At 39.9% G+C, this 1,047,921-nt stretch overlaps 6 protein-coding genes and 2 non-coding genes across 11 annotated transcripts; 6 read left to right on the top strand and 2 right to left on the bottom strand.

Annotated features, from left to right (window-relative positions):
* Positions 1 to 14,646: 14,646 nt before the first annotated feature.
* On the bottom strand, positions 14,647 to 209,788 carry USP32 (ubiquitin specific peptidase 32). 2 transcript variants are annotated; one of them, XM_068530497.1, is made up of 34 exons: positions 209,615 to 209,788; positions 145,078 to 145,205; positions 115,418 to 115,523; positions 110,914 to 111,032; positions 104,598 to 104,757; positions 88,012 to 88,143; positions 86,257 to 86,364; positions 84,288 to 84,403; positions 83,848 to 83,910; positions 82,249 to 82,332; positions 77,071 to 77,132; positions 61,734 to 61,836; positions 57,987 to 58,182; positions 55,644 to 55,819; positions 54,856 to 54,996; positions 49,993 to 50,152; positions 46,701 to 46,855; positions 45,429 to 45,510; positions 44,549 to 44,623; positions 43,932 to 44,070; positions 43,562 to 43,667; positions 42,323 to 42,496; positions 41,332 to 41,506; positions 40,644 to 40,795; positions 39,414 to 39,525; positions 37,929 to 38,140; positions 32,497 to 32,681; positions 28,256 to 28,342; positions 26,632 to 26,752; positions 22,238 to 22,429; positions 20,263 to 20,551; positions 18,099 to 18,523; positions 17,549 to 17,641; positions 14,647 to 16,937 (listed from the first exon to the last, which is right to left on the bottom strand). In XM_068530497.1, exons 1-34 carry the CDS (start codon positions 209,670 to 209,672, stop codon positions 16,764 to 16,766), a joined length of 4,860 nt encoding a protein of 1,619 aa, XP_068386598.1. In that variant the 5' UTR covers positions 209,673 to 209,788; the 3' UTR covers positions 14,647 to 16,763. The 2 variants fall into 2 exon arrangements, with proteins under 2 accessions (XP_068386598.1, XP_068386599.1); XM_068530498.1 differs by having other exon boundaries at positions 50,035 to 50,152.
* On the top strand, positions 120,640 to 120,746 carry LOC137755716 (U6 spliceosomal RNA). The gene has a single exon (XR_011072099.1). It is a non-coding gene; the product is annotated as a U6 spliceosomal RNA (small nuclear RNA).
* Positions 209,789 to 240,027: 30,239 nt separating the features above from the next.
* CHCT1 (CHD1 helical C-terminal domain containing 1) lies at positions 240,028 to 249,136 on the top strand. The gene is made up of 6 exons (XM_068531768.1): positions 240,028 to 240,099; positions 241,246 to 241,347; positions 241,615 to 241,790; positions 242,225 to 242,324; positions 245,534 to 245,729; positions 248,973 to 249,136. Exons 1-6 carry the CDS (start codon positions 240,049 to 240,051, stop codon positions 249,134 to 249,136), a joined length of 789 nt encoding a protein of 262 aa, XP_068387869.1. The 5' UTR covers positions 240,028 to 240,048.
* Positions 249,137 to 255,757: 6,621 nt separating this feature from the next.
* APPBP2 (amyloid beta precursor protein binding protein 2) lies at positions 255,758 to 328,018 on the bottom strand. The gene is made up of 13 exons (XM_068530379.1): positions 327,595 to 328,018; positions 299,889 to 299,977; positions 295,831 to 295,982; positions 290,953 to 291,076; positions 275,532 to 275,700; positions 271,671 to 271,760; positions 270,065 to 270,132; positions 269,879 to 269,984; positions 269,052 to 269,176; positions 266,310 to 266,395; positions 264,450 to 264,640; positions 263,008 to 263,173; positions 255,758 to 260,768 (listed from the first exon to the last, which is right to left on the bottom strand). Exons 1-13 carry the CDS (start codon positions 327,730 to 327,732, stop codon positions 260,515 to 260,517), a joined length of 1,758 nt encoding a protein of 585 aa, XP_068386480.1. The 5' UTR covers positions 327,733 to 328,018; the 3' UTR covers positions 255,758 to 260,514.
* Positions 328,019 to 388,037: 60,019 nt separating this feature from the next.
* Positions 388,038 to 440,942, top strand: PPM1D (protein phosphatase, Mg2+/Mn2+ dependent 1D). The gene is made up of 6 exons (XM_068530509.1): positions 388,038 to 388,715; positions 403,903 to 404,131; positions 414,489 to 414,613; positions 428,423 to 428,613; positions 434,703 to 434,945; positions 439,523 to 440,942. Exons 1-6 carry the CDS (start codon positions 388,244 to 388,246, stop codon positions 440,078 to 440,080), a joined length of 1,818 nt encoding a protein of 605 aa, XP_068386610.1. The 5' UTR covers positions 388,038 to 388,243; the 3' UTR covers positions 440,081 to 440,942.
* A 7,288-nt stretch (positions 440,943 to 448,230) lies between these two features.
* Positions 448,231 to 448,336, top strand: LOC137755712 (U6 spliceosomal RNA). The gene has a single exon (XR_011072095.1). It is a non-coding gene; the product is annotated as a U6 spliceosomal RNA (small nuclear RNA).
* Positions 448,337 to 451,669: 3,333 nt separating this feature from the next.
* On the top strand, positions 451,670 to 1,020,035 carry BCAS3 (BCAS3 microtubule associated cell migration factor). 3 transcript variants are annotated; one of them, XM_068530786.1, is made up of 24 exons: positions 451,670 to 451,791; positions 453,521 to 453,608; positions 458,047 to 458,101; positions 463,385 to 463,460; positions 471,509 to 471,615; positions 497,855 to 497,936; positions 531,404 to 531,476; positions 573,229 to 573,336; positions 575,670 to 575,746; positions 590,723 to 590,799; positions 596,302 to 596,385; positions 607,091 to 607,261; positions 620,157 to 620,250; positions 640,769 to 640,902; positions 657,238 to 657,502; positions 683,917 to 684,067; positions 701,522 to 701,646; positions 703,639 to 703,804; positions 705,772 to 705,872; positions 731,141 to 731,241; positions 733,986 to 734,182; positions 739,577 to 739,674; positions 996,910 to 997,077; positions 1,019,241 to 1,020,035. In XM_068530786.1, the coding sequence occupies exons 2-24, from the start codon at positions 453,538 to 453,540 to the stop codon at positions 1,019,387 to 1,019,389; spliced, it is 2,730 nt and encodes a 909-aa protein (XP_068386887.1). In that variant the 5' UTR covers positions 451,670 to 451,791; positions 453,521 to 453,537; the 3' UTR covers positions 1,019,390 to 1,020,035. The 3 variants fall into 3 exon arrangements, with proteins under 3 accessions (XP_068386887.1, XP_068386888.1, XP_068386889.1); XM_068530787.1 differs by having other exon boundaries at positions 451,670 to 451,807; XM_068530788.1 differs by lacking the exon at positions 1,019,241 to 1,020,035 and adding an exon at positions 998,272 to 1,000,351.
* A 7,399-nt stretch (positions 1,020,036 to 1,027,434) lies between these two features.
* On the top strand, positions 1,027,435 to 1,036,356 carry TBX2 (T-box transcription factor 2). Its single transcript, XM_068530143.1, has 7 exons — positions 1,027,435 to 1,027,888; positions 1,029,009 to 1,029,276; positions 1,030,284 to 1,030,430; positions 1,031,633 to 1,031,709; positions 1,031,819 to 1,031,982; positions 1,032,437 to 1,033,071; positions 1,035,288 to 1,036,356. Exons 1-7 carry the CDS (start codon positions 1,027,491 to 1,027,493, stop codon positions 1,035,738 to 1,035,740), a joined length of 2,142 nt encoding a protein of 713 aa, XP_068386244.1. The 5' UTR covers positions 1,027,435 to 1,027,490; the 3' UTR covers positions 1,035,741 to 1,036,356.
* Positions 1,036,357 to 1,047,921: the final 11,565 nt, after the last annotated feature.

The following is a 1,047,921-nucleotide window of genomic DNA, read 5'->3' as shown; positions in this document are numbered from 1 at the left end:
AGCAAGGACCCAACGCAGCCAAAAATAAATAAATAAAATAAATAAATTAATAAAAAAAAAAAAAAAGAATGGATTTTGGAGGAGCGTGAGAAGAGGGGAAGAGGCCAAGAATGGGCCTTGCTGGGTGGCGAGGGGCCCTGGGGCCGGGGCCAGGTCAGCTGGTGCGGGGACAACCTCTCTGTAACAGGCTTCCCGTCTGGAGGTGATGAGATAGATTCCCACAGGAAGACGCAGAGCTAGGCCAGCACACATGGGATTCCATTACCCGATGCTGGAAGCCCTGGCTTGCCGTTGGTCTCTGGAGGGGAGCTGGTTGGAGGTGACCTCTAAGCCTTCTCCCACTCAGATACCCTCAGAGTCCCTGACCACCCCAAGCTGGGCTGAGGGACGAGGGCTGCTCCCCCTCCATTGCAGCCTCCCTCTCCCTTTCCTCCTTCGTGACCAAGAATAAGCACCCCCTCCCTTCACTGCTGACCACACAGCCAGCCTTGGTTGGGGGGGTTGGTATTACTGTCACTATGGCAACAGCAGGCAGCTTGTGTCAGCAGGGGGTGTGTGGACACGAACCTGTTCTCTTTGGTTCCCACGCAGGCAGGCTGGGGGGATCTAAGATCCAAGCTGCACCCTCCTCCTCCCCTCCCCCTTTCAGGCTCAGGGCTCTCACAAGTCTGAACTGCCCCTCCCCCCCAACTACACCCTCAAGGCAACGTTCAGTGAATAATGTGGCAGCAGAACCAGGAAGTCCCAGCTCTTTTCTAGAGAGTAGGGGAGCCTGGGCCTCTCCAACCCCCCCCCGCTGCAGGCACACGACCCTCCCCCCGGCCCCCCCCCGCCCCCCACCGTCCCTCTGACCCCGCAGTAATAAACCTGACCAGTGGGGGCCAGAACGGGCACAGCTTGTCCAGGCCCCTGCACCTGGAGGCCGGAGCAGGTGCTGTCAGCACTCGACTTAACAGCAAGGTCACTGCTGGCCAGTCACCCCAGGAGGGGGCAGCCCCGCCCCTGGAACTGGCCCCTGCGTCCTGGAGGCCGAGGCCAATGAGCTGCGCGCGTGTGCTCCTGAGAGCGTCCGATTCTGAGCAGTTTCACTCCCCTGCCCCCGCCAGCCCCCGCCCTGCACCCTCTGCAGACCCCTTCTCTGGAGAAGGTGCTCTAAGCTCCTGGTGCCCAGCCAGCCTGGCTCCTGACACAGCTCCACCAGAGACGATGGGGGCTACCAGCAGCCCCCAGCCCTACTTTCACTCACTCCCGAGTCCCTGCATTGGGTACAACAACGTACGCACACACACGAGCACACGTGCGTGCACACACACTTCACTGCGGCCGACCAGGGCTGGGGAAGGCTCCATGGCTGAAGGTTTGGGCCACCACCTGACTTCTAGGTCCCTTAGCACAGACCATATGCACGTTCACTGAATGCCTGCAGGCGCCGCCATGGGCCACACGACAATCCTATAAGCGGGGTATTTCTCCCGTCGCACGGATGAGGATGCTGAGGCACAGAGAGGGGTTACGGGACCTGTCAGAACCCGGGGTCACTTCTCTGCCTCTTGGGCTGCACGGCCAGCTTTCTCTCTGGAACAGGGGCGGGGTGGGGTCTGCAGCACGCTGTCCCACCCTGTCTCCACATGCTGCTCTGTATCCCTGATGGGCCGTCCCTCTGGCCCCCTGTTTAGATTTGGCACCTGGGAGGGAGCCAGGGGCTAAAAATACTCTCCATGTGTTTAGATGATTCTTAGAAAATAAACTTCCCCGTCTTGGCTCTCAGTGTGCACACTTGCTGGCCCCGGTTCCTGTGGCTCTGATCTGACAGTGTTGGGAGGGGGATAAGGGAAGCAGGGGGTGGGGGGAGTAGTAGGGTCTGTAGGGGCCCAGAGTCAAGCGTGGTGGTGGTGGACGTGCCCAGGCGCACATGTAAGTGTAAACGCTGCTGTGTCACAGAACTCCAGGGGCTGCCTGTACGGAGACCGCATTGTGAAGGCTGCCCCGGCGTGGTGGGCCCTGAGGCTCTGTGCTTCTGAGTGGGTTAGGGGTGGGAAGAGGCAGGGAAGCTGGTAACCTTGCAGGGATGGAAATGTGGCTACCCTGCTACGGGCCTCTTTTTCCCCCTGCAAAATGGGCTAAGGCTGGCCCTTCTATCTAATGGGGCCTAGCTGTCCTCAGGCTCCTGCTGGTGACCTTGGCAGGAAGGCCAGGCCCGTGTCTGTGGGTGGGGCGCTGCTCCTGCACCTTACATTGCACGAGTTCTAGCGGCTCTGCTTGTTTATCTGAATAGGGACAAAGGCATTATCTCCTCTAGGGACCAAGGACATGTTCCTGGCCCCCCTGTGCCCAGGGAGGGGCTTCCTCTGGAGGGAGTGACAGGACAGACAAGTCACAAGCCAGTTCCTTCCTCAGAGCCCTAGTCCCAGCTGAGACTGGACTCATATTCCGAGTGTTGCTGCTGCAAAGCCTGGGAGGGTGGGGATAGGCACAGGGGCCCGGGAAGGGACGTGGGTACATGGAACAAGATTTTTCTTTCAACAAGATCGAGTCTTTCAACAAACACTATTATTTCCTCTGTGCCAGAGACTGATGATTCAGGGAGAAAAAGGCCCATCTGTGCCTTTCCCACAGGACTCCCAACCGGAGGGCCTACAAAACATAGGCCGTGAGGGGGGCACAGGGGCCCCAGACCTGGGGTTTGAGTCCCTTTCCCCTGCTGACTAGCTCGGTGAGGTGACTTTGGTAATTTAATTCACCATTCTGAGCCTGTTTCCTCATCTGTAAAATGGGGACGGGGACGGCATTTACCTCATAGGGTTGCTGTAAAGATGAAACAAGGTGCCTGGCCAGGAGGATGTATTCAATAATTTGTAGTTACTATTATGATTCTTTTTACTAGAGAGAGAGCACTGAAGGATGGGTAAGGCCTACAGATGGGGAAACACTGGCTGCTTCCGGGGATGGAGATAGGGAATGGTGGGCAGAGGCTGGAATTCCGAGGAGCGACGCATTGGTTTGCCTCTGGGGTCAGCAGCTGATGTTTGGTGGGGTAGCAGGGCTGCTCCTACCCAAGGGGGGACCCTCCCATCCCCAACACACTCACGGGGACTGCCGCTCTGCTCAGACACGCAGGGGCGTCCCCCCAGCCCTCCGCCCCACCCCACCCATGCACAGAGCCGTCCACTGAGCCAGACCTCCCAGCCCGACCTCGGCCCAGCGTTGCCTAGGGTCCCTCAGGACATCATCAGGAGGAGCCAAGGGGGCCAGTGGAGGCCCAGGCTGCCTGCAGCTCTCCTGTCCCTGCTTTGCTAGGTGGGGTCAGGGTGGGAGTCTGCTTTGCTGCTGTGGGATTGACTGGGCTGGGGATTGGGCTCCTAGTTCACCTTCCTCCAGCCCTTCCCCTCCCTCTTCCCGAGGAGCCTCGAACTCACGCACACGCCCTCTGATCCGTCCTTCTCTCCAGCATGGGCTCTGTCCCTGCTGTCTGCCAGCAGGCCTCTCCTATTTGCATTTGCTGCAGGCTTCCCCCAGCACATGGTCTGGGCTGCCGGACAGTATATACAACAAATAAACAGAAAAACAAGTAAATTTTAGTATAAATATATCCCTCCCAAGTTGCATGGGGCACACTTACACTAAAACATTACCTGTTGTTTATCTGAGATTTACATTGCACCGAGGGTCATGTATTTGGATTTACTGAATCTGATGGCCCTACCCTCATCCCACCTACGCCAGGGAAACTGAGGTAAAGAGAGAAGGGTGGGCAAAAGAAGGGACTAGAGGCTGAGACCACCACCCCTTCCTCCTCCTGGTCCTTCTCCTTCTCCCTCCGGCTGGCCACACCTCCCAGGAACTGCTAGCCAACTGGTTTTCCCTCCCGGAATAGAAGATTCTGGTGTATCGGGCTCCCTGTGGGGAGGGCAGCTGGGCCCGCCTCAGAAGGGAGCTGGAGCAGGCCCTTCTGCCAGTGGATTTCCTCCCCACTGTTTTCCAAAGAAATGGGAGAGGCCGGTGCCAAGGACATCTCTTTATCTCCCTTTCCTGGTCTCTGCCCGAGCCCCCCTCGCTGCGCTGGATTGCCGGGGCTCCCTTCCTGCAGTCGGGCTCCCGCCCATCATCCCAGCCACCTCTCGCGGAAGGGAGCCCCCAGGGAGCGCCTGGCGGCTGTCCCAGGAGGGGTCTGAAGGGGCCTGATGCCAGGATTTTATTTACAAACTGAGGAGAGTCTCAAGAGGTGCGGGACCCCCACGGGGTTGAAACGCCCGTCCACGTCACAGCCTGGGGTGCAGGCAGAGAAGGATCGAGACACCAGCAGACAACTGAGTCCGGTCCGTTCAAATCAGATGCTCTTCCTCTAACTCCTTTCACCTTGTAATCTCCCCATCTGTTTAACGACCTTTAGCTCTCACTATTTGCACTCCTGCACTGTTACGCAAGGCCGTTTGTAAGGTAATTTACACCTACTATCTCATCTCATCCTGACAGCAACCTTTAGAACGTAAACTCCCACTGGAACAGCTGCTTCAGGACAGTGGGGATTTTCATCTGTTTTGTTTCCTGCTCGAGGTGGGCATGGTGATGCATGGCTCAGAGCCCCCTTCAAGGAATGGTGTGTCCCAGCTCCGGGTGCTGTGGCGTGCGGACCTCTTCAGCAGTTGGCCTCTCCAGGAAGGGGAGGCTTCTTTGCTCAAGGTCACACTCCTCTCTGCAGACCCCCAGCCATTGACTGACCAACCGGGGAAAAAGTGGGATAAAGGGCCGGCCCCATTTAGGGTGACCCCAAAGGGCCATTCCGGCATCAGAGCTCTCGGTGGGGCCAGCTGAGGTTAGCACTGGGCCCTCGTGGCTGCTGCATTTCTCTCCCCAGTCCTGCTTCCGTCTCTTCCCTCCCACAGGTGTTGGTCCTCGAGGTACTCCTTAATAAACATCCTGCGCACGCAACGCCATCAGCTTCTCAGGAAGCCAACCCCAAGGGCATCAAGTGTCCGAACAGTACAGAGCACACGGTGGGCTCTCAATCAATACTCACTTGGAAGTACCCTGGGGCAGGCATTGCTGCTCCTGACTCTATACAAATAACGGTATAATCAGAGCAGCTAACGTTTACTCAGGTGAAACTACTCAACATGCTCTCTATCTCAATCCTTAGAACGAGCTTCTGAGATGGGCATGCTCTCCACTTTCAGATGAAGAGATGAGACACGGGACCCAGAGCTGACAAGTAGGAGAGCAGTAGTAGGATTTGGACCCAGACCATCTGATACTCAAGCCTACCCTCTTACCATCCCTTTTCGGAAGGAAACCAAGGCTTAGCAAGGTAAAGGATCTCGCCCCTTGCCAGCCAATGAGTGGCCACCCGATCTACAAGCCCCACAGTCCCTGCTTGAACTGAGTGCTGCTGGCCTGAAAGTGCTTCTAAGGAGTCCTCAGAGGGAAGCTTAGATTTAGAAACCACCAGTCTGGCCAGAGATGCTGGGGACACATGCTGTTCCCTAGATCTTCACTGCTCTCCCTGCCCTTCCCCTGCTTGTGGCTTGTCTCATGAGGTCCACACAGCAGCCAAAACCCGGCTTAAAAGTTAACTCCTTTGTGAAAGCTTCCCCGATCCCTGCTCCCCTCCTTCTCCACCAAGACCCCCTAAGGGAAGACTGGAGGATCCCGTCCGAGCTGTCGGAGGATGGAAGTGCCAGGCCAGGGTTGGCCACGTGGAGGCGGGGGGCGGGAGGGAGGCAGGCAACAAATGTCAGGGTGAGTGAATAAAGGGAAAGATGACAGTAAAGCACAGAATTAGCAGGCACCAGTCCAGGGCTGGGACTAAGTATTTACCTTGCCCATCGGGCAATCCTGAGAGATAATCCTTGTTTTCTGAGCTCTATTTATGCAGACTTTCCTTCAGTAACTGACACAATCAACTTAGTTTTGTTATAGTTTGAACAGCTGTTTCCACACGTGGGGCCAGGGCATAAGAGGTGCTTTATTTATTTTATTTATTTATTTTTGGCTGTGTTGGGTCTTCGTTGCTGCGCGCGGGCTTTCTCTAGTTGTGGCGAGCGGGGGCTACTCTTTGTTGTGGTGCGCCGGCTTCTCATTGCGGTGGCTTCTCTTGTTATGGAGCACGGGCTGTAGGCACGCGGGCTTCAGTAGTTGTGGCACGTGAGCTCAGTAGTTGTGGCGCACGGACTTAGTTGCTCTGCAGCATCTGGGATCTTCCCGGACCAGGGCTCAAACCTGTGTCCCCTGCATTGGCAGGCAGATTCTTAACCACTGCGCCACCAGGGAAGCCCTGTACGAGGTGCTTAATCCTTGGCTTCCGCTGTGCACCAGCATCATGTGTTCTCCCCAGTGAATCCGCTTCCCCATCCTTGGGCCCTAAGTCCCTTTGCCCCTCCATCCTGCAGGCCTGGCCAGGCTCCACAAGGCTGCAGGTCAAATTGGGGTTTCACTCTAGTTTAAGCTGTGGCTTCACATGCAATCAAGGGTTGAGTCACACTGGGGCTGCTTGGAGGGTCATAGGACCCTCCACGGGTGCTGGGACTATTGCCCGAGTGGCCTCCTGGGAGGCACCTCTCCTAAGGGAGAGGAGTTGGGTGTGACATGCTGGGTCCACGTGAAGCCTCAGAGTTGTAGGGGTGAAGGGATGCAGAGTTTGGAGTGGCATCTCTCAGTCAGCCTCTGGGGTTCACACTGGGGTCATAAGGGGAATGGAAGTGGCTTATAAAAACCGGAAGAGCAATTTTACCCAAATACTAACATGGGGGACAGCAGCTCTGTTGTGGGAACACTCTAGCAGAGTAGAAGGGCCCAGCGGGGGACTCCGATCCTGGTGCCCAGTCAGTGGGGGGAGGCAGTGGTGGTGTTGGATTAGGGGCGCCTAAAAGATCAGGGGGTCCTGCCCAGCGGATACCACATGACAGCTGAAAGGACTAGTTCAAAACACATTTAGATACCCTCCGGAGGCTGCATCAATGTGTAGACGGAGAGTGGGATTTTTGCAGGAGTAAGAGTGAGATCCATTGAAACCTGTGTATTCAGAGAGTGACCTTCACTGAAGCCCAAGGTTGCTTTAGCCAGGCCAGCACAGTCGGCACAGAAGCTGGTTCACAGATGCTGTCCGTGGAATTTGGTGACGGTTCAAGTTCAGGGAGCAGGATGAGGCTGGTCTGCGCTCTAGATGAGGAAACGGTTGCCTCAACAAATACCCATGCAAGCAGGATTAGATGAAACGTTTCGTTCAAGCCTTTGCCGGGCGCTGTGGCCATGCTGCCACTTCCAGGACATTCCCTTTCTTTTCTAATCAGTCAGGGAGTTTAGATTTCCCTCTACATTTATACTGCTTATGTTCCCAGAGTCCAGATTAGGCATACTTTCTCTCTCCTGACGTATATGAGTTTTGGATTGAGGCTTGACATTTCATTATCATCGAAGGGGAGAGATGAGAAAACCAAAGCTGGGCTCATAAACCCTGGGGAAAAAGACAATGGGCTGCTTCTTTGGGGCTCAGCACAGTCAGAATTGAATGGAAGGCCGCTGAGGAGTCAGCCTGCTGCGTGGTTGGCCCACTCTGTGGGCTGGATGGACATGTGGTATCTGGTTTAGAAGCCCAGGCTTATGGGCGCAAACACCTAGTTATAAATGGTCAGGCTCGATTGTTCTCCCTCCCTTCCCAGGAAAGGCCAGGAAGGAAAAGGCCTCAGCTGAAGGGAGGAGGCATTGTACTTGGTAGGTCAGGCATCTCAGGTAGCCCGTCTGGCAGGGGGCCCGTGGGGAACATGGGATTCTCACGGCTTCTGTGGCTGATGGCTGCCTTCCTGAAACCAGTTCATTCAATCCTGGTCTTTCCCATCCTGCCTCTGGCACAATCACCTCCCTGCTAAACCCCTGATACTACCAGGCACTCCAAAGTCCAGTTTGGAGCTAGTGGCCTTGACCCGCCCCAGAGTCCTTTCTTTCTCCCTCCCTGCTCCCACTTCCCCTTCAACACCCCTTCCTCCCTCCGTCTGGCTCCTAAAGCCCCTGGGCCCCCAGAAGTGAAGAGAACAAACCTAGGAAGTCGGTCTCCCTCAAGAGTCACTGAATGGCTATTTGCTCCCAAGAGTTTTTCATCTTCCAGGAAGAGGGAGAGGAGGCTGCTTTCAGGACACCTACTTCCTCTCCTCACATAACAATAATACTTTGCATTTGCATAAGCGTTATTGGTTGTAAAAAGGGTTCACGTTCACTTTCTCATTCAGTGATTATCACAATAATCTCACTGATTCTGTTTCCTCATCTATAAAAAGAGATGATAATGCATCCCTCACAGAGCTGTGGTGAGCATTAAAGAATGAACGAAACATGCATAGCTTGGGGTCTGGCAAGCAGTAAATGTCCGTTTAATGGCTAAAAGTGCCCTCTTCAACTTTTCTCCCGATTCCAAGGGCAGAACTATCCTTTATGCCACATAGTAAGTGCTCAATAAACATTTGATGTAGGAGTGATAAACTCTGCCCTCTCCCTTTCCCATCTCTCCCAAAGTGAGAGGATGTTTATCTGCAACTCCAAGCCGAAGGGAGTTCTGCAAACAAGGAGTGGCAGCAGTGACTTTCTCCAGCCAGCAAGGTGAAAGGCCACAGGCCCTGGGGCTGGGTCCCTATAGATGCCCTGCCACAGGCTGCTCCAGTAGTCTCTGCAGCGGGGGAGGGAAGTTGACTGGCCTTCACTCTAGTTGGCTGGCTTTTCCTCCCTGCCCAGCCGGATGTACTGAGAGTAGCAAAATGGCTTTGGAAAGGCCCACCCTGCTGGCACGGCGATTTCCAGCAGAAAATGAGAATGCTCTGCTGTTGAAATCGAGCAAGACCCTGTGGACCCTCCTTGGTACAAAAGCCCCTCCATGCCCACTGTTTCTTTTTCTTTCTTTTTTTGGCCGTGCCACGCGGCTTGTGGGACCTCAGTTCCCCCACCAGGGATTGAACCTGGGCCCTCAGCAGTGAAAGTGCCGAGTCCTAACCACTGGATTGCCAGGGAATTCCCGTGCCCCCTGTTTCTTGTTTGTAGAAACAAGCTGTGGTCTCCTAGGCCTTCCCTGAGTTCCAAAGAGCAGATTCAAGCAGTTAGTAATTAAGGAAGAGAGGGAATACAGAAACAAAGGAAAAGCAGTCAAGAAACAATAGTTCAGCTATGAAACAGAGTCCTAATTCCTCCTGAAGGGATATACAAAAATCTGACACATACCTTTGAATTGTTCTGCAGAAACAAGGACCCACATCTGGTGGAGGAAGGTGACTGCATGCTGACCACAAGCATGTAGACCCCAGGTGGTTGATGTTGTCAGGAAAAGCTTCACCCTGTTACCTCACCACGCACCAGTCAGAGGACTGAGCGTGATCTGGTCATGCACCCCAAGGCCCCGCCCCTTTATCCCTAAAAGCCTTGCGCCCAGGCCAGCCAGTAAAGCGGATCTGAGACAAACGTACGTTTCCATCTTCTCGGTTGCCACCCTCTCTATCAGTAAACCTTCCTCTGCACCAAACTCCGGTATTTCGGTTTGTTTGGCCTCAGCACCGGGTACTCGAACTTGGGCTCGACAGCACTGTTGCTGGGGACCATTCTCCGGGAGCTCTTCAGGGATCAGCACTGCATCATGATCGACTGTTTTTTTTTTTTTGGCCGCGCAGCACGTCTTGCACAGTTCCCCAACCAGGGATTGAACCCGGGGCCACGGCAGTGAAAGCCCCAAGTCCTAACCACTGGCCTGCCAGGGAATTCCCCATGATCGACTTTCTGAATGCTTTAGTGTCCAAGGGGCTTTATTTATATTTTTTAAAACAAATTTTAAAAATTTATTTATTTATCTATATTTGGCTCCGTCGGGTCTTCATTGCTGCGTGCAGGCTTTCTCTAGTTGCAGCGAGCGGGGGCTACTGTTCGTTAGACTGTGCAGGCTTCTCATTGCGGTGGCTTCTCTTGCTGTGGAAAACGAACTCTAGGCGCACGGGCTTCAGTAGTTGTGGCTCACGGGCTCTAGAGCGCAGGCTCAGTAGTTGTGCACATGGGCTTAGTTGCTCGAGGGCATGTGGGATCTTCCCGGACCAGGGCTCGAACCCGTGTCCTCGGCACTGGCAGGTGGATTCTTAACCACTGCTGCCACCAGGGAAGCCCCCAGGTGCTTTACTGAACATCTGATCCAGAGTTCCCAGAGGCTGCTCAAGCAGCACCCCATCCCCCACCCTCACTTCAACCTGAGCAACTCCAACCTCACCTGCTTCAGCTATGGGTCCTTCAGATAAAATACAGTTGGAGGGGGCTTCCCTGGTGGTGCAGTGGTTCAGAATCTGCCTGCCAATGCAGGGGACATGGGTTCGAGCTCTGGTTCTGGAAGATCCCACATGCCGTGGAGCAGCTAAGCACACGCACCACAACTACTGAGCCTGCGCTCTAGAGCCCACGAGCCACAACTACTGAGCCTGCGCTCTAGAGCCCACGAGCCACAACTACCAAGCCAGTGCACCTAGAGCCCCTGCTCCACAACGAGAGAAGCCCCCGCACCACAACAAAGAGTAACCCCCGCTGGCTGCAACTAGAGAAAGCCTGCGCGCAGCCATGAAGACCCAACGCAGTCAAAAAATAAATAAAATAAATAAAATTATACATAAAAATAATACAATTGGAGGAAAGGGTCCTGCCCCAATGTTGTTTCAAAATAAACGTTTAAGACCACTGACATCAGGCAAACCCTTCATGATTCACAATGGAACAGAGGTGCAGGGGAGACAAGTGACCTACTCCAAAGTCACACCGTTCTGCAAGAAGCAGAGCAACATTGCTTTCTGTGGGGTCACCTAAGATGACGGTCCTGAACTAGGGGCTGGAGCAGCCCTGCTGACCACGGGCGTCTCCTGATCCATCCTGGGGGGCTCCCTGCTCATCCTCAATACAGAAGGCCCCCTCTCTATAACCCCAGTGAGCGCTGGGGTTTACCATCAGTGCAGAGGATCCTGCCATGAAGAACTGAAGACGCCCGCCCCCGGGGCCTCCAAGGATCTTGGACACGGCCACCAGCCCACTCTCCCTCCTGGTCCTCCTCTCCTGTGTTCTCCGGGCCACACTAGGCGGGCTCCTTTCTCTGGCTTGCCTTCCTTCTCTTTTTCCACAGCCCTTCTAGTTTTCCTCCCATTTCCTGCCTGTTTCCTTTTTTCTTTTTCCTCTACTTCCTTTGATCTTCTTGGAGCACTTGAAGCCTAGTTTCCATCTGCATTCCTCTTGGGCTTGTGGTAAAGTCCAAAGTTCATTATCAAGAGAAATTTCAGCAGAAGTGGATTGTGTATTTGAAAATGAGAAAGTTAAGTTACAGAAAACACAAATTTGTTTATAACTAAGTGGTCTCAGATTAGTGTGTACTTAATGAAAACCATGGGAAAATGTTTTGCAACCATACCAAAATACTTGGCAATGTGAAACACTTTTATGAGAGCAGGTCTGACCTTCTCAGGCCTTCACAACATGGTTTCTCCTGCTTGTTATCTTCTACTATGCTCCTCGTGCGCCTTCAGCTCACCTCAAACGGCCTCCACAGCCTCTGGAACGCACCACCTCGGCTGCCTTTTCTGTTCAGAAACTGTACACTGCTCTGCACACTTCTGACAAGAAAATCCTGGTCTTGCTTCATGGCGCTGCTCACTTCCCTTTCCCATATGGTTTTCCCTAAGTACTCTGCCAACAGCTACTGTCTAACGTCCTCAGTCAGCACTTCATCGGTGACAATTATACCTACCAATCCTCCTTACATGTGTGCATATGCATATCATCTTTCCCTAATTAGACTGGAAGTAATGATTCATTCCCTGGAGCAGTGGTTTCCATAAATGACCAATCTGCAGGACAGTGCCAACTGGCTACAAAAGAATCTCCCCTGAGGAACTTATTAAAATGCAGATTCTGGGGCTTCCCTGGTGGTGCGGTGGTTAAGAATCCGCCTGCCAATGCAGGGGACACGGGTTCGAGCCCTGGTCCAGGAAGATCCCACATGCCACGGAGCAACTAAACCCGTGCGCCACAACTACTGAGCCTGTGAGCCACAACTACTGAAGCCCACGCGCCTAGAGCCCGCGCTCTGCAACAAGAGAAGCCACCGCAATGAGAAGCCTGTGCACCGCAACCAAGAGGCCCGCGCACCGCGATGAAGAGTGGCCCCCGCTCGCCGCAACTAGAGAAAGTCCTTGCACAGCAACGAAGACCCAACACAGCCAAAATAAATAAATAAATAAATTAAAAAAAAAAAAATGAGTAGCCCCTGCTCGCCCCAACTAGAGAAAGCCCGTGCACAGCAAAGAGGACCCAACACAGCCAAAAATAAATAAAATAAATAAATGTATATTAAAAAATGCAGATTCTTGGACTGCTTGGGAGAAGATGATCTCATAAATCTGGGTGTCAATAGGCACAGAGCACAGATGTAATATGACAATGTGGGTGGGACTCTGGAATCAGCACATTTAACAAGCTCCTAGTTGATTTTGATGATGCTCATGAATTGCCAGGTTGGGAACAGCTGCCCCCAGAGAATCTAGCACAGAGCTCTGTACCTAGAATGTGCTCATATGCCGTTAGCTGTACGCTTCTTGACTGGTAATGAACTTGAGCATAACGTTATTGTTATGTTATACCTGTGTTCTGCTTCTCTAAGTGGGGAAAGAATACTATTATTTGAGTACCCAATAGGTGTCAGGGCCTGTGCCTATTTACATTCATTATCTATTCCTTATAATAATCCTCTGAAGTAAAGTGGTATTCTCATTGGGCATGACAAATCTGAGGGTCCAAAGAACTTGTTTTAGTGCACAGTTGCTGTAATATAGCAAGACCTAGAATCTCTCCAAGTCCATGACGTTCCTACTTACCAGAGGGCATAAGAGTGGTGGCTAGTATCTGGCTTGCAAATATGTTTTACTTGGACAGCACAATGCTTAAAAATTAAAAAACAAACCTGCCAACATGTCTAAATTGGATATTTTGTATAAATATCTGGATTTCTGGCTTCTCTTTAGGGGGGAAAAAAAAAGGTTTGGTCTAACACTGGGGCCCGCATTCCTGCATGGCAACAAATGGAGCCTTTAGAAGGATGTGTGCCCTACAACTCACCACTATTCCCCATTCTCAGCCACAGCTGGACCAGCTTCTCTTACACTCTGTTCCCAACCTGGTCCCTATAGGTCTCTGAGTTTGCAACTCCTGCACTCTTATTTACTACCTTGCTTTCCACTGGTAGGAAGTTTGGCAAACCTAAAGGCAACCTCTTTTTATTGCCCTATCATGTATGGGTCTCTGATCATAGACGTAGGTGTGTTTCTGACCTTCTGATTTCAATACTAAGAAACCTGGTGGTACATCATCAAGGAAAGCTGGGATCTCTGTTCCTTAAGCTGCGCATTATGGCTCTAGCCTAGTAAAATTCTATAGTCAACCTTTAAAATAGTTGGAGAAAATGTGGCCATTCATCTACTTGCTCCAATTCAATGGTATCTACAACGAAGAAAAGAACCCATAAGTGAGCAATGCCACCAAGTGGAAGGGAGATTCCATGTTGAACTGCCTTAGCCAGAGAGGCTGATGACCACTCTCAATTTACAGGGCCATCCAGGAACCAGAAATAAAATGCCTGCCCATCTCTATACGCTGTTTCTTTTCAAGATTGTCTTTTATTTTTTTTTGATTAAAATATTATTTATTTTATATATTATTTACCTTCCATGTGCCAGGAACAATGTTTGAGATACAAAGATGAAGATACTCAAGGTTGTCTTTTAAAAAGCCAGAGACACAGACTGCACTTTGGAAGCCGTGCTTCATTTTTGATGACTTTTCTGATCCTTTTTCTGTTTGTTTGTTTCCTTAAACAAGCTACTATTGCTGCTGATTCAACATGTTTCATTCTATACATTTTTAATGTGTATTCCTGTTTTTTGGAGAATGTGAGCAGAGAGCTATCAAATTCTTTTAGTGTCAGTACGGCAAGGGAATACAAAAACCTCCTTGTATAGGACTGAACTCATGGGGGAAGGATTTCACATTCATCGAGCACATCCCAAGAAACTGTGTCAGGCATTTATATACTTCATTTACTTAATATAAGCCCCAGAGGTAGGTATTCTGATTTTAAAGGTAAATAGATAGGACTGAATGTGAAGGACCCACAACTCTAAATCTTCGACTCTTCCCAACACTGTCAACTGCCTCCCTGGAGGTCTCCCAGAACGACAACCAGGGACATCCCTGGTTTCTCAGAGCCCCCTAGAAATCCAGGATCATCTCAAGGTATTATACAAATGAGAAGTCGGCCTCTTCTTCACCTTATCTCTTAATCTTCAGGAAAACTATTGCGAAACCTCCTTCATCAATTCTCAGTTCCAAACCAGCAAGCCACCCTTCTCCCCAACCCCTTCAATACCTTCGAAGCAATTTCCTAACAGGGATGTGAACCAAATTTAAATCAATTTATCCGGTCACTGCAGGTATCTTGTTCTACCTTCAACACAGCTTGCATTCCCTCAGAGATAGAACCTCCAACTCTGTAAGTCAGGTAGGTATTATTCAAGTTAGGAGAATTAAAACAGGGTCACAGAGAGGAAGGCTAAAGAATTTGACTTTTTTGTGCTTACCTGTATAGAGGAAAAACAGCACATAGATGCATCCACAGTATTTAATTTGTTTGGATAATAGTTACAGATAAACAGTTACACTCCATATACAATTACCAATACTTTTTTATACAGTTCGTATTTCAGTACATCAACACTATTTTATTTACACTCTATTTATGTACATTAACATCTTTCTAAAGTCAGTGCATTGTCAACAAGTTTTATACAGTAATTTACAAAGTGAATGTAGTTAGTTAATTTAATAAATTTTCTGCTAATCATGAATTAAAAAAATTAATTACAACCAATATAACCAACACAGATCAAACAACATTAGTAGATTGTGCTACCTGCTTAAATAAAACATCTGTAAGGAAATTCTTTAAAATCTTCCACTTTTTCATGGGACTTGTCCAGTTAGGAATGGACAGATTTTATACACTGAAAATCATGAAACTATAAGGTCTGCATTTTGTCTGACTTTATCACATTATACCATTTAGGCCACTCCTTCCTACCTGCGATTATAGTCTTCTTCTGAATAGGGTTTCAACTTAGACAGCCATTTATGACAACCTTTCCAAATGCTCTGAGAAGAACTGGATAGCAACCGACCTCAGATATCAGAACACAAATGCTTAATTACATTGGTACCTACTATCTATGAGGAAGGAAGGGTAATGGAATCTGACAATTAATGAGAATCAGCTTCCAGGGTCCAGATGAATAAAAAAAGACTGAAAAAAAAGTGAAATATTTACTTCGAATACATATTTAAAAACAACACAGGAAAAAAATGTTGCCTGAAATAAATAACATTTATATACTTTTGTTCCAGTCTTGAATTATTGAAGAAAAAAATGAAGTGAGCAAAGAAACATAACTTTTGATGACCACTACTGTGAAATGTAAAAAAATAAAAAATAAAAAGGACAAACACCAAAATAAAAAAAGTACATGGACATGCAAACAAAAGTTTACTTCCTAAAACCACCAATTTCATTAAAAATACTTATACACTATCAATGTTTGGGATGTGTTTTGTTGTTAAATTTAATATGATGGGGGAAAATACCCCAATTAAGTTACTTTATAGCCCTTATAGCCATCAAATATGAGCAAGTTCTGAAAAGTTCATTTGCACGTATTCTTTCTTTAAAGTGCAAAACAAAGAAACAAAGAACAAACAACCACTAATTTTAAAATACCATCTAGCTTTGTTGCCACTTTCCCTCTCAGAAGCTCTCTGTGCAACAGTGCATATAAAGATGGTGCAAATTTTGGCAACTCCCCTCCCACACTCAGCAGTGGTGGTAAACATTTTTGAGGGCTCTTGAAGTATCCTCAAAGTAGGCCGCCTCCGCCTCTATCTGGAGGGCTCTTTTATTTTAGCTGGATCTCCCAGGATGCTTTTTTTTTTTTTTTTTTTTCTGCAGGGTCTCCCAACCAAGGCCCTGGGTAGAAGGCACGCAACTCTTAAGAGATTCTCCCTTTCAGACTTACCACTTATATATATGCCTCTGCTACCACCAGCGATTGGTTGTGTCTCAAACACAAACACAACAACAAAAACAAAAAGCAATAAAGACATAGAAAGAGTGGGAAAATGGTTTAAAAAGTAAATCGAAAAATCTGTGTCCGTGCTGTAAGAATCCTTCGCACACCTTTGTGATCTTGCTTTCTCCATCGTGTCAGTCACTACAGTGGAATAAAACTTCAAGAAAAAGGAGGTAGCATATCATGTCGTCCCCAGACAACACTACAATTTTTTGTTTTACTTTGACTCCAAGGAAATTCTTAGTATTTTGTTATGATTATTGGTAAACTATACTTGCTACATGTTTGTTCATATCTGGACAAGCACAACTTAGTTCTTATTTGGTCCCAGGGGGCTGGTGCCAAACCCTTTTGTTTACAGGCTAATGGTGGGTTCTGCCTGAAAGTTCTCTACCAGGGAGCTCGTGTGAGACACTTCCAAACAAAATTATTACCACTGTTATGTTAACTGCTATTTTAATTAGGATTTTTATTTTGTGCTTCAGGGTCACAGGATAAAATAACTACACATTTAGCTTGCCTTTCAGCGACGCTTTTGCCCAATGTCAGCTACGGGGAGTCATCTCCCTCATCACAGCCTGTCTAGCAGCCAGAGTGGTAGCTTTACTGTAACACACAGTACTTTTTGTAATCAGACTCAAAGTCTTCGTCCATGCTGCTTGTGTCTGCCATCTTTTTGCCGTCAATCTTTGGCAGAAATTGTGCATAGTCTATCCCCTGCTGCTCATAGAAAAGAATGTAGGCAGAGTCGGTGTCAATTTCATCAGGGTGAAGTTCCTGAAGGAGCAAGAAAGGCTTTAACTAAAAAGCCATCACTATGCTGGCTCTTAATCCTCACCAGGGAAGGGAGGACCAACACTCTTTAATTACTAAACCTGATTGCTTCCAATCAGCTTAATATTTTGGCTGTCTCATAGCTGCGCCTAAAATAAGACCCATTATTTTCAATGTTTGTTTTGGGGAAATATTCATACCATAGACAAGTCAAAAGAATGACAAAAAATGAAACAAAACAACCCATCAAATTCTACTAGCTCAAAAGATAAGAAATTTTTCTTATAACCAATACCTTCTTCCTCTTCACTGTTTTCATTCTCTGCTCTGCATAACCGCCCCCACCCCAACCAGGGATCAAACCTGGGCCCTCGCAGTGAAGGCGTCGAGTCCCAACCACTGGAGTGCCAGGGAATTCCCTGCATATCACTTTTATTCCTTTATACTGAAGGCATCTATATACTGATTCTCCCTTAGAGGAATTTCTTTTTTCTTTTTTCCTGATTCTAATAGCAATAACTATTTCCTATTCAGGAGAAAGTCCATTATTTCAACAAATGCCCTCCAGTTCTGTTGACATTTGTTTCTTTTATTCAGAGATTGGGGATATTTACCTTACAGCTGCTGTCATTGTAACAGTACCACCTGCTGTTTGGGTTTTTGGCATAAGTGACGTAATGGCCCCCGCCCAGAATTCCTGAATGGCACTATAAGAGAGAAGAAAGTGCAGGTATATTAGTAGTTGACAGGGCACAGTACTAGGATCCAATCAGGAAAACACTTTTGGGAAAAAAAAGTGTTTTCCTTCTTCCAAAAACAAATCAAAGAGGAAAACTGAAAATTTTAAAACTCTGAATCTTACCATTTTATTGCTGTAATTATTTTTGGAAAGCAAAAATTCCTTAGAAACACACAGTTGTGAATGACTTGAACCTGTGACTCCGGTTATAATGATTACACGACTGTTCCCTTTATTACACTGTGAGCATCTTGGATTCTACCCAAAAGGCCAAGATATCTACTGCTAACTTTGTCTATCACCAAGCTCAATGCCCAGCAAATAAGCAGGCTCTGAAAAAATGATGAATGAATGAATGAATGCAGATGAGCAAACAAACCACTGAAAGTGCAGATCATTCTGAATACATACAACAAACCACTTACCGAAATTGCATATAGATTATAAATAGGCTTAACATGAATATCTTCTCTTTGGTCATCGGTGCTGTCTTCTTCACTGTGGTTTTCAAACTGACCATTGCTGTAGCCATTGCCACATGCCTCATGCTCATAAAGGAAGCCGTTGGCCAAAGCTACTTCCTGGTCCTGCGGGGTGACCAGCTCAGGCTGGCTGCCCCCCAGCATGTGCCCTCGGCTCAAGGCATCAGCCAGCTCACAAACTTGCCCAGCCCCGTTCTCTTTGCTGGCATCCAAGTTCTCCTTACTACTTGACAGTTTATTTTTGCTGCCGATCTGGGGTAGCCGGAGCCTCCCTTTGCTCCTCCCTATAGTCCGAGGGCTGCTGTTAGGGCTGCTGTTTTTGCTGGAGGGACAGCTGGTTCCACTTTTTCTTGATGAAGAAGGTGAACCTGTGAAAGGGAAGAAAAGATAAATCCAAATGCCACAAGTTAAACCAGCCACCAAACGCTAACTATGAAGTCAACTTCACAAGTGTACACATAAAGGTAAAGACAGGGGCGTCCTGACTGGCTATGCTTTATTCCTATTATGTGGACAGTAGGTTACATTCTTGTCTTCCTCAACGCCAACCCCCTCAAGGCAGCAATGTCCTGAAAACGTGAAGTACAACTAAGTACAGGCTTAGAAAATAGCAGAAAGATGATTTAGGACAGATTCAGTTCAAAACAATATTAGACTAAGGAGTTTTACAAATACATATTCTTCTTCTTTGTAAAATCAGATTAAAAAATACGATCACTAATTATCAAGCACTTACTATTGCTAGGCATGATATTGGGAACTCTATTATCTCTACCTCTCACAACAATCCTGTAAAGTAGCAGGCCATGAACAGCTCCCCACCCCCTTATATACCCTTAAGAATTGTTGAGGACCTCTAGAACTTTTGTTTATGTAAATTCTATCTATCAATATTTACCATACTAGAAATTAAAACTGAGGAATTTGAAAAACACAATAATACACAAGCATATATTTTTCTTTCTTTTTTTAATTAATTAATTAATTAATCTTTGGCTGCGTTGGGTCTTTGTTGCTGCACGCAGGCTTTCTCTAGTTGTGGTAAGTGGGGGCTACTCTTCTTTGCGGTGTGCTGGCTTCTTATTGCGGTGGCTTCTCTTGTTGCAGAGCACAGGCTCTAGGCACGCGGGCTTCAGTAGTTGTGGCATGCGGGCTCAGTAATTGTGGCTCTCGGGCTCTAGAGCGCAGGCTCAGTAGTTGTGGTGCATGGGCTTAGTTGCTCCTTGGCATGTGGGATCTTCCCGGACCAGGGCTCGAACCCGTGTCCCCTGCACTGGCAGACGGATTCCTAACCACTGCACCACCAGGGAAGTCCCACACAAGCATATATTTCACTGACAATATCACACGTATCGTTGGCTTTGACTCCGCTTGTGAGAGAATGAGAGTGGAAAGGCAAATACTTAGTATTTTTTCCTTTTTCTTTTTTTTTTGCCCTGCTGCGTGGCTTGTGGGATCTTAGTTTCCCGACCAGGGATTGAACCTTAGCCCACAGCAGAGAAAGCGCTGAGTCCTAACAACTGGACCGCCAGGGAACCCCCAAATACTTAGTATTTTTATGAAAATAGTTCTGATCCTCCAGAAGGGGTCTCAGGGACTCTCTAGGGGTTCCCAGACTATATTTTGAGAACCCCTGCTGTAAGGGAACAAGGATGACAACTATCATTCATGATCACCAAATGTCAGGTTCTATGTAAAGTTCTTTGCTCTTTTTCTTTTTTTAAATGTTTTGTTTGTTTTTTGGGTTTTTTTTGGCTACGCAGTACGGCACGTGGGATCTTAGTTCCCTGACCAGGGACTGAACCCATGCCCCCTGCACTGGAAGCACTGTCTTAACAACTGGACCCAGGGAAGTCCTAAAGTGCTTTACTCTTGATGTATCAATTTCTCACTCTGTGAATTTAGTATTATCTTCATTTTATGAATGAGAAAATAGATTTAGCGAGGCTGTACTTCTTGCTAAAAGTCACATTTCAGACAGGTTCCTTGTACAACCAAGCTGTTGCTCCAGAGTGGAAAACAGGGAAACACGCAGCCTAGAGGGATCCCTGGAGAGCCCCTTGCAGAGTGACGTCTGGGCTCCGTGAAGTCCCCCAGGCCTCCTCACCTTTAGGGCTACTGATGACGTTGGCGCTCAGCGAGGATGGGCTCTTGCTCAGGAGCGTGTTGTCTTCCCCAGCTGAGTTCTGAGCATCCACTTTCTTCACCTCTCCTGCCAGGACCCTGGGCTCAGAGAGGTCGTCCCCCTGGGGTGTGAGTGGCTTACGCTGACAGAGAGCTGGGTCTCTCGGCACCAAAAAAGCACTAGGGTCAAAACTCTCACGAGGAAATTTAACAATTTTCTGTGATTTTATCCATCGCCCATTTACAAATTGAAATCGTTTAAGATGAATAATCTGGAGAAGAATAGAAAACAGTTGCATTAAAGAGTTCTGAAGATACAAAATACACATTAAAAAACCCCAAGTCTAATACACGTAAATGTTCCAAAAATATAACTTTTCTTCCCCCAAAAGAATACATTTTATGATGTAACATAGTTAACAGTCAGGCCACTGCCCTTTAGCTATATGACTAACATGGTAATCCTCCTAATTTCCTTCAATATCCTAGGAGCCTACACTTGCATGTTCTCTGGGCTTGTGACGCACGCCGACCTTTACCTCTCTCCAGTATCATAGAAGGTCCATTCATAAACACACTCATGAGGATAGAATACTATACACTGAATGTTTTGAAGAAAAATGGAGGCGTTTTTTACAGATGAAACTTACCCAATCTCCAATAGGAGGCCTCTTCCTTCTTACCACATCCTTTGGTTGCTACCACGGAGTTTCACTGTCCTGAAGAGCATAAGAACCTCCCTTCTCTTTTTTGGCTTCTCTTCTTCTTTTCAAGAGCAATGAATTCCTCTAGCCTTACGCAGTGTGATTATGCTCTCTACTGTGGGCACAGATATTTGGGTGGCTCCCTCTACCCTAAATGCTTAATAATTTACTGTTTATATAAAGAGAACCCCTCTGTAAGGGGCATGCTGGTGTGTGGATTTAACAGAAGCCCACCAAGCTCTCAACATAACATCTACTCCTCATTATTCTTTAAAGACCTCAAAAACACAGTTTTGCAAAAGCCAATACTTCATGATATGTTTTATGTGATGGTTATATGAGTATATATAATTGTCAAACTCATCAAACTAGACATTTAACATCTATGAATTTAATTCCATGTTAACTATACCTCAATTTAAAAAAAAAAACTTCCCCCTTTCCACCTACCTGTTCCCAAGCCTGTCCCTGTGCTCTGCTTCCCGTCCCTGTGCTCTGCTTCCCATCCCTGGAGCTAGCTAATCACCATTAGTAATTTCTTGTGCATCCTTCCCTGGGAAGTTGTTCTGGTCTACATTCACAGTCTCACAGAGTAGTAGGAAGAAGACATGAATAAAAAAATACACACAAGGTCTGGTTAAAATACACCAGTGCCTTACATTTGATATGATCTCCTCCCTTAAGGAAAAAACTTTCTTAAATGAATAGGAAGAATTGACACCTCAAACTTTCTTGACAAGCAACAGGAGAGTCTCCTAATCCATGAATGGAGAAGGCAGAAGTACATCAAATCAGAAAGAATATGTAAGCCCCAGTGCACTTGTGCCTACACATTTAATTCAGCAGCGTGTTGTGGCCATGTGATGAAGCACAGCGGGATCAGAGGTTCAGCCTCTGTTCTCTTCTGTAGTCCATAAAGCACGAGCCTAAAGCTTCCTCTCTCCCTAGAGCCCGAAGTGCTTTCACCTTTTCCTGAAGTTCAAATTCACCAGGTTGTACCACTTGTGGCACTTCTCATATATCGCACTTAATGCAGTTACTGATCTATATGACTTCTCTCCCCTTCTAGGCTGTATGCTCTTTAGGATACAAAACTAGCAAATATCTGCAGTACCATTCATCTCTGTGTGCAACAGCAAATGTGTTTTAAACACCGCTGCAGGAAGGGTCTTATTCTCAAAAACTCTTATTTGTTCCCCACTTCTTTCCTTCAAGCTAGACTCTTGCTCTCTCAGAGGTGGGACTGTAACATACCAGAATGGGGGGGAGCCTCCAGAGATCTAGCTTCTTGGTTGCCAAGCAGTGGGTCTTACACTTGGAGCAGTAGTACATCTCATTTTCCCCTAGCTCCTCCTCACTGGTGAAAGCACGCAGACAGCTGTCCAGGTTGATGGGCTCAGCTTGCGCTCGCCGACTCTGCTCCACACTCTCGTGCTCATCTACGACCTGCAGGTGGAGGGAACAGGAGGCATGGGAGAAGGGGTGGGAGGGAGGCAGTTGAAAATGGTCACCTGCTATGCATCATCTTCCAGGTGACTCAACCTCATTTACTTTACATGCGGAAAAAAATGCAACCCAAACTAGAGTCTGAGCAAATAGGGCATTTGTACATTTATTCACAAATATCACATCAATAACACCCTTGATCAAATTTCTATTTATATGACCATAGCTTTTTTGGGAAAAATTTCTGCATGCTTCCAAATGACAAAAACAAAAACAAACAAGGAACTGCCTGTTTATTTTACAATTTGAAATCCTAAAACAGCTGACATGTGGGCTGGCTCTCAAGCCAGGGTGTCGAGATTAGGCCATTTATTTTTTAGCAGGGACACAGAACATTATTAGTATGCTGCAGGCTTTACAGAGGCTAGGAGAAATAATATGACTGAAACACAGATGCCAGATCTGGATTAAATAAGAAAGGATACAGAAAAGCTAACCTGAAGAGGACAACCCCCAGGGCATTAAAACTCACAGGCCACAACTCATTTGCATATTGATGCCACATAACACAGAGTTATCAAAATACCACGTGTATTATTATCTGTCTCCTGCCTCTTGGTGCCTTTCTATCTGAGATGGCAATAAAAGGAACAGCAGGCTCAAAAAAGCCTGATTTTGCTGAGAAGACCCCTAATACCTGCCCAAACCTCTGTGGTCCTGTTAACCAGCATGCTAGGCTTTGAAGCAAGGAGGAGGTAAATATGAGGAAGGAGAGAGCAAAGGGGGGTAGATGTGCAAGGATGTATGTTGGAGGTGGCGTGGGAATCAGGAGGAAGGAGACAAGGAGGGGCCTAGAATGCAACAGAAAGGAAGGATTTTTCCCTCTCCAATTCTTGGCTGCCACTTAATAAGCAATCAAGAACCACGGCAGGTGAGGCATACATAGGCATGACTATGAATGACCGTGAGACTCCACAGGGATCACGTCGCAGGGTGGAGCTGGGACTACAAGTACAACAATGAATGCCTCTCTTTTTGGCACAGGTCACATACAGGTCCCTCACCCCACTTATTACTCCTCCCCTCCGGAGGTGAATTGCCTTTGCCTGAGGCAATTTCCCTCAAGTTTTCCTTCCTGAGCTCACAGCTTAGAACAGGTTTTCAGGTGTGACTTTTTCCCTACGTGAGAAGATGGCTGAGTCACAGGCTGTCAAATGTTTTTATAAACTATCAAGGTTGGGGTTGATTATGCAATGAAGAGTTTTATCATTGCATCGCCATCCATTTCTAAAGAGCGTATTTAAAAAGGGGAACTTTGAGGAAATCTCTTTTTTTTAGGAAGGGAAATCTGGCTTGACCTTGACTTCTTTTCTGATACTAACTCTCATCATTTTTAGGGCTGGTCATCCAAGGGAAAAACTGACATGCTTCAAAAGGAAACATGCTGTATCATGGTGGTTAGAATCAGAATAGAAAAAGAGGTGTATTAAATATAGTACTGTCTCTTTTCTCACAGCCAGTTAAACATTATCTGTATTATCTCTACCAGGGATGCTTTATGGCCAACCACGAATTATAGTAAGTAAGTAGAGAATGTTGATTTTTATTGACTATATGTTCTATAGAACACACCGGATATAGAGCTGGATGGAGACAGGGAGGAAGGAGATGGATGAAAAACATATCTGTGGACAAAAATAATTTTTATTTATTAATAAAATTTCCCTAAATGATAAAGATTCCCTTTACCTCTTGGGATCCATTCCCAGATCCTCTACAACTATTCAAATAGTCTAAATTATTATTGGCACCCTCTTCCTTTTTTTTTTTAATCTAAGTTGCTTGAAAGCTCATCCTTAGCCCAAAACATAAAGGAATGAAATAATAAGCTTTCATACATTATAAGACTATTAGAAAAAGAGGGAGATCTGAGAAGTTATCTAGTTTAATTTTTTATTAAGGAATATGAGGTCCAAACAGGGGAAAAATGAAAAGAATAAGCACAATTGCCTATATTTTTCCCTCCTTACCAAATAAAACATTCATGTAGAAATTCTGGACAGCAGTGAAAAATGTAAAAAGGCAGGAAACCTTTTATATTCTTAATATAAAGGCAAACTGTCAAAATATTGGCAGATTTTCTTCTGCTCTTTTTTTATATGAAGAGATTTTTCAGTGTATGCAATTTTATATCTTTTTTTCAATTTTATATCTTGCTTTATAAAAAACTTTACAAGACATCGTAAGCATCTCTCCATGTATGTCGGGAAAAACTCCTGGTAGTCATCATTTTCAATGACTGCATAATATTTTATCCAATTTCTATACCACATGCCTCTAATGTGGGACAAATACAAGTTGCTTCTAATTTTTTACTATTCTAACAACTGCTATGATGAAATCTGTCAGCAAATCACAGAGTATTTCCCTAGGATAAATTCTTAAAAGGGGAATTACTGGAATAAAAACCATAAAACATACAGGCAACAATCTCAATTTTGAATCTCCTTTGTCTACGTGACTCTCCAAGCACATGCAGAAACCACATGTAGGAAGAAATTGGTCATGTGGCCCCATTCCCCAGCAAGGAAGGATATCTCAATAGCAGCTTGGTTTCCATGGTATCCTAAGAGCATCACTGAAAATGGAAGTGGGATGAGATTTAACAGGTCACGTAGGTCCCTCTTCCTATAAAGCAGGATGTCCTCCAGAGTTTTTCAGATTGCACACTGGGTTTGTTAAAAAGGGAAAGAGATTTACAGCCAAATAATTGTTCATCTTTGACAGGAGTATCTTGTCACAATAATGTCCTGTTGGATTTTGTGCTGATGAAGATTTAAGAATCTTTCTTTCAATTGCTAAAATTTTCCCTCTTCAAAGGAACCATGGTTGAGGTTGTTGAACTACCTTGCTACAGCGAGCATAATCTGCCAAAACATCTACTTCTCTTCAGCTTCCTTTAGCCCAATGATGTTTCATTTGGCCAAGTATCCACAAATAGTACTCATCCTTGGCTAGTGAGAGCCTTAGGGTGTGTGGGGGCATATTTAGGGATCCAAATAGGGAATCTGGTCTGGAACTGGGAGTTCCCCCACTCCTCAATAGCACAAAAAGACAGAAAAGTCCATAGAGAACAGACTTGTGGTTGCCAAGGGGGTGGGGGAGGGTTGGACTGGGAGTTTGGGATTAGCAGATGAGAACTATTATACGTGCATTATATATGCGAATGGATAAACAACAAGATCCTATTATATAGCACAGTGAATTATAATCAGTACCCTGTAATAAACCATAATGGAAAAGAATACAAAAAAGAACATATATGTATGTATAACAGAATCACTTTGCTGTACACCAGAAACACAACACTGTAAGTCAACTATACTTAAAAAAAGACAGAAAAGTTAATTCTCATTACTAACTTATCTAAAGGGAATGCCTTAAGAAACAGTGAAGGAAATTTCCATCAAGAATCATATAAATGCAAAAGCCACTACTACTCTTCCTGTGACTAAAACAACTCCTTTGATTCTGTTGCTTTTACATCTCCACCAGATTCTTCATCTCTCTACGCACAAGCTATCTAGTCAATCCACCCTTCAAACAATATTTGGCAAACATCTTTAGATATGGAGGTAGTATTCTTTTGGAAGTTACATTTTCAAAATTTAAAAACTGCTCCAGCCAGAGTGGCAGTAGAGGAATGCTAAGTGTGAAGAACAGGCATGGAGATGTACTCTTAGGTGCCCAGTCTTGAAACATTCAGTTCTTTCTCTAATTTTCTGATCACTATGCCCATTAAAGGTAGCAGCTATAGCCCTGGAATGCACTTGAGCTAAGTAATAGTGGTTACCAAATGCTGCAGCTTCAATAATAATTAATAAACAGGCAGAGAGACTGGCATGCTTGATACGTCATGGCCAGAGAATATAACTTCTTAATTACGCCCGAAGTTTTGTTTCAAGATTTACTTATTATTAATATTTTTGAAATTCAATGCTCCAATACAATTAACTCTACAAGTGGGAAAACTGAAACATCCACATAATCATGTTAATATATTTAAGTGCCACAGAGAATGCCAATGAATGTTTTTCTAGCTGTTTTTAAACTGTCTGAAAATAGAAATGGCATGATACAGTTAAGCTGGGAAAAATTTTACATAGGAAAACCACCATCTTACGATGGCTTTGAGTACTTACCCTTTCCTGTGATGTTTGATAGCGGAGGTGAAGGGCCGTGGGGTCCCAATCCACAGCAATATAGGCATTTCCAATGAAAGCTCTGTCTTCCCCACAATCAATTTTACAGCCCCTGCAAAATCTAAAGGGGGAAAAAAGATCTACTGAGGAAAGAGTAATTATGAAGGAATCCAAATTTTCTTTATCAGAAATATTCTCAAAAAAAAAAAAAAAAAAAAAAAAAAGAAATATTCTCCCCGGGAATTCCCTGGAGGTCCAGTGGTTAGGACTTGTCACTTTCACTGCCACGGCCTGGGTTGAATCCCTGGTAGGGGAACTAAGATCCTGCAAGCTGTGGGGCGTGGCCAAACAACACAAAAAAACCAAAAAGCCCCCAAAACTCTCCCTTTCTACTTTTTTTAAAAAAAATAAATTTGTTTATTTATTTATTTATTTATGGCTGCGTTGGGTCTTTGTTGCTGCCTGCGGGCTTTCTCTAATTGCATTGCGGGGGGGGCGGCTACTCTTCACTGCAATACGCGGGCTTCTTATTGCAGTGGCGTCTCTTGTTGTGGAGCATGGGCTCTCGGCTCACAGGCTTCAGTAGTTGTGGCACGTGGGCTCAGTAGCTGTGGCTCGTGGGCTCTAGAGCGCGCAGACTCAGTAGTTGTGGCGCACAGGCTTAGTTGCTGTGCGGCATGTGGGATCTTCCTGGACCAGGGCTCGAACCCATGTCCCCTGCATTGGCAGGTGGACTCCTAACCACTGCACCACCAGGGAAGTCCCCCTTTCTACTTCTCTACTTTCCTTCTTGGACGTCCCAATTTGTCATGGGCTTCTAACTTCAGGCTGATAAATGCATGAATATGTACTAGTAATTATTATTATTTCAGGGAATCCTGCTTATCACTTCTCAAATCTTTGGTTTTTCAAGGTACTTGATAACCATTTGTAAATCCACATGAATATGTGGACTTTATGGCAAATAAATGATATGGGAATTGGCTATCTGAGACCATACACCCTCAAGAAATTCTAAATTTAGTTATTAAATGCTTGGAGGTAGGACAATTTATCTGGCATAACCATGCCTATTTCCTTGTTTGTAAAATGGCACATTAAATAAATATATATAAAAATTTATGGGGCGGGGGAGGGAACCATGACAAAGGCCATGGTTCCAAGGCCTATACAGACTCAGTTTGCTAAAGCTATTACACTTCTCTGAAGGCTGACTTCAGTACTCAGGCATTTTCCAAGCTGGGACAGTAATGGTCAATCAATCTCCATAACTCTTCTAAAAACCAAAAATAGACTTCCAGCAAGGTCTAGTAAATAGACTATGTCTTATTGGGCTCAGAATTGCTAAACTGATTTATATCTAAGGAGCAGAAGGTATAGAATGATAAGTGTTAGTCATAAACTACGAATTTGATGAGGATTGTAGAGTTTACAAAACCAGCTAAATCTCAAGAGCAAAACTTAGCTATAGACCTCACAGGGAAGAGATGAATGAAGAACTCTTAAGTTTATTTCAAGCTTCTCATTATTCATTATTACTTCTAAAAACTGGAAACCTTATGAAAAAGGTATAATATCTGAAGCTGCAATTCTAAAATTTTTCTTTTGCAGAAGGTCACTTTACCTATACCATGGGCACCAAGCACAGGAGTTCCCATCTTTCTGCACAACTCGTAGAGTGAATGGATACTGATAACCCATACTGTCATCACTGAAACAGAACATAAACCAAAGGGTATAAGAAACATTTCTTTTTTTTTTTTTTTTTTTAAATTAATTTTATTTATTTCTGGCTGTGTTGGGTCCCCGTTGCTGTGCGTGGGCTCTCTCCAGTTGCGGCGAGCGGGGGCCACTCTTCATCACGGTGCGCGGGCCTCTCACCATCGCGGCCTCTCCCGTTGCAGAGCACAGGCTCCAGACGCGCAGGCTCAGCAGTTGTGGCCCACGGGCCCAGCTGCTCCGCGGCATGTGGGACCCTCCCAGACCAGGGCCCGAACCCGCGTCCCCTGCATTGGCAGGCAGATTCTCAACCACTGCGCCACCACGGAAGCCCAAGAAACATTTCTTAGTTGAGGTCTCTTTCATCTTCTCTTGAACTAACCCTAGAAAGGGGCATCTGTCAGAGCAGTATGTTCACACTGACAGCTCAATGCTGGTTATCCTAACCCATAAACTGCAGCCCTGTACAACCACACTCAGGGCTCCCTGCTTATAGAGGGGGAGACACAGCAGACTGCCAGATGTCTCTGAGAGAGTCCATGTGGTCCACGCAAATTTCATGAAATAAGCTAATCATGAAATCAAATGCTAATTATCCTTCAGCCCTAACTCTATCAAGAGATTTAATTCACATTAAACCAGACCTCTTCCATGACAAGAACACTGACACACCACAGAAAGCTGAAAGGTCATAATGGTATTAGAGAAGTTGACTAAGTATATATTTAGAAGCTTCTTTAATCAGAATCCCTGATGTGGTACATGGCAGACACCCCCTTTCCCTGCCTTAACTATCTAAAGCTATAAGCTACGTAACATTTTTAGGGTAATGTCTTAACTGCAAGATAGCCTTGTGAGTTCTCCAACTTAAAAAAAATTTATTCATCCTTGCCCCAATAAGAAGCAATGCAAGGACTATAACATAAGAGCAATACACTTTATGGATCATTTGGCAATTTGTAGCGGCTATTGCATGGCTGCTGAAGGTAATAAAACCATGATAAGGACACACTGTAAGGGCAACAGTGAGTATCATGCCTGTCACAGCAGTTCCTAGCTTTCTGCATAACTTGTTGATTGAATGACTATTGATAGCCCATGCTGTCCAGTATCATGTCAATGTAAACCAGGTCAATGGTAAGTGAGGAATCCAAAGAAAGATAAAGGGACAAAACAACCAGGCAGCACTCTGGCAGAGAACTGTGCAGCACCTCTCTTCTAAAAAGTTTCTTTACTTTTTTGCTCTAACGGAAACCTGGCTTTCCTGAGGACTCCGCTTCCAGTTCACCTCCTCTTAAGTGCTAGCTTTCTTCTCATAAACCCCAGAACCTGAAGGTGATATGGGTCTCCTCCTTACTCCTCTTTACCACTTCTGGTAAAATTCTGGTTTCTATGTAGCGTCTGCTACTGAATTATACCACCTGCTTGCTATTCCTCCTTGGTAGGGACATTTCTTCTTTATTCACTAAAGATTTTAGAACCCAGTTCACTGTTTTTCTCTCTGTCACTTCCATCATTACTCTTGGTGACTTCAATGTAACTTATCTAACAACTCCTCGGCCTTCTCTCTTCCAACAATAATCTCCATTCTATATTGATCTACCCTCTCCAATGGTCATATTCTAGATCTTGTCAACTGATAGTGGCTATTACATGGCTGCTGAAGGTAATGAAGCCATGATAAGGACTTTACCATCTCCAAAAATCTCAATTCCAAACATCCTACTTTGCAACAAACATCTCCTATCTTCTTGGATCACTTATTCAAGTATCACTACTCTAACAATTCTTTGACCCAACATAAACCTCCAATCACTGCCCTCAAATCCTCACTTTCCTCCTTCCCCACTGTCCCTCAAACTAATCATCTTTTGCATGGATCCTCAATTCCAGGAATTTGTCCACTTAATCTAAAATTTCAAATTTATTGACATAAACACTCAGAGAAGTAGAGAACTGTACAATGAACAGCACCCAACTACAATTAATCATCAACTCTTGGCCACTCTTATTTCATCTATACCCTTACCTAGCCCCACTAGATTTTTTATTCCATTTTTTAAAATGTGGTACAATATACATAAAATTTACCATTTAATCACTTTAAGTGTATAACTCAGAGGCATTAGGTACATTCACAATGCTGTGCAATTATCACTACCACCCAGCTCCAGAACCTTTTTATCTCCTCAAACAGAAACTCTACCCATTAAGCAACAATAAATTCCCCTCCCCCCAGACCTTGTTAACCTCTAATCTACTTTCTGTCTATAAACTTGCCTATTCGAGATACACCTCATAAAAGTGGACTCATACAAACATTTGTCCTTTTGTGTCTAGCTTATTTCACTGAGTGTAATGTCTTCAAGGCTCATCCACGTTGAAGTATGTATCAGAACTCCATTCCTTTTTATGGCTGAATAATAATACTCCACTGTATGTATATACCACATTTTGTTTATCCATTCATCTGTTGATGGACTTCTGGGTTGTTTCCACCTCTTGGCTACTGTGACCCACTAGATACTTTTGAAGAAAATCAGAGGCATTTTATCATTTTCATCCATAAATATTTCACTGTGTTATCTCTAAAAGATAAGCTCTTATTATTCTTTGAATGTCTGTAGGACCATCTTCTCTTTAACCTACTCTAACCTCTGTGTCTTCATCTACACCACTCCACTAAAACAGCTTTTGCAAGGTCACCAAAGGCTGCCATTTAATCAAATCCAGTGGTCAATTCCCAGTCCTTCTCTTAATCTCTCTGTAGCATCTGGAAACTGATCAGTCCTCCCTTAAACACTGTCTTCACTTAACTTCTGGGACACTACTCACTCCTGGTTTTCTTCTTACTTCACTGGCTGTTCCTTCTGAATCTCCTCTGTTGTCTCTCCCTCCGTTATTCAACCTCTAAATGCTGGAATGCATCAGGAATTAGATCTTAGGCATCTTCTCTCTTACTATCTAAACAATATCAACTGGTCTCAGGGCTTTAAATACCAACTATTTGTTGATGACACCTATATTTATACCTCCTGGAAAGACCTTAAGTCTATTTCCCACTTGAAAATATAACACAGATCTTGAATTTAGCTTGATTCCTGTCATCGCTTGCCAAAACCTACTCCTTCTCCAGTCTTCCTCATTTCATTAAACGGTACCAGCATTCACAAACAATTGTTCAGGCTGAAAATCTAGCTTGGATTCCTCCTCCCCTCATACTCCATATCTGATTCATTAGCAAGCCCTGGGAAAAGTCCTCATCTAGAAGCCTTCTAATTCAATTAGATTTTCACTTCAAATTTAATCTTGCCCTATTGTCATTTTTACTAAACACAACATTCATCAATTAAATCACTTATCTATTACTTGTACTTTTCCTTTAAAATTTATTTACCTTAAGCCTTATCCTAATTATCAAAAGACCCTCATACCATAACAAATAACCTATCAGCAAAAATAATTTCTTTACTCAGTTAACACAGAAGCAGAACTCCCACTTGCACCATGATAACAAGAAAATGATCTTCAATTCAAATGAGATATAAAAGGCAACACAATCCCAAAGATTATTAGAAGTAAATACATTTACTAATCCAATAGAACAGTGGTTAAGAGGAATGGAAAAAAAAACAGAAGATGCTTATTTTCTTTACCAAGACTTAGGAAATTACTCATTGTTAAAATGACATGGTAGGGAGATAATCCAACTGAATCATTGTTATGGCATGAGACTTTTTCAGAGTTCATGTATAGATATGCACGTATAGATACTGCTCCCATTCGGAATTTCAGAGGGTTGAGATGATGCAAATTTCCTGGTGAATTCATACTCTCTACTTTTGTAGTAACAGAAGCCAAGGATATTACCTGAAGCATATAAAATACTAGCCAGAAAGATTTAGGTAAGAGATCAGAGAATACAACGATTATTAGACACTGGAATGTCTAGGTGATGAAAGGAAGGTGTACAGTCTCTCCTACTCAAAAGACCAAACCAAATGGTTGAACTGTATGTTCTCTGGATGGTTCTTCAAGGAGTGATTAACCTGACATGGAATGGGTTCTATAAATCACACAGCATTCACATAAATTCTTTTTCTACATTTGGAAACCAAAGATCTAGGAAGATGCCCTGAAACTCACCAATCTTGCGCATGATTACTAGCTTCCTGAGGTGGGAGTGGGCTGGCTAATCGAGATACTTGAATCCAAACCGCATCATACAGGTCTTTCTTCCGGGTATGCACAGTACACGGAACAATCAGAGGCATTCCAAAAAGGCTGGGGCGATTCTTCTGAGATGACAGGAAATACAGTTCTGTCCTCATCTGTATGTACAAACAAGAGAAGAAAGAGCGGAGAAGATAGGCCTCTGATTCCTCCCTTTCATTCTTCTAAGACTGCCCAAAACAGGCATCACTACCATTTTCAACTTAGTCGCTATCACACTTCTCTTTATTTATAGGACCATCTTTTATTAATATGAAGAGAATGGTTATTCAAACTGGAATCACTGAAAGGTTGAGGTATTGCCAATTTCAGAGTTGCTCTCTATCTATCAAACTTGGGTTTTCAGCATTTAATATTTTCAAACTGCGTAGGTTTCCCTGATAAACATTTCTCACACACACAGAATCATATGTAAAAAAATTAAAAGTCATATTCTTAATTACACGATAGGATAAAAGTAAGGTAAACTTTTGAAACGTTTGCTTTGAGTATGTTAAAGGAGATTTTTATTATTTCTTAACATGGAGATACTGCACAGAATTAGCTTGGAAATGATGGCTTAAAACAAAAGTTCAGTATAATAGAAAGGTTGCTGGGAGTTGCAGGATTACTCAAAAAAGCTGATGAGCGCTTGGACGTTTAATTCTTTAAGTTTGGTCTTTATATAGTAGAGAAGCTAAGCCAACAACTTATAAACCCACTAGTTTCTAAGTGAAAAGACTCTTATTTCAGATCCTCAAGTATTTTATTTTGCCATTATTCACTTAAGATTAGCTAAATACATGATTTTAAGACCCCATTTCATGTGTTGGTAGTTATATTATTATAAGACCCACAGAAATGTGGACAGAGTTCAGAACTATTTTTTAAAAATCAAAAAACTTAGATGAGTTTTTCTCTCCTAAAACTTCTACTTTTCTTCCACGCCAACTCTCAGTAGATGACTTATTTTACTAAATAAATGAGGTCATTTAAGCAACTATTTCTTTACTCTTCTCAGTATATTTCTCTTCTTTTTTTTTTTTTTTAATTAATTTATTTTTGGCTGCGTTGGGTCTTCGTTGCTGCACGCGGGCTTTCTCTAGTTGCGGCGAGTGGGGGCTACTCTTCATTGCGGTGCGCAGGCTTCTCATTGTGGTGGCTTCTCTTGTTGCACAGCATGGGCTCTAGCTGCGTGGGCTTCAGTAGCTGTGGCACATGGGCTCAGTAGCTGTGGTGCACGGGCTTAATTGCTCTGCGGCATGTGGGGTCTTCCTGGACCAGGGCTCAAACCCGTGTCCCCTGCCTTGTCAGGTGGATTCTTAACCACTATGTCACCAGGGAAGTCCCTGTATTTCACTTCTAAACCCACACAATTTTCATCCTCTTGAAGGTAACTTCTCCCAGGGCCCCGTGGCCCATACCTGCTCAGCATGCTCCCAGCTTTACTGCACCAGGAATTGTCCTTTTGTCCTCTCCTAACGATTTCCTCTCTAATCTGAAAAAACTCGCTTGACCTACTGTGCTAAGTTCTTGCCCTATTTCTTTACCTGGTTACACAGCCGAACTTCTCAGTTTTCATTCTTTTTGATGTCTCTGGCCTATGTAACCATATCTTTCTTTCTTAATTTTTTTTTTGAAACTGACTTCCCTTTAGTTGTTGTGTCAACACAACACTATTTCTCCCTTTAGTCTCTGAGTATTCTTGCCTGTGTCACCTGGCCTTATTCCCCTTCTTTTTCTATCTTGTAGAAGGGAGTAGAAGAAAAATACTTTCAAAGTAAGTCAACCATGAGATCAAAGGGTCTGAAAGAAGAAGGTGGCAATGAAAATGATGAAAAATGGTAAATTCAAGTAGTAGTTTGAAAGAAGAAATTAAAAGGCATAATGATATACTGAATATAGGGTTTTAGAAGGGGGAAAAAATTCTAAGAACACTTCTAGCCTTTAGCCTTTAGCATGGAAGAACGGTGTTGCCTTTCACATGAATAATGGGAAAAGGGAGCTGACTTGGGACAGATGGTAAAATCAATTTTAGGCATTCCCCAAAGAAGCCGCTAGATCATGAAGGAAACTGGAAACAGGGAACTGGTTAAAAGGTGAAAATTTAGAGCTGATAATATGGCTTTATGGTCCAACAATTACAAAAACCTATATATAATGCTTTAGCACTTACAAGCACTTTACGTAACATATACATGATAACTGAAGAGCGCTGTTCTCTAAGAAAGATTAAAAATACATCAGTGTTCTTAATATATAATCTAATAATGCTCCATTAAAAAAGACATGGGGAAATGAATGAATCACCCCAATTATTTTAGCTGATGGGACCTGTTGGAGCTGTGCTTAAACAAAATTCCAAGACACAAATATATCCCTTAATTCTCTAGGATGTCCACTCATACAATCCTGTTTAGAATATGTTCCATAGAACATTGTTCACATGGTCAGAAAATCACTTTAACTCGGGAGTTACTGATTCAAAGGAGGGAAAAAATGCATTTCAAAGAATTATCACAGAGCAAATAGTTGTGTAATCACCAGTCAGGTCAAGAAACAATTCAGCCAGCACTCCAAAGCCTTCCTCTTGCTTCCTCCCAATCACAAATTCTTCCTTTCTCCTAACGGTAACAGTTTTTCTGAATTTTATGGTAATCAATTCTTTGCTTTTCTTTATCATTTTACACCCTACGCATAAACAGTAAATTTCATTTTCCCTGTCTTTAAAGTTTTTATTTATAAATAGAATCATATTATTGGTATTTCTTTTGTGTCTGGCTTCTTTCCCACATTATGTTTACGAGATTCATTTACGTTGGGTATAACTGAAAATTCATTCATTTTCATTGCTGTATAATATTCTATTATATGACCATGTCTCAACTTCCTTATCCTTTCTACTACTAATGGACATTTAGTGGCTTTATTTTGTGTTTTCAAAAAAACACAAAATGGAATAGTGGAATTACTTATCTTTAATTAGAAAACTATTTTTACAAGTAGCCGTATTAATGTACACTCTCATCAGCAGTGTATGAGAGTTCCTGTTGCTCAATTATTCTTACCAACACTGTCAACCTGTTTAATAATGATAACTATTCTGGTGGGTGTGCAGTGATATTGTAATGTGGGTTTTTAAAAAAATTATTTATTTTTGGCTGCCTTGGGTCTTCGTTGCCGCACGCGGTCTTCTCTAGTTGCGGAGAGCGCAGGCTGCTCTTCATTGTGGTGCGCGGGCTTCTCACTGCGGTGGCTTCTCTTGTTGTGGAGCAAGGGCTCTAGGCTGTGGGCTTCAGTAGTTGTGGCACACAGGCTCAGTAGTTGTGGCGCGTGGGTTCTAGAGCTCAGGCTCAGTAGTTGTGGCACACGGGCTTAGTTGCTCCACGGCATGTGGGATCTTCCCGGACCAGGGCTCGAACCCATGTCCCCTGCATTGGCAGGCGGATTCTTAACCACTGCGCCACCAGGGAAGTCTTTGTAATGTGATTTTAATTTGCATTTCCCTAATTAGTAGTGTGGCTGATCACTTTTTTATATGATTATTGGCTATTTGGATATCCTTTCTGTGATGTGCCTATTTTAAGTATTAGCCATTTTTTTATTGAATTGTTTTTTCTTAGTGACTTATAGGAGTCCTTTATATTTTCTGGATTGAGCCTTTTTGTTGGTTACATGAGTTACAAACATCTTCTACTACTAGGCTTGTCTTTTATTTTCTTAGTGATGTCTTTTGATGAAACCGAAGTTAATAATTTTAATGATGTACAATTTATCAATCTTTTCTTTTATGGTTGGTGCTTTCTGTGTCCTATTCAAGAAGTCTTTTTCTCTAAACCAAGGTCATGAATATATTCATGTTTATTATCTTCTAGGGTCTGCTTTTCTGTTTTGCTTTCATATTGAATTCTGCAGTCCACCTGGAATTGATTTTTATGTGGTGAGAGGTAGGTGCATCAAGTTTCATATGGTTATTCTATTATCCCAGCTCCATTTACCGAGAAAACTGTCTTTCACTGCTCTGTAATGCCATCTTTGTTATAAATCAAGTGTTCATACATATGTGAACCTGTTTCTGGGCTCTCTATTTTATTCCATTGGTCTATTTGTCTTTTCTCACACCAATATCACAATGTCTCAAGTATCATTGCTTTATAAAATCATGATATCTGGTAGCTCAATTCTTCATGTTTTGTTCTTCTTCAAGACTGTCTTGGTTATTTTAGTGCTTTGTGCTTCCATATATTAAAATCAGCTTATCAAGTTATACACACACAAGCATACACATACAGAGTATGCATTTTTACTGGGATTGTGCATTGAATCTGTAGATTTGTGTGTGGAGAACGGATATCTTTGAAATACTGAGTCTTCTAATCCATGAATACGGTCTGTTCCTTCAAACATCTGAGTCTTCTTTAATTTCGAGCAATAATATTTTATTGTTTTCTATACAGATACCTTGTATATTTTTTGTAAAGTTTATTTCCAGGTATTTAATTTTTTTCTTGGTACTTAGTTTTTTGCATAAATGATAATTTTATGATAAATGATTTCTGTAGTGAATTTTGGTGGTCCCCAAAAAGATATGTCCACATCCTAACTCCTAGAACTTACGAATGTGACCCTATATGGCAAAAGGGTTCTTGCATATGTAATTAAATTGAGATATCATCCTGGATTATTTGGATGGCCCCTAAATCCTATGACAATTGTTCTTAACAGTGAAAGGCAGAGGAAGAAGGAGAAGAAGGCCAAGACAGATGAAGAGACTGGAGTTATACAGCCACAAGCTAAGGAATGCCTGTACAAGTTGGAAGAGGCAAGAAGGATTCTCTCCTAAAACCTATGGAGGGGGCACAACCCTGTTGATGCCTTGATTTCAGACTTCCGGCCTTCAGAACTGTGAAAGAATTAATTTCTGTTGCTTTAAGCCACCAAGTTTGTGGTAATTTGTTACAGCAGTCCTAGGAAACAACTTGTCTTGCCCAAGAATCTTCTTGTTTCTCCCTCCAAAACAAACAAACAAAACCTTCTCCAAAGGCATCTACACTTATATGGCGGAGAAGATGTACACGGCTACATGAACATATAGGAGCCACAAACTTTTTAAAGACAGTAGTACTATATTCAGATGCACCAGCTCTCTTGTTGCTGCCTGATACATGAGTGAGGAATGTCATTTCATACGTAGGCCGTCATGTGTGATATTAAATCCTGGCTGCAATCAGTTAGAACACACTGCAATCACTTAGAACATAACACATTGAAAGTGCACACACTGAAAATGTTGCAAAGACAGAAAATGGCTGTTTCATAAATAACACTGGCAAGACCAGCAGTAACTTGCCTAACATTAAACTAACCATTTTTCGGTGGACTGCAATGATGTAGCCTGTAAAGGAACTGTCAGGAAGAGATGGCATATGACCATTCACCATTCCATTTGTGAAGTTCTTCTCAGTTCCACACGGCACAACAGTGTTTGGCATTCCATTGGGGATGAATATTGATCGAGGCAGGTCCCCATTGGTGGTTAGGGTGAACATTCCATTTGTAGACGGGGAAGAGGAAAAATCTACAAATTCAAAGATTAAGTATAGCATCACAAGTCTGTGGTACCTTTATCTTTGCTCTTTTCTCAAATATCGCTGGGACCCAGACCACTGACAGTCTCTTTTAACAGAGGACAGGGAGGAATCATAGGTCAAATGATAATTCTAGATTAACTGGAAGATTTTAACTTCAGATTTTACCTCGATAACTCACACTTCTGACTAAATGACAAAGCACGAGTAACTGACAGAAAGAGTAAGTAGAATTTTTCCAACAGTCTTTATTAGCTCCGTGTTGTGGCACGAAAACAGTTCTACTGCTTTTCTTTTTCTTCTCCTCTAAAAATTCATTTCTCCATTCTTCTAGAAATGTTCTAAGACGGTAGTCCCTAGCCAGATGATGGGTTTTTAAAAAATTGTTTAACTTTTAAAAAAGACTATTTTTTAGGGCAGTTTTAGACTCAATAAGATAAAGAGCAAGGTAGAGATTTCCCACCTGCTGCCTGCCCCCACCCAGCACAGCCTCCCCCAGTAGCAACCTGCCCCACCAGAGTGAAACATTTGCTACAGCTGATGAAAGTCACTGCTTTTTAAATTAAAATTAAATTAAAAGTGCATTTCCTCCCTTTCACTAGCCACATTTCAAGTGCTAAACAGTCCATGTGACTAGTAGATAACTGTATTGGATGGCAAAGATTACAGAAACTTTTCCTCATTGCAGAGAGTTCTACTGGACAGCGATGATAACCAAAAAGCAATGTTAAATCATCCACCAACCCAACCATCAGTACCATCTACTGAGTGCCAGTGACAGGAGCCTCAATCTCTCTGAAGCACGTTATAGTTGGGGAATGAATCTAACTGCCAACAGTATAAAGAGGAGACAAACCCCACTAATGGCCAAAAAGACTCATTGGATGACCATATTAAATCACAGGCAATATTAGATAAACAGATTCCTTTTTAGTCAAATTTATTATTTTGTTTTCTCATAGTACATTTCTCTCACACCATCTGTTACCATGTTAATATTAGATAAAAGAGTTAAAGGAGATCTGAATTCCAGTGGTAGATTTAGCTAATAACTACCTATCTAACTTAGTCAGGTTCTCTGAATTTTAGGTTCCTCACCTATAAAATGAGGATTTGAGATAAATGATCACCAAGGTTTCCTTCAGGCTCCAAAATTCTTTCGCTCTAATATTTTTAGCCTAAACAAAAGCCTAAAAAGGATGACAACCCTTAGACTGTTATTCAAAGCTAAAATCATGAGAAGGAGCTCTAGTTCTATCTTACCTGTCTGTACTGGACTAGGAGCTGAAATTGGCGATCCAGGGACGGGAATTTCAAATGCACACAAAAATCCACTCACTGAGAGTCGTACTTTCTGGTTGTCCTGAGGGAAATTCTATAGAAAAAGAGGCGAGATGAGAAGGGGGAGATGTTTCAGATAAACTGGAGAATCACCTCTCTGACATATCTGAAGCAAATGTCTTAGATCCTTTTATCAGTAAAACAAATAAGATGTCCGAATAATTTTTCTAAAATAACTATAAATGAAAGCTTGATAAACTAAGTGAAAACTAACCTTCCTGACAAAACCATTATCCCCTTTCATAGGAGGGCAGTATGATGTGTATAATTGACTTCTTAAGTTTTGTCCGTCATTTCAAGAATCTAAACCCAAAATCCCCAGAGAGATTTCACCTCCGCATTACATATGAAAAAGAATGTCAAAGAGGTGGGAGTTTGTTCAGAAACCCCGAAGATGAATATAAATAATACCAGTGGTAGGAGCTCAATTCAGGGTAGGCAATATATCTATTAAATTTCTTGTTTCTCCAGCTGGTATGCAAGAAGAAGTGATTTGTGTCACTTTGTCTTTACTCTTTAGTTTCTTAGTCTGTTGAAAGGCCAGGTATATATATTCATAAAGGTACTAAAAAAAAGGTACTAAAAGAACACATTCATACATACCTAAAATACTTTAAGAATTCTAGCAATAGTGGTAATACAGAAGAGCTGTTAGGTGTAGCAGCAGCAGTCACTGGGGGTAAATCTAGACTGTAGTGACACAGCTAGATCACTCCGTATAGGTAGCTTTGGGCTTACATATTTCCCTTCTTTAAAAATACCACCATTGGGACTTCCCTGGTGGTCCAGTGGTTAAGACTCTGTGCTTCCACTGCAGGGGACATGGGTTCGATCCCTTGTAGGGGAACTAAGATCCCGCATGCCATGCAGTGTGGCCAAAAATAATAATAATAATAAAAATACCACCATCATTATTACTCTTTTATTCTGGTAGACAACTCTTTTAAGTTTCTTCTAGAACGAAAAACTTCACAAATTTTTTTCCAGTTTTTGTTGTGTTTTATTATCTCCCTTGGTCATTTGACACAATAATTAATCGAGAATTATTAATTATTATTAATAATAATACTTAATAATCATCATTATTATTAATTAACTGTGATCTTTGAAGGATGGAATCAAGAGTTTCCTAAAAAGAACAGTTAATATCACCTTTATGTTGGAACCATGTACTTCTGCAAGAAGGATCTGTTCTGATTTAAGTCCACAGAGATCGCTTAGCTGTTTTTTTAAACCTGTGTACTTTTCATCCATATTCAGTCTTAGTCCATATCGTACAGGGGTAGTACCATCCAACGTAATAACTAGTAAAGAGAAAAGATTTTTTACCAGTAAAATTCAGGTTTCATTGAAAGCTTTACACTGTGTGTGGTCTGTGTGTGTGTGAGAGAGAGACTTGGAAACAGCAAATATTTCAGTCTAGAATTTTAATTTTATATGTAAACACTACGACAGATGGTGCTTAAAGATAATCTTAAGTAAAATCATTATTTTTTGAATATTCATCTGATACAGAAGTGTGAGTGGCTTTGCAATATTTTAAAGAGAGTTCCTGGCACATTTGAAACTAACAGAAGACTCAATGGGCACAAAAATGGACCCATGTTCCAAGTCTTTCAAACCTCAAATCATGCCTGAAATTAGATTGTTAAATTGTAACATGCTCACAACACTGTAAACCAACTAACACCAATAAAATTTAAAAAAAAATTATAACATGCTGACTACCAATCTTTATGAGAACGCATTATACACAAATGGCTATACTTACAAATGCAGGCTGCTTGAATAAGGTAAAAGACAATGGAATTAAATAATTTTTCATAACTTTGCGACCCACCTGTTATTTCTAAGTGCATATAACTGTCCATCGGCAGTGGCAAAGACAAAAAATTGAAAGGGTCAAATCGGACACTTATATGCCCACATGTCTTGCATTTGACTTGGGACCTTAGCTGCCCATGGAACAAATCCACAACGATTGATCTATTTCTCCTCAGATGGTTGTCCCAGGCCTAGCAAGAAAAAAGATTAGAGACATTTTTTATCTCCCCAAATTCAAAGAAAATGGTTAAATATATTAGATTTAAATGTCAAGAATATAACCCTTAAAAAAAAAAAGCTTTGTGCCTACAAATTTACAAGTCGGATATGTAATTTAAAATATATTGCCAAAAAAAAAATATATTGCCTATTGAGATAGTAGAGAAATACATAAAATACTTCAAGAATTCTGGCAACAGTGGTAACACAGAAGAGCTGCCAAGTGTAGCAGCAGCACTCACTGGGGTAAATCTAGACTGTAGTGACATAGCCAGATCACTCTGTATAGGCAGCTTTGGGCTTACGTATTTCCCTTCTTTAAAAATACCACCATCGGGACTTCCCTGGCGGTCCAGAATAGAATGTGATTCTTTCTGCTCAATCTATAAAGTATTAAATTCAGATGGAAAACCCTATTTTTTTCTTTCTTCTTACCATGGTAACAATGATGAGTTCTTTGTCCATTAAAAAGCGGAAAAAATATGCCTATTGGTCACTGTACACATTACTTTAGCAATTATGGGGGCTCCTAAATTTCTACTGAATAATTATTCCTACATCCTCTCCCCCAAATTTACATTGAAGAGGAAACATTTTTCTATTTTCATTAAAGATGCTTTGTTTTAGGATCACTGCACAAGAAATAAGCAGAGAAATATAAATTCCTTCATTTTCGCAGTAAAATTCTGACCACAGAACAGTTTAGTTAGCATTTAAGTTGTGCAACACATATTTGTGGTCAGAATATTTTATCTATTGCTTACATTAGAAACTCAAAACTGACAAACCTCTGCAGCTACTTCCCAGTCTGGTCGGCCATCACTGTCCTTTAGTTCCACATATGGCTTCTCATGGACTCGGTTGAGATCTTCATGAAGACCATCCAAGAGAAAAGCCAGAAGTTCTTGGGAGTCTTGTTGCTGGAACCCATTAAACCTGGGAGCATATTTTGCTATGGTCCACTATAAATGTAAGAGGAATCAAACTCATTATTTGCTATCTCATAAAGTTTAGAATGAACATGCCCATAATTCTATCAGAGGCATTAGAAGAAGATAAATAGTATAGTATTTAGTCTGTCTCTATTTCAGCAAATGTATTTTGGATAATCATGAAATCTTTCTAATCTTAATCTCAAATGATGTTCCCTCCCCCAGCCCCAAAAAAGTATTATGGCCAATCCTATGTCCTGGTTTAGCATCATATAAGCAAACAGTTCTTTAGGTACATAGCTATTTAATATACAAGATGGAAATATTAAAATAGCATTTGCTCGCACTGGAAGATTCCTTTTTATAATGTTTTCTTTTACAGTTAGCTTTTCTGGTCTTGCTGTATCCTAACTTTTATTATTAGAGGCAGAACAGCCTCATGTTCAACTGTGAGGACTTAGTAACTAGCTTGCAACCTTGGACAAGCTATTTGACTGCTATGAGTCTTAGTTTCCTGAGCCATAAAATGGGGATAATAATGTCGCCTTATACTGTAGGGCCATTTAGAAGATTAAATGAGTTAATACACAATTATTACAGTGGTAATCCTAACATCAACTAGAATTCACTGCATATGATATTAATGTCAAATTTGTATCCATTAATTACATTCTTTCTTTCTGCTACTTTTTAAAAATTCTACAGATAGAACTAATTATCTTAGTAATGTTAAAAATGTACTGAGTATCATTAATTAGACTCAGGTCTACCTTGCAGTTAGAATACTGCTAATAGTGAAGGATTAAGAAAGAAAGGTTTACTGTATATACAAGTAAGACACCTGATAAATTAGTAAAATGGATGGCATCCAAATTTAGACTATACTTTTGATCTTTTTCTACCCACTATGTCTATAGTAGTATTTTGCATATATGTGAAGAAGTAAAAGTATCTGACATCCAGTTTATGCCTTGTGAAGGACCCAAAAACATTACACAAAAACTAAAAAGCTAAATGTAACACACGTAGAGAAAAATAATCACTTAAATAACTGCTTAGGACTTAAATACCTTTATATTATTTTAACATGCTTACCCGAAGCTTTAATGGGGCAACATTCTTCTGAGTTCCACTCCAAAGTTCCTGTACTAAATCCCCATAGCATTTAGCCATATGCCCCTTCATACCAATGGGATTTGTCCTAGAAGTTTGAGAGGAAAATTTGTTGCCAAAGGTTCTTATAAATCACAATCATGTGGCCACAGAAATGCCTAGAGTCTGTTTTCTCACATCAAAATATCTTTTCAAAATAAGAGAAGTAGCATTTGGTCCTTACTTCACGCTTAATAGGGCAAATAAGATTAAGACTTTCCTCCCCCAGGGTGAAGAAAGAGGAGATTCAGGTAATACTGCTGTTCATAGCAAAGTTATAAAAGTTAAGAGCTAATGACTCAAGGAAGATTACCTGTTGAGTTCATACAGATGTCTCCCTGAGATAAAATACTGTGTCAGTGGCTGTGTGTTGCTAACACACTGGATGCTTGAGTTCATGAAGCATGTGTTTCCCAGGTTGCTCAGACCTGTGGCCCCCTTTTCTGTCGGAACTGGAACAAACAACACGAGAACGGAAGCCTAGCTGCAGCAAGATGTCATGACCAAACAGTTATTTGTATTCAATGCAATGATTTTTATAACTCTTCTAATCAATTAAATGGAGCTAATATTTCTCTGTTGGGTCTTGCAACGCGAAGTAGAGGTTTTCTCATGGAGCATCGCCGGCAATCGTGATAATCTACGCTCGTTTGTAATCTAGAAGCAGCAGTGATTCTCTTTAATTGCTATGATCGCTTTTCAGAGCTCAAACAATTCTCTCCTAGAATTATGTCTTTCAAAATGTATAAATTATTTAATTGCATGGTTAGAAAGACATTTGATGCTTCAGGAGAAAGAAGAATAAGAGGGGGCCTAATCGTTTTTGAGCTAGAAAGCTACAAGTTGTTAAGACTTCAATAGTTGAGAGAAGGAAAAATAAAAGAATTATTTTAAGATAGTTTGTTTAAAAATAACACACTGCAGACTTACCCTTGTGTCTGTCTATTTTACTACTGTTTGCTATAAAGGACATTTCTTCAGGCCAACTCATATCTTTGTTGCGAACTGGAAAAACAGAGACAGCAATGTGTTAATTTCTTATCTATTCAAATCACACCCACTAAATTGCTTCTGTTAAGAAAAAAAAGTTCTTATTTCTAAATCAGAAACTGAAAAAAAAAAATCAAGTTAATTTTAGTAACTGCCTCTGAAACCATTCCAATTCTTTACACCGGAGACTTTGCTGGTTAGAATTAATTAGTAAGCTAATCCCTCAATTACGTACCTGAAGTAAAATTATACTCAACCATCTATAGAAGGAATTAAAGTTCTTAAACTTAATACATTGGAACTATTACAATGCTTTCTTAAATTGTGACAACTGCCAGAGTAATCTATTCATTTTAATACAAAGGCAGCTAGGAATGTTTCATGAATCTTGATGAGAAAAGACACACTAAGTTTTCAATGATGTGTGCATGCCAGTGTGCAAATCTATGCTTATGTTGGTGAATGAGTAGTGTTGACTAATGAAAAGCCTGCACCACTAACTATGCAAGAAAGTCTCCTGACAAAGAGGCAGCTTGAAAATTTTAAGGAGCTATAAACTTACAACTGAATTCACTTGTTTTTACCCACCGTTTCCACCCTTGCCAGCCAATGAATGTAGACATGTTTTTCTCTTAAAGCAATATAAATAGTATTACATTACAGTAGGATTACATAAGGGTTTAATGGGTTTTCTTTACTATATAGAATATAGTGATCAAATACCAGTTGGAAAAACTATAAAATGGATTATCAGTGAGTAATTAAATCTTTAAATTCTTCCCCTAAAAATCTAATACAAATGCATGCTTCCATCTTGTACCTTCAATTACCAAGTGCTGCTCATCCTGGATTTTCAAGTATTCCAATCTATGATCCTCATCATCCAGAAGAGTGAGGTAATTCTGTATATGGAGGAGGAAATGTTTTGTTAATTTAATTACTAAACTTGAAACAAATATGGAAGTAAAAATGAATGACAATTAAAAACATCCTTGTAGTTACACAACTCTTGACAGATATTTAGCATATTATAGTTATTCAGAAATGCTTATAATTTTGGTGGCAAAATGAGGGAAAGACAATGTATACTTTGTAAACACATACTTTATGTCTCTAAAAAAGTTATATAGGATTTGGGGGAGACCAGAAAAGACTCATCACACATCAAACGAAAATTCATTGCGATTTAGATTTTCTGAACAGCTTATAGAAAAGAAATTTTTTTTAGTATCTAGTATGAAATTCAGTAAATGTGCTTGTGGTCAAGATGGAACTTGATTATTTACTAGGAACTGAAAATGTAAAACCAAATGTCATGCAATAGAATTATACATTTTTGTTGATGCTCACCCTGTCTAAAGTGCTCAGAAAATTAATTCATTTAATTCTTATAACTATCCTAAGGGAAATACTATTATTTTCCCCATTTACTCATGAGAAAACTGTGACAGAGAGTCAAGGGACTTGCCCTTCGTTATTCAACTAACAGGTGTGAGGGCCAAGATTTAATCCGTGGCAGTGTGGCTCCAGCACCTCTGCTCTTAACTTATTATACTATTGGTCACCTCTCAATGGTGACCAAAGGAGGATGTAAGAAAGAAGGAACTAGGGAATAAAGAACTGGTTAAAACTACTTATGATCCAATTTCAGAGTATTAATGGAAATATATTGCATGTGTTAGGAAGAATATATAAGCAATTAACAGCACTGCCTCTGAGGAGAATGGAAGATAGGGGTCAGAGGATGGAAAGGAAGAATTTTCACTACATACTTTTGTATTGTTTGAATTTTTTTAACATGTATATAAGTTACCTTAAGACAAATCAAAAATAAACTACTTGTTAAAAAATGATATTTGCCGTTACTTTATAATAATAATCTTTACAAGATGGTACTGTCCATGACTGTTATTATGGGTTTCAGATGACAAATATCTACATGTATGCATCCAGTAATTGAAAAGTTGAAGTTTCCACTGCGATTCCAAGACATGGCTTTCAGAACAATTAGTGCAGATAAAAAAACCCATACCTATGAAACATGGATTTAACACTTAATCAGGACTTTCCTTGACTCCGACATGTCTCTTACCTCACTGTTGTATAGCCACAGGCGCATATCTTCCTCTTTGATGCGCAGCCTCTGAGATAGATATTCATGAATTTCCTTGATGGTCTGCATTCGACTAAAACAGCCTGTATAGGCTAAGACCCGCTTTAATGGTGCATTCGGAGAAGGTACATTTCCTATGGTCATAGTAGTCACAGTAAGGAAAAACGCAGATGTAAAAAAAAAAAAAAAGCACCCCTCTCAGCAACGGGGACCATACTATTTTTGGACATGATGAGAAATGAGAGTTACAGATTTAATAATTCTATAAATTAAGACACTTTAAGAGAAAGCTTTAAAATGAAGATAGGAGAACTAAGTGTCTTAGAGTAAGCCTTAACTTTGAAAGGAAGAACAACAAAATTAGAGGCCCAAATAATTGGCAGTATCTGGATCCCAAGAAGAGTGGCAAATATCAACGGGCATCCGTATCTAGGCTGCCCTCAGCTGGGTCACACTCAATAGCAAAATCAAAACTCAGTGTAAGAATGGGGAAGATAAAATGGGACTGGATTTGAATTCCACAGATAGATAATTGGATTTACCTGATCTACTTTCTTAAAATAAACTGTCTTTGAGTTACTAATCACATCACTCTCATTAAGTAGCCCAATTACCTGGCACACTGGTACAATTACACAAGAATTGTTACTTGTACGTAGAATTCTAAGTAGGCATAGATGTTACTTGGCCAAACAAAGCTTTAAAGTGAAGCCAAGAAACTTCCCATGACAAAAAAATTGCCCTATTGAAAGGTAGTAAGGGGGGAATCATATGGCCTGCCCACCCGAAAATAGGAAAGCAGACGTGACCTTGAATTCTTGAAGGGCTCAAGGTGGAAACAAAGAGGCAATAAGAGGAAAGAGTGAAGACTGAAGGAAGAATATATCAAGTCTAACCACATACTTCAAAAGAAAAGGGTGACAAAATGACAAGAGATTATGGAAATCAAAAACAGGTTGCTAAAACAATCTGCTAAACCCTGGGTAACTACTCAGCCAAAAATCTAGACAAAAGCTGTAGCTTAAAATGGTCATCTCTGCCTATGGGAGGTTATAGTTTACTGAGCAACCCAAAACTAAAATACACTTAACATATCAATATAATCCATGAAGGGTACAATTATACACTCCAGGTAGTTTTCCATCCATTCAATGGTGACTTAGCTTTTTTCCTCCCATTAAATGTGCTTTGAGTCTTTACCTACTAAACAGAGGAGAAAAGTACTGGCATCATCCACTTTTTCAGAGCTTCCAGGAATTAACTCACCTAAAATAAGCTGAAAAATCATCTAACAATGACTTCTTGTTTGTTGAAAAGGCTACAATTAAGTCATTGTAACTGTGGCAAGGTTTGTATACCTGTCATTCCAAAAGGAATAAAAGAGCCTAGTAAACAGCTGTGATAAATTGAGTAATGAGAAAGATGAAAACTACGTTATGGAGAACAAACCCAACTATGATCAATTTTTAAACATCTAGCAAAGCAAATCATTTACTATCAGCAAGCAAAGGATAATCCCTAGAAGAAATCAAAAGAGCAAATTTCTCCAAAAACACATCAGAGGATTAGTTATAAGATTACAGCAAGAAAGCATATTTTTATAAACTTCAAAATGATTAATGATTGATTTCACAACTAATTAGTAAGAAATAAAATTTCAAATTAAGAACAAATTTGGAGCATAATAACTACCCAGTTCTAGGATTCAGAAGCATTTGCAAGTGCAGTGTCCAAGTCAATTTCCATTGTCCTTAAGCCACATAAGAAATTTATTTGAATTCTAGACAGTTTTTGTAGCATAGCTCATTAAGCAGGCAGCCACTTATTATACATAATTTCGTGCTTTTGAATAGCACCAACAAATCTAGTGGAATTTACAGAAGCAGCAAAAATCTAGGATCAGCACAAGAGTTACAAAGAATACTTACTAAAAGCGCAACAACACATCTTGCCTCTCATGTTATCTTTCAAAGAGAATTGAAAAAGATATGTACTAAGGGTGCCATGGAAGCAAGGCAAATGCTATTATTCAATGGAAAATTAAATCAAGAGTGTTTCAGAGAGATTCTTATTTCACTGTTCCTTGATTTTAATGTGTTGCAAGACAAAGTCTGGTTAGGCAGAGGCCACTGCTTTGCTATAATTCTTACCAAACAGTATGTGTAAGAATCTCCATATATTATCTGAATACAACCTTTAACGAAGACATAAAACTACGCTATTACATTTCAAAGGAGGGATGATACTTTATAGGGTTGGTTTGGGTTCAAAGGTAGTTCTTTCATATTAAGTTATATTAATTATAACAACATTCTGGCATTGTTAACACAGTCTGGGACTTGGTGTAAATGGATGAACTCATTATTTTTGCTGAAGAAGAACTATTTCAAATATTTGCAAGGCAAAAGCATTGAGCAAGTCCGGCCCATCAATAAAATTTAACCTCATAGATCAGCTCGGTGCTTTGTGACCACCTAGAGGGGTGGGACAGGGAGGGTGGGAGTGAGACACAAGAGGGAGGAGATATGGGGATATGTATATGTATAGCTGATTCACTTTGTTATAAAGCAGAAACTAACACACCATTGTAAAGCAATTATACTCCAATAAAAATGTTAGAAAAATAAAATAAAATAAAATTTAACCTCATAGAGAAATCAAAAGGGAACTTTTTGTATGTATTACATTAAAACGAGAACTTATTTATATGTCATTTTGATAGGCTTGATGTTTTTGAAAGAAAATGTATCAATTTCATTTTCAAAAATGTATCTTTTCCTTTGTATTATTGGTCTGATATAAAGGCTCCTTGGACCTAGTATGAGAAATGTATCATGTTTTGTTAAAAAAAACCAAAAACCAAAAAACAAACAAAAAAAGATGATATTGCCAAAGAAATTACTGCTTAGAAATTTGAGTGGAGTTGAAAAGACCAGTCATTGACTGGCAGACTCTAATTTAGGTCAAGCACATAATTTACAATGTCTTGTTCTCAAAGAAACAAAGTAAATAAAATTTACTTCTACGTATTATCTTTGTATGTTTACAAGCCAAAAAAGGGAACAACACTTCTCAGTTTGCTGCTGAGATTTTGCCTCTACCCCATCTAGTTCTTGCGCATGACCGTAGATCTAAGCCCCACAAGTGATTTACTGATTCTGTATGAAAACAGATGAAAATGTGTATTAGTACAGTGGCACCAGACTATGAGCAAATTGGTTTTTATTTTTTTAAGGAAATGCGTGGTATTCTTGCTGCATTCTTAAGTTACCTCTTGGTAAATGCTGAGGAAACATTCTCAGGCTCATCATACCCATATTCACCCAGATGTTAGACTGCTGTGTCCGAGTGGCAGGCTGCTGTCTCAGGAAGAGAAGATAGCGAGGAAATAATTCCAGCTCTGGGATTTCTGTCTTGCTATTCTTTATTACCTATTGTTTTAAAAGACATAAAGTGATCACTATAAAAGAAACAAAACTTGCCCTTTTTTACCTAATTTCTTAGATTTATTTTTAAACTAAAATGTTCAATAGGTTCACTGCCTATGTTTCAGTTAGATTATAGAAATTCACAGGTTTAAATTACATGGGTTTAAAGACCCTCAGCCTCCTGCACCTAAATCCATTTTCCAGGATTAGGATTCATGGTGGGTATTTTCTCCCCTTTCATTTAAAAGCAAGTAACATCAAAATTAAGGGGAAAAAATCTTAAATATTATCTACAATTCTAGCACTCTCACACCATAACTCTTTTCACTTTTACATATTTCATACATATAAATGATGGTATTTTAAAGGACAAATTCTTAGGAATGGAGTTAGTATAAAAGTACGGAAGTATTCATGTCATTAACTACATAAGTCATAGTGCCACCCAAAATGTAGCTATATTCCCGGAAATGTATGAATGTATTACTTTCACAAAAACTTATCACTGGACATCATTTAAAGATACCCCATTTCTGGGCTTCCCTGGTGGTGCAGTGGTTAAGAACCCTCCTGCCAATGTAGGGGACACAGGTTCGATCCCTGGTCCAGGAAGATCCCACATGCCATGGAGCAACTAAGCCCGTGTGCCACAGCTACTGAGCCTGCAAGCCACAACTACTGAACCCACGTGCCACAACTACCGAAGCCCACGCGCCTAGAGCCCGTGCTCCGCAACAAGAGAAGCCACTGCAATGAGAAGCCCGTGCACCGCAACAAAGAGTAGCCCCTGCTCGCCACAACCAGAGAAAGGCCGTGCGCAGCAACGAAGACCCAATGCAACCAAAAATAAATAATAAATAAAATTAAAAAACAAACAAACCCCATTTCTTTAATACATATAGAGAATATTATAAATTTGCTTAAAATTTTATTTCTTGTATTTGTAGTGAGAACAAAAATGTTTCCACGTAAAAATTTACTATCTATGTGTTTTGTGTAACTGGACGGTTTATATATTTTTTGTCTATGATTAAAACAACTAAATTGGATGTACAAAACTGGAAGTCACACAGTTGAAACAGGATTTTTCAGTAATCCCTCTAATAACTTGCTTGCCAGCCCCAAAACACAGGAAAACATATTACCAAAGTAGTGCTTTAAGAGTTTTAAGAGTAGCACCTTATCAATTCAGCATTCCAAAAGGATAGCAGGGTCAACACTCAAACTCTTTAAAACATAAAATCTTACAGAATCTTTAATAGCCTCAAGTGATTGGGCTTTGTTTCATTTCCTTTTGCCTTAGTAACCAATATATTCTGCAACAGAGCATTTTTTAATATCAAGAGGGGGCAGTAAAGAGTCAGATAAAAACAATGCTACAAACCAAACCTTTAGGACTATTTCTTAAAAGTATTCTACATGTTCTGATATGCTATAGTATGGTACTAGGAAAGCTCCACTTGGGAGCTTTTTCAACTCCTATTTAAAGCAGTAAAAGGAGCTCTCCCTGACACTGGAGGCAAACAAAGTCTGTCCACTTCTAGAGAGTCACTGATAGCTGCAAAGCCAACAGTAAAATTCTCTTATGATTTCAGTTTAACTGTGATTTTGGGAAAGATCAATAATTCTGCACCTATAGTCGTCAGGCTACATAAAAAACATACTTTTGGCAGAATCTGAAATGACAAAGAAGTAATTTTTATAATCTGTAGCTTGCTTTCCAAGATAAGTGATTTTGTGAGCAAATTACAGATTAACAAATTCTTATATATACATGCACAATCATACATAAATACATATTTATTTACATTTTAATTATTCTTGTATATGAACTTATTAATTTCAACCACAACCGGCAAACAATAGATGCAATTCCATTTACAGGAATTTACCTTAAAGAGATTATCACACATGTTTAGAAAGAGACTATTCACCAGAAAATTGGGTTTTTTTTTCGGTCGTGTGGTGCGGCACACAGGATCTTAGTTCCCCGACCAGGGATCGAACCTGTGCCCCCTGCATTGGGAGCACAGAGTCTCCACCACTGGACTGCCAGGGAAGTCCCAGAAAATTGCTTTAAACAAATAAAATCTAGAGGCAAACTAAAAGTCCATCAGTGGTGATTGGTTAATAAACTGTGATTTATGTACATATGTGTGTGTATGTAATAAATTAAGGAACACTATGCAATTATTAAAAGTAATGGTATAGATCTAAATTTATTAACCTAGAAAGATATCAATAGCCTCTATCTTAGACTGAAAATAGCAGATCACAAGACATCAAGTATAATATGATTCAATTTCATTAAATTATCTATACATATTTATATATGTATATGAATAGGCACAGAGGAATGTTTGGAAAGATGAACACCAAAATGTTAATAGTAATTATCTCTTAAGTAGTAGGATATGGTAGATATGGTATGCTTTTTATTTTCTTCTTTATTTTTTCTATATTGCTTAATTTGTTATCATTGAGCTTGTATATGTGCAAATTAAATAAAGCTATTTTTTTTAAATGGTATGATTTATGTAAATATGAAGATGAAAGTATTTATTTTTAACCTTGCTGTGGCAAATATATTTAGTATTCTTTAACTTGAAACACCATATTCTAAATGTTTTTACAGCAATTTTTCCTGAAATCAGGTAAATTCATCATATTTAGAGGTAAAAAAATATTATCAAGCCAGCAACCGAAGCTTTCATGTAGTAAAATTACTGCTTATTTAAACTAATATTTATTTGACATCAATGTTAAAAAACATGACCTTTTGTGAGGCTCCAAAAAAACTTGTTTAATAATTATAATGATGATGGTGATGATAGTAGCAATAGGCAAAATTTATTGACCATTTACTATAAATCAGGTGCTGTGCTAATCATATGTATTATTTACTTATCAAAACAACTCTAATGAGGTAGATATTATTGTTATCACCATTTTACAGATGAGGAAACTAAGGTTTAGAGATTAGAACACTGGTAATCTGAATCCAGGCAGACTCCAAAACATCAAACTCACTCTACCTATCTATCTATCTATCTATCTATCTATCTATCTATCTATCTATCTATCTATCTGCCTACCTACCTACCTACCTACCTACCTATCCATCCAACATAATTATCACAATGATTCTCCTACAGATATAGAATATTAGATCCGTCTCTGCCAATGCAGGGGACACAGGTTCAATTCCTGGTCCGGGAAGATCCCATACGCCTCGGAGCAACCAACCCTGTGTGCCACAACTATTGAGCCTGTGCTCTAGAGCCCATGAGCTACAACTACTGGGCCCACGCCCTGCAACTACTGAAGCCCACGTGCCTAGAGCCTGTGCTCCACAACAAGAGAAGCCACCACAATGAGAAGTCCGCGCACCACAAACAGCAGCTCCTGCTCGCCGCAACTAAAGAAAGCCCGCATGCAGCAACGAAGACCCAACGCAGCCATAAATAAACAAACAAATAAATAAATAAATTTATTAAAAAAAAAAAAGAAGAATATTAGAGCAGGAAAGTTCCACCAGAAATTAAGTGATTAACTCAAGGACTATCCCACCCCCCAATAAATAAAGAATATATGTATGTAAATGTATCTATGTATATTCATATTTATATGTATCTACCTTGGAGTTCTGTTGATAAATACAGTAGAAACCTTTTGGAGCCAACAAACACAAACCCTAAATTCCTGATTGTGATTTAAACATAATTTTTAATAAACATAATTATTAATAACTCAAAATCATTATCAAAATTATAGACTACGGATATATAGCAGACTTTTACTCTTTTTGGACGTGATCTAACTTACTATATCTTATCCATGTAAAACCTTCCTGGTATAAAAACGTTCTAGCTTGGACATTATACAGGGAGAGTGTTTCTTGATACAGTAAAAGAATCTTCTTATAAAGTATTTTACTGCGTCAATAATGTGAAGAGTATTCAGGGCAGTGAGTACTGCTGTTTACTGTATAAGCAGAACAAATGATGTTGAATAGTTAACTCACTAATATTTTGATATTACACACTCCAAGCCCTTTAAATTACTTTAGAGCATTTTACTTATGCTCTAAATGACTCATTCTAGTAATGGCAACAATCAGAATTCACTAGCTTTGAATTCTTTTTATCATATGTTGTGATCTTTTATATGTCCCTCCTTCAAAAAGACAGACCACAAAAATCCACCAACAGCTACAAGATGAATCCAGTCCCTAAGTGGATGCCTGTGTGGTTAATGGGAGTAACAGTTTTAGAAGTAACCTCTGTACCACTTCCTCGACATTCACTGAACTTTTTGGCACTGGCTCTCAGACTTCTGCTCCAGTCTGAGTTCTGCATTATCTTAATGGCTATGTTTATGTGGATGACTTATTTAATAGACTAGCCTCATAATTCCTTGACTCTATTTAGTCCAGTGACTATTTCCTCCACTCCATATAAGTCACCCACTCCCAAAGGAACATCATTGTATGGTTGGTACCTAATGTAGTGCTCAATAAATGTATGAGTAAATGAATGAATGAATATGAAAGAACCTAAAATTCATTCAGCTAATTTGAACAGGTACTGAATACTCTGCTACCATGGGTAAGAACTAATTTGTGGATAGTGAGGTTCACATAAAAAATTAATAGAAGACCCCATCTATAATTGCTCCTTATATAAGGCAATATTGGCTATACTTACAGGCCTAGGTAGGGCCAGGTTTGCTCCATACCAATGATAAAGTGCTCTCCATACAGGTTCTGGAACCATTTCATAATCTCTTCCATGAATCAGCTGTGGTGTTCGTTTTAATCGTCCTCCTTCTAGTGTTAATGATGTAGCCTAAGAATAGAATGTAAATGTTGATTTTTTTTTTTTTTTTTTTTTTTTTGGCTGCACCTCGCAGCTTTCGTGATCCTAGTTCCCAGACCAGGGATGGAACCCGGGCCCATGGCAGTGAAAGTGTGCAGTCCTAACCACTGGACTGCCAGGGAATTCCCCAAAATTTTGACTTTTAAAATTGCAGTCTCTTGTGTTTTAACAAAACCTAGATACAGGAGAATAAACACATGTCACTACTCAGTTTCATGTCACTAGAAAAAAATGAATTTTCTAAAAGATTTTTATTTTGAACTTTCAAAATAAACTAAGAAATGAAACTCAAGGCAAATCATTTGAAAAAAGTCACTGGAACATTTGGAAATAATAAAAGTTTTCACAGACTTCTTTCCAACAGTAAAAAATATTATTTTGAAAAATAAAATTCACATACACGTGAAACTACATTTTTACAGTAGCTGTCCTAAGTAAGGAAAACATTTCTAAGGATCACTAAACTGCTTCCACGCAAGTACTAAGTCATAAAATATTCTCACAGAAATATTTCCATCTACAACAGGTTAATAAAATGAATCACAGACATTTCTTATGTGCTAAAATCTATAGAATGAAATTTATTAGCAACTTGAAAGAGATGTCAAATTACTTACCTTTACTGGTTCTTGAGTTACTAGTGGCTGGTTATCAATAGCCCCTGGTTTCTGAGGATTGAGGTGCAACAAAATATTCCCACTGGTTCCTAGTAAACACTGGTTGTTATTGTCAGAAGTGTTATGTTGTCGAGCAAAGCACATATCTGCCCCTGGTGTGGCAGAATACAGAAAGCCTGTAAGGAAAAAGAAGATGGAATCTCTTTATTTTATTATACACAAATAGGCTTGAATATACAAACTCAATGTCCATGTATTAGGTTAATGTTATTATTCTGCGGTCAGGTCAGTACAGGGTTAGACTCTGATTAATTCTGTAGAAGATAGGAAATAGAGAGGTATTCCTTTCTGGACAATACCTAGTATAACACTAGGTAGAATAAAAGCTTTGAAAATTGTTACCAAATGAATGTTTGGCCAGACTCCTAGAATATCTAATAATTCACAAGAATTATATATCCTCTTCCTTTCCTCTGATAGGAAAGGAAGAAATACAGTCAAGTAGCTGGGCTCTCACATATCTTCCCTTAATTCTTCCTTCCACCTGCAAAGGTTCTTGGTAGATAATGGTGATAACAAGTCTCTAAACCAAAGGGAAGGAGCTAAAACAAGAACCCCAACAGGAGAGTGCTGGGAGGGAAGAAACTGTTGCCTAATAAATCTATTTGAAAGGAAGGCATGAATGTTACAATAGAAAAATACACACAGGAAAATAACTGGTGATAACTTAGAGTTGTGAACCCCAGTGGTATCTTAAGGTATTTCAACTCTCAACCACATGTTAATCTCAGGTAAACCTTCTAGCCACCAATTACTTTGAACCTTCTATCTGTGGTATGGCTCAGCATGTGTATAGCACAGCGTGAGCACATATCAAAAAGGATCTTAGGGAGGGTCAAGAAACAATCTTAGTGTGAAAGCTGATCAGAGAGAGCACTTCCAGGACTGCTAAGTGATCTCTGTAACGTCAGATGGGGAAAAAGAAGCAGTAGATTCTACAGAGTTTTGTAGAGAAAATGCTAACTCTGTCCAATTTGCCTTCTCCCTCCACAGAAAAGGAGAAAAGAATCTCAAAGATGAAACAACAACAGAATAAGGTTGAGAGTCCTGCTACTGTATCAGCAGAATGATAGGGATCAACTAAATTCATTTGGGCCAAAATACACCAAAGCATCTTCCCCATAAGTGCAGAACCACTAAGTTTGTTTGTTTGTTTTTTTAAAATTATTTATTTATTTATTTATTTATTTATTTATGGCTGTGTTGGGTCTTCGTTTCTGTGCGAGGGCTTTCTCTAGTTGCGGCGAGCGGGGGCCACTCCTCATTGCGGTGCGCGGGCCTCTCACTGTCGTGGCCTCTCCTGTTGCGGAGCACAGGCTCCAGACGCGCAGGCTCAGTAATTGTGGCTCATGGGCCTAGTTGCTCTGCGGCATGTGGGATCTTCCCAGACCAGGGCTCGAACCCGTGTCGCCTGCATTGGCAGGCGGATTCTCAACCACTGCGCCACCAGGGAAGCCCAAACCACTAAGTTTTATGTAGGTATCAACAACGGAAGGGGGTTATGGGGAACATTATGAAGTCTTTCTAAATATTTTAACAAAATAACCCCCAAATTCCATCCTGAAATGTCTGTAGAATCTGATATGAGGGTGCATTTAATCCAATGAATGTATGCTTAGGTTAGAGAGAGTTCTGGAGATAAAAATTTAGGTTTTCTTATGTCTTTTCAAATCTAAATTTATTGACAAAATGATTTAATAACAATATGGAAAGACTGACTTAATCAATGAAAACTGTGAAAATATTTTCAAATTAAGAGATTAATGAAGTAGAATATAGAAGAGTTCCTCTTTGTAAAGCTACTAATACATTCAAGAATCTATTAATTGGGGCTTCCCTGGTGGCGCAGTGGTTGAGAGTCTGCCTGCCAATGCAGGGGACACGGGTTCGAGCCCTGGTTTGGGAAGATCCCACATGCCGCGGAGCAACTGGGCCCGTGAGCCACAACTACTGAGCCTGCGCGTCTGGAGCCTGTGCTCCGCAACAAGAGAGGCCGCGATAGTGAGAGGCCTGCGCACCGCGATGAAGAGTGGCCCCCGCTCACCGCAACTGGAGAAAGCCCTCGCACAGAAACGAAGACCCAACACAGCCAAAAATAAAAAATAAGTAAAATTAAAAAAAAAAAAATTAAAAAGAAAATATATTAATTGACCATTTCATTCGAAACTTATTTCTGTGAATGGAAACCTGATGCCCCATATCCTACCAAGCACACTCTCTGACAAAGTGTACCCCTTTAAGAAATGACCCTGCCTAAACCTCTTGGAAAACAAACTAGCTTACCACTGCCAGCAGTTTCCGAGGCTTCAGATGCAGTAGAAATGTTGTCTGAAAATTTCTCTTCTGTGGTGTTCACATAACTGGGGCTGCCTCCTCCGATTCTATCTTCACTCTGCTCTATAGGATGTACTGTTGTTCCAAATAAATATTTTCCTCCATTCAGAACAGATGACGGCTCAATTACAACAGGGCTGGTATCCTAAAAATCATGAAGTCAGAAATTAAGAGGTAAAATTTAATAATCTGCCAATTATGCAGCCTTCAAAAATGAATCCGCAAATTGTCTATTGTTTCTAATCTTCCTGTGGTTGGCTACAGCCACTTAAAAACATTTTGATGTATAACTAAATTTTAATTTCTTCAAAGGGGAATAGTGTATATAAATAAAATTGGTAAGGCAGAATGGGAACAGACTGCAAGGGATTCTGTGCCACATAAAATAATTTAGACTTTATTCTGTTGAAAGTTGGAAATCATGGAAAGCTTTTATTGATACTAAAAAATTAAATAATATTTATTCTTTTTACTATTAAAGATTACATTGTTATTATAGAAAATATGGAAAAATATGACGAAAATAAATATCACAAGTACTCAGATGCCATCATTTATTTTTTGTGACTGAAAACATATACATATATGTAAAAACTAAATGTGGAGAATACAGTTAGAATTAAGGGCAGGACACTGACTTCCCAGCTATGTGACCTTTTACAATAAGTAAACTTATAAGCCTCAGCTCCTTCATGGGTAAAAACTAGGATCATATTAGTATTAATATCTACCTCAGAGTTTTATGCCTGGCATTTAGTAAATGTGAACTATCATTCTGGTTGTTGTTAGATATCACATTTTAAATACAGCATATTGTTAGTTTTTCTTTCCCTTCACATTATATTGACAGGATTTTTCTGTGAGAGGCTTTTAAATAGGGGAATAGCATAACCCAATTTTTGCTTTAAAAATAACTCTAGTGTGCAGAAAGGATTTGAGGCAGAAACTGAAAATTGAGACACAAGTTAGAAGACTTCTATAATAATTCAGGCAAGAGATGATGAGGCACTAAACCATAAAAAGCCAGATCCATAAGTAAGGAGATAGAGAGAAGAGCATGGATCTAGGAGATTAAAAAAAAACTTGACAACTAATTGTGTATGAAAGAGGGGCACAGATAATTCCAAGGTCGGACATGAGGTGCTGGCTTAGATGACTGGATGGGAGTTGGCACCTTCATAAGATAAGGTGTACTGGTGACTGGAATCGTTTTGGGAATGACCTTATTTTGGGATGTTCTGGTTTGAGATATGTGGACATTTGAGTCTAGTGCTCAGGACAGAGAAAGAGACTAGATATAAAAATGTGGGGCTCGGGGCTCCCCTGGTGGCGCAGTGGTTGAGAATCTGCCTGCTAATGCAGGGGACACGGGTTCGCTCCCTGGTCTGGGAAGATCTCACATGCCACGGAGCAACTAGGCCCGTGAGCCACAACTACTGAGCCTGCGCATCTGGAGCCTGTGCTCCGCAACAAGAGAGACCACGATAGTGAGAGGCACAGCGATGAAGAGTGGCCCCCGCTTGCCGCAACTAGAGAAAGCCCTCGCACAGAAACGAAGACCCGACACAGCCAAAAATAAATAAATAAATAAATTTATTAAAAAAAAAAAATGTGGGGCTCAACAGACTTCCGGAAGGATAAGAAAATGGTGTATATAGAATAAGGAGAGTACAATATTTACAGGATAGGTAGCAGAAGAATCTGGGAAGGACACTGAGTCTGAAAGACCAGAGAAAAATCAGGAGATGCAGAATACCAGAAGCAGAGGCCGCTAGCATAGAACTATTCTCTACTAAGTTTACTTGTGGAAAAAAAACAAAAAAAAAAGAGAGAGAGAGCTAAGACTTGAGAAGCTGGAGGGAAGGTGCTGTGAGAATGTATATCTGTGAGTGTTTTAAAAAGATCAGGATATTTTTAAGTGAGAGGGTAAAGAGAAAGACTAAAGGGGCTAACCAGTAGAACAAGATCCCATAGGCATCTGAGAATGATAGACAGTAGCATGGGTAAAGGATCTCAAGCGGCATTCAATAAATAATGACATGAATTTTAGTAGATGAAACTGATCAATGGATGTGGGTCTTGAAGGCACAGCTTATAAAGTAACTAATTGAAACCCAAGAAAAACATCAAATTTAAAAGACAAACTCCAAGTCACAGAATAGCAACAGCATAATGGATGCTTTAGATTCTTTTAATGAAGTTACAGCATCCCTAATTTTAGCCAAAACAAGGAGACACTGTGTCAATATTTTATTAGATTTTTTTCCCTCTTTGATCTGTAAGGCAGGTGAATACTATCAATTTGTAAATCCTTCAGAAGCCAGCTCTGAAGAAATTCCAGTGCCTTTAATCAAAAGAGTGGCAATAAGAATGAGAATGAAACCTAGACTTATTTCTACATACCAATTAACTTTATTGGACTAAAAAATTTTAAATAGCCTTATTGTTAAAACTTCAAATAGTTCAGAAGCACATAGATTCACATTCTTTATTACAGATCCAAGTGTTAGCATCTTCTATTAATTATTAACTTTCTTAAAATATGGGAAAGGTACCAGATTATTTTGGGTATTAAATAACCCTAGTTCACAGTGAAAAAATTATTCCCTATTCAATTCTCTTTCAATCCTCTGATTACTTCAAGGACAGGGTCTCAGTTTGGTACTAATGTGTTAATCTAATGCTTGATCTGCTAATCTAATACTTGACAATTTCTCTTTTTGACAGAGAACAGGTCTCAGTTATCAGTCTTCAAAAGGCAACACTACTTGGCTAGACTTTAATAATATATTTTATTTTCATTGATTTTATTTTGATCCTCTATTTCTGGAATGTGACGCTGATTTTCTATTTAAGATAGTGATATAAAGTTTCCTTTTAAAATAAAATATATTTACATAAAAATGATAAAGTTATTTATATAAACATACTAAGAAAATAATAGTATGGGAACTATATGGTAAAAAAATGGTGACCATAGTACACAAATGATTAAAAACTGGGAGTCTACATTAAGTATGGATTTGGGGTCATCAATATTTTAAATTCAACTACCCACCAAAGAAGTCAAAATTGTATATGGACAATGGAACAATAGAATCACACTGACCTATGGCCTGTGAAGTAGGTCTGAGTAGTGAGTTTATATTAATATGTTTGGACTTCAGTTTGTAGACTTCATAACAATTTATTAAAGATAATATTGATCTTCTCACAGCTTTTCTGATATTGAGTCCATACCAACAAAATGTATTCCGTTTAAATTAGATTTCAAAAGAGAATTTTCAGTAAACAAAAATGACTTATTTAAATTAATTCAAACTTCTTCTTCAACTATGCTTTCTGATTTATCTGGTCTGGAGTGGAGCATAGGCATTTCTTTCTTTTTTTTTTTTTTTTAAGCTTTCTATGTGATTTTGCTATGCAGCCACTGCCCAAGTGAAGATTATAGTCTCCTACTTTTGTTTTCATAATGGGCTCCAAATGCTGAGTATAGTAACTGATTTCTTAATGAATCTATTACTTGCTCTGGAACTTGCTTTTTAGAAAAGCAAGTTGGTAGCATCATATAGGTATTCATTTCTTTCCCCTTCAAATCTTTAGGTTGGAGCATTTTATTACTGGCCACTAGTCACACAAAGTCTGATGGAGTTAATAATCCTATGAAAAATGTAGATATACAGGAATCTTACTCACATATTTGACATATTCTTTCCACTGCTGCCACCACTGCATGGAGATGATAAACCAATTGTGTCCGGGTTGCAGACCATACCTGCTCTCTCGTTCTAACCATCCTCTGTACATACAAAAGAAATTCAGTGCAAAAAATGGTGTATAAAACATATGACCACGCACCTACAAATTATCATCAGAAATTTTTCAAAGGAAAAACATGAAACAGATACACTTGGGAGATGGCCACATTTTAAATTAGTGAAACATTGATAAGCCAAGTTCTGGAGTCATAACACCACTATTAAGCCTCCAACTGATGTTTCAAATACAGCTTAGCTAAGGAATAATTTAATAACATACTAGTTACCTGAATTAAGCAAAGAACTCAATGATTTTGGTAAACTTACAGTCATGTGCAACCATCACCACAATCCAATTTTAGAACATTTCAGATACCCCCAAAAGATACTTTATGCCTATTTTTAGTCATTTTTTAGTCAAATTACTGCCCTCAGCCACAAGACACCACTAGTCTATTTTCTATTTCTTATAAATTTCCTTTTTATGAACATTTTGCAATTTTTAAATGGACAAGGAACTTAAATAAATGGAATGTTATCACATGGTCTTTTATATCTGGCCTCTTTTACTTAGCGTGTTTTAGAGGTTCATCTATGTTGGAGTAGATATCACTAGTTTGTGCTTTTTTACTACTGAATAATATTCCATAGGTATATTATTATATATATACATATATACACCATATTTTGTTTATCTATCTAACACCTGATAATTTGAAACTGGCCAACTGTTTTCCAAAGTGGCTGCACCATTTAACATCCCCATCAGTTATTGTCTGTCTTTTCTATCACAAATGTCCTAATGGGTGTGAAGTGGTGTCACATTGTGATTTTATTTTTAAGATTAATTTATTATTTATTTATTTTTATTGGAGTATAATTGCTTTACAATGTGTTAGTTTCTGCTGTACAGTGAGGTGAATCAGCTATATGTATATCTATATCCCCTCCCTCTTGGACCTCCCTCCCATGCCCCCATCCCACCCATCTAGGTCATCACAGAGCACCAAGCTGAGCTCCCTGTGCTATACAGCAGGTTCCCACTAGCTATCTATTTTACACATGGTAGTGTATTTATGTCAAACCTAATCTCCCAGTTGGTCCCACCCTCCCCTTCCCCTGCTGTGTCCACATGTCCATTCTCTATGTCTATGTCTCTATTCCTGCCCTGCAAATAGGTTCATCTACCATTTTTCTAGATTCCACATATATACACGAATATACGATATTTGTTTTTCTCTTTCTGGCTTACTTCACTCTGTATGACAGACTCTAGGTCCAGCCACATCTCTACAAATGACCCAATTTCATCCTTTTTTCTGGCTGAGTAATATTCCATTGCATATATGTACCACAACTTCTTTATCCATTCATCTGTCGTTGGACATTTAGGTTGTTTCCATGTCCTGGCTATTGTAAACAGTGCTACAATGAACACTGGGGTACATGTGTCCTTTTGAATTATGGTTTTCTCAGGGTATATGCCCAGTAGTGGGATTGCTGGGTCATATGGTAGCTCTATTTTTAGTTTTTTAAGGGACCTCCATACTGTTCTCCATAGTGGCTGAATCAGTTTACATTCCCACCAACAGTGCAAAAGGGTTCCCTTTTTTCCACACCCTCTCCAGCATTTATTGTTTGTAGATTTTTTGATGACGGCCATTCTGACCAATGTGAGGTGATACCTCACTGTAGTTTTGATTTGCATTCCTCTAATAATTAGTGATGTTGAGAATCTTTTCACGTGCCTCTTGGTCATCTGTATGTCTTCTTTGGTGAAATGTCTATTTAGGTCTTCTGCTCATTTTTTAATAGGGTTGTTTGTTTTTTGATATTGAGCTCCATGAGCTGTTTGTATATTTTGGAGATTAATCCTTTGTTTATTGCTTCATTTGCAAATACTTTCTCCCATTCTGAGGGTTGTCTTTTCGTCTTGTTTATGGTTTCCTTTATTTATTTTTGGCTGCATCAGGTCTTAGTTATGGCACGTGGGATCTTTGTTGCAGTGCTCGGGCTTCTCTCTGGTTGTGGCCTGTGGGTTTTCTCTTCTCTAGTTGTGGCATGCAGGCTCTAAGGTGCGTGGGCTCTGTAGTTGTGGTGAGTGGGCTCTGTAATTGTGGCGTGTGGGCTTAGTTGCCCCATGGCACGTGGGATGTTGGTTCCCTGACCAGGGATCAAACCCATGTCCTCTGCATTGTAAGGTGGATTCTTTACCACTGGACCACCAGGGAAGTCCCCACACTGTGATTTTTAAAACACTATTCTTATTGAGGAGAAATTCATATAACATAAGATGGTTGTTGCACATTTTAAATGTACTAAATGCCACTGAATTGTATACTTTACAATCGTTTTTTTTTTAACATCTTTATTGGAGTATAATTGCTTTACAATGGTGTGTTAGTTTCTACTGTATAACAAAGTGAATCAGCTATACATATACATTTATCCCCATTTCTCCTCCCTCTTGCGTCTCCCTCCCACCCTCCCTATCCCACCCCTCTAGGTGGGCACAAAGCACGGAGCTGATCTCCCTGTGACATTTGGCTGCTTCCTACTAGCTATCTATTTTACATTTGGTAGTGTACATATATCCATGCCACTCTCTCACTTTGTCCCAGCTTACCCTACTCCCTCCCCATGTCCTCAAGTCCATTCTCTACGTTTGCATCTTTATTCCTGTCCTGCCCCTAGGTTCTTCAGAACCTTTTTTTTTTTTTTTTAGATTCCATATGTTAGCATATGGTATTTGTTTTTCTCTTTCTGACTTACTTCACGCTGTATGACAGTCTCTAGGTCCATCCACCTCACTACAAATAACTCAATTTCATTTCTTTTTATGGCTGAGTAATATTCCATTGTATATATGTGCCACATCTTCTTTATCCATTCATCTGTCAATGGACACTTAGGTTGCTTCCACGTCCTGGCTATTGTAAATAGTGCTGCAATGAACATTGTGGTACGTGACTCTTTTTGAACTATGGTTTTCTCAGGGTATATGCCCAGTAGTGGGATTGCTAGGTCATATGGTAGTTCTATTTTTAGTTTTTTAAGGAACCTCCATACTGTTCTCCATAGCGGCTGTATCAATTTACATTCCCACCAACAGTGCTACAATTGTTAATTTTATGCTATGTGAACTTCTCCAATACATTTTCATACATCCCAACTAAGCAGTTATTTTCTATTACTCCCTTCCCCCAGCCCTTGACAATCACCAATCTGCTTTCTGTACCAATAGATTTACCTATTCTGGATATTTCATATAAATCAGGAGGCCCCAACACCCAGGCCGTGGACCAGTATTGGTCCGTGGCCTGTTAGGAACCGGCCGCACAGCAGGAGGTGAGTGGCGGGTAAGCAAGCAATGCTTCATCTGCCGCTCCCCATCGCTCCCCATTGCTCGCATTACCGTCTGAACCATCACTCACATTACTGCCTGAACCATTTCCCCCTCACCCCACACCCCCGAGTCTGTGGAAAAATTGTTTTCCACGAAACCAGCCCCTGGTGCCAAAAAGGTTGGGGACCACTGATATAAATGGAATCATATAATATGTGACCTATTGTGTCTGGCTTCTTCATTTGTGAGGTTCATCCACGATGTAGCATGTATCAGTACATCACTCCTTTTTATGGCTAATATTTCATGGCATAGATATACATTTTGTTTATTCATTCATCTACTGGTTGATATTTGGGCTGTTTCCACCTTATGGCTATTGTGAATAGTGCTGATATAAACATTTGGGTACAAGTATTTGAGTGTCTATTTTCAATTGTTTTAAGTATATACCTAGAAGTGGAATTGCTGGATTATGTGGTAATTCCATGTTGAAGAAGTACCAACTTGTTTTCTAAAGCAGCTACACCATTTTACAATTCTACCAGTGATGCAATGAGGATCCCAAATTCTCCACATCATCACAAAATTTATTTTCCATTTTAAAAATTAAAAATATCCTAGTAGGTGCAAAGTGGAATTTCATGTGGTTTTGAATTGCAAAATTTCCTTAATGACTCATGTTTTTGAGCACCTTTTCAACTGCTGGATAACCACTTGTATATCATCTCTGAAGAAATGTGTATTCAAGTCCCTTGCCCATTTTAAAATTGAGTTATCTTTTGGTTGGTGAGCTATAGGAGTTCTTTATATATTCTACTTACTTGACCCTTGTCAGATCTATGATTTACAAATATTATGTCTCATTCTGTAGGCTTTCTTTTCACTTTCTTGACAATGCCCTTTGATGAACAGTTTTTTAGTTTTGATGAAGCCAAATTTATCCATTTTTTTCTTTGGTTGCTTATGCTTTGGGGGTCATGTATAAGAACTAATTTCAAAATCCAAATCATTCTTGAAGAAAAATTTTTGCAGGATATAGAATTCTTGTTTTTTGTTTTTTCTTTCAGCACTTTAAATCTTATTGAGGATCCATTGTATGTGATAAGTAGCTTCTCTCTTGCTGCTTTCAAAATTCTGTCCCTGGCTTCTGACAACTTGATGATAATGTGTCTTGATGTGGATCTCTTAGAGTTTAATCCTGCAGTTCAATGAGCTTTTTGAATGTTTAGGTTCTTGTCTTTTATCAGATTTGGTAAGTTTTTTCTTCAAATATTCTGTCACTTCCTCTCTCTCCTCTCCTTCTGGGGTTTCCATCATGTGAATGCTTGCTGCTATTTCACAGGTCTCCTAGGCTCCGTTCATCTTCCTTCATTCTTTTTCCTTTCTACCCCTCAGTCTGAGGTAGTTCAATTGAACTACCTTTAAATTTGCTGATTCTTTCTTCTAGCTACTCAAATCTGGTGGTGAACCTCTCTACTGAATTTTTCATTTTGCTTATTGTACTTTTCAGCTCCAGAATTTGTGCTTGGTTCCTTTTTATACTTTCTTTCTCTTTACTGATATTATCTGTTTGTTCATACATTATTCTCCTGGTTATTTTAACCTCTTTGTTCATGGTTTCCAGCAGCTTTCTGAACATATTTAAGATAGTTGATTAAAATCTTTGTCTACTAAGTCCAATGTCTGTGCTTCCTTAGAGACAGTTTCTGTTAATTTCTTCTATGAATGGGCAATGGACTTTCTTGTTTTGCTGCATGGTTCATAATTTTTGTTGAAAGCTAGACCTTTTGAATATTTTAATGTGGCAACTCTGGAAACCTGATCCTCCCCCTGCCCCTGCTGGTTTTTGTTGCTTGATATAGTGTTTGTTCAGTGACATTCCTAAACTATTTTTTGTAAAGTCTGTTATGTGTGGTCTCTGAAGTCTCTCCTCACTTCACTCGTGTTCAGCTAGTGTTTTGACAGAGATTTCCTTGAATGGCAGGAGCGAGGGGAGAGAGAGAAAAAAGGAATAGTAGGGGGAAGAAAAAAAGGGAGGAGGAGAGGAAGAATAGGGAGGAGGGGATGGAGGAGGGCAGGGTGGGAAGAGGAAGAAGATGAGGAGGAAACAAAAACAACTCCTGTCTTTACAGAATAGCTCTGTGCTGGGGAATTCTTCAATGCTTATCCAGGCTCTTTACAGCTGCCTTAGCCTTCATTTTATACATGCCCTCAGTCTAGAGATTAGCCAGAGGTGAAAACATAGGGGTATTCTCAGGTCTATTCTGAGCATGCATCTTGCGACGAGTATGTGCAAGGCTTTCTAAATTTGCTAGTATACACAAGTGCGCTTTCAAATGCCCTAATTTTCCAAGGAAACTCTCTCCAGCTTCTCCTCCTAGACTTTTGGCACTCTGTTGTACGGCTTAACTATAATCTTTTGCCCCAGGTCATTACGGTTTGTTCATTTGCTTTACAATATTTTTGGAATGCCCACCGCTTTTCCAGCCTGGTTAAGTTCTCAGTTAGGCATACCAGAGATGAACTCCTTGTGTCAGTTCTTCAAATAAACCCAGACAGGTTAGAACAAACAAACACAAATCTTTGTGAACATGGTGTGCTCTGTTCTATGTGAAACCAAGCACAGGTGCCTAAACCAGGAACATGGGTTGCCATCTTCAAGACTGACAATGAACCAGATAAGGGCAAATATAAATGCCAGAGTTTTCCTATTGCTTTTCAGTTGGCCTTTTTTTTTTTTTTTAAGAGTTCTAACGAAGTTTGTTTTGACAGTTTTTCCTTTATTTTTCACTGTTTCTGTGGAGAGACAGGCTCTTGGAGCTACCTACTACACCAGTTTCACTGAGTCACTGCTGTCATTGTGTTTTTTTTAATTTGCCTTTCCTGAAAATGCATGGGTGTACTAGCCATTCATTCATATATGTTTAGTGAAATGCCTATTCAAGTCTTTTGCATATTTTACTTGGATTTAAAAATTTCTAATGTTGTAACACTCACTTATATAACCTGGAAACAAGTCCTTTATCGAATAAATGATATGCAAATATTTTCTCCCAGTCTCTGTGTTAATGGTATCTCTTGAACCTTGAAAGTTTTTAATTTTGACTATGTCCAGTTTATCAAAACAAATTCATTTATGGATTGTGCTTTTGGTGTTATATCTAAGAAATCCTTGGCAATACCAAATCACAAAGACTTTCTATTTTTTTTCTCCAGAAGTGTTATAGTTTCAGTTTTTATGTTTAGGTCTATGGGATCCATTTGGACTACATTTTTTTTTGTATGGTATAAGTAAGGATCTAAATCTTTTCAAGGTGAATATCCAACTATTCCCACACAATTTGTTGAAAAGACAACCCTTTCTCCATTACATTTTGTTGGCAAATTTGTAGGAAATTAATTGACCAAATATATAAAGGTTTATTTCTAAACTGTCAGTTCAGTTTGATTGATCTCTGTGTCTGTCCATGTGCCAGTACCACACTACCTTGATTAATGCAGCCTTACAGTAAGTTTGAATTCAGGAAGTTCTCCAATTCTGTTCTTTTTTGAAGTTGTTTAGGCTAATCTGAGTTCTTTGTGTTTCTATATGAAAATTAGGAATAGCTTGTCAGTTTCTCCAAAAACCTAGGATTTTGATTGGTATGTTGAATCTATAAATCAGTTTGGGAGAATTATCTTGACAGTACTGAGTTTTCAAACACATGAACATGGAAAGTCTCTTCATTTACAAAGATTTTAATTTCTCTCAGCCTGGCTTTGTAGTTTTCAGTGCACAAGTCTCACACTTCTTTCGTTAAATTTGTTTCCTAGGATTTTATTTATTTTGATTCTATTGAGAAAGGAACTAGAGTCTTAATTTTAAGTTTACTTTCAAATTATTCAGTGTTAGTAAATAGCAATTCAATTGACTTTTTATATTGGTTTTGTATCCTACAACCTTGTTGAACTAATTATTAATTCTAGATTAATAGATTTTCTGTGGATTCTTTAAGAGTTAGAATCTATGTCTGCAAATAGAAACAGTTTTACTTCTTCCTTTATAATCTGGATGACTTTTAAAAATTTATTTATTTAATCTTACCTGATTTCATTGGCTAGAACCTCTAATACAAAGTTGATAGACGTGGTAAGAGCAAGCATCCTTGCCTTTGTCCTGATCTTATGGGAAAAGTCTTCAGTGTTCCACCGTTAGATATATCAGTTGTAGGTTTGTCAAGAAATCTTTATCAGGTTAACAAATTTCCATTCCCCAAAGGTTTCTCTGAATGTGCATAGTTGTGTTCCAATAAAACTTTGTTTGTATACCCTGAGATTAGAGTTTCATTAAATTGTAAAGTGTCCCAAATTATTAATCCCCTTTTGATGGTTTTTAAACATTTAAAAATGTAAAATAACATTTTTAGCTTGCAGGCTGTATAAAAATCAGGTAGCATTCCCAAGTTAGCCAAAGGGCCAGAGTATGAAAATCCATGGCCTAGAATACAGTCTGTCCTAGACTGTATTCCATGTGCACTTGAATATGTATTCTGCTGTATTCTGCTGGGTAGAGTGTTCTGTTACTGGGTGCATATGTATTTACAATTGTTATATCTTCCTGATGAATTGAAACTTTTATCATTATAAAATGTCTGTTTGTAGTAACATTTTTTTGCATAAAAGCCATTTTAATTCTAATATCAGTATAGCCACTCCAGCTCTCTTATGATTACTATCTGCATGGTTATATCTTTTTCATCCTTTTATTTTCAATCTATTTGTGTCTTTAAATCTCAAGTACAGATCATCCACAATTTATGATGGGGTTATGGCACGATAAACTCATCATAAGTTGAAAATATCTTAAGTTGAAAATGTGTTTAATACACAAAATCTGCTGAACATCATAGATTGATTAGCTTAGGCTACCTTAAACGTGCTCAGAACACTTATATTAGCCTACAGTTGAGCAAAATCATCTAACACAAAACCCATTTTATAATACAGTGTTGAATATCTCATGCAATTTATTGAATATTATACTGGAAGTGAAAAACACAATGGTTGTATTAGTACAGAATGGTTGTAAGTGTATTGGTTGCTTACCCTTGTGATTAAGTGGCTGACTGGAAGCTGCAGCTCACTGCTGCTGCCCAGCATTACAAGAGAGTATCGTACCACATATCAGTAGCTCAGAAAAAGATCAAAATTCAAAATATGGTTTCTACTAAATGTGTTATTGCTTTTGAACCATGATAAAGTCAAAAAATCATAACTCAGGGACTGTCTGTAGTTGGATTTAAAAAGATTCAGTCTATCTTTAGCTTTTGATTAGAGTGTTTAATTCATTATTATTTAAGGTAATTATTGGTTTGGATTTATGCCTACTATTTAGTTATTGGTTTTCTATTTATTTCAAGTATTTTTATTTGTTCCTCTATTCCTCCTTTACTTCCTTTTTTGCATTAAATAGATATTTTCTAGTATATCACTTTAATTTTTTTTAAGAAACCATATTTTGGGATTATTTTCTTAGTGGCTGCTCTAGATTTACAATATGGATCTTAACATATTCTACTTCAGATTAACTCTAAATTATTGCAGTGATATATAGAAACCTTACTCAAATATAGCTCTGCCTCCTACTCTTTTTGTATTATTATTGTCACACATTCTCTATGTTACAAAAACACAATTTTAAAATCACTATCTCATTAATTTTAAATTAGTAAAAAGAAACAGAAAATATATATTTATACTGCCTTTTATTAACTATGTAATTATGTTTACTGGTGCTCTACATTTCTTTGTGTGGAGACAAATTACTGTCTGGTGTCACTTCCTTTCAGCCTGAAGAAGTTTCTTTAGCATTTATCTTAGGACATGTTTACTAGCAACAAATTCAGTATTTATATTTACCTTCATTTCTGAAAGATAGTTCTGCTGGATAAAGAATTCTGGATTGACAGTTTTTCCCCTTTCAGCATTTTAAATGCCATCCCACTGGCTACTGACCTCCATCTTTTAAGAACGTCAGCTGTTGACTGTATTGGGGTTGCCATCTACAAAAGAAGTCATTCTTCTCTTCCTGCTTTTGAGATCTTCTCTTTGCCTATAGCTTTGAACAGTTTGACCATGTGTCTAGATATGAATCTCTTTATGTTTCACTTACTTGCAGTTCACTGGAATTCTTGAATTACTGATTTTCAACACATTTTGGAAGGTTCAGCCATTAATTTGTCAAATATTTTTCTCTGCTCTTTTCTCTCTCTCTCCTTTCCTTCTGGAACTTCCATTATGTTTATGTTGGTATACTTATTTCTGGCATTCCATATGTCCCTGAAGTGCTGTTCACTTTTATTTATTCTTTTGTTTCTGTCCTTCATATTGGAAAAATCTCTATTGGTCTATGTTATATTTTGCTGGTTGTTTCTCTGTCGGTTCAAATCTGTTGTGAATTTTTGTTTCACTTACTGTACTTTTCAACTCCAGAATTTCTATTGGCTTCTCTTTTAAAATTTCTGTCTCTTTACTGATATTATGTTTTTGAGCAGTCATTGTCATGATACTTTAATTCTTTAAACAAAGCTTACTTTAGTTCTTTGAAAACACTTATATTCAAATACTGCTTTGAAGTCTGCGTATTAAGTCTAACATCAGTGGCCACCTCAGAGACAGTTTCTATCAACTAGTTTTCCCTCCTTATACGGGTCATATTTTCCTATTCTGTTGAATGTCTTGTAATTTTTTGTTATTGAAAACCAGACATATTTGATAATATATTTCAGCAACTCTGGATTCTGACCGCCCCCACGTGTGTTCTTCCTTGTGACTTCCTGAACTAATTCTGTAGAGTCTGTCTCTTCTGCAAGTATAAGGCTGCTCAGTTTTCTTTATTATTATTTTTAAATATTTATTTATTTTATTTTTGGCTGCATCGGGTATTAGTTGTGGCATGCAGGATCTTCGTTTAGGCATGCGGGATCCTCTGCTGTGGCACACGGGCTCCTCGTTGCGGCACATGGGCTTCTCTCTAGCTGTGGTGCATGGGCTCCAGAATGTATGGACTCTCTAGTTGTGGTGCCTGGGCTCTCTAGTTGTGGCCCGTGTGCTCAGTAGTTGTGGCATGCTGGCTTAGTTGCCCCGTGGCATGTGGGATCTTAGTTCCCCGACCAGGGATCAAACCCACGTCCCCTGCATTGGAAGGCAGATTCTTAACCACTGGACCACCAGGGAAGTCCCAGTTTTCTTTATTATTATTTCCTATATTTATTTTTAAGCCTGGATTTCTTGGGAAGAGCATAACTTACTTGCCAGCCAATGACTAGTGAGAGGCTGTGCTTAAACATCTGGAGCCACTTGCACCTCTTCCCTGATGGATCTGTGTTCACCATTTGAGAAACACATGCAAAGTTCAGAAAGGTTACAAATCTTCTCTGTGCAAGGGAAGGCTTTTACTTTCTGCATGTGCAAGGATTCCCATTAAACCAGGAATGAACAGACAGCTAAGGCTCGCTTTGGTGTCTTCTGAGCTTGCATGTAGTCTTGTATATACTAGCAGCCTTCCAAATCATTTAGAATATGGGGAAGTTTATTAATACTCACTATGGTTATCTTGTTGTCTGGATCTCTTTGTTAAAATTTTGACTGGGCTGTCAGTCTGCTGCTTCCTTTAACCAGTACCTCAACCCCAAGCTAGTGATGTTCCCTGATCGTTTGCCACCATGTGATCTCTACTGTTTCTTACAATTTTTTTATAAGATTGTTTATATTCTTATTTTCTTCTCTTGCTTTCTTTTTTAAATTGAAGTATAGTTAATTTACAATGTTGTGTTAGTTTTAGGTATACAGCAAAGTGATTCAGATATATATATATATTCCTTTCAGATTCTTTTCCATCATAGATTATTATAAGATATTGAATATAGTTCCCTATACAGCAGGCCCTTGTTGTTTATCTATTTTATATACAGTAGTGTGTATATGTTAATCCCAAACTTCTAATTCCACCCCCCACCCCCATTTTTTTTACAATTCTCTTGGCCAGGCACTCAGCCCTGCTCTACTGCAAATCAAGTCAGCTCTCTCTGGCCTGCCCTGGTAAAACTATCATGCAGATCTGTTGGATGGGAGGGCATGGGAACAGTCTCAGGTAGAAATACTACAGAATCCCATTATTCTTACCAAGGTTTAGTAGTTTTTCTTGAATAAATGCTTCTCAATTTGTTGAATAACTCTGTTCAGTTTCCAGAGTCCTAAAATGGTTGGTTGACAATTTTGCCCAGTTGCTTTTCGGGGAGAGAATTTGCTGAGATCTTCACTCAGCCATTGCAGAAATCATGCTACTGATTTTTTTTAAATAAATTAATTAATTTTTTGACTGCTTTGGGTCTTCATTGCTGCGCGTGGGCTTTCTCTAGTTGCAGCGAGCGGGGGCTGCTCTTCATTGCAGTGTGGTACGTAGGCTTCTCATTGTGGTGGCTTCTCTTGTTGCGGAGCAGGGGCTCTAGGCGTGCAGGCTCAGTAGTTGTGGCACATGGGTTCTAGAGCACAGGCTCAGTAGTTGTGGCACATGGACTTAGTTGCTCTGCAGCATGTGGGATCTTCCCAGACCAGGGATCAAACCTGTGTCCCCTGCATTGGCAGGCGGATTCTTAACCACTGCGCCACCAGGGAAGTCCATGATACTGATTTTTAAACAAAGTACTGATTCTTTAAGTTAGCAACAAATATTTCTTTCTTTTTTTTTCTTTGAGACAAATATTTCTTTCACTTCATTGCCTATGTACCAACCTGACTCATCCTTTATTTATTTATTTAAAAATATTTATTTATTTATTATTTACTTTAGCTGTGCTGGGTCTTAGTTGCAGCACGTGGGATCTTTAGTTGTAGCAGGTGGACTTCTTAGCTGCGGCATGCGGCTCTTAGTTGTGGCACGTGAATTCTTTAGTTGCGGCATGCGTGCAGGATCTATTTCCCCAATCAGGGATTGAATCCGGGCCCCCTGCATTGCGAGCGTGGAGTCCTACCCACTGGACCACCAAGGAAGTCCCTCATCCTTTACTTTTTATTAAAAAAAAATTTTTTTTTGAAGATCTAATTCAGTTTATTCAGTGATTCATGAATCAGGTAGCATCCCGTCTAGCAACTAGAAGGGTGATTCCCTGACTCATCCATCAAAAACCATCATAGTAAAATGAATTTTTGAAGTGAAAAGTGGAGGCAAAATAAAACAAAACTCAGAAATCCAAATGAAATAAAAAATTTGGAATCTAGGATTTAAAATTCAGATTTATTGAAAAATAAGAAATATGGAAAGCAGTAGTTGTGTTTTTAATGAAAAAAGTCCTAGACTTGATTCTGCCACCTCCATGTAATTTTAGGTAAGTTCCTCAACTTTTGTGAATCTCAGTTTTCTCTTTTACAAAATGGGATGATGAAATTAATTTCATGCAGTTATTCTGAGGACTAGATGAAATAATCCAAGTGGAAGTATTTTGCAAAGAACAAAGTTTTATAAAAATATAAGATTATCTCAACATTATACTTTTAAATAGGGTTGCTATGAACATTTGCAAAATAATTAAGCCAAGGAATATATATACAGTTTACACCGCATTCTTAACATCTATGCTAAGTCATAATGACTTAAGAAGATATTAGTATAACATGAAATTATATTGCAGTGCTGTCAGAAAAAAAAGTTACTGCAGCTACATAAAAGCCTTTTAGTATTTCCTTACACTATCTCATTTGAACACTTCAATGTATTTTTAATTTTATTTTACGAGAGTTAAACATTAGAGAAAATCAAGCAACACTGTCAACATCTGTAAACTGTAAATAAGAAGAAGTCTTCTGAGTATGAAAATTAAAAAGACTACACGAGACCACACTTTTTATGAAAACAACATTTTAAAAAATAGATTTTGCCTAACCTTCTTTAAGAAGTAACCATTTTTAAAAATCCATTTAAAAAAGTTGCAAACTATATTTACTACTTCAACTAACCTAAATCTCAATTGGCACTGCCTATTTAAATGTGACTATGTAATCTTGTTCTCTGGTGTTCCCGACAACTCTGTTTCAGTAAAATCTCTTTTATCCATTAGTCTAAAGCCAAAAGAAACTACTAAAAAATTGGTATACACACTACTTTAGGAAAAAGTCAAGTGACAAACTATATGTTGAGACTTTATTCTAAAAGCAAAGTTTAGTAGAGACTCAGTCATATTTCTAAAATTTTCTATGTAAACATGTAGTATAATAGTAATCCTAAAGCAATGAAAGATACTTAAGGTATTAAAAATTGAATTATAACTATAAAAATATACAGGCTCATTAACCCAGGTATATGACTTCAAGTAATTCTGCCTAAGTAAATCCCTAATCAAAGGCTAATAGACTTTATTACTAAATTGTTCCAATATACTTATGTTAAAGAAAAATAGAGATAAAATTAGGGGATGAATAGGACCTATTAGCCAATCATTTAAATTATAAGAGGCTTTTATTGATAAGTAAAAGTGTCATTTTATATTACCTGCAGTGGAAATGTAAGCAGAAAGTAAAACTATATTTCAGAATATTCTCATTTTTGTAAAAAATTTACAAATTCCATCAGAGGTATACACGTATGTGCATATGTGATAGAGTGTCAATAGTGCAACCATCAACAAAATGAAAAGGCAACCTATAAAATGGGAGCAAATATTTGCAAACCACATATTTGATAAGGGGTTGATATCCAAAATATACAAAGAACTCATATAGTTCACTAGCAAAACACCAAAACAATCCAATTAAAAAAATGAAAAGAAAAAAAAAATGGGCAAAGGACCTGAATAGCCATTTTTCTAAAGAAAACATACAAATGGCCAATGGCTACATGAAAAGGTGCTCAACATCACTAAAAATGAGGGAAATACAAATCAAAACCACAATGAGATATCATCTCACATCTTTTAGGATGGCTATTATAAAAAAGATAAGAGATAACAAATGCTGGCAAGGATGTAGAGAAAAGAAACCCTTGTACACTGTTGGTGGGAACGTAAACTGATACAGCCATCACGGAAAACAGTGTGGAGGTTTCTCAGGAAATTAAAAATGGAACTACCATATGATCCAGCAATCCCACTCCCGGGTATATATCCAAAGGAAACAAAATCATTATCTTGAAGAGACAGCTCTATTCCCAATTCATTGAAGTATTATTCACACTAGCCAAGGTATGGAAACAATCTAAGTGTCCCAAAACGGATGAATGGATAAAGAAAATGTGGTCTTTTTATATATATAAAATGGAATTTTATTCAGCCTTAAAAGAGAAGGAAATCATGTCATTTACAAAAACATGGATGAAGCTGGAGGGCATTAAGCTAAGTGAAATAAGCCAGACAGAGAAAGACAAATACTGCATGGTATCAAAAAAAAAAAAAAAAAAAGTCAAATTCAGAAACTGAAGAGAAAAGTGGCTGCCAGGGGCTGGGAGAAATAGAGGTCGGTAAAAAGGTACAAATTTCCATTATAAGATATATAAGGTCTTCAAATCCAATGTGATATAGTTGATAACAATGTATTATATAAATGAAACCTGCTAAGAGAGCAGAACTTAAATGTTCTCACCCTCCACCCCCAAAAGGTAAATAAATATGTGAGCTGATGATGGTGTGTTAATTAACTCAATGGGTGGAATCCTTTCATAATGAATACAATATATCAAGTCATCACGTTGTACACTTTAAATATCTTAACCCAATCCCTTGGTTAGGAAGTTAGTTTAACAAAAACATTTCATTATATAACTATTTTGGAGAAACAAAGTGCTACTGTAATGATAACATTAAAATAGGACATGCTGTTACTCAGTAACAATATATTTCAGGTGTCAGAAATTTCAACTATTTAATGAAAAATATACAGATTGGAACTACAAACTTACCTAATAATTTGTCCTTCCTCTTCTGGAGTAGCTGGTCTTAACCCCAGAACTATGTGACATACCTAGAGATAAAAGCGGTAAATTAAACTTCTTTGGTGCCAATGACTGGACTATAGACTATTTCACATTCTCTGTATGAGATCCATATTCTAGATGGGAATCTAAATCAGCAATAGCTTTCAATTGATGAATTATCAATGGTCCACTTAAGCAAATCTGAACTTTAAACTTAAGTTTTCTGTGTTGTTGTTTCTTTTTAAACAAACCATTGCAATGGAAAGCAATTCCCAAATCTCTGCATGATAAGAAAGAGACAGAGAGAGAGAGAGACAGAGAAAGGAAGAAAGGAAGAAAAGGAGAAAGGAAGAAAGAAACTATTTTTCAGAATATTTCATTAACACTATATATCTTAATTATCTCACATAGAGAATATTACTTCCTTTCCTGAAATCTGAAGAGCATACCATGGCACCTGGGCAGAGAGGTGAAGGGGAGATGAAAAGGATACAGAAGATAAAGGATAATGGTGGCATTTCAATTTGAACAACTCTAAGAAAAACATTATTGCCACTAGTGCTAAATATGTTTTTTAAGGCTCATTTTCTCCTCAATTTATTTGCCTTCTCTAAATATCATCACAAAAGATATGATTTTTCCCCCAACATTTAACATGAAAATTTTCAAAAATACAGAAAAGTTGAAAGAATTTTACACTGAACACCTCATACCCATTACCTAAGTCTAACATTTACATTTTTATTATACTTAATCTATTCATCCCTCAATTCATCATCTTAATTTTTGCATGCATTTCAAAGTAAATTATAGCTGTTAGTACAGCTCCCTGTAAATACATCAGCATGCCTGTTTATAGTTTTGTTTACATTTTGAAGTACAATTTACTTAACAGTACACAAATTAGGTTTATAAGATTCATCCACGTATCACTAGTTCATTCTTTTTTATTGCTGAGTAATAGTCCACTGTTTGAAAATACCATTTTATCCATTCTCCTACTGATGAATACTTGGGCTTTGGGTTTTGTTTATTTTTTTAATTTATTTTTGGCTGCGTTGGGTCTTCGTTGCTGCGCGCGGGCTCTCTCTAGTTGTGGTGAGCAGAGTCTACTCTTGGTTGCGGTGCGCAGGCTTCTCATTGTGGTGGCTTCTCTTGTTGCAGAGCACGGGCTCTAGGGCATGCAGGTTTCAGTAGCTGTGGCACATGGGCTCAGTAGTTGTCACTCACGAGCTCTAGAGCGCAGGCTCAGTAGTTGTGGCGCACGGGCTTAGTGGCTCCGCGGCATGTGGGATCTTCCTGGACCAGGGCTCAAACCCGTGTCTCCTGCATTGGCAGGTGGATTCTTAACCACTGCGCCACGAGGGAAGCACAGGTATCTGGTTTTTTGTAAGCAAACTTAATAAAAAGGAAATATAATATACATGCTTAAAAGTGAACAATATTTTAAAAAGATTTTTTAATTGAAGTTTAGTTGATTTACAATATTGTGTTAGTTTCACATGTAGAGCAAAGTGATAAAAGTGAACAAATCTTAAGTGTACAGTTTAGTGACTTTTCATAAAGTAAACACACCTATGTAACCTTCATCTAGTCAAGAAACAGAACATTGCTACCTCCCCCAAAGTTCCACTTTGAGTTCTTTCCCAGACACCACTGTACCCCTTTGATGTGTTCACTATACTAAATTCTACCACCATGGATTGGTTTTGTCTGCTTTTGAATTTTCTGGTCCAGTATTTTCCACTCAAAATTATGTAAGATTCATCCATGTGGTTGTGTGTAGCACTAGTATATTTATTTTTATTGCTTTAAAGTAAACCATATGTATGCATGTGCCACCATTTCTGTTTATGTATTTATTGTTGATAGGTACTTGGGTCATTTTCTGTTTGGGACTGTAACAAAAAGTGATTATAAGAACTTATTCTATGTTTTTTGGTGCTCGGATATACAAGTTTCTGTAGGGTACACACATGGGGTAGATTTGCTGAGTCATAGAGTATACATAAAAACAGCCAAACAATTTCTTAAATACTTGTAAGAATTTATATTCCTAGTGGCAATGTGTAAGAGTTCCAGTTGCTTGTTATCCTCAACAATGCTTCATATCACTTCAAAGCTAACCATTCTAGTGGATGTCTAATGGTACTCCAAGTGTGATTTTAAAATGTATTTCCATTATGACTAAAGAAGTTAGCCCCCTTTCATAATTATTAGCTATTTTGGATATTCTCGTTTGTGAAGCACCTGTTCAAGTTTTTTGTACACTTTGATATTGAGTTTCTGCCTTTTTTTCATTGATTTTTTTGCTCTTTGTATGCCCTATATACAAGTCTTCTGTTGGATACAGGTATAGCAAATATATTCTTTTCACTTTTTTTTTTTTTTTTTTTTTTGGTCACGCCGCATGGCATGGGGAATCCTAGTTCCTCAACCAGAGATCAAACCCGTGCCCCCTGCATTGGAAGTGCAGCGTCTTAACCACTGGACCGTCAGGGAAGTCCCTCTTTTCACTTTCTTAATGGTATCTCTTGATAAAAAGAATTCTTAATTTTACTGAAGTCCAACTTAAAACTTTTCTTTATGCTTAGTGCTCTGTGTCCTGTTTAAGAACTCTTTGCCACCTCAAAGTCATTAAAATATCTCCTATATTATTTTCTAGACATTTTATTGTTTACTGTTCAAATTTATTAGATTTATAATCTACCTAAATTACTTTTCATGTATTATAATGGGGTGGGAATAATGATGCATGTTTTCACCATATGAATACTAATTAATTCAGTACCACTTACTGAAAAGACCACCCCTTTGCATCTGCAATGCAATGTCTTCTTTGTTATAAATCAAGTGATCACACCTATGTAGGTCTGTTTAAGAACTCTCAATACTGTTCCACTGGTTTGTCTAACTTTATGCAGATATCACATTGTCTTAATACTGTTATTTTATAACAAGTTCTAATATCTGGTAATACAAGTCCACTGTTCTTTAATATCACCTTTGCTATTTTTATTTTTGGCCCTTCATACTTCTCTGTGTATTTAGAATCAGCTTGTCAAGTTCTACAAAAACACAATGACAACAATGAACTTCTTGGGATTCTGATTGTGAGTGCACAAATCTTTAAATCAACTGAAGGGGAATTGACATCTTTAAAGTATTGAGCCTTCCAATCCATAAATATGGATTATCTCCCTCTGTATTGGTTTTTTTATTACTACTGTAACAAATTATCACAAAATTTGCAGCTTAAAACAACACAAATTCATTATCTTACCGTTATGTAGGTCAAAAGCAAGGCATGGATCTCACTAGGCTAAAAATCAAGATGGCAACAGGGTTGTATTCCTTTCCGGAGGTCAAAGGAAGAATATGCTTCCTTGCCTTTTCCAGCTTCTAGAGTTCACCCACATTCCTTTGCTCGTGGCCCCTTCCTCTTTCTTCAAAGCTAGCCACTTGCACCTCTCTCCCTCTTCTTCCAACGTCATTTCTTTCTCTCTGACCACAGCTGAGAAAGATTTTCCACTTTTAAGGACTCATGTGATTAGACTGGACCCATCTGGATAATACAGGACAATCTCCCCATCTCAGAGTCCTTAAACTGATACATCTGCAAAATCCCCTTTGCCATGTAAAATAACATATTCACAGGTTCCAAGGATTAGGGCATGGATATTGGTGGGGGTGGGGGTAGGGTGCGTTATTCTGCTTACCACATTATTTAACATTTGATACTTTCTGACAAATGTATAAGATAGAAGATCCTGCTCATGTTTAGCATGCTTCCTCTGCAAAATATTGGGCACTGAGTTTATTAAAAAGGATTGAAAATAAAGTATTACCACAGGAATGGTTTACTAATTCTACTGATACTTATGTTACACTTAAATACTCAGGCAAGAGTGGGATCTTGGCAAATAAAATAAGAGCATAATTCAAGCTTTTATCACTGAACTTACCAGCTAACTCTACCTATTTTAAGACACTGATAGAAAATAAAACAAATTAGCATAACAGTCTGCTTACTCATATATTAAGTGAACATAAAGTTCACTTAAGTGGTCAAAATGTTTATATAACTAATTATGACTTAAAGTAGTTGAGAATATTATTTTAAATGAGATAAAAAAATAGCTGATCAATTTTCATATTACCAAGCAAGTCATTTCTGTTTATAGTAGTGATTTATATTATTTTTGTACATTTTTTATTTTACAAAGCCGTCAACTTAAATCCCTGCTGAAAACTGATAGTGGAGCAGCTGAGTGATTTATATGGATATTATAGGCTTATCAGATTGCATATGCTTTAAATATACATTAATTAGTCATTAGCTATCAGGAAGAGTTCAATTTCCATTTATTCTAACATCGTTGTGTCGCAGACAAGTTACTCTTTATTTGCAATGGAAGACCATGATACATACAAAGATACTAAACCTTTCTGACTTTCACAGGGGTGCTTTTACAAGGAAAGGAAAATATAATAAGGAGAATCTAAAATATCACTATTAAGTCAACAAATATTTATAAAGAACCATGAAAAATGGGAAACCATAAGTTATTTTTTTAAATTGGAGCAAGAGAAGTATTTTAACTGGGAAAACAGTTAAAATATGGCTGCTCACTCCTAGCAGCTACTCTTTGTTCCTTCTCCTTCAATCTTTTCTGGACCTTCTAAAGAATTAGAAAAAAAAACAAAACTGAGAAACAGTCTTGCATCTAAGATAATCTCCTAACTGGGAAGATTGTATATTTTGTGAAAAATTTACAGCTGCCTACTTATGATCCATCTCTCTGTTCACACAGCCTTACTTGTTAGGAGGGGCCTTTAAACAAGGCAACAACGAAGAAAAATAGCAAATTATAATGGCTTTTGCAATTTAAATTATTCTCTATGTGTCTACATTCTCCTCTGTCATTAGTTGTAAGATAAACAGAATCAGCTCTATTCTACTTTCCTATCATCTCATGACTTTGAGAAGCTTCAGTAGGCACTCATGCTCTCTCACCATCCTTCAGGTCGTGTACGGGATAATGTAGTTCTTTTTATAATATATGGTTTTGTAGCCCAGTTGTAATAACTATTACATAATGGAAAAGATGCAGAACTACTGGTACCACTGTCCTCTGTACCTGTCATTTACCTTAAACATACCTGGAAAAGTAGATTCAAAAATTCATTGGCAAGAACATTTTTCACACTCCAGATTTGATAGTCTTCTAGAGTAAGATGGCCCATCTGAAAGAGAAACAGTATTTTAAAAGATCTCATTTTTTATAGTATTTGAATAAAATCTGGTTTATTAAACTTCTAATTGTCATATGTCTGAAAGAAAACCAATAATTTAAGGGAGATGCTATGTGCTCATCTGAGAAGTAGGCCAGCTAGGATAAGTTTAAAAGTAACCAAACTTTGTCGAAATAGTCAATGGCAATGAGGACAATTTATCACCAACAATCTTCTTCTTCCAATAAGACCTGGGAAATAACTCACAGTATCTTCTGGTTCAAAGGTTACTTATGGAACCCACAAAACGCCCTGAGTAGGGAAAATGAAGCATTTACTAATTTTGAAAGCATTTTTGCAGACTCTTTGGATTGTGCCCTTTGATCCTAACAATTTTCTAAGACCTTCTTAGAAATATCTGGCAATTTTATCAGAATACTTAGAGATTTAACAGAATTTAATAAATATAAAAAATGAGTATCTACATTACATTTCCCCAAAATACAATTTAACATTACTCTTATAAGTTGAGTAAAGCAATATTTTCTTGGTGTCGAAGTGTACCAAAAATTACATTTTCATACAGAAGGCAAAATATATGTAAGCTATTACATGCTTATTCTGGCTGCCATTAAAGAACTCAGAAGAGACCTTTACCAATATTACTTTTTAAATTTTTTAAAAGAATATATGTGGGGCTTCCTTGGTGGCACAGTGGTTAAGAATCCGCCTGCCAATGCAGGGGACACAGGTTCGAGCCCTGGTCCGGGAAGATCCCACATGCCGCGGAGCAACTAAGCCCGTGAGCCACAACTCCTGAGCCTGCGCCTAGAGCCCATGCTCTGCAACAAGAGAAGCCACTGCAATGAGAAGCCCACGCACCGCAGCGAAGAGTAGCCCCCCCTCACCGCAACTAGAGAAAGCCCACGCACACAGCAACAAACACCCAGTGCAGACAAAAATAAATAAATTAAATAAATAAAAAAAAAAAAAAAAAAAAGAATATATGCACTACCCAGATTGAGATAAAAGGTCATTTCCATCATCCCAAATATCCTTATGGTCCTCCCCAGTTAAATCACTCATCCCCGAAATCACTGTTGTAACACCTATTACCATTTTTAAGTTTTGCCTCTGTTTTCGAACTTCATATAAATGGAATCATACAATATGTGTTCCTTTTTTCTGTGCATTCTTTCGCTCAATATAAGGTTAGCCCTACCATAACTTATTAAAATGGGAGAAATAAAGATTATAAACGATGGCAAGGGCTGTGTCTACTTAATTTTTATAAAATGCCTAGCTTATAAAATATAATAAATGTTCTTATGTATGTAACACTTAATGGAGTTGTTTAAAGATGGAATGGGCTATCTTTAGAGACAACTTGGAGGTGTTGTAACCACAGATCCAAATAAGCACTTGGTGGGGATGAGGTAGAAGAGATTTAAATATGTATATAAACTATATATATCAATTCAGAGTACAAGATATTTTTAGAAAAGGATTAGTCCCAGCGAGACTCACCTTTGTGGTGTCATGTGCATTCAATATGCCTTCTACAATGTCAGATAGATCCATGTGTAATTCCTTTAAAAACAGAAACCCAAAGACATAATTAGAAAAGACTAGATATCATCTTTATTAGTCAGTGACTAAGGTATACGATATTTTGGTCAAGTATTTTTTAAAATTACCATTAATAGATTGTTACACTTGCTTTAAAAAATTAAGCCAATTTCCCTCTGGTTTCATTTTTACTTTACACAATACATTCAGTTTATGAAATTTTCTAAGGCAAATTCTTTTCTCAATTTTGTACCTTCAGCTATGGATATTTTGAGTAGCATAATATAGCAACTAGAGGTAATAACAAATCCCTTTCTCTTGATCTCTTTTTAAAAATTTTCACTCTATTTTCCTGTTGGAAATTTACATGCAACAAGATGTATACCACCAGAATTTACCGGGATGTCATCAGTGCGGTTGTCCTTCCAGACCTCTAAGAGTGCAACCACCATGTCTCTCAGTTCAACCCTGGAGAGAACTCCATCACGGTCAACATCAAACACCTTGAAGCAAACTAAAGAAAAGAAACTCTTATGGAGGGAAATTACTTTTATATTCTGAAGTACAATACGTTTTACTGGAAGCTGCCTTAGTAAAATTACTTAGTTTCTTAAGCAAGTATATTCTGGATTAAGTCTGCTCATCTGGAGCAGACTATGTCATTAAAGTCCTCTGAACTTGTAGGACTTCCTACACATACTTGCTAAGTCTCTCTATCTAAATCATTAGCCAGGTTGGAGAACCCTATCCTTCCCCCAAATCTAGAGTTAAATTCCTTGCAAACTGAAAAATAAGAGCCAAATTACTATATAATACCTCACAGATTTTGAGGAGGTAGTTCAAGCCTTTAAATTAATTTCTAATATTTAAAACTGATCACTTCAGAGTTGATTCTCACAATGCTGAAAATGTTCCATCTACATTAAGAATCAACAATAACAAGGTGGTACAGTTGGCCCTCTGTATCCACAGGTTCCACATTTGTAGATTCAAACAACCACAGATCGAAAATATATAAAAATTAAGAAAAAAATTTTCCATAAAGTCCCCAAGAGCAAAACTTGAATTTGCCACACTGGCAACTATTTAATAGCATCTACATTGTATTTACAACTATTTACATTGTATTAGGTATTATAAATAACCTAGAGATGATGTAAAGTACACAAGAAGATGTGCATAGGTTATATGCAAATACTATGCCATTTTATACAAGGACTTGAGTATCCATGGATTTTGGTATCCGAGAAGGTCCCAGAACCAATCCCCAGCAGATACTGAGGGATAACTGTATAAAGATTTTGCCTCTCCAATGTAATTAAGGCACACTCATTTTTTGCCAAAGAACAATTTCAACTCTTCAATTCTTTGTTTATATACAACAGACTAAGAATTAGAAATAGCAGCACTTTGCTAATTAACATCAAATGAATCACTCTAGTTTATTAACTTCCACTAGCAAAAAAGAAATTAAAAAAAATTTTAAGGCAATAATAAACCTCAATTGAAAAGCAAAGATTTCGGCCTCTTTATTTAATATTTGAACTTTAATGGGAACAAATAATCTATCATAAAGCCAGGTTAGAATAATGGTATACCATATCAGGGAAGAAAAAAGAAATATAAATTTTTTAGATTACACACTTATCTATTTCATATACTCCCATAATAATTATGCTATTAAATCAATGGAGTGCATCACAGCACATTACTGAAGAATATCAAATAACAAGTAGCATACCCCAAATAGGCAACATTTGTGAAGCTGTATTTTAGAAAGACACAGAGATAATGACACTTGTAAATATATTAGAATCAGGTTCCAATTAAATGTAAACTGTTGCATTTTCTCGAATATAGTTAAGATTTATTAATTTAATATACTTATGCTTATAAATTACACTATAACATTTTAGTTAGGCTTAAAAGACCATTTTAGTATTTAATAAAACTGTGTTTTGATCATAAATTTCACTTTGCTAATAAAATATTAATGTATTCAAGTGACAGAAAATAAGTTATACTTCAAGTCATGCAAGACACAAAATTCTCTATAGACTACCAGAAAATATTTTCTAAGTGCTTAACATTTTCAAATACATCATGACTGATGTAGTTCATTTATCATGAACTGCACATTCATCTGGAAAAATCAACCCCGTTACTAATGACAAATCCCAAATCACTCCACAGAAAATAGGTGACTGAATCCTTACAGCGACCTCAGTAAAACCTCAACATGAGACTGCTATTTGCCAAAGTAATGAAAATTCAAGCCTAAATCCACAGATGATTTTTATATGAATGAATACTGATTTTTTTCGCTGTATAGTTTGCAAATTTTGTGACAATGTTTAACACACTTACATTTTTGTCTTTCGGCCAGGGGTCCTCTGCAACAGGCTGATAACCCACAGGATATCTCCTTAAAATCTATGTGATTGTCACGATTTTCATCAAAAGCATTAAACAAACCTGTAAAATAGGAAGACAACGTAAATCACAACAAACAAACTTCCTAGTGTTAATAATGACATGTTTATGAAAGGAGGCATGAATCTTTCCCATAAACTGACTGAATTAAAAAAAAAAAAAAAGTTTATCAGTAGTTCCCATTGTCCTAGGAAGTATTTCTCTTTTTCCTGGTATAATTATAAAGCTTAACTTTCTAGCAGAAAATACATTACTATCATTTAGTGTTTGGTTTTGTTTGCCTGCCTGTCTCTATCTTATATCAATTCCTATAGCTAAAAATGACTATAGCATGTAAAAAATAAAAATCAGTTTAAAAAATCAAGAACTGAAAAAAAATGTCAGAGACCACAATTATCCTTATTTGGAAAGACTAAGAAGAAAAAGGAAAAAAGAAGAAAAGTTGAACTGCATATCAAAGATATACTGTGTTGTTATTAATAAGCTCCATTAAGCTCTTTCATGAAGCAAAGAAAAATAACACACTATATTACCAAAGAAAGAAATTCTGTACTGCAGTCTTCTTTGTATTACTTAATATTTATAAATATTTTAAAATTCAGAAATAAAAGGGAATTTATAATATAATCCTGTGGTTTTCAAACTTTTTGTAAAAAATAGAAATGGAATAATTTTGTTTTCAGATAAAATGACTTATCACTCTCCAATTCTAGAAAGGTAAAAACACAACTGCACCTTTGAAGTAGGTACAAGCCCTATCTGTTCTGGCTCCCCTAACAGGTATTTCTGAAATACACTGGGAATGTGAAGAATACAGATTGTCTGTAAGACTCTACTTCTGTGCCCTCCGTTTAAAGAGTAGAAAATCAAAGGTAGAAGTAGTTACATGACTTGCCAAAAGTTAGAAAAGTTTAAAAAGGTCTGAACCAGAAGCAGAACCCAAGTATTCAGATTCCAAATATGGTTTTTGTGATATCACCAACAACTACCCTTTGCACTCCTAACTTTTTTTTTTTAAGTTATAGCAATGAAAAGTTTAGGGCTAAGTGGGGAGCATAGGGATGGTCCAGTCCAGTGGTTTCTTAATCTTTTTTGGGCAGGGGAGGGAGGGAGGGATACAACAGTGGAAACTTCTTCTTCCTTTTTTTTTTTTTGGTGCCACGCCACGCGGCTTGCAGGATCTTAGTTCCCCAACCAGAGACTGAACCCGGGACCTCAGCAGTGAAAGTGCAGAGTCCTAACCACTGGACCACCAGGGAATTCCCCAGTGGAACCTTCTTACGTAAAAGAAAAATAGTGGAGGCTCTTGAGGTGAGGGAAGAGGTGGGGCTATGTGTGGAAACCTAGAGCTCTGCCTGCTCAGTGGCCACCTCCCTATCCCTGCACCAGATGCTGAGGCACCTCATTGGAGTACAGTTTTGTAACCACTGTCTCGATCAAAATGTTTTATATATGAGAATACACAGGTGAGAGAGCAAAACTGACTTATGCAAGGCTACATAGGTAGAATAGGAAGCTCAAGACTATAAATCCCAATTTAGTTTTTTTTCCCCACTGAACTACACTATTTGCAAGAAACTTGCAAACTTGTAACATTATAGCCTTTTAGAGTTAAGATGTATTGGTTAGAAATAAAAGATGGTCTTATGTGTGTTTAGCAAGGAACACTAGAAATAGAATGATTCCTACCTTCACTTAGAGATGGACGAATTGGTGGTGAAACCAATGGGCCAAATGTCTCTAAATCAAATCGTCCAGTTCGGGATTGAGCCTTCAGCAACCAATAGCGTTTCTCCAGATCAATGATGTCTGATTCCTCCACTGAGAGTCAAATCAAACAAGATTATAAAACCTCAGTCTTCTCTTCTGGGCAGTTAGTTCATCCTGATAATGTAACTTCTAAGGATATATTTTAATTTCCCAGTTAAATTGCTAAAAATTACCTAAAACAAAACTCTGAAAGACAAATACATTATATTTAAAATGGAATGAAAATTAAATTCAAATTAACATATAAGAAGCTTTAAAATGGAAATTTTTTTTTTTGCAGTTCCCCATTTAAATCCAATATGCAAAACAGGAAACAACTGAGACCTTTTTTTTTGGCTTCCCACACCATTTTTATCTGTACTCATTTTTGGTAATTTTCAATCTGTATCTTGGATTTAGTGATTCTATATACATATTCTCTCCTGGCTACACTATAAACATCCTAATAGCAGGATCCCACGTCTGATCCATCCTGTTGATATGGTAACTACACACATTCAATACTTATTAAATAAATGAAAATGAACATGACAAAAGATGTTATAAGTAATAAAGTCAATAAATAAGACAGAGAGTAGAACAGGATTTATAATGTGATAGGTAATAGGGGCATCATGAAAACATGAACATCTTTTTCTCCTCATTCATCAGAAGATGTATTTTTAAAAAATCACAGGTAAACTCCAACTATGGTTACATTCTATATGTGCATTGTTGTTTTTTTTTTTTTAGTTCCTCCAAGGAACTAAAGTAAGATTTGGAAAACAAACAAGGTGAGTCCTTCCATTACCCTGGCTTTCTGCCTGAAGCCTCTTCCCAGACCTTGGCAAGGTATGAGGAACCTAAGCAGTGAAATTTCACTGAGTTAAGAATAGAACTTGTAGTTCAGGGAGGTTGAGGTAGCTCAAGTTTACAGGGCAGAATACTGGAGAGGAAAGAGTTATGTAGAGAAAGAGCTCCAGAAAAATGAACAGGAGTCTTGCTGAGTTTTGGCAGAGTACTAAGCTATGTACGCATAGAGTGAAATTCATTGAGGCTGGGCTAGGAGATGCCTAAGTTCTGACCAGCCAGAGCGGAGATACCTTGTTGAACACTGGGAGCATTCACAGACTCAGAGGGTCACACTTAATCAGTAGGGGAAAAACTAACTCTTAGAGTAAAGGCTACTCCAGACTTGCCCCCAAAAAACTTTAAAAAAAAATTCTAGAAAATATCAACCTGATCCACAAATAACTCCCTATCAAAACAAAACAAACTTCCTATTTTAAAGGATGACAATAGAATCCATTAGCCATATAACATTCATAATGTCTAGCATCCAAATATATATATGTACATAAAACAGCAGGAAAAAGCGATCCAAAACCAGGATAAAAACCAGTCAATAGAAAAAGCCATAGAAATAACAGAGATGATGGAATTAGCAGACAAGGCTTTAAAACATCCATTATAAATATCTCCAGAATTTAAGGAAAACCATGACTATATTGAAAGGAGAAACAGAAACTATTAAAAAAAAAAGTACCAAATGAAACTACTAGAGATGAAGAGTACAATACAATCATCCCTTGGTATCCATAGGAGATTGGTTCCAGGACCCCCATGGATACCAAAATCCAAGGACGCTCAAGGCCCTTATATAAAATGGTGTAGTATTTGCATATAACCAATGCACATCCTCCTGTATACTTTAAATCATCTCTAGATTACTTATAATACCTAATAAAATGTAGATGCTATATAAACAGTTGCTGGTACGTGGCAAATTCAAGTTTTGCTTTTTGGAACTTTCTGGAAAAAAATTTTTTTCAAATATTTTCAATCCCCAATTGGTTGAATCTGTGGATGCGAAATCTGTGGATATGGAGGGTTAACTGTACTTGAAATTTTAAAAATTCACGGGCGATTAACTGCAGATTAAAAAATACAGAGGAAAGGTCAGTGAACCTGAAGACTGAGCAATAGAAACTATCCAAATGGAAGCATAAGGAGAAAAAAAAGGCTGAAAAAATTAGTAGACTCTTAGTGACCTGTAAGACAATATCAAAAGTATAGCATACATGTTACTGGGGTCCCAGAAAAGAGTGGGCAGAAAATATTTAAAACAAATAACAGCTGAAAAAATTTCAAATTTGATTAAAACCATAATCCCATAGACAGAAGTTCAATGAAACTCGTGCAAGAAAAATTCAAGGAAAACCAAACCAAGGCAAGACACGATCCAATTGCTGATAAAGTAAAAATCTTAAAAGCAGCATGAGGGGAGAAAAAATACATTACAAACACAGGAACTAAGATAAGCAATGATTTCTTTTTGAAAACAAGGGAGCCAGAAGATTAATGGGGGTAAAAAAGGGTTTGAAAGGAGAAAAAAAAAAAACAACTGTTAATCTCAAATTCTATATCCTATGAAAATATCCTTCAAAAACAAAGGCAAAATAAAGTATTTTTTGGACAAACAAAAGCTGAGAGAATTCATCAATAGCAGAACAGTACCAAAAGGAATGGTAAAGGATGTTCTTCAGACTAAATTAAATGATACCAGATGGAAATCAGTATCTACACAGAGCAATGATGAAAACAGGAAACACCCAGTCCATAATGTCCATCTGATATCATTAATCATGACAGATTTTGGATAGGAGTTTAGTTGCAGCTTTGGTTAGACTAAGTTTACCTCTAGTTCAAATGCTCTGAAGGTGAGCTCAGATTTCTATTCAGGAGAGCTCAGAAACTGCTAGTTTTTGAAACTGGAGATCTATAAACTCCAGCCTGAAGGCTGCATGCATGTTTGTATAAATAATGTTTTATTAGAACACAACAATGCCATTTACTTACATATAGTTTATGGTTGCTAATGTGTTACAATGGCAGAGTTGAGTAATTGTAACAAAGAGCCATATGGCCTACAAGTCTGAAATATTAACTATTTGCCTTTTAAAGAAAATGTTTGTCAATACCTGTGTTGAAACTGCATAACCACAGGACTTCAAGACTGCAACTCCATAAAATGACAGCAGCTCAGGACCACAGAGCCTTGAGACTGCAACCTTCAAGATTTTGAGACTTCAAAATTATGAGCTCATGAAACTGCTTAACCCCAGTCTCAGCAAAATTTCCACAGGACAGAATTACGGGGTGGAGATGATTATCTTTGCACTTGCGGTTCCTTCAGATTTAAATCTGAAACGGGTTTTTCAAAGTTTGGCTGGATTCTCCTCATCCCAGCAAAGACTGTCCTCAGGCAGGCTCACTCTTCTGGCAGCCTTAGCCCCAATCTCAGCCTCTGGCCTCAGAAATGAAAGCACCTTTATATTCTTTGATTACCTAGGAAGCACTTGTCCCTCTGGAGTTCAGTTTTGCTTTGTTTTTTAAGATTTCTTTGTATTGATATGTCTTCAGTGGCTTTAAAGATTATGATTGTTTGGTTTATGTAGTGATTTCATGTTATTAAAATGGGAATGAAGATCCTTCATGTCCTTCTACTTCCCAACCTAAAGTAGAACCTTTCCCGTTATTTAACATGATTCTGAAAATTCTCACCAATGCAATAAGATACGAATATGAGGTATAATGTTAGAAAATAAGCAAGGTTATTATTTGCATATAAGTAGAATGCATTCCAAAAAACTCAAAGAGAAAACATTTAAAAATTATAATTGAGTTTAAAAATCTGTAGGGATATAAAATAAATATATAAAAATCAATGCTTTTCCTATATAACATTAATAACATGTAAGAAAACATAAAAGAGAAAAAGCATAACAATAATAGCAATTTCCCCACAAGAAACAAATATCCAAAAATAAAAGTCAGTAAGAAAATGGGGGTCAGATTATACAGGCCACTGTAAGGACTTTGATTTTAAGTGAAATTGTGAACCATTGGAGGATCTAAAGCAGAGGAGTGACATGATCCAACCTACAGGATCACTCTTGACTGCTGAGTTAAGAATAGCCTAGTGGGCAGCTAAGAACAGAAGTGAGTTTAAATCATCAATATACGGAATTAAAAAGCATTAAGACTACAATAAATTAACAAGTACAAGACAGACAATTCATAAAAAGGGGGGGAGTTAATTTCACTAAGAATAAAAACATCATTTCAGAAGAAAAATTTAAGCAGAATCATGCTACTTCTCTGCTTCAAAACTTTTTTAATACTCTTCTCGCAAGATACCCACATGGCTATTACACCTCTTTCAGATCTTTACTCGATGTCACATTCTCGGATCTTCTAAACTGCACCCCATCCAATGATGTTCCTCCATCCCTCTTCCCTGCTTTACTTTGCTCTCTAAGACTTATTTGTTTTGTTTGTTGTTTCCTCCAACTAGAACATATGCTCCTTGTAGGCAGGCTTTTTGGTCTATTTTATTCATTGCTATATTCTAAAACTTAGAATAATATCTGGTACATTTTGAGCACTCCAGAAATATTTTTTTAATGGACAAGTAGCTTACAAGTTACCTGGCAAGACAAGAACAATGTATTTTAAATTTCTAGTGATTTCAAAGCATTCATTCTTACTCTATTCCTTAGCAGTTTTGGTTTTTCTGTCTTTCTTTTTTTTTTTTTTTAAAGTTTTTTTGGCTGTGCTGCACAGCTTGCGGGATTTTAGTTCCCCGACCAGGGTTTGAACCCGGGCCACTGCAGTGAAAGTGCTGAGTCTTAACCACTGGACCACCAGGGAATTCCCATAGTTTTCTTTTCTTTTTTTTTTTTTTTAACAGAAGTATCTACTTCAAATACCCAGATGACTGAATTTATTTAAGAGGAATAATTTAAAATTTTAGCAATAGGGAGAGTAATCACAGGAGTTTGATATATAAATTGAGCATTACTGCCTCATTTTCCTAAATAAGATGTCTGTTTACTCCATTTATGATGTGAAAGGAAGAAAGAAAGAGAAATTTCTTCTGTTCCTCCAGAGAAACAGTTTTCTCAAATTCTAAATTTTCTTCCAAGTAGTAGATCTGCTGATTAAAAAAATCTGACACTGAAACCAAAGGTGGAAGACAGAAACTATGTTCTCATTTTTATACATCTAGGTACTGAGCATATAATGGGTATTCAATGAGTACTTCTGATCAGTTGGTGTTCAGTTAATACACTAAATTAGAACACAGAAAATTCACATCAACTTCCTCCCAAATGTTTTTACCTTTGAAAACTAAGTTCATTAATCTCCTTAAAAAACACATTTTTTTTTGTTGAAGTAGAAATGTGGAAAGACAAGTAAGTAGAACATATTTAGAAGACAAAAATGATCAGATTGGTTATGCTACAGCTCCCTTTTAAGTTTATGTGATCTGTTCATTTATAGTTACAGACTGTAATTTGTTAATCAAATATTTGCAAAAGCATGCTAAAGTAAGTTATATATATTATCATTACCCAAACATTTTACATGAGTTGGCAGCTGAATTGCTGAGAAGAGGAAAGATAACTAACCTTATTTTCACTTAAAGAAGTTAGAGGCTAACAACTGCAGTAGTTACTCTATTTGCAATTCATAAATAAATATCTAAACTTATACTTTACTAGCTAAATGGGAATGAATTTATCACCCACCTATTGGTATAATTTTTTCTGGTTCACAACAGCAGCATACTATATTCCCAACATTCTAAATAGTTCCTGGCCTGCCCTTTGGGCCATCCTAATCAAGTCCCACCTTACCGGAGGCTCCAGCTGCAGAAATTGTTCTTTAATGCCAGAATTGGATTCTTATTTAAAAACAAAAACAAAAACAAAGCCAAGCAAAATATCCAAGTATTTTCAAACAGTAACACAGTTCTTTAACATTTCTGAGGAAGCAACCTGTTCTCAAAAGCAATGACCTTCTGCGATCTATTTAAGCCTTACGTTATTTACAAGATAAGAGGATAATGAAGGAGGGACATGCAGATTTACTAGGCAGTTTATGGCCTAAGAATCACTGAAGTACTTTTCTCTTACTGAAAGGAGGTTTTAACATTGCAAACTAAAATGTGGCAAGGGAATATAATAATATGCATATTTTTAGTTGAGATAATAAATGTTAAAATAAAGCATTTGAGTTATATAAATTTGAGTTAGATAAGAAAAGAAAACCAATCAAAATGAGTTCAATGGCCCTAAAATTAGCCCAAAATACTACATTAATTACCTCAGGATCCAGATTCTACTACTTAAAAGAAATCACGCTTATGATACATTTTAGGGAAACTCTAAAAAACATATTTACAAGAAAGAGGTAGCACACATATTTTCTTCCAAATAATATAGCTAAACTCTATGAAAAGATGGTCATCATTAAGGAAAAAAAACTCTCAATTAGTTCTTAAAACATAGTTCTTAAAATCTTAGTTCTTCCAATTACCTATTTCACTGTTGGTAAATGGGGAATCATTCAGTGACCTTGCCTGGATCAAATGAAGTTAATTATTAAAGAGAAATTTAAAATAATAATCATTTGAAGGTATCCCAAGGGGAAAAAAAAGGAAATTGGAAAAGTGAAGCTGCAAGATTGTCTGAAGTGAGTCTGAGGAAGATGGCTCACCACAACCACAACTATCACATGACCACCTCCTTTTATCCGCAATTACAAGCTGCTCATGAAAGATTAAAGAAAAAAATGACTGTGTGTCAATAAACTGTCTTCAAATCCTAAAATGATACTAATCATGCACCCTGGGCTTCAAACATCCCAATTTTGGCACCTATTAGCCATTTGATCTTGAGAAAGTTTCTTTACCTTCTTGTAGCTGTGGTTTCCTCATTTTTAGAACTGAGATAAAATGAACTTCAGAGGTGGCACAAGGATTAAATGAGATAATGTACAAGGAGTATAGTGCCTCCTTTAGTAAGGGCTCAATCTGTATGTGGTAAATTGGAACCTTCCAAAGCATTTTTGGGGAAAAAAAAAAAAAAAGTACAGGCGCTATAGTCAAGATCATTTAATATTCTACAAACATTCAATAAAAACATTTTATGTGCCTGACATTGTGCTAAAAATTATAGACATGATTGTGAACGAAATAATTATGTTTAGATTCTAATAGAAGAGAAAATGGGTCATTTTAATCCAGTGTGGAAAGTACAATGAAGGAACAGAGACACAGGGTTTTCAGGGAGCACATAAGCAGTGAGGCCCTAGAAGTCTTGATATTTAAAGAGGTACACACAGAACATCTAAGGGTTGACCAGGGAAAGGAAAACTAGTGTGGCAGAAGAAGGATATTACAAGCAGAAGTAAAAAAGCATGTGTAAAAGTCTCTAGGAAAAACAGGTAGTGATAGGACAGGAAAACAAAAAGAATAACCATTGTATTCTGCTATAATTCAAAAAAAAGGAAGAGGATAACCTATAGAAGGATTTATGCTATGGACACAAGATAAAAGACAAAAAACAAGAGAGAACTTTACTTTCCAGTGAGTGACAAAAAAAGAGTGTTAAAGATGGCAGTTCAACCTAGAATTAGTAGACAGTTCGGTTAGAATGTAGACATTTCAAAGGTTAGCATCTAAAGGATGAGCCTTCAAACTCAAGCAGAGAGATGCCAGACTGTGATTGGATAGGACTATGCATGTACAATAGTAGGGGATTTGATACACTGAACTAAATTTGTAAAAAGCTGATTAAAACAAATTATTTTGAGTTTATAGTCTGTGGCTCCAAATTCCAACACTATGTGGTGCTAAATAACCATGAACAAAATGGGTGGGGTAAGGCTATTACAAGAAAAAGCCAAATGACTAGTTAGTCTTAGAAAGTAGAATCTTCTTTCAGATATCAATAATAATAAAAATAAACTTGTACCAAACTACTTCAAACATTTAACTATATAGAACATGTTTATGTTCTCTATATATGTTCTCTGATTCTGAATATCAAAATGTTTAAAAATTAACTTGTCATTAAAAACACTGTATATTTGACAAAAAAAATCTTTTTAGGAAATCTAATCTTAGGTATTTAAACAGCAAATTATAAAAGAAAAATAGGGGGCTTCCCTGGTGGTGCAGTGGTTGAGAATCCGCCTGCCAATGCAGGGGACAGGGGTTCGAGCCCTGGTCTGGGAAGATCCTACATGCCGTGGAGCAACTGGGCCCGTGAGCCACAACTACTGAGCCTGCACGTCTGGAGCTTGTGCTCCGCAACAAGAGAGCCCGCGATAGTGAGAGGCCCGTGCACCGCGATGAAGAGTGGCCCCCGCTCACCGCAACTAGAGAAAGACCTTGCACAGAAACGAAGACCCAACACAGCCAAAAATAAATAAATAAATAAATAAATAAATAAATTTATAAAAATAAAAAAAAAAGAAAAATATATCAGTCTTGATAAAAGTCTGGTTAAGATCTACTCAAGCATAAAAACTTGGACTTTTGGCTAAAGTTCTAATTCAGGGAATTCCCTGGCGGTCCAGTGGTTAGAACTCAGTGCTTTCACTACTGAGGGCCCGGGTTCAATCCCTGGTTGGAGAACTAAGATCCTGCAAGGTGGTGCAGCCAAAAAACAGTTCTAATTCAATTTCTTAAATAAAAGGTAAGGTAACAATACTTTGGAATCTGAAGTTCTAAAAACTGTACTGGCCATGACAAAATCTAAAATCTTGTGTAAATCAAATCAGTTAGTTATTCTAACTCTGTATTGAATACAAATAGCACCCCAGTTTCATTTGTGATTTACACGAAAGAGAAAAAATTTGATTAAAAATGGCTGTATGTTCAACTTACTGTGACTTCAAATTTTACTTTATAATCGTATGTGAAAAAGTAATTAAAGACATCTGCACTCTAACATAAATGTTATTTACAAGTGAAAAACTATAACTCCTTTTTGTTTCCTAGATACCTTGGGTCATTACACAAATTTAAATGGAGTCAGTGATGCTTTAAAATAAATATTTTCTGTTTACTTATAAATCAGTTAATAACATTCTCTATTTTTATCCCACGTTTCCACATTCCTGACACATTATTTGAAAAGTTTAATGCACCAAATATTCTTTGAGTGAAAGAGCCTGCAAAGACATCCACAGAAGCTGAGAGTTTATAAATAATATGATAAATCACAGATATCAGAATATAAACCTACCCATGTCAGAATTTCTGTAAGAAATTTAGCAGTAATTCTGACTGTCATAATGCTTTCACAGGAAAGCCCACTAAGAAAGGAGCCATTTGCTGAAGCCAGCAGCAAATGAGTTGTCTGTTGTACTAGTTTATTTTTGTTCTTTATTTTTATAAATTCTAAAATAAAAGAAAGCAAACTGGTAAGAAAAACACTTTCTTCCCACAGACATGGATGAGTTAATTTTTGTACTGATCTACAATACAGTCCTCTCTTAGAAAACTGCTTGCTCCCAAAACAATTACTCTCTGGAGAAAGTGGGATGAAGCTCACTGACATTCCCAAGCCAAGTGTTCACTAATACAAAAGGATGCAGGGAGTTCCTTGATGATCCAGTGGTTAGCACTCCATGCTTCCACTGCAGGGGGCACGGGTTTGATCCCTGGTCAGGGAACTAAGATCCCTCATGCAGCGCATACACGGCCCAGCCAAAAATAAAAAAAAGAGGATGCATACTCATTGTAAAGCACCTACCTATTCTATACCAGGCATAATGCTGAGTCCCTTAAAAAAGGTACTACCTCATGTATTCCTGAAGGGTAGCACCATATACCACCCCAAACATGCCACTTTAGCATAAGGGTTATTTTGAGTTGAAGGCAATTGAGAAGAAGCTGATACAAAAAAAAGCTCTCCAGCTCCCCCTATTAGCCTAATTTATAAAGATGTCTTACCTGCCCTTCTACCAGGAAGGATAGAAGTTAATCACCAGAGACCACTCTAGATACTTATCAACCTGGAGATAGCACCAAAGGAAAGAATCTACATAACACACCTCATTAACCAGCCATATCAATCAACAGTTTCTCCATGTATTTGCCTTCCCACAATGTGCCATCCCTAGCAGCTCCAAGTCCTTTTCTTTTGTCTTGTCACATCTCCATAAAATTATTGCTCTTTGCTAAGATGCTATATAAGCTCAAGCTCTAACCACCCCTTTGAGTTACTCATCACTGAAAGTTCTGGTACATAAGTAAGTTAGTTAAGTATCAATAGTAAGAAAGTAAGCTTATGTTTTTCTCTTGTTATCTGTCTTTTGTTAGTCTAATTTAAAGGGCCGCACCCAATGAAACCAAGATAAGTAGAGGAAAATACTCTTCCTTCCCCACACTCCTTACAACACATCTATGAGGTACAGTTATATCATTATCCCTGTTTTCCAGATGAAAAAAGAAGTTCATAGAGATTAAATTTCCCACAGCTACATGAATGATAAGTAGTAGGGCCAGAGTGTCTGACTCAGAGTCCGAAGAACTCCTAAATACCATATGAGTATTATTTCTCAAAATATAGTTCATGGTCCATCTATATCAGAATTACCCTGGATATCTATTAAAAGTACAGAGTCCGAGGGACCACTGATAAAAATCTTTGAAGACAGAACCAGTAACCTGCACTTTTAATACCCTCTTCAAATAATTCTGAAGCTCAATAAAGGCTAGTAACTACCAATATACAATAGTGGTTTAATAGTTGATTAACTTTTTATTTTGGTGTATTCCTCTTACAAGAAAAAAGTATACAACAAAATTCAGCCAAGAGATCAGCAATTAAAAATGTTATAGATAACGGAGAAAACTGAAAGCACAGTTTATTTCTTCAAGTTTTTACCACACACTACCAATTTACTTCTATGGCCACCAAGGAAACCAATGGGTGCATTACAGGAGGAGAGAAAATAATTAGTTCAGATAGCTTATTCTCTTTAGTATTTGAAGTAAGTTAATTTTCTGTAGCTCACATAACTTATCTAACCAAAAGTTTTAAAGGTAAGATCTAAGAACAAGTAACTTTGCAACCTTAAGCAGTTCCTTAAATTTACAAATATAATTCATTTTCACCCTAAAAATGTATGTCTTTATATGAACACTCACATACTATGAAGCTGTTAAACCTTATTCAAACATGATGATTTATCTTGGTCCTTCTCCCTCGTATGGGTTTAGTCCTACAATCCTAAAACAACATATTCTTCCTGCTCACTCCTGGGGAAATCAAATGTTTAAATCAGTACTTAGAATGTAGATGAATAGGAGATAAGCCTTATCCTCAAGGGACTTGTAACTTCTGATGAAAAACAAAGGCATTTCCAATTGACTCTAAGGTAAGGCAAAAAGCATCTTAATTGCTTTAATTGAAATGTTAAGTGTGCAGGAATGCAAAGAGAAAAGTGATTAATTCAAACTGCAGAAAAATGGAGAAGGCATGACAGCATCTGAGTTGGGTTTGATGACAAAGTATTTCAATTGTCAAGAACTGAAAGATGGAATGTGTTCTTAAATGAAGGAATATTAGGAGTGATGGTAGATAGGGTAGCTATAAAATTTCATGGTATAGTTACGGAATATTGACCAGGGCTCTGCAGTTGAAGCAGAGAACATATGTGAGGAGAAACAGGTATGGAAAATTAAGAATAATAAACTAAGAGACTTTAGAGTTATACTAAGGATTTTAAAACTTTATTCTACAGAATATGAAGAATTTTCAAAGGTTTCTAAGCAGGGAAATTAAGAATGGTTTTTGGTTTTTTTTAAACACAAACTAAAAAAGCAAAACCAGAAAACTTGTCTTTCATTCTTTCCTATCATTAACATGTAGTCAGATAAATAAGGAAAGCTATTACAATGATGATAGTAGCAAAGAAAGATGTAAGAAATATAGCTGAGTTAAGATTGTTAGGATCTAGGGCTTCCCTGGTGGCACAGTGGTTAAGAATCTGCCTGCCAATGCAAGACACATGGGTTCGAGCCCTGGCCCAGGAAGATCCCACATGCCACAGAGCAACTAAGCCTGTGCGCCACAACTACTGAGCCTGAGCTCTAGAGCCTGCAAGCCACAACTACTGAGCCCACGTGCCACAACTACTGAAGCCTGTACGCCTAGAGCCCATGCTCTGCAACAAGAGAAGCCACCGCAATAAGAAGCCCGTGCACTGCAACAAAGAGTAGCCCCCACTTGCTGCAACTAGAGAAAGCCTGCACACAGCAGCAAAGACCCAACACAGCCATAAATAAATAAATAAATAAATAAATTTACATATATTAAAAAAAGATTGATAGGATCTAATATGAAGCTTGATAAAGAAGTCAAAGGTAGCCTCAAATTGGATTACTAGAATTACAGATACTAGTAACCAAGATGGAAAAGACAGGAGGTATGGAATCTAAAAAATACAACAAACTAGTGAATATAACAACAACAAAAAAAGCAGACTCACAGATGACATAGAGAACAAACTAGTGGTTACCAGTGAGAAGAGGGAAGGGGGGAGGGGCAATATAGAGGCAGGGGAATAAAGAGGTACAAACTATTAAGTATAAAATAAGCTACAAGGGTATATTGTACAACACAGGGAATATAGCCAACATTTTAAATAACTAGAAATGGAGCATAACCTTTAAAAATTGTGAATCACTATATTATACGCCCATAATTTACATCATATTGTACAGCAACTATACTTCAATTTAAAAAAAAAAAGAAAAGAGAGGAAGAAGAATATACTGTTTGCTTTTTTTACCTATAGATGGACTGAAGTGAGGAAAGATAAATTTGGTTTTAGACATGAGAGTAAGATGTTAGAATATATATCCAGGAGGCATTTATTAAAATGAATATGCAGTTTGAGAGATACCTCAAGATCAGAAAACTTCATCTAGGTATCACCTGCAAAGATATGCAAAAGAAAAAAAAAAAAAAGGCTGTGATGAAGCAAAGCACGTATGCCATTTAAGAACAGAATAGAGCTAAAGGCTGATCCATGAGAATTAACTTACACTCGAAAAGTAAACAGAAAAAGGATAGCAGTGAAGAAAAGTCAAAAGAAATAATAAAAAGCTAGAAAACTACAATGTTTCAAAACCAAAGGAGAAGAGAATTTCAAGAAAACTGAATGGTCAATAGTGCTAAAATGCTGCAGAGATATTAGCAGGTACAATGAATGACCCTATGAAGAAACCTCTCAGTTTAGAAATTAGGTCATCATTTCAGCTGAAACAATGCATCTGCATTAATATTTTGAATAATTTAAGATAAAATATTTTTTAACAAGGCAAAGGCATTGTACTTTTAGATACCATTAAAAATCCAAAAATCTTCCCACTTGATAAAAAAATAAATAGAAAAGATCATTTTCAAATTAAAATGGAGCCATATAATGGGATAATATTTTTAACATTTTGATAATTATTTTGACTCATTAAATTTAAATAAATCTGTAATCTTTAATATGGTGCTTTCAAAAACAAGCAATAAGTAGCATTTGCATTTGCATTTGCAAAGTATGTCAGAACTCATTTAACTTTAAGCAACTGACAAAGACTCTCTCCTTGACCAAACTTTAGTCCTACTCCTTTGAGCCCTCTTTTCTACTAGGCCTCGAAGTTGGCCCCCATATCCTGTCTTTGGCCTGCCCAGCTGAATCTTTTTCTTTTTCCCATAAATTTATTTTATTTGTTTATTTATTTTTGGCTGCGTTGGGTCTTTGTTGCTGCGCGCGAGCTTTCTCTAGTTGCAGCGAGCAGGGGCCACTCTTCGCTGAGGTGCGCAGGTTTCTCATTGTAGTGGCTTCTCCTGTTGCAGAGCACAGGCTCTAGGGCACGTGGGCTTCAGTAGTTGTGGCGCACAGACTCAGTAGTTATAGCTCCTGGGCTCTAGAACGCAGGCTCAGTAGTTGTGGCGCGTGGGCTTAGTTGCTCCATGGCACGTGGGATCCTCCTGGACCAGGGCTCGAACCCGTGTCCCCTGCATTGTCAGGCAGACTCTTAACCACTGCACCACCAGGGAAGCCCTGCCCAGCTGAATCTTAGCAAAGAATCCTGCTAAATCATCCCCTTATTCTTGATATCTGATCAAGTTCCTCATTCTCCATATTTAGTGAATAAGTCTTCAGCCTACTTTTAGCAAGAATTCCCCTACCCTTGATGATTCCTCTTAGTAATTTTCCCTCCACTGACCCCCTCACCTTGCTCCTTGGACATAAATTACTTGTCCTTGTAATATTTGGAGGTAAGACCAATATCTATCCCCTATTGCAATATGCTACTGCAAAAGTCTTGAATAAAGTCTTGTTTACCATTTTAACAAATGTCAGAATAATTTTTTCTGTAACATAAGTCATTCAAGGAAAGTAATCACACCTTTAGCCAATAATAATAGAAAAATAATTTACCATACAATCACAAACGAAAGCAAGAGTTCACCAGAATATCTACATGACTGACAACTTAAATATTAATGTAAGTTAGATAGAGCTTAAAGTAAGTATAAAAAGATTCCCTAATTTTTTATACAAAACACTTTTTTTTTTTTAAAAGGCTTCCCTATCAAAAATAAAGGCGGGGGCACTGAAAAGTAGGAACATCAAATTCATTGCCTATTCATGCCAGAATTTATCTGTCAGAACTTCTGGTGACAATGGAATGAAAATGAGAGGGAAAGTAGCTGGTGTATAACTAGTAGCCAACTCATAAATTCCATGAACAAATAGATACAAATAGCACTTGATACCCAAGGTCCTCTACTCAGTCAACAAATACTTATTTAAGGCTTGACACAGGGTGAATAAAAAAATAATACAGACTCTCTATGATTTAAGAGAGATGACATGTACAAATAAATGGAATGTTATAAATAATTATAATACAAGGACAAAAGTGATACGTTCATTCAAGAAGGGTACAAAAAAGGTGTTATGAGAGTTCAGAGGAAGGAGAGATGATTTCTCACAGGAAGGCAAGAAAATGTTTTAGGAAAACCAAGCAGCATGTGATTTAAGTCTTCAAAGATGACTAAGGTTTATAGGGAGAATAAAAGGGAAAGGCATTCATTCTAGTGTTAAGAAGTAGCATAAGCAAAAGCCCAGTGTAGGTACAATTCTGTAACCACAGGAAAGAAGAACAGTAGAAGTTAACACTTAGGTCTGTGTTGTGGAGGACTAAATACTGTCCCTCAAAAATTCATTATCACCTGCAATCACAGAATGTGACCTTATTGGAAATAGGGTCTTTGCAGATGTAATGAATTAAAGGCCCTTGAGTTAAAATCATCCTGAATTTAGACTGGGCCCTAAATCCAATGACTGGTGTCCTTAAAAGAAGAGAGGACATAGACACACACAGAGAGAAGGCCATGGGAAGACAGACGCAGAGATTGGAGTTACGCTGCTACAGGCCAAGCAAAGCCTGGGGTCACCAGAAGCTGGGAGAGACAAGGAAAGATTCTTCCCTAGGGTCTTCAGAGGGAACAAGGCTCTGTTAACACTTTGATTTCAGCTTCCAGAACTGTGAGAGAATACATCTCTGTTTTTTCAGTTTACAGATTGTGGTAATTTGTTACAGCAGCCCTAGGAAACTAATACAGCTTGGTTAAGGACAATTAGTAGAGGGCTATTGTGAAATAGTAATATTGACCCTTGTTCCTGCTAATATTTGCTCTTTGACCAAATTCCTGTAATTTCCTGAGTGATAGGAATCTCTGACACAGAGCTCCTAAATTCTTCGCAATTTTCTGGGTGATAGGAATCTTTTGTTTTAATGTCTGAGATGACTTTTGGTAAGCTCTTAGAAAGGGGCTGGTCACTAGAAAGACCAAGTCATAATTAGAAACTCGGAACTTTCAGCCCCATTCCCCATTCTCTGGAGACGAAAGATGAACTGGAAATGTAGTTAATAATCAATCATGCTTATGTAATAAGCCTGCACAAAAATCCCCAAAGCACAGGGTCTGGAGAGCTTCTAGACTGGTAAACACATCTACATGCCAGAAGAATTGGGGCATCACAGCTCCACAGGGACAGAAGTTCCTGTGTTTGGGGCCCTTCCAGATCCTGCCCTATGTATCTGTTCATCCAGCTGTTCATCTGTATCCTTCAATATATCCTTTATTATATAATGCATCAGTAAATGTAACTGTTTCCTGAAGTTCTGTGAACTGTTCTAGTAAATTACCAAACCCAAGGAGGGGGTCATGGGAAGTCTCATTTATAGGTGGTTGGTCAGAAGCACAGGTCACAATCTGGACTTGGCGTCTGAAGTGGGGAGCAGGGGGCAGTCTTTCGAGACTGAGCCCTAAACCTGTGGGGTCTGTGCTAACCCCAGGTAGACAGTGTCAGACTGAACTGAGATGCAGGACACCCAGTTGGTATCCATAGAGCACTGGAGAATTGCTTGGTGTGGGAAAAAAAAAAGCACCCCACACATTTGGAGTACAAAAGTATTCAGTGAGTAGACAAAAAAGAGAGTTTTCCTTTTCAGCTATGTACTCAAGCCTCCAGTATTCCATTTTACTATACTTTGGAAGAAAAAACCCCACTGATAATAGGCATATTCTCATATCACCAGGCAATTGTATTAAAAAGTGAACAGAACACAATGAAATGCCATTACTTACAATGTGTGACTCCAGCCAGAGTTTGGTAGAAAGTGGGAGTATCACTATCATCAGTGAGGGTCACATATACACCTCCAGACAGCAGCCAACGAGAGAAGGTAAAAGCATCTTTGTTTAGAAGAAGCCAATTTCTAAACTTTTCATAGTTTACCTTTTCACCCTAAAATTAAAACAAGAAAACATAGGTTTAGTCAAATTTTAAGGTACCTACTTGGAACTTATACAACTTGAAATTTGCATTTAATTGACATTTACCCTTCTACTATCTATAAAGGAAGAATTATCTAAATATCATTATAGGCTATATACCTGGAAATAAAACTGTTTTCAAATATAATTGTACTTCAGAACTTCCATTTGCATAAAATCTATATGCTAATTGCAAATTATTTCATCAATTCATTAAAGCAGTGCATTTCTACTAATAAGTCACATTTTATTTGCTAAGGTATATCCTGAAATCAGTAAACTGAATTTCTTTCAATATTTAATAAAGCCAACTTTTCACTTGCTTCATCCCTCTTCTTCAGCACTTCAATTGGTCAGAATTAGCATATTTTAATTAAATATGTATGGAATTTAAATACTCTTTTAAATTTCATTGGCGAATTAAAAACTATCCAGGAGTCCTCCTCCAAAAGACATCACTGAAAACATGTATTCACAAGTCAACTAGAATACAAAAAGAAGCAAGGAGATTTCTATTTCTTTGCTTTCTTTCCAAGTATTTGTCTTGCTAAATCTCTGGAGGAAAAAAAGTATCCAGGCTGAGAAAGAACATCATATGGCTGTGTAAGTCAATCTCTTTGACTGGAAGACAAGAGGACCCAGGTAGAGTGAGGGCCAGATGTTTCTATGAGAAAAAAGGCAGAAGCAACCCACATAGAAATACAATGAAGAATGACCTAGCAGCTCTAATCTTGATGGAGATATTAAGGGATACAAATAACTTAGAACCTAAAAGAGTTATGGTAGAAATAATTTCTATATTGTTAGTAGCATCCTATTAAGTATAGCAACATGCTTAAGCCTCATGGTTTCAGAACATTTAACAGTGCAATCCAAGCAATCAAGACAACATTGGAAGTCTTGTTTTTCTAAATGGAAGAATATGGCATTCAGACTTGCTGCAGGGATGTGAGGACATTGCCAACATGTTTAGAGAATCATAAGCCATATTCTTTCTCTACCCCACATTTAGTCTAGAAAGAGGGTTTGCAGTATAAACCCTACAAGCTGATGCACATTTATACAAGTTAACATCTCTGACATTGGGAAAAGTCTTAAAATCAATAATACCCTTCAATTGTAACTCGCAGGTTTTTTGTTCTTTATAATACATAAAAGCGCATCTTATTAATCGATGGCATCTTAGATTCAGTTGAACGTGGTAGTTTCAATGGTTTCAGTGAAGCTAAGATGTTGTTATAAGATGCACCTTCATGTACCTCTAAGAAAGAAAGAAGCTGCCGATTATTCTACCACCTTCACATATAGGTAATACTTATTGAGTATTTACAATGCCCTAAGCACCATTCTAAGTATTTTTATATTCATTTAATCCTCAAGCAACCCTCTATAGGAGATACTATTATCTCCATTTTACACATGAGAAAACTGAGGCTCCAAAAAGTTATGCGTTCAAGGTTATACCGTGGCAGAGATAGGATTGAACCCAGGTAGTCAAGGCTCCAAAGTCTCTGTGCCTAAACTATACACTTCACTGCCTGGCCGACTTAGTGAAATATAAAGCAATCTCTGAAACCCACTTGCCCATTGGGATCACTCCATATAACTGGTAGCACCAAAATTCCATCTGCCAAACCTGACTTTTTATGTTTTGAATCATGGCTCTAAATAAGGGAAGTAAAGGGAAAGTCTCCTTTTATAAACTGTCATAATAGCAGTCTAGAAAAAAAATTTCCAGTACTATAAAAGGCAATTAAAAATAAACAGATTTCTGAAACTGATACATCTTTGAAGAACAATGTAAAATATGAATTTCCACCTTGAGAATCAACAACCAAAAAAATTCAGTAAGAAAAAACCAATATAACTCCTATGTGGATTTCCTTCATTTCAAGTTACTGAAACATGGTAACTTGAAAAGCAAGGGTCTGGATCACATCACACACATTACTCAGAAATTACAGCAGATAAATATATCAAATAGTTGAATTAGGTAAAATTAGCCCATTTACAGTCTTGTTTTTTTGGGTTTTTTTAACCAACCTTAAGTACCTAATCATTTAAACAGCTATACACGAGTATCCCAAAACCTAGACCTCTCATTTCTTTGATCCTCCCTCTTCCATAGATCTTGTCCTTCATACAAGACTAACCCAACCATTTATTACCATAGTCTTATATTGATATTTTTATTATAATAACCATTCTCTTTCCAATAAATGCAATTTTAAGCATTCCACTCTCCCTGTCACAATTTCCTCTAATGAGCACACTCCTTCTAGTATCCTGACTCCAGTGATTTTTTAACTCCACAGGACCTACACCAATCACCTACCCTTCACGTTGTCAAATCTAATGATCACTTCTCAATGATCAAAGGACAACTCACTTGATCTTTCGGTTTATTTGACGTAGTTAAATACTCCTTCCTCTTGAAACATTTATTTTTTAAATTAATTTATTTATTTATGGCTGTGTTGGGTCTTCGTTTCTGTGCGAGGGCTTTCTCTAGTTGCGGCGAGCGGGGGCCACTCCTCATGGCGGTGCGCGGGCCTCTCACTATTGCGGCCTCTCTTGTTGCGGAGCACAGGCTCCAGACGTGCAGGCTCAGTAATTGTGGCTCACGGGCCCAGTTGCTCCGCGGCATGTGGGATCTTCCCAGACCAGGGCTCGAACCCGTGTCCCCTGCATTGGCAGGCAGATTCTCAACCACTGTGCCACCAGGGAAGCCCTCTTGAAGCATTTTTATCACTTGGCTTCTAGGACACCATTCTCTTTTGTTCCTCCTCACAAGCTATTCCTTAGGCTCCTGTTTTGATTCTTCATCATCTCGCCATACGTCAGAGTACAGGACTCCGTCTTCCAATCCGTTTTCTATCTTAATTCACTCCTAGATGACCTCATCCACATCTATAAGCCAAGAAACCCTTTCCTCTGAACTCCAACTTATATGTCAAAAAGCACGGTTACAACTCCACCTGAATGTCTAATATGATTCTCTAATTATGTCTTAAACTTCTCTTGCTTTTGAAACCTCCAACTTCCCTCTCCTATAGCATTAGCCATCTCAGTTAATGGCAACTCCATTCATTTACTAAATCAAGCGAAACACCTTAATCTTCCTTTTCTCTTTCACTCACAGCCCATCATCAATACAAGAAATGGTCCTGTCAACTCCACCTTCAAAATAAATGCAGAATCTGAAAAGTCTCATCACCTCACTGTTACACCATGACCTCTTCCCTGGATTATTCAGATACCTTAATCAGACTCTGTTCAGTGTACTTTCTACATAAGAGCCAAAATGATGACGTTTAAAATGTAATTAGGACTTCCCTGGTGGCGCAGTGGTTAAGAATCCACCTGCCAATGCAGGGGACACGGGTTCGAGCCCTGTTCTGGGAAGATCCCACATGCTGGGGAGCAACTAAGTGCATGTTTCACAACTACTGAGCCTGTGTTCTAGAGCCCGCGAGCCACAACTACTGAAGCCTGTGCGCCCTAGAGCCTGTGCTCCGCAACAAGAGAAGCCACCACAATCAGAAGCCCACGCATCGCAACGAAGAGTAGCCTCTGCTCGCTGCAACTAGAGAAAGCCCGCACACAGCAACGAAGACCCAATGCAGCCAAAAAAAAAAAAAAAAAAAAAAGTAATTAAACAACAGCAACAAAAACTCATATATTTTCCTGCTCAAATACCTCTAAAGATTCTATCGCACTCAGGGTGAAAGCTGAAGAACTCACACTGTCCTACAGGGCCATGTGTAATCTCCCTACCTCATCCCACCCCCTCCCCCAACCTCTGTAACTTCATTTCCTACTATTCCCTTGCTCATTCCATTCCAGCTAAATTGACCTCTTCTTGTTCCTTGAACAAGTCAAGCACACTTCCCCTCAGGGCTTTTGCTATATTCTCTTCATGAAAAATGCTTTCCCTAGATATCCGCATGGGTTTTCTCTCTCACTTCCTTAAAATTCTTTGTTTAAATGTCACTTTCTCTGATAAGCCTCTCCTAACTATCCTATACAAAATACCTACACTTGGCTACCTCCTCCCCGTCACCACCTATGCCCTGTAGTCTACTTTATTTTTCCCTATAGCACTAATTATTATCTAATATATGTACCTGCTATTGTGCCTAAATTATAAGAGAACTGGGTGGCTAACCACATTTAATCCCCATCTATAAAATGGTAATGTCTGCATAAGCCTTAGTAAAATGAAAAAAAAAATAGGAACTTCCCTGGTATCCAGTGGTAAAGAATCCGCCTTCCAATGCAGGGGATGCCCATTCAATCCTTGGTCAGGGAACTAAGACCCCACGTGCCGCGGGGCAACTAAGGCTGCGCGTCTCATCTAGAGCCCGCGTGCCACAAACTACAGAGCCCACGTGCCCTGGAGCCTGCGTGCCACAACTAGAGAGAGAAAACCCTCACACCACAACTAGAGAGAAGCCCGCATGCCTCAACAAAGGATCCCGCATGCCACAACTAAGACCCAACATGGCAAAATAAACAAACAAATAAATAAATAAATAAAATATTTTAAAATATACACATATATGTATATATATACATTCTCCCCGGAAATGAGCAAAGCACTTGACGTCTCTGTGAAAAATTCAAGTAATCAGGCCTGTAAAGATTAGATCAGTTTTTTTTTTCTGGTCAGCAAATTTTATTAGGGGGGAAAAAAATGATCTAGTTTGTCTTGAGGTACTGAAATATCATCACAGCAACTTCCAGTCAATAAGTCAGAACCAGAAATGCAGGAGGACAATCCTTCTGCACCAAACACACAGAAATGCTGAGTAAAATGTAACACCATAACTACTACCAAAAACTGCCTAGCCAAGCTCAAAAGCAAGAAAGGGAAATCTCCAGATGCTATCAGCACAGAGGAAACTTAAAGCCAGAGTGATAAAAAGCTAAAGGTAAAGCCAGAGAGTCCAAAGAGATATAAGAACCACACACATGGGCTTCCCTGGTGGCGCAGTGGTTGAGAATCCATCTGCCAATGCAGGGGACATGGGTTCGATCCCTGGTCCGGGAAGATCCCACATGCTGCGGAGCAACTAAGCCCGTGAGCCACAACTACTGAGCCTGCATGCCGCAACTACTGAAGCCCGTGTGCCTAGAGCCTGTGCTCCACAATGAGAGAAGCCACCACAATGAGAAGCCTACGCACTGCAAGGAAGAGTAGCCCCTGCTTGCCGCAACTAGAGAAAGCCCGCGCGCAGCAACAAAGACCCAACACAGCCAAAATAAATAAATAAATAAAATAAATTTATATTAAAAAAAAAAAGAACCACATATGGCTGGGGTATTAACAATCAATGCTTATATAGTTAGGAAGGTGACTAAACTAAATTGAATTAAAACTCTCTGAATAAAACCAAGAGCAGTGAAAGTGAAATGGAAGTGGGTCAAATAGCCACCCATAAGAAATCATACAGCACTGAGTGCTGCAGGAAAGAATCAGAAACTTGTAAAAGGACTTTACTCTGCCATCTCTTGGGACTTCTCCCATATTAGCAGACCTCTGAAAAGAAATAAAAGAATTTTCTCTGTTAAAGATACACATTTTCTGTTGTTAAAGTTTTTTACAATGAAAATATATTATTTATGAAAACAGGAAAATGACAAATTTTTAAAACCCAAATATTTCACTATGCTAATCAATTAAGTAAAATAAATGATAAAATAGGCATTGATGGATCATAGAGGTCACCTATGGCTCAAGGCCAATGAGTGATATCTCTACATGCTCATGATGAAAAGCAATGAGCACCACAACCTAAGCAATGCTGTTTCTGCAGGATCACCTGTGTGTGTGTCTGTATGTGTGCTGGTGTGACAGTGGGGGAGTATGTTTCATTATACCGTTAAGTATAGACAGTTGCCTTTATTGGGAATTGGGAATTTTCAGATTCACAAACACAGCAGTAATAAGCATCATGGACCTTTAAGCATAGCACACAAATCGTTAAAGCATCAACCATTAAATAGAAAAATGTCAAGAAAATGCTACACATAAACGTCTATTCATCACAGCTAAATTCATTATACAACTAAGAGTTAATACTTTGTCCACAGGGAGGGATGAAATGTAAATCTTTAAATATACCTCTGAGAAACACTTCCTGAGTGTATCTGGGACTTTACCATCCACCACATGGAGCATTCTTTCCATTTCTTCCCGTATAACATAGCTCCCGGATTCACTTGCAAAAAGACTAAAAATGTCTAGGAGAAAGAAAGAATAAAGTAATTTTATCATAGATTAAATGTACTCTGGCGGAAGTAGGGAGGGAAGAGATAGGTAACAATTATTGAGTGATTACTAGCGCCAAGCACTTTATAAATATACAATTTAATTTATTCCTTAAAAAAAACAATGCTAATTAAAACAGGAATGTGGTACCTTTTCAAATACCAAATTTGCAAAAATGTTTAGGTGTGACAATACCAAGTGTTAGCAATAAACTGGGATAAACAGGAACTCTTATATACTGTTAATGAGTATAGATTACTGTAACACTTTGGAGAGCACCTTGCCAAAATCTAGTAAAGATGAATATTTATGCTAGAAATTCAATTTCTAGGCAACTCCACCTCCACTTGTGAGAAACTCTCATACACACGTGCGTGAGGTACAACATACACTGAAGTATTCTTTGTAATAGCAAAATTTAGGAAAGAAAAATGTCTATCAACAAAAAAAATAGGTAACCTGAGACACACACACACAATGAAATACTATATAGCAGTTAGAATAAAGAAACTAAGTGTTTCAACATGGGTAAATATCAATAATATTCAGGGGAAAAAGCAAATTGCAAAACCTGTATAGTATACAATTTATTTTAAAAGTTTTAAATCTGTAAAACAGTTGAAGATATGTTTAAGGATACATACAAATGTCATAAATGTATAAAGACCTGCATGAGAAATGAGAGATCACCAATTTCATGAAAGTGCTTACTTCTGTCAAGGGAAGAATGCGGATGGGAACATGGAGGGATACTGAGAAAGAGCCTCACCTTGGCTATAATCTTTTATTTCTTAAAAAACAAGATCTGGGACAAATATGACACAATGGTAAGAAATAATAAAGCTGGGTGGAAGTACATACTACATGTATGTTTGAAATATTACTGTTATGAGTTGAACTGCATCCCCCCAAAAGACATGCTGAAATCCTAACCTCCAAGTACCTGAGAATATGACCTTATTTGGAAAGATAGGAGACAGAAAGATAGAAGAGACATTCCATCCCTCTGAAGGCCCAGTGGGTTCCATTGCCTGCCCTCCCACATGCCATGGCTGATTCCCTTAAGGGGAATATTTGCTAGAAGCCTCTGACCATCTTTTATGGGTTAAATTATATTCCCCCGCTCCAAAAGATGTTGAAGTCTTAACCTCAGTACCCATGATTGTGACCTTATTTGAAACAGGGTCTCTGCAGATATAATCAAGTTAAGATGAGGTCATGAGGGTGGGTCTTAACCCAATATGATTAATTATAAGAAGACAAGACAGAAACAGTGGGAAGAACGCCATATGATGAGATGGAAAGAGACTGGAGTGATGCAACTGCAAGCCAAGGAATACCAAGGATTGAGGGCTACCACCAGAAGTTAGGTAAAAAGAAGGATTCTTCCCTGTAGATTTCAGAGGGAGTAAGGCCCTGCTAACATCTTAATTTTGGACTTCTAGCCTCTAGACTGTGAGATAATAAATTTCTGTTGTTTTGAGCCACCCAGTTTGTGGTACTTTGCTACAGCTGCCCTAGGAAACTAATACAATTGTAAAAATAAAAATGATTTAAAATTTTAAATATATGTGTTTATGACCCTCAAACTGGTTATTTTTATTTATTGGCTACCTGGAGCCAGAGTATGTGTTTGTTGGTAGAGGGATGTTAATTTGAAAAAATCAGGATCTCAGTTAAATTCCAATACATAAAATTGGGTTTAGGGATATGTTCATTATCTTGATTGTGATAATGTGGATATATACATGTCTGAAAACATCAAAATGTACACTCTTTAAATATGTACATTTTATTGTATATCAATTATACCTCAACAAAACTGTAAAAAAGGAAACAGCTGAAGAACAACAGTCTAAATTCAGAAGTGAGAAAGAAGATTCTGAGAGATTTAGAAGCAGTAAGAGGGCAGCTTAGAAAAGGAAGAAAGAAGAAAGACCAGCATCCAGTGGGCAAGGGTAAAATTCTAGGGATTTTTGGAGCAAAATGTCACACTCTTTAATATAAACACCTTCCTAAACTTCCCCTGGAAAATTTTCTTCTTTTTTTTCTTCTTTGAAAGTTTATTTTGGCCTCAATGTTTTTCACACGTTTAATTGTAGGTACATATGTGTGTATATAAACAATCACTTCGAGAAAACAGTAAAAGTTAACAGTTTATTGATTGCCCGCTAGTTCTTGATACTTGCCAGGTGCTTTACATAAATTTTTTCTTCTGAGTTTTACAATGAAAGTTTTTGGTGGATGTTACTTTCTTCCTTGTAGTGATGAAAAACAGGGGCTCAGAAGATCAAGGAAGAGACCCAGAGTCATACATATAGTAATTGGTCAAGCTAGCTTTTGGTCTTGGTCTTTCTCCCATGTTTTGCTCTGAGAATCATTAATTATGATAATAGTCAAATTATACTACTAAATTTGATAATAGTCAAATTATACTACCCTATTTGATAATAGTCAAATTATACTACTGAATTCCTACTATGTGCCAGACATTGGGGTCAGAGTGTCAGGGATAGAGCAATTCTAGCTGAGTCCTCCCATGTTGTCACTTAAATTTTAACTGTCACCTGACATTTCCCTCTCATCTCCCCTGGAAAATTTTCAATAAAATTTACATTGTTTACTAATATTCTTGTTAAGAGCAGATTTGCCTTGGGGGAGCTCAAAGAAAAGAATGAGGAAACATAAGACATTATAAGTAATTAAATGAATGAATTAAAAATTAAGTAAATAAATGCATATCCTAGGAAACATAGATGAACGATGAATGATCAGCTAAGGTTGTCTTCCCTTTCACATTTAGAGGGTAAATGATGCCCTCTTATTGTAATATAAAATTTCCCTGCTTAGTAGAACTTAAAGGTGCCATCCTCTTCTGGGCTTACATAATTCACCTGATACAATTCATCTCTGAAGTTAAAAGTAAAACCATTAAAAATAATTAAACCTTTTACAAAGAATTTGTATAAAGTATTATCAAGTGAACTTCTGGTTGTATTTGTGAAGTAAGGCAAGAATAGATTGCTAAATCTATGTCTTCAGAATTATTTTTTAAATAACAGCTTTACTGAGATATAAGGCATGTTCCATAAAATTCACTCTTTTAAAGTGTACAATTCAGTGTTTTTTAATATATTTACATGGCTGTGCAATCATCACCGCTATCTAATTACAGAACATTTTCACACAAAAGAAACCCCATACTCATTGGCAGTAAGCTCTCCATTTCCCTCTCCCCCTAGCCTCTGGCAACCACTAATCTATATCCTGTCTCTATAAATTTGCCTAATCTGGACATTTCATGTGATTGGAACCACATAATGTGTGGCCTATTTTGACTGGCATTTATCACTTAGCATAACGTTTTCAGGTTCATCTATGTTGTAGCATGTATCTCTTGGAGGAGAGCAGAATTTGTTGCCCCCAAATACGTCACTTTGGCTTGACAATTATTTTGAGCTTAAACGCAATCAAAACCCAGCAGATTCAGAAAAGCTCATTACCTCCCCATCAACAGCCTAAATTTACATTGGAAAAAAGGCCTATACCAGAAAGAGAGTTATTATCAGAGATACTTTTTTACCTAAGAAACTAGTATAACAGGGCAACCTTTGTTCTCCAAACATCTCCTCTGCCTTCCTGTGAATGGACTCCCTTCCTCTTGTATCCTCAGATCCCTAACCCTTTCCTTAGCTCAGAATGTTATATAAGCCTCAATTACCTGGCTGCCCTTTGGGTCTCATATTTTTATGGGGCTCCTGTACGTATATACAAAATTTGTTTGGTTTTCTCCTGATAATCTGTCTTATATCAACTTAATTATTAGATCAGCCAAAAGACCTAGAAGGGAAATTTTTTCCAGTCTTACACAGTACTTTATTCCTTCTTAGTGTTGAGTAACATTCTATTGTTGGTTATATCACGTTTTGTTTATGCTGAATGCATCAGTTGATGGGCATTAGGGTTGTTACCATTTTGTAACCATTATGAACAGTGCTGTTAGGAACATTTTTTTTTTTTAATGAATATATGTTTTCAGTTTTCTTGGGTATATACCTAGGAATGAAATTGTGGGATCATGTGAAAACTCAGTGATTAACAGTTTGAGAAACTGCCAGTTTTCCAAAGTGGCTTCATTATCTATTTTACACTTACGTGGTATCTAATTGTAATTTGAATTTACACTTCCCAAGTAACTACTTATGTTTAACATTTTTTCAAGTGCTTACTGGCTACTTGTATATCTTCTTTGGAGAAACATCACTTCAAATCCTTTGACTGTCATCAAAATTTTGAGGTAGATTATTCTGTACACAGATGTAGTATTTTAACATTTTGAGATAATAAAAGTACTCACATTTTGCTTTCTCTTCATCTCTGCCTCTTGTAAGAAGGACAAGTCCAACTATTAAGTTATTGAAGTGCAGTCCTTTGGATGTTCCACCAAAAGAACAATAAATCACCTAGGAGAAAATGAATGATACAGTCAACTATAGACATTTCAGTTGTCGAGGAATGTGAGGCTGATATCACCTTTAACAAATCTTATCTCCATCTCCAAACAAGGTCCTGGTAAATTTTAGTGCAATGATGTTGTTTCTCCCTCTTCTTCCTCCCTTATACCTTGTTATGGCACTCAGCCAAGAATATACTGTACTTATCCTAAAGTACATATATCACTGGCTCACACACTGAATTTTCTTTCTCTTGGGAGTCCTCATCAAGGTCCAAAAAGATAAGTTCCTCCCCTTCAATAGTCCCAATAATGTGATAAGGATTTCATGCAATTAGACAGCTTCCTTCAACCTCTGTTAAACATATACACATAATTTTGATTTGAAAGATCAACATTCTCTAAGTGAATGTTCAGAAATACAGTGGCAATTACACTGCAATATATAAATGTACCTAATTAACATGTTGTACACCTTAAATTTATACAATGTTATATGTCAAATATATTCAAATTTTAAGTAAAAAAATGAAGAAAATACAGAAAGACATTTTTATACTCTTAGAATTGAGTATTATAGTAATCAGAAATAAAAAAGAAAAGCTATTCATAAGAAAGGGACAGTAACAGCAATCACATAAATTCATTTATTCAACAATTCTGTGTTGAGTGCCTAGCGTGATAGTGTGATACAACAAACATATATTTGGTCTTCCTCCAGGTTCCTGACACAAGAGCTTCTAAAATCTTTGGAATTCCCAGAGTGATACAGGTGAAAGGAGCATCTTTTGTTATTGATAATACCCCTTTAAACCATACCTGAATTTATGCTAATAAGGTGACTCTTGGTGAGTCCTTACAAAGCTTCAGAATGGGAGCTGGTATTCAGAGGTACTAATGATGTGATTAGAGGGTTAGAACTTTCAGCCCCACTTCCCAAAGTCAGGGAAAGGGAGAGGAGCTGAAGATTGAGCTAATCACCAATGGCAAGTGACTTAATCATTCATGCCTATGTAATGGAACTTCTATAAGAACCCCTAAACTACAGGTTTGTTGGTGAACACATCAAGGTGCAAGAAGGTTGGAACATCCAGAAAGGACAAGAAAGTACTGTGCACCATCGCCCTCCTAACCGCTCCCCGCCATCCCATGCATCTTTTTGCATTTGGCTGTTCCTGAGTTAGATCCTTTATAATAAACTGGTGATATTAAATAAAGTGTCTTCCTGAGTTCTGTGGGCCATTCTAGCAAATTACTGAATCCCAGAAGGGGGACATGGGAACCCTCGACTTATAGCTGATTGGTCAGAAGTACAGGAGGTCGGGGACCTGCAATTGGCAACTTCTGAAGTGGGGGGCAGACCTGTGGGGTCTGCACTAACTCTGGATAGTTAGTATCAGAACTTAATTGAATTGTAGGACACCCAGTTGGTGTTCAGAGAGTTGGAGAACTGATTGATGTGGGGAAAAAACTCCACACATTTGGCATCGGAAGTGCTGTGTTGTTTAAAAAAGAAAAAAGAAAAAAACCCGACCTAGTCACTGCCATGCAGAATTTGTCATTGAAATACACGATTAGAGATAATTCAAGGAATAAAACTTAAATGGTCAACATATGAAAATACATATTCATTAAATGATACTTATAAATATATTTAATAATACTCTGACAGCTGATGCCAAAAACTGTGTGTTTAGTGCCACTGAGAGCAAAAACTAGCATAGGGAGACGGCCCCAAATCAGAATATATAAAACATAAAAAGAACATAAGAAGTATACTTCATAGAATAACTATTTTTAGTTAGCCCCTGCATAACCAGAGGAAGGTAACAGAAAACCCCCTCTATCCCTGATTTATAAAGCCCCAGACCTTTAAAACTCCCCTACCATTGGGGGAAAGGCAGAATCACTGAGAAAGTCTTGCCCTCCAAGATCCAGAGACATAATGACCCCCTAGAACTGAGACAGAAATAGGACAACAGAGAATGTCCACCCCCCCAGTACCCCTCACCCACCTCCGCCACTGTGCTAGCAAACACTGAGGAATAAATAACAGCAGTCTACTGCCGAAGGAGAGGGAAGAGTATGGAGAGAGATCTTCTCTGTGGTACAGTAACAGAGAGAAAATAAAATCAAAAGTTAAAGATAGAGCAGACATTAGAAATGTTCTCTGGCAAACAGGAATCTACCCTAAAAAAGGTAACCCTAGTCTGGAATTTGAAGCCTGTAGTGCACTGTGAGTAGCCATAGCAACACAAAAAACCAGCTCAACTACAGACTAGACTGACAACTACTTGTGCTAAAGACCTAGCCAGGCATAAATACTATTTAGCTCAGTCTCTACTGTCCTATATAAAACATCTATCTTTCCACCACAAATTATAAGTCACACAAGGAAGCAGAGAAAAACACCCAAAACCTCACACACTGACAAAGGAAAAACATGGGAATAGAGTTCAATAAAGCTTTGGAATGGCTCAATAGTAAACTCAACAGACTCAAGTTAGAGATTATCCAAATGAAACACAGAAGGAAAAAAAATGTGGGGATGGGAGGGAACAAAACAGAAAATCCAAGAGCTGTGAGAAAATATCAAATGATTTAACATACATGTAATTGAAATCCAAGAAGTAAAAGAGAATGGGTCAGAAGAAATATCTGAAGAGATAAAGGCTGAGGATCTTCCAAAACTAATAAAGACACAAAACCACAGATACAAGTTGTTCAGAGAACAGGTAGGGTAAATCATACTTTTAATCCCCCGAAACCAACTAGACAAACCATACCCAAACTATTCAAAACAAAAGATAAAAAGAAAATCTTTAAGGCTGCCAGAGGAAAAAAGACGCATTACACTGAGAGAAACATTTCTCATCAAAAACCACATAAGCCAGAAAACAGTGCAATGACATGTTTAAAGCACTAAAGGAAAAAAAAAAAAACAACTGAGAATCCTATACCCAATGAAAATATCTTTGAAAAAGAAAGAAAAACAGACTTTTTCAGGAAAATGAAAACAGAGAAGTCATGGGACTTCCCTGGTGGTCCAGTGGCTGAGACTCTACGCTCCTAATGCAGGGGGCCCGGGTTCCATCCCTGGTCAGGGAACTAGATCCCACATGCTGCAACTAAGAGTTTGCATGTGCAACTAAAAGATCCTGCATGCCACAACTGAAGATCCCGCACACCGCAACAAAGATCCCACATGCCACAACTAAGACCCAGTGCAGCCAAAGAAATAAATAAATAAATATTTAAAAAAAAAAACAAAACCAGAGAAGTCATTACCAACGAATGTGTACTACATAAAAGGGCAAAAGAAAGTAGTACCTCAGGCTGAAGGAAATATGATATCAAACAGATAAATGTATCTACACAAAGAAATGAGTAGGAAATAGCATAAATGAAGGTAAATATAAAATTTATTTGTTTCCTAATTTTTAATTGCTCTAAAAGACAACTGGCTGGCTAACGGAATAATAGTAAAATTTTAATGTGCTTATAGCATATGTAAAACACTTGACAACAGCACAAAAGATGGGACAGAGAAATTGGAAGTATACTGTTGTATACTAAGATATTATACCATGTATCTCAGTCTGTACATTGCCAGTCAGCAAGAAATTAGTTAATCATAGCACTATAGTGTTTAACCCAACATCAACTCCATTGATATTATTATTATTATAAAAACAATAGCTAACACACTTAAATGGTTATTACATGGCATATAACTATTGTTGTAAGTGCTTTACCAGTATTAAGCCTCAAGATGATTCCATGAGGAAGACATTACTGGCGTCCCCATTTTATGGCTCAGGAAAACTAGAGCCCAAGGAGATCTAAGTAACTTGTCCAAAGTCATACATCAATGAAGCTGCAGGGTCAAGATTCAAACCTAGGTTCCTGAAACTGAACTCTTAACCACTTCACAGTTCTATAGTACAATTATATACATTCTCTAGTATTATATGAAATGAAAGACATCACCAGCAAGATGTATACCATTTTGGTGAAATATATTGAAGATTAAGAAATTTCAAACTATCACAAACCCAATCTTCAGACACTATGTTTTTGGCATCCCTTTCTCCCCAGTTTAACTTGATAATGTGGTCTTTTCACTTTTGATCACTGACTTTAGTACAAAGAGAGCAAAGTAGTAACTGTAAACTTGAGAAAGAAATTTTGGGTAAGATATGATTTTCAATTTTGCAAGTATTTGCAAAATGTAGAAGATTTTGTTTTGAATTCACCTGGTTGGAATGCTGGAATATACTGGTCCCTCACTCCCAAAATATAAGAACGGCAATAACTTTCTAAAACCACCAAGTTCAAAAGTTCATTTAACAGATGATGAAAGGAGGCCCGGGAAAATCACCACATCTCCTGAATTCTAAGATGTATGCATTTTCCACCTTTTATTAATGTGTCAGAAATCATGCATCTAACATCAAATGTGTAATATCTTTTTTCACCCGCAAAAAGTTATTTTTAAATCAACAGTCACCTTATAACTGACAATGATTTAACATTAATGAAATATTAAGTGCCACGCTCATTACTATTCACACTGTTTTTAGGATTGAAGAGAGGCGTTGTGCACAGGATAGGCAAGGATATTTTGATGCTACTTTTTAAAAGGCACATAAGTGTTAACTTATTACTATAACTTGTTATAAGATCTTTATTTTAAAATCCCTCTAATAATCTTCTTTAGCTATTAAAAAGAAAGAAGAATAGGGACTTCTCTGGTGGTCCAGTGGTAAAGAATCTGCCTCCAACGCAGGGGACGTGGGTTCAATCCCTGGTTGGGGAACTAAGATCCCACATGCCGCGGGACAACTAAGCTTGCGTGCCACAACTACTGAGCTCACGCGCCTCAACTAGAGCCCGTGTGCTGCAAACTACAGAGCCCACAAGCCTTGAAGCCTGTGCGCCACGACTAGAGAAGAGAAAATCTGCACACCACAACTAGAGAGAAGCCCGCTTTGCCACAACAAAGATCCCGAGTGCCGCAACTAAGACCCGACGCAGCCAAATAAATAAATAAATAGAATTGATTTTTCTAGAAATGTCTAAACAACGACAAACTCTTTGTGCTTTAAAAAAAAAAAGACCTGTTAGTGCTCACTTCAGTAGCGCATACACTAAAACTGAAATGATACAGAGAAGATTACCATGGCCCCTGTGCAAGGATGACACGCAAATTCGTGAAGCGTTCCGTACCATGATATCACTTATACGTGGAATCTAAAATAGGACACGGGGAATTCCCTGGCAGTCTAGTGGTTAGGACTCCGTGCTTTCACTGCTGAGGGCCCAGGTTCAATCTCCCACAAGCCTCGTGGTGTGGCCAAAAAATAAATTTTAAAAATAAACATGACACAAATGAACTTATTTATGAAACAGAAACATAATCCACAGGCATGGAGAACAGACTTGTGGTTGCCAGGAGGGGGGATGAGGTGGAGAAGGGATGGATTGGGATTTTGGGATTAGCAGATGCAAACTATTATATATAGAATGGATAAACAACAAGGTCCTACTGTATAGCACAGGGAACTATATTCAACGTCCTGTAAAAGAATATAAAATACTGTGTGTGTGTGTATGTGTGTGTGTGTGTGTGTTTGTGTATTGAATCACGTTGCTGTATACCAGAAACTAACACAACATTGTAAATCAACTCTATTTCCATAAAAAAATTTTTTAAATAAGTAAATAAAGTTTAAAAACCTGATATACAGTTTATTCTTAATTTGATATGTAAATATTTTATTGTCTATCTCTACAAGATACTTTTAAAATATAACCATAATATCATTATCACAACTAAGAAAAACCTGTCTTCCCAAAATTCATATGTTGAAACCCAGTGTGAGATGGACTTTTGGGAGGTGATTAGGTCACAAGGGCAAAGCCCTCATGAATGGGATCAGTGCTCTTATAAAAGAGGCCTAAGAAGCTCCTTTGCTCCTTCTGCCATGGGCGGACACAGCAAAAAGATGGCCATCTATGACCAGGAAGTGGGCCCTCACCAGACACTGAATCTGCGGGCACCTTAATCTTGGACTTCTCAGCCTCCAGAACTGTGGGAAATACAATTCTGTTTATAAGCCATCCAGAATATGGTATTCTGCTACAGCAGCCCAAGTGGACTAAGACAAACACTAACAAAAATTCCTTAGTATCATCAAGTATCTAGTCAGTATTCAAATTTCCCCAACTGTTTTATTATTTTTTTTCAACTTGTTTGCTCAACTTGGGAGCTAAAATATATAATTGGTTGCTAGTCTCTTAACTCTCTTGAGCTGTAGGTTTTCTTTCTCTCTCCCTCTTCTTCTCACTCCCTCTCTCTTTCATCACAATTTATTTGCTGAAGAAAGCAAGATGTTTGTCCTGTGGAGTTTTCCAAAGTCTGCATTTTGATGATTGTATTGTCTATCCTCTGTATTTCCTGTAAATTGGGAGTTAGATCCAAAGAATTGATCACGTTTAAATTATATTTTTTGGCAAGAACCATCTCCCAGTTGGTGCTACTGTATCTCCATCAGGAGGCACATAATGACTGCTTAGCTCTCTTTTTGTGATATTAATAGCCATTAATGATCACTGCTTAGATTCACAAATTCATTAAAGGTTAAAAAAGGCTGGTAATTCTTTTGTTTATTGGCTGAAATATTTCGATAAAGAGAAAATTCTCCTAATCTACTATTTGGTTACCCTGAGATGCACTTTGTATAGAAGAGCCAGAATAAATGTTTGATTCTTTTCCTTCATTAATCAGTTTTTAAAATATGAGTTGGTTTCCCAGCATCTTTCAAAGGTACCTGCGCAGAAAAAAGAAAATATAGAAGACCTAAGACTGCTATCCTTAGGTCTGCTTGCCAGTTTGGCCCTTGACTGATATCTGTGAACTTGGATTTCGGGAAGATTTCCACCATTCCTTAAATGTTAAATGTGGTTAACTACCTAAACTGTTTATAAAAACAATGTGGCAGAGCTTACCTGGTGGCGCAGTGGTTAAGAATCCGCCTGCCAATGCAGGGGACACGGGTTTGAGCCCTGGTCTGGGAAGATCCCACGTGCCACAGAGCAACTAAGCTCGTGTGCCACAACTACTGAGCCTGCGCTCTAGAGTCTGCGAGCCACAACTACTGAGCCCACGCGCTGCAACTGCTGAAGCCCGTGCAACCTAGAGCCCATGCTCTGCAACAAGAGAAGCCACCGCAATGAGAAGGCCACACACCACAACGAAGAGTAGCCCCCGCTCGCCACAACTAGAGAAAGCCCGCGTGCAGCAACGAAGACCCAATGCAGCCAAAAATAAGTAAATAAAATAAATTTATAAAAAAAACAAAAAACAATGTGGCTTATACTCAACACCTGCTTTCTTTTGGAAGTTTGGAATTTTGGTATGTGATAGGTAGAAGGTACCCAGGTGACCAGCTCCAATAAAAGCCTTGAGCACTGAGTCTCTCTAAAGAGCTTCTCTAGTAGACAACATTTCACACCTGCTGTCACAACTTATTGCTAGAGAAACTAAGTACATCCTGTGCGACTCCACTGGAAGAGGACTCTTAGGAGCTTGCACCTGGTCTCCTCCAGACTTTGCCCCATATTCCTTTCCTCTTTGCTGATTTTGCTTTGTATCCTTTTGCTATAATAAATCACAATAGTGAGTATGATATATGCTCAGTCCTGGGAGCCCTTCCTGTTAATCATGAATCTGGGGGTGGTCTTGGAAACCTGTGTCCAAAAGGAGTATTTTTATTTTTTTATTTTGGCTGTGTTGGGTCTTCATTGCTGTGCACACGGGCTTTCTCTAGTTGTGGCGCACGGGCTTCTCATTGCGGTGGCTTCTCTTGCTGAGGAGCAGGGGCTCTAGGCGCGCGGGCTTCATTAGTTGTGGCTCGCTGGCTCTAGAGCGCAAGGTCAGTAGTTGTAGCGCACGGGCTTAGTTGGTCCGTGGCATGCGGGACCTTCCTAGACCAGGGATCGAACCCGTGTCCCCTGCATGGGCAGGCATATTCTTAACCACTGCGCCACCAGGGAAGTCCCAAAAGGAGTATTTTTAAAAAATATATTTGATATGTTTCAATCTCCTTACAATTATCCTTAGTGATGATCAATTTCCCCATTTTTGCCCATCCCTTTGTAGAGGGAGACTCTTTGAATTGGCTCCTGAATCCCTTCTATATGACTCTAAGTAGTGTCTTATACCTTCCTTACTTTCTGGTATGACAAGATGTTCTAAGCTCATTTTATAAATTCCCTGACCCAGACCTAGAATCAGACATTTTCCCAAACAGCCTTGTTCTTTGAAATGGGAAGTTGTATTTAGAGATCACAATCAGGATACTAGTGGTGCTTATTGCTTGGGTATTAGTGACTGTTTCTCAAACTTTTCAGTGGACAGATCTAGGAAAGTAAAACACATCATGAATTTATACTAATACTCCCATATACATGCAAGCTTTTCCATTTCATCTCCAACTAATCATTACATTTTGATATCGATTGAATGTTTCAATATTAATAATGTTTCTATGTTCCTTTCTAGAGGACATCACTGAACTAAGGTAACATGGAAGTAGGATAACGAGAAGATAATTCTAAGCGGTAACTTCAAAAGGGAATCTGAGACCATAAAGCATGAGAATACTGGGCCTAGATATTTGTAGAAAAGACTTCTGATATTCTCACAAAGGTAGTTCTCCTTTCTTTGGGGACATAAGGCATGGAGACATTTTCTCATGCTTCTTGCAACTGAATAGGGCTGTATGACTACTTCTGGCCAAAAGGTTATGAACAGAAATGACAGACACAACTTCTGGGCCATGCACCTAATTGCACAAGACTTCTCCCTAGCATGACTTCCATTACTCCACTACTGATTTATAGAAGCTCTTTCTGATATGTAAGTGCCAAAGATTTGACACTGCCAAACAAAAACACTAATTCAAAAAGATACATGTACCCCAATGTTCATAGCATTATTTACAATAGCCAAGATATGGAAGCAACCTAAGTATCCATTAACAGATGAATGCATAAAGATGTGGGGTGTGTGTCTGTACACATACATATACGCAACGGAATACTACTCAGTCATAAAAAAGAATGAAATTTTGTCATCTGCAACAACATGGATGGACTTGGAGGGTATTATGCTAAGTGAAATAAGTCAGAGAAAGACAAATATGGTATGATATCATATGTGGAATCTAAAACAAACAAACAAACAAATACGTAGTGAATACAACAAAAAAGAAACAGACTCAAAGATATAGAGAACAAACTAGTGGTTACCAGCAGGGAGGAGGAAGAGGGGAGGGGCAAGAAAGGGGTAAAGGATTAAGAGATGAAAACTACTATGTATAAAATAAATAAGCTACAAGGATATATTGTACAATACAGGGAATACAGCCAATATTTTATAATAACTATAAATGGAATAAAACCTTTAAAAATTGTGAATCACTATTCTGTACACCTGAAACATATATATATGTACATCAACTATACCACACACACAAAAAATTCATTAAAAGAAAAAGACCCACTAAAATGTGCACTATTGTCTTATGAATGAATACCAAATTGAAAATAAACATTTTGGCTTCAGTGCAGGAAAAAAAGAAAAAAGGCGGGAAAATTGACACTGCCTGTAAAGCTGAACCAACAAAAAGAGCTGTCATGGAGAGTCACCTAACTCCATCAACAGGATTTTTATGACTGAAAAATAACCTTATGTTATTTGGAGTGATGAAAAACTTTGGAAATAGACAGTGGTGATGACTGGACACAACATAACATGGTGAATGAAATTATTGCCACTGAAACGTGTACTTAAAAATAGTTAAAATAGTAAATTTTATGTTATAAATATTTTACCACAATTAAAACATACTAAAAATAAACAAACAAACATGGGAGAACTTCTACTAACTTAGAACCTGTTTATCACTATCAACTAATAATAAACACCTGATTATACCTGATTGTTCAGCACAAACGTTCTCGTTTGTTTAGAAAAGATTTTTAAAATACACAATTAGTGCCTTAACCTATTAAGTTACTGTTAGAAAGCAGCTTTGAATTTTGTTTCCCACTTTAAAAAACCTGCCTTATTCCAATCCAAAAGCTTAAAACACCAATTTTTGGAAACACCACTTTTCTGAAACATCAATTTTAGGAAAACAATTATGATTTCTGTGGGGAAATGAACATTGTGGGGAGAAAGGTACAGAGGATTTCATCTGTATAGAAAATGCTTTTATTCTGCTTTATTTCTTTACATTTTTGGTAGATCTTAAATACTGCAATAAATCCTTTAGTGCCTCATACATTACAGACAGCAAATATTTTTTGAATTATTGAGTGCACTTAAGAAAACAGACATTTCAGGGACCTCCCTGGTGGTCCAGTGGTTAAGAATCTGCCTTCCAATGCAGGGGGCGTGCTCTAGAGCCCGTACGCCACAACTAGAGAGCCCACGTGCTGCAACTACTGAGCCAGCGCACTCTGGAGCCTGTGCCACAACTAGAGAGAAGCCCATGCGCCGCAACAAAGAGCCCAAGCACCACAATGAAAGACCCCGTGTGCCAAAACTAAGACCCAATGCAGCCAAATTAATTAATTAATTAAAATAATAAAAAAGAAAATAGACATTTCACTCCACCATCCAGGTTTGTTGGCAGCTAGAATCCCATTCTGACCAACCTACCAGCAATCTTCCCCATTGCATCTTTTCACTTTCCATTAAAATGGAAAGAAATTAAGAGTAGATTCATGGGACACATTAATGATTAAAATACACAGGATCCTAGACAATTTTGAAGTTCCTGAATTCCATTTCATTCTTCTGAATGTGAGCCCATTTCAGTGTTAAAACCAGACACAGTAGTAGTCTAAGATTCCTATTTTCTTGTATTCCTTATAACCAACCATTTATTTAAGGAAACTTAAGTGATTCTCTGCTCCTTAGGATCAAAAGAACTAATAACATATACCCTTCTGTTAATGTTATCTTAAAGGAAAGCTGAAGACAATAAATTATACAAAGTACAGTCATTTGAGAATTTTAAAAGACGGGCAATTTTTTCATTTTGTATGTTTTGCTTATTATCTGTCTCTCCTGACAAAAATGTAAGGGATTTTATCTGATTGTTTACTGCTTTTCAGCACTCACTATTCCTTTCTATATAAATGATATTAGAAAAATACATTTTTAAAGATAATTATAATAGATAAGTCATTTGTTTACTCCTTAAGTAGGGCATTTTAGATCAAATTTATACAGATATCGCTTGTTTTTACTTAAATGGTTTTGAATCTTATATAGAAATCTTAGCAAAATTAATTTTAGACTTGGATTAATCTTATGCCTCAGATTCTCCTACAATGATGTGATGAATGTTTAGTTTTGGAAAAATAAACAGTCTATAGGAACTGGCAAAAGGTCAACTTGACATACCTTTTGTTTTACCATAATATAGTAAATAACTATTTTCAAGTGAATGAAACAATCCTTTAATCATTGAATATATCAATTCTCACATTTTTCTACTACTATTTTCAAAAAGGACTCAATTCAAATCTCTAGAAAAGTAAATTTTTATGGGTATTTCCTGGCGGTCCAGTGGTTAGGACTCCGAGATTCCACTGCAGGGGGCCCGGGTTTGATGGGGAACTAAGACCCTGGTGGGGAACTAAGATCCTGCAAGCAGCACTTTGTGGCCAAAAATGAAAATAAAATAAAATAAATGCTGAAAAGTGAATTTTTAAAAAATATACCTTTCCCTTTAAGAGATCGCATAAGAAGTAGACCAATTTCCTCATATGCCTAACTATAAAGCTAGCCTAGAAGTTACAAAAAGTTAATTAGCTTCCATGTTACGACAAAGATCATGTTCCAGAAATTTAAAATGGTAAAGCGATCAAATTAACTAATAAGAATTAAGATAAACATGCTGACTTTATTTAGGAAAGTATTTGACAAGGTCTCATAATAACACATTTTAGATAATATAGTAAATTGTGGACTGAATAATTATAGTTAGGGTCATGCAAATCTGATTGAAAATTATAAACACAAAGAGTGTTGATTAAAAATTCTATACCTTCTTTGGAAAAAAAGGCTATAAAGAAGTGCCAAGGGCTTCCCTGGTGGCGCAGCGGTTAAGAATCTGCCTGCCAATGCAGGGGACACGGGTTCGAGCCCTGGTCTGGGAAGATCCCACATGCCACGGAGCAACTAAGCCCGTGAGCCACAACTACTGAGCCTGCGCGTCTGGAGCTTGTGCTCCGCAACGGGAGAGGCTGCGACAGTAAGAGGCCCGCGCACCGCGATGAAGAGTGGCCCCCGCTCACCGCAACTGGAGAAAGCCCTCGCACAGAAACGAAGACCCAACACAGCCAAAAGTAAATAAATAAATAAAAAAAAAAAAAAAAAAAAAGAAGTGCCAACCTGGACTTTATATTTTATCATAACTATTAAACACTTTTTACCAGTGATTTGGATTATGACATAGAAGCCGTGTGTGTTAATTGTGTAAATGACAAAGATGGAAGGAATGGCTAATAAAATAGGTAGCAGAATATAGAATCAAACTGATCTTAGGCAGGGACACTAGGCTAAATGCAACAAGATTAAATGTAATATATTCAGAATTTTTTAAAAACTCAGTATTATACATAAGGATAGAAGAACAAGATCAAGCTTGGAAATTTTAGCTAACAAAAGCTATGTGACCTTTCTGCTTAAGCTAATACAATTTTATGCTGCATGGTAGTGATTAAAGAATTAAATATTCTCCTACTGTTCACTAATCTAATTCCATCTAGAGAGCAGCATGGGATTAACCAGTATGCATATTAACTATGGTTAGGGAGCAGCAGGGGAAAAGGACTTGTTCATGTGCCTAGAAGGGAAGGTTCCCATTTCCCAATTCAAATAGCTTAATTCCATCTCTGAGGGGTAGCAGATTTCCAATGGGAGTTCTAGTAGTGACAGTAAAAACTTTGGGACCATGATACCGTGCCAAAATCCCCAGTGGCTTCTCGCTCCACCCTTATCTCTAAAACCAGAAAATGAGGCTGGTACTAGGTCAGGTGAATATATAGAACTGTTTCAATGCCCCCAAATTTAAAGGGGGTAGAATGAAAAACAAAAATTTCACTGAATTCATGATATCTTACATTTTCAAGGTGATTTGCCACATCGATTTACAACATCCAACACTTAGCAAGACACAGAAACTTCAACAATGTAAGAGAAATGTTACAGAGAAGGATGTTTGAGATAAAACTGACCACTTTTAAGTTATTAGTTACAATGGGATATTATTCAGCCATAAAAAGAAATGAAGTTGTAACACATACTACAGCATGGATGAATCTTGAAAACATTATGCAAAGGAAATAAGCCACACACAAAAAGACAAATATTGTATGATTTCACATATATGAAATATTTAGAATAGGCAAATTCAGAGACAGAAAGTGGCTGAAGTGGGGGGGGGGGGTAGGTGGCGTTATTATCACTTAATAAGCACAGAATTTCTGTTTGGGGTGATGAAGACATTTTAGATAAAGATAGTAGTGATAGTTCCATAACATTGTGAATGTAATTAATGCCACTTAAATGTATACTTGAAAATAGTTAAAACAGCAAATTTTGTTATATATATTTTAACACAAACACTATTTGCTCTCTCTCAGCTCAGTAGGATCCAGCAAAGAAAGTGACTTATTTGAGGCCTGACCTATCTCACTCATCCAGTCCAAATCTCTGATGTCATGGAATTACCTAGAAAATTCAAAGATTGACTAGCAAAATCAAACAAAACCCTAACCCAAAAGCAGCCCTTAAAATAACTCACAAGCAGTTTAGTTATTAAGAAACAAGGAAATCATTCCCCACTCACAAACTATACCTTGTGGAAAGAACTGTTTGAATACAGAATGCATTTTCTCTCATAATCAATGATCAGATTTCCCTGGCTAACCCCATGAATTCTACCTAAATTATAATGTGGTTAAAATACTGAGTAATTAACAATAATTTAAAGAAGACTTAAAAAGTATACAACTGTGAATGTATTCATCTGTATTATGAACTAAATAAGCTTAGGGGCTAGCACAGGAATGCAGTCATTATTTACAAATATTATTTCCAGGGAAACGTGTACACTATGTGATAAAAAGGAAATAAAAAGACAATATGAATGTCTCAGTCCATCTCTCCTTTCTTTCCTGGTCCCACGCAGTCCCTATTGCTGATATGTTTAAGCAGACAAAAGTAAACTAAAGAAAGAATGAGCAACTGGAGTAGGGGCAGTGCACATTATCAAGTCCCTACATGCCAGAAATGTCCTTGATAATACATCTACCCAAAATCACATTCCCAGAACCGAGACCACCATTCCTCTAAAGATGGATCGATCAAGCAGGGTAATAACATGTTTGGCTATCCTTTGTTCATGCCTTATTCTCATGAATCCAGTTCAAGTCAAGAAGTAATAAGCATGAAACTATTATCTATATGCATAACTGAATCACTTTGCTGCACACCAGAAACTAACACAACATAGTAAAGCAACTAAATGTCAATAAAATAAATTTTAAAAAAAAGAAGTAATCGGCATAGAGCACTCTTTCTGCACATATATACATTGGCTACTGGTAATAATAAACCTGTAGGGAAGTCAACAGTGAAACTAAGAGAATACTAGCAAGGTGCTGTCATATGCAGATGCTGCCTTGTAGCTACATTTAAGAATATGTTGGTTCTGGGGACTTCCCTGGCGCTCCAATGGTTGAGAGTCTGCCTTCCAAGCGCAGAACGCGGTTCGATCCCTGGTCAGGGAACTAGGATCCCACATGCCACGGGGCTGCTAGGCCTGCACGCCACAACTACTGAGCCTGTACACCTCAAATGGAGAGTCTGTGTGCCCCAAACTACAGAGCCCACGTGCCACAACTACTGAGCCCACGTGCTCTGGAGCCCACGTGCCAAAACTAGAGAGAAGCCCACATGCCGCAACAAAAGATCCCACGTGCTGCAACGAAGATCCAGAGTGCCACAACTAAGACTTGACACAGCCAAAAAACTAAATAAATAAAATAATAAAATAAAATAAAATGTAACATGTTTAAGAAAAAAAGAGTATGTGGGCTCTAAAATGCCATTTTAAAGAATGGAGATCTTTGTGCCAAGATATTTTTACCTTCCTATTTCTCTCAGTAACCAAAAATACACAGTTAACAAATAAATAGCATTCTGGGATATCTTATCATCAGGCAAATTTGAGAAACACCACACAAACCCAAACACACATTCATTCTAGGCAACAAAGACAAAAAAGTAGGACTACATCGAGCTACAAAGCTTCTGCACAGCAAAGGAAATCAAGAACAAAATGAAAAGGCAACCTATATAATGGGAAAAAATATTTGTAGATTATATATAAGGGGTTAATATCCAAAATATATAAAGAATTCATACAACTCAATAGCAAAGAAAAAAAAATCAAACAACCTGGTTTTTAAAAGGACAGAGGAACTGAATATAGACATTTTCCCAAAGACATACAGATGATCAACAGGTACATGAAAAGGTGCTCAACATCACTAATCATCAGGAAAATCAAAATCGAAATCACAAGGAGGTACTAACTCACACCTGTTAGAATGGCTATCATCAAAAAGACAAGAGACACTGTTGTATGGCATATATGAAAGTTGTTAAGAGAGTAAATCGAAAGAGTTCTTATCACAAGTAAAAAATTTTTTTTCTTTTTTATATCTATATACGATGACAGATGTTAATGAAACTTACTGTGATAACATTTCAAGAAATATGTAAATCAAATCATTATGCTGTACACCTTAAACTTCAATGCTGTATGTCAACTTATATCTCAATAAAATTGGAAGAAAAAAATAAAGTGTTGGTGAGGATATGGAGAAAAGGGAACACTGGTGCACTGTTGGTAGGAATGTACATTGGTGCAGCCATTATGGAAAACAGTATGGAGGTTCCCCAAAACACTAAAAATAGAATTACCATATGATCCAGCAACTCCACTTCTGGGAATATATCCAAAGGAAATGAAAACAGGATGTTGAAGACATACATGTACTCCCATTTTCAATGCAACATATATTATTCACAATAGCCAAGATATGGAAACAACTTAAGTATTCATCAACGGATGAATGAGTAAAGATGTGGTATACATATACAATGGAGTATTATTTAGCCATGAGAAAAAAGAAAATCCTGCCATTTGCAGCAACATGGATAAACCTTGAGGGCATTATGCTATAAGAAATAAGCCAGAAAGAGAAATAAAAATTATACATCGTATCACTTATATGTGGAATCTCTTTTAAAAAAAAAAAAAAAAAAGGTCAAACTCTTAGAAACTGAGTAGAAAAGTAGCTGCCAAGGCCTGGGGGAAACAGGGACAGGTTGGTAAAAAGGCACAAACTTCTCAGCTATAAGATGAATAAGGAGATCTGAGGATCTAATGCACAACATGGTGACTATAGTTGATAACACCATATTATATGCCACTAATTCAAATTTGTTAAGAGAACTTAAATGTTCTTACCAAAAAAAAAAAAAAAAAAAAGCCCAGGAGTTACATTCTGTAAACTCCAAGATAACAAAGTGTTTTAGAAATCTAAAGAAACTGCTGTGACGGCAATTTTTAAAAAATAGAGTAAATATCCCAATTCATACCTTTAAGATACATCTTTAATAGGATACATCAAAAACTGGTAAGAGGGAATTCCCTGGAGGTCCAGTGGTTAGGACTCTGTGCTTCCACTGCCAGCGGCCTGGGTTTGATCCCTGGTTGGGGAGCTAAGATCTCACAAGTCAAGCGGCACAGCCAGAAAAAAAAAAAAAAAAAAGAAAAAAATCTAAAAAAGAAAAAAAATGGTAAGAAAGGTCCTTCCTTCTGGGAGGGGAATTAGATGCCTAGTGGACTGGGTGGAAAGGAGATTTTTTCACGGTCTGTTCTTTTTAAAATTTTGAACCATGAGAATGTATCATTTGTTTAAAAGTACAGAAAGAGAATAAGAAAGAAAAAAAGACATGTATTTCCTAATTGTCCTCAAAAGCCGTATCATACTGACAGAGATCTAAATCAGGTAAAAAATGAAGCCATAGTCACCAGACAAGACAGATTTTCAGTAGACCAAATAACACAGTGCTGTACATCTTATATAAAAGTAAAAGAATCAACATGACAAATAAATGTATGAGCTTGCAACTGCACCTGAGTTTTCAGTGAAACATAATTGTTAACAACTCTGGAACCAAAAAGACCCGGGGTCAAATCCTAGCTCTTCTAATTAGGAGCTGTATGGTCTTGAATAAATTATATAACTTCAATTTGCTAGTCTAGAAAATGGGATTAATAATAATAGCACCTCCATGGTGCTATTAATAATAGCAACATTCACATGGTGCGGTGAAAATTAAATGAGATAATTTACATAAAATATTTACCCTAAGCCAGGTGCATGGTAAATAACTCCATAAATTTTAGTTATTATCATCATCCACGGGGGGCAACACAGAACAGTAGCTAACAAGGATTTGGATACCTGGACTTGAATCCTGGATCTGCTCATTAGCTTTAATACTTGAGCAAGTAACCTAACATCCTTAAGATTCAGTATTTTTTCTCATTCATAAAATGGTAGGAACGGGGGCTTCCCTGGTGGCGCAGTGGTTAAGAATCCGCCTGCCACGAATTCTATCAAACATTTAGAGAAGACCTAACACCTATCCTTCTCAAACTCTTCCAAAATATAGCAGAGGGAGGAACACTCCCAAACTCATTCTATGAGGCCACCGTCACTCTGATACCAAAACCAGACAAAGATGTCACAAAGAAAGAAAACTACAGGCCAATATCACTGATGAACATAGATGCAAAAATCCTCAACAAAATACTACCAAACAGAATCCAACAGCACATTAAAAGGATCATACACTATGATCAAGCGGGGTTTATCTCAGGAATGCAGGGATTGTTCAATATACGCAAATCAATCAATGTGATACACCATATTAACAACCTGAAGGAGAAAAAACATATGATCATCTCAATAGATGCAGAAAAAGCTTTCGACAAAATTCAACACCCATTTATGATAAAAACCCTCCAGAAAGTAGGCATAGAGGGAACTTTCCTCAACATAATAATGGCCATATATTACAAACCCACAGCCAACATCGTCCTCAATGGTGAAAAACTGAAACCATTTCCACTAAGATCAGGAACAAGAAAAGGCTGTCCACTCTCACCACTATTCTTCAACATAGTTTTGGAAGTTTTAGCCACAGCAATCAGAGAAGAAAAAAAAATAAAAGGAATCCAAATTGGAAAAGAAGAAGTAAAGCTGTCACTGTTTGCAGATGACATGATACTATACATACAGAACCCTAAAGATGCTACCAGAAAACTACTAGAGCTAATCAACGAATTTGGTAAAGTAGCAGGATACAAAATTAATGCACAGAAATCTCTTGCATTCCTATACACTAATGATGAAAAATCTGAAAGTGAAATTAAGGAAACACTTCCATTTACCATTGCACAAAAAGAATAAAATATCTAGGAATAAACCTACCTAAGGAGACAAAAGACCTGTATGCAGAAAATTATAAGACACTGATGAAAGAAATTAAAGGTGATACAAATAGATGGAGAGATATACCATGTTCTTGGATTGGAAGAATCAACATTGTGAAAATGACTCTACTACCCAAAGCAATCTACAGATTCAAAGCAATCCCTATCAAACTACCACTAGCATTTTTCTCAGAACTAGAACAAAAAATTTCACAATTTGTATGGAAACACAAAAGACCCCGAATAGCCAAAGCAATCTTTAGAAAGAAAAATGGAGCTGGAGGAATCAGGCTCCCTGACTTCAGACTATATTACAAAGATACAGTAATCAAGACAGTATGGTACTGGCACTAAAACAGAAATATAGATCAATGGAACAGGATAGAAAGCCCAGAGATAAACCCATGCACCTATGGTCACCTTATCTTTGATAGAGGAGGCAAGACTATACAGTGGAGAAAAGACAGCCTCTTCAATAAGTGGTGCTGGGAAAACTGGATAGCTACATGTAAAAGAATGAAATTAGAACACTCCCTAACACCATACACAAAAATAAACTCAAAATGGATTAAAGACCTAAATGTAAGGCCAGACACCATCAAACTCTTAGAGGAAAACATAGGCAGAACACTCTATGACATAAATCACAGCAAGATCCTTTTTGACCCACCTCCTAGAGAAATGGAAATAAAAACAAAAATAAACAAATGGGACCTAATGAAACTTAAAAGCTTTTGCACAGCAAAGGAAACCATAAACAAGACCAAAAGACAACCCTCAGAATGGGAGAAAATATTTGCAAATGAAGCAACTGACAAAGGATTAATCTCCAAAACATACAAGCAACTCAGGCAGCTCAATATCAAAAAAACAAACAACCCCAATCCAAAAATGGGCAGAAGACCTAAATAGACATTTCTCCAAAGAAGATATACAGATTGCCAACAAACACATGAAAGCATGCTCAACATCATTAATCATTAGAGAAATGCAAATCAAAACTACAATGAGATATCATCTCACACCGGTCAGAATGGCCATCATCAAAAAATCTACAAACAATAAATGCTGGAGAGGGTGTGGAGAAAAGGGAACACTCTTGCACTGTTGGTGGGAATGTAAATTGATACAGCCACTATGGAGAACAGTATGGAGGTTCCTTAAAAAACTAAAAATAGAACTACCATATGACCCAGCAATCCCACTACTGGGCATATACCCTGAGAAAACCATAATTCAAAAAGAGACATGTACCCCAATGTTCATTGCAGCTCTATTTACAATAGCCAGGACATGGAAGCAACCTAAGTGTCCATCAACAGACGAATGGATAAAGAAGATGTGGCACATATATACAATGGAATATTACTCAACCATAAAAAGGAACGAAACTGAGTTATTTGTAGTGAGGTCGATGGACCTAGAGACTGTCATACAGAGTGAAGTAAGTCAGAAAGAGAAAAACAAATACCATATGCTAACACATATATATGGAATCTAAAAAAAAAAAAAAAAAAGGAAATGGTCAGAAGAACCTAGGGGCAAGATGGGAATAAAGATGCAGACCTACTAGAGAATGGACTTGAGGATACGGGGAGGGGGAAGGGTAAGCTGGGACAAAGTGAGAGAGTGGCATGGATATATATATACTACTGAACGTAAAATAGATAGCTAGTGGGAAGCAGCCGCATAGCACAGGGAGATCAGCTCGATGCTTTGTGACCACCTAGAGAGGTGGCATAGGGAGGCTGGGAGGGAGGAAGATGCAAGAGGGAAGAGATATGGGCACATATGTATATGTATAACTGATTCACTTTGTTATAAAGCAGAAACTGGCACACTATTGTAAAGCAATTATACTCTAATAAAGATGTTAAAAAAAAAAAAAGAAGCCACCTGCCAATGCAGGGGACACGGGTTCGAGGCCTGGTCTAGGAAGATCCCACATGCCGCAGAACAACTAAACCCGCGCACCACAACTACTGAGCCTGCGCTCTAGAGCCCGCAAGCCACAACTACTGAAGCCCGTGCGCCACAACTACAGAAGCCTGTGCACTTAGAGCCCGTACTCTGCAATGAAAGAAGCCACCGCAATGAGAAGTCTGCGCACCTCAATGAAGAGTAGCCCCCGCTCGCCGCAGCTAGAGGAAGCCTGCGTGTAGCAACAAAGACCCAACACAGCTAAAAATTAATTAACTTTTTTTAAAAGTACTTATCTTTATTTAAAAAAATGGTAGTTACATTAGTACCTGCATCATGACAAATGTCATATAACTTAAATAAATAGATAAAAATTTGTGAATTCACTAGGAAAACACAATCTTTACCAAGTATTCAAAGTCACCATGCCCATTAACAGCATAATGTGGTTGTTCAAAGTACTAAACAACATATTTGCAAAGCAGCTAATAAAGTAGCTAGCATATAATATTAATAAACAACAACCAAAGTCTCTCACAGTCATACAGTATCTCTGAGGGAAAGGTTTGGTTTCAAATAAACAAATTACTTTTATTTATACCTCCTGTAACATTTGCAAACCATGTTATTATATATAACTACGATATTGCCAATTTTGGGTTCAGTTGAAATTACCCACAGAAGGATAAAACTAACAACCTTGGCCATTATAGCATGATGCTCTCAAATGACCTAACAGAGAAACAGACTAATGATAAGTTCAGGTATTATCTCTTTGGAGTTCAAGGATATGAAATAAACATACTATTATCCTTCAAATAAATAGGCTGGTGAGGGCTTAATGTGGTTCCCAGGGGTTACTGAAAAAATATTCCCGACCCTAATGAGGAAAAAAAAAAAAAAATGAAAATCAGTAATGGGGACTATTTTTCAGTCCAAAAAACTTCAATACATAGCTTTCAAAATACCAGTAAAATTAAGCTGCTGATCCTTTTTCAGGGCTCTCTTGGACAAACAAAAGGATCCTCAAACATTCTTGAATGAGGGACTCCAATTGTCAGGAACTAAAGGATATCATGAGAAGTGCCCCAAACCAAACTCAATCGACTCAATCGGAACCAGAAACCAAAGGAACTTTGCTGGAAGAAGACTGATAAATGGACAGTGGCAAACCGTATTGCACCTGGGTTCCATTCTGGGACTTCTACCAACAGAAGACCTATAACGCCAGAAAACTCAAAGCTCATCAAACTATCAAGCTTTGGTGACTTTACCAACTATTTAGTATCTTGATTCTGGTGGTAGATACATACACCCACACAGTTATAAAATTGTACAGAATTTTACACACACACACACACACACAGTAAAACTGGGGAAAGCGAAATAAGATCAGTGGATAACATCAGTGACAATATCCTGATTGTGATTTTATGCATTTGTAAAATGTTATCTTCAAGGAGAAACTGGCAAAATATAAAAAGGATCTCTGTTTTCTTCCTTATTAACTGCATGTGAATCTGTATTTATCTTAATAAAAATTTCAGTTTAAAAAATTTAGGATGGGGACTTCCCTGGTGGTTCAGTGGTTAAGAATCCGCCCTCAACGCAGGGGACATGGATTTGATTCCTGGTTGGGGAACTAAGATCCCACATGCCGCGAGGCAACTAAGCCTGTGCGCCACAACTACTGAGCCTGCGCTATAGAGCCCGTGAGCCACAACTACTGAAGCCTGCACGCCCTAGAGCCCGCATGCCGCAACTACTGAAGCCCGCACACCTAGAGCCCTTGCTCTGCAACAAGAGAAGCCACCACAATGAGAAGCCTGTGCACTGCAACGAACAGTAGCCTCTACTCGCCGCAACTAGAGAAAGCCCGTGTGCAGCAACGAAGACCCAACGCAGCCAAAAATAAATAAATAAAATTATTTTTAAAAAAAGAAATTACATTTAGAAGTACATTAAGGAAGGATTCTCATATTTATCACTTAATGACAAAATTATGGAAATACAGAAAGTTCAACTGTATTTTACAACTCTTCTCCCTATATTTTAATCTAAGTATTGAATATAATAACTCATATTACTCAAAGATGATCGTCTTAAAAGATAATAACTACCATATGCAAGGCAAACATAAAAATCATTCCGTTTCTGCTACAAATAGAAATTTATTAGGGACTTCCCTGGTGTCACAGTGGTTAAGAATCCGCCTGCCAGTGCAGGAGTCACGGGTTCGATTCCTGGTCCAGTAAGATCCCAAATGCCGCCGAGCAACAAAGCCCGTGCACCACAACTACTGAGCCTGCACTCTAGAGCCCGCGAGCCACAACTACTGAGCCCACGCACCACAACTACTTAAGCCCGCGTGCCTAGAGCCTGTGCTCCGCAACAAGAGAAGCCACCGCAATAAGAAGTCCATGCACCGCAAGGAAGAGTAGCCCCTGCTCTCCGCAACTAGAGAAAGCCCACGCACAGCAACAGAGACCCAACGCAGCCAAAAATAAATAAATTTAAAAAAGAAAAGAAATTTATTAGGTAGGTGCTCAATAAAATACAGCTATATTTATTCCATGGGCATGCAGAAAGGGAGAAAAGGATAAGAATGAATATGCCTTCCTTTTACATTCACCCAAGTTTAGAAAATGTTAGTTGCTTTTCCCACCATTTAGAATTCTTTTTATATAAAATTTCCAACTTCTGTAGTCAAACTCAGCTGAATTTTATCAGCTAAATTTAGGCAGAGGTTTTTAACACTCTCGATTATAAATTAAATCAACCTTATTTTACCTTATAATACCAATTAAGGAATATGCTATTGGATAGAAGTGTCTTATCAAGACTGACTTGAAAAGGATGTCAATTATTTTTATCATCTACTACACTAGTCACGTCAGTGGCTCACTTAATACACCAAGAATTCAAAATAAGTGATTATGCATAAGTTATTTTCTATAAGAGTATTTTTTAGTACCAATATAAGTGAGTAACTTCTTTGACATCTGGCATACCACTTAGAACACTTATAATTTATGTAATGTATTTGATGTAATGTTTTATACAAGGAATTCCCTTGTCCCATTATGCTTAATGACATGTCAGCTCTTCTGCTATAAACTTTGTTTTTCAATAGCTTATGAAACTGTTTAAATATTGCTCTAGGATAAAACTTGGCAGTTAAGAACCATCAAGACAATAATGCATATTTTTTTAAAAAGTCCATATGTAATTTTACAAGAAAGGAGTGATATATTCTGTTATTATCTTCATCTAAGAGAGCCCTTGGAATCTTTTTTGTCTGGTCTTACAAAGAGAAATACAAAAAAAAACAACAACAACAATGCAATTTAAGAACTAGCATGAATATTACACTGAACAAAAGTGATGCGGTTAAGATAAAGACTAGTGGATATTTTACAGATTCTAGTCGCAGAGAAAGATTTTACACTAGTATCCTGCTTAGCGTTCTACTGTTAGCCATAATGTCAAGACTAGGATTTAATGTAACATGAAAACATTAGCTGCTTTTCTCTGGTTGATATGAACATATTATTTTAGTATATTATAATAGTCAATGATCAACAGCATCAGGAGCTGACAATGGCTAGAGTTGTCAAGAAAGTTGTTATCCATGATGCTAGTAAATCCAACATAAAGGGATGTAATCAGTAATACTGATCAACTAACATCAAAACAAAAAAACAATCACAAATCATTATTCTATGGTCAGATAGGCCCCCTAAACCTAGACTGTCTAGTATTGGATTGGCCAAAAAGTTCGTTCGGGTTTTTCCATAACATCTTACTGAAAAACCGCAACAAACTTTTTGGCCAACTCAATAAATGCATGTCCCTAGTCCCAAGGGGCATCTAAATGCATTATGAATACCTCAGCATAAATTTACCAACACTAATGGAAAAATATCCTACTAATCAGCTGCTTGTTTTCACACGTTGACCACTATGTCTAAAAACACTCCAGGCTCTTATGATTGCTTTTGCTTAAAATGTGCATTTTCCTCTAATTTGGAAAAGGTTAAATGTTCAAAGACTGCAAAGCTAGCAAAGCTAAATGACTTTAGGAGTATGGTTTCCTGGTCATTGTCCTGGTCATTCTTACAATAGGGTTTTGCAGAATATACAATTACTTACAAACAAAACAAAACAAAAAAATCAAAATATTCACTGAGTTTATATTATATGCACAACACTCTGGGGCCAATTTTTTAAAAGTCATAAAGTCTGCCTGTCAAGAATCATAACTTAGTTGAGACAAGATTTAAATGAACAATTAGTCATTATCTAATAAAAACATTGTACTACATAGTACAGAGGCAGGCTTTAATGCCTGTTAAGAGTTTAAGGATGGGAGAAAAACAGTGTGGGCTAAAATTGTCAGAGACAGCTTTATGGAGGAAGGTGGAGTGGAATTTTTATCCTAGACAGCCATCCAGAATTGAAATCAATCCTGGGATAGAGATTTAAGAGTTTCCAGTTAAAAGAAATAGTTAAGGAGTAGCAACTATCAATTCACTTGCATCGCATATTTTGTAAATGGTGAAAACCAGTTTTAAGTGAATGTGAAAACAAGAGGAAATGATTACAAATTAATACTACATGGAAATGTTTTGTCATTAGATTTCTTTGGGGGAATAGGGGTTGGGAGATGGGTGACACACTAAAGAAAAAACACTGAATAATTAAGAGTTAGTGGCCTTGGTTCAGAGAAGTCCAATTTCAAGTAGAACACAGTTTTCCATTCACCTTGTTTTGACCTTGTTTTCTTAATTCCCTCAAATTCCATTCATTTAATATTTTGTTCAAATAACACATAGCTATTATTATAAGCAAGATCAGAATTACATCAAAATATTAAGTACACTAATCTATCCTAGAAAATAATGAGTCAAATGAAATCAATGCTTTGATTCTAAAAAATTTTAAACTGTTTTGAGTTATTTTTCCTTATCCAAAATAGCCTGTCTTGGAATTTATCATAGGAAACTCTTAGAAGGATTTTAAGAAAGATCGCAGAAGAGCCATATACAGTGGAATGATTACTTCCTTAGCTTTGCAACTAATCACTTTGTTTAGAAATCCCATCATATAACAAGATTTTGCTGCAACTACAGAATACAGATCCTCCATTCTATGAGTCTGCCTACCCACTATATCTAAATTCAAACTTCAAAACTATCTGCCCAGATCTATACTTCCATTTTACTTAAAATGTACTATTTCCTCTTTAGCAAATAACTTTGTACTCTGCAAGATGAAACATACTCATAAATTCTCTCCCTTTCCCAAATACACACAAAAGTTGAAGTCTATCTACTAACCTGCCTGTCTTAGAGAGATGCCTGAAATAAGCTACAAGCTCATTTTATATAAATGCTGGAACTGTTCCAGAACTGAGCTTAATGGGGTTCACTCATCCTTTGAGATTATTGTATGAGACACTATAAAGACATCCTTTCATGAGAAAATACCAGAGATTAAAGACAGAAGTACTTAGTTCCTTATAGTACTTTAAAACTTACACAGTGTTATATGTACTAATCAATATTCACATGCTAATAGTACTCCTCCTCACTTAAAATAAACGTAGGTCCATAGGATAAATGAAGTTCACCATCATCACTAAAAGCATTTATAAAATTTCTATTTGTGTTTAATACTGTGCTAGAGTTTACACACAAAAAAGTGTTAACTACAATGAAACTGAAATTTGAAACTATCATTATGGATTTTACAATTTAAAATTAAGATCATTCTTATAAAACAATTATTCAATACTTTAATTATTCTAGCCAGTGATGATTCTTAAAAGATAGTCCAAAGGACAGAGACTCTTGAAATAATTTTGGGTGAAATGAAATTTACGAAATATTCACATAAAAATGACGCTCCAGGGAGTTCCACTTCCACCTTAGATGTAGAAAGCCTGAGTGTCACTCCTAACCTAAAAACAAGAAAAAGTCATTTAACTATCATATTACATTTCTCGAGCATATCGGAGAGCTGAGTTAACAGGGCAACCTGTATCTGACATTTCAAGAAAGATAGATTCCTCCAAAACAACAGCAGGAAGAGGCAACTACCATGCAAGCGAGTAAGAAAAAAATCAGCTAAAATTTTAACAAAGTGTCACTAATCTATTTCCTGTCTCCATAGATTTGGCTATTCTGGCCATTTCACACAAATAGAATAAAAAATACATGGTGTTTTGTATTTGACTTAGAATGTTTTGCAGGTTCATCCATGCATGTATCAGAAAACTTCATTCCTTTTTTATTAACAATATTCCATTCTATAGATTAGCTATACCACATTTTGTTCTATTGATGGACATTTGACTTGTACACTGAAAACTATAAAACATTGCTGAAAGAAATTAAAAATCTAAATCAATGGAAAGGCATTCTAATTTTGTGAGTCAGAAGACTTAAATATTGTTAAAATGGCAATACTCCCCAAATCAATCTACTGATTCAATGCAACCCCTATCAAAATCTCAGCTGCTTCTTTTGCAGAAATTGAAAAACTGATACAAAAATTCATATGTAAATGCAAGGGACCCAGGATAGACGCAACAACTTGAAAAATTAGAAAGATGGGGAAATGACACTTTCTGGTTTCAACACTTACTATAAACCTAGAGTAATCAAGACAATATGATACTGATACAAGGATAGACACAGAAAGCAATGGAATAGAATTGAGACTCCAGAAGTAAAACCTTATGCTTATGATCAGTTGATTTTCAACAACAGTGATAAGACGATTCAATGGGAAAGAATAATCTTTTCAACAAACAGTTGCTCGGACTATAACAGAGAAGAATAAACCTGACTCCATATTGAATCTATTCCTTTAGCTCTAACCTTTGCACTCTGTTGCCTGTGCTTAGTCATGCAGGCTTTGCACCTTTTGTAAAAGAATGTTGCCTATAGCCTGAAATATACAAGATAGCCCATTCTCAAGGCTCTGACTTTTTAAAGGTATAACACTTTTTCATTCATATAAGATAAAAAGTTACAGAACAGAGAATAACATTTGTCTTGCAGGAGGTCTAGGAACATTGTGATCAGACCTCCGTGGACAGCTGCAAGAACAAAGGCACCAAGAAGTCTGCAACAACCAGCCACACCCTCTCCCCTTTTAGTATAAAAGAAGCCTGAATTCTAACTCAGGGAAGATGGTTCTTTGGGACACTAGTCCACCATCTTCTTGGTCTGCTGGCTTTCGGAATAAAGTCGTTATTCCTTGCCCCCACAACGCGTCTCTCAATTTATTGACCTGTCATGTGGCGAGCAGTAGGAGCTTGGACTCGGTAACAGGACGACTAAAGAACTATTTCCAAAAGAATGAAGTTGGACTCGTCACACCATACACAAAAATTAGCACAAGATGGATGAGACCTAAAGGTAAGGGCTAAAATCCTTACAGGGAAACAGAAGAGTAAATCTTTGTGACCTTGGGTTAGGCAATGGTTTCCTAGACATAACACCAGAAACACAAGTGATAAAAGGAAAAACAGGTAAACTGGACTTTATCAAATTTTAAAGTTTTGTGTTTCAAAGAACACCATCAAGAGAGTGATGGGACAATATATTTGCAAATCATGTATCTTATAAGGGACTGGGACCTAGAATATATAAAGAACTCTTACATCTCAAGCATAAAAAGACAACCCAATTAAAAAATGGACAAGGACCTGAATGGACATCTGTTTATAGGTATGTAGATGTACACATGTAAATCTTTATACATGATCCAAAGAGATAAATCAGATATTCTGACCTAAGTTTTCCCAGCACCATGAATTTACAGAGACTGACAGTTTTGACTTTAAGGAAGAAGCTGAGGGAAAGAAAGGCTCAAGTTAGTATACATTTGAATTTGGAAGCATCTTGTTTTAAATACTATGGATTCAGTTTAAATCCCTTCCTCTAATGGGCAACTTATATTATCTCATTAAATTGCTAGTTATATCCTAAAATGAAAAATTCTGAATTCCAAATTTTTATATTATACTAGCACTTAAGACAAATAAATTAAAAGAAAATAGGAAGATGAATTCATACTGAAAAAGAGAACCCAATAAATAGTATCAGGAAAAAAACTAATCCTGTCATAAATCCAAAATAATGACAGAGCAAGAAAGTACATAATTTTACACAAGAATACATGTAACAGAATTAATGCAACATATATCCCCACCAAAAAAAAAAAAAACGATTAAAACACACAAAAAAGCAATAAATGTAATTTCTATATTATGTAAACCATAAGATTCAAAAGCACACGGCACAGGTTAGAAATATCAACTGTCACTAATTAGGAATGGTGAATTAAGGTTTTATGAAATATACCAAGCTTAAAATTCTTATTACAATTTTCACTGTTTTATTAATTATATTCTCATTTCACCTTTCGAATGACATATCTGTGTATATACCTATAAAATAGTGAACTTAATGTTAGAAAGGGGATATTTATATCAACTTAGCTCATTTTATCTCTACCTAAAATTTTTAGTAGAATTTAAATAAGCCTTTACAAATTCTAATAAGCTAGTGTTTCATGTACAACATTTAATTTTACAGAATTAATTTAATTAGGTTTTACTATATGGAAAGGTTTTAAATTCAAAATTTATAAAAATACTCCCAACATAAAAATTATATGTCAGAATGATGAAGTTTATAAGAATAAGAAGCTAGTCATATAAATGGTCCCATGATAATAATCAGTGGCTATTAAAGCTCAGAAGTACACAGAAGCAGAATTGCAGCTCTGCAGTACTCCCATTTGGCCTCTAAGAACACAGGCATATTGACATCTAAAACAAGATCTGTTAACCTACTCAGCAAGAAAAATAACTGTAGGGAAGATTAAATCTGTCAAGACCAGGAGAACCCTCAAGAATTCAGGCTGGTGGTAACTATCTCAAAGGAAAACCTAGAACATAAAGATTACCTCAGCAACTTTTGGAGGCACTCCATCCCCAAGCACTTCTCTGATGAAGCAGTGCTGGCCCATGTAATATGAGAGTCCACAGGTCCTCTTGAAGGCATCTTTCAGTCGTTTCAGCTCTACATCTGTAACTGCAATTCAGAAAGAGAAGATGGGTAAGAAACTAGAGGAGAAAAGTCATCTCTCAAAATCTTTACATTTTTTCAGCCCAATTCCTAATAAAAATTGGCAAATATTATTTCTCTTTCCAAATAAGTCAAATAAACCCAAAGATATTTTTCATAATTCTAATATTTTCAAATCTAATCTAGAAAATAAATATGCAAATTCCTGACCCACTATTCTCAAATGACAGAAAATTAAATTATGCATACAAATTTTAAGCAGGGGTAAGGAAGAGGTAACAAGTACTTCGAATTAGCAAGTAAGCTAAATGGCCTTAGACGCTGGCATTAATATGTTTTTAGCAGCAATGCACTCATTGCCTCTGGGATAAAAATTATATTATTTCTACTCTTTGAGCATGTATCTATCCATGCAGAAGACACCCCCTAAGTTTACCTTAGACCATGTCATCATCTACAAAGAAAGTAACCTATAAATAGATGATTCTAATAAACTATAATTTTTAGCACCCACTCTCAAAAAAAAAATTACTGAGTCATTACTTTATTTTAGGTATTGAAGCCTTTTTTCCACTGAATAGAACAATCTTTGTCTACAAGGACAGAAAAATAAATACTCTTTAGTATTATGTGGTCAGTACAATCGTCACTATGGAGGCACAGAATTGGTACCTTTATCCCATGCTAGAGAAGAAAGACAAGACTTCTGGACAGAGAGGATGATTACTTAAACTTTTAAAGGCTAAACCAGGCAAAATGGACAAGGGCATGCCAGGCAGACATAATAGTTTGTTTCAAAGTATAATGCATAGAGCATGATGTATAGAGCGTGTGGAGAATTGTATGTTACTAGAACAAAATGAATAAGGCAGGGAGTAGTAGTAAGTGATAAACCTGAAGCAGTCATTGACCAATTCAGAGAAATTCGGTTCTGTCATAATAAGGAAGGGACTCCGTCAGACACAATTCAGATACAAACTCCAGGCAGACAGGAAACAGGACACAGTCAGATAAAATTCAGATAGTTTACCAGTTCTATAGAGAATGGAACAAATGTGGAAGCAAAAGATAGACTGCTACTAAGAGAAGAAAAGGAGGAGCTAAATCTGGGAAATATTTAGAAGGAAAAGTCAGTAGAATCTGAAGCTTGACTAAAAGTAGAAGCAATCTAGAATAACACTCAGGATTCTATCCTGGGAAACTTGAAGGATGGTATTAGCATGTAGAAAGGAAATGTACGAAAAAGAGTAAGTGAGGAAGTGGGGACTTCCCTGGTGGTCCAGTGGCTAAGACTCCACACTCCCAATGCAGGGGGCCCAGGTTCAATCCCTAGTCAGGGAACTAGATTAGAGCCCACATGACGCAACTAAGGGTTTGCATGCCACAACTAAAGATTCCGCATGCCGCAATGAAGATCCCGCACGCAGCAACAAAGATCTTGTGTGCCGCAACTAACACCCAGCAGAGCCAAATAAATAAATTTTAAAAATATTTTTTAAAAAAAATAGTGAGGAAGAAAAAAAATGGTAAATTCTGATAAGGACATACTGAAAATGAGGAACCTTGGGGAGATCCATTGGGTTTTTACAATTATGAGTGTAAAGCTTAGGAGAGGTTTGATGAGAGTCATCAACCTATAGGTGGCAATTAAAGCCATGAATGAAGAGCACAAATGAGACAGAGACAAAACTGGGAGAAACCAAAGCTTACAGTACCTGTGGAGAAAGAAAAAATACTCAAACAAGATCAACAAGGAATAGTTAGAACAGGAAAAACAAGAGTGTAGTCTCCAAAGGACAAGAAAAAGGGCTGGTCTACAGTCTCAACTAAGGCAGAAAGGGCCAGCAAGATAAAGACTAAAGGGTGCCCTGGCACACAGATTATCATTCAATGAAAGTCTGTGGTAGGGAGGGAAAGTTCATGAGTTCAACAACCTGTAGGGCAACGATAAAACAATAAGAACTAATACTTGAATAAGTAGCTAGAGAAAAGTATGAATACTAGATGCTTAATTCATTAAAAAATGAATTCATAATATTAATAGCCCCAAGTTACTAATTTCTTTTCCTTTTTAGAATGCAAAAGTGAGAAACAGAACAAAGCTCATTTTATAAATTACAATAAAAAAGAAGAAATTACTTCAGCTACTGGAATACCTATTTCTTCAATATGCCTAATTTTCATTAATGGTCTTACTAACAAATTAGGATGCTCATAGTCTAGTGGAGGAGACAAGAAAAATCAATCATTGTGATATAAAATGATAATCTCATACACTGTTGGTTACAGATATTTGAAGGACTGTTTGGTAATATGTTAAAAAAATAGCAACCAGATGACTAATGAATTTATTCCCTTATAACAGGAGAAAATGTACATATAAGCTTTTTAAAGCATTTGTAAAAGCAAACAATGTCCATCAGCAGAAGACAGATTGAATAAGTTATTGTATATGCACAAAAGAAACTATCAGACACTAAAATACTGCCAGAGATCCATATTTACTGAAAATAAATAGTATTTTTATTCAAAATAAACAATCTAACAATTAGTTCGTCTGTAGATAAGGAATACATAAAAGCGTTCATTGTACAAGTGAAACTTTGAAAACTTTAAAGATTCAGGCAAGATGGACAGCAAAAGAGAATCAAGCCTAGTAAAATTTTAGGGTAGGAAAACATAATATTAATGCAGTTATTTTAGTTTTAGAAAGAAAAAGCAATTTCTGGAAAAAATAGAAAACTGAACACGTGTGGTTTTTCTATCTACTCTCTCTCCAAAGACTTCACTAAAATTACAGCAAGAATAAAAAAGGGCATAAACTCACAAGGACAAAGAGAATAGGAGAAAAAAGAACTGAGGATCTAAGAGGCAGTCAATTTTTTCTGGGGAACATTAGTATCTGGAGGAGTGACTGACCTGAGCAGATAAAATAAAATTGAAACCTAAGCACCAGCAGTTGAGAAATGTGAACAAGAAAGTGAACTAACTTACTCTGTCTAGAGCACCCAAAAAAGACTCGAATTCATTGTACCAATTACCACAAAAAAAAAGGGGTGAGGGTAAAAGGTGGGCTTGAAGAGAAATTGGTTGAAAGTTATATGAGGAGTGCTTAGACTCTCGGGTCCCTTGCAGCACAACACAGTCACGCACCAATCTACCATCTACCCCCCACCCCCCGCACATCACTTTTAGATGTAGATATATATCAAAAACCAGAGATACATTCTCTGGAGACACTGACACAGAAAGGCTCCATACATGGAAACACCTAATTTAGCTGAGAGCTACAGGAAGGACAATGAGGTATGAAAAAAGGTGAAGATAAAGTGAGCATTTGCATCCAGCTGCCCTCCCTTGCCCTATTCTCACATACATATCACCTGGGCAGAATCAATGAGGATTCTTCTCTGAAGAAAGTAAATGATTCTAGAACAAAGACCTACTGTTACTGACATGGGGTGAGGGGAATGTCTCCATTCCCCCTTTAGAAATGGCTGGGTTCCCAAAAGGAAAATCCACAAGTCAACAAGTGATATACTCAAACATGTAAGTCTTCCAGTCAATCTTTTAATGCATCACTCTTTAAAATAAAAAGGCAGTTTGGCAGTTATTATAAAGTTAAGCATATAGTTACCTTATGACCCAATAATTCCAATCCTTGCTATTTACCCAAGAAAATACTGTACAGAAACATACAAAGGAGCATTATTAACAATAGCAAAAACACTAGAAACAACAACCCCTTGATCCTTGAACAGATGAATAAATAAATGTGGTATATCCATACAATGGAATAGTATTCTGCAATAAAAATGAAGAAACCACTGATTCATGCACCAACATAAGTGGATCTCAAAAACTATGCTGAGCAAAATAAGCCAGACACAAAAGAACATATACCATACGACTGCATTATATAAAAGACTTAAAGAGGCAAAACTAGCTGTGATGTCAAAGACAGTGGTTGACAGGTGGTGAAGTGGGGAGTATGTGGCTGGAACTGTAGGGAACAGACACTGGAAAGAGATAGGAGGGAACTCTTCTGAGGTGATGGAAATGTCTTATATATTTGATCGGGGTGGTGGCTACAAAAGTGAATATGATTGTCAAAACTTACTAAACTGAATACTTAAAATCTGTGCATTTTATTGTATGTAAATTATATATCAATAGAGTAGACTGAAAAAATGAATGAACTGCCAAGGAACACCAAAAATTAAGGAAGATTCCAAAAAGAAAGGTACCAAAACAAACAAATGGGGGAAGGGGGAGGGGTGAACAGAAATAATGAAGAAAGAAGAAAAAAATATGAAAACCTCCAAATATTCTCAGAAAAGGAGAAAAAGAAAATTACATCCAAATAGGAATAGGGTACTATAAAAATATAACAAGGAAAAAGTACAAACAATCTCTCCTGTACCTTTTCCAGAAAGCTACAGGAGAATGTCCTACAACAAAATGAGGGGGTAAACAAAGGAAAGAAAAGGGATCCAGGAAACACTGACTGTAGCATGAGAGAGGTAAAGGGAATTTCCAGGATGATTATGATATGATATCCCAGCAGGACAGCTATGCATAATCCTAGAGAACAAGACTAGATTAGAAATGAAGGACTCCAGAATAAAAAAGGAAAGCATGACAGTAAACTAATACATTTGGACAGTAAACTAATATATTTGACCACAATGGGAATAGCTTAAAGAGGTATTTCACCTTCAAAAAATAAATCTCAAGGGCTGGTTTTACTTTAGGTTTTTCTTAATCTAAGGAACTGTAGAAACATTTCAAGTCCACCTATAACACTGTCATAAGAGTCAAGAAACTAACCAGAATCTTATTGAAAACTACAGAAACAGAACTAAAATCCTTCCTCAAACAGGAGGTAAGTGTGATGAAAGACAAGGGAACACCCAAGGCAAAGAACCAAGGGAGAAAGTTTTATTTTCTCATATCAAAACAGATTTTCAAGAGAATTTTTTTTTTTAAAGAAATTCACGTTCTTTTATTTATTTATTTATGGCTGTGTTGAGTCTTCGTTTATGTGCAAGGGCTTTCTCTAGTTGCGGCAAGTGGGGACCACTCTTCATCGCGGTGCGCGGGCCTCTCACCATCGCGGCCTCTCTTGTTGCAGAGCACAGGCTCCAGATGCGCAGGCTCAGTAATTGTGGCTCACGGGCCCAGTTGCTCCGTGGCATGTGGGATCTTCCCAGACCAGGGCTCGAACCCGTGTCCCCTGCATTGGCAGGCAGATTCTCAACCACTGCGCCACCAGGGAAGCCCCAAGAGAATTTAACACAAATCTCATCCAACAAAAAGCCTTGGTGATTTCAAGACATCTCAGTTTTCAAAATATTCCATTAGTGAGAATTAGCAACTCACAATCAAATACCAAGATATGGTAAGAAAAAGAAAGTACTTGATAATCACGTAATGATTATAGCACAAAAGTAAAAGCAATTACACAGAAAGGGCAAATACTGAAACAGAGATAAAACAAAGATTATGGTCCTCACCACAGAAACAGAATCCTTCCAGTAAGACGCTCCTGAAATGCAATCAATCAATCAACAAATCATTAATTAATTAAAGGCTACTGTGCCCTTACTGATCATATGCCCAAACACTGTGCTAGGCCATGAGGAACACAAAACTAATAAGACCTCCATCTCTGCTTTCAAGGAACTCACAGCTAAGAGACAGACTCATGAATAAACAATGACAATATAGTAAACATAAAAGACATAGTTGTGCACAGAGGAAGAACATCTAAAAAGGGGGAAGAGTGCTCTAAAACTACATTACTAAGCACAAGTTAGAGCAAAACAGATAGTTAGGTGCATCTAGTGATTATTTGCATATATACTTTCTATAAAGATCTCCTTGTGAATTCTTCTTACATTTGATCATCTATAGCATGACATTCTCAAGACCTATTTGATCTATAATAAACCTAATATAGCAACTTATCAGCATAAACAACCTAATCACCAGTTTTTAAGAGAAAATGGTAGTCTTCCGAGCTAAGTAAGATTTACAGGTTATATCAGTTGATATAACTGTGACTAACATGGCTGATTTGAGTTAATTGTAGCCACAAATTTGTGCCTCCTGGACACCTTCTCATCCAAGACTTTCCCACCCTTTCTCATCACTTGGCTTTCGGAGCAGGGTGAAAGGCAACAGTGTACTGTGGTGAGCTAAGGCGAGGACACTGAATTCACTCCAGGCAGTCTATGTCTCGCTGAAGGACTACATATTCAGGGCCGTGGGCGCTGACAAGAGACCTGTGCTTCTTTAATACTCTCTGCTATTCCTGAACCACATTTCATCTGATCCTTTACCATCACTATCAATAAATATTGTCCAAATAAATGAAAATATATGTGTAATTCCAACTCAAAAGGCCAGAAACATAAGGCATCTCCCTTACACTTGACTATTCTCAGACCTCACATTGGGAAGAAAAGCTGTATGAATAAAAATATTCTGTAGCTCCTCTGCTCTGGAACACAAGTTCAAGCATAAAAGGAATTACTGGTGGTAGTACAGACTGATGATGCAAACCTCAAAAACGGAAATACCTACAGGGAGCAGGAGGGTAATATAAATGATGAAGAGGGCCAGGTGGGGTCTGTGGAACCCCAGAGAGCACATATTCCTCCTACAGCATGAAGCTGCTACTAAGTTCCAGGCCTATGCTGCAATGTGGCAATGAGGAAACCAGTAATATAAATTTTTTGTGAAATCTCTCCACATTAAAAGTGTTAGCAGCTAATATTTTGAAAAAAATTAATCAACATGCAGTCTAAATACGACCCACCAGCTGCCAAGTTTGGCAACCTCTGGCCAAATGGTTAAGGGCACAAACAAAATATATATTATATGTTCGAATCCAACACGGTCACTTACATATATATATATATATATATATATATATATATATATATATATATATATATATATGTATGTATAAAACAAAGACAGAAAAATAATGGATGCCCAATAATGACAGTCTGTGGGGAGGAGGAGATTTCTAGCAGTAATGAGAGCAGCCCCTGTTTACTTTCTACTCCTAACTCTGGAGGAAAGTTGTGAAAATGAGGACTGGAGAAAGGAGGTAAAAGTCCAACAAACAACAACAAATTTTGCTTCCCCTATCCTTTTTCCTCCTTACCTATAGACTAATGTTACCATCCCAGCAGATCCAGCTGCTGCCTAACACTGGAACAAAGGGGAGGGAAGGAAAAGAGAGCAAGCAGAAGAGGAAGGGAAATATCAAGAAGAGGAAGGCAATTTCTGTAGGTTTGACAGACAAGCATACAGAAAGTATTGTCATTAATTGTAAAGAACTACCCAAGTCAACGCTTAGTACCTTCGGGGCATTGGTTCCAGGACCAGCAAACCCACCCCACCCCAACCCCGATACCAAAATCCACAGACGATCAAAGTCCCTTATATAAAATGGTGTAGTATTTGCATGTAACCTACAAAAGTCCTCCTCTGTACTTTAAATCATCTCTATATTCCTTATAATACCTAATACAGTGTAAATGCTAAGTATCAATAAATTGTTGTAAATACAATGTAAATGCTATATAAATAGTTGTCTGTGTGTAGCAGGAGTGGCAAATTGAAGTTTTGTTTTTTGGAACTTTCTGGAATTTTTTCCCCCAAATATTTTCGATCCACACTTGGTTGAATCCACAGACGAGGAACCTGTGGATACAGAGGGCCAACTGTATCAGATTTGACCATGAGTGCTGTCTTACTCAAAGCCAGGTTAGTCACATAAGTATGAGTATTCATAAGCACTTTTAATTAAAAGGTTATTAACATTCCAAAAAATTATGAACAAAATAAAACCTCCCTTTGTAAAACAAATTTTGCTATCAACATCACATAAAAGAAGCAAGTCAGGAGCCATATGGTCTGAATAGGTCAAAGGTTCAATCTGATAATTCTGCTGCATGCACTGGCTATAGGTTGGGCTAAATATTATATTTACTTGAAGCATGGGTACATTCATTGCTATATTTATTATATTTATCTATAAAGGCTCCTAATCATACTTGAACTAAAGTCACATTTTATGAAGACTACGTTGTATCAGATTAAAGAATGGAGCTCATATTCTATATTTAACCCACAGATCAAACACAAGACTAGTTTAGAGTTCAGTAAATCCAAGACTTCTCTAGAGGGTATTTTAAAATTTATTTTAAAAATACAAACAAGAGCAGAAAAAACAGGGACTTCCCTGTAGAGCCAGTGGTTAAGACTCCGCGCTTCCAATGCAGGGGGCGCAGGTTCAATCCCTGGTTGGGGAACTAGGATCTCACTTGCCCCACAGGCACAGCCAAAAAAAAAAAAAAGAAAAAAAGCAGAAAAAACATTTTACGGTTGTCTAGCAGTTTCTAGTTACATAGTAATCCAAGCATATTCTGAATGGCCCCTGCAACTACATGAAATATCATGAAAACTGAAAAGAACTATGTATTTCACCTAATTATATACAGGTATCCCCCGCTTTTCAAAAGTTCACTTTATGCCTCTTCACTTTCATGAGAAACCTACGTTAGCACCTGTTTTCGCTAATCAAAAGAAATCTAAAGAGGATTTCTGCTTTTACAAAAAAAGGCGAAAAGAGCTTTTAGCATTTGTTTTGCAGAGAGCTATTATAGAGGCATCATGCACCCCAAGCAGCAAGAGTGGCATTGCCAAGCTCCTTCCCTGGGAACTACACTAGCATCTCAGCATCAAGCTGCCATAGCTCTGAACTATGTCTGTCAGCATTTATGTTTTATCTCAGTTTATTTTGTACATTGTTAGCAAGATGTGTCCTAAGGTGACTGCCTCTCTGCTTTATGCCATTTCAGCTTACAAAAGGTTTCACAGGAATGCTCTACTTTCGGATAATAGGGAAAACCTGTATACAATAGCAGGCAATAGTGTGTTGGGTGCTATGGGGGATACAAAAATAAACTATGGTCCTTGGATTTAAAAGCTTAAAATCTGTCAACAAATATTTGAGTGCTTATCACAGGCCAGATGGGCACTGTGTTATATCTTTATTCTATTAGTTCTTAATCCTGGAATCAACTGAGGAGCATTTAAAGAATTCTGATGCCCAGGCTCCATCCCAAACCAATAAATTGAAATCTCTGGAAGTAGGACCCAGGGATTCAAATGTTTGCTAAATAAATGAATACATAAGTAACATACCAATAACACAAAGTAGACTGTAATAAATAGCCTAAAGGGTATAAACAAGTGATATGGAAGTACAGAAGAAAAGATTACAAGGGAGGAATCTAGGAAAGTTTCATAAAAGGGGGGCAGGTCCCATACTAGAAAGTTAAGAATGAGTACAAGACAGGGAGACAGGAAGAACATGTCAAGTATCAGGAAGGGAGTGAGCAATGACACAGAAGTCAGAAGATGTTAGGAATGTTTAGAGGACAGTTTTTGAGGCTGGAATGTAAAGTGTGGGGACTGCAAAACAGAAAAGTATGGGAAGAGAATTGGAAGGAATATCTAGGGTGATAAATATGCTAATGAGTTTTTACTTTTTCAGGAGTTATTCTGGTGAGAGTGTGAAAGAAGTACATAATAAGGTGTAAATTTTTAAAATTAGGAATGCAAATCTAGAAGCTAATGAAAAACTAAATCTAAGACTTCTATTAAGTGCTCAGTGTTCATATAGACACAACACATTCCACACTGAAAAAGTTTACAATTTGAAAAAGAAAGCCAGAGAGACATACATCAGCCCTCATACAAATCCATCCCTCCTCATTTTATTTCATTGTCTGATAACAGAGAAGAAGGAAGAAGGGCCACTCGGCCTCGGTTTGAGATCTCCAGTATTATGGAAAAACGTCTACCAAAATGCCCATCATTCGCTCCCTGGCCAAAGAAAGAAATGATTCAGGAAACAGAAAGAGAACAAGATTGAGGAAAAGAAGGCAAATAGAACAAGAAAGTTAACAAAGTGAAAACAGAAAGATTAGAGAGAAAATATTATACAAAGAGGCACAGGAAATCAACATACATTCCACTGGTATCCCAAATTTTAAAAGCTGAAATAACAAGACTGTCACTTCTGCTGCAGTCATAAACCTGCCCAGGTTCAAGAGGAGCAACCACAGATTCCAGTGTGTCAAAGTCACATTGTAACCAGCTTGTGGGATGGGAGATATTTGTCACAGCTATCATTTGAAAATATAATCTGCCATAAACACGAATACTAAGTATTATATCTGTACTGGGTTTTCTTTTCTCCATAGGCATCTGAAGAATTTCATATCTTATACTACTCTTCTAAATATTTACAAATCTCTGTAACACAAGTTAGATACGTAAGTACTAAAGAAAATGGTACTTCCGTCAAAAGTGTTACCAAAGAAGTTGGCCCTAAAATAGTCAACCATACAACTCTCCTTCAGGAATACTAAACCATTACCTCTAGCCAAAGAGAGCTAAAGTGAAGATTTAAACTTTCAACCCATTGAGAGAGATCAAAATCCCATCTGTACTACATCTAAGGGCACCATTTCAGAAATTAGGAGTAACCTAGCCTTAGAGAAAAAAAGGGGAGGCGGGGAGAGAAGACTGTGATCTATTTCTTCACAAAGAACTTCGGTATCTAAAATCTGTAGAAAGAAGGGTGGCGGGGGGAAGGAAGGAAGGGAGGGAGGGCAAATATATTCCAAGGCAAAAGGATAAAAAAAAATTAGGTTAGCTTTACTTCCTGATATGAGGTTCTAAGACCATTGAGAGCCTTCCTTCCTGAAAGTTTAAATGAATATTTTCTCTTTTCTCATAGTCAGCTTGACTTGTATAATGAAATACAACTTAGCAAGGCAATGGACACACTGTCCTTGGGAAAGAAAATCAAAGATGAAACAGACCTAGTTTGTTATAACTGTTAGTTTGTTATAACTGTTTTAAAAGAGGAGGGGGAAGCATAATCTGCCAAAAAAAAAAAAAATTCATTTACAAAGCAGAGCTATCAACACTAATTCTGTTTCACCTTGTTTTAAGCAATAAGTTGTTCAAATCATTCAACCAGGGATTTCAGAACTTTCTCTAATTCCATCATTTTAATGTTATAGTCCACATACCCTATATATTCATAATCTGTAGTTCTTAGAGGCAGTTCCTAATTGCATGTGGCCTACAAGAATACATTCCATCTAGCTGTTATTAAATTGTACTTTTAGCTGATTTTTTTCAACAATCACTTATTAAATGTCTCCTATGTGTCAGGCACAGGAGACATAGTCCCTGCATTCTAATACTTCAAAATTTAGTAGGGAAAAAAGGCACAAAACCAAAATAACTGCAATGCCAGACAGGAAATGTTAAAGAGGAGGTATTAAAATGGAGTCCCCAAATAGCGAGTGATTAATTCTGTCCCAGTTGGTAATTAAGAAAGGCTTCCAAGAGATGTTGACCCTTGAAGGATAGGAGTTCACCTGGCCAAAAAGGGCAAAAGTGTAATCCATGTAAGGAAAACATATATAAAAGAATAAAGTAGCATGGATAATCAGGGGATTGCAGGTAGTTTGATATAAATGAAGTACAGGGTACAAGAAACAGAGTCGCAGGAAATGAGGCTGGAATGATAACTGGCAGATAAACAGAATCCTTTTTTCGAGGTGATAATGTTCCCAGGTAAAAGACTATACTTTCCAGCTTCCCTTGCTATGGAACTAGAAATAGCCAATGAAATGTAATAGAAATTGCTCCAAGAAGACACCTTAAAAGCTCCAGATAGCTAGCAATGTCCTTTTGCTATTATCTCTTCTTCCCACCTGGATCTCAAGATGGGATGGCTGCCTCTCCAGAAGCCATTTTACACTATAAGTGAACTTGAAGTTAAAAACCATACACTAAAGGTGGTGAAGTCAAAGAGACAGAAAAAGCTTAATGACCATGGAATTGCCATACAACCTCTGGATATTCTATCTCCAGATTTATGTATGAGAAAAATAAAGAACTATATCTTACATATTTTCTGTTTAATATTCATCCAAACTTAATCCTAGATAGATAGAGATATCAGATGCAACTGCATGGAAGGACACTCTAAGCTATTCCTGAGTTTTAAACAAAGAAATAACAATCAGATTTATGTTCACACTCGTATTAATGTGTTTAAAAGACCGGGAAAAGACCAGATAAGCAGCATAAAGAGCAGCTGAGAGGCTATTGTGTTAGTTCAGACAAGAGTTGAGGACTTAAACTATAAAAAGGAGGTAAGGTAAGACAGATTCAAGAGATATAAGAGTTGACTGAACAGAGTTCAATGAATAATTAGCTGTGAAAAAAACAAGAAAGAAAAAAGGATCTATGGTGATTTCTAGATGTCTGCTTGGTTCTAAGTTATACTCAGACTTGATGAAGACCAAGTCTATAGGAAAACTTGAATATTTCACATTGTACAGCTGACCTTTGAACAACGTGGGTTTAAACTACTCAGGTACACTTATACGCAGATTTTTTTCCAATAGTAAACACAGAGGACTACGCCATCCGCCATCCGAGGATGGTTGAATCCTCAGATGCGGAACCACAGATATGGAGGAACCTTGTATACAGAAGGCCGACTGTAAGTCATACACAGATTTTCAACTATGGGTCAGCACCCAGAACTCCTAAGTTATTCAAAGGTCAACTGTATTTACATTTCTGTTACGGACTAAATGAATGTCACTAACAAAATTCATATGCTGAAGCCCTGACCCCCAGTGTGGCTGCATTTGGAGTTAAGAAGTAACTACTGTTAAATGAGATTATAAGGGTGGGGCCATTGGATTAGTGTCCACCTAAGAAGAAACACCAGAGAGCTTGCACTCGCCACCTCTCCCCCAGCTCCCCACATACACACAGAAGGCCATGTGAGGAGCCAGAGAGAAGGCAGCCATCTGCAAGCCAAGAGAGTCCCCATCAGAAACCAAACCCTGCCAGAACCCTGATCTTAGACTTTCCAGCCTCCAGAACTGTGAGAAAATAAATTTCTGTTGTTTAAGCCACCCAGTCTGTGATATTTGTTATGGTAGCCCAAGCTGATTAATACAGAATTTGGTATTGAGAAGTGAGCTGCTGCTATAACAAATGCCTAAAAATGTGGACGCAGCTTTGGAACTAGGTAATGGGTAGAGGCGGGGGGAGTTTTGAGGTACTTGATAGAAAAGGCTTAGACTGCTGTTAAGGAACTGTTGGCAAAAATATGGACATCAAAGGCAATTCTAGGGAGAGTTTAGAAAGAGGAGGGCTATGGAGAAAGTCTCTGTCATCTTAAAGAATACATCATGAACAGAATGTAGGTTAGGAATATGCATGCTTAAGGCCATTCTGGTGAGACTGAAACCAAGTCCCTCTAAAACCAAGTTCCCCTGCAGAGTTTATGATTAACCTCTCTATCCAAAACTTTATTCCCTTTCTTGTCCCACCCCTTTCCCCTCAGGATTGAGGAATATCAAAGAAAAGGGGGGACTGAAACCAAGTGGGACCATGCAGAGCCTTCCTGGGTACTAGCCCCTCTGTGTCCCCCGCTTGTTTGGCCAAAGAGCAGACTCAAGCAGTTAATGATTAGAGAAGTGGAAAATGCAGAAACAAAGGAAAGCAGTCAAGCAAGAGAAGTAATAATAGCTTGAACAATGGAGTCACAGGACTAACTCACTGAAGGGATACAGATAACAGTCTGACGTGTATCTTTGAGTTGTTCTGCCGAAACTAAGACCCCCAACCCAGTGGAGGATGGTAACTACAAGCTGACCACAAGCATGACCACAAGCACATAGACCCTAAACTGGTTGGAACCAGAAAGTTGATGATTAAGATTCCTGAACATTACCACCAACCAATCAGAAAAATGTCCACTAGCTGATCATGTACTCTGTGACCCTCATCCCTAATGCTGCCTTTTAAAACCCTTGCCTGAAAGCCACGGGGGAGTTCAGGTTTTTTGATCATTAGCTGCCCCCTCTCCTTGCTTGGTGACCTACAAATAAAGGCCATACATTCTTTCAACACAACCTGGTGTCAGTAGATTGGCTTTACTGCGTGGTGGGCAAGTGAACCCAAGTTCGGTTGGGTAAAAATACCTTAGGGACTTCGCTGGTGGCACAGTGGTTAAGAATCCGCCTGCCAACGCAGGGGACACAGGTTTGAGCCCTGGTCTGGGAAGATCCCACATGCCCCAGAGCAACTAAGCCCGTGCACCACAACCACTGAGCCTGTGCTCTAGAGCCCGTGAGCCACAACTATTGAGCCTGTATGCCACAATTACTGAAGCCTGCGCACCTAAAGCCTGTACTCCGCAACAAGAGAAGCCACCGCAGTGAGAAGCCTGCGCACCGCAACGAAAAGTAGCACCCACTCGCCACAACAAAGACCCAACACAGCCAAAAATAAATAAAAGATAAAAATTTAAAAAAAAAAGATCACAGACAGAAATGAGGAACAAAAAACTGGAGGAGAGGTGATCCTTGCTAAAAAGTGACAAAGAACTTGGCTGAACTGTTGTCATGTTCTAGTGTTCTGTAGAATACAGAACTTTCAAGTGATGAAATTGGATATTTGGGTGAAGAGATTTCTAAGAAAAGTGTTGAAGACTTGTTTTTCTCTTACTTGTTTTTAGTAAAATGTGAGGAAAGAGATAAATTGAAGGAATTGTTAAATAAAAAGGACCCAGAACTTGAAGGTTTGGAAAATTCTCAGCCTATCCATACTGCTGCAAAAAATGATAAAGGCTTGATCTGAAGAGAACACTAACAATAGATGTGGCTAACATCTATTTGATAAGGAGTTGAACCACAAACTTAATCAGCCACTTCAGCAGAAGCCAGGAATAAAGATGGGATTATAGGAGCAGAAACACTGCTAGCTGGGACTAAAAGGAATAGAAAACAAATGGGACAGAATGAAAGAAGGCTGTCTGGGATTCTACAGGATGGAACAATAGTTACCAGCTACAAACATGCATCATCCTTCAAGAAAAGGGAAGACTGACCCCAAAGGCGATTCTGAGAGGGCAGGGCTGCCACTCCCACCACCGGTCCAGGGGGTAGTGCTGGCTCCTCCTCATCTTCAAAAGGTGTGGCCTCCTTGGTTTGAGGGTGGAGGACCAAGATGCCACCACCCAGTGCCTCAAGAGCAAGGCCATGGCCCAGGGGCTGGGGGCAAGGCTTCCCCACAGCGCCTTGGGGGTGACGCTGCTTCCCCAATGCACCTGGAGGGCAGTGCATGAAACCAAAGAGGATTATTCAACTCTTAACATCTAACGGAGAGACTTCCCTGGTAGCACAGTGGTTAAGACTCTGTGCTCCCAATTCAGGGGGCCCGAGTTCAATCCCTGGTCAGGGAACTAGATCCCACATGCATGCCGCAACTAAGAGTTTGCATGCCACAACTAAGAAGCCCACGTGCCGCAACTAAGGAGCCGGCAAGCCGCAACCAAGAGGCCCACCTGCCACAGCTAAGACCCAGTGCAACCAAATAAATAAATATTAAAAAAAAAAAAATCTAATGGAATTTGCCTTTGTAAATTTCAGACTTGCTTGAGAACTGTCACTCCTTTCTTCTTTCGACTTTTCCCTTTTGGAATGAGAATGTATATCCTATTCTGTCCCAGCATTGTATTTTTGCAAGCTTATCTCCAGTCTCATCCACACCTGGATTTAGATGATATTTAGATGAGACTATAGACTTCAGACTTTACAGTTCGTGCTGGAATGAGTTAAGACTTTGGAGGCTGCTGGGATGGAATTAATGTATTTTCAATGCAAGGAGGACATTAATTTAGGGGGGCCAGCAGGCAGCATGTTATAAACTGATATGTCCCCCAAAATTCATATGTTGAAACCCTAAACCCCAGTGTAGCTATATTTAGACTGGAAAGTAATTAAGGTTAAACGAGGTCAGAAGGGTGGGGTCCTGATTGTTTAAAAATAAGATTAGCACCAGAGAGCTTGAGAACTCTCTTTCTCTCCCTTCAAGCACACAGGAGAAAAGCCACTTGAAGGCACAGAGATAAGGCGGCCATCTGCAAGCCAGGAAAAGAGCCATCACCAGAAACCAAACCCTGCCAGAACCTTGATCTTGGACTTTTCAGCTTCCACAAATGTGAGAAAATTAGTTTATGTTTTTTAAGCCACCCAGTCTATGGTATTTTGTTACAGCAGACCAATACAATATTTACAGTACCAATAATAAATAGGCCAACTCCTCCTTTCTAATTTAGATAGAAAAGCTATTTAAATGGCTTTTGCAGGATCAGAGGAAGGGATTAGAACTCACCGTCTTTGAAAGGAAAATAAGTCTATACTTTAGTGATCTCACCAAAAAAAACTCAGTGTGAAAGAAAGAACAGCACAATGCTCATCTCTAAACTCTTAAAAAATTTTTTTTTATCTATACCAGTAGTTATCAAACTTTTTCTGCAATGACACAGGATGGATGTTTTCATTTCCATGTGCATTCCCTGAACTCTAGCTGTAACTACAGTCTTTTTACTTCCATTTAAATCATATAGGGGACTTCCCTGGTGGATCAGTGGCTAAGACTCTGCACTCCCAATGTGGGGGGCCCGGGCCCTGGTCAGGGAACTAGATCCCACATGCCAAAACTAAGAGTTCACATGCCGCAACTAAAGATCCCGCATGCTGCAAGTAAGACCTGGTGCAGCCAAATAAATAAATAAATAAATTTTTAAAAAATAAATAAATCATATACATATGTGAAGTATATGAACTTTAATCCACTTTTGTAAAGGTAAGCTTTTTTTTAAACAAAGTTCAGTACTTCACTATTACTCATTACATGGTTATAAAATATTTCACATTAGACCACAATATTGGTGTTCTATACTCCTATTATATACTGCCTTATATCACAACTTTTTTTCAAAGGTAATGGTTAAGTCTTATCTCTCCAAGTAGATTTTAAGTCTCTCGAAAGCAGGGACCAAGTAATCTATTTCTTCATCTTTCTCATAGAGCCAAAGCTTGTCATGCATTCAGATTTTTGCTAAAAGATAGGAATTGCTGTTTTAACAGTTTAGTTCCAAAGGCATGGATGAAAATTTAACAACATCTGAATCAGAAGATAACCACAGAAGTAAACAAACACTGGGAAATATGCCTGTCACTGCCAAACTAGAGTAAGAATTTCCAAATACAGACGAAGGAAAATGCCCAGTGTAGCAAAGAAATCACAACCAATATTAAATTATAAATGTGCTTGGTGCAGCTGATCTAAAATGAATTTACGTACCAAAAGTCTCTCTAGCAGGCTACCTATAGCAAAAACTATTGCAAAAAAAGGCCAACCTAAATGGAACATCTCAGGTAAGAGGCAGCCCACAACCAGCACGTTTTTTGCCACTAGTGACTTCAGAAAACAAGAGCTTCAGAATATATCTAGGGCCAAATGGTGTCATAAGAGTTTTTTCCCTCATAAGAAGGGGCAGGAACTTCCCTGGTGGCGCAGTGGTTAAGACTCCATGCTCCCAATGCAGAAGGCCTGGGTTCGATCCCTCGTCAGGGAACTAGATCCCACATGCATGCCGCAGCTAAGAGTTTGCATGCCACAACTAAGGTGCCCGCCTGCTGCAACTAAGACCCAATGCAACCAAATAAATAAATATTTTTTTAAAAAAATAAACAAATAAAAATTAAATTAAATTAAAAAGGGGCAAAGCAAGGCTGAATGATTAAACTCACACACATATTCATAATCTTTAATCAAGTGGAACAAAATTAGAAATTCTGAAACTGGCCTAACATTTGTTCTGTAAACTAGAGTTTCTAATATAAATGATCAATTCGTTTTGATACAGGAAATCAGCTCTAAATAAGATAATATAAAAAACTAATTTTAATGATTATGTATTTATTCTCCTAAAAAGATTAGAGGACTTCTGAGCATCACAATTTTCCACAATACCAACATAAGACAGGATAAAAGTTCCCAATTTTTATAAGTGAGGCAAAAAAAAGATTGATTTGGCTAATCAAGGACAATGCTAAAACTATAAATACTGATTTTGATCTCTAAGCAATATTGCCCTCAAAAAAAGTAATGGCTCATAGGAGTTACAACAATGCTTATACAAACTGTTTCTGTGGCAGATCATGGCAGTTATGGCTGTATCTGTGAACCCAAAGTATAAACTCTATTATTACAGTCTAAATTAATAAGCTTTCTACTTATTCTGAATTCCATCTATCAAAATACAAAAAGCAAATGAGATCATTAAAATTCCAATGCCAAGACCCCTCATCAACCCAGAAAACAGTCATTGCCAGATTTAAGAGTATTAACTACACTGCTTCTGAATATCTACAACTTCATGTCACAGGGAATGATCTTTAACTATCAGACTCCTTTTATTATCTTCCTTTAAAACAAACGTTAGAAGGACAGAGAGCCCAACTGAAAGTTGGAAAAAAAGACTTAAATGAGCATTTCATAAAAGAGGATAGCTAAGGTATTCATTAGAACATCAGAAAAGGTGTTCAATTTCATTAGCAATCAAGGAAATGCAAATTAAAACCATGATAAGATACTACTACACAACCATTAAAATGGCTAAAATTTAAAAGGCTGAGAACACCAAATGTTGGCAAGGATATAGAGGAACTGAAACTCTTACTCACTGCTAGTGGGAATATAATAAAATGGTATATCTACTTTGTGAAAAGGTTTAGCAGTTTCTTATTAAGTTAACACATACCTATCCTATGACCTAGCAATTTCACTAAGTATTTACCTAAGAGAAATAAAAACATATGATGATCCCAGAAGACTTGTACAAAATGTTCACAGTAACTTCATTGATAATAGCAAAAAACTGGAAATGACCCAAATGTTCATGAACAAGTTAACAAAAAATTATGATATATTAATATTATAGAATACTATTCAGCACTGAAGAGGCAAAAGCTACTCAACCACGTAACATGGATGAAGCTCACAGTTATTACACTGAACAAAAGAAGGCTGATAAAAAGAGTAGATTCTACTTACGTGAAAAACTAGTAAACCTATCCCAAATGCATAGGAACAGTCCTACAAATACAAATACCTGATGTACTGACAACTCCCCAGCTTACTTACGAATGGACAAAAATTCCCTAAGAATAGTCTTATCCCTCTATGTGACTAACAGTAGTTGATAAACACTCTGAAGCTGCATCTGAAAAGGACTCACTGACCTAGCAGGGAATAGTATTCCACATCTTCAAATATTAGCATTTAGATACATTTTTAAATGACTTTTTCAATTTTACTGTTATTGTGCTTCATCTAGTATTCCCACAGAATTGTTTCTGTTATTTTTTTTATTGCAAATGTACAGTATTTCAGCTACATAGTGACTTCAATTTCTGTAAGTCACCACCCTATGAATCTAATCATCATTAATAACACTGTTTCTATGGAGAAATACATTTTAAATTCCAAATAAACTTTTGGAAGTCAATGTATAGAGTACTTTAAAACTAGCTTACTCTCTCTTAGATTAAAAAAACACGTTTCAATAGCTCAGTTAATTCAATATGTTTCTCTAACATCATTAAATCACTCAATAGTACAAATCTAATTTTTGATAGTAAACATGCCTACCAAAATAAATTTTCACAAATCCCTTTAAACATTCACAGTACTTTGGTTTTTGACTCTAAACTAAAACAGAAATATAGCATTTTGAAGGAAAAGCCAAAATAACCATTTCTTCAACGTTTTCAAAGTATCTGTTAGAGAGGAAAAGAATGACAATATATAAATGGTTAACTAAACATAAAAGCAGAAGTAATATAGAAGAAATCCCACAATAGAAACAAAGAAATTTCTACAGATATGACATGGGAAAAATTGCAAAAAGCAAACTAGTGATGAATAAATTATGCCTGGCATGAATAGATTGCAAAGGTAACTACGACATACATTAACCTAGTAGAAAAGAACAAATTCTGAAGTAGACCTTGATATCTAATACAATAAGGAGAGCATATAAAATACAATTAATGGCTACTTGAATATATAAAATGGATAAGGGGGCAATCAGAAACAAATCTACTATAGGTCAGAACCTCACAACTGAGAAATAGTACTAGAAAAATGTAGATAATACAAAACTCAAAGGATCAGAAAACAAGTAAAGGCAAGGTTTAATAAAGATAATGTTACTCTGTACATCAAGAATATAAAAGACCACTTTGAAAACAGGAGCCCCAAGCAAGAGTTTTTACATCTAAAAATTAGATTTAAAATGAAAGTAATTTTTACAGATGGAGTTTATTATAGATCAAATTTGCAGAAACTAGCCAAGACCAGAATATTGATGATGAGGATCCTTGTCTTAGAACAAAAAGATCTAAAATGTTCTAGCATGCAATAAATAGATGAAAAATTTTATCTTTTTTTTTTCTTTTTGGCTGCACAGCATGTGGGATCCTAGTTCCCAGACCAGGGACTGAAACTCTGCCCCCTGAAGTGGAAGCATAGAGTCCCAACCACTGGACCACCAGGGAAGTCCACTTTCTTTTTTTAATCTTTTTTTTTGAAAAATTTAATTGTAAACCTTAGAATGAGAAGTAGCGATACAAAGGCTCCAACTATCCCAAACTATAGTTGACCCTTAAATAATGCAGGGGGCTAGGAGTGTCAACCCTCCATGCAGTCGAAAAATCCACATATAACTTATAGTTGGTCCTCCATATCTGCAGTTCTTCCGTATCCATGGTTCCTCTGTATCCTCAGGTCCACATCCTCAGACTTATCCAACCATGATCACACAATACTATATGTATTTACTATTGAAAAAAATCTGAGTACAAGTGGACCTGCACAGTTCAAACCTGAGTTAAGAGTCAACTGTACTTACCTTTCCCTAATGATATTAATACTCACTGCCATCATCCTTGCACTGTCCTCTGCCTATTATCCCCAATTACTCTAATTGGCCCAACATCCTTCAAGACTTGGCTTAATGTCTCTCTTTTACTTTTTTTTTGAAGCATATTCTAAAGGCTTCCATGCCCCACTAGTAAAGGTAGGTGTCCCTCCCATAGAATGACCTTCCTTACCACCATTTACTCAGTATCAAACTTTAGATGTTTTAACCTTTAAATAACACAACTTATACTGTATTTGTTAATTTAATTGTGTATCTCCCCTCTGCTCTTGAGAGCAAAGAAATGGTCTTATTAATCTGTATCCCAACACCTATCAAAGAACCTTAAATACTACTGATGTTCAATAAATTTTTGGATAAAGATTTAGATTTTTTGATGATCAAATGAATGTCCTATCTATTCTTCTATTCACAGCCTTTCACTTATTACTGAACCACAGCATCTAAAACTGTACTGACTCACAGTAAGGGCTCAATAAAAATGTTTTTTCATTATCTTGTACCTGATGTTTGTCATCACTAAATGTATCTCCTGCTCACATCTTTCCTCAGCCTAAAACCAATTTTCAATCGAGTTCATTTAGTAACCTACTGAATGAAACCCAGGTGGGAAATATAGTACGTTAATTCTAAAAGTGCTGTGGAATAGGTATAATTTAGACATTTACCTGCGCAAAGGCAGAAAATCAAATAATGACTCAAAATCTCTTAACTCTGATAAATGCATCTTTTTCCTTATCATTAAAACAGATACCATGTACTGAAAAATTACTATTTATACATTTTTGTGGTATGTTTTTGCTTCAAAAGATAAAAAGTGACAAATTTTAGAAGAAAAATAATCACACAATATCAAATAAGGCAGATAAGATACAAACTGGATATGACCCAGTCTTGCTCCAAAGCGCCTCCAAACTATCCTTTTTTTAAAAAATTTTTTATCTAACATTTGCCCTATGTCAGGTATTCCAGGTGTTTACAAATATTATTTCATATAATCCTTGTAATTTCCCTACAGAGTAGACACTGTTATTATTCCCATTTTATAGATGAGGAAGTTGAAGCACGAAAGTCACTTGCCCAAGGTCACACATTTGAGTGGCAGAAGCATGATTTGCACCCAAGGACTCAGTTCCCAGGGTCCATACTCTTAATCTCTACATTATGCTTTTAAGAAGAAACTTGAGGGCTTCCCTGGAGGCGCAGTGGTTAAGAATCCGCCTGCCAGTGCAGGGGACACGGGTTCGAGCCCTGGTCCAGGAAGATCTCACATGCCGCAGAGCAACTAAGCCCATGTGCCATAACTACTGAGCCTGCGCTCTAGAGCCTGTGAGCCACAGCTACTGAGCCCGCATGCCACAACTACTGAAGCCTGCGTGCCTAGAACCCGTGCTCCACAACAAGAGAAGCCACCACAATGAGAAGCCCACGCACCACAACGAAGAGTAGCCCCCACTCGCCACAACTAGAGAAAGCCTGTGTGCAGCAACGAAGACCCAACAAGCCAAAAATTAATTAATTAATTAATTAATTTTTAAAAAGAAAAGAAATTTGAACACTGAGGTCGTGAAGTTAGCGCACTTCACCATTGCTGGTAGCATTATACAATGGCAAAATCCTTTTGTAAAGTAATACAGCAATACTTAAGAAGAGCAGGAAATGTTCATATCCTTCGATCATGTGGTTCATTCCTGGGCATTTCATTTAAAGAAATAATTTAAGAGTATCAGTAAAGACGGTAAAAAAAAGATTTTACAGAAACATGAAAACATGTTTGTAATATAATAAATTAACCAAAGATTATTAAACGTGTTCAGAATATACACAAAAATGAATGACATTATGCAAAAAACAAAGTGGTTGTTGTATTGGGTCGTACTTTGGGATCATTTTTTGATTAATTTTTTATTACACAAGTAATAAGTAAAAGTATTCTTCTTTTAAATTCAAACAGTGCATACAGATAAGGCTAAAGGCATCACCACTACTAAACCCTAGTCACTGACTCCCAGTAGTCTTGATCCCTCACCCTTCCCCAAGAGATAATCATGTTTGGTCTACCTCCTTTCAGATCTTTTTGCATGCTTTCATAAGAAGTACCCATAGAAATGTAGCTCATTCCTTTATGTGTTGCATAGTATTAGTATTCCATCACATAACAATCCTATAGATCATCTAGATGTCACTTATTGTAGACATTTAGCCTGTTTCTCATTTTTTCTTTCATACAACAATTGCCATGAAAAATCATGTACATGTCTCCTTAGAAAAAAATATATATATGCTTCTCTAGTAAGCACTAGGCCATTCACATTTTTTTCATTTAATAAATACCACCAAACTTCCAAGTGGCTCTACCAATTTACATTCCTACAATTGGGCTTTTCCTAGCCTTTTATTCACTGTTGTTTATATAGTCTCTGTAATTCAAACGAACAAAAATTTCTAAAAGGATATATCCTGTATGGCCTTGTATGGGTAGCTGTTTAAATGATGAAGAAAATAAATCTCCACTTCTCTTGTTATTGAGAAGGTATAAATCTAGCTCCCTGCTATTATGTCCTAGTTTTATCCCTGAGCACATCATCTGTAATTCAAAGCAGAAAACAGTGTGGCAATGTATATACCATTTAGCCTTAGCGCTCAAAGATACAAGGTTCACAGTATTGTTATGTGTGGGTGTGTGGAAACTGGAAGTGAATGCAGTCATCTCTTCTACTATGCCCATACAAAGTTGTTCTTGGCTTTACCACAACACACATGGTTAGTGCATGCTATAAAATAGACTGTGGCTCCATATCTTCACTTCACAGACTGCCAGTGTCTGTAATCAAAAGGAACCACCCTATCTTTGCAGAGCATCAAGTTGGACCATCTGCCACTACTTCTGTTCCCCAGCATCCCTGAGCTTTGCTGCACTGCATAAAAAATTGCAGTAGTCTAAGAGAAAATTCTGCTTCTTCCTTTCTATTAGTTTCTATTAACAAGCATAAAAATGTGAAGGAAAAATAATATAGAATGGAATATGTGTGCTGGACAGCTAAGCTAGTTTATTAATGAATGAACCAGTAACAACTTATCAACCTAGAGCACAAATGGAGAAATAGGCAAGTTGTACAAGCTTTCTTCTACTAAGAATAGCAGCTCACACTCTGAAACATGCCAAATATGCCACTTTACAGTCAACAAATTCAAATAATTTCTGGGGACGAATATGTCTTTGGAAACTGCCCATAAGAACATAAATCAAAAAAGACACCACTTAGTTTATGGTCACAGGAAATCTGTTGTATACTTAAACGCTGCAGGAGAGTCTTAAAAACATCATGGAAAGAATGCCTTTAAGTATTCCTTAGCTTTTTTTATTCTCCATAATAAAACAAAATGACTACTTAACATATGTTGATGACAAGTTTTCTAGTTCATTCACTTGCTTCCAGCAGTTTCTCAAGTCAAACACACAATTTATCATTCTCCTGGTTCATAAACTTCTAAGCTATCAGCAACATGGCACTCATCAGTTCAACTACATTAAAATGTATGTTTCCAAGTACCCTCCTTTCCCCCAGAGAGGAAAAACACTTAGTCAAAAGACATCTAGTAGCCCAAATCCCTCTGCAAGTCTAACAAAAGTGGAATGACAAGTTGTCATTAGTGCCTTTAACCTTAAAAAAAAAAAAAAAAAGATTAATAGTAGGTATTGTTTCTAACCTAGCATTTTACTCTTTAAAAAGCACACTCAAAGACACTATCTCATAAGATTCTTTAAAAAAAGAAAAAAAGGGGGAATTCCCTGGCAGTCCAGTGTTTAGGACTCTGAACTTCCACTGCCAAGGGCCTGGGTTCAATCTCTGCTCCGGGAACTAAGATCCCGCAAGCCACACATCGTGGCCAAAAAAAAAAAAAAGATTTTTGCAATAGGCTCATAAGATAAGGATAACATATTTCTCTGTACTGGGAAAGAGAAAGAGAAAGAGAAAAAGACCGAAGGCAAGGAGGGAGGGGAGGGAGGGAGGCAGAAAGTCAAGAAAAAAGGAAGGGAGGGAGGGAAGAAGGGAGGAGGGCAAGGAGGAAGGATGGGGGGATGGGAGGAAGAGAAGGCCAGCCCACACACATATGTAAGTTTTCAGGTTCCCTAAGGAAACCAATGACGTTTCATTCACCACCATCCCCCAAAACCTGCTAAGCCAATCACATTTAATATTCATGAATTTAAAATTAGTTATTACTTCCATTCTCTTTCCCTTTAAGAGCAGTCTTTTATAACATAATATATCCTAAATCTCCCCTTTCCAGAAACTTTATTATTCACTATGATGTCTGCAAAGAAAAGAAAGCTCAATCCTCCAGTGAGATTCACCTTCCAAGTAACAGTCAAATTTTATATTTTAGGTTCCCATTTGTAAAGAAAGCCACAAATAACAACACAGGTGTACATCTTTATCAAATGATTACAGAATTAAAAGTCAGATATTCTACATTCTACTACTAGTACTAGCTAAATCCATAATATTCAAGTTGAAAGTCATTTTCTTGTACCTTTCAATTAAGAAACCATGAAAAATTTCCCACAATTCTATGAGAATTCACTCAACCTTATGTGTCATTAAGATCCTTGCTGAAAGGTACTGTAAAAAAAAAACACCTTAGAAGAGAACAAATTAATGAAATTTGGAAACAAAAAAAACCAATGTATTAGTCAGAAGAAAACATATTAATGAAATTTGGAACTGTTCTTCTACTTTCCATACAGAGTGGAAATAACTAATTTTTTAACATCTTTCCTGACAAACTGGTGAAAGAGAACACATATAGTGCCTCTATTCTCAACACTGCTGTCATTTAGGAAGAACTGTTGAAAATCAACTGATGCCTTGGCAGCCACTACACCTAATAAGTGACAGGAAAAAATGTCATTTTCAGTACTACTGATGATAACAACATATAACATCTGAAAACCTTCATATGTTATTCCTTCTGATACCAAAAGCAACTCAGAACAAAATTATTTAAATGGATAAGAGCCAGATGTGGACAATTCTGAATTCTTTAAAGAAATTCACATATTTACATTGTCAAACTGAGTTCTTACTTTCTATTTTCTCAACAGTGTTTACCCATACTTTATAATAAGAAGGTGCATACCAACCTGGTAATGACAAATATTTTAATCTGAAAAATTTTAATTAAAATTATAAGAAAATCTAACAGCTTCAAATTTTTATAGAAAGAATTCATGTACCATAGATACTTAATTTTCATGAGTATTTTAGATACTGTCTGTTACCAGTTCTCTTATCTCAGATTTTCTACAGCAATGATTACCAACAAGCATTGGAGGGAAAAATCATTACTGTTCTATTAAACATTCAGGTAGAGTAATAGACAACAGCATTACCAGTTTATGGTTTGAAGAAAAATAAAAAGAAAATTATTTCAACAAGTGAAAGTTAATTTTGTTTAAATGAAGAAAATGGTCATTGTTTTCCAGTTTTTCTTGTCAACCAAGCTCTAATTATTCAGTTAATCTAGTTTCATAAATAAGTTTATTGCTTTAAAAATGAATCTGTTTTAAAGTTGAATTTAACTTTCAAGACAATCTGTAACTAAAGAATTACCTTTCCTGTAATCATTCACTCAGTATTTCCCCAAGGAATTCCTGCCCTAGTTATGTACAAAAATTTTATTACTTTTTTCATTACTCTACACTGTGACTTCATGGCAGTGGTTATTAAGTCGTCAGGAAACAAAGTAATTACTAAAAGGATTCATTCAGAGAAGGCATTTTTACAAATAAAATTTTATACATAATTTTATTAAAATATCAAAAATAATGCCACAGAATAAATATATAAGAGGAAAAATTAAAACAAAAGTACCAAAAAGAGTTTGGCCTTGAATCCAAACTTCTGCCTTTTGAAGAAATTAACTCATATTTTTATAGTAATAGTTTTACTACTCTGACATTTAAAACTGAAATGAATATTTCACTGCACTTTTAGGAAAAATGAATATAATTAGATTTGGTAAGAGTCTGCTATTGATTCTTGATTTTTATAATTCTAAAAAATTTCTAATTTAAGTCTATTTTTGAAAATTGTGGTGCTGTTGTTTTTCTCCCAGAAACAGAAACACACTGCTATTATTAAAGTGGATAAGAATCTTAAGCCCAATTTTTATTTTTTATTTTTATTTTTTTAACATCTTTATTGGAGTATAATTGCTTTACAATGGTGTGCTAGTTTCTGCTTTATAACAAAGTGAATCAGCTATACATATACCTATATCCCCATATCTCCTCCCTCTTGTGTCTCGTCTCCCTCCCACTCACCCTATCCCACCCCTCTAGGTGGTCACAAAGCACCGAGCTGATCTCCCTGTTAAGCCCACTTTTTAAAAGAAACCCATATAACTCAGCCATATAAGCTAACAGGCAATAAACAAACAAACCAACAAATAAATAAAAAGAAAATGCTGACAGGAAGTAAAAATTCCATATAACCAAGTTCACCCTATTTCATATAACACAATTTCATCCTTCCTGCTGCAAGAAAAATAAAGTATTTAGAGATAATGAAGCATTTCATGCTACACTACAATACTGGATAGTGTTCCACTCGCTGTTTATTTATTTTAATGTAAAATTTTTAAAAATTTGACAAAGTTATATAAACACTAAATTTCATTTCAATATGTAGTGGGTTTTTTTTGCCATTTTTTTACTTTCTAGTAATCAAGGAAAAGAGAAGTTCTATTGTTAATAAGAAATCCTGATATAAAGAGCTAAAGGATCTTTGCTACTAGAAGAAAATCTTTTCACCAAACGGCCCTGGTTCAAAAGAAACAAGGCTACTAGTTGTAGGGCCAACTACTAGTTGTAGTGGGGGGAAAAACGTTATAGGGAAAATATATTCTAAACTAAGGTCCTAGTTAAAAAACAAAAATAAAACAAAACAAACTATTAAAACCAAGAATTGAATCTGGCCATCAAAAAATAAACATAAAATATGCCTAGGAGTTTCTTTTCCCTATTGCACACAATAAGCACTTCATAATTGTCAGCAATTTCCTGATAACCATACACGGCTTTATAAACAACCTCAAGATGGCAACATTCTGAAGTTTTATTACATAAAAGCAAAAGTGTACAAACACTTCCCAAACAACCAAAGCAGAACAACTTAATTTAAAATAAGGAAGTCTAGATTACATATGATGCAATGCAAGTTTCTGTGAGGGAATACACAAGTTTCTGATGCAAAACTATATGGAGGAATAATTAGAACAGAATTAATGAGGTAAAATAGGAGTTATTACACATATTCAAATTCTTTTTTTTAAGATTTTTAAAAAACCAAGAATGGAAATGATCCCCTGGCTCATATTGGATTAGCTGCTTACCAGCTTGAAAAACAAAAACAAAACATAAATTTAGATACTAACTTTTACTACACTCAAAAATAAATTTCAGGTAATTTCTTTTTAAGTTCAATACTAAAAATATAAAGTCATAAATTAGAATCAATTATTTTTCAGAGATCTGTTAGAGTAAAAATGTGAAACTTCAAAAGTGATACAAAATACAACAGTTCACAGGTTTGACTATATACAAATTTTAAACTCACGCACATTAGAAAATAGCAAAAAAAATCAAAAAATGGTAAACCAACTGGAGAAAATATTTATAGCAAATCTGTCTGACAGTTTACGTTTAAGGCATTTATTATAAAGAGGGTCTACAAATTGATTTATTTTGTTTTAGGAACTAAAAATGTTGATAAGAACAAAGGAGAAAAAGACAGTGAGTAAATACAACTATCAAAAACGTGGGGAAAGTTTCTACCTTGACAACTAATACAAAAAAATACAAATTAAAACAAGCTGCCATTTTAGACTATTCAATTAGCAAATAATTTTTTTGGCAAATTATAATACCAAATTCTGATAAATGTTTAGTAAAATCAACACTCATATATCACTTTCAGAAAATTATTACAAAATAACAAGGTCTTACTATATAGCACAGGGAACTATATTCAATATCCTGTAATAAATGTAATGAAAAAGAATATATATATGTATAGATGAATCACTTTTCTATACAGCAGAAAAACACAACATTGTAAATCAATTATACTTCAATAAAATTAATTTAAAAAAAGAAATAAAATTCAAAAAGATGTTATTTCTCGAATTCTATTCTAAGGGAATAATCCTAAGTTTGGGGGAATCTTAAATTAATGAAGATGTTCACTTCAGCATAATGTAATAAGTGAAAAACTGGAAGAAACTTAAATATCTAGTAATAAGGCAACAGTAAATTATGGGCAATCCAGGCAATGCAATATCAAGCAACCAAGAATCATTATAATTATGAAAATATAACAATTTGAAAAAAATAAGATATGATACACTATGTAACAAAAAATACAGAATTCTAATAAAAGAACACTGGATTGAAATACATTTAATTCCACTCCCTTCTTAAAGCCCACTAAAACTCAATAAAGGGACTGTTTGCTTCTTTAAATGCATAAACCCAAAGACAAAGAAATCAGGATAGGAGATAAAACTAAGAAAATTTTGGAAGCTGTAAAGCAGATGGATGTATATTCAATATTAAATACAGGACTTAGTAGATATAATAAAGCTGAATCCCTAAGCTGACAATAGGAGAAGATGAGCTTTTTATATGCAGAATCCTATAAAGGCTCAGGATTAGTGGGACCAGGGTACCTCTACAAGGTGGGAGTAAAGAAGGTATTTGTGCTATTGGCTCAAAGCTAACTAAGAAACAGTGACATTCCAGAGATACCCAACTCCATTTCACAAGCCTAGCCACTAAGCTTCCCCAACTATGGCAAAAGACTAGAAGTTTATTGTCTAGAAGATATGAAACATCAGACAATTTGGACATCAGACATAGATGAAGTTAGATAAGCCATTCTAAAAACACGGGTATTAAATAAACACATGAATGGGAATGTAGAGATATCACCCCTCTTCCTCTTCTGAGCTTCCGGAGTCTGGCAGTCAGACATTCACCCTCCAGACAGAAGACCTGAGAGGACTTCTCTGAGTAAAGACCTAAATATACTGACTTATACAGTCTCACCTCAAGAAACAAAAAGAATCTCAAATAAACAATCTAACCCCTACACTTAAAACATCTAGAGAGAAACTAACACACCACTGTAAAGAAATTATACTCCAATAAAGATGTTAAAAATAAAAAAATAAAAAAAATAAAAAAAAACTAGAGAAAGAAGAACAAAGAAAACCCAAAGTCAGTAGAAGGAAAGAAATCATAAAGATCGGAGCAGAAGTAAATGAAATAGAAACAAAGAAAAGAATAGCAAAGATCAATAAAACTAAAAGCTGGTTCTTGGAGAAGATAAAGAAAATTGATAAACCCTTAACCAGACTCATCAAGAAAAAAAGGGAGAGGATGCAAATCAATAAAATTAGAAATGAAAAAGGAGAAATCACAACTGACACTGCAGAAACACAAAGGACTATAAGAGACTACTACAAACAACTATATGCCAATAAAATGGACAACCTGGAAGAAATGGACAAACTCTTAGAGAGGTACAAATTTCTAAGATTGAACCAGAAGAATTAGAAAATATAAACAGACCTATCACAAGTAATGAAATTGAAATTGTAATTAAAAATCTTCCAACAAACAAAAGTCCAGGACCAGATGGCTTCACAGGTGAATTCTATCAAACATTTAGAGAAGAGCTAACACCTATCCTTCTCAAACTCTTCCAAAAAACTGCAGAGGGAGAAACACTCCCAAATTCATTCTACGAAGCCACCATCACCCTGACACCAAAACCATAAAAAGATATCACAAAAAAAGAAAATTACACACCAATATCACTGATGAACATAGATGCAAAAATCCTGAACAAAATACTAGCAAACAGAATCCAACAGCACATTAAAAGGATCATACACCATGATCACGTGGGATTTATCCCAGGGATGCAAGGATTCTTCAATATACGCAAATCAATCAATGTGATACACCACATTAACAAATTAAGGAATAAAAACCATATGATCATCTCAATAGATGCAGAAAAAGCTTTTGACAAAATCCAACACACAATTATGATGAAAACTCTACAGAAAATGGGCATAGAGGGAACCTACCTCAACATAATAAAGGCCATATATGACAAATCCACAGCAAGCATCATACTCAATGGTGAAAAACTGAAAGCACTTCCACTAGGATCAGGAACAAGACAAGGATGTCCACTCTCACCACTATATTATTCAACATAGTTTTGGAAGTCCTAGCCATGGCAATCAGAGAAGTAAAAGAAATAAAAGGAATACAAATCAGAAAAGAAGAAATAAAACTGTCACTGTTTGCAGATGACATGATACTATACATGGAGAATCCTAAAGATGCCACCAGAAAACTACTAGAGCTAATCAATGAATTTGGTAAAGTTGCAGGATACAAAATTAATGCACAGAAATCTCTTGCATTCCTATATACTAATGATGAAAAATCTGAAAGAGAAATTAAGGAAACACTCCCATTTACCACTGCAACAAAAAGAATAAAATACCTAGGAATAAACCTACCTAGGGAGACAAAAGACCTGTATGCAGAAAACTATAAGACACTGATGAAAGAAATTAAAGGTGATATCAACAGATGGAGAGATATACCATGTTCTTGGAATGGAAGAATCAATATTGTGAAAATGACTATACTACCCAAAGCAATCTACAGATTCAGTGCAATCCCTATCAAACTACCAATGGCATTCTTCACAGAATTAGAACAAAAAATTTTACAATTTGTATGGAAACACAAAAGACCCCGAATAGCCAAAGCAATCTTGAGAAAGAAAAACGGAGCTGGAGGAATCAGGCTCCCTGACTTCAAACAATACCACAAAGCTACAGTAATCAAGACAGTATGAGACTGGCACAAAAACACAAATATAGATCAGTGGTACAACATAGAATGCCCAGAGATAAACCCACGCACATATGGGCACCTAATTTACGACACAGGAGGCAAGAACATACAATGGAGAAAAGACAGCCTCTTCAATAAGTGGTGCTGGGAAAACTGGACAGCTACATGTAAAAGAATGAAATTAGAACACTACCTAACACCATACATAAAAATAAACTCCAAATGGATTAAAGACTTAAATGGAAGACCAGACACTATAAAACTCTTAGAGGAAAACATAGGAAAAACAGTCTTTGACATAAACCACAGCAAGATCTTTTTTGGCCCACCTCCTAAAGCAACAGAAATAAAAACAAAAATTAACAAATGCGACTTAATTAAACTTAAAAGCTTTTGCACAGCAAAGGAAACCATAAACAAGACAAAAAGACAACCCTCAGAATGGGAGAAAATATTTGCAAATGAAACAACAGACAAAGGATTAATCTCCAAAATATACAAACAGCTCATGGAGCTCAATATCAAAAAAACAAATTATCCAGTTAAAAAATGGGCAGAAGACCTAAATAGACATTTCACCAAGGAAGACATACAGATGGCCAAGAAGCACATGAAAAGATGCTCAACATCACTAATTATTAGAGAAATGCAAATCAAAACTACAATGAGGTATCACCTCACACCAGTCAGAATGGCCATTATCAAAAAATCTACAAACAATAAATGCTGGAGAGGGTGTGGAGAAAAGGGAACCCTCTTGCACTGTTGGTGGGAATGTAAATTGATACAGCTACTATGGAGAACAATATGGAGGTTCCTTAAAAAACTAAAAATAGAGTTACCATATGACCCAGCAATCCCACTCCTGGGCATATACCCAGAGAAAACCGTAATTCAAAAAGACACATGCACCCGAATGTTCATTGCAGCACTATTTACAATAGTCAGGTCATGGAAGCAACCTAAATGCCCATCAACAGACGAATGGATAAAGAAGTTGTGGTACATATATACAATGGAATATTACTCAGCCATAAAAAGGAACGAAATTGAGTCATTTGTTGAGAAGTGGATGGATCTAGAGATTGTCATACAGAGTGAAGTAAGTCAGAAAGAGAAAAACAAATATCGTATATTAATGCATGTATGTGGAACCTAGAAAAATGGTACAGGTGAGCCGGTTTGCAGGGCAGAAGTTGAGACACAGATGTAGAGAATGGACATATGGACACCAAGGGGGGAAAACTGCGGTGGGGTGGGGATGGTGGTGTGCTGAATTGGGCGATTGGGATTGACATGTATACACTGATGTGTATAAAATTGATACCTAATAAGAACCTGCAGTATAAAAAAACAAACAAACAAAACAACTAATACTAAACTTTCATTGGGTTATTTGTATGGAAATATGTTAATATAAATGTTTCAGACATTACATGAAATTTCTAAAAATCTTATATTTGTATTTGTATGGAAATATGTTAATATAAATGTTTCAGACATTACATGAAATTTCTAAAAAGCTTATATGTTCTGGTATAATGTTATAAGTAATAATCCTAGTTATTACTTTAAAATGTATATCTCAGAAATAACTAATTTTCTTGTCAACTGCATTATTATGAACTTTCATCAAATCTTTAACTGTGGTCATTTTTAAGTCTTTTGTCATTTACAGACAGTTCTGGGTGTACTCTGATGCTTTTGCAAATATGTTCCTATAAAAGGGTTTCATCTTCAAGAAATTCATGGAAAAGACTCTGACAAGTACAGGTTTCTGGTAACTGACTGTCCTGCTGAACTGAATGAATAAGCATTTTCAGAACTCTAATGAAAAACTGATGAACTCATAGAAGTGCTAACAAAAGATCAAGATGAAAAAAAAAATTAATTACATGGGACTGAGTGAACTGATGAGGATGAGTATAATTTTTGTGACTTTCGGTCTGAATTAAAAAAAAAAAATCCCACAAGGACTCAGAGGCAAAGAATATACAAATCAATTTTCACTGCAAAGTAAAGGAGCTGTTACAGTGGGGGATTACTGGACTGAATGTCAATATTATGACATAGTATGAGTGTGTTTCATGTTTGGTAATTGCAATCATTGTTCCTTTTGTTGTGGTCATCCATGTACAATGCTTGGTGTCAGTCTATCTCTTGTAAAAATAAAATACAGTGTGTGTGTGTGGGAAAAAAAACAAAAAGTAAATCATTGTGGATATACAGTTCAGGTTTTGTCAATCTGTCCACAGTATTTATTGAGTGACCAGTGTGTGCAGGGAGGGCGTGGTAGGAAATAGTCTTTGGGCATTACAGTATAAAACAACAATAACAACCACCAACAGAAAAAAAAAAAAAAATCTAGAAGCAATAAATGCTGGAAAGGGTGTGGTGAAAAGGGAACCCTCCTACACTGTTGGTGGGAATGTAAATTGATACAACCACTATGGAAAACAGTATGGAGGTTCCTTAAAAAACTAAAAATAGAACTACCATATTACCCAGCAATCCCACTGCTGGGCATATACCCTGAGAAAACCATAATTCAAAAAGAGACATGTACCCCAATGTTCACTGCAGCGCTATTTACAATAGCCAGGACATGGAACCAACCTAAATGTCCATCGACAGATGAATGGATAAAGAAGATGTGGCACATATATACAATGGAATATTACTCAGCCATAAAAAGAAACGAAATTCAGTTATTTGTAGTGAGGTGGATGGACCTAGAGTCTGTCATACAGAGTGAAGTAAGTCAGAAAGAGAAAAACAAATACCATATGCTAACACATACATATGGAATCTAAAAAGAAAAAATGGTACTGATGAACCTCGTTGCAGGGCAGGAATAAAGAGGTAGACACAGATAATGGACTTGAGGACATGGGGTGGGAAGGCGAAGCTGGGGCGAAGTGAGAGTAACATCAACATATATACACTACCGCATGTAAAATAGTTGGCTGGTGGGAAGCAGCAGCATAGCACAGGGAGATCACCTCGGTGCTTTGCGATGACCTAGAAGGGTGGGATAGGGAGGATGGGAGGGAGGCTCAGAAGGGAGGGGGATATGGGGACATGTGTATGCATATGGCTGATTTGCTTTGTTGTGCAACAGAAACTAACACAGTATTGTGAAGCAATTATACTCCAATAAAGACCTACTAAAAAAAAGTACCATTAATATCTTCAAAGAGATAAAAGATGAAAAAAAAGAACAAGATACTATTTAAACAAAATTCGTAGAACATAAAAGGGCTCTTAAGGACATACAAAGGGCCAACATGCACAATTAAAAATGTTCAACATTATTAGACTTCAAGGAAATACAAATTAAAACCACACTGAGATACTACTTTCCACTAATCTGAATGTGTGAAAATTAAAAAGACTCACAATACCAAGCACTGGTAAGGAGGCAGAGCAACTAAAACTGGTGAAAGTAAAAAAATTGTATAACCACTTTGAAAAACTATTTGATGGTTTCTAATAAAGCTAAACATATACCTACTCTATGTCTCAACCATTCCACTATGCTCCTAGGTATATAAGATATATGAAAGCTTATGTCCAGAAAGACTTGCACAAAAATGTATATAGCAGTTTTATTCATAATAGCCAAAACTAGGAAGCTCAAATTTCTAACTGAAGAATAAATGATTGTGTTCGATTCATACAGTAGAATACTACTCAGCAACAACTTGGATGAATATCACATCTCTCAGATATTTTTTGAGCAAAAAAAAAAAAAGCCAGATGCAAAAGGATACTATACGATGCCATTTATATTAAGTGTAAAAACAAACAAAACTAATATATCATGATAGAAATCAGAAAAGTGGATGCCTCTGGTGGGTGGAGAATGACTGATTGGAAAGAGGCATGAAGCGCCTTTCTGGGGTGATGGAAATATTCCATATCTTGAATTGGGTAATAACATAATTATAAAGCATTTGTCAGAAATCACTGAACTAAACATTTAAGATCTATATCTTGCTAGGAGTGTAGATTACATGAGTGCATGTTTTTTAATCTCATTGAAGTGTACACTTAAGATTTGTGCATTTTACCACATATAATTTTATCAAATGAAAATTTTCAGTAAAGAAAAAATTTGAGAGCTCTTAAAAATTAAAAAATGAGGGCTTTCCTGGTGGTGCCTGCCAATGAAGGGGACACGGGTTCGAGATCTGGTCCAGGAAGATTCCACATGCCGTGGAGCAACTAAGCCCATGCGTCACAACTACTAAGCTTGCGCTCTAGAGCCCGCGAGCCACAACTACTGAGCCCACGTGCCACAACTACTGAAGCCCACGCACCTAGAGCCCGTGCTCTGCAACAAGAGAAGCCGCCACAATGAGAAGCCCACACACCGCAACGAAGAGTAGCCCCCGCCTGCCACAACTAGAGAAAGCCCGCACGCAACAAAGACCCAACGCAGCCAAAAATGAAATAAACAAAATAAATAAAAATTTTCAAAAAATTTTAAAATGAGAGCAGAAAGACAAAGATCAGTTGAAAAACTGTAAGGTAAGTTTAAAGAAATCTCCCCCAAAGCAGTAAAAAGACAAAGATGGAAAAAGCTAAGAAAATTAGAGGATCAGTCCAGGAGGTCCAATATTCAAATAAGAGTTGCAAGAAGAAAGAAAATTTCAGAGAGGAAATCACCTATGAGATAATTTTTTTCATTTCCCAGAACTGAAAGAGATTAGCCTTCAGATTAAAGGAGCCCATTTTTAGCAATAAATAGGTGAAAACAGAGCCATATTAAAGGACATCACTGTGAAAATTCAGAACATTTTAGATAAAAATCCTATAAGCTTCCAGAAACAGAAACAAATACAACAGTCCAAGAATTAGAATGGCACTGGATATCTCAACAGCAAATGGGAAGCCCGGCTAAAAATGAAGCAATACTTTTTCAAAATTCTGAAGAAAAATGATTTCTAGGGACTTCCCTGGTGGTCCAGCGGTTGGGACTCTGCACTCCCAATGCAGGGGGCCAGGGTTCGATCCCTGGTCAGGGAACTAGATCCTGCATGCTGCAACTAAGAGCCCGCATGCCGCAACTAAAGATCCCAAGTGCCGCAACTAAAAGATCCCACACACTGCAACGAAGATCCCTCATGCCACAACTAAGACCCAGCGCAGGCAAATAAATAAATATTTTAAAAAAAGAAAGAAAAATGATTTCTAACTTAGAATTCTAACTCAGACAAACTTTAAGTATGAGGACAGATTTAAGATATTTTCAGATTTACAAATTTCAATAATTTACCTCTAATAAACTCTTGCTCAAAAAGTTCCTGGAGAAAACCAAAACAAGAAAAAATCCAGAAAGCAGAAGATATGGGATAGAAGTAACAAAGATCTAGTACAGGAGAAACCCCAGGATAAGGGTGAAGGGAGTTGCCAGGATCATAACCATGGACCAGGTTCAAAGAGTAGCCAATCTAGTTTGAAGCCAGTCCAAAGGCTACACAAAAACATTAGATGCAACTGACAACATCTGATAATCTTGAGAGGCGAGTGTAGGGTTGAATTAGTGATACTTAGAATACTAAACAAACACAAATAAAACCACAGTTATTAGCGCTAGGGAAAACAAAAAATTGTGCTAGAAAAGTAATCATAGCTCACTACATAACTTCAGCTGTGAATCATATGTACATGGTCATAAGGTAAACACTGAATATTTATCTAACCAAGATTACCATATAGCTGTAGTGTAGGATGAAGTAATAGGGAGAGGTGAAGAGGAAGTGGCTAAGGGGGAAGTGGGGGAAGAAAGCTAAATTCACATGCTCAGAAGTGGGAAGTCAATAGATAATGCCTAGAATATAAAGTAGTCTCTTCTGAGAAGGAGAAAATACCAAGGAAGATTAGGCAACGGCTTATTATTCAACAAATCTTATACAAATTACTTAATGCTTTAAGCTATATGCATGTATAGCACCAATAAAAATAGACATCTCAGAAAAAACTAAAAGATATAAAACTGCATGTGTCATGATTAAAATAATATAAAACATTTATTTGAAAAAAGGGTAAAAGCAAATAATTAGCTGTGTTAGGTGACAGGATCATTAGTGAAATGTTCTCCCTTTTCCAGTCTTTCATAATACTATTGTATTGCTTTTATAATTTTTACGCAAATTTTACAAAAGTGCTATTGGCTGTTAGGTGACATCCCTGTTTGCCTTTATTTACAATGCTCCGTCCTTCTCTATAGATACCACCCTACTTTTTACAATGCCACCTGAACATCTAATCATCTTTTGTGACTTGGTTAAAACATCACCTCCTCTTTCCTTTCATCCCCAAACTACTGTCTCCTTCATGACCCTGCTTTATCTTGTATGAATAATAAGCTCCTGAAGGTCGTATCATGTCTTATTTGTCTTGATACACCTAGCACTCAGCACAGAGCCTAGAACAGTATGTAGGCATTTAATAAATAATTAATCATTCAATTATTTATTTATTTCAATAAGAAATCTAAGTGCTTTTGTCAAATCAAACAGACCATAAAATTTTTAAAAAGAGGGAAAAAAGGCAAAAGGAGCTAATAAATTACACACAGAAGAGACTTTTAAAAGGGAAATGTAACTTCTTACTATTAAATTTCATTTTTTCTACTTTAACATTTTTAAAATAATCTACCTTTTACTTCTCTATATAACTCAGGTTGACAAAGTACTATCCAAATCTTTAATAGGAACTTACCTAGATTACCTTAAGGATAAACTCAAAGCGTCTTAAATTCTTCATAAGCTAATGAAAGAGGCAGATATCAGATGATTCTCTAAATTTTGATGTTGAAGAGAATGTATTATATTTTTTAGAAAATTTTTTTCAATTATATTGATCAACAACAAGCTCTTAACCTGATCAGATTCTGTCAACACAAACACTTTTAATGGTGATGCCAACAAATAACCTCAATTTTTCTGCTACACAAAAAACTTTAAAAAGCTATTAATGGCAAAGGGAATAAATTAATAAGAGCTGTTGAAAGCTTCATAAAACACAAATCTATTTTTATGAAACAACTGGCTAGAAAACACACAAAAAGCATTTACATATTAACCTGAAAATTTAACCTTAAAAAAAGTCACAAAAAACTTTACAATGGGACTTTAATCCCACTGGAATACCAAAAGAAATGGAACTCCTTATTACAGCTAAATATGAAACAAACACAGGTCACTCATGAAGTGGCCTAAAACGTGATGCTGCCTGTTTTTTTCTTTTTTTTTTGGTAATAAAAAAAATAATTTTAAAAATACAACTTAAACTTTTTTGAAAAACAGATATACAAGGAGACAATAAAAATCACCTTCAACCTCACAACACAGTGATAACCTGTCAATCTGTTAATGTTTTGCAATATATTCTTCAAATTTGTTTTCCTTTACATGTATATAATTTTTACAAAAATGAGATCACACATTATATTACTTCATGTTTTCCTCACTATACCATACTGTGAACAGCATTCCATGTTATTAAGTATTCTTCTACAGTATCAGTTTTAATGGGCATATGATATTCATTGTGTGGATATAACATAATTCATTTTACTAATCTACTGGTGGATACTTAAGCTGTTCATAATTTTTTTTTAATTGTAAACAATCTAAAACAAATAATTGTTACTAAATCTTTTTGGTGAAAAAAGAATATCTTTGTTAATCAGGTCCACAAGGTAGGTAAGAAACGAAAAGCATCTTAAAAACTACCCACAGAACGTAAGCACATCATACATTGTCTACATTAAAAGCAGTAAGCTCAGGACTTCCCTGGTGGTCCAGTGGTTAAGAATCCGCCTGCCAATGCAGGGGACACGGGTTTGATCCCTGGTCTGGGAAGATCCCACATGCCATGGTGCAACTAAGCCCATGTGCCACAACTACTGAGCCTGTGCTCTAAAGCCCGCACGCCACAACTACTGAGCCTGCACACCACAACTGCTGAAGCCTGCACGCTCTAAAGCCTGCATGCTGCAACTACTGAAGCCCACACGCCTAGAGCCCATGCTCTGCAACAAGAAAAGCCACAGCAATGAGAAGCCCGCGCACTGCGACTAACAGCCCCTGCTGGCCGCAACTAGAGAAAGCCGGTGCACATCTACAAAGACCCAGCACAGCCAAAAATAAATTCATTAATTTTTTAAAAAGGCAGTAAGCTCGTAGAATTTTTAAGTGTAAGAAAAGACTGAGGTTATATAGGTAAGCCTCACGTCCTTTTCTCTACAAACCGCATACACATTTATTCCTTTCCTGAGAAATCGAAGAAATCCCATACTCATGAATTTCAGTTACTACAGCTTAGCTGAATAACCCAAGTCTCCCCAAAACACAGCTCAAATTTCAGTCATCACATTATATTAACTATAAATAATTGCATAAAGTACAAATTTCACTGCTATCTCCTCAGTGCACAAATCCCTATGTAAACAAAAGATGCACATCATGATCAGTGACCAACAGTGTCACTTCTTTAAATGTGTGTCCATAACTGGTCACTCAGCATCTGTTATTTAGTTCTCATGTGGAGAGCAAAGGTAGTTACGTAATAAATCCACATGATATTTTATGAAAATGGAGAATCAAAAGAGGGAACTCGCCAACAAAGATAAAAATGTAGCAAATAAATGAACTGATAATGCTAAATTCAAATTGAACATAAATGGAGATTTAGAAGAAACAGCTGACCATGGAAATATTGACATTGCTACCTTTCAAGAGACACTAGATATGCATTTAGAGGAACTTAGTGAAAGGTAAATAAGGAAAGTAGTTGTGTTGAAAAAGATGAAGATGTCCCAGAGGAAGCAGCACTGGCAAAAAAACTTTTAAGGAACCCTCAGAGGTACTTTCACAACATTGAAAGGAGAAAAAGTGTTGGAAGTAACCCATACTTAGAAAGGACTATGACAATTCACCAAAGAAAAGATGCCCACTCCATATTTTAAGTTATACAACAAGAAGGAAGCTTGAAACTACTCCCGATAGGTTTTTTACAAAGAAATTTTTAAAAGTTCTGATCATTTAAGTTATAGTGTACTAAATAAACAGTATTATTGAGCATTTAAAGAAATATCTATAATGCACCATAAATTATACAGCCCAATGCCAGAATTTGCATTCTAGGACCAAACACATATATACACACCCATAAAGTGTATAAATAACACATATTAAATTATGTCTTTGGTTAATACTGTTTCTCCTTTTCCTATTTAAAATGCAGTAGAGCTGAGTACATTCCATGGATAAGGCCAGAGTTATGATTACCCTTATCCCATCAACACTGGTAGAGACAATCCGACAGAAAGCTGCAGAAGTAAGTCTAACATGACAATCAGAATTGAGATGTGAATTCTAAGCACAAAAATGACAGTAGGAGGAAAGTGAAAAAAGTAAATAATAATTTTGACCTGTCATTTTTAATTTTCCCAACAAATCTTTAACTTCTAAACTAATCTGGAAAGAAAGGATAATTCATATCTTCCAACATACATAATCAAAAAGCAGTAACTCAGAATATGCACTGCATTTTCGTTATCACTCAATTTTTTTGCCAATTATACTCTGATTTTTAATTTTATGAAAAGGAACAACTTTTTTAAAATGAAGAAAATTTGGGACTTCCCTCGTGGCACAGTGGTTAAGAATCTGCCTGCCAAGGCAGGGGACATGGGTTCGAGCCCTGGTCCAGGAAGATCCCACATGCCATGGAGCAACTAAGCCCGTGCGCCATGACTACTGAGCCTGCGCTCTAGAGCCCACGTGCCACAATTACTGAGCCTGCGTGCTACAACTACTGAAGCCCACGGCCTAGAGCCCGTGCTCCACAACAAGAGAAGCCACTGCAACGAGAAGCCCATGCACCGCATCAAAGAGTAGCCCCTGTTCGCCACAACTAGAGAAAGCCCACGTGCAGCAATGAAGACCCAACGCAGCCAAAAATAAATAAAATTAAATCTTAAAAAAAAAAAAAAACTACAAGGAGATACTACTTCATATCCACTAGGATGACTAAAATAAGACAGATAACAAGTGTAGACAAGAATGTGGAAAAACCGTAACCCTCATACATTGCTGGTGGGAGTGTAAAATAGTGCAGCCACTTTGGAAAACAGATGGGCAGTTCCTCAAACTGTTAAATATCGAGGTACCATATGACCCAGAAATTCCACTCCTAGGTGTATACTCAAAAGAACTGAAAGCAGGGACTCAAACAGATCTTTGTACACCAATGTTCATAGCAGCATTATTCACAATAACAAAAAGGTAGAAACAATTCAAATGTCCAGATGAATGGATAAACAAAATGTAGTATATTCATTATTATTAATAATATACATATTATTCAGCCATAAAAAGGAATGAAATCTGCTACATGCTAAACATGGATGAACCCTGAAAATATTATGTTAAGTGAAATAAGACATGAAAGGATAAACACTGCATGATTCCACTTATAGAGGTACCTAGAATACGCAAATTCAGAGACAGAAAGTAGAACAGAGGTTACCAGGGGCTAGGGGGTGGCGGAGGAGGGGTTATTATTTAACAATTACAGAGTTTCTGTTTGGGATGATGAATAAGTTCTAGAAATAGATACTGGTGATGGTTGCACAACATTATGAATGTACTTAATGCCAGTGAATTATGCATTTTTAAATGGTTCAAAGAGTAAAGTTAATATTATGTATAGTTTACCATAGTAGTAATAAATGACTGAAGTCAGAAAAAAACCAAAATTATGTACATACCTGAGTCTGTGAAGATGAGACAAAAATTCACATGAAACATTTCAGAAGTCCCTTACAACAATGCTAAGACAGTTGAAAATACAATACTGGTCAAAAGGCTATGTTCCTACTGCAATTAGAAATCATAACTGAGTATAATTTTTGCTTTCTATCTCATATGTATGAGAAAAGTATATTATTTTACTTGTTAATGTTAGGAATACACACACACACACACACACACACAGCTTTTAGAAAGGGTTTTACAGAAGTGCAAATGTCAAATTAGATTTTTTTTTAACTATTGGAAATAATTGTGAAGGACTTAATAAATGTGAAAACTTTAAAAGGCTGAAAAATCCACTTGCAGTGTTTCCACTTGCATAGGGAAATACGTAAACATCTATCATTCCAGGTATAAGGACTCAGGATACTAAGATAAACATAAAAGTCTACCCTTTCAGCTTAGCTTACCCCTGCCAGGATCACAAAGGCACCGGTGAGAAGTAGACATCTTGGGTGTATTTTCAAATCCTCAAACTGACACAAATAGATAAGATGAGAAAAGTCTTCTAAATAGCAGTGCAACCTACAATTGTCTATCTTCTAATAAATTCTTCTAACACATACAGAACTGCCATGCAGTGCAGTTCTCTTGGACCTATAATTGTAACCTTCAGTCACATTTCTATAAGCTTGCAAATTGGGAGTTTGAGGTATGAGCCACATGTTATTTAAACATTCAGATGAAGACATGGAAATGAAATTTAAAAGGTGCAGTTGTCCCTTGGTATCTGTGGGGAACTAGTTCCAGGAGCCCCTGTGGATACCAAAATCCACAGATGCTCAAGTCCTTTACATTAAATGGTGCAGTACAATGAATACAGTCAGCCCTCCTTATCCGCAGATGCAAAACCCAAGGAGGACAGAGGGCCAACTGTATATCTTAAAATAAAACTAAATAAGAAATAACTACTGATTTTAAAATGCAACACATCATCATATAAAGACACCAATGACTGTAACCATCTGCTTCTCTTGATCACCAAACAAATGCTGAACATCTATCTGTTCTTAAAACAGTACAAAGTGGGTTTTTGTTGTTGTTGTTGTTGTTTATTGGGGTACAGTTGTTTCACAATGTTGTGTTAGTTTCTACTGTATAGTGAAGTGAAATAGATTTCCCTGTGCTATACAGCAGGTTCACATTAATTATCTATTTTATACATATTAGTGTATATATATCAATCCCGATCTCCCAATTCATCCCACCCCCCCAAAGTGTTTTTTTTTTAAAGATTCCTCCTCAAGAAATTTGCAATCTAGCAGGAAGATTAAATTAGTAAACATAAAACAATACCATATGTATATAAAAATATTAAAATAACAAGGATACAAATTAAGAGTCACAGGAATTCAAAACTGGTAAGTGCTGGATAGTCCAGGAACATTCCAGAGAAGAAGGCACGATTTAGACAAAGTCTAGAAGTCCAGAAAGATGGGTAGAATCAAATGAGAACAATCCCTTCATATTCTAGCCTCATCTTGCCTGTCCAACACTCTGTACAATATAAAATTATTAGAATAAATGAAAGCAGAGAAAAAGTCACCCAGACAAATGACAGAAATATGAAATGAGGAGAACCAACCAACTAGCCCACGTAATGCTTACTGTAGAGAAGTTAAAATTTTTTAAGTAGGAGTACATATCCAAGTGTGTAAATTATATGAAAAGAAGTTTCCAAAAATTGCATGGACTTTTGACATGACTTTCCCTTATTTTCTATTCATATCAGTAAGTATTTACTGTTTATGAGAAATGTGTCTCAGAACCAAGCAAACCAATGCTCATCTGCAAAAAGTGGGCACTCAAACTTAATCAAAGGTGTTAATTATAACACAAATTAGAAATCTACTAGTCCTGGGACTTCCCTGGTGGTGCAGTGGTTAAGAATCTGCCTGCCAATGCAGGGGACACGGGTTCGAGCCCTGGTCTGGGAAGATCCCACATGCCGCGGAGCAACTAAGTCCATGCACCACAACTACTGAGCCTGTGCGCCACATACTGAGCCCACGCAGCCCAACTACTGAAGCTTGTGTGCCCTAGGGCCCATGAGCCTCAACTACTGAGCCCACGCGCCGCAACTACTGATGCCCGCGTGCTCTAGGGCCCATGTGCCACAACTACTGAGCCCACATGCTGCAACTACTGAAGCCCACACACCTAGAGCCCATGCTCCACAACAAGAGAAGCCACCGCAATGAGAAGCCCACGCACCGCAACAAAGGGTAGCCCCCACTCGCCGCAACTAGAGAAAGCCCGTGAAGAGCAACGAAGCCAAAAAATAAATTAAAAAAACAAACAAACAAACAAAAAGACTCCGAGCTCCCAATGCAGGGGGTCGGGATTCAATCCCTGGTCAGGGAACTAGATCCCACAGGCATGCCGCAACTAAGAGTTCGCATGCCAAGACCTTCAAGATGGCGGAGGAGTAAGACCTGGAGATCACCTTCCCCCCCAAAAATACATCAGAAATACATCTACATGTGGAACAACTCCTACAGAACACCTACTGAACGCTGGCAGAATACCTCAGACTTCCCAAAAGGCAAGAAACTCCCCACGTACCTGGGTAGGGCAAAAGAAAAAAGAAAAACCAGAGACAAAAGAATAGAGACGGGACCTGCACCTCTGGGAGGTAGCTGTGAAGGAGGAAAAGTTTCCACACACTAGGAAGCCCCTTCACTGGTGGAGACGGGGCGGGGGGGGGGGGGCATGGCAGGAGGGGAGGGGCAAGCTTCGGAGCCACGAAGGAGAGTGCAGCAACAGGGGTGCAGAGGTCAAAGCGGAGAGATTCCCGCACAAAGGATCGGTGCCGACTAGCACTCACCAGCCTGAGAGGCTTGTCTGCTCACCCTCAGGGCGGGTGGGAGCTGGGAGCTGAGACTTCGCCTTCGGAGGTCAGATCCCAGGGAGAGGACTGGGGTTGGCTGCGTGAACACAGCCTGAAGGGGGCTAGTGCGCCACAGCTAGCCAGTGGGAGTCCAGGAAAAAGTCTTGACCTGCCTAAGGGGCAAGAGATCATTGTTTTGGGGAGCGTGAAGAGAGGGAATTCAGAGCAACACCTAAATGAGTTCCAGAGATGGGCGCAAACCGCAGCTATCAGCGTGGACCCCAGAGACGGGCATGAAATGCTAAGGCTGCTCCTGCAGCCACCAAGAAGCCAGTGTGCAAGCACAGGTCACTATCCACACCTCCCCTCCCGGGAGCCTGTGCAGCCCGCCACTGCCAGGGTCCTGTGATCCAGGGACAACTTCCCTGGGAGAACACACAGCACGCCTCAGGCTGTTGCAACGTCATGTCTGCCTCTGCCACCACAGGCTCGCCCCGCATTCTGTACCCCTCCCTCCCCCCAGCCTGAGTGAGCCAGAGCCCCCGAATCAGCTGCTCCTTTAACCCCGTCCTGTCTCAGCAAAGAACAGTTGCCCTCAGGCAACCTACACGCAGAGGCAGGGCCAAATCCAAAGCTGAACCCCAGGAGCTGTGTGAACAAAGAAAAGAAAGGGAAATCTCTCCCAGCAGCCTCAAGAGCAGTGGATTAAATCTCCACAATCAACTTGATGTACCCTGCATCTGTGGAATACCTAAATAGACAACGAATCAATCCAAAATTGAGGCGGTGGACTTTGGGAGCAACTGTAGACTTGGGGTTTGCTTTCTGCATCTAATTTGTTCCTGGCTTTAGGTTTATCTTAGTTTAGAATTTAGAGTTTATTATCATTGGTAGATTTCTTTATTGATTTGGTTGCTCTCTTCCTCCTTTTTTTTTTTATATACAGATACATATATATTTTCCCTTTTTCTCTTTTGTGAGTATGTATGTGTATGCTTCTTTGTGTGATTCTGTCTGTATAGCTTTGCTTTTACCATTTGTTCTAGGGTTTTGTCTGTCCGTTTCAGTTTTTTTTTTTTTTAGTATAGTTTTAGCGCTTGTTACCACTGGTGGATTTGTTTTTTGGTTTGGTTGCTCTCTTCTATCTTTCTTTCTTTCTTTTTTTCTTTTTGTTTCTTACTTTTTAATTTTTTTTATTTTTAATAATTTTTTAAAATTATTTATTTATTTATGGCTGTGTTGGGTCTTCGTTTCTGTGTGAGGGCTTTCTCTAGTTGCGGCAAGTGGGGGCCACTCTTCATTGTGGTGCACGGGCCTCTCATTATCGCGGCCTCTCTTGTTGCGGAGCACAGGCTCCAGACACACAGGCTAAGTAACTGTGGCTCACGGGCCTAGTTGCTCTGCGGCATGTGGGGTCTTCCCAGACCAGGGCTCGAACCCGTGTTCCCTGCATTGGCAGGCAGATTCTCAACCACTGCGCCACCAGGGAAGCCCTATTTTTTATTTTTTATTTTAATAACTTTATTTTATTTATTTTTTCTTTCTTTCTTTTTTTCTCCCTTTTCTTCTGAGCCGTGTGGATGATAGGCTCCTGTTGCTCTGCCTGGGTGTCAGGCCTGTGCCTCTGAGGTGGGAGAGCTGAGTCCAGGACATCGGTCCACCAGAGACCTCCTGGCTCCACGAAATATCAAATGGCGAAAGCTCTCCTAGAGATCTCCATCTCAATGCTAAGACCCAGCTCCACTCAACAACCAGCAAGCTACAGTGCTGGACACCCTATGCCAAACAACTAGCAAGACAGGAACACGACCCCACCCATTAGCAGAGAGGCTGCCTAAAATCATAATAAGGTCACAGACACCCCAAAACACACTACTGGACACAGTCCTGCCCACCAGAAAGACAAGATCCAGCCTCATCCACCAGAACACAGGCACTAGTCCTCTCCACCAGGAAACCTCCACAACCCACTGAACCAGCCTTAGCCACTGGGGTCAGACACCAAAAACAATGGGAACTACGAACCTGCAGCCTGCAAAAAGGAGACCCCAAACACAGTGAGTGAAGCAAAATGAGAAGACAGAGAAACACAGAGCAGATGAAGGAGCAAGGTAAAAACCCACCAGATCAAACAAATGATGAGGAAATAGGCAGTCTACCTGAAAAAGAATTCAGAATAAGGATAGTAAAGATGATCCAAAATCTTGGAAATAGAAAGGAGAAAACACAAGAAATGTTTAACAAGGACCCAGAAGAACTAAAGAGAAAACAAACAATGATCAACAACACAATAAATGAAATTAAAAATCTCTAGAAGGAATCAATAGCAGAATAACTGAGGCAAAAGAACGGATAAGTGACCTGGAAGATAAAATACTGGATATAACTACAGCAGAACAGAATAAAGAAAAAAGAATGAAAAGAATTGAGGACAGTCTCAGAGACCTCTGGGACAACATTAAACACACCAACATTCGAATTATATGGGTCACAGAAGAAGAAGAGAAAAAGAAAGGGATTGAGAAAATATTTGAAGAGATTATAATTGAAAACTTCCCTAATATGGGAAAGGAAATAGTCAATCAAGTCCAGGAAGCACAGAAAGTCCCATACAGGATAAATCCAAGGAGAAACACGCCAAGACAAATATTAATCAAACTATCAAAAATTAAATACAAAGAAAACATATTAAAAGCAGCAAGGGAAAAACAACAAATAACATACAAGGGAATCCCCATAAGGTTAACAGCTGATCTTTCAGCAGAAACTCTGCAAGCCAGAAGGGAGTGGCAGGACATATTTAAAGTGATGAAAGGGAAAAACCTACAACCAAGATTACTCTACCCAGCAAAGATCTCATTCAAATTCGTTGGAGAAATTAAAACCTTTACAGACAAGCAAAAGCTAAGAGAATTCAGCACCACCAAAGCAGCTTTACAACAAATGCTAAAGGAATTTCTCTAGGGAGGAAACACAAGAGATGGAAAAGATCTGCAATAACAAACCCAAAACAATTAAGAAAATGGTAACAGGAACATACGTATTGATAATTACCTTAAATATAAATGGATTAAATGCTCCAACCAAAACACACAGACTGGCTGAGTGGATACAAAAACAAGACCCAGGGCTTCCCTGGTGGCGCAGTGGTTGAGAATCTGCCTGCCGATGCAGGGGACACAGGTTCGTGCACTGGTCTGGGAAGATCCCACATGCCGCGGAGCAACTAAGCCCTGTGCGCCACAACTACTGAGCCTGCGCGTCTGGAGCTTGTGCCCCGCAACAAGAGAGGCCGCGATAGTGAGAGGCCCCCGCTCGCCGCCAACTGGAGAAAGCCCTCGCACAGAAACGAAGACCCAACACAGCCAAAAATTAAATAAATAAATAAACAAACAAGACCCATATATATGCTGTCTACAAGAGACCCACTTCAACCTAGGGACACATACAGACTGAAAGTGAGGGGATGGAAAGAGATATTCCATGCAAATGGAAATCAAAAGAAAGCTGGAGCAGCACTTCTCATATCAGACAAAATAGACTTTAAAATAAAGACTATTAAAAGAGACAAAGAAGGACGCTACATAATGATCAAGGGATCAATCCAAGAAGATGCAACAATTGTAAATATTTATGCACCCAACATAGGAGCACATCAATACATAAGGCAAGTGCTAACAGCCATAAAAGGGGAAATCGACAGTAACACAATCACAATAGGGGACTTTAACACCCCACTTTCACCAATGGACAGATCATCCAAAATGAAAATAAATAAGCAAACACAAGCTTTAAATGATACATTAAACAAGATGGACTTAATTGATATTTATAGGACATTCCATCCAAAAAAAACAGAACACACTTTCTTCTGAAGTGCTCATGGAACATTCTCCAGGACAGATCATACCTGGGGTCACAAATCAAGCCTTGGTAAATTTAAGAAAATTAAAATTGTATCAAGTATCTTTTCCAACCACAACGGTATAAGACTAGATATAAATTACAGGAAAAAATCTGTAAAAAATACAAACACATGGAGGCTAAACAATACATTACTAAATAACCAAGACATCACTGAAGAAATCAAAGAGGAAATCAAAATATACCTAGAGACAAATGACAATGAAACACGATGACCCAAAACCTATGGGATGCAGCAAAAGCAGTTCTAAGAGGGAAGTTTATAGCAATACAATCCTACCTCAAGAAACAAGAAACATCTCAAATAAAACACCTAACTTTACATCTAAAGCAATTAGAGAAAGAAGAACAAAAACCCCCCAAAGTTAGCAGAAGGAAAGAAATCATAAAGATCAGATCAGAAATAAATGAAAAAGAAATGAAGGAAACAATAGCAAAGATCAATAAAACTAAAAGCTGGTTCTTTGAGAAGATAAACAAAATTTGATAAACCATTAGCCAGACTCATCAAGAAAAAAAGGGAGAAGACTCAAATCAATAGAATTAGAAATGAAAAAGGAGAAGTAACAACTGACAATGCAGAAATACAAAGGATCATGAGAGACTACTACAAGCAACTACATGCCAATAAAATGGACAACCTGGAAGACACTGGACAAATTCTTAGAAAAGCACAACCTTCCGAGACTGAACCAGGAAGAAACAGAAAATATGAACAGACCAATCACAAGTAATGAAATAGAAACTGTGATTTAAAATCTTCCAACAAACAAAAGTCCAGGACCAGATGGCTTCACAGGTGATTTCTATCAAATATGTAGAGAAGAGCTAACACCTATCCTTCTCAAACTCTTCCAAATATAGCAGAGGGAGGAACACTCCCAAACTCATTCTACGAGGCCACCATCACCCTGATACCAAAACCAGACAAATATGTCACAAAGAAAGAAAACTACAGGCCAATATAACTGATGAACTTAGATGCAAAAATCCTCAACAAAATACTACCAAACAGAATCCAACAGCACATTAAAAGGATCATACACCATGATCAAGTGGGGTTTATCCCAGGAATGCAAGGATTCTTCAGTATACACAAATCAATCAATGTGATAAACCATATTAACACACTGAAGGAGAAAAACCATACAATCATCTCAATAGATGCAGAAAAAGCTTTTGACAAAATTCAACACCCATTTATGATAAAATTCCTCCAGAAAGTAGGCATAGAGGGAACTTACCTCAACATAATAAAGGCCATATATGACAAACTCACAGCCAACATCATCCTCAATGGTGAAAAACTGAAAGCATTTCCACTAAGATCAGGAATAAGACAAGGTTGTCCACTCTCACCACTATTATTCAACACAGTTGGAAGTTATAGCCACAGCAATCAGAGAAGAAAAAGAAATAAAAGGAATCCAAATCGGAAAAGAAGAAGTAAAGCTGTCACTGTTTGCAGATGACATGATACTATACATAGAGAATCCTAAAGATGCCACCAGAAAACTACTAGAGCTAATCAACGAATTTGGTAAAGTAGCAGGATACAAAATTAATGCACAGAAATCTCTTGCATTGCTATACACTAATGATGTAAAATCTGAAAGGGAAATTAAGGAAACCCTCCCATTTACGATTGCAACAAAAAGAATAAAATACCTAGGAATAAACCTCCCTAAGGAGACAAAAGACCTGTATGCGGAAAACTATAAGACACTGATGAAAGAAATTAAAGATAATACAAACAGATGGAGAGATATACCATGTTCTTGGACTGGAAGAATCAACACTGTGAGAATGACTATACCACCCAAAGCAATCTACAGATTCAATGCAATCCCTATCAAACTACCAATGGCATTTATTACAGAACTACAACAAAAAATTTCACAATCTGTATGGAAACACAAAAGACCCCGAATAGCCAAAGCAATCTTGAGGAAGAAAAACGGAGCTGGAGGAATCAGGCTCCCAGACTTCAGACTATACTACAAAGCTACAGTAATCAAGACAGTATGGTACTGGAACAAAATCAGACATATAGATCAATGGAACAGGATAGAAAGCCCAGAGATGAACCCACGCACATATGGTCACCTTATTTTTTATAAAGGAAGCAAGAATATACAATGGAGAAAAGAGAGCCTCTTCAATAAGCAGTGCTGGGAAAACTGGACAGCTACATGTAAAAGTATGAAATTAGAACACTCCCTAACACCATACACAAAAATAAACTCAAAATGGATTAAAGACCTAAATGTTAGGCCAGACACTATAAAGCTCTTAGAGGAAAACATAGGCAGAACACTCTATGACATAAATCACAGCAAGATCCTTTTTGACCCACCTCTTAGAGAAATGGAAATAAAAACAAAAATAAACAAGGAAACCGTAAACAAGACGAAAGACAACCCTCAGAATGGGAGAAAATATTTGCAAATGAAGCAACTGACAACGGATTAATCTCCAAAACATACAAGCAACTCAACATCAAAAAAGCAAACAGCTCAACATCAAAAAAGCAAACAACCCAATCCAAAAATGGGCAGAAGACCTAAACAGACATTACTCCAAAGAAGATATACAGATTGCCAACAAACACATGAAAGAATGCTCAACATCATTAATCATTAGAGAAATGCAAATCAAAACTACAATGATATATCATCTCCCACCGGTCAGAATGGCCATCATCAAAAAATCTACAAACAATAAACGCTGGAGAGGGTGTGGAGAAAAGGGAACCCTCTTGCACTATTGGTGGGAATGTAGATTGATACAGCCACTATGGAGAACAGTATGGAGGTTCCTTAAAAAACTAAAAATAGAACTACCATATGAACCAGCAATCCCACTACTGGGCATATACCCTGAGAAAACCATAATTCAAAAAGAGATATGGACCACAATGTTCATTGCAGTTCTATTTACAACAGCCAGGACATGGAAGCAACCTAAATGTCCACTGACAGATGAATGGATAAAGAAGATGTGGCACATATACACAATGGAATATTACTCAACCATAAGAAGAAACGAAATTGAGTTATTTGTAATGAGGTGGATGGACCTAGAGTCTGTCACACAGAGTGAAGTAAGTCAGAAAGAGAAAAACAAATACCATATGCTAACACATATATATGGAATCTAAGAAAAAAAAAAAAAAAAAGGTCATGAAGAACCTAGGGGTAAGACGGGAATAAAGACACAGACCTACTAGAGAATGGACTTGAGGATACGGGGAGGGGGAAGGGTAAGCTGTGACAAAGTGAGAGAGTGGCATGGACATATATACACTACCAAACGTAAAATAGATAGCAAGTGGGAAGCAGCCGCATAGCACAGGGAGATCAGCTCAGTGGTTTGTGACCACCTAGAGGGGTGGGATAGGGAGGGTGGGAGGGAGGGAGACGCAAGAGGGAAGAGATATGGGAACATATGTACATGTATAATTGATTCACTTTGTTGTAAAGCAGAAACTAACACACCATTGTAAAGCAATTATACTCCAATAAAGATGTTTAAAAAAAAAAAAAAAAGTTCTCATGAACCTAGGGTCAGGACAGGAATAAAGAGACAGACGTAGAGAATGGACTTGAGGACACAGGGAGGGGGAAGGGTAAGCTGGGACGAAGTGAGAGAGTGGCATGGACGTATATACACTACCAAAAGTAAAATAGGTAGCTAGTGGGAAGCAGCCACATAGCACAGGGAGATCAGCTCGGTGGTTTGTGACCACCTAGAGGGGTGGGATAGGGAGGGTGAGAGGGAGACGCAAAAGGGAGGAGATACGGGGATATATATATATGTATAGCTGATCCACTTTGTTATAAAGCAGAAAGTAACACACCATTGTAAAGCAATTATACTCCAATAAAGATTTTTTAAAAAGTTAAAAATTAAAAAAAAAAAAAAAAAGAGTTCACACACCACAACTAAGGAGCTGGCAAGCCACAACTAAGGTGCCCACGAGCCCCCACTAAGGAACCAGTGAACCTCAACCAAGGAGCCCACAAGCCACAACTAAGGAGCCGCCTGCCACAACTAAGACCTGGTGCAACCGAATAAATTAAACAAACAAATAAATAAATAAATATTTTTAAAAGAAATCTACTAGTCCTTGCATATAAGGTCATGTTTCTGTTTTCCTCGTATTTTCTACTGAGTGCTCTGTAGATTCATGTAATTTTAGTTTAGAGCCAGTTTTTAACCCAATTTTAAATGTTTATATTCCTGGAACATTTAAATATTTGCATAAATATCATGAAACAACCATAATTTATCCTGTAAAAATACAATTTACCAGATTATTACTATTAGCTTTATTCTGTGAGCTTTCTCCTTTATTCAAAAGGCACTAAGTTGTCCCATTCATTCAGTCAACATTTTAATAAGCCCTACCAGGCACCTTCTAGACCCCAAAGTTCTCATTCTGAAGGATTTCAGAACTCAACATAAAGTAGAGGAGACAGCCAATTAAACCAGCAGCTATAATGCAGCGGGATAACTACTACAATAAAAGTATATTACAGCAGGAGAGAAAGTAGGAGCAATATCAGGGAAGGTTTCTAAAAGGACTTGATGCCTGGGTTTAGTTTTGATGGATGAGGATCTAGTAAGGCAGATAGCTCAGGGAGAAAGATGCATGTAAATTCATTGATGAGCATGTACTTCATGCCAGCCTCTATGTCAGCTTCTAGAAATAAAAATAATACATTGACGCTAATTCAAGACACTAATAATCTTCTCAAGAATTTACTTCATAGAGAAAAGGCTTAAAATTTGGTCTTAAAAATGAGTTCACACTCAATTTTTTTTTAATGAGTTCACTGTGCACAAAAAAGTAAATATTGCATGATTCTATTCATATGAGACTCAAAAATAAGCAAAACTAATCTATAGTGATAGAAGTCAAAACAATGGTTACCTCTGAAGGGCAGTATCAACTGGGAGAGGGCAGGAGGGAACCTACTGGGGCAGTGGGAATGTTCTTTATCTTGGTTTTGCATGGTGGTTACTTGGGTACATACCTAAAATTTCATCAAGCTGTACAGTGAGATTCTGTTGTATGTAAGTAATGAAGGGGGGCATTCCCAGATCTAGGAAGCAGCATTTTCAAAGGCACAGAGTATTCAGACAAGGACCAAATCACAGAAACTACCAGGGCTTGCCATGCTAAAAAGACTGACTTCAAACCATGCGTACCTTCCACTGAAAGGCACTTGAGTAAAATGACCAGATGTCCATCTCAGAAAGACTATTCCAGATGTATAATGGATTGGAGGGGTACGAGACTAATAGCCCAGGGGACAGATGAAGCCCTTTTCTAAGGCAATGACTTTAAAGGTGGAGAAGAAACAGAAGATAATAAGAAGGTAGCACCAAAAGGACACTGTGACTGATTAAATGTGAACAGAGGAAAGAAAGAGTCTCAACTGATGACTAGGTTTCTGGCTTGGGCCCGAAGTTGCATTTAGTTTTGGACTCTACTGAAATAATATAAGAAACATGCTCCACTCAAAATGGAACATTTTTCTATGAGATGTTATTCATTGCCAAGTGTTCATTCAGTTGATGTCTTATTTTCCTTTATTATTTAAATACATTTGCTTGGGACTTCCCTGGTGGCGCAGTGGTTAGAAATCTGCCTGCCAATGCAGGGGACGCAGGTTCGAGCACTGGTCCTGGAAGATCCCACATTCCGCAGAGCAACTAAGCCCGTGCACCACAACTACTGAGCCTGTGCTCTGGAGCCCACGAGCCACAACTACTGAGGTCCATGCACCTAGAGCCCGTGCTCCGCAAAGGGATAGGCCAGCGGAATGAGAAGCCCGCGCACTAGCCCCCACTCGCCACAACTAGAGAGGGCCCACGCACAGCAACGAAGACCCAACACAGCCATAAATAAAAATTTTTTTAAATAAATATATTTGCTTGGCAGTCATCTGTCAACTTCAATTTGAATCTCTATGGTACCAGCGATGTGACAATATAAAATGTTTCCACCATTAGGTAATTGCTCCTTACTACACCTCTAAGCCTACAAAGAATAAGCAATTTGTCCCTCCATAATCAGCTGTAAAGAAGTATTCTCAAGTCAGCATCTCTGACAAAATGAATAACTTCTGATGTATAAAATTCTATACAGTGAAAGATTTCATTTATAGATGCTTACATAAACTAAAGAATCTCTAAACCAAATTTATTAATCAAACAACTGTTCCAAACTCACCACAGCTTCCTACCACAGCTACTCACCAATAGATTCCAAAACCAACTTTAAAGCAGAGCCAAAAATGACATAATAACATGCCTAATCCAACTAACCATTTTTTAAAAGCAAAAGATGCATTTGAATACATATATACTATAGATAAGAAAACATGAGTTTTAAGCCTCTGGGCACACACACATATCCGAACCAATTTTCCTCTAAAAATTCAATCTGGTTTTTAGAAAAGATTGCTTTGATATGCAATTCACTCATTCAACAAATATGTATTGATTAGCTAATGTATGACAGGCACTGTGCAAGTGCTAGGGATACAGCAGTGAGTAAGACACGTCCCCACACTCATGGAGTTTTATACCCTAGTGGCATATGATCATGAAAACTGTACTCTGGGACAATGTCTTCCTCCTACCCCAGTCTCTAAGTGAACACTGCAGTGAATCTGCCCTGAGCCTTAAATTAAGGTCCACATGACTGAAGATTAAGTATAAGGATTATTAAAAAGGAACTTCAAAATAATTAGTTGGTAAAAACATAGAAGGCCTCCCGGAAATTAAAAAGTAGAGATAGGGCTTCCCTGGTGGCGCAGTGGTTGAGAAGCTGCCTGCCAATGCAGGGGACACGGGTTCGAGCCCTGGTCTGGGAAGATCCCACATGCCACGGAGCAACTAGGCCCGTGAGCCACAATTACTGAGCCTGCGCGTCTGGAGCCTGTGCTCCGCAACAAGAGAGGCCACGATAGTGAGAGGCCTGCGCACCGCTGTGAAGAGTGGCCCCCGCTCACCGCAACTAGAGAAAGCCCTCGCACAGAAATGAAGACCCAACACAGCCAAAAAAAAAAAAAAAAAAAGACAAAAAAGTAGAGATATAAGAATTATTTTTAAAAAAGCACCAGACTGGGGACTTCCCTGGTGGTCCAGTGGTTAAGACTCTGTGCTTCCACTGCAGGGGGCACAGGTTCAATCCCTGTCCACTGCCCGGCGGGCGGGTTCGATCCCGCAAGCTGTGCAGTGGTGTCCCACCAAAATGGAAGAGTAAATCAAGAAAGAGGAAACGAAGAATACAGACAACAGGATCCAACACAGGACAACAAAGGAAATCCCCAGAATAATGGTGAGGAAGATCCCAGGATGGCAGCTATGCTTTAAGCACAAAGGCAAAAGGTACAGATTGGAGCAGGCCAGAAAGTTCCAGGAAAAGTTTTTTCTAATATGGTGAACTGAGTGAACACCTGATGTATATTAACATATGGAATAGGGACTTCCCTGGTGGCACAGTGGTTGAGAATCCACCTGCCAATGCAGGCGACACAGTTTCGATCCCTGGTCTGGGAAGATCCCACATGCCGCAGAGCAACTAAGCCCATGCGCCACAACTACTGAAGCCCACGCTCCTAGAGCCTGTGCTCCACAACAAGAGAAGCCACTGCAGTGAGAAGGCCGCGCACGGCACTAGAGAAAGCCCACGTGCAGCAACGAAGACCCAACACAGCCAAAAATAAATAAATTATTTTTTAAAAAAACAAAACATATGGAGTAGATTTAACATTTGGTGGTAACTTTGGCGGTTGAATTATAGTAAATAGAAACCTAAGCAAATAATATAAAAAGCAATTATTAAAGGAAATATTTAAGAGGAAATCAAGTGTACAGAAAAGGAAAAGTAATCCTAGTATGTTAAATAGCTTAGCGGTGAACAGCATTTACAAAGGCCTAATTATGTAAATAGCAAACAATGATCCCTAACCAAAATTAAAATATGCATATACTAAGATAAGGAAATGGGAGGATAGGAGCACGTGTGTCCTTTGAGGACTGGCAGCAGTATAGAAAAAGAGCCAAGTCCTCATCTTTAATAGTAGGAACACAATAAATGGTGTGCAGTGTTTAAGAATCCATCTGCCAATGCAGGAGACATGGGTTCGAGCCCTGGGCCGGGAAGATCCCACATGCCGTGGAGCAACTAAGTCCCTGAGCAACTAAGCCCCTGCACCACAACTGCTGAGCCCGCAACCTAGAGCCCACGAGCCACAACTACTGAGCCCGCGTGCCATAACTACTGAAGCCTGAGTGTCTAGAGCCCGTGCTCAACAAGAGAAGCCACGACAATGAGAAGCCCACGCACGGCAACGAAGAGTAGCCCCCACTCGCTGCACCTAGAGAAAGCCCACGTGCAGCAACGAAGACCCAATGCAGCCAAAAATAAATAAAATAAATAAATTTTAAAATTTTTTTTAAAATAAAAAAATAAAAATAAATCCCTTCAAAAAAAACCACTTCATGAGCAAAATTATTAAATATTATATATTACTAAAAGACATTCTTAAGTGTTCATAAACATAATACTTACTGCCATACTAGTCTCTCAATGACTACTCAGGACTTTACATTATTAGGTATGAACTTAAATATCTGAACTAAACAGACAAAATTACATATTACTTTTAAGGCTCCCATGTTTTTAACTATGATTCAAAACCTTTAGCAATTTTTTTCAAAGATTTTCAAAGCTGATGAAAGGAAAAGAAATTCTGAGATGGATTGCTCAGAATACTCAATCCCTGTCAATACTCCACTCTTTACCCCCCAACCTCACAAACATTATGCAGTTCTCCAAATCTTCTCTCCATCAATTGTATATTCACCCAGTCATGCAATATTTGCTGAGCACAAAATACACCAGGCACTGAACCTATCTTGGCAGTGGGGATTCATCATCATGACTGACGATAAACATGATAATCACAAATTATGAACTATACAGAATAGTGCAATACTGACAGAAGACCACTTCATATAAGATGATAAGAAAAGGTCAAGCTGAGGCAACCAGAGTCAGGACTTCAGGTATGAAGAATGAGCCAGACATGTGAAAATTTGTAAAGAGCCTTTCCAGACTGAGAGGAAAACAGCCTGAGAAGAAAGGAATGACAGGATCTGATTTGAATTTTAAGATTACACTGGCTGCTGTGTGAAACTGGGAAACCACTGCATGGTATCTTAGCAAGAGATGCTGGCAGCTGGGACTAGAGTAGTGGCAGTGAAGATGAGAAGTCAACAGACTGGACTGGATACCAAACTACATGACTAGGCAACAGACTCAAACTGGGGATAAGAGGTCAGGTCAGATGGTGAAAGAGAGGAACTAAGGATGTCTATAGAGTTGTGGCTTTACCCACTGTGTTGGAATAGTGGTGCCATTTACTGTCACGGGAAAGACTAGGAGAGGCCTACCTTGATAGAAGGGCCTTTTCACAACGCAACCTCTCTAGACTCTTTTACAAGTCATTAGGAAAAGGCAAGACACCACAGCAAACCTTGAAAGTTTTTTCTGCAAGGGGTAAGATGCTAAGACATTCTAACTTTACAGAAATGAAAGAGGAGAACTTCCTCTGTAAAACCTCATTTTAGCATAGATTTGCTCTTAATGCAGTCCAGTATCAAGGACTCCAACAACCATCAATTTTCCTGAACCTTGTTCACAAGATAGTGATGAACTTGGGATTCCTCTAAAGTAAAAAGAGCCTTATGTTAATATTAAATCCCTAATGAAAAAGGGTGACAAGGGAAAGCCTTCATCTTTGAATAGATGGGTCTTCTAACAGACAGGTCTCTGACTATAACAGTAAATACCATAAAGCTAGTTTTATCAGGCTTTTGGGTCAGTAATTAACTATCCATCTCTGACCTCCAAGAGCTCTTTATTATTAAAAGAAAGGAAAGAGGCTGAGTGGGTGGCTCAATTTAAACACAAATATCATGAAGCCCAAAAGGTAAAAGCAGAAGCATAAACATGCCCTGAAGAGAGAAGCCATGCTTTCTGGAAACAGTATGGAAAGAACTGTCATCAACAAGGACCTACTGTATAGCACAGGGAACTCTACTCAATATTCTGTAATAACCTTAATGGGAAAAGAATCTGAAAAAGAACAGATATATGTATATGTATAACTGAATCACTTTGCTGTACACCTGAAACTAACACATTGTAAATCAACTATACTCCAATATAAAATAAAAATGTTTTAATAATTTTTTTAAAGTTTAAAGATATATTAAAAAAAACAACTCTCAGTCCCAGCCTTCTCAGTACTACTATCAAACCACCAACTTTTAATTTATAAATAAAAACCTCTTCACCTCTGCAGCTGTTTAACATTGGAGCTTCTAAACTCTCAGCATTAATCTCTAGTGCTCCAAAAAGAGATTTTCTATAGCCACAGCAACAATAATAATCACTTCCCTAACTTTTCCTGGGACCTATCATAAAATCAAGTGCCAAAATTCTTCCCTGTCTCCTGAGAAAACACCTGGCTATTGGCTGGTCACCACATTCCCAAGTCTAAGTGACCTACACATCTTTCTGGAAGGCAACCCTGAATGCTGTCACTGTGAAGTCTCACTAACCAAGCACAAAGACAAACAATGAACAACAAAAAACAAACAACAGCTGTCCAGCTGGGTAAATGGGGAGGCCATTAACCATCAAGTGATGTCACCTCATTCTGCTCATTCCCCCCATATCCAGGGTTCATTGGTGTATTTATCTCCTCTTTGTCACTGACACTTCATATGGAGTGTCAAACTGGAGATTATGAAGAATAGAACCTTTGTAACTACTTAGGTGACTACATATAAGCAGACAACTTAAAATTGCCCCATTTTTCTCCTTTACATATAATAACAGCTGGTGAGGCATACTTGCAAAAGGCTTGACCCAAACCTACCATTCCACACTAATGCTAGAGCGTTCACTGGTAAATTTAGCAAATTTAGATGAAGGCAAATTAGTGCTTTAATAAAAGAGAATAGTGCATCCCAGAAGGTACCAACTGTGAAATTCAATTTCCATTTATACAATGATATTTTATACTAAACCAGCTAACATCACATCATAGGTAGTATAATACTAATGAAATGGTAATATTAATACTACAAAACATGGAGAATAAAATCTTGGTTGGGGAGTCAATGTTTGAGAGCATGTTAGGGTTGGTGGATAAGCAAAATGAAAAGTTCTGAAATCCTCAACTATTACATGCCTAATTATTCCACTAGCAAACACAACAACCTTTAAGTGACTAGGAAATTAAATTCTTTAGTAAACAATTAATTGAGCACATACTATGAAATGAGTACGGTGATAGGGCACTTCCAGATCACCAAATACTCCCACACACACTCCGCATTCCTACAGCACTCCCTTCTATAGCACTGGAGCACTTAATATACTGCATGTTAATCATTTATAAATTAAATACATATATACTACATTTTGAAAGTATTATGCCCATTATCAAAAAAACACAAAAAAAGAATCTTAACATAGAAGTTCTAATATTTTATTCCCACTTGCCATGGACAGTCCTACACACACCTTACAATATATACTGTACACTTCGGTGGAGATCATCGACCCGGGCTATAGGAGAGGGGTCTTAGTCATCTCTGTTTCTTCAGTGTCTAAGTCATAGACAGCGCTCAGTAAAAATCTGCTGAATGTATGAGCAAAGAGACACTTGAAACGTGAATCCACAACATAACTTTTTGACATCAGCCAGCTGCTTAGTCTAATATAAGTGCCAAATTCTACTTAAAGAAAGGGATTAGAAGAAATTTACCTACTGTATTTTATTACTACAATTTAAAAGCTACGGACAATTTTAATTCAGCCAGTTCTTAATTTAAAAAAAAAAAAAAAAAAAGCCTTATAATTCTGTTTCCAGAATGACGCAAGGAAAGAAGAGAGGAGCAGGAAGAAAGAATTAAAGAACTGGAGAAGATATTTTAAGGTTTCTTGAGAGTTCTGAAATGCTCTAAACTGCAATTCCTTTCATTCAACGTTTTTTTTACTGCTATGTTCCAAGCACTTAGGATACATTTTTAGGAATACACAGCCACAAACTTAAGATGCAATAAGGAAATGAAGTAAAGAGATAAAGAACTTAGATGCTAAAATTCTCACTATCCATAAAGTACAGTAATACTGTACTTTAGAAAATACATGCAATTGAACCAGAGTCAAGCCTTCAAGGGAAAGCTTGTGTTCTATTTAAGAAAGATAGATACAAGCCAAAAATAAAAGCTACCACTAATACATCTCCCTTAAAGAAAAAAAAAAAAGTTAAGGTATATTTTAAGGAAATTAATTTTTATTAAACTGATATAGTGTAGCTAAAATAGTATGCAAAACCAATCTTTCTAATTTCTAGAGCTTCTGAAATGTAAATGAGAAGTCACTAGCCTGCCCTTTCAGTAGGAGTTATCTGTCACATAACACTCCATTTCCAAGGCCCCATTTTGCAAGATAAACTGCTTGTAACTCCATATTTGTAGGTGGCAATATGTACTTGATATTTTTTTAATACTATCTAATTGTGGTTAGGCATTATTTAGTGCTCAGTACTTTTAAGTAAAGCCAAGCAAGTAGGTATTTCAGTAGTTTATCAAGCTTGCTTTTTACTTGTACAATGATTCATATAACACACAATGTGTATTTGTCCAATCCTTTCCCCCTTCCCATTCACCTTATACAATATAAGCAAGCAGCTAAGACTAAGGATGGAAGTTTCAGTACCTATTTACATTATTCACATGCCCTAAAAAAGTTCTCAAACTATTTTCTAGCTCTATCAAAAGCTTTATAAATTCCTTCTATAACCTTACTAAAAAAAATTCTATATCAAAATCTGACATTTACTAGCGTAAACAGTATCATATTCAAAAAAACTACCCACTTTATAAAAGAAAAAGCTGCTGGGTACATTTAGAAATGCTATGTTATCAACTTGCTTCTCTTTCTTGCCTTAATTTTCCTCTGCTGCAAAAATGATAAAACATAAATTCATTCAAACAAGTTAAATAAGGTTTTAACAAATATTTTGCTACCTCTTCAAATATATGCTTTAAAATTCAACAAGCAGACACTTCCTAACAAATTGAACAAATACCTTCGGTCAAATCACTTTAAAATACACCAACTATTAATTTCCTTTATATTTACAAAGGTAGAATCTTAGTTTTATATGAAAGTAGGCAGGCTAGAGTTGGATAAAAGTTTAATTTCAGAATTCCTTAATGTCAGCTAAAACACCCTCAAACTTAAGAAACTAAACACTTCTAAACCTTGAAGCTGAAATCAGTTTGACTGATGTCCTCTTTCATGCCATGTAAGCCATTGCCTAATTGAGGCCAGACCTGTCAGGCTCAACAGCATCCCAGAAATGACTAGCCTTCTAGAGCTGGAAACACATCAAGAATTTGGAATATTTCTCATATTGAAGAAAGGAAAAAAGTTCAAGTGAGATTGTCCCTAAGAACAATCAGTATACTGTTCCACAGGGGGGGAAAAAAAAAAAAAGACCTAAAAAGCATATTTTTGTTATTCTGGTCAGTCCACAAGAATATATCAAAATTCTGTATCTATTTTCAGGTGATGGCCCACGGAACTTACCCCTTTCCTTCCTACACATGAACAAGAGTTCACTATTAAATTCTCATTTTGAATGCCTGTCTTGTAATCTAGATTTTTTATTTTATATCTTTAGCTACTAAAACCATCACCTGGAGCACGGCTGGTTTCTTGACTCAGAAACCTGTTACCAATAATGCCTAGCACCTAAGCTGCTTAATGGTTTTCACTTCTTACCAAGAAAATCCATTAAACGTCGAAAAGAAATAAACACAAGCGCGCGCGCACGCACGCACACACACACACACATTCAAATCCCAGTCATGAAAAATTAAGTCACATTCCGGCCATAAACCGTGCAATAGACACTTCGAGTTAGCGTGTGCCTTAGTGATCATGGACAGCGGTATCAGAGTAAGTGATAGGGGGTTGGAGGTGGTTGACAACATACAGTGCATCAGAGCCAATAAGCAGCAGGCTAGGACTGACAGCAAGGCCGGTCTCTAAAGGGAGCTATAACACAATATCAGAATGCTGGATTTCCGAATGCCATTTTATGGGGAAGGAGGGGATGAGAACTGGGGATCAAGTGCAATGAAAGGCTTTGACCAACGTCTGAGGCGATGAAACCGAAGACAAGGTCTTCTGGCAACACCAGCTGTCCAGTCTCATCTCACCTCAAACACAACTCAATTTCAGGTCGTTCTTATCAAAGTCAGCTGCTCAAAGGGTGAGGGGGTGGCAGGCAGGGGATGGTGACAGCCCCCAAGAGACTGCCAAAAGCCCTTGGAAAAGGCAGAGACACTACAATTGGAAGGGGCTTGAAGGGGCTTCTACTTCCCAAAAGGAGGGCTTTGCAGCCGCCTCCCGTCTCCCTTTCCAGCCGGGGTTGTTAGGTAGGAGGTTAGGATGTTGCTGGAGGGTTTATGAAGGAGTGATAGGAGAAAATGGCAGTAAAGGATGAGGGGGGCTGGAAGGGCTGGTGCCACCCAAGAAAAAGAGGGAGGAGGGACTTCCCTGGACACATCCAGGATAACAACGCCACCACAGAGCAAGGGCAGTGCCCTGCTAGCGCCTGACACCCCTCTCTCTGGGAAAGCTTCGCCCCCGTCCACACGATCCCAATCCCCAAACACTGCTCCCACCCGACCCTTCTCCCCCACGGTATCCCCATCGTGGCCTCCTTTCCCTTCCGCCTCAGGCCCCACGCCCTCAAGCTCCCCTCCCCTTCCCCGGTCACCCACCCTCAGGGCAGCCCGTCGCCGGCCTCCCCGGCAGCTCGCCCAGACCCCTCCCCCCCTCACCTCTCCTCAGCGCCTCCTCGTAGCTGAGGAATCCGATCCGTGACTCCTTGGCGCCCATGCTCCCCTCATCCCCTCGGCCGGGGGTCGGAGCCCGATCTCGCCCCCACCCCCCTCCCGCCTTCTCCTCGGCGTCCCTGGCAGACGGTGTTGGCGTCCCCCGGCCTCCTCCTCCCCCCACACTAACAAGTGCGGCTTCTGCCCCGGCGGCTCCTCCCGGCCGCCGCCACCGCCTCCATGCCGAATCACGTGACCCGCTCCCACCCCGCCCCCTTCCCCTCCCTCTTACTCCGCCCTTCTCCTCTCTCCTCCCCTCCCTTCCCTTCCCTCCTCACGCCCTCTTCCCTCCCCCGCCTCCCGCCTGCTCCGCCGAGGGTCACCTGACCCGAGGCCAGGGATTGTTCCGGGTAATGGCCGCCTGGGGCCACCCACTCCGCCCCGCCCCACGCTCGCCGCGCGCAGGGGCGTAGGGGCGGAGCCAGACCTCGCGCGTAACGCATCATCGCCACCTTCCGGCCAATCCGAAGCCGCGAGGCCCAGGAGCCTCCGCCCGCCTGGGGGGCAGCGACTTCCGGGGCGCTCGAGGCCGTCCTCCCGCCCACATGTTCTGGCGCTCGCTGGGCGGGGTCGGAGCCCTTGACTGTTCGTCTGGCCTGGGCCCAGACGCATCTTGAAAGAGAAATGGAATCTTAGGGTGCGGGGGTCCTAGCGGTGCGGTTCGTGAGAGAAAGGAGCGGGCAGAAGGTGCATTCCTAACGTTAAGGACATTTTTGATTGGGAGGGAGCTATGAAAGGAAAGGAGACTCTCAGGAATTTCATGTCACCAGAGAATTCTTTATCCTAGTGGGGCGATCCTTAAGGAAAGCGAATGTTCTGACAGAGTTGAGAAGATCTTCCTTTTCGCGTTACCCCATCCCCCATCCCAGTTGACGCTAGATTTCCTTTCACATACGCTCAGCCAGCCGGCCCTGGGCGCATGTCCTGCCGGCCCTGGGCGCACCTCCTGCTCTGAGCCTGCTTCGTGTACACAGTCTTTGGAAGCTGTTAATGCAAAGGCTTAGCTTGCTGATCTGCAAGAGTTGCTCCCTGCCAGAAATGTGGGAGTTACAAGACTGATAACAGCGTTTCTTACGCTTTTTTTTAATTATTATTTTTTTAAATTGTGGTAAGGTATAAGAGAATTGGCCATGCTAACCATTTTTAAATATCTGAAGAGCAGAATTATACAGTACTTCCCTTTTTGTGACTGGCTTATTTCACTTAGCATAATGTCCTTAAGGTTTGTCCATGTTGCAGCACAGTATCAGAATTTCCCAGGTTTACCATATGACCCAGCAATTCCACTTGTGAAATTATACCCAAAAGAATTAAAAACAGGGACAGGAACAGATATTTATACATCTGTGTTGATAGAATATGATTCACAGTAACCAAAAGGTAGAAGCAGTTCAAGTGTCCATCGACAGATGAATAAATAAATACAGTATATGCGTACAATGGAATACATTCAGTTCCTTGCTTTTTTAAATTCAGTTTGCTTTCGTTAGTCTTCACCCTGAAAGCCACAGCATCAAACTTCTGGATAAGGAAACACAACCATTTATTTGAAAAATAAGCATTTGGATTAGATTAGACTCGAGGTGCTACTTAGGTAATTGAGGGGCAGCAAAAGGATTTTTAGTTCCTAAAGCCAACATATTATAATATGTCCTGCTAGAGAGAGAAGGTAATTAACTCTCTACTCATCTTTCCTGGCAGACTAGATCAGCGGTGTGGCATTAGTCACAGTGCTGCCCTTTCCAGTTCACTGTGAGGTAGTTAATTTTAAGGCCTCAGATTAGTTTCACTACTAAAAAGCCATGAATAAGGGGGTTGGGAATGTACTTCAAAGCCTTTAATTTCCGCGTGATTAGTTCGGCATAGACATAAGTCTCCAGACAAAACAAATCAGTCATCTTCAGCCTGCAGTTAGATTATAGTAATTAATGGGAAGTGAATCTTAAGAAAGGGCTCAGCTGTGGAGAAAGGACCCTCAAGAGTTTAATTGCAGCATGCCTTGGCATTATTACTGTCCTAAATAATCAGTACCTAAAGGCGACCTTGCTGTACAAAGGACAGACATGGGTGATTATCTACCCTCTTGATTTACAGTAGAATTGGAAGCAAATTGTTTTATCTCTTTGTAGTACTTGCCCCGCTTGAAAGGTGGGATTGGGTTGGAATTAATCTAGCTCATGAAATAGTAAATTATTACAAAATACTCAGGAAAGAATAGAAGATAAACTATATAATGAAACATTTAAGAGCAGTACTAATACACAGGAACTTTTAAGATTTCCTCCTTGGTTTTAGGCCCAGCTTCCCCTGGAGCCATAAAAAATTTCACCCCATCATGGAGTTTACCATGGATTAAGCACAACTCAAAATTATGGGTTGAGGTAGAAAACTAGGAAATACTATTTCTTCCTTGTCTAAGTTAAATTAAGCATATTTTTGAAGGCAGTGAAGCAGATAGTTATGTCTGATGGGAATTTTAAATGTTAAGCTGGGATTAAAACCTGCTTTTCTGTTTGTATTACACGGTATCAGGCAGTCAAATGTTAAACATCCCTCTATAACTTAAAATTGATACAGCACTTAAGTTTGATGATGTAGAAAATCTAAAGTCTACCTGTCATGCTGAAAGGAATTCTATTAATCATTTAGTTTGTTCAGTTTCATCATCTTTTACTTCATCCATTGAAGAGTTGACCAGCCCCCTGACTTTAAGCATTAGGTCGCACTTGGGCAACCATTGCTTTAACTATGATTACATGTCTGTGAAAGAGTTATCCATACGAAGATGTAAAGCATGGGAGATTGGTATGTAATTTCTACTTCCAGTTGGGCAAGCTAAATGACAGTGTTCCTCAGTTTATATTCCCAGAGAATTGACATAGGAATAGGATAGAGTCATTTTAGTACTTACCAAAGAAGCTTAAGTCACAGACAGGGAGGTCACTACAATAAAGAAGGGGTGGAACAGCACCTGACTTTTGTATAATCGGATTGCCACAAAGTGAGGCCAACACTGTAGGAAGTATGACTCTACAATAAGAGAACTGATTTTCCAGAATTAGGGACTTGTTACCTTATGGTGACACAATGTGAAGTTGTGGTCACCATATATATATATATTTTTTGGCCGTGCTTCATGGCTTGTGGGCTCTTAGTTCCCCAGAGCCACGGCAGTGAAAGCACCAAATCCTAACCACTGGACTGCCAGGGAATTCCCTACTTGTATTATATTTTTATTTAAAACATTTTAAGTTTTTTGGGTTTTTTTAAAAATAAATTTATTAATTTATTTTTGGCTGCGTTGGGTCTTCGTTTCTGTGCGCGGGCTCTCTCTAGTTGCAGCGAGCAGGGGCCACTCTTCGTTGCGGTGTGTGGCCTTCTCATTGCTGTGGCTTCTCTTGTTATGGAGCATGGACTCCAGGCGCGCGGGCCTCAGCAGTTGTGGCACACGCACTCAGTAGTTGTGGCTCACAAGCTCTAGAGCGCAGGCTCAGCAGTTGTGGCACACGGGCTTAGTTGCTCTGCGGCATGTGGAATCTTCCCTGACCAGGGATCGAACCCGTGTCTCCTGCATTGGCAGGGAGATTCCTAACCACTGCGCCACCAGGGAAGTCCCTTAAGCTATTTTTTAATGAAAATAATACCACTCATTGTAAAAAAATTTTTCCATCAGTACAAAAGTGTATCTAAAACAAAAGATCACACTCCCTGCTTCACCCAGTCTCATTCCTTAGGAATGTGTATCCTTCCTCTTTTCTGTGACTATACCCACCATATTTTTCATGAATATAAGATATGCATCTATACTCCCTTTATTTTTACACATATTTTTCAGTCTACCTACTGATCTGCAGTTTCTTTCTTCACTTAATAGAATATCCCAGACTGCTTTTCATCTCAGCATACAGATCTATCTTATTCTTTTTAACAGAAGCATAGTAGCTGTATTTAATGTATAATTAACCAATTACCTATTGATGAACACTAGATTGTTTCAAGTATTTCAATATTACAAATACTGTTGCAATAAACATCCTAGTACATATATCCTTCTTTACATATGTGACTGTATCTGTAGATGGAATTTCCAGAAGTGGAATGGCAGAGTCTAAGAGTATGCACCTTTTAAGTTTCAATAGATGTTGCCAAATTGCCTGCCTAAAAAGTTGGATCAATTTACATTCTAATCTAAAAAAAATAAAATAAAATAAAAATAAAATTTACATTCTAATCAAGAGTATCTGAGAAAACCAATTTCCCCTCACCCTTGCTAACATTAATATCAAGTTAAGCTGATCTTTGTTATTACTGTTTAACTAGTACAAATCCTATGAACAAAGAATTGAACCCCTGCTTTTCTAGACATGAAATTCATTTTCATTTTAAACCTGGACAAAATATTTGAAGAATGACTAAAGAGATGTCATTCTCTAATCAGCAATTAGAGGTGTTTCTCTTTCCCATTTATCGTTCTTAAAAAGGTGCCTAGGGGCTGCCCTGGTGGCGCAGTGGTTAAGAATCCACCTGCCAATGCAGGAGACACGGATTCGAGGCCTGGGCTGGGAAGATCTCACATGCCGCAGAGCAACTAAGCCGGTGCGCCACAACTACTGAGCTTGCGAGTCACAGCTACTGAAGCCCGCGAGCCTAGAGCCCGTGCTCCGCAACAAGAGAAGCCACCACAATGAGAAGCCCGCGCACCGCAACAAAGAGTAGCCCCCGCTCTCAGCAACTAGAGAAAAACCAGCGTGCAGCAGTGAAGACCCAATGCAGCCAAAAATTAAATAAATGAATAAATAAATAAATTTTTTTAAAAAAAGGTGCCTAAAATTGGCAAGATTTCAACAGGGCCCATCCCCTAAGAGCTTCCAACTCACAAGCTACCTAAGCTAAAACTAAGAATGGGAAAGAAGTACAATATTCAGAGTGAGGGCCTTTAACTTAGACCTACTTTAGAAGTTTTCTTCTGTCTTAGCCACAGTCCATGCTTGGCAAACATTTTACACTACCCACTGAACCTGTGAGTAGATGTTTTGCCTTTATAATGCTCCTCTGTTGCCCTCCTCCACCCCACCTGCAATTAACTTGTATTTGTGTCTTTTTTAAATTGTTTACAAATGTTAGGAAATGGGTCTTAAGGACAGGACCACCAGTGGCTGCTTTTTCTTGTCAGCTACTGAAAAATCAAGCAGCTTCCTTTTAGTCCTCCTCTGATCTCCTTATTCCTTCTGATATGGCAATTTCATTGTACTCTTAGGCCAGTCTCTTCCAGCAAAATAGGAACTACAAGTTTGAGAATAAGTCCATTAATTGAATTCCACTCAGCAATTAAAACATAGAATAATACAGAATCCAGCTCTGAACAGATAAGATATACCTTACTTCAGTTTCTAGGTTCTAAATAGCTTTGTCAAGTCATCCAAGTCCAGCTTATCAGTCTAATACGCTTTCTTAGATATCTGAGAAATGCCAAATGTACCTTTGACTTTGATTTCTTCATCTAGTAGATGAGCGATTTAAACTCAGTCAGGCTTTTCTCAGGTCTTAAATTCTATGATTGGGCTTCCCTGGTGGCGCAGTGGTTGAGAATCTGCCTGCCAATGCAGGGGACACGGGTTTGAGCCCTGGTCTGGGAAGACCCCACATGCCGCAGAGCGACTAGGCCCGTGAGCCACAATTGCTGAGCCTGCGCGTCTGGAGCCTGTGCTCCGCAACAGGAGAGGCCGCGATAGTGAGAGGCCCGTGCACCACAATGAAGAGTGGCCCCCACTTGCCGCAACTAGAGAAAGCCCTCACACAGGAATGAAGACCCAACACAGCCATAAATAAATAAATAAATAAATAAAATTTAAAAAAAAAATTCTATGATCTTACTAGCTCTTGAAATGTACATTCTCTTGCCAGCTCAGATCTGGTCTTTTGGGGGGTTGTTTGTTTGTTTGTTTAATTAATTTATTTACTTGTTTTTGGCTGCGCTGGGGCTTCGTTGCTGCGTGCGGGCTCTCTCTAGTTGCAGCTACTCTTCGTTGCGGTGTACGGGCTTCTCATTGCGGTGGCTTCTCTTGTTGCAGAGCACAGGCTCTAGGCACGCGGGCTTCAGTAGTTGTGGCACACAGGCTCAGTAGTTGTGGTGCATGGGCTTAGTTGCTCCGCTGCATGTGGGATCTTCCCGGACCAGGGCTCGAACCTGTGTGCCATCAGGGAAGTCCTCAAATCTGTTTTTATTTTTAGTTCAGGCTGAGTTTTTTTTCTCACATGGCTAATTAATGCAATGTTTCTATTCTGTTTCCCACCTTTTACTGAACTCCCAGTCTGCTGTTTGTCTAACTGTCCTCCATCTCTTGAGGCTTCCTTTTGATCAATAACTATTATTTTGATGGAAGAGGCTATGCATGTGTGGCGGCAGGGGGTAAGTGGGAAATCTCTGTACCTTCTGCTTAATTCTGCTGTGAACCTAAAACTGCTCAAAAAAATAAAGTCTGATACTCAAAAATTCTGATACAGAGATGTGCCTGCCTACATATCAGTTTTTAATAGCTAGTAATTGTGGTATACTTTGAAAACTCACGGGTTTACAGTGGAAGTGAGGATGGAGTAAATCATTGGAGTCTTAAGAGGAGTTAGGAGGTGAAGCTAGCTATACAGTATGTGTAAGTTGTGATTGTAGGTTTAGGTGAAACGTTTGTTTGATGTTACTGATCCAACAACTAACATCGTTTAAAGTCCCAGTATTGGGCTTCCCTGGTGGCGCAGTGATTAAGAATCGAGCCACACTACTGAAGCCCGTGCGCCTAGAGCCCGTGCTCCACAACAAGAGAAGCCACGGCGATGAGAAGCCCGCGCACCGCCTCGAAGAGTAGCCCCCGCTCACCGCAACTAGAGAAAGCCCGCGTACAGCAACGAAGACCCAATGCAGCCAAAAATAAATAAATTAATTAAATAAATTAATTTTTTTTTAAATCCCAGTATTTTCTTCTAAAAGGATTGGAAAGCTATACAATAGCATTTGGTCGAAATTTTTCTGGCAGTTATGTTCAATTACTGGCCCCCCAGGGGTTGGGGGTTAGAATCAAATCTGGATTTCTTTGAAAGAGGAAGGAAATTCTCATAATAAAACGGGAAGTTGACAAGTCCCTCACTCCTTCCTATTTAACATCTTCCCACCACCCCAACATTTGGTATGAATGTTGCAAATAGTTCATTTTAACATTAAGCATTTTTCTGTGTGCAAAGGACTGTGCTGAATCAAAGATGAACTTTTTAAAGCCTGTGGGAAGTACTATGATCAGGATAAACACAGTATGTTATGGGAACCGAAAGTAGGGAGAGGTGTTAGTCCAAACTGAAGAAGTAGGGAGGGAGGGAAGTCTTGGGCGACGGAAGTCTTGAAGGATGAATAAGAAATCAGCCATTCATTCACTCTTTTTTTTTTCTTTTAAACTTTTTGGCCGTGCCGCACAGCATGTGGCATCTTAGTTCCCCAACCAGGGATTGAACCTGGGCCACAGCTGTGAAAACACCAAGTCCTAACCACTGGACCACTAGGGAACTCCCTATTTTAAAACGATTTCTTAATTGCTGTGTTGAAAATGGGCAGGTGAGAGAAGAGATAAACACAGGGTAAACACAGGGAGACCAGTTAAGAGGCAATTACAGATATCCAGGCAGTGAGGTTGAGGGGTGAGAGGCTGGGTCCAAGATAATAATTAGAAGGAACAACCGACAGGACTTATTGACAAATTGGATTGGGATGTCTGAGAGAACATTCAAGGGTGACTCCCAAGTCGGTGGCCCAAGTAACTAGGAGGATAGAATTGCAATTCACTGAGATGAGAAAGGCAATTGGAGGAGCAGGTTTGTGGGGAAAGATCAGGAGCTCAGCTTTGGACCTGTTATGTTTGAGATGCCTGTTAGACCCCCAAGTGAATAGAGTTAAATACTTGTCTGACATTAGAAAGAGTCCAGGCTGGAGATATAAATTGAGGAGTCATTAGAGATTGATGGCATTTAAAGTCACGAGACTGGATAAGATCTCCAAGGACATGTTCCACTCCCAAAGGGCTTCCAACATTAGAAGTTCAGAGATGGGGAACAAACAAGAAGACGTAGTGAGAAGGTGAAGCCAGGGAGGTAGGAAAGCAAATAAGGGGAGGGGGCATGCCAAGAAAAAAGAAGAGTGTGAATAAAGGCACAGAGATATAAAGTAGAACTCCAAAGAAGCTCTGCTTCATCAGAAATGCCTTTTGTGCCAGGGCTTCCCTGGTGGCGCAGTGGTTGAGAATCCACCTGCCAATGCAAGGGACATGGGTTCTATCCCTAGGCCGGGAAGATCCCACACGCCGCGAAGCAACTAAGCCCATGCAACACAACTACTGAGCCCGTGTGCTGCAACTACTGAAGCCCGTGCGCCTAGAGCCTGTGATTCACCGCAAGAGAAGCCACCACAATGAGAAGTCCGTGCACCACAACGAAGAGTAGCCCAGCTCACTTCAACTAGAGAAAGCCTGCGTGCAGCAATGAAGACCCAACACAGCCAAAAATAAATAAATAAATTAAATTAATTAAAAAAGAAAAAGAAATGCCTTTTGTACCACCAAAATCAAAGCTAGCTGCTAAAACAACTGAAAAATCAAAATCCATTATTAACTAGCAAGGCAACAGTTCTCACTTTTACCACTTGGTAAGAATTATAAGCATTTGAGGAATGCTTTCAGGCAGATTTTTTAGAACTTAGTTTGTTTTTGTGAGATTTCTATTTTGCTGTGATCTCTTTGAGCTTGTCAATGGGCAATACTGGACAAGAGGTTCTTGGCACAAGAGGCACCATTAAAATTTGATATAAAAGAATGAATTAGGCTAAAGTATAATAATTAATGGTTGAGGGAATTCCCCTGTGGTCCAGTGGTTAGGACTCTTGTGCTTTCACTGCCGAGGGTTCAATCGAGGAACTAAGATCCCGCGAGCAGCGCAGCCAAAAAAAAAAATTAATGGTTGAAAGTAGATCTCTAGAAATGCATGAACTTTAGCCCGGATGTCACTCAGAAGAGATTGTTGAGGCCCATACTTTTGTGTACATTAGTAAATAATACTGACATCCCAATTAATTCATACAAAAATCTAAGAGAGTAGTCAATAAATACAAAGATTGTTCCCAGAAAATCCATAGGGAAATGGTTCAAATTTCCTCCACTCAGTCGAACTATCTTTTAATTAGTAGCTCAGACCACGTCCTGCACTCATGGGCAACCTTCTGAAAAAAGGGTGTTAAATTAACCCAAATCTTCTAGTTTCTGTGGCTATGGAACAAAAACAAAGACGGGCAGAGTTAAATTCTAGTTAATAGGCCCCTGTGTGCATTTATTTAACGGCACCCAACTTAGCATTATACACATACTAGTATAAGGATTTTCTCTATCCTCAATACTCCATCCCTCATTGATCTTCAACTTACTTTTTCACTCTTCTGAAGTGCTAGAGCACTCATTGTAATTACATTCTAGTACATATGTCTTTGCTTACATGAGCGAGTATGCCTATGCTACTGTATGTGATGCTGGTTATTACTGCTGCACAAGAAATTATCCCCCAAAACTTAGTGGCTTAAAACAATGACAACATTTATTTTGCTCATGAAGCTGCAATTTGGGCAAGGTCCAGTGGGGATAACTAACCTCTGCTCCATTTAGTGTCAGCTGCAACAGCTTGAAAGCTAGGAAGTAGGGATCCTCTGAGGGTTTGATCACTCACATGCCTGGCAGTTGATCCTGGTTGTTGGCTGAGACCGTAGCTGGAACTGTCAAGTGGAATGATTACACGTGTAATGTGTTTTTTTTCTTTCCTCACAATGTTGTGGCTAGCTTCCAAAGATGAGCGGGGCGGGGGGGGGATTAGCCTAAGCTATATCGCCTTTTATGACGTAGCCTTATATATAATGCAGTGTCACTTCTGCTGCATTCTAATCATTGAAACAGTCACAGAGTTCTGCCCAGGTTCAAAGGGAGGGGAAATAGTCTCCAGAAATATTGCTGTGCCACAGTCTGCCCTCTGGTCACAACAATTTACATTCTTCCCATATGCAATATACCTTCACCCTTTTCTCCAAAATTCCCGTTATGACATCAGGATCAGGCATGGAGTCTGGGATCTCAACATCTAGATCAGATCCAGCTGTGAGTGAGGCCCCTCGGTTGTGTTTTGAATACAGTATCTCTTGATGTGATCACCTGTTCTTTGTAAATATACACTGAGGTTATTCAGGGAAAAGGGACCATGATGTATGAAACTTACTTTTAAATGGTTCAGGAAAAGACTATTTTTATACACACACAATTTCTGGAAACAATTTCCCCACTCCTTGAGCCTGAGCAGAAATTCGTGATTGCGTGATTGCTTCAATGAATAGAATGCAGCAGAAATGGCACTGTGTTACATCTGAGGATAGAATATATATATATATATATATATATATATATATATATATATATATATATATACACACATACATATATATGCATTGTAGGCACATATATATGTAGTGTGTGTGTATATATATGAACATATGTATTTATATATATAAATATATAAAGAGAATGGGAGAGAGGGAGAATGCAAATGATAAAGCAAATTCAGTAAAATGTTAACAATACATGAATCTGAGTAAAGGGCATACAAGTATTATTTGTACTATTCTTATTTTTGCAACTTTCCTGTAAGCTTGAAATTAATTCCAAATAAAAAAGTGAAATAGTCAAAATTCAAAAAAAATGAAATAGGTTCTGAGCATTAATATTTTGATATATTTCATTCCAGGGGCAAGTCCTGACTTGACCTTTCTATTAACTTTTGGACATTAAGACCCTTTAATTCTCCCTTTTCCCAGATGTCTACAAGAAGAAACCATCACCTCCCATACTTTAGCCTACATTCCTCCACATCCCATTTCCTTAAAGAGCTAGTCTTGGAAAGATCCCTCTCTGAGAGGGGAGATTTGGCCTCGCTGAAACTCAGCTTTTCCATGGTCTTTGCATTACCTACACACTAAAGGCATCTGTAAGTGTGGCTCGGCTTTTGGAGAAATTACAGAGGGTTGCACATCAGCCTCCTTGTAACAAAAAGAGACTGGGATTAACTCTCTTGAAGAACCATCATTGTGCTCCCAGAGCACAAACTCTAAAAATAGTGGCTGTCCAGAAACAACTTTCTCATGTTTCTAGTTTGAAAAGGACACTTAAAGAGAAGGCGGGTCTTTTTAGTCAGTGTCACAATCCCCAAACAAGCAAAGAATAATCACTAGTAAAAGCCCCAGTTCAGGAACTGTTAGTACCTCTACAAGCACATGCTGGCCATTTAATAAATTTATTCATGGCCATCATGTATACAATTTTATTCATTCAAAGCTGATTATTCGGGCTTCCCTGGTGGCGCAGTGGTTGAGAGTCTGCCTGCCAATGCAGGGGACATGGGTTCGAGCCCTGGTCTGGGAAGATCCCACATGCCGCGGAGCAACTGGGCCCGTGAGCCACAATTACTGAGCCTGCGCTTCTGGAGCCTGTGCTCCGCAACAAGAGAGGCCGCGAGAGTGAGAGGCCCGCGCGCCGCGATGAAGAGTGGCCCCCGCTTGCCGCAACTAGAGAAAGCCCTCGCACAGAAACGAAGACCCAACACAGCCATAAATAAATAAATTAAAAAAAAAAAAAAAAAAAGCTGATTATTCTGAAATCCTTGCATCAACACCAGATGTGTTATCACCTAAAAATTAGTATTAGCTATACCGAAGATGTATAAAGAGTTCATTTGTGAGATATGTAATCAAGGATCATCCTCTTAAACAATTTAATAATAATTGCTAGCACTTATTGAGCTCTTATATGTGTCAGACACTGGATTAAGGTCTTTTATACATATTGTTAAATCAATCTTTTTTTTTTTTTTTTTTTTGGTTGCGTTGAGTCTTTGTTGCTACGCGCGGGCCTTCTCTAGTTGCAGCGAGCAGGGGCTACTCTTCAGTGTAGTACGCTGGTGCATGGGCTTCTAATTGCGGTGGCTTCTCTTGTTATGGAGCACGGGCTCTAGGGCACACAGGCTCTAGAGCACAGGCTCAGTAGTTGTGGCGCACGGATTTAGTTGCTCCGCAGCATGTGGGATCTTCCTGGACCAGGGATCCAACCTGTGTCCCCTGCATTGGCAGGCAGATTCTTATCCACTGAACCACCAGGGAAGCCTCAAATCATTTAATCTTCACAACAGCCCTATGAGGTATATATTATCATTATCTCCGTTTTACAGGTGAAGAAAATTGAAGTTTATCAGGTTTAAATAATTTGCCCAGAGTCATACAACTAGTTAATAGAACTAGGATTTGAACCCAGGCAATCTAAATCCAGAATCATGCTCATAACCTATACTTACACTATGGATTATAAAATAAAATAAAGTATGAACTTAAGCATGTTGCTACTTTGTGACTTATTTTTCCTTTGTGAGAACATTGATGAGTTTTGCCCACACACATGCTGAACATTCATTCTTTGATAAATTAGCATTGTTTCTCATGATGAGTATGCTTAGATAACTTCTTTGCCATTAGACTCATAGATCAAGGAGTTAGTAAATTCTTAGGATAGAGCAAATCAGTCTGGCCATTCTTTTGGATCCTAGAATGACCTCGCTTAAATGTAATTATGTTCATTTAGTAATTCACTTATTCAACAAACATTTGTCAAATAACCATATGGGGTAAGAAATTGGGGTGAGATACCACTTGGACAGATTTGTTAGCTGCCCATAAAAGGCTTCCCAGGTTGACACTAATCTTAGTGCAGTCACCTCACTTGAGGAACTTTTAGGTTTACAAACTCCATTTTATCAGATTGATCATTTCTCACAGACTGGATTATGCTAATAAAATGACCATGAAACAGAGGACCTTTGTTTCTGACCATGATGCAGTTAAAGCGACCTAACCCTCTGCCATAACAACTAGGAAACTAAACAAAATATATAAAACAATTCTTTTCAGACATTGGACAATAGGTAGTCCACAACTGACATCGTCGAGAGAAGAAAAACAAATCAGCTGAGTTCTACAATTGCCCTGGCTTTATGCCTAGAAGCACATTCTGGATCATAAATTCACAACATGGCAGAACACAGCAGTCTCACTGAGTTGAGAAGACAGAGATTGGAGTTCAGGGTCTCTGTGGCAGCTGGAAGTTGCTAGACAAAATAGCAAAATGGAAGAAGTTATATAATTAGAGCTCCAAAAATCTGCTGAGGGCCTTGAGTCTTTGCTGGATACTAATGTGGCCATACGTAGAGTTAAATTCCAGGAGAATGAGCATGGAATAATCAAAGAGATATAACTGAACAATTCCCAGAGCTCATACAGGGTTAAGAAACATTCTGACCAGTCTGAGTAGAAAGACTTCACTGACTACCCAAGACGTTCAAGAGAAACCTCAGAAGTGTCAAACATTACCAGTTGGTCTAAACTACCTCTAGAGTAAATTATACTCTAGACCTGCTCTAACAAAACTTTAAAACAAGCCTCAAAAACATCATATTAATCTGAAAGTAACCTAAATGTCTGGTAAAACAAAAGCCTATGGTGTTTAAGGGAAGACTACAAAATTCAGGCACTCAACAATGTTAACATCCTAGCATCTGATAAAAAATTACTGTATATGCCAAGAAGCAGGAAAAAGAATAGCCTAACCAAAAATTGATGACTGATTAAAAAAAAAAAAAAAAAAGAATAGCCTAACCAGGAGAAAAACCAGTCAACAGAAACAGACCCAGAAATGACAGAGATGATGGAATGAGCAGACAAGAATGATAAAACAGCTATTATAACTACAATGGGGTATTTAAAAGAAAACACAAACATAATGAGGAAAGAAATGGAAGATATAAGAACCACATAAAACTTCTAAAGGTGAGAAATATAATACCTGAAACGAAAAATTCAACATGGCAGCTAGCTTCCCCCAAAGCAAGTGTTCAGAGAGAAAAAAAAGAGGCTGCAAGGAAGAAGGCACATGCCTTTTATGACCTAGTATATTCCTTTTCTATTGCAGTAATAATTTAACACAAACTTGGTGTCTTAAAACAACACAAAATTTATTCTCTCACAGTTCTGTAGGCTAGAAGTCCGACGTGACTGTCATCTTGAGGAGACTCGAAAAGCCTTATGGAGAGGTCCAGCTAATGAGACACTGAGGCCTCCCACCAACAACCAGCACTCAGTTGCCAGGCACGCAAGCAAGTCACCTTGGAAGTGGATGCTCCAGCCCCTGTCAAGTCTTCAGATGACGCAGCCCTGGCTGACATCTTGACTGCAACTTCATGAGAAACATTGTCAGACTCACCAAACTAAGTCACTGCTAGATTCTTGACCCACAGAAATTGTGTCAGATAATAAGTATTGATTGTCTTAAGCCATTAAAATGTAAAACAATGTATTTTCCAGCAGCAGCAGATAACTCATGCAAGAACCTCTTCAACAAATAGTACTGGAACAACTGTATAGCCATTTAGGAAACAAACAAACAAACAAAACTCCCCCCAAACTGACATATTCATACAATAGAATACAACTCAGCAATAAAAAGGAACAGACTATACATCCATGTGACAACATGGGAGAATCTCAAAAACACTCTGCTGAGCAAAAGAAATCAGGTGTGAAAAGTACACCCTGTATGATTTATTCATATGAAACTGTAGAAAAGACAATTGATGATGATGGAAAGCAGACCAATAGTTGCCTGGGCCTGGGGGTGAGGGCGGAAGGAGGAGGGAGGAGTGAAGGTTGGCTGGGAAAGGAGAAAGGAAATTTTGGGGTGATGGGAATGTTCTATATCTTGATTGTAGCTCTATAGGTTATAGGGGCGTATTTGTTAATACTCACTGAACTCTATGCTTGAAATGGGTTCACTTTACCTCAGTAAAGTTGAATTTTAAACTGAAAATAAAATCCCATGAAACAAATATACATACCTAAATGGTTAGTGCCTTTTATATAGGAGAAATTTCTTCCCGGATATATGATATATTAGTCTCTATTAAGAATTTCCCAGGGACTTCCCTGGTGGTGCAGTGGTTAAGAATCCACCTGCCAATGCAGGGGACACAGGATCAATCCCTGGTCCGAGAAGATCCCTCATGCCGCAGAGCAACTAAGCCCACGTGCCACAGCTACCAAACCCCGGGCGCCTAGAGCCTGTGCTCCACAACAAGAGAAGCCACCACAATGAGAAGCCCGCGCACCACAATGAAGAGTAGCCCCTGCTCGCTGCAACTAGAGAAAACCCGCGCACAGCAATGGAAGACCCAACACAGCCAAAAAAATAAATTAAATTAAAAAAAAAAAAAAAAAGAATTTCCCAGGACTTCCCTGTCTGTCCAGTGGTTAAGATTCCGTGTTCTCACTCCCAATGGCCTGGGTTCAATCCCTGGTCAGGGAACTAAGATCCCACGAGCCATGCAGCACAGCAAAAAATAAATAAATAAACAAAGAATTTCCCCCTTCCAGCATCAGGGAACCTGGGAAACTAAATTAATAATCTGAAGATTTTTTTGGTCAGCAGGTCCTTTTGTTATAGCTCTCATGATACCTGATGTCATACTTGTCACTCTAATTACAAATTTCTGGGAGTACTTGACTGACATCTTTCTCTTCCAGTAGACAATAAAGCTCCCCAAGGGCAGAGACTGGGCTTGTTTCACTCATTCTATATCCCCAGAGTCTAGCATAGTGGTTGGCACAGTGTAAATATACGTATTTGGTAAATTAATTCTCTACTTCATTCAACGTACACAAGCTAGTCCTATAAATACAAAATCCTTCACAGATAAGAAATTGAGTCCCACTACTGTATAACACAGGGAACTCTGTAATGACCTATGTGGGAAAAGAATCTAAAAAAAAGTGGATATATGTGTATGTATAACTGATTCACTTTGCTGTACAACAGAAACTAACACAACATTGTAAATCAACTATACTCCAATAAAAAAAAAAGAAAGAAAGAAATTGAGTCCCTTCTGTCCAACAGGTAGAGGAACTATGGCCTCAAATACCTCACTCCGCCATGCCCTTTGTGAGTGTTCTCTCGCCCTTCCCTTTCTCTTCCCACTCCCCATCCCTAGCCCATCTCTCTTCTTTAACTGGCTCACTTCTCTACCTGTAGATGACATCAGAGATGCTGCCCTTGGTTTGGGTGGCTATCCTCCTTGACATTCTCATCTCTTCACTCTAATCTGGCTTCTCCACTCCAGTCAAGCTAATGTGATCCCTTTCCTGCACACAATTCTTCCTTTTTTACCATCTCCATGACTTTGCCTATGCTATTCCTTCCACAGAGAAATCCTAATCCCTTCTTGCCAATCCATAAGATTTGGCCTATAAATTATTTATTTTAGGAAATCATTCTTACCTAACATTTCTCAATTTCTATGCTCTGCTTCTCACCAGCCCTTTGGATTCAACCTGAAACATGGGGACTTTGCACTTATGGAGACGTCACCCACTTGTATCATCATGATGGATTTGTATGAAGTTATGTACTTTCCACTAACTATGAACTCCTTCCAAATGGTACCTGCTTGCTTCTTTCCCTTGTATCTGTTGTATCTTGTAGTTGTAGTTGTAGTTGATCAACTACAAGTTGATCTCTTGTAGTTGTATCTCATGCAACTACTCAGGACAGAATTCTGCACAGAGTTGCACTCAATCTCAATATATTACAGTTGTACAAGTGAAACATCAATGGGTAATTCATCCCAAGTGCAAGCCTGGAAAGGAAGCCAGGTTTGATCCTACTGAAACAGCTTAAGGGAGAATGTCTTTTCTGAGACCAGGTTCCCAAATGCATCTCTTTTTTGTGGGCTAGGAGACTCCCATTTTTTTGCCAGTGGGGATAAATGAAGATTCCTTGAAACATACTCTGCCAGGTGGCACAAATAAACCATATAACTATATTTCCTTAAACAGAAAAGCCCAGAACATAAGGATATGTGGGTTCCCTGGGTTAGACCAAAGGCCATTTAATTCAGATTATTTATTTATTTATTTATTTAATTTTTAAATGGAGAGCTGGTCGCTTCCACCCCTACTTTATTTATTTATTTTTGGCCACGCCACACAGCATGTGGGATCTTAGTTCCCCAACCAGGGATCAAACCCGCACCCCCTGCATTGCAAGCACAGAGTCTTAACCAATGGACTGCCAGGGAAGTCCCAGATTTTTTAAAAATAAATTTTTTAACAACAAGGTCCTACTGTATAGCACAGGGAACTATATTCAATATCCTGTGATAAACCATAATGGAGCAGAATACAAAAAGAATGTATATATGTGTATAACTGAATCAATTTGCTGTACAGCAGAAATTAACACAACATTGTAAATCAGCTATACTTCAATAAAATAAATTTTTTTAATTTACAGAAAAGTTGCAAAGGTTTTATGGAGAGTTTCTATATACTCCTTACTCAACTTCCACCATTGTTAACATCTTATATTATCATGATATATTTGTCAAAGCCAAGAAATAGACATTGGTATATTATTATTATCTAAACTCCAGGCTTTATTTGGATTTCACCAGTTTTTCCATTAATGTTCACTTTCTGTTCCAGGATCCAACGCAGAGTACCATTTTGCATTTAGTTGTCATGTCTCCCTTCTCCTCTCTAGTCCGTGACAGTTTCTTGGTCTTTCCTTGTTTTTCATGGTCTTAACAGTCTTGAGGAAGACTGGCCAGATATCTTGTAGAATGTCTCCCAATCTTGTTTTGTCTGATGTTTTTCTCATGATTAGACTGGGGTTATGGGTTTTTTGAAAAATACTGTGAAGCTGAACTGTCCTTCTCATCACACATCATATTTGGGAGTGCATACATGAAAACCACATGACATCATTGGTAATATTAACCCTCATCATTAGGTTGATTTAGTGTTACCAGTCTTCTCCACTGTAAAGTTACTAACATTCCCTGTTCCTACTCTATTCTTTGGATAGCTCGGATCTTGATGGGCATCAAAAACCATTTTGTAAAGAGAGCAGGGTAATTTGACACTATAATGGCCTTAGGTTTTATGGATTTACTCAAAATATTCCTAATTCCAGAAGGAGTCCAAAAAGACAAAGAATCTTCTCGAAGTCTGACCTTCTGAACTATAGAAATAAACCAAAATATATTAATGCCCACTTGTCAAGCAATGCAACATTACATAGCTCTAAATTTTTTAACAAAATTGAATGCAATCTATTGACAGCCGAGATCTCCCAGCTTCTTAAAATCTAGAGAAAATTTATGCAGATCTCCAATCTGTAGGGGATAGAAGTCCAAAGTGTTTTTCAAGGTTTCTCCAAATTCCCAGGAATTTATGTCACCATGGTGGTACCTTCTGATTGAATTTTTCCCTCTGTACCTTATCTTTTAGCTGTCCCTTTATCTCTCACTGGCAACCAGGGCCCAAAATAAGATAGCCTAGATTCTTTTTGATTCATTTCATTCCCAAAGAAACACGAATCCGAGGCTGTTGAGTAGGGTAGACATGAAGGGTTTTAGTGAAGGGTTGCATCTTGTACCTTACAGCCAGTGAATACAATCCATATTAATCCTTTTGGCCACCCTTTCCCAGGAATGTCTTATTGGAAGTGTAGTCTCCGTCTGACCCAACTTCCAACTCACCCCACAGTGAGCCAGCTTATCATTATCTGTTTTGCTGGCTTCTCGCTCTGCAGTGTCCCCTCTTTCTTCCTCTCCCTTCTGGCATGCATTGATGGATTGCTGCACCGCAGCTTGCAGGATCTTAGCTCCCCGACCAGGGATCAAACCCAGGCCACGGTAGTGGAGGTGCGGAGTCTTAACCTCTGGACTGCCAGGGAACTCCCCTGGCATTCCAGATTGAACGTAAAAACAAAGGCCAAATTCTTCTCATTTTCTCTTTCACATCATCTTAGCTATCTCTTTTTGATGATAAGGCTCCTTGCCTGCAGGTATCACCTTCTGCCCCCAGAGTTATAAAGTTGCTGGAGGAGTTCGTGGTCTCTAGAGAAAGGGACGCCAACCCAGCACTTCCTGTGCAGCAGGCATGTGAATGGGCCCCTTTACCTGAACAAACTTTTTTTGTTTGTTCTATTTTTTTATTGCTCTCTAACATTGTATTAGTTTAATGTGTACAACATAATGATTTGACATATGTATATACTGCGAAACGATCACCACAGTAAGTTTAATTAACATCCGTCACCTCACATAGAGAACTATCTTTATTTAATCCTCAGAGAAACTCTGTAAGGTAGGTTTTGACCTCCTTTTGACCATTGAGGAAATTATGGCTTAGAGACAGTGTGGTGCTGGTAAATGCTTAACCAACAGTTTGGTGGGGAGAAGACCCTAATTTGTAGTGTTTTTGGTTTCTGCTGTGTAAATACTCCTACTGCAGCCAACATCCAGCTACCAATATGACATCACTGAATTTGGAGATGGGAAGAGATGCTTAACAGGGTACCGTGATATAGTATCTCCACCAAACAGATACAATAGACATAAAAATCTCCCAGGCAAAGATCATTGTAAAATGTAGAAAAATAATCAAGAAGTGCTGAGTTTTGAGTATTATTTTCTTTCCAATATAATTTATTTAACTAAGTTTATAATTTTATTTTTACAGAATTAACCTTTTTTTTTTTTTTTTGGCTGCACTGCATGGCATATGGGATCTTAGTTCCCCAACCAGGGATCAAACCCATGCCCCCTGCATTGGAAGGGCAGTCCTAACCACTGGACCGCTAGGGAAGTCCCAGAATTAACTTCTTTATTGTGGTAAAATATACATTACACAAAATTTACCATTTTAACCATTTAAAAAAATTTTTTTTAATTATTTTTTTGGCTGCACTGGGTCTTCGTTGCTGTGTGTGGGCTCTCCCTAGTTGCGGCGAGCAGGGGCCACTCCTTGTTGAGGTGAGCGGGCTTCTTATTGTGGTGGCTTCTCTTGTTGTGGAGCATGGGCTCTGGGCACGCGGGCCTCAGCAGCTGTGGCACATGGGCTCAGTAGCTGTGGCTCGCGGGCTCTAGAGCGCAGGCTTAATAGCTGTGGCGCACGGGCCCAGTTGCTCCGTGGCATGAGGGATCTTCCCGGACCAGGGATCGAACCCATGTCCCCTGCATTGGCAGGCGGATTCTCAACCACTGCGCAACCAGGGAAGCCCTTAACCATTTTTAAGTGTACAATTCAGTGGCATTAAGTATATTCACAATGTTGTATAGCTATCACCATTATCTATTTCCAACAATAAACTTTTCCATCATCCCCAGCAGAAACTGTAACTATTCCTTCTTTCTCCCAGATGCTGGTAACTTTTATTTTCCTTTCTGTCTTTTTAATATAAGTGGAATCATACAATATTTGTTCTTTTGTATCTGGCTTATTTCATTTAGCATAATGTTTTCAAGGTTCATCCATACTGTAAAATCCATATATAAAAATTTCATTCCTTATAAAATAATGCCATTTGCAGCAACATGGATGGACCTAGAGATTATCATACTAAGCAAAGAAAGTCAGAAAGACAAATACCATATGATATCACTTATATGTGGAATCTAAAATATGACACAAATGAACATAGCTACAAAACAAGCAAACTCACAGATATGGAGAACAGACTTGTAGTTGCCAAGGGGGAAGAAAGGATTGGGAGTTTGGGATTAGCAGATGCAAACTATTATATATAGGATGGATAAACAACAAGGTCCTACTGTATAGCACAGGGAACTATATCCAGTCTCCCGGGATAAACCATAATGGAAAAGAATATAAAAAAAGAATGTGTACATGTGTATAACTGAGTCACTTTGCTGTACAGAGAGGTTGGCATGATATTATAAATCAACTATACTTCAATAAAAAAATAAATTAAAATATATATGTGTATAACTGAATCACTTTGCTGTACGGCAGAAATCAACACAACATTGTAAATCAACTATACTTCAATAAAATTAAATTTTTTTTCATTCCTTTTTATGGCTGAATAAAATTCTATTGTATGTATATACAACATTTTGTTTATCCATTCATCTGTTGATGGACACTTGGGTTATTACCACATTTTACCTATTGATAATAATGTTGCTATGAACATTAGTGTACAAGTATGTGGAGTTTCAATATCATTTAATGTCTGTGTTTAACAAACAGCTGACAAAATTCCTGAAAATTTACCGATCAGCTCTGGTGAGCCTCTTAGAGCCTGTCAGAGCTAGCTCTAGCACAACGCTGGAGAGTCCATTATTCAGTAAATTAGACCTAACAAGGGCCAATTTGGGATTCAACTCCAGCATCTTTCAAATGTGCCTGATGATAAGAATTGCCTGGGACATCCATTAAAATAGTGATTCCCAGGCCCTCGTGGGAGATTCTGATTCCGAAGCTCTGAGGTGAAGTGATTTTACTCATCAGAATTTGTGTCAGTCTGGAAAACCTGATACGAGCCTCCAGTACCAACAAATCTAGGCCTGAAGGCAGGGGATACAAATATGGTGCCCTGGAAGAGGGGAGGTGAGCATAAGTCCCTTGGGACTTTTTTTTTTTTTTATCAGAGAATACTTTGAATATCAGTACTCATTTTAATGCCTAAATTCTGATACATAAATTTTGATTTTTATTTTATTATTTATTTATTTATTTATTTATTTTTTGAGGGAGAGAGGACTTTTTTTAAATTAATTATTTTTGGCTTCATTGTGTCTTTGTTGCTGTGTGGGCTTTCTCTAGTTGCGGCGAGCGGGGGCTACTCTTCGTTGCAGTGCGCGGGTTTCTCACTGAGGTGGCTGATCAGCATGCACAGACGTGCCTGGGTCCTGCCAGCGATGGAGGGAAAAGCCTCACGCAGGCAGCCCTGTCCTGACAGGCTCTCACCCTTGTATTAGAGCAAGAGATACTTCCTTCCCACCGGTAAGGGCTGGCTGTAGGTCCCTGGCAGGGGACACAGTGCTTTAGCTTTACTGGACATGGTCAAGGACCTCACTGGTCTTCTGCTTAGTCCCTGGTTTCTTCGGTTGGGTCTGGAATATGGTTAGTTAGGCCTAAAAACCTCTTGCCTTCTTCCTCCATCCTGTTTCTCTCCAGACTAGCTGCGTTTCTGGCATTTCTCAGTGTCTCTATTTGCTTCCACCAGCTCAGGTTTAAAGACCCATCTGGAAAACTACGGCTGAGAAGGTTCACACTCTTAGGTGCGACCTCTTAGATCACTGGTTCCTAACCTTCTGGGGGCTATAGACTTCTCTGATTGCCTGATGAAGGCTGTGGGTCCCCGCATACAATATGCTAGTTAGAGTTCCAAAGGGCTTGTTGACTTCCTCAAGCCCGTCAGTGGATCCATATTAAGAGACTCTTTTGGGGATTAAAATATACACACTACTATATATAAATTAGATAACCAACAAGGACCTACTATATAGCACAGGGAACTATACTCAATATCTTGTAATAACCTATAATGGAAGAGAATGTAAAAAACGAATATATATATTTATATACATATGCATAACTGAATCACTTTGCGTACAACTGAAACTAACACAACATTGTAAATCAACTATACTTCAATAAAAATTAAAAAAAAAGAAGAGAGAGAGAGAGGAAGAGACTGTGCCTTAGGTAGTGATTCAGACCCTGGTAGCTTTGGAGTAGGGATGCCTTGGCCCTCCACTGGGAACTGTCTCAAGCCCTGAAGATCCAGCACTCCAGCTATGACAGGAAATTGAATGACCCTCTTTATCTTGAAGTCTTGATATAATTCTATTTGGATAATTGGATAATTCAAAGTAAGATCAAGAGGCTTCTTCTGGCAATGCTAAAATACCCTGGGGTTTCTTATCATCAAGAGGAATAGAGCAGAGTTCTTCTGGGGAATAAAAAGTCTCTGAGTCACTGTTTAACCCAGAGAGAGAGAGATGGGAAAATCTTCAGGTCTATGAGAGGAAGCGCAGGCAGTAGATGCTCAAGTCATTTTCCATGTCCACTGAATTCAGAGCATAGAATTTTGTGAGCTCTACCATGTGCACTGGGGGGTGGTATAAGCAGATAGAGTAGGAGATCCCCGGACAAAAAGAACCAGTCATGGCTTTCTTGACATAAGAGAAGCCAGTTTAGCCTAAGCCATTTTGTCATCTAAGCCTGGCTGCAATGCTTGCCCTTGAACAGGTCTCAGTAATTAATGATCTTAAGGAAAGTGAGGGAAAGCAGGAACAAAGGAAAAACAGTCAAGAAACAATAGTTCAGGGACTTCCCTGGTGGCGCAGTGGTTAAAAATCCGCCTGCCAATGCAGGGGACATGGGTTCGACCCCTGGTCCGGGAAGACCCCACATGCCGTGAAGCAACTAAGCCTGTGAGCCACAACTACTGAAGCCCGCGCGCCTAGAGTCCCTGCTCCGCAACAAGAGAATCCACCGCAATGAGAAGCATGCGCACCGCAAGGAAGAGTAGCCCCCATTCGCCACAACTAGAGAAAGCCTGCGAGCAGCAACGAAGACCCAATGCAGCCAAAAATAAATAAATAAATCTATAAAAATTATTTTTTAAAAAAGTATAAAAAAAAAAAGAAAAAGAAACAATAGTTCAGTGATAAAACAGAGTCCCAGTTCCTCCTCAAGGGACACATAAAAATCTGATACTTATCTTTGAGTTCTGCAGGATCTAAGGGGTTGGAATGATGATGTTGACCTTTTCTGACCCTATGATGTCAATCAACTGAAGCTTGGACTCTCAGTCTTTGCCCCAATTTTATGCTGAATTCTTTGCCCAAGCCCCTTCACGAAGATGCATGCACCCTTAGCTTAAAACTTCCCCACTTATGCTGTTGGGAGACACTGTTTTGGGAAAGATCCCTGGTGTTCTCCTTCCTTGCTGCAAGTAATAAATCCTTCCTTCTCCCAATCTTTGGCTTGGTTGTGTCCTTTGGCTTGACACCCACCAAGAGGTGAACCCAGTTTTCAGGTTATGGGGTGGGGGGAATGTGATGATTATGAAATCGGTCCATACCATCAGGGAACATGCCAGCCTGCAGAAAGTGGAGGGTGGACAAATTCACATACCTTTCTACCCCCATCTCCTCCTGCCTAAAGTATGTGGCATACAGGATTATTTTTTAAATTAAATATTAGAGGAATGACTGTTGAAAGAGTTGCCTTGCCCTATAGAGTCATTTTATGCTGACCATTTGGATTCTTTTTTAAGTAGTTAATTAATTTATTTTTGGCTGTGTTGGGTCTTCATTGTTGCGTACGGGCTTTCTCTAGTTGCGGTGTGCAGGGGTTACCCTTCGTTGCGGTGTGCGGGCTTCTCATTGCGGTGGCTTCCCTTGTTGCGGAGCACGGGCTCTAGGTGCGCAGGCTTCAGTAGTTGTGGCACGCGGGCTCTAGAGTGCAGGCTCAGTAGTTGTGGTGCACGGGCTTAACTGCTCGGTGGCATGTGGGATCTTCCTGCCAGGGCTCGAACCCGTGTCTCCTGCATTGGCAGGCGGATTCTTAACCACTGCACCACCAGGGAACCCTGACCAATTGGATTTTGAAGAGTGTTTCCCAAAGGCAATGGATTTTCATTTTGTCTTAGTTAACGTTGAGCTTTGAGCCATTATTTGTGACTGCTGTTAGATTTAATTGTCTCTTCAGGCTACTTCCTATGGTTTATAATAAAACCATTATGGGAATAGGGCAGACATCCAGATTCTAGGATTTGCTGGAGGCTCTGGGAGAGAAAAGGAGGGGTGGAGTGCGGTGAGGGAGCAGGCAGAGACAGAGAAGCTTTGGGGTTCTGATACTTAATTCCCCCTTCTGAATTTTAGATATTGTTTGGGGCTGGTGGAGGAATAAATGTACATATATTCTTTGTTCCTTCTTTTTTTTTCTCTGTTTTCATCCAGTCTTGGTCCATATTCACATCCACTTACCTAAGTATGAGTTATAATGTAATATTCTTCTGCATTATGCTTTTAAACTTAGCATTATATTACATTTTTAATGATGTTATTTATTCCTTAAATAGCTTTTAAAAACAGAGCTCTCCTTTCTTTTTTTTTTTTAATTATAAATTTATTTATTTATTTACTTATTTTTGGCTGCGTTGGGTCTTCGTTGCTGCATGGGGGCTTTCTCTAGTTGCGGAGAGCGGGGGCTACTCTTCTTTGCAGTGCACAGGCTTCTCATTGTGGTGGCTTCTCTTGTTGTGGAGCATGAGCTATAGGCGCGCAGGCTTCAGTAGTTGTGGCAGGCAGGCTCAGTAGTTGTGGCTCGCGGGCTCTAGAGCGCAGGCTCAGTAGTTGTGGTGCACGGGCTTAGTTGCTCCGTGGCATGTGGGATCTTCCCGGACCAGGGCTCGAACCCGTGTCCCCTGCATTGGCAGGCGGACTCTTAACCACTGCGCCACCAGGGAACTCCCTCTCCTTTCTTTCTGATTGTAAATCTAAAGCATAGTCATTATTTTTAGCACTGTGGTTTTTTTTTAATTAATTTATTTTTACTTATTTTATTTTTGGCTGTGTTGGGTCTTCATTGCTGCGCGCGGGCTTTCTCTAGTTGCGGCGAGTGGGGGCTACTGTTCATTGCAGTGCGCAGGCTTCTCATTGAGGTGGCTTCTCTTTTTGCAGAGCATGGGCTCTAGGTGCATGGACTTCAGTAGTTGTGGCACGTGGGCTCAGTAGTTGTGGTTCATGGGCTCTAGAGTGCAGGCTCGGTATCTGTGGTGCATGGGCATTGTTGCTCCGCGGCATGTGGGATCTTCCTGGACCAGGGCTTGAACCCATGTCTCCTGCATTGGCAGGTGGATTCTTAACCACTGTGCCACCAGGGAAGCCCCATATTCATTATTTTTAAAAATGCAGATAACATGAAAAGAAAGTGAAAAATCACCCTCAATATTTTGAAGTGTAGCCCTCAAAACTTTTTTCTATGTGCATATAAATACCTACAAAAATGGGATCATACCACCCTATCAAATTACCCATGAAAGTTTTCACAGAACTAGAACAAATAATCCTAAAATGTATACAGAACCATAAAAGACCCAGAATTGCCAAAGCAATCCTGAGTAAAAAGAACAAAGCAGGAGGCATAACCCTCCCAGACTTCAGACAATACTACAAAGCTACAGTAATCAAAAGAGCATGGTATGGGCACAAAAAGAGACATATGGATCAATGGAACAGAATAGAGAGCTCAGAAATAAACCCACACACCTATGGTCAATTAACCTTCGACAAAGGAGGCAAGAACATACAATGGAAAAAAGACAGTCTCTTCAGCAAGTGGTGTTGGGAAAGTTGGACAACTGCATGTAAATCAATGAAGTTAGAACACACCCTCACACCACACACAAAAATAAACTCAAAATGACTTAAAGACTTAAATATAAGACATGACACCATAAAACTCCTAGAAGAGAACATAGGCAAAACATTCTCTGACATAAATCATACTAATATTTTCTTATGTCAGTCTCCCAAGGCAATAGAAATAAAAGCAAAAATAAACAAATGGGAACTAATCAAACTTACAAACTTTTGCACAGCAAAGGAAACCATAAACAAAACAAAAAGGCAACCTATGGACTGGGAGAAAACATTTGCAAATGATGCGACCAACAAGGGCTTAATTTCCAAAATATACAAACAGCTCGTACAACTCAAAAACAAAATAACAAACAACCCAATCGAAAAATGGGCAGAAGGCCTAAACAGACATTTCTCCAAAGAAGACATACAGATGGCCAACAGGCACATGAAAAGATGCTCAACATCACTAATCAACAGAGAAATCCAAATCAAAACCACAATGAGGTACCACTTCACACCGGTCAAAATGGCCATTACAAAAAAATCTACAAATAACAAATGCTGGAGATGGTGTGGAGAAAAGGGAACATTCCTACACTGTTGGTGGGAATGTAAATTGGTATAAATGGAAAATGGCATGGATGTTCCTCAAAAAACTAAAAATAGAGTTGCCATATGATCCAGCAATCCCACTCCTGGGCATATATCCGGATAAAACTATAATCCAAAAAGATACATGCACCCCTATGTTCATAGCAGCACTACTCACAATAGCCAAAACATGGAAACAACCTAAATGTCCATCGACAGATGAATGGATAAAGAAGATGTGGTATACAATGGATATATGATGGAATATTACTCAGCCATAAAAAAATAATAATAATGCTATTTGAAGCAACACAGATGGACCTAGAGATTATCATACTAAGTGAAGTAAGTCAGAAAGAGAAAGGCAAATACCATATGATATCACTTATATGTGGAATCTAAAATATGACACAGGGACTTCCCTGGTGGTGGAGTGGTTAAGAATCTGCCTGCCAATGCAGGAGACATGGGTTTGAGCCCTAGTTCGGGAAGATCTCACATGCCTTGGAGCAACTAAGCCCCTGCGCCACAACTACTGAGCCTGCGCTCTAGAGCCCATGAGCCACAACTACTGAAGCCTGCGCGCCTAGAGCCCATGCTCCGCAACAAGAGAAGCCACTGCAATGAGAAGCCCACACATCGCAACGAAGAGTAGCCCTCGCTCGCCGCAACTAGAGAAAGCCCGCGTGCAGCAGTGAAGACCCAACGCAGCCAAAAATAAATAATAAATAAATTTAAAATAAATAAATAAATAAAGTATGACACAAATGAACTTATCTATGAAACAGAAACAGACTCACAGACATAGAGAACAGACTTGTGGTTGCCAAGGGGGAGGGGTTGTGGGAGAGGGATGGATTGGGGGTATGGGATTAGTAGATGCAAACTATTACATAGAGAATGGATAAACAACAAGGTGCACAATACAATATTCAATATCCCATGATAAACCATAATGGAAAAGAATATGAAATAGAATGTAAATATATGTATAACTGAATCACTTTGCTGTACAGTAGAAATTAACAAAACATTGTAACTCAACTGTACTTCAATAAAATAAATTTTAAAATAAATGGGATCATACCATACATGCTGTTCCAGTTCCTGTTTTCCATGTCATTAAATACAGATATAGGGGCTTCCCTAGTGGCGCAGTGGGTGAGAATCTGCCTGCCAATGCAGGGCACACGGGTTCGAGCTCTGGTCTGGGGAGATCCCACATGCTACGGAGCAACTAAGCCCGTGAGCCACAACTACTGAGCCCACGCGTCTGGAGCCTGTGTTCCGCAACGGGAGAGGCCGCGACAGCGAGAGGCCCGCGCACCGCGATGAAGCGTGGCCCCCGCTCACCACAACTGGAGAAAGCCCTCGCACAGAAACAAAGACCCAACACAGCCAAAAATAAATAAATAAATAAATAAATAAATAAATAAATAAATAAATAAATAAAATACAGATATAGATTAGCAATTTAAAATTTAAAATTTTTAATTCATATTTAATTTAAATTTATTCTTATAAATTTAATTTGGTAGGGTAGTATTTTAATAATTAGTAGTATTTTAGTAGTAAAGGTTTTTTTTTTTTTTTGGCTGTGTTGGGTCTTTGTTGCTGCGAACAGGGGCTACTCTTCATTGCGGTGCACGGGCTTCTCATTGCGGTGGCTTCTCTCCTTATGGAGCAAGGGCTCTAGGCGCATGCGGGCTTCAGTAGTTGTGGCTCGCAAGCTCCATAGTTGTGGCTCTCGGGCTCTAGAGCACAGGCTCAGTAATTGTGGCGCACGGGCTTAGTCGCTCTGTGGCATGTGGGATCTCCCCGTGTCCCCTGCGTTGGCAGGCGGATTCTTAACCACTGCGCCACCAGGGAAGCCCAATATTTTCTAAATTAATCTTAACCTTAATATTAGAGTAGTATTTTTAAGTATGTGTGTGCCACAGTGTATTTACCCTTTCCTATGGATTACACTTCAGTTGTTTACAAATTGTCACCACTGTAACAGTCCTCATACATATACCTCTCCGTAGGGCTAATTCTAGATGTAGAATTTGTGGGTCAAAGAGAATGCATATTTAACATTTTAAATTACATTTTTTAAACTAATTATCACTCCCAATAGTTTGTAAAAGAGCTCCTTTCCCCTCACTCTTGCCAGTGTAAGTATCCTTCTTAATAGCCGCAAAATAATCTTGAATTGCTGCTCCAGTTTGGAGGCAAAGCCACCTTGTCCCCTAGGAACGTCAGGAGCTAAATGCCCCTGTCAAACGCGGCTACTGCTGCCAGATGGCGAGAGGGAGACCTGGGAGGACCGTGCCGCAGCCTCAGCCCGGGCTGGGTTGGCCGACGGCCGTCCGACCCAGTGCCCGCAAAGGCAGGGGAGGTAGAGGGCCAAACGGAGTGGGGAAAACGGGCCCCGGGCCCAGAAGACAGAAAGGCAAGGGCCAGAAGAGGGAGTTCCGCGATCCAAGGAAGAAGATGAGGGTCAGGTGAGGGAACTGAGGCCGCACGGTCTTACCAGCGCCCCGACCCACTGTGCGCCCTGAGCGGCCACCCGGGCCGCGGTAGGGGTGAGGGGGCGGCTTGGACCCGCGCCCCCGAGCGCCTCCGAGGACCTCCCAGCGACCTCTGATCCCCCCGAGGGCGACGCAGGAGGGATAAGCCAGGGCGGTCGGAATCCGACCCAGACCCTCGCGCCCCACCTAGTGGCGGCGGACCCAAGGCAATTTACGGGACCTCTGTGCGTCTCAGCTCAGCTAGTCTTCTGTGAATGCTGATCACTGCTGGGACCTACCCCGGGGAAGACTGCTGTGAGCGTTAATTGAGATAATACACGGTGGCTAGTATTTTTGTACACCTCTCTAGAAACACCGCCACCACCCAACACAACGGGCTGCTTCCCTTCCTGGAGATTACGGGGGATGGAAGAGAAGATCTATCCCAGGACAGATTTACAGCGTTCCCTTCTCCCTACACCCTCTAGCCCATCGTCCCCAATCGGGAAAGCGATGTTACAAGACCTGGTCCTCACTCTCGGGAAGCCCACGCTGTAACTGAAGGGGCATGAATGGTACACACGCCGGAAAATGACTTCAAAAGCCTTACCCGGGTTCAAAATGGACAGCATCTGACAGTTCTCTTGGGAGAAGGGGTGCCAGCCCCTCCTGCCCAGCTGTGCTCTCTGACAAAGTCCGGGGTCTACCTGGCACAACCTGCTCACTTCCCTAAGCCAGTCCCAGTTGAAGGAGAGGCTGGTCACCTGGGGAACGAGGGCAGGGGAGGGGAGGGGCACACTCTGTGTTGGCAGTTGCCATGGTTTTGCTCCGAGTTCTGAGTGCCAACCTGCCCACTCCCTGAGACACTCAGATCCCAGAAGCAGTAGGTCAGAAGCCTGAGGGGGCTGAGGAGTGCTACCTCTGGAGCCCATCAGCACACCTGTTGAGATGGAAGCCTCAGAGGGGCAGGGGGGTGAAGGGGACCAGCCACTAGAGAAGGTGAAGTGGGGTTGGGGATGTGAGGGAGGGAGGAAAGGAGGGCCCTGGAGGGGCTGGTTTGGGAAGGCAGAGAGTATGAAATTCAAGGAAGGAGAGAAGAAAGAAAAAGGGTGAGGTACACGAGTTGGCAAGAGACAAAGAACAAGAGGTTAATTCATTCAGACAGATGTTTATCAAGGACATATATACCTGGCTAGATGATGGGAAGGTTCTCGGCAAGACGATTGTTGTTGATGAAGATACACAGGCTCGTGTGTGTGTGTGTGTGTGTGTGTGTGTGTGTATGTGTGTGCGCGCATGCGTTATGGTCTGTGAGGGTGGTTGCCTGATTTGTGTGGCATTTTTATGGAATTGATCAGCCAGAGTCCCCTCTCTCTCGGGTCTGGAGGAGCCTGTGTCCCGTTCCCTCTCCATCTTTCTCCCTCCCTTTCCCTGGTCTCTCCCTTCAGAGTGGTCTGGGCCTGGATCTTCCTTGTGCCCCCTGAACACAGGCAGGAATTAATGCTCACTTTTCTGAGAGGCTTTTGAAAGGTCACGTGTAAATCCCATGTCAGTCTAATCCTGTGCTCTGACTTCAAGTATTATTCCACAGTCACTTCGTCGTTATTAAGTTTCAGCTTTTTTTGCCCCAGCTTACTGTCAGAAAGTTCCTTCTCGTCATCACCATCACCGTCATACACTTTCTGAGTGCCCATTAGCCCATGGACCTGGGATTTAGGCACTCAATAAGTGCTGAATGAATGAGTAAATGAATCCCTAATCATTCCCCCAAGGAGTTACTTAAACTTCTTGGTGCCGTTAGTGTTCTCATCTGTAACCAGGATTAATGATTTCTAGCCTCACAGAATCTGTGGGAGAATAAAATGAGTTAATGTGTATCAAGTGCTTTGCAAAGTTAGCTAGTATACTGTGCTATAATTATTATAAAAGAAATGGGTCGGGCGTTCTAGGTTTTCTAAACAGGGATTCTCAGAGATGGTTTTCTTTGCCCGGGGCTCACTCGCCTGAGTGCTGGCTCAAGGACGAGGTCACTGGGAAAACAGAGAAGGGCTTTGGCTGGCATCTGGACCAGTGGTTGCCCAGCACTGCCCCTCAGGAGCAGTAGCCCAAGCCCCCCAGCTGACTCCTGCCCCTGCCTCCTCCCAGGGGACGGATGCACCCTGCTCAGAGGGGAGCTCCAGCACCATCCCTGCCAGAGACTCATTGGTGTGCCAGGCCAAGGGCCTGAGCCAGGACACCTTCAAAATTGTGAGTAAGGGGCCAGCCCAGGACCCTGCCCCCTGTTCCCCACAGGTCAGGAGACGTGGGTCAGAAATTGGCAAGCCTCAGACTCATAGTTCACGGCCCCACTTGACACACTCTTGGGAAGGAAGTGGGGTAAGAGGTTGACGGGAACCTCCTCAACACTTCCTGGGCCATAAGGGTTGCTGCTGGGCCAACCTGCTGGCTATGTGGGGCTGCCCATCTGCCTCTCCTTTTTCCTGTGGCCCCTCACTTCACCTGTTGCCTCCTAAGTGTAAAGAATATCTAAGGCCGCTGAAGAAGTTCCTGCGAAAGTTGCACCTGCCCAGGGACCTTCCCCAGAAGAAGAAGCTAAAGTACATGAAGCAGAGCCTGGTGGTCCTAGGGGACCACATCAACACCTTTCTGCAACACTACTGCCGAGCCTGGGAAATCAAGCACTGGAGGAAGTAGGGCAGCCTCCTTACCCTTACCGCTACACTCACTCCCGGGCCGACCCCTCTAGAATCAAGGTCACACCTTAGTGAAAATCTCCTAGTCCTTCATCTTAGTGTGAAAGAGTCAGGATCCTGGAGTGAGCATGGTGAAGGGGGATGGGGAGAACAGGGTCCGCTAGTGACTCAGGGCAGCACTGAGTAGACAAAGACCTCTCCTGACCCCGGGGAGAATGGCCTCTGATCGAATAACTGCTGTGTGGTGTGGGGGGCTCCTCACCGATACAGGGTATCCAAGGTCTGGCAAATCCCCGTTACTCCATGTCCCCAACCGAAAACTAAGGAGGCAGCATTTCCCCCTGGGTGGTCCTGGCCACAGGACAAATGCTGGAGGGAGAGGGGCTGTGCTCCGCCCCCCTCAGCCTTGGGCTTGGACTTCTCCCCTGCAGGATGCTCTGGCGATTTGTCTCCCTCTTCTCAGAACTGGAGGCGAAGCAGCTTCACAGGCTCTACAAGTATACCAAGAACACCCAGACGGACAAGTTCCCGGTGAGGTTCCTCCAGGGTCCAGCTGAGGGTTGGTTGGTGTGTTCTTAACTTGTGACGGGAGGCCTGCAACTGAAGGGCGGCATGTGGAATCTTACTTCCCCAACCAGGGCTCAAACCGGCGCCCCCTGCAGTGAAAGCCCGGAATCCTAACCACGGGACCACTAGGGAAGTCCCTGAAGGGCCCTCTGATACAGCCAGCACCCCTCAGTCCCTTCCACACTCACTGCCTGAGGAAGACACCACCGCCCCTGCGGTGGGCACAGAGTGGGGCTGAAGAGGGCAGAGACTCAGCTTCAAGTTCTAGGTATTTATTCATCCTCCACACCCACACCCTGATGTGAACAGGGGCAAGGACCTCCTTGGGGAGCCATGGGCAGGGATGATTGAGGCCAGGCAGAAAGGCACAGCCAGCTTGGGGAAGACTCTGGAGATTGTTGCAAAGGACAGAAAACAGAGGACAAATTCCTGGGCAGGGACTTCCCTGGTGGTCCAGTTGTTAAGACTCTGAGCTTTCCAATGCAGGGGGTGTGGTTCGATCCTTGGTCGGGGAACTAAGATCCCACATGCCATGAGGCATGGCCAAAAAATTAAAAAAAAAAAAAAAAAGTTCCTGGGCAGGCTTTGTCCAAAATCAGTGCTTCTCAAACATTTTGGTCTCGGGTCACTTCTACCCTCTTAAAAATCATTGGGAACCCCCCAAAACATGTATTCCTGTAGGTTACATCTATTGATATTTATTTGCCCTACTAGAAATTAAAGCTAAAGAAATAATTCAAAATATGTATTTACTAATTCATTTAAAAATAAAAACAAGGAGTCCATTACATATTAACATAATTTTTATGAGAGTTAACTATATTTTCCAAAACAAAAAAATTTGGAGAGAAGAGTGGCATTGTTTGACATTTTTGCAAATCTCTTTAGTGTCTGGCTTAATAGAAGACAGTTGGATTCTCATATCTGCTTCTGCTCAATCTCTTATGGTATAATGATTTGGTTAAAGTGCATGAAGAAAACCCAGCCTTACACAGATATATAGTTAAAAGAGAGGAGTATTTTATTAGTGTTTTCAGATAATTGTGGATATTTTTCTTTGATACCACACCAAAACTCAGAAAGTGGCAGTTACTTAATTGCAGTGTGGAATCTGAAACCATATTAATGAATGTTTTAAAATAGAATTTAAAAAATTTTATTTAATTTTTTTTTTTTTTTTTTTGCCTGCGTCGGGTCGTCATTGTTGGGTGTTCGCTGCTATGCACGGGCTTTCTCTAGCTGCCGCGAGCGGGGGCTACTCTTCGTTGTGGTGCGAGGGCTTCTCATTGCAGTGGCTTCTCTTGTTTCAGAGCTCAGGCTCTAGGCGCATGGGCTTCAGCACTTGTGGCACGTGGGCTCAGTAGTTGTGGCACACAGGCTTAGTTGCTCCATGGCATGTGGGATCTTCCCGGACCAGGGATCGAACCCGTGTCCCCTGCATTGGCAGGCGGATTCTTAACCACTGCGCCACCAGGGAAGTCCCAGTGTTTTTTTTAAAACCAGTTTTAGGTTTACAGAAAAATTGAGTATAAAGTATAGGGTTAGCCAAAAAGTTAGTTCGGCTTTTTCCATATAATGTTATGGAAAAACCCAAACCAACATTTTGGCCAACCCAATACAGAGTTCCCATATCCCACTCTTCTCTGTCTTCCATATTATTAGCACCTTGCATTAGAGAGGTACATTTGTATCTTTGATGAGCCAATATTGATACACTATTAGCTAAAAAAATAATGTCCATAGTTTACATTAGGGTGCACTCTTTGTTTTGTACATTCTATAGGTTTTGACAAATGTACAATAACATGTATCCACCATTACAGTAGCAAACAGAATAATTTCATTGCCCTAAAAATCCCCTGTGCTCCACCTATTCATTCCTCCCTCCTTCTCCCAGACGCCTGGCAATCACTCATCTTTTTATTGTCTCCATAGTTTTTCCTTTTCTGGAATATCCATGTAGTTGGCATCATACAGTATGTAGCCTTTTCAGATTTGTATCAATGAACTTTTCACACTAGGTTACATTAGAATCCATTGGTTTCTCTCTTGCACGTTGAGTGGACCCCACTTTTCAGGGGGTCTGTGAGGTTAGAGTATTTCACAGAGCACACTTTGAGAACCACTGATCCGAAAGAATAATCACAGATTGGGCTTCCCTGGTGGCGCAGTGGTTGGGAATCTGCCTGCCAATACAGGGGACACGGGTTCGAGCCCTGGTCTGGGAAGATCCCACATGCCACGGAGCGACTAAGCCCGTGAGCCACAACTACTGAGCCTGCGCGTCTGGGCGTCTGGAGCCTGTGCTCCGCAACGGGAGAGGCCGCGACCGTGAGAGGCCCGCGCACCGCGATGAAGAGTGGCCCCCACTCACTGCAACTGGAGAAAGCCCTCGCACAGAAACGAAGACCCAACACAGCCAAAAATTTAAAAATATAGAAATAAATTTAAAAAAAAAGAGATTCAAAAAAAAAAAAAAAAGAATAATCACAGATAACAGTTTTTATGTACCAGGCACATTATGTTCCCTCATGTCATCTTCAGAAGTAACCCTAAGTGGTAATTAGAATTATTGTCCACAGTGTGTAAATGAAAGTGGTGAGGTAAAGTAACTTGACCCAAACCACATGGCAAATGGAAGGGAAGAATTGGATTCAAACATAATCTAGCTCAAAGGAAAGCCCTGCCCTGCCCTCACCCCACCCACTGCTCTAGCTGTGCAGCCTTAACCAAATCCTCTCTTTCTCTGGGTCTTTATTTCTACCTCTGAACATGAATGAGTGGATCGTTTCAGTGATTCCCCTTCTGAATATAAGGAGCTGCCATTTTGGTGATTCTTGGATTTCAGCAGCCAGGAAAATTTCAAAAGATGTTTTCAGGCTCTCAATCTTAATTTTGCAAAGGACTTTAAAACAAGTACCACTGTTTCATCACAAACACATAAGACACTATACTCAAAAAGAGATGAAGGACATATCCCAACGGAAAGAGACACCCAAGAAGGGACAGTTGGCAGCCTGGTCTCAATGTCCCCATGGTCCCCATCTGTGGCCCTCCATCCTTCTGGCTACGCAGGTGTGAGGTGCAGTCAAAGCAGTTGCCTAACAAGGGTAGGGCTGGGGCTCTGGCACATGGGCCCCTCTCTTCTCCTCAACACTGTGGCCCCCTTGCAGGTAGCCTTCTACCCCTTGGACATCCCAGAGAGCTCCTTGCTGGCCAACAAGGAAGACAGTCTGCCCAAGCTCTGCACTGCCTGGGGGCTGCACAGTCACCTCAGTGGCATGAAGGAGAGGCTGTCCAAGGTGCACGCCCCGGGCCACCAGGTCTCCCTGCTCGGGGAGCTGAGACCTAGGGGCCACAGCAGGAGAGGTAATGCCTGGAGAAGGGGCCTGTGTGTCCCGTGGAACACCTGACATAGTCTTCATCCCTCCTCCCCATCTTCTCTTCATCCCTGCATTTCTTTTATTTATTTATTTATTTATTGGCCACACCACGCAGCATGTGGGATCTAGTTCCCAGACCAGGGGTCGAAACGCGCCCCCTGCATTCGCAGCATGGAGTCTTAACCACTAGACCACCAGGGAAGTCCCCATCCCTGCATTTCTTCTTTCTTTTTTTTTTTATAAATTTATTTATTTACACTTATTTATTTATTTATTGTTGGCTGTGTTGGGTCTTCGTTGCCGCACGCGGACTTCTCATTGAGATGGCTTCTCTTGCTGCGGAGCACGGGCTCTAGGCATGCGGGCTTCAGTAGTTGTGGCACACGGGCTCAGTAGTTGTGGCTCGCGGGCTCTAGGGCGCAGGCTCAGTAGCTGTGGCACACAGGCTTAGTTGCTCCGCAGCATGTGGGATCTTCCCGGACTAGGGATTGAACCTGTGTCCCCTGCACTGGCAGGCGGATTCTTAACCACTGCGCCACCAGGGAAGTCCCATCCCTGCATTTCTCTTTCTGTCCATTTTCCTTCCCCCTCTCCACTTTTTCTTTTCTCTTTTTCGCCCTTTCTCCACAGGTATGCTCATTATAGAAAGTTTGAAATGTACAGATAGTATAAAATAGAAGAGAGGAAAATTACCCATCACCCAGAGGCATGACTATTAACATTTAGGTGTGTTTCCTTCACTGTTCTGTTTCATCCCAACCCCCCAACCCAGAGGTCTCAGGAGACATGCTTTTTTCAGTTAACATGTAAACAAAGCACTTTCCCATACAACCAGAAGCAGAGCAGAGATGTTTCTAGAGGCTAAGAGCAGGAACTCCCAGGAAGTGTCCAAGCAGCAGCAGAATGCCCCTTCTTAGCGTTGGGCAGCGTATGGGCGGAGGGAGGGGTTCATTCCACCAGGGAGGAGGCCATCCAGCCAGGTGGCCTGGGAACCGCCTTCCCAGCAGCCTTTGCCTCTGCAGTGACTGCGCGGCCTGGCTCTCTGGACAGAGGGTGTGGGATTAGGGGACAGAGACTCTTCAGTGAGAGGGACCCCAGCCAACGTTGGAACCTATGAAGGCCCCTCCTGTGCACTGAGGTGCGGAGAGGTGTTGGACCACCTACCTCTCACCTTTCTGGAACTGGCTTCTTGCTTAGCTCCTGGGGGAGAAAATGAAGGCAAATGGTAGCCTAGGACCGCAGAGCATGGTCCGAAACTGGACCCAGGTGTTCCTCTGAAGGCCGGGCTGGCTGGGGCAGCCCTCAGGGCGTCTTCACCAGTCACAGCTGGACCCAGTGGGAGGGTAGGATTGAGGATGGGTCAGGTACAGAGGGCCCAGGTCAGGCAGCTACTGAGACCCAGAACTCTCTCTGCCTGGGCTCTCTGGGGGCCCGTGGCCCCAGTGCCTATTGTTTAAAGTGAGGAAGTAAAACATACAGTGGGATGAAGGCCAGTCCATCATTAAGATGATCTAGGCCAGGGACTTCCCTGGTGGCGCAGTGGTTAAGACTCTGCACTCCCAATGCAGGGGGCCCAGGTTCGATCCCTGGTCAGGGAACTAGATCCCACATGCGTGCCACAACTAAGAGTTCACATGCCACAACTAAGGAGCCGGAGAGCCACAACTAAGGAGACTGCCTGCCACAACTAAGACCCGGTACACCAAATAAATAAAATTAATTAATTGATTTTAAAAAATGATCTAGGCCAAGCTGTCCATGAATCAGATGAGGGTAGTGAGGTGCAGGCTTTTGGGCCAGCGTCTCCCTGTACCAAGAGCTTTGTATCTCTCAGTTTCACCCAAACCCTGCAGCATCCTGATGAGATGGGCATTATTATCCCCCTCCTACAAATGGGCAATCTCAGGATACAGGGTACAGGGTAGGTCTGGAGGTGGTAGGTTTGGGACAGGATTTAAAGAAAGGAATAAGGAGAGGGAGGGGGAAGGGGAAAGAGGTGGGAGGGACGTGTGCGTGGAGGTGAGGGGGCAGTGAGTAGACAGGCTGGGCTCAGGGGTGAATGACCAAGCACACTGCAGAGGTGCAGGCTGGCGGGTAACAGGAAAAAGGCTTGGATGGTGGCATAAGAAATTGGGCTTGAAATTGTAATTCTTAAAATAACATTTTATGACAAACATAAGCATATCCTAGAAAATTAGATAATACAGATCAGCAAAATATATAAACATTGTCATCCACAGTTAGCACTTTCCAGATGTTTTTTATGCATATAAATACCTGTATTAAACCAAAATGAGACCATGCCGTATATAGGATTTTGATTTGAACTTGCTTTTTTCAGTTAATTATAGAAACCTTCCATGTTAACATCTTCATTTCATCTTATTGTTGGATTAAATACTCCACTTTCAAATTTTCCCAGCAACGATATCTTTTGCTCTGGTTTCCCAAACCATGTGTTTCACCTGGTTGTGTCTCTTAAGCCTCTTTTAACCTAACCGAGTCCCCTTTTTTACACCCTGGCCTGTTGAAGAGATCAGGCTATTCTGCAGAATGTTCCAATTTCTGCTTTTTTCTTGTTGCTTCCTTTTGGTATCTTTGAAGCTTGTTCCTCTATCCAGGAGCAGGATTGTAGGTCAAGAGTCTCGATGAATTCATGTTAAACATGTTTTTGGCTGGGATATGTTACAGACAAGGTTGCGTTTTTCACATTGTGTTACGTGAGATAACACATACTACCTGGTAGAGCCACCATGACTGAGTGAATCACCAAGTCTATCGTGCAATTAAAAGTGACCTGCATGGTGTTTCTTGGGCACCATGTTCATGAGTCAGTTCTTAAGGAAAAAGATGGCAACGGTGTTTGCAAACAACCCAGCAACAAAGTACTGGGAATTGGGCTGTGAAACTAGAGAGAGGAGTGGGAAGGAATCAGAGTCGGAAGCCAGAGGTCTAGTCCCAACTGTACCCCTAGCTTGGCTTAGGCTTTGAGCAGCAGCCCATTTCCTTACTCTGTGCCTGTGTGAGATCCCTCAACTGTAAATTGGAGGGATACCATCTCCCTACCCCACATTTCTGTGAGAAAAGAGTAAGAGACATAGGTTGGAAGCAAGATAAGATTTTGTTGTTCTTCCTTTGAGTCCCTACCATGCCCCCCACATGTTACAGACTGAGATTCTCTTACTATTCGTCATGTCATCAGCACTGTCTCTGACTTGCCCTTTTTCAGGTTCTTTAAGGAAACTTCCTCAAAAACCACAACTCAAGAGAAAGAGGATTAAGGAAGCCCCAGAAACTCCAGAGACCTGCCCAAAAGAATACCCAGCTGGGGCAGAGGGCCAGCTTGCCCTGGATCCCAGCGCACTTGTACCTGAGGGCGTGGGGGACCAATGAGGGGAAAGAAGAAATTGTCTTTATCAAAAGGATGCTCAGGTCTTAATTATGTATAAATGGGGCAAGGAAATAAACATCCTTAATACAGTTTGACTTGGCTAAGGTGGTCACTGTGTCAAGGACCATCAGTCTGGGTGGAGATACATGTAAATAGACAATACAACGGGGTGACACAGGTGCCTGGGGAAGACCTCAGGGGAGGTAACACAGGCGCTGATGTGTGTTTGCCAGGGAAGAGCACGGGTGGGAGTGGAATGGGCCTGGGGTCAGAGAGTGATAAGTCTGGCGCCTGCCTAAATCATCTGCCCTTGATCTCGTGGGAAAGTTAGCGGGGGGGGGGGGGGGGACAGTGAGAAGGGAGTTGCCAGGAATGAGCTGGTGTGACTCGGTTATCAGGCAAAGTGCATGGAAGTGAGAGAGAGTAGAGGCAGGAGACCAAAGAAGTAACCATGTTAATAGTCTTAGCTAGGAACTATACTCAATATTATGTAATAAGCTATAAGGGAAGAGAATCTGAAGAAGAATAGCATACATATGTATAACTGAACCACTGTGCTGTACACCTGAAACTAACACGATATTGTAAATCAACTATATTTCAATTGTTAAAAATATTTTTAAAAAGTCTTAGCTAGGATGTTGGTTCAAACCCGTGGTCCAAAATTGGCAGCCCATGTGCTGAATTCAGACCACTGATGTGTTTTGTTTGCCCTTTGTGGTCTACTTGTTTAAAACATTTTTATAAAAAAAAGTCAGTTGCCAATATTAACTTGGTACATTTCACATTAGAAACAACAGCAGTTTAAAAAACTGGCCACACTTGGACCTGTCTTCTCAAATGACCACACCTGGCTGGGGCTGAGACACACATGGGGCTTAGGTTTCACTGATAACTCTTTCCAGTTCACCACAGTCCCCACCCTCCCTGTTGCCTGACACACTGGCCTTCTTCACTTCCTATCACCTTTTGATCCTTTTGGCCTTTAGTATTTGTTACCCTTAGGGTATATACAAATGCAATGAAGCTGTGCATGATGGGGGAGGAGTGAATTTGTGAGACTAAGGTAAAGTTGACAGTTTTTGGTGACAGAAGTGGGAGATGAGGAAGGAAGGGAAGGGGAGGAAGTGAAGGTGGTACATTGTTTCTAGCTAGAAAGGCCAGGTGGATGGAGGTCAATTCCAGGAGGAGAAGCCGGTCCAATTGTATTCCAAGAACACAGGAGAATCAGGACTCTGCTAGCAGCAGCAACATACAGTGCCCAGTATGGGCTGGAATGGATGGGACCAGAACAAATGTGTGTGACCCTTTTTCCTTTCCTCCATTTGTACTCAGGAGTGAATATCATCAAAGATTTAAAATATTAAAATGAATATCAGTCTAGACTTGAAGACCAAGTACAGGGAAGCATAAATAGGGAAGGAGGTGGCAGCCCCATCTGCTTCTTTGTTCCTGGTACCCATTGCCTCCCAGAAGCAAAACGAGAGGCTAAGGCAGGGGCCTGGGATCGGCCTTACTGGGTGTTCCTGACAGTCCTGACGAAGCAGGGAGGATTTTATATGGGAAAAGAATCTGAAAAAGAATGGGTATACGCATATGTATAACTGAATCACTTTGCTGTACACCTGAAACAAACACAACATTGTAAATCAACTATACTCCAATATAAAATAAGAATTAAGTTAAAAAAAAAAAGCAGGGAGGATTTGTGAGAGAAGGGCAAGCAGGCTGGAGGGTAACCCTGACGACTGGGGGCTCTCCAATTTTCTCTACTCCTAAGAGATTTCACGGACAAGTCCCAGGAAAAGGGCTAGCTGTTTGGGGAACGGATCTGAATAAGAAGGTGAACCCTGTGTGCGAGGCAGCACCGCCACCTAGAGGAACTATGGAACTCTACAGCCTTTTTCTTCCCGTGGAAAGAGATGGAGACCAGGAGGAAATGGGGGAGCTTCCTACCAGACTTGAGGACAATCAGGAGGCCTGAAAGCAAAATGGGCAACAGGTGAGGCTTGGTTTTGGAGGCCTCTTAACTCCTTCCTCAAATTCAGTAGGATCTCAGAATTCTAAAAAGGCAGATCACATGACATTGCTCTGCTCAAAACCCTCCAACAGCACAGAGGCTTTTTAGGGCAGTGAAAATACCCTATATGATTCTAGAATAGTGGATACATGCCATTATACATTTGTCCAGACCCATAGAATGTGCAACACCAAGAGTGAACCCTAATGTAAACTATGGATGCTGGGTGATTATGTTGTAGCAATGCAGGTTCATCAGTTGTAATCAATCTACCCCCTGATGGGGGATGTGGGTAATAGGAAAGGCTGTGCACGTGTGGGGATGGCAGCATACAGGAAATCTCTGTACCTCCTGCTCAATTTTTCCTGTGAACCTAACACTTCTCTGAAAATAATGTATTAAAACAAACAAACAAGCAAAACCTTCCAAAAGCTTTTTCCCTCATACAGGTTAAAAGCCAGTCTTTGCGAGGGCCTGCAAGGCCCTCGATGATCTATCCCTGTCCATTCTGTTGCCTCTCTGCCCTCATCCTTGCTTTTCTCATACCTGTCAAGCATACTCCTGCCTGAGGGCTTTTTCACTGGCCGTTTCCTCTGTCTGGGATGTTCTTTCCCAAGCAATTACAATAGTACCCAGCATGTAGCAGGCACTTAACACATTTGATGAATGAATGATTTAATGAAAAAGTGAACCAAAATAAACCTTTCGCCCAAACACCACCTGGTTCAGAGGCGTTAAAAGAGGCCCAAGAGGAAAGGTTACTTCTCCAAGGTTGAGAAGGAAGTCAATGCCAGAAGTGGGACTAGAATTCAGACCTGATGACCCCAGGCCAGCACACATCCCACACACCAAGGGCACATGCTCCACCTGCCCTCAGCCAACACGCTCACTTCCCACAAAATGTCAGTAACACACAAGACCCAATGTATGACCTCCTAGGATCGGCTGTATTTTCTTAGTAACAGTATCTCTAAGGTGGACTTGGGGACACCAGAAATAGGGGGTGGGGGAGGTTATTTGGGGGTGGGGAGCCTTGGTGGAAACCCCAAACCACACCTTGACCTAAGCTGCCTGTGGATAGGCTCACCCTGAGGAACATGATGGCTCCTCTCCTAGTGAATAATGGATACTTGCCCTAAAGTCTCAAACAGAAGAGTCTCCTGACCACAGATATAATGATTGACTGCTACCTGACCCACGCCCACCCCAGGCTACCAGAGTCTCCTGGCCGTCTCCTCTTCGTAATAACACTGCGGCAAATGCTATGACTCAGGAGAGATGGCAAAGTGCTTTGCATCCATTCTCCTCGGACCTTCACGTCAAACTTGTGAGGGAGATTCCACCCCATTACAGAGAAGAAAAGAGGGGCTTAGGGGCTGCCACAGCTGAATTGAGAGATGGGCTTTCCAGGTCTCCTGACTCCACATCCAGTGCTCCTGGGTTTTGACTTTACGATTTTTTTCCTTTGTGCAGGCAGACGTTTCCTATTTTTATATAGTTAAATTATCAGTCTTTTCTTTTATGGCTTCTTTACGACTTCGAAAGGTCTTCCTCACTCAGAGAATATTTAAAATTCTATCTTTCCTTCTTCTAGCACTAGGGTTTCAGTTTTTACATTTAATCTTTGGTCTATCTGAAATTTATTTTGATTTAAGTTGTGTAATAGGATTCCAATATATATATTTTTCAGGTGGCTAAATGGTTATCCTTGCACATGTGGGAATGTATTTATAGGATATAACATATAACGGGAAAATCCACCTTTTCTACACTGTTTTGAAATGTCACCCTTATCATATATTAAGTTCCTGACTTATTTGGGTCTATTTCTGAACTTTTGTTCTGGTCTATTGATCTGTCTGTTCATGTAGAGTTGGGTTTTAATGAAAAAGGAGAAAAAGATATACAATAACAAAACAGGATATGATAGGGAAAGAGTATACAGATTCTAAAAAGAACCAAATGAAATTTTTAAAATGAAAAATAATTATTGAAATTAAAAACTTAATAGTCAAGTTAAACAGAAGACATCTGAATTCACAGATTAATCTTGACATCATAAAGCAAAATACTGTAACCAGACATTATGGGTCTCCAGCTAAGCAGTATGTTTGCAAAAAATTTGAAACTGAATCTGATCAGATTTCTAGCTCTATTACCAGCTCATAGGAAATACAAGGGACTGAGGAGCACATTAAATGACACCATGGGGACAGAATCAGCAAACTCTTGACTATGTGAAAATTCACAGAACAAACAAACCAGTTACTTTAATATATAAACCTCAAAGGGGGGGAAAAAAGAGGAAGAGGAAATCTAAAAATTAAAAGAGATTGAAGAACTACGACCAAAGGACATAAGAGGACCATGTTTGCACCCTGATTAGAACAAATCAGTTCTACAAAAACGTTTCTGAAACATTCAGGGAAATAGAACATGGGCTGACAAATCTGATGATATAAAAGTATAAGTTAATATTTCTTAAGTGCGGTAATAGTATTTTGGAGTTTTATATATATATATATATATATATATTTTTTTTTAAGGTTTTTAAATTTTTTTGGCCACTCTGTGTGGCATGAGGGATCTTCGTTCCCCGACCAGAGTTTGAACCCCTGTCCACTACAGTGGAAGCACGGAGTCTTAACCACTGGACCACCAGGGAAGTTCCTGGAGTTATATATTTTTAAAGTCTTTATATTTTAAAGATAAAGAGTAAAATATTTGTAGACAAAACAATATGATTCTTGGATTTGATTTAAAATAATCCAGGACTTCCCTGTGGTGCAGTGGTTAAGAATCCGCCTGCCAATGCAGGGGACACGAGTTGGAGCCCTCGTCCAGGAAGATCCCACATGCCGCGGAGCAACTAAGCCCGTGCGCCACAACTACTGAGCCTGCGCTCTAGAGCCCGCGAGCCACAGCTACTGAAGCCCGTGCGCCTAGAGCCCGTGCTCTGCAACAAGAGAAGCCACCGCAATGAGAAGCCCGCGCACCGCAACAAAGACCCAATGCAGCCATAAATAAATAAATAAATTTATATATTAAAAAAACCCTCCTTTAAAAAAAAAATAAGGTACTGTCTGGAAGTGATCACATTCTTCTCAAACTGTCTGGCTTAACTGTTTTATGCAGTTGTTCAGAAATTTTTAAAAATTGTGGTAACTCATAAAACCTACCATCTTAACTATTTTTAAGTGCACAGTAGTGTTAATTATATTCATTGCTGTGCAACTGATCTCTAGAACTGTCATCTTGCAAAACTGAAACTCTACACCCATTAAGCAGCCTCTCCCCATTTTCCTCCCCCCCAGCCTTGACAACCACTCTTCTACTTTCTGACTCCCCTAGATAGCTCATGTAAGTGGAACCATCCAGTATTTACTTGCTCTCCTCTCCCTTTTGTGACTGGCTTATTATCAGTCAGCATAATGCCCTCAAAGTTCATCCATGTTGTAGCATGCATCAGAATTTCCTTCCTGTTTAAGGCTGAAGAATATTCCATTGTATGTATGTACCACATTTTTATCCATTTTTTATCCTTTCATCCATTGATGGACATTTGGGTTACTTCCACCTTTTGGCTATTGCGAATAATGCTGCTATGAACGTGGGTGTACATACGATCATGACAATGGCTTTAACAAAGCTTTAAATAAAATGCTGCATAAGTACCAAGAAGTGGCAACTCAAGCTTTAAGGGAAAGCTTCCCTTGTCCTTTCAGCTTGATGGAGATTTTATGCAAGAAATGGCATTCCATACAACAGAGGAAATAGCATGTTCAAAGTCATGGAGATGTAAAAGGAAAAAAATTTAAATTCAGTATCACCAGGGAATTCCCTGGTGGTCCAGCGGTTAGGACTCCATGCTTTCACTGTGGCGGGCCTGGGTTCAATCCCTGGTTGGGGAACTAAGATCCCGCAAGCCGCATAGTGCAGACCAAAAAAAAAAAAAAAAAATTCATTATCACCAAAGGTGGCAGGTGATGAAGTCAGTGCTGACTATTCCAAGTGCAGGTGGGATTTTGTCTAAATGTTGATCAATTTTCTTTGTAATCCTTTAAAATCTCGTTTCATTTCCTGTAACTAACTGTTTTGAGTGCTTCAGATTCATGCTGTTTCATGGTGGATTTTTAAAAAGACCTAATGTGACCCTGCCATTCATATGAGGAAATAAAACACAAAGAGGCTTATAATGACATATCTCAAATTCCTACTGTTGAGAGGCAGGGCTTGAACCCTAACCCACACCCAGGGTTTTCTCCATTGTCACCAGCAGAACTTCACCAGGTCTCATCACCCATTCTCAGCCTTTTAGAGTTCGAAGACTAGGGAAAAGAGTGGTGTAATTAATTCTGTAAAGACCAGAAAGTCCCCTGCATTAATGCAGTGCTTATCTTTTCCAAAGTACTTTCACGAGCACCATCTCCAGATGCTGTTACCATGTGTCTTCTCTGCCACACATCTCACTTTTGTTGAACAAGAACACTGTTGTTCTAGTTCCGACAGTTTCTCTCACACTGTTCTCTAATAAAAAGTCTGTGATGTTTCAACAATCCCAAGTCCCAACCAAAAGTGAGCACAACTAAATTGGAAACAGATACACTATGAATGCAGGAACACTATATTTATTAAGTCAATAATTCATTTTTAGCAATACAAGTACAGAATATATCACAATGCTGGTTACAAACATACTTAGTATGGTTTAATGGTTACAAACAATGGTGGGCACTACAAGTTTGTGATAAGGATGACACGAAAGGTCATTCTGACACAATGAAGAATTAATTGCCTTTAAAAAAATCTATCAATGACCTTAGATATTTCTATAGAAATTACTGTGGCACTATTAGTGGGGATTTTCATGTAAAGAATTGATAATGATTTGCTTTTAATTGTTTCATTAAGAGATTTTTGAGTCTATTAAACTAAAATCCCCTGTTGCTTAGTAAAGTATAAAAATAGTACTGACCTGGTAATATTTAATAAAACATAGCATTCATTCACATCATAAAAGTGGAACTAAATTGAAAAGTTTTAGTTACCATGGCAACATATCTTCCCATAAAAGAAATCTACAGAAATGAGTAATGTTACACAAATGGTACCTGCAAAGTTATTTAGTGATCCAACACTTGTGCACCACAAACCAAGGTTTCTAGATACCTATATATAGCATATATTTTTAATCTTAAATTTTACTTTTGAAAAAAAATGTGCACTTCAAAAAACTCACTAAGGCCACTCATGCTATAGATGCCTAGGACTGTAATTAAAGAATAGCATTATTTTTAAAAATGCCAAAGCACACTCCTTCAGATCACCAACAGGGTAAAACCAGTTTTCTGCCTCAAACATTCCTGAGATTTGTGGACAATACAACTACTAGTGTTCAAGCTGGAGATTAATTCAAATGTCAGATAAAAAAAGGAATTTTCTAGCAAGAACCGAGGTCCTCCAAAGCCAAGAGGTGAAATATACATGTTAATTCTTAAAGCAAAAATAAAACTCTTAAAGACGTTTTTACTTATAAATAAGTATTTTTCCAGTAGTAACTTTGCCATCCAGAAAAAGAACAGTTTGGAAGCAGCAAGGCTACAAATTCAGGGGAAAAAAAACAACAAAACTGAGTAGCAGTTAATACAGGTATCCTCTGCGTTCTGAAAGTTCACTTTATGCTACTCTGCTTTTATGAAAGACCTACATTAGCACCTGTTTTCGTTAACCGAAAAAAATCCAAAAGGATCTTCACTTTCACGAAAAAAGGTGAAAAGCAAAAATAGCATTCAGTGCTTGTTTTGCAGACAGCTGTTACAGAGGCAGTGGCACCCTGACCAAGAGTGGCACTGCCAAGCTCCTCCCCTAGAACTATGCTCAGTAGCTCAGCTTCAAGCCACAACTGTGCGAGTTTCTGTGCTTTATCTCAATTTATTTTGTGCATCCATTAGCAAGACATGTCCTAAGGTAACTGCCTCTCTGCTGTTCACCTGTTTTTGGCTTAAAGAGGTTTCATGGGAACGCTCTACTTTTGGATAGCGGTGAAAGCCTCTACCTGCTACTCAGCAAACCATTCTTTCAATCTGTAAAGTATGGCCAAAAGCTTCAATCATGTTCTAGGCATGTGTTTACTGTTCAGCATTCTGTCTGCACTATAAGCCGCCAAATGGCACTCTCGTTATTTATGATTGCAGCCACTGGACCTAGTTTCCACAGTATTATGAACCCTTCTCTAACAGGCTAAGAAAAAAGGTCTTTGTCAAATCTTTCATTTTCACAAGTGAAAGCACACCTGTGTGGGGATTACCCCAAAGCAATAATGAGTTCATTTTTTGCTGAACAGAGACAGAAATTTGATGATAATAAGGGTCCTAATGCGTTGGGCAAAGTCAGCTTTGGGGACCCATAAAAATTATGGTCTAAAAAAGCCAACCCGCTCTCCTAAACTGAACGCTGGAGTGACCGACCACCTGTGTGGCTCACGAATGTTACAGGGCTCCCTGATGCACCCAACTTGAGTAGCACCAAACTTTAGGAAAAAAACTGGGTAAGAGAGAAACACGGAAAGCCAGGAAAGGATGAGACCAAAGGCCCCTTATTTAATATTACTTTGCTGAACTTCCAGAAAAATCTTTTAAGTTGGTCTAGGATTTCTTACACACAACCCCACCATATATAAAAAGTTTGTTCAAGCAATTGGCTATTGTGAGGTAATTTTATTCTTTTGAGATTTTTTTCTAACCCCAAAAATCATGATGATACTTATTACCTCCCTAACTTATCCTAAACCATCCCTACTGAAAGGATAAATCCCACGCTTAAAAATTAGGGTATTATTCTTCATTAAAACCAGAAACAACAGCACATTAAGTTACATCACTAACAGAAACTGGCAATCTCTCTTCTCAACCTAGAGTGTCTGCATTAAGTCAAATTATATGGATTTACAGAAAACTACATTAAAGCAGTGGCAATAAGGGGGAACTACCAATAATGACTTTTTTTTTTTTTTTAAGAAAAACTGGCTGCCATTTAATATTATCACCCTGTGAACCTAGGCTTCTAAATATCATGTTGTTTTATCACTGAGTGTGAGCTAAGTTGAGTTCAAACTGAATTAGAGAAGATGAGGCCTTAAGTCATTTGCTTGATTTTATCCTAGGAAATGCTATATGTGCACAAAACCAAAAATATAGATTAAAAAAAAAAACTTCATATGAAAACATAAGTTTCAAAATATTTATTGAAAAACAATTTACCATGACATTCCTATACCACAAACATACCACAGGACTCTAAATAACCAACAAAAGTATACAAAGCCTATCCTTAAAGTATCTTTGGAGGTATTAAATATATAGGCCCATGAGGATAGAGCTGAGTAACTTAAAAATGTTAGTCCTTGGTCACACAGACTATTTGGTAATTAATAAAGAGGTGCCTCTTGGCATTAGATTGTAATAAACTGGAAGGGGGAGGTGCAGGTGTGCCAATGTACTCTTTTCCAAATTAAAAATAATTCAATTTGAGGATTAAACCCAGGTTTCAAAATCGCATAGCTATAATCTTAAGGTCTGGGCTTGCTTCATCTTTAGGTACCTCCCCTAGTCATCGCCCACTTGGGGACTTAAAAACACTGGCTCATAACTAACAAGACGGCAAATAAAAGTTTTAAACAAGGTTGCATTTAGGAAGTCCAAAAAAGTGTTTAAAACCAAAGTTATCTGAAATCTCCAATTACTTTTTCTGTAGTCAATGTAGTGGACAGTTTAGATTTTTTCTCCCTCCCACCCCAACGTGCCTGTTAAAAGAAAACCAAAATTCAGCACACATCCACTCACCCACAGACCACTCCCAGCATTAGCCAAGAGCAACATCTCTAACAGCCAAGTCATGAACCCCTGAAAATAGGGGGGAAAACCCTGATTCTTAACTATAGAGGCACCAAACAGGCCACTATAATAAGAACTGAGGTAACAGCAAAAGACCTTGTTTGTTTCTTGGATTGCTACATGTCACAACTTCTCAAATTTGAATATTACCTCAACGTTAAATAACCTGACTGGCTTAAAAAAAAAAAATCAAAACCCAATAAACAGAAAGACAAGTTAGGGAAATAGATATATCATTAGGGGAATCTTTCCACTTGACTCTTGAATTTCAAATAAAATGACCTAGTTGCACTATTATTTACCAGAAACATGAAGGATTTCTAAGAAGACTTGCTGTTTTTCGGAATTCGTTTTTCCATAATCCCCATAAACCACACAGTAACCTATAATTCCCATCTGGACATGAGCTATTTCATGACTCTTAGCCAATATACTTGCTAACCGTGTTGCTTATTAGGGTAACATTTAAAATGAGGGAGATGGCTGCAGCAGATATTTATAGACTTGCTTATGGCATTGCCATCTGTGTACCTTGACTAAAATATGCCACTGAAATTGCCAAATTTCCCTAGTTTGGTGTCTATTACATGAATATAATTTTTGCATGATCACTTTTCATTATACATCTAAATGAAATCATTCTACTGATAAAAGTATAGGCAGGGGCTAAAATAATAATCTAAAGCCTCTGGTCCAAATAACCCCTTTCTACATTAGGCTGGTCCTTTTCAGATCCTCCTGGTCCTGTTAGCAAACGCTATGAGAGCATCTTGCATTTTTGTACCCCAAAAAAACACGACAAAACCAAAACAACCAAAGAGTTAAAACTGCTGGTTTATCAGCTTTCCTGTTACTTAGAGATCAACACTGGTCCAGTTCAGATGAATCTGACAGTCCTTCCCTTGTAATAGAGCTCTGGAGTGGTTGTATCCACTTCTCTGGGTAAGGTAGCCAAACCTAAGTCTGGATGTCCCTCTTCTATTAGTATTTGTGTTAACTTTTCTATACTGCATATAAAGATTTTCCCCATAAAATTTCTTTACAATACAGTATTGAATACCTCCTCAAGGAAGAATTATATGTTAAAAAGTTGTTAAAATCATCCTTACATAATAAGAATGCAACTCTTTTAAACTCTTAAATAGTTTTATTTAGGGGTTCTTTTTTTCTTTCAGGCTTTCTGCAAAATGAATTATTTTTTAAAAAGAAAAAAAAATTCCTGTTGTTTGTTCTACTAGGTTGAAAATATGGGCCAGATTACTTATACATGCGGTACATGCTGAATATAACTGAATATATGCTTATTCCTACGGACACTCTGCAAGATAGGGATCACCCAAATAGGGTCAATGGACTGGACCAGTGTTTCAATGCAAATTCCAGCCCCAAAAAACAACATGGTTTTGATTTCACAGTATGAATTCCCTGGAATCTGGGAAAAGGTAAATTAGTTAACTGAGGTCCTCCCTCAGCAGCTTGGTCCCTCAACATTCTGAGAAATCAGGAAGGACTGCACCACTTCTTCAGTGGACTGGGGGCTGGTGTTGACATCTTCAAGAGCATCGGTCACTGAATACTGCCGATCTCGCAACCGGTTCCAGTTAGACAGAACATTGTGATATTCAAACACTTTCTCGTAATTTCCAACGGAGTTGTAAAGTTTAATGAGACCTCGGTAATCATATTCTAGTCCACTGTAGCCTTCACCAAAAAGTTTCTTCCCTGAAAGTAAACAGAAAAAGAAAGAAAACTCAAATAAATAATGAAATAACAAGTAGTTTCCACAACACAAGCTCAGTTCTTTAAAATAAGGTGGCTTCGTTTTATTCCCTCAAAAGGAATAGATTCAATTCTTTTATCAGCATTCACCAACATAGTCCTACCCATAATCTACCTCCAAGACTTAAAAGAGATCTAAAGAATGGCAGCACCTTCAACAGTAGAAAAATACATATGCACCAAGGCTATTTATTACAGCATTGTTTATAAGTGCGAAATATTAGAAACAAATGAAGATTTGTTTCAATCAACTATGGAACATCCACTCAACTATGGAACATCCATTCAAGGCATACTATGCAGCTATAAACAGAGGAGGGAGCTCCCAGCTCTTTATGAACTGACACGGAGTCATTTATAGGGTATACTGTTAAGTTAAAAAAAAAAAGCAAAGTACAAAAAAGTACCAAGAGTTTGTCATCTCTTATGTATAAAAGGGAAAATAAAATATTTATGTATCTGAACATTTGTGCAAAAAGATACACAGAAAATATGGGACTTCCAGGATTGAGCAAGGTAATACATTACGGATAATGAGCAATCTCACATACATGGATATGTGATTTATTGGCAAAGGTAGCACAGCAGAGGGGAAAGGACAGTCTTTTGAAAAAATGGTCCTGGTCAACTGTATATCCATATGGAGGAAAAAAAAAGGCGGGGGGTGGGGGGATTTGATCACTACCTTACACTATAAACAAAAATCAATTTCAGGACTGTGGATCTAAATGTGAATGGTAAAATAAAGTTTCCAGAAGATAATCTTCCAAAAGAACATCTTCATGATTTTGGGGTAGGAAAAGATTTCCTAAACAGAATATAAAAAGTGTTAACCATAAAAGAAAAGAGCAATATTTGATTACATTAAAATCTAAGAACTTCTGTTCTTTGAAAGGCACCATTAAGAAATAAGAAGTAGGGACTTTCCTGGTGGCACAGTGGGTAAGACTCCATGCTCCCAATGCAGGGGGCCCGGGTTTGATCCCTGGTTAGGGAACTATATACCACATGCATGCTGCAACCAAGAGTTCGCACACGGACTTCCCTGGTGGTGCAGTGGTTAAGAATCCTCCTGCCAATGCAGGGGACACGGCTTCGAGCCCTGGTCCGGGAAGATCCCACATGCCGCGGAGCAACTTAGCCCATGCACAACTACTGAGCCTGCGCTCTAGAGCCCGCGAGCCACAACTACTGAAGCCCATGTGCCTACAGCCCATGCTCTGCAACGAGAGAAGCCACCTCGATGAGAAGCCCGTGCACCGCAACGAAGAGTAGCCCCCACTTGCCGCAACTAGAGAGAGCCCGCACGCAGCAACAAAGACCCAACGCAGCCAAAAATAAATAAATAAATAAAAATTTAAAAAAAATTTTAAAAGACAGAGTTTGCACACCACAACTAAGGAGCCCGCGTGCCACAACTAAGACCCAGTACAACCAATCAAAAAAGAAAGGGAGGGAGGGAGGGAGGGAGGGAGGGAGGAAGAAGCAGTACAGTGAGAGTTATCTGCAACACATTTAACCAACAGATACATCCAAAGTATATAAAGAACTTCTATAAACCAATAAGAAAATGACAGACAAGTCAATATAAAAATGGGGCAGAGTTTTAACAGGCACAACATTCAGATGATGACCACAGTATCTTATTTTGTAATAGGGCTGAACTGAAAACAATTCAAATGTTCCAAATATCTATTAATAGTAGAATGGATTAAATAATGATATACTAATCCAATACAATATTACACGGCACTGGAAATTAACAAGCAACAGTGATATGAACAACACAGATGTATCTCACAATTGATGTTCACCAAAAGAAACCAGGCATATAAAAATATACATTGTATGATTTCATTTATATCAAGTTAAAAAACAGGTACACTGGGTCTATGTTAAAATCAGAAGAACGGAGAGGATGGGCTGGGGGTAGTGTTTACACAAATATTTAAAAATAACTACTTTTGCCTTTACTTGACGCTCTACTGTCATATTTCTTACTAGTGGCTTCAACATCAATAAATAATCTTTAGCAAAGTGTTTCAGATGATTTTTGAGTGGTCCCTGGATATCCTTAGCAGCTCTAAACTCATTTAAGTCTTAATAATAACACTTCCCTATACAACATATAAGACATGTTGATCTCTAATCAACTGACTAAGAAAATTTTAAAGTAACATACCAATTGCTATAGATCGCAAATAAAGTTTCTCAGCATTTTCATACTGATTCATGTCATAATTATATAAAGAAGCCAGATGTCCCACTGAAAGGGCTACTTCATAATCTTCTTGACCAAGAAGTTGCTCTTTAATCTGAATTGCTTTGATGTGCATTTCTTCTGCTTCCTGAAAAATAATTAAGCTGTATTAACCATTAGATTATACTTTTTCTTATGTCAACAATTCTTACCCCATGAGTAAGATTCTTCTAAACGCCAAAGATGTCTTATGGATGGCATAAGGTAATCTGATCAGAGAACACGCTATATTCTTCCAAGAGTTGCCTACGGGAAGCCTTACTGGTTTGGGGAAGCTATGCACATAAGCTGATGAAAGTAATAGTGTCCTATACCAAAATGACAAAAGAAAACCTGTCCTTGTAATAAAAAATTGTTAGAAGAAATTAACATCAAAATATTCTAAAATGAAAATTTCTTCTTTCAGTTAATACACTCCAAAATTTAATTGAACCTTAAGAAACTCTATACTATAGCATGTTATTTTACATAGAAGTACACTTTATTTTTTGGAGTTTTGACAATTTTTATTCCAACAAACCAAACTCAGGTTAATTGAGGAATGTGTAAACTGATTTTTAGATAAAAATGAATGTCTTAAGCAGCAACTCTCATCCCTTCCTTATTGTGACCCTGTAATGGACAATAATAAGAATCTATAACCCAAAATTCTAAAAGGGAACTAAATTCAGTAAATTTTTATCACTACAATTAATAACACTTGCAATATCTTATATTTCTTGCATACCTACTATGTGTCAGGAATTCTGCTAAGTGCTGTACTTGAATTACTAGCTAAGAGCTATGTTTTAAGTCTAACTATGATAACTGTTTTAGTCTTTATGGTTTGATATATTTATTTTTCTAGGGTCTGTATTTTTGAATTTTATTTATATTTTGACTGTCTTTTTTAAAATTTTTATTTATTTATTTATGATTTTTGGCTGCAGTGGGTCTTCGTTGCTGCGCGTGGGCTTTCTCTAGTTGCAGCGAGCAGGGGCTACTTTGTTGCAGTGCGCGGGCTTCTCATTGCAGTGGCTGCTCTTGTTGCGGAGCACGGGCTCTAGGCGCGCAGGCCTCAGTAGTTGTGGCTCACGGGTTTAGTTGCTCCGCAGCATGTGGGATCTTCCTGGACCAGGGCTTGAACCCGTGTCCCCTGCATTGGCAGGTGGATTCTTAACCACTGCGCCACCAGGGAAGCCCCTGTCGTTTTATGCTAGCCATTTTCTCAATTCTTATGTGAAATAATGTAGGAGTATAATAAATGTATACCTTATTATTTAAGATTACTAAAGAAGCATTATTTAAGATTTATTTATTAAGATTATACTTCATTACCTAAGATTATTTAGAGAGAGAAAAATATAGTAAAACGTGCTTCTAACCTTAAATTTTCTCATTGACTGATAAAGTCTTCCAAGGTTTCCATAGTGTTTTGCAGTCTGTACATTAAATTCCCCAAAAGCTTTTTTAGCTAGCTGGAGTGAAGACAGGTGCAAATCATGAGCTTCTTGAAGCAACCTCTGTTCAGTTTCTTTATTATGACAGTCAATTGCAATCTCCTCTAAAATAAGTGCTGAATAAGAAGGCAATAAAATTAGTGCATTTCCAAACCATGTATCAAAGCTAATCAGAACATAAAATTTAAAACTAAATTTTACAAATGTTAGTTGTATATACTTATATATGCTTATGGTTTAGAACCATAAACCATATCCCATACCACAGAACTGGTGAAGATGAAAGTATTCCATTTTAATGAAAAAATACACTTTTGGGGTCATTCTATTATGCACAGTATAATGAATTTCAAATTTAAGAAAAACAATGGTATACAACAAATTATTTTGCAGAATTACTCTCTATTTTACCAGACCTGTTATGCTTTGCTGATGTGAATTTGTTGTTTAAGCAAATACAAGGAAGATAAGAACAAAGAGGCAAATTTTTTAAAGTTGTCAAGGAGTACCTAAGCACTGTTGAAAATTTTGAAACCACACTTTGTAAATTATATAACCTTTAACCAAATACAACTAAAAGAACTGGTTTCCTCCTAACTCATTTGACCAATCAAACCAGGCAAGAAGATAACTTTAAAGTCCCATTCAAGACCCTCAAATTCCATTTAAAGTCTTAAAAACACATATTCTTTTACCAGGCAATTTTATTTCTAGGAAAATTGTCCATGTGCACAAAAGTAAAAAGAGATTTAGTTCACTGTAGCATTTTTAAAGAACAAAAGGTTAAAAAACAATTTAAAGGTCCAATAAGACAGGTGAGGTTAAGAACATTAGAAAAAAAGATATATACCTACATGTACTGAAATGGGAAAATGTTGATAATATATTAATTGAACAAAGCAGATTATAGAACAAAAAAAAACTATTCACTCATTTCAGCATTTGAAGAAAGAAAAGTCTAAAAAAATATTCACCAAAATGTTGATTCTGGATTGATGAGATTTCAGGTAACTTAATTTTTTCTCTTTTCTAACTTTTAATTTTTGACATTAATCATGTATTACATGCATGACTTTAAAAATGCAAACCTAGAGGGGAGGTAAAACCCAGTTCCAGAATTAAGGTAAAAGTTATCCAATATGCATGGAATTTACCACATGGGTGACCCAATCATGTTGGCAAAATGAAAGCCTTGGTAGTGATTTGCAGAAGAGTTAATGAGAAAAGAAGAAAGTGGTATGTGGTAAGAGCCTTACAACATTAAGGGTAACCTGATATGAAACTGAGTTTCAGAAGCTTGCATGATAAAACTGAAGGTATGAGAAAAACCCATCTTCAGTTTCCTACCCATGTCACTGCACAGTAATAATTTGTGATTCTTCCATCCTCTCCACAAAAGAAAGGAATGAATGAATGAATGAATGAGTGAAAGGAAAGAGAGGAAAGAAGGTAGGAAAAGGTAAAGAAAGAGGCAAAAGAAATGTATTCTGGCCTATTAACAATGTTATATGAGAGAAGTGAACAACCTTTCATTATGAACCACTGTAAATTCTTAGAGTTCTAGGCAAATACTTTAAATCAGTGAATTGGCTATTTTAGTAATATGCAGTCTAATCCTGAGGAAATAAACAAATACCCGTATTTTATACCATATACCATCGATTTTAAAGTATCAGAGAGTAGACATCTATTATAATTGACAGCAAAAGAAATCTTAAAAAAAAAAAAAAAAAATATATATATATATATATATATATATAGAGGAGACTAGACTACAAAGGGTACCTTTCACCCTCTTTGAAGAAGCCAAAAGAAGATGATCTTCAGGTAGGATGTGGGTAATGATACCAATAGCTCTTTCTGCATGAAATCTGCAATACAGATAGATATACTCTGGCATTTCTTTTCTTTTAAGTTACAAATAATTTAAGCATTTAAAAAAATCACAATTTATAATATAATACTGAGAGAATTTCTAAAACTATCTGTGGAAAAGGACCAGTTTTTTGTTTGTTTTAAAGTTCCAATCTTTTGTAGACTGAACTTTTAAACATCCAGTGGATTCCCATCTCCCTCAGAATCAACTGTGAAGTTGCTATCACAGCCTATAAGGCTCAATATAATATGATCTTTCACTGGGCTACCTCTCTGACCTCACCTCCTACCATTCTCAGAAACAATCCCCTCTTTTCCTTCCAGGCACACAGGAACTGCAGTTTTCTGAACATGTAAAGCACGTGCTCACCTATGACTCCTGCACTCGCTTTACTGTCTCTCTGTAGTGGCTGTCCCCTGAATATCCACATGGCTTACCCTCACTGAACTCCTTCCAGACCAGCCTATACAAAAGACCCTAAAATATCTACCATCATTCTTTAAACTCTTAGCTTACTTTATTCTTCTTCATAGCATGTATTCTCACCTGACATGTTTGGTTATTTGTTCATGGCCCATCTCGTCAAACAGAAGGCAAGCTGTTTGTCTATTTTATCTGTCAGTTCCTCTCAAACGACTCCACGCCTTCTATTCCCATCTTCCAGGTAATCATTAATTTTCTCAGATCTGTCTTCCAATTCACTGTCTCTTTAGTTGTGTCTAATCTGCTGTTTAACTTGTCTACTGAGTTTTAATGTCAATGACTATTTTCCAATTCCAGCTATTATAATGTATTTTTATAATAAAAGTGCTTATTAAGATAATTCATACCAACACAATTCACCCATTTAAAGTGTACAATTGAAGGTTTTTAGTATATTACAGAGTTATGTACCCATCACAATTAATTTCAGAATATTTTCATGACCTCAGAAAGAAACCTTGTGCCCTTTAGGAGTCAATTCGTTTTCCTCCAACTCCACCAGCCCTAGGCAACCACCAACTTACTTTCTGTTTCTACATGTTCGCCTGTATCTAGATATTTCATATAAATGAAATTATACAATATGTGGTCCTTTCTAACTGGCTGCTTTCACTTCGCACAACGTTTTAAAGGTTCATTCATGCTGTAGCATGAATCAGTTGTTTTATTTTTATTTTTTTAATTGAAGTATAGTTGATTTACAATGTTGTGTTAGTTTCAGGTGTATGGCCAAGTGATTCAGTTACACATACATATATATCTATTTTTTTTCAGATTCTTTTTCCCTTATAGGTTATTACAAAATACTGAGTATAGTTCCCTCAGTTGTTTTATTTTTAAATCTGCCTTTTTTTCTTCATTTTCCCTCCAAAATATTACTGATTCCTTCTTTTATATCAGCATCAGCACATTTTTTTCTGTAAAGGGCCATATAGTAAATATCTCAGATTATGTGGCTACACTCTGTCCCAACTACTCAACTCTGCTGTTATAGCATAAAAGGAACCATAGACAATACATGAGTGCACGAGCATTGCTATGTTCCAATAAACCTTTATTTTGCCTTCAGGCCATAGTCTGTCATCCCATTTTATATCTTTAAACATTTAAGAAACCTTACTTTATAGTATCAGCCATAAAGTTCTGTTAACTGATACTTTTAGTGTTCTAATCTTGATAATTATGTCTGCTGACTAACCCATGGGGGAAATGTTCCCTTATTTAAATATTTTTTATGATGAGTTCATCTCAGGTACAGCTAGATCTATGGGAAGTCTGTATGGCTTGGACGGAAGGTTAATTATTTCCAAGAGTTTTGCATTTTCTCCTGAAAAGCATCCCAGGAGAACTAGCAGTCCCAAAGTGCTTCTTAATGTTTTCCTCAGTTTGGGGGTTCCTGCATGCATGATGCCCAAACACAACGTAGACATCTATAAATTATAAATTCCCCTATGAGGCTCCTTTTTTTTTCAACTGAGGGCCCAACTTAAGTTGGAGAAATTTCCATGTCACCTCTCTTGCCAGTGGGCAGTTTTTTTCCCTAGTCTACTCTTTCTCCAAGGGTGTAGCCTTGATCTTGGCTTCATGTGAGGGTTTCACTTCTAAGCCACAGCTTCCTATGGGCTAAATGCCTTGTCTCTTAAACCCAGGATTGCTGTTCAACCAAGGTTACAGAAACTTCTAAGCCTTCTAAGCCTTTCCACCCCAGAACACTCATACTGTAGTTCATGCCTACCCTTTTTGGATTTTAGTCCATTACTGGCCCTTGGGGATTTCTTTTCTCTCTTACAAGCTCAGTTATGCATTTAAAAAGATGACTGTTACATTATTCAGTACTTCTGCATGTTATGAGCAAGTTTTTATGTTAAGTCTGTCATTTAACCAGACACTACTGTATTAGTCAAAGAAAAATTACTGAAGGAGACACTTAAAAAATAAGTCATATTCTATATGGAGATATATGTCTCAACATTAAACCACATAAGATCTAAACAAATGGCTTATAAATTGATATGATTTTAAATGACTTCAAGAACATTTCAGGTATCTTGTTAAAGTTCCAGGAGGACAAATTTAATCCATAAGATACACTGAAAAGTATTGTATTAGGAAAAAACAAAACAAAATATAGCAACACATCCCTCACGGAAAAGGAAAGTGGAACTTACAGTGCATTGTCAAATTTCCCAGAGCTATACTGGTGAACATAAGAAGAATAAGCCAAGTCTTCATGAGCTGTTGCTACATGGATATTTTTGCCACCAAACACTGACTGCCGAATGTCAAGGGCTGCCTGAAAGAGTCATGAGAATAACTGGTAATACTGTGAATCCTTAAAAGACACTACCCAGTTAAATTAAGCATCCTAGTAATTTAAATATATATTCTATATACTCAATCCCATCAGTTTTGAAAAAAGTCCTGCTGTATTTAAATCACAACAGAACATAAAATTCACCTGCAGCCTGATTTTCTAAAGAGTAAGTCTGACTTAAAAGGCAATGGCTTAATAATAAAAATCATTCACAGGTCTTAGGAATTACATTAGTGTTTTTCTCTATGTCCTCTTCAGAAGTAAACTATAAAATCAAGGATACCTTGTCCAGAGCGATGGCGTAACACATCACTTTCCTGAGACTGACTGAGATAAGGCCTAAAATAATTGCTATCAAGCCTCCTTGCTACTGCAAAGGCAGCTATAATGATTTGTGCTAAATCAACAACAAAGACAAGCCATCATCTCGGTAAACGAAAAATGGAAAACTACTCTTAAATACTGACCCACAACCCCCGAACTTTTTTCCTGGATGATTCTCTTTAATTCCTAAAACATAAAGTTTTAAGCCTTCTAGGTATTATTTAGTAAAATAATGGAGTACCATATATGAGGAAGGGCTCAGAAAGAGTTATTTTTAGATAGTGGTTTATACATCACAAATTACAGGTCAGCAAGTCAATTTAGGTTCAAAGAAAAAAAGTGTAACTATTAACATACCTGATAAATTGCAACAGACTGACAGATATTATCTACATTGAGTAAGTAGAACCCATAATCTAGCAGTGTATCAGAATATTTTGGGTGTTTGGATCCAAAATGATCCCTATAAAAAGATACAAAACTATTAGGATATAAAGTAGAAATAAACAATTTGAAATGGTATTTTTAATAACAATCACCTACCGTGCCAAATACACTGCATGCTTAATTAACTGTTCTGCCTTCTTAAATTCACGTTTTACAACACAAGCCTAAAGATAAAGTGAAAAATTGTTAAATAACTCTGAAACAGTTAGTGTGTTGAAACACGTATGGCTTATATATTGATATAGTCAAACTATAATGGTTGAAAAAAGCATCTTCAAACATAAATAGAATGGTTCTATTTGTAATTTCTTTCCTTCCAAGTATTTGAAAATTCCATTATAAACAGATCTGTACATATCCTGGGAAATTACAAAACTTAAAATTTTGATAGTCATACCCAGAACAAACCTGTTATAACAAAGTCACCTTAAAGAGCTGGTATACTCCCATCCTTACATATTATTAAAACAGAGGCGGGGAGGGTTCACCGTATTATTTCCTAAGGTACTTATTTATATCCCCGTTCTACAGTGGCTTACAACTATTTTGTAGTTTTCCATCTAATAACTTTTTTTAAAAAAAATAGTTATTTATTTATTTATTTTATTCATGGCTGTGTTGGGTCTTCGTTTCTGCGCGAGGGCTTTCTCCAGTTGCGGCAAGTGGGGACCACTCTTCATCGCGGTGCGCGGGCCTCTCATTATCGCGGCCTCTCTTGCTGTGGAGCACAGGCTCCAGACGCGCAGGCTCAGTAATTGTGGCCCACGGGCCCAGCCGCTCCGCGGCATGTGGGATCTTCCCAGACCAGGGCTCGAACCCGTGTGCCCTGCATTGGCAGGCAGACTCACAACCACTGCGCCACCAGGGAAGCCCTAATAACTTTTAAATGCACAGAATTCCAAGTATTTCTATTGCTTCTTAAAATATTTTGATTCATGAGAAAGCCAGTAGTCTTTAACTGTAAATATTATTTGCATACAGAAATGTAAATCTTGCATATATATTAAGCTGTCTTTATATTAAATGTATATTCAATGTTTTAAATTAATTAAAAACATATTAATGTCTCTTCTAGCTCTAATAATAACCTGAATATTTATGCTGTTTACTTGCTCTATAAATTTCACAGAAATCTTCAACTCTTCTAAATCTATAATTTTAGAATAATTCTTCTAATTGAAATTTCCGTAAGTAAAACCAACCAAAATGGAATATTCAAAACTAAAAAAACCTCTGGGTAGAAAGAGTATATCTGAAAAGTACATCAATGCTTCAAAGCCTCAGTGTACCAAAGCAGCAATTTTTAAATATTACTAAATGGCTTCAAAGACTTAATGCATTTTTTTTTACAGAGTAAGAAGAAACTAGAGGAAAAATCAAGTAAGTATTGCCTACCCAGTCAAGAAAAAAAAAGCTATCACACTGTGACACTGCCAATAGTGTGACTAAAAGATTTATTACCAGTCTATCTTTTAGGAGAAAAGTGACGAAAGCCCAAACAACCATGACATAAGGAATTCAGGTTGCTGTAAAGGTTTAAGAAAGAAGCCAGATTTCTAAAACTGAGCAGAGAAACTTAGAAAATAGACTTTGTTATCCATGAGTATGCAATACCTAATTTGGTAAATAGTAGGTTAATTTACACAAATTTAAAGTTTACTAAATCCTATAATCCATTTAATAATTTCAACATTATATTCACCTTAGAAGCTTGTCTTAAAACATCCACCACGACTTTGACTGGTAAGCCTGTTGTGATTTCTTTCATTGCCTCAATGCACCATTTGTATGCCTAAAAAATATTTACAGAAGAGCAAAACCTGTGATATAGCAAATTGACAATATTTAATGAAGTGATTATGAATTTTTCCTGCAAGCTTGCAAGTACTTGAATAAGAACACATACAAAATATTTACACTTAAAATTTTCTCTCAGAGGCTGAGTCTTCTTGAAAGTGTAAGTTTGTTACATTTTTCTTTGGATATGTGACACATATTCAGGAAATCAGAGGCACGTTCTTTGTGGCCCAGAAGCCTTTGCACATACCGTCCGCTCTGCCTTAAAATACATTCCCCTCCTCCCTCCGACCCCTTAAACCACCTGAGTTGTCCTTCAGGTTTCAGCCCTAGACTAGGTTTCCTGTACTTTCCTTCCCCTACTGTAACACTTATTATTTTGTATCTTAATTGCTTGTTTAGTTGAGTGCTTACTTTGTGCCAATTATTGTTCTAAGCACTTTATGTGCACTAACACATGTAAATGACACAACACCCCTTTGAGATATGTACTATTATTATAGGAAAACGAGGTGCAGAGAGATTAAGTACTAGGCAATGTGCTGGCACATAGGTATCTGTTGGGGAGCACAACAGAAGATGTCCTTCGTCTCCTAGTGCTTAGTGGGGAAAAAAAGCAAAATAAATTACTTTAGATAGTAAGCACTGCTTCAAAGAAACAAAATAATATTATGAAGGGGGTCACAGAAAATGTGGGGAAAACACATTGAAAATATTAGAAAGTAAACATCTGTTTTCCTCTGTAAGCTTCCATCTCTTCCATTCCACCTAAAAGATGTAGCTATTCAGAAGCAATTTTGATGCAAAAAGGAAATATATGCGATTTAGGCCAAAAAACCTGATTTGTTTGTAAGATACTAAATAAGCTGATTTTGTTCCAGAATAAGAACGTAAACAAAATCTGTGGTAAGTTGTAATACTGCTTTTAAAATATTTACTGCCCCTCCTCGGGGAAAGAGAAACTTCCCTTCCACATTAAAGATGAGGATGGTTATGTGAGTTCCTTTAGCCAAAATATTAATTAAAATATAAGCAGAGGTGAAACGTGGCATTTCTGGGAGAAAGCTCTAAGAACCAGTAATCCCCTCCCCATAATGTTTCTGCCTCTGCTCAAGGCTGATAATGTTCTGGATAGAAGCTGCTCCACAACACAGGGTTTTGAACGAAGTACAGATGTGACGTTAAGCAGAGCCACAGAGATCCCAAGACGGGATGTAGCATGAGCAAGACATAAACGTTTATTATTCCAAGTCAGTGCTGTTTGGAGGTTGATATGACCTTAGCACAAGCTAGCCTACATGGACTAATAACAGAATACGGTGATACTTCATCAAACTACTGATACATCCTCAAGATTTGTGTACTTTTCTGTAGATACAATGACAAATTTATAAACTATCAAGATTATCCAAGAAACATCTACAGACTTAAATATTCCTCATGAATGTGCGAGTTGCAAAGATCATGAATAAGACACGGTATGACACCCCAGTTCAAATGTTCAGAAAGAAAATAACTGTCAATTAAATAGTAACTGCCTAGTAAAGAAAGGAGAAACTGGTGGGACTTCCCTGGTGGTCCAGTGGGTAAGACTCTGCCCTCCCAATGCAGGGGCCCTGGGTTCAATCCCTGGATGGGGAACTAGATCCCACATGAGGCAACTAAGAGTCCGCATGCCGCAACTATGAGCCCGCGTGCCGCAACTAAACATGCCGCAACAAGGATCCTGAGTGCCGCAATGAAGACGCAGTGCAGCCAAGATAAGTAAATAAATAAAAATAAATATTAAAAAAAAAAAAGAAAGAAAGTGGAAACTGGTGAATAAAAGGTACTTTTCTTCCACTGAATACGTCGGGGAGTCTGGACATATTAAGGTGGGTCTGGAGCTGGGTACATGAGTAGAAAATGGCAAGATATGACTCACTTTATAGAACAGAAAGAAGGATGCAGGGCAGTATGAAAAACGAGGATGAAAAGAAACAATGAAAGAGGAAACAGAGATGGCCAAGATGAGGAGGACATATGCAGAGAGATAAAAAGATGGTGGGGCACCTGAAGAATTTTTCTTTTTCTTTTGGGCGTACCATGCGGCTTGCGGGATCTTAGCTCCCCAATCAGGGACTGAACCTGGGGCCCCGGCAATGAAAGCACTGAGTCCTAACCACTGGACCACCAGGGAATTCCCAGAAGAACTTTTAAGGTAGGCATTTCTAATACTTGAACTGTTGCTGTTTACTTCATTCTCATTTCTAGTAAAGGCTATCCACACAAAGGCCCTCTGTGAATGGGGTTCTTTGTTTTTGGTATGTGAAAATCATAGAAAGGGGCCAAATTCTATATCTGGGTCAACAAGCTATGGAATAGTCTGCATAAAAGGGGCGGCAAAATAATCCATCGACAGAACGAGTTCAGCAGACATAGGAATTCAGCATTAAAAATAACCGGAAGAACTTACATAAACCTCCTGAGAAAATGCAGGCATGCTGATAAGGATTTTAGCTTTTAACACGTACACTTAATGACTTAAAAAAATTTCCCCCCAACTTTATTGACATATAACTGACAAATAAAAACTGTATATATTTAAGGTGTTCATGATGACTTGATATACATATACACTGTGAAATGACTGTCACAATCTAATTAACACAGCCATCACCTCACACTGTTGCCTTTTTTGTGCGTGATGAGCACACTTAAGACCTACTCTTAGCAAGTTTCAAATACACAATACAGTATTAACTACACTCACCACACTGTACGTTAGATCCTCAGAACTTACTCATCTTATAATGAATTGTTAAGCTTTCAAAAATAGTTAATGCAAACAATGAGGCATGCCTATTAGAATGGCGAAAATCTAAAACATTGACAACACCAAATGCTAGCAAGGATATGGAGCAACAGGAGCTCGCATTCACTGCTGGTGGGAATGTATACTGGTACAGACAGTTTGGCAGTTCCTTAAAAAACTTATACTCTCACCATACGATTCAACAAATGCATTCCTTGATGATACCTCTTAGATATTAAAAGCAGGATGATCCTAGCACTGGGATTATAAACATCACTTCACAATTATTCTAGAATTCTCCAGTTTCACTTCTAATGGTGACGTTCCTTTAAATATGGAACATACATGTATTTATATTACAGGGTAAAAATTGAGATAGGGATAATTTTAAAATATGAAAGCTAAATGACAGCTATCTGAGAGCATAAAGTAACTATGATATTCTTCCATAAATAAAGGAGTTACGCTTACACAGCTCACTTCTCAACTATGTATTCATCAGCACCAAAGCCTTAATTTAACAGTATAAAGCCAAGAATGAGGCTATCTTTCTCATAATGCAGAAACAGAAGCAAAACAATGCAATAAAGTATAAATAAAATCTAGGTTCCCACTGAAACGAATGCCTTCAAGTTATGAGAGTTCACCCAGAGCTACACATCCAATAAAAAAGCACCTATTAAAGGTTCATTTAACAGAGCATGCCCTCAAAATAATTTAGGCAGAGATACATTTGGTCAAATTAAAAACAAACACAAAAACAGGCTCTAAACTGTGTATGTATGTTTAAAATTCATCTCACAGAATAATCCTTTTGCCTAATTTAAAATATTCCATTACAAATGTATATTGCTTTAAGTAAACCTAATATGTCAAAATGAGATCTATTAAAACAAATATGACATTATATGATTTATCTTTTGTTTTATAGATACTTACTGGTCACAGTGAAATGTTCTTCAAAACACTCACCTCATCATAGTGACTTTTTGCAAACAGGAGTGCACACAGTTCTCCATAGAGCGCGGCTCTGTTTGCTTGCTGGCCATGTTTTGAGAGTTTATCCATGTATGTCTGAGCTAACTTAAATGTTTCTTCACCCAAATGATATTTGCAGTTTCCATTTCGCACATGAAGCAATCTGCAGAAGCACAAATAACATTACTCTATTTCTGATAGCTATTTCCAGCATGGTAGAACTGATAACCTCTTACTGATCACTATGTAGCACCCAAATGAGTTAAGGTCGCGAGACAGAAGAAATGAGGCAGCACTGGAAAACAATCGTCCGGCTGAAGCTGGGACCGACTAATGCACAGAAAAAAGTATATGCTCGTTCCAGAAAGCTACCTATGGTTATCTCATCCAACTTTGATTCCTTATCTTCTCTAAATATTTTGTGTATTTGTGCACTTACCATGTGCTACATCTATCACTTAATTCTTTTTGTTCCAAATCCCAAAGTAATGCAGTTTCATTATAAAAAATTTGGAAAACAATGAAGACAATAAAAATCAACATGAAATTCTATTACCTACCATTACTTTCCATTCTTTTTTTTAGGATATTCGTGCAACCCTTGATCAGTTACCACTCATTTTATGTTGCTTCATAAAAGTTGTTTTTACTTATCTTTCCAGTAAGATAAGTTCACTGAAAATAGTGGTACTGCCAGTTCTTTCTTTTATAACCTTTATCCTCTATGGTGGAAAAATACAGAATTCTTTATACAAAGTATCTGTAAAACCATGCTATCTAGTTTGTTGTTGTTGTTTTTTTAATATTTATTTATTTAGGCTGCACTGGGTCTTAGTTGTGGCACGTGGGATCTTTAGTTGCGGCATGTGGACTCTTAGTTGTGCCATGCGAACTCATAGTTACAGCATGCATGTGGGATCTAGTTCCCCAACTAGGGATCGAACCCAGACCCCCCCGAACTGGGAGCGTGGAATCTTACCCACTGGACCACCAGGGAAGCCCCAAAACCGTGCTATCTAGTGATATGTAAGAGTAGTAAAATGCTTTAGGTCAGAATGAGGTCAAGATAGCAACAGACTATACCTCTGTATAGACCATACAAGACAGGAGAACACAGTGAGGACTGGACATATATTTATGTATCTATTATAATGTTGGCTAAAACATTATGTCCATATATTATGCTGAACATTATGTCCATATATCATGACAATTTTCTGAAAATGCTCAGCCCTGAGAGGGAACAAAATATAAACGTAATCTAAAAGAAAACCAAGTATTAAAAAAAGAAAACCAAGTATGAAGAGGTTAGGAAGCATTCTTCAGGAGTATTAAATAAAACCCAGATACTTAAAATCTAATTTTTATATCTATTCCAAAAATATTAACAGATCAATGACCCAAGATGAGAAACACTCTAACAGTCTTCTGATGTCTACCATTCCGTTGTACAGTGAGAAAAAAGAGAGTACTTTTAATTTACTTTTTTAAAAATTGAAGTCCAGCTGATTTACAATGTTGTGTTAATTACTGCTGTACAGCAAAGTGACTCTGTTATACATATATATATACATTCTTTTTCATATTCTTTTCCACTATGGTTTAATCACAGGATACTGAATATAGTTCCCTGTGCTAGACAGTAAGACCTGTTGTTTATCCATTCTATATATACCAGTTTGCATCTGCTAATCCCAAACTCCCAATCCATTCCTCTCCCACTCCCCTCCCCCCTTGGCAGCCACCAGTCTATTCTAAAAGAGAGTAATTTTAAATTATCAGTACTATTCAATAAGGTGGCAAATATTACACAATGCCACTGTGTATCCTCCCAACACTCACAATACAGTTATCTGCTTTTAGAAAAGACTAAAACCCTCACATAAAACAATACAGTATTGAAGTTAATAAAAAGTTCTGGGGACTTCCCTGGTGGCCCAGTGATTAAGAATCAGACTTCCAATGCAGGGGACCTGGGTTCGATCCCTGGTCGGGGAACTAAGATCCCACATGCCGCAGGGTAACTAAGCCCGCACGCCACAACTACTGAGCCCGAGCGCTCTGGACCCCGAGCGCCACAACCAGAGAGCCTGCGCACCACAACTACTGAGCCCACGCGCCACAACCAGAGAAGCCCGCACGCCGCAATGAAGAAGAATCTACACACCACAACGAAGACCCAGTGCGGCCCAAAAAAATCTGAATGGAGTATCTTTCATATTACAAAATTTCAACTTAAAGAAGAAATATATATAATTATCAGGCAACTCTAGAATGGTGAGTTGATTAGATTTATATTTTTAAGCAGAAATATAAAAGTAGAAAAAATGTTTTGTATACAGGCAACTTTTCATGCTAAAGTAAGTACACTCATACAGAATAAAGAGACAATTATCACTTGACAGTCAAATTGCTGATCTAATGACCAAGCAGTCTGCAATGATTCCTGTCACTATGAAAAAAAAAGTGAAATCTAGTAAAAGACTATAGTAAAAAGAAATATGTACTTCAGAGGATAAAGTTTTCAGAGACTCTCATAGTCAAGTATTGACTGAACACCTATATGTGCCAGTCATTTCTATTTCTCTAGGTGCAAGGGATATAGTGGCAAACAGGAGAGAAAGAATCCATGACCATAAGAAGCTTCATTCTAATAACGGAGGCACTATACAATGGGGGAAAGACAGCCTCTTCAATAAATGGTGTTGAGAAAACTGGACAGCTACATGCAAAAGAATCAAACTGGACTACTTGCTTATACCATAAAAAATAAATTCAAACTGGATTAAAGGCTTAAGTGTTAAGTCCTGAAACCATAAAACTTCTAGAAGAAAACATAGGTAGTAAGCTCTCTGACATCAGTCTTACTAATTTTTTTTTTTGGATATATCTCCTCAGGCAAGGGAAACAAAATCAAGAGTAGACAAATGGGACCACATCAAACTACAAAGCTTTTGCACAGCAAGGAAAACTATCAAAAACCCAAAAAGGCCACCTACTGAATGGGAGAGGATACTTGCAAACAATATATCTGGTAAGGGGTTAATATCCAAAATATACAAAGAACCCATACAACTCAACATCAACAAAACAAACAACCCGATTAAAAAATGGGCAAAGATCCTGGGTATTTACCCAAAGAAAACAAAAACACTAATTAGAAAAGATATATGCACCCCTATGCTCATTGCGGCATTATTTACGACAGCCAAACCATGGAAGCTACCTAAGTGCCCATCAATAGATAATGGATAAAGAAGATGTGGTATATACACACAGTGGAATATTGGCCATAAAAAAGAATGAAACCTTGCCATCTATGACAACATGGATGGAACCAGAGGGTATTATGCTAAGTGAAATAAGTCAAGACAGAGAAAGACAAACACTGTATGACTTCACTTATAGGTGGAATCTAAAAAACAAAACAAATGAACATAACAAAACAGAAACAGAGTTACAGACAAAGAGAATGAACAGGTGGTTACCAGAGGGGAAGGGGGTAGGGAAAGAAATAGGTGAGGGAGATTAAGAGGTACAAACTTCCAGCTGCAAAATAAATGAGTCACAGGTATGAAATGTGCAGTACAGGGAATACAGTCAATAACTGTAATATCTTTGTATGGTGACACATCATAACTAGACTTATCTGGTGATAATTTAGGTTGTATAGAAATACCGAATCACTATGTTGTGTAACAGGAACTAACATAGTGTTGTAGGTCAATTATACATCAAAAACAAACTCATGGAAAAAGAGATCAGATTTGTGATTAACAAAGGTAAGAGGTGGGGGGAGGGGGAATTGGACGAAGGCAGACAAAAAGTACAAACTTCCAGTTATAAGATAAGTAAGTACTAGGGATATAATTTATAACATGATAAATTAACACTACTGTATGTTATATATGAAAGTTGTTAAGAGTAAATCTTAAGAATTTTCATCCCAAGGAAAAAATTTTTTTCTATTTCTTTAATTTTGTATCTGTATGAAATGATAGATGCTCACTAAACTTGTGATAATCATTTCACAATGTATCTAAGTCAAATCATTTTGTTGTACACCTTAAACTTACACAGTGCTATATGTCAATTATATCTCAATAAAGCTGGAAGAAAAAAAAAGCTTCATTCTCGTGGGGAAAAGTTTATTAGGCAGACACACACCAATTAAGACAAAGATAAATGCTATGAAGATGATAAAAATAGGGTGATATGATCAAAGCCTTCTTAAAGGAAGGGCTTAGGGTAGACAGGGAAGAATTCTCTTGCGGAGGTAACATTTGAGTTGACACTTAATGATGAAGAAGCAATCATGTGCAGATCTGGGGGAAGCATGTTCCAAAAAGAAGGAATAATGAGTGCAAAAGCCCTGAGAAAGGGAAAAAAAATCTGGCATAATCAAAGAACAGTAATAAGGCCAATGTGTCTGGAGTATTTCTTTCAAAAATAAATTTATTTATTTATTTATTTAAATTTTTGGCTGTGTTGGGTCTTCGTTGCTGTGCACGGGCTTTCTCCAGTTGCAGCGAGCGGGGGCCACTCTCCGTTGCGGTACACAGGCCTCTCACCGCGGTGGCCTCTCCCGCTGCAGAGCATGGGCTCCAGGCACATGGGCCTCAGTAGCTGTGGCTCGTGGGCTTAGCTGCTCCGCGGCATGTGGGATCCCCCCGGGTCAGGGATGGAACCCGTGTCCCCTGCATTGGCAGGCGGACTCCCAACCACTACGCCACCAGGGAAGCCCGTCTGGAGTATTTTGAATAACAGATTATATAAAGAGAGATGAGAAAGTAGAGAAAAGAAAGATTTTTATAGGGTCTTACTGGCCATGGTAAGTCATTTGGGTTGCAAAAGTGAGATTACTTGATTTATGCTGTAGAACAACACTATCTAATAGAACTTTCTGAAATGTTCTATACCTGCTCTGCTCAATTTGGTAGCCACAAGCGGCTACTGAGTATCTGAAATCTGCCTAGTGTGACTGAGGACTGACTTTAAATTTTTAATGTTAATTAATTTTTTTTTAATTTTTAAAATTTATTTATTTATTTATTTTTGGTTGCATTGTGTCTTCGTTGCTGCGTGCGGGCTTTCTTTAATTGTGGCAAGCGGGGTCTACTCTTTGTTGCGGTGCACGGGCTTCTCATTGCAGTGGCTTCTCTTGTTGTGGAGCACAGGCTCTAGGTACGTGGGCTTCAGTAGCTGTGGCACATGGGCTCAGCAGTTGTGGCGCATGGGCTTAGTTGCTCCGTGGCATGTGGGATCTTCCTGGACCGGGGCTCAAACCGGTGCCCCCTGCACTGGCAGCATATTGTTAACCACTGCGCCACCAGGGAAGTCCCATAATGTTAATTTAAATAGTCACATATGGTTAATGGCTACCATACTGAACAGTGCAACTCTAGAAAGATTGCTCTGGTTGCAGTGTGGAGAATGGATTACAGTAAAGCCAAGAGTGGAAGCAAGGCAACCAGGACAGAAGATACTACAAAAGTCCAGAAAAAAAACCCTTGAGAAAAAAAGGATTGGTATAAGAAATACAGATTTGATAGTTATCCAAATGGCTGAATGAGAAAAAAGTTAAATTTAGAGAATGAAAAGAACAGTGGTCACCAATCATTTCTACAATACTAAGAACTGCATTTCCAGCAAACTTCACTATAGGTATTCTGCCTAAAAATTAGTTTCTGGAAATTATTTACTAATTGGTGGGGGTAGCAAACTACATGTTTTATGCCAGAAAAGCACAGCTTGATATTTTCTCCAGTCTCCGCTGATGATCTATTGAAACAAAAGGGCAAATTCAACATATGGAGACTCTTCAGGGTCTGTGTGTCCATCTGGGCTGACAATGAGCAGGATGCAGGATCCAAAAAACTTTTGGTCCAACTGAGGATCTAATTTTGCCTCAACGTTCAGCCTAACAAAAAGGCAGGTTCTCAAGGCTCTCCAAATGTGGCACTACCATGTAAGCACAGTATTTTATTTTAATAGATTTAAAGATAGATTTTATTTTCTAGAGCAGTTTTAGATTCACAGCAAAACTGAGAAGATAGAGATTTCCCATATACCTCTAACCCCACAGTATTTTATTTTTATGACAATGTAAAATCATAGCTACTTGATCAATAGCTATTATCAAAAGCAATTACTATGGGACTTCCCTGGTGGTGCAGTGGTTAAGAATTCACCTGCCAATGCAGGGGACATGGGTTCGATCCCTGGTCCGGGAAGATCCCACATGCCATGGGGCAACTAAGCCCGTGTGCCAAAGCTACTGAACCTGCAATCTAGAGTCCACGAGCCACAACTATTGAAGCCTGCACGCCTAGAGCCCGTGCTCTGAAACAAAAGCCACCTGAATGAGATGCCTGCACACTGCAACGAAGAGTAGCCCATGCTCGCCACAACTAGAGAAAGCCTGTGCACAGCAATGAAAACCCAACACAGCCAAAAATAAATAAATAAATTTTAAAAATAAATTTAAAAAAGCAATTACTATTTAATTAGTTAAGTTATTCATTGTTTGAAGTGGAAAATATACAAATCTAGAGGTCACTAGTTTATAAATATATTTACTATAAGATTGAGCAAGATGACTAGTTAGATCCTCATTAGATAGACACGACAAAAATAAAATCTTAAAAGTAAACCCAAAGGAAAAAATCTCTCTCCTGCTTATGCAAGCATATTTTCCGATGAACTACTTACGAATTTTACAAATAAATGATAAACTGAAAGGGGAGGGTTGGGTAATTAAAAAAAAAAAAGACTGGTGGGCTTTTAAAAAAATTGTGGTGAAATGTATAACATGAAATTTGTCATATTAACCATTTTTAAATGTACAGCTTGGTGGTATTCATTATATTTACCATGTTTACAATCATCACCACCATGCATTTCCATAACTTTTCATCACCCCAAACAGACACTATAATATACAATAGCTTCCCATTATCTCCTTACACCTCCCAGCTCCTGGTAACCTTTAATGTCTCGTTTCTCTCAATTTGTCTATTCTAGGTATTTAAGTAAAATCATACAGTATTTGTCTTTATATATCTGTCTTATTTCACTTAGAACATTACTTTCAAAATTCACCTATGTTGTAGCATACATCAAAACTGGCTGAATAATATTCCACTGTATATGCAGTTGACCCTTGAACAACGTGGCGAGGGGGTTAGGGACACTGACCCTCCAGGGCAGTAAAAAAAAAATCCACATATAACTTTACAGTCAGCCCTTTGTATCTGTGGATTCAACCAAGAGTAGACCGTGTAGTACTGTAGTATGTATGTACTGGGAAAAAAAAAAAATCCGTGTATTAAGTGGACGCTCGCTGTTCAAACCCACGTTGCTTAAGGGTTCTTTTGTCGATGGATACTTGGGTCATTTCCACCTTTTGGCTAATGTGAAATATTCTGCAATGAACACTAACACACAGGTATCTGTTTGTGTCCCAGTTTTCAATTCTTTGTGATATATATACCTAGGACTGAAACGGCTGGGTCATATGGTAATTTTTTTTGCTCAGCTTTTTAAGGAACCACCAAACTATTCTATAGCAGCTGCTCCATTTTACATTCCCATTAGCAATGCATGAGGATTCCAATTTCTCCACATTCTTATTAACACTTATTTTGTTTCTTCCTTCTCTCCCTTCCTTCTTTGCTCTCCCTTCCCTCCCTCTCTCTTTTTCCTCCTTCCTTCCTTTCTCCCCCCGCCCCCTTTCGTTTTCTTTTCTTTTCTTTCTTACATTACAGCCAAACTGGCAGATGTGAAGTGGTATTTCATTGTTTTTGATTTGCATTTCCCTAATGACAAATGCTGCTTATTGGCCATTTATATATCTTCTTTGGAGAAATGTCTATTCAAATCCCTTACCCATTTTTTAATTGTGTTGATTGTTGTTGTTGAATTGTAGTACTTGAAATATTCTGGATAGTAGACCCTTACTTGATATATGATTTACAAATATTTCTCCTATTCCATAGGCTGTCTTTTCACTTTCCTGATAATGTCCTCTGATGTACAAAAGTTTTTAATATTGGTGAATTCCAATTCACCTGTGAACAGAGATAGTTCTACTTCTTTCTTTCCAACATGGATGCATTTTATTTTATTTTATTTTTGTCTAATTGCTTTGGCTAGAACTTTCAGGACAAAGATGAATAGTAGTAGTGAAAGCAGGCATCCTTGTCATGTTCTTGATCTCAGGGAGGAAGATTTGAATATAATGTTAGCTGTGGGTTTTTCATAAATGCCTTTTATCATATTAAGGAAGGTTCCTCTATTCCTAGTTTTCTGAATGTTTCTATCATGAAAAGGTGCTGGATTTTGTCAAATGTCTTTTGTGTCAATTGAGATGATCGTGGTTTTCACCCTTCATTCTACTAATGTGGTGTACTGCATTAATTTTCTTACGTTGAATCACCTCTGCGTTCCTGGGATAAATCCCACTTAGTAATGGTGCATAATCCTTCTATATTCTATTGCATCCGATTTGCTAGTATTTTGTTGAGACTTTCTGCATTTATATTGATAGGAGACATTAGTCTGTAATTTTCTTTTCTTTTTTCTTCTCATGTCTTTTTTCTGGTTTTGATATAGGTTAATGCTGGCCTCATTGAGTAAGTTAGGAAGTGTTCCTTCCTCTTGATTTTTTTGAAGACTTTGAGAAGAATTGGTATTAATTCTTTTCATTTTTTTAAAAAATATGTATTTATTTGGCTGCATCGGGTCTTAGTTGCAGCACGCACAATCTTCATTGTGGAGGCGGGATCTTTTGTTGCGGCAAAAGGGCTCTTTGTTGCAGCACATGGGCTTCTCTCTAGCTGTGCTCAGGCTTAGTTGCCCCACAGCACGTGGGATCTTAGTTCCTCGACCAGGGATCGAACCCGTGTCCCCTGCATTGGAAGGCAGATTCTTAACCACTGGACCACCAGGGAAGTCCCTAACTTCTTTTAATGTTTGGTACAATTCACTACTGAAGTCTTCTGCTCTTGGACTTTTCTTTTTTGGAAGGTTTTTGATTACTGATTCAATCTCTTTGTTATAGGTTTGTTCAGAATTTTAATTTTTTTCTTGGGTCAGTTTAGGTAACTTGTGTATTTCTAAGAAATACCTGTCTGGTGTGGTTTTAATTTTAAGTGGGGAAGCAAAGCACTGCGAGATGTAGCAGATACTGCTGGCTCCCTAACCAAGTCATTTTTCCCATCTCATGCTTGTTGGCAGAACCCTGATTTTGTTAGGCACTGACCCCTTTCTCATAGGACTCATAAGTAAATCATGATTAGTTTAAGCCAATCCTAACATGGTGATCCCATTCAGATTGCCACTGATTGATTCAGAGGTCAACAAATGACCTAGCTCTGGTTAATGAGACTCAAGGGTACGTCAGCTAGGTGGTTTCTGAGAAAGGCTCCTTTGTCATTAGAGATAAAATATGGTCTTTCTTCTGCTGGACAATGTGGAATCTGCACGTGATACCTCAAACCACAGCAGCAGTCTTACAACCACTGGGGACAGAGGAGCCAGAAGATGGAAAAAACCTAGTTCCCTGATAACCTCTATGAATTCTGAATTAACCCATCCTGGAGGTACTTGACTTTGTACTGATTATCTTTTTAATCAAATTCTTTGTATTTTTAGGGTGCTGTGTTTATGTAGAGGGCTACTATCTTATTTGCTATACATGGGTTTATAACCTTTTTGTGGATTGTACATTTTATTGTCAATATCCCTTCTGTATCAACTAATGGTTTTCATCCTGAATTCTGCTTTTATTGTTAATATTATTGTCTAGGGGTATTTTCTTTTAACAATATACAGCTGGGTTTCATTTTTTATTTTATTTTTTTTTAAAGAATTGCTTTATTTTTTTATTTTTGGCTGTGTCGGGTCTTAGTTGTGGGATCTGCCTTGCAGCATGTGGGATCTTTCGTTTGCAGTGCGTGGGCTCCAGAGCGTGTGGGCTCTGTAGTTTGCAGCACATGGGCTCTCTAGTTGAGGAACGCGGGCTTAGCTGCCCCGCGGCATGTGGGATCTTAGTTCCCCGATCAGGGATGGAACCCGCGTCCCCTGCATTGGAAGGCAGATTCTTAACCACTGGACCACGAGGGAAGTCCCTGGGTTTCATTTTTTAACCTTCTTGGCAGTCGCTGTCTCTAGATAGGGGAATTGAGTGCATTTACATGGTCATAGTTATATTTGGTTTTAATTGTTTCACATTTTTCAGTTATCATACTTAGTTATTTCTTCTATTCTCTTTGCTTATCTATCTACCTTGGACAAGTTTCCAATCATCCTTACCCCTACTCCCACTATTCTAATTTGGAATGTCTATCGTATTTTTCCATTAGTCAATTTATTATATACCGCTCCCTAGCACTGACAATGTTTGAACATTAAATGATAGGCATTCATATTCCCCTTACCAAGATGAGACCTTTATAATACTTTCTTATACTACTACATTTTCCTAAATGTGTATTTTTAAAATAGGCTATTATGTAATATATGCCCAACAGCAAGCAACCTGAACATAATAACATGAGCCTCAATTTTCCATCCAAAAAGGTTTTTTGCCAACTTGAATACATCAAGTTTTAGGGATATATATGATAACATTTTGAAATTTATAATATTTAAATCATCTTTATGTTATGTTATAAATACATATTTAAAATCTAAACTAAATTTTCAAAAATTAATTCTCCTTCTTATAATTTATGAAATGTTACCCAAACTATTCACACGCATCTTAAAACATTTATCTTCATCATCACCAAACTACTTCTTAGTCATCTAACAGTTTTTCAGAGTAAAACATTTTCACTTGCTTGAAAATCAGCACTTTTGAGTCTGCTTTCATGTCCCTAGAAATGTTATCCAAAGGTACCAGCAACCATTTGCAAAGCACTAAGACAGTTGGGCTTTCCCATTCCACCTAAGACAAGTAGACACCCATAATCTCCACAACCAAACCACTTAATGCATCACATTTCAAAGTAATATTCAAGAAGCCAGTTAATAAAGATATCTAACACAACTATAAGGTTATGACCCCTAGAATAATTCTAAATTTTGTGTTAAATTATGTTAAATTCCATTACTTCTGTAAAAAGAAAATTCTGCCAGGTGACCTCTATGAGCTTCCTGGTATTGGCACTGGCTGAGTTTCAGGCTAACATTTCTTTCCCAAACAGTACTTTGTTTTTCAAAACAAGAGACTTGAAAGAACATCACATAACATGAGGGACTTTGTAAGGCAACTCTTTTTTCAATTTTCAGGTGGAAAAAACACAAACAAACTTATCTTACATTTAATAGTATGCGGTAACTGAGAATTTGTCTTGTTATTTCTAAAATTTCCCTTTCATTTCCAGTTTGAAAAAAAATCCTTACATAAGACATATTACAAATTCACAATCTGTTCTTCATTCTTTCCACTCCATTATGTCTAACTACATATTACAATATTCACAGCTTACCACTGTTTCTACACCATCTTCCCCTGTCTTGAGATTTGTTACTGTTGAACTTTTATTTGGTTAGAGATATTCCTTGACTATTTTCCTCAGATAAAGTACCTGGAGGTATATTTGGTATCTACATATTTGAAAAATTTGAATTTTATCCTAAAAGTTTGTGAAGTGTAGTATTTTCTCAGTAATTGAGATACTGCTCTTGTCTCTTAGCTTCTAACTCCTATTTATCCTTGGATTTCAAGAAATTCACCTGCTTCGGGCTCAAGGTTCTTTTTCAATCTAGATTCAAGTCTTTTCCCTCCAGTTCAGGAAGTTCCATTTTTCACTTAAAATCCCCAAAATACACCAAAATAATAATTGTGGTTATATCTAGGCAGCAGAGTTACAGATAATATTTATTTTCTTCTTCATAGTTTTCTGTATGTTTTCAATTTGTTTGCTAATAGACACGCACATGAGCAGAACAAACAAAGCTATTAAATAGAAAGCAAGTAAAGTAAACGAAACTAGGCAGAGTCTTCAAGGAATAAAACAAAGACTGAGAAATGGTACCAGGTTTAAGAAGAAGAGTCTCTGACATTTGCTCTATACTGCTTCCATGCCAGCCCCAGATTAGAAACTGGTTTTGTGCTATTAAAGTTAAAAACACACTGTTACATTAGGCTCAAAGCTCCTGGGATTGGCTAAAGGATTTCATTAATATTTGTTCTCCAAAATAATCCTCTCCCAAATCAATTAAAAGCTAAGTAAGAATAATTTAATATTTTTTCAAAAAATACTACTATAATAATAAAAATTATCTTTACGTCTGTAATGGCCAAGAATTTAGCAAGCAAAGCTGTGTAGAAGCAAATTTTAATTTGAAATTTAAAATTCTTGTCTTCCCTGGTGGTGCAGTGGTTGAGAATCTGCCTGCCAATGCAGGGGACACGGGTTCGAGCCCTGCTCTGGGAAGATTCCACATGCCACGGAGCAACTACGCCCGTGAGCCACAACTACTGAGCCTGCGCGTCTAGAGCCTGTGCTCCGCAACGAGAGGCCGCGACAGTGAGAGGCCCGTGCACCGCGATGAAGAGCGGCCCCCGCTCGCCGCAGCTAGAGGAAGCCCTCGCACAGAAACGAAAGACCCAACACAGCCAAAAATAAATAAATAAATACATACATAAATAAATAAAAACAAGCTCCTGCTTTAAAAAAAAAAAAAGAAATTTAAAATTCTTAAGAACAAGATGTCTAGGTATACAGGCAGTAAGCTGGTATAAATAGTTTTGTTTCTTGGCACAGGTATTTTCCTATTCACATGTGCTTGTTCTGAAAACAGCCCGAACACTCACAGTATTGACAGTTACCTGTCCAATATTCCCCTCTCCTCCTTCCTTAATGTAGACCCATGAGTTCATCTGGGGCAGCAAAATGCAGTTAAAAATGTTTTGCTCTCCAGATCACCTTATACTGGTTGGAGGATGTGCAGAATGTGTCCCGGTTTCCCAGTTTCAAAGAGAGGTAATAAGTAAAGAAGATAGGGCTAGGCCTCTGGGAAAGCTATATTTTCTGACTGAAAAAAAAAAAAAAGAAAGGAAAAGGAAGCAGACTCAGCAGGCATGAGCCCTTTGCCCTTCTCCTTGCCCGTAGCATTTGCAAACATAATGACGTGAGCTACATGCTAAAGATGACAAAATAGGAAAAAGAAGAGGAGCCCTGGTCCTGTGAGAAAACTAAATCTTTTGGTTATATTAATGCAAAATTTATATAAGAGCCTTAAAATCAGACAGGAGAAATGTTAGTTATCTGGATGGAATAAATCTTCTGACTTTGTGCATAAAAAGCAAGCACTTACAAGAAGAAAATGTTTTACCTTTTGGTCAAAAGACTGCTTGCAATGAAAGAGCAATCTACAATGAAATCATACAAAACGGGTTTTCTGTTCTAAATTAACTAGTTCATACACAAAGAAACATTCAGCTAGCCCCTAAAATCCCTATAAGATAGTCTAGTTTTCTATTCCTAGGATAGGCAGAAGTGGGGAGGAAAGATGACACAGATTATCAGTACTACAAATTACAGGCCCAATACCAATCCTTTTATAGTTTCTGCACACAAGTGTTACTATAATTTATCATAAATATCTGTGGGAAATTATCCTAAGCTTCTAAAATATTATTTATAATTAAGTTTGCACATTATAAAATTTTTTTTTTTTTTTAAGGAACGCCTTTATTTATTTATTTATTTATTTTTGGTTGTGTTGGGTCTTCGTTTCTGTGCGAGGGCTTTCTCTAGCTGCGGCGAGCGGGGGCCACTCTTCATCGCAATGCGCGGGCCTCTCACTATCGCGGCCTCTCCCGTTGCGGAGCGCAGGCTCCAGACGTGCAGGCTCAGTAGTTGTGGCTCACGGGCCTAGTTGCTCCGCGGCATGTGGGATCTTCCCAGAGCAGGGCTCGAACCCGTGTCCCCTGCACTGGCAGGCGGATTCTCAACCACTGCGCCACCAGGGAAGCCCCGCACATTATAAAATTAACTTCAGGATTTGAATGTTTGTCTAACACAGGTAAGCCCTGTATAAAACGGGGTAATAACCTCAAAAGATTGAGCAGAGAGAGCTTTAGTCAATGGTAGCATAAATCAACAATGGTTTTATATAGGAGAACCTGTATTCTAGCTCTGAAGAGGTGCAGATTTAATTAACTTATCTCTAAGGTACAAAAAAAATATGACCCCTTATTCAATAAAAATAGAAGACTATAAATTCAGTAAACTGACCAGATTCTAGTTAACTTAAGACAAAGAATTATTCTGTTATTTTTTAAACTTTATTTCGATTTCCCTTTAGTTTCATAAAAAAATTCTTTTTAAGAAATGTCAAATCAAATGGGGGGGACAGAGAGAAAACCTACGTGAAAATAGCTAAAACTAAATGTTACATATATTAAAAAAATAAAGACAGTAAAATCAAAGAGTTACTTCTGGATTTGTTTGCCTTTCATTTAAGTACATCTGTTAAAAAATGTATTTTAAAGAAAGGTTAGGGGGACTTCCCTGGCTGTCCAGTGGTTAAGATTTCGCCTTCCAATGCAGGGGTGTGGGTTCAATCCCTGGTCAGGGAGCTAAGATCCCAGGTGCCTCGCAGCCAAAAATCCAAAACATAAAACAGAAGCAGTACTGTAACAAATTCAATAAAGACTTTAAAAATAGTCCACATCAAAAAGAAAGAAAGGTTAGGGACTTCGCTGGTGGCCCAGTGGTTAAGACTCCACGCTCCCAATGCAGGGGGCCCAGGTTCGATCCCTGGTCAGGGAACTAGATCCCACATGCCGCAACTAAAAACAAAAGATCCCACATGCCACAACTAAAGATACCACACACCTCAACGAAGATCCCGGAAGCAGCAACGAAGATTCCTGCGTGCCGCAACTAAGACCCCATGCAGCCAAATAAATAATAAAGATTTAAAAAAAAAAAAAAAAAGGTTATTTAGAAGTAAAATATTAATCAGGTTACGTACAATTCCAGAAATGTAAACGGAGCACAGTAAAAACAAAACAAAACACACACACACACACACACACAAAAAACCCAAGAAGGGACTTCCCTCCGGGCACAGTGGTTGAGAAGCTGCCTGCCAATGCAGGGGACACGGGTTCGATCCCTGGTCCAGGAAGATCCCACATGCCACGGAGCAACTAAACCCGTGTGCCACAACTGAGCTCGCATGCCACAACTACTGAAGCCCGTGCTCCACAACAAGAGAAGCCGCCGCAAGGAGAAGCCCACACTCCGCAACGAAGAGTAGCCCCCGCTCACTGCACTAGAGAAAGCCTGCGTGCAGCAATAAAGACCCAGCACAGCCTAAAATAAATTAAAAAAAAAAAAAAAAAGTCACTAATACCATTACAGCATGTAATTAAAGGACTGTTCCAACTTACCTCACGCAACATTCTACTGCACGAAACCAATGAAGCATCTCATCATGTAGAGTACACAACTGAAGGCAAGACAGGAAAACTTTCTCAGCATCACTGTACCAGCCTGCATCTGAAAGAAAGCCACCTAAGGGACAAGAAAAACCAAAAACTTTAGATAATTTAATAAATCACTTGAAAGCTAAAATGACATGCTTACAATGATTATTACCTAAAATGAAAAAAACCCTCTGTTTAGTCTGAAACAAAGATACTAATTGTGAAATTTTAAAAAAAAAGGAACTTTCAAACTAGGGAAATCAGATCGAAGTTGAGACCCTGAATAAGGAGTCAAGAGTTTTTGTTTTGTTTTTTACTTTTGGCTGCATTGGGTCTTCATTGCTGCGCGTGGGCTTTCTCTAGTTGCGGCGAGCGGGCGCTACTCTTCGTTGCGGTGCGCGGGCTTCTTGTTGCGGTGTGCGGGCTTCTTGTTGCGGTGGCTTCTCTTGCTGTGGAGCACAGGCTCTAGGTGCGCGGGCTTCAGTAGTTGTGGCACGCGGGTTCAGTAGCTGTGGCGCACGGGCTTAGTTGCTCAGCGGCACGTGGGATCTTCCCCGACCAGGGCTCAAACCCGTGTCCCCTGCATTGGCAGTCAGATTCTTAACCGCTGTGCCACCAGGGAAGACCCAGGAGTCAAGAGTTTTAGCCCTCAAAAAGTACTTCATCGCCTAAGAGTTGACATTTTCCAGCTAATTAGCCACTATATTTAGTGATTTGTCTAACATTTTCATCACGCAGGGTAAACATAACTTTCCAATCTTTTCATACCCAATCCCAAAGAGGATAAAGACATCTGAATAAACTTAATCTTCTTAGCATAACAGCACATCATAGAGGATACACAGATAAAAGAGACAGTAGTGCTTGCTCATCTTAAATTTTTTTTAGCAAAAAATTAAACTGCTGTCCTCCAACAGTTGTAATGCATGGGGCATCTGGGCATCATTTCCTTAGGATACTGTCCATCTTTTTAGAGCCTCTTGACCCCCTCCTAATAGTTTAATCACTTTTTGATAGTGTCAACTAATCTTAATAGTGTCAATAGTATCTGGGTCAAGAAAAAATATATTTTGCTCAGACTGGTGTTTCATGTTTAATTAAAGCTATATGAAATGAAACAAATATTTTAACTGGAGAGAAGTGTGCTTTAGAACACTTTTTTATCCCCCCAAATATGACATTTTAGGGTCCTCACTGAATGACTGGAATAATGAGATTATAATATTCATATGAAGCAACCTCCTACTCATTATCTCAACATATCGTGCACTGTGCTGGGTTATTAGGCTATTATCTCTCAGCTTCAAACCAACCCTTCTAGACTGTTTTATGATGCTGGGCTAGGACTCTATAACCACATTTCTCCTCTGCCAGCTGGCTCCCTAGTAGTCTCTACCAAAGAAGGCACTAGAGAGAAAGGCTGTAAGACTGGAAAAGTAAGAGACACTCCCCGATAGCTTCCAGTTTCTGCCAGCAACGCCCCTGCTCACAGCAGTGTCCCAGGGTAATGTTTCTTTACTCTGGCAGTGGCAATTCATCTCAGTAAGCCAATTCCAGCTGCAGTTTTCCAACACTTACAGAACCTGATTCACAGCACCCCATCAGAGAGACACTAGTACCAGCCAGTCAGGTGTCCCTCCTAGAGGTCGAGATTCTAGACCCACGAGCTCCCTTCTTAGAACTCTGAGGCACCTGCACCAGGCAAGCAGCATCCCAGCTCTGCAAGGCACCTCCTCAAGCTTCTTTTTTTTTTTTCTTTTGGCCACGCCATGCGGCTTGTGGGATCTTAGTTACCTGACCAGGGACTGAACGCTGTGAATATACTAAAGACCTTTAAATTATATACTTTAAATGGGTGCACTGTATGGTATGTGAATTATATCTCAATAAAGCTGTTATTTTTTAACAGTTTCCATCATGTATACTTCTGGTATGAAGTTTTTTCACTGTTTTGGTAATTTTAGGATCAAGACTAATAATATAACTGAATCTGTTAGGACTTGGTTCTAACTCCAAGATACTTGTTCGATCTGGCTCCTTACAGTGGCCAGACTGGTACAAGTGAAGAGACAACAGAGGATCTCAATGAACATTAGCTTTCCTGCCTTTCATCTTCCTTGATACTAAACATCTCCCACATAGATTTTTACATGACCACCTAGGACTAAATGGATGTCAATATTAACATTCATCTAGGTCACAAACACTCTATTAAGAGACATTCTTTAGTCACAATTCTTTGTTGCAATTTATATTCCACAGGACTACCAAAGGATAAATGCTGAGGGTTCTTTTCAGAAAAGAATGTTAAGTTCCTCCAAGCAAACCCTCTATGACCACTACAAAAAAAAACTTTTTTCCTAATACTGAAGGAAATGATCATGAAAACTTGGCAAAGAAAGTAAATGTGCACGTGCCAAAGAGAGAGAGAGAGAAAACATGCACACACACACACATTAATGTGAGAAGTTAAAAATGAAAGGTAGGGCTTCCCTGGTGGCGCAGTGGTTAACAATCTGCCTGCCAATGCAGGGCACACAGGTTCGAGCCCTGGTCCGGGAAGATCCCACATGTTGCAGAGTAACTAAGCCCGTGAGCCACAACTACTGAGCCTGTGTGTCATAACTACTGAAGTCCGTGCGCCTTCAGCCTGCGCACCGCAAAAAAGAGTAGCCCCCACTCCCCGCAACTAGAGAAAGCCTGCGTGCAGCAACCAAGACCCAACGCAGCCAAAAATAAATAATAAATTTATAAAATAAAAAAATGGGCAGAGGATCTGAATAGACATTTTTCCAAAAAAGACATACAGATGGCCAACAGATACATGAAAAGATGCTCCACATCACTAATCATCAGGGAAATGCAAATCAAAACCACAATGAGATACCACCTCACACCTGTCAGGATGGCTGTCATCACCAGAAAACAATTAATGAGTGTTCCCGAGGGTGTGGAGACAAGGGAACCCTCCTGCACTGCTGGTGGGACTGTAAATTGGCACAGCCACTATGGAGAACCGTGTGGAGGTTGCTCAAAAAATTTAATATAGAACTGCCACATGATCTAGCAATTTCACTTCTGGGTATTTATCCAAAAAAGGCAAAAACACTAACTCAAAAAAGATACATGCACCTCAATGTTCAGTGAAGCATTATTTATAATAGCCAAGATATGTAAGCAACCTAAATGTCCATCAACAGATGAATGAACGGATAAAGAAGGTGTGAGATATATTTATACACACAACAGTGGAACATTACCCAACCACAAAAATTAAACATAAAAAAAAAAGAAAAGAAACGAAATCTTGTGACAACACAGATGGATCTAGAGGGTATCATGCTAAGTGAAATAAGTCAGACAGAGAAAGACAAATACCATATGATCTCACTTATAGGTAGAATCTAAAAATCAAAACAAACAAACAAAACAAAATGAAAATAGACTCGTAGATACAGAGACCAAACAGTTGGTTGCCAGAGAAAGGAGGTGGGGTGTGGGGTGAAATAGGTGAAGGGGATTAAGAGGTCTGAGCCTCCAGTTAGAAAATAAATAAGCCATGGGAATGTAATATACAGCCTAAGGAACATGGTCAATAATACTGTAATAACTATGTACAGGGACTATACTTGTCGTGGCAATCATTTCATAAAGTATGCAAATTCCAAATCACTATGTGGTACATCCGAAACCAACATAATACTGTATGTCAACTACATTTAAATAAAACACACACACACAAATGAGTATATGTAAAAACCAATGAAAGCGGGCTTCCCTGGTGGCGCAGTGGTTGAGAATCTGCCTGCCAATACAGGGGACACAGGTTCAAGCCCTGGTCTGGGAAGATCCCACATGCCACGGAGCAACTAGGCCCGTGAGCCACAACTACTGAGCCTGCGCGTCTGGAGCCCATGCTCCGCAACAAGAGGGGCCCGTGCACCGCGATGAAGAATGGGCCCCGCTTGCCGCAACTGGAGAAAGCCCTCGCACAGAAACGAAGACCCAACACAGCTAAAAAATAATAAATAATTAAATAAATAAATTTATTTATTTTTTTAAAAAACCAATGAAAGTTAAATAAGGTCTACAGTCTAGGTAACAGTATAAACCAGTATCAATTTCCTGGTTTTGATATTGTCTGTAAATCTACAATCATTTCAAAATAAAAATTTTTCCAAAAACAAAAAAGGTAGCAATAACTTGAATAAATAATTGCCTGAGACATACTTATCTATGTAGATTTGTAAAAGCTATACTAAAATGTTATGCAAACATTAAACGATATTTTTCTATGTGTGTAGCATACAAAACCTTTTCAGAATCCTTTTCCATTTATGTTTTTAGTATTCTCATACCCATGAGAAAATGGAGATTTACCCTCATTTTAGAGATGGGAAAACTGAGGTCCCAAAAGGATTAAGTCCCACGTCACAACACACAGTAAGCTGGTGAAAGAGGTTGGTAGCAGCTTGACATGGTAGAAAGGTAAGTGGTTTGGAATCACAGTGCCACAGGATTCTAAATTTAGCTCCATTACTATGTGACTTGAGCAAGTTACTCAACTTTTCTGAGTCCGTTTCCTCATTTCTAAAACTCTATTAATACCTTCACATCACTGGAATGTCATGAGGATTTTCTTGAAAGACAGCATTTAGATACATAGTATAGTACTTAGCACAAAGTTAATGTTCAATATATCACATCTAGTTCTTCTGATGTTTTTCTCATAACCTCCCACGTTGACTTTGGGAATGTCCTGTGAGAATCCTTTAATGCCAGCAGGCTTAATTCTGAGTCATGTTACAGGACAAAACACCCCTCTGTTTTACCATTACTTACCTAAAACAAAGCCAACCTGAATGGCTTTTTCCTTTACTGCAGCATCTGATTCCGCTATGTAAGAGCACCGTCTACTAAATGAGTAGGCTAAGACTGAAGCAACTTTCACACCATGATCCATCAAAGCCTGGAAACAATGATGAAGCAAATGTCTGAAAGAGAAGGAAAAGGTCGTTTTTGTTTTTATAAAGGTAACATATTTTGTCCTTTTAGAAAGTGCTAACTTTCATGCACATTGTTCCTTCCTGCCTCAGGAAATTTGCACATGCTGTTCCTTCTACCTAAAAAAGCTCTTCACCACCATCACCTAGTTCTCTCCCATAAATCGGTTAGACTTCAGCTCAAATGTCACTTCCTCCAGGAGATCCTCCCTGTCTCCTGTCTCCCTCTCTTCACCAGCCTGCAGGGGCCATGGTAGGCCTATCCCAGAATCCCCAAGGACCTTGTAGGTTATGCTAAGGCATTTACTCTTCTATCTAGAAGAGAAAAGGGAGCCACCAAAGTGTTGCCAGCTAGGAAAGATAAGATCCAATATGCTGGTAGGTCTGCGGCTCAGAGAATTATGAACAGCAGCAAGCAGCTTACCTGGGACACAGATGACCCTTGCTCAACAAACAGTGGCCTCATCCTACCTCCCCAGGGTACCTCCAGTAATTCCCTATGGTAGTGTTTTCCAGAATGGGGCATGACTATCACTGGGGGCTCTAGGCATAATTTTAGTGGCATATAACCAAATATTTTTCAAAGATTAACATATTTATTTCAATGGGGATTCAAAAATAAAACTTGCAATCTAAAAAAAAAAAGTGCTAACTTGCTTTTTTGAAATAACAGTACCATTATTTTCAAAGATGGAATAAGATAAAAAGCAACTGTTTGCCTTATGAATTATGAGCTCATAATAATTCACAATTTAGCCTAATATCTTTTACTCAGTGGATCACTGAGTGATTCTGTATATGTAAATTGATGACAATGAAGGATGAAAACAACTTCTAACATCAATCTTAAAAAACCAAATTGTCTTGTAATTCAACAATGACCCAATTAAAAAATGGGCAATAGATTTGAATAGAGATTCCTCCAAAGAAAATATACAAATGGCCAATAAGCACAAGAAAAGATGCTCCATATCATTAGTGATTAGGGAAATGCAAATCAAACTCACAATGAGATACAACTTCACACTATCTAGGATGGCTATAATACTACTTTTTTAAAAACAGTGATGGCAAGGATATGGAAAAATTAGAACCCTCATACGTTGGTAATAGGGACATATTGGGTTAGCCAAAAGGTTCATTTGGTTTTTCCCGTAAGATGGCTCTAGCAGCACTTAGATGTCTTTAGCTTCATTCAAAACAATTTTGTTAGATTGTATGGGACAGCTGTCGTATCAGCGTGCATTTAAAAAAACACTTATCAAAATTGGTGAATTTTTGTGTAGCCATTTCAATATTGAAGATGGAAGAAAAAAAGCAACATTTTCAGCATATTATGCTTTATTATTTCAAGAAAAGTAAAAACCCAACTGAAACACAAAAAAAATTTGTGCAGTATATGGAAAAGGTGCTGTGACTGATTGAACATGTCAAAAGTGGTTTGCGAAGTTTCGTGCTGGAGATTTCTCACTGGACGATGTTCCACGGTTGGGTAGACCAGTTGAAGTTGAAAGCAATCAGATCGAGACATTGATTGAGAACAATCAACGTTATACGGTGCGGGAGATAGCTAACATACTCAAAACATCCAAATCAAGCGTTGAAAATCATTTGTACCAGCTTGGTTATATTAATTGCTTTGATGTTTGGGTTCCACATAAGTTAAGAAAAAAAACCTTCTTGACTGTATTTCTGCATGGATTCTCTACTTAAATGTAATGAAAACGTTCTGTTTTTAAAACAAATTGTGACGGGTGATGAAAAGTGGATACTGTACAATAACGTGGAACGGAAGAGATCGTCGGGCAAGCGAAATGAACCACCACCAACCACACCAAAGCCCGGTCTTCACCCAAAGAAGGTGATGTTGTGTATATGGTGGGATTGGAAGCCAGTCCTCTATTATGAGCTCCTTCCGGAAAACCAAACAATTAATTCCAACAAGTACTGCTCCCAATTAGACCAACTGAAAGCAGCACTCAATGAAAAGAGTCCAGAATTAGTCAACAGAAAACACATAATCTTCCATCAGGATAATGCAAGACCGCATGTCTCTTTGATGACCAGGTAAAAACTGTTACAGCTTGGCTGGGAAGTTCTGATTCATCCACTGTGTTCACCAGACATTGCACCTTCAGATTTCCATTTATTTCGGTCTTTACAAAATTCTCTTAATGGAAAAACTCAATTCCCTGGAAGACAGTAAAAGGCACCTGGACAGTTCTTTGCTCAAAAAGATAAAAAGTTTTGAGAAGATGGAATTATGAAGTTGCCTGAAAAATGGCAGAAGATAGTGGAACAAAATGGTGAATATGTTGTTTAATAAAGTTTTCGGTGAAAATGAAAAATGTGTTTTTTACTTTTACTTAAAAACCAAAGGCATTTTTTTGGCCAGCCCAATAAAATGGTGGAGCTGCTGTGGGAAACAATTTAGGAGTTACTCAAAAAGTTAAACCTAGGTTTACCCTAGTTGTATATACATACAAGAGAACTGAAAACATACGTCCACACAAAATCTTGTTCATGAGCATTCATAGTAGCATTATTCATAATGGCCAAAAGGTAGAAACAATCCAAATGTTCATCAACAGATGGCTAGATAACCAAAACATAGTAACATAGTATATCCACACAATGGAAAACTGATACAAACAACAGCCATGAATGAACCTTGAAAACATTATAGGTAAAATCCAGTCACAAAAGACCACATACTGTATAGTCCCATTTATATGAAATGTCTAGAGCAGATAAACCCAGAAACAGAAAGTAGATTAATGGTAGGCTAGAGACCAGGGGTAAGGGGAAATAGGAAGTGACTGTTAATGGGTACAGGGTTTCTTTTGGGGATGATGAAAGTATTCTAGAATTACATAGTGGTGATAGTTGCAAAAATTTGTGAATATACTAAAAACTAATGAATTATACAGTTTAAAATGATAAATTTATGGTATTATGAATTATCTCAATAAAAAAACTGCTTTAAACAAAATTGTAAATAACCAAGTCACTGCTTTGCATAAAGGGGGGAAAAAAGTCAAACTACATGCGTTTAGTTTCACAAATATATTAAACACTTACCAAGGGATTTGGACTTGGTAAAAAGATAACCTGAGAGATGAAAGAGAGGTAGTCCACTAAATCTTTATAATGGCCATCTTTAGAACTGCATAGAGAAATTCAAATCCTAGAAAGCTAACCTTTTCAAAGAGTAAAGAATTTTTTTTAAAAGTTTTTCTATGGCCTTCTTGTCCCAAAATGAAACTCTCATCTATTATTTTTTAACAGATTAATTTTAATTATTTAACTAACCAAGAAATTTCTCTTAGGCTTAGTACACAGGTCACATCCAAAGGTATCCCTAAACAATGAAATCATGTTAATTTGTTAACGTGTTACTTGATTATTTTATCATCTCTTTCTAAAACACAAACTCCATGAGGAAGAGACCTTGTAAAACTTATTCACTGCTGTAACCTCAGCATCTAGAATAGTACTTGACATATACTACGCATTCTAACAAGTATTTACTTAACTTGGCAACATTCATATTACAGATTAACAATATTTTGTAAAACTATATTCTTATTTTCCCAGAAATATAGGTTAGGAAAAAGAAATGGTATTTCAAGCAAATTTAGGGAAGAATGATAAAGAGAACAGCAAGGACAATCAAAGGCCATGTCACCTACATCCACATATAACTCCTACTACATAATAGCCAGAACGGGGAAGATGAATTCAGTCTTTCTTGAACACAAAAAGCAAGGGTGGTACTGATGGTTTCAAAACAATATGAATGTACTTACTGCTACTGAACTGTACACTTAAAATATGGTCACAATCGTAGAATTTAGATATGTACAGTTTACCACAATTGTTAAAAAATGAGTTTACCTTTTATCCAAAGCTCTCAATACTTTAGCAAAAACTTCCAATTCACAAAATTCACTGCCCAGTTGACATAAGCGTCCCTGTTGGTACAGCTGAAATTAAAAAAAAACAAAAAAGGATAATGTTTAAAATTTTTAATTTAATTTCAATTTCTACTTTACTTATGAATATAATTTGATGGAGTTAATATTTGATGAATTTATGACTATTACTCAAAGTTAAGATTACACAGTAATATCAGGGAAGATGCTTATGCTAAGACAAATGTAACATTAACAAATCTCTATAATTCATATAGAACACTTTAATAGTTGTATATAATATTTAAAAATTAATATTTGTATAACAGTATATGGTACATGCTAAGTACTAAAAAGTGCTATATAATTACTTTATTTATTAAACACTAAAAACAGTTATATTCAGGACTTCCCTGGTGGCCCAGGGGTTAAGAATCCGCCTGCCAATGCAAGGGACACGGTTCGATCCCTGGTCTGGGAAGATCTCACATGCCGCGGAACAACTAAGCCCGTGTGCCACAACTACTAGAGCCCATGCTCCACAACAAAGAGAAGCCACTGCAATGAGAAGCCCACGCACCGCAACGAAGAATAGCCGCTGCTCGCCACAACTAGAAAAAGCCCACGCACAGCAACGAAGACCCAATGCAGCCAAAAAATAAACAAATAAATTGATTAAAAAAGAACAATTATATTCAAGAAACTAAATTTTTTTTAACTTCTTTTTTTCTTAAACAAAACTGGGTAAAGTAAATTATAAAAATGATAGCAAGATAATGTCCAGAAGCCAGAACTGGTCACTATGCCCCACTAAGGGCTCTTCAGACCACAAAAACCTCAGTTCAGTTCCAGGCATGAAACATCACAAGCAGACTAACAGTAGATTATATCTAAAGTAATCCAGCATGGCAAGATTTCTAATCATGTCACAATCATATACTCCTTTTGCCTGACTTTATTTTTTTTTAACATCTTCATTGGAGTGTAATTGCTTTACAATGTCCTGTTAGTTTCTGCTGTATAACAAAAGTGAATCGGCTATATGAATACATATATCACCGTATCCCCTCCCTCTTGCATCTCCCTCCAACCCTCCCTGTCTCACCCCTCTAGGTGGTCACGAAGCACTGAGCTGATCTCCCTGTGCGATGCAGCTGCTTCCCACTAGTTATCTATTTCACATTTGGTAGTGTATATATGTCAATGGTACTCTCACTTCGTCCCAGGTTACCCTTCCCCCTCTCCATGTCCTCAACTCCATTCGCTATGTCTGCATCTTTATTCCTGTCCTGTCCCTAGGTTCATCAGAACCTTTTTTTTTTTTTTAGATTCCATATATATGTGTTAGCATACGGTATTTGTTTTTCTCTTTCTGACTTACTTCACTCTGTATGACAGACTCTAAGTCCTTCCACCTCACTACAACTAGTTCAATTTTGTTTCTTTTTATGGCTGAGTAATATTCCATTGTATATATGTGCCACATCTTCTTTATCCATTCATCTGTTGATGGACACTTAGGTTGCTTCCATGTCCCGGCTATCATAAATAGTGCTGCAATGAACACTGTGGTACATGTCTCTTTTTGAATTATGGTTTTCTCAGGGTATATGCCCAGTAGTGGGATTGCTGGGTCATATAGTAGTTCTATTTTTAGTTTTTTGAAGAACCTCCATACTGTTCTCCATAGTGACTGTATCGATTTACATTCCTACCAACAGTACAGGAGGGCTCCCTTTTCTCCACACCCTCGCGAGCATTTACTGTTTGTAGATCTTTTGATGATGGCCATTCTGACCCCTGTGAGGTGATAACTCACTGTAGTTTTGATTTGCATTTCTCTAATGATTAGTGATGTTGAGCATTCTTTCATCTGTTTGTTGGCAATCTCTACATCTTCTATGCAGAAATGTCTACTTAGGTCTTCTACCCATTTCTGGATTGGATTGCTTGTTTTGTTGATATTGAGCTGCATGAGCTGCTTGTATATTTTGGAGATTAATCCTTTGTCAGTTGCTTTGTTTGCAAATATTTTCTCCCATTCTGAGGGTTATATTTTTGTCTTGTTTATGGTTTCCTTTGCTGGGCAAAAGCTTTTAAGTTTCATTAGGTCCCATTTGTTTATTTTTTATTTATTTATTTTTTCAAGCTACCCTGGACATCTTTAAATCATTTACCTAATGGATTTTTTTAAAAAAATAAATTTAGTTATTTATTTTTGGGTGTGTTGGGTCTTCATTTCTGTGCGAGGGCCCTCTCCAGCTGCGGCGAGCGGGGGCCACTCTTCATCGCGGTGCGCGGGCCTCTCACTGTCGCGGCCTCTCTTGTTGCGGAGCACAGGCTCCAGACGCGCAGGCTCAGTAGTTGTGGCTCACGGGCCCAGCTGCTCCGTGGCATGTGGGATCTTCCCAGACCAGGGCTCGAACCCGTGTCCCCTGCATTGGCAGGCAGATTCTCAACCACTGCGCCACCAGGGAAGCCCCCATTTGTTTATTTTTGTTTTTATTTCCATTTCTCTAAGAGGTGGGTCAAAAAGGATCTTGCTGTGACTTATGTCATAGAGTGTTCTACCTATGTTTTCCTCTAAGAGTTTTATAGTGTCTGGCCTTACATTTAGGTCTTCAACCCATTTTGAGTTTATTTTTGTGTATGGTGTTAGGAAGTGATCTAATTTCATTCTTTTACATGTACCTGTCCAGTTTTCCCAGCATCACTTATTGAAGAGATTATCTTTTCTCCATTGTATATTCTTGCCTCCTTTATCAAAAATAAGGTGACCATATGTGCATGGGTTTACCTCTGGGCTTTCTATCCTGTTCATTGATCTGTATTTCTGTTTTGTGCCAGTACCATACTGTCTTGACTACTGTAGCTTTGTAGTATAGTCTGAAGTCCAGAAGCCTGATTCCTCCAGCTCCGTTTTTTCTTCTCAAGATTGCTTTGGCTATTCGGGGTCTTTTGTGTTTCCATACAAATTGTGAAGTTTTTTGTTCTAGTTCTGTAAAAAACGCCATTGGTAGTCTGATAGGGATTGCGCTCAATCTGTAGATTGCTTTGTGTAGTAGAGTCATTTTCACAATGTTGATTCTTCCAATCCAAGAACATGGTATATCTCTCCATCTGTTTGTATCATCTTTAATTTCTTTCATCAGTGTCTTGTAGTTTTCTGCATACAGGTCTTTTATCTCCTTAGGTAGGTTTATTCCTAGGTATTTTATTCTTTTTCTTGCAATGGTAAATGGGAGTGTTCCCCTAATTTCTTTCAGATTTTTCATTGTTAGTGTATAGGAATGCAAGAGATGTGTGCATTAATTTTGTATCTTGCTACTTTACCAAATTTGTTGATCAGCTCTAGTAGTTTTCTGATAGCATCTTTAGGATTCTCTATGTATAGTATCGTCATCTGCAAACAGTGACAGTTTTACTTCTTCTTTTCCAATTTGGATTCCTTTTATTTCTTTTTCTTCTCTGATTGCTGTGGCTAAAACTTCCAAAACTATGTTGAATAATAGTGATGAGAGTGGGCAACCTTGTCTTGTTCCTGATCTTAGAGGAAATGGTTTCAGTTTTTCACCACTGAGAACGATGTTGGCTGTGGGTTTGTCATATATGGCCTTTATTATGTTGAGGTAGGTTCCCTCTCTGCCTACTTTCTGGAGAGTTTTTATCATAAATAGGTGCTGAATTCTGTCAAAAGCTTTTTCTGCTTCTATTGAGATTATCATATGGTTTTTATCCTTCAGTTTGTTAATATGGTGTATCACATTGATTGATTTGGTATATTGAAGAATCCTTGCATTCCTGGGATAAACCCCACTTGATCATGATGTATGATCCTTTTAATATGCGGTTGGATTCTCTTGGCTAGTATTTTGTTGAGGATTTTTGCATCTGTGTTCATCAGTGATATTGGCCTGTAGTTTTCTTTTTTTGTGACATCCTTGTCTGGTTTTGGTTCAGGGTGATGGTGGCCTCACAGAATGAGTTTGGGAGTGTTCCTTCCTCTGCTATATTTTGGAAGTGTTTGAGAAGGATAGGTGTTAGCTCTTCTCTAAGTGTTTGACAGAATTCACCTGTGAAGCCATCTGGTCCTGGGCTTTTGTTTGTTGGAAGAATTTTAAGCACAGTCTCAATTTCAGTGCTTGTGATTGGTCTGTTTTTATTCTCTGTTTCTTCCTGGTTCAGTTTCGGAAGGTTGTGCTTTTCTAAGAATTTGTCTATGTCTTCCAGGTTGTCCATTTTATTGGCATATAGTTGCTTGTAGTAATCTCTCATGATCCTTTGTATTTCTGCAGTGTCAGTTGTTACTTCTCCTTTTTCATTTCTAATTCTATTGATTTGAGTCTTCTTTTTTTCTTGATGAGTCTGGCTAATGGTTTATCAATTTTGTTTATCTTCTCAAAGAACCAGCTTTTAGTTTTACTGATCTTTGCTATTGTTTCCTTCATTTCTTTTTCATTTATTTCTGATCTGATCTTTATGATTTCTTTCCTTCTGCTAACTTTAGGGTTTTTTTGTTCTTCTTTCTCTAATTGCTTTAGGTGCAAGGTTAGCTTGTTTATTTGAGATGTTTCTTGTTTCTTGAGGTAGGGTTGTATTGCTATAAACTTCCCTCTTAGAACTGCTTTTGCTGCATCCCATAGGTTTTGGGTTGTCGTGTTTTCATTGTCATCTGTTTCTAGGTATTTTTTGATTTCCTCAGTGATCTCTTGGTTATTTAGTAGTATATTGTTTAGCCTCCATGTGTTTGTATTTTTTACAGTTTTTTTTTCCTGTAATTGATATCTAGTCTCACAGCGCTGTGGTCGGACAAGATACTTGATACGATTTCAATTTCCTTAAATTTACCAAGGCTTGATTTGTGACCCACGATATGATCTATCCTGGAGAATGTTCCATGAGCACTTGAGAAGAAAGTGTATCCTGTTGTTTTTGGATGGTATGTCCTCTAAATATCAATTAAGTCCATCTTGTCTAATGTGTCATTTAAAGCTTGTGTCTCCTTATTTATTTTCATTTTGGATGATCTGTCCATGGTGAAAGTGGAGTGTGAAAGTCCCCTATTATTATTGTGTTACTGTCGATTTCCCTTTTTTTTTTTTTAAATTTATTTATTTTTGGCTGTGTTGGGTCTTCGTCTCTGTGCGAGGGCTTTCTCCAGTTGTGGCAAGCAGGGGCCACTCTTCATCGCGGTGTGCGGGCCCCTCACTACCGTGGCCTCTCTTGTTGCAGAGCACAGGCTCCAGACGCGCAGGCTCAGTAATTGTGGCTCACGGGCCTAGTTGCTCTGCGGCATGTGGGATCTTCCCAGACCAGGGCTCGAACCCGTGTCCCCTCCATTAGCAGGCAGATTCTCAACCACTGCGCCACCAGGGAAGCCCCGATTTCCCTTTTTATGGCTGTTAGCATTTGCCTTATGTACTGAGGTCTTCCTATGTTGGGTGCATAATATTTACAATTGTTCTATCTTCTTCTTGGATCGATCCCTTGATCATTATGTAGTGTCCTTCTTTGTCTCTTGTAATAGTCTTTATTTTAAAGTCTACTTGTCTGATATGAGAATTGCTACTCCAGCTTTCTTTTGATTTCCATTTGCATAGAATATCTTTTTCCATCCCCTCACTTTCAGTCTGTATGTGTCCCAAGGTCTGAAGTGGGTCTCTTGTAGACAGCATATGTACGGGTCTTGTTTTTGTATCCATTCAGCCAGTCTATGTCGTTTGGTTGGAGCATTTAATCCATTTACATTTAAGGTAATTATCAATATGTATGCTCCTATCACCATTTTCTTAATTGTTTTAGGTTTGTTATTGTAGGTCTTTTCCTTGTCTTGTGTTTCCTGCCTAGAGAAGTTCCTTTAGCATTTATTGTAAAGCTTGTCTGGTGGTGCTGAATTCTCTTAACTTTTGCTTGTCTGTAAAAGTTTTAATTTCTCTGTCGAATCTGAACGAGATCCTTGCTGGGTAGAGTAATCTTGGTTGTAGGATTTTTTGATATTTACTTATTTTTGGCTGTGTTTGGGTCTTCACTTTTTTTTTTAATAAATTTATATATTTGCTTATTTATTTTTGGCTGTGTTGGGTCTTCATTGTTGCGCAAGGGGTCTACTCTTCTTTGCAGTGCATGGGCTTTTCATTGCAGTGGCTTCTCTTGTTGCGGAGCACAGGCTCTAGGTGCACGGGCTACAGTAGTTGTGGCATGTGGGCTCAGCAGTTGTGGCTCACGGGCTCTAGAGCGCAGGCTCAGTAGTTGTGGTGCACGGGCTTAGCTGCTCCACGACATGTGGGATCTTCCTGGACCAGGGCTCGAACACATGTCCCCTGCATTAGCAGGCAGATTCTCAACCACTGCGCCACCAGGGAAGCCCCTGGGTCTTCACTGTTGTGCACAGGCTTTCTTTAGTTGCGGTGAGCAGCGGCTACTCTTCATTGCAGTGCACAGGCTTCTCATTGCAGTGGCTTCTCTTGTTGCGGAGCACAGGCTCTAGGCGTGTGGGCTTCAGTAGTTGTGGCATGCAGGCTCAGTAGTTGTGGCTCGCGGGCTCTAGAGCACAGGCTGAGTAGTTTTGGTGCAAGGCTTACCTGCTCTGTGGCATGTGGGATCTTCCTGGACCAGGGATTGAATCTGTGTCCACTGCACTGGTAGGCAGATTCATTACCACTGCACCACCAGGGAAGCCCCCCCTTTCATCACTTTAAATATGTCCTGCCACTCCCTTCTGGCTTGCAGAGTTTCTGCTGAAAGATCAGCTGTTAACCTTATGGGACTCCCTTGTATGTTATTTGTTGCTTTTCCCTTGCTGCTTTTAATATTTTTTTCTTTGTATTTAATTTTTGATAGTTTGATTAATATGTGTCTTGGCGTGTTTCTCCTTGGATTTATCCTGTACGGCACTCTCTGCACTTCCTGGACTTGATTATTTCCTTTCCCTTGTTAGGGAAGTTTTCGACTATAATCTCTTCAAATATTTTCTCAGACCCTTTCTTTTTCTCTTCTTCTGAGACACCTATAATTTAAATGTTGGTGCATTTAATATTGTCCCAGAGGTCTCTAAGACTGTCCTCAATTCTTTTCATTCTTTTTTCTTTATTCTGCTCTGCAGTAGTTATTTCCACTATTTTATCTTCCAGGTCACTCATCCGTTCTTCTGCCTCAGTTATTCTGCTATTGACTGCTTCTAGAGTATTTTTAATTTCATTTATTGTGTTGTTCATCACTGTTCGTTTGCTCTTTAGTTCTTCTAAGTCCTTGTTAAACGTTTCTTGTATTTTCTATATTCTATTTCCAAGATCTTAGATCTTCTTTACTCCATTACTCTGAATTCTTTTTCAGGTAAACTGCCTATTTCCTTTTCATTTGGTCTCGGGGGTTTTTTTACCTTGCTCCTTCATCTGCTGCATATTTCTCTGTGTTCTCATTTTGTTTAACTTACTTTGTTTGGGGTCTCCTTTTCATGGGCTGCAGGTTCGTAGTTCCTGTTGTTTTGGTGTCTGCCCCCAGTGGGTGAGGTTGGTTCAGTGGCTTGTGTAGGCTTTCTGGTGGAGGGGACTGGTGCCTGTGTTCTGGTGGGCAGGGACGCATCTGGCCATGTGTTTTGGGGTGTCTGTGAACTTAGTATGATTTTAGGCAGCCTCTCTGCTAATGGGTGGGGTTGTGTTCCTGTTTGTTTGGCATGGGGTGTCCAGCACTGGAGCTTGCTGGCTGTTGGGTGGAGCTGGGTCTTCGTGTTGAGATGGAGATCTCTGGAAGAGCTCTCGTCGATTGATATTACGTGGGGCGGGGAGGTCTCTGGTGGTCCAATGTCCTGAACTCGGCTCTCTCACCCTGGAGGCGCAGGCCTGACACCAGGCCGGAGCACCAAGACCCTGTCAGCCACACTGCAAGATACGTGGGGATATTCTTGCCTTTGGGGAAGTCTGAAGTCTTCTGCCAGCGTTCAGTATGTGTTCTGTAGTTGGTCCACATGTAGATGTATTTTTGATGTATTTGTGGGGAGGAAGGTGATCTCTACGTCCCACTCCTCCGCCATCTTGAAGTTCCCCCTGCAATAGGAGACTCCACTGAAGACACCAATCTCCGCAAGAGCTAGAGGTGCAGAGGCATTTTTTTCAGAGGATTTGCAGAGCTTGCTTTTTTTTTTCTTTTCCTTTGTGCTTTGTCTAGTTTCACTTGTTCACAGGGTGCTTCATGCAGAGGCCTCACACCTAGCACTTCAGATCAGAGTGCCTAGTGAGAAATGGCTGTGCTGACACCTCAGCTCAGCGGGCCGGGCCGTGTGCGGAAGCACTGCCCCTGACACTGCAACTCAAGATCTGCCTGATTTTTTTAAACTTCCATTTAAAATAGTATTTTAATAAATGTGTTAAACGTTTATCCCAAATAATACATGTACACAGTTAAAAATAAATACTACTGCCCCTCTTTCCCCTGCCTCAACTTCACCAAATGTTACTGAATTTATATATGCTATATAAATACGGTGCCTTAGAAAGCAAGAATTTTATTATATCAACTCACTTTACATTAGTAAGCACTTAACATTTAGCTCATTTGACAAAAACATGGGTTTCAGAAAGAGGACATGATCCTGAATTCATCTGCCAAATGGGCCAGTTAACTTTGCACAGGGAAAACATACTACAAACTCATTTAGCAAACTCTTGGGCATAAATCACTAGTCATAATGGAGGCCAGGTCAGATTAGGTAGATATAGGAATACAAATCAATGGTGACTGCTGGAAGGGAGAGGGGACAGGGACTGCCATGTGCTCAGGAAGGGGAGGCAGAAATGTTATCTTCAAACAATGACTGGATATTCATCTTAACCATAAACTTTCATAAGGAAAGATTTGCTATTTTTGGAGATGATTATGTTTTCTGAGGTTAGAAAAACAGGAAGAGTGGGACTTCCCTGGCAGTCCAGTAGCTGGGACTCCGCGCTCCCACTGCAGTGGGCAAAGGTTCAATCCCTGGTCAGGGAACTAGGATCCCGGAAGCCACACAGTGTGGCCAAAAAAAAAAAAAGCTTCTGGGAATGTATATGATAATATTCCCTTCCATCACATATACCTTCACAGTTAACCAATGAAGAATAACTCAGGGAAAATAAAGCTGAGAATTAATAATCACATCCTATTTGCGGGCTTAACAATGTGATACATTTCTGATTTGGGGCAGAAAAACAAATGCACTTATCAAAATATATAGATACACATACTCCAAAAACAGTACAGGACCAAAAAACCTTAGTTTCTTACCAAAGTAACTCATCATTAGCAAACTTAAGGCTTAGAATTTCTTTTGTAAGATAGAAGAAATGGAAAGTTGTACAACTTTTTTTGCCTACACTTACTAGTCAAATAAAGACAATTAAACTAAACTTTATATGTTCTACAACTCATAGTATCCCTTTAATACTGAAAATTTCCTAACAAATGGATTTGAAACTAAAATTTAGGAAAGCAGTAACCTTAGTTACAATTTTAAATGTAAGTATGCCTATTAACAAAAACAAGCTTTTTTTTTTTCTCTCAGCTGTTTAATTTTTCTAGCTAAAAAGGGGTCCGCCTTTAAATTCTGGGGAGAGAGTAGTGATTTAACTGTTTCAAATCATCCTTTCCTGTACAGCAACTATAATTCAAAAAAAAGAAAATCCTTACTAGGCTTATCACCAAAAATGAAAATTTCTACATTTTATGAATGGGATTTTTGAATACCAATCCAGAATAAAAAGAGCATTTAATCCTTACAGAGATCTTATATGCATGTGCCAGGCACTGTTCTAAGTGCTTTTCATAAGCAACTCACTCTGTCCTTCCACAGATGAGGAAACTAAGGCATATAAAGTTAAATTACCTGGTCTAAATCACACAATTAAGAAGTGGCAAGGCATTTGCAGCAACATGGTTGCAACTAGAGATTATCATACTAAGTGAAGGAAGCCAGAAAGAGAAAGACAAATACCATATGGTATCATTTACAGGTGGAATCTAAAGTATGGCACAAATGAACCTATCTACAAAACAGAAACAGACTCATAGATATAGAGAACAGACTTGTGGTTGCCAAGGAGGACAGGGGGAAGGAGAGGGATGGACTGGGAGTTTGTGGTTGGTAGATGCAAACTATTACATAGAGAATGGATAAACCACAAGGTTCTACTGTACAGCACAATGATATTCAATATCCTGTAATAAATCATAATGGAAAAAATATAAAAAAAGAATGTCTCTATGTGTATAACTGAGTTACTTTACTGTACAGCAGAGACTGGCACAACATTGTACATCAACTATACTTCAATTAAAAAAAAAAAAAAAAAAAGAAGTGGCAAGGCAACAATCTGGCTCCAAACAGTCTATCCTTATATCCATGTTCCTAATAACTTACAGTACAATGCTTTTAGACGGTATTATATCAGGAAGTAAGAAAGAGCATAAAATGGGCAATTTAAAACATTTTTATAGAAATAATAGAAGAGGGACTTCCCTGGCAGTCCAGTGGTTAAGACTCCGTGCTCCCAATGCAGGGGGCAGGGGTTGGATCCCTGGTCAGGGAACTAAGATCCCTCATGCCACACAGCATGGCCAAAAAAAAAAAAAAAAAAGAAGAAATAATAGAAGATTAATCCCTTCATAGAGTCACACATCTTATGGAGTAGAGCTTAGAAGAAAACTGAGGCTCTAGGTTCTTTGGTAATGATACTTATATCAAATTTTTTAAAATTTGACTTATTTTAGTTCATTATTACATGTGTTTTAATATTAAATTCTGGGCAGGAAAAGAGATGCAGACGTAGAGAATGGGTTTGTGGACCCGGGCGGGGGGCGGGAAGGGGAGGGTGGGACAAACTGAGAGAGTAGCACTGACATATATTCACTACCATGTATAAAATAGATACCTAGTGGGAAGCTGCTGTACAGCACAGAGAGCTCAGCTCGGTGCTCTGTGATGACCTAGAGGGGTGGGACAGGATGGGGGGCGTTGGGGTGGGAGGGAGGTTCAAGAGGGAGGGTATATATGTATACATATAGTTGATTCACTTTGTTGTACAGCAAAAACTGTAAAGCAATTATGCTCCAATACAAAAAATTTTTTTAATAAATAAATTCTGCACCCACTGGGTAATGAGGCTATTAAAGGACTAGCAACTTCTTTTACCTACTGCTACCTTCAGGAAAATAAGAAAAAACAAATTTATTTTTATAAGTAGGTAAATTATCTTCCAAAAGATATGAAACAGACAATAAAAATATTATGTAAAAACATAAACAATATTGTACAGGTATGAAGATTGACCAATCAATGGAACAAAACGCAAAGTTCAAAAGCAGATCTTGGTATACATAAAAAAAATTAACATATGATAAAGGGAGCATTTTAAAAATCACTGAAAGAAACAAAAAATTAGTTAATAAAGAGTGCATAAAAATGGGGAAACAAAGTAAGGCACCTCCTGATAAAACAGAACAAAAATAAATTCCAGATTTATCAAAGTTTTAAATATTAAACAATTAAATCATAGCAGTGTTAAAAGCTACCTGGTAACACTGCCTTTCTAAGCATTATATACCACAGGCAAAAATCATAAAGGAAGAGATATGTGATTTGATAAACACCAAAAATGTCCATGAATGTAAAATACTGTAAATAGGGCTTCCCTGGTGGCGCAGTGGTTAAGAATCTGCCTGCCAATGCAAGGGACGCGGGTTCGAGCCCTGGTCTGGGAAGATCCCACATGCCACGGAGCAAGTAAGCCCGTGTGCCACAACTACTGAGCCTGCGCTCTAGAACCGGCAAGCCACAACTACTGAGCCCACGTGCCACAACTACTGAAGCCTGTGTGCCTAGAGCCTGTGCTCTGCAACAAGAGAAGCCATTGCAATGAGAAGCCCGTGCACCGCAATGAAGAGTAGACCCTGCTCACCACAACTAGAGAAAGCCTGCGCGCAGCAGCGAAGACCCAACACAACCCAAAATAAAAGAAACAAATAAATAAATTTTAAAAATAAATAATAAAATAAAATACTGTAAATAAAAATTAAACATACAATAAAAGTAAGTAAAATATTAGTAACACACTTGTGTAGGATTTAATATCTTTAATACATACAGGGGTGAAACTCCTGGTGGTATTTTAGAAGCAAGGGCTTTCAGAGACTAAAGTAAAATTTTCTTTCTTTAAAAAATATTTATTTATTTATTTGTTGTTGGCTGCGTTGGGTCTTCGTTGCTGCGCGTGGGCTTTCTCTAGTTGCAGCGAGTAGGGGCTACTCTTCGTTGCGGTGCGCAGACTTCTCATTACGGTGGCTTCTCTTTGTTGCAGAGCATGGGCTCTAGGCGTGCAGGCTTCAGTAGTTGTGGCTCGCGGGCTCTAGAGTGCAGGCTCAGTAGTTGTGGTGCACGGGCTTAGTTGCTCCGCGGCACGTGGGATCTTCCCGGACCAGGGCTCAAACCCATGTCTCCTGCATTGGCAGGTGGATTCTTAACCACTGCGCCACCAGGGAAGTCCCCTAAAGTAAAATTTTTACAGAAAACTGAAGGCAGCTATTGCAAGGGCAATACAAGACAGCCCCAAACCCAGAGAACTCTTTGGGAGATAAAGATAGGGATGAAAGCCTTCCTTACCCCAAGGGATTTTGAATTGACGTGGCTGCTTTCGCAGCCAATCCAAAATTATCAGGCTGAGTGAACAGTTTAGTGTTAATATCAAATTAGCATACAAAATAATCTAGGCTAAAAACATGGAAACAACCTAAATGTCCATCAAAAGATGAATGGATAGGGCTTCCCTGGTGGTGCAGTGGTTGAGAATCTGCCTGCCAATGCAGGGGACACGGGTTCGGGCCCTGGTCTGGGAGGATCCCACATGCCGCGGAGCAACTAAGCCCGTGAGCCACAACTACTGAGCCTGCGCGTCTGGAGCCTGTGCCTCGCAACAGGAGAGGCCGCGGTAGTGAGAGGCCCGCGCACCGCGATGAGGAGCGGCCCCCGCTTGCCGCAACTAGAGAAGGCCCTCGCACAGAAACGAAGACCAAACACAGCCATAAATAAATAAATAATTTAAAAAAAAAAAAAAAAAAAAAAAGATGAATGGATAAAGAAGATGAGGTATATATACACAATGGAATACTACTCAGCCATAAAAAGCATGAAATAATGCCATCTGCAGCAACATGGATGGAACTAGAGATTATCATACTAAGTGAAGTCAGTCAGAAAGACAAAAAAAAATACCATATGATATCACTTATATGTTGAATATAAAATATGGCACAAATGAACCTATCTACAAAACAGAAACAGACTCTCAGACACAGAGAACAGATTTGTGGTTGCCGAGGGGGAGGGGGAGGGCGGAGGGAAGGATTGGGAGTTTGGGATTAGCAGATGTAAACTATTATATATAGGATGGATAAACAACAAGGTCCTACTGTATAGCACAGGGAACTATATTCAATATCCCATGATAAATAATAATGGAAAAGAAAAAAAACAAAAACAAAACAAAACCAACCCAAAATAATCTAGGCTAATTCCCCAAAACAAAAACTAAGAAAGGTTTAGAAAAAGATATAAAAGAAATCAAGTTCAAAACTATGGTCTAGGGACTTCCCTGGTGGCGCAGTGGTTAAGAATCTGCTTGCCAATGCAGGGGACATGGGTTCGAGCCCTGGTCTGGGAAGATCCCACATGCCACAGAGCAATTAAACCCGTGTGGCACAACTACTGAGCCTGTGCTTTAGAGCCCGTGCTCCGCAACAGAAGAAGCCACTGCAACGAGAGCACGCACCACAACAAAGAGTAGCCCCCACCTGCTGTAACGAGAGGAAGCTTGTGCTCAGCAATGAAGACCCAACGCAGCCAAAAGAAAATAATAAAAATAAAGTAATATTTTGTTTTGTTTAACACACATAAGACACATTTATTCTTGTTCTCTAATCTCAAAATTCACTTGAAATGTAGCTCTGAAAAAATTAACTTTGGCATATAACTTGATATTCCTTTACTTTGCTCTCATATTACATTGTATATTACATGTAATGTCCTTTATCTGTTGTTTGATTACAATCTGAACGTGTTGTCAGATTACACATTCTTGGATTAAAGTAAGTACCACAGAAGTATTTTAATGTAACGCACACTTAATTAAAAAGTATTGGGTTGGCAAAAAAGTTCATTCGTTTTTTTCCCGTAAGATGGCTCTAATAGCACTTAGTTTTCTTTTTTTTTTTTTTTAAGTTTTCTTTAACTTCATTCAAAACAATTTTGTTAGATTGTATTGTGACAGCTGTCATATCAGCGTGCATTACAAAAACTTATCAAAACTGGGGAAGGGGCTTCCCTGGTGGCGCAGTGGTTGAGAATCTGCCTGCCAATGCAGGGGACACGGGTTCGAGCCCTGGTCTGGGAGGATCCCACATGCCACGGAGCAACTAGGCCCGTGAGCCACAACTACTGAGCCTGCGCGTCTGGAGCCTGTGCTCACAACAAGAGAGGCCCGAACAGTGAGAGGCCCGCGCACCACAATGAAGAGTGGCCCCCGCTCGCCACAACTAGAGAAAGCCCTCGCACAGAAACGAAGACCCAACACAGACAAAAATTAATTAATTAATTAATTTAAAAAAAATTGGGGAATTTTTGCCATTTTAATATTGAAGATGGAAGAAAAAAAGCAACATTTTCAGCATATTATGCTTTATCATTTCAAGAAAGGTAAAAACGCAACTGAAACACAAAAAAAGATTTATACAGTGTACGAAGAAGGTGCTGTGACTGATGGAACGTGTCAAAAGTGGTTCGCGAAGTTCTGTACTGGAGATTTCTCGCTGGATGATGCTCAACGGTGGGGTAGACCAGTTGAAGTTGAAAGCAATCAAATCGAGACATTAATTGAGAACAATCAACATTATACCACGCAGGAGATAGCCGACATACTCAAAATATCCAAATCAAGCGTTGAAAATCATTTGCACCAGCTTGGTTATGTTAATCGCTTTGATGTTTGAGTTTCACATAAGTTAAGTGAAAAAAGCTTCTTGACCATATTTCCACATGCAATTCTCTATTTAGACGTAATGAAAATGTTCAGTTTTTCAAACAAATTGTGACGGGTGATGAAAAGTGGATACTGTACAATAACGTGGAATGGAAGAGATCGTCAGGCAAGCAAAATGAACCACCACCAACCACACCAATGCCCGGTCTCCATCCAAAGAAGGTGATGTTGTGCATATGGTGGGATTGGAAGCGAGTCCTCTATTATGAGCTCCTTCCAGAAAACCAAACAATTAATTCCAACAAGTACTGCTCCCAGTTAGACCAACTGAAAGCAGCACTCAATGAAAAGCGTTCAGAATTAGTCAACAGAAAACACGTAATCTTCCATCAGGATAACGCCAGACTGCATGTCTCTTTGATGACCAGGTAAAAACTGTTACAGCTTGGCTGGGAAGTTCTGATTCATGCGCTGTATTCACCAGACATTGCACCTCCAGATTTCCATTTATTTTGGTCTTTACAAAATTCTCTTAATGGAAAAAATTTCAATTCCCTGGAAGACTGTAAAAAGCACCTGGAACAGTTCTTTGTGTAAAAAGATAAAATGTTTTGGGAAGAAGGAATTATGAAGCTGCCTGAAAAATGGCAGAAGGTAGTGGAACAAAATGGTGAATATGTTGTTTAATAAAGTTTTTGATGAAAACGAAAAATGTGCCTTTTATTTTTACCTAAAAACCAAAGGAACCTTTAGGCCAACCCAATAAATGCTTTCTTCTGGAGGTAAACCAAATATTTTAATTTCTTGCTTCTTATAACATTTTAATTGCTCAGCTGTTCCACTCATTGGTTCTATGTCATACTTTAAAAAAAAATACAACTGACCAACATGATTTTTGTATGTTGCAGGGCAAAGTGCTTTGCTTATTGGTAAGTAAGCAAAAGGTTAAGTGAACATGTTCACATTATTTAAAGCACAAGAAACAGTTAACTCTCAAATGGGAAGGCAACCCTTTCCTAACGTTTAAATACGCTGTCCACATATAAAGATGATACTAGATTTGCCATCCATTAAATGAGAAATTGAGTTTTTTCCCCAATCATTACAAGAATGAACTTATGTCTAATACACAGATTCTCTAACTCTGTCTCTCATGTGATGGGTCAATGGCATAATTTTCAAGATAGCATGATTGTGTTAATGGTGGAAGATGCTATCATGGTACAAATGGAAGGTCAAAACAAAAAACTAGCTGGATGTAAAATCTAACCAACAATGATAACCAGCCACATAAAACTCAATACGATTCAGTGATCTCTACATTTGGGTAAGAAGTTTCTCAACTTCTCTTAAAGCTTCACTACCAATCTTGGTGAAAACTAGGAGTGTATCCATGAAGCACTAGAAAGAAGATAGTATGGTTATAACAAAACATTCTGTCTCTATAAGAAAACTCATTCTCTACAACTGAAACATTGTAAATCAACTATACTGCAATTTTTTTAAAAATGTAAAAACCCAAAAAAACCCAAAAAACTCATTCTGTATTCTAGATAGCCAACTTTAAAACATTTTCCCCTCTGATTCCAGAATTGCATATACATTTTTTAATTAGAAAATATAGAAAAGAATTTATAAAAAAGAATAACATTCATTCAATTTTACCATCTAGAGAAAATCACTGTCAACATGACGACATATTTCTTTTTGGTCCTCTTTTTCTTACTGATTTGCAGGAGTTTTCAGTATGTTTCATAAATTTGAATTCTCCACTATGGATGTTAAAAACTTTTTTTTCATTACACATTTTTTTTTTTAAAGTTCTGTCTTTTTTTTTTTAACTTTTGGGTTTATTTATTTATTTATTTATTTATTTATTTATTTATTTATTTATTTATGGCTGTGTTGGGTCTTCGTTTCTGTGCGAGGGCTTTCTCTAGTTGTGGTGAGCGGGGGCCACTCTTCATCGCGGTGCGCGGGCCTCTCACTATCGCGGCCTCTCTTGTTGCGGAGCACAGGCTCCAGACGCGCAGGCTCAGTACTTGTGGCTCACGGGCCTAGTTGCTCCGCGGCATGTGGGATCTTCCCAGACCAGGGCTCGAACCCGTGTCCCCTGCATTGGCAGACGGATTCTCAACCACTGCACCACCAGGGAAGCCCCACATTTTTAAGTTATTAAACTTCGTTCCAAGACACAAGAGTTAGAGAGAAATCATATCTTTAAAACTCTGAATCTTCCAATCTAAGAAGAAAATATGTTTCTTCTACACTTACTGAAGACTTTCAGATTTCTGTACACCTCTTTTTGGATTTACTCCATGGCATGTTTTCTTTTGATGAGTAAAACATACTTTCCTATATTGTATATAGAAAAATTATCATACTTTTAATTATAAATGTGTAATCATCCTCCTACTGAATTATCTTATTGTAGTATTTCACTTGATTTTGGACTTTTCTTATTCTAACTGCATTGGTTAGCCCTTCAAGAATGTTGAATATGTAGTATACAGCTCCAGAAATAAGTCTGAAGATCACTTAAATACCAATAATATCAAATGTTACTTGAATATACCCAAGAAAGTATCTAAAATTGGCGGGAGTTTTGTCTGCTGAGAGAGGAGGCATATGAACAAAGAGAAAAGTATAATTTCTCAGTCTTTTACGGTTTTTAGTCTATCAACTTCTCTCTTGGATCATTTGTATCTTCCTAGAAACACAATTTCAGTAAGGTTTCAGACTGATTAGCACAGAATTACATAAGCTATTGTACATCTAAAGAAGCTATTCTATAACTTAAAAAGCCATTTTTCCCCTTTCCACTGTATCTATGGTTGTTTTTACTTTCTCATTCCTAATTTTGAGAATGTGAGCTTTCTGTCACACTTGTTGATCTGGCAGCTAGTGAATTAACTACTTAGTTGAATTATTTACTTTTCTTTTAAACCAATCACCTCAACTTATCTTCTTTTTTTTAAGACTTTTTAAAAAATAAATTTATTTATTTTATTTATTTATTTTTGGCTGCGTTGGGTCTTCATTGCTGCACGCGGGCTTTCTCTAGTTGCGGCAAGCGGGGACTACTCTTCGTTGCGATGTGCAGGCTTCTCATTGCGGTGGCTTCTCTTGTCGCGGAGCACAGGCTCTAGGCGCGCGGGCTTCAGTAGTTGTGGCTAGCGGGCTCTAGAGTGCAGGCTCAGTAGCTGTGGTGCAAGGGCTTAGTTGCTCCGTGGCATGTGGGATCTTCCTGGACCAGGGCTCAAACCCGTGTCCCCTGCATTGGCAGGAGGATTCTTAACCACTGAGCCACCAGGGAAGTCCCTCAACTTATTTCTTGGTCACGCTAATATTTTAGAATATCAATTTTTAGGCTATTCCCCTCTTAGTACAACTTCATGTCCCAGATATCTTATTCTTAAAAATTCAATTTTACTTCTTTTATATATCAAAATAATATAGTCATAAAAATCCAAGCAGTATAAAAAAAAGAGAATAAACAAAAATAACATAACATAATAAGTACTTTACTTATCTTTTTTTTTAAATAGAGATCTTTATTAATGTTAAGTGTAAAACACAACCTACTAAATTAAAATATTAATAATGTTCCTGGATTATAGGATATTTGGAAGATACTTTAGGAAATAATTTTGTTGATCCAAGTTTCTTTAAAAAAATCTGTCACATGATGTTTGAGTGGATTCTTTTTTCCTACTCTCAAATGTCTTGGAAGCTAAGGAAACATTTTAAATTATTTTAATTTTAAAACTTTTTAAAGGTAATATAGTGAGCATGCTAAAATTGATAATTTGAGGAATTTATTCTACTTAGAATATTACAATAAGCCAATAATAACATCAATAAATGGATATCATTTATTTAAGAAAAGAGAGAATATATGTACAAAGTTAAAAATGACTATAATCCTATCCCTTGAATAAACACTATGAAATTTTGTGTTCCTCTAATTTTTTTCAACACATAAACAAATGTACACATATATTCCTCCATTTAAAAACAACAGGATTATATTATTCATACTACTTTGTAACAAGCTTTTTATTCTCCCCATGTGCTCTCTACCTCAGTATACACAGCATCCTCATTCTTTCCTTTTTTTTTTTTTTTCTGGCCACGCTACGCGGCATGTGGGATCTTAGTTCCCCAACCAGGAATCAAACCCGTGCCCCCTGCAGTGGAAGCACGGAGTCTTAACCACTGGACCACCAGGGAAGTCCCAGCATCCTCATTCTTTCTAACTGCACTATGATATTCCATTCCTGATTGATTTGCATATAGTTGTTTCCAATTTTTGCCATCATAAACCATACTGTACTTAATATCCCCAAATAGAATTTTCTGCACAGTCAACAAGCATTGCTGTAGGAAAAAAAAAAATTTAATGGTATTGTGGATTAAAGGGTATGAGTTATTTGAATCATTAAACCATGACAATCTAGTAAGTGAAAATGAATGTTAATTTTTAAACCTTTTTACTGAAGTATAACATACACACAGATGAGTGCACAATTCATATTTAAAATATAAAGCTCTAAGAGGTACAAACTATTATGTACAAAATAAGCTACAAGGATATATTGTACAACACAGGGAATATCACCAATATTTTATATGATTTATAAATGGAGTATAAACTTTAAAAATTGTGAATCACTATACTGTACACCTGTAACTTGTATAATATTGTACAGCAACTATACTTCAATAAAAAATATATATAATTTAGGACTTCCCTGGTGGAGCAGTGGTTTAGAATCCGCCTGCCAACGCAGGGGACACAGGTTCGAGCCCTGGTCCGGGAAGATCCCACATGCCGCGGAGCAACTAAGCCCGTGCGCCACAACTACAGAGCCTGTGCTCTAGAGCCCGTGAGCCACAACTACTGAGCCCACGTGCCACAACTAATGAATCCCACGCGCCTAGAGCCCATGCTCCACAACAAGAGAAGCCACCACAATGAGAAGCCCACGTACCGCGACAAAGAGTAGCTCCCGCTCGCAGCAACTAGAGAAAGCCCACGTGCAGCAACGAAGACCCAATGCAGCTAAAAATAATTAATTAATTAATTAATTTAAAAATATATGTATATAATTTAAAAAAGAAAATGAAAGAATAAAATGTAAAGCTCAATAAATTTTCACAAAGTGAACACACCCATAACCAACATGCAGATCATAAAATAGAGTATTATCAGAATCCCAGACATCTCCCTCTGTGCCCCTGCATAGTCACTATCCTCCAAGGATAACTGCTCCTGACTTACAATACTTGTGATTAATTTTGCCTGTTTTTGAACTTTAAACAAATGAAATCACACTACATATCCACATTTTCCAAACTGCACCAAGGTTTCCTGGGGCACTGCAAGATATTTTAAGTTTGAAAGAAACAATATTCCACATCTGTATTAAACCATGCCAAATACTAGATTGCTATATTCCTTTCAACAACATCTTATCTTTGTGAAGCAGCATTTTCAGTGGTTGCTATAATAAAAGTAATGTGCAAAAATCATTACAAAACAGAAAATGGAATGGTGGTGACCAATCCGATTCCAAGATGTGAGAAGTTGTACAGTGCCCAACAAACACACAACCCAGTAATAAGTAATTGTGGTTATTTAAGAACGAAGTACACTACTCTTTGTTCTTTCAATTTTTGTGCACTATTCTTTTAATGGCTCTTACGTTGTTAGGACATAAGTATTACTAACTGTTTATATCTACTTAATGAACAGAACTGTTAGGTATTTCTTTTGGCCTAAGGGTGCTATAAGGGGAGAGAGTTTGGGAGCCTCTGATACATACTCCTATGACTGATTTCTTCCACTCAATATCATTTGTGAGATTCATCCATATGGTTTATAACAGTTGCAATTCATTCATTTTCATTGCAAAATATTCCACTATATAGCTACTCCATAATTTATTTATTAATTCTCCTACTGATGGACATTGGGATAGTTTCCACTTTTTGGTTATCATGAATAGTATAGCTATGAACTTTTTTTTTTTTTTTTTGCTCGCACTGCACAGCTTGTGGAATCTCAGTTCCCCAACCAGGGATTGAACCTGGGCCATGGCAGTGAAAGCACCAAATCCTAATCACTAAATCACCAGGGGACTCCCTGAATGTTCTTAAGTGTATATATCTTGAGATGGAATTATGGGGTATATATATGTTCAGTTTTAGTAGATGATGCTAGTTTTCCAAAATGGTATATCAATTTACATTCCCACTAACAGTACATGAGAGTTCTGATTGCTCCATATCCTTACCAACACTTTTTTCTTTTTCATTTAGTCATTCTGAGGAAAGTACAGGAGGACGGCGATTTCCCTGAAGACAAAATGAGGTTGAGCATTTTTCCAAATGTTTGACAGGTCCTTGGAATGTCCCCTTTTGGATGTCTATTGAAGTTATTTCTCCATTTAAAAAAATGGGTTATTTTCTTAATTTCTAGTTCTTTAGATGCAGGATGATTCCTTTGTCAGATATATGTGCTTCAAATATCTTCTACTCTGTGGCATGGCTTTTCCCTTTTTTTAAAATAAATTTATTTATTTATTTTTATCTTTGGCTGTGTCGGGTCTTCGTTGCTGCATGTGCGCTTTCTTTAGTTGCGGTGAGCGGGGTCTACTCTTCGTTGCTGCTGTGCGCGGGCTTCTCACTGCAAAGGTTTCTCTTGTTGTGGAGCGTGGGCTCTAGGTGCGCAGGCTTCAGTAGTTGTGGCGCACAGGCTCCAGAGCGCAGGCTCAGTAGATGTGGCGCACGGGCTTAGTTGCTCCGCAGCATGTGGGATCTTCCTGGACCAGGGCTTGAACCCATGTCCCCTGCATTGGCAGGCAGATTCTTAGCTACTGCACCACCAGGGAAGCCCTGGCTTTTCCCTTTTAATGGTATCTATCTATCTATTTATGGCTGAATTGGGTCTTTGTTGCTGCGCGTGGGCTTTCTCTAGTTGCAGTGAGCGGGGGCTACTCTTCATTGTGGTGCGCGGGCTTCTCGTTGTGGTGGCTTCTCTCGTTGCGGAGCACGGGCTCTAGGTGCACGGGCTTCAGCAGTGCGGCGTGCAGGCTCAGTAGATGTGGCGCACGGGCTTAGTTGCTCTGCAGTATGTGGGATCTTCCTGGACCAGGGCTCGAACCGTGTCCCCTGCACTGGCAGGCAGATTCTTAACCACTGCGTCACCTGGAAAGCCCCAGCTTTTCCCTTTTAATGGTATTTTTTATGAAGAGATGTTCTTGATCTTAATGTAGTCCAATTTTTCAAGTTATCTTTATATTTAGCTCATTTGTATCCTATTTAATAAATCTTTGCTGACACACTGAAAACTTTTTTTCCTAAAAAACTGTTTTTTCACACTTAGATCAGCAATCCACCCAAAAATGGTAACTGCGTATGATATAAGGTAAGATCGTGATCCTTCTCCCCCTACATGGATATCTAACTGACCAACACCATTATTTGATTCTCCTTTCTCCATTGTACTGCTGTGTCACTTTTATTATAAACCAGGTGACAGTATACATGTGTCAGTCTGTTTCTGGACTGTATTGCTCCATTGGTCTGTTTGTCTACCCATGTGCCAAAACCATCTTATCTTGTTACAGCTTGATATTTGATGGTGTAAGTCCTCCAGATTTTCTTTCTTCTTCATGGTTGACTTGGCTTGACACTGCATTTTAATTTGCATTTCATCTGAACATCTTTTGATATTTATTATGATTAGTATTAGATGTTTTCTTCTTGTATGAGCTAGCTGTTCAGGTCTTCTGAAAACAAGTTGGTTGTCCTTTACATACTAATTAGTATTAGATCTTTCTGTATTTAGGAAATTCACCCCTCATGTGACAAATGTTGCCATTTGCATAGTCTTTTTAAAAAATGTGCCTACAATTTCCCCCTATTATTTATTTATTTATTTATTTTAATAAATTTATTTATTTTTGACTGTGTTGGGTCTTCGTTTCTGTGCGAGGGCTTTCTCCAGTTGCGGCGAGCGGGGGCCACTCTTCACCATGGTGCACAGGCCTCTCACTGTCGCGGCCTCTCCCGTTGCGGAGCACAGGCTCCAGACGCGCAGGCTCAGTAGTTGTGGCTCACAGGCTTAGTTGCTCCGTGGCATGTGGGATCTTCCCAGACCAGGGCTCGAACCCGTGTCCCCTGCATTGGCAGGCAGATTCCTAACCACTGCGCCACCAGGGAAGCCCTCCCCCTATTTTTTAATGTACTCAAAAGTATCAATTTCTTTTTTTCCTCCTGGGTTTTGGTTTCAGGCTTAGAAAAGCCTTCTCTATGCCAAGACAGCATTAGTGTTGGCAAGATGAGTAACAAGAGGACTTCACGTTTTACATTACTCATTTTTATAATGTTTGACATTTTTTAAATTTGTAAATTACCTCAATAATTTCTTTAAAATAGAATTTCAGTCATTTCCCACTGTAAGATATTGACCCAATAATTTATTCTGATACTTTTATGATTTCATTTGCCATATTTAAATCTTTAATTCACCTGGAATTCATTTTGGTATAAGGTGTGAAGTAGAAGTCTAACATTCCCCCTAAATAACCAATTTTCCCCCATTTATTTAAAATACAGCACTGTCCTATAACTTTATTATGTAATATATTCTTAAATATGCTTTGGTTTCTATCTAGTCTGTCTACTATGTTCTATAAATCAATTTCCCTCTTTGCTGTTCTTGTGCCAATACCATGTTGTTTTAAAATATACAGCCTTCTAATACACTTGACTATCCTAAATACTGTACATCTTAAAAATTTCCTTGGCTCATTTATTCTCATGTAATTAATTCCTCCATATAAACATATTTAATCAATTTCCTATACCCAATAAAATTCTGAGATTCTGATTCAAGTTGTAATAAATTCACAGCTTAAACTGACATGAGTGGACATATTTATAACATATTACCTTCCCATCCAGATACATGGTATGGCTGGCTATTTATGTTTTTTTATGCCCTGCCTCCCCTAAAGTTTTTGCTCTCAATTTATTAATCCTAAGAGTTTTTTTATGTGAAAAGAATATTAACTCTTTGGCTGTCAAATATGTTGCAAGAATTTTTTTTCAATTTGTTACCAGCCAATTTAAAAAAATATTAGTTGAGGCTGTATATAACTAAGAATAGACATAAACACAGAAAAAGAAAAAATTAATTCAACTCTAATACTAAATCAGGCATTAATCCGTATGGTTTTCAGCCTGAGACTTATAATAATAATTTTTAAAAATCCCAAATTATTAAGTTTAAGACTAAAAACAATAAATAGAACACATCATGGCAACACTTCACTGGGTCAAAACTTAACTCTATGGAAAATTCTGTAATTGGAACAGGATAAAATAGACCATTCAGCAGTTACAATAAAAAGAAAAGTTCATAAACTTCACTCTTTGGAGAACCCAGCCCTTCACTCTATTTGCCTTCAGTTGGTCTACAATTTTACAATTCTTTCTATTCACTTTATCTACTTCTATACCCAAATTGTTGAGTACCCTTAGAGAAAACCCATTCTGATTCAAAGACATTATCCTGTAGGATACTGTTTTATGGAACCATCTATATCTCCTATCATTTTTTTTAAACATATTTTTACTGAGCCTCCCTTTCTATATAACTTAGCAGCCATTTCCAACTTCTGTTTAGCCTTTCTACATAAAAGCCACCACTCCTACCCCTTATTCTCAGCAGATGATCTTACCTCTTAATTCATAACTACCATTCTTTGCAAACTTAGTTATGTAGACACTTTATGTCTTTAACTCTTTGCGTCTGATCTTAGAGGAAGAAGTATTCCTTCCTCAACTCCAATGTAAGACTAATACCTTGGACTTCCCTGGTAGCGCAGTGGTTAAGAATCCACCTACCAATGCAGGGGACACGGGTTCGAGCCCTGGTCCAGGAAGATCCCACATGCCACGGAGCAACTAAGCCCACGCACCACAACTACTAAGCCTGTGCTCTAGAGCCCACGAGCCACAGCTACTGAGCCCGCGAGCCGCAACTACGGAAGCCCGCGCACCTAGAGCCCATGCTCCGCAACAAGAGAAGCCACCGCAATGAGAAGCCCGCGCACTGCAACGAAGAGTAGCCCCCGCTCGCAGCAACTAGAGAAAGCCCATGCGCAGCAACCAAGACCCAATGCAGCCAAAAATAAATAAATTTAAATAAATAAATTTTAAAAAAAAAAGACTAATACCTTAATTTATGCAGGGTGAAGGAAGGGGCAAGGCTTATTAATTTAAGGCTCCTACACAAGGACTCTGCTCCATAATTTATTTCCCGCCTTACCTGTATATTCAACCTCTCATTCCGTTTTGGTTTCTGCCATTCAGCCAATAAATACATTCTAACATCTTCCATTCTTTAAAAACAACAACTTTCACATTTTACCCTTTCTACATATCAATACCCCTCTCCCTTCCCTTTTTAGGGAGCAGTCAGCATGTCTACTTCTTCACCTCCCATTCATTCCATAACCCCATTTCCTAAAGCTTTATGACTGTGCCTTCACCTGAAGCTACTGACAAAAACTAACACAGTGACACTGGACTATGGTGAATCAGGATGGGGAAATTTTTGATTGCACAAATACTATTATTTTGTCTATGACTATGCCTATTGATGGAAGTTGGGACAGCTGGAGGGAGGGATCTGACTGTGAGTTTCTCCTTGGCTCTAAATTGGAGAAAAGTGGAAACTGTAAATATTAAGCAAGAAAGCAAGGTACACAGGAACTGAATACTAGACCTAGACGAAATTACTTAACTTTCTCACCTATAAAACAGGGTTATACCCCACTTTACAGTTTAATTGTGAGGCTTAAACAAAATAACTGTGTAAAAGCACTTACAGTTCCAGGCACACGTTAAACACCCTCCTTCACCTTAGCACAGTGCCATATTCCCTACAGGCACACAACTGTTAAGGAGTACAAGTGTACCAAAAAAGACACCATATTAAAACTTTGTGGACTACGTGAAACAGAAAATGTGGCAAAAGCACCATCTGTTCATACTCACTATTAGTAATACACAAATGAAAAGCTTCAATTAGAAATGAAAGTTACAGAAGATATCCAAGTACTTTGAGGGAATTCAACCACTAAATATACTTTGATTAAACTTCCAATGATCTTCTCTAAAAAGTGTAAAAGATTACACGCGATTTATTAAAATAGATAGAGTTAGCATACACAAAAAGCTGCAGTTTCCCGGGTAGAGAAAGAGATCCAACTCATCCTTCCTGGGAGGAATGAATCTTAAATATACAAAACTTCCTTAGATATGCACAAAAGTAAATCAATGTATCAAAGGGATCTGGAATAAAGGGAGATAATTCTCTAACTTCCCCTCCCCCCAAATAATAACATAAATGACCAAAATGAATATTCCCCAAATATCTAGGGGGGGGAAAATTTAATTGTTAGAATTGGTGTAAAGCAGCTGGATTTAGTAGAATGCAGCAAGTCAGCTGCTTTCTGAAAAAATATTCGGGGTGGAGAAAGCGGGCAACCTTCCCGATGAAACAACTGCCATAAAACATCATACATATATAAGAACATACACATCAGTTAAATGTCAGTTTACAATGTTCCAGCCAACTTACAAATCAAGAGGAAGTGTTTAGATCTAAAAAATAAATCACACTTTACTTCTAGTCAAATTTTGCGTGGGTGGCTACAGGAGAAGAGGCGTTATCCACGCTGATTCAAGGCAAAGAGGACTGAATAATAAGTCCACTGTTCACATTCAAATGTGGGGGGAGAGGAAAAGGGAGGCTCCGAGTCAATAAAGTTCTCCTCCCTCTCTAAACACTGCAAAACTGTCTACTTCTAAAGACACTTACCCCTGAAACTACTTGGAGACTGACTTGGAAACTTTTTGTTCAGATTTCTGAGGGGGAGCGATTTAGGAATGCTGCAAGATTACAACTTGCAAATACATGAACATACTTTAAATTCTAAAGTTTTTTTTTTTTAAGGATTTTCCCCCTTTCAAGTAGTTTATCAACACTCCCATGTTAATAAAACCCCCTATTCAACCCCTAGTATAAACAAAAACCAAAGCTTTAAAGGATATGCGAATAAGGCACACGACTACTTCCAATAATTGTTCAACTCCCTCCCAATTAGGAAGAAAAAGGTAAAGCTAAGGAACAAGAAGCAGGGGGAAAAAAAAAAAAAAAAAACTTGGGAAGGAGGGCGGCGAGAAAAGAAACTAGAAAGGAGGGGAAAAGAGCAAAGAAAAGTCCAGCTGATGGTGACACTTAATTGGGAAGGGAGGGCAGAAAATATCCCGAAGACACAGGCTAGAAGGGAAGGACTGAGTGGGACAAGGGCGCAATAAAGGAAGTCCACGCAAAAGGCCTACCCAAAGGGGCCCCAATGTAGGAGGGAACACCAAAAGGGGGAAAAGACTCATTAGGAAGACGTATCCATCAAGGCCCAAGAGCTTGCGAGACAGAGGCTACCAGATGGGGTGTTTCTATATTGGTCACCCCGACACCGCCCCATATGTCTCGGAAGACGACCCTGCTACAAGGGGTAAGGGGTTAAACGCGGGGGTTCGCGGACGTGGAAGGGGGTGCGGCCCCAGGGGTTGCTGCAGGAGAGCAGAGCGCTGGCCCACGGTCCGTACCTTATAATACACATCGAACTGAATGTTCTCGGGTAAGGAGCGGATGTCTCGGCGTGAGCGGATGTAGTTGTCCACGACAGCGGAGATGGCGGTGTTATAGAGGGTCTCTGGGATCCACTCTAGTTCCACGGCCGCCATCTTCCTTCCCTCCTCCTCCGCCTCCTCCGCCTCCTCCTCCCGAAGGCCCCCGCCTCCCTCCGTAGCGAACTCCTCGGCGGCCCCGGAGGATTCCGAGGGGTGGCGGCGGCCACGCGGGCACACAGCAGAAGGGCGCGGCTGCCCTGGCTCCTCCGGGCAAGCTGGGGGCGGCGGGCGCGGGCGCAGGCCCGTGTGGAGAGCGGGCCAGGGATCCGGGGGCAGCCGGGCCAAGGCCTCACATTCCGTGTTTGCGAGCACCCTGGGATCCGTCCCAGTGCCTCTCTCTGCAGGGGCGGGACTACGTGTGCGGCGTCATGACGTCAGCGTACGCCGACGCGCTGGAGGGAAGGAATGCGGCAGGCGAAAAACTTGGGAAGAAAAGATCCGTGATCCCGCCCTCGGGGAACATACTTTCCGAGGGCGCTGGAGTTCAGTGGATGGGGGTGAACTTTTTTCACTGCGACAAGTTATGACAGGTTTTTAAGCAGCTCCTTCCGAGTCACCGGCCGCATCAGTCCTTTCAGCCAGTCCTACTTCGGGGGTTCTTAGGCACGGACCCTTTCCAGGCTCAGGTAGAAGTTTGGATCCAGTCATCAGTCCATTAAAAATCATGCATTCAGAGAAGTAACATTACTCTGGAAACCCTCCCTTAGACTCCGGTCCCTAAGCCAAGTTAGGAACCTTCGGCCTAGGAACTAGGGATCAGGATGGAAGGGAGACTTGCACTGTGTAACCATTTGCCCTGTTTGAACTTTACTATGTTTCTTTTTCTAAATGAAACTTACCAAAAAAAAAAAAGGGGGGGGGGGGAAAGAACTGCTTTAGAAGAGTTTGGTGGGAAGGTTAGCCTTATTATGGAATTACAAATAGTGGTGAGAGAAAAAGGGCTAAATGGTAACTGTGGTATGACTGTGGTAAAACAGAAATGAAGATATCTGTTTCCTTCCGTCCTCAGCCTGAATATCTGCTACTTATGTAACTTAATTTTCCAAGTCTGCGATTTCAAGAACTTTATGCAACATCTCTCTGCTCTAGGAATTTAACAAGGAAATTACTGGCCATAATTGGTGACACTGTCAATCTCGTGGTCACGCTGCAGCAATGTAAAACCTGAAAACAATGATGATAATGTGCTGACATTTAGAGCTAAAGGAATTGGAAGTGGCTCTTCCAGTTCACCCTGCTATTTCAATGTTAAATGGTTAAATAGTTTGGTAAGAAAGAAAGAAGGAAACACACTTAGTCCTCTTCTCAGTCTATACGGTTCTTACTCTGTAGTGCATGAACCTGGGAAAGCTGTGGTTGGCCTTAAGGTAGGGTTGCCAGAATTGGCAAGTAAAAAAATACAAATGCCCAGTTACATTTTAATTTCACATAAACAACGAATCCCTACCTTAAGGCACTAAATCCAGAATTAGAATCCATCTGCAGGCCAGGCCCTTGTTAACCAGATGAACAGAGAAACTAGTGGAAACTAGGCCATTTTTGTTGCGGACTGTCCTCAATTGAGGGAAGAAAGCTTCTCCCTTGTACTCTAGAAAATTAACGAGTCCCAGCAGAGCTGGTATTTGAACTCAATAATTATATAAATACTGCCTTTCATATTCTGGATGATAGCATAACATCTGAGTTTTCAGTGGTCAGGGTCAGATCATGAAGGGGCTAATGTGATGCTAATGACCTTGGACTTCATCTTGGAGATGATAGGGGATCCTTAAAGGGTTGTAAGGAAGCAAAAGATTTGTGTGTCAGCAAGAAGACAGTAATCATCTATGACCAGCAGAGCCGGAGGAAGATCTCGAATCATGCGCTCCCAGCTACAGGAGGATAGAATACAGAAGAGGCCTGCTAAACTGTCATGGCCATCTATACATTTTGGCGGACAGAGGTCCTTTGTGTCACAATGTTATCGCTACAGTCCACCAAATCTCTAACCCTTGACTACTGGTGGCCTCAAATTTGGCAGAAAGCCTTCCACTATACAGAGCTATATGAGACATGAACTTGGTCCAGAAAGAATCCTGAAAATCCTAAGAGGCAATACACATTTTGACCATTTTTAAATTGCAGGTTCTCCCTTCATTGAGCTGTGGGGGTCTAAGTATTGAGCAATACCTTGCTCTTGACTCTGGTTGGACTGTGTCTGTTTCAACAAATGGAGTACAGCAGAAGTGATGCTAGGCCAGAAAAGGCCATATGGAGTCTATCTTGTTCTCTGGAATACTCACTCTTGGATTCCTGAGCCACCATGTAAAAAGATGAACTACCCTGAGGCCACCATGCTCTGAGTAAGCCCAAGTCACATGGAGAGGCTACACGTAAGCACTCCCGGTCAACAATCCCAGCTGAATGCAGCCTTTGAGTCATCCCAGCTTGGGTACCAGTTGTTTCAGTGAAGAAACCTCCAGATGATTCCTCATCTCTAAGACATTTGAGTTACCTTCAGCCACTCCATTCTTTCCAGATGAGGATCCAAGCATCAAGGAACTGATTGAGACAAGTATCCCTGCTCTGGTCTGAATTCCTGACCCACAGGAGCATAATAAAATGGTTCTTCATTTATATCACTAAGGTTGTAGTGGTTATGCCACAGCAGGTCACTGGAACACCCCATTCCAATCCCCTAAAGTTCCCAGGAACCCATCACTTTAGACTCCATAGTCAACCTATTCCCTCTCAGGGCTATACATTACTAAACATATGAATTCATTCATGAGAATGAGACAATTCATAACCTGTGTTGGACAGTTTTCTTAACTTTCTGACAATGGCTCTGCTATACTACTTATAAGAGTGAACTGCGTAACCAAAGAGAATCAGAATGGAAACAATGATTCTTGTCCTAAATTTGAAGAGCCTTTTTCAGAGCCCTCCAAGTCTAAATCCACATAATCAACACCCATCAACCACAGGCCAACCATCACATGGACCTCATAAATAGAGTCATCAAGGCACACGTGTGGCAGCACACATCACATAGGCAGAATGACTGGGTCCTGATACTTGCAACCATCAAAGAACAGAGCAAGGCTTTGCCAAACAGTTCTTGTCACTTAGGGAAACAATGAAGATAGGAAATCCTGCCCAGTTCTCATCCCTCAGTACCATTACCCACATCTGCAGAAAACTCAGGAGTTTTTTGGACATGTTCATAGTTACTATGCATCTTGTCTTGACCCCTTTAAATTCACCCTGCTTGCTACATGTGGCTTCCTGTCTCCAAAGTTAATCCAAACAGCTACCTACTAGGATGCTCCCCCAATTCTTGATCTCTACTGTCTTCATTAACATACATAACACCCCCATTTGGCCCTAAGAGCAATAGAAAATAAAACCTATCATTTGCCAGTCCTTATTTTGAGGAAATCCACTTGGAACCTGACCTGTATGCAGTCCGTCTACTCACCCTGACAATCAGAAGTAGAGAATAAGGTCTGAGTGGTTTTGTATTTGTGCTGCTGGTGCTGGTCCAGTGCATGGAATAAAGGCTTAAGGGTCATTCTTGGAAAGACAAACAGGTAATCAAAAATCACATTATAATGTGAGAAATACCGTGATAGCGTTTGCACAGGATATCATGAGAGTAGTGAGGAGATAATGAATTGGTTTTGGATGTAATAGTCATATAAAAGTTCCAAAATAGATCAATTCTCAAAGTATTTTCAGTTGCAATGAAGTTCATAGGAAAATATACACCTGAAACTAACACAACATTGTAAATCAACTATACTCCAATAAAATTTTTTTTTTAAATAAAGGCAATAAGAGTTAAAAGGAAGTTCAGGACTTCCCTGGTGGCACAGTGGTTGGGGATCTGCCAGCCAATGCCGGGGACATGGGTTCGAGCCCTGGTCGGGGAAGATCCCACATGCCGCGGAGCAACTAAACCTGTGAGCCACAACTACTGAGCCCGCGTGCCACAACTACTGAAGCCCACGTGCCACAACTACAGAAGCCCATGCGCCTAGAGCCTGTGCTCCGTAACAAGAGAAACCACCACAATGAGAAGCCCGCGCTCCGCAACAAAATGTAGTCCTTGCTCACCGCAACTAGAGAAAGCCCACGTGCAGCAACAAAGACCCAACGCAGCCAAATAAATAAATAAATAAATAAATAAATAAATAAATAAAATCCTTTAAAAAAGTTCATAGGAAAATAACACGAATAGATTTACTTGAGCAATACAGTGTAAGTGAGTTCATTTCACCTTGACACTATACCTCCAAGTTCTAGGAAATTTTCTGATTTTCAGAATGTAAAAAAATACATGCAAAATTGTGAAACAAAGTTGTGGTTCTTTATTTGTGAAAGTGAAAAGTTTTAATTTTTCAATGAGATGGAAAATGGGAACAAAGTAAACTATACACAAAGTGATATAGTCATATAACTCTTGAGCCATCTTGTATAGATATTATCCTGCCTAAGGGCATTCCAATCACATCCAACTCCCCACCAAACTTTTTAGTCAAAATATACAAATGATACAGATTTTTAACCTAGAAGACAAAATATGTGGTGAGGTCATTTACTGAACTTAACAACATACTGAGGAGTTTGGGTCCAGTTTTGGATTTTTTAAGGATGAGGTTTCTATGAGATACACAGGCAGACTTGGGAAAGGTTTCAAGACTGGGGGGGGAAAACTTGATAATTTTTGAGGATAGTTAAAGATAAGAGAGTAAAAAGAGTATATCAAAAGAGAGGGAGAATGTATAATTCAAGAGAAAAGAAAAAGTTAAAAGATCACATTATAATCTTCCATGTAACATCTCTTATAATGATATCTTATCTTATAATTTAATTACATCATGTGTGGATGCCTTATCTCCCCAATAGGCCTCTAAGCATCTTGAGGACAAGACAGTAAATGTTGTGGGGACTTCCCTGGTGGCGCAGTGGTTAAGAATCCACCTGCCAATGCAGGGGACACAGGTTTGAGCCCTGGTCTGCGAAGATCCCACAGGCCGCTGAGCAACTAAGCCCATGCACCACAACTACTGAGCCTGTGCTCTAGAGCCCACGAGCCACAACTACTGAGCCCACATGCCACAACTACTGAGCCTGCGTGTCTAGAGCCTGTGCTCTGCAACAAGAGAAGCCACCCCAATGAGAAGTTCGCGCACCGCAATGAAGAGTAGCCCCTGCTCACTGCAACTAGAGAAAGCCCATGCGCAGCAACGAAAGACCCAAAGCAGCCAAAAATAAATAAATAAAATAAATAAATAAACAGTAATTCCACATTTCCCCCTCTTCCCAGCCCCTGGTAATTTCTAATCTGCTTTCTGTGTCTGTGGGTTCACCTATTCTAGGTGCCTCAAATAAGTAGAATCATACAATATTTGTTCTTTTGTGTCTGGCTTATTTCATTTAGCATGTTTTCAAGGTGCATCCATGTTGTACCTTGTATCAGAATTTCATTCCTTTTTAAGGCTAAATAATACTCAGTTGTATGTATATACCACATTTGTTTATCCATTCATCTGTTCATAGACATTTGGGTTGTTTCCACATTTTGGCAATTGTGAATAACGCTATGAACAAAGTATACAAACATCTGTTTGAGTCGTTTTCAATTCTTTTGGGTGTATACCTTGAAGTAGAATTGCTGGATCATATGGTAATTCTACTTCTAACTTTTTGAGGAACTGCCAAACTGTTTTCCACAACAGCTGTACCATTTTATGTTCCCACCAGCAATGCACACACGTTCCAATTTCTCCACATCTTCACACTTGTTATTTTCCATTTTTTGGATAATTAGCCATCCTAATGAACACGAAGTGGTATTAAAATATCTTTGTATTCCACAAAAATTCACATTAGAGTGATCAGCTAGCCCAATAAGAAGACAAAGTGTATTAAATACATAGCTGAAGACACTAAAGATATGTTGGAAAAAACATTTAGGCAATACATATCAAGAGCCTTAAAAAACGTGCAAATTCCAACTTAATTTATAGATGTTTCCTCACATGTTTAAACTGACATATGTATAAAGATGTTCATACAGTTTGTTTACGTGGTAAGATATTCATTTTAAAATATGAACAACAACGCTTCCCCCCACTGAGGCAGTGGATAGAATGGTTCTATGCTCATTTGTTTTAAATGAGAGGACACAGAAGAGGGAAACAAGGATCCTTTTCTTTGCTTGTGCATTTCAAAAGTCTAGGCCCTGCAGGGGAATACAAAGAACTTATATACATAGACAACACAGTAGATTTGATGAAAAGAGTTTCCCCATCCCTTACACAAGCCCGTTTTTGCTGGAAAGGAGAAAGGAAGAAGGGGGAAAGCCCAAAGTGGAAAGTATAGGAAACCGATTATGCAGAAGTGCCCTGTACCCTGTGCCTTCACCGCCTCCACCCCTCACCCCCACAGCCCTGCATGGGTCCTAGAGTAGGAACGAAAAAAAGATTTGGGGCAGGGGAGCATTGAATGCAGAAGGTCTACTTTCATAAGTATTAGAATCCATAAAGGGAGTAAGAACACATAGTAGGAAATGCGGCTTAATAGGCCCAGGCAGATGGGCCTTAGACAACATCACAGGGCACCCCAGCATGATATGGGAGTGGTATAATGACTACCTGGGGATAACCGGCATTTGTGAAGGGCTTTGAGCAACCCAAGAGTTGCTCAGAACAGCAGAATGATTTCTGTGTACCCAAGATCCTGAGACAGCCTCCCAGAGCTGGCCACTGGCAGCCTGTCACAGGGGCTGACAATTCCAATGTAACAGAGAGTGCCCTTAACGGAGGAGAGAGAGAAATCTGTCTCTCAAGAAGCTCTGAGATCCAAAAGCAGTGATGGGCATGGACCATCTCGGAAAAGCTGATCACTAGCAAGATAAAACAGCTCCAACCATTTTTGGTCCTTGGATCACACGACTCAAGATTCAAATTCCAAGGATAGAAGGTCATACTGGCTAGCTTGGGTCACATGTCCAACTTTGGCCAGAGGAGGACAAGGCAATATATATGACTATTCACCAAGATTATATCAAGTAGATGGTGACCTAAATGGGAAGGAAGTCCAAAAAGGAGGGGATATATGTATACATATAGCTGATTCGCTTTGCTGTACAGCAGAAACTAACACAACATTGTAAAGCAACTATACCCCAATTAAAAAAAAAAAATGTGGGGCTTCCCTGGTGGCACAGTGGTTAAGAATCTGCCTGCAATGCAGGGGACACGGGTTCGATCCCTGGCCCGGGAAGATCCCGCATGCCGCGGAGCAACTAAGCCCGTGTGCCACAACTACTGAGCCTGCGCTCTAGAGCCCGTGAGTCACAACAGCTGAGCCCGCGTGCCACAGCTACTGAATCCCATGTGCCTAGAGCCCGTGCTCTGCAACAGGAGAAGCCACAACAATGAGAAGCCTGTGCGCCACAACGAAGACTAGCCCCCTCTCGCCGCAACTAGGGAAGGCCCGCACACAGCAACGAAGACCCAACACAGCCAAAAAACAAACAAAAAAAGAAAACAAATAAATAAAATAAATTTATTTTTAAAAAATGTGTTCAATGAACATACATTGTATTCCAGACCATATTCTGGATATGGGGATCCAAAAATAAATAAAACAGGTTAAAAAAAAAGACTATCTCAAGTACAAAAGTGGTAGTTACCTAAGAAAATAACATCAGATGATATTACCGAAAGATGAGGTCAGAGATAGCTGGCAAACAAAAACTACAGATGTATACCACAGCTGAAGTCACCAAGTGGATTTACTCTTCAAAGATATAATAATTTTTGGAAAATAGCAACTTCATTAAGGCATAATTTATATACAATAAAAGTTATGTATCTTAAGTGTACAGGTTGATGACTTTTGACAAATGTACACATGTATGTAACCACCACCCCAATCAAGGTGTATATCTCCATCTCCCCAGAAGTTCCCTGGTGCCCCATTTGCAGTCAATCTCCCCAGCTGCCCCACTCCAGGCAACCACCAATGTGATTTTCTAGTACTGTTGATTAGTTCTGTTTGAGAATTTCTTATAAATGGAATAATAATCTAATATTTTAAACATTTCATTTTATTTCCTATTAGCTGCTTAGCTATAGCTCTTTTTATTACTTTTTCAGTGATTCCTCTAAGGCTCATAAAATGTATTCTTAACTTATCAGAGTCTACTTAGAGTCAATACTAAATATATCTCTTCCCATTTCCCACTTTCTACTTAAGCCTTATCCTACTTATCTGACACTTCCTGCCTCACAATGAAATAACTTTATAACAAATAAAAATTTACAAATAAATTCACCTACCCTCTTATACTTTATATGAATATCGTCATATCCTTTCCTTCTCCATTATAAGCCCCTCCTTACATTTGTTTTGTTTTAACAGTTACTGTCTTTTAAGTGAATTACAAGAAAGAAAGCAGTCTTTTATATTTTCCTGCTTATTTACAACTCCTGATGCTCTTACCTTCCTTTCTGCAGATTTGACTATTTGGAAAGTATTTAATACTCTATTAATTTACATTCCTGACGGTAGTGGCAGTGATTTTCCTATATACAAATCATAGCAAGTTAGGAAACATAATGGAAAGAAAGATTATAAAAGCAATAAAAGGCCTTCCCTGGTGGCGCAGTGGTTGAGAGTCTGCCTGTCAATGCAGGGGACACGGGTTCGAGCCCTGGTCTGGGAAGATCCCACATGCCGCGGAGCAACTAGGCCCGTGAGCCACAACTACTGAGCCTGCGCGTCTGGAGCCTGTGCTCCGCAACAAGAGAGGCCTCGATAGTGAGAGGCCCGCGCACCGCGATGAAGAGTGGCCCCCGCTCGCCGCAACTAGAGGAAGCCCTCGCACAGAAACGAAGACCCAACACAGCCAAAAAAATAAGTAAATAATAATTAAAGGTGCTAATAATTTTTTAAAAAAGCAATAAAAACTGAATAAAGATTAAGAATATAGAATAAAGAATAAGTGATAAAGTCAATAAGAAATGTGAAAGACCTATGTGAGATTAGCCACAAAATAAAGGGATACAAAAGAGGCTTTTAATGAAAGGAGGGACATGCTTTGTTCCCAGAAAGACAATTTTGTAATTATGTGATTTCTAGTTAATTATACTTAATTTCTACTTAATTCTCAACAATTCCGTGTCATTTTTGTGGTCAATATAACATATAGCTGGAATTTACCTTTAAAAAAATTCATATATTAACTACTGGTATATCTGATTTTGCTCCAGCAATCATGGTTTACATTTTCCACCCATTGTATAGTCTTACCTTCTTTCTTTTCTCTGTCTGTGACTTTGGCTATATAGGTTTTTTTAAAAATAAAATGTAGTACTGGACTTCCCTGGTGGCGCAGTGGTTAAGAATCCGCCTGCCAATGCAGGGGACACGGGTTTGAGCCCTGGTCTGGGAAGATCCCACTTGTCACGGAGCAGCTAAGCCCATGCACCACAACTACTGAGCCTGCGAGCCACAACAACTGAAGCCCGTGCACCTAGAGCCCGTGCTCCTCAACAAGAGAAGACACCGCAATGAGAAGTCCACGCACTGCAACGAAGAGTACCCCCTGTTCGCCACAACTAGAGAAAGCCCGTGCACGGTAGCAAAGACCCAACGCAGCCAAAAATAAATAAATAAATTTATTTTTTAAAAATGTAGTATTGCATTCCATTTTTGCAGTACTGCATTCTATTTCCATTCTTATAGTGGTGAATTTTATCTTTTATAAAATAGTAGTTATTACTATTTTCTGATTGTAAAAGTAAGACATGCCCATGAAAGAATATTTGGAATAAACAGAAAACTAGGAAAAATTTTACTGTAATCCCACTATGCAGAGATAACCACCGTTAATATCCTTAAACTTTTTGTGTATTGAAATTAATTTTTTTTTCCTAAAAGTAAAGCATGCTTCCTGTAACAATTTCAAATAATACAAAGACACTATAGTGGGCATCTTTTATTTTTGCTTGTCCAGTATCTAGTCCTTCTTCTTCTGGAAATGATACCCTGATTTTGCTTTGGGGAACTATCTCTCCCCCACTTTCAGTCCATGTGTTTCAGATGAGACTGATCCAACCCCTCAGCTCTAAGGGCTAGCACAAGACTCAGTTTTGGCCAGAGTAATGATGGCCCGGGAAAGGCTAACAGGAAACAATTCTGCAACTTTGGTTGAAATTACATATTGGGAAAAAGAAGTTCATTTCTACTATGACCCACATCTAACAAATAGAATATGATGAAAATGGTGCTATGTGACTTCCAAGAACATAACTTCTATTCTGCACTTTCCTTCTTGAGTCATTCATAGAATGAATCGGGAAGCCAGCCACCATGTTGTGAGGATACTCAAGCAGCCTCATGGAAAGGACCCTGAAGAGAGGAACTGAGGCATCAGCCATGTGAGTGAGCCACCTAGAAAAGAAATCCTCCAGCCTCAGTTGAGCTTTCAGAGGACTGCAGCTCTACCTGACTTCTTGGCTGAATCTTCATGTGAGATCCTGAGCCAGCACAGCTCAGCTAGGCTTCTCCTGACCCATGGAAACCTTGAGAGATACTAAATGCTTATTGTTCTTTTAAGCCATGAAGTTTTAGGGTAATTTGTTATGTAGTAATAGATAACTAAAACAAGGTTGGTTTAGGAATCTAGACCTAAGCCAATCAGAATGTGGCATTCCCAGGTAAACTTTATCCATTTAGGAATAGGCAATTTACTAAACTGTCCCAACTGGACAAAAGGGATGGGCTTCCTTTTTTTTTTAAAAAAGTTGGGTAAGCAACTGTCTTCCACTACCCATAAACATGAAAATCTATATTCAGATTGTAATTGGCAGCCATCCTGTTGTCATAAAAGAGGCCAACTTTAGGATGAATATAATCTTGCAGGTGGCAAATCAGATAGACCAAATAAATTGGGTCCTTGATAAAATTATTGAGCTACAGAAACAAATAACCATAAACCCCACCTTAACTTTAGCCTTCCAGTTATATGAGCCAACACATTTCCTTATCATTTTAGCCACAAAAGCCTTCCTTTTGTTAGCATATGCTTTGAAATGAACATCTCCCATTATTTTCAAACTTTCTTAGTCATGTCATTTTAGCTGCCTCTTTAGCTGGGGTTTCGTTGTTGTTGTTTTTTCTTCTCTCAACACACCTATGCCTCTGATTGGAAGAATTTACTATATTTGCTTTTATAGTGATTAATCATATATTTGTTTTTATTCTCACTATTTTGGCTCATGCAGTCTATGTATTTTGCTTTATTCTTTAGTAATTTTGAAGTCTTACCTCAGAGGTTGCAAATTGATAGCTTTATATTCAACCCACAAATATGGTTGGGGTGTTTGTCTTATAGGGTATTTAAAAATTTTGAGTCAACATTTAAAAGTCTGGAATTTGGGGACTTTCCTGGTGGTCCAATGGTTAAGAATCCGCCTTCCAATGCAGGGGACATGGGTTGGATCCCTGGTCGGGGAACTAAGATCCCACATGCCGCCCTGATCTCAGACTTCCAGCCTCTAGTACTGTGAGAAAATTAATTTCTGTTGCTTAAGCCAACCAGTTTATGGTACTTTGTTATGGTAGCCCAAGCTAACCATAATATACTATTTTTTTCAAGAAAAAAAATATACATTACCTCTCTGGCCCCTGTGGACATTTGGGTTTGCAATTTCTGTTTAAATCTTTTTTTACTTGTGGTTGCCCATAATTTGTTAAGAATTATGATATGAGCCAACACGTTTATGAGCATCAAGATAGTCTATCTATAATTTTGCTACCCTACACAGGATACTTTTAACAAGATTTCATTCTCCCCTACTTTATACCTCACTTCCACTTTTATCGTGATTCAGTTCAAGATTGTTATTAATTTTTCTTATTTGTTCTCTTTTATTTTAAGATCTCTTCCAAAGAATTGCATTAAACTTCAAAATCACTTTATCAAAAACTATTTATACTTAACTGTAAGCTTTGTTCATTTCTTTGCTTATCACAGTTTCTAATAAATCATGCTTCCCCTTTTTGTCCTCTTTATTGTGATTCATTGTTTATTTTGCTGCAGTACTTCCTTAAGGAAAAAAATCTCTGTTGATAGATGGTTTGCACTCCCTCAGAACTTGTATCAGTCACTGACCTGTTCAGTTTCCCCTGAGGAAGGCCTCCCACTCCAAGCCTACAGCATCCTGCTGGCTTTACCGCCAGGGTAAAGCCATGGGCATGGAACAGGCCTGCAAGTGAAGACCCTCCCAGAGCAAGAAAGCAAGGGAGGTGGTGGAGGCTTAAGGAATTTCACCGATGTGAAATACCTTTCACCATGTCTATTGTGACCACCCCAGTCTAAGCCACTATCATTTCTCATCTGGATGACTGAGATAATCTCCTAAAATGATCTCACTGCATTCACTCAAAGTAAAAACAAAAGTCCTTACAATGGCCAACAAGACTCCATATGATTTGAAGTTCCCTCCACCCCACCTCACCTCCCTGACCTAATCCCCTACTGCTTTCCTCCTCACTCTATTCCAGACAGAGTGGTCACCTTGCTCTAATGTTCTCTCTGCCTGGAACACTCTTCCCACAAATAAATTCACTATTAACTTTCTCACCTCTCCAAGTCTTCACTCAAATGATGCTTTTCAAATGAGGCCTTCCCTGATCACCCTAAATAATGTTGTAACTAGCCCTCCAACCAATTTGCTCCGGATCCTCTCCGTCCTCTGCTTTATTTTTTCCCATAGCACTTACCATCTTCCAACATACCACATATACTAGTAATTATTATGTTTATCATTTATTACCTCTCCCCCTGCTGGAACATAAGTTCTACAAGGGTAGCGATTTTGTCTGTTTTGTTCACTATTCTATCTCCAGTGCCTAGAACAGTACTCAACACATAATAGGTGCTCAATGAATATCTGTTGAATATAATGAGTAGGTTATATATTTTCTTTTTTTATTTTAATAAATTTATTTATTTATACATTTATTTTATTTATTTATTTTTGGCTGCGTTGGGTCCTCGTTGCTGCACGTGGGCTTTCTCTAGTTGCGGTGAGCGGGGCTACTCTTTGTTGTGCTGCACGGGCTTCTCATTGCGGTGGCTTCTCTTGTTGCGGAGCACATGCTCTAGGTGCGCGGGCTTCAGTAGTTGCAGCACGTGGGTTCAGTAGTTGTGGCTCGCGGGCTCTAGAGCACAGGCTCAGTAGTTGTGGCGCACGGGCTTAGTTGCTCCACGGCATGTGGGATCTTCCCAGACCAGGGCTCGAACCCGTGTCCCCTGCACTAGCAGGCGAATTCTTAACCACTGCACCACCAGGGAAGCCCTATATATTTTCTTACATCAAAAAATTCTTACCATGTAATTTTCGAAAAGAAGTAGAAAATAAAAAGCATAATAAATTGCCATGTACACATCATCCAGCTACAACTGTTATCAGCATTTTGCAATGTTGTTGAGTAGGATATATTTAGATGTGGCTTACCTTTCAGTAACCAAAAATAAAGATGATAGCAGCTTATATTTTTTCCCAAATAAAGGTAATCTGTGGGAAAGCCCTCTTTTTCATCCTTAAATGAGTTAATCCCAGACTTTTAAAAATTGCCTGTATAGGTGCTACTCTCCTCCAAACCTATCATGTGACTCAGCTCCACGAGAATTACTTGAAGGCTAAGGTGTGAAAGGGGTTCCTCTTTAGTTTCTGGAAGCATGATAAAATTTTTCCTGTTTACAACTCTTGAATCATTTCATCAGGGAACTGGAGAGATAGGAAGTAGAATGTGTGTGATTTGTTCACCACCTTGGCCAATTCAACATCTGTTTGTTTTTTTTTTAATGTGTGCATGCCCTCTATTTTTTAAATATTTTATTTATTTATTTATTTATTTATTATTTATCTGTTTTTTTGGCTGCGTCGTGTCTTAGTTGCAGCACGCAGGATCTTTGTTGAAGCATGCGGGATTTTTCGTTAGGGCACGCGGGTTTCTCTCTAGTTGTGGCATGCGGGTTTTCTTTTCTTTTGTTGTGTGCACGGGCTCCAGAGAACGTGGGCGCTATAGTCTGCGGCAAGCTGGCTGTCTCGTTGAGGCACGCGAGCTCAGTAGTTGTGGTGCACAGGCTTAGTTGCCCTGTGGCATGTGGGATCTTCGTTCCCCCACCAGGGATCGAACCCATGTCCCCTGCATTAGAAGGTGGATTCTTTACCATTGGACAACCAGGGAAGTCTCTCAACATCTGTTTTATACTAATTTTTTTCTAAACAGTATTTAAAATATTCCTGACTTCTATTAAAAAGGTACTTTGAACAGCTGTGATTTTTTTTTTTTTGCCATAAAGTTCCCTCTTGCCAAAACTCCATTATAGCAACAGTAATTTTTTTTTTTTTTTAAAGAGGCATAAACCAGCAGGAATACAGAAAACAAGAAGGGAGGCAACAGCAACAATACTTTGGCTGCTGGAATGTAGAGGAAGTGGATGGGTATTACCTGACTTAGTAAGACCTTAGTAAGACCTCCAACCAGCAATGGAGAAAGTAGAGCATCAATCTGATTTATGTCAGAGAACTCATAAAAGACTCATAAAACTCAGGTACCTCTGGAATTGGGGAGAAAGGAGTGGCTAAAAACAGGAAGACTGACTGAAAATATGATTAGGAAATGTTAGGCTCCTAGATGCTAACCTTCACACATGCTGACAAACAACTCTGCTTGTTCCATCCTGGCAGGAGAATGGAAGCTTATTCTTTCGAGAGGGTAAAACATAGGGTCTCTGGTCTGGGGGATACCAGGTTCAGTTGAAGGTAGGAGTTTCATGCTAAAAACAGGTTTAGTAAGTGAAAATTTTTTATAATAAATGTTAAGATGCTTCCCCTACTTCCTAGCTTTCTTCCTGCCTCAGCTTCCAGAATGCTGATAGCCGGGTCTATACCCTCCATGCAGGAGACGAGTTTTCTCTAGAGAGTTTGATCAGACCAAAAGAGCTAAAGAAAGTGACATCAAGGTTCCTCAACAAAACAGTTAATTCAGATTACCATGTATTGGGTTGGCCAAAATATTCGTTCGGTTTTCTCCATAAGCTAGATCTAGTAAACCATTAGTTCTGTTTAACTTCATTCGAAACAATTCTGTTAGATTGTATTGTGACAGCTGTCATATCAGCATGCGTTAAAAAAAAAAAACTTATCAGGGCTTCCCTGGTGGTGCAGTGGTTGAGAATCTGCCTGCCAATGCAGGGGACACGGGTTCCAGCCCTGGTCTGGGAAGATCCCACATGCCGCGGAGCGACTAGGCCCGTGAGCCACAATTGCTGAGCCTGCGCGTCTGGAGCCTGTGCTCCGCAACAAGAGAGGCCGCGACAGTGAGAGGCCCGCGCACCGCGATGAAGAGTGGCCCCCGCTCGCCGCAAGTAGAGAAAGCCCTCGCACAGAAACGAAGACCCAACACAGCCATAAGTTAATAAATAAATAAACAAACAAACAAACAAATAAATAAATAACTTTTTTAAAAAAACAAAAAACTTATCAAAACTGGTGAATTTTTGTGTAGCCATTTTAATATTGAAGACGGAAGAAAAAAACAACATTTTTGGCATATTATGCTTTATTATTTCAAGAAAGGTAAAAACGCAACTGCAACACAAAAAAAGATTTGTGCAGTGTATGAGGAAGGTGCTGTGACTGATCAAACATGTCAAAAGTGGTTTGTGAAGTCTCGCTGGATGATGCGCCACAGGCGGGTAGACCAGTTGACGTTGAAAGCGATCACATTGGGACATTAATTGAGAACAATCAACGTATACCACTTAGGAGATAGCCGACATACTCAAAATATCCAAATCAAGCGCTGAAAATAATTTGCACCAGCTTGCTTATGTTAATCGCTTTGATGTTTGGGTTTCACATAAGTTAAGAAAAAAAGCTTCTTGACCACATTTCTGCATGCAATTCTCTACGTAAACGTAATGAAAATGTTCCGCATTTAAAACAAATTGTGACGGCTGATGAAAAGTGGATACTGTACAATAACGTGGAACGGAAGAGATCGTGGGGCAAGCGAAATGAACCACCACCAACCACACCAAAGTCCGGTCTTCATCCAAAGAAGGTGATGTTGTGTATATGGTGGGATTGGAAGCGAGTCCTCTATTATGAGCTCCTTCTGGAAAACTAAACAATTAATTCCAACAAGTACTGCTCCCAGTTAGACCAACTGAAAGCAGCGCTCAACGAAAAGCATCCAGAAATAGTCAACAGAAAACGCATAATCTTCCATCAGGATAATGCAAGACCGCATGTTTCTTTGATGACCAGGCAAAAACAGTTACAGCTTGGCTGGGATTCATCCGCCTTATTCACCAGACATTGCACCTTCAGCTTTCCATTTATTGTTGTCTTTACAAAATTCTCTTAATGGAAAAAATTTCAATTCTCTGGAAGACCGTAAAATGCACCTGGTACAGTTCTCTGCCCAAAAAGATAAAATGTTTTGGGAAGATGGAATTATGAAGTTGCCTGAAAAATGGCAGAAGGTAGTAGAACAAAACAGTGAATATGTTTTTGTTTGTTTGTTTGTTTTGGTTTTTTTGACCACACCACGCAGCATGCACGTGGAACTTCCCCGACCAGGGATCGAACCCGTGCCCCCTGCAGTGGAAGGGCAAAGTCTTAACCACTGGACCACTGGGGAAGTCCACAAAATGGTGAATATGTTGTTCAATAAAGTTCTTGGTGAAAATGAAGAATGTGTCTTTTATTTTTACTTAAAAACTGAAGGAAGTTTTTGGCCAACCCAATAGTAAAGGCCCACAGTGAATAAGTCCCACCTGCAGACAGAGCCTAGAGGCAGCTCAATTAAATATGAGCATACAGCCATGCATCTAACATAAAACACAGTAACCAAAGCAAACAGAAAAAGCCACTTGGAGGAAACCTATATGTTGAGGGAGAAGAAAACACAAAAACTATGTCTCATATCTTCAGAGATATTTTATCTGTTAAACAAGAATAAGATACAATTTTAAAAGGGACTTAAATTCTAAATTTTAGAGAGCAATAAGAGCTCTTGGAAATTAAACACATGATCACAGAAGTTAAAATCTCAGTAGTAGTTTTGGAAGTTAAATTTGAGGAAAGCTCCCAGAAAGTTGAAAAAAAAACCCGATAGGGAATAGAAGAGAAAAATATAGGAGATCAGGCTGAAATGGATGACATTATCAAATATTAGGAGGTGAAAAAAAAGGAAAGAAAAAAGAATAGAGAAAAATAGAGGGGAGAAAATAATCCAGACATAATTTAGAATTATTTTCCCAGACCACAGGACATGAGTTTCCAGACAGAAAGGGCCTACCAAGTGCCTAGCAAAATGGATGAAAAATGAACATCCACCAAGGTTCATCACTATGAAATTTCAGAACACCAAGGACAAAGAATAAATCCTTCCAGCAAGATTTTAAAAAACAATCAAAGAAGCAATTATACTCCAATAAAGATGTTAAAAAAAACCAGAACAAAACCCACCACCAACAACAACAAAAAACAATCAAAGTGACATCAAACTTCTCAACAGCAACACTACTGTGAAAATACGTATTAATGTATGGTCTCAGGAAATGCCTTTGACAGAAAATTATTTCCAACCTAGAATTCCCTACTCAGCCAAATTATCAATTAAGTGTGAAAGTAAGGTAAAAATATTTTCAGACATATAACACCTCAAAAAACAATTGCTCCTCATTTACCTATTCTCAAAAACAACTAAGGAATGGACTCCGCAAAATGAAGGAATAAACCAAGAAGGAGGAAAAAATATGACACAATATTGAGGGTCCAACCAAAACAGAGCTAAAAAGTAAAACTCTACGATGATAGCAAAGTAGCTCCAAGAAGACAGTGGCACAGGCGTGAAGAGAAACCAGTATAGACTAGAGCCAATCAGAAGACTCTGGAAAAGATGTCTAAAATAAGATTAAATCGAAAGAATATTACTTCTAGAATACTACTGTTTTTAAATGTTTCGTGAGATTTATATAGCCAGAGGAAGTTTGGGGTTAAATTAATAATAAATAAGTAGAAAGCTAAATAATCTAAAAAACAAGATAACCCTACAAAACACAAAATGTGAAAGAAATGAAAAGGACTCATAGTATAATACTAAATTTGGTAAGACTAGCATTTACATAGCCATAATAAAATAAATGCTATATGTTGATCTATTGAAATTATAAACTAAATGTACAAGAAGGATAAGGAAATGGGAAGGGTGCATATGTGACATGGTAGGGGATGGCAAAAGAGTTAAATCCTCATCTTTCATGAAAGGAAGACAATAGATAATGCCTGAATTTGAAAAATAAGAAGCAGCAATGCATGTTATTTTAGAGATAGGGAAGTAAATTCCCAAAAAAATCACTTGAGAAAGTGAAATTTGGTTGCCACTTGGGAAAATATTTCATTAAAGGGTGGACAGATAACAAAGGCATCAAACTTCCCAATAGGAACACTGTTGTTGGAAACCTTTTAATTAGTGCATAGACTTGGTGAATGACCTTGAGGGAAAAATCTATTTCTAATCTAAATCAATCTGAGAACAGAAAATAGAAAGGAGGACTGCTGTTTGACATAATAAAACTATAATAGAACAGCTTGACTTAAATTAAATGAATGTATAGCTTTGAGAAAGCTAATTACAAAATATTTTACATAATTCTATTAAGGGTACTATATTAATAATTAACTCATATGACTAAATTTGTTGGAATTCTTATATGGAAATTAAAAGCTGATTTTTCTCCTTGATACAGTAACTAAAAAATGATTAAGTTAAAATGTGAAAATGTTTACTATTGAATGAATTCAGTGCATTCTTTTGACCCACTTAAAGAAAAGAACATGACATTCATGAAGTAATAACTGAAAAGCCTTTAAAAGAACTGTTGTGTAGTTCACATTAATTTAGCTTTTCTTTTTTAATATGCCTGCATTACAAGAAAAAACTTCTTTCAAGCCTGAGAAAAAGGAGTGAATTCTTCTTTGCCCTTCAGGCCCTCTCCTGCAATATACTGAGGCCATATAAGTGGTTGGAGTTTAGTGGGAGCTGGGAAGGGTTGAAAAGGTCTGCCTGACCAAAGGTACCTTTTCCACCTGGCTGTCAAGATGTCAGAAAAATCCTCCTATTAGTTACTCTTTTTTATGTGGACATTAGAGCCTCCTGTTAAAATAAAAATAGTTTAACTGGGAGTGAATTTACTAAGTCATCATCACTTATTAACAATTTAGTTTACCAGTTTATCTCTTAGCATACTCCTGGTGTTGAAGGACACAGAAATAGTAAGCATTGAACAGGAGAGAAGAATGATCTAATCAGCAATGTCCAATAGAAACATAGTACCAGCCATATATGTTAATGTGAAATTTTCCAGTAACCAACAAGTAAAAAGGAACAAACCAACAAGTAAAACGGAACAAACCAACAAGTAAAAAGAAACAAACCAACAAGGAAGGACCTACTATATAGCACAGGGAACTATACTCAATATCTTGTAATAACTTATAATGGAAAAGAATCTAAAAAAGAATATATATATAAAAGAGTATTTATATTCATATATGTATATGTGTGTATAGATATAGATATATCACTTTGCTGTATACCTGGAACTAACACATTGTAAATCAACTATATTTCAATAAAAATTTTTTTAAAGTAAAAAGAAACAGGTGAAATTATTTTTAATATATTTTCTTTAACCTCATATATTTATATAAATATTATCATTTCAACATAGAATCAATTTTTAAAATTACTAAGGAGATAATTTACATTCTTTATTTTACTAAGTCTTTAAAATCCAGTGTGTATGTTACACAGCACATCTCAATTTGGACTAGGCACATTTGAAGTGATTAATAATCACATGTGGCTAGTGGCTATCATATTGGACCAAGAGGATCTAAACCAATGGTTTTCAAAGTGTGGTCCCTGGACCAGCAATATCACCATCACCCTAAAACTTGTTAGAAATAAAAATTCTCAATCCCTGCACCAGACCTACTGAATCAGAAACTCTGATGGTGCAGTCCTGCAATCTGTGTTTTAACAAGCCTTTCAGGTGATTCTGATACATGCTAAATTTGAGAACGACCAGTCTAAATAACAGGGAACTGGTGGGAGAATTTTTTTCCTTTACTCTATTAAATAGGTATTACATTCAACATGGGTCAAAATTTTTAAAATACAAAAGCATATGGGGACTTCCCTGGTGGCCCAGAGGTTAAGACTCTGCACTCCCAATGCAGGGGGCCCGCGTTCGATCCCTGGTCAGGGAACTAAGATCCCACATATCGCAGCTAAGCACGTGCACCACAACTGCTGAGCCCTGCCCGCTGTAGATCCTTTGCGCCTCAACTAGAGAAGCCCGTGTGTCACAATGAAGACTCAGCGCAGCCAAAAAAATATATACAAAAGCATATACAGGGTGGACTTCCCTGGTGGCGCTGTGGTTAAGAATCCACCTGCCAATGCAGGGGACATGGGTTCGAGCTCTGGTCCAGGAAGATCCCACATGGCGCAGAGCAACTAAGCCCATGTGCCACAACTACTGAGCCTGTGCTCTAGAGCCGGTGAGCCACAGCTACTGAGCCCACATGCCGCAACTACTGAAGCCCGCGTGCCTATAGCCCATGCTCCGCAACAAGAGAAGCCACCACAATGAGAAGCCCGTGCACCGCAACCAAGAGTAGCCCCCACTCACCGTAACGAGAGAAAGCCCACGCACAGCAACGAAGACCCAACTCAGCCAAACAGTAAAACTGGGCCTAATGAATCTAAACTGCTGCCCTAAGAATACATTATTTATGCTAGCTTTTATATAAACAAAACCTAAAACCAAGTCTTTCTTAAAGATTTTAAAATTATAAACATTATGAGTCCTTCTCATTACACATACGCACACACACACATACACACAGACAGTACAGAATTATATGAAGTAAATAGGACAGCTCCCCCATTTCTGAAACTGCCCTGATTACATTCATTCCTGAGTATTTATGCTTCAACTTTTCCTTCTTTTTCATGAAATATAGTATGTTTTTAGTCTCATATGTTTAGTCTCATTTCCCCCCAAAACCACCCAGAACCTGTTTCTTTTACTTGCAATCAGAAGAATTGTAATAGTGTAAAATGGATATACCATAATTTAACCTGTCTTTTCCTTGGACATTTAAATTATTTCCAGTTTTTAATATTATTAATAATATTACAACAAACATTCCTTACATCTCTGCCTACCTGTGTGTTATCTTTAAGATAAATTCCTAGGGGCTTCCCTGGTGGCGCAGTGGTTGAGAATCTGCCTGCTAATGCAGGGGACACAGGTTCGAGCCCTGGTCTGGGAAGATCCCACATGCCGCGGAGCAACTAGGCCCGTGAGCCACAACTACTGAGCCTGCGCGTCTGGGGCCTGTGCTCCGCAACAAGAGAGGCCGCGATAGTGAGAGGCCTGCGCACCGCGATGAAGAGTGGCCCCCACTTGCCGCAACTAGAGAAAGCCCTCGCACAGAAACGAAGACCCAACACAGCCAAAAATAAATAAATAAAATAAATAAATAAAATTAAAATAAAACAAAAAAACAAGATAAATTCCTAGAAACGAAATTGCTGAGTCCAAGGGTATGTGCATATAAAAGCTTGATAAATACTGCCAAATTTCCTTCAGTAAACGCCATGCCAACGTACACCTTCAATGTACACTGAATAGTGTTGTTGGAGACTTTGGATGCTCCTTTCCCCAACTACAACTCCAATTCTGATTAATGAAGAACATACACCCCCCCAAAAAAATTGGTCAACTGGGAATTGAAGTACAATTCCATGAATATGGACAAGAGCCCAGCGCGCCAACGCTAAGCTCTCATTTAGCTTAGGTCTGAGGCTGAAATAAAGACTTTTATTCCCGGCCTGAATCCAGACCTTGTGACCCACACACTCAGGCTTTCTTGCAGAGAAATCAAAGTTGAAAAATGAAATTCCCTTCCTCTTATAAATGAAAGTTCCAAAAATCTCTCCTCCCCAATTTCCACTGGTCGTGATGAGTCTGGTTTCCAACAGCAGGAGATAAATCTCAAATCCCTATCCCAGCCAAAAAGTGAAGCCCCTTTGAAATACCTCCAAAGTAGAATTACTCCTCCCTGTAACAGATGAAGGAGATATTCTATTTGACTCATTATGAAGAAGGGCTTACTGAGAGGCAGTCCTGAAGGATCCTTTTGTTGAGGAAGAGAACTGAAGTCTTTTTCTCTTGGTTTGAAAAATACTTGGCTGAAGATTGGAAGGGCTCATCTCTGCTTTAAAGTTGGTCTGTTGGTCCACTGCATGGATGTTGCCCAGCCACAGAGACCTGATCCCTGTGCCATTGGTTGTATTAAGCTGTATTTCTTCAGGAAAGTAACTAGAAAGGTGAGGTGTTGACTAACTGTTAACGTGGTTACTGATACCAGGGTACATTTCTAAAGTATAAATACATGGTTTTAGGGTACTTCCCTGGTGGTCCAGCGGTTAAGAATCTGCCTTCCAGTGCAGGGGACGTGGGTTCGATCCCTGGTTGGAGAACTAAGATCCCACAAGCTGCGGGGCAACTAAGCCCACGCACCACAACTAGAGAGCCCACGGGCCACAACAAAAGATCCCGCGTGCTGCAACTAAGACCCGAGGCAGCCAAAAATAAGTAAATAAATGTTTTTTTAAAATGTATATATATGGTTTTACTTCCCTGATTAAAGACCTCTGATGATTCATCGTTGCCCAAATCATAAAGTCTACACTTCCTGATTTGGTTTTTAAAGCCCTTCACAATCTAACCCAAACCTACATTTCCACCTTTCACTATTCCTAACCTACCTCCTACCCGACTCCCCTATTTCTTGAAATCTGGTCTTCAACTATGCCAAAAAACTGGCCACTGCCTAATCGGGCAACACATGATGAATCATGCTCCCCATGTTCTTGTCACATCTTGTCAATATTGAGAACACCTATTTACCTTGAATTACTCAGAATATATCCCGCCTGGACTGTCAGGTAGCTCAAAGTTAAATTTGATGGCTACTCACTGAACTCTTACTAGCCTAACTGTCTTTTCCATTTCTTTGGACCAGATCTCTGTCCTTATATTTGACTTGACTTTTTTAAATTACAAAATCAATGGAATATGGAAAAGAAGAAAAATATTATTAGTTTGTTAAAAAGAAATAACGCTGTTATTTAAAAAAAACCACGAGTACTTAAATGTATAAACTATACAACCCTCCATTCTTCCCTAATCCCACTCCCCAGATGTAGCTGTTGTTAAGCTTAATAAATATACTTCCGAATTTTTTATATAAGCAACTGAAACTCTCATACATTGATGGTGGGAACATAAAGTGGCACAACCATTTTGGAAAACTATTTGGCAGCATCTACTAAAACAATATACACAAAGACACACAGTAGTTTTACTCCTAGGTGTATATCCAACAGAAATGTAGGCATATGTAGAAAATACATAAAAGAAACATTCATAGAACATTATTCATAATAACTCAAAACTAGAGACAACTAAGCTGTAGAACAGATAAATTTTGGTATATTTAATAAAAATACCAGATAGCAACAGAAGTTAACAAACTATAGCAGCATTCAATATGAATCTGTCTCACAATAATAACCAAAGAAGCCAGACACAAAAGAAAATATGCTCTATGATTACATGCATATAAAGTTCAAAACGGGCAAAACTAACGTATAGTGATAGAAATCAGGATGTCGTCACCTCAAGAGAGGTTGCTTGTGACTAGGAGGGTGCATGAGGGGGCATCTGAGCTGTTAATGGGTGTAATTGCTTTGTAATAATTTATTGAGCTGAACACCGATGCAGTAAAAATATATTGATCTTTTTCTTTTTAATGGCTCCAGAGTCTTCCACTGGATAAATGTTGACTAATTCACTGATTTTTTTTCTATTAATTGGACATTTACATTGAACTTAGGTTTTTATCCCTATTATAATGTTGCAGTGAACAACCTTGTAATATATCTTTTTCCATTTGTATAAATATATCTGTAAGATACATTCCTAGTAGAAGAATGATGCTTTAAAAGGAATGCACGGGAATTCCCTGGTGGTCCAGTGGTTAGGACTCCACGCTTTCCCTGCTCGGGGAGCTCCAAGGCACAGCCAAAAAAAAAAGGAATAGACATTGTAAAGGTTGATGGGCATTGTTTTATAACCCTGTAAAAAAGCTGTACCAATTTGCATTTGCACCAACAGGACATGATTGCTTAATTTCTATGACCTGGAAATTCACTGGGTAGTATTGGTCTTATAATTGCTGCCTCTCTAGTAGGTAAAAACATTTCTTCATTGCTGAATTCATTTGTACACTTATCTATTTATTTATTTACTTACTTCTTTATTTATTTGTTTATTTATTTATTTATTTATGTGGGGGGTGGGGGGATACCAAGCCATTTTATTGAGGGGCTTCCAGGGAGGGTCGAAGGGCTGGGAGGACAATGAGAGCCGACATCCTTCTCCAGGCCGGGATCTCCTCAACTTCACAGTCGCTGAAAAGCCACTTTTACTCCTTTAAAATTATTGGTGAAGTTGAAAACTTTTTCATGTTATTAACGATTTTTTCTTGTTTTGTTTTTGTTTTTTGGTGGGTTTTTTTTTTTGGCCACACCGCACAGCATGCGGGATCTTAGTTCCCAGACCAAGGATGGAATCTGTGCCCGCTACAGTGGAAGCTGGAGTCCTAACCACTGGACTGCTAGGGAAGTCCCTGTTTATTATTTTTTATGAGCAGCTTATTTATGTTTTTCTCCTCCTTTTTCCCATAGAGAGTGATTTACTTACTAATATATGTGTTAAGAATACTAACCCTTTATCAAGTGGTGGAAAATATTTTTCCTGGTTTGTCATTTGGAGTTTGCTTTCATTTATGGAGATTTTTGGCCTTAGAAGAAGCAGTTTAAATTTTCATGTGTTCTGTTTTGTTTTTAATGTTTTCTAGTATCTTGTCAGACTTGAAGTCCAGTCAACAAGCTTTTCAGAATTTGTCTTGTGTTGACTATTTTGTACCAGTTTTTCCTGGAACACAGTGTACCCTTTGGGATGTTCTAGGGGAGGAAATCAAGGTATTAGACAAATTCTGCCCACACATCCTGGGCCAGCCTCCCAGACACTGGTCTGGAGCAAATAAGACAAGCAGTCTAACTCCTCAAGGCCTTTATGAATGCTTCTTTGATCCTGGCCTCTGAAGCCTTTGAAATGGATCAAGGCAGAACATTCACTTTTTGGTCCAAAAGCCACATTATATACTACATGAGATGTCACACCTTATTTCCTGCTCAGTTATATTTTCAAATTTAGTTTATTGGATGACACCACCCAAATAATACCAGGCCAGCTATTTTTAAAAATGGTAACATTTGGACCGTAACAGAATGATGCTTTGCCCTTATATTTAAGAGAAATTCATGTTCCCCCAATGAATCTCTCCTTTTTTACACCCAAAGAAGCATTAAAATCCCCAAATTTCCCCTTTACCACTTCTCCTTATTCAAGGCTCTAGCTGGAGAAGTCTCATTCAGGTGCCAGCTTATTGTCAGCGTTCTTTCTTTGACAACTGCAACTCTATCCATCTTTCACTAGACCCACTGCAGTTCTTCCAGCCCCTCGCAGAATGTTCCAACCCAATTCTGTACTTTTCCTGAGTTCTAGAAGAACACATGAAAATATTTCAACATAATCACCTTGTCCACAAAACTTCATTTCCTATGCAATAGTGATTTTCCATAATCTAACAGAAATCTAAATCTATAGGCTGGGTGCCAACCATTGGCCATAGCAGAATATTCTGTGTTGGGGTAAGAGAGTGGAGACAATGAGAAAGGGCTTCCCTGTTTTAGATTTGCCATGAATCTTATCAGTCCATTCCAGATATTCAGAGCACATCACCTGTGGAATTAAAACTCAATTGGGAGAAGATCCACAATAAGAAGTCATGACACTGGGACTTCCCTGGCAGTCCAGTGTCGTTAACACTACGCGCTTCCACTGCAGGGGGCGAGGGTTCATCCCTGGTCAGGGAACTAAGATCCCGCATGCCACGTGGTGTGACCAAAAAACATATATAGGTGTGTGTATATATATATATATATATATATATATATATATATATATACACACACCCCCCTCGCATATAAACTTCCACTTCCCAGACAACAGCATCTGAATTACTTTTGTCTCCCTGCAAAAAAAAAAAAAAAAAAAGAAAGAAAGAAGAAAACTTGTAATGGTTATTCCAAAGACCCAGACTAGTGGGCTTTTTTTTTTCTATCCATCATCCAACCTCTTCCGTAGTGAAAGAAAGTAGCTCACCTCCCACTACAGAAACCAAAGAGGCAAATTCTCCCTACCCTCTTCCCCTTCCCAGCAGTCAGAACACAAGACCAAACAAATGTTCCTACCCAGGAATTTGAGTCTTGAGTGAGTGACGAAAAAACGATGGTCAGAATTCACTCACAAGAGGGGCTACAGTGGCAGTGTCTTGCCATGTCAGGGTCAGTAAACACTTCTTGATAAAAGACAGCTGTGGTGACTCCTGCTTCTTAGGCCTGAGTTGTCTTGGCCTCTGTTGGTTTTCTGAGCCTGATTCTCCAGTACAGCTTTGATTCTGTGAGCCAATCACAAGACTATACAAAGTGAGGGATACCCCTAAAAAAGGAGGATTAACGTTAGCCAAAAATAGCAACAGATGGTTTACTACATCTTCTTTCTGCTTCCTTTGTGTTTATCTCATATTTAAAACCTATGAGTTTCCATTTCATCTTTGGGTCCTGTATTCCTGGCACAATGCCAAAGAGAGTCTTAGGATGTGGCCTCCATTCTCCTTTAGGGATATGATTCCATGTGTTTATAAAAGGCATATCCCGCGATGAAGAGTGTCCCCCGCTTGCCGCAACTAGAGAAAGCCCTCGCACAGAAACGAAGACCCAACACAGCCAAAAATAAAAATAAATTACTTAACTAATAAAAAAAAAGGCATATCTCCAAGCAAAGTTTACAGCTTTGTTGTGTTTAGTATTTATTTATTTGTTTGTTTGTTTGGCTGCGCCAGGTCTAAGTTGTGGCATGCGGGATCTAGTTCCCTGACCAGGGTTCAAACCTGGGCCCCCTGCATTGGGAGCTCGGAGTCTTAACCACTGAACCACCAGGGGAGTGTCAAAGTTTACAGTTTTGTACTCCCCACATTTCCTCCGCGGCCTCTGCGGCCGTTTGCTACTGTGTACGCTGCAGTGGGTGCTGCTGCTGCTTCAGCTCCACAGTTCCTTACAGCTGTGGTTCCTGGTTCTGGGTAAAGTCCTCCATTGTGTGCATTCCTGGACTGGCTGGAAATAACCCAGATGTCCAAATGAATAAACAAATTGTGGTATATGCCTACAATGAAATTAAATTCAGAAATTAAATGCAACAAACTATTGATACAAGCGACCACATGAATGAATCTCAAGATTATTATGCTATTATTACAAGATAGTTACAGGGCTTCCCTGGTGGCGCAGTGGTTAAGAATCCGCCTGCCAATGCAGGGCACACGGGTTCAAGCCCTGGTCCGGGAAGATTCCACGTGCTGCGGAGCAACTAAGCCCGTATACCACAACTACTGAGCCTGTGCTCTAGAGCCCGCGAGCCACAACTACTGAAGCCCGCACGCCTAGAGCCCGTGCTCCGCAACAAGAGAAGCCACCGCAATGAGAAGCCCGCGCACCGCAACGAAGAGTAGCCCCCGCTCGCCGCAACTAGAGAAAGCCCGCGTGCAGCAATGAAAACTCAACACAGCTCCCCCCCCCCAAAAAAGCACTTACAAAAAGCTACATACTGTATGTTTGCATTTATATATAACTGTAGGAAAGGCAAATATAAAATATAGTGACAGGGACTTCCCTGGTGATCCAGTGGTAAAGATCCAATGCAGGGGATGGGGATTCGATCCCTGGTCAGGGAACTAAGATCCCACATGCCACAGGGCAACTAAGCCCATGTGCCACAACTACTGAGCTCACGCGCCTCAACTAGAGAGCCCACGTCTCAACTAGAGAGCCCACATGCTGCAAACTACAGAGCCTGCGCACCACAACTAGAGAAAAGAAAACCCGCATACCACAAATAGAGAGACGCCCGCGCACCACAACAAAAGATCCCTCACGCCAGAACTAAGACCCGATGCAGCCAAAAAAAAAAAAAAAAAAAGGTATAGTGACAGAAAACAGATCAGTGGGTTCCTGGAGCTGTGGATAGGGGGGATTTATTGCACGAGAAGATAAGGGAACTTTTTTGGGGTGGTTGTGGTAGTGGTTACATGGGTGTATACATTTGTTTAAACACACAGAACTGTATATTTAAAATGGGTGCATTTTATAGTATATAACTTATACCTTAATAAAGCTAGTTTTTAAAAAATGTTAGCACTGAACCACCTATATTTTTTCTCTACTTTCAGGCACTATTAAGGTTGAATTGTGTCTCTCCAAAAGATATGTTGAAGTTCTATCCCCCAGTACTTCAGAATGTGACCTTATTTGGAACCAAGGTCTTTGTAGATGTAATCAAGTCAAAATGAGATCATACTGGATTAGGGTGGGCTCTAATCCATGACTGTTATCATAATAAGGAGAGGAAATCTGGACAGAGACACAGACAGGAGAACACCATATAACAACGGAGGTTGACCTTGAAGTTGTGCGTCTACAAACCAAGGAACCCCAAGGAGTGCCAGCCACCACCATAAGCTAGGAAGAGGCAGGGAAGAATCCTCCTAGAGCCTTCACAGAGATCATGGCCCTGTTGACACCTTGACTTTGGACTTCTTGCCTCCAGAACTTTGAGAGCATAAATTTCTCTCATTTAAAGATATCCAGTTTGTGGTAATTTGCTACAGTAGACCTAGGAAACTATTACAGGAACATAGAATTATTTTCATAATATATTATTCTAACTCCTGCCTTGTGGGGATCTTCTAAGAGGGAGATATGATTCCTTGAGCTTGAGGTCTGAAAAATTCCTCTTAACCCAGCACCTCCTTGGTAGAGTTGTCAAGGAACTAGCCTTCCACCGTCAGCCCAGCATCCAACCCAGTCTCACACATGACCATTTGTGGTGCTGTGGTGCTGTCTGGCTCCTGTTTCATGGATCTCAACACTTGTGGTTTCCCTTAACTTCATATACATCCTAAGCCCAGCTTCGTACACATCTAAGCATGCTACTTGTGACATATGTCATTGTGTGAGTGATGGGCTATAAAATTTCAGATGTTACGGTGTATTTCCTTATCCTCCAGATCTTTTTTTTTTTTTCTTCTTCTTCCAGAAGAGATTTTTCCACAACCTACAATTAGTTCTGAATTTCCCACAGCTTTGGGAAAACGTGGGTGGAGGGTGGAGACATCACTGTGCAATGTCAGGAACAAAAGTCAATAAATTTTTGTTTGTTTTGTTTTGTTTTTGGCTGCGTGGCCCAGCATGCAGGATCTTAGTTCCCCGACCAGGGATCAAACCCATGCCCCAGCAGTGGAAGTGCAGAGCCCTAACCACTGGACCATCAAGAAATTCCAATAAATTTTTCTTTGTAAGCTCAAAATCTATTTCTATATCATAAAGCAAAAAATAGTAAAAAAAAAAAAAAAAAGTAGATAAAAACAGCTAGCAGAGGACTAGACAGGTAGAGATTGAGAAATTGACAATCTCTCCTCACTCCCACTCCCTCTCACAGGAGTTTAAACTCCAAAGGGAAGAAGGACCAAGTAGGAACAAAACTAAACACACTGTATTTTAAACATGAATTGAGGTATAATTGAATTTAATTGTTTGCCTTAAATTGGCAAGGATGGGGACTTGAGGTCAGAAATTACAATTGAATTATAGAAAATAGTTCTATTTTATACACACCCTACACTTGTAGGACCCTAAGAGCGAGCACCTTTTTAATTGTGCATGCTAAGTATCTCACTTACCTTACCCGAGTACCAGCCCTGTTCTTTGATTGTTGCTTTCGGAGGATACTTTTCAATGATTTCCTGAACTTCGGGTTTTTCTGGGGAAGATTCAGCTACTTCTGGGATTACTACTTGACCACTCGTTTGTTAAATCTTTTGGGGTCCCAAACATCCCTGGTGTCCCTGAAATAGTAACGTGTGATAGAACACCTGTTTTCCAAGACTGTTATATCTGAGTAAAAGTTTTTTCATATTTCCCTTTCACTGAAAGAGCACAGCCCTTGTCTCTGAAAGGCCCTTCTCCTCCCTCACATCCTGACAACCTCTAGTCTACCCTCTGCCAACTCCGTATAAAAAGTGCTGTTTGTTTCTTTGTTTAAAGTTTCCTGTAAGGTGCTCTTCTTTCTGCCAGAGGTCCTTCTTGCATCTCTTTCAACCTAATTCATAAAGCTGAGGATTCCAAATGCAGATTCTTTTTAAATGAAATTTCATAAAGCTAAAGGCCAAAAGTGTCACGCATTTTTCTCCCACCTTTTTTCAAGAAGCCACACAGAGTTCCCATGGATTCTTCCCATGCACTGTGGTTGAACTGACATAACGACCACTCAGGATTCCTAATCAGCAAAGAATGGGAAAGTGGTGGCAGTGTATCAGTTAAATTCCTTTGAATTTAAATACAGAAAATGACTGCTACATGCTAAGGGGAGAAAAAAAAAAAAAAGAAATGGAATTTGATGTTGAAGTAGCTCACAAATCTTGGAAAAAATAGTAGGCTTTTTTGTTGTTGCTGTTTGACCATTTTTCAGTGTACCACTCAGTGGCACTAATTACAATCACAATATTGTGCAACTGTTACCACTATTTATTTCCAAAACTTTTTCATCACCCCACACAGAAACTTTGCACTCATTAAGCAACAGCTCCGCATTCTCCCATTCTCCCAGCCCCTAGTAAACTCTATTCTACTTTCTATTTCTACGAATTTAACTACTCTAGGTAACTCATATAAGTGGAATCATACAATATTTTTCCTTTTGTGTCTGGCTTATATCACATAGCTTTCAAGGTTCATCCACGTTGTAGTATGTATCAGAACTTCATTCCTTTTTAGCTGAGTAATATTCCACTGTTTATATACACCACATTTGTTTATCCATTTATCTTTGGGTGGACACTTGGGCTGCTTCAATTTTTGGCTGTGGAGAATAATGCTGCTGTGAACATGGGTGTACAAATATCTGTTTGAGTCCTTGTTTTCAGTTCTTGTGGTATATACCCAGGACTTGCTAATCATATGCTAATTCTGTGTTTAATTTTTTGAGAAACCACCATACTGTTTCCCATAAATTCATTTTTAAGTAACATTTGTTTTTTACTGATTCTTTATGTGATTTAGAAAGTAGTTCTTAAGTGTGATCATATCAGGAAGCTTAGAACGGATAAAATAATCTTGCCTTTTCCTATTTCTGCAAAAAAAAACCCTGAGAATTTGCTAGAGATTGCATTGAATCTGTAGATCATTTTGAGTAGTATTGACATCTTAACAGTATTGTCTGCTGGTCCATTACACAGCATATCTTTCCATTTATTTAGGTCTTTAATTTCATACAGCCATGTCTTATAGTTTTCAGTATACAAGTCTTACACCTCCTTGGTTAAATTTATTCTGAAGTATTTTATCCGTTTTGATGCTATTGTGATTTGGACTTTTAAGATTTATTCTCTCAGCAACTTGCCAATATGCAATACAGTATTACTAACTATAGTTACCATGCTCTACATTACATCCCCATGACTTATTTGGAATTGTTTTCTTAATTTCCTTTTTATATTTTTTGTAACTGGTGTATAGAAATACAACTGATTTTTGTGTCTTTATTTTGTATCCGGTTATTTTACTAAAATTATTTATTAGCTCTAACAGTTTTTTGTGTGTGTGTGGATTCTTTAGGGTGTTCTACATATAAGATCATATCATTTGCAAACAGAGATAGTTTTACTTCTTACTTTCCAATTTGGATACCTTTTATTTCTTTCTCTTGCCTGTTTGCTCTCCCTAGATTGGAAAGGATTGGAATTAGAGCACCCCAATCACCTCACAGAACTTCTCTTTAGGATGTTGCCATAAGATATCTCCATTCTAAACTATTTCTATGTGTCTCCATTCAAGTCTGCAATTCCTGTGAGATAGAATCTGCATATGCCCATGACTTCTGGGGGCCTAATCCTTGTGGGTGAGGTGTTGTAAGATTAGCCTAGCTTGGGCCATAGACCTTCTCTCTGCCTAGAGAGTAAGTCGGCTACAAGAAGAAAGCGATGGCAGAAATGCCAAGAGGATAAAAGCAGTACGTACAAACAAACCACCAATCTGGTCTGCAAAGGTTGATCTAGGTGTCTGTTTTCTTACTGATTCGCTGGAGCTAAGTAAAAAGTTCATTGCTGGTACTTTCCTGTCCTCTCAACGTGGATGAGGATTTCTGTAAGGCAATAAGCAAATTTTCTGTTTGGGATCAAAGCATTATACGTACTGTCCAAGAGAGAAGGGGGAGCTCAGGTACTCCTAACCAAACAGAACATATGATCCTAAGAAAAATCAGGGTCATCAAGTCCTTCCTGTACTGAGACCTGGAACTCAGATGACATCTGTGTCTCTGTAGTTCACAGTAGACAACAGAAATCTCTCTTATATCCTGACCGTATGTAATATCTTTCTTGTCTACCTACAAGTATCAACAAAGGGCCCGGTTTCTTCAAAAGGGGCACACCCTCTCTGAAACTAGATGTCAACTTTATAACTTTGGATCATTCCCCAATTAGGCAAGAGTGAATCTTGCAACATAATTTTACGATATATATTCTATTTTGCAAATGCCCCCTGGTAGACAGAACTAGTATAACAACCAGCTACAAAATGTCACTGGGGATAATAGAGTGGGTCCAGGGGGTGAACAAACCCTCCAATTGGGTCTACTCACAACACAAATCAGCCTTAAAGGGCCTCAGATGACTCCACCACCTTTTCTCTTGTCTTTTCTGCTTCCCTCCAAATTAATCATGATATAATCACTAAAAGGAAAATATTTGTTATTGCAATTCATGTTATCATGCTGTCCAAGCTGTTGGCTATTGTGGTAAGCAAGATATTTGGGGAAAGTATATGGAGTAAAGGTTCAGGTGCTAGGCAATGACGGGAAGTTAGTAATTAATATATTCACTCTCCAAAAGCATAGAATACTCACACCCAACAGGAAAATCTCTAAACCAAAAAGTCCATATATCATGTGAGAAATCAATAGGTGCCTTATTGTTTGCCAAAAATATAAATCATGACTTTTTCTCCCCATCCATAATAGTAGCAACGAAGAGCTCTGGAAATCTTTTAAACAAATGTAAGAAGCATTCCATGACCTCAGACATAGAACATTTATAGATAAGATCCTTGAAATCTTGTCTTGAGAAATATCAGAGTAAAACTGAAATCCAATTTCTGGGTTTAGGCAGAAAAATTATCTGAAACTTATGCAAGTACTTGAAACTCCAAGTTATTTGTGACTTGGCCTTCATGAGTCACATGGCAGCCCATTACAGCTCTTTTCTGTTTCTTCCCTCCTGTTGCTCTATGCTAGGTTTAGTGGAGTAGTATATTTTCTCCCTCTCTGTCAACCAGGAACTTCATATTTGAATTTCAGCTAGAGGAAGTGGCACAAATAAACACCCATTACAAGTTATGTCATCAATAATGGTTTCTGATGAGAAAGTTTTAAAAATCAGAAGAGGGCCTACGGCGGACACGCTGGGCTCTCACATGAGGTCCCCGTGACCCATTTCTGCTTTTAGAAACAGCTGTGGTGGATAGTTCCGTGTGAGCTCAGATGCACCTAGCACTAATTAACTAGATAGCCCATGACTATCTACGGTGCACCTTGCATATTCTGCCCCAGGACATTCTCCAATGCCGCAGGAATCAGCTAGACCCATAGACAAGTATAGGCCGGGGCAAATTCATCCAAAGGGGAAGGGGAGTGGATGATGATCCAGCCTCCCGTCATCCAGATGGACCATTCTGGGAGGCATTCTATAGTTTCTCAGGAGGCTCTGGCTAACTGGAGCCCCTGTTGCCCACAGCAACAATCTAGATAATGACGCTTATATGATCTTTTCCTTCTCTATTTCATTCCCCTCAGTCCCTCCTGTGATCATCTTCCAAATAAACTACCTTCACTCAGTTCTTTGTCTTAGGCTCTGCTTTCAGGTGAACTCAGTAGTCATCATTGGTATTCTCTGTACAGGGACTTAGATATCTTGGCACCTGGTCCCCCTAAGGAACTATGGCTGGGGACATGTGGGAACAAACTGATGGCTGTGAGTAGGGGAGAATTCTGCAGAGAACAGAGACAGATAAAGGAGGAGAGAAAAGAATCCAGAACTAGAAAAGGCAGAAGAGGAAAGGCTCTGATGGAATGGGGAAGAGGGTGAATGGGGATCCTGGACCATCCAAAATGGAACATCGACCTTCATTCCAGGGAGGATGCTAGCTCAAGACTGTGCTGAGGCTATGTTGACATATTACCCACCTTCCTACTGTCCTCCTAATTCTTATTCTGATAGCTCCAATGATTCTGTGAGCCCCAACATAAGCAGGAGCATGCAGTCATGGCTATTGTCTCCATTCCAGAGATGATATATGACAAATAAGAAAATTCTAAGGAGAGAAGGGAGTGCATGGTCCAGGCCCTATCCCCAAGGATCCCTAGTTCATTCCTAACCTTCCTTAGCCCCTTGTCTCCCTGCTTTTCTTGATACACCCAGCTGACTATAGGGTATATTTTCATGGTAGATTAGAGGATGTCAAAGGTCAATGAGATCTTCACTTTCCTCCCGTATATTTGATTCTCAGGTTCAGGAGCAGTGGCCCAGCCTCAGTGCCAGGGTCACTTGGGAACCCTCACAGGATCACACTATTATATCACTTTCCCCATTTCACTCTCTAATTTGTCCAGAGGAATAAGTTCCCTCTTCTCATGCTTCTTGGGAATGGGGTTCTAGATCCTCTTACCCATTCCTTAAACTTATGAAGAAAAATTAAAGTTCATTAGGAGCAGGAGGTATCCTTTACTGTGGATATCTTTTTTTTTTTTTTAATAAATTTATTTATTTATTTATTTTGGCTGCATTGATGTTCGTTGCTGCGCGCGGGTTTTCTCTAGTTGTGGTGCACGGGCTTCTCATTGCGGTGGCTTCTCTTGCTACAGAGCACAGGCTCTAAGGCTCTAGGGCGCCCAGGCTTCAATAGTTGTGGTACGTGGGCTCAGTAGTTGTGGCTCATGGGCTTAGTTGCTCCATGGCATGTGGGATCTTCCTGGACCAGGGTTCGAACCCGAGTCCCCTGCATTGGCAGGTGGGTTCTTAACCACTGCGCCACCAGGGAAGTCCCACCATGGATATCTTTATGGCTTCCACCTTTGCCAAGGGAATCTGTGTGAGAAGGTGTGCCTTCAAACTTTAGGCAGTTTACCAGACAGCCTTAGCTTTCACTTTCCGTTTGCAAAGAGCCTTAAAGTCAGCCAGAAATTAGTAACTAGGACCTTCTCCATTCCCTTGTCTCTCCTGTGCATGTGCAAAGCGTTGTGCATTCAAACAGCCTTTTAGAACTGCTGGAATATGCTAGAGCTTTTCAGAGCTCCCTATGGTTATCTAGTTCTCCAAGATGTACTCAGATTCCCAGCTTGTCTCTTGCTAACCCCAACTGAAAGCATAGCCTTAGGCAACTCCTATGTTGCCAGCAGATGGCTATTGTTTTGATAATGCCCTGGGAGCAGGGTATTTTTTTTCTGTTGAGCTGAACTCTGAGTCAAATCAAATAGTCAAAACTACCTAAGAATAGAGATTTTCCAGGGAGCTGCAAGTTCAGACAAAATATTGACTGTGCTCTGGGGATGTTGCTTTTAACTGAGCTCCACAAGAGGTCAGTCCTCTCCATTGGCTGTGAGACTGCTGGCTTTTTGTGGCTACCGTGAAACCGAGCTGGGGAGGGAGGGTGAATGGGAATAGTATTCCATTCATAAGTTAAAATATCACAGATCCCATTTTCTAACCAAAGTTCAGTTGTTTCTCTTGGATAGATGATTTTCACTTTTTCTGTGGCTTTGATTGGTTTCCAAAGTTCTAAAATGGTTGATTTTAATTGTTTTGCCCGTATTTTTATTGTTTTTGTGGGAAAGTGAGTTCACTGAACTCCTCAATCTGCTATTATGGAAGTTGACCTCCAGGCAAGCTCATTCCTAAATGTGGTTCTTCTCACATATCCTGCATCTCTCAGTAGAGTCTTTATTTAAAGTTTGTCCTGCTTCAAGGTCAGTGTGATACAAGCTTATTCTGACGTGGAATATCCCAGTTATCCTTAAGGTGTATGGTTCTCTTAAATGGAATTCCAGAGGTCTTTGGAACATATTTCATCAGGAGCATCCCCCTAGCCTGCTGTGTAGTACAAGACAAGTTACTAACAGCAGCACCCTGGACAGAAGGTGATAACTTGAGTACTGTCAGGTTCTCTGTACAAGTGCCCTGGCTGGAACAAATGCCAGTAGAGTCTTTTACTTCTGTTTTTCATCTGTCTTGTCATCCAGGATGTGTCCTTGATCCATCGTTGCTACCTGTAGGGAAGGGAAAGCATCATGGGCTATTTAGGATGAGGTGCTAATCCTTCCTACTTAGCTCTGGACCTCTCACCTGGCATTAGTGGAGCCAATCAATAATGCCTTTTCTCCAGATTTCTCATTCATTCTCCTAAGAATCAGTTCATATTGTTTCCATGTCATTCATGCCTTTACTGCTGGGACATGAACTGTGCCTTGTTGGGGTCCCAGCGGGTAATCTGCCAAAGCTTTCTGTCTTTAGTGAGTTTTTGTTATCCTCCAATGATTGAATGTGAGTGAAAGAAATAGACACCAACTCCTCTATCGCCATGCAATTGATTTAAATAGTCAAAGGAAAATTAATATCAATGATGAAAATATATATCATTGTTGAAACAATGGAGGGGAGACACCACAATCATTTCTGCTGGATAATGGTCACCTGGGACTCAAGGTAAGGCTAAAACCCATATGTATCATTTCCAAGAGACAAGTGCAGTATCACGAAAACTGAGTAGAGGAAATCCTAGCAGATCCCCACTAATCAGAGAAATAAGATCTCCTAGAAAAAGCTGTTTTTTGGAAGGATGGGGCCATTTCTATTGAATACTTGGAATTCCTTTTGACACTACAGATCAATAGCACCTGAAGGCAGTTGCACATAGTCTAGGAAAGAAAAGGAGGCCATGAAAACAGAAGAACCTGTGGAGAGGTCTTTCCCTGACTGTACATCTCATCAAAGCAGGTAGCTCATCTCAATGCTGGGAGAAGTTTTCTTATTTTTAGGGGCAACTGACCCCATGAGGCAACTCAACTTACAACACAGCCAGGGAGGCAGCCATACACCTGTACCTAAAGCAGAAGCCAGACCAAAGAATCAGATACCAAAAAACTATTACCAGGAACAGCAATTTGAACAAACAATAGGTAAAGATCTACCAAGACAAACTTCTAGGTAAGATGACCATGACTCTAACTTCCTCTCAACCCTGTGCAGGAAGCTGACACTCTGAACTTATTATTTAAACCCACATAATGAAGGACTCCAAGAGCAGCTGGGTAAATAGAGAGACCCAAGGAAAATAAGTGCATAATATTTTTAGTCAGTTATGAAGTCTTTCTAAATCAGAGGTTGGCAAGGTTTTTCTTATAGGGCCGGATAAGTAAACATTTTAGGTTTTGTGGGCCAAGAGACACAATAAAGGCTATTATGCAGGTACTTATATAACTATTTTAAACTGTAATCATTTTTTTAAAATGTAAAAACCAGGGACTTCCCTGGTGGCACAGTGGTTAAGAATCTGCCTGCCAGTGCAGGGGACACAGGTTCGAGCCCTGGTCCGGGAAGATCCCACATGCCACGGAGCAACTAAGCCCGTGAGCCACAACTACTGAGCCTGTGCTCTAGAACCCGCGCACCACAACTACTGAGCCCGCATGCCACAACTATTGAAGCCCGCACACCTAGAGCCTGTGCTCCGCAACAAGAGAAGCCACCACAGTGAGAAGCCCGTGCACCGCAACGAAGAGTAGCCCCTGCTCGTCACAACTGGAGAAAGCCCGCGTGCAGCAACGAAGACCCAACGCAGCCAAAAAAAGAAAAAGTAAAAACCATTTTAGCTTGTGGGCTGTAAAAACAAAACAGGTGGCTGACCAGATACGGCTCATGGGCTGTAGTTTGCTGATCTAGACTTATCCTCACTCAAATATGAGTAAGGAGAAACACAACATTGTAATCAATTATACTTCAATTTAAAAATATATGTATGAATAATGAGGAAAAACACTGGATCTGTGACTGTTATGAAACACAGGAGAAAAAGATAAACATGGCACACACAAGAGATAGATATATTAGCTAAGATACTTTCGGTCATGACAGAAATCCAATTTAAACTATCTTAAGTGAAAAAGGATTATTAGCTCAAATAACTGAGGACTGGTGAATCAAAAGGGGAAGCAACGTGGTCTTTTTCTTCCATCTCTTTTCTCAGCTCTTCTCTATGATTCAGTCACTTTCAATCCACAGATGCAAATTAAAAGAAATGTATTATATTGGAAAGCTGGATTAAGCAAAAGATTTGGGAAAAATAAAGTAAAACTGACCAATAAAGAAGATCTGTACAAATGCATAAAATGAAAGTGACTTAAAAACTAGTTAAGAGGGAATTCCCTGGCGGTCCAGTGGTTAGGACTTGGCACTTACACTGCCGGGGGCCCGAGTTCAATCCCTGGTTGGGGAACTAAGATCTTGTAAGCCGCAGGCGCAGCCAAAAAAAACAACAACAAAAAAAAACTAGTTAAAAACTAGTTTAAAAAAACTACTTAAAGAGTAAGCTGCAGGACTTCCCTGGTGGCACAGTGGTTAAGAATCCTCCTGCCAATGCAGGGGACACTGGTTCAATACCTGGTTGGGGAAGATCCCACATGCTGTGGAGCAACTAAGCCCGTGCGCCACAACTACTGAGCCTGCCTTCTGGATCCCACGAGCCACAACTGCTGAGCCCGTGTGCCACAACTACTGAAGCCCTCATGCCTAGAGCCTGTGCTCTGCAACAAGAGAAGCCACCGCAATGTGAAGCCCGTGCACCGCCACGAGAGAAAGCCCGCGCGCAGCAACGAAGACCCAACACAGCCAAAATAAAAGGTTGAAAAAAAAAAAAAGAGTAAGCTGCAGAGTGAGTAGCTTTGGATTTAAGAGGGCTTGAGGGGAGTGGGGGAAGCCTCGGAAAGGTGGGAGAGAAGAATGGAAGAGGAAGAGAATCGATCAAGGGCAAGGAATGAGGTTCTTGAGTAATGCCCTGGGTGTACAGATCCAGAAATTTGAGGCAACACTTATCCTTGTAGCATTCCTCATCATTCTTGGTATAGGGGCAGAGAAGTCGGCATAGGATTTGTTCTCAAGAAGGTGTTTGATGTCCAGGTTGATAGAAGAAGGAAGTGATGTGAGGGAGGTGCAAGTGCTCCTGAAAGAGTAGTTGAGGTGATAAACCAGGGAGGTCAGACTAAAGAGTGAAGGAAGTGAGGCAGTGATAGGTTGAGAAAAGAAAGATCAAGAACCTATCTGTCTCCAGAAATTTACACAACATTGTAAATTAACTATACTTCAATTTAAAAAAAACCTATATGTCTCTTTTTTGTCAGTCAAACCTCAATAAAGCTGGGAAAAAAAGAACCTATAGGACTCTGTATGATCTAAGAACAGTGGTAATAAAAATTAGGGCTTGGACGAGGTGGAAATAGAGAATGGTAGGTACACTGAAGTCAAAGGTTTCTATTTTTTTAATTCTATTATTATTATTATTATTATATTTATTTTTGGCTGTGCCGTGCGGCTTGAGGGATCTTAGTGCCCCGACCAGGGATCGAACCCGGGTCCCTGGAAGCACGGAGTCCTAACCACTGCACCGCCAGGGAATTCCCCAAAGATTTCTAATATGGAGTAGTGTTTTTTTTTTTTTTAAAGAAATTCACCTTTTTAAATTTTATTTATTTATTTATTTATGACTGTGTTGAGTCTTCGTTTCTGTGCGAGGGCTTTCTCTAGTTGCGGCAAGTGGGGACCACTCTTCATCGCAGTGCGCGGGCCTCTCACCATCGCGGCCTCTCTTGTTGCGGAGCACAGGCTCCAGACGCGCAGTCTCAGTAATTGTGGCTCACGGGCCCAGTCGCTCCGTGGCATGTGGGATCTTCCCAGACCAGGGCTCGAACCCATGTCCCCTGCATTGGCAGGCTGATTCTCAACCACTGCGCCACCAGGGAAACCCCTGGAGTAGTTTTTAGCATGGTCATGTATCAGTCTGGTTGACCTGGAGTGAAACTATATGTCACTTGAGTTGCATAAGTCACTGAAGTGTGAGGTTATGAGGTTTAATGGTTCTTTCAAGGGAAAATGAAGTTATCAGGGTGCTGGCACACTGCGGGGTTTAGCGGTAGATAGGAGCCAGGTGCTACAAGCTCTTATAAATGTAGAATAGAACCATAAACTGGTAGATGAGAAAGAAAAGTGGTGGAGGAATTTTTACCCATCTGAGAGGAGTACTGGCTTAGTAATAATGGGAATGAAAAAAATGCAAAATTCCCTCCAGCCCCTATAATGTGTGGATTACGGGAGACCATGAGCCCCCTAACTTGAAAAGAGTAGTCCCAGGAGCAGAATTTCCAAGATAAAACAAGAAGGGAGGGAGGGAAGATTATAGAGGAGAAGAAAATGTGGAGGAGTTTGTTTATAATGGAAGTAAATATCCAGAAGGCACAGTGGAAAAATATTTTAGGGAAGACAGCAATGGGAGGATGAGTCAGGAAAAAGAAGAAAGTAACATTGGTCTGGAAGTCTGGGAGAGGAAAAGAGTGGGAGATACAGAAGCTATGTGCTGAGCTGCCCATATTTCGGGTAAAATCCAAGAATGATAGGTGAGTTCAACTGGCCTCTATACAAAACTCTGGTGACCTGTTCAGGTAAGTCTGATATTCTGACATAGCTATATTCAGATAAAGTCTCAGTGGATTCTGTATCATGATATGCAGGCTAGGGAGCTGGGGTGAGCATGTCGGAGCAGGTCTAGTTTGGTTCTATCATTCAAAAATTTCCAAGCCATTGTGTACAGTACGTGTTCAATGTATATTCATTATTTGTCCGATGAAAGAGGGACTCGGTGTAACCAAAGAAAATAGGTGAAGTCTCCAAAGGACTGAAAAGCCTAGAAGATCTCAGCTATTTTTCCTTCCTTTCCCATTTCGACAGTCATAAAACTGGGGAATGGGGTGGGGCTGAGAGTTGGCCGCCTCAGAGAACTAGAGTGGCTGAGAGACTGTCCTGCCCAAAGGCAAGGGTATCGACCAGATGAACTTAATCTTGGATAGGAAGGTGTGTTTGTTGAAAGGGCGGTGGAGGAGGAAGAATTCATTGTACTCTGTCCCCTGGAACATGTCTAAAAAAGTCACTTAGTGAACGGTCTACATGAGATTCAAGCTTCTGAAATGAATGTAGGGAAATCAATCCATTGCCAGATGAGGTGGAGGAAAAAGTCTTTCTTTTAAACAGAGACTCTCCCTGCCCCCCCTCACTCCCTACCATCAGCTCCATCAAATTACCCAACAATTCTGACATATCCTCATCTCACTTCATCTTCTGAATCTTTTCTCATAGATCTAATCTCAGTGACATTGTCACTTGTCCTTTGGGGATTTTACTATTTTGTACTATATTTGTTGATTGATTTGTTTCCTCCTCTCTTTGCTGCAGTAGAGAAGGTGCTGAATAGGATTACCATTAATTACTCAGAACCAGACGGAAATAACAGCTCAAAAATTGAAGGTAAAGCTCTGTTAGGGAGATTGACAGACCCCAAAGTCCTGAAAGTTCAATGTACACTCCTTTGTCTTGAAATAATTATTTTCAGTCTAAAATTTGGGAAATAGGAAAAGTTTGTTGACCTCAAGCAAAAAAAAAAAAATTTTTTTTTTGTTTTTTGGTTGTGTCACGCACCTTGCAGGATCTTAGCTCCCCAACCACGGATCGAACAGGGCCCCGGCAGTGAAAGCACCGAGTCTTAACCACTGGACCACTAGGGAATTCCCTACCTCAAACAAATTCTTAACTTCAGGTTTTTATCTGTTAAATGATGTATTAATATTTACCTTTGCAGAACAATTGTATTAAGCCTATGGTATATTAAGGATCTAGCATGAAATAGGCATTCAACAAATAGTAATCATTATTATAATTTTCAATCCACATAAACTATATTACTTAAGTATCATAACAGTCCAGTTAAATAAGGATAATTATTTGGCTACCTCAATAGTAGACTATCGAGATTTTGTGTAAAATAATATGCTTAAAGCTAATAACTGGTTAACTGGTACCACGCCCTAGTGGTCACTCCAAGGTCATCTTCTTGGGATCTGAGCGAAAACAGAAACAGCTTGTTCCTGGACTTCCCTGGCGGTGCAGTGGTTAAGAATCCGCCTGCCAATGCAGGGGACACATGTTCGAGCCCTGGTCCGGGAAGACCCCACATGCTGCAGGGCAACTGAGCCCAGGCGCCACAACTACTGAGCCTGCGCTCTAGAGCCCCTGAGCCACAACTACTGAGCCTGAGTGCCACAACTACTGAAGCCCACGCACCTAGAGCCCGTGCTCCACAACAAGAGAAGCCACCGCAACAAAGAGAAGGCTGTGCATGGCAATGAAGAGTAGCCCCCTGCTCACGGCAGCTAGAGAAAGCCTGCGCTCAGCAGCGAAGACCCAACGCAGCCAAAAATTAATTAATTAATTAATTAATTAATTAATTTTTTTAAAAAAGAAAGAGCTTGTTCCTGAAACCATATCCTAGATTCTGAAATCCTAAGTTCTTTAATACCAAATGACAGCTACCTCATCTGATCCACTTATTTGACACATAATCTGAAGTGAATTCACATTACAGAGCCCCAAAGAGGCTATATTCTGAGATGGCTGAGTATATAGTCCTGGAGTTAGACTGTGTGGGATCAAACTCTACCACTTATTTTTTGTGTGACCTTAAGCAAATTATTTTCTTCAAGTGCCAGTTTCCTCATTTGCAAAATGGGGAGAATAATAGAACCCATCTTATGGAGCTATTGTGAGAATCAACCGAATTCATATGTGTAAAGTGCTTAAAATAATGCTTAGCGCACAAAAAAATGGCTATTTTTTTTTTAGTATAACTCAAACTAGGGAAAGCCCACATGCAGCAACGAAGACCCAATGCAGCCAAAAATAAAAATAAATAAATAAATTTTCAAAAATAAAACAAACTGAATTCCTAAATTTCTTCATCAAAGCACATAGCAACAAGATTCGGGCTTGGCAATTTCCAAAGCAGGTGTTTCTAGTTACCTGCCACAGGAAAATCTTAATAATTCTTCCACTGCACCGCATAACTTCCTTGTCAACTTGTCTGGATGAATTAATTGAAAAACATTCCTTTAATAAGTAACAAAACAAATTGACCTCTTGTGCAGTGTTATGAGAATAGCTAATTACAAAGCAATAGCCTTCACCTAATATTTATAGTTCCTTATCCCATCAGTCTCTCCCTTGCTCCCAGCTGATTTCACTCCTACTTCACTGAGAAGATATAGGCCAATGGGCAGTAAATTCCTCAGCATCCTACCTCTCCACAAATCTACAAACTTACCTGCAACCCTGTCGATCTCTGCCTTTTCCTCATCTCCTCAGTGGCGAAGCTATCTCTGTTCTAAGGTGATTTTCTCCATTTATCTACTAAATCAGTGGTTCTCAGATGTGATCCCTGGACTGGCAGCATCAGCAGCACCTGGGAACTTACTAGAAACGTAAATTCTTGGGCTTCCCTGGTGGCGCAGTGGTTGAGAATCTGCCTGCCAATGCAGGGGACACGGGTTCGAGCCCTGGTCTGGGAAGATCCCACATGCCGCGGAGCAACTGGGCCCGCGAGCCACAGCTACTGAGCCTGCGCGCCTGCGCGCGCCTCCGCAACAAGAGAGGCCGCGATAGTGAGAGGCCCGCGCACCGCAATGAAGAGTGGCCCCCGCTCGCCACAACTAGAGAAAGCCCTCGCACCGAAACGAAGACCCAACACAGCCAAAAATAAATTAATTAATTTATTTTAAAAAAAAATGTAAATTCTTGGGCCCCATTCCAGAAGTACTGAAGCAGAAACTCTGGGAGTAGGTCCCAGGAACCTGTTTTAACAAGCCCACAAGGTGATTCTGATGCACACTGAAGTTTGAGAACCACTGCTCTAAATTCTTACATTCAAAGTGGAGCCCGTGACCGGCAGCATTGGCATCACCTGGCAGCTTGTTAGAACTGTAGGCTTAATCCCACAGGTGACTCCAATATCCCCAGGATATTAAAGTTTGAGAAACTGCTCTAGATAGCATTCTCTTCTCAGGGACCATCCACATTCCCCATCTCCCTTTCACTTTTTACTCTCTTTTGGACCTTTCCTGTCGGCATTTTAAAATTACCTTTCTCGGGCTTCCCTGGTGGTGCAGTGGTTGAGAATCCGCCTGCCAGTGCGGGGGACACGGGTTCGAGCCCTGGTCTGGGAAGATCTCACATGCCGCGGAGCAACTGGGCCCCTGAGCCACAACTACTGAGCCTGCGTGTCTGGAGCCTGTGCTCCGCAACAAGAGAGGCCGTGACAGTGAGAGGCCCACGCACAGTGATGAAGAGTGGCCCCCGCTTGCCACAAGTAGAGAAAGCCCTCGCACAGAAGCAAAGACCCAACACAGCCATAAATAAATAAATAAATAAATTTATAAAAAAGAAAGAAATGCAAATTCTTGTGCCCCATTCCAGAAGTACTGAAGCAGAAACTCTGGGAGTAGGTCTCAGGAACCCGTTTTAACAAGCCCACAAGGTGATTCTGATGCACACTGAAGTTTGAGAACCACTGCTCTAAATTCCTACTATTCAAAGTGGAGCCCATGACCGGCAGCACTGGCATCACCTGGGAGCTTGTTAGAACTGTAGGCTTAATCCCACAGGTGACTCCAATATCCCCAGGATATTAAAGTTTGAGAAACTGCTCTAGATAGCATTCTCTTCTCAGGGACCATCCACATTCCCCCTCTCCCTTTCACTTTTTACTCTCTTTTGGATCTTTCCGGTCGGCATTTTAAAATTACCTTTCTCGGGCTTCCCTGGTGGCGCAGTGGTTGAGAATCCGCCTGCCAATACAGGGGACACGGGTTCGAGCCCTGGTCTGGGAAGATCCCACATGCCGCGGAGCAACTGGGCCCGTGAGCCACAACTACTGAGCCTGCGCGTCTGGAGCCTGTGCTCCGCAGCAAGAGAGGCCGCGATAGTGAGAGGCCCGCGCACCGCGATGAAGAGTGGCCCCCACTTGCCACAACTAGAGAAAGCCCTCGCACAGAAACGAAGACCCAACACAGCCAAAAATAAATAAATAAATAAATAAATAAATAAATAAATAAATTTAAAATTACCTTTTCTTTTTTTTTTCCGGGCTGTGCCATGTGACTTATGGGATTTTAGTTCCCTGACCAGGGATCAAACCTGGGTCCACCACAGTGAAAGCACGGAGTCCTCACCACTGGACCGCCAGGGAAGTTCCCTGTCTCTTCATTATTTACAAACAAATTATTGGGGAGTTCCCTGGTGGCCTAGTAGTTAGGATTCCCAGCTTTCACTGCCGTGGCCCGGGTTCAATCCCTGGTAGGGGAACTGAGATCCTGGAAGCCAAGCGGCTCGGCAGAAAAAAAAAAACTAACAAATTATTCCCTTGACCCTTCAGCTCCTTCTCTCTCCCCTTCCATTCACAGACAAGCTTCTTGAATGACTTGCCTACACTGTAATCAGGGTCTCTTGGTCATCACCTCTCACTCACTCAATCCATATCAGCGAAACTTCGGCCTTTACCACCCTACTGGAACTTTTGGAGCAAAAGTAACGAGTAACCCCTTTAGGGATAAACCCAGTGAATGGTTTTTAGTCATAAACTTACTTGACCTCTCTACAGCATTTGACACTACTGACCATGTTTGCCTTCTTAACATTCTTCTCCTTTGGCTTTTTTAAAAAAATAAATTTATTTATTTATTTATTTTTGTTTTTGGCTGCGTTTGGTCGTCGTTGCTCTGTGCTGGCTTTCTCTAGTTGCAGTGAGTGGGGGCTACTCTCTGTCGCGGTGCGCGGGCTTCTGATTGCAGTGGCTTCTCTTGTTGTGGAGCATGGGCTCTAGGTGCACGGCCTTCAGTCGTTGTGGCACGTGGGCTCAGTAGTTGTGGCTCGTGGGCTCTAGAGCGCAGGCTCAGTAGTTGTGGCGCACGGGCTTAGTTGCTCCGCGGCATGTGGGATCTTCCCAGACCAGGGCTCGAACCCGTGTCCCCTGCATTGGCAGGCGGATTCTTAACCACTGTGCCACCAGGGAAGTCCCCAACATTATTCATCTTATATCTTGTAACATTATTTTTGAGATGTATCCATATTGACAGAGCATAACAGTTAGTGATGTTTCTGGCTGAGAATAGTATAAAATCCAACCAAAGGTGACTTAAAGAAGGATTTTTTTCCTCACATAACAAATACTCTAGAGGTAAACAGCTGTTGGTATTTTTTCCATGGCTCAGTAATGTAAGGACCAGAATCTCTGTATTTCTCTTGGCATTTCCTTCATGGTTGTATGCTGAGGGAAAAGACAGTGCCAGCTACATTTGTCTTCAGAATCTCCCAACAAACTTCCATTTATATTTCACTGATCTTTACTATCTCAAGACCCAGGTGCAGTGGAGTTTAGGAAAGGGAGTGTTGAACCTTCAAATCCTCTACAGAGGAGACAGTAAATGGAGAAAGGAGTTATGAATGGTTGGTAAGTCAGTCAAATAATGTCTGACACACTATTCCTAAAAGAACATTCCTTCCAACTGCTATCACAGTCACATTAATACACCACATATTGTTATCTATTCCTTTTTTTTTTTTTTGCCATGACACCGGGCATGTGGGATCTTAGTTCCCTGACTAGGGATCGAACCCATGCCCCTTGCAGTGGAAGCACAGATTCTTAACCACTGGACTACCAGGGAAGTCTCTCTATTCCATTTTTGATGGACGTTTTTGATTTTTGCTATTGCAAACAATGGTGCAATGAACATCCTTGCATATGTCTTCTTGTAAGTTTGTAAAATCTTTATCACCTTCATTACACACAAAAACTGGCTCTATTGAATTATATATTTTTGCATACCAAGGATTTTGAAACAAGAAAGTTGAATATTTAACTTTTTTCCCTCTAACATCACTTTCCTGAGGTGTAAACTCAAAGTGAGTTCATGAGTTTGTGAATGAAGGAAGGGTCTTGAGGTAATAGGAATTTCTGGGAGTAGAAAACCAGTAAACATAAGAACAATTTTCTGCTACACATAAATCAATAAAGTGTCAGTGAATGAAAACTGTAATTTGAATTAGTACATAAGCAAAAACTAGGACATATCAGAAAGAAACACAAAGAAGCAGAAATCTCAGAACAAACTACATGGATGAAAGCAACACTGAAATACAGAAGAATGCGGGACGATTCAGAGCCCAAACAAACAAGACCAACCATACTAGTTACGGGCCATCCGCACTTCCCTATCAAGGAGGAAAAGGAGATTTCTGTTTTTGTCAATGAAAATTCTTTATGTTGCAGTGAAGGAAAATTCAAGGCAAAGTGGTTTCATTAAAAGGGAAACTGAAGAGACCGTTGATAGATCCAGGGGTAGTCATGACATTATTCAAAGTTCAAATAATGTCACCAGACCTAGCTCCTAGATCTTCTTCCTCTGAGTGTTAAAACTTCATTTTCAGACTGGTTCCCGACCTGGTAGCAGAATGGCTGCAGCAGTTCCAACTTCACACTAGATGCTAAGGTGAGAGTCTCTTCTAGTGGCTCCATTATTAAGGAGAAGCTTTTCTCTCCCAGAAGCCCCAGCAAATGTCTCTTCATATCTCATTGGCTTCTGAACAGGCTCTGAGTTCATTAATGAACCCATCACTAAGGCCATAGAGATGGAATATGTTGACTGGCCTAACCCAATCTGGGCTCTCTCTTAGAGCTGGGTTTGGGACCAGTGCTACCCAATGACATAGCTTGAGAGTGGGGGAGGGAGAAGAAAATCACTGCACCATTTTACCAAAGGAGAGGCGGGTGGGTGCTGAACGGGAAAAAACAAAATGTCTACTATAAGAGTATTAGAGGGCTTCCCTGGTGGCGCAGTGGTTGAGAGTCTGCCTGCCAATGCAGGGGACACGGGTTCGAGCCCTGGTCTGGGAAGATCCCACATGCCACGGAGCAGCTGGGCCCATGAGCCACAATTACTGAGCCTGCGCGTCTGGAGCCTGTGCTCCGCAACGAGAGGCCGCGATAGTGAGAGGCCCGCGCACCGCGATGAAGGGTGGTCCCCACTTGCCGCAGCTAGAGAAAGCCCTCGCACAGAAACGAAGACTCAACATAGCCAAAAATAAATAAATAAATAAATAAATAAATAAAATTTAAAAAAAAAAGAGTATTAGAACATATTTTATTTCATTTTTAGTTTATTACATGTAAGTAAGCTATATTATTCCCATTACAAAGCTAGTCTCAGTCATTTTCTGTAATTCTTTGACCTTTTCACCTCATTTTTCATGAAAGCCCTTCCAAGAATAATTATACAATAGAAGCTCTTTCCACCAATCACCACTTAAATGATTTACCTGATTAATCAGTGCTCGCTTTTGCCTCTAAAAAAGACACATGTCCAGATGCCCACTGCACGCTGAAACTTTGGGGCTAGACTTTGATTTGCTGATACATCCAGACACTATTGCTCTCACATGTTGAGTCAATATTGGTTCACAAACCTGTTTGTTCCAGTTGTTCTTGTTTAATTACATATTTAATTAAATGTTACATAACATGATGAGCTATGAGTGCAAGAAAAATAAAGTTCTCTCTATGAAAATTAAATGGAATGCTTTAGAAAGATTTAATAAAGGCAAATCAATTTTAAAAAAACTGCTGTGAATCAGGTATGGGTGAGAGAGGCTACTGTAAACGGTGGATGGTGAGTTGGGTAAGTCATAAAACCCAGCAGGATTCTGTACTGAGAGCACTCTGATCACTTTTTAAGTTCTTGTTCCACTTTAAAGAAATCAAAACTGAAAGTCATAGGTGATACACTATTCATGTGGTTTATGGGAGAAGAAGGGATGCTGAACTCCAAACAGTGGACTCATATTCAAAGTAAAGGTCTTGGCCCTACATCAAAAGATTGGCAAATGAATGTACATGAATGTAAGTTAAAATGTTTAAAGTACGTATGTATATGTGTGGTGAAAGCTATAAATTAAGCAGAGAGGTCAATGAGCAAGAGAATTGGAATTGAATTTGGTAATTAGTAGGTAAGAAGTAGATGGTTCACGAAGGTAAAGAGGATGGAGGACAGATTATAGGAGAGTAAGGTGAAAAATAAAACTACTGAGAAATTTTAATCAAGAAGCTTAATAGAAATAAATCATTAATAACAATGGTAAGAGCTAACATTTATTGAGTGCTTATTGTATGCAGGTACTATCCTAGACATTTTCCATGCACTATCAATTTTTTTTACAACAGTTTAGGAGATAGTAGTAAGTAACTTGCACCCACTTGAACAGCCAAAAAGGTGAAATCAATTTTTCTGGTAAAGCACATGCTGAAGGGAAAAAACTCAGGATTTTTCTGATGAGAGAATATCCCAGGAAAAAAATAATAAAAGGATTAAATCAAAAGCAAATTATAAGTAAAGTCCCCTTCATACGAACGAATTCTGTTCTGACAGCATGTTCGTAAGTCCAATTTGTTCGTAATTCCAACAAAGTTAGACTAGGTACCCAACTAACACAACTAGTTATATAGTACTGTACTATAATAGGTATATAATACTTTTCACACAAATCATACATAAAAAACAAACAAACACAAAAAATAAAGAAAACATTTTAAACCTTATAGTACAGTACCTTGAAAAGTACAGTAGTACAGTACAACAGCTGGCATACAGGGGCTGGCATCGCGTGAACAGGCAAAAAGAGTTACTGACTGGAGGAGGGAAAGGAAGTGGGAGATGGTAGAGCTGAAGGATCGTCAGCAATAGGAGACGGAGGGCAAGCTGCAATTTCACTCACGCCTGACGGTGATGGCACAGGTTCTGGTTCCTTGCTGGATTCAATTCTATCTACCCTCTTGAAAAAACCATCCAGTGATATCTAGGTAGTAGCTCTTTTTTTCTCATCATAGGACACGGTAGCACTGGATTGCATTCTGAACGGCTGCTGCAACCTTCATGTACCGTTCTATGTTCGGGTCCTGTGCCTCAAAAACTAACAGTGCCTCCTCAAATAAAGAAAATCCCTCGCCATTTCCTGCATCCTGAATCTCTTCGGTTCTTCAGTTACTTCTTCCTCTTGTCTCTCTTCATCCTTTCTCTAGGCCTCCAATTCCATCAGGTCTTCGTTAGTAAGCTCCTTGTGTTGCACAGCACGGAGTTCAATGAAGTCATCCTTTTGTAGATCTAGCTTGAAATAAAGATACTGTACTACTGTACTCTATTCAGTACTGTACAGTAAAGTACACAAAAGCACAACCTCTTGTAGAGGATACATGCACGTGACAATGTATGCCAGACACGTGAACTAACTTACGTGACTGGACATGACAATGCATGTTCACATATTTGAAAGTTTGCAACTTGAATGTTCGTATGTAGGGGACTTACTGTATTAAGTGTTCTTGCTACTTGGCCAACATTCATTTAAAAATACAAGCTTCCTTTCTCAAAAATAGGTAATTTAATAGTTTACCTTTATACCACCTCTCACAGGTCAGAATGGCCATCATTAAAAAGTGTACAAATAACAAATGCTGGAGAGGGTGTGGAAAAAAGGGAATCCTCCTACACTGTCAGTGGGAATGTAAATTGGCACAGCCACTATGGAGGTTCCTAAAAAAACTAAAAATAGAGTTGCCATATTCTCGTGCAATCTCACTCCTGAGCACATATCTGGAGAAAACAATAATTTGAAAAGATACATGCACCCCCATGTTCATTGCAGCACTATTTACAGTAGCCAAGACATGGAAGCAACCTAAATGTCCACTGACAGATGAATGGATAAAGAAGATGTGGTACAATACATACAATGGCATACTACTCAGCCATAAAAAATAATGAAATAATGCCATTTGTAGCAACATGGATGGACCTAGAGATTATCAAACTAAGTGAAGTAAGCCAGACAGAGAAAGACAAATATCATATGATATCACTTACATGTGGAATCTAAAACATGCCACAAGGGACTTCCCTGGTGCCTCCCTTGCAATGCAGGGGACACGAGTTCAATCCCTGGTCAGGGAACTAAGATCCCACATGCTGCAGGCAACTAAGCCCATGCACCACAACGAAGATCCCACGTGCCACAACTAAGACCCAACTCAGCCAAATAAATAAATAAATATTTTTTAAAATGACACAGATGAACTTATCTACAAAACAGAAACAGACTCACAGGCATAGAGAACAGACTTGTGGTTGCCAAAGGGGAGGGGAAGTAGGGGAGGGATGGATTGGGAGTTGGGGATTAGCAGATGCTAACTATTATATATAGAATGGATAAACATTCTACTGTATACCCCAGAGAACTATATTCAATATCCCATGATAAACCATAATGGAAAAGAATATGAGAAAGAATGTATATATATGCATAACTGAATCACTTTGCTGTGCAGTAGAAATTAATACAACACGGTAAATCAACTATATTTCAATAAAATAAATTTTAAAAAATAGTTTACCTTTAAAAATCAGTTCTGAAGTCCCTTCTAAGTTCACTCAAGTCCCACAGACTGGATGGAAGAAGAAAATGTGAAAAAAAAAATGCTATGCCTTACAGTTCTGCTCAGCACAGAGGAGGCAGAGAGTATTCTAAAATAATTTGCTCCTTGGACTTCCCTGGTGGCTCAGTGGTTAAGAATCCACCTGCCAATGCAGGAGACGGGGTTTGATCCCTGGTCCAGGAAGATCCCACATGCCGCGGAGCAACTAAGCCCATGCACCACAACTACTGAGCCTGCGCTCTAGAGCCTGCTAGCCACAGCTACTGAGCCCGCATGCCACAACTACTGAGCCCAAGTGCCTAGAGCCCGTGCTCCACAACAAGAGAAGCCACCGCAGTGAGAAGCCCGTGCACCGCAATGAAGAGTAGCCCGCACTCGACACAGCCAGAGAAAACCCGCAGAAGACCCAACGCAGCCAAAAATAAATAAATAAAAATAATAATAAAATAAAATAAAATAATTTGCTCCTACCCTAGCTTAGAAACGAAAATCATGATATTAGCACCCAAAAATAAATGCAATGCTTAAATTTTACTAGTTTCTGTCTTAAAGGTGGTCTTCTCTGATTTTGTCTCTATTTCTGAAGGGTGCACAAGTATTAAGTATCACCTCCCCATTGAAACCTCCCCAGAAGCATAGCAAGCCGTACTGCTGAGTAAAACTGATAGTACACAGTACTTCAAGGGAAAAAAAAACCCTGCTTTTTCCAAATTATATAAAGAAATAACTTTTGTTAAACTTTTCAAAAAATGAGAAAAATGGAACTTTTCATCAAGGAAAAGCAATAATAAATTCAAGAGTAGGTTAGATCTCTTTAGAAAAAAACGGTCAAGTGTGTAAGTAGCGCTACCTAAAGAGAAAAGGTATGAATGCTGTATCCACACTAATGACAGCAAAACCACTTATCTGCAGAAACCACGACAGATTGAATTTCCATGGCTAATTAAGAACACATACAGGTTTGACACCTCTGGGACTCTGGCAGCAGTGATTCTAATTTTGTGTCTCCTACCAATTTGCCTTTGCACACGATGAATGTGACAGTGGTAGCCAGATTAGACTGACTATTTTGTTAAATACTGAGTTGCAAAAACAACAGGGTCAGAGTAAAGGCAAGGTTATAGAATTTAACCTCTTGAGACACATTGTCTCATAATTCCAAATACACAGGGTGGCTCTAATAGATGAGGAATGGACTATTACTTAGTAGATATTACTGATATTTACTAGCCATAGGAAGAAAAAATAGCAAATTAATTAGTGTCATATTTCTTCTAAGGTTAATTCTTTTTTTTTTTTAATTTTTACTTATTTTTGGCTGCATTGGGTCTTTGTTGCCGTGTGCGGGCTTTCTCTAGTTGTGGTGGGCAGGGGTTACTCTTCATTGCAGTGCTCGGGTTTCTCATTATGGTGGCTTCTCTTGTTGCGGAGCACGGGCTCTAGGCGCGTGGGCTTCAGTAGTTGCAGCACACGGCTCAGTAGTTGTGGCTCACGGGCTTAGTTGCTCCGTGGCATGTGGGATCTTCCCAGACCAGGGACAGAACCCATGTCCCCTGAACTGGCAGGTGATTCTTAACCACTGTGCCACCAGGGAAGTCCCCATAAGACTTATTCTTACAGTATATGTTTGAAAATTTTGAACTCAATAATTAAAAGCAAGATATGACTCCCAAATCAACAAATTAGTGAAAAAGAATAGTTAACACTGAAATAGATCCAAGGGTATATAAAAACTTAATACTTAATAATGGGAGTCTCACTAACCAATAGATCAAAAAATGGGTCATTTCACAGAAGACATTGGGAAATATACCTGCTTGAAAGATTCAAATCCACTTCATGTCAAAATAATTTCAACTAAACTTGAATGGTATTTCAACATTTTAACCACAAAAACACTAGACGAAAACATGAAATTTTAGTCGCATTTAACTGATCTCAGAAATGAAAAGGCCATTTTTAAACATAAAACCATTGGAAATATAAGAAAGAAAAGTTCAAGAGGTATTTTAGTATATTCTATCCTGTATTTTCTTCTAGCATTTAAAAAATATGTATTCATTTACTGTCATGAAAAATGCTGCTGGGAAAATCCTTATATGTGTGCCTTTTGCAAAGATACCCATATAATGAATTACTGGCAGTGGAACTTCTAGGTCAGAGGATATACATAGTTTAAATTTCAGTTGATAGGGACTGAAACTAGAAATAAGCTAATGGCTCATGAAAGTGCGTGTCTGCACACCTTTCCCAGCCCTACATATTATCAAACTTAAAAGGCTTTTGCCAGTCTAACAGGTAAAAAATATCTCATTGTTTCTTCTTGCACTTTTACATATTTTTCTTAGTTTAGCTCTTTAATCTACCTGTCATTTTATTTTACAGCTGGTCCGAGTTAAGGACTTCACCTTTTTTCCCCTTCAGGGATGGCAAGTTGTCCCAACAAACGGATGGCCATGAGTCCTAATGTCAGTTAATAAATAATCAGCCCTGGGAATTCCCTGGCCATCCAATGGTTAGGACTCAGAGCTTTCACTGCCAGGGGCCGGGTTCCATCCCGGGGAACTAAGATCCTGCGAGCTGCGTGGCAACGGTGCGGCCAAACAAAGCAAAACAAAACAAACGCAAAAACCAAACCAAAACAAACAAACAAAAAATCAGCCCTTTCCTCAACTGTTTGAAATGCTACATCCATCATATTCTCTTTTCACATGTATATATTGACCCTTTTCTGCACTCTCTCTGTTCTGTTCTATTATCTACTGGTCCGTTTGCCATTTCTCTGCCGCTCCCAACTTTATAAAATATTCTGATATCGGCGGGGCAACTAGTCATCTTAATATTCTTCTTTTTCAATAACATCTTGGCTATTCTCATCCATTTTCTCTTCTGGATACATTTTATTTTATTTTTTAAAATAAATTTATTAATTTTATTTATTTATTTTTGGTTGCATGGGGTCTTCGTTGCTGCATGCGGGCTTTCTCTAGTTGTGGCGAGCGGGGGCTACTCTTCACTGCGGTGTGCGTGCTTCTCATTGCGGTGGCTTCTTTTGTTGCGAAGCACAGGCCCTAGAAGCCCACGCACCGGAACGAAGAGTAGCTCCCACTCGCCACAACTAGAGAAAGCCCGTGCGCAGCAACAAAGACCCAACGCAGCCAAAAATAATTAATTAATTAATTAATTAATTTTTAAAAATGTCTCAAACATTTAGGGACCAAATAAATCATGTAGGCCTTCATAAGGAGTTTGTATATTATTTTAAATGTGATGGGAAGTCATGGAGTGCATTGAATAGGGGAATGACTTGATCTGATTCATGGTTTTGAAAGATCATGATAGTAGTTAGTGGAAAAAAGACTGCAGAGGTCCAAGAGTGAAAGAAAGGAGACTTGTGAGGAGACTAACATAATGGTCCAGTTGAGAGGTAATAGTGGCTTAGAATGGAATGGTAGCGGTGGATGTAGTGAAAAGTGGTGGGTTCAGTATTGATTTCGAAGATTTAGTGAAAAGGATTTGATGATGAATTAGAAGGATTGAAAATTGGTGGGGGACCTAGGGGGAAAGAGAATGGAGGAAAGAGAGGAATAAAAAAACTCCGATGCTTTTTGGCTTGAACAGCCTGGTGGATAACGATGCTTATTGATATTGGTAAGAAAGGGAGGAGGAGATATGGAGAAGAAATTAAGAGTTCGTTATGACCATGTTAGCATTAGACACCTGTGTGGAACAGTCAAGTGTGCAGTTGCACACAGAGTCTGGGATGCAGTGTAAAGTTCAGACTGCAGATATAAATTTGGGAGTCATCAGACTTCCCTGGTGGCGCAGTGTTTAAGAATCCGCCTGCCAGGACTTCCCTGTTAGCGCAGTGGTTAAGAATCCACCTGCCAAGGTAGGGGACACGGGTTTGAGCCCTGGTCCGGGAAGATCCCACATGCCGTGGAGCAACTAAGCCCGCGTGCCACAACTACTGAAGCCCACACACCTAGAGCCCGTGTCCACAACAAGAAAAGCCACCACAATGAGAAGCCCCCGCACGGCAACGAAGAGTAGCCCGCGCTCGCCGCAACTAGAGAGAAAACCCGTGTGCAGTAACGAAGACCCAATGCAGCCAATAAATAAATAAATAAGTAAACAAATAAATAAAATTACTTAAAAATATCAGTAATAAAAAAATTTTAAACTATGCATTTAAAAAAAATTTTGGGAGTCATCAGTGAATAGTTTTTAGAGCTATAGTCCTGGATGGTGTTACCTGGGAAGAGTGTATAGGAAAAGAAAAGATCCCATGACAAAGCCTGGAGTACTCCCAACAACCTGAGGTCTAGCTGCGGATAAATAGGCAAAGGAAAATGAAAACGGGTGGTCAGTCTATGTGGTAGGAAGAAACCAAGAATAGTGTGGTCTCTTACAAGCCAAGAGAACAAAGTTTCCAGAAAGAAGCAATGGTTTGACTTGTTACTAAGTTTCAAGAAGGAAACAGTGGTTCCCTTGCTGCTTCAGTTGGAACAGAGTCAGTAAGATCAGAAAAGTCATCATTTAGCTTCGGAAACAGAGAGGTCTGGTTATGTCATTAAAAACAGTCTCAGCAGCATCACGGGGATGGTTGCTTGACTGGAATGGGTTAAGGAGAAATTATGCAGTTGGAATTGGAAGTAGACTCTAGATAGAGACAACTCTTTTTTTTTTAATTAATTAATTTATTTTTGGCTGCGTTGGGTCTTCGTTGCTGCTCGTGGGCTTTCTCTAGTTGCAGCGAGCGGGGGCTACTCTTCGATGCGGTGTGCGGGCTTCTCATTGCGGTGGCTTCTCCTGTTGTAGAGCACGAGCTCTAGGTGCGCGGGCTTCAGTAGTTGTGGCACGCAGGCTCAGTAATTGTGGCTCGTGGGCTCTAGAGTGCAGGCTCAGTAGCTGTGGCACACGGGCCTCGTTGCTCCGCGGCATGTGGGATCTTCGCGGACCAGGGCTCGAACCCGTGTCCACTGCACTGGCAGGAGGCTTCTTAACCACTGCGCCACCAGGGAAGTCCCTGAGACAACTCCTTAAAATTTTTTGGGGGGACAGGGAGCAGAGAAATTGGGTAGAATCAGGAGTCAAGGTAGTTATTTTGTTTTTTGTTAAAATAGAAACCAGAACATATTTGTACAAAGATGGAAATGACCCCGTAGAAAAAGAGAAATTGATGAGGTAGGAGCAAGAATGGATAACTGGTGGAGCAAAGCTCTTGAGAAGGAGAGAGGAGACGGGATCTAGAATACAAACGGAGGGGTTGCCTTTAATGGTAGCAAGGCCTTGGCATCATGAAGGGGAGGATGAGGAACTGAGAAGCCAGGATATTGGATGGAAAATGTAGATAACATTTTGAAGAATAAAGTGGCTGAGAAGTGATAAGAATAGTGGAGGAAAGAAAGGATGACAGTGAGCCATGAACAAATGAAGGGGGAGTTAACAGGGATCAGTAGGTGACAGCATCTTGGTGTGGTGGCAGCTGGCATTAACATTAAAAGAGCTTGGGTTTTGTGTTTTTTGTTTTTTTTTAAATATTTATTTATTTATTTGGCTGTGCTGGGTCTTAGCTGCAGCATGTGGGATCTAGTTCCCTATCCCGGAATCGAACCCCGGGCCCCCTGCATTGGGAGCGTGGAGTCTTAACCACTGGACCACCACAGAAGTCCCAAGCTTGGGTTTTTGAAGGAGGAAGGAAGAGAAATGATTTGGGGGCAACATGAGAAGTTAGTTCGAAGATAAGAATACCTGTGAGAGGAAAAATAATCTCCTGTACTTGAAAAGTTGTAAGGGAGGTAGTTTTGCTAGGCGACAAACCAGTTTTCAGTTGGAAGAGGAAGTTGATGGAACATTTAGAGAAGAGGTTAAGAATAAAGAGGAAATGGCTGATAAAGATGTTGAAATCTGAAGGGTGGAGTGAAATGGTTAGGATGATTGGTAAAGAGCAGAGTACTGAATCAGATTAATAGAAGTAGAGAGTACCATGGAGATGCTAATCAGGGTAATGACGGATGACCTGGAGGCTACCGGTTGTGACTGAGTGAAAAGGATTATAGAGCATGATGGAATTATTTTTTTGTAATCTCTAGGAGTGGAAGGGAAGGTGAGTAAGCTGTTTAAGATGAGTAATATAGAGAGCTACACAAACTGTTGTCTCTTGCAGGTCTTGTGTTATGGAGGGTACTGAACTAGAATTGCTAATATTTCACTTAGGTTTTTTGCATTTAGTTATAAAATATGGTCTATAGATATCCTTCCAGCATTACAATTATTAGGTTTTAATAACAGGATTATGATTATCTTTCAAAACAAGCTGGGATTTTTTTCCAAGTGTTTTTACACTCTGGAACCATCTGGTGTAGTGCATTTTGACGTAGGGTATATCTTTGATTACATTTTCAATTTAATTGATCCAGTCAGATTTGCTACATTTTGAGGTGATTTAATTTATTTTTTAAATTTTATTTATTTATTTATTTACTTTCGGCTGCGTTGGGTCTTTGTTGCCGTGCGTGGGCTTTCTCTAGTTGCGGCGAGCAGGGCCCACTCGTTTTGGTGCGCGGGCTTCTCATTGAGGTGGCTTCTCTTGTTGCGGAGTACGGGCTCTAGGCACGGGGGCTACAGTAGTTGTGGTGCGCAGGCTCAGTAGCTGTGGCTCGCAGGCTCTACAGTGCAGGCTCAGTAGTTGTGGCACACAGGCTTAGTTGCTCCGTGGCATGTGGGATCTTCCCGAAGCAGGGCTTGAACCCGTGTCCCCTGCATTGGCAGGCGGATTCTTAACCACTGTGCCACCAGGGAAGCCCTACCTGTTGTATTTTTATTTTTATTTGTTTTTGCCTGCGTTGGGTCTTTGTTGCTGTGCGCGGGCTTTCTCTAGTTGCGGCGAGCGGGGGCTACTCTTCGTTGCGGTGCGGGGGCTACTCATTGCGGTGGTGTCTCTTGTTGCGGAGTACGGGCTCTAGGCGCACGGGTCAGTAGTTTTGGCACGCGGGCTCCGGAGTTGTGGCTCGTGGGCTCTAGAGCACAGGCTCAGTAGCTGTGGCGCACAGGCTTATTTGCTCCGCGCCATGTGGGGTCTTCCCGGACCAGGGCTCGAACCCGTGTCCCCTGCATTGGCAGGCAGATTCTTAACCACTGCACCACCAGGGAAGTCCCCAGGTGATTTTATTTATATGTTTATTGGTATAAGGATTTTTTTCTATTTGTATTTCTTGTCACATGTGAAAAAATGAACATTTTCTCCATTCCCAGTTCAGAACTAGTATCATTCCATTTGAAAAAACTCCAAGGCTGTAGAGGAAAGGGCACCCAGGAGAGCTGATGGTGATGTGGCCAAAAACTGGAAAAGGGAACTTTGATTCACGACAAGAACGTGTGCTGTTGAGAACATACCAACCTGCCCACTCTGAGGCTTATTTTAATGCCGTTGAAGTCCGTGCAAAGGTTTTAGCGCTTAGACTGTAACTTACCGGAGGAAGACGGGAGAAGATAACCGAACTGTTGGAGCACTGGAGCGCTGGGTAGTTTTTGTAAGCTATTTTCTGATCCCGCCTAAGGAGGAAAATGCTGCACCCAGGGCTCGTCGGAAAAAGTACTACTTTTAACAAAAGCTGAAAAGATGTGTAAAAAGACAGTTAAGCCTTTTAAGTCTCCGACATACCCAGGTATATGAAACGAGACTGTGCAGCCGATGGTGGAAATTTCCCGAGTTTTCTTAACACAAACTGGATTTGCTCTCTCAGCTCCCAGTCGGATCCATCCCACCGAAATCCAATTCAGCTGTGGCATGCTTTTTCCAGCCTGTTCGCAAACCACCTTCCGAAGTGAGGTTTCCCGCCATTTAACTTAAAGAAATGAAGGTCTTTCCTCCCAGATTCTCTACACTCGTGGGAGGCCCAAGCCCACACAAGGCGAGCAGCGGAACGCCCAGGGCAGCAGACTGCATCATGATCCCCAGGACTGAGCAAAAAGGTGACATCAAATTGGTAGATAAGCGTTTAGCACCCGCCGAAAGGCGGGAGGGCGAAAACGCCCACTGCAAAGCGAAAACCAGCCAGGTCGCCTGGGAGCCCAGCGCCCACGGTGGGAGGAGGGAGGGCGGCCGTTGCGGGGAGGAGCGAGGGTTGAGGGCGGAGGGCGGGTTCGCTACAACTCGACTCCGGATTGGTCGGGCCCAGAGAGCCGAGTGACGTCAGCCGGCGAGAACGTCTGATTTGTGTGGTGGGCGCGGGCAGCCGGCGGAGGCGTATTACGCAGGCGCAGCTGGTCGGCTCATTTCCCCCTGGCGCTTCTGCCAAGCTCTGGCGGACAAGTCTCGACATCGTGCGCCCCCCCCACCCCCGACTCCGGGACCGCTCCCTCCCCCTTCTCGGCGTAGTCGAAGATAAACAATAGTTGGCCGGCGAGCGCCGAGTGTGTATCCCGCCGCCGGATTCGGCGGGCTGCGTGGGACCGGCGGGATCTCGGCCAGCCGGCCATGGCGGGGCTGTACTCTCTGGGAGTGAGCGTCTTCTCAGACCAGGGCGGGAGGAAGTACATGGAGGACGTTACTCAGATCGTGGTGGAGCCCGAGCCCACGGCTGAAGAAGAGCCCTCGCCGCGGCGGTCTCTCTCTCAGCCGTTGCCTCCGCAGCGGTCACCGCTGGCTCTTCCTGGCGGCGAAATCTCGGGGAAAGGCCCGGCGGTGGCAGCCCGAGAGGCTCGCGACGCGCCGCCGGACGCCGGGGCCTCGCCGGCTCCCGGCTGCTGCTGCCGCCGCCGTTCCTCGGTGGCCTTTTTCGCCGTGTGCGACGGGCACGGCGGGCGGGAGGCGGCACAGTTTGCCCGGGAGCATTTGTGGGGTTTCATCAAGAAGCAGAAGGGCTTCACCTCTTCCGAGCCGGCGAAGGTGTGCGCTGCCATCCGCAAAGGCTTCCTCGCTTGTCATCTCGCCATGTGGAAGAAATTGGGTAAGTTCCCCAGCTTGTTTGGCGCCCGCCTCTTTTTCAGGCAGTTTGGGGCCTTTTTAGCGCCAGTCCCGCGGTCCCCCGGCACGGAGAGCGCTCTCAGTGTCCATCGATGGGAGGGAAGACTTTTCTGGGTCTCAGCGCTCTTTCCAGGGTGGAGGTGCGGGCAAACAAAGTGGCTTTGGGAAGGATAGGATTGTTGTCTCCCTTCAAACGCTCATCGCTTTATTTCCAACACCCCCCCCCCGCCCCCGCCAAGGATCAATGGGGAGCAGTCCTCTCCCTTCGCGACTTCACTTTGGTGGCCGCCAGCGGAAACGTGTTTGAAACCTGGCGCCAGATTTTGGCCAAAAGATGCACTGAAGACACGTTGCTATCTGGGACAGGCGAAGGAAGCGGGAGGTGGCAAAAATTAGACGAGATCGGGTGCGTTCAGGGTGGTATGGCTGTAGACAAGACGGCAAAAATTAGAGTGTTTCCTTCCGATCTGTCATAATTTTGCTGTTGAAGGACTTGCCCCTGTCGGTTGCCTCCTACTGGTGGTGTCAGTCTTCCAGAATTGATCCTGGGTGGCTGGTAGTTGGAGTAAACTGTTGGATAATTCAGAAAGGCTAAAAAGTTATCATCTAGCGACTTAAAGTCTTGGAAGGAATTCGCTGTGGTGGTCATGAAATGTTTCTAAGATCTTTATGCTTGTCCGGCTTATGAAAAACAAAAGCGCGGAATGCGTTCCTACTGCTTAAACCGGCCGGGTTAAGGCGATGTGTTAAATTCACCTAGGGCTTTTTAAGAATGCACTTCCCCCCCCACCCCCACCCCCACCCTTTGGTAGTTGCCTCAGCTAATTGCTGTCAGATCGTTCTCCACAGTTCCTAGTTAAAAGTACTTGCAAATTTTAGCTGCCCGTCAAAGTAGCAAGAGATAAGGAATTACTGATGTGCCAAAAGGAGAGACCTTCATTTCTAAAAATTTGGTGTAGTTGTAGTTTCATCTAAGCTTTAAGTGTTCTCTAAAGCAGTCTGTGTTCCTGTACCCAACATATGTTATCATACAGAGTTATAATTGCTTACCCATTGCTGTGAATGAATGGTCTGAATCTTTTTTTAAGAGAAAAGGTAATACTACTTCTGTCATTTTAAAAAGTCCTGTGGTTTATGGTAGAATAGTGTTGCTTTATTTTCAGCAGAGGGACAGAGACATAGAGAAGAGTGTAAAGGTTGGTCAAATACAGAACATTTTAAAAAGGTATTGTCATAGAGTTGTAGAGTAGCTTCTTTCAAAGTCTCTTTTCTATTTGCCTGGCTTTTTGCCAGGAATCATTTGATTGACTCATAGAACAACCAGTCCGCCGGTGGGAGGCGTTTTCCATCCAATCCCAGAGGTCCCTATTATGGGTTTGTTTTGTTTCTGTGTAGGCAGAGCACAGCTGAAAGCACCAGCAGTATATTCCAGAAATTTGTCATTTCATTGCTTGCAGGGCAAGTAGGAGTGGACAGCAAGACAAGATAGAGGAGGATTAGACACAAAGAACGATTTAGAGTCCTGTTTATTTTGCAGCACACTTGGGGCAACGTGAATTTGCCATATGTTTTCACTAAAAGGATAAAGTATAAACCCTGTTACTTGAACATATTTTTTAATAAAGCAGAAACCATGCTGTTAAATGTGAATGTGTATGTTTTTTGACATATATGTACTTTTTGAACCAAGATTTATACACCAAATGTTAAAGTTTGCTTTGTTCCACAGTTAACATTGTACTCCATCATCAAAACTTGAATTAAAAAAAAAAAAAAAAGTATGCTGAGCATATGGAAGTCTTGACACAGGAAACTCCCTGTGTCGAGTTTCCACTTTTGTAGTTCTCAATTGGTTATTGTAGTGGTTCTCAAACTTTTTGCTCTCAGAACCCTTTGTACTCAAAAATGATTTAGGGTCCTAAACAGCTTTTGTTGATGTGGGCTACATCTATCATATTTACTGTTTGAGAAGTTAAAACAGAAATTTTAAAAATATTTATTAATCTATTAAAAATAAACTTATTGTATGTTGACATTTTTAAGTGAAAAATCAATTTTTCCCCCAAATAAAAAATATTGAAATAAGAAATATTCTCATCTCTGCCTCTGCATTCAGTCTGTTATGCTATGTTTTCTGGTGAAGTATGTAAAGGAAAGGCAGTCTCACACACATATATCGTAGGAAAAGGGAGGAATAGTTTGTCTTTTCAGATAGTTGTGGATATTCTATACCAAAGTGGTAGTTTCTTAAGACTAGTCAAAATAGAATCTGAAACCTCATCAATGAACTTTTCTATTTTTACATTAAGAGCCATTGGTCTGTCTTGCACTTTGAATCAATTTTTTACCCACGTGTGATTTTGTGACATGGTGCATTAGTCTTTTGGAAAATAATGGTTCACTGAATTATGCGGCTCTTCCAAGTATTGATGCATTTCATTATACAATACTAAAGTATCCACATTTGTTAATATCACTGATCTCTTCAGAAAAGTCTTAAGATTGGGAAGTTATCAAGTTCATTGTAGTGGACATACATATTCTAAAATACGAGGTTTTGGGATTTCCCTGGCAGTCCAGTGGTTAAGACTCTGCGCTTCCAATGCAGGGGGTGTGAGTTTGATCCCTGGTGGGGGTACTAAGATCCCATATGCCACATGGTACGGCCTAAATAAATAAATAAATAAATAAATAAATAAAATAAGAGGTTTTAAGCAGCAGTTAGAAATTTATCACTGGCAACAAATACTGTCAGTTGTTTCTCTTGAAATGAAAAACTCACTTTGTTCATTTTGAAGAAAATGTACGCTAAATGGCCAAGTCGCCGTCTTCTTCTTTTTTTTTTTTTTTGGCCGCGCCATGTTGCTTGCAGGATCTCAGTTTCCCAACCAAGGGACACGGCAGTGAAAGGCCAGAATCCTAACCACTAGGCCATCAGGAACTCCCTGCCCAAGTCTTATTAACCCATTTTATCAGTCTTTCAAGTAAAAATGATGGTCTGTTAAAATTGTGGCTACTTCATTTCATAACTCACACAATCACAAGTGCTTTTCCTCTATACAGCCATAGTATGCAACAGAAGTCTATTATGCAGCTTCTCTTCTTGTCTTACAGAATGTTAAAAAGACGTGTATTCATGGGTGGAAGTTTAATAAAATTAATTTTTATTGCATCATCAAGGACATTCTTAAGTTAAACTGGTTTGCCTTTTTTTTTTTTAAGTTGTGAGTGGCTATGGTGAGTGCAGTGATTACTAGTTCACTTTGGTACCACTGTCTTGACTCCTGCTAAGGCACCAGCAGTTTTACTAAGCACTGCTTTTTTTTTTTTTTTTTTAAGATTTATTTTTAAATTTATTTTATTTATTTTTGGCTGCGTTGGATATTAGTTGCAGCTCGCGGGATCTTTCGTTGTGGCGTGCGGGCTCTTTGTTGTGGTGCGCTGGCTTCTCTCTAGTTGTGGCGGCGGGTTTTCTCTTCTCTAATTGTGGCGAGCAGGCTCGAGGGCGCGTGGGCTCTTTAGTTTGTGGCACGCGGGCTCTAGTTGAGGCGCGCGAGCTCAGTAGTTGTGGCACGAGGGCTTAGTAGTTGTCCCGTGGCGTGTGGGATCTTAGCTGCCTGACCAGGGATCAAACCCATGTCCCCTGCATTGCAAGGCGGATTCTTTACCACTGGACCACCAGGGAAATCCCCTAACCACTGCTTTTGAACCATCAGTGCAGGTATCAACACAGTGCAAAGGGCAAGTAAACTCAGATTTATTAAGAAAATAGTTTTGGCCTTGTGGAATCCCTGTAAAGATCACTCATACCGTTGTGCGGTAACTGCTGTGTTTTATCTGCCTCTCAGCTAAATCTTGACGTCTTTGGGGGCAAAGATACCGCCTTACATATCTTATAGTTAATCTCTTAGGGCTAACCGTGCATTCCTTGCCCAAAGTAGCTGCTAGTTTAGTTGAATTTCTGTGGGTGTAATGGTTAAATTGGCTTTCTTACTTTTTCTTTAATTAAAAAAACTTCCCCCTTTAAAAATTGTAAAATACACAGATTTACCATTTTAGCCAATTTTATGTGTACAGTTTAGTGGCATCAAGTACATTCTCAATATTTTGCAATAGTCACCACTGTCCATTTTCAGAACTTGTCCGTTACCCAAATGGAAATTCTGTACCCATTCAACAGTAATTCTCCATTATCCTCTTCCCCAGTCCCTAGTAAACCTCTATTTTACTTTCCATTGCTATTAATTCACCTATTCTAGGTACCTCATGTAAGCGGAATCATACAGTATTTGTCCTTTTTGTGTCTTATTTCATTTAGCTTAATGTCTTTAAGGTTCGTCCACATTGTACCATGTATCAGAATTTTCTTCCTTTTTAAGGCTGAATAATATTCCACTGTATATATACACCACATTATGTTTATCCATTCGTCTATTGATAGACATTTGGGTTGTTTCCACCTTTTGGCTGTTATGAATAATGCTACTGTGAACATAGGTATACAAGTATCTGTTTGATTCTCTCTTTTCATTTCTTTTGGGTCTAAACCTGGAATTGGAATGGCTTGGACATTTGGTAATTCTGTATTTAACTTTCTGAGGAATCACCAAACTGTCTTCACAGCAGGTTCACTGTTTTACATTGCCACAAGCAGTGCTACAAGGGTCCTGATTTCTCCACATTCTTGCCAACACTTGATATTTTTCTTTTCTTAAAAAATAATAGCCATATTAATGGGTGTGAAGGGCTTTCTTATATTTTTAAAGAATACCTTCTTTGTCTTCCTAAGCCTTTTTTTTGGCCCGCGTGGCATGCGGGATTTCCCCGACCAGGTATAGAACCCACGCCCCCTGCATTGGGAGCACAGAGCCTTAACCACTGGACCACCAGGGAAGTCCCCTAAGCCCTTATTGGGCTTGACCTCTCTAGCATTGTTCTAGTGCTTGTGTACTCTTGCCAAATAAAAAAGGAAAACATAATTTATCCAAAAATTTTTATATGACTTATTTTTATCTTGAGGCTGGGGGATTTGATAAATATAGCATGGAGTGAGAGAGTATGTGAATATATCGTTTTGTTTTTTTTTTTTGGCCATGCCATGCGGCTTGTGGGATCTTAGTTCCCTGACCAGGGATAGAACCTGGACCCCTGGCAGTGGAAGCGGGGAGTCCTAACCAACTGGACTGCCAGGGAATTCCCAAAATATCCTTTTTTAAAAGTAATTTTTTTCATATTTTTATTACTTCTTGATCTTAAGTTACAGTATGTGCCTGATTTATGTATTTTCCTATGTCTGGATTTACTGTTCTTGTGTTATGCTTGCCTTCTAAGAAATAATGTTTCAAAGTTTGTGTGTGCTTCTTTAGGTTTATTCGTTTGAAATAATGTTCTTAATATCCTTTTCTTTTGATAGTTCAGAGAAGATAGTGAACAACATGCAGCTTTTATTCCTTTGAGCCATAGTTCATTGACTTATGTTATCAAGAGAGCCATTAGAAAGATAATGACATACTCTTGAAATAAATGTAGTGTGATCTCTGATGTGATTACAGGAAATTTGCCACAGTATTTGTAAAGGAAGATGTAATATGGGACGTTTTGTTTTTTTAATTTGTTCAAATGAAAATCAGAGCATTTACTTAAAAGAATATGGCCAAATGAATGAATTATGAAGAAGCTGGTCCTAACCTAAATTGTTGGTTCTGGTTTTGGCACATAGTTTTCATTATCTTAAGTTTAAAGACAGAGACAGAGACGGACAAATGCAGAAGAGGGGTGGAAGGGGTAAAGGGAAAGACAGGGAAAGCCAGATAGAACTAAACTGGAAGAAAACCTTTATTAAATCATAGAATTTTAAACCTGTATCTTTATTTTAGTTTGATATTTCTCAGTTTTTACCATCAAGGACCTTCACCCTCTCACACATCACATGGTCTGAATGAGTTTGCCATATTTATCAAGTACCAGTTTTTTCCATTTTTGTTAATCAGTCATTACTTTCAATCAGTATTAGCAAATCTCTGCTACATGTTGTTGCATATATCTATAGTTCATTCCTTTTTTTATTACCGAGTAGTATGCTGTTGTCTAGATATACCACAATTTGTTTATCCATTCACCTATTTTATATATATATATTTAGGCTGCGTTGGGTCTTTGTTGCTGCACGTGGGCTTACTCTAGTTGCGGTGAGCAGGCTTCTAACGTGGTGGCTTCTCTTGTTGTGGAGCACGGGCTCTAGGTGCACGGGCTTCAGTAGTTGTGGCACACGGGCTCAGTATTTGTGGCTCGCAGGCTCTAGAGCACAGGCTCAGTAGCTGTGGTGCACGGGCTTAGCGCTCCGCGGCATGTGGGATCTTCCTGGACCAGGGCTTGAACCCGTGTCCCCTGCATTGACAGGCGGATTCTTAACCACTACGCCACCAGGGAAGCCCTCCATTCACCTGTTTATGGGCATTTGGATTGTCTACAGCTTTTGGCTATTACAAATAAGCTGATGTAAAGCTTTTCTTTACAGAAGTCCACTAATAAATGTAGAAGGAATGGGGACTTCCCTGGTGGTACAGTGGTTGAGACTCCACGCTCCCAATGCATGGGGGCCTGGGTTCGATCCCTGGTCAGAGAACTAGATCCCACATGCATGCTGCAACTAAAAGATCCTGCATGCCACAAATAAGACCCAGTGCAGCCAAATAAACAAATACATATATATATTTTTAAATTTTATTTATTTATTTATTTATTTATTTATTTATTTATTTATTTATTTATTTATGGTTTATTTATGGCTGTGTTGGGTCTTCGTTTCTGTGTGAGGGCTTTCTCTAGTTGCGGCAAGTGGGGGCCACTCTTCATCGCGGTGCGTGGGCCTCTCACTATCGCGGCCTCTCTTGTTGTGGAGCACAGGCTCCAGACGCGCAGGCTCAGCAATTGTGGCTCATGGGCCCAGTTGCTCCGTGGCATGTGGGATCTTCCCAGACCAGGGCTCGAACCCGTGTCCCCTGCATTGGCAGGCAGATTCTCAACCACTGCGCCACCAGGGAAGCCCCATATTTTTTTTTAAATGTAAAAGGAATGATAGAACCCGAAAATCTCATTTGGTAACCATCATAATAATTGATTCAGCCAAGAAACATCAATAAATGCTACAACTAGTAGGTAAAACTTTGAGGAACAGAATTGCTATATTACTTTCCTAGAGGTGCTGTAACAAATTAGCACAAATTGGGTGGCTTAAAACCACAGAAATTTATTCTCTCATGGTTCTGGAGGCCAGAAGTCTGAAATCCAGGTGTGAGCAGGGTTGATTCCTTTTTGGAGGTTCTGAGGGAGAATCTGTTCCATGCTCTCCCCTAGCTTCTGGTGGCTGGCAGCAATCCTTGTCATTTCTTGGCTTGTAGATGCATCACCCAGTCTTCACTGTCTTTATATTGCCTCCTCTGTGTCTTCTCCTCTTCTCTTCTCTTTTAAGGACACTTGTCTTTGGACTTAGGGCCCACTGTAATCCAGGGTGATCTCTTCTTAAGATCTTTAACCTAATTACATCTGCAAAGATCCTTTTCCCAAATAAGGTCACATTCACAGGTTCTGGGTGAGCATATCTTTTATTGAAGTTGCGGGGGGGCACCACTCAACCCACTCCAAGGATATTTATGTCGTCTCAGATAATCTCCCTATGAACACTTTTTAATTACAAAAGGAAAAGGATTATAGGGGGAAACCTGGTAGACAGCACCTTAATTGAGTGATCAAGAGTATCATCACTTTTAACGGGACAAATTGAAATTGTATACTGCCTGCAGGGAGAAGATCATATTTAATACTTCTGTGATACTCCTGCCAAAAATGTGTAATCTGATTACAAACATGAGGAAACATGAAACAAACCCAAACTGTGAGACATTCTTGAAATGACTGGCCAAGTACTCCTAAAAAGCATCAAGGAAACACTGAGGAATTGTTCCAGATTGGAAGAGAATAAAGATACATAATAAGTAAATATAACAAGGGATCCTGAATTTTATCCTTTTACTATAAAGCATATTGTTAGGATAGTTGATGAAATTTCCATGAGATATATGGATTAGATGGTTGTATGGTATCAATGTTAATTTCCTGATTTTGATGGTGTATTATAGGAATTAGATACTATAATAGTATTTGGGAGTGATGGTATATTTTGTTGGCAGTTTGCTTTCTATTGGTTCAAGAAAAAAATTCTTTGGATTATTCTTGGGGGAAAAAAAAAAAGTAAACCTGAAGAAGCAGGTCTCAGATCAGAAACCTTGGATACCTCCAGGAATCTAGGTAGCAGTTTCATCAGAGCCCTGCTGCTGGATGCATACCAGGCTATATTTATTTGTTTCAGTACAGAGAATAAGTCAGAAACTTGCAGCAGCATTTGGAATCACCATTTGATTATAATTCCATGTCATTTTCCAAGAGCTATCAGACTTTTGCAGTGGTCAAATTATAGAATGGAATATATCGCATCACCACCTCAGCTCATGTTTTAATGGTGACACCAATCTTTGTTATTCTTTGAGAGATGTGATAACGCTTTTAATTTTCTATTTTGGAAGAGAGTATCATTGGTGGTCTTGCACTTGGCCTTTTCTACCCTAATAGGCTTTTGAGCAATCAATGAAGAGCTATGACGGGAAGCTATTAGTTGCTGAGGTTATTTGGGGACCAAACTAGCTGTGGCATAGGTTTGGGATTCCATTGGTTCTGAGGTGGACTGTATTGAAAGTCCTATTTAGTACCTGACCTCCATGAGCCTTAGCTCTTATCAGTGGACTGTGGCTGTGTTCTGTAGCCCCAGAATTATTATCTTAGAGCCATCGTTCAGTAGTTACTCAATGTTGTGGTTATTTCTTTTTCCTTGGTGTATAGCTACATGTGAAAATGGCCACATATCACTTTGAAGAAGGTTAACAATTCTTTAACTAAACTTGGAAGATTTTCTTTTTGTTTTTTGTTTTGTTCCCTGTTTTTTTGTGAAAGACCATTCTGCAGATCCAATTTTTCTTCTGCCCTGTTGTCAGCAAGGTAACCGTACCAGATTTTCTTTGGGTAATTAACTGCTCCTATCTGATCTCTGTCACCTCAGGGTTCTCCCATCCACAGAGATCAGGGAACCCATTTTCATTGCAGCCTCTTCCCTTAGTATTTCTTGCCTAGACAGAAGAGTCAGTAAAATGTGTTTAAAAGATTTTAGTGTACCATATATAAAATAGACAAACAATAAGGATTTACTGTATAGCACAGGGAATATATTCAATATCTTGTAATAACCTATAATGGAAAATAATAATAATAAAAAAGAACATATAGGGACTTCCCTGGTGGTCCAGTGGTTAAGGCTCCATGCTTCCGGGCTTCCCTGGTGGCGCAGTGGTTAAGAATCCGCCTGCCAATGCAGGGGACACGGGTTTGAGACCTGGTCTGGGAAGATCCCACATGCCGTGGAGCAACTAAGCCGGTGCGTCACAACTACTGAGCCTGCACTCTAGAGCCCGCGAGCCACAACTACTGAAGCCCACATGCCATAACTACTGAAGCCTGTGCACCTAGAGCCTGTGCTCTGCAACAAGAGAAGCCCCCGCAATGAGAAGCCCCGGCTCGCTGCTACTAAAGAAAGCCCACGCAGAGCAACGAAGACCCAATGCAGGCAAGCAAGCAAGCAAGCAAGCAAGCAATAAATAAATAAATAAATAAATAAATAATAAATATTTAAAAAAAAAATCTGCCTGCCAATGCTGGAGACACAGGTTCAAGCCCTGGTCCGGGAAGATCTCACATGCCACGGAGCAACTAAGCCCATGTGCCACAACTACTGAGCCTGCGCTCTAGAGCCCGCGAGCCACAACTCATGAGCCCATGTACCACAACTACTGAAGCCCGTGCACCTAGAGCCTGTGCTCCGCAACAAGAGAAGCCACCGCAATGAGGAGGCTGCGCACCACAACTTAGAGTAGCCCCTCGCTCGCCGCAACTAGAGAAAGCCTGCACACAGCAACGAAGACCCAACGCAGCCAAAAAAATAATAATAATAAATAATAATAATAATAATAAATTAAGGGAAAAAGAGGACTGCGCTTCCACTGCAGGGGGCACCGGTTCAATCCCTGGTGGGGGAACTAAGATGCCACATGCCACATGGCGTGGCCAAAAAAAAAAAAATATATATATATATATATATATGTATGTATATATATATATATACACATATATATAATTATAACCAAATCACTTTTTTTATAACAATGGTTTTTTTCAATTTATTTTATTTATTTATTTTTGGCTGCATTGGGTCTTCATTGCTGCACACAGGATTTTTCTAGTGTGGCAAGAGGGGGCTACTCTTTGTTGTGGTGCGCAGGCTTCTCATTGCCGTGGCTTCTCTTGTTGTGGAGCACGGGATCTAGGCAGGCTTCAGTAGTTGTGGTTCGTGGGCCCTAGAGTGCAGGCTCAGTAGTTGTGGCGCATGGGCTTAGTTGCTCCGAGGCATGTGGGATCTTCCTGGACCAGGGCACGAACCTGTGTCCCGTGCATTGGCAGGCAGATCCTTAACCACTGCGCCACCAAGGAAGTCCTTAGTCTTTGTTTTAATGACTTAATGCACATTTTCTAAAGGATACTTAAGTCGGAGTTCATATACTATCTGATACTGTCTTTTTAATATGCTCCTAGTTTTAAGTCATTTTTTTTAAATTAAAAGATTAAAATGTAAAGTAGAAAACAAGAAAGGCTAACTAAGGAAGACAAATTAAAGAGGTAGCTTCCTTAATATATAAATTTATTGTAGTTTCAATCAGAACCTCCACAGGGTTTGTTTTTTAATTTTGCAAGTTGCTTCTGAAGTTCATATGGAAAAATACTTGAGAATATTGAAAAAGAAGAATAATTGGTGGATACTTAAACTCCCTATTATTAAAAAGCACCATAAATAGATTAGTAGGATGAGTCCAGAAATAGATCTGAGGCAAAATGTAACATATGATAAAAGGTGACATTTCAAATGAATAGGGAAAGCATGGATTATTCAGTATTTTTAGATCATTGTGGAATATCTTTCGTATGTTAGTGCTTTTGACAAAAAATGTGATTTAAATATTAACATTGCTTTGAATATCCTTTTTATTTTTAGCTTTTTTTCTCCTTTTTCATCTCGTTTTAGGTGCTTTTTGCAAACAGCTAAATTACTTGTATGCTGTAGGTAAATTTTGTTTTCTGAATGTGGTTAAGAACCCTTGTTTCTGGGAGTTCACTTCGTTCGCATTTATTATGATAATAGATTTTTTTTTTCAGGTTCTTAGCTGCAGAAGACAATGTTTTCTAGTTTTCTTTTTTTTAAAAAAGGAAAAAAGAAAATGTTTTAGCAAGAGCTATAGTTAACCCATAAAATAATTGAATGGGCTAAAGAAACATACACCATACTCTACGCTGGGCTTCTGGAAATGACGTCTGTAACCAGACTGCAAAACTGCATGGGCTAGGGAGCTGTCTGCTGTGATCTGTTTGCAAAATTGATGCCTTCTTCCTGCTGCTTGTTTTTCTTTTAACTTAAAAAAGGTGTGAAATATAACATAGCATGCATACATAAAAGGCCATAAAACATAAATGTACACTTTAATAAATAATCATAAAATGAACACCATCCAGTTACAAAAGAGAACATTGCCTGTACACCAGAAGCCCCTGTATGCCCTTTCTGATCTCATATTTCTGTCTTCCCCCAAGAGGCAACCACGATCTTGACTTTGTGATTATAGGTCTGTAGTGATTCACTTATTTTTCTTAATAGTTTTACCTCTTGTCTGTAAATATGATAGTGTTTTTTTTTTTCCGAAGAAAATCGTGCTGAATGTATTCTTTTATCTCATCCTTCTTGTGAGATTCTCACCCATTGTATGTAGTATATAGTCTGTTGTTACGTTGAAGGACATTTGAGCTGTTGCCCGTTTTTAGCCCATATGAACAGTGCTGCTATGAACATTCATACGTATTGTGTGTCATGAATTTATGCTGTATACCAGTGGGTAGTGAGTAGTCAAGAGTATACGTATCTTCACCTTTACCATATAATGCCTAGATGTTTTCTAAAGTAGTTGTACCAGTTTATACTCCTACCAGTAGTTGATGATAGAACATGTTACTCCACATTCTTAACTTACTCTTGTCAAACTTTAATTTATGCAGCAATCTGATAATTATGTTGTGGTATCTCATTATGGCTTTTATTTTTTAATTAATTAATTTATTTATTGAGTTATTTATTTATTTATTTATGGCTGTGTTGGGTCTTCATTGCTGAGCACGGGCTTTTCTCTAGTTGTGGAGAGTGGGGGCTACTCTTCGTTGTGGTGCGCAGGCTTCTCATTGAGGTGGCTTCCCTTGTTGCAGAGCATGGGCTTTAGGCGTGGGCTTCAGTAGTTGTGGCTCACGGGCTTTCGAGCGCAGGCTCAGTAGTTGTGGCACACGGGTTTAGTTGCTCTGCGGCATGTGGGATCTTCCCAGACCAGGGCTCGAACCCGTGTCCCCTGCATTGACAGGCGGATTCTTAACCACTGTGCCACCAGGGAAGTCCTCATTATGGCTTTTAATTTGTATTTCCATGATGATTAAAGAAGCCAAACACCTCTGCATGCTTTTTGGCTTTTTGGATTTCCTCATTTGTAAAAGCCTGTTCAGGTCCTTTATCTGTTTTTCTATTGAGTAGTCTTCTTGATTTGATTTGTTTTAGCATTTTATATATTCTGGATACCATTCCTTTGGTGTGTATATATTACAAATATATCCTCTTCCATTCTGTGAGTTGTCTTTTCACTCTAGTAATCATATCTTCTGAAGAACAGAAATTCTTCATTTTGATGGTAGTACAACTTCACAATCATTTTCTTATATGGCTAGTCCATTCTTTGTCTTTAGGAAATCCTTCCCCACCTTGAGATCATAAATGTACTTTCTTGTGCATTTTCTAAGCATTTTAGCTTTGCTTTTCATGATAGGTCTTTAATGTACCTGGAATTGATGTGTGTGTGTGTGTGTGTGTGTGTGTGTGTGTGTGTGTTTGGCATCAGGGACACAAAGTTGTTTGTTTGTTTGTTTGTTTAATTTTATCCCAGTTCCATTTATTGAATGTCTGTCCTTTCTCCACTGTTCATATATTAGGTGTCTGAATATGCATGGATCTGTCTCTGTGCTCACTGTTGTATTTGTTCACTGGCTTTTACAACTTTTCCAAACAGGTCTTATTAGAGATTTGTTAGCATTGTTGGCAGATACAGCACACCTTTCGCTGTTATTGTGAATGGGATCTTTTTTTTTTTAAGTTACATTTTGTAATTTTTTGTTGCTGTTTTACAAAAATAGAATTCATATTTTATATAACTATTTATATCCAGTAACCTTATTGAACTTTATCAATACCAGTAATCTATCCGCAAATGTTTTCTTTAGGGCCTTTTTTTTTTTTTTTTTTGGTGACTCCACTTGGTGCCTCTCAGGCTGGTTGCTTTTCTTAAATACATAATGGTGATAACAACAAAAACTAATGTTTATTGAGCACTAACTATGTGTCTGGTACTGTTGCTGATAGTTTTACATGTGTATATGCCTGTGTATGTGAATTTCTAGCTTCATCAATATTGGTAGCTGTTCTGGTTTCCCTTAGCATTTGTGAAGGTCATTATTTCGTATACTGCAAGCAGCCCTCTGTTGTGAGTGACAGGTCACTCTGGAGGGTGGGTTCCATCTGTGGGATGGGATGGGATGGGGAGATGCACTGTAGTGCTCAAGAGATGGCTTTTCAGCATATATAATATTGGAAAAGAAAAGAACTAGTTAGCCCAAATATATTAGAGAAGGCTTGTGGCTATAAAAGTTGTGTGGCACCCGTCCATTTGGGGGGGGGCACTTATTTCTTCTCCCACATCCCCTTTGAGACCCTGTTGTCCCTATCAGCCGATGCACCACTTTTCTTAAAAGAGAGGTATTATAGTTACTGGCATCTTAGGAACTTAAATGTTTCACCTTTTACCATGCAGGGAGTTTAGGCACTGACCTAGCTCCTGCAGTTTTAAATGAATCTGCCAAGCTTCTACCATCCATTCCTGACTTCAGCCTTTGCCACTGCCTCTGAGTTTGAACTTTTCTGGAACTCTGTTAATGGGGAATTCTGATGTACTGCCTCCTCTACTGACTGTGCTTTTTCCTTATGTTGGATTACAAATTTTGCATTCTGATTTTTCCCTCAGTATAATTCCATTTGTTTAAAATTCCAGGAATTCCTCAGATTTTCTTATGACCCTTCTCTGTGTTTCATGACTGCTCTGGACTTTTTCTAATATTTATATTCTGTTCTTTCAGTAGGATTTTGATGGGGAGAATATGTCAGTGTTTGGACTTAGTTTGCTGTCTTGAACTGTAACTTGTAGTTTAATATTACAGAATATTTCAGAATTTTAAATGATAGTGAATATAATCAGTCAGTATAGGTTTTGGAATTAGGTATATAGGATCTTTGCCACTTAAAATACTTGAGTTATTTTGTAAATCAAATTTTGTAATCATTCAAAGTTTTGGTTTCCTCATCTGTGAAATGAAAATAATGAAACTAATCTTACGTATCACTTAGGTTTATTAATATTATATGAGATAATACAATACATGTAAAGCTCTTAGCACAGAAAGTGGTATCCAGTAAGCGCTCAATAAATGTTATTTATTAGGTTATGAATATTCAACAGTTGTTTCAAAAACAAATCCAGTAGCTTTTTCTGAAAATCTTCTTGAAGTGAAATTAATAAACAGATGATAAGCTGCTAGCAGTATGGTATCAAAACTTTTAACATATCCTTGCCACTAAATGTAATTAAGACTAAGACTTATGTGGAATTAGTAAATCTATGCTGTAACGTTTTTCTCCTAGGATCGGCTTGATGGTCATAATATAATTGCATTATTTATAAAATTAATTTATTAATATGTGAATGAAGGGATTAATACAAGTCCTTCTTTAATACCTTTCAAAATATTTTTCTTAAATATTTTCCTATGCTAATTCAAATTTTAACAGGCTAATTCAGCATATGTTGGCATTTTTATTCTGCCACAGGATTAATGTATACGCCTGAAAGAGTAAAATGTTTTATTTTTTATTACAGCAGAATGGCCAAAGACTATGACAGGTCTTCCCAGCACGTCAGGGACAACTGCCAGTGTGGTCATCATACGGGGCCTGAAGATGTATGTAGCTCATGTGGGTGACTCAGGGGTGGTTCTTGGAATTCAGGATGACCCAAAGGATGATTTTATCAGAGCTGTGGAGGTGACACAGGACCATAAGCCAGAACTTCCCAAGGAAAGAGAACGAATTGAAGGACTTGGTGGGAGGTAATTATTGTCCTATTTTGTCTTTCTTCTCTTGGTTCTATTTAGTCCTTTTCTGCTTTACTTAACCAGATTTACCTACTTCTCCCTTTTAATGAAGTTACAGATTTTTAGTTTGCCTGATGAAGTACTCATGTATGTTCATATTTATCTTATTATTTTGAATTGATTGTTTTATTTCTGATAATGGCTCCAAAGGGAAATAATATTTTAATATTATTATTAAATAATAATAATATTATAAATAATAATATTTTGTTACTCAAGTAACAAAACATACAAGGATTTATATAAAACCTTTTACATAAATACTGATCAGCATGCCCTTCAGAATCTGGACAGAGCAGCCCTTAGAGTTCCAGAGTAGGACAATTTGATATTTATTTCTTTAGGCTATGCTGGGTCTTAGGTGGTCTTTGTTGCGGCATGCATGCAGGATCTAGTTCCCCGACCAGGGATCAAACCCGGGCCCCTTGCACTGGGAGCTTCAAGCCCTACCCACTGGACCACCAGGGAAGTCCCCCAGAGTAGAACAATTTGAATCTGTCTTTGGGAATAGAATTCTGTTAGAATTAGCCTTCAGTTTTTCCCTTTGATTTCTAAGTCATATATGCTGCAAACCCCTGTTTCAACTTATTGTCTCAATATGTATCGAGATAGTTTGTAAACTATGAACTGAATTTGACTTCAGCGTAATATTTTTATGCTACAAACTAAAATGTAAGATTATTCTAAAACTCAGAGGAATGAGTAACATAAGAAAATTTAAAAATTATTCTAATACTAATTTTTAAAAATCAAGGATTAAGGCAAGTTAAACAGAATCCAGTGTTTTCTAAATAATCATTCTAACTCAAGTCTTACCATGATATTATTACTTGCCTCCTCTTTCTTGCTTTTTTCTTTTTTTTAAGAAGCCCCAGGGTTTTGTTTGTTTGTTTGTTTTTTTCTTTTCGGCTGCATCGGGTCTTAGTTGCGGCATGCAGGATCTTTCATTACAGCATACAGGCTTCTCTCTAGTTATGGCACGGGCTCCAGAGCGGTGGGCTCTTTAGTTTGTGGCACTTGGGCTCGCTCGTTGAGATGCGTGAGCTCAGTAGTTGTGGCGCGCGGGCTTAGTTGCCCCGCAGCGTGTGGGATCTTAGTTCCCTGACCGGGGATTGAACCTACGTCCCCTGCATTGGAAGGCGGATTCTTTACCACTGGATCACCAGGGAAGTCCCTCCTCTTTCTTGCTTTTACTAAATCAAAATGGTCTTTTTCAGAGAAATAATAAACTGAAGGAAAGAATTAACATCCTTAAGCTACCAAGAGTTCAAAAGATAAGTAAGAAAAACACTAAAACTTTGCTGCCTTCAGATAGGTGGATAATGGAGAGGAAGTTTGAACAAAAACAGATTCTCAAAAGAATAGTATAAACATTCGAAAAAATGTTTAACATTATTGAAATGAAATTCTGTTTTTTGCTGTTGGGTTAGCAATATTTTTGTTGTAATGGGTATCCTGTTGATAAGATTATATATTGGTATGACCTATACAAAATATAACACATACCACTAACTTTAAATGTATATAGACTCAGTAATTTCAGGAATCTACTCTAAAGAAGAAATATGAAATGTGGACCAAAATATCTGAATGGAGCTATTGATTGCAGCTGTGTTTATTTACTGTTAATTTAGCTGAAAATAACTTGAAGGCCCAACAGCTGGAAAATGGTTAAGTACGTTTAATATATATTCATAACATTGGATATGATATGAACATTAAATAATGTTTATATGTAAATTTTTTAAAATCATGGTGTTATGAAAAATTTCAAACATAAAAGTAAAGGTAGGGGAATTCCCTGGCAGTCCAGTGGTTAGGACTCTGCACTTTCACTGCTGAGGGCCCGGGTTCAATCCCTGGTCGGGGAACTAAGATCCTGCAAGCCGCGTGGCGTAGTCAAAAAAAAAAAAAAAAAAGTAAAGGTGGAATAGCGTAATGAACTCCCATACATATGGGGAATTTTTCTTTAATATACGATTTTTTGCCCTGTTTCACTGAGAAATAATTGACATATATCACTGTATAAATTTAAGACATGCTACATGATGGTTTGGTTTACTTATACTGTGAAATGATTACCACAATAGGTTCAGCTAACATCCATCTTCTCATATAGATACAATAAATAGAAAAGAGAGAATAAAGGAAAAAAAAATTTCTCCTTGTGATGAGAACACTTAGGATTTATTGTCTTAAAAACTTTCCTGTGTATAATGTAGCAGTATTAACTATAGTCATCATGTTGTACATTACATCCATAGTACTTATTTATTTTGTAACTGGAAATTTGTACCTTTTGACCACATTCCTCCAATTCCCCCTTTCCCCTACCAGGAATTTTTAATAATATAGGAGAATGCTTATTGGTCACAATAAGCAGGATATAAAATTACATTGCTAATCTTTGTCTCCATGGAGATTGTACAAATTTATACTTATATCATCAGGATATGTGGATGACCCTGACAACAGACTTATAGAACTTTTTGATCATATCCAGTTGTAGGTTAAAAAAAAGGCATCTTGGTGATGTTTTCATTCGCATTTGCATCTTGAGAAAGGTTGAATATCTTTTTATTTAAGAGCCATTTATACTTTTCTGTGTTTTTTTGTTTATATTCTTTGTTCTTTTTGGGGGAGAGTAGTTAGCCTTTTTTGTATTAATGTGTAGGAGCCACTTAGACATTAGAGAAATTAGACTAATATAAGTGATGAGTTTCAGATGTTGTTTTCACAGTTTGTGTTTTGATTCTGCTCCTGGAATCTTTTTTCCATGTGGGAGTTTATTTTAATGTAGTTAAATTGATCAATCTCTACCATTATGACTTTTGGGTTTTGCACCATACATACAGTTCCTTCACTCTGAGGTTATTAAAAAGTCTTCTATATTTTCTTCTTGTACAGCAGTTATGAATACTTTGGTCTTAGGAACCCTTTACACTCTTAAAAATTGAGGCCCTCAAAGAGCTTTTTGTTTATATGGGTTACATGTATTGATTCTACCATATTAGGAATTAAAATGGAGACATTTTCAAATATTTGTTAATTTATTGAAAAATAACAATGTTAGGCTTATTATGTGTTAATATAAAGAAAATTTTTTGTGAAAAAATAGCTGTTTCCCCAAAACAAACATTTGAGAGGATTGGCGTTGTTTTACATTTTTAAAAAGTCTCTTCATTGTCTGGCTTAATAGTTGACTGCTAGATTCTTGTATTTGCTTCTGCATTCAATCTGTTGTGATAAGGTATTTTGGTTGTAGTATCTGAAGCAAAGTCTGGTTTTACACAGATTTATAGATGGAAAAGGGAGACTATTTTAAAAGCTTTTCCATGTTTTGGGGGTATTCTTCTTTGATACTATTCTAAAATTCACGAAGAGGGAGTTTCTTAAAGGTTAATAATAGTGTGGTATCTGAAATCATATCAATGACTTTTTTCATACTCTTTCACTGAGAGCCATAGGTGTATCAGTTAAGAGCCACTGGTTAAATAATATCTTTATCCATGCATGTTTTTTTAATTAGTAGATTTTTATTGTTTAAAGCAGTTTTAGATTCATAGCAAAATTGAGCAGAAAGTATAGAGAGTTCCTGTATACTCCCTGCCTCCTTCTACACGCATAGTCTCTTCCACTATCAGCATCCTTCCCCAGAATGGTACATTTGTTACAATTGATGACCCTACATTGACACATCATTATCACTCAAAGTCCATAGTTTACATTAGGGTTACTTTTGGTGTTGTGCATTCTAGGGTTTAACAAATGTGTAATGACATGTATTTACCATTATAGTTTCATACAGAATAGTTTCACCGTCCTAAAAATCTTCTGTGCTCTGCCTATTTATCCCTTCCTCCCTTCTTACACCTGGCAACCACTGGTCTTTTTATTGTCTCCATAGTTTTGCCTTTTCCAGAGTGTCATATAGTTGGAATCATATAGTATATAGCCCCAGTGCATGATTTTGAAACCTAGGTATTGGTCATTTGTAAAGTATTGGTTAGCTGAGTTATGCAGATCATCCAAATATTGACACATTTTATTATACAATATAGCAAATCCTGTAGCTGCTCAAAAAGTCCACTGTATACACGTGGTCGTAGTATTATTATGAAAAAATTTTGAGGGCTTCCCTGGTGGCGCAGTGGTTAAGAATCCTCCTGCCAATGCAGGGGACACGGGTTCGAGCCCTGGTCCGGGAAGATCCCACATGCCGCGGAGCTACTAAGCCCGTGCGCCACAACTACTGGGCCTGCGCTCTAGAGCCTGTGTGCCACAACTACTGAAGCCCTCGTGCCTAGAGCCCTGGCTCTGCAGCAAGAGAAGCCACCGCAGTGAGAAACCCACACACCGCAACGAAGAGTAGCCCCTGCTCGAGCACAGCAGCGAAGACCCAGCACCGCCAAAAATAAATAAATAAGTAAATAAAATTAAGAAAAAGAAAATAATTTTGACCTTGCATATCCCCTGAAATGGTCTGGGGGACTCTCGGGGTCCCTGAACCATATTTTGAGAACCACTTTTCTAGTACTTGTGTGGTTTCATCATTTACATTTTAAACAGTCCCTTTTTTAAATTTTTCTTTAATTAATTAATTATTATTATTTTTTGGTCTGTGTTGGGTCTTTGTTGCCGCCCGTGGGCTTTCTCCAGTTGCAGCAGTCGAGGGCTACTCTTCGTTGCGTTGCATGGGCTTCTCATTGCTGGCTTCTCTTGTTGTGGATCGTGGGCTCTAGGCACGGGGGCTTCAGTAGTTGTGGTACGTGGGCTCAGTAGTTGTGGCACGTGAGCTCTAGAGCTCAGGCTCAGTAGTTGTGGTGCACGGACTTAGTTGCTCCGTGGCACGTGGGATCTTCCCGGACCCGGGATCGAACCCATGTCCCCTGCATTGGTAGGTGGATTCTTAACCACTGCGCCACCAGGGAAGTCCCATCATTTACATTTTAATCTTATAGCTCTGGAATTTTAAAATTAAAGCTGAGTAATAGGGATATGAGTTAATATTTTTTTCTCATTGGCCATTGGTAGCCACTTGAACAACCATTCCTTACTGATTAGAAGGCTTACCAGGCATAAAACCCTTCTTCAATGGGAAGATAACCTTGAGTTTATCCTCTTCTAGCACTCTTTCTCTGGTTAAGATAAATATGGAATGTCATCTCTGTTATAAGGCAACATTGCTTATTGTAGAATGACCCTTGAATGGAACTGCATCTGGATAGGAAAGATTTTGAATGGACCACAAATTTCTCTTGGGAAGCAGAGACCTTAGCTGCCCTTTGTACATGCAGTTTGACTTGTGCAGGGACGAGGAAGTCATGGGCTGTTAAGATACTGATTCTTATGGCATACGAAGCTCACTTGTGGTGCCTAGAAATTGGCTCCTGGATTTCTGTAAGGATCACTGCTGAAGACAGCACCACTGAAGCTGCAGTGCTGGCATACTGTGTTTCCTGTCCTGTATGCTACAAAGTTAAATGAGCCTGGTTTCATGCTATAGTTTATTTGATCCTATGAGTGTGAAGGTCAGTATGTATCTGAGACCACTACTGGTAGTTATGCAAAATGAGCTTTGCAATTATATATATTTGGGTCTTTTTCTGGGCTTTCTTTTTTTAATACTGTATATTCGTGTACCAGTGCCATACTTATTTTATTTATTTATTTTTATTTTTATAAATTTATTTATTTATTTATTTATTTATTTTTGGCTGAGTTGGGTCTTCATTGCTGTGTGCGGGCTTTCTCTGGTTGCTGCGAGCGGGGGCTACTCTTCATTGCGGTGTGCGGGATTCTCATTGTGGTGGCTTCTCTTGTTGCGGAGCCTGGGCTCTAGGCACGCGGGCTTCATTGCGGGCTCAGTGGTTGTGGCTCACGGACTCTAGAGTGCAGGCTCAGTAGTTGTGGCGCATGGGCTTAGTTGCTCCGTGGCATGTGGGATCTTCCCCGACCAGGCTCAAACCCGTGTCCACTGCATTGGCAGGCGGATTCTTAACCACTGCGCCACCGGGGAAGCCCATACTTATTTTAAATTGAGGCTTTATTTTAATTTTTAATATTGGTAGGCCTGATTCCTCTCATTAGTCTTTAAAAAAATATTTTTCTTGACTGTTCTTTATTTTTCGCTATGAATATTAAAGTTATTTTTATTTTAATAACTTTTTTTAGAGTTTATTTTTTTGTCCTGTTACTTAAAATAGCATCTGGATAATTGGACAGATGCTGTTTGCATTTGAGAGCAGGTGTCTTTTTGCACAAATTGAACTGTTTTATTTATTTATTTATTTATTTAAAATAAATTTTTATTTATTTATTTATTGTTGGCTGTGTTGGGTCTTCGTTGCTGCGTGCAGGCTTTTTCTAGCTGTGGCAAGCGCGGGCTACTCTTCATTGCTGCGCACGGACTTCTCATTGCGGTGGCTTCTCTTGTTGCGGAGCACGGGCTCTGGGCGCTCAGGCTTCAGTAGTTGTGGCTCGCGGGCTCTAGAGCACAGAGCTCAGTAGCTTGGCACACGGGCCTAGTTGCTCCGCGGCATGTGGGATCTTCCTGGACCAGGGCTTGAACCCATGTCCCCTGCATTGGCAGGCGGATTCTTTATCACTGTGCCACCAGGGAAGTCCCTGAACTGTTTTATTGTAAGTTATTTCCTCCTTTCCCTCTATCCTCACTCTAGGCAACTGGCCAGTGCTCTGTTTTTCTGGCCTTCTGTTGCTGCTCAGTCAGCCCTTTGCATATCAGGCTGATCCTTTGTGTATGCCATTAGTGATGCAGGACAACAGCAGGAAGTGCAATAAAAGCAGCATCTTTTACAACATTTCTTTGGTTTTTTGATACTGGATTTAAAACTTTGTTTTAGCCAGTGCCCTTATTTTGTCATTTGTTTCTCAGAAACACAGAGACCATAATAACTTTGAATATTAAGTATCCAGAGAGCTCCTAGGAGAGTTATGTTGGAAGCAATTTGGGTATGTACTGTAATTACTTAAGTATTAAGTCTTACTTTTTAGGGAGCTGGTTTAGGAAAGAACAATAGGGCATAAGGTGTTAGGAAGGCAGAATGTTGGTGTCTCTTCTCCTGGAACTCTTATGTTTCACAGATTCTTGTGAATTGTAGATTTAGTCTTTACTCTCCTGTTTCCTTTTTGAGGATCAGCATTGAAGAAAGCATAAAATAACAAAGTGATGGCCTTTGATACTCTTACTATGACCGAGAACAATGTTGTTTTCAGTATTACAAATTAAACTAATTCTCAAAAGGAATAGTAAATGAACAACCCTCTTGAATTTCTCTTCTAGGTTAACGTTGACAAAGTTTTCTGCTCATTCTGTGCTTGCTTCATTCCCCCCTGTTCTGTCCAGTATAGTAGCCACTAACCACATATGACTGTTTGAATTTAAATATAAATTAATTAAAATTAAATTAAAAATTCAGTTCCTCATTTGCACTAGTCACATTGACAGTGCTCAGTTGGCGGACATGGCTAGTGCCTGCTGTATCAGACTGTGCCCAGTGAACATTTCCATCATTGCAGGAAGTTTCATGAGACAGAGCTGCTCAAATCTCCTGGCCTGCCCTTGTCTCATGAGCTTGTTTTCTACTTAAGAAAGATGATTGAGGCTGTTCTCCTTCTGTCATATTCATGTTTTTCTGGACTCAGAGGAAGATTTCTTTTTCTCATTTATGAAGGTTTATGCCTTTATTTTGGGTCTCTTAGAACTTGTATTCCATTTGTTATCTCTTCTCCCTAGTATCTTCATTCCTTTGAAGTTAGAGCAGAAATAGAAAAGCCATAGATGGAGGTTAACTTGGAGGCTGCTGCTGAGGTCTGCAGCATTTCATACTGACATTCCTGTGGAGACGGTCACCATTATCTGTCCTGTCTTCAGCTTTCCATATCGTGAAGCCAGTTTAGTTTCAGTGTTCATCAAGTTTAGGGGGACAGAGTCATACTACTCACAGTCAACATAGTAAACTATTAAGAGACTCATGTATACATCAGGATGTCATAGTACTCATTAATAATGAGAACAGTAACTGACAAGAAGACCACATATTATTGTCATCTGGCCTGCCGTAGATGAAATGAAATTTCAGATTATAATCAGAGGGTTTCAGTGTGCACGTGGGACTTTAGTGTGAAGACTTAATTCGGTTATCTTAATGTCATCTATCTTTGAGAGTTCAGAATCAACTTGTGTCTTATGCATGTATTTATCTGATATTAGGTGAACCTAATATCAGGCAGGCTGATATTGTTTCTTGGGAATGCTCTTGCCACTCTTCCCCTCAACTTTATAAAGCCTTCCAGGGGAACATTTTTCTTCTATTTATTATTTTTTTTAAAATTCCAGGCAGATTATGATTAAATTGATTTAAGGACCAGTTTCCCATTTCAGTCGTTCAGGCATAGGTTGAGAGACCATCTCTGTTAAGTTTTATTACTTTTTTGCTCCAATGTTTGACCATATCTCAATGTTTTAGGCACCCTGGAGTGTACTGACTTCTCTGTGTATTAATTACAGATTTCTGTTGCTCCAACACCAAATTTCTAGGTGGGTTTTCTTGTTGTGTAACTCCCAAATCTATATTTCTGCAGCTGATCTGTTTCCAAAGTCTAGTCTCACTTCTAAATACAGAAATATCTAAATACATAGATACTTCTGTTGAGGCATTTCTTATTAATTCCTCAGATCAAAAATATTAAAATTGAAGTTCTATTTTCAATACCCCTAAATCCTTCAAAAAGTATACAACCTTTTCAGTTTCTTTTATCATTATGTAATCCCTCTTCAATTTTAACCACTTCTTCCCTCAGTTTTTTTAGTTATCAAATTATCTTGCTTTTTTAGAGTCATGTACCCCAATGTTCCTTGCAGCACTATTTACAACAGCCAGGACATGGAAGCAACCTAAGTGTCCATCGACAGATGAATGGATAAAGAAGATGTGGCACATATATACAATGGAATATTACTGAGCCATAAAAAGAAACGAAATTGAGTTATTTGTAGTGAGGTGGATGGACCTAGAGTCTGTCATACAGAGTGGAGTAAGTCAGAAAGAGAAAAACAAATACCGTATGCTAACACATATATATGGAATCTAAAAAAAAAAAAAAGGTTCTGAAGAACCTAGGGGCAGGACAGGAATAAAGATGCAGACAGGACTTCCCTGGTGGCACAGTGGTTAAGAATCCGCCTGCCAATGCAGGGGACACGGCTTCGATCCCTGGTCTGGGAAGATCCTACATGCCGTGGTGCAGCTAAGCCCATGCGCCACAACTACTGAGGCTGTGCTCTAGAGGCCGCGAGCCACAACTACTGAGCCTGAATGCCACAACTACTGACGCCCGCGCGCCTAGAGCCCATGCTCCACAACAAGAGAAGCCACCGCAATGAAAAGCCCACTCACCACAATGAAGGGTAGCCCCCTCTCGCTGCACCTAGAGAAAGCCCATGCACAGCAACAAAAACCCAACACAGCCAAAAATAAATAAATAAATTTGTTTATTAAAAAAAAAAAGAAAAGACGCAGTCGTAGCGAATGGACTTGAGGACACGGGGAGGGGGAAGGGTAAGCTGGGACGAAGTGAGAGAGTAGCATGGACATATATACACTACCAAATGTGAAATAGATAGCTAGTGGGAAGCAGCTGCATCGCACAGGGAGATCAGCTCGGTGCTTTGTGACCACCTAGAGGGGTGGGATAGGGAGGGTGGGAGGGAGATGCAAGAGGGAGAGGATATGGGGGTATATGTATACATATAGCTGATTCACTTTGTTATACAGCAGAAACTAACACAACATTGTAAAGCAATTATACTCCAATAAAGATGTTAAAAAAAATCCAAAAGAAACACACAAAATGAATATCGTGGCAGAAATTACTAAGACCACTGAGTCCCACTGAAATGGATTTGAAAAGGGAAAAATGTATTATGTCCTATTGCAGTAGTCTATTTCTGTGTATTTCCATTTGTGTGTGTGTGTGTGTGCGCCTGTCATTGGATCTTAAAAAAAAATTATCTTGCTTTTTTATATACATGATATCTACTCATTTCTATTACCATTGCTTCCTTTCTATTCTGTCTAGCCTACCTTAATAATCTCCAAATTCTCATCTTAATCTACCCTATTTTGTCTTTGCCTTCTGAACAGGAACTTTGGTTTATGCATCTTTGTATCTGAAAGAGATAAGTCATTATTTTGCAGTAATCTGATTTTATTAGCTATTTAACACGTTAAACTACTTTAGTTGTTATATTTTAATCATTTAGAGTATTTATGTGAACTCTATTTTTTAGCGTGATGAACAAGTCTGGGGTGAATCGTGTAGTTTGGAAACGACCTCGGCTCACTCACAACGGACCTGTGAGAAGGAGCACAGTCATTGACCAGATTCCGTTTCTGGCAGTAGCAAGAGCACTTGGTAAGTAGCACTTACATTTGGTGAAATCATCTTGGATTTTCTATAATATATGGTGGTAAAATAAAAGAGAAGACTGAGTATTAAACCCTCATTTGGCACGTCATGAAGGTATAAATATGATATTATAGTAAATGATTGAAAACCTAATTGAGGGGAAGGTTAAAGTATGGATTTCAGTGCCAATTGCTCTTTGATCATGAGTTATGTTCAATGTTTTGCTAGTTCCCATTTATTCCTAGGGAAGTAAATGTATGCCTAGGCTTGATGTTAGCCTTAAAACTATTTCTAAATGTCCTTCCCTACTTCAGCCCTTCATATTTCTCTCAAGAGCCTTCAAAGCTCTTTTTTTTTCATTAGCTAGCAAAGTAAATTGTACATGACCAAATAAACATACTTACTTTCTGTTCTACCTGGTTTTGAAAGGAAGGCTAGAGGATTATAGCTATAGAAATATCTTACCTTGGGTGTACTAATTAAATTTTCTTCTGAAGAAAATTTCTTTTGGAAAACACCACTTTTTCCTTCTCTCCTTCTTCCTCTAACAGATACTTGAGAACTGACTTGGTGCCAGGCACTGCCTTAGGCTTTGGAGAGATAATACAGATATACTCTGCCCCCAGGGTGCAAGACTGAGTAGCTGGGGAGATAGGCAATAAAGAAGGAAGCTTGTCCTGAAAGTAATATAATATTGCAAGTCAATTATACTTCAGTTTTTTAAAAAGTAAGCTTGTAAATGAAATAATTACAGATTAGGAAATATGAAAGTCCTGTGATAAAGAATAATTTAGAAGGGAAAAACTATTTTAGATAGTGTGATGGAAATGCTCCTTTTAGGAAGTGTTATTTTAGCTGAGATTTGATGGCTGAGAAGGAGTTATTCTTGTGAAGAGCCTGTTGAAGAATATTCTAGGCATGGTTCCTGAATTGGGAAAGAGCGTGGCCTGTTGTAGGAATTATCAAAAGGCAGGAGTTAAAGAGGCAAACATGAGCCACAGATGTTTTCATTCTAGTCTAAGGGTACTGGGAAACACTGAAGGGTATTAAGCTAAGGAGTAACATTATCTGATTTGCATTTTTAAAAGATCATGCTACCGGGGCTTCCCTGGTGGCGCAGTGGTTGAGAATCTGCCTGCCAATGCAGGGGACACGGGTTCGAGCACTGGTCTGGGAAGATCCCACATGCCGCGGAGCAACTGGGCCCGTGAGCCACAATTACTGAGGCTGCGCGTCTGGAGCCTGTGCTCCACAACAAGAGAGGCCGCGATAGTGAGAGGCCCACGCACCGCGATGAAGAGTGGCCCCCACTTGCCACAACTAGAGAAAGCCCTCACAGAGGAACGAAGACCCAACACAGCCATAAATAAAATAAATAAATAATAGTTAAAAAAAAAAAAAAAAGGATCATGCTACCTATCATGTTACTATCTTTGTTCATCTTTGGTGATCATATACATATAGTCCCAAAATTCATGGAGCCTATAATCTAATGGGGAGAATAGATAATAAACAAATGAGAAAATTATTTTAAAAAGCATTATAAAGGAATTAAACAGTATGATATGCCACTAATTGGTGGGAGGGATAGTGGGTAGCAGAGGAGGGCTACTTTGGAGAGGATGATTAAGGAACATTCTTTTATTTATTTATTTTTTAATCAATTTATTTATTTTTGACTGTGTTGGGTCTTCGTTGCTGCGCGTGGGCTTTCTCTAGTTGCGGCGAGCGGGGGCTACTCTTCGTTGCGGTGCACGGGCTTCTCATTGCGGTGGCTTCTCTTGTGGAGCACGGGCTCTAGGTGTGCGGGCTTCAGTAGTTGTGGCACGCAGGCTCAGTAGTTGAGGCTCACGGGCTCTGGAGCGCAGGTTCAGTAGTTGTGGCGCATGGGCTTAGTTGCTCTGTGGCACGTGGGATCTTCCCGGACTAGGGCTTGAACCTGTGTCCCTGCATTGGCAGGCGGATTCTTAACCACTGCGCCACCAGGGAAGCCCAATGAACATTCTTTTAAAAAGTGCTATTTTGAGTGAGTAAGACCTAAAAGGAGGCGAAGGGGCCAAGTCAAAGCAAAGCCATAGCACTTTCAAAGGCTGTTAGGCAATTAGTGGACATTTGATTTGGGAGAGATGGTGGTGCGGGTTGTGTAGCATATATTCTTTTTTCCTACTGAATAATGCCCTGACTTCCTTTGGGGAAACTATCTCCCCTACTATGTGCGGTCTTAGTTTAGACATTCCTATTCATGGTCCTTTTATAAAACATAAAAGGTCGGGCATATGACCCCAGCTAGATCAGTTAGAGTCCTTGTTCCATGATTTTGAGTTGTGAATCTAGAAAGGATAAACATTACAAACCAAAAACGTGGTTGGAATGAATTCATCCTAGTGATACTGACCTCCTTTGGCAGTGCTCATTGATGTGGTTGGGTTTTCCTGCCTAGTTGTTTGGAATTGCCCTGTCTCCATGCCTGGTTCTCCAGCTTCTTGTCTACCGTGTGAGCTACTTGATTTTCTTCTGAGTTGCCTTTTTGGCCTAGGTTAACCTGAGCTGGAAATTGTTGTTTGTTAGCAACGAATCCTAATGCAGAAAGGAAAGGACTTGCTGTCTTTAAGGACCAAGAATGAAGCCAGTGTGAGAGAGAGGAGGTAGAGATATAAGATGAAGGCGGAGATGAGGACACTTGCCTGATTAAGAGGGTGGCGCAGGCTAAGGTAAGGAGTTTGGTGAAGACATTAGCGGTGGTAGGCAAGAACTAAATCCTGCAAGGCTTTCTAGACCATGATAAGGAATTTTATTTTAAATGCTTTTGGGAAGGGATTGAAGAGTAGGAGAGGAAGTAAACCATAGTGGTTAAGAGGTAGACTTTGGACCCAAAATTCCTAGTTTCCAATCCCAGTGCGGTTATTTACTGTACAAACTTGGGCAAATTACTTAATATATTGTTTTTACAGTTTTTTCAGCTGTAAAGTGGGGCCTGCTTCATACTGTCGTGAGTATCGTGTAACTTAGCACATGTAAAGTGCTTAAAATAGTGCCTGGCACATAGTAAGTGCTCTGTAAATGTTAGTTGTTATTATTGTTGTTTACTGAAGTAGGGCAGTGACATGATCCAGTATGTTTTTAAAGGATCATTTTGGCTGATCCAGTTTGTTTTTAAAAGATCATAATGGCTAAAATTATAGGGTAATAAAATTGGAGGCCAGGGTCCCATTTAGGGACCTGTAGCAGTATTCTAAGCACTTTACATATTTTACAGATTTTTGTCTGAGTTTCCCAGGCCATTCATTCATAGTATACATGTGATATAGTTGATCCTCCAATTGTTAGCAAGGAGAAAGAGGGGGCAAGGTAGATGACAGATAGTCAGCTGCTATTGACACTTCAGGTAGACGGTAAATTTCCAGTGAACTGTTGCCATTTGTAACATTAGTGAGCTTAGGGGGAAGGCATGGGAGGCAAGGAATTAATATTAGTAAAGAAATAGAGGGGATTTTTGTGGGGAACTCAACACAGACTGAGGGCAAGGTCTTACTCCAGGTTCAAAAGTAAGGTGAACCTTCAGCTTAGAAAGTAGATGCCAATTTATTTTGTATATGTGAAGTGTGTGTGCACCAAGCATTTCAAGTAAGCCTTGAAACCCTTAAGTGATTGTGGAGAGGAAGAGAAGGAACAGGTGATGGAGTGGCAAAAAGAGCAGAAAAACCAACTGGTTTTCCTGTTTCAAACATTCCTGCTTAGTTCAGATATAGCTCTGGAGTAATTCAGACAAGAAGTAATTCAACCCGCTTGAATATCTTCAGTAATCTTTACTTAATGTTTCAAAGTAGAAACTCTTGTATTATTAGACAATTCTGTGAGTTAAAATCTGCCTGCATGAAGCTTTCAGACAAGGCAGTGTACTTCCTTTTCTTTTTGCATAGTGACAGTCATTTACCTATTCAGAATTGGCTAGCATGTTTCTCTAGGCTAATTTCAGACCCTTCATTATTCTTGTTGTATTCCTCTAGATGTTTCCTTCAATAAACGTGATTTGGGAATTGAGGACACTGCAAGATGTGGTCTGACCAGTTTGAAGTACAATGGAAATATTTAGTTCCTGCTACCTGAACATTGTACTTCTAATAATGGAGTCCTAGAATCCTGTCATTAGCTTTTTGTAATCTTACCACATTAGTTGGCTTATTAAGCTCAGATCTGTAGATATTTCTCTTATGAACTGCTACCAGGTCAAGTTTCTCTTTTATGTACTCTGTTGGTTTTTATTGGGATGGTGTAAGGGTGGGGAAATGGAGACTGAATAATAGCATTAGATGAGTTGTTGGTGGAATGTATTTATCAATACAAAAGGTATTGATTAATAGATTGGTGTGTATTTAGAGAGAGAGATCTTTTTTTTTTAACATCTTTATTGGAGTATAATTGCTTTACAATGGTGTGTTAGTTTCTGCTTTATAACAAAGTGAATCAGTTATACATATACATATGTTCCCATATCTCTTCCCTCTTGCGTCTCCCTCCCTCCCACCCTCCCTATCCCACCCCTCTAGGTGGTCACAAAGCACCGAGCTGATCTCCCTGTGCTATGCGGCTGCTTCCCACTAGCTATCTGTTTTACATTTGGTAGTGTATATATGTCCATGCCACTTAGAGAGAGAGATCTTGATTGATGTGATGCTGTTTTTTTTTTTTTCTTAGCTTAGTTTCAACATTTGTTAACTACCTCGAGAGAGAAATAATGTGCGTGGTCCTCCATTTTGTATATTATACAAATATTCAAAAGTACTTAGGCAGCAAGATATTAGCATTGTTTAACTACTTTTAGTTGCCAGAGAGAAAAAATAGTAATTAGAGAGTAGAGAAATCAGACAACACTTTGACTAGGTGATGACAGTTACCATCACTAATGAGGAATAGTTGGACATTGTATGCCTCCAGATGTGTGGTACACATATCCCCTATGTAGTACCCTGGTCAAAAATGCATAGCCTCAATCTAGATAAAGGAGGTTAAAGAAATGTTACAAGTAAAGAAAAAAAGAAAAAGAAAAGAAAAAAAATGTTACAAGTACATGCTATTCCTGATCCTATGCTGGATCCTATAAAGGATATTATTAGGCCATCTGATAATTCAGAATATGGATGGTAGATGGTATATTAGGTAAATATATTAATATAAATTTATGAAGCTTATAACTACAGTGTCCTTATTCTTAGAAAATAACATTTTGAAGTATTTAGGGATAAAGGACCATTATTTAAAATATTTTTTATATATACACACAGAATCTTTATATATATGTAGATTGAAAACAATCAAATGGGGCAAAATGTCAACAATAGATGAATCTGAGTAAAGATGGGTGTTCTTTGTCATAGTTTTATTTTTATAGCTTTATACATTTGAAATGATCTCCAGATGAAATGTTTTTAAAAATAGGCTGGCAGGGACTTCCCTGGTGGCACAGTGGTTAAGAATCCGCCTGCCAGTGCAGGGGACAGGGGTTCGATCCCTGGTTTGGGAAGATCCCACATGCCACGGAGCAACTAAGCCCGCGAGCCACAACTACTGAGCCCGCGTGCCACAACTACTGAAGCCCACGTGCCTAGAGCCTGTGCTCAGCAACAAGAGAAGCCACTGCAAAGAGAAGCCCACGCACCGCAACAAAGAGTAGCCCCCGCTCGCCACAACTAGAGAAAGCCCGTGTGCAGCAACAAAGACCCAATGCAGCCAAAAAAAAAAAAAACTTAAAAAAAAATGGATAAAACCACATACAGAGTCCCCACTTCTTTGTGATTGTTTATTCATTCACCAAATATTTATTAAATGCCTTCTGTGTGCCAGGTATTGCTCTAGGTTCTGAGGATTCTGCAATGAACAAAACAGGTGAAAATTCCTGGACCCATGGAACTTACTTTCTAGTGAGGGGAAACAGATGATAAACTAAAATAAATAAGTAGAATATATATTGTGGTATATAGTAAAAAGTGCTAACGTGAAAAATAAAGCAGGGAACATTGTGGGGGTGGGAGTGTAATTTTAAATGGGATTGTCAGGGGGCTTCCCTGGTGGCGCAGTGGTTAAGAAGCCGCCTGCCAATGCAGGAGTCACAGGTTCGAGCCCTGGTCTGGGAAGATCCCACATGCCGCGGAGCAACTAAGCCCGTGCGCCACAACTACTGAGCCTGCGCTCTAGAGCCCACAAGCCACAACTACTGAAGCCCGTTGACCTAGAGCCCATGCTCCACAACAAGAGAAGCCACCACAATGAGAAGCGTGTGCACTGCAACGGAGAGAAGACCCCGCTCTCTGCAATTAGAGAAAGCCCACAAGCAGCAATGAAGACCCAACGCAGCCAAAAATAAAACAAACAAACAAATAAATAAATAAATGGGATGGTCAGAGGAGGTCTGAAAAGATGACATTTGAGTGAAGAGATGAGGCATCAAGGCCTGTGGGTGTCTGGGGCAAGATATTAGGCAGAAGGAACAACAAATACAAAGTGTCCTTTTTAAGATTTTTTTTTTTTTAACTGAGCAGCTTGAAAGGCGGAGTTGCCATTAACTGACGTAGCAAAGACCAGAGTATATGTAGCAGGGGGAGGTCAGTTCAGTTTTGGACAACTTACCTTCAAGGTGCTAATCAGACATTAAAGTGGTGATATCCATTGGGCTTCTGGTTATGAAAATTGACTAGGTGAGGGCTAGGCTAGAGATATCAGTCTGTGGCTGAATCAAGGGATTGGGTGTAGGTAGACAAAGGGGGAAAAAAGAAAATTAAAAAGGAAGGGTCCAGTGACTGATCCCTGAGATACTGTCACTGTTAGGAGGTGGGGGCATGAATGGAAGAACAGGTAAAACAAGACTGAGAAAGAGCCACAGGTAAAATACAAGAAAGTTCAGGAGAGTGTCCTGAAAGCTAAGAGAAGAAACTGTTTCAAGAAGGTATTTCGTTATATGTCAGTTATACCTCAATTAAAAAAAAATATTTCAAATACTGTTGATAGTTCAGGTAAAGGAAAGACTGAGAAGTGACCTTTGGGTTTAACAATGTGAAAGTCATTGGTGACCTTGACAAAGTAGCTTTTGGTGGATATTGAGACCACAGTCATGACTGGAGTTGGTTCAAGAAAGAGTGAGAAGGGGAAATTATGATATAGCAAGTTTTAGACACTCTTCCTTGGTTGGGAAGGAAGAGATGAGGCTTTAGCTGGAATAGAAAGAATAGCGTCAAGAGAGGGTTTGCTACTGTTACTTTAAAAAGGGAAGAAATAATAACAGTTGATGGGAAAGATCCTCTAGACCAGGGAAAACTCCATGTAGGAGATAAAATACAATTGCTGTAGTAATTTCCTATGACAATTACATTATTTTAACATAATTTTGTAAACAAATGTATGGAAATAAATGAATATTTTCATATAAAAAGACATGGGAGAGATGGTATTGTTTTAGTAATGGAAAAAAATTGCATCTGCTTTTTCTCTTGATTTTATTTTTCTATCACATATTTTCTCAAATTTTCTCAAATATCTTTATTTTTTAAACTTTATTGAGATATAACTGACATACAGCACTGTATATAAGTTTAAGGCATGCAGCATTTAAAAGAGAATATCCTTTAGATTTGAACATTTAAGCTGAAAGAAATGCTTTGTCATATTACTTTTCCTGTCTTTATTTTGGCACTTGGGGGAAAAAAAGTAACTATTTAAGTTCTAGCTTTCTTTTTAAGTTTAACTTGTTGCATGGTAATTCTTATTGGCCCATAGTAAATTAAATTATAGAATTTAGCACCACTCTTATGGTTTATAGTCATTTTTCTTCCAGTTTTTTGGGAAAGAGAGAAGTTTGCTTATCAAAATTTGTACTGATGAAGATCAAAATTACCTGAGTGCAAATGTAGCAAAGGTGCCTCCTAGTGGCTGCCTGATGGAATTGCATGTGAGTCTTGCAATTCATTTATTCATTGAACAGATATTTGAGTGCAGTATGTGCCAAGCACAGGGTCTTTGCCCTCATGGAAGCTTACAGTTTAGAGAGGGGAGAGGCATTCATCAAATGATCACAAAAAGAACGGAAACATTACAACTCTTAACTATTTGTGTATCTGTTAATGGGAACTTAAAATGGGAGTATTTTACCTAACCGGAGAGGTCAGAGAAGTGATGTTTGAGCTGAGGTCTTAAGAATTACTAAAAGTTAATAGAGGAAGAAAATGTGTTCTAGGCATAGGAACTGCATTTGTGAACAGCTCTGTGATAGGAGGAGGCATGGTGAATATAAGGGACTCTGATGAAGGGTAGGTGGAACAAAGATATGGGAACAAGAGGCATAGATAAAGTCAGAAAATACTGCATTTTTATAGGCTGTGGTTAAGAGTTATGCAAGAGTAAACTATTGCAGAGTTGAGGTGGGAAACATATAACTAGGTAGGGGTGTGTGTGTGTGTTTTAATTATGGCAAAATACATATAACAACATTTACCATCTTAACCATTTTAAGTATACAGTTCAGTGGTATTAAGTACATTTACATTGTTGTGCAGCCATCACCACCGTCAATCTTAAATTTGTGTTTTAAAGAGATGATTTTGGTTGCAGTTTTGAGGATGGATTAGGTGAAGCAAAAGTTGCTGGGAAGCTCTCCACGGGAAGCCACTCACAGAGCTGGAGGCGGGGTGGGGTGGTGAGACATGTTGAAATTCCCTAGGGATAAGGACCACTAGGTGTCCTGCACATTGCTGGCTGCAGTATGCCCCAGCAGCAAGCAGAGAACATACTGAAACCAGAAGAAAGGCCTCTTTCTCATCTGGTATCACTCCAGTGCCCCTACTGAAAACAAAAGGGAAATAGCCATTGAGCACGCAACCAACCTCTGCCACAATGTTCAAGGCCCCTCCTTTCAATATATAGAGGAATGACATTCCTGTGATCCTATAATGGTGTACAAACACTAGGCCAATAATAAAATACTTAGTTCAATTCTGATTCTCACTCATTTGATCTCAGGTAAAGCCATGTAGATTACCTGAACTGGCAAAATAAGGGAACTGGCTCTATCTTATGTTTCTAAATCTAGCTATGAATACAGATCATATGGTGAGTTTGTTAAAAATTCAAATTCTAGGGACTTTTACCGGCAAATTTAAAGCAACTTGAGCATCGAAACAATAACAGGAATAAGTTATAACATAATGAGGAAAAAAGAATCCCTAAGTCCATACTGATACAAAAAGATTATAAAGAGGTAGAGAAAAAAATGGATAGTTCTTCTTTAGAAAAGACAACTAATAAATGTAGTTAGTGTTCTATCATCAGTTTACAACCATCCCAATAACACTTGATTCGTGCAAGAATCATTAATGAATGCTAAAATGTGGCATATTTTGGTGAGGAATAGGATATTTCACACAATCTCAAACTATCACTGTACAGATTACTTAGGGCATCTTTACAGTGCTGGTAGGCAGCACTTTAACTGAATGATCAGGCTTGGCATTGCCAGTAATAGGACAGACTGACATTTTGTGCCTCCTAATGTGACATACTAAGAAGGCTATGACTTCAGCAATATAGTATTCTGGCCAAAAAAAAGTTTAACCTGAACACAAACCCTTATATCTAGCCTGTGGACACGAGGAAGCAGTCAAGACAAATCCAAATTGAGGGTCACTCTGCAAAACAACTGGCCTGGACTCTTTTGACAATTGTCTGTCTGTGTTATGAATGACAAAAACAAATCACAAAACCTAGAGAATTGTTCTGGGTTAAAAATGACTAAAAAATATGACAACTAAGTGTAATGAATGATCCTTGAGTGGATCCTGGATATTTAAAAAGCATTATTGCGGGAATTCCGTGGTGATCCAGGGGTTAGGACTTGACACTTTCACTGAGGGGGCCTGGGTTTGATCCCTGTTGGGAGAATTAAGATCCTGAAAGCCACGTGGTGCGGCCAAAAAAAAAAAGGCATTATTGGGATAACTGGGGAAATTTGAACATAGATTTTATATTACACAATACTGGATCAACATGAAATTTTCTGACTGTGGCTACATAGGAGAATATCCTTATGCTCAGGAGATTAAATAGGAGATACACCATGTTATTGGGTTGGGAGATATAATATTGTTATGATGGCATTTCTCTCTGAAGTGATCTATAGGTTCAGCGCAATCGCATTCAAAACCCAGAGTTTGGGGGGACTTCCCTCCTGGTCCAGTGGGTAAGACTCCATGCTCCCAAAGAGGGGGCCGAGGTTTGATCCCTGGTCTGGGAACTAGATACTGCATGCATGCCACAACTAAGCGTTTGCATGCCGCGACTAAGAGTCCACGTGCCGCAACTAAGAAGTCCGCATGCCACAACTGAAGATCCCTCATGTTGCAACTAAGACCCAGTGCAGCCTAAATAAATAAATAAATAAGATAATAATAAATATTATTTTTTTTAAATATTTATTTATTTTTTATTTTTGGCTGCGTCAGGTCTTAGTCATGGGATTTTTGTTGCAGCATGTGGGATCTTTCGTTGCGGCACACAGGCTCCTTGTTGCGGCGCACGGGCTTCTCTCTAGTTGTGGCTCACGTGCTCAGTAGTTGCGGTGCGTTGGCTTAGTTGCCCCACAGCATGTGGGATGTTAGTCCCCTGACCAGGGATCAAACCTGTGTCCCCTGCATTGGAAGGCGATTCTTAACCACTGGAACACGAGGGAAGTTCCAGTAAATATTATGAAAAAAACAAACAAACAAAAAAAACAAAATAGAGTTTGGGAATTCCCTGGCGGTCCAGGGGTTAGGACTCCACGCTTCCACTGCAGAGGGCACAGGTTCAATCCCTGGTCGGGGAATTAAGATCCCCGATGCCACATAGCCTGGCCAAAAACTAAAAATAGACAAACAAATAAATAAACTAATTAATTTAAAAAACAGTTTCAGAAATTTAAGTTAGGAGAAATGCACCTTTCTTCTGGAAATGTATTGAGGTTTAGTGAGAAAGAAAAAAGAGATTGGCAACATATTGGGGGCTAGTGATTTGGGAGTTTGCAAGCTTGAGAGGACAATTTTGTGGAAGGAGTATACATATATACTGGGTATATATCCATAGAAATCTCTAGAAGGATACATAAGGACAATAGTTGTTCCCTAAGTGGAGAACCAGAAAGGACATGAATGGGAAAGGAGATTTTTGTATCTTTTGGTTTTCGTGCCATGTGAAATAAACAAGTAACTTATTTTAAAATATTTTCAAATTTTTAACTATATTAATGTTAGTTTATATATGAGAAATTGTGACCCTTCTTTGAGGTCATATAGTTTGCATTAGATTGAAAATTGGAATTTCTTTTTTTAACCTAGATTTTAAGTTTAGACATATTAGGGATTCTGCTTTATATAAATTTATGTTTTTACTTGGAGTGGCAATATTAATTTCAAATATTGGGGGGGAAATTGCTTTTGAAAGCTTTTAGCATCACATATGAACCCTGTAATTGCTATCTTACAATTTATCTTAACTGTTTCCATCCATGTTCATTTTTATAGTTTCATCAACCAGGGAGTTTTGTTTTACTGGTATAAAGAAATGTGTCTTTGTGAGCTGACCTGGATTATAATTAGCTTTTAGTGGTCATATGTGTTCTCTTTTGTTACTCTGAAGGATGAATTGCCCCTTTCAGGAGGCTGATTTAGCAGTGAATTTTGCTATTTCAGAGTGGAGTAATTGATTTGAATTATTCTTTCCTTGGATTCTGAGCATATTTGAATTGGCCAGTATTTCTGATGAGAGGTATGGTGACCTTTAAATAAGGAAAGGAGAGGACAAAGAGCTTCCTCTTGTTTAGCAAAAGTCAGACCTGCTTAACAGCGGCAAAAACAATTTATCCTCTTGTCTGAAAACCTTTTGCTCTTAATTAGGTCTTTTCCCAAAGTATTTCACAACAAACAAAAGAGGCAGAAATTAATGTTTTCTCCTTCTTGTCTCCTCCTTCCTGTTTTTGGGAGCAAAAGAGTTTATATTGTCCTACTTATTTATCTTATGTATCACAAAAGAGTAGATGGTTTCTATAAATTTTTTTGTCTATTTCAGTTTTATTGATCTTTTAGTTGACCCGAGTCGACTAAAGCTTCTTTTATGTTGAACATTTTGAGGTGTATATCTAATGCGTCTAAAAAGCAGAAATGTTAGGCATTGTTTTATGTGGAGCTAATCAAGAAGGAAGATAATTATGTAAGAATCTTCTTTTACTGGCTCACTGAAAGGGTGAACTATTGACCTCCAAAGGCTAGTCATATGGTAGGTTAAAAGCATAAAAATGCTCATTTTTACTTCTGGAATTTTCTTCCAAGTGACTGGCGCCCATCCTTTCAGTTTTTTGTTTGTTTGTTTGTTTTTTATTTTATTTATTTATTTTTGGCTGCGTTGGGTCTTCGTTGCTGCGTGCGGGCTTTCTCTAGTTGTGTCGACGGGCGTCTCATTGCAGTGGCTTCTCTTGTTGTGGAGCACGGGCTCCAGGCGTGCAGGCTTCAGTAGTTGTGGTTCATGGGCTCAGTAGCTGTGGCTTGCGGGCCCTAGAGCGCAGGCTCAGTAGTTGTAGCGCCCGGGCCTAGCTGCTCTGCAGCATGTGGGATCTTCCCGGACCAGGGCTCGAACCCGTGTCCCCTTCATTGGCAGGTGGATTCTTAACCACTGCACCACCAGGGAAGCCCCATCCTTTCAGTTTTGATGTAGGTATTTTCTTGACCTAGGGGGCTAACAGGAGGTTTTCAGTTAGCCACTAGGACTCTTATTATTTGTAGAGCAAGGTCTCCACATTTTATCTTTTTTTACAGTTATCTTAGTTAATCTTGGCCCTTTGCTCTTCCCCATACATTTTATTTTTTTCTACTTTTAAATATATTTTTTAAAATTTTTATTGGAGTATAGTTGATTTACAATGTTGTGTTAGTTTCTGCTGTACAGCAAAGTGAATCAGTTATACATATATCCACTCTTTTTTAGATTCTTTTCTCACGTAGGTCATTACAGAGTATTGAGTAGAGTTCCCTGTGCTATAGAGTAGGTCCTTCTTATACGTTTTAGAATCAGCTTGTCAAATTCTACAAAAGTCCTTTTGGGATTTTGGATGGAATTACATTGACATTATAGGTTATTTTTGGAAGAATTAACATCTTCATAATGTTGACTCCTCCTATCTTTGATTATAGTTTATTTCCCCATTTATTTAGATAGTCTTTGGAATCTAATTGTATAATCTTGTCCATAAAAGATTTGCACACCTTTTGTTAAATTTCTCAGTACCTGATATTTGGTTCACTGTCGTAAATGGAATTGTTTAAAATTTTACATTCTCTATTTCTTGCTATTATATAGAGATGCAGCTGACTTTTATATATTGGGTTTGTATTTAACAACCTTGCTAAGTGTTCCTGTTCTGATAATTTATCTAATTTCTTTTTGGTTTCCCATGTAGAAATAAAATTATCTTCAAGTAATGATAGTTTTATTTTCTCCGTTCCAATTCACACATATCATTTATTTTTATTATCTTACTGTGTTGAGAAGGATCCCTTGTATAGAATTGGAAGAGAAGTGGTGATAGAAGGCATACTTTTATCAGGTTTATAAGGGAGTTACCTTTTCAAATTTCTAGTTTGCTAAGAAGTTTTTTTTTTTAAATCATGAATGGATTTTGAATGTTATCAAATGCTTTTCTGCATCTGTTGAGATGAACATGTAGATTTTCTTCTTTAATCTGTTGATGTGATACTACTAGCTTGCAAATAATACTTCTTGCTTTTTCTGCCTCCTGCTCCCCAGGTGATTTGTGGAGCTATGATTTCTTCAGTGGTGAGTTTGTGGTGTCACCTGAACCAGACACAAGTGTCCATACTCTTGATCCTCAGAAGCACAAGTATATTATCTTGGGGAGTGATGGACTTTGGAATATGATTCCACCTCAAGATGCCATCTCAATGTGCCAGGACCAAGAGGAGAAAAAATACTTGACGGTGAGAAGGAACTCAATTCGATATTATTATCTACACATTGTTCTGGTACTTTTGTCAGGGGTCTTGAATATGAACTAAGGATGTTCACCTTGAGCAGATTTTTGCATTTGCCCTGGCTGTAGAAGAAAGTAAAATATAGATTTCTGCAGCTTATTAGGGGAACAAGATAGGAAATAGATGAATGAAACTAGATAACAAAACATACAACCACTGACTTCATTATGAGCAGCCCTTGACTTCCTGGCCTATGGAACCCTCACCAATCCTTCTTTTTATAAATTGAGATATAATTCACATTCCATAAAATTTACCTTTTTAAAGTATTCAGGTCAGTGGTTCTTAGGATATTCTCAAAGTTACGTAACTCTCAACATTAATTCCAGAACATTTCATCACTGCCCCCAACAAACCCCATAACCATTAGCAGTCATTCACTATCACCCTTGTTCCCTGGCAACCACTAATTTTTTTTTGTCTCTATGTATTTGCCTGTTTTGCATATTTCATATAAATGAGATCATACAATATGTGGCCTTTTGTGTCTGACTTCTTTCACTTAAGCATAATGTCTTCAAGGTTCATTCATGTTGCTTGTATCAGTACTTTATTCCTCTTTATGGCTGAATAATTTTCCATTGATGGATATATAACATTTTATTTATCCATCCATTCATCAGTCAATGGGTACTTGAGTTGTTTCCACTTTTTGGCTATTTTGAATGACGCTGCTCTTAACATTCATGTACAAGTTTTTGTGTGGACATGTTTTCAGATCTCTCAGGTATCTACGTAGGAGTGGAACTCCTGGGTCATGTGGTAACTCTATGTCACCTATATTGTTTTAGTCAATTGCAAACCTAGAAACAACCATCAATGAGAAAATTCTTTTCTTTCCTTCCTGGCTTGCTTAAAAATTGATCTTCATTCTGAGCAATGACAAAGTAAGGAGATTTGGGAAAGTGCAGTGTTATTGAAGGCAAGGAAAGAGAGTGTTTTGGAGTAGTAGCCAGCAATGTCAAATTCTACAAAGAAGTAGAGGCAGATGGATGAAAACAGGGTATTGGGTTTTACATTTAGGACCTTTTATTATTAGTGACCTTCAAGGATGAAGAGTTTCGGTTGAAATGATGAGGGCATTAGCTAGCAGATTGGAGTAATGATGAAACAGTACTTTGTGAGCCTAGGAAATAGATGTAGAGAGTGTTCAGGAAGGGAATGTGCCATTGTTAGCTTGAAAAGATAGTGAGGGTCTTGAAAGCAGTTTTATAGTCTTACAAGAAAGATTGACAGAACAAGAGAAATAAGGGATATTGATGGAATGAAGGTCCAGAGCACATCGAAGTAACTGGAATCAATGGCTCCTTGGAAAAGATGATCTTTTTCTAAGATGGGAGGAATGGTAAAGCTATATTTTGGGACGATAAGGAGGCAACATGAAAGAACTTGTATTAAATTGTCTCCATTCATTCCCTCAACTAACATGTTAGGCACTAGGTACAAAGGAAGCAAAGATAAATAGAATATGGTCCTTGCTCAGCATTTACCATATTATTACCAATAGGATATATAGATAGCTATCAGTACCATTTGATTGTGAGTTGTTTAAAGATAAGAGTCATGTATCTATTCAATTTTACAAACTTGGGGCTAGCATGATGCATTTGGTCAGTGATGTCAGATGTAAAAGAAAGATTAAATAAAATAAAGACTATTTTGTCTATTGGATTTTGTTTGTTTGTTTGTTTGTTTGTTTGTTTGCCACACCGGCTTGCAGGATCTTAGCTTCCCTACCAGGGATCGAACCTGGGCCCTCGGCTGTGAAAGAGCGGAGTCCTAACTACTGGACTGCCAGGGAATTCCCATGTCTGTTGGATTTATAATCCTTTAATGATGAAAGAGAAAGAGAGAAACATTTCAGTGGCATGATGAGGCCAAAAGCCAGTTTTATTGGGTTGGGAGAACCTATTCATAAACACCTAAGTGTTTTAGAATGAGTATTGAAGGAAGCATTCATCTAACAATATTTAGAACAAGTGTTGAGAACTGAGAGGGAGAAGATAGGAAACTTGTGAGGACTGCATAAGGAAGTTTCATGGATGAGAGTGGTATTTGAGCAGGTCTCATAGGTGGAGTTGAATTTACCAGGTAAAGAGATGAAGGGAGGAGAGTGAAGCTTTCCAGGCAAAGGAATAGAATGTGTAAAGTCAGAGAGAAGAGACAAGTACAGCACATTCAGGTTTCACAAGTAACTTGATGTGATTGGAAGACAGGAGGCAAAAAGGTTTTGAATGGTCTGTTATGAAGTTAAGTCTTAATAGTCAGGTAGTGGAGAGTATTGAAAAGCTGCATTTTAGATACGCATTTTAGAAAGCATACTCATGGCAGGGTGGAATAGAGGGCAGATGATAATGGATGTGAGAATTCTATTTATTAGGAGGTGTAGGAAAAACATCTCGCCCCTTACTAAATTAAACTGATGCAAAGTTTGCAATGAAAGAGAATGGGTGTCAGCAGTGAGTGAGTGGTGAAGAATCCCTGAGAGAAGGTGAATTTTGATGAATGGAATCATATTTATAAGGTCTGTCTCTGCCTCTGTTCACACGTTGATTCCTATTGACAGTATCTGATTTGATTTTAGTTTTATTAATTAATTAATTAATTAATGGCTCCCTTGGGTCTTTGTTGCCGCGCGCGGGCTTTCTCTAGTTGCAGTGAGTGGGGGCTACTCTTCGTTGTGGTCCACGGGCTTCTCATTGCGGTGGCTTCTCTTGTTGCAGAGCACGGGCTCTAGGCATGAGGGCTTCAGTAGTTGTGGCATGTGGGCTCAGTAGTTGCGTCTCGTGGGCTGTAGAGCGCAAGCTCAGTAGTTGTTGGCGCATGGGCTTAGTTGCTCCATGGCATGTGGGGTCTTCCCGGACCAGGGCTCAAACCCATGTCCCCTGCATTGACAGGCGGATTCTTAACCACTGCACCACCAGGGAAGTCCTGATTTTAATTTTTAAAAAAAATATTTATTTATTTATTTATTTATTTGGCTGCACCCGATCTTAGTTGTGGCACTCAGGATCTTTAGTTGCAGCTTGTGGGATCTAGTTCCCTGACCAGGGATAAAACCCCGGCTCCCTGCATTGGGAGTGCAGAGTCTTAACCACTGGACCGCCAGGGAAGTCCCTGATTTGATTTTTATTAATGGATCTATTAGGCTTCCTTTTTGGAAGCTGCTGTTATGTTCCAAATGACAATTTTTGCAAGTTTGATCTAAAGCAGCAATGGATTAAAGAAAAAAAAAAACATACAAGCAAAAAAGAAATATGGGACTTCCCTGGTGGCGCAGTGGTTAAGAGTCCGTCTGTCAATGCAGGGGACACGGGTTCGAGCCCTGGTCCCGGAAGATCCCACATGCCATGGAGCAACTAAGCCCATGCACCACAACTACTGAGCCTGAGCTCTAGAGCCCGCAAGCCACAACTACTGAGCCCATGTGCCACAACTACTGAAGCCCACGCACCTATAACCCGTGCTCCACAACAAAAGAAGCCACCACAATGAGCAGCCCACACACCGCAATGAAGAGTAGCCCCCGCTCGCTGCAACTAGAGAAAGCCCACACACAGCAATGAAGACCCAACACAGCCATAAATAAATAAGTAAATAGAAATGTAGACGTTAAAAAAAATACATAAGTGGGCTTCCCTGGTGGCACAGTGGTTGAGAGTCTGCCTGCTAATGCAGGGGACACGGGTTCGAGCCCAGGTCTGGGAAGATCCCACATGCCGAGGGGCAACTGGGCCCGTGTGCCACAACTACTGAGCCTGCGCGTCTGGAGCCTGTGCTCCGCAACAAGAGAGGCCGCAGCAGTGAGAGGCCCGCGCACCGCGATGAAGAGTGGCCCCCGCTTGCCGCAATTAGAGAAAGCCCTCGCACAGAAACGAAGACCCACCACAGCCAAAAATAAATAAATAAAAAATAAATTAAAAAAAAAATACATAAGTGGTAGAACTGACAGAACTTGGGTTTTAAGGAGGGAGAATATTATGACACCCAAATTTCTTAGTGGTGGCTGGAAGCTGTTATCAAGAAGAAACACATTATTTTGGGGGGAGGGAGGGATAATTCATATAGGTGTGTTGAATAGGACGTGCCTTTGGTTCATCTAGATAGATATTTTCAGTAGGCAGTTACTGAAAGGCAATGCCTGGAAATGCTAATTTCAGTGTTAATGGGAGTTAAAGCTGTGACAATTTATGACATCACCTCGTGAGACAGTAGGGTGGAAGAAAAGGACACAGTATTAAGGGGGGCCCAAGTCAACAGAATCCGTGAGCTGAGGGAAAATGCAAGTAAGGTAGTAGAAATGGCTTATGTAGATTTCTTTTTTTATGGAGCTTTGCTGGGAGGGAAACAGGCACACTGAAAAAGTGAAAAGTAAAGGAGTCCTTCAGTGAGTTCTCAGTGAGCTAGTATTTGGAGAGTGGTGCAACATGTACACTGGGGAACGTAATAGATTCATGAATTACAGATTAATGCTGCCTTTCATCAATTATGAAGTGCATATTTTTTCATATTAGAAAGGGGGGAAAAAAGCAATGTTTAAAAACATCTTTACAAAGTGGTACTTTTCTTGCGAATGAAAGGATGGCTTATTATTAAGATTTTAAAGCAGCTGAGAGGAGTTTTTTGCAGTTTGCCATCATTAATGTGTTGGAATACTGTAATATGACCAAGATCAGGCAATCCCAAATAAAAATGATTCCCTGTTTCCCAAGGAAAGAATGAAAAAAGCCCAGTTCTTTATCCGGTTTCAATATATAAACTTGAGGCATATAGCTGACAGTTAAATGACATATATGTTATATATTTTTTAATAAAGTGCTTATAGTACGGTAGTACATTATATATACATTATAGTACATTAATATTTTGTACTTATAATACATTAATATATGTATTTTAAAAATTAGGGTATAGTTGTTTTACAATGTTGTGTTAGTTTCTGCTGTACAATGAAGTGAGTCAGCTATATGTATACATATATCCCCTCCCTCTTGGACCTTCCCCCCACCCCACAATCCTATCCATCTAGGTCACTACAGAGCACCGAGCTGAGCTCCCTGTGACATTAATATATTTTATTACATTACATAAAGTAACATATTAATTAAAATTTTTTTCCCCTTATAGTTCATGACACATTTCTTTTTCAAACATTTCCACTCATTTTCATTATTCAGTTATTTCTAGAGGTATTTTTTAAGATAAGTAGTTCTTTTCTGGAGCACATCATTTTCTTTTCTGTTCTTTGAAACTTAGCAGTTATTAAATCCATGTATGATGCTGTAAGTTTTATTCCAAGCCACATTTATTTGTATAACACAAGTTCATTTAATTTTTTGTTTGTTTGTTTTTTACTCTTTCTGTTTGTATGTATTTGATCTCTATACTATAACCACTTATTGTATTGCTTTTTTCTTCATAGGAGTGACATTAGCCATTTATATATCTATAAATGGCTATGTGTATATGTATCTATGTATGTATATATATGTCAATATATACATATATCTATGTATGTATATATATGTCAATATGTATACATATATTTAATGACCATTTTTATTTCCTTGTCTCTGAATTTTGTTCATATCCTTTGACAGTTTTTATGTTGGGATTGTCTTTGATTTGCAGAAGCTCTTATTTTAGGAGGAAATTGGCCCTTTGCAATGAGTTTTTTTTGCCATGTGTGATTATTTCATTTGTGAATTGTTTATCTATAATAACTTGATGTTTACTTCCCCTTTTTAGATAACTTCTGTATAACTTTTCCTAAGTAAGTTTACAATGAAGACCAAGTTTCTTGCTACCAAAAAGATAAAAATACAGGTGAAATTTAACCACAGGATAAGACCTTGTCTTAGTATTTTTTTAAATTTAGAGCAATACTGTTTTAGCATAGTTATGGGTTTGTGGATAAAGTTTGAAATTTTAATTATTTATGTAGGCCATGTTGAACACGTGAGTTTTCATTTGCTACAGGTGTCGTGGCAACAAGGTCTGAGTTGTTATCTTCCTTCTTATTCTTTTAAATACAGGGTGAGCATGGACAGTCTTGTGCCAAAATGCTTGTGAATCGAGCTCTAGGCCGCTGGAGGCAGCGTATGCTTCGAGCAGATAATACTAGTGCCATAGTAATCTGCATCTCTCCAGGAGTGGGCACTCAGGGAGATTTCACCAATGAAGACGAGCTCTATCTGAACCTGACTGATAGCCCTTCCTATAATAGTCAAGAAACCTGCGTGATGACTCCTTCTCCGTGTTCTACACCACCAGTCAAGGTACACAGTTCTCTAGTATTTAAGTTGTAATAGAATTTCTCTGGTTAGTATTGCCTGAAAACAGTTTTCAGATTCTTTATATAGTAGAATTTTGGATTTGAGCTACAGTCAAGAAAGTGATAGATCTTTGTCATGTAACTTACTGTCAGTAGGCCATCTGCACATAGGTACTATACTGAATGCCAGCTGTATGTAGAGCACCTAATAGAAAAGTGATTAGATATGCCCCCTGAAGAATATTAACCATATTAATATTTGGAACTTACTGATTCCCTTCTGATAGTATGAAAGTTTTTAAGCATTTTTTGTGATGCACTTCCATATGTGGTATTTCATTTGAACCTCATAACCCTGAAAGCTAAATAGTGCAGATGTTATTCCATCTTATAGATAATATGACTGAGATATTGAGCAGTTTGAATAAGATCATACAGAATCAAGACTGAACTGGACCTTAGGATATCAGACTTTAGAACTGGTTATCTAGTAACATGGATAAGAAACATCATTCCTATTTCTTATCCATATTAATATTGAATGAATTTAAGATGTGCTGTGAAATAAACAAGTTTAAATGCTACTGTATTTCCCTTTTTCTGATTTCGTCCCAATTTTTTCCTGCTAATAATTAGTAATATCGATAACTTTTGATATACCTGGTCTTCTGAGAATGTGCTTTCAGAAGAATGACCATTAAAATGGGAAACACAGTGGAATTTTATGTTGTGTATTCAGGCAGTTTTTTAAGATGTTCAAAGCTACACAGTACAAAGAATTTATTTAATTTTGGGTATTGTGATCCTATATGGAGTACGTGGAAGTTTACTATTACCGCTTTCCTATCTTTTACTTCACTATATATATGGCAACTTAATTTTCCTTACATGGACTCTTCATTTAGAAATTGACAAATTAATATTTTATGCTTATTTTCTTAAAAGAATTTCTTGTCAAAGCTTTCTTTGCTTTGAAAACTCTTGAATAATAATGCAGATTGAAATCTTTTAAAGTCTCTTCATTCTCTTTTGAGTGTTATGAAGGAGCTTATGTTCATTTGAGAATTCGCTGGTTTCTGTATTTGAATGTATTCATTACTTTCGTGTTTCCTAATGTGTTTGTATTTGAATAACTGAACTTTAGGCAGTACAGAGAAGGAGGCCTTAAGGTGGAGGTAAGGATGAGGGGATAGAAGATACTGTGATAGGAATAAATAATCTTAATATTGATCTCAAAACTTATTGCCGTCTGTGGATTGGCATTAGTAAAATTGTACATAAATTGCACCTAGAAATAATTTTTAAAACATATTTCAAAATTCTGAAAAATAATGATCTAACAATTTTACTAAAGTAAAGCTTAGGAGATTTATGTATACACTGACTTATATGTAGGCGTGGTTGTTTGTTAACCATCTGGCCCCACCTAAATATGAAAGAATATTTAGAGCCATTCAGGACAATCAGTATTGTTGGCTCTGCCCTAACAAGTAAATAAAGACAAATCTCTGCCCCAAAGATTGTGTTTTGTTTTGTTTATCTTAACCGTGGCTACTCACAAGTATCTCTGATGTATTTCATTGTTACAATAATCCTATGTTTAGTAACATCTAGATATAAATGACATTTTGGTTGATTTTGAATGGTTTTTAAGACCTACCCACATTTAGACTAGGCACTTGAGACTAGGTTATCTATCTATAGACATGTGAACTTCTGTTTGAATCGTAAGCTAAATCGGTAGTCAAATCTTTGTTTTCGGACAGATATAGTAGAAATACTTCTGTTTGTGATATATTACTATGGCACAGATTTCTTTATCCTTTCTTTAGGGCAAAACTAAATTTAGCTGTTTTTTAAATAAGCCAAGAGCTATAGGAAGGAGGAATGAGGAAAAGAGTTCTTCCAGAGGATTAACACTTAGTTTCAGTTGTGTTCTAGGCACAATTTGTAATTAGTTGTTTACTGTTGGATTGTAAAATATATGGAGCTCTCAAGAAAGCCGATTTCTGAAGTAGTGAAACTTTTAAAGTGTGAGTTTTTAGGACGTAACCTGTCAATATCACAAGTGTTTTATGAGCAGGTAAGAAGGCTTAGCAATACAGTAGTAATTAATCTGGGATGAGTCTAAGAAGTCTAGGCAGTTGCCTGAGCTAACAGATGCAATGTATTCCCACAGAATGCCAATAAAAAGAGAAGGAAAAGCTCAAGGAGAAAGTGGGGGAAGAAAAGCCGTGCACCTGTGGTATCAGAATAATAATTTGTGAATTTAAAAAGACACAGCACAACAGAAATTACAATAAATTGCGTTAACTCTGACATCATCCCATTGTTTTTCTTTTGTAAAGGAATTCCATCTAATGTCTAGCATTGTTGCATAAACTAGAGCAATATGTTCTATTTCTGTAAGTGGCTTGATTAGTACCTTTCTTCTTGTGCCTAAATTAGTGATGTGCTTGTTTGGTAGTAGGAAGCCTTCTGTCTACAGAATTTATCTGCTGCCTGGTCTTGTTGCAAATCCTTTTTCTATATTAAACCAAGATGAACTTTTAGTCAAAAATTACTAATGACTAGATATAGTTTTCTGTGGTCAGTCAGAACATGCTTGTGATCAGGGTAGTAGGCATTGGAATCAACCTAATGTAGAGGGGATAAATTCACAGACAAGTTGTTGTTGATATTATTGAAAGCCAGATGTAAATATTCTAGAACAGAGACTGTCCTGTTATCCGTTCTCAACACTGGTATTTTGAAATAAGGTTGCTGCCCAACATCTAGTCAGTGTTAAAACAGATAAGAATTGGGCTTTCAGTAAACCATGTAGTGTAAAATAAATAAATGAGCCAATGACCCCAGAAAGGAAGAATATATTGTTCGTTTAAAAAAAAAAAAGGTAGCAGCATTCTATTTGGGGCAGTACCAAATTAGGAACTTTAGGGTTTCTCATCTCTAGCCTCCATTGGACCTAAAGTTAATTTTTTTTTTTCAGTAAAGCATGTTCATGTTACATGGTTAAATTGAAATGCTTTTGATTGCTTCAATTTCCCTTTTTCTTTTTAATTCTAGAAACGTTGAAGGGAACATTAGTTTTATAAATATGCTTTTTTATAGAGCACTTTCTCGAAAGGCGTTTATTCCTAGGGGATTTTATATCAGAGGGCGACCAGATAATATGTCTTTGTTTACCATTCTACAAAATGGTTTACTTGGGCTCTTCAGAATATATTACTATTTTAATAAATTTGATTTGATTGAGAGAGGAAATGATTGCGGGAAATGTTACACACTTGGGCAAGAGATAGTATTTATGCTTAAAATTTATACTTGAGGGCTTCCCTGGTGGCGCAGTGGTTGAGAATCTGCCTGCCAATGCAGGGGACACGGGTTCGAGCCCTGGTCTGGGAGGATCCCACATGCCACGGAGCAACTGGGCCCATGAGCCACAACTACTGAGCGTGCGCGTCTGGAGCCTGTGCTCCGCAACAAGAGAGGCCGCGACGGTGAGGGGCCCGCGCACCGCGATGAAGAGTGGCCCCCGCTTGCCGCAACTAGAGAAAGCCCTCGCACAGAAACGAAGACCCAACACAGCCAAAAATAAATAAATAAACAAATGTGGGGTTTAAAAAAAAAAAAAACAGAAAGAATGAAATTTATAAAAAAAAAATTATACTTGAGAAAGTATTAAAACAATGATTTTCTAAAATATTATACTGGAAGATTTGTATTTGATAGGAAGAATGTTCTTATCTGTCTGGAGATGGGAGGATATTCTGAATACATATAGATCTGAGGCACTACACCTAAAGGAGTGGTGCATAGCTGAACCTCCTGTGAAGCTTTTTAAAAAACAATACCTGAAAGTTTCCATATGATTTTCACTTATATCTTTTTTTTTAAATAAATTTATTTTATTTATTTACTTTTGGCTGTGTTGGGTCTTCGTTGCTGTGCACAGGCTTTCTCTAGTTGTGGCGAGCAGGGGCTACTCTTTGTTGTGGTGCGCGGGCTTCTGATTTGTGGTGGCTTCTCTTGTTGCAGAGCACGGGCTCTAGGCGTGCAGGCTTCAGTAGTTGTGGCGCGTGGGCTCAGTGGTTGTGGCTTGCGGGCTCTAGAGCACAGGCTCAGTAGTTGTGGCTCATGGGCTTAGTTGCTCCGTGGCAACTAAGATGTGGGATCTTCCCGGACCAGGGCTCGAACCTGTGTCCCCTTCATTGGCAGGCGGATTCTTAACCACTGTGCCACCAGGGAAGCCCTCACTTATATCTTTGAAAGTTGCCCCAGCCATACTCAGTACATTCCCATATGTCCTGTTTTCTCAAATAACGGAACAGTATCTAGTGTTTGGGAGATGGGTGCAAAGCAACAATCTGAATTTCCATTATGACAGAGTTGCTTTAATGTTGCACTTCACATTTTCCACACTACTGAATATTCAGAAATTAAAATATAGAAAGTAGGAAATAAACCCCCCAAATAAACAAATTTGTCACTTATTCTAATGAAATCTTTTCATTTCCCCAATGGTTAAGCTGAATTCTAGGATAAATTAGTTCTTACTTGGTTTACCTTCTTGTTTTTCAGTCACTGGAGGAGGACCCATGGCCAAGGCTGAACTCTAAGGACCACATACCTGCCCTTGTTCGTAGTAATGCCTTCTCAGAGAATTATTTAGAAGTCCCAGCTGAGATAGCTCGAGGGAATGTCCAGGCTGCAGTCATATCCTCAAAAGATCCAGAGCCACTTGAAGAAAATTGCACTAAAGCCCTGACTTTAAGGATACATGATTCTTTGAATAATAGCCTGTCAGTTGGCCTTGTGCCTACCAATTCAACAAACACCATCGTGGACCAAAAAAATTTAAAGATGTCGATCCCAGGTCAAATGAAAGCTCAAGAAGTTGAAAGAACCCCTCCAACAAACTTCAAAAGGACATTAGAAGAATCCAACTCTGGCCCTCTTGTGAAGAAGCATAGACGAAATGGTTTAAGTCGAAGTAGCGGTGCTCAGCCTGCAAGCCTCCCCACAAACTCACAGCGAAAGAACTCTGTTAAACTTACCATGCGACGCAGACTTAGGGGCCAGAAGAAAATTGGAAATCCTTTACTTCACCAGCACAGAAAAACTGTTTGTGTTTGCTGAAATATATCTGGAATTTTTTTTTTTCCAAACTTCTAAGAGGGCTTTTTGAATTTGGTGCCGAAGTTGAACTTTTTTTAAGGGGACAAAATAAAAATAGTATACAGTTTGACTTTTTGGAATTCAACCGTTTTAACCTGGCCTTGTACTTGCTTGTATTATAAATGTGAATTTTGTAGATGTTAGGGTTATAAGTTGCTATAAAATGTGTGTAAATTTGTATCCTTCACACAAACTCAGTCTCTTACTCTGATACACAGTAAATGTAACAACAGGGCTAAAGGTTTAAAAAAAAAAAATCAAAAGAATCTATTAGATTTTAGAAATACATTTAAACTTTTAAAAATGCTTATTAAGAAATTTGTATGTCACTTGTGATGAAGACTACACAACTTTTTAAAGTAAATTATGAAGCAAACTGGAAAAGTGATGTATTTTCATAGTGACCTGTGTTCCACTTAATGTTTCTTAGAGACAACTAGTGTTTTAAAAATTATTCTTTATTTCTGATTTCATAATTCAGAACTAAATTTTTCATAGAAGCAGAAGTGTTGAGCCATGCAAAAGTAGCTGGGTTTTAGTCTCCTTGTCCTAATTAAAATACTATGCAGTATCTATTTCATTCAGTAGCATTTTTTCTAAACATTAATCATCAGATTTTCTCACCAAATCTTTGAAGTAGAAGGAGGTAGGTTTGCCTAAAAAGATGTCCTTCTCAATCATCCCAGACATTCAGTGGCATTAGTAGGTCTTAAAAGTAGTTATATCCTCTTCTAGTGTTTGCATAAAATATGTGAAGTTTTTCTTGCTATGTCAATAACGGATGGTGCTGCTAATTCCCAACATTTCTTAAATTATTTTATATATCCGATGGTTTTCATTGATTATATGGACATGTTTGTTCATCTAATAAAATCAGTGAACTGTTACTGATGTTGCTGGATTTTTGTTATTGGTTTGTTTTAATGGTATATATTAACTTTTTGTTAGGCCATGATCAAGCTTTAGAGTAACAACTTAAAATACATGTAATGTTCATCTTTGCACTCTTGACTTTTTAATTTTAACTTAGAGTACATCAAGTCAGGCTAAATATACAATAATAAGTATATGGTTAGATCAGTTATGGCTTATAAGAGTTTGATGAAATATTACATAGCAATTAAAAATGAATAAAACTATTATTTGGTAATATAAGAAAAAACTAAAAGGAACTAATACCAAAATACTAAGAGTATGTTGTTTTGGTGTGATAAATTGTTCCACAAAGAGAAATTTTTAAAATTTATTAATTTAGAACAGGACTCTAAATGAGACATTGAAGAGTTAATCCATGCATTCAACATTGACCATGCACCTACAGTATGCTAGGAACTGTGCAATTGGAAGCACACCAGTTTTCCATAAGAGGATTAATTGAGGGCTTCCCTGGTGGCACAGTGGTTAAGAATCCGCCTGCCGGTGCAGGGGACATGGGTTCGAGCCTTGGTCTGGGAAGATCCCACATGCCACGGAGCAACTAAGCCTGTGCGCCACAACTACTGAGCCTGTGCTCTAGAGCCTGCGAGCCACAACTACTGAGCCCATGTGCCACAACTACTGAAGCCTGCATGCCTAGAGCCCATGCTCCACAACAAGAGAAGCCACTGCAATGAGAAGCCCACACACCGCAATGAAGAGTAGCCCCAACTCGCCGCAACGAGAGAAAGCCCGCGTGCAGCAACGAAGACCCAATGCAGCCAAATAAATAAATAAATAAATAAATAAATAAATAAAAATTTCCCTTAAAAAAGAAAGGGTTAATTGAGAACCAGTGGTTCAGGTGAAACATTAATTTTGGCTAGTTTTTCAAAACTAAAGAGTTTGTTTTTCAGATCTTTCCAAGGTAATGACATATAGCAAGTAGCATACACTTTTGGAGTCAATTTTTTGTGAAGAATTTTTCCATCTTTATTTTTCAGATCAATTTTTTAATGTAAATGTCATAGCATTCTTTCCTAGGTCACATTTATAGTGCCATAGAGTCCAGTTCCATACCATACTAATAGCTGTCTAATACTGGAAACATTTTTGGTTTGAGATATATAACTAAAAGGTAAAATTAGCTCTCTTTTGTATGTGTACCTAGGGCTGTTTTTAGGCCTTTTCTTTAACGAGTTAAAGATGTTATGCAATTAACAAATAATGTTTTAATGTTTATATTATTTTTATTAAATTTTATTTGCCTATAATGTATACATCAGTAGTATAATGCATGATGGAAAATTCATGATTTATAAAATGGTACATAATGAAACTACCCTCACCTTAGTCCCCAGGGTAGCCAACAAATCTGTACATAGACATGCAACTATACATCTGTTTCTCTCTGAAAGATTTTTCCACATCAGTACATCACAGCGCCTCCTCATTCTTTCGTATTCTACTCTGGATATGTTATTCACCTATGCCACTACTTAACCGTGTCCACTGAATGGAAAACAAACACTATTTCTTCCTTTACTCACACTCATAATACTTAAGATTCCAGATGTGTGGGTTTTCCTACACCAAGCAATGCTGCAATATTCTGCAGACACCAACTGTGTGTCCTACAGTTCAGTTCAGTCTGACACTATCCATCTGATCCCACAAGTTAAGGGCTCAGTCTCATGGTGCTGCCCCCACTTCAGATGCCAATTGCATCTCCCAGGTTGTCACCTACTCTTTGGGCTGGCTGACTATAAATCAGCATTCCCACAATCACCGCCTCAGGTTTGATACTTTGCTAGAACAGCTCACAGAACTCAGGGAAATGTGTTTACTGGTTTATCATATAATAAAGATATAGATGAACAGCTGGATGAAGAGACATCAGGAAAGTCCAGAAGGGTTCCAAGTGTAGGAGGTTCTGTCCCCATGGATTTGGGTTGTACCACCCTCCCAGCACATGAGTCTGTTCACCAGTCTGGCAGCTCTCCAAAGCCCACAGTTCAGGGATTTTCATGGAGGCTTCATTATATAGGCATGATCAATTATTAACTTAATCTCCAGCTTCTTCTCCCAGGAGGAAGGTGGTGGTGTTACCGAACTCAGGTTCTGCTGCTCGCCGCCGGAAAGCCAATATTCAAGAGGTGAGAGTGTTGGTTGGAAAGGAAGAGTTGCTTTATTCAGGAAGTCAGCAATCTAGGGAAAAGACGGACTGGTGTCCAAAAATCAACTTTGAAGATTCTGCTTGACCATGAAAGTTTTTAAAGGGAGAATCATGTGGGGAAGAGGGATCAGACTTCCCATGTGCAGACTTTCTTCTGATTGGTCGATGGTGAGGTAACAGAGCCGTGTTCAAGGAATCTTGTGCTCAGCCTTAAGTATCCATTCTCCACCTGAGTAGGGGCCATAGTTCCTACAGAACTCAAAGATATTGTTATATTCCTTGAGGAGGAACCAGGACCCTGCCCCACAGCTGCACTATCGTTTCTTGACTGCTCCCCCTTTGTTTCTGCTTTCCCTCCCCTTCCCTGATAAGCAGCAGTTTGAAACTGCCCTTTGGAACTCAGGGAAGGTCAGGAGGCTGAATGAAGCCTATTTCCTACAAACAAGAAATGGGGGACACGGAAAGGATTTGTACCAGATATGTATCAGAGGACGTGTATCAGATTGTTATGTACACCCCTTGGGGAGGAACTAGGACTTCTTTCACTGAACTATTGTTTCTTGACTGCTTTTCCACTGTTCCTGAATTCCCTCACTTCCCTTAATATCATTAATTACTGAGACCTGTTCAAGGGCAAGCTTCGTGACCAGGCTTAGATCACAAAATGGCTTAGGCCAAAATAGCTTCTCTTATGTCAAGAAAGCCAGGCCTGGGGCTTCCCTGGTGGCGCAGTGGTTGAGAGTCTGCCTGCCAATGCAGGGGACACGGGTTCGAGCCCTGGTCTGGGAGGATCCCACATGCCACGGAGCAACTGGGCCCATGAGCCACAATTACTGAGCCTGCGCGTCTGGAGCCTGTGCTCCGCAACAAGAGAGGCCGCGATGGTGAGAGGCCCGCGCACCGCGATGAAGAGTGGTCCCCACTTGCCGCAACTAGAGAAAGCCCTCGCACAGAAACGAAGACTCAACACAGTCATAAATAAAATAAATAAATAAATAAAAGAACGTGAATTTCAAAAAAAAAAGAAAGCCAGGCCTGGTTCTCTTTCTCCAAGGACCCCCTACCCTATCTGCTTACAGTTCTTCTTTATATCTTCTCGTTTTTGAGATTTTCTGTTTTTCCATTCATGTCGAGTGTTCACAGTTGCTTGCAAGAGCATTTGTATAATATAGCTTTAAAGTGTCAGATATTATTCTTTGTCATTTAGGTATTGGCATCTGTTAATTGTTTTTTTCATGCAAATTGAGGTTTTCCTGGTTCTCTGTATACCATGTAATTTTGGATTCTATCCTAGACATCTGAATATTATGACAATCTTATTTAGCTCTTATGGAGATCATTGTTTTAATAGGTAGTCAATCTGGTTAATTCATGCTGTTGCAGGAAAGAAAGTGGGGCACAAGAGGATGGTCACATCCCGTCCCAGGTCTCAGGCAAGTCCCTGGGATGGCTGCTGAGTGTGGGTTCTTGGCTTCGTGCAGGAAATAATTCAAGAGCGAGGCATAGTAAAGTGAAAGAAGGCTTATGCAGGGAGATACACACTGAATGTGGGTCATCTCAGAAGGCCAGAGGCTTAAGGGTATAGGGTTGTCAGTTTTTATAGTGGTGGGTAATTTCATAGGCGAATGAGTGGGAGGATTATTCCAACTATTTTGGGGAAGGGGCGGGGATTTCCAGGGATTGGGCCACTGCCCATTTTTTGGCCTTTTATGGTGGGCCTTGGAACTGTCATGGCGCCTGTGGGTGTGTCATTTAGCTTGCTGACGTATTACAATGAGCATATACTGAGGCTCAAGGTTTAGCAGAAGTCAATCATCTGCCATCTTGGACCTAGTTTGTGCTAACCAGTTTATGTCACATCCTCAATGGCTGTCATTCTTTAAAAGGTTGTGCCCTGCCCCCTTCCTGTCTCAATGCCACATATTCCAACGCACCTTCTGTGGTCTGTGGTTTCAATATCAGTTCATTTTCCAAATCCTTTGCCATTGTGTAATTTGATCTGTCCCTTGTGTTCATCACCCAGTAGCTAGTTGGGGACCTGGGCAGTTATCTATCTGCCAGTTAAGTTCTCAAAGTCTTCATTATGCTGATTAGGATCAGATTCATGCCTAATGTACTCAGTGGGGTCGCTTTCCTGAGCTCCTCCCTCTCTACAGTCTCCATGGTACTTTCCCTTTCTTTGGGGTTCTTCTTTTTCAGGCAGAAAGCTGAGGCTTCAGGAACCATGCACTTCTATCACTTTGCCTGAATTTGGGACTAAACGGCTTAACATCTTTGAGTTTTGGTCCCCACCTGTAAAATGCAGATAATAATACTACAATGGCAGGTATATAGTGCTAAATAAATGTTTGTAAATGTTTCCTAATATTAAAATTTTAGCTTCTCAAAACTGTTACTACATATTCAGTTTTCACTGATTTAAAGCAATCTTTATCCAGGTTTATGTATATGAGGGGAAGATAAATTATGCCGTGGACATCATTAAAACAGCTGATGAAACTAATTTTTGGTCTTTGTTAATAGTTTTACTTTCTGGTATCTTTAATTATAAATACCAGCTCCAAATTGTAGGATAAATTACTGGGGTTCTGACATGTAATTTTTCCTGTTAGTGAGCAGAGTCTTATGGAGAATAGAAATGAAACAAATAATCCCTTCTGTTAAAGTGTTTACATTTTAGCTAAATAGACAATGGAATTATAATCATGCAGAAATATATAATCATGCACAAAACAGTTACAAAGTAGTACTAACGTGTCAAAGATAAAGGGTAACCATACTTCATGGTTTGCCGGGGACAGTCCTACTTTACCTTATTTTTTTGGTTTAATTATTAATAGAGCCTCATTTCATGAAGGTTTCCTAGGTAGGATGACAAATTACATGGCCACTTTATAAATACTAGTTTCAGGAGAATGACAAAGCAAAAAATTTATCACTGTATTTTCAGAAAGTTTGCTGGGCAGAGTGGGCTAAAGAGATCTGTGGGTTAGGGTGAAGGGACCCAAGATAGTAAACAAATACTTAGAATTTCAAATAGAAATGTGGGAAATGGTGTTTTAGAAACCACAGTTATCTAGTAATATGCAGGGCAGACAAATGGCAGGCCAGGCGTTGTAATTAAATAGATGTGAGGTGATATAACCTTGGATTATGTTGGTTTTGCAATTCTGAAGTTTAGAATTATAATTTGTAGGCGATTACCACAAATGGTAGTGTTCAAAAGTTTCAGCCTGATGAATGCACAAGAGAATGTCCATGGAGTGAGTAATTAATGTATTTTTACCTCACAATTAGAGGATTTTAGAGAAATGTAATTTTTTAATAGACATTTTCTAGAGCAGTTTCAGGTTCACAGCAAAATTAGAGCAGAAGGTACAGATTTCCCATATACGGCCTGCCTTAACACATATACAATCACCCTTGCTATCAACATCCCCAGCCAGAGTGATACAATAGAACAACTGATGAACTTACACTTGATGATGATTTTTTTTTTTAAAGTACTCGAACTGTGTTTTTTCTTTTTTTAATTTATTTTTTATTTATTTATTTTTGGCTGTGTTGGGTCTTCGTTTCTGTGCGAGGGCTTTCTCTAGCTGCGGCAAGTGGAGGCCACTCTTCATCGCGGTGCGCGGGCCTCTCACTATCGTGGCCTCTCTTCTTGCGGAGCACAGGCTCCAGACGCACAGGCTCAGTAGTTGTGGCTCACGGGCCTAGTTGCTCTGTGGCATGTGGGATCTTCCCAGACCAGGGCTCGAACCCGTGTCCCCTGCATTAGCAGGCAGACTCTCAACCACTGTGCCACCAGGGAAGCCCAATGATGATTTTTTTACCTCTTTGTTTTCCTTTTTTCTTTTCTTTTCTTTTTTTTTTTTTTTTTGGCACGGCCTGCAGGATCTTAGTTCCCCCACCAGTGATTGAACCCCTGCCCTCAGCAGTGAAAGTGTGGAGTCCTAACCACTGGACCGCCAGGGAATTCCCTCTTTGTTTTTCCTTATGCTTGACTGACACTTAAAATATTAATGTTCACCACAGCTCTGTGTGAAATCAGATGATTTCACCACTGCTTAAATCATGTGATTATTGTCCAAGTGTTTTTGGTGGCCAAAACAAGTGAGGCAATGGCTTGTTTGAGGCTAAAAAAAGAATCCTAATCCTACCAAACAAAAAGAGGGGAGAAAGTATAAACTGACCTTGACATTTGGTTTGCATATGGATAGTTCTCTGACAAATCTCTGGGAACTGGGAACTTTTGTTTTTGATTTGCATGGCCACCGGAGAGGCAGCTTTAGTAATCAGTGATTTATTACAATAGGCCATTATAGCAGCTGGAAGAACAAGGACTCTAGCTTGAAGTTACTCTCACACTGAAAATGAGTTTCCTAGCTGGGATTGCTCAATCCTAAGAACAGATTGTGAAAAGGTTCCCCACGTCCCAATAATCTGAAGTGACTCATCAGCTGCCAATATGTACTAAGCACCCACAATTCACGTCCATTCAAAACATGATCACCACAAATTCTATTTTCTCCCTATCTGAAGGCTGATGAGAGAATCGAACACCATCTTGGTGGAGAAAAAACGGAGTATAGCTGGGGTTTTTTTGTTTTGTTTTGTTTTGTTTTTCGGTTTACTGCAGCACTTTTACTTCCTTACAATGGCACACTGCTGGGGCCTAATATTCTCACATGACAGTAGAAAACCAAAATCTGTTGTCATCTCTTCAAGAATTGAGAATTGCGTGCAAAAACCTTACATAAGATAGAAGGATGAATAAATTTACAGGTGTGAATGCAAACTGTTTTCCAACTCAAGGCAAGTAATAACATATGGTGTTCTGGCAGGAAAACTTCGGTAAGAAAGGAAAGCAGGTCCTAAGGTTCGGACCTTCTCAACCCGGTAAGACTGGCAAGTTAGTAATTAGAACGAGTTAATTTGTACAAATTTCTAACTGGTTCTGAGAATTTTAAATTTATTTACACCTCATAAGAATCCCACTTGTGGAACTGTGAGGCTTGTGCTCACTTTGGCAGCACATATATTAAAATTGGAATGACACAGAGAAGATTAGCATGGCCCTTGCGCAGGATTACATGCAAATTCATGAAACGTTCCATATTTTTCAGTTATCGAATTTGTATCTTTGTGTATACAATGTCTTTGCAAAGATTAAATAGTATAAAATATGATGTAAATTGTACCAACTGATATGGAAAGAAACAGTACCAACATTAAACTTTGCAAAATTTTAAAACTTAAAAAAAAAAATCCTGCTGGGACTTCCCTGGTGGTGCAGTGGTTAAGAGTCCACCTGCCAATGCAGAGGACATGGGTTCGAGCCCAGGTCCGGAAAGATCCCACATGCTGCGGAGCAACTAAGCCTGTGCAACACAACTCCTGAGCCTGTGCTCTAGAGCCCGTGAGCCGCAACTACTGAGCCCACGTACCGCAACTACTGAAGCCCGTGCGCCTAGAGCCCGTGCTCTGCAACAAGAGAAGCCACCGTGACGAGAAGCCTGCGCACTGCAACGAAGAGCAGCCCCCGCTCACCACAACTAGAGAAAGCTCTCGCGCAGCAACGGAGACACAACGCAGCCATAAATAAATGAATAAATAAATAAATAAATAAATTAATTAATTAATTAATTAATTTTTAAAAATCCTGGGAATTCCCTGGCGGGTCCAGTTGTTGGGACTCTGTGCTTCCACTGCAGGGGGCACAGGTTCGATGGCTGGTCTGGAACTAAGATCCTTCATGCCATGACGCGGCCAAATAAATAAATAAATAAATAAATAAAATAAACAACATAAAATAAAACACAACCTCCTATCAAAACATCACATTAATAAAAAAAAATCCTATGAGGCTAATAATTTTTTTGTTTTTACAATTTACAAAGGATGAAACCAGGGCACAGAAATTCACCCCCACTAAAAAATGTATAACTTCAACAGGGTTCATCCTATCTGTAAACGTCATCACTCAGTTGCTCAAGCCCAAAGCACAGGCGTCATCCCTGATTCTCTCATTTCCTTCTATCCCACATGCACCCCATTATCAAGTTCTTTTAGTTCTGTCCCAAAATATTCTGAAATTGATTACTTTTCACCTCTGCTGCTTCACTTCTAGGCCCAGTTCTAGACAGCTCTCCCATCTGGTCTAGTGAAATAGCCTTCCTACTTGACCCACTGTTTCCACTCTTGTCCCCTCCCTAATGACAGTTTATTCTGTTTAGTAGATAGAACGATCTTTTAGAAATGTAAGCATGATCATGACACTTCCTAGCTGAAAGTCCTCCAATAGAGTCCCACCCTAGAATAAAACTAAAAGTCCTTATAATTTTATACACTATAGTTCATTTGGCCACTGCCTACCTCTCCTAACTAGTTTGCTATCATTTTCAATTGAATCTACTTTATTTAACAACACTGTTTTTCTCATTCTTCTTCAAAATTCATTCCTTTCTTAAGGCCATTGTACCTGTTGTTTCTTTTATCCTGACTGCTTTTCCCTCAGAGCAGCTTTCTTACTACTTCATTGAAGTCTTTGTTCAAATGCCATCTCCTGAGAGGCCTTCCCTGACCACATTACCTAAAATAAGCCAGCTCTGACCTCTATTTATTTGGCTTATTTTTTTTTCCATACCATTTTACACTACTTGAATTTCTCTGTTTGTGTGTTTATTTCTGTCTTCCCACCAGAATGCAAATTCTCTGGCTGAGGACAAGCACATTGGTTGATTTGTTTATTGCTGTATCTCCAGAGCCTAGAACATGCCTGACACTTAGTAGGCATTCAAATATTTATTGAATGAATGAATTTGTGTTTATGATTTTTGTTTCCTTGCTTCTTCCATAACTTTGTAGAGGAATAGTGAAAGAGTTATGGAATTTAACAATGCATGTAAAACAGCTATTTAAACTGAAAAACCTTATACAAATGCTGGTTATCCCACTTGTGAGTATTACCTATTGGTCTCCTCTGGATTTTCTCTTTATTCCTGCTCTGGGTCAGGGACAACATGAGAGTAATAATTATTTAATTCAAGTAAGTCTGAATTTTGAAATATCTGTTGTGTTCAGGGTAGTTAGGTATAAAGGGGGATTCAACAACATGAAAGCCTTAGTCTATTAATGCCTAGGAGGAGTTTAACTTTCTAGTGGGAGAAAATGAGACATGCATTAGGGAAATAACCAAAAAACATTTCAAAGACAACAAGGAAGTAAGCCAGTGATAGCAATAAGAACAAAGGGAATTCAAAATACTGGAAAGATTTTTCCATTACTGGGTTTAATGTAGGAAGCAAATCTTAAAAGACCGACAGTGCTGGGAATTTGTGTAGTGGAAGAACATGAATGTCCAAACATTAGCCTGATAAATATCACTTTGGGTGTCCTTTTTATGGGCACTAATTGAGTGTACAAGCAAATGGGTGGTTTCTTGGCTATATCTATACCTATATCATCATCTATCTGTCCAGCACCTGATTAACTGCATATTTCTGGTGAGGTAGTTTCTCTACTAAATTTTTCCCTCCTTCACAGTGCTAAAACCTTTTAAAAGTTTTTACTGCTGTATCAGCCACTTTGTTACAAACCCCATGCCTATTAATAAGCCATATTTTCATGGGATTGTCAAGAGTATTAAATTTGATAGTACTTATGAAGTGCTTAAGTCTGTGTTGAGCGTTCCTTCAATAGAACAATAAATATTATTATATAAGAAATGTAACCGACGGAATGACACCAGAGCGATCTCAATATGTTCCTTACGGGAAGTGTAAACAGGTAGGAAGGAGTCAGGTGTGGTCCACAAACCTAGGTCAAACTGACAACAATACCAGCCGCACCCCTCATTCAGATCACCACCCTGGCTCCAGGGCAGCCCACCAGCGCTAGCCAGCCTAGGCTCCCGGAAGGTAAACACATTGAAAAGGGCGAGGCAGAAGGCGCGTTCGGGATGGCTGACTGGCCAGCTAAAAGTGATTGGCAGCTGCCATGTCCACGTGCTTTGAGCTTCGAACCAGCTGTCGCGAGAATTCGATGTAAACAGACCGGTCCCCGTGTGGTACGACTCCCAGCCTGAGACACCCAAGTGACGTGCACAGACTTCTGCGGCATGATGCTTTTTGACAAGGCCACGAAGGGGCTGTGTGCAAAGGAAAACAGACATGTTTGTAACTCCTCCCTACCTGGCCTACGTTCGCAACCGAACCTGACACCTCGGCTTCACCCGAACTTACATACTGTTGTGTTTTCCCTCGAGCCCCAGCGGATTGGATCACTTCGGGAGGCGGGTCCGTCTCTTTGCTACTTGCTGGTTGGCAAAGCTGACCTCTAAGGGCGGTGCCCAGCCGCGGCCAGTTTGCTTCTAGGATTGGCTAGAAAGGTAGTTCCGCTGAGGCGTGGTAGGAAGTGGTAACCGTCAATCACGAGGGGAGACTCCAAACAGTGAGTCTTGAGCTGGAGAGCAGCGTTTACCGGCGGGGCGGCCGGTGAGAGGGTTGGTGGTGCTGCGGCTTTGAGGAGGCTTGGCGAGGACGTGGGACGAGCAGCGTGAGGGGAGAGGGCTTGGCTGGTAGGAATTCGACGAGGTAGAGCTGTGGAGATCGGAGGGGGAGGGGAGGGAGGGCAAGGGGCCAGAGGGCGGCCGGGGACAGCGGTGGCTCAGCGTTGGAGGTGAAATGGGTAACGCCGTGCTGATGTCTTTCAGGAGAGTGGGGCCTGAGGGGCTGGCGAGGGTCGTCTTCAGGAGACAGGGCCCTTAAAGACCGTTCTTGGGAGCCTGTGTTTCGAGGAATAAAGGGTGGAATGGAAATGAGAGGGCTCAGGGGCTGGAGGTGAAGATACCCACTGAGGAAGGGGTATCTGGGCTAGTTGGGGCACAGCGTGGTTTGGTTGTAGCAGATGGGACTCATCAGTTTGCGAGTTTTCAAATAAGGTGATAGAATGCTCCCTGCTTAGACGAGATGGTTTTAGGGGCTTTCAAGATTAGTTCCAGGCTGTGGGCTTTCCTGAGCCGTGTAAGAGATCTTTAATATTGCTGTCTCTTTTAACCTTAACCACATACAGTCCATGCTTTTAAAACCTCCCCAGTGATTCAGATGCTTATTAGACATTCAAGGATCAGGATTCAGTGATGAGACTGGAAGGGCTTCTAATGTCATATACGTTTTTATTACTTATTTAGACTCTGGTGATTAGGTTACAGTAGCATAGGTTACAAATATGGTTACAAATTAGGTTACAAATATGATTTTGATAGTCTTGTTAAATTGTGACTGTGCAGTCTTTTTAAAAAATATATATATATATTTGACATATAAATTACATGAGTTTCAGGTGTACAACATAATGATTCGATATTTGTATATACTGCAAAATATCACCACAATAAGACTAGTTAACATCCATCAGGATACGTAGGCCATTTTACTCCTATTTTCCCAACACTCTTAGTTGGAAGGTAGTACCTCACTGTTCCATTTGGTCTTAAAATATTATACCATGTATATTTTTATTATCTCAATATAAGATTTCAGTAAATTCTTTAATTTTGGCTCACGAAATTAGCATATTTGTTTTTATAAAGTGATCCTGTGCTAGACTTTCCATCCCTTCCTAGTTTATGTTAATAGTAGATCGGGGACTTCCCTGGTGGTGCAGTGGTTAAGAATCCACCTGCCAATGCAGGGGACACAGGTTCGAGCCCTGGTCCGGGAAGATCCCACATGCCGCGAAGCAACTAAGCCCGTGCTGCACAACTACTGAGCCTATGTTCTAGATCCCGCAAGCCACAACTACTGAGCCCGCGTGTCACAAATACTGAAGCCCGCGCACCTAGAGCCCGTGCTCTGCGACACGGAGAAGAGAAGCCACCGCAGTGAGAGGCCTGCGCACTTCTAGTGAAGAGTAGCCCCTGCTCGCTGCAACTAGAGAAAGCCCGAGTGCAGCAACGAAGACCCAATGCAGCCAAAAATAAATAAAACAAACAAACAAACAAACAAAAACAATAAAAAAGCAGTAGATCAAAGGGTCATGCAAGGGTCTTAACTAGTTTTGTGGTTCTGAGGCTTGGTCCAAATAAGAAAACCTCATAGTAGTTTGAAAAATCTTTTATCTACTTCTTCCTCTTCTGCACTCCCCTCTTTTAGGTGTAATAGGAATTGCTGGGAAATTTTCCTACATTTTAGGACCTAACATTTAGGTATTTGTGACAAGGGATCTCTAGTGAGCAACCATGTATCTTTCTCCCGACCCCCAACAATAATGATCCATTATTTTCTGTCTTTTCGTTCTGGAAACAGGTTTTGTGAATGAAGCAATGGCTACAGATTCCCCCAGAAGACCCAGTCGTTGTACTGGTGGAGTCGTGGTTCGCCCTCAGGCTGTCACGTAAGCAAATTTCAGTTAAGCCTGATAGGTAAAGGAAAGATTACTCAGAATAGTAACTAACATTTAGGTTTCCTTTCTAAGCAGTGCTTACTTTTGTAACATCTGTTTAATTTTGGCTTTACAGGATGATAAACATCGTTGCCAAGGCCAAATAAAAGCAATAATTGGAGGGTCAGTTTGATGTATTTAGCACATTTATAGAGTACTTGAAAAGCACTGTATTTTATCCTTGAGTACTGCTTTTTCAAACCTCAGGTTTAACAATTAGTGGGTCATTAAATCAGTTTAGTGGACCAGGACCATTATTCAAAAAATGAAATAGAATATAGTAGAAAATATAGTTGGGAGTTCGTATTGTGTTCTGACACGCACATAGATAATATTCATTCATATCTATGTATATGTTTACTAGATTGTGATGTATCACTCTAGGTCTCAGAAAGTTTCAAAGTGAATGTCATAAAGAGTACATTTCTATATTTTTAAGCATTTTTTTGACAAAGCATGGCTATACTTTGCAGGAGCTTATAATCTAATGTTTTTTTTTTCTGTTTTTCTTTGGCTGCGTCGGGTCTTAGTTGCAGCACATGGGATCTTTTGTTGCGGTGTGGGGGCTTCTCTCTAGTTGTGGCGTGTGGGCTCTAGATTGCACACGGGCTTAGTTGCCCCACGGCATGTGGGATCTCAGTTCCCTGACCAGGGATCGAACTGGCGTCTCTTGCATTGGAAGGCGGATTCTTAACCACTGGACCACCAGGGAAGTCCCTAATGTAGTTTTAAGATGTGTATACTTGCAAGCACTCTAATCAATAAAAAAGATGCCAGCAAAGCAGCATGGGAATTTAAAGGGAATATTTTGTTTTTTAAATTAATTATTTTATTTATTTATTTATTTATGGCTGCGTTGGGTCTTCTTTGCTGTGTGCAGGCTTTCTCTAGTTGTGGTGAGTGGGGGCTACTCTTCGTTGCAGTGCGCGGGCTTCTCATTGCGGTGGCTTCTCTGTTGCGGAGCATGGGCTCTAGGTGCATGGGCTTCAGCAGTTGTGGCATGCGGGCTCAGTAGCTGTGGCAAACGGGCTTAATTGCTCCATGGCATGTGGGACCTTCCCGGACCAGGGCTCGAACCCATGTCTCCTGCATTGGTAGGCAGATTCTTAACCACTGCACCACCAGGGAAGTCCCTATTATTTATTTAAAATTTTGATTGGAGGGAATATTTTAGTGGGAGTATTTTAGATCTGAAAAGGTTTCATTAAGAAGCTAACATTTGGACTTCCCTGGTGGCACAGTGGTTAAGAATCCGCCTGCCAACGCAGGGGACATGGGTTCGAGCCCTGGTCCGGGAAGGTCCCACGTGCCGTGGAGCAACTAAGCCCGTTCGCCACAGCTACTGAGCCTGCGCTCTAGAGCCTGTGAGCCACATATATTGAAGTCCGCGTGCCTAGAGCCCGTGCTCCGCAACAAGAGAAGCTACCGCAACGAAAAGCCCACGCACCACAACGAAGAGTAGACCCCGCTCGCCGCAACTAGAGAAAGCCCGCACACAGCAACAAAGACCCAATGAAGCCAAAAATAAATAAATAAAATTTGAAAAAGCTAACATTTATAGTGTACTTTAAGGGCTGAATACAATTTGGGCAATTAGAATCAAGGGCACATTTTCGGCAAAGGCAGTGGAGTAAGCAGAGTTGGGAAAGGCAAGCTATTTTCATAAATGAAATCTAGGGAAGTTGACCTGTTTAAAGGAGGTTGGGGTGGACAATTAAGACCCTTGAATACCTGGCTAAGGAGATAAAGTTTGTTTTCTGTCTTTCAAAGTGTTCATAAGGGAATTGTAGCATTTTGGATTATTTCCCTTGAGCAGTTTAGCATGTTACATAAAATTGCCTTCTCAGACTAACAAAAAATATATGTATAGTATGATATTTCACCATTATACTTGCTTTTTTTCCCCTCCTGCATTTCCCAGGGCTATATATTTCTTTGCTAACTGTGGACCATGGCAACAGGCTAAGCATATTATTAGCTATGAGTTAGGTACTGTTGCAATCTTCATTTTACAGATGAGGAAACCAAAGCAGAGAGAAAAATTTTCCTTGGTAACATACAAGAAGGGAAACCTGGATCAAACCCAGGCAGTTTGTCTCCAGAGTCTGTGTGCTTATGCACTGTTCTATGCTGCCTCACCATATGGTATTCCACATATATTGCTTTTTGTTATGCAATACATAATTTGTGTTTTTTGAAGTTCTTTAATTTATTCAGTATTCTTTTAACAAGTAATGCTTGAGCATCTACTCTGTGCCTAAGTACTGGCTTATAGATTCTGGAGATATAAGGTAAATATGAAAGATGGATTCCTTTCTGTAATAGAGTTTGCATTCTAGTGGGGGGACACAGTAAATAAGTAATTACAGGCTCTGATCAGTGCCTGGTGTGCTATGATAGAGGACAGCATTGGGGAGTATGATTTAAGGCCTTCAGGGAAGGCCTCTCTGAGGAGGTAACACTTAGGTTGGAGATCTAAAAGGCAGGGAAGAATTTGCGAAGGGATCCATGCAGAAAAAAAGCTGGTGTAAAGGTCTTGATTCAAAGAAGAGCTTGGTGTAGTCTAAGAATTGAAATTGCATGTGACTGAAGCAGAGTAAGTTACGAGAGTGGGAGAAAAGTGAGGTTGGAGGGGCAGGCCTAATCAAATTTTTTTTTTAAGGCCTACTCAGTTTTTGTCGGTATCTAAGGCATATTGCCTTTTTAAAAAATAGGATTTAGGGTAACACATTATTTTCTTCAAATGTAATTTTTCACATTTCTCTGAAATGAATTTGATTTGGTATATATTTTGAAGAAAAATTTTTTTCCTCCATTTGCTGATCTCCATATATTTCCCATTTAAAATATCTTAGTGTCCTTAATAGTTCTTCACTTTCATGCATTTTGATATTTTCCCATACCTTATCCACACCGAAAGTTCTGTGAGGACTGTTTAATAACTCCTCCTAATGCCTGCACCTGCAGCAAAATATAGATTCATTTTGCTAGATACAAGTAAGGGACTAGGTTCTTAACCAGGTTAAAGAGAGGGTCACTAAATACTGAGTCCTCAGCAACAGTTTTTCTTGCTCTAACTAGGGCATTCTTCTGCCCTGACTCAAGAGGACGGTCCTGCTTTAGCCAAGTCTTCTGTCAGCACTCCTTCAAATACGAGTTAAAAGTTCTATCTGTATCAAAGTAAGAGAGCGTGTGGCCATAAAAAAGAAGCAAATATTGCTATTTGCAGCAACATGGATGGACCTAGAGATTATCATACTGAGTGAAGTAAGCCAGGCAGAGAAAGACAGATGTTATATGATATCACTTACATGTGGAATCTAAAGAATAGTACAAATGAACGTTTATATTTCAAAACAGAAACAGAGTTACAGACATGGAAAACAAACCTATGGTTACCAAAGGGGAAAGAGAGAGGGAGGGATAAATTAGGAGTATGGTATTAACAGATACTACTATATATAAAATACGTAAACAACATGGATTTACTGTATAGCACAGGGAACTATATTTAATATCTGGTAATAACCTATAATGGAAAAGAATCGGAAAAAAATATATAACTGAATTACTTTGCTGTACACCTGAAACTAACACAATAATGGAAATCAACTGTACTTCAATTAAAAAAAAATGGAGCATGACTTTTTAAATTTTTATTTATTTTTATTTTACTTAAAAAAATTTTAATTTATTTTTGGCTGCGTTGGGTCTTCATTGCTGCATGTGGGCTTTTCTCTAGTTGTAGCGAGTGGGGAATACTCTTCGTTGCGGTGCGCGTGCTTCTCATTGCAGTGGCTTCTCTAGTTGCGGAGCATGGGTTCTAGGTGCGCGGGCTTCGGTAGTTGTGGCTCGTGGGCTGTAGAGCGGAGGCTCAGTAGTTGTGGCGCATGGGCTTAGTTGCTCCGCAGCATGTGGGAGCTTCCCGGACCAGGGCTCGAACCTGTGTTCCCTGCACTGGCAGGCGGATTCTTAACCACTGCACCACCAGGGAAGTCCGTAAAAAAAAAAATGGAGCATAACTTTTAAGAAGAGATAATGTTTGGGAATTCCTTGGTGGTCCAGTGGTTAGGACTCCACGCTTCCACTGCAGGGGGCAGGGGTTCAATCCCTGGTTGGGGAACTAAGATCCCACAAGCCCCATGGCACAGCCAAAAAAAAAAAAAAAAAACCAGAAAAGATAATGTTTAAAAATTTTAAAATCTCATTTGCATTTAATAACATATTCAAAGAAATTAAGAAAGCAGGTTAGCAGAATTATCAGACGATGAGAGTTGTTTTTTCTTTTTTTTAGTATTATGAATAACTTTATTAGGGCTTGTAGAAATTGCTTTTCCATGTTTCATATTAAGCTGTCATGATAAATTTTATCAATTTCACCCTTTTTCAGGGAGCAGTCCTACATGGAAAGTGTCGTGACTTTTCTGCAGGATGTTGTGCCCCAGGTAAGTGTCTGTGTGGTTTCAGAAATAGTAGGCTTTACTCTTGGCCAGGGAAGCTCTGAAATATTCTGTTCCCTAAACTTGACACCAGTATCGTCAACTTTAGAAAGACTTTTGATGTTTTAGCATCCCGAGCATTGGTAGGGTAGAACCATACTTGCTGTTATTGTTAGATGTGCCTTAGTTTTGTGCAGACGGTGGCATAATTATTATTCCTCAGCCCTTGCTTTACTAAGAGGAATCAAGGTGCGATATTAGCTGAGAGATGGGTCTTGGAACTGTCTATTTGGGTTCTCTTTCCAAAATCTTTCTCTTGTCCTAGTTAAATGTTGCCTGTTGGAAGTGAAATAAGCAATATATGCTTTGCATTTGGTTTACTATTAACTAAATACTACACTGAGGTCAAATCTATATCACTTTCCTATTGAGCAGTAGTTTTATGCCAATTATAGCTTGCCTTGTTACTCTAACTTATAAGAGAGTAAGCCCTTTACTGTTCCCTCTATGTAAATGTGAGAATAAAGAGTGAGAGGAACCCTCCTGGGATCACCTCTAGTGCACCGTCTCCCAGACTTAAATTAACATAGGTGTCACTTGGCACACTTGTTAAAAATAATAATTTCCAGGCCCATCTCCCAGTGAGTTTGACTCAGGGGAATTAAGGTGGCATCCAGTAACTTGTGTCGCTAGGAAGAATCTCAGGTGATTCTTGTGAAACAATATCTTTGGGAAACACTGTTTAGTGGAACTACTGAAGGGAAAGGTTTCTGTGTTTTCTCCTGTGATGATGTCTGACTGCTGTGTTCTGAGTGTTCTGACTGCTGTGGTATCTGTAATTGCACTGTTCAGAAAGAACACTCATGGATCCAGTGTCCCAGCTTTATGAGAAGGTCCTACCTAGAAAAGTCTAAAATCCAGATTTCAGTTGTATTAATAAATTGTATTCATCAAATAAGGGAAAGTATCAAGGCATGTTTGGTATTCCATTATTATGTTCTGTCAACTTTAATGAAAATAGGCCACAATGACAAGGTCTGTGGGGCATGTAAGGAAAAACAAATGCTTTCTTTTCTTGAGGAACTTGGTTAAGAAGGGAAGTCAAATGGCTTGAAGCAGTCAGGGGTAATAGCAACATATCACTAAGTGTTGCACTTGATAGTACAGACTGAATATGTAATTGCTAAGGGAATGCATAGCAAAGAAAGCGTGAAAGAGTCAAGTTCCAAAGGACATTGGAAGTAGCGTTAGTGGAAATGAATGGCAAGGTTGGGAATCTGATGGTAAAGGAAGCTGCCCAACTGGATATGGTAGGCAGCAGCGTTGCCGTGGCTGTGGAGAATCTTGTACTCTGTACAGTACAGGCTTAGAGAACAATCAGGGGCCGAAATCCAACTTGGTCTTCTACAAACTGCACCTTTCTCTTAAGCCCTGAGCCCTGACGTGAGGCTAGTTCCAAGGAAGGGGCATTTAAAAATATTGGTAATCTGCCTGCTGTAGAGTGCCCCTTTATCAGATTTTTACAAAGGCACCTTTTGTGCTAATGGAAACCGTGCGTAGCAAGCAGCTTTTGTTGGCTGGAGGAGAGAGGCTGCAGTCAGAGGCTTTGTGGGAATAGTTGGAGAGTTTGCTAGAGAAACAAGAATACTAGGTTGAGCAATAGATTGAAAATAGGGGGCTGCTAAAACTGATAGGGTAAAAACGCCGGAAGGTGGAAGAGTAACTTAGTTTTCATGAGGATTATACATTAGAAAGGGGGTAATCCATGCAATTGACTGTGAAGACTGGGATCAGAGTTAAGTCACTTCAGAAGTGAAGTTGTAGTCCCGGATCTAAGAATTAGAATACTCATTTAAGAAATTTATGTTAGGTAAGTCATTATTCTAGTGACTGTGGAAAGAAAGCAAAAATTCAGGCACTACCGGTCAGGTGCTGTGTTAAGTTGGGGGATAGTCAGTGCCTGTCCTTAAGGCTTCATGGTCTAGTGTAGCAGTCAGACACACTCTTTCTGTAAAGGGCCAGAGAAGCTTTGCAATTCATACAATGTTAATTTTTGCTTTTTAATTTTTATTTTTGGCTGTGTGGGATCTTTGTTGCCGTGCGCAGGCTTTCTCTATTTGCAGCAAACAGGGGCTACTCTTTGTCGCAGTGTGCGGGCTTCTTATTGCGGTGGCTTCTCTTGTTGTGGAGCACGGGCTCTAGGCACGCAGGCTTCAGTAGTTGTGGCACGCGGGCTCAGTAGTTGTGGCTCGTGGGCTCCGGAGTGCAGGCTCAGTAGTTGTGGCTCACGGGCTTAGTTGTTCCGTGGCATGTGGGATCTTCCTGGACCAGGACTTGAACCTGTGTCCCCTGCATTGGCAGGCGGATTCTTAACCACGGCGCCACCAGGGAAGTCCCTCATACAATGTTTGTTGTAACTACGCAGCCCTGCTTTTTATGTAAAAGAAAGGGTGTGGCTGTGTTAAAATAAAACTTTATTTATGAACACAGGTCGTGGGCCAGATTTGGTGACCCATGGTCTCCTTTTTTCCACATTTAATCCGTAATCCCCCATTGGCAATTTGTGGTCAGACATTTGGAAAATGATATATTTTTTGCTGATGTTATGTTCCAACTCCTGCCCTATTCTGGGAATTATCAAATTCATGGAGCTTAGAAATTATTCTCTGGGTCTCCAGATATGCCTAAAAGGGAGAAAATGTGTTGTTAGACTGGTATCAGCTTCTGCAGCTGTCATAAATAGAGTGAGTTCCTACTGTGTCACTGACGCAGATGTCACTGACAGCTGGTAGAAGCCCTAACTGTGCCGTTTGATATAATAATTGTACTTCTGAAAATTTATTTTAAAAGAATTCAGCAAAGAAAAAAGTTAAAGCTCAGAACTTTTCATTTCAGTGAGAAATTTTGACATTTTTCAGTGTGAAAAATTGTAGCCTGCCCAAATGTCAGTAGCAGTCAAGCAAATTGTGATATGTGGTCCCTATAGAATAATTTGCTGTGATTAAAAATTATACTTTTGACAAATAGCACACAATGGAAGTTACTTCCTCTCCAGTGAAAAAATAAAACACAACATATCTATAGTGATTGTTGCTGTGTTTTTAAAAATTGAACAGTAACTTTGCGCTTATGAACGTGTATATGCGTTAGAAACTAGATAAGAAATAAAAGGAGAGGTAAATCCTGTACTCAGTAATGGGGTGGAAGTTTCAACTGTAAATAAGAGAGCTAGAGCAGTTGGATCTTGGTTGGAGAAGGAGGGCTAAAAATCAGTGCTGGGGGGAGAAATAACAAACTTTTGTGTGGCAGCGCACTGACCTCCAGTAAGATAGCAAATAAACCTGGATGGGCACTGGGTGAGTCTGTGCTTCACTGACAGTAAAATACCTAAACATGAGCAAAGGATATCATAGAAAGCTGAGAGGCACAATGACATGATGTCATATGCCTTCTTGATGCCAATCTGCAGGAAGGCACACAAGAAGCAACCCTCTTCAGTCAACTTCACAGAATTTTTTCAAAAATGCTTAGTAGAGAACACTGTGTCTGCTAAGGAGAGAGGAAAACTTGAAGACATAGCAAAAGGATGCAGGCCTCCTTATGAAAGTCTTGTTTCCCCCTGAAGGGGAAAGAAAAAAGTTTAAGAATCTCAATTCACTGAAAGGCCTCTTTTAACCTTGTTTCGTGCTGCGTATCGGCCAGAAATCAAAGGAGAACACCGTGCAAATGTTGCAGAGGAATTGGGAGAATGTTGAGTAATGCAGGTGATTATCAGCCTTACAATAAATCTGCTAAATGGAAGAAGATATTGTATATGTTATAGCTTTACCAGATTAAGGGAGAGCCTGACATAGGAAAAAAGAGGTGGTCCTAAATGCAATGTGGTATCCTGGATTGGGTCCTGTAGCAGAGAAAGGACATTAGTGGAAACACTGCTGAAATCCAAATAAAGTCTGGGGCTTTAATTAGTGGTAATGCACTGGCGTTAGTCTCATAGCTTTGGCAAATGTACCATGGTAGGGTAAGATTTGGTTAGGTTAGATTGTTAACAGTAGGGGAAACTGGCTGAGGAGTATATGAGAACTCTGTACTGTTTAGTAATCTAAAATTATTCCCAAATGAGAAGTTTATATTAAAAAGGAGAATTTTCAAGAATGAAGAGAGCAAGACCAAGGAAGAAGAGGAAGAAGATGAGGATGAGATGGTTGAAGATAAAGTAGATGAATTAGTTGGTTCTAGTGCAGGTTTTCCTTTTCTCCAAAGGAATTAACTGCCCTATACACAGCTTGTTTTTTTAAACAATTGAAATCATAAGGATGTGTAAGATAACTTTTTTTTTCTTTTTGCATAGTAAACCTACTATTAGAGTAACCCTGTCTTTTAGTAATATTTTCAGTGGCCGTTAACCTTGTGCAGTAAAGGAAAAGGGCTGTAAAACTGCATGGAAATTTAAAGCAAGTTGTGTATAACACAGATTATATATGGGATAGTGGTTTTTGAATGCTTTTGATCCAGCTTATATTAAATAACTGTTCTGTGAACTGAAGACCACTTTATAACTGAAAACGTTGCAGCTTTCTGTTGACAATCTAAGTGCTTGCAAGTGTATACAATCTAGAAAATCTAGACAGTTTTAAATAAAAACATTTGATTTGAGGAGAGATGACTCCCTTTGAATATTGATGGGTACCGTTGATACTTTTCCTGTGACTTCACAGCAGTTCAGGCTTATCTTTGTGACCCTTGCAGGCTTGCAAGAAAGCTAATAGTTTGGGTTCAGAGGCCAGATAAGAGACTGAAAAAGTAATACGTTTTTTTCTACCCCCAACCCTGGCCATGCCCTCCACCCGGAACTGGTGATTAGCAGAAAGTAATGCTCTTGACAATTCTAGGTAGAGTGTAATTGCCTGATCATAAACACCTGGGAACTAAATAGGTATGTGTGGTAGTTTGGTGTATTTCTTCAGCTTTATTTGTTGACCAGTATAGGAGATTAGTTTTTTGAGTACCTTTGAATTAGAGTGATGCTTCCTAATAGACTATGATCATTGTATTTTAGGTTTCTGTAATTCTTAGGCTAAAAACCCTTTTCTGACCAAGGTTATCAGACTCCTGGGTAACTTTCTTTAAAAATAAAAATATTACAAAATGTGCTAGTTCTCAAGATGTAGGATTGGTGAGGTTGGAGGGGGATAGGGTTGGCCTTATTTAAGTTATTTTTTGTTTTGAACATCAGTAATATTTGAGCTGTAAAACATTTTCATTCAAGTATTTCTGTTTACTATGCAGGCTTACAGTGGAACACCTCTAACAGAAGAAAAGGAGAAAATAGTCTGGGTCAGATTTGAAAATGCAGATTTAAATGGTATGGTTTTAACTTTTGGGGGGCATATGAATTCAGTGTTTGTTTGAGGTTGACCTGATTCCAAAAAGAGAACCCTTACTTTTCGTCAGATTACTTTTTCTTTGACTTTTTAAGTTTTCAAAATAAATTTATTTTTAATTTAAAAAGTAACATATTCAACTACAGAAACTTGATTAGAACTAATATTGTATTGTACAAGTCTTAGAGTCACTGTAACATGTAGTGCCTAGCCTTAAAACTTCAAGTCCAAGTGAGATAACAATTTCTTAGAAAAGAAGTTTTTGTAATTCCAGTTTGGTTACTTGTATAGGATTTATAACTGCAAAATAATCATTAGTGTTGAACTTTTTAGACTTTAAAATTATTTTTCTGAGCAGAATGTATGCCAGTTCAAGGCCTGTTTGTTCTCAGATACCTTCCATTTCATTGCTCCTTCCTGCTCCCTCTTGCAAGGGGGCTGCTGCTTGTCTGTTTCCCAGGCTGCCATGTCTGTTTTCCTCTGGCTGAGTTTGGGAGACACTGGTGGGTAATTGAAAGGGAGGATGGGAGAAAGGGAAGAGTATTATTCCCTCTCCCTCTCTGTCAGCAGCTGCATTTCCTCCCTGGTTTTCACTTCACCTCGGCAGCTCCACTGGGGTTCCAGTTTCTGCCAGGTGACTCCAGCGCCCTGCCCTCCTCCCTGTCTCCCTAGTGTAGGGGTGGTAATGGCTGCCTGCCATTGCTAATCCAGTAGGTTGCCTCACAGTTCCTTTTTTGGCTTCTTAGCTATTCTGTCATCTGTGTAATGAGTTGTCTGTATTAAATTCCCAATTATGAATACACTGAGTTGTTTTCACTAGGACCTTGATGGATACCATACTCTTGAGTCTTAGTCTCCTCTGAGACTTTTAAAATACCGTATTTTCCTTTAAAAGCTACGGTCCAGGATGTGAGAGGCTAAGTGTCACTTCTGCAAATAGGTTTCTTTTGAATTTTGGATTCTCTGTCAGCTGGTTTGTTCAAATGACAACTTGTGCCCTCTGTGGAGAATAACACATTCATTTGTATAGGTGATTATTTATGATATATAAACTTTTCCTACACTATTTCTCTTTGAAAGCTTATTCTATTTAAAATTTCCTTTCTTTTTATGGCTGTCGAATTTCCTTGTTTACTAGTATATTCTTCTTTTCTTTCTTCCTTTTCCTTCTTTATTAATAACTATTTAAGTGTCGGTCATCTTTTGTTTTCTATCACCAATTCCTCATGAATTCATACTCTTTTCCCTCCTGGAAGTATATTTGCTTTGTAGATGTCAGAATGTATTAGAGGACTTTCTTGATTTAATAACAAAGAAAATGTGGTCATGGTCTTGAAAATATTAGCCAGATAATAGCAAAAACTTGTACAGCATATGCAAAATGTTAAAAATAATTTAAAAATCACAAAATTGGGGAATTTCCTGGCTGTCCAGTGGTTAGGACTCCATGCTCTCACTGCTGAGGGCCTGGGTTCAATCCCTGGTTAGGGAACTAAAATCCCATAAGCCATGCAGCGTGGCCAAAAAAAAAAAAAAAACCACAAAGTTATCTTTAAAAAAATGTCATCAAAATAATCTTTAGGCAAGATTTTTTTGTTTTGTTTTGTTTTTAAACAACAAATAAGACTTGCTGGTATAATAAAGCTCTATAAAGCATTTGCTTTATTGAAGTAAAATGCATCTACATCTGGAAATGTAGATGGAAACTGCTTATTTGGTACTTTGTGTTCTGTTGAACTTACAATGGTTGTCCTTAATTTAGTATCCCATATCCCCGTTGACTTATTAAACGTTTAAGTTTATACATCTTCCTGTTAAATACTTAAGCACGCTCACGTGTCCTTTGGTCTCTCCTTTCTATATCATATTGATAGTGTATGAAATTTTGTCCTGGTTTTTCAAGGATATACTTTTTATTATCTCTAGCCCTAGGGGGTGTGTGTGCATGTGTGCACATGTATGTGTATAGTTGTGTTTGTTTTAAGGCAATAGTAAATATTACCAAGCTATTTGATCCTCCTTAACTTCCCCAATCTCTCATAACATTTCTTTTTTTTTTGGTCATGCTGTGCGGCATGCGGGATCTTAGTTCCCCGACCAGGGACCGAACCTGTGCCCCCTGCGTTGGGAGCATCGAGTCTTAACCATTGGACCTTCAGGGAAGTCCCTCTTAGAACATTTCTTGAATTTGTCTCTTATTTGTGTTCTTTCTTCAGGAATGTTTTATTTAGGTGTTTGTGTGGCAGACCTTCTGAGATATAATTGAAAGAAAATTTGGCTGTGGGAAAGAAAAAGTAGGGTTCATTGGCTGCAAGTCCAACATCTCCCTGAAGAAGGCTAACAAGGACTAACTTTTCCATTGCATTAGAGATTCTTGATCAGCCAGTCTGCCCTTCCCTGGTTGTGCCTGCTGCAGCTGGGATGCAATTCCTTGTTCATTGCCTTTGTCTCATGATATCCTAAGGGAGACAGTGGAGGGGATTCTTCTGATTGCAGCCATATTAGCTTAGCAGGCTGCTTCTTTGTAGAGCAGTTATGCGTACCCAGAGATTGTATTAGGTATTTAGGCTTCTCTTTGCTAGACTGGGAGTTTTTCTGGCAAAACAATTTAGAAGTCTTTTACCTGTCTATAGATTTAAGTTACTTTATCGTATTAATGAAACTCTATTGGCTATTAATTTAAAACTTGCAGTGTTCGAATTGAACTCTGCTCTGGTGATTGCTTTCTGTTTATTCCAACAGGCCTGAGAGCTCTGCTTTTCTGCTTGAAATTATAAAGTGGTGCCAGTTGGCCCCTTACCTCCAGGCTGCAGCCCATTTGATTATGGGCTTGTCATGCTTGGGGGTGGAGTAGGTAACAACTTTTACAGGCGTACTTCTAAGGAACCTGGCTTATTGAGATTCTCCAGTCCTGGATCCTTCTAGGTATCTGCATTCCTAATCAATGTACTGACTTTGGTTTGGTGTTAGGTAGAGACTACTACTTTTGGAGTATATTAGAAAGTGAGATTAAGGCCCTTTGTATCATGGTCGTTGGTCTGTTTTTGCTGTCAGGCAGCCTTATTTATACCTAAGATTGTTTTTCTTAAGGCACTGTACTGAAAAAGGTATAAGAAGTAGCCAAAGCAGGTTATTTATGTATTTATTTATTTTTAATTAATTAATTAATTAATTTTTGGCTGCGTTGGGCTTTCTCTAGTTCCCATGAGCGGGGGCTACTCTTTGTTGAGGTGCGCTGGCTTGTCTTGTTGCAGAGCATGGGCTCTAGGCGCACAGGCTTCAGCAGTTGTGGCATGCGGGCTCAGTAGTTGTGGCTCGCGGGCTGTAGAGCTCAGGCTCAATAGTTGTGATGCACGGGCTTAGTTGCTCCACGGCATGTGGGATCTTCCCGGACCAGGGCTTGAACCCATGTCCCCTTCATTGGCAGGCGGATTCTTAACCACCGCACCACCAGGGAAGTCCCTATTTTTGTTTTTCTGTTTGTTTGTTTTGGGATTTTAGTTCCCTGACCAGGGATCAAACCCCAGGCCCTTGGCAGTGAGAGCACGGAGCACGGAGTCCTAACCACTGGACCACCAGGGAATTCCCCATTATTTGTATTTTAAAAAGAGCAGTCTGACTGAAATATGGAGTTTGGTAGGCAGTGGTGGAGGCAGGAAGCCACTCAGGCTTTTGCAGTAGATGTTGTAGACAGGGGTGGTGGTGATGTAAGAAGAGAGCTGTTTAGGAGCTTGGTCACAGATTTATTGCTAGAGGGAAGGAAGAAGGCGGTTCCTGATCTTGCTATCTGCATAGATAAACATGCTATTCACCAAAATAGGGAGCTCTGGAAGATCAGGTTTGGGGAGGAAATCCTGATCTTTGAGTGGAATTTGATCTTCTACTGAGACATGCAAAAACCCACACTGAGGAAGTCACTAGCAGATACTGACTGAAGCAGTGGTTGGAATGAGATCACTTGGGGAGCGTATACTGTGAGAAGAAAACAGAGTTTAGGAATTTGCTTTAAATATTGAGTAACTCCAATATTTAAAGAGTGGTTAGAAAAAGATGAGCCAGCAGAGAAAATGGTGAGCATCGGTTATAGCTGCTGAATAATCTTAACAAGATGTGCTTGAAAACCATATATTGGATTCAACAACTTGGAGGTTATTGGTGACCATAGCAAAAGTCACTTGGGAGGAGTGTTAGGGGCAGAAACACATTCTGAAATGGATTTGGGGTGAATGAGAGATGAAAAACAGATGACAGTTATAAATAGATGAGGAATTTAGCTTCTAGAAGGAGAGGAAATGAAGTCAAATAAAGGGGGAGGGATATTACTGCTTTATGATTTTTAAAAAACCTTATTTATTGTGCAAATATATCATGGTAAATAACACAAAAATATGGATCAGTGAATGAATTTTTACAAATCCAACACCTGTGTAGCCATCGCCTAGGGTAAGAAATAGAATGTTGCTACCTAATTGCCTAGTGATTTTGAATTTCATATAAATAGAATTGTTCGGTATAGAGGCTTTTGTGTCTGACATATTATGCTTTTTGCATATTATGTCTGTGAGGTTCATCCATGTTATAGTATATGGTAGTGGGTCATTTTTTTCTGTGCTGAATAGTCTTCCATTGTATCCGTGTACCACTGTGCTTGTCCATTCTCCTCTTGATGGACACTTGGATAGATTCCAGCTTTTGGGTCTTTATAGTAATGCTGCTGTGAGTATTCTTATCTCTTGGTGTATATGTGCTGAGGCTTCTAATGAGTATATGCCTAGAGTGGAACTACTTGGTCAAGGGCATGGTATCTTCAACTTGAGTATGTATTGTAAAACTGTTTTCCAAAGTGATTGTACTGATTTACAGTTACTAGCAATAAATAAGCAGCCTCTTCACTCCATATCCTGCCACCACTTGGTTTTGTCATTGTGGTTTTAATTAGCACTTCCTTGATTACAGATGAGGTTGAGCCACTTTTCATGTTCACTGATGATTTGACTATACTGTTTTTGAAGTGTTTTTCCATGTCTTCTGCCTATTTTTCTAATGACTTATCTTTTTCATATTGATGTTTAATTGTTATATGTATTAGATGAATCCTTGTGAGGTTATAGGTGTCTCTTCTCCCATGCTGTGGCTTGGCTTTTCACTCTTCTGGTAAGGGTGGCTCATGAGTAACAGACGTTCTTCATTTTAATGTAATAAATTTAATGTAGTAGAATTTGCCGATCTTTTATGCTAAGAGTTTTTTTGTGTTCTGTTGTAAAGTTGTTCCCTGTACCGTGGTCATGAAAATACGTTTCTACAGTGTTCCTCTAGTATTTTATTAACTTCACCTTTGTCATTTACATCTAAAATTCCCTGGTATTGATTTATTTGAAATTTTTAAAATTGTTTTTCAATAAGAAGTTCTGAAGTATTTGGAAGACATTTAAAGGAAAGCGAACAGGAAGCTGAAATCACAAAACTAGTATTTTTTTTTTAACAGTACTTACAATTATCAGCACAAGTAAGGTTTTAAAAATCAAACTCTCTCAGTAGAGTACAAGTACCAAGTACCACCCCACTATACACAAAGAGTAGACTACAGAACCTAACAGAGCGCCACCAAATTGCCTCCTTGCTATTCTTAAATATAGGAAACATAATCCAGACTTCCCTGGTGGCGCAGTGGTTAAGAATCCGCCTGCCAATGCAGGGGACACGGGTTCGATCCCTGGTCTGGGAAGATCCCACATGCCGCGGGGCAACTAAGCCCGTGACCCACAACTACTGAGCCTGCAAGCCATAATTACTGAGCCCGTGTGCCTAGAGCCCATGCTCTGCAACAAGAGAAGCCACTGCAATGAGAAGCCTGCACACCGCAATGAAGAATAGGCCCGCTCACCGCAACTAGAGAAAGCCCACATGCAGCAAGGAAGACCCAACACAGCCAAAAATAAATTCAAAAAACAAAAACCACACAGTTCTTCTATAGTGGACTATATGCCCAGTGTGTTCAGATATAGCAGGATTTAATTCCTGTATGTAAAGGAATATAATTTTTCTTCCATTGCTAAATTTGCATATATTAGAAATTCTAGATGATTATCTGTCATATTTATATTTAGTTAACTTTGGTAAAATATTTTATTTTCATTTATCATTTACAGGTGGTTTTGTTCCTGATATTAGTATTTCCTAGGTATCTAGTGAGAGTTTTATTTTTATTTTTTTTTATTTTTTTTTACTGCAGCATGATTTTATAACAACAGTAATAACATCAACATGGTGTTTCATATACCTGATACTATTCTAAATGCTTTTTATATTATCCCATTTAACTCTTACAACAGTTCTTTGACATATGAGTATGATTACCTTCATTTTACAGGTGAGGAAACTGAGGAACATTAACAGTACTAAATTTCACAGACTCTTGTGTCTACCTACTTACACAAGACCTCTGGTTGTTTGCAAAACCCTCTCCGCATCTTGCTCTTCCCTGTCCTCTGCCTATTATTTCTCAGAGTGTCCAGATGCAACTTGTGAACCCACACAGTTTATGTTGTGTGCTTCCGCTGGGCACTTCTCCTTCTGTGCTTTTACCTGGCACTAGTTTCCTACTGGGTACTGCTGTCACTGTGTTAGGTTCTGTAGTCTACTCTTTGTGTGTAGTGGGGTGGTACTTGGTACTTGTACTCTACTGAGAGAGTTTGATTTTTAAAACCTTACCTGTGCTGATAATTATAGGTACTGACTGTTAAAAAAAAAATACTAGTTTTGTGATTTCAGCTTCCTGTTTTCTTTCCTTTAAATGTCTTCCAAATACTTCAGAACTTCTTATTGAAAAACAATTTAAACAATTGTTACGCCAGTAACATTAAAGAAGTGTACTTGTTTTTGCTGATTGGCATTGTCTTTTTTTTTTTTAATAGATCTTTATTGGAGTATAATTGCTTCACAATACTGTGTTAGTTTCTGTTGTACACCAAAGTGAATCAGCCATATGCATACATATGTCCCCATATCCCCTCCCTCTTGAACCTCCCTCCCACCCTCCCTATCCCACCCCTCTAGGTGGTCACAAAGCACCGAGCTGATCTCCCTGTGCTATGCTGCTGCTTCCCACTAGCTAACTGTTTTACATTTGGTAGTGTATATATGTCAGTGCTACTCTTACTTCATCCCAGCTTCGCCCTCCCACCCCATGTCCTCAAGTCCATTCTCTATGTCTGCATCTTTATTCCTGCCCTGCAACTAGGCTCATCAGTACCATTTTTTATTTTTTTAAGATTCCATATGTATGTGTTAGCATACGGTATTTGTTTTTCTCTTTCTGACCTACTTCACTCTATATGACAGACTCTAGGTCCATCCAGCTCACTACAAATAACTCAGTTTTGTTTCTCTTTATGGCTGAGTAATATTCCATTGTATATATGTGCCACATCTTCTATATCCATTCATCTGTCGATGGACGTTTAGGTTGGTTCCATGTCCCGGCTATTGTAAATAGTGCTGCAGTGAACATTGTGGTACATGTCTCTTTATGGCTTTCTCAGGGTATATGCCCAGTAGTGAGATTGCTGGGTCATATGGTAGTTCTATTTTTAGTTTTTTAAGGACCCTCCATACTGTTTTCCATGGTGGTTGTATCAGTTCACATTCCCACCAGCAGTGCAGGAGGGTTCCCTTTTCACCACACCCTTTCCAGCATTTATTGTTTCTAGATTGTTTGATAATAGCCATTCTGACCGGCGTGAGGTGATGCCTCGTTGTAGTTTTGATTTGCATTTCTCTAATCATTAGTGATGTTGAGCATCTTTTCATGTGCCTGTTGGCCATCTGTATGTCTTCCTTGGTGAAATGTCTATTTAGGTCTTCTGCCGATTTTTTAATTGGATTGTTTGTTTTTTTGATATTGAGCTCCATGAGCTGTTTGTATGTTTTGGAGATTAATCCTTTGTCTGTTGTTTCATTTGCAAATATTTTCTCCCATTCTGAGGGCTGTCTTTTTAATTTGCTTCTTTGTTACTTAATTCTAATGCAGATACATCAAGAAATCTGGACTTTCATGAACTACATAGCACAGGGAATGAGCCACCTTTGCTGATTATGATTGGCTACAGTGATGGAATGCAGGTCTGGAGCATCCCTGTAAGTATGAAGATGGTTGAATCCCTGAAATATAATACTTTCCAGCATGCTAGCTGGTGTGAAACCTGGCGATATTTTCTCTAAGGTCTCATCCCTTTATTTTGCAAGCAATTGCTAAGGGACTGCTGTGTGTGGAACCCCATACTAGGCCCGAGGGATAAGGGGAAAATGGGAAATTAAAGATGTTGTAAATGATTTGTAAAGTGGGCCAGCAATTGTGGGGATCACTTTACAGGGAAGATCTAATTTCTTATCATTGTAACTCTACCTAGTTGGTATTATTATTATCTTTAACTGCATTTTTACAGAAGAGTAAAGAGGCTTACAGAAGGCTTTTCAAAAAAATAGTGATCATTTAAAAAAATATTTTGAATCAGTTAAAACATTCACATGGTACAAAATTCAGGAGGTATAAGTGGGTAACAAAACTCCCTACCACTGCTGTCCCCAATTTCCCTTATCTTGAGCAGTTTCTAGTTTTCTAGGATTTCTAGTTATGTTTCTTTTCCTTATAGCTATATTTTATGCTAATAAAAACATATATACATATAATTCTCCCATCCTGCCCTTCCTTAACAGAAGGGAACATATTATACAACTCAGTCTGTACATTGCTGTTTTTTACTTATAAATCAGTATTCAGAGACCTTCTCTATGGAATTTATAACTGCTTATAATTATGTTTTTTGGATTTTCCTTAATTTACATAACTTGTTTCCTATTATTGGAAAAACTTAAATTTCCACCCCCCCACCCCCTTTCTGGTATTAGAAACAATGATGTGTAATACATGAATTTGAACAAAGGTTATTTTGTGTCTTTGTATCTATATAGGATAAGTCATAATTTTAATAAATGTTTTAAATTGCCAAATACTATTCCCAGTTTCCCTCTTCAATCCTACGTGTTCCTCTTTGGGATGACCAAAAATAAAATGTACTAAAAGAGGAAGAGGCTTGGTAGGATCACAGCTCAGTGAAGTGTAGTAGGGACTGCATACTTTGGCGTGTACTTAGTTATATTCTGCTGTTTGGCATGGCCTAGATATCATGTCTCTCCTGCAGATTTTGGGGTAGGGGGGGAGTTGGCAGGTGGACCCTTTATTGTGTGTTTTTTTTTTTTTTGCAGTTGGAGGCCTGGAGCCAATAGAATTTTAATTTGTGCCATTAATAGATGCATTTACCACATTGTTTGAAGCCTCTTGTTAGTGGGTGGTTCAGCTAAAATTTTTTTCCCTTTCTTTTTGATTCTTTTGCATATTATGGTTACTTCTTAAAGTAACCATATATAAGCAAACATATATTACCTCAAATTTAATGAAATTCAGGATGTTCCTGAGTGCAGAATTTGGCTAAAGGATTATTAAGTAATGAATACATTGAACTGCATAATTCTTTAATATTCTAAGTAAAAATATTGTTTATTCTTTGATAAATCACTTATAATGAACTTTGGTCTTACGTCTAATCTTATAATAATTATATATCATTAGGTATTTAGGATTTTAGGTTTTATATTTCTTACTTTTAAAGATTGGCTTTATTTTGCAGAGATAGAAGAATCCTGTTGGTATGTCATGGAATGAGTGTCCTCGTTTTTTTGCCTTTGGGGATGTGTAGTTGACGTTTTTTCAAGGCCCTGCAATGTTGTTTGTAATTTAAGTATCACGGCCAAAGGCATAGACAGAGGACTTAAAACATGGCATTCTTTGCTTGCTTGCTTTTTCCTACCAAGAGAAATATTTCTAGGTTGTGTTCAAGAGGAGAGGATTATGTAAATGTAACTTTTTCTTATTAATAGAGACTACATTTTGATTCTTTACACTGTTTGTTGACAGACTTGAAGGCAACAAGGAAGCTAGAGCTTTAACAAGGTTGGGCCTTGTGGGATTAGGGATGTTGACTGGATTGAGGACATTTCTTTGGTGGTACTCAGGCTACCCACTTGCTTTGGTTATAATTAGAGGTATCACTTTTAATAGTTAATTTGTGTCTGGCTCTGAGTAACTTAAAGGTCTTAAGAGGAAATTACTTCTTTAAAGTAATTCTTATGCCCAGATTGTATTTTGAGAGATTTAAATAATCTTTTCTTCATGGAATTTTCATTGACTAACAGTTGTTTTTATTTATTTGTTTATTTATTTATTTGGCTGCATTGGGTCTTGGTTGTGGCATGCGGGATCTTTCATTGCGGCTCGCGGGCTTCTCTCTAGTTGTGTCGCGTGGGCTCCAGAGCATTCAGGCTTAGTTGCCCCACAGCATGTGGAATCTTAGCTCCCCGACTAAGGATCGAACCTGAGTCCCCTGCATTGGAAGGTGGATTCTTAACCACTGGACCCCCAGGGAAGTCCCTGACAGTTATTTACTTTTGTAGTAGTATAGCCCCGTGAGGACTGGTTCAAGAATTAGAAGGCAGTTTGGAAAAATAAGCTCCTTCTGTTGCACTGATTGAGCTCTTACTATGTTCAGAGAACTTTATATACACATTATCTCATCCGTTGTATGCTGTGAGGGAGAAGTTATCCTGTTTTACAGGTGGTAAGGTCACACTACTTATAAGAGGTGGAATTGGAATTCAAACCCAGTTCTGACTTCAGATTCACAGCCCATGATCTAAGAGCTCTATTTCCCCTATGTGATAGCAGAAGATACGCCATGCAAGTAGTATGGCACCTTAGTTTTAGTTTTCATTGTAATAGGTTACGAAGTACCTTCATATATTCATCTTCTATAGACTAGTGTGACTGTTACCCATTACTCTAACTAAACCCTTCTGAAACTTGTTTATCACTAGTCAGTTATTCAGTAATCACTTAAGTGTTACCATGTGCTAGACACTGGGGAGCTTATGTTGGTCAACCTAGAAATAATCCTGGCTCTTAGGGATCTTCGCAGACCATAAATTGTATTTGCTTTTCAGTAAGTGCGGGTGGGCAGAAATCAAACCCTGTCCAAACTACAGCTCAGTTTTTTCTTCAAGTTTGTGCACAGGGTTCCCTTCTGTTGATTTTATGTAACTGTCCCACCTGTGAGTCTCAGATTAAGAAAATAAACATCCTGGCTAAACATGTAAAAAAATTGTCTATTTATGTAAGTGCACAAATATGAACAAGGCTTAGATGATATCTAGGAATATAGTTAAGTGGAGTTAGCTCAGAAGCAGAACTGTGCGGAAGTAATTTCTCTGCTGCCCAATCACTACCACTTTGTGTATGAGATGGCTGCAGGAAAACACCAGCTTTCATAGCTTTCCCAAGCTGTCAGGCACCTTCTTTCAACACATCTGATGCAACATAAGAAGGAATGATTATTTGTGATGTTGATATTCTGGATAAATAGGCCCTTTTCCCACCTGTGCCTAACAGTGACATTGCCTCTTTTTGGTAATGTAAATATAGACTATCTTGCTTAAAATTCTTAATTAAAAAAAAAAATCAAAGTTATACATGTACATGGACTAAAGACCGAATAATTTTATGGGAGTCATAAGAAAAAAACAGTAGTTGTGTATTCTTCCTTTCTTAACTCCCATAGTTCTTTTAGCTCTTGTTATCTTTGCATTGATTTCAGTTATTTTATTTTATTTATTTTTAAAAATATTTATTTATTTATTTGGCTGTGCCAGGTCTTAGTTGCAGCACACGGGATCTTCGCTGCCACATGCAGGATCTTTAGTTGCGGCATGTGGGCTCTTAGTTGCGGCGTGCGGGATCTAGTTCCCAGACCAGGGATCGAACCCAGGCCCCCTGCATTGGGAGCGAGGAATTTTAACCACTGGACCACCAGGGAAGTCCCTGGTGGGGACTTCAGTTATTTTAAAATATCTTGCTTACATTCTTTTTTTTTTTTTTTAACATCTTTATTGGAGTATAATTGCTTTACAATGGTGTGTTAGTTTCTGCTGTATAACAAAGTGAATCAGCTATACATAAACGTATATCCCCATATCTCCTCCCTCTTGCGTCCTCCTCCCATCCTCTCTTGCTTACATTCTTGATTTTTTTTTTCTGGCCAGTTTTACGCATAGATTGACTTGGTACCATGAACTGTGAGAACGTAAAAATTGTTCATTTATTCATTACAATTCTTGGATAAAGTATGTATTTTGAGCAAAATAGACATGACCTTTGCTCGAATGGAGCTAGAAGGAGAAATGGATTTAAATAAAAATAAATTAATAGACAAATTGTAATATGAAGAAAATAATAAGAGATTATAATAAGGAAGCGGCATAAAAGTTAATTAAGATTTAGCCACAGTAAGACTGGAACAGCAAGTAGTGAAGTCAGAGGCTCTGAGGTGGAAATGTTCTTTTCTCTATAGTGGGACATTGATTTAGATTTCTTAAGTTTTTTTCTTCTTAAAGAATATTGAGATAAATATGATCATGTAATTTGGAGAGATCAATAAAAGTAAATATACTAAAAACTCTTGATAGATTTACCAAATTGCATTCTTGTAAAGCCATGCCATTTATACTTGCCTCATTCATTTATTAATTCATTCACTCAGCAAAGATTTATTGATTGCCTTTTATATGCCAGACCCTGTTCAAGGTGCTGGGAAAACAACAATGAGCAAAAAAAAACCATTATTCTTATGGAATTTCCATTCTAGGTAGGTGGGTTGGAGGGTGGGAAGATGATAATAAACATGTACCATGCTTTGATAATAAACAAGTTACCAAGTGTTAAGGTGGGGTGGTTGATATTGTTGTGGGTTGCTATATTATATGAGGTGGTCTTGGAAAGCCTCTCTCAAAGACCCTCTGAGCAGAAGTGTGGAGGAGTGATACTTATGGGTATTTGAGGGAGGGGCATTCAAAGGCAGTACTCTCTCATAGGATTATGTTGTTATTTTTAAAATTTTGTTTATTTTTGGGTCTTTGTTGCTGTGTGCGGGCTTTCTCTAGTTGCGGCGAGCGGGGGCTACTCTTGGTTGCGGTGTGTGGACTTCTCATTGCGGTTGTTTCTTTTGTTGCGGAGCACGGGCTCTAGGGAGTGCGGGTTCAGTAGTTGTGGCACACGGGCTTCAGTAGTTGTGGCTCACGGGCTCTAGAGCGCAGGCTCAGTAGTTATGGCACACGGGCTTAGTTGCTCCACAGCCTGTGGGATCTTCCCGGACCAGGGCTCGAACCCGTGTTCCCTGCATTGGCAGGTGGATTCTTAACCACTGAGCCACCAGGGAAGTCCAGATTATATTTCCTATATTTAAAAATAGCAAGGAGGCAATTTGGCGGAGCTCAGTGGGCAGGTGAAGAATGCTAAATGGTGTCTCAGAGGTGGGTGGGCTAGAGTTTTGTAAGGTAAAGCTTACAAGATGAGCTTTGTACCATTGGAAGAACTTCAGAAGTTTCGCAGGGAAAAACACGTATACCCACCACCTAGATTATACCATGAAAATTTTTACTGTACTTACTTTGTCTCCACCTGTAGATCTTATTGGATTCATTTCAAAGTGAATTGCAAACATCAGCATACTTTCCCCTAACTACTTTTTCATTAACTAATGTTCAATATTTGATTAGTTTTTTAATGTAAAATTTACACACAATTAAATATACAAATCTTAATATGTAAATTTCCTGAACTTTGACAAGTGCATGGCAACCCAAATCTCTGTCAAGATATACAGTAGATCTTGATTATCACTCAAGACATTTCCTTCATGCCTATTCTCAATTTTTCCTCCATCCCATCCCTGAAACAACCACTGTTATTTTTTTTTCCATTGTAGATTAGTTTTGCCTGTTTTAGAACTTTCTGTACTATTATACAGTATGGACTCTTTTTGTGTAAGGCTCCTTTCACTCAGCATAATGTTTGTGAGATTCGCTCTTGTTGATTGTCTCTTTTAATTGCCGAATAGTATTCCAATATATGAATATACCATAGTTTATCCTTTCTCTTAATGAGGGATAGCTGGCCTATTAATAGCTTTTGCCTGTTATGAATGAAGCTGCCGTGAAGATTCTTCTGTAAGTCTTTTTGTAAACATATGCATTTATTTTTCTTAGGTAAATATCTACAAGTGGAATTGTTGCTTCATAGGGTAGGAATATAGTTAGTTTTATAACAAACTTCCAAACATTTTTTCCAAAGTAGTTGTATCGTTTTACATTTCCCCCAACAATGTATGAGTTGTACTATATCCTTGCCAACATTTGGTGTTGTGTCCATCATTTTAATTTTTTTTTTTTTAGTTACAGCATGCGAACTCTTAGTTGTGGCATGTGGGATCTAGTTCCCTGACCAAGGATTGAACCTGAGCCCCCTGCATTGGGAGCGTGGAGTCTTAGCCACTGGACCACCAGGGAAGTCCCATCTTTTTAATTTTAGCCATTCTGGTGGGTGATACCTTGTGGTTTTAGTTAGCATTTCCCTGATGACTAATAATGTTGAATGCTTTTTCATATATTTGTTGGCCATTTGAATATCTTTTAGGGATTATCTGTACAGTTTTTTTGCCTGTTAAAAAAATTGAGTTGTAGAAGCCAATGGAGAGCTTTGAACAGAGGTAGACAGTGATGCCTCTTATAAAAATAGGGTGTGACAGCTACCGAGCCCACACGCCACAACTACTGAAGCCCGCGCGCCTAGAACCCCTGCTCTGCAACAAGAAAAGCCACCGCAGTGAGGAGACTGCGCACCACAACAGAGAGTAGCCCCCGCTCGCCGCAACTAGAGGAAGCAGCAAAGACCCAACGCAGCCAAAAATAAATAAATAAAATAAATAAATTTATTTAAAAAAATAGGGAGTGATAAGGAGCAGATTTGGGTGGAAAGACGGTGAGTTTGTGGACTATGGACTGTTGCTGGTCCGTGAACTGTTGACAGTCAGTGAAATGTTTGTTACTGTTTGCAACAAGATAAGTACAGAAGTTGAGAGTAAGCTTTTGGAAACCTATAGCTGTTTGCCAGTTGCGCATCATCCAAACCTGTGTTTGTCATTTACAGACGTATCTGTTTGTGCCAGAATGGAAATCAAAAAAAAAAAAAAAAAAAGTAATTGAGCCTTCATAACATGGTTTGACAAGCAGTATCAGCGGGCAACCAGTTGGAAGAGGAGTTGTTCATGACAGTGGGTGTGTTTTAGACTTTGTGCCGTCATCTGTTATTTCATTTAGCACAAGTAACATCTCTGTGATCATTAATATTCATTTTAGTGGTTGTAAGCTCTCCGGGGACATGCAATGAGATATAGAAGTTTCAGGGAGGAGATTTGAATTGCAGGATGAGGATTTGGATTTATTAATTTTTCCCCCACTATGAATTCATTAAGAATCTTTGAGTAACAGAGATACATTCCAAAATCCATATTCAATAAAGGTTGGTTTTGCAGTGGCTTTGGAATGAATAGAGAGTAAAGGAGAAAAGAAAAGGATATGAGAAGGACATGACTCCAGTTAGGAGTCAGTTTCACTTCCCTGGTGGCGCAGTGGTTAAGAATTCGCCTGCCACCTCAGGGGATACGGGTTTGAACCCTGGTCCAGGAAGATCCCACATGCCGTGGAGCAACTAAGGCCGTTGATGGTTGTCGCTGTTCCTGTTGTTGGATGTGGGCACGGAGCCTGAGCCCCACAAGTCCCAGCTGCCTGAGCTCCTCTTGTTGGCTGAGGCCCGTCAGTTTCACATTGTCTACTTGGGAGATGTTGAGAGCCTGAACTGAGTTAGTTGTATTGGTAACTGATAAAACATTTAGAAGAGAAGAATCAAAGATGTTTCCAAGATCTTGATTTGGGGCTGGTGCTGCCTGGTATGTAAGATGGCATAGTTTTAGAAGAAATAGAATTTGATTATTAGAATTAGACTTACATTATGTTGAAAATTTTATAAGGCAAAATTGCACTGTATAGTTTACATAATAAAGTGTTGTCATTAAAAATTTTCAAGATAGTACCTTTGTAAAAAGTTCTGAAATTTTTCCATACTTTTTTGCTGTTAAATGGCTACTTAGCTTTCTCATCCTCTTTTGAAATGCTTAATATCTTAAACAAATCTTGAAAATGTATTCATTACAGCACCTAGAAGATGAGAGTTGCATTGTATGAAACAGTATATTTTTAGGTTCAGTAAGTTAAGATTTGAAGTGTTTTCTTGGAGCTTTTGCATGTACTGCAAAGAAATAACACTAGGTGTCGCTAACACATTGAGCTAAGAAAAGTATAGCTGTTCCCTTGAAAGATTTGCCCTAAAGCTTTTAGTGTAGCTTTTACACTTTTTGTGTTGCCTTTACACAAATAACTTTAGAGAAAACATGCAAGGACATATTTGAGGTGAATTCCAATTAGTTTATTATTTGTTAGAAGTTGGGTGCCAACAGACCTTGCCATGTCAAGATTGCTAGCCAGGAAACAATTTTTATGGGTTTCATTTGGGAACAATATAAAGTCAGTGATTTGGGTAACTGGCAAGCAGAGAAGGTTTGAATATGGACCCAAATCAAAAAATTGCCTTTGTTGAGAGTAGTCTTATTTTTTTTGGTCCAGTGTCTTATTACTGGAAAGAGAAGTAAAGGATGGCTCTTTAGTCACCTGGCAATGAAAAATCTTTGTGTGTCATGGAGTGAATAGAAGCAGAAATGAAGAATAATATTGAAGTAACTTGTGGAATCCATTCATATTAGTAGAGGAAAATTTTTTTTGTAGTGTATGTTTCTTAAGGTGTCACTTTAGAGAAGTCTTGTATCTGAAGTTTAGTCTTTCCAATGTTTAAATAGTGGCTTTATGTGACTTTTGTTGATTTGAAAAGTGAGTTTGAAATTTATTATTATAAATTGGTATTTTTCTTGTTTGAAGTATTTTTGATGTTTTTCCACTCTAAAATGGAAGATATTCTTTGGACACAAGCTGACTTACGAGTGTGTGGAAGACAGCTTTTTCTTTTCTTATAAATGTTACTGCGTATGTTAAATATCATAAGGTGCACAGATCATAAGTGTGCAGACTGAATTTTTATATGTGTATGTAACCTACTGGGCACCACTCAGATTAAGACAGAACATTTCCAGCAACTCAGGAGTCTCTCATGCCACTTTCCTGTCAATACTGTCCTCATACCTCCACGTAACCACTATTCTGACTTCTATCACCAGAGATTAGCTTTTTCTATTCTTGAACTTAAAAAAAGGGGGGGATGGGGGGACACAGATAACCCAATCTATTCTTTTGTGTCTGGCTTCTTTCTCTCAACAGTGTGACTATGAGATTCTTTCATGTTATCGTGGGTAGAAGTAATTTGTTCTCATTTTTGCTACATACTATTTTATCATGAATACAACGCATTTTATTTTATTTATTTTTAAAAAATTTATTTATTTATATATTTGGCTGTGTCGGGTCTTGGTTGCGGCACACAGGCTCTTCGTTGTGGCACTCAGGCTTCTCTCTAGTTGTGGCGCTCAGGCTCCAGAGCACGCGGGCTCAGTAGTTGAGGCACACAGGCCCAGCTGTCCCCGGCATGTGGGATCCTAGTTCCTTGACCAGGGATTGAACCCACGTCCCCTGCATTGGAAGGCGGACTCCCAACCACTGGACCACCAGGGAAGTCCCACAATGCATTTTTAAAAGTTCGTTATACACCTGATAGACATTTTTGTTTGTTCTACTTTTTGAGCATTATGGATAAAGCTGCTCTGACGTTCTTGTAAGTGTTCCTTGGTGGGTATATGCTGCACCCATTTCTCTTGGATTTGCGTGTCATAGTGTAGGTGTATGTTTAACTTTAGTAGATATTGCCAACCAGTTTTCCAAAGTGGTTTTACCAGTATGTACTCCTACCAGCAATGTATGAACGTTTCATTTGCTCCACATTTTCATTAGCTCTTAGTATTGTCAGTCTTACTAATTTTAATCATTTTTTTTGTGTATGTGTTGGTATCTCATTGTGGGGGTTTAAAGATGCTTTTGTTTTTCAATAATTTTAAACTTTCAGAAAATTTTATAACTAGTACAAGGAACTCCTGTTACTCATTACCCAGATTTACCAATGAAGGACATTTTGCCCCTTTTGCTTTATCATTCTCTCATTTTTTTTTCTGTGAAGTTTTTTTTCTGAACCATTTATAAGTAGGAGAATTTATGCCCCCCTTTTCCATAAATAATTCAGTATATATTTCCTGGGAATAAGCACATTATCTTTTACAACCATAGCACTATTATCAAAACCAGGACATTTAAATTTGATACAATACTATTTTGTAATCCACAGTCCATTTTCTGGTTTCACCATTTGTCCTAATAGTCTTCTTTATAGGTTTTCTTACATTTTCACTTTATTAATATTGTCTTTTGATGAAAGAAATCCAGATCAGATTTTAAGTGGTTTACTCTATTCTTTTTTTTTGGCTGCCTTGGGTCTTCGTTGCTGTGCGCGGACTTTCTCTGGTTGCGGCTGCGGCGAGCAGGGGATACTCTTTGTTGTGGTGCGTGGGCTTCTCACTGCAGTGGCTTCTTCTGTTGTGGAGCACGGGCTCTAGACGCGCAGGCTTCAGTAGTTGTGGTGTGCGGGCTCAGTAGTTGCGGCGCACGGGCTTATTTGCTCTGTGGCATGTGGGATCTTCCTCGACCAGGGCTCAAACCCGTGTCCCCTGCATTGGCAGGCGGATTCTTAACCGCTGCACCACCATGGAAGCCTGGTTTACTCTATTCTTAATGCTTTTTGTATCCTTGTTTACTCTAAGGCCATGAAGATATTCTCCTGTGTTTTCTGTTAGAAGGTTGTTGTTATTATCTTTAGGTTTATAATCCTTTTGAAATTTTTGGTGTATGGTATGACATAGGGGTCAAGGCTTTTTTGAATTAAAAAAAGAAAAAAAAACAACTAACTCATTCAGCACCATTTCCTGAAAGGACCATTCTTTCCCCACCAAGTATGAGCATGTAATTCTTGCCAGCTCTGTGTTTTTGCTCTTTTTGTTTGTTTGTTTTTTGGTCTCTTTTCAAATTGATTTTTAAAACCTTTTTATTTTTAAATAATTATAGACTCATGGGAAGTTGCAGAATATTAGAGTTCAGGGTACAGTTCCCCCTGTGTCCCCCAGAGGTGACATCTTATGTGAACTGTAGTACAGTATCAAAACCAGGAAATAGACATTTACAATGATTTTTCAAAAAATTTTGTAGTTTGTCTTTTCCAGTTTTATTTCGATATAATTGACCTACTACATTGTTTTTTTTTTTTTTCGCTGTGCTGAGCAGCATGTGGGATCTTAGTTCCCTGACCAGGGATCGAACCGGTGTCCCCTGCATTGGAAGCACAGAGTCTTAACCACTGGACCATCAGGGAAGTCCCTACGTTGATTTTTTTTTTAAATTTTATTTATTTTTTATACAGCAGGTTCTTACTAGTTATCTATTTTATTCATATTAGTGTGTACATGTCAATCCCAATCTCCCAATTCATCCCCCGCCCCCACATTGATTTTTAACACCATAAATTATGGTCATTTTGCCCATTTTGAACTGTATCTAGATGGAGTCATATGATATGAACTCAGTTTTTTTTAATATATATATTTATTTATTTATTTTTGGCTGTTGGGTCTTCGTTGCGGCGCTCGGGCTTTCTCTAGTTGCAGTGAGCGGGGGGCTACTCTTCGTTGCGGTGAGCGGGCTTCGCATTGCAGTGGCTTCTCTTGTTGTGGAGCACGGGCTCTAGGCGCACGAGCTTCAGTAGTTGTGGCACGTGGGCTCAGTAGTTGTGGCTTGCAGGCTCTAGAGCGCAGGCTCAGTAGTTGTGGCACGCGGGCTTAGTTGCTCTGTGGCATGTGGGATCTTCCCGGACCAGGGCTTGAACCCGTGTCCCCTGCATTGGCAGGCAGATTCTTAACCACTGTGCCACCAGGGAAGCCCATGAACTCAGATTTTCATCTGCAGACACAATGATTAATCTTGAGACTTAAGTCCATTTTTTTTTTCGATTGACCACATATGAATATTCTTCAACTCTGGCCTAGGGGTTATTTGCAGCTAGACAGGGTGTGCATTGATCACATGGTTCTCATTTATGCCTTGCTTTTTATCTTCTTTCTTTATGTGTACGTTTCTGGTTTAAAGAGTGTTGGTCAGCTTGATGTGAACTATCAGAAGTGATAAAATTAATAAATAATTGTTTTAAAAGGTGAATACTATTTTAAATAAGAAATTAACTAAAATTATAATGCATGAAAGTATGCAAATACAAATTATATATGTTTGTGACTCATTCTTGCCATTATTGGCGTTTTGGACCAGATGATTCTTTGTTATGGGGGGCTGTTCTATACATTGTAGTTGCCACATCTGTGGCCTCCATCTACTAGATGCCCAAAGCAACTCCCTGAATTGTGACAATTAAGAACGTCTCCAGACATTGCCAAACATCCTCTGGTTAAGAACCACAACTCCAGAGAAAATTTTGGTTGAAACTACTGGCTTAGGTACATATAATTTGATGGGAAAAGTTGTTGCGTGTAGTTAAGAATACCAAAGAGTTACTGTGCATATATATGTACACACACACACCACACACCCGCTTTAGTAAGAATTGTCTAAAAATGGAACTGAAATATCCGTATTATTAAATATTAAAATTATTAAAGTGCTATCCATTATAAACCTGTTCTTTCCCTTAATATTCATTCAAGTTGATTGGCAATAATCACTTGTCTCATTTTTTTCAGGTGGGAAGAGTGAGATACTAGAAAGTATTAGTTTTCTGGGGACCTTAAAAAGAAATGGAACTAGGATTTCTGTTTTCTAAATTTTGTTCATATTCAATGTAATGTTTGAATTTTGGACATAGGACCAAAGGAATGAAATGGAGAATTTCTGATTTCCTAATTTTTGATTCGACTTACCTGTGAGTTTCAGTATTTTCTGGGAATCTTGATTTTACATTAGCAGTTGGGAGAATTCTTCATAAGGCTCTCTAGAACTGTGATCATGTCTAATGGTCTTTGTATCTCTGGTGCCAAGTACATTGTCTGGCAGTTAGTAGGGTGTGTGTGTTTGTGTGTGTGTGTGTATTTACATATATATTTACACATGTACGTGTATATATATATATGCACATGTATATATGTGTATACACGTTTAATAAATGTGTTTCAAGATTTCAGCCTTTTGCTGGATATTTTCATCAAAGTATGCTAGAGACTCAATATCAGAAAGATCCAAACTAAATTTCATAATCTTTTGTTGTTTGCTCTCATTCCATTCCATTCCCAATTTATCCCTTCTTCCTAAAATCTCCTTTTTTAAATTAATTAACAGAAGTCTCATTTTTCCGTTCAGCCATACTGAAACTTTAGGGTCTATGCCATGTATTAGGAGGTGTAAATGTAACTAAGGGCTGAGCCCTGCCTTGAGGAGATCATATTTTACTTGTGCGCGGTCACGACATAATTGCAGTCTATGTCAGTGCTTCCCAAATGGGAGTGATTTTGCCCTCAAGGAAACATTTGTCTATGTCTGCAGACATTTTTTATTGTCACTATTAGGAGCTGCTACTGGCATCTAGTGGATAAAAGCCAGAGATGCTGTTAAACATCCTACAATGTACAGGACAACCTCCCACAACAAAAATTGTTCAGTCCAAAATGTCAGTAGTGCTGAGAAGCCCTGGTCTATGAGATTTGTGCTACGTTGGAGGGTTCAGTAGAGTGCTGTAGAACACTGAGCAGTGTTGGGATACTTTGGGGAATTTTGACACTTGTGTTGCATAGTAAAGTTTCATAATATTAATATAAATAATGGCAGCTATTTAAAAAAATCGGAGTGTACCACACACAATATTTTAGGCACATTGCCCATTATTGTCTCATTATCCTGTCAGTTTAACTAGTTAGTGTTATTCCTGTTTTACAGATGAAAAAAATTGAAGCTCATATTTAACCAGCTCAGCTTCTTTAATAGATGCCTTAAAAAAGAGACTATTTTTTATTTATTTTAAAAAATAAATTTATTTATTTATTTTTGGCTGCGTTGGGTCTTCGTTGCTGCGCGCGGGCTTTCTCTAGTTGTGGTGAGCTGGGGCTACTCTTCGTTGTGGTGTGCGGGCTTCTCATTGTGGTGGCTTCTCTTGTTGTGGAGCACGGGCTCTAGGCGCGTGGCCTTCAGTAGTTGTGGCTCGCGGGCTCTAGAGTGCGGGCTCAGTAGTTGTGGCGCACGGGCTTAGTTGCTCTGTGGCATGTGGGATCTTCCTGGACCAGGGCTCGAACCCGTGTTCCCTGCATTGGCAGGCGGATTCTTGACCACTGCACCACCAGGGAAGTCCCAAAAAAGACTATTTTTTAGAGCAATTTTAGGTTCATAGTAAAATTGAGCTAAAAGTACAAAGAGTTCCCATATACCTCCTGCCCCCCCAAACACACAGCCTCCCTGCTACCAGCGTTCCACATCAGGAGTGGTGCATTGTTAGAATCGATGAACCTACACTGACACATCATTATCACTAAGAGTCCATGGTTTACATTAGGGTTTACTTCCAGTGTTGTACATGCTATGGGTTTTGACAGATGTATAATGACGTGTACCCACCATTAGAGTGTTATACAGAATAGTCTCACTGCCCTAAATATCCTCTGTGTTCTGCCTATGTATGCACTGCTCTAAAAGTCTTGTGGGCACCCTTCTGTGGCAACCACTGGTCTTTTTACTGTCCATGTAGTTTTGCCTTTGTAGTTTTACATGTCATATAGCTGGAATCATACAGTATGTAGCCATTTCAGATTGGCTTCTTTCACCTAGTAATATGCATTTAAGTTTTCCCCATGTCTTTTCATGGCTTGATAGCGTATTTGTTTCTAGTGCTAGGTAATATTCCACTGTCTGGAGGTACCACAGTTTATTTATGACAGACACTTTTAAAAAATTAAGATATACATACTATAAAATGTACAAATCTCAGGTCTGTAGTTTGATGACTGTGTGTGTGTGTTTTATATATGTTTATATGCAAATAAGTCAAACTACCATTGAGAACAAAATGTAGAACATTTTTCTTACTCAGAAAGTTCCCCAGTCACTATTAGCCCCAAGGTAATCACTGTTCTGACCATAGATTAGCTTTGCCTCATTGAACTTCACATAAGTAGAGGTACACAGTATGTGCTACTTTGTGTCTGTCTTTTGCACTATGTCTTTTTAAAATTCACCCATGTTGTTGCATGTTGCAGTAGTTGTTTTTTAATTTTTATTTATTTTCCTTTTCTTTTTTGGCTGCGTCGGGTCTTAGTTGCGGCACACAGGATCTTCGTTGAGGCATGCGAGATCTTTCGTTGCGGCGCGCAGTCTCTTCATTGCGGTGTGCGTGCTTCTCTCTTGTTGTGGCGTGTGTGTTTTCTCTCTCTAGTTGTGGCACGCAGGCTCTAGGGCTTGTAGGCGCTGTGGTTTGTGGCACGCAGGTGCACCCAATAGTTGTGGCATGCGGGCTTATTTGCCCCACGGCATGTGGGATCTTAGTTCCTGGACCAGGGATTGAACCTGTGTCCCCTGCATTGGAAGGTGGATTCTCTTCCACTGGACTACCAAGGAAGTCCCACTAGTTTGTATTTTCAATTTTTTTTCATTACTGGGTTTTATTCCATGGATTGAATGTACCACAGTTTGTTTAGCTCTTCTTTTGATGAGCATTTGTGTTTCTGGCTTTTGGCTATAGTGAATAAAGCTCCTATGAACATAATTGTAGATTTATGTACTCTAGGAGTAGAATTTCTGGGTCATAGGTTAGGCATGTATTTAACTTTATTAGAAATTACCTGGAGTTTTCCAAAGGGGTTGTACCATTACACACTTACATCTGCAATATCTGAGAGTTCTAGTTGCTCCATTTCCTGCGACCATTGGTGCTGTCAGTCATTTTTTTTTTTTAATAAATTTATTTATTTTATTCATTTATTTTTGGCTGCATTGGGTCTTCATTGCTGTGCACGGGCTTTCTCTAGTTGCGGCAAGCGGGGACTACTCTTTGTTGCAGTGCGAGGCTTCTCATTGTGGTGGCTTCTCTTGTTGCAGAGCACGGGCTCTAGGTGCACGGGCTTCAGTAGTTGTGGCTAGCAGCCTCAGTTGTGGCTCGCGGGCTCTAGAGCGCAAGCTCAGTAGTTGTGGTGCACGGGCTTAGTTACTTCACAGCATGTGGGATCTTCCCAGACCAGGGCTCAAACCCGTGTCCCCTCCATCGGCAGGCGGATTCTTAACCACTGCGCCACCAGGGAAGCCCCTGTCAGTCATTTTTTTAATCATCTTGTCAGTATTACAAGTTTGTGTGATACCTGTTTTACAGAAGAAAAAAACCTTAGGCGTCTTTTTGATATAATCCGTTTCTCTTTGGTTAGATATCTACTGCAAAGCTAGCTTCAATCAACAGATTATATCAGGGTAGGTTTACAATATGACAAACTCTTTTAAAAGTGGAAAAAGTCTATAAGCCAAAATTGGCTTATCTGCATCACTGTTTTCTCTCTTTCCCTTTTCAATTGGACATGTATTCAGCATGAAATAAAATAACGAGTTAAAGGGAATCCAGTTTGCGTGTCTGAGTGATTATGAAGTGTTTATGACAGCTGCTAGGCTGACACTCTCTGTAATGGTGTTACATTGGCTTCTGAACACCTTCCAGTCTGCCTCCAGGCGTGTGTGTCTGTGTAGTCTGAGTGGTTTTACATTAACATCCACCCTGAGTAAGATCTTTTGACTACAGAAGTGTTACTTGCAAATGGAAGATACCATTAGGGCTGCTTCAAAGCTCTGGAATGGTATTTGGATTGGTGATGCTGGAGTAATGGCTCGGGTTTTGAAGTGTAATGTCTAAATCTGCGTTGCATAACCGGAGGAACGTGTGAGTTTAAACTGCTTTTCTTTGATCTTCCTTTCAAAAACCAGGCTGAAGGGGAAAGGTTAAAGTTGCCTTAAAATATTCCTCTCTATGTGTGCAAAAATTTGGAAGTATGAAAATATGATTACAAATTCCATTCATTATTTATGTTCTGCAGTTTTCATATTGTTTTTGAAACTTACTTCCTTCTTGCCTCAAGTTTTGTATTTTGAATTTAGTGTCAAGACCAAAATACAGACTCGGTTGCTGTCTGCTTTATGTGGTTAGCAAATATCTGTTCTATAAGTTGTTAGTCCTCACAAATATGCATTTTAGGTGGTTTTTGTGGTTTGCATTTTTTTCTTGATGGCATACAGAGTAGGTTATGGAGATACTGACACTCTGACATTAACTGAATCATTTGTGGTTAGCTAGGCAAAAATAAAACAAAAAGCTTGTCCCCTCCTTCCTTCTACTTTTAGGAGCTTTCAAAAGAATTACTTTTTTACCGTTAGGAATATTTTCCTCAATGTGTGCTATCTTAAGTTTTTGATATTGTTGGAGCAGAACTGTAGCACGTAAAATGACCACCTGGCATTGACTTGTTCAAGAAAAAAACCCTGAGTTTAAAAACTGTTTTTGAATACAGTATTAATGGGAGATTCTGATGCCTCTTTGATCTGGTCATTTGGGGGGAATATTTTTCTCTGTTTCCTTATGTCTAAAATGAAAATATATCATCAGATTGGCTCACAGGGTGAGAGAGAGCTAGAGAGAGAGCTTGCTTTGTAGTTGTGATCATTACTCATGTAGCTACGTGCTGTCCTTCTGTTGCTTAGGAACCAAATACCTTAGTATAAGATGATACTTCCCTCTCCTTCCCCTATCTCTTGTTTTATGTTTTAAAATTTTTACCCTTTCTCTCTAACTAAAAAAAATACATACATACATACATATATATATATATGTATGTATTTACCTTTTCTCCTTATTTAAAAAAATTATTGTTGTTACTTTGTAAGTTAACAAAACTGGCAGGAATTCCCTGGCAGTCCAGTGATTAGCACTCCGCAGGCTTCCACTGCAGGGGGCCCGGGTTCTATCCCTGGTTGGCACAGTGTGCCCAGAAAAAAAAAGAAAGAGAAAAGAACACCAGGGCTTTCCTGGTGGTGCAGTGGTTAAGAATCCACGTGCCAATGCAGGGGACACGGGTTCGAGCCCTGGTCTGGGAAGATCCCACATGCCACGGAGCAACTAAGCCTGTGAGCCACAACTACTGAGCCTGCACTGTAGAACTCGCAAGCCACAGCTACTGAGCCTGTGTGCCACAGCTACTGAAGCCCACGCGCCTAGAGCCCGTGCTCCGCAACAAGAGAAGCCACTGCAATGAGAAGCCTGCGCACCGCAACTAAGAGTAGCCCCCGCTCGCCTCAACTAGGGAAAGCCCACATGCAGCAATGAAGACCCAATGCAGCCAAAAATAAGATAAATAAAATAAGTAAATTTATTAAAAAAAAAACACCAAAAACTGTCATGAACCAATCTTCGTTTTAAAGAACTTCATCAGTTCAGTTGTGTTGTATGTATGATTACTACATGTGAAACAATTAGCAAAGTGATAACTTATATACTTGTTTATTCAAATAGACCAAGTAAGGTCCTTTTGTTACTTTAGAAACTGAATTATTTAGTGTAAAATGTTATCGGCTCTTCATTCCTCCCATCTCTCTATATTTTTACCTTTTATCCCTATTTTGGGTGGGGTGGGTATCAAGGAAGGTTAAAATTTATTTGTGGAATTTTCACATTTTTCATGTATATGAAAATAAACACTAATATACTATTTTTAAAGCAGTTTTGGGTTTACATGAAAGTTGAGCAGAAAGTACAGAGAATTCCCATGTATCCCTCATCCCCCGCATTTCCCCCTATTAACATCTTGCATTAGTGATGCGCCACGTGGCTTACAAGATCTTAGTTCCTGGACCAGGGATTGAACCTGAGCCCACAGGCAGTGAAAGTGCTGAGTCTTAACCACTGGACCACCAGGGAATTCCCGAGGTACATTTGTTAAACTTGGTGAACCAGTATTGACACATTATTAACTAAAGTCCATAGTTTACATTTTTCTCCTTAATGAAAAAGTTTTATTTGTTATTACTTTTTAACTTTAAAACTAATGAAGCACTGTTCTTATTAAGGACTTCATTTCATTTGTGTCTATGTGGCTGGTACATGTGAGACAATTAGAAAACATTGGTAATTCTACATTTGTTTATTTAAATGGACAGTTTTTACATCACTCTTGGTAAGAAAACCTGTTGCAGGTAAAAACATTACATTAACCCAGAAAGGTTGGATTGAGTGTGGGATATTTGCCAGCGAGAGTGGCGACTGCCTTGATCTTGAGCGGGAGTGTGAAGACCAGTGTGATAAAACCTGCTGCCCAGATGAGGTGCTGCTTGCCACTCTGATAGTAGTCCTTTTCTTGAGAGCTGAAAAGCTTAGGAAGTAATATACCAGTGGGTTCAAGAATGAGTTGTACCAAAATGTGTTTTATGATGTGGTGTTATAACAAATTTCCAGGTATTAAATGTTAACAACATGTTTTGAAAACAGGGAGGCAAAGGCAAATTAAGTACCATGAAGATTGAATAATGATGCCAACATAGACTTAGTCGTTTATTTATCAGTTCATTCATTTAACAAGCATCTTCTTGACTTAAGTCTCTTGTTTCATATTTTATTTTATTTTATTTTTTAATTTTTATTTATTTATTTATTTATTTTTGGCTGTGTTGGGTCTTCGTTGCTGTGCGAGGGCTTTCTCTAGTTGCGGCAAGTGGGGGCCACTCTTCATCGCGGTGCGCGGGCCTCTCACTGTCGCAGCCTCTCTTGTTGCGGAGCACAGGCTCCAGATGCGCAGGCTCAGTAGTTGTGGCTCACGGGCCTAGTTGCTCCGCAGCATGTGGGATCTTCCCAGACCAGGGCTTGAACCCGTGTCCCCTGCATCGGCAGGCAGATTCTCAACCACTGGGCCACCAAGGAAGCCCTCTTGTTTCATATTTTAAATACACAGTTTAACACCTTTGCTTTGTTAGATAGATATGTCGTTACCCTTATTATAAAGCCAAACTCAGATTTAGCAAATTTGTATAGTTTATAAACAGAAGTCCGGTTTATTTTCTACTGTAATAAACTGTTGGAATCGTTGATGTTGCTAATGTGATATTTGTAACTGATGATCTGTCATACTGTACGCACTTGGCATTGTTGCCATAGGCCATGATTTCGGGAAAGGAATAAAACTTCCAGGGTCTTACCTGTGGGCTGCTTTTACTCTCTTTGATTTTCCAGGTGGAATCAGAGGCATTACTTGTTTGGAAAACTCAGGTGTGAAAGATAGTTTTGACTGAAAGTCAGGATGTGCTTGAGATAAACACAAAGAATTCTTTTTCTGATGTCTTTTATGTCTGATGGCTTGGTCTTTTAATTTATATTTCCAGTCTAAAAGTGCTCTACTGTATATGATGTAGCGATTTTGAAAAATAGGTAAATTAATACCTCTTTTTAAGTTTTTTATTTTAGAGATTAAAGCTTGCTGAAGTATTTATCAAGGAAAAAAACCCTGCTAATCATTACCTTTTGTATTCGAACTGCTTGAGTTATAGGGGAAAGATATAGTAATTTTTGTATGTTTCCCATCTTTAATAGGGACTGAATTTGCTTTGAATGTTTGTGTGAAGTTTTACAAATCAACATTTTTCCACTTCAAGGGCTATCATTTTGTTATAACCCAATCATTGTACCTTATATGGGGGGAGAGATTGCTTATTACTGGATTTGGAATTAAGATATGAATTCAGTTAGGTATAAAAAGCTCTAGTTTTTCCAGAGCTGCTGAAATGAGTTCTTGAATCTCATTCATAATGCTGGAAATCAAGGGTCCTTCAGGACAAAACCCTTACATCATGAGCCCTGATGGAGGGCCACTATAATAAAGCCTGTTTGTTTATTTAGTTTGAGGCAGCGTTGCTTTTCCAAAGGAGACTGATTTATGCATTTTACTCACTGTGCATAATAGATCTAAATCCATAATTTCTTAGAATCAGGCAAATATATTGGGCAAGAGACTTTATCAGATTGCTCATGAGATAGTATGACTAAATTCCAATAATAATATGAAAGGGTGAAACCTCCTTTGAAGAAAATGCAAATTAAAATGACAGTGAGAATCCCACTGAACATCCACCAGAATGACACCAACTGTTGGATGTGGAGCAGGTAGAGAACTCTTTTACACTGGTAAATTGTTCAGTTACTGTTTTGTTAAAATCTACAAAATATGCACATATTCCTAATATAGAAGCAACTTCAGTAGTATATACCCAAAAGAAATACTTAAATATGGTCACTAAATGCCATGTGCAAGAATATTCATAGTAATATTCCTTATGATGTTACCAGTTTAAAAATGGTAAAATCATGACACTCATACAACTGTAAAATGGACATGTGTCATAGATTTTATTTAACTTATTAATGAGGTGTTAGACAAGTTAACGCCGGTTCAAAGGAGAATCTGAAGAACAGATATAGGGAATAAGGAATGCTGAAATGACCCTGTTAAGAGATGCAAACCTAGCTAATAGCCTGTTGGGAAAGTGTACTGCTTGGAATCTTTTTTATGAGCGGAATTCAATTGTATCTCTACTAAACAAGATTCATTTGCATTTCTGTGGGCAAGAGTCAATTGCCTTACTATCAGTTTTCTACAACTTACAGTATTGTAAAATAGCCCAGTCAAGACAAAGGTGCAGATTCTTATAGAATCAAATAATCCCAAAGGATCCACTATAGAACTCTTGGTAATCCACTGGAAGAACACACAGTAATCTTTTTCCCATTCAAAAGTTTGTTGCAATTTTCCCTCACATCTTATGAGCCCAAAACTAGAAACAACCTAGAAGTCCAGCAACCAACAGTAGAATGGATAAATTGTATTTTTCATGCAATGGGAATCTATATAGCAACAGAAATAAAAAACCACAATCATATGCAACAATACAAATGAATTTCACAGGCATGTAATGTGTGAAAGAAGCCATTCACAAGAGAGTACATACTACGTGATTCCATTTAAATAAATTTGAAGAAGTAAAACTTATGTGTGAGAAGTGTTAGAAGTCAAGATAGTGGTTATGGTTATTCTTGCCTTGGGTTTGTGACTGCGAAGGGGTGTGGAGGGACCTTCTGAGTATCCGTAATGTTCTGTTTCTTGATGTCTCTGCTGGTAACAGAGGTGTATTAACATTGAAAATTCATTAAGCTGTACATATACCTAAGATTTATGTATTACTTCTAAGTCTGTTATCTTTGAGTAAAGTTTACTAAAAAGAATCAATTGGAGACCACAATTCTCCATTTGACCAGTGTCTAAAAGGGAAGTTGGGGGTGTAAATATGTACTATTGTCCTCATTCTGTGTCGTTGTAGAGCATTATTATTATTGTCCTTTGTGTTTGATTGAATTTTCTATTTTGTGGTCAGATGCCTTTGAAAAGTCATCAGGATTTCAGAAACAAGTTTGGTTCTGAGGGCTAGATGACCTTCATGTGCTTTCAGAATTCTCTAAAAGCACTTATAAAGCCCCCCTTCCCCCCGCCCCAAGCTTTTATAGCCTTTTCTCTGTGTGTATGATTGTCTCGGCTGTTATAATTTCCTTTTGCCTTAGGTTGAGCTGTGAGATTCTAAACTTGTACTCCCCCCCACCCCTTTTTGGTTTGGTATGTAATTTGCATATTTTCACCATGTGAAAGCTATTTTCTATGGTTGGAAAAGATTTTTTTCCAACAGTGTGAACAAATCATTCTTTGTTCTCCTTATTGTGCCTCCAAACTGGTACGTCCGGTTTATGCTCCAAACAACAAAAGCCTGTCATCAGAAATTAAAATGCCAGTAAGAACAAAGGCAGAGACCCATGAGGAACTATTGGAGAGGTTTCCTCCCTGTTTGCTCCTCTCCCCAAGTTACTGCAGTTGCCAGGAAGTTGGAACATTGCTTGATACACGCCTTCCTTGTAGTTCTACCCTTGTATTTATTATTGTTGGTTTAAAAGTGAACTTAGAGCTCCTGGTAATTCTTCTCAGGATCAGTAAAATCCTCATCTCAGAGATTCTTTGCTCTTTTCAATGAGCTCTTTCTAAGAAACCTAAAAATCACTTTGAAAGCCTTAAAAAAACTTCATCAGTTTTGCCACTCATTTATTTGAGAGCAAAATTACCAGTGAACATAACTGTATAGAATGATTAGAGGCAATTGAAAACGGCAGCTAAAGCGGAGCCTGTAAGGACATATCCATTCTCTCTGTGTCCTACCTAAAATGTGCACCTCTTATCTATATACACGTTATTAGCACTGTCTCTGTTCTGAAATTTTATTCCAGTATAGAGTTTGCCTATATTATTGGGAGAGTTCTCTCCTCTGGGAAGTTTGACATTTGTGACTCACTTAGGATACTTTAGAATTATGCTTCTAACAATTTTGATTTTAACATATTCACAAATTTCTATTCATAGTAATAGTGCTTCCCCCCACCTCCCTTCCCTGATGTGATAATTAAAGATTCTAGGACCTTAACTTAGAGGTAATGAAGGATCGGTAATGAATGTGGAGATGCATTTTGTAATCACTCCTAATGTTTTTTTCTTACCTGTTGCTGTACATTTAAAGAGGGATTTAGAGTAGAAGCTTAGAATAGAATAGGGCATTTAGGTTTGTTTTAAAAGCCGTTATGCTCAAAAGCATGGTGTGTTCAGATTTCAGAATGTTTTGTATATCAAAGTAAGCTCTTGGGTATTAAATCCAGTGATAACAAACGTTTATCATATTGTGAATATGCCAAGACAGGTTTGTTTTATTCTTTATTGTTTAGTATAATTTAGTATAGCAGCTCAGTTAAATGTGATTAGACTTTTTAACTTTAAAGCTTTATTTGATAGGACCAAAGCTAAATGCTAGACTTGTGGCATATGGAAATAATAGTACAGAGCAGTGAATTTTGTGTTAGAATACTATGATTTGTTATAGGTATAAACCTTATTTGTGAGAGGTGGTTTTCATTACTCTGAATTATAATTTCAGTGCAATTTCTACAGTATTGTTTTATAATTTATTTTTCATTGCATTCTTAGTAGAAATAGTATGTATATTGAAGAATACTATTTATCCATTGCCCAACAAACAATCTCTTTTCAAAAAGTAAATGACTTGGCAGCTTTGGAGATAGCCAGTAATGCATCTATAATGTAGTTGGACTGTATTAGTGATTTACCTTTCGTTGGAAGTGTTCTTAAAATCAACGAGATGATGGTAATTTTTAGATTTCTGAGAATGTGTGATTACTACATTGGGTGGGAGATTGAACAAAGTGACCCTTTAAGGATTTTTATAAACTGAAAATTCTGTTCTATAAGAATAAAATGTGGACTTAAGAGCTGCAGTATATAATGTCAATGGTATTTCATTTAGAAAATTAATGTTTACAGAGGAATTTGTAGAGAGGTAAATTTAAGAAGTAAATTTAAGTTTGCTATACTGAGTTTGTAGCGTTTGTGTGTTTAATTGGTGATAGGTGGTGCTATTGTTGCATAGTTAGTGGGAAGAGCCTAGCATTCCTCATATCTTCTGCTTCCCAAGTGCTGTAGAGGTATTTGCCATTGTGGCCAATAAATACATTTTAATAATTATTTTTATAAGCTAAATGAATATGATGGCTCTTTGGGTATTACCATAATTTAACATTTATAAGAGACAAAAATATTGACAGTTTGCAGCTCTTAAATTCAGGTAGAAGAGAAGCTGAAGATCTAAAAAAGTAGTTAATCTAAAAGACAGCTCTGTAGATTTATAGTTTAATATTGGAAGATTGATAAGCCTTTTATAATGTATACAATGTTGATATTTTAAACTCCTTGTTTGGCAGGCCTATTTTTAAAAAAAATACCATCAGCGTGTTTATGGAATGTTTATCATTTTTATATCTGTTGTAAGTTCTTAGGTATTTAGAACGAGTTATTTCTATATCTCTTGTAAGTTTTTGGGTATTTAGAACGAGTTTTATAATATTTGCCATTTTCCCTATCTGATATTACATATTCCATCAAACACTTGAGAATTAAGAAAATGTATTGGAAACTACAGTACCACTTATAGTAGTCTGGAAAGCCTTTCTTAACATTATGATTTAATATGTTCAGTATTTCAATTAGCAAATTGTTCTTTTGAACCACTAATTCTGAAAAGCAATTGTTTTCACACTTGACACAAATATTAGTCTACCTCTTTTACTTTGGGATTAATAGACTGCTGTACTGTTTATATCTGAGGAACAGATCTGATATGACTGAAAATGAACGGACATTCATACGTGTTTGATCTATGTGTGTAATAAGAATAATGACATATAAAGATGCGTACATATTTTTTTATGCATAGAATACTGAAATTTAAAGCATCTTGAGGTCCTTTAGCACCTTTATTGTCTCAGCTTATAAATGCAAAGGAATATAGGCTTAGAGGAGGTAGGGGAAATGTGGAGATGTTGGTCAGATGGTGCAAAGTTGCAGTTTTGTAAGATGTACAAGTCAGGGGACGTAATGTTCAGGCATGATGACTGCAGTTAATAATACTGTATTGAAGACTGGAAAAATAGATTTCAGATACTCTTATCACACACAGAAGGTAACTCTGAGGAGGTGACTCTGGTAATCATTTCACCATATATATGTGTATCAAATCTTCATGTTGTATACCTAAATGTATACAATATTTACTAAAATATATTTAGAAAAGAAAATAAGTAATAAAAGTTTATAGAGGTTAAATGATTTACTCAACGTAGTTAAGGGTAGCTAGGGTTGCAGAACCATAGCTGGCACCTAGGTCATTTACCCTCCACCTCAGTGTTCTTTGCAACATGTTTTGCTCTTTTTCATCTGTAACAATTTGCAAAAGTTACTACAGCATTTAAGTTCTGCTTTTCAGAATGCTAAGAATATTTATGTTTTTCTTACATGGTAAACTGAATACTAATGAAAAAAAATCAGAGTTGCTTTACTCTAAAATGGAAGGCAGTCATACAGGAACCGAGCAGACTTTAATAAACTGGTAGTTTATTAAAGATAAAAATTATAGGTTTTCAGAACAGACCTTTTATTTTCCTATTCATATTAAGTGCATGCTCTTATAATTTTCTAAAAATATTTATGATAATTTAAGGTATTAATATACTTAATGTGTATGGTCAGCCATAAATGGATGTGTGAACGTACATATACTACATTTCAGACCAAAAATTGTGATAAAAATTTAGGAGATCTTGTTTTTGTATAATAATGTTCTGACCTGTGTTTTCATTTACTGAATTTTTTTTTTCTGTCTTCTGCAGATCAGTGGGGAAGCACAGGAGCTTTTTTCTGTTCGACATGGCCCAATTCGAGCAGCTAGGATCTTGCCTGCTCCACAGTTTGGTGAGTGTTGCCCTTAAGAAGAAACAAATCATTCAGAAAGAGGTTTCTCTTCTACTGGTCTTGGACATCAGACAGCAAGAATGATAACTAAAGTCTGTTTTCCTCCACGTGTCCATACTCCTTCCTCTCCTCCCTCCAAGATAAACTCTTAGTTCTGTCAGTTGAGATGGAAATAGGTAATCTTAACCAATTCAGTATGGCCATTCACTTTCTGCTGCGGTTTTGATTTATCTTCGTCCTCTTTGATCTCCATTTAGTTTCTGACTTTGCTGGCTCTTTCTTGAAGCCCTCTTCTCTCTTGGTTTTCATGGCGGTGCTCTTCCCAGATCCCTTCCTTGCTGACTGTGCCGCTTTTGTTCTGTTTCTGGTTCAGCTTACTTCTGTGGGTATTCCCCAAGTCTCTGTTGTCTTCAGTGTCTTTGCTCCTCTCAGTTATACTTACTGCCTTGAAGAGCTTGGTTTTCACCATTATCTCGATTGTAGATGAGTCTGCTGTCTGTATTTACAGCTATGGCAGAAGTACAGTTTCGGGCTTTTGACCTTGGATCTCCGCTTTAATAATGAAAACTTCCTAATGTTGTATGTAACTATTATGTATTTTTAAAGTTAAAAAACCAGATATATGGTTAAATTACATCTGTTATTTGGAAGTGTAAAGAATTCCCAACTCTTTAATGATCTGAGCTTTCTAAGGGTTGTATTTTCTCTTTAATTTGCCTATGTTCACTCAGTAATGCTTTTGTATGTGCACTAAAAACAATCATATTAATATCATTTGCATAATTAAAAAAGAGGATATTCAAATATTTTAATGCTATTATAGTTTTAAAGTTTGTACAGAAGTTGGGAAATCTTCCTGTTAATACTTCCTTCTGCAGTTATTTCTGTAAATTGGTGAGAATGATGTTTATTAAAATGTACTACTATTTGCATAGCTAATGTTAGGGATTAATTTAATTATTAAATCTACTTAATTGAAATGGTAAGGGTGGAGGTAATAAGGCAACAATATCCTGCTGTCACGTGGAGATTTTTTCTTGTTATTGAACTGTATGGCATCTACAGTTATCAGCTTCGTCTCTGCTTTACACTCTCTTTCTGTTTTCTGTTGCATTTGTGTTTTGGTGAAATTTTTGACAAAGAAGATTGTTTTGGAATAACCAGCCTCACTGGATGGTTGGAATCAAGAAGAACTTTATTGCTAAAGGACTCTGCCTTGTCTTTGTTTCTTTTGTATGTAATTCACAGAGGCAGATTTTTCTCCTTTCATTTCAGTTATGAAGTTCTTTTCTTTATGTCAATTATGTATTTTTTATTTATTAAAAATTTATTTTATTTATTTATTTATTTTTGGCTGTGTTGGGTCTTTGTTGCTGCGAGAGGGCTTTCTCTAGTAGCGGGCGGGGGCTACTCTTCGTTGAGGTGCGCGGGCTGCTCATTGCGGGGGCTTCTGTTGTTGCGGAGCACGGGCTCTAGGCACGTGGGCTTCAGTAGTTGTGAATCGTGGGCTATAGAGCTCAGGCTCAGTAGCTGTGGTGCGCGGACTTAGTTGCTCTGCGACATGTGGGATCTTCCCGGACCAGGGCTCAAACCCGTGTCCCCTGCATTGGCAGGCGGATTCTCAACCACTGCTCCACCAGGGAAACCCTATTTATTTTTTATATTTTAATTTTTTTTGGCCGCACTGCATGGCTTGTGGGATCTTAGTTCCCCGACCAGAGATGGGACCTTGGCCCCATGTGGTGGAAGCACGGAGTCCTACCCACTGGACTGCCAAGGAATTCCCCTCTTTATGCCAATTATTAATGTTCAGCTTTTCTCAAATTTTTTACTTTGGGCAGAACTATATGAGAGAGTATAAAGCTTTAAAAGCTAATATTGCTAGTAGAATTTGAGTTTGTTTAATTTACTTTGTCTAATTAAAAGAAAGATTTCTCTATCCACTATAATATACATTTATTTATTTATTTATTTATTTAATTTTAAAAATTTTTTGGCCGCATTGGGTCTTCGTTGCTGCATGTGGGCTTTCTCTAGTTGCAGCGAGCGGGTGCTACTCTTCATCGTGGTGGCTTCTTTTGTTGCGGAGCACGGGCTCTAGGTGTGTGGGCTTCAGTAGTTGCAGCACGCGGACTCCAGTACTTGTGGCACATGGGCTCTGTAGCTGTGGCTTGTGGGCTGTAGAGCACGGGCTCAGTAGTTGTGGCTCACGGGCTTAGTTGCTCTGTGGCATGTGGGATCTTCACGGACCAGGGATCGAACCCATGTCCCCTGCGTTGGCAGGCATATACTTAACCACTGCGCCACCAGGGAAATCCAACTATAATATACTTTTACATGCACTATAAGATACTTTAAATATACTTTTTTTTAGATTTAAGATGTAATTTCACAAAACTAAATGTTGTATGACTTGCAGAAATTATGTTACTTTTATTGTATTTAATTTTTAGATTTGTTTTCATCAAACATGCAACTGATCAGATAAAATTTGTAACGGAAAATAGAATACGCCTTTCTCTCTTCTGCCCGTTTTGCTTTTGCACTCACTTTGGTGGAATAAGTCCTTTGGTAGCTTCCTGAAAAGGGATGTGTGGTAGATCTTGTTTGTCTGAAGATGTCTTTATTTTTCTTTAATTCTTGATTGTTAATTTGGGTAAGAAATACTTGTTTGTAAGTAATGTTACTTCAGAAATTTGAAGGTATTGATCTAGTGTTATGGTTGAAGAATCTTAAGCCATTTTGATACCTTTTTCTTTGTATACGGCTTGTTTTTTTTCTCAGGAGCTAATAGAATGTTGGCTTTGTTCCCAGTGTTCCAAAACTTTGCAGTGTTGTTTCTTGGTTCATATGTTATTCTGGGCCTCTTCGATGTAGAAATGCAAGTAGTATAGTCATGAGAAAATTCTTTTTCTTTTTTTTTAATATCTTTATTGGAGTATAATTGCTTTACAATGTTGTGTTAGTTTCTGCTGTACAACAAAGTGAATCAGCTCTATGTATACATAGATCCCCATATGCCCTCCCTCTTGAGCCTCCCTCCCACCCTCCCTATCCCACCCCTCTAGGTTGTCACAAAGCATTGAGTGAGAAAATTCTTTAAACTACTTTTTTGATGGTTTCTTCTCTTAAATTTTCCATGTTCTCTCTTTCTGGTACTTGTATTATTTGGCTGTTATATCCCCTAGAATGATTAATTAAAAAATAATTTCATCCCTTTTCCTTTTGGGAGATTGTCTCAATATGGATTACTAACTCTTCTTGAATAATTCTTTTCTGGGATGTCTCTGGTGGTCCAGTGGCTAAAACTCTGTGCTTTCAATGCAGGGGGTGCGGGTTCAATCCCTGGTCGGGGAACTAAGATCCCACATGCCTTGTGGTGTGCCCCACCCCCTCACAAAATGATTCTTTTCTGCTGTCTTTTTTTCTTAACCTCTCCTCATGCCCAACACCTCCCTCCCTCCCTTCCTCCCTCTTTCCCTCCCTCCCTGTTTTTCTTTCTTGGTGTAACTTACATGTAAATATTACCAAATAGAATCCAGTGATCCATAAAAAATTTATACATCAGGACCAAGTAAAAGATATTCCAGGAATACAAGGTCGGTTAACATTTTGAAAATAAGTCAGTGTAATTCACCATATTAGTAGAATGAAGAAGAAAACACAGTTGATCACCTCAATAGAAGTGGAAAAAAACTTTGGCAAAATTTAATAGCCATTTGGGATTAAAAAAAAGCTTTTAACAAGTTAGGAGTAGAAAGAAACATCCTCAGTATGCTAAAGATAATCTATAAAACAATCTATAGCCAACATTATAATCAGTAATGATATATTAAATATTATACATTCTTACTGAGTTTGGGATGGATCCTATCACTACTTCTATTCACCATTGAATTCAAGTCCTAGCCATTACAATAAGGCAAGAAAAATGAATAAGAGATGTAAATATTAGAAGGAAAGGTGTAAAATCATCTTATTCATAGATAATTTGATTGTATATGTAGAAAATACAAAACAATCTACAAACCATTAGAATTAAAAAGTGATTTTTTAAAAAAATTAATTAATTAATTTATTTTTGGCTGTGTTGGGTCTTCGTTGCTGTGTGCGGCCTTTCTCTAGTTGCAGCGAGCGGGGGCTACTCTTTGTTGTGGTGTGCGGGCTTCTCATTGCAGTGGCTTCTCTTGTTGTGGAGCACAGGCTCTAGGCGTGTGGGCTTCAGTAGTTGTGGCTTGTGGGCTCTAGAGTGCAGGCTGAGTAGTTGTGGCTCACGGGCTTAGTTGCTCTGCAGCATGTGGGATCTTCCTGGACCAGGGCTTGAACCCATGTCCCCTGCATTGGCAGGCGGATTCTTAACCACTGCCCCACCAGGGAAGCCCCAATTAATAAGTCATTAATAAGAGCTGTTGCGAAAATCCTCAGGAAAATACTAGCAAACAGAATCCAATAGCACATTAAAAGGATCATGCACCATGATCAAGTGGGATTTATCCCAGGAATGCAAGGATTCTTCAGTATATGCAGATCAATCAATGTGATACACCATACTAACAAATTGGAGGATAAAAACCATATGATAATCTCAGTAGATGCAGAAAAAGCTTTTGACAAAATGCAGCATCCATTTATGATAAGAACTCTCTAGAAAGTAGGCATAGAGGGAACCTACCTCAACATAATAAAGGCCATATATGACAAACACACAGCCAACATTGTTCTCAAGGGTGAAAAACTGAAACCATTTCCTCTAAGATCAGTAACAAGACAAGGTTGCGCATTCTCACCACTGTCATTCAACATAGTTTTGGAAGTGTTAGCCACAGCAATCAGAGAAGAAAAAGAAATAAAAGGAATCCAAATCAGAAAAGAAGAAGTAAAACTGTCACTGTTTGCAGATGACATGATACTATGCATAGAGAATCCTAAAGATGCTACCAGAAAACTACTAGAGCTAATCAATGAATTTGGTAGAGTAGCAGGATACAAAATTAATGCACAGAAATCTCTTACATTCCTATACACTAATGATGAAAAATCTGAACGGGAAATTAAGGAAACACTCCCATTTACCACTGCAACAAAAAGAATAAAATACCTAGGAATAAACCTACCTAAGGAGACAAAAAGATCTGTATGCAGAAAAGTATAAGACACTGATGAAAGAAATTAAAGATGATACAAACGGATAGAGAGATACACCATGTCCTTGGATTGGAAGAATCAACATTGTGAAAATGACTATACCACCCAAAGCAATATACAGATTCAGTGCAATCCCTATCAAACTACCAGTGGCATTTTTCACAGAACTAGAACAAAAAATTGCACAATTGGTATGGAAACACAAAAGACCCCGAATAGCCAAAGCAATCTTGAGAAAGAAAAAAGGAGCTGGAGGAATCAGGCTCCTGGACTTCAGACTGTACTACAAAGCTACAGTAATCAAGACAGTATGGTACTGGCAGAAAAACAGAAATATAGATCAGTGGAACAGGATAGAAAGCCCAGAGATAAACCCATGCACATATGGTCACCTTATCTTTGATAAAGGAGGCAAGACTATACAGTGGAGAAAAGACAGCCTCTTCAATAAGTGGTGCTAGGAAAACTGGACAGCTACATGTAAGAGAATGAAATTAGAACACTGCCTAACACCATACATAAAAATAAACTGAAAATGGATTAAAGACCTAAATGTAAGGCCAGACACTATCAAACTCTTAGAGGAAAACAGGCAGAACACTCTATGATATAAATCACATCAAGATCCTTTTTGACCCGCCTCCTAGAGAAATGGAAATAAAAACAAAAATAAATAAATGGGACCTAATGAAACCTAGAAGCTTTTGCACAGCAAAGGAAACCACAAACAAGACGAAAAGACAACCCTCAGAATGAGAGAAAATATTTGCCAGTGAAGCAACTGACAAAGGATTAATCTCCAAAATTTACAAGTAGCTCATGCAGCTCAATATCAAAAAAACAAACAACCCAATCCGAAAATAGGCAGAAGACCTAAATAGACATTTCTCCAAAGAAGATAAACAGATTGCCAACAAACACATGAAAAGATGCTCAACATCACTAATCATTAGAGAAATGCACATCTACATTTGCAAACTACAATGAGGTATCACCTCACACCAGTCAGAATGGCCATCATCAAAAAATTTACAAAAAATAAATGCTGGAGAGAGTGTGGAGAAAAGGGTAACCTCTTGCACTGTTGGTGGGAATGTAAATTGGTACAGCCACTATGGAGAACAGTATGGAGGTTCCTTAAAAAACTAAAAATAGAACTACCATATGACCCAGCAATCCCACTACTGGGCATATACCCTGAGAAAACCATAATTCAAAAAGAGTCATGCACCACAATATTCCTAGCAGCACTATTTACAATAGCCAGGACATGTAAGCAACCTAAGTGTCCATCGACAGATGAATGGATAAAGAAGATGTGGCACATATATACAATGGAATATTACTCAGCCATAAAAAGAAACGAAACTGAGTTATTTGTAGTGAGGTGGATGGACCTAGAGTCTGTCATGTCATACAGAGCGTATAAGTCAGAAAGAGAAAAACAAATACTGTATGCTAACACATATATATGGAATCTAAAAAAAAAAAAAAAAAAGGTTCTGATGAACCTAAGGGCAGGACAGGAATAAAGACACAGACGTAGAGAATGGACTTGAGGACACGGAGAGGGGGAAGGGTAAGCTGTGACAAAGTGAGAGAGTGGCATGGACATATATACACTACCAAATGTAAAATAGATAGCTAGTGGGAAGCAGCTGCATCGCACAGGCAGTTCAGCTTGGTGCTTTGTGACCACCTAGAGGGGTGGGATAGGGAGGGTGGGAGGGAGACGCAAGAGGGAGGGGGTATAGGGATATACGTATGCATATAGCTGATTCACTTTGTTATACAGCAGAAACTAACACACCACTGTGAAGCAATTATACTCCAATAAAGATGTTAAAAAAAAAATAGAGCTGTTGCATACCAGATTCATTAGATCTTTGGTGAACTGATGCCCTTACAGTGTATTTTTCCAGCATTATTTTCAGCCGTCACCAGTAACCCCTCTCTAAGCCTTCCTCTCCCCAACAACACTCACTCCTTTGTGATAGTTTTATTGAACTTTCGTTTCCTCAAATGATCCATCTTCTTTCTTTCAGACCTTTTCATTTGCTATTTCCTCTTCTAGAATACTCATGTCCTAACCCTTCTTTCTTGTTACCAATGTCAGTAGTATGTGCTCCCATAGGATTTACTGGTTTTTTATTTTAGTTGCTCAGTTGCCTCTTAACTGCTAGGTTTGTAGGCTGTTTTCATATCTTCAGTACCTAACAGAGTACTTGATACAAGGTGTTAATAAATATTTGAATGTTGCTGCATGGTATAATGTTTTGAAGGCTATGATCTAGAAGAAAAGCAAGTTCCCTTTCTGTAGGTGATTCTGTGCAAAGTCTGTCTCTTAACTAAAAGCGGAAAAACTGAAGGATTTGGATGTTCATTTACACTGTAGAAGGTCATTATTGTATTTAATGGGCATTTACTCCTAACGACACAGTTTGTACTTCCCTATATTTTCATGGTCACTAACAATAATTGATTACGTTTTTAATGAACCTACACTTGCTTTAGAATTGTTTTCAGTGCAGTCTTCCAGGAAGCTATGACCAATCAATTGGTATTCTCATGTCAGATAAGAGCTGTTATTTGTTATCTTTCAAATCTGTCTTTTTAGAACTTAATTCCAAGTAAATTCTTCTTACTTGTTACTCTCAGGAGCCATAGTGGTTTTTAGTAGCTCAGTACCTCACTTGTGAAATAGAATATAGCAATATGTGTGATTTAATATATAAGTTAAATTTAATATAAGTTAAAAATTTTATGACTATAGATTTTGTGCTAATAATGCTTATTTCCAAGGAATGGGATCAGAGGACACATACATTTTAATATGTTTTAAATTTCTTAATATAAAGACCATACAATTAATTCTAACCAGTTAAAGTATTCATTATAAAAATTCAAGGAATACTGAAATGTAGAAAATGAAAATTCACATGATTCTGTTATTAGAGATAAACCCAGGTTACCTCTTTACTTTCCTTCTTTTCTCTCTTTACTCAGATACTGAGCATGTATTGACAGCTTAGAGTATGCATTTCCTGTTTTTTTTCCCCTAAACTATTCATACATGCATGAAAGTAACTTGTAGTAGTATGTCCAGGACCTGATTCAAGTTCTTTACATGTATTATATGTATTTGCTATTGATGTGTATATGTAGGTTTTTTCTTAACAGTTTATATTATGAATGTCTTTCCATTTCAAAACTTCTTTCAACATTGCTAAAAATTATGTCATTCCATTGTATAAACATTTATATTAATTTTAACCTTTTCCCTATAACAGGTTATGTTGTTATATGCTTCTGTATATGTACATTTAAAAAATACACAAGGAATTATAAATATTTTTAGGATAATTCCTAGAAGGGGAATTACTGGGTAAAAGAATGTATACATGTAAAATGTTGATACACGTTGTAAAATTGCTTCTCAGAGTATGTTGTCATTTCTATATGAGAATTCGTTTTTTTCCCCAATTCTGTCCTCTACTGGCTATTATGAATCTTTTCAGTCTTGGCTTATGTGATGGAGGAAAATCCCATTCTTGCAATTTTTCTGTCTTTGAGTGCTAGGGAGATTAGAAAAATCTTCATATTTTTACTGTTTAGTCTCATAATACCATGCTTGTTTGTACTCTTTGCTCTTCTCTTATTGATTTCAGCTCTCTACTAGATTATTATTAGTGAAATATTATCACGGATATGTGTCCTGTAGACTTCCTGTGTAGTTTGCAACCTATCTTGTTATTTGGTGAAATCTATCAGTTTTTTATGTTATATATATTTAGTTTCACAAGAAGAAAAACTTTGTATATTTTACCATGTCTTATTTCAAATCATGACTCTCTTTGAATGTTGTATTTTTTGTCTTTTTGTAATTTGTTTTCTTTTTCTATTATATCTTCTTGATTGTTTCTTGCCAACCTCTGATTTTCATAGCTTTTGGGGGAAATTTCTCCTTTATTATGGTCTTTCCCTTACTATAATATGTTCCTTTGGAATCACAGAAACAGTGATTTATTAATCATTGCATTCTCTGCAGTGCCTTGCATAATATGTGGAATATATATGGGTGGTGCCCCGAAATGAATTTATCCAGTATTTTATAAAAGAGAAACTAGAGCTCCACTTTTGTAGAAAGTTTTTTTTTCTTTTTTTTTTTAGTCATTTATCAGTGACCAAATGGAGAGCGCCGCTTTTGACTCTGAGTTTATAACTCTATTAGGAATTATCTTAGCCTTGTGCTTATGCTGTTTGCTTATTGATTATGGAGTAGACGATCATTTTGGCCTCTCACCTGAACCAGATTTCTTAGAAATGCAGATTGAACCTTACTCGTTATCCTTAGGAGTCCAATATACTGAGTATCTGAACTTCCTTGTTTTAGAGCAAATTCTTATAAACTAGCACCTTTACTCTGGGAATAGATGGACTCTGGAGATACAGTTTCCTCAAGTGCCTGTGAACCAAAATCCTAGTACTCATCCAAAACACTGGGTAGCCAACTTGGCTTATTCCTTCTAGATTATTTTGTTATTACATACTACTGGAAAGGTACTATTGTTTTTTGTTCTGCTGTGCACGGAATTCACAGTTTCACACCTTAAAATATTGAAAGGTTTTAAAATATCCCCAAGATCCAACCCATTTTTCCCTTACTGGAGCGTAAATGCCGTGTATTTTCTGAAGCTTGTAATACTGTAAACAGCCCACCCATGCAGTCAATAATACTAATTGTTGCTGCCTTTTTATGATATGAATGGCTTAAGTTATTTTCTAGAAGCAAATATGAGTAGAACATCTTTAGAATTGTTAAACTTTTTCTCATTTTCTTTTTTTTGGGGGGGTATATTTTCATATAGGGTGCACTTTCTGTGTGTTGAATTTTCATTACTTTTCTCAATGTACAAGTTACCTCTTTCATCCTCTTCAAACAAGTTAAATGTGGCTTTTGTCACATTCAAGGAGGAGCTCTTTGATTTGTTCAGTCATATCAATTCAGAAATTCTGCTTAACTTTTCCAGAACGGTTTGCCATAATTTTTTTTTACTGTAAAAATTTAATAACTATGGTTAAACAAGTAAATCTTTACACACACTCACAGTCTGTTCATCCAAAACACTAGCAACCTTCCAAAAGTAGGCCAACTGACATTTGCTTACAGTCATCACCAGTATTTTGCAAAGAGGAAACAGGCTTATCGACATTTTAAATGGCCAAACTATGAGATTTAGGGCTTCCCTAATGTTTTCTGCTCTAATTACTTCTCAGTTTGCTTTGTGTATGTTTTTCGTAACACCTAGTCCTTATCGGTGGAGCCTTTATTACTTGGGATCATTTAGATTTTTACAAAATTTTGCTAAGCCCATTATTCAGATAAATTATAACTTGGGAACATTTGTTCTCTTCACTATCAATTTCTTTAATACTTTTGGTCAGAGAACAGTGTTTCTAATAGAGAATGTTTGCTTTAGAAGTGCTGCTTTTTTAGTTTAAAATTTTTTTTTAGCTTTTGGAGATGTCATGGTATTAGAGAAATTGATTTAAGAGTATTCTCAGTTTATACCTAAATATTTGATCCCTGTACTTAGGGACTTTTCATATGAGGGCTATCGTGAATGGGAAGTATACTGAACAGAAAAGAGAGGAAGTAAATCGATAAATCAAGTGTATAATGTTGCTTAGTATTTTTCAGATGAAATTCTAGGTTGATAATAAACATTATCACCACTTTACCGCTCTCCTGCAAGGTGAATGCCATGACACATAGCTGATAAGTGATCCAGCTGGAAATTGAACTTTAAAGCTTGCTCCTAAATCATTTAGGCCTCACTGTCTCCCATTATATGATTTTTTTCCATTGTTACAGGGAAGCACTTTTACCAAATCCAGGTGTTTCTAGGCTGTGTCTCTGACAGCGGGAATCAAACAGTTGTGTATCAGTTGAAATGTGTAAAAAGTATCTCTGTTTCTCTGTGTTTTCATCCACTTTTGAAGGTCTAAAGTATCTTCAGTTGTGTCTTTATTATATTTGGAGCCCTTGGTTGTTTAGTCTAGTGGTGAAGAGCATTGAAAATAGTCAATATCGGGACCAATATATAGGAAAGCTATTATCCTACATTAGTGTATTTAAAATTTTAAGCTGTTGGGATAAAGTATGTCACAGAGACAGCTGTAATCTATTTAAGTTACATTCACCCTAAATTAAATCAGCCCTTTAAAAGAAACGTTGGTTCCCTTTACAGGACTTGGTATAAACTATTAAAAGTACATCAGAAGGATTAGTGACGGATATCTCGAATCAGATAAAAACAAAGGTGTAACATGAAGCAACTAAATTACATGTGAGCTTAATGATTCTGACCCAAATAAACAGACTTGTAATGGAGATGCTGATTATTATCAGTACAGCTTAAATGCTTTTTTACTTTAGAACTGTAAAGAAGATTGTAGGTGTCTTAGTGAATTGGACAAATTATGGTCTTGGAAATCTGTGTTTATTTATCACAACACATTCCTAGGTGTGAAAATGAAAACTCATAGTTTTCTAAATAATAGTTATTTTAAAGTAAGTCTTTTAGGGACTTCCCTGGTGGTCCAGTGGCTAAGACTCCACGCTCCCAATGCAGGGGGCCTGGGTTCCATCCTTGGTCAAGGAACTAGATCCCACATGCTGCAACTAAGTTTGTATGCCGCAGCTAAACATCCTGCGTGCTGCAATTAAAACCCAACACAGCTAAATAAATAATATATATGAAAGCTTTTTTTTTTTTAACATCTTTATTGGAGTATAATTGCTTTACAATGGTGTGTTAGTTTCTGCTTTATAACAAAGTGAATCAGTTATACATATACATATGTTCCTATATCTCTTCCCTCTTGCGTCTCCCTCCCTCCCACCCTCCCTATCCCACCCCTCTAGGTGGTCACAGAGCACCGAGCTGATCTCCCTGTGCTATGCGGCTGCTTCCCACTAGCTATCTATTTTACGTTTGGTAGTGTATATATGTCCATGCCACTCTCTCACTTTGTCACAGCTTACCCTTCCCCCTCCCCATATCCTCAAGTCCATTCTCTCCTAGGTCTGTGTCTTTATTCCCGTCTTGCCCCTAGGTTCTTCATGACCTTTTTTTTTTTCTTCTTAGATTCCATATATATGTGTTAGCATACGGTATTTGTTTTTCTCTTTCTGACTTACTTCACTCTGTATGACAGACTCTAGGTCCATCCACCTCACTACAAATAACTCCATTTCGTTTCTTTTTATGGCTGAGTAATATTCCATTGTATATATGTGCCACATCTTTATCCATTCATCTGTTGATGGACACTTAGGTTGCTTCCATGTCCTGGCTATTGTAAATAGAGCTGCAATGAACATTTTGGTACAAGACTCTTTTTGAATTACGGTCTTCTCAGGGTATATGCCCAGTAGTGGGATTGCTGGGTCATATGGTAGTTCTGTTTTTAGTTTTTTAAGGAACCTCCATACTGTTCTCCATAGTGGCTGTACCAATTTACATTCCCACCAACAGTGCAAGAGGGTTCCCTTTTCTCCACACCCTCTCCAGCATTTATTGTTTGTAGATTTTTTGATGATGGCCATTCTGACCGGTGTGAGATGATATCTCATTGTAGTTTCGATTTGCACTTCTCTAATGATTAATGATGTTGAGCATTCTTTCGTGTGTTTGTTGGCAATCTGTATATCTTCTTTGGAGAAATGTCTATTTAGGTCTTCTGCCCATTTTTGGATTGGGTTGTTTGTTTTTTTAATATTGAGCTGCATGAGCTGTTTATATATTTTGGAGGTTAATGGGACACATCTTTTCATATGCTTATTTGCCATCTATATGTCTTCTTTGGTGAGGTATCTGTCAGATCTTTAGCCAAGGTTGTTTCTTTTCTTGTTGTTGAGTTTTAAGAGCTCTTTGTATATTTCAGATAACTGTGCATGTGTATAATATTTTTTCCCAGTCCATGGCTTGTCTTATTCTCCTCACAGTGTCTCCTGTAGAGCATATTCAAATGTTTTTTTCCTCTTCCCTACATGTATTTTAGCTTACTTGATGCTGTCTCACAACTCACTGATGCTGTGTTCATTATTTTCCTGTCTTTTTTTTCCCCTTTTGTGTTTCCAGTTTTTGTGCAGTATCTAATATATCATTACCTATCGAGTGTATTTTTCATTTCAGACACTGCATTTTTCATTTTTAGAAGTTGTGTGTGTGTGTGTTTCTGTATGGAGAGATCTCCCATGTATTTTTTTTTTTTTAATATTTATTTATTTAGGCTGCGCCAGGCCTTAGTTGTGGCATGCAGGATCTTTAGTTGCGGCATGCAGACTCTTAGTTGCAGCATGCATGCAGGATCTAGTTCCCTGACCAGGGATCGAACTCAGGGCCCCTGCATTGGGAACATGGAGTCTTAGCCACTGGACCACCAGGGAAGTCCCTCCCATGTCTTTTTAACATGTTCACATTCTCTTCTACCTTCTTGAGTAAATGGAGTATGTTTATCAGAGAGTTTAAATGTCAGCCTGTTCTATGGAAAGATATACTGTGTTTGTGGATTGGAAGAATTAAAATTGGTAAAATGACCATGCTACCCAAAGCAATCTATAGATTCAGTGCAATACCTGTCACAATACCAATGACATTTTTCACAGAACTAGGACAAATAATTTTAAAATATGTATAGAAACACAAATGACCTTGAATAGCCAAAACAATCTTGAGAAAGAAGAACAGAGCTGGAGGTATCACACTTGCTGACTTCAGACTATACTACAAAGCTTCAGTAATACAAACAGTATGGTACTGGCACAAAAACAGACATAGATCAGTGGAACAGAATAAAGAGCCCAGAAATAAACCCATGCATTTTTGGTCAGTTGATCTGTGACAAAGGAGGCAAGTACATACAGTGGAGTAAAGATAGTCTCTTCAATAAGTGGCACTGGGAAAACTGGACAGCTACATGTAACAGAATGAAATTAGAACATTTTCTCACACCATATACAAAAGTAAGCTCAAAATGGATTAAAGACCTAAATGTAAGACTCGAAATCATAAACATTCCTTGACATAAAGTGTAGCAATATTTTTTGTATCTGTCTCCTAAAGTAAAGGAAATAGAAGCAAAAATAAACAAATGGGACCTAATTAAACTTAAAGGCTTTTGCACAGCAAAGGAAACCATTGACGAAATGAAAGAAAACCTACTGAATGGGAGAAAATGCAATGATATGACTGATAAGGGGTTAATATCTAAAATATATAAACAGCTCATACAACTCAACATCAGAAAAACAAACAGCCCCATTAAAAAATGGACAGAAGACCTGAAGAGACATTTTCTCAAAGAAGATGTACAGATGGGCAACAGGCACATGAAAAGATACTCAACATCATTAATCATCAGAGAAATGCAAATCGAAACCACAAAACCTCATGCCTCTCAGAATGGCTGCCATCAAAAATGCCACAAATAACAAATGTCGGTGAGAAAAGGGAACCCTTGTACACTGTTGGTGGGAATGTAAGTTGGTGCAGCCACTATGGAGAACAGTATGGAGGTTCCTCAAAAAACTAAAAATAGAACTACCATATGATCCAGCAATTCCACTCCTAGGTATATATCCAGAAAAACAAAATAAAACAAACACACTAATTCAAAAAGATTCATGCACCCCAGTGCAGTGTTCACAGCAGCACTATTTATAGTAGCCAAGATATAGAAACAACCTAAGTGTCCATCAACAGATGAATGGTTACGGAAGATGTGGATATACATGTACACACACACACGCGCGCACACACACACACACACACACACACACAATGAAATTTTGCCATTTGCAGCAACATGATTGGACTTAGAGGGTATTATGCTTAGTGAAATAAGTCAGACAGAGAAAGACAAATGCTATACAATACCACTTCTATCTGGAATCTAAAAAATACAATAGTGAATATAACAAAAAAGAAGCGGACTTACAGATATAGAGAACAAACTAGTGGTTACCAGTGGGGAGGGGCAAGATAAGGTTAGGGGATTAAGAGTTACAAACTATTAGGTGTAAAATAAGCTGCAAGGAGATACAAACTACTGTATATAAAATAGGTAAACAACAAGGTCCTACTGTATAGCACAGGGAACTATATTCAGTATCTTGTAATAAACTATAAGGGAAAAGAATCTGAAAAAGAATATGTATATATATGTATATATAACTGAATCACTTTGCTGCACACCAGAAACTAACACAACATTGTAAATCAACTATACTTCAATTTAAAAAAATTAAGCTACAAAGATATATTGTACAGCATGGGGAATATAGCCAATATTTTATAATTATATTGTGAATCACTATATTTTGAATCACTGTGTTGTACCCCTGAAACTTATATAATGTTGTAAATCTAGATTATCTCAAAAAAAAAAGTCAATCTGTTCTATCAATTGATTGATCTTCTAATTATGGGTCAGAATTTCTTGCTTATTTGCATGCTTTGAAACATTTCTTTGGATGCCACACTTTGTGAATTTATGTTGCTCAGGGCTGGTATTTTGTATTACTTTAAATATTTTTGGACTTGGTTCTGGGATATAGTCAAATTACTCAGTTTTGTTTTGTATGTCTGGGACAGTCTTTAGTCTAGGGCGTGCGCAAACATTTTCTTAAAGGGTCAGCTAGGAAATATTTTAGGCTTGTGGGGTTTTATTTGTAGATAAAGAAAAATAAATTGGGTTTGGATTTTGTTTGCAGGATAGTTTAAATTTTAATGTGTCTTTGGAGAAGCTGAATCTTAGATCCTTTAAAAGGTGCAAGCATTGTTAGAGTTATTGTAGTTTTAATTGTGCTTTCTTCTCTCTGGTGCTAGATGTAGTAGAAAAAGAAAATGATAAAAACACCAAGGGATTCTTTTTTTCTTTTGATTTTGTGAATAGTTAAAGGAGGCTTGAACTTTCTCTCTCCTCTTACTATTATCAAGGGACTACTATGATTCTTGCCTTATAGAGAATGGCTCCTTTTTTTTTCTTTTTTCTTTGCCTGTGATGCTTTTAGTCTTAAAAAACAAGAGGACTGGGCCTCAGTTGTTATCATTTGAATATCTTCTTGGCACCTACTGTTTAACCTAGTTTTCACTGAAATTTTACCTCTTGTTGCTTTTATTGTGTCTTCCAGTTTTTATGTATGTATGTGTTCACTTTGGAAGTATTTTGGAATTTCTGTTCTTTCACCTGTGGAACATGGAAAGAATCTGAGGCCAGGTGAATTTATCTAGCTTCATAGTTTACAGCAACAGCCAGACTCATGAACTAATCAAAACTCTCAAATTGTAAAATATGAAAATAAAAACTACAACTCTGTGTGTGTGTGTCTGCAAAGGAGTGAGAAGCACAAAATTTAGGAGAATGGCTCCCCAGCAGTGGGTGACTGACAGGGTTTAGGATGTATGAGTGTATGTTAGTAAATGGAAATTATTGGTAATGTTATACTTCTCATCTTGGGTGATGGGTTCATAGGTATTTATTATATTATTAAAATATAAAGAAGAGGTCCAAGCATTCAACGTTAAAGTGAAGCAAGAATTATTAATGGTCTAATTCTTTGTATTTGGGGCCTTAGGTGGAGAGGAGAAAGATGCAAGCAAGAGAAACCATATTCAGCAGTCTTTACTGGGTCAGAAGTGGAAATCAGAAATGAGAATTAAAAGTTTGGAGTGAAGGAATAAAAGAGAGGGATATTTCTCTTTGTATGTATTTTACCTTGGGAGATTTTCTTATATAAAGATGTGTTACTTAAAGATGCTAATATTTTAAATTTAACAGTATTAAATCAGTTCTGCATTTTCAAAGTACTGTACTTATATATTTTCTCTAACCAGAACATGACTGCAGCTAACATGTGCTCTTGGTATTTTTATTCATATAGTGAACGGGCTACTGTAGTATGATCGATCTCAAGTTAATCATCTAATCTACTATAGTTTTATACTATAGTTTTATAGTCTTTCGAATGTAAATAATATCCTTCTTTTAAAATTTTTATTATTTATTTATTTATTAAATTTCTTTATTTTTTGGCTGCATTGGGTTTTCGTTGCTGGGAGCGGGCTTTCTCTAGTTGCGACGAGCGGGGGCTACTCTTTGTTGTGGTGCGCGGGCTTCTCATTGCAGTGGCTTCTCTTGTTGCAGAGCGTGGGCTCTAGGTGTGCAGGCTTCAGTAGTTGTGGCATGCAGGCTCAGTAGTTGTGGCCTGTGGGCTCTAGAGCGCAGGCTTAGTAGTTGTGGTGCACGGGTTTAGTTGCTCCACGGCATGTGGGATCTTCCCGGACCAGGGCTTGAACTTGTGTCCCCTGCATTGGCAGGCGGATTCTTAACCACTGTGCCCCCGGGGAAGTCCCCTAAAATTTTTTTAAAATTGAGGTATAGTTGATTTACAATGTTGTGTTAGTTTCTGGTATACAGCAAAGTGATTCAGTTATATGTATTTGTATATATACATATTTTTTTTCAGATTCTTTTCCATTATAGTTTATTACAAGATATTGAATATAGTTCCCTGTGCTATACAGTAGGATCTTGTTGTTTATCTATTTTATATATAGTAGTTTGTGTCTGCTAATCTGAAAGTCCTAACTGTCCCCCCACCCTTTCCCCTTTGGTAACCAAAGTTTGTTTTCTATGTCTGTGAGTCTGTTTCTGTTTTGTATATAGGTTCATTTGTATCATTTTTTGAGATTCCACATATAGGTGATATCATATAATATTTGTCTTTCTCCGTCTGACTTCACTTAGTATGATAATCTCTAGGTCCATCCATGTTGCTGCAAATGGCATTATTTCATTCTTTTTTATGGCCGAATAACATTTCATTGTACATATACACACACACATATACATATATATATATGCCACATCTTCTTTGTCTATTCATCTGTTGATGGACAGTTAGGTTGCTTCCATGTCTTGGCTATTGTAAAATAGTGCTGCTATGAACGTGGGGGTGCATGTTTCTTTTTGAATTTTAGTTTTGTCTCGATATATGCCCAGGAGTGGGATTGCTGGATCATACAGCAACTCTATTTTTAGTCTTTTGAGGAACCTCCATACTGTTTTCCATAGTGTACATGCCAAATCTGGTGTATGGTATGAGGGAGTGTTCTAACTTCATTGATTTACCCATGGCTATACAACTTTCCCAGTACCACTTGCTGAAGAGACTGTCTTTTCTCCATCGTATATTCTTGCCTCCTTTGTCAAAGATTAATTGATTGTAGGTGTGTAATAATATCCCTCTGTATCCTACTTCACAGAGCTATCATGAGGACAAATGAAGTAAACTATAATTTTTTTTTGGAAAATTTCCCTGCAAAAGTGACTAAAATGACCAGATGTCAAGAGGGCGCCCTATGGCCTCCACTCCACCACTGGCAGGAGGGAGTAAGTGGCTCTAGAATTCTGGGTGTCTACCCCGTCACCATCTCCCTTTCCCCCTCTCATGGTACACTCACAGTGTTTCCATCACCGTCTAAGACCATGGGGACTTTTATCCTTGTTGACCTCAGTCACCATAGGAAGCCAAAGACCATCTCTCATCCTCACACTCTCCTCCAAACAGCATTCAGTTGTCAAACTTTTGAAATCTCTCTGTGGATTCCCCTACTCCCTCCACTACTCACCCCAACTCCTGAAGCCTTTTGACTGGGCCCTCTGGAAGTCACTGTCATCTGCAAAATTCCCTATATCCTCAACCTCTTTTGGAATGTTCTTTTCTTTTCCTCTTGTTGCAGTTTTCATTAGTTATTGCCTTTCATTTTTTGAAGGTTATATTTTTTTATTTCATGGTTTTCTGTAGTACCACTGCTTTCACAATTCCTAATAGTTAATGACGTTGAACTTCTTTCATGTTCTTATTTGAAATCCCTATATCCTCTTTGGTGATATATCTATTCATGTCTTTTGCCAATTACTGTTGAATTTGGAGAGTTTTTTACATATTCTGGCTTCGAGTCGTTTGTTGGATATATGATTTGAAAAATTTTTTTTTCTGTCCATGGCTTATCTCTTCATCACCTCAATTTAAATGAATTCCAATCAATCACTTTATTTTCAAATGAGAGGATTATTTCCTCAGGAGTATTTTGCCACAAATTAATAGGGATCCATCTACACATTATTAACTTTCGTACTCTGTGTTTTTGGTTCTCATTTTTCGGATATTGTTATGTGGGGAAGTTGGTGCTTACTCAGCAAGAACTTTGTGTTCTTCAGCAAGATTTATTTCCCTGCGGTCTGTAAATCTTTTGAGGAACTGGACAAATCCCCAAAGTTTACTAGTTGATATAGTTGATCCCTGGGTGGCATAAAGGTTTTACATCTCTTTATAAGAGGATATAATTGCCTATCATGTGAAAACACTAACCCTAGCATTTTACCAGGCAGTAGGATTCTTTTGGATAGAATTGAGTGGTTTATGCATGCCTGTTGGGTGTATGCTGTAAGTAGCATACGGTTGTGTGGGCAGATAAACTATAGGTTATGTACGTGTTAACACTTATTTATTGTAAAACTGCCTTGTGTCCAAAGTGTTTTTTCTAGGCAGATATTGAATAAACATCTAAATATAATTTTTGTAGTATACCTTTTGGTTAATACATTATTAGTGTTTTTAATCTGTCTTAATGCTTCATTTTTTTAAAAAAAAATTTTTATTTATTTATTTATTTTTGGCTGCGTCAGGTCTTAGTTGAGGCACACGGGATCTTTCATTGTGGTGTGCGGGCTCTTTGTGGTGCGCGGGCTTCTCTCTAGTTGTGGTGCGTGGCTCTGTAGTTGTGGCGCACGGGCTCAGTAGTTGCTGCGCATGGGCTTGGTTGCCCTGCGGCATGTGGGATCTTAGTTCCTTGACCAGAGATTGAACCCACATCCCCTGCATTGGAAGGCGGATTCTTAACCACTGGACCACCGAGGAAGTCCCTAAACTGCTTGATATATTCTTGTAGGCTTGCTGAGGGTGTGCCAAGACCTATCAGTGTGTTAATAGGAGGAGTCTCATTTAGCACCTAGTTTCAGGCTGATTGGAAGCCAGACCCCCAGGCAGGATCTGTATAGAAATATATACAGTCCTGTGGGTCACACTTGTAATTCCTACTGGCCTCCAGTCCAGGAGATCTGTAGGTGTTCCCTGGGTGACAGTTACAAAAATTGGGGCTCTAGACAGTTGTACAAGCTCCTTTCTGGAAGGTCTTTTAGAGCTGTAGCAAGATCAAAGAAAAAGAGGGATGGGTGTCTCCCTGGGAGCACCTCCTTAGCTCCTGGGTGTGTGGGAAACCTGAAACCTGTCCCTCAGGCTGAAGCTCCAGGCTAAGTAAATAGGCCCCTTTCACAGGAAGACTGGGGTTGAATTTCTTTTGGTGTTCTGTGCAATGCCCTGGGGATGGTGGCCTGCCAAGAACTGTCTTTTCAGTTGTTACAGTCCCCTAGCGCTCAGTAATGTCAGCCTCCTTGTCCAACAGAGAGGGCAATCAAGGGGTGGCCCTTGTGTGGATTGCACATGCCTGCTGGCTTTAGCAGGTCAGCTGGAGAGTGTAAGCGGTGAGGCTGGCCCCCCCCGCCCCCCCCCCCGGCTTTCCAAACGCAGTGGGAAAATGTCTTGACCACACATGCCCATGGTTTCAGCAATGCAGCAGGACAGTGCCTTGCCTTTGTACCCCTACCAGCTTTGGTCTCGGAGTGGGAGAATGCCACACTGCTCGTGCTTGTCCGCCTCAGCCAGGGAGTGGCTGAATGTAGCCCCGGAATTTAGCTAGGGAGCAGTGGAATGCCGTGTCTGTTCCTGCTTATCCACTCCAACCAGTAATGAGGAAGTGCTGCAACCCCCTGAGCTTTCCTGCTTCATCAAGGCAGTGGTTGCCACCACTTTCCCCTGATTGTCTTAGCAAGATTGGAGGGAGGGTGCTGCCTCTGATCTAGCCCAGCTGTGCTAGCAGGGTACCAGGCGAATGCAGTAATGGCATCCACCAGTGCCTCTCTCTCCAAGGGGAGATTCTGCTGTGCCCTGCCCCTCCAGCAGTTGCTTTTATTTTTACTTATTTTTAATTTATATTTTATTTATTGTTGCTGCGCGTGGGCTTTCTCTAGTTGTGGCGAGCAGGGGCTACTCTTTGTTGTGGTGCGCAGGCTTCTTGTTGCAGTGGCTTCTCTTGTTGCGGAGCAGGGGCTCTAGGCAGGCGGACTTCAGTAGTTGTGGTGCACAGGCTCAGTAGTTGTGGTGCGCAGGCTCAGTAGGTGTGGCTCGCGAGCTCTAGAGCGCAGGCTCAGTAGTTGTGGTGCACGAGCTTAGTTGCTCCGCGGCATGTGGGATCTTCCCAGACCAGGGCTCGAACCCGTGTCCCCTGCATTGGCAGGAGGGTTCTTAACCACTGCACCACCAGGGAAGCCCTTGATGCGATTTTAAACGGGATTGTCTTCTTGCTTTCTCTTTTTGATAGTTTATAATTAGTGTATGAAAAGCAGTAGATCTAAAAAAATTTATTTATTTATTTATTTTGGCTGTGCTGGGTCTTAGTTGCGACATGCTGGATCTTTGTTGCGGCATGCAGACTTCTTAGTTGCGGCATGCAGACCTCTTAGTTGTGGCATGTGGACTCTTAGTTGTGGCATGCATTCAGGATTTAGTTCCCCAACCAAGGATGGAACGTGGGCCCCCTGCATTGGGAGCGAAGAGTCTTACCCACTGGACCACCAGGGAAGTCCCAATAGATTTTTAAAATGTATTAATCTTGTATCCTGCAACTTTACCTAAGTCATTTATTAGTTCTAATAGTGGAGACTTCAGGGTTTTCTATATATGGTATCATGTCATTTCAAATAGTGGCAGTTTTACTCCTTCCCTTCCAAATTTGGATGCCATTTATTTTTTTTCTTTGTCTGATTGCTGTGGCTAGGACTTCCAATGCTACATTAGACCGAAGCGGCAAGAATGGGCATCATTGTCTTGTTCCTGATGTCAGAGGGAAAACTTTCAGCTTTTCACCATTGAACGTGATGTTAGCTGTGGGTTTGTCATAAATGGGCTTTATTATGTTCAGATATGTTCCCTCTATACCCACTTTGATGAAAGTTTTTATCATGAACGAATGTTGAATTTTGTCAAATGCTGCATCCCATAGATATTAGAAAGCTATGTTTCCATGTTCATTTGTCTCGAGGTATTTTCTGATCTCCTCTTCAATTTCTTCATTGACCCATTGGTTTTTTAGTAGCATATTGTTTCATTTTTCCCATTTTTCTTCCTGTAATTGCTTTCTAGTTTTATACCATTGTGGTTGGAAAAAATGCTTGATACAACTCCTATTCTCTGAATTTGTTGAGAGTTATTTTTGGTCTAACATATGATCTATTCTGGAGAACATACCATGTGTACTTGATAAGAATGTGTATTCTGATCTTTTGGGATGGAATGTCCTGTAGATATCTATTAAGATTAACTGCTCTAATGCATCATTTAAGACCATTGTTTCCTTCTTGATTTTCTGTATGGATGCTTCGTCCATTGATGTGAGGCATTAAAGTCCCCTACTATTAATGTATTATTGCCAGTTTCTCCCTTTATGTCTGTTAATATTTGCTTTATATATTTAGGTGCTCCTGTATTAGGTGCATATACGTTAATGAGTATTATATCCTCTTCTTGTATCGATCACTTTATCATTAAATAATGCCCTTCTTTGTCGTTTGTTATAGACTTTATTATTAAGTCTATTTGGTCTGATATGAGTATTGCTACCCCCCCCCCCCCATTTGCAAGAGATTTCTTTTTACGTCTCTTTGCTTTCAGTTTGTGTGTGTGTCTTTAACTCTTTTAAGCAGAATATAGATGGGTCTTGGTTTTTTTAAATCCAGTCATCCTCCCTGTGTCTTTTGATTGAAGCATTTATTCCATTTACATTTAAAGTGATGTTTAAAAAAATTTATTTTAGTTTTGGCTGCATTGGGTCTTCGTTGCTGCGCACGGGCTTTCTCTAGCTGCAGTGAGTGGGGGCTACTCTTCATTGCGGTGTGCAGGCTTCTCATTGCGGTGGCTTCTCTTGTTGCAGAGCATGGGCTCTAGGTGTGCGGGCTTCAGTAGTTGTGGCACGTGGGCTCAGTAGTTTTGGCTCGCGGGCTCAGTAGTTGTGGCTCGCAGGCTCTAGAGCACAGGCTCAGTAGTTGTGGCACACAGGCTTAGTTGCTCCGCAGCATGTTGGATCTTCCTGGATCAGGGCTTGAACCCATATCCCCTGCATTGGCAGGCGGATGCGTAACCATTGTGCCACCAGGGAAGCCCCTGTGATTTTTGATTTGTATGTACTCATTGCCATTTTGTTCCCTGTATTCTGGTTGTTTCTGTAGTTCTTCTCTGTACTTTTCCTCTTCTTTTAGTTTCTTCCCTTATGGTTTGATGATTTTTATTTTTTTAGTGGTATGCTTGTGTTCCTTTCTCTCTAGTTTTCTGTGTATTTATTGTACGTTTTTGATTTGTTATTACCATTGGGTTCATATATGTTGATCTTTAATTGTATCTCCTGTTTTAAACTGGTAATCGTTTAAGTTCTAACACATTCTAAAAGATCTACATTTTAACTCCTCTCCCCCACATTTTGTGTTTTTGATACCGTATTTTACATCTTCATGTTTATCCCATTATCCTTTTTATTCTAATGCATATTAGAATGCATATTCCAACTTGTTTTTGCCAAAAACATAAAACCCCCAGAATGATGAAATGAGTAGGACAATAAACTCCTGTATACCTTTGCCCTAGACTAATTACTAATATTTTGGTCACATTTTAACCCACCTCTATTCTTATCACTCTAATCAACCACTATTAATGTCATGCACACAGTTTATTTCCTTTGCCACTGAACAACTTTCTAATTTGCTTCAATTTTTTAATGCAGGTGTAATTTACAGTGGAGAAATACAGAGATTTATCTGTTACAGTTTTGGGTTTTGACAAATACATACACTTATGTAAACCATACCTCTTTGAAGATTATTTCTGTTACCCCAGAACGTTCTCACATGCCCTTTCCCAGTCATCCTTACCCCCTCGGAAGCATATACTGTTCCAACTTCTTTCACTTCAGAGGAGTAGTCTTCCGTTTTCTTGATGATGTTACATGTTATCAGTATATCTTTCCTTTTTATTGCTGAGTAGTGTTCCATTTTATGAATATATTTAATTATTCATTTTCCTGTTGGGTTGAATTTTTGAGCTATTATGAATAAAGCTGTTGTGAACTTTGTCATACAAGTCTTTACGTGTCATGGAGTTTGAGTTACCATTTGGGTGAGCTGAGACAGATAATCAATCGAATGTGTATAATATGAGGCTCTGTTAAGTGCTTTAAAGAAAAACAAAGGAGCGGAAGCATGATAGAGGGTGATCTTTCTGAATGGAAAATATTTTAGCAATGACCTAAAAAAAGTATGTAAGAGAACTATGGAGATGACTGGGGTATGACTTGATAATTCCAAGGAGATAGCAGAAAATGGAGCGTTCCTGAGGCAGGAGTGTGCTTGGCATATTCCAATGTGGGTGAGCAGGGTAGAGGGCCAGGTCAGAGAGAGATTGATACCATGGTAGAAGAGCAAGAAAGGAGTTAAGGACATGCAGTTTTTTTTTTCTTACGAGGAAAGTAAATGAATGGATTCACAATACGATGGTTGCCAGCAACAATAATAACTGCATAAAGTTTATTGAGTTCTTACATGTTGCAGCACCTTGTTTAGTCCATTCCATATCTTATCTTTTTTAAACCTCACAACAATCCTATGTGAGGTATTGGCACTTATCTCCACTTTACAGATGAGAGAATTAAAGCACTAAGGGATTAGATACATTAGCCTTTATCAGTACATTTATTTATTTTCCAGCAGAGTTCTTCTTGGTCATAACTTTCTGACAGTAGATTTTTCAGTGAGCCAGGGTAGCAGAGGAACAAATCCTGGGCTGTCTTTCTGGTTCGCACGTGGTTTAGTACCACAATAACTTGGGAGAATTATTTAGCCTCTCAAAATCTCATTTTACTCCTTTGTCAATGTATGATTTGTACTTTGTGTTTGTTAAGGTCTGGTGAGTCAAATCTGTGCAAGAGCACAAGGGGCCTGATCCTTGAAGAGAAATAATGCGATGCCACTAAATATTAAGGGATACCTCACATGCTGAACATTTTAACTTATGGAGGAAGATAATAAAGCCAGCAATAACTTAAAAATGTTGTGATTAACATTTTAAACTTTCTGAAGTCACCTTGGAGTCTAAAATGTATACGCATGTTTTGGATACTTGAGGCAGATGCAAAGATTTACTTGGTGATAATGGTTTTTTTTTTTTGGCTGCGTTGGGTCTTTGTTGCTGCACGCAGGCTTTTCTCTGGTTGCGGCAAGCTGGGGCTACTCTTCGTTGCGGTGCTCGGGCTTCTCATTGCAGTGGCTTCTCTTGTTGCAGAGCATGGGCTCTAGGCGTGTGGGCTTCACTAGTTGTGGCACGCGGGCTCTAGAGTGCAGACTCAGTAGTTGTGGCGCATGGGCTTAGTTGCTCCGTGGCATGTGGGATTTTCCCGGAGCAGGGCTCGAACCCGTGTTCCTTGCATTGGCAGGCGGATTCTTAACCAGTGCGCCACCTGGTGATCATGTTTTGATAAAACTTCAAGGCAATAAGATTTCTGTCCTGTTTTTCTTGTGGTTGGTTGATGGTACCTGCAGCCTATGTGTCTGTTTTCCCATTTCTCTCTCTTCATCTCATCTTCCACTTTATCTCTGTCTTCTTTGTCCTAAAAAAATTCCTCACATTTTTCTCTGTTTAGGTGAGAAATAAACATGAAGAGTATTCAGTTCATAATGGTGATTGTTTTGTAGCACGAAATAGAACATTGCGTAATAAAATAGAACTTTTTAGTGGGAAAATATCCACACAGAATCTAAAATTACACGCAATAAAATGTATTGACTACAAACTGACGATGAAATCATACTTTCTAGCTAAAATTTAGATCTGCAGATATGACTACAACTTGAAGCTCACATTGAGAGAATCTGATGAAAATGGGTTTGGACAACCTCATTGAATTAAGTATTTTCTAAAAGAATTATTTCAATAAAATAACAAATGGAATGGAAGACTTGGAAACAGTTTAACTGATAAAATGAATTAAATTGTTCAATGGAATCTTTCTGCAGAAGGCACTCTCAGTTAAAATTAGTGCCTACTTAATACATGTTTGTGTAAAATCTCTGTTTTCCAGTCATCCTCAACATCAAAAGAGTAGAGCTGGAATATCTTATTATCAGTTGGATGTTTATTTGCCTCTGGATACGATTTTGGATCCATACACAAGTGGTTTCTATTTGATATCTTGAAATCCTTAAGGCTGATCCATGAACTTAAACTCTTCAGTTAATGAGTTTACAATAGTGTGTATGATGGGGGTGTTATTCAACATTTTCTGACATGCAAACTGTCTTGAATTTTGTTGAGGGGGAGAGGAGTTGGTGACTTGGTGGGCAAGCCCATTTTCATTACTTTAATTGTGCGATTTATTAGGATTTTAAGCTTTTTATAAATGTTTTAGTGTTACAGGACAGAATTAAAAGGATTTAGAATAAAAGGAGTTTAACAAAAGGACTTTGCAACAGGATTGCAATAGTTTTTATATTTGATGGATTTAGCTAACGGCTTTTCATTTCAATCATCATGCTACATTCTGTTAAATGCTGTAGAACAGGTGTGTGTAACGTCATTCTCTCTATTGTACATGCAAATAAACACAATTTTATGTATAAAAAGTTAATCCTCTACAATTTGGAGGATTACATTATGGGAGGGTGATGACTCCGTTAGACATCTTGGAGAGTACATGCTATTTATATTGCAAGAAAAATCAGGTTAATAGCTACGGTGTTCGTGAGATTATAGAATTTTTATACCAACACTTTAAAAAATTGTATTTATTCAAACCATCCACAAAGAAATTATTTAAGGCAGAGTTAAGGTTTTGTTACATGGTTTTCCAACTTTGAAAAAATTTAATGTAGAGTGTGCCTCAAAGATATTTGAAGGATTTGTTATGGTTTGTTTGCTTACTGTAGATTCATCTTTTCTATTTACAAGGTTTTGGTAGTACAGTGGGGGCTTTTGGCTTTATGTTGTTCTTAAGTGAGGGCATTATTTTGTAGTTTAAATTTTTTGCTTGGTTACCTTTTCTGAATATCCATGATGCTTATCTTTAGTAAGCGTCAGGTGACTGACCTAGAGAACAGATTCGGTAGGACTGTTGTAACCCAGTAGGTCAGCGGAAACCAATGGAATTCTGCAATTCAGGTTTGAGAAACACAAAAACAATCAAACCATTCTTGCCAGTGTTATTTGCATTTTAAAGACATGATGTATCATTCATCAAAATATCAAATTGATGTGTATAATACAGGTACAAACCATAAAGACATTGTCAAAACACCAGGATGCAGAGGGAAAATAGGTATTGTTAAAGGTGAAGGTGAAATACGGAGGAGTGAAGAATTGGCCTTGTATAGCTGAAGTTCAATTATAATTAATTTGGAACATAAATGTTATGGGCTTTGGACCAGTTAATTTTTAACTTGTGCTTCGCTGGAAAGTCATATTGTTAATTGTGAAATCTGATTTATTTGTTTAGCAGGGGTAAGAGCACACAATCCGTAGTAAATTAATGTTTGGTGAAGATGTAGACACTGATCTTTATAAGCTTCTCAAAATTTAAATTAGTTATGGAGAACTTTATTCAGCAGCACTGTGTTTATAGTTTTGGATCCTTTTTTTTATAGTTTTGATCTTTTTGAGGTGTGATAATACAGTCTGTTAGTGGATCATAGAACTTGTCTTAACCTATTTAGTATCATTATTATCACAATTTATAAGTATATTATGTCAGATCACAATCTAAATGTGTAACCATTAACCTGTCCTCCTCTGGATTAAACCTCATTATTTTTGGAGGGATCCATTAACGAGGATTATTAACATTAACATTACAGTTGCTCTTTACCATCTAGCAAAGAAATGAAACATTATTAAAAGAGAGCTGAAGTCCCCTGGCTACCTCTCCCAAATATTGTCTTCATCCTAAACCCCTAAGAGGACTATTCCTATCCTGAAATTGGTGTTTGTGTGTTTATGTCTTTAGCACTTAAGATAACTAAATATCTGTCTATACATCTAACTACACACACTTGTTCAAGCACACAACTTGTACCTTTTTCAAAATTGTGGTAAAAATCACATAACATAAAATTTAACGTCTTTAGGGCTTCCCTGGTGACGCAGTGGTTAAGAGTCCACTTGCCAATGCAGGGGACACGGGTTAGAGCCCTGGTCCGGAAAGATTCCACGTGTCGTGGAACAGCTAAGCCCGTGTGCCACAACTACTGAGCCTGCGCTCTAGAGCCCGCGAGCCACAATTACTGAAGCCTGTGCGCTTGAAGCCTGTGCGCTTGGAGCCTGTGCTCTGCAACAAGAGAAGCCACCACAGTAAGAAGCCCGTGCACCACAACGAAGAGTAGCCCCCGCTCACCGCAACTAAAGAAAGCCCGCATGCAGCAGCAAAGACCCAAGGCAGCCAAACATAAAGAAAAAAAAAATTACCATCTTTAAATCTTTACAAACTTTTTTTTTCCTGCCCAGCCGTGCCGTGCAGCGTGCGGGATCTTAGTTCCCTGACCAGGGATTGAACCTGTGTCCCGTGGTCCCATGAAGTGGAAGCACAGAGCCCTAACCATTGGACTGCCAGGGAATTCCCGACAAACTTTTAATTGTACCGCTTGGCAGTGTTAAGTGCATTCAAAGAACTCTGTACCCATTGAACACCAGCTCTCCATTTCTCTCTCCGTCACTAGTCCCTGGTAATCACCTTTTTCTTTCTGTTTCTAGGAATTTGACTACTTTAGATTCCCCATACAAGTGGAATAATAGAGTATTTGTCTTTTTGTGAATAGTGTATTTCATTTAGCATAATGTCCTCAAGATTCATCTGTGTGTAGCATGTGACAGGATTTCCTTTTTAATATATACACTTTTTTATCCAGTCATCACTTGATGGACATTTGTATTGCTGCCACCTTTTGCTATTGTGAATGATTCTTTAGTGAACATGGGTGTTCAAGAGCTTGCTACATCTTTTTAAAATTAATATTTTAAGAGCATTTTTTAGTTACCAAAATTGAGCAGAAAGTACAGAGAGTTGCTGTGTATCTCCTGACCCCTCACATCTCACAACTTCCCCCACTATTCATACCCTGCACCACAGAGGTACCCACACTGACATCATTATCACCCGAAGTCCACAATTCTCATTAGGGTTCCCTGTTGGTGTTGTACATTCAGCTGGTTTTGACAAATGCATAAGGACATGTATCTACCATTGTGGTGTCCGAACAGAATAGTTTTCCTGCCCTAAGCATCCTCTGTGCTCTACTTACTCATGCCTCCCTCCTTCTTAACCCCTGAAGACCCCTCATCTTTTTACTGTCTCAGTATTAAAAACTGTCTTTTGCCTTTTCCAGAGCCATTCAGTATGTATTTGTTTCCCCCATGTTTTTTTCATGGCTTGATAGCTCATTTCATTTTAGTCCTGAGTCATATTCCATTGTCTGGAGGTACCACAGTTTATTTATCCACTCATCTACTGAAGGGCATCTTGATTGCTTCCAAGTTTTGGCAACTGGGAACAAAGGTGATATAAATGTTCATGTGCAGGTTTTTGTGTAAACAAAGTTTTCAACTCCTTTGGGTAAATACCAAGGAGCATGATTGCTGGATCTTGTAGTAAGAGTATGTTTAGTTTAGTAAGAAACTGCCACACTGTCTTACAATGTGGCTGTACCGTTTTGCATTCCCTCTAGTGGCGGTTGAGAGTTCCTGTTGGTCTGAATCCTTGTCAGCATCTGGTATTGTCGTTGTTTTACATTTTGGCTGGTCTAGTATGTGTGGAGTGGTATCTTGTTGTTTTGATTTGAATTTCCCTGATGACCTGTGATGTGGAGCATCTTTTTTTTAAAAATTAATTAATTTACTTATTTTATTTTTATTTTATTTATGGCTGTGTTGGGTCTTCGTTTCTGTGCGAGGGCTTTCTCTAGTTGCGGCGAGCAGGGGCCACTCTTCATCGCGGTGCGCGGGCCTCTCACTATCGCGGCCTCTCTTGTTGCGGAGCACAGGCTCCAGACGCGCAGGCTCAGTAATTGTGGCTCACGGGCCGAGTTGCTCCACGGCATGTGGGATCCTCCCAGACCAGGGCTCGAACCCGTGTCCCCTGCATTGGCAGGCAGGTTCTCAAGCACTGCGCCACCAGGGAAGCCCCGACATATGTACCTTTTTAAAGAGCATAAACGAAATTACATAATATTAAAAGAAAATATTTATCCTCTTTATTCTATCTTCCATTAAAAAAAAAAACCTGCCTTCTGAAATATTACATATTTACCAGAAAGTTGCAAAAATACTACAGACAGGTCTTGTGCACCCTCTGCCCAGCTGGTTACATCTTATATACAATATAAAAACCAGGAAACTGACATTGGTGGAATGTATGCACATAGTTCCATGTCATTTTATCACATGTGTAGATTCATGTGACCACTACCATAATCAAGATACAGATCTATTTCATCATTACAGTAATCTCCCTCACACCATCTCCGTCCACCATCCCTAACCTTTGGGAATTTATCAGTCTGTTTTCCATCTCTACTAATTTTGTCATTTCAAGAGTATTACGTAAATGGACTTACACAGTATTGCTTTTTCACTTAGCACAAGTTTGTTGAGGTGTATCCAAGTTGTTCAGTGTATCAATAGTTAGTTCCTTCTTACTACTGATTAATATTTCATGGTGTGGAGGTAAAATTCATCTGCTGAAGGACATCAGGGATGATTTCACTTATTTTGCTGTTTAAAATAAATCTACTATGAAATTTGTGTACAAGTTTGTGTGGGTGTAGTTTTTATTTTTCTGGGATAAATGCCCAGTTGTATGGTTGCTGGGATATATGGTAAGTGTATGTTTAGGTTTTTTGTTTCTGCTCTTTTAAAGAAACTGCCACACTTTTCTCTAAAGGGGCTGTACTATTTTATATTTCCACCAGGAATGTGTGAAAGGTCCAAGTTCTCTGCATTTTTGTCAGCATTTGCTTTTTACATTTCCCTGGTAACGAATGTTGTTGAAAATCTTTTCATTTGCATATCTGCTTTCCGTATCTTATTTTCAGTGAAATATCTCATGTCTTTTGCCCATTTAAAGTTGGATTTTTGTTTTTTAGTTTTGAGTATGTTGAGATTATTTCATATATTCTAGATGGGTCCTTTGTCAAATATGTGTTTTACAAGTATTTTTTCCAATGTGTAGCTTGTTTTTAATTTTAATTATAGCCAAGTTATTGCTTTTTTCGGTCTCATGGATCATATTTTCTGGTGTCATGTCTGAGACCTCTTCACCAAACCCTAGGTCCTGCGATTTTCTTTTGTTTTCTTCTAAAAGTTATATAGTTTTACATTTTAATCTCTGATCCATGTTGAGTTAATTTTAGGTAAGGTGTTTTATTTCCAGTTTTATTCTTTTCCTATGGGTGTGCAGTTGCTTCAGGACCATTTGTTGAAATGGTCAAATGGTCTTACTCTGCTTAATTGCCTTTACACCTCTTTCAAAAATCAGTTGACCATATTTGTTTGGGTTTATTTCTGGATTGTCTTCTGTTCCATTAATCTATGCATCTTCTGTCAACTTTATATATCCGTTTACTTAGATTGTCTTTCCTTTCCTGCATCAGCATTTTGTAGTTTTCAGTATCTAAGTCCTGTATATATTTTTTAGATTTATACCTGAGTATTTAATGTTCTTTTGAGCAGTTATAAATGGTATTATATTTTTAAACTGTAATTCTGTAATTCTGTATGCTTGTTGCTAGTATATAGAAATACGGTTGATATTCTGTATGTTGATCTTGACTCTGGTGACCTTGCTGAGCTAACTCACTAGCTCTAGAAGTTTTTGTTGTTGATTCCTTGGGATTTTCAATGTATCAATCATGTTATCTGCAAATAAGGAGTTTTATTTCTTCCTTTCTTATCTGTATGACTTTTTCCCCCTTTCTTTTCTGCTTCGTTGCCTTGTCTAGAACTTCCAGTACTATGCTGAATAGCAGTGGTGAGAGTGGAGTCCTTGCCTCGTTCTTGCAAAATTCTTGTTTGTCCTTGTTTGTTCTGTGAAAAATTTTGAAACATTTCATGGATTCTTTCCTCCTCTGTTTTTCTCTTTTCTCTCTTTTTGGAATTCCTACCTACGTACTGGAACTTTGAGACTGTAGTTTAACATTTCTCTTGTGTATGTGTTTGTGTGTGTGTATAAATTAATGCTGTTTTTCTTTTTTGTTTTTGGTGTTTTTGCTGTGTTCTCTAGGAAATTTTCTCTGATGCTTGTGTTGAGTTTTTAAATAATATCTACCTTGTTTTTAACTTCTCAGAGCTCTTTTATTTTCTAAGCGTCAGTTTTTCATTGCATTCTTATATTGTTTCATGCCTGAAATATCTTCTCATATTTTTAAAATTATTAATGATGGTTTCAAAATTTTTGAAACTTTCTTCCTGTATAGAGTTAACCACTTTTCCAGGTGCTTGTACCTGTTTGTAAGCAGCAAACTAAAAGGCTGATTGCAAGCAATGTGTATGTGTTTGCCAACCTCTAAACTTTATTGAGGGTGCTGTGGTTGTGCTGTTTCTTGGAGCTCTCTGGTTGACAGTGTCTTTCAGTCTTTCTCCACGGACTGACTGATTTTATTTTTTCCTAATACATTGCTATTCATTTTGCTAGTCTTTTTTCAGGATTTTGCATTGTTGTGTATTGAGAATGGCCTGAAATTTTGAAGTTTTTAAAGTTTCTGTTGCGACCTTCCTTTAAATTTAGTTTTGAAATCAAGGTTATACAACTCTTAGGTAATTAGTTGGTGGAATTGGGGGTGGTTTTCTGATTTCATGGTGAATGTGTATAAGATTGACGTTGTTAATTTTAAAAACAGGTTTTTAAATGTTGGTTCAATTTCAAAAATAGTTATAAGTTTATTTATAGCTCTTCTAGTTTTTGTTCAGCTGTATAAATATATCAATTTAAATGAATGTTTTGCTATCTCTTTAGCTGTAAATGTTTTGATAGAATGAAAATAATGCGAAATGTACAAGAATACTTCTCAAAGTTTTATTTTACATTTTATTTCATGTTCCTTATCAGGTGCTCCAAAGTGTGACAACTTTGCTGAAAAAAGGCCCCTCCTTGGTGTTTGTAAGAGCACTGGATCTTCTGGGTAAGGAATTTAAAAAAATTTCTTTGAACCACTATTAAAATTTTGTATTATTTCAGAGGGGGAACTTTGATGTCTTCAAATCTTTGTTTACCATAAGAGTATGCTCTTACAAGACAGATGGGAAAGGAAATAAAAACATATTTAGGGTTTTTGTCACTCAGTCCTTGTGATTTTTCTGCTCACTGTTTTCTCAAATGTAGGGTGATAGCAAAACATGAAAGCAAGCCAGCAGTACATCAGAATTCAGGCTTGAAATAAAAGATTAGCATCATTAAGAAAAATGTGTTTCACTTTATGTGTTTATTTAGTATTTATAATGGCCTCCTACAGTGGACTAGAACTTACTGTTAGGTCGTCGTGGTCGTCGTCATCATCATCATCATCATCATCATCGTGGTCGTCGTCGTCATCATCATCATCATCATCATCATCATCATCATCATCATCATCATCACCACCACCACCACCACCATCATTAACATTTACTGTTGTTGTAGCATGTGCCTGACATGGTTCTAAAGGCATTCCATGAATTTTCTCTTTCATTTCTTTCAGCAATACTATGAAATAGATACTGTTCTTAGTCCCATTTTGCAGTTTAGAAAAACTCAGGCGCTGAATTCACACAGTGGAGCTGTGGATTCAAACCCAAGCAAGCATTCTCTTAATTCCATGCTGGTTACATTTGTGACCATGAGAGGACTATGGACAAAGATGATTAATAGTTATTACTCAGGAAGTCAGGTTTTCCCCTACTTTCTCTGTATAGTAAATGAGAATATATGCTTCTTAATGGCTTATAGTGCTTTAGTTGTCAGGTTTGTTGTGACCTTTTCACTATGTAATTCCAATTCAACCGCTGGTAAAATTGCAATGGCCTATACAAACCATGTAATTGAAAGTTACTGGGTAGGCAGTCCAGGGCTAGTGAAGTGTTTCTGTGATGTGTCATTAATGACCTAGGTTCTTTCCATTTCTAGTTTTGACATCTTTTAGAATATGACCCCTTCCCCTAATGATCTCAAGATGGCTACTGTCTTTTCAGTTAGTGCCTCTCCTCCACTTGAACTCCTAGCTACAAGGTAAGCAGGGATATGATTATGGGTTTGTTAGTAAGGTAGAGGATCAAAATGAATATTAGGCTTGGCAACCAGTAGTCCCTGCCTTGTGCTTTCAGCTGATAGTGTACACTCTAGGTCATGGATGCAGTGCAGAAGGGAAGAATGTGCTAGTGGTGTTACATGATTAGGTCTTGGAATCTTAATCGTTGCTTTCTGGGGAAATGGTTTGACTACATGCATTACAAGGCAGTTTTCTTCCAGTGTAAATTTTTGGGTTGAAGTGGGCAAAAATTTACTTTGTACTCATCACTCTGCCAGGTATGGGATGAGGATACAAAGCATGAAAACCTAATTCCTTGTCCCAAAGACTTAAGGATGCTGCTGAAAACAAAAACATAGCACACAGAAAATGATTGTGATATAATGATGTGTAATAGGAATTCAAAGAAGGTAGAGATCAGTGTGCATGGATTAATGGGAGATGACCTCATGAGGAAGACACAGCATATGCTGGATCTAAAGGAATAAGAAAGTTTGGCAGTACATGAAGAAGACTAAGGACTTCCAAAGTAGGTTATAAAGCTATAGAAGGGGGACAGAAACTGGTATAAATATACTTAGGAAAGATGGAGGTTTGTGACTTAGAATGAAGTCCATCTGCAAAACAAGTAATAACAACCATTTCAGTGCTCTAGAACTCAACCAAAGGCTTCCAACAATGTGGAAAGTGTTTATGTTGGAGAAACTGGTGAATATTAAGCCATAACAGTGGGAATCTGTCACATTCATGCCTGGAAGCTGCTCCCATCACACTCCACCCTTTCCTCTTCCAACTTGGTTGATTTTCCAGGGTGTGCGATGTCATGACCATGCCCAGCAGCATTGTCCCTGGAAGTTATGGTCTTGGGGTCATGAGAGTTGTGCAGGCCCATGGCTCTTTTAGCCTAAAGTCATGGTTAGCTGAGGCTTCATGTAGGTGCAGAGGAGCCATGAAAGCATCCAGGGAAAGCTAAAATCTGGAAGACTTGAAAATGTCTGCCTGTTGAACATGTTCCTCTACCCACACAGAGATCCTTTTGGAAAGGATGACAACCTTTATTGACTTAGGGTATTTGAGCAAATTCTCTGTCGAATCTTTGGCTAAGTCACTAAGCTACTTAGACACAGGGGCAACCCCCAGGCAAGCAGGCTTTAAAATGAAAGCAAGAATTAAAGAAAAGTAAAACTCAAAAGAGGCATTAGTAACTGCACATTGTGGAGGAAGAGAGATTTCCAGAATTCTTATACTATTTTATATAACATGTCTAGTTTTCAACATAAAATTATGATACATACCAAGAAATAGGAAAGTGTGATATATTGAGAAAAGTAGGCGGTAGAAAGTGTTCCTGATTGTTTCCAATGTTAAAATTTGTAGACAGGGCTTTTAAAGCCGTTATTCTACATATGTTCTAAGAACTAAATGAACCGTTTCTGGGATGATAGGAAAGTATGATAACAGTGACTGAACAAATAGAGAATCTCAATAAGAAATTAGAAATTGTAGAAAAACCAAATGGAAATTCTGGAGTTGAAGAGAAAAAAGGTGAAATAAACTCTCTGGAAGAACACAACACCATATTCAAGTCAGCACAAGTATCAGGGAACGGGTGTGTTGACAAGCGAGCTGAAAGGGAATGGGAACCACGCAGAAGAGGGGAAACACCTGTGGTGAAAGAAAACCTTGTTGATTTCACTCTTCCTGGTGTTTAGGTCCCTGTAATTCAGGCGCACCCAGTCCTGTTGAAGCCCCACAAAAAGATGTGTTTACGGAAGGTGCTCAGCTACCTACTGGGTTTGGTTTGCAGGTTTTGAAAGATTTCCCATTCCTTAGCAACCCTGCTTAACTGTATGATTAAGGAGATTGTTTTTATTTTTACAGGATTCATTTATTGAGGTATCACTTTATCAAAAAATAAGACATAAAAGGAAGGGTAAGGTGATAACATATAGTAGGTGATGAGATCATTTCTTGAGGGATGACCATGATGGTATGCAGGTTATATTAGTCAAGGTTCTCCGGAGAATCAGAACCAGTGGGATGTGGGATGTATGTGTGTGGGGAGGGAGGGAGTGGGGGATTGATTTTAAGAAATTGTCTCACATGATTGTGAGGGCTGCAGATCCAAAATCTGGAGACTGAGGGAGGAGTTACAATTTCAATCCAAAGACAGAATTCCCTCTTCCTCCAAGGAAGTCAGTGTTTTAAAATTTTATTAGAACTTTGAACTGATTGGATGAGTCCCACTCACATTATGAAGCATAATCTGCTTTACTCAAACTGCTGATTGAAATGGTAGTCTTATATAAAAAATACTTTCAGAGAAACATCTAGAATAATATTTGACCAAATCTGGTTATTGTGGCCTAGCCAAGTTGACACATTAATCACCACAGGGGCGATGAATATAGTTCTGATTAAAATAGCATTTGTGGAACTTCCCTGGTGGCGCAGTGGTTAAGAATCCGCCTGCCAATGCAGGGGACACAGGTTTGAGCCCTGGTCTGGGAAGATCCCACATGCTGCGGAGCAACTAGGCCCGTGTGCTGAAACTACTGAACCTGCAGTCTAGAGCCCGCGAACCACAACTGCTGAGCCTGCGTGCCTAGAGCCCGAGCTCCACAACAAGAGAAGCCACCGCAATGAGAAGCCCGCACACCGCAGTGAAGAGTAGCCCCCGCTCGCCATAACTAGAGAAAGCCCGTGGGCAGCAACGAAGACCCAATGCAGCACCCCCCGCCGCCCCCCCCCAAAAATAGCATTTGCTGGGCTTCCCTGGTGGCGTAGTGGTTGGGAATCCGCCTGCCAAGGCAGGGGACACGGGTTCAAGCCCTGGTCTGGGAAGATCCCACATGCCGTGGAACAACTAAGCCCGTGCGCCACAACTGCTGAGCCTGTGCTCTAGAGCCCACAAGCCACAACTGCTGGGCCCATATGCCACAACTACTGAAGCCTATGGACTGCAACGAAGAGTGGCCCCAGCTTGCCGCAACTAAAGAAAGCCTGTGCACAGCAACGAAGACCCAACGCAGCCAAAAATAAATAAATTTATAAAAAAAAAAAATAGCATTTACCTATTTCAAAAAAGTCTGTTGTAGACACTCATTTCCCCTGTCCCATTTCTGCTCCTTAAATTAATTTATTTCATAGTTGGAGAATCATTCTGGAAAGAGACTGCTATATGTCTGTATCATTTGCTGGGTTGTTTTAAGAATGGTTATTGATAAATAAATGCAAAGATATTTCCTTCTTGTTTTTTTTTGTTTTGTTGTTTTTTTGTTTTGTTTGCTTTTTTTCTTTTGGCTGCACTGGGTCTTCGTTGCTGCGTGGGCTTTCTCTAGCTGTGGTGAGCGGGGGCTACTCTTCGTTGTGGTGCGCAGACTTCTCATTGCAGTGGCCTCTCTTGTTGCGGAACACAGGCTCTAGGAGCGCAAGCTTCAGTAGTTGCAGCACGTGGGCCCTATGGTGTGCGGGCTTGAGTAGTTGTGGCTCACGGCTCTAGGTTGCATGGGCTTCAGTTGTGGTGTGCAGGCTCAGTAGTTGTGGCTCGTGGGCTCTAGAGCACAGGCTCAGTAGTTATGGCACACGGGCTTGGTTGCTCCACGGCATGTGGGATCTTCTGGGCTAGAACCTGTGTCCTCTGCATTGGCAGGCTAATTCTTAACCACTGTGCCACCAGGGAAGTCCTCCTTGGTTTTAAGCACAGTGCCTTCTAACTAGCAGGCTCTCAAAAATATTTATTTTTTGCTAAATGAATTTTAGTAAGCTTGCTATACAGTCATACTAGTCCTTTATTTGAATATTAGTAACACTTTTTTATGGTTGAGAAAATGTCTTAATCTGAGGAACCACATGTCCTGAACCTGGGTGTTGATATCTTCTTCAGAGCCTGTGGTGCACAAAATTTTACGACCCCCTTCACCCTTTGGAGACGTACAAGACATGTCTGTTGCCGTTCATTTCCGTGGCAAATGCTTTATTGAGCACAAGGTGCTTTGGACACTGTCAGTTGCTTATATTCACGATGAATACCACTTAGTTCTTCTTAAGAAAGTTCAGTAAAATTTCCTTTTGATGTATAAATTTTCATATTTATATTAAATTTATATTTAAATTTATAATAACTTTTCAAAGAAAGGGGGGGGAATTGCTATGGAAATAATCCCAGTCCTTCCTCATTTTTTATCCTTTAGGTATACACACGTTACACTTAGCCCACAGTTTTTAATACTGGCTCTTACTGCATTCATGACAGTCATTAAAATGCCATTTTTTTTTTTTTTTAATTTGGACACAAAGGCAGACAGACATTTGCGTTTTTTTTTTTTTTAATTAATAGCTACTCTATTTATTTATTTGTTTGTTTGTTTTAGCCGTGTTGGGTCTTCGTTTCGTGCGAGGGCTTTCTCTAGTTGTGGCAAGTGGGGGCCACTCTTCATCGTGGTGCGGGGGCCACTCTTCATCGCGGTGCGCGGGCCTCTCACTATTGTGGCCCCTCCCGTTGCGGGGTACAGGCTCCAGACGCACAGGCTCAGCAGTTGTGGCTCACGGGCCCAGTTGCTCCGCGGCATGTGGGATCTTCCCAGACCAGGGCTCGAACCCGTGTCCCCTGCATTAGCAGGCAGATTCTAAACCACTGCGCCACCAGGGAAGCCCCATTTATTTTTATATTCTAGTGATGTTGTCTTTCTTTCTTTGTGTGTATGTGTCTATGTAGAGAGAAAGAGAGAGGGAGAGGGAGAAGGGGAGAGAGAGAGACAGATCCACTGTTCCATGATCATTCCAGACAAGCCATTTCAGTGCTTGGTGGGAGATAATGTTTATTGTGCTACTGATCCAGGGATTAAGTCAGTGCCTTGTGTAATAATTTGAGGGAGGGAGGAGAAGTATGGACAGTATACTAAGGAATATACACTTTCTTAGGAAATGAAAGCTCATTGTGTATTACATGCTAAACTGTTCCAGTAATGCAGTTTTTTGTGGTTAGGATTTTGTTGGGTATTATGAGTAATTGCAAAAGAGTAACGTTATTCAACAGCTGACTGCAGACCTTGAAGAATGTTTAATCCAATATAATATCATCACGTTATACATGTTATTGGAGTGAAGATGTGATCTTTACATAGAGAGAATCATAGAATACTGGCAGTGGAAAGAACCTTGAAATCATATAAGATATATGCTACAGATAAAGGAAGTCGTATCCAGAGACTCACATCATATATCCATTTGGTGGTGGGAAATTCTTGTAAGAGTGAGAAAATTTCCCTCAGAAACAGACTTACAGATACAGAGAACAAACCAGTGATTACCAGAGGGGAGCAGGGCGGGAGAAGCGGTGAAATAGGTGAAGGGGATTAAGAGGTACAAACTACCAGTTGTAAAATAAATAAGATCCAGGGATGTAATATACAACACAGAATATAGTCCAGATTTTATAATAACTTTGTATGGTGTATAATCTGTAAAAGTATTGAACCACTGTGTTGTACACCTGAAACTAATATTGAAAGTCAACTGTGCTTCAATTAAAAGAGTGAGAGGGACTTCCCTGGTGGTCCAGTGGCTAAGACTCTGCGCTCCCAATGCAGGGGGCCCAGGTTCAATCCCTGGTCAGGGAACTAGATCCCACATGCCGCAACTAAGAGTTTGCATGCCTCAACTAAAGATTCTGCGCACTGCAACGGAGAAGATCCTGCGTGCCACAACGAAGATCCCACACATGGCAACGAAGATCTCACATGTGGCAATGAAGATCCCGCGTGCCACAACTACGACCTGACGCAGCCAAATAAATAAATAAACATTAAAATAAAATAAAATGAAAGTGTGAGAAAATTTCTTTATTTCAATTTCTTAGGAATCCCTTATCTCTTATTAAATAAGCACTCTATGGCCGTATTTCCAAGATTGAATTTTAATAATAAGAGAGATTAAAATTTTGGCAATCAAAGACATCTTAAATTTACCTTGAAAAAAGCTAATTAATTTTAATAGCTGCATAGGAATGAAGACTTAATTTCAAAATTAAGGACTGTTCATTAAATATGATACAGTTAGTTCACAGTATTAATAGTTTTGCAGTTTGTTACCAATTGCTAAAAAAGGTCATTTTGGATTGACAGAGTTCCGTGGGACTGGTGTTTTATTTATTTGTATTTATTTATTTATTTATTTTCTTGAAGTATAGTTATGTACAATGTTGTGCCATTCTCTGCTGTACAGCACAGTGACTCAGTTATACACATATAGACATTCTTAGGGCTGGTGTTTGGTAGCCACTGATCTAAAGCAGCAGTTATTTAGGTGGAGGTTAAGCACAGTTTCACTGTCCTGAAGTGTTGCTGAAGAGAGTTTATTTCACCTTGTGTCTAAAATAAATAAGGGTTATGTTAAATAGAACTAGAAGGGAGGTTGCTTGGGATACTAAGTATCTGACATTTCTTCTTGTCATGAAATGTCACAGAGCTGTTACATACGATGCCCTTGTTTTAACTGATTTTCATCCTGTTGTGTTGTGAGGTCTGATGGAATCACAGTTTGGGCTGGCATTACTTGTGCAGATACAAAAAAGAGATTTATGCCATTCTTCCGGTCTTTGGTGCTCTAACACATGAGCTTTTTGAGCAATTCCTTGGCCTTCCTTCAAGTACCCAGTCTTTCACTTGTTCATCTCAGTGGTCTTTTACATTTCTGTGGGTGTTCTGCGTTTTCTTCTAGCTCTCTGCATGGCCTTGTGACTCTCTTCACTGCTTTCAAAGACTGGGCTTTTACATCTTTGATATACCATTTATGCTGAAAGCTGCCACCCTGGCACAGAGGTTTTTAATGAGATGTGTCAGGATACTGGGGTATCCAATATCATGGATTATTCATGGACCTCTTGACTTTAGTATTGTCTTAGAACCACCAGAGCCCTCAGAGCATGATAGAGCACACCCTGTTAATCTGATTATGGATGTAATAAAACCTTAAGGAAATAAGATGACATTACTGTAACAGGTAAAAGTTGTTTTTTTATGTATTTATTTAAAAATATAGTATCTAAACTATGGACACCACTTAGTGGTGTGTTGTAAGATTGTTTTTATAGACATTGTTGTGTATTTCCTTGTAAGCCTGAAATTCGTACAAATTTCAAATGGCCCACCAAAATGGTTATATGTAGGTGACTAAACCAAAGGAATCCTGGTTTAATTTTTGGAAGAACTGCGTTTCTTGCTATTACGTGATATTTGTATTCCTGAAAACCTGTACTGTTAGGGTCCTAGCTAGAAATAGAAGATATACTCAAATTGGGTAATATGAGGAGAGTTTAAATAAAGTGAATAGGAGCTGAGACCCTTTACCATTTCTAAGCAAGGGGTGAGAGCCATTAGCAGAACCCCCAATGAGAGCCCTATCAAGATGGTTACCTGACAGGAGCTGTGGCCTCTGGTGGAGAGATTCGGTCCATCTGCAATAACCTGACAGCGGAGCAGCCAGGGGTGTCCCCGCCTTACTGTCATTTCTCCAGATGGCTCTCTCAGGCTGAACCCAGCCAGAAGCTGGAGGTTCTGAAGGTTCAGGGAGCCCATGGATGCAATCCGTTTGATATGTGCCAGCCTCCCAAGGCAGGGAGCCGGGTGCCTTGAAAGCAGAGTGTATTTACAGGGGCAGCATGCTTATATTCTGCAAAATTTCACCCTAAAACTGAGGTTATGGGGAAAACAGTGGAGAAAGTTTATACAATGTTGTAATCAGAGCAGTAGTCCTGATTAAAATTTAAAAAGGAATGTTAATTTAAAAATTACTAGTAAATATGGAATTTTACCTTAAAAAGAAGGTCAAGGAGCCTTGATGGAATGGGGGTATAAGAAAGAGTTGAGACTGTTAAGTTAGAGCGGTAAGAACAAAATGGACAAAGACCAGGTGGAAATAAGCTATAACATTTCTTGTTGCCTAAGCGCATGGTCAAACTGAGCCATGACAAACCTGGTCCCTCCTGGTTTTCTGTATTCAACTGAGCTAGTGAACTCTGTGTTCAAAATATACTTTATATGTTGTATTGTAACACGAACGACTAAGTGCTGTCGATTTATTAATACCACTTCCTTTATTAATACTACTGATGTCACTCATTCAGAATCATAAATTTTAGCAGACTCTGATGTGTTTGTGTGTGTATACACTTTTAACAGCTTTACGAGGTGTAATTGACATGCAATAAACTATATATTCTTTTTTTTAAAATAAATTTTTTATTTATTTATTTTTGGCTGCGTTGGGTCTTCGTTGCTGTGCACAGGCTTTCTTTAGTTGCGGCGAGCAGGGGCTACGCTTTGTTGCTGTGCGTGGGCTTCTCATTGTGGTGGCTTCTCTCGCTGCGGAGCACGGGATCTAGGCATGCAGGCTTCAGTAGTTGTGGCATGCAGGCTCAGTAGTTGTGGCTCGCGGGCTCTAGAGCACAGGCTCAGCAGTTGTGGTGCATGGGCTCAGTTGCTCCGCGGCACGTGGGATCTTCCCAGACTAGGGCTCGAACCTGTGTCCCCTGCATTGGCAGGTGGATTCTTAACCACTGCGCCACCAGGGAAGCCCCTTAAAGTGTACAATTTTATATGTTTGGCATATGTATACACCTATGAAGCCATCGCCACAAACAAGATAATGAATATAACTATCACCCCCAAAGATTCCTCATGTCCCCTTATAATTTTTCCCTCCCAACTCCTTTTCTTCAAATAACTACTGATCTGGTTTCGGTCACTGTAGATTAATTTTCATTTTCTAGAGTTTTATGTAAGTGGAATTATATAGTATGTACTTTTTTTGGTCTGGCTTCTCTTACGAAGCATATTTATTTTGAGATTCATTCATGTTGTTGCATTTATCATTAGCTCATTCACCTTTATTGCTGAGTAGTATCATACTACATGAGTGTACCATAATTTGGTTATCTATTCACCTGCTGATGGGTATTTTGGTTGTTTCTAAGTTTTGGCTTTTACAGGTACTGCTGCTTTGAACCTAATGTTCAAGTCTTTGTATAGACATATGCTTTCTTTTCTCTTGGTCAAATATCTACAAGTAGAATGACTGAATCACATGTTAGATGTATGTTTTTCAAAGTGGTTGTCCCATTTTACATTCCTACCATCAGTGTAGGAGGTTTCTAATTCCTCTACTTCCTCACCAGCCCTTGACTTTATCAGCCTTTTTAAGTTTTAACCATTCTAATAAATATGTAATGGATTCTCATTGTGGTTTCTATTTGTACGTCCCCCATTTTTTGTTATTCTCAACCCTCAATTCAGTTAACTCTTCTTTCATGAGAAATAGGTTATTGTCCTAAGCCAGTATGATTTCTAGTGGTTTGGCATACAGCATTAGATGCATGAACCATATTATCTCTTCCTTTGTATACCTAGTGAGAAGGATGATGTAGTAGCACCTAATGACTGTAGTCTGTTGTTTATGGTCACTACTTCCATGTGTTTTGGAGCATTCTTTTTTATTTTATTTATTTATTTTTGGCCGTACCACGCTGCGCGGCATTCAGGATCCTAGTTCCCCAACCTGGGATCGAACCCATGCCCCCCGCAGTGGAAGCGTGGAGTCTTAACCACTGGACTGCCAGGGAAGTCCCTTTTGGAGAATTCTTGATTTTAGTTTTTATTTTGTCCCAATCAGTTTTTCTCTGCTACAACTTTTAAAAAAATTTTTGGCTGCCTTGGGTCTTCGTTGCTGCATGCGGGCTTTCTCTGGTTGCGGCGAGCGGGGGCTACTCTTTGTTGCAGTGCGTGGGCTTCTCGTTGCTGTGGCTTCTCTTGTTGTGGAGCATGGGCTCTAGATGTGTGGGCTTCAGTAGTTGTGGCACACGGGCTCAGTAGTTGCGGCTCGCGGGCTCTAGAGCACAGGCTCAGTAGTAGTGGCGCATGGGCTTACTTGCTCCGTGGCATGTGGGATCTTCCCGGACCGGGTCTTGAACCCGTGTCCCTTGCATTGGCAGGCGGATTCTTAACCACTGCGCCACCAGGGAAGCCTTCTGCTACAACTTTTAATGTGTGTTTTGAGAGCAAGAGCTTTATGAGTCCCCAAAAGGTTGAAAAATTGTTGGGGAGATGGTGCAGGTACAGGGGAAGCAAAGGAAAAAAGCTTTAATAATTAAGCAAAAGACGGTCTTACAAAGAGGACTGAAAATGGACATAGAATTTAAAAAGTATATTTTCTTTAGAGTTAGCTCACTCTACTGAACTGGTTGTATGTTCTAGGAAATTGCATTGTGTTATGAGAAGGAGTCATGGTTTTTGAGAAACTTAAAAATAAATGTATGTAATACATTAAATGGAGAATGAAACCACTGGTGGATTAACATTATCAAACTATGAGGCAGCTGTCAGTCTTCCACCTTGGACTTTTTTTCAAAGATCCTTCTTCTTTTTTTTTTTTTTTTTCTTTAGTTTGTGGACAAGGTGCTCCATTTATTTTTGCATATACAGATTTTGTGTACGAAGCCACAAAGAATTTTTTTTTAACATCTTTATTGGAGTATAATTGCTTTACAGTGGTGTGTTAGTTTCTGTTGTAAAACAAAGTGAATCAGCCATACGTATACATATATCCCCATATCCCCTCCCTCTTGCGTCTCCCTCCCTCCCATCCTCCCTATCCCACCCCTCCAGGTGGTCGCGAAGCACGGAGCTCATCTCCCTGTGCTATGCCACTGCATCCCGCTAGCTATCTGTTTTACATTTGATAGTGTATATATGTCCATGCTACTCTCCCACTTCGTCCCAGCTTACCCTTCCCTATCCCTGTGTCCTCAAGTCCACTCTCTACGTCTCTGTCTTTATTCCTGTCCTGCCCCTAGGTTCATCAGAACCATTTTTTTTTTTTAGATTCCATATATATGTGTTAGCATATGGTATTTGTTTTTCTCTTTCTGACTTATACGCTCTGTATGACATGACAGACTCTAGGTCCATCCACCTCACTACAAATAACTCAGTTTCATTTCTTTTTATGGCTGAGTAATATTCCATTGTATATATGTGCCACATCTTCTTTATCCATTCATCTGTCAATGGACACTTAGGTTGCTTCCATGTCCTTCTATTGTAAATAGTGCTGCAAGGAACATTGTGGTGCATGACTCTTTTTGAATTATGGTTTTCTCAGGGTATATGCCTAGTAGTGGGGTTGCTGGGTAATATGGTAGTTCTAGTTTTAGTTTTTTAAGGAACCTCCATGCTGTTTTCCATAGTGGTTGTATCAGTTTACATTCCCACCAGCAGTGCAGGAGGGTTCCCTTTTCACCACACCCTTTCCAGCATTTATTGTTTCTAGATTATTTGATAATAGCCATTCTGACCGGTCTGAGGTGATACCTTATTGTAGTTTTGATCTGCATTTCTCTAATGATTAGTGATGTTGAGCATCTTTTCATGTGTTTGTTGGCAATCTGTTTATCTTCTTTGGAGAAATGTCTGTTTAGGTCTTCTGCCTATTTTTGGATTGGGCTGTTTGTTTTTTGATATTGAGCTGCATGAGCTACTTGTAAATTTTGGAGATTAATCCTTTGTCAGTTGCTTCATTGGCAAATATTTTCTCTCATTCTGAGGGTTGTCTTTTCATCTTGTTTGTGGTTTCCTTTGCTGTGCAAAAGCTTCTAGGTTTCGTTAGGTCCCATTTGTTTATTTTTGTTTCTATTTCCATTTCTCTAGGAGGTGGGTCGAAAAGGATCTTGATGTGATTTATGTCATAGGGTGTTCTGCCTATGTTTTCCTCTAAGAGTTTTATAGTGTCTGGCGTTGCATTTAGGTCTTTAATCCATTTTGAGTTTATTTTTGTGTATGGTGTTTAGGGAGTCTTCTAATTTCATTCTTTTACATGTAGCTATCCAGTTTTCCAAGCACCACTTATCGAAGAGGCTGTCTTTTCTCCATTGTATATTCTTGCCTCCTTTAAAAGATCCTTCTTTTATGGCTAGATCAGATTGTCTGTTAAAAACTTTAGAGTCGTAGTGTCAAGGAAAAGATACTTTCTGTCAAACGTGTCAGATTCTGATATTGCATATCCATCTGAAAGTAGATCACCTGAAAGTAGATTCGCCTTTCAAGAAAAGACCTTCTCACTGTGGAGAACAGTATGGTGGTTCGTTAAATAACTAAAAATAGAACTACCATATGACCCAGCAATCCCACTACTGGGCATATACGCTGAGAAAGCCATAATTCAAAAAGGGTCATGTACCACAATGTTCATTGCAGCACTATTTACAATAGAAGGACATGGAAGCAACCTAAGTGTCCATTGACAGATGAATGGATAAAGAAGATGTGACACATATATACAATGGAATATTACTGAGCCATAGAAAGAAACGAAATTGAGTGATTTGTTGTGAGGTGGATGGACCTAGAGTCTGTCATACAGAGTGAAGTAAGTCAGAAAGAGAAAAACAAATACTGTATGCTAACACATATATATGGAATCCAAAAAAAAAAAGGTTCTGAAGAACCTAGGGGCAGGACAGGAATAACGACACAGATGTAGCGAATGGACTTGAGGACACAGGGAGGGGGATGGGTAAGCTGGGCCGAAGTGAGAGAGTAGCATGGACATATATACACTACCAAATGTAAAATAGATAGCTAGTGGGAAACAGCTGCATCGCACAGGGAGATCAGCTTGGTGCTTTGTGACCACCTGGAGGGGTGGGATAGGGAGGGTGGGAGGGATACGCAAGAGGGAGGGGATATGGGGATATATGTACACGTATAGCTGATTCACTTTGTTATACCGCAGAAACTAACACACCATTGTAAAGCAATTATACTCCAATAAAGATGTTAAAAAAGAAAGAAAGAAAGAAAGAAAAGACCCTCTGACACCCTTCTTTATCAACAGCCACTTACAATAAAGTCTTTCTACTTTGACTAGTGTGATAAACTTTCATTATTTTTTAATTAAAATATAAATTTTAATTAAATACAGATTTGAAAATCTATATTTTCAAATTAATGTTTCTCATGTAAACACACTTTCATATTCAATTAATATATTTTTATCTCTCTGTAAAGATACGGATTGAGATAGAACTCATTCCAGTTTTTCCCATTAAAAGTAATGGAAATGATTTTCCACTTAATGCCTTTTCATTTAGTGGCAGAGCTTTCAGGAACAAATTAAAGTCACTAAGTGAGGCTTGCATATTTGGGTTATAGTTTTCTATTTTGTGGGACTTGGGGGGAATATTTTCATTAAGATGAAATTCTGGTTTTTCTTCTGGTAGTTTTGTGTGAATGTTGCTATTACTTTTTTTTTCCTTCATGATACACTCAGTATGACTTTTCTGGGGCAGTATTAATAATCATTTTTATAGAGGTTAAGGGTTGTGGTTGGAGGGATTTGGGTTTTTACCTGGTTTCCTAGTGGGAGTGCGTCTTTTTCTGTAGATACAGGGAAGTACAGGGTTTCTTTAATAAGTGGCACCTTGGCACAATGGCTTCAGTTCTTCCTGTGGTTTTCTTGTAATACCCTTACTTTCAGCTCATTTCTTCTGTTTTTCCTTCACTGCTAAGTTCCCACGGATACATCCCATGTCTGATGTGATTCCTCTCAGATGCTTTCCCTCTGACATCTCTGGTCCTGCACACACCCTCATCCCCCTACTTTTGATTCATTAGTAGCCAAGGCTTTGAGCCAACTGATCTTAGACCTGTTTGTAGCATTTCCCTACTCAGGGTGAGACCCACTTGCTTCTGGGAGTAAATCTTAGGTGATTTTATCTATGCCCCACCACTAGTAGGACTATTGCATTCTCTCCTTGTTTTCCAAGTAATCTCCGCTTTGCTGCCAGCCAGCAGAGAAGGCTCTGCCAGTTTTGAATCATGATCCCTGCGGCCCCCGTGGCGCCCCACCCCCCCATAAATGTTATTTAAAGTTCTTGGCTTTTCTCTCTCCTCCCTCTCGTAGTTATGATATAGTGTGATTTCAGGGTGATTTCATTTGCTTTCCTTGTTGATAGGTGGTGTTTTTCAAAGACATTTGGAGATTCAGAGTTAGGTGGCCTTATATACATGCACAAACACATTTGTAAAGATACTTGAGTTGCATTGTTCTTATCTGCACCTTGCTTGTTTTTACCTCTTATTAATATATTATGGCATATTTTTATTTAATGGTGAATATTGGTGCTACCTTATTATGTATACTATCCCATTTAATACATATTCCATTAATACACATATTTTAAAATATTAGTTATAAATGGAAAGAACTTAAAGCTTAAAATAGGCCATCATGTGCTGCCACCATATCTAAGAATTTCTTGTTCAGCTTTTTAAGATTTTGTGTCAGAGAATGCTGGTAAGCAAAGAAGAAAAAAGCACTTGTTGTGAAAGGTTTGTTTCCTATACTGTCTGATTCAAAACTTGTTGAGAACAGAAATTAGCCACAGATTTTATTAAAATGAGACCATCTCTCCCACCATTTAACTACTGCATGTGTTTCCTGTGGCCACATTGCAAAGAGGTGTGTTTTCCAAGAGGTACATCTAATTCTTGTTGTATGGTTCTATCTGATTTTAATAGAGGTTCTTAGAGAATTAATCCACATCAACTTTTGAACCTGTATTCAGAAAGTAAGTATTGAAATCCCATCATTACAGTGACTTGGGAGAATGATGATATCTCTTTTCTTGGGATGTGTTATATGTGTTATCACTTTTCCTTAGGATCTGTACACCTAAGTTATTAGCTGGCTAGAAATTCTCTTCATGTACTGTTTAAGCAGATTTGTCTATTAAACAATTGAAACGTGGTTGGTGCCAATGGAATGCTGATGTTGTGGATATATTAAGTTAAATATAGTAAAATTAATTTCACTTGTTTCTTTTTAACGTGGCTACTAGAAAATTAAAAATTACACATGAAGCTCATTTTGTCTTTCTTTTGGACTATGTTGCTCTCACGTTGCTTTGGGCCAGAGGTATACATTTGGACTCTTTCTGATTACCTCTGTGTGGAACACTATCATGGTTTGTTATTACATGTACAGATCTATAGATTCATCAATCCTTTGCTATTAGCCAGGGAATTTTACAGGAACTTCTAAAAATCTGACAAAGCAAAGATTGCCAGAGAACAGTAGTCTGTAATGTATAGTTGAAGAAAGAAGCCTTTATTAAAAACAAATTTTGACATTATGATATTCTGGATGATGGTGGGCCTTCAGTGGCACCTTTTGTTGTGTTAATCTAAAAGAAACTCTACCTATAGTGATACTTATGTTTAATGGATCTGGTTTTCATTTTGGGTTCTCTAATTTCCTTTCTGTATGCATTTAGCCTAAGGTGGGTACTCTGTAATGTTCATTGACACTCCTGAATCCACGGATAGAAGGATAGAACACTGGAAAGAACAGAGATTTAGGGGTCACACAGACCTAGATATGAATTACTAGAGTGAATTATTATTCAACAATTCTCAGGCTCAGTTTCCTTATCTGTAATGTGGTGCTCTTACACAGCTTCGTGCTAGGTCCTTGTGAGGATTAAATATGACAATATTTTCAGATATTTAGTACAATGTCAAGCCCATATTACGTGCACCTCATATTATTTGGTCAGAAAGATATGAAGGGTATCCAGGGAACACTCTTTACTAGGAATTTCTTTTCGTGTATATATATATGAAGAACTATATATATATATAATATATATTTATAAATGTATAGGTAAATTGTTAAGTGTTGCCTGTATGACTCTTGGAAGAGTGTGGTTATGCCCAGTTTATCCAGTATCTGCGCTACAGGTTTGTCTGGCTTCATGCCCTAGCCCAGTGCTGTATTTATAGTGTCTCTGATGAATTGGAGCCCTTTACTTTCATTGGAAAATGGTAATTTGTTTATACTCCCCAAGAAAGCCCATGTTATATTTATTTATATCTTTATTGAGGTATAATTGAAACATGACAAATGGCACATATTTCAAGTGTACAGTATGATGAATTTTGACGTATGTGCACACCCATGAGACCATCGTTCCAGTCAAGATAATGAGCATGTCCACTACCCACAATAGTTTTCTCATGCCCCTTTATAATGCACCCCTGCTGTCCCTCCCAGTGCTCCATAAAAGAAGCACATTTCTACGTAATAAGTCTCTTTGAGTATCATTGAGATCTTTTTTGAGGGGAGATACTTTGCTGTCATGTAGTTTAATATGACTTTATATTATATAGCTAAAAACTAAAGGTGGGGGCTTCCTTGGTGGCACAGTGGTTAAGAATCCGCCTGCCAATGTAGGGGACACAGGTTTGAGCCCTGGTCCGGGAAGATCCCACATGCCGCGGAGCACCTAAGCCCGTGCGCCACAACTACTGAGCCTGCGCTCTATAGAGTCTGCGAGCCACAACTACTGAAGCCCGCCCACCTAGAGCCCGTGCTCCGCAATAAGAGAAGCCACCGCAATGAGAAGCCCGTGCACCGCAACGGAGAGTATTCCCCACTTGCCGCAAGTAGAGAAAGCCCGCGAGCAGCAACAAAGACCCAACACAGCCAGTAAATTAATTAATTAATTAATTAATTTAAAAAACAGAAACAAAAGGTGGGAGTCTTGAATTCAAAGTTTTTTTCTTCTGCTCTGTATCTTAAACTAAAGGCCCTTTAAAAGAAACGTTTTCCCTCTAGTTCAGAAAACAGCTAAAGGGGTTGCAGTTTTCTGTGTAATCATTTCAAAACAACAGTTTTTTTCAGCCACCAAAAGGATGCAGTCTTGACATATAAATAGAAAACAGATTGAGCTTTTGGCTGATACTGCTATACTGGTTTAAATGTTGGTTCAGTCAGCTTCAGGCTTAGATTACAAGATTTGCAAATTAAAGGAAAACCAAAAGGGAAAGAACATCTGTATAGATTCTGACTTTGTGGAATTCCGTACAGGCATGCTTATTCTACTGCTGGTGCAACAGGGCATGTACACAGTGAATAAGCCTTGAGAAGAGATCACTGTTATGTTGTGCCTATCCCAGAGACAAAATTGATGATGAGAGTTAGGGAATTCATTATGAAGAACCACGTCAGTTTCCAAATCAAGTATTATTCCACAATTTTTTGGGGGAAATATTTTCGTGTTGTAGCTGTAGGGTATTTAGCCAGAATAAAAATCTTGCTAAATCTCACTAGTTGTGTTACTTGATGATTTTCTTGAATCAAAAGTATTGGGAATTGAGAAAGGTAATTTGCTTTAACTAAGACTTAAATATGTTATAGTCAAAGAGTATGTTAATTAATTGATAGGAAATTAATTACTATACACCTCTGTGAGATGTAAGGAATCCTTGTTTGCTACTGGGTAAATCATACCTGTGTGTATGATTTTAAAATGTTTGCTATAGGTTACCTGTGCTACTGTCTCAAAAAATGCTTTATTTTAATGTTTTTCCCCCTTTTGTTGTAAGAAAGAATTTTATCTTCTTTCAAGAAATGTTTATAGCTACCTGTATTATTTATGGGTACCTGCTATATTTCAGCTGCTCTCATAGTATGTGGGAATTCAGTAGTAATCCAAGGCAGTGGCTTTTAGCTGAGAGGGAGATGAGACAGGTGGTTTTGACCCCCAGGAGACACTTGGCAGTGCCTGGTGACATTTTTGGATGTCACATCTGGGGACTGGGAGGTGCTAGTGTTACGGCAGAGTCAAGGATGATGCTAAACATCCTATAATGTGCAGATCAGCTCCTGACAACAAAGGATTTTCCAGCCTATAATGCCCATAGGGCCAAGGTTGAGACACTCGGATCTAAGGAAACAAAGATCTATGCATTGCTTGAGCTGACTTTCTAGCAGGGAGAGAGAAACAAATAAGTAAAATATATAGTATGTTAACAAGTGATGTAAGAAATACTAGGGAAGGTGGTTAGAGAATGTTGGACAAGGCAATGCTATGTGGTGTTGATGGACATTTGGATAATTTGCCGTTTTGGACTATAGTGAACAATGCTGATATGAACATTTGTATACATGGGAGTACAATTTTTGGTGTGCATTTCTGTTTGGTATATGTACCTAGTAGTGGAATTGCAAGGTCATAAGTTGTGCTTTGCTTGATATTACCAAGCAGTTCTCTAAAGTGGTTATACCAGTTGCCTTCCTACCAGCAGTTCATAAGGCTTCCAATTGCAGTACTTTGTGTGAAAATTTGGCATTGATAGCCTTCATTTTAGCCATTCTGGTGAATATGCATTGGTATCTCATGTGGTTTTTGTTTTCATTTTACTGACAGCTAATGAATTTGAATACTTTTATATATATTTTAATCTATTTCAACTTCCTCTGAAGTGCATGAACAAGTCTTAAGCCCATTTTCCTTTTGTTTTAAATGTCCTTTTCTTATTCATTTGTTGGAGTAGTTTTAACATGAGCCCCCTATCAATGCTTTTATGATTAGTGCTTTTTTTTAAAAAAAAATATTTATTTATTTATTTATTTATGGCTACGTTGGGTCTCTGTTGCTGCACGCGGGCTTTCTCTAGTTGCGGCGAGCGGGGGCTACTCTTCGTTGTGATGCTCGGGCTTCTCATTGTGGTGGCTTCTCTTCTTGCGGAGCACGGGCTCTAGGTGCACGGGCTTCAGTAGTTGTAGCACGTGGGCTCAGTAGCTGGGGCACACGGGCTCTAGAGCACAGACTCAGTAGTTGTGGCACTCAGGCTTTGTTGAAGATCCCATGGCATGTGGGATCTTCCCGGACCAGGGATTGTACCCTTGTCCCCTGCATTGGCAGGCAGATTCTTAACCACTGTACCACCAGGGAAGTCCCTGATCAGCGCTTTTTATATCCTGTTTACCTCAAGGTCATGAAGCTGACTCCAAAATGTATATGGTTATCAATACATAGGCCCAAGAATATCCAAGACAGTTTTGAAGAACAAAGTTGGTAGGGTTACACTACTTGATATTTATAAAGCAATAGTCAAAGTTGCATCGGCATAAGGAGAGACCATTAGATTAGTGGAATACGTAGGGCGTCCAGAAACAGATTCACATATTTTTATGGTAAAAATGGCACTGCAGTACAAAGGCAATTCATGTATGGTTCTGGGTCATTTGGGTATTCATATGGAAAATGAAGAAACTTGTTTCCTATCACATATCATGCAAAAATCAACTTAAGATGTATTGTAGACCTAAAGGTGAGAGAAGAAACAAAATATTTTGAAGATGAAGAAAATATCCTCATGACTTAAAAAATTTTGTTTATTTATTTATTTGGCTGCGTTGGGTCTTAGTTGTGGAGCCAGGGATCTTTCATTGCGGCACGCAGGCTTCTCTCTAGTTGTGGCGTGCGGGCTCAGTAGTTGCAGCTTGCAGGCTTAGTTGCCCCATGACATGTGGGATCTTAGTTCCCTGACCAGGGATCAAACCCACATTCCCTGCATTGGAAGGCAGATTCTTAACCGCTGGACCACCAGGGAAGTCCCCCTCATGACTTTAAGGTAGACAGGTATTCCCTAAACAAAACTTAATATGTACTCACTGTAAAGAAAAACATTTGTCTTCTTTTGGCTTCAGTATTATGTAGAAAATTGCTTGATTTGGTGGTGTATGACTTATATATGATATTCTGTTATGTACATGTAATGAAAACCAGGATTTTACTGTTTTGTGAACCTTTAATGTCAGTATATGGAATTATCATATAATTGGAACAATATAGTAACTGTGTATCATTTCCTTTGTTGATGATACCGTGGGTTCTATAAGGCTGCCTTAAAAAATTAGGATTTGAAATCTTAGGTTTGCTTTTTCTCCTTTTGTAGTCATTTAAATATTATTTCTTTTTTTAATTTCTTTTCCTAGTTTTTTTTTTTAATTTAATTTTGTTTATTTTTCTATACAGCAGGTTCTTACTAGTTATCCATTTTATACATATAAGTGTATATATGTCAATCCCAATCTCTCTTCCTAGTTTAATTCCAGTGATAGAATACCTTTAAATAGCTTCCTTTTTTTTTAATGTTCGAGAACTATAAATCCAACTATAATGGTACAAAACATGATATTGTTGTATAAGTCTAGTTGGAAAATTCCCCTCAAAGATGGCAGAAATTCTTGAAGCCATCCAGATCATGAGGGGGGAAAAAGGACAAATAAGAAGTCCTGAATAATTACTTGGTGGGAAAGTGCAATGGTAGAGGAGATTGGTTGATTTTTTTTTTTTTTTTAAGGCGATAAGATCCTGGTTTTTTATTCTGTGCAGGATGTTACAGAGGGCCACAATTTTCTTGTTTATTTCAGTTTGTAAAGCTGAATATACCTTAGGATACAGAGGTGCAATACACAAAAACTCCTTTGGACTTATACTCTGCTGAAAAACTTCAAAAAAATTACAAATGACTTGAATTATTGTTTTATGTTTAGAAACAGATTGTTATTTTAAAACTAAATTTCCTGGCCTCAAGGTGGTTGTCACAACCAATGTAATATCCTAGAAGCAAGATTTTGTTTTTGTTATTGTTTTTGTTTTTTAGTCTTTTGAGTGTGTTATATCTTAATGTTAACTGATTTTGTTCTTTGTCAGTAACTTTTGGTATAACGAGTCTTTTTTTCTTGGCATTCAAGTAATTTTACTAACATCTTGTTTTTCAAACACAATATCCAAGGAAGGTTAAAACAGTTATTATACAATAACTGGCGTATTAGAGCCTCCTGATGTGGGGTGGGTAAATGTGCTTGTGGAGAGGAGTGAACAAGAGACAGTATTTTGAGTGTCCCTTTGGAGTTTTTTTTAAAAACTTTTAAGTGCTTAAACATGTGGTATATTTAGGTTTTATCACTTATTTAAATACACAGTTTGTATTTAGCTCTGTGGAAATAATGAAATATAATAAATTTGTATGTGTTAGAGTAACATTTCCTATTTTATTCTAACTCTGTTTACCTATTAGTCTTCATTTCCCTGAAAAATTTCAGCAAACACATACTGAATGCATCTGTTTGTCAGTTTCGTCCATGCACCTTTTTCAAACAAGGAAATAAAAGTAAAGTTTATGATGACCAGAGAGCTTGATGAAAACAGCTGCACTGCATACTTCTGTGAGTCACTTGTCAAATGAAGCAGCAGTATAGGAAAAATGATAATGCACCCCTCCACTGTTAAAGACAAAACTGCCGCGATGGGGGACGTTTTAAATTATTAAACACTGTAAACGCCATAACGTTAATTAGAAGAGGAACAAACTCCACAAAGATAAATGTGTTTTCAGTATGATTCTTCGGGAGGGTACAGTAGAAACCAGTGAACAGAGAGGAAATTTATTTCTGGCAGGACTCTAGACATGGAACTGTGGCTGAACTTTTTACCCTAATTACCTCCTGCTAATGCCTGCAGCGGTCTGGAATCAAAGTGGTGCTTCGGGCCCTGGAAATTCTCTGATGTGGCAAACGTTTGTTGTGTGAGGAGGGTTTCTTAAGAAAAAGCAGAATGTTGTGACAGGATTTTAAAAAAATTTCTCAGTTACCACCCACCTCACTTGTTGCCTACAAAAATAGAGTAATTGTTTGCATCTGTGTGTGCTTTTTTCCCCCTAAGAAATAACTGTTATAAATCAATGTGACATAGATCCAGTGAACTGAGCCTTGCCTGAGATATGCTTTTTTTTTTTTTTTAAGTCTCTCCTTTATTTAAAAATCTAGGTTCAAAATGTAAAGAAGTTATTTTTGATGAGGGAGAAGAAACATTCTGCTCATTTCTGAGGAGAATTTAGATCTTAAAGTATGCTTTTCAAAATAAAGCCTAACCACTTTAGGAGCATCAGACTGATAACTATTAAACTGCTTAATCCTGGAAGTTGAAATGGGAATTTCCAGTTTCCATTTTTAGCTCTCCATCCCACAGGGACCAGAACCTTAGAGACATTTCCCTTTAATTTCTCTGAAACTTCGTTCCATTCATCTGTCACCACCTGCTTTTCATCCTTTTCTTTTAAAGTTAGTGTTTCTATACTATGTATAGGATAAATACTTTGACCTTGCATTTTATGTATTCTAAAACAATCTAAATTTCAATTTGTCTGCCCTTGTGTCATATGAACGTCTGTACTAACTTGTATCTCCAGTTCCAGCCCTTTACTAATCTTCTTAAATACCTTTTATATAATTCTTGAAAAACACTAATTGCACTATTGTTTTGTAAGGCAAATATACTCATGGTTTCACTTGAGAAGAAATTTATTTAGGCAGTCTTTTATTTAGGTATTGAATAGATAGCTTTAATTAGTATGTTGTTAGTTTTCTTGATCTTGGGCAAGAAAGAGAATTCTTGTTCCTCATAATGAAATCTAAAATTTCTTACAAGGTTGGATCAAAAATTCACATCTTGCTGTGGTTAAGCTGTGGTTACAAATTGCTCCAATATAATCTTAGTATTTTGCATTTTGTATATCTGCATCTGTGACCATTCATATAGTAGTTTTATTTGTGAATTGTGAATGAGGATTATTTCTTTGAATTACCAACGTTTCAAAGTTATGTTACAAATAATTTATTTTCACTTTCTTCCCCTATATATTTTTATCAAAACTTTTTAATTAGTGGAAGGCAGTTATACATTTCACTTCTACCATATTGTTTCAAAATTATAATTAGCCACTTTGGATGTAATATGTGTATTTCACAACTTTTGTTTGTTGTTTGATTCCTCTGGATCCCCCCTGCCCCATTCTACCTACCTTTATAAGAGCAGTCATATTAGAAAAACGTTTTTGTTTTAACTACTAAGAAAAGTAATCTTTCATAGTAATGATACTGTTCAAACTGGAAAATGACTTTTAAGTTTTAACCATATCTATATGGCATTTGGAGTTGTTGCAGTTCAGTTTATACTTCACTATAAAATAACCTTGCATATTATTATAAGTATTTAAAGTGTCATCTGCTTTTTTTTCTAAACCTCATACCACAGGAAAAAGAAAGGACAATCATGTGGCTTTATCAGGTATTATGGAATGTAAATATTCCTCACAAGTTTCAAACAAACATACTCTACAGTGTACAAATAATGATCTTCTTGTGCTTTAGTAAGTCAAATTAGAAGAACTGATTTAGAACAATATAGGCACCTTCTAAAAAATATATAAAAGCAAGGGCTCAGATTTTCTGTTGTCATTTTAAGTATGAAGAAGGGAAATATCAGAAGTAATAAGTTTTTACACATATCCTTTTCTAAAATATCTTTTGGTAAGTTTTGGTATTCCTTGATTTTGAGAAATAGATTGCATATAATCTATTAGCTTTAGCTTGTTTACATTTCTCAGTGTGTCTCAAATGCTGTAATGATCTGTTGGCTTCTTTGACGTGTTTAATATGTTGGTTTGTATTGATTTCATACGCAAACTTCATGCACATTGGTAAAGTTTTAGGGTAACACTGGAATAATAAAACCAAGTATGCTTTTATGCAGTAGAGCATATTTGGTGTCTATGCTTGCTTGGCAGAAGTTCGTATAATTAACATCTTTTTCGTGAATTGAACCAGACTTAGTGCTCTCATTTCCAGTATCCCATGTTTTTCAGTTAAACTGTGGTTATATTTATCTGTTAATATGCAAATGATTCTGTATATACTTTGTTTATCATGACAGATAAGCATTTCACAAATTAACTTGCTTTCTAGGGAAATAAATTCAAGCAAGATTTTCCTTTGTTTTGTTTGGAGTGTTATTGCTTCTGCCTTAAAGAATACACAAATTTTTCTTAGTATATTATTTTAGTTTTCAAAGTTTCTTTATAGTATCATGACTCAAAATTAACTTCCTTTTTTTTTAGGGAACTGTATTTATGATCCATTTCTTAACCATTAAGTAAAATTTTAATTTTTAACTTAACTTTTTTGCCTCTGTTTTGCGGTATCCCTCTGCCAGTGGTTTCCCTTATGGAGGAATATTGTTGTCCATGAAAAGGAAAAAACAGGTTGTAGTAGAATTTAGACTCCCTAAATTCATAGATCTTCAAAAATTATAAAATAGTGAACAATTTATTAATTTTCTGCTATTATCAAGAAAAACTGATTTTCTTTTACATTGGGAATTACAAAGTAAGATTTTATTTATTTTTTAAAAATTTTATTGAAGTGTAGTGATTTAAAATGTTGTGTTAATTTCTGCTCTACAGCAAAGTTATTCAGTTATACATATTTCTTTTTCATCATGATTTATCACAGGATATTGAATCTAGTTCCCTGTGCTGTATAGTAGGACCTTGTTTATCCATCCAAATATAACAGTTTGCATCTGCTAATCCCAAACTCCCAATACTTCCCTCCCCCAATCCCAAAGCAACATTTTAGTATCCTGAATTATTAATTTCAAAGAATACAGTATAAGAGTTGTACTGTAATTATGGCTAATTATAATATTTACTTTGTGAATACCAGAGGCAGATTTATTTTCTTTTTGATTTTTTGGAAACATGATGCTAGTGAAGGCAAGTTTACAGCTTTCAATCTTCGTTTTCTGTGTTTTCTGTCTCTGTCTTCTATGTCTATAAATCATTTTCCTAATCAATTAGTAAATGAATATCAGCAATTTAAAATATTAAATATTCAATATTTGAAGCCCTTGCTGTTGATAGAAACATTTTCCTATGATATTCCATTGCTGAAAATGCTTAATGAAAAGCTTTCCTCTGTAAATAGATCACATAAGGGTTAAATGAAATAATACAGTGTCTTTATAACAATGGCTGGTATTTATCATATGCACAATAATCAAAATTATAGAGCAGCCACAGTCATGGTACTTATTATCAGATAAGTGAGATTCAAAAGGTAGAATGTCAAACATTTTCATATCTTTACTTCATAATGGAATTTTGCCAAGTATTTCTCTCTTCAGTTCATTCAGTCTTGTATTGTACATTCTATGGTTTTGGACAAACATATATTTATTTATATATCTATATATATTTGGACAAACATTCTGTGGTTTTAGACAAACATGTATACACCATTATAGTATCATAGAGAGTAGTTAATTGATAACAAGTAGTTAACATCAATTCTTTTCTTAATTTTTAATAGATTCTTTTAACAAATAATGTTATGTTCAACGTATTACAACAATAAACACGATGTAGTCTCTGCCCTCTGGAAGCTTCTAGTTCTCTTGATTGAAAGGGCGTGTAAGTTCGTGAAATGTGTAGATGACATTACTAGATTTGTTTAGTACCTTTGTTTGCATTCCTTCATTAAGAATGTTTTAATATCTCCAAATGATTTTAAAAAATCATGGGAAATATTCTGGAAGGATAAGTGGGCAGTTCTTTTCCTTATTTGTTAGAATAAACTCATTATATGTTTTTTAATGTTATTGTCATTGTCCTTGGACTAGTTGGAATTTATTAATATGGTTCATGGTTACTTATAAATATCTCACATGTATATAATTATGAATTGTGTTGTATTATTTTTAGAGTTTGAAATAAAATGTTGCCTATATGTTAGGGTTTTAGGTTTTTGTAACCTCAGCATAGTTATATGCTACTTCGTGTTAGATCATGTTATGTAGAATGGTAATTAGAATATATTTCACTTGTACCTCATTAGTCTAGTTAAAACCAGTTGAGAGGTTTTAAAATGTTCTAATTCTTATTGATATTTATTTTTTGGGGAGGTAGATCTTTAGATTTTGAATTTGAAGAGATATTTGACAGGTTGACAAACTTGTCCTTTGTGTTATTGGGAAATGAGGCTTGATCATCTCATCTCTTGGAGATTCAGAAGATTTTGCTCTATTCTTGAACGATTACACTTTGACCTTTTATCTAGTGAAAATTTTACTTTTCTTAGCAGAAGTCAGAATAGTTGAACTATTTACATTTGGATGGTAAAACTCATATTAGAAGGCATATATATTTCATAAATAGATCGAGTAGAAGATGACAGGTTAGCTGTTCCAAACAGTCATAACTTTGTTTAAAGCTCTTTTATTTCCAGCAGAGTACCATACCTCCTACTTCACTGGAACTTTTATCCAATTTATTTGGAATTGCCTTAGATAACCATACTTATATATTATAAAAATACCTACTCATGTGTAATGAGTATTTTATTATTTAATATTTATTTCTTTAGGGGAGATGACTGGCAGACATTTGTTCTTCCTTGAATATGTTCAATCTTTTAAAATGACTATTCAAATACGTTGAAAAAATATGAATTTTAAAAATTTTAAAAATTTTAAAAATACACGAAGCACTATTACAGCTGAAAATAGAGAAATCAACAATTAAAGTTAGAGATGAGCAATCCTCTTTTAGTAAATGATGCAACTAGGAGATAGGAAATGAGTCAGGATATAGAAGACATCAACTACAACATCATTTTGACTCACCTGATATTTATAGAATACTATATCCACATACTGTACATACAGCATTGACCAAGACTGACCGTATGCTGGGTGATAAACAAGTCTCAAAAACAGAGTATGTTTTATAACCAAAGTGCAGTTAAATTAGAATTCAGTAATAAACATCTCTCTGTAAAACCTGTACAATGTTTGGAAATTAAACAATGGGTCAAGCAGAGATCAAGAGAAAAAAGAGCAGATTTTGAATTGAAAGACTGAAAAAACACAGCATATGAAAAATGGAATGTAACTAAAGCAGAGACGGGGGATATTTATAGCGCTAAATGCTCATGTTTGGAAGAAGAAAGGTCTAAACCCTTTCACCTTACGCATCTAAAAAAGAGGAGCAAGTTTACCTAAAATAAGTAAAAGGAAGAAAATAATAAATGGAAATTAATGAAAGGAAATGGACAAACAACAGAGCAAATCAGTTAAGTCAAAAACTAGTTCTTTGCACAAAAGACCCCGAATAGCCAAAGCAATCTTGAGAACGAAAAATGGAGCTGGAGGAATCAGGCTCCCTGACTTCAGACTATACTACAAAGCTACAGTAATCAAGACAGTATGGTACTGGCACAAAAACAGAAATATAGATCAATGGAACAGGATAGAAAGCCCAGAGATATACCCATGCACATATGGTCACCTTATCTTTGATAAAGGAGGCAAGCATATACAGTGGAGAAAAGACAGCCTCTTCAATAAGTGGTGCTGGGAAAACTGGACAACTACATGTAAAAGTATGAAATTAGAACACTCCCTAACACCATACACAAAAATAAACTCAAAATGGATTAAAGACCTAAATGTAAGGCCAGACACTATCAAACTCTTAGAGGAAAACATAGGCAGAACACTCTATGACATAAATCACAGCAAGATCCTTTTTGACCCAGCTCCTAGAGAAATGGAAATAAAAACAAAAATAAACAAATGGGACCTAATGAAACTTAAAAGCTTTTGCACAGCAAAGGAAACCATAAACAAGACCAAAAGACAACCCTCAGAATGGGAGAAAGTATTTGCAAATGAAGCAACTGACAAAGGATTAATCTCCAAGATTTACAAGCAGCTCATGCAGCTCAGTAACAAAAAAACAAACAACCCAATCCAAAAATGGGCAGAAGACCTAATTAGACATTTCTCCAAAGAAGATATACAGATTGCCAACAAACACATGAAAGAATGCTCAACATCACTAATCATTAGAGAAATGCAAATCAAAACTACATTGAGGTATCACCTCACACCAGTCAGAATGGCCATCATCAAAAAATCTACAAGCAATAAATGCTGGAGAGGGTGTGGAGAAAAGGGAACCCTCTTTCACTCTTGGTGGGAATGTAAATTGATACAGCCACTATGGAGAACAGTATGGAGGTTCCTTAAAAAACTAAAAATAGAACTGCCATACAACCCAGCAGTCCCACTACTGGGCATATACCCTGAGAAAACCGTAATTCAAAAAGAGTCATGTGGGCTTCCCTGGTGGCGCAGTGGTTGAGAATCTGCCTGCCAATGCAGGGGACGCGGGTTTGAGCCCTGGTCTGGGAAGATCCCACATGCCCCGGAGCAACTGGGCCCGGGAGCCACAGTTACTGAGCCTGCGCGTCTGGAGCCTGTGCTCCGCAACAAGAGAGGCCGCGATAGTGAGAGGCCCGCGCGCTGCAATGATGAGTGGCCCCCGCTTGCCACAGCTAGAGAAAGCCCTCGCACAGAAACGAAGACCCAACACAGCCATAAATAAATAAATTTAAAAAAAAAATAATGAGTCATGTACCAAAATGTTCATTGCAGCTCTATTTACAATAGCCAGGACATGGAAGCAACCTAAGTGTCCATCATCAGATAAATGGATAAAGAAGATGTGGCACATATATACAATGGAATATTACTCAGCCATAAAAAGAAATGAAATGGAGGTATTTGTAGTGAGGTGGATGGAGTTAGAGTCTGTCATACAGAGTGAAGTAAGTCAGAAAGAGAAAAACAAATACAGTATGCTAACACATATATATGGAATCTAAGGGAAAAAAAAAAAGGCCATGAAGAACCTAGGGGTAAGACGGGAATAAAGACACAGACCTACTAGAGAATGGACTTGAGGATATGGGGAGGGGGAAGGGTAAGCTGTGACAAAGTGAGAGTGGCATGGACATATATACACTACCAAACGTAAAATAGATAGCTAGTGGGAAGCAGCCGCATAGCACAGGGAGATCAGCTTGGTGGTTTGTGACCACCTATAGGGGTGGGATAGGGAGGGTGGGAGGGAGGGAGATGCAAGAGGGAAGAGATATGGGAACATATGTATATGTATAACTGATTCACTTTGTTATAAAGCAGAAACTAACACACCATTGTAAAGCAATTATACTCCAATAAAGATGTTAAAAAAAAACAACAAAAAAACCCTAGTTCTTTGAAAACATCATTAGTAGGACTGATTGAAAACCACACAAATCACCAATGTTAAGAGTGAATGAAAGGGCATTACTACAGATCTTATGGTCATTAAAGATAGTAAGCAATATCAGGATCACCTTTATCTTTGAAAGCTTACATGAAATGGACAAATGGAAAATAACTTAGTGAAAAGTTATTGGTAACTAAAGACCAGTCAGTAGCATAATATTGCCATGGAGTAGTTCATAATTGTAAATAGATATTTCACAATTATTTCTATAAAGAAAGTACAAAACAGACATACAAGAACTTAGGGAAGACAGGGTGAGATAATAAGAGAGACATGACCTATGGGAAGAAACAGAAGGAAATAGCTCCACAAATTCATTGTAGAACTGACAAAGAAATTAGAAGGTGGAGAAGGGAAGACGAGACAGAAAACTGAATAAAATGAGAGCTTGAGCAAAATGGGAAGAAAATTAGAACATTTGCATATTTCCCAAATAAGAGAAGCAAAATAATGCAATAGAGGAAATGTCAAACATCAGAATGGTTAATCCCAAGCTATATTATTGTAGAGTTCCTATATTTCAGGAACTCAGGCTCACCTCATATTCCCCCTCAGCCGAAGCACATACTTAAAAGACCCGTGAGAAAGACAGTGCAAAGCAACCCAGTTACACTAGAAATGGAGAACTATATTTCAGGGGTCAGTAAAGGTGTCCCCCCCCCCTTTTAAATTAATTATTTAATTTGGCTGTGTTGGGTCTTAGTTGTGGCACGTGGGCTCTTTGTTGCAGCGTGCAGGCTTCTCTCTAGTTGTGGCACACCGTCTCAGTAGTTGCGGCATGTGGGCTCTCTAGTTGTGGTGCATGGGCTTAGTTGCCCCACGGCATGTGGGATCTTAGTTCCCCGACCAGGGATCGTACCCATGTCCCCTGTGTTGGAAGGCGGATTCTTAACCACTGGGCCAGCAGGGACGTCCCTACATTTATATTTAAATTTATGATCCCCTCTGTGTTATTTTTTGTATAATGTATCAGGTTTAGGTCATGGTTTTTCCCTATTCTTTGCTACTTCATCATTTCTTCAAGATATTATCCTTCCTCCGTTGAATTACTTTTGTACTTTCCTCAACATGTAAAGGTGTTTTTTTGTTTTGTTTTGTTTTTGCCATGTATGAAATGCTCAGCGGACTATATGGTCTCTGTGGCAACTACTCAACTCAACCATAGAAAATAAATAAGTGGGTGTGGCTATATTCCAGTGAAACTGGCAGTTGGTGTTGGATTTGGGACATAGTTTGCTGATCTCTACCATACCCTAAAGTTTTTGAAAATTTTTCTTAAACAAAATTTTTTTTTTAATAAACTTATTTATTTTATTTTATTTTATTTTTGGCTGTGTTGAGTCTTCGTTGCTGCATGCGGGCTTTTCTCTGGTTGTGGCGAGCGGGGGCTACTCTTTGTTGTGGTGGGCAGGGTTCTCATTGTGGTGGCTTCTCTTGTTGGGAGCATGGGCTCTAGGTGTGTGGGCTTCAGTAGTTGTGGCATGCGGGCTTCAGTAGTTGTGGCACACGGGCTCAGTAGTTGTGACTCGCGGGCTCTAGAGTGCAGGCTCAGTAGTTGTGGTGCACAGGCTTAGTTGCTCCGCGGCATGTGGGATCTTCCCGGATCAGGGCTCGAACCCGTGTCCCCTGCATTGGCAGGCGGATTCTTAACCACTGCGCCACCAGGGAAGCCCCTTAAACAAAATTTTAAGTATTGTATTTAGGAATAGTTTGTAGTGGACAAAGATTATTTAGGCATAACTGAAAAACAGTATCATAAATGTATAAACTATGTAATGAGGCTTCCCTGGTGACGCAGTGGTTGAGAGTCTGCCTGCCAGCGCAGGGGACACAGGTTTGAGCCCTGGTCTGGGAAGATCCCACATGCCACGGAGCAACTAGGCCCGTGAGCCACGACTACTGAGCCTGTGCGTCTGGAGCCTGTGCTCCGCAACAAGAGAGGCCGCGATAGTGAGAGGCCCGCACACCGCAATGAAGAGTGGCCCCTGCTCGCCACAATTAGAGAAAGCCCTCGCATAGAAAGGAAGACCCAACACAGCCAAAAATAAATAAATAAATAAATAAAATTAAAAAAACAAAAACAAAAAACTATGTAATGTTTATATTGTTTATATATGGATATATGAACTAACCTGCAGGCTTTTTTTGTTCCCTGTAACATCTCTTCCATAATTTGAATTTCCATTGCATTTGTTTTTCCACTGTGGTATATTAAACATCCTTGTATTATAACTTTATTCTCTATCCTTAAAAAAAAAAACTAATATTTTTTTAAATCTCCTTGAAGGTAGAATATTTCTAACTCATCTTCATATTTAATTGCAAATAATAGAATCTTACATTAAAAAAATACAGTGTATTATACCTCTTTGCTTCTTATGTAGTATATGACCCTATTGAAGAACACCTGATTCCAACCTCAATTTTACATTGCCTCCTGTTTTCATGTGGAGACTTTACTTCTTCTTGCCTGGTTACCTCCCCATGTAAAAGCATTGTTAGTACCACTCTCTCAACTTGTAGTGGTGTTGGAAGGTTTAAATACCCAGTGTTTATCCTGAACTTTGCAAAAGAAAAATGTTATTATTAACTAGGCTAATCACAAATTTAGTCTTTAATATGGTTAAGTTTCAATTTTCTTGGCTTTTTCTTTTTAATTACTTAATAAAAAAACGCCACCAACTGACTTTTGTTCTTTAGCAGCTGGATAAGAATACAAATAATGTAATACTATCAAAATTTTTCCTCTTATATTTAAAGGATTAGCTTCAGTAACACATGTTGAAGGTTGTGCAGCTTTTTCCCATTTAAAAATAAGTGTTTCCATGCTTCTTGCAATTTGTGGTAGATTTAAGATGTCTTTGCTATTTTGTGTTTCACTTATACATGCACATTCTTGGAAAATGTCACTTTCTCAAATACTTTGTTCCACTTTTCCTAATTTTGGTTCAATCTGTTAAATATCATGAATAAAAATAATAAAAGTCTTTGTAAAGGAAAATGTTATTAATGTTTAGAATTTTCAAGTCATAAAAGCCATATCTCACATTGCTTTAACGTGATGCTTATTGTATTGCATTACAAAAAAACTTTTTTTTTTCAATTTATTTATTTATTTATGGCTGTGTTGGGTCTTCGTTGCTGTGTGCAGGCTCTTTCTAGTTGTGGTGATCGGGGGCTGCTCTTCGCTGTGGTGCACGGGCTTCTCACTGCGGTGGCTTCTCTTGTTGTGGAGCACGAACTCTAGGCTCATGGGCTTCAGTAGTTGTGGTGCACAGGCTCAGTAGTTGTGGCACGCGGGCTATAGAGCACAGGCTCAGTAGTTGCGGCACGCGGGCTTTAGAGCACAGGCTCAGTAGTTGCGGCACGCGGGCTTTAGAGCACAGGCTCAGTAGTTGCGGCACGCGGGCTTAGTTGCTCCGTGGCATATGGGATCTTCCGGACCAGGGATGAAACCCGTGTCCCCTGCATTGGCAGGTGGATTCTTAACCACTGTACCACCAGGAAAGTCCCCCAAAAAACTATTTTGAAAACATCGTTCAGGGTAAAAAATAGCTATGATTCTAATAATACATATGAATATTAAGAAAAAAAATTAGTATAAAAATTAAAAGTAGACTCTGTGACTCTGTGATAGAAAGTTATAAGTTTAGGGGATTAATATATATTATTTGTGATTCTTGTTTTCTATCAGGCATAAAAGATGGTTTGCACCTATCTAATACAACATTTTCAATCAGTGTTTAAATTTCAAAGATAAAGTGTAAGGTCACCATCATCATTCTTCCATTATTCTAAGTCTTCACAAAAAGCCCAAGATACCTAGGTCATTCCTCATTTTCTACATGGTAATAACCTAGCGTTTGACATTAGAAAAGGGATTATTGAATCTTCTATGGAAAGATGTACTTCAATAGGAATACTTAACTGCACATACCTAAAGATCTTATTTAATTCCTATTCTTTGACCATTTCATGCTCCTTGCTCCATTTAGTGGTTCATTTGATTAGGTCTCACTGTACTGCTGACTTTTCCCTTAAATAGTAATTGTTGGATCTGAAACACACTGTTGGAATATTTCCCAATGTTTACAACATGTATAGTATTATCTGTATATAAAACTAACTGAAGTCATGGATTGAGAGTTCTGACAGTCACTCAACCAAATTATGTGGTTATGTATTTTTGGTCAAATCTTTTCACTGTGTAACCCCAATTAAGAACAAATTATTGGTATAACTAATGAAAATTAAAATAACTTTTTGATTAAAAGTACTTAATGCTTAGCATTTTAGAAGTTTTATTATTTGGAGACTCTCTGTTGTCCTAATAAAACTATGTTGGCTTAGTAAAAGGATATCAGCAATTTTAGTGTGTTACAGAAGAACCTGAGAAATGGAAGCCCACTCAGATTTGTTTCAAAATAGTTTATAATAGTAAAAATTTATTTAAAAGTGTATTAGTTTAACATAATTGTCTATATAGTACTTAAAGGAAAGAAATTAATTTGATAGATTGAAAGAGTAAACAGTAAATCATGACTCTAGATACATTGCTGAAATTTAATAATCAAATAAGTAAGTGAAAAGGCAACTGAATGTTATTGAAGTAGTAGTAGATCTTTTTACTGTCTCCATAGATTTGCCTTTCCAGAACGTCATATCGTTGGAACTTCATTCTTTATAAGGCAAAATAATATTACATTGTATGGGTATACTACAGTTTGTTTATGCATTCATCATTTAAAAGGACATATGGTTGTTTCCACTTTGTGGTTATTATGAATAATGCTGATATGAATGTTAATGTACATGTTTTTCTGTCGACATATGCTTTCATTTCTTGATGTACATCTAGGAGTGGAATTGCTGGATCATATGGTAATTCTATCTTTAGCTTTTTGAGAAACCGCCAGACTGTTTTTCATAGCAGCTGCACCATTTTACATTCCCACCAGTAATGGATCAGGGTTTTACTTTTTCTATATCCTTGCAAATACCTGCTCCTTTTCAATTGTTTTGTTATAACCAACCTAGTGGGTGTGAAGTAGTATCTCACTGTGGTTTTGATTTGCATTTCACCACTGATTAATGATTTTGATAATCTTTTCATATACTTGTTGGCCATCTGTATATCTTCTTTGGAGAAATGTCTATTCACATCCTGTGCTCATTTTGTAATTGGGTTGTTTATCTTCTAGATGTTGAATAGTAAGAGTTCTCAATATACTCTGGATACTAGACCCTTATCTGATATATGATTTACAAATATTTTCTATTTTTTGATTGTCTTTTAACTTTTTAAAATAATACCCTTTGATACACAACAGTTTTAAATATTGATGTAATATAATTTTTTTTTCTTTTGTTGCTTGTGCTTTTGGTGTCACGTCTGAAAATATTGTCAAATCCAAGATCATGAAGATTTACCCCTATATTTTCTTCTTGTATAGTTTTAGCTCTTATATTTAGGTCTTTAATATATTTTGAGTTAATTTTTATATATGATTTAAGATAGTAGTCCAACTTTTTTGCATGTGGACTTCAGTCTTCCCAGCACCATTTGTTGAAGATACTTGGTACCTTTTTCAAAAATTAATTGATCACAGATGTATGGGTTTATGTCTGGACTCTGAATTTTATTCCATTGGTTTACATGTCTGATGTCAGTAACACAGAGTTTTGATTAATGTAGCTTTGTTGTAATTTTTGAAATCAGGTAATGTACGTCCTCCAATTTGTTCTTTTTTATTTGGGACCTCTTGCAACTTCATTTGTTTTTAGGTTGGCTTTTCACTTGTGCAAAAGCCATTGGAATGTTGATAGAGATTGCATTGCTATTGTAACTAGAACTGCTTTCTTAACTTTTTATTTTGGATTGATAATTGCTGGTTTATGTATGTTGATCTTGTACCCTGAAATTTTCCTGAATTTATCAGTTCTAGTACTATTTTATGAATTCTTTGGAATTTTCTATATATAGCATCATGTTGTCTGTGAATAGAGATAGTTTTATTTCTTTTCCAATTCAGAAGTTTTCAGTTTCTTTTTCTTGCCTAATTGCTTTGGTTAGGTCTTTCAATACAGTGTTGACTGTAGGCATCCTTGTCTTGTTTCAGATATTAGCGGAAAAACATTCAGTCTTTTGTCATTTAGTATAGTGTTTTGCAAATGCCCTTTATCATATTTGGAAATTCCCTTCTGTTCCTAGTTTCCTGTATGTTTTTTTTGTTGTTGCTGTGTGTTTTTTTTTTTTTTTTTAATCATGAAAGGGTGTTGAATTTTGGCAGATGCTTTTTCTGTATCCATTGAGATGATCATGTTGTTTTTCCCCCTTTCATTCTGTTAATGTGATGTTGACTGTTAAGAGTTTATTATTTAATTCCACATATTTGTGACATGGTGATTATTTGATATGCTGTGTTTAATATCACATATTCATGAATTTCCAGTTTTCCTTCTGCTTTTGATTTGTAATATCATTCCATCTTGGTTAGAGAGATTGTCTTCATTGTTTTTAAATTTTTTGAGACTTGTTTTGTGGCTAACATAGAAGAAGAATGTGTAGTCTGCCATTATTGGGTAGTCTTATATAGATTTGTTGAGTGTAGTTGATTTATATTGTTAATCTTAAGCTGTGTTCATTTTTTTTTTCTTTCTTTTTTTTCATTCTGCTACTCTGATGTGTAATTTCACTCATCTTATTTTCAAGTTTGTGATTTCTTTCTTTGGTCTATTCTGATATTCAGACATGCTTTTGAAACCTTTAGTGCCTTTTTCATTTTAGTTATTGTACTGTTCTGTTCTGTTATTTCTATGTGGTTCCTTTTTCATAAGGAACCAGTATCTTTATTGATATTTTCAATTTGTGAATTCATCTTTCTCCCTTATTTCTTTGTCTATAATTTCTTTTAGCTCTTTGAGCATATATAAGACAAGTTGATTTAAATTCTTTGTATAGGTTCTTCAGTGTCAGTTTCTCTCAGTTTATTTTTGTTCTTTGTATGGGCTCTACCTTCCTGTTTCTTTGTGTGCCTTGTGATTTTTTGTTGAATGGTGGACATTTTGAATATCATAATCTGGCAACTCTGAACATCATATTGTCCTCCCCTCCCCAGGGTTTGCTGTTTTGCTTGTTGAGGTCTGCAGCCACACACACTGTTTATTGACTTTTTCAAACTCTTTTTTGTAATGACTATGTTTGGGACAGTCCTTTGAGTGTGTAGTGATACCATCTACAGCTCTGCCGTAGCCTTTACCTCTGGCTTGTGCAGTCAAAAGCTCAGCCAGAGATGCAAGACTAATGTCCTCACAGTTCTTTGTTGAGCCGGCATTGGCTCTGGGCATGTGTGCTGTATTCTAGATTCCCTGGTATATCATTCAGTGTACACACATGCATATACAGAAACACACATGTGATTTTCATTTCAAGGAATTGGCTTATGTGACTGGGCTGGCAGGTGAGAAGTAGAGTAGGCTAGCAGGCTGGAAACTATCAGGTAGAGACTGATACTGTAGTCTTGAGGTAGAATTTCTTCAGGATTATGAATTTTTATAAATTGAATCTCTACATTCAGTTCTTTTAATCTGCTGTCTTTCATTTCATCTCTTATTTCTTCTTCATTCTGGAAATTTTTCTGAGGTTTGTCCTATACAGATTCAATTTTCTGAATAAAACTTGGACTTCATTAAAATTACATACTCCCACTCTTCAGAAACACAGACTGGGAGAAAGCACTTGCAAAATACATATCTGATAAAGGACTGTTATCCAAAATACACAAAGCTCTTAAAAATCAAAAATAAGAAAATGAACAACCTGATTAAAAATTGGGCAAAAGACCTCACCTCAAAGACAATATACAGATGTCAAGTAAACATATGAAAAGGTGCTCCATATCACATGTCATCAGGGAAACAACAAGGACATACTACTACACACCTGGCCAAAATTCAGTACACTGAATATATCAGATGCTGGTAAAGTGGAGCAATAGGAACTCTCATTAATTTCTGGTAGGAATGCAAAATGGTAAAACCACTTTGGAAGACCGTTTGGCAGTTTTGTACAAAACTAAACATACTTTTACCATACAATCAAACAATTGTCCTGCAGAGTATTTACCCAAAGGAGTTACGTCTGCCCAAAAAACTGCACACAGGTGTTTATATCAGCTTTATCCATAATTGCCAGAATTTAGAAGTAACCAAGATGTCCTTCAGTAGATGAATGGATAAATAAAACGTGGTACATCCAGATAATGGAATACTATTCAGGACTAAACGCTATCAAGCTATGAAAAGAAAGGGGGGAAACTTTAAAAGTGTATTACTAAGTGAAAGAAGCCAATCTGAAAAGGATACATACTGTATGAGTCCAACTAAACAACATTCTGGAAAAGGCAATACAGTAAGACAGTAAGAAGATCAGCGTTTACCAGGAGGGATGCAGAGGCAGAGAACAAAGGATTTTTAGGGCAGTGAGACTATTCTGTATGCTACTGTAATGTTGGATATATGTCGTTATAAATTTGTCCAAAACCCATACAATGTACAACACCAAGAGTGAACCATAATGAAAACTATGGAGTTTGGGTGATTATATTGTGTCATTATAGGTTGTAGCAAATGTTCCACTTTGGTAGGGGACGTTGATAACGGGGTAGACTATGCATGAATGGGGGCAGAGGCTATATGGAAAATCTTTGTACCTTCCTCTCAATTTTGTTGTGAACCAAAAACTGCTCTAAAAAATGAAGCATATTAAAAATTTTTTAAAAATGTGATGGGAAGGATTACAGAGAAAGTAAGAAATAATGAAATAGGCAACGTATTTAGATGAAAACGTTTAGTGTTTTCTTCTTGGTGTTTATCTTCTATACTGTAGTTTCAGGATTTGCTTTTAGGAAATCCAGTTTAACTATTTTGTTTTATATTTAATTTAACCTTTTCATTTTCCGTAATGGATTTTTTAAAACATTTTACTCTTTAAATAATTGTAGTCAACTCTCTTCACTGAAATGAACTGTAAATTCCATACCTTTGGCTCTGGGAGGACTAGTCCTTTGCTAATAAAAGCTTTATAACTTCCTTTATGTGTATAGGTTATGTATACAGCAGGTAACAGATTGCTCCAATGCAAAAATTTTCAATGTATGTCCTGGTTCCTCACTATAAAACAAGTTACGTAGGTAAAGGGAAGGTCAGTTAAGGAGAATTTGCATTCATTTCTATTATATATTTGTCATTAAAAGTACTAAATAACTTTACATTACCCCTGTTGATATTTATGTGTTGGAAAGGCAGTGGTGCCTGGGCACAGTTTAGAGTCCTTTAACCAACCATTTAATAATACAAATTACGTCATTTCTGCTTTTCTTTCCAACTCTGGTTTTGCTTGCAATAGATTCAGTTACATTCTAAATTAGATTCTCTACATTTCTATGTGAACTTTTTTTCCTTAAAGTATTAATTAGGTTTTATCTTAAAGTGAAGTCACAATTTTAGGTTTAAATGTCAGGCGCAAACCTGTAAAAATGTTAACCCATTTGAGCTCTAGAAATCTAATGAAGACTTCTGTATACAGCTTTTGACACTGCTTGGTGTATACTAGAGTACAAAGTAAAAGCTTGTTTCTTGTCTGTATATTTTAGAATAACACACGTCCTTTCTGTTATGGGGCATGCATTCTGCTGATGTTATAGAAAGCTTTCTCATCAGCCTACCCATGAGGAAAATTAAGATTGTCTTGCTGTGTCCCAGGGAAATAGTCAAGGCTTTTAAAAAGAGAGAAAATAGAGAACAAAAGGACATGTCAGGCGTGTACACAACTGTGTTATTGGCAGATAGCATGACTCCTTTATGAATGTGTGACTTTCTGAAAACTCTGATTTTAAAAGAATTGTCTTTTTCTATTAGGCATTGAATAAGAGGTTTTTTCCATATATAAATAGAATTTTTAGATCTACCAAATCTTGTTCATTCAACTCTAAACAGCCTTCATAGCATTTGTTTTGTCTACTTCTATTGAAGGCTTTCTGCAGGAAGAATCTCAGTTGTGACATTGTATGGATGCCAGTGAAATGATCAGAATTCAAGTTTCTAGTGTACCGTGGCTATAATGAGCTGCTAATTGAAGGTGACAAGCTGTTTTTTCCTTCCCAGTTGGTCTGGCAAAATGTTAGATTTCGTTCATTATTAACTCATTGCTTCTCAGCAGAGGACTGGATTAATTAGTTGGGAACATTAAGAAAAGAATTTTTGCCTTGTGTCAATTTTAGAGGTTGAAGTTCAAGTTTTACTAGATTCTCTCCCATCTCCACTTTCACCAATTGTATGCACTTGTGTTACGTCCCTAGCACAATCAAGACACAGCAACATTTCTATCGCCCTAAAAGTGGCACCCATCATGCCACTTTGTACTCTGTAGCTTCCGTCCTTTTCTGGTCCCTGGCAACCACTGATCTGCTTCCTATTTACTTTTTTTGGCTGCGTTGGGTCTTCATTGCTGTGCGCGGGCCTTCTCTAGTTGCGGCGAGTGGGGGCTATATTCTTCATTGCGGTGCACGGGCTTCTCATTGCGGTGGCTTTTCTTGTTGCGGAGCACAGGCTCTAGGTGCGCAGGCTTCAGTAGTTGGGGCTCGCGGGCTCTAGAGCGCAGGCTCAGTAGCTGTGGTGCACGGGCTTAGTTGCTCCGCGGCACGTGGGATCTTCCTGGACCAGGGCTCAAACCCGTGTCCCTTGCATCGGCAGGCGGATTCTTAACCACTGCGCCACCAGGGCAGTCCCAACTTGTTAATGTTTTTGTTGAGGATTTTTTATGTATATTCATGAGATATAAATATATCGGTAGCTTCTTGTGAAGTATTTATTTTTGGGATCATGTGTTACTGGCCTCATAAAATAAGTTGGTGACTCCTATCTTATAAAAGAGTTTGTGTAGAATATCTAAACTTTTTTGTTTAAATGATTAGTAGAATTTACAAATGAAGCTATTTTTAAGGATTTCTTTGTGAGAAGTTTTAAATTATGAGTTTGGTTTCTTTTATAGATACTGGAATATTCAAATTATCTATTTCAAGGAATTGGGTTTAGTTTTGTTTAATTTTTTCTTTTGCTTACTCAAGTTTTGTTTCATTGATTTGTTGTATTTTATTAATTCCCTCATTCCACTTTCATTTGGTTTAACTTGCTCTTCTTTTCCTACTTTCTTAAGGTGAAAACATTGATCTCTTCATCTGTTCTAGTATGAAGGAACACATTGTCTTTATAATTTAAATCTTATCATTTAGAATGCGTATTTATGTACATTTTAGAAAGAGGTCTCGTTTCTGATAGATTCTTGATTAGGGTTGAACTGTATCAATCTACATATTAACCCTTATATTAATGGTTTGTCTTTTATTATGGGTTTGTCTGTGTATTTATTGCAACTTTGTGTTACTAGGTTTTATACTTATACAATCAAATTCTCACAAATAACTGCAGCTTTATTTCTTTCTTGTAGTAATTTCTTACGCACATACCTTCTATACTGTGTTGAGTAGAGTGGCCATATTCTTGAAGTGTTCTTCTCTAATCCCTGATTTTAGGGTGAAAGCTTTCAGTATTTCACCATTATGCAGTTGCTAATTTTGTTGATTAAAGTCCAAATCAATTTGCTTGTATTATGTTAGTAAGAAAATTTATTGGCCCTCCCACCTGTTAAAACATAATAGCTTTTGTCTGTATTTATTTATGTATGTATGTATGTATGTATGTATGTATGTATTTATTTATTTATTTTTTAGCACAAGTCCACCTTACTGTTGTGTGGATTTATATTCACTTCGTACTGGGGAGATGGTCAAGTCCATTCAGTTTAAAACACCTATCTATGATCTCCATTGCAACAAAAGGTAAGCAATTTTTCATGTGTTTCTTGTGCAAGATAACATACCTCCTGTGCATGTAGCGCATTGCCATTATCATTGACTTTGATATAATAATAATAAAGAAGTCACAAATATGTCTTCGGAATTCTGCCAAATATAAGTAGCTCTTAAGATTTCTTAATGTTTTCAAACTTTTTGTCTTGACCCATTAGTGAAATATTGAAATGGAAAAGAATAAAAAGTGCCTGAGCAAACATATGAAGTTTAAATATTGCTTTGAGGAAACTTTTTATATGTATAACATAACATTTTATATATAACTTTTTGTTTAATATATATACTTCTATATGTTTACTGGTTTATGATGGGAAATGTAATTTTCCTGTTAGCATTCATCAAAACAAAGCTTATTTCTGAAATGTAAAAAAGACTTTTAAATATTCTTATTTTTTTGCACTTCACAATGGAGCTAAACGAGGGACCAGATAGACTTTTCCTAGCCCCATGATGCTAAATGTCTTATCAAGGTCATGGCTGCAAATTATTAATCTCATTAAAGAGCAAACACATGGAACATGGAAAACAAAAATTAAATTTTATAATAAAAGACTCTCAGGTTAGATTTTAAAGTGATATTTCAAAAAGTGACTCGGAAAGTTTGAATGTAAAAGGAAGGGTAAACACATACCTGACAAATACAAACTAAAAGCCCAAGACTTTGATATTAATGATAAAAATATTTGAATTCAATACAAAAATATGAAATAGGACAAAGAAAAGTTGTTCAGTGATAGTGTGTAATTCATACTGAAGATCTAGTTATTATGTATATTTAAACTTCAAATAACATCAAACAAAATTATATATGACATAGGAGGTATACTCATGTTATTTCTGGGATAATGTAATTATCCAGTGATATATTAACTTATTAAAAATCAACATTTTGGGGCTTCCCTGGTGGCACAGTGGTTAAGAATCCGCCTGCCAGTGCAGCGGACATGGGTTTGAGCCCTGGTCCAGGAAGATCCACATGCCACGGAGCAACTAAGCCTGTGCGCCACAACTACTGAGCCTGCGCTCTAGAGCCCACGAGCCACAACTATTGAGCTCACGTGCCACAACTACTTAAGCCCCGTGTGCCTAGAGCCCTTGCTCTGCAAGAATAGAAGCCACCGCAATGAGAAGCCCCCGCACCGCAATGAAGAGTAGCCCTGGCTCGCCGCAACTAGAGAAAGCCATGTGTAGCAACGAAGACCCAATGCAGCCAAAAATAAATAAATAAATAAATAAATAAAATTTAAAAAATCAACATTTTTAAATGGGTGGATCTAGGGCTTCCCTGGTGGCGCAGTGGTTGAGAATCTGCCTGCCAATGCAGGGGACATGGGTTCGAGCCCTGGTCTGGGAGGATCCCACATGCCGCAGAGCAACTGGGCCCGTGAGCCACAACTGCTGAGCCTGCGCGTCTGGAGCCTGTGCTCTGCAACAAGAGAGGCCGCGATAGTGAGAGGCCCGTGCACCGCAATGAAGAGTGGCCCCCGCTCTCTGCAACTAGAGAAAGCCCTCGCACAGAAACGAAGACCCAACACAGCTAAAAAAAAAATAAATAAATAAATTAAAAAAAAAAAAAGGGTGGATCTAGTAGTTAAATATTTAACAACAGTTATAAGGAGCAATACTCTAAAATGTAGTTTATAAAATAACTTCATTTCAGATACATTTTAATTTTGAAAATTTATAACTTTTCCCTAATTATTTATAAATCTTGAACTTTGGGAGAAATACAGATTCTGATTAATTTTAATATTTCAATAATCAGAAATGTCTCATTTACATTGAATAATAGTTATCTGAGTTTCCTTCCTCCCTCCCTTTCTCCCTCCCTCCCTCCCTCCCTCTCTCTCATTTTGGCTCTTGTGTTGGGAAATTCAGCAATCATTTTAAGTGCCAGGTTGTATAAATCCATTTTATGTTTAATTCCATGACTTTGAGCCAGCACTGGAAAAACACTTTTAGTAAATAGCCAGCAGTTTATTGATCTCATACATTCTTAATGAAGATAGATTCATTTGATTTATAATGAATGAAAATGAAATTTTATTTTGAGGTGTAGTTCTCCTGTGACTTTTCTTCCTTTAATCTTGTCTATCTTGATCATGTTAAGGATTTGGTGACTGTATTTTGACATTTAAGAAGCAGATGTTTCTAGCCTATATGCTTTAAGGAGCGTTTGATTTTTAAAAATTCCTTTGGTACATATTTACTTAAATCTAGATGATTTAACTTACTTATAGTTCAGTTTATAGACTTTCACATTAACATTTTCTTTTGTGGTTTTTTCCCTCTAATTTTAGGATCCTTGTCGTAGTATTGCAGGAGAAAATTGCTGCCTTTGATAGCTGTACTTTCACAAAAAAATTTTTTGTCACAAGTACGTATCAACTTGATTTATTTCCTATCATATGCATTGAGTTTATACTACTTACTTGATAGAATCAGCAGACTAATTGGAATCATAACATCAGTATTTCATGCTTATTCAATTACTGTATTTCTATGTTTCTGTGATGTCTTATTTAGTAATATAATTTTATGGTATATGTGTTCAACCCACAGCGCATTTTCTTCATGTTACTGTGGAAGCCTTGTTGTATACCTCTGCTTTTCCTTATATATTTTCCTTGAGTCGTTGTGATTAATTTAGATTTGTGTAGCTATGTTGTTAAATTACTTAATTAACATAACATACTTGTGGACATAACTGGATTATCATTCATGAGGGAAATGTGTCAGTCTTTCACTCCTTCTTTCCCCCACCTGTCACAACTCTGCCTGGATTTGCAGAAATAAGCCTGGATTCTGGATACACACACACACACACACACACACACACACACACACACACACACACACACACACACACACACACACACAGAGTCATACAGAGAGAGTGATTGTTTGATCAGTTGATCTATTTTTTAAAAAATTGGCCCATGCAGTTGTGGGAGCTGGCCAGTCCAAGATTTGCAAGGCAGGCCAGCAAGCTGGAAATTCCAACAGGGGCCTTGTCTGGAGTTAGATTTTTTTTTTTTTTTTTTTTTTTTTTTTACTACAGCCTAGTAAAGCAATAGTTTTCACTCTTTTGTATTTTAACTCTAACACTCACCATCAAAGCTATAGCTGTTTTTTCAGAGAATCTGTTATGTGTGTGCTGCAGAAATAGTTCTGTTGGAACAGAGCTCATTTTTGTTATGTGTAGGGAATCCCAATCATATTGTTGCATCTCCTGAAATATCACAACTATTTACACACTTACTCATCAGATGTTTATCCATGTATTAAGCTCTGAGTAGTAGACATTATTCCTTTCTGGTAAGAGCTCATGTTCTTGTTAATATCTTACAGTCTATATGTTATTGCATACATTATATAATATATACTATATATGTAACACATGAATAATTCATTGTAATATATAGTTTATCATTTTGTAGCCTATGAAAAAGAATACAACATACAACTCACCTCCTTGATCTTGTAATCTTTTCTCTCAGAGATCTACAGAGATAATAATGGAGATCATGTTCATTGAGATATTTTTGTTTTATCACAAGTTCTAATTTACACCATTTACAAATTTACATTAGTATCTCTAGCACCTGGGACATTGGCTGGCACAATGTAGGCTCTCATTAACTATTTCTTGAATGACTGAGTACATTAACCCACTTATCAGTCAGTTATTTCATACTGATCAGAAATTTACTGATATTTTAATAATGATTAAATATAGATTACCAGGAAGGATCTTTTATTGTTTTATCTATAAATTAAAAGTTTTGGGGGAGCGTAGATCTGTTAATAACATCTTCATTCAAAAATGCAGTATATATATATAATATAGTAAGCTTTGAATATTACATAGCCTGTTTTAGCATATTGATTCTTACAGATCTTATGCATTAATATATTACCTTATAATTATATCACTCATTATTAAAATTGAAACAAGTAGAAAAATAGAGGAATCATGTATGAGTCTTTCCATTTCTTCCAAGTGTGTGGGCTACAGAGGAGTGAATTAGAACAGAGCATGAATATTTCAGCCAGATTTAGATGCCAGTTTTTCCTGAGTATTTGTCTTTACATCTTATCAGTAGTCTTCTGTTGTTTTTCGTTAATCAAAGATATGTGTGTATTGGCTTCTGCAAAGTTAGACATCTCTGTTGCAGGTCCATTTTAATTTTATACTCATAGATAGCTCTTGCTGCCTCAGCTGAGTGTTAAATTGGGGAGAACTCTCAAATCATTATTTGTTAAGATAGTTTATTTAAATGACAATATATGTTTTGAAATTTAAACCTTATTTAAACACTGGGCTCTACTGCGCTGTGCATGTTGAAAGTAATATTACACTTGCCAATAGATTTCAGTTTTCTTCTCTGTAATAAATGCTAGGGTATAAAGTCAGTTGTCACAGTTACTAAAGAGAAGTTAATATATGTAAGTAAGTTACTAATGGAGAGTTAATAATATTATTATTATTCTTTATCCACTTAAAAAAAAACTAGCATAAATAATAATGCTAGTTTTTTTTTTAGTGGATAAATAAACATTATAGATTTTTCATTGATTAATACCCACTATAGAATTTTAAAAGAAAAAATTAAACTTTATTATAAAGAAAGAATTAAAATAATTAGATTTGTGTATTTCATAGTTTGAGTCAAAGGACATAGGCTTTGTAATAATTTTGATACATTGGAATCAGAATAGGCTTTTCACAATACTCTGTTTTGTTGGAGAAAATGGGCAATGTATTATTTATATTATAATAGTAAATATTATATTTATATTATAATAGTAATTTTTAAGCTTAGATGATCTACTTAAATTTTGCATAAAATCATGTAGATATAACCTGTATCTTCAATTGTTTATATCTACGTATGAGTGAAATTTGTCTCAACCAGCATGAGTGTCTGTTATTTAACTAATGGGTGATAGAAATGTATTTGTTTCAAATAAGGACCTACAAATAAGAAGATTTAAGCAAAACCCTACACACTGTAGGCTATAATTACAATTTATTTTTAAAGAAAGTTTTGTTTTTGCACATTGATGATATTTGCAGCTTTTCTGGGAGAGTATTTTGCAGTCTGAGATTTTGCAATAGAAGAATTTGTTTTTGGAATGTCCTGACTTGGGTTAACTTACAGAAAATACGTAAAGCCCTTGAGTCAATTGGCAAGATCAATATAGAAACTGGCACATTACAGAAATTTCATATTTTCATGGGATTTTACTGTACTTTCTCAATTAAACCATTTATAGTGGAAATAAGAGTGAAAATACCTTTAAGCAGAAGAAGAGAGACTATAGTATGTATTCTTACTTTTCAGTCTTACTTGAAATCATGAAGTTCTTGCAGAAAGGTGAATTTTTAGTCATGTTAAAATGGTGAAATGTACCTTTGATTTTCAATCATTTTGCTTATTTGATGAACATATAGTCATTTAGTGATATGGCAAAAATATTGCATTTTATTAAATTACTAAGGCCATAGATATACCATTTCATTTCCTATGAATGTTATTTTTTTTTGATGCCTTTTTTCTTTTTTTAAGAAAAATTATTTTATTTATTTATTGGCTGCATTGGGTCTTCGTTGCTGCGCACGGGCTTTCTCTATTTACGGCAGGCGGGGTCTACTCTTGTTGTGGAGCATGGACTCTAGGCGCACAGGCTTCAGTAGTTGTGGCACGCGTGCTCAGTAGTTTTGGCTCACAGGCTTAGTTGCTCCGCGGCATGTGGGATCTTCCTGGACCAGGGCTCGAACCCGTGTCTCCCGCATTGACAGGCGTATTCTTAACCACTGTGCCACCAGGGAAGTCCCTGAATGTTATTTTTAAAAAAAATTTTATTTGGGGAAATATATACAATTATTTAAAGACGGTAGTGTAATGAACCACCATGTATTTATCATCTAGTTTCAGTATGTTCCAACTCGTGGAGAATCTTTTTCATTTATACCCTTCCCAAATTATTTTGAAGCATATCCCTGATATATAATTTAATCTATTATCTATATTTAAATGATAAGAACTTACAAAATCATTATTTCTGTATTACCAATTGATCAAATAATTTATCGTCTAAACTCTGAGGTCTTTTGATTGTAACAAAGGCCTTACTTGATTTAACTGTGGTCAACAAGTGTAAACTTGTACATTCCTTCCAACTGAACTCTCAAGGTTTTTGGCATACAAAACCTTCTTTATCAAAATCCAGTGTCCTTGCTAAATCTTTATTTCTACAACCCATTTTCATGCTGCTTATGCTACATTTTCTTTGAGCCACTCATAACTCTCAGTTCTTTGCAAGTGCTCTGTTTTCCTGCCTGAAATGGCCTTTTCACTAGCAGTCTCTCTTTCCACAGTGACTTAATCCTACATGTCTTTCTCGCCCCAGTGTAGATGTTAGTTCTTATATGAAGTATTTCCTGATCCCCTTAGTTTAAGGAAGCCTCTCCTTCTTCTAAATCCCCAAAATTTATCCACAGAACAGTAGACCTTCAGCATGCTGTGTAAATCAGGATGCCCTGGTCAAATAAACTTAGGAAATGCTGCCTTCTATTGGAGGATGCCAGTGGTGATTAGCATTTTAATCTGTTTAAATTTATTTACTACATTTCAATATTTCCTAGATTTATTTGATTACAGACCTCTTTTTTTACCCAATACCCTTTGGGAATGCTTCTATAGTGTAATTTTTCCCTCTGTTAAGACACTTAGTTTCTATGTTATTGTATGTGTCTTCTGTCTACTTGTTCTACCTTTGCCGCTATAGAGTAATTTCCTTGAGAGCGAAGTTATTCATCTTGATTTGGATTAAGGAAGTAGGTCCATCATGCAAGGTATAATATATCCATTTGTTCTAGCTAACTTAAAAATATTTCTGATGCTTATTTTTGGTTCTTACAATAATAAAACTCAATTTGTTAAAGATGAAAACATTTATCACAACTATTTCTACTCTCAAAGCATCAGTGGTTCTTTTCCAAGACGTTTAGCTAGCCAAAAGGGTTGAGAATGTAGTACAACTCTATCAAAAGTTATCAGATAAGGAAGAAAGTTATTCATATAGGATCAGTAGTCATCTCTAGAGAGTGATATAGGTTTGAACTGGGAATTATAAGTTTGGTGGGTATTTAAAGGAATGAATATATGAATGCATATAGGAACAAAGTTTCTTTCTCATGTTGGAGTTAAGTACACAGCTTTTCTGAAGTATGAGTTTATTTGAAAATTACACCTTTGTAGTGATCAGCTCTTGAGTATCTCTCCAGTATCTGGAGTATTGTTTCCCCTTTCAGGAGTAGGAGCTTCTGTTTTACAAGCCTTTAGGAAGCACAAAGTATCAGTTGAGTTTGATAAAAATGAGTGTCTTTTTTTTTTTTTTTAAGTTAATATTGTTTTAGGATCTTTGCGATATAGTCCCAAATGCTTCCCTCTGTATTGCTGGACTACTGAACAGTTGAAACAAGTATTATTAAAATATTAGTCTCATATTCTGTGAATCGTTCATGATAGGAAGAAGAGATCTGGAAGGATCACTAGTGTGTCTAGTGTTGCAGTCAGGTGCTTTATAAGTGGCATGCAGCAAGTCCTGGTCAAGTGGGGTGGAGTCCACAGTAGTGAATTTTCAGTAATTTCTGATTCATTAGGATTATCACTTATTCTGTGACTGTACTGCTTGTAAAATGGCTCTCATGGCTTGAGGATGCCATGAAGTCTATTTAGTATGGATTTCTTTAAATCTGAAATGTATGTTAAATGTTGAAAAATGGGGTAGTATAAAAGTACAACTGTCATTTCTTGGGGATAAATGATGGAAATAAGTGTAATAAACTATGTATTAAAATCTAGTGATATCTTTTGAAGATAGATGTCTAGTATCGTTGTCAGAACACACCTGCGTAACCTGGAAGGGGGTATGAGAAGGGGCTTTTGGGATTCTATAATGTCCTGTTTTTTGTTTTGGGTGCTGCTTTTATGCACGCATATGTTTACTTTGTTGACTTGGGTACTTCTTTATCTATATTATATTTAAATACATAGTTTACATTAAAAAAAGAGTCCAGAAAGCATCAAGAACAACAAAAGTTTGTGATTTCTCTCCTCACACTCTGAATGCTGTTCATTGTAGCATTTCACAGCAGATCTCCCCAAACCCTTCATCTATAATACTCTGGCCAATAGTAGTTATATCTCATTTCATACTTCCATTTTCTCACCATTCTTAGTTACATATTATTTTACTTTACTTGAAAACCCTATAGACCAGAAAACCCTATAGACCAGATTTATTCAAGGGCTGTTCAACATTTTGAACAAAATTGAGCAAGACTTAATATTTAAAATCAAGGAACACATGGAGCCATTTCCTAACTTTAAATAAGCTTATTTTTCCCTAATTTTTGCAACCTCCCCCCACCCCCATTCCTTTAAACAGACTGAAACTTTTGACAAGTGGAAAGAAGCATGGTATAGGTTATGTGTGTTTCTCTGAATTTGGGTTATTCCATGCTTGTAAGCCAGTTTTGCCTGGGACGGTGAGAAGTACAGGATATAGGGATTGGAGGACAGGGGAGCTGATAGGCATACTGAGAATAGCATTCGTGGCAGCCCATGTAGAATGACAGATTCTTAATGAGGATATTGTTTTGTTCATGCAAGCATTTAATTTCTAAAAGAGTTTGAAAAGCTCTTGTGTAATACAATCATGATTGCCTAAGTTGTGTATGAATACAATGATGAGACTGTAAAATAAGTAGAGACAGCTGTGTCCATCAGAGAAAGCACCATGGGAATTTGTGCCAAAGGGTGGACGGGTCAGGTAAAGAGAGCTGATAGAGAACTGGAAAGGGAACACAGCCAATATGATGAGAAAGGAGACACCTTCGTATTTGGCTGTACAGAAAAGGTGGCCTTGAGCAGCTGTCTGATGTGGAAATCCAAAACCCACGTATGATTAAGAAAACAAAAGACCAAGACTGATAGATGTCATTAGCAGTCATTTCCAGTGTGCTTAAGTTTAAATGCAGATATGAAGTCTCCAGAGAGACCAAAGGATTGTATAAGAAGTAACTCTTTCCACTGGCTTCTGTTTTTACTTTGAGGAGGAAAATTTATTCCTTACAATCCTAATGTTATTTCTCAGGGTTAGAATGTGTATTTTTCATTTATGTTAATGGTGAATTACAAATAAGGCATGTATTCAAAGGATCTTTAAAATGCAAAATTATTTTTAATTTTGGGAAGAGGAACCTTTCTTTTTATGTTTCTAAGCAAGCTTGTAACATTGATAAGAAGAGATTGGCAGGTTAATGTGGCATCTAAGACCAGTTCAAGTTAAAACCCTGTTCTTTTGGTTTCCCATCTATATACAACAGACTAGGCGGCCGTGATGTTTTCATAGCCCAGGCAGGTGTTCAATATAAAGTGGACTCTAAATAACATGTATGCCATGAACTAACGTGATTTTCATATTTTCTGCACGTAATTCCCACCCATTGAACATGTTGAGCCTTCGAATGGCATTACTCTGTTTCATATACATTAAAAAAAAGCAAAAATAAAATCAAGTTTTAAATTCAAAGCTCATGGAACCTTAAGAGGGCCATTAATCAGGAGTAAGATGGTCAAATAAATCTCTGAAATGATATTTAATATTTTATGTGCTTATTCTTTCTGGAGAGGGTTTCATAGTCCTTTCTGAACTTCATTCAGTGTGTGGTCTTTGGTGACTTGTGTCTTTCACTGAACATAGTAGAAGATTATATTTTTTAGAGCAGTTTTAGGTTCACAGCAAAATTAATCAGAAGGCACAGAAATTTCCCATATACCCCCAGCCCCACACATACATAGTCTCCCCAATTATCAGCATCCCTCACCAGAGTAGTACATTTGTACACTTGATGAACCTACACTGACACATAATTATCACTCAGAGTCCATTGTTTATCTTAGGATTACCTCTTGGTGTTGTACATCAATGGGCTTGGGTAAATGTATAATTACATATATCCATCATTGTAATATCATATAGAGTATTTTCACTGCCCTAAAAATCCTCTGTGCTCTGCCTGTTCATCTCTGCCCTCCTGTTCCCCCCAGCAACCATGGCATTTCCTAGAATGTCATATAGTTGGAATCATAGTATGTAGCCTTCTCTGATTGGCTTCTTTCAGTGAATAATATCATGTTTCCTCCATGTTGTTACCCAACTTCAAGATTTACTATAAAGCTACAGTAATCAAGACAGTGTGGCATTGGCAAAAGAATAGACAAATAGATCAACGGAACAGAATAGAGAGCCCAGAAATAAATCTTTGATGAAGAAGCAGAGGTAGCACAATGGAGCAGAGATAGTCTCTTTAACAAATGGTACTGAACAACTGGACGTTCACAGGCATAAAACTGAATTTAGACACAGACTATACATCCTTCACAAAAATTAACTCAAAAAGTATCACAGGCCTAAATGTAATACATAAAGTATAAGATTTATAGAAGATAACATAAGTGTAAACCTAGATGACTTTGGGTATGGTGATGCCTTTTTAGATAACATCACCAAAGGCACGAAAGAAATAACTGATAAAGTGGGCTTCACTAAAATTGAAAACTTATGCTCTGCAAAAGACAATGTCAAGAAAATGAGAAGAAAGGCCACAGACTGAGAGAAAATATTTGTAATAGACAAACCTAATATTTGCCAACAAAGCAACCGACAAGGGATTAATCTCCAAAATATACAAACAGCTCATGCAGCTCAATATCAAAAAAACAAACAAACCAATCAAAAAATGGGTGGAAGATCTAAATAGACATTTCTCCAAAGAAGACATACAGAAGGCCAAAAAACACTTGAAAAGATGCTCAACGTTGCTAATTATTAGAGAAATGCAAATCAAAACTACAATGAGGTGTCACCTCACACCAGTCACGATGGCCATCATCAAAAAAATCTACAAACAATAAATGCTGGAGAGGATGTGGAGAAAAGGGAACCCTCCTACACTGTTGGTGGGAATGTAAACTGGTACAGCCACTATGGAGAACAGTATGGAGGTTCCTTAAAAAACTAAAAATAGAACTACCATATGACCCAGCAATCCCACTCCTAGCATATACCTGGAGAAAACCATAATTCGAAAAGATACATGCACCCCAGTGTTCACTGCAGCAGTATTTACAATAGGCAGGACATGGAAGCAACCTAAATGCCCGTCAACGGAGGAATGGATAAAGAAGATGTGATACATATATACAATGGAGTATCACTCAGCCATAAAAAAATAACAAAATAATACCATTTGCAGCAACATGGATGGACCTGGAGATTATCATACTAAGTGAGGTAAGTCACACACAGAAAGACAAATATCATATGATATTGCTTATGTGTGGAATCTATAAAAAGGGGTACAGATGAACTTACCTTCTCTACAAAACAGAAGTAGAGTCACAGATGTAGAAGACAGACTTATGGTTAACGGGATAAGGTGGGGAGGGATAAATTGGGAGATTGGGATTGACATATATACACTACTATATATAAAATAGATAACTAGGACTTCCCTGGTGGTGCAGTGGTTAAGGATCCTCCTGCCAATGTAGGGGACACGGGTTTGAGCCCTGGTCTGGGAAGATCCCACATGCCATGGAGCAGCTGGGCCCATGTGCCACAACTACTGAGCTTGCGCTCTAGAGCCTGCGAGCCACAACTACTGAAGCCCGCACATCTAGAGCCCGTGTTCCGTAACAAGAGAAGCCACCGCAGTGAGAAGCCCGTGCACCACAACGAAGAGTAGCCCCCTCTTGCCTCAACTAGAGGAAGCCCATGAACAGCAACCAAGACCCAATGCAGCTAAAAATAAAATAAAATAGATAACTAATAAGAACCTACTGTACAATGCAGTAGAACAGGGAACTCTACTCAATACTCTGTAATGGCCTATATGGGAAAAGAATCTAAAAAAAGAGTGGCTATATGTATGTATAACTGATTCACTTTGCTGTACACGTGAAACTAACACAACATTGTAAATCAACTATACTCCAAAAAAAAGGACAAATCTAATAATGGGCTGTTATCCAAAATATACAAAGAACTCTTAAAATTCAACAAGAACAAAATAAACAACCTGATGAAAAAATGGGCCAGTGACTCTGAGAGGCACCTCAACAAAGAATAATAAGCATATGATATGATACTCCACATTATATGTCATCAGAGAAATGCAAGTTAAAACAATGAGATAACCATCACACGGCTAAAATCCAGAACACTGAGAACACCAATGCTGTCAGAGTTGTGGAACAACAGGAACTCTCATTGCTGGTGGGAAGGCAAAATGGTGCTGCCACTTTTGGAATACAATTTGACAGTTTCTTACAAAACTAGACCTACTCTTAGTATACAATCCAGCAATCTCACTTCTTGTTATTTAACCAAAGGAGTTGAAAACTATGTCCACACAGCCTTCACACAGATATTTATAGCAGCTTTATTCACATTGCCAAAAGTGGAAGCAACCAAAGTGTCCTTCAGTGTGTGAATGGATAAACTGTGGTGTATCCTGACAGTGGAATATTATACGTCATTTCTTTTTATTGCTTGCCATTTAGTTTGTTTCCATTTTGGGGGCTTTTATGAATAATGCTTTCATAAATGAAAGGTTTTTATGGGGACATCTATTTTTGATTCTCTTGGATATAAGTATTTGTGTGGATGTTTTCGTTTCTCTTGGGTATGTACCCAGGAGTTGAATTACTGGGTCATATGGTAATTCTATCCTTAACTATTTGAAGAGCTGTTGGGCGCAGTGACTGCACATTTTACATTCCTACCAGCAGTGTACAAGGGTTCCAGTTTCTCACCAATGATTGTTAATAAGATTATATAGGGCTTCCCTGGTGGTGCAGTGGTTGAGAATCTGCCTGCCAATGCAGGGGATACGGGTTCGAGCCCTGGTCTGGGAAGATCCCACATGCCGCGGAGCAACTAGGCCCGTGAACCACAACTACTGAGCCTGCGCATCTGGAGCCTGTGCTCCGCAACAAGAGAGGCCACGATAGTGAGAGGCCCGCGCACCGCGATGAAGAGTGGCCCCCGCTCGCCGCAACTGGAGAAAGCCCTTGCACAGCAACGAAGACCCAACACAGCCAAAAATAAATAAATTAATTAATTATTTTTAAAAAAAAAAGATTATATAGCCATCCTGTTGCTATCTCACAAAGTAGTATCTGATTATACTTTTTTTTAATAGATCTTTATTGGAGTATAGTTGCTTCACAATACTGTGTTAGCTTCTGTTGCACAGCAAAGCGAGTCAGCCATATGCATACACATGTCCCCATATCCCCTCCCTCTTGAGCCTCCCTCTCATCCTCCCTATCCCACCCCTCTAGGTCATCGCACAGCACGTAGCTGATCTTCCTGTGCCATGCTGCTGCTTCCCACCAGCCAACTATTCTACATTCGGTAGTGTATATATGTCAATGCTACTCTCACTTCGCCCCAGCTTAGCCCTCCCACCCCATGTCCTCAAGTCCATTCTCTACATCTACCTCTTTATTCCTGCCCTGCAACTAGGTTCATCAGTACCATTTTTTTTTGATTTGCATTTCCTTATGGCTAATGATGCTGAGTATCTTTTCATGTGCTCATCTTCTATCTTCTTTGTCAAATTTTACATTGATTTATTTGTCTTTATTGAGTTATACTAGTTCTGTTTATATTTTAGATACAAGTCAGTTATCAGATATATGTTTTGCCCAATTCCCATTCTCTGAGTTGTCTTTTCTCTTTCTTGGTGGTGTCCTTTGAAGCACAAAGATTTTAGTTTTGATGAAGTTTAATTTATCTATTTTTTTCTTTTATCACTTGTACTTTTGGTGTCATAGCTAAGAAAGCATTGCCTCTGGTTATGAAGATTTACCACGGTTTGTTCCAAGAGGTTAATACATTAGCTTTACTCTTTGATTCATTTTGACTTTGTATGTAGTGTGAGGCCAGGGTTCAGTTTCATTCGTTTGCATGCGGATATCAGTTGACCTATCATCATTCGTTGAAAGGATTATTCTTTCCCCATTGACTTGTCTTGGTAGCGTTGTTGAAAGTCAATTGACCATAAATGCAGACATCTGTTTTTTCGAAAAAGGTCTGAAATCTTTTGAGTTGTCTTTTTCAAGAAAAATAAGGCAGGGTATTACAGAGAGTAGTTAAATCCTTTGTCTTTCAAAACAAGTTCAGGTCTTCTCCCCACTAGGACCAACATTCTGGGAGGATGCCATGTAAAATTGCATCAGTCTCATGAACCTTTAGTTATGGAATCATCTTCATGTAGCATTCGTGGATTTTACCTTTATTTAAATTTGGAAACCTGATATTTTTAAATATCCAGTTCTCTTTTACTTTGTTCACAAACATTGTAAACTTGTTAGAATTAGTCCCAGTATTATAGAGGTTTGGGTTGTGTTTTTTTTGTTGTTTTTTGTTTCTTTTTTCTTCACTTGTTTTCAGAGTTTAGCTGGAGGCAATGGTTAATCTTTAAAGGAGTCATGCTTATAAAGTTGGGATAGTGCTGAGAGGCTGATGGTCTGCTGATTCCAGCTGTAAAATGTTTTTTGGAGAGCAGAAAAACAATTTGCTTTCATTCCAATACACTATAATTCTTGAGGTCCACTGGCTTTCTAAAAACATTGACTCAAAAAGTGAAATGAAGAATTGTAAACCACATTTTTTCTTAGTATCCTTTAGTATTTGGAAGGCAAGTATACTTATTAGGATCTGTTGAGGCAAAATGGTTATCGGAATTGGTTGAGTTAGATTATGTTGACTTTAAAGTTCAGGAGATTAGCTGCCTCTAATGTAATGCCACAATTCACAGGTATTTATTTCTGTTTTTTATTTGGTTCTTTTTTTCATGACATTTTAAAAGGGGAAATTTTCTTATAGACAGTGTTTATGCTCATTTCTCCAGTTCTGAAAGTATATATGGACTATGTATATACACTTATATAAAAGTACATTTTGGTGTGAATTAGGTGTGGGTGTAATAATGAAATCTATTATGTAAATATTGTGTGATATATATATTAGAGTGTGTTGTCTTTGTATTATATTAGTGGACCTTTTTTTCTACATATATGTCCATAATATGTGTCCATAATATGCCTTCAGTGATTATAGTAACCTCACAGTTACCCAGAAGCTGATTTTCCAGAAATCCAAACATTCCAAACACACCACTTTAAACCCTGAAATACAAAAAAAGTTTTTAAACAATGAGCGAAACATTAGAAAACTTATATCTTATATTTTGTATGACAAATGGATTTTCTCTTCGGATTATTATCTTCTTCATCTTCTTTAAAAATGAACACTCAGGGAATTCCCTGGCGGTCTAGTGGTTAGGACTCCGTGCCGAGGGCCCGGGTTCAGTTCCTGGTCAGGGAACCAAGATCCCACAGGTTGCTCAGTGTGGCCAAAAAAAAAGAAAAAAGAAAACTCAAAATAGATGGAGTTGAAGGAGCTGAAATGAAAACTAGCAGTAACAAAAGCAACAGCGACTTGCGCTTCTCTAGTGGCTGTGAACACAACGGCATTACCATTTCAGAATCACCACGATTGCTACTCAAAAGGCTTTCTGAATTCAGGCAAGCATGTATGTACAATTAAGGAAGATTTCTGTTAAAAAATGGCTTTAAAATGAACACAAAAAGCCTAACCTAAAGAATACGCAAGCACAATATTTGAAAAATATTTGAAAATTTTTCTTCTGTAGATGACTTTTTTTTTTTTTTGCAAGTGTGTCTTATACATATGCTTTGATTAATTTAGGTGCATTGTTTAATTTATTCAAACATTTATTAAGCTATTTTTCAGGTATTATTCTAAGCAGTATAGATTCAGCTGTGAACAAAAGACACAAACACTTGACCTTAATCAAGTGGAAGGAAGACAGAAAATAAAGAAGCAAAAAGATAAATAAATATATTACAGAACATATAAATTATTTTTATTGTTGGCAGTACTTGTCAAAGTAGTTAATTATTCATGCATTGATAACTCTATTCCTGTTAGGATCAGTACTAGACTGAGACTTTCTGCTGGGTAAGGTATTTTCAGGTGTGCTGTTCATGCTATTCTGATTATGCTATTTTTTCCTGTTACGCTCATGTGTTTCATGCAATTTGGCTGTTTTTTTTTGTTGTTGTTTTGTTTTGTTTTTTGTCATGGGAAGAAAAGGTTATTTTTATAAAAACCTGTCTTGTATAAGTTTAGATTCCAAATTGAGACCTAAACTATGAAATAGATAACCTCAGTTTGACCCTCCAGTGTACATTTTAGGGAAAAACATTTGTGAAAATATTAACCAGATACTTGTGGAATGATAAACAAGGAATTCTTTAGGCTAGGCTTTTTGTGTTCTTTGATTCTGCAGTCTCCTTTGAGGAGTCCCTTAAAAGCAGTTTTGTGAAACACTGGAATATTATTTTGTGTAGCTGACAGATGAGGACATTATACTCAGAGACCTTATTGGTATAGTCAGAAGGGGAGATGAGACCCTCACGGATGACAGATATCACTTACTTGACTGAATTGTGTTGTGTCTTGTTTAGTGTAGTTCAGGAAGATGGCATTGGTGTTTCCATGGTGTTGGTGACCACTTTCAGGAATGTGTGATTTTTTTTTTTGAAATCGGAGAACCACAAAATAATCCTACCTACTAGTTTGTTTTTGGCTGGGCTGAAAGTAAGAAGAATGAAATTGAATGCTTAATGTAAATGCATAGGATTATGTAAATTAGTTCCCCAACATCTCGTGATGCACCCTTTGTGGATTACTTCTCCCCATTAGCTCCACACCTAAGTTACTTGTTCTACCCCGCCCCTATTATTGTCATTTTATTTTAGGGTTATGTCTTTCTTATCTTTGCCCTTAAATTCCTGAGCCAATTGTATCCTTTCTCTTTCTTCTCTAAACATTTTTGCTAGACTTATGAAATTGTAGGCTTATGATCTTTAAATGATTCTTCTTGGCTTCTCTCTCTTGTTCCAGGAATAACTGTATAAAATGCCCAATTTTTGCAAAAAGTGAATACCAGTTCTTCCCAGATTTATTTCTTATTGGAACAGAGTCAAAACCCAAAGGAAACTGTAGAGGAGAAAAAAATGAACCTCTTTTAGCTATTAAAATAATGACTAGGTTATGGGAATTTTATGTGAGACTTGAAAAAATAAAAGCATTTGATTATTCTGTTTTTATGGCATCAAAATATGATGCACCAACAGAAATTATTAAATTTCTTACATTGCCATTTGAAAATTTTCAGGCTGCTACCCTTGTCCCGGGCCCAACATGAATCCTATTGCTCTTGGGAGCCGCTGGCTTGCTTATGCAGAAAACAAGGTAAGCGGGGCCTGTGTTGGAATATTTGTAATGGAGCAAGTGTTGAAGAGTTTTCCAAAGGTAATTAACAACCAATAATGAATGTTTAACTTACTAGTTTGTTTTCTCTGGTTTGGTTTTTGTTTTAATTGGGCACCCAGTTGTCTGATCTTATTGCTCAGGATCAGTATTTGGACTCAGCCTTACTTTTCTAGGCTTAGTTTTATATAGAGAACTTTACTCCATTAACTTTAAATCACAGCATTGATATCATCACAGGAGTTTCTGTGGAGCTAGAAATCAGGAGGCAGGAATGACTTCTGTCTTTAGTAGTAGGTTGGGAACCTGAGGCATAGAATAATTGAATGGACTTCAACTATATGTGTACATTTAAATCTAAACAAGGGTACTGCCATTTGTTGTTATTTATCAATCTCACTTATCTCTTAAGGTCATCATAGTAAATGAAGATATTATATTTATACATTGAAACTTTTTTTATGTCTAGTTGAAAGCAAAGGGCAAATCCCTTTTTATGCCATTTAGTGACCTGCATATGAATATAGAACGAAATCTAAAAAAATATTACAGACTTCAAAGAAGATGATCATTTTTTTGTTCCAGTTTTGCTTGTTTCTATGGTTACTGTATATTGAGAATAATATGAAATAATATATATTGAAGAGTTCTTGACACAAGTCTGGATATGGTAAGTACAACAATTATTTGGTGAAACCACAGTATATCTCTAGCCTCTGGAATTCACAAAATCAAGAAACTACTGGAGAAATTTATTTTTCTGGATGAATCCCTTGATGCTTTTTCCAAAATTCTGTCCGCTACATATAGGTATTTTGCATTTTAGTGAATGCTGTATTTATACTCTACCCTCTTCTTTCTCTTGATTATCCAGTATATCACTTTTCAAATTCATTCTTTTCAAATAAGACAAGAGGCATACAATTCAGTGTGCTGACATCATGGTATCTTCTAATGATTACATCTGTAGGAAATTTCTTTGAGTGCCAGAGACATCCAAGACTTCCAAGAGGAAGATATATACATTGTCCCTTGGCTCTTGCAGATTTATTGTCAAGTGTGGGAAACTACTCATTTAGAATTGTAGGTATTATGCAAATAGTTACATATTATTTTCTTATGGAAAAAACTTCCTTCATAGATGCATAGCATCAAAGTGTGCCAGTTGTCTTGCCTTTGTCTTGCCTTTGCCTTTGTAGAGATACGTGTCAGTAATATCTAGTGTTATATACAGAGACCAGGACGTGTAGTGGCATTCACAAGGAGTTTACTAATCAGATGGTTGTACCATCCTTTGGAAGAAATATTTCCAGATAAATGTGTTTCCATGGTATTTACGTAAGAGCTAGTATTTATTAACAGTTTCTGATTGTAGTAGCATTTGGGCTGAGTGTGGAACTGTAGAAATTAAATTTTGGAGCAACAATCTCTTTCAGTGAAAATGCTCTTTGACTACAGTTTTAACCAAGAGGCCATATTATCTTGATTGGGTTTGTTTTTCAGTGCCTATTTTTAAGTGTACTTTTAATTTGGAAGACTTGCAGAAAACTTGCAAGAATAGAGTACAAATGTTATAAAGTACACCCATGTACTCTTTACTCAGGTTGACCTCTGAACAATCTCAGAGTAAGTTGCGTATATCACATTACCCCAGAATACTTAAGTTATCAGCCAATTTAATTTTTAAAAAATTTATTTATTTTATTTATTTTATTTTTGACTGTGTTGGGTCTTCGTTGCTGCGTGCGGGCTTTCTCTAGTTGTGAGCGGGGACTACTCTTCGTTGCAGTGCGCGGGCTTCTCATTGCAGTGGCTTCTCTTGTTGCAGAGCACAGGCTCTAGGCACGTGGGCTTCAGTAGTTGTGGCATGTGGGCTCAGTAGTTGTGGCTCGCGAGCTCTAGAGTGCAGGCTCAGTAGTTGTGGCGCATGGGCTTAGTTGCTCCGCGGCATGTGAGATCTTCCCGGACCAGGGCTCAAACCCATGTCCCCTGCATTGGCAGGCAGATTCTTAACCACTGCGCCACCAGGGAAGTCTGCCAATTTAATATTGATAAGCTACTTTTATCTATTATAGCATCCATGTTCCAATTTTTTCAATTAATCCTATCATATCATTTGTAGAAAATTTTTTCCTATAGTGCAGATCCAGTCTAGGATCAGGTATTATATCTTGTAGGAGTGTCCCTTTCTTTCTTTATCTTTTACAGGATTGGTAATTTTGAAGACTATAGCCCCCTACATCTACCCCTTTTTCTTTTTAATAGAATGCTTTTTATTTTCAGTGTTTTGATGTTTTCTCTTGATTATATTCGGGTTACGTATTTCTGTCTGGAATACTGCAGTATTGTATGAGTGCTGTTCTGGACTTCCCACGGTGTCACATCTAGAGGCACATGGTATATGTCTGTCCTTTGTTGGTGATGCTAATTTTGTCGAGGTCTTGTCCAGTTTCTGTACTGAATAAGCACCATCTTTTCCTCTTGTAACTAATAATTTGGAAAGAGCATGCTTATATCCTGCGTTTCATCGAAATCTTAGCCTACCTAATTTTAGCATCCATTGATGATTCCTGCCTGAACCAGTCTTTACTATGAGGATTGCATATTAATGGTTTTCCACTTCACACTACACATTTACCTGTAGGCATTTGGCTTTCTATCATAATCAAGAACTTTCCCTTCTTTTTAAATCTTCCTGTATCTATAGTTTTGATAGGTGTTAACGATTCCTATTTTTTAAGTAGTTTTAAATTTTTTTCTGTCTTTAACTATTTTGGTTTTCAAATTATGCCAGAGTTGACCGATGAGAGCCCCTTTAGTCTGCTTCTTGTGACATTGTGTTGTGGCTTCATCAAAATTTAAAAAAAAAAATTTCCTTACTTGCTATCATAAGAATATGTCCAGGTCCATCTTGTACTTGCCTTGTCTCAGCCCTGGAATCATCTTCTTCTGATTTTACTGTTTCTTTTTAATGGGCAATGGTATTAGTTACTAAGCTTTTGTCCAGTAGATGTGTTCATTGTTACTGACGTATTTTTGCTTCTAGACTCTTTCAGTGGACAAACTTCAGAAATATGCATGTTATATATCCACACACACTTCTTATTATACACATAAAGAAGCAAATATACATATATGCATATTTGTGCACCCATGTATACCCATATACACATGTATATTTTGGAAATGAAGAGTTCACATTGGTATTTCCACAGGATTCTCTCTTTTTGTCCCCCATTTCCTATTTGTATGTCCTTTGTTTTGGATAGGAGACCATGCCATCAGCACGTTTTGTTCATTTCTTCAATCCTATAATGCCAAAAAGTAATTACAGAGTTGCTTGCTCATACCTCTGCAAAAATCAAACCAACTACAAAGAGTTCAGGATTTTCTTGCAATTTTCTCTGCTTTCATTACTGCCCAAAACTGAAGGTATGCAATCAAATACTGTGTTCATAGGTTATTTTAGTTAGTTTGTCCTGTATCCCTCTTTTTCTGCCTTCCTTCATTGTTACAGTTTTCATTTGATACATAATTGTATACATTTGTCTTTATTTATATGCTTATATATTTTCTCATATGTTATATATATATTTATATTTCCCTTTATTTCCCCAAAGATAACATTATATACATGGTCTTTTATACGTTGCTTTTTTTCACTTACCAATATTTCCTGGGATTTGGGCATGATAGATTTTTGCACTACGGAAATTTCTGGTTTATCTTTTATTTTGATGTACTGAGATGCAAATATAACTTTTGTAATGAGTCTAAGTTTTAAACAAATTTCTGGCTTAGTTATGTTTATGTAGAAATGCTGACTCAGATTTAGATGAATTGAAAAGGTGATAGTATTGCTTGTTTTCCTTGATTATTTTAATTACCTGAAGCAGGGAAAAGATGGTAGTGTTTCTAAGATATGTCTTTCCTTGCACATGCTGCAGGAGGCAGCAGAGGGGATAATTTTCATAATTCTTCAAATGTGTATTTGTGAATGAATGTATGAGTGACTGGGTGAATAAGTGAGAGAGATTCTTTTCATTAGCTAAAATGATCACTTTTCAAGCTCCCTCTTTTCCCTTGTGTGAAACTACATTTGCCAGGCACCTGCGATTTGGAAAATTCCACAGCACTGTTGTCTTAAGGGATTTTTAAAAAAAAATACAAATCAGTGATGAAGAAAAGTTTGATTTTAAAATAAAAGAATAAAAGGTTCACATATTAATCTTTATCAAGTGACCTGGTTTTAAATTATATAGAGCATTTTTTTTTGTTTTTATATTTCGGGAGAGGAAGATTTGTTCTGAATTCTGAACGCTTTTAATAATTCATATCACAATGTGCAGCTGTTCTAATAGTCTACTATTGCCTTTTTTTTTTTTTTTTAATTTATTTATTTTTGGCTGTGTTGGGTCTTCGTTTCTGTGCGAAGGCTTTCTCTAGTTGCGGCAAGTGGGAGACACTCTTCATCGCGGTGCGCGGGCCTCTCACTATCGGGGCCTCTCTTGTTGTGGAGCACAGGCTCCAGACGCGCAGGCTCAGTAGTTGTGGCTCACGGGCCCAGTTGCTCCGCGGCATGTGGGATCCTCCCAGACCAGGGCTCAAACCCGTGTGCCCTGCATTAGCAGGCAGATTCTCAACCACTGCGCCACCAGGGAAGCCCTACTATTGCCTTTTAAGTGTAAAAATCTGGCTAATGATTTTTATATTTCCCTTTCGTTCTTTCTCTTTCTTTCTTCTTTTCTTTCTTTTTCTTTCTATTTTTTCTTTAAACTAAATTTAGGAAGTGTAGGAGGAGTGGAGAATTTAGTCTTGGTTAATTGCTCAGCACATGAGAGAATCATGCATGTCAAACTAGTGATTCACTTTGGAAATTGGCAGTTTGATTTATTTATTTGTGAATAAGGGCATGTCTTTTTCATTCTAATGTTAAAACTGGTGAGCCCTCTGAAGTGGACAGCTATTATGTGTCATAGTTGATTTATGCATAATTTGTGCCACTTTCTGACAAACACAATTGAAAATGGAAATACTGCACATTCTTTTGTCTATTTTTTAAAGTTTCCTTTTACAATCTTTATGTAGGAATTAAGAGGACAAAACCTCCAATTTGTTAGCATGTTAAATATTTAACGTTAGGAAGTCATGGCTAAGTCCTTTGATTATGTTTCTAAAATTTATTTGTGGAAAGCCTGCCAGATCTCAAATCCTACCATTTCAGAGTTTATGAATTCTTAAAGGCTATTCATCTTGTAATTAAAAATCGTATTTGAGGATGAAACTGCTTGAGTGGCACCAGTAGATTATAAAAAGGGGTAAAAGTGTCTCAGCAGGGCTTTTAGCTGTTTGTCTGGAAAACACTCATGCAAACATTCCCACCCACCACCATCATTCTGCATGGTAAATAAGCTCTATCTTAAGAGCCTGTAGAGTTAAACAGTTTAATAGAAATAACTTTCTGGTCATTCTCTCTCTTTCCAGTTGATTCGATGTCATCAGTCCCGTGGTGGAGCCTGTGGGGACAACATTCAGTCTTATACTGCCACAGTCATTAGTGCTGCTAAAGTGAGTATCCAGTAGTCTCTAGGAGGTGCGATTTTGCAGAGTAATTATCACGTTTCTCTCCTGAATTGCATTGAGATTGTCCCTTGCCTTTTCATTTGCAAAGGTCGAACAAACTTAAGTAAGTCAGAATTATTTTGTCACTCAAGAGAACTGGTGACTAAATGATTTGGTATTTAATCTCTTAAGGTTCCTAAATCATACTTTATATTTTATTGTAATGATTATAAGGTTTGTATTTATCCAATTTAAAATATTTAAGTCTGTTAGCTAGGTCAAAGTCTGTAATCTAATTACTTTGGAAAGAAGCTTTACATGTTTTAAGTAGTAACTTCTGGATTTTTGTGTGTGTGTGAGTGTGAGTGTGATTTGCATCATTCTACCTATACTGACATCCCTTTGCATTTTTGAACATTTATGAATCTTCTTGACATAAAAAAAAATATTATTCCTTAACAAAACTTGAGTGAAATCCCTGGCACATTCAAAGATTCTTTAATGTCACAGAGCTGCCCCCTGCATGTTTGTCAAGTGAGTTCTTTTTGTGTATGTGCGAGGGTTAATTATGATGATGGCTTGTAAACTTTATGCTGATTATAAGGTATCCTTATAATCACCATTCTTTTGAATTGTCAAGTATACAACAAAACAATTCTAATAATAGGGATGACATAGTGAAACTAAATGACAGCATGTAATAGAAAGCACAACTGTTCAGAAAAGAACAACAGTTTAAAACAAACCACAGGGAGGGAATCAAAGGTCACACTGTTTTATGTAAAACAAATACAAAAATACTTCAAGACTGATCACAAATGCTTACATGATGTGGTTTGATGAGAGAAGCATTACATATTTTTCACTCAAAGGGAATTATTGAATGGCTTTTTGCTTACAGCCCCATATATTTTAGATTTCAGAATCTTTATAAGAATGGCTTACTTTTCTCCTCTGTATGAAAAAATTATGGTTATTTCAGTGAAGAGAAATCTGAAGCAGAGTAATTAGGCAGCATCAGTGTTATTTAGCTAATTTATAATAGATCTACAAAATCTACCAATGAGATCTAGTCCTCAAGTATTAGATTCCTGTCCAACTTATCTGTGTCACACACTTTCATCAGGATAGCTCATTGTATTGTCGTTCTGAATAATTTTCAGTTATGTGACAGAGAATAACTTTTCAGCTCTTCTTTGCTATAATTGTGTGTTTGTGTGCCTACATAAAAGGAAAGTGACCTGCATCATTCAGTAACTGTTTAGCTGTTTAACTGTTAGATGAAAGTAGACTTGCTGGAATGAGGCTAGACTTAATATGCTTTCAAAAAAGCAAGTCCAGACTTGCCACGTTTCTGCACCACAATACTGTGAACTGTGAGGGACATACTCGTCTTCCACATTTAAGCTCTAAGAAATTATGCTGATGACACCTTAATAGGCCATTGGTCACCAGTGGAATTGGTGTTGATTGCAATTCATTATTACCTCTGGCAATAGATAAGATTCTGCCATTAACTCCTGAATAAAGTGATTAATGTTTAATTTTTGTTTAACGACTTTAGCCTGATTTTAGTGCTTATTCATGTTCTTGCTTATAAATTTATAAAATGAAGGAAAAATATAGCCATGAATGTCGAAGTCACCCGTTTCTGGCTAGTCTTAACATGTCCAATCCTGTATTATACTCTGCTCTTTTAACTTATATTTAACTTAAATGTCACAAAATACTTTTGAAAACATTTTTCTTATATTTATATAATCTTCTTCTGTGTGCCTATGGATTCCTGAGTTAGAGAGCATGAATATTTTGAGATTTCTTTGCAAATGCTGTCAAATAGTTTTCCTAAAATCTTATCAGATCTAGAATAATCCTTCATTTCACATTCAAGGTGTGGCTGTTTTATATGGGAAAGATTGGAAAGTTAGCATGATTTCCCCCCCAAATATAATTTCTCCTAGTAAGTTATTTGACATTAGAAACTTTGTGGGTAAATTAACCTTCTGAGATATAAGTAGCTCCAGTTTTCCATGATAAGAACATAAAAATGACTTCCATAATTAAGTAGTGTAGTTATAAATATATTATTTTATAATTTTTGCTGTTATATTATAGATTACACTCCTATTATATTAGCATGTTCACTTGTGAAAATTTATCATGGTGTACACTTATAATTCCTGTACTTTGTTGTCTAAGTGGATATAAAACTTTGCTAAGGAAAGAAAAATCTCACAAAGATAGCTTCAGATCTAGATACCTTCTCCAGAGAATTCTATCTAATGTTTACGAATAAACAATGGCATAGATAAACAATAAGGATTTACTGTATAGCACAGGGAACTATATTCAATATCTTGTAATAACCTATAATGGAAAATAGTCTGAAAAAAATATGTAGCTGAACCACTTTGCCGTACACCTGAAACTAACACAATCTTGTAAATCAACTATGATTCAGTTAAAAAAAAGAATAAACAATGGCAATATTAAGAAGTCTCTTCTATAGAATAAAAAGGTCAGGTTATGCCTCATCTTGTTTCATGATTTAAGACCACCTTGATATTGAAACTTAACAAGAGCATTATGAAAAAGGAAAGCTAGAGTCCTGTCTTACTCATTAACATAGATACGAAAAATCCTAAACAAAATACTAGAAGAAAAAAAAAATACACAGAGGGGTAATGTGTCATAATCCATTTGGGATAATTCCACAGTTAAGGCTGGTTTACTACTCAAAATCAGTGAGTGTAGGGCTTCCCTGGTGGCGCAGTGGTTGAGAATCTGCCTGCTAATGCAGGGGACACGGGTTCGAGCCCTGGTCTGGGAAGATCCCACATGCTGCGGAGCAGCTAGGCCTGTGAGCCACAACTACTGAGCCTGCGCGGCTGGAGCCTGTGCTCTACAACAAGAGAGGCCACGATAGTGAGAGGCCCGCGCACCGCGATGAAGAGTGGCCCCCACTTGCCGCAACTAGAGAACGCCCTCGCACAGAAACGAAGACCCAACATAGCCAAAAATAAATAAATTAATTAATTAAAAAAAAATCAGTGAGTGTAATTTGCCACATTAGCAGAATAAAGGAGAAAATGATACAAATTATCTCAATATATGCACCAAAAGCGTTTGATAAAATTGAACATATATACATTGATAAAACATTTTAGTAAATAGTGATAGCTTCTGGTTCTCTAGAATTCAGTTTTTCTCAAATTGCCAAACTATTTAAACATAGTAAACATGGTCTGTTTCTGATCATTTCAATATCTGGCTCCCTTTTAGTTGTGTTTTTGTTGTTTACTGTTAGTTCTCATTTATGATGTCTTGACTCCTTGTTTGCTAGAATTTTTAAAAAAGATTTGTAGAAACAGATTTGAGTTTGAGATGATACCAGAGTTCTGTGACACTCTAGGCTTGGATCATCTTAATCCAATTTCACAGATTGAGATTACTTAAATTATTTAAATAAAGGTCACCTGAAATAGCTGTAAAATCCTGATTACTACAGGTTCACTCTTATTTCTATTGTATGTCCCTTTATGTTTCAACCCAAAGCATGCAGGGAAAGTAGACCCCCTTGAACATGACTGCCTAGTTCCACAAGTCTATCAAAAGCACTACTCAGTCTCTTAGAAGACCCCTCTAGAATCATCCAGTGCATCTAGGCCTAAATACCAGCTCACATGTCTGGATTTCCTTGTCCTCTTGGATTTGGACCTAGTAACTCATCACTATTTTGTTAAATATTCAGTAACTTCAAGCAGAATTAAAGAAAAATAAACTCCCCGGTTTTCCTACTTGTTTTCATTGGTAGGATTGATCTGATTTACCTAGCCTGTCATTATTGAAAATAGAAAATAAAATTTCTTCCTATTATTTCTTACCATTTTAATAATTTCTAGGTAATATGATATATTACCATGAGATATATAACATGGAGAATATTTAAAAAGCCATGTAGTATGTGCTCCGTAAGAGAATACTACACTTTCTTTGACAGAGTAATCATTAATATTTTTCTCTCTCTGACAACTGCTTCTCATGTGGCTTCATATAGGTAAACCACTTTGTTATGTAGAAGGATTAATTATTAAATTTTTAATTCTTTTTTATGTCTCACATTACAATTGTAAGTATAAATTATATTAATTGTATATGTGCTTGGATCTCCTTCAAGGAAATAATCTTTTTTGCCCCACCCCCTGGATTTTCAAATAGCACTTAAAATTCATCTTTCCAAATAATTTGGCTTTCCTTATAAAGAATATAAAAATGAAAAACTCTCTGAGGTCGTGTTGAAGGAAGAAGTTTAATATTGAAATTGTTCAATTGGATTATTTTGAAACATTTATTAAAACACTCCCAAACTCATTCTACTAGGCCACCATCACCCTGATACCAAAACCAGAAAAAGATACTACAAAAAAAATTACAGACCAATATCACTGATGAATATAGATGCAAAAATCCTCAACAAAATACTAGCAAACAGAATCCAACAACACATTAAAAGGATCATACACCATGGTCAAGTGGGATTTATCCCAGGGATGCAAGGATTCTTCAATATATTCAAATTAATCAGTGTGATACACCATATTAACAAATTGAAGAATGAAAGCCATACGATCATCTCAATAGATGCAGAAAAAGCTTTTGACAAAGTTCAACACCTGTTTATGATAAAAACTCTCCAGAAAGTGGGCACAGAGAGAACCTACCTCAACATAATAAAGGCCATGTATGACAAACCCACAGCAGACATTATTCTCAATGGTGAAAAACTGAAAGCATTTCCTCTAAGATCAGGAACAAGACAAGGATGTCCACTCTTGCCACTATTATTCAACATAGTTTTGGAAGTCCTAGCCATGGCAATTAGAGAAGAAAAAGAAATAAAAGGACTACAAATTGGAAAAGAAGAAGTAAAACTGTCACTGTTTGCAGATGACATGATACTATACATAGAAAATCCTAAAGATGCCAGCAGAAAACTACTAGAGCTAATCAATGAATTTGGTAAAGTTGCAGGATACAGAATTAATGCACAGAGACCTCTTGCATTCCTATACACTGACAATGAAAGATCAGAAAGAGAAATTAAGGAAACAATCCCATTCACCATTGCAACAAAAAGAATAAAATAACCTAGGAATAAACCTACCTAAGGAGGTAAAAGACCTGTACTCAGAAAACTATAAGGCACTGGTGAAAGAAATCAAAGATGATACAAACAGATGGAGAGATATACCATGTTCTTGGATTGGAAGAATCAATATTGTGAAAATGACTGTTCTACCCAAAGCAATCTACGGAGTCAGTGCAATCCCTATCAAATTACCAATGGCATTTTTTACAGAACTAGAACAAAAAATCTTAAAATTTGTATGGAGACACAAAAGACCCCGAATAGCCAAAGCAATTTTGAGGGAAAAAAGTGGAGCTGGAGGAATCAGACTCCCTGACTTCAGACTATACTACAAAGCCACAGTAAGCAAGACAATATGTTACTGGCATAAAAACATAAATACAGATCGATGGAACAGGATAGAAAGCCCAGAGATAAACCCACGCACGTATGGTCACCTTATCTTCAGTAAAGGAGGCAAGGATATACAGTAGAGAAAAGACAGTCTCTTCAATAAGTGGTGCTGGGAAAACTGGACAGCTACATGTAAAAGAATGAAATTGGAACACTAACCTAACACCATACACAAAAATAAACTCCAAATGGATTAAAGACCTAAATGTAAGACCGGACACTATAAAACTCTTAGAGGAAAACATAGGAAGAACACTCTGACATAAATCACAGGAAGATCTTTTTTGACCCACTGCCTCGAGTAATGGAAATAAAAACAAAAATAAACAATGGAAATGGACAAACAGACCTAATGAAACTTAAAAGTTTTTGCACAGCAAAGGAAACTATAAACAATATGAAAAAACAACCCTCAGAATGTGAGAAAATATTTGCAAATGAATCAGTAGACAAAGGATTAATCTCTAAAATATGTAAACAGCTTATGCAGCTCAATATTAAAAAAACAAACAACCCAATCAAAAAATGGGCAGAAGACCTAAATAGACATTTCTCCAAAGAATACATACAGACAGCCAAGAGGCACTTGAAAAGCTGCTCAACATCACTAATTATTAGAGAAATGCAAATCAGAACTACAATGAGGTATCACCTCTCACCGGTTAGAATGGGCATCATCAGAAAATCTACAAACAACAAATGCTGGAGAGGGTGTGGAGAAAAGGGAACCCTCTTGCACTGTTGGTGGGAATGTAAATTGATACAGCCACTATGGAGAACAGTATGGAGTTTCCTTCAAAAACTAAAAATAGAATTACCATATGACCCCGCAATCCCACTACTGGGCATATACCCAGAGAAAACCATAATTCAAAAAGACACATGCACCCCAATGTTCACTGCAGCACTATTTACAATAGCCAGGTCATGGAAGCAACCTAAATGCCCATCGACAGACGAATGGATAAAGAAGATGTGGTACATATATACAATGGAATATTACTCAGCCATAAAAAGGAACGAAATTGGGTCATTTGTAGAGACGTGGATGGATCTAGAGACTGTCATACAGAGTGAAGTAAGTCAGAAAGAGAAAAACAAATATCGTATATTAATGCATATATGTGGAATCTAGAAAAATGGTACAAATGAACCAGTTTGCAAGGCAGAAATAGAGACACAGATGTAGAGAAAAAACGTATGGACACCAGGCGGGGATAGTGGGGGTGGGGAGGTGGTGATGTGAATTGGGAGATTGGGATTGACATGTATACACTAATATGTATAAAATAGATAACTAATAAGAACCAGCTGTATAAAAAAAATAAAGTTAAAAAAAAATGAAAGAAACACTTCTATTGAAAAAGAAAAAAAGTCTGGATGGGGCCACCTACCCTTCACCTGGGCCTGTGCAAGGGTCTGCTCCATGACCTTTTGAACGTGCAGAGACCTGTAGCTTCGTTATGCCTGTACATTTTTTCCCAATCATTTCCCCCCACGCTTCCCACACTCCCCACACCTCAGACCACCCTGCTTCTTTATTCTTAATCACATAAATACCCTGAGCCCCTTGCCTTCAGGGAGGTGCATTTGAGATTTGTTCTCCTGTCTTCTTGCTTGGCTATATTGTGAAGAAAACTTCTCTTTGCTACACACCTCGATGTCTCAGCTTTTTGGCTTGCTGTGTGTTGGGCAAGATGAACTTGGTTTGGTAACATATGTGTGTGTGTATAACTGTTTATGATTGTCAATTTATTAGTCTCTCCCACTAGATTGTGAATTCCTTGAGGTCAGGGACTATATTTTGTTCATTTCTGTAAACCCAATATGTAGCAGTCAATAAATGAATTCAATAATGGAATAAATGAAATAATGAATTTGGAAAGAAAAAAAGAATGCTACACTTCCTTTGACAGAGTAATCATTAATATTGTTCTCTCTCTGACGACAGCTCATGTGGCTTCATATAGGTTAACCACTTTGTTATATAGAAGGATTAATTATTAAATTTTTAATTCTCTTTTATGTCTTACATTACAATTGTAAGTATAAATTACATTAATTGTATATGTGTTTGTATCTCCTTAGAGGAAATAATCTTTTTTTTTCCTGGATTTTCAAATAGCACTTAAAATTCATCTTTCCAAATAATTTGGCTTTCCTTATAAAGAATATAATAGTGAAAAATTCTCTGAGTTCGTGTTAAAGGAAGAAGTTTAATATTGAAATTGTTCAAATTGGATTATTTTGAAATATTTATTATATCTTGGTCCATATATTCTAGTTACCTTATAACTGCTCTATTTGATTTTTCCTTTTAATGTGTTTTAACCCCAGCGTTGTAAATTGATTTAATAAAAATGCCTCTGTTTTCTCCTGTTATCTGATAACTTCTTAATGACAACTAACAGCTTTTGTGAAAGCAGCACCATTAGTCCTAATGGATAGGGAGGACAACTGATATGGCCTGAGAAAGGTTAAAGATGACTAGTGACCCTTTGGCAAATCTGTCTGCAACAGAACAGAATAAGAACCATGCTCATTTGAATTTTTGGTCACAGTAGATTATCTGACACATTCGTTATAGTCTTCTGTTCAGCACTTTACAGTACAGATTAGTTATGTGAATATTCTTGTAATATTCTTCAGATTGTGAGGACACTAGTGGTTGCTGATATGACTCTAACATGGAGACAAATTTCTTCTAAAGGCAAAGGTCTTTACTAATGCAGAAAGCTTCCATCACCCCTCTCTCACACCCTGCCTTAGACCTTATTTTGAAAGTTAATGAGCTATAATAGATAGTACTGTCATGTTACTTACTATACAAAGTACAGATTTGATGACTGTTAAATTTTGGGTTTAATTTTTTGTCCACTGATAAGAAGACCCAACCAATAGTCCTAAGTTTTTGTTTTTGTGTTTGTTTTTGGTGAGAAGCATCATTAACTCTTTCTGTAATATTAGCCTTTAACTCTGAAATATACTACTCTGTTTTTCCCCTCTTTCCGGAGTTTTTTTCCTAGTTCTCTTCTATTAACTTTTCCCTTTATCTTGTGGTTTGCTTTGGTACATTACTTCCACTTTCTGTGTGCTCCAGTTATTTTAATTTTATTCCTTTTCATTGGTATAAGAGCATGAAATAATAAGCTCAAGGGCAAACAGGGAGGATAAACAATTAAAGACTTTAAACCTGAGAGGCATTCCTTTGATAAAGGGATAGCGCCGTTTAAGTGGGAGCATCTCCATTAGCATTAATGGAGTAAGTACATCAGCTGAAGCATCTCAGAGGTTAATCATGCTTCCTGGCCCACTTTTGACATCAATATACTGTGGCGCCTGGTTTTGTTGGTCCTTCAGAGGCTTTCTTGACAACACTCTAACAGACTTTGTGTAAGTCATTTCTTGTGAATTATTGAAACAAATGTTTGGCTGCTAATTGAGGAGCACTAATGTGTTTTATAATCACTGCAGTTTGAGTTTTTAGCACTAAACAAAACAGTTACAATTGATTTGTGGCTTTTTCTTGGTTTCAGTCAGCTGTAAGTTATATCATTTTGCTTGAATTCAGCAAATGGCTTTGCTGGTTATTTTATTTAAGTATTTATTAGGATACACTATCACGGTTTTCATTTTTCCTTCCCAGTATGCATTTGTGTTCTGAATTCATGAAGTGTGTGAGATCACAGGTAGTAACAGGAATAGATTACAAGGCAATACTGGATAGTGGTTTGGAGATAGTCCTAGTTTTGAGTTCTGGCTTTGTCATTGGCTGGCTGTTTGAGCTGCCGTTTTCTTTAACCCCTGTGGCCTCAGTTTTCTCTTCTATAAAGAGTAGAGGTGTTTGAGGAGATCTATCCAGATCATTTTTGTTAAAGAGCCTTAACCATTTCTGAGTTCATAATCAAGTTTCCATGGAACATAGCTACAGTAAAATAATACGTATATTATGTATGTTTCCTTTTTTTTAGTTCCATCTGGTTGTTGTTTAAATTACATTTAAGCCTTTATAAACAACCTTTTTTGCCTACAATTTATAAATTAATATTTGAAATGCTGTATATATAATATACATTTTAAAATTTAGCTATAGCATATGCCAGAATATAGGTCCATAATTATTTTAAAAAGAGCAAGTCACGGTATTGAAGACTAATTTGAAGTATTTTAGTAAAAACTTTTCCTCACAGTATGAAGATATGTGTCTATTGTATCATACATAATTTTTGATATGTCCATGTAATCTAGACAACTTATTTTGGCTCTAATGATTAGATATGTTAATGTGTTTATGAATCACATAATTTTCTCTTTGTTTTCACTTTCTTCCCTTTCGGACAAAAAGAAAAAACCCCGTTACTTAACGTGATTGTTTGTTAATGGTTATGAGAATAATCAGATGAGATTCACATAAAAGAAAACATGCCCATGAGTTAGTTTCATCTCTTTGTTTTGAATGAAATGGAACTAAAATGTAATTCTGAAACGTCTTAAGTTGTCTTTAATTGAAATAATATATTAGGAGCATTACATTAAATTGTTTTCTGTTATCAGAGAGAAAAGAACCTTCTTGGTTAATTTTATATGACATTCCATTCATCAAGTAAAAGTATCTTAGATGGAGACTGTATTTTCTACATGCCAAATCTTGATGTACAATATTATATAACATCATATTATAGATTTAATTTGGAATCAAAGTTGTTTTCACATATGGATTCTACCAGTATCTCAGTCTTTTTCCTGCTAAAAAGTTGACTCAATATTAGATTTATACTGTTTAAAAAATAGAATATCACATAGTTGCTACTTCTTAATATTTCACATATTTTAAGTTATACGCATTGAGGAGAGGGGAAAAATAAATATTGTTAATAAAAGTATAATTGTATCCTCATGTGAAACAAACTCTTTAATTATTTACCTATAGCTTTATTCTCACCATGCTGGCTTTGGGGAATCTACTGATACCATTCACTCAAGCTAATACCAATTTTCTAACTAAAATTTAAGATCGTATAAAAATCAGACTGAATTTCTGTGACAGTGCACTGCTGCATATAAGCTTGTTAGAGAATAAAAAATTTAATGTGAATTAACAAAACATGTATTTCTATTTAGAATCCAAATACTGATGTGAAGTCATACATTTTACCTTTCATTGTATAGACGTTGAAAACTGGCCTGACAATGGTTGGGAAGGTGGTGACTCAGCTGACAGGCACGCTGCCTTCAGGTGTGACAGAAGATGATGTGGCCATCCACAGTAATTCAAGGCGGAGTCCTCTGGTCCCAGGCATCATCACAGTAATCGACACTGAGACAGTTGGAGAGGGCCAGGTAAGAACATGTGATGCATGTAATGTTCCTTTTGTGCAGAGGATGGAGTGACTAAGAATATCATTTGGGATCAAGACCATACAAAATATATTTGGAGATGTGTTAATTTGGAATTGTAGAAAATTAAGGTTATCTCAGGTTAGAATTTTGTTTTTTTCAAAAAATGATGAGTAATTATTGTACAACACAGGGAATATAGCCAATGTTTTATAAAAACTATAAATGGTGTAGACCCGTTTAAAAAATGATGAGTAACATGTTAAAACCTATTATTTCAGACATCATTAATGTATCAAACCGGAAGGTAAAATTGAGGTTCTATAGAATTCTCTTGCTATCTCTTCATCAGGACATTTGTTCCATAAATAAATAATTATATATCTCTCTTATACTGCTTAGTACTGTTTCTTTTTTTTTAATGACACTTGTTATAACTTAGACTAATTATGACCAATTATGATGGTAATAAATGACAATAATATTAGTAAATTTTATTACACATTTTATTACAGATACTTCCTTATAAATATGAAAAAATACAAAAAAATCTCAAAGAGTATATTAGAATATATAAATGGTAATAACTTATTATAAGATCTTATATCTTCACATAAAACAGATTTTTACAGCCTATGTTCAGAAACATTTAGGAGTGATTATAAACATGGAGAAATACGTTATGCTTATGTAAGTCTTGCTAGAAAGAAACCAGTTGGGTTTTGTTTTTCTCCCTCATGCATTCATGGACGGTATTTTCTTTTGAATCATAGTCATGAATTTTAAAATACATTTCTGAAAGGAAGGTAATTTTCATGGTTTGTGATCCTTGCTATAAATACACAATGTAAACCTGATTACTAGAATGAGATAGGAGTAGAGCAAGATTTGTAAATAGAAATTATTTTAATTTTATATAGAATTTATATTTAATTCCATTTTCAGAACACAATTATGTGAGCCATTAAAATATTAACCCTAAATATTGCATGTTCTTTTGAGAAAATCTGCTTCCAGTATATGTGGTTCTACATCTTGATGAAAGATTACATTTGGCTGGTACTCATATACTAATTCCTATAGTAAGATCAAGTGGCATTTCAAAAAAATATGGACTGTGCTGCAATTAAAACACCCAAAAAAATCTTTGAATTTCTGGGTTATTGAATCTGGCTATTATATTTTATTTAAAATCTGAATAATATAATTCTCTGCCTTTCCCATCTTAACTTTGTGGTTAACCAGATATGTTACAGACTTGTATTCCTGTTTAAAACTCGTTTTAATGAAGTGCTAGGAAACTTCTCAGTTGACTGTAATAACTTTTTTTTTTTAAGTTGTGTTAATTAGCTCAAGTTGATAGACACATACAGATGTTCTCTTTTTAAATTGGAATTAAATATATAAACCCTTAGTGTTTTATGAGTGTTAAAGTAAAAAATATTTTCTTTTGTCCTTTGATTCTTAATTAATTCACCTCCAAGGCCACCCACATTTACTAAGTAGTAACAACCCTCCTCAACAACTGTCTAGTTTGGTGAGTGGCTTTAAATCTGTTAAGCGTCTAGCATTTGTTGACAGACTGATTTGTGGTAATTTAAAAGTTGAAAATGTTATCTCATTATTTTTGATGAAATAGAGCTATAACTCATTAATTTATGTAATGAGTAAAAAGAAAAATTTAAAGTAATTTATACGAAAAGCATAGCATTAGGTCTTGTGTTTTCACATGTGGTTTGTTTGGGGGTTTTTTTTCCCCTAGTTCTTTGTTAACTTTTTATAACTTTAAATTGGAATTCTCACATTTGGAATATGGAAGTGAACAGTAGATTGTACAAAAGTTCATTTTTCTGTGATAAGTGCATTGTTAACCCTGGAAACAAGTAAAGTTGTTCATTAGGAAGTAAGAATCATAGAAATGTTAGCTTTTAAAAGTCAAAAAAGTGAAAGTGTTGCTCAACCTGAAAAGTTTTATCTTTTCTATTATTTGTTGGGAGCATAATCTCTTTTCATTCCTACTTATAACATATTCTGCAATTTTGATTGATTTAAAAATTTTATTAAAAGACAGGAAATTAATAAGTTGCTATGTGCATTTTTAAGGAATTATAAATTTTTTTTAATCAATAAGATTTCCTCAATATAATACTGTCTTCTTTTCTTTTATTAATTGAATCTGTTTTTTGTCAGGAAGACATTTTTCTCTCTGATAAATAGTTCAGTTGAAGTACAAAGCTGTTTTTAGGTTATGCTGGATTGTATTAGAAAGACTGCAGTGGTTAATGTCATGGATTTATCACTTTTCGCCCTTTCCCACTGATGTTTGACCTTAGCTGTAGTGTTTCTTCTTGTCCCTTTACATATCAGGAACTAAAGTTGACATTATGTGCAGTTTTGCTGTTTAAATCCATTGAGCCTTTAATAAAGACATTTTCATGTTTACAGGGATAGGGTATAAAATTTGATTCACCATTTTTCTGATGCTGAGTTGATTAGTTTGATTTGATGGTGACAGGATCACTGTATGGTACCTGCATCAAAGGGGAATGTATTTGCTTGACTTTGTCCATTTTTGTCTGTGTTACTTTCATGTTTTATTTAAAAGCATTTCGTGGCTAGGATAAGTTAAGCGGTATAATTTGCCTTTATAAATTTATATAATTTCAGTTAACAAGGTGGCAAAGTCTCTAATCAAAGAAAAACGCTCCAGAATGATAGCATAAACTAGAGCTATTTCTTGCCCTGAGTGCAAATACAAGTGTTATTCATAGTAATTTGTTGGTTCCTGTGGTGTTTGTCTATCTTTTTGTTCATATGATAAAGCCTTATCCACCTTGTATCCACCTTGCTTTGCTTTGTTTTAATAAACTCAAGTTGTTGCTACATATACTTGGGGGTTTAGCCTGTTTAGTTAAGTAGTGAGTAAAAATTACATGTCTCAGGACAACTGTATTGGGATATCGCTGGTATTGATTTGGTATTGATATTTTAGGCAAGATGATGATGCAGTGGAGAGAATCTGTACAAAAGTATCTGGTTGTTATATTTGTGAAGTTCATAAAGAGAAGGTTCAAAGAATCCTATATAGTGGCATGAGGTTTTGGTATTCACCAAGATTAATGAGCCTTTTTGCTGGATGGCTTCTGTATTAGTACCATCAAGTAGAGTACTCAATGCTAATTGTATTGGAAAGAGAGGTATAGGGTTATAATATATGAAAGGAAAGGGAATCATAAGATTGAGTTAAAATAGAAAAATGGGCAAAGGACAAACTATTTCAATGAAAAAATAAAATACTTACAAATGGTGTAAAATCTTTAGACTTGACTTGTTATAAGAGAAAGACAAAACTACCCTAAGATACCACTTGTCACCTATCAGCATGAAAGAAATCAAAAAGCTTGCAGTAGACTCTACATTTTTTTAATACTCTTTTAAAAGAATATATTTATTTATTTATTATTTATTTGGCTGTGCCTGGCATGCGGGATCTTTTTAGTTGTGGCATTGCAGGATCTTTTTAGTTGTGGCATGTGGGATCTTTTATTAGTTGCGGCATGCGGGATCTTGTTTTAGTTGTGGCACACAGGATCTTTAGTTGCAGCATGTGGGATCTAGTTCCCTGACCAGGCATCAAACCCAGGCCCCCTGCATTGGGAGCGCGGAGTCTTAGCCACTGAACCACCGGGGAAGTCCCTGCTCTACATTTTTAACTTTTAATTTTGAAATAATTGTAGAGTCACAGTAAGTTGCAGATACTTTCCCTAAACTGTGACATCTTATGTAACTGTTGTAAAATATCAAAACCAGGATATTGACGATGGCACTTTACTTTTAACTAGGCTACAGACCATATTCAGCTCTCACCATTTGTTTTACTTGCATTCATTTGTGTGTGTATTCAGAATATTGAAAGAACTCCTATAACTGGATAATAAAAAGATAAATAGCCTTATTTTAAAATGAGCAAAGGATTTGAATAGACATCTTTCCAAATATGATATGCCAGTGGCCAGTAAGCAGAAATGAGAGCCCTGGTACACTGCTGGTGGGGAATGTAAAATTGTACAGCTGCTTTGGAAAAGAGTTACCATTTGACTCAGCAATTTATCTCTGAAGAGATTTGCTCTTAGGAGATATATAACCAAAAGAAATGAAAATATAATTTCATGTAAAAACTTGTACATGAATGTTCGTAGCAGCATTATTCGTAATAGCCAAAAAATAGGAGCAGCCCAAATGTACATCAACTGATTGATGGATGGGTTAAATAAAATGTGGTATACACATACAGTGTAATATTATTTAGCAATAAGAAGAAGTGAAGTAGTGATTCATGCTACAAAATGAATGAACCTTGAAAATCTTACGCTTAGTGGAAGAAGCCAGTCGCAAAAGAACACATGTTGTATGAATCTATTTATATGAAATATCCAGAATAGGGAAATCTACATAGAGAGAAAATAGATTGGTTGCCTAGGGCTTGGAGTTTGGAGGGAATCAGGTGGGGAGTGACTGTTAATGGTTATGAAGTTTCTTTTGGGTGATGAAAGTGTTCTAAATTTGATTGTCATAATGGTTGCACAACTCTGTGTATATACCATATTTCCTAAAGCAATCTATCAGTTATTTAGCAGACTTGGTTTAACACACTTTCCTGGAGACTGCTCCTATAAGACTTCTTTTCTTTTTCTTGTTTTCCTTACCTAACATTTTTGAAAGTCAAATGGAAGAATGGAAAAGAGAGATGAGAGAAATAATTTATAACCCATGTTTCCCCCCACTTGTGGTAAAATATATATAACATAAAATTTGCCATTCAGCCATCTTTAAGTTTACAATTCAGTGATATTAAGTACATTCACAGTGTTGTACAACCATTGCCATTATCCATGTCCAGAACTTTTCATCATCTGTACCCATTCAACAGTAACTCCCCATCCCCCTGTTCTCACACTCCCTGTTGACCACCATTCTAATTTCTGTCTCCAATAGATTGCCCTTCATTAAAAAGGCATACAGTACAAACTGTTGAAAATGATGTGGAGAGATGAAACCTTATACTTTACTGGTGGACATATGAAAGTATCTATACTTTGGAAAACAGTTTTTCCTGTTTCTTAAAAAGTTCAGTATATATTTACCATATGACTGAGCAAATCCACTTCTAGGTATCTCCCAAAGAGAAATAAAAACATGTTTCACAAAAGAGATGTGTGTGCAGATATTCATAACAGCATTATGCATAATAGCAATCAATTGGAAATAATCCAAATTGCCAAGAATTGTTTGGTGAACCCACATGTTGTGGTCCCTCCATACAGTGGAATACACGTAAGCAATACAAAGAAATGAATGATACCTGAAACAATATGGTTGAACAAAAAAATTATATATTTAGAAAGAAATGGAAGATAAATCGCATGATTCTACTTATTTGAAATATTTTGAAAAATTTTAGAAAAGGCAAATGAGATGAAATATACACTAGGGATTGTCTGGGACTTGTGGTTGGTGTTCTAAAGTCATCATGAAGAAATTTTGGGGGTGTTGGAAGTATTCTAAATCTAGAATGTGGTAATGGTTATACAACTGTATAAATTTACTAAGCATTATCCACTTATATGGGGTGATTTGTGTGTATGAATTTTGTGGTAATTGGGGAATGACTCCCAGCTATGATGAAGTGAAGAGATAAGCAAATCTTTTTCCCAGAAAATAAGTACATTACTGGACAGAATTGTCATACTGAGTGAAGAAAGTCAGAGAAGGAGAAACATCATATGATATAGCTTATATGTGGAAGCTAAAAAAAAAATGATACAGATGAATTTATTTACAAAACAGACACAGACTTGCAGACGTAGAGAATGAACTTATGGTGAACTTATGGTTACCACGGGGGAAACGTCGGGGGGAGGGATAGTTAGGGAGTTTGGGATTGACCTGTACACACTGCTATATTTAATATGGATAACCAACAAGGACCTACTGTATAGCACAGGGAACTCTGTTTAATATTATGTAACAACCTAAATGGGAGAAGAATTTGAAAAGTAATAGATACATGTATATGTATAACTGAATCACTTTGCTGTACACCTGAAACTAATACAACATTGTTAATCTGCTATATCCAATAGAAAATAAAAAGTTAAAAAAAAAAAAATAGTCTCAGAGACCTTTGGGGCAACATTAAACATATCAACATATATGTAATTGGAAGATTGTTTTAGGGAATAATGATGTTTCTCAGTTGATAGTTCCCATGATAATAATAGCACAACAGAATGGGGAGGAAATGGAGCTATATTGGAGCAAGGAGCTATAATTTATTGCACTTAAGTGTGGAATTAACATGTAATTTTGTTGTCTATACAGCACCTTATAGCCTGTACAGTAACCACTTAAGAAATTAATCCAAAGAATTAACAGAAGATAAAAATAGTAAACATTAAAAATAATTGTTTAACACAAAGGAAGAGGATCAGAGCAACAACAAACACCTGAGACATAAAAATAAATGGAAAATGGCAGACCTAAATCCAATTATGTGTGTAATTATATTAACTATAAATGGACTCAAGTTAAAAGACAGTGATTGTCAGACCAGAATCACTTTAGATTCAAAGACATAATTGGTTGAAGTAAAAGGATGGAAGAAATGTACCATGCAAACAATAACCATAATAGAATTGGAATGGCTATATTAATATCCGATAAAAGACTTTAAGTCAAGAAATATTGCCAGAGAAAAGGAGGGATGTTTCATAATGATAAGAGGGTCAATGTAATAGGTAGATAAAACAATTAATAATGTGTAAACACCTAATAACATAGTGCAGCAAGCATTAAACAAAATCTGACAGATGGAAAGAAGAAATTCTAGCTAACATTTACAGTTTGAGATTTAAATACTGTGCTTTCAATAATTGATGGAAAAGCTATACAGAAAATTTTTAAAGATTTAGAAGACTTGATTAAGACTGTCAACCAACATGACCTAAATCTTCCCCCAAAACCTACAAACGTAAGTTTGTTTTCAAGAACATCTGGAACACTTTCCAAGATAGACCATATGATTGACCATAAAGCAAATCTAAAGAATGGAAATCAGTAATAGAATGAAATTATGAAATGAAGGAGTCTCAAGGAAATTAGAAAATATTTTGAATGCAATGAACATAGAAATAGAACATATCAGAAATTATAATTGCAGCTATATTATTGAATAATGGGAAAATTACAGCTTTAAATGGTTATAGTAGAAAAGAAAAGTGGTCCTAAATTAATAATCTTAGCTCTCCATTAAGAGATTTCAAAAACAGCAAATTATAACCAAAGCAAGACAAATGAAGTAAATAATAGAAATATTACCAGGAGTCAACAAAATAACAAACAGTGAAATGATGGGGAGAATCCAAAACTGGTTCTTTGAAAAGATTAACAAAGTTGATAAATCTGATGATATAGCAAATGGGATTGTTTTCTTAATTTCCTTTTTAATTTGGTCTTTGTTAGTGTATAGAAACGAAACTGATGGTGAGTGTTAATTTTATATCCTGCAACTTTGTTGAATTTTTTTGTGTGTGTATGTGTGTGTGTAATCTGTAAAATCTATTACAGAGATAATTTTCTTTCTTTTCCAATTTGTATGCCTTGTATTTCTTTTCTTTTTCTTTTTTTCCCCTCCTTTTGGTCTGGTTGCTATGGCTAGACCTTATAGTACTGTGTTGAATAGTAGTACTGAGTGTTGGCATCCTTGCCTTTTTACTGATCTTAGAGGAAAAGCTTTCAGTCTTGCCCATTGTGTGTAATATTAGCTTTGGACTCTGCATATGTAACTTTTATTGTATTGAGGTAGTTTCCATGTATTCCTAGTTTGTTGAGTGTTTTTATCATGAAAGTGGTTGAATTTTGTCAAATTCTTTTTCTGCATTGATTGAGATGATCGATCAATCATCTTTTGTTCTTCAGTTTGTTAATGTGGTATATTACATTAATTGATTTTTGTATGTTGAACCATCCTTACATTCCAAGTATAAGTCTCACTTTTCTTGGTGTTTGGTCCTTTTAATGTGTTGAATTTGGTTTGATCCTGTTTTCTTTTAGATTTTTGCATCATTATTCATCAGGGATATTGATTTGTAGTTTTCTTTTTGTCTTTCTCTTGTTTTGGTCTCAGGACAATGAGGGCCTCATAGATATATCTTATAATCCTTTTTATTTCTGTGACATCAGTTTTAATGGCTCTTGCTTCATTTCTAATTTTATTTTTATTTTTTTGAATTTTTGAATTTTATTTTTTTATACAGCAGGTTCTTATTAGTTATCCATTTTATATATATTAGTGTATATATGTCAATCCCAATCTCCCAATTTGTCACACACACACACACACACAAACCCCCGCCCCTTTCCCCCCTTGGTGTCCATACGTTCTCTACATCTGTGTCTCTATTTCTGCCCTGCAAACCGGTTCATCTGTACCATTTTTCTAGGTTCCACATATATGCATTAATATATGATATTTGTTTTCCTCTTTCTGACTTACTTCACTCTGTATGACAGTCTCTAGATCCATCCATGTCTGTACAAATGACCCAATTTTGTTCCTTTTTATGGCTGAGTAATATTCCATTGTATATATGTACCACATCTTCTTTATCCATTCGTCTGTCGATGGGCATTTAGGTTGCTCCCATGACCTGGCTATTGTAAATAGTGCTGCAGTGAACATTGGGATGCATGTGTCTTTTTTTTTTTTTTTTTAATAGACAGCATGGTGACTATAGTTAATAACACTGCATTGCATATTTGAAAGATGCTAAGAGTAGATCTTTTAAAGAGTTTTGTTTTTTTTTTTTTAATAAATTTATTTATTTATTTTTGGCTGTGTTGGGTCCTCATTTCTGTGCGAGGGCTTTCCCCACTTGCGGCAAGCGGGGGCCACTCTTCATCGCAGTGCGCGGGCCTCTCACTATCGCGGCCTCTCCCGTTGCGGAGCACAGGCTCCAGACGCGCAGGCTCAGCAACTGCGGCTCATGGGCCCAGTTGCTCCGCGGCATGCGGGATCCTCCCAGACCAGGGCCCGAACCCGTGTCCCCTGCATTGGCAGGCGGATTCTCAACCACTGCACCACCAGGGAAGCCCCGCATGTGTCTTTTTGAATTATGGTTTTCTCTGGGTATATGCCCAGTAGTGGGATTGCTGGGTCATATGGTAATTCTATTTTTAGTTTTTGAAGGAACCTCCATACTGTTCTCCATAGTGGCTGTATCAATTTACATTCCCACCAACAGTGCAAGAGGGTTCCCTTTTCTCCACACCCTCTCCAGCATTTATTGCTTGTAGATTTTTTGATGATGGCCATTCTGAAAGGGAGGGGATGGAAAAAGATATTCCATGCAAATGGAAATCAAAAGAAAGCTGGAGTAGCAACACTCATATCAGGTAAAATAGACTTTAAAATAAAGAGTGTTACAAGAGACAAGGAAGGACACTACATAATGATCAAGGGATCAATCCAAGAAGAAGATATAACAATTATAAATATGTATGTACCCAACATAGGAGTGCCTCAATACATGAGGCAACTGCTAACAGCTCTAAAAGAGGAAATCTACAGTAACACAATAATAGTGAGGGACTTTAAAACCTCACTTACACCAATGGACAGATCACCCAAACATAAAATTAATAAGGATACACAAGCTTTAAATGACACAATAGACCAGATAGATTTAATTGATATTTATAGGACATTGAGTCCAAAAAACAGCAGATTATACTTTCTTCTCAAGTGCGCATGGAACATTCTCCAGGATAGATCACTTCTTGGGTCACAAATCAAGCCTCAGTAAATTTAAGAAAACTGAAATCATATCAAGCATCTTTTCTGACCACAACGCTATGAGATTAGAAATCAATTACAGGGAAAAAAATGTAAAAAACACAAACACATGGAGGCTAAACAATATGTTACTAAATAATCATTTCTAATTTTAGCTATTTGAATTTTCTCTCTTTTTTTGTTAGTCTAATTAAGGGCTGTCAATTTTGTTGATTTTTTTTTTTTAAGAAAACAAACTCTTAGGGATAAACGAAAACAAGGAGGTGAAAGACTTGTACACTGAAAACTATAATACATTGTTAAAAGAAATGAAAGAAGATACAAAAAGTGGGAAAAACATCTCATGCTTGTGGATTTGAAGACAATGTTGTTAAAATATCCATAACACCTAATGTGATATTAAATGCAATACCTATCAAAATCTCTATGACATTTTGTGGCAGTAATAGAAAAAGCCATCCTAATATTCTTATGGAATCTGAAGGGACCCTGAAAAGCCGAAACAATCTTGGAAAAAGAAAAACAACACAACTCTGCCTCATTTCAAATCCTATTGCAAAGCGATGGTAATTAAGATGATGTGATACTGGCGTAAAGATAGATATGTAGACCAATGGAACAGAATAGAGAGTGCAGAAATAAGACCATGCATATGCATCCGAAAGATTTTTGACAAGGTTGGAAAAAGCTCACAGTGGGGAAATGGCAGTCTCTTCAACAAATGAGGTTCGGAAAACTGGATAGCTACATGCAAAAGAATGAAGTTGGACCCTTACCTTATTCCATATACAAAAATGGTTATAGATTATAGACCCAACCATTAGACTGGAAACTATTAAACTCCTACAAGAAAACGTAGGAGAAAATCTTTAGGACATTGGATCAGGCAATGATTTCTTAAATATTAAACCAAAAGCACAGGTAACAAAATAAAAAATAGGCAAATGGAGCTACATCAAACTTTAAAACTTCTGTGTCTAAATGGAAAAAATCAACCAAGTGAAAAGGCACCCTATGGAGTGGGAGAAAAGCATTGTAAATCATATGGCTGACAAGGAATTAATATATAGTATGAATAAGGAGTTTCTACAACTCAACAATAATAATAATAAAAAAAATAACCCGATTAACAAATGGACATAGGACTTGAATAGAAACTTCTCCAAAGAAGATGTAGGGGGATGTCCAATAAGCATATGAAAAGATGCTCAACATCACTAATCATTAGCAAATCAAAAACACGGTGAAATATCACCTCCTACCTATCAGGATGACCACTATCAACAGAACAGAATTTAACAGTGTTGTCAGAATATGGGGAGAAGTTGGAACCCTTGTGAACTTTTGGTGGGAATGTAAAATGATGCAGCCATTATGGAAATCAGTATGAAAGTTTCTCAAAAAATTAAAAATAGAATTACCATGTGATCCAGTAATCCCACTTCGGCATTTATATGCAGAATAATTCAAATCAGGATCTTGAAGAGATATTTACACACTCCTGTTCTTTGCAGTGTTACTCACGGTACCCGGGAGGTGGAAGCAATCCAAATGTCCATTGCCAGATAAATGGATAAAGAGAAATGTGGTATATACATACAATGTAATAATACTGCACAGCCTTAGGAAAGAAGGAAATCTTTTTACATGTTACAATGTGGATGAACCTTGAGGACATTGTGCTAAGGGAAATAGCTAGTCACAAAAGTACAAATACTAAATTCTTCCTTTTATTTTGAATATCTAAAGTAGTCAAAATCATGGAAACAAAATTAAAAGGTGGTTACTACGGATGGGAGGAGGGAAGAGGAAGAATTAGTGTTTAGTGGGTATAGAATTTAAGTTTTGCAAGATGAAAAAGTTCTAGAAATCTGTTAGATAACAATATGAGTATACTTAACAGAACTGAAGTGAATACTTCAAAATGGTTTAAGTGGTAATGAAGAAAATCTACAGACAGAAAAATGATCAGTCTGCAGCTTAACTGAATTGCAGGTTCTAGCCAGAACAATAAGGCAAGAAGATTAAAGCATTAAGATAGGAAAGGGTGACAAATCAGATGTTTCTATATAATGGATTGTTGTAATGGTTATAGTACTGTATAAAATCATTGAATTGTAAACATAAAATAAGTGACTTTTATGGAATGTAAATTATACCTCTGTAAAGCTTTTTACTCTAAAAGAAAAACTAACTTTGCCAGTGTAGGACTACTTCCTGGATTACTTCAGATTAAATTCTTTATGTCTATCATGATCCAATATTGGTACAGTAGGTTTTTCCTTTGCAACATTAGATATGTGAAACTTTTTTGTTTCTTGAGTTAATTACTTGCTTTGTAAAACGAATACATGTTATTTTAAAACTTTTTTCCTTAGGGATCATTGAACAGTGTACTCACAATGGGCAAATTGTATGGAATGTAAATTGTATTTCAATATGCTTAGTAAGAAAATTAAGGGGAATAAATTTGAGATACAAAACTGCCTGTTCTAATATACTTTTGCTTGGTAATATTTTCAAAGAAGTGATGTGTCCATCTAAAATCTAGGAGTTAGATTAAAGTACAAAAGACCATAACTTTTGTATTTTAAGTAAAAAATACTTCGATAATTCCTCTAATATATGGCTGTTTGTTTGTATTTAACTTATGTTGTTTTTCACTGTTCTGTTCCAGTCACGGCCAAGAGTTTTTCAGCAGGCCGTAACACAATAAGAACTCTTGTTCCTGTTCGTAGATGAAGCTCTGCATAGCTGACTTTATGCTTTTCGTTTTTTTCTGAACCTACGATTCAAGAAATTATTGTCTCTGTCATGTACAGTCAAGTCAACCAACTGTTTTTAGAGGTTATATGACTGATCTGCTGGGGACATGTTACATCTTTTCCTTATTTCTGAAGTGACATTCTCACCTTATATTGCCAAGAATAATCTTCAAATGTAGCGGAAACATGTTATTTGGTCAGGGATGCAGTGGTGTAGCTGTGTATATCTTCAGGCTCAGTAGTTGGTTAACTTCCATTTGCCTTCTTCCTTTTTGTAAAGGTGCTTGTGAGTGAGGATTCTGACAGTGATGGCATCGTGGCCCATTTCCCTGCTCATGAAAAACCAGTGTGCTGTATGGCTTTTAATACAAGCGGTATGTCCTTCCCCCCCCAACCCCCCATTTATGTTATGGGTTTTCCAACCAATTTTTTGAAAATAGAAAATATGAAATATATGTGTTAGTGTATATGAGATAAGTAAATAGTTTTCAGTAAGTGATTATTGAATGAATGAATTTATAATAAAAATTTAGAAACCCTCTAAAGATTAGTTTTACGCTGAGCAAAGTTGTGATTGAGTAGTAGCAGTAGATAAATAATAGTAGATAAACTGTGCTGTTGAATTGCATTGATTTCTGTATTATTAGTAAGGCAAGGACTTCAATATTCGAAACTACATATGTATGTGAATGGCATTTTCTCTGTAACTTCAAGTTTCTTTTTAACAATACAGTGACAGATGTACTGTAACCCTGATTAAACAGGTCTTCACATTTTAATATAGTGTGTGTGTGTGTGTGTGTGTGTGTGTGTGTGTTTGTATTTTGCTGAACTGTTTGAATGTAAGTTACATACGTGATGACATTTCACCCACTACGAATTAAGCATGCATTTTCTAAGAGTAAGGCCCTTCTTGTACTTTATAGCCAAATATTATATTATATTCAGAAAAGTAACACATTATATTATCTAATATCCAAGTCATAATTTAAAATTTCTCAATTGTCTCAAAAATGGGTTCTCTAACTGCTTCAAATCAAGGTCTAATTAAAGTTTACTTCTTACATTTTATGTCTCTTTAGCTCCTTTTAATCCAATTTATTACTTTCACCTTTTTCCCCCTAAATTTCAGTGTCCAGAGCAGTTATCTTATCCAAATTCTGCATTTCTCACATATTTTTTTCATTATAATAATGTTTTCCTTATTCCCTAAAAGGCTTTTTAAATACATTCAGGCCTAAAGATTTTTTTTTAAACTTCCTAAGTATTCCTGTCTACATCATTTCATCCCAGCAGGAGACACATTATATCAGGCTCTCTTGCAATTTATGATACTATGTTTGATCACAAGAATAAGTTAGTGACCCATCAAACATCTACATTTTGCAAATAGGTTGTCTTGTGGAGATTAGCAAGTGCAGGGTGTTATTTTGGCCTCATTTGTGAAACAACTTTTTACTAAATAGTTTTGTTACGTTGAAGGCTATAGAATGGTGGTTTTTCTAATTCTATCATATTTTCAGCGTTGATTAACTGCTGTTATTCTATTTAAAATAAGATTTTTCTCTCATCAACCATAAATGAACCATAGTTCTCCTGTATGCAAAAAACAGGGCAAAAATGTAATACTTTCTCTTTACCAATTTTCATAGTTAGGAATTGGTTTAATACGTCCAGTGGTGGAATTCCACTTCAGTGGACTTATTTTTAAAATACTTTGATTATGAATAAAAGATAAAATTGCTCTTATGCTTTCAGAGCTGAAACAGTCTTTGTTAAGTTTGCAATCTTTTCCTTGCTTGGTGGGTCTGAAGAGACTGCCATTTTTATCTTATTCTGCAGAATATTAGGTAAAATTGATGGAAAGGCCCATCTTTTCCCCCTTCTTTTCATCTTTTCAGATAAAGAATGATGGTAAGAGGATAATATAAAGTATTTTGAATGATTTTCCTCCGATTATCTTAGGTATTTTCAATAGAGAGGAAGATTTTGTAGTAATTGTTGATCATTAGGATTGATTTAAGTAATGAAGACAAAGATTTATTGAAATGTTCTGAATGTTGTGGGAATTAAGTTAAATTTGAAGAAACAGTCTGGAAGTTATGTCACTTATAGCAGTCTACTTGGAGTAACCAGTATGGCTCATTTTGATAGTCCATCTGTTATGTCAGATCTCCTTTGTATTAATATATATTTCATATTGCCTTAGTTAGGGTGCTTCAGAAGTCTGAAGCTGTATTTTTTCCTGTCTATGAATTTCCATTGTTACCAGAACATCTTATATAACTTAAAGACTGTTGTAGTTACCTCTATCATTGTGTCATTGTGTACCGGTTTTCATAGTTTCAGAATGTCATATAGTTGGAATATTACAGTATGTAGCCATTTCAGATTGGCTTCTTTCACTTACTAATATGCAGATATTTAAGTCTCCTCTGTGTCTTTTCATGCCTTGATTGCTCATTTCTTTTTAGCACTGAATAATATTCTATTGTATGGATGTATCATACATTATTCGCCATCTGTATATATTATTTATTGAGCTGTCTGTATCTTTCATCCATTTTTTAATTGGTTTGTTCATTTTTTGATTGTTGAGTTTTAAGGGTTCTTTGTATATTTTGGATAACACTCCTGTATCAAATATGTGTTTTGTACGTATTTTCTCCCAGTCTGTGATTTGTCTTCTCGTTCTCTTGAAATGGTTTCTGAAAATCAAAGTATTTAATTTTAATGAAATCCAGCTTATCAATTATTTCTTTGATGGATCTTTCCTTTGGTGTGTTATGTAACACTTCAGTACATATAAATTGACATTCTTGTACTGTTGTATTCTTAATTTGGTCTCACACCAAATCTTGTAATTTCTTGGAGGGAAGAGAATTTTATGAGAACTATTTTATGAGTTTTAGGATCTCTTACAGTTCTTCTTGAATCTAAAATAGAGCTTCTTAACCTGGGTCTGAGAGGTCCATGGGTAATATTTAGACAGTATGTGAACCTAGAAAGAAAAAAAAAAAATTACATCCTTATTTTCTTTAACCTGTAATGAAAATTTCTTTCACTTATGAATATGTACAATAAACCACTGAAATACTAGCTTGCTTTTGAGTTTGTAATAGAAATAATGGATATTTTCATATCATTTTGATGTTATTTATATAATTCTCTAAATAATACTTATGGTTCAAAATCATGGTAGAGCCTTTATTTTAATATATTAATAAAAACATATTCTACCACATGTCAATTTTTATAACCCTAAGTATTTTACTTTGTCTTTAAAAAAATATTATTCTAAGAGAGAGGTTCGTAGGCTTCACCATATTGCTGAAAAGGTTCATGGCACTAAAATGTTTATGAGCCCATTCATGCTTGGTGTGATTTCACCTGTTTAAACTAAACACATTGGAAGCTAGACTTCATTCACAGTGCCTGGTTCAGTCCCTACCCATGGAGTCTGCTGGTGGCATAGGGACTTTTTTTTAAAAAGGAAGATAAATCCTTTGGGGAGTAAGGACGGAGTGCTAGGAGGTGAATATTAACTTGGTCTTTTGCTTTTGGAGAAAGTTCTTAAAAAGGAAGTCAGTTCTAAATTGGAAGCAAAAGATGATTAGGAAATAATGATTCAGTGCCTGGTATATAAATTAATGTTAGTTGAATGAATGAGGCAAAAAAAATATGGCACATTTGACATAGATTTTGAAGCAGAGGCTATACAGTGGACTCATCAGTTTGTTATGTGGCAGATTTATTTTTCAGTGTGTCATCATTTCTGCAAAATTTTATAAAATGCTTTGTATCTGTGTAAAAATTTGAATTAAATGGAGGGGTCATAATTCAGGAAGCACTCACAACATTGGTTTGCAAAATCTTTTATAGAAGCTGGTAGACACAGATTTCGTGCAGTTGCTTACAATTCATCTTCGTTATTTACTGTTCATCTCTGAGTATTTTTGCCATTCAGAATATGGCTTTTATTGTTTGAGTATGAACAAGTGTGTACATAAAATATTCAATTCTCAATGATTTGAAAACCTTGATTTTATTTTAGCTATTCAGTAGCTGAACAACGTCTTAGAGAAAGGCATTGCACTCAGCTATGGCTGCTGACTATTATCCAGCTCCTATCACTAGGTGACATTTTATTTTGCTTGTTCAGTTTCTGTATCACGTTCCTCGTTTTATCCTAACACTCTCGGATTCAGACATACACACAGACATATGAAATATTTGAGGCAAGAGGCTTCTTTGCCATTTGTAAATGCATGAATATCTTAGTAGTTATTTTTTTTCCTTGTAATTTTTTATGTAATACTTAAAATATTTTGGGGAGATCAAATGTATTTTCTATCAAAATTTAAGTTCTCTATGACTTTACTTATAAGATGAGGCACTTTTCTGTTCTCTGGCTGAGTTATTTCTGTTAGCTTCTGAACTTTCATTAATTGCTATTTTGTACAAAGGCATCTAATTTAAATGGCCCTTGCCATAACACTTGTTTTGTTGTTGTTTAAATAGTACCTTTTCAAAATGTAACTTTGTAAATCCCCTAGTAATACCCCAGTTTTTCCTTACATGTATCCAATATGTATTTCAAAATTTATTTATATTTCAAGTTTTAACTAACCCTCTAATAATTCTCTATTTGGTTAAAGGCATTTTCATTTGGTATGTAATGTGGCCGATAATAACAATAGTGCGTGTTGAAGTACTTTTAATGGGCATAGGGAAGTTCACTTAAAAAAATAAGTGAAACAAAACATATAAGAAAAGTTGATTGCCTGTTTTTTGTTTTTAAACCTGATTTTCTCTAACTGGTTTCCCTGTATATATGTATCACTGTTATACTTTTATTTAGAGAGGCATATTTTTAGCTGCCAGAATTACTACCACGTCCTGTGTATCAAAATTCAAGAACAAACCAGGAATGTTGTCCACCTCCTGAGAAATTTTAAAAACAATGTGCATGATGGAATAACACTGCAAAGTGAATTAAGGAGAAAATGTAGGTTGTTTGACTGGGTGGCATGCAGTTCAGCCTTGTATGGGACCTATTCAGAGAAGAAATTAAGGGATACCATTAAATAGAGCTGTGGAACTTTCAGTTCAGCAGCTGCATTCAGTTTGTTTTTCAATTTCTCCTTCCCATTCTTGTTTATTAGCTGTGACTGAGTCCTGAATTAAAACAAATATTTTAATGGCAACATTTATGTTTTGGTTAGAAGAACCAGAGAGGCATCATGCTTAGATCTAGGCAGATTCAATATGGGTGGTGTAAGTTTGTTGCTTTCAATTATTTAGATACACGATGCGTATATTTTCTATTGTATTTTCAACCTTTTCTAGGGAACTTCTTTTAAAATTACTAAACTATTTTTTAGAGCAGTTTTAGGTCCACAGCAAAAGTGAATGGAAAGTGCAGAGAGCTCTCGTATTCCACCTTTCTCACATCCCCTCCACCCCCCAGGCCCACACCCACAACCTCCCACGCTAACAGCATTCCACACCACATTGATCATTTTCTTACAGTTGATGAACCCATTGATGAACCCATGTTGACACATTATTATCAACCAAAGTCCACAGTTTACATTAGGGTTCACTCTTGGTGGTGTAATTTCTACGGGTTTTAACAAATTAATATGGACATGTACTCACCATTATAGTATCATACAAAGTAGCTTCACTGTCCTAAATGTTTTTCATGAAATTTGGGACTTCTCAGTCATTATTTCTGCCTCTTTTCCCCTCTTCTTTCCTTCTGGGACTCCTGTAGATTCACCTCCTCGATAGTATCCCACAGATCTCAGAGGCTCTGTTCATTTTTCTATGTTCTTTTTTTGTCAAGCTGGATACTCTCAATTGATTTTTTCTGCTGTTTAAATCTGCTTTTCGAGCCAGCCCCTCTGTTGAATTTTTCATTTCAGTTATTGTAAATACTTTTCTACTCCAGATTTCTATTTGTTTCTTTTTATAATGTTATCTCTTTATTGATTTTCCCTACTTGGTGAGACCTTATTCTCATACTTCCCTTTAATCCTCTAGACATGGTTTCTCTGTATCCTTGCTAGCATTTGGTAGTCTCATCATTTTCTATTTTGTATATATATATACACTAGATATAGGTCCTCTGTAAGATATGTGATGTGGAAATCTTTTTTCCCAGTAAGAAGTTTTTCCTTTTGTATTTTTAATAGGGTCCTTTGCAGAGCAAAATTTTTTACTTTTTGTGAAATCCATTTTTTTCTATTTATTTATTTATTTATTTATTTTTGACCGTGTTGGGTCTTCATTGCGGAGCGTGGGCTTTCTCTGTTTGTGGCGAGTGGGGGCTACTCTTCATTGTGGTGTGTGGGCCTCTCATTGCGGTGGCTTCTCTTGTTGTGGAGCATGGGCTCTAGGGCGCGCGGGCTTCAGTAGTTGTGGCACATGGGCTCAGTAGTTGTGTCTCGCGGGCTCTAGAGCGCAGGCTCAGTAGTTGTGGCGCACGGGCCTAGTTGCTCCGCAGCATGTGGGATCTTCCCGGACCAGGGCTTGAACCCGTGTCCCTTGCATTGCCAGGCGGATTCTTAACCATTGCACCATCAGGGAAGCCCAATTTTTTAAATAATTTTTTATTCGTAAATTTGGGATTATGCTGTACATTTGTGAGCTTCTTTTTTTTTTAAATTTTATTTACTTGGCTGTGTCGGGTCTTAGCTGCAGCACTCAGGATCTTTGTTGCAGCATGTGGGATGAGGGCTTTGTTGTGGTGAGGGCTCTCTCTAATTGTGGCGTGTGGGCTCCAGAGCGTGCGTGCTCATTAGTTGGGGCATGCAGCCTCTCTAGTTGTGGCACATGGGCTCAGTAGTTGTGGCACGTGGGCTTAGTTGCCCTGTGGCATGTGGGATCTTAGTTCCCTGACCAGGGATCGAACCCGTGTCTCCTGCATTGGAAGGCGGATTCTTAACCACTGGACCACCAGGGAAGTGCCTACATTTATATTTAAATTTATGATCCCCTTTGTGTTATTTTAGGTTTATGACCAGGTTTAGGTCATGGTTTTCCCCTATTCTTTGCTACTTCATAATTTTTTTTTTTAATTTATTTATTTGGCTCTGTTGGGTCTTCATTTCTGTGCGAGGGCTTTCTCTAGTTGTGGCAAGCAGGGGCCGCTCTTCATCGCGGTGCGCGGGCCTCTCACTATCGCGGCCTCTCTTGTTGCGGAGCACAGGCTCCTGACGCGCAGGCTCAGTAGTTGTGGCTCACGGGCCTAGTTGCTCTGCGGCATGTGGGATCTTCCCAGACCAGGGCTCGAACCCGTGTCCCCTGCATTAGCAGGCAGATTCTCAACCACTGCGCCACCAGGGAAGCCCCATCTACTTCATAATTTTTTCAAGATATTATGCTTCCTCCATGGAATTGCTTTTGTACTTTCCTCAATAACATACTTCTGTTGGCTATTTCTGGTTTCTCTGATAAAGATTACTTTTTTAAAGCATTTTTTTGATTGACAGTATCTGTATTTTGCTCATAATTTTGAGGAATATGTCAACTAGATATGATAGTTTAGTTCAGTGGTTATTTTTTCTTTCAGCAACTGTCAGCTCTCTTTCTTTATTCACAGCTTTTGGCATTATTAATCTTAATCCTCTTGATTAGTTGGGTACAGAGTTGTACTTTTGTGGGGGTGGTATTCTAATCTGTCACGTCAGCTCAAATTGAGCCATTGAAAATTTTTCAAAAGGTTGCTGAGTTCTCCTTATCCTCACCTATCTTGGACCCCTCTTCCTCCTGCTGTTCTGCTCAAGGTGAGAGCAGCTACTTTTACTTATTGAACTTTCAAATAGTATTTTTTACAACTTTATTATGTTCTTCATCAGTTTGTTATAGAGCAAGAACAATAGCCTCTTTTGATTTTATAAATCCATCCCAAAATCCTGCTCACTGGTCATTTGACATGTAAAATGTTCTCTATGATACCAGGTTTAGACAATAACCTGTGTACATGTATTAGTCATCTCGGGCTGCCAGAATGCAATACCATAGGCTCGGTGGCTTAAACAACCGAAATTTCTTTTCCCACAGTGATTGAGGCTGGAAGTCCAAGATCAGGTTTCTAGCTGATGGTTTCTACTGAGGTGTTTCTTCCTGGCTAAGAAATAGCCACCTTCTCGATGTGTCATCACATGGCCTTTCCTTGGTACAAGGGAGCAGGGAGAGAGAGAGACACACACAGAGAGAGAGAGAGGGAGCTGTCTCTGTGGTGTCTCTTCTTACCAGGATACTAATACTATCAGATCAGGGCCTCACCCTTATGACCTCATTTCAACTTAGTTACTTCCACAGAGACCACCCCCCTCACCCCCCATTCCACATATAGCCACACTGGGTTTTTAGCATTTCAATATAGGAATTTTGGGGCTATACAAACATTTACTCTATAACAGTATGTATGAGAATCGTTCAGTTATTCTTGTTTTTAGAAAGTCTTGTTTGATCACAGCCCAATTCTAGGTTATTCTGTTCAACTGTTATTGTTGTATCATACTCCATGTTTACTTCCATTTTAAGATATTCACATATTTTGTAAGAAATGTTAAATGTTAATGATACTTCCGTCTTTCAACAACTTCCTTATTATTGAGTGTGTTGTCGAAAAGTATTACAGCCTGGTACAAGTTTACTGCTTCAACCTGATCAACATTTTTCTTCCCATATTTGGCCATTCTAGCTATTTTTCAGCTCCTTAAACATGTTACATCATTTTACCTCTGCCTGGAACCTTCTTTTCCCTGGCTCTTATTTATCTGTTGAATCCCATCTTAAGTATCATTTTGGGAAGACTTACCTGATCCTATGTAAAATATCATGTCACCCCTTCATCCTGCTACTTAATAAGGCAAGCTACTTAATCTGCTTGGATCATTCACAGTACTTCCGTTTCCTCATCAACAAAATGAGGGCTATACTGGCATCTAAAACAATACGTAAAATATACTGAGACATTTATTGAAGTATCAGTTGTTGTTGTTTTCATTATTATTAACCTCCCTCATCCTAGTTTTTATTTATATCCATCAAGAGTATCCTTTCAACATGTTTTCTGTTAGAGGTAAGCTTTTATTTCGTCCTCAGGTATTATTAGCCTGGTAATTTTCACATAGTTGATAGTGAGTAAGTACACATTGAATAATTACATTAATTAATTGTCTTTTTCTATCATTATAATTATGGGAAAACTCTGGCAGGGCAGAGATAAGGCATTAATTTAATGTAATTAGTCATTTGTTGAATAAAACCAACTTACTTCCAATTTGTGATTTCAACAAGAATTGTCTCCCTCCCTCAATTGTGGGATTATTCCATGATGCCAGTTATATTAAATGCAGATGCATATCACATGTAATTAATATTGAAATTAAATTTAAAATATCTTGTGGAAACTATATCATATTTGTGTGACTTGGTACACTAGATTGGCATATTATTAATTGTATGCATTTGACACCAAGGAAGATATGTATTTCTTTATTAATTAAATTGGAAATTAAAAATGTAAGGAAGAAATTCTCAACTCCTTGCAATCAGCCTGACGTTTCTCAAACAGACCTGTTGTCTTTAATTCGGTAAATAATTGATCTGCTTTCCAGAGGCGTTACTTCTGCCAACTGAGTAGCCTAGAGCTGTGAAGGGCAACACATCTACATTTTAAATAATTACCCTTCCTTGGCAGGGAAATTGCTTTTCCATCCATTAATAAGAGGAAAATGAACATTGGGTCTCTAGTAAAGTAGATTAAACATGTACCCCTTTGGATGCTTGACTGCATCTTTAACAGACTTGAAATTTTTCTGGTTGCTTAAATGCTATATATCGAAAGGTGATGGTGGTCTCAGGTTAATCATTTAAAAAGTTGGATTTTTCTTTTTTGCACAGTTTTCCCCATTGATCATAGCAAGTTGTCAGAAAAATACCTTGTCTTGATTTTTTGTTAACGTCTATGCCTCGTAGATTTATAGAATTATGTGGCTTTAGATTTTTCCTCTCATCTGACAGCTTTGGTTTATTACTGTAAGTCAGTCATGCTATATCATTAACAATGCAAAAGCAGCTTGAAGAGTTTATTGCCACCCCCTGCCCCCCCCCCCCCACCCCACCAACAAGGGGATGTTTCCATTAGAGGTCTGTAGTTACTCTCCTGTTTTTTCATCTTGTGAAGTGATGTCTTTTACTCATGTAATGGATTGCTCCTTGGAGAATTTGTTGTCTTCGCTCTGTTCATTGTGGCACTGGGCTTGTATGAGAGTCAAACTTTTCAGGTTTGATGTGCCATAAAGTACAGTAGGCACCATGCCTAGGGCCCACAATAATTTTAGGGTCCCACCAAAACGTTTCATTCCTTTTAAATGCAAAAAAATATATATATATAAACTTTTAGGTTGACAGAATGCCTTAATACACATTTAAAACCAACAACAGTAGTCATAAAATATTTTTTTCCTGGAGGGGTGGGGGGGTGTCCATGAAGGCAAAAATGTCCAGAGCCCACAAAAGTACTAATCCAGTCCTGGAATCCTGGATGTCCATTAGTAAGGAGGGGCCCTGCTCCTTCACTGCCACCACTGCCACAGCAAAGATGCTCAATTAATACTGAATGAACTACTGAAAGATGTGAATGCATACAGTGGCATACTGTGTAAAAACGTGAAGTAAATATATATGCCTGTAACACTAGAGCTACAACAACAATATAGACCCAGTACTGAATTTTGAAGAAGGTAAAGAAGGATATCTATAACCAAGTACATACAGGCAAAGTAGCCAAGGTTGAATTAAACTTTTTAAAGGACAACTTTAAAACAGTTAAGTACTTGAATATTGTTGTCCCTTCTCCTTTCCACTCTTCTAGAATGCTCTGGCCCTCCCCTAGCTTCAGGCTTGTTTCAGTTTCCTCTTTCAGATTGGTCTATATTCTTGCCATATATTAAATTTTTTTTTATTCAATATTTTGAACAGTGCTCTGAAAACAGTTTAAGTATTTCTTTCAAGGATAAGCATATTTCAAAGGACATATATTAAATTCAGTATGGTGGGTACCTATTGTGAGAAAGGATGGGAGTGGTTGCAGGAATGGAGGATGAGAAGGAAAATGTGAAAGCAGCAGTCTATTCAAAATTAATAAACATAATCTTAAAGTCTTATCAAAGTCTTACCAATAGCATAGAAAAAATAAAATTATTACTTAATTAAAAATGAACTAAGTTCACTCCCCCCAACCCCATACCTCCATTATTTCATGGGAAGTTTTTGATTGTTCTTGTTATTGTTGTTGGTCTCTCTTTTTTCAAATCATATCTTTTTGATGGGCTAAGAAGCTATTGTATTTGTCTATATAGATATAGATCTATTTTCTAATATTTGCTATGTTTGCAAATATACCCAAAATAAAAGTGTTAAGTGATGACCAAATTTTATCTTCCATCTAATCATTATGTGTTACATGGTTTCTGATCTCCCCTGTTAGAACCCTGAATTAAATCTGTTATATTTTCATATATACACAGTGGAATTCATGAATAATGGTGCTTTGACCACTCATTTGGCCACGCTGCACATCTGAGACTTGTAGACCTCTTTCTTGCCTCCTCACTATGTATCTGTATTTCTTATACATCCCTCTATGACTGCTATGTTCTTTCTTTATTTTTTGGTGTGTTTCTTTCCCCCATAGGGGTAGTGTTTTAACTCTCTAACTTCTCTCTTTAGCATCTTTATCTTTTCCCTCTCTTCTTTCACTGTAGATAAAACCACCAATGTTATTTTGTTCCCTCACCCTTGTTATTGTTTTGGTTCGTCTTCATTTTTATTGAACTGTAGTTATATGGTACAGATTGTACAAATCTTAAGTGTATAGCTTGGTGAATTTCTAACTATATATATATCTACACACACACACACACACACACACACACACACACACACACGTATAAACTCCAACCAGAAAATTTTAAAGTTCTCTTTCATACATCTGTGAAGTACATCAAATGGCATTCCTTTGGAAATTCCTAAATTTCCAAATTTACCTTTCAATTTATCTCTTACAGTCTTAATACATAAAATATCTCTTCTAAGCAGACTGATCTGTCTACCAAAATCCTATTAACCTCAATTCGAAATGTATTTTTTTTTTTTAAAGAATTTCACTTTTATTTATTTATTTATTTATTTTTGGCTGTGTTGGGTCTTCGTTTCTGTGCGAGGGCTTTCTCTAGTTGCGGCAAGCGGGGACCACTCTTCATCGCCGTGCGTGGGCCTCTCACTATCGCAGCCTCTCTTGTTGTGGAGCACAGGCTCCAGACGCGCAGTCTCAGTAGTTGTGGCACACGGGCTTAGTTGCTCCGTGGCATGTGGGATCTTCCCAGACCAGGGCTCGAACCCGTGTCCCCTGCATTGGCAGGCAGATTCTCAACCACTGTGCCACCAGGGAAGCCCTTGAAATGTATTTTATTATGAACTTGTAGCAATGATTGTCTGTGACATTAATTTAGTATTGCTGTGTGTGTGTGTGCGTGTGTGTTTATCTGTATCTGTGTATATAATTTTTCTTTGAGGATGGTAGCATTGTGTTGGTACATAAGAATGTTCCCAAGGTAACTGCTTTATCTAAAAATTTTACATTTTTGCCATCCTAGTGACCTTCTATGTTGTGCTGTTACAATTAATTATATGGTGAGAAAACTCATTAATTCAATTATGGTAGAAAACCATGTTTTCATAAAAATGTTTTATCACTGTTGTGCTTTGATATCCTATGAGTGTTTTGTGTTAATATTGTTCACTAACAGTTAGCTTTATTAAAAGTGAATGTTTAAACCAAAAATAATCAACGGAAGCTTATTCTAAAATTATATGGAGATTCAAAGGATCTAAAATAGTTAAATCAATCTTGAAAAAGATGAGTAAATTTTAAAAACTGAAACTACCTAAATTTCTGACTTACTTGATAAATCTACAGTAATGTAGAAAAGATGGTTTTGGGTAAATATAGTCATAGATGGATGGAATAGAATCCAGGAATTGATCAAACACTTAGGGTCTTTTGATTTTCAACCGAAGTGTCAAGTAATTCGTTAGGGATAGCATAGTTTTCTCAACAAATGGTGCTAGAACACCTGGCATATCTGTTTGGGAAAAATAAACTTTTCTTTAACACCATACACAAAAATTTAACTCAAAATCAATCATAGACTTAACTTAAAACCTGAAACTATAAACCTTTAAAAAGGAAACAGAAGGATTATATTATTGTGACCCAGGAGGGATAGGGGAAGATTTCTTAGATAGGACACCAAAAAAACAAACCGTCAGATTGGTCTTCATTAAACCTTTTGGGAAACATACGGTTAAGCAAATGAAGTGGGATGCCATAAACTGGGAGAAAATATTTGAGATAAATATATACATACATAAGTTTATATGTATTTTATAATGTAATATAAATATACTTTTAATGTATATAAGATAAAGACCAAACAATTTAAAATGGGCAAAAGATTTGAGCAATCATGTCACAAAAGAAAATATGTAAATAGCCACTTAGCACCCCAACATCACTGGTCACCAAGGAACATAGCATATTTAAACCACAAGAAACCAAGTGCTCACTGAAGTGATTAAATTTAAAAAGAGCGGCAATACCAAATGTTGCAAAATTATGGAGTTCACGGGAAGGTAAAATGATACAGCCGCTTTGGAAAAACATTTTCCCAGTTTCATATACAGTTAAGTGTACGTATGACCCAGCAATTCCCCTCCTAAATATTCACCTAAGAGAAATGAAAACATATGTCCACAGAGAGACTTGTAGTTGAATCTCCACAACAGCCAAAAACAAGAATCAACTGCTTAATGGATATATAATTGTCATATATCCATATAATGGAACACTACTCAATAATATAAATAAGTGCACGGACTACTCTTACCTGTAGTGAATAGGTTTAGCAAAATATTACATGATTCCATTACATGAAATGCCCAAGTAGGCAATATTAATTCATAATGACAGAAAGCCAATCAGTGGTTGCCTGGGGCCAGGCGATGGGGCGGGGATGGACTGCAAGTGGACACAAGGGAGTTTTTTCACATGTTCTCTATCTTGATTATGGTAGTAGCTGCATAGGTATACATACTTGTCATAGTCATCAAACTGTACACTTTAAATGAGTGTGTTTTATATAAATTACACATTAGTAAAGGTTAATACAGTTTAAAAATTATTCTGGCTTGTGACAAGAAATATATCCAGCCACTTGGAACAATAAGGGTATACATAGACATTTACCACTTTTCCTCTATGTCTGTTGGATGAATAAACTGTTGAAAGTAATGAATACTAGAATATTTACCTATTGGATATGGCCAAAGATGTCTTTAGAAGCTTAACAATTTCATGATGCAAAATAAAAGGAAGAAAATAATTATTTAAGTGAAGATGTTAGGACATTTAAAGATTACAAACTTTAATAATTTTTAAGTTTCCATCTGTATAAGTATTGATGGGGAAGTATTAAATTCACAAGAGTTAATACTAAAACATAGAGTTATTTTATGAGTGATAATAATCTGAGTTCCTGTAAAGATTTCTATATGACCCAGTATATGTCTCTTTTTGGAGAGAGTGTGAATAGCTGGTAATTTGTCTTCCAGTTCATATGTGTGTATGTGATAAAGAACCATATAATTAGGTAGGTGTTATAAATAGTATATAGCAAAAAAGGCTTCCCTACTCATGTTTCCAAGATTTTATAGCATATGCCCAGTCAAGGTTTGCTACTCTTTAATTTTGCCTTTCGGGTTAACCAGCTGACGCCCAGTTGAAAAGACTTATGTTCTTATGAGGCCGCAAAAGCCTTAATGTTCAGTCTCCAGCTACCTCAGATTTTGGAGAACACCATGTACCATCAGTAGCTTTAGTCCCCACCCTCTAATGCTAATGCTCATCTATCAAACTTAAGGTTGAGAGTGAAGGAGAGGAAGCTTCCAGATAAACATACAGCAGCGCCTAAACAGCTAATCACTCTAGGCTTCCGCTTCCAGGCCCTATAATTAGAAGTCCTTCTTTTCCTTGTATTCCCAGATGACGCAAATGCTTTTTGTGGCTTGGCACCTCATTTGGGGCGTGGGTTTAGTTTATGGCCAGGCTAGAGTCTGGTTTAGTCTTCTGATGCTGCATAAATAGTTCTCAAGCCACAGTCTACTCTGTACAAGTCTTTCCTTTTATGTATATCTGCTTTTTAACTTGTTTTCTAGAAAAAAGAAGCTTGTCATTTCTCCCAGCAGATGTGCAAAAGAGGAAATTACAAATTAAAAGAAAGCATGTTATTGGTATAGTACTATACTAGCTATTTCTTCCTTTCCTCTGTACTTTTTAAAAATTAAAAAAAAAATTATTTTAAAGTTTTGTCAAAAAAGTGAGCTCACTGCTGGATTATAGAAGCCACATTTGCATGGAGAAGTGGAAAAAGAAAGCTTTTGAGACGGGATACACAGACGATAATAAGGATAAATTTTCAAAGGACTAATTCTCTAAAAATTTCAATTTGTTTTGCATATTAGAAACCAAACAGATATTGATGTCAGTTTGAAAAACTAGGAGCACGTTGAAAAGTTTTCGTCTGTGATTATCGTTCATATGCAAAACAATAATAGTTTTGATTTGCATAATAGGGACTATTATTTGAATGCTAATTATGAGTAAAATATTGATATGCTAATAAAAGAAACCAAGTGAAGTTTATGTTCAGTAGATGAGTAATATATAAATATGAGTTCATCACATTTGCTGTTAGAATGTTTCCACTGAATTGTTTGTCATATGCAGAAAATAATTTTGTGGGAATGTGGAATCGGAACATAGTAGTAGAATTGTGATAATTCAAACTTACCACAACTAAGCAAAAAGTAGGAGTCAAGAAATACTGTCCACAAAAAAGAACATGTCCCATCTTAGAAATTTATTGTTTGAATAACAACAACAATATGGAAAAATTATTAAGTATGTCAGTGACCTCATGATGATAGCTAGGCATAGAGTGGGTGGCAGTGTTATATAAAATGTTAGAGATTTGAAGTAGATCTCAATAAATGACACTTTTCATCATCTAAAATATATTCTCTTGGAAATAGCCAAGACACTGTCATCTAATATTGCTATGTTTTAATCTAATGTAATGACTAGAGCTATACCTTATATTAGCCAATAAATAGCAAACTCAAATATACTTCATCTTCCCATATAAATGCCTATTTTATCTTTCCACAGATGCTTAATATTCTTTCATAATCTTTTCTTTCAGCAAAGAAAAGTTTTAGGAATTAAAAAATATGATTCTGCTTCTGTTTCCCACAGAAAACAAATAAAAATTCTGGACAAAATATTAACAAACACACACAAATTTAAATATGTGTATTATAATCTCTGGAACAACTAGTAAAAACCAATAGACAAATTAAAATTGGATATTAAAAATAGTGAAATTATCCAAAGAATGGGAAGGAAGCAAGAGCAGATAAATAAACAAAAATCAAAAACAAGGGTACAACTTAAAATATATAACCAACAAGGACCTATGTATTGCACAGGGAACTCTGCTCGATATTCAGTAATAACTTAAATGGGAAAATAACTTGAAAAAGAATAGATACATATATAGGTATAACTGAATGACTTTGCTGTACACCTGAAACTAACACAACATTGTTAATCAACAATACTCCAATATAAAACAAAAATTTTTAAAAAAGGAAAAAAAACCAAGGATATAATCAGAAAAAAGGGTACAATAAAAAAATAACAAAATGGTAGACGTAAATTCAACCCTACCCATAAGTCACACTAAATGTGAATGATGTACAAACAGCAATTAAAAGTCTGAGATTGGAATAAAAAACCCCAGAACTAGATCCCGATTATTGTCCAAAACACAGTCATTTTATAATATATTGATTGTGAAAGCAAAATAATAAAAAAGTGTATACCATGCATATACCAATCAATGCAAAACAGAAGTGGTGATATGAATATCAGAAAAAGTTTACTTCAGAACAAGGGAAATATTAGGGTTAAAATGGGACATTATGATAAAAGAGGTAATTCACCAAAAACTCATAATAATCCTAAGTGTGTATGAACTTAAAAAAATGTAGGTCTGGGGCTTCCCTGGTGGCACAGTGGTTAAGAATCCGCCTGCCAGTGCAGGGGACACAGGTTTGAGCCCTGGTCCGGGAAGATCCCACATGCCGTGGAGCAACGAAGCCCGTGCACCACAACTACTGAGCCTGCGCTCTAGAGCCCGCGAGCCACAACTGCTGAAGCCTGCATGCCTAGAACCCATGCTCCGCAACAAGAGAAGCCACCACAATGAGAAGCCCGTGCACCGCAACGAAGAGTAGCCGCCGCTCGCCACAACTAGAGAAAGCCTGCGCTCAGCAACAAAGACCCAACACAGCCATAAATAAATAAGTAAGTAAGTAAGTAAATTTATATTTTAAAAAAAGGCCTGAAATTTAGGGAGCTTATATAACTGGGAAAAAAAGCATATTTATGATTATGCTTGGAGATGTTAACTTCTATGCAGTAATAGAACACAAAAGCAGGTAATCAGTAAGTAAGGATGTTGAAGATCCAAATAACACTATCAGTTAAATTAAATTGACACTGATAAGACATACCAGGTGTTCAAGTGTACATTGAACAGTTACCAAGATATATCATTCTGAGACATAAAACTAATTTCTTGTTGTAATGGAATTAAACTAGAAATCAATATATGAATGATACCTGGAAGATACCCAAACATTTGGAAACTAAAAAACATATCTTCCTGACATAGTAATCTAAGCTTCAACCTTAAGAAACTTGAAAAAAGAAAGAGGAAATATAACTAAAGCAAGTAAAATGAAGGATATAGTAGTAGAAGGTCGTTATAGCAAAAGGAGGAAGATAAGAGAAATCAGTGAAATGGAAAAGAGAAAACCAATGACACCAAAATGGTTTCCTTGAAAAGATCTAGCTAGACTGCCAAGAAATGAAGAGAAAGGACACAAATTTTCGGTATCGTGAATGAAAAAGTGTACTAAAGACCCTACAGACAGTATCCTTGAGTTATAGAGAGTAATTCCTCCAAGAAGAAAAATTACATTTTACATTTTAAATTAACAAAATTTAAATTAAAGAGAAATTAAATTACTATTAATATCTAAAAATCTTCACACACACACAAAAAGGCCCACATAGTTTTACTGGCAAATTCTACTGGAAATTTATTTAAGTATTTCTTCTAGAAAATAAAAGGAACATTTTGCAACAAGACCAGCTTTACCCTGATTCCAGAAATAGACGAACACATTATTAGAAAAGAAAACTACAAATCAGTATCCCTCAGGAACACAGTCACGAAAATCTTCAACAAAATTTTAGCTAATTCAATGCAACTGCATGTAATAAAGGATTTTGACCAAGTGGAGTTTATCCCAGGAATGCAAGATTGTTCCACTTTTGATAACTTTTCATTATTAAAATTTACCATATTAATTGACCAAAGAAGAAAAACCAGGTAATCATCTCATAGGTGCAGAAAAGCACTAGAAAAATTTGACATCTGTTCATTATTAAAACTCTCAACAAATTACAAGTAGAAAGGAATGTCCTTAACTTGATACAGGGCATTTTACAAAAAATCTACAGCTGGTATCATACTTAAAGATTGAATACTTTCTCCTAAAATATAGAACAAGGCATGAATATTGCTTCTCACCATTCCTGTTTACCTCAGCAAATGTAGTAAGTCAAGAAAAAGAAAAAAAAGGCATGCGGTTTGGAAAGGAAAAAAATCAAACTATGTCTTTTCACATACTATATGTTTGGAAAGAAAATTCCATGTAATCTACATAAAAACTCCTAGAATTGGCAGACTATATAGGTATGCACACAAGTATATATAAATGTCAATTATATCTCTATATACTAACAAGGAAAAATTGATAATTGAAATAGAGTACCATTTATAGTAGCTCTAAGAAAATATATTTATAATCAATGTGCTGAACAAGAAAAAAAAATGTCAAAGAACACACATATCAAGAAAATGAGGTGTTGGGGCTTCCCTGGTGGCGCAGTGGTTAAGAATCCGCCTGTCAATGCAGGGGACATGGGTTCGAGCCCTGGTCTGGGAAGATCCCACATGCCATGGAGCAACGAAGCCCGTGTGCCACAACTACTGAGCCTGCGTTCTAGAGCCCATGAGCCACAACTACTGAACCCACATGCCACAACTACTGAAGCTCACATGCCTAGAGCCTGTGCTCTGTAACAAGAGAAGCCACTGCAATGAGAAGCCTGCACACCTCAACGAAGAGTAGCTCCTGCTGGCCACAACTAGAGAAAGCCCGTGCACAGCAACGAAGACCCAACACAGCCAAAAATAAATAAATAAAATAAATTTTAAAAAAATTAAAGAAATATGAGGTGTTCATAGATCAGAAGAATCAATATTGTTAAGATGTCCATTATCGCCGTTGTTTGTAGATATCAAAAAGCTGAATCTGTGTTTGGAAAGGCAAAGGAATTGGAATAGCTAAAACAATCTTGAAAAAGGTTAGAAAACGAGGACCTGCTTTACTTGATTTCAAAGTTTCCTTCAAAGTTACCTTAAATTAAGAAAATGTGGTATTAATGAAAGTATAAACATAGAAATCAATGGAACAGAATAGAACTTCTGGAAAAAGAACTACACAAATATAGTCAGTTGATCTTTGGCATGTTGACAATGGATTTAGAGTAGATTAAACATTTAATGGATAAAGAATAGTCTATTCAAGTAATCCTGCTGAAACAATTGGACATTATTTGCAAAAAATTTAATTTGTCTTATACCTCACACTTTATACAAAAATTAATGCAAAATGGATGATAGACCTAAAGGTTAAATACAAAACTGAGAAATTGGACAGGAAAACAAAATTTTTGTGACTTGTGTTGGGCACAGAATTCTTAGCTATGACATCTCATCAAAATTTGCTTTGTGGGGCTTCCCTGGTGGTGCAGCGGTTGAGAATCTGCCTGCCAATGCAGGGGACATGGGTTCGAGCCCTGGTCTGGGAGGATCCCACATGCCGCAGAGCAACTGGGCCCGTGAGCCACAACTACTGAGCCTGCGCGTCTGGAGCCTGTGCTCCGCAACAAGAGAGGCCGCGACAGTGAGAGGCCTGCGCACCGTGATGAAGAGTGGCCCCCACTCGCCGCGACTAGAGAAAGCCCTCGCGCAGAAACGAAGACCCAATACAGCCAAAAAAAAAAAAATTTAATTAATTAATTAATTTTTAAAAATTTGCTTTGTGAAAGACACTGTTGGGAATTTAAGTAAATATTATGCTAGAGTAGAGACAAGTTTTAAACTGGTGAATTGAGTAAGATATTACTAGTTGTAGTAGTAGATAAATTGGAACTTATAATTCAGGTTTTGAGAAATGGAAAAAGTGGAAGTGGCTTTAATTCCATGGAGGAAAGTCTTTTGCATTCTTTGTTATCAGATTTGCTATCTGAAAATGCTTGTGAACTCTGTAAATTCAGGCATTTAAACTTTTCTCTACTAGCTGTATGAGAACATCACAAAACCTGGATATGTAGTATGTCACTATGCTTGTATACTGATGTGGTGTTAGGTTTTGTATTCCCATAGGAAAAAGATCCTGTGTTTTAATTTTTTTATTTTGGGAAGTTTCTTATATATTTGGTCATTTTTTTCCCTTTGGTAATATTTTAAATCATGATGAATGCTTTGTGAAAATATTTCATCCACATACATAATGGTTTATATTTTTACCCTGTTTTGGTGTGTCCTTTAGGAATGCTTCTAGTCACAACAGATACCCTTGGCCATGACTTCCATGTCTTCCAAATTTTGACTCATCCTTGGTCCTCATCACAAAGTGCTGTCCATCATCTGTATACTCTTCACAGGGGAGAAACTGAAGCCAAAGTAAGTTGTATATTTTTCAGAAGATGTTTTCTTTGTGTAATATGATGTCTAATCCAGCTGGTTATTTGTATCGTATTGGAGCTTAACGTTAATGTTAGTGAGTTCATATTGTTCTTTAGACTGGGTCAGATAATTAAGAGTTTTTATCCTGTTTTGATCCAGTAAATATATAAGCAGTAGGTAAACAATTCAATGAATGTTGATAAGACAGAAGTTCCATTTATCCTTCTCCCCCTACCATAATACCATTTCTAGCCTCAGAGAAAACGCTGTCATCCATATGATAACCATCTCTCCAGACCTTCTCCTAGGCATTTTGATTCTATACATGCATACATACACACACACATACATGTAAATACATACATATTCACATATACCAGAAAATAATCGAGTTTTATAATGTATATAACTTATATGCATAATATTCAGTGGTATGCTGGAGCCAGCTCACAGTTGCTAGCGAGAATCAGTTATGCACATCTAGCCCCAATTCTGGATGTAGTGACATTATATTGGTAGATTGAAATCATCCATGTTAGGAGTGGTTACACAGTGGAAATCAGCAACACTAAAAATCAGGGCTATTTCTTCTTTAGGGAGCCAGTTTTTAACATTTACCAGCACATCACTGCTCACATATGCGTGCGCGTGCATGCACACACACATCCATATATATAATTTAATGAGCATTTGAATTAAGCACCATGCTGAGTGTATTACATGTATTTAATACTCTTAGTATCACTTGGTAGATACTGAGATGGTTTTTAATAGCCTTAAATCCCAAATATTCTTTCACAGAGCCTGTGGGTATGCATATACCAGTACACTTCTGTATATAGTTTATTCTGAAAGATAGCTCATTGACCCAACAACATTTATTGACTAGTCCATTCTTTCCCAATAGTCTAAAATGTTGTTTTTCATGACTTTGCATTAAATTTTCTATAATAGAATGAAACATCTTTAATATATATAAACCCATGATTTATAATGATACTTAAAAACAAGGTATTGGACATTACTGTATGTTGCTTGTTTGCAAACTCATTATTCTAAAAATTGATAATTAAAGAGAAAGTACCCTGCCTTTCTTGTATCAATTTAATAAGATGACCAAGTAGTTGATGAGGGAAAGTTTTTCCTTATTGAGGAATTTCAGAATAAAAGATGTTGGAAATTAGACTTATTTTGTTGATCATTTTATAATATATACATTATGGTATGCACCTGAAACTAATGTCACATGTCAGTTGTACCTCAGTTTTTAAAAAATGTAGAAATATAAGAATTACTGTGTTGCTATTTCTAATGAAACAATATACCTAGGCAACAAACATCTGTGTGTGGTTTTGGCTAATGAGTCTTAATGTTAGCAATGTGGAACAGTCCTACCTATATCACGTGCTTCCGAATATGATGTAATTAGGATGTATACAACATCGTCTGTGAAATTAAACCTGAATTTAATTCAGCCACTAGATACAATAAGCACTTCTTTTTAAAAAAATTATTTATTTATTTTTTTATACAGCAGGTTCTTATTAGTTATCTATTTTATACATATTAGTGTATATATGTCAATCCCAATCTCCCGATTCATCCCACCACCACCCCATCCCGCTTTCTCCCCTTGGTGTCCATACGTTAGTTCTCTACATCTGTGTCTCTATTTCTGCCTTGCAAACCAGCTAATTAATTTTGTTAATTAGCACAGTAAACAAAATACATAGATAGAGGGACAAGTTAAATACCATGAGAGTGCAACTAGTGAAATCTAAAATGTGGGAAGTTCATTACAAAAACCAGGCTGTGTGGCAGGGCTTAGAAGTAATTTTAGAGAATAATATCTAAGTAGAAGGTGTGGACCTTGTTTGAATCCTGTTTCATACAAATCAAGTATGAAAATACATTTTTCATACAAATGGTGAGATTTGAACATTTGGCTTAGTAGATACTATTAAGGAATTTAATATCCTTATTTTTTTGTGATTCATACAAGAGTGTGGATTTTGCTTTAAAATAATCTAACCATAGGGGAGTGTTGGTTAGATAAAAGAACAAATACATGACAAGTAGGGATATGGTTATGTTGATTACAAGAGTCTTAAAAGACATATCAATTTACCAACTAAATTCAATATGTGAACTTTGTTTGGAGCCTGATTTAAACAAGGTATAAAAAAGACATTTTTGAGACAGAGAAAATTGACCTTGAACTGGGAGTTACATGATTTTAACCAGTTTATTTTGCTGGGTCTGTAATTGTGTTACTTTTTTTTTTAAAGCCCTAATCTATTAGGCATATAACCTGAAGTCATGCTGAAGTAGTTATTGGTGAAACAATATGATATGATATCTCTAGTTTGCTTTTAAATATTCTGGCAAAACAAAACAAACTAAGAGATAGATTGAACACAGTATGCAAAGCTGGGTGATGCTGATATTGGTGGTTCATTATAGCAATCTCTGCACTTAGTGTATATCAGGAAATTCCTCTAGGGAATTCCCTGGCGGTCCAGTAGTTAGGACTCAGCACTTTCACCACAGGGGGACTGGGTTTGATCCCTGGTTGGGGAACTAAGATCCCATAAGTTGTGCAGCGTGACCAAAAAAAAAAAAAAATTCCTCTAATAGAAAGTAAAAATAAAGCAGTACCTTTTACCAACATTATGCTGTTTTACTTTAGCAGATTTATTGTTCATTTTCAAAAACTTTTCCAGCTATTCTTTGGCATTTTCTCATTGAAATGCATTTTAGAGTAACCCTATTGAGTTATATAAAGAATATTTTGAAGTTTTTTATTTGGATTGCATTGAAATTACATTTTAATACAGTTAGAATTCACATCATTAAATGTAGAATTTTTGCATCCAATGTTATTTATTGCTGAGGTATCATAAACTATAGATTGTTTTGTATTAGATTCGTATCTTCCTGCTTTGCTAGACTCTACTGTAAGATCCAATACTTTTTCAGTAACATTTTCTTGGATTTTATAAGTAGAACATACTTTCTGACAATTATGATAATTTTTGACTGTTTTCAATTTTATTTTTCTTGTTACATTAGGTCGGAAATCTAAAACAATGTGTACCTATACAAGTGATAGTTGCAGTCTTTTCTTTGTTAATAATACCCCCTTTTTTTTACTTTCTTATTTTGCTCTACTGCTAGCATCTGTTTTTACCCCAATACCATGCTGTTTTTATTACCTTAGCTTTGTAATATAGTTTGAAATCAAGGAACTTGATGCTTCCAACTTTGTTCTTCTTTGTCATGATCACTTTTGTTATTTGGGGTCTTTGGTAGTTCCTACAAATTTTAGGATTTTTTGTTCTAGTTCTGTGAAAAGTGCCATTTGAATTTTGATAGAGATTGCATTGAATCTGTAGATTGCCTTGGGTAGTATGGACATTTTAACAGTATTAATTCTTCTAATTCATGAGCATGGATTATTTTTTCATTTATTTGTGTCTTCTTCAGTTTGTTTCATCAGTGTCTTATGGTTTGCAGTGTGCAGGTCTTTCACCTCATTGGTTAAGTTTTCCTACATATTTTATTCTTTTTGATGCAACTGTAAATGGGATTATTTTCTTAATTTCTCTTTCTGATAGTTTGTTATTAGTGTGAAGAAACAGAACTGATTTTGTATCCCGTAGTTTTACTGAATTTGTTTATTAGTTTTATCAGTTTTTTGGTGTAGTGTTTAGGGTTTTTGTATATATAAGATCATGTCATCTTCAAATAGAGACAGTTTTATTTCTTCCATTCCAGTTTGAAAGAGTTTTACTTGTTTATTTTTTTCTTGCCTAAGCACTCTGGCTAGTACTTCCAGTACTGTGTTTAATAAAAGAATCACAAATGGGCACCCTTGTCTTGCTCCACATCTTAAAGCAAAAGCTTTCAGCTTTTCACCATTGAGTACGATGTTAGGTGTGGGCTTGTCATATATGGCCTTTATTATGTTGAGATACATTTTCTCTATACCCACGTTATTGAGTTTTTATTATGAATGGATGTTGAATTGTGTCAAATGTTTTTTCTGCATCTATTGGGATGATCATATTTCATTTTGTTAATGTGGTGTGTATCTCAGCACCTAGATGCAGACTGATAGGAAGCTGGCAGTGGTCTTTAAAGTACGCAAATGTACTCCTTTCAGGGGAAGATTGGGAGAAGGACATTTTAGTCTGCTGCCTCTATGCTGTGCCCTGGGCGGATAGCGGGTTAAGAGAAGTCAGTTAAAACTATGTAAATATCCCATTCCTCATCAAGCTTTGTATTACTTCTTTTATTTACATATATCATTTGATTGAATAGATTCTTTATTAGATGGGTTATAGTCATTCAATAATTATTTTAATACTCAAAATATCCCAGATTTGGCCAGTTGGAGCCTATTAGCTTGACATCTATGTACTTTTGACCTATCTCCATTATTCTTTGACAGTGTCCTTAACTTTCTGGTACAATGAACTTGCTTACTCTTATTTAGTAACCATTTGTTTTTGTTTCTTTTGCATGGAAGTTTTTAATTAGGTGAGCATTTTAGGTAAAGATTTACTATTTCAACTTGCTGCTGGGCACATTTTATTTCTTTTAAAAAATTTTGTTTTCGTTGAAGTATGGTTGATGTACAATATTATATGTTACAACACAGTGATTCACAGTTTTTGAAGGTTATGTTCCATTTATAGTTACTAAAAATACTGGCTGTATTCCCTGCGTTGTACAATACAGGGCACATTTTATTTCTTAACTCTGGTTTTTTAATCCCTGTCCTGCCCTCCCTACTTACTGATATGCTATACCTCAGCTACAATCTACTAGAATTATTTTAAGCACCCACACCTTTTAAAAAAAATTTATACCTATTTTTGATACCTCTTTTGCATTAGAATTATTTGTCACTTAATTTACCTTTATATCCAACCGGAAATAGAGATCTTGCTTAAGCTTCTTGGTGTCTCTCATCTGCAGAACAGTGCCCTGCACATGGACAAATGTTTGTAGGTACTAATGTTTGCTAGTGACAATGCTATTCCTATTTAACAGGTAGGAAAACCAAATAGATTAATAAAATTATGTTGTTCTATGTCACACCCTGTAATTTAGGAGACTGGAAATTTTAAACATCAAACATCAAGATCTAAGGAAACTCAATTAATGACCATAAAATTAATTTTTATAAACTTCTACTGAAAGTAATTTTGAAATGATATATAAAATTTAGCACCAATGATGAAATCTGTATGGCAAGTGATCTATCTGTCTTTGAGTATTTTAATATCATGTCCTTCTGGAATCTTCCAAGGATTCTGAGGGTACTTTCATCAGGCAAGAAAAGAAATCAAATATGTGGATCTAATTATGTTGAATTAACTTGTTTTGTGATCTGTGACTTGGGATATCCTCTGCATCTGACAGTAATTTCCTCATAAAGTACATATGCAGTTAGAAAAATATTCTTAGTTTTCATCAATGAAGTTGTATATAGTAAGACCTTACAATATTTTAAAAATATACTTCTGTAAAGTCTTACTGAAGCAGACACAAGTAGTTTTTGTACTTAACATACTAATTTTGATAAATGGTAAACTTGCTTTTGAAACCTCTGCATACGTGTTACTTTTACTTTATCAGAGCAGTCCTACAAAATAGTATGATTAGTATGTTTAATACTCAAGGGGAAAAGTATCTAGCTATTTAATATTATTAATTGATAGTAGCTGATGATCAGTTCAGGAAAAAAGAGTCCATGGTGCAGGAAGGGGGAACCCAGATGGAGCCTAGTAGACTCCCTTTGTTGATGAGAGTCCAGGGAGACAAAGATCATCGAGTTCTCAGCACAGAGCACCAGAGAGATGAAAGCTGCAAAGAAAGAACCGCTGAGATCTGCAGAGAAATCTGCAGCCACAGGAAGAATGACATCATACTAGTAAGGAAGAAGTAAAATTATGTTTATTTAAAGATGACATGTAGAAAATCTAATGGATACTACAAAAAAAGTTAGAACTAATAAGTGATTTTAACAAGGCTTCAGGGTACTACATACTAGGAAAAAATAATTGGTGATTTAAAAAAAATTAGTTAAAATTTTAAAATAGTGACTACATACCATGTACAAGACTATATTCTAAAACTATAAAACATTGCTGAGAATAAAGACCTGAATAAATAAAAGAGTTAAACCATATTCTTGGGCTGGAATACTTAATATTGTTAGAATATCATTTCTGTCCAAACTGATCTATATACTCATTGCAATCTCCATCAAAATCCCACCAGGATTTACAAAAAATTTTTTTGGATAGAAATTGACAAGCTAATTCTCAAATTCATATGGAAGTACATAGGACTTATACTGGGCAAAATAATATTGAAAAAGAAAAACAAGGTTGGAGGGTTACCACTACCTGATAATAAGACTTATTAAAGCTAAATAACATTCAGGAATGTTTCCATACATATGTACAATTGATTTTTGACAAAGGTGCGAAGTGGAGACAAGTTAGTCTTTTCAACAATGGTAATAGACTGTCTGTCTGGGTATTGATGTGCAAAAAAAAAAGTGTTAATCCATATCTCAGCCCATATACAAAAATTAACTGAAATTGGATCACAGATTTAAATATAAAATCTATGATTATAAAGCTTTTAGAAGAAAACATAGGAGGAACCCTTTGGATTAGATACAAGTTGTCTGGTATCTACAACACATTTTAAGGAACTCTCAAAAAGTCAGTGAGTGGAGGAACTCGATCTTCTGTACAGTGCTGTTGGGAATGTACAATGGTACTGCCACTCTGGAAAATAGTTTGGCAGTTTATGAAAATCTTAACATAAGCTTGCCATTCCACCCAGCAACCTCAGTTACAGGCAGTCTGCAACATTAAATTCACATTGTTCTGGATGATATACAAATTTACTCCACATTTCTTTCCTGTGGTTGTCATAACAAATTACCTTAAAATAACAGAACAAAACCAAATTGCCTTAAAATAACAGAAATTTATTTTTTCACAGTCCTGGAAGGCAAAGGTCCAAAATCAAGGTGCTGGTGAGGCTGCACTCCCTCTAGAGTTCTAACAAAGAATCTGTTCTTTGCCTTTTCCAGCTTCTGGTGACCCTCAGCATTTCTTGCTTAATGGCCACGTCACTCCAGTATCTGCCTCTATGATCTCATTTCCTCCTCCCCTTCTCTGTGTCTTTTCCTCTTTGTATCTTATAAGGGCACCTGTGATACCATTTAATGTCAACACTGATAATCCAGGATAACTTCTCCAGATCTAGAAATTAATCACATTATTTTGTCATATAAGGTAATAGTCACTCTTTGGGTCTATAATGTACTGTATGTAGGTTCCAGGGATTAGGATCTGGATGTGTCTTTTTTAGAGCCACTACTTACCTCACTACAGTCCACCCTCTGACCCTTCAAATTCAGGATTATGTCATGTGTAAAATGTATTTACTCCATACAAACATCCCTGAAGATCTCGACACATTACAACATCTGCTCTAACTCTAAAATTTCTTAAAAATATCATCAGCTCCAAAGTTCAGATCTCCTCATCAAAATCATACAAATCAGGTATGGTTGAGACTCTGCGTATGATCCATCCTGGAGCAAAATTCCTCTCAATCTGTATAGCAGGAGAGGATACAGAGAGAATGAGGCAGAAAAAAAAAAAATGAAGAAATAAAGATGGAAAACTTTCCAAATTTATTGGAAAAAAAATATTGAATATGACAAAACACAAGTTTAACAAGAACATCATAGTAAACTTTCTGAAAACCAAAGCTAATCTTGAAAGTAGCCAGAGGAAAATAACACATTACATACAGAGAAATAACATTTGAACAAACTGTTGACTTCTCATCAGAAACTATGGAAGTCAGAAGGCAGTGGAATAACATGTTTACAGGACTGAAAGAAAAAAGTATTGGTAATCAAAAATTCTCCATCCAGCAAAAGTATCATTTAAGAATGAAGGAGTGAGCAATAAACCTTGCACATCCACACTAGAAATCATGCACAGGGAAATGATACCAGAGCAAACTTGGATATCTTGGAAGTAATGAAGTATGTGAGAAACGATCAATTTCTTATTAGAGAGGATTTTTTCTCTCTTTCTTTTAATTCATTTAAAATATGTAGGAATGTTAAAATTTTAAATTTAATGTTAAAATAATTTTTATATGTAAGAAATTTTAACATTTTCTCAGGTTTATATTGTATACATGTAATGCATATAACTATAGCATAATGGACCATTGGTGCTTCGGTGGGAGCACGGAACTATACTATTTCAAGGTTCAACGTGCTACACCTAAAAAGACAAAACTTCATATAAAATGGAATTCTAAAAAATGTTCAATTAATTCAAAAGTAGGCAGAAAGGGAGGAGCAGAGGCTCAAGAAACAGAGGGGATAAACAGAAAACAACATTACATGGTACATCAAAATTCAATCATATAAATAATTATATTAAATTTTAATATATTCCAATCTAAAGAACTTCAAACTAAAGGAACAAGTTATCTATTAAAGATTTTCTTTGAATCTTTAATATGATGATAGTAAAAGCATGTTAAAAGGTATGTCATGCAAATAATAAATGTAAGAATATTAAAAATTTGACTATATTAATATCAAGTAAAATAGAGGTTAAGACAAAGACTATTACCAGAGATATTTCATAATGTTCGAGTCAAATTATCAGGAGGATTTAAATGTCTGTGCACCTAAAACTGAGTTTAATAACACTTTCTCAACATTTGATAGAACAAATAAGGAAAAAAGGGCAAATAAATATCTGAGCAATCTTGTCAACTATGTTGTCCTAATAGTTCAACAACTAACCCCAGCACCTGTAGTATATTTATGCTTTTAAATTACGACATCGTGTATACTTTGAGTGATATGAAACAATGGATAATAGATGGGGCAAAGATTTATAATTGATGGATTTAGATGGAAATCACTGTACAAGGCAGGGCAAAAAGCAGGCCTGATCAGTGGCTTGATTCCAGTCATTCTCATCAGTGGGTGGATTCTTACCTTGGGCATTAGTGACCCAGATTCTTCAGTTACCAGCCATGATTTGCTTGCACAGCTCATGGCCCTAAAAGAGGGACATCTGCAATCTGCCGGTATGTAGTCTACTTCATGGCAAACAGACCATTGACAAGGCCATCAGCAGATGACAAGTTTCGGTATAAATATAACAGTTCTAGTCCTTTGGAGTATTTGTCTAAAGCAGGAGTTTTCTTTAAAAGGCCAGATTGTAAAATAACTCTGCATTCTACATGTATTACCTCTGTCATTCTAGTGCAAAAACATCCATAGATAATACATAAATGAATGGGCATGATTGGTCCACAGTTATAGTGACCCCTCAAAGTAGAGGTGACAGCTTTCCATTATCCTGCTGTGTTGACTGGTCCTTAGGTTTGTCCATCCACAGTTTTTGTTGGTGCTGTGCAGCTGCCCTGGGCCGGCGGACACCATCACTTTTCATTTTAGCCAAACCATCAATCAGGCATTTAAAGGAAACTCTGTGATTCAGGGGCTTATAGAACCAGTGGCATTGCTTCAGGCAGTAGAGTGGGTGGTAAAGTAGTGGTAAAAACAAGGTGCTCCTAGGGCCATTCTGGAACATATTCTGGAATATACCATTCCCACTTGACTAGCAAGCCCTGTCGGGCCCCTCCCACCGTGCTCATCATCAGATTTGAGTTGACTCATCCCAGTGTGGGTTTGGAAAATCACAAAGCCTCCATGGGTCAGTTGTTCAGTTACAAGAACCTGGTAGCAGGTTAGTAGCTGCCATCTAAAAAAAGGGAGCGTACTTGGTTGCTGGATCAGGCAGGTGGCGATGTTGTACTGGGATAACACCGCTGTGTACTTCAGCAGCCATTAAGTCTCTACCTCAACTTTTTCCTACTGGGATTCTGTTGTTTCTATTACATAACATGGGAAGGCACTGGAAGCCTAGTACGTGAGCTGTTGCGGGCTTGTCGCATTGTCACCTCGATCTACATGGCAGAGGATACCCCCTGACACTTAAAAGCGTGTAAGTACAATCAATTAAGCCATTAATACTAGTTATACATTTATCAACATAAACGACAACAATAGTACACCCGCAAGGTCATCTTAGCTCCTCTTCCCTGCTGTGAACTGTGCTTACACTTCGTTCCAGGGTATTTTTCCTCCTATGAGGGCATGGGCTGTTTCCCCCTACACGAGAACATGGACGAATGTGTTTAAGGGGCACATGCCAGTTTTTCCAGTGACGGCTGCCAGGGGATCTCATTATCCCCTGTCTTGGTGGCAGGGGAGGCTAGTCTGTAGATACTATGGGGGCAGCCAGGAGCGTTGGCCTTTTTTCCTCACTTGGCCAAGTGTTGGTGCCAGTTATTTCCTGATAAGCAGTGCTGTGCTCACCAGCTTCCAGCGAGTGTCCAGGCACCACAGCCCCTTTCTTTCTGCCCCCACTCCCATCACTGCCGCGGTTCACACTGCACTCCTTGGAATTTGGGCCACCCCTCATCCTTGTCTCCACTCAAGTTCAGGCTGCAGCAGGAGCCGGCTGCACTAGCACTGCTGGCTTTGTGGTGTTTAAGTTTACAAGGTGTCACATTCGCTTTTTTTGTTTGTTTAGATTTTTATTGAAATAACCATAGGTTCATAGGCACTTGTAAGAAATTGTACTAAGAGATCCCATGTACACTTTACCCAGTTTATCCCAATGGTAACATTTTGCAAAACTAGACTATATGACAACCAGCATATTGACATGGGCATAATGCACTGATCTTTTTCAGATTTTACCACATGTGCTTGTGCTTGTGTGTGTGTGTTTGTGTATGTGTGTGTGTTTAGGTGTATATAATTTAATCACATGTCGGTTTGTGTATCCACCACTGCTGTCAAGATACTGAACATTTCCCTCATGTTACCCTTTTATAAGTAACATAACTTTTACTGTTCGTTGAAACATCCATCCGGACTATTTACAGTTTGGGGATATTATGAGTATGTTACGTGAACGTAGTTTTCATTTCTCTGGCATAGATGCCCACGAGTTCAGCATGCTGCTTATTTGATAGCTCATTTTCGAATTTCTAGCACCTAGAAGAGTGCAAAACATGTAATAGGGTTCCCATGAATGCATTATTGGATAAATAAATGAATCTGAAGAATTGATATGGGGAGGGAGTAGGCAGATGAGATAGAGGGTGTGTGTGGATTATCTGTCTTTACCACATCTCCATTCTAAGCATCTTATTCTCAAGCAAACTTATTGCCATTAACATAACCTCATCTGAAGGCTTGGACCTTGGCTAGTTAGTTTTTGTGATATGGGACTTGTCTTTACGGTTTTGATTGCCATTCTTACAGGCTTGTGAAAGAATAGTACTCTGGGATTTGAGACTTTTTATCCAAGTACTCTCTGCTTTCGGGTTTTCTTTCTTTTTAAAAGAGAGTTGGAAAGGGAATTAGTAATTGAATCATTCGGCATATATTTGCCTACAGAAACAAAAACAATGGTTTAAAAAAAAAAAAACAACCCAGGGTTTATTTTTCTCACTTTACAAGAAGGCTGCTGCCAGTTTTGGTACAACGTCTCAGTGACTTTTTTTGTTCTTTTTCTTGTGATCGCTTTATAATTGCCACTCCAGTGGGCATCATTTCTGAATTCAAAGCAGTAAGGTGAATTCAAGGAGTAAGGACAGCTTCAGTGATGTTAATTCCTTTTGTCAAGAAAGTGGATACTTTTCAACACCTGCTGTAAGAGAGGCTTTGGGAAGCACATAGGAAGTATCTGTAGTGGTGGCAGGTGAGGGAGTGAAGGTTGGAGGTTGGGTGTTCTATTTGCCATCCACTAGTTACATCTATACAACCATAAATCAAGGTATAGAACATTTTCATCATCTCAGAAAGTTTCCTCCTGCCCTTTTCAGTGAATCTTCTGCCCCACTCACACTTTAGGAAATCATTGCCATTACTTCATTTTTAGAAAAGAGTGTCTTTTATGTAATTTCTAAGGTTTGGTGTGGGGCTGGGGGACTGCTATTTCTGGTAAGTTTTTTTTTTTTTCTGGCTCCATATTACAGACTTCAGGCCAGTATCAGAGTCATTATCTGAGTTCTAAAACTGCAGAATTCTTGGTCATGTCTCCCCTAAGACCTCCCAGCACCTCCTGAATCGTAATTCTGAAGGTGGGACCGACGGATCTGTATTTCTTACAAATAATCTAGGTGCTTCTTAGTCTACTAAAAGTTAGAGAATCTCTGCTTTAGATTTTAGGATGTTAAAATAACGCTGAATTTTAAAATTGCTATTATTAGTTAATTGGGATTGGGGGGTAAATTTGCGGCATAAATTGGGAGCGTTGTGCGATGCTCATTTCTGTATCTTAGATGCTTAAATGTAGTAACACTTAATTCTAGTGCTGAAATACTCTTGTTTTATATGAAATTTGAATTCAGCCTGTTCTGTGAATGAAATATACACTCGAGGTTTTTTTTTCTTTTGGTTGTTTGTTTTGATAAAATGTTGGATGTAATGATTCCATATATGTCTGCTATGTTAGATTTTGGTTGCCCCCAATATTGTTTGGATGAGTAAATCAATGAAATTGATTTAGATTGCTGAAAAAAATACTTGTATAAATTAGAATTACTGGCATATAGCTGCAGTATGTTTTAAGGAACAAATACTTCAGCTTTCTACACGCATAATTGGTTTCTCATAGCCAAATTTTACATCATTACAATAAGAAGCAAGTGTGAGATGTTATAAATATGCCAAATAATACATTTAAAGAGCAATAAATTATATAACCTAATAGAAATTTGCAAAACATTTAATTAAGCACTCTGTATTTCTTATTTGTATCTCATTAGTTAAGAATTCTGACATTTGCTTATTTAAAAGCTCCAAATTGATAATAATGAGTGTCCTAATGAGGGTTCCCAGTCTTTCTTATTTTTAATAAAGTATGAAAAACCACCCAACTTGTTTGATAACATGAACAGTTGTATCATTTTGCATTTTGTGGATAGGCGACTTGTTATCCTCTGTAATGTTATTTAAAGGATTAAACTTTCTCTAGTTTCTTGACAGCTGATGTCTTTAGCAACTCTTCTCTGCTCGTTTATGTATCCTGATGTGTCTTTAAGGTCACAGAGCAGAATCACTTCTCTAATAGCAGTTTTCTAAGTAAGCTTTTAGGTGGAATTCTGTCTTCTTGCCTTGATACTGTTTGTTAGCACCACCTCATATCAGAAGTATTCTTAAAATGAAAGAAGGAAACTTCTTTTCATTGACAGACCAGGAAGTCATCTTGATTATAAGTGTTTTGGAAAAAGGTTTTAGATGACATGGTTTAGTTCCGCTGTGGATGGAACATAAGTTACTCAGTAAGCCTGAAGATAGTTTTCTTTATATATTTGATTCTGGCTTGTGTTAATACATTTGATACTATAATATTAAATTTGTCTGGTACTGTGTTTCTTTTCTCTTGCTTCTGCTGTTTACACTTTTCTTTGTCCTACCCCTTCCTTTTCTCCTGCTTTTCTATAAGTCGTTTAGCTGAAAGTTAGTGTAAGTGAAGTAGAGAGGTAAAGCACTTGAGGAATGACTTTTTATTCGTAATTCTAGAATTGCTGGGAGTTAAATTTCTCAGTGTAAAGAATCAGGAGATTCTTTAATTATAACATTAATGTGTCATTTGGATGTGTCACAGTAATTGAAATGGGCAGACATGTGGCTCAGTTTGGGGTTTATCCATGTATTGATAATTTTGGTCTGTCAGTTGTCTAGCAATGAAATATCCTGTTTTGATGTAAGACTCAAATTTCTTTTTTATTTCAAAGATTCCAGGCTTTTGTACTTTGATGAATACTTATAGCTTTTGCTTGTAGCATATTTCTGAAGTATTAGTCAAGATTTTAAGCTGAATTTAGGCTTATTTGAAGATTGCATACACTGAAAATTGGCTTCTTTGACTGCTTGAGGAGTTTTACTCACAAGTTTTAAATCCTGCTCACAAACATCTTATCTTTATTTTACCATACTTTTTTGTCTGGGTTATTTTTTTTAAAGCACGGTTTGATATTTGTTTTACGTGATGAAAAATTATTTTAGTTTATCATTTAGTCAACATAGAAATCTTTCTTAAGTATCTGTGATTTGCCTTTTTTAAAAAAGGCTGTGGTTAGAACAATATGGAATTTTACTTAGCTGTCTTTTTTAAGTATAAAAGAAAATAGAGACATTTTTGTTCAAGTTGTCATTATTAGACTGATATCAAGATAAAAGTAATAAATTCAGTTTGCTAATTTGAAAATACTGGGACTTCTGTATTTCAGTACCTGATAAATGTCATACAATTTAGTGACTAACTTTACCTAGATCAAGTTTGTGGCCAGTCAGTTTTTCTGTGAATTTTTTTTTTACAAACATAGCTGCATTCATTGATTTACATATATTTTCTATGGCTACTTTGTCACTGGAAGGGCAGGGAAATAGCTGAGAGAGACCGTATGGCCTGTAGTGTTTGCCAACCACTGCAAATACATAAGTTTTTTCTCTTTTTTTTCATTGTTATCAGAGTGGTTTTTTTAATTGAATAAGTATGACATGTAACATTGTGTAAATTTAAGGTGTACAGCTTGTTACTTTGATACATTTATACATTGCAATGTGATTGCCATTGTACCCATATTTATCACATTATATAACTGTACAATATTATTGTCTATATCAGTATACTGTGCATTAGATCTCTATGGCTTATTTACTACTCGTTACAAGTTTGTACCCTTAAACACGGTCAGTCTTATCCCCGCCTCGCATCCCCTGGTAACCACCATTTTACTCTGTTTTTTACAGGTTTGCTTTTCTTAGATTTCACATATAAGTGATACTGTAAAGTTCTTTCTCTGTCTGACTTACCACGTTTAGCATTATGTGTTCAAGGTCCATCCATGCTGTCACAGTTAGGAGGATATCCATTTTTCTCATGGCTGAAATATTCCATTGTGTATATATACATGCCACATCTTTTTTCTCCATTCGTCCGATGATGGACATTTGGATTGTCATTTGGGTGTTTTGAGACATTTTCTCTTCCCACCTCTCTTCAGGGTCCTACATCTGTGTCTGTTGAAGAAACTTCTACTTCACTTTCCTTCAACTACCCTCATCTCCACTGCAAATCCATTCCCCTGCATTCACTCCCACAATCATCCTTCCAGAATTGAAATCTTGACTCCCTATTTCTTAAATAAAATCCAGACACCTCTTGCACTGGCTTTTGCTCACTCTCATGTTGTTTCTGACATACTGAACTACTTGCTCATCATTTCCATCTTATATCTATGCATCTATGTCAAAAGTAGAATATCTGCATATATCTAAATTAGAAAGTCCATCACTCCTTTCTTTGCAAGTATATCCTACTTCAAAACTCAATTCCAGAACCCAGAGCTATTCAGATCATGTGTTTTTGGTGCCACTCCTAACCCTCTACCCTCTTGAACATCTCCTTTTCACCTCTCAGAAGCAGATTTCATATTTTCCTTCCTTTTTGTTATCACTGTGCCTCAAATGTAAGATAGTTATTTCATTTTCATATGTTATATTTTTGCAGATTTCTTATGTCTTTTCTTCCTGGTAGGCTGTGAGCCCAGGGATGATTTCTTATCCACCTCTTTGTTCCTAGTGTTTATTAGCATGGTACCCAGTGAGTATTCGTTGAGTGAATGATTGGATTAATAACTTCACCTGCATTGTATAATGTATGTTTTAATTTTTACTCTTCTGTGCTTTTTTGGAAGGTAAATTCCTTTAAAGAAATGAACATTATCCATATATCTTTTTTTTTTTTAATATAGCTCTATAGGGTGAAACCACCTAGGTCCTGTTTTCTGACTTGGCACTCTATACAGCAAGGGACAGAATTCCCTATTGTAAATCTTATCAAATCCCTTATGTGGAGTTTTGATCAGTATTCACCATGAATCTAATCTTTAGAAGAAACATTTTGAAAATATAATCTGATGTTAGGTAAATTTGGTAACCAGGCAGGCATATCTTTTTTAAAATTAATTAATTAATTAATTATATTTTATTTTATTATTTATTTATTTTTTGGCTGCGTTGGGTCTTTTTTGGCAGATTCTTAACCACTGCGCCACCAGGCAAGTCCCCACGCAGGCATTTCTGTTCATATTTAGTAATATGTTTGTGATATTCTTAGGTAAATCCAAATAGTTTCAATCATTTTTTGTTTTTCCTTGTTTCATTTCTAGGTACAAGACATATGCTTCAGCCATGACTGTCGCTGGGTTGTGGTCAGTACACTCCGGGGGACTTCCCACGTTTTCCCAATCAACCCTTATGGTGGCCAGCCTTGTGTTCGAACACATATGTCACCACGAGTCGTAAATCGTATGAGCCGTTTCCAGAAGAGTGCTGGTCTGGAAGAGATTGAACAGGAACTGACGTCTAAGCAAGGAGGTCGCTGTAGCCCTGTTCCAGGTCTATCCAGCAGCCCTTCTGGATCACCTCTGCACGGTAAACCCAGTTTTCTCTCTCTCCACTATTCCCAACAATTCTTCTTCCCTTTGTCTTTCATTTTCGAGATCTGGAATAAAATTAACCCATTTTTCTAATTCATTCATACAAAGATAAGATCTTGGGCTCATTTGGGGACCTTCTTTTTTTTTAAAATTTATTTATTTTGTTTATTTATTTTTGGCTGCGTTGGGTCTTTGTTGCTGCGCCCGAGCTTTCTCTAGTTGCGGCGAGTGGGGGGCTACTCTTCGTTGTGGTGCACAGGCTTCTCATTGCGGTGGCCTCTCTTGTTGCAGAGCACAGGCTCTAGGTGCGCGAGCTTCAGTAGTTGTGGTGTGCGGGCTCAGTAGTTGTGGCTCACGGGCTCTAGATCACAGGCTCAGTAGTTCTGGTGCACGGGCATAGTTGCTCCGCAGCATGTGGGATCTTCCCGGACCAGGGATCGAACCCATGTCCCGTGCATTGGCAGGCAGATTCTTAACCACTGCGCCACCAGGGAAGCCCGGGGACATTCTTAATTTATTAAATCATTTAATACATTGAAGTTAATATAGTAATGGTGACCATTACCATGCTACATTAACTCCCTAACTTGTTTTTTTCAACTTTAAATTAAATATTTATTTGTGTGATTATGTTTTAAATACGTCTCTGCCACCAGGCTATTAGTTCTATTAAATGCCCATTCTGTATGAACAGAACTTATTACAGTCCCTGTCAGGCAGAGTAAATGGAGATCTGTTGAATGAATGAACGGATGGATGGATGGATGGATGGAGGAGTGTGTGAGTGAGCAAATATGGAAACAGCAGTCCCCAAGCTCCAACATTCCCTGTTGTGCTGGGAATTCTGCCTTCTAGTTTTTGATAAGTTCTCTCCTTCTTCCCCAATGACTGCCCCCTTCCCCCACCCTAGCAGAGCCCACACCACTCTCCTTGGCCCCAGGGGAAGAACCAGATCTCTTCAGCTCACTTGCCACGCTCAGCTAACTCCCTAAGTTTTTCACTATATAAGAGTTACTTGATGTCATATGTATGTAATATGATGTTCAAGACTATTTTCATAAATTTAGAGATCGAATCTCATATCTATAGATCTTTTCCAGAAAACTCTGGCTTTAACCAGAATCAGTGCTGTAGTTCATTAAGAAATATTTATTGTTGGAGAGGAATAATCTTGAGTCGTATGTATTTTAGAGCAGCATTTGCATTTTACTTTAAAATATTGGGTTGGCCAAAAAGTTCATTTGGGTTTTCGTAAGATGTTACGGAAAAACCCGAATGAACTTTTTGGCCAACCCAATACATCTTTGTGGGATTAATAAAAAACCCACGTATTAGTCAGTATTTTATCTAGAGCAAATAGTTGTGTAACCATCACTCCAACCAATAAAGGAAACATTACTAGAACTCCATTTTTGTGCCCCTTTTCCATAAAAGCAAGCTGTGATTCTGACTTTTAGGGTAATCACTTCCTTACTTTTTAAAAAAGTGAAGTATTCACTTTTTTTTAAAACCGTGTGTGTATATATTCATATATTCAACTTCTTTAACATGTTTGTGAGATTAATTCATGTATTTTTATGTAAGTTTAATTCACTTATTTCCATTGCTCTTACATATTCCATTGTACAAATATATTTTTACTTATTTATCCTTTCTCCTACTGTTGATGTATATTTGGGTGGTTTCTGATGTGGAGCTATTACGTATAATGAAGAGATGAAAATTTTTGTCCTTGTTTCTTAGTGCAAATGTGTGCTTATTTTTGTCTTGTTTTTGTTTTTTAACGTCTTTATTGGAGTATAATTGCTTTACAGTGGTGTGTTAGTTTCTGCTGTATAACAAAGTGAATCAGCTATACATATACATACATCCCCATCTCTCCTCCCTCTTGCGTCTCCCTCCCACCCTCCCTATCCCACCCCTCTAGGTGGTCACAAAGCACCGAGCTGATCTCCCTGTGCTACGCGGCTGCTTCCCACTAGCTATCGGTTTTACATTTGGTAGTGTATACATGTCCATGCCACTCTCTCACTTTGTTTTATTTTTGAATTGAAGTGCTGAATTACAACATATGCGAATCTTGGCCTTGGTAGATAATATCAGAATGGTTGTACCCACCAGAATGAGAGAAGATATTCGTTGACATTAGATGACACTTTGTTTTTTGGAGCATTGCAGTTTCTCCTTGACAGATGACCAATTTAGATTTTTAAGTATAGGGAATTTTATAAAGCGAGATTATGGTTCCTACAGAAAACAACCCTTATTTAATTGATTTGACATTCATACAACATAAAATTAACCATTTAGATGTTAACAATTCAGTGGGATTTATTACATCACAATATTTTGCAACTACCGCTTCTGTCTAGTTCCAAATATATTGTCTTCACCCCAGACGAAAACTGCATATTCTTCTTCTTTTTTGGGGGCTGCACCGCATGGCCTGTGGGCTCTTAGTTCCCCAACCAGGGATCTAGTCCGTGCCCCCTGCATTGGAAGGGCGGAGTCTTAACTGCTGGACCGCCAGGGAAATCCCCCAAACTGTATATTCTTTAAGCAATTCCTCCCCACCCCTCTATCCCCAAGCCCCTAGCAACCACCAGTCTGCTTTCCATCTCAATCTATACCTGTTATGGATATTTCATATAACTGCAGTCATAAAATATGTGACCTTTTGTTTCTGGTTTCTTTCGCGTAGCATAATGTTTTAAAAGTATAGCCACATTGTAGTATGTATCAGTGCTTCATTCCTTTTTATGGTTGAATAATATTCCATTATATGTATGTACCACAGTTTTTTATCCATTCATCCATTGATGGATACTTGAGTTGTTTCTACCTTTTGATTTTGTGGATAGTGCTGTTATGAACATGTGTGTACAAGTACTTGTTTGAATACATCTTTGCAATTCTTCTGGCTATATCCCTAAGAAGTTAAAGAAGCTAAAATGCTTCTGCTTGAACACACATCCTTTTGTAATACCTAATCAATTCAACATATATATTTTTTCTGGAGGAAGTTCTAAGATAGACTGAAAAAATATATTGGTAAATAGAATCCTGGGGAGAAATTCTGCAACTCAAAACAGTTTGGGACCTTTGTTTTCTCCTTAGATGATGTTTTGTCCTTTGGCCCTATTATAATTTTTTTAATATTTATTTTTATTTATTTTTGGCTGCACTGAGTCTTAGTTGCAGCGCACAGGATCTTTCGTTGTGGTGCACAGGCTCCAAAGCACGTTGGCTCTGTAGTTGCTGTGTGCAGGCTCTCTAGTTGCAGCACATGGGCTGTCTAGTTGTGGCGCACGGGCTCTCTAGTTGTGTCACATGGGCTTAGTTGCCCTCCAGCATGTGGGATCTTAGTTCCCCAACCAGGGATCAAACCCACATCCCCTGCATTGGAGGGCAGATTCTTAACTATTGGACCACCAGGGAAGTCCCTGGCCCTATTATTATTTTTTTTTTAGAAGTATTTTTTTTAATTAATTAATTAATTAATTTGTTTTTGGCTGCGTTGGGTCTTCGTTGCTGCTCATGGGCTTTCTCTAGTTGCAGCAAGCGGGGGCTACTCCTCATTGCAGTGCACAGGCTTCTCATTGCAGTGGCTTCTCTTGTTGCGGAGCATGGGTTCTAGGCTCAGGGGCTTCAGTAGTTGTGGCACGCGGGCTCAGTAGTTGTGGCTCGCGGGCTCTAGAGCGCAGGCTCAGTAGTTGTGGTGCACGGGCTTAGTTGCTCCGTGGCATGTGGAATCTTCCCGGACCAGGGATCAAACCCGTGTCCCCTGCATTGGTAGGCGGATACTTAACCGCTGCACCACCAGGGAAGTCCCTGGCCCTATTATTTTCATAAGAACAGTTATTATTCATGTATATTTAGCTAATGATCCATGATCTTTGAGGTTGAAATAAGTCCTGGGTGAAAACTCATTTAAAAAAGTATTGGGACTTCCCTGGTGGTCCAGTGGGTAAGACTCCACGCTCCCAACGCAGGGGGCCTGGGTTCAATCCCTGATCAGGGAACTAGATCATCTACTGCATGCACGCTGTAACTAAGAGTTTGCATGATGCAGCTAAGAGTCTGCATGCCGCAACAAAGATACCACGGCCGTAACAAAGATGCCGTGTGCCACAACTAAGACCCGGTGCAGCCAAAATAAATAAATAAATAAATATTTTTAAAAATAAAAATAATAAAAAAGTATTTAAAATTTTAAAAAAAGTTTAGAAAGCTATGAGATATTCATATTTTCAGCCATTTGCAAGAAATTTTACTTCAGAAATAATTACTTACATTCTTAGGTGTGACTATTTTGTCATATAATTAAATGGTAGTATAGGTTCTTTGAGGGCCTTGCTTTTTGTGTTAAATATTTTTCTTAACTTGAATTTCACCATACACTTTATGGAGCGAGATTTAGTGTGCACATTGGGCAGCTAGGTTGGCCAGAAAACCAGCTGTATTAATAGAAAAATTTGGAAGAATTTATAGTCTTTATATTTATACATCTTCAGAGAGCATTCTTTTGAGCTCCTTTTTTCTTCCTCTTCTTCCTTCTCTAATAAGCATACCACATACCAGGTTCTGTGCTGGGCTTTGGGCATACTGTGCACAGAAATTAAGGTAATCTCTGCCCTTGTCTAAGGGAACAAAACAGATATTGAATGACTGAATGAATACCTTTCAATATATTTTTGCTGAAGGGTGCAAAGCGCCAGTCAATTAAGGATTTGTCATTTGTAAAAGATCAAACAGTTGAAGAGTAATATTGTCAAAATATATTATTTTCTCTCAGCATTATTGTTTTCACAGCTTTCTTCATATTTTTCCATAAAGCTAAGAGAAGGCATCTCAGAGAGGAGATTATAGACAGTTTAGCAGTACTGCAGTTCTTAAATTCCCTTTTGAAAGCAAGGAATTTCAGGAGACGTTTTCCTCCTGATAACACATGCTAAGTTTTTATTATGTTGGAATTTCACCCCCTTTTTCTGTAGTTTTTTCATTTTTAAAGTGCAGACATTAGAGTGATGGTCATTTTTCTTTATGTTCTTTTTGTACCTTACATGTCAAAACAAAATGGGCATTGTTGTTGGTTAGTTCTAAAAATGATGTATTTACAGTTTGTGTGGATAAACAATCTGATGCTAGTCAAAAACAATGTAAACCTTTGAACAGGGAGGGATTCATCTTGAAAATGAATCATGCTTTGGCGGTTATTGCTGTTGTTTGTCTGTGCTCTTTTTAGCAAAGTAAAGGAAACTGTTAAATAACAGTTGATATAAGGATATTTCCTTTTTACTTTCTGGATGCAATCCAGTTTAGGTTAGGATTATTTTATCTATTTGCCATTTTTACTTAACAGAGGATGTTTATTTATTTGAAGTATACTTTCTCTAAATATCTCTTTCATTTCTGGTCTTGTTGCCTGGACCTTAATCTTAAGGGGTTCTTAAGATCCGTGAACATGGATAGGAAAATATTTCATCTTTAGGATTACTATCCTCTACCCAAAAGTAAATGTTTTCTTTCATTATGAATATAGACAACACATGACAGTAATAACAGCAGTACTTGTGACGTTGTCACCAATAAAAACACAGATGTTTTTGTATCACATTATATACAAAAAAATCTTGAAGTGTTTTGTCGAGATGTATTTTGAAATATTGTTTATGCTCACCATTGCTTGGAAATTATATATATATATATATATATATATATAAAATGTAATAATATTACTGATTTTAATATTACATATATTACTATAGCAGAACTTAATTTTTTAAATAAACTGATAGCTATACTTCAGTATAATAGTACGGTTTTCTTTGTAATTCTGTGTATAGTATCCCATGCATTTATAAGTATTATTCTGAGAAAGAGTCCACAGGCTTTTCCATGTTGTCTAAGTAGTCCATGACAAAAATGATTAAGAACCTCTTATCATCATTTCTTACCTCATCTGTTTCTGTAGCCTCCAGCCTTCATTTTTTCTTTTAACTATCGCAAGCATTTTCTTTGTTAACCGTAACTAGGATAATATTCCGCTTTTCTGCTTTCAGTCTTTCAGCGTCTCACCATGCTTTTAGGATGTTAGGGAAGGTTCCGTCTCACTCTCAGTTTCTTGTCCCACCACACCTACATTTCTGTACCCTTCCCTGAAAATGCCACATGTATTCATTTCCTGGCACCTTTTAAGTTTGCATACTCCTCTCGAAATAATTTTTATTCCCTTGGATGCCTGCTGAAACCCTACTTCATTATGATCTAGCTAAAAGTATCACTTCATCTCTTCAGCCTCTTTTTTTGTTTGTTTTTTATTTATTTATTTTTGGCCGCGTTGGGTCTTCGTTGCTGCACGCGGGCTTTCTCTAGTTGCGGTGAGCGGGGGCTACTCTTCGTCGCGGTGCGCAGGCTTCTCATTGCGGTGGCTTCTCTTGTTGCAGAGCATGGGTTCTAGGTGCGTGGGCTTCAGTAGTTATGGCACGCGAGCTCAGTAGTTGTGGCTCGTGGGCTCTAGAGCGTGGGCTCAGTGGTTGTGGTGCGTGGGCTTAGTTGCTCTGAAGCATGTGGGATCTTTCCAGACCAGGGATCGAACCCGTGTCCCCTGCATTGGCAGGTGGATTCTTAATTGTGCTACAGGGAAGTCCCTCTTCAGCCTCTTTTAAACACCTCTTGATGTTGTATGTTCTGTATCAGTCTTGGTATTGGCACTATGAATGTGATTTTATTATATTTTAATGTTAGTTGTTCGTATTAACATATGTTAATATGTTCATTGACATGCCTGTGTCTCCCAGTAGATTTACCTCCATGAAGAGAGGGTCTTTTTCTTGTTTATATTTGTATCTTGGCACCTCATGTAGTATTTGGTAAAATGTAGATTCTAAGGCTTCAAACCAAAGTTTTCAAAGTTATTAGAACTTAGAAGTTCTAATAAAAACAATTTATTACTTGTCAGAATGAAGAGATTTTCATTCATGGTAACATTGCTTTTCTTTTTAACATCTGTAAGATTCTTTCATTTTATTCAAGAACTATTAATTAGTGTTACTATGTCCAAGCACCGTTCCTGAGCTCTAGGGATACAGCAGTGAATAAAAGAAGAAAACATCCCTGTTCCCATGGAGCTGACTTTCCAGTGGAGGGATATGTATGATGCATAGGATAGATGATAGATGGATGGATGGATGGATGAATGGATGGATGGATTCATGGATGGATGGATGGACAAATGGATGGATAAACAGGTAGTTTTATATGCTATGGAGAAAAGTAAAGGAAGGGGAATAGGGCATGCCTGGAGAAGACTGCAGTATGAAATTAGGATGCTCCTGGCAGGCCTTACTGAGTTGATGACATTTGAATAAAGATCTGATGGAAGTGTGGGAGAAAGTCATGCAGATGTCTGCGGAACGTGTTCCAGGCAGAAGAAATAGTCAGTGTAAAATCCCTGAGCTGGGAATGTGTCTGGAGTGTTCATGGAGAGGCAAGGAGGCCCATGTGGCCAAGGAACAGTGTGCAAGGTGCAGAGTAGAAGATGAGGTCAGAGAGGGAATGCGGCCAGATCATGTCAGCCTTTGACTTTTACTGAGAGTAAAGTGGAAAAGCTGTGGAGGGTTTTGGGTGACGGGGTCAGATTGCGGTTTGACAGGAGCAGAATGGTGATCTGTATTGAGAACGCACCATCTGCAGTCTGACAAGAGTAGAAGTCTAGCGAGACCAGTTAGGAGAGCATTGCAGAAATCCAGGAGAGAAAAGAGAGGAGTCAGGGTGACCAGTAAGGCTTTCGGCCCGACCAGCTGGAAGGGTGCGACTGCCATCACATGAAATGCGGACCATGAGGTTAAAGCAGCTCTGGGGATAGAGACAGATCAGGACTTTTGGACATGTTTAGTTTAAGATGTGTCTTGACCACCTAGTGATGTTAGGCAGGTAGTTGGTTTTATGAATCTGGAGTTGAGTGGGAAGGAATAGGCTGAGAATAAATGTTGGGGAGGCATAGATTAAAAAAAGCCAAAGCAGGATGAGATCACCTAGTAAGTGAATGAGTATGAAAAGAAGATGAAGACGTCCCAGGACTGAGCCTGTGACATAGAAGGAAAACCAACACATGAGAAATCCTATAAGCCAAATGAAGACATTTTTTTTTTTTTCCTGAGAAAAGGGAATGATTAATGTGTTAAATTCTGCTGATAGGTCAATTAAGATAAGGACTGAGAAAAAGATAGAATACCATCAAATTTAGTCATGTAGAGGACATGTGGCTTTGATAAGAGCAAGTTTTGGTGAAGCGGTAGGGGCCTGACAAGAGAGGATTTTATTAAGGACGGGAAGAGAGAAATTGGAGGCCAGTATTGACAGGCCTTTCAATGAGCATTGATGTAAAGGGGAACAGGAAAATGGGGAAAAGTTAGAGGAAAAGGAGGAGATTGCCTCTGTTTTGTCATAGAAATAGGAGGTGGGCATGTTGGCAGGCGAATGGTCCTCTAGGAGATGAGGCATTCCCTTTACCAGTTAGTAAATTTTTGCTGAATGAAGAAACCATTTCTGCCACTATTGTTTATGCTCCAAGCAAATTTAATTACTTGCTTTTGCTTTTCAGCTTCAATCAACACCTTGTTCCTGCATCTGAATTGTTTTCCACTTATTTCTTCAGGTAAACGTGGAATGCATCTTTGAAGCTCAGCTCAGCTCAGCTCACAGTGTGCTTTTTCCCTCTTACCATAAAGTGTCTAACTTTGGTATTTGTTTCTTCTGTAAGCTATTTGTCCATACTCATCACTTACTGCTTTCTACCTATTATTTTCGATGATCTCCATTTTTAAGTGTAACTTCCTTGGGGAGGCAGTTGGAGTTGGAGGACCTGGAGTCTGACTTCCTGTGGTAGAACCTCTGTGACTTTCTGGCTCTGTAAATTTAGACAAATTACTTAATCTACCTGTGCCTTAATTTTCTATCAGTAAAATGGGGATAATAAAATTACCTACCTTAGAGAGTTACTGTGAGGATCAAAGCACTTTGAATAGTGTCTGGCACACATGAAATAACTCAGGAAAAGACTAGCTGCTATGATTAGTTTCATTATTGATACTGTTTATTACTAAGGAGGTATATAGGACTGATTCATTATTCATAGTTTTGTATAGTGGCTCTTATGCAGAAAAGAGAATAAATGAAGAATTCACCAAATAATAAGTGACTGAAATATAATCGTGACCTTATTGTGCATAGGCTTTTGTAGCATAATTAGACTCAATATTGATGAGTTGACTTCTGACGTTGTTTCTGAAATGAAGGTATACCCAACGCAAAATAGAAAGTGAAGGTAGTATTATTTTTTCTTTTTCATCTGTTTTTGCTCATTGTAATACCATACATCAGGAAATATAGTTGGATAAATGAATCTACCCATTCTCTAGCCTTTGCATTTCTTTATTTTGCAAATTAGTTTTCCAGTTTAGGTTCAAGAATATGACAGTCACTATGTGATAGGGCTTTTAAGGAATTTGGGTTTTTTTCCTACTATTTCCATTGCGTTAACAGAGGGGTTCTGGGTTTACTTCTACAGTTCTCGGAAGTGTCGCCTTCCCATTAACTCATTGGTCCCCAGGGGAGGAGTCATTGTTGAGGCACAACTTCAGGCATCTGAATTCCAGATTTTGCTTCTTCTAAATGGAAGTGATGGATGAGACTCTGGACCCTGTAGAGGGGGCCTCTGATTTCTTGGGCTTGAAGCCTCGCTATTTTAATAAACTGCTTCTAAGTAACTGGTAGCATCAACTTTTCTTCCTAGCATCTGTATGAGGCATTCTTTTTTTTTTTTTTTTTTTTACCACTCAGAAACTGTGTTTATAGCTTTCATTTGCTGGTTTATTGTAATTACTTACTTTTGTTGATCAGTAGTTTTCTTGATACAGACCACATCACAATTGTAAATACAAAGCAACCACCCATTTCAGCCTTATATAGTTTCACCTACTTAAGACAGTCAATAATAACGTGATGTTTCTTGACTTCTCTTTCCACATCACCGTTTACTTGTGGATTGAAGTTTCCATTTGTATGTTTTAATTTTTGCCAAGAAAAATCAATCATGTGCACTGTAGCTCTGCTTTAAATTTTATGCCTCATATGACACAGAGTATATATATATATATACAGTATATACATGTAAATGGATAAAAATCTTCTTTTAGGCTCTCTTAGTTTAGTACCTGGGTTTTTTACTGGTTGCATGTACTTTCTTGTAGTTCAGATGAAGTTTTTAATCTATTGTTTTCAAGTCTATTAAAGTTTTCCTAGTGAATTTGTGTCTTTACATCTATACACCAAAATCACGCGTATTTAAAATATTTTCATGTCACTTCCTATTGTTTCTCAGAACAGATGAGTTCTTTAGGGAAAGTGGATTGAAAAGAGAGGCCTTATAATTAATACCATCCTGAAAAGTTCTTTTATTTCAGAAGCCCTAATTGGAGAAACCATGTACTAAATAAAGATAGCATCATTTTTTAATAGACTGTTTTATAGAGCAGTTATAGGTTCACAGCAAAATTGAGAGGAAGTTTCAGATAACATAGTTTTTGAGGAAAATAAAATTACCTGTGGAGTATCTTCTAACACTCTTATATTGTCTCTAAATTATACTTTATATTAAATTCAATACTATAAAAATGGATTAAAGTCTATTTGAATACTTTATCTCTTGTCTGTATTATTTGGAATATGCTACAGTTTTTTCTCTCTCTCTTTTTTTTATTCCTTAAAATAAATGCTGGCTCAGGTAGTTAGCAGTTGGAGCTATACTGTCGTTTTTTGTTTTCCTCTTTACTGTAAATGACATATTTTGTATTTTCTCTATATTTTTAACACTGGCACATCATATACTCCAGGTTTCTTGTTTTGTTTTTAAATGGTTAATGAGACATGCCTCTAGAGGGCGATCTTTTCTAAACTTTCCTGTGATGGTAATCATGGCAACCCTGGCATGAACCTGGTGTACTATGGATGTTGATGTCGTCTAAGATTTTATAATAACCTAGCTTCCTTTTCATGATGTTTTCTATGATGTATTCCTCAAAGTCTTATTAGAGAATTGGACTTTTGAAATATATTACTATCAATTAGTATCTAGTTTTAGTACCCCGTCCAGGTACCTAGCTCCTATGAATGAACGGAGGGAACTCTTTTAGTTAATCATCTGAGTAAGTGGTTTCTATATGTTCTAAAAGTTCCTTTCTTTGTTTCTCTATACATTGCTATTCCAGGACCTATCTCTGTATTTTATGGGACCAGAGTGATTACACTCCACTACTGAGGCATCATTAGGCCTTACACTTAATCTCTGCTTCTCTTTTCTGTTAACATTCATTGTAGTTTTATTGTTTTTGTTTACCTATTCAATATAATTTTTGTATCAAAGCAATGCATATATTTATTATAAAAGTCAAATAATGCCACAATTTTATAAAGAAAAATTGCACTCTCCTGCACCCACTTCTCCCACTCAGAGGCTGCTTCTTTCAGTTCTTCATAATTTATTTCTTGCTGTTTTCTTTTTTTTGCCCCTTTCTGGAAATCATTTTGGTTGGATAATGGATCTCCTACACTGAACCCCTAACTTTCTTTTCTATTTCCTATCTCTTTGTCTTTTTGTTTTACTTTAAGAGAATATACCCAACTTTATCTCCTAACCTTCTTATTAGATTTTTATTTGTGCAACATGTTTTTAATAACCTTTTCTGTGAATGTTTCTCTTATTATCACATCCTTTTCTTATTTCACAGATGTAAAATTGTTTATCTCTTTAAAAGATAGTTATAATTTTTGATGCACTTCTTTGCTCCTGGTAGTATCTCTATTTCCTCTGAGTTCCTTTTTCAGTTTTTTTTTGTGGTCATCATTACCTTTCATCTTGGACTCTCAACCCTGATTGTACATTATAATTTACCTGGGTAGATTAAAAAAGTACTGATGCCTAGGCCCAATCTCAGACTGGTTAAACTAAAATACTGGCCGGAATGTCTAGGAATCCTTGGCTGATCATTCTTATTTTTTATTTTATTAAAAAAATTTTATTATTATTTGATTTATTTTGTTATTTCATATTTATTCAGCTAATCAACACATCCATACTAAAGAACTGATTGGAAGCTCTTTGAGCACGAGTAGCTCATACCAGTTTATAGGTCCAACTGGTCTATCAGTTTTATTGGGGTACCCCCCGATCAATAGTATTTGTAGATCTTTTCACTTTGACTGGTCAGTTTCCCCACGAAGGAATCCTCTAGAAACGTTCTGGCAATAGACTTACAAGTTAGTTTTCAGGGAGTTGATCCTTCAACATTGTTTTAGTCTAGTGATTAGAATAACTAACTACAAGAGGATTTGGCTTCTCTATTTGCACGTTAAGTTAGCCTTACTTTTCCAGTGAGGAAGACAATTAAGTAAGAAAATTCTGGTCAGGTTCCACTGAAAGATTTTTTCAAAATTTGGTTTTAGAAAAATTGGAGGGGGAGAAGAGAGAAGAAATTGGGCTTCTTAGGATACACAGTGACCACTGTCTGCATGAGCGACCCAAATAAACAGATTTAGAAATTATGAGACTTGGGAGTAGCAGCCGTGAGCAGTGTTGAACTTAAAAATCTGAGCAGGAAGTAAAAATATGACTGCTGGCTTATAGTTTGTAAACTACAAAAGAGTACGGAGAGTGAGGTCGCTGCTGTGCCAGCGTTACACATACTGAGAAATAGAAACTGTTATGGTTCTTAGCATAATAGGTTCTTAGCATAAAATGACATTTAGAATTTGGAGGAGGATGAGAAAAGGAAAGGGATTTAAGGTTCATTGAACGAGGTATTAACACTGGATGATGTGTTTTTGCAGGTGAGAATATTGAAGCTAGAATGAGGCACAAGAGTGAAACTGTTTCAGAATGGATGGAGTGGAATTATGTGGGCATTGTTGTTGTTGGCCGCTTCAGAAGAGACAGGCCATTCCCTTTTCAGTGTTGAGAATCATCGCTAGTAGGGAATTCTTAACAAATGTTCAATAACATTTCACTCCTGTCCAATTTGGAATGGATTGAAATGTGTACACTTTTGATAAAATCATGGATGAAAGAAAATATAAAACAACAGTACTGATAAATGATTATGGTTTTCTGGCAACAATCCAGCTGATTAAGAAAAAGTGTTTCTGCTAAGGCAGAAGAATTACAGGGAAAGAAGTAGAGTTATCATTCTCCAGTGCCCAGATATGGTGATGGTATCACTCCTCTTTGTGATTTTCATTCTCGAGGACTTTCTGTCAAAGGAGTTTTTATGCAAACAGGTAAATTCATGGTTTTGCTTTTGGAAAAATAAGTTTGGAAGACAAGGACTCGAACTACTTATTAACGTTCATATGTGTACTTTGATTTCTTTCTTTTTCTTTTTTTGTCGGTGAACGATACTCTCTCACAAATTGTTGATAATTTAGGCAGCTAAATTGAGAATGGGTTTCCTGTTTTCTTCTTGAGCAGAACATGTAAGCGTATTTTGATAGAATGATATTTAAATGTTTTTAAGCTGGAAATAAAATATATGTGAGTATAAAAGGTTTTATCTTCCCTGCTGTCAAAAATGCTGATTTGGCTCTTCTGCGCAGTACTCCCATCTTTGTATGGTTGTTAAAATCTGTTGCTCTTTCCCATCTGAAGGAAATGCATCTTTGACACTTCTCATGACCTGAGTCATGATGCTGAAATAGAGCCAGAAAATATCCTTAACAGTCATAAGTAAAAAGAAGGAAGGCTTCCGTGGGGTGGGGGTAAGGGAGCGGGAAGGAGGTTGTGGGGAGCATCTTTGCTATTGCTATTTTAAATTATATCTTTTTGATTATTATGAAAGTTGCTTACATTTTACTACGATCGTTGTTATTCAACAGAAAATACTTTGATTTTAATATTTAATTTTTCCTTAGTATACAGTGTTTAATGTACTGGAAAAAGACCAGTTCTGCAAATGTTAAATTATTTTGAGTCCTCCAAGTCTAAAAACATTACACCTTAAATCTTGCAATTTATTCAGTATTTTATCTTGTTACAGTGTTTCTTTTTATTTCAGTACCAGCTCCCATTTTTCCATATCTTATAGGTTCAACAGTTTAAGTAATAACATTATATTTATTGAATGATGCAGATAAGTTTCTTTTTTTTTTTTTTTCTTGAACAGTGAAGTGCTTCTGTTTGATCTGTTGACATGATACAGAATTCATTGCAAGATAAGCATGGGAGATATGGGTGTGGAATATTTTCAAAAAAGAATTTTAATGAGGATTTATTTATACTTCGGGGAACTCATTTAATCACAGATTTGGTCTAAGTGCTGCTAGATTATGGGATTTTTAATTCTGGGGATTTTGCACTAGGGTTATTAAATGTCTTCACTTCTGAGCACTTAGTCCCAAAACTCCACTCTTCGATTCAGAAGAGTGGGGAATTTTGAGGTTGCTTACGTCTTTAGGAATAACTTGATTCTTAAAGTAAAATCCCAAGATCTTTTTCTTTTATTCTCCTTCTTTATACAAACAGTTTGCATTGTTCCCTCTACTGTTAAGTATAGTGCATTTACTGTCTTGCTTGATTTTTCATTGTGGAAAGAGTGGTAAACTACAATCCTAATGTTTAAAATGAATTAAAAATTGCTGAAACTTCTTAAATATTAAGAGCACCAGCTCTTACAAATTGTCTTCATCCCAAATCTTGGAATGCTGCAAGAATAATAAACTAAGGTAATGAACTTCCCACTTATGGGAGGAGATTTTTAAAATTCATTTTGTAAATTTGGGTTGGCTGTGTGAACAAATTGTGCCAAAAGTATAGTGGAGAGGAGATGCAGACAGAAGATTTTCATACAGTTTATTTCAGTGCTTGTCCCCATACACTTTTATCTCTGGAACTTTTTGGAAATATTTCTTATTTCCCCTTATTTGTATTTTTTTGAATGTCGTTTCTGACTTACCTCCCTTTCTGGGCTTATTTTTGCATCGCAAGGATCCTTGTTCTCAGACAGCTTTAGTATCTTTTTGGAGTAGTGTAGACTGATCTTGTTCTGCATATAGTTTTAGTAACAGTTAGTTCCTTTTGACTTTTTATTTTTATGTGTAAATTTTCTAAATTTATTGAGTTTTGGATTTAAGGAAAGAAAAACACATTTACATGTAACAGTCGTGAGCACATTAAAATAATAATTAACTGGTAAAAAAGTATTCAGACTAGAAAAGGAAACTACTTAGCACGTTGTGTATTTGAATATTTATAAATTTATATATATACTTTTAATTAATTAATTAATTTATTTATTTATTTATGGCTGCGTTGGGTCTTCGTTGCTGCGCACTGGCTTCCTCTAGTTGCAGCGAGCGGGGGCTACTCTTTGTTGCGGTTCGCGGGCTTCTCATTGCGGTGGCTTCTCTTGTTGCAGAGCACGGGCTCCAGGCGCGCGGGCTTCAGTAGTTGTGGCACGCGGGCTCAGTAGTTGTGGCTTGTGGGCTCTAGAGCACAGGCTCAGTAGTTGTGGCTCCCGGGCTTAGTTGCTCTGCGGCATGTGGGATCTTCCCGGACCAGGGCTCGAACCCGTGTCCCCTGCGTGGGCAGGCGGATTCTTAACCACTGTGCCACCAGGGAATCCCTATAAATTTATATAGTGATTAATATTTGATAAATAGTGCAGTTACAAGTCTCCAGAGTGTGAAGTTTTAATTCTACTGACATTTAGTAAGCACTAGTGCAAAGTTCCGTGCAGCTACTTTGTATGTAGTGGGAAGAGTGATGACAGTATCATTAAAAACCTCAACCCCATCTTGCAAAGAAAAAAAAAAAAAATTGGGTTCTTGTTTTCAAGTCAATTTTCTGGGGGATATTTTTTACCTTTCTACCTTCCCACCCCTCCCCCAAAGTACCTGTCTGTTGTGTTGTGAACTGTTTACTTGAAAAAGCAACAAGTGTTTTGCTTGAAATGCATATATGTTTTTGCAGTATCTTTGCTTCACCACCTATTACTCTCCAAAAATTTTACAGGGAGAAGCAAGTCAGTGCCTAGTCAGAATTGTCCTTGAACGCTTCCTATCTTGCACTTTGTCACCAAAACTGTTTGGTTGTTCTGTTAACAGTCTTTAAAAAAATATGGATGTATTATTCATTTTCTTTTAATTGTGTGTGTTCTGCTCTCCTTGGCTCCTGTGAACAAGCATTGCTTCCGCCCAGTTTGGTATGTGGGTCAGAAGGCACTGTTTCTCACCAGGGCGCTGCTGTTTCCTCTTCCTACTTGAGTAGATTACAGATTATACTGGAATACGCCTGAGAAAAGGTCAAAAAGGAGGGTGAAAGTCCTGGAACTGCAGCTGGGAAGCTTGTCATTCTCATCTAGGAAAGGGGAAAAAAAGAGAGAGAAAGAAAGAAAAAGAGAAACAGAGACTCCAATGTCAACCCCAAACAACCCACATTCAGGAAATTCCCGTTTGCACAGGATACTTTTTATATATTCCAAAAGGACTCTATTTGGTTTTGATTAAATAATTATCGAGTGTTTGGCTGAGAAAGCTTTAATGTTAAATTAGATGGCAAGCAAGAGCTAAGCAGTGTTTTTAGCTTTTCAGAGCCTGCATTTCCAGTGATTGTTACAAAACAAGCTACCATTGTACTCTTTTTGACAGAGTCAAGAAGTCGGGAGCTTTTCAGCTACAGAGTTAACTTAGTTAAACTCATTGGTATATTTTGGATTTTTATCCCTGTCAATTCCACAGCAGGATACTAAAAGCAGACGGAACATTTTGGTCTTCTGTGGAAAGCAAAAAGCACCCAAAAAGCCCCATATGAACTTGTTACCCGATTTTTATTTTGGAAAGACGTGATGTTGGGAGTAGGCCATCTACATGAGGTCTTAGGGTAAAGAAGTTGGTTGAAGTAGGATAATAATGGGATATTTGGGAATAGGGTTCTCCCTATATATTTATCTTCTCAGGAGTGCCAGGTTGTCACATCCACATTGCCTCTTAGTGTGCCTCGTTACTCCAATTTCAAAATGTAAGGATTCAGAATATTAGCAGACCAAGGACACTGACTGACTGAGAGGCTTATATCCTAGAACAAGAGTGGATCTTGTGGACAGGTGTGTGGAAGGGTGATGAGAACAGAATTTGAAACTATTGTAGGAGTCTCATTTCTATGTTTCTTTAGTAAACCTTCAGAAAAAATGGAGTGCCTAAAGGAATAAAGTTAAGGGTCAAAAAGTGAGAAGATAATGCAGACCTCCTAAAAGCTGTGCTCTCCCTTAGGGCACCATCAACACTGCCTAGTGTCATTTTGCTTTTCTCCACATGAATCTTTGCCATTTTTATGTTTATCCCTGCATCCCTAATGACAACAAAAGACAATGCTTCTTTATCCTCCACACTCTCCATTTGGTCCCCTTGATTCCATTGTAGCTCTTAGTTTCTTACACCTTCTGTTCCTAGACTCTTCCTCAGACCCTCCTTAGCAGTAATTTGTAGCTTGTGCCTCTAGAATCCTATAACAAAAAGTTTTCTCTTTTTCACTGATGTGATACCGTTTTAAGGTACTTTCTCACCGACAACTCTGATCCCTTGATTGCTTAATGTTATTTTAACTGATCTCGTTCGTCTTAGTTCGCAGTATGGTAAGATAGGGAGATTTTTTAGAGGGGAGGGAGGAGGCCTATAATTGCATTTACGTCTTATTTTTCCTCTTCTGGTTTGCATTTAAGACGAAATGAAGGTGTACACACAGAGACACCGGTATTAACTTTAATATTTAGCATAATCTGAAATGGGCAGTAATCTCAGGATCTTGCTGGCTTTTAGAGATTTCTTGTGGCTGGCACTTTGCCACCTTCACATGTTCTCACATCATGCATTCAGAAGCTAAGAATACCAACCTGGCAGCTTCTGCAGGGAGGGTAAAGATAAAACAGAAAAGAGTCTAGCTTTGCAGCCACATTACCTGGGAGTTGTTGCTGATGTCTTTTCCACAAATGTTCAAGTTTGTCAAAACCCAGTAAATCTTGGAAAGTTTATTTTCCTTGTAGCATCTGTGTTTTATAATGGGTCTTTTAATTTGTTTTTACTTTGTCTGCAGGGATTTCTTTTGTCCGGAGTTTTCAGACTCTGTCTTTTTTTTTTTTTTTTTTTTTCTTTCCTGTGGAAGTGAGTCCGTTAATGATGACTGGTTTGGGAATATGCCTCTGCAAAGCTGACCTGACAGGCTGCTCCTCCAGCACAGCAACAAAGCCCATTGTTATTTTCTCTCTTTTATCCTCAACTTCATCCATTTTCCCCCTGTGTGTTTATAGTATAGAAAGTCTGGGAAAACATACTTTGGGACAGTGCATACATGATAAGGTGGCATTTTGAAGTTAGAAACATTTTTAGTAAACAGAGATTACACCACATCAGCCTCACACACAGACAGAGGTGCTGTGTGTTAATGTGGAGATTGAAAGTTTCTTTCCCCATCGTACCTGCAGGTATTCTTCATCCAAAAGGCAGAATGGGGGAGAAAAACAGAGCACATGAGGTTGTTTTCATAATTCCTTTTTCAAAAATGCAAACTTGTACAAGTAAATGCAAAAAGTCAGTGGTTAAACCCCGATGTGAACAGTTCTGGCTTCGGGCTTTGTATTGTAACATTCAAAACAATAATATCCATAAACAAATAAACAACTGAAAACAAAATATCGCTTTAAACATCAAAGGATGTTTTGAAAATTCTGATTTTTAAATGATTTTCTATTCCCAAATAGAATTCCTGCTTTAATTTATTGAGAAAGCATTTTATTGGAACTTGGGATTTTTCCCCCACCCCAAGAGAACTCTGTCTATCTTGGGGACTGGTAAACCTCTAAAGGATCAAAGCTCTAGTGGATTTGGTTAAAGACCCAAAAGCCTGAAGGCTTATGGAAGTTTATCTATATAGAGTAAGCCCAAAAAACTGGGATGAGAGTTTTAGAAGAGCTTATTTTCTCATGAGATTTTTGAGACTTCCTCTGTTTGGATGTGCCAGAAATACTGTGAGAATATCCATTCTCATGGCATTTGTCACTTACAGGTCTTTTCCCAGCTGGAATTTGTAAGTATAATGCTGTGTGAAATATTATATGTATTTTAAGGTTTTATGAAGCCCACTACTAAAATTGCAATTAAACAGCCTCCACTATTTTCGCTGTACTCATACAATAAAGAGAAAAGCATAGTAAAGAATGGTTGCTGAAGGTGACATTTAGAATTGATGTAGTGACTCTTCACTGATCTGAGAAATTTTTAATTTTACTGTTACAATCATATATATGCCTAGAAGGTGGAGCAAAGAAAGTGCTGCTCTCCCTGTCTGTCCAAAGGGAAATTGAAGCATAAGATGGAGGGACAGGCTTAATCCACATCCAAGGCTTAGGATACGATGAGTTTCTTCTGCTGAAGCTCATTGTATTAAGAAGCTTCAGGCTTCAAGAATAATCCTGGCTCGGAAATTTAGGTTTGATATAATGATCAGGAAGTGTCTGAAGATCTATTCTTAAAGTTACCAAGTCTAGGCTCCTGGCCGAGTCAACCTGAGACTAAGGAGACTGGTGAAAGCCATGGATTCCGGCACCTGGCTATCTTCTGAAGGACTTTGGGTGTCCCCTCCAAAATTAATTTTTTTTTCTATAGATCATAGGGCTATATTTTCTGAAGGACTTTGGGTGTCCCCTCCAAAATTAATTTTTTTTTCTATAGATCATAGGGCTACATTTTCCTATACTTCCTGGATATGAGAAAAAATATATTTCCTCCCTTCATTCAGCATTTACTGAGCTGTCAACAACTAGTAAGATACTGCTCCTAGTCTGGAGGAGTCTTAACAGTTTTTGTGGAGGATAAATCTGGGGGTTTGTTAGATTCTAGCTTCATTTTCAAAGAAAATCCATGACCCAAGAAAGAGATAGTGAAAATCGTCTTTAAACAGAGACTTTGAACAATTGAAAAGGGAAGAAAGGATCATTATACTATTTTTGTGTATTTGATTGATTCAGTATGAACTTTCGTTTTTAAATTTTGTGCTTTTAACATATATTTTTATACGTAGATCATTACATGTGAGTTAATGAGATTTCTTGTCTAAGCTAGTTCCCTCATTTTACTAACTCCTGAATTAATTGTTCACACAGCTCTCATCCTTTATTTTCTACTAGAAAAGTGAAGATGAGAAGATCCAAGTTCCTTCCCCTATACTCAAAATTTGCATATCGTCCCTTTAAAACAACAAGGAAAAACATCTCCTTCCTTTTTGTTCCTGAGACATTTTGCAGATATCTTTTTTTTTTTTAATTAATTAATTTATTTATTTATGGCTGTGTTGGGTCTTCGTTTCTGTGCGAGGGCTTTCTCCAGTTGTGGCAAGCGGGGGCCACTCTTCATCGCGGTGCGCGGGCCTCTCACTAGCGCGGCCTCTCTTGTTGCGGCGCACAGGCTCCAGACGTGCAAGCTCAGTAGTTGTGGCGCACGGGCCTAGCCGCTCCGCGGCATATGGGATCTTCCCAGACCAGGGCTTGAACCCGTGTCCCCTGCGTTGGCAGGCAGACTCTCAACCACTTTTGCAGATATCTTTATTAGCACTTTTTCTCCCATTAAATCCTTTAAAGACCTATAGTCTTTCTGTCTCATTATGTTATGACCTCTTTAGGAGTCCCTTGGACTTCTTTATCCAGGACTAGAACAGGGCCTCATACCAATAAGGCTCAAAAAGTGTGAGCTGAAAGAATGAATGTTGAATGAAACCTTTGCCTGGTACATTATCTCATCTTGTTAACGGCTTCTTTTCAGCTCCGAAGTCCTTAAATTTGTGTTCTGTATCCATTACCGGAATCATTTCCTATCAACGCTCCCTTTACATATCCCTTGCCGTATGATTTGTCACCTCTTTAGTGAAGCTACCCTATTGAACATTACCAGAGTTAGTAGCTTTCTCTCTGTGTTTGCCTTTCTGAACCTTGTCATTGTTGACCATTTTACTTATTCTTTCATTAAAGCTATTTTTTATAAATTGCTTACCACATAGTAAAGTATGTCAGACACTTATGAATTCTTATGAAATATACCCAACTTATTTTACTCTTTCAGATACACTGGGTTTCACAGGCTACATCATGAACACAGACACCAAGAATAAAAGCTCATAAATACTTGGGTGTTGCTTGACAATAAGATAGAAGGCTGCGAGGGATAGATGTGATGTACCTTGTATGCTCCCTTTAGGTTGTTTTATCTTGGTGAGCCAGCGAAGGGTTTTAAGTTGTGGCTAACGTAACCACAAGATTTGGAACTTCTCAGTGAAATCACTTCCTTTTTCTAGACTATGCATCCTATCTGTAAAGTTCAATGATCTCAAAATCTGTGCTGTTCCCTTGCTGAAGATTTAGGTACCTAAGTTACTACTCCTCTGCCTCAATTGAAATATTCTTCTAAAGCTGAAATATATTATCTTCCCATTGCTTTCCATTATAATTCTCTCCTAGTTAGAGATTTCTTACTGTTGCTCACATCTGTGGCATCACTTTACATGCTCTCTTCATGTTATCCTTATCCTCAGAATATTTCTACTCTTCTGCTCTTATCCATATTTTACCCATCTTTCAAAGCCTAGGTTATGTCTCATCTGCTCTATGATCTCTTCTCCAAATAATTGATCCCATGTGTACTTATCTTTAGTGCTAGGCAATTAGCACTTAATTATTCCTGTTTCATGCATATTAGACTGTAAGCTTTGTGACAACGAAGAATGCAGTCCTCACAGTGTGTGATCTTAGGCTAAGGCACTCAACAAATATTTGACTGCTCGTTGTGAAATGTGTGTCTTAAACATAGTCCTTGAATTTCATTAGCTTGTGACATATTTCGTGTTGCGGTCTGATTTCAGATCCAAATTAGATTCAGATCCAAACAATATTCAAAGAAATTAAAGGATACCTTCATAAGTGGAAAGACATCCCATGTTCTTGGCTTGGTTGTGGTCTGATTTCAGATCCAAATTAGATTCAGATCCAAACAGTATTCAATGAAATTAAAGGATACCTGCATAAGTGGAAAGACATCCAATGTTCTTGGCTTGGAAGAATTAATATTCTTAAGATGGCAGTGCTCCCTGTACTGATGAGCAGATTCAGTGCAATCCCTATCAAAATCCCAGCTGGCATTTTTGCAGATAATGACAAAATATAGGTGGAAGCAGCAAGTTTTGTTGGATATAATGATCCATCAAAGAAGCATAACAGACCACTGACTGTCTTAGAAAGAAAAGGAATTCAGCATGATTTTTCTGTTTTGTTTTTTTTTTTAAAGTGAAAAGCCCTATCCTGGAAATTCAACTGTGGAGACTCCCATCCTCTTTTCACTATTATTTAGGTTTTTTTTTTTTTAAATTAATTAATTTATTTATTTTTGGCTGTGTTGGGTCTTCGTTTCTGTGCGAGGGCCTTCTCTAGTTGCGGCGAGCGGGGGCCACTCCTCATCGCGGTGCGCGGGCCTCCCACTCTCGCGGCCTCTCTTGTTGCGGAGCACAGGCTCCAGACGCGCAGGCTCAGTAGTTGTGGCTCACGGGCCCAGCCGCTCCGCGGCATGTGGGATCTTCCCAGACCAGGGCTCGAACCCGTGTCGCCTGCATTGGCAGGCAGACTCTCAACCACTGCGCCACCAGGGAAGCCCCTGTCTGTTTTTTTTCTATCTTAAGTTCCTCTGAAAAAACCGTTATTTGCAGTGACAGAGATGCTTCACAGTCCTTATTCTTCCTGGAAAAAAGTGTACAAGGGTTATAGGAGTTTTGAAAGTTAAAGTATTGTCTTCAGTGAGTTCTGTATGTGTGTATTTGGGTAAGGGTTTATGTAATGGCTATTTTAGAAGTCATCCCGATATGGCAGAATTTCAAAACAACTTGGAAATGAAAAACAAACAAACACACTGATCTAAATTTTCTAATTCCATGTGGCTTGTATCTGAAGAGGACATTGATAATGTAATCCCAACTTCTGTCTTTATATTTCATAACCTTCTCTCTGGGAGATTTGTAACTTACTTGAATTTTGTAGTGGTAGGCTTACAAGGTGGTGACACCAAATAATATAGAAATAGTAAATGTCCAAATGGGTGCTTCTGCTCTACAGTATAGTATGTTCCCTTCTGCTATTCTCGTTTCTTTCTTTTCAGTGACTATATGTGTTTTCTGTTTATTTTCAGATAGCAGTACAAATTGACATAACATGTCTGCTTAACAAAATTTAGCTCTAAGTTTGTCATTAGGCCGGGATATCATTAAATGGAAAAAACAAAAGCGATCATGGATCCTGACTTGCTTCAGATTTCAAGTGTCACAGTATTGAAGTAATAGACATTATAGGCACTATTTTGAGGACACTGGTTAAAAAACAAAAAAATTCAAAATGCATATTTGTAAGGTTGTGGTAAATAAGTATAAAATATAAAAGTTAAAAAGTTTTTAGATTGAATTTTTGAAACAGAAGTACAAAAGAAACATTCATAAAGTGGAATTTATAAAAAAATATTTTGCTTGTTAAAAGATCTATAAGAGAAGAAAAAGACAAGTTGCAGCAGGGTAGAAAATATTTAAGAATCATGTATCTTATAAAAGGTTTATATCCAGAATATATAAAGAACTTTTGAAATTTGAGAGTAAGATCCATAAATAATTTCTTACATTTATAGTCGTTTGATTTTCAACAAGGGTACCAAGACAATCCATTGGTGTGGGAAAGAATATCTTTTCAACAAATGATGCTGGAACAAGTGGATATTCAACATTCAAAAGAATGAAGTTGAACCCCTACCTCACACCATTTATAAAAATTCATTCAAAATTGGTCAGAGACCTACATGTTAGAGCTAAAAATATATAAAACTCTTAGAAGAAAACATAGCTCTAAATCTTTGTGTCCTTGGACCTGGGCAGTGGTTTCTTAGATATGATAACAAAAGAATAAGCAATTAAAGAAAATACAAAGAGTTCATCAAAATTAAAAACTTTTATGTTTCAAAGCATACCATGAAGAAAGTGAAAGATGACACATGGAATGGGAGAAAATATTTATAAATCATGTATTTGATAAGGGACTTACATTCTGAGAATATAATTAGCTCTTACAACTGAACAATGAAAAGATAACTCAATTTTGGGTAAACATTTTGGATAGACATTTCTCCAAAGAAGGTATACAAATTACCAAAATGCACATGAAAAAGATGTTTAACATCATTAGTCATTAGTAAAATGCAAATCAAAACTACAGTGAGATACCACTTCACACCCACTAGGATGGATAAAATAAAAAAGATAGACCATAACAAATATTGTTGAGGGTGTGGAGAATTTGGAGTCCTCATACACTGGTGCAGCCACAGTTTAGCAGTTCCTCAAAAGGTTAAATATAGACCCAACAGTTCCACTCCTAGGTGTATATACCCAAGAAAATTGAAAGCACAAGTCCACATAAAAACCTGTGCACTAATGTCCATAGAAGCGTTATTCATAGTAGCCTGTTAAAACAACCCAAATATTCATCAACTGGTATAAATGTGGTATATCCATACATTGGAATATTATTCAACCAGTAAAAGGACTGAACTATTGATACTTGGTAACATGGATGAACCTTGAAAACATAATAAGTGAAAGAAACACTCACAAAAGGCTACATTTTATGATTTCATTTATATGAAATATCCAGAATAGGCAAATCTATAGAAACAGAAAAGATTCCTGTATCAAAAGCCGATGGGTGGGGCAAAGGAAGAGTGACTACATGGGCTTTCTTTTTGGGTGATGAAAATGTTCTGAAATTAGACAGTGATCATAGTATATGATCCTACTCTGTAGAATATACTAAACACCATGGAACTGTACATTTTAAAAGGGTGAATTTTATGGTATATGAATTATATCTCAGCAAAAATATTAACCCAGTTTTTAAAATTGGCAAAAGCTTTACATAGGTACTTTACCAAAGAAAATATATGGATGACAAATAAGTACACGAACAACAACAACAACAAGCTAAACATTTTTGACCATTAGAGAAATCCAAATAAAAGCCAGAATAGCTAAAATCAAAAAGAGTAACAATACCAAATTCTGGTGTGGATGCAGAAGAACTGGAACTGTCATACTTTGCCGGTGGGAGTGTGAAGATCAGCTACTTTGTCAAACTGGCATTTTCTCATAACCTTAAACATACAATTATTATGTCCATGCAAACATTCATTTACTATGATCAGCAACTCCATTCCTAGATTATTTATATGTTTTTAAAAGACTTACATTCATACAAAAACCTGTTCAAAAATGTTTATAGCAGCTTTATTTGTAATAACCAAAAGTTGGAAACAAGTCAAATGTCCTTTCACCGATGACTGGGTAAACAAACTGAAGTACTTCCGTACAATGGGATCATACTCAGGAATAAAAAGAATTGATACATGTAGGAAAATGTAGAGTGGATGAATCTCAGATGCTTATTGGCAAGTGAAAGAAGCAAGACAATACCGTACATACTTTGTGATTTCATTTATAGGATGTTCCGAAAAATGCAAAGCCATGGAGAGGGAGAAAAGATAAGTGCATGAGAGGAATTTGGCTTATTGGTGAGAGCAGAGTAATTACTCTCACTGCAGTTCGGATTTTATTTCACAGAGCTTGTTTTTCCTGGTTGTTAATGAGCCATAATGCCTATTCTTTTTTTTTTTTTTTTTTTGGTATTAATACCATCATAAAATAAAGGGTTGATTTATGTTTTTTAATTTTATGGTGGGGAGTGGTACATTTTGGGAGTAAGGCAATGTTTTTGCCTATTGACTTTTGTCAGTCTCACCCTATGTCTACTGTGGTACATTCTATGGATACACATCCTTATGACTCATGTTTCTTCTGCTCTCTGAGCCTTTGCAGGTCTCCATGGCTAGAATATTCTCCCCACTTACTCTCAAGCTTGTTTAGGGAAATGTTCCATGCTTCCTCTAGGCTAATTTAGATCTTGCCATTTTATTTTCTTTTACTATCCTATATTTCTTTATAGCACCATAAAATTATAATTAAGTTTTATACCAATTATTTGTGTAACCATGTAACATCTATCCAATTCTGTATCCTCCAATCCTCCATCCTCAAACACTACAGTCTCTGTTTATAATCAATGCATATTTGGTATTACCAGAGTCCTTTGTTTTTCTTCCATCCATATAGCCATGATTCTGTTAGAATCCCTTCTGCCTTTGGTAACTTTCTTAAAAGATTAGTGGAGTCAGTGCAAATCCTATCAGAGAAGGAAACTTCGCTTGGTGATGCTTTTCTTTTCTTTTTTCTCTTTGTAGGGAAACTCAACAGCCAAGACTCCTACAATAATTTTGCCAACAACAACCCTGGCAACCCCCGGCTTTCTCCTCTCCCCAGCCTGATGGTATTGATGCCTCTTGCACAAATCAAGCAGCCAATGACATTGGGGACCATCACCAAACGAACAGGGTAAGGCCTCAGGCTTGATACTTTTTTAGTAGCTGTTTTAGAGGATTAAATACACAAAAATAAAACATATTTTTTCTTTGGGTGGTTTTGATTATGTTCTTCATTTCCAGCCCACATGAGACTTAATGGCAGCAGATTAAATACAAAGTATAGAACATACACGAACACATTCATACACAGCCATGTACATGCACATTCACAGAAATAACAAAGCAATGACAAGTTGTGAAAACTAGTATTGGCTAATAAAAACCAGATCCATTTACTCAGGCTTATAGTTGCTGCCTTGTGGCTTTGTCTGAAAGTAGTACAGTTGCATTTTCTTGCTTTTGTGGACATGATCTGGATTTATAATGACCCCCAAATTTTGACTGACACAAATACTAAGGAGAGAACTTAACATGACAACCATGTTTCTAATACTTAAAAAAAAAAATCATCTATATTGAGGTACAATTTACATATAATAATCTATCATTAGTATCAGGACAATGTGATATTATAGATAGTTTTCAAAATCCAGAGTCCTAGGGTTTAGGCTTTACTGAGATTGGTCATTAACATCCTCAGAGGCTCCTGATGACTCACTTGATATCTTTGTGCTTATTTTAGCTATTTAAAAAATTTTCAAATTCCTACCTGTTAGGAATATAAAATTATCACTTCTTTGGGTTCCTGAAAATAAAGTGCTGTGTCTAAGATATAAGATCATTAGATATTCAATTGTATAACAACTGTGAAACTCCATTATGTTCCCCAAAATATATATGTCTATAGCCAAATTACCTATTTTCATCAATAAGCAATCCTGAGGTTTAGCATAATTTGAAATGGAACAACTGTCTTAAAATTCTGTATTTGGTAGTCAAGAGAAAACTCCATCTTGGCTTCAAATAGTCTTCAAGGTCTTTCCAACAAGAGGAATAGACTTAATTATGTGGCTGCTGTATCATTATGTTTTAATATTGTTGTGCTAGGTGGTAAAGTGTTTACAGAAGCTACTTCTGTAAGAAGAAATACTCATTCTCCAGGACGAGGCCTTTTAGCTCCAGATTTCACCGTAATGCTGAAATTGACCCTCTACCTAGTGGAGTTGTGTTTGCCTATAAATTCCTGTTGCTGAATGCAGAAATTGAGTTTGTGGTGTATTAAGGGAAAAATACAGCAAACCTAGCTCCCAAATCAGACATCTTATGATACAAATCATTTGCCTGTATTTTTAAAAATTGATATCAGCTTTTTAACTCTTCATTAGTAATGTAATTTAAGTAGAATTTTTACCTCCCTTTCCTCTTATTTAGTTCCTTTATTTTAAAATAAGTTAAATAAGAGTGGCTATGGATAGTAAAGGGGTTATGAACTTATATTTACAGGTGGCTCATTCTTTTCTTTGTGTAATGATACATTTCTGGGACGTACAATCAAATAAAAATGGGACTAAATCTTGAATCATAATCTTAAAAGTTATTTTTTCCCTCACAGAAGTCAGTCAGTACATAATTATACCTTCTTGATCCAACCCAGCATTGTAGAATTCTACAAAGTGTTTGTCAGTCTTTCCTGAATCTAAGAATCTAATCTCAAAATTGTTCCTCTTGATTTTAATTTTACCTCTAAGATCCTAAATGAAGTTCTATGCCTGAAATCACGTGATCCTAGAGTTTAATTCAAAATATTTGTGGGGAGGGTTGAAAAGTGAGTTTACTTCTGTATATATTTGAAACTTTCCATAATAAAAAGATAAACTGTATCACACACTCTTTCACTGTCTCTCTTGCTACTCTTTCTCTCTGTCTTTAGATGGGTAGAAACTATTAATCATCTGGTGTCTTCCTGTACTACCATACTTTATGAACTTAGATAACTTCTGTGTTTCCTGTTCCTGTTAAAAACTTGGTCACAATTCCTAGATTTTTCAGAGCACGTGTATTATGTTCCCTTATATTCTAGACAGTTTAATAATTACTTATTAATGAAATAAGTGATAGGAATTTGAATTGTGTGCTTTGAAATTAATATTAGTTCAAGATACATGTATCTTATTAGTTACTGAGCTTTTTTTTTTTTAACATCTTTATCGGAGTATAATTGCTTTACAATGGTGTGTTAGTTTCTGCTTTATAACAAAGTGAATCAGCTATACATATACATATATCCCCATATCTCCTCCCTCTTTACTGGGCTTTTTATCTCAGATCTCAAACCATTTTTTTTTTCCCCAAAGTTTTGAATTCTTTTTGGCATGTCCCCTGTCTTGGAGTGTTTAGAAAGAATAATTACTATTTGTCCCACAATGAGTCCTTGGCTTTTCATTTTAAACATTTTGATAGAGATTCATTCAGACTTACCAAAAAAAGTTACAAGACCAGTAAAAGGAATTCCAGCATACCCACATTTCCCAAATGTTAGCAGTTTAACATATTTGCCTTATCATTTATCTTTTCTCACTCTGCACACACATACACACGTGCACACACACATCCACCAAAAACTCATTTTATTAGTATTTTTTTCTTCCATATGGTTGTTTCTCTACTTATGGCAGAGCTTTAGTGCTCCATAAATTACCCCTCCCACTCTTCTTTTTTTCCCTCCCCTCCTACTATTCTTTTTTTCCCTTCCTATTAACAAAGATTACAGTGATCAAAAACACTTTGATGATAGTATTCATAACTTATGCTTGGCTATGGCTAGGTTACAAGACTTAATACCCTTAAGCCATTTTCTGAAGGGTTTGTTGATTATATTTAGAAATTGCTATTGTGACTTTACTTATAATTCTTATAGTACTACTGTAAGTCACCGAAACATTCGGTCATAGAATTTTTAGAATATAGTTTGTGGTTTTATTATCTTAACATTTAGCATTTTCATTGAAATACATGCATTTTGCCTAATCAAAAGTAATATTTGTTTTGGGAGAGTAAGATATGTCCCCTAGATTTCCATTTTTGACATATGCTGAGATTTGAAGCACATCCCAGACATTTTTATATCATTAGATTTCTCCCATTAGATAGTAAGGTTATATTTATTTCATTTTTATTAAAAAAAATTTTTTTTTTTTACTGTGACCAGTTCGCAAGCTGCCCTTAGCTCACTTGCGTTATTTCCATCAAATTTTATTATATTTACTGAGAATTTTGATTGCCACATTAAGGTCACCAGAGTGATGAGCAAACAGGCTTTTAATTTTCCAGGTCATTGTGGAAATCCTGATTTACTCTGTGCTCTAGTGAAATGCCTTTCCTAGCATTTTTTTTTTTTTTCCTTTCCTAGCATTTTAAAGATAAAATTAACAGAAGTATTTGATATGAATTATGTAGAAAGAGAGCACAGAGCTGACTCATTTATAGACATGTAAGTTCAAGTATACCTGATAATATATCTAGTAAAATATATATATTTGTCCCATGTCCTAGATATTTGGCATAACAGCATGAAATAAACATTAAAAATCATATTTCTAGCATAGAGATTTCCAGGGATTGCTTAGGATCCTATATTTAAATAACCAAATTTAGATGGAAGCCTTAACTCAAACCTTCAGGGGATAGATGTGTACTTACCGTGTTTCATGTCTTCCCTCTTATTTTTGGAAATATAGATCCCTGAAAGCCTGTGCAGTGTCAGGGACCATCTGTCTTATTCGAAGACATTTGCAAGGCCAGTAGAACTACAAATGGCAAAAGACAGATGTATTTGCACCTTCATGTTCTGTACCTTGAAGCAGCACTGGGAGGAAATAAGGCCTGTTTTGGCAACAGCTGTTGCTTAACCCGATTGTGGTACACGCTGGTGAAGGCAAAAGACGCGCTAAGAATCTTTTGGTTTAACAGTCACTCATTCAGACAAAACCCATTTCTTCCAGTCTAAGACTGGAGGATTGGGAAGACCTCCATCATGTTTTTATCATGTGTGAATAAGTGTAGTTTTCATCTATTAAAAGTGGAACTGGGTGCTAAGGGATTGCTCATTGTTTTGGAATGTAAAGTTTTTGTAGTAGGGATTTACTTAAGCAATAGTCCATAGATGTTTGGTTGAATTAATTTTTAATGCTTCCTGTGTAAAAACTTACTAAATAAGTAATTTTCATCAATATGCTTAATTTTATGTACATCAAATCTAAAATTATTAACATATACACATCATTTTGTGGGCACAAGCAAGGAACAGTACATTTCAAAAAGTGGTCAGGGGACTTCCCTGGTGGTGCAGTGGTTAGGAATCCGCCTGCCAATGCAGGGGACATATGTTCGAGAGCCAACACAGCCATACATACATACATACATACATAAATATAAATAAATAAATAATAAAAAGAACAGTATATGTGGAATATGCAAAATAAAAAAAGTGGTCAGAGTAATTTCATGGGAATAAAAATATAGAAATTGGGAATGAAGTTACTTCCTTGCCCTTAACTAGCTGAGGTTTTTGGTGAAGTAAACCTGGTATGACTTGTTGTCTTTCATAGGTTTCCTTTTTCTTAAATCGAGCAGCTTTTTGCTCCTTCTTCCCTCCCCCCATGTTTGTATTTATTCATTTCTTTGTGAGCAATTCGAGCTAGGTATTAGGGACTTTGGGCCTGACCCTGTAGAAGTAGGTAATGTAGTAAAAGAATACTGACTTAGGAGTCTGAAGCTCTGGTTTCACATCTTGGTTCTGCTGTTACCAGTGTGTCCTAGGTAAATTTCTTCATCTGAAAAATGAAAGTTTGTATGTATGGATTATTATCTGTCATACTTACAGTGTATGAATTCCCACCAGGTGTTCGATCCTGTTACCTACTTTCTAAGCCTCATTCATTGCTGTGCCCTAGGCCAGTGCTTCACAAGAGCTCCATTTAGAAGACATAGATGATTATTCTTATTTAGAAATGGAAGCATTTAATAGCATTTATTTGATTATCTGTAATTGAAATTTGTAGACTAAATCTGCCGTCAGAGCTTGCTAAGTGAAGAAACGACATTGACATATAGTCTTTGAGGAAGGTCTATTCCTCCTTCTAATTCAGTTAGGTCTGCCTTGGCTTATTTAGACACTTTGACCTGAGCCCCAAATGTTATAGGTGAAGTTCTAAGAGTTAAATGGGAAAGATTTGGAGAAAGATTCCCCAGATACAGTAGCAAATGGTAATTCTCCACCTTCCAGCCCTGTCTTATCTATGTGTTATTTCTTGATAGCTAAGCTATGTATGTTTGGTTCCAGATATAAAGTAATTGATAATGTATTTTCATTAGGATGGATATGTCTACATGTGCAATATACATATATAGTTTGAGTTCCCAGTTTTTGTACTAAATCAGTAGAGTACTTAAACCACTCCATAGTTTGTTCCCTTTTACCATAAATCTGTGGATTTGGGGGGGATGGGAGCAGTGAGGGGATTAAGTCTCCTATATACTGTATTACAAGTCAGCAAGCACTACTTTCTATAGAAATTTGACAATCTGTGTGTACTATTCTAGTCTCTCTTCTGCCACATCTGGCAGAATTTGAACATTAGTGTTTTTCTAATGAAAATCTTGAGCTTGTAATTTAAATTTGCATGTTGAACGTACCTCAGATTAGACAATTTATCTGTATATTTCAGCTTGAATTTGCCTTCAGATCAATAATTTGAGAGCCAATAATGCCACAGGTCTCTGTAGTAGTGAGTGGTTAAAATTAAATTAATGAAAAATTTAAAGTAATACTTGAAAATGATGTGAGGACTGATTTGCTTGCATACACGTAGGAAATGTGTGTCCATCAAAGGTGCTGCTTAACAGGGGGCATAGAGAGTGTAGCAGAGTCATTAGGGTTCCTGGAATATTTTGTTAGAGAATACGGCTTTACTTTACAATTTTACACATAATGTTGTATAGCCCTTTCTCTGTTCAGTATGTTTAATATTTATATGGGCTCTTTCTGATGTCTGTTAAGTGATAGTGCTTGAATTCTCATAGGACATGATCAATTGGAAAATAGGACTTTCAGAGATTTTTTTAGTTTCTATAACTCTGAAGATGGTGAAATCTAATAATTATTAATGCCTTTCAGCACTAGAGTCAGGTTATAAAAGATTTTACCATGTTCAAATCAAATCTAGTTTTACTTTTCCCTTACATATAAAAAAAAAAATCTCCACATTTGTCTTCTTTTCAGCTAGTAAGACCAAAGCTTTTGTGGTACTGTGTGGCCTTTGAAAAAATGAATCAGAGTTTAAAGAGTTACATAGCATTAATGATTTGATATAAAGCACAATTCCTAACTGTCTTCTGACAATCTCCAGAAGAAACTGTTTGAGAACCAAAGGCAGAGTCACTTTATGCTGGACTAGCATTTCTGGATTTTTAGTCTCTTGATTTTTCAATCAGAATTCAGCTTAAAAAGGACATAATCATGACTTAAGTGGATAGGTTTTACATGGCAGGATTGTTCAACCTGCTGAAACTTACTAGTGTTTGGAAAACACACAAATTCTTAATACCTGAATATGGTAATTTGAGTTGCATTTGTTAATACAGACCATTTTAATTCCCCATACACTCTTACTCACATGCTCTCTTCCTCCTTCGAGTCACCCCCTGTAAAACTACAGCTGCGGGATTTTGGAGAGGAGGGGAAAGTCATAGGTGAAGACAGCTGGATCATGGACTTGGCCTTTGTGACTTTATATTTTCATTCTTTCCCTACTGAGTGAAGATGAAGCGGGCACATTTCAAAAGAACAGCTGACACCACCCATGCAAAGTCAGTAGTTACGTCAGTCACTCTAATTCATTGGAGTTTGTGGCTCTTCTTTTACGTGTATGTGGCAGAGGTCCAATTTGTCGGAGCGAGTAAGAAGTGGGTGAGTACAGATTGGGACTGTGCCAAATGTACGTACTGAAGCAGGTCTTCACCCTGTTTCCCCAACCCCTGTTTTCTCCTTGAGCTGCGTCAGCCTGTAGATCCTTATTTGGCTAAAGAAGGATGGCTGGTAACTCACACAACCGAGTTATGTTGTGAACAGTGAGGATTGTGTTGTCTTTAAACTTGACCAACTGCTGTTTAGTGCAGGCCTGTTTGCTACAGTGTCTGGAGGGTTAACAGTGCATTTTGGGATTGTGGGGTTGTAGAAATCTTGTTGGTAACATGCTGCTACTGTCCGGGAAGGAAAATCTAGGATATTAAAAAAACAAACAAACAAAAAAAAACCACCAAAAACTTGTGTTTAATTTGTTTGGCTAATATGTTTTTTTTTATACATAAGGAAATTTAAACTTGGAAAAAGGTATTTACTGGCTCTGTAAGTGGGAACATCAGCTGGTCTTTTGAAATGTAGAAACTTAAAGTTTTGTTTCGTTTTTGTTTGATTTTGGGGGTCAGTCAGAAGCCTTTTAAGTCATAAAGGACTAAGGTAAAACTTTCAAATTCTTTACAGTGAATCAGTTGTATTCTGATATTTGGAATGAGGTGGGAGACTGTCTAGCTTCTATACAATATATGCTAAAGAGCAACTCATGCCCAGACGTTCCAGATCACAAGTGCTTCTGTCAGAATCGTTTGAACTGTTTGATTAATTCAGGTGTCTGCCTAAGGAAGAAAATGAAAGGGAGTTGGGTAGTATGTGCCAACAATAACTTCTTCATTTTGGTGGTATTTGTGGGCATACGGAAATGTGTTGAACTTTCCATTTTCTGATCCTTTTTTTATGGCGTCACGGTGCTGTTGAGACATTGGAGTCTTCATGTGGTCACACTTATTTAAAATGGTGTTTCTCAAAGTTCAGGGTGAGCTCCAGTAACATTTTGTTTCTGATGTAATTAGTGAATCATGAAATCAAGACAAGGGGATCATGGCTAACTTTTTTTTCATTAATGAAATAGAATATAATAGAATGTAATTTCGCCACTGGTTCTGCAAGCTAACAGCCTTGGCATTATCTAGGAGCTTGTTAGAAATATAGAATCTAAGGCCCCATTCAGACCTACCTACCCTGTCATTATATGCAACAATCTTCACTGTAACTAAATCCCAACATTAATGTTTACAAAACGTTGAAATAGAGAATAATAAAGTTGATTACACACCAAAAAACCCCACATTCATTAAATTGTTTCAATTTGTGTGTGTTCATGTACATACCAGCTTACACGTTAATACATTTGTCTCTCAGTATCCGAGGGGGGTTGGTTCCCACCCCATGCCAAAATCATGGATGCTCAAGTCCCTTATATGAAGTGGCCTAGTATTTGCAAATAACCTACACACATCTACCCATACACTTTAAATCATTTCTAAATTGTAAATAGTTGCTGGTGCACAGCAAGTTTTGCCTTTTGGAACTTTTTTTTTTTTTTTTTTTATCTATAGTTGTTTGCGGATGTGGGCCCTATGGATATGGAGGGCCAACTGTATATTTCTATGGGTCATAGTTAAAAAATTTTTGAAATACATTGTTTTAGATGTGGATGATGACATCTGAATGATGACATTTCTCTGATTGTGGTCTTGTCATTAACTGTGGGAGAGATTTCCTTGCTTTGTATTGACATCATCTCTAAAGTTTTCTTTTCCAATATTTCTGTTTTCCAACTCACTCTTTCTTCTAATAGTATCTTGCTTTTCTGTTCCCTTTTTCATATCTTCTGTTCTTCAGTCCTCAGAATTGTACTGTTTTGTGAATATACTCAGTTCACTGGGAGATTGATGCTAATTAGCATGATTTTTCTTTTTTAATGTTCCTAGCACCAAAGTTGAAGAAGAAAATTACCAAGTTATGCAGTGCTCTTTCCTTCTCAGTTTATTATGTCTTCCTTCCAAATGTCAGATGCAACAGCAATATTTTGTTCTGTGTGCAAATGTGCATAGCATGTCTTAAATGCTATGAACAGAATATTAAGAAGAAGTATGTGTAACATTGAAGTCTGCCTTTGTATCCCCAGCTGTATTTAAAGCAAGCAGTTGTGGCTTTAGTTTCCTGTATTCCAGCCTAGCCCAGTGTAGGCCAGATAGAGGAAGCTAACCTCGTCTATCATTATTAAGAGTAATGCTAATTTCCTGGAATGTGACCCTAAAATGGAAGTAAATCATACCACAGACTTGGTTTTAGTGTTAGTTCCTTTGACCAGCAATATGCAGTTCAACTTACTGTAATTAAGCAGCTTAGAAAATATGTACTTTCTTTCTGTGGCTCTGAGACTACAACTGGTGAACAGCAAACAATGCTTGTCAAATTTTTATTGAGTCCCCTTTCGCTAGTTTTAAACATTTCGTGTCACACAACCACACATCTGTTGCTACTGGTCCCACTCTTTTCTCCATCCGATTATTCCATTTAACTTGTACTTTGTTTTAAAGGGCCTCTGAAGTGGATTTTATTTTATTTTACCTTAGGAATCCTACAGGGGTGCTCCAGAAAAGGGGGAGAAGTAGAGCATTTTGAAATCTCTAACCCTATGAAAATTAAGGGCCTTGTTACTGCACATCATTCTATTGATTGGTTATATCAGACTTGTTAGTATCTACGGCAGGATTGCAAACGATTACTAATTTTTTAATTGATTTTATCCATACTCTTTAACAGTATAATAAACATGTATGTGTTAATGTTACATGAGTTTTCCTCTAATTTTTTGTGCATTTTCCCCCCTTTTCCATGAAGGCCTTATCTGTTTGGAGCGGGGTGTTTTTCCATAAAAGCTCCATGGTGAGTCCCAGTTCAGTCCAGCATGCCTAATTCATTTGCTGTACTCTCAGAAAGTAACTCTGTTTTGTACTTTGTTTTCAGTTGCATGGCCTGATCACAGATAGATGCACCGAATTACTGAGTAATTTGTAGATGGGACATGAATGTTGGTATTTAAGCTTTAAAAGATTAGTTTTCTTGGTTTCACTTCATTTCTTGAAAAGTCACATAAAAAATCATAGATTAATATTTAAAAAAAAAGAAATTAGACGAATTCTCATAATAATGCTAGTATATATCATAAGACAAAGGCTAACACCCAAGTTTAAAGCTCTGAGTATTTTAGTGATAGAAATTCCCTACATGACATGCTGAACATTTGAAGACAAGATTTATTTTGAAATGTAAATGTATTTAAGGTATACTAAAAATACCCTATAAATTTTTGCTGCATTTTATTTGGTACCAAAGGAACAAGAGTCAGTTCTGTTTTGAATAGTTTAGGTAGTTACGGAGCTACATAAGGAAATTTGTATTTCACATAAAACCTCCTAAGTAACTTATTATTTCGAGTTATTAGCACCTCCCCACCATAACTTATTTAGTAAACTCTTATGTAAGACTGCATAAAATACAACTTTTGTCAGTCTTAGACATGGTGATCATAGAAAAGGAACAGTATGTTTAATACTTTTATGTAAAGGTATGAAATAGAATATATTTAGAACCTGGTATAATAATTTTAGCACAATAGTTAAGAGTCAGGGGACTTCCCTGGTGGTCCAGTGGTTGAGACTTCACCTTTCCAGTGCAAGGGGTGCAGGTTCGATCCCTGGCTGGGAAGCTAAGATCCCACATGCCTCGTGGCCAAAAGACCAAAACATAAAACAGAATATTGTAACGAATTCAATAAAGACTTTAAAAATGGTCCACATCAAAAAAAATCTTAAAAAAAAAAAAAAAAGAATCAGGCCTCCAGAATCAGACTGCCTAGGTCTTAAATCCCAGCTTACACAGTTACTACCTATATGATCTTGGGCAATTTTCTAAAACCTCTCTTTATCTTAGTTTCCTTATCTCCATTAAATGGAGTTACCAGTAGCACCTACCTCATAGGTTTATTATGAGGAGTAAATGAACTGACAATATAAATTGCTTAGAACAGTGCCTGGCACATAATAAGAGCTCAGTAAATGTTCGCTGCTATTGCTATGATTTCTTTTCTGCTTTAAGGGGAAAATTCCATTTTTGAAAAGTAGTTTCTTTAAGTTAGATCATGGTTTTGTTTTTCTTTTTTGTTTTTGTCTTTTTTGCTTTTAAGAGTGAGTGAGCCCAAAAAGAAGTTTTGGTTAATGTAAGTTATATCAATTTTATAAATTTAGTCAGAATACATGTACGTGCAGTTCTCCTAACTGCTCCTGGGACTTGTTCATACTGTCCCATTATACTAGGAGAAAACCTTCCAATCATTTTTCTCTTGGACAAAAAGAAACTTAAAAGTTTGACACAAACTAATTTCAGTGTTCATATGCCACAGGAACATCTGAAAATTTCATTGTCGTATTAGAATAGGGTGATAAATCATCCTAAAAATTTCCTCTTTGAAATGCAGCATCAAAATTAGGATATAGATTGTGAAACTATCGTTAACAAAATCATGGTATACAGGAATAAAAACTCCCTGAAAGTCAACCTTCATTCTTTGTGTTAACCAGATTTCTTCCAAAAACAAATAAGATACATGGATCTTACTCAGGAGCTTGTAGTGAACAGTTGATTTTTAAATGTCAGATTCAACATATGCCAACATTTCTTTGTAGACGCAATTTAGAATTAAATTCCATCTTGGGATAAATTTCTCATTCTAAGTACAAAGAAAAAAGTTTTAGTATGTTAATAAAGATTGAAGTTTTAGCATAGAAGTAAAGACGGAATGACAAACATTGTATGTGAGATAAGAAAAGCCCATGCCTTCAACAGCTTATGTGCTCCTCAAATTTAAGCAAAAGTACTTGTCAACCAGAAATGATTTGAGGTTGAAACAAGATTAAAAGAGCCAGATTAAAGAAAGGGATATATGAAATGTAGTAGACTTTTAAATCATTGCTTGTCTTTTAGAAGACTGCTTTGTGGTTTGTTTGATGCCATCGTTAGCTCACAAGAAACTCGTTTTTAGTCACTTATACTAGCCTAAAAGAGCCTCCTTTAAAATACGTTCCTTTACTGGTGGTGCATGTTTTTCCCATTAAGATCTTAATGAAACCTCAAATTAAGGCAGCAAAATGAATATAAATTTGACAACTTCTTCCATGTTGTTTATAAGAGCGTCTTTGTTTTAAGAGTTTTTACTATTTTTCCATGCTATTTAGCATTCAACCTGAGAATGTTTTTATTTACTGTTTTGAAATAAAACATTATGCTAAATAAAGTTACTTATTTCATCAGGTTTATAGGACTTCCAGTATAGGATAATATTTGTATTTTGGAAGAATATGAAAATTTTATAGTTCCTCTTAAAATGTTATGTAAGTTTCATACAAATTTTTTTAAATTAATTTTCAGTTGAAACATTTATATTTAGCTAAGATTTTGCTTTTGATTGATCACAGTTTCTACTAATTCTTCATTCTTTGATAAACTGTTTTAATTGTTTAAATTCAGGCAGTTTCAGATGAGTCAGTTTATAATAATATCTTTTCCTTTGACAACCAAATAAGCTTGTTGGAAAGTTAACTATGCAGACCATCTTTGACACTTTAGCCATTTTCTACATTCTGGAGATTATGTATTCTCTAGGATTTATGAATTTAAATAATGGCATAAAATGATGTAAGAATCACACACATGATATACTTTTTAATGCAGAAATTTTAAGAGAAATAGCCATTGTGAAATTTTAAAAATGAATTTTGCTTTCTACATTACAAATAAGTAACAAGTTTTTATCAAGCTCCTAGTCGGCATGTAGTATCATGTTTAAACTATTGCTATTTTTGACTTTCTTAGCAAAAGAAAAAATATATGCACAACAGTGTAGACAAGAGGTAGTCCATTTGAATATATCTTTGTAGTGTATAAGGTTAATTTTAAAGAAGAGTTAGAACTTACATGTCAAATTATGTTTAAAGTTTTAATTAGCACCGAGTCTTCAATCTGTTTATAAATAGCGGATTTAAATTAATCTTGTTATTCTGAGAATATTGAAAAAAATATTATAATAATATAATTTCATTTTTAGAAGCAAAGACTTATATGGAGAGGAGAATCTTATCTGGCAGGTTTACAGAAATCTCATATCTTTAAGAATAATTTGTGGTAGAATAATTTTAGATATATTATCAATATCTTTTTTTAAAATAAATACTTTCATTTTCCCTCTTAGTTTTTATTTTAGAATACACAGTTGAGAGTGAGAGAAAACTTCTGAATTCCTTTTGAAAGCCCAATCACAGTGAGGAGCATAAAGAAAAGTTTTTCTTCCTTAACACAAAGACATAATACCACTTGTAATTCTTACATCAATATTGTGTCTGAGGTTTAAACTGAAATATTGACTGTACCCTTACGTTTTAGAGAAGGAAAGAAAACGGTGCTTCTATCTCAGTTTAGCTCTTTTCCATGCTTGTGTCCTAAACAAGGCACTGGACCTCATTGTTGCTTTTCATGCCATCCACAGATTCACCACTTGTATCCTATTTTATAGAACATAGTAAAATTATCCAGATAGACATAATTTTTCTATAATTTTAAAGCCGATATCATTAGAGTTTTGCTTTTTTTTTTCCTGTTTGCAGTAGAGTGTGGAGGGAAAAAAAAACAGGCAAAAGAAATTCAATATGTTTCTCTGACTGAATTATATAATACAGAAAAAGCCAATGGGTAACTTCAATAGTCTTTGTAAATATTTTTAAAGATGTCGTCATGTCCGTAGAACATCTGATGGTATTAAAAATGATTCTCATTCTATGGTTAGATGGTTAGGTCTCCCAGAAGAAATGACAAAATGTTAAAACTCCTGAGTTTTAATTCGGCACCTTATTTGTTGTTGTTTTTTTCATCGTACATTAATTTTACTTTTGATTATGTTGTCTCTTGTATGAAGTTTAGTAAATGTGATGTTTTCTGATGTGGTGAAGGTTGAATTCATTCCATAGTTCTTTATGTTTTGCTCACAAGTTAAGGCAAATTTTTCTTTTAATTTTTGAACGCGGGGTTCTTTATGGCTCAGGAGGGTAGAGGGCAGGGGCTCTCAGTGGAAAGGAGTCCACCAGCCCTATCAGTATGTTTTGTACTCATTTATAACCACAACACAATTGAATTTCTGGACCCCCATATACACTGAAAATTTTTATTTTTTATATCAATTATTAATTTAATAAATTAATAAACAACCAGAGGTATTCGTTTATACTTGCAAATGTCTTGTAATAGGATTTATTGTCTCTTTCAGAGGATAAAGGGAGATATTGAGAGGAAGAAAGAAAAAAAGGCTAGTACTGGAATGCTTTCCTAAAATGGTTGGGTCACCAGTCTATAAGTGAGCATGATTTGCAAGGCTAGCACTTTTCTCTTTTGTTCCTTTCACGTATGTATCATTTTTCAACGTTTTATCTTTCTGCCAAGAAAAGGTGATTTTGCAATAGAAGTATTCTGGGTCATTGTGGAAAAGTTCAATTCTGCTTCCACCCAACATTCCTGGTCTTGGTCTTTTAAAATTTTAGGATAAAGGGCAAATTGAATCAATGTTAAATTTTCTCCCTTTGAGTATTTTGTATAGAAAATACTTTATTAATAATAATCTTTTCTTTAGATTATTTCTCCTTTTTATTTTTCTGAAAATCTTGTACATATACGCACATATTTTAAATTTCTATTTTGCTTAAATACCACAGTCATTCCAAAGGTAGGTTGATGATAGAAATAACTTGTTATGAATATGTTCCCCAAATATGCTAAATACCCTATACACAGCACTGTGTCATGCAGGAGGTAGCAAGTTATTTTCAGGGATAAAAAACCCTTTTAATTACTTATTAAACACAAACTTTTACTAATGTGATTTATGAAGGCCCTATCAGAAGAACAAGAAGAAATAATGAAGTATAAGAATAAAGTTGAACATTTTTTCATAATTTTAAGAATACTTTTAACCTAAGATACTTATTCTCTGCAGGAGATAATGAGTTTATGTAAATTGATACTGTGTTGGTGCTTTTTAGATATGTGTTCAGAAGCTGAGTTATGTATAACATTAAAGAAGTCTAAAAGACTTTAGCTTTTGACATTAACTGATTAGACTGTAAGCTAATAAACATACAAAATATATATATTTGCTTGGCTAAAGACTAAATTGATTATTATATTACAAAGGTAGCTAAGTGGCCCAGTAGCAACTTTTAAAATCTATTTAGGATGCATACCTTAGTTGCACCATAGAGTCTCTTAAGAAGTGGCATGCTACTTGTTTTCTATCTTGTTGCTTACCACATGATTTAAAAGCAAGAACAAAAATAGCATTCATTAATTTGCAAAGAACTTTGAACTTGTACATGTTGTACGACCATTGTTCCTTGATGGTGATTCTAGTAAAAACATAGTCACGCAGTTGAAACACCTTTCAAAAAATTCTGGAATGTTTTTTTTCCTCTCTCCTCTGCCTTCCAGCCTCCAAAAACTGACCAATGGAAGTTAAAAGATGCTAGTTACAGGAACTGACAGCAGTTCAGTGATGGAAATAAAGGCTTTGAAGGAAAATTTACATTCTAAGGTAGTACAACAGAGAGCATCATAACCAGAAAGAACAATTCTGGCGCCGGTTACCCAGAAACCAAGGGAAGGTGCTTGTTTGTTCAGTTGTAGGTGGAGGGGAGTCTTCTCTTCTGTTGGTTTTGCAAAGGTTATTATTGCAGGTGTGGCAAATGCAGCAAGAAGATGTGAAATTGTTGGCAGAAACAGATGCATTTTCTTACAGAAACTTAAAAATTAAAAAACTGTCATTTTATTCCCTATCAGTGGAAGTCTGACTGTGACTAATGTTGGTGATTTAGGCATGGATGTGATTTTTATGGGTAATAACTTGTTGTGTTTAAGAAATGTTAATGATGGAAAGAAAAGGCCTTTGCACATATGGCAATGTGCATTACATGACTTTGGTCAAAGGCAGAGACCAAGCAGAGTGGCTTCTGATCCAGACTTTTTGCTTTCCCTACGAGGAAGACATCAAAACAGAAGGCTCAGGAAATAAAATATGTGAGAGACTATTTCAGGTGTCATAACACCTGGAAAATGAGATTACCAAAGTGAAGTCTGATTTTTTGAAAATTAGTTGAAGGCTGTGTGCTATACAGGAGATAGCGTTGAGTTCTATGATATGGGAATTCACAGCGCTTTCTACACGTTACCTAATACAGTGGTTCTTAAACCTGAACGTGTGCCAGAATCTCCTGGAGGGCTATTAAAAACACAGATTGTCATGCCCCACCTCCAGAGCGGGGTGTGGCCTGATGAATATTTGCATGTCTAAGAGGTTCTCAGTGCTACTGGCCAGGGACCACACTTTGAGAACAAATAAAATGCTGTAAACCTTAAAATAACCCTAAGAGGTAGGCATTGCTGTCTTTCTATTTTATATATTTTATATATTAGTTGTCTGAGCACTGAGAGGTTAAATAACCTAATCAAAATTCACACAGGTAAAAAAGTGGCAGCAGTGCGATTCAGATTTGTGTTTCCACCTGACTCCAAAACCCAGTCTTTCTCTGTCTAACCGTACTTCATTAAAAGATAAAGAGATAAAGGATAGTGAGCAAACGAAGGTAGAAATAATGTTATTTGACATTGGAGACTGAGTAGCAGCGGCGGAACATTATTCTTGTGCCCCGACTGGGCTGTGATCTTGACCAGTGTACAGTGGGGCTATTTCCTGGTCTACGAGTCAGAGACCATAATACACCATTTCTCTAAGGTGCCTGACAAAATTGCTAAGGAACTTTGGGGCAGCCTTTGACAAATTGGGAGAGAAGAGAAATATAGGATTTGCAAGAAAATGAAAGGCTGATATCAGAAGTCAATGGTATTAGAAGCTGAAAGCTGATTTGGGGAAAACAAAGAGGACAGCAAGTACTTTTTTATGGTAGTTATGTGAAGTAGCAGAAGTTACTTAATGTGTCCTCAAACGTAGGAGAAGCAGAATAAAAATAGACCTATCATCTTCACAAATCCACAAAGAAAAAATAAACAAGAAATAGGAAGATCAGTGACTGTAATCGCATTAGATCTTTAGGTCTACTCACCAGACATTGTCTAACCATACATACATGTCTGAGAGCATTGTCAGGATTCCATTCTGTATCATCTCGTGTTTTCATACATGCTGTCTCCATTCAACTGTATTGTCAGCCCCACATTTTATATATTGAAGTGAACTGATAAACTATTCTATTATTATGAGATGTTTTTGCTGGTTCTATTGTTCCACTTTGAAATATCCAGGGAAATGTTATCTTTCTCAAATGGGTCGACATGGATTTTGCCAGCACATTCTTCAAAAAGAAGCTAATTTTTATTGGTATAAGTTGCTATTCCGATAATACTCTGGAGCTTTGAACTAGTTTTACTTTTACTGCAGATCACAGTCTCACAACCGCCAGTTAAGTTATACTTAACGGCAAAATGCATGTCCACATGGGAGCGTTTGAATACTTAGGGGCAGATTTTAAGGGAAATATGTCATTTTCTCAAGGACCATGATTTTATCATAGTAATTTTTCTTTTTTTACTATCATTTTATTTTTTAAGCAAAGTTAAATCACCTCCACAAATTTCACCCAGCAAATCAGTGGGCGGAGAATTTTGCGTGGCTGCGACGTTTGGGACATCCCGATCGTGGTTTGCAAATAATGCAGGTCTGAAAAGAGAAAAAGGTACGTATTTTTACTGAAGTTAAACTTGCCATTTGTAATTTTTGTTTCTTGAGGAAAATTCAGAGCAGTTCTCTTTGAATAATCTTGAGCCCAACAATAGAAAAAAATGTTCCCTCTCAGTTAGCATCTCTCCTCAACTACTCAAGTCTCAAGAAGACAGGCTATCCTCTCACTATAAATATGGAATAAATTGCCCACTGAGTGTTTTTATTTTGTTTTGCTGGTGACAATATACAGGATTTCTCAGTGCTGTCAATTCCATACCATTATATGTAGCTTTTACATTTTTCTCAAACTAATTTCATGCTATTGTCTGTAAAGTGTAGAGAGGAAAAACGTTGTTATTCCCTATTTTAGAGATGAAGAATTTGAGATCAGTGAGTTTAAATAATTTAGCTAAAACCACTAGTTAGTAGGTCATGGTATCAGAGTTTGAACCCAGGTTTTCTAATGCTAAATCTGTCCTTAAAAAATAATCTACAACAACTCTGCCATGTTATAAATTAAAAGATAAAAACAGGCTCCCACTCAGAAATAAGAATCATCTTTCATGGTAACCATTGTCCCTTTGAACTTATATAGTGTTGTTGTTGTTTTTTTTAAAATCCCTCCTTTGACCACCAGAGTCAACTTATATAATTACTCTTTTAGTATGTGATTCCTCATTGTTTCTGTTTAGAAAAGAGTGCCTGCATTCGTGGACCAAGTGTTTAATTTTGAGTGTTAAAAATTTCCTCTTATTATTGTGATACTATTAAAGTAGGTCAGAAACTGAGTTGTTAGCGAGGCACTTTTCTGACAGGTTCCACAGGCTGTATTGTTCTTGGCAAAATGGCTCTCCTTTACGCTTAATACTGGCAGTCAGACATCAGCCCTTTCCCTTGTTATCGCCTTTCAGTGGCCCTTTCCTTGGAAATAGGATCCCAGGCACAGCAGGCTCTTTACCTAAGTGGGAGAGGATACAGTAAAGTATGCAAGCCTTCCATTTTCTTATCCCATCTTTATTTTTTTGTTACCTCCTCAGCTTTAATGATGCTATCGAAATGACTTTTTGTTACTAGTTAAAACCCTCTGTGAAGCTCGATTTCAAATGCTTCTCGCTTCTGTTCTAATTACCCTTTTAACTTGCTACTCCTTTATGTCCCACTACTGGTCATTAGCCATTTTCTCAGAGCAGCTGTAATTGAGTCCTGTGGCGTAGAGATAAGGTAACCCACCCAGCATTCATGAGGGATTTTATATGCTCCTAGGTTTACTGTAAAACCCAAGATAGAGGATTAAACCTGGTTTGGTAGTGAGGACATGTGTACTCCTTATAAAGTCATTTGATTAGATCCATATTCAGCACCTGACCTCAAAGTATGACTGGTCTTCATTTGCCATGGGAGGAAAGAAGGAAGAGGGTTGAGAGGAAAGAAGGATGAGGATTTGGGGGAGGAGGACATGTGTGTGTTTTTCATTTGTCTGTTCGTTTTAATCCAGAAATTTAAAGGAGGAAGTTTCCTGAGAGAGAGTAGATGAGAAGTTAGGCTGATTTAGGCAAAGGGTCTCTCATGCAGTTGAGTTGGTGCATCCAGTGTAACTAATTCTTAGTCCATACAGGGTTCCTTTTCTGTCAGTCCTTCCCTGTCCCACCTGATACCATTCATTTTTCGTAATGTGGGACAAATTACTACACTGCAGGCAAATACAGAAGACTGTATAATATTGTTTGAGCATACTAGAATTTTGAGTATATTTATGTCATTCTTGAAATAAATTGCTTAAATTTAAAAATATTTTGATAGCATAGAACTTTTCATATTCGTTAGCATCTACTTATAAGAGACAATTTTGAGGCAAGGAGCAGGCACCACGTGAAAAAGTTCCTGCCTTCTTATTTTCTCTCAGCAACCTCAGGAACGGACTGAAGGGTCAATAACTTGTAAAAATGATGCTGTGCTCCTTTTATGCCAATATCACATATCCAGGATCTGTTTTCCTGTTTTGTAGATCAGTCCAAACAAGTTGTAGTTGAATCCCTCTACATTATTAGCTGCTACGGGACCTTAGTGGAGCACATGATGGAGCCACGACCGCTTAGCGCTGCCCCCAAGATCAGCGATGACACCCCGCTGGAAATGATGACATCTCCCCGAGCCAGCTGGACTCTGGTTAGGTAGTATCTCTTTTTGTTTTTTTGGTTTTTGGGGTTTTTTTAACAGCTTTGTTGAGATACAAAATATTAAAAGTGTACAATTTGATAAGGTTTGACGTATGTATACAGCTGTGAAATCATCCCCATAATTAACATTATAAATATATCCATCACCTCAAATGTTTTCTTATGCCTCTTTCTAATCTCTCACCTGCCCCCCCTTTATCCCTACTTCACCTACTGAGCCCCAGGCAACCACTGGTCTGTTCTCTGTCACTATAGATCAGTTTATAATTTCTAGAATTTTATATAAATGGAATCAGAGTGCATAGTCTTTTTGTCTTCCTTCTCCCAGCAAAATTATTTTGATTTATCCCTGTTGTGTTTTTTGATAATTCATTTCTTTTTTAATTGAGATACAATTTACATGTAATACATATAATACAATTCACCCACTTAAAGTGAATTTTCACTAGGTCATGCATCCATCACCACAATCAATTTTCATCACCCTCCACAGAAATCCCGTACCCATTAGCAGTCATCCCCTCCGCCCCCCCCCCCCACCCCATTTTCCTCCAGCCCTTCAGCCCTAGGCAACCACCAGTTTATCTCCTGTCTCTGGATTTGCCTACTCTGGACATCTCATGTAAACGCAATCATGCAAAATGTGACCTGTTTCATCTGATTTCCTTTACTTAGTATAATGTTTTTAAGGTCCATCCATGTTGCAGCATGTAGCAGAACTTCATTCCTCTTTTATGGCCAAATAATATTCCATTGCATGGATGTACCACATTTTGTTTATCCATTAATCAGTTGATGGGCATTTCCACAGTTTAGTTGTCATGAATTACGCTCCTGAGAATATTCATGTACAAATTGCTGTGTGGTCCTATGTATTCAGCTGTCTTTGGTGTTTGCCTTGGAGAATACCTCCCTTTGAACTTCTTTCCCCTCACATCTTTGAGTTACCTTTTCTAGGACTTGTTTTTTTTTTCCTATCCCACATAAAGAGCTTTAGTGCTTCCCCTATTTCCAGTCTCATGCTCACTGCAAATAGAAAGTACATTGAGATAGCCATTATGGGGAATGGAAACTAATATAAATAGATTGGAAGGTTTCCTTTAAAGTGATTCCCCAAGATATAATGGTTTATCACTGTAAAAATGTTTATTAACAATCAGAGTCCTTCTCGAAAGCACGTAATCATTAGAACCTTTATAATCTAGTATAAAGACGGAAAAATAAGATCTAAGATAAAAATCCATTCAATATAGTGTACAATAGTATAGGAGAGACAGAAAAAATTGGTCCTGATATGTATGGAAGGAAACAGACAAAAATGGACATGAAAACGATCTCTCTCCTTATGACATTTTAAAATATTCTTATATTGATTTTTGGAGGCTCTGCCATTCTTTATTAGTACTTTACTGCACTGGATTGATCTGATCAATATCTTATTTATCAAGCTGTTTAGGAACGGGCAGATCTAATTAAAATTACTGCACCATCATTGAAATAAGTGGCTTATTTTGGCATTCAGATGCTAATTAGGTCTTTAATAAGTCAACCATTAACTGTGTTTTTTTTAAGCCATTTTTATCTGCTTTTATTTTGTTTTAAAATGTATACATATTCTAAGAGTAGAGAGCTCTAACAAGTGTCAGAAATTAGGTAAAAATCAGTTGTGACATTTGAATCCCACACTTCCTCTCTGTTCAGTGTTTCGTATGTCTTGTGTTGAAGGGTCGTCTGCTTTAAACTAATATTGGCTGTATGTAATTTGTATGACTCACTGCCACCTTTTTATTCTTTCTAAGCAGATGGCCTTGTGTTTCAGGTTTCAGCACTCCAACAAGTTCATTTTAATGATTACAAAGATAGTGTGAGTTTACATCCATGTCTGTAAGTGGTGACAGTGACGGTGATTTACATCCCATCTATTAAGCCTGCATATTAATATTCTTCTGCTGTTTCCTTAGAACTCCTCAATGGAATGAATTGCAACCACCATTTAACGCAAACCACCCTCTGCTCCTCGCTGCAGATGCAGTGCAGTATTATCAGTTCCTGCTTGCTGGCCGTGAGTAGTTCTCATTTTCTTCCTTGCATAGAGTATTTTGAGCTCTCATTTTAAAATGCCGACTTTTAATGGAACCATGCATATTACCACTGGTCCATAGGCCAGAGGCCATAAGTAATCAGACTGAGGCAAGTAAGATATTTAATACAAATGTATACCATAAGCTTTAGCACACATTAAGTATGCCTCTAGCTGTTCACATTCCCTGGCCATGAGATATCTGGTGGGCTCAAAATTTTTTTTAAAAAATGAGGATACTAGGATATAATAAAGTTTCATGAAATCGGAATTTATTTCTGACATGAAAAAAGTTACGCACTTTTCACTGTGAAAATTGTATCAGCAGGCTTTTCGCTTTGTAGAATTTTACTTGCAATAATGAAGTAGTGATTCCAGCTCCATCAGGATTTTGTTTGTTTACTTTTATTCCTAAGCCCTAACATTTGTATAGATTGACTGGATTCTTTTTTTACTGAAGGAGAAAAGATGTAGATTGAACTAGAAACAGCCTTCTTTGTAGGTGAGGCCTGAAAAGATAGTTTAATATTTATTATCCAGTTTATGGTCATAGAATTAAAAATTCTTTACAATTATAATTCAGTTTTGTAGAATTCACTGGATCCTTAATTTTACTTGATGGCTCTGAGTACTGCATGTTTTTAAGAAACTTTCTAAAAATCAACACTGACATGTTTTTAATGGAGTTTTGTTGAATCAGACTTAATTTCTTGCCTAGCTGTATTATGCAGCATGAAGTAAAATATTTTGTAAAACAATTTTATTTTATGTTTATAATGTGTTATATGTTATACTGGAAACAGAGAAAGTGTATTGACTTTGCTCTAAAGTTACGAAACTCTGTAATTGTAACAAATAGTTGGCAGTCTCATTCTCTTGTGTAATAGAACTCGCTGATTCTTCTTCTTCATGTATTTATTGAGTGACTTCTATGTGTCAGGAACTTGTGGTTTAAATGAGAATAGTATGTTGCTTCTGTCCTCAGTGAATTCAGTATCTAATTCGGGAGACAAGTGTTAAAAGATAAAAGGAAATGAGGCAGGTGCATCAGTGAAGGGTTATACATTGAATTATGAGGGCAGTGACTTAAGTTGCCAAAGCTTTCACAGAGGGATAATAGGTAAGTGGTTTTCTGGTTCCAAGAAGCAGAGTACATAAAAGTTGTTAGGGTCTAGGTTATCTAAGCATATATTTAACTCTATCATATGACTTGGAAAATACATGACATTTATGTAATATCAGTGTTCACGAGAACATTTCCCCCTACTTCTCAATAGGGGTGAAAATAACTAATTGTTGGATTAAGTGTAGGTAACTTTTTCAGAATTAATATTGGTTTTCTTTGTTTAGTTATTTTGATAGGTCTGCTCAGTAGACAAACAGTAGCAAGTCCCAAATATGTGAGAAGAAGATATGGGCCAAAAAAAAAAAAAAAAAAAAAAGCAACTATCTCTATTTCTTAATTTTTTTGTTCCAGTGAATTAAGCTGATGGATATGACTTTATTTTAGCAGCTCTACTTGCGCGGTTGAAGAACCGCCACTGTAGGCAGTAGCAAGCCATCAGTTGTTTTCAAGCATTGGAACGACACCATCAGAACTGCATCTTAGAAAGATCACCCTGGCAGTGTTGTAATAAGAGGTTCGGGGTTGGGGGGAGTGGAGGCACAGTGATCCTGGAGCAAGATGAGAGGGCTTTAGTTAAGGCTGTTTACAGAGAAGACAGGACAAACCCGTGAGATGTTGCGCAGTTGGACTAGAACAGAATTAGACAATTTGAAAGAAAGTAGTCACGATGACTCTATGGTTTCTAAATAAAATACATAATATAATGCATTTAATGTGAGACCTTTTGAATTCCAGATGGACTAGCATTGGGATAAGGGTGAAAAGGCCTAGTTTCCAGTTCTAGACCACCTCTCAATAACTTGGAAAATATAAAGTATCAGTAATGATACTTGCTCTTATGAAGGTGTTACTATGGTCAGTGAAGTGATGCTAAAGTCCTTTAAAAACTGTAAAATAATCTATACATTTCAGCATCATTCTGAACCTCTGTTTCTTATCTCAGAAGTGCGTATTTTCAAATATTAGACTTCAGGGACTTAACAATGGAATCCCTATTCTGAATATGTGATTTTGACGATGTTGCCAGATCTGTCATCTAAGTGATAGACTTAATATGTCTGTCATATATCTAAGTGACATAATTATGTTTCCTCTTATCTAGTGAAATGTTACTATAGATATAACTTAATAAGTTAAAAAATACCTAAGAGGCAGGTAATTCTGTAATAATCATTATATTGCTTCTTTACATTGACAGTAGAGACACAGATTTAGCCTGGATTTTTAAAGTCATGTTTTCGACATAAAGAAAGGCTATTTGATCGAGAGTCCTTGACAAGATAGTATATTTCATGACTGAAGCAATTAAATATGCAAAACATGGACATCTGCATCAGAGGAGTAAGAGCTGAAATATAATTGGTAAAAGCAATGCTGGAGCCAGTTTAGAGAGAATGCCTTTGCCTACCCAAGTGTTGAGCCCTCTCTGTAAGTTAGAGCCTCATTAAGAAGACTTTCTTATTACCTTCTTGCTTTCTCTCCGGTTTCCCTTACTGAAGCTATTTGAAAAGATGATGTGTATACTGTACCTGGCGGCAGGAAGTTTTTTGTTTTATTTAACCATATTGAAAATCACTTCTTACTTCCCAACCTCCAAACTGTTGATAAATATATTACTTGAAGGTATTTTCAAATATAACCATTTGGAGTAAAACTGTAATGCAAACTTCACAAATGTTGTCAGTATTTTCTTTGGTTCTATCTGGATCTGTGGATCAAGTGAAGCAGACTTGTACAAACTCCGGAAATTATAATAATAGTGGACAAAGAATGATGTAAATGGAAATGCGAAAGAGACTTTGTCTCAGGGAGAGGAGAGTAGGAGAGCAGGATGTTTAGCAAGGAATCCCCACTCCCCTTTCAGCCCTGTAATCATAATAAATACACCACTAGTTGTAAACAGAGTTCTGCATATGTGGCAAAGGGGTGACTGGTGGTAAGGGAAAGGGAAACCTGCCTGAACACTAAAGACTTCTTACCTAAATTTAGTGAAGTAAGTTAAAACTCCAAATTTTGTATTAACTGTAGTCACACTTCCTACCCATATTAATTGAATGGAATGACACAAAGTTGAGCAATTTGGGTGTATCATAAATTGACTCATAGAAGCCTGCTCCTTACAAGAGCTCCTCACTATGGAGGTAGAAATCACTCCTTTGTCATTAGGAGGATAAGCCATAAGAAATTGCTGTTTAGAATAAGCGAAAAAAGTCATATGGTTTGGGTAGATTGACTAGTTTATGTGTGCAAAGTGGATATGCAGATGGTAATCTAATCTTGCTATATAGCTCAGTAAAGGTAAAAGTCAAGAATCTAATATAAAAAAAAAGTTTTGCCTGGGTCATAAGAAATCTTGAGAATCGTTTATAAAAAGATTATAGTAGTGGTGATTAGTGATTTTTGTGCTAACGGTATATTTTCTTCCTTCCAAAAAAAAAAAAATATGCTATAGTTACCTTTTCTAAAATAGGCTTTTTATTTCAGTGTATTTCTTTGCCAAAAACAAAGATAAACATTAGACGAGACTAACAAATATCAACCAGCTTTGAATGTGATCCCAGAGTAGACAATGCTTTTTCTTTAGTCTGCTTCAGAGTTTCCCAAATTGTAAATTAGAAACAGGGCTTACTTGGGAAAGTTTTATTTAGGGCAAAAATAATGTTTCCTCCTTTTCTTTCAGGTAATTTGGCAGCAGCAGTATTTTTTAAGTTGCTGACATTAACTAGCTTTGTTGGGGGTAGGTCAGACTTTGAACTTCCAAGATAATCCATGGGTATGTGAGAAGTTCCTCCCTAAGCTTACTGAGTTTTCTTTGTTAAATGGTAACAAAGGATCACTCAACAGAAATATAGCTTTGATACACAATAGAAAGGTGACTGGCATCCATAGAACCCCCCCCCCCAATGTCTTATTGGGGATATAATTGTTTTTCTCTGCTTATAAAGGCATTATAGGAAAGGTGGGGAGAGCCTTTGACACTAGATGGAAGGGAATGAAGAACACTGAAAATGGTTAAAGCGTATATGTGGGGTTTTTGTTAATTATTTAACTCTCTTTCAAATATAATTCACTGTTAACACAAAAATAGTATCAATGTATTGTGGTCTTTAAAACACATACGTGTGTGTGTGTGTGTGTGTGTGTGTGTGACAACAGTAGCATAAAGGCCAGGAGTGTGGGAAATGGAACTATACTATTGTAAGTTTTTATAGTATATGTGACTTCAACATCATTTGAAGGTTGTTAAAGATGTATGTAATGAAATAAAAAAACAATCTAAGTGCTCAAAAAGGAAATAAAATGTTAACAAATAAGCAAGTTGATGTAACCCTAAGCATGTCGATGCTCACATTAGTTATAAATGGTCTAAACATCTAAACAAGTCATGGATCAAAAAATAAACCCCAGCTATATGCTGCTTGGGAGAAACCCACTTTTTTTTAATCAGCATTTTTTTATTGAAGTATAGTTGACTTAAAATGTTGTGTTAATTTCTGCTGTACAGCAAAGTGATTAAGTTATATATTCTTTTTTTAAATATTCTTTTCCATTATGGTTCATCGTAGGATATGGAATATAGTTCTCTGTGCTCTACAGTAGGACCTTGTTGTTTATCCGTTCTATATATAAAAGCTTATATCTGCTAACCCCAACCTCCTCCCCCTTGGCAACCACCAGACTGGAGAAACCCACTTTAAACCCTCGCTTGCTACATTAATATAAGACTAAGTAGAACACTCCACCCGACAACAGTAGAACGTACATTCTTTTCAAGTGCACAGGGAACGTTGACAAATAGAGACCTTCTTCTGGGCCATAAAACAAGTCTCAATAAGTTTAAAAGCTTTCAAGTTATACAAAGTATGTATATTCTCTGACCACAATGGAATTAAATAAGAAATGATTAACAAGTCTCTGGGAAATCTACAAATATTTGGAAACTAAACAATACACTTCTACATGATACGTGGTTCACAGGAAAAGTCAAAAGGGAAATTAGGATTATTTTTAGCTGAATGAAAATGAAAACAGAACACATCCCTATCTTAGACTACTATTCAGGGAAAAAAAATAGTAGATTGAAGTATAAATACATGCAACAAGTTGGATGATTCTTAAGAACATCATGCGGAGAGACAGAGTACGAGGGAGGGTGTTGAATGTTACCATAAAGGGTTCGGTAGATCTTTATGGTGATGGGATCGTTCTGTATCTTGATTACTATTTTAGCAACTTCTTATGAATCTGTAATTCTTTCAAAATAAAACTTCAGAGAAAAATGAAATATTTGTGGGATGGCACTAAATCACTACTCAAGGTGAAATTTATAGGACTAAATGCCCATGTTATAAAATGAAATCAATGACTCAGCTTTCACATTCAGAAACTAGTGAAGTAGAGCGAATTAAAGCACAAAAAAAGGAAATAATAAAGATCAGAGTGAAATCAAGGAAATAGAAAACATAAAAACAATAGAAATAATATAGAAAAATAGGAAAAAGTATTTAAACCATAACGTTGTGGTGTGGTTTTCTTCTGCTTGGAGTCTGTGAGATTCTTCAATCTGTGAATTTTTAATTTTCATCAGATTTGAAAATTTTAATGCAGTTACATCTTCACAGTTTTTTTCTGTCACTCTGCTTCTCTCCTTTTGTGACTCCAATTATATGTCTGTTGACAACTTGATATTTTCGCAGCTCACTGATTCTTTGTTCAGTTAAAAAATTCTCTTTCCTTCACTCTGTTTGATTTTGTATAGTTTGTATTTCTATGTATTTATATATATTGTCTTCTGTTCTGCTGTCTAATCTGTTTTATTCAACACATTCTTCATTCCAGATACCATATTTTTCATCTATAAGTTCCATTTGGATGTTCTTTTTTTTTTTTAATTTTTATTTATTTATTTATTTATTTATTTATTTATTTATTTATTTATTTATTTATTTATGGCTGTGTTGGGTCTTCGTTTCTGTGCGAGGGCTTTCTCCAGTTGTGGCAAGCGGGGGCCACTCTTCATCACGGTGCGCGGGCCTCTCACTATCACGGCCTCTCCTGCTGCGGAGCACAGGCTCCAGACGCGCAGGCTCAGCAATTGTGGCTCACGGGCCTAGCCGCTCCGCGGCATGTGGGATCTTCCCAGACCAGGGCTCGAACCCGTGTCCCTTGCACTGGCAGGCAGACTCTCAACCACTGTGCCACCAGGGAAGCCCTGGATGTTCTTTTATATATTTCATTTCTTTCCTCATCGTGTACCTGTTTGAACATACGAGACATATATTTTGTAATTGTTGTTTTAGAGTCCTTGTGTGCTAATTCTTTTCACCCTGGTATTGCTTAGGGTTTTTCTATTGATTGATTTTTCTTCTTGGTGTGCTTTCCTGCTTCTTTATGTGCCTAATGATTTTTGATAGGATGCTGGGCATTTTTGGTTTCATGTTGTTGAATGGTGGATTATTCTGTTTTCCTAGGATGTAGTCAAGTTACTTGGAATAAATTTGATTCTTTCTTTGTTTATTTTTAAGCTTTGTTATGGAGGGTTCAAAATAACCTTTTGCTTAGGGCTAATTTAATTATTTTAGGAGATAATGTAAATCTAGTCTCTTTTATGTGGCCAGTAGTAGATATGGGTGACCCTAATTATTTTTTACATTTCTGGTCCTTAAATCCTATGTATTATCTTGATATTACATTATACCAGTTCTGCTGCCTTTACTTTTGACTCATTACCTTCCCTAGCATAAATACAAATAAAAAACATGTATATGAGTATCTATAACACATTGTGATAAGTGCTTGTTAGTAGCATGAATTAATTGATATAGAAAGGATGGTGAAGGATGAAGGAGGTACAGAGAATTCAAGCCATAGCTGCTGGCACAGAAATGACTTAGGAAACCATAATTCGAAAAGATACACGCACCCCAGTGTTCACTGCAGCACTATTTACAATAGCCAAGGCATGGAAGCAACCTAAATGTCCATCGAAAGAGGAATGGATAAAGAAGATGTGGTACATATATACAATGGAATATTACTCAACCACAAAAAAGAATGAAATAATGCCATTTGCAGCAACATGGATGGATCTAGAGATTGTCATACTGAGTGAAGTAAGTCAGACAGAGAAAGAGAAATATCGTATATCGCTTATATGTGGAATCTAAAAAGAAGTGATACAAATGAACGTATTTATGAAGCAGAAACGGACTCACAGGCTTAGGGAATGAACTTATGGTTACCAGGGGTGGGAGGGTAGAGGGAAGGGATAGTTAGGGAGTTTGGGATTGACATGTACACTCAGTGTTATGTGGCAGCCTGGATGGGAGGGGAGTCTTGGGGAGACTGGATACATGTATATGTATGGCTGAGTTGCTTTGCTGTGCACCTGAAACTATCACAACATTTTTGATTGGCTATATTCCAATATAAAATAAAAAGTTAAAAAAAAAGAAATTCAAAGAAGGAAGAAGTTAATTGTTAGTGGGGATGGAGAGAAGTGGCTGAATTTCAGAGAAATTGAGCAAGTTGCCTCTGTAGGATTTGGGACTATATGAGGTTACTGAAGAAAAGTGAGGAGGAATGGATGACTAGCTTAACAGTAGGTTATGCCATTCATTGAAATATTAAAGAGAAATATGTTGCCTAGAGTAGGAGAGAGAATTGCTGATTGCAGTGTTGCATCTGTTTTGGTGCATGCAGTATGTATCCTAGTGGTAATATTCAGTAGGTTCTTGGAAATAACTCAGAACCTTCCATGTGTGTATTTATAGATTTGAGCTCCTTTCTGAGATTGTTTGGATATATAATTAGTAATTGATGTAAGCTTTCTCTGAAATAATTTTATCCTAGAGAGAATTTAGAGAGAAGAGATGAGGTTCCATTATGGTGCAGACAGCATAACATGTAAGAAGGCAGTGTTAATCATTCTAAAAGCTCCACCTGAAACCTTATTTTTCAGTAGCTGGGCTATCTATTGATATATCGGCTTTTTAAAAATGTTTTTGCTTTACTGATCACTTGGACTTTACTAGCACTTTTATTTAAATTGGTATATATAATGAAGTAGATAATACCTAAAGCTAGTATTGAAATTTGTCTTACCCATAGAAGTATGAAAAACACAAGTAGGCAGCATATTTAAGGTTAGATTCTAGAGATCTTAATTCCCAACTACATTTTGTGCTGCTGGCCTACCGGCTACAACTGTGAGAGTAAAAGTAGGAAATATTTTTCCTTGTAATATAAAGTCACACTTTTGGGTTTAGAGTTGAAGACATTTTTAGCCTATTTTACTGTCTTGTTTCATTGGTTTTACAGTACAGTGGTGATCTATTTTGAACATACTGATACAAAAAGGAAGAAAAAAGTATTGCTCTCCTCTACCATGGTCATTATCAGTGCCCTGGCAAAGCAGTTAAATGTGCAGCAGTTTTCTGAGCTGCTCTCTTTGGAGTGTCACATTAGATTTAACCTAACATCCTGGATTGCATCGTTGTTGTGGTATGTACCAAGTATGGTGGAGGTACTCAACACTATTTCCTTGCATTGTCCATAATAAATATTTGCCCAAGATTGGGTAGGGTGGAAGGGGAAAGAAAGAAATGTTTTTCTCCTGTAGAGGAAACTTGTAATGTAGGACTTATTTATAGAGTATTTATAGCCCATTGTTGGTCATTGGGTGTGTCATACTGCTCTATCTAGGTCTGAATATCTGAGGTACTTAAGAAACCACTTCATATTGAGTTGTATTTGATGGGTTCTCTTATTTATAGCTAATTTTATCCACTGACATGTCCTTCCATAGAGAAATGATTTTAGTAAAATGAATGGTGTTTTTCTTCAGGAGACTAGAAGTTTGAGACATACTGACCCTGAATTCAGCCATATATATGTTGTATAATTTGGGGAACATTATGAAATTGAATACATTTTCTTCCTCAATGAAAAAATATCATATAGTTAATCAAAAAGTTTAGATTAGAGTACCCTCTTTTCCTTCTTCTTTCCCTTTGTGTTTATGGGATACATGCTTTTTATTGATACCCATATCTTTACATAGATCTTCACACCTATGGAATAGTTCATTGGGTTTCTCTGTCATCGTTGATTTATTGTTGAGATGTTTCACCATCAAAAGTCCTCTCTTGGGCTTCCCTGGTGGCGCAGTGGTTGAGAGTCTGCCTGCCAATGCAGGGGACACGGGTTCGAGCCCTGGTCTGGGAAGATCCCACATGACGCGGAGCAACTAGGCCCGTGAGCCACACCTACTGAGCCTGCGCGTCTGGAGCCTGTGCTCTGCAACAAGAGAGGCCGCGATAGTGAGAGGCCCGCGCACCGCGATGAAGAGTGGCCCCCGCTTGCCACAACTAGAGAAAGCCCTCGCACAGAAACGAAGACCCAACAAAGCCAAAAATACATAAATTAATTAATTTAATTAAATTAAATTTTAAAAAAAAAGTCCTCTCTTTTACAACATAATGACCTATACTCCATTCTGAAGTAAGTCTTGGCATTTCTGTCATTTGCTTTAGTATTTATCATTTGGAGAAATGATGTCAAAGCACCTTCCTATCATAATTACATGTCAAACCACCTTCCTGTCATAATTGTTCTTAAAATTGAAATGAAACAAAAAAGTTCTTGTAGAGGGTTTTTTGGTACTTTTAAATATCTTGCTTACTTTATTTTACACAACTGTGTGACATCACAACTTACTGTCCCTGTAGGTTGCTTTATTTTTATTTTTAATAAATTTATTTATTTTATTTATTTACTTTTGGCTGCGTTGGGTCTCCGCTGCTGCGCGTGGGCTTTCTCTAGTTGTGGTGAGCGGGGGCTACTCTTCATTGCGGTGAGCGGGCTTCCCATTGCAGTGGCTTCTCTTGTTGCGGAGCACGGGCTCTAGGCATGTGAGCTTCAGTAGTTGTGACTCGTGGGCTCTAGAGCGCAGGCTCAGTAGTTGTGGCGCACGGGCTTAGTTGCTCTGCAGCATGTGGGATCTTCCAGGACCAGGGCTCAAACCCACGTCCCCTGCATTGGCAGGCGGATTCTTAACCATTGTGCCACCAGGGAAGCCCTGTAGGTTGCGTTATGACCTGCTTTTTTTTCAGGTACAGTTGACAGTATATTCTTTTCCATTTATGCTATTAATATTCATTGCCATTGGATTGGCAGATTTGGCTGGGATAGAACATTGATTCTGATAGATTAAAGAAAAATAATCTATTGGTCATAAAGCCTCTAGTCCATGAGTACCTCTGCTTCTGCTGTCATTTACTCTATCCCACCAGAGTTTAAGGTTCTTATATTCAGATACGGATACCCCTGAATATGCATTTTGTTAGTTGGGTAGTGGGGATATAGGTTGGAGGGTACAGGGATATCTGTTTGCCTTTTTCTCCAAAAATAAGGAACTAAAGAGAATGGTCTGTGTCTGCTTACCTGCAGTAATGTAATGGGTTGATATTGGCAGGAGCTTGTGGTTTGATGTGCCATCACTTCCATCAGTAAGGTTAATTGCTAACAAATGACTAAATGGGAATCTAGGGCTAATGCTACAGCTGTCTGCTACGTTAGTGGTGACGGGAGTTCTGGCGCCATTTCAGGGTCACTATTTGTATCTGTCTATCAGAGTTAGAATACAGTTGTTTCTCTCAGTTTCAGCCTTCTCTATAGAATTTCTGTCAATTGTTTGACTCCATTAAGTGTGCAGAGGAAATAAAAGCCTGAATGACCAATCCACCAGGGGCTATGGATAGACCCTTTCATTGTCCATACTCAGAGCACTGCATTAGGTCTCATTATCCATTTATAATAAGCGACCTCTGCCCCCTGGGTCATTGAAAAATATTCAGTGTGCTTTTCTGACACATAGGGCACCTTTCTCAGCAGACACATCAAACAATGGGACGTCTGGTAGTCTGGAGGACTAGTGCACATGGCAGGTTTTTAAATACACAGGCTTGTGCCAAATCACTCTGACAATTTGCTCTCGCATGGTTCATAAATGTGCTAAGGGGAGCCTAGCATCTGGAAGATGAATGTAATGTTCCTTTCCTCTTATCTTTCTTTCTTTTTCTTCTGTTTAAAACAAATTTTTTTTGCCATGTTTTTCAGTATTGTTTTCTAGAAAGGATTTGCCTTCATGTCTGCTTTTGCATTTCCTGATAGAGAAATATGGAAAGGTTTGGACATAGTGAATGGATAGAGCCATCATCTTTGGAAAGTATTTGCGAAATACTCCCATGGAGGTTATCTGTGGTACATTAAAAACCTATCTTCTATCTCCTGCCATGCCCAAACTGGTAGTGATTAAATATCCCACTGAAAAGTTTGAGAAAGAACTTGATACTTCCTTGATCACTATAGTCCAGATTTCTTCTGTGATATAAATTTGGGCCACCTACTTGAAACCTCCGTGGTTCTTTCTCCAGCCCCCAGTGCATAGATAGACTTGGGGAAAAGATGGAGATAACATAGTGATTATTGGATGAAATATAAAGTAAGAAAACTGTCATGTCCAGAGCTTCACGCTGTGTAAGCTGAAGGTGGCCTTCTAAGAGTCTTGACTAATGGTTACTATGTGACCTTAACAGTACAGTGCCCTGTTAAGTACTGATAGGAGTCAGTCATTTACCTGAAGGATGTTGGGATAGGAAAATAAAAGATTGAGAGCCACTTCTTTAGCAGTTCATATGAAGCAACATTAAGAATAGGGGAAAGTGTTTATAAAAGTACTTTTTAAGTTTAAGATGCATACATTTCATTGGTAAAGCCTTGTTCCTCTCTCGGAAGCTTACATACTTGGCATTTTTAGTGTCACATATATTGGCTTGATCAATTTATTAAAAATATATGAAACACACATTCAAAGAAAACCAGTATTACAATGAACTAGCAGCCACACCGTCCAGTAGACCCCAGGTGTCTAGTTCAGCAAAGCAGTTTTCCTATTAAGTGATGTACGGTGGCATGCTCTCAGATCCCGGGACACAGAAGTGTCACCTCCAAAGAATGACCGTTGAGTTCCAGCGTAGATTTTTCTCTCCAAACCAGTTATGGAAAACCATGTAGTTGTCAGAACTCTCTCCATGACAAGAATTAATATATTAACTGGATTATAGCACCATTTGACAAATTGCTTACTAAATACATCAAAATTGATTGGACATTCTGTATTTGAATTGACAAATGGCTGCATTAGGAGAACGAGGGAAATCCATTAATTATAGCCACTCTCAACCATGGGAAATATAATCATATAAATATAGATTTTGTTAAAACAAAAATCTCCACTTTATGGTAGCATTGCTTATGTGTTTACCTACACCTCTTTGTTGTTAACAGAAGGGCTGCTCTTGGCCACTGCCCTTTACATAATCATAAAAAAATAATAATTTCTGCTCTGTTGTATGTTTCAGGCCCTCCTGACTGCATAATAGTTTTTAGTTCTTATTCCAGAAAAGTAGAAAATACCAGGGAAACTCAGCCTTTCTGCTCAGTTCTCAGCTGCACCCCTGTCTGTCCATCTTGCCCTTGGAGTCTCATCTTACTTAAGTCAGAAGCTTTACTTTTTGCTTTGATGGTGTATAAGCTTTTATCATCACTCAATTTCTTCTTTTTCTCATGGTCTTTCTTTCTGAAGGTAACCAACCGAATGACCAAGGCATAAGGGAGGTGGGTGAATGCCGTGGATTGTCTCTCTCCAGTTTGAATCTGTTTTCCTTATTGTTGTCATATGACAGGAGGCTTTCTGCCATGTGATTCTGTGGAAGTTGGTGGAGAGATGAGAAACACTGGAGTGCCTTTATACCATTAGTTTCTTTCCTTTTCTACTATGCTTTCTTTGTATTTTATGACCACGTGAACAGCATCAGAACCTCCCTTACATGATGTCAAGTCTGGGTCAGAGCTGAGATTTATAAGAATATTTTGGGTTTACTGTTTTTTTCTTCCCTTGGGCACTCTGCTGCCTTCCAAGGCTGTTTCCTAGGTACCAGTGGTCCTCCCATGGTTATGTCACTTATACTTTAAGTATAAAACCAAACCAATATTTTCTAAAATGAAATCTTCTGATTCCTCAGGGGTATTATAGAGAATGTAAGGTGTGGTCCAAAGTACTTTCTTTTCTGTTACTACATGTAAGGCTTCCTTGAATATCTGTAACTTCCTTGTGTTGGGACTTCTGTTCAAAGTCATTTTTTCCCATTATTTGATAGCTTTATATGGTATCTCTGATCAGTATACATAGCTGTTTATTAAGATGAGAAAAATGATTATATTAAGACATGAAATAAAGGAATCATGGAGACTAAATCGGTGATATAGTTCATATTTGGGGATAAACAACTCTCAGATGTTTCACATGAAAATTTTAATTTAAAATAATGAACTTACCATGTAAAGACATCATGAATTGAAACAGTTTATACTTCAGGTTAAGAACATGGTCTTCGGAGTTTGCAGTTCTAAATTCCATTTCTGCTGTTTGCTGGCTGGGTGACATTGGGCAGATAACTTAACCTCTCTGGGCTTTAGTTTACCTGCCATTCAAATGGGAATAATACCTACCTTACAAGATTGTGTTAGATTAAATGAGGTAATTCATCCAAAAAGCTTTACACATTATCTTGAATAGAATAAAAACTTACCAAAGATTAGCTTTGGTTTGTAGGTGGTGTTAACAGAAATAGTATTCTTGTTCTCCTTTGAGGTCCTTCTTGCCTCTATCCATTCCAAGAGCTTTATGACTGAGATACTATTAGTCAGCACAGCTTTGTTGTTAACAAACAAGAGTGAAGAGAAAACATTTGTGGTAAATCCTATCTCTTCTGTTTTTAAGTGGTCATCTGGGCAAGTATGGCTCTAACATGAGCATTTTCAAACCTATAGAAAGAAATTTTTCTTAGCAATTCTAATTTATTGATGCAAACGAAAATTTCTCTTAGACCTATTTGTTTTGAGCATCTTCAATACCTTAGTAATTTATAGGAATTGGGATTTTTCTTGGTGTCCACTGCATTCTGAAAGGCTTTACTCTGGATAATTGCCTTAAAACTCTGAAACTCTTACATAAAAGGTAAGATTCTCAACCCCCAGACTTCTGAAATGCCAGAAGGGCATTTGATTTTCTGAGTTTATCATTGGAATCATTGTTCACTATTCCAGTGAGCCTTTTGTTTTTTACTCCATATTTTTTGAAGTTTATAGTGAACATGTGTTCATATAATATTATTTAGGTGATTTTTTTTTTAAAAAAAGGCAATGAGGAAGAAAGAGAGGGAGGGAGGGGAAAAGGAAGAAAGGAAAAGAATGAAAGAAGAGGGGACTTCCCTGGTGGTGCAGTGGTTAAGAATCTGCTTGCCAATGCAGGGGACACGGGTTCAAGCCCTGGTCCAGGAAGACCCCACATGCAGTGGAGCAAATAAGCCCGTGCGCCACAACTACTAAGCCTGCACTCTAGAGCCTGCGAGCCACAACTACTGAGCCTGCGAGCCACAGCTACTGAGCCCACATGCCACAACTACTGAACCCTGCATGCCTAGAACCCGTGCTCCACAACAAGAGAAGCCACTGCAATGAGAAGCCCGTGCACCGCAACAAAGAGTAGCTCCCGCTCACCGCAACTAGGGAAAGCCCGCGCACAGCAACGAAGACCCAACGGAACCAAAAAAAAAAAAATCTTTAAAAAAAAAGAAAGAGGGAAAGAAGGGGAGGCGGAAGGACGGACTATGGCAATTTGTTATAGAGCATAGAAATTAAATGTTATATTATACTAAGGCTAAAGGTATTAATATGGATGATTCTCACACGTATGGTGCTGTGGGAAAACAACATAGTCCTGAATACATCATAGATCTCCTAGTCTCGCCAAGAAAAGAATCAAGATGGCTCTGTGTCCAACTGCGGGTCAAGAAATGTTTGCTGTTTTTTTCATTCATGCAACAGACTTAAAAAATTTTTCTTTATTATGGAAATGTTCAAACATTCACAGAAGTATAGTGAATAGTATAATGAGTCTGTCTGTTACTCAGCTTGAAGAATTAACAACATTCTGCCACTCTTGTTTCTTATGTTCTCTTAAAATCTTTTTTTTTTTTTTTAATGTATGGTGGATAAAAGTATTTTGAGAAAGCCACCCACTCTTGTATCTTTTTACCTATGAATACTTTAGTATGTATCTAATGACAAGGAGTTAATAATAAGGAGATAGGTCTTTCTAGTAGTTGTACGTTGTGCAGTGGTAGAGGGAAGAGCAAGCCTTGGAAAATGTTCTCCTGCATTTAGAAAGAGAGAAAAGTATACGGTGGTTGTAAGGCAGTATTCTCCATCTCATTCTTTCCCCAGTCCTCTTGGCTCTATGATGTTTCTGATTTATTTAGAGGTAAAAATCTTAAACACTTTATTTCTCTATTTTATGGAACATATCAAGGATCCTTAATGATTGTTCAGAAAGATTTTAAATTATGTTCTTAAGTATAGGTTGAAAATGTTGATGTCTTCCACAACTAAAAGCTTTTAACTCTCCATGCCAAGAGAACTTTGCCTCTTTTGCTTAGGCAAGTGAAAATCTGTACTTGATTCTTCCTGCTGTATAATGATCTGGCCTTATCTGGTATGTAACTAGATAATAAATAAGGGAAGCGTGGAAGAAGCTGCATTAATTCTTTGCAAGAAATGATCTTTGCCGTTTTTACATTTCCAAACGACTCCCTCCCCTTTATATTCGTTTTGTAAGACCTTGTTGCGGAGGCTGGACTGAGTACATTAGACTCGTTGCTCTTCAACTGTGCCATTGTAGGTTAGATCGGGAACAATACGTTTCCAATAACTGGCCTATTGCCTACTTGCACAGATTGGTACATTGATGACTGAATGTGGTTTAATGATCCAAAACAGTGATTTTTTACCTTCAAGACATCAATTTGCAATACTTTCTGCCTAACCTCTACTCATCTCAATCTCATAGAGGATATTATATTTTAGAGTGTTCCTTGAATTTAGAGAATTGATTATTCCTGAAAGAACTGCCTCTAACATACAGGGTTAGCTGTGAGAATACAGTTGCCACTGTCGAAAGATTACAGCTCATAATTCTACAGAGAATTAGCACCAAAGAGCTTCTAGCTTCCAGCAAATAGTCATTTCCCTCAACAGAAACATACACTACCATGTGTACTTGAGCAGTTGCTAAAAGCTGGTCCTATATTTGATATGTGTGTGTAAATACAGAGATAATGATAAACAGATACATGTAGAGTGAGTGTGAGAAAGAGTGTATATAAGCACTTCTATTTCCCTTTTTAGAGAAAACGCCACAAAACCTAAGAAAACGGGGGAAATGTATGACTCGATATGCTATAAGCTCAACTTTCGTTTCATGCACTGGTTTCCATCATTTATTGATACACATTTTATTTCTTTGTTTTCCTTTCTTAACTTCTTGGATTGACTTCTCTAACCATATTAACTGTAGTGTGCTTATTCCACAACTTTATAATTATAAATTTTTAAATAGGTACATGGTATACACAATTTAAAAGGTACCAAGAAATATTTAGTGGAAAATGAGCCACCCCTGTCCCCAGCCATGCTCATTTCCTCCCGTGAGGTAACAGTTATGTAAAGGTGAGCTTTGATAAGAATGGTTTTGTTGTTATTTAGACTTATTTTTCTGGACAGATTATCTAACCCTTGGTAAGACAAAGTTGTTATCTCTAAGCTGCAAGCAAGGTATTATACAGACATTGTATGATCCTTTAAAATAGTCAGGGTGGATTCACTTTTCTAGTTATCCTGCTACTGGTTTAATGTATATATAATATAGTTGTACTGTGAATTGAGTTGCCATAATCCACATTAAATTGTGTACATCTTTCCAGGTGACCTTAATTGCAAATGTTTTGAAGGAATTGTCGCAGCCTATTAAGTTGGGACAGTTCGAAAGTTTCAGGGGAGTAGCTGATCTTGCTGACAGCCTGAAGCCATTGTGTTTTATTCTTTCTGTTCATTTTATGATATTTAGAGTTACACTGAGGAGCAAAACTAAATTGTGAACCCTTCCAGTCTATCCCCAGGTACAACTTGTCCAGATGCGAAATGGCAAATGACGGTTATGGTAGCAAGAATAACAAATGAAAGCTCCTTAGTTTATGTCTTCTGTGGGAATATTATATGATGCTTTGGAGGTAGGGCAAGGGAGACAGAGCACGGTGGGGAGGAGATGCACCTAGGGTTGTCAGTTATCCAGTGAAATCTATTATCTCATAAACAATGAGGGTATGTCATTTTTCTAATTATATATTGCCTGTGACTGTTCTTCTGGGAATGTGGAATAAAAGGAAAGTGAAACCAGAGATGTACAATGACTGACTGTTAGAAAACTTTAATAATTAATTAGAGAACATCTATGGTACCGCAGGGTCAGGGTGCAAGGAAGATCATTGATCCGTTTAATATATAACGTAGGTAAAGCCTGTTCCCTTTTATGTATTGTAACACTTCAGTTGTTGTTGCACTGATACAGGAGATGGCTCCTAATAAACAGAATAGCCAGTAATATATCGTGCTATTGCTTGATTACTCTGTGTGTGAAATTCAATGAATTCCTTTATATTTAAATGGAAACATTTATAAATTACAGGGAAAACTTACAGACTTCAGTAGAGGTTAAGAGTCACTCCCTCAATAAGAATAAGTAGGTACCTTTATCTTAAGGTAGTTAGGTGTGGTATTTTTGACCTGAGAGCCTTCTCCCTTTTTAAAAAATTATTTTTAAAAAGACCAGGGTTTAATTTTTGTCAGTTTGATAGTATGAAAGCATAACTTCTTAAATTTTGCAAATCTCTGATTACTACTATTTATGTGTGTTTGTTGGCCGTTGTATTTCCTCTTTTGTGAATTGCTTGTTCATTAGGAAATGCCTTAGACTATTTTGCTTTCGGATTATTTCTTTTTGAGCCTTTCTTCTTAAAAGGCAAATTTTATTTTCTATACTAAGAACCACATTCCCAAGCAGAATTTCTTCCTAAGATCCTGAGTGATTTCTGATCAGAAACAGAGTTTGGTAAAGAACCCTCTCTTACTGTATGGCTGCTATATAAATGCTGTTTTTAATAAGTACCAAAAATATATTGAAGTTTGTCCTTGGATGAGAGTTTATCACTGTTGGCCTTTGGGTGAACTTTGAGCCTGAGCTGTTTCATTCAAGGCAGCATGATGTCATTTAACTCACAAATTTCTCTGTTGCTAGAAAAAGGAATGTTGTTCCCCTAAATAACCTAAAGGACTGAATAATGCTGGCACAACATTATTCACCTCTCAGGTCTCCACTAAAGACTTCAGCATGGTAAGGGTTTTATTGTTCACAGAGGATTGGTGGGGATATGGTATGGAGTAGGGGAAAACAAAAGCTGTGTCTGGTCCTGAATCTGAAGAATATTTTATTCTACCGCCCACTCTGCTGTCAGTATGACCCAGCTCTCACTCACTTCTCCAAATAAAAACCTTTGGATCCATTTTTGTTTCTTCATATTAAAAGACTCTCTAAGTTTCTTTCTAGAGCTGTTTATTCAGCATATGAACATATTTTAGGCTTTGCAGTAGAAGCTGAAGCAGAGAGCTACATCTCACATAAAAAATGAGATACCATTTGGATCAACATTTCCCCCCTTATTTGAGAAGTAGATTTCCCTGATTCCAGTACTACCAAGATTCATTTCAGGGAGTAGAGCAGCTTTTTAGCATGTCCTGAAGTTGGGAGCATGGAGTTCGCTCCAGGAGAGCCTGTGCTTGATTAGCAGCTGTGTCCTCTGAAGCTAAGAGAATTTATTACTGGGAGTTCAGGAGATGCAGGGAAGACTAGAACAAGAACATAACAGAATCAAATAGATTTTCCCTTCATTGGGTTCATAAATAAGCACTGCTCATTGTTCAGCATTATGCTTTGTTGTCAGTTTATATAAAAAGGATGCTTATAACGTGTATGTGGTTAGTCTTTTAACTTTCATATGCATTTGTCAACTCTTTTTTCTTTCATTGTTTTAAGGACAAATGGTGCTGGGAGCAAATAATTATTCCTTTTATTCTTTCATCTTAATGGAATATCTAGATCCTGTGTGCCCTGTTATAAACTCTGTAGTTAGGAGATGTGATTTTTTCTGGAGTATCTAAACCATGCCCAATACACTGAGAAAAGTAATTACCTGCTCTAATATAAAGTGTATTCAATATATTAATGGTAAAAATGTATCTCTGTCTTTCAACTGGAATACTAGATTTGTTGTGGATGAACTCAGGCTATTGAGATCTAGCTGTTACTTTTTGGGGATTTTCGAAAGAATTTGATTCCTTGGAATTGAGGGTACACTGTTATTACTTCGGGTAAAACACCCTGAAATGTCAAGAGTTTTACATTTCTCCAGGACTAGTAATAACTCATTCTTGGAACCTTGATTCAAACCTACATATCCTAACCTTCAAATATTCCATTAACTAGTGTTAAAAAGGAGATTTCAGCATGTCACTTTAGATATCTGTTAGTACAATGTTTATAACTCTATTTAATTACTATATTTTATGTGGGTAATTTGTAAAAATTCTATACTCATTGATCCTCTTCCTGACTACTTAGGGATTTGAGATGTTATATTATGAATTGACATTTTCCATTTTCAAATTGAGAATTTTGTTCCATGGGATTCAGACGTAGGGGTATTATCAGAGGACCATTTAATCTTTCTGTTCATAATTTTACTTAGGTTGTTCTACTGACTTGGAAGTTTTTTGGGAGTTTTGATTAACAGGACTAATTTGCAAAGGTCAGTGCTGAAGCAGATTTGTTTTTGTTTGCTTTGCACATAAACACCTATAAAATATATAAATATATTCATAGGAATACACACATACATACACACACAGTCATATATCACTGTAAGACAGCAAAATACACTTAGTGATTTTTTTTTAGCTTTTATTTACTCACTAGAAGCATGATCTGCTTTCCTGAGAACACGATATAAACAAAGTCTAGCTCACAGTTACCTCATAACGATCTGCTCATCCTGCCCTTGGTTGTTGATCTATACTTAATCAAATGCCTGTGTGTACAGGCAGTACTTTTGAAGTTGTATTCTCTAAAGAAAATTGACAGTGTATCCTTTTTAGTTAGATGGATAGGCTTGTTCTAAATTACTGTACTAGAGGTAGGGATAGAACATGGCAGAGATTTTTATTTCAAAATTCCATATCCTTTTCCTAACCCAAGATTATTAACTATCTAAGAACAGTTGGTAAAAGTAAAAGATACTAACCCTGTTTCTTTAGCTAGAAGGTAGGTATATTGGTCCATTAAACTCAGACTTGCAATATATGTAACTTATTTTTTTTATAAATAAACTCTCTTAAGTCCTCTTTTGTGCCTCCATCCTAACAAGTACAGAAAAATTAATCTCATCAACTATAACCTTTTTTTAAACAATAGCTGGTATTTATTTATTTATTTGGCCACATGAAATGTGGGATCTTAGTTCCCTGACCAGGGATCATTTTATCTTTATTTTCACCACTGAGATGTCCCAGTTCCCTGCCGGATCATGGGCTATCGGTTCATGTAGATCTCTGCAACATCCATCCTTGTTTCAAAGGCTTTTCAAAGTCTGCCAGTTCCCTGGACCTTGTCCATATTGCTCTTGGACACATAGTAAATAGTCATCATCCCATCCAGAGGGGACTTAGAGAGGTTGTCACAGGCTCAGCTGTGCAGACCCACTATGTGCACAGCTTCTTTACTGTTGCACGTGTGGAATCTCCTGCTACTTCCTTGAACTCTACCCTAGAATGAAAATAGGATTTTTCACAGCTGTTCATCCCAAAAACCCCTTCTGAATTCTGTCATTTCATACCCTTCCTTGGGAACCCTCTTTTTCCCCCTTTCTGCTTATGGTACTCTCACTCCAATCTCAAAATATCTTTCCTAATAATTAGCTGCTTGGAGAGCATGGAAACTTTGCTCTTAACTATCATTCTTTCAATCTCTTTTTCTTATCCCAGGGTCAAGTTTTTGAATTCTTTTTTTCTCTGTGACCAGGTATATCATTGCTTCCCTGAGACAGTAAACATGGAATGTTCTTCCTACCTGGATTGGAGAAATTTTTTAAATGTAAAGAAATATGAGAGAGAGGGAAGGACATTTATTTTATGTTGAAAAATATTATTCCACCACACTTGTATTTTTATATTGTGAATCTTCTGAATGCTTCAAAGCATTCTTAATTAGAATACTGTTTTTTAGTGAACATAAGGTATGGAAACTCTTCTTACAATCTCAATTTAGAAATTCAGGATTCAGACTTAATTTTTCATAGATATACATTTGGTATTTTTACCACTTCCTTTGGGAAACAGAGAATGGCTGGGAAGAAGAGGAGGAGGAGGAAGAGATTTCTTCTTTTTTTCTTAAGAAACTTTTCACTGTGGGAAATTTGAAACATACACACAATCAAAAAACAATAGTATAGGGCTTCCCTGGTGGCACAGTGGTTGAGAGTCTGCCTGCCAATGCAGGGGACACGGGTTCGGGCCCTGGTCTGGGAGGATCCCGCGTGCCGCGGAGCGACTGGGCCCGTGAGCCACAATTACTGAGCCTGCGCGTCTGGAGCCTGTGCTCCGCAACAAGAGAGGCTGCCATAGTGAGAGGCCCGCGCACCGCGATGAAGAGTGGCCCCAGCTTGCCGCAACTGGGGAGGGCCCTCGCACAGAAACGGAGACCCAACACAGCCATAAATAAATAAATTAATTAATTAATTAATTAAAAAAAAAAAAAAAAAAAAAAAAAAAAAAAACAATAGTATAATGACTCTCCATGTACTTGTCCTTCACCTTCAACAATAATCAACTCATAACTAACCTTTTTTCACCTATAATCCTACTCCTCACCATTCTCTGCCATTGGATTTTTTTAAAATTTCTTAATTTATTTATTTATTTTTGGCTGTGCTGGGTCTTCGTTGCTGCACGCAGGCTTTCTCTAGTTGTGGCGAGCAGGGGCTACTCTTCATTGCAGTGCACTGCCTTCTCATTGCGGTGGCTTCTCTTGTTGCGGAGCACGGGCTCTAGGCGCACAGGCTTCAGTAGTTGTGGCTCACAGGCTCTAGAGAGCAGGCTCAGTAGTTGTGGCGCACGGGCTTAGTTGCTCCGCGGCATGTGAGATCTTCCTGGACCAGGGCTTGAACCCTTGTCCCCTGCATTGGCAGGCAGATTCTTAACCACTGTGCCACCAGGGAAGCCCCATTGGATTATTCTTAAGTTTATCCCCCCTCCCACCCCACCCCTTGCCTTTTTCTTTTTTTTGGCTGTGCCTTGCAGCTTGCAGGGTCTTAGCTGCCCCACCAGGGATTGAACCCAGGCCCTCGGCAGTGAAAGCGTGGAGTCCTAACCACTGGACCGCCAGGGAATTCCCAAGTTTTCCCCATTTTGATGATGGATGAATAAGTGTCCTACCATTCTGGTATCATTACTTATTCCAGAATGCAAAACTCCATTTATTCACCTAACACTTACGGAATGCTTATTCTGCAACAGGTAGTAGCCTAGGCTCAGCATATGTAGAGTACCTTATAAACTCTTGGAAAAAATTCACATTAGGTACTAGTTAGTAACACAAGGGTATAATTTCTCACTTCTTCTTAAGTTTTTCCAATATCTTTCTGTCTACCCTAGCTTTATTTTTTAAAAAAAGAAAAAAGAAAAAAAAAAAGCCCTAAACCATCTGGTGATCCCTGCCCGCTTTGCCTTCCTGACTCATCTAACACTCCCAACTTGCCTCATCACACGCAGACACACTGGCCTCCTGACATTACTGAAACATTTCCTTCATGTTCCCACTTCAAAATGTTTGTAATTGATAGTCTCTCTGTAACACTTTCCCCTCAGATATCTGCATGGCCTATTCCCTCACCTCTTTAAAATCTTCTCTCACCTCAACTGCGTTCCAAAGTGTATCCTGACCTCTAGATATTTGTCCGTAGTTGCCTTCTTGACTGGTATTTAGGGAGTGGGGTTTTGAGGCATACTCTTGCTCTGTTGTGTATTAAGAATTTAATATCAAATTTATTTATTAAAAAGAATACAAATGTTTGGGGAACAACTCAGCCTTTGCAAACATAAATTTACTTATCATCTTTGCAATATACACCAAAATTATTTAAAAGGATGCTTAAATATTAGTTGATTATTATGGTATTCTTTTCTTCATGATATTCAAAATCCTAAGAAATTAGGTGTTATGCTTTGGTGATCACTTGTGTTTTGTGCCAGATGCCAGCATGCCTCTCAGCTGTAGAACTATGAATCTGAAGAACCAATAGCTAATAGTTTTAACCACTGCAAATCTTGTATTTTAATACTATTTATCTCCCTCTGATGAGTAATTGACTGGTATCATTTCTCCTCTCCCAGATAGTTAAGATAAGGTTTTTGTGAGTACGTCTTCTTTAAAATCTTGTCCTATGTTCTGCTCTGTCTACTTCACTAACATCTGTTTCACTGAGATTTAGTTCTTCAAAATACCTTGTTCTGGCAAGAGTGCTGTGAGATTAGCATTCTCAGTCACTGCTCATGGAAGTGTAACTCTTTCTGGGAATATGCATTAAGAAATTTAGACATGTTCATATCCTTTGATTTCATTTTTAGGAATGTAGCCTAAGGCAGATGCACATACTGAAGTGTATATACCTATCTCTGGGTGGTAGAAATAATGAGATTATTTTCTTTTTCTCATTCTTTTCTGTTTCTTCTAGGTTTCTTTAATACTCACCAACTTTCCGTCCTCTTCTGTTCTCTTCCTTTTCTTTTCTCTATTTCCCCTCGGTACTTTATTGCTTTACTTAGTATTAAAATGTATACAGAGGGAGAGAATATATGGGAAATCTCTATCTTCTCATCCATTTTGTTTTGAACCTAAAATTGTTCTTAAAAATGAAGTCTATTTTATAATAAAAATAAGCAAATAAATAGTATGGGACTTTAGGGACTTTCCTGGGTGGCACAGTGGTTGGGAGTCCGCCTGCCAGTGCAGGGGACGTGGGTTCGAGCCCCGGTCTGGGAAGATCCCACATGCCGCGGAGCTGCTGGGCCAGTGTGCCACAGGTACTGAGCCTGCGCTCTGGAGCCCATGAGCCACAACTACTGAGCCCTAGCGCCGCAGCTACTGAAGCCTGCGTGCCCTAGAGCCCATGCTCTGCAACAAGAGAGGCCACCGCAATGAGAAGCCCGCACACCGTGGCGAGGAGTGGTCCCTGAACGCCACAGCTAGAGAGAGCCCGCGGTCAGCAACAAAGACCCCAACGCAGCCAAAAATAAATAAATTAAGTTAAATTAAAAAAAAAATAGTATGGGACTTTAAATAAGTTTCTGTTGGGATGGTATTTGGTTCATTAGGAACTCAATAAATGTTTGCCGAATCATTTTATTGCTTTGACTAAGCAAACGTTCTTCTTTGTATGAGAAAGCAGCCTCTTTGTGTTTTAAAGCCTATATCCTACCACCTAAGAATCAGAGAAACTACTGAAGTATCCAGAAAAAATGAAACATTTCTTTGGATAAATGAAATGTTTTAGGAACTAAAAGTGTTCTAAAATTAAAAATATTTTAATGCCTTCCCTTTATATGAACTATTAAATAGACTCTTAAAGAATCTTATTTGAGATTTGTTTTAAAAACCCCTTCCTGAACTATAGGAACTGCATTAAATTAATTTCATTGTTAGATGGAGAGGACTGAAGTGTCCTAAAGGCTAGGAGTTACATTGGTGCGTGGGCAATGGAGTTGTCACTGTCCCTTAATGTACTTGTGCTGTTAAGATGCAATTAGTTGTGTATTTCTTTAACAGTGATATACGTAATGACTAAATTCCTGCAGATGTTTTTTAAAGTGTACTCTTATTTGGAGATTTTTCTTACTCCTCAGAAATTCAGTCTTTCTTGTTCGTTAATTATTTGAATTGTGCATTGAATGTCTTATTTTAGCTGATAAATTACCACAGTGTTCAGGATGGTTATGCCCACATTCATTTTTTTCACTGCATGGATGAAAGTTGTTTAAATACGTTTTCTTTCTCCTGCAGTGCTTCCCCCTGGAAGTCCTGGGCCCATTACTCGGCATGGGTCCTATGACAGTTTAGCTTCTGACCATAGTGGGCAGGAAGATGAAGAGTGGCTGTCTCAGGTAAGACTCTGAAACACCGGGTCTATTAAAGTGACAGAAAGCAGAGATCCATTAGCTCTTTTTTTCTTGAATTTTAAAAAATTATTTTCCTAAGAGGAAAATGGGCAGAATTGGGATTTTTTAAGGATCCCCAAGAATTAATCAATTGTCTTTCCGTATTAAGAATTTCTCATAAATACTGCTGCAGGGATACATATACATATATTTTATACACACACATATGCATATATATATGTGTGTGTGTACATTAGCTTTCACACAGAGAGCATAAAATATGCTATCTTTCAAACAATCCATTCGTATCCCCCAGGACCTTGGATTTCAGATGGACTGTCTGGATTAAAATAAGAATTGGCCTTGTTAAAACAGTGAAGCCATTCAGCAATCTTTGGGCTTTTCTTTTGTGGAGGCAACAGTTTCTGAAGATTGGGCCCATACTTTGATTAGGAAAGTTAGGCAGTCTAATCTACACAAGTGCCTGCCTGGCTTTCCTTTCCTAAGCTCCTGTAATGCCGCTTCTAGCGGTCTCGAAACCAGTCCTGTAACAGCTTCGACTGACCCTTCCTCTCACTGCTAGGTGAAGCTGTCTTCATCTCAAGGGCTTTGAAATAAAAGATGCTCAGGCAGATTTCAAAATGATGAGATTACAAGTGACTTCATTACAAATGCTGTTATGTCTGTCTCAAGTCTGACATCATTTGGTGAAGTTAATGACTGGTCTCAGATTACCAATCCAGCGGCTTTTCATCAGACAGGTGCCTCAGTGGAGGCCGGGTGCAGTTTCATTGCTTTCTCAGGGAAGGGAGCCCGAAAAACTAAAGGGAATCTGGGAACTGGAGAATCAAATTGTTTCTAGGTGACATACATTTCATCACACCAAAAATACTCCCAGGAAGCTCCTTGAAGGAGCTTGATGCATATGGAGATACGTCCTTTCTTGAGGATACCACGATAAAGTAAAAAAAAAAAAAAAAAAAAAGAATGCTGGCAAAGAAACCACTGTCCTTCACTTCAACTTTTCAGTTAGAAAAAGGGGTAATGTGTGCTGTCGGTGTGAAAGTATCTACAATATGTTTGTACCACATACAACAGGAGAGTGAGCAGGAACATCTGGCCATTGCCTCAGTGAAATTCCACAGGCATCTGTTTACCTCTCGGCTCTGTGACACTGATGGTTTTGAGCTTAAAATACACAGAATGCTTTATCTGTGGCCTCATTTACATTGCTGAATACAACTCCTTGAATGAGAAATCACTGTCCTAAATCTGAGTAGTTTTCTCCCTGTGATTAGTGGGAATGTGAATATTGTTCCAAGACCGTGATGCTTTTGCCCTTTAGGACTTATAAACACAGAGCTGCACTCCGTGAACCTTTTCAGTTACATTTTGTTAAGAATTAATCACTGCAATCAGAGAAATGTGATTAAATATAAAAGAACTCAGGGCAAAACTAAGGCACATGGCTAGTCAGTTCCATAAAGTATGTATACAGACGTGGATGTAGCAATTACAAGACATTGAGAAATAGTGTTTTACCAAAGGTTTGCATATTTAATCTCTTATTCAAGTTGCTCATTTGTAAAATCACATGTTTATTTTTAGGTTTTACCCTGTGTCCTACTCTCTGCATTGTCTAATATTGGCAACATTCAGTACCCCCTCCATAGAGCATGAAATTCATAAAGCATTTTGGTATTACTGTTTTGCAGCATTTAAAATACCTATGTGAATGTTCATGGTAGTTGAGAAAACAATCTAATTAAGAAATGGTATTTTGAAGACAAATCTAGTTTGAGGGAAAATATATAGTCCTCTCTTCCATTAAAAGTGAATTTTGGAGGATTTTGAGGGCAGTAAAGTAAATATTATAGTGTTTAATTGTGGAAAGAAACTGGCTTTGGGTATTAAATTATTTCAGACCTTTTCTTTTCCTTGGATAGTTCAAGAACAACTTCACATTTGTCATGAGCTTGGTCCTCAATGAAGGAATTACTTTTAATCTGTGGATTGATAGGTGTAGTATTCACTGCATGCCCACAAAGTGGTAAGTACTGTCTAGAATGAGTGAAAAACGTAGTCCCTAGGGAGCCAGTGCTCAGTATATGAGGCAGGCAACTGATACTTTTATTGTCATGTGATTTTTGTGTTATATTTGTGGGGTGCATGTGTGTGTGTATGTATATTTGTGTTTACATATACACACATATATTTACACATACACAAAATGAGTTTCTGGTATTGATATATTTTGGTGAGAACCCGTAGAGGGATGTAGTGAATGTCTCTATAGGTTGCTATTGTCATCACCTTTTTTTTTTTTTTTTTAATTTATTTATTTATTATTACTTTTTGGCTGCGCCTGGTCTTAGTTGCAGCACATGGGATCTTTTGTTACAGTGTGCAGGCTCCAGAGCGCGTGGGCTCTGTAGTTGCGGCACACAGGCTCTCCAGTTGTGGCACGCGGGCTTAGTTGCCCTGCGGCATGTGGGATCTTAGTTCTCCGACCAGGGATTGAACCAGTGTCCCCTGTATTGCAAGACGGATTCTTAACCACTGGACCACCAGGGAAGTCTCTGTCATCACCTTTTGATTGTAGATGCCCTGTCCCTCTTCCACTTGGTTAAGATGGGCTTCTTGGAGAATGTGAGTGTTCAGAGATGAGATTGGGGTGGGGGGGTGGATCATGAAAGGCTCTCAAAGGGAGAGCCTAATACATTTCAATCATGATTCCTAATCTGTTCCAGGTAGAAATTGTAACGCACACCGGACCCCACAGACGTCTGTGGATGGGTCCACAGTTCCAGTTCAAAACCATCCATCCCTCAGGCCAAACCACAGTCATATCATCCAGTTCATCTGTGTTGCAGTCTCATGGTCCAAGTGATACTCCACAGCCCCTTTCGGATTTTGATACAGATGATCTTGATCTCAACAGTCTCAGGTAAGAAATAAGAACTAGAGAGTGATTTGAACACATTAATATGTTCATTTGTAGTTAACATCTTAGATAATATTTGCATTTCCCCTTTTGACGCTTATCAACGTTGCAGAATACATACAGTGTAACTTGTGGTTCATTATTATCACTGGGGATCTTATGTGAGATCTCATCACATCCAATAAATATTTGTGTTCTGGATGGTACTTCCCTAAGTCTAATATTCATTGCACTTTTTAAAGCCATCTTATTTTATGATGCCTCTCTCATATTTCTAATATCTATCTCTTTATCTGTCTCGCTATATTTTCATCATATATATTCTCGATCCTCACTTGTAAGAATCACAGTAGTTTACAGAGTATGCTTTTTATTATTAGCATTTTTTTTTAATGTAATTGAGAACTTTTTGACTTTTGTGCTCTTCTGTTTGCTTAGCAGTTTAATTTGTTACACCAGGACTTGACACATTAGGATACAACAGACAGTGAAGGGCTTAGTCTAATGCAATATAATCTCCCTTTCCTTGTGTTCTTTTTAAAAAAAGTTCTACAGTGTATTTTTATTTGAATCTAAAATAGCCCTCTGACCTTTTTCTTGCATCTCTTTTTTAAAAATTGTGGAAAAATGTGTCCCATTCCTATGTTGGAAATATGTTTTTATTCTACTTCTTTGTCAACATTAATAACAGATCTTTATAACAATGCAAAAGCTGTTGCAGAGGTGGATTAGGCCTAGATGTTTCTTCTTTAAGAATAACTCATATAATGAAACATGTCTCCTGTAATACCTTTCTAAGTATTTTAGTTTGTTATTTTAGTTTTCTTTGTATTTTATTTCTTCCATACATTTTTGCTTTTTTTGGTTCAGTATATTTTCTTCAGCTTTCTAGAAGTGGCACTTCTCCCTAAGATGTGAGGCAATAGTGACAATACAGTGGGTGCTAGACCATTTTTCATAGGTACTAATTATAAAATATGATCCAGTTTCACAAAGTCGAGTCAGTCCTCAGCTTAGTGATTCAGTGCGTATTCAAATTTCTTATAGGTTATTTTGTTACTTAAATGTTAATAAAATAGGCCCATGAAACTATGTTTATTCTCTTTGCTAAAGTATTCTCGAGATTCTCCCCCCACCTTTTTTTCTTTCTGATGATTGTCACCCGCTACTCTGATAAGACCCTGTCCCTTTTCTTTGGAGGACATCCCCGGCTCCTGTATACACAGCTCTGTTCCTTTGGGTTGTTTGTTTGTTTGTTTGTTTTTAAAGTTTTTTTTTTTTTGATGTGGACCATTTTTAAAGTCTTTATTGAATTTATTACAATATTGCTTCTGTTTTATGTTTTGGTTTTTTTGGCCACGAGGCATGTGGGATCTTAGCTCCCCGACCAGGAATCGAACCCGCAACCCCCTGCACTGGAAGGTGAAGTCCTAACCACTGGACCGCCAGGGAAGTCCCCTGTTCCTTTGTTTTTGACCTACTCTAGCTTTCTTAGTTACCCCTTACTTCGGATACAGTTCTTCATCTAAAAGCTCTCTAACTTGCTTCTTCAGACAGAGCTTTATTCCTGAAATCCTTCCAGAATTTTCCTCAGGGACTTTTCTTTTTCTTATACTAAAGAGCTCCTGGTATTTAAATTGTTTGTGTCCTTTTTGTTGGGAACATATAAATATTAGAAACCTTTATGGTAGTCCCAGGTTTATAATTTTATTTTTATTTCACTTGTAGTTTATATTTAAACATTTGAGCATATAGGCCCTTGGTTATGACCTTAACCCCATTAGAACACAGTTTTGATGGAAAATTCAGATTTACCTCACATCATTTCAATTACGTGTCCTGTTTAGTACCATTTCCTGCCCAGCATCCAATTAGAAATCCCACTTTTTATATTCTCCTCACTCCTGTCCACTATCACTATATCCCAGCTCCTCACCTCTGGTTCTACATTTCTTTAGGCTTATGCACAATGGCAGTATGGCTGTTGACTTTACCTTCTTCTTTATTTACTTATTTATTTTTAAAATTAATTTATTTATTTTTATTAATTTATTTTTGGCTGCGTTGGGTCTTCCTTGCTGCGCACGGGCTTTCTCTAGTTGCGGTGAGCGGGGGCTACTCTTCGTTGTGGTGGCTTCTCTTGTTGCGGAGCACAGGCTCTCAGTGCGTGGGCTTCAGTAGTTGTGGCACATGGGCTCAGTAGTTGTGGCTCGTGGGCTCTAGAGCACAGCCTCTGTAGTTGTGGTGCACGGGCTCAGTAGGTGTGGCGCACGGGCTTAGTTGCTCCACGGCATGTGGGATCTTCCCTGACCAGGGCTCGAACCCGTGTCCCCTGCATTGGCAGGCGGGTTCTTAACCATTGAGCCACCAGGGAAGCCGCCCCCTACCTTCTCCTTTAAATTGTGAAGACTTGTTTAGATTTTTTGGCTCAACTGACCCTTTACACCTGGTACCTTGTCCTATACCTCATATTGCTAAGAATTACTTGATGCTGTGGTAGTCTGCCTCCCTGTATCCTAACCAAAATGGCAACAGTCAGGTGTATTGGTGGCTGTCATATCTATAGCAGGCATGGCTGTTAGGCATGGCTAACCTAATACCAGCTCCTTATTTGGAATAGGGATTTAACTCGTAAAAAAGGTCAATGAAATATTTATTAATAGACCTGAGAAATAGATAATGTAAAAGAAAGTGAAATATAAAACCTAGTTTTCCATTCAAGATTAGCTCCTAAGAAATCAATTTCATTTTATTTTATCATTTTATTTTTTCATCTAGTTAATTAATACATCCATCAACTGATCTATTTTATATATGTATGTTGTGAATTTTCTGTGTGTGGGAACATTTAACTTCTACTCTTTTAGCAAACTTCAGTTATATAATATAGTTTTATCAACCATAGTCACCATGTGATACATTAGATCTTCATACTTTAACCATATTATTTTAATTGATATATAATTCACATAACATAAAATTCACTGTACAATTAATTCAGTGGCTTTATTACATTCACTATGTTGTGCTATATCCCCCAGTCTAATTCTAGGACATTTCCATCACCCCCACCAGTTTTTTTTTGGTCTTTATTTTATTATTATTATGGAAAATTTTCAAGCATATATAAAAATATGTAAAGTTAAAGAGAATAATAGAATTAACCCCTGTGTATCCGTTGCCCAGCTTCAACACATCAATTCATGGCCAATCTTCTTTCATCTATAGCCCAGTCCACACCCCACCCACAACTCTGGATGATTCAGAAACTCCAATGCTATAAAGTGAATTAATAATAGGAAAATTATTAGGCCATATAAATTATTTAGACCGGGAAGGAGCTTTGATTTGCATGCACTGAGCATGTCTAACAGGCTAGCTTCTTGTTTCTTATAAGACCCAGAAAACATCTCTTCTAGAAACTTCAAATAAACTCTTCCTCTTTTCTCACTGGCCCACATTTGCTTAGGCCTGCCCATCCCTGAGCTAATTAATCTCACCATGAGATGATGGGATTATCATGACTGGCTTGGGAAAATGAGCTGGGGCAGAAGGCATACCGGTTAGGGCACCATTATCGTCCACTACAGCAGTGATCATCAACATTTCCAACTTCCAGTACTAGATCAAATGCATCATTTTTCATCCCCCCGCCCTGCCCCATTTCTTTCTTTCATACAACAAATGCATATACATTCGAGCTGTGCTTTCAGTAAGGACTCTTTTGGGACTTCCCTGGTGGCGCAGTGGTTAAGAATCCGCCTGTCAATTCCCACATGCTGCGGAGCAACCAAGCCCATGTGCCACAACTACTGAGCCTGTGCTCTAGAGCCCGCGAGCCACAACTACTGAAGCCCACGCGCCTAGAGCCCATGCTCCGCAACAAGAGAAGCCACCGCAATGAGAAGCCTGCACACCGCAACGAAGAGGAGCCCCCACTCTCTGCAACTAGGGAAAGCCCCCGCACAGCAACGAAGACCCAGTGCAGCCAAAAATAAATAAATAAATTTATTAAAAAAACAAACAAAAATACCTCTTCACAAAGATTAACTCAATGGATCACGGACCTAAATGTAAAAAGCAAAATTATTTTTAAAAAAAAGGACTCTTTTTCTGTAGTCCATAATTGGTATGTCAGCCTTCTATAATCTGTCCCATGGTGCTAATCGATTCTTATCTTCCACCAGTATCCACTATAAACCCTATGCTTAAGCCAAATCATGCTCTTCAAGATGCCCTGCATTTATCATGCCTGGTCACAATTCCAAGGGTTCACTTGTTCTAGTTCTGTGTTTAAAGGGCACTTCTTGCCCCTTTGCATATATACACATCCTAATACTGTATACAGGTCCAATTTCTGTTATAGCTCCATAAAATCATCTCGATCTGCTGTGGACCATACATTCCTCCCCCCATTTCTTCATTCTGAGCTTTAATTACCTATTTCATTCATTTTCACACTCCAGTTTTCTTTTGCATCAGTCCTGAATGTCCACATGCTATACTGTATATCTGCACACAGACTTTGTATTTCGTGTTTTGTTTCTGCTTGTTCCTAGAATAATACTGACACATGATTAATATTCAGCAAATACTTACTGAATGAACGAGTCGCCAAAAATGCATGCTTATATTGTTATAACAAGTCTTTATTCCTTTAAGTTGCCTGGGCCTCTCGGATCTTTTAGCCATACAGAAATTTTTGTGTGAATAGTATTAATCTAATACAACTGGAAATAGACTCTTGGCATTTATAGATTTGCCATTCCCAAGCAACTTGAAATTGTATGTAGTAAATTGCAAGTTTGCTGAGACTCTAATTGATTCTTCAATGCTAATTGATAATTTTATGGAGGTAACTCAGTTAGGTGGTAGTAATCCTAGCTAACCCCCTGGCAGCCACATCCCAACACAGCTTTGTTATCCTATGCTTGTTGTCATATATAAAGTAACTTTCATTAAGGATTTTAAGGGAGTGACTCAAAATTTGTATCTATTAATGCTGTCTTTTAAGGAAGGCATGGTTCTATTCATGAATTTTAAGATTCTCAAAACTCTTCATCTCCTTTGCAAATGCCAAAGTTTTCAGTATGATGTGTTTTGTGTCCTCTCCCATGCTGCCTAATTTATCCCTTTAAATTAATTTCAGTTTTTCAGTCCCTTGCTTAAAATCTATTGAAAACATACAAAGAGAAGAAGAGGTCTAGAGTGTAGAGAATGCTGTGCTTTAGCCTTCTGCGAGAATAAGGGACTGCAGCTCCCCTGTTTGCCTTGTTTTAGAATGAATGGTTCTTTAATGGATTGGGCTATTCCAGCATTCCTGATTTAAGATCTGTTGTCGCCAGCGACAGTTTTGATGCCAGTAACATATGTGAATTAAATTAAATTGCATTGCAGGATCCAGCCAGTCCGCTCTGACCCAGTCAGCATGCCAGGGTCATCCCGTCCAGTGTCTGATCGAAGGGGAATTTCCACCGTGATTGATGCTGCCTCAGGTAGAAAACTACCTCCAAAATGTTTACTGGGTATTTCTGTGCATTTTTAATTTCTTTTCTTGCACAATGTAGAGAGTATATATTTTTTGCCATTTTCCTCTTCTTTTTTCGGGGGGTGGTGGGGAGGGATGGCTGCGTGTGCCCATGCAGTTGTGTGTGCACGCGTGCGTGTGGGGGGGTGTGTGTGTGTGTATTAAAACAGTACTGTGCCTACATTTGCTGCTAAACGACGCCATGCATTTAAATATTGTTAAGGTTGGTGAATGATGCGGTGGAGTTGGCACTTGATTAAATGTAATGAACACAGTATTGAAGGCTACAGGGTTGATGACTGTTTTGCCTTTGATCTCTCAAATGTGGAGAAGCAACCTTGACAGAGAACGTAAATACAAGATATGGATTCAATTTACTCAACCTGTTGAGTATCACAGTGCCTGATCTGTGGAAGCAGAGAGTCCAAATGCTATAGCTTAAATGGTTTTATTATTGAAATGAAAGCATAAAGTTTAGAAATTCATTAACGTAACTCTATCTATCACAATGATTAACTTCCTGTCCTTGGAAGCAAGCCATGAATACGTGTCATCAGTACCTGGAAGTAAGTCTTTGTCTCTATAGGTGATAGTTGCTACATTAGGATTGTAAAACTGTTTTCTGCCAGGTGTGCCAAATAATAGAACTGTTTGTAATAATACATTTTCTCATCTCTAAATGCAGTCATAAAGAAAATAAGGACAGTGATGCTTTATATATGGTGCAGCTGCGGTGCATCTGAAGACATCATGCGGCAGGGTTTCATCAAAAAAAGTCTCTTACAAGTAGAATTATGAAACACTCCGTATTAGTCAAACAGTTGAGTCAGAGAGGATTTTAATCTATAGCAATTTCAAAATCCCTGGAGACAGCTGACTTGATTGAGGTTTAAAATGTGAAAGAAAAGGGAAACAAACACAAACCTGATTTGTGAAGGTCTCTTTTAAAAGACCAAAGCTTCTATTTCTGATTCTGTCTCTGGATGTGTTTCGAAGTTTGAAAGCTCATGGGTTTTGTACCTTTTCTTGGCGTTCTGAACTATTTGTCAGTGGAGTGTACCTTGTGTCTGATTGAGCTATCCACTTCCAGGGCTGTGCTTTCATTCTTAATGTAAACTCTTACTTTGGAGAACTCATACTTGTTCCTCTGCTGTAACTTGGCAACCAGGGTAGTCCCCTGGACACAAGCACAGAAATGTCTAAGGTCCCTAGCCTTGCACTGAATGAGATATTGAGATAGGTGACTTAAACAATAAATCTTTTTGATAGTTTCAGTCTGTCAATGCTAACAGATTCTGCTCATATGGAATTATCATTTACAATTGTGAATCCTGGAAATGATGTATTTTAACTTGAAGTATTTTATTCAAGATTTCAGTAGTAGGTTTTGTTGGTTTGGGGGTATTGTTTTTTTGTTTTTTTACGTTATTAAACTGCCATATTATTAATGCTTTAGCATCAGGTAACTAGCTATTGGTCAAGTGAAACACATGTCACTAAAGCAGTTCCCATGTGTGTTATTAAATGTGCCATATTCAGTGCACAATTCTGGGTTAAGACTTGTACTTATCACGTACCACTATCTCAATTTTAGCTCTTTGTAAAGTTCTCTCATGCCACAGAAAGGAACTTCAGTGAACTATTGCAACCATAGTTTTGTTTTACTCTGTTGCAAGAAGAGTTTTTAAGCTGATGTTTGAGCAGGGGATTCAGTCTTTGCCTTTGATTTACTTAGATTTCCATCAGAAAAACATGTAGGAGGTTCTAGGATATTGTTCTCCAACTCTGAGCCTCTGCCTGACAGTACTAATCTTTGGAGTAGAGAAGGATTTCTTGGTGACCAAGCTGTATTATTTTTCTCGGCCTCTTTTCACTCCAAAAAGCTGTAGCTCCTTTCAGAATGACAGCCAGAGAAATGAAATGTGTGTGCTACGTTCTCTAGCTGAGCTAAAGAAACCCCATAGATGAGGAATTAGATTCTATGAATTATCCTCTACCTCTCAAATGGTTTGCATCCCTTTTGGTGAACATGTTTTTTAAGTGGGTGAATAATGTTTTGTTGGGGAAACTTCATCTACTTCTATCTAGTAGGACCACTTTTTTAACAGTCTTACTTTCTATTGAGAAAAGATAGAGATAACAAGATAGAGGTTAGATGATTTGGGTTCTTTTTTTGAAATTTATTTTATTGAAGTATAGTTGATTTACAATGTGTTAATTTCTGCTGTACAGCAAAGTGATTCAGTTATACATATATACATTCTTTTTCATATTCTTTTCCATTGTGGTTTATCACAGGATATTGACTATAGTTCCCTGTGGTATACAGTAGGACTTTGTTGTTTATCCATTCTGTATATAATAGTTTGCATCTGCTAATCTCAAACTCTGATTTGGGTTCTTTATGAAAGGAAGTTTATGGGGAAATTCCGTTTTAGATTCTTCTACTAAAAAGAGTATAACATATTTTTATAATTGCTCCTGAACCAGGAAGTGCGTCTCCGATTATGACCCATGCATTGGAGGCAGCCGCATATTATGAAGATGCTAATCTGGAGTTTTGATTGCCTTTGCTTAGAGGGATATGACCAGTGTGGCACCTCCTCTTATCAGGGTTCATTGCTTTGTCTTACCATCAAGCAATTTATACGACTAAGTGTATTGTCTTTTTAATTGTTCCTGTGGCATATTTTTTTTTCTCCATTACCAGTAAAAGTGTAAAAAGTATGAGAAAAATGTCACCCTGGAGCAGCTCAATCATTTAAGCGTTCCAGTAAGTGTCGTCTCAAAATGTTACACTGAAGATCTTCCTTTGACAGCCTGACATGCATCCGCCATCAATTAAGTTACCTGAACTATTCTTGAATCTCTCTTTTAACAACATCACCTTTCTGGGAAAAGACTTTCATGTGTTTATAATCCCTTTCAATTGTGAAAGGTAACCCTTATTCTGGTTACCTTTATTTTAGTGGCAGCTCTTGCTCTGTCTGTCTAAACCAGTGGTAGTATAATTATTTTTCATCTAATTACTTTTCAGAGGCATAGTACTGAAAAGTTTAATGTGACACTATCACATCTTTTGGTGGCCGTGACAATTTTCAAAGTGAAAATATTATTTAAACCTTGGGTCTGTATGTTCTGTTTTAGGTATGTGTGTATCTTGCAGTGTTATTCTACTGAAACTAAAAGAGATCAGCAGGGCATTGTGCCACTCTTACTAGCAAATTTTTTTTTTTTTGATTTCTTGATCATATAGTATGTTTGTGCTTCACTCCTTCATATGGAAATATACCACCTAAACTACATGTTTTTCACTTATTAACTTTGATAATTTAGGCACAGTGTAAATTCCATGCCTTTAGATACCTATGAACCAGCTTCTAGCTGTCTCTCTCTATATATGTGTATTTTAGACTCAGCAGATCTATACTGCTTTATATGTAGATGTTACTTCCCATGACATGTTTCGTCTGATCTTTGGAGTTTCAAAAGATACTATCCTACCTCAGATTTTGAGTTTAGATAATTGTATGAGGTTCCCTTCTTGACTGAGGAGAAGACCATTCTGGAAATGGACTTTATAGGATTTATCCATACACACAGGCTACCCAGAAGAAATGGCATTTGAATGAACTGCTCCATTTTTCCGGTCCAACTGACTGACATCAGTTTCGGAATCATAGACAGTACGTCTAGACAAACCACTGCATGGATTACTTACTTTTTTTTTTTTTTCCTCTGTACATTCCTTTTTTTCCTAACATTCCTGGTTAGGTATCTAAGAATTTCTTCCCGTTGTTTGTCCTTTATAACATGTGTCCTTCTTTTGATAAAAGTGTAGGACCTGAAGAGGAAAAAAAAATACTGTCAATGTCCTGTTCAAACTTGTTTCCCACATTGGTGACTGAAGTACTTGTTCCAGGCCTTGCAGGCTGTACTTGTTGGATAACTTAATAACAACTCTAATTGCTTTTGAGTCATCCATACAGAGAGCCTAGAAAGATCTGGTTCATCCTAAGTTTGTTTGTCCTCGTTTGTAGTTTTACTATGGAAATTGGTGTTTACCAAGAAAGAACTCAAAGCAACTGAGATTTAAAGACAAACTTATGCCTGACTTGTATGAAGAGCAGACATCTTCGTCAAGCTCTACTAAAGTAAACATTTTATAGAGAAAATGTTATTAGAAGTGGTAAGAGCAGCATTGATGTACATTCCTGAGGCAGATGACAGTAGGAGAGGAAAAATTGTGACAGATAAGTAAAATGAGTTCTTATTCTTTAGGGCAGGCTTTTTGGTACATAAGGTATTGGTGCTACGTCAAACATTCCACTAAATAGGGACAAAGTTGCAGACCTGGTATTTGTTGTTGTTCTTGACTCAAGAGAAATGTTATTTTTGTTGTACAATTGCAGTCATCTAAATGATTTCTAAGGAATTAAGTAATTCAGGCTTCCAGCACCCAATTCTTCTGGAAAGCGAAATAATTTGTTTGCTTGAAGAAAATGCAAGCTGGTTTGATTTGATTGATTTTATAATGATCAACTGTGCCTATTTGTGTATTTGGCATTTGGTGCATCAGACCCTTAAAAGAACAAATAATACTCATTAGAAGAGTATGGTTGGGTAGGCAACAAGGATATTACTTGAGGCGTCAAATCTCTGCTGGAGGGACGTTCTGATAGAGGCATGCTTTTATCTTACAGAGATTTTTCTGATGCGCTGGGGGAAGCATATTCCTAAGGACTGTATTTCACTGTATCTACAGTTGCCATTTCAATCTGAGGCAGACAAACTTAGTTATTGCATCTTAAAGCCATCAGAGGCACAAGAGCTGCTGGTGGTAAGAAGCAAGAGATTTATAAGAAACACCATTTGGTCTACCATGGTGAGGCCACTTAGCTCCATGATTTTTTTTTGTTTTTAAACATCATTATTGGAGTATAACTGCTTTACAATGTTTCTGCTGTGTAACAAAGTGAATCAGCTATATGTATACGTATATCCCCATATCCCCTTTCTCTTGCGTTTCCCTCCCACCCTCCCTATTCCATCCCTCTAGGTAGTCACAAAGCACCGAGCTGATCGCCCTGTGCTCTGCGGCTGCTTCCCACTAGCTATCTGTTTCACATTTGGTAGTGTATATATGTCAGTGCTGCTCTCTCAGTTTGTCCCAGCTTACCCTGCCCCTTCCCCGTGTCCTCAAGTCCATTCTCTATGTCTGCGTCTTTATTCCTGTCCTGCCCCTAGGTTCTTCAGTACCAATTTTTTTTTTTTTTTTTAGATTCCATATATATGCATTAGCATACGGTATTTGTTTTTCTCTTTCTGACTTATTTCACTATGTATGACAGACTCTAGGTCCATCCACCTCACTACAAGTAATTCAATTTCGTTTCTTTTTATGGCTGAGTGATATTCCATTGTATATATGTGCCACATCTTCTTTATCCATTCATCTGTCGATGGACACTTAGGTTGCTTCCATGTCCTGGCTATTGTAAATAGCGCTGCAGTGAACATTGTGGTACATGACTCTTTTTGAATTATGGTTTTCTCAGGGTATATGCCCAGTAGTGGGATTGCTGGGTCATATGGTAATTCTATTTTTAGTTTTTTAAGGAACCTCCATACTGTTCTCCATAGTGGCTGTATCAATTTACATTCCCACCAACAGTGCAAGAGTGTTCCCTTGTCTCCACACCCTCTCCAGCATTTATTGTTTGTAGACTTTTTGATGATGGCCATTATGACCAGTGTGAGGTGATACCTCATTGTAGTTTTGATTTGACTTTCTCTAATGACTAGTGATGTTGAGCATCTTTTCATGTGTTTGTTGGCAATCTGTATCTTCTTTGGAGAAATGTCTATTTAGGTCTTTTGCCCATTTTTGGATTGGGTTGTTTGTTTTTTTTTTGATATTGAGCTGCATGAGCTGCTTATATATTTGGGAGATTAATCCAGCACCATGATTTTAAAACTAGAACTGAGTGACAGAAGCCATGATGTTATAATCATGGTCTTGAACTTTTGCTGAAACCTTCAACAAGTCATGTTTCCTACCTATCCATTCTTCTCTGCATCTGTAAAAAGAATTTAAGTTTCCCTATGTAAAAATTTGTTTCACCTCTTTTGGCAGGAATGTGTTCAAATTATTTCCTAAAATAATTCCCGGATATAAAGGATATAAAGTTCTTTTGAAATGTTGAGATATTTCTTTGAATAAACAATATGGTTTTCATTTAATAGAGTTCCAGATATTCTTTGTGATTATAAGGTGACGAAAACTCCAGGCATACTTGTACCTTGGGTATTCAAAGCCTATGTGGGATCAGTAAGAGGATTATGGATGAGGGTGAAATTAAAAGAAGGCTTAGTCCTGACCTGTGAACAGAGTCCCTCAGAGGGGAAGAAAGAGGTCAGTACTTTTACTTTGACACTATTTATACTTTAAACAGTAAATATTCAAACTAAGATATTAAGATTGGCTTTTCAATTAGAAATGAGGAAGTCTATGCATTATTTCACCTCTGATCTAATGAACACCTACTGCCTGTAGAGAATCAAAAATAAATTTTAGAGATTAAGAATATAGGGAAAAGACCTAGATTTCGCATCAGAAAAGTGCTCAGTCACATCTCTCTCCTTCTGATTTAAATACTCCTCTCATTCTTCTTTCTAATATTTATAGGATGTTAGAAGATGAAATTCAAGTTAACAATGTGGAAAATTTTAGCTCAGCACAATTAAGGAAAAAATCATTGCCCCACTTGAAAATGAAGAAACTGTAAACAGAAGTAGAAGAAGCTGCTGGGAAAGTTTTTTCTGATGACACATTACTTCTTTGAATAAATCTTTGTGTCAACTGAAGCCTCGCCTTTGCTTTCTCTGTTGCAAGCACCAAGTCCTTGACATGACTTTAAGTCTTTCCTAAGCATTTTGAGAAGGAATTGATGGAATTCTCCCTACTGTTGATATACCAGGTTACCACATATTTACATGGGACTTCTGGGCCAAAAAACCCAACATTTCTTTTTCGTACCTTTATTACTACATCTTTAATACAAGGCTGGACTGTTTATGTAGTCTGTTGCCTGAGACTGTGGTGGCAGAGGGACAATATTGGGGGCGGTATTAGAATTTGTTTAAGTCTGAACCGGGAATTCCATCTGTCTTAGTGACATTAGTGTCAAACTGTTAGTGCCACACTATTTTAAATTGTGTCCAAGAGCCTGAGGCTTATGCTTATAGGTGCCATCTATAAACTTAGAAACAAACAAAAGAGCCTCTCTCCATTGAATATGAAAGCCCAGTGAGCAATTAAAAAGCAGCCTGGGACCTCACCCGGGCAACTAGTCGGAACCAGAGCTCTTGATATTCCCCTGGATATTGTTGAAAACTGTCAGAGAAAAACTAAAGCAAATAATCAAAGTGGAAATAATTGTTCCCCGGAACAGTTTTGTTTTCGAAGCTTGGTGCAGTGGAAGGAATAGTGACTAGTCACTTATGAATCTTTGGTTCTAGTCTCAGCTCTGCTTGGAACTACCTCGTTAAGAACTTGCTTCAAAACCCAAGGCTTGCTTCTATAAAATGAAGAAAAGAATTGAAGTAGGTTATTTGCAAAGTCCCTTCCATCTTGAAAAATTGATACATCCGTACTTCAGATCACCTTTGAAGAATTTTTTTAAATTAGGGTACAGTTTACATATAGCAAAAATGCACATATCTTAATCATACAGCTTGATCAATTTTTATACCCATGTAATCACCAGGCAGATCAAGTTAGAATATTTCCATCATGCCAGAAAGTTCCTTTATTTCTCTTCCAGTCAAGACTACCTTTGGCCTAGACTATGACTTTTATCATCATAAGTTAGCTATATTGAACTTCGTGTAAATGGAATCATTCTGTACATACTCTTTTGTGTGTGGCTTCTTTTACTCAACTTAGTGTTTTCGAGATTCATCCAGGTATTACATGTGTCACCAGTTCATTTTTTTCTACATTGCAGTGTAGTTTGAATGTAACACAGTTTATATATCCATTACCTCATTGTTTTTAGCTTTTGGCATATTATTAATAAAGCTTCTATAAACTTTTCTGTATAAGTCTCTTTTTTTTTTTTTTTTGGACATATGCGTTCATATCTTTGGGGCCTATACCTAGGATTGGAAGTGCTGGCTCACAAGGTAGGCATGTGTTTAGCTTTATTAGGATCTGCCAAGAAAGTATCCCTAAATGACTCTACCATTTTTTCATTCTGAACAGCAATGTAGGAGCCGTTCTAGTGAATGTAAACTGGGGTTTTAATTTGCTTTTCTCTGATGAATACTGATATTGTGCACCTTGAATATACTTACTGGCGATTTGGATATCTTCTTTTGCAATGTATTTGCGAAGTCTTTCACCAATTTTTGTTGGGTCTACTGTCTTTATTGAATTTCAGGGGTTCTTTAACTATTCTGGGTAAGGTCTTTCATTGGATATTTTGCCAATATGTTCTTTCAGTTCATTGCCTTTTCACTTTCTTATTGGTGTTTTTTGACAAGCGGAAACCCAAACTTTCCATTGTTTTTCCTTTCCTGTTTTCTGATGCTTTTCACTAGTAATTGTATGGTTTTGGCCTTTGCATTTAGGTCTATTATCCTTTTCAAATTATTTTTTATTACGATATGAGGCAAGGATCAAGGTTCAGTTTCTTCCGTACAAATGTCTTGTTGTTCCTGCACTGTTCATTGAAAAGATAGGCCTTTCGATGACACCTTTTCTTTTTTTTAAATTTATTTTTGGCTCTGCTGGGTCTTCGTTGCTGTGTCCGCTTTCTCTAGTTGCGGCGAGCGGGTGCTACTCTTCGCTGTGGTGCGTGGGCTTCTCGTTGCAGTGGCCTCTCCTCTTGCAGGGCATAGGCTCTAGGGCGTGCGGGCTTCAGTAGTTGTGGCACATGGGCTCAGTAGTTGTGGTTCACAGGCTCTAGAGCACAGGCTTAGTAGTTGTGGCGCACGGGCTTAGTTGCTAAGCGGCATGTGGGATCTTCCTGGACCAGGGCTCGAACCCGTGTCCCCTTGATTGGCAAGCGGATTCTTAACCATTGCACCACCAGGGAAGTCCCGATGATGCCTTTTAAAAAAATCATATTTTACCTGGATTCTCTATTTTCTTCCACATATGTGTGTGTGTGTGTGTGTGTATGTGTGTGTGTATATATATATATATATATATATATATGTCTTTATACCACTATCGTACTATCTTAAAAACTGTAGCTGTTTAGTAAGTTTTGAAATGTAGCAGATTAATGTCTCTACTTTTTTTTTTCAAGTATATCTTGGCTATTCTAGAATATAGAATATAAATTCATGTATCAATATATCTTTGCATTTCCACACACATGCGTATGTACACACATACCAGTGGATGGTATGGTCCACAGACATCTGGAAGTCCCCAATACACTTCCAAGGGGTCAGTGCGTGAAAACTATTTTTATAAATATGAAGTCATTATTTGTCTTTTTTATACTGTCTTGACATTTAGTATAGATTGTGCTGAAGCAATGGTAGATAAAACTGCTGGCATCTTAGCATAGTAAAAAGCAGTGGCACCAAACTATGCTTGTAGCCAATGCAACCTGCTCACAGTTAAGAAAAAAAAAAAAGATATAATTACTTCAGGCTGTCTTTGATATAGTCAACATTATTAATTTTACTAAATTTTTAAATCTAATACATTTTATTAAATTTTCATGCTTGTGTACTTCTTTTTAATGTTCTATATATCACAGTCAAATTAATGCACAGTGGTTGTCTTGAGGAAATGCACTTGTGTGTTTGTTGTGCACTGAACTAGCAACTGTTTTCATGGAATGCAATTTTACTTGAAAGAACAGCTGACAAACTATGTTTATTCAGACATTGGTATTTGGCAGAAATTTTCTCAAAAATAAACAAAGTAAGCCTGTCATTTCAAAGAAGACAACTGACAGTATTTACTACCAATGATAGAAATTCTAGTCTTCAACTGAAGATTGGAAATTTGGAAACCATGTATCTACCAGTCTGCTTAACAGGTTCCCAATACTTAAACACATTTCTGATGAGATAGGTGGTGATGTTGACTAGTGTGATATTTTATATCATAAAGTAAATCAACATTTGGAAGATCTGAAATATTTTCCAAATGACCAACCTTATGATATGATAAAATTATGTCTGGGTAATGGACTCATTCCAAGTGCAAGATAGGACAAAGGATTTTAATATGACAGAGTCCAAAAGTTAATTGGTATGGTTTCAGATATCATTGTAACTAATTTGTTAAGTGTAATATCAAAGAAGAATATCCCCAGAATCTGAAAAGGCTCAGAATATGAATATGCTGCATCCTTTTCCAATCACATTTCTCAGTGAGGCCAACTTGTCTTCACATACTTCAACCAAAACAACATATCACAACAGATCAAATACATAAGCTGATAGGAGAATCCACCTGTTATCTATTATAAAGATTTCTCTCAAAAAAAGTAAAAATGTCACTCTTTCTCACTATTAGTTTGGAAATTATTTTTAATAAAAATACTATTTATTTTTTTTTTTTTTAATTTTTTTTTTTTATTTATTGGCTGCGTTGGGTCTTCATTGCTGCATGCGGGCTTTCTCTTGTTGTGGCAAACGGGCTACTCTTCGTCGCATTGCGCGGGCTTCTCATTGCGGTGGCTTCTCTTGTTGTGGAGCACAGGCTCTAGGCGCACGGGCTTCAGTAGTTGTGGCACGCTAGCTCAGTAGTTGTGGCTCCCCAGCTCTAGAGCGCAGACACAGTAGTTGTGGCACAAGGGCTTATTTGCTCTGCAGCATGTGGGATCTTCCCGGACCAGGGCTCGAACCCGTGTCCCCTGCATTGGCAGGCAGATTCCTAACCACTGTGCCACCAGAGAAGTCCCAATAAAAATACTATTTAAACAGCCTATGCCACAGAGATACAAAAAATCATAAGAGAATACTATGAACAGTTCTATTCCAGCGAATTGGACAACCTAGGAGAAATGGAAAAATTTCTAGAAACATATAACCTTCCAAAACTGAGTCAGGAAGAAATAAACTGAATCAGACCAATCACTAGTAGTGAAATTGAATTTGTATTTTTAAAAAATCCTAGCAAACAGAAGTCCAGGAATGGACAGCTTCCCAGGGAAATTCTCCCAAACATATAAGAGCTATAACATATCCTCAAGCTAGTCTAAAAAACTGAAGAGGATGGAACACCCCCAAACTCATCCTATACGGCCATCATTACCGTGATACCAAAACCAGACAAAGGCACTACAAAAAAAGAAAAATATAGGCCAATATCTCTGATGAATATAGATGCAAAAAATTCTCAACAAACTATTAACAAATTAAATTCAGCAGTATATAAAAAGGATCATACACCATGATCAACTGACATTTATTCCAAGGATGCAAGAATGGCTCAGTATCTGCAAATCAATCAATGTGATACACTGTATTAACAAAAGGAAGGATGAAAATCATATGATCATCTCAACAGATGCAGAAAAAGCACTTGACAAAATCCAATGTCCATTCATGATAAAAACTGTCATCAAAGTGGGTACAGCGGAGCATATCTCAACATAATAAAGACCATTTATGACAGACCCACAGCTAACATTATACTCAACTGTGAAAAGCTGAAAGCTTTCCCTCTAACATCAGGAACACGACAAGGATCCCCACTCTCATCACTTCTATTTAACATAGTATTGGAAGTCCTAGCTACAGAAATTAGACAAGAAAAAGAAATAAATGGCATTCAAATTGGAAGGGAAGAAATAAAACTGTCACTATTTGCAGATTACATGATATTATGTATGGAAAATACTAAAGTCTCCACCAAAAAACTATTAGAGCTAATAAATGAATTCAGCAAGGTTGCAGGATACAAGATTAATATACAGAAATATGTTGCTTAGCTATACACTAATAATGAACTATCAGAAAGAGAAATTAAGGAAACAGTTAATTTAGAATTGGATTAAAAAGAATAAAATACCTAGGAATAAACTTAACCAATGATATGACCATAGGGGTTAATATCCAAAATATATACGTAGCTCATTCAAAAAAAAAAAAAAAAAACCAATTAAAACATGGGTAGAAGACCTGAATAGACATTTTTCCAAAGAAGACATACAGATGGCCAAAAACCACATGAAAAGAAGCTCAGCATTGCTAAGCAAAGGAGAAATGCAAATCAAAACCATGATGAGGTATCACCTCACACCTGTCAGAAAGGCTATTATCGAAAAGTCTACAAGTAACAAATGTTGGAGAAAAGGGCACCCTAGTACACTGTTGGTGGGATTGTAATTTGGTGCAGCTACTATGGGAAACAGTATTGATATTCCTCAGAAAACTAAAAATAGAACTTCCATATGATCCAGCAATTTCACTCCTGGGTATATATCTGAAGAAATAAAAGCACTAATTCAAAAAGATATATGAACCCCAATGTTCATAGTAGCATTATGCACAATAGTCAAGAAATAGAAGCAACCTAAGTGCCCATCAACAGATGAATGGATAAAGAAGATGTGGTATATATGTACAATGGAATATGACTCAGCCATAATAAAGAATGAAATTCTGCCATTTGCAACAATGTAGATGAACTTGGAGAGTATTATGCTTAGTGAAGTAAGTCAGACAGAGAAAGACAAATACTCCATGTTATCACTTACATGTGGAGTCAAAAAAATAAGGCAAATGAATGTATATAACAAAACAAAAACAGACTAACAGATATAGAGATCAAACTACTAGTTACCAGTGGGGAGAGGGAAAGAGGAAGGGGCAAGATAGAGGTAGGTAGGGGATTAAGAGGCACAAACCACTATGTATAAAATAAGCAACAAGTATATAGTCATTATTTTGTAATAAATTTAAATGGAGTATAAAAATATTGAATCACTATGTTGTATACCGGAAACTAGTATAATATTGTAAATCATCTATACTTTGATAAAAATTTATGTAATATACCATCAAAGAAAGAAAGAATGTCATTATTTGTAATGGCTCAAAACTAAAATGTCACTTAGTTTAATACATAAAGTGATTCTTGTTGTTTTTTAATGAGTTAATACATAAATATTTTCAATATTGATAGATATAATCACATAAACCAAAGCTCTTTGGAGTCCTCAATCTTTAAGAGCACAAAGGGGTCTTGATTCCCAAAAATGTTTGAAAACTATTGAGAGACAGAGAGAGAGAGATATATATTATATATATATACATATATATATATATATATGTATATATATGCCCCCCACACACATATTAAGTATATATTCATCTCTACAGAAATTTAGATGAGATTTGATTCACATTTCATTGAATCTGTGGATCAAATTTGGGAGATTTGACATCGTAACAATATTGAATCTTTGAATACATGAATCTTCTTTAGCTATCCATTTATTTAGGCCTTCTTTAATTTCTCCTAATATTTGTTAACTTTTAATGTAAAAGTCATACATATTTTGTAAAATTTATTTCAATTATTTGATGTTTTGATGCTATTATAAATAGCATGTTTTATTTTTCAGGATTTTTCCATAGTATATAGAATACAATGATTTTTTTTTTTTTTGGTACATTTAAATTGTATCCAGAATCCTTTATAAGTTCATGTATTAATTCTAATAGATTCGTTTGGATTTTCTGCTATGCAGTCATGTCATCTGCAAATAAAGATGGTTTTATTTCTTTCCAATCTTTATACCTTTTATTTCTTTTCCTCCCTTATTGTACTTGCTTAGATCTCTAGTACAATGTTGAGTAGAAGTGATGATATTGAACATTCTTGTCTTCTTAATCCTAGAGAGAAGTGTTTAATATTTCACTATTAAATATAATGTTAGATGTAGTTGTTTTGGGTGTTCTTTTACAAATGAAAACCTACATTCCTCTACTGTATTATTCCTATATTGGAACTCCTACATTCTTATATCATTCCTTCATTGGAATGGCAAAAAGATGGACAAAATCCATAAAAGAACCAATCTGACATTCTAAAACTGAAAAATATAATATATTAAATAAATAATTTATTGAATGGGCTTAACAGCTGACTGGATGCATAGGAAGAAAGAATTAGAAACCCAAAAACAAGTCAGAACTTATCAAAACTGAAGTAAAGAAAGAAGAAAATAATGAAATGCAACAGAACTCAGTGTGAGAAGTGTGGGGGGTAATATTTAACTGTCTAACATACGTGCAGTTGTTAACACATGGATGGAAAGAAGGAGAGGATAAGACAAAAGAAATAAATGAAGGGCTGAGAATTTTCTAAAATTAAAGACATCAACTCAAATTTCAAGAAGCTTAGCATGCCCCAAGTAGGATAAATATAAAGAAGACCATACCTTAGCATATCAGAACCAAAATCTTGAAGTCCAAAAATCTTGAAGCAATTTTAATAAGCCTACCATGTTTCTTTATTTCTTAGGTTCATATTTGGGTGAGGATCTAAAGTTTTGACAAAATTAGGGTGATTTTAAGTTTCTTTGACAGTATGAGATCCCTGTCTCCCAGTGCTCTGTGAGGAATCTTCAGGATATTTGCCATTAGACAGAAGTAAAAGAAATGGGGAACCAGTATTTACTTATAAACAGCTATGTGCCCAACATTGTGGTAGGTGTTTTCACATGGCTTATCTCATTTAATCATATTTAATTAGGATCACAGGTCCATTTCAGAAATATGCAAAGAGTGGGCTTTGAGACACCTAGTTCGTGATACTCAGAAATACTTAAAGTGCATTATGGTGACACCTCAGATAAGTCCAGACCTCTTTTTACCCTGCCTGATCAAATATTCATTTCAAAACACTGTATGCTGAAATGAGCCACGTGGGAGTTGAAGAGAATCAACCATTCAGGTGGTGAAAATGTGTGAATGCAGCTGGCAGATGAAGTTCCAGCGTGATGAATTCCCAGCTTGTCCTTATTGCTTCAGGCAACGACTGACAGGCCTGACTGGTCATTGGCTTTCCATTTCTGGCATTGATAGGACTGAAAATTCTTAGTGTCACAGATACTTAAAAGCTGTCCCTGTTAGAGTGGATACAAACAGTGCTGGAGGGTCCTTATTGCATAGAGGTGTAATCAATATGGTCTAGAGTTCTTGACCTGAACCTGTAATTATCTGTATGTTGTAAAGGTGGCTTATTGTTAAAGAAAATGCTTATAATCAGAACTTTGGGGCTAAGTTGTGAATGAAGTGAAGAAAAATAGAGGCTTTGTCTCTCTCTTTCTACTTCCTAGTATTTAAGAGGCAATCATAATAATCACAGATCAGGGTATTCTTAAAGGATTAGAACATTGTATCTTTAGGATTTTGGGTGCTGAAGTTTAAATTTTACCTCTGATGCAAAAGTCGTGTCTTCAGTGTTTGCAGCTTGTGATTGTGATTTTTCAGATTCCAAAGTAGAATTTCTTTTCATTGATTTAAATACTTGGATTTGAGGGACTTCCCTGGTGGCGCAGTGGTTGAGAATCCGCCTGCTAATGCAGGGGACACCGGTTCGAGCCCTGGTCCGGGAAGATCCCACATGCTGCGGAGCAACTAAGCCCATGTGCCACAACTACTGAGCCGCGTGCCACAACTACTGAAGCCCGCGTGCCTAGAGCCCGCGCTCCGCAACAAGAGAAGCCACCACATTGAGAAGTCTGCGCACCGCAACGAAGAGTAGCCCCTGCTCGCCGCAACTAAAGAAAGCCCGCACGCAGCAACGAAGACCCAGCACAGCCAAAAATAAGTAAATAAATAAATAAATTTATTAAAAAACAAAACAAATACTTGGATTTGAAGTGCAGCTTAAATGATAACACATTTGAGTTTGACCTTTTCCTGCAGCTAAGTGTATGCTGAAAAAAGAAATTGGGTAAGCAGACGTTATGGCATCCATGACCCATGGGTGGGAGTGAGTAGAAGGATGTGACACTGGTAGCAAATTTTAAGTTACTATATGTTCCAATGTGTTTAAGTATATTGTGATCGAGATTAACTTGCCATGAGAAAATAGTAGAAGTGGAGTTATAAAAGCACTTAACAGTCAATGTGGATCCTGATTGCTCTGTCACTGCTTGGCTTAAGATACCTCTGGCTGGCATTATTATTAGATTACCTTATGCGTAGGATGCCTTGAAAAAGAGGGGAAAAGTAATGCCTTGTAATAAAGGGCTATTTGAAAACAAGGGCTGTCTTTGTATTTCCACATGCCTGGTATTGGTGCCTGCCACAGAGCAGATAATCAGTATTTGTCACATTGTTGATTTCTGATAAAACGTTAAGTCTTTTTCTTTTTTAATTAATTAATTTATTTATTTTTGGCTGCGTTGGGTCTTTGTTGCTGTGTGCGGGCTTTCTCTAGTTGCAGCGAGCGGGGGCTTCTCTTGTTGCAGAGCACGGGCTCTAGGCACACGGGCTTCAGTAGTTGTGGCACATGGGCTCAGTAGCTGTGGCTCGCAGGCTCTAGAGTGCAGGCTCAGTAGTCATGGTGCACAAGCTTAGTTGCTCTGTGGCATGTGGGATCTTCCCAGACCAGGGCCCGAACCCGTGTCCCCTGCATTGGCAGGCAGATTCTTAACCACTGCACCACTAGGGAAGTCCCTAAGTCTTTAAATATATCACAAAATGTTTTAAATTTAATAATGTTGCATCTTTTTGTATACAGTACCTCACTTAAACCTAGAAAATGTAATCTTGACCTAGAGTCCATTATTAAGGTTGTTATTAGGTTGCTGTTATGCTTATGGTCACTATTCCTTTGTTTGGGTCCTTGGTAAACTGTGTAGTCAGTTGAAATATTTTATAGAGCGTTTCAAATGATCTTTCGTGTCATTTTTTTAAAAAGCAGCATTATGTTTGAGTGGTATGTTTCTCACCTTTGATACTTTTACATAACTGGACAATAAAAATAAAGAAATTATGGCCCTCAACTCAGTCATGCTTTAGTCTTATTAGGCTGGCATGGAAATTTGTGTTTGAAGGTTATCTTTATAAAGCAATAATTGCCAAATTCCTGCTTCCTGGGATCTGTTGTCAAGCCTGACAAACATCCACTGAAAGGAATGGACTTGCTTGTGTCTTCTGGTCATACTAGGCTAGCTTCCAGACATTGTTTTGTGGATATTTGGGACTATCTTTTAAGCTAGCCCATCTTATACATGGGCCCAGGATATTGGCATATAGGGATCTGACCTAAATTCCATTAAAGCAAAAAGTTTTCTTTTGAATTGCTACCATTTTGGTAATGCCATTACAGTCCAGTGGCTTGTACTTATTATGCTCTAGGCGGTCCTGTGTGACATGCCATCTTGAGTCTTAAACCTGTTTTACTTTGGTTTCTAAGAATACTGGAGAGACCGTATTTACGCTATAAATGCTCAGTGTTATGATTGTAGAGAATACCAAAAGATGCACTTGAAACTTGAACTCTCCACTTAGTCATCCATTTTTTAGAGGAATTTATATAGTTTTCAAGTAAAGAATGTTTGTATGATTGGGAAAAGACTCCTTCACCCTTCGGCTTCTCTCTACCTAAAGAGGACACTTAGAGCATCCACAATAATCCCTTTGAAATTCTCCAGTCAGGCTGACTTTTCCTATGTCAGAGATTTTGAGCCATAAGTGAATACCTCTAATCAGAGTTTTTATCTCTGTGGTAGGGTCCCAGTTCCTGAATCAGAGGGCCTACGCCAGAGAGACCTTAGAAAAATGTTGGTGTGGTGTCTGAAACTTTTCATTTGCCTTGAAACATGTTCTTAATTTTACTTTTTCTTCCAGTCGACCTCGTTGATTAATTACTTTCTCCTCTGTTCTTAAACTTTTACTGTTGTGTTTATCACCTCATATTAAAGTTCGTTGGGAACCATTTCCCTTTCAAAACTGTGAGCTCATCTTTGAACTCCCCGCAGCACCCTGAATGGTTCAGACACATAATAGGCACTCAATAGATTTTAATGAATTCAGCATTTTAGCATGGAATATTGAAACCAAACTTTTGAATTTGAGTAGGCACAGTAGTTGCCTCCTAGGAGGGGAACTGAGTGGGTAGGGAACAGAAGTGAAAAGAAGACTTTCTTTTCACTGTTGCCTTTTAGAACATGAAGCTGCATTATCCTTGCAAAACATAAATGAAGCTCTTCTTAACACCTGACATATTTTCCAGAATTTGACAGGTTACCATCAACAACAAGATATTATTGTTTGTTTATTTATTTATACAAATAAAGAAACTGAGATTAAAGGGTGTTCAATAACCTGTGTATGGTTACATAGTTAGTAGGTGATAGAGCAAAGTATGAATCAGGACGACCTTTACTTTCTCCAGGATATTGAATACCATTCTCGGCCACAATAGCCTACCTTGATTTTGTTCATACAATCAGCAGGGAGCAGGGTAGGTGTCTGACCTAGGAACTATCCTTACTTACTTCTTATACATGTACTGTGTACATCACAGAAACCACAAAATACAGCACCTCCACTCTTTGAGTGGCACCTCTGTTTTAAGAGGCCATTGGCCCAACCTCTTTGATGAGGTTTTGATGATTGAAGACTGTTGTGCTCATGGCTCACCTAGATATCCCTGCAGCTCACAGACTCTTACCCTTTAAGCAGTGAACATTTATTTTCAGCTAGGAAAGCCACCATCAATCAGGTAATGTTTTCTCAAGCTGAAAAAGGCTTTTACTAAAGAATGGTGATTGCCCAAGGTCACATTTCTTTACCCATCTACTTGTGGGAAAACGCAGACTAAAGGAATACTAGTGTTTGAAACTCACAATTTATTCTGTATTTGCTGGGGAGGGGTGGGAGAGGCAGAGTGATTATATTTCTCTTGGAAATATTGTGAATTGCATTTTCAAAATATGGGTGAAAGCATAAAAGAAGCCAAAAAACACTCTGATTCTAAATGGACCTGACACCTTGATCTTCTATCATGGCATAACATATGAGTGGAGGTTCCCAATGGACCTTTCTACACTACAGTATTTATTCCTATAAAGATCTAAGAGTTTTTAGTCGCTTTGAAACTTGCTAAGAGCTGTTCAGATCCCATTCACTGGACTTGTGTTTTTACATGTTAAAGTTATTCTGGTTTGTTTAGTATAGTTCATTCAGAAGTACCACACTGCTCAAATTCTGAATAATAATATTAGGCTTTTCAATAAAGTTAAAAAGTAGAGCTCAGATATGAAAGTATACCTGAGAGAAAAATGTTTTTGCTTTGCTTTTCTTGTACATTAATGTTTAGGGACTACGGGGTCTTAAACTGACCGATTTTATCCCTCTGTATTTTCACGTGCAAAATGGTAACTAAATTTTGCCTTCTGTTTCATTAATATGATCGAAATACTAATAAATTGAAAGGTGCTAAGATGATACTTCTATCAGTTCCTGCTCTTGATGGTGGAATTTTCACTGTAGTTTGCTTTAATACTGTGGTGTCAAGAATAAACAATGGTTCATTATGGTTTAATTTTAATAGTATGGTTTTAAGAATAAAAAATTACTAAAAAATCTCAATGAATATAGTACCATTTACATTCACAAAAATAGCTCTATGTAAATTAGTAGATGTACTTAGCTGAGACAAAATTATTTTGAGGTTGTGATCACCAAAATTAATGTAAATTAATATAATTTTGAATTACGCACTTCCTTACTTATGAAGAAAACCAAACTACATTATTCTAGGAAAGTTATAGAAGTAAGGGGAAATAAATAGGATATTTGACATCTCTACTTAAATCTTGAGTTACATGCAGCCCATATAGTTTCTGTGCTGCATATTAAATTCCATATATAATGAATAATAGTGGTTTTTGGTAACAGTTGGTTGCTTAATATACTGTGCTAAGCATTTCACATGCATTACCTTCTTTATTCTTCACAGAAATCCTGTGAGATAAAAGTATTGTTATAATTTCCTTTTTACAGAATAAGGAGCTATGGCTCAAGAGAAATTATGGACACTATACTACTTCCCATTTTGACAGTGCCATCTGAATTTCTTTATCGTGAACATGTTTTACACAGATATTTATTAAAATATATTTTTGATAAATGCATTTTGGGGATAGACAGGTGTATAGTGTATGAACTTTGTGATCAAATGTAGGTCTGACTTCCATTTCTGTAGCCAGCCAGCTATATTACCTCCAGTCTCTTTGTCCTTAAGAATAGTATGAAAATACCTGTCTACTGTGTTGTGAGAATTAATAGAGGTAACATTTGTATATCTTCTGGCCACTGTTTGGATACATAACAAGGACTCATTAAATGTTAGTTCTCTCCTTGTTACTTTATTTCAGTAAGAGCAGGAGGAGGGGGGGAGGAGGAGGAGGGGGGGTAATTTTTGCTACGTCCCAATGTTTTTGTTTTGCTCTTTAGTATATTATGTTTATTCCTCAGTCTCCCTATGGAGAATGATTTTACTATTGTCCTTATTTTATAACTGAGGAAACAGAGAAGTGCTAGATCCCAGGTTGGAGGCCAGGTAGTCTAATTCCGGAGCTTGTTTTTTTTCTTTTTCTTTTTTTTTTAATACATTGGACTACAATTGCTTCACAATACTCTGTTAGTTTCTGTTGCACAACAAAGCAAATCGGCCATCTGCATACACTTGTCCCCATATCCCCTCCCTCTTGAGCCTCCCTCCCAACCTCCCTATCCCACCCCTCTAGGTCATCGCAAAGCACCGAGCCCATCTCCCTGTGCTATGCTGCTGCTTCCCACCAGCCAACTATTTTACATTCAGTAGTGTATATATGTCGATGTTACTCTCACTTCACCCCAGCTTCGCCCTCCCACCCCATGTCATCAGCTCGATTCTCTACGCCTACCTGTTTATTACTGCCCTGCAACTAGGTTCATCAGTACCATTTTTTTTTTGATTCCATATATATGCATTAGCATACGGTATTTGTTTTTCTCTTTCTGACTTACTTCACTCTGTATGACAGACTCTATGTCCACCCACCTCACTACAAATAACTCAATTTTGTTTCTTTTTATGGCTGAGTAATATTCCATTGTATATATGTGCCACATTTTCTTTATCCGTTCATCTGTCGATGGACATTTAGGTTGGTTCCATGTCCTGGCTATTATACATAGTGCTGCAATGAACAGTGTGGTGCATGTCTCCTTTTGAATTATGGTTTTCTCAGGGTATATGCAAGTAGTGGGATTGCTTGGTCGTATGGTAGTTCTAATTTTCGTTTTTTAAGGAAACTCCATACTGTTTTCCATAGTGGTTGTATCAATTTACATTCACACCAACAGTGTAGGAGGGTTGCCTTTTCACCACAACCTTTCCGGCATTTATTGTTTCTAGGTTTTTTGATAATGGCCATTCTGACCGGTGTGAGGTGATGCCTCATTGTAGTTTTGATTTGCATTTCTCTAATAATTAGTGATGTTGAACATCTTTGCATGTGCCTCTTGGCCAACTGTGTGTCTTCCTTGGTGAAATGTCTATTTAGGTCTTCTGCCCATTTTTTAACTGGATTGTTTGTTTTTTTGATATTGAGCCCCATGAGCTGTTTGTATATTTTGGAGATTAATCCTTTGTCTATTGTTTCATTTGCAAATATTTTCTCCCATTCTGAGGGTTGTCTTTTTGTCTTGTTTGTGGTTTCCTTTGCTGTGCAAAAGCTTTTAAATTTAATTAAGTCCCATTTGTTTATTTTTGCTTTTATTTCTGTTACTCTAGGAGGTGGGTCAAAAAAGATCTTGCTGTGGTTTATGTCAAAGTGTGTTTTTCCTATGTTTTCCTCTAAAAGTTTTATAGTGTCTGGTCTTACATTTAAGTCTTTAATCCATTTGGAGTTTATTTTTGTGTATGGTGTTAAGTAGTGTTCTAATTTCATTCTTTTACATGTAGCTGTCCAGTTTTCCCCACACCACTTATTGAAAAGGCTGTCTTTTCTCCATTGTATGTTCTTGCCTCCTTTGTCATAAATTAGGTGCCCATATGTGCGTGGGTTTATCTCTGGGCATTCTATCCTGTACCGTTGATCTCTATTTATGTTTTTGTGCCAGTACCATACTGTCTTGATTACTGTAGCTTTGTGGTATAGTTTGAAGTTGGGGGGCCTCATTCCTCCAAGTCCATTTTTCTTTCTCAAGATTGCTTTGGCTATTCGGGGTCTTTTGTGTTTCCATACGAATAGTAAGATTTTTTCTTCTAATTCTGTGAAGAATGCCATTGGTAGTTTGATAGGGATTGCATTGAATCTGTAGATTGCTTTGGGCAGTATAGTCATTTTCACAATATTGATTCTTCCAATCCAAGAACATAGTATATTTCTCCATCTGTTTATGTCATCTTTAATTTCTATCATCAGTGTTTTATAGCTTTCTGAGTATAAGTCTTTTGCCTCCTTAGGCAGGTTTATTCCTAGGTATTTTATTCTTTTTGTTGCAGGGGTAAATAGGAGTGTTTCCTTAATTTCTCTTTCTGATTTTTCATTGTTGGTGTATAGGAATGCCAGAGATTTCTGTGCATTAATGTTGTATCCTGCAACCTTACCAAATTCACTGATTAGTTCTAGTAGTTTTCTGGTGGCATATTTAGGATTTTCTATGTATAGTATCATGTCATTGGCAAATAGTGCCAGTTTTACTTCTTCTTTTCCAATTTGTATTCCTTTTATTTCTTTTTCTTCTCTGATTGCTGTGGCTAGGACTTCCAAAACTATGGTGAATAAGAGTGGCGAGAGTGGACATCCGTGTCTTGTTCCTGATCCTAGTGGAAATGCTTTCAGTTTTTCACCATTGAGTATGATGCTTGCTGTGGGTTTGTCATATATGGCCTTTATTATGTTGGGGTAGGTTCCCTGTATGCCCATTTTGTGGCGAGTTTTTATCATAAATGGGTGTTGAATTTTGTCAAAAGCTTTTTCTGCATCTACTGAGATGATCATATAGTTTTTATTTCTTAATTTGTTAATGTGGTGTATCATATTGATTGATTTGCATATATTGAAGAATCCTTGCATCCCTGGGATAAATCCCACTTGATCATGGTGTATGATCGTTTTAATGTGCTGTTGGAGTCTGTTTGCTAGTGTTTTGTTCAGGATTTTTGCATCTATGTTCATCAGTGATATTGGTTTACAATCTTCTTTTTTTGTGATATCTTTTTCTGGTTTTGGTATCAGGGTGATGGTGGCTTCGTAGAATGAATTTGGGAGTGTTTCTCCCTCTGCCATTTTTTGGAAGAGTTTGAGAAGGATCAGTGTTAGCTCTTCTCTAAATGTTTGATAGAACTCGCCTGTGAAGCCATCTGGTCCTGGACTTTTGTTTGTTGGAAGATTTTTAATTACGGTTTCAATTTCATTACTTGTGATAGGTCTGTTTATATTTTCTAATTCTTCCTGGTTCAGTCTTGGAAAATTGTACCTTTCCAAGAATTTGTCCATTTCTTCGTGGTTGTCCATTTTACTGGCATATAGTTGTTTCTAGTAGTCTCTTATAATCCTTTGTATTTCTGCAGTGTTGGTTGTGATTTCTCCTTTTTCATTTCTAATTTTATTGATTTGCGTCCTCTCCCTTTTTTTCTTGAGGGGTCTGGCTAAGGGTTTATCAATTTTGTTTATCTTCTCAAAGAGCCATCTTTTAGTTTTATTGATCTTTGCTATTATTTTCTTCATTTCTATTTCATGTATTTCTGCTCTGATCTTTATGATTTCTTTCCTTCCACTGACTTTGGGTTTTCTTTGTTCTTCTTTCTCTAGTTGTTTTAAGTGTCGGGTTAGATAGTTTATTTGAGATTTTTCTTGTTTCTTGAGATGCGATTGAATTGCTATAAAATTCCCTCTTAGAACTGCTTTTGCTGCATCCCGTAGGTTTTGGGTCATCATGTTTTTGTTGTCATTTGTTTCTATGTATTTTTTTATTTCTTCTTTGATTTCTTCAGTGATCTCTTGGTTATTTAGTAGCACACTGTTTAGCCTCCATGTATTTGGGGTTTTTTTTTTTACAGTTTTTTTCCTGTAATTGATTTCCAATCTCATAGCGTTGTGGTCAGAAAGGATGCTTGATACGATTTCAGTTTTCTTAAATTTTCCGAGGCTTGATTTGTGACCCAAGATGTGATCTATCCTGGAGAATGTTCCATGTGCACTTGAGAAGAAAGTGTATTCTGCCACTTTTGGGTGGAATGTTCTATAAATACCAATTAGATCTATCTGGTCTATTGTGTCATTTAAAGCTGTGTTCCCTTATTTATTTTCTGTTTGGATGATCTGTCCATTGGTGTAAGTGGTGTGTTAAAGTCCCCTAGTATTACTGTGTTACTGTCCTTTCATGGTTGTTAACATTTGCCTTATGTGTTGAGGTGCTGCTGTGTTGGGTGCATAAACATTTATAATTGTTATATCTTCTTCTTGGATTGATCCTTTGGTCATCATGTAGTGTCCCTCCTTATCTCTTGTAACAGTCTTTATTTTAAAGTCTGTTTTATTTGATACAAGTATTGCTACTGCAGTTTTCTTTTAATTTCCATTTGCATGGAATATCTTTTTTCATCCCTTCACTTTCAGTCTGTACGTGTCCCTAGGTCTGAAGTGGGTCTCTTGTAGACAGCATATATATGGGTCTTGTTTTTGTATCCATTCAGCCAGTCTGTCTCTTTTGGTTGGGGCATTTAGTCCATTTACATTCAAGGTTATTATTGATATGTATGTTCCTATTACCATTTTCTTAATTGTTTTGGGTTTGTTTTTGTGTGTCTTTTTCTTCTCTTGTGTTTCCCGCTTAGAGAAGTTTCTTTAGCATGTGTTGTAAAGCTGGTTTGGTGGTTCTGAATTCTCTTAGCTTTTGTTTGTCTGAAAAGCTTTTGACTTCTCCATCGAATTTGAATGTGATCCTTGCTGTGTAGAGTAATCTTGGCTGTAGGTTTTTCTCTTTCGTCACTTTAAGTGTATCCTGCCACTCCCTTCTGGCCTGCAGAGTTTCCACTGAAAAATCAGCTGATAACCTTATGGTGATTCCTTGTATGTTATTTTTTGTTTTTCCCTTGCTGCTTTTAATAATTTTTCTTTGAATTTAATTTTTGTTAGTTTGATTAACATGTGCCTTGTTGTGTTTTTTCTAGGGTTTATCCTGTATGGAACTCTCTGTGCTTCCCGGACTTGGGTGACTATTTCTTTTCCCATGTTAGGGAAGTTTTCCACTATAATCTCTTCAAATATTTTCTCAGACCCTTTCTTTTTCTCTTCTTCTTCTGGGACCCCTATAATTCGAATGTTGGTGCATTTAGTGTTGTCCCAGAAGTCTCTGAGATTGTCTTCAATTCTTTTCATTCTTCTTTCTTTATTCTGCTCCTTGGCAGTTATTTCCACCATTTTGTCTTCCAGCTCACTTATTCATTCTACTGCCTCCGTTATTCTGTTATTGTTTCCATCTAGTGTATTTTTCATTTCAGTTGTGTTGTTCATCTGTTTTTGTTTGTTCTTTAGTTCTTCTAGATATTTGTTAAACATTTCTTGTATTTTCTCAATCCATGCTTCTGTTCTATTTCCGAGATTCTGGAGCATCTTTTCTTTCATTACTCTGAATTCTTTTTCAGGTAGATTACCTATTTCCTCTTCATTTATTTGGTCTTGTAGGTTTTTACCTTGCTCCTTCATCTGTGACATATTTTTTTGCTGTCTCATTTTTGTTTTTTTATGAGTGGGATTGTGTTCTGGCGTTACTGGTTGTTTGGCCTGAGGCTTCCAACACTGCAGTCTGTAGGCCATTGGGTGGAGCTGGGTCTTGGTGCTGAGATGAGGAACTCTGTGAGACCTCACTCCGATGAATATTCCCTGGGGTCTGAGCTTCTCTGTTATTCCAGTGGTTTGGACTTGGAGCTGCCACTGCAGGAGCTTCCCCCCGACCCCAGGCTCACGAATCAAGATCCCGCAAGCTGCGTGGGGCAGCAAAAAAAAAAAAAGAGAGAACAATAACAAAGTAAAAAATAAAATTAGACTAGGAAACTAACAGATACGTTAGAAAGAATGTAAAAAATAAAAATATAGATGAATCAACAACCAGAAGATGCATCAATACCACAGTAGTGAAAAAGAGGAGGAGGGAAAAAAATAAAAGCGGGAGGGTTGGGGGGAGAAGGCCTTGGCTGTGGAGGGCGGGGTCTAAGCAAGGGTGAGGTTTGGGTGGTGGGCGGGGCCAATGCTCAGGACCCACAGGGCTGGAAAAGGCCCTAGGATCTGTGGGGGGTGGGGCTTAGGCTCAAGGAACAGAAGGGGCCCAGGCGTGCCCCCCATCCCTGGTCTCAGAGGGCAGAGGACCTCACCTGGGAGCCCAGCAGGCTTCCTGGGATTGAGTGGGCAGGGCATATGCCCTCTTCTCCTCTCCTGCTCCTCCAGTCTGCGGTCTGGGAGGGCCCCTCCCACCTGCCTATCCTGATCTCCCGGGTCTCCCTCCTATGACCTCAGGACCAGTGCGGCTGATGGTGGGGAATGGGGTGCCTTGGAGGGCAGGGGACCGGCCTGTGAGCTCAGCAGGGTGCCAATCTTGTCTGGCCTCCACTTCTCCTCCCCCCTTGGTCCCCCTGCATCCTACCGGTTCACTCTAGGGTTCTTCCCGTCTCCTTTGTGGTCAGAGTCCCCCACCAGTGGCCAGCAGGCACCCTAGTTGTGGGGAGACGCTAACTCTGTGTCTTCCCACACTGCCATCTTGACTACTCCCCTATTTTTTTTTAATTGAAGTATAGTTGATTTACAAAAGAGCTTGCCTTCTTAACTAATATGTGAGTTTCTTGGAGGATATGTTCCAATAACAATAGATGAGAGTCTGATGTTTTAGGTCTTAATCCTAGAAATTATTCTCCCACTCCCTCCTTCTCCCTCATCCATTTCTTCCAGGTTTAGATTGTGACAGTGTGACAATTCTTTTCCTGATCCTCAGTTGATTCCTACCATAAGTTTGTTCGATTAGATGTTCACAAAGACCCTTCTGATTCTAAAATCTGTGATCCTATACTGTTTGGATACATTTGCAGTATTCTGAGGCAGCTCTGATAGTCCTTTAAGGGAAAGGTATTCATCACCGTGGCCAAATAGGGAAGATGTTGACTTCAATACTGAACTGAAATTAACCATTTCATTGGGTTTTTGGTGGGAACAACAGAACGCAAGTTACCTCCTCAAGCTTCTTCATCTCCTTAAAATAATTCTGCCCAGTTGGATTTGACTTTAGTCATATTAGTTTTTGCACGTGAATACATTTTGTTCTGCCTACAGAAGATGAAGAAACGGAGCCGTTCTGTTTGCCAGAGGAGCAGTCACTCTCCTAAACGTTTTTGGCTCTGTCCTGATCTGTCATTGTCTCCCCTTCACTCTTTTTTCCCTATGTCTCTGTTTCAGTTTGTCTTGTGTTTCAGTTTCTCCCTCCTAGGTTCTATCTTCTTGTTTTGATAATCCCACCCCCCTTCTTTTTCTCTAAATGAAAGTATCTCCCAGGGATGCTGAATAGTTCATTCTTTTTATAACACTCCTTATATGCACAGCAGAATTTAGCTTGGCTGTAAAATTTGTCCTTGGCATAAATTTGGCAGATAGTTTTTAACCTCGGTGAGACTTTTCATTGGGATCATGAAAGTGTTGGGGCATCACTGCCCTCCACTCTTCCTTCTTCAAGTATGACATTAGTGGTTTTAGCTCTTGTTGACCCTTCTTTAAACCAAAGCTTTATAGCCTATTACAGCACAGTGTGGATTTTTTTTTTATGATATGTTGGCGGGAAAGAAAAAACTCCTCTAAAGTTACAAATGGTTTCACTTACCAAAATGACTATTACTCTTGGAAAGTTTTGTCTTTTCTTTGAAATTTCCAGGAGTTGGGTGGGCTTGATGTCCTCTCTCCCACTCCACCTCCCCACCCACACACTCATGTTGGTAGAGATGCCAAGAGCTTGAAGCATAATTCCAGGCTTCTAGGAGGCAAATCATTTACCAAGGAGCAAGCAAGACACGCTTTCCTGCTGTTATTTTAATCTTGTATTTCATCATTTATTGGATCAAATAACAGTCTCATTTACTTAGGATCCATGTCAGCACCTTGAAATCCAAATTATCTGTTACATGTCACCTTGTAAGAGATTCTCTGCATTGTCCCTCTCCAGCCCTCCTTCCTTAAAAGACTTTATTTAAGCATCTTCATGTTTTCTGGGTATCTGAGGGTTTCAGTGTAATGAAAAATGTTTGCCCTCTTCATAAAAATAATACTTAAAACTTTTTGTTTTTTAATGTGTGCCTCTTCTGAGGCTTGCAACTTGTTTTTTTTTTAAATAAGTTTATTTATTTATTTTTGGCTGTGTTGGGTCTTTTTTTTATTTTATAAATTTATTTATTTATTTATTTATTTATTTATTTTTAAATTTTTTGGCTGTGTGGGGTCTTCGTTGCTGCATACGGGCTTTCTCTAGTTGCAGCGAGCAGGGGCTATTCTTCATTGCTGTGCACGGGCTTCTCACTGCAGTGGCTTCTCTTTTCGAGGAGCACGGGCTCTAGGCACACGGGCTTCAGTAGTTGTGGCATGCAGGCTCAGTAGTTGTGGCTCGCAGGCTCAGTAGTTGTGGCGCATAGGCTTAGTTGTTCCACGGCATGTGGGATCTTCCCGGACCCGGGCTCAAACCCGTGTCCCCTGCATTGGCAGGAGGATTCTTAACCACTGCGCCACCAGGGAAGCCCAATACTTAAAACTTTTATCTTAAGTTTTGCTTATCAGAGTAGCTTTGCCCAGACCTGGACCTGAGCATTCTTAAATGTGAGCCAGTGAATCTTAGCTTCTGATGGTTCTACAAGGAACCACTGAAGAAACTTAAGGATTTCCTGTCCAAAGCAAGCAGTGTCCTTCAGTAGGGTACCAGTTTATCATAAATCTAGGCATAGCTGAGAAGATGAAAAGTTGTGAATCATTTATCATCACAAGTTGAATAACACAAACTTCAGGCAGCCTCCATGGGTTTCCTCCCTGCTGTTGGCTCAGCTAGGGCTTTTATTGGAGCCATATCTGCACCTCTACTCTTTCAACCCTCTGTTTTTATGAGACTGAAATGTAAATTGGGTGCTATTTAAATATTTCCTACTTATGTTTATTGAAAACTATGCTGCCACAGGGCATGGCATTTTGAAAACTGCCTTGCACCAGCCCAGTTTTCCATCCACGTGGTTTACCCAAAAACCTGGACTTTCCTTTCCTCAGACCTTTAATTTCTTTAAACCAAATGATCACACAAAAACTTAGGAGGAACCTAGTTTCATTTGTGAGGTTTTCAATAAAAGTTGAGTGTGGCTAGAAAACCAGACCCATGAAAAGCCATGCTTATGCTGACACTAGAGGAAAAACTTACAGAATTCTTATACTTCCTGCTTTCAGTGTTGGGGAGAAAAGAAAAAACAAGGAAGATGGAAGAGCTTTCGCAGTGGTCCACTTTGGGAAAGAAAGGAGATGAGGGAAGTTTGGTTGAGTTCATTTGTCACTTATTTGGTGTTTTATTTTGTCCTAGTCCTAGACATTTTTGAAAATACAGAAAAGTGTTAAGAATAAAATTTTAAAACTAATATTTTTAAAATTGACAAAATATTAAACAGTATTTTGTAACTTACCTCATTTATTATCATCAGATTTCCTTCAAATCATTAAATATTTTTCAAGGCATAGATATTTTAATGGTTATATTCTCTGAATCATTTGTCTAGTCTTCTATCCTTAAACTTTTCGATTTCCAATTTTTTTTTGCCCTACTAATTAAGAATAAATAAAATTCCTATATAGAGATCTTTGGTTTATATGTTTCCAAACACTTAAAGAAGAATTAATATCAATACTTCTCAACTATTCCAAAAAACAGAAGCGGAGGGAACCCTTCTAAACTCATTTCATGACGTCAGCATTATCCTGATACCAAACCCAGTCAAGGACAGAACAGGAAAAGAAAATCAGGCCAGTATCCCTAATGAACAAGAGGTAGAGATCCTTGACAAAATTTAGCAAACCAAATTCAATATTACACAAAAAGGAGCACCCACCATGATTAAGTGGGATTTATTCCAGGGATGCTAGGATGAGTCAACATCTACAAATCAATCGGTATGGTACACCACATTAACAAAATGAAGGATAAAAATCATATGATCATCTCAATAGATGCAGAAAAAGCATTTGACAAAATTCAACATTCATTTATGATAAAAACTCTCAACAAAGGAGGTATACAGGGAACATACCTCAACCTAATAAAGCCCATATATGACAAGCCCACAGCTAACAACATGGTGAAAAGCTGAAAGATTTTCTTCCGGTCAGGAATAAGACAAGGATGCCCATCCTTGCCATCTATTAGGCAAGGCAAAGAAATAAAAAGCATTCAAATTGGAAATGAAGAAGTAAAACTGTCACTATTTACAGATGATATGACATTATATATAGAAAACTCTAAAAACTCCACCAAAACACTGTGAGAACTAATAAACAAATTCAGTGAAGTTGCAGCATACGAAAATCAGTTGCATTTCTATATACTACATACACTATACTGAACTATCAGAAGAGAAATTAATAAAACAATCCCACTTACAGTTAAATGAAAAAGAATGAAATACCTATGTATAAATTTAGTCAGGGAGGTGAAAGACCTGTGCACTGAAAACCTTAAGACATTGATGAAAGAAACTGAAGAAGACATAAATACAGGCATACCTTCTTCAGTTCCAGACCACTGCAATAAAGTAAGTGAATATCAAAATAAAGTGTTTCACATGAACTTTTTGGTTTCCCAGTACATATAAAAGTTATGTTTACAATATACTGTAGTCTGTTAAGTGTGCACTAACATTATGTCCAAAAAAACAATGTATGTACCTTAATTTTAAAATATTACTAAAAAATGCTAACCCTCACCTGAGCCTTCAAGGAATAGTAATCTTTTTGCTGGTGAAGAGTTTGAAATAATGCGAGAATTATTAAAATGTGACACAGAGGGGGCTTCCCTGGTGGCGCAGTGGTTGAGAGTCTGCCTGCCAATGCGGGCGACACGGGTTCGAGCCCTGGTCTGGCAAGATCCCACATGCCGTGGAGCGACTAGGCCCGTGAGCCACAATTGCTGAGCCTGCGCATCTGGAGCCTGTGCTCCGCAACAAGAGAGGCCGCGATAGTGAGAGGCCCGCGCACCGCGATGAAGAGTGGCCCCCACTTGCCACAACTAGAGAAAGCCCTCGCACAGAAATGAAGACCCAACACAGCCATAAATAAATAAATAAATAAAATTTAAAAACAAATGTGACACAGAGATATGAAGGGAGCAAATGCTATTGGAAAAATGGTGCTGGTAAACTTGCTTGACACAGGTTTGCCAGAAACCTTCAATTTGTAAAAAATGCAGTACCTTCAAAGTGCAATAAAGTGAAGTACAATAAAACGAGGTGTGCCTATAAATGGAAAGATATACCATGATCATGGATTGGAAGATTTAATATTGTTAAAATGTCCATACTACCCAAAGCAATCTACAGATTTAATGCAATCCCTATCAAAATTCCAATGGCATTTTTCACGGAAAGAGAACAAACAATCTTAAAATCTGTATGGAGCTGCAAGAGGCCCCAAATAGCAAAAGCAATCTTGAGAAAGGAGAACAAAGTTGGAGGCATCATTCTTCCTGATTTCAAACTATATTACAGAGCTATAGTAATCAAAACAATATAGTACTGACATAAAAAATAGATCAATGGAACAGAATAGATAGCCTAGAAATAAACCCTCGCATATATGGTCAATTAATTTACAACAAAGAAGCCAAGAATATGGACCACTATCTTATCCTATGCACAAAAATCAACTCAGAATGGTTTAAAGACCTCAAAATGAGATCTGAAATAATAAATACATAGAATACGTAGGTGGTAAGCTCCTTGACACTGGGTTTTTTATTTGATACCAAAAGCAAAGGCAACAAAAGCAAAACAAACAAGTGGGACTACATCAAACTAAAAAGTTTCTGTACAGCAAAAGAACCCTCCCCCCCACCCCCCCGCAAAAGACAGGTATCCTGCAGAATGAGAGAAAGTATTTGCAAATCATGTATCTGATAAGGAATAATATCCAAAATACATAAAGAACTCATACAACTCAACAGAAAAAAAAGTCTGATTAAAAAATGGGCAGAGGATCTGAAGAGAAATCCCATAGAATACATACAAATGGCCAATAGGTACATGAAAATATGCTCAGCACACTAATTATCAGGGAAATACAAATCAAAAGCACAATGAAATATCATCTCACGCCTGTTAGAATGGCTGTCATGAAAAAGACAAGAGATAACAAGTGTTGGCAAGAATGTGGAGAAAAGGGAATCCTTGTGTACTGTAAACTAGGATTACGGAATGTAAGCTGGTGCAGCTACTATGGAAAACAGTATGGAGGTTCCTCAAAAAATTAAAAATGGAACTACCATATGATCCAGCAATGTCCACTCTGGGGAACACATTAACTTACAGAGATATCTGCATCCCCATGTTCATTGCAGAATTATTTACAGTAGGCAAGACATGGAAACAATCTAAGTGTCTATCGATGGATAAATGGATAAAGAAAATGTGATACACACACACACACACACACACACACACACAATGTAATATTCAGACATAAAAAGAAGAAAATGCTGCCCCTCGTGACAACATGGATAGACCTTGAGGGTGTTATGCCAGTCAGACAGAGAAAGACAAATACCATATGATCTTACTTTATAAGTGGAATCTAAGTAAAAACAAAAACAAAAACTCATACATGCAGGTAACAGGCTGGTGGTTGCTGGTGGGGGGATGTACTGATAGATGGAGGGAAATGGATGAAGTGGGTGAAGGTGGTCAAAAGGTACAAAATTCTAGTTTAAAAATAAGTGAGGCTTGGGAATGTTAAAACATGGTGGCTATAGTTAAAATACTACATTGTGTATTTGAAAGTTGCTGAGAGAACAGATCTTACAAGTTCTCATCATAAGAAAAAACCTGTATGAGTTGGTGATGGATGTTAACTAGACTATTGTGATCATTTCCCAATGTATACATATATCAAAACATTATGTTGTACATCTGAAACTAATATATGTCAATTATATTTCAATTAAAATATTTTTTCTTATTTTATTGAGATATCATTGACATGCAGCACTGTATAGGCTTAAGGTGTACAGCATAATTGACTTACATGAAATGATTATCATAATATGTTTAGTGAACGTCCATCATCTCATATAGATACAAAATAGAAGAAAATGAAAAAAAATTTTTTTCCTTGTGATGAGAACTCTTAGGATTTACTCTCTTAACAACTTTCATACATAACATACAGCACTGTTACTTATATTAATTATGTTGTGCATTACGTCTGTAGTACGTATTTATCTTATAACTGGAGGTTTGTACCTTTGACCACCTCAGTTTTTAAAAATGATTTAATGCTTAAAAGATCAAAAATAAACACATTTTATTTTTGGGGGGGAAAGTAAGTTTAACTTATACTCATTTGATTACTTTTGATGTTGGACTTTGAGAAAATGTTAATTAGCCATTCACTGTTACCTTCTGGAGTTTTCCTACTCTCATTGATTTTAAGATCATATACCTTTTTCCAAATTTTGCTTTCAGTCTGTGTATATCATTATGCCTTACAATGAGTTTCTTATAGACAGCATACAGTTTATGTTTTTAATTCTCTCTGCCAGCCTCTGTCTTTTATTTCATGTTTGTGGACAATTTACATTGAATGTAATTATTTATATGTTAGGGCATAAGTCTGCTCTTTTATTTTTTATTCTCTATTCTGTTTTTGTTTGTTTGTTTTTTTGTTTTCTTTCCCTTGCCTTCCTGTTTTTATTATACCACTTTATATAGCTTTATTAGTGGTTGCTGTAGGTGTATGACCTTAATTATGCATAACTTATCACAGTCTACTGGTGTAATTTTACCAGTTTGAGTGAAGCCTTTCCTCCCTTTATGTCCCTTTACACTCCCTATTTGTAATATAATTATCTTATACATTTAGAACCACATCCATGATTGTTACTTTTTGCTTCAACTCTTAAACATAATATAGAAAACTCAAGAGGAGAAGCGCAACCTATTATATTTACTCATATTTTTGTTTACTATGTTTTTTCTTCCTTCCAGTGTTCCAAAGTTCCTTCTTTTATTGTTTTCTTTCTGTTAGGAGAACTTCCTTTAGCCATTCTTTTAGAGTAAGTCTGCTGACAACAAATTCTCTTTGTTTTTGTTCATCTGAGAAAGTCTTGATTTCTCCTTCATTCATGAAATATATTTTCTCTGGGTACAGGATTCAGGGTTGACAGTTCTTTTCTTTCAATACTTAAAAAAATACCGTGTCAGTTTCTTCCAGCCTCCATGTGTTTTTGATGAGGAATCTGCTATCATTTGAGGTGTGTTTCCCCTATAGGTAAACTGTCATTTTTTTTCTCTGGCTGCCTTCAGGTTTTTTTCTGCCTTTAGTTTTCAGAAGTTGCATTATGATATGTCTTTTCATGGGTGTCTTTGAGAGTGTCCTGTTATGGGTTCACTCAGCTTCTTTATTGTGTAGATTTATGTCTCTTGCAAAATTTAGTTAGTTTTCAGCCATTGTTTTTTCAAATACTTTTCCAGCCCCATCTCCTTTCCCTTTCCCTTCTGGGCCCATTATGACCCACATGTTAGATCTTTTAAAATAATCCCACAAATCCCTGGGATTCTGTTAATTTTTCAGTCTGTTTTTCCTGTCTTTGTCAGATTGGGTAATTTCTACTGTTCTTTCACACTTTACTGATTCTTTTTTACTGTCCCTCCATTCTGCTATTGAATCTATCCACTGAACTTTTGATTTTATTGTATGTTGAAGTTACAGAATTTCCATTTGATTTTTCTTTACATCTTCTAATTCTTTGCCGAGAGTTTCTTTTTCTTTGCTGAAGCTTTCTGTTTTTACATTTGTTTCTAGCATGTTCATAAGTGCTCTTTGAAACATTTTTATCACGGCATTTGAAAAATCTTTCACAGATAATTTAAACATCTTTGTCATCTTGGTGTTAGTGTCTATTGATTGTCCTTTTTTCATTCAGTTTGACATCTTCCAGGTTCTTGGTATGTCTGGTGATTTTCAGTTTGAACCTAGGCATTTTCCTAAGATTTGGATCTTATTTAAAGCTTTTGTTTTAACTGGCTTTCTTGCCACCACCGTGGCAGGGGAAGTGGAGCACTGTGCCTCGCTCTGCCAAGTGGAGGTAGAAGTCTTGCTTGGCCAACATTACTCTTCAAGGTCAGGGGACTATTGGGCAGAAATGGTGGTTCAGCTCACCATGTGGGTTCATTACTGCTGAATGATGACAGAAGTCCTCCTGACCCTCTTCTAGGCCTGTACTCACAGCTCACGAGTGGGAAGGAGCTGGGGCGCCTCTCTACTGCTGGGAGCAGCGAGTGAGGGCAGTCCAAGTTCCTTGTTTGTTCTGTACCACCACTGCGTGGATTGGGGGCTAGTTCTTGTTAATGGCTGGAAGGAATTCAAGTCCTGACAACCTACTTAGCCTTTTCTGGCACCGCCTCAGTTGGGTGTTGGGCATCTTGTTATAGTCTCAGGAGGGCAGAAGTCCAGGCTCCCCACTTGGCTTTTGCTGGCATGGGTGGTGGTAGAGCCACAGTTTTTTCCTTTGGTGTTTGTCTAGAGTAAAGCAGTTATTTTCTAAAAGTCTCTGCCTTGCAAGGCTGCCCCTTTCCTATTCCTTTGGCTAGAGAGATCAGGCTTTTGTTCAGACTTCTTTTTGTCCTTTTCCATTGGCATTTTCAGGTTGCTGGCTTCTTCACCACCAAGGCTGGGATATTTGAGGCAAAAACAAACCCCAAGGACCTCACGTTCCTTGTGTTATTCTTTGTGTCCTGAAGGTCCTAGCTGTCCTGCCGCCTCTTCTCCACCCTCCAGAGTTTTATGTTTATTTTGTACATAGAACTGACCCTTGAACATCGTGGGCATTAGGGGTGCTTACTCTCTGCGGAGTCGGAAATCCATGTATGACTTATAATTGGCCCTCCACACCCCTGGTTCCAGTTCCGCCATCTGCAAATTGCATAGTGTTGTAGTAGTTACTGTTGAAAAAAAAAAATCCCTGTATAAATGGACCCACCTAATTGAAACCCATGTTATTCAAGGGTCAGCTGCAATTAATGCCCATGGACTTGCGTAGCAGATTGCGTAGTATTATAGTATTTATTGTTGAAAAAAAGAATTCCTCTGTAAGTGGACCCACCCAGTTCAAACTCCTGTTATTAAAGGGTCAGCTGTAATTAATGTCCAGGGTTTTTAGTTGTACTTAGGTAGAGAAACGTACATCTACTCTATTTTCCACTAAGTGGAATCAGTTTGTGCAATTTACTTAAACCTTTCAGCAAAAATATATATGCATTTTTCTGTCTGTATGTATATGAAAATATATCTTATGTGAACAATTTGTCCCTGATTTGGTCAGTATCAGGAGTCAATAAGCTTTTCCTCCGCAGTAAATATTTTAGACTTTGAAGACCAGACTGTAATGGTAGGTACATTTGAATTTTTCATTTCTTCCTTGCTTCCTTTTACTTTACCAGTATTTTTAGAGCATCATGTTCAGTATGACACAAGTTTAAAGCCAAGCTAGACATTTCGTGTACATTAAAGTAAACTAAAATTTGTCAACATTGTTTCTCTTTTTGAAACATGTTGCAAAAAACTGGGAGGGAAAAACACTTAAACATTGATGGACATAGAATATGCCTTGACTGAATATGAAATGGGCTTTGGAATCTTGAGTCTTGCTAAGTATGAGCACAGCTTTGCTTCCCCTCCATCTCTTTTACCTGGCTTCATTCATTTACAAATAGAATTTGTAGACCAATCTCTTCTCTGCTAAAGACCTTACTAGTAAATCTGCAGAGACCTCAAACTTAGGCTTCTCTACAGAAAGAGGGAGAGATGAGCACGTAGCTCAATAAGCTGCTGTTGTCTCTCATATAGTAGGTGACTTGAGTTACGGCCTCCATTTAGTTCCTTTGTGTTCTGAGTATCTTGCAATTGAAATGTCATTACTCAGGGATGTAATACACCTTATAAAATAAAGAACCTATCCTTTCTCCAGGTCACTATGTAGATTCTGTCATAAACTGTAGCAAACTAATACTAAGGATTCCAGTGAGTTATAGAAATGTTCAGTAACATTTACCAAAATCAGCACTAACTTCTCAAGATTTTGGTGCTACAATTTGAAATGAATATTGTTTGTTTCTAATCTGGCTTTCTCATTTCTTATTCCATAGTGACCTTGCCAGAAAAAGTTTTTAAATTATCTTCCAAAAAGTTGACAGCTCTTATGTTTGTCAATTACTTTAATATTTTTAAACGGTTGCTTGGTTGGGAGTCTCTAGATACAACACTTCACACTAAGGAAGGCTGACAGTTAAGTGATGTGGAAGCCATTATCTCACCTTTGTGCTTGCAGGCTGTGGCCTCTTGCCTTTTCCTATTTCATAATAAGTAGCATTAGCATTCAGGAACTTTTTAACACCTATTGAGGACAGGAGTTTTCTAATCCCCTATAAGAGAGCATTTTAAAAATGAATGAGTAAAACCTAACAAACATAGCATTAAAAAAAAGAGAACTAAGCATCATTCTTACATTTGAATTTAGTTCATAAATATCAAGTAAAATACCAACCAACCAAATTGAACATTACGATTAAAGAATCATCTACAATGGCCAAATATGATTTATTCCCATATTAAAAAATCTATTGTTGTAATATATACTATTAATTGGTCCAATAAGAGAACATGATAATCTCACTAGTTGCTGAAAGAGCATTTGATAAAATTCAGCATTTATTTATGAGATTTACTCTTGAGATAACTAGGAATAGAGAGGTAAATTCTGTAAATAATAAGGAATCTTAAACCAAATTTTAAACCACACAGCAGCATCATATTTAATGTGGAATATTATCGGCATTCCTTCTAAAATCATGAAAAAGGCAATCATGCCGTGACCATTTTTATATAATTACTCTGAAAATTCCAGACAATGCAGTAATATATAAAACATAAGGAAGAGATATAGTTACAAAATCATTTACAGATTGATTTTGAATTATTTTTTTCAGACAATATGATTTTTTTTGACCGAGAATTCAAGAGCATCAAGTTTTAATGAACTTATTACACTGATCAGATACTTGGTTCATATGTAAAACATCCATACTCTTTCTGTAAAACAGTAAAAACTAATTAGGTAATCTAATTCTTTAAAAAATTTACTCATAATAATACCAGAAAACATAAAGTACTTAAGAATAAGTACTTCCCTAAGAAGAAATATAGAAAGTGTACCAAAAGAAAAAAAAAAAAGGGTGAAACTCTTCAGAGTAATATAATTTACATAAAGTAACAATATATCAGGTTTCTGAAGAAGGAAACTGAGTATTGTAAAAATTGCAGTTATTCCAAAATTAGTTCTGAACTTTTTTACAATCCCAGTCAAAATAGCAGTGGATTTTATTTGACTCTTAACACTGCATTTGAAAGTATCAACAGGCAAGAATTGCTAAGATAATTTTTTGTCCTGGCAATGAGTAGGAAGTTTAATTCACAACTTTTTATTGTGAAAATTTTCTAACTTATAGAAAAAATGTAAATAAATATATAATATAGCAAATATCTAAACACTGTCACTAGATTTCAACAATTGATAATATTTTGTGATATCTCTCTACACAAAGTACTTTAAATAAAAATGAATGAACCATGAGGTCCATTTTAAATGCAATATCAGCTACAGACCCATTTCTTTCCTTTAAAGTATAACTCCTCAAAAGAATTATCTACACTTGCTGTCATCAGTTTGTGTGAGTCTGCGCATGTGTGTGCGCATGCGTGCGTTCATGCACACATACACGCGCTCTCTTCCTTTAACACCTTATTATACAAAATTTCAAATGTACGCAAACATAGAAGGAATAGCATACGAAGCATACGCAAACATAGAAGGAATAGCATTACGAACCCCTTAACAATCAGGTAGCTTCAGCAAGTAAGAACTCATGGCCAGACTAGTTTCATATCTTACCCCACTACCCCACCAGATTATTTTGAAGTAAAAATAAACTTTTTTTAAAGCAAAATACTATCACTCCTGAAAAAAATTAACAATAATGCTTTAATATCAAATTTCCAATTCATGTTAAATTCCCTGATTATCTCATTTTTAAAAATCATGTTCCAAATAAAACCCATACATTCCAATTGGTTGATATCTCTCATAAGACTATCTTAAAATATAGGGTTCTCTTCCATCAGTTTTTAAAGAAACATGTATCCTGTAGTGTTTCCCTTCCCACAAATAGGATTTTGCTGATTGTATCCCCATGGTGTTCTTTTGTCCCTGAAATTTCCTATAAATTGTTAATTAGATCTGGAAGATTGTTTAGATCAGATTTTATTTTGTGGCGAAAATACTTACTTTCTGTGAATTTACATTATTATGCGCACTTGAAAAAGGATATATTCTCTGTTTTCAAGATATAAAGTTGTGTTTATATCAGTTAGATTTACCTCATTAATTATGTTTTTGTGTCTGCTGATGCCGTATGTATCCTATCCTGGACTTAGAAAGGTGAATTAAACTCTCATGCTACTAATACTTTTCTCTTTATTTCTCCTTATACTTCTGTAGTTTTGCCATATAATGTCCATGTTATGTGATATACAAATATCCATAACTGCTAAGGCTTCATTGTAGAATGTAAGGTACTAGGTGTCCTTTTTAACATTTCTAGATTTAATGCTTTTTTTGTTGTTTAATGCTTTTTGTCTAACTCAGATTGTGACCACTGCTTTTCATTTTGCCATTATAAATGTGTAGAAGGATACAGAACTGTATTTTATACATTTGAGAAACTAGAAGGAAATGGAGCAAAAATATAAATAGTTTTTAACCTCTGAGTGGTGGGATGTGGGGCATTATTAACTTTCTTCTTTAAAGTTTTTCCAAAGTTTTCTACAGTGAGCTTGTGTTACTTATATAAGGCTTAAAAATCTGTTATTTTTTTACAAGAGAAAATTTTAAAGAAAGTATGCAAAGGTAGTTTGGTTTTGTTAATGTTCTCAGCATGTTTTTGGCCACAGCCTAAATAATGAACTAGTGACAGTATTGAACAGACCCTGCCCCCTATTTTAATCACAACTAAAATCGAGTGCATGCCTCTTCCAGGCATGGGTTTGAAACGGGAATTGTTACATGAGTGAAGGAAAATTCCCAGAGTCTTTGATGCAACTCAAGGACTGGGAGTGGAGCAGGGGAGGCCTCCTGAAAATCTGTCTAACATTTGCTCAGGCTCCTCTTGGTTCTGAGCCAAATAACAAACCCTTCAGTTGAATTTTTCTGTCCAGACACTGGCTTAAATGAAGGTATACTTAACTTGGAAATATCATTTCAGCTTTTGGCTGGAATAGCTGTTGTAGAAGAGCTTCTTTAGATGTGAAGCCATGAGGGAGTTCTCTGAGTACATGCATTTTCACACATCTGCTAATGCAAAAGCCCCAGTGTGAGCATTAGTACTCAGGAATGTGATGTGGATTTGAGATGATCTCCCCAGGATTTTGGCAGGTCAGGACAAACATTATCTTGCTCCCATATGTTTTTGTAGGATCTTGAAAGGGAAATCATATACATTTCCTTAAACTGACATGCTGAATTTTCCCACATACACCAAAAAACCCTCTCAGCAAAAATAAATTCAGGAATATGTATATATGACATTCATATATTTTGCAGCTGTTGTCAATACAACAATATAAGCTGATGGCTATTGGGAGTCACAGACAGTTTGCATTTACTCTGACTTATGTTTAAATGGCTGATTTCAGAAAACCTGACCCAACAGATAAAAAACTATGAAAGATCCCACATTTTGAGTAAGTCCTTTTTATTTTTTTCTACTCTGCACTTCCTCAGGTGCAGTGTACATGGGGCTCGAGTCCTCATTTGTCACTATTTCCCCACTGATAGCTCTGCTGCCCTATATGGACACCTCTCCCGACATACACAGTATACAAAACAACCAGGGAACCCTTGTGAAGCTAAGAAATTCAAATGTATTGATAATAATGTTGATAACACATACTGTGTACAAAGACTGTATCTGTTTTTTATCACCCTTGAGCAAACCCACTCCTGTTTCCTATGGGGTTTGACAAATAGTAAGTGCTCATTAAATGTTGACTAACCCTTTTCCTAAGTCTTTTCATTCTTCAGTCCCTACTCCCTCTAGAGAATGATATATTATCTGCCTAGTATTTTGGCTCCTTTTCTCAGAGAGTGTATTATTAAAACTTGAATAAATATAGCACCAGTTTCAGCTACGTAATGGCCTCTTGTGCCAAGGGTCGCACATTGGTTGATTCTCACTGGCACAAAAGCTGATAGGTTAAGTCTTATTTCATTCTATATCACAGCTAGGCCCACTTGTAGCATTGAACCTATGTGAGAAGGTAATAATCCCTAACCACTATTTGTTTTCATGTTTGTAAATGAGTTTTGTTGCTGCAGTGTCTTGTACCTACTAGACTCAGTCCTCTGGTTCTTCTATCTGCTTACACCACATGGTTTTTAAGCTATCAAATATTATTTAAAAGTAATATCTAGGATATATTTCATTAGTTCTTACATCCGCTGTTGGTATTTAGGGGAAAATCATGGAAAACTTTCTTTTTTTTTTTTTTTTTTACTAGTTTTCCTTGGTGACTTATAAAGTTAATTTCATAAAAATGTTCTTCTGCTCTAAAATATGTAAGATTTTCAGTCCTTTGAAAAAATCATTATAGTCGATTTTCCATGTATTACTCAACATTAGAAATCTACCTGCCAGATGATCCCAGGTGTGGGATTGCAGCAGGTAATTTCCTGAGCTGTATGGTACAGATGATTTTCTGTGTTAGAAGATGCTATCGGCTCACCTGGCCTCTTAGTGACAGAGAAATCCTTTGTTTATTCATTTAGTAGTCAGATTAACCCTAATGAATATTGGCTTCCTGGAAATAGATACAGGTGACAATGGCAAAGTGAGGAGTGGGGAGAAGTAAGACAAATTCCCTTTTCTTTCTTCACTTATAAATAATGGTGGCTTTCATTGGAGAGTGTTTTAAATCAGAAAGGAATGCAAAATATTTTAATTTAAAAGCAAGATTTACATAATCAACCTTTAATTTTTAGTTTTGAACGTTTATATATGTATATTCTTTTCAGAAGAACTAAGGATTTTCTAATTTTGGCAAACAAGTTAAAAATTTTGTGTCTTTCAAATTAGAGTCAAATGAAAATATTTCATTAAATGCTTCATGCTCGTTTGGACAGAATGAGTCATTTGAACAGGAAAATGCAACTCTAATATGTTCTTACATTCAGTTAAAATTTTGTGAATTAAAAAATTATATCATTCTTCAGCCTCTCCTACCACAGGAAAGAAAATGTGCATTGTGCTGTGTTCATTTCTATAGTCTGTTCATGCTGCTTCAGTGACATATTTATTTGTTTTCTCAGGAGCAAAGATGAAGGGCTAATATAGCCATTAGAAGATTATTCATAGAGTTATACTATAAATTGTCAAAAACTTGTAGAATTAAGCTACTTAAAATTCTTTGCTTTGTTATGACTTTTAACAATATTTACAGAAATCATTTTTGTGAATATAATCATGGATATTTGATTAATTCTCAATAATGTATGGTGAAATGAAATCTTTGTGATTGCAACTCATAAGCTTTGCTTACTGAAGGGAGGAGTACTTTACAACATTTTTCTGTGAATGGTTTTGAAGATACATTATTCCCAAGACATGAATGTATAGACACAGATGTGGAAATCTCTTAACATTCTACCAAACTTTTCCAGATCTTACAGCAATAATTTATTCTGCACTCTCCAAAGACTCCCCAAATGTCTTCTTTTACATAACTTTATTCATTGGAGGAAAAGTTAAAATTCTTCCCCACCACATGCTAAATATTGAAGATAGGCTTTTCATGATGCATTTTGTAGTTGACTATAAAAGCTCTAGAAGTTCAAGGGAGAAGTGAAAAAGCAGAGTTTATCTTTCTATGCAGATATAAAATTTATGATTTTTCCTAGCTATAGGCTTGATATTCTGCTTGAATTGTGTTATGGAGAGTTCTGAATAATCTGAGATATATATGAATCAGAGGCAGTAATAAATTCTGAATGAATCTTTGGTTTTTACTTAAGATTACTTTATCCTTAAAACTAATGTTTCTATAACCTCTGACCGAATACAGAAGATCCAAAGTACTTCCAAGGGTGAGAATTTTTCCTGGCCTCGTGTGAGTAGTTTAATTCATTCCAATTGTGTGGTACAGTGTGGCATGTGATGGAGCACATCGGAGGTATATTTGCAAATTCTTAATTTACATACCACCTTGCCAAAATATGATGCAATCCTTTACTGATTTGTCAGTAATATTTATTTTCAAAGATATTGGAAAAAGAGAAAGCAATGTATATGTGTCATATTATCTTCACAGGAACCACTGCCTATGTTAACTGGATTTTCCTTTCCTTTTCGTGAAAAACCAAAGGACAACAGTCATTATATGATTTTGTATTTTAAGTATTTTCATAATCCAACATAAATTGGCCCACCCAAGGATTATGTCTGTCTTATAAAGATGTGTTTACATAGTCATTGGGTGAAAGATTGCAGAAGTTGAACCACTAGTTTTGAAAGTTGAGCCAGACCAGGAAAAATCAGGATACAATTTGGCACTTATGGAGACGAAATGATTTCCTTTTTAGCTGCTGATTTCTACTGGGAAATGTATCCTTGGACTGAAAATTGCATCCGGAAAAATGTTTATGTAGTGTTTTTCAAATGACTGATTATTCTTCTAACCTTTAACATGAACTGTGTCTAATTTTGGTCTCTTTTAACTCTTCCATGACTAGGGGATTTTTCTCTTTGTGGGAAAAATATTACTCACAAACATATTTTTACTACTTGGAATACAAAAATGCCTTCTATGGCAACAATAACATAAAATGTGTTAAGATTTCTTCTTGGGTTGTTTTTCTGAGCAGTTAGTACAATGTCCTAAATCATCCACCCTTTATCACAGGCATTATATTATGAAAATATATAAGGTACAGATAAGGTACAAAAGATCATCTGTACCTTTATTTCACAGGTTTTATATTATATTATGTTACATCTTAAGGAACAGTTTTAGTTTGCCTGAGCAGCTACATTTCCTCCTCATTCCACCACCACCTGCACATGCGAAGTAGGAGCTTCTTGACCTTTTCATGGGTAATATTTGACCCATAGGGTTTTAACAAAGATCAGTACTTGCTCTACTTTTTTTCTTATATATTTTGTGACTTTTCTAGCTAAATTATTGTCCATCAGAGGTTGCAGGAGTCTCTGCTCCATGCTGTCTCCACTCTTGGACCTCGATTAACTAAAGCTTCATCATCAAATTATTACAGGTGACCATGGCAAGGGGAAGGGGACACTGGAGGTCTCACACTGGTCACTTCTGCTCACAATTCATGGGTTAGAACTGTGCTGTCCAATGCAATAGCCACTAGCTGCATTTGCTTATCTAAATTCAAACTAACGAAAATTAAACAAAATTTGTCCTTTGGTTCCTCAGTGGCACTAGCTGCATTATAAATCTACCATCCTGGACAACACAAAATACAGAACATTTCCATTATCACAGAAAGTTGTGTTTGAGACTAATGAACTAGAGCTTTAAGGGGACGGGGAAGTACAATCCTCTTATTAGCCCAGAGGTGGGAAAGAAGCAAATATTACCGACTTGCAATAATGTCTAACACTGTTGGTAAACGATATGCTTGCAAATATTCCTGAGATGCTCTGTATCCTTTTTTTCCCCCTTGTTTCTTTTGGGGGGGGGGGTGGTGGTGAAATGTGAGGAGGGTGATAAAAATGCACACCTACATGCATATATACATACACATATACTGTTTCTAGCTGCATGAAAAAGACGAGAAGCATACACTTGAATCTAACATTTTGCCAAGGGGGAGTCCTTATGTTCCATATCCCTTTGGAGGAAGAATCTGTATTGCATTTATGTGGCTTTGGAGAAGATATTCAGGAAAGAAACACCACAATTCCCATTGAGCTCAGAAAATGTGATTAAGGAATTTGAATGTAATTACCCAGAGTTTGGCTTTTCTTTTAAGGAACCCATTCATTTTAGAGATATTTTGATAGTGTAAATCTGACAACTAAATCTGGATTTTGGGGGGAAGACTCCCACCAGGAATAGTGTGAGTCAGGGATGAGTCCATAAAAAAGAAGCCCATTCAGCAGGGACAGCCTGAGCAATATTCTGTTTTGACATGATTTTATCTATGGCTGATATATGGAGGGGATATTTAGTGGAATGTGCAGAGCTTTGCTCTAGATTTGTATCTCCTCCTATGATTGGTGTACAAGCTTATTTAAATAAAATGTATGGCAACAATAAATATATATTTGAGTAAATCACACTGTAGTTATTTCTGATCACAGTAATAAAAATAGATTTGGAAAATTTTCTGTGTTTTCAGAGACAAAGTTCTTTTTACCCAGAGTCGATGGATTAGAATTTGCCAGCTGACAAGAAACCTTCAGTTCTTCTCTATCCTAAATGGTTTGACAGCTGTGTAAAGTCCCCAGAAAGCAAGTAACCCAGCAGAGTTTGTGACAGAAACTGTTAACCGTCCTTTTCGGTGTTTCTGCACTATCTTGTCCAGCATCTGGAAATCAGCATGTTTGCAGTCATCTCACAACATGATTTTGCATTTACATCACTGTGCTAGCTGATAAAAGTTGTTTTTTTCTTTTAAGGGAAAAAAAAAAAATCAGCAACTTTTGGTCTGTCACAAGGTCAAGTGAAGATTAGTGATGTAGTCTCTCCTAAACACATGTTTAGCTCAGGAAAGTTAAATCAGTTTCCAAAAATTTGGTAACCATTAGAGTACTTCCTAAGTCACTTCCGGATGTCAAACCTAAGGTAGAGGGGGGACAGGGCTGTATTGAGTTCCCTGCAGTTTTTTTTTTTACCAAAGGGACTTAATTTGGCAGCGGATCCAGCCAAGGAAATACTCACGCAATGGCAGAACTAGACAGGAAACACTTTTGAAAGTGCTGTTTTGATAGAGGATCATGAGATCAGGCGAAGAGCTGTGAACTTTGCATGTAGCCTAGGCCGTGGAGCACCAGGATAGCCACCTGAGGGTATGGCGTAAGAAAGGAAATTAAAGTAGGAGGGCCATAAAATTTGCACGCAGTTTTCCTTTCTCAAAAGAGGAATGCTAAGAATTATGAAATTCTTTGAAGTAGAGGGACATAATTAATGAATTTTGTTGTTGTTATTATTTTTTGGTTTTGGTTAAGCATTCCACCATCATTATTCACCTTTACATTTTTAACATGATGGTTAGCTTGACTGCAAGAGCTTACCTCATCAATTCTAACCACCTTTTTGTAGCTCTCAGAAGAGCTGTCTTCCAAGGAAAACACTGCGTTGAGCAAAGGTTGTACTTTGGGAAGATGCACGTTTTATACTGATAAGTTTTGACAACTTGCTCTGGTCGCCATGTGTCTCCCAGGCCTGCCGGTGGGTGGGTATTTGTCAGGAGTGAGAATATATCTGAGAGGGGTTGCTTTATAGCAGCCAGACTTGATTTTCAACTTCCAAGACTTTGAGCCTCCTTTCCTTACAGTACTCAGGAAAACAGAGAGGAGGAGCTTTGCTCTCATGTGTGAAGTTGAGGAGACCCCGAGGTCCTGTACAGGGAGGTGCAGATCCTCAGTCTTAGCGCCTTTGTTGGACACCTTTCATTGTCCCAGGAACTTCTCTCTGTTCTTCTCTGCCCATATTTAGGAACTACACCTTGATTTATTTCTTCTGCTGAGATGTTCTTCAGGGTCTACGGAAGCCATTTTTGCGTATAAGGCAGACTTATTCATTTCTCATAGCACATCATGAAATTGTATCTGGTTTAACTGCAACATTTAAAAGAAAAATAAAATCCATATCTGTACTTGACAAATCTGCTGGTGCTTTTCTTTAGATCATGAGTGATTCTTGGTCTGTTGTTGTTTGTAAAGGCCATGTTGGACTCTCAGCATTATCACCCACACTCTACTTCTGTGGCTCAGACAGTTGGCAGGTCCCCGAGAGCATATGGATGATTCCCTAATGGCATCTGCCCAGTTGTTCTAATCACATATTTGGTAGATAGCTGAAAGACCCACATTCAACTTCACTGAGCTTATATGGCTAACTCTAAATTTACTGTCAATACTTTTTAATCTGAAGCTCTTTCAAATTCTTAATAGTATTTAATAATAATTGCATAAGTATCCCTCTTAGTTCTAACTTTCAGAGCTCCTTGAAAACCAACAAATTAAATATCTTCCCAGTTAACTATGAGCAATTAGTCTGTACAAAACAACACCGAAACAACGTCGGCGTTTGGAGCAGAAAAAGGTTTATTTCAGGGCCATGCGAGGAGAATGGGTGGCTCATGCCCTAAAAATCCCTGAACTCCCTAAAGGGTTTCAGCAAAGTATTTTTAAAGGCAAGATGAGGGAAGGGGCATGGCATGGTTGGGTTGCACACTTCTTGGTGTTGGAATCCTTTGTTCTTGCAGCTGTCTAGTAGGTCAGGTCTCAATGTTCCTGTAAAACTCCAACAAGACAAATGTTATTCTCTGTTCTGCAACTTTTTAATCTCTATGTGAATGAAAAAGTGTTATACCCTTAAAGATCAGAGCCTTGAGAATGGGCTATCCTGTATATTTCATGCTATAGGCAACATTCTTAAAGCAATAGAATACAGAGGTTAAAGTAAAAGAAACAGATCTAACATGGAGTGAGATTTGTTCTTCCGTATTACAGTGTGATTAATTCTCTTATATCCAAGAGAATAGTCAGTACAAGCCGAGGAACCCCCTTGCCCCACATTCATCAGAATAACCACAAAACTGATTCTTAATTACCTCTTGCCTGGAGCACTGCAGCAGTGTCAACCTTGGTCCCACAAATGTCAGTCTCTCTGAACCTGCCACTTACCCCGGTTTATCTTACATAATGCTGATAGAAACTTCTTCCTCAAATACTGCTTTTATCATTTCATTGCTCCCATTTTACAATATGAAGTCTGGTATTTTGAATGAAGATTCAAAATTCTAGCCATGCTTCTTGTATACCCCTTCTATAAGCACCTGTGGTCTAATCAAATTGTCCTTCTTTTTAGTTCAGTTGGGCTCCAAGCAGTTCAGATCCTGGCTCCTAAGATCAGTATCAAACAGTGTTTCTCCTGAGGTCTTATGAGAGTTTTTCTTCATAAAGTCAATGACAGACAAAGGTTCTGGTTACAGTAGGAAAAACAGGAGGCTGTTTTATGCAGTTAGATTCAGGAGAAGTGTTCATCACTTTGATGGATGCTAGTTCCTTAGTTATAGTTTAATAATACTGGAGTGGAGGAAAACTAGCATTTTTGCATAACTATGACTCTGCCTCAGAGGGGGGGCTCCTCTGTGCTCTGTGTAAGGACAATATCCATATCTGTCAGGCCATGGTGAGATGACATTATCATGCTTCAGCTTTCACAGACAACAAGCAATAACATACCAACAAAGCTGGAACAGCAGTAGGTCTTGGCTCCTAGGCAGGCGTGTTGCCTTTACTGCCACACAGCGTCACGTATTTGGCTAAGTGTCTCCTATGATTTCTTTCTGGAGTCCATGCCATCCTCACTTTGTCATAGGCAGATAGATATAAAGTAGGTCTTAGGTTTGCCATTAGAAAAGTTAGCATCTATTTTGGAAGCCATGGACTCAACTCTTGGATTGCTAATTTGCGTGCCACACTATGGTCTGATTTTGTGTCTCAGGGATGATTTCATATCTAAGCTTGTATCCTAGGATTCTGGTAGTATTTGCTACAATCTGTATCTGTCTTCCTCTGAAAAGTGAATTTTCTCTGCTTTACCTGAATCCCGTTAGCTCTTCAGCCCATTCCAGCTCTCAGAAAAGTTGTTTATAATAATTTAATAATACCTTGTATATATATTGCAGCAGCCCTATAATATATGCAGGAAATATGTAAACCCCATTTTACAGGTGAAGAAATTGAGACTCAGAGTGTTCAGTGATTTAGCCAAGGTAAGCGAGTAAGTGGTGGACATAGGACTGTAGCCCACATTTCCTGATTCATAGTCTACTCTTCACTTTTCTCTGTTAAGTGGTGATTTTTCAGTATTGACTCATGCATGAGATCTATAGTTGTGTAAGATGTTTGGAATCCTAGTTTCTAGAGTAAACTCTGCTACTAACAAGCTCTGCTGACTTTTAGCCACTCCATTTAGTCTTTTTCTTAGCTTATTTCTAAGATCCTTTCCAGAGAAAAAATACAATATGTTCGTAATTTTATGATCCTAATTCCATTTAAGCAAAGTAACAGTCATATTATAGACATTAGAGTTCTCACCTGGAATTTTTTGTTTTATTTCTCAATGACATCTTTGAGTCTTACTAAGTTTTGAGTTAGGTATCGAAATCATTGAGCTGGGGGTACAAATTCGATTCATTCAGCAAACTCATAATCTGCCTTACATCGCTAAAACGAAATTATCTTCTAAACTCTTAAGATTAAATGTGAACAATTTGCGTTTGAGATTTTAAAATAAGTCCTAGACATTGGAGTGCTATTCCACCTCCACTAATTTATTATTTCTACATAAAGGCCTTTCTTCCTTGAGGCCTGTGAGCCGCCAGTCTTTTTCAGTGTAGTGGTCTGCACTTCTCTGTTTTTCTTTCCCTGGGAGTGCTGATTAGTGACTTGCGGTGCGGACTCTGATTTATCGCAGACCAGAGCTGCCCCTTAGGGGCTGAGCAGAAACACTCATGAAGGAGCCCTGATTAAAAAGAGTGGTAATGAAGACAAATGTTTCAGAGGGAGTTGAGAGAAAACCCGTCCTTGGCATTCCCCGTAGCTCCTCTGAGCTTTTGAAAAGGAGGCAGTGGTAGCCAAAGGAAATATTTCTCCTTTGTTGTTTATTTCTTATGGCACTGGAAACATTTTTCTTTTCCTCCTGGGTGTTCTAATTCTCACTTGTTAACTGCTTTTCATGCAGGGTTGCAATTAACCCCTGGCAGATTCCTACCCGGGTTGGCCTTATAGCCACTCCATCCCCAAAGAAGTTTTTAATGCTTTGACCTATAACCATTTAAAAATTCTTCAGACTTGACACTTTTGCCTAATTTCTTAGATCGTTAAATCACACTTCTGGTTTTCTATCCAGTGATTTTTACTAAATTTGATGTTAGGTACCTATAATCACCTTCCCTTCTTCTTGTTTTTACAAGACAGAATGCCAGTAGAAAGAACAAATTCCTACTCCCTTGGTAGTTTTCATCACAACTAGGTCGAAAGTTCCAAATCTAGTGTTATTAAGAAGGGCAGGGCTGGGGCTATATCTCCTACTTTTTGTCTTTCCTTCTCTCCATCTTGCCTTCTCAACACTGAGCAAAGTACGCAGCACATTCACCAGGTACACGCGTAACAGTTTGCTCTCGTTCACCAGAATACTTCACGGCGTCCACAATACTTTGTTCAATGTTTTGTTCAATTAGAAGCTCCTGAGCAGATCTACTTGGGTTAACAGGACAACATCAAAGAATTTAAGTTCAGATTGATCTGACCCTACTGAAAGGTTTGATTTCCAGAGGCAGGTAGTGGTTTCTAATCCAATCAGGGGGTTTCCTTTTTGTGGAGAAAGTCTCAGTGTGCTCAAGAACCTGTCAAACATCCAAGGTTAAAGGAAAATTTAAATAGAATCCAATCAGATGAACAAAGCTGATAAAAAGATACAATCCTTAGTGTGAGAGGAGCCTTTCAAGTTACCCTTATGGCCTTCTACTTCTGCCTTAAGGCAAAACAAAAACGAAGAAACAAATAAGAACAACAAATTATGAGCTTAATGTTTCTTAGATAGAAGGGAGAGTTTGCAGTTATCCCATTCTGATAAACATATGAGATTAAAGATCAAATATTTAAATATTAAAATATTTAAATATTAAAGAGCACTCATTGAGAGAAGCCTTGGGGTAAAACCTTTCACACTTAGGTTGTTTCTCTCGAGGTTTGGTCCCTCTGAACTCTTCCCCAACTATAAAGGCAAGGTCAAGGGCTGAGTCTAGGCTAAATGATGTCAAGTGCAAGGGCTGTAAGGCAAGGCCAAAAATTGCTGCAGCTCATCTGGCAACAGATGAAGACTTAGGCTGTTAGAGTAATTGCCAAGTTTGTAGGATCACTTCAGGAGCATGCTTCAGGGTAGTGGAATGCCATGTAAATTTAAACCGTTTGACATTTTCTTCCCCAGTTATCGTGGAAGTAGACTCTTTCAGTAATTTCCAAGACCGAACAAAATTCCCCCTCAAGTACTGATGGACTTTTCCTGGTCTTCAATATTGGCGTACTGTTCTTTATTTTTCCTGGCTTCAAACAGGCATATTAAGATTTCATGGATATCTGAATCTTTCTTTGAGTATCTGGGAACACATCAGAGAAACCAGATAGAAAACAGGGAAAAGGAAATAGATTATTTCCTTAGCCTTTTAAGCAAATGAATTGGAAGGATGCTTTCTGTGATGTTCATTGGCCCACAACTGCTTGGAGTCTCCAGAAACACCATCTTTTATTCCTTACTGTGTGATCTTTAACAAAGCATTTCACAGATATATTTAGCACAGTTTTTACATATGTGTTCCCAGGACCCATGGAGCAGAGTTGGAGAAATTGAAGCATTGGAAGACTTACTAAAATAATTTGAAGTTGAGGTATATACTAACGAAGGAATCGTACAAAGAAAGGGAGAGGTAGAGTTTGCCAGATTTGGAAAATAAATATTTTAAATAGTTTGCCTTAGTCTGGTGTGGCCTGTCAGTATAGTTAGCTAGGAGTCAAGTACAGAACAAATACAGGAGCAATTTACACACATTCTTCAAAAGATGGACAGAGGAAATATAATTTCATGGTAGGAAGATTAAGATCAATAATAATAGTGAACATTTATTGATTTTTAAAAAATATGTTAGTCACTGTCTTCAGTACTTTGTGAACATCATCTCATTTAATCCACATTTTTATAAATTAGGAAATTGAGGTTCTGGCCGAATTAACTCAGGTGGTGGAGCCAGGACTCAAAATCGGGCATGTTCAACTACAGAGCCCTTGCTCTTTATACCAAGCTATACCATCTCCCTGTGTGACTTTGGTCAGTCAATCCATTTATATAATATGAGAGGTGGACCGTGCAATTTCTAGGTTCTTTCGATTCTTGAATTCTTTGAAAAGTATTTTAAAGTCGGGAGAACTCTGTCATGGTGAAACATTTAGAGAGAAGCTGAAGTAGTGATTGTAATACATTTCGTGTTAATGATACCTAACCTCGATGGAGCATATACTGTATACCAGACACTATGTAATTAAATTACAAACAGATCAATTAAACCTCAAAACAATCCTTTTGACATATGTTTATTGTCCCTAAGAAAGATCATAATTATTCATAAAAGAGTCAGCCACGTCAAAGATGTAAAAGACAGTGGTTTAGATTTGAAATGGCTTTAGTTATAATAGTACACCATTGTGGCTATTATAAATCATACAGAATTGGAATCAGGAAGAAACAAGTTTTTTAAAGAAATGTTTCTCTAGATCAGTACTCTTGTACTTTTCTCTTACACAGTTTATTTTTTAATAAAACATTTTTTAATTGAGTAAAAGTGACATACTGTCTTCACAATTTGAATCCATGTTATCAGACCTCTCTCTTGAAAATAGTTCCAAATTAAAAGTTAGAGGTTTCCAGTAGCTTGAAGTTTCTAGAATTTGAATTGGGATAATATCAGGACTGAGATAGTGAGAACACCTTACCTGTGTGTCAAGCGGCCTGTGTCATACTTCTCATATTGATACTATGAGGTATTTGGTCTTCTCTTCATTATAACAGATGATTATAAATATGGAGTTGTTTCTTAATAGCTGGTACTTTTTGTCACTTAGCCCTAATTTGCTTAATTCAAGGACATACTCTGTCAGTACTGGGGAGTGAGTTTAAAGATGACTTTGCTGCAGTAATCAGATTACATTAGTGTCAAGTGCCCACTAATTATGAAGAAATTTGTATCTGCATTAGGTAAATGTCATTTCACCACAGTAGCCTAAAATGAGCTTTCCTTTCCTTTAGTTAGCATACCACCTCATTGTAAGTATTACAGGCAAGCTACTGACAAAATTTAGGCCCAAGTCCATTTGTTCTTTAGCAGGAATGGCTAGAAGATGGTCAGTCCTTCCAGAGATCTCAAGAAAAATGCCCCGCTTCATTTTTTTATCTGATCAGCTGACTTGTCACCTTGAAGTCCTGTGTATTCACTATAGCAGGGCTTGGCAAACTACTGTCACCATCTGCTTATGTACAGCCCACAGGTAAAGAATGGTTTTCACAGTTTTATACGGTAGAAAAAAATCAAAAGGAAACGAATATTTTATTAACCCTGAAAATTACATGCAATTCAAATTTTAGTGCCCATAAGTAAAGTTTTTTTTTTTTAATTTTTATTTGTTTATTTTTGGCTGTGTTGGGTCTTCGTTTCTGTGCGAGGGCTTTCTCTAGTTGTGGCAAGCGGGGACCACTCTTCATCGCGGTGCGCGGGCCTCTCACTATCGCGGCCTCTCTTGTTGCGGAGCACAGGCTCCAGACGCGCAGGCTCAGTAGTTGTGGCTCACGGGCCTAGTTGCTCCGCGGCCTGCGGGATCTTCCCAGACCAGGGCTCGAACCCGTGTCCCCTGCATTGGCAGGCGGATTCTCAACCACTGCGCCACCAGGGAAGACCCATAAGTAAAGTTTTAATGGAACATAGCCACATTCATTATGCACTTACGGATTGTCGATGGCTGCTTTCTCCTCACTATGATCACAGAGTTGAGTAGTTGTAACAGAGACCGTATGGCCTAAAGATATTCCTATCTGGCTCATTACAGAAAATGTTTGTTGACCACTGATTACAAGATCAAGTCCAAGTTCTTTCCTAGCATGACATACAAAACCATGATGATCGGGCTCCTGTGTAATCTTCTATTCTCTTGTTCTCTCCTGAGCTGTAACTATTCTGAACTCCTGGAACTTCTTAGACTCCAACGTGCTTTCTGCATATCAGTATTTCTCCACGTTAGTCCCTCTACATGAAATCACTCCTTTCCATCCTGAGTACCCCTGGCAAATTCCTGTTTGTCTTCCAATATTTTTTGGCTTAAGCATCCTCTTCTCTCTGCAACCCTAGCATCCTGTGCTGTTTCCACCTTGCACTCTTTCACCAGACAGTAAGCTTTGGGCAGATAGATATTGTCTCTTGTTCATCTTTGTATGCCAAGAACAGGTTTCTTAACATAAGCACTACTGGCATTTTGGACTGGATAATTCTTTGTTGTGGGGCGGTCCTGTGCATTGTAGGAGGTCTAGCAGCATCCCCGGCCTCTATCCATTAAACACTAATAGCTTCCACCCATCACGATAATCAAAAATGTCTCCAAACATTGCCAAATGTGCCCTGGTGGGCAAAACTGTCCCCATTTGAGAGCCACTGCTCTAGAACCTTACATAGTCAGTAGCCCATACTGGGTACTGGGTAATGTTGAATTATGTATTAAAAGACTTGATTCAGGGGCTTCTCTGGTGGCACAGTGGTTAAGAAACCACCTGCCAATGCTGGGGACACGGGTTCGAGCCGTGGTCCGGGAAGATCCCACATGCCACGGAGCAACTAAACCCGTGAGCCACAACTACTGAGCCTGCGCTCTAGAGCCCACGAGCCACAACTACTGAGCCCGCATGCCACAACTACTGAAGCCCGCGTGCCTAGAGCCTGTGCTCCACAGCAAGAGAAGCCACCACAATAAGAAGCCCACGCACTGCAAAGAACAGGAGTCTCCGCTCACCGCAACTAGAGAAAGGCCATGTGCAGCAACGAAGACCCAACGCAGCCAAAAATTAATCAATTTTTAAAAAAGGCTTGATTCACATTGAATTAATTGTACACTTCAAAAGGATGATTTGTATGATGTGTCAGATATTGCTCAGTAAAGCTGTTTTTTTTCCTTAATAGATCTTTATTGGAGTATAATTGCTTCACAATACCGTGTTAGTTTCTGTTGCACAACAAAGCAAATTGGCCATATGCATACATGTGTCCCCATATCCCCTCCCTCTTGAGCCTACCTCCCATCCTCCCTATCCCACCCCTCCAGGTCATCGCAAAGCACCGAGCTGATCTCCCTGTGCTATGCTGCTGCTTCCCACCAGCCAACTATTTTACATCCGGTAGTGTATATATGTCGATGTTACTCTCACTTCGCCCCAGCTTTGCCCTCCCACCCCATGTCATCAAGTCCATTCTCTATGCCTACCTCTTTATTACTGCCCTGCAACTAGGTTCATCAGTACCATTTTTTTTTTTTTGGAATAAAAGTTTTTATTAGTATAGTTGCTGTGCAATATTATATAAGTTACAGGTATACAGTATAGTGATTCACAATTTTTAAAGGTTATGCTCCATTTATAGTTTTTATAAAATATTGGCTATATTGACATATATACACTAATAGGTATAAAATGGATAACTAGTAGGAACCTGCTGTATAAAAATATAAATAAAATTCTAAAATTCAAAACAAAATGAGCTATAAGGATATATTGTCCAACAGAATATAACCTATATATGTATTTTTAGATTCCATATAAACACTTCAGCATACGGTATTTGTTTTTCTCTTTCTGACTGACTTCACTCTGTATGACAGACTCTAGGTCCATCCACCTCACTACAAATAACTCAATTTTGTTTCTTTTTATAGCTGAGTAATATTCCATTGTATATATGTGCCACATTTTCTTTATCCATTCATCTGTTGATGGACATTTAGGTTGGTTCCATGTCCTGGCTATGGTAAATAGTGCTGCAGTGAACATTGCGGTGCATGTCTCTTTTTGAATTATGGTCTTCTCAGGGTATATGCCCAGTAGTGGGATTGCTGGGTCATATGGTAGTTCTTTTTTTTTTAAATATAATTTTTAATTAATTAATTAATTAATTTTTGGCTGTGTTGGGTCTTCGTTGCCACGCACCGGCTTCCTCTGGTTGCGGCGAGTGGAGGCTGCTCTTCGTTATGGAGCATGGGCTCTAGGCATGCGGGCTTCAGTAGTTGTGGTACACGGGCTTCAGCGTTTATGGCATTCAGGCTCAGTAGTTGTGGCTCACGGGCTCTAGAGCACAGGCTCAGTAGTTGTGACACATGGGCTTAGTTGCTCTGCGGCATTTGAGATCTTCCCGGACCAGGGCTCGAACCTGTGTCCCCTGCATTGGCAGGCAGATTCTTAACCACTGTGCCACCAGGGAAGTCCCCATATGGTAGTTCTATTTTTAGTTTTTTAAGGAACCTCCATACTGTTTTCCATAGTGGTTGTATCAATTTACATTCCCACCAACAGTGTAGGAGGGTTGCCTTTTCACCACACCCTTTCCAGCATTTATTGTTTCTAGGTTTGTTTTTTTTTTAAACATCTTTATTGAACTATAATTGCTTTACCATGGTGTGTTACTTTCTGCTTTATAACAAAGTGAATCAGTTATACATATACATATGTTCCCATATCTCTTCCCTCTTGCATCTCCCTCCCTCCCACCCTCCCCATCCCACCCCTCTAGGTGGTCACAAAGCACCGAGCTGATCTCCCTGTGCTATGTGGCTGCTTCCCACTAGCTATCTATTTTACATTTGGTAGTGTATATACATCCACGCCACTCTCTCACCCTGTCACATCTCACCCCTCCCCCTCCCCATATCCTCAAGTCCATTCTCTAGTAGGTCTGTGTCTTTATTCCCGTCTTGCCACTAGGTTCTTCATGGCCTTTTTTTTTTTCTTCTTAGATTCCATATATATGTGTTAGCATACTGTATTTGTTTTTCTCTTTCTGACTTACTGCACTCTGTATGACAGACTCTAACTCCATCCACCTCATTACAAATACCTCCATTTCATTTCTTTTTATGGCTGAGTAATATTCCATTGTATATATGTGCCACATCTTCTTTATCCGTTCATCCGATGATGGACACTTAGGTTGCTTCCATGTCCTGGCTATTGTAAATAGAGCTGCAGTGAACATTGTGGTATATGACTCTTTTTGAATTATGGTTTTTTCAGGGTATATGCCCAGTAGTGGGATTGCTGGGTCATATGGTAGTTCTATTTTTAGTTTTTTAAGGAACCTCCATACTGTTCTCCATAGTGGCTGTATCAATTTACATTCCCACCAACAGTGCAAGAGTGTTCCCTTTCCTCCACACCCTCTCCAGCATTTATCGTTTCTAGATTTTTTTTTTAAATTTTTTATTTATTTATTTATGGCTGTGTTGGGTCTTCGTTTCTGTGTGAGGGCTTTCTCCAGTTGCGGCAAGCGGAAGCCACTCTTCATCGCGGTGCGCGGGCCTCTCGCTATTGCGGCCTCTCTTGTTGGGGAGCACAGGCTCCAGACGCGCAGGCTCAGTAATTGTGGCTCACGGGCCTAGTTGCTCCGCGGCATGTGGGATCTTCCCAGACCAGGGCTCGAACCCGTGTCCCCTGCATCGGCAGGCAGATTCTCAACCACTGCGCCACCAGGGAAGCCCCTCTAGATTTTTTGATGATGGCCATTCTGACCGGTGTGAGATGATATCTCATTGTAGTTTTGATTTGCATTTCTCTAATAATTAGTGATGTTGAGCATCTTTTCATGTGCCTCTTGGCCATCTGTATGTCTTCACTGGTGAAATGTCTATTTACGTCTTCTGCCCATTTTTTAACTGGATTGTTTGGTTTTTTGATACTAAGCCCCATGAACTGTTTGTATATTTTGGAGATTAATCCTTTGTCTGTTGTTTCACTTGCAAATATTTTCTCCCATTCTGAGAATTGTCTTTTTGTCCTGTTTATGGTTTCCTTTGCTGTGCAAAAGCTTTTAAATTTAATTAAGTCCCATTTGTTTATTTTTGCTTTTATTTCTGTTACTCTAGGAGGTGGGTCAAAAAAGATCTGGCTGTGGTTTATGTCAAAGTGTGTTTTTCCTATGTTTTCCTCTAAAAGTTTTATAGTGTCTGGCCTTACATTTAAGTCTTTAATCCATTTGGAGTTTATTTTTGTGTATGGTGTTAAGTAGTGTTCTAATTTCATTCTTTTACATGTAGCTGTCCAGTTTTCCCCACACCACTTACTGAAGAGGCTGTCTTTTCTCCATTATACGTTCTTGCCTCTTTTGTCGTAAATTAGGTGCCCATATGTGCGTGGGTTTATCTCTGAGCATTCTATCCTGTACCGTTGATCTCCATTTATGTTTTTGTGCCAGTACCATACTGTCTTGATTACTGTAGCTTTGTGGTATAGTTTGAAGTTGGGGAGCCTGATTCCTCCAACTCCATTTTTCTTTCTCAGGATTGCTTTGGCTATTCGGGGTCTTTTGTGTTTCCATACGAATAGTAAGATTTTTTCTTCTAACTCTGTGAAGAATGCCATTGGTAGTTTGATAGGGATTGCATTGAATCTGTAGATTGCTTTGGGCAGTATAGTCATTTTCACAATATTGATTCTTCCAATCCAAGAACATAGTATATTTCTCCATCTGTTTATGTCATCTTTAATTTCTATCATCAGTGTTTTATAGTTTTCTGAGTACAAGTCTTTTGCCTCCTTAGGCAGGTTTATTCCTAGGTATTTTATTCTTTTTGTTGCAGGGGTAAATGGGAGTGTTTCCTTAATTTCTCTTTCTGATTTTTCACTGTTGGTGTATAGGAATGCCAGAGATTTCTGTGCATTAATGTTGTATCCTACAACCTTACCAAATTCACTGATTAGTTCTAGTAGTTTTCTGGTGGCATGTTTAGGATTTTCTATGTATAGTATCATGTCATTGGCAAATAGTGCCAGTTTTACTTCTTCTTTTCCAATTTGTATTCCTTTTATTTCTTTTTCTTCTCTGATTGCTGTGGCTAGGACTTCCAAAACTATGGTGAATAAGAGTGGCGAGAGTGGACATCCGTGTCTTGTTCCTGATCCTAGTGGAAATGCTTTCAGTTTTTCACCATTGAGTATGATGCTTGCTGTGGGTTTCTCATATATGGCCTTTATTATGTTGAGGTAGGTTCCCTGTATGCCCATTTTGTGGAGAGTTTTTATCATAAATGGGTGTTGGATTTTGTCAAAAGCTTTTTCTGCATCTACTGAGATGATCATATGGTTTTTATTTCTTAATTTGTTAATGTGGTATATCATATTGATTGATTTGCGTGTATTGAAGAATCCTTGCATCCCTGGGATAAATCCCACTTGATCATGGTGTATGATCGTTTTAATGTGCTGTTGGATTCTGTTTGCTAGTGTTTTGTTCAGGATTTTTGCATCTATATTCATCAGTGATATTGGTTTATAATCTTTTTTTGTGATATCTTTTTCTGGTTTTGGTATCAGGGTGATGGTGGTTTCGTAGAATGAATTTGGGAGTGTTTCTCCCTCTGCCATTTTTTGGAAGTGTTTGAGAAAGATCAGTGTTAACTCTTCTCTAAATGTTTGATAGAACTCACCTGTGAAGCCATCTGGTCCTGGACTTTTGTTTGTTGGAAGATTTTTAATTACGGTTTCAATTTCATTACTTGTGATAGGTCTGTTTATATTTTCTAATTCTTCCTGGTTCAGTCTTGGAAAATTGTACCTTTCCAAGAATTTGTCCATTTCTTCATGCTTGTCCATTTTATTGGCATATAGTTGTTTGTAGTAGTCTCTTACAATCCTTTGTATTTCCGCAGTGTTGGTTGTGATTTCTCCTTTTTCATTTCTAATTTTATTGATTTGCGTCCTCTCCCTTTTTTTCTTGAGGGGTATGGCTAAGGGTTTATCAATTTTGTTTATCTTCTCAAAGAGCCAGCTTTTAGTTTTATTGATCTTTGCTGTTATTTTCTTTGTTTCTATTTCGTTTATTTCTGCTCTGATCTTTATGATTTCTTTCCTTCCACTGACTTTGGGTTTTCTTTGTTCTTCTTTCTCTAGTTGTTTTAAGTGTCGGGTTAGATTGTGTATTTGAGATTTTTCTTGTTTCTTGAGATGCGATTGAATTGCTATAAAATTCCCTCTTAGAACTGCTTTTGCTGCATCGCATGGGTTTTGGGTCATTGTGTTTTCATTGTCATTTGTTTCTATGTATTTTTTTATTTCTTCTTTGATTTCTTCAGTGATATCTTGGTTATTTATTTAGTAGCACACTGTTTAGCCTCCATGTATTTGGGGGGTTTTTTTTACAGTTTTTTTCCTGTAATTGATTTCCAATCTCATAGTGTTGTGGTCAGAAAGGATGCTTGATATGATTTCAGGTTTCTTAAATTTTCTGAGGCTTGATTTGTGACCCAAGATGTGATCTATCCTGGAGAATGTTCCATGTGCACTTGAGAAGAAAGTGTATTCTCCCACTTTTGGGTGGAATGTTCTTTAAATACCAATTAGATCTATCTGGTCTATTGTGTCATTTAAAGCTTGTGTTTCCTTATTTATTTTCTGTTTGGATGATCTGTCCATTGGTGTAAGTGGTGTGTTAAAGTCCCCTAGTGTTATTGTGTTACTGTCGATTTCTCCTTTCATGGTTGTTAGCATTTGCCTTATGTGTTGAGGCACTCCTGTGTTGGGTGCATAAACATTTATAATTGCTATATCTTCTTCTTTGATTGATCTTACATAACCAAAGGATTGATCCTTTGGTCATTATGTAGTGTCCCTCCTTATCTCTTGTAACAGTCTTTATTTTAAAGTCTGTTTTATCTGATACAAGTATTGCTACTCCAGCTTTCTTTTGATTTCCATTTGCATGGAATATCTTTTTTCATCCCTTCACTTTCAGTCTGTACGTGTCCCTAGGTCTGAAGTGGGTCTCTTGTAGACAGTATATATATGGGTCTTGTTTTTGTATCCATTCAGCCAGTCTGTGACTTTTGGTTGGGGCATTTAATCCATTTACATTCAAGGTTATTATTGATATGTATGTTCCTATTACCATTTTCTTAATTGTTTTGGGTTTGTTTTTGTGTGTCTTTTTCTTCTCTTGTGTTTTCTGCTTAGAGAAGTTTCTTTAGCATGTGTTGTAAAGCTGGTTTGGTGGTTCTGAATTCTCTTAGCTTTTGTTTGTCTGAAAAGCTTTTGACTTCTCCATCGAATTTGAATGTGATCCTTGCTGTGTAGAGTAATCTTGGCTGTAGGTTTTTCTCTTTCGTCACTTTAAGTGTATCCTGCCACTCCCTTCTGGCCTGCAGAGTTTCCACTGAAAAATCAGCTGATAACTTTATGGGGATTCCTTGTATGTTATTTTTTGTTTTTCCCTTGCTGCTTTTAATAATTTTTTTTTGAATTTAATTTTTGTTAGTTTGATTAGCATGTGTCTTGGTGTGTTTTTCCTAGGGTTTATCCTGTATGGGACTCTGTGCTTCCTGGACTTGGGTGACTATTTCCTTTCCCATTAGGGAAGTTTTCCACTTTAAAAGGGTGATTTGTATGATGAGTCAGATATTACTCAATAACGCTGTTTTTAAATAAAAAGATTTGGTTTACTAATAGCTGTTACCAGTGGCATTGTTATTGTGCACTGTGAATGAGTGGGGTTTTTTTTTTTTTTGTCTTCTAGAATAGTTGCTGGTGCAACCGACTGTATCACATACTGTGCTAGTTGATGCCAAATATACATTATCTTCTTAATACTGAACAAGCCTGGGAAGTTGACCTGATTTTTTGCTTCTTTCTTTTTTGGCAAATTCAGATGCAGAGAGATTCAGTAATTTGCTCAAAAGTCATGTAACTAGTGAGCATGTATGAAGGGATACAGGACTTAGCTCCTATCTGGTTTCAAAACCTTTGTTTCTATCATTTGACCATGTTGCTTCCGCAAGCAAGTTATTAGCCAGAGGAAGCCTATCTTCTTGGTTAGGCGAAAATGCATGTACCTACTAAAGACAATATGTGTATATAGCAGATGTGAGCATTTTTTAAATAATGGGAGCACTATTTTTGTCCAGAATGCTTAGCACTGAGTTTCTCATCGGTAGAACAGCCCATATGCTCTATGGACCATGGTGGAGTTTTTGTTTTGTTGTAGTTGTAGTTGTTTTGGTTGGTTTGTTTTCTTTGAATCTGCCAAGGGACCACGTTTTTTCTTTCATGTTTTTAGATCCTGAGGTGGTGGGGACTCTAGTCTGAAACATCATAACGATTTGATTCTCAGCCTAGAAATAAAAGAACAAACTTGATAAGTGGCATTATCAGTTCTATCTTTCACTTTGCCTTGAAGCCATGGCACTAAAGCAAATATGACCTATAAGACTGGTCATCCTTAGAATGGAACTGTACAATAGAACTTTCTGTGATGATGGAAAAGTGCTAGATCTTTGCTGTCCAATATGAGAGCCACGTGTAGCCTTTGAGGACTGGAGGGGTGATGAATGTAACTAAGGAACTGAATTTCAAATTTAATTATGATTCATTGAAATTTAAATAGCCATTTGTGTCTAGTGACAATCAGATTGGACAGCACAGCTTTAGAAGTCTTCACTTTGATAAAACCACAAATCTAAGCTTAACCCCAGCAAATATCTTAGGGGTCGGAGGCCCCAGTTTCAGATTGAGTAAAGGGAGCCCAGTCTTAGATTGAATAAATGACCAGTGTTGAATACATATGGAGAGTGTAGGAATATCTACTTTCACAGTACAATTGAATAGGTTATTGTTATACTACAGCTATGTGACTTGTAGAAGGACAAACTTACTCTGTAGGGGATATACTTGGGATATACTTCAACAATTATAAACATTTTCTAGTAAGCAATTTTGCATTTTTCTGTTGACTTGATTATTATAATGATAAAATAAATTATCCATCTAAGGGCAATGTTGAGACATTGAGATATAAAATGGATAATGTAGTGTATTTGATTGTTTTAGGTGTTTAAGAATTGTTGTTGGAATAAGAGTCTTGCTTTGTTGAAATGCTAGGATTTTTTACCATAACATTTGAATTTTGGCTCTTGGTCCAAATGACAGCTATATTTAGGAATTCAGCAGAAAACTAACAAAATTTTTCTTCTTTGGGGATATTGCTTTCAGAAGATGTAGTGTTTTAGGGGACTTCCCTGGTGACACAGTGGTTAAGAATCCACCTGCCAATGCAGGGGACATGGGTTCGAGACCTGGTCCGGGAAGGTCCCACATGCCACGGAGCAACTAAGCCCGTGCGCCACAACTACTGAGCCCGCGTGCCACAACTACTGAAGCCCACACACCTAGAGCCTGTGCTCCGCAACAGGAGAAGCCACCACAATGAGAAGCCTGTGCACCGCAACAAAGAGTAGCCCCTGCTCGCCGCAACTAGAGAAAGCCCACGCGCAGCAACAGACCCAACGCAGCCAAAAATTTAAAAAAAAAAAAGAAAAGAAGATGTAGTGTTTTGGAATATTTTTCATACTCATAATATTTTAATTATGATGATGAGTATAAAAATATTAAGTTGTGGGCTTCCCTGGTGGTGCAGTGGTTGAGAATCCGCCTGCCAATGCAGGGGACACGGGTTCGAGCCCTGGTCTGGGAAGATCCCACATGCCGCAGAGCAACTGGGCCCGTGAGCCACAACTACTGAGCCTGCACATCTGGAGTCTGTGCTCTGCAACAAGAGAGGCCGCCATAGTGAGAGGCCCACGCACCGCGATGAAGAGTTGCCCCCGCCCCCCCGCTCACCGCAACTAGAGAAACCTCTCGCACAGAAACGAAGACCCAACACAGCCAAAAATAAATAAATAAATAAATAAATTTATTTAAAAAATATATATTAAGTTGTAAAATTTTCATCAGCAATACATTCATAAAAAGGAGAGAAACACTTTATTTCAAACACCACCCTAAATTAGCTGTTATCTTTGGCAAGTTATATTTAAACTCATTTTTTGCCTTTGCTTGTGTGTTCATTACATCTATTAGATCTAGGAAAAAAGCAACTCAATTGTAAGGAGACAGATGAGTTTTATATTTGGATTTTCAAGAGTTATTGTTTTCTTTTTGACTTTTTATTTTATATTGGAGTATAGTTGATTAACAACGTTGTGTTAGTTTCAGGTGTACAGCAAAGTGATTCAGTTATACATATACTTGTATCTATTCTTTTTCAAATTCTTTTCCCATTTAGATTGTTACATAATACTGAGCAGAGTGCCCTGTGCTATACAGTAGGTCCTGATGGTTATCTATGTTATTTTTATTTTTGTTTGTATTACGATTTTTTTTTTTGATGTGGACCATTTTTTAAGTCTTTATTGAATTTGTTACAATATTTCTTCTGTTTTATGTTTTGGTTTTTTGGCCACGAGGCATGTGGAATCTTAGCTCCCCAACCAGGGATCAAACCCGCACCCCCTGCATTGGAAGGTGAAGTCTTAACCACTGGACCACCAGGGAAGTCCCATACTTGTCTATTTTAAATATAGCACTGTGTATATGTCAATCCCAAGTGCCATTTTAGAAATATAACTGGGAGGTGGGGACAGAAAGGGGTCCGTGGTGTCGGAAGGACTGGGACCTGCACATGTGCTTTGGCATATATCTGTTTGTAGTACTAACTCTTAGATTTCCCCCGAGGGTAGTTATATTTTATTTTATTTATTTATTTATGTATTTTTGGCTGCGTTGGGTCTTCGTTGCTCTGCGCGGGCTCTCCCTAGTTGTGGCGAGTGGGGGCTACTCTTTGTTGCGGTGCGCGGGCTTCTCATGGCGGTGGCTTCTGTTGCGGAGCACAGGCTCTAGGCATGAGGGCTTCAGTAGTTGTGGTGTGCAGGCTCAGTAGTTGTGGCACACAGGCTCAGTAGTTGTGGCACACAGGCTCAGTAGTTGTGGCTCACGGGCTCTAGAGCGCAGGTTCAGTAGTTGTGGCACACGGGTTTAATTGCTCTGCGGCATGTGGGATCTTCCCAGACTCGAACCCGTGTCCCCTGCATTGGCAGGTGGATTCTTAACCACTGCGCCACCAGGGAAGTCCCGTGGTTATATTTTAAAAGTAATAGAATATGCATTTCCTGCTACATTTAAAATGGATAACCAACAAGAGTTGCTGTTAATTTTTTATTTATGTTTATTTTGCCCTAGCATGTACCTTGTATTAATTGCTAGTGATTGAAATTCTGAAGTCTAGATGCATTCCTCACTTGATCTTAGCCAAAAGGCCAAGAAACGTAAGGTGCATTCTCAAAGATTACACATTATTCTCCTTAGAGTTACAGATGACCTAATCTAAAAATCTGGAAGACTTTAAAAGAAAAAAAAAGCATAAAGATATTTTTTTCCCTTTCCCATTTCCCGACTTGCTCCTTTTAAGGAAGTGTGATGAAATTAAAGATGTCTGTGATCTGGCTGAAAGAGGTTCACAAACACTGTTTCCATATTTGTGGTTTTGGTATTTCCTCCTACACATGTGTCTTCCTTCTTCAGTTTCTTACTCACTCTGTCAGGAGAGAATTGGCTGCTCTTTCTGTGTACTGTGCGTGTATCAGATGGGCTCAGTGGGGGCTTTGTAGCAGAAACCATAAAGTCCAGGAGTTGGTGAGCCAGTTAAGAAATTTCCCTCAAAGAATTCCTTGTGTGGACTGCTTATCAGAAAAGATGTAAATGTTATTACTGATGGTTTCCTAGATATCAGATATGCAGCACAGTTCAGTGTGATTAAGTCACTGTGCTCCATGCTCTAAGGGGTACAAAAAATGAAAAGGGTATGCTCCCTGACCCTTAGAAACTTGGAATTCAGGGGATAAAAATCAAACTCTAGTGACCATAGTACAAGACCGATCAAGTCCTCTTAGACTACAAATAAGGGAAAGATGAGTTCTAACTGGGGCGATGAGAGACAGTTGTGTGAAAAAAAAAAAAAAAAAAGCCATTTGAGCTAAAATTCGAGGAATAGGTAGACTTTTGATAGGTGAAGATTCAGGAAATGGACTCCTATTGGCAAGAAGCAAAGGCACCAAGGCAGACACATACTGAATAACTTGAGGACAACCTGGAATCTGCTTTGAGTATATAGGAGGGGGTATGTGCGGGGAAGTTTGAGAGCTTCAGCTGTCTAGGGAGATTATGACCAGACAGTGAAAGGAAAGTGCTGGTAGAAGAGTTGGAATAGAGGACAAGGAATGAAAAGTGTTTGAGGGGATGAGTGATCTGTTTAGGAAGATTATTCTAGCAGCAGGATTAAATAGGTGTGGTAAAGACTAAAGAAAAGTAACCTATTTAAGTGGTTATCACAGTCAGCCATTTACCTGGTAATCACACCAAGAGAGGCTTGATTTGTAAAGCCACATTACGCATATATATGGAATCTAGAAAAATGGTACAGATGAACTGGTTTGCAAGGCAGAAATAGAGACACAGATGTAGAGAACAAACGTATGGACACCAAGTAGGGAAAGTGGGGCAGTGGGGGGTGGTAGTGGTGGTGGTGGGATGAATTGGGAGATAGGGATTGACATATATACACTAATATGTATAAAATAAGTAATTAGGACTTCCCTGGTGGCACAGTGGTTAAGAATCCACCTGCCAGTGCAGGGGACACGGGTTCGAGCCCTGGTCCGGGAAGACCCCACATGCCGCAGAGCAACTAAGCCCGTGCGGCACAACTACTGAGCCTGCGCTCTAGAGCTCACGAGACACAACTACTGAGCCCACGTGCCACAACTACTGAAGCCCGCATGCCTAGAGCCCATGCTCCGCAACAGGAGAAGCCACTGCAATGAGAAGCCCGAGCACCACAAGGAAGAGTAGCCCCCACTCGCTGCAACTAGAGAAAGCCCACGTGCAGCAACAAAGACCCCATGCAGCCAAAAATAAATAAATAAAATTTAAAAAAATAGATAATAAGAACCTGCTGTATGAAAATAAGTAAAATAAAATTCAAAATTCGGAAAAAAAAGGTTGCTAATCTTTCCTCTTCACCCCCGCCCCTCGACCCCAAGAAATAGTGCTCTGGCATTTGGCCATCTTAGGATAATCTTTGTATAACTTTGGAATGCAAAATAGAGAGAGAGAGAAAGAGAAGAATACTCTCATTAAAAAGTCAGCAAAAAGCTTCTAGTTTGTGATTTTTTAATTAGTAAGTAGGTAGACTGTTCTTACATAAAATGTGGATGTCCGTTCTTTTCCTTATTAAATGACTGTATGACATTGGGCACATTACAGATTGTAATGTAGTAATTTGGTAGTGCATGATTTAAGATACATTTTGTCCCAATCTGCAAGTGTCCTGACAAATGTTAAGTAAGCAAAAAGCATGCCTCCCCATGCCCTTTGTTCATCTGAGTGATTTTTTTCAAAAGTATAATACTGAAATGGTGCAGGCTGAAGCCAAGTGAGAGACCATTGCCGCCACTGCTACTTTCCGTTATCAGTACTGTCACTTCTTGGCTTTGCTGTGTACAGATGCACTGGGCTGGTTCATTTAGACAAGGCAGCAAGCATTCATCCTCTATCCTGAGTCCTTGCCCCGCTATATTAATATTAATATAATTAATTATATAATTATATGTAATATATAATTATATGTAATATTAGTATATAATGTAATATATTAATATTACATTCTTCAACCAAGGCCCTTTACATTTGTGTATGGGACATTCGATTTTTTAAGGATCGACAGTTATAAACAGGTTGAAGCACCTTTGTTTTAGATTATGAGCTTATTGAAAGTTCCCATTAAACAATTATACTGAAATACTTAAGTTCTTAAAAGAAGTTTGTTGAGGGTTATGATTTATAAAAGTGGAATATTTTTACCCCCATTTCTTCCTTCACTTCCTCCTTTCCACCTTACACATACCTCCTCTCTTGATTGGTATTCATCACATGTAAGATTCTCTTGCTTAATTCTTAAAAATGAGCTACCATTTATTATTTATTATTCTTGGCTAAGCACTCTACACATATTATTTCATTTAATCTTCTCAACAATTCTATGAGGGAGTTATTATTCCAGTTTTAGAGATGAGGAGACAGGGAACTTGCCCAAGGATACAAAGTTAGTAATTGGCAGAGCCAAATTTAAAACCAGGTCTGTATGACTGAAGCTGATGTCTTAATAACCACTGTACTTCCTTGACCACTGTATAGTGTCTTCCTTGGTGCCAGATGATGTGACCCCAGTTTTGGTAATGGAGGAACGCTGGTCCAAAATGTCTGTTTGCATAGAGGAGTCATAGACTTTTAAGAATGGAAGGGTATATGGAGGTCATCAGCCCTCATGTAAAACAAAAGTCCTGTGTATCTGAGACATGCTAGGTTTATCTAGATTCATGTAGGGAAATCCCTGGCGGTCCAGTGGTTAGGACTCCGTGCTTCCATTGAAGGGGGCAGGGGTTCGATCCCTGGTCAGGGAACTAAGATCCCGCATGCCACGTGGCAAAAACAAAAAACAAACTAGATTCATGTAGTGCCCTGGGTAGTTAGTACTAGTAACAACGACCTATGGGGAAGGGGAGAAGTTTATCATCAGAAAAAAATGATTTTTGGGTGGACGTGAAGGCAGAAAGAGGCCGTTAGTGTACTTGAAGGATCTCTGCTTTTTCATGTACTGTGTCTGATTTGATGACATCTGGAATTTGCCTCAAAATAATACAGGAGGAGAGAGGTGGATGTGGATGGGGCAGGATTGGCCATGGCTTGATGGTTGTTGGGTTGTGTGAAGGATGCTTGGGTTTTATTATATTTTTCTGTCTATTTTGGTGTATGTTCAAAATCCTTCATAATAAAATGTTTTAGAAATTTTATTTGAAAGCCCTGTTTTCATGATTTTGTAGTGGTTAGATTATGTATATGTTTTCTTATCCAAAAGTCTCTTGGATGTTTTAGTCAAGAGAAGCATTTTTTCCTCGCATTTGTTCCCTCTTAGAATCTCCTTCCTCTCTTTTTCTGAATATTTGTTAAAGAAAGGACTCAACTTTTCCAGTGCTGAAGGAGAAGTTAACTGTCAGCTGCCTATATGGCTGCAGTGTTGGGATAATTTATCTAATTTCTCTTATGATTAACTTCTCTTTGACATTATTTTTGAACTCAAAGACTTGCTTGCATTGTTCTTGTTAGTAAAAAAAAAAAATCGCTAGGATGTACTTAGTAATTGGAGTCAGCTGCACTTAAGACTGTTCAGCCAGACTGTTATTTTAGCCTTCACTAGTAAGGTTTTTAACACCAGTTTGACCTTACTTTGAAACATTCTCAAAATACCATACTTTAATATCGATTTATATACTTTCCTACTAAGGCAGGGCAGGGTCCCTGGGGAAAAAAATAATGAAACTCTTACTTCCCACAAATACAAGAATCAAGGTAGATTTTTCTGGTTTTGTTTTTTAAAGAAAAATAGGGAAAGACTTTGGGTAAAGGTTTCCTTCGGTTAGGGCATAATGTTTGCAAAAATGCATTCTGAGTATACAAGCGACAGAAAGATAGGATACCTACAGATTAGGTGGGCTGATTCCCTTGGCCTATGAGGATGGAGACCAAATGCTCAATTTGTAGCGCCGAGCAGATGCTCAAAGAATTTGTTTCTGAATGCTAAATATTATACTAAATTTCCCAGACTTTACGCCAGTTATAGTTTAGGCAAGTAAAGTACAAATTTTATAAAATTTGCTGAAAATAACTTCTACGTTTCTGTTCATTCCAGAGGAGGACGGTGTTGTGATTCCTTCCTTCTCTTTGCTTTTTGCCATGGTCCCTCTTTTCTTGACCCCTGGTAAACTCCCATTTGGTAGCATGTCAGAGGCAGAATAAATTTAGGAGTGTAGATATTCTTTTTTAACGTAGATGGAGAGGGTTATAGTATTCTCAGGACTTCAGTGCTTTCTCTGAGGACACAACTATCAGCAGATCCATATAAGGTAGCCGGACTGCTTCCCATCTCCTCCGAGCCTTCTGCGCTCATGTCTAGATACCGTGATAGATCCAGTGCCTGTGAAGACCTGGAACGTTTCAGACAATAACTCAGACTTGTTTTCTTATGCTATATATAGGAATTGAGCAAGTGTTTTATAATGAAATATCCCTCCAGGCACTCTGCATCTCCTGGTGATGCAAAACCCTCAGACACCCAGTCAACAGTCCTTTTTAAGTTTAAAATTCTTTCTTTTGGCCGCTTTATTTCTGTTACCTTTCTGAAATATTTGGCCCAATAGTTTTCATAAAATAATAAAATCTGTGAGAGAGTAAAATTTTCTGATGGTTGATCCTCAGTAGCTAAAAAATAGATTCTGTAACAATACGGCATTTCTCTGCATGTTCTTGAGCTTCCGATCTTGGACTTTTACATTTGCTTTTATTAACGCTTTATTTTCTTGACTTCAAGTCAACGATTGGAATGGTTTTTGAGTGGCGGAGGAAGCTAAAGGTTAAAGATAATTTCTTAGTAAGTTGATTTACATCAAAGAATTACATCATCTAGATTAATGGAAATAATGATACTGGTGAGATTTCCAGACCAGGATCATTCCAGCATTTGGAGTACGTTCTCGGTGGCTCTAAACTTGTTTGGCTTACCCCCTAAGGTTTAAAACAGAAAAAATATAAAAGTGTTTAAATTTTTCTTTCTCTTTCCTTATCAGAAATATTCATTTAGACCATAACAACTGTTAGAACAAGATAACAACTCCAGGCCAGCTGTCAAATGTTTACCATTATCAAAACTCTCCCTGGAGGGAGATGCAACTTTGGCTCGCCTCACCGGCAGTAATTTAATTTTTCCTTCATTCTGACTCGGAAATGGCAGCATTTTTCAAAGCTTCCTCCCACTGATGGCTGAAATTTTCCTTGTGAAATGATTTCCACCAGTCTTGAATCTTTCTTGTTTCTGCCGTCTTCACCTTTGCTGATGGTTCTGCAACTCATCACCAGCTATGCAAACTGACAGTTCACATCCTGGGGCAGCAGCGGGGTCTGGCCTGCAGAAAGGAGCAGCCTGACCAAATTTACGCTCACAAGATCTCTTAATTCACAAAAGCATTTGCTCTAGTTCCTGTTCTCTGCTGCAGGGGCTTCGGAGAGGGAGTGGGGGTGGGGGCAGGACCGTTGGGAGAATGTTCTGAAGAAAAGAGAGGCTCTCTTCACACTCTACTGAGTACACAGACTTTGGAGATGAAAAACAGACGGAGAGAGGCATTTCCAACCATCTTGCTGATCTGCGCGGGAGTTCATTGAACTGTACAGCATAGCACCAGAGCCTCGTGTCATTTAATGTTCCTTCTGAAAATCGTTCTTAAATGTTCAGCACAAATATCCCTCCCCCTTTGACTTAAGTTGACAAGGAATATAAAAATTAAAAAGGAAGAAAAGGCGAACTATCGCCGTGAGAATGACCAGAAATCACTTGGCTCTCTGGAGAGTTCTGCTGAATAGGAAAGTCCTCTTAACAAGAGTGGACAGAGGAAGTTTTAGGTTTGATCTGAACTTCATGTTCATGACAGATTTCATTTTTTTCTTCCTTCACAAATTTCAACCCAGGCCACTTGTTTGCAGAAACTGCCAAACCTTCCCTGGCTGCTGCTAAGATACTCCTGAAATTTGAGGTTGCCTTTTATCTTCTTCTTGGTAGAGACATATTTTTGCCTTTTTCCCTGCAGCCCCTCAACTCTTCTAGAGAGGACTCATCCCTCTCTGCACAGTCTACCCCAGACAGACAGCTGGTACGTTACTGTTTGTAGCACAGGATCACTTATGTACTTCTGAACCAGTTTGGGTCGGTCTGAAAATTGCTTTTGAACACAGATTGTTTATAATGACTGACCTCATAGGCCTATTTCTACCCACTCCCTCCCCAGCTGTCTGAGACAACCTAATCAAAATGGTAGGTTGTTTGCCTGGCTTTGAGTATGGGACTGTAATTAAAGTAAAAATGAGAGAATCCTGCCGCTAGAGAGGCAGATTTGAATTCTAGGCTTCGCTCTTCTACTACGTTCTTCAATTTTTTTCCTTGTAATCCTCGTGATCCCAGTGAAAGGGTGATAACACCATCAAGTCCCTAATTTGGATCCCGCTAATTCAAAATGTATGCTGATGCGGAATTGAACTATCTGGAAGTAAAGTTTGTTACGCAAATTGGAATCTTAAATATTATTTTACTGAAGAAACGAAAACTTTTCAAACACTTCTGCTGATTCAGTTAGCTGTGTACAGCATTCCTAATTACAGGTGTTTCTTTTATCAACCTAGATCTAACAGACTTCTACCTCTCAGCAAGTATTCCTCTTAAGTAGCACTCACCTGTTTCCTTGTTTGAGACTAGCGGTTTCCTGAGTTGCCTGAATTAGAGGTGTTTTTATGTTCTCAACAATGCTTTGGGAATACACACTTGAGCTTACAAGTTGGTTAGGGATGCAAATACCAATACAAAATCGTATGTGCTAAATTCCAGAAGAAGCTTGATAAAAAGTAAGTGCTATAGGAACTTTAGATCGTAGAGATATTTGGAAGGTTCTGAAGACAGCACATATACATATATATGCTGTTTTCAAAAAACTTTCCAAATATATATATAAAAACAAAATACATGGACGTTTTAAAAAATTATTTCCGGAACTTGATGTATTCTGTGCCGCATAAAATGTTTAGCTGATATCTGTGAAACCTCTCTCCATTTTGGAGTCAACGGATTTTATTTGGTGTAGTAGTTCTTTTATTGAGTACTTACTATGTAGCAAACACTGTGCACCAAACACAGTTCCAAACTCTGTTTTAAGCTATCCATGGAGGGTTCAAAATCTCAGATGCTCCGATGGCGAGGTTTAAGCCGGGGAACTATATATAGCAAATTACCTGCACTTAAGGTTCTGTCGCTACTCCGTTCCATGTTGCTGTTGCAGAAATGTGGGCTTAGTGTTGCCAGACCTTCCATTTAGTCAAGAGAGACAGGAAATTCACATTTTTATGGATATTTCCTGATTTTTTAAACCAGTACAGGCCAAATAAAAGTTTGTGACTTTTGCATTATATACTCAACCCCGTTGTATCCTCACAACATCCCTACAAGATAGGGATAGTTATTTGTATTTGGCCACTTTCAGTAGAGCCAATAAGTAGCAAAAGTAGAGCTTTACCCCAGGCCTGTCTCCAAAAACTGCAGTGTTACTGGGCTCTCTCCTTTCTCCCCTAGATTTGTGGAGATGGAGCTGGGGATAGTTTTGGCAGAAAAGTGCTATTTGGTTAAAGCCAGGCCCTTAACAAAATTATCACATCTTGTAGTACTGTACGGTAGAATGTCATCTTCCAGAGAACAGTTATGTATGGCTTTGGGGGGAGTTAATTATAACAAGAAGGTATTGGTGACTATAAATATCAAACAAAAGCTCTGTTGCCTTTGCTGCAGATTTATTATTTCAACCTCATTGTACTTCTAGAAGAGCTACACAAATACTCTAAACTGTTTGTAGAGTTCTTCATTTCACAGAGTGGCAAAAGTATTAGTGGCAATTTTACAAGGCCTGACCTTGCCAGAGACAGAGGAGAAATCCGTAGTTCTCAGGATCTACTAAATATTCAATCACTTTTGTTAAAATTCTAATATGAACTTTGTGGCCTGAAGGAGTTAACACACCTCCACAAACCTGCCTTCAGCTGGTAAGATCAGGCCCATGATTATTATTATATACAGCTGTAAAAAGCTGGTTACATAGCATAAATTGCATTGAAACACTTAGGCCACAAGATTACTCAAGAAGAATTGTATTGCTTGTTCAGTCATATATTTTGATCTTTATTGCTAGTAGTTTATTCTCCTGAGAGTTGGGGATTAGCCTTGCTTTTAATGTAAAAAGTGTATCTATGAGGGTAAAAATATAAAATGAAAATAGATTTTTAATGGCAACTTTGGTTCTTAGCATTAATTTTACATGCCTTTTTCATTCTGAACTTATAAACAGTTTGGAGAAACATATGAGAGATTTGTGAACAGGGGCAAGAGAGGGTCAAATGTATCAAATCCTTGGATTCCAGCAAATGTAGGATTTGTGGACAAGCAGAGAAGCACACATGTGTTGGGAATGTAAATTAAAATAAAACCTCACTTTGTGGAGACTTTGAGAAGTGAGCACACCACTTTATGGCGCATGTCTGAGGCGTTCGTCTCCTTAATAAATTAACCAAATATTAAAATAAACATTCATTTTATCAGTCTGCATTTTTTCCTCTCTGGATGAAAGTGTTTCAGGAAAAATCATAAAAGAATCTATGGTAGCTCAGAGAGGTTAAACTCAACAGTTGTTTTCTTTGAAGTCCCTGGCCATGAGGTTAATTGCCAAAACTGCTTGTGGAAAAGGTGGTAACAATTTAACAAGACTGTACAACTGCAGAGACTTAGATGAATATCAGGTGTTTGCAGAAGTTTTTTCCCTCACAGGAAAGGGGGTGGGGAGGAGAGGAACAGAATGAGAAACAGGGGAAGAGGGAGGCCTGAATAAAGTCCCAGCTAAACAGCCAATAATTCTTTGTTTGCTTAGCCAATCATCCTGTAATTGGCCGGGAGGTTAATAGGAGTCTATTGATTGGTCAGAAGGAGTGCTTACTGTGGCTATTTTTACTGTATGCTTCCAGACAGAAGGCTGCAATTACTGGAGCTCTCATTCCCACTTTTTAGGGCCATGGTCGCTCTGATTTATGAAACCCCATCAAGTTGCTCTTGGCAGTTTATGTTTTAAGTGTTGCCTTCTGGGTCTTTGCTGCTTATGGGTCAGTGTGCTATTTCTCATCATTTATTGTGGTCGTTTGAATAGGTAAGCTTATTTATGACTTATTGAAGGAGGAATACATTAAAAATAATCACCACCACCCTCATGGACTGAAAAGTGGGAACCGTCGGACAAGCTGTGTGATAGAGCCCTACCTGCTCTAGAAATAGAAATTCTGCTCCCAGCGTAGAGTTCCCCACTGATGACGAGATAAAATAACGCAGTCCTCTCTTTTATCTGCCTTCCACAGACAGGTTTCTCAACTCTCCCCGTTCCTTTGCCTTCCTTGATTACACTTGGATTTGCTCTTGTAGGCCTTTTAATAATTGGATTTGGTGGCTGCTATTTTAGAGCTCAGGAAACTGAGGCCATGTTTAAAATGCCTTGCACCATCCAGACTGCTTCTGGAGCTTGTGACAGGGCTCTTCTGTCTTAACCCATCCTGGCCTGGTCGTGACCCGAGCATTACTAATAAGGTACTTAACCTCATCATTTCATTTCTCACTTGCTAAACTTGACTATAAATCCTTCCGTTACTCAAGATCTTGGTTTTCCACCCTTGCTCAAACCTTCTTTTGTAGTTCAGAGTTTCCTGGGAGCCCGGTTGAAGGGGCGTAAATCTCTACTGATGATAAGGCCCTGAGCCACAGATTTCTGGGGAGCCACACCTAGACGACCAGATTTCACCTGCACTGCCAGCTTGTCACTTCAGGCCGTGATGACCACAGCTACTGCTGCTGCTACTGCTGCCTCCTGTTTCTCCTGCTTCTTTAATTTTGCTACTGCTATTAAAAAAATACAAAACACGTTAAGGACTTCTGCAGATCCTCTCGTTGCTTCTAAAGAGCTCCATCGTTCAGCATCCACGTTTTGAATGACTGCCCCATTTCGGGTGCTCTTGCAAGTACTGTGGATACAGTGGCGATGACAATAGATCACAGCTTTCCGTGCTGATCACGCTACCCCGAGTGTGGTGACGTTGCTAAAACCCAGCGAACTTCCTGTAAGAAGAGTGGCAAGCACCAACCCCACTATGTGACCCAGTACAAGAAGGGCAAGGATCCTCTGCCCACAGAGAGCAGCATTATGACAAGAAGCAGAGGCTATAGTAGGCAGACTAGGTTATCCTCTCCTTGAACTGGAAGGAGATAAGAGAATCAAGTGATCCAGTTCTAAACTTCATGTTTCGTTTTATTATGAAGAGTGTAAAATCTTGAGGTTACGTTAAAAAAAAAAAAAGACCAAAACTATCCCAGTACTGCAGATTCCTGGTCATATTCCTTTTGGAGAGAAAGGTGCCCTCGAGTTTGGTGGGTACACCTCCCTCTACAAAGCGGTGAAAGATAGGATTGCCCTACATGGCAGAGGAACTACCAACAGCCTCCCAGAGATTTTTTTCTATATGTGAACCACTTATTATTGAACTTTCTTATTCATGCTGTCTTGACATTGCAGAAGATAATGCCTTTCCTTGGTCCTTCTTTTAAAAGTTTTCTTCCGGGACATCCCTGGTGGTGCAGTGGTTAAGAATCCGCCTGCCAATGCAGGGGACATGGTTTCAAGCCCTGGTCCGGGAAGATCCCACATGCCACGGAGCAACTAAGCCCGTGCGCCACAACTACTGAGCCTGCGCTCTAGAGCCCACGAGTCACCACTGCTGAGCCCGTGCGCCACATCTACTGAAGCCTGCACACCTAGAGCCCATGCTCCGCAACAAGAGAAGCCACCACAATGAGAAGCCCGCACACCACAACGAAGAGTAGCTCCCGCTTGCCACAACTAAAGAAAGCCCACGTGCGGCAACGAAGACCCAATGCAGCCAGAAATAAAATTAATTAATTAATTAATTAAAAACCAATATACAGTTATAAAAAAATTTTTTTTCTTCCATCATCTTACTCTAACAATTTTTCTCCTAATCCTCCTGAGTTCACTAGAGCTCAAAAGAACCTTGATAGTTTTCTCGTCTGTCCATTGTCCATAGAACTTTCTTTGTCTTCTTGTTGCTTCTGCAAATAAGAGTGGCCCTTTCCTGCCATGCCCTCCACCTCATTACCTCACTTTAGAAGTCTGTTCTGATTATGATTCCATCTTTTGTGAGTCTTTAAAACTATTCTGACTAACTTGTTATCATAATGTTATGAGGGAGGAGAGTGTTAATCTGACCTCTCAGGGTGGCAATTACTTCTATAACTTCTAATAATTGGATTTGGTGGCTGATATTTTAGAGTTGAGGCAACTGAGGCCATGTTCAAGGAAAGCATGAAGGTTAGTGGCCAAATACCCCATAGGATAGTCTGCCACCAGTTCCACTAGACTTTAAGACTATCACTCCTGCCTTTCACCCTGGTTCACATCTAGGCAAAATTACCTTTTCTCTTGGTTTTCGTGCTGTGTTACGGTTTTTACGATGACTATCCTAAGGAAAGAGATGACTCAGTGTGCTTAAAAGATCTGACCTCACCAACCCCCCCCCCATTGTAATGTGACAGCTCCTATTTAATTAATTTGGAATTCACAAGAGAAAGTAGCTTGGTACTTTTAGACAGACCACGTGTTCTTTATCCTTTGCTTTTTCCATAAGCCCCAAATCTCAGAGCCCCAGGGAAAGGTCCCTGAAATGCATTCTTTCCACCTTTGTATGCCTTTAGAATCCTTGCATTGGCTTGTTGTTTTCTGATTTTTTTGGCTAAACTTCACTATTTAACTTCATTATCAACTTTAGTATCAGAACGCAACAGCATTTATAAGATTCTTTAGTAACATGGTGATGTCTGAACTCCTATCTTCCCATTTGTGGGTAGAATCTGCTAGTGTTTTCCAAAGGAATTAACAAACAACCACCACCAACAACAAACATTTCAGAACAGTCCATGTTCTGCAACTAGCCAGTTGAAAGATCTCATCATTTAAGTATCCCTTTACTGGTGATAAAGGAATTATGAGAAAGGAGAATAAACAGACAGCAATCCATTTTAAAGAAAAGAAGCAAGGGCTGAGTAAGTAAGCTTGGTGTTCATCCCCTGGGACTGCTTGGTTCTCTTAAAGGATTTTTCCTGTAGATATATGTCACACTGTCTTCCTTCAGTTTTGTTTTGTTTTCTTTTGTTTTGTTTTGAGCCAGCTATGTCCTTTGCTGGATAAGCATGTATAAAAAGGGAAGGGAGGGAGGGAGGGAGGGAGGAAGGAAGGAAGGAAGGAAGGAAGGAAGGAAGGAAGGAAGGAAGGAAGGAAGGGAGAAAAGGGACGGAAGGAGGGAGGAAGGATGGAAGGAAGGAAGGAAGGAAGGAAGGGAGGAGGGAAGGAAGGAAGGAAGGAAGGAAGGAAAGGGAGGGAGGACAGACAGAAGGGAGGGAGGGACGAAGGAAGGAAGGAAGGGGAAAAAGAAAACCCATGTAATAAAGCAGAGATTTTGAACTGCGTGTTGGAGCAAATGCAATATTTGGAGATAGAACTATTTATAAAACTTTGGGCGCTGACTCAGCCATGACACATTCACCTTTTTGGGAAAACTCAGGGAGATTTTTTTGGCAAAACTCCGTGACTTTGTTTTCATAGTTCCGGGACAAAACTGCCACCACAGACTTTCACATTTTTGAGAACTAAAACATGACTTTATCAGTTAATCACCAGATTATTCATTATTTAATGTGTTTAATGTAAAAAGGAATAAAATCTATTGTGAATGAAGTTACTGTCACTAAATATAGTTTTGTTTTTAAAATGTAAACTTGAAGTGTTCTTTTGATTGAATGCAACTGTTTTTTGTGGGGATTTTTTTTTTTTTTTTTTTGGCTTGCAAAAGACAAAAGAAATCATTTCAGAAATGTGTTCCTGTCGGCACTTTTCCTTGAAATTGTCTTTTGAATATGGAAAAGTGACCAATGCACAATACAGAGAATTTGTAATGAGACATTTCAGGCATCATGGAAGGTTCTTGCATAGCTCCCTCATGTGAGATGACCTCAACAAACTCATTTTGCTGTACAATGAAAAAAAAAAGGCGTGAGAGGCTTACATGTGATAAAAATGTTTCTCCATCCTAGAGCATAGATTAAAGAAACTTTAACAGGGAGTAAACATTTAATAAACATAGCTCGATATGAATTTCTGTGAACGTTATCAGAGACAAGTAGTAGTGGGCCAACTAAATTGATATCTTTATAGGAAAGCTTGAATTGGGGCAATAAATATGTCCTGAGGCTTTGGTGGCATCATCAAGTATGTGTGCTTTATTCTTTGTGATTTATTGCTTTATCAACAGAAGTGAGCATCTGTGTTCAGAAATGGATAACTCACACTTAAATCTTATTTTTCTGTGTGTAATCCAACTTAAATTACAGGTTGAGTGGTGGCAAAAAAAAGAAAAAAAAAAAAAACAACCCTCCAGAAAAAGTGTATTATTTAACTTGAATCTTAACTTAAACTTGTCTCCCAGTGCTGAGGTTTTACATCTGTCTAGGGGCAAACACTGCTGGTATTTGTCAATAAGCAAAAGAAAAATACTGACTTTCAGATAACAGGCATTTGGTGAACTGGCGACAAGTCATGCAAGCGAGAATGCTCAGATGACTTCAGCTCTTTCTACCTTCATTATGTCAGGCTGGCAGATCACATATGGCATTATGGAAATCAGCAAATGAAAACCATATTGATCAGCATTGAGAACAAATGTAAAAAAGGTGGTCTTGAGGAGGAGCCCAGGAGAAGAATGCTTTCCTGGTCAACCTGATAGGCCCTTGTTAAGGCCTTTTAATCATTTATTAACGTAACCCTCCTTCTTCCCTTTCCACTCACATTACCTCAGCCACAGAGCGTCCTGCTCCATTTATCTTTTAATGTTTCCTTTATTTAATTTATTTTTAAGCTCTAAGTTATACTCTTATTTCAGAATTGAGTTTTACTTTTCATGGGATTGTTTTAAGTGACTTAAATGACTTTTCCCAACAAGCTCACCAGGCATTCAAAGGAAGAAAAGCATTTGCTGAGATTCACCTATCAGCAAATAATTTACTTGGTATGCACCACAACCAAAAGCAGAGAGAGACAGAGAGAGACAGTCAGCCAGACATGTTTTTTAAAAAAAAAAAAAAAGGAGAGAGAGAGAGCGAGCAAAATCAGAGTTGTTCCTAAACCTAATTCTCTGGTTAAGGTTTGGGTCAATGTTTCAGTTTTAAAGTTTTTGTTTTTTGTTTTTTTTCACAGTTTGGAATTTAGCTTGGTACAGTTCCTTCAGGTCTAAAACTGAAATCTCAGTCCCCTTTCCTTTCTTTCTTCTCTCTGTGACTAAAGTAGGAAACTGGAGTTGTCTTTCATCTTGTTACTTTGGAAGGAAAATGGGAGTGATACTGGGTCTGCGTAAATAAGAGAGAGAAATGGGAATCTGGGGTTTGTGGAGGATTCTGTTTGCCTTGAGTTTCCTCACTGGAAACGCATCTTGGGTTTGCAGGTTTGCTGCTTTCCTAAATCACCTTCAAACCTAGGTTTGACCGGGTTTGCTTCTCTCCCCGCCTCTTCCCTCCCTCTCTCTCTCATCCCCTCCAACCCCTGCCTCCCCTGACATTTTTTATGTGCAGGCTCATCGTTTAGTAAGAAATTTCAAAGGTGTTTTTTCATATGGAACTGTGTCCTTTTGTAGTTGATGAGTAACCTGTGGACGTGATCCTTCGGAATACTAATTGGCATATGACAGTAATTGTTTCTACCCCACTTTGGGGCATAAATCAGTCCTAAGAAAGACTGACACACAAAAGAAATGTGGAATATAGATATAATTTAATGCCCTGAAACTGATGCATACAAACCAACTCTACGATGGACTCTTTCAAGAGTTATTTAGGAAATTGACAAAACTGAATATTTTCTATTTTTTTCCTTCTGAAACCACCTTTAAAAAAAAAAAACCAACCAAGAAACTCTTCAACATTAAACAATTGAGGTTTCACTTTCCTGTAAATTTAACATTGAATTCTGAGATAGATATTCATTAAAAAAAAATGTGTTTAATCTCTAGGTGCTGTGGGTGATCAAATCATTGAACTTTCTTTTCGTTCTGGACTCCTTGTCTGCGGCCGTTTGGGCATGATTCTTTTTTATCTTTGCTTTCCTATGTTTCCTTTGCCTGCCCGGGCATTTTGAGGGAATATCTCTGATTGATTTGGATATCAAAAGATGTGCCACGTGTAGATCTAATTTATCTAAATAGAATCAAGAATGTTATTTTATTTTGGTTCTCCCCTGGGACTCCAAAGATACATTCAATAATGGATTTGAAAAATCCATGTATAAAATCTATTTTATGGTTTTATCTTCTTGCATACTCATTGATTCCTAAGTGCTTTTCCTTATAGACTCACATTACTGTCCCACGTTCCTCTCTGGGCTCTACATCAAACAGTGTAGGAATTACAGCAGGAGTGATATCTGGGGAAGAGCTACTCCCCTTGTTTGTTGCAGAAGAGCAGAACATTAAACAGTGAGTGGACTGTGCAGAAACGCTCTCCCTCTCCGGCTCTTTTTTTTTTTTCTCTCTGCCTTCCTCTCTTCCTCTTTTTTTTTTTCCACTCTTCCCTCTCCTTCTCTTCCTCTCTTTCTCTCTCTCCCCATTCCCAATGGGAGTGTTGTTTATAGAGCATTATAATTTATAACTGAAGAGAGTGGATTTAATTTCAGTGGAGAGGCTCGCCAGCAGGGCGCCAGCCTGCAATCATATGAATCAGCAAGCTGCAAACTCTATTGAATGGAAAGTATTATCGCTGGCCACAAACGGACACTGTTTCTCCTAAACAACTCCCTTGGTGCAGGAAGACCTTGTCTTCATTCATCTATTTTACATATCTACTTCTGTTTTAATTTTGCCATTTCCTAAAAGTGTTTTCTCTTTGGATTGCAACTTTTCTCTAACTACCTTATTTCCTGACCCAACATTGGAAACTGCTATTGTATATTTCTAGCTGATTCGATATTTCTTCTATCTCCATCCTTACCATGTATGGCTTTAGTTTTCCCTTCGCTTCTCCTTCCTGCATACAAGTCTTTTTTTCTCTTTTTAATGGGAGCTGTTAAACGTGCAAACAAGACTATGATGAACCATTAGCATTAATATTGTAAAATGCTAGTCAGTTTCAATCACCTACAATTTTATTTAATCATGGATATTTTGCTTATACTCAGATATTTTTTTCTACATACATGGAAAGCTTTATTTTCTTGTCCTTCAAACTTCTGGGAGATGATTTCTTATTCTTTATGTGACCCATCAAATCTCTTGTAACGTTAGTACCTGCACCTTTATGCCAAGTTTTTGAAGTGTTTTGGTCATTTTTTAGAAAGAGTGCTAGAATATGTGCATGACTTTTTGTGGTTGGTATTTGTTTTAATCCAACATCGACTGCTTTCATGTAATTAAGCTAAATCTCTGAGTCATTTTGAAAAATCAGATTAGACCGACAAGGCTGGTAACTTTTTCAAAAGTATTTTACTGAATTCATGTAGCTATTATAATTGTTGGTAATTTTGGTAGCGAATCTTTAGCTGAGATTAGACAGATTGCATTAATACTGCATCAAACATCAGGCTGTCTTCATCCAGACTTTTGAATAATTTCAACATTCATGTCTTAACAATGAAATTCAAGTTGCACTAACAGCCTGATTCTGATATTTGCTTAAAGAGAGAGAGGAATAGTACATGAGGCAGTAAGGAAGCTCTAGTAAAGGAATTTTATTTAGACATCAGTGGAAAAACCAGACTAGTCTGACTACATTTGTTTAAAATAAAGGTCTTAACATATTTAGAAAATGTAGAAGTTAGCGAATAATGAAAATGCTAAAAGCTCAGAAAATTGATATGAAGTTCACAGGTTTCACTGTCAGAAATGTATTTTCTTGTGTGCTTATAAGGGAAAATTATTTCTATATCAGCTTGCATATTTTCTTGACACAATGTAACATCAACAAATCAAATATATGTGCATAATTTTTCTCATTTAAAGCACAAACTTATGAATCCATATGTCTTCATAAATTTTCTCCTTTAAAGCCTGAGAATAGAGTTTTAGTCCTCACTGTCTCAGCTAGGATTTTTTTTTTCCTTTGATTACTTAATAAGAATTACACATAGGAACAGAAAATCAATATGTTTACTTCTGCTTATTTTCAAAATTGAACGTTGCTCTGTACTAATTTCAGAGCAGGTATACCCAGCGTCAGCTGAGAGAGGTTCTGTTCGGTTTAGTTTTAAATTCCTTGTGCTGGTAGTTGTTACCTCTAATAGCAATGAACTATCAACAGAAGTGAAATTGCTTATCACTCCATTTTTATTCCAAGAAGTAGTATCTGAAATAAGGAAGAAAACTGGGAAGTGATTGCAGGCAAATGTATTTCTAAATCCTTTTATTCCTGACTTAAAATTAGTTGGTACGCCTGACTCATGATATGTGGATTTTTATCGAATTAAGATTAGAAGAAGTACAGGCAGCTCCATAATGAATATCTTATTACAGAGATCTTGTGCATTTTTAACATCCTTGAGGAGGTGGGAGAGCTACAGTGAAACACAAACATTTGGGGAAGGTTGAAATGAGTCAACAAGAGTGAAAAGGCCCTTGGCTTCATCCATTTCTTTTCAGAGGCAGGGAAAGGGAGGGCTCTTGTCTTTTCACTTGAGTCTTGTGGGGTTTAGTTATTGTGTTTTGTTTGTTGTGTGTTTTTACCTAAAAGATGCCGTACTCTCTACCTGTAGTGTAATGTAAGGTTCAAGACAAGCATGGTGTATTCTTGTTTTATGCTGATTAATTCCTATTTTTTTAAAATTCTACCATAAGGACTCTCAAAACCCACTCCTAGAACAGATAAGTTCTGTTTGCCTGAATATTACATGCAAAGGGTTAGTTTCTTAAAATTAGTACCCGTAGTTCAATTAATTCCTTTGAGAATTTTCTGCAGTTGAAGTCAAAGAAGAAAAAATGTGGTACTTATCTATGATTCAAATAAAAAATTTATTGAAAGTAGAATCATCTATAAATACATTTGCCCAAAATGTTTATATGCTACTGGAATCAAAAATAGAAATAAAGTATAGTTCACGAAAAGGTTGTTTTTTATAGTCTAAAGCAGGGTTGTTGTTTTTTGTTTGTTTTGTTTTGCACAATTATTACACATTGTAGTGACCTGACTTCTTAACACATTATCTGATCCCTTGATCAGAAAACTTTTATGAAATAGAATGGATTTTTTAAATGTTACTAGGTGACCTTGTAGAAGTCCCTGCCCTGGTCATACAAGAGATACGTTGCATTTACGTAATTGCTATTGGCTTCTTTGATTGTTCATATCCAAAGTTTCCATGCCTAGCTTTAATAAAGCGCGTTCGGGCATCGGGGCCGACAGCTATGTTTCCCCTCCCTGTAACTCTGCTCCTGGACCGTGTGCTTGGCTGATTTAGCAAAGCTTAGAAGTCAGCTGCATCTGTGTGAGCCAACTCTGCTTTGACTGGGAGCAATTGAGAACACCATTTGTTTTCTTTTCTAAATATCACAAAAGTTTTATTTTCCATTCACTGGGGCTTCCCTCCCCCCTTTGGGCTAAGGGTTTACCAATTTTTCTAACATCTATACTTACTTCCAAAATGTAAAAAAAGGTCATGGCCTTATTACTGATTGTAGTGGATAACACTGCGGTCGCTCTAGTTAAAACAGTGACCTTGGTGGGGGGGGGGGGAGGGGGAAAGGCCCCACTGGTGGTGGCTTTCCTCACTTTCTGGAGCTTTGATGTGTCCCTGCAACTGATATAAATGCAGGGGGGCTGTTCAGGGAGAGGCAGCTGGCTGGCAGTGTCAGATTAAAATATTTCTGACCCACAAAAGTAACCAAATGCCCATATTTCTTCACTTAACATAATTAATACCTTGTATTTCCAATGACTTTGATAAAGTGGCCTTCCTCCTCCCACCCCTTCCCCCTTCTCTCTGTCAACTTTGGGAAGACTGCAAGAGATCTATAGTTAAAATACTCTGTAGATGATGAAGGATAGCGTGTCTTAAAAAAAGCTAACATCAAAAGTATCAATTAGGTTGCTGCCTAGCAGGAAGCTTATAACCACATTAAAATGGAAAAGTTATTTCATTTTTAGTATACTGTATTTCAGCAGCAAGGGTTGCAATCTAAGAGCAATATGAAACACTTTGGTTTGGCTGCCAAGTAAATCCACATTTTGTTATAAATGTGTAATTACAGGAAATATATGAAAAGAAAAGTGTTAAGCATTTCTTATCAAATACTGTTAAAGAGGAATTTGGTGCCTTTGGAATTTAGAAAAAGCCTGGGATGGATTTTGGTCATGTTACAAGGTCTACTTGTTGCATTTAATTTAAAGCAGTTGTTCTTATATCATTATCCCAGAGCACAGTGCTTTTCCATTCTTTAAAAGACAGAGACAGTGCTACCAAATGTGGCTATAGGTTTAAGCAGTATTTGATCGATCATGTGATTACATCCGTGACTTTTTTTTTTTTTTCTTTCCTTCTGCACCTCAGTGTACACATTTCTAAGTGAAAACACAGACGATGTCTTTATTTTAAACAATCTAGCCTTGGTTGAGCCAGCCACCTGGAAAGGTGATGTCAGCTGAGGGCAGGGGTGTTTGCTGGTTGAGGGCAGTCATCTGCTCCTTCGCCCACAACACACACACCAGCCTCCGCAAATCCAGTTTCATGGTGCCTGAGCTGCTGTTTGGTTGGTTGAACTCATTCTCCTCAGCTGATATTTAACCAGTAGTTTGTGCTGGAAAAGTATCAGTACTGCCTTCTCTGGCCTTTACAGACATGATTGCTGGACAAAGATGAGCAGCCCCGATCTGCTGTGATGGACAGAATTCAATTCTATTACCGTCTCTCAGAGAGGAAAAAAGCACACATTTAATGCCATAACTAAATTGGATTCCTTCTAGTAAGAAATCCTAAATTTGTGCTTAATAGCCAGATAAATGTAGAGCTGATTTACATTTACAGGCTGATTGTAGATTTGGTTCACAGAATATGAAATTTGGTCGGTATGTAGATGGTTTTACTCCCCCAGATGATATGTATGTATCCTGGTCGTGCAGTATTTTTTTCTTAAGTAAAAATTGAAGACCTCTCATTGGAAAATATCTTGGGTAAGTAAACTGACAGTGACTGCAGTGTGTATGGAGCTGCCGTTCTTATAGGAGTATGTGTGGTTCAGGAAGATTTTGATTTCTCTGTGGGATGGGGGTAGGTGAGAATCATTTTGTGAGGGAGGGCTTGCAATGGAATCGTGGAAGTGTTCCTGACACCTGTTGTTGTTTTTTTTAATTCCCAAGAAGGAGATGTTTCAAATGCATTTGCCTCCACAGAAAGAGAATTTTCTCCTATTACATGGTTATAGAGAAAGGACAGATACACACACCATATTTTTTTTCTTTTTTTTTAATTTACCATTTTTTATTGAGATATAATAGACATATCACGTTATATTAGATTCAGATGTTCAATAAAATGATTTGATATTTGTATATGTTGCAAAATGATCACCAGAGTAAGTCTAGCTAACATCCATTACCACACAGTTACAAATTTTTGTTCTTGTGTTGAGAACTTCCAAGGTCTGCTCTCTTAGCAACTTCATTTTTTTTCAATTAGTTATCTATTTTATACATATTAGTGTATATGCATCAATCCCGATCTCCCAGCTCACCCCACCCCCACCCCCACCCCCCATCCCCCGCTTCCCCCCTTGGTGTCCATACGTTTGTTCTCTACATCTGTGTCTCTATTTCTGCCTTGCAAACCGGTTCATCTGTACCATTTTTCTAGACAGATACACACACCATATTTTATTTGGAGATGTCCTGACAGAATTCCTCACTGCCTTTTTCCATGTTACAGCCTGTTACACAGCAGCAAGACCAAGATGATCCCAGTAATAAACCTTATTGGTATGGTTCACTGATTTTTTTGGACTCTGCATTTAGCAGACTTCTCCGATAGCTTTTTGCAGTTTTCAGCTTTTTGTTGTTGAAAACAAAAATAATAAGTAAACCAGTTTAGGGATATATTTCTCTTTCTGAAACTGATTCCCTGTCATAGGGCCCTCCTTGGGGAGGAGCGGTCTCTCGAGCCAAGGCTGGAGCCTAAGGAGCCACTCACGGAATGTGAGAGAAATGTGCTTACGTTCTTAAGGTCTTATTATTTGAGACATTCAAGGGGATCAACAGGGCATAAAAAATTATATACATACATGTCTTGTTCAAGTTGTAGTCATAGGTCTGTAAGTTTAGTCTTACTTTGTGAAAGATCAGGGCAACATGTTATTCACATTCAACAAATTTTGGTTGAACACCTATTGGGCAATACAATAGTGAATACTTAGAATGTGTTTACTGCCAGAGTAGATGGTGGTGTTTCTATTATAAGAGCAAAGCACTGCAGCACACATGATAAATATTATTGACTAAGACATTTCTTACTAAAATGTAGGGGGTCAACATTTCTAAACTCTCAAGAAACGGGATAGTTTCTTTTAACACTTGACCCCAAGGTATTTTATGTTTGAAGGAATAACTATAGTATGTTCTTCCAATGCAGAATTGCTCAGATTCTTCAGTAGTTTAAAGTTTTCATTCCATAATCTTTCTGGAATATAGCTTAAGGAGTGGTCATATTCCATTTGTCCAGGAGTCAACAAAATAAACAAAACTCAAATAAACCAAAGACTTAATTGAAGTGATCATATTTCAGTTAGTCACAGAAATCAGTGATAAAGACATGACTTTTTTGGGAGGGGGGTGGGGGAGATGTTGATATTGGAAAATTGATAAAACCCTTAAGAGAAAGCAATAAAAGTCGGGACTTCCCTGGTGGCGCAGTGGTTAAGAATCTGCCTGCCAGTGCAGGTGACACGGGTTCGATCCCTGGTCCGGGAAGATCCCACATGCCGCGGAGCAACTAAGCCCGTGCGCCACAACTACTGAGCCTGTGCTCTAGAGCCTGTGAGCCACAACTACTGAGCCTACGTGCTGCAACCACTGAAGCCCCGCAGCTAGAGCCCGTGCTCCGCAACAAGAGAAGCCACAGCAATAAGAAGCCCACACACCGCAACGAAGTGTAGCCCCCGCTGGCTGCAACTAGAGAAAACCTGCGCACAGAAACAAAGACCCAGTGCAGCCAAAAATCAATCAATCAATAAATAAAATTTAAAATAAATAAATAAATAAACAAAAGTACCATGGAATCATGTGTATAGTGATTCTGAAACAGTGGCAAGATATTGAACTGTCTTCTAAATCATCAAAGAAGAATTATGCTCAGTATTAATTTTGTATTAAACATGCTTCATAATTTTCTACTTCCTTATAAGTTAGTATCTTACTGATAGAATATGATAGCTATGATACCTCTTCATTAAGAAGAATGTTCTGTTAACCCCAACGTGGAATTTCCTGGTTAGACCACTCTCTTTGTCGGTTACGAGAAAGCTGAACCAAAGAGACCCCACAGCGGCATTCAGATTGAAAGGTATTGAACCCTAGTTGGTTCTCCATTTAGGTGTCATCCAGGAAGCGGAGTGCTGAGCAGAACTCCCAGGAGAGTGCCTGCAGTGACAGTTTCTACCTGTTAGAGTCTAACTCCTTTCAATGCCCTTGTCTCTTAGAGCTTCTTTAGTTATCTGTTTTGTTGCAAAGGAAGCCTTGTTAGGGTCCTGAGTACTTAGAGACTTTTGTCTCAAAGGGAGCCCCGGGATCCGATCCGAAGGAATTAGAACAAACCCACCTAAGCACCCAGATGCTCTCTAGAAAATAGCAGCCTCCTGCCCACCATTCTTTAGCTTGGCCACACCTACTTCAAGAGTGTCAGGCACTCTGAGGGCATTTGTGTGATTTTTTTAAAAAATTCTAATTTATAGAGAACTCTTCACTTAACATCACTTACATTTCCTACATTTTTTTTTAAATGAAGTATAGTTGACTTGCAATGTTTCAGGTGTACAGCAAAGTGATTCAGTTATACAGATACATATATATCTATAGATATATCTATATTCTTTTTCAGATTATTTTCCATTATAGGTTATTACAGTAGTTCCCTGTGCTATACAGTAGGTCCTTGTTGTTTATTTTATATATAGTGGTGTGTCTGTTAATCCCAAATTCCTAACTGATCCTTCTCCTCCTTTCCCCTTTGGTAACCATAAGTTTGTTTTCTATGTCTGTGAGTCTGTTTCTGTTTTGTAAATAAGTTCATTGGCATCATTTTTTTAGATTCCCCATGTAAGCAATATCGTGTGGTATTTGTCTTTCTCTGTTTGACGTACTTTACTTAGTATGATAATCTCTAGGTCCATCCATGTTGCTGCATCCTCGATTCTTGAATGGACTCAGGCAGGAATTATTATTTTATATTTTATAAATGAGCAAACTGAGGCTTAGAGATGTTAAGTAATTTCAGCGTAGTGACCAAGTGTTAGAGCTGAGAGTCAAACTGAGGTCCTGTAAATCCAAATACTGCCACCATGTGACACTGCCTAATTCTTTGTGATGGTAATGATCATTGCTAAAGTAGGTAATTGCTACTTGGGCTTATCAATGAACAAAGGAAACTAAGTCTCATGATAAGTTTTCCCCTATTATCACTAGTTCAGGAGATGTCCCTGCTCAGTTCCTTTTCATCCTTGCAAAACAAAACACCTTTCCCAGGAGCTCCTTCTGGCAGGTTATCAACAAGCAAAAAGCCTTGATTTCCTTCCTAGCATATTTTTGTCCTATAAAGAAGCTTCTGTAACTGATGGCTTCATTAGTCTTGCCTCCCAACTCCTTCCAGTTAAAAGGCAACTTGCAATAGAGCCTCCAAATGCTAGGTGACAGCACTCTGAGCATTTTCTTAAAGAATCGATTCATTTTGTGAAATAGGTTGGTATTTATTGAATGCTCTCTGTCTCTCTCTGTCTTTCTGTTCTTAGCAGTGTGGGAGATGAGAAAACTTTGTTCCTTTCTCAATTCAAGGAGCTGTAGTTGGGAAAGATGAGACATAAATGCACTTGAATTACTTAAAAGATGAAGAAATACCCAAGGCATTCTATGATCAATTGCAAAATTAATAGTACAGATAGTAAATGCTTTGCATTCAGGGAAGAGAGAATCATAATCTTAGAACGTGTAATCCTACCACCTTGAGAGAAGGTAGAACTCAGCAAGATTAATATACAGGCATAAATTTATACAGCATGATATTGTCATATCTGGAATTCAAATGCGTATCTTTTCATTGCCAGTCTCTTGCCGGAAGTATACTCCCTCCCTGACCTGTAATCACTTAGATTTTTGAGATAGAAGTGAAACCTCACCCTCAGTATTTTTAAGTTTCCAACATGATACAGTGGATATTTATCCAGCACCCTGCTGTGTCCTGGGCATGAGGTACTGGTACTATTAGAAATGGTCCTTGACTCAAGTAGTTTACAGTCTACTGGGGTAGGAATATGTACAGTTAACTGGACTACAAGATAAACTTAAGTGCCACAGAAGAGCCTTACATGAATATAATGTTGTGGGTGCCCAGCGGTGGGGGGAGAAATCGGGTTAATGGGGACGAGGGCTTCTTGTAGGGGATGCATTTGAACATGCGGCAGTGTTTGGAAGGGCATTAGGTGCAAAGGGAAATGCTATGGTTTATTTTCTGTTTTTTAGTGCTTTCACAATTAGTTCCTATTTTCCTTTACTCTTTCTTTTATTTATTTATTTTTTGGGCATGCAGGATCTTAGTTCCCCGACTAGGGATGGAACCCGTGCCCCCTGCAGTGGAAGTGCAGAGCCCTAACCACCAGACTGCCAGGGAATCCCCCCTTTACTCTTTCTAATTTCATCTCTGTTCCCCATACCTGTTTTTCACCATCTTAGCCACTTCTACGTGGGGTTTTACCTTGCTGCTAAAACCTACTTTTTGATATTTGCAGTAACTATAGGTCTGTTTTCTCTCCTCTCTGTTGTAATATGGCACTGCCTGTCTTTTGATTCTAGAAGTAATTTGACTTCCCCATTGGCTTTTATCATTCATTGGAAACAATTGAAATTAATGCCTATTGACAAAATTCATCATTAGCTTATTTTATTCGCTGGGTCAAGCTTGACTTTTCTTTCTTCCGATCTGTCTCTGTCTTTCTGTCTTTCGTTTCTCTATCTCTAGGCTTTTTTCTATCCTTCCACAGTTTCTCCCATGTAACTTCTACACTCTGGAAGATCACCTTGATGACTCTCAGACAGCCCCTCCATATCTGTTCACACCTATCATGTGGAGCTGCCTTGTCCCTTGAGCCTTTTCTATTTCTTCCTTCTCCTACGTTTTATATTTGGCATTTAATTACCATGCTACAAATGGTTTGACATCATTTTGTGTTTAAAAAATGCAATCGAATAATAAAAGTTTATTTTGAACAGCACCTTTGAATATTAATAACTGCATGGAGATTAGGTCATAATTTTCTCACCGTATTCAAATATTTTATCTCTACTTTTTCTCCTGCCAAAGTCTAGAATTCCAAAGTGTCTTTCCTCAGTAATTTAATTAGGCCACAAGTTTGAGGCTTAATGATGGATCAAAAAATGTATGATATGCTTGAGAGATCAAGACGGCAAATTGATTACTGTTGTAGCAAAGGTTGGCCAGTGTGGGAGAGGGAGCAGGTACTGCCCTGTGCTGCAGGATCTGAGTCAGTGATCAAGGTCAGCCTCAGTTCATTAACTTCTTTTGAGGGCTTATATTCATTATACTTATAACTGCCTATACCTTATATTCTAATTACAATATAGTATGGTTTTGCAATGACTTATGTTCACGTCAGTAATGTCCTAGAGTAATATAGAATGTTGAAAGATCCAGAGTAGTGTAAGCTGATTTCTGGTCATTTTGCCTAGTTTCTTAGTGCCCACAACAGAAAATCTCACCTCTCAAGATATTAGTGTGGATAAATATGCTCCCATCCTTGAGCACATTAGGCAGGAGCCTGTTCTTAACCTAATCACCTGAAACCATCATCTATTTTAAAGAGCAATATAAGGGATTCTTATTGTGCTTTCAGCTAACACATCATTGAAAATTGGAATGTATTTTCTTTTCTTTTTTTTTTGGCCACGCCTTGGGGCATGTGAGATCTTAGTTTCCCGACAAGGGATCAAACCTGTGTCCCCTGCAGTGGAAACGTGGATTCTTAACCACTGGACCGCCAGGGAAGTCCCTGGAATGTATTTCATGATAATTTTTAAGACCTCACAATCAAGAAATGTGTTTTTTCAACAATTCTAATACCCAATTTCATTTCTGTGTTTGGACAGTACCATGTATTGTTTTGACCATAAATTGCTAATAAGCCTACTTTTTTTTTTTTTTGTAAATTTATTTATTTTTGGCTGCTTTGGGTCTTCGTTGCTGCACGCGGGCTTTCTCTGGTTGCAACGAGCGGGGGCTACTCTTCGTTGCGGTGCGCGGGCTTCTCATTGCGGTGGCTTCTCCTGTTGCGGAACACAAGCTCTAGGCGAGCGAGCTTCAGTAGTTGCGGCGTGCGGGCTCTAGAGCGCAGGCTCAGTAGTTGTGGCGCAGGGGCTTAGTTGCTCCGCGGCATGTGGGGTCTTCCCAGACCAGGGCTCGAACCCGTGTCCCCTGCATTGGCAGGCGGATTCTTAACCACTGCGCCACCAGGGAAGCCCAAGCCTACTTTTAAGTGACTTTTAAAGTATTTTACTTGAAGCAGAATAGCAAATCATTGTAAGCTTAGCAGATTTTTTTGTGAAATCTAGAATGAAGATAACATCTGTGTACCCAGTCCCTTGCACAGAAGTGAAATAACTTGGTTTGGGGTTTTGCACATGGATAACCTAACTGCTATAAGAGGTTTCTTTTGTTTAAGGATTCCTCAGTATACTTTAGAAACTCTCAACACCAATCTTCATAAATAGACACAAAATCAGAAAAATCAATATACTTTTGCATTTGTTATGTAGACGTTAAAGACCATTTGAGAAGCAGAAATTGGTGTTGGTGAAAAGATAATGAATTAGAGTTTAAGCTAAGGATATTTGTGGATGTTGGATCATTGTTTAGTCGTTTAATTTTTTGTAATATTTATTTATTTATTTGCCTGCACCGGCTCTTAGTTGTGGCATGTAGGATCTTTCAGTTGTGGCATGCAGAATCTTTAGTTGCGGCATACAGGATCTTTAGTTACTGCATGCGAACTCTTAGTTGCGGCGTGTGGGATCTAGTTCCCTGACCAGGGATCGAACCCAGGCCCCCTGCATTGGGAGCGTGGAGTCTTAGCCACTGGACCACCAGGGAAGTCCCTTTACTAACTTAACTTAAAATAGATTTTGTTCCTTTCAATTTCTGTAAGTTGATTTTCATAAAGGTGAAATAATTAACATTCATTTTATAAGCATTAATTGGATACTCCATCCCTGGAGTTTTACAAGGCCTTCAATAAATGCAGGCATCAGACTTACCCTTCCACCTGAAAAAAATAAACAAGACAATTGTATGATACAGTGGTTTTCAAGGTATTGGGTATCAGGCAGTAAAGACAGTGATCCCTGAGAGATGGGAAACAAATGAAGTGAGTCCTGCAATTGTCCTGGCTCATTACCAGGACATACTGTAGGGAAGGGGAATCCACATAGAGCACAGCACTCTCTCTGAGTGGAAAAGACGAAGCTGGGAGTTTGGGGAGGCCAAGGTGTCTCGTGGTCACAGGGCACAGTACCAGAGAGGAGAGAGCTGTCCAGATAAATAGCTCTGGAGAGCTGCAGAGGATATCCTGTAAGCCTTCAGCTGAGTACTGATCAGCACATGAGAAACTACCCAAGGCCCAGGAAAGAACCACCAACAAGGGTTAGAGCAAACATTCACTAGAGCTCACACAGGGCTGGGAATAGTTTCTGTTCCCAGTAGCAAGAGTGGAAAATCTCATAATTTACAGGCAAATGGGGATAATATGCAGAAAGTTTTTTCCTCCACAGTGGGGCAAAATTTCTCTTGCACTATACTGTTCCAGTTCTGCCTAACAGAACTTAAAAGCATGACCCACATCATAATTAAATTGCTTTAAGCCAGTGTTTAAAAGTTATAAGGTTTTTATACTACCCATGAAGTGGTATAATATTCCTAAAAGGTAGACTTTGATGAGTTACAAATATATGCTATTAACCCTAAAGCCACTACTAAAATAACAAATTATATAGCTAATAAGCCAACAAATGAGATAAAATGGAATCCTAAAAATATTCAATTACAAAGAAGTCAGGGAGAGAAAAAAAGGAACGCCGCCCCACCCCCAAAATATATATATAGGCAAATAGTAAACGTATAGCAAAATGGTGCATTTAAACCCAACATAACAAAAATCATATTAAATGTAAATGGCCAAAAGACTCAATTAAAATTAGACAGAAGTTGTCTAATTGGATAAAAAGGGAAGATTCAACCATAGGATGTCTACAAGAAACCCATTTAAATATAAGCATATAAATAGAATAAAAGTAAAGGGATGGATTGGGATTGACATATATACGCTAATATGTATAAAATAGATAACTAATAAGAACCTGTTGTATAAAAAATTAATTAAATTACATTTTAAAAGAAGTTAAGGGATGGAAATAATATACTATATAAGACTAAAGAAAGCAGCAACTCTTATATTAATAGACAAAATAGATATCAGAAAAAATATTACAGAATAAGGAGACATTCATAATGTTAAGGGTGTTAATTCATAAAGAGTACATATCAGTTCTAAAGGTTTATATTCCTGATTATGGAGTTTCAAGCCACATAAGGCAAAACTGACTACAAGCGGAATTAGGCAAACACATAGTTGGAGATTTCCACATTCCTTTTTCAATAATTGATAAACCAATAGAGAATCAACAAGGATATAGAAGACTTGAATAACACTAATAACCAACTTAATCTAATAGACATTTATTTTTTTAAAAAACCCCACCACCAACAGCAGAACCACCTTCTTTTTTTTTTTTTTAATAAATTTATTTATTTATTTACTTACTTATTTTTGGCTGCGTTGGGTCTTCGTTGCTGCACGCAGGCTTTCTCTAGTTGCAGTGAGCGGGGGCTACTCTTCGTCGTGGTGCACAGGCTTCTCATTGTGGTGGCTTCTCTTGTTGCAGAGCATGGGCTCTAGGTGCGCGGGCTTCAGTAGTTGTGGCACGTGGGCTCAGTAGTTGTGGCTCGCGGGCTCTAGAGCACAGGCTCAGTAGTTGTGGCACACGGGCTTAGTTGCTCCACGGCATGTGGGATCTTCGTGGGCCAGGGTTCGAACTTGTGTCCCCTGCATTGGCAGGCGGATTCTTAACCAGTGAGCCACCAGAGAAGTCCAGAACCACCTTCACTTTTTTTTTAATTAATTAATTTATTTATTTTTATTTATTTTTGGCTACTTTGGGTCTTCGTTGCTGGGCGTGGGGTTTCTCTAGTTGTGGTGAGCAGGGACTACTCTTCCTTGCGGTGCGTGGGTTTCTCGTTGTGGTGGCTTTTCTTGTTGCGGATCACGGGCTCTAGGCGCGCGGGCTTCAGTAGTTGTGGCGCATGGGCTTCAGTAGTTGTGGCACGCAGGCTCAGTAGTTGTGGTGCACGGGCTTAGTTGCTCCGTGGCATGCGGGATCTTCCCGGACCAGGGCTCGAACCTGTGTCCCCTGCATTGAATGGCAGATTCTTAACCACTGCGCCACGAGGGAAGTCCCCAGAACCACCTTCTTTTTAAATGCACAGAAAATATTTATTATGATGATCCATATTCTGTACCATAAAACAAGCCTCAATAAATTTAAAAGATTTGAATCATACACAATTTTGTTCTCTGACCACAATGCAATTAAAGTAGAAATCAATTACCACAAGATATTTGGAAAAGTCCCCAAATATTTGGAAACTAACATTTTTTAAAAACTCATGGTTCTAAGAATTTTTTTTTTATTGGAAATTATTTTGAACTGAAGAAAAATTAAGACACAGCATATACAAATTTGTGGGATGCACTTAGAGGGAAATTTATAGTACTAAATGCCTAACTGGAAATGAAGGAAGGTCTCAGATCAATGACTTCAGCCCCCATCTTAGACTAGAATAAGGATCAAAGTAGAAAGCAAATAAAAACAGAAAACAACAGAGAAAATCAATGAAACTATAATTTCTTAGTTTTGGTAACGGAAGTGTTGTCCGTAAAAGAAAAAATTGACAAATTAAAATTTGACTTCATCAAAATCAGGAACATGTGCCCTTTTACTGATACTGATACTGGAATGCCACACATTGGGAGAGAATATTTTCAATTTACATAACTGATAAAAGACTTGTATCCAGAATATGTGAATATATAAAAACTCAAACTCAGTAATAAGACAACCAAATAAAAATTGGGGCGATTTGAACAGATTTCACTGAAGAAGAAACACAGATGGCAAATAAGGACATGCAAAGATGTTCCACATCATTAGTCGTTAGGGAATTGCAAATTAAAACCATAATGAGATACTACTACATACTTATTAGATTGTCTCATATTAAAAATACTGACCATACCAAGTCTTGGCAAGGACATAGAGCAACTGGAACTCTCATACACTACTGTTGGAAATACAGAATCTTACAAAACACTTTGAAAAACAATTTGGCAGTTCCTTAATTTTTTTTTTTTTTTTTAAATTTTTTTTTTATTTATGGCTGTGTTGGGTCTTCGTTTCTGTGCGAGGGCTTTCCTCTAGTTGCGGCGAGCGGGGGCCACTCTTCATCGCGGTGCGCGGGCCTCTCACCGCCGCGGCCTCTCTTGTTGCGGGGCACAGGCTCCAGACGCGCAGGCTCAGCAGTTGTGGCTCACGGGCCCAGTTGCTCCGCGGCATGTGGGATCTTCCCGGACCAGGGCTCGAACCCGTGTCCCCTGCATTGGCAGGCAGATTCTCAACCACTGCGCCACCAGGGAAGCCCCTTAATTTTTTCATGTATCAGAATTCAATAAAAGCCATATTTGTAGTAGCCAAGACCTGGAAACAACTCAAATGTCCATCTACAAATAAGTGGACAAATTGGTATTTATCCATAAAATTGAATACTACTCAGCAGTTAAAATGAATGAATTTTTTTTTTTTTTTTTTTTTTTGTGGGCTGTGCCACATGTGGGATTTTAGTTCCCTGACCAGGGATCGAACCTGCGCCCCATGCATTGGAAGGGCAGAGTCCTAACCACTGGACTGCCAGGGAAGTCCCCAAAAATGAAGGAATTTTTGATAAATGCAGTAACATGGGTGGATCTCAAAATAAGTCAATGAAACCAGACCAAACAAATACATACTATATAGTTTCATTTACATAAGATGCTAGAAAATGCTAACAGATCTGTGTAACAGAAAGCCAATGAACGGTTTCCTGGATTTAGAGGTCGGGCAAAGTGAGAGATGGATTACCGCAGGAGGAAACCTTTGGCAGGGAAGGACGTGATCATTATCTTGATAATTGTGGTGATGGTTTCATAGGTTTATACATATGTCAAAACATCTAACTGTACACTTTAACATACACAGTTTATTGCATGTCAGTTAAACTGTTAAATTCTCAAGGATGACAGTTTACACTCTCATTCTAAATTCTGTACAGCAATGCTATTTTGAGATTTTTGGTTTAGCGTTCCAGTTAATCCAGTAGGTCTTTCATCTGAAAGAGGAACATTGTCTAGTCATTGTACCTGACTTGTTTCCAAACTGATCACTGTTTAATGAGGAAACCAACTCTTGATACCGTACTAAAGCAATAGAATGGATATATTACATGAGAACACGTGTAACAGCTACTAAATGTCCTACATGTCTACATCCTAAAGTAAAGTGAACATTAGACACTTGTATCTTTGAATGTTTGTTAGTGTTTTGCTTTTGGACTCTGAAATACAGACTAAAATCCTAAACATTCTTTTTTTAATTACCTCCCAAATTCACAGGTTCTGGCTCTTAGATGTTTGGTGGGTTATACACACCCAGTATGCCATCTTATTCCATGGAAGTCCTGCTTGGACATTATATTTTGAAATCTGTATTACAAAGTCTTTTATCCTTTTATTAGTTTAGTACTTTAAGCCTTAGACATAAGAGAGAAGGCTATCAGTGAAAATCAATTGAAATGCGGTTAGATAAAGATCTGTTGTACAAGCAGAAGGCTTAGTTGCAGCACAATATAATCAATTAGGACCCTCCAGCTGCATACAGAGTTTTTCCCAGCCAATCACTTTTCACACGTTTCCTCCATTAGCTTGACTAGAGTTCTTTTTCTTTTTTTTTTTTTAATGTGAATTATGATGAATGAGATTCTTGTTATGAATATAGAGATGGGTCATTACCCTACAGAAACCAGACTGTGCTGGCGTTTAGTGATTAGGGCTTTCTGCTCCTGCTATCAATAAAGTATAAATTTATCTGTCTCAAACTATAATTGGGAAGCTGTAGTCATTGTTATCTAATTCATTTAACAATGTTATAATCGTAAATTGTTTTTGTTCGTCTGGATAATTTACATAACTTTTAAGTTAGTTGGGAGGATGAAGGCGTATAATTTATCAAATAGAGGTGGGAAATTTTTCATGGCTTCAAATCAAATAAATATCCCTCAGGAATTAGTACCCCCAAATTCAACAACCTGGGTATAGCCCTCAAGATGTCACAAGTGGAAATAATAAATGAAGTTTATATACCCTACATGAAGATGCTGGAGGTTTGCAAAATAAGAAGCATTAGCTTATTACAGAAATCCCATAGTTGATTAAATTCTAAAAATTATGTGACTGTTTTTCTTGGGCTTAGGTTGTGGAATTGGAGGGAGAAAGGAGTTGTCTTTTGTCTTAATGCACTCAGAGACTGAGATGCGACACTGGTAAAGTGGGCTGATCTGCCTAACGTCAGCATGTTTTATGAAAAAAAAGAATTAATCCTGAGAACACCTCCACCTGAGTGGATTAGTAGAGCAGGTCCTGACCATTGAATTATAATCAAATTTAGTCTTCTTTTTTTTTTTTTTTTTTTGCTCTGAACTATTTTTGTTTTTTGTTATTTTAACAAAATATCTTCCTATTGCAGCCTCCTGTTGTCAGAGAAAAAGGCTTTTTGTGTGTCTGTGTGTCTAGAAAAAGGCCTTTTTCAAAAGAAGTCTAGAATATACTGCTTATAATACTCAGCCCTCACAGATGTCAGTGTATGTATAGAAAAATCTCACCATCTTCAGGTGTGACTAGCTCCAATGTTACATGGAAAAGCAGGAACTGTTGCCTGACTGATGGATACCAAAGAACACTTCAGTAGAGATGCTGTACTTGGAAGCTTAAAGTTAAAGCAGGCCCGCCTTTGAGGTCCATTGATGAAAAGACCTTTGTGTTTTGTGCCATGAGGGTGGGGGAGGAGTCCTCAGTACTAGAAGAGTTAATAAACACCAAGAGCTATGCTCATCTTGTAGCTTTAGTAAGCTTTAATCTGTAAGCTTGATTACCTCCTAACCCCTCTATCTCTTGCCTCCCCCTTCAAGCACTGTGGGAGCTTTATGGCAGTATTAGTGGCGTTTTGCCCAACACTGGCTTTAGGGAAATCATTCTACAAGAAAGAAAAGCAGAAAGACTGGATCTGTCTGCTGTGTGAGGTCATTAACACAAGAACAACCTTATGAGCTCCAGAGGGCAGCCGGGAATGTCTGTACTTACTAGAAATTTGCAGGTGAAATGATACTGTCCTTTTCCTGTAGCCCAACTTGTTCTAGGCCTGGCAGCATCTATCTTCTAGAAAAACTCCCTTTAGATACTTTCAGCAGGATATTCAGTTGTATATCACAGAGAGCCCTTTGTGTTCGCTATGATATTTTGTAAAAATATGTTTGCAAGCTCTTGCTCTCGGGGATATTTTAGAGATAGATACTAGCAAAGAGTTGCTATGTAATTAATTTTCAGTATTAAAGATATTCTAGTGTCTGAGACCAGATTCAGAGCTCCTCGTTTTGCCAAACGTCATTAAGTCATTAGCTTTGGGGACTTGTTGTGAAGGACTGATTAAAAGCTCAGAGAAGCCCTTGTACGTTTTTATATTAATCCCAAGAGCTTTACCATATTCCCTTTTCTCTTTATAATGAGTGGTTTGAGAAGATGATGTATCATTTCATTAAAAATATCTTGGCAGGTAAGCCAAGACAGAAAATGATTATGGCCACAGATAAGTGATTAAGCTATTCAGCCAATAAGCCTGTGATAAATACTGAGCCCATATACTATTAAACTGGGAGCCACTGGGTAGAAATAATTTGGCTTAAAGTTTGACCCCGTGTTGTCAGAGGATGTGAAAGAATTAGTGAAAGTTGTCACTTGCCTCCAGGGTATCCAGGAGTTGATTGTCAGGTCACTTGGAGAACTGGTGTGCCTTACACCTATGAGGAAACAACGCAGAGGGACTGTTACAGCAAGTGATGGGCCTTGATAGCAAATGGGGGCTCATACTTGCTACCTTCACCAGAGGGCATTGGCCCCATGCTGTGTGTCTCTGCAGTGGAACAGAAAGCAGCAGTTCAACCTCACAGACAACTTTGCCTGCAGGAGACTTTGTGCCTTAGGCACAGGATAAAATCATCCTAGCCTTGCAGCCCTTGAAATGAGGGGGAAATAACATAGCCATGTAGAGCCCAAGGGTAGAATTTAAGCTCCATGAGGCCAGGCCTTATCTTCTGTCATTGAATTTCCAGAAGTTGGAACAGTGCCTGGCAGAAAATGGCAGTTTGATATAAAATTTTTAATTAATTAATTGGCATGACTGGTGAGGGACAAGAGATGATTTGATCCTGACCTGAGCCCATGCTTCTATGGTAAGGCCTGAAACATTGCAGGCCCACTGGTTGTGGTCAAATGAAGGATTCTAAGAAGATCAGGATAAAGTATGGATTTGCCATGTTTGTTTGAGAAAGCCTTTATTCCTCCTTCATTTCTGAAGGACAGCCTTGCCAGGTATAAAATTCTTGGTTGGCAGTTTTCTCCCCCAATATTTTGAGGATGTTTATCCCATTCTCTCCTGGCCTGAAAAGTTTTTGTTGAGAAATCTACTGATGGTCTTGTGGGGTTCCCTTGTATATAACTTCTGTTTTCTCTTGATGCTTTTAAAATTCATTTTTTGCCTTTGACTTTTAAGAACTTAATTATCATTATGTCCCAGTGTAGCCCTATTGGGGTTCAACCTACAATGGGGTCCTTTGGGCCTTATGGCTCTGGATGTCCATTTCTGTTTCTAGGTTTGGGAAGTCTTCAGCCATTATTGCTTTAAATATACTTTCTGTCTCTTCTCTTTCTCTTTTCCTTCTAAAATTCCCATAATGCAAATATTGCTTCTTTTCATTGTGTCCCATAAGTCCCATAGACTTTCTTCACTCTTTTTCATTCTCTTTTCTTTTTGCTTCTCTGACTGGCTAATTTCCAGTGTCTTATCCTCCAGGTTGCTGATTCTGTCTTTTGTGTGGTTGAGTCCACTTTTGAAACTCTAGAGAGTTTCAAAAACTGAATTCTTCAGTTCATTTATTGTATTTTTCAACTCTAGGATTTCTGATTTCTGTTTATTTGGGTTTTTGTTTGTTTGTTGTTTGTTTTTGGTGGTTTCTGTTTCTTTGTCAAACTTCTCATTTTGTTCATCCTTTGTTTTCCTAATTTCATTTAGTTGTCTGTGTGTTCTTGAAGCTCACTAAACTTCCTTAAGAGTATTATTCTGAATTCTTTGTCTAACAGTTCGTAGATTTCTGTTTTTATAGGCTCAGTTATCAGAACTTTATTAGTTTCCTTTGGCAGTCTCATATTTACTTGGTTTTTTGTTGTCCTTCATTCCTTATGTTGATATCTGCACATTTGAGTAATCAGGCTCCTCTTCTAGACTTTACAGGTTAACTTTGGCAGAGACAGATCTTTACTAGTCAGCTCAGTTTGGGTTTCTGGGTGTGTCTGCTGGTAATGTTCTTGGGCAGGTGGGGTCTGCTATTATGGTCTGTTTTGGGGGCAGCAGCCATTTGAGCGCTGAGGTCAGGGATGGGGGCGCAGGTGTTCCGCTGTCTGAGAACTGTTGGATAGGACTGCTGGCTTGGTTTCCTATTCAAGTGAGGCTGTAAGAGGCTCAATTGTTGCCTGGATTCTCTGGTCAGGCTTACTAGATGGTCAGGACTGGGTACTATATTCAGTAGTAGATGGGGCTATGAATGACCTTCCCTGCTCTGGCAGGACAACAGGATGGGACCCAGGGCCTATATGGCTCATTGTTTGGGGACTGGAATCAGGCAAGAGTGTGCACTGAATTCCCTGGTCAGGTGAGGCCACCAGTTTTGCCCTGCAGATGGGGAAAGCCGTGGGCTATGTTCTCTTTTCAAGTGCCACTGTAAGCAGGGCTTTTGGATGGGCTACGCAGTTTCCCGTGTAGGTTCCTTGGTTGGGCGGGCTGAAGGCTATCTTCAGCAACGAGCAGGGCTATGAATTAGTTTCCCTGCCCAGGTGTGGCAGGAAAAGCAGCTCTAAAGCCGGTAAATCTCTTTATTTGTTGTCTTAACTCAAGCTGACCTGCACCCCAAGTTTCCTGTCTGAACAGGGCCACTGGGTTAGCTCTGCAGACTATCAGCTCTGCCTAGCCATTTCTCAGCTCCAGCGTTGCTGGACTTATGCAACTTCCAGGTGTTCTCCTATCCCTTCTGGTCATATGGGGCCAGGAGACACTCTCCACAGTGGCATAGCTCCAAAAGGAACTCAGTTCCAAAAGTCTCAGTTCCCTTGCCTGTTCGAGATGGGGAAGGGTCACTGCAGGCCTCTTCTAATTTATCTGTTGGAAATGTTGTAACCAGAGGCTCACAGGTCCCTCACTTTGTTTCTCCCATAGGAAATTTCAGTATTCATTAATTCAGTGTTCATGGTGACTTTTTTTTTTTTTTTTTAATTTTCTCGGCAGACCCCTCCCTTTTTTTTTTTTTTTAGTTTATTTATTTTATTCATTTATTTTTGGCTGCGTTGGGTCTTCATTGCTGTGCACGGGCTTTCTCTAGTTGCGGCGAGCGGGGGCTACTTTTTGTTGTTTCGGTGGCTTCTCTTGTTGTGGAGCACGGGCACCAGGCGCGCGGGCTCAGTAGTTATGGCTCGTGGGCTCTAGAGCACAGGCTCAGTAGTCGCAGCTCACGGGCCCAGTTGCTCCATGGCATGCGGGATCTTCCCGGGCCAGGGCTCGAACCCGCGTCCCCCGCAACGGCAGGCAGACTCCTAACCACTGCGCCACCAGGGAAGCCCCATGGTGACTTTATAGAACATAAGTACTGCAGATAACAAGAATTGACTCTTATTTAATAAAGGAATCATGTGCAAAATATGTAAAGAACTCTTATAACTCAGTAAAGAGAAAAACAACTCAATTAAACTGTGGGCATTTGAACAGAGACTTCACCAGAGAAGATAAAAAAGTGACAAGTATGTGAAAAGATGCTCTGACATTTGTCCTTAGGGAAATGATACTATAACTACTAGAATGGCTAAAATTTAAAAGACTAATAATACCAAGTGTTGATGAGGATGTGGAAAAACTGTGGAACCCTTAAACATTATTGTTGGAAATGCAGAATGGCATAACCACTTTGTAGTATAGTTTGGTAGTTTTTTATAAAATTAAACATATACCTACCATATGGTTCCATCATTCTACTCATACGTATTTACCCAAGAGAAATGGAAACATATGTTTATACAAAGACTTGTACTCAAATGTTTATTGCAGCTACATTCATAATAGCCAAAATCTTTAAACAAACCAAATGTTCATCTGTTTGTGAAGAGAGAAAAAAAATTGTGTTATATCACTACTTAGCAATAAAAAGAAAGGGGCTACTGATTGATACACATAGCAACATGGATGAATTACAAAAGCATCGTGCTTAGTGAAAAAGGACAGACATAAAACACCACATACTGCATGATTCTATTTATATGAAATTCTAGAAAAGGCAAAACTATAGAGCTAGAATGCAGATCAGTGATTGCCGGGAACCAGGAGTTGGAAGAAAGAGATTGACTTCCAAGGGGTGTGAATGGACCTTTTGGAGTGATGGAAATATTCTATATCTTGATTGTGGTGATGATTACATACTATATACATTAAAAACAAAAACAAACAAAAATCTCCTCAAAGGCAACACTTAAAATGGGTAGGCTTAATTAAAGGTAAATTAATGCCCCTGTAAAGCTAATTAAAGCAACAACAAAACTCCTTACCAAAACCTATAAGGCCTAGCATAATAAAACTTGTGCCTACTTTTTCAACTTACAAGTATAAAAGTTTATTGTATATGTATTCATAGGCCTTCAGCACAACAAAAGCTACTAGTGGGGTTGAGTTATCACCATATAAGCCAGTAGGAATTAAAAATGCTCTTTCTTAAAATGGCTAATGGACTAATGGTTTAAATACTTATCCATATTCTAATATGTTCTTCTTTCATGACCATGCTGTGACCTCTCAAAACAAAAGTTAGAGATCGGATGTAACTAACTGACAATTACAGTGGTTGATACACTCCAGTTTAAATAGGAGTGTCCTCGGTTAAAATATGGTTCATTCATCGGTCAAACTGTCCTTATTTCCTTTAATTGAATTAAGATGGACAAATGAGAGATGTGTGCAAGACAGAAAAAAATCCTTTCACAAATCACTGTTATCCTCCCTCTGAGTGTAAAACGAATCAATTAAAAGCATGTCAGAGCATCTTTTACTCTTGAACAACTTTAAAGCAGAAAACATTTTATAAAAATAAAAAATTTGAGTGAGAAATTGAGAGAAACTTGTTACCTTTTACAATTAAATACAATTTAATTTTATTTATGAGAATTGTGGATTATATTATTTTATATGCTCTTGTTTGGCTACAGATTATCACTTTGTGCTAAAAAGCCTTCATTTTTCATTTCATCTTCAAGTTGAAAATTCCTAATAACAAGAAAGTACAAAATGTAAGAAAATATACAATTCACAATCGTGTGTGCACAATTTGGTTTTATCTGTACACTTACTAAATAGTATTTCTTGGGGAGAGGTGTAGGAGTGGGATGGAGGGTGAAGTATAATTTTTATTTTTCCAGCTAATATCCAATTACTTTGAAAAATGTAGTTTTCCTGCTCTTTCTACTCCCTTAAATTATTATTTATTTGTACTATATCTTATGTGTGGATTCATACACATTCTATACAATCATTTTTAACCTGTGTATTAAGGTTTATTTTATTAAAATTAGTTATCTGTCCCTACGCTTACCTCTGTTTTCACTAGTATACACTTGCAAATTTACACTGCTTAACTTAGAGCCTACTTCCCATTCGTAATTCATATCTTTTTACACTTGAATATGTTCTTTCCTGCTTTCTGAATTTGGCCATAGATATGCTCATAATTTGTGTTATTTGTCCATTTGAACTTTTGTTTTACTTTTAATATTTCTAAATTTTTGATAGGTTCAAAATTCAAAACATACAATATTGAGAAATCTTTCTTCTACCCCTGTCCCTCAGTCACCTAATTCCTCTCTTTGGAGGCCAACAATATTATCAGTTTCTTTATCCTTCCAGAAGTGTTTTTATACAATATCTATTTGGGTGGAGGGAAAAAAAAAAAAACTGAAGCAAAATTTATTTATAAATTGGGGGGTTCAAAATTTCAAAACTATTGAAGTGCTATCACTTTCCACATGTTGGTTTTTATAGAATCAACTTGCCAACATCAATCAACTCTCAGATTTTTCTTTTTTTTTTTTTAATTTATTTTGGCTGCGTTGGGTCTTCGTTGCTGTGCGCGGGCTTTCTCTAGTTGCGGCGAGCGGGGGCTACTCTTTGTTGCAGTGCGTGGGCTTCTCATTGTTGTGGCTTCTCTTGTTGCAGAGCAAAGGCTCTAGGCGCGTGGGCTTCAGTAGTTGTGGCACGCGGGCTTCAGTAGTTGTGGCACGCGGGCTCAGTAGTTGTGGCTTGTGGGCTCTAGAGCACAGGCTCAGTAGTTGTGGCGCACAGGCTTAGTTGCTCCGTGGCATGCGAGATCTTCCCGGACCAGGGCTTGAACCCGTGTCCCCTGCATTGGCAGGCAGATTCTTAACCACTGCGCCACCAGGGAAGTCCCAACTCTCAGGGACTTAAATGTTAGCAGAGACGTCATGACAGACCTTTCGCTAAGAGATTTTAAGAACTTACTCAAAATATTCTGAATATCAGGCTTTTAGAGTTTCCTATCTCTAGACTTTATATCTATGACCTGTGTTCTAGGCTAGAATTCTGGAATGTCTGCAATATATCTTTTACCATTTGTCTTTTAGCATGAACCATGCCAGTTAGAAAGAGCATGGGTATGAATTACTGTGTAACGCTGATCAACGGCACATCTACCCATGTGGTTTTTCCCTTACTTTTATAATAATAGAAGAATAATAATTTTACCATCCTTCTTCCATAATAAATAAATAAATAAATAAAAATGTAAAAATGCAGGACAAGAAACTAAAACCTAGAAGAATATTTGTAAACACGTTTAGGGTTATTTATTGGTGGCTTGCTCATTGGCAGTATAAAGTGTGTGTCACTTGTCATTAGCAGTAACAATTTCAGCACATTATGTTCTCTTTTTATTTATTCTGGCGGCAACATGTTTCTGAACAGGGCCACTGGCTGTGGGTCAAGAGGTCAGTCTTTGAGGTTAAGAGTGGCTGGGGTCATTTACTATTAACCTAAGATTAGCAGCGAAGTTTTTTTTCTTTTTTTTTTTCTTTTTAGCAGATTTCCTCCTATTTGTATAACATGCCAAATTAATCTTGCCCACTTTTAGAATTTCTCCTTTCTGATCTGAACTTTTTCTTAAATTTTATTAAAGGTATTTTTCTCAATCCAGATCTCTTTCTAGTCCCTTTTCCTTGTCCATGAAGCAATGTGAACTTTCTCTAAGATTTAAAAAATTTCAGATATTTAACATCCATTTCCCAATGTACAAATACAGCTATTTTTTCTATTTTTGAAGTCTTAAGATTTTTTTCCCCCACATATATACATATCAAAAACCCCAAAATATACAAAGCAATACACAGCAGAATTTTAGGATTTCAGGGATGGATTCTTCCCTAAACCGGTTTTTTTGTTTGTTTGGTTGGTTGGTTGGTTGGTTGATTTTCTCTTGCTATTCTTGCTAATAAACAACATCCAACTCCTAAACTAGCAAGTTTTCTTGTTGCTGTTTAACTTTAGGTATCTATTTAGTTGGTGCCATGATATCTGAAACTTTCTTTTTCTCTCCACTCTTCAGCAAAAAGAATCACCTGTTATAATGTAGTTTCATTAGTCATCATGTATCAATAGCAAGTGTTCCCTGTGGAATGTCTCCATGAGAATTTCCACCCAATTCCTAGTTTTTATTCTGGTATGAACCACGAGCCCACTCTAGAATCTAAGTCGATGTTAGGTCTTTTATACCAAAATTGTTTCTCATTCGATTACTAGAAGGAGATTTTACTTAACTTTAAAAAACTATTGCTGAGACTTCCCTGATGGCACAGTGGTTAAGAATCCGCCTGCCAATGCAGGGGACACGGGTTTGAACCCTGGTCCGGGAAGATCCCACATGCTGCGGAGCGACTAAGCCCGTGCGCCACAACTACTGAAGCCCGCGCGCTCTAGAGGCTGTGCTCCGCAACAAGAGAAGCCACCGCAGTGAGAAGCCCGCACACCTCAACGAAGAGTAGCCCCCACTCACCGCAGTTAGAGAAAGCCCGCATTCAGCAACGAAGACCCAACGGAGCCGGAAAAAACAAACAAACAAAAACATTTAAAAACAAACAAACAATTGCTGTCGGTGATTCGCTTTCTTTTTGTCTCTAACCTTAGCAGTCGGCCTTAGCCTGTGAATAAGTATATAATGAATACCCTATGGGTACAAGGTAAAACAATCAGGGAAAAGTCCTTAGTGCAGACTTCTCAGAGTGCAGTATTGAGCTTAGTGGGTAAAAGAAGGAGAGGAAAGTAAAGTATATACATAAAATTTCAAACATATGAAACCTTTGATAAGGGAGAGATGAAAATCAACTGGATTTCTAATAATATTATACTGTAAAGAACAGCAAACTTCAAAGGGTATGGTCTTTGTCGCTAAGTTCCTTTCTATGCTTGGAGTTGAGGAAGGGAAAGAATATTTAAGGAAAGCTTTCTAAAGATACGACACCCAGGATGAGGAGGAGTTGAGTTGGTAGCAATCCAGGTAGACAATATAGCATAAGTGAAGGTATAGAGGCAAGAAAACCCATGGTATGTTCCATGGGCTCATACAGAGGTTGCCATAATATAAATTCCTAGGCAGGGAGTTGTAAGAGATGAATCCAGAGCAGTGTGTGTGTTAGTTGAGGATTTTGGAGTTTATCTTATAAGGTATGGACACAGATTTTAAGCAGAAGAGGAGTGACATAGTCAGGCTTGCATTTCAAATGCAATTTGGTAGCTGCAGAGAAAGCAGATTTGAAGAAAGGTTAAGACCGGAGTCAGGAAGACTACTTAGAGTGTTGACCTGACCTAGGGCAGTGGTAAATGCAAATGAAAGGAGACGAATGGAGAGACATAGGATAGAAAGTTGAGAAGTGTTTAAGAGTAAAAATTGTCAGGCATGGTGATTGGATATCAGGCACGAGGAAGAGGGAGGAGTTTAATATGAATCCCAGGTTTCTACCTGTGCTAACTGAATGGAAAAAAGCAGTTTAATGGGGAACTTAATACTTGTAATTTTAGGAATGTTGAAATTGATGTACTTTTGAGACAACCAAGGCAGACCACCTGGCCCCGAGTAAAAATTTGGGAGTTATCAATGCAAGTGTATGGAGACCCCGAAAATCAGCAAAATACTATAGGCCTACAAAGGATGATTTGTTCAGAAAGAGCTGAGAAAGAATCAAGACTAGAATCCGCAAAGTGCAGTGCCACCAGAAGTCATGGGGGGGTGCGCATGGGGGTTTCGATCAGCAGTGTCATTAAATATAGGATCGTGCAGTCGTCCTGGATGACAAGGATAGAAATATATATTGACTTGAGCAATTGGCAAATCACGAGAGGTGTTAGCAAGAGCAATTTGAACATAGCAGTAAACGTGAGAGCCACACTACCACAAATTATGGAGTGAATAGGAATTAGTAGGAGGTGAGAAAACAGGGCATGGGATGTCTCTGTTTTGATGTCATTTTAAAGAGCGGATTTTTTATTTTCCTTTAAAAAACTTGAGCATACTTATGGTCTGAAGGGGAAAATGCAGAAATAAGGAATGAATTAGAAATGGAAGAGAGATTGGATGCCTGACAGAGCAAGAGCCCAAACAAGGAAGAGAAGATTGGTTTGGAGGCCTTGAAAAGAAGGAAGGAGAGCTCAGATTAGTGTAATAAGAAGAAATAGCTCTAGACATGTGGGGATATATTTGCATTTATAGACAATCAGCTGAGGGATTAGGTTCCTTGGTCTCAAGCTCATATTATCGCTCTTTTCTTGACTTCTGTGCATTTAAGAGTAATTATTCCCCCCATCTCTACTTAATTTTTACTTTTTACAGAGAGATACATACATAGTCCTGTAGCAATAATACCATAACTACCAAAAAAAAAAAAGAAAGAAAAGAAAATATAGGTTACCCATTAATATACTTCCAGAGGTAACATTTTGGTATAAACTTTCACCTCTCTTTTGTGTATATGGGTGCATTTTTACAGTGACTATGTAGTATTCCATAATTTATTTAACCAGCCTCATGTTAATGAATATTTTGTTTATTCCTTTGCTTTTGTTTGTTATGATATTGTTGGTTTGGTTTTTTGCTTTTATAAACAATGAATTCCTAGTACATTTTCATATGTTTATGTTTATTTCCTCACAATAAATTTCTAGAAGTAGAAATGCTGTCTATTGAGTAGGGGTTCTCTTTGGGCTTTAATGTATATTGGCCTAATCACGTTTCAGATTGTCAGGTTTGCGCTGCCATATAAGAGAATGATTTCTTCTTACTCTCAACTTTTAAAGAGAGAATTTGACAATACAATATGCAAAAGTTAGGTATCTTTCGCGTTAGGTTTGCATTTCTTTGATGCTGATTATCTTTCATTTGTTTTGATCATTTAAGTGAATATTTTTGAGCACTTTCACTCATTACTTGAATAATTAAGCGTATAAGAAATTAATTACAATTATAATTATGAATTATAAGAAATCATTTGAGTATAAGAAATTTTCAGCATGGCCTGCATATGTAAGTATCTGTGACATAGCAATAATAAGGCCAGTTTGGCTTCAAGGAAAATCAAAAGGTGAATGACTTAGAGACTACTAACAAGTTGGTTGGGGGAATTCTTTCAGTAAAGATGATGTTGTAAGTCTATACTTTGATCACAAACTACTGGAAAAATAAAAGGAAGAAAAAAGAAAAGAAAATTTAGGAGACATGGCAAAGCTAAAGAACAATAGTAGTAACAATAAAATAATAAAGACATTGAAAACTTAAAACTCAGTAACAATTTTAGACTGTATTTTTGGGTAGTAGTTCTCAGAAAACAGTACAGAGATATAAAAAAGTGAAATAATAGTTAAGAAATAAGGAGTTCAGAAACTTCAATATATATCTAGTAAGAGTTCCAAAATAAAATAGAGAAAATGACCAAGAAGTGATGCTCACATAATAACTAAGAGTTTTCTAGAATTGAAGAGATTTAGTCCTCAGATTGAAAGTGTAACTTGAGTATTGAGCTGAATATATAAATAAATTCATATCTGCATACTTTATTATAAAATTGAAGATCCCTGATTTTTAAAAGTTAGCAGAGAGAAAAGCTATATTACCTACATAGGTATGAAAATTAGATAGCTAGCAGACTTCTGTTTGGTCACATTAGATGCTAGAAGACAATGGAGTAATACACCAAAGTGCTGAGCAAAAATAACTCTTAAATTACCATTCTATACCCAGCTAAAATTATCATTCAATACTTTCATGGGGTAGTAAGAGTTTACTACCGACTTTTTCTTGCTGGAAAAAAAATCGTTCAAAGATGTACTTTTACCATGAAAATGTGAGTGCAGAGCGAAAGAGTGATATGCAAGATACAGAATTATTTTGGCAATTAACTTTGAATGTTAAAATCCCAGACAATAATGACAAAGAAGCTGTGAGGATGTTCGGTGGCAATTAAAGCATATTTAGGACAAATATTGTTATATTGAGTAACTTAGGGATTTTTATAGTTGTGTATAGTATGATAAAAATTAAGGGTAAACCATTAACAGAAACATAATCTATAGCTTCCAAACATATAGAGAAAAATGATTATAGAAAACTATCAGTGCCATAGAAGGCAAGGGAGAACAGACCTTACAAAATAAGATGGTAGAAATAAGCCCCATTACATCAATGATCAAAATAAATATAAAAGACAGGGGATATAATATTAAACTTAAAAATCTAATCATATTCTGCTTACCAAAAAAAGTACATCTGGAGATTGTGCCGTTAGCTTGTACCAATGGTGTGAAATTTTCAGTCAGAATCTACTGTTAGCAACAAATGGCTTTATTTTCTTTTCCTTTTATTACAAATATATTTGCGTGAGAGAAAAAAAATATTGCCTTGTACTTTCACAAATTTTGTCATCAATCAGAGTTCACAGAAGCTTCAAATATCCCATCAGTTAATTCCCCCAGCACTTGAAATTTTCACTGTGCTAAAGCTGATTGAAATTCTGAGCTGCCTTTACAGCAATTCCAGACCTCAAGCTTCTGAGGATTTTTTTAAAGTTATACTAAGTATGTGACGCTTAAATTCATAGGCTAAATTTCCTTTTGGATTGCTTTTCAAAGACTGAAAATGCTTATGTCAGGAAATATTTTCTCTTTCCATCTCCCGGCTTCCCTGTTTGTCAACTATTCTATTCTGACCTCTAAGATGGGGTTCATATTTTAATTACAGTTATGTATGGCAGTCTCCATCTGCCATAGCCAGTCAGCCTGCAGGCTTGCAGAGAGAGAAAGAGAGAATGTAATACAGGACTTCTTTCTGACAAGCTAGATATCTTGCTGTTTTCCCTTTACAATTAGACTCTCTAAGTAATAATCTGTTGCAGTGACTGAATGACCCTGTAAATTATCAAATATTAGAAATCTTCAGTTTTGGGAAGTGTATCACTTTAAGCATTAGCAATCTATTTCTTTTTAATTAAATTTCTTTATTCTTCACATATGCATTTGTGCTTATGGACAGAAGGACTTAATAAAATTTATGAAAGTTGTAAAAATTTGCTGTTTATGCTCTTATTCCCATTTAACTGCAGATGAAAATTGGTTGTTCAGGATGAATTATCCTTAATGGAATATTCTTCCCTCCCATCCCTGTGAGGCCCCTCCCCCAACTGTACTCTCCCTAATAATATTTCTAAACTTTCTAGTTTGCTGTGACTACAGTTATCCACAGATTAAACATAGATTTTTTTTTTCTGGTTGGTAATGTGCATAAGAGATGATCTGATTGGATCTTTAGGAATGATTTTATTTGCAGGCTGTAATAATGATCAAAAGCCCAAACTGATTTTTATCTTTTTGTCCTATTAAGGTACAAGAATCTCACTTTTAAAAATTTATGGACATTAGCATCAGAAGTATTTATACATAGTTTTGAAACTGAAAATATAGCTTTTTTTTTTTAACTTCTCACATAACTATAGGGACAATTACCTCTGCAGATCTATCTAGGGCACTTTTCAGATTCATACATGCAAATGAGAAAACTCGTTTATTGCTGCTAATACATCCTTGCTGCGACTATAGCTGAAATCACTGTAGTCTGAATAACTAAAGAGAAGCTATTCCATAACACAGTGAATCTCAGAATTTATTTTTTCAACTGATACTTCCAGCTCTGGATTCTGTGACATTTGCCCAAAGGGAAACACCGGTCCCTTGGATTACACTGTGCATCCATTGTCTGAACTGTCACAGCAATAGCGCGTAAAGCTGTTTGTGTAGCGTGCTAACTCTATCAGGGTCAGTTCCAGTCTGTGGCCGCTAAAAATGAAAACCATGCCCCAACCGGGACAAGAGCAGGGTCAACAGCTGGCAAAGGATATGGCAATCATTTATATAAATATGCTTTCTCAAGCCCACAAAAACAAAAAACCCCAACCCAACAGCTGGGAAGGGTTGGAAGTAGCCCCAAGGCTGGTTAGTCCCCTTCCAGATGGGGAGGTTAGACTGGGGCTAGCCAGACTGCTCCACATAGACTTCCGATTCGCATTAGAAATGAAAAGAGGAGAGGAAAGGGAAAAGGAAGAAAGGCTACAAGCATGACTGCTCTGTTTTTCACCTAACTTAATCAAATAAGTGAAGACTTTCCGAGACGGAAGGCTTGCATTTATCGGTATTCACGCTCCGTTTTTTCTGTTTATCATAGTGTCTAATACACTTCTTAACTGCTTAAACAGAAAGCATATATGCTCTAAAGCATAGTTTATATATAATGTCATGGTTATTTGTAGACAGATTGAAGAACCGATCTCAGATTTATGTCCTGTTTACATCTTCCAAACACTTATGTAGAACATTCAGTGCTAGAGAAGATAATAATTGTGGTGTTGGCTCACTCCCAGAACTTTATCCAAGGGATGGGGTTCATTTTTGTAATTTGATTTACTTTATAATACATCGTTATTGCACATCTAATATATCCTACACAATAACGAATACCATTTTCCTGAGTTCATCTTAAGGTTGCATACCATGAGACAAAGTATTATTTTTATAACCTGTTGATGCCACAAGAGGCAAAGGTGGAGAGTGTATGACTTTCGAACTCTTCCGGAGTAACATAGGGAAATAAAAGGCACCATAGTGATGATGAAAAATTTGTCCTCATTATCTAGAAATGGGCAGCTTCCTCCTGATAATGGAAAGTTCTGCTGAAGCCAAATTGAATGGCAAGCAGCACTTTCCTCCTCTCCAGCCTTTATTTGCTTAAGAGAAAGCTTACATAATGAATACATTTTTTAGGTGTAGGATGAACTCATGATACTGGAATCCATAAAGAGACATAAATTAGGGTCTTTTGCCAAAATTGAGGCATTGTCTTAGAGAATGTGCTGGTCCGGCACAGAAGTTAAATAATGTATTTTTCTTCTTGTAATGATCGGCCTGAAATAAACATTTTAGCTTTACTCATAGAATGTCATAGCTAGAAGGAACTTCAGTGATCATCTCAGATACCTCCTCTCATCTTACTGCCAGAGTAGTAGAGATCTCAAAGGTAGAATGTGCAACTGGAGGACGATGTGGACCCCTCATCAGGTGTGCATTTCCCAGCTGCAGTTATACAGAGGACCCTGTCCTGAGGAAGAATAGTGCTAAGCCAAGCTGGACAAAGACCTGCAGAACACCTGAATTATCAGCTCTATCTGTTGATCCCAGATTTACCCAGATCTGCTGTGTAATTGTACTTACTTCCTACTTTACTATGGCCCTGTAGTGTCAATGCAAGTGTCACTGAAGCATCAACATTTTGTTAGATATTTTGACGGTTTCTAGATTGTTTTAGTCAGATGTTTCCTTGGAGAACTAATAAGGTGAGTGAGTTAGGTGTGTTAGGCGTGTGTTAGTCTGTCTTCTCTGTCTGGGTAGTTCTAGCATTTTGAGGGCAAGAAAACTAGGTCTTATTCACGTTTGTATCCACTGAGTCTTGCACGTATGAAAGTACCCAGTATAGATGTTTGCTGCTGTGAAATTAAAGTGTAGGAAATGCTGATTTCCAAATCATTCAGTCATTTAAATGTTTTCTCCTATAATATCTGCATCCATTTTATGCTAAATTTTTGGGGGTTGGATAGGCACTATTTATTACCTTAATTTATATAGTAGATCAGTTAGTTGTGTTTTGCAGGAGAGAGAGAGAGTATGGAAAAGGTGTTTTCAACAAGTTATCATTGCTGTTCCTGCCACCTTCAGTTCCATTAACCTGGCCCTTTTTTAGTTTCTGTGCACTTACTTTTGGTTAATCTTCTATTTGATTTTAATACACTGTTCAATTTGTCTCGAACATTTTCTTAGCATTTATCTACAAACATTAGGTACAAAAGCAAGGCAGGCTTAGAGGTTGCTCAGAATTTAAGAACTAGTGGCTTAATTTCCTGACTCTGAGAGTCTAAATGTTTCCTTAGATTGATGCAGATTAGTTTAACCTAATTGGAGGTTTGAAAGGTGCATGTTTCTAAAGCTTTTAAGATAATGATACTCAGAAATCACTGATTCTTCCCTGATGACTAATGTCGTTAATAGATGTTTACAAGCTCCAAAGACTTTTAATATATTTTACCATACTCTGATTACTAGTAATATACAACTGAAACAAACATTTTCTATATCTTGTAATTCTTAGTGAATAAAAGTATTTGGTGGAGGCTGCCCTTCCTGAATTTAGTTAATGCAGCTCTGCATCTTATTTTTCTGTTTCTTAAAACTTTCCCAATCTATAATACATTGCAGCCTTGCTGGGATATATAAGAAAGGTATTTCTTCCTTCCATTTTCTTTCCCTCTTTTAGCCATTTGTATACCATGTACAACCACATAATACATATGTTTATATCTATTCTATTGTATAGAATATATGTGCAACCTGCCGGCCTTACTCTTTCCTCTCCAAGCTGCCTGTGGAGAGGCTACCACCACTTCTCTACCAAACATTAGAAAAACAGAGGGAGGAAACCAGCGTGTGGTGTTACATGAATGACAATATATTGACTGGACTTTCCTGTCTTAGTTTAAAGGTGAATACCAGCTATCACAACCAAATTTAGGATGCGATTAATACCATTGTTTAGGTGTGTATGTGATTCAGTGGGGTTATCTAATCATATATACTTCTCCTTGTAATTTGTGGTCTGACTGTGCCTTATCAAAGGTTTAGGACAATGATGAACAAGTCAAAAGAAGTACTTTCAGGGTGGACAAATGTTGATTTTTAAACAGCAGACACAGAAGGTGAAGCTCCTTTCTCAAACAGTGACAGGTTGATTTTGAATGGATCCCTATGATCTTTGTAAAGTGTATTCATGCCTGTAATCTTGTCCTAAGCATTAGATTCTATCTCTATCACTTTTCAAAAAGCCCCGTAAAGTGAGTTGCCTAAAAGTACCTGAAAACATCTTTCTAGACTTCCACCTTACTTCAGGGCCCTCGGGTCATAACCTCTTAACCTTACAGGTTAGAGGTCTCTTGCTTTTTGATCTTTCTTGGTTCCTTAGTTTTTGCCTACTTCCTCCACAACATTCAAGCCTTGTTATATAAGGAAATTGGAAACACCAATTCTGGATGAGATAAGAGTTACTACCCTCTCTTCCAGAATAATGCAAAAAGATGATTTTAAATAGAAACATGCTTGGGAAAAAAACGTAACAAAACTAACTACAGCATCCTGTCTAAGCCAGTTTGAATTGGCCCCTTCATTTCTTGTCCTCCAAAACAACAACAAAAAACCAGCAACAACAACTTAGAATTTACTGTTGACTTACTAGATAAAATTTTTATTTAGGTCACAACACAGCTTGCTTGAGACAGACATCAGAGGGATTCAAAGAGGTTTGAGTGACTAAGAAGTGGATTAATAAAATTGGTTGGGTAACTTAATATTCTTGCCCTACTGGTCAGTATGCTGTTTGATAATAGTAATAACTAACATCAATATGGTACTTACTGTTGACAAAGCATTATCACATTTATTATTTTATAGCCATATCAATTTAGTGAGAGAGAGAGAGATTATCTTCATTTCACAGTAAAGGAACTTGAGCTTCAGAAAAGGTCCTTGACCTGCCCAAAGCCAGATAGAAAATAAATGGCAAAGCTGGTGTGGAACGTTAGCCTCCTGGATCCTGATCCTTTGCAGCCAACCAAACGTTCCTATTGGAGAGGCTTTAGGAGTGGAGCAAATTTCTTTTGATTCTCAACTAGGGTGGTGGTAAGATATCTTCAGTTGTTTGGCTGCCCGGCTGGCTCTCTCATTTTGTTAATATGTTTTTATTGTTTATTTATTATTATATTATCTTGCTTTTGTTCCAACCAATATTTGGGTTTTGTTTCTTTGCCACACCCATGGTGCCAGGTACGATTAGACTGAATTTTTAATTCTCCAAATGAAGAAACTTCTTTGAGCCTAATAATCAAGTACTGAAACTACAAACAGAATTGGAAAATGCACTTTTTTGATGGGATACCTCTCTCCACCCCTGCCTGAGCCCAGTAATATCCGCAATAGAAAGGAAAGGAATGGAAAGGAGAGGAGAGGGGAGGGAAGGGGAGGGAGGGAGGGAGGGAAGGAGGGAGGAAGGAAGGAAGGAAGGGAGGAAGGAAGGGAGGGAGGGAAGGAGGGAAGAAGGAAGGAAGGAAGGAAGGAATGAAGGAACCTTCCCAAAGGATTTTGAAGCCAAGTTAGAAGCTCTGAGACATTTTTAGCAGGACAGATGTTTGTCTTTGATCCTTACTCAGGAAGTATTGTTCACCCATCCACCAGACAGAGCAAAAGAGGACAAACAGTAAAAAACTTATAGGTCATTATGCAGTTGTCTTTCAGTCCCATTAAAATGATGAGATCTTGCTTTTAAAAAACATTAAGATATATTGTAACTCAAACCTAAAATCAAACAATGACAGCAATATTTTTTCTCACATGCAGACTACCTGACATTGGCAAATATCTACTAGTAGCAAAATCAGAACCAGGAGGCCTGTGAATGATAATCATACCTCCAAACTGTGTTCATCACCTACTTGTCTATCTCACAATAGCACTGAAGTGTGTGTGTGTGTTCTGAATTTATTTTTGTTTTATCTGGCTTGCCAGCTGAATAAGGGGGCAAAGAATGTAATGTGGAAACTATCCATTGCCACTGTGAAAGGATCCAAGAGGAATTCCTCAAGCTGAGAACATGAGCTGCGAGCAACATGTTTAAATAGCTCAATATCCAAAGTTTGAGTCAAGCCCATTTATTTTGGGGGATACACTCTCTTCTTTGAGGCTTAAAGGAGTCCCTTAGACTTAGAGTATAACATATGTGGTGCTGGAGGAGGGGAGAGACTGGAAGCCTAAAGAGTTTGCCCAGGTTGTGGCTGCTGGTGAGAGAGAATGGTGCAGCTCTGTGTCCATGACGTACAGTTCACGTGCAATCCAAAGAAGCCAGGGGCTTTTAAAGGCTTTTCTGTGTACTCCGAAGAAATGAGGGGAGAGGTGGGAGAGAGGTAGGGGAAAGGAAGCTCACATTTTTGAGTACCTTTTACGTGTTGGATGCCATTCCAGAAGTGTCACATTTAGTCCTATTCACACTCTTAGTAGGTAGTGATCTTTACCGCCATTTGCAGAGGAGGAAACTGATGATATGTGAAATGACTTGCCCAGTCCAACAGAGCTGTCAAGGTTGGGGGTCAGGATTTGATCCCAGATCTGGCTCCAAAACCCATACTTGTCTCAACTGCCTTGAAACATTATTCAAAGCATTCACTAGAACTGTCAACAGCGAGTGTACTTTCCTTCTGATTGTCCTTGTTTTCTGCCCTAGGCTATCTGGGCTAATCACTCCATTAGTTAGAGTAAGAACACATCGGGCCCCAAATCTTGCTTGATCTCTGGATGGGCCAAATGAATTTTTTATAAAGCAAAGCTGAGGATTTTATAGCATCACCTCTCTAACAAAAGTGTGAGAGATGAGCTAAGAGTGTGTCTGACTCAATGGCAACCCAGAAAAGCAACTCAAAAGCACATGTCCTGTTACTCTCACAGGGTCTGACTATTTAAAAGGAGTAAAAGTAATGCATCAGAAGTAGAAATAAACAGCCTGAATAACTTATACCAAGTCAGTAGCTTTTCAACAGTAAAGCTGACTCTTTTGTATCTGTCTTGTTTCAATTTAGGTAATCAAGATACTGAATTTTCTCTGAGCAGGTTTATATTTATAGTATCAGCATCATGACGAAGGTGGTCTTAGTCCTCTGTTGTGAATTAGGGCTCATATTAAATTATGTATAATTGCTGGAGAAGTTTGCTAATGCCTGTGCTTATTACCTCTCTTTTCAAAAAAATTTTTTTGGTGCCTGCTAAATCTAAAAGGGAAGAGTTTTTCTTACGATTTCAAGACTTCGTTTTTTTTTTGAGTTATTTTTTAAATGTAAGCACCTTGCTCTGTCCATCTTTGGTCTCTGCTGGTTGTGATCGGGGGTACATGCTTTTGTCTGTCCCACCTTCTTGTCATTCAGTATTCGAAAAATAAACATTTTCATCTATCATCGCACTTTTCACTTTAAGAATTTTTAAAAACCATTAATAACTATCCTTCAATCATTCCATAGTTTAAGTGCGTAGTAACAGTTTCTGCGTGGGCAGATTGAGTTTGGTGTAGAGAAAGAATAGGCAGTCTTTAAAAAGTCATTTTTAGAGAGTAAAGATTAATGAAGAGAACTAAACGTCAGTCCAGCCAGGAAGAACCTTCTGCCCTGAGTAGTTGAGAAGACTCCTGCAGAGTGTATTTTCCTTTCTCTCTCTCCCTTCATTACTATTTTTATTTTATTTTTGTCTTCCTGACTTCTGGGGGACAATGGGGCACAAAAAAGACAGTTTATGAAGAACTTAACAATTTCCACATTGTCATCTGTGTAAAATCAGGCAAAGAATAATTAACAGATGTACCACAGAATAGTTAGGGAGACTAGTGATCAAAAGGGCTTGAAAAGATATTTCGAAATACATGGAAACTTCCAGCTACATATTTTGCTTTCTGTTCATCTTTGTAAACTTTTTTTTTTTTTTTCCAGGTTGAGTGTGATTCTTTTTTTCCAGCTGGATCTTTCAGCTTTGTCCCTAGGACCAAAGGCTCCATCAGTATCACTCTGTTTTCAATGTACTAGTATCCTCACCTTGGCAGTCAGTAGGGGATAGTCAGCCCTGCCCTTGGCCCTGAGCTAATTAATCGCAGAGCCCTCCAAGCTCTGAAGTGACAGAGGGGAAAGGGCAGAGAATGGAACCAAGAGATCGTTCAAAATGGGGTTCAAGTTGTGAAGCCACGCCGGCCCCCTTCTTTCACAGCTGGGGTTTTGGCTGCGTGTCCCTTGGCTTGTTCAGCATGGTGACCCTGGCTGCCTGTGATTTACTAACTGTTTTACAAACATTTCCTCACTCTGGGAGGTTTGATATACTCTTCATCCTCCTCGGCTCACCAGAGTCACTCAGGGTCTGAGCCAAACCTGCCTTTGTTTACAACTTTTCCGGAAATTTTCACAGGGGCGGGGGGGGGGGGGGGGGGGGGGGAATAGCCCCTCCCTCCTCTTCCAGTGTTTTATTTTTAAGTCAACACTTTCCCCAAGTTTATTTGTGCTAAACCAAGTTCTCCTACAAGGTATTGCTCTAGATTCAAATGGGAATTGCTGCATTTCTATAAATAGAATGAAGGTCATGTGAACGAGTTCAGAAAAATCTAAATATCACATTTTACTGGACCTTTACATTTAGTTAACTATTTTTTGAAAATAATATTCCATGTTTGGATTTGTCTTTTTTTCCCACATTCATATTGGACTGACCATTATGTGAAACACTGAATTTGGGAAACATTGAGTGGAATCTTTTTTAAACTAAAATACCCATGTTAAAAATAACGAAAATTGTTGTTGCTTCGTCACTGTAACTTTCTTTAAAACAGAGTTTATAGCCCTTACATTAAGTATTTCTGGAATACGATTACCTTTGAAAACACAGTACCAGGGCTTTTTGCTTTAAATCTGATTCCCATTGTATTATTCAGTCTTTGCGTTGGCTGAGAATGGAAAAATGCCTTGGAACTTATTAAACATCAAGAATAATTTGAAGAAAAATTAAAGAGTAATAGGATAAAAAATTAGGAAGTCCAGTTCCATCTGAAATCAAAGGCTAACTTCTGATTCACACTAAGAAGAAATTAAGTAAGTAGCAATTTCTGACAAATATGCAATGGGTTTCTCCCACTCTGCTCATTTTTTCAGTCCACTGTTAAAATGGAGAGAATTTTAAGACTCTCTTGTTATAAAAAAGTGACTTCCTTTGGAACTTACCTGTCTGGGAAATACAAGAAGTATTATTTTTCTCTTTTCTACCTGTCAAAAAAAAAAGGTTGAAAGTGAAAGAAAAGAAAACAAACATCTATCACTTCTTTCCTCCTTTTCTGTCTTCTAGAGCCAGAACAGACAGGTTCTGGGGTAAGAGGGGTACAGCCAGAGACCAGTTTCCTGATAAAATGTGTTTTAGGAAGGAAAATTTGTTTTATTTCAACAAATCCAGCTGGACTTCCTGGTGGGCCTCCCACCTTGTCAACATCAATAGCATTTATCTGTTGACCAACAGAAGACCACCAGAATGAGGTATTTCCATTTCTGCGTATTTCTAAGTCTACAGGAAAGATAGCTGTTAAGAGAGCTAGTATGGAGGAAATGGCAAACAAACACCATAGGTGATCCTGTGTGACATTCAGGAACTGTTGCAGACTTCCAATGCTCAAGACAGTCTCCTCAGCCATAATGTCATTGACCTTGACATGCTCAGAACAAATTGGTCTTTGTGATTGCTACCACATGCTGTCGTGCTTTCTAACCCCGCCATTGGTCTAAAGGGAAGTGGGCAGGAAAGAGAGCTGCTCATCAGAGAATGTGCTTCTTTTATGTTCCCTAGACCCTTGTTCAGCTGCTTTTCCCACTCTGGTTAGTCTGAAAATGGCTAATTTAAAGTGGCCTAAGCAACTTCCCTGGTGGCGCAGTGGTTAAGAATACGCCTGCCAATGCAGGGCACACGGGTTAGAGCCCTGGTCCGCGAAGATTCCACGTGCCACGGAGCAACTAAGCCCACGTGCCACAACTACTGAGCCTGCACTCTAGAGCCTGTGAGCCACAACTACTGAACCCACGTGCCACAACTACTGAAGCCCATGCGCCTAGAGCCCGTGCTCCACAACAAGCCACCGCAATGAGAAGCCCGAGCACCGCAACGAAGAGTAGCCCCCGCTCGCTGCAAGTAGAGAAAGCCTGCGCGCAGCAATGAAGACCCAATGCAGCCAAAAATAAATAATAAATAAATAAATTTATTAATAAATAAATAAATAAAGTGGCCTAAGCTTTGTAGGACCTGTGGAGTGTACCTAGTTTTACCCAAGTACTTAACAGACGAGTAGTCTTGGTATTCTTAGGGTGTGAACTGTGTCAGGAGCAGAGTTTGAGGCAGGCACAATCAGAAGGACAGCTTTTATTATCAATTAGGAGGACAATTTTTGCCCCAAAGGCCTTTATGCTATCTGTATCCATCAGATCAGTAGAATCTGAGCTTTTAAAGGAAAAACAATGATATCTCTTTTCCCACCTGAAGGACGAGATGCGCATATTCCTGAATTATACTTCTCTTTTACTTCTGTAGGTTTTTCATGTATCGGGGTAACATAGGTTTTAGCCTAAGTTTTAGAGGACTGTTTCTAGCACTCTAGTTATAGGCACTTGATAAATGTTGCGTGAATGAGTGAGTCTTGCACAATTCAGGATGTGTCGGGTAAGTCATAATCTAGGCAAAAGCCTTACCTAGTACCATCAAATCATCACGTTTGAAACAGGAACTTAAATCACGCCTTTGATTTTTAGCTTAAGACCGATCCATTAGCTTTTGCAGTGCCGTACGCCTTGACACATACACTGGAGTGACTGCCTGTCGGAATAGCTGGGAAGCTCGTGGCACCCTGGGGCATTTTTTGGGCATCGCATGCACAGCCTTCCTCATATTCTGAGTCAGAGCTGTCTGGATGATTCTTGAGCTCTGAGAACAACTTATTTTTGCAACAAGTAGGCATATTTTATCTTGCTTTGTGTGTGTATGTATATCTGTATATATCTGTATATATAGATCTATACATTATGCTAGTTCTTTTTGTGGCACTACGAATAACTATAATATTAACTAAAACTACTTTTTAACGTTAGAAAGTCATGAGGTGGTTTTTCCCTATGAATGTAGCAGGTTTTACTTTGACTCTATCTGGTTCTTTTCTTTTCTTTTTTTAATATTTATTTATTTGGCTGCGCCGGGTCTTAGTTGCGGCAGGCGGGATCTAGTTCCCTGACCAGGGATGGAACCCGGGCCTGCTGCATTGGGAGCACGGAGTCTTAGCCACTGGACCACCAGGGAAGTCCCTATCTAGTTCTTTTTTTAACTTGAAGAATTCAATGTAGATCCAAAATAATTTTGTTTTGAAAGAACAGGGGTATTAGGGGAACAACTGACATGAAAGCTACAAAGGAGTATGTTTTTCAAGTATTTTTTTATTTGAAGACACAATATTAATATTTGTTCTTAGACCTTTTTCAAGTTTTCTGCATATAAACTCTTGCAGTATGCCAAAGATAGCAGAGATGTTTCTTCTTATTTTTTAATTATTTTATTTTATTAAAAAAATTTTTAATGGAAGGGTAGTCGATTTACAGTGTTGTGTTAGTTTCAGGTGTACAGCAGAGTGATTCAGTAATGTGTGTGTGTGTGTATTCTTTTTCAGATTCTCTTCCATTATAGGTTATTAAAAGATATTGAGTATAGTTCCCTGTGCTATATAGTAGGTCCTTGTTGTTTATGTATTTTATACATAGCAGTGTGTATCTGTTAATCCCAAACTCCTAATTTATCCCTCCCCACCCCACTTTCCCCTTTGATAACCATAAGTTTGTTTTCTCCCCACCCCACTTTCCCCTTTGATAACCATAAGTTTGTTTTCTATGTCTGTGAGTCTGTTTCTGTTTTGTAAATAAGTTCATTTGTATCATTTTTTTAGATTCCACATATGATATCATGTGATATTTGTCTGTCTCTGTCTGACTTTCTACACTTGGTATGATAATCTCTGGGTCCATCCATGTTGGTGCAAATGGCATTATTTCATTCTTCTTTATGGCTGAGTTAGTATTCCATTGTATATATTTACCACATCTTCTTTATCTATTCATCTGTCAATGGAGCAGGGATGTTTCTTAAACTTTTATCTGTGCATGCGTAAAAGCATAGAAATTCAATTTTCTTCCCTGTTCTCATACTACTATATCTACTGCTCTCCAACCTGTGTTTTTCCTCCCACCAATTTATGTGGTAGATACCGTCTCCCTGTCAGTATATATTGTGCATATAGATCTACCTTATTCTTTTTACTGTCTGTATATTAATAATAATGGATAATATTTCTAGAGGCAGCTGTGTATTAATTCATTTAATCTTCACTGTAACTTTAGGATATAAGTATTGGTAGATGAGGAAATTGAGTTTAAAAAAGGTTATGGATGTGCCCAAGGTTACAGAGACAGTAAAAGCCAAGGCTGGATTCAAACCAAGATATTCTGGCTCGTTGGCCTGTGCTCCTGTTCATTGAGCTCTTTCCAATAGCATTCTGCTGTATGGCGGTATTCTAATCGATTTAACTGCCTCCCTGCGGCAGTGGTTTAAAAATGTTGGCTTCTATGAACAAAGCTGCAGTGAACATCTTTGTACCTATTTCCTTGTTTATTGAGTAGCATCTTAAAAGCATGGGTATAACTGCCCTCTCCAACCACTCCTACCCCAAGCAATCCCTGTGTTGCTTCAAAACCCAGGAGAGGAGAAAATCTGCCCTGTCACAAGGCTCAAGGAAATTCAGCTGTCAGAGGGTCCATTTTCCCAAGTTTTCTTGGAGCTGTGAGATTTAAACTAAGGTAGAAACAATGCATGTGCATATTTGTGTCTTGTTTGGTGAAAGTGGTGGGGCGGGATGATGTTTTTGGTTTTGCTGAGATTTTATTAGTAACATGGCTTTGTAAAACTCTCAGTAGGATTCTTGCACTTAAGTGGAATCAGAGAAAGAAAAGTATCGTTAGTATTATTAATCTTCCTTTCATATAAGAACCTGGATGGAGAAGAAAAATCTTAGGAGGTAATATTGATCACCTCTTTAAGTTATCTTTAAAGTGTATAGTAATGATAATAAGTAGGGCTATTTTAAAAATCCCCTTCGAAAAATATGTCCAACCACATGTACAGAAACTTACAGAGACTGGGACATTTAGGAACTCAGAAAGAAGTTAAAGAAATGCCTCTCTGAATCTAGGGTAGAAATAACCTGTTTTCACTTAAGAGTTTTACCTCTTACCTATTATATCTTAATAAATAACTCATTTAGTATTTTAGAAAATGGTCTCTAAAAATGTGTTGGCTTCAACTTATTATTTCAAAATCTAAATTCAAAATAGGGAGGTTTCATGAACTCTCAGACTTTCTAGAGGCTGGTGGCTTCCTGTTCCACTCCCCTGCACTAGGTATTTTACTTATTGTGTTGCCTATTTACATATATTTGACTTCTCACAGTATTTCATTTTTTTCTAAAGCTGAGCTCTCATCTTCCAGGAACAAGAGAATCTTGTTTTTGGTGCACCGCTAATGCCTTGCTAACGCTCTGACTCAGCCTGACTTTAAAGCCATAGTTTCGTTTTCTAACATTCTTAATGATTAATAATGAAGCACCAAATTTTTTTTTTAAAAATAGTAAGTTTCATCAGCGAGCTGAGATAGTAAGTTTCATGAGAAGTTCTTCTGTTTAGGACATTTCTCATCCTCGGTGTGAGTTTAACTTGAATCTCCCTAGCCCAGCTTCACGTGAGGGTGTTCTAAAACGGAAAGCGGAGAGACAAAGCGTCTGGTCATCCTAAATGCGAATATCAGAGCCTCCTCTTTTATACATCTGTTAGGTCCATGCTTCTGTGAAGAAAAATAGGTATCCATATTGTTGATGTGCCCTCAGAGGGGCTCAGACACATTTCGTTCCCGAACAGAATTAGAAGGAAAAAGTCTGCTTAGCTGTCTTTCCCTGTTTAAAATACAGCTGCCCCTGAAGCAGAGCCGTTGTCAGCTCACCAATGCTCCTGCAGACTCGTGGTGCGCGTGTGTGATATAAGTGGTGTGGAGTCGTTTTGTTGCTAAGGGAAATGTGCTAAAAAGGGAAGGGGAGGGGGGTGCCATATCTCTTGTATAGCTTGGATCCTTTGGGTATTTAATGTACAGTTGCAACAAAGGACACTCAGAATTATACCTCTGGTTCAAAATTGCTTAAATGTTGAAACATATGGTCTCGTGTTCCATTCGTTAGGAAACAACCAGCTGTTCTCAGCCTGCCAAATCCAAGTAAACATCCACTGTGTGGAAGAGTGAATCTGAAGTGGTTCAGTAAAAACATAAAAGCTATTTTTGCTGAAGAAGAAGAAGGAAAAAAAAAAAAAGGCCACCCCGAAACAACAGCTAGTAAAGAAAAAAAAAAAAAATCCTGTTCTGATAACATATTTTCCCTGGCTTGCTTGTAGTGGACTGCGGAACAGGAAAGGCTCTGGCGATGTTTCAATTAAAAAAGATTTGTAGCCGTCCATGTTGTCTTCTGATGGTGAAAACCGTGCGATTGCCTCAGTGACAGTGATTATTTTAATAAAACGCAATTATCTGAATAATTAATTTATTTGGCTACTCGACTGTGTCCTCCATTCACAGAGGCCAAAATGTCAAAGATCAAGTAGATTGGGAGAATAGGAAAATTCTCATTATAGAGGCAAAGGGAGGAGGGAAAGGATGAAATATTTGGAATTTCAGTGCAGTGGTTTCTATTTATCCGAAATGTCAAGGGCAGTGTAAAATGTATTTTTAAAATGTGTTTCTGTATGGTTTGTGCCCATTCTTGGCATGGCTGTGGCTCTGCAGAGGCCATTGTTCCTTGAAGAGTATGAGGGGGTGTCTTTGTCCAAAGTGACAAAAAGAAGACTTGGAAGACTGGGCTTCCTTTGTTCCTGTGCGGTGCTGTAAAATTTGGTTTGAAATTAGGACCTCAGGGAAGGACCTTCAATAGAGAGCTTTCATTTCCTGCCAGCATTTTAATCACTCTGGGGTTTAAAGTGGATGGCCGGCCAGCATAATGGCCCTATGTTTAATAGAACAGCTCGTATCTTGAAGGCCAGTTAAGGCATCTGTCATCCACCCAAATATTCGTCTTTTCTGTTTCCTGTCCATTCATGAAGATCACCCACCCTTTTAGGTGGCTGCCCTAGACCATTTTGTAGGAGAGCTGCTGCCACTGCTTCTTAAAGAGGCTGAACAGAAAGCCACTTGAACGTGGTCCAGTCTTCACCCCTATACAGGAAAGGTCAGGAGAATGCTCTGATTAGACACGAAATCCACCAGGTTTGGAAGTTGATGCCATCAGTTGCAGAGAGGAAGTGTCAGGGTTCACAAAAGGATAGAATGTGAGGAAGGTTAAACCTGAGCCAGATCTCATCAGGAATATTGGCACCTACCGACTTGATAGGTGACTACAACATCACCACCTTGGAAGTTAATGTCATTCCCATCAGGCAGAGGACTAATTTACCTCTTGGCAGGTGAAGTAACCCAGTGGATTTGTTCCTGTTGTATAATAAGGACATTTGTAGCTTTTGTGATGGAGTGGCTTTTTAACTCTGAAAGCTCCCTTTGGAGCCATTTAGAGATTTGCCTTTATGGTCTGTTAGATGATATCCAGAAATCCTAAGGGAGTGAATGTTGAAGTAAAGTCTTGAAAGATAGGGCCAGGTTCTGAATTTCTTCCCTGATTCATACCTGGTGGCTAGGAATAATACCAGTGAAAGCCTCAGGTTCACTAAGTTCTAATCTAGGACCTATTGCCGAAATTGCTCTGCGACCAGATGCTAAGCCTAGAATCCTCCCTGTGTGGTGATGGTAGCAGTGAACTACTTAGCAGAGGCAATTTCAGGGATAGCTTTTAAATAGGATCACAGAGTGGTTGCCTAACTCTGAGTTATAACAGACATGAACGGAGAGCGAAAGGGAAGGGACTTCTCCAGCTGCTAACACACTCTCCCATCTCAGGGAGTCAGGAATCGCGCAGAAGAAACAGGGAATCTACTCTCCACAGGTAGGTGTAGGTTATCACGGGGAGATGAAGGCGTGTGTAAGCATCCTTCAGCAGAACTGAAAGGATTCTCTCTCCAGTCTATCCCAGGCCAAGCTTGACCCACACCCCCGGAGATGGTGGAAGTGAGCCAGGGTCTTAGCTGCCCACGGGCTTCTCTGAGCCAGGATCTCTGCCCTGGGGGGAGGAAAGGAGAGAAAGCCTGGGGTGGGGGTGGGAGGAACTGCTCTGGAGAGTATTCTCACTTCTTCAGAAGAAATGGAATGACATTGACATTCTCCCCACTCCCCTCAGAACTGCCGGAACCAGCCCCGCTTCGCTTTTCCCCTCTGTCATCGGTAATCATTGCCTGGTTAGTTCAAACGACAGCCCGGTTGGCCACCAGGTGGTTGCGCTTCCTTACTGACCGCACTTGTGCCCTGGAAGACTTTTCAAACAAGAATGTAAACATCCACAGACGCTCCTCCCTTTTTGAGAGCCACCCTCCCTCTGGGTCCCTTCTGACCTCTTTTGTCATGTCTCTAGCCACAGATTTCTGAGCTGCCCAATTTGATCCCGTTTGAATTGTCCTCCCTTGGATGAATAGCTGTTTGAAAGCTGATTTAAAGTGAGTGTTGCTCCGTGGAAGAGCTGTTGGCTGAAAAGAGCGCTCTCTAGAGCAGCAGAGGTGGTTGCATAAGGCAGGCAGGCTCTCCTGAGGTTGGTTTTGCAGATGTGCATTGGTCTAGTAGGAATTATGCATCATTAGACTCAGGATCTTTTCTTTGCATCCAGGTCGTTTCTCCAACCAAAAAAAAAAAAAAAAAAAAAAATGCGTCTGACATTTCAGCCAGGGAACCATCATTGTACTTATACCAGTCTATTCCCACACAGGAAATGTTTCAACTCAAAGAACCACTCAACAGCTCTTCTGAAGGTCTAGGGTCTGTTTCTTGGGTAACATTTTTCAGGCATAGATGTGGAGGGAAAGCTGCCCACCAGAGTAGGGCCTTAGCGTAAAGTTAGTATCGTCAAAGATCTGACTATAATCCGTTTCATTCACTGTAGCAGTTTGCTGTGTGGGTGTATCCACAATGTGGGAACCTCATTTCATTGAAGAATCTGAATATTTTGTAAGGATGTGAAGGGTTGCAAACAACTTTTCTGTAAGGCTGTGAGAGGAACAAAGCAGCTAATGTTAGAAAGAACTGGTACACTATTGTTTTCTGCCATTTGTAAAACTCAGTAGGAATATTCTAGACTTGACAGATTTATATCCTCAACTTGTTGCTCCTTAAAGAGTATACATATCCTGTTTACAAAAAGCCTACCTGCGAAAAGATCTGTTCCATTGGAAGGATGTCCTATTTTGAAGATCAACAAGTTTAAAAATAAGAGGATATGTATACTAACCCCCTAAATCCTTTGTTTATAGCAAAGAATTTGTCTGTACCTTCAAAGAGGTATCTGAAGTCTGCTATATTAGCAAAAGACAAGGCATGGAATAAAATTTTTATATATACATACACACACATTACCACTTTATTTTTATATGTACAGTTGAATATGTAAAAATTATATATAGTAATATATGTATAAATAAATATAAGTATATAAAATATAAGTATGTGTGTCTGTGCAAGTCAGTGGATTTAGCCAAGATGCCTTCATATTTGCTTTGCTTTAGGCAGAGACTATGCCAGCCTTAATTGTAACCAGGGCGGTTATTAGACTCACTGGTGCTAGTTTCCAATTTCCGTTTTTCAGCCTCTCTTAGAAATCACACTAGAAAATGAAGTGGCCTTTGTGGAGGTCCCATTTTTGGGCAATGGCATTTGATTAGCATTGTTTCTATGGGCTCCCTTGGCAAATTTTGCCTGTATCTATATGTCCTTCTGGTCCTTTCTTCTAAAAGTCTTCCTTGAGAGTTCCTCCTTTATTTAGTTAATACCTTTTTTTTTATTATACGGTGTGCAAGTGCTTTTATGTTTTAGAATTGAATCCCAACCAGGTAGTTAACTTCTTTGAGGCAGGACCTATGTCATACTTTTTCTGTGTTCCTCAGAACCTAGCCAACTGTTCAGTGCCTCAGTAAGTGTGAGTTTCCTTCCCTTGTTTAATTCTTATCCATAAATTTTTCATATGAGAAAAGTAAGGCATGATGAGAATTTAAAGCAAAAGTAGTACAATAACCATCTTACCTCAAGTTCCAAGAAGGATGATCTTCTTTTGCCACTCCTGCATTGTAGCTCATCTCTCTTCCTGACCTTTAACTGTCTTATATTTACATGTTTTCCTTTTTGAAAAATACAGTTGTTTTGAAAGTTGTGAAAGAAAGATGGAGGATGAATAGATAGACAGATGGACAGACAGACATTTGTGCTAGGCAGCTGTTTATTTTATTATTATTAATTTATTAATTTATTTATTTGGTTGTACCGGGTCTTAGTTGCAGCAGGCAGGCTCCTTAGTTGCAGCTCTCCAGCTCCTTAGTTGTGGCCTGAGAACTCTTAGTTGCGGCATGCATGTGGGATCTAGTTCCCTGACCAGGGATCAAACCCGGGCCCCCTGCACTGAGAGCGCAGAGTCTTAACCACTGGACCACCAGGGAAGTCCCTAGGCAGCTGTTTAGAACTCACAGGTTTTGAGTCTTCTGGATGTGGTTTAGTCCATCATGAATTCCAAACCATGGCAGCTCCCAGCGAGTGAGGCAGGCAAGGAAGAACTGAATGAGATATTAGACTCTGCCTTCTGCCCTTTTGCAGTTGTGCCAGGATGGCAGAGAAGGGTCTGTGGTATTGTAGTGCAAAGGGGTGAGTGAGGAATTCTGGCAGCCGAATGCCTCCTAAAGTGAAAGGCAAGAGAATGATCGTTGAGAGTGGTTGCTTGATTTAAAGTGGGCTGGAGATGGTAACTAACCTCACAGGACTCCTTGTAGGGCTGGTTTCAAAGCTCATTCCAACTAAAGGAATATACTGATGGAACTACTCCTTGGAATTAATGGTGGCTTTCCTGGAAAATACTGAAAGATAACTATTCAAAAGGGTATGCTCTGGCTATGAATGTACCATACAGACGCTGAGCAGTATTTAGCGATAACAAGTTTGTTGGGGGTTTCGTCTCAGAAAATTAACCACTTGCATATACTTAATGCACAGGATTACCCTGTAGATACAACCTACATTTCTCTTACATCCACCTGATAAAATTTAAGGAACTAATCAGGCTCTCTCTTTTGATAGCTGGAGCAGATAAGCAGGAAACATAACTAACCAGGATTAATTTCACATATTGTCTGTTATTATGATTTTTCTTAGTCTACTCCTTGGCTTGGTCTAATATTTTTCAGTTCAGGGAGCTAGCTTCTTAAGAATGGACAAGGATATATTTCACCAATGTCTAATGCTGTTAAATCTTTTGAGAGGGAAACAAATGTCTCTTGAAATCCGTTGGTTAGAGAAAATATTTCAGGCATCATAGTACGAGAGAAAAGAACTTGCTTGGCTGATTCTTCTTTCTCTGGATGGGGAATCCGGATGTCTTTGGTTTTTACTTATCTCTGCTGACACTTTACCTTTCTATACTTCAGTTTGGTATTTTGTGAAACGTCTAAACTAGATGATTCCTGACCTCCCCCCAGATTTGTAGTGATTCTGTTGCTTTATCACCTGAGACATGCAGACACTTGAATATGTCTCCAAACGTGTATGCATTCCTCCCCCTGCATAAAGTGGGAACCAATGTCCATTACACTGCAGACTCTAGAGTACAGAGGAATATCTTTTGACATATTTTTTAAAGCTACTTAATTGCAAAGTAAACTGTAATCTTTTACAAGAAGAGTGAAAGTTTAACATTAGCCTCTCCCAATTTCCATCTCTTTCCAATTCACCTCCTTAATTTGCTAACCCCCCCCAGCTCACCATATCCAGGCTCCGTTAGATGTGGGCACCAACAGCTCTTGTGCAGTGGTTCTCAACCTTGGCTGCACATTAGAATTCCTTGGGGACCTTTCAAAAAATCCCTATCTCCAGACCACGCTCAGATCAGTTGAGATTGAAGCACAGACATCAGTATTTTTTAAACTCTCTGGATGATTCCAGTGTACAGCCGAATTTGAAAACCTCTTAGTTGGATCTCTTTTGCTTTTCAGAGTGTAATATATAAGTTCACTTTTCTAATTTATTAACATATATATTTATGTTGGTTCCCCCAGTAGTAGGTCTCTTATATTTCAGAACATTTTGCTGAATATCTTACTGACTGTATATTTTATTCCATACTAATCTCTCTGATAGCCATTTCCCTTCATTTGGAGGTATAGCATCGTTTCAGATTAGGCAGCATGACATGAATTGCCTATTCCCATTTCCTAGGAATAAACTCTAAGTAAGTGGGGAGGGAGATTCCTTAGTGTATCATGGGATGTCAAGAAATTGAGCATAGTCTGGGACACATGAGTGGATTTAGAGTGGTGTCGATATGTGTTTATGTACAACAGAAGATACCACTATTGGGATTTATGTCACTGTTTTGTCAGATTTGCCTTAACTCAAGTTTACAAAGTATTGAGGGAGAAGCTTTTTTCTTCCAGAATTGACCGTACGCTTAACGGAAGTTTAAAGTACAAAACAAAACAAAACAAAACAGTTCAGGAAGGAGATACCAAATTAAAACACATGTAGGATTCTAGCATATGTCATCATATCTATGAACTAGGCAGTTCAATAAATACTTGTTGATTTTGTATGAAGTAAGATAATTCTCACATAATGGAAAAGGATATGAAAAAGAATATATATATGTATAACTGAGGCACTTTGCTGTACAGCAAAGTTAATTTCTGCTTAACTTTAACAACACAAATTAACACAACACTGTAAATCCATTATACTTAAATAAAAATTTTTTTTGAAAAGATAATTTTCAAACACACTCTTCTAAGATACAGAATTTAAATGTGAATTTGTTAACAATGAGTCTGTACACTCTTTTTTTAAAAATTTATTTATTTTACTTATTTATTTTTGGCTGCATTGGGTCTTTGTTGCTGCGCGCGGCTTTCTCTAGCTGCGGCGAGCGGCGGCTACTCTTCGTTGCGGTGCGCAGGCTTCTCATTGCGGTGGCTTCTCTTATTGTGGAGCACGGGCTCTAGGCGCGCGGGCTTCAGTAGTTGTGGCACGTGGGCTCAGTAGTTGTGGCTTGCAGGCTCTAGAACTCAGGCTCAGTAGTTGTGGCACATGGGCTTAGCTGCTCCGCGGCCTGTGGGATCTTCCCAGACTAGGGCTCGAACCCGTGTCCCCTGCATTGGCAGGCAGATTCTTAACCACTGTGCCACCAGGGAAGTCCCTAGTGTGTACAATCTTGTGCAGGTTTTCCTTTATCTAAATATCAAGTCCCCAGTCTGCAAAGTTGTTTGCCTACCATGTAGAGTTTAAAGTTAGTGCTAGTTTTAAAGTGTCCTCTGCCTTTTGCGATAGTGAAAAATCTGGATTCCTGAAAAGAATGGATTCTTTTCCCACCTGGATGATTTCCAGTCCTTACAATGGTTTGGAAGTGTTTGGTGAGGATACTGTGACCCAGGAATCATTGTGGCTTAGTTTGGCTTGCCTTAGTAATGTAAATTATAGGAAATCTTTCCTGAAAAAGATAAACAGGAACTGAGAGCAGAATTGCTTTTCCCCCTGTCATGGTTATTTGGAGCTATTGAAAGGATGGACAAATAAATGAAGGGCATATTCCCAGGACCTAGGCACCCTCCAAAATTCCCCCCTTTTTATCCCAAGTTCACTTTTACACATCTGATATCATTAGGCAGGTTCCTCTAACTTGTCAATTTGCTTGAGAAATATTTTTCTTCATCATGTAGCAACTCATATTGCTTTGCTTAAACTCCTCGAAGCCTTTTTTTCTCCCTTCCTCAAAATGACTTTTAAAAAAAGCCTAATTTTTTTTTAAAAAAGCAGTAGTGCCAGGCACAAAGTAAACTATACAAGAAAACTGTCAGACTTCCTCTGAAAAGTCTTGGTTACTGAGTTTATTGCTCTGAGAGGCCTTCATGTTTTGAATGAACAATTATAATTGGCCACTGATAATTTAGGTAGACTAGTTACTGCCAGAATTCTTGGGATTATCTGATCTTTTCCAACTAGTTCTTCACTTAATATTGCTTTGCTCATAGTCTGGTTATGTTATCATGGTCTTCAGCCAGAACACCAACTGAGATGGTTAAAAGAAGAAATGCGAAGTGTTGCGTCATGAGAAATTGAATCGAGCACCTCACTTCTTGTTCCTTGTGGAGCTTGCTGCACTGGCTTTCTCAGTCTGAAGTCTCCCCCGCTCCTTACCCCATTACCCTGTGAGCCCATTAGCACAGTGATTAGAAGCATCCAGAAGGTTAGGTAATACTCCTTTCCCTCAAAGACTTTACCTGAAAGACTACAGTCTGAATTCTCCTTAGTGTGTTGGGATTACCTTAAATTCTATCACAGTGGAAAATGCGCAGACCCCGTTCTGCCTGTCCTCTTGGGTCTGTCCTTGGGACCAGAGAAAAGGACCCTGAGACCAGCATGCTCTTGGCTTCAGGTAAATTTCCTGGAGACGGGTCGCTAGCTGTCCCAGGACCCTGCGTGTGAAGTTGCAGTGGATAATTGTAACTGAGTCGTAGTCACATGGTAACGCCTCCTTCCTCTCGGGGGCGGGGGGGGGGGGGGCGGTCAGGGCTGAGTCGGCACAGTTGTCTGCATGGACACCGTGGATCAAACAGCCTGACGTTTGTTATTAGGCAAGTAAGACATCCAGCTGGTGGGCGAAGCGTCTTCATTCCATCCTGCTGTTCGTTCTGTGAGGAAATAGCCACTTATTCATTTCCTATCCCATCACATAACTTTTCAAGTCTCAATTTACTGCGAGGACTTAGCTCGGCTAATCACAGGTCCCAGTCTACCCAGCTCCTGCTTGCGCGTGTCAGTTTAATTATCAGCGGTGCTCGTTTCACCCTTAAAAGTGCACTGGTGTGGGTGACAGCCTCCCTATTTATCACCCTATGTTAGCCAAAAGAAAGAGCCACCAAATGGAACGATACCAGGCTGTGTGCTTCTAAAACGGGGGAATTCGCCTGTATTACATGCTGTTTTCAACTTGCATCCGAAACAGTCATAAGATACCTTCTTCTTTATGTTTGCTGACAAGGGAAGGTGCTCTAGAATTAGGGTTCTGGTCTCTGTAACTAATGTTGTCATCGGAAATCAGAAACAGAGCAGTGAAGTATGAAATCAGGCAGATTCTGTAGCCTTTTCAATACGATTGGACTCTTCTCGTGAGGAACAAACATGGGTAGATGTCGGTGCAACAAACTGTCTTCTGAACCTACAGCCTCCAAGAAAGGAACCTGATCCAGAAATCCCATGCCTTCACTGGTGCCCAGTGGTGCCCTGGAGAGGAACATTCATTCCAGTAATTCCTTTCTGGGCAAAGTTCCTCGGGAGTATTGCAGGTTCAGTAGTCATGTGCAGGTTCAGGACTTTGGGGCCAGATCCGAACATAAAGGTCTTTCTCTCCCTAGGGTGGTCCACCGGCTTGGTCTCTATGTGCCCCCATGACGAGTGCTGCCAGCTGAGGGAGCTTATGAAATTTTGATGTAGAAATTAGGTTGTTGCTTATGTTGTACCTCCTTGCTCATAGTATTGACAGTACCATTGAATTGCTCGGCAGATAGCATCTCAGTGATCGCTGTGCTATTTCAGCTCTCTGCTGCTGACAACATCAGAAGTGTTTTAACAGGGTTTTAATGGGCAGCCTCTGAAGCTCCTTGGAGGGTTGCAAATAGCTGCCGTGAGAAACCCTCTCTGCTGCTCTGGGCTGACATGCCCTCTTTTCTCATCTAGCTGCTGCTTGTTTAGATGGCCGCCTTCCTGGTGACAAGCACTTCTTATTTGGTCTGAGCAGTACTAGGACTTGAATTCCAGAGATGAGATTGTGTAATATAAAAAAGGAAAGGTCTCCTAAGGACGTTTTCTTCCCATCCTGTTGGGAGCAGGGAGAAACAAGGCGGGTTGTGGGAGTTAGGGAGAGAGGGGGTCTAACCAGGAATGAGTCTGCCATTCCCAGAACCTTTCAGAGAAAATTCCTGGTGCATCGTTAAAACTAAAGTGTCCTCATTTGACGGAGTCACAAGAATCTATTTGGAGAATGCCATGCCCAGAGCCCCTGTTTTTTAGCTTTCCCACGTTTTAGAGTTTTATTTAATGGCTGACAGGCACACGAAAGAGGAAAACACCTTTCCACACATGAAGACAATTTTTGACTATTTCATGATACTCTGGGCTTTTATTAAATACATCTCCAGAGTTAAAGCACAGTGAATTAATGATGTTTCAGCTTGGGTTCCATTACTTGATCTTTAGATGCAACAAAGTGACTGAATTCCCATCTAGTAACTTAAAACCTCAAATCTTAGGGTGAAAGGGGATGGAAATCGACCCTTCCAAGAATTCTCTTTACTGAGACAGTGAGGTGAAAAAATGATATGATATTGACCTCCCAGCTGTGGTACCAAAGAAAGTTCTTGATATCTGTGCCCAAGGTCAACAGGGTACCCAAAAGGGAACTGGTGATCAAAATGGAAGAAAAAATAGAGTGGCCGAAATAATAAAGTTTTTAGTGGGATACAAGAACTCAGTCTAATCAGGAGGGCACGTGCCCTACTCCTCCCTCCACCCCCAATCCCCACCCCTGAGGAAGATATGTCTGTGTTTCATTTTAAAAGTGTGGTTCCTGGTAGAATCCCGGTGTCTGGAAGTATCAGTACAGACATCAGCGGCTGTGATTGTTTCTCTCCATCATTTCCCTTCTCAGGGACGTAGAAACAGTAGTTTGCCTGGCTCTTTTTAAAGGAGATCTAAGAATACTTCCTTCTAATGTCGCAGAGAGACTGCCTTCACTTCAAGCTCTACTTGGCTTAGAATTGGTTTTTATCATTATCACCCTCCACAGATTTTTTTCAGGCTGCCTGAGAAAAATCTCCTATCAGACACTTAAGGCCATTTCACAGCCTTCCCTTCCCAAATCAAATTGATAGTACTAGGTTATCATCTGTCCTTCAGAGATTTAAGATTCTTCTTGTCACCAGCAGAGGCATGATTTTAGCTATTAAGGGATAAATTTGATTATCAAGGTTGTAAGAGGAAAAAAAAGTACACCTCTGGGACACATTCAGAAATGGATTCTTGGGAAGGCCCAAGCCTGTCTACCATTTGCTTTCTTACAGCTGGCTACCTTTCCTAAAGCTGCTGTTGGATATGTTGCTATTGGGACTGCTTCTCCAACTAAGATCACAAAAAAGGCTTTATTAGATGTGCCTGTGTTTGGGGTCTTCTGCGAGGCCCTGAATAAAGAAAACTGCAGGAGGCTACATAATATAAAGGGAAAAACCACAAGAATATGGTCTATGGGAGAGTGTAATTATGAAGAGTATAAATTCTAGAGTCAGGGAGAAAGCTAACCACATCACTAACTAACTAGTGGATTTGCCTCCCTCTGCCTCAGCTTCCTCATTTATAGAATAAAAATTATAATGAGAATTGTAACCTACTTATAAGACTCTTAGGGATTAAATAAGAAAATGCACAGTGCCTGGCACATAGGTAAGTGCTTGGTTAACAGGGGTTGATATTACTATTTCTATTAAGGATACACATGCCTGGTACTCAATAAATGTACTCAATAAGTAATCCCTGCATATGTTCAAAGTGCCTAATTTAGGGAATTTATTAGCAGTCATAGATACAATCAGATATAGATACAGGGGTAGAGGACATAGAATGGCAGAATGAAATCAGTTAGCCAAGATATGAAAGAATGGTGGGGAGCTGTAAATAAATGATAAAAATAAAGACTCAGCACAAACCTTTGAAAGAAAGAGCACCCCTCGACTCGTCAAACTACAGATTTCAATTTTGAGACTCTATAGTCTCTTTTATAGTCTAAAATCAAGATTAGGCTTGACTACCTACTGTGGTCTTAGGCTGGTTTTTCCTTTCTTTAAGGCCTCAGTTTTCTCTAAAGTGGGAGATTGGAATAGATGGTCTCCAGAGAATCTTCTGGTCTAAAATTTTATAGGTTTGTTGAAAAAGAAAAGGAGTAGTGGCATTCCTCTTTTCACAATTGCTCAACTGTATTTTCCCTGAGGTAATGATGTTTTCTGGATCCACCCTGATAGATCTTTCTGTGAAACTTCAGGTTCCTGCCTTATGTCTATAGCTTACCAGTAGGCAGCGTGGTTAATTTATTGTTTTATGGCTGATTTTGTAAGTTACATCATGCGATGAGTGGTCTTGGTCAAGGTGGGCCGTTGGCCAGTCCACAAGTCCAGGTTGATTCCTGTGCCTGCTGGCTTTGAGGTTTGCTTTGAAGCTCCCTTTTGCCTCACTCAGCTGCCTTGAGTAAAGTCATTTGCTGCTCCCTGTGCTTCCTCTACTTTCAGGTTTGTGCCCTCTCTCAAAGATGGGAATGTAACTTGTGGGCTGCATAACCTAAAGCTGGCCCTTTAGGTTTCCCTCAGTGATAGTATTACTCCACCTTGGGCTTTTCTCATTTCCCGGTTTGGTTGGTCCCAAGTTCAGTAGTTTAATCCTCCACACTTGAAGAACACCAATGCAGTATCTCCCTTTCCTTAATCATAACTGCAGATGGTAATTGTGGAATAGGTTTCTTAGAAATATTTACTTTGCTTTCCATATGTGACAGTATTCAGAGCTGTTTTTTATAGATATTTTTAAATGTCATAATAAGGTCCTGGATGGCTTGCAAGCTGCCTGATCTAGTCATTCTCCTCTCTGCCTTGGGTACTGTCTCTCTACATGCTCATGCATTTCCTTATTTTATATACCACCTGCCAACATCTAGCTAAAAGATGTCTTTAACCGTGAGTCATTATGAAGGGCTGCATAGTATCTTTTCATGATGTCAAGTTTTTAAAAATTTGAAACTAGCCATTAGGGACTTCCCTGGTGGCACAGTGGTTAAGAATCCGCCTGCCAGTGCAGGGGACACGGGTTCGATCCCTGGTCCAGGAAGATCCCACATGCCGCGGAGCAACTAAGCCCATGCTCCACAACTACTGAACCTGAGCTCTAGAGCCCACGGGCCACAACTACTGAAGCCCGCGTGCTGCAACTACTGAAGCCCGCACACCTAGAACCTGTGCTCCACAACAAGAGAAGCCACCTCAGTGAGAAGCCTGAGCACCCCAACGAAGAGTAGCCCCCACTCGCCACAACTAGAGAAAGCCCACACGCAGCAACGAAGACCCAACGCAGCCAAAAATTAATTAATTACATAAATTTTTTTAAAACCTAGCAATTAGGATACACTTGAAAGGAGGAATATCTTGATTTCTTAGAACACGATATGGAGTAATTTATATTTGCATCTCTGAGAGCCTTTGGTGAGGTGGCCACGTGATGATGAAAGAGTTAGCGCAGGTATTTTCAGAACAGCTGATTTCCTAAGCCTGGGTTCTTTGTGGTGTGTAAAGTTGTTTCTACAGATGTCAACCAGGCATTATAGCTAGAACTCAGTTATAGCCTGATCATGTCTGACAGGTATCTGCCAAGCATCATCACGTGCTAGGATTTGAATAGAAGGAGGTGGGTGACAGTGAAGTTGCTGTTCTTCAATTCCCTTCAGCCACCTCTAATTGGGGGCAAAAAAAAGCATTTGCTTTATATCACTTGGGCAGTCCATCTTTCCTTCTGTACTCAATCATAAACCTATTGAGGATAGAAAGCAGTTTTAATTTTCATCCTATATATTTATTATTTACTCATTCATTTATAAAAGGAATTTTTGAGCACCTATCATGTGCATCTCTGTGCTAGGAACCATAGGCAATTTAAAGATGCACAATGCCAAGTTCTTCTTAGCAGGAAGATAAACTATAAGTACACCTGTAACTATCAAGTAATACCAGAAGTACAAGTGAAATGGGGGGGGGGACATTCAGAAGAAAGGGAAGTCAGTTTCTACTGGAAGTTCAGAGAAGGCTTCCTGGAAGAGGTATCATTTGAGGTGAGTTTCGTTGTATGGAAATAGGAAAGGGAAGTCGTTCCCGGCAGGGAGAACAATGCTCAGAAAACATGATGTACATACAGGGAAAGTAGATGGTTTGGTTTGCCTGTAGGACAGGGTGTGACAAGGAGAGGAGAAGGAGAGAACATTTGAAAAGTAAGTTAGACTAGAGAGTATAGGGTTTTGAATGTTACCTCTGGAGTCAGTTGGTCAGTTGGATTTGAATCTTGCTTCCACCACTTCTTAACCTCTGTGACCCTGGGCAATTCCTTATCCTCTCTGCACTTCAGTTTCCTGGTGTGTAAAAACTAACAGCTGAAACGAATTTTAATAATACGCTTTATTTAACCCAGTATATCTAAAATACCATTTCAAGGTTTAATCCATATAAAAATGATTAACGGAGTATTTGACATTCTTTTTTCCCATGCTAAGTCTTGGAAATCTGCTGTATATTTCATCCTTACAGCACATTTCGATTCGGACTAGCCGTCTTTCCCGTGCTCGACAGTCGCACCTTGTCAGCACGGATCTGCAACGTGTAGAACCCCTTCTTCTACTCCACCACCTTGGGTTTTATGAACACAAAGAGTGAAACATTTGAATTGAACTCAAAAGTCATGCCATACTGATATCCATAGCTACCACTTACAGATGTTTTTGACATGACGGAAGTTAATCTAAATAAGTTTCGTTCTTAGCTGGCCACAAGAGATTTGTCAATGATGATTAGAATGAAAGCAATCACTGGTAGCAGGTCCATCCTGGTGGACATGTGAGTTTTTTTGTTTGTTTGTTTAATTTTTTTTTAATTAATTTATTTATTCATTTATTTTCGGCTGTGTTGGGTCTTCGTTGCTGCGCGCGGGCTTTCTCTAGTTGTGGCGAGTGGGGGCTACTCTTCGTTGTGGTGTGCGGGCTTCTCATTGCGGGGGCTTCTCTTGTTGCGGAGCACAGGCTCTAGGCACGTGGGCTTCAGTTGTGGTGTGCAGGCTCAGTAGTTGTGGGTCGCGAGCACTAGAGCGCAGGCTCAGTAGTTGTGGCGCACGGGCTTGGTTGCTCCGCGGCATGTGGGATCTTCCCGGACCAGGGATTGAACCCTTGTCCTTGCATTGGCAGGCATATTCTTAACCACTGCGCCACCAGGGAAGTCCCGACATGTGAGTTTTGCTCAGGCATTTGTTTAGAGAAATAAGACTCATCTCTCCTTTTATTCTTTCTTGACCCAGCCTGCCTTTGTATTCAGGTCTAACAACCTTAGAAGAACACAGATTATTTGCTAAATATAATAGTTACCCTTTTTCACTTAATAAGTGGCCGTCTGAATTCCCAGCACTGATCTAATTCCAATTGCTCCTGAAGTTTACCTTTTACACTTGTGTTGGTTTTAGCCAGTGGACACTGTGTCAAAGGTCATGAACTTGTACACTTCCTCCCCAAAGATTCACTGTATCAGTGCTCAGTTTGTTAAGATCCCTCTGGATTCGTTTCTTTAATTTTGCCACCATTGGTTAATTCATAAGATCATACGGCTTTTTTTTTTCTTCTTTCAACTGGATGGCAAATAAAGGAGGAGAAGGAAAAGGAATGGAATTCGTCAGTTTCCTCAGCATCCTAATTATCTTAAAGTTCTTCTATAAGTGTGTCTTTATGGATATGGTTTTACTAGCTTAAAGCATCTAATTGAAACCAGATCCTTAAATCTCTCTGGATCAAGGAGCAGTAATAAGCCCAGAGCATCTTATCCCTACAATCCAGAAACACTTATATGTGCTTGTACTTGATGCAGTGTAATCAGTTTACTCTCCCCGCTTCTTTTCCACCTAAGACCTTAACATGATCTAGTATAGTGGTGAAGGGGATATTTATTCCTGTTTCCAGTGGGCACAGCCAAAGAAAGGAGGGTGAGAGCTTAATTATTAGTGATTGTTCAGAGGGTCTGTTTTCTTTACATATGGTATTACGGAGACTACTCGTATATTTTCAGCTACAGAATATACGATTGTCCTTTTGCAAGTTAAGGTTCACTTTTTTCTCTATCACATGCTCATTCTGATTTAATATTTGTGCATTCAAAAATACAGCGTGATTTCTAAAATGCCTGCTGACCACAAGAGTGTCAATCGTACGCGTTTTAACATTCTTGCTGTCATGTCCATAATCCTTTCTATAGAGAATCTGGGAAAATTTGTCCTGTGAGATCAACTTTTCGGGTGGCTCCAGCATGTCAGAAAAAAAGGGCAGTATTTGAAGCATTTATATTAACACGCTGTCATTTTGTGCGTAGTTGGAGAAGAAAGTGTTCAGATAAGTACTTTAGTGTTTTAACCCTTTGTATGGAGCTCCTTCTCAAGTGGATTCATGCTTGCTTACTTCTTGAGTACCTTTGATCTAGTACAGCGCCTAGACATGCAGTTCTTAGTTGTTGAATAACTCATACTTTTTCTGTTTATCTATTTTTAATTTTTAATTATGAAATCCTCCAAACATACAGAAAAGTACAGAACATAATAGTAACAACAGCAGTGTATCCACCATCCCATGGACCCATTGTGCAAATTTTAAAACTTAGTAACAATTTAATATTTGTTCTTATATTTTTCCCAAAAGAAATAATCAACTAGAGCCTCCTAACTCATTACTGCTACGAGAGGTAATCATTAGCCTCAGTTTGGTATGTATCGCCCTATTTATTCATGATTTCATAACTTTTTCTACATTTGCATGTATGTTATTGAATGACTCATTGTTATAAGCGTACAATGTTGTACTGGGTCTTACATACTAAAGGTTGAGGGCTTTTTATGTCATATTCTTCGCTCAGATGCAAAATAGCTCCAGTACCCATGTGTAATTAACTGTAACTTTTATTTTTCTGCCATCAAGACTGACAACCTTAGAGAAAGACAAGAAATCTTTTACTGACTATGTAGTTAACATATGCCAGGTGCACATAGTGTTACATTGGATACTTCATTTAATCTTCACAGTGACCCTCTGAGAGAGCTCTCACTGTATCCATTTTACAGGTGAGGGAACTGAGTCTTAGAGAGACCAAGTTTTTTCCTGTTGCTATCCGTGCATCTACTTATATCATCCCTTTCCTTTTTAAATGTGTTGCTTCTACTTCTGAGGACCAGAAATCCAGGAAACTAGATTATGCATCAAACAGAATATGCTTTCCTTCAGGGAAAGAATGATGAAGACTGGGAGAGGGGTTCCAGCTTGGCTATTTATGAGATGTTTTATGTGGGTGCTAATGCCCCTTTCATATAGGTTATGGTTACTCTATGTTAAGCTAATGTTACACTGTTAGCCAGGACGGTTACATTTTGGCTAGACTGTCTTTTGTCTAGGGGTAGTGGAATGACATGAATGAGTCCTCACAGGCTGTTCCAGAGGGGCACAAGTTCCACCACCTAAATACGGAAAAGCTAAGTCAGTGGTTCCTAATATTTTGGGGTCATAGCACTGAGAAGCTAGTGCAGTTTGTGAGTCTGCTCCAGAAGAAATGTGCAGACACTCTCAGACACACAATGTTGTATGTTTTCAGGGATTTGGGGGTCCTCTGACGTCCATCCCTGGACCCCAGATTAAGATAATTGATTTGGCCTCTGCGGGTGGGTGGTTGTTATTGATGCTGTTATAACCTGAACACGTCCCTCACGCCAGAAACGATCATGACGGCAGAGGAACCCCTGGGACTGTGGGAGATTTGAAACAGAAAAGGGAAGAATTTGTGTTTGCCCTTGAATATTACAAGGTGAGATGAGCAGGTAGACAGTAGGGCCAGTCCTGGAGGCTGGGGAGACCTTGTGTGCCTGAGGTCACCTGGCTGAGAGAAGGGCCAGCACCCAAAAGAGGAGAAACCAGGCAAAGGTCCTGTACGGATATACGGGTCCAGCAGGGCGGAGCACCTGGCGCCATGTCAGGAAAGCTCTTGCTACTCGGAGGAGAGATTTGCAGAATCAGAAACCTTGGGAAACGTAAAATAGATAGCTAGTGGGAAGCAGCCGCATAGCACAGGGAGATCAGCTCGGTGCTTTGTGACCACCTAGAGGGGTGGGATAGGGAGGGTGGGAGGGAGGGAGACGCAAGAGGGAGGAGATATGGGGATATATGTATATGTATAGCTAGCTGATTCACTTTGTTGTAAAGCAGAAACTAACACACCATTGTAAAGCAATTATGCTCCAATAAAGATGTTAAAAAAAAGAAAAAAAAAAAAGAAACCTTGGGAAACATAGCTTTTTTTTTTTTTTTTTTTTTAATATTTTATTTATTTATTTAATTTGGTTGCACCAAGTCTTATTTGTGGCAGGCTGGCTCCTTAGTTGTGGCCTGCAAACTCTTAGTTGCGGCATGCATGTGGGATCTAGTTCCCTGACCAGGGAACGAACCCAGGCCCCCTGCACTGGGAGCTCGCAGCTTAACCACTGCACCACCAGGGAAGTCCCAACATAGCTTTTTATGCTGCTTATTTTTTCTCTAATGATTTGTTTCTCTCTCTCCCTGGCTTTATGTAAAATTTGCACTGAGGTCAACTTAGAAAGGGAGTTTTGCAAATAAATCCTTGAGCCTTTATAAAGGGAAGAACAGCTCGTGCAGTGGCGTTAGCAGTTCTTTTCCTCTGTCTTGAGAGTGAACCCCAGGGAGATAAAGTGCAAAGGCTCAGCCGCAGGTGTAGACACAGACTCCCTTCCCACCTGGAGACTCTCCTTTTAGATTTTTAGCCCTAAAGATTTTTGCATCTTGTTCTACCTGTTCTTTTACACTCATTCCCACAAATTCTTGCATCATCCCCCCAGGCCCAGTAGAATCCAGCAGTAGGAAGTTCCTCATTTTGGCAAGAGAGACTCATGTGTGTGGGACCAGTCACCTGGCTCTTCACTGAAGCCTTGAATGGCTTCAGGAGCCCTTTATTATCTTGCTTTGAGATTCCTTTAAGCCCCAATAGTGTTGAAAAATTGTGAAGGAGACTAGACACATTGAACTCTTTAACCAGAGAAGCTGCCTTTAACAAGAAAGCATAATTTATAGTGTATTTTTAAAAATTTATTTATCTTATTTATTTTATTTTTGCCTGCGTTGGGTCTTCGTTGCTGCACGGGCTTTCTCTAGTTGCGGAGAGAGGGGGCTACTCTTCGTTGCGGTGCGCGGGCTTCTCATTGCGGTGGCTTCTCTTGTTGCGGAGCACGGGCTCTAGGCACTCAAACTTCAGTAGTTGTGGCACGCGGGCTCAGTAGTTGAGGCCTGCGGGCCCAGTTGCTCCGTGGCATGCAGGATCTTCCCGGACCAGGGCTCGAAGCCGTGTCCCCTGCATTGGCAGGCAGATTCTTAACCACTGCGCCACCAGGGAAGCCCTATAGTGTATTTTTTTTTTTTTAAGTCTTTATTGAATTTGCTACGATATTGCTTCTGTTTTATGTTTTGTTTTTTTGGCCGCGAGGCGTGTGGGATCTTAGCTCCCTGACGAGGGATCGAACCTGCCCCCCGTGCTTTGGAAGGCAAAGTCTTAACCACTAGACTGCCAGGGAAGTCCCCTCTATCGTGTATTTTAAAAGGATTTAAAAGCACTAAAGTAATAGGTCCAATAATTACAGTATTTTCCCAAATCATTGCATGTTATCCTAAAGAATGAAATCTGTCACCTTTTAAGTCATACATCAATTTTCTGTCTAAATTTAATAATTTTTCTCCTCGGCAGCCCCAGTCTGAGTTGGGGAACCACCTTCTTGTGCTTCTAAGAGTTTTCCATTGAAGTACCTCGAATAGCAGAAGAGGGATGCTTATGTGTCCCCCTTGCTCATTCCCCAATTCTGGACCCACAACCTTGACTGCTACTGGCTTAAAATTTTTCTTGAAGCTAGGGTTTTATCTTAAAATTAGTGTTGATATTGTATTCTCTTCCACAATGTATATGTTTGTTTTAACATATGAATTATTTGTCTGTCAAATTACTTTTTCCCCTAAAAATTTTAAGCAATGCAGCTCTCCCTGGCCCACCACGAGATAACCCCAGAAATTCTACAATAACACAAACACTGGTAAAGGTTATATTTTTTTATTGCTCTCTTCTGTTCCCATTTTACAGATAAGAAACAGGTTTTATAAAGTTCAGCTACTTGTTCAAAGTCATAAACTCATGAAGTTCATGAGTGGCAAAGCCATTTCTAACCCATGTTAGAAATTTCTTGAGTTCCAAATCTATAATACAAAACCATGCTGGGTATTAAGGCAACCCTATCTTCAAAAGAAATAAGAAGGTAAGTTTTAAAATATTCCACAAAGTTAGTGACTATGAGTTATTCACGTACCGGGTGCTTAGTTTCCCACATAGCTTGGAAACAATTAATTTTGGATAAGCATGCATGTTTTATGTAACTGTACCTACTGGCAGTAATGCTTCATAACTAATGCATTTTGGCAAAAAAGAATAGGGGGCTATATCTGGCAGGGTAAGAAGGGGTGGTTTTCATATTTGAACAGAGAAACGGAGACTCATGTGGGAATCTTTGTTGCATTTATGGCACTTTGACAGACCCTTGAAGATAACCAATTTCATGGCCGATGTGCTAGTCCTTCCCTGAAAACCCTCTTGCTTGTGAAGAAAAACTTTAAAAAACCTCAAGTCCCTGAGTTTCATCGTGAGGATTCAGGACCAATTTTCTCTTTCTTAAAAGGAAAAAGAACCAAAATGGTGGGAAATTCTTTGCAAGTCTTGTTTTATCCTCGGTTGTTCTCTCTCTTCTCCATTGCTGCTCTCTTGGCGTCTTCAACCCTTGTGAATAAGCATACTGGAAATTATTATTATTATTATCATTATTAAAATAACTATTGTCTTTATCCTCATTTTAGAGTCATGTATCTATTTAGCAGACCACGGCGGCTAGTCCAAGCTAGTATTGTAAGATACAAAATTATGTTGCTTGTATCAGTTGGGAATTTCGTGGAATTTGCTTCTATTTGACTATATTTCCAGATGGAACCATGTGCCTAAGTGTTTGTTTTAGGCCTCCAAGAAGTCATTCCTTTGCAATGATCTGTAGCCAGACTGCTCTCCCTTGGGACTAACCTGTGTGACTAATTTGAGTAGGAGTGTGATAAACTTTGTCACCGCTTAAAAAGAGGCTAAAAATACTTCCTTTTTTTATTGGGCTTTTTTTTTTTTTTTTCCCCTCCATATTATCTAGCAACACTCTTCAAGGGATAATCAAAAGGAGGTGGTGAAGATTAGAGCTGATTGGGAAGGTTCTGAGTGCCCAAGCTTCATTTCAGAAGCTTCACACCTTTGAGCCCCAGGGAAAAGTTTTGACCCCTGGCTTTTACAGGTTTTGTTGTAAAATCCGAGCTGCCCAGAACACTTCGTGGCTAATGGCTTTAGCAGAAGTGATTTTACAACTAAAGATGGCCATCAACCAGGCTTGCCGTAGTTCATTGTCCAGATCTAAAAAATGATTGTTAATTTGACTTCTTGCGCCAGTTAAATATTTCTAAAAAGTGTTTCTTTTTAGGTTTGCAGTCTTGTGATGCAAACACAGTAAATGGAGACAGGGCTTCCCTGAAAGGTGGAGCAGACAGACGTGGTTTGGAGATGGAGCACATACTGAACGGGGGGCTGCAGAGGAGTTCTTGTCTTAACCCTGTTCTCTACTCACTGAGGGACCTCGGCCAAGTCACAGCCTCGCAGGCCCGTGTTTCGTTAACTTTAAAATGAAAGATTGGACCAGCTCTTTGGTTGTCAAACCTCCCTCTTACCCGTTCCTTCCCAACAGCAGAGCCTTTTTTTCTAGTGAAATTTTTGCAGGACCCCAATATATAAAACAGATACAGGTGGAGATGTTTTGTTAATGGAGGGTACTGGGAAACTCCCTGTCTGGCCTCAGTTCTGGCCCCTGAGACACTTCTACTCTAACCTTTCTTTAAGAGCTCTTCCGGGCTGTGGCGTTCTATAATTCTAATTAATGTGAATTGAGCACTATTAATATCAGTGGGTTTGTGTTTTTTTTTTTTTTCGCTCAGAACCCACAGCAGGGAGGAAAAACATGGTCTTAACATTTCAGCATGATTTAAGTTAGTAGAAGGTGTAATTCATTGATGTTAAAGATGAGTATATGTCTAACATACGACTATTAGAAGTTGTGGAAATTCACAATAGAAACCTTCTTCCTTTGCCCCAGAATGCATGGAGCAGGGATTCAGAGGAGTAGATAAATGATAAACCTTCAACCATTAGACCTCACTTCCTATCCATTTCCCACTGCGCCCTAATGCACGGCACCGTCTTTTTTCTTCTCCTCCTCTCTCAAATCCTAGGTCACTGCACAGTTTAGAATTTTGGCCCCAGAAGGGGCTTTTCTTGGTTCCTTGTGTCTCTCTCTGTAACTGGAGCCAGGTCTGAAGTGCTCTGATTTGAACCCGTCATCTCAGCTAAGACCTTGCAGATTCAATACCAAACTATTGTATAGGATTAAATTCTGTGCCTTCCAGGAAAAATTTCAGAAAGCATTCCTTTGCTGTTGTTAATTGTAAAATAAACAGATATCCCTCCCAGGGAGCAGAGTTTCCTTCTCCTTTGGTGGCCTTCCCTCTAGCAACGCAGGAGCTGCTGGGACCAGATTTACACCTACAATTCCAGACCAGTTGAGAGCTCCCACTTCAATTTCCCAGTTTGCAGCATTTCGCCAACCCATGTACCAATGGCTAATCATTCCAGCCTTTTCCAAGCCATGGTTTTTCCCCACCAGCAGTTTTTCCACTGATTGCTAGAACTGTACCCCTGAGTCAGGATTTCCCCTCCAAAATACTAATAGCAAATACTGTCTAGCATTTTCTGTCAGCCAGGCACTGTCAACTCATTTGGGCTCTTTGAGAATGGCCAGAGCAAGGCCCAAGTGACAGGATAGGTGCAGAGTTTCCAGAATCCTTCTTGGCTTGTTAGAGAGAGCCGAATGACTTGCAGACGGACAAGGCGGGTAGATCCCAAACGAGTGTCCTCCAGTTAAAACATACAACTTGGAGAATTTGGATTTTCTTTTTAACAAACAAATGAGCCACTTGAGTTGCTTAAGTATGAAATGATTGTTTGGCAGGTGAAGTTATTATTATTCTATTATGTTAAAAATGATTAACAAGGGCTTAATTTCATTCCAAACAGATTGTGTCAAGGCGACTGGGCGCTGCAGAAGTACAGTGAAATATGAGCTTCTTGAGCCTTTAGTAGAGGCTGAGCAAGAGACCCCAGTTAGTCCTACCCTTCTCCAAACAGCCACAGCCATGAAACTTTCTTGACCTTTTCACCTTTAAACTTTGGTTGAACTTGGAAAGAAGACTTTTGAATTATAAAAAAAAAAAAAAGAGAGAGAGAGAAAAGAGAAGAAAAAAGAAAGGGAAAAAAAAAAGGTTGGGGGAGGCTGTGGACGAGATGTGGAGACTGGGAGAAAAGGACTGATTATATGTTAGCGTAACAGTAATACTAGGAAAATAATCCTCCTCTTGTGTATGAGTTTCTGCTACTGGGAGCCACAGGGTAATCAGCTCACATGACATACCCAGAGGCTAATGCTAGCCTGTGCTGTTTTTGAACATATTCAAACAAAGACTGATTATCCAAACAAGAATTTGGACTGCAGCAGTCGGACCAGTTAAATTATATAGTAAAACTTGGCGCCTTCTGAGCTTGGAATGTTACAATTGCAGCTGGATCTTCGTTTGTCAGGCAGCCTCACTAAACAATAAAACCGGAGATTTTTATCTCCCCAGGACTCAGTTTAACTCCTTGGATGCAAAGAGAGAAGTGCCAACTCTCACAGCTTGGGATCCTGGCAACCGCTGTCTCTCCCGTCCCGCCAGAGTTAATGAGGCAGCGGAGTTTTCTTGGGGTTCTGTAGGGAAGTGGGAGTGTGAAGGCAAGTTGCTCATTTTCTTAGATGTATTAGAGAGAGAATTGTTGTTATTTGTTTATTCCTCTAATCAACCTTTACTAAGTGCTACTGTGGACAAAGCCCTGTGCTAGGTACTCTGTTTATATACAAATGCCTATAACAGACAGCATAAAATAGTCAGTTGTCAGAAGGTTACAAGACATTATGAGTAATTTAGTGAAGAGAGATGGGGAAGATGAAAAAAAAAGGCTTTTTGAAGAAGGTATCATTTGAACAGTAGGCTTGAATCTTTAAAGGTGACTCTAAGGGTGATTTTATGCAGAGGGCACGACACAAATAAAGGAGTAGAGGCAGGAAGGTTGGATAGTGGATGTGAAGGGAAGTAGTAGAAGCGAAGGCTGAAAAAGTTGATTGAGACTAAAAGTAGATTGGGAATGTCAGGCCTAAGAGTGCGGCCTTTAAAAGTTATCTTTTGTTTACATAATACATAGCTGTCTTTAATAATAAGTTAACATATATTGAAAGTTTACCTGTTTTTTTTTTGGACATTGAGTGCTCATAATAATTCTCTGAGAAAACTGCAATTCAGAGAAACTAGTAACTTCCCCAAGATCACACAGCTCATAAGTAGCAGAGTCAAGGTCAAACCCAGACTGACTATAAACCCCCTCCCCAGCTCTTAACTACTTTTCTTTTCTGCTCTCTATGCCTTTTAAGTTTGCTGAGTTTATGATCACAATGGATTAGGCATATTCTTATATGGAGGCAAGCATGGATTATCACTATTCTTGAACTGGATGGTTCTAGTGAAAAGAGTCACTTTACATGGATGATCTTTATATCAGAGGTCAATATACAGTTACCACGATCACCACTCTGAGTTGGTTTAAGCATGTGGGTTGTAATTACAAGTTCGTGTGAACAAGAGTGTTTCTTCTTGACCCATCCCATCATAACGAGACAATCTGCTCTCCTAGTTACGTCTGACAGTAATTTTATGGTAGTACAGGGCCGACTTTGGCAGTCAAGGTCCAAAGCATTTATGACTTTGCCTTTTCTGAGAAACACACTCGATACGATGAATATATGGCTCCCTGTTCCCTGCTTCCACAGGGCATCTTCACCGTGTTCTTATCCTCTGCTGACCCTGCCACTGTCTTGTTTTCTTTCCTGTCCTCTTTGATATACTCTGTTATTGTAAGCCAGGCTTGTGGCTTCTGGCAGGGGTGATTGGCAGGGTCAGTCAGACATAAGCGCTGAAACGTGTGTCCCAGAGGTGGAAGCCAGATTTCCTCTCCGGGCCCTGAGGCCAACTCCTGTGATGGCTTTGTGGCTAGAAATAGCAAAAATCGAAATGGATATTGCAGATAGTCCAGACAAGCAAGTAAGAAATCTAAATGCTTGGATACTTCAGATTTTTAAATTTACTAGTGGATATTTTTAACAACGGAAGCAATATAACCTATCTTTGTGTCAATTTTTCCTACATATAGGATGGGTTTACAGTTCTTAGGGGAAGATCAGGTGCTGATTTAGTGAGTTTATTTTTGAGAAGCAAAAGCAAGAGTGAATAAAATGGGTTACCATATTGTAGATAGTGGGAGTTGATTGGCACCAACATCCTTATTTAGCTTGGGTTAAAAGTGAATTTGGAGAGGAAATACTAGCTTGAACAGAATTATCAAGGATAGTTACATACCCAAGAGGAAAGCCTAGGTTTGAAATACTGACAGATTAGGGGGGTGGGTATTTGTTTGCTTTATTTTGTTATTTAATTAAATTTGTAAGGCCTCTAGTAGATAGCTCTGACACCTTTGAGAAAACTGTTGAAATTCCAGAGGTAAGCTTTCTATAACTTATGATGCTTTTGGAAATTTGGGTGGCCTAACGATGAGCAATTCTTCCTTTCTGATGTTAATCATTTGTATTTTTATCAGTGGCTCTAAAATTAATATAAAAAGGGAACTTCATTTACTCTGGGCAATCATGTTTCAGGAGTAGCAGAGGATAACATGCTACTGTTAAGATCTAGATCATGCTAAAAGTATTAAACTTGGCTTTTGGAGATTAGGTTTTCCCTACTTAAAATTAAGAACTTAAAGATTTTAATCAAGATAATCTTACAATGTCTTAAGGTGCAACTTATTCGGGAGGTGATACTGCTTGGAATAGTAGAGACCAAAGGAGAAATTGTGAGTTAATGTTTACTCTTTTATTACTATTTTAATCAAATGGCTTTACAGCTTGACCTTTTAAATGTGAATATATTTTTTTAAAAGAACACTCAGGTATGTGAAGCCATACTGTTGTATTGGAAGTTCGCAGGCCTAAAAGTCTTATACGTGAGTTTTAAATATGTATATGATAAAAATATTTTGACTGGGATTTTCTGTGAGGGCAGTTACATTCTCCTTGTGACCTGCATTTTGGTGGGGATTTGGATGTAACCATATCACCTCATATAATAATAATAATAATAATAATAGCAGTAACTACCATTTATTGAATGCCTACTCTGTGATAGACACTTTTTGTGTGCGTGTGTGATAAACACTTTATATGCATATTTTCTTATCCTCACAACTATCCTGCCGGGTAGAATAGTATTTATATTTTTAAGAGAACTGAGCCTAAGATAAGGGATAAGGACAGGCTTTGAACCCAGGATTATCTGACCCCAAAGTCCATATTCTTTCCACTGCACCATGATATTACAGTAGAATGAGTTGTAGTTGATGCTCGTTTAAAACTTACCCATTTTAGCACACATACTCTAAGAAGTTCAAGACCGATCTTATCTTATTCAGTAGACCGGATTCATTTACCTGTGTCTTTGAGCCCTGTGACTGACTATAAAGGGCTCATTTCTTTTAAATTAAACTCAAAAACACTGAAGTATGTCTTAACTAAAACCTTCCCCCAAAAGAAACATTCTTAAAAAGTACCAAGGGTGGTTGTTCTTGAGACGATTTTGATGAATTCAAGGGTAAAAATAGGCTAGCCATTTGATTAGATTTCAATATGCCACTCTTACTTGGGAACTTTCCTCTGTTTGGACAGGAGAGGATTCTTGCCATGAGAAACTGTCCGCTCCCTCCCCGACAACTCTCACTCCCTGTCTCTCACCCTTCAGAAGAGGCCAACCTGAAATTACAATCCAATTAGGCTTACTTTGGGGGACCCTCAATACGATAGACACACTGAATTAGGTAGATTTGACATTAGAGGTTTGACTATTTGAAGGTGATTCCGCAAGTCAGTAAGGAGTGTGCTGTTTCTACCGATTTGTAGGTTGGTATACAGGAGAGTGGCAAAGCCAGTGAACCAGCCTGTTTGACCACCCAGCGCCTGTATCTCCCTTTGGCTCTGCTGTTCTCTACTTGTTGTCTTGTGCCAGGATTTAATACACACACACACGCATACACACACACACACACACCCCAAATGACTTAGCCATCTCCTTATGCTAATAACAGAAGAGAAGAGAAAGTAAATAAGCCTAATAAAATAATAGTTTTGAGATAAAACCAGTTTAAAATTGTACTTGCTCCCCTACTCATAGCATTTGACACATAGGGGTTGAAACAAGGTTTGCTGAGTAAATGCTTAAGTTTTCTAAGAAGGCTAAGAGCCTTCAGGATAATAGAATAAGATTCAATGTGTGTGTGTGTGTGTGTGTGTGTGTGTGTGTGTGTGTGTTTTAATTAAAGGGGAGTGGTTTCCCGGTGATAAGTATATCTAGGACCAGAATGGCTCTTGTTATTCAAGATGAAGAAGCCAAGAACATGAAGAAGACAGTATAAATATCAGAACCCAAAAGAGACTCTTAGATATGTCCCGATGAGCCCTAAGAAGTCACTATACCTAAAACACATGAAGATGTTTAGAGTGGTGTTTTAATAACTTTCATGTCTGTTTTGGACTCAGTCCATATTTGGTTAATGTTGCCAGACCCAGACTCTAGCTATCCTCCCTTTATAAGTGATGCTTTAGACATGATGAGAACTTCTTCACTGACTAGCCCGTGATGCTTAGACCCTTCCTCCGATTAGAAAGACATCACTGAATGCGAGCTATAGCAAAGAGCTGCTGTACAGAACCTGCACTTACAAGCTCATGAGATGAAAAGAGCCTGGAATTCCGGAAGCTAAAGGAAAAATTCACCTTCAGAGCCTCTCTTCTGCCAGTCAACCTGCTTTTTTACAGAGGTTTATCCCACTTCTCCTGAGCCGACGTTTAGGAGAAGGAATAGTGTTCATCACAGTTCTGCAAAGATTATCATGTCCCTTGCTGCCTTTATGAACTAATCCCTAATCCCAGTTTCTTCCAAACAGATTGAGAACTTTATTTATAATCTCATATAATGGGGTGCATACTATCTCATTATTGGATATATCAGGATTTATTTTGCCAGTTCTTTAGGAGATAGTGTCTTTAGAAGACAAATAAGTAGGTTTTCAACACGTTAAAAAAAGCAAAAAAAAAAAAAAAAACTAAGGAAAGTCCATTCAGTCTGTGGAGATAACATCGGCAAAGGCATCAGTTTGAAAACAGCGTGACTAGAAGTTAGCAAAAATGTGTCATAAAAGAATAACAATAGGTAAAATTCAGATTTTTACTTTATTATTAAAATTGCCTGATGCTCACAGACTTCATGTATTCTACATTTTACAAAATGGGATATACAGGGAAGGAGCAATGTTTTTTAAGACTTAACTGAAACTCCATAGTATTTGTGATTTCACTATTCATCCTCCTAAACGCAGTGTAATAGACTGTAATTTTAGGCAGCATTTAAGCAAATATTACTGATAAATCAATAAAGTTGCTTATTTTATATATATATATATATATATTTATTTTATTTTTTTTTGGCTGCATTGGGTCTTCGTTGCTGCTGTGGGCTTTCTCTAGTTGTGGCGAGCTGGGGCTTACTCTTCATTGCGGTGCACAGGTTTCTCATTGCAGTGGCTTCTCTTGATGCGGAGTACGGGCTCTAGGCGCACGGGCTTCAGTAGTTGTGGCTCGTGGGCTCTAGAGCGCAGGCTCAGTAGTTGCGGTGCGTGGGCTTAATTGCTCCGCGGCATGTGGGATCTTCCTGGACCAGGGATCGAACCCGTGTCCACTGCATTGGCAGGTGGATTCTTAACCACTGCACCACCAGGGAAGTCCTAAAGTTGCTTATTTTAAAAGATGAAAAAGTTGTTTCCATATTATCTGACGTCAATCAGTTTTTCTCTCTGGTCGAAATTTTATATGTAAAATTCGTAGAATAAGGCAAAGTCATAAATGCTTTGGACCTTGACTGCCAAAGTCGGCCCTGTACTACCATAAAATTACTTTTATATGTAAAAGTCGTAGAAGTCCTCTGCCTACTCTTCAGTGGTTTCAGATGGTAGGCTTTAACGTAACAACTATGAGATGTTGGGCTATCATAAAAACCAGTTCCTCAGGGAACACCTAAATTTAGTACTTCTTTTTAATGGTAGTGAAAGTCTCATTGAAAGAAAAAACAACAGGAGATTGTTAGGTACCTCTTACTGCCTAGTCCTGAGGGATATGGAGCTGATGGGACACCTCTTTAGGTCTAGAGACCTGTTCTTTGTGGACTCAATGTAATGTCAAAGCTGGAAGGCTTCCTCCTCTGACATGTAAAAAAACCTGACACTCTGAAGGTTCAAGTGATCTATGTACAGCGATTGACAGGGCTGACACTTACAATCCCAGCCTTCTAGCACCTGGATTTGGCCTTCCTTACATACTGATCAAGGATTGTTTTCTGTCCTGGGAGAACCCTGGACCTATCATGACCCCAGACCTGGTCTAAGGTGGCATTCTAGAGATGGTTGAGTTAGGAATAGGTCTAAAGTAGGTTGAAATTGGTCCCTGGGTCTCTCCCTCCACTTCCAAAACTGTCTAAGGATTTTGAGGAGGCCCAGCCGTCAGAGGGTACACTAGGGGTAGTATTGTATATCCAGTAAGATTTTGGACATGACCTACCTGGCATGGCCTCATTGGAGATTGAATACCTGAATTATACCAGCTGTTGCAGGTGAGCTCTCTTGGTTGGCAAGAGAATTTCCTTTTCTTTTTTAATGCAAATCATGCTTTCGTTTTAATATAATATCGACCATTCAGCCTTGACATGATTTAAAATGAATGTGGCTAGTTTTGCCTTTGAATATGTGTGTAGAATAACTTAATTGACAAGCAGTCATGAAGTTCTCCTTGAGGCTGATGTTATCCCATCATTCAGAGACCCATTTTGGTTAATTTGTTTTTTCATATAGTTTCTGGTGGGAAAAATGCATTGCTTTCCTACTGAAATTAACTTGATTGAAATGTCTTAGACCTTGTCATTTTCCAGCAGCTCAAGAGGTTATTTCCCAAGTGTTTAATTTTTTAAGTACAGTGTATATTAATTTAACTGCTACTTTCTGACATTCATCATTCCATGAAAAATTATCAACTGCATGCATTGAACAGATTTTTATTTACATTCCAAATTCCCATTCACTGTAGGGTTTATTTAACTTTGAAGATATCGTGCAAATTTGATAAAGATGAGGTTTTTAAAAACTTGTACCATTTATTGATTTGCTAAATATAATTTTCACATTTTCTTTAAAGTATTCTATAATATATCTTTCAGAAGGAAACACTTAAAGAGTAATGCAATCTACAGGAACTGTTCAATCAGAAATAATGAGTGGAGAGGTCACTTGTCAAGAACATATTTTTTGAAATACTTACATTTAAGGGTTTCCAGTCTTCGAGGTAAAAAGTTCTGCCGTAAAAAATATGGACTGCATCGGGCTTCTGAATTCTGTACAACATGTCACGATTTTTGCTCCTGGGCTAAAGTTAGAAAGTAAAATAAAATGTTCTTTGTCCATTTAGTTATCCTTGACTCTGTGAAGTTCTCCAAAGTAATTACTGGTGACCACAATACCACCTACCAGCAAGAACAGCATTGACCCTGTGCCAGCTGCCTTATTGCTGACCACAGCTGCTCTTGACTAGAGCAGATGTTTCTCCTTTTGCCTTGCCAGTAAAATTTTATTGAGCAGTTTTGCACATAGAGAGCAGTATACTCTGCCTGAAGAGCGGCCAGAGATCTTAGCCACCTTGTACAATAAGGTCAGATTTCTCCTCTCCACCATGAGGTCCCCACTCCTAGGTTCTGTGCATCCTACTTCCCAGGCCTCGGGACTTGTAAACTGCAGTCCTCTTGGGTTTGCTTCCCTACCCACCCATGTAATTTTCCCAAAGAAAATAATGTTGGAAGAGCAACCACACTTGTGGTTGCAACTTGCTGCTTTAAAAGGCTGTCACATTAGAACTTTGCTTCTACCAGTTGTGGGTTAGCAAAAAGGAGTTAGGGTACTTTGTTGGGATGTTTTGTTAGGATGCTTTTCTGAATTTTTCCACATCTCTTCGGTTTGGATGTTGACTTGGAAATCTCTTTTGAATTAGCTAGCTTCTTTTGGAGAGTTTTCTGCCTTCCTGAGCACTTCTTGAATCCTTGCCCCATGAAGGCAGCCAAGGGAACTTCTTCTGATTGTACGTATCAAGGATGGCACCCTGTTTGAGTCTGAAAGTTGAAGCACTTTAAAGGCCTGTATTTTGCTTTGGATGATTTAATACAGTTTCCCTGTGTTCCTTGTCCAGAGGTAAAGGAATAGATTTTTGAGTTGAAGCTGATACTACTTTTTTTTTTTTAATGGAAATCTAAAGGACCACTCCCTGTAATGATTCCAGCCTATTTCCCAGGACCTTTTAAAGAAATCAACTCATAAAGATAATGGCAATTGAGATTGTAAGCCCCAGCTTGGCATGAATTCCCACAGAGCCTTGGGCCTAGGGAGGACAGGTAAGACATAAGATCAGAGGGTAAAGGCCATATGGTGAGAATTTGCCTGCCTTGTGCTTTTTTAACAGGAAGTGGCCCTGACCTGAGTCCCTCAATGTTCATTCCAGGAGTGTGTCATTGTGGAAATTTATCTAGCCAGCTCTGTGGGCAGATGACCAATTCTGATAGCCTGATTTTAAGGCTCCTAACACATATGATACCAGGACTTCATTGAATATTCTATTTAGTCCATATTAGGATACATAGGTCAAGGTGAGTGATTACTTTTAGATCTACAGGTCAGGAAGTTTGAAGCACATTTAATGCTTTAAACTACTTGGAGTAGTTTAAAGTAGTAGCATATTCTCAAATACTTGTAACACAAAACTTGATTCTTCTTTGATCTTAAAAAGAGGAGCTTTTGTATATTCTTTTGCTACTTTCTCTGCTACTCCTGTAAAAATTTATTTTTAAAATAAGAGCCTTGAAAGCAATATCAGCACTGCTAGACTGGGTATTTGGCACAGGACTCGGGCTTTTTTTTTTTTTTCATGTTCCCAGAGCAGAGCACTCTTTAAACTAGGATGAGAAAGTTAATTTTAATCCTCCAAAGGCTTATTTGCTAGCACAAAAGGTCATGAAACACACCCAAAAACTATATTGCTGAGATCTTAAGGAGAGAGATCTCGGCAGCAGAGATGGACTCCAGTATCCCAACATAGAATTATGTCCCTGGCTGAAGAAACAGTTTGTTTTAGACTTCCCCGTCGGTCCAGTGGTTAAGACTCAGCGCTTCCATTGCGGGGGGCACGGGTTCGATCCCCTGGTCGGGGAACTAAGATCCCGCATGCCTCATGGCACGGCGAAAAAAAAACAAACAAAAAAAGCCAGTTTGTTTTAGGAGCACCAATTAATGCAAAAATGACTGAATGGACGGGCTTTCCCTCAACCTGTCTAAGGGAAACTCTTGGTTTCACATTGTTTCATCCCAGAAGAGAATTCTTCAGAAGTGGTTATAAAATGGTGGTAGAAGAAGTTATTTCCAAGGATGTTTAAGTAGCTGTTCTCTGTCCAATCTTTTTATAATTATAACCACTTGATCTATGATCTGTCAAAAGAGAGAAAGACTTGCCATATCTAGCTGGTAGACCCCAAGAGTATGAAAATAGGATGACCCAATTTTTCAGAGCTTTCTTTTGAGCTGATTTTTTTGGGTTATTAAAATGTCACCTGCCCCAAAGATTAAGAATCAGAAATTGGGGACTTCCTTGGTGGCACAGTGGTTAAGAATCCGCCTGCCAATGCAGGGGACATGGGTCCGAGCCCTGGTCCAGGAAGATCCCACATGCCGCGGGGCAACTAAGCCTGTGTGCCACAACTACTGAGCCTGCGCTCTAGAGCCTGCGAGCCACAACTACTGAGCCCGCATGCCACAACTACTGAAGCCCGCGCGCCTAGAGCCCGTGCTCCGCAACAAGAGAAGCCACCGCAATGAGAAGCCTGAGCACTGCAATGAAGAGTAGCCCTCGCTCACTGCAACTAGAGAAAGCCCGCACACGGCAACAAAGACCCAACGCAGACAAAAAAAAAAAAATTTCAGTTTTGATACATTTATAAACAACTGCTCCTTCACATTGTGGATTCTGACACATTATGAAAATCGGGCCTGCTGAGCCATTGCAAGAATTCTCAATATATTGTGCAAGTTTTGATGGCAAGGGAACTGAGAGGAAGGCTTGTTTTTCATAAAAAAAAAAAAAATTGCTTTAGAAACTAAGGTTGTAACTGAGCACTGCTCTGTACTGTATCAAGCCATAATATCCAGTGAGTCATGAAGACATTAGGGAAACACTGGAGACATCATAAGAAACATTTGAGTTAATGTTTGAGATAAGGAAGATGACTATCTCTGAAAAGAAACTGAAATTAAAGGGCACATGGTCCCATTTTCAGATGACTAAAGGGAATTCCTTCCAGTGATGCTTCCTTTACTCACCGGTGGTCATCCTGTAGGTGGTGAAGAGCCAGATAGAGAACTAGAAACCAGGTTTCTAAGCTCCCGTAGGCCATGAGACCTTGGGTAAATAACTTGCCCGTGTTGGCTTCAGTTCCTCACCTGAAAATGAGTGATGGACTACATCATCTCCATGGATCCTTCTGGTCGAAGCAGTCTCTATAAGTCTGGTTTTTGAACATTGTGTTATATTAGATGTTCCTGGAAAGGTTTTATCATTTGTGACTACCACTGTGGTGCTTTGTGTCACTGGGAGTACTTAATACTCGGACCACTCAAGAGACAGTTTCCTCCTGGCCAGGAATCCAGATGGCCAAATGCCCCCATCCCCCGGCCCTGCCCCAAGAAACCCTTAGCTCAGAAAGGTCATTTCATTTCCTGTGAGCCTGTGATTCAGGTTTATATCACTGGTCCAAGAGCTGGGCACCATTTGTCCATCTGGAGGGTGGGACAATGGAGACCTCAGCCCCTCAGACTCTGTCAAGTGACCCAGCCTTCCAGGGAGTTGTCAGCCTGGTGACAAGCTGGTGGAGAGCCCAATCCTCTGTTAACTTCAGGCCTAATTCTAATGAATTTGGGATTCCTTGCTGAAAAGCAAACTGGATCTTGGTATGTCCAAGACTCTGCCCTTGAAACCTCTGGGCTGATAACTGATATGTTAGTCTCTTGGGACAGGGCTGTACAGTTGAGAAAAGTAGCAAGAGCATCAGATCTCCGTGGGTCATCTGGCCCCCGTAAAAAAGCAATAGCAAACTGGGAAAAGGCTAGACTGCACGGTTCCCAGCTATACTGGATTATTAGACAAAGCCTCCCACTCCATCTTTGTTTATAGAACTCATTTTCAAGAACAAGTGTTTTATAGTGAGGTGGAGGTTGTTAAGAAGCTATTTATAATGGAAGATCTCAAATATGTGAGCCCTCTATCAAGCTTGATCTAAAGGAACTTTGCATGGGTGGCAGTTTAGGAGAAAAAGGGAGAAAAGGATAAGGAGAAAAAACTAATAAAAATAGCTGAGATCACTCAACAGTTATCAAGAAACAGATACTACAGTTTTATAACACTAAGTACTAAAAGTATATGCACTCTTAAAAGGCAATTAAAACGTATGCTCTGAAACTATAAAACATTTTCTTTTCATCTGCAACATAGAGGGCAGATTACAACACATTAATAACGTTTTGTTTAGAGTTCAGTTTCTGATGGTTTCCAAATGTAGTCTGTGTAGATTAACCAGAAGGAGTCCAGTTCCCTTTTTTAAGAGCGCTTGTAAAGGAAAGCAATGTGGTAAGATTGTTATGAAAAGAGAGTGTATTTAGGAAATAGCACTTAGCAGGGTCTCTCTGAATGGCTGCCAGGTCAGGAAGCTGAAGTGCAAGGCTTGGCCCTTGTTCAGCCCCCCCAGTTCCAGCTCCTTGACCACACAGTACGTCAGGAACATGTCACAGGCCAGCCAGGAAGACTCGGCCCCGCCCATGGGCCAGCTTGGCACGGCTGCTTTCACATAACCCAGGGCTCCAGAGGGGCCAGAGGCAGGCATTCCAGGGCCACGGGAACATGCAATTTTTTAAAATAGAAATGAAGAACTTAAAAAAAAAAAAAGCCTGGGAATCAAACAGATGCTGAGTCCTTATGGAACATGGTCCCTCATGGAGAATGTCAGAGCTGAAAAGGGCCTTAAAGGTTATCTCATCCTCTGCCCTTGTCTTACAGACAAGGAAATTGACTTGGCTTAACTGCAGTGGCAGAGTCAACATGCAACCCGTAGCTCCCAGTTCTCAGTCGGCTAAACCCACTGGCTCCACCTCAGTGGGCTAAGTCTTCTCCCTTGGGACCTCTGTCCTGTCCTTAGCATTCTGCGGTGCTGTGTAGGAGCCCGGTGGACCCCCTCCCCCTTGGATCTTGGCAATTCAATGATTTGTTGCTGTATCATTTGCTCCTGCTACTTGCCCTAACTGCTCTGTGCCTCAGCCTCAGTTTCTTCATCTGCAAAATGGAGATAATATCAGGGTTAATTCGTCACAGAGTTGTTACAAGGATTGACTGAGTAAATAGATGTGACGTTTCTAGTGCCTGGCCCTTAATAAGATCTCAATAATGTTAGCTGTTATTATCATTAATAATAGCATTGATTGGCCTTATTATCAATACTATCATTGTGATGTCATTGTTACCACTGTTGTTTCGACAGTTGCTAAATCAACAGTCACCCTCAGGAATTTGGGCCTGGGGGCGGTGGGACATGAGCTGTATCACTAGGAGGCTGTCAGACCCAGGATTGAGGGGTCATGAATACCTCTGGGCTGGTGCTTCATGAAGTCCTACCATCAGATTCCAGCTGAGGAGCAGAGGTTTAGAAGTGGGTTGTTGTTTTTTTCTTTGATTGTTGTTGATGTTTGTTTTTGTTTTGCATTTTTAACTTTGTTATGTACTTTCAGTTGAAAGGGACTTTGGGGATGATTGAGTGATTATATATTACAGTTCAGTCTCCTCAATTTACATGTGGGAAAACTGAGGCTCAGAGAGATAAAATTTGCCTTATGTTTTGCTGCCCTAACTTCACAATTGCCTGGAGCTCTTGTCTTATTTATATATAAAAGAAAGACTGGAGGAGAAAGAGCCTAAGGATAATACCCACAAGACCTCAATCCTTTAGCTTTTCTTCTACATTAGGCCCACTGGGACCCTATTAAAACGCCAGTTGTGACCTTATTCCTTAGCACAGAGACAACCCTAAAGAAAAATTCAAGAGAGCCAACCCCTTCCTTAGGTATTAGAGAACAATCCCTATAAAAATTAAGTGGATTTTTTTTGGGGGGGGGGGGTGTTTTGCTTTGTTTTTTGTGCTTCATGCTTTTATTTTTTGGATGTTTGTTTTTTATTTAAAGCCTTGAAGAGACTTAACCCTGTTGGGCTGCTACTGCCTCACCCCAAGCAGTGTCTTTTGAGGCCTCATGTGGTACTACCTGAAAGAAGACTTACTTTCTCAGTTGCTTTAAAAACTGTGAGAAGCACATTTCTTTGCTTAACATAGGCTCACTGGTTTAAAAAGTAAAATTACTTTCTTAGTTTATGCATCAATTGTCTTTTCCTTGAGCTTTCTTTTTCATATAAATTTTATTTATTTATTTTTGGCAGCATTGGGCCTTTGTTGCTGCGCGTGGGCTTTCTCTAGTTGCCGCGAGCGGGGGCTACTCTTCCTTGTGGTGCGCGGGCTTCTCATTGTGGTAGCTTCTCTTGTTGCGGAGCACAGGCTCTAGAGCACAGGCTCAGTAGCTGTGGCACGTGGACTTAGTTGCTCTGCGGCATGTGGGACCTTCCCGGACCAGGGCTCGAACCCTTGTCCCCTGCATTGGCAGGCGGATTCTTAAACACTGCACCACCAGGGAAGCCCTCCTTGAGCTTTTATCTCTCCTAAGCCCTAGTGTCAAATCGGTTTTCCTGTTTTTCTAAAATGATTGACCAAGTAGTTGGTAAGATTAGAAAATTTAACTACACTGCTTTAAATAGCAGGTAAGTATAGTATTTGATTGCTGGAAAGGTCTTGCATACTTACCAACAACAATACTACAACAACACTGATTATTATTTACCTAGAAAAATCAACCATAAATTCATCCCAACTCTCAATAAGAATATTTTAGCTTTTCCCTTTTAAGATTTTAAGCTCTGGGATTGCCTGGCTACATTGAAACACCTGGTACCTTCCTCTTTGGGACTCTTTTTGGTTTCATTAATCTAAATTTGTTCTGAAGGCACTGAAGCAGCTTTTCTAAGAGCTGTAATTGTCACAGAAAGAGCACAAAGACTTATTGAAGTTTCAGATTTTGCTCTGTTTGGAGCTACCAGAGATTGGAACCGATTCTCCATCCTCATCTCTGCCCCAGAGTTGGATGAAAATATCAAAGCTTTCCCTTCTCTGATGCTTGTCGAACATACCCTTCCCAGCAGCTAATCACGTTTCTAGTTTTCCAAAGAGCAAAACCAAATGTCAAGAGGTGACTCTTCATCTCAAGGTCATCTGACAAGGTAAGAAGAGAGCTTGGATGAGTGCGCCCAAGTTTCTTTCCCTTATAGCCTCCAAAAGACATCCATGATACACTTTCTTTAGTTTCCACATCCCACTTTCCTACATTTCTTCTTAGTTTGGCAATGTCTGGAAAGCATCGTGGGAAACTGGTGGTGACTTCCAGTGGTCAGAGATTTTGAAGATCATCAGCACCCATAAGCCTTGCCATCCTTCTCTAGAACCCCAGTGGGCACATCATTGCACCCTGTGGTGTGAGTGAGGGCCCTGGAATCAGAGTAGACTTGACTTTGTGCTTCTTGGTAGTTGGCTTAAGTGCCAACTGCATGTATTGAGTGAAGCTTTTCCATCAGAATGATCATTTTTTGGAAGACTTTTCTAAACACTTTTTTGCTTGACCACACCGTGTGTAGAGTTTTGGGACTACACATTTGCTGATTGAGCTGCTCATGTGGAGGACCTTACCACAGCTTTCTTTCCCTGAGCTATTTATAGTAAAGTCCTGGCAATTTGTTTATACGTTCAGTGAATAACACCTAATAAAATAATAAATGGATGGCATTTGACTCTGAGGAATTTGGGGGCCTTGCTAGTTTCCTTGCCAAGCTACTTACATGCAACTTTGGTTCTAGACTTGAGGGATGGGAGATGCCACATTATCCATTTTCCCCTGAAAATTGAGTCTGATCAAACCAGAAGCTTATTTTCTGAAACTCCAAGTCACAAGTATATCATATTTATTTTCTGACTTTAATCTTTACTTTTTACACTTAGTAAAATGTTTCCCGCCCATTGTCAACCTCTACTCATAGTCATAGGCTAAACGGGCTAATGACTCATTATATAATTGAGGCTTCTTTTTTAACATGGAAGTGCTGTGTTTCAAAGTGTCTTCGAAGTGACCCTGAGCTGGACCAGACGACATGGGGTCATTAAGCCTTCTTTCTTCAAGCCAAGTGGTAGTTTCTTTTTTCATGATTTCTTTAAATAGAATGTCTTTGTCCATGGAGTGCTATGCATTTGAGGTTGATGCCCACTTCTTGCCTTTAAAACCATTGAGTCTGGGGCCTGGAGAGAGATGAGTAGGATACAAAGGTAAACAAGAGACAGAGCCATACAAGAATAACCATTACAAAAGGGACTCTTCTCAATTCTCTGTAATGACCTATATGGGAAAAGAATCTAAAAAAACAGTATATGTGTAACTGATTCACTTTGCTGTACAGTAGAAACTAACACAACATTTTAAATCAACTATACTCCAATTAAAAAAAAAAGAAAAAGAAAAAGAAATGTTAAAGAGAAAAAAAAGGGACCTAAGGGTTTTAGGGTTGTTTGTATCCTGTGGCACAGGAACCCAAGGTAATTTCCTCAGCCTTAAACCCAACCCCCAACCGCTACAGATGGTCTTTGTTTTTGTTTTTGTTTTAATAAATTTATTTATTTTACTTATTTATTTTTGGCTGTGTAGGGTCTTCGTTGCTGCGAGCAGGCTTTCTCTAGTTGCGGCAAGCGGGGGCTACTCTTTGTTGTGGTGCACGGGCTTCTCATTGCAGTGGCTTCTTTTGTTGCAGAGCACAGGGTCTAGGTGCGTGGGCTTCAGTAGTTGTGGCACGTGGGCTCAGTAGTTGTGCCGCACGAGCTTAGTTGCTCTGTGCCATGTGGGATCTTCCCAGACCGGGGCTCGAACCCATGTCCCCTGCATTGGCAGGCGGATTCTTAACCACTGTGCCACCAGGGAAACCCCTGCAGGTGGTCTTTGAACAGCCTACAAGTAAGGGGTGGGCCTTATAACCAGAGTTATGTGTGTCTTTGAACCATTTCTGGGGGTGAACTCAAATTCTGTTTAGGTATTTTCTCTACCAAATCAAGAATTTTGGATTTTTAAAAATTTTACGTTATGCTTTAGTTATAGAGCATTTCCCCCTTTTAAATCTAAACCTGTGAGATGCATGTTGTCATCCCCATTTTGCCGATAAGGCTTAGAGAAAGAAACTCATCTAAAATCACATTGCTAATAAAGGCCAGAACCCTGGCCTTCAACCCATGTCCTCAGTCATTCCTTCAAGAAAACTTTTTACCAAGTTACCTTCCTTTGAATGGAAGACTTCAGTGGCCCCAGGAGAGTCTTTATGTATCCCCAAATAGCAAATAGTTTGATCATGTCAAAATATTTTTCCCCTCAAAAACTTTACTGAGTGTTGTCACCTTCAAATAATAGAAATCCAGATTCATTAATTTCTCTTTTAAGGTAACACAGTGTAGTGGGGGGAGCATGGAATTGGGGAGCAATCAAATAATTCAAAAATATGACTGTCCTGCCATAAATGTGGGACTTTCACTTAGCCTGTTTCTTCTTCTATACAAATGTGAATAGCAAACCACCTCAAAGGAGTCTAGATGAATCTAGATGAAATGACAGCACAGTGCCTCATATTGACAATGATAAACTGGAGTCTCCCTTCCCATTTTCACTTTGGTTCAAACCGATCTTTTCTACCTGACCTCCTGCTCCTTGCTTAGATGAACCCTTTGCTTGTGCCGAATTTAATTAATGGGTTGGCCGAAAAGTTCATATGAACTTTCTGGCCAACCCAATATTTATCATCTCTTGAGCATGCCTTCCACCTTGCCACCTTCATATTTTTGTGCACATTGTCTCCTTCCTCTGAAAAGCCCTTCTGTCATCAGTGTCCCTTTGTACACGCCTATAGAAGTTCTACTCATCTTTCCAATTTTAGATCAAATACCATTCCTCCTCGTAGCCTTTTCTGCTGCTCACCCTTTCTGCCATGATTTTCTAAACAGGGGATTTATTGATAATAATTTTAGTTGGCTCATCTAATGTAACGAGGACTGGTATACACTCTCTTTAGTTTATTTGGGAAGCCAAGTGTTACTCTGTGGGAGAATCACAGAACACTAGCTGAGTATTAACTGACTCTTCCGTCCCCTTCCAGCATATGGATTTGTATTCGTAATTCCCTCTAGATAAGATTTTACCGTCCCTCTTAATTTTATTAATCCATTCTAAACTGACAGATGTTGCAGCAAGCCTTGAGCTCTTGGGGATTCTTATTTCATTTCTGATTAAAGGATGTTTCCTTCTTAAACCCAAGGGTCTAAGTATACACTGCCCTTCTCTCCTAAACAGCTTATTTGAATGTCAGAAGTAACCCTGTTATTCTCTATCGGATACTGAAGAAGATTTCTGGTAGCTGAGCCCCTTCTAAAATGTTTCTTTCTAGCAGACAGAAGAGTGGTATGGGGGTAGATTAGCAGTAGTACCTTGGTACTTTGTAGTTGCTTAGTTAACAGTAGTACGATCTTTACTTTTTATTTACATTGGAAGAGGCTGGAGGCAGTAAGCAGAACTCACAGAACTAATCTGTGTTAATATCTCTTCTTCTCAAGGGCACGTAGAATTTGAGAACACTGAAATTCAGCCAGATAACGACCCAGAGTTATGGTCAGTGTTCCGGTATGGTTTGTGCTTTGCTCTGACTTTAATAGCATAGCCGTTGTCAGTTCCTATCCACAGAAGCTGAGAACATCAGATCATCTGTTTAACTCTGGAGACGCTGAGGGTGGCCGAAGTCGTGGTCCATCCTTAGGCTGCTGGCTAGTGTGTGAACTGCTGCTCCAGAAGACAAGTTGTCAGCGTAAGAATTTTAATGAAGCCATCTAAGTTTTCTACCCATGGGAGCTGGTTCTCTTGTTTAGTTCCCTTTCATCAGCCTACCAGCAAGAAGAGGCTCATGTTCTTTCCCAGGGCACCAGTCCTGGAGCAGGCAGCTGTCCATTACTGGCCCGGGACAATCATACTGGAGATCTCCCTGACACCAGACACTGGCTATCACTTCTGCTCTCCTGTTGGCTGATCCCCACGTGCTCTTAGGGGCACCTGAGGTCATCTTTTTCCTTAGGAGGTGTCGCTCTGTGCCATCTTTACTGTAGATAACTGTGGATTTGCCGTCTATCACTTTGGATTGGCAGTAGCTACCGTTTATTGAACTGTGTGACTTAAGCACTGGGCAGGTTGCTTAACCTTGATTGTCACGAGTCCCCCAAACAACCTTTTAAGGAAGGTATCATTACACCCATTTTACAGATACGTATTGGGGAAGTTAGGTAACTCGGTCAAATTACTAAATGCAGAAGCCGAGACTTAACTTCAAAGCCCCATTTTTCCACTCTGTTTACAAAAAGCTCAAAATGCCCCTGAAACTCTGAAATCGCTGAGGCCTTTCACACTAACATTACCAGAAATTCCCGGGACGTTAATGTAGTGATCAGACTTGAATGTGTAGGGGCATTAGCCAATTCAAAAGCAGTAGATGTCCACCGTTTTGTAAGAAAACCCAGAGAAGCCCAAGTATACTAGAAAAATTCAAATTGAAAAGCTTAAGTAAAAATATTCCTTTGAAGGTCATCTATTTATACTGACACGAGGTCTATGGAAAATGAGGGAGCCAGCATCGTGTTTCTGAAATATGCAATTTTACAATGGGAACGTGTTATAAAACGCCCTGCCACTGTTGTTTGCCTTGGGATTTAGGGTGAGAGACATGAAGGCTGACAACTCTCTTCCTGTTGTAGGTCAGAGCTTCAAGGAACTCTGTAATCTTCCCACCAGCTTTCCTCTCTCCTGGAACTCACGGGTAAAATTAGATGCTGGCTGAACTTCAGTAGCTGAGTTTGAAAGCTTTCAGAGGCCCAGTCAGACAACTGCAGCAGACTGCTTTCTCACAGGACCATTTTGAGAGACGCTTTGTACAGACTAACATAGTTTGGTAAACTGATGAGCGTCTGACAATTCTGCCATAAAACACCGTTAATAACAGTGTCCATAGGAGCAGAAAAAAAAATTATCTTCGTGTGGTTAATCTCCTTGGAAACAGGATAAGGCTTTATCTTCCTTTTATCAATATGCTGCATCTGCCTCTTGATATTGCTTTACTATATGTATACTGTTAAAGTTTTGTTTTGTTTTTTAAAAAAACCCTCTATTTGAGTTGGAATTCTTTGATTATACACATTCTAATTGACTCTAGGAGGCAAACGTGGTGAACAGGGTATGGGAAGAAATCAGAATGAGAGCTCCCAAACCAGCATCAAACACATTTATCTAATTTGACACAATTTGCCTGGAAGTCATAGAAAGAGACTGAGGTGTCCCCGTTCAGAATATAAAGAGCCAGGGACTAAAACCAGACTGAAAAGGGCCAACCCATTAGGGAAGTACCTCCCTGGGGAGCGGGTGGGCAGAGGAAAGAGGTTAGATGGCAGTTATTAAACCTGGAATCGAGAATATGTTCAGAGAGGCTGCTACACGGGAAAATCCTCCTTCCTGGGCTCAGCTGGGCAGGGGACGGCTCAGGAAAAGGAGTTCTGCTTATTCTCTGCTGCAGGATGCTACCCTCTGACCCTTTATAAGTCAGCCTTGCTTGATTACTCCTTTTAATTCAAGACTCAAAACAGCTTGTAAAGTTTTTTTTTTTTATCATTCCTTTCCAGATTGTGTGGGCCACACTGTAGCATGGGCTTTTCTTTTGTCCACATCTGTTTTCCAACCTCATTACTCTTCTGTTATTACATTCATTAAAAAAGAGAGAGAGAGCTGTTTGTTTCTGTTTATTTCTTTTCTGCATGTTTTCCCCCCAGTTTCAAAAGCTAACATGGTAAATCATGTGATGTTTGGTGTGATCATCTCTGCAATTTCTAGTATATGAATTGATGGTGGCTTATACAGGAATTGGTTGGACCCTATTGTTTAAATTAGCTATACCCAAGCCAAGGCTCACAACTCACATAACACTATTTCAGTGTAGACTGCGACTGTCAAGGCTTCTCATTTCTATATTAGAATGTTACATCATATGCTCCAGGGCATATGGTAGTCACATGACTTTTTGGCTAATATGACTTATTTAATTTGAATATAATTATTTAAAGGCAAATGGAAGCTGGGAGGCATAGCTTTAGGATTTATGGTGGTTTTACTCAGTGAAGAGAGAGCTAAGAGAGATGAGACAAGGATGCCTATTAACACCGTTTCTATTCAGCATTGTATGGAAGTACTAGCCAATGCAATGAAGTAAGAACAAGCAATAAGAAATGTAAGATTTGGAAAGAAAGAGACATAGCTGACCTTATTTGCAGATGATAGGATTTGCTGCATAGAAAATCCAGGAGAATCAACGAACTATTAGAATTGTTGCTGGATACAGAAATTGATGGTGTTGCTACAGGCCAGCAATAACCAATTAAAGAAACAACCCTTTTTGCCAAAGCAGTGAAGCACAAAGAAGCTAGGAATAATCCTTAGAAAAGATATGCAGAATGTTTCTGGAAAATTTATAAAAGGAAATTGAAGGGATGAAAGAAGACCTAAATAAATGGGTATAACATGTTCATGGATAAGAAGACTCAGTATATAAAAGTCCATTATCCTCAAATTAACTGACAAATTAAATGAAATTTTAATCAAAGTCATAATAGATTTTAAATCAGTCAAAGGCCTGGCAGGAAACCAATGGCACACACCAGAGTCTTTACTGAAGAGAGGCAATGAAGGGCTTATTTACAAAGGTCTGGACAACGAAGAAACCAACAGAGGAAGGTGAAGCATCCTAAGCTATCAAAGGCAAGAAGTCTTTAGCATCCCTGTGCCTGAAACAGCAAGAGGTGGAGCAGTTGTCAGACCCCAGAGAGTGCTGTAACTGTAGATCTAGGAGAAATCTACCAGGCCTTGGGTAGAGGAACAGCCACTGCTAATTGGGCCCCGTGGCAAGAAAGCCAGTGGGGGAAAATACCTTGATCTGTTTTCCTTCTTGCTCTTCATTCTTCTGTCATTGACTCTCAGTGGCTGAATCCAGGATGAAGGGACCCAGTTGATGCTGTCCATCTGGAGGACAGCCTCATGGGGATGGAGCAAGGTGTGAAGGGTAGAAAGGGGATCTGAAGGAGCAATCAGAACATCCAGCACAGATTTCTTTCCATAAAAATTGTCAAGGTGTTGTTGAACTTCACGCGAAGACCAAAGGGTTGAAATCATAAAAGAACAATTTTGGAGAACAACAGACTATTATGATTTTCATTAGAATCTCAATTAATTTCTGTCCTACCAGATATTAAAATGTATTCTAAACTATAATAATTAAGGCAGAATGGTATCGTTACAGAGGCAAACAGTAGAACAGAATCCACATGTGTGTGGAAACTTGAAATATGATAGAGATACCACTACAAATCAGTGCTGTAAGATGCACTAGTCAGTCAGCTGTGCCAGGACAAATGGTTACCCATATAGGAAACATTTAGTACTTCATATTTGGATAGCAGAAATTAAAAAACTGACCAGAAGTGTTGGCAAGGATGTGGAAACTCATACACTGACGGTGGAAGTATGAATTGATGTAATCATTTTAGAAGGTAATGATTAGACTAGGCAATGTCTAGTAAAGTTGCATAGATTCTAGAGTCAAACTACTTCCTGTCTGTAAAGTAGAGATAATAACAGAATCCTCGTAAGGTTATTGTGAAAATTAAATGACTTAATATATATAAGCCACTTAGAACAATGTTTGGCACAAAATAAGCACTAAGTATCAGTTATTATCATTATTATTTCTAGGATCCTACAGTTCCATCCCGAGGTATGTAATCCAGGGAAAGTTCTGATTCATGTAAAAGAAGACTCCTACAATAATGTTCATTGCAGATGAGCAAAAGAATGGATCTTTTAAAAAATCATGATATGTTCATTATATAGAGTAAAAATGAATGAACTAAAGCTATATGTAGCAACATAGATAAATCTTAAAAACATGTTGGGGAAAAAAACACTGCAGAGGAATAAGAATAGTATGATACTGGGATAGAAGGAGAAATGGGACTGTGTTAAGGGACACAGAGATTTCAGCTATATCTGTAATATTTTATATCTTTTAAAACACTTTTAAAAATCTGAATCAAAAGGAGGGAGAGAGAGCTACATGGTGAGTTATGGTCAGGTTTTAAAAAATATAAAAGGGCTATTAGAAATACGATAGAAAGAAACCACCTTGTAGAGGGATCTAGTTTTTGGTGGCAGACAGCCCTGGGTTCCATTCCACATTTTTTTTGGTAAATTAGCTGTGTAACTTCGTAGAGCAACTTAACATTTGTTATTTTACTGGGCTATTTTGAGGATTAAATGAGGTACTGTATATAATATAGCATAGGACCTGATACATAATATTCAATAATTGTTCCATTCTTTTTCCTTTTGTACAAGGAAGAAAAATGTCCAATCAATATTTTCCTTGGAAAATATTCTAGACCAAATTTCTGCTTCCGTGGGCCTGGTTTCTACAATCTTTTCTTGGCTCAAATTCATGTTGACTTTAAGTAAGAATTGCCAAGTCATAACCAAACTTAGTGAAACAAGCTCATTTGATAAAGAAATGAACTTCAGAATCTCACTGCATAAAATCATCATTCTTTTTTTTTTTTTTTCCATCAAGTGGTATATTTCCCAGTGTTTGGGTGTGCGCTGCTGCCTTGAGCTTTATATAAAAAAGAGCAAATGACCATGGTCCTTCCCTTTATCCTAAAAAAACTTCGACTATATTCTTATAACATGCACTTGTGAACTTACACCTTCTCTTGCTAACTGAGCTGGAAAATAGTTATTCTTTCCCCCCATAACAGATAAGTGTCTTTTTCTTGTGAAAACCAGTATGGATACTAAACTGTTTCCCTTCCTCATCTCTAATGAATTGCTGTTTGATTATTGTTTTTATAAAGACATGAAATCCATTTGAAAGCCCATGTAGTCAACATCAGTTTCTACATGGGGGAAACTTGTCCTCACTTTCATTAAAATTTCTCTATTCTAGGCAGACCCCTTTTGATCATTAACAAGCAATTTGATGTTTTTCATATGAACACTTCTGTAACAACCAAGATAGTAAAATAGGGATTGTGCTTTGGAGTTGGACCTCATTTTTACTCTAGTATTTGGAGAGTTAGATATGACATTCAGTGCTAAAAATAGAAGCAGTGCAATAGGCAAAGGAGACAGATGGCTTTAAAAAGAGAGAGACAGAGAGACCTAAGCCTAAGTGGACAAAGAAAATGACCGGTGTGTGAATTTTGAAAGGAGATCTTCTCTGTTGCAGGCTTCTCACAAGGAGACTTGCTGTGAGCAATGCCATTTAAGGAAAGATTTAGGAAAGGAGAATTAGTTTCCAAAGGAAAGTGTGAGAAGCCCCTTGAGCTTGAATGATTTAACACTAAACTAAGACCTGGTATTTGAGAAGCTCTATCTAAGGCTGGAGAGAGAAAACAAGAGGCCTAGGAAAATTTTCCTGTCTGGTGTCCCCAGGGTTTACCAACATGACCTTGCATGTAGATGCTCATTTCTGAAACTGACATACTTGCTGCAACAAGTATGACTCATAACCCTTTGCACCTTCTGTCGTTATGGAGCCCATCCCTTGCCGTGTTAGAATTTTCTGTAATCGAAGCCTATTTAGTCTATTTTCTCCCACTTTGTAAACACCCTTTTTCCCATAGTTGCAAATGTCTCCACCATTATTTGTTTCAGTTTGTAAATTGCAGAAAGTCTAGAATAAACAGTGTCCTCACACACGCATATCGTCCATTGCCAGAGATTAACTATCTCCCGCCAGGGATGCATTCAAATGGGGACATTCCATATTTTCTTTATAAAGCCAGAATTCCAAGAGTAAGGTTCTTTTCTTCTTGTCTCGTCTCTACTAGGATAGGAAAGTTAGTTTTTAAATTTCCACTGTGGTTGGTAGCTTCAGAGATAATAAGTAGTGATGTCAAGGCTTTTATTTCTTTGGAAACTTAAACAAGAGATTGACCAGTCCCTCAAAAGTATTCAGGGGCCTGACCAACAGCTACAATGGTAGGAATTATCTTAGCCGTGGTTGGTGGGTGGGTGAGTGAGTGAGTGAATAAATGAATGAATGCCATGCTGCCAAAACGTATTATCCTTGGCAAGAAGCATGGGATGCCCACAGGCTTACAGTCTGATTCTGAGTTCAAAGAGGGAGGTGGCAAGGAGGTGAAACATGGAATTTTCCAGAGCGTAGCCAGGAAGGGTTATGTAAGAGAGGACTGCTTGGCCTGAAACATGACCACGGGGTTAAAAGACTGCTCCCCTTTGCTTTGTTCTCCTCTGTGTCCACGGACCTGTCCTACATAGGTCTGTGTATGCTCAGAGCTCACTGAAAACCCAATACCCCCAGCCCCCCAAAAAACTAGGTCATGTATCTCTTGAATATTTAATATCATGTCCTACATTTTGTGCCTGGAGAGAAACCGTTACTCACTTGTAGATGTCCCTCAGGCCGCAGATCTTTTGTCACTCACTCAGGAGTCAGCCTCCCCAGTCATTTATGACCTTGGGCACTGTTTACACCTTTACTTGTTCCATCCCTGCCTGTTCTGCATTTATTTATTCATTCATTCATTCAGTACTTTTCCTAACTAAAGGTAATCTTGACTACTCAGACATGAAAATGAATAAGCCATGAACTCTATCTTCAAGGTATATCCTCATTCTAGATGGAAAGACAGAATTATATAGTAAATGATAGCATCTCCACCACCAACCCTCTCCCCCCACCACATTTTAAAGTTTTCTTTTGCTTTCCCTTTACCAGATTCAAATTATTTTTGTGTGCGTGGTTAAAAAATATATATATATATATATAACATAAAATTTGCCATTTTAACCGTTAAAGTTTTTTCCCCTTTTTTCTTCGTTTTATTGAGATATCATTGACGTACAGCACTGTATAAGTGTAAGATATACAGCATAATGATTTGATTTACGTACCTCATGAAATTATTACCACAAGTTTAGTAAATATCCGTCATCTCATATGGATACAAAATAATAGAAAAACAAAAAAATCTTTTTTCCTTGTGATGAAAACTCAGAATTTACTCTCTTAACTTTCACATATAACATACAGCAGTGTTCACTATACTAATCATGTTATACGTTACATCCCCAGTACTTACTTATCTTATAACTGGAAGTTTGTACCTTTTGACCACCTTCATCCAATTTCCCCCCCAATTTAACTGTTTTTAAGTGTATAGTACAGTAGTATTGACTTTATGCATATTGTTGTACAACAGATCTCTGGAAATTTTCATCTTGCAAAACTGTAACTCTTTACCCATTGAACAACTCCCCATTTTCCCCTTATCCCCGGCCCCTGGTAACCACATTCTACTTTCTGTTTCCGAGTTTGACTGCTTTACCTACCTCACGTAAGTAAAATCACGCAGTATTTATCCTTTAAAAATTGTAATTTTTTTTTAATAGACAACTTTTCAGAGCCGTTTTAGGTTCACAGAAAAATTGAGTGGACAGTACAGAGAGCTCCCGTATACCCCAGTCCCGACAAACGTTCAACATCCCACACAGAGTGGTACTGTTTATAATAACATAAATAGGTTTTGATCATAGAAGCAGAACCACTGGTATAGAATAAGGGTCTCATTGTAGGGACCAGACCTTGTATGTCTATACAGTAGTAATGAGCAAATCGAAAATGAAACTAAGAAAACAATCCCACTTGTAATAGCACCGAAAAGATTAAAATATTTAGGAATAAATTTAACAAAGGAAGTATAAACTTTATACTCTGAAAACTACAAAGTGTTGAAAGAAATTACAGAAGGCCTAAGTAAATGGAAACACATCTTATGTTACTGATTGGAAGACAATGTTGTTAAGATGACAGTATTCCCCAAATTGATCTATGTATTCGACTAAGTCCCTTTAAAAATCCCAACTGATTGTGCAGAAATCAACAAGCTGGTCCTAAAATTCATATATAAATTCAAAGGATGCAGAATAGTCAAAACAATTTTGAAAAAGAAGAACAAAGTTATAGGCATCAACTTCCCAATTTCAGAATTTACTGCTAAGTTACAGTAATCAAAGCAGTGTAGTACTGGCATAAAGATAGACCCACAGATCAATGGAATAGAATTGAGAGCCTAGAAATAAACCCTCATTTATGGTCAACTGATTTTCAACAAGGGTGCCAAGACAATTCTTTGGGAAAAGAATAGTCTTTTCAACAGATGGTGATGGGACTGTTACAGGTTCACATTCAAAAGAATGAAGTTGTACCCCTACCTTATGTCATATACAAAACTTAACTCAAAATGGATCAAAGACTTAAATACAAGAGCTGAAGCCGTAAAACTCTTAGAAGACATTGGTGTAAATCTTTGTGACCTTGGATTAGGCAATGGTTTCTTAGATATGATACCAAAAGCAGAAACATAATAAAAAATAGATAAGCTGGACCTCATCAGAATTAAAAACTTTTGTGCTTTGAAGGACAATATCACAAAGTGAAAAGACAACCCACAGAATACGAGAAAATTTTTGCAAATCATATATCCAAAAAGGAACTTTTCTTTATACAATGTAAATAACTATTACAACTCGACAATAAAATGACAGATAACCCAATATAACAATGGGCAAAGGATCTGAATAGACAGGTCTCCAAAGAGGATATACAAATGGCCAATAATCATGTGAAAAGATGCTCAACATTATTAACCATCAGGGAAACACAACTCAAAACCACAATGAGGACTTCCCTGGTGGCACAGTGGTTAAGAATCCACCTGCCAATGCAGGGGACCCGGGTTCGATCCCTGGTCTGGGAAGAGCCCACATGCCTTGGAGCAACTAAGCCCCTGAGCCGCAACTACTGAGCCCGCATGCCACAACTACCAAGCCCACATGCCACAACTACTGAAGCCTGTGCGCCTAGAGCCCGTGCTCCACAAGAAGAGAAGCCACCGCAGTGAGAAGCCCGTGCACCACCACGAAGAGTAGCCCCCGCTCGCTGCTTGTAGAGAAAGTCCACACGCAGCAGCGAAGACCCAACACAGTCATAAATAAATAAATAAATAAATAAATAAATAAATAAATAAATAATTTTTTTAAAACCCACAGTGAGATACCACTCTGCAGCCACTAGCATGGCTGTAATCAAAAAGATAATAAGTGTTGATGAGGATGTAGAGAAATTGGAACTGCCCTTGGGAATGTAAAATGGCACAGCTTCTTTGGCAAACTATCTGGCAGTTCCTCAGATTTTTAAGCATAGAGTTGCCATATGATCCAGCAATATCACACCTAGGTAAAAGAGAATGAAATGAAAGAGAATGAAACCAACAGAAATGGAAATTTGTACACAAATGTTCATGGCAACACTAATCTCAAGTAGTAATTAATAATCATTAATAGCCAAGAAGTAGAAACAACTGTCTATCAACTGATTAATGGATATACCCAAAGTACTTGAAAGCAGGAACTCAAACAGATGCTTGTACACTATATTCACTATAGCTAAAGGAGGAAACAACCCAAGTGTCATGAACAGATTAATGGATAAACATAATGTAGTATGTCCATACAATGGGTTATTATTCAGCCATAAAAAAGAATGAAGTTCTTATCTATGCTACAACATAAATGAACCTTGAAAACATTTGTGACTGAAAGAAGCCAGTCACAAAGGACCACCAATTGTGTGGTTCCATTTATATGAGATGTCCAGAATAGGCCAATCTAGAGAGACAGAAAGTAGATTCCTTGTCGCCTGGGGCTAGGGGATGGGGAGTTTGGGAGGTGATGGCTAAGAGGTACAGGGTTTGTTTTTGAAGTAATTAAACTGTTCTAAAATAGATGGTTACACGTTCTATGAATATACTATCAGCTGTTGAATTGTACCCTTTAAATGGATAGAATGTATGGTAGGTGAATTATATCTCAGTAAAGCTGTGTTATTTTTAAAATGTGTGCAGCCTAGGACTGACACTCTTAACAGAACAGAAGCTCTTGCTTATTTCTTCTCTTTTTCTCATTGATTCCCTTTGTGGGCAGGTGTGTGAGCAGATGGGGAATTCCATTCCGTTCCTTATCATTTGGTTTCTTCTTGAATGGCAGCTTCTGCCTAGCCTGTCGTGGCTAACGATTCACTAGGCATTGTTTGTATGTTGCAGACTTCTCCCTGAGACCTTGCAGAGGATATTTTTAGCAAAAATTTGTGTCTAATGTTGATGTTGCCCAATGTCTCTTCACTTGTCCCCATCACTGCCATTGGGATAAGCACATGTTACATCCAGTCTTAATCCCTTGGAGGACACAGACTTGTTCAGTTTATCCTGGTATAGACCACAAACTATGTTTAAAATAGTGGGCCAAGCCATTGGGCTTCCATGGTGAGGTGGCCCTGATTCCTCTGCTTGAGTAAAAACAGCCGGCCAGGTAACCACAAGCCACATTGGACTTGGCTTCTTCAGACCGGCTGGATGTCTGAGACGGTGTGAGTTTTGCTAAACCACCTATGGCTCCCTCCTTCTCCCTCTCCCAGTCTCTCTCTATGTTAACGCTTTGTTTAGCTTAGCTCCAGAGCTCTGAGTACTTTTTTTTTTTTTTTTTAATTTTTATTTATTTATTTATTTTATTTATTTACTTATGGCTGTGTTGGGTCTTCGTTTCTGTGCGTGGGCTTTCTCTAGTTGCGGCAAGTGGGGGCCACTCTTCATCGCGGTGCGCAGGCCTCTCATTATCGCGGCCTCTCCTGTTGTAGAGCACAGGCTCCAGACGCGCAGGCTCAGTAGTTGTGGCTCACGGGCCTAGTTGCTCCGCGGCATGTGGGATCTTCCCAGACCAGGGCTCGAACCCGTGTTCCCTGCATTGGCAGGCAGATTCTCAACCACTGCGCCACCAGGGAAGCCCCTGAGTACTTTTTTTTTAGTTAAACGCTCACCCCTGGGATAATTCTCTCCCCACTGTCAGCAGAACTCAAGAAATCCTCCGTTTCACTGAAGAGTAGAGTTGTAAGGGATCTCAGAATTCTTATAGTCCAACCTCCTTACTTTACCCTGGAGCACCGTGGATGCCCAGAGAAAGGCAATTATAGTTTGTTAAAGTCCAGGAGGCTATTGGATGCCTCAGGATCCAGGGAGTGGTATAGGCAAAATAATTACTTCATAGCTTTTAATTGCCACAGCTTCAGCATGGAGGGGTCGTCACTGATTTCTTTTCAGAAGGGAATGTGAAGTAGTTGACCAGGTAGAAAGAACATCTAATTTGGATCAGGGGATCTAGGTTTGAGTCACAGGTCTGCCACTTAGATTTTGCATCTTGGGTGAGTGACTTAAATTTTTTGAGCTTCAGTGTACAGATCGGTATATCAGGAGGGCACTAAAATGGATTAAATGGATAACTAATAAGAACCTGCTGTATAAAAAAAAAAAAAAAAAAGTCCCTTCCTTGGAATGTGTTTGTAAAGATTTGATGAAATGATGGGTATAAAAGCTTCTTGTAACTTGAAAGGAAAGGTATATTCACGTGAAAATACTGGTACCATTTGGGGGTGGGGGGCAGGTGTAGGGGGTGTGTGGGTGTGTGGGTCTGTGCCCAGTTAAGACGAGGCCCCTCCAAGTACGTTCTTATGACAGAGTAGTGTTTACATGGGCAGTACCAGTGCCGAGGGCTCTGCCAGCTATTCTCACACATGCCTGCTCATTTGGGCAGCAAAGATGGAGCCATATGTGTATCTCTGGACTTTTAACAGGTCAAAGCCTTTTTCCAGCAAGTCTCAACTCATTGGCCTACTTTATTCACGTGGTACCTCAGCTTTTCTTTTTTTTTTTAATAAATTTATTTATTCTTTTACTTATTTTATTTTTGGCTGCGTTGGGTCTTCTTTGCTGCACACAGGCTTTCTGTAGTTGCGGCAAGCGGGGGCTACTCTTCATTGTGGTGCGCGGGCTTCTCATCATGGTGGCTTCTCTTGTTGCGGAGCACGGGCTCTAGGCGTGCAGGCTTCAGTAGTTGTGGCCCACAGGCTCAGTAGTTGTGGCTCGTGGGCTCTAGAGCGCAGGCTCAGTAGTTGTGGCACACGGGCTTAGTTGCTCCGTGGCATGTGGGATCTTCCTGGACCAGGGCTCGGACCCGTGTCCCCTGCGTTGGCAGGCAGATTCTTAAACACTACGCCACCAGGGAAGCCCAATCGCAGCTTTTTGAACAGTATTACTTACCATGTGATATTAGGCACTAAATGGTGTGTAGTGAAAAGTCTCCCACCCCTATCTTCTAGTGTTTCCCCAGAGGTAATCACCGTTACCAGTTTCCTGTGTGTCATTCCAAGGATGTTCTGTACACATACAAACATCCTTTTTTCTTTACATCAAAAGGATACCCTAGTATGCACACTCTTTTGTACATTAGTTTTATATGTTTATATATCTCAGATATTTTTCCTTTTTCTTTTTAGTATTTATGGAATTTCCTTATTATTTTTAGACTACATAGTTTTCCATTGTAATGGTACCATAATTTACCTAGAACCGCTATTGTTGGACATATAGATGGTTTTCAGTCTTTTTTCATTATAAACTAAAGCTAAAGTAAATATCCTTTTCCATCTTTGAGCATTTGTATAATTGTAGCTACACAGTTAGTTCCTAGAAATAAAATTCCCAAATTAAAGGGTATGTGCATTTGTGTTTTTTTGTTTGTTTTTCTTCTTTTTTAAATATCTGTTGAAATATAGTTGATTTACAATATTGTGTTAGTTTCAGTGTTGTGAGCATTTGTAATTTTATTTCCTAATGCCTAATTTTCCATCATAGTTGCTATACTAACTTATACTCCCACTAACAATATATGAGAGTGCTTGCTTCTCTATACCTTTTCAAAACAGCATGTTATTAAATTTTTTGAGTTTTGCTAATCAGATAGATTCAGTGTGATATTTCATCGTAATTTTAATTTGAACTTCTCTTAGACTGGCATTGAGTATCTTTTCACATATTTACATTCTATATTTTGTGCATTCTCTGTTCATGTTCTTTGCTCATTTTTCTTTGGTTATTGGGATTGTTCTTATTCATATTGATTTGGTGAAGCTTTCTACATATTAAGCAAATTAGCATTTTGTGGGTGTATTGTAAATATTTTTCTTATTTTGTCAATATCTTTTTTTAAAATTTTATTTATTTATTTGTTTGTTTGTTTGTTTATTTATTTATTTATGGCTGTGTTGGGTCTTCGTTTCTGTGCGAGGGCTTTCTCTAGTTGCGGCAAGTGGGGGCCACTCTTCATCGCGGTGCGCGGGCCTCTCACTATCGCGGCCTCTCTTGTTGCGGAGCACAGGCTCCAGACGCACAGGCTGAGTAATTGTGGCTCACGGGCCTAGTTGCTCCACGGCATGTGGGATCTTCCGAGACCAGGGCTCGAACCTGTGTCTCCTGCATTAGCAGGCAGATTCTCAACCACTGCGCCACCAGGGAAGCCCTGTCAATATCTTTTAACATGTTTTTGATACTTTTTGCCATACAATATTTTAAGTTTTTATGTGTTTGAATTTATCAGTAATTTTTAACAGTTTTGGGAGTTTACATTATACTTAGAATAACTTTCTCCCCTTCTCTATTGATTACAAAATTCTCTTATGTTTTCATGATAAATCTTCACATTCTTCTCTCTGTCACTCCCTTTCTGCAAGAAGGTTGCACACATAATAGGTGCTCAGGAACATTTTTCCTAAACAACTATTTCCATTTAGGCTGTTGTGTCTAGAGGAAGAAACACTGAATTTGGATTCAGAATACCTCACTGACTCACTGTAACATATACATACCAGTTATCTACTGTGTCCCTGCCTCTCAGATTTTTGTAAATATCTAATAAGATCAAATGAAATCATATGTGAGAAAGTACTTTTTAAACTGTAAAGGAATCATTTGGGTTAATTTCAGTGAACACGTCCATACATGCTTTTGCTATTTTTCTCCCTAATTGGTCTCAGGTTTGAAATAAAATTTGTCTCTAGGAAAAAGCAAACCTCATAAATCTGAAATTTCCTTTAGTGCTTCTTTGGGAATATCTTACCAATGTGAAGTCTTTACTGAGCCTCCTGGTTGGGAGCTGACAAAGGAGGGGAAGGACTGAGCCCTTGGTGAGAGGTTCTCCCCAAGTGTCCAGAGTGGTAACTTCTAAGAGTTGGATGATTAGAAAAAGTGGGTGGGGCACTTGGTTAATATGCAAGGACAGAGAACGCAGATCACTGGGATTGTGCTCAAAGAGTTCAAAGGCAAAGTCTTTGGGGAACTAAAGTTGGTTTACTCTTAGATGTGACTTCCTGTGTCAGCAAGGGAAAATTCCCTTGCTTGACCTATGAAGGCTCCAAGGACATGTTAAATGCCTAAGTTATAGAAAGTTGTGTTTAGATTGGTCCCTGTTAATAAAATAGAAGAGTTGGGTTGAATGAAAAAGAAGGAAGCCTGTGAACACAGAGGGCTGTGGACCAAACTCTTCCCAAAGTTGGTATACTTCAGTTTGAGAAGAATTAAACACTATTATTTTTGGTTCTATCCTGGTTTAATGAATTGGACAAATTATGTTATCCCTTTATCTGCCTAAAGTGTGAATTTTTAAAACATTTTTATTGAGGTAAATTTTATGTACGTATATTTGACTGAGTTTTCCCTCTTTAAAATTTAAAATAAAGCAACTCATGACATCTTAGATTATCTACAAAATACTATAATGTTGTGATGTTATAACACTAGAAGTTGTGATGGCTATTTCACTTTGCTCTTTCATGTGGTGGAAACAGTTGGGCTGCTGGGATGTTCAGTGATGCTGCCCAGTCCCTTTAGAGATTTTACCGTTTTATTTTACTTTTTTTTTTAGGACTAATGGGACCATTAGTGTTGGAAAAGTACCCATGAATCTAATTAGTCTTGGTCTCCTACAGTTGATCCACCAGATCTTTATTAAGCACCCACTTCATGCCAGGTACTTTATATTTATTTCATTCCTTCTCTGTCCCTACTTGGAAGGAGGCAGAGGTGGCAAAGGGATGGCCAGGTGAATTTAGAGGGGATTTGTACCAAAATGAGGTTAAAAAAAGTAAGTTGACTTTCAGCGGTTAGAACTTGAGAACTGTCGTTCAAGTTGGAACTTGAACTCCCTCACCTGGGCAGCTTTAATCATACCTCTGGTATTATGATCTGTTGACCCCTGCTGCCTCTGGGCTCCTTGGAAGCAGCAGTGCAGGCTGCAGCTGCATTTCTTTTGTCGCTGCATTTCTTTTTTGCTTTCTCCAGCTGAGCTTTGGAGGACGCCGTTTAGACTTCAACTCTACTGGCTTTTCAACCTGCCTGGGCATTGATTTGTTCCCTTAAGGCCGTGCTGATGGCTGTAAACACAGAGAGAAGGGACCCTCAGATGAGCTGCCAGGGCCTCTGCTGGGAGAGTCCCCACGCCCCGCTCACCGAAAAGTGAGGGGGATTTGCCCAGATAGGACAGGGCATAGCACAGTGACCACAGAGAGGCCTGCTCAGAAAGAGCAGTAGAAGCTTCCCCAGCACCTATTTGTAGAATGGATGGGTGACTGATGTTCCCAAGCAGTTGTCACCAAGGCCCTCTCCTGGCCATCTGGTCTGTAGGCTTCTGGAAGCCCTGTTGTCCTAAGTTCCTCTCTTCAGTCTCTACTCAGACGAAGCTGCTCTCTCCTGACCTACTGCCTGACTCTGACCTCGGGGCCTCTTCTGCCCCCTGGTGACTCAAACCAACTACCCTGAATCTGCCTCCACCGCAATAGACCAGGGACCACAAGAACCAGAGAAAAGAAAAAAAGTATCAGCCGAGAGTTGAATTGGGGTCCTTTGCTTTCCCATCCTCCTGGGTTGTGGTTTATCTTGCTAAAATGCAGAAAGGAAGGGACACAATTATGCTACTTGGTGCCTGGCCGAGTAGGTGCTAAAACGTGTTAAAGAGAGAACCCAGTGCTATTGTCAGGCCCAGAGGAGCCCCCAGGTCTGAATACTTGTCTTTGTTTTCTGCTGATTTCCAGCAGGTGTCAGTTATACTTTCTTGGCCCTAAAGTGCGGAGCTCCGCGTGTTTGGTTCAGTTTACCCATACGCTGTAGACGAGACTGGGGGATTGACTCAGTGAAAATGTTTACGTCTCTAATTAAGCAAAATTAAGGTCTGGACTCAAAACTGTCTTGGGCTGTGCTAGGCATAATTGAGATGCGTGGGCTTTGTGTAAATAATGTCCCTCTAATTGGCTTTGATTAAGTGCAAATTAGGATCACACTTCAGTGTGATTTATATTCCTAAGCCCTTTTGCTCACTGAAGTAGTGTGGGTGGCCGATAAAGCAGGCTGTTTATTCAGGGTGCCAGAGTGCTCGGAGCTGGGGATCTGCAGTTTTCCAAAGGTAAAGAGCCTGCGGCCAAGACTCCCCCCACCCCCATGCCGAGTTCTGCCATCTTCTTCCCCGTTTCTGGGCCCTGCTTTGGACGAAATCAGCTTAGTCCTCCGAATTCTAGAGCTCCACCACTTACTTTTTGATTTTCAAGACTTAGGAAGCTTGTCTAAAAAATAAAAAGGCAAGTGACTCTTGGAGTTTGCCTTGTGGAATCTTAGACCTAAAACCAGCGCCAGGCTGTGGCTGTCAGAATATTGTGACATCTTGGCTACTCGTTGACCAGAAATGTTTCATGAAAGGAAACACCTGGTGGGAAGTTGTCTCCAAAGAGTTCCCAGTGTGTGGGTGTGAGTCAGAAGATTGCTTACAAAGCAGCTTAACTCTACACACATCTTCCTCCTGGATCGCTTTGCAATATTTGAAGGGAAGGTCTTTGCCATTGGCCCTTGGTGAGCCTGGATGGGGAGCGTGACAAATTCCTTCTTGCTCATAAATCCTCTGAATCTGCATTTGAAAGTCATCACATGAGATGGAGCAACCGTGGCTAGGTTTGTCTTGATGTCGGCGCCTAACTCCTGGGCTGGCGAAGTGTCTGGCGAGTACAGAAAAGGCCTCTGGCTGGTGCCAGCCTGGTGCATGGGCCACCAGAAGACTGTCATGTGGTGTATATGACCCTGTAGGCCATCAACAGTTCAACCTAGAAGGGGTTTCTCCAGATTTCCTCACATTAGCATGCTGCTACTTGGTGTGGGACCAGAAACTAATATGACAAGATAGGGACTTTCACACTAACCTCTGACAGTGGGCTAGGATCCGAGGGGTGCTGTTAAGAGGCGTGACGTGTTCAACGCTCACTTCCCGGCCTGATGAAAGAGTCACAGAGGGACTCCTTGAGCGTGTCACCTTCAGAGAAGGTTGGACTGCAAAGACATGTGGTATCTAAGCTCTGCCCTGGGCCCACTTGAGTGAGAAGGCAGACTATTTAGACAGGCTACACTCTGGCCAGAGCGAAGAAAGACAGAAGGGTTTCTAGGCCTTTTAAACTACATTCATTCATTTATTCATTCGGTAAACATTTGTGGGCCACCTACTGAGCCAGACCCTGGAGATGTGACTAGGAATAAGCTATGGACTCTACCCCAGGAGAACTCTAGTTGGGGAGCAGAGCCGCACAGAGCTAAATTACAACCAAATGTGGTGTGTGCCATGGCAGAAGTAAGGAAGCATATGGTGACGGCTGTCACGGGGGAAATTGTCGGCCATACTGCATTGGTTCAGAGCAACTGGGGCCACGTGCTGTCCCACAGAAATGCATTTCTTATCCTTTTCACTTGAGTGGGACCAGCACATGAATATCTGAAGGAAAAAAACCAGTAATAACAACAACTACAATAATTAAGAACATGTTTTCAGTGTGCACCATATGCCAGGTACCATTTCAGGGCTTTTAGTTCATGCTCTCAGTTGAATCTTCACAGCATTGGATAGATACAGTTATTATTCCTATTTTAAGAGGAGTAAACTGAAGCTTGAGATGATGCCAAAGATAGGAACCAGGACTTGAACTCGGGTGTGACGTCTCCACAGCCCGTGACCCCTGTTCCTCTTCATCAAGCTGTAATGGGCTGTGAGTCGGGAACTCTGGGCTCCGGTCCTGACTCTCCCCCTCTGGCTGCCAGCTCTTGAGCGAGTTGCTTCCTGTCTCTGCCTCAGTTCCCTCTCTAGCCTCACCATCAAGGGAGATGCTCAACCAGCTTCTTGAATCACGGAAAACACGTGGGCTGTGGCTAGGGAAAGAGGAAGGTCATTTGCTGCTTGCTGTTGCTGCTGTCAGTTGTGAATTTTGTGGCCTTGACTTGCCATCTGCCAGCCCTCAAGTAAGTGATATTGATCTCTGTTAGTCTTCTTGACCTGGGTACTTGATTCCAGAAAGCCTCTTAAAGTAGGACTCTGTCTCTTTTCCTTTGTCAGGAGTGGCCCAGGCGGCAGCGTCCCAAGGTTAGGGAGTGCAAGGGCTTTGTCCCAGGGCCATCGCTGCTGCAGACTGTCCTGGCTTTAGATCAGCATGTGCTTTCTACCACAGATCCCTGTCAGGCCTTGTTGGCAAATGCAGTGCTCTGATCTTTTTAAAAGATGCAGTTCAGTCCAAGACCTTGACTTCTCCTGCACTTCTGGTGGGTTAGGATGATTGCTTCTTTGTCTGAGTGACAGAGACAAGGAACCAAGCCTGAGGCAGCCACAGAATATGGCCTCCCAAAGGGCCAAGGAGTCTCCCTCCTTCCCACCCCTTAGTCCACTTGTTGGAAAAACTTGTTTCAGACTCTTCATGTTGTCTCCTTCTAATCGTATTCTAGAACTTTGACCTGGTGTTATGTTTCCAAGTACTAAGCATTACATAGGAGAGGATGCAGCCGCCATGACTCTGTGGGCTCACTCAGAGTGGTGGGATTGGGGTGTGGATGTGACCCAGTAAATTCTCATTCACCCATGAAAAGGGGCTCCTGACCTTTTCCAAACATCTTCAGATGAACCAAATTTGGTTTTTAGCTTCTTTTCCTGCTCTTGGCTTATAATGTCTCAGTATCAGACATGGATGTTTACCTCCGTGTGCATTACTGCAGTATGAAACCCCTCCATCCTCTGAAAGCAAATAAACTGGCTTTAATACATGCGCTGGCAACTGGCAGCTAAAGGGTTAAAAGTTTTAGCAGGCCGACTGGCCAGCAGGAGTTAGTGGTGTGGAGTAAGAGGGACGCCAGGCTGTCTCTAAACTTTTTGGCCCTCCCCAAGTACAGAGATGAAGGAAGAGCCTCTATAAATCACTGGAGATTAGAGACCCTGTTCTTGCCGACTCTCTGGGGTTGCACTGCTTAATGTCAAAGCCTCACGTATTACTTTAACAGCACACTCCTTTTCTTTATTAAATCCACTTTGAAATAAAAAAAAAAAAAAAAATGATGATCTTTCCAGTAAGGGGGAGAAGGCTAAAAGGATTTAGAAAGTATCTGCTATGTTACATTACAGAGACTAATAACTGTTTAGGGAGTAAGTAACATTTTTGCACCATCTTAAGCCATAAAAATGAAAAGATGTATAAAGGTCTGCTCCTTAAAATCAATTTGTTAGAGCATTTATTTTGCCCCGTGTCCTTGCCTTCAGGTTCTTTCAAAGTGTGAGCACAGAACCTGGGAACTGGAGACGTGTGTGCTCATGACCCAAAGGTCTGGGAATGCGCTCTTCATGGGATTGTTCAGAACGTAGGGTATTAGTTGTGTGTGTGCGTGTGCGTGTGCGTGTGTGTGTGTGTGTGTGAAGGGAGCATGGGAGGGAGTGTGGTGGTGGAAACAGTTCTACTTTTATACTTAAAAGAAAAAATGCAAACTTTGACTACGTTCCATTGGAGGCCGAGACTAAGCTTATCTCCTTCATCTGACTTTAATGAAGACATATTCTAAGCAGCTGCACCCAAGTCAAATGTCATATTTTGGCTCAAAACTTCCACCTTCTGAGTGGGAGGTTTCTCAAAACTAAAAAGTTGGTAGTAATTATAAACTAATTGGGGAGCTCTAGGCAAAAGTCTGATTGTCACAAAACTTATGTTAAAAACTAATTTATATATGTGAAATAAGAGGCCATGAACCGATAGTCATTAAAGTTGGTGATGAGTATGTAGGGTTCATTATACCATTTTCTCTGCTTATATATTAAAAAATTTTTCATAATAGAAAACAAATATATCAGTTTAAATAAAATGCTTAGCACTCAATGTAAAGAGTAAAAAAATGCTAACAAGTATGGGCTAAAGCATTAAATCACCAATTACAGCATTTTTATTTATACTTTTAGAGAGATCTTAAGATAAAGAAAAGCTGCACAGAGAATTTGGGCGCCTCTAATTTGTTTACTACCCATTAGGGCTCGAAGATTCTTTCTCTTATATTCATTTATAGTCAAATGGCCATTACTTAAATAGAATTATTTCAAGAAGGTGGGATTTCCTCACTTAAAAGCTCAGCCAAAAGCCTTCAGAATCTTGGGAACAAATGTGATCAAGGGACTTTTTCGGTTTGCCTATTTTAACCAAGCACCCACAAGCCAAGTCAATTTTGTTTTCGGGGTTTCACTTGTTTATTCAGCAAACATTTCCTGAACAACTGCTACATCCCAGGCAGTGATAAAAAGCTGAATAACCTGGGTTCCCACTCTTGAGAAGCTTACGATCTTAAATGGGAATGTGAAAACACAGATCAAATGTAAAGTAGGCATGAAACCTGGAAAACCAAGGCCACTTTTAAATGTCGCTGTACTTGATGTGGGAAAGGGGGTCGTGCTTGCTTTCTGAGGCTCCCAGGTCACGGCTGGGAAGACTGTGAGGTTTGAGATGAGCAGAGAACCCTCTTTGAGCTGATTCCTAGATTGGGACGGTGTTGTTTCCATCTGCATTTTGAAGTCTGGAAGGAGTTCACACCTTTAAAATACGGTTCATATTGGCCAGGAGAAAACAAGAACAACAACAAAAACAAAAACAGTTTATTTTGTAGTGCTTGTCATCCAAAAGCTGACAAGTCACAGCTTTGGATTCTGACAAACAGCTTGGAGATATCACCTCCCCAGGCTCCTGACACAATGAATTGTGGCTCTTCGCTTACGGCAGTTTGTGCTTCGCGTATGCCTTCATATATTTAGGATGGTTGCCCAGTTTTAAAGTAGCAGCTCAGAAAATAGCTGGAAATGGATGTGAGTTCAGGCTCGGTGGAGTTGGGGTTGGTGGTGCTTGTGTGAGCCATGCGAGTGCCAGTGCCGCCACAGGTCCGCGCTGGAGCAATTTACACAGGGCTCCACTGTGGCCAGAGAAGAAAAGGCACGTAGGGCGAGGAGGAAGAGGGAGGGAGGAGTGCAGTTAGTGATCCGGGAACAGTTGCTCAGACCAGCATTTAGTGTTTTATTAGGAGAGAACAACTCTATAAAAGGAACAAGAGGTCCAATGATTACAGAGTGGGGCGACAGGAGGCAGCTGCCAGCATGACTTTGAAAACCCTTTCAGATCCTAAAAGAGTTGCCACATATAATGTGCTGCAGCTGCTGGGATCATTTAGGAGAAATGCAGAACTTGGCACCCACTGACCCCTCCGGGAGAAAGGATTCGAGGATCACCCAATGTTTTCTTTAGATGAGTTCCAATCCCACCTACCCCCACTTGCCTTCTTTGCCACTGAACCTTCTCAACAGCAGTTCTTGTATTTCCCTTTTTTTATTTTTCAGGTAGGTTTGCAGAGAATTAAAAGAAAAAGACAGTTCCCTAGTTTGAAAAGAGATGGGTGCGGGGGTGGAGCTGGTCCTGCATGCTTGGGGACTGGGTAGGTGAGGCCAGGGTGGGAGAAGCCAGAGGGTCTCTTAGTCACGCACCCAGTATTTGTCCTTGATGAATGAGTTACCATAGCCTTGCAAACTATCACTTACATGATGTCATGCAAGTAACAAAGTATGTGGATTTCATTTCTAAAAATCAGCCTCGGGATGTCTGTTTTTCATCAGTACATACAGAATATTTGCAAAGTTGAACCGTTGGTGATTAAAAATCTCCAATTAAATCATATAAACTTTAGCAATAACCTATGAGTGTATACACCAGGAAAAAAATCATTTATGGGGAGTTATTTTTGACAAATGCATTTTTTGATATATGTATAAGATTTTTTTTTATATATAAGATTTTTGATAAAGATTTCTCGACGTGTAAATGCCAATTACGGCTAAAATTTGGCAACCAGAAGAGTTTCTTTGAACTCGTGTTTGTGGGCAAGTTCAGGGATCACTAGTATGTTAGCAAAAAATATTACTGATGCAATTTTGAAAGAGATGTGACCCTCACCTCATTGGGGACCCAATGGAGAGAAAATTAGGGGATGTGGAGGTAGTCAAAGTTTTAAAATGAGAAGGGATATTAGAAATCCTTTAAGCTGAAAATCTCACTTACAGTTTGAGAAAATCCCCCTGCCCCTCCAATCTGGTAACTTTTCTTTCTTACCTTCCTCACCCCAATTTAAAAATCATTCCCTCTCTTCCTCTGAGATATGCATGTCTCTCAGATATGTTGAGATGGAGAAAAACAAATTAAGAACCACTAATTGAAGCTTCCTGACTTTTTTTTTTAACTGAAGTATAGTTGATTTACAATGTTGTGTTAGTTTCTGGTGTACAGCAACGTGATTCAGTTATATACCTATATATATTCTTTTTCAGATTCTTTTCCATTGTAGGTTATTACAAGATATTGAATATAGTTCCCTGTGCTATACAGTAGGACCTTGTTGTTTATCTGTTTTATATAAAGTAGTGTGTATCTGTTAACCGTAAGTTTGTTTTCTATGTCTGTGACTGACTCATATTTTGTTTTAATTTTATTTATTTATTTATTTTTGGCTGCGTTGGGTCTTCGTTGTGGTGCGCGGGCTTCTCACTGCAGTGGCTTCTCTTGTTGTGGAGCACAGGTTCTAGGCGCGCGGGCTGCAATAGCTGTAGCACGCGGGCTCAGTAGTTGGGCACGCGGGCTTAGTTGCTCTGCGGCATGTGGGATCTTCACGGACCAGGGCTCAAACCTGTGTCCCCTGCATTGGCAGGCGGATTCTTAAGCACTGCGCCACCAGGGAAGTCCCAGACTGACTCATTTTTAAGATCAGAAAACTAGGACTCAGAAAACTCCTGTAGAAAAAAACAGAACAAGGTCTTCATATTCTGTCATAACTCAAATCGGGCATTTCTAAGACATCGTCACAACCCTCATGCAGTTACCAGGTAAGCGGGGATCCACAGTGGTCAAGTAGGAAAGGGAAAAGACCATGTTGCTGGTGAGATGCTATGAGGAACTACATATGGTCATAAGCTCAAATTCCATTATGTGCAGCAGGATTCAAGAGAGCTACTGGAAGTAGCAACCCATTTTGCTAGAAGGTACATTGTGTTTGCGGTCCACGGAGTTGAGTGATAGATTACAGCATTTCATTCTTATATCTTCCAGTCACCAACATAAGTGGTTATTAAAAAAGAAAATAAATGTATAGAAGAGATGCCCAGCTACTATAGTTAAACTCATAAAAGAGTTACTCATTACGTTTGAAAAGAGACTGGAATGGAATAGCCTATGTTTTTATCCCGGGCCCCCAGCTGGATAGTAGCGCTGTCATGTCCCCACGCTCACTGGTCCTTTGCTTCTGTATTTGAGGGGCACAGAACTTCTCACCAGCCCAGGAAGAATCACCCATCCTGAGTATCTTTAAGTATCTGATTAAGCCATACAAGGAGCAAGCAGAGTTATGCTACCCACAGCATGGTATTTGGAATTCCTTTTGTTATTAAAAAATTCCACCCTGGTAGTATGAGTTCAGGAAGCCTGAGGAGGGATAAGAAATAGAGAGCTTTTGTCTAGGGCTGTTTTAATGTACTCCTTCAGGTACTGGTGGGCAGAAATGCCTGAGTCTGAGAAATCCTCTTCCAGAATTTTATTTTATTTTTTTTTATTTATTTTTGGCCGCGTTGGGTCTTCCTTGCTGCGCGCGGGCTTTCTTTAGTTGCGGCGAGCGGGGGCTACTCTTCGTTGCGGTGTGCGGGCCTCTTATTGTGGTGGCTTCTCTTGTTGCGGAGCACAGGTTCTAGGTGAGCGGGCTTCAGTAGTTGTGGGGCGCGGGCTTCAGTAGTTGTGGCTCGCGGGCTGTAGAGCGTAGGCCCAGTAGTTGTGGCGCACGGGCTTAGTTGCTCTGTGGCACGTAGGATCTTCCCGGACCAGGGCTCACACCCGTGTCCCCTGCATTGACAGGCGGATTCTTAACCACTGTGCCACCAGGGAAGCCCCTCCAGAGTTTTAGAATGGAGACTGAAGGATACCCAGAGATGCAAAGAAATAGAGAAATCCAAAGTGATGAAATAAATGTATAGAAGAGATTTCAGGCCTAGGCTCAGTGGCAGAAATGCCTGATCCCGTTGGGTACTCTTCTGCCCCATCTCTCCTGTCCCTATATTTGTCAAATTTTTCAAGACAGTGTTGCTACTTAAACACAACCGGGCAGCTCCATTCCTTTCTGCCAGGCCCATCCAGTTGCAGTCACTGGGATCTAGCCTGCATTTGATACAGCTGGGCTTGGGGATAAGATCAGTCTTTCACAAACAGTTTCCCTTGAGACTTCTGGTTCATTTCTTACCCTTGAGGTCTTTGCCGCTAAGACAGTTCTCTCTGCTTCTGTGGTGCTATGAGTAGGGCCGGTCAGTTAAGCATTTAGCCCCCTCACTAATTTAGAAAGCCAAGACCGCCCCCACCCACATGACCAAAGCCTTTGATGACATCACTACTCAAGACCGTGGCTGACAGGAAGGTCTTGGTGTCACTTTATGGAGGAGACAAGCTGAGAAGCCCAGCTTCTAAATAGCCCCTGCTGGGTGATGAAGTCTTGATCGGGGAATGTGCTCCCCCTGAGACTTATCTCTAAACCTTTGGAGGGCACGCTCCCTAATAAGCTGCCTGAGATGGGCAATGCAGACAAGGAACTCCCTTTAAATGAGTCACAACATCTGGAATGGTCGTGCCGGATTACTAGGCAGCCTAGCCAGCAACCCCTTTCTCCTTTCCTAAAACTGAATTCTCAAGTGAAGTGGTTTACGAGGAGCAGGTGATGGCGGCAAGGAGGTGTTGGTGATGGAGACTTCTCCCAGAGAGCAGTCTGGCTCCCGGGGGGAACGAAGGGCTAGAGAACCTCTATCTCTGAGACGAACCGTGCCCAGCATTATCCCCAAGGCACATTATCCCCAAGGGCAGACTGAGAGCATCTTTTAGAAGAGTAGCTGCCTCTCTGTCTCTGAGGCCATGGGGGAGCTGCTTTTCTGTGGGTTTGCTTCCTCCAGGAGCCAAGGCAGTGGCTTCCAGGTGAAGGTTCCTTTGTCCAGTTCTTTTCCGTGCTTATGGTAAAGCCTGTTTCTGCTGCCACTCAGGTCAAGACTAGTCTAACTGAGATGTCTGCTGTTGCGCTGGAAATTTCCAAAGATCATTACAGTTTTAAACATAACAGTTGCTCAGACAGCTCCTGCACTGGCCCAGGGGGGTCATGAAAAGTTTGCCTTTCTTCTTTGAACATGAGTTTTGTTTTGCTGATGTTATTTAGTAAAATATTCCCAAAAATATTTCCTAGGGAAACAGAATCTAGATGTGTATCATCACCGTATCTGCCTCCACCACTCCCTCATCCCCCCAATCAGATTATATAGCCTCGACCCAGAGGTCGTTTGGATACTGCAAGTTCTTTGTGGTTACCTTGAGTTAGACTTAATGACAGTTTAGTAGGACAATTGCTGGCAAAATCAGTGAAGGCAAATAACGTGATCACTATGATTCGATGGTTCCTAATGCTTCCAAGGCAGGCAGTTATGTTATTGTTCCAAGCTCCAGGTCTTCTGAGGAGAGACTGTGCCTTAGGATTCCATCTCACTTTTGAAAAGGCAGTTCTGACAAAGGTACCTGAAACAGGATGCTTCTGCCCCAGCCATGATAATGACATCACATTTAGCCAAAGGTCTTATTCCCCAGCCTACATTCCTTCCTTTCCCTTTGCAGTTATTACTGTGCTTCTATAGGAGAGAGGTGTGTCTACTAGAACATCTTCCTACCATCTGTTCAGTTTATTCATTTATTCAACAAATTTATTAAGCACCAACCAGGTGCCAGGGGAAGCTTCCTGGAGGAATGATTGCTTGAACCAAGTCTTGAAGAACAAGTTGGAATTAGCCGTGCAGCAATGAAGAGGGACAAAGTCCATTGACAAGAGAGGCCAGAGCACAAGCTTCATTTAGTTCAGGAAGGCCAGGCTGTAGGGCATAAATGAGAGATGAGGTGGGAGAAATAGAAGGCTGAACCTGAGGAGTTTAGGTGTGTCACGGTAGAGAGGCTGGAGGCTTTGGGGAGCTCCCGTGGAACTTTAAGCAAGGCAGTATGATCAGATATGTGTTTCCGAAAAACCACTTTGACTACAGTGTGGAAAGTGGATTCAAGTGGGGTGAGGCTGGATCCAGGAAGACCATCAGGTATAACTGTATTAATCTAAATGATAAGAGAGGAATGCCTGAAGTAAGGTAGTGGTAGTGGGAGTAGAGAGGAGATGCAAAACATGAGAGACAGTTCGAGGGCTTTATGAGAGTTAATGCCATATTGCGCCCAGGATGTAATAAAGAGGGAAGTGTCCAGGGTGATACTCAAGGTCTGGTTGGGCAACTGAGTAGAAAGCAGTACCATTCATAGAGATTGAGGGTGGGGAGGGAGGAGAGGAGATACGTCTACTTTGTAACACTGAGTTTAAGGAACCTAAGAAACAGCCAAGAGAAATAGGGGCAAGTCATACTCCTTGACTTTTTCTTGGCTCAGACCGTCTCACTGCCCTTGGTGATTGGCTTGTGGGGGAGGGGGAGAGGGGGGGCAAGTAGAAACTCTCAGCATCCAAGAGAAGTTAGCATAAACCCTCCTGTTGAGATTATTTCCAAAATTTGACCAGATGTTTAAGCAAATTAACAAACAAATGATTAAAGCGGCAGTCGGCAGAGACCTAGACCCCTGTAGGGATAGGCAAGGGAGCAAGGCTACAGAGAAAGCCAAGCCCAGGTGTTCTTGCTAGAAAGATCGGTGTGATGTGGGTCCCCAGGGGTTGGTGGACAGAGAGAAAACAAGGCGACCTGAGTCCGATGGAGAGGGTGAAATAGGCGGTCTAGAAAAAGTACAGATGTTTGCGTTCATTCTGAGAAACTTCTGCCCAATGGCTAGGCTTTCAAAAATGTTTTATTCTATCCATTGTTGGTAATACATTCCACTTTTCTCAATAGTCAAGTGTTTCAGCCCTCAAAAAGACTGTTTCTAAATAATCCAGAGAGAATAGTCTCAGAGAAGGACCCTTGGTTCACGTTTTGCCATTGCCTGTGCGCTGGACCAGCAGCTGGAGACTGACTCGGGTCCCCGTCTCCAGCTTCGTCAGCGGCCCACTGTAGAGCATCAAGCCCATCACTCACCCTCTCTGGACCTTAGCCTTTGCCTCCAGAAAGTTAAGTATCGTATCCCAGCTTGTTTCTAGGGTCCCTTCCAGCATTAGCATTCTATATCTGTGTCCATTTCTGATTTGGAAAGGCCACACGTCTTGCTTAGAATGGCACATTCTTCTCACTCACCAAAGACACAGGCTTGGACATCAGCAAAATACTTCAGTAAATGGTACTTCCCAGCACATTCTGTGCCTGGTGTGTAGCAAGGCTGGAAAGTTGCCACAGAGACACTCACTGTAGTCCTTAACCCAGCAGGGGTGATTTAGAATGTCACGTTTAAAAATCCACTATCCATGCGTCCCTCTCCCTAAAAAAGTCAGCTTCCTAGCTGGCCTCATCTAGAGGCTGCATTCCTTATTGATCTTCAAATAAAAGCAAACTAAAATGAAAAGGAAGTTGAGCTGTAATATGTGGACGCTCTCCCAAATGTCCTGATCTTTCTGTCCCTGCTAACACTGGCTCTTTTCAGCAACTTCGTTCTCCGTGTGAGTTCATTCTCCAGCTCAAATCCTCTGCCCCGAGAATAATGATGAAAAAGATCATTGATGACTATCCCACTGTCTTTCCAAACTACTTCCAAAAGGGAGTCAGATCCAAGCCCCGACAGGGGATGGCACTCAGGCTCCTTCAATTTTTGTGTCTCAGGCTGCATCCCCCCATCTTTCCACTCATCCATCTCACCCCTCCTATGGGAATAGAGATTTCAGTGCCCTCAAATACGGGCTACCTTCCAGTTGAGAGTAGTCACATATAATTTTATTTATTTATTTTTATTTTTAATTTTTTTTGGCTGCGTTGGGTTTTCGTTGCTGTGCGCGGGCTTTCTCTAGTTGCGGCGAGTAGGGGCTACTCTTCGTTGCGGTGCGGGGGCTTCTCATTGCGGTGGCTTCTCCTGTTGCGGAGCATGGGTTCTAGGTATGTGGGCTTCGGTAGCTGTGGCACATGGGCTCAGTAGTTGTGGCTCATGGGCTCTAGAGCGCAGGCTCAGTAGTTGTGGCGCACGGGCTTAGTTGCTCCGCGGCATGTGGGATCTTCCCGGACTAGGGCTCGCACCTGTGTCCCCTGCATTGGCAGGCAGATTCTTAACCACTGTGCCACCAGAGAAGCCCAGTAGTCACATATAATTTAACACTCACATGGCAAAAGATGGGACTCTGATTAAGCTTGGGTTAAGTATTTGTATGAATTAATTATGTCATAACAAATTCATGGCAATTTCATAGCATTCTTCAGAGGGTTTGGGCTTCTTTACCAAAAGAATCTCATTACTGCTCGTGCCACTTTTGTAGGGCAGTTGACATCTATCAGAATGTTTATTTCACATTCAGATATCAGAGAGCCAGAGAGGTTTAGTTACCTGCCTGTGGTCACACAGTAAGTGAGTGCTCAGGAAGGATGAGGAACAATCCAGGTGGTAATGAAACTGAAATGCTTGGGCTCTGACAGAATAGTTCAGCAAAAGGATGTTAGTCCTAAAATGGGGAGTGTAGCTCAGCCTTCAAGTCCCATTGCTCTCCCAGGAGAACTGTATTTTCTACTCTCCTGAATTCTATTATGACAGGTTTTTAAAAATGATTTAAAGTTTATGTGTATGTATGTGCATGAAAATATGTAGCTGCTCACAGATACGTATATAGAAGATGAAAGAGAAAAATGGACAGCTTATAATTACAGATATTTTTGTTCATCTGGTATCCAGATGATCTCCCTTGATTCTGACAGTTTTGACAAATCAGTTTATTAAAATTGTAAATGTAACCCAGAGCTGTTTAGTGCAGTACTAAGCAGAAGGTGCTTTCTACTCACATTATATTTTGCTGTTGCATTATTAGAAGTAAATATGGCTTCTACTTGAAGGACAAAACAGCCTGTCTTTTATGAGAAGTATGTAACTTGCCATGTGTATTCCCAGTCGGTTTCACTGTTCTGAGACTCTAAGGATATTTTCCTAGAGCTTTGACCTTGATCAGGCACAGAGACGCCTTGTCCTCTTGTCCCCTTTTTCCCTTCATCTTCCCTGTCCCTTCAACCTCAAGTTTCTAAATCGAAAATTCTAGGGAATTCCCTAGTGGTCCAGCGGTTAGGACTCGGTGCTCTCACCGCCAGAGCCGGGGTTGGATCCCTGGTCTGGGAATTCCACAAGCCACGCTCCATGGCCAAAAAAAAAAGCTACAGAGAACACTTGCTCCCTAATATCTAGAAGGTATTGTTCAGGGGACATTTGAGGAAAGAAATCATCAGAAAGCAAGTTTCAATTTGAGGTGTATAAACCCATTGTGCTTGAGGAACAGATTTTCACTGTAACTCTTCAGAAAAATTCATGGCAGCAAGAAGTGATGGTGTGGGGAGGCAAGATGAGAATAGTGAGTGCTGCTTTTTTTTTTTCTTATAAATTTATTTATTTTATTTTTGGCTGCGTTGGGTCTTCGTTGCTGTGCGAGGGCTTTCTCTAGTTGTGGTGAGCAGGGGCTACTCTTTGTTGCAGTGCACGGGCTTCTCATTGCGGTGGCTTCTCTTGTTGTGGAGCACAGGCTCTAGGCATGCGGGCTTCAGTAGTTGTGGCACGCGGCCTCAGTAGTTGTGGCTCGCGGGCTCTAGAGCGCAGGCTCAGTAGTTGTGGCGCACGGGCTTAGTTGCTCTGCGGCATGTACGATCTTCCCGGACCAGGGCTCGAACCCGTGTCCCCTGCGTTGGCAGGGGGACTCTTAACCACTGCACTACCAGGGAGGTCCGTGAGTGCTTCTTAAACTGAGAGAGAAGAAATGTACAGAAAGTGGAACTCGCTTTATGCAGTCACTGAAAATCGGAAAAGAATTCCTTTTTTTCTCATCACCTACCATGGAAAGACCAGGGAGGTTTTTATTTCATATCTGATTAGCTTCAAGTTGACAGTGTCTTCTACCACGCTGACTTTGTTCCTCCAGCTTTCCTCTTCCCCAGTACCTCTAGTCTGCCCAGCAGTCATTTGTCAACAAGCACATATATCTACGACAAGGCATCTAAATCTTTCTGCCATGGACTATTGGTAATTTAGTAAAGCCTGTGGACCCCTTGGCAGGATATTTTTCAATGCATAAAATGTATAGGAACATAATTATTAACATATTTTATGTGCCTACACATTTATGATATAGTAATACTTACATTTTAACATACTAAATAACCAGAACTAATCGCTACTATAAAGTCATAATGTGTGTACACCAGGGATTAGCAAGCTACAGCTCACAGACTGTTTTTGTAAATAAAGTTTTATTGCAACACAGCTATGCTCCTTCATTTACATGTCATCTCTGCCTGCTTTCATGCTGCAATAGCGAAGTCAAACAGCTGGAGAGAGATCATATAGCCCTCAAAGTCTAAAATATTGACCATCTGGTTCTTTACAGAAAAAGTTTCCCAATCCCTTGTGTAAATTGCAGTAACAGTAACGTGCAATAAAAATGTGATTTCTGTTGACGACAGTCGTAGGCGCTACTAACTACTGTTTGCTGCCTACATTCATAATTGATGTAAGTGCTAAATTTCAGTTAGAGGTTACTGAAAATATAGGTGGAACTTTTTTTCCATCCAACTCCACAGACCACCTGAATGTTATCCATGGATCCCTTGGGGACCTGTGGACCCCACGTTGGTAACCTCTGGATAGGATTAAAATTTAAAAGACCTTTCATCAGAAAGAAATCATTCTTTTGCAGTGTGAAAACTCTGCCCCCTTTCTACCCCCTCTCACATATTTGTGTATTGTAATTTCGTATTTTCATATAAGGGGTTTTTAAGCGATAGATGAAAAAGAAGCTAGATCATCCCTAGAATTAGGTGACTCAGCGCCACCTTGGACTCTTATTACCATTCTGTAAAGACCCAGGGTCTTGCTGAGGAGAGGTTATTTCTGTCAGCTCATGCTAAGAAAAATTTGAGATCCTCTGCACAATCAGCTCATTACCCCTGCCCCATCCCAGCCTGCCAGGAGAAAGAGCCAGAATCTTCCCCTCCCCCACTCCCATGCTTCTTCTGTCCTCTCTGGTGCATACCTTGACTTTTCTCATCTTGTCTTTTAATGTCACATCAAGGCACCCCATGGGATCTGACTTTACCATTTATGTGGCTATGATGTCTTATTCTCCAGAGATAGCTTCAAGTATTCAGCAATAACTCATGTCCACTTAATGTGAAAATTGGTACCATCTAATAGAATCTTCAACATGCTAACCACACCATTCCAATAATGAAATGCAAATTTTTCTGGGTTTTTTTTTTTTTTTTTTTTTTTTAGTATGGTCATTTTTAGACTCTTGAGGAATGGAATATCCTCTTTATTATGAATTGAAAACTAGAAATAAAGATACAGAGTTTCTTACACTTAATTTAATTTAATATTTTTAAATCGAAGTATAGTTGATTTACAATGTTGTGCTAATTTCTGCTGTACAGCAAAGTGACTCAGTTATACACATGTACACATTCTTTTTTTATATTCTTTTCCATTATGGTTTATCCCGGGAGATTGGATGTAGTTCCCTGTGCTGTACAGTAGGACCTTCTTGTTTACCCATTCTACATGTAATAGTTTCCATCTACTAACCCCAAGCTCCCAGTCTGTCCCTCTCCCTCCACCCACCCCCGCCGCCTTGGCAACCACAAGTCTGTTCTCTGTGTCTGTTTCTGTTCTGTAGATAGGTTCATTTGTGCCGTAAATTAGGTTCCACACATAAGTCTTACACTTATTTTAAATAATCCTTTTACCTAGAGTCATAGGCTATCATATTCAATCCTCACAACAGACCCAGAAAGTCCATGTCATTGTTATTCCCATTTTACTGTGAAGAAAACTAATATAGAGAGAGTTTAGGTTGCACTGGTAAGTGACAGAATTCCAGAATTCTTGTAATTTTTTTCCCACCTTGGAGAGTAAAGACAACCTTACTTTATATGACCCTTCACTTTCAGGATCAGCTATGGCCCCTGGGTGTGTTTTTATCTAAGAGAATCCTGTAGTAGTTCAAACACTGTAGAGAAAGACAGTGAAATGGAATAGTTCTGACTGTAGACTCGGGATCTAGGCTGTAGATCATTTCCCAAGTTTCTCATCTGTGCAGTCAGGGCTTTGAGAGGGACCGTCTTTAAGGCCCCTTCCAGTGTCATCTAACCATCCGTGTTCTAGGATATTCAATGCAAAGGATGTTGAGGAAGCCCAGCTTGTGATGAGTTCCCAGCCTGCCTTTCAGGTGGGTCATTAAAGGCAAAGGCTGGTCCAGCAGTGGGACCTCGGAGATGGATTCGTAAGCACCGTAGCCACCGTCGTGTGTGCTGAACAGCTCTACTGATCCAGCAAAGCAGGGGATATTATTGATTTTTCAAATAATATTTGAATATCATCTTATTGAGACAAAATGAAAAGAATGTATGGGGACGCAGAGCCGCACACTGCTGCAGGAGGCCTAAAAATAAAAAAGGAAAAAAATAGTCCCTCATGTATGACAGTGGGGGAAAAAATGTAAACAAGCGCCTGTGTGTGGGCACACAGCAGCCGCCCAGAACTTCTGAGCTGCCAGAGAAACATACAGTGTGTGAGAAGGAACACATGGGCTTCACTGAGTGATCAATGCCGTAGGTTTCTATAGAGTTTGAATTCTGATCTAGCCCTGGTCTGATTCAGCCCCAGCTCTGCTTGGCTTCCAGGACAGCGATTTGAACTGACAGCCTTACCACCTGTTGTTAATTGGACTTCGGTGCTTTCTCCTCCTGCTGTCATTTCTCATTTCTGTCCTTGACTTCTTTTTAGGGGTATGGGGGCGATGGGGAGTGACCAGCCCGCAGGAAGAAGGCCCAGGTACGGGACGGCGCTCCCCTCTTTCCGCCGCCTACCTCTGGCTCTGCGTGGATTGAGGTGGAAGCCGTGTTTCCCTGTCCTCTTTTGTTCCCTCTGTATTGAGCATGTATCACAATGTGCTGTAGTTTTCTGCTAACATTTCTGACTCCCTTCTGGATTGTAAGCTCCTGAACAGTCGAGGTTGAAAAGTCATCTCTGTGATCCCAGCACCGAGTTCTGTGCCTGGCACTAAAGAGGTGTTCCGTAATACTTGTTGGCTGGCTGGATGAAGGGTGGGCGTCATTCCCCTAGCCTAACCCGTCCTACCCCTGCTCCACTCCCAGCAGTACCATTGCCATTATTTTACAGTCTGGGCTGGTAGCCCCACCACCCATCATGTCAACAGAACTAGAAATATGGGGTCATCCTCACTGCTGCCTCCTTCTCCACACAAATAAGTCACCAATTCCTGCTGATTTTTTTTTTTTTCCCTAAAATTTCTCTAATTTGTCCTTTCTCCTTTTCATTCCTATTACCACCGCCTGGTTAGTTCCTCGGTGTTGTCATTGTCTGCTCTTCGTACCTTCACTTTGGCTTCCATTTATCTGTCCCGTGACACTGCTGCTCTGACCTTGTCACTGTCCTGCCTGAGGGCTGTCTGAGGCTCCCTGTTTGCCCACAGCGGCTCTTAGCATGGTCTGCAGAGCCTTTCCTTGCTCTGGCTTCTGCCTGCCTCTACATCCACGGCTCCGACCACTTCCTGCCTTGAATTTTATGTTTCCGTATCACCTGAATCCTTACGGTTCCCCGTATGAGTCATACTGTTTGCCGCCTAGGATGCCTCTCTCACTTTTGCTTTTTCCATTCTCAGTCGTACCGTGAAACTCAGGACATATGTCACCTCCTCGTCTGACCCTGTCTCCCCGTGGGAGGAAGGGAGTGAGGGAGAGGGAGAGCGTGGGCATCTCCTCTGGGCTTTTACAGAACTCTGTACATACACCTCAATGTCCCAGGCACTTCCATAGGGTATTGAACTTCCACCATGCCTCTTCCAATTGCTTAATACCCTCAAGTTCTCTCCATTTTCCTTCCCAATCCTTTTCTAAAGTTTTTATTCACGTTAGGCTCAAAGTGACAGGTATGTGTGACTTTTCTTAGGAGGACTGACATTTTTATAGAGCCCTACTCCTCTACAGATGGGACACTGGCCTTAGTGAAAGAGGAGGCATCTCTTGGGGTTACCAGATGATCCCAGGAAAATGACGAATCCGTTGAACTCTGACTCGGTTGTTCAGTTGGGTTAACACTTGCCTTTGCACTCACTATAGAGTGAGGAATGGAGAATGCAGTGGAGCGCCCGTCACACCCCGTGAAGGGGAGCCGTGAGCCAAAAGCAGTGCTGAGCCCAACCAGAAAAAAAGCCTGGCATTCTAGAAACGGCATGGTCTCTGAAAGATTGACAAGCCTGGGTTCAAATCCATTGTTTGCCGCGTAACAGTGGAAAATTGAGCAAGTTCCTTAAACCCCCTGCTCCTCTGTTGAACATGCATACACACTGAATTGCGATAAGGATTAAGTGAGTAAATACATGTTATATGCTTCGAAGAGTCACTAGCACATAGTAGGTGATCACTAATGATGGCTGCCTTTGTTGTTATGTTCCCTGTCTCACTCCCGCCAGAAAGAGGTTGTTGTGTAATGAGAATGCCATAATCTCTGAGTTCTATGTGCGTTTCTCTTGCTTCACTTAACTTGGCCCTGAGGCTTAACTTCCAAGTCCACGTCAGTGGGTGGCTTTTGATTCAAACACCCTAGTATGTGTTTCCAGTTTTCAAACAGTTAGTGAGAGCATTATAAAGCCCCAGATCCTATATGTGGGAAAGCAGTGTGGTATAAAAAAGGAGGTACACTCGAGTCCTGGTCCTGGTTTCTCTTCTTGGGAGCTGTGTGATCTTGGACAGAACCCTTAGAGCCTCTGCCCCTGAGTTGTAAAGATCCCGTGAGGTTAACGTGTACATGGAACTTCCTGTTGTTGGATGTGCTTTTTTAACGTCCTTGTGGACACTTTGCTCACAATCAGAGTACTTTGGCACTGTAATGGTGGTTTGGTTATAACTGTATAGGAGCCAGACTTCAGCCTTATATTTAGCTCTTAGAGGTGAGCAGGCTTCGCTTTGTCTTCAAATGAAAACCAAACTCACCTTGAGAAGTAGAACAGAATCAGTATCACCAAGTATTAATTTTCAAGGATAATTCAAGAAGCTCTTTTCTTTAAAACATTTCTTGGAAAATAAGCCCATAGATCTGCACTTTTATTAATCATTCCGTAACGGAACTTTGGATTTTTCCCCAGGCTTAAGTAGAATGGTTATTTCTAAGTCTGCTATTTCCTGGCGTCAGATCTTTCTAGGAACAGCTCTGGGTCTCTTGGCCAATTTGGCATCAGAGCTTCTGGGCCAATATCCTCAGCTTCTATGATTTTCTCAAAGGTCTGACAGTGTTCGTCAGAGAGTCACTTCTGCTGAGTCCTTGTGGTTTTTCTTCCCCATAAGCCACAGAATTAGAAAAGGAGGGATGGAGCTAAGAGCCCAGCCTACTGTTGGGCTTGGGTTGGCACCTAATGTTGGTTCCCATCTGTCTGAAGAGTACACTGCAGTCTTCCTCGGCCACGTAATTCCTCTGGGACTATTCCCAGAAGGAAATTTTTCTGTCAGTTTTTAGTTTGCTCTTTGGAGAGCAGTGAATACTACCTGTCATTTTCCCCATTTTTCCCTTACTGTCACTAGCATTTACTAGAGTTTGACTCAAGTTCTTTGAGAGTAATCTCAGGGGAGCATCGAACCCACCCTTTCTTTTTCCCATTGCGTTTCCCACAGCTGTAAGCATAATAACCATGGAATTATCTTTCTTTTAGCCTCTAGCCAACATGTGAGCAGCCCCTTTCATTTTTTTTCCCCAGTTTTATTGCAATATAATTGACACATAACATTGTATAAGTTTAAGGTGTACAACATAAAGATTTGATACACATGTACGTTGCCAAATGATTACCACAATAAGATAAGTTAATATCCATCACCTCACATAGTTACAATTTATTTTTTCTTATATGAGAACTCTTAACGTCTACTCTCCCATCAACTTTCAAATACACAATACAGCATTGTTAACTATAGTTGTCATGTTGTACGTTACTAAGTGGCCCCTTTAAACTTTATTTTCTGTGTTTGGCATCTACCTGTGTAAAACAGCAATAATCCCAATCTTCCTCAATGGGATTTGCCACCCCCCGCCAAATAGTATTCAGAACAAAAAGAACTATATAAATCCCAGAAACTACAGAGAAGGCTCTAGCTAATTTCGAGTCCGAGTGCTCTACTTTGAATTACTGTTTCCCACGTAAACAGTGTTCTAGAAGGAGTTACATTCCTGACTAAGAACGTAATGGCCAACTCATTGGGAAATAACCAAATTAAAAGTATTTAATTCTAACTTTTAACTAACTGCGGGGAACACCTTCTTTAGGCACTTCCGTATGACCTGTGCAAAATTAACAGCAAAACATCCGATACAGAGTTACAAATATAACATAGTTTTATGAGCATCTTCAAATGATGTACCTTTATACTGTTGAGACTTAAATTTTCCAAACACTAATTAAGTGGGGCAGATAAATACCTATTTCATCCAATTACCTTCTGTTTTATCTAGTTAGCTGCGTGTGGGCCTCCTGAAAAGGGACCTGGGAATGAGGGTCAGAAAGTAGACAGGCCAGCGGTGGAGGGGGTACAAGTGGTCAGGCCCTGTGAACGTGGCTGAGTGTGTGGGGACTCCCGGTGTTGTCGTCTGTGCCATTTGGCAAATATTTCTCCTCAAGCCCTCAGCTAGTTTATAACATTTCATTTTACAGCCCATCACGATGATAGTAACCAACCCCAGAAAAACATCAAGCCGTTAGAGACCATCGTGTTGGAAGATGAATGTGACCTCAGAGACCTCCATTCTATCCACCACCCCCATCCCATCCCACCCCCTTTAGCGTTCAGTGAATTTCTTTAGCCAGACTGGTTGCCATGGTTCTTGGGTCAAAAGGAGGATATTTGGAGGGATTTTTCTAAACACACACATATAAATGTTGAGAAATAGGACTCTAAAAAGTAGGAGTTATACACAGACCCCAGTCCCTCTCAGTGAGTAAGACAAAAGGCAGCATGATCTATAAATACGGTAAAGTGCCTTCAAATGCTGAGTATTCGGGGTGGCGGGGAGGGAGAGAGGCCATGCACGCATGCCATGTGCTCCCTCCAAACACAGCCTCATAAGACATTTTCCATTTTTGAACAAGGAAACAACAATTACATTTTAAGTTGCATTGGTTAAGAACAGAAAAATATAACTTGGCACGAGTTCCCTTGCTGGCCTTTTGGAACGGGTTGGTCTGTAACACCATACTAAGTCTGTTTTCTATCAGTGATTCCTAGCCAGCTTATTAAACAGATTTATACAATGAAAGAATCTAATAACAGAAACATTCACCTCCTTTATTACTTGGCATTATTTATGGTTTGAGTTTTTTCAGCTACTTTTTTATGCACCGGAATCTGGCAACATTGTACTTATAAAGTTTATGTACCAAAGTATGAGTAGGTTGGGGGAGTATTATATGTGTCCCCTCCATCCGGCCACATGGACTCCGCCAGCAGAGATGCTGAGGACCTATCTCTCCCATCCTCTGAGTGTTTTAAGCGTGGAATCCTGTTTCCTTTTGGATTCCATGATGCTTGACCCAAACAAGGGTTAATTTTCTTCCCCCACAAGGAGTAATGTTCCTTTCAGCCCTGGGTTTAGTAATAGGGGAAAAAAAAAAAAAAGAACCTTAGCCTGTGTGAGAATGTTTATAGGGGAATTAGATAATTCTCCACCGATTCGCAAGCATCTCAAATTTTTCAAGATGGAAGAGATATCCAGAGCCTCCTTTTTCCTCCCCATTCATTCTCTGATAATGAGGGATTAGGTAGAGGTAATAGAAATTTTTTAAGGGAACTGGTGTGGGGAGAACTCGGGGGTACTACACTCTAGAGCATTACTCCCCAAATTGCCCTTTTGTAGGAGACGTAGCAGGGAGCCACTTACAGGGGCATCAGTGGACCCGAAGTGGGTGTCAGAGGGGCCGTGGCATGGCCAGCGTGGCCCCGACCCTTCCCTGCCTCAGTTACCCCTCTGCATCCCAGCTTCATCATGGCATGAAAGAACATTTTCACGTGTTTGTTCTCCCTGAGAAAGAACAAGTCCCATCTCAGATAGGCATCGCCTCCTCTCCCTGAGCTGCATCCTTCTTCCCAAGGAAAACCCATATGTGAGGCACACTGAGCAACGTCTAGAGCTGGAGAGGTGACCCAGGTGCTTCTGGATTGTGAAGTAGCTTCTGTGGGAAAGCAGTGGCCTATTTATGGGTTCATGGGTTAAGGAGGAAGGACAGGATGACAAGAGGGAGGCCAGGAGGCTCCCATGAATCTACATGCCCTGGTAAGAAGCAGCTCATGAGGTCAAATGGCAATTTGTAAAAGGAAGCCGTGAACACTGGCAAATGAGCACGTTGGTGGTTCAAGACGAAGGTATAAAATTAAAGGAAAGGCTTATGCTTAATGCAGTTTTCCTTATAAAAACCTACAGCATTTAGGCTACCACTTTTTGTTTCCTTAATAAGGAAGCCGAATCCCAGCCATGTGGTGGGAATTAGTCATTGCCGTCCCTATGGTTCATACTAATAAATATAAGAATTCAGGGGTTAATGAACGTGGTCCTGGTTCTCAGTTATCAGTGGGGATTGCCAGAGGTTTGCCGGGTGGATGGACCAAAAGAGATCACATTTCTTCCTTCTCCCAGCTTCCAGGTTTCCAGCCCTTCTTCCCTGTTATGCATATATATGTATATGGGCTCCCATCTCTTTGACCCACTCATCCATCCCTGTTTTGATGGGTCTTTTGAATAATCAGAAATGAGACCATTGAAAGAACTCCCAAATCTCTCTCGTTGGCCCACATGTGAACCATCTCTCAGAAACCAGTATTTCCCCTGAGCCCAGGTACCGAACCAAGCTATGAACAAAAAATTAGAGGTGTGAGAGACATGATGAGGATCCCACCTCCATGCCCTGCCCTCTGCGAGCTCCCCGTCTTGTTCTGTATAAACAGATCATTCTAGTGGCAAATATTGTGAGAGAAAAAGGACTCCCAATTCTGTTGACCTGTGTGTGTTTGGGGAGGCAGCTGGCACGAAGGTAGAATGCAGAAGAGGGAAGGCTGTGTTCCAGATGGCTTCTGAGGATCTTCCAGGACGTTAGTGGCAGTTCAGTGGATTAGAACATGGGCTCTGGAGCAGTCTGCTCTGACTTCAGTTCCCAGCTCTGCCTCTTACTAGCTGTGTCACCTTGGGCAAGTTACTTAACCTCTCTGTGCCTCATTTCTTCATCCATAAAATAGTATACCTACATCCGAGGGTTGTTGTGAGGATTCAGTGAGTTAATACGTGTAGAACACTTAAAATACTGCCTGCCCACCACACAGAAAATACTGCCTGACAGTAAATGCTGTATATAATTATTAGCTGTTATTACTATTTTCACATATTTTGTGTGAATGTATATAAATGTGATAGATGTATACCTATCCTTTTTTCCTTCTTTAAGCTCCTACTATACAGAGAGCCTGACTTGCTTTCCATATCAGCACATACAGATTTATCTTATGACATTGATTTAAAATTAACTTTCTTTGGGGAAATTTTATAACTAACCCCTCAGGGGTTGGAGAGTCTATGTGGTGGCACCTCTCTAAGATCGGATCTTCCTCTGGCTGATGGAATTACATTCTTCAGCGATCAAATTTGAGATCTCTATTCAAACTGTTTGGTCTGTGAACATTTTAGATATTTGTTTTTTAAATCCACATCAGGACACATTGTCCACTATTTGAAGGAGTCACCGTATACTCATTCCTAGGCTGCTTGAAGAATTTGTAGGTAAATTGTTGCTTTTAAATCCCCCTGAAATATAGGGCAGAAGGGAACTTGGCATCCTGTATTGAAAAGATACATTTTTAAGTCAGCTGTTAGGGCAAATAGGTCATTTCACATCTCAGCCTCCTGAGGCTTGTACTTCTCCAAACTGACGTGGTTTCTGGCAGTTAGAAATGAAGCAGGAGGATCTTTTGATCTCTTGCCCCTTAAATGTGAGCCCTGGGTCGTCGTTAAGAGGTGCTGGCCTTTGGGAGAGTTCTCCCTGATTTACCCCCTAGGAGCAGTGGCTCCAGATCCCAGTCAAGGATCCTACCTGTTACAGGATCTGTGGCGTATCCATTAGACAGGTCTGTCCAAGGAAACGGAATGCAGCAAGGAGAACCGTGGTATCAGCCAGATGGGCTGGACCATCCAGCGGATGCCAGTTCTCCCACAAGGCAGTTACGCTGTGTAATTCACATCTGGTACTGAAGAGGCTGGAGTGTGGCCACACCCCAAAATGGCACTGACCTTGGCCATGCTGTTGGGGTAATTGGACTTTCAGGATGAACTCCCTGAACAATCTCACCACTGTGGCTGGCACAAACAGGCTTTTCTTTAGCAGCAGACGTTCATGTCTTCTCACTCCAACTTTTTTTTCTTGAACAAACATATGTATTGTGGCCAATGCAAGGAAAATCCCACTCATCATTTTGTTCTGAGTTGTTTCTGTCCTGGAACAATAGTCTAGTGTACCCAGGGCCCTTGAAAATCTGGTTTCCATGCCTGTGTGAATCTCCTTGGAAGACCCTAAGGCCAGGAAGCCATTGGTATTACCGAAGGCTTCCTACCGCCATCCGTGACATCAGTGGCTTTGCATCAGATTGGCTCCTTTTTCCATGGCCAGAGAGTGAGCTTTAGCAAAAGATCCCCAAACCAACGGGCTTCTAAGTGCCTGTCTTTTCTCCCACAAGGGAAGGTGGCCTCTTCATTACTTCGATGAGCGTCACCCAGGACTTTTCTTCTTTGAGCATCCACTCCACTCAGGAGAAGGAATATGTCTCCAGGCACTGCAGACTAGTGAATAAGCACTTGCCAAGCCCAGCTACTAGGTTAGGCACTTCATATCTTTAATCCTGTTGGGCTCCTCAAAATCCTGTGAGGTTTTTAATCACAGACTTGCTATGTACTAATCGAGAAACCTACTCTGTGTGAGGCATAGACTGCGTAACGATGAACAAATCAGACAAGCCTTTGTGCTCGTGGAGGTTGCCACCGAGTAGACAGGAATCCTGTTATTTCCATATAAGAGGAAACCAAGGTTCAAAGAATCGAGAGGTTCTCAGGGCCATACAGCTCTAAAGGCCAGAGCCCCCATTCAGATGCCTGTCTGACTCCCAAAGACTGCCCTCCTTCCACTGTGCCACACTGCCTTCCTGCAGGAAGCGTAATCTGTGGTTCCACTTAAAATATGAGGAAACATCTGGAATATTAGTTTTCAACCACATTTCAGACACGGAAAGTGGAGCCTAAGGAATAGCCCAGTTGGCTCCTCGCTGAGAGTGGGTAAGAGTAGAAAAGAATTGCTGATCTCCAGCGTTTTGTTACCAGAATAACCCCACAGGAGAGGCCCGGCTGAACTGGGATTTGTGTGGGCCAGTGTAGGGGGTTTACTTCCAGAGCTGCAGGACGGAGCTGGGCTTCTGGTCCAGCGCTGCGTCCTCCCTCGAGTCCCGCTGGCCGAGGAGGTGCGGCCTCTGGAGGAGGCCTTTCCGGCTGGCCTAGAGCTCGGCGGGGCCGAGGCAGTTAACGATTAAACAAGAAGCAGCCTTTGGCAGCAGACCTCATGGTTTGGGTTCCAGGGTGCAGGATAAAAATATACAACTGGAAAGGCAAGCTCCCAATTAAGTGGAAGAGCTCGCGCAAGAGACGTTTCACTCCAGTGTCGCCAGTGACCACACGCGGGCCCACTGTCTCCTCAGACGGCCCCGCGCTCCCCGCCCCATACTTAGCGTTGGCTCCAGGATTTTTCGGAGAACGTCAGCTGGAGCACACAGGCCTTTTCTCTTTTCCATTCAGAGAAAAACTTGCATGCCTTCAGCCCAGCCGTTTACCTTCTTTGGCGTCTTAGGAGAGTAGGCTGTGAGAACGAGGAGTGTCGTTAGTGATCATCTGGTCGAATCCAGCTCCTGGGCTTAATGCTGTGGAAACTGAGGCCCAGGCAGGGGAAGTGACTTGAGCAAAGTCTCTTTGCCGACGAGGTGAGGGGTAGGGAGAAGATTAAAGTCTAGGTCTTCTGATGTCTGTATCCACCCCCGCCCCTCCCCCTCCAAGTGTCCCAAGCCAGCACCACTGAGCCAGTCACACTTCTTTCCTTCTCCCCCCCGCCGATACACAAGTGTGCTCAGCCCTCCTCTTCTTTTACAGGAAAGGATGCTCAGGCAGGGAGTGTAAGCAGTGCCCACAGAACTGACAAGAACAGATGCCAGAAAGGGAACCACAGGATCCCGACAAGCAGGGCTGGGCCTTCTCCATCTGACCGCATTCCCTCTCTAAGAACGTGTTGTGGGAGGCGAGAGTTGGCCTCCCCTGAGCTCCCAGCCTGCAATAGCCCTCCTAATGGCCCTACGGTTCCTGGCTTCCTCTTGCCACTGACTTTCCCCTCCGCCGCTGCCCGGGACGGCCGTACAACTACAGTGACTTTGAGTCTTGCCAAGACAAGCCCAATAGTTACTTTCAGCCTCCATTTCTTGCCAAGCCTGAAATAGTAATTGCCTGAAGGATTCCAAAAAGCTGGGCTTTATCTGCAGCAGAGACTCCGTAAATCAAAACGCAGGTCTTATCTCTCGATTCTCTCCTCTCTGTTGTGTGGTCTCCTAAATGAAAAATGTTACCTAATTGCCTAAAACAGCTGGCCTGATGTTTAATTATTTCGGCTCGCTAACCTGATATTCTGGGCCAATAAATCGTACCCAGGGAGTGGATAATGGTCTTTACAGATCGGGCTTGTCCAGGTTGCCTGTGTCAGAGATGTTGATTTCAGCCACCAGAGGGAATTCCAGATTTGAACGCTCTTAGCAAGCACCGCGTTTGTCTGATGTTGGAGCTCCCCTTCACCCATCTGAGGAACTGTTTGCTTAGAAAATGCCTTTAATCCTCTCCCAAACATTCCAATAGCGTGCCCTCCTGCACCCCTGCCCAACTCAGCCCGCGCTCCCTGTACTGAGGCCCAGGAGAGCCTGAAGAACAACTGCGAACCTGACCCTCAGCCTTGGTGCCTGTGCTCTCACCTCAGAGCAGAGAAGCCCATGGAAGGGGCAGCACAGGGTCGCTGGTTAATAACAGCGCCAGGATTACAGGCCAGTGAGCTCCAGCGATCCTCTCTAACCTCAAGTCTCTCCACCCACACCCCTAACTCCTCCCCCACGTGGGACCTGGATTCTGAACAGGCCAGATGGCTTGTCGTTCCCTGACCCCCGTCTCATGCCCCTTTGCCTTTGCTCCCACCGGTCCCTGGGATGTCCCCTCACTCTCCCCCTCGCCTCACCTCCTCTTCCCTCCCATCTGCCAGATGCCACCTGCTCCTCCTTCAGGAGCCCCCTCAAGTGGCAGCACCTTCACACAACCTTGTCCTTCACCCCTCAGTAAGCTCAGTGGTTCCCATGGCCAATACCTCAACTCTGCCTCCATCGTCCCCCCATCTGGTTCATCGTCCCCCCTCATCTGTTACTGCACTTCTTCAGGGGTGGAACTTGATCTTTCCACCTGGGATTCTCTGGTGCTTAGAATCATGTCTGATCTACAGCAGGAACTCAGCAAATGTGTACTGAATGGGGGCTGTTTGGGAGGGGAGCCTAAGATGTCATTCTTAGAGCAACAAAGGTAGGGTCATGGAGCTGTATATACTTAGTGTTTGATGCAAGAAATAAAGGAAGGAGAGAGGGAGGGAGGGAGGGAGAGGAAATAAATAGAAAGAAGAGGCAGATTCTTCAGAAAAGAAACCCAGGCCCTCTGAATGGCGTGGCCCTCTTCTCAGGCCCGACACCTACTCACGCTCACCAGCAAGACTCTGCATGCTGTGCTCGATTCCTCAGGGTAATAGCCACCAATTCCTGCCATTTGGGTTTATTGAATTAACAGTTTCAACTTAAATTACGTTTAGCTGTTTTCCCCTAAGAAATTCCTCATGCATTCGATCGGCTGGTGTAAGAAGCAAACTCCGGCCATGGCCAGTCCTTCCGTGGAACTGCTACTGTGGGAACCAAAATTCCTTCCTCACAGCAGACACCGAAGGTGCCATCAGACTTAGGGAGACTCCCTATGCAAGTCTGAGCTGGGTACAGCAGGTATAAAAGCTGCTTTCGCTGCTTTATTTTCCTAAAAATTTCAGGTTTCCAAAGAGTAGTCTCTTCTCTCTAAACTTAATATATGTATGTATTAGATCCACTATATTATATTTAGCTGTTTCCTCCCAGGTATTCGATTGATATGCGCATTCCATTGCCAGGCTTTTAAGAAGCCTCTGCTCCACATCTTCCTGCCACCCTCGCTAGCTCAGGACAAAGCCGATGGACCAGTGAGAGAGGGGACTCTTCTCCAGAGCCCACCCAGGGATGCCGTATATAATAGGATATAATCAAACAACATAAGGGCAACACTGCCTAAATAATAGGTCAGATGCTTTTATGCTGTCATTCATTCATCTACAGATGATGTTATTTTCCTTATCAGCAAGCAGCCTTTCTCAAACACCTGCTTGCTTTGGGCCTGTGCGGAGAGTCAGGCCTGACCTGGTGGGCTGGTAGCAGCAACAGGGGCAGCTGGCAGTGGAGCCCTGTAGCAGGTTGAACCTCCAGCGAGACTCTCCTAGGTGGGGCGGGAGAATGGTGGATGGCAGGGTAAGGCACGGGCTTGTTCCTAGACAGCTGACGCTGCTCGGGGCAGGGATCCAGTGCACAGATACCCCTGGGACTCATCCTCAGGGAGCGAACAGAAACGTAGTTATTAGAGCAGAGGCACAGCCTCTGCCATGGGGGGCTGGACGCTGATCTCTTCCCCTCCACCCACCTGAGGGCATACTTGGACCAAGAACCTGGGTGAGATCTGAGGGTGGGAGGAACCAGGTAGAACGTGCCAGGTTGCCCTGACCGACACGGCTCTGCAGGCCTGACAAGTCAAACCAAGCGGTGGAGGAGCAGCAAGGGCAGTGTTTGTGCTTTGGGCCTCCCAGGATGTACAGGACGCTGGGGCAGAGACCTCTTCTGCTGCCAGAGCTCTGTCCCACCCTTCCCCTCCTCCCCTTCCATCATCACACTGGGGACCAGACCCCTGGCTAGGAGGGGCTAGAACCTGCTGGAAAAAGAATGGACAGTTTCCCTGCCAGGTGGAATCAGCCCTTCATTTAAGAGACTGTCTGTGGCCAAAAGTTAGTAAGGGTTCCGCAGGTGAACTCTGCCCTTTTTTTTTGAGGCAGGAGTAGAGGTGCCAGAATTAACTGACTTTTTCTACATTGGAACCTCCCTTCTCAGGCTCCAGGATTTGCAGTGTCCAGTCTCTACTCCTTGGGGGCCTCCAAGCAGCAGCTGTCTCCTCTCCTCCCCTCCTCTAGTTGTAGCAAAATATAGTCTTCCTTGACGCCCACAAGGCAGCACCATCTCCCTTTCCCACTGCCATCAGCAGCCATGCCCTGCTCCCCCAAACGGCAAGTGTGGCCACTTCTAAGTGTCCTGTAGCCTCAACAAGGAATGAACAGCTTAACAACATTTTGAACCACACACAGACGAAAGGTTATCCCCATACTTCTCCCCGCCCTGCGGTGAGGCGGCAGCCTCGTGTGGGGTTTCTGCAGAGCACTCCTGCTCCAAGGACGCACGCTATTTCCAGCCCGAATTGTCCACCTGCAACTTTCTGCTAGCGTCAGCAGTTTCATCTCCCATTATTAGAGTCCAGCTGGAGTACCTTTGAAGTTGGTCCCATAATGTTAAATGTTAACTATAATTTCTCTTGGCTCTCGCTGAAGAGTGCATTCCTTCTGTCGGTATGATAATAGCCATGGCTATATTGGCCGTGTTCTAGCTGACCACCTCAGCAATTGCTTTCTCTCCCGTGGTGACATAGCAAGAGCTTTGTACTGTGCGTCGTGAGACTTGGGTTTGGACCTGGTCCTGCCAGGAAGCCTCGTGACCTTGAGCAAGTCCATTCTCTTCTCTGGTTCTCATTGTCGTGCTCTGTGAAATGATGGGTAAGGGCTCCTGCCTCTGAGTCTAGATTCCAAGATTCAGAGGGTGTGCAGTGATTCTCAGCTCCTGCTTCTGCCCCTGCCTGCGGCCTTCTTCCCTCCCCAGAATTCTCCCCCATCTGTGTATCCCAGTAGGAAGCCATGATCTGGGAATACTAGTAATATGTAGAGAACCTGGGGTCGTTCTGACCGTTTGAACTTGAAATCCTCAGAGACCCTTACATTCTAATAAAAAGGCATGATATTGGTGATATGACACCCCCTGCATCAAACTCTATCATATTAAGGAAACCTTAGAACTCAGATCTGCAGTCTGGCCTGATAATTTACAATTCTGCTGGGATTGGTATGAGGAATAATTATATCTATTTATTTATTCCACTGTCAGAATATTGATGCTAGGTTTTCATATTGTCTCTGTCACTAGAGATTATAATTAAATAATATGTCAGATGTATTGATCATATTCTTATAAATTTGCCTGATATGCTATAGAGGCCTTTTGTTGTTACAGTGTATCACAAGATTAAATTCAAAAGTTTGCCAGGCCATCTAGGTCTGTTTAAGAGATCTTCTCTTTTTTTCTTAATAAACCACAAATTTTTGATGGCTTGTCATTTTGACATTGACTAAAGTAATTTCTTTTTCCTCTCTTGTGCAGTACTGTTATCTCTGTTAGCCGTTAATCAGATTAATAGCTATAATTCCATTAAAATGAAAAGTAGTGTGTATCTTTGAAGGTGGATTTCAAATGTCTTTTTCAGCGTGAACTCATAGTTTTCAGAAAACAAGTCTGTTTTTTCTATGCATTTATTATGAGAAATTTTCCATAGGAAAAAGTGTATTTTTACTGGTTCTCTAGACTTTAGTTCCATTCTTCCAATACAGAAATAGCAAATAAACATACGTTTATTCGTCGACTACTGTATTTCTAAGAATACTAGAAATGAGACCTGGTCCAGCTAAGGAGATGGATTCTAATAAGATGATAAAGTAGGCTAGATGGGAATTGAGAGAGAAGAGGCATCTCTGGATTAGATTTATGAGAACAGATATGGCAGCAAAGGTGTATGTAATGCTGTCCAAGAGCACAAGAGGCCAAGGATGGCAGCAGGAGGAAGAGGAAATGAGAGACGGGAAAACATCTGAGGTACACAAGATACACCTGTATCTCTGATGTTTACTCTCTGGAATCATCCTCAAATGCTTGTTACACTCTCGTTGTCCTAAAGCTATCCATTATTTTAAGTCCAAGGCCCCAGATGTTTGCCAAAAGAAGGAAAAACCAAGACGTTTTCTACGTGGTGGGCCAGGAAAAAAAATTGGCCACTTTTGTACATATATGCTTTTCCATGTAGGTCTAGAGAAACAATTAGCAAATGAAATTTAGAAGTCCATGTAATATGTTATGATGCCTGCCCAGGGAAAGTTCAGACGTAATGAACTGAAAAGGGGTAAATTGAGAAAATGAATTGTGCCCTATAATTGATATTTATTGATCTCTTATTATATGCTTGACATTCTGGAGTTTTTCCTAGTTTGTGTCTTGTAGTCTTTACATTGACAGTACAGTATTTTTCCTGTGTTACAGATGAGGACATTTGGGCTGTTTCCTGCCCGTGGTCTCACAGGTAGTAACCCAGGTCTTCACAGCCTGGGTTTTCCATGCTACCATACTATTGTCTTTACATTGTTTCTCTCATATCTACCTACTTCAGCAAGTCACTAGAAGTTTATGACATTTTAGGAGATATGTAAGGTATAAGATCACTTACAGTGAGCATCTGCTACAGGCCAGTCACTTTACATACAGAATTCCAAATCCTTATGGCAACTCTGCACGCATAGAGATTCTCATCCCCACTTTTTCAGGTTAGCAACTGAAGCCCAAAGAGGTTAAATAAATTGCTCCAGGTGCATGGCTAGACTTTGGCAGAGCTAGAATTTGAACTCAGGTCGCTTTGACTCTAAAACCCAGTTTTTTCTTCTGCACCAAGCAGTTTCTTCCTAGAGAGCTACGCTTCAAGCCAAAAAGACTTGGGTTCCTCACTTGTCCCTGGACTCTCAGCCAGGCGACACAGGTGAAAGAAAGTATTTGACTGCAAGCTCCTTTTTCAGCGCAGTTCTTTTACTTTTCTTAAGTCACAAAACATTCACCTGCTTTAGTGACAGGACCCAGAGGATATAATTAGACTTTCTCTAATATTTGCTTTGGATGTTTCATATGTTTTCTTAACAGGCAAAGAGGACTTCTTCAGTCTGCCTGAAACATGTGTAATAAGCTCTTCAGTCATAATAAAAATAATAATGCATCACAGGTGTATAATACTGTAACATTTACAAATAGCTGTCGTATACGTTATCCCAGATGAACCTTAAAGTATGCGGTGATATAGGCAGGGATTATTGCTATCAGTTCATACTACAGATTTTAAAAAAAGAGGCCTCAAGAATTTAAGATTTTCCCATATCATATAATTAGTAAGTCCTAGAGACTAGAATTCAAGTCTTCTGAATCCTTAATCTAGCTTTGTTTTCTTATGAGCTTTACAAACATAACTAAAAATGTGGTATCTCCGATTTCCCCTTTTTTTTAAATTTTATTTATTTTATTTTTATTTTTGGCTGTGTTGGGTCTTCGTTTCTGTGCAAGGGCTTTCTCTAGTTGCGGCAAATGGGGGCCACTCTTCATCGCGGTGCGCGGGCCTCTCACTATCGTGGCCTCTCCTGGTGCGGAGCGCAGGCTCCAGACGCGCAGGCTCAGTAGTTGTGGCTCACGGGCCCAGTTGCTCCGCGGCATGTGGGATCTTCCCAGACCAGGGCTCGAACCCGTGTCCCCTGCATTGGCAGGCGGATTCTCAACCACTGTGTCACCAGGGAAGCCCCAGATTTCCCTTTTTTGCTTATTTGTTTAAAGTAGGCTCTCAGTTCCTTGTAGCATCCAGTTCTTTGGAAAGATGTGGCATGAAATTAAATGGTCACCCTTTACTGACCCAAGGAAGGACAGAGCAGTAGCAGAAGAAGGAAGATGTTGGTTATAATTGACTGAGGGATGGACTCACATCCCTCCTCTCCCACCTCCTCTCCCTGCGCCCATCCATCCTTTGGCTTCTTGGGCAGCTCATGATCTCCATTTTCAAAGAGCTTCGTTGTGGTCCTAGGCCAGGAGGAAACACACGAGCAAACGCAGTGCTGGCGCATGGCTGATGACCCCCAAGAAGAGGCCATCTGGCCTCGGGCGGTGTGAGGCTTTGGCCAGGAAGCCCTCTGCTCCTGAGGGCATCCGGGTAGCCCTGTGGACCACTAGGCTCCCTGTGCTTTTGGGGAACCTCACACTGCTGTCACTTCGGTTGGCTTTTGGGCCTTTGTCATCAGAAATTCTTCACGCTGGAGCAAGCCCTAGGAAGAACGACCAGCACATTGTCCTTGTGGCCGCTCTAGACTATGAGAAGCAACCTGGCCTGGTGTTCTCCACTCTGGCCTATGATTTGGTTGGGAGACAAGAGAGAGTAGCTTGAAGAACCCCGGGTGGCTGGATTTTAGGCTTTGCAGCCTGTGTGACCTTAGGCACGTTATTTGACCTCTCTAAGTTTCAGCTTTGTTTCTTCATCAGTAAAACATGAATGATAACGTGAATTCCCGCTTATTTCCTCAGGTTACAATGATGAGGCAAAAATGAGCTCGTGTGTAGAGTTAGAGAACAAACTTATGGTTACTGGGGGGGAAGGGGTGGGGGAAGAGTTAGACTGGGAGTTTGGGATTGACACGCTGCTATATTTAAAATAGATAACCAACAAGGACCTACTGTATAACACAGGAAACTCTGCTCAATATTCTGTAATAACCTAAATGGGAAAATAATTTGAAAAAGAATAGATACATGCATATGTATGACTGATTCACTTTGCTGAAACTAACACAACACTGTTCATCAACGATACTCCAGTATGTAAAAAAAATGAATGAGCTCATATGTAAAGGCACCTTGCTCATTGTAAAGCCCACTCAAATGAAAGGGTCTCACTCTGAGGGAAGGTGCTAGTCTCTGGAATGTTCTGTTTTAGGGGAGCTGCCAAACTGAGCAGTTCATAGGAACAGAAAGAATTCTTTCCTCTCCTCACTCTTGGTGAGGACCAGGACTGCCTCCTGGGGTTATACCCATCCCTGCAAGCCTTCCGCCGTCCTCTTAGGAGTGAGGTTGTATCTCAGCCACGATTCAGCTGGAACGTTTCTTCAGGCCCGAGGCTTGGCCAGGGGCATGGCCTCCCCGTGCCTCCCACCCTTCTTCCCCTTCTCCTCCCCCTCTCTGGCCTCCACTTCATTTCGAACAAGTGAGTTGTGTCGCTCAGCTCTTTAATGAGGTTTTTCCAGCCTCTTGTTTTTTTGTCCTTGACCATAAAGAACTCCCAGTTACTCAAAGCTGAAAATAAAATTTGGCCAGAAGTAAGCTGAGAATATAGTCTCATTATTGGTGTTGATATTTTTAAGTCTCCCTTTAAAATAAAAAATTTTAAAAAAGGCTCTGGGAGAAAGGGAGGATTTGTCATGGCATGAATATCTGTTTGAGTACTCTAGAGTGAGGACTTTACATCTTTTCCTGAAAACAAGGCGCCTTCCTTTTTTTCTCAGGGAGAGTCGTGGCTATTTTGATTCCTTTTGAAAGCACCACAATTAATTTGATTGAGCTGCTAAGCAGTTGGTTTAAAAAAGAAAGAAAGAAGGAAGGAAGGAAAAAGAGAGAGAGGGAAAGAAAGAAAGAAAGAAAGAAAGAGGGAAGGAAGGAAAGAAAGAAAGGAATTAAGAAAGAAAAAAAGGATAATGGTCACATGGATTTAGCATCACATGGGGAAATTTGCTGTAACCCAGCGGCCTCTTAGACAGCTGATGACCACGGGCCAGATTGTTCATTTCACAAAAGGGAGTCTTTTAAAGATGAGAAGACTTTTGTCTAGAGCCCAAACTTCCCCAGGGGGAAGGACTCATTTATAACCCATTCTGATTATTTTTTCCTATGAAATCTCACTAGTTAAATATGAATATATGTGGAGCATTCTGCTACAACATGAAAATAAGTAATGCAGTGAGAATTTGGCCTCAGGGAGTTCTAGCCCTGGGTCCCACTCTCAGCTCTGACACTCCCTAGAAAGCTGCGTAGACATAGGAATGGCCCTGAGCTGCCTTGGGTCTTCTGTTCTGTAAAATGAAGCAATAAAACGAATCCTTCCTACCTTGAGGATTGGTTTGAAGGAGAAAATTAGTTGATAATGTAAAGTGCTTTCAGAAATATCTTAGGGAAGAAAAAAAAAGAAATATCTTAGGGAATTCCCTGGTGGTCCAGTGGTTAAGACTCTGTGCTTTCACTGCTGTGGGTCTGGGTTCAGTCCCTGGTTGGGGAACTAAGATCCCACAAGCCACACGGCGTGGCAAAAAAAAAAAAAAATCTTAAAATTCCACACTGGAAGGTGTGTGGAGGGGGTGAACTTGGGGAGGGAATGGTGACCACGCTCCCCAGTTCCTTCCTCCATATGGCATCTCAGTCAAAAGGTGGGTCTCTGTTTCCTTAGTAGCCCCCACTTCCCTCCGAGGACCCAGAGACCATTCATCACCACGGTGCAGATTCCCCAGGAAGCAGGCGGCCCATGTGCTGTGCTCCACTGCTCGTAAGCTATCCGGCAGAAGCAGGCAGCCCGACTTTTCCTTGGGCCCCCTGGTCGCCGTGCGGGTTAGCTGCCTCTTTGTTTCCCCTCTTTCCCAGACTACCTGTTCCCCTTCCCATTCGTGCATTCTTCCCGGAGGAGAATGATAACTCACTGTCAGAGCTTGGGTGGGAGACAGGATTCGAGCTGCTAGTGTCTGTGAGGTGTTTGGGGTCCCTTCATCATGCTCACCCTAGCTTCCAGCTGGAACCCTCACACAGCTTCGGCCCAGGCCTCCTTCCTCTGTGTTCCCAGGGCACTCCTCACAAGTGTCTGCTAGAGCACTTCTGTGGCTCCCTCTTCCTGTCAGGACCCCTCCTTTCTCTACCTCTGCGTTCCCAGTGCCCGGCACATGCTAAGCACTCAGTAAATGCTTCAGTGAATGAATGAATGAATGAATGGGAGACTTTGGAGTACTTACAGCCCCCAGCTTCCTTCCCTGTACACACTGATGAAACCGAAGCCCACGGCTCCTATGTGAATTGATCATGCAGAGAAAACTAGAACTGGGATTAAATATGTATTTATAACGAATACATATATTTATATATTATATTGTGTATGATACCCGTAAGTAATCTCAGTTCTACCATAGCCTGACTCTAGTATATCTATGTATGTCCTGACTCAGAGTTGACCATGTGTTAAAAAGCAAACTGAAATAGCCCAGAAAGGAAGGCAGCACCGAATAGGAAGGCAAGAGCCACGCTTGGAGACACCAGCCTGGCTTCCCGCCCTGCCAGTGACTGGTTGTATGACCTTGGACATTGTATGATGTCACTTCCTCTCCCTCATCTCAGTCGCCTAGTTTATCAAATAAGGATGTAGATTAGATGACCTCTAAAGTCTCTCCATGTTCAAAAGTCTAATGCTCTAAGAATTTCATGAGTTTCTAAAAGTTTTAGCTTCTTGAGGAGAAATTTTAAAACATTAAAAAAAATCAGTTAGAGAGTTACTACAAAGGAGGGTTTTGGTTAAAAATTCTTACCTTAAAACCCATTTCCACGAGGGTCCCATCATGAGCACTTTGCCTATGCTTTAGACGCGCCCGGCCCTTTTCCCGTCGCCAACTGAGTTACTGGTCAGAGAGCTTGAGTATCTGTGTCTCCGCGGCCCACAGCACAGGACACAGGCTGTAGCTTAGTTGCGTTTAGGGAGCCAGAGAATCCTGGTTTCTGTGCTCTTTGAATAGCGACCATGACAAGGAACTCTGAGCCGAACCAGCGGTGCCCTGACCCTTTCACGTCTGTGGGAACCGACTCCCAACCTCCACCCCATCCCACACCTGCTTGGGCAGCCTCGTGCCGCCCCGCCCTGCCCTGTGCAGTCCTCAGGCCCCGCTGGGGTGGGAAGGGTGACCCTCAGCCTCAGGGCACTGGGCACTGCCTGGGGGGTGGTGAGCCGTCTCCGGGAAGACCTGTGTTGGCGCTCCCCGAAGGCTTTGCAAAGCAGAGGAGCTACACACCAATTCATTGTTGGTCAGTGGCAGGCAGATTTCACACTGAATTCCACCCCATGGGGCTGTGTCTAATTGGACAAATTTGAACAGCAGGCCGCAGAGCCACTGCAGGGAGAAACGTTGATATATGGCCCAAGCAAGGGACTCAAATCTTAAAGTGACAGGGGTTCTTTTTCAAAAAATGACTGGCTGGATTCCAGGAGGAACAGGCCTGACTGGCGAGAGAGAGAGATGGGCCAGCTCTCCAAAGCCGGGGCTCTTTCAAGGAGGTGTTTTTGAAAAGAGTGTCTCCATTTCTGCTGGTCTCCGTGGCAGGATAAACAGTATAGGGTGGTCCCTAGGGACTGTCAGCTGGGAACCAGTCGTGCTGAAGGCTTCTCCCACCAAAAGACTCGCTGTGTGTGATTGAATCTGGCTAAAATATCCAGCAAGGAAACCTTGACAGAAAAGAATTGAGAGCTCGTGTTGTCATACGTTCCTGAGCACCCGCCATTCGTTAGTTCAGCATCCATCAAATAGCTATTCAGTGCTGCTGTGGGTACTCTTACATGCACTATGCTTGAACACAGTGGGGCTTGTGAGTCCATGGTCTAAGGAGGGGGAAAGACATTAATCAAATAGTCTCACAAATAAACATTACAAATTGTGTGAAGTCTTATGAAGGAAGAATTCCACGTGGTATGAGAGCATCTGAAAGGGCTATTTGGGGAGAGTTTTCCTGAGAAGTCACATTGAAGCTAAGCCCTAGGGGGTGAGTTAAGTCAGCCAGGGGGGGCAGGGGTGCAAGACGTCAGGGGAGTGGTCAAGGTGAAAGAGGACCTGCGTGGCTGGAGCTCAGTGCCTAAGGGGAGGAAGGGGCGGCGAATAGCACTGGTGAGGCTGTGGGGACTTGCTGCTCCTGTGAAGGATTTTAGTCTCATCCTAAAAGCAGTGGGAAATCTATTTCCAGCAGAGAGTGATAGGATCATATTTGAGATTTGAAAAGATCACTCTGGAAGACAGACTTTTACAGAAGTCCAGTAGGAGGTGATGGAATGGATTAGGTTGGTATCAATAACCAACAGAAGCAGACAGATGCCAGTGATATTTAGGAGGTGCAATCAAAGGACTTTGTGATGGAATCAATATGGGTGAGTGAGAGAGGAGGAGATGTTGAGGGTGGTCCCCAGGTTTCTGACTTATTTTTCTCTATTCACTTCATTCACGGAGAGTTGCCAGTCATGTGGACAAGGCGGCTTGGGCACGTTGAGTTTCCATTGAGATGTCAGGATGCAAACTCCACATCTGTGGGGTTGAATCTATGGGTCTTCGGCACAGAAGAGATGTTTGGGCTGGGTGTTTCCTCAGAGAGGGATGGGGAGAGAGGGAAGGGAGATGACAGAAAGGTAGAATAGATACCTCTCTCCCTTGAGGCCTCCTCAGATCTATTTGGAGAGGCAAGGAGACATTTACAAATTAATATAATAAATGTAAATGTTCATGATTTTGTAGAAGTGTGATGAGACTATGTTGAGAGTTAGATGACAGCCAAGTGTGTAGTGTGTAGCAATGAAGAAGTGGAGCCCACAGAAAATGAGGGAACTGACCAAGGACTTGTGCGGAGGTGAGGGCAGTGGTTCAGTTCACAGCAGGTCAGCGGTAGGCATTGACTTTATTTAATGCTTGTAGTGCTTGTTCAGACACTGGCAGTGGAGTGTAAACTGGGTAACCCTTTCTAGAAGGCAGTTTGGTAGTAACCATTATATATTAATAATTCATTCTTTTTGATCCAGTAATTTATCTTCTAAGAATTTATTCTGTAAAAATATAGGTAAAATTTCTAAGGTATAGGGAAAAGCACTGTTGCAATAGCAAAGAAAAACTAAAATAAGTTAACACCGCTGTCAATCAATAGAGGCACAGGTAACAGTAAATTTTGGTATGTACATATCATAGCAATAGCATGTAGGTATTAAAAAGAACATTTTTAGATTAAAAAAAAATAGTTGAAAAGCAATGTGTATAATATAATTCTATTGCTAGCATAAAAACAAAACTCAGTGAATAGTAGCTATCTGGGGAAGTTAAAAAAAAGGGGGGGCTTCCCTGGTGGCACGGTGGTTGAGAATCCGCCTGCCAATGCAGGGGACACGGGTTCGGGCCCTGGTCTGGGAGGATCCCACATGCCGCGGAGCGGCTGGGCCCGTGAGCCACAATTACTGAGCCTGCGCGTCTGGAGCCTGTGCTCCGCGGCGGGAGAGGCCGCGATGGTGAGAGGCCCGCGCACCGCGATGAAGGGTGGCCCCCACTTGCCGCAACTGGAGAAAGCCCTCGCACGGAAGCGAGGACCCAACACAGCCATAAATAAATAAATAAATTAATTAATTAAATAAATAATTTTTTTAAAAAAAAGGAAATTCTCACTCTTACGTGGTTTTTTATAGTTAATATATTTTGCAATTAACATATATTACTCTTCTAATCAGAAATAACAGTAAAGACTTTTACAAAGAGAACACAAGTAAAGGGGCAGGAATAGCTACTGGCTGGGAACAAGCTCTTCTGGATGATGGTGATGAGGAGGGGGAAGGGCTCTTTAGTTTCTCCTTCTCGAGGCTTACCTGTGTGACTCCGCTGCACTTGCTTATGGATCCTGCAAGACCATGCTCAAATGCCAACTCTTCCAGGATTCTGTTCCTGCTAAGCAAATTCAGGGTGTCGGTTTAATAAGCACTTATTGAGAATTTCCTTTTATCAGCCCTCGTGAGGCACTGGAGATGCCTAATGGAGAAGAGTGAATAAGATACAGTCTCTGCCTTTAAGAAACTTTCTCTGGAGGGGCAGAGGTTGCCAAGGAAACAAACGATTGCAGGACAGAATTGAGTCCAGAGGCCCTGGGGTCTCTTCCAAGTTGAAAAGCCTGGAATTCAATGAAGAAAGTCCCCAAAATTTCTGGCTTCTTTTCACAGGCTGGGAGGAATGTGCTGTGAGCAGTGTTCATCCCTGAATTGTCCTGGGCCCCCATATGCGGGCCTTCATTCACTGGGCAGCAGGCCCTTTCCCTCAGCACAAGGCCTTGTGTGGGAGGCAGACGCACGAGTCAGTGGCCAGTTGGCTGAGTGGATGACCTGACAGCTTCTCAGACCTCAGGCCCAAGGAGAGTCCCCCAGCCTGCCTGTTCTTCCATCAGCAGCACATGCTGGTGAGCACCCCAGGGACACCTAATGTGCACAGGGACCCTCGGGGACGCACAGTGCAAGGCCAGCACTCTCACTCTGCTGATTGCGTGACTGGGGACAGATGACGTTCCCTCTCTGGGCCTCGGTTTCCTCATTTGCAAGATCAGCAGCTGGTGCTGAGTGGTCCCTGCTAGCTTTGACATCCTACAATCATGGTGAAACAATGCTGCCATCTCCCCGATGGGTCACATGAAGCCACAGTGTCAGGCACACAGTAGGTATTCCGCATGTGTTTGCTGTTGACAGCCTACTACGGGTGCTGGGTGTGGTAGAGGTGAGAGAAGCCTATAAGACTTTATCCTGCCTTCTAGGAGCTTCCAGTCTCTCTGAAAGGCAAGAGAAGTATCCGTGGAACAGTAGCAAGCCCTAGAACCCTCAGGACAAAGGGGCGGAGGGGTGGAAATGGCGGAGGCTGGGAGTGAGGGGTGGGTTCTTTGGTCAGTTTTCAAAAGCTCCTACTGATCTCCAGAGAAATTGCCCCTTGATAAGCTGTGTGGCAATCCCACTGGCTTGTTTCATTCCAGAACATTCTACTCTCTGAATCACTTGGTGACAGGGAACGCACGCTGGAGCTTCTGAAATTTCCTTAGGGGTGAAGGAGGGTTGGAAAGCGGTGAGACGCCCCTCTCCCTTTGTTCTAGAATGCCCTGCCTGCCCACCTTGGCAGAAAGAAAAGGTCCAGTTACTATAACCCTTCTTACTCCTAAGGGAAAATGAGAGGGGAATTCCTGTCAAGAAAACCATGAACAAGGAACACATTTCAGTGCCATTTCTGTCATTTCTTTCCCGTGTGGGCTTGTCAGTGTGTGCTCAGCACCCGGCAGGTGTACAGCTTGTGCTTACTGGCCTGAAACGACTACCGTTCTGAACCCTCAGCCCGTCCCCGGGGCTGACAAGAGCCTTGTCTGTCCGTACCCGAGCCCACGATGAGCTTGGGTGATGTACTTCTTTGGGTTTGTACCAAACCAGCCTTTTCCGTGGATCATCCTGCACTGGTCTGTCTCTTTTGCGCGTTGGGCTAATCTTCTCCATATGTGTGTCTGGTTTGGCATGTGCATCTCGACCTCCCATGAGACGGCCAGGCTGCCTCAGACAAACGCGGAGGGTTGCTGCCCAGCCCGCCAGGCTCTGGAGCTGGGCCACTGGCTGGCAGAGGGCGGCCCCCGTTAGGCCTCCTCTCTCTGGAAAGGCTCTGTGGAGAGGCACCCAGATGGGCTTCTCTTTTGGGTTGAGTGGAGCACGAGAAGAAGGCGTCCTTTGAACGGCTACTGCCCGGTGACCCAGCCGGAGCAGAGTCTCACCAGGACAGTGGGCCTCAGGTGTGCCCAGCCGTTGGCCAGACCGTGTGTGGCTCTCAGGTGAGGAGTCCTCTAGGCCTTGAACTCCCTGCACTGACGACCAACGTCCTCTTCTCGCCTCCCTTCACCATCCTAGCAATCAGCTTCCCTCCCCAGCTGGCTGGAGCCCCTGCTCACCATGTTTGTGAAGGGCAAATAGATCCATAGGATTTATGGCTGCAGATTGAAAGGAGGGGAACAACTTGACAGCAGAAAAAGAAACCTCATGTGAAGGGTAATGTTGCAATTCTACAAAGTTCTTTCAAAGTCATTACCTTTATTAATCCCTACAGGCACCCTCTGAAGTGGGAATTAACCTCCCGAAGGTTCAGAGAAGTCTTGCTGCTGGTAAGAGGCAGAGCCAGGACCAAATCCCGGCCTCCTAACTCCAGGTTCAGAGTTCTTTTCTAGAATTCTGCCCTCCCCAGACCTACAGGCTGCAGCCTAGTGGCTCCTCACCCCTTCTGTGTAGACCCCATCAAGGTGCTGTTTCAAGCCTCTTCCTGTCTCCCTGGTGCCACCTCAAGCCTATCTCTGGACCTTGGTTGGCATGTGGGCCAGGAGAGAAGCCTGTGTGAGCAGAAAGATGAAATCCCTGTGAGAAGAACAAGTACAGTTACTGCCCGGGGCCCCTCAGACTCTGTCAACCACTGCTGCTGTGGTTGTTGGTCTTAGGAAAGCTCCATCTGCAAAGGGCTTTGTGCCCGACTGCTAATCTCCACCTGTAATCTTCAGAGGGTACCAGTTCTCATCAGGCCATAGTTGGCCATGACCTCAAGCCAGACCCTGGTCAGAATGGAGGCATCTTGTGAGCCAGGTGGGCCTCTGCTTCACCATCACCAAGAGCATACCTTCCTCTCAGCCCACACTCTGCTGCCCCCAGCCCTCACCAACCCCGTGCATACCATGCAATCATGCCAGCTCTTACTTCCTCTCCAAGCCCAAGAGCCCCTTTTGTGCCCACTAGACTAGCTCTACAGCTTTATCAAGTTCCTGAACCTTTCTGGTCTTTTGTTTCCCTGGTTGAGAGATGAGGTCAGCACACATGCATCAGTTCATTCATTTATATTAATTCAACATATAATTTGATGAGTCCCCAGGATTCAGATTCTAGGGCCCCAAGCCCTAGAGATTCAGAAAGGTGATCAGACACAGTCTCACTGCCCTCCAGATGTTCGTAGTCTAGCAAGGCAGACAGATGTGTAAACAGATGATCATGATACAGTAGGGACATCAACAAAGTGTTTCCCAGCTCATGTCAAAGCTGTGTCCACCGAAAGCCGTTGAGGGAAGGAGAACGTGGGCTTCATTCCTTAGAAGTCACGGAAAAGCATGTGGGAGACAGGGGTGAGCTGGATGACCCCGGGCAAGTTCTGTAACTTCTCTGAGGCTCAGTTTCCTTATCTATAAAGCAGAATGATAAAGCCCATGTTACAGAGTTTTAACGCAGAATGTATTCAAGGATCGAGCCAATACCTACTCATAATAGGTCATAGAAAGCAAAAGAGCCACAGAGATGATTGAATTGTAATTTTTGGAAAAATAAGGGTCACAGGGATGACTCATTATAACAGCAACTAGTATTCATTAGTGCCCAGTAAATGCCTGACCCATTTGTGGACCTTGGCCTGTACCTGAGGCTGAGACGTCTGCTGTGATCTGGGCTTCCTGAGCAGACGTTGGCATCTGGATGACGTCTGCTGTGATCTGGGCTTCCTGAGCAGACGTTGGCATCTGGATAGAAAGAGCCTGAGCCTGCATCCCGTGCAGGGCCTCAGTCACTCAAAAGTAAAGCTCTGATGGCCCCGGCACTCTCGTTACCTCTGAAGGTCCTAGACCAGGCCGAAGAGTTCTTCCTCAGGCACATCCCTGCCCCACCCGCGTGGCCTTGTATCATTGTCAGCCCATTGCTTTTTCTCATCAAGTAGACATAGGCAGACCTCCCTTTAGGAGGCCCCGTTTTAGTCAAGTCTGCTTCCATGAAAACCATGTAAATTCAGAGCAGCAGTTTGCTCTCAGGGGTGGAGCGGGGACGTTCCCCTCTGACCTAGCTGCTGAGTCCTACTTTCCAGGGCTGACTTACAGTGTGCCCTCAGTCAAGGCACCTGATTTTTCAGGACTACCTCTTCACCCCCTTTCACTCAAAACAGCTGTCTTTGCCCTACATCCTTAGCATTGTAAGATGTAAGCAGAGTGGACTCTGCTATTCTTTGCCAGTCATTCAACAGATGCTCCTTTCATTGCTTCTCTGAACCCCACGCTATGAGAAATGCAAAGATGCAAGGTGTAGGGACCATCTAAGCTGCTGTCTCCCTCCCAACAGAGTTCTTATTGCCAAGTAATTAATGTTGGCACATTGAGGGAAGTTTAATTAAATGATTATTTTTTGCTTTGTGGGCCTCAGTTTTCTCATCTGGAAAATGGCCGTAGTAATAATACCTCATATAGCTCTTGCTAAGAATTAAACAGTGTCCCTAGATGAGTTGACCAGACTAGGTGCTCAGTACATGGTAGCTCTCGTTCATCTGCCCTTAGAGCTACCAAATATTTATTGAGGGCCTCCTGTGGACTAGACTGTGCAGGGGGGCCCTGGAGATACCATCATGGTGAAGACCCAGGCAATCAGGAAGTCATTAGCCCAGTCTAGGAGGGGAAAGAGACATTAAACAAAGAATCACATCAATAGATACCTAATTACAAATTTCCCTTCTCTTGCCCTTCAGGGACTAGGGCAGATTGCATCAAGACAGTTTTGGGTGGAGGAGAGAGGAGAGAAACGGCTGTATTTCTAGGCTGCTGAGGTTGGCTGGGTGCAGAAGTGAAGGAGAGGCTGGCGTCTGCTGGGTCTGACCAGAAGGTCTGGCCCATTTTCTCCAGTTCTAAGACTCTGAGCAGTGCCCGCAGGGGACCCCTGTGCCGTCCTTCAGGGCTGCTCCAGACTCGGGAGCAGCAAGGAGTCCAGGTGACCGTGAGCTGGAGAGCAGCCCCCCTGATCCCTGGCCCGGGGCTGCGCCTCCTCTGAACGCGGACTGACTTCTGAGAGATGCCTTTCCCATGTTGGGAATTCATGGCCCTTCATAGTGACTGGGGAAACGGGAGAAAAAGCAACTCTAGGCTGGATTTTCTCTCAGAAATCTACAAACTTCAGTCTGGTCAGAGTCTGGGCTGGCGAGTGGGCACCTGGGAGGGCACAGCCCAGCCTGGCAGCTGTAGCGGCCTGCGGACCAAGGAGGTGTTCAGATCCGGCCCAGAGGGCTCTGCCGGCCTCCTGCCTGCGTTCTGCTCAGATGCAGGGCTTGTAGGACTTCCCTGATGCGAGGGAAGCTCCAGAGGCCCTGCCCCAACCGTGCTGCTCTGGATCAAGGCCTCGCTAAACTCCCAGTTCCCCGGTTTGCAAAGCAAACTTCAGCCTTGTACTATTTACCTTGGCAAGTCCAGGACCAGATTGATGATCTGTAAAGTGGATTTGTTATTTGGCTGTTTGCTTTGGCAGCTCTTGAAAGCGCTTTGCTGATTATGGTCCCAGATGTCATTGCATACGTTACCCTGCTCTATAATGGGGCTTTGAACACTTTAATTTGAACTACAAATACTATTAAGCTTTTTTGCACCTCTTCTGCCTTTCGTTCTTGGTTATTAAATATCAGAACAGACAGCCTGCATTCCCTTAGGCTTCTTTCTCATTGTCTTTGTCAGCCTCCTCCCATAGAGAGCTTCCAGCTTTCCTCCTGTTCTCTCTGGGGCTTGCTAGAAACCTTACCCACCTGTGCCCACCCCGCAGGTAAGCTACCCTGGCGGCAGCCTCGCCAGTTTTTCCCTAGCAGGTAATCTCGCCTTCTAGTTTCAAGGTGCAATGCGTTCACTCCAAGCCTGGCTTCCCCACGCTCCCGGCCCTGAGGACTTCGTCCTAGCGCTTCGTTCCACTCGCCCACAAGGATTTTTTGTTTGTTTTAACGTTACCAATGGCATTCTTTGGGGGAAGCTAGATTTGGGGCATGAATGTGTCATGTCTTTTTGCCCAGAGAGGGCAGGGGTCTCACCAAAAAGGCCCAACATCACACAAAAAGGCAGCGGCAGAACCAAAAATGACTTTATACTTTCCCAACTCAAAGCCTGGTATTGCTGCCCGGGCTCCCCTTCTCAAACTTGATTCTCAGTCACCTCACCAGGGTGGCGTGGGGAGGGGAGCTGTGGCCGTGTCTTTAAATGGGGGCAGTCGCTGCTCCGTATGTCTTTGGGGTTATTGGTGGAGAGCGCCCGTGTTCCTGGCTAATGGCGGGTATATGACTCCGTGTTCTCCAAGGTAATTGCTTCTTCCTGTTGTAAATAAACCATTAGCCAGGTCCTCGCCTCAGGAAGCAATTTAAGGCCCAGGGGAGGTGGCCAAAGAAGTCAGCTCGCAGCCTCCTGGAAAGGAGGCCCGGCTCTGCCCAGCGCCTCCCGTCCCGGTCTTCCCTTCAGAGCAGCGGAGTGCCCCCTCATCGTCCTGCCAGGCTCCTGACGGGCTTCCCTCGGCCTTGGATTTGCCAAGCTCCGCGTGAACTGCCTCTGGTTTTGTTTCTCTCCAAAGAAAATGCCCATTTCTAGTCCACCTAAACTGAGTATCAGTGGAATTTTTTTTTCATTTGGTGGTTGTGGTGGTATTTTTTTCCTTTTTCTTTTTTGCTTTCACTCCTTAAAAGTCATTTTTTGTCCACTCTTTCTCCTCTGGCCTTAAAGATCCACAAGGTTCTTAGCCGAAGGCTTTCGGCATGTCACAGGGCCTTAGAGATAGAAAAAGTCTCCCTCGTATCAACAGTCAGTGGCATACCTGTGTATACTTCTGTTAATCATTATATCATCCCTGCAAGGAGGCTAGTTCTAACCCTGTTTTATAGTGAAGGAAGCCGAGGCTCAGTGAGGGCCTGTCCAGTATCACACAGCCACGGCGGGGCTAAGGTTTAAGCAGCTAGATCAGTGTGACTCCAAAGCCAGGGCTGTCTGCCTTCTCCCCCTGCTGCTTCCATTCAATCCCTTCTCCTATGGAAGGTCTGAGTTCTGAGTTGGAAACTGCAGCATCCTTTCTGTGGTGTAAGCATCTCAAAGGTAGGTTGAATGTCATGCTTCATTTTGTATCCCGGTGAATAGTCCTGGACCTTGTTTGATTTAGATGCCCAATAAATGTTTGTTGGATGAATAACGATACATCCACTCACGTGCTTCTGATTTTAAGTGACCATGGCTTCCCTGTGGCCAGTCTCTAATATGTCGGAAGGTGGGGCGTGGGAGGGGAGAGACTTTCACCTTTGAAATATTTCAGTTGAAGAAGTTAATTCACTTTGGGAGTTTACTTTAGGAATAGAGATTATGGCAGTTTTTTTGGCCACCACTCTGAAATTCTTCTAACCCTTTACTATAATAAGCAAATTGAGCAGATTAAGGACATACTTAACTGCCAAATGGTGTTCTGAACTGTGTAAAGTTACCAGGGTGGCCTTTTTTTTTTTTCCTGTATAAAAGATTGTGTGGGTTCTGTGAACTTCTCTGCTTTTTTTAGCCCTTCCTGTCTTATTGTGTTTGAAGTATCTTTGTGGTGACCTGTTGGGAGTGGATTCTTCCATATGGAAGTGTTTCTCTAACTTTTTAATCATTTCTTTTGGGAAGTGGAGAGTTAGGGGTAGCAGATGTTTTTCTGGCATTGTTGTTGAGTGGAGGTAGGGGCTTTTGAGCTGTGAGTCAAGCTAAGCCCAGCCTGAAAGGAGAAGGCCCCTCCCAAGGGTAGGAGGCAGCCCGACACCATTGGCTCTGGCAAATCAGGCCCGTGTGGGAGTAGACCCTTCTGCCCTCACCCTGACTAATGCCTTTTCCATTTCCCAGGAAGAATGCCTTTTCCCCTGTGACACTGAGAAAAGTTATTTTTTTTTTCAGTGTCCCAAAGCAAATCCTTACCAGTCCTCAAATGGGAAGCCTGTCTGGTGCCCTTACCCACACCACCCCCCGCCCCAAAAAAAAGGAAAAATAACAAATAAAATGAACCCTTGTTTCTCTCCTTCATGGCAGTCACGTCCCTCTTCGTATTCAGTTTCTCAGGGAGCCACACCTTAACATCTTGGTTTAAAAAAGAAAGGCTGCAAAAACCCGTCTGATTCTCCCATTTTCTCATGTTCTCTTGGAATCTGTGACTCAATCAGCCTATTCAAGAAGCAACACGTGACCTCCTGGGAAGGTCGTTCGGTGGAGGTTGCAGAAACTGATGGCTGGCAACCGACGTGTGCCGCAGCGCTCAGCCTGAATACTGATTCAACAGTGGCCGCTGCCCTTGCCCTCGGTCTGTTTTACTGCCTCGCCTCCAGTGTCTGCCTCCCCTTCATCCCCAGGTCACACCTGCAGCGCTAACGAAGAAGAGGTTTTGGTGCAGTGAGGGAGAGCGCTCAGACACTGGCACCCTTCAGCCCCCGGTGATAAAGATACAGTGGGAAGACAGGGAAGGAGCTCAAACGAGGGCTCCCCTTGCCCTGTAATCCTTCCTCGACCAGACCGTGGCTTTGCCTGTAAACTTGGGCATTTCAACATTTAGAGGTTGAGGGGGAGAGTAAAAGAGTCAGCAAAAGAGACTGAAAGTAGCTGCTAGAAAGGTGGGAGGAAAACTAGGTGAGTGTGCTGTCAAAGCCAAGGGAAGAGAAGGATCAGCCGCATCAAATGCACACCTGACCTGCTGAGAGGTCAGGTCGGATGATAACTGAGAAGCAGCCATGCGATGCTAGCGTGCAGGTCGCCGCCTGTGGAAGAGCCTTTTCAGTGGAGAGTTGGGGGCAACACCCTTATTGGAGTGGGTTCGAAGAGAACGGGAGGAAGGATCTTGTAGACAGCAAGTCCAGACCTCTCTTTCAAGGAGTTTTAAGGGAAGGAGAGAAATGGGGAGGCAGCTAGAGGAGGGAGGAGGGTCAAGAGGGTCTTCCTTTTTTTTTTTTTTAATTTATTTATTTTATTTATTTATTTTTGGCTGCATTGGGTCTTCGTTGCTGCGCGCGGGCTTTTCTCTAGTTGCGGCGAGGGGGGGCTACCCTTCGTTGCGGTGCGCGGGCTTCTCATTGCGGTGGCTTCTCTTGTCAGGGAGCACAGGCTCTAGGCGCGCGGGCTTCAGTAGTTGTGGCTCACAGGCTTCAGTAGTTGTGGCTCGCGGGCTCTAGAGCGCAGGCTCGGTAGTCGTGGCGCACGGGCTTAGTTGCTCTGTGGCATGTTGGATCTTCCAGGACCAGGGCTCGAACCCATGTCCCCTGCACTGGCAGGTGGATTCTTAACCACTGCGCAGCCAGGGAAGCCCAGTTCTTCCTTTCTCTTAATGGAAGAAAAACTAGCAGAATGATGGCAAGAGGATATGGGGTCTAGCGCACAGGTGGAGGGATTGGCCTTGATGAGTGAGCACATACACTCAGATGGAGGTAGGTGGATAGATACAGCAGAGGGACTTTCAGTTTCCTTCTCATGGCTTCCGTTTTCTTGGCAAAGTCATAATACGTCCTCGGCTGAAGGTGAGAAGGATGGAGAAGGTATTGGAGGTTTGAGACTAGAGGAGCAAATATGAAGTCCTCAGCCAAGAGAGTGGAGGGCAGATGGACTGAGGAAATATGATTAGAGGGCAGCGTTAAAGGCCCATTTGAAGTTAGTGATCATCGAGTTAAAAGTAAGACCGGTTAGCACAGTGAGCTTTTTTTTTCCAGCTCTGAGTAATTGCATGGGGACAGGGAGGAGGTGGAGAGTTGGTTTAACGATTGTGGTTTCACCAGGCAAGTATAGCAGAGGGAGAGAGGGGGTGAGTATAAGAGTGCACGTGGGGGAGGAGAGGACAGAGGGGACTAAGGGGCGATGAAAAGCAAGTGGAACCAACAGATTATAGACCTTGGAGGGGTGTCGAAGGATTGTTGGAGCTGGAGTACTAGGGGGAGAGACCCAGAAAGATAGGAGGTGATGGTCAGAGTGGGATATTTGATTTTGAGAGTGTGACAGTGTTTGCAGTTGCTGTTAATTATACCAAAGAAACGGCTGAGATTGAGTGGGGGAGGTAAACTACAAGTGGGGAGGTTCAGGAACTGAGAGGCCAAGTTGTTGGAAGGACCATCTGTGTGACTTATGGCAGGATTCGTGATGGAGAGAGTGGCAGTGAACCAACCAGGAGCTAAAATCTTGGAGGGGTGAGGGGTGTGATGGAGGGGCAGGAATTGGAGAAGGAGGGGTGAGGGGCCGTATTGTCTCCTGGCACCAGAGTCAAAGCTGGAGCTTTTATGAAACAAAGAAGAGACGTCTGCCTCTGTGAGAAGGCGGAAGGACACCAGCTCCACCCCAGGGGCTAAGGGATGTGGGAGAGAATCAGGAGAGGATTGCTGGGCGGGCAGGGTCCTCAGGGGAGAGCCTGGCGTTTCTCAAAATATTACCACTTCAGAATTTACAGAGAGAACGTGTGTATATACATTTCCTATTTTATTTGATTCTTTCAACAACGCTTCAAGTAGGGAGGGCAGGTATTTTACACCTGAGGACCCTGAAGCGTACAGGGGTGACATGTTTGTGCAGTGACACTCAGCTACTTGGTGATGGATCCAAGGCCTCCTGACTCCAAGTCCAGTGCTCTTTTTACCACACGCTTCTGCCTTCCTTCAGGAGGCCAGCAGTCCTATCACTGAACCCACGAAATCACACGTGATCCAAAGTCATGACTGTTCTTCCCATGCTGCCCCCACAGCCTGAGGTTCAGCACCCAAAGACAGGTTCCTGGAAGTGGTGATCATTTGGCCTATACTCTGCCCTCTGAGATCCACCTAGATATTCAGGACCATTCTCTGTAGTACCCCAAATATCTTAAACTTAGCAGCCAGCAGTGAGACACAAGTGGACATTCCCTCTCAGGGATGATTTGGAAAACAATTTCCAAATAGGAATAACACAATATTTTAGTTTTAAGGAATTTAGGTGTCCTAGAAAGTGCCTTTTTAGCAACAACGGACAGAAAAGTTATTATGACGTGTAGACAGGCAGTTGGCCATGATGGAAGTCATGAACTTAGGGTGGTGCTTCAGAGCTTGGTTCTTAAAAATGTTTCGTTCTCGATTCTCAGGCAGAGTGCGTGGGGCAGTATGGCCACCGAGGCATCTCCCAACTGCCGAGTTACCCCGTCCCTCCTCCCTCACTGGGCCAGAGAGCCCAAGATGAAGGGGTCTCACTTAGCAAGCGTGTGTTGATCACCTCTATCGCAGTCAACAGCACACTACAGAAATAAATGCCGTGGAGGGCTGGAGGCTCTTATCCATGCACAGTATGAAGAAACGTTTCTTCTAAAGGCAAATGAGAATATTCCTTCATACTCCAGTAAGTGACCTCTTTTGAGCCACCTCACCCTAGTTCCCCAGCTTGCTGGGCCGCTGAGGAGGGTTGGTTTGTGGAGGGTTGGCACCAGATCCCTCCGTCAGTCCACGTGTGCCTTCGTGGGCACATTGGCCAAGGCTGTTGCCATGCAGGGTGGGGCTGGTAGTGTTTCTAAAAATGTCATCTGGAGCAGTAGCTCAAGCCCTTCCGTGCAGCTTCATGTTGGAAATGGCACCAGGGTGGCCTCTGAGTAGAGAGAATTATGCAGGTGTGTGCCCTGCTCTCTGCGTAGTAATGGTCTCAGGCAGACGCACTGACTTAGACGGCAGTAGAGACCTGGCCGTGGTTTATGGCAACAGGGAGTGCCTCAGAGTCACCTGGGTTAGGGTTAGGGTGAAGGTGAGGGTCAGGGTTAGGGGAGCTTTTCAAAGATAAAGATGCCCAGGCCCCAATCTTATGCCCCAGAAATTCAGATTATGATCTGGGACGGGGCTCGCACCTCCGTGTATTTGAAAAGCTCCCCAGTGGCTTCTGATGTGTCGCCCCAGGTGAGAAGTACTGTTGGAGGAGGTGTATGCAGGGGTTTGTGCCAGGCAGCTGGATGGCAGGATAGCAAACACCCCACTGCCGTTCCTCTGCCAGGTCTCAGTGTGATCAAACGTCTCTTCTGACAGTTCCCTCCTCAACATGATCCTCCAGGAACTTGTGATTATCCTCAGTCTAAGTCAAAAGCAGCTTAATTTCTCTGAAAACAGTGCCAGTTGGGCATTTTGCCTGGAACGAGAGAAGCAAATCTGTGGCAGTGTTCTCTGCTCGATTCAGCTCTGCAGCCTCCATGGGGCACCCTCTCTGTTCGTACCGCCTCCCCACTTTCTCTTCCTGCCACAAAGTCCAGTGCTTCGTTTGGTGCCTGGTTGGTGAAGTCAGGTCGTTCTAGCAGGGCTGGGCACCTGGCTGGATACAGACTTGGGTATAGATGGCCTGGTGAAATCTGGTTGGCAAGAAGGTCCTGGGTGGGCTAAGACAAGCAAGTGTCAGTCATAAGATCAGAGAACAGGAGACTGGGGCCAGGGGCCTGGAGAGCAGGCTGAGGGTGCAGACCAGACCAGCACCCAACTCTGATCCCAAAGGGCCCTGCGATCAAGTCTGAGAGAGGCTCATTGATACCCAGAAGGAGCTGGAACACATGCACCCACTTTACACAGAGGAACCTGAGTTCACCTGCCTACGTCATCCTTTGACGTCAAATCCCCTGGGTCTTAAAGGGCCAACCTCTTACCAGTTTATTCTGCTTTGTCAGAGATATGGGCCTGTTCATCCAAGACCCTGAGCTGAAAGTTGGAGCCATTGCAGCATGAAACGAGCAGCAGTCGACTCTGGGTCTTCTGGTTGAGACTGGTTCCCCCTTTAGGCCCAGCGTTATTTCCCCTGGGACGTTCTTCCCTCTGTGCACTGATATTAGTGTTCTGTTATCCTCTAAAACCCTTGATTATCAGGGATCGGTATCAAGACGTTAGGAAGGTGGGCCCTAAGTTTTGAGGATACGCTAAAGAGCAAGACGGATGATCTCTCCACCCTCGTGGGCTTATACTGTAGAAGGGAAAACAGACAAACCAGCAGTGCCCGTGGAGTGAGTGTGATAAGATAGGTTCAGGGGTCTCTGCTATGGGAGCGCACAGGAGGGGCATTGGACCTAACCTATAGAGGGTCAGGGAAGGCTCAGGAGAAGCTCTGTTTAAGCTGTCATCAAGGGGAAGATGTGAAGGCCCAGAGGTGAGAGGGAGCAGTCCACTGGAGGAAGAAAAAGAAGTTCATTATGCTTAACGCAAGGGACAAGGGAGGCGGGGGGAGAGGTGCGTCTGGAGGAGTGAGGAGGGCCGGGTCATCAAGGAGCTTGGCCACCATGGCGAGCAGTTGAGGCAACATTCTAGCCCCTTGTTTGCCACTGTGGACAGGTATTTTCTGACTCCTGGGATGACTCTGAAATAGATACACACACACACGCGTGCGCGCGCGCGCAAATCTCTCAGGAATGATTACTGCTGTGTCCCTTCTCATTTGGAGGCAGCACAGGGTAATCTGGATTATAAACCGTCCGTCTGGGGCAGGGGCTCACCCGCCTGCTGTCATCATCTTTCCTTCCGCCTTAGGATGGCACTCAGCCTCACATAGCACCAGCCTGCTGATGAAGAATAGAAGTGACAAGGGCAAAATAAAAAACTCTCCAGAACGTATTCAGTGGGAAAGGAAAGGTGGGAAGCGCGGTTCTCTTGTTGCCAGCCGACACCCCCCCGCTCCCGCTTTCTCGTTCCAGAGGAGACTCCGCTTCCACTCTGCCTGACTGGCTGGCTGGACGATTCTTCAGGGGCTGTGTTTTGTGCTTGTCACTCCTATACCAGGTTGCTTTTAAGATGCACGGACTTCTGAATCTTTCAAAGAAAGAACTAAAAAGGAAATCCCAAAGGCAGTGAGTTGGCAGGTCATCTGCTGAGAATGAGGGAGAGAGTTGTGACAGGTTTGGGGAGCTTGAGAAGAGGGGGAAATACAGGAGGGAACTGACCGGGAACAAATGGGAAAAAAAAAAAAAAAAAAAAGATCGAGGAACAGGGAGGGCCTGGCTGATAAATTTGTCATGGCGCCAGTTGACACAAGCGTATGGTTTTTCTCCAGCACAGCTCTGCAGCCCAGGAGCAGTAGTGGAGAAATTCGATGGTTGCCTGGATCATCCCGGATGCGTCTGGCAAAGCGGGAGGGGCGGATAGACCAGGAGGAGGGGTGACGGGGGCTCGGTGAGAGTGCTCTTGGTCCTGTGAGCTGGGATGGATGGTGAAGAAGTGCCACCAGGAGGGAGCTGGTGGCTTGGGATATTGTGGAGGGCTCCAGAGGCTGGCAGTCTTGGTGAAGTTGAAAGTCATCATTGGTAGAAATAAGGAAGTGAGAGGGATAGACAAATAGGAAGTTTCACGATCAAAATGTGGGCTTTGTTGCTTCAAATACTAGAAGTGCCAATTGCAAGATCCAGGTGAGTGAATGGCTGGAAGGAAGGTGAAGGTCACTGGTACGTGGAGGTTGGTGAATCGTGAGGCCAAGGGGGTTGGTTTGATCGGGCACCTGAGCGCACCACACTTTCTCAGCATTTGGCAGGAATTGTTGAGAAGGTGACAGGGGTGTAACACTACAGTCCTCTTTGAAGTCGGGGGATTGTTGCTTCGGTCTGTAGAGTCCAGTGACAAGGATGTGGGGTGCTATTCTAGAGACTGTGTGAGCTCTGAGCTTCTCCCCTGGTTGGTAAGATAATTCCTTTGGAAGAGGTGATGTCATTCACAAAGAATATTTGTATTCCCTTGGAGAAGACAGTACTTCCTTTTACTGTCAGATCATTTTAGTATGATTGAAAAATCAGGGAGAAAGTGTTTTTTTAATGCCTGAAAGGAATACTATATGAGAGGTCTCAAATCCTGGCCCCGAGGTCCAGCTCTGTGGCCTAATACAGAGTGTCTTTCTACCTCAGCTTCTTTCTGAAACAGAAGAACTTCTCAGAAGAGCAGAATAACGCAGGGTCGTTGTGACAATCGGTGGGATAGTGGTCCCTTTAAGCATTTATTGTGTATAAGGCACGTTTGTTTAAGCCTTACTATTTTTAATTATTCCCATTTTATAGATGTATAAATTGAACCAGGAGAGGTAACTAAGTTACCCAACTTATACAACTATTATAAATGACAGAAGAAGGGCCCTACAAGTCGGAGCCTTTCACCATTTCCCATCCTACCTCTGTTGGGCTCTGAATACAAAAATAAGACAAAACACTCACAGTGCTAAGTTGAAAGACATGGAAACAGCTCACGTGACCACAGTCCCCCCACTGAGGGTGTGCGTGTGCTGTGGGGATGCAGCAGGAGGACCACTCCCTGCCAGGTGACTCCAGGAAGGCTTCCCGGAGGAGCTCAGGCTGGGGTCGAGCCTCGTGTCGTGTCGGCTGCAGGCGGCAGCTTGTGCTGTCAGCTGGCACCTCTTCTCGTGTTGGTCTGAGATGTGCCAGCATGTTGTCTTCTCCCTCTGTGTCCTGTTTTGCCCCCTGGTGAGACACACACGCGCACACACACACACACACACACACACACACACACACACGTCTATTCCCTTTTCTGTAAAACTGCTCTTCAAATGTTTGAGTTCTAGAATCGCAGCTCTCTGAACCTCTACTCCAAGTTAAACAACCTCAGTTTCTTCCCTCCCTCTTTCCTTCCTGCTGGGTGCCAGGAACTGAGGCACCGTGCTGTGCATTTAGGATACAGAGATCTTTTTTTTTTTTTTTAATATTAATTAATTAATTTATTTATTTTATATTTTTGGCTGTGTTGGGTCTTCGTTTCTGTGCGAGGGCTTTCTCTAGTTGTGGCAAGCGGGGGCCACTCTTCATCGCGGTGTGCGGGCCTCTCACTATGGCGACCTCTCATTGCGGAGCACAGGCTCCAGACGCGCAGGCTCAGTCATTGTGGCTCACGGGCCCAGTTGCTCCGCGGCATGTGGGATCTTCCCAGACCAGGGCTCGAACCCGTGTCCCCTGCATTGGCAGGCAGATTCGCAACCACTGCGCCACCAGGGAAGCCCCAGAGATCTTTTTTTTTTTTTTTTTAATATTAATTAATTAATTTATTTATTTTGGCTGTGTTGGGTCTTCGTTTCTGTGCGAGGGCTCTCTCTAGTTGCGGCAAGCGGGGGCCACTCTTCATCGCCGTGCGCGGGCCCCTCACCATCGCGGCCTCTCCTGTTGCGGAGCACAGGCTCCAGATGCGCAGGCTCAGTGACTGTGGCTCACGGGCCCAGCCGCTCCGTGGCATGTGGGATCTTCCCGGACCAGGGCTCGAACCCGTGTCCCCTGCACTGGCAGGCGGATTCTCAACCACTGCGCCACCAGGGAAGCCCCAGAGATCTTTTTTTAAAAGAATGGGCTTCCCTGGTGGCGCAATGGTTAAGAATCCACCTGCCAACGCAGGGGACACGGGTTCGAGCCCTGGTCCGGGAAGATCCCACACGCCGCGGAGCAACTAAGCCCGTGCGCCACAACTACTGAGCCTGCACTCTAGAGCCCACGAACCACAACTACGGAAGCCCGCGTGCCACAACTACTGAAGCCCGTGCGCCTAGAGCCCGTGCTCCACAACAAGAGAAGCCACTGCAATAAGAAGCCCGCACGCCACAACTAGAGAAAGCCCACGCGCAGCAACGAAGACCCAACGCAGCCAAAAAAAAAGAAGAAGAAGAAGCAGATGCTGCCCTCCAGGAACGTACAGTCTAGTGAGAAGATAGACCAAAAAATACTTTATTGTTCTTTTTTGTAGTCTGTCACCTTTACCAAAACTCCCAGCACTCAGCACAGTAGCTGGACTGTAATAGACCCCCAGTAAGGGTCTGTTGTGGAATTGACTACACGTGGGCTCTCGGGAAGGGAAGCCCAGGGTGCTGTGGCGCCTGCTGGAAAACCTAAATCAGCCCCAGAAGGAGAGTGCTAGACTCCCCAGCTGATCTGAGTCTTCAAGGATAAATAGGACTTAGCCAGGGAAGAAGAACATCCCAGGCAGAGGGAGCCGCAGTGGCACAGAGGGCAAAGCGCCAGGGCGGGTATGGTGTGTAGAGTGTGGAGAGCTGGCCAGGGCCAGGTGATGACAGTGGCGCTAAGGACATTGGGCTTTATCCTGAGGCTAGATGAGGCAGATGTTCAGATTTGCATTCTAGAGAAGATCACTCTGGTGGCACTAAGAGGAATGAAAAGAAGGGAAGGTCTACTGAGGAGCAGGAAGACCAGTGTCAAGTTGTTGGAATTACCCTGTGAGAACTGAACTCAGTGGCTATGGAGTAGGGGACAGATTCAAGAGGATTTCAGAAGGGAATTCCCTGGCGGTCCAGTGGGGAGGACTCGGTGCTTTCGCTGTTGGGGCCCGGGTTCAATCCCTGGTCAGGGAACCAAGATCCCGCAAGCTGTGCGGTGCAGCCAAAAAAATAATTAATTTATTTATTATTTATTATTTTTTTTAAAAAAAAAGAGTTTAAGAAGTCAGATCTACCGGACTTCCTGACCAGCTGGCTCTGGGAATGGGATGAGGGAAAGGAGGGGTCTGGCGGAGGGCACCAAGAAGGCAGTGTGGCCATTGGTTTAGGGACTAGAGAAGGACGAACACATTTTGGAGCTGTAAGGTAATGGATTGGTTTTGGACATGACTTGGAGGTGCCTGGGGAGCGTGTCTGGTCTGACACAAATGGCCCTGGAGGCCAAGAGAGAACCAAGTTAGAAGTGCAGTTTGGAAGTCAGTCGCATGTCCATGATAGTTGTGACTAAGAGCTGATAAGCTCACCCAGGCGCAGTGTGCAGAGAAAGAAGAGAAGAGGGTTAAGGGTGAAACCCTTAGAAGCACCAAAATTTGAGGAGCAGACGGAACTGAGCAAGGCCTTGGGAGAGACTTTGGGGGTGGTCAGAGGGGGAGGAGGAAAATCAGAGGAAACGGAGAAAGAGTGGGAGCAGTCTGCAACTTCCCGACGCAGTCAGCTTTCCTTTATAGCATCTGAGTTGCCACATGGTTGTAACTGAGCTACCACGGTCATGGGGGGACAGTCACCTGCTTTTTCAATCTTGAGAGATTCTTAAGACTGGATTTGAGCACCGGCTGCTCTAGAGCCATGGTTCCCAAAATTCCCAGGTGAGAGTCAGACGCTATCCCAGAACCACTCTGTTATTAGGACATCTTGGAGACAGGCCTGAGAATCTGTTTTTCAATAAACACCCTGGTGATTCTTCTTATTAGGGAAGTCTGAGAATGGTGCTCCAGACCGAAGGTTCTTCCATCATAACCTGGGGGCTCTTTGTGACTCCTCCAGCCACACCTCCACCCTCCCACAATTTCTACACACAAATTCTGACCTAAGGCTCTGGAGAACCCCTATAGTTAGTCATGAGCCACTGTGGCTGGTGGAACTCCTGAAATGTGTGGAAATGGAAATGCTAACCCACTGATCTAATGGAGAGTTTTTGAACAACTGTCTGAGTGTTTGGGAATCCAATGGAAATCCTGCATTTAGACAGATAATTGATCTAGCGCTCCTTCTCCAAAAGCATTTAGACTGGAACACCCTCACTGCCCTCTGGTGTAGACAGTCTGATTGCCTACTCCACTTTGTGGAATAATGGAACTGAATGTAATCCAACGTTAAAAAAAAAAAAACAAAAAAAAAAACACCATATGTTAAAAAGCTGACTATTAAAGTAGTTTGGAAGAGACACCACATGTAGACAAAGGAGACATTTTAAAGTTACTGCCATGGCAGGAGCTGACTCTCCTCATTTATATGTTTAGGAACTAAGACTGCTCAATGTCCCAGCAGTGAAATTCATGAAGTATGTTTAAAACATCTATTCTCAGGAGTGTCTTTGTAAATAAGGCCTTTGACTCTACCACAGGTATTTATTAGGCATAGAAGTTGTTCAGAGGGCCTGCACCCCTTGTGTGAAATTGCAAATCTATAAAATTCAAACATTGTCTTTAATGAATAGTCAAGATAGATCATCTTTTCCTAAGCAATTGGCTTTGGGACATTATCTTTCCAGGATAAATAGAGATATTCATTAGACTTATGCTAATATTGCAGGCAGAAGGTACCTGCTGAGGTAGAGAACTCGGGAGTGTCCCTCTAAGCAGCGTGGGGACCTCTTCTTTTTGGAGTTAGTTTAAAATGAAAGACTGATACTGCCTGGAGGTAGGAGGGTGGCTGAGAAATGCCCTTAGGAGCTCCCTTCATACCCATGACACGTACATACTTCAGACTGAAAGATAACGAAGTCTTGTTCTTTCATCCATTCATTCAATAAATATTTACTGGGCACCTATTATGTGGCAAGATCTGTGCTGCAGGCTCTTGGCTCTCAGGTATCTCTGGGACATCAGAACAACTTCAGGGGGAGCCCGTTTGATCCTGGAGGACAGCAGTGGAGGATCTTGTGCAACATGAAAGCTACAGTAGAGACGTTACTGGTGACTTTCACATTCCCGGTTTAGAAATGAGCAGCGAGCTAAGCTATGTGGATGTTCCCATGCCACAGGAAGCCACACCGTTTAGACATCCTCCTTATGTCTCAGAGGAGCTGGAGGGAAGTGGTGAAAGCACCAGCCTAAGGCCATCTGGCTTCTCAGGGCAAAATCAGTACTTTGCATGCAGATTACACATCGTAATCTTGAAGGTTCTATCTCGTACCTTGTCATTTGAATCCTCACATAACTTTGAGAATTACGAATAACTAGCCAGAATAGCTAGCACTATTATTGCTCTTTTCCAGTAGAGAAAACTGACGTGCCTGGAGGCTGAGTGACCTGCACAAGGTCACACAGAACAGACCAGAGCCAAAGCTAATACTTAGTTCCCCACTCTTACCCACGTACTCTTTCTACCAGCAGAATTCGTTGACCTTGTAAGCACCTTGTCTGTCCAAAGGATCTGACCCCCAGCCCCATCTCACAATGCTTTTAAAAATAAGATATAAGGTGAAGAGAAGAGATTGCAGCTAGATTCAAAGGGTACAAGCAACTCGGGCCTTGAAGATAGACACCGCGGGCAGGGGTAGGAGGAGGAGGGATGGTTCACCCAGTCTGTGATGTACCACCACCCATCTTGGCTCTTGAGAACAAGAGAGTCACCTCCTACGTTAGAAGATGATGATAGAGCTCATAGCCAGGCCTCTTCATTAATGACTTGCCCGGGAGGGTTTTGGTGGGTTTGCAAGTTCATTGAGTTGTTTGGTAGGTATTTGTATAAGAAAGATGACTTGGTTTTTATTTATTTACCTTTTTTTTTTTTTTTTTTAACAGTCTGAGACATATGAGAAAGCTATGCTAGTAACTTTTCTACCCTGGAGGCATTTCTAAAACTCAAATGAAGCACAATGAGAAATTCATTCTTCCGTTCAGCTGTTAGCTCTAACTCAAGGTTAGATGACAGGGCCGTGTCTGTCTGACATGGTAACAGGAGGTGTCCAGGCCCCTCCTAAGGGCCTCTTGGCGCCTTGGCTTTTCTCTCTCTCTCTCTCTCTCTCTCTCTCTCCTTATGGATGGCTCTGCCCTTCCTCTAATTCACTGTGTACCCCAGGTCCAAAGATAAAAAGATAGGTTTCAGCAAACACACGGGCACACTCATTCTGGGCTAACTCTGTAAACCTGCTCCTTGCGTGAGTGTAGCAGAAACAAAATATGTCGCTTCCTCCTCGTGGGAGGGATTGGCATTGCTTACACAGGGAAGGGGTAGAGGAGGCTCTGCTGGCCTTTTTGAACTTGCTTCTCAACTAGGGAAATGAATAACATCCTGATTGGCCCCAGTGGAGTAGAAGCGGAGGAAAAGGAGGGGAAATCCTGGCCCCAAGCTCCAGCCACGGCATACGAATCACTTTACCCAGGTGCCAGACTTGGCACAGAGTGTGACCAGTGAGTGGAGGGGAAATCATAAGCAGATTAACACAGTTTTTTGGACATTTTCACACTTAACTAATGAAGTGGGCATTTTACAAAGCCTAAGCAGAATCTCCTTCACAGGCAAGCAAGAGTTCCCCAGCCTTCTCCTATAGGCAAGAAGGCTGGAGGGGAAAGGGCAGAGATAACCCAAGCATTGGCCCTCCCCACCTAACACACACACACACACACACACGCACACGCACGCACACGCACACACACACACACACACACACACACATTCTACTCGGCCCCTAGACTTAGCACGAGGTATGAACTTCTCTGTTTGCTTTCATAGAGGGTTAACCCCGGGCCTTAGAACTTGTGTCAACACTTAGCACAAGGCTGGAACCAAGGGGAGAGGCTGAGTGACTGGCAGATGAGGGTGGTCTGAGGGTTGAACTGTGGGGTGTGGAGGGGGATGGAAAGGCAAAGGAGATACCAGTTGAATGTCAGCTGGATGTAAGGGACCCAGGACTGATTTGCAAGATCGAGGTTCTGTCTATTCCTGCTGCCGTCAGGGGCCAGGACCCGTCCCCTCCCTGGACCAATTTCCTTGTCTTGAAATGAGTAGATAGAAGCAGATATACTCTAAGAATGTTTGGTGGGACAGGACAAGGGGAGGGGCGGGCCGTGTCAGCAGCAGTCTCCAGCTTTATTGCGCACACGGATCCCCTGGGGATCCGACTTCAACGCAGATCCTGATTCATTCATCTCTCGGGTGGGGCCTGAGAGGCTCCATTTCTAATGGGCTTCCTGCTGCTGCTGGTTGGGGGCCCGCACTTTGAGTAGCACAGGTGTGGAGAACAGGATGGGGTCCCCCAGTCTACGCTCTGCCCCCCACTTAACTCCCTGCACTTATTTCGTCAGCTGTGAAACGGGGACTAGTAATAGTTGCCTTGCCTTCCTCCCTAAGGGTGTTGTGAGGATCAAGGGGAGAAAGGCCTGTGAAAGCACCTTGTAAAGGGTAAGGCAGTGTGAGTGTAAGGGATTATTTTCATTGTGAAGGTTTCTACGCCTCAGTGCTCTCCCGTGTGTGTTCCTGCAGCGGCTCAACTTTTCCCTACATCCTCCTTTGTTTCCATGCCTGGGCTGCTAGTCAACGTCACCAGCCAGGGCTAAACAAATACTTGGACATGTCAAGGCAGGAAATGACAGTTCCCGGGCACCCCACTGTTTCAGGTGCAGAACAAGCCCCAAACACACCTTGTGTGATAAATTCAAGTGATACCAAGCTGAGCCCCACCCCCTCCCCCATGGGCTGCCAGGCCAGGAAATGAGGCCAGAAGTCAAGGAGGTCCCTGTAGGACAAGGGACCCAAGCAAAGCGCTAGCCAAGCCTTCAGCAAGGTGGATCACCAGTCCACGCTTTGATGCCACTTCTGTGCCCACCGCAGGCAGCCACGATGATATTTCTGAAGTGTGTTGGTCTGTTCACTGAGGACCTCCACAGATGGTTCCACAGCTACCCTGTGAGGCAAGAAACGAAGGTGACTGAGGCAAGTCATAGACCCTCCCTGACCCTCAGTATCCTCATCTGTAAAATGGAGTCAACAGTGTCTGTCCTGCCTACGGTACAAATTGCTGTGATCCTAGAATCAAAGTGAAATAACTGTGTGAAAATATGCAGTGATTCTGTGAAATTATGTGAGTTGTTATTCTTCATGAGAGACTTCCTGCTCCAGTGGAGTTGACTCACAGCCCCACGTGAGGAACATCCTTGCTTTCATTTCTGTGCTCAGACCTCCCCGCCCCCCACCTTCCCTAGTGTGGGCTGTCCTCCACCCACCTCAACCTCCACGCCCGATGGAAAGCATTCCCAGGCACCCCAGCTCCAGTGGGGGTCCCTCACTGTCCAAACTGTGCTGGTTTTCATCTCGCTCCTCGTGGGCCCTGAGGCCAAGTCTCTGCCGAGCAACTTCTTTGGAAGGGCCTGGAAAGTACAGATCCTGTTATATAATAGACCCCACGTCAGAGTGGCAGGCCAGGCCCAGATCTTCATCCCAAGATGCCTGCGGCGGAAAATCTGGTTCAGGTTTACCCCGTGGAGTGAGTACTGATGGGTTTTGGTGGCAGAGATTGGTAGAAGGCTGACCACACATTACAAATGGAAATGCCTATTGCCCAAGCTGGGGGTGCCATTTTCAAGGCCACAGAGTTAGGGGACCACCAGAATAATAAAACCAGAAATGGGCAGGGTATCAAACCAGTCAGCTCTGGGGCCCACACGCACATCCAGGACCCTCCTTCAGCACAGGGTGGGTCCCTCCCTTTCCCCAAAGCCACTGCTTAGAGGAGCAAATGGCAGCAGGACCCACTTTGCCCACCCATCCCTCTCTGGCCTTTGAAAACTCCTGAGGCCAGCAGGGCCCAGGCCTGCAAAGTTGGGCCTCCGTTCACCTCAGCCAGCCCGGGGAGCAGAGTGGTCTTATCTGAGGAAATGCAAATCCTCAGGCAGGAGCAAAAATAACCCAGAAGGGCAAGCTATGCTCGTCTGTGTGTATACTGGGTTTCACATCTGAAATCCGGTCGTGATAAATCTGATGGTTTTGAAACATCTTCTTTAATTAATAAAAACAGAGGACATCTTAGCCCCAGGTTTCAGACTTCAAAGTTCTCCTCAGTTGAGAGCCTCAAATTTGGCTTATTTGTGGAGCACTGTAATCTCTTTCAAGACAAACACAGGGTTTTAGTTGGGTTGCTGCCCCCACCCCACCACAGCTGAATGGCAAGAACCACTTTATAATTCGAGACTGGGAAGACTGAGCTGAAAACCCCCTTCCTGGTCCTGCAGCCATATTTTCAAAATCAAAATTCAGCCTGGATTTTCATGGGGAAAGTACAGGCTTTGGAGGCAGATGAACCTAGAATCAGAATCCTGACCATACCCTCGATACTGTCATCTTGAGCAAAAATGTTACGTCTCTCTGCCTCAGTTTCTTGATCTGTAAAATGGGAATATTGATGCCAACATCAGACTTGTTGGGGTGATTCCTATGAGGTAATGCACGTGAAGTGGCTATGCCTGGCGCAAAATAGACACTCGAGAAATGCCCGTTCTCTTGCCTTTCCTGATACCTGATCTGATCACAGAACTAATTATGTGGAATCGGGACTGTCCTGGAAAACCTAGTTTGTGTGCTTACCTGTCTTGAGAGATACAGTTCCATGACGTTTTTCCATTCAAGGAGTTGTTAGGTTTCCGAGGATACCGTTTGTCTTGCAGTGTCTTCTGAGCCTTACCATAGGAATCCTATGACAGAGGGCTGTGTGTAAACTTCCTCTCCACCCTCAGAAGCAGGCCAAGCATCCTGAATGGTTAGCCTAGCTGCAAAATGATTCTTCTCTTCTCACCTAGAGGGGGAGAGATCTTGATTGTGCCACGTTTCAAGCAGAGGAGGAAAGGGTCTCTGGGATCCTGTCTGGGAAATGCCCGTGTCCACCTGACTCAGAAAGCTCTTCTGTTTGAGGCACCTTCAGGTCTGGTCTGAGTGTGAAGCCAGTGGTAACTCCCCTGGGACCTGCAGTGATGACTGATTTCTTGGGCTCCCAGGCAAAAGGCAGGGCCCTGCTCAGTGACCTCCTAATGATGTGTGAGGGGCTCAGACCTTCCTTGACAGTCATGGAAGGGTGTCTCCTAGGAAGCTGTGTCCTGTTTATCCAAGGGATAGTGGGAGTGTGGGGGGCAGGACAGGGTGGGGACAGAGGTGACAGGTAAAGGGACTTGATGTAAAAATCGACTCCTTCCAGACTTGCTCTACCTGCCCTTTCTGATCTGATGCATGAAATTTGTACAGAGGTGGAATTGTTTCTGCCATTTTTCACACACAAGTTGGTGCACATTCCTGATATGAATTAGTAAGAAATATGCCAGATGTACACAGGGATGGGTCAACATCGCATGCAGCCAACCACGGCCACTGGGAGAAAAGTCAAGTGTGGGCCCTGGAGCCACGGGCTCACCTGCCCCGGCTGAGTCAAGCACAGGGCTTGGCAAGCGAGTCAACTCAGCAGAGTCAGGGCTTCCCTTCCAATGCTTTTCACAGGCTCACCTGTGATCCAGGTCCCAGCATGAGTGTTTCTGCCATAGGCATTTTTTTCTCTCCAATTTTTTCTTAGTATTTGTTGGTTTGCTTTATGCTGATTACGGAAGTTATAAGAAACATATAGAAAGGTTTAAAGTAACAGAAGAGTTCCATGTAACCCAACTGCCCAGAGGCAACCATGGTTAATAACATTTTCTCATGACTCTTTTAAAATGTTTTTTTTTTATGCTGTCTTTACATTGTTCAGTAATACTAACTGTACAATTTTGTTTTATTTTTTTTAAAAATTGAAGTATAGCTGATTTACAATGTTTCAGGCGTACAGCAAAGTGATTCAGTTTTATATATATATATTTATGTGTATGTAAATTTACATATTTTTATATATACATATGTATTCTTTTTCAGATTCTTTTCCGTTGTAGGTTATTACAAGATATTGAGTAGAGTTCCCTGTGCTATACAGTAGGTCCTTGTTGTTTATCTATTTTATATAAAATAGTGTATGTCTGTTAATCCCAAATAATTTAACATCATCTCTTATAGAATTTCTCCCGTTATAAGTAACGTTTTTCAAGACTTACCTACTATTCTACTGCCACGATGAAGCGTAATTTACTTAACATATACCCTGTTGTAAGGCTGCATTCAAGTGGCAGTGAGCATCTTTATGCATGAAGGTTGTTGGCGTCTTAGATTAGGGTTAGGTTGGGTTAGGTTTCTAGAAGTGGCCTTTTATGTTTTTAAAAGGCTCTTTATACATATTGCCAAATTGCCCTTTAGATAGTTTATACCAATAATATTCCCATTAGCAACAGTCTATTTCATTTCATCCTTACTTGTGTTGAGTTCGATTCTGTTTATTCATTAAAGAATTTAGGGGAAAAAAAAAAAAAAGAATTTAGGGAACAGAAATGTCCTATCCCCACCCTCTGATGTGGGGAGATCAGGGCATGTGAGGGACCTGACCTCAGAGCTAAGAGGCCACCTCCCCTGCTCTCCTGGGCCCTCTGCAGTCATCCTCAGAGAAGAGGGGGATACATACCCAACGTAGATGCTGTAACTCCCTATCAAAGGCTCTGGCTATGTGATGACACAGAACCACTCAGCTTTCATGATGGAGTTGCCCAGACTGGGAGCTTATGTGACTGTTTCCCACCCAGTATCCTCCTCAAGCTGCTTGTCTTCTGGCCTAGAGGTGTCCCTACTCACCTTCTAAGCCTTTCACAGAATCCCACTGCCCCTAAGAAGAGCTGCTCACAGAGCCCTGGGGTAGTCCCCTATGTTGGAGTGGCCCCGTTCAGTTTTACAAAGCACTCTTTCATGTACTACCTGATCAGATGCTCATGACAGCCCTGGAAGGCAAACGTTCATTTCCCTGTTTTATAGGTGTTATCATTTTCCTAGGGCTGCCGTAACAAATTACTACAAACTTGGTAACTTAAAACAACAGAAATGTATTCTCTCATATTTCTGGGGGCCAGAAGTTCAAAATCAAGGTGTCGGCAGCATCACGCTTCCACCAAAGTCTCCACGGGAGAATCCTTGCTTGCTTCTTCCAGCCAAGACTCCTTTACAGGGTGGCTGCTTGATTATGGAACTGGTTCATAGAAAATGAAATTTGGTACCCTTGGATACCCTAGGAACCTCAGACATCATGTCACCATTACTCTGTTAGTGTATTACTGTTCATTACATTGAAAATATTAGCAAACCCCTTAAATGAGAGTTGCTCATTTATTCTCCATGTGGTAAGTGGGGAAATTAAGACCTAGAGTAACCAGAAAAGTTAATGGGAGAATTCCAATTGTAGCCTGGATGTCTGGATTTGTAATCTATATCCTAAGCTGTAAAGTATGAGTTGTGATCATATATTACAGTTAAAATTGTTGTCAAAATGACTATTTTAAATAGCACAGAAATTCTTAGTGTCTCAGTTACTGTTGAATTCCTCTTCCCTGTCTCAGGCGCCTTTGACATGCCCCACACGGCAGTCTGTTCATGGACCTCTGATGAACAGTGACTAATTCCTTCCCGCTAGTGGCCCCGAGGGCCTGTGAGGACAGATGTGCCATCACCACATCTGGCTCGCCAGCATCTCCTGGCTTGCCACCATTAGCTAAGGGTGTTTCTGTACTTTGCTGGTACCTTTCCCTTCTATTGCTAAGTTTACTTCTGAACTGGAATAGTAGATCCTTTAATGACCTAACCGCCAAACCTAAACCCCGCAGCCAAACGGATGACTATGGGACAAACATGGTACACGGTCACAAGTTTGGTGAGCATTAGATAGTCGGAGTCATAAAAGATTGCTGGGGTCTAGGCCTCTTTGCTCTGTACTGCGTCTTTAGATGTGGGTTACGGTTATCTTGGGAACCAACGTAAAGGACTGAGAGGGACAGACGGGGTCCTCATATGCTCTCAGTCTCCCTCTCCCATGTCTGTTAGCCATGACATAGCACATGTTGAGATAGTGAAACATGCCTGTGGCCACATCTAATAACCACAAAGCTAAAGTCCTCAGCCCGTGCTTGTATGAACCAACCTGCTCATATAAGCACAGAGAAAGCACCAGTCTCAAGCTCAGTTTGGTGCCCTAGTTTGGAGATCAGGTGGGGACACTCTCCCATGGCCGCTCTCATCATGCCTGGGATCATTTCTTAGTCACCATGGACATCATTATCATCACACACTCTCACCCAGGAAGGCTTATGTCTTGAAGAGCGTTGTTTAATGACAAGTTTTGCTCTTGGTACCTGGCCTCCCTGGTGGCTGGAAATCTGATCAACAGGCTCTCATCAACATCCAAACCCTGGGCTGAATCTAATGGATGCAAAGCGGAGGCTGAGCCCCAGTCTCCTAAATAGCGAGGGTGTGATGAGACACTATCAGCTCAGAGGAACATCCCACCTCCCCCATGCTGCCTCCACCGCTGGGCTTCCGTGCCCCTTGACAGTGGTGCACAAAAGACAGAGCACGTGTGCCACTCACCTCCCCCCTGGAGCTTGCTGGCTCACCAGCTGTCATGGCATGCCTTTAATGCGTTTGTGAAACCCGAGAACCTGACCCATTTCTCCTCTGGGGAGAGAGTGTAACGCAGGATGCCAAGCTGGGAGGCAGGATTCGGGAAGCTCACCTGTATGAACCTGGCTCTCTGTGTCATCCAAGGCAGATTGTTTGGGTTCTTCCAATTCCCAGAATCTCACCTGTAAACTAAGCATCCAGGGGGTAGTAGAATGATACTGTAACATTGTTTTCCGCTCACTTACAATTTTTCTCCTTCCTCTTATTTAATTTTAGCTCCTTTTTCTGCTTGCCTCCATCTCCTCCTCCCAATCCTGGCCCTAGATGTTTAGTCTCTGGGACAATACACCCAAAGGGTATTGACTCCAGAGTGACTGTCAAATTTCTCAGATGTTTAAAAAAAAAAAAAAAAAAAAAATTTCTCAGATGTTCATAATCAGTCAATAAACATGTTTGGAGCAAGCACAATGCACAAAGTCCGGTGCTTATTACAGACTTACGGCTTGTGGAGGAATCCACGCCCTCAAGCAGCTTCTAAACTAGGTTGAAGAGCAGATCATGAGAATCATGTAAGGCAGTGTGGGAAGAACACCAGGGGACCGACCTCACTAACCTGGGATCTGAGGATGGGCTTCAGAGGCATCCCTCAACACCCTGAAACTGCTTATATCATTTCACGTTTGCCAATACACGTTTTGGGGGTAAGTTTATAGCTTTCACCAGCTTCACCCCAAGAGGTGAAGAATTTTGTGTACAGTCAGACTTTGTAGAAGAGTGCTCATGATAACTTAGATTATCATTATAACAAGGTTTCGTTGAGCCAATGAGACCTGAACTGAATCTTAGAAAATATATTCAGAGAACAGCGGGGTGGGAGGCAGCCCTGAAGGAAGGCGTCCCCAGGGAGCATCACGGGAGGACTGTCGCACTTAGGACCGGTGACCTTAAGTTGTCTCACCTCCCTCAGTCTCCGAAAAATGCAGATCTGTAAAATGGTGATCACTGCTGCTTCCCAGAATTTTGTGGACCTTGAGCTTTTTTTTTTTTTCTTGCTCACTTTGTATTCCCATCCCTCCGCACGGGACTTGACTCATATCACAGTGGACACTAATCCATATTTGATGAATGTGTGAGTTAACCGAAATCATAAACGTGAGAGGGCTTGGTAAACAGCAGAGCGTTGCTTCAGCTAAAGATCTTTGTTGCTAAGTACATATACTTTGTGCTTTGCAAGCAGCCTGCACTAAATGTCTTCTCCCCCTTGAAACTGACCCTTTCCCCCGTAATGGGGCTCAAAGGGCCAGCCCATCTGATGGAGTGTCTCTAGGCTGGCCAGATGAATGATAGCGGTGCCGATCACGCTGACAAGATGTGCAGTTGCCTAAGAGCCCAGAGGTGACCTCACTCTCCAAGGGCTCGGCCTCTAACCCCAGCCCCTGCTGGCACACGCACACACCTGCAGCCCTTTTCTCGCTCCAAGACAAGGAGACCCCGTGAGCTCCTTTGCTGCCCTCATCTGCACGGGCAGGAAGGATGGACAGCAAGGGGGCATTGCTGGGCCTCTGCTGGGACTCCCTCTAGCACTATAAGCGGGACCGCTGATGGCGTGCTCTCTGTGACCTCTCAGGACTGTCGAAATGATCAAATGCTCCTTTGCTGAGCACTTTTTGTATCCCCAGCCTCCTACTCACAGCTTCCTCGCAGTACCCCTGCTAAGAGAGAACAGATTAGATCTTCTGTCAATTTTTCTTTTCTCCTGCGTGCCATCCAACAGACAGGATGACTCATCGGCGTTACCAGGATACTCCAAGAAACTTGGGCTGTTTGGGTGTGGGCAAGATTTTTAAAAGGCCGTGGTTGAAGGTGACGGGAGTTCTCAGAACAAGTTAGGAAAGATAGAGGTGATTTCTCCCTGTAACAGTTCTCCACTGCAGATGAAGCTGGTAGAATGAGCTCCAAGATAAGAGTTAGGAGCTTGTGTTCCAGATCTGTCACTTAGAGACTCTGAGCAAGCCACTGAATCTCTCTGAGCTTCCAGCTCCTCTCCCATAAATTGGAGTGGTACCCTTCTTGCCTCTCAGGATCACTGTGATAGTCAACATTTACGATGATACTTCAAGTGGTATAAAGTTGTACCTATTTGTTATTATTAACATCTGCACGAGCATACCCCTTATGTGCAGAGCACTCACTATATGCTATTTATCTAATGCAAACCCCGTAACACCCCTATAAGATTGTGTTGTTTTTCCATTTTTACGGATGAGGAATCAGAGGCTCAGAAAGGTAAAGGGCTTGCCCAGAGCTATACGCATACAAGTAATATGTGTTAGAGCCTGTATTTCTGTTTCCATTCTCCACTATAACACTAGCTCATGATCCTTTTCTCCTGTACACTGTCACTTTGTCCCTTAAAATATTACATACTCCTCTGGCCTTTACCCTGTCTCATGGACCGGGCCCCTTACCTGCACGCTTCTTGCTATAACATCTTGCTGGACTGTTACGTTTTCTTCCTGCTTTGGCTTCTGATACTCCTCTTGGCCCTGCTGTCAGCTTACCTGCCCTGACCTCTAAACACAGTATGTACAATCCTTGACTGAGCGCCTTTCTAGAGGCAGGCACCCTGCTCCTGTGAAGTGAGAAAAGGAACGATCATCCTCTTCCCTTCCCCAGGCTCTGGGACATCTCTGTCCATTAAAAAAAAAAAAAAAAAAAAAAGTTGCCGCCCCGGCCCTGAGCGCACGGGGAGGAGGAGTGCCCACGTTTTATTGTTATTCTCCTCTTCTGGAAATTACTAAGCATAGACTTGCCAGGCAGACCCCAGGCAGACCAGGAACACTGGTGCTGTAGCTCTTGATCTTGTCAACTAAGAGTGGGGCGGTAGAGGAAAACTCAGACTCCCGGCAGGAACCTCACTTAATCTCTTCCCTCCTTTGAGACGGGGCAAAGAGTTACTACTTCAGAGATGGAAAAAGGAGGTGGAGGGACTCGCCTCACATCACTTAGTGAGTGGGCACTGCAATCAACAGTCCACTGTGTGTCTTCAGTCCTTGTGTGTCCTTGGGGACTGGGCATCTTTGAGTCGTGGCTGATGCCGGTTGAGTGTGGGCCCCAGGGCATCACTAGCACAGCCCAGGCCCTTAGAGGGCTGACCTCAGAGCACCTCTCCCCCACTGCCCAGCGCCTGGCTCCCCAGACCCACCGCCTGACCCTACCTGCTGGAGAGAGAAGGCGGTATAGGGCAGCTCCCCGTCCCTGAGTCTGACCTGACAAGCTGATCCCCAGCAACCGACTCCCAAGGTGGCCTCTTCTTGGGGAGACGCATTTATAGACGCTGACCATTACCCCGGCACCAGGAATCTACCCTCCAGTTAGGCAAGAGATAAATCAAAGCCAAACTTGGCTGATGACATTCAGGAGCCAGGAGTGACCCTTGCCACACATAGAAATCCCAGCGGGCTGGCCAAGGGCCTTTGTCTGGTCAGGAGAGCTCAGGATTATCTGGCCCTCTTTGCTGATGTATGGAGTCACCGGCTGTCGGAGTGTTTACGAACGGTTATCACCTCAGTGCTTTGGCCATTATCAGAGGCAGGGCCGCCTGCCGGGGCTGGGGCTCGCACCCTCTCTATTACCACCTGTCATTGGCAGAGAGTGTGCCCTGACGCTGCCCAGTCCTGACTGCCGAGGGAAGATAGTTTCTGACGGCTGATCAAAGAGGAGAAGCAAGACCTGATAAAAAGAGTGTGTGGTGGTGTACTTTTAACTTTGGGAAACATTGGCATTTGCATTTTTTCCCCATCTTCCTGGTGCTGGCAGGAACCAAGCCCAATAAATGCAGTGGATTCAGTTACCTAATCGCTGGGGAAATGGTATGTGCTTAAAGCAACAGAGCATGACTATAATCTCCTTCCAAGAGAGAGTGGATGAAATAAGCTTTCACAGAAGACTTGCTGTATAATAAAGTAGAATAATTTAAATTTAGCCTTTGAAGCGATCTTGCATGTAAAATCTAATCTTGGCATTCAGCAGAGCACCGTGTACTTTTTGGAATTGGGAAGCAGCTTCAGATCAAGGGAAGGTCTTTGCTGAAGATGCTATCACCCAAGTCTCGTGCTGCCATCCTGCAAATGGTGCCCCAGTGGTGCACATGTCCTGGGGCAGCTGGGGGACTGTATGTGGTGGAGTAGAATGAGTTCTAGACTGAGCCATCGGAAGATCTGAGTTCTTGAACCAAGCCTGCCACAAACTTGCCGTTGGATCTTGGGACATAACCTTTCTGAGGGGTATAGGTTATAGGATATGGTGACTTAGAATGCTTTCTTAAAAAAATTTTAAGCTATGTAACCCCTTTTAAAAATGAATCTTTAGGTGAAGCCCTATTCCATCAAACAGAGAAAAGTGGGGAGGGGGGTTTGCTTGAACCCGGGAAAGAAGTTTCCTACCCTTGACCTAGATCTTTTTTTTAATAATTATTCGTAACTGAGCACCTTAACACACCAACTTTTTTTTTTTTTTTAAACTTTGGGTTTGTTTGTTTATTTATGTATTTATTTATTTATTTTTGGCTGTGTTGGGTCTTCGTTTCTGTGCAAGGGCTTTCTCTAGTTGCGGCAAGTGGGGGCCACTCTTCATCGTGGTGCGCGGGCCTCACTGTCGCGGCCTCCCTTGTTGCGGAGCACAGGCTCCAGACGCGCAGGCTCAGTAGTTGTGGCTCACGGGCCTAGTTGCTCCGCAGCATGTGGGATCTTCCCAGACCAGGGCCCGAACCCGTGTCCCCTGCATTGGCAGGCAGATTCTCAACCACTGCGCCACCAGGGAAGCCCCTTGACCTAGATCTTGAAGCAGTCCCTGAAGACTTCAGAGAACCCTGTAGGTCCTCCGAAAACAGTTCGGGGGAGTTCCCTGGCGGCCCAGTGGTTAAGACTCTGTGCTTTCACTGCTGAGGGCCCGGTTTCGATCCCTGATGGGGGAACAAGGATCCTACAAGCCATGCAACAATAACAAAAAAAGAAAACAGTTCAAAAACCACTAGCCCAACGCCGTGGAGGTCTACACGCTCTGATCTGGTGGCATGAACTGTCTCGTTCTGCCCTGCACATCCGTGTTTCGTGGTGTTCCCTCCTTCATCCGTCCTGTGGAAGGGCTAAGATGGACCCTGGGCAGGGCGGGGAGTTGGCGGTGGGCAGACATAGAGAACGGCCCGCTCTCTGCAAGGTGACTCAGCGTGAGATGTCCCCTGTGCACTGCAGGTACCTTCGACCGGAGCGTGACCCTGCTGGAGGTGTGTGGGAGCTGGCCGGAGGGCTTCGGGCTGCGGCACATGGCCTCCATGGAGCACACGGAGGAGGGCCTGCGGGAGCGGCTGGCCGATGCCATGGCCGAGTCACCGAGCCGGGACGTGGTGGGCTCCGGAACAGGTAAAGGTGGCCTCACACTCCTAGCCTGGCTTGGTCGTGAATGGCACCTGTGGGTCTGGAGCTTCTCTGGTGGGAGAGGGTGTGTGTTTTAACCATCTGTTTCTTTAGTTAGTACTCTGATTGCCATCCATTTTGGAAGCTTCTGATATTGGGAAACCCAGTGTAGAGGGGGGTTCCCAGGGAACCGACCCCTCCTACATGGACTAATGCATGCAAACATGCTGTGGTTACACAATTGTATTGTATAGGTGGCTCCCAGAAGGACACCTTCTCCAGGGGAAGGGACAGCCTCGGTGTCCCTAAGGTTTCAGCAGCCCTTGAGCACTGAACACTGAGGCAGCACACCTTCTTCTGCCCTGCCGCAGGCTTTATAGATTGGAGAGTATCAGTGGGCCCTGCCAGCCTGGGAGGGAGCAAGGATGAAGTAGGCAAGGCTGGTGTGATCCCCCAGACAGCTTTTTCTTACACTGCCTTTTGCCTCTGCACTCTTGTCTCTGAGACGGTCCAGCAACTGGGGCCTGGGGTAGCTTCTCACATCCATAGAGCAGAGACATCCTTAGATGATGGGTAAGCCCTGCCCCAGGCAAGCAGGTGTACACACACACACACACACACACACACACGTATGCACTTAGGAAAGGCCACAACCCTTCCATCTTCGCAGAATTACAGTACAGCCTGCCTCTCCTTTTTTCTAAAGTACCCCTTCCTTCTAGACATCTGTGCTGTTAGTGCCAGCTCTAGTCCGGCTTTTATCCCTGAGGAAGACCGCCCCACAGGCCTCTTGCCGGTGTTCTGAGGTCAACAGGATCTTTGTTCGGGGATGGAGCAGATCCTGGCTGCAGGCCTTCTCACTCTTGCTTGCCTGAGTCCTCTCAAGCCTGTTATTCTTTACCATGAACTGCTCCATCCCTGATCCACGTGCCTACCTGAAGAGGGGATTCCAGGGAGGAGAAACTTACAACCCTGGGGCAGGAATCAGGACCAGCAAGATCGAGAGTCAAAGCATTTTTGGCGGGGCTCAAAATGCCTGACATTATTACACAGTCCCAATTTCCTGCAGATCCTCCAGGTCTTTTAGATATTTGGGTTTAGCAGTTAACCTTTTCCCTCTCTTCTTCCCCATCCCATTCAGTTCCTCTGTTCCTACACTAACAGGATAGAGATACATTGCCCTCATCTCTTTCTCCACAGCACTAGCTTCATGCCTGCCCATAGCTCTCGTGTGATAATTGGCAAATTAACAGAATAGATGCAAGAGAGGGAGTTGGCTAGAGATGGAGAGATGCTTTATCTGGCCACAGGAGACAGCCATCTCTGAGGACCGGCCCCCTCCACGCCCCCTTCTTCCCTGGAAAGGAAGACGTGCACCATGGAAGCTGCAACAAGCCATGTCCCACCCCCTCGACTCCCACAAGCACAGACGTGGGCACGCCACCTCTCCACCCCCATTGTAAAGCCATCCAGCTCGCGAATGGCAGGTCATCATGCCGTTGTTCTCCCACCTGGATCCGGAGATGAGAAGCGGCTGTGCCATTTACAGGGACTCTAACCCCATTTTGCTTGGAAGCTGGCCGAAGGGAGAAAAGCTTTTCCCTTTCTGAACCTTGCTCGTAGCGCAGCTTTCCCCTACGTCTGTGGGGCCCTGGCCAGCCCCAGCTCACACAAACCAGAGCCGGTGGCACCAGACACACTCCCAAGGAGCCACCCTTCCAGGGGCCAGAGCAGCTCTGGGTCAGCTCTCCTCCCCAGCCGCCTTCCTCAGAAGCCACTTAGAGCCCCTCCGTGTCATCCAGCAACAGATTGGAAGTCTTGGAAGGCGCATTCAGGCAGAGTTGGGGAACTTCAGCCTGGCACAGACCATTAGTAACCTGAGCGAAGCTGGCAGCCATTCATCTGCCAGACAGCTGAAGGATTCGGGAGAGTCTTTGTGGCCTTAAGCAGGTTCATGAAATTAAAAAAAAAAAAAAAAGGAGCGAGAGAGAGGAAATTAAAACTGCATGACCCACAGGTCAGAAAATAGGAGACGCCCTTTTTGAGCATAGGGATTTCATTTTCCTCCCCAAACTGTCACCAAATGGGATTCATTCGGTTTTCTTTGACCAGATTAAATCTATCAGTCTATATGTGTGCACACATATATATGTTTTTGTTGTTGCTTTTAAACTCTGCCTCGATTTTAAAGGCCAATAAGTTAAGCAGATATCATGGAAGTTAACCTGTTCCCCTCTGCCTTTGTTGAGAATCAGTTTTCACATTTTGCAACTCCAGATAAAGTATCAGCCTGGTCGTGCAGCCCAGGGCCTTGAAAGGGCAGCCTGACACACCCACACCGGAGTCAGCCTGCTGCCAGAGATAGCCAGGCAACGTGGATGAGAATTTCCAGCAAGTCACCCTTTGCTCAGAGCAGCCTCTCAGTCCCGCTCTCGCTTTCCACAGCCCGCTCCTCTAGGTGCTCATGGGATAGGGTGACCCAAGCATGTGCCTCTGTTGGTTCCTCCGAGGCACCAGAGATGATCAGTTTCTGTAATGCCTGCAGCAGGCTCTTTGTTTAGTGTAGTACCCGGGACGGATGCTCCCTGACCCCTGACACCAAAGCCCATTGTATCCATGCTTCACTGTTATACAGGTTTACCTAGTGATGTGCCGATAAATGTTTAACAACCAGCTCTCCAAAGGGAAGCAGGAAAGCCCTGATGTATAGCAGTTGGGCATTGCCATAGGACAGAACCTCCCATTACGGCCAATTTCAGGCTGTCAACATGATGTCAGTCACCTGGCAGAATTCCTGAAAATGTAGCAGTCAGCCAGCTCCAGCACCCCACTGGTAAGCTGTACCATAGTGCAAAACAACTCTCCCCCAAAGTAAAGCAAAACCTTTCAAAACCTTACTATTCGCAGAGTGGTCTGTGAACCGGCAGCGCTGTCTGTATCCAGGAGCTGATTAAAAATGCAGAGTCTCAGGCCCCACCCAGCCCTACTGAGTCAGCACCTGCGTTTTGACAAGATCTCTATGCACATTAAAGTTTGAGAAGGCCCGTTTTAAAACGTAGTTAACCTGTGAGACGGGTGTTAGCTCTGTCCTCCAGGATGGCTGTGACCAGTTAGTCTAATTGGATCAAAATTAGATTTGCAAGTCCAGCTCAGAAATAACGGACTGAACTGCTTTCTTTCTAATATCCTCACACCTCTTGCCCCTGTTACCTTTCCATTGTCCCCAGTCAGCAAAACAAAATCCAGGTCAAGCCAGCTCTGCTCGTACACTTAGGTTGCTGAAGAAAAATCATAAGTTGTTCAGATCGGTACCTCTACAAACGTACGGTCTCTACTCTCCAGTGAGCCCTGGCAGTCCTTCTGCATTTTCCCAGTGCCCCCTTTTCCGATTCTCAGTTTGCACTCATCTTTTGCAGCAGACCCCAGTGCCTAGAACAGTGTCTGACACACGGGGTGTGCAGTAACCACTGGGTGAATGGATTCTACATTTAACCTAGGTGTTAGCAGCTCTGCTGCAGCCCCTGCTTTACTGCTGTGGCTTCTGGCCTGTTTTCATTCTCTTAGAGATTCCCCAGATCTCTGGTCCTCTAAGAGTTTGTATTTTATTATTTTTTTCCATATTATTGCTGTTTACTTGGTATGAATCAGTCTGCACTTTATTCAATATGGTACCTGTGCTCTGTCCACCCAGCATCTTGAAATCAGTCTCTTTCCTTCTTCATGGACACTATGTCGAACTAACCGTTCCCCTCAAATCTCTTACCCCACCAGCTTGTCTCTCACCCTCAGAAAATGGTGGTCACCATTTGAGCAATCCCTTGGCCTCCTGCACCCAGACCCTAAACGTCCCTGCAGCAACCTCCCCTCTCCTCCTGTCGAGAGGAGGAGCACTTCCTACCCCCAGCCTGCCCGGCCACAATGCCCATCTCCCCAGAGTCACCACCGAATGTCCATGTCGCCCCAGCGCTGGCCCGGTGAGCCAGGCCCTGTGATCTTGGAGTGATCTCCCTGTAGTTCCTGTTTCACCACACTCTCATGGTTTTTCTTCTGCCTCTGCTACTTCTCCGTCCTTTCCCTGGGCTTGCTTTCTCTGTCGGCCTTCAGTGTATTTCTCCAGGCCCTTTCTTAGCCCTCTTTCCTCTCCCTCAGTGCGAACAGGGCCATCCCCTCTGCTTCCGTGGCCTCAATTACTACCCATAAACCAATGATTTCCAAAGATTCTCCAAGTTGGCTTCCTCTCCTGATCTCCAGACCATGTCTCCAGTCACCTGTCGATGTTTCCACATATCCAGGAACTGAACTTCTCTCCCCCCAGCCCTGTCCTTCTCCCGGATTCACCCCGTCTCATCGCGTACAAAGCCCTTCATGACCAGCCGCTGCCCTGTCTGCGGACTCCTCTCTCACTGCTCTGGGCGAGCTCCAGCCAAGCTGAAGTCCCCGGAGGGTCCCTAAGCACACGTGTTCCCTCTGCCTGCCGGGCCTCTGCACAAACTTCTCCTTCTGCCGGGAATGCTGTCTCCTACAGCCCCTCCTCTCTCAGCCCCTCAAAATAACATGACTAATTCCTGCTTAGTAGACATGCCTTTCAATATTGCCTTTTCTAGAAAAATAGGATTTTTTTCGATAAGCAAAACATTTACTTATTCCAGTTGTTTTGTGTCTAAGTAAAGGTATAACCTTATACCAAAAAAATTTTCATAAACACCTGGACACATATTAACTTTATTTTCACTTTAACTCTTTCAATCACGATTTAGCTAAACCTTGTCTTTCTTTTTCTGGCTTTCTCCCACATCCAATAGCAAAAGCCCTAGGCCTAATTCACAGGTCCTGACCAGCTGTTTGAAGTATTGACACATCTCTGTTGCAGGCAGCCTCCCTTTGCTGCTGTTGACTCTTAAGAGCTCACTAAGTCAGCAGTCAGGGTCAAGCGGGACTGACTCTTCCCCATGACTGTGGCTTCCTGCCGTCCTGGGAACGCTGTTTCGTTCTCCTTTATGATCACAGCGCTAAGGGTAGGAAAGAGGCTCATCCTTTTCTGTCTGGAGTCTCTTTAACAGATTCTGTCCTAGTCCAGAAGCAGCTACTCTTGGGGATCACACTGGGGGCTCAATCTTTACCTCTTACCTTCCATCAGAAATACATTTACTTCCTTGCTCAAATATATAAAACTTTCAGAAAACAATAGTATAGGCAGTACACTCCAATACTATTTTATTTCATTTTTTTTAAAAATTGGGGTACAGTTGCTGTGCAATGCTGTGTTAGTTTCTGCTGTACAATGATGTGACTCAGCTGTATACATTTTTTTTTAATGCAGTCATGACTCACTAAACTGATTTTACAATACATCGATGAATTGCGATCTCCAGTTTGGAAAGCAGTGCTCTAGTTTATTCTGCTAAATCCTCTGAGTTTTCCTGCGTGTATAGTAGTTACTCAGCAGAAAAGGCTGTGAGATTATTTTCAGCTAAAGGTCTTCCAAAGATTTCTGTCAGAAACTACTTTTACTTTTTGAAAGGGCTGTACCTTTTTTCCTCCTTAATATGGAAAGCACATTTTGAACAGTATACACAGCTTTTAAATGGTCACAGGAAGGGTTCAATAAGTGAATTAACAAATATCCATTCAATAAGTGAATTAACAAATATCAATAAGTAAATTAACAAATATCCATTAACAAAGTCCATTGACTACCCATGTTTTGCAAAAAGATGAACTAAAAGCACTGTTTTTGTGTGTGCGTGTTAATATCTTTCATTTCAGAAATGTGAGAATTAAGATCTCAATAAATGTTAGCTGTTGTTCCTGGAGTTGACCAGATGGACACCCCAAAACAAATAACCCAGTATGTTGGACCCTCTATCCTACCTCTAGGATTAGCTCTTCCAATGGGCCTTGGAACTCCTGCTTGCCTCATTGCTGAGGGCTGGGAACATTTTCGTGCTAAGGCTGCATTTCCAGTAGGAGCCGTGTCAGCCCCCTCCCATCTCAGGGTGCCACATGATCACGTGACAGTAATTGCAGGCATGGGGCAGTGAATTAATTCTCTTATCTTTTAGACATCCCTACTCTCAGGCAAGCGCTATCATCGAAGCAACTTAGCCAGTCCCTTAGGTACTTTCCTCTGCTTTACCTAGTCGGGCCCTGGATTTTCTCGCCTTCTTCGGTGCCTTTCCAAAATGCTTTCAGGGGCTCCTCTCAGCCACCTCCTCAGTAGGCCCTCACCTTCTCTCCAGGGCCGCTGCAGGCAGGCGAGCTCTCTGGAGGTGCCCCTGGGCACGGTGCCTGCCTTCCAGGGAATAAAGCTTTCCCTCTCTCAGCTCACTTTCTTCCTCTCTGAGGCCAAGGGAGAGGGAAGACAGGAGGTGAAGGAAATGTTGGCCTCCTGTTCCCGTGATGTCCTGGCCGCTGTTCCCTGTGCCGAGCGCTTAGGTTGCCTCATTTCCTCCTCTCCTTTGTCCTCACGGCCGCCACCTCCCAAACGGCTTCTACGCCTCAGACTCCATGCTAACCATGTGAGCGTCCTACAGTTGTCACACCACCGCCAGGTAGATGTCCCTCTCTGCGATGTACAAAGGAGGAAAAATTAAAGCTTTGAAGTGAAATCATAACTGAAACATGTGGGATTAAAAGGCGATATCCAGGGCTTCCCTGGTAGCGCAGTGGTTAAGAATCCTCCTGCCAATGCAGGGGACACGGGTTCGATCCCTGGTCCAGGAAGATCCCACAGGCCGCGGAGCAACTAAGCCCGTGAGCCACAGCTACTGAGCCTGCACTCTAGAGCCCACGAGCCACAGCTACTGAGCCCGCGAGCCACAACTACTGAGCCTGCATGCCTAGAGCCCGTGCTGCACAACAAGAGAAGCCACCGCAATGAGAAGCCCACGCACCGCAACGAAGAGTAGCCCCCGCTCGCCGCAACTAAAGAAAGCCCGTGTGCAGCAACGAAGACCCAACGCAGCCAAAAATAAAATAAAATAAATAAATTTATAAAAAAACAAAAAAAGGAGATGTCCAGGAAGAATTTCCAGTTCTTAAGATCCTGTCACCTGGTCCGAGGGGTTTATCAATCACTCCCACATTTTATTCCCGAGAAGGGAGACCCAGAAAAGGAAGGCATCCTTACTGTCAGGGCCTCCTCTGCCCGTCCTGTTTCCCTCTTCACAAGAGCCCAGGGCCCACACGTGACAGCCTGGGCTCCTTGCTGTGATATTTCAAGTCTCTTACAGGCCTTCCTCACCTTCCTTTCCAGCCTGCTCCCCCACTTCCCTTCCACAGTTGCCCCTTATTCATATTCCATGCAGACACCCTCACCCATCATCCCCAGCACATGCACTGCTGACCTGGCTCTGTTCAGGGGCCTGCTGCCCTCACCCACTGCCCGGTCACCTTTTTAGACCAAGCTCCAATCTCACGTTGTCTGAAGCTTTCTCTGAATTTCTGCATCGCCTACTCACTGGACACTTGGCCCTGGGCAGGTAGTACATGTTGCCGTTTCCACTAACTAGCAATGGCGGAGTCCCTTCTCCATCCCACCGGGGCAAGGCTCAGCTCTGGTGGTCTCTTGAGCCCCTCTCTCAGCCATACTGTGTGTCTTAGCCCAATTCCGGTTCCTCGGACTGAGTCCGATTCCTCTTTGTTACCTCTAACCACCAGCCTTTCCCTGCCCAGCATCTAGCACTGGGACAAGAGCCAAGCTGAGCCCCAGTTAATGTTTGCTGAATGACTGGATGGGTTTTCGTGGCTCCTGAGAGGTAAATGGAAAGCCAGTCAGAGCAATGGAAAGAAGGGTTGTGTTTAAAAGACACACTTGTCAGTTTCTGGCCAGTTCTAGATAGTTAGTTTCTCCCTCCTCCTCCTCCTCCTCCTTCCCCTCCCCCCTCCCTCCTCCATCCCTCTCTCCTTTTCCCCCTAAGGCTGCTGGAAGCCCCAGGCAAAGGCAGAGCTGTAATGGAAGTTTAGGGCTGAGAAGCTTCTCTGCACATTTCTCGGTGGCCCAAAGTCTTCTTTGAATTCTTTAACCAAAGCACACTGATTCCTGTCTACAAGGAGGAAGTGCCCATGTGACCTCATCAGTGAATCTTGAGTCCCCTCTCTACGTGTTGCCCCACATGGAAGCAGGGATTCCTGTGGAAAACAGACAGGCTTGGACAAGGGGTGGAGAAGGGCCGTTGGACCCCCAGATAAGGGCCCTTCTCTGAAGACATGAACATGGGTAAATGGTTAACGAACGGGAGGATTTCTCTCTGTTCCTCCTCTTCTGCCAGAGAATTCACCTTTAACCATTGACCTTTCTGCGAGGTGTGAGATCCGAACAAAGTTGAACACAGTCATGGATGGTTAAATACCCATCTTTCCCTTCTGCCCCTGCCTCTGCCCCTCTACTGCCTCAGAAGGTGGCCTGAGGTATTTCGACCACCCCCCCAGGTGGGATGGCTGGTGACAGAGGAAAGACAAACAGACACACAGAAAATGAAAGTTGGAAATGGCCCTCTGACCCTTTAGGAATCCAGAGCCTGGGCTCTTGAAGCAAAAGAGTCCTGTAGGAAGGAAGCCAAGCCATGCCCATCAGATTGAATTTACAGAGGGAGGCGTTTCCGAGTACCCACCCCAGAGTCAGCTGTCTAACCTCTGACATTTGGTGATTGCTTCCTGCCCACTTCTCTTTGAACCCCACCCCTGCCCCCAGGGACCTGCAGGCCCACCACAGAAAGCATTTTAAAATGTCCTGGCAGAATCCCCCGGCACCAGGCTTCCCAGACCTCCCCCGATTCCCCCCACATATGTTTTATTTAGTGTAGCCCGATAGCTTGCAGTCCCACCCCTCTGTGTGCTTAATTGAGTTTGGGGAGAATTGACATCCAGTTGCTTCATTTGTTCAGGATGATTTTTTCCCTTCTGTGCCTGCCCTCCCTGCCAGGTTGGGGCCAGGGGGCTCATTTTTCTGGCCGGTTCCCATCATCTCCAGTTGGCCAGGACCAGCTTGCCATCTCCACTTTGATGTATGTGACTGGTGTTGGCCTTAGGGGTGGGTTGGGGGGAGGAGCAGGTGGGCCGAGCCTACCAGGGCCGCCCCCCACCTCCCCTGCTTCCGTCCGGGCATGGGCCTGGGTCCTTTGGTTTCATACTTTATTCCTCCCCAAGCCGCTGGGAGCTGAATCTAAGCATATGGTTCATGCGTTTGAGCACGTCTCCGTGAGCCTTCTCTGAGCAGCCCAGCAGCACTGCCAAGCAGCTTGGAACTTAAGGCCTGGTTTCCACATTCATAGAACCCGAGAGGGAGGAAGAAAACCTGAGGGGCTGCGCAAGTGCTGGTGGTAATTCCACATCCTTTCCTGCTCCCATTCCCTTGTAGGGGCGTAGGCAGAACTGGGAGGAGGAACAGAGGGAAGGACAGACCAGCTCAGGCTGGCGAGAAATAGATAAAACCCTGCATGTGCTGTGCCTCGGAACAGACCACGAGCACTCCCTGCAACGCGCTCAGTGGTCAAACCAGATTTTCATATCTGCTCCCTTTGATCTCGGCACCGGCTGCTCTCTGAAAGGTCCATGTTGTGATCCTCTTTAAAGAAATATTTTATTTTCAATACGGACACAGCCCTTGACATAGCAGTAAAAACCATCACCCCTGAGAGGCACATGGCTGTGAAGTGTGTTGGTATGTAACTTCCTGTCTTTGCCTACGTGCCGGGCTTCATCCACTGCTCTTTTGGTCCCTCAAGAGGCCCCCCGCCCCTGCCCTGGTGCTCAGGCTTCATTCAGGAGGCATTGGAGTGAGGGCAAGAGGTCGGCTCAGACAGGCGGTACCTTCTGGCAACGGACTGGTTTGGGATGGGGAGTAGCTGCCGTGCTTTCCCCAACAAGAGTTTCTTTGAGAACCTCACTCCCTGCCCCCCACTTTTAAGATGGAAGTCAAATTTTCGGATTCTGCTGTGCAGAGCAGAGAGGTCACTAGGCTCTAATGCATTTACCATTGACTGCCCCTCTTGTAGTGCGTCTATTAGTGAGTAATTTGATTTGTACCTATTCATTTGCAGTCCCTGCAGGAGCCTGGAGCTGGCCCCTAGTATAATTGGTGCTGTCTCTATTTTTACATCATTAGATTAGCCCCGACTCCTGGCCACTTGTTGTCTGCGCTTGTCTGTCCATTTATACAACCTAATGTAACACAAAATTCATTACTGATCACATTACTTTCAACTCTGAAGCCAGCCTTGTGATAAACATTTGGTTAACCCCTTCCTGCCCACCGGGGGGCTGACAGAACAAATGCACTCCCACTCCACGGGCAAATCAATATCGTAATACAGCAAAGTGGAATTGCATTTCTAGATTTGTTATTTCTCCTGGAGGAGCAAATGGAAAGGCTCGTCTGAGCGAGCTGAATTGAATAATGAATAGAGCCCCGGCACCAGCAGCCAGTCTGCGGACAGAGCACAAAGGCAAACCCAGTATCCGCCCAGCTTTTTCATCTGGACGGGCGGCACCGCAGCAATTAATCGAGACTCGTGACTGTGGGGTCAAGATCATAGGCTGGGACCCTAACAGAGGCAACAGAGACCTTGACCCCGTCACCACTGTCTTAGCTAAGCTTGGCCTAGGACAACTGAACTAAGAACTAGTTCATTTCCTTAAAACCTTCGCTGATATGCAGGCACCAGCCCTATGGCCTTGGCAGTAATGCCGCCAAGAAATTAAATTAAATCCATTACTAAACTAAAGTTTACCATTTGGAAACAAATATACGAAATTTTTCCTATTTAGAGTCAGGTCAGCAATGTTGGGATTGCTGTGTGCTGTGCCCATCTCCAGGGTGAGCATTCTTTGGTGTGGAAGTGCCACGTGCGCCTAAAAGTGGTCCTAGATCTCAGATAGGGATGTTGGTGAGCAGCCTGGGGGACTCTGGTCCAGGAGCTGGCCAAGAGTCTTAAAGGGACCTGTATTTAATCTAGAAGAGTCTTACCTACCCCCACCCTGGTTATCCCCTCCCCAGCCCCCATTTGTCTCTGGGGAGCATCCACACCCACTCTAAGTCATTAACTTGCAGGACAGTTTGTTTCAAAAAGAATACTACCCCGACTTATTAAGAAACTCTCGTAAAGCCTATACCACAAAGATTAGAAAAATCGACATAGAGGAAGTAGAATGGAACCCATTACCATGAAAGTCATAAATCCCTAAGTAAAAATAAGCCATAAACTGAAGATACTCAGTTGGGAAGGGAAGCTGGAAAAGGCAGCCTGTCTAGGGGATGTTCTGCTTGAATTCAGGGAGGTCCTGAACGGGAGGCTGGGGAGAGGCACCGAAGCCTCGGGTGAGTGCGCCCTCCTTTCTATTGAGTGGGCCACCCTCCGTCTCACCGAGGCCCGCACCTTGGACCGTGCTGCCCGTTAACCCGTTCGGAGCCCTGCCAGGCCAGAAATGACCAGCAATCCTGTGAGACGTGGAGGTCCCAGGGATTCCTGGAGACGGCTCCCAGGCCGCCCCTGGCCTTCTCCATTCCTCTGCTGCTTTCACGCCTCCCTCCTCTTCTCCGTGCGTAGGGGCAGGCAGGCTGCCTCGCCCTGCCCTGACTGTGAGAGGCTCCATTTCCCATAGAGGGCTCTAGGGCCAGGCCAGAGGCTCTCGAGTGCATCCTGTTGTGAGAAGCTACAGAGAGGGGATCCCTCAGCAGGGTGTGACGAGACACCGCGCGTCTAGGCAGTGGAAGGAGGACACTGGTGTGTCCCCGAGGCGAGCCTGGGTTCGGCAGCCGTGTCCCCAGGGCCGCTCACCTCCCCGGCCCTGCCCAGCCCACAGTGCACTGACTTGCTCAGTCAAAGCGAGCCTGCTGCTTTGGCCTCAGCTGGCCGTCCTCTCAGGTGGGTAAAGTGGGACAGTGGGGGAGAGGGCGCGGCACGGGCCCCAGCCCCATCAGCTCTAGAAAACAGATCAGAGCACAGGCCGTAACTGTACAGAACGGGACAGATCAGTGGCAGGGAGGAGATTGGGTCAGCCCACGGAATGAGAGATGACGGTGATTTCTTAACCTTGATGGGAGGGGCAAAGCCACATCTTACCAAACTCTTCCGCTGCGTCGGAGAGAATTTAATTACATTTGGACATTTGAATGAGAGCCAGGCGTGGCTCGAGCCCATCAGGCCAGCCGTGTTCAAGGAACAACATCTCTCCTGTGGCCCACGGGCCCCTGCGCTGTCTCACAGCCCCGGAGGGCGGCTCGGGAAGACCCCGCCCGGGAGCTCGGTGGGGTCCTCCGAGCTTCAAGGCTGGACTTCAGGAGGCAGGAAGGTCGAGGCTGGCTGCCGGACACCTGGTTCCCTGAGACAGTCTCCGAGCTCTGTGTCCTCCCCAGAGCCATGCTGAGTGGGCACGTTCGCAGGGCCCCATATGCAGACGCACACAAAGGAGGCCCGTCCAGCACCTGGCTGGGCGTCCTCTACCGCCACGCTGCCCCCCTGCATCTACCTCAGGTTGCATCTGCCGCAGCTCTGCCCCCCGTGTTGTGCTGCTGGCCTGGAGCTAGAGGGGGCATTTTGGGCCCTCCTGGGTGAGGACCGCTTCTCCAAGGGCCTCGGCCTGCTGAAGCATCAGAGATGGCAACCCCAGCTTTCTACCCAGGACCCCACTGCAGTGAGAGTGGTCTCTCGCACGCGCTCCGGGCGTATCCTGCTTCTCGCAGCACCTTCACATCCTCTTCTCTTCAGAGCCTCACACGCCCCGTGAGGTCTGCAGAGCAGCCCCTCCCCTCCTGCCTGACAGATGGTGATGCAGATGAGAAGTGAAGCAACTTGCCCAGGTCATTCAGCACGTCTGCGGCAGAACTGGGGCTAGAGCGAGTTCTCCTCCTCCTCCTCCTCCTCCTCCTCCTCCTCCTCCTCCTCCTCGACATCCACAGGGAGGTTCCGCTCAAGGCTGCTCCTACATCTGGCTGATCTCAAGCATGGTTTCAGCCAGATTTATCACATAACTCAAAGCCAGGGACCCGTGAGCCAGGTCAGCTCAGCCTTTGCCATCCCCAAGTATAATATGCTGTGACAGGACATACTCTGCCTGGGTCAGGATTTAAAGTTAGACAGATGTAGTGACACCGAGAGGGTCCCCGTGCGTGGGGTACTGGTCGAGGTGACCTGGGCGGGTGATCCTGCTCTCTTCTCCTTAAGCCAAGACTTGAGAGGGCTTGGGTCACATGGGTTGCCTGGGAGCGGGTTGTGGCAGCCTTTCTGGTCTTTCCCTGGCTGGGGTTTGTGCCCTATCATGGCTGTTGTAGGAGGGACCCGGGGAAAGGCTCCAGCCCCCAGACAGGCCGGCCTACCCTCTGGCAAATACCACCTAAGTCTGGGAAGGGATCCGGGGCTCGGTTGTGAGCTGCTCTGCCTGGAACTCAGATGCTCTGCTCCCTTCCCCACCCCCAGCACACACACACACACACACACACACACACACACACACGCGCGCGCGCGCACGTGCAGCTGGCTCCAGGGGAAGAGAGGGAGGGATGGAGGATGCCCTTCCTCATTCTTCAGCCTCCATCCCTCCCCCTCTTTTTTCTACTTCGAGTCTCCCTTCCCCAGCATTCCAGCATGCTCCTCTCCTGTCATCGCCACTGGACCCACCAGGAATTCGGGGACCTAGCCTACCTCTATGCCCCTGTCTCATGGTATTAATGCCAGACTGGCCTGCTGTCATGAATAGGGTTTCCAGAGGCCTAAGGACCTTTCCTGTTGGAGGGAAGAAAGATGATGTGCCTTTTCCCCGGTTTTTCTGGGTGGAGCCTAAGGCACAGAGAGGTCTCTCCACTTGCCAGTTTCCTCAACCATCCTTTCTAGGATTGATCATGACTTTCAGCTTCCAGCAGGGGGGCCAGTGGATGCCCAGAAGGGTCTGAGGTCTCCTTGAGGCCTCAGGTCTCCCCGCAAAACCCTGAGGTTATTAGGCAGCTGTGCGTGGCCCCAGTGGCCAAGGGACACAATTCCAGGTACCTGAGCCGCGAGCGGCAGATACTTGCCCTTAATGTTTGGAGCTGGCAGCGGGGGAGGGGTTGGTGAGGGGCAAGGCAGGCCATATAGCCTTGGCCTCATCCTGTGACGTTCTGGGTCTCAGTACCTGCGGGGTCAGGAACAAGAGCTGGGCAAGGAGATAAGAAAGCGTTGTTTGTGGGAGCCCTGTGGGTTGGAAGAGACTCCTGCCAGGAGGGAAGGCGTGTATCTGCCCACTGGCTGCAGGACTCGGGCCGTTGGCACAAGCTCTCAGGGACCCCAGGCTGAGTGTGCAGTGAGATGACCAGAAGGACGTGGAATCAGTGGGCCAGGGCTCTGTGCTCAGACACAGGTGTGAAGCCCTGGAGATACCCAGGCCATTGTTAGCTATCTTCTCATCCACTCCCTCATTCCATCACCCAGACCAGGATTCCCATTATCTGAACTCGGAAGGGCCTTTTCATCCTCAGCCCCTCAGCTTCGAGAAACTGCCCTCCTTCCTTCCACAAGTGTGCCTGGGAGGGGAATAAAAACCCCTGCTGGAGGAGAAAGGTGATACCTTCTCAGCCCTACCCCCCAGCCCCCATCCTTCCAAGACCCGGTGTTGGTGGATGAAGAGGATCCCTGGTCTGTTGGCCTCTCTGCAGGCTCTGGAGCCTGAGGGGGGTGCCTGAGGGTGGGATACGGCAGGGCTGAGGGGACAGGAAAAGGGAAGGTGCAGGGGAGCCGTGCAGCCTCAGTTCGGTGTGTCAAGGTGGGAAGAAAATCGAGGCCTCCCTACCGGCTGCCTCCTTTAACTGCTGCCCTTTTAACCTCCTAAAAAGTGCCCTGGGGCTGAGGCTGGCTCCAACCCAGAGTGTGGTCTGTGACAGAGCTGTCAGGGTTTCCAGAAGCCATCTCAGGCAACACCATCTCTGTCTCCCTGAAGAGACCCCCACCTCCCTGAGCCACTCCTGTTCTCTGGAAGAGAGAGCAGTAGTTTCCAGGCCCAGGGCCGTTGTAAGACAAGCAGCCCCTAGCCGTGTCCACCCCCTAGTTGGCCTCCGGATCACCTCTTCGGGTTCCAGCACCAGGAAGCTGACAAACCTCCTGAACCCGCAGGATGCAGTCAAGCCCCCCACCTCCTTAGCGCCTCTCTCTCCAAGCCCCAGTTTGCATAGCTGGTCCCAGGCCCTTGTTGGCAGGCCCCTTGCTGACAAAGTCGATTGCTTGGGGCAGACCCCGTTGAGATCCACTTGCTGAACTTGAAGCAGTCCTGTGGTCCCCTCGTCTCCTCTCTGTATATCCCCTTCAGGGAAGATGCTAAAAATCGCTAATCTCCTGCTCAGAGGACCTCCTTCCCCCCACCCCACCCCCTGACCTCAACCCCCCAGCCAAGAAACCTCACGGCAGAAGGGGATGGAAGCCATTTCTGTATGCAGACCTCCTCTGAGCCAGGCACTGGGCAAGATGGGGCAGTTTGGCTGACTGTTCCGTGCTCTGGGGCCACCCACTCCCCTGGGGTACCACTGAGCCCAACCCAGACAAGGGGCTTAACCACAGGCCCTGCTGACGGGGGAGAACTGGGAGGTGGACGCAGGAGGGAAAAATCAATGCACGTCAACAGGGTTGGAAATTTATTTTCCAGCTTGGAAGAGGGTATTTTCAAAGAGGCAAGGAGGGAAATGAAAAGCTGTAAACACATATCTGCCATCTTCCTCTTCAGGCCATTTCTTGATTAAAAAGAAAGACTCTTTCCCAAGATCCAGTGGAGAAGGGGGGAGCGCGAACCGGTGGGGGCCTGGATGGCAGAGACACCTGCTGGGGAGGGAAGATGGAGAGGGACCCCGAGGTCCTGTGGATAATCACAAGCACTAATACAATTGCAGCAATAAGAGTAACTCACATTTGCTGATGGGAAGCTTTAAGCACTTTATGATGCGCTCTACATGCATTGTTTAATTCTACAGCCGCACTACGAAAGAGACACTGTTACCCTCCTGCGCAGGAGACTGAGGCACAGAGGTTGAGTAACTTGCCCCAGATCTCCCAGGTAGCAGGGCCCAGAGCCTGTGCTCTTAACCACTTCCCTCATCTGCCTCCCCAGCCTGGGCCAACACTGCCCTCCCCCTCCTCAGGCCCTTGAGGCTGAGGGGTAGGGGTGCGGGGCATTCTCCCTCCTCTCTGCCGGAAGTGGGCGGTGGGTGCCGCCTAAGGCTCCACCCCAAGGTCTCATCCTACTCCCCGCAGGCCGCCTGGGTGGTTAGCTTGGGACGGGGGTGTGGCTGCAGCCAGGGCCCAGTAGAAGTGCTCTGCTAATCCCTTTAATGAGCTGCATCGTGAGGCTGAGTGTGCAGAGCTGGGCCTGCTGGAGCCTCTCAGCACACCAGAGGGGCCCGGCAGTAAATGCTACTCCTTTTGTGGCAAGGGAAGCGCCAGGGAGGCCTGGGGACTGAACCCCAGGGGTCCCAGGGACCCTCCGCCCAAACACACACACAGAACTGCCTTCACTGACCCCATTAGGTCCCGGAAACAGACCGTCCTCAGCCGAGTCCTGAGGCGGGCTCTCCACAGTGCCCTCACCCACCAGAAGCCGAAGGGGCTTCCCTCCGGGTCTCTGATCGGCCAGCCACCCTCACTGCCATCCGGCCTGGAGGAGGCCTGGAGAAGGTCAAGCCCAAAGTAGGACTTCACTCCTGACCTTCCCCCTGGGGTCTCCTGCCCTCCTGGGCTCCCCCAGCTCCTTGCAAAGCTCACATAGACCCTGTGTCCTCAGCGTTTCACCCACTCCCCAGGGATCAGGGAACCAAGACCATAGCGCTTAGTACAGTGACTGTTCTGTGAAGAGAGACCTGCTCCCGGTCTGTCCCCAAAAGTCCCTGCCTTAGCAGGCATTGGACGGCCTCAAGGGAGTGAAGGGTCTGTACCCAGGGGAGAGGACGGTGCCAGGGAGAGGAACCTCCAGGGTGAAGCAGCCTTGGGGACCAGCGCTCCAGAGGGGCGGACCAGAGAGAGGGGCTTCCTCATGCCCTGCCCCCCCGTGCCGTCTCCTGTGCCGTGTACGGTCCCCTTCCTGCCTCATCCTCTGCGTCTCCCCAGGTGGAGCCGTGCCCTGCTCATCGGCACCCACCCACAGCTCCCAGGAGCCAGTCTGCTGCTCTTGCCTTTGCAAAGGGGCCTCAGTATCCTGCCGGGAGATGAGGGGCTGGGGTGATGGTGGAGTGAAGGACGGAAGACAGGCGCCCTCACCCTGCGTGGCCCAGCCCGAGAGGGGGCAGCCAAGCTCCTGCCTCCTCACATGCTCCCTGGGTCTCCGTTGGCACACACGCCCAGGGAACCAGGGTCGCTTCTCCCTAACGAGGCCAGCCACCTCTTTGCCCCCTTCTGACACCTTCGAAATTTGCCAGGCTCCATAGAGAGTGAGGGCAACACGAGGGCTGAGCTTTCTCGGTCCTTTGCTTACTTCATGAGAGCCGAGGCGCCTCCTTTTTGGTTGCTGCTCATTCCACTGCCCCCCTGTTGGAGCCAGTCTTAGCGGTTTCTGGAGTTGTCACATCGCCGTCCTGGGGCCTGCAGCGGCCCCAGTTCTCTCTCTTGGGGGGTTGTGTACCCAGAGCCAGTGGCTTCCTGCTCTTCCTTGGTTTTGCTGCCTGCAAGATGGGGAGACCAGCACCCACCTCCCAGGCGCACAAAGGCGCTGGAGAATGTGAGGTCATAATAAGATTTTCTGTCCGAGTCCAGTCCATTATCTAGGAGCTACTCCGCATCCCCTACCTTGCTTTGAGGCCTGGAGAGCAGCCCCCTTTAGAGCTAGCTTTTTCCCACCGGCCAGAATCCACATACTTCCGCTGAGTGGGGAGGCTGCCAGGGCTGCTTGCTTAGTCCCCCACCACAGAGCCCCCAGCTCTCTCTCCTGCAGCCCTGGCAGGTTTCTGGTGGGCTTTCCCCACAGGTCCACCTCAGCTGCAGGCGAGCTGTTCAGACCCAGGGGTCTTGGGATTGGCAGAGGAAGGCGGCAGCCAGAAGCTGGGCCACTGAGTCAGAACATCCGGAGGCGTCCCCGAAAACTCAGCCTTTCTCTGTCTCCTCTTCCTCTCCTGGCATCCCACCTGCATGGGCTGCCATCCGGCACTGCATGGGCCAGAGGCCCCTTCTCTCCCCTCCCCCCAGCTGCTGCTCCTCCATGTGTGGCTCCTCTCCCCCCACCACCAACCCATCACCCTCACCAAAGGGGGTCTCGGTTCTGTCACGACACTTCCATCTCTGGGACCCCCAAGACTGGTCCCCAGGCCCCTACACATGCATGTCACTGCAGAATTCTGCTGCAAGCTTACCCTCCTCCCAGTGTGACTTCCCCACACCTCCCGATACCCTCTCCTCCCACTTGCAGAGATCAGTGTACTTCTCCATCGCTGTCCAGGTCTTTTCCCAAAAGATTCCTCAGTGCTTTTCTTTTCACAAGGGGAAAAAAAAAAAAAAACAATGCCAACAGCCCAGCGTCCGTGAGCAACCCAACAGTAACAAAGCATGTGTTCAGGATGGAGGCAGGTAAGGCCACACGCTTCCGTTTGCCGCTTGCTCTGAGGGCTGGGCAGCTGGGCGAGCTGAGGGGCAGCCGTGTGTGCACCCCTCTTCCACATCCACATCCGCTTCTGCACACGCCCATCGTCCTGTCTCAGTGAGAAGAAGAGAAAGGGGTTTGACAGACGCATGTAGGAAAGTGCCCAGGCCCAGCCGGGCCCCTGGTTCTTGTACTGGTAGTCACGCTGCAGAAGAAGCGCCACATCTCCTTACCACATCATTCACTCATTCACTCATTCATTCGAGAAATGTTTTTTGAGCACCAGCTGTCTTCTAGGCCCTGCGGTTGGCACTAGGGAATAGAGAGAGAAAGCACAGAACTGGCCCCCGAGAGACTCTCCACCTGGATGGGGACACGCGTGTGAGCAGGTGGGGCACGGTGTGCTAGAGGGCCCGGGGCAGGAGTCGGTACACAGCGCAGTGGGGCCTGGCCGGCTCTGCCAGGGCAACAGCACAGGCTCGTGCTTGTGCTTAGCTTCGAAGATGAGTAGGCGTCCTAGGGGCCTAGGGAGCCTGGGAAGAGCTTTTCCGACAGAGGGAGTTGGGTGAGCACAGGCCCAGAGGCCTGAGGCAACCTGGAGAGGCCCCTAGACTGCCCAAGCTCATTACTGGTTCCTCAAATCCAATAACAGGTGAGGTTAGTGAGGTCTTAGTGGGGGCGGGTCAGTCATGGAAGGCAGTTCGATAGAGCTGAGGGGTTTAGACCTTATCCTGAGGACGCTTAGGAGGCGATGAAGATTTTTTTTTTTTTTAAAGGAACTCCTTTTATTTATTTATTTATTTATTTATTTATTTATTTATTTATTTATTTTTGGCTGTGTTGGGTCTTCGTTTCTGTGCGAGGGCTTTCTCTAGTTGCGGCAAGCGGGGGTCACTCTTCATCGTGGTGCGCGGGCCTCTCACTATCGCGGCCTCTCTTGTTGCGGAGCACAGGCTCCAGACGCGCAGGCTCAGTAGTTGTGGCTCACGGGCCTAGTTGCTCCGCGGCATGTGGGATCTTCCCAGACCAGGGCTCGAACCCGTGTCCCCTGCATTGGCAGGCAGATTCTCAGCCACTGCGCCACCGGGGAAGCCCCTCGATGAAGATTTTTTTAAGCAGAGGAAAAGATGAGGTTTGTGCTTTAGAGAGAACACTCCGGCTTTGGGACGCGGTGGCTTGGAGAGGGGCGTCTGCAGGTCAGGAGACCAGTAGGGAGCTTTGGAAATTATCCAGGCAGGAAGCACAGGCCTAACCCGGCAGTGGCCGTGGGCATGGAGAGGAGGGAAGAGGCCCGGGGAGATGTACGGGATATGAATTCACCAGAGCTCGGTCGCCCTGGGAGATGGGGCCACTTCCCTCACAACCCAGGCCTCACTGGTAAAGAGAAAACACGAGCAGGGCAGCTCAGGCTCTACCTGGCCCCCAAGAGCAGCAAACTCATCTTGTAGGTCCCTTTGGCAACCGTCCCTGCGCTGTCACAGGACGGGATGAGGGGCGTCCGCCCAGACTCGCGGGTGGGGTCCCTGTGGGCCTGTGTTGAGGGGCAGAGCGGGTGCCACGCTTGGTCCTGGGCTCCCGGCTCCTCGGCTTCCTCGTTAGCGGGGATGTGCCGGCGCTGGGCCTCCGGAACGTTGGGCCTGTCTTCCAGGTCTGGAGAGGAGCCAACCTTCCCCATGCTTGTGGCCTTTTCTGCTCCTTCATGTGGGGCTTTCTTCCTTGGACCTGGTGTCCAGAGGCTCAGGAAGCCCCTGCTCGTCTTGCTGCGGCCACTGCTCCTCTCTCCTGCCCTCCTGGCCCTGCTGCCAGCGCCCCCTAGTGCTGGGACGGCCTGCACCAGGGCCAGGGCCTCTGAAATCAGAGATCTCCCGCAGACCCCTCGGCTTGCTTGCGGGGAAAGAAGGGAGCGGAGGGAGCTTTCTTGGAGCCTGATGCTTCCATACAGAAATCCCGGGGCCTGTTCTTTGCTTTCCTGTCCTGTCCCTCTCTCGGCACAATGGCCTGGACTCCCAGATGAGGGTGAGGCTGGAGGGCGATCCACATCTACATAACTCTCGACTTATCTCGGGGTTGGGCCCAACGGGGCAGCCAGTGTCTCTTGGAGATCAGGGGCCATCACCAGGCCTGCAGCCTGTGTCCACAGCCCCCATCTGCTGAGAGGTTCTGGTGTCCAGGCACACGCACCCTTCCAGCCCGGGCCCAGGCCCCGGAGTGGTGCCTGGTGCAGCCTGAGGACCCCTCACGCCTCACACAGGACCAGGAGCCTGCTCTGAAGGAGGGCAGCCCAGACTCCCCCAGCCCGTCTGTGGCTGCCTCTACTGGGTCACCACGGTGCTTTGGGGGTCGCCCGCAGGGAGAGGGGGGTCGGTGGTTACTTCCTGGCTGACTGGTGATGGCCGGCCCAGGAGTAAAGGCCATGACCCATTCCCTAACCAAAGCCAGCTGTGCTGCGTGTGTATGGTGGCAGGGAGCCAGGGAGCAGGTGCAGGCTGGAGATAAAAGAGACCAGACAAGTGTAACATTCGAGCACACCTTGCTGTTTCAGATGACTGCTTTGAGGTCCTCAGGGGTCCTCTGAGGGGCGGACAGGCAAGACCCCCTCAGTCCCGGGCAGGTGTACCTTGGGGAAGGGGAGGTTGCAGGTACCACATCTTGGCTTGGGGCCCAGAGTTTGCCCAGGGATGTGTGTGCCTACATGTCAGAGCCCACTGTGAGGGAAAGGGTATAGGAACCGGCCACTTTCAAAAAGCCAAGAAGTAATTCTCTCTTCCTTGCATTCGGCATGCCAGGAAGTCTATTCCCAGCCCACCTACCCCAGTACTTGTCTTGGATCAAGAGATGGTGGGGCAGTTGAGTAAGTTGCCCAGAGTTGAATGAGATGGAGCCAGTTGCCATATCCAAGATGGTAGCGTGGCTGTGTTGATGCCAGGGAAGGGGCAGAGGAGGAGATGGGAGCCTCCCTGCCTGCTTCCCCGGTTGACTCTGAGCATACAAATTCTGGGGGGGCCTCCAGGACACTTGGGAGCCCAGAGGAAGGGAGAAAGGAGGCACTCCAGGCACGTAGGCCCCTCTCAAACCTGGCATTCCCTCCTGAAGGGAAACAGGACACTTTCCAGGAGGTGCCACAGATGGACCGGGGCCTGGCCAGCCGGCAGATTGTGTGGGTGAGAACGAGTGAGCAAGTGAGTGGCTAAGCCAGGGTTGAAGCTCCCTGGCAGGGGAGGGGAGGGAGACAGATCGGGTAGGGAAGCGTCGGTCCTTCCCATGTCCTGGCTTCTCCCCTCCTGCCAGACTTGCAGCTCCAGGACAGGAGCCTCTCGTGGAGTTGCGTGGAGCTGGGGGAGCATGCTGGCTGAGCACATGCCCCATGTATGGCAGTGTGGTCCAGACAAATCATCAGGGCGGCCATACTTCTGGCTAAAGGGGCTCCCACAATGAGGGAGTAACTGGAGCCCGCCAGCCAAGGGGGCTTCGCCCTCCTCAGGGTGAGCCTCCCTGTGACCCGAGCTGCCACCCGGCCCGTCCTTCCCCCCGCAGAAGGATGTAAATGGACCCAGATTGGTGCCTCAAGGCAGGCAGCCCGGCCCAGGGGCTACCCCCGTCTCCCCAAGACTGCACTCTGACCGGGCCTGGCCCGCTCTTCTGTCTTGCAGAGCTACAGCGAGAGGGAAGCATCGAGACTCTGAGTAACAGCTCAGGTTCCACCAGCGGCAGCATCCCGAGAAACTTCGATGGCTACCGATCTCCACTGCCCACCAACGAGAGTCAGCCCCTCAGCCTCTTCCCTACCAGCTTCCCGTAGGTACCAGCAACCTGCTTCTGACTGGCTGGCCCACTCACCTGCTGGAGGGAGGAGAGAAGTCCCCCCTCTGGTCCTGCCCTTCGGACTCTGCTCGTCTTTTACCAACCACCTTCCCCAAGCTTCGTGACAACAGCCGCCCACCCTCCCTGGATCGAGAAGAGACCCTTCTCCAAAGCACCTCGGCTCACTATGACCTCTGCCCCCCATCAGCGGGGCCGTGGCTGAGAGAGACTCTGCAGAAGCTCCGTCCCCTCCTCCGTTTGCACACGATGTCCTGCATTGGACCCGCTTTTGTATTTTCTAACCAAACCCTTGGGGGGCCTGGGTGGGGAGAGGGTGGGTGGTCCGGCGGGCACTTTGGCCCTGAGCGACAGCCCCAGCTCACTCCTGGCTTTGGCACACGCTGCCCAGCTTCCCTTGGCCAACCTCCTTCTGGCGTTGAACTGAGGCCCAGAGTATTAGGGAAGGAGGAAGGAAGAAGAAACCCCCCTTCCTCTTTTCTTTCCCCTTTGGCTCATGGAAAGGATTTGTCTTTCTTGTCTGTAAGCCCTTTTACCCTGGTCCTGTACTGTTCAGTGAAGGAAACCCTGGTTACTGAGGCCCTGTCAAAAAGTGCACGTCTTGTTCAATAAATCACGCTGCAGTTGGTGTCCATCCCTGAGTTGCTGGGGTCAGGGTCCTCTCCAAGCGCTGAGCAGCGTCCTGTGGGCCTGACCGTGTGTCCCTGCTCCACACGTGCAGCTGAGGGGGAGTCAGGGAGGCGGGAGGAAGGAGAAGGTTTACTCTTGAATTGGGGTGGGGTCTGACTTAAATCCATTCTCTGACCTTCTTGCCTGTTACCAGAGCCGTTGAGTTCTGGGGGCACCCCAGGCCCGGACCCTCCCTGGCTGTGGCAGTCAGGGCTGGTCAGGCCCTTGGCATGTGCTTCTGGGCTGCTGTGGGAAGGAGAGCCTGATGAAGACTCTGGCCTCATCTTTGGGACAGGCTCCCTGTCATTACCTCTCCTCAAACTCAGAAGGTTGACGGGTGGTCAGGTGAAGGTGGGTGTCCCAGGAAACCTGGCTGGAACCTTGGATGACAAGTTCCTGATGTGGTTCCCCTCCCATCTCCCAATTCTAGACCTAAGGTGAATGGCAGGAAGGAGACAGGAGCAGGAGGAGTGAAAAGGGGTATTGAGCAAGAAGAAGACGAATGCTAGCCCCAGTCCCGCCTTCCCTGAGACCCCGGAGAGGCCTGGGAGGATTGAAGGAAACCCACTGATCCAGGTGTGGTTTGGCGTGAAGTTTAATGTAACAGCCACAGAAGAGTTGAGTTCACAAACAAGCAGGCCTTCCCATCCAGCCAGAGCGGGGGAGCTCCAGGGCCCCCGCCCTCTTTGCACGCACCCCATCCAACCCTGGCGCCTGAGGAGAGATTAAATCTTCAGTGCCCTCCACCCGACCAGTTGGGCATGCTAGTACAAGGGGGACCTGAATCACACTCGGCTCTGAAGGCTCAGTAGATGGCCCTGCATAGGGTGGCTGAAGCCAGTCCCTCCTGCCTGGGAACCTGCGGGGTGAGGAATCACATGCCAGAGTGAGGCATGCTGGGAACGGAAGGAGGCCTGGGCGCAGTCGGGGCTGCGGGACGGCAGCAGCTTTTCCCGTTCCAGCCCAGCTGGAGACACTGATGTGCCTGGCATACCCCCCCACCCCAGCCAGAGCAGTGTTTCAGTCAAAAGGGGACAGGGAGGGAGGGAGGGGCGTGCCACCAGATTGCCCATGCACGCTGGCCATGGCCTGGCTCCTTGGGGATGGGTCCAGAGCTCAAGGAAGGGTCAGGCCCTCTGAACCCACCCTAGGCACGTGGATGGGGCAAAGATGGACAGCCAGGAGTGCTCTCCAACCATGCAGGGGACCGGCTGGCAGCTTAGAGCCAGGAGTCCTCCCTGGCTCAGCCCTTTCCCTCCAGGGGGTGCAAAACAGCTGTGGCCTCCTTCAGTCAGGGAAAGTGGTGGGTGTAGGGCTGGACTTGCCGGCTGAGCTTGCAGGACAATCTGGTTATTCATCTGCTCACAGCTAGGGCAACTCTTTGAGTATGTGGGGGAAGGGGAAGGATAAGAGAGGCCAGATAAGCTGGCCCCATGGCGGCTGCCACTGGAGCTGGGGTTATCAGAGAGGCCTTGGGTCTGGCCCCCGGCTAATTGGAGAGGTTATAGACCCTGCCACGGCCTGTAATCAGCTGGAAGTGAGACTGGGCCCCAGGGTGGGGGGCTTTACTGCCCACTGGCCCGGGAGCAGCCAGCCTCCTGTCCTCTAGAGATAACACCCAGGGCCAGCTCCACCTGACCCCGAGCAGCCCCAGCAGACCCCCATGATGGCATTACCCTAGGAGGCCGTCGGAACATGCATCTAATTGTGGCCTGACCAGGTGACCTTGAGGAAGCCATGTGACCTCCCTGATTCTTACAACGCTACCTGCTCAACAGGCAAATCACTATGGACTTTCTCTCAACTTGATGGAGGAAAAAATACCTTCATGGTTTGCGAGGAGGCTGATGGGAGCTGGGGTGGCAGCTCAGGGAGGGAGGGCGCTGTCTGGGATTGACTGGAGAAATGGCCCAGTGGTCCCAAGGTAAATGCAGGTGCACAGCACTCTGTCAAACACTAGTTTCGGCTCCTCTGGAAGCAAGCAGAGGCCAGAGCAGGCAGCTGCCAGTCTAAGATTGGAAATGGTTTCTCACTGCTGAGTTTTCTGATTTTCACAGATCAGGGAATCTCTAAACTAGAAGGCACCCAAAAGAGCACTATTCGGTTCTCATTTTGCAGATGAGAAGCCTGAGCCTGAAAGAGGCCTTGCCCAAGGTTAAGAAGTCACACAGCTAATCTGCTGACCCCTGTCTGCTCCATGCTCCTCACATGCCCAGGCCAGTTCCCTTAGAGGAACTGCATTCTGCACTGACCTCCCTGTCCTGGGCCCGCACACAGTCCAAGACTCTGAGCCCACTCACCCCCATTCCCTACCCCTAAGAGCATCCAGCCCTGGCCCCTGGCTAGCTTTGAAGCTGCTTCTTTGTCCCCGTGTAACTGAGAAGGCAGCCCCCTCCTGCAGACCTAGAGCTGGAAACTCTAGGGGCAAAAGGGAAGAGCATCGTGTACCGTCTTGTATTCAAAGCCAGAGCCCAGCCTGAGGGTGGGGCCCTGGAGTCTCAGTATTGCATTGCTGCAGGAGCAGGTGTAGCTAGTGGGACAGCAATGACATCACCAGCTTCTAAGGAGTGGCCTTGCTGTTTTTTAAGGTCCTTGGGTCCCATCCCAGCTCTGCCACCGGTAGCTGTGCGGCTTCGGGTAAATTACTGCACCTCTGGGCTCATCTGTAAAGTCGGGGGAGGGGAGCACACCCAGAGAAGAAGAGCAACAAGGTCCAAGCAGGCAAAGAGGAAGCTGCAGGTCAAAAAAGCAAAAGATTGGTTGAAGGCCCAGAGGCTGACCGGAGGCCGGGGAGCTCTTTGGCGGGGAGAGGGAGGGCAGGTGAGGTGACGCTGGAGCCTGGATTGTCGAGAACTACCCCCCAAGGTGCTCCAGGGAATCATGGCCCGCTCCAGGCGAAAGCGTTTCTGCGAAAGCTAATCAAGAGCCTGGTGAGCGCGCGCAGGCCAGCCCCGCCCCTCTCTCGCAGGTGGGCTGGTCCTAGGGGGGTCCTTTTTGTGCTTTGCCCCCTCTCTCAAGCCACACAGCAGCGTGGCCTGTTCACTCTGCCACGATCCCAGGCACCCACACCCATGATCTCACACCCGTGCTCGTCCACGCACTGGCAGGTCCACAGATGTGCACCTCACTTTTACCGACCCCTGCGTCCCAAGCGGACTGCTGCGAACCGAGGACCTCGACCCCAGAGCATAGAATAGTCTGGAGCTCTCAGGGTTATGGAATCCCCAAAACTCTGGGGAAGTCGTCCGAAGTCCGGCGGGGATGAGTCTTGGGTTGCCGGGCCCTGTGACCTTGTTTGCCCTCAGGTGCAGAGCGACGACCCTCAAGAGCCAGGGCTGTCCCGCGCCAGAGCTGCCAGCCTGGGCCTTGCTTTCGCGTCAGCCTGGAAGACTGGGGACTGGGCCGCAGAGGCCGTGCTGCCTAGGCACTTCCCGGGACGTAATAGGAAGAAGTGGCCCCGCCGCCTGTGCCGGCGCAAGGCCTGGGCCACAACGCAGCCGGGAAGAGGTCGCGCCTCCCGCTCTCCCCGCGCCCCCCGCCCCATCCCAGCCACTTGGCCCGACCCTGCGCGGGGTAATTGGGTCGGGAGGGAGGCGACGGACGGGCGGCGACTCCAGAGAGACTGCGAGCCTGTCAGCCGCAATTTGTCTAAGTGGACGGGACAGGCCGGGCCGCTGCGGGCCGGGGTCATCGAGGCCGCGGCCCCCACCCCAGCCAGACCCGGGACCGCGGGGGAGCCGGGCCGGCCACTAAACGGGGCTGGCTGGCGCCAAGGCTCCGGGAGGCGCGGGTCCGGCCGGGAAGCCGGGGATGGGGAGCAACTCTGTCTATCCTCCCCGCCCCTTCTTCCTACACACACAGGCCAAGACGAGGATGGACGCGCCCAGTGGCACCTCCACTACTGGTCACCGGCATAGGGCCACACACGTCACCCGAGCTTAGCCCGGGCACACTCATAAGCCACCGCGCACTCAGTACCAGTCTCACGCCAGCGCCCCGCTACCCGGACGCACGTCCCCTCTGCCACAGGACCATACACCCCAAGCCATCACTCCATGTAGGAGCACGCAGATCCACGCCCAGTCACACAGACCAAGACACCGGGCGGGGACCAATCCCGGGAATGTCCCAGCAGTGCCCCTTGACCCCGCGAAAGGTTAGGGGGCCAAGGACGGACGGCAGCCAGGCCAGGCTCGGGACCACGGCCACACCCGGCCCAGGCCGCCCCCGCCCGATTTCCGGGTTGCGGGAAGCACAGAGCTTATTGAGCGCGTGCAACGGGCCGGAGGCCCGAGGCCCGCGCCCGCCCGACGCCCGGGCCCTGGACGGCCTGGGAGAGGGAGGGGCGGCTGAGCGCGCGTCCCCCGCCTGTCTGCGGGGCCCGGCCGATGCGAAGTGACAGGGGCCGGAGCTTTGCTGTGGAGCCTCGGCCGCCTGGCGCCAGCCGCCCCCGCCCGTGCCCTCCCCCTCCAGCCCCGGGCGGCTCGCGAGGCGCCCCCCAGGGCCTCTTAAAGAGACACGCACTCTCAGCCCCGGGGACCCCCCAGAGGCGCCTGTTCCCGGGAAGAGGAGGGGGGGGGGGTTAGACCCGGTGGGGGGAGGGGCCGAGCGGGAGATGGGCGCCGCACGGCGCAGCACCGGGGCCTCCTGGGCCTCCCCTTCGCGGGTTTTCGTTGAGCCAAGGATATTCCTCGCTGGAGAGTTTGGCTGGAGGTGTTGGGGGTAGGGGGAAAGGGGGATGGAAATTCAGAATATTAAGAGCGGCTGTAGCGACCTCGGGTTGGTTGCGGGACGACGGGGCAGGGCAGATGATGGGGTCCTGGCCGGGAAAGAGCCTGTGGCCGCCGGAGGGCAGGTCCGTGGCCCAGTGCTTGTGGCCAGGTGGGATTGTGGTCCCCAAATGCAGCCACTGTATCGTCGCCGCGGGGTTTCTTGGGCGAACAACCCGGACCAGCGTGTTTCAGACTGCCTGGGCCTTGGACCCCGGACCAGCTACAGACCTTCTCCAGGAAAATGTCCAAATTGCACACACTTAGGTATACTAGACGCCATTCTTGCAAGTTCGAAAGTACGTGTACACACACGACTTTGCGAGTGCATGCACGGATTCCCAGGCCTGTGCCCGGATTCCTGGCTCCGGAACGCTGCCCTGGCTATTATCTGGTCACCTCACCAACTGCGCAAACCTGTCCACACACATCCATCCCCAGGGGCAACATCTCGCCTAAGACGGAGCCGGCAGGACTTCGCCTGTGCAAAGCTGCAACGGATCCTGCCCCGGCTGCATAGACTGCGCAGCGCGGAGTCGAAGATTCGTTCTGGACAGAGAGGAGGCACTAAGAGAGGAGCGACCCAGTAGAGAGTGAGGTCGTGAAGAAAAACCCTTTGGGGGCGGCGCCCTGTTGCGCGCTGGGTAGGGGGGTAGCGAGATCTCCGGGGTCGGCTCAGAAAAGTAGAAAAAAAGTTCGGGGAGGCCAAACCGCTCCGGCCGGTCCCCAACCCGCACTGCCGGGGTGATCAGATTTTACACGGCAGGTCTGCGTGTGCAGCGACAGGATTCCCTGCGACTGGTGTGCGCAGCGGATGGGACACTGTTGGATGTGGGCTGTACGCGCCCACAACGCCGGCGCAAACCCGCTCCGGCAGAACTCACCCGCCTTTGCATTGGTTGTGCGGGCAGAAGTGTCACCCGTGTCTAGTGCGTGGTCCGTCTTGCCTTCGGAACGCGACCTCCAGGAATCAGTGCCAGGCCTGAGACTGATTCAAGGCAGGTGTGTAGCCGCTTCACTGGGCGCACGCCTTAAGTTCGGCTCCCGCTGCGCACAGAAGGCACGACCACAGTGGGCGCGAAACACACACACACACACACACACACACACACACACACACACACACACACACACACACACACACACACACCCCCCAAGGGCGGGAGGCAATTTTGATGCTGCCTGAGAACAACTGCGGCAGGCGGGGGTGGGAGTGGGGTGGAGGCTCAACCGCAGGTGCGCACAGACGCTCAGACCCCCACACTCGTTACTCGGCATTACTGAACCTGGGAGATGTGAGCTTTCGAGAGCTGGAAACAAATTCTAGGAAAGTGGAGGAGAGAGGATGCCGGTGTTTAGAATGAGGGGTACTTGTGTCTTTGGTACCGGATGCGGCGAAAATTCGTTGGGTCGCGGGTCAAGAACCTGGGGGCTGGATCCGCCCGCGCCTTGCCGCCCTGTGCTCGGCGGAAGGTGCACTCACACCTTCCCAGCCCCGAGGACCCGCTCTCCCGGCAGTGGGAGAGCTCTGCTTAGATCGGGGACGCAGGCGGATACTGGGCTGAGTCCAGGGCTTTCCCGGAACTCCCGGTTCCTCCTGAGTCTTCCTGTGAGGGGAGGCTCAGGCTAAGGGGTCCCCGCGTTTCCCGAGTGAAAGGCCGCGTCCCGCTCCCGCCCACGCCGGCCCCTCCAGGGCTCTGCAACGGCTCCACTCACCAGCTCCCGCCACCTGGGTTCCGCTCCGGGACCTCGGCAGCCAGCGCCTCCCGACTCGCCCGCCCACCGGCCTCTCTTTCCAGCACCCGCAGCCTCCCTCCGGAGTGCAGGGGCCCGGGCGGCGCCACGGCCGGGAGCGGGGTCGGAGGCCAAACTGGGGCGCGGGCCAGAGCTGCCGGGCCGCCGGGCGCGGGAGAAGGAGGGCGCCCCCTCTCCTCTCTGGGCCGTGTCAATGCTTTGCACTTGGGGCGGCCTGCGGCTGGGGGGTCCTTCCCCAGAGCCCTGGGACCCGGGCGCCCCCCGCCTCAGGCCCTTTCGGCAGGTCGGGTCGGCCCGCCGCGCTTTCCCGTTCGGGCGCAGGCAGCCGCGGGCGCGGGCGACGGGGTGGGGGCCGGGGCAGGGGGAGGGGTCTCGGGGCTCGCTGGCCCGTCATTGGTTAATATTTTATTCTGTTGACATGTTTTCTTACTGCTGAGGCTTCCGACACCTTCTCCCCGGCCCCCCCTCCCGGCCGGAGCTTGGCCTGAGCTGTCAAAACCCCGCCCCCGGAGACCCACAATTGGTCCAAAAAGCGTAAAATCAGCAATCAAGGGGGGCCTGGCTCGTTAGCGCAGGGGATCCGAGCAGGGCAGGACATGTGAGATAGTCACAGTTTTCCAGAGATCACGACAAGATCTAACCAGTCGCGCGTGGTCCCCGGCGCCGGAGCGGGCCAGCCCAGCCCAGCCCAGCCCCGCGCAGAGCCCCCGCCGCCCCCGCGCCCAGAGCCCCGCGTCCCTCGCCGTGCGCCGGACGGGGAACCGGGAGGAGCTGCCACCGCGCTTGCCACCTGGGTCGCCCTTCCTCCGCGTGCGCCGCCGCCCGGGCCGGGGGTCCGAGCCGCGCGCCCCCGGCCCCGGCCCCCGGGCGCCTGGGCCGGATGTCCCGATGAGAGAGCCGGCGCTGGCGGCCAGCGCCATGGCTTACCACCCGTTTCACGCGCCACGGCCGGCCGACTTCCCCATGTCCGCCTTCCTGGCGGCGGCGCAGCCCTCCTTCTTCCCGGCACTCGCACTGCCGCCCGGCGCGCTGGCCAAGCCTCTGCCCGACCCCGGCTTGGCGGGGGCGGCGGCGGCGGCGGCGGCGGCGGCAGCGGCGGCGGCCGAGGCGGGGCTGCACGTCTCGGCACTGGGCCCGCATCCGCCCGCTGCGCATCTGCGCTCGCTTAAGAGCCTGGAGCCTGAGGACGAGGTGGAGGACGACCCCAAGGTGACGCTGGAGGCCAAGGAGCTGTGGGACCAGTTCCACAAGCTGGGCACCGAGATGGTCATCACCAAGTCCGGGAGGTAGGGCGGCCGGCTGGCCGGAGGGCGCGCGGGTGGGCGGGAGGGGCACCCGACAGCACCCACCAGCGCCGAGCCCGCCGCTCTCGGCTCCCTGCTCGCTCGGGCCCCCGCACCACGCTTATTAGACAACCAAGTTGACTTTTCTTATTTGGCAGCGAACGAATTTTTTTAAACCAAAGCATCGAAATCTCCCAAATGAAAACGAAAATATGCTCCTGCAAAATAGCCCCAGTCGTTATGAGTCCCAAAGCCGAGGAGGCCCCGCGGCTTGGCCCTGGCGGGTCTCCAGCGGTCTCGGCTGCAACTCCTCAGCCCCGCGGCCTCGCTCTCCTGCCTCCGAGTTTGGCTCGGTGCTCCGGGCAGATGCAGCGTCTCCCGCACTCTCCTCCGACCCTGGAGCCCAGAATGAGACTCGCACCCTGCTAGGCCCAGGCTGGCCCACTGGTTCCCGCCGGTCGCTGCGTTCTCGGCAGCGAGCCCCGAGCCGGCCCGGCTGCAGCCTGACCCGGCCTGGAGCCTTGTCCGCGCCGAGGAGCGAGGACCTCCAGACGCTCACGCCGCCCTAGGCCTTAAGGCCGGAAGAAAACTACAGTCCCCAACCACTCAAGCCTTTGACTCAGATACGGAGAATCCAGGCCTCAGGCTCACCCTCTTCCCCCGAACTTCAGGGTCAGGGTCCTTGTTCGGCGCTGTAACCCAGTTCCTTCCCCCAAACAAACAACATCCGAATTTATTTATGAGAGCTTCGGTCCCAAGTGGATATATCCCCTGAACGGATTTCAGGGAGAGTCAAGAGAAGCGGGTGTATTTATAAAGGCCCTGGATTTCTTTCATGAAAGCTCAGCTTTCATCTCAGATGAGGGAGAAAGAGGGTCACTAGATCTGAGCATAGGGCCGATGGGAAGCCTTATAAATAGGAGAGGGTCTTAACAGGCAGAAATGGGGTCTCCCAGGAATAACAACCGCAGGTGGTGTCTCCCAGGCAGTAATAAGGGGGAGAGCAGCGACAACAGAGGAACACAGGTGGGGAAGCTCCAGGCAATGGTGTGTGTGGGGGGGGGAGGGGTCCTCCGACAGAGAGCCGGGTCCCATGACGTCTCCATCTTTCCCTTTCTCGCAGGAGGATGTTTCCTCCCTTCAAGGTGCGAGTCAGCGGCCTGGACAAGAAGGCCAAATATATTCTGCTGATGGACATCGTGGCCGCTGATGATTGCCGGTATAAATTCCATAACTCGCGCTGGATGGTGGCGGGCAAGGCCGACCCCGAGATGCCCAAACGGATGTACATCCACCCGGACAGCCCGGCCACGGGAGAGCAGTGGATGGCCAAGCCGGTGGCCTTCCATAAGCTGAAGCTGACCAACAACATCTCCGACAAGCACGGCTTCGTGAGTGCAGGGCGGATGTGCAGATTGGGGTCGGAGACTGAGCACCGGGCACTGCAGGCAGTGGGGGGAGGAGAGGAGACCGCGGGATTCCCCAGAGGGGAGTGCTTGCCGAACCGGCAGGGTGCCCCTGCCCAGGTCACTGCCCTGTGGCCTGTGCCGGCTGGGCCTGGGCCCAGAGGGCTCTGCTCTGCAAGCCTGGAGAATGGTGGGGTTGGGGGCCGCTAAGCTCCAGGCTGCTCACAGCCTGAGCTCTCGTCAGGCCTTCCAAAGCCCCTCCTAGAGTCCAGCGGGAGGCAGGTGCGGCCGGAACTGGGTCGTGCAGCCGCTGGTCTTTAGGTTCTGAACTTGGAAGCCCTGCCCAGGACCTCAGCTTGTCCTCACCCTTCCCCGTGAGCAAGACCCGGGTTCCCATCCCTCTCCCCAAACGAGGAGATTTAAAAGTTAAAACAGCCCCCTCCATACCTTTTCTGAGACTCCTTTCCCTCCTCCCACAGGCAGATTGCCCGACCAGGAGGAGGGAGTTTGGGGTTCTCACCGTTTCTGCCTGAGCCAGGGCCCCGGCGAATGGGAGGGGGGAGTTCATGGGGCAAAAGGGACTTGCTGTCCGGAGGTAGGGCAGTCGATGAGCCCTCGAAGGTCCCAGTCTTCTCTCCGTGGGGTTACTAGGGGCTTAGCAGTGAGCCCAGGAAGAGAGGTTAAGAGTGGCATTATAGGGGGGTTTATTTTGTTTTATTTCTGTTTTCAACTGGGGTAAATTTTTTTTTAACGGAGAGAGAAACTGTGATGAAGAAAATTGAGAGAAAAAATAAAAGAAAAAGTAATATAGGAGCGAAAAGAAACGGAGAAGACAGGAGAAAACGGGGAAGGCTGGGGGGTGGAATGGAGAAGGCAAAACCCTGAGAGAGACAGAGAGAGCTGGAAAGAGGTCGGGTCCCCAGAGAACAGAAATTCTCGGGTCACAGGCTTGTGGGGGGGGGGCTGTCGGCTGACCCACGCCCTCCCCGCAGACCATCCTGAACTCCATGCACAAGTACCAACCGCGCTTCCACATCGTGCGAGCCAACGACATCCTGAAGCTGCCCTACAGCACCTTCCGTACCTACGTGTTCCCCGAGACCGACTTCATCGCGGTCACTGCCTACCAGAACGACAAGGTGCGCGGGTCGGGTGGCGGGCCCAGCCCCTGCACCGACGCCCTCCCCCACGTGCAGGCTCCAGCCCTCCACTCACACCCGCCCGCAGCCCCCCGCGCCCTCACGGCCCACTCCTGAGCACCAAGCCTCACGTCTGTAAGCGCAGCAGCCACCGAAATCCCCCAGGCTCTCTCGCAAGCCCGCGACATGTACCCACGAGCTCCCCCGGGCACATGAGCAGCTGGGCGCTCGTAGGGGTGGGGATATTTACTTAGCAATTAGCAGAGACTCCGGGCCGTGCTGACATTTTTACATTTTATTCGTTTATTTCTTGGCTCAGGGATGGGAATTTAAATGAAAAGAGGGCGCCAGAGGCAATCTGCCCAGGCGTTCCTGCTGCTAGGAACCCAACGCTAGGAACAGGGGGCCCAGTTTTCACTCTCCTGGGGGAGCCAGAGGGCGGGACAGGTGACAGCCCCCACCCCGCCATCCTTCTCTGGGTCAGTCCAGGCCCGGGACCCCTTGGGAGGTGCTTAGAGACTTTTCCTTCAAGTGAAAGGGCCTTTTCTGCGTGCTGCCTTTCTACACCCTCTCTCTAGAGAGGCAAAGCACCACCCCACTAGGCCTGTGCCCGTGTGCACCACTCTCGGGTGAACGACAGTGTCTGAGTGTCCTGCCGGTCGTTTTTTCTGTCCTTGTGAACCGATGTGTCTGTCCCACGCGGATATGCGTGCACCATTTGGAGTGCCTTAGATTCGTGTGGAGGCGTGTGAATTCGTTTGGTTTCCTGGGCACTTGTTTTGCCTGTGTGTACTTGCATGTGCGCGGCCCGTGAGCGTGGTTGACTTTGTGTGTGTCTGCTGACCTGCGTGTGCTCTGCCGTCTGCGCCCTGCTCAGGTTCCGGGTTAGTTTAACTTGAGTGGCCTCGTGGGCCTGTGTGCACGCTTGGACGGATTTTGACTCTGGACGCACAGCTTTGGGCTTGTGTGTGCAAGTTGAGGGATTATGCCTCGAATAAACTTTTTGGAGGTCGCTTTCCTCGAGGCCCGCCCGCCGGCCTCACCTTGCCTTGTGGCTTGGAGCGTCCTATCCCAGGTGGGCGGGTACCAAGTGTGCACTCCCCGGGCTCTCCTCTGGGCGGGCAGCCGCTGACCTCCGGGTGCCCCAGGCCAGGCTGGAAGAGCCGCATCCTGACCTGGCGCCGCCCCCTCGGTCCCCGCAGATCACGCAGCTTAAGATCGACAACAACCCGTTTGCCAAGGGCTTCCGGGACACCGGGAATGGCCGGCGGGAGAAAAGGTGAGGGTGCACGGGACCGCCCTGCGGCGGTGCCTGGGGGAACAGGACATGGAATGGGGCGGTGGGCGACTGCGCTGCGCTCTGACCCGCTCCGTCCGCTTATCCCCAGGAAGCAGCTAACGCTGCCGTCGTTGCGCTTGTACGAGGAGCACTGCAAGCCAGAGCGCGACGGTGCCGAGTCGGACGCCTCGTCCTGCGACCCTCCCCCCGCGCGGGAACCGCCACCCTCCCCGGGGACAGCGCCTAGTCCCCTGCGCCTGCACCGGACTAGAGGTGCGGATCTGACGGGGAAGAGAAGGGGACCGGGAAGAGAAGGGGAGGGTGTCCACCGGGCGCCAGGTGGCTCGGTGCTCAACATCCGGCTAACTTAAGGCCTGGGAGAAGCGTCAGCAGTGAGCCTGGGAGGCCTCTAACTCAGGACTCTCCGTGAGGGCGGTCCCAGGTGGCCCGCAGATCCTGCTAGGCTCCGAGTTAGGGCCCTGGCGCTGGGTGACTCTGTGGCAGTAAGGTTTTCTCTACCGGGTTCACCTTCTCCCAGTGAACATAAGGGGTCTTGGATGAGGTGACCTACAACTGCCCTTAGCCCGACGAGCATCTAGAAGCTCCTCCGACTTGGCATGCCCGAGAGCAGGCTTTCGCACGTCTCTCCGGCCCGGCGCAGACGCCAGGAGAGGCTTCGCGCCTGTCTCTCCCGGGCCGTAACCCCGCGCGTCCTCTCTCCCCGCAGCCGAGGAGAAGTCGTGCGCCGCGGACAGTGACCCAGAGCCCGAGAGGCTGAGCGAGGAGCGCGCGGGGCAGGCGCTAGGCCGCAGCCTGGCCCTGGACGGCGGCAGCCCCCCTCGCTTGACCGAACCCGAGCGCGCCCGGGAGCGGCGCAGCCCCGAGAGGGCCAAGGAGCCGGCCGAGAGCGGCGGGGACGGCCTGTTTGGCCTGCGGAGCCTAGAGAAGGAGCGCGCCGAAGCCCGGCGGAAGGACGAGGGGCGCAAGGAGGCCGGCGAGAGCAAGGAGCCCGGCCTGGCGCCGCTGGTGGTGCAGACAGACAGTGCGTCCCCCCTGGGCGCCGGACACCTGCCGGGCTTGGCTTTCTCCGGCCACCTGCACGGGCAGCAGTTCTTCGGGCCTCTGGGGGCCGGCCAGCCGCTCTTTCTGCACCCGGGACAGTTCGCCATGGGCCCCGGCGCCTTCTCCGCCATGGGCATGGGCCACCTACTGGCCTCGGTGGCAGGCGGCGGCAGTGGAGGAGGCGGCGGGCCAGGGACAGCCACCGGGCTGGACGCAGGCGGGCTGGGTCCCGCGGCCAGCGCGGCAAGCACCGCCGGGCCCTTCCCGTTCCACCTCTCCCAGCACATGCTGGCATCTCAGGTAAGGCCTGTGAGCTGGTGGCAGCACGATGGAGGGAGGAGGACTGAGGTGGGCAGAGGAGGCAGGCGTAGGGCTTGAGGATGCCATAGGCGCTCCAGTGCTTCCAGCCGGCAAGGACTCCCTCCTGGGGAGACCCAGTGGACCCTCTGGAACACACCTAGGTTCAGGGAGACTAGGATTGTTAGGTCCAGGGTTTGCAAGGGCACTGCTTCTGACTCCTGTGTGACCTTGGGCAAGTCCCTGACCCTCTCTGGGCCTATTTCCTTCCCTATAACCCTAGCATAGAGTGGCACCCGTTAGACTCTTTCTGCTCTGGCTGCCCTGGGCTTCTGTAAGTCCACTTGCCTGGCCTGCCTCAGGACATTTTTCTTGGGAACAAAGATCCCTGGCTCACTGTCAGTCCCTGAAAGGTTAAGGTGGCTGGACAAAAGGAGTAGGAAAATTTGCAATATGTTCTGGATAATTGACCACCCAAATGACCCACCTCCCAGATGTCTCTGGCCCCTTTCAGACCCTCCAGGAAGTCCTCTGACCTGACAAAGGACTGGGCTCTCCCTTCCCCCACACCGGGTTTCCCAACTCTCCCAGCCACGTGTCTCAGAGACGAGGGGCTCGGTTCCCCAGGCCCAAGTTGAAATTCTGAGCTCCCAGGGGAAAGTTTATGAAACTGTGGCCAGCAGCAAAATAAGAAGATCTGATGGGGAGAGCGGCCTCTTTGGTTGCTTGGGTGGAATATTCCCTGTGGAAAGATTTGGAATCTCTACATTCATTTTCCTCCCTCTGAGGTTTCTGGCAAATTGAACCCGTGAGATCTTATCTTAAGGGAAGGAAAATAGGAGTTCAGATCTGAGAAGGCTCCTTTGGTTCAGAAGCAAATATTTTTAAAGTGGGGGAGGGGATTCTGAAATGAGTTTTAAATAGAGCTCAGCGTCAGGGGTGTGTGGAGTGAGTGTTTGAGGCACTAACATCACATATCTGGGGATCTGAGCTGGCAAGGAATCCTCCAGAAAATGGAGTTCAGGGCCTGGAGGTTGAATCTGCACCCTTGGGTCGGTGTGTATGTGATGCCTCCTCCTGAGACAAATTCTGGTGATAAGCATGGGCATCAGAGAGGTCACAGGGAAGTCAGGGCTTCTAGACACAGCCTGGTCAACAGGTGCAAGGCCAGGGCAAGAGTACTCAGCACTCAGGAGGCATCACTTGGTGTACTGCTAGTGGTTACGTTCTCAAGCCAGGATAGCTCACCTCTGGCCATCAGGAAGAGCCAAAACCTGGGAGATCTGAAGCCTCCCTCCTTCCTCTGAGACACCATGTCTGAATGCTCAGTAGGGCTTGACCTTCTCAGGAAGGATATTTTCTCATTCCTGACTAAGCTACTTCTCTTCCTTCTCCCTGCCTGAGCCAGGCCTGAGGCTCCCCGGAAGCCCAGCCCAGTCAGCTCCTGCCCTCCTCCCCATACCCACATACTCTGTGGAGTGAACATTATCTCAAAGGTCAGATAATCCAAAAGCCGGGCCTCAGGGACTCAGGCAGTGTTTGTCCAGGGTTTCCCAGCTACTGTGCTTTCCACAGGCAAAGACTTTGCATTCCTTCCTCAGCTGCCACTTAGGTGCCGCCAGGAGTTCTTTGTATTCAGGCCAGTTTATATACTGATTGGCATCTGTATCCTTCTCCTGGTCCAGGCAGGAGACCCCTGAGCAGGTGGGCAGGCAGAGGGAGAATTTACAAAGACCCCCGGCCCCCGCCCCACCCCTCGCCTGTGCTTCCCCAGCCCTGCGGGACACCTGCGGATAGAAAGGCTGGGGAGGACACTGTTGTAAGCGAGCAGAACCTCCCTCCCAGCACAGCCAAAGATGCCTGCTGGCCACCTGGCCCTGTGCCAGCCCTGTTTCCTCCCTCAAGGCCCATGCTAGTTCAGCTGCCTGTAATGGCCTTCCCATACTCGGACTGTAATACCCGGCACAGAGCTTGATGGCGCCAGGTCTGTGCATCATAACCTGAAGCGAGCTCCCCTTCTAACTGGGTTTGGCCATAGGCATACCGGCTCATGCCTACCTGTGCTTTTTTGGGATTACAGTCATGTGAGCTCTGGTCTCATATTCCTAAAAACCGTAGGGCAAGGATTTCCAGTTGTAGCACCACCCCCAGAGCCCAGATCACCTGCAGAAACACCTCAGGCAGGATGCCTAACCCTTGTCTTGTTCTGTTTCTTCCAGGGAATCCCAATGCCCACTTTCGGAGGCCTCTTCCCCTACCCCTACACTTACATGGCTGCTGCTGCCGCAGCGGCCTCCGCTTTGCCAGCCACTAGTGCTGCGGCTGCTGCCGCCGCTGCCGCAGGCTCCCTGTCCCGGAGTCCCTTTCTGGGCAGTGCCCGGCCCCGCCTGCGCTTCAGCCCCTACCAGATCCCAGTCACCATCCCACCTAGCACTAGCCTCCTCACTACTGGGCTGGCGGCCGAGGGCCCCAAGGCTGCAGGCGGCAACAGCCGGGAGCCCAGCCCGCCGCCCGAGCTGGCTCTCCGCAAAGCGGGGGCCCCGCCCCGCGGGGCCCTGTCGCCCAGCGGCTCAGCCAAAGAGGCAGCCAGTGAACTGCAGAGCATCCAGAGACTGGTGAGTGGGCTGGAGAGCCAGCGAGCCCTCTCCCCCGGCAGGGAGTCGCCCAAGTGAGGGGGCCGCTCAGCTGCTCCGCTGCCGCGCAGGCCTCCTGAGCTGCCTGCCCCTGCTGCTTGGGACATGTACAGCACAGAATGGGTATTTATTTAAATAAAGGAGAAAAAGCGGGCTGCAGCAGCTGGAATGAAGCCCCGATCAGCCAGCCAGGGCCTGGGACACTTCCCTGGGCTTCAGAAGGAATCCGGCTGCCAGGAACGCAGTCGCGTTGGAGCCACTGGATTTGGTCCAAGCCTGCTCCCGTGTCAAGGTGTCATCGGCGGGGCCCTCTCCGGGTCCTCCAGCGCTGTGGGGAGGCCTCGTCCCTGGCCCAGCCAGAGGCTGGCTCTTCGGGAGCCAGAAGGTGCAGGGGTCAGGCGGGGGAGCCCCAGAACCCCTAGCCTCGGGCTGGGACCGCTTGAGAATCTGGGGTGAGGGGTGCTGGGGTCAGTGAAGATTCAAGTCAGTGTAGACTTGAGCTGAGAGAACCTGTTCTTTTAGTCCTTCCACCTCTTCACCCAGACAGGCACCCCTCCCACCCCTGGGTCAGCAGAGGGAGTGGCACTTCAGCCTTGAGTCCCCAGGGGGAAAAAAAAAAGATATTTATGAAATAAATGGTAATTTGTGTAAATAAGCTTTAAGGTTCCCAGAATATGCAAATTGGTATTAATTTATTCAAAAGTGTACATTGCTGTGTACATAATATTTAGAGATTAACTCATAGCATTTAATTTTTTTTTTCATTTTACATGAGCATCTATATTGTACAGGGCTGGGGGGTGTCCTTGGCTGCGGGAGAGGGCCCCGATCCCTGGAGGAACTCCCACGCCGCCAGCCCCTCGGCCCCTGCGCCCGTGCTTTGCTCTTCCGGCCCGCGGGCTCCACCTCAGGTTTTCACTTTTCGCTCTGGAGCGAGACGAAACGACAAAAACTCGAGAAAACAATAAAACGCTACAATGCGAAGTGAACGGCGCAGTGCGCTCTGTGGGTCGCGCGGGACAGGGGCGCCGCAAGCGCGTCAGGTGGGACTGGAGGCGGGGACCGAAGGTTGGGCGCCCCGGGCTTGGCGGCAGCTGCTCCCCGGGGGCGGCTGCAAGGCTTGGGCGGCGAGCTGAGCTGCGAGGCCGGGCGGCGCCGGCGCGGGCTGCGGGCTGGGCCGGGAGGCGCCGAGCCGCCCCGAGCCCCCGCGCTCCCAGCGCGTCCGCGTCCCAGGCCGGGGGCCGGGCTCCCTCTGCTGGCCGCCAGCCTCTGTCCGCCACTCCGCGCCCGGCCTCCCGCTCCCAGTCCGGGGCACCACAGTGGAATTGCACCCCCTTTCAGAGCCTCTGGGTAGGTGGGGCTGATAAGATGGGTGCTCCCTGCTCCCTCTTTCCCTTCGGAGGAGGGGTTTGGCCATGGTCCCCCATATACCGCGGACCCTAGAATCCTTTTCCATCTCTCTGTCTCCTGAACCTCAAAAAGAAACGTTCTCTCCGTATCAGGGTTGTTGACTAGAGTGGCAGTCTAGCCTGAAAGTTCTCCGGTGGAAATCATCTAAATCCCTCTTGGGGGCGTGGGGAGTGAGGGTCACTAGGCTCATTCTTTTCCTGCCTCACTTTCCCCTTGTATAGTAATGGGTTCAGATGGTGATCTCTCAGGGAGCTCCACTGTGTCACTCTCCATTAGGCCTCCTTCCCCGTGGCCCACGTCTGCAAGGACAGCTGCCTCCTGCCCCTATCCCATGAAGGCGGCATCTTCTCTCTTCTTCACCCAGCCAACAGGTGTCACCAGCCCCAAATCCTAGCAGTGGAAGGGATGGGAGACGGGCGGTCACTCTTTCAAACCCAGTTCCTCCCTCATTAAGCCTTGGAGATCCATAACACCCTGGCCCAGCTGGCTGCTCAACTTGGGTACTTTGGGGGACGAGAGGCTCTGGCTTCCTGTTCACCAGGGCCATCAAGGATGGTGAGATGGAGGAAGGGTGAAGGAGGAGGTGGAATTGGCCTCCGAACTCCCAGGACACCTTCTTGGGCCGACACATTTGCAAGGAAGAGAATCATGTCTGCCTTTTCCAGGGAGGGAGCTGGCCACAGGTCACGCTGAATTCGGCGAGGGGCTCAGCCAGTGAACCAGTGGGAGGGCCAGAACACTGTCCCACTCTCGGAGGGTGACACTCCGGCTTCCGTGCCTCTGACCTTCGGGCGTGCAGGACAGCAAGGCGGGCAGTTCAGGAACAAGGTGGAGCAGAAAGTCCCTTTTCTCAGCTCAAATAAAATCCTCTGTGTACAGTGTGTTTATTCGAGGTCTCTTCGGGCTAAAAACGCCTCTAAAATTCGAAGAGGGGCGCGTTGGTTTCTTCCGGTTTCTCACTGTCAGCCCGTCTAGGAAGAATTGGGAAGAGGCTGCGGAGCGAGCTGCTGACACCAGGGGGCAGCACCGACCCGGAGCCGCGGGCGGGCCCGCGGGCAGATGGGAAACTGGAGGAGGGTCGCTGTCAAAGCCGGGCAGAGCGGCCAGTTTGCGGCCGCGTTCTCACAGCGTGGTGGCTGCAGCGCCCCGGGTGGGGTGGAGTGATACTCCAAGGCCTCGAGAGGCCCCCGGCCCCGAGCGCAGCTTTGCGAGTCGTCCCCCCTTCCCCCCTGACCCCCAGCCGCACAGTCCCCTCCCTGAGTCTCCCTCGCGCCTCTGCGCTGGGTCCCAGCTGCGAGCCTGAGTTCGGCTGCGGGAACCGCGCGGTCGAGTCCCAGACAAAGGCCAGGCCGCTCCCTGGCCCAATTAAGCCACCCGCCTCCCAGCTTTCATTGTTCCCGGGGTCGCCAGTTAGCCCAGGCGCCCCGCGTCCCGCCGCTCCGGTGTCCCAAGGCCTCCTTAACCCTTCAGGGCCTGGCACCAGGCGCCCTAGACGGCAGAATCCCCGGCGGACGAGTGTGGAGGGCTTGCTGAGCTGGTGTGTCCCCGCGAGGCCCTGTGCGTTGGGACTGCGGGGTGTGAGAGGGAATTGTACGTGTCGGCGTGGGATTGTGAGTGTGATTCACAGGGGAGTTTGGAGGCTAGGGGTCTGGGTGTCGGGGGCTCCGTGAGACCCCTAGCGGCTGGGCAGCGAGGAGTGCGAGACCTAGGGGACCTCGTTTCCTCTTCTGCCAATCCGAGTCTCCCGAGCCCTCGAGTCATCCCCCTACCCCTACCCCCACCCCCGCCAACCCACCCCCCAAAAATGCTGCCGTGGAAAATCTTGAGCATCAGTGGCCCCGCCCTGTCCTCCCCAAGGGCGCAGAACTGGGACCCGCCTCCGCAGCTTACCGCGAACGTCCACGCAGGCCACCCCTTGCAGACAGAGGGGCGTGTTCAGCTTGGTGCTCCCCATGACACCCACAGGTGAAAGCCCCGGCTGCAGGCCCCTCCCCGCCCACCCCCCCCCCCAACCCCCGTTTCCCGGGTATAGGACGGTTCAAGGGACAGAGTCTCGATGAAACCGAGGTTTAAACTCTGAGCCTGCCTTCCTCTCTGCTTTGGGAAGTACCCCACATCCAATCCCACTCTGTCGTCTCCTTCGCCGTCCTGGACCCCAAAGTCCGTAGCACCAGCCCGGCATACAAGGTCCGTCGAGGGGCCAAGGGCTCCGTGCTCTAGGGCCTGGGCAGCAGAGGGGAGACCTGTGAGCGCCCGGGTTAAGGGGCAAAGGTTAAGGAGCCTGAGCTCCGGGTCCTCTCTGGGCAACTCCCCCAGGAGGGCCCTTGGCAGTGCAGCCTGGTCACCCTCACTGAATACGTTCCTGTCTCCGTCCGAACGCGCCGGGGACTTTGATTTGCCCCTGGAGCTCCTTTTGGACTCTCTGGAGGCGCGGACCCGCTCACCCCACCTCTCACTCATTCTCGAAGCACCAGGTTCCCAGAGCCGACGGCCGCCTCTCTTCTCCAGTCCCCTCCTTTTGGTACCTTCCGCAGCTCCCGGCCAGGAACGGACCTGGAGCGAGCCCTGTCCGGGGACCGTGGCAACTCCCCATATGCCCACCAGATGGCGCTTTAGGACAGGGGCCGGGCGGCAGCCGGACAGCCCGCCCCGGGCTAGAGCTGGGGTGGACCGAGAGCCGCAGCAAGAGCGGCGCGGAGGCAGAGCCACAGACTACCGTAGATCCAGGCCCAGAGATGGGCACAGGCAGCCAGCCAAGAGACCGAGGCGCTCCGTGGAGCCCAAAGGAAGCTCTGGACAGCGGCTGCAGACACAAGGATGGGATTGGATTGCCCTAGGCTCGGGATGGGGGCTTCCTTTCTCCTCGGGGCCGCCCTGCCGGGCCAGTTCCCCGAACTGCGAAGCCCCAGCTGCAAACACCCACCGGCCGCCTTCTGTGTGCCGGGCGGGCTAGGGCCCTTGCGATCCCTCTCCGGGCAGGAGGCCGCCTGACTCCCGCCTTCCGGACATCTCAGAAGCGGGGCTGTGGGCTTGGACCCGTCGCGCGCCGGACGAACTGCTCTGCCCGGCGGGGCCCCCACGAAGGTGCGGGGTGGGGGGATAGGAGGTTGAGGCGGCTCCCGGGAGATGGGCGGGATCCAGTGGGCCTCCCGCTGGGAGGTGCACTGAGGCGCCTTCCTCCCCCACCCCTGTCTTCAGGGGCAGGATGGGCCCCCGGTCCCCCACTGCCACTCCGGGGTGAGACTTGCGGAGCTGCTTCCCCAGGGTCCTGCCTCCGTGGGCCCCGGTGCCAGAAGCCCTGGGGAGGCTTCGGGTCTGCGTTGTTCCAGTGGGAAGCGGTGGGGACTGGAGAGGGCACAGGGGTCAGCCTGAGAATCTCTCCCTCGGGTTTAAAAGCCACCAAGGTTCTGGGTCAGGTTTGAATGGGGACAGGGGAGTGTGAGGCCCAATGTCGTATTGCCAGTTTGATTCGGGGCCGAGGTTTGGAAGGCTGATTCCAGCTGACGCTTAACGTCCCCAGGTGAGCTCTGGCACTCTCAGAGATTACCTCCCTTATTATTAACTAAGGGTACACAGCTAGAAAGCTGCGACACAGTCACCAGCTTGTTGTGTGACCCCAGCCGGGTGTCCTTCCTGCCCTAGGCCTCCAGCTCTTTCCCCTTCAATGTATAACACAGGATAGAATCAAACCCATGGTAATTTAGTAGTTATCTACATGTCCATCTACCGCGGAAGCTGGGGAGACAGGTATAAAGTCAAGCTGTGAGTCTTGCTGTGTGACCTTGGACAACGTGACTTTCTTCTCTGGGCCAAATCCTCCTCCTGAAGATAAGTGGTTTGGAGTAAAATCGCATTGGTCTGTGAGTGACCAGGTGACCTCGCTCTCCAATTCCCAGTGACCCCCAGTCTCAACGTCTTCAGATAAGAGGCTGGGACTCTGCTTCCATTTAATGTTTGAGGAACCTAAGCCTGGAGGATAGGCGGGGTTATCCACAGACCCAGGCTGTTGTTGCTGAGATTCCTGGGGTTGGGGGTAAGGCTGGTGGCCAGAATGAATTCACAATTAGGAAATCACATTCCAGGTCCTGAAACCCTCAGGGAACCGGCTGGCTCCAGCTGCCTCCACTCCTCGTGGGATGTGGTCGCCGCCCCCCCCCCCCAGCCCTGCAACCCCCTTCCACGTTGACACAAACTGCAGGAGAGGCACAGCTTGGTGGAGGGTGGGTTTGGCACCCAGCACCACAGTTTGCCCACTGACTGTGACTTCTTCCCAAAGAGAGAAGGGGATACTGATGGAGGGCATTCAGGCACCCATGTTTAAGGGTGCCCCCCCAGACCTGGGATACCAGCAGGCTAATTCCTTAGCTGGTGGAAGGCTTTGGGGGCATTCAAAGCACTTCTGTGTATGGGCTTTCACTGAACCCTCACTGGCAGGCTGTTGACAGCGAATCCTCATTTCACAGCCGATGGCAGTGAGGTTCAGGGAGGTGAAGTGAAGTGCCCCAGGCCATCCAGTAAATAAAGGAAGAGCTCTTTCACAATCCCACGGGCCTGGTCCTTGGAAATGTTAGCTGATGAAGTGACGATGGGTGAGAGTCAGCCTCATGGCTGGGAAAGGGCAAAGGGGCCGGGTGCCCTCTGTGGCCCGCCAGGCCGCGTGTCCATGGGAGAAGCAGCCTGACTCGGAGCCCAAGACCAGGACACCAGGGGAAGGGTGGCCTCCCCGCTTCACGTCAGCCCAGCAGGGCCTGCCAGGGCCCCCTGGTGGGGGCAGGGGCTTCCTCTGTGTAAACCATAGCAGGGGGGATGTCACGTGGCAAGTGCTAAGCTCAGCGATGTTTGGTCTCCTTATTGTTGATTTCAGTCCCCAAGAGAACAAGGTATCCTCCGGCCCCACCGCACCTTCTCCTCAGCCTGAGGGGAGGAGCTGTGGAATACCCACCATGTGCTCAACGCTGGGCCTGCCTTTTCTCATTGCATTCTCAGCTGGGTAGTGGGTATGCTCATGCCCGTTTTACAGAAGAGAAAACCAAGGCTTAGGCCTGCCCAAGGTTATAGAGCTGCTAAGAAGCAGATCCCAGGCCATGGCAAGGTCTGGCCGACCCTAAGCCTAAGCTCCTTCCTGGAGCCCTCTTTCCTACAACCCCAGGACCTCCAAGTGCCACTGGGCATTCAGCTCGGCCCCCCATGGCGGGCTCTTGTGGAACTGGTCCTTATTTAGCCCTGCCCCACTTTGGGTCTTATTTCCTTCTTGGAGGGGCTGTCCACTCTCCCAGCTTTGGTCTCCCGCAACTGTCATGGTGTGTCCATAGCAGTTCTGACTTTAGTATCGCTAGATCAAGTTCTGAGAAACCCCTTAGATCTTAGCAAATCACCCAGGAGGTCACCCTGCCACTCACACAAAGACACCCACGCACATGCATGCATGTATGTGGAGACCCATACATAGTATGCTAACACACACACACAGACACGCAAGTGTAGTCATATATGGACACCCCCCCCAAACACAAAGAGGCACTTCCTTAACAACCACATACAAACACACAGAGACATATAGAGAAACACACTCAGACTCACAAATGGACACAGACATATACCTGTACCTACCCCACAGACACACGTGCATGCAAACACACAGAGACAAGCCTACATGAGACGCTTGGTGGGGATGGTTTTCCACGGAGAAACCAGTTCCCCAGCCTCTCTGAGGCTCTGAGGCTCTCTCTCTGCCCCCAGTTTTCTGGGGCCAATCCCTTTCCCACCCCACCCCTCTGTGTTGCCACATCTCCTCTGGGAAGGGATATATTTGTTTAAGGTCTCTGTTTCCTATGAGATCATTGGCTCCCTCAAGGAAGGGCTGGTGTCTGCTTTGCTTATTTCTGGGTCCCCAGACCTGAAACTGCTTAACACATGGAAGGGGTGCAAAAAGCATTCGCTGAATAAATGAATGAATGAATAAGTGAAAAGTACTCTCCAGAAGCAGGGCCCACACCTGGTCCCTCCAGGATATGTTTGCCAGGCCCTGGACCAAAAGTTCCACGTTCACTTGGAGTCGGCACAGAGAGCCCCTGAGGGCCAAGGGCCTCAGTCCCGGCCAGTGGGGCCTCCTCTCTCTCCTGGGTCACTGAGGCCCAGGGAGGAGGGCGAATATCTTGCCTGAGGACTTGCCTCTGCAGGAGAAGGGTCAAAGCTGCAGTGGTCTGAATATTTGTGTCCCCCCCCCCAAATTCATGTTGAAACCTAACTCCCAAGGTGATGGTATTAGGAGCTGGAATCTTTGGGAGGAGCTTAGATCATAAGGATGGAATCCTCTTGAATGGGATTAGTGCTGTTATAAAAGAGACCCCTTCCCCTTTTCACCATGTGAGTATACAATGAGACGTCTCTGTCACGGATGAAGGTCCTCACTGGACCATGCTGGCACCCTGATTTCACACTTCCTGCCTCCAGGACTGGGAGAAATAAATGTCTGTTGTTTAGAAGGTACCCAGTCTGTGGAATTTTGTTACAGCAGCCCGAATGGACTAAGGGCCCTCCCAGCCCTCAAACCCTGCTCTCCAGCCGTGCTGGGCGATTCTCTGTTCCCTAGGGGCTCTGGGGCTCTCTGGCCTCCGGGCATTTGCTGCCACTGAGTCCCTGCCTTGAGCAACAGACGCCCCTCCATTCCCCCACTCCAGGGCAAGCCCCTCCACCTGGGACGGTAGGGAGCCTCCCAGCGTGTCTCCCCACTGATCTTTCCTGCCAGCAGGACCTTCCTGAAACACAGATGAGATGGGGTCGCTGCCCTGCTTAATGCCCTCCAAGGCTTCCTGTGTTCTTGGGGTCAAGTCCAGACTCCTTAGCCTGGCAGTGGGGCTTGTATGAGTCCTGCCTACTCCCCCCTGCCCCGCCCACCTCCCGCTCCGCTGTCCACCTGCCCAGGTCTAGGTTAACCTTTCTGACCTTGCCTCAGGGACTTCTCACACCCATGGCTCTGCCCTCTGCCTGGAATCACTTCCTTCTCCAGGAAGCTTCCCCTTGGCCTTCTCCCTTCTGAGTGCGGTGCCCACGCACATTGTTTTATAGTTAGTATTCAATGAATGTGTGACTTGGGCAAATTAGTTTACCCCTCCCCCATCACTTCTTCAAAATGGAGATAATAGTATCGAGCTCATGGGGTTGTTTGAGGATTAACTGAGGTGCTGTTTAGAACAGTGCCTGGCACAGTGAACGCTGGTTTCCTGCCCCTCCTGAGGAGGCCTTGCCCCTTTGGAGGAGCCTGAGGATGGGGGCCTGGGGGCCATCTGGGCACAGGGCAAATTCTCTTCTGGTCTGGGCAGCAGCCAGGGTTGAGCCCACCAGAGCTGGGTGACCCTTTCTACCCTGGAGGCCAGCGCAGGCCAGTGAGACCCTGCTGTCTGGCGTGACAGGCTGCCTAGTCCCTGAGCCTGGGGAATCTGGCCTAGACCTGGATGTTTAGGCTAGGTGTGGCCAGAGGGGCCTGTGTGATAGAGTGTCTGCGGCCGAGCACAGAGCTCCGACATGCGACTGGGTCGCTACAGAGAAATCATGAGGGCAATGGACCCCAGCGCCAGCTGATGGGACCTCCTCTCTCTCCTAAGAACCTAGGCCGAGGGAGAGGGTGTTTGTTGCTGGAGGATGGGTTACTGGTGACCTGGCTAGATCTGTGTCTCATTGAGCTGCCTGGGTGGTGTGGCAGTAGCTCCCTGCTACCACTAGGTGAGGATGTGGAGTCATCCAGGCTTGGAGTCTGGGGCCTGGAGCCGCTGCGCCCACTGCTGCAGGCCTGTTTCAGGTCAGGAGTTCCCAGCCTGCTGGCTGCTGCCTCTGGGGGGATCCAGGCCTGCTCTGTGTGCCTCCATCCTAATTTCTGGCTAGTCCCGCTGCCAGGCAATGACACTGAGGGAAGTAAGAGCAAAGACCTTGTGTAGCCAGAGAGACCTGAGTTCAAATCCCAGCTGCACCTCTAGCTCTGTGGCTTTGACCGCTTGAGCCTCAAGTGTCCTCATCTCTGAAATAGACTCGTCTATTTATCCTGCAAAGGGCGAGAGGAAATGGGGCCACCCTGATGGTCACACAGAGCTGGGGGAACCAGCAAGTGTTCTGAAGCCTGTGGCCCGTGCTCACGTAGGATGTGGGACCAGCTGACCCAGGAGGAGGAGACGAACGTGACCTCCGTTTGTCCTTCTTGCTCTCAGGGCTCTGAGGGGTCCCAAGGAAGCATGGCCTGGTCCCCTCTCTCAGGTTGCCAACAGACAAGATGGCAGGTCCACAGGGAGGTAGGAAGAAAGAGCTTTGGGCGGTTCATCTTCCACGACAGGGAAACCGCACTTCCTGTCTGCGTGGAATGGCCCTCTGTCCCTCCTCTCCTGCTTCTCTAAATGCACCGTTATTTTCCAAGTCTCAGGTCAGAAGTCCTTTCCTTCGCCGTGACTTATCTGTCTCCTCCTCCCTCCAGTCCGGGCTCCCGCAATCCTGGTATGTCCCTTTCTCCTGGCACCGGCTCATCCAGTCAGAATGTTGGCTGGGTTCAGGCTCCTGGCGCAGGGCAGATGCTTAATGAACATACGGGAACGTTGCCCGAAGATGAGGAGGACTTCATAGAGAGGTGACCTGGGGCTTCCCTGGTGGTGCGGTGGTTGAGAATCTGCCTGCTAATGCAGGGGACACGGGTTCGAGCCCTGGTCTGGGAAGATCCCACATGCCGCGGAGCAACTGGGCCCGTGAGCCACAACTACTGAGCCTGCGCGTCTGGAGCCTGTGCCCTGCAACGGGAGGGGCCGCGATAGTGAGAGGCCCGCGCACCGCGATGAAGAGTGGCCCCAGCACCGCGATGAAGAGTGGCCCCCGCTTGCCGCAACTAGAGAAAGCCCTCGCACGAAACGAAGACCCAACACAGCCAAAAATAAACAAATAAATAAATAGAGAGGTGACCTGAAAGATGGGAAAACATTTCAAAGGCCCAGGGGCTGGGTTTTGGGGTATGGGGGAGGGGGTCTCTGCTTAGGACAAGCCGCTCCGAGAGGAAGGCAGGTCCCAGAGGGTGGAGGTGGCTGGGAGACCTGGGGAGAGAGGAACTGGCTCCTTAGAGGGCCTGCTTGGAGCCCCAAATCCAAAACCTGCAGCTTGTCTGGCCACAATGGTGGGAGCAGGGCCCGGGACCGGTCTAGCCTCTCTGAGGGTCATGCCCTCCTCACCCCACCACACCCCATCTTCTCCTCCATCACCACCTCAGATGTAATCAGTGGAGCCAGAACCCGCAATGGGGCTGGGTGCCCTGCTGGGGGCGGTTTTCCATTCTTCCCCCAGCTCGGGTTTCCAGCAGGGCCACGTAGGAAGAGCTTGCACTGGCAGATGGACCTGACTTCCGCCTGGCTCTGCTACCTCTCAGCTGGGTCACCTTAGGCAAATGGCTCCATATCTCTGGTTTCCTCACCTGGGAAATGGGAGTAAGTTGTCCCCCTCCCCCACTCCCCACCACCATCTCCCAACCTCTCCTGAGGTTTAAGGAGACAATGTGTGTTACCATCAAGAACTCTCCTCCCTTGAGGGCCTGGGAGTAGACTATGTTTGACGCATCTCTGCCTCCGACAGTACTCCCCTCAATGCCTCCCACGGTGGTCCCTATTTCCCCCCACTCTGCTCCCACAGGGCATCTTCACGACAGCAGCTGAGCTGCACGCAGAACTTGCCTTTCCTCACATCGAGGCTGGGCCCTGCTGCTGGCTGAGCCTGAGCCTCAGGCTGGTGTGTGGCATTGGTGTGGCTTGTCCTCAGGATGCCTCCCCGGCCCTGCACGTTGACCTCCTAAATGCCCAGGGCTGCCCAGTCCCCCATGTTTCTGGACAGCACCCTGTCTTCCAAGTCCTCCCCACTTTCCTAGCTCACTGGTGGAAACTTACCCTTCCCAGGACTCCCTCCCCCGGGGCCAGGCTGGGTGAGGGTGAGGGTGAGGGTCAGTGCTCCCTCTTCCAGGTGCCATGCTGGCAGCTTCCACCAGCACCTGGGGAGCAGACTCTGGTCTGGGTCCCAGGGCATCATTTCAGAGGCTCAGAAGTCCCCTCCCCCATCACTTCCTCCTGTGCCTCCATCAGGCCCCCTGCCAGGGCTGAGGGCTAACTTCCCTTCTCCCCCAGTGATGGGCAGGAAAACTGAGGTCCAGAGAGCCCAGCGCATGTTCCACAAGTGGGAAAAAGTGAAGGACCAGCCCAGGGAAGCAGAACGTGGAGCTTGGGATCCTTCCTTTTAGGTCACGGGTCTACTCCTTGGATCAGGTGCCCCCTCCTCCCCAGAGCTCATCCGTCTGTCCCCTGAAGTAGGAGGGATTTGAGTGAGAATCCTCACCTGTTCAGAAACCTGGACGAGCCAGGCCCAGAGGGATCTGCTGTCCCAGGTTCTCACCACTTTGGGGTCACGTGAATGAAGAGGTGGAGGGCACTCTGCTGGGCACACAGGGCAGAACACGGTGAGGCCTGGGGGTGAGGGCGCTCCGAGGATTGCCGAGGCCCCCGCCTGCCCGTTTCTCCACCTGTCAAACTTGTCATGGGGGCTCAGCCCAGACCACTCATGCTCTCACCGTCGCCCACCAGGGGCAAAGGGGAACCCAACCTACTCCCTAAACTAGGCGGGACGCTGTGCAGTCATTACAACAGGCCTGCCTACTGGATAGGACCCAGTTTACAGACAAGGCAACAGTTTAGTCAAAGGGTTTGAAAGGTGGCAGTTGGGGAAGGCGTTCAACTGTGACATCAGTGTCCTGCATCGGCCCTATCTGTCCCCTCCAGGGGGGACATGAGATGTGAGAGCT

Source organism: Eschrichtius robustus, chromosome 20 (genome assembly GCF_028021215.1).
Source record: "Eschrichtius robustus isolate mEscRob2 chromosome 20, mEscRob2.pri, whole genome shotgun sequence".
Lineage (NCBI taxonomy): Eukaryota > Metazoa > Chordata > Mammalia > Artiodactyla > Eschrichtiidae > Eschrichtius > Eschrichtius robustus.
The sequence above is the reverse complement of the archived record's forward strand: the minus strand, read 5'-3'. Positions and strand labels throughout refer to the sequence as shown.

Coding starts and splice junctions, on each gene's coding strand:
- USP32 (XM_068530497.1), bottom strand. CDS start 209,672: ATGGGCGCCAAGGAGTCACGGATCGGATTCCTCAGCTACGAGGAGGCG. Junction 88,144..104,597: donor TCTGGCTGGAGTCACACATT/GTAAGTAATGGC, acceptor TTTGACTCTCAG/TGGAGGAATCAGACATCATT. Junction 28,343..32,496: donor AGTAATCATGCGCAAGATTG/GTGAGTTTCAGG, acceptor GTTCTGTTTCAG/TGATGACAGTATGGGTTATC.
- CHCT1 (XM_068531768.1), top strand. CDS start 240,049: ATGGAAGCCTCAGAGGGGCAGGGGGGTGAAGGGGACCAGCCACTAGAG. Junction 240,100..241,245: donor GGGACCAGCCACTAGAGAAG/GTGAAGTGGGGT, acceptor GCCTCCTCCCAG/GGGACGGATGCACCCTGCTC. Junction 241,791..242,224: donor GAAATCAAGCACTGGAGGAA/GTAGGGCAGCCT, acceptor TCTCCCCTGCAG/GATGCTCTGGCGATTTGTCT.
- APPBP2 (XM_068530379.1), bottom strand. CDS start 327,732: ATGGCGGCCGTGGAACTAGAGTGGATCCCAGAGACCCTCTATAACACC. Junction 269,985..270,064: donor CATGCAGTGTATTTGGCACG/GTAGGTGATTGT, acceptor ATCTTTTTATAG/GGATCATTTTGGATCCAAAC. Junction 263,174..264,449: donor AGTCAATGAGAAAATTTAAG/GTTAGAAGCACG, acceptor ATTATTTTTCAG/GAAGCAGAAGAAATGCACAT.
- PPM1D (XM_068530509.1), top strand. CDS start 388,244: ATGGCGGGGCTGTACTCTCTGGGAGTGAGCGTCTTCTCAGACCAGGGC. Junction 388,716..403,902: donor CGCCATGTGGAAGAAATTGG/GTAAGTTCCCCA, acceptor TTTTTATTACAG/CAGAATGGCCAAAGACTATG. Junction 414,614..428,422: donor GGCAGTAGCAAGAGCACTTG/GTAAGTAGCACT, acceptor CCTGCTCCCCAG/GTGATTTGTGGAGCTATGAT.
- BCAS3 (XM_068530786.1), top strand. CDS start 453,538: ATGGCTACAGATTCCCCCAGAAGACCCAGTCGTTGTACTGGTGGAGTC. Junction 703,805..705,771: donor GCCAGCTGGACTCTGGTTAG/GTAGTATCTCTT, acceptor CTGTTTCCTTAG/AACTCCTCAATGGAATGAAT. Junction 734,183..739,576: donor CTTGATCTCAACAGTCTCAG/GTAAGAAATAAG, acceptor ATTGCATTGCAG/GATCCAGCCAGTCCGCTCTG.
- TBX2 (XM_068530143.1), top strand. CDS start 1,027,491: ATGAGAGAGCCGGCGCTGGCGGCCAGCGCCATGGCTTACCACCCGTTT. Junction 1,030,431..1,031,632: donor CTGCCTACCAGAACGACAAG/GTGCGCGGGTCG, acceptor CGGTCCCCGCAG/ATCACGCAGCTTAAGATCGA. Junction 1,031,983..1,032,436: donor GCGCCTGCACCGGACTAGAG/GTGCGGATCTGA, acceptor CTCTCCCCGCAG/CCGAGGAGAAGTCGTGCGCC.